The sequence below is a fragment of the Schistocerca piceifrons genome, chromosome 2 (assembly GCF_021461385.2).
Source record: "Schistocerca piceifrons isolate TAMUIC-IGC-003096 chromosome 2, iqSchPice1.1, whole genome shotgun sequence".
Taxonomy (NCBI): Eukaryota; Metazoa; Arthropoda; class Insecta; order Orthoptera; family Acrididae; genus Schistocerca; species Schistocerca piceifrons.
Window position 1 is genome coordinate 244,756,995 of NC_060139.1, and position 975,175 is coordinate 245,732,169.

Below are 975,175 nucleotides of genomic sequence, written 5' to 3' on the forward strand. Positions count from 1 at the left end.
TTTAGTTTGTTTTAATTTTAAAATAAGGTCTTCAGCCGAATCAGATTAAAATTTGAAGACTGATTTGTTTAAAAACTAAATTTTAAAAGTTTGTTCTATCTGAATTGTTCCTGAATTGTTCAACGTCCGGTGTGAGGTCTTCAGCCGAGCTTTCAAGTGAAATATTTTTAAGATAAGGCCTTCAGTCCACTTAAATTAGACTATGAAGATTGATTTGTTTAATAACTAAAATTGTTATACCTGAAATTCTTGTTATCCAGGAACTAAGTCCTGAGTTGTTCAATGTCCAGTGTGTGGCCTTCAGATGAGCTTTCACAAGAAATGTTTTTAAGATAAGGCCTTCGGCCATCTTAAATTAAAATTTTGAAAATTGATTTGTTTAAAACTAATTTTTTTCTTAAATTTGCTCTATCTGAAAATCTTGTTATCCAGCTCGTAAGCCCTGAGTTGTTCAGCGTCTTGTGTGTGGCCTTCAGCCGAGTATTTACGTGAACTTTTTTAAAGTAAGGCCTTCAGCCACGTGTATTCTTTAAAGCAGTTTTATAACTTGTGTTCAGGCCTTCAGCTGTTCTTGTTTTTGGGGTGGTTTTGGGCCTTCAGTCCAGGAGGTATGGCAAGTTTTCTTAACTAGGCCTTCTGCCGAATTGTTTTAATTTGATCCTTTTAAGGCAATGTGTAATTAAGTGGTTCTTAGGAAAATAAAAGTTTGTGTCTTTTGTGAAACTAACAGTAACTGATTACGGCCCCCTCCACAACCATAACCTGATCCGCTCTATCCTGCAAAACCAGATTTCAACTACACTCTTCCTCTGTTCTCTTGTTGCCTGTGTTGGAGGTAGAAAGGGTCTGATTACCCCCTTCACTCTGAGACAGTCTTTTCTTGGAGGTGTTAGGTTCAAGACCCTTTAGTTCCCTCCATTTATGTTTACGAAGCCCTTCTTCACCTTCCTGTTTTTTTTTTTGTTCTGGTCTATTGCCAGATCCAGGTAAGGAAACAACTTCCATCGTTTCCAGCCCCGATGCTTGGGTGTCTAAGGTCTCTTCAAATCCATCAGTCTTTGTTTTGTTTTGTTCCGTGTCTGTATTCCACGAGAATAGTGGGTTAATTTGATCGACGGCACGGAACCCCAAGTGGTGGAAGCCTAGTTACTCAGAAGGCTCGCCTGACATCCCTGAGGCTCCGTTAATGGGTTGAGTATCTCGGGAACTGGGGGAGAATGCGAGAGTGGATATAGAAGAGATGGAGCGTTGTGGGACACTCTTCGCCTATTTGATCCACTGAGATCAGTCCGGCGTGGGAGACTGTGCCAGTAATTGCACTACAGCTGGCGAAACCCTCAGCTTCATATGAACATGCGAGCCTCGCTGCCCACACGGTCAGTGCGTCGACAAAGCAGTGTTCCCAGGACAGGTTTTTGTCCATTGCAGAAGTCACCTTTTGGTGAAAAGGTGCAGCATGTATGTCGATAAATATTCAGTATATTGTCTTCGCCAGTTTTTACAACGTCGTCATTTTCAGTGTTGGAATCTGCTTCACCCTCAGCAAGTAATAAAAGATACTCAACTACGTCTTCATCTTTGGTAAAATCAGTTCATAATGTGAAATACATAGACTAAGTGAATATGCCTAAATAATATTTCAGCGAACAGATATATCACTCATACTAAAAATGGGAAGTAGAGGCAAAGGTAGGTCCTGTTTGGACCATGGGAGCAAACATTTTCACATTTTTACATTATATTTTTATGTGTTACGACGTACGATATTGTTGTGCCTGTGTTGTTCAGACGTACGATGCGATGTTCCTTCAGACATGCATGCAAGTTCCTTTTTCTCACCGACCACCCACCTTTCAATAATTTGGAAAGGAACTAATGGTGTGGTTGGACCGAGATCTTGAGAATCTCTTTTTGATACCCGAAATGTGCTTACGACAGCATCGAAATTTGGTGAACAAACGCCTGAACAGGTCAAAACGCATTTGAAAAACGTTTTCTTTCGCAGTAAGGAAGAAAACCATCTTTATCATTGGTAGCTTCACGGTGTGTTCAGTGTGAAAGAATTATTTGCAACATCTAACCTGAGGAAAAGAACTTCATCTGGTGATCCCAAGGGGCTCAACGGCGGAGGTACAGCCATGAGCATATGGCTTTCGATGTTGGAAATACTTTGTGAGAAGATTTTCAGATCTAGTTCTGCTGAATGACTACGGTGTCAATTTCCACTTGAGAAACAATATAATCATGCTGTAGCCACTAGTACATAATCAGTTATCTTCATCAAAGCTTACCAATATACTGAAATAAGCCTGATACAAATTAAGATATGTAGAGGACCACCTATGACAATTTGAAGTCCTACAGAATTTATTGTTCCATTGTGTTCTCCGTCGTGCTAATTATGTGAAAAGATTTCGTTCATTTTATATGCATGGTGTAAAAAACGTTCTGTTTTAAGCGTTCCTTAACAAATTATCGGTATTGCAATGATTTTGTATCGTAGTAATAAATTACTTACTATTTTCAATTAACAAAATATGTGGATGCGAAATAGTAAACCAAAAACAAAAAAGAATATGAGTGTAAAACGTAAAATTACAGTTTAAAACATAAAACAAATGTAATCAAAATAAATAATTAGAATAGTAATGAATGTTTAGATATTTTAATTACTTATGTTTAAAATACTCCGACACCACACTGTGTACATCTTATTTTCCAAAAATTATATTACAGAAAACAGTTTTGTTACGATATTTGTGACTAGACAGCTTCTTTAATTTATGTTGTAACAAAAGTTTTCATTTTTCAAAATTAATTAACCATAGTGGGGTATTTTGGGAAATTTCAGATTGTTGCAAAAGTTGATTATAAAGTTTCAAGAATGTTAATTGCATATCAACTTTTATATGTAAAACTTTTTACATTTATCACCGTTTCGAAGATATGTCCTCTAAACCTAACACAAAAAATTACCTTTCAGAGAGTCTTTACCCTACTTAGAAGTGAAATTGGGCACAAAAAAATACATGTTACTTTATTTGTCCCCTCTACACACCCACAAAGTTTTCTCAAGATTGTTTATTGATATTCGGGAATATTCCCTTGTAAGTGATATTCTCTACCATTTTCCATAATTTTGCCGAAAATTGCGTTATTCATAAGATTATAAAAATCTGTGTCAAATCTGAACTTCACCAACGCCCTCTTTTCGGTATTGAGATTAGTGTCTTCCTTCATCCAGGGACAGTGAAGAAAATTACTTGATTCAGTTTCATCCTCAACTTGAGACACTGCTGGAGATGACGATAATGTAGTATTTACAACGTATTTCTGTCTAGCATTGTCAGCAGCTTGGGGTGGGAACCGTTTTCCAGAACTCGGTGTTATGCGCTGTGCTTGTCAGCCAGACTAAAAGAATTTGTTAAATATACGACTAAAACGTACCCAGTTTCAGAATCTGACTGCACATCTGGGAATTTGCCCCATCTGGCGATCTCTTTATCAGACAATCATTGAAACGCTTCCATAGGTAGAGACTGTTGCTTGGCATGCCCGTATAAGTTGTTTACTAACTTAAATCGCCAGATGTATTCAACCGTTCAAGCTTTCGCAGGTTATTTGTCTCTGCATGCCATTTACACATTTGCAAAATACTTCGTGAGTCCATCTTCCAGACTCAACAGACATCAACATCAGTAAAGAGTTCATTGTTGACACATGTCTCTTTCATCATGGCGTGCTACGAAAGCCTTGGCATGGTCTATTAGAAGGCAGGATCGATATAGTATGTTCCCAGGCATACACTCTGGAATCGTTCGTAAATGTCTGCAAATAAGCTTATACTTCTGTGCATATAAGGCTTTAGACATTGCCCTACATTAGAGACGTTGAACTCCTGCCACACGTGCACTGGTTCAATACTATGCAGCTAATGTGGCAGCGGCTGAAAGAAAAGCGGTTGTATCAGGCAATGCGGTTTTGCTGAGTTTCTCCCTCGGCTCAAGATATTTGCATGGGAAAGCCTCATTCTTCATCTTCAGCTGAAACTTAGCGTCATCAGGAAATGCAGCTCAAGTAAGATGTAAATCATCTTGGTGCATGGTTTCAGAAAGTTTCTGTCGTGATACCAGCATGAATCTCAGTGACTCCAGGATGAATAGCGTAATTTTCTTGGTGATTGTTTGAGAAAACGGAATGCATTTCTCTATGCAGAGAGGCAGGACATTATCATGATATTTGCTCAGATTGTAATCAGCCAAGGACTTGATAAGGAAATGAACATCACACCCAGTTAAACTGTGAATGAAAACTGGTATATGTCATGAGAATTGATCATTCATGTCGCAGGCATTGTGTCCTGCACCGCGGAATTTGCCAGTTAGATGGCACTGATCTCTTCCTAGTGTTTCAACTGCTTTATCCAGTAGCTGCCTAAAAATATAGCCATCAACTGCTTTCCTGTACAGAAATTTATCTTCTCACATTTTGGTCATGAGAAAGTTGATGACACAAATCTCATCAACTTTCTTTGGAAGACTTTCGTGCTCAGAGAGCAGTCATCCCACAGGATCATCCACAACTTACGAATCAAAATGATTAAGGCTCTAGAGTCATATGCACATGCAACTTGATATGCTGTCACGAAAGATACGTGCAGTTCTGCGAGAGTTGCATGTGAGGCAGTGGGATCACCCTTGCAGCCCACCACAGGATGAAAAAGGCATTCAGAGTCAACATATATAGCAAAGGCTACTTGATTACTGTAGAGACAATTTTTGTACGTTAACGGCATTTCTACACGTACTGAGACCTGTGTGCAGCATTTCAGCAGATATTGTGTTAATTGCTCACTTGCGGTAAATGAGTCCAAGCAACTAGGGCTGAAACGTCGTTTTTGACCATCTTTACTCATTTGGGTGGAGGGTAGGCACGGCATGCTTTTGATCCAGGTATTGTTTTCCAGCAGCAGCACTGTTTCTCAACTTCGGAGATTAACGACAAATCTGCGTGTATCACACACTGACCAGCGAGTTTCGAAAAGCAAAGGGGCCCAACAACTTTGTGTGCAACAACACTGTCGTCTGATTTCCACATCTGGATCTACATGTACACAGATACTCCGTAAGCCACCCCACAATAAGGTGCGTGGTGGAGGGTACCCCGTAGCATTACTTGTCATTTCCCCACCAGTTCCACTTGCAAATAGAGAGAGGGAAAAACGACTGTCTACACGTTTCCATACGAACACCAATTTCTGCTATCTTATCTTGTTGGTCCTTACGCGTGATGTTTCGTTCTACAGTCAGCTTCAAATGGCGGTTCTCTCAATTTTCTATGTCTTATTTGCCGAAAAGAACGCCGCCTTCCCTCCAGGATTTCCCATTTGAGTTCGAGAAGCATCTCCGTAATACTTAAATCCAGCAACCCTCCTCCGAATTGCTTCGATGTCTTCCTTCAGTCTGACCTGGTACGGATCCCTAACACTCGAGCAGTACTCAAGAACAGGTCGCATGAGCGTCCTATATGCGATCTCCTTTACAGGTGAACCACTCTTTCCTAAAATTCTCGCAGCAAACCGAAGTCGACCATTTGCCTTCCCTACCACAGTTTTCACACTCTCGTTCCACCTCATATCTCTTTGCATATATATTTAAACGACTTGACTGTGTCAAGCTGGGCGCTAGTAATACTGTATCCGAACATTACAGGTTTGTTCTTCCTACTCATCCGAATTAAGTTATATTTTCCACATTTAGGGCTAGCTGCCATTCCTCACAAATCACTGGAAAATTGGTCTAAGTTGTCTTGTATTTTCCTACAGTCTTTCAACTTCGACACCTTACCGCACACCACAGCATCAGCAGCAAAGAACAGCAGACTGCAGCCCATCCTGTCCGCCAAACCATTTATGTATATAGAGAAGAACAGCGGTCCTATCACACTTCCCTGCGGCACGCATGACGATACTCTTGTCGCTCTTGAACACTCGCGGTCGAGGACAACATACTAGGTTCTATTATTTAAAGTCTTCGAGCCATTCATGTATCTGTGAACTTATTCCATATACTCGTGCCTTTGTTAACAGCCAGCAATGGGGCACCGTGTCAAATTTTTTCCGGAAAACTAGAAATATGGAATCTGCCTGCATTCCTTCAGGCCATATACATGAACAGAAATATGTCGACTGTTGTTTACCGAGATCTGGTAACGATGTTGAAAAATAGACATGTGTCTGTGTGACTTTGAAAGGTTATGCAGCATTTAATAAAAGTTACTTTAGTTGCCACAATAATTCATAACTTACTTTGTGTAGTCTCCTTTCTGGCGTTAGGAACTTGCTTATTAATAATAGTGATGCTGTAACTGTTGGTCGGTAATATTTACTGACAAAATGCAACCTAACGCTAGATTGCGTACTTACGGCTACCCTGTGTGGCCGTTTTTTAGTACGACTTTAAAAGAGAGAGAAATTATTAGGCCTAATTGATCACCGATGCTTCGGTTTTCGATTGTGTTCAGGAGACGTACGGATTGATTACGCGAATAATTGACCTTTTGACCCGGATTGCCTTCATGCAATCAGAATCTTCGATTAAAATACCTAAGGGACCTATTTGAATATAAAAATGGAAATGAAAGCAAATTAGTGGAATTTCGTAAGAGAAAGATTAACAGATCGGAAGTTGAACACATTAATGGTCTCCCAAATACGATTACAATCGAGACACCGCGATAAAGAGCGAACCTGTAACAAAGCTCATATACATTTGAACATCATTTTTGGTTAGTGAAAGAAAAGAATAAGAAGAAAATTACTGCATCGTAAAATATTAATATATTTTGAACAAATTGGCATTAAACTTCTAAGCATTGACAAATACACGATAAATGCGTGACCTACACCTGATATTTATTTTGTGGATGGCGCAGTCCAATAATCGCTGCTTTGTCAGGCCGTTCTTTCTTAAAATTAAATGTCCTTGCGTGTGCGTAAGTACTTTCTATCCACATCGGAGTTACAGAAATGTTTGTTCGTCGTTTCACACAGTTTTTACACAAAATAAAAATACAACTTGTAGCATTGCTATGTGGTACGTCTTAACACGTCGGCGACCAAAAGTACAAGCCGGCCGGTATGGCCGTGCGGTTCTAGGCGCTTCAGGCTGGAACCGCGTGACCGCTTCGGTCGCACGTTCGAATCCTGCCTCGGGCATGGATGTGTGTGATGTCCTTAGGTTAGTTAGGCTTAAGTAGTTCTAAGTTCTAGGGGACTGATGACCACAGATGTTACGTCCTATAGTGCTCAGAGCCATTTGAACCAAAAGTACGAGGGATAATGAAGTCTCTAGAATATTTTTTAACAAAAGATAGATTGTTCTTTCTTCTGTTTCGCAGCTTCTTGCTATCAAGCGTTGCGGCAATGATATTAAATATATGCGCCCAGCGGGTCATAGTGTTTATGAGTATTTAAACGCTGGACGCGCGTTTTGGTATAGGCGCACATTGAAAAAAAATATTTCATCTCTTTACTCTCGCGCTGTGATGCTTAGCGTCTTTACGAACTACATCCCGTTGGCTGTCCTTTTCTTTAATGACAAATATCTCGCATGCAAAGTAGCTGAAATCCGATAATATTACACCTTGTAAACTTCGTTCAGTTTTAGTCATCAGGGCTTGTTTCCTTCACTTAGTTAACTACCGTATTTTATTAATTTTATCTGAAAACGTTGATATATTTTGCTATTTTCATCAAGGAGATGGGAACTCCGAAGCAATATAACAATTTTACAGACTAGTTGGTCATAGGGTAATAAACGGAGATACCTGTAAGCACCCGTTAGACAAGTGTTCGAGCCATAATTTCTATAGGCTGATAATTTGCCGATTCTCTGCTATTTCTGTCGCGACTTTCAACACTAATTCAATTAGGGGAAAGAAAGGGGGCAGATGAAAACATTCCCACTGGCCGGAAACGTCTCCACAACACTGGCTCACGTCTTCACCCCATGAAACGCAGGAGAGAGTTTTTAAAACAGATTTGGAACACTGGCACACGGTCTGGTACTAAGCAGCTGCACGCCAACGTCTTTGATTTTCAACGCGGGTTGGTTTTTGCAAATTGTCTGTTGGCGTACACAAAAACAGTGCCTGTGCACCCTTGATAGGAACTATTCGCTGCGAGCAACGTTTTTGCTATGTTGCAGCAGACACATGTTCACCTTGAAGGTCCGTGTACTTGCTTCCAGCACCATGCGGTGCGACAGGACGCAAACTTAGTCCAACAGTTTAGCGTTATTTTCCGGTCTGGCTGTAGAATCTGAGACGGATTCACGGATTTCAGTCACAGTTTTTAGGAACTTCATTCCAAACAATGATTTGAGGCATCTCTCCGGCCTAGTCTATGCAGCTGTGTGTCTCTTTATCTGTCTACCCTTCAACCTATAACCACTTGAACTTGTTTAGGCTTCGGTCTCAAACTTTTATGTCCAAAAGAACCTTCAGTAACCAAAGCTAACTATTCCTTGATGCCTCGGAATGTGCCATGTCAAAACTTCCTGTCTCTTAATAATGTTGTACTCCGTTATATCCGATTCGATTCAGTGCCTCTTCATTAATTATTCCATCAATCCACGTAATCTTAAACTCTCATCTGTAACAACACATTTCAAAACCTTGTAATCTCTTCTTTTTTGTGTTATTCTCTGTCCGCATTTCACTTCTATACAAGACTACACGCCAGACAAATAGCCGCTTTCAGCTCACTATCCGTGACATGTAACTGATCTTCAAGTTCTTTTCCATCTTTCGTAGAATCTTTATGTCATCGACAAACCCGAAGATATTTACTCTGAAGCGCGAAAGAAACTGGTATAGGAATCCGTATTCAAATACGGAGATACACTACTGGCCATTAAAACTGATACCACGAAGATGACGTGCTACAGATGCGAAATTTAATCGACAGGAAGAAGATGCTGTGATATGCAAATGATTAGCTTTTCAGAGCATTCACACAAGGTTGGCGCCGGTGGCGACACCTACAACGTGCTGACATGAAGAAAGTTTCCAACCGATTTCTCATACACAAACACCAGTTGACCGGCGTTGCCTGGTGTGGTGTGCGTACTGCAAGACCTTCGGTACACACACCATCAGATTATTTGACTTGTCGCTCTAGCGAAGTAGGCGAGTGTCGGCAATATGTCTCGTGGTCTTATCGTGGCGTGTTTATCTTCTGCCGTTAGGTCAGACGATAGAAATGCCACTTGCACGCTTAGAGTAGCAGATTGACGGTGACCAACTTTAAACAGAACTTGATTAATTTTCACACACATTTATGAAAATAATAAAAAGCATAGACATTACGTAACTTGATTCTGGATGCTGTTTACAACTGACAATCTGAAGTTCCTTTGGTCTTGGTACGTTAATCTTATTCTCACATATCTCTGATACCTGACAAAGTGTCTGTTCATTTATCTTCATGGCTATGCACAGGAATATGGTAATCTTATTAGGCGCAGACTGAAACTTGACTATAGACTGGTACAGACTAATGTAGAACTCGTACAGATTGGTACAGACTGGTGCAGACAAATGCAGACTCCCTAATCGGAGGTCTGTACACTCGTTATAATACCTCGCGCGTTCGGGTATCACTGCGCGAGTGTGATCCACGAGGAGAAAAGGTTCTACGTTAGCAGCAATCTCATTGGCTGCATTACATATTAATACGCGGATCGGGGGAAGCAGAATATGGTCCCTCTCTAAGACAGCGCCATCTCATAGTGCGGAGATGGACGAGCGCTCTGCGCCTGCGCTGTTGTGCTTAGCGGGGCGCGCTCTAGTGGGAAAGTTGTGTACGCGCTGACTACACGGAACTATGTACACAACATCCCTCCCTTCCCGGGGAAGAAAAAAAGCTTTTGAAGTTTCCTTGAAAAGCGTTTTTTTTTTTGCTTCCATGCTTTCCGGCGTGCGTATGTCTGTGGGTGCACACATGTTGCTCCCCGTGGCATTCGCCCGCGGTCCGCTAGGAAAACCCACTCAAAACCGACGGAACAGGGAACCAGAGAAGCAAAAATTTAGTTATATAATTGCATTTCAACATCGGCAAATTGGTCATAGCGTAAATCTAATTTCGTCTTCGACGTCCATCTTCTCTGGGGATGTCGGCTGTGGACGGCTGGTGTAGTCGGCTGCCCATGAAGGTGCTGCGTCGGCGTCGGTGGCGGTGTCTGCGTCGACGGCGGCGTCGGCTGCCGGTGACGGCGTCTGGAATCCTGCGAGCTGCTCGCGGTTGACATCTGCTTCTGAGTCTGCAAAATGAAACAGCCTAGGAGTTCTGCCTGTATGTGACTGCTGTCTTTGCTGCCGTAATTGATTAGTATGGCGAATAACTATGCCGCTTTGCGTTCTTATTCTATACGTTTCTATACGTTTTCCTCGACTGTAGACAGTTACGAGGACTTTGTCGTTTACGTGGAATCGACGTCCTTTCGACGTTCGTTGATCATTTTCTGGATGCATTGTGGGTTTTAGGAGAGACATCAAAGTCCTGTGTTGTCGCCCATGCAGTTTTTCTGCTGGTGACTGTGCCTCGTGCGGAGTAGCTCTGTATTGTGACAGAAAAATTAATAAGGAAGTCTCTTTGTTGTACTGTTGCACCAACTTTGTCATGTGTGCCTTGGTCGTTCGTACGAATCGTTCGGCGAGTCCATTAGCCTCAAGGTGAAATGGTGCCGTCGTGTAATGTGCAATTCCGTTCATCTGACAGAATGACTGGAATTCTTGCGACGTAAATTGTGTGCCGTTATCGGTCACTAAGGTTTGAGGCAATCCTTCAATGGAAAAGATCTTTGACAACGCTTGAATTGTTGTCGCCGAAGAAGTTGTACGCATTTGTAGTACAAAAGGGAATTTTGAAAATGCATCAATGACAATTAACCAAGAAGTTCCAAGAAAAGGACCTGCATAGTCAATATGCAATCTTGACCAAGGTTCTGTTGCCACGGAAAATATTGTCTTGGCGTAGCTGATTGATGCGTCTGACATAATTTACAGTTCAAAAGCATTGTTTCAATATCTTTATCAATGTTCTTCCAGTAGCAATGTTCTCTGACCAGGCGTTTCGTGCGTACTATGCCCCAATGACATTGGTGTAACATTGTTAGCACTTTAGTCCTGAGAGTTTTGGGTATAACTGCTCTTGTTTTTCCCATTTCACTGTGAACTAATATGACGCCTTTGTGCACTGTGAGAGCATGTCTCTGGCCATTCCGTAAGAATATACTGCTTTATCTTTGATAACACTGGATCTTTGGTCACTAACTTAGCTATTAAGGTGGCATTGACGGGGAAATTTTCCACTACGTCCTCACTGATTACGTCGATCTGAAAACATACGTCCTCTGATTTGTCAAAACGTTCATCTTGACCCGCCGGTAGACGTGAAAGTACATCGGCGTTGGAATGTTTTGCCGTCGATCTATATAAGATCTCGTAGTTGTAATTAGACAATAGCAATGCCCAACGTCGTAAACGCTGTGCTGTCTTAGTGGCTACACTATTATGTGGTCCGAATATTTTCACCAATGGCTTATGGTCTGTGAGCAGAATAAATTTTCTCCGTATGAAACTTCTTCACTGCAAAGATAATTGGTAGTGCCTCTTTTTCTACTTGGCTATAGTTTCGTTGACTCGAGTTTAATGTTTTCGACGCGTATGCAATCGGTCGTTGAATTCCTTGATGTTTATGGGAGATGACTGCACCGATCCCGTAATCTGACGAGTCCGCCGCAATAGTGATCAACTTTTGCGGGTCATATGTCGTAAGACATTTTGCGTCTACTAAACTTTGTTTCAGTTTGTCGAATGCGTGCTGGCATTCTTTGGACCAATTCCACGCGACTCCTTTGCGAAGCAATCTGTGCAACGGTTCGGAAATTTCAGCTGCTTTCGGTATGAATTTCCGGTAATAATTAATTTGGCCTAATAAAGCTCTTAGTTGCTTTAAGTCTTTCGGAGACGGCAATTTCTGTATTGATTCTATATGCTGTGGTGTCGGACTGATTCCGTTATTTGACAATATATGTCCTAAATACTGAATTTTCTTGGCAAAAAATATACATTTGTCCTTGTTGCACCTGAGATTGGCCTTTCTGAGAACCTTGAACAGTTCTTCCAGGTTATCTAGTAAATCTTGTGGAGATTTTCCCGAGAAGATGATGTCATCGAGATAGTTAACTGCGTTAGGACAGTTTCTAAATAATTGTTCCACGTAACGTTGAAAGATGCTTGGTGCGCCAGCGATACCAAATGGTAAGCACTTGTATCTGTACAATCCAAATGGAGTATTTATTACCATAAACTTTTGTTTATCTTTGTCTAAAGGGATCTGCAGATATGCTTCCTTTAAATCCAGTTTGGCGAAATACACACCCCGTGCTAGTTTATATATCAGTTCTTCCGGCTTCGGAATCGGGTATGTATCTATAATGCATTGTGAATTGACAGTATTCTTGAAATCTCCACAGATACGTAATGATCCATTTGGCTTTTCTATGACAACGATTGGTGTTGCCCAGGCGCTACATATGACTGGTTCGATAATACCATTGCCTTCTAAACAGTCAAGTTCTTGTTTTTACGCGTTATTTCATTGCGTAAGGGACAGTTCTAGCTTTGCAAAACTTCGGCACTGCATTCGGTGTCAGCGTAATGTGTGCCTGGTAATCTGTTACACTGCCTGTCGCGGAGGAAAAAATATCGTCGTACTTCTGCAACACTGTTTATAATTTTCCTTTCGGAACTTCATGTGTGACCTGTTTCGCTTCATGGATTGTGAAGCCTAATTCGTTAAAGAGATCCAGACCCAGCAAGTTTGATGCCTTATGGGTGTTAACTACTGCTAAAGTAGCTGTCTTGGTAAATTGTTTGTAAGTTACTACCGTCGTCAGTGCACATTTAACTGGAATTTGCTCATTACTGTAGCTGTACAGTGAGCTGTCAAAATGCTACAATTTAGGAGAACATAGTCGTTTATGCGTGTGCAGATTTATGATAGAGATGGACGATCCTGTGTCAATCTGGAATTTGATAGGTATTTTGTTCATCAGTAATGTGACATACAAAGACTTGTTCCTGTTTTGTACAATAGCATTAACTTTATGTTTAACTTTTGAAACCTGAATATAGTCTTGCCTATTCATATCGTCACACGCATTGGAGGTATACTTCTTAAAATTAAGCACTTTCTTATTGCTAAACTTATTTCTAGACTGTACACTTTTCCTAGTACACACTTGTGATTTGTGCCCTTTTCGTTTGCAAAAGTCACAATGTGCGTTACGATAGTAACAATTGTCTCTGTGATGATTGATTTCACATTTAAGACATGATTTCAACTTTAGTCTTTGAGTTTGAGTGTGTGATCCGTTCTTAGATCGCGTGAGCCTAGCCTTGCTGTTCTGTTTACGGCCCTGGGTACGCGGGCCGTGTTGCCCCGTGTCGCGTGCCTGTGTCGCGAACACAGTCACAGCCGTCGTCTTGTGCCACACTCACAGAAGCTTGGCTTTGTTCGTGAGCTCGAATGATTGGTAAACAAACTTGCAACGACGCATTGATTAAATTAAGGCGCTCTTTCCTTAATTTCTCGTCTGGTGAATGCATTATGAGCATATCACGTATTAAAGAATCTGCATAGGACTTTTTACACTTTTCGTTTTCGCAAACATATTTGCAGTTCCTAGTTAATCCTTGCAACTGTGTAATCCATTCCGTGTATGTCTGCTGTGCCTTATTCTTGCATAAGTAAAATTTACGCCTTGCAGCAGCGACATGCGTTTGCTTGTCGAAGTATTTCTCGAGGAAGTCTTTAATAGCTGGGAATGACAAATTTGTCGGTTCACAAGTCGGATTCAGTTTTAAGATAAGGTTGTAGATAGCAGCGCCGCAATTTGCCAAAAAATAAGATCTTTTCTCTACATCACCTGATATCTGGTGTGTGAGGAAGTGCTGTTCCAGGCGTGCTGCATAGTCCGGCCATGCTTCTTCCTTGCTGTTGTAAACTGCGAAAGGTGGTGGCGGAAGTTTAATTTGTAGCGGAGACGCTACGGCAGGCTGCGACTCCAAACGTTCCACTCTTGTAACCAACGCCTGTTGCGTCTGTTGTAGTTGTGCCATGAGATTTACGATCTGCGCCGTGAGGTCCACGGTTATGTGAAAATTCCAAGTGCGACTACATTACTGCAATAATGATATTTTAGCTGCAAGAGAGCGGATTAGCAGTCAAGTATGTATCTTCCAGAAGTCCTCTGTAATCTATTTTATTTCAGGCTCACACATGGTCATCCGTAATTGTGCTGAAATCATCTGTTTCCTTAGAACCTCGTCGCCAATGTAGTGTGCGTACTGTAACACCTTCAGTACACACACCATCAGATTATTTGACTTGTCGCTCTAACAAAGTAAGCGAGTGTCAGCAATATGTCTCGTGGTCTTATCGTGGCGTGTTTATCTTCTGCCGTTAGGTCAGACGATAGAAATGCCACCTGCACACTTAGAGTAGCAGATTGACGGTGACCAACTTTAAACAGAACTTGATTAATTTTCACACACATTTATGAAAATAATAAAAAGCATAGACATTAGGTAACTTGATTCTGGATGCTGTTTACAATTGACAATCTGAAGTTCCTTTGGTCTTGGTACGTTAATCTTATTCTCACATATCTCTGATACTTGACAAAGTGTCTATTCATTTATCTTCATGGCTATGTACAGGAATATGGTAATCTTATTAGGCGCAGACTGAAACTTGACTATAGACTGGTACAGACTAATGTAGAACTCGTACAGATTGGTACAGACTGGTGCAGACAATTGCAGACTCCCTAATCGGAGGCCTGTACACTCGTTATAATACCTCGCGCGTTCAGGTATCACTGCGCGACTGTGATCCACGAGGAGAAAAGGTTCTACATTAGCAGCAATCTCATTGGCTGTGTGACATATTAATATGCGGATCGGCGGAAGCAGAATTTGGTCCGTCTCTAAGGCAGCGCCATCTCATAGTGCGGAGACGGACGAGCACCGCACCTGCGCTGTTGTGCTTAGCGGGGCGTGCTCTAGTGGGAAAGTTGTGTACGCACTGACTACGCGGAACTATGTACACAACACCTGGTGAAACGTTGTTGTGTTGCCTCGCGTCAGGAGGAGAAATGCATACCATCATGTTTCTGACATTGATAAAGGTCGGATTGTAGCCTATCGCGATTGTGGTTTATCGTATCACGACATTACTGCTCGCGTAGGTCGAGATCCAATGACTGTTAGCAGAATATGGAATCGATGGGTTCAGGAGGGTAATACGGAATGCCGTGCTGGAGCCCAATGTCCTCGTATCACTAGCAGTCGAGATGACAGGCATCTTATCCGCATGGCTGCAACGGATCGTGCAGGTATGTCTCGATCCCTGAGTCAACAGATGGGGACGTCTGAAGGACAACAACCATCTGCACGAACAGTTCGACGACGTTTGCAGCAGCATGAACTATCAGCTCGGCGACCATGGCTGCAGTTACTCCTGACGCTGCATCACAGACAGGAGCGCCTGCGATGGTGTACTCAACGATGAACCTGGGTGCACGGATGGCAAAACGTCATTTTCTCGGATGTATCCAGGTTCTGTTTACAGCATCATGATGGCCGCATCCATGTTTGACGACATCATGGTGAACGCTCATGTATTCGTCATCGACGTACTGGCGTATCACCCAGCGTGATGGTATGGGATGCCATTGGTAACACGTCTCGGTCACCACTTGTTCGCATTGACGGCATTTTGAACAGTGGACGTTACATTTCACATGTGTTACGACCCGTGGATCTACCCTTCATTCGATCCCTACGAAACCCTACATTTCAGCAGGATAATGCACGACCGCATGTTGCAGGTCCTGTACGGGCCTTTCTGGATACAGACCGCTGCCATGGCCAGCACATTCTCCAGATCACTCACCAACTGAAAACGTCTGGTCAATGGTGGCTGAGCAACTGGCTCGTCACAATACGCCAGTCACAATCTTGGTGAACTGTGGTATCGTGTTGAAGCTGCATGGGCAGCTGTACCTGTACACGCCATCCAAGCTCTGTTTGACTCAATGCCCAGGCGTATCAAAGCCGCTATTACAGCCAGAGGTGGTTGTTCTGGCGCGATTCGTTTATGGGATTAAACTAGAGATGGGCAAACTCGACCATCCTTGGGAACTAGTTCACTGGTGACTCCTCTTGTTTGGGAACCGTTCATTTTTACTCGTTCACCGTTCATTTGTGCTTGGTATATGGTTCCTATGAAAAACTGAAAATTAGTAGCATAGGGACTCAAGATGGAAGGCGCCAAGAGGGGGCACTTACCTCCCCCTGGAGTACAGAGTTTTTATTCATAACAAAATTCTCGCACATTTGTAATTTCCGTGATTCTGCAAAACCGCTCGTTTAGCCAGCCGTAGCGTTACGTGGCTGACCGCTGTGAAATAATATAAGGTGCCGTACGAAAAACCGGCCCCGAGTACTGACTGTTCGCCAGCTACGCACGATTTGTTGACCGCTACGAGGAGAATAGATAAACATGTAATAACTTGGCAGTGAAGAAATAACAAATAAGTTAATGCAAACAACAACTTCGAAACAATAGATGACGATTGGTGGGAGACAATGAGCACATCTTTTGTGTGCCACCCTGTACTACTGAAATAATACTGTAAAAGTTATCATATTCTCTTTACAAAATGTGACACCAGACACTCGATTATAGAGCGTGGGCTTCATTCGGTTCAGCGAAAGACGGAAAATGGCCATTCGTGTGTGCTGTGCCGACTTCCTTTGCATGTCTAATAAAAAAAAAATTGCCTTTTTACAAATATTTCTTCTGCTGCTTATCGAAATAGTGAAGTAAACTGATATGCCGTTTTATTACCTGTGAGTATGTATTACATACCACGTCATTTTTATGTAACTTACGTAATTATAATCAATTGCCGGTCATGGACGCTGAACAGAATAGAATACGAAAAGAACCAGAAGTTCAGAGTTCATAAAAGATTTGAGACAGATCTAGAATGGGCGTGCGCAGTGAACGAAACGAACCAGAACTCGATACTGAACTATGAGCAGTCGGCATTGGAACTGCGACGACTAGCCACGTGAAGAATGACGAGTCCGGCCGAGCGAGACCGAGACCGAGACAGACGGGAACGGGACCCAGGCTGGAACGAGACCGGCCGACGTGCCGTTGCGGGAACGAGATCCACCGTTTCCCGGTCGAACTATAAGTAGAAAGCCGCGACCTAAGTGAACTATGAAAGACTGTTCCTTAGAATTCGTTCCTCGCTCGGTCCGTTCATCTTGATGAAACGTTCCTTTGGACCCGTTAGTTCGCGAACGACCCATCTCTAGATTAAACCAGCACCTACCTGTTAACTCGTCGCAGCAGATCGCTAGTAGGAAAGCCGAGCAGAAACCTAACGTACTACGACTCTCACCAGGCTGCATACAACGCAACTACTCTAAAAATCGGGAAAAGTCTTAATTTTGAATGAGAGGTGGAAATACTGACGTTTAGAATTACAAGTCCACTGACAAGCCCGTGCTAACCCTAACACAGTCATGCACAAACCCTTTCATTTACGTTAGCAAGTTTATGGTAACGCATTTCCTGAAATCTGAACAGCTACTAAACACAGATTGTTCTTAAATGAAAATGCTCGCCACGCTATTAAGTTTTGTCGGTGTCTAATGCACTCAAGTTTTTGATCACCGATCTGCTCAACATACGAAGCGGAATTACTGTCTTTTCTCATACACAAAATTACTTAAAAATCCATGCTTTCTAAAAAAAAAAAAACACACCGAAATAAATATCCCTTCACTTTAATCCCTTTTGAGGCATGGAGCACAACTAAAACCGGCAAACTATAACTTCCTCGGAGCTCATACCATACAAGACTGTGCCATTGAAAGCCTGGGCTTCCACTACTTTAGACTGCTGTAAGCATTCTCTATCCCTAAGAGAAAAGAAGCGCGAAGCATATTCCCTTCTGATTGGTCAGTCTTCTTTAAGGGCAATAGAAAATATTCTCCCGCGGCAGTCCATGCTTTTCATGACTAACGAATCAACAAATAACACACTTTCGAACTGTACTGATCCCGAAATAAATATTTAACATTCTGACGTTTTATTTATACTTTACGTTAATAACTATTTTCAAAATGGCTCTGAGCACTATGGGACTTAACATCTATGGTCATCAGTCCCCTAGAACTTAGAACTACTTAAACCTAACTAACCTAAGGACAACACACAACACCCAGCCATCACGAGGCAGAGAAAATCCCTGACCCCGCCGGGAATCGAACCCGGGAACCCGGGTGTGGGAAGCGAGAACGCTACCGCACGACCACGAGATGCGGGCAACTACTTTCATTTACACTCGACTTAGCTTTCCTTTTACCATAAACTTACTTAACATATTATGATACGAATTCCCAGTCGTTTGCATCCACACTGCCTTAAAAATTTCTCATACTAGTTCGTACAGCGTTTTTCAGTATAATTGTGATTTACATATTTACTTTAGACCACATTCACGCATCATTCACACTTCTAAAAACACACACAAAACTGTACAAACATAAATAAACAAAAAAGCCTTCAAGAAATAAACAGAACAATTCACAAAAACATTCTCATAACCTGTTACTTGATTGTCTCTGTCCGCTACTCTGGTGGATGAAAATTAGATCCACATACTCTGACCATCTGTCACTGTTCACGCATGAGTCATTCTCGCGATATAGAGGCTCCAGACAGGAGCGATATAAGGCCCCGCGTCTCAACACATATTCAAGGAGAGCATCCAAATTGTCGACTATAAAAGCCTGTACATCTCACCTGACAGTGTACCTGTGAAGTAGCGCAGACCGACAATTTCATCCCCAAAGATTCCACACCACACATTAATAGACTACCGACGCTGATGCCCGACAGGTCATACCCACTGAGGGCTGTCTACGGCCCACTAATGCATGTTATGACGGTTCACAGCACCATAATTTGGGAACGTGGACTCATCAGAGAATATAACACTTTGTAAGGAATCCAGAGTGAAGTTGCACATGGCCTATCGCAGAAAGTAACTCCCCTATTGACATCGTTCCCGTGCGGCTCCTAGGTTACCGACAGGCGGTGTGGGTGAAACCTGTGACCCTGTACTATATACCACACAGATGTCAGGCTGATGCCAGCGACTGCAGCAACGTCTCGTAAGCTGACATGTGGATTGTGGTGTATTGCTGCTAAAACAAACTCTTCCATCGCCTCACTTCATCCACATGTACATCATACTCCGCATGCCACCTAATGGTGTGTGGCGGAGGGGACTTCCGGTACTGCTCTGTGATCCCTCCAACCCTGTTCCACTCGCGAATAGTGCATCGGAAGAAATATTGTCGGTAAGCCTCTGTATTGGCTCTAATTTCTCGAATTTTCTCCTCGTGGTCAATACGCTCAATATATGTGTAAGGCGGGGGGGGGGGGGGGGGGAGGGGGGGAGTAATATGTTATCTGACTCCTCGTAAAACGTGCTGGCCCGAAATGTCAACAGTAAATCTCTCCGTGACGCACAACGTCTCTCATGTAACGTCTGCCAGTGGAGTTTGTTTAGCATCTCCGTAACGCTCTCTCGCCGGCTAAACGATCCCGTGATGAAACGCGCCGCTCTTCGTTGGATCTTCTCTATCCCCTCTATCAGTCCTGCCTGGTAGGGATCCCAGATAGATGAACAATACTCAAGAATCGGGCGAAACAAGCGCCTTATAAGCCGCTGCTTTCGTGGATGAATTACATTTCCTTACGATTCTTCCGATGAATCTGAGTCTTGTGTCTGCTTTTCACACTATCTGTTTTATATGGTCGTTCCACTTGAGGTCGCTCTGTATAGTTACGCCTAGATATTTTACGGCAGACGCTGTTTCCAGCTGTTTGTCATCAATAGTGTAGCTGTACAGTAGTGGATTTCTTTTCCTATGTGTGCACAATATGTTACATTTATTTACGTTCAGGGTCAACTGCCAGAGTCTGCACTATTCAACAATTCTCTGCAGGTCGTTCTGCAAATTCTTAATATCTTCTGGCGTTGCTACTTTGGTATAAACAACTGCATCACCTGCTAATAGTCTGAAAGAGCATCCGACGCTTTCTAGTAGATCATTTATATATACTGTGAACAGCAACGGTCCTATCATACTTCCCTGTGGTACTCCGGATATTACCTTTACGTCTGTCGATTTAGCACCTATTGGACGGAGGGGGTCCGACAGCCGATCATTTCCAGCCATTCCACCAGGAAGGAGGTACACGGCTCGTGTTATTTATAGTTCAACCATGCCTAGACGGTCAATGCCGCAGTTCGATCGCGTCCGCATTGCTACTTTGTGCCAGGAAGGACTCCCAACAAGGGAAGTGTCCAGGCGTGTAGGAGTGAACGAAGGAGATTTTGTTCGGACATGGAGGAGATACAGAGAGAGGGGAACTGTCGATGACATGCCTCGCTCAGGTCACCCAAGTGCTACTACTGCAGTGGATGACCGCTACCTACGGATTATGGCTCGGAGGAACCCTGACAGCAACGCCACCATGTTGAATAGTGCTTTTCGTGCAGCCACAGGACGTCGTGTTACGACTCAAACTGTGCGCAGTAGGCTGCATGATGCGCAACTTCACTCCTGACGTCCATGGCAGTGTCCACCTTTGCAACCACGACGCCATGCAGCGCGGTACAGATGGGCCCAACAACATGCCGAATGGACGGCTCAGGATTGGCATCACATTCTCTTCACCGATGAGTGTCACATCTCCAACCCGGCCAGGTTGAACGCCTTAAGACACACTGTCTGAGAGTGCAGCAAGGTGAAGGTTTCCTGCTGTTTTGGGGTGGCATTATGTGGGGCCTACGTACGCCGCTGGTGGTCATGGAAGGTGCCCTAACGGCTGTACGATACGTGAATGCCATTCTCCGACCGATAGTGCAACCATATCGGCAGCATTTTGGAGAGGCATTCGTCTTCACGGGTGACAATTCGTGCCACCATCGTGCAAATCACGTGAATGGGATAACGACATCGCTCGACTAGAGTGGCCAGCATGTTCTCCAGACATGAACCCTATCTAACATGCCGGAAGTAGATTCAAAAGGGCTGTTTATGGACGACGTGACCCATCAGCCACTCTGTGGGATCTACGCCGAATCGCCATTGAGGAGTGGGATAATCTGGACCAATAGTACCTTGATAAACTCGTGGATAGCATGCTACAATGAATACAGGCATGCATCAATGCAAGAGGACGTGCTACTGGGTATCAAAGGTACCGGTGTGTACAGCAATCTGGACCACCACCTCTGAAGGTCTCGCTGTATGGTGGTACAACATGCAATGTGTGGTTTTCATGAGCAATAAAGAGGGCGGAAATGGTGTTTATGTTGATCTCTGCTCCAATTTTCTTTACAGATTCCGTAACTCTCGGAACCGAGGTGATGCAATACAACTTTTTTTGATGTGAGTTTTGTTTAACATGCACTATACGCAAAATTATAGTGACCCCTATTTTTAATTGCAAACCTTTTCGAATTCCGCGCTGTGTCTTACTTCCACGTAAACATCACAATAACTATGACCATTAACTAAATGATGGACACATCATAATGAACCTGACATAAAACGCTACAAGTAAAGAAAAATGATTTTTTTTCGGAGTAACTACTGTAAAATCTTTGGAGAAAGACTGCAGGGTGTACGCCTTGTTTCTGTCATCGCCGACTGGCCGAATGGTGGCGGACAATGTCGGCCTCCCCTTCTGAACAAATGAATGAACTCGCTGAGCGCTTTGGACGAAAGCTGATCGCTGCACATCGGCCATCGTATCCTGCGTGGGCTCTGCCAGCGAAGTTTTGTCCACCACGTGGACAACATGCCCAAACAGATCCCAGAACATTAAAATGAGTAACATGGAGTGATAACTATTCAGTGTTGCCCTGCCGCAGATTTTGATTTCACAGCTGCGCAGAAATGTGTACATTTCAAATGACGTCCCCTATTTAGGTTATTTTTTGTTTTTATTTCACACGTAACCTTTCTTATTATAGTTATGTTTTATTCTTTCATTCTCTGCTTCCTTGGAATCAGTGGTTTGCAGATACATAAGAGATAGTTTGTTTTCTTGTGCTGTTATCTTGAGTAGCCGTGAGAGACTGACCTAGTGTGGCTGTAGGTACATGTAAAATTAAACTTTATGCACTTGTCAATGTTTGCCGTTGTTGCCATGCGATAAATACACTACTGGCCATTAAAATTGCTACACCACGAAGATGACGTGATGGTATGGGGTGCCATTGGTTACACGCCTCGGTCACCTCTTGTTCACGTTGACGGCACTTTGAACAGTAGACGTTATATTTCAGATGTGTTACGACCCGGGGCTCTACCCTTCATTCGATCCCTGCTAAACCCTACATTTCAGCAGGATAACGCACGACCGCATGTTGCAGGTCCTGTACGGGTCTTTCTGGATACAGAAAATGTGCGACTGCTGCCCTGGCCACCACATTCTCCAGATCTCTCACCAACTGAAAATGTCTGGTCAATGGTGGCCGAGCAACTGGCTCGTCACAATACGCCAGTCACTACTCTTGATGAACTGTGGTAACGTGTTGAAGCTGCATGGGCAACTGTATCTGTACACGCCATCCAAGCTCTGTTTGACTCAATGCGCAGGCGTATCAATGCCGTTATTACGGCTAGAGGTGGTTGTTCTGGGTACTGATTTCTCAGGAACTATGCACCCAAATTGCGTGAAAATGTAATCACATGTCAGTTCTAGTATAATATATTTGTCCAATGAATACTCGTTTATCATCTGCATTTCTTCTTGGTGTAGCAATTTTAATAGCCAGAAGTGTACACTCCATCTATGTAGATGAGATGGAAACATTAATTTGATAATATTATCGCGCGCTGTTTAGTGTGATTGATAATATCAGTGCTTTGAGTGCTGCGAGTCGCTAGTTCAGACGCGACCACCACCAATTATTTGTTGTTTAGTATTTGTAGTTCCTGGAAATATTCGATATTTGTGTAGATGCCACAATTCTGTAATATTCGATGTTCGTATTAATATATACACATTGTATCTGAGAGTTCAGTTGCGTTCTGGCTGTAGTTTGGTGTTAGTAAAAAACGTGCTTCCAGTGCTAACTGTTGTAATTCGTAGATGAGCCTTTCTTCGGAGTTTGACTTGACTGAGTTTCGATTTGACGTCATTTGATAGAGACGCCATGTGCTTCAACACATCTACATCACCGTGGCTCCAGTTACTCAAAGTGAAAGCCGTCGCCCTTGGGGCAGGGACAGGAATACAAGCAGTACATCGTTCCTAAGACTCGTATAGTCAAGAGACAGATGGACGCTGAAACAGCAGTGAGTCAACTGCACATCAGGCATCCCTCAGCGTTTTCCAGAGACGCGGACCCGAATCCGAGGAAGTGGCTGAAACGATTTGAGTGGGATAACATGAGGCTGGGCAGATCCCAGTAGTTGTTTGAGAACAACGAAGAGAAGTTCAATAGCTCGGAATAAATCGCATCATAATTGAACAACAGGGCTCAGCGCCATGGAAAAACGAACAGTCCTACAAACGGAATCCTCTGGTCCTATGCCACATTGTGTTTTCCAGAATATGACAGAAACCGAAAAAAATCTCACATTTGAAAAGGAGACGCAGAAGACATGTGCAAGACCTATATAGTAAATGATATTACAGCAGCAGAAGAAATCATAAAGTGGTGCAGCGCATAGAAGAAATGTACGGTAACAGAAAAGGGTGGATCGGAAGATATATGGACGACTCTCGAATGTGTTTCCTACGGCGCATTGTACTCGCTTCTCGTATATATCGGTCTGTAAGAGAAATATAACGTTTTATGGCTGCCAGGTTTGTCGGGCCGAGTGCTCAAGTGATAGCAGCCATGAACGTCGACCCCATACGTCATGAGGTAGGAATAGAGAACGCTGAACACCAGTCTCTACCACCAATCGAACGCGACATGAAGAATGGACTCGTTTAACTCAGAATTACGCCGCCGTCGAAGTACCACTCAGCATTCGAACAATGGTGCTACAGCAAACTCCACCAAGTACAATGCCTCACAGATGAACAGACATTTGGAGAACATGTTACAATACACCGGTCTACTTTCAGTGCCGATGCCAGGACACTTTGTACGCTACTGCATCGAAGGAACGCGAGGTTTTGACGATTATTATGTCGCAAGTGTCAACCACCAAAACACAATTATTCTCGCCAGTCAACTGCAGACCACTATAGTCGACCAGTGGGCTGAAGATCTTTGCCTTACTCTGGACGAGGTCACCCCCAGCACGCCACAGCCGTTCCCCTTCGCTTTAGAGAGGTACCAACCACTCGCCTAGCCGCCGAATTTAGGAAAACGTAGTGGGGCGACCATCTATAGAGGCGAGGCCGACACAGATGAAAATCGTCCGTGCACCACAGTTGCCAAGATGACAGGAAATCCCGTCACCTCGTTGTCGATAGACAGTCAGCCCAGGCGCTAAGAGACACAGCGGCTTCTTTTTCTATAATGTCCAATGCTTATCGGCGCCAGCTGAAGGTCGCAAATGGAAAATTCGTTCAGCTGACAGGAACAGGTATTGCAAGAATAACTTTCAATGCCAGGACACAGTTCTCCGAATTTGTCATTTTTACATAATGCAGTCATGACATTCTCATTTGGGACTTTTTGCAGGTGTCACAAGCAATCATAGAGTTATATACTTTGGGGCATCAGAGATCCAGGCAAACGAAACAGTTTGCACTGGCCGGTACTTTGCCGCTGAATACGTTACGATTTCACCATCATAGACGAGATGTGTGCGAGTCGTCAGCCGAGATGCTCAGATAAACTATGGACTTTTTGTCGATTTGAAAAAGGTACTCAGCTTCACAAAAGGGAATTACACTACTGACCATTAAAATTGCTACACCAAGAAGAAATGCAGATGATAAACAGGTATTCATTGGACATTTTCACGCAGTTTGGGTGCATAGATCCTGAGAAATCAGTAACCAGAACAATCACGTCTGGCCATAATAACGGCCTTGATACGCCTGGGCATGGAGGCAAACAGAACTTGGATGGCGTGTACAGGTACAGCTGCCCATGCAGCTTTAATACGATACCACAGTTCATCAAGTTGCTCGGCCCCCGTTGACCAGACGTTTTCAGTTGGTGAGAGATCTGGAGAATGTGCTGGCCAGGGCAGCAGTCGAACACTTTCTGTATCCAGAAAGACCCGTACAGGACCTGCAACATACGGTCGTGCATTATCCTACTGAAATGTAGGGTTTCGAAGGGATCGAATGAAGGGTAGAGCCACGGGTCGTAACACATCTGATATGTAACGTCCAAAGTGCCGTCAGTTCGAACAAGAGGTGACCGAGACGTGTAACCAATGGCACCCCATACCATCACGCCGGGTGATACGCCAGTATGGCGATGACAAATACACGCTTCCAGTGTGCGTTCACCGCGATGTCGCCAAACACGGATGCGACCATCGTGATGCTGTAAACAGAACCTGGATACATCCGAAAAAGTGACGTTTTGCTATTCGTGCACCCAGGTTCGTCATTGAGTACACCATCGCAGATGCTCCTGTCTGTGATGCAACGTCAAGGGTAACAGCAGCCATGGTCTCCCAGCTGATAGTCCATGCTGCTGCAGACGTCGTCGAACTGTTCGTGCAGATGGTTGTTGTCTTGCAAACGTCGCCATCTGTTGACTCAGGGATCGAGACGTGGCTGAACGATCCGTTACGCACATGCGGATAAGATGCCTTTCATCTCGACTGCTAGTGATACGAGGCCGTTGGGATCCAGCACGGCGTTCCGTATTACCCTGCTGAACCCACCGATTCCATATTCTGCTAACAGTCATTGGATCTCGAACAACGCGAGCAGCAATGTCGCGATACGATAAACCGCAATCGCGATAGGCTACAATCCGGCCTTTATCAAAGTCGGAAACGTGATGGTACGCATTTCTCCTCCTTACACGAGGCGTCACAATGACGTTTCACCAGGCAAGGCCGGTCAACTGCTGTTTGTGTATGAGAAATCGGTTGGAAACTTTCCGCACGTCAGCACGTTGTAAGTGTCGTCAGCAGCGCCAACCTTGTGTGAATGCTCTGGAAAGCTAATCATTTGCATATCACAGCATCTTCTTGCTGTCGGTTAAATTTCGCGTCTGTAGCACGTCATCTTCGTGGTGTAGCAATTTTAATGGCCAGTAGTGTAAATACATGTAAGATGTACAAAAAGCTTTTACGTCAGTGTAGACAGTATGGCACTAAGGTTGCAACGGTTCAGCTGTACCGACCATACATGAGCGTTTCGGTTGAAAACACGAGGAATTTGTTGCGGGATATCATAGAATGGTGTTTCAGCGCCTATAGTTTCATGAAATTCCGATAGGTGGCGGCGGTATACGTAGTCTTCAAAATGGTCTCTGTAACAAAGGTGCGTTCCTGTCATTGAGTTTCTTTTATCGGCAAACCAGAGCATCGCAGATATTCATGGGCGGTTGCTGCCTGTCTTCGGAGATCTGGCAGTGAGCAAATAAAGCACGGTGATGCGACAGGCGCGGCGTCTGTCGTCATCACATCAAGGACGCGCGAACTTGTCCGACCTCTCGCGTGGCGGCCGACCGCACGTGGTTGTAAAACTGGAAGAAACGAGTTCGGCGTGTTCGTCGCCATGAAAGTGCAAACGAACTTCTTCCCCACGACAAAGGAGGGCCCACACAAGTCTTCACACCCAAGAGGAGCTCACAAAACTTCATTTGGCTGTTCTTCGTCACCCACCCTTAGCCCGGATCTCGCACCTTCCGAATTAAATCTGTTTGGCGCACTGAAGAATACATTTCGCGGGAAACAGTGCATGGATGATGGGGAAGTTGTTGACGCAGCAAGATGTTGGCGGTAGAGTGGTACTATGCGGTCATACAGCAAAGCGGTGTAAGGCCGTCGCATTGAAGTAGATTATGTCGAACAACAAAATTTAACAGCCAAAGAGTGGGGATTAATATCATGTATTGGAATAAACACATCCTGCTTTCAGAAAAAAAGTATTGTGTTATTTACTGGGCTCCCCTCGTAATAGCGCTATCTGGCTGCAGTAAATATGTTTCCTGAGTAATGTAATTACGGCTGTGATGGTGGGATAATGATTTTCATTACTTGTTTGGAAATCTGTAAGCATTCTGGAAAGCAAAGGATTCACAGTACATTAGCTGCTGCAGAGCAAAAAGAAGAATTAAAGTAATTTATAAAGCATCAGCCACTGATTTGTCTTTGGCGTTCGCAATAAAATACTGCACGTGCACCCTGAGTAACATTAAATGAGCTACAGCGTCTCGCCAGTCAGACCTGTTTTGGATTTCCTGGCTACAAGCATCAGACTAACTTGGACAAGCAAACACTAGAAAAGGGCCCTTCTCAGGAGCAAAGACAAAAAATTCGGACCTTCAGACCTTGTTTACGAACTAAATATTGAAGAAGTTAGCCGAGCTGAAAGTGACTATTTGTCAAAATTTCTTTTAAGTAATATTGACATGGTTTTAATCGAAGAAACTGATGCATCAGACGAAGAAGATCTTGGTAAAAGAGGAAAGATATATGGCAATGAGCTTATTGGGGCAACTTACCACAACACATACGAGGGGTCTTTGAAAAGTCCGTGCAAAAATAAAAACTGCTTAAGTGTTCGGGGTAAACCTTTTTTTGTTTTTCGACATAATCTCCTTTTAGACTTATACACTTCGTCCAACGCTCTTCTAACATGTTGATCCCTTCCGAATAACATGAATTGTCCAAGTCTGCAAAATAGCTATTAGTTGCTGCAATCACCTCCTCGTTTGAATAAAATCTTTGTCCCACCAGCCATTTCTTCAAATTGGGGAACAAATAGTAGTCCGAGGGAGCCAAGTCTGGAGAATAGAGGGGATCTGAAACGAGTTGGAATCCTATTTACGTTAGTTTTGCGACCACAACTGCTGAGGTGTGTGCCGGCGTTTTTCTTGCAGCTCAGTTTTCAAACGGTCAAATAACGATGAATAATATGCACCTGTAATAGTTTTACCCTTTTCCAGATAGTCGATGAGGATTATACCTTCCGAATCCCAAAAGACAGTCGCCATAACCTTTCCGGCCGAAGGACTGGTCTTCGCCTTTTTTGGTGCAGATTCTCCCTTGGTAACCCATTGTTTAGATTGTTGTTTGGTCTTAGGAGTATAGTAATGTACCCATGTTTCATCCACAGTGACGAAACGACGCTTAAAGTCCTGCGGATTCTTCCTGAACAGCTGCAAACCATCCTTGCAAGACTTCACACGATTCCATTTTTGGTCAAGCGTGAGCAATCGCGGAACCCATCTTGCGGATAGCTTTCTCATGTCCATATGTTGATGCAAAATATTATGTACCCGTTCATTCGAGATGCTCACAGCACTAGCAATCTCACGCACCTTAACTCTTCTGTCATCCATCACCATATCATGGATTTTATCAATGATTTCTGGAGTCGTAACCTCCACAGGGCGTCCAGAACTTTCAGAATCACTTGTGCCCATATGGCCACTCAGAAAATTTTGAAACCACTTCTAAAGTGTTCTAATCGAAGGTGCAGAGTCACCGTAATGTTTATCAGGCTTCTCTTTAGTCTCCTGAGGCGTTTTGCCTTTCATAGAGTAATGTTTAATCACCACACGAAATTCTTCTTCGTCCATTTTTTGACAATCACTCGACTTCATTGCTTCACACGAATGCCAAACACAAAGAAATAGACCACTATGGCTGAAACTTGGTGCGCGTTCTTTCCAAAGATGCTACTAACTAAATATGACCTCAATAGGCGCCGATGGTGCCATCTCTCGGACTTTCCACGGACTTTTCAAACGCCCCTCGTATGGTGTTACTACTTACGGTGAAGCTAATATTGAACGTGCAAACCTAATCTCAGCAAATGCAGGTGATGCAATTCATAATTTTTCAACAAAACTTGAAGAGCTCACTACCCATAATATCTACAAACCACCCAATGTAGGATGGGCGCCAAAAGTTCTACAAATTGCCGTCCATCCATCAATATATGCTGGTGATTTTAACAGTCACCAGCAGCATTGGAAGTATGAACGGAATAACGACTGTGATAATGTTTTGCTGACTGGGCTGAAAATAACAACCTTTACCTAGGTTTTGACTCCAAGTATTAGGATACATTTGGATCAGCTGCATGGCAGAGGGGCTATAACACGATCCTCTGTTTTGTCTCCAATGATCGTAAAGACCGAGCAGTTTCTATATCAACAAAATTCGTGTCAGACTTCCTACACAGCCAACACACACCTGTTATTCTCAGTACTGGCTTATCCGTCTCACTGGTTAAGTCAGTGCCACGACCTAGACGGAATTCTAGAAAGGCAAACTGGCAGGATTTCTCGGGCACCTGGAAAAGTATATTTGTTTCGTTCCACCAGTACGACAGTGCTACAGCCGTTATGTTGGAGCTGTTCTTGCATCTGCTAAGAAACATATTCCTCATGAATAAAGGAGAGTATATATTTCAGGATGGGATGAGAGATGTGAATACCTATGTGAACAGTTTAACAGAAATGGAGACAGTGCCAATGAAGATGAACTCCTTCATAGTCGCCCGCGCGGAGGGGCCGCGCAGTTTGAGGCGTCATGTCACTGATTGCGCGGCTCCTCCCGCCGGAGGTTCGAGTCCTCCCTCGGGCATGGGTGTCTGTGTAGTTCTTAACATAAGTTAGTTTAAGTAGTGTGTAAGTCTAGCGACCGATGACCTCAGCACTTGGATCCCTCAATAATTTACACACATTTGAACGTTCTTCATGGCCTTGATAAGTTGGAAACAAAAACATAGGAGCAGAGAAGGTAACCGAGAAGAAAACGTGGATAACAGAAGTACTTCAGTTGATCGATGAAAGGAGAAAAATGAAAAGTTTTCAGGGATATTCAGGAACGCAGAAATACAAGTCGCAGAGGAATGAAATAAATTGGAAGTGAAGAGAAGCAAAAACCATATGGCTACACGAAAAATGTGGATAAATTGAAAAAGAAATGGTTGTCGGAAGGACTGATTCAGCATATAGGTAAGTCAAAATAACCTATGGTAAAATTAAATGAAAGGGTGGTAGCACTAAGAGTGCAAAGGGAATTCCATTGTTAAATGCAGGGGAGAGAGCGGGTAGGTGGAAAGAGTACATCGAAGGCCTCTATGAAGTGGAAGATTTGTCTGATGTAATAGAAGAAGAAACAGAAGTCGATTTAGAAGAGACAGGTTATCCAGTACTAGAATCAGAATTTAAGAGAGCTTTGGAGGACTTACGATCAAATAAGACAGTAGGGCTAGATTACATTCCATAAGAAGCTCTAAAATCGTTGGCGGATGTGGCAACAAAACGACTATCTAGTTTGATGTGTAGAATGTATGAGAGTGGTGATGTGCCACCAGAATTTCGGAAAAACATCATCCACACAATTCCTAAGACAGCAAGAGCTGACAAGTGCGAGAATTATCGCACAATCAGCTTAACAATTTACGCACGCAAACTGCTGACAAGAATAATATATAGAATAGAGGAAACGAAAATTGAGGATGCGTTAGATGACAATCAGTTTGGCTTTAGGAAAGGTAAAGATCCCAGAGAGGCGTTTCTGACGTTGTGGTTAATGATGGAAACAAGACTAAAGAAAAATCAAGACACGTTCGTAGGATTTGTCGACTTCGAAAAAGCGCTCGAAAATGTAACATGGTGTAAGATGTTCGAAATTCTGAGACAAACAGGGGTAAGATAGGGGAAGAGACGCGTAATATACAGGGTGGTCCATTGATAGTGACCGGGCCAAATATCTCACGAAAAAAGTGTCAAACGAAAAAACTACAAAGAACGAAACGCGTCTAGCTTGAAGGGGGAAACCAGATGGCGCTATGGTTGGTCCGCTAGATGGCGCTGCCATGGGTTAAACGGATATCAACTGCGTTTTTGAAATAGGAACCCCCATTTTTAATACATATTCGTGTAGTACGTAAAGAAATATGAATGTTTTAGTTGAACCACTTCTTTCGCTTTGTGATAGATGTTGCTGTAATAGTCACAAACGTATAAGTACGTGGTATCACGTAACATTCCGCCAGTGCGGACGGTATTTGCTTCGTGATACATTACCCGTGTTAAAATGGACCGTTTACCAATTGCGGAAAAGGTTGATATCGTGTTCATGTATGACTGTGTGATCAAAATGCCCAACGGCCATGTGCTATGTAAGCTGCTCGGTATCCTGGACGACATCATCCAAGTGTCCGGACCGTTCGCCGGATAATTACGTTATTTAAGAAAACAGGAAGTGTTCAGCCACATGTGAAACGTCAACCAAGACCTGCAACAAATGATGATGCCCAAGTAGGTGTTTTAGCTGCTGTCGCGACTAATCTGGACGTCAGTAGCAAACAAATTGCGCGAGAATCGGGAATCTCAAAAACGTCGGTGTTGAGAATGCTACATCAACACCGATTGCATCAGTACCATATTTCTATGCACCAGGAATTGCATGGCGACGACTCTGAACGTCGTGTACAGTTCTGCCATTGGGCACAAGAGAAATTACGGGACGATGACAGATTTTTTGCACGTGTTCTATTTAGTGACGAAGCGTCATTCACCAACAGCGATAACGTAAACCGGCATAATATTGGGCAACGGAAAATCCACGATGGCTGCGACAAGTGGAACATTAGCGACCTTGTCGGGTTAATGTATGGTGCGGCATTACGGGAGGAAGGATAATTGGCCCCCATTTTATCGATGGCAATCTAAATGGTGCAATGTATGCTGATTTCCTACGTAATGTTCTACCGATGTTACTACAAGATGTTTCACTGCATGACAGAATGGCAATGTACTTCCAACATGATGGATGTCCGGCACATAGCTCGCGTGCGGTTGAAGCGGTATTGAATAGCATATTTCATGACAGGTGGATTGGTCGTCGAAGCACTATACCGTGGCCCGCACGTTCACCGGATCTGACGTCCCCGGATTTATTTCTGTTGGTAAAGTTGAAGCGTATTTGCTATTGTGATCCACCGACAACGCCTGACAACATGCGTCAGCGCATTGTCAGTGCATATGCGAACATTACGGAAGGCGAACTACTCGCTGTTGAGAGGAATGTCGTTACACGTATTGCCAAATGCATTGAGGTTGACGGACATCATTTTGAGCATTTATTGCATTAATGTGGTATTTAGAGGTAATCATGCTGTAACAGCATGCGTTCTCAGAAATGATAAGTTCACAAAGGTACATGTATCACATTGGAAGAACCGAAATAAAATGTTCAAACGTACCTACGTTCTGTATTTTAATTTATAAAACCTACCTGTTACCAACTGTTCGTCTACAATTATGAGCCATATGTTTGTGACTATTACAGCGCCATCTATCACAAAGCGAAAAAAGTGTTCCAACTAAAACATTCATATTTCTTTATGTACTACACGAATATGGAATCAAAAATGGGTATTCCTATTTTAGAAAAACGCAGTTGATATCCGTTTGACCTATAGCAGCGCTATCTAGCGGGCCAACCATAGCGCCATCTGGTTTCCCCATTTAAGCTAGACAAGTTTCGTCTTTGTGGTTTTTTCGTTTGACGCTTATTTCGTGAGATATTTGGCCCAGTCACGATCAATGGACCACCCTGTATAATGTGTACAAGAGCCAAGAGGGAATAATGAGAGTGGACGACCAACAACGAAATGCTCGGATTAAAATGGGTGTAAGACAGAGATGTAGCCTTTCGCCCCTACTGTTCAACCTGTACATCGAAGAAGCAATCACGAAAATAAAAGAAAGGTTCAGGAGTGGAATTAAAATTCAAAGTGAAAGGGTATCAACGATATGATTCGCTGATGACTATCCTGAGTGAAAGTGAAGAAGAATTACATGATCTGCTGAATCGAAGAATTTGAAATGTGGTGTTATAGACGAATGTTGAAAATTAGGTGGACTGATAAGGTGAGGAATGAGTAGGTACTTCGCAGAATCGGAGAGGAAAGGAAATCATGGAAAACACTGATAAGGAGAAGTGACAGGATGACAGGACATCCGTTAAGACATCAGGGAATTACTTCCATGGTACTATAGGGAGCTGTAGAAGGTAAAAACTGTAGAGGAAGACAGATTGGAATACATCCATCAAATAACTAAGGACGTAGGTCGCAAGTGCTACTCTGAGATGAAAAGGTTGGCACAGATGAGGAATTCAGGAATTCGTGGCGGGCCGCATCAAACCAGTCAGAAAACTGATGACTCAAAAAAAAAAGAAAAAAGAAAAAAACATGCAAGGAAGTTACGCTGGTCTGAGACGGTAGAAAACTTGAATTTCAAACATTCAAGGAGGAAGGCTTGGTCTTTGCTCCGTAAATTTTGTGGCTCCTTTAATAAATCTGGTAAGAAGCCTGGCATTTCAGCCCTTCATATTGATAACCATATAGTAAAGACGTTCAGGGCCCCCTGGGATAAATAGCATTCCGGGGTCAAAAAAGAGGTGACAAATCTGAAAGCTCAGTGTCCAAGCGTTTCAAAATTCTCTTCCATATTCACCCTACATAAAACAGAGATAGTTTTAGCAGAGGAGAATGGTAAGAGAATTTTTAGAACGCCTGAACAGCATTCACGGCCACATCAAGTTTACGATGGAAGTCGAGACAGATGGTGCATTGCCCTTCCTTGACGTCCTCGTTCTACGGAAAACCAATGGGCACCTCAGCCACAGTGTGTACAGGAAACCGAAACACACAGATCGGTATCTGCACGCTCTCAGCCACCACCGTCCGGCACTAAAACGTGGCGTTCTGAATACCCCGCGTGCTAAACCGCTCCAGGTAGCTGAAACTGAGTCAAAGAATCAACAACGAACTTGAACGGATGTCATGTGACGTCCGCAACGACCAAACACAACGAACAAAAAGTGAAAGAAAAGTGGTCAGCGCGACAGACTGCCAATCGTAAGGGCCCGGGTTCGATTCCCGGCTGGGTCGGAGATTTCCTCCAGCGGGGAATGGTTGTTGTGTTGTCCTAATCATCATCATTTCATCCCCATCGACGCACAAGTCGCCGAAGTGGCGTCAAATCGAAAGACTTGCACCAGGCGGGCGGTCTACCCGACGGTAGTCCCTCGTCACACGCCATTATTATTATTATTATTATTATTATTATTATCGTGCTCAAGTCCTCTCAGACGCAGAAAGCCTTCCACTAGAACTGAGCCACCTCCGTAAAGTCTTCCGGGAAAACGGGTACAGCCACGGACACGTGTCACAGGCTATATCTGGTGTGACACACAAGAAACACACCAACAGAGAAGAGAAAGCAAGAAACTTGTGTTTTTGCTTTCTGTGGCATAGTGTCGGGAAAGATTAGCCAGCTCCTGAAGAGATATGACATTTCATCGGTGTTCAGGCCCCCAGCAAAAATTCGTCAGCTCATGAGGCCTGTGAAGGACGATCTAGGGCTTAGAACACCTGGAGTGTACAAGACACCATGTCAGTGTGGCTGTTACTACGTCGGCCAAACAGTACGTACTGTGAAGCAACGCCAGAAGGAACACGAGAGGTGTTTACGTCTACGCTATCCATAAAAATCAGCCGTGGCAGAACCCGCCTTAGAAAATGGACACCGAATTCTATTCGACGAAACATCTGTCGTTATGAAGACGAAGGGATTTTCGGATAGCGTCATAAAAGAAGCTATTGAAATAAAAACCTCGGAAAACACCATCAGCAAGGACGGCGGTTTGCAGCTCAGCACAGCCTGGGGCCCGGCCATCGTGAGGTTAAAACGGGCGCAACAGACGCGGGATGAAAACATTACCGTATATGGCGAGGAAGAGAGCACCAGTGACGTCACAGCCAGCAGTGCGGCTATATAACGACACGACCACGGCGGCACAGCAGTCAGTCTTACCACTTGACAATGACCGGGGAGAGCTCGGTTGAAAGCTCGTGCGATTTTAACCACCTGACGCGGCTGGAAGCCTGAGAAAATTTTATTCATTCATATCGCCGCGAAACCATGCATTCATAATCAACAACATTTGGCTGGTAAACATGAGCATTTGCTATAAAATTAATGATATCCACCTCACGCTGGTAGTTTTGTTTTGGGAGAGGGACTCTAGCCACTCGGTAAAGCATTGCACGTGTTCCAAATATAAAGAATCTGATAACTGAAGCGTCATTTTCAACGTCTGCTCTAACGCTTAGTGGCGGATGTTCCTCCGACGGGATAGTTTGTAACTGTTAATTGGGTTACCTGTCTGGTGGCGCAGTTAATTCGAGGCGACAATGCGGAGCGGATTTCCTGTATACATATTCTGACACTACTGTCCCGTAGTGCCACAACGCCATGGCGCGTATTACGAATCGAAACTGATTGAAATGCTCTACCACTGATATTTTTCTGTGCCTCATACTTTTCGCGCAGTTGTCTTCTGAAAACTCAGAGGTACTTAAGAATATTCCAGTATGAGTAGTGCTACGTAGAACTCATTTTACTTTTATTACTATACAGCGAGAGATATTGAGGCAGATCGGATGCTTTAACGAACTCGAAATTTTGTTCAAAGTTGAATTTGGCGGTTTCATGGCATCCGTTTGAACGTTATCGTGTGGGCGCGAACTTGACAATCACTTTCAGAATTGAAGAATAACTTCCGCAGCCAAGGATGGAGGTGTGGAACTGAACGACTATTACTCCTGGTCTGGCTGCTGAAATATTAGGTTGGTGCAAAAGTTTGTATCATTTTTACTTAAGCTAATAAACACAACAGAGACTTTAGTCACCAATAATATATTCTCCTTAATCTTTTACAACAGTGTGGCAATGCTGAGGCAATGATAGAAATCACGTGGTTTTGAGCCGAAGAACTCGTCCAGCCATGTCCGGAGCGCTTTTCCATCTGGGAAGGAAGTTCCTTGAAGGTTGTTCGACAGAGAGCGGAAAAGGTGAAAATCTGAGAGCTTCAGATCAGATGAATAAAGCGGGCGTGGAATAACATCCCAACCCAATTGCCGTTTACAGTTTTCTGTCAGTGTAGCAGAATGTAGGCGGGCATTATCGTGGAGTAGCATCACTTCACACAGTGTTCCTGTTCGTTGACCTTGGACCGCGTCTGCAAGACGTCTCAGTCGTTGACAATAAATGTCAGCACTGTTGGTTACACCCCAGGCAAGCAATTTGTAGCACACCACACGGTCGCTGTTCCACCATATGCCTAATATTATCTCTTGTGGATGCTCGCCGGTCTTTGTGCGTGCAGTTGCTGCTTTGTTAGGAATCAACCATTCCTTTCTTTTCCTTACGTTGGCATCAGTAACGATGCAGTATAGGTTTGGTCGCTTTTGTTCGCGAGCCAACTGAGGAGCAAACAGAGATGCACATACGACCACCCTGTGGTTTTTGTGATTTTGGCTTAGAGCATGCGCCATTCATGTACCCGGTTTTTGAACCTTCCCCATTCAACGAAAATGTCGTGTGATGATGGAGTGATCGCAGTTCATCTCATTTGCTTTTATCGAGTACACTGACGAATATCACTGTGGATTAATGCGTTTACACGATACTCATCAAACCCCGAAGGTCTTCCTGAACTTGGAGAGTCACTAATGTCAAAACGATCCCTGCTTAAAACGAGAAAACCATTTTCTTGCCGTGGTCTGTCCAATGGCATTATCCTCATACACGGAGCAAATGTACATGGCTGCCTCCACCGCTGTCACCCCTCTACTGAACTCAAATAGAAGAATATGTCGGAAATATTGTGATTTATAACGTGGCACCCATTTTTCAGCATCACAACTCCATTCACTATCCCCAAATGAGACAATGACGATATGTAAACTCAAATAGCAACAGTGAACTACAAATAAAAAACGACAGTCTATGGGTAAATCCATAGCAACCAGAACAGCAATATGTAAAACAAAAACTAAACGAACTTATGCACCAACCTAATAATTCCAGTTGCTGTTGATACCGCTGCTCACATCTCTCCATTAAAAATACTACTAGAGCACTTTCCATGTTGAAATTACCAAGCAGGATGGCACAGAGGCAAGTCACTGTACTCGTACTCGGGAAGATGGTGGTTCATTTCCCCATCCGGCCACCTATATTACCATTTTCTATGCTACCTCTAAGGTGTTTAAGGCAAATGCCGGGTGGTTCCTTTCATAATGTATCGACCGAAAACTGTATCCCTTTTTTGACTTAGATATAAAGTAACTTAGACAGATTTATCGCACCCTGTGCCTTTTTTATCAAGGGCACTTTAATCAAAAATATTCTGCTTATAATGTTAACGTGTAACTACTGCAAGGCCCCCATAAACGCTCAAACATGTTTGACGAAATCGCTCTTATCTAGCCATGGATTTGCCATCCAAGCCCGTGAACGTTTAAGTAGTGTTTGTCAGTTTCACCTCACTTTGTAGCAGACGCTATTCGTGTTCATGTGTATTTTGAGCGTAGTGAGTACGGCCACAAATGCAGACAAAGTAGTCCTGGCATTCAATTTGCATCGTGTTTAAAGTATAACGAGAAAAGAAGACTTGATCCAGGGAATGGCTTAAAATGAGAGTGGCCGAGTGGTTCTAGGCGCTACAGGCTGGGACCGCGCGACCGCTACAGTCGCAGGTTCGAATCCTGCCTCGGGCATGGATGTGTGTGATCTCCTTAGGTTAGTTAGGTTTAAGTAGTTCTAAGTTATAGGGGACTGATGACCACAGCAGTTAAGTCCCATAGTGCTCAGAGCCATTTGAACCATTTGAACCATTCTGGGACTTGTTTTCTCCCTGAGTACGAACACACTACTGAGTTTCAGCCACTACATAGTTTGTACTCGCTATATAACGCAAGTAAAGTAGGTTTACATCGCCAGTATAAAATTGGCTACGACGATAGAAGATATGCATGAGTTACAAAATGAAAGAAGGCGGGAAGACTAGCATTCAGCGAACCGTCTACAGCCAGGTCACTGGACACAGAGCACGATCTCGTATCGGGCAAGAATGGGGAATGAAACCGGACTTGTGGCACTGAAACGTCCCAGTACTCCGATAGATCAAACCACTTGAAACAGTCACCGCTTACTTGCGGATTTCATAAGCAAGACTGTCGCTTCCGAATACTGCCATATCGAAATGAGTAAACATATTTAACTCACTGCCGACAATGACAATGATAATTCACTCGGCTGCAATATCTTTGACATGGAATTATTAACGAACATTAGGATTGAAGTTGGTACTGAAATTTCACGGAAATAAATATTTACGCTAGCTGCGTGTAGAACTCGGCAACATAATTTTATATTATGCTTGCTGAAACAATTGTTCCCTGTGCTTCCTGAATTTAGCATGTCTCAATCACTCTTCTCCACAGTTTTGACACAACATGATTAACACCTTGAAACGTAGTGTCATTACAATAACATTTAAATAACCTTGAACACTACCTGACATAGACGTCGCAGCACACTAACACTTACTTAACTTGACAAATTTATTTTTAGAAGAAATAATCAGATCAGAAAATTAAAAGTTTCAAACTACCAACACTCATTATAAAATACGAACTGTTAAAAAAAATATTGAGATGCTCCACACCAAGCGATCAACACTTCACAATAATAAATAAGTTTAAATAAATTGCTTTCAGTATTTGTTTAGTGCCAGAATTCAAATTAACTTAAATTAAGCAATATCTTTGAAATGAATACCAGGTTGAAAGCCTTTTGTTATGCAAACTGGCTGTTGCTTAATTTAAATTTACTCAGGGATTTTTCATAGAGAAAAAGTGTGACATAACCCTATTAAGTTCTGTTATATATTTATGATACTCGGCCATGCCAACAGGAATCTTGTTATCAGGAACCTACCACAGGTAATAAAGATGTGGTAAATCTGCTGTCGATATCCATGACAGTGGAGAAGGAGACATTTTCGTCAACAGTAGTAGTAGGGCAAAGCAGAAATGAGGACAATTTCCTGGTGTGGATTGCTTACATCAATGGCAAGCATACATTGAGGGGCAAACCTATTGTTCTGCTTAACGGTTGCCTTTAACCTATTGTTCTCTTTTGACTGACAGGTCCTTAACCTATTGTTCTGCAACAGTTTTAGTATCAAATTAATTAAATTATGACAGCTGACTGATTTATGACTCCCTCGCCCTCCTCTTAACCTGTTATTCTACTAAATGGCTTGCAATCCCCAGTGGATAATCCGTCCTTCTTGGAAAGCCTCTCCACCCCACCCCTCCCCCAGTTCCTCCTCCTAACCCACCCCTCTTGTAATTCTTCTCACTGATACAAACACACATTCAGGCCTGAGTTTCTCGCCTACCCCCCTCCCACTCTATCAGTTTCATTGGCTAATTAATTAAATGGATAAATTAATGAACCCCTCCCACTCGGGGAAACCCCCAGGCCTCGCACTCCACTCCTCCACCTGGAAATTGGCTTACAAAGGACTCAGTTGATTGGCTATTCGACAGGGAATCTACTGCAGTGTATGCAATATTATTTAAACAATGTCTGTTAGACAATCCAATATCTGGAATATTGTTTATTTAAACAATTTATTGGATACAAGGTGGTGTCTGGAATATAGTTTATTTATTTATTTAAAGAATTTGGTGGGAAATCGATTGCAGTATGTGAAACACTGTATTTAAATATTTTGAGAGTGACAAGGTGGTGTTGAATATTTAAACAATTGTGGCGCTTTTTTATTCATATCACACAAGGAATACTATCAGCATAACTCACCACAAGTAATTACACTGTTAAAAAATCTTTTGATCATGAAGCATGCACCATCCACCATCCACTGGGCCGACCACTTTGCATATTCCTGCACAGGCAGACTGCACTGTACACCCGGCGATCGCTTGGGCCCGGCGACTGGCAGAATGGATGTCACGCTAATCCCTGAACAAAAGCTTCAAGTGGCGGCAACCCTTTGATACTTTATATCCGAGAAATTCCTGCCGAAACACATACACTCTCTCTCTCTCTCTCTCTCTCTCTCTCTCTCTCTCTCTCTCTCTGCCGGCCGGTGTGGCTGAGAGGTTCTAGGCGCTACAGTCTGGAACCGCGCGACCACTACAGTCGCAGGTTCGAATCCTGCCTTAGGCATGAATGTTTGTGATGTCCTTAGGTTAGTTAGGTTTAAGTAGTTCTGAGTTCTAGGGGACTGATGACCTCAGATGTTAAGTCCCATAGTGCTCAGAGCTATTTCAGCCATTTCTCTCTCTCTCTCTCTCTCTCTCTCTCTCTCTCTCCCTCAAGGCGTGTGCCTCTGCCATGCCTGCACATGGTGTTGGTCATGATTGGATCAAAGCACAAACAGACCAGGGTTTACCTGATAATCCCCCAGCTGTGGGTGTCTTGGAAATATTCCCTCACTCTATCAGATTGATTGACCGATTAATTAACTCAATATCTTTTGTGTAGGACAGTTTTTCCTTGCTCCCTATTCGTGGATAATAGGATTGGAAATTTGGATTTGATACTGCAACCACACAGTTTCCAATTTTCCAATTTCTACCGGATTTTTATTACCATTGCCTCCTCTCGGTGGATACTGGCGCAGTTAGGTCATTTGATAGGAAGTCTGCTACGTTAAAGGTAGCTGAAAATTTCAAATTTCAGCTCAGTTGCGTGCTATGTCTTAAACAATCTGCAGGGGGGCTGTGTTGGTGTGTGTGCTCACAGTCCTACTATCAGAAACAATAAATTGATCAGTCAGGAATTCGACTTTGGGATTGCGTTTTTAAAGCACTAATATAGCCGTTAAGATGGTTCTCTCATCAACATCAGGACGAAAAATGAGCAAGAGGAGGAGCAGTAGGAGGAAGGGTCTACCGTGTCGTAGGCTAGGAACAACAACAAATGCTGCTACGACACAGAGCACACTGCAATATACTGAGAAGCACTAAACCACAATCCTAGTATTTGTCACAGCTGGATGCATAAGATCGCTAAAAACACTCAAACATACAGCCCACTCACCTCCCAGATGTCCACAGACAGCGTGCCTATCCCCTCATACACTGTCAACACCAATTCTCAGGGGCCAGAGAAAACTGCCACAGTCATAGACATGCATGTATGCAATAATGCACCACTTTGTCCATGGAGGGCATCTGGGGATGACTGGAGTGGTAGTAATGCCAGCACTTGGCAGTGATTGATACTGAATTGCTCAAGTTTTCACAGAGAAAAAAATGAAACACGCCCGATCATGGAGACAGGACGCTTATTGAGTATTAGTTCGCTATTCCGCTATCCAGTGGGTGCCACCGCCAGGACTTACCCCTGCAGATGCAGGCAAGAACCGACTAGGTAGCCAGCCGGAACTTTTCTTTGCACCCACTACTCGACAGAGCCTTAAGCCAAAAATGCCCATTCATTCCAGCCACAGGCTACCTCTGCCACCATCCAGCATGCGGAACAATATCGTCTAGGACACCAGCCATGTATTTGTCACTGTAATTAAAATTCAGACAATATCAAATTCAGTCTTCAGTTGCAAGGTATAATTTTTTTTACCTAGATTTTGATGCCAATAATGGTATCTTCTTCAGAACCTATAAATTAACGCATACGGACATATATTAAACATTGAAATACATCATCAATCTAATTATTTCATAATAAGAAAAATTGTGACACAAAAATTAAACCATTTTGAGGGCCAAGCGATGTCCTTGTCACAGAATAAAACTAATATAGAATAAAGACATATAATCATAAGATTATGTCTGTCAAAACCAAAAACAATAAGAAAAACGCAGACGGAGCTACGCCGGGCCAGGAATAAGGGTCACACGTAAGCAACAAGGAAACTTAACGTCGCGATCAATTCCACGGCGAGGCTCAGCCAACACTAGAGACAAGCTGTCTCAAAATTACTTAGCGCAACGTAAATTGTAAATAAAATGTGACAGGAAACAGTCCTGTAAATGGACAAATGCCTACCTATGATTCAGTACATTAAACAATTTTCCTAAGAACTAGTTCTAAGTCAGGGCAAGAAAATTTACATTCAAATATTATAGTAAGAGGACGAAACTCCACTACAGTAACTAATAAATTAGTATGGGAGACACAGGCGTGCGAAGCATGAAATATCTTGAGCATAAAACAGGCAAATTAAGAAACACATTTGCAACTGGTGTCATTACCAGTATAATACAAAATATATGGAGACACAACGTACAAACGCACTATAATAAAGGGACAAAGTAGATAGGAAACAGCATTGGCCATTCGAAGCGGACCGTGGGTCAACTCCACTGGAGTAAAGGTTGAAATCATTCGAAATAATTTCTATTTTTTAGTTGAAGCTGATCATTAAGTAAATTTTCTCTATCAATAATAAGATGTTTGAAAATTTGCAATTCGTGAAGGGTGTCTAACTTACATCCTTTGACTTCATTATGCAAAAGTTCTGCATCTTTTAGAGGCTTGGAAGCATGGGCCATTTGGACAAGATGTTCAGCAAGTGTAGATCCTCGTGTTCCATCACCGCTTCTAGTCGGCAGATGCTCTTTAAGCCTAACAGACAGGGCCCTCCCTGTCTGGCCAATGTAATAACATGGACATTCAGCACAAGTGATCTTATATACACTGGAGAGGGGTGATTTATCAGTACCTTTATCAATAGAATGGACTAAATTCTTTTTAAGGACATTGGTGATAGAGTAAGAAAATTTATACCCTAGGTTTTTTAATAAACGGCCTACCTTGTAGGATACGTTACCTACAAAGGTAACTGATATGTATTTCGTTACCTGGTCTTGATTGTGGGTACCTGACCTGGAAAGCAGATAGGAAACAGCATCGGCATTCGTGGTTTTTTCTTTTTTTTTTTAAACAACTGTCTCACTATACTGGGATTATATCCAGTATTCTGAGCGATGTTTTCGAGAACCTTTCATTCGTTCTGTAAATTGTCTGGCGAAAGCAGAATGGGCTCGATGGATACTCGAGTGAAAGAAGGCCGTTTTATCGGCCTGAGTATGGGTGGAACCAGCTGGGATGACGTTGTCGGAATAGGTTGCTTTTCGAAAAATGTTGAAATCTGTTTTGTTGTCAATAATGGATAGAGTCATATCGAGATAGTCTAAGGTCCTATCAGCTGTGTCATTTTCTTGCGTGAAGCTGATTTTTTCAAAAACGCAATTGTAAAAGCTTTGCATCGAAAACTTTTGCAGACAGATTTAAAAGAAAAAAACCGTATTTTTCCATAAAAATTAGATGATTGTTGAAAGTTGCTATTGTAGTGCTGGGCAGTTGGCTGTTAACAGCGCGTAGCGTTGCGCAGTTGGAGGTGAGCCGCCAGCAGTGGTGGATGTGGGGAGAGAAATGGCGGAGTTTTGAGAGAGGATGATCTGGACGTGTGTCCATCAGAGACAGTAAATTTGTAAGACTGGATGTCATGAACTGCTATATATATTATGACTTTTGAACACTATTAAGGTAAATACATTGTTTGTTATCTATCAAAATCTTTCATTTGCTAACTATGCCTATCAGTAGTTAGTGTCTTCAGTAGTTTGAATCTTTTATTTAGCTGGCAGTATTGGCGCTCGCTGTATTGCAGTAGTTCGAGTAATGAAGATTTTTTTTTAGGGAAGTGATTTGTGAAAGGTATAGGTTAATGTTAGTCAGGGCCATTCTTTTGTAGGGTTTATTGAAAGTCAGATTGCGTTGCGCTAAAAATATTGTGTGTCAGTTTAGTGTTGATCAGAATAGGCAAAGAGCGAAATGTGCGAGTACGTTCAGTTTTGCTCAGCTGTTTGAAAATCAAATAGCGAAAGAGTTTTATCAGCACAGTAATTCATAATTTTTTCTAAGGGGACGTTTCAAGTACTGCTTGATTGTTGGCTTGGGCAAACCGATGGAGCTCTAGTTCAAGAACCCGACATTTAGAAACCCTTAAATATAAAACGGATTCGCACAGAAATAATTCCCCGAAGAACTAATAAATTCATCCATTCGATAGGTGTCTACTTTTGCAGGCAATATGAATTTGTTGTGAGCAGGTTTGAAGACTGCATTAGTAAGAAATTTATTTTGGATGTGTCGCAAGATACTCTATATTACCGAGTGTTAATAATGAAAATTCATTCTGTTGTACATCACAAGATGTGTCCGCCTGATTTAAAGGACGTGATCATATGTGACTGGCACACCTGTGGATATGTGATATATTAAATTGCAACGAGTTTCAGTAGCGTACTAGACTCAATGCTACGAATAGGAGTTAGTGATTGTGGAGTCGTACATGGTGAAGACAGCTGGTTGGTTGGTTTGGGGGATTAAAGGGACCGGACTGCTACGGTCATCGGTCCCGTGAAGACAGTGCTTTTATTAATTATTTGTACTGTTCTCAACAGATCTGCCTGGAGAATTTTGTAGTAAGGCCACATTATCGCACATGAACACTATTGAACACTGTTGTACGATACAGCATAATACTCCAGTATAGAAATGACATTTTACAACAGAAAAGTACAAGTCCGTATTTGTAGAAACGTTATATCTTATACTGAATGTTAACGAATATAACATTTGTACGTATAGTTACGCATGTACGATGAGAGGCAAAAAGACTGCCCGGCCCGAATAATTTGTGTGTCCAAGAGCAGAGCATTGTGCGTGCCCAAGTTCAGACGTGCCAGCGTTCACAACTCTAACGGTCTGTGGAGTTTCAGATTGGTGTTTACATCGTCAAATACAAGCAATATAATACAGGGTGATTCAAAAAGAATACCACAACTTTAGGAATAAAACTCTGCAACGACAAAAGGCAGAGCGAAGCACTATCTGTCGACGAATTAAGGGAGCTATAAAGTTTCATTTAGTTGTACATTTGTTCGCTTGAGGCGCTGTTGACTAGGCGTCAGCGTCAGTTGATGCTAAGAGGGCGACTGCTCAACAGAAAGCTTTTTGTGTTATTGAGTACGGCAGAAGTGAATCGACGACAGTTGTTCAGCGTGCATTTCGAACGAAGTATGGTGTTAAACCTCCTGATAGGTGGTGTATTAAACGTTAGTATAAACAGTTTACAGAGAATGGGTGTTTGTGCAAAGGGAAAAGTTCTGGACGGCCGAGAACGAGTGATGATAATGTAGCACGCATCCAGCAAGCATTTGTTCGCAGCCCAGGAAAATCGACTCGCAGAGCTAGCAGAGAGCTGCAAATTCCACAATCAACTGTATGGAGAGTCCTACGAAAAAGGTTAGTTATGAAACCTGAACGTCAACTACCCGAGGCGATGGATCGGCCGCCAGGCAGCCCGTGACAGAGCACTTCATCATTGGCCTCCAAGAAGCCCTGATCTTACCCCCTGCGATTATTTCTTGTGGGGGTATGTTAAGGATATGGTGTTTCGGCCACCTCTCCCAGCCACCACTGATGATTTGAAACGAGAAATAACAGCAGCTATCCAAACTGTTACGCCTGATATGCTACAGAGAGTGTGGAACGAGTTGGAGTATCGGGTTGATATTGCTCGAGTGTCTGGAGGGGGCCATATTGAACATCTCTGAACTTGTTTTTGAGTGAAAAAAAACTTTTTAGATACTCTTTGTAATGATGTATAACAGAAGGTTATATTATGTTTCTTTCATTAAATACACATTTTTAAAGTTGTGGTATTCTTTTTGAATCACTCTGTAGTTAAGATACAGTATATGACAAGATTAATTGCAATTTAACTCTTCGTATCATTTCTTTTGAACTTCATTATTCGAGCACGTGGAAACGGTTGAAATGTATAAACTGCACTTCAGTATGATCACTACGACGAACGTTTGGCATCTGTTTCAATGGCTGAGTGAATCCTGTGGTCAAGAGGTAGCGTCTTTGACTATTAATCACACGTCATTGGTCGCGGGCTCGAACCTTATCTCACTGCTTGCATATCGTCGGCACGGTAGCTCAGCGTGTTCGGTCAGAGAGTTGGCTGCCCTCTGTAATAAAAAAAAACTGGGTGAACAGACCAACGATGAACTTGAACGGATGTCATGGGCCGTCTGCCCCGAACAAATGCAATGAACAGTAACGAAAAAATGAGATCAACAAAAAAGTAGATAGGCTGACGGCATAAGTTCCAATGTAACTGCCTGTCTTTATTTTTCTTTTATAATAGTGCAAGTAATATTTTAGACATTAATTCGTTTCAAATTATGAGATTGTAGGCTTTTCCAGGTTCTACATTTTTTCGAAAGATTCCAGTTTATAAACGTCTAATCTTTTAACAAACAGGCGAATGGTCGTAGTAAAAATATTGAAAATGAATATATTTATATGTAATTATTTCGACTGCCACTTGGTGTCTCTATAGTTTCCAGCTAAGAGAAACGCATCAGCTGATTGGCATATTTTTCTATGTCTTTAGCGTGGTTTACACCAGCGAATGGATTTGCCTTCCAGTATCTGTTACTTCCAGTTTAATATTCGTTCTCCAACTACGGTAGGCCCATATCAGCGATACGCTAAAAGGAAAAGATCCTTAGCTCCTTGATAGCTTGTCAATCTGACAAGCTATACTATACTATACTAGTAGCTGTAATATGTGTCGGATCGAATGTCACTGCATATGTTTTTTATCGTGTCGCAACTGGTTGGTGCTTCATTTACTTTTTGTTATTAAACTATATGTTCTTTTATTACTTTTTCAATATTCTCTTCATTAAATAACTAATTAAGGTTTGTGAATTTGGTCTCTAAAAATAATCTTCCTTGGAAGGTCTGACCTCCCACAACAATGAAAATAATCATTCTGGAGGGAGGGCGGGGGAGGCAATATTTATATGACCTCCCATAAAAATAAAAGTAATCTTCCTTATAGGGTCATACAAAAACACAAATAATATACGCACATCAAGAAAAGTTTTGCATCACCTCGGTTCCGCGAGTTCCGGAACCTGAACAGAAAATTGGAATAGAGATCAACATAAACATCATTTCTGCCCTTTTTATTGCTCATGAAAACCACACATTGCATGTTGCACCACCATACAGCGAGACCTTCAGAGATGGTGGTCCAAATTGATGTGCACACCGGTACCTCTAAAACCCAGTAGCACGTCCTCTTTCATTGACGCATGCCTGTATTCGTCGTGGCATACTATCCACAAGTTCATAAAGGCACTATTGGTCCAGGTTGTCCCACTCCTGAACGGCGATTCGGCGTGGATCCCTCAGAGAGGTTGGTGGGTTACGTCGTCCATAGACAGCCTTTTTCAAACCATCCCAGGCATGTGTGATACGGCTCATATCGGGAGAACATGCTGGCCACTCTAGTCGAGTGATGTCGTTACCCTGAAGGAAGTCATTCACAAGATATGCACGATGGGGGCGCGAATTGTCGTCCATGAAGACTAATGCCTCGCCAATATGCTGCCGATATGGTTGCACTATTGGTCGGAGGATGGCATTCGCGTATCGTTCAGCCGTTAGGGCGCCTTCCATGACCACCAGCGGCGTACGTCGGCCCCACATAATGCTACCCCAAAGCAGCAGGGAACCTCCACCTTGCTGCACTCGCTGGACAGTGTGTCTGAGGCGTTCGGCTTGTCCGGGTTGCCTCCATACACGTCTCCTACGATTTTCTGGTTGAAGACGTATGCGACACTCACTTGCGAAGATAACGTGATGCCAATCCTGAGCGGTCCATTCGGCATCCTGTTGGGCCCATCTGTTCCGCGCTGTATGGCGTCGTGGTTGCAAAGGTGGACCTCGCCATGGACGTCAGGAGTGAAGTAAAGCATCATGCAGCCTACTGCGCACAGTTTGAGTCGTAGCACGACGTCCTGTGGCTGCACGAAAAGCATTTTTCGACACGGTAGCGTTGCTGTCAGGGTTCCTCCGAGCCATAATCCGTCGGTAGCAGTCACCCACTGCAGTAGTAGCCCTTGGGCGGCCTGAGCGAGGCATGTTATCGACAGTACCTGTCTCGCTGATCTCCTCCATGTCCAAACAACATCGCTTTGGTTCAGTCCGAGACGCCTGGACACCTCCCTTATCGAGAACCCCTCCTGGCACAAAGTAGCAATGCGTACGCGATCGAACCGCGGTATTGACCGTCTAGGCATGGCTGAACTGCAGACAGTACGAGTCGTGTACCTCTTTCCTGGTAGAATGACTGGAACTGATCGGCTGTTGGACCCCCCTCCGTCTAATAGGCGCTGCTCATGCATGGTTGTTTACATCTTTGAACAGTTAAAGGGACTGTGCCTGTGATAGAATATCCACTGTCAACGTCTATCTTCAGAAGTTCTGGGAACTGGGGTGATGCAAAACTTTTTTTGATGTGTGTATTAGCAAGTAGGTTTTAATTTTGAAATTTATATTGTTGGTCTAATAACTATGTGGGCCTTTTACAGATAAATGAAATAAAATAAAATGAAGAGTATGCTACGTATAGCTTCAGTATTTTGCCCACTTGCCTTAGGCATCAAGAACAACTTGGATCCTTCGAGACATAGAATTGAGAAGTCTATGGAAAAAGTCTTCATCCATGACAGTTCTCTCCCATGAAACGTGAACCAAATCCCATACGGCATTCACAGTTTCCGGAGGAGGGTCTGGCCAATTGTCCCACAGAGTCTACTTAAGTTCAGCCCATACTTGCTCTATGGGATGGGGAACAGGTAACTTTGGGGGCAACGCAAGACACTAAATAATATTTTTCTTCCTTTGAGACCAGCTCTCAATCCTAGAACTAGTGTGTGATCGTAATGGATGATTATCATGCTGGTATGTGAAACGTCCTTTGGGGCGCCAAAGTCGAGCTCCAGGAATAACAACATTTTCACGGAAATGTCCGTAGCATCTCTGCTCGTGGACTCAGTTGTGCACTCGTCGGAGAAAATGACTTTCCTTCAATAGACATCATCCCAGGAACTCACAATTGATAGTCTATCCACTGCTTGTTCGTCGGATAACGGTTCTTTGGTAAGAGTGACAAATAACATTCTGTGCTACTCTGACCAATTCTTCATCTTGTCTCCTTGTAGAGACTCGAGACTCGTCCATTTCTATTCATTAGCTCCTTATTAGTTACGTGATCTACCTAGCTAATCTTCAGCATTCTTCTGTAGCACCACAGTTCAAAAGTCTCCGTTCTCTGTTTGTCTAAACTGCTTATCATTCATGTTTCACTTCCATACATAGCTACACTCCATGCAAATACGTCTGCTAAGACTTCCTAACACTTAAATCTATATTCGATGTAAACAAGTTTCTCTTACTCGGAAACTAATTTCTTGCCATTGCCGTTCTGCATTTTATATCCTCTCTAATTCGGTCATCATCAGTTATTTGCCACCATAAAGAGCATACTCATCTACTACTTTAAGTGTCTCATTTCCTAACCGAATTCTCTCAGGATCACCTAATTCGACTACATTCCATTAGCATTGTTTCGCTTTTGTTGACGTTCATACTATATCCTCCTCTCAAGACACTGTCCATTCCGTTCAATTGCTTTTCCAACCCTTTAGTTGTCTCTGACAGAGTTATAACGTCTTCGGCAAACCTCAAAGTTTTAAATTTTGCTCCCTGAACTTTAATTTCTGCTCCAAATGTTCCTTTTTTTTCTTTACAGCTTCCTCAGGGTACACATCGAATATCATTGGGGATAGGCTTCAACCCTATCTCACTCCCTTCTCAACCACTGATACCCTTTCATGCCACTCGAGTCTTATAACTGCCGTCTGGTTTCTGTACAAGTTTTAAGTACCGTTCCGCTCCCTGTGTTTACCCCTGCTACCTTCAGAATTTTGAAGAGCGTATTCCACTCAACACTGTCAAGTGCATTCTGTAAGTCTACAAATACTATAAATTTAGGTTTGTCTAATCTTAAACTAGCTTCTAAGAGAAGTTATAGGGTCAGTATTGTCTCGGGTGTTTCTATGTGTCTCTGGAATCCAATAATCTTCCTCGAGATCGGCTTCTACCATTTTTTCCATTCTTTTGTAAAGAATTGGTGCCAGTATCTCGCGACCATGATTTATGAAACTGATGGTTTGGTAATATTCACACCTGTCAGTGGCTGCTTTATTTGGGATTGTAATTATTACATTCTTCTTGAATTCTGGTGGTATTCACCTGTCACATATATCTTTCACACAAGGTGGAACATTTTGTCATGGCTGGCTCTCCAAAATGTAGCAGTAGTCTGACGGAATATTATCTCCTCCAGGATCTTCTGGTCACAATACGCTATACTTCGTTTGGCAAAGATACTTCTGACAAGCACAGCTATTCTTAGAGAATATTAAAGAAATCGTCTGAATATACTATTGGATTAGTATAAATTGTTGTCAAACAAGCAATATATGCCTGTTTACTGTTCTCCAATGTGTAACCGCCCCCCCCCCCCACTATATATTGTTTATGTGTGGAACTGAGCCCAACTTTACGCGACTGCTACGGTCGCAGGTTCGAATCCTGCCTCGGCCATGGATGTGTGTGATGTCCTTAGGTTAGTTAGGTTTAAGTAGTTCTAAGTTCTAGGGGACTGATGACCTCAGATGTTCAGTCCCATAGTGCTCAGAGCCATTTGAACCATTTTTTTGAGCCCAACTTTACCGCCCACTCTATAAAATCTATGTATTGCCAAAAACTATGTTCCCACAAACTGCTATCCAACTTAAACGCTTATGCTAACCTTTGACTAAACAGAACTTAATTTGAACTCAACTGTAACTGATCTTGCCTCTGTATTAAATGCGCAACGGAAGTAAAACAATTGTCTGGCCCTACTCAAAATTTCCACTTACCTTGCATCTTGACAGCATTCTTGCACGTTTTTCAAAAATACAACAGCAGACAGCAAGCTAGATATTTATTTCATGAATTTCTATAAAAATCAAACAGCTTAATCAGTTAATATGTTAACCCACAACTCAGAGAAGTGGGGTGGCCTCTCTCTCAGCTCTGTGAGATTAACTAGCTGACAATAAAAAAAAGCTCTCTCCGCCCGAACAGGCCATGAAGGCCCAACGCTATCAACTGGCCGCCGTGTCATCCTCAGCCCACAGGCGTCACCGGATGCGAATGTGGAGGGGCATGTAGTCAGCACACCGCTGTCCCGGCCGTATATCAGTTTCCGAGACCAGAACCGCTGCTTCTCAACCAAGTAGCTCCTCAGCTTGCCTCACAAGGGCTGAGTGCACCCCGCTTGCCAACAGCGCTTGGCGGACCGGATAATCACCCATCCAAGCCCAGCTCGACAGCGCTGAACTTCGGTGACCCGGCGGGAACCGGTGTGACCACTGCGGCAAGGCCGTTGCCGGCTGACAATAACCACTCCGATAAATTAGCTGCGCAGTGCTGCAGTCTTACCTCTCAAACTTCTTCTCTACAAAAACAATCAAGTTATTCAAAATTTATACTCCTTTCATCTTTCATTTTATACGTCATATTTCTACATCTACATCTACATTTATACTCCGCAAGCCACCCAAAGGTGTGTGGCGGAGGGCACTTTACGTGCCACTGTCATTACCCCCCTTTTCTGTTCCAGTCGCGTATGGTTCGCGGGAAGAACGACTGTCTGAAAGCCTCCGTACGCGCACGAATCTCTCTAATTTTACATTCGTGATCTCCTCGGGAGGTATAAGTAGGGGGAAGCAATATATTCGATACCTCATGCAGAAACGCATCCTCTCGAAAGCTGGCGAGCAAGCTACACCGCGATGCAGAGCGCCTCTCTTGCAGAGTCTGCCACTTGAGTTTGATAAACATCTCCTTAATGCTATCACGGTTACCAAATAAACCTGTGACGAAACGCGCCGCTATTCTTTGGATCTTCTCTATCTCCTCCGTCAACCCGATCTGGTACGGATCCCACACTGATGAGCAATACTCAAGTATAGGTCGAACGAGTGTTTTGTAAGCCACCTCCTTTGTTGATGGACTACATTTTCTAAGCAATCTCCCAATGAATCTCAACCTGGCACCCGCCTTACCAACAATTAATTTTATATGATCATTCCACTTCAAATCGTTCCGCACGCACACTCCCAGATATTTTACAGAAGTAACTGCTACCAGTGTTTGTTCCGCTATCATATAATCATAAAATAAAGGATCCTTCTTTCTATGTATTCGCAATACATTACATTTGTCTATGTTAAGGGACAGTTGCCACTCCCTGCACCAAGTGCCTATCCGCTGCAGATCTTCCTGCATTTCGCTGCAATTTTCTAATGCTGCAACTTCTCTGTAGACTACAGCATCATCCGCGAAAAGCCGAATGGAACTTCCGACACTATCTACTAGGTCATTTATATATATTGTGAAAAGCAATGGTCCCATAACACTCCCCTGTGGCACGCCAGAGGTTACTTTAACGTCTGTAGACGTGTCCCCATTGATAACAACATGCTGTGTTCTGTTTGCTAAAAACTCTTCAATCCAGCCACACAGCTAGTCTGATATTCCGTAGGCTCTTACTTTGTTTATCAGGCGACAGTGCGGAACTGTATCGAACGCCTTCCGGAAGTCAAGGAAAATAGCATCTACCTGGGAGCCTGTATCTAATATTTTCTGGGTCTCATGAACAAATAAAGCGAGTTGGGTCTCACACGATCGCTGTTTCCGGAATCCATGTTGATTCCTACAGAGTAGATTCTGGATTTCCAAAAACGACATGATACGCGAGCAAAAAACATGTTCTAAAATTCTACAACAGATCGACGTCAGAGATATAGGTCTATAGTTTTGCGCATCTGCTCCACGACCCTTCTTGAAGACTGGAACTACCTGTGCTCTTTTCCAATCTTTTGGAACCTTCCGTTCCTGTAGAGTCTTGCGGTACACGGCTGTTAGAAGGGGGGCAAGTCCTTTCGCGTACTCTGTGTAGAATCGAATTGGTATCCCGTCAGGTCCAGTGGACTTTCCTCTGTTGAGTGATTCCAGTTGCTTTTCTATTCCTTGGACACTTATTTCGATGTCAGCCATTTTTTCGTTTGTGCGAGGATTTGGAGAAGTAATTGCAGTGCGGTGTTCCTCTGTGAAACAGCTTTGGAGAAAGGTGTTTAGAATTTCAGCTTTACGCATGTCATCCTCTGTTTCAATGCCATCATCATCCCGGAGTGTCTGGATATGCCGTTTCGAGCCACTTACTGATTTAACGTAAGACCAGAACTTCCTAGGATTTTCTGTCAAGTCGGTACATAGAATTTTACTTTCGAATTCACTGGACGCTTCACGCATAGCCCTCCTTACGCTGACTTTGACATCGTTTAGCTTCTGTTTGTCTGAGAGGTTTTGGCTGCGTTTACACTTGGAGTGAAGCTCTCTTTGCTTTCGCAGTAGTTTCCTAACTTTGTTGTTGAACCACGGTGGGTTCCTTGCTGTGCTTTTTTCGTCTAACAGATACAATCACAAGTCCACACAGCATTACTAAATACGTTCATCACCCACCACACTTCAACTAATACTGTGTCAGACTGCGCAGAGGCAAAGACTGTGCCACGACAAGACCAAAGATTGTTTAACTGTACCGTAAGTTGCTCTCTCTCTCTGAAGTGCAGTCGATAACATACAAAAATCAAAATGACATGACCACCTTACACATCCTCCACCTTCCCCGAGTAGAATCTTGTGCGAGGGTCATTTCAAATAGAAATGGGACGAAGACAAAATTCTAAACATTATAGGTAGAAACAGACAAAACATTTTACAAATACAAAGAGAAAAATAGTTTTACGAGAATGTGAGTTAAAGAACTATAAGTGAAATATTTATATCAAATTCAAGAACATGTGGATGGTTGAGCAATAGAATTCACAACTGGTTCAACTTTTCATGATGTCCTTGAGAACGCTCTTCACAGGGCTACTTTGAAAGCTTATATGTCACAGTTTGTACTGAAGTAGTATTGGTGATCTACTCTGTTTTTCTAGCACAAAGGAAGTAAGTCGGTGTCTATATCAAACAAGACCCACATTTCTGAAGCACAGCCACGTATGTCAGCAGTAATTTGCATGATGAAAGCAGGTAGAAGAGTGTCCTTGGCACAAACAACCAATTTTCTTTAACTCGTTGCAATAACGTCACTGTTGTGAGAAGTTATGTGAAAGCAGGCTCAGTGAGACTAAACGCAGTTGCCGGCCGGAATGGCCGAGCGGTTAAAGGCGCTACAGTCTGGAACCGCACGACCGCTACGGTCGCAGGTTCGAATCCTGCCTCGGGCATGGATGTGTGTGATGTCCTTAGGTTAGTTAGGCTTAAGTAGTTCTAAGTTCTAGGGGACTTATGACCACAGCAGTTGAGTCCCATAGTGCTCAGAGCCATTTGAACTAAACGCAGTTCTCAGCTGACAAAGCCACAAACGCAGAGACAGTAAAAACGTCTTAGTAACTGCTTGAAGCAGACTGTAGATCCACTGACAACTCCAAAGCTATCTCGTGGTATTGAGGAGTGCCTTACGAAAGTCAGTTGTAGCTTGTATCAGTGAAGTATGCCAACATGTGACATACAGTATTTCAATATGTTATTGGTAGAGATATTTCTTTTGTCCTGGAAAGTCTCAGTCATTTGTGGTGAATGGTCAATCAGCTACAATTTTTTACATTTACACTATAGAATTACCTATGTTAAGACAGCAGTACTAAGATTTTACATCATTGTATATGTGGAATGCACGTGTAGTGTAATGGTAACAACTGGTTTCTATGTCTATAAGAAAACTAACAAAAAAAATGCATCATGGTTTTACAATAATGAATCACAGAAACATCAGACAAGTAAATCATGTGAAACAGTGTACAGTAATAGGCATGATAATAAACAATTATAATATCTGTACAGAATGACCGTATGGAAGATTGTAAGTATATTCGAACAAACATGTTTGTGTGGATATCATTGAAATACACAAATGTATAGGGAGTACGGTAGAAAGAGACACATGAGGATCGTAATCCCACATGAGAAATAACACATAAGGATAGTCGTCATACGCACAGATAAGGAGAACACAAATATATAATTAGGAAAAACATGGATTAGGGAGTAACAAAGGTTCACATCAAAGAATACTTTATGGTCTCAGTCAAACGTCAGTCTATGATTATACGCACTATGATAAGTAATTAGCATGCTATTTAGTTATACTTCATCCTTTAGTTCATGCACCTTTTAATCGTTTTGCCTATGATTTCATCAAAACTTCAACAAATACCGCTGTTTGCTGTACTCTTTACTTCTCTCTGTCCTATGTTTCATACATTCTCATAAGATTATATTATTTAGCTCCATTGCCCCACCTAAGCATTTGTCATCTTTACCCTACTTAACCATTTCTCATCTTTTCTGTACCTAATCATTTCTCATATTTGCCCTGCCTAACCATTTCTCATATTTACCCTACCTTATCATTTGTCGTCTTTGCTCTTTCTTATCTTTTTCTCTTTGTCTCCTGCTTACACACCTTTCATGATTTCTTAAAAATCTTAAATGAGTTACGAGTGCAACCTATAGCACTATCCTTAACATAATTACTATATTAATCGTGCTAAATCCTGTAGTATCAATTTCTACAGAGAATAAACATTACGAAGAAACTCAATAAATAACATAAGTATAAAAGACAAATACGAACAAATCCTTAAGCTAAAGCAATGCATGTTATTATGTTACATCATACGTAAATACAAGAAGACAGCCTGCAGTGTCACGTATGTTAGTAGAAAAATCTGTGTAAAAGAATCTAATCCTATGCCACAGCAAAAATATAAAGCTGAAAAGCAGACGAAAATCATCATGTAAATCTGAGAAATAGGAAAAACATCATCATTAATGTCCCACATACTTCTTGTATAGTGTCTGTCCATGTGACCCTTCGCTAGAGATGAATTTCATTTTCACTTCAAAAATTTAAAATTTCCCAAACGCCTAGATCGTTATGAAATAGTACTCGCGTTTCGTTTGCGTCGGAAAGTGAACCGATTTTGTGATATATTACAAGTTCCTAATCAGGGTCGAATTATTTAGTTTCACATGATTGCTTCGGTAGTTACGTTTTTGAATCTCTGCGTATTAACCTAATTTATTAGACACAATTCCTGCCTTATCGTCAGTGTCTACAGTAGAGTTCTGCAGCACGTGCCGATAGTTCATTTATCTGGGTAGTTTAGTTATCCATGGTCTTTAGTATGGATAGGGACTGTGATTGTTGTGTGCGGATGCGACCTGAGCTGGTGACACTTCGTTCTCAGCTCTAGGATGTGGTGGCTTTGGTTACAGAGCTTGATGCTGCAGTGGATGGGCACCACTGTTTTGGGCCGGCAGTGGGGATCCAACGGACGTCCAGCACGTCAGAGTCCTCCGATCGGTCCTCACCGGTGGCCAGCCCAGTTACTGCTCCCACTGAGGTTGACCCCTCACCTGTGGTGGAGCGAGAGATCGCCCCGGGGTAAAGTAGGCGGCGAAAGACATCCCAGGGGCTGCACGTAAGGCATCCCCAGTTAGTCTGACAAACAGGCTCCAGGTGCTGTCTGTGGCTGTCGCTGAGCCAGATGCCGTCCCCTGTTCCTGTTTCGCCGGCCAGGGTGGCCGAGCGGTTCTAGGCGCTACATTGTGGAACCGCACGACTGCTACGGTCGCAGGTTCGAATCCTGCCATGGGCATGGATGTATGTGGTGTCCTTAGGTTTTAGGTTTAAGTAGTTCTAAGTTCTAGGGGACTGATGACCTCAGAATTTAAGTCCCATAGTGCTCAGAGCCATTTGAGCCATTTGTCCTGTTTCTGAGGAAACCTCTCAGCCTGCAAGATCCAGACAATCACACGGGGTGGGATTATTGATAGTTGGGAGCTCCAACATTAGGCGCGTAACTGGGTCTCTTAGGGACATGGCTGCCAAGAAGGATAAGAAAGCCAATGTGCATCACCTATGCATACCGGGAGGAGTCATTCCAGATGTGGAACGGGTCCTCCCAGATGCCATGAAGAGCACAGAGTGCAGCCAACCGCAGGTGGTGGCTCACGTCGGTACCAGTGATGTGTGTCACTTTGGATCAGAAGAGATTCTCTCTGCTTTTGAACGGCTAACAGAAGTCGTAAAGGCTGCCAGTCTTGCTTGTGATATGAAAGCAGAGCTGACCATTTGCAGCATAGTCGACACGACCGATGGTGGACCTCTGGTACAGAGCCGAGTGGAGGGTCTGATTCAGAGGCTCTCATACAGTTCTGCGACTGTGTAGGCTGCAGATTCCTTGACTTGCACCAAAGGGTGGTTGGGTTTCGGGTTTCGCTGAATAGGTCAGGAGTCCACTATATGCAGGAGGCGGCTACACGGGTAGGAGGTGCTGTGTGGCGTGGAATGGGCGGTTTTTTAGGTTAGATGGTCTCGGCAGAACACAAAAAGTGCTTCAGTCACAAAGGGTGCAGGCCGAACTCAGGAAGAACGTAGATACAGGAACCATCGGTATAACAGCTGTAAATTGACGTAGCTGTGCTGGGAAAGTTTCCTGAGCTCCAAGCGCTAATAGAAAGTACTGATGCTCAAATCATTATAGGCACTGAAAGCTGGCTAAAGCTGGAGACAAGCTCAGCCGAAATTTTTGCGCATAACCTAACGGTATTCGGAAAGGATAGGCTGAACACGGTTGGAGGGGGCGTGTTTTTTGTTGTTAGAAGTAGTGTATCTCGTCACGAAACTGAAGTAGATAGTTCCTGTGAGTTAGTATGGGCAGAGGTCATTGTTGGCAACCGGAATAAATCAATAATTAGATCCTTTTACCGACCGCCCAATCCAGGCTCCAAGCGCTAATAGAAAGTACTGATGCTCAAATCATTATAGGCACTGAAAGCTGGCTAAAGCTGGAGACAAGCTCAGCCGAAATTTTTGCGCATAACCTAACGGTATTCGGAAAGGATAGGCTGAACACGGTTGGAGGGGGCGTGTTTTTTGTTGTTAGAAGTAGTGTATCTCGTCACGAAACTGAAGTAGATAGTTCCTGTGAGTTAGTATGGGCAGAGGTCATTGTTGGCAACCGGAATAAATCAATAATTAGATCCTTTTACCGACCGCCCAATTCAGATTGTAACGCTTATATCGATTAGAAGTAGGTTTATATTATGTAACTGTGTAGCTGTAATTATGAAGTGTGTGTTCGTTGTTAGTTAAGGTCATTGATTTGTGACAGGATATTTAGATTTCTGTAATGTATATAAGGAAAAAGCTAAATGATATTTAAAATAATGACATTTTATAATAAGTGTATATTTAAAAGAAAAACAATGTTATTGACAACTGGTTCATGCTTAGGGCACTTGTATTATAAAATGTAAAAGATGTAGGGAAGTCCCTCTACAACGGAAGTGGCTTGGCGCGATTTAAAAGATGGTTCTGGCGGTCGAACTGGCCGACTCCTTGGTGTGAACGGTACGCATCGACGGTACCAAGGGAGGCAATTGGAGCTGCTTTGCAAGGAATTTTGCCTCGGATGTGGATTTGGCTGTTGCATGGTACTCACGGCAATAAGGAATGGTTCCAAGACGTTAAAAATCCATCGCGAAGAAGAAATTTTATAGAGCATTCAAACATCAAGAGTTAGCCGCATGTCTCTTGCCACCACAACTTCGCCACTGCTTCACCAACTTCGTGCATACAGATGTGTATCAGAGCATGGACCAGTTAATTTGTGTGAGTGATTTTAATAACAATCCAGGTGCTATAAACCTGTGTTTAAAACCAATCTTCCGTCCTGATCATGAACCTACGCGGGGTCCTTTCCTAAGTGTTTATAAAACAGAGTATCATGTTTCAAATGAACTAGTGATTTATTCATGTTCGTCAAATGTGCAACGATTAGCAAAAGTTTAAGTTAGTTAGAATTTTTCTAAGGTACTATCAATTTATTGCAAAGTATCGTTCTGCAAAAATTCAGTGCCAGACTGTGTAAATGCTACTGTCTAAAATACCTGCTTCACAGGTGATGAAAAAGGCACGTAAGTTAAACTTATTTGAAACATAATACAGCCTTGATTACTATCATGAACGACTTATTTGAAGTTAACTGAGCTCAGTGTTGAACAATTTGCCTTGAAAAGTAGAAACATAAACTATTCTAAGTGAAGCTGAGAATTAACTTAAGTTGAATTAAATTTTGCTCCTGAAATAATCATAGAGCTTGAATAGTGGTACTATACGAGTTTATGGGTCACCAGTATATTCTTCTCATATTAGAAAGATAATTGGAATATTATTGCTACTAAGAAAATCTGATACACTCCTGGAAATTGAAATAAGAACACCGTGAATTCATTGTCCCAGGAAGGGGAAACTTTATTGACACATTCCTGGGGTCAGATACATCACATGATCACACTGACAGAACCACAGGCACATAGACACAGGCAACAGAGCATGCACAATGTCGGCACTAGTACAGTGTATATCCACCTTTCGCAGCAATGCAGGCTGCTATTCTCCCATGGAGACGATCGTAGAGATGCTGGATGTAGTCCTGTGGAACGGCTTGCCATGCCATTTCCACCTGGCGCCTCAGTTGGACCAGCGTTCGTGCTGGACGTGCAGACCGCGTGAGACGACGCTTCATCCAGTCCCAAACATGCTCAATGGGGGACAGATCCGGAGATCTTGCTGGCCAGGGTAGTTGACTTACACCTTCTAGAGCACGTTGGGTGGCACGGGATACATGCGGACGTGCATTGTCCTGTTGGAACAGCAAGTTCCCTTGCCGGTCTAGGAATGGTAGAACGATGGGTTCGATGATGGTTTGGATGTACCGTGCACTATTCAGTGTCCCCTCGACGATCACCAGTGGTGTACGGCCAGTGTAGGAGATCGCTCCCCACACCATGATGCCGGGTGTTGGCCCTGTGTGCCTCGGTCGTATGCAGTCCTGATTGTGGCGCTCACCTGCACGGCGCCAAACACGCTTACGACCATCATTGGCACCAAGGCAGAAGCGACTCTCATCGCTGAAGACGACACGTCTCCATTCGTCCCTCCATTCACGCCTGTCGCGACACCACTGGAGGCGGGCTGCACGATGTTGGGGCGTGAGCGGAAGACGGCCTAACGGTGTGCGGGACCGTAGCCCAGCTTCATGGAGACGGTTGCGAATGGTCCTCGCCGATACCCCAGGAGCAACAGTGTCCCTAATTTGCTGGGAAGTGGCGGTGCGGTCCCCTACGGCACTGCGTAGGATCCTACGGTCTTGGCGTGCATCCGTGCGTCGCTGCGGTCCGGTCCCAGGTCGACGGGCACGTGCACCTTCCGCCGACCACTGGCGACGACATCGATGTACTGTGGAGACCTCACGCCCCACGTGTTGAGCAATTCGGCGGTACGTCCACCCGGCCTCCCGCATGCCCACTATTCGCCCTCGCTCAAAGTCCGTCAACTGCACATGCGGTTCACGTCCACGCTGTCGCGGCATGCTACCAGTGTTAAAGACTGCGATGGAGCTCCGTATGCCACGGCAAACTGGTTGACACTGACGGCGGCGGTGCACAAATGCTGCGCAGCTAGCGCCATTCGACGGCCAACACCGCGGTTCCTGGTGTGTCCGCTGTGCCGTGCGTGTGATCATTGCTTGTGCAGCCCTCTCGCAGTGTCCGGATCAAGTATGGTGGGTCTGACACACCGGTGTCAATGTGTTCTTTTTTCCATTTCCAGGAGTGTATATTTCTTTAAATGGGAGTATAAACAGTGTAACTGTGATATTATTTTTTTTTTAATTTTGTTACTGGTTGTTACAAGTCAGTTAAGTTAGAAGCCCCTCCCTGTCCAACTTCAGTTCGGTGCTTCCTGCAGTAACATCTCAGTACTGAGTCATGTAATGATCGTGATTGTAGCTGTTGTTATTATGTGTTGGGTACAGTTTTGCTTTCTATGGTTACTGGTTTATGCATTATTGGTAACTACGGCTACCCACAGCTTAGACTGCTCTTTGTCCGTTTGCATCCTACGTGTTATTCAAAGGGAATCTTAATGAAAGTCACTTCAACAAGTAATATTCAATTTTCTTAAACATATATTTTCAAATTAATGTGCCTAATTGGTTGGCGACCGTTCGATTTTTCATTCGTATATGAATTTTACTACTATCATTAACCCCAAAGTTAAAGTCTGTTTCGTTTTTCTATTAATTGCACCACATTCAAAATTACAGTCCGATACTTTCATTCATTAGGCAAACAAGCGGTCAAAATTACCCAAATCCTCTCAGAAGTTACAATAGCTTGTGTCACGGCAGGTTAGTGTTATAAGATGATACAATTTGAGTTTGATTTCAAACACGTACCCGACTCATACGATTATAGTTGGTGGTGACTTTAATTTACCCTCGATATGTTGGCGAAAATACGTGTTTAATTCCAGAGGTACGCATAAAACATCATCCAAAATTGTGCTGAACGCATTCTCTGAAAATTATTTCGGGCAGTTAGTTCATGATCCCATGCGAATAGTAAACTTCTGTGAAAACACGCTTGACCTCTTAGCAACAAATAATCTTGCGTTAATAACGAGCGTCAAAACGGATACAGGGATTAGTGAACACAGAGTTGTCGTAGCGAGACTGAATACTGTAACCCCCAAATCCTCCAAAAATGAACGAAAAATATACCTATTCAAAAAAAGCAGATAAAAATTCACTTGACGCCTTCCTGAGAAACAATCTCCACTCCTTCCAAATTAAATATATAAGTGTAGAACACATGTGGCTTCAGATCAGATTAATAGTATCGGCAGCAATTGAGAAATTTATACCAAATAAATTAACAAACGACGGAGCTGATCCTCCTTGGTACATAAAACGGGTCAGAATACTGTTGTAGAAACAACGAAACAAACATGCCAAATTTAAACAGACGCAAAATCCCCAGGATCGACGATCTTTCACAGAAGCTCGAAATTTAGCGTGGACTTCAATGCGAGATGCTTATAATAGTTTCCACAGCGAAACTCTGTTTTGAAACCTGGCAGAAAATCCAAAGTGATTTTGGTCTTATATAAAGTATGCTAGCGTCAAGACACGATCAATGATTTCTCTGCGCGATAGCAATGGAGATACTATCGAAGACAGTGCTGCCAAAGCAGGATCACTAAACACAGCCTTCCGAAATGCCTTCACAAAAGAAGATGAAGTAAATATTCCAGAATTCGAATCAAGAACAGCTGCCAACATGAGTAACGTAGAAGTAAATATCCTCGGAGTAGTGAAGCAATTTAAATCACTTAATAAAAGCAAGTCTTCTGGTCTAGACTGTATACCAATTAGCTTCCTTTGATAGTATGCTGATTCATTAGCTCCATACCTGACAATCGTATACAACAGTTTGCTGGACGAAAGCTCCGTACACAGACACAGGAAAGTTGCAGAGGTGACACCAATATTCAAGAAAGGTTGTAGGAGTAATCCACTAAAGTACATGCCCATATCATTAACGTCGATATGCAGCAGGATTTTGGAACATATATTGTGTTCGAACATTACGATTTACCTCGAAGAAAATGGTCTATTGACACACAGTCAACGTGGATTTAGAAAACATCGTCCTTGTGAAACACAACTAGCTCTTTACTCGCGTGAAGTGTTGAGTGCTATTGACAGGGCATTTCAGATTGATTCCGTTTTTCTGGATTTCCGGAAGGCTTTTGACACTGTACCACACAATCGGCTTATAGTTAAATTGTGTGCTTATGGAATATCGTCTCAGTTATGCGACTGGATTCGTGATTTCCTATCATAGAGGTCACAGTTCGAAGTAGCTGATGGAAAGCCATTGAGTAAAACATAAGAGATTTCTGGCGTTCCTCAAGGTAGTGTTATAGGCCTTTTGCAGTTCCTTATCTATATAAATGATTTGGAAGACAATCTGAGCAGGTGTTTTAGGTTGTTTGCAGATAACGCTGTCGTTTATCGACTAATAAAGTTATCAGGAGATCAAAACAAATTGTGAAACGATTTAGAAATGATATCTGTATGGTGCGAATATTGGCAATTGACCCTAAATAACGAAAAGTGTGAGGTTATCCACATGAGTGTTAAAAGGAATCCGTTAAACTTCTGTTAACGATAAGTCAGTCAATTCTAAAGGCCGTAAATTCAACTAAATACCTAGTAATTACAATTACAAGCAACTTAAACTGGAAGGAACACATATTGTGGCGAAGGCTAACCAAAGACTGAGTTTTATTGGCAGGACACTTACAAAATGTTACAGATCTACTAAGGAGACTACGGTTGCCCGTCCTCGTTTAGAATACCGCTATGCGGTGTGGGATCCCTACCAGATAGGACTGACGGAGTACATCGAAAAAGTTCAATGAAGGGCAGCACGTTTTTTATTATCGCGAAACTGGGGAGAGTGTGTCACTGAAATGATACAGGACTTGGGGTGGACATCATTAAAAAAAGGCATTTTTCGTTGCGGCTTAATCTTCTCACGAAATTCCAACCACCAACTTTCTCCTCTAAATGCGAAAATATTTTGTTGACACCGACCTACATAGGGAGAAACGATCACCATGATAAAATAAGGGAACTCAGAGCTTGTAAGGAAAGATATAGATGTTCGTTCTTTCCGCTCGATATACCAGATTGAATTGTGAAGGTGGTTCGATGAACCCTCTGCCAGGTATTTAAATATGATTTGCAGAGTATCCTTGTAGATTTACATGTATCTGTTGTTGTTGTTGTTGTGTTGTTGTGGTCTTCAGTCCTGAGACTGGTTTGATGCAGCTCTCCATGCTACTCTATCCTGTGCAAGCTTCTTCATCTCCCAGTACCTAATGCAACCTACATCCTTCTGAATCTGCTTAGTGCATTCATCTCTTGGTCTCCCTCTACGATTTTTACCCTCCACTCTGCCCTCCAATACTAAATTGGTGATCCCTTGATGCCTCAGAACATGTCCTACCAACCGATCCCATCTGCTAGTCTAGTTGTGCCACAAACTCCTCCTCTCCCCAATTCTATTCAATACCTCCTCATTAGTTATGTGATCTGTCCATCTAATCTTCAGCATTCTTCTGTAGCACCACATTTCGAAAGCTTCTATTGTCTTCTTGTCTAAACTATATATCGTCCACGTTTCACTTCCGTTCATGGCTACACTCCATACAAATACTTTCAAAAACGACTTCCTGACACTCAAATCTATACTCGATGTTAACAAATTTTTCTTCTTCAGAAACGTTTTCCTTGCCATTGCCAGTCTACATTTTATATCCTCTCTACTTCGACCATCATAAGTTATTTTGCTCCCCAAATAACAAAACTCCTTTACTACTTTAAGTGTCTCATTTCCTAATCTAATTCCCTCAGCATCACCCGACTTAATTCGACTACATTCCGTGATCCTCATTTTGCTTTTGTTGATGTTCATCTTATATCCTCCTTTCAAGACACTGTCCATTCCGTTCAACTGCTCTTCCAAGTCCTTTGCTGTCTCTGACAGAATTACAATGTCATCGGCGAACCTCAAAGTTTTTATTTCTTCTCCTTGGATTTTAATACCTACTCCGAATTATTCTTTTGTTTCCCTCACTGTTTGCTCAATATAGAGATTGAATAACATTGGGGAGAGACTACAACCCTGTCTCACTCCCTTCCCAACTACTGCTTCCCCTTCATGTCCCTCGACTCTTATAACTGCCGTCTGGTTTCTGTACAAATTGTAAATAACCTTTCGCTCCCTGTATTTTACCCCTGCCGCCTTCAGAATTTGAAAGAGAGTATTCCAGACAACACTGTCAAAAGCTTTCTCTAAGTCTACAAATGCTAGAAACGTAGGTTTGCCTTTTCTTAATCTAGCTTCTAAAATAAGTCGTAGGGCAGTATTGCCTCACGTGTTCCAATATTTCTACGGAATCCAAACTGATCTTCCCCAAGGTCAGCTTCTACCAGTTTTTCCATTCGTCTGTAAAGAATTCGCGTTAGTATTTTGCAGCCGTGACATATTAATCTGATAGATCGGTAATTTTCACATCTATCAACGCCTGCTTTCTTTGGGATTAGAATTATTATATTCTTCTTGAAGTCTGAGGGTATTTCGCCTGTCTCATACATTTTACTCACCAGATGGTAGAGTTCTGTCAGGAGTGGCTCTCCTAACGCTGTCAGTAGTTCTAATGGAATGTTGTCTACTCCCGGGGCCTTGTTTCGACTTAGGTCTTTCAGTGCTCTATCAAATTCTTCACGCAGTATGATATCTCCCACTTCATCTTCATCTACATCCTCTTCCATTTCTATAACATTGCCCTCAAGTACATCGCCCTTGTATAGACGCTCTATATACTCCTCCCACCTTTCTGCTTTGCCTTCATTGCTTAGAACTGGGTTTCCATCTGAGCTCTTGATATTCATACAAGTGGTTATCCTTTCTCCAAAGGTCTCTTTAATTTTCCTATAGGCAGTATCTATCTTATCCCTCGTGAGATAAGCCTCTACATCGTTACATTTGTCCTCTAGCCATTCCTGTTTAACCATTTTCCACTTGCTGTCGATCTCATTTTTGAGACATTTGTATTCCTTTTTGCCTGCTTCATTTACTGCATTTTTATATTTTCTCCTTTCGTCAGTTAAATTCAATATTTCTTCTGTCACCCAAGGATTTCTACTAGCCCTCGTCTTTTTACCTACTTGATCCTCTGCTGCCTTCACTACTTCATCCCTCAAAGCTATCCATTCTTCTTCTACTGTATTTCTTTCCCCCATTCTTGTCAATTGTTCCCTTTTGCTCTCCCTGAAACTCTGTACAACCTCTGGTTCTTTCAGTTTATCCAGGTCCCATCTCCTTAAATTCCCACCTTTTTGCAGTTTCTTCTGTTTTAATCTGCAGTTCATAACCAATAGATTGTGGTCAGAGTCCACATCTGCCTCTGGAAATGTCTTACAATTTAAAACCTGGTTCCTAAATCTCTGTCTTACCATTATATAATCTATCTGAAACCTTTTAGTATCTCCAGGGTTCTTCCATGTACACAACCTTCTTTCATGATCTTCTTTCATGTATCTGTTAGACGAAGAAAAGGCAGATTAGTTCTACAGAATTCAGTAGAAGTTAAATTTTGAGTGCATGTAGCTATATACAAATAAGAAAAAAAGAATATCATTCATCAGTATAAAAAAAATAGACGCTAACACAAAGACAAATCACATAAAGTTCAGTGAGGTACTGTAACACTTATATCGACTAGTAACAGGTTTATATCAGGTAACTTTGTATCTACGATTATGGAGAATGTGTTGTTTGTTAGTTAAGGTCATTGATTTGTGACAGGAAATCTAAAGTTTGTGATGTTTATATGGATAAAGATAAATGATTGTTTAAAATAATGAAATTTTATAATATGTGTATATTTATAAGAAAAACAATGCATATTGGATGGATGCTTAGAGCACTTGTATTGTAAAATGCAAAAGATGCAGTGAAGTCCCTCCACAACGGAAGTGGCATGGTGCAACGTAAAAGGTGGTTTTGGCGGTCGAACTGGGCGGCTCCTTGGTGTGGACGGTACGCAGTCTGTGGCTAGCCGTTGCACGTACACATCGAAGGTGCCAAGGGAGGAAACTGGAGGCAGCTTTGCATGGAATTTTGCCTCGGATGTGGATTTGGCAGTTGTTTGATACTCTCGGCAATAAGGAATGGCTCTAATAAGTTGAAATAATCATAGATTTTGACGAGTGATACTCTACCAGTTCATGGGTCCCCACCATACCCTTCTCATATTAGAAAGATAATTGGAATATTATTGCTCCTAAGGAAAACAAATATAAGTTGAGGGATATGGGCAGAGTAATTGTGGTATCATTTATCTTTATTTTTGGTTTTTACGTGCAGTTAAGATAGAGGCCCCTCAGGTCCATCTTTAATCCTGCACTTCTTGCATTAACATTTCAGCACTGGTTCAAGTAATCATCTTGAGTGTAACTGTTATTAGTGTAGGTTTTGTACAGTTTTTGCTTTCTATGATTACTAGTTTGTGCTTTATTGGTAACTGCTGCCACCCACAGCTTAGAGTGCCCGGTGTCCACTTGTATCCTGTGCGCTATCCAAAGGGAAATGTTAATGAAATTAACTTCAATAACCAACATTCAGTTTTTTCAAATACATATTTCTTTATTCATGTGCCTAATTGGGCTGGCGACCGTTTATTGTTTCGTTCGTAAATGAGTTTTACTACTTCCATTAACCTCAACGTTAAAGCTTGTTTAGTTTTACCGTTAATTCCAATATATTCAAAATTACAGTCCGATACCTTTATCCATTACACACATGTGCGGTCAGAATTTCCCAAATCCTCTCAGATGGTAACATTAGTTTGTGTTACAGCAGGTTAGTGTTATACGTGGCTTTTCCCGAGACAGGACTTAAGCTTAGGTTGTTAGGGTAGAGTAACGTATAACGAGCTGGTGTTATAGTACCACATACTAAAGAGTGGGCCATAGTACAGAGTAGCAATCACTTGTGAGCTACATCTTTGCAAAAACATTTTTCGTGCATAAACGGAGACAAAAATACACACTCCTCGAATTATTGTAACGTATAACTGTTACATGTTGTGTTCCTCCAATGAAAAAATGACAGTATACGTTTGATAAAATGGTTGAATAATTTGAATCAGATAATTGTAAACTACACATCAAAGAAAATCTGTGTTGTCTTGAGTCACATTACCTTCATTCACTATTGTCATCCAACCATATCTTTTTAAAAACTTACCTTTTACGCTTATAAACGCGAAATGCACCCAGATGGCATAAAAAATGACTGTGAAGAGAAACAGGTCCCTATGCCCTAACCATTATTCACTGGCTTTTCCTCTTCATTAATCATCATAATCATTGTCTCTTTCTATTACAGTATGGTTCAAAATGGCTCTGAGCACTATGGGACTCAACATCTTAGGTCATAAGTCCCTTAGAACTTAGAACTACTTAAACCTAACGAACCTAAGGACATCACACACACCCATGCCCGAGGCAGGATTCGAACCTGCGACCGTAGCAGTCCCGCGGTTCCGGACTGCAGCGCCAGAACCGCTAGACCACCGCGGCCGGCTCTATTACAGTATACATCATAAGTATCATAATTGTCATCTCAACGTATACCACCAACATAAATCTCATTATCCTGTTACAACATTTATCATATTCGCTGTCTTCGTCTCAATATATACTTCAAATAGCAATTCCCTGCTCCATTGTCGTCTACCTATTTCCACGTAAAAAGACCTCACAGCTAGATCGTAAATATTACAGTTCCCTAAACACAATTTCACGACCTCACAACATAATCTGAAAAACTTCTTATATCAAAATACATATCACTCTTCTTTCCACACAACATAGTTACCATCCTAACTGTCTGTATATCGCATCAAAAGTGGTAGAAAGTGTTAAATATCTGTGTATTATTATCACTTTGTACAACCAGTAATATTTCTCAAGTGAGCAACACTTTGCTGGTAACCTGTGCATCCTCTCAGAACTGGTTCAAAAATTATATGTTCTTATTAGAAATTGTATGTTCTGATTCGAGTTCTAGATGAAATGTCGAAGTTCGTAGCAGTTTGTTTAGCGTACGCGTCATGGCAGCAAGACTAGAGTCGCTCTGGTATGTGATGCAACAGCATTGTTTATCGCTAACTATATCTATGCGCTGTACCGCAAGAAATATTTTAGACACAGGTGACATGTAGTTCCATCATCCAGGTACCACTTTAGTATACAGATTATTCTATAAACCGTTTGATATGCGAAATACAATTGTGTTGCCTTTTACCACACTGGTGTTACTTACCATTTCAGATCTCTGTTGTGCTACTAACATTACTGTTCATCACGCACCTTTACTACATGCAAGCTAATGAAATATATCCATACAAAGAAAAATCAGCTTCAACAAAAACATGGTCCCTAACATAGGGCCTAACCATTACCTACTCATTCCTCATAATACATAATAATTCCTAACCATAGCATTTTTCTACTATATTATCGTCATATTCCTCACAGTCACCATCATCTTCAATAATCACTAAGAACTACAACGTATTTATCTCTACTGTATTATCATTATAATAACCTCACATCTTACAATATCCTCGTATTTCGTAAATCGTCAATAGTAAATACTCCCTGCTCTGTTTCATTAATCAATTCTTACACGTAAAAGAGTCCTCAGTCACACTTCATAAATGACACTGCTGGGCAAACAAGCCTTCATTACTGCGCAACTGATCATGGAAAGAAAATCTCCACAAAAATACGTATTAACCTCGGACACACAATTTCCTTCAGACAACACAATCTTACCTTTAACAACCTGTAATCATTCCTTGAACTGGTAGAAAATCCTTCAAATACTTCCAATTCATCAGTACCACTATTATTTGCAAAACAGATTTTCCATTTGGACAACACAACTACTATCTCATTAATCTGTGTGCCACTGCTGTCTGTAAAAGCTCTGGTGTTCAAAGCTGTGTCCTTGTTTCGCCAGTCTGTATTTCACTCCAAAAAAGCACAATTCCTGGGACGATCTGTAAGATGTTCCAGATGTTTCTACAAGTGATCAGAGTTTAGTGCTGTAGCAGTGGTATATTTTGTTCGATGTGTCTCATTATATATTGCCGGAATTGCAAGTCGGTGTTGTGCAATACATTCCTATCGTATATTTTTATGTATGTGCCATAGTCGAACTTCAATAAAAATCCGCTTGTTTTTCTCTATGTCTTTTGTTAACGGTATCAAATATTTATTAAATGCAAGTGATTTTTTTATTTAAACATTTTTTAATCTCCTTAAATTTTGTTATTGTCATGAAATGTTTGTAATCAAAGCTTTCAGTTTTTGTCAGTATCAGAATGTACTTTGTCGCCAATATGACACATCCTTAATCAATAGCTCTCAAGTCACTAAAATTACCTTCAACATATTTACATTAGGACAGTAGAAGAAAGTTCCTTGTACTTACCGACTAAAATAAATAGTAAGAGAAAACGAGTCTACCTAGAAACTGAAAAATAGTTTACATCCAGCTCAGGGAGGCATCGTTCGCCAATCGATGTATCCAGAAAAGTATAATGGATCCCGTATCTACATTTTTAGATAATAAAATACATAGAATTCAGATTATCATCTCTTTTCGTAATTATTTTGCTCTAACGCTCAGTATTATTGCCCGCGAACTGTTCATTGTCCTGTGTGTATGAGCATTTTTGTATAAGAAAATAATCGCCTAAGTTGTCTGTATGTAAGTGTTTGTAAACGTAACCGTAAAATTTCATTATTGACAAAACTTCCCTAGTGTGCCGCCGAGGCTATTTGCTGTTTCGACTGCGAGAGGAACTGTGTATCGCGAAAGTCATCTAAACGACATGAATACATACAGACACCGAAAATGCCAAAACATGAATACAAATGACCAAGATCATAACATATTTTCTTTCACTGTGTATAATTGTCGATCCATAAGTCTTACATGACCGTCAGTATGTGGTTTCAAAGCTTCATGTTTCTTTATACGTAAAGAGCAGCTAGTGAAACGTTATCTGAGTTACTCTAATGACAGCTGTTTCTTCTTGTTCATCACAGGCTGGGATAGTTAGATGCTCGATGTCTTGTTCTCCATGAGTTGGAATGATACAGGGTACCACATTGTTTTCTTTGGATAGTTTTTCTAGTTTGTCATTGCGCGGATTTGTTTGACTGTTTAAGCTCGTGTCGGCTAATCTTGTATTGTTTGTTAACGTACAAAGTTGTTATTTTTGTTCATCAGAATTTAGTGTCAAAGTTTCCACTTGTTCGTTAATTTCTTTTACCGTTTTGGTAAGCTGTACCTTCTGTTCTTTGTTCTATACTATAGTGTTAATTTTAGCTAACAGCTCGTCCTTGTCTTTACGCTGATTTGTTTTCAAGTTTTCGTGTTCTGTTTCAAGTAACGTATGCTAGTTACAAAGTTGTTAATTATTTGTTGAAGGTCATGTTTAATTTCTTCCCTAATCTCCACTGACAATTTTTTTTTAAATTTCATCTTTTCCTGTGATTTTCTTTTCTCTTCTTGCGACTTTTTTTAGTCCTTCGTAAGTGATTTGCTATTTAGTACCTGTAATTTCCTGTTCTCCTCCTGTGATTTTCTATTTTTGTTTTACGTTTCTTTAAGCATCTGACGCATTGATTCTAGAAATTTTGTCGGATTCGCACATTGAGATTCTATATAATTGTTCACTGAAAGCGATGTGTGTTGTGTTCGTTCAAAAGACATTGATGCAAAACCTGATTCTGATTTATCTGTTACCAGTTGTAAACTTTCGCAGGACTGTGGCGACTTTGTAAGCTTTCGCTAAACTGTAGCGACTTATCGTCGACCGACTCAACTTCAGAATTCACGTTTTCATTTCCCATCTTTTGTTCTGTTTCATTATTGTTCGCTTAATTGGTTAATAATTGTGAATCCTCGCATTTTCGTGCGATCTCATGTATACCATAGGTATTTGCTAATTGGTCAAGGTGGTTTATCTCATCTTGTAATATACGCGAACTATTACTGGGCATCTCCCAGCCGAGGGTGTGGGGAACGGGCAGCGAGCACTAGGCCGGCTGAGGGGTGTGGCGAGGTGAGGAGGGGAACGAGCTCCGACTCCGCCTCCATGCACTGCAAGTGGGCATTGCAGGCACCACAAACGTGTTTGTTAAACGCAGCTATGTGTAAGACAGAGTTAATCGTCAACTAAATACTTCGTGCTATCGAAATTGATATCACTATTTGTAATGACATTAAATAAAGACATTAACGTCCTTCGTTATCAGTTACCGTATCAAAATAAATGCGGTATTAGAAGTAGGTAAAAGAACAATTTACGACACTAGGAACGGAAGATAGCTTACTGTCTATTTTTTAAATTTACTGCATGCCACACCTTTCAGCAAAGCTATAATAATATCTAACACAGGTATAATAATATCTAACATAAATGTACAATGAAACTTGAATGAAACAGGCCAATTTTGCTGAAGCTTCTGATAATTCCGATGCACTAACAGTTTCACTTTCGCGCGTAATCGTTTTCTCTGACTCGTCACTGGTATATGAAGCGCCGACGTTGACAATGAGGTTGTCAATGGCTACTTCCATCACACCGTCATGCCTCCAGTACTCCTGCTCAAGCTGTTGTACCTCTTTGCAGTAAGTACCCTTTCCAGTCTTCCTCTGTAACAGCCTGAAAACAAGTGCTTGCAAGATGACATGTTACCTGCAATGTTGCGCTGCCGAAAGAATCTTTTTATTTTTGCCCACGTTAGCTCAATGCATTCATATCTCAATTTTATAGTAGCAAGCGAATTACTTTGTGGCCCTTTCCTGTTGTCAGTATGTCAATTGCATACGAGTTCGCTGCAAGCCTATTCTCCCGAAACTGGGGGTATAGAGCCTCCTTTGTCGTACTCTCATCAGATTGGATTTTTCTATTCTGCATCCACTGTATTATAGATACTTCCCTATAGTATTTGGTGGGCGGTTTGTTGTCTGCTGTGATGAGGTGCATTGTTTATTACTATTACAGAGCGTGGAGTAAGATTTAGAAATACAAGTTCCTCTAACCACTTTTCGAAATTAGCAGAATTCATAAGCCCATGGTAATCTCACTGGGTTGATTTGGCCCAGAACTTTAGCTCTGCCTGCCTAACGAATCCGTTTTTAGAACCCACACTTCCAACTATTAGTCCTCTGGAGACGCTTCCGCACCCAGTACCACCCACAACATCTTTTTTTTTTGCCAGAATTTGCCGCACGTTAGGTTACTGTCCATCCAGGATTCGTCTAAATAAAAATTTCTGTTCCAGCCTCCCTGATATTTTTCAACTCGACGAGGAACCGGGGCCGCCAATGCATAATGTCACCACGTTCCAATAATAAAGTCCTCTTGTTTTCAACCTTTCTCCACACGAAACCAATGGACTTTAACACTTTTCTGAGAGAGGTGGTACTCTATCTCCAACCAATCTTCTTTCCAAGAACTGACAGAAGTTTATGCACAGTGGGCACAACCTTTTGCACAGTGTAAAACTCTTGTCCCTGATGACTCGTTTGTTCAAGTCATCAACAACTGCTTCAATTTCCCCGCTTTTTCTCCTGAGTGGAAGAGAATAAAACGCTTTTTACGAACTAAAACTGCATTAGAATATTTTCATAAATGGGTTAAAGTGTACGATTGGTCATTACTAAAAGCTTCTGTCTTTCTATTTGCTGTATCGGTAAAAGAGTACACATTTTAAATTAATTATAACCAGATGTGGAGCTATTTAGAAATATTCTCTGATAGGATTATAATTGAAACTAAACTGTTTTTACCGGGAGTTCCTGGGGATACGTCTGGGTGATTCCCGACAAATTCTCTAACTCTCGCAATATTACGCAGGATCTTCCCAGTATACGCCGCAGCTCTGAGGGAAGACTGCCCAATCGGGTGTAACAGTGATTTTTTTTTTTTTTTGTCGTATCGCAGCACTTCACTACATTCATCATCATTTTACGACAAGCGCTCCTGATAACCGGATTCTTTTTCCGAACTGGAGTCGACAGTAACTCCACCAATGGGCCAGCAACCGGATCATCACTCACTCATTTTCGAAGCAGTGAAAACACAGCTACTACACACTAACAGCAACAGCACAGCTAAGCGACCGATATAGCAGGCAACAAGGCAGACGACACATGCAGTCTACGCCGCACAGTTGGCAACATGTACAAATCGTCACGCCACGAAATCTCCCGACTGCTGGCGATAGTTTCCGGTCCGGAACTAGGGGGCCCGCATCCCAAGCTAGAGTTCCCATATAGTAGGTACTCGTTATTTTGCAACACTCTCTGTTGTCTTGTGCTACGAAAAACTTTCATATTGTTTACTGTTGTACCAAACACGATGAAACACTATTGCTTGTAGAAACAAAATGACCAAACAAAGAAACACAAAACTTTACCACTGCGCACACAAATACTCAACAATGAAATAAATCCACACTGAATCTGCACTATTATTCCAACTGTTTACGTAACGAAGTACCGATAATCGTCACACGACACAAAATTTCACAAATTGATCACAGAATTTTAAATGAATTGCCTGTAAAAGACGTACATCATTCGTAAAATTAGCGCAGCGGTATTTTTGCTTTTTAGAAATCCAACACTATCTGACTACTTATTAATAAGAGAACCAACGAAAAATCCTGGCAAAAAGATCAACATATGTAACCTCCCCACTATTGCATGATACTTGCTTTCCGCAAAGCCTTGGCAGGCATCCTCAATTTGAAAATGGCACCTGTGGAAATTTGATGAAAGACGCCTACGACCGTATGTGTGAGCAAACATCACTACATAACATTTCTGCTTCTTGGTTAACTTTAAGTTGAAAGTTTGAATAACTTACTTGGAATCGTAACGGAAATATGGCGTTGCTCTGAGAAACCAACAATATTTATTTAATACACTACTGGCCTTTAAAATTGCTACACCAAGAAGAAATGCAGATGATAAACGGGTATTCATTGGACAAATATATTATACTAGAACTGACATTTGATTACATTTTCACGCAGTTTGGCTGCATAGATCCTGAGAAATCAGTACCCAGAACAACCACCTCTGGCCGTAATAACGGCCTTGATACGCCTGGGCATTGAGTCAAACAGAGCTTGGATGGCGTGTACAGGTACAGCTGCCCATGCAGCTTCAACACGATACCACAGTTAATCAAGAGTAGTGACTGGCGCATTGTGTCGAGCCATTTGCCTGGCCACCATTGACCAGACGTTTTCAGTTGGTGAAAGATATGGAGAATATGTTGGCCAGGGCAGCCGTCGAACATTTTCTGTATCCAGAAAGGCCCGTAAATGACCTGCAACATGCGGTCGTACATTATCCTGTTGAAATGTAGGGTTTCGCAGCGATCGAATGAAGGGTAGAGCCACGGATCGTAACATATCTGAAATGTAGCGACCATTGTTCAAAGTGCCGTCAATGCGAACAACAGGTGACCGAGGCGTGTAACCAATGGCACCCAATACCATCACGCCGGGTGATACGTCAGTATGGCGACGACGAATACGCGCTTCCAATGTGCGTTCACCACGATGTCGCCAAACACGGATGCGACCATCATGATCCTGTAAACAGAACCTGGATTCATCCGAAAAAATGATGTTTAGCCATTCGTGCACCCAGGTTCGTCGCTGAGTACACCATCGCAGGCGCTCCTGTCTGTGATGCAGCGTCAAGGGTAACAGCAGCCTTGGTATCCGAGCTGGTAGTCCACACTGCTGCAAAAGTCGTCGAACTGTTCGTGCAGATGCTTGTTGTTTTGCACACGTCCCCATCTGTTGACTCAGGGATCGAGACGAGACTGCACGATCCGTTACAGCCATACGGAAAAAATGCCTGTCATCTCGACTGCTAGTGATACGAGGCCGTTGGGATCCAGTACTGCCTTCGGTATTACCCTCCTGAACCCATCGATTTAATATTCTGCTAACAGTCATTGGATCTCGACCAACTCGAGCAGCAATGTCGCGATACGATAAATCGCAATCGCGATAGGCTACAATTCGACCTTTATCAAAGTCAGAAACGTGTTGGTACGCATTTCTCCTCCTTCCACGAGGAATCACAAGAACGTTTCACCAGGCAACGCCGGTCAACTGCTGTTTGTGTATGAGAAATCGGTTGGAAACTTTCCTCATGTCAGCACGTTGTAGGTGTCGCCAACACTGCCAACCTTGTGTGAATGCTCTGAAAAGGGGCCTAAAGATGAGATAGCAAATCGCCGAAACTGGTAGCCAAATAAAATACATTCGGAAACTAGACGGTTGAAAGGTGTTTCATTTGACATCCTGTATCGAACAGCCGGGTCCCGCAACCATCTCTGAAAAGGACATACAGAGACTAAATGTACGGTATCGTATGTTGTTTTCACTAAACGGAACACAATCAGAACTGTCACTGGTTACTTCGACGTGTGCGGATAAAACACACTGTGGTTGACAGTAATGACACTAGTAAGCTTTCGTCAGTCAATATTGATAGTTGCCTAGTCAGTTGGTCTAAACGTGTTGAAAACTTGAGTGTGTAGCATAAAAAAAATTGTGCCATCAGAGCATTAAGCATGGGAAAGTTTTTGTCATGTAAAGGAATGAGCTTCATTGACGACTTTGGCATTTGTGAAGAATGTTTGGCAGGTACACGATATCTGTCAGTTCGTCAAGAGCTAATGCCCCACTTGAACTTGTTCATGCACACGTTTGTGGACCCATGGAGATGCATTCGCTTGGAGGAGCAAGATATCGTTTGCCTTTAAATGATGACTACTCTGGTTATCACAAAGTTTTCTTTATGAAAGAGAAGAATGAAGTTAAAGGTCGGATTAGGAATTTTATTGCAAAAATTGAGAGAGAAACTGATGTGAAAGATACAGTTATAAGGAGTCATAATAGACTGGAGTTTATGAATACTGACTGAGGCACAGTTTTGAGTGAAAAAGTCATAACTCATCAAAGGAGCATTGTGTGCACACCACAACAAAATGGAAGAGCTGAAAGGGAAGTGTGTGTCTTGGTTGAAACTGCTCGTTCATTGATTTTAGAAATGCCTTAACATTTCTGGGCAGAAGCAGTTAAGACGATGGCTTATGTACTAAATCGATAGAACTGGTCCAAGCTCTGTAGAAATTAAAGCTCGTTTTGAAAATTTTTTAAACTCGTATGTCTGTCCTTGTACCCAAATAAAAGAGACTGAAACTAAACCCCAAAAACAAGATACGTTTATTTATGGTTGTGATCATAACGTGAAGGGGTAAAGAATATTTACACCTTCGACAAAGAGAACTGAGGTGCTTCGACATGTAATTTTCTTGCTACCAGCAGTATCTGAAAGGAAGAAGAAAACTGGTGTTTATGTAAAAGAAACAGACACTATTTGTTGTAATGAAGAGAACATAGATAAAGCTTCAGATTCAGGGGAACAGAAAGAAGAAATTAGGACTGGGCTTGTGGAAGAAGTGAGTGAAGACAGTGAAAACGGAGACATTTGTTTTGAGGGTGCAGAGGAAGATGTAGTTTTTGATGTCAAGAAGAAGGTTTTGTTTAATGAGAATAACTTTCCCACCCATCAACTAGATGTTTATAGAGCATTTCTCTTTGGAGAAACAGTTGGAGACTTTTATATTAAATTACCTACTGGCTGTCGCAGTAAAATGAATGATAAAGTTTGTACACTTAGAATGGCTCTGTATGGTTTAAAGGACTCACCCAAAATGGTAATGTTAAATTTCACGCAGTAATAACTGGCTTAGGTTTTGTAGGAAGTGATTTTGAGCATTCCTTGTATGTAAAGACAGGAAACAGGCATGAAGCATACACAGTTGTTTACACTGATGTTCTGCTCATGGCTTCAACTTCCCAGAGGGAAATGACGATTTAAAACTGTTACTGAGCGATAACTTTAAAATGAAAGATTTAGGTACGATTAGGAACTATTTGGAAATGAATATTGTCCAAAATTTACTATTTGCCAAAGTACCTATCATGAAAAAGTGTTGAAAGTTTTTGATATGTTTGAATATAATTGTTTCAATCCCCATGGAGGAAAATTTTGATCACTGTATGTTAGAAAAAGAAAAACCAAAAAATGAAGACACTGAGAAAGGTTGTAGAAAATTAACAGAGTCACTGATGTAGGTTCCAGACCAGATATTGGCATAACTATAAGCATTCTACAAACAGGACAGCGAACGCATTGTTGTGGCCAAGAGAGACACAAAGCGCATGCCTACGACAGTAGTACAAGTCTATATGCCAATTAGCTCTGCAGATGACGAAGAAATTGAAGAAATGTATGATGAAATAAAAGAAATTATTCAGATAGTGAAGGGAGACGAAGATTTAATAGTCATGGGTGACCAGAATTCGAGAGTAGGAAAATGGAGAGAAGGAAACGTAGTAGGTGAATATGGGTTGGGGACAAGAAATCAAAGAGGAAGCTGCCTGATGGAATTTTGCACAGAGCACAACCTAATCATAGCTAACACTTGGTTCAAGAATCATAAAAGAAAATTGTATACATGGAAGAAGCCTGGAGATACTGACAGGTTTCAGACAGATTATACAATGGTAAGACAGAGATTTAGGAACCAGGTTTTAAATTGTAAGATATTTCCAGGGGCAGATGTGGACTCTGGCCACAATCTATTGGTTATGAACTGTAGATTAAAACTGAAGAAACTGCAAAAAGGTGGGAATTTAAGGAGATGGGACCTGGATAAACTGACTAAACCAGAGGTTGTACAGAGTTTCAGGGAGAGCAAAAGGGAACAATTGACAAGAATGGGGGAAAGAAATAGAGTAGAAGAAGAATGGGTAGCTCTGAGGGATGAAGTAGTGAAGGCAGCAGAGGATAAAGTAGGTAAAAAGACGAGGGCTAGTAGAAATCCTTGGGTGACAGAAGAAATATTGAATTTAATTGATGAAAGAAGAAAATACAAAAATGCAGTAAATGAAGCAGGCAAGAAGGAATACAAACGTCTCAATAATGAGATATACAGGAAGTGCAATAGGCCTAAGCAGGGATGGCTTGAGGACAAAGGCAGATGTACTTGAGGGCAATGTTATAGAAATGGAAGAGGATGTAGATGAAGATGAAATGGGAGATATCATACTGCGTGAAGAGTTTGACAGAGCACTGAAAGACCTAAGTCGAAACAAGGCCCTGGAAGTAGACAACATTCCATTAGAACTACTGACAGCCTTGGGAGAGCCAGTCCAGACAAAACTCTACCATCTGGTGAGCAAAATGTATGAGACAGGCGAAATACCCTCAGACTTCAAGAAGAATATAATAATTCTAATCCCAAAGAAAGCAGGCGTTGATAGATGTGAAAATTACCGATCTATCAGATTAATATGTCACGGCTGCAAAATACTAACGCGAATTCTTTACAGACGAATGGAAAAACTGGTAGAAGCTGACCTTGGGGAAGATCAGTTTGGATTCCGTAGAAATATTGGAACACGTGAGGCAATACTGCCCTACGACTTATTTTAGAAGCTAGATTAAGAAAAGGCAAACCTACGTTTCTAGCATTTGTAGACTTAGAGAAAGCTTTTGACAGTGTTGTCTGGAATACTCTCTTTCAAATTCTGAAGGCGGCAGGGGTAAAATACAGAGAGCGAAAGGTTATTTACAATTTGTACAGAAACCAGACGGCAGTTATAAGAGTCGAGGGACATGAAGGGGAAGCAGTAGTTGGGAAGGGAGTGAAACAGGGTTGTAGTCTCTCCCCAATGTTATTCAATCTCTATATTGAGCAAACAGTGAGGGAAACAAAAGAATAATTCGGAGTAGGTATTAAAATCCAGGGAGAAGAAATAAAAACTTTGAGGTTCGCCGATGAAATTGTAGTTCTGTCTGACACAGCAAAGGACTTGGAAGAGCAGCTGAACGGCATGGACAGTGTCTTGAAAGGAGGATATAGGATGAACATCAACAAAAGCAAAATGAGGATAATGGAATGTAGTCAAATTAGTCGGGTGATGCTGAGGGAATTAGATTAGGAAATGAGAAACTTAAAGTAATAAAGGAGTTTTGCTGTTTGGGGAGCAAAATAACTGATGATGGTCGAAGTAGAGAGGATATAAAATGTAGACTTGCAATGGCAAGGAAAGCGTTTGTTAATAAGAGAAATTTTGTAACATCGAGTATAGATTTAAGTGTCAGGAAGTCGTTTTTAAAAGTATTTGTATGGAGTGTAGCCATGTATGGAAGTGAAACATGGACGATAAATAGTTTGGACAAGAAGAGAATAGAAGCTTTCGAAATGTGGTGCTGCAGAAGAATGCTGAAGATTAGATGGGTAGATCACATAACTAATGAGGAGGTATTGAATAGGATTGAGGAGAAGAGGAGTTTGTGGCACAACTTGACTAGAAGAAGGGATAGGTTGGTAGGACATGCTCTGAGGCATCAAGGGATCACCAATTTAGTATTGGAGGGCAGCGTGGAGGGTAAAAATCGTAGAGGGAGACCAAGAGATGAATACACTAAGCTGAATCAGAGGGATGTAGGCTGCAGTAGGTACTGGGAGATGAAGAAGCTTGCACAGGATAGAGTAGCATGGAGAGCTGCATCAAACCAGTCTCAGGACTGAAGACCACAACAACAACAAAGCAGTCTATGTAGGTATCGAACATGTGCAAGTCTGGATTTACGGAATTCTTTAAAATGTGTCTTGCATTATGTTAAGGGAATCATAAAACTGAGTCTGTTTTTTGCTAGGGATAAAAAGTGTACTGATCCTAGAATTGGTTATGTGGACTCTGAGTGGGCTGGTGACAGAGTAGACAGAAAGTTCAGTAGTGGCTATCTTTTCAAAGTAATGGGGTGTAGTGTTTCGTGGGCATCTAAGAAGCAACCCACAGTGTCTCTGTCATCAACAGAATCTGAATTTGTAGCCTTAAACATGGCAACTAGTGAAGCCTGTTGGCTCAGTAATTTGTATCACACTCTTTCTGGCAATCAAAGAGCTGTTGTACTTTATGAAGACTATATGACAGTAATAAGCCTTTGCAAGATACGACAGTTCCGTCATAAACTAAAGCATATAGGGTGAAAATTTTATTCGTAAGAGAGAAAGTTTTTACTAAGAAAGCTATGTTAAAGCAAACAGCACACTAGGTAAAATAAAATTTGAAAAATTTAGAGACTTGTTGGGACTTACTTAGAGTTTGTAATTTGGTTTTGTACACTGACAATTAACATTGAGGGAGGATGTTAATGGTAGAATGTTAATGTTATCTTAAAGAAGGAACTCTGTTTTCTTTTGATTTGTGTTATCTTCCATTCTTTATATACTTTGGCTTTTGCTGTTTAATCTGTGTGTGTATCGTTATTTGCCATTGTTGTAAGCTGTTACACATTATTTGCCATTGTTGTAAGCTTATTTTCTTGCTTCATTTACTGCGCCTGATCACATGAACAGTGATTTGAAGAGGTTACAATGTTAACAGAGAATTTCTATAAAAAGTAAACAGCTTAATCAGTTAATATGTCAACCCATGACTCAGAGAAGTGGTTTGGTCTTTCTCTCAGCTCTGAGGAAGTTAACTAGCTGACAATAATCATTCTGACAAGTTAGGTGCGCAGTGCTGCAGTCTTACCTCAAACTTCTTCTCTACAAAAACAATCGTATTATTCAAAATCTATACTCCTTTCACCTTTCATTGTATACATCATATTTATCCTTGCTGTCCTTTCTTCACCTAAATCCTTTCTTCACCTCCAATCACAAGTCCAAACAGCATTACTAAATACGTCCATCACATTCCATACTTCAAATAAGAATGTATCAGACTGCACAGAGGCAAATACTGTGCCACGACAAGACCAAAGATTGTTTAACAGTAACGTATCTTGCTCTCTCTTTGAAGTGACACATAAAAATCACTGACATGACCACCTTACAAAAGCTGTGGAAACACTAAAACTCATAATCTCTATTTAATGTACAGCACTTTGAAACCAAACTTCAAAACGGCCTGAACTACACGGTGAGTATATTAATTTCGCATCCCACTGTAGCAGGTTCCATAGGCACCCCACGTGTGTAACAACTGTCCACCCAGACAGAGCCTCTCTTACCTGTGTACGGCCTGAACAATTTAGATGTGAAGGTTGCCCAGAGGTTTTCCATTAACGACCGTTGCACCTCAATAGCAGTTCATCACATCAGGGCGGAGCACACTTTGAGCCCGAGACTCTTATTACAGCAGTTTTTGCTATCCTCACAATCTGGAAGGATAAGCCAAGGTTCCCTATGGTGCACAACTTTCCACCGCTGCGCCATACGGTGATCGCTGAAGCCCGCTCATAGCTTATGGTTGCAGAAGACGGGTGACACTCGCCAGGCTCCATTTCGGGCCCCTGAGTTCACTAAACCCGTACCCAGCCAACAGAACTCATCTCACTGAACTGCTCACCATTTGGGTCAACCGGAGTGGCATTTGGGGCTCATGAAGTGCCACAGACGTGACGAGCATTACCCGACAGAAATGGCTTTAATCTAATTGAAAACATATTCTCTCCTCAGACATTTTATTTCAACTAGTAAATTATTAAAGCGTTTTATAAGTGAGTACTGCACCGCTTTCTCTGCCAAAGTCACATACACCATCGAGGGTCACTCCAAAAGACATGCACACTACACACTATTTTTTTAATCCATCTTTTATTCTACATGTTTGAAAGTTTTACAGTGTGTAGATACATCCTTTAGGAACAATATTTTCATTTATCCACATAATTTCCATCCCTCTCAACTGAATTACGCCATCTTGGAACCAGCGCCTGTATACCCGCACGGTAAAATTCTGGACCAACCTGTTGGAGCCACTGTTTTGGCAGTGTGCACAAGGGAGTCATCATCTTCAGACCTTGTTCCACGAAGAGAGTCTTTCAGTTTACCGAAGAGATGATAGTCACATGGAGCCAGGTCAGGACTGTAAGGCAGGTGTTTCAGTGTTGTCCATCCGAGTTTTGTGATCGCTTCCATGGTGTTTTGACTGACATGTGGCCGTGCACTATCGTGCAACAGCAAAACATCCTGCTTTTGCCGATGTGGTCGAATACGACTCAGTCGAGCTTGAAGTTTCTTTAATGTCGTCACATATGCGTCAGAATTTATGGTGGTTCCACTTGGCGTGATGTCAACAAGCAAGAGTCCTTCGGAATAGAAAAAGACTGTAGCCATAACTTTTCCAGCAGAAGGTGTGGTTTCGAATTTTTTTTTGCTTGGTTGAATTTGCATGGTGCCACTCCATCGATTGCCTCTTCGTCTGTGGTGAAAAATGATGGGTATTCTACTAACACTGCCTTCCCCTATCCCAACGTAGCGTGACAATTCGTTCACTGTGATGCGTCTGTCAGCAGTCGCCAGTTCGATAACTCTCTGCACATTGTCTGGAGTGTGTGTAGTACGAGGCCTGCCGCTGCGATGACAGTCCTCAATATTGCCATGCCCGCTTTCATCACGTAACCTGCTTGCCCACCGACTAACTGTACTGCGATCGACAGCAGCATCTCCGTACACCTTTTTCAAACTCTTGTTGATGTTTCCCACTGTCTCGTTTTCACAGCACAGGAATTCTATGACAGCACGTTGCTTCTGACGGACGTCAAATGTAACAGCCACCTTGAAGACATGCTGTGACGGCGCCACTCACGGGAACAGGTTGAACTAAGTTTGAAAACAAGCGGGAAGGATGTATCTACACACTGTAAAACTTTCACACATGCAGAATGAAAACTGTATTTTTACAAAAATAGTGTGCATTTCTTTTAGAGTGACCCTTGTATTACTCTCAAACAGCGATGGGTGGTTGACAACAAATTTCATGAGTCAATAAATGTACTGCGAAGATGTGGTATACAGTCGCAATTGTTTAAACATATGCCTGGAAGATGTACGTGTGTCAATTCCACGTATAGTTCAAATTACTTTCTTTTGAGCTTGGCATGTACTATGTCCTACCCCTCCTTTATCACGTAAGTGCCCAGTCACGACAAAGTCGATGTTGAGATGACGAACATAAACTTCTAAACGTAGCAGTTACAGAGGAGAAGACAGCTATTAAAATAACAAAATTATAGTAAAAGCTTTAACAACGTAAGCTTTCTTGTAACCATCGAGATAATCATTCTGAGGAAGTAAACGAAGTTCTCTGTGAATTATCGGTACCATGTCATAGATTCTTTGTTTGTCATAGATGCAGTTCACAGAACAACAACTCGAAAAAAAATTGTTTATGCCGTTTCCCTCGTGAATAAAATTGCGTTTAAGTAGAAAGCAGTCAATCTCAGTCTCATGGAGTTGCAGATATCGGCCAGATCGCACTTGTGACATCCATGTCGCCCTTATAATGTTTCTACCGAGCGAGATAGCATTGGCGATAAGATACTGGCGCATATTCGTCGGAACAGGGCTAATGTAAACGTCCAGCCATACTCCATAGATTTCCCGTGATTTGCATAATTAATATGACTAGAGAAATCGCGTATCGCTGGGCTACATTGCATGGTTCCAGTCAAGTACTGTGTGTTGTGTGGCCTACTGAAGATTTCCAGCTTCACCAATGGCCTTTTGTGACGAAATCCGCAACAACTGATAGGTGCACGCAGTTCCCTTCGCAGTGTTTCCTCGGAAACTGATTGAAATGGACATCCATTTACTGACCAGCAAACGGCGTTCTTACGCGAAGAAACTGTCAAATTCATTGAGTGTGTGGACAAGGGCACGTCCAAAAAGGATCGCCCATTTCTGACATTCTGCCACGTCTTCATGTTCACTTATGTTACTGTGCTGATTCCATCCAACCAACTGGCAATATACGATTAGTTCAAAAGTATTCAGCACCTGTTACTGGACATTGATACGAAGGGCGTTCAATAGGTTATGCAACACACTTTCTTATGAAAGCAGGTTGATTTCATTCAGGATTCCAGGATTCCAGTACATCCCCACTCTCTTGGTTTCAAAACCCTATTTTTCAACGTAATCTCCGTTCAGTGCGGCGGCTTTATTCCATCTTACTGGGAGGGCCTGTATTCCCGCATGGTACCACTCAACTGGTCGGCGTCAGAGTCAATGCCTGAGATCTCCTCGTCATTAAAGTACAGCTTCGAACGGAGAGCAGCCTTCATTGGTAGAAACAGATGGAAGTTGGAAGATGCGAGATCCGGGCAATAGAGCGGGTGAGCAGCAACAGTCTAATGAAGTTTTGTGTATGGTGAGCAGATCTGTGTGAGGCCTTGTGTTGTCATGGAGAAGTACGTTTGCGTTTTTGTGGCTTCGAACACATTGAAGTCGTTTCTTCAATTTCGTCAGGGTAGAAGAATACGCTTCAGAGTTGGTCGTTGCACCTTGAGGGAGGACGTCAAACGGAATAACCCCTTCAGAGTCCTTGAAGACCGTAGTCATGAATGTACTGGCTGACGATGCGGCTTCGAACTTTTTCTTCGGAGGAGAGGTGGTCCCGTCGACAACGAGGTCATTAGAGACGGAGCGCAAGCTCGGGTTAGGGAAGGATTGGGAAGGAAATCGGCCGTGCCCTTTCAAAGGAACCATCCCGGCATTTGCCTGAAACGATTTAGGAAAATCACGGAAAACCTAAATCAGGATGGCCGGAGACGCGATTGAACCGTCGTCCTCCCGAATGCGAGTCCCTACTCTATGGATTGTCGTCTTGTTAACGGTTCGAAGTGATAAATGCATGTTTGATCGCCTGCGACGATGTTCAACCGAAAATTGTTACGACCAGTGTCGTAACGCGCAAGAAATTCCGCACAGATCTTCCTTCGTTGCTGAATATAGCCTTCAGGCGGCGCCCAGTTGAGTAGCGAGGTGTTTGAGCCGTGGTAAAAATTGCTGTTTTGAAGAGCGCGCCACAGCGCGTAGTGTGAAGCAGTCGCCCTCAGTTTCTGGCGGTGGCGCCACTGTGGCATATATATATATAAAAACTACTAATGAATTGCTTATGCATGTTGGTGAAGGCGGATCGCTCTCCAATTGTACCGCCTCCATTTTTCCGTTTGTTTAACAGGGTGTACCAAAGCTCTTACTTGCGCACTGATTTTCGACGATGTTATAAGTTGCGCTAGGGACCGCATCTACCTTCTTTCGAAGTTAGCAGGCAACTACGCTGTTATGCGGCGGCTCGTTTCGGCCCATTCAACATCTGTCCTTCAAGTGTAACATATATATATATGTGTGTGTGTGTGTGTGTGTGTGTGTGTGTGTGTGTATACACATTTGAATTACAAAAAACAAATACTAAAAAAAAAACAAAAAAAGGTTGCATGGCGCGAGATTCGAGAGTCCAGTGGGCCGCGGCGTATAGCGAAGGGTAGTGACTTCGCGGTCGACACGAGAGCAACAGGAGTCAACCCACGACATCAGTCTGGCCGGTGCGAGCGGCGACGCCGTGAGACGGGAGATCGGCGCGCCTTCCTGCGTCCGTTGAAGCGGGTGGCAGCATACGGGTCGGGAGAGCGATTTGGGGGTGCTACGCCAGGTCTTCTCGAGAAATCGCAGTTTATTAGAAGTTAAGTGATTGCTGACATGTTGTTTGATTTACTCTTGTTAAGTTCTACTTGTTCTCTTGGTGAGGTCACCAGCCGTTTTGCTTTGGGGTCGTCCCACCAGTCTTCTCCGGTGGCCCACCCGCGGGAAAGTGGTTATTTATAAATTGGTTGGTCCGTCTCTCACTTGTGGAGTAGGGGCCGGTTAGAGCATCCTGCGGTTCGGGTTGTTCGGTAATCTCCCTATCAATCTACCGTACCTTAGTAGCTGCCTCTGTCATGTTTGTCGGATTTGGTGTGTTAACGAATTTATTGCTTGAAGTGTAACGGCCTAATACCTGAAATATGTTTTGATCTTTGGAAACTTCGATATTATTGCCTGTGATCTTGAGAGGCGGTATCTGTGTACTGTAGAGCATCTTAACTATTGTTTGGCCAGCCTTGTAGAATTTTATATAAGATTGCGTTTCATGGGCTTTTATTTAAATGATCATTTTAGTATATAAAGTTGCCACCCTTTCACCGTAAGACTTTTCTTAGAAGTTAAAATCAAGTTGCACCTTCGGTGGCAAGGTTAATATTTTAATTGTTAGTGTTTTGTACCATTTACATCCCTCCTACGGGTGGTGGAGGGGGGGGGGTGCATAGTTTGTGTGCTTGTGTAAATTGTTAAAACTCTTGGTTTAAAGTAATCTGGCGTGTTGCAGATTTGCACCAGTGTAGTCTTTCAGAGGCTGTTGTGAGCGGTCGTAACTACAGCCGTGTCAAAAGGGAGCGGCAAGGTTCTGTGCCCAAAAGCTCATACAGTCAAAACTTGTTTCTTTCTGCCTCTGAATAAATTGTAACTTTGATATTTAGAGAGTGCTTTCTGATTATAATTTTAAATGTGGTTCTTTTAAGAAATGCTTTTAGGCACTATTAAAGCGAATAAAATTCCCATTTGTTAAAAGGAGTTTGGTTATGATTTCATCAGTAACTCCCTGGCAACTACTTCCATGCTTACATAATGTGATTAAATCTGTTAATGTTCTTGATGAATCGCTAGTAAATAAAATAAATTCTTAAGAATATTCTTTGAAAATAAATCACGGTTCAGTGTTTGTTTGCGATGCGTCGACCGCCTCGAATGAGAGTGTCCGCACGCCCCAACATTGCAGGCGTCACAGCTGTGTGGGAAGGCCGGCACATGACACATCGGACAGGTCTGCGTGAAGTTGTTGCGATGATGACAGACGCCTCGCCCAACGACTCAATGTGCTTTAGTTCACGGCCAGGTCTGCGAAGACATTCTGCAAGCGCCTATGAATATCTGCGATGTTATGGTTTTCCGCTAAAAGAAACGCGATAACAGCTGTCTGCTTGCAACTCACGTCCGTTTCGGACGCCACTTTGAAGGCTACGTATATCGCCACCACTTACTGGAACTTCATGAAAATATATGGGCAGAAGCAGGAATCTTCCACGATGTCTCACAACAAATTTCGCATTTTTTTCAACCGATATTGGCCGAGAAAAAGTTTGTTGCATTACTTGTTGAGCACTGTTCGTATAACTATGCCAACCCTTCAACTTCCTGACGGCTTCAACTCTGCTGGGCACACTTTCAGTGTGGTGTCCGAATGTCTGTGGAGAAATGGCAGACCATTCTTCCTTAAGAGCCGAAACCACGGAAGGTGGTGATGTACTCTGGGGTCTGGAGTGAGGTCGACGATGTAACTCGTCCCAAAGGTATACAATTAAGTTCACATTGGGGCTCTGGGCAGGCCAGCCAATTTCAAAAATGATATCATCCACAAACCATTGCCTCACAGATGCTGCTCTATGACAGTAAGCATTGTTATGCTGGTACCGCCTTCGCCTCTGAATTTTCTTCCACTGTACGTAGTACACAGTGGTGTAAAATTTATTCACATCCTTCCACTTTTTATGTTTTCTTTAGGCGGATTCGATTCCTGGCGGGGTCAGGGATTTTCTCTGCCTCGTGATGACTGGGTGTTGTGTGCTGTCCTTAGTTAGGTTTAAGTAGTTCTAAGTTCTAGGGGACTGATGACCATAGATGTTAAGTCCCATAGTGCTCAGAGCCATTTGAACCATTTTTTTAGGAGGGTAGGACGTCAAAAATTTAATATAATAATAATAATTCACGCGATCAGATCCAGTGGACCTCGCGGCACCACAGTCAGAGCTCTCCATCTGTCTCTGTCTTCTGCTATCTGACTCCAGTTTTCCGTGACTCCCAGCTGCAACAAGTCTTCTCTCACTCCATCGATCCACCTCTTTCTAGGTCTTGCCACTGGTGTGCAGCCTGACGGGATCCAGTCCACTACAAATTTTGGGCCGCCTTGTTGCCTCCATTCTAACTACACTACTGGCCATTAAAATTGCTACACCAAGAAGAAATGCAGATGATAAACGGGTATTCATTGGACAAATATATTATAATAGAACGGACATGTGATGACATTTTCACGCAATTTCGGTGCATAGATCCTGAGAAATCAGTACCCAAAACAACCACCTCTGGCTGTAATAACGGCCTTGATACGCCTGGGCATTGAGTCAAACAGAGCTTGGATGGCGTGTACAGATACTGCTGCCGTTGCAGCTTCGACACGATACTACAGTTCATCAAGAGTAGTGAGTGACTGGCGTATTGTGACGAGCCAGTTGCTAGGCCACCATTGACAGACGTTTTCAGTTGGTGAGAGATCTGGAGAATGTGCTGGCCAGGGCAGCAGTCGAACATTTTCTGTATCCAGAAAGGCCCGTACAGGAGGTCGTGCATTATCCTGCTGAAATGTAGGTTTTCGCAGGGATCGAATGAAGGGTAGAGCCACGGGTCGTGACACATCTGAAATGTAACGTCCACTGTTCAAAGTGCCGTCAATGCGAACAAGAGGTGACCGAGACATGTAAGCAATGGCACCCCATACCATCACGCCGGGTGATACGCCAGTATGGCGATGACGAATACACGCTTCCAATGTACGCGGATGCCACCATCGTGATGCTGTAAACAGAACCTGGATTCATCCGAAAAAATGACGTTTTGCCATTCGTGCACCCAGGTTCGTCGTTGAGTACACCATCGCAGGCGCTCCTGTCTGTGATGCAGCATCGCAGCATCAAGGGTAACTGCAGCCATGGTCCCCGAGCTGATAGTCCATGTTGTTGCAAACGTCGTCGAACTGTTCGTGCAGATGCTTGTTGTCCTGCAAACGTTCCCATCTGTTGACTCAGGGATCGAGACGTGGGTGCACGATCCGTTACAGCCACATGGATAAGATGCCTGTCATTTCGACAGCTAGTGATACGAGGCCGTTGGGATCCAGCACGGCGTTTCGTATTACCCTCCTGAACCCACCGATTTCATATTCTGCTAACAGTCATTGGATTTCGACCACCGCGAGCAGCAATGTCGCGATACGATAAACCGCAATCGCGATAGGCTATAATCCGACCTTTATCAAAGTCGGAAACGTGATGGTATGCATTTTTCCTCCTTACACAAGGCATCACAACAACGTATCACCAGGCAATGATGGTCAACTGCTGTTCGTGTATGAGAAATCAGTTGGAAACTTTCCTCATGTCACCACATTGTAGGTGTCACCAACCTTATGTGAATGCTCTGAAAAGCTAATCATTTGCATATCACAGCATCTCCTTCCTGTCGGTTAAATTTCGCGTCTGTAGCACGTCATCTTCGTGGTGTAGCAATTTTAATGGCCACTACTGTACATATCCAGCCCGTTCCAGTCTTTTGCTTCTCATCACTCCTAAGATATTAGGCTCCTTGTACAGCTCTTCTAATTTTGTGATATGGCGTCTTCTCCATTCTCCAGTAGTCTGACCTCGGACTGGTCCAAATATTTTCCTGAGGACCTTCCTTTCAAATGTAAGCAATCGGTTAAAGTCTTGTTTTTGAGTGCTCCAGGTTTGAGAACCTTGAAGTACTACTGACATTATTAATGTCGTTTACTACTGTAGTTTTAGTTGTTGAGAGACACTCCTACGTTTCAATATAGGGTCTAGAGAGTGACAGCATCTGTTTCCCGCCTGCAGCCCTTTATCTCTGCTTCAGTTGATGTTACTTCTACAAAATTGATCCAAGATATTTGAACTCTTTCACATGTTTATAGCTGGTGTTGTTCACAATTAAATCGTGAGAGTTTTGGTTCTTTCTTCCTATCGTCATATACTTAGTCTTTTCAGAGCTAATTTGTAGACCGATCCTAGCTGCAAATAACTCCAAGGTCCGGATATTTCTTTTTAGATCTTCTTGTGTGCACGCTAATAGTGCAGTGTCGTCTGCATAGGCGATTTTTCAAAAATAAGCCTATTTTGTAGCGTACGTCCTCCTGAATAGTTTGATCTATAAAACATATATATTTGAGAGATTATAAGGCACGTTATTTGGTCTTTAGTGTACCAAGATATAGCGCCACACGCCTTTGCACAGCATTCTTCTGTCATACGTAAGTATATTTCGCTCTGTAGAATTCGATTGTTTATATTTATTTTTATGTAAACCTATATTCAGGGACCCTACAAATGAAAAATTATTCAAGAAATGACTTCATTGCGGTACCCAAAACCTAAATGAAAGTTTTAACCAATGTGTATGGGAAAGATTGCCAAAAACCGATTTTGTGGTAAGAAATTTACTTGCTATTGGTGTTTATGATGCGGTTTCATGTGGTAATGACGGTGTGCAAAGTAGGAAATATGTTTTAGAGAAAATGGGAATTAAGCCCGGAGTGAATTGCATCAAAGCTTTGTATGCTATAGACAGAGAGCCCGTAGTGAAAGCAGATAAATTATTTTAGGAAGCGATAAAATCAAGAAGAGTGCATCATAGGAATGTGAAAAAAAGAAATAAAACTAGTTTAGAAAATGAAAAAGAACCTGCTTATGGTTCTAAACGAATCCCAAACACAAGCAGAAACTTTAACTGCCATTTTACACAAAACGCAAATTTCTGTAGTTAGGTACATGTAACAATCACAATAAATATCCCATTACTTTCTTACTTGGTACGATTATTAAAAACAAACTCCTTAATGCAAAACTCTAGAATTTTCCAAATCTGTTAAAAATTATCGCAATATTGAGATAATTAACTACAAAATTTCAGTTTTTCTAAACATGAAGTTTAAAGTGCAACAGCTCATTCATTTTTTCATAAATTAAATAAATTCTAGAGTTTCATACACTTATAAATATCAATATCCTAAACATAGCTGCACAACAGTAACGGTTCCACTTAATAAAATTATAACCAGCCGACAGGTTGCACTGGATAAAGAAATTCTTTACCTAGGTTTCGACAAATATAAATTTCTCTTCTTTAGAAGGTACCAATTTTACATTAGTAAGGACTAATCTACCATCGCCATTTTTTCAATTGTTGGCATAGATCCATTTGTCAAAAATGAAAGATAGCCCTAGAATTAGGGTTTGTCACGTAAATGGCTCTGAGCACTATGCGACTTAACATCTTAGGTCATCAGTCGCCTAGAACTTAGAACTAATTAAACCTAACTAACCTAAGTACATCACACACAGCCATGCCAGAGGCAGGATTCGAACCTGCGACCGTAGCGGTCGCTCGGGTCCAGACTGTAGCGCCTAGAACAGCACGGCCACTCCGGCCGGCGTCACGTAAATACAAACTAGTTCATGGATCTTGCAGAACTCACAACCGACTTGTAAATATTGTTTGTTATGCTGTGTAAAATTCATCGAAGAATCTCTCTTACTTATGAAAAAAAGTGTATCTGTAGCAACAAATGCTGCCAATATGAAGTGAAAAAATGATGAAATTTCACATGTAAAAAAAATTATTTTGTTATGTTTTTGAACTTCCACTGCTATGAATGTGAATCCTGAATCCTTCCTGGTCATGCTGACAAAGTTTTATGTATATATTTGTAAAAGTATAGACAGTGGAAATTAAAATGTCCTGTGATGCCTCTCCCGTTCCAAGTCGGCCCGTTTGACGTCCTACTACCCTTAAGCACACTGAGGGGACCACGCCCTACACTTGAAAAAAAAAAAGTACCGTAATACTGCGTCCTCTGTATTTCATTGTTGGTGTTACACATGGTGGCCGATAACATTATCCAGGCTTTCGCCAAACTCAGGCCCTTGTATCGTATTTACATAGGGTATATCGTGACTTACCATTCGAAAACACTCGTTTCCAATTAGTCACTGCTATAATGGCGAAATCTTTACTCCATCTCAAATGTCGCTTAGCATCGATCATAGAAATGTGTGGCTTATGAGAAGCTGATCGATCGTTTCACTCCATTCCTTTTAACTCACTACGCACAGTCTTTGTGATGGTAGCACTTTGGAATTCACAAGTGATTTCCTCCGCTTTTTTCATGTGAGTATTCACATCACCAACAGTCGTCTTGGGCAGGTTTAGAAGGGTTGAAATGTCTCTAATGGATCTGTTACTCAGATACGTTTCGATACTCGGACCTTCTTGTTATACTGGTGTGATATCTTGTGATCAGTTCCCCATTACATAGGGGTTCCTGGGTACTTTTGATCAGGACGTGTACACACCACTTCATTGCCAATATTGTGATCGAAAATTATGAACTACCTCGAAGAAAACGATTTATTGACAAACAGCCAACACGGATCCAGAAAATATTGCCTTCTGAAACACAACTAAGGTTTTATTCTCACGAAGTAATGGGTGCTATCGGCAGAGAGTATCAAACTGATTCCATACCTTTAGAATTCCAGAAGGCTTTTGACACCGTTCCTCACAAGCGACTTCTAAACAGATGGCGGGCCTATGCACTGTCATCTCAGTTGTGGTACTGGATTCGTGACGTCCAGTCAGAAAGATTACAGTTCGTAATAACTCACGGGAAGTCATCGAGTAAAACAGAAGTAACATCTGGAGTGTTATAGGCCCTCTATTGTTCCTTGTTAGATAAACGATTTAGGAGACCATCTCAGCAATATTAGGAAAGCCCCTGGACCCCATGGCATTTAAAACCGTGTCCTCCAGGAGGTCAAGGATAGAGCCGTAGAGTACCTTGCACACATAACGAATGCCATCTTAAAACATCAACACTTCCCTGACTTTTGGAAGGCGGCCAAGTCCTGATTTTCAGGAAACCAGGGAAAGATCACTCCCTCCCACAAAATTACCGACCCATCAGTCTGCCGTGTTCGCTCAACAAGTCTGTAGAGAAGGGAATACTAGGAGGCATCACTAGGCACCACATCGCCAGTGACACCGTAAGCCGGCCGCTGTGGCAGAGCGGTTCTAGGCGCTTCAGTCCAGAACCGCGCTGCTGCTACGGCCGCAGGTTCGAATCCTGCCTCGGCCATGGATGTGTGTGATGTCCTTAGGTTAGTTAGGTTTAAGTAGTTCTAAGTCTATGGGACTGATGACGTCAGATGTTAAGTCCCATAGTGCTTAGAGCCATTTGAACATTTTGACACCGTAAGACCAGAGAAATTCGGCTTTAGGAATCACCACTCAACAACACAACTACTCCTCCGCGTAGTCGAACATATAACACACAGCTACAACACGAACAAAGCCACTAGGGCCGTGTTCCTGGACGTCACAAAAGCTTTCTACTGTCTCTGGCACAACCGCCTTATACGCAAACGAAGCGATCCAGTTTCCCCAATGGACTCCTACGCCTCATACACTCATGTCTCGCGAACACTTCAGGTGACTTAGAAGATTATCCATCATCCGTTCAAAAGTTGCTGGTGCATTACCCAAACCAAACGGCATTACCTTAAACTCATACAGGCCCTCAGGGGTGATGAATGCAGTTTTCTCACGAGAAGCCTCATCTACTTCGATTTGCCAGTATCCCGAGTACATGTCTATGGTTGAGAAAAACTTAGCCCCCTTCAGACAATCTAGTGTACCGTCAATTCGTGGAAGAGGGTAAACGTCCTTTTTAGTTATCTTATTAAGCTTCCTGTAATCAACACAAAAGCGCCAACTGCCATCCTTCTTCCTGGCGAGAACCACTGGTGACGGCCATGGGGTCTGCGAAGGCTGAATGATGTCATTCTTCATCATTTTCTTCACCTCGTCGCGAATTATTCGACGTTCCGTTGCTGACACACAGTATGCTCTCTGGCTTATTGGTTGATGGTCTCCAGTGCTAATTCGGTGCTTCACCGTCGATTTGTCTAATTTGCTCTTCACCTGTGGATTGAAGCATTCAGAGAACTCTTGATGAATGGCAAGTAGCTTCTTCTGTTGTTCCTTAGAGAGATCTGGTGATAGTCGAGCTAGAAGATCTTGTCTCGTAGTGGTAGCGCTAATTTCGCCACCGATTCGGTACGGGAGGTTTCTATGACGCTCAGCTGTTCTGCAATTAATGGCTGAGCGTTTGCTATGCACATGCGTCTTGGAAGGATCTGCGGTTCTCGGCGACAATTAACTAACCGCAATTCACCGAATCCATTCTTAAAAGAGACGACAGAGGCTGGGATGACCAATTTATTCTTCAGTGATATGCTTCTCTTACATGCCACTATAAGATCCATGGGTTGCTGCATGGCACGACACATGACAACTACCGTTCTACTGCTGACTGCAGGAATGATCACTTCATCCAGCACACATGGTCTCCACACACTCGGATGCACATCTTCCTGTCCACAGTATCTCATCTCATCTAGCATTATCTTCGGCGACCACAATCTATAATGGCTTGAGAAGCTTTCAAAAAGTCCCATCCGAGAATGACGTCATAATAATGTCGCGTGACGAGGGCCTCCCGTCGGGTAGACCGCTCGCCTGGTGCATCTCTTGAGATTTGACACCACTTCGGCGACTTGCTGGGGATGAAATGATGATGATTAGGACAACACAACACCCAGTCCCTCAGCGGAGAAAATCTCCAACCCAGCCGAGAATCGAACCCGGGCCCTTAGGATTGACAGTCTGTCGCACTGACCACTCAGCTACCGGAGGCGGACAATGACGTCATGACTACACTTTTGTAAGACGATTCCTTCTAAGGGCCGTGTTTGGCCACTTATACCCACACGAATGACACATATTCCTGTAGGTTTTACATATTTCCCATTACCCACCTTCAGCAGATTCAAATGGTTCAAATGGCTCTGAGCACTATGGGACTCAACATCTTAGGTCATAAGTCCCCTAGAACTTAGAACTACTTAAACCTAACTAACCTAAGGACATCACTCACACCCATGCCCGAGGCAGGATTCGAACCTGCGACCGTAGCAGTCCCGCGGTTCCGGACTGCAGCGCCAGAACCGCACGGCCACCGCGGCCGGCCTTCAGCAGAGATGTTTCGGTGTCGACGAATACGGTTTTCTGCAACTGGCGACGGTACTTCTCCGATATGACTGAATATGATGCTATAGAGTCCACAAGCGCTTGGGCTGGTCGGCCAGCCATGAGGATATCGACGTAGTTTGCTATCATTTTTGTAGTGATCGACGGCGGAGGATTTTTCTCTTCGGTGGCCTCACCTCTAAGGAAGATTGCACCCTTTAGTTTTCCAGGTTGCGGTGGCTAGGTGATCGGCTAGAGGTTTTAAACAGCGATGTAGACTTTGATTTCTGTGTTGGGGAGCGTCCTCTCCAGCGGCTAGCTTGCGCCGATGTTGACCTACGTCGTCCTGCACCCACATCTTCTTGTTCATCTTCGTCGTACCATAGTTGGCGTCAGCTAAGATCGGTCTGCTGCCTTCTGGCGCGGGCGTCATCAACAAATATCCACCGCCTTTCTTAACAATAGCGCATCACATGTCCCGGTCGTCCGCAGTGGAAACATACTGGTTGGTTATCCTGGGTCCTCCAGACATCAGTCTTCCTTGGTGCCCAAACAGGTTCCTCATGCGGCATTGTAGGAACGTAACTTGGTCTTGGTCTCGACTTTTTTAGCGTTTTAAAGGAAAATGAAGGTCGAGAGATTGGGTTCAATGTCTGTTCCACTTCCTACCTTATGACCTCTTGAAGCGTATCGGTTTTCTGCTCGCTGTGCAATCCAAGTGCCTTCTTAACTTCCTCTCTCACCATCAGATGAAGGAAAGTTGTGCATTCAGTTTCTTCCCCCAGCACAGTGAACCGTGTCGTTCGCCATGGTTCGTGTTTTTCCCATGGTTTAGTTCTGTTTGGAGTTTCCGCGCTTTCCTAGAGGGCGTTGCGGAGCCTCCGCGAGCGCGCTGCTAGCGCACCTGGTGGAAAGAGTCGGTGTGTGCCGTGCCGAGGGCAGACGTGGCAGTTACTACGTGTGTTTGGCCCTGGACGACCGTTCTGGAGCGGGACTCTCGGTCCCTCTATGCGAAGTCTGTATGGGCCCAAAAACCCGGGGCGTGAGGGCATAAGAGGCTGTAATTCTGTGGACAACGTTTGGTTTCCGTTCACGGGCTGTGGAAGCTATGTAGTCCATCTGCGGCTGACAATAACCTCCAGAAGGTGGTGTCGTCACTGAAAGTTAGATTTTTCATCTAATTAGTGCAACGGTCGTCGTCTGGCGGGCCAGTCTCCCGGTGTTGCGGGAGCTATTAATAACTGTGTGACAACGTTTGTCTGCTTTGAGTTTGCGATCGGAAATTGCCTTGCTTGTGTGTTACTGCCTCCTTGCATGATACTGCATTTGAACGCCGTTGTTTTCCCATGGACGGCGTAGGTCACTGTTTGCATTATAAAATGTTTAAATAACCTTGTACTGTCTGGCGGAGAGATAGGGTGAACTGTAGCCAATTAATTTTATAGGTGTCTGAATTGCGAAATTATGTTAATGTTCGCTAATATCTGTTGTGTTTTAGTACGTAGGCATATTAAACTTTAGTCACTGTTATTGTGTACATATTCTTGTGTTAAGGAGTTTGCTTCCCGTGGTATTTAAGTGCTCAACTTAATTATATTTAAGGTAGTGCTAGAGTTTCTATTTGGTAATCCTCCTAGTCACAACTGATGTCGGTTGCTCGGTCTGTCTGAAATGTTGGGTCTATTGGGTAGAGACTGTTGTTGACTTGATCTCCTCAGTCCCAAACTTGGTTCAAATGGCTCTGAGCACTATGGGACTTAACATCTGTGGTCATCAGTCCCCTAGAACTTAGAGCTACTTAAACCTAACTAACCTAAGGACATCACACAAAGCCATGCCCGAGGCAGGATTCGAACCTGCGACCGTTACAGTCACGCGGCTCCAGACTGAGTCCCGAACTCCCGTATTGATACTACGGCGGTAGTTCTACTGGAATCTCATTTGCATCAGTTATAAATTCTTGTGAGCACTAATAAAGCTACCTTTGCCTCTGTAATTTTCGTCCGCTGGCCAGCAAGCTTTGGTTAACGATTAAAAATCGTCAACTGGTCTTCGTCCAACTTAGTGGCTCGTGTTAGACGAGTTCCCTTTCCAGTTCGGGTAAATGTTTCCTACTCCTGGTGGAGCCATCCTCTTTCCCGAGCCACGCTGGGGCAGGAGTTGCCCGAGCGTCTATGGCCGCTCAGTGTTCCAGGAGAATGAAGTAAGAGGTTAATTATCTACTCCACCGTTATGCCCAAGAAAGGCGAATTAGAGTAGTTCTGGATAACTTAAGTATTGTACACTATTAAGATAGTTCTAGGTTTGGAGAAATCGCTGTTTGCTAAAATTTAGCTTTCTGTGTCGGTAGTCCGGCGTATTCGACGATCCAACATTGTTATAGAACTGAAAGACTTGCTTTTGATACATTTACTGAGACGTGAATTAATTGTTTGCTGTTGATGTTAATTGCTGTAAATGAATTTTCTTTAATCTGTGGCTATAATTCTTAATGGTTGATACTCCTTAACGGTGTCACATTTAGTGTACGTCTGATTGTCCCAAATGCCACCTACTGACTTCATTCAGAGACTTAAAAGGTGATCCTTGCTGTAGTTCTACGGGACTTCATTAACCGATGATCTTTATCGTTTATGGTCTTAAGTATATGTTTGTTAAAAGAAGTAATTATAGATTTCTATTGTTTGTTAAGTAATTCTTAAGTTATATACCAAATATTTACGAGTGCAAATATTCTCTCATTGTTACACTTGCTTGTTCTGTGGTTTGCACTGAAGGGTGTGACAATAAATGCAAAATCTGAAGTGAAGCGTTAGGGCGAATGAATCCTTTCCCATCTCATTACCTTTAAAGATAACTGATTGTTTGCCGCTTGTTATTGAAATTAGTTGGGAGAATAGATTATTGATTGATCCCGTAGAAAAGTATATCGCACAGACATCGATACGACATTTGGAAGCCGTTCAAACTTCTTGCGTGTAATTCTTTTTTGATGCATTGTCTCGATATACTGGCACCATTTTATGAAGTCGTCTGCTGTCGAAACCTCCTTAAGGAGAAGGGCTTGATACATGTCCTCAGCAACACCCTTCATGAGATCTGCAACCTTATCTTCCTCCTTCATTCGAGGATCCACTATTTTACACATCTCCAAGATGTCTTGAATGTAGGATGCCGTCGTTTCTCCTGGACGCTGTGCCCTGCACTTTAATTTATCTTCAGCCTTGCACTTATGTCGTTGTGTGTCGCCGAAATACTTCAGCATTTCCGCCTGGAATACTTCCCAGCTTGTGAACTTCTCCTCGTTGCTCTCATACCATTGCTTGGCAGTGTCCTCTAAGTAGAAAAATACGTTAGCCGAACACACGGTGTCATCCCATTTGTTAAATTAGGCTATACGCTCACATACCTTCAGCCACTTGTTTGGATCTTGGCCATCGTCACCAGAAAACCCGGAAGGATGTCTCATGTGGTGGCACACAGTTGCTGTCATCGTGACATTCTCTTCTGTCTCCGATAGATTGCAATCTGTTGAATACGGCTGGAACTCGGGTTTCTCTCCACGTAAACGGCGGCTCTGTCGTGGCCTGATGGGAGCCACTGTGTCGTCGATAATGTGAGCTATCACAAGTTCCAATACCCAGCGCCTCCACCAGAATAATGTCACGTAGAGAAAGGTGTAAGTAGATGTATGATGAACACTAACTTCACTTAACGACGGTTTATTCAGCACTTGCACATACAAGAGGGCGGAGCGAACTGCCTCAGGCCAGAACACATACGGTATATATACAGCTAGGGAACATTCCAGTACAATGATTTTTGCCATTTGTTGATACTTCTAGAATGTACTCGAACCAAAGAGGAAATGAATTACCGAATAAAAATACAGGATGCCATTTAAAAGTCATACCGCTGTTTACATCTTAGTAAAACCCAAAGCTACAACGAAGGAAGTCATGCTGATTGATGTCCCCTGACGGCTAAAGAACATTTGCTTGAAACATTTTGTAATTTGCATCTGGAAAAACAGTTGTTTAGGGTGGTCAAGATAAATGGGGCAACCTGTGTACAAACTGCAAATGACTGCCTATGCTCTTGGTTGCCCCAGGCCGCGAGTGGGCTTGGCATCCAAGGAGTGTGGATCATTGGGCATTGAGGCACTGCTGAAGAAGCTCTGCAACTCAATTAAAGATGATGGGTGGTAGATGCCAAATCCAAAGAAGAAAAGATGAAAAGGACTTGGAAAAGAAAACCCGGAGGATGCAAAGATGAGAAAAGAGAGAAGTTGAAAAATTCCCTCTGGGGGTTTCCTTCATATGACGCAAAAGGTTTTTAGACTTTTGATAATGAATTTATTTATTTATTTGCTTTTTATGTTCACCATAAATAATTTTATTTATTTTCTTACATTCACCTTTTTTCATTGCCTCTTAACACATCCAAATTGGATAGTTTCAAAACATTTTCATTGTCTTTTAATGGCGATGTTTTCTAAAGGTTCAAATCTTTTTGATTGTTTTCTAATCCCAAGATTTTCTCGGGGTTCAAATTGGATGGGTTCAAAAATTTTTTGTCCAGCATAATTCATTTTATTTATTTTCTTACGTTCACCTTTTGTATGAAAAATAATTATTTTATAATTGATGGATGTAATGCGAAAAAATATTCATTTTTATTAATTTTTCTAGGTAATATAATATAAAATAAACTTTTTAAAATGACATTACGTGAGGTAGACCTGAAAACTGGATTATAGTAGGCCCGTTTGGTCGGTTCTAGGTACGTTTTTGTGAGCTAGTGAAGGTGCGAGTGAAACGAGCGAGTGATGTAGCTTACAAAAACTGAACTAAACCCTACCAAATGTATCTGCTTCAGCTCTGACGAGTCTACGCAAACGCCACTGTCCTTCGTCGTTACTGGAAGGCCGTTGGCCACTGCGTTGTCCATGGCGGGAAGTAACGCCTGAAGTTTGGTTCTCTCGGCTCACTTTTGCCACTGTGGATCTTTGAACTTCACACCAGAATTGTATAGAATGTCGCCTATCATTGTACAACCCGTATACAATAAACGATGAAAAAGAAGACGGAAGTACACTAAAATACTCCAGATGCTTTAATAGATCGCTTATATATGTGAGAAAGTGGAACGGGGAGACTTGGAGACGTTGATGTCAGTAGAACTGCCAAGAATGAAAGTCTGATTCATCTCTTTTCCAGAATTAGCTGTATTTTGTAATAAACAGAGTAGGAAAAAAGGAAGATTAATGTTCAACGTCTTGTTGATGACGATGTCCTTTGAGTAGCAATATGAGCTCAGACAGAAGGGAAGTGGCCGTGACTGTCCAAGGGAAGCCACAGAAAACCACATCTCTATAACCAGATGTGGGTGCCAACTGCCGTCCTCCCAAACGCCGTTCCACACTGCAGCTTTTCGTCGCCCGCCATCCCTCTCGCTGGCAAACAAAGAAGAGTATCGCTCGAAACATTTGAGTCACTACACCTTTAAAATCGGAACTTCTGCTACCACTTCTCACGAGTTCAGCGAGATATTTTCGAAGAGGATGCACGATTTGATAACAGGGCACCATCAAAAGTAGTTTCTCAACGAAGAAATTGACCAGGTGCGAGTAGCGCTCGCGGACAGAGGGTTCTGTGCAAACCTAATTACATATACAGCCAGTTCATCCATTCTGGGAATCGAGGATCTCGATAACATAAGAACACTTTCGCCCATGGTTGATTTTCGGTCAGTATTATTTCGTATTGTAGGCATTCAGTTATTGATGAAGTATTATACTTAGTAGTAGTGGTGGGTACATGATATGTTCGCATTTGAGAATCAGGTTTGTAATGTACGTGTTTGTGGAGAGGAAATGACTATGTCCAGTCCTAAGGGGAGTATGGATTTGACTTGGAGTACTGTGATAGCAAAGGGAAGAGTATGTCAAGTCATAAGAAGAGTAGTGACATTTGAGACACATCGTCCGTTAGAACGTCGTAGCACAGCACTAGGGCGAGAACGAGGCACAACCTTCATCTTACTTCTGTCAGAAGCTGTTGTACGTTTGGAATACACAACATTCACTGCATGTCCATGAGACTATTTTTTCTGGAAGCAGGCAAAATTGGCGTTTTTGTGCTGTTGCAAACAAACTTCATGGACATGGCCTTTTTTCCCCACACACGTAACGCGTGACATTAGGTGATGGGCAATCCCATCTTTTATGGCGAGCAAAACATTTAGGGCAAGACGTCACTAAGTTCATAGGTCCGTTTAACTGTCTACGTGGATGTCCGCGAGGCTGTGAACGTGCTCGTTGTTGTGGCTGCTTCGGGCGGTCCGAGCAAGGGGCGACTCGACCCGACAAATGAGGGACTTGTCAAACTTATTGGCCGCTATGGCAGCCGAATCATATTGCTCTAGGATTTGCAACACTTGAAGTGATGGATCAGGGTACTTTAAGATATGTTCCTGTATTCTACTATCAGGGACGTTGAATGCTATTGCACGCCTAATCATTAAATCACAGTAAAAGTTGCCACAATTACACATAAATGTACACTTCCTAGTCATGCCCGTGAAATCTGTATACCACTGACAGTACGCCCACTCCGACTTTTTCTGCAAGCGAAAATACTGATGCCTGGCTGCAGCTACTTGGACTTGCTAGTCATAGTTCCGACTTAATGAAGTGATTACTTCATGAAAGCTGAGTTCGTCAGGAGACGCAGCTCGGAGTAGTTTTTGTATTAACCTGAACACTGGGGACCCCACAATCGAAAGAAAGTATTCTAGCTTCACAATACCTAGAACTCGATGAACTTCACAATGTGCTTGGAATTGTGTCAGGTATTTGAACCATTCCTCTTCTGTGTCGTAAAATTGCTGGAACGTTGGTATGCTGGTCAGCAGCACTTGTTGGACTGTTCGGTTGGCCAGTTGTTGTTGTTGTTGTTGTACGACCGACGCAGCTCGTGCAGCTAGAAGTTGTTGTACCGTCGTCAGCAAGACAGCAATTTGTTGGTTCTGAAACTGAAAAGCTTGTGTTAGATCCATCACATTGGCCGTCTTCGGCTGAGGTGCGAAGGCAGGGGGTTGGAAGGGGCGGGCTAGCTATGGTTTACACAAATACGTTGTAGCAAAAAAGCAAGCAAAGCCTCTGAAAAGAGTAATTTGATTAGTTCTACGGCTCCCCTCCTGGAATACAAGCAAGGTCCCAGCAACAAATTAGTCAAATGATCATACCTGAAAGCTAAAACACAAGAGAAGCAAGCAAAATCTTCGGCCAAATTAATTAAATTCTATCTGCACTCAATCCCGTCTTCGTCGCCACTTTAGTTGGGTTGGGTTGATTTGGGGAAGAAGACCAGACAGCGATGTCATCGGTCTCATCGGATTAGGGAAGGATGGGGAAGGAAGTCGGCCGTGCCTTTTGAAAGGAACCCTCCCGGCATTTGCCTGGAGCGACTTAGGGAAATCACGGAAAACCTAAATCAAGACGGCTGGACGCGGGATTGAACCGTCGTCCTCCCGAATGCGAGTCCAGCCACTTTAGTGTCGTTGTTGACACTGTTGAGTCTTGTACCAGGAGGAAGCCGGGGAGAGGGTGTTGTTTGGTAGCTGATATCCACTTTCTACAACACAAACTGCACCCATCTGTTATCAGGGTTCTTTATTAACCAGAACAGAAAGCTTTAAGCCAGTCAGTGTGTTGGGATATAGGCTCTTCTGTAATAGTCCATGTTAGCCTCACTACAGGTGAAGTACAAGTCCCACTATGTACACTACTCTGGTCGCTAGGTACTGACTGACTCTGATCTAGGGACTGTGACTCTGACTGTCTGTGAGTGACTGGACGCTCCGGTCCGTGGCGGCGATCTAAATACTGGCGGTCGAGAGGGCATTGGCGGAGCATTGCTTCTGAATCTGTCTTTGGCCTCTCTCCTGAGAAGCGCACTTGATTCAGCGCCTATTATCGATCTTCTTGCAGCCTCTTTGCCGACCGGTCTGCTGGCGACTGCTTACGCTAGCACATTTATCGTGCACTGTGATTACAGATTCATAATTTTCGGGTTTTTTCCTGTGGTTGTAGTGTGAAACTTAGTTTCTTTGAAAATTTCACGATTATAGGTCAGCGAGATATACCTTATAGGTTTTGATGACAGAGTTTGCGAGTATCAGAATATGTGACATGAATGGCCATATCTTTTGACTGCATTCGCTTAGAAGCTTTAAGTTTTTACTTCGCCAAGGGACCATAGACCTTAATAAGCGATACAAATTTCAACTTGATTCCTTTACCCATTCCTGAGGAAAAGTGTTTTGAACAGTGGGACAGAGAACGGACAACAAAGTATTCCTACAAGGTTTCCGTTTTTGCAGGTTGAGGTATAAAACTAAACTCCTGTCGAAAAGACCATGAAGGCCCAACCTACAGACTGGCCGCCGTTTCATCCTCAGCCCACAGGCGTCACTGGATGCAGATATGGAGGGGCATGTGGTCAGCACACTGCTCTCCTGGCCGTTTGTCAGTTTCCGAGACCGGAGCCGCTACTTCTCAATCAAGTAGCTCCTCAGTTTGCCTACCCACCCAAGTGCTAGCCCAGCCCGACAGTGCTTAACTTCGCTGATCTGATGGGAACCGGTGTTACCACAGTGGCAAGGCGGTATGGAACCTTAAAAACAGAATTGAACGGAGTTTTGGTTCTGCATCTGCTTTAAAACAAGAATGGGTTCCAGTAAAAATAACGACTTTGGGTTCTTGGATGTTGTGAACGTTTAGGTACAGTAGCATTTATAATGCGCTCTAATTTTGTCTTAAACTGCTGTTGTCGTGGTCTTCAGACCGAAAACTCATTTGATGCATCTCTCCCTGCTATTCTCTCTTGTGCCAGCCTCTTCATCTGGGAATAACTACCGTATCCTACATTCTTACTATTCTCATCCCTTTGTCTCGGTCTACAACTTCACCCCCATCTCTCCCCCACACCACCACTCCGTTACCAAACTTACGATTTCTTCATACCTCAGGACGAATCATACCACCCAGTTTATATTAGATGTTAACAGATACCTCTTTTTCCAAAATTCTTTTCAGCCTGTAGCCTGTCTGCAATTTATATCCTCTCTAATCCGGCCAACACCAGTGACGTTGGCGCCCTAGTAGCAAAACTAATCTCTCACCTTTAAATCTCGTTTCCTAAGGTATTTCCTTCAGTCAGATGAAACTATATAGTTCCAGAGACCTTTTCAAGTCCCAAACGTCTATATAATGTATACACGCACACTGAAACGACAAACGAAAGTTTGCGCCAAGGCTGGAATTCGAATCTGGGCGTCCTGTTCACTAGGCTGATGCACTGACCACTACACCAACCTGGCACAAAGGCTCTGCACAACTGCACGAACTACTCTAGCGTGCCACCACCCACAATTCAAATTTCCTTCTGCATCGCCTGATTTAATTCGACTATACATTCCATTATCCCTGTATAGTTTTTCTTGATGTTAATCTTGTATCCTCATTTCCAGACGCTATTCATTCTATTCAGCTGCTCTCTCAACTCCTTTGCTGTCTCTGACAGAATTGCAAAGACATGCAAAATCTGAAAGTTTTTATTTCTTCCACCTGAATTTATATTCCTTCTCCAAATTTTTGTTTGATTCCCCTCACTGCTTGCTCAGTTTACAGACGGAACAACATCGGGGACAGTCTACAACCCTGACTGCCTCCCTACGCAATCACTGCTTCCCTTTCACGCCCCTCGACTTTTATAACTGCAGTTGCAGTCTGGTTTCTCTACAAGTTGTATATAATCTTCCGCTCGTTGTGTTTTACCCCTGCTATCTTCGGAATTTCGAAGAATGTATTCCAGCAAACACTGTCAGAAACTTTCTCAAGTCTCCAAATCAATGAACGTAAGTTTGCCTGTCTTTAACCTGTTTACTAAAATAAGTTGGAGGATCAGTATTGCCTCACGTATTCCTCCTTTTCACAGAAACCAAACTGATCTTCGCCGACGTCGAACTTTGTTAGTTTCTCCATTCTTCTTTAAACAACTCATGGCCATACTCTGCAAACACGACTTTTTAACTCAAGATTTGGTAGTATTCACAGCACCTGCTTTCTTTGGAATCTGTATTTTTACATTATGTTTTAAGTCTAGGGGTATTACTGCTGTCTCATAATTCTTACAGAACGTGTGAGGTGGAATAATTTTGTCATGGCTATCTCTGTGAAGCAAGCTTCTCAGTAATTCTGAGGAAATGTCGTCTACACCAGGGGCCTTGTTTCGAATAGGGCCTTCCCGTGTTGCATCAAATTCTTCTCGTAGTATCATAACTTCCAACTCATCTTCATCCACTTTCTCTTCTCTTTCAGTATTATTGTCTTCAAGTTCGATTCCCACGTAGAGACCATCTTCGAGTATATATTCCTTCGACTCGCAACTTTCCATCCTTTGCTTAGTACTGGTTCGCCATCTGCGCTCTCGTTATTTGTACAGCTGCTTCTCTTTTCTTCAAAGGCCCCTTTACTTTTCCTATAGGCGGCATCTATCTCTCCCATAGTAGTTGTACATGCTTCCACGCTCTTGTTTTCTCGACAAGACATTCCTGCTTGGACATTCTGCAGTTCCTGTTATACGACATATTAATAAAAGATGTATATTGTTATATGATATGACGAGTCCACAAAGGATAAGATACTGATACATAAATAAAAGTTAATAAAATAATGAATGTTCTTAATTTTCCTATGGCTAAGCTCTGTACAACAATTTTTGACGTCCTCACTTAATTCCGGATTCATAAATATTGTAGAACTTAGCCTTTTACGTTTTTATCTTTTTGTTTCTTCCCTGTGAGGTCTTCTTAGTCGTCAGTATTATTTTCGACAGTTTTTCGTGTAGCCATAATGGAGGTGAATCGGACTTTTTAATGTTACACTGTTTTGATTTAGCGTTGACTTGCGGTACTATGGTAGGGAAGAATTGATTTTGGTGGTGCCTCCTTCGTGCCTGGCAGTTCGTGTTTCTTATTACTTTTTTGATTAATTATTCTCGTTTTTAATATTTCGTTATAGTCTGACCTTCTAACATTATTATTTCTTGTTATGTTCTTATTTTGTTTTTCTTGTCAGCCTCGATCTTCCACTCCTCTGCAAGTTCATATGGGTAAGTTTCTTTTTGTGTAGCCAGTTTTGTGTTTTCCTTTTCGATGTTTTTGATTTTACTTTCATTCCTTACGTATCAATTCCGCTGATTGTTATTTTCGAGCTACTGTAACTGGCGTAACTTTCGTGTAGTATAGTTAGCGGTGCCAAGGTTTTGTCATTCTTGCGTTTTATTTTTTTGAGTGTACAAAAACATTTGTAAGGATTTTCGTTTTTGGAAATGGTTTCTTTGCTACTTTGTACAATAATGTTCTTTGAAACGGATTAGTAAATTTGTCTTCTATAGGTGAATGCCTTAGTCGATTCTAAGGTACGCAGATTCTGCGCTTTTACAATGTGTATTCGCAGTGGTTTCTTTCAGTATTTCCATTGCTTCTTTCTTCTTTGTATTTTCGTGACAAATAAACGATTTATTAATTGCAGTAGTACAGAAACTAACAGCGAAATAGAACTCCTACAAATTACTGCTGCATATAATTACTGTAAAGACGCTGAAAATTAATGATTCATGGAATCGGTAATTACAACTAATCTGTATTGATATATTATTTATAATGTGAAGAGTGGAACTGATAACTGAAATTTAGGTTCATAGGTCAATTGTAATTACAGATTTCAAACATTTCATGGCTAATTATCCACATCGTTTTTCCATACAAAGCTCAATTCTATTTAACGATTTCAACCATGCTACGGTTCAATAGTTGCAGTCGGTAACTAGAACTGACCTCCTATATAAGTCAATTCTAGTCGTATTCGATAGTTCGCTAACAGGCTGGTTTTTTATGCAGGTTTGTCAAATGTAATAAGATTTTTGCACTTGTAATTGCTTTATGTACTACCGCGTAATAGTAGTATTGGAACAGGTGACTAGAAATGACCTCCTATACAGGTTAGTTCTAGTTACCGATTCCAACTATTCGATGGTTCATTAATTAACTCGCTTTTGCAGTACGTGTGGAAAATATAATAGAATATCTACACTCGTAATTGCTCTCTGAACTTTTGCGAAAAAGTAAGTAATATTGGAATCGATAACTAGAATGGACCTATATATGAAGTCAGTTCTAGTTATCGATTCCAATATTTGTTAATTTTTAATAGATTTCCCTACTTGAGTACCTGCTTTTGTTTAGAATTTACGGTGTTGATTTCTCCATATTTTATGTTAGTAATTCGTATTTGTCAACATTCGTTTTATTTTTCCGTTGTTCTGTTCTAATTTAGTTTCTCCCCGCCCTAACCCCAACTTTCCTGCGCTTCTCCCGTTTTAATGAATAATTAATATTAAAATTAACGTAATTTTATAATAGTACGATTTCATCATGTGCTATACTGTAATACAGTTAATGTCCTCTGTGCCCCCCTACTCGCATAAATTACGAGAACAGTTTTAATTAGACACAATTTCCTCCCCCCCTCCCCTGTTCTTATTTTCTTCGGTTATCTTCAACTCGTTTAGAGGTAATTCGTGTGTAAGTAATGATCACGTTGAATGTGAGTGTAATTTTGTCGCATGCTATATTTGTTTGTTTACGAATATGATCCGTTCCTTTCATAGATTGCCTCTATGCAGCGTCTTTGCCGTAGGTATGACGTCATTAGGCAAAGCTGACGAGTGGAATCGAGCACTAGAATTTATGCGGAACTTCTGCACCGTACTCTCAACAATACTGGTAGCTTGTGGAGCCGCCCACATATTCCCAAGGTTGATGCGACTACGATACAGCACACGCTCCATACAGTCCGGAACTCATCCTCATGCGATGAGGATTTTTGGGGGGCTGAAGAAAGACAAAGCTTCCGCTTGTACAACGAGTACGGCAATTATGAATTGCTAGTTTCCATGACGGAGATAAGGCAAGAGCGCAAGTTACGCACAGTATGAATGATATACGAGTACTAGTCTCTACCATTTCAGAAGTTTAGAAATGTAAAAAAGTTGCCATCGTTGTATAATCATTTAATGAACATTACAGTTTTTATCAACTTTAATTTTTGCCCACTGTTAATAATTGTCCTATGTCATTAGTACCAACAGGCGGATCCTGATCCCATCATTACTCAACCGAGTGCCACGTTATTAAAACAAGGTCTGATATGAAAATATGCATTATGCCAGAAAGTAAATCTTAAATTTCGCTATTTAAGTGAAAAGAGAAACTTTACAATTTAAGTTACGTTATTATTTAAATTTTGCATATTTCATTACATTTTTTTAGCTTCTGTTCAGCAAAGCAACAGTGCATAATTGATTCCAACAGTATCATATAATTTAATTTTTTTATTTGTGTGTCGTACTGGGTAGTTATGATTAAAGTTCAACTACTCGTAAGGGGCCAGTGTGGGCTGTTATTATCGTATGGCAGCAAAACTTGGTAGATATTCTAATGCTTTAATGCGGAACCGAAGTACGCTGTAAAAATTAGTTCCGATTTTGGCCACCATCTGCAAATCTGGCACTGTGAATATAAGAAAGATGTATAGAAATGTTTCCATATGTAGTGGATTAGGAATGGAGCGTGGGCAGAAAGGTCCAACAAGTGAGAAAAGCCTAATGTTAACATGGAATGAAACAAGAAGTTTACTGTTACCAGTCACTGTTTGCTTATCTGCATGATGCGTTTCAAAGGTTTAAACCACCATCATCAGGTGGATATACATTTGTTAGTATGACATACGTGTGTGTTGTGTTACAATTTTTTGAGGAACTTGTGGCACTGTCTACTGGAGAAACAAAACACTACTTCAGAGTATGATTTTGGGTTTTTTGGCAAAAAGCTAGATGCATGTCCAACGGCAAAAATAAAATAACTAATGTAGAATACCTCCAGTGGTGTCAGGTTCCTTTCACTGTCCTAACACATCACATTTATACTGACACATTTTGTGAACAAAGATGGCGTCTGGAAACTATTAGGTACAAGGATCATACAGCAAAAGAGAAACATTATCACAAAGTACAAAGAATATACGTCATAACAACATTATTATGGAATAAGTTTTAAAGGTTTTTGTAGTTCTTTGTTTTAAGGTGTTGAATACGTGCATTGGAGTAAGTATTTCAGGTGGTGTATAAGTCCGATTATGTCAGGTTTTACAGCTTACATTTCATACTCGTTTATATAATCAGCTAACAAGTTGCAAACTTTAGGTATGATGTAAGGTGGCAGCTTGAATGAATATCAGTTTCGCACCTTGCATGAGATTTTATGTGTCGTAACAAGTAGATGAATATGTCACCTAACACACTTCGGTGCTAATGAGCAGATTTGCCTATTAAAATGTACAGTATGTAATGCAAAGAAATGACACTCAGTACGATGGTATTAACACACCAAGCCCAAATCCTGCATGTCAATGAGCAAAAGGTGAAAAAAGCATCTGGAAGAAACGTTTTAGTTTGGGGTGCAACGGAACTCTTCTAAAAGGGTGACCTGCAGTGAGAGGGACAACGAATGTGCTGGGCGATATATCGAGGGGAGCAGTTAGCGGTGCAGAGCCACTTGCTACGGGGAAATTCTTTAGAAAACTGCTTTGGGGCATTTCTAGATGGATACAAACAGACCAGCGATGCAATTGATTACGTGAAATGCCCATGGTACAATTGTGTAGTACACGTGTAACTTTTAGGCGTCAGGAGCGGGCACAAAACGTCCGATTGGCTGAAATAAACTCGGAAGGAGTAGAAAGGGGCGATATTTCGATACAGTTTAAAGGTAGGCCCTTTGTGATTGGCAGAGGTAGTTTCCACAAGATGAAAGGAACGCTCCCATTGGTCTGAAAAAGCCGTGACGTGAAGCACGAAAGGACACAGGTGGGGAGACAGTTTGCTATGAAAGACACAGGACCGAAAACTTCGGGGACTCTTCTCTGAACCAGCATTAAGTGTAGAACAGAGCGCATCACGCTCCGTACGACGCCAAAAGAGGAATTTTGTGTGAACACTACGTTCACTTTGGCTGACATTCAGCTAGAAATTAGCTGAAGAGTCGTTGAGCTCCGATAGCGGAGAAACGAAACAGCCACGTAGTTGACTGTTCTTGCGAGAACTGAGAGGGCATTGAAGTATACACGCTGCACCATCTATGCACATATGAAGTGCGGCTAGAAAAAAACCGGACTGATGCTGGAAAAAACATTTATTTACAATTATTTACAATTTCATGTTATCTCCTTCAATGTACTCTCCTCCTCGGTCTCTACACCGCTCCATACGAATTTTCCACTGTTCATAGCAATGTTGCAGATCATTTTCGGTAAGTCCATACATTACTACCGTCGCTTTTTCTTTTACTGCTTCAACAGTCTCAAATCTAGTTCCTTTCAAAGCTGACTTGACTTTAGCGAAAAGAAAAAAGTCACAGGGGGCCAAATCAGGTGAGTAGGGTGGATGATCTAAGATGGGAATGTTGTGTTTTGCCAGAAACGTCTTCACTGACAACGCACTGTGAGCTGAGGCATTGTCTTGGTGAAGGATCCATGACATTTTTCTCCACAAATCGTTCCGTTTTCTCCGTACTCGGTCACGTAGGGTAGCCAGGACGCTAATGTAGTAATGCTGATTCACTGTTTGTCCCTCTGGTACCCAATCAATGTGCACAATCCCTTTGATGTCAAAAAAAACAATCATCATTGCCTTGAATTTCGATTTTGACATTCGTGCTTTTTTTTGTCGTGGAGAACCAGGAGTTTTCCAGTGCATCGATTGGCGTTTAGTTTCGGGATCGTAAGTAAAAAACCACGATTCATCGCAAGTAATAACATTTTGTAAGAAGGTGGGATCACTTTCAATGTTTTCCAGGATGTCAGAACAAATCATTCTTCGGCGTTCCTTCTGTTCAATTGTGAGACACTTTGGAACCATTTTTGAACACACTTTGTTCATGTTCAAACTTTCATGAAGAATCTGCCTAACACTATTCTTGTCAACTCCTGTTAACTCAGACACTGGTCTGATTGTTAAACGGCGATCTTGTCGAACAAGTTTACCGATTTTTTCAATGTTTGCATCAGTTTTTGCTGACAATGGTCTGCCAGTGCGAGTGTCATCACTGGTGTCTTCGCGGCCATCTTTAAATCGTTTAAACCACTCAAACACTTGTGTTCGCGATAAACAATCATCGCCGTACACTTGTTGTAACATTACAAACGTTTCACTTGCAGATTTTCCTAGTTTGAAACAAAATTTGATGTTAACACGCTGTTCTTTCTGTACACTCAACATTTTCCGACGCACAGACAAAACGTCAACTACTTAAAACAGGCGCCACGGGCAGACTGAGTGCAGGAGGCAGATGAAACTCGAGCAGTAGGCGGAGCGAGAGTCACGTGACAGGCCACGCGACTTTCAGCCTTATTGCATTCGTTTTATTGTTTCACCAGTACTAGTCCGGTTTTTTTCTAGCCACACCTCGTATATATCGCCTTATTTTCCAGACTAGGGATGGGTGCATATTTTCTCGCCTAACGAGAAACATAGAACAGTTTCAACTGATAAAATCAGTAATTTTTTGCTCATCTTGTCACAAAAACTAACCATCCTCCGTAGACTTTATTGTCATCCTAAATAGTACCGAACTTAGAACCAAAATTGGATGGTTTGTCGTAATATTGGCAAACTTCACAGTTTATAAGTAAGAAAAATGTTCTAGAGAACCTTCTATTTAAATTTGATATTGTTGTGTTCAGTGTTATTTCTGCTAAACAGAATGTAGTGCGTTATATTGACAACTGTCCTGAAATTGTCTTGTCACAATCTACGTAAACTCGTGTGCTTCTTTAACAATAAAATAGGATTAAACCAATTTTACAGCTAAACACCAATGTGCTGTGTCCTAGAATAAGGGCCCACTAACAGCCCCAGTCACTGGTTCTAGTGACGCTTACGCACTCACAGGGTGTTTTTGCTGATGTCTGACAAACGTGAAAAGGAGTAGAGTGTCAGAACGATAATTATGTTGGCTGCATTGGTAAAATTACACATAAACAAAAATTTTGATTGGGATTGAGAGATATGAATGAAAGGCTGGAGATGGGGAGAGAGAAAGAGGAAGGGAAAGAGAGAGTGGAAGCAGTCACTGAATAAGAGCAAACTCTCTAATAGTATATCTGTTGAATGTTACAGCTAACTAAAGTTTGGGGTAATACATTGGTTAATGTTTTAAAAAGTACAGATAGATGTACAATTTGTGCCATTAGTTGCTGTACTCATAGTTATCACCGCATTACGTGTTTACTTAGTAAATAACTTTTGAGTTTGAGCAGTTCTAACATATTCAGTGTCGTATTAATTAGCTTTCAAACATTTTATAACATCCTGCATTTTCAGCTGTGCACTCGCGCGTGAATTAACCGTTATCGCTTACATCAATTTCAGTAATTGTTACGTAAGTTCAGTTTCGATCGAACTTAATCAGTTTCATAACTTCTGTCCTTAAACGGTGTGGTGACCGTATTATTTCATCAACAACTACCGCTTTCCTGAATTTCAAGTTTATAAATGATAAAATTCTCGTTAGCGTATTGGACTCAATTAACACAATTATACATATTTTCTGTTTTAGACCCTTATTAGAGCATCGTATTTCGTTGGCATCATAATTTTCATTAGTACACTTGTCTGCATTCTGTCGGTGCAAATTATTTGGAATTGACGCCTTTTCTGAGAATTACAGAACGCCAGGTCCACGCGTCATTAATATACCGGACAGTGCGGTTAGGTAACATGGTCTTCAATTGATTCCCTTCTCAGCGTCGTACTGTAATATTCACGGCCCATTACAAGTTTGAGCTATCGTGCTTCTGTTCATATTGCGGATGATATCACCCCTCGCATGTTTCTCTAATATTTCTCAAGGTCGATGAAATTTCATTTCAGTCCCCTGTCGCTCTCTTTGCGTCTGCTCTATGGGTGTAGTCAGTGTTTGCTTAAAAACGCTGTCTCTTCAAACCAAGTCATCGGATGTGTTTTAAGTGTGATCTTGGTCTGTTGCCTAAATCGTTGCGCGTTGTGAGGAAAGCTGTGTTTCTGCTGCAACTGCGTAGCAGCATCGTGCAGTTGCTGCTTTGCCAATGTCTGCTGCGTGTTGCATGTTTGTCTTGTATAGCAGGCGCGCGCACATTAAAATGTTTTATATTACTTTATTTTGTTGACCTTTTCGGTACGCACAGCTTCATTTGGGTTAACCCCGAATGGGGCCTCCAGGCCAACGATGCCATTTTTCCATTTGGATTAACTGTCTGTCCAGCTGAAGTCGTTAGTTCAGTGCCCAACGCTTGAGTATCTACTTGCCTTGGCATATTTGGTTTCGGTGGAGGTCGTTCTGTCTGGAGGTTTTTGCTACCGTGCTGTCGCCTGTTACTTATCGTGAATTAATGTAACTAGGATCACGTTAGTGAGAAAGGTTTATTGGAGGCCAAGTGCCGCATGATGTCGTAACCCTGCCTCTTCGAACAATTACTCATCTACCAGACAAGCATTTTGGCTTTCGAGGCCGTATGGAAAACCTAATCTGTTCCCACACTTTCAGCATGGGGCTTCTTAGCTTTAGGCGCCGCTTGCGGTACCTGCGCAGTCCAGTTTAACAGTGAAAGTCTGGTGGCTCCGTGCGAAGGCGACTTATTGGCAGACACATCCCACAGGCGGTACCAACCGTCCGCTATGAGCGCCACCGATATAAAGTTTTCGTTGTTGTTGTTGTGGTCTTCAGTGCTGATAATGGTTTGTTACAGCTCTCCACGCTAGTCTGTTCAGTGTAAACTACTTCTTCGTCTCAGCATAACTACTGCATCCGTTTGAACATGCGTACGGCTTTCAATCTGTTGTCTCCTTCTGTAATTTCCACGTATCACATTCCCCTCTGTTGCCTAATCGACGATTCCTTGATGCCCCAGAAAATGACCTACCAACCGAGTCCTTCTTCTAGTCAAATTGTGCCACAAATTTCTTTTATCCCGAATTCGATTCAGCGCCTTTTTTCATTAGCGCTTCGATCTAGCAAACCAATCCTCAGCATTCTTGTGTAGCACCACATTTCAAAAGTATCTATTCTCTTTTGTCTGAACTATTAATCGTCCACTTTCACTTCCGTACAAGGTTACATACAACGTAGTTTCTTAAAAGGTTTCCTAATACTTACGTAACCAGGTGGATAAACAGGACCAAAAGAAAGAAACGAAAAAAAACAAGTATAAATATGTAAAACCAATCAGTCAAGTGCAGTATATCGCTATACTAAAACAGGTCTAGTTTGTGTTCGAAGTCCTTCTGAGGTAGAAAATGTGAATCATATAGTCAGCTTTAGCTTGCAGGCGACGGTGTGTTTAGTGCGTCTGTATACCACTAAACGATAGCCAGTTAAAGATCACAGAAATATTATATATAATTAAATTTGTAAGTGTTTTAATTTATCAGGTTTCGGGTACCCCGTTTTGAAAGAAGTCAAAATAATAGAAGGACGCCAACAAAATGCTCAAGAATGCACAGAAAAGTAAGGTTAGCCTATTTCATCAAAATATTGGCGGACTGAGTAATAAGGTAGACAAACTTCTTGTCTGTGCCGAAAATACAGGGAGATCTGAAGAGACAGACATCCTGTGCCTGTCCGAGCCCCAGACAGCCATGGTGTTAGGTAAGTTACATATGAAAGATTACCCTCTGCCAGCTTACTCATGCAAAACCAATATGGGAAAAAGGAGGAGGTATTACATACATTAACCCATAAAACAAGTCCAAAAGCATAGAGACAAGTAGATTTTGTAGTGATTAGCACATAGAAGTGTGCGCTTGTGAATTAATGGTGAGAAATAGTTCGCCTTTATTTGGCTGTTTATAGATCCTCACTGGGAAAATTTGCACTTTTTATGAGAAATCTGGATTCCTAATTGTGCTATCTGTTAGACAGCACCAAGCAAATAATGGTTTGTGGTAGAATTTCTAGACGACTTATAGGAAAAACTATCTGGAAACTTTATTAGGATCCTACAATTCAATCTTAACAGTTAAGTTTCCAACAACAGCAGATAGAGACAGTAGGACCCTAATTGATAACGTTTTCTGTGGTGAAGCTCAAAACAAGAAAATAACTGTTTAACCAGTAACAAATGCTACCTCCGATCATGATGCACAGTTAGTTAGATTAAATAATACAGGGTGATTCAAAAAGAATACCACAACTTTAAAAATGTGTATTTAATGAAAGAAACATAATATAACCTTCTGTTATACATCATTACAAAGAGTATTTAAAAAGGTTTTTTTTTCACTCAAAAACAAGTTCAGAGATGTTCAATATGCCCCCCTCCAGACACACGAGCAATATCAACCCGATACTCCAACTCGTTCCACACTCTCTGTAGCATATCAGGCGTAACAGTTTGGATAGCTGCTGTTATTTCTCGTTTCAAATCATCAATGGTGGCTGGGAGAGGTGGCCGAAACACCATATCCTTAACATACCCCCATAAGAAAAAATCTCAGGGGGTAAGATCAGGGCTCCTTGGAGGCCAGTGATGAAGTGCTCTGTCACGGGCTGCCTGGCGGCCGATCCATCGCCTCAGGTAGTTGACGTTCAGGTAGTTACGGACAGATAAGTGCCAATGTGGTGGCGCTCCATCCTGCTGAAATATGAATTGTTGTGCTTCTTGTTCGAGCTGAGGGAACAGCCAATTCTCTAACATCTCCAGATACTGTAGTCCAGTTACAGTAGCACCTTCAAAGAAAAAGGGACCAAAAACTTTATTGGCTGAAATGGCACAGAAAACGTTCACCTTAGGCGAGTCACGTTCATACTGAGTTGTTTCCCGCGGATTCTCAGTGCACGCTGAACAACTTTCGTCGATTCACTTCTGCCGTACTCAATAGCACAAAAAGCTTTCTGTTGAGCGATCGCCATCTTAGCATCAACTGACGCTGACGCCTAGTCAACAGCGCCTCAAGCAAACAAATGTACAAATAAATGAAACTTTATAGCTCCCTTAATTCGCCGACAGATAGTGCTTAGCTCTGCCTTTTGTCGTTGCAGAGTTTTAAATTCCTAAAGTTGTGGTATTCTTTTTGAATCACCCTGTATAGTGCCTTAGAGTATGGATTGTCCTCTGTGGAAACCAGTTAGAATAATTAACAATTCCAGAATAAATGTTTTCGTGAAATTTGTAATGAACCAAATGCTAACGTAAAATTTAATCTATTCCACGATAAATTCATATCATTACTCGAACGTAGCATTCCGCATAAGCTAGACCAGGGCCGGCCAGAAATTCTGCACGCGTGCGGTGCTCCTGCACATGTGCAACTTCCGGGTCACAGCGTGCACGCCGCAGCCGTCAGCGTTCATGTAGTGCATGTTTCTACGCACAGATGTCGCTCCTCTGTTACACAAAGTGCGTTATCGACACCTCGTATGTATATCACAACCTGGGCTGTATCTGTAAGATCTGTTGCTTCATCGAGCGCAACAGAGAAAGCAACAAAGTCTTTAGCCTTATTTATTAGCTGCCTGTGCAGATCGCCGGCCATAGCAGTGATACATCTTGTCGCTGTTTGTTTGGATAGATTGATTTCTGGAAACCTGCTAACGTTCGTGGGAGAGACAAGTTCTGCAACATCAATCAGACACCCTGTCACAAACTCCCCTTCGGAAAATGGTTTCCTAGATTGTGCAATTCTTAATGCGATTTTAAAACTTGCTCGCAGTGAACATTTAGTGTGGTTGTCATTCTGGATAATTGAAAACAGTACATTGTACAGCTTACAGTAAAACAGGCATAAATGTAACACAAGAAACTAAGAGTTCAAGAAGTATCAGTTACTTTGACGTACAGTAAAATCGAGTTGATGTATCTCATCCATTTTCTTAAGGACATTTAATTTTGCTTGCCGGTCTTCACTGTTGAGTACACTACACTCGTCTTTGTGATATGTATTGTAAAGCCTTTCAATTGAAAACTTTCGCTGGACGCCTATTATTCAGCGGCACAGCAAACAATTATCACCAACGGCTACAATAAAGAATTGCAGTTCCCAGTCATTTTCAAACGACTGAGAACATAGAACTCCCGTCCTTTGCTTTTTCACAGTACTTGCCACTTGTCAGTACTTCTCTGTTAAGGTTACGGTCACCAGGGGTAAACGAGACTGGATATGTTGCGCTCTTGCTTGTACGACAGGGAAGTGGAGCCGCCGCCGTTCATTTAGGACACATGTCTAATAACAGATGTCGCTGTCGCTCGCTGTCGCACACGTGCGCACATGTGCAGCACTTCCGCACGTCTGCACACTGTGCAGCGTTTGGCCGGCCCTGAGCTAGACCATGGAACGCTAGAGGGATTAAAGTATCTTGTGAAAGGAGAAGGGAAAGGTATCTGTTGGCAAGAACAAGCAGATTCCTTGCAGTAGTTCCACACTACAAGAACTACTAAAAAACAAGCACATATTGACAGAAATGAGCAATTCCGACAACAGGGTTAAGACTGTATGAAATGTAGTGAAATGAGAGATAGGACAACCAACAACAACAAGACAGGATAATGTCACTACTGAACTAAATGGAAGGGAATATTCATGAGTCACAGGTAGCAAATGTATTTACTAGTCATTTCTTAAATGCAGTAGAAAGCGCAGGGACAAGCAGTTCAAGGGAAAAATTATAACACTTTGTTGAAAAAGTAACTTCATAAAATTCAGTCACATGAATGTATCGTTAACTCTCCTTCTGAAATTAATAAAATTAAACATTCTCTCAAACATAAAAGCTCATCTGGTTTTGATGGTGTTTCCAATAGAGTACTAATGATTTGTTCCCATCCCTGAGTACATTGAAGGCCTCTGTGAGGGGGAGATTTGTCTGATGTGATAAAAGAAGAAACAGGGGTCGATTTGGAAGAGATAGGGGACACAGTATTAGAATCAGAATTTAAGAGACCTTTGGAGGACTTAAGATCAAATAAGGTAGAAGGAATAGATAACATTCCACCAGAATTTCTAAAAGCATTAAGGGAAGTGGCAACAATACAGCTATTCTCGTTGGTGTGTGGAATGCATGAGTGTGGTGACATGCCATCTAACTTTCGGAAAAAAATCATCCACACAATTCCGAAGACTGCAAGAACTGACAAGTGCGAAAATTATTGCACAATCAGCTTAACAGCTCATGCATACAAATTGCTGACAAGAATAATATTCAGAAGAATGGACGATCAGTTTGGCTTTAGGAAAGGTAATGACACCAAAGAAGCAATTCTGACGTTGCAGCTGATAGTGGAAACAAGACTAAAGAAAAATCAAGAACGTTCATAGGATTTGTCGACCTGGAAAAAGCGTTCGACAGTGTAAATTGGTAAAAGATGTAGGAAACTGTGAGAAAAATATTGGTAAGCTATAGGGAGACATGGATAATGTACGACCAAAGGACCATCGATCTTAGTAAGTCGCACATGTGTGAACTTGCTACATCTAACCGTTCCTTAGAAAAAGAATATTAACAGTTGGACAGACAAACAGACAGACGTATAAAAAATGACAAAAAAATATTTTTTCGTGCTGTGTTGTTGTTGTGATCTTCAGTCTGATGACTGGTTTGAAGACCGTCCCCACTCTCTTCTTCCCCAATGTTGAACTTAGTGATGTTTGGAGTAAGTTAGTAATTTGTGCGGCTGGTCACATTTTCACAGCACCTGCCACGCTGAGATAGTGGCATACTGCAGCCAGTGACAGGGAGAGTCCAGTATTAATAATCAGTTCAGTTAATAATAAAAGTACTCATCTTTTTTGTTACTCTTCTTTGTTGTATGTTAATGGCTCGTTGTTCTCTTCCTTTCTGTGGTTCACCTTTCTATATATGCCTAGAGGATGATCGGGTTGCTAGTTTAATAACAATGTAAAATCCTGGTTGACTTTCTGCAGAGTTACACATGTATTTTCGGTGATTTCACCTCACAATACAAAATCAATAAAACGCGCATAACTCGTTCTACATCCTCGCACTTGCGACTCATACAACAAACTGCTCAAAAGAACAAATATTTTCCTCTAAAGAAGTAGTAGTAAAGAAATTACTATCATATATCGATCTATTTAAGCGAAATAACCTTTGAGGCATACATTTGATTAACAAAATACAATTAATTACCTATATTTTTCGAGAAGCCCATAATGACTATTGTAATTACATTAATTATTTATAAACTTTGACATTTAAACAGTTTCACATAGCTACGTGGTAGTGGAGTATTGGTTTTTGCATCTACACCAGGTATCGTTCACTTCATATGATCTAAGATCGGGTAATACATTTATCTTTCTATAACCAGTTTTATTACAAGCTCTCCATGCTACTCTCTCCTGTGCGAGCCGCTTCATCTCCGAATAACTACTGTAACCTACATCTTTGTGAATCTCCTTAATGTATTCATCCCTTGGTCTCCGTCAGCGATTCCCACCCCTACACTTCCCTCCAGTACTAAATTGGTGAGCCTTTGATGCCTCAGAATGTCTTCTATTAGCCGATTCCTTCTTCTGGTCAAGTTGTGCCACATTTTCTTGCCTCCCAAATTCTCATCACTTCCTCTTTAGTTCCGTGATCGAACCAGCTAATCTTCAGCATTCTTCTGTAGTACCACATTTCGAAAGCCTCTATTATCTTTTCATCTAAATTGTTTATTGTGCATGTTTTACTTCCATACATGGCTACACTCTTGATAAATACCTTCAGAAAAGACTTCGTAACACTTAAATCTATATTCTCTTCTTCAGAAATGCATTTCCTGCCATTGCCATTCTATATTTTATATCCTCTCTACTTCGGCCATCATCAGTTATCTTGCTGCCCAAATTGAAAATTCATCTACTACGTTAAGCGTCTAGTTTTCTAATCTAATCGCCGGCCGGAGTCGCCGTGCGGTTCTAGGCGCTACAGTCTGGAACCGCGTGACCGCTACGGTCGCAGGTTCGAATCCTGCCTCGGGCATGGATGTGTGTGATGTCCTTAGGTTAGTTAGGTTTAAGTAGTTCTAAGTTCTAAGGGACTGATGACCACAGCAGTTAAGTCCCATAGTGCTCAGAGCCATTTGAACCATTTTTTTTTTCTAATCTAATCCCCTTAACATCGCCTGATTTAATTTGACTACATTCCATTATCCTTATTTTGCTTTTGTTGATGTTCATCTTATACACTTGCTTCAACAAACTGTCCATTGCCGGCCGAAGTGGCCGAGCGGTTCTAGGCGCTTCAGTCTGGAACAGCGCGACCGGTACGGACGCAGGTTCGAATCCTGCCTCGGGCATGGATGTGTGTGTCGTCCTTAGGTTAGTCAGGTTTAAGTAGTTCTAAGTTCTAGGGGACTGATGATCACAGATGTTAAGTCCCATAGTGCTCAGAGACGTTTGAACCAAACTGTCCATTCCATTCAGCTGCTCTTCCAAAACCTTTGCTGTCTATGACAGAATTACAATGTCATCCTCCTTGTTCAGTGCACATAATGAATAACATCGGGGATAGGCTACAACGCTGTCTCACAGCCTTTTCAACCACTGCCTCCCTTTCATGTCCCTCGATTCATAACTGCCGTCTTGTTTCTGTAGAAGTTGTAACTAACTTTCGCACCCTGTAGATTACCCCTACTATTTTCAGAATTTCAACATTGTCAAAAACTTTCTCTAAGCCTACAAATGCTATAGCTGTAGGTTTGTCTTTCCCTAATTTATCTTCTAAGAAAAGGTACCAGTTAGTTGAATGTAGTCAGTTACAGTCATTGGAAAAGGAATGGACAAGGTACAGGGACACAGTACTAGAAGTGGCTAAAGAATGTCTTGGAACAGTAGTGTGTAAAAGTAGGATGAAGCAAACAGCTTGGTCGAATGACACAGTCAAGGCAGCCTGTAAAAGGAAAAAGAAGGCGTATCAGAAATGGCTACATACTAGAACTCAGGTAGACAGAGAAAGTTATGTTGAAGAAAGAAACAAAGCCAAACAGATAATTGCAGCATCCAAGAAGAAATCTTGGGAAGACTTTGGAAACAGGTTGGAGACTATGGGTCAAGCTGCTGGAAAACCATTCTGGAGTGTAATTAGCAATTTTCGAAAGGGAGGTAAGAAGGAAATGACAAGTATTTCGGACAGGTCAGGAAAGCTGCTGATGAATCCTGTGGATGCCTTGGGCAGAGGGAGGGAATATTTTGAAGAGTTGCTCAATGTAGGTGAAAATACGATCAGTAATGTTTCAGATTTCTAGGTAGAATGGGATATGAATGATGATGGAAATAGAATCATATTTGAGGAAGTGGAGAAAATGGTCAATAGATTGCAGTGCAATAAAGCAGCTGGGGTGGATGAAATTAAGTCGGAACTCATCAAATACAGTGGAATGTCAGGTCTTAAATGGCTACACAGGATAATTGAAATGGCCTGAGAGTCGGGACAGGTTCCATCAGACTGGACAAAAGCAGTAATCACACCAATCTTTAAACATGGAAACAGAAAAGATTGTAACAACTACAGAGGTATCTCTTTAATCAGCGTTGTGGGTAAAATCTTCTCAGGTATTGTTGAAAGGAAAGTGCGAGTATTAGTTGAAGACCAGTTGCATGAAAATCAGTGTGGGTTTAGGCCTCTTAGAGGTTGTCAGGACCAGATCTTTAGCTTACGGCAAATAATGGAGAAGTGTCATGAGTGGAACAGGGAATTGTATCTATGCTTTATAGATCTAGAAAAGGCATATGACCGGGTTCCTAGGAGGAAGTTATTGTCTGTTCTACGAGATTATGGAATAGGAGGCAAACTTTTGCAAGCAATTAAAGTTCTTTACATGGATAGTCAGGCAGCAGTTAGAGTTGACGGTAAATTGAGTTCATGGTTCAGAGTAGTTTCGGGGGTAAGACAAGGCTGCAACCTGTCTCCACTGTTGTTCATATTATTTATGGATCATATGTTGAAAACAATAGACCGGCTGGGTGAGATTAAGATATGTGAACACAAAATAAGCAGTCTTGCATATGCGGATGACTTAGTTGTGATGGCAGATTCGATTGAAAGTTTGCAAAGTAATATTTCAGAGCTAGATCAGAAATGTAAGGACTATGGTATGAAGATTAGCATCTCCAAAACGAAAGTAATGTCAGTGGGAAAGAAATATAAACGGATTGAGTGCCAAATAGGAGGAACAAAGTTAGAACAGGTGGACGGTTTCAAGTACTTAGGATGCATACTCTCACAGGATGGCAACATAGTGAAAGAACTGGAAGCGAGGTGTAGCAAAGCTAATGCAGTGAGCGCTCAGCTACAATCTACTCTCTTCTGCAAGAAGGAAGTCAGTACCAAGACTAAGTTATCTGTGCACCGTTCAATCTTTCGACCAACTTTGTTGTATGGGAGGGAAAGCTGGGTGGATTCAGCTTACGTTATCAACAAGGTTGAGGTTACGGATATGAAAGTAGCTAGGATGATTGCAGGTACTAGTAGATGGGAACAATGGCAGGAGGGTGTCCACAATGAGGAAATCAAAGAAAAACTGGGAATGAACTCTATAGATGTAGCAGTCAAGGCGAACAGGCTTAGATGGTGGGGTCATGTTACACGCATGGGAGAAGCAAGGTTACCCAAGAGACTCGTGGGTTCAGCAGTAGAGGGTAGGAGGAGTCGGGGCAGACCAAGGAGAAGGTACCTGGATTCGGTTAAGAATGATTTTGAAGTAATAGGTTTAACATCAGAAGAGGCACTGAATAGGGGATCATGGAGGAATTTTATAAGGGGGCTATGCTCCAGACTCAACGCTGAAAGGCATAATCAGTCTTAAATGACGATGATGATGGTGATGATGATGAAAAGTCATAAGGCCAGTATTGCCTCGCGTGTTCCTGCATTTCTCCGGAATCCAAACTGACCTTCCCCGAGGTCTGCTTCTACCAGTTTTTCCATTCTTTTGTACAGAATTCGTATTAGTATTTTGCAAACACGACTTATTAAACTGATAGTTCGGTAATTTTTACACCTGTCAGCAACTGCTTTCTTTGGAATTGGAATTACTACTTTCTTCTTGAAATCTGGCGGTATTTAGCTTGTCTCATACATCTTGTACACGAGGTGGAAGAGTTTTGTCCTGGCTGGCTCTCCCAAGGTTATCTGTAGTTCTGAGGCGGAATATCATCTACTTCTGGGGCCTTTGTCAAGTTCTTCCCGCAGTATCATATGTCCCATCTCATCTTCATCTACGTCCACTCTCAAGTTCAGCCGGTGTGGCCGAGCGGTTCTAGGCGCTACGGTCGCAGGTTCGAATCCTGCCTCGGGCATGGATGTGTGTGATGTCCTTAGGTTAGTTAGGTTTAAGTAGTTCTAAGTTCTAGGGGACTGATGACCTCAGATGTTAAGTCCCATAGTACTCAGAGCCATTTGAACCACTTTCAAGTTCATTCCATTATATAGACCCTCTATATACTGCTTCCAGCTTTCAGCTTTACCTTCTATGCTCAGAAGGGGTTTACCATTTGAGCTCTTGATATTCATACAGCTACAACTCTATTCCCCAAAGGCCCCTCTAATTTTCTTATAGGCGGTAACTTTCCCCTAGTGAAATATGCTTCTAAATCATTACCGTTGTCCTCTAGCCATTCCTGCTTAGCAATTTTGCACTTCTTGTCAATTTCCTTTTTTTTTTTTTTTTTTTTTTTTAAACGTTTGTATTTCGTTTCGCCCGCTTCATTTGCAACATTTTAAAATTTTCACCTTTCATCTGTTATATTCAACATCTCTTACATTATCTAAGGATTGCTGTTAGGCCTTGTCTTTTTATCTATTTCATCCTCTACTGTCTTCACTATTTCATCTCTTAAAACTACCGATTCATCTTCCGCTGTATTTCTTTCCCCTGTTGTAGTCAACTGTTGCCTAATGCTCTCTCTGAAACTGTCAACAACCTCGCGTTCTTTCAGCTTATCCAGGTACAATCTCCTTAATTTCCCACCCTTTCTCAATTTCTTGAGCTTTAATCTACAATGCAAAACTAATAAATTGCGGTCACAGTCCGCATCTGGCCTTGTAAATGTCTTACAATTTAAAATCTGGTTCCACTTTTAAACCTTCCAGTGTCTGCAGATCTCTTCCACGTATACGGCCATCATTTATGATTCTTGAACCAAGTATTAGCGATCATTAAACTATACTTTGTGCAAAATATACCAGGCGACTTCCTCTTTCATTCATGTCCCCCACTCCACATTCACCTACTATTTTTCCTTCTCTTTATTTTCCTACTATCGAATTCCAGTCCCCCATTACAATTAAATCTTTGTCTAATTTAACTGGCTGAATAATCTGAGTTTGAGAAATGTATGGTGAGATAGTATAAATTATTTAGATAGTTTTTTTCGTGTTATATAATTACAAAGTAACAATTATCAGATTTTTCCGTTACTTGTACTGTGAAATCTTGCTTCTTGCCAAATTTCATAGTTCTAGGTCAACAGGTTTTGATGAGTGAGTTTTCGAGTGTCAAAGTACACTGATGAGCCACAGCACTATAACTACTGCCCACCACGAAATTGAAATTCGCCTAGTGGCGTTGCGGGCACGTGATGCTGTAAGGAAAGTATGTGAACGGAGCAGAGGCGATAGCGAATCGTTCTATGACGTACTGGCCACAGGTGGAGAAATCCATTGACATGAGCGACTTTGAGAAAAGTCGAATGAATCACGTTTATTGTTACACTAGATCGATGGTCATGAGCGGATGCGCCACCATCCAGGCAAACGGTTGCTCGAAACATGCACCGTGCCACGAACACAGGCCGGTGGCGACAGTATTATGCTATGAGGGACACTTGCCTGAGGCTCCATGGGACCTGCGATAATAATCGAATTCACCATGACGGTTTTGGACCACGCGAAGATTATTGCGGACCACCTGCATCCCTTCATGCTTAAGATCCTTTATCATTTAGCTACGATATAGCAGGTCAGCAACTGGAAGCAGTTAATTCCATAAATTATCTGGGAGTAGGCATTAGGAGTGATTTAAAATGGAATGACCATATAAAATTAATCGTCGGTAAAGCAGATGCCAGACTGAGATTGATTGGAAGAATCCTAAGGAAATGCAGGAAGTAGGTTACTGTACACTTGTTCGCCCACTGCTTGAATACTGCTCACTGGTGTGGGATCCGTACCAGATAGGGTTGATAGAAGAGATAGAGAAGATCCAACGGAGAGCAGTGCGCTTTTTTACGGGATCATTTTGTAATTGCAAAAGCGTTACGGAGATGATAGGTAAACTCCAGTGGAAGACTCTGCAAGAAAGACGCTCAGTAGCTCGGTACGGGCTTTTGTTGAAGTTTCGAAAACATACCTTCACCGAGGAGTCAAGCAGTATATTACTCGCTCACACCGTCAGGTGGCTTGCGGAGTATTGATGTAGATGTAGATGTAGAAGTCTTCCCCGACAGCGATGGCATCTTCCAGCAGGATAACTGTTCATTTCACAAGGCCAGCCAGGTGCTGCAGTGGTTTAAGGAGTGTGATACTGAAGTGATGTTGATATCTTGGGCACCAGATCGGCCTGGTCTGAACCTGATAGAACACGTCTGGGACGATATCCTGCGCCAGCTTCACATCCACAAAGCACCAGCCCGTAATTTACGGGAGTAGCACAGCCTGCCCGCAGACATCTGCCACAAGACAACCGACGACTTGTCGAACCCATGTCTTGCAATATCGATGTTATATTGCATTCCAAAGGCGTACAACATGCTGCACTATTGGCCATTAAAATTGCTGCACCACGAAGATGCTACAGATGCGAAATTCAACCCACAGGAAGAAGATGCTGTGATATGCAAATGATTAGCTTTCCAGAGCATTCACACAAATTGGCGCCGGTGGCGACACCCACAACGTGCTCACGTGAGGAAAGTTTCCAACCGGTTTCTCATACACAAACAGCAGTTGACCGGCGTTGCCTGGTGAAACGTTGTTGTGATGCCCGTTTAAGGAGGAGAAATGCGTACCATCACGTTTCCGACTTTGATAAAGGTCGGGTTGTAGACTATCGCGATTGCGGTTTATCGTATCGCGACATTGCTGCTCGCGTTGACCGAGATCCAATGACTGTTAGCAGAATATGGAATCGCCGGGTTCAGGAGGGTAATACGGAACGCCGTGCTGGATCCCAACGGTCTCGTATCACTAGCAGCCGAGATGACAGGCATTTACCCGCATGGCTGTAACGGATCGTGCAGCCACGTCTCGATCCCTGAGTCAACAGATGGGGACGTTTGCAAGACAACAAGCACCTGCACGAAGTTCGACGACGTTTGGAGCAGCATGCACTGTCAGCTCGGAGACCATGGCTGCTGTTACCCTTGACGCTGCATCACAGACAGGAGCGCCTGCGATGGTGTACTCAACGACGAACCTGGGTGCACGAAAGGCAAAACGTCACTTTTTCGGATGAATCCAGATTCTGTTTACAGCATCATGATGGTTGCATCCGTGTTTGGCGACATCGCGGTGAACGCACATTGGAAGCGTGTATTCGTCATCGCCATATTAGCGTATCACCCGGCGTGATGGTATGGGGTGCCACTGGTTACACGTCTCGGTCACCTCTTGTTCGCATTGACAGCACTTTGAACAGTGGACGTTACATTTCAGATGTGTTACGACCCCTGGCTCTACCCTTCAAAAAAATGGCTCTGAGCACTGTGGGGCTTAACATCTATGGTCATCAGTCCCCTAGAACTTAGAACTACTTAAACCTAATGACATCACATAACACCCAGTCGTCACGAGGCAGAGAAAATCCCTGACCCCGCCGGGAATCTAACCCGGGAACCCGGGCACGGGAAGCGAGAACGCTACTGCACGACCACGAGCTGCGGACGTGCTCTACCTTTCATTCGATCCCTGCGAAACCCTACATTTCAGCAGGATAATGCACGACCGCATGTTGCAGGTCCTGTACGGGCCTTTCTGGATACAGAAAATGTTCGACTGCTGCCCTGGCCAGCACATTCTCCAGATCTCTCACCAATTGAAAACGTGTGATCAATGGCGGCCGAGCAACTGGCTCGTCACAATACGCCAGTCACTACTCTTGATGAACTGTGGTATCGTGTTGAAGCTGCATGGGCAGCTGTACCTGTACACGCCATCCAAGCTCTGTTTGACTCAATGCCTAGGCATATCAATGCCGTTATTGTGGCCAGAGGTGGTTGTTCTGGGTACTGATTTCTCAGGATCTACGCACCCAAATTGCGTGAAAATGTAATCACATGTCAGTCCTAGTATCTTATATTTGTCCAATGAATACCCGTTTATCATCTGCATTTCTTCTTGGTGTAGCAAGCCAGTAGTGTAAATAAAATTTTATACCACCAAGGGCCCATGGACCATCTCCTCGATCCTAAGAAAAATATTTGGCCCTTACTGACATATCAGTAATGATTGGTTTGTTAACAGCTTGAAGGCGCAAGAAATTATCACTGTGGACTCGCAGAGCAAAAGTTTATTTTAACATTGAATTCTGCTTTTGTGATAACTAACCGGTCGCACACTAGACACTGAGGGCGGCAAGGGACTGGTGGACCATCAGTGTGGTCGCGAGACAATGTAAGCTGTCATGACGTACCTCTTTGTATCTCCTGGGGGCCGCGTCACGACCAGAAACTGTTTGAGTAGATGGGCGATCTCCCCAGCGTCTACTTGTATGACTTGGGCACAGTGCTCTGCTGCATGGTGGCGAAATCCAGAAGTCGACAGCCCGGTGTTGCCGTCGACCAACTGGGTTCCTGACGTCGGGTAGCAAGTTGTAGTGCGCCAACAGATCAGCGCCGATGACAGGCTCGATGATGTCTGTGACGGTAAAGTCCCACGTGAATGCTCGGCATAGTCCTAGGTCCGGATCCATGCACTGGGTGACATAGGTTTTGATCGATGAATTGTTGGCAGCAGACAGATGTAACAACGTTGCGGGTCTAAAACAATGTAGTAGTCCCTGGGGAGGAATACATGAATCCAAGCTGGTATCTACCAGATATTTGTTGACTGTTTTCCTGTCGGTGACAAAGGGGCATTTGGATGACGTTTCACAGTCGGAGACAGCGTCCGACGTGTGACGTCCGTTGGAGTTGGTGTACGTACAAGGAGATGTACCCTTATGTGCCTGATTTCCAAATTTCTTATGGTACCAATAGATGGAGGGTTGTTCTTGGCTTTTGTGGAGGAAGAAGTAGTTGAGAAACGGCTTCTGGACCTCCTGCAGCAGCGGTGTGTCGCTGCTGTTGTCTTGTCGAGAGACTAACTCCTCGATTCGTTTGGTGAGGTGGTCGAATTTCGCTGCTAGATTATCATGATCCGCACACGTAGCTGTTACCACTGGTAGGTTCAGATGTGTTGTTACCAATGTACTAAAGTCCGATCCAAAAGTCCGATCCACGAGCGATGGCGGTTCGCGAATAATAGAAGGAGCGAGCAAAGTCTTTGGAATGGCTGTGTACTGATAATGTTGTGCGTAAAATAAGTTACTTTGATGGTTTAACGATCTTAAGCTAAACATATTGTGGTGTGTACATGTGGATTAGTAATTGTTCTCTGCGAGTAACTAAAAATACGGCTATCTGTTGAAAGAACAGTGACATATTGTGTTTTGTTGCTAACTCGTGCACAATAGCCGCGACCAATTCGTAAAATTTGAACACTATTTACGAAATAAATGAGGAAGTGTGGAATAAACCGTATTCCTGCAACAAAACAACAAGAAAAGGCGTGAGTTGTGCAAAGTGTAAGAGGAAATTTCATTACTCGTGTGTAAATGCAACGAATAGAGTGAAAAGCTGGAAATGTAGTGATTGTTTTCGTACTGAATGTGACGATATGGACGAAATCAAAACAGACCTGTTAAAAACGTATGTTCGCGAAACGTTAAAGAATGAACTCACAATCGTAAGAAACTAGGGTGGCATACCTTATCTTGAAACTAAGAAAGGTAGTGAGCTTAGAGTATCTTAGGTTGACATAATTTGGGCTATTCCAGTCACATATTTCATATGGTCTGATTATATGGGGGCATTCCCCTCACATCAAGAACATCTTGAAATTACAAAAAAAGAAAGTCTTACGCATAATATGTAAAAGAGGTCATAGGGAGAACTGTCATCCTCTTTTTTCCAGACTCAGAATACTCACAATTATAAATTTATACATCTATGTCTCTGTACTCTATATTAAAAATAATTTTTCAGAATTTATTGCCAGAGGGGAAGTACATGAACACAACACCAGGGCACCGGCCGGGGTGGCCGAGCGGTTCTAGGCGCTACAGTCTGGAACCGCGCGACCACTACAGTCGCAGGTTCGAATCCTGCCTCGGGCATGGATGTGTGTGATGTCCTTAGGTTAGTTAACTTTAATTAGTTCTAAGTTCTAGGAGACTGATTACCTTAGAAGTTAAGTCCCATAGTGCTCAGAGCCATTTTTTTGAACAACACCAGGGCTAAGGGTAATTTAGACAAACCGCGCCACAGACTAGCAAGAACAGGAAATTCCCACAAAGTTAACCCACTCAAAATGTTCAATAAATTGCCAATTCATGTTCAGTCTATGGATATAATTTTTTTTAATTAAATGGTACAGCTGGCTGTCAGATCATCCATTCTATGACATTAAAGAATTCTTTGAGATACCTGAGGAGGATATTAGCATTTAAAAGTTGTCTGTAGTTAACCACATTATTGTGTACTGTGAATAATCGTGTGTGGTTACGTAGTGTATGCAATAAACAATACAATAGTATATTATATTAGATTACAGTATAGCTTATTGCATTAACTTTTAGAAGCTATCCTGGTGTAATTTGGTACACTTCCATGCTATAAATGTATTCTATAATGTACTGACACTTGTTTTTTTTCTGTATGTACTAGTACATCCTGTCTGACAAAGCCAATATCATTGTAAAATGATCTATGGTGAATACAATTCTTGATTCTTGATTCATGTCGAGGCACGGATGGGAATGGCACTGTTGACGATTCCAAGCGACAGTTGCAGTAGGCACATGCGCGTGCTTTCGGTTGAAGAAAGCGTATATCCTGGAAATTATGTCCCTCGCGATAACAACTCGCAACAAATGAAATAAAAATTCACTGAACAACTCGCTAAGATCATGTTTAATGCTCGCATTAGCTATGGCATTCAGAGCAGAGCGCTCAGAACACTAATGAATACTCGTTGGCTGTCGGAGTATGCGCGACGTAGATGCGCAGAACACGCCTAAACTCGACCGCCATCATTCGTGACTCCAACTATAGTCGGAGCTGCGCGTAGCATGAATTGTGTTAGGCTGTTAGACACTGCCGGCGCACCGTTACGTGCTGCTACTGACGTAGTAATTGCAGCCTCGCCTGTAGCATCCACTATACGGACCGGCAAGTGGGCCATTGCGTCCAAGGGCCTGCCGGTGTGGAATGTTATGACGCCTCGTATGTGTGGCAGCAGACGTCGACTTCACAATGCACACATCTGGCTATCAGGCACAGCACCAATGTCTACCATACTACGCAAGTGGCGTAAAAACTGCCTGCAATGGTTTGTAGTCTCCCGTGTCTTCTTGAGTTACCTCCTGTTCATGCATGCATGTCCAAAGGAACAGCACTATGGGACCGCAGCCAATATGAAACACATCAAATGAATTAGCAGTTGCGAATAAGGACTACCATTAGCTGTAGAATGGAATGATGACAGACCGGGACTCGAACCATGATTCCCACTTATCTCGAGTGGTCGCCTTACAATTTGGTTATCCGTGCACGACCCACAGGCAGACCCAAACTTCCATGCATGCGTGTTCACAGGAACGTCGTAATCGGAATAACACAGGCACTGAAATATCGTATTTATCCGCCGATACTGTGCAAGCGACTTTAAGTACAATTCCTGACCCGTACATGAATATACACTCATGCTCAGAAATTAAGGATAATGCTGATAAATGGCAAAACAACGCTCTGGTGGGCGGTTTGTGGGTTTAAATCACCTCTGGGTATGACCATGTGGTGCAGCAGTCCACATACGCAGAGGTGTGTTAGTGCATGTCAGACTATGGTGCAGCGGGTAAGTGTGCAGACTTTTCCAGACGTGCTAATGGTGACTGTGCTTGAGAATGGCTCAAAGAACACATATTGATGACGTTGTGAGGGGCAGAATACTAGGGCGACTGGAGGCTGGTCAAACACAGCAGGTCGTAGCACGGGCCCTCCGTGGTCCACAAAGTGTGATCTCAAGATTATGGCAACAATTCCAGCAGATAGGAAACGTATCCAGGCGCTACGGTGTGGGACGTCCACAGTGTACAACACCACAAAAAGACCGATATCTTTCCATCAGTGCTCGCAGACGGCCACGGAGAACTGCAGGTAGCCTTGCTCGGGACCTTACCGCAGCCACTGGAACAGTTGTCTCCAGACACACGGTCTACAAACGACTGAACAGACATAGTTTATTCACCCGGAGACCTGCAAGGTGCATTCCACTGACGCCTGGTCACAGGAGAGCCCGTAAAGTTTGGTGTCAAGAACGCAGTACATGGTCACTGGAACAGTGGTCCCAGGTTATGTTCACGAACGAGTCCAGGTATAGTCTGAACAGAGGTTCTCACCGGGTTTTCATCTGGCGTGAACCAGGAAACAGATACCAACCCCTTAGTGTCCTTGAAAGGAACCTGTATGGAGGTCATGGTTTGATCGTGTGGGGTGAGATTATGATTGGTGCACGTACACCCCTGCATGTCTTTGACAGAGGAACTGCACCAGGTCAGGTGTATTGGGACATCACTTTGCACCAGTATGTCTGCCTTTTCAGGGGTGCAGTGGGTCCCACCTTCCTCCTGATGGATGATAACGCACGGCCCCACCGAGCTGCCATCGTGGAGGAGTACCTCGAAACAGAAGATATCAGGCGAATGGAATGGCCTGCCTGTTCTCCAGACCTAAACCTCATCGAGCACGTCTGGGATGCTCTCGGTCAACGTATCGCTGCACGTCTTCAAACCCCTACGACATTTCAGGAGCTCCGGCAGGCACTGGTGCAAGAATGGGAGGCTATACCCCAGCAGCTGCTCGACCACCTGATCCAGTGTATGCCAACCCGTTGTGTATGTGTGCATGGTGATCATATCCCATATTGATGTCGGGGTACATGCGCAGGAAACAGTGGCGCATGTGTTTCGGGACGGTTTTCTGAACTTATCACCAATACTGTGGACTTACAGATCTGTGTCGTGTGTGTTCCCTATGTGCCTATGCTATTAGCGCCAGTTTTGTGTAGTGCCACGTTGTGTGGCAACACATTCTGCAATTATCAAATGGTTCAAACGGCTCTGAGCACTATGGGACTTAACATCTGAGGTCATCAGTCCCCTAGAACTTAGAACTACTTAAACCTAACTAACCTAAGGACATAACACACATCCATGCCCGAAGCACGATTCGAACCTGCGACCGTAGCGGTCGCGCGGTTCCGGACTGAAGCGCGTATAACCGCTCGGCCACACCGACCGACTGCAATTATCCTTAGTTTATGAACATGAGTGTACATAATGAATGTACGAGTTCAGGTCGTAGATGCATATGGAAGTTTGGGTCTGACCGTGAGTCGTTCATGGATAGCTAAATGGTAAGGTGGCTGCTCGCGTTTAATGGGAATCCGTGTTCGAGTCCTCGTCCGTCATCATTCCATTCTACAGATGATGGTAGTCCTTATTCGAATTGCGAATTCATTTGATGTGTGTTGGCGGTGCGGTGGTTACATCTTGTACTTCCGCGGTGTAACGATGGTCTAATTGACTGACGACCAGCGCAAATTTTGAGGAGTTCGTGGTAATACCGCGGCAGAGGAAGCTTTCTTCGACTTGCGCAAACCAAAGCGCCAGATTGTGTCTTGTGGTATCCAGTACGCAGGGGTCACCACTGTGGCTATTAACTGCCGTACCAATGACGACCGGTTTGCTATTAGCCTGAAGGCCCAAGAAATTATCGCTGTGACCTTGCAGAAAAAAGTTTTATTTGCGCACCCCGAAGGAATGAGGCGGCGCACAATAATTAGGGAATACAGATCGGATCACCAGGAAGAACGTTACTTTTACTAGGCGGAACTACGAAAGAAAAATAATTGACTAGAAAATAACAACAGAACGATTATTTATCAAAGTGCCTGGATAAGGGAGGTAAATGATTCTTATGTCAGAAATGATTCTTATGTCAGAAAGATTTCCAAATCAGGATTTCATTATTTTATTGTAGCAAGAGACTCCCTTAAATTTCGGCTTTACTAAATTTTTCGTATTTGCTACCTTCCGCTCCGTGGCGGCTGTAAAATATTCAATGTCGATAACACACGCGACACTTCACTCCTCTAACGCGACTAAACTTGTTGCTTCTTAACAGTCGGAAGGCATACAGACATACGGACAACAAAGGTTCAGTTTTTACACACTGAGGCACGGAGGGAGGTAAAAGTGAAAAATTTAGTAAAGTCGGTCACTAAGAGGAGTGTTTTGCTACATTAAAATAATGAAATCCTGGTTTGGAAACCTTTCTGTCATAGAGATATTAGAATCATTTACGTCCCTTATCCAGGTCAACTATGAATTTGCGTTAGGACACGAGCACTAGTTAACTGAATAGATGGAACGAAAAGGGTTAGTAGTCAGTAAGTGCTTCGGCCTAGGCCTTGAATAAACATCCGTCACGAATGGCGTCTACAGTGATGTGCAAACAGAATACCACCTCATTTTAAATTTAATTCTTAAAGGCGCTAAGACGCCAATTAGGAGACAGCCACATATTAATAAGTAGTTCAGCTCATCTACAAAGTTTTGATTGCTGGATTGTCGTAGGATTTAAAAACTTCTTCCCAAGTTCCTATAAGGTAAAGCTAGACACCAAATCCAACGTATTAGGCTGGCACATAAGAAACTATCTATACACATAAAGAGACATTCATGATAAATGTAATTCGCAAGAGTAAGAAATGTAACGAACGAAGTTTAGCAACAGGTCTTAAAAAGTAAACTTATCATTTTCAGATGCAGTACAACCAACTAGAAAGAATTAATATACCATTTAAGGTTTTACAGGTGTGGCATCACTTCCTGTCTCAGTAATGAAATGATTATAGCACACGTTTCTCAAAGGTGTGAAATTAATTTAACAATCTGTAAATGGAACAATTAGGTATAGTGTGATAGTGGTGACTTGGAGGCAACCCTCACTGAGGATTGTGAGTTCGCGCCAGATTACCTTATTGTAGCCCGTTCTGATATTTCTTTTCTCTGTAATTTTTGTTATATCAAATCAGTGACCAGGGTGCCAGCCGTCATTATTCGGAAACAGTAACTGATCAGACTCACCTAATACTCTCTATAAAATATTGCAGACAGCAGGAAAATGACCGGATTAATTATTTCAGGGGATTCTGTCATTTATTAGAAATCAATTAATAAAAGAACAGAATAGTATCCGATCGTTCGTGTTTTCCTGAAACATACACTGAAGAGCCAAACTAGTACACCTGCCTGCTATCGTGTAGGGTCCCAGCGAGCAAGCAGAAGTGCCGCAATACGACGTGCCATGGACTCGACTAATGTCTGAAGTAGTGCTGGATGGAACTGACACCACGAATCCTGCAGGGCTGTCCATAAATCCGTAGGAATACGACGGGGGGAGATCTCTTCTGAACAGCACGTTGCAAGGCATCCCAGATATGTTCAGTAATGTTCATGTCTGGGGACTCTGATGTCCAGCGGAAGTGTTTAAAATCAGATGAATTTCCAGGCGGCAGTCTGTAGCAATTCTGGACGTGTGGAGTGTCGCATTGTCCTGCTGGAATTTCTCAAGTCCATCGGAATGCACAGTGGACATGAATGATTTCCGGTGATCAGACATGATGCTTACGTACGTGTCACCTGTCACAGTCGTATCTAGAAGTATCAGGGGTCCCATATCACTCCAACTGCACACGCTCCCTCCAACAGCTTGAACAGTTCCCTGCTGACATGGAGGGTCCATGGCTTCATGATGTTGTCTCCATACCTGTACACGTCCGCCCACTCCAAACAATTTGAAACGAGACTCGTCCGACCAGGCAACGTGTTTCCAGTCATCAACAGTCCAATGTCGGTGTTGACGGGCCCAGATGAGGTGTAAAGCTTTGTGTCGTGCAGTCATCAAGGGTACACGAGTGGGCCTACAGCTCCGAAAGCCCGTATCGATGATATTTCGTTGAATGGTTCACCTACTGACACTTGTTGATAGCCCAGCATTGAAATCTGCAGCAATTTGCGGAAGGGTTGTACTTCTGTCACATTGAACGATTCCCTTCAGTCGACATTGGTCCCGTTCTTGCAGGATCTTTTTCCGGCATCAGTGATGTCGGAGACTTGATGTTTTACCGGATTCCTCATGTTCAAGGTACATTCGTGAAATGGTCGTCCGGGATAATCCCCACTTCATCGCTACCTCGAAGATGCTGTGTCCCACTGCTCATGCACCGACTATAACATCAAGTTAAAACATACTTAAATCTTGATAACCTGCAATTGTAGCAGCAGAAACTAATCTAACAACTGCACCAGACCCTTGTTGTCTTAGGCCTATATAGGGCGTTGCCGACTGCGGCGCCGTATTCTTCCTGTTTACATATCTCTGCCTGTACCAATTGCTTTGGCGCTTCAGTGTATATAAATCACAACGTAAATGTAATAACAGATTTGGAGCCAAGGTGGTGGCGTGAATCAATGATGGAGTCGACGCAATAGATAGACTTAAATAGCATTTATTCATCAAACATTTAAGAACTACAGAACTTACATCTGTTCAGCTTGATCTGCTAAGGACAAGAAATAATTGAACAGGAAGGTGACAAAAGACCTTTCCTCTACCAACCTTTTCGCAGTGGCTTAACATTCCTCAGCTACAAAGTTCTCTAAGTATCGACGTCTCAGATAGATTCTTTGCATGTTTAACAACTGTGTCCTTTCACTCGTTTCCTTACAAATAAACATTTTATCAGCGGTTTTATGCATTATTACATCATTAATTGATTGAGGAGATACAAAAGAAAAGAAAGAGATAATAAGCAATTCTTCACAGTTAGTGTGTACAGACACTGCAGATGCACGTGGCTTTTTGAGAATGGCACTGTTAACAATGGAAGATTAGAGTTTAATTATCCATCTACGACGAGGTCAGCATAGATGGAACGCAGACTTGGGCAGGGGAGGGATGGGTAATGAATGTGTGTGTATCTTTATCAGACAAACGACTCCGACATTTTCCTTGAATGGAAGTCCAGTGTTTTATCACTACACCAACTCTATCAGTTGCTGTCAAAAATAAGTAGCAACCATGGAGCATGCAACAAACTAGTTAACCAACATTGAAAAATGGAGAATCGAGTGTAAATCGCCGAACCATGGAGTGTAAATTGCCGAACCAACGAACTGAAGTAGCAAAGGAAGAACTTTGTGAGGACGAGATGCTGACAGAGCCCGCGACTGAACTCATTATAACACTTTCTATCCTACAACTGACAACATTTATTCTCAACTAAATACCTGATTTTGAAGAATGATGTATGTTATAAACACATACAACCTTTTTTCACATCCACCAACTGTGAAGAACATATTAAAAATGTAGCATTTAACTCTATCAATGGCATTTTCTCATGACGGTACTCTTTTCTTTCCACCACACAAAATAGCTATAGGAACTATGTTTTAACTATTAATAGAAAGACTACCTGGTGTACAAGACTTAATACAGCTGATGTCGAGCTACCCTGGCACTGGCTACAAGTACGGCTTTTGCAAAATCCGAGCATTCCTTTTCCAAGCCAAAAATATTCTTAAAACGAGTCAGTGGTGGCTATCTGGTTTGGCAGTACTAACATAGGATATGGGTGGTCACAGTTTGACTGGTGAGAAGCTCTGACAGAAATGTTGAAACATCTTAAGCTGACAGAACTCGAAGCGAGACACTGTATGCGCTTGGAGAACTCCAAGACCCATCTTCTAGCACAGAAACCAAGAACGTTCTTCAGGCTGCCAAGTAACAGTCTGTAGGCGACTTGCCTACAACAAATAATTGCATAGCCGTCCGGTATAATGAGTTAACGAAAAAATATTTATTCGTGAAAACTCACAATGAGAAGAAACTAAAAAAAAAACAATAGAGAAGTAACAAAAACTAGGAGATTCTATAGTCTTACGGCAAAGATAAAAAACAACACATGACCAAAAAAAAAACTATCGCGCACTTTTGATATCACTTTGCACCAGACATGAAAAATATCACTGCCACACAGCCCCCCCCCCCCCCCCCTCCTTAAAGTGCGGAGCCCCAGGGATATCTTGATACTTGAATTTTGTTCGACGTCCAGCTCTGGTGTGCGTCGGGTGTCTCGGGGGCGGTGACGTTGTTGTTTGTGGTGGTGATTCACCTGTCTCGGACGATGTACTGAGCGGTGTTTCGGTATGCTCTGCGTCCATCATGTTTTGATGCACAGGCGTGGTGTCAGAGGTCGGAGAGGGTAAAACCCATGCTGGCTTGACACGTTCAATCGATACCTTTGTCGGAACACCATTGTACATTATGTCCACGGTATGCTTATTTCTACTCAGCACCTGAAATGGGCCCGTATATGGTGGTTGTAAAGGCGATTTGACTGAGTCTGTTCGCAACATTACGTGAGAGCAATTGTACAAGTCTTTGTGTGCAAACACCTTACAGTCGTCCTCTTGTTGACTCCGTGTTTCACGCCCAGCCCGGTCTCTCTTGCGCTTAAAGATAACTTGCGGTCGCTGTAGCTTGCGTAGTTGCGCTCGCAAATCCTCTATTGCAGTTTTTAAATCTCTAATTTCGTTTGAACTTTTTGTTGTTCGTCGCGTTACGACCGCGGCACAGTTAACTGTTATATCGTCAGTTTGGTCTTGCTGGTAATGGTAGTTACCGTACGTGGCATCTGTCGACGTCTTTGCGACTGTTGCAGTAGGCTCGTGCGTCTCGTAGATTCTGTCTGCAGCGAGCAGCAGTTTGTCAACTGATCTTTCGTCGTATATAGCTAGTGTAGTTCTTACTTGCGTTGGTAGCTGTTGTTGCCATACGTGGCGTAACAGTCTATCAGAGACTGTCGATCTGTCTACCAGGCTGCGTAAATGACGCCAGTATTCTGACGGGGTCCTATCTCCCCGTTTCTCTTGGTACAGTACTTGTTTGACTCTGATGTCGACTGACTTCACACACCGAGAAATTAATTCTACTTTCAGTCTACGTCGGGGTCAGCAATTATGTAGGCGACTTGCCTACAACAAATAATTGCATAGCCGTCCGGTATAATGAGTTAACGAAAAAATATTTATTCGTGAAAACTCACAATGAGAAGAAACTAAAAAAAAAAAAAAAAAAAAAAACAGAGAAGTAACAAAAACTAGGAGATTCTATAGTCTTACGGCAAAGATAAAAACAAAACATGACCAAAAAAACTCTCGCGCACTTTTGATATCACTTTGCACCAGACATGAAAAATATCACTGCCACAAGTCCATAGAGATCAAGCAGATGTGACTGGGCCCACACAGAGGGGTGGAAGTAATCACTCTATCCACGCTCCAATCGCCTGTGGAACAGAAATGGACTTCAGTGAACAGTTCAGTAAAAGTATTGTTTGTCACGCAATTCACAGTATATTCTATGAAGTTGATGTAAACGTGAGATGCCTTCTGAACCACACTCAATAATTTTGTGTTTTGTGACTTCTACAGCAACCATTTGATAACTGGACAGTCTTTCTAAAATCTGCACTTCAACAGTATTATAATTAACTGATGAATCTCTCTCTCGACTATTGCTAGATGTCCTGACCTGATTTATGTGCTGCTTGTGTTGCAAAGCTAAGAAACAGGCCATTGTCTCAACAATGACATCAGATTTAAAAGTGGGTGAAAATGGAATTCAAGATTGTGGTTTGACATACATTATTAAATAAACAACACCTACTGTTCATTAAGGATTTCTCTTTCATGGCTACAGTATGATATGCTATCAAAGAGACAAAGAAGAAGAGACAATAAAAATCAGGTTGGCTATTTTACACCCACACAGCATGCCAGTGGTGCAGGGTACTCTAGATGTCAGGTATTATCAACAGAAGCTGACTTCTCTGCATCATCAGTGCAATTATCGTATGCATCGCAGTGTATTGTACATTTACATCTTTTGTGATAAGTTTGTTAGTACATTTTAAATAAAAATTTATTTAAGATTCTTTGACTTATTTCAGACCCATGAGGAACACTGCACCTGGGATCTGTGGATGGTAGTATAGCACATTATCATCCTCAAGGATATCCTCACTCTGGATCTATGGGATGAAAAGTATATCTAATCTATTGAGGAGGCCAGAAAAATGCTGTGCACTGATGGGACAACATCAGTAAATGTAGGAAAAATATGAAATTACTTGAAAGAAGTGTAATTATTTCAGCAAATAATGCAGTGCAGTGGCTCATACAGAATTACAGATTATGAATATACCAGGTGATCAAAAAGTCAGTATAAATTTGAAAACTTAATAAACCATGGAATAATGTAGATAGAGAGATAAAAATTGGCACACATGCTTGGAATGGCATGGGGTTTTATTAGAACAAAGAAAAAACAAAGTTCACAAAATGTTCGACAGATGCGCGTCGTTTGGTAATGATTGTGTGCCCAGCCACCTCTTTCGTAATGCTTGGCCTCCCACATCCCCAGACCTCAGTCCATGCGATTATTGGCTTTGGGGCTACCTGAAGTCACAAGTGTATCGTGATTGACCGACATCTCTAGGGATGCTGAAAGACAACATCCGACACCAATGCCTCACCGTAACTCCGGATGTGCTTTACAGTGCTGTTCACAACATTATTCCTCAACTACAGCTATTGTTGAGGAATGATGGTGGACATATTGAGAATTTCCTGTAAAGAACATCATCTTTGCTTTGTCTTACTTTGTTATGCTAATTATTGCTATTGTGATCAGATGAAGCGACATCTGTAGGACATTTTTTGAACTTTTGTATTTTTTTGGTTCCAATAGAACCCCATGTCATTCCAAGCATGTGTCTCAATTTGTACCTCTCTATCTACATTAATCTGTGATTTATTCAGTTTTCGAATTTATACTGACTTTTTGATCACCCAGTAAATAGAAATGTTCATTGTGTTTACTAATAAAAAATGGAAGATCACATAGATGTATTTATAGATGAAACAAGGTTGGACCAGTGCAAATTTTTTTTTTGAATTGTGTTGAACAGTCTGCTCCAATGGACACCAAATAAGGACAGTGCCTGGTATAAATTAAGCACTGTAATATTTACTATGAAACAACTTGCACATTATGCCAACAAACATTTTCTGTGTACAGTGAACCACAGTCTCTTTGAACCATACTCACAGTATGGAACAACTGGGTAGGAAAACTCCTACAGGAGAAACACAAAAAGAATTTTCGTATTGCAAAAAAGGCCATTAAGACCACTCTGAAAAAGAAAAAAAATGTGACACAAACAGAACTGCCTTATAAAATTCAAAACTGCTGTAATTTCCATCTACAAACAAATGCAGGACAACAGTTTATTAATAAAAGCAATACAATACTAGAAAAAATGTAACTGAGAAGTACACTACGACATTAAAATTGCTACACCAAGAACAAATGCAGATGATAAACGGGTATTCATTGGACATATATATTACACTTGAACTGACATGTGATTACATTTTCATGCAATTTGGGTGCATAGATCCTGAGAAATCAGCACCCAGAACAACTACCTCTGGCCGTAATAACGGCCTTGATACACCTGGGCACTGAGTCAAACAGAGCTTGGATGGCATGTACAGATACAGCTCACCATGCAGCTTCAACACGATACCACAGTTCATCAAGAGTAGTGACTGGCGTATTGTGATGAGCCAGTTGCTTGGCCACCATTGACCAGACGTTTTCAATTGGAGAGAGATCTGGAGAATGTGCTGGCCAGGGCAGCAGTCGAACATTGTCTGTATCCAGAAAGGCCCATGGAGGACCTGCAAAATGCGGTTGTGCATTATCCTGCTGAAATGTAGGGTTTTGCAGGGATCGAATGAAGGGTAGAGCCATGGGTTGTAACACATCTGAAATGTAACGTCCACTGTTCAAAGTGCAGTCAATGCTAACAAGAGGTGACTGAGACGTGTAACCAATGGCACCCCATACCATCACGCCGGGTGATACACCAGTATGGTGATGATGAATACACGCTTCCAATGTGCATTCACCGCGATGTCGCCAAACACGGATGCGACCATCATGATGCTGTGAACAGAACCTGGATTCATCCGAAAAAATGACGTTTTGCCATTCGTGCACCCAGGTTCATCATTGAGTACACCATTGCAGGCACTCCTGTCTGTGATGCAGCGTCAAGGGTAACTGCAGCCATGGTCTCCGAGCTGATGTCCAGGCTGTTGCAAACATTGTCGAACTGTTAGTGCAGATGGTTGTTGTCTTGCAAACATCCCCATCTGTTGACTCAGGGATCGAGACGTGGCTGCATGATCCATTACAGCCGTGCGGATAAGATGCCTGTCATCTTGACTGCTAGTGATACGAGGCCGTCGGGATCCAGCACGGTATTCCGTATTACCGTCTTGAACCCATCGATTCCATATTCTGCTAACAGTCATTGGATCTCGACCAACGCAAGCAGCAATGTCGCGATACGATAAACCGCAATCGCGATAGGCTATAATCTGACCTTTATCAAAGTCGGAAACGTGATGGTATGCATTTTTCCTCCTTACACAAGGCATCACAACAACGTTTCACCAGGCAATGCCGGTCAACTGCTGTTCGTGTATGAGAAATCGGTTGGAAACTTTCCTCATGTCAGCACGTTGTAGGTGTCGCCACCGGTGCCAACCTTGCATGAATGCTCTGAGAAGCTAATCATTTGCATTCACAGCATCTTCTTCCTGTCGATTAAATTTCACGTCTGTAGCATGTCATCTTCGTGGTGTAGCAATTTTAATGGCCAGTAGTGTACATCTCACACACTGGGTCACTGAAGAAGGTACTCTATGTCCAGGTGTACAACAGTTAAAGTTTCAATTTAAGAGACCACAGGACAGGTGAATGAGAAGACAGCCAAGTAAATTCTGAAGGATTATTTAGAGAATAAAGAATTTTACAGTGTAGGGGGTATATGTGTAAATAATGGGGGAGTTTCATTATCATTGTGCATGTACTGCAATTATGTGTATGAAAGAGTGTATGTAAATAATATTTGTACTTGATTATAAAATTACAGATAAATGTTAACTGATGCATGTACCACTTGTTTTTGTATGTCTTTTATGTAGCCACCTGATTTAAAAAGCACTGGTATTTATGTAACTATAGAGGTAAAAAACTTACAAAATTACTATCATATTTGCCAAGTTTTTTTTTTTTTTAATTGCAGTTTGTAAGCTAAATAGTTTGAGAGATGACATTAAGCTGATTTGTCCTATATTACAAGTTCACACTCCATATATAATGCAGTTAGACAGGATCAAATAAAAGTCGACTAGTGAACGTGATTATACTATTCTACCTTCTGACCATATGCACTGTATGCAACGTTGTTTAGTTGTCATTAGTTGGAGGTGCCCAATGTGTTGCACTGATGTTCATGACTTAATACTGGGGAATATGTAGGTATATGGTGTACATGTAGAATTCAAAACAATTCTTCTCTATTGTAGTGCCATGAACCAGTCTTTGGTCAGAAAATTATTATTCTTTAACAAAAGGAAGGAGAAGTAGTATGGAAGAGCCACAGAGGGTTTCATTAACAGAAGGAAACATGTGGCCTACAGAGGCTGCCCCAACAGTGCCAGGCATCAGCATGGCAGCAGTGCTTGGTGGAAGCCTTCACCTATACAACACCCCCAGCCAGGGTCAGTGAGGAGATGTGTGCGTGCCTCGCTACACCATGTATCAAGTTTAGTAAGGTTCTTTGTTTTGTTAACAGTGTTTGACATGGGCACCACTCACTCATCCCCCAGAATGCCTGGCACACTAGCGAGTGTTGTCACTCTTCGCTGTCATCACTGTCTGTTGATGATATAACCTTGGCACTTGGTTGTGTAATTGCAGTTTGTTTCTGGGGAATTGAATAATCCCTTATAAAGATATACAGTATATGAGGGTAACCCCAAAAATAAATTCCCCTATTTTTTATAAGTACATAGACCTGTTTATTTCTACAATGGTTTACATCAGTTTACAGCTTGAACATTTAGCTACTTTTTGACTTAACCACCACTTCTGTCGATGCATTTTTGTAGACGCTGTGGCAGTTTTTGTATGCCCATGTCATACCAGCTTGCCACCATGCTGTTAAGAAAGTTATGAACCTCTTCTTTCACCCTGTCATCAGAGATGAATCGCTTTCTGGCCAAATGTTCTTTTAATCTAGGGAACAGGTGCCAAGTCAGGACTATAGGGTGGATGGATGATTATGTTCTACTGAAACTGTTGCAGGAGAGCAACGGTTTGCCTAGCGATATGTGGGCAAGTGTTGTCATGGAGAATGTGTATGCCCTTGCTCAACATTCCTCTTCTCCAGTACTGAATTGCCCATTTGAGTTTTTTCAGAGTCTCACAGCACCTGTTAACATTGTGGTCCCAGTGATTCAGCTCTCATGACAAGGTGAAAGAAGAGGTTCATAACTTTCTGAACAGCATGGCGGTGAGCTGGTATCACATGGGCATACAAAAACTGCCACAACGTCTACAAAAATGCATCGACAGAAATGGTGATTATGTTGAAAAATAGCTAAATGTTCAAGCTGTAAACTGATATAAGCCACTGTAGAAATAAACAGGTCTACGTACTTATAAAAAAATAGGAGACCCTACTTTTGGGATCATCCTCGTATACTCTCAACTGCAAGTGTTAGTGATGTGACAGGGTGTAGGATGACTCTTTCATGGGGAATAGCAGTTTTTCCTGTTTTTTCATTACAGTGAGGTGACAAAAGTTAGGAGATAGCAATCTGTGCATATACAGATGGCTCTAGTGTCATGTACACAAAGTATAACAGAGCAGCACATTGGTGGGGCTGTCATTTGTACTTGGGGTAGTTCATGTGAAAGAGTTTCCCACATTATTATTGCTGAAAACAAAAATTAACAGACATTGAAAGTAGAATGGTAGTTGTTGCCAGATGTATGGGACATTCCATTTCAAAAAACATTAGGGAATTCAGTATTACAAAATCTGCAGTATCAAGAATGTGTTGAGGATACCAAATTTCAGGTAAAGTGCAAAATTTGATGTTAATGGGCTGTGGGAGCAGACTACCAACGCAAGTGTCTTTGGTAACGGCACATCATCTGCAGTGCCTCTCCTGGGCTCGTGATCATATTGGTTGGACTCTAGATGACTGGAAAACTGTGGCCTGGTCAGATGAGCCCAGATTTCAGTTCATAAGAGCTGATGGTAGGGTTCAAATGTGGTGCAGACTCCACAAAGCCATGGATCAAAGCTGTTAACAAAGCACTATGAAAGCTGGTGGTGGCTCCATAATGGTGTGGGCTATGTTTACATGGAATGGACTGGGTCATATGGTCCTTGACTGATAATGGTTGTCTTCGGCCACTTGTTCCTGAACAATGATGGAATTTTTGTGGATAACTGTGTGCCATGTCACAAGGCTACAGTTGTTCAGGATTGGTTTGAAGAATGCTCGGAATGATTCAAGCGAATGATTTGGCTGCACAGACTGCCTGACATGAATCCCATGGAACATTTATGGGACATAATCAAGAGGTCAGTTCATGCACAAAATCCTGCACTGGCAACACTCTCACAAATATGGATCGCTATGGAGGCAACATGGCTCAGTATTTCTGCAAGGGCTTCCAACAACTTGTTGAGTTCAAGCCATGTCAAGTTGCTGCTCTATGCCAGACAAAGGTGGCCTGACTTGATATTATAAGGTATCCCATGATTTTTATCACTTCAGTGTATGTAGAGCTGTGTGAGAACTGTTAGCGAATGACCATCAGCTGGTATGTGTAGCTGTGGGGAATGTCCTGTGCATAGTGTGGTGATGCTATCAGGACACAGGATGTAAATTGTAAGAATTAAATGGAAACTGAATTCAAAGATGATGCTAATGAACAAAATGTTATTTTACCTAACTCCCACTTAGTGAGGTTTGCAGCTTTCTAATTGTCCAGATATGACCTAACATCTGCTTCCCACTCTACAGTAGCACCACATATGGTTCACACTTTTGACTACGGCTGCATGTAGTAATCATATCCCTCTTATTAATGTTACTTTTAAGGACTTCTCCGCTGTTCAGCAGTTGCCATCTAGATATATTTGGCATCTTTCGAGATCACAACAGTCTTCTTATTTCAGATCTCTCTTCCTCATCACTCCAATTACTCTCACTCTTCATGTTACTCTTGACCATCCATGTATCCTCCTTCCCAGCAGTGATCATTCCAGGACTGACCCTGGCCATCGTCCTTGCTCCATTCTCCATACATGGCCATACCACTGAATAACTCTGTTCTCAGTTCTTTGCACAAGTGGTTGTACTATATCAATTACCTCCCTAATTTCCTCATATCTCCTCCTCTCTATTCTGGATATCCTGGCTGCCCTCCTTATTACATTGATTTCTACTGCCTGTGTTCTACTTCTGCGCCACTCCCCCAGGGTCCATCCTCCTGCATCATATGTTTGTACACTTTTCATTACTGTTTGCAGAATCGTCTTCTTTGTTTCATTATTGCCTGGCTCCAAAGAACTCCATTTAGCATTTTTATTGCTCCTCTTGCCTGCTGGATCCTGTGTTCCACATGTGCGTCACAGCTTTCCATGGAATGGATAATCGATCATAAGTGATTCTAAGTACTTTTTCTGCTCTACAGTTTTAAAAGTTCCTTGTGGCAGTATTATATCCCTTCCATCTCTTCCTGCTAGTAGATATTTTGTTTTACTCATATTTACTCTAAGCCCACCTCATTCAAATGCTTTCATTAAGGTAACTTGCCAGTAAACGGCTGGAAAAACAGTAAGAATTCCCATAAAGTTTGTAAGGGTCTAACTACATAATGTGAGCTCTTAATAAAAAGAAATTTCAGGACAATGAAAGTGTTTTAAGGATGAAGATTTTGGTATAAGAAGAATCAGAATAGCTTTGATATAAACTTTATTATATAAACATTTATGCCAGTCAGTAATTTAAAATTTTTCCTGCCAGTCTTTGTTTGAAGTCTATAGACTTATTAACTACTTTTCTTGGATGCTTAGAACTTTTAACATTTTAATGTTCGGATAATAAGTTGCCGTCTCTTTATCTAAGAATAGATGATGAATGCATCTAGCCGCTATCTCTGTGTATTGTCTTGTCTGTATAGACGTGTGTCTGTTGCCTTTAAGATCCGTTCACCTTCACACATAACTCTATACAGTAAAGTAAGGCCCTCCCCGTTCTTGGCTGATCCGTGATAAGACAAGCAAAAAATTATTAGTATTATCTCTATTTTCATTCGCTCTCTCTCTTTCTCTCCTTCATCTATGTACAGTTTTTAATATAATTTTTCATTACGTGAAATAGAATCTTTGGTGGAGTCCTTCTTCTTGATAATCAGTGGCTGGCGTGCTGTAAGAGATCTTTAAATTTATTATTACTGTTAAACACTGCAGTCAGTCGGGAGAATCAATCGTGTGGACAATTTGTTCCTTTTACGAAAGACTGCGAATTCCAGATGTGTACGAAGCCTTTTTGGACGATTTAACACAGACTCAGTGATTGCAGGCTCTCTTCGACACAGCTGAAACTTTCCCACTAATTACAGGGCCAACGTGATCTTCAAATGATTCAGAAAAAACTCATTCGTTCATTCACTCCAGAACAAAAAAGTCACAAACCTTATTTATTGAGGAAATCTTGCATTAAATCCATCTCCATTACATATCCAGATCTCCGGTGATTCCACGCCTTAATTATTTTCCTTTTACAGTCTCTTTCTCTTCAAACAAACCGCTAGCGGCACAATTGTTAATTGGCTCGCTTTAGCGAGAAGAAAAGCAGAATGTGTATCTCTCAGAAACACGTCAATCCCTCAACAGATATTCCAGAAGCTGTCCTAGTTACCACTCTAACAACCATGGAGAATGCATATATGCATCTCTGTTATTTCAAAGAATAAACGCACTAGAAAATACTTTAGCGTCGTCGAGCTGTCGCCGCATATATTACGAGAAAATCGGATCAGATAACTTTTCCAAAGTGAATTAATGTGGATGGTTTGATTGAAAATGATTAATTGGTGCGTGGTAGAGGGTATTTTCTGTGAGGACATTACAATGCCCCTCGCAGCGAGCGAAGTTTGTGAGCCTAATTTTGATTTACCGAACACACTTTGCAAGCTATCTATTAGTGTGGGTAACCCGGAAGTGATGAGTGTCAGTCCTCTGACTGAAAAAAAAAAATAATTATGTTTAAGACAGACGAAGAAAAGAAACATTGAAAACAGAAGAAATGAAGAGACAGGTACCGCGACTGTATTGCTTTTACGTGCATCAAGGTGTTATGTCTGCTGTGCACAACCAAGGAAGATGATCTTACATGAAACTGTTATCAGGGTCTACCCATTCGGGAACTTTCTTAAGCAGGGAAACCTTGGAAAACCTCTTAAACCTAGACCCCTAGCCTACGGTACATAGAAGATAGGAAAGCCTACAGAAGAGAGAAAATAATTTTGAAATTGATCTCTAAAGGAAAGATAGGGATCGATATATATAACGCTTTGGAGAAGAGTGATTTGTGCCTCTAGCTAAAAAAAATTTTACAATAAATAACTCGAGTTTTTTTTTACAATCTTGTTCCCAGGACAATATCTTGCGGTTCTGAAACTCCCCGATGTCCACATTTGTAGTCAGTCTTCTACGCGGTCCACAATGGGAAGAGTAGAAGGGACAGGGATACCAGATTTCACATGCACCATTCATTCCAAAAGAATTAGCAATGACCGAAAGGGAAACTCTTCCTGTAAAAGAACTGGTTAGGTTGCACCGTCCAAGATTCTCCTTTTTGAAAACAAAATCCCTATGGCTTCATGCATCCTTTTTCTTATGATGTACTACAAGGAATTTAGCCATTGACTTAAGGTTTCCATTTATCCATTGACTAATGCTGTTGCCAAAAACATCATAATATTTTCTCTAGTTTGAATTTTCTTTTGGACTTCGCATCACCACTTGTGCTTATAAGTCCAAAAATTCTGACACATTTTCTGTCAATGATCTATTCTTCGTAATTTAAAGGATTCATGCAACTTGCAGTAGATTTTGGATTCAAATCATCGAATAATGGAAAGTGTGGTTCATTTTATACAAAGACATAATCCATCATTTGCTTGAAAAGTCATATCATTTATCTATACTCATAAAAATTTAATCCTAAATACATATGTTTCTCCGCTTGATTGCTATAGTGTAAAAGTTATTAGTAGTGAGGAATGTGGATTCACTTCTTTCATTTATTCTCTCATTCATCCGGCATTCATACATGCACATATATGGAAATGAATTTTCAAACAAAATTCCAAAGTGAAAAAGACCCATTAAATAACTACTAATTCTATGAATATTAATTTCTTTTGACATACAACAATAAATCAAGAACTCTTAACCTCTATTTATGACACTTTTTTTTTAAGTTCAACATCAATCAGTTTCCCCTCGCGTTTGATGCGAGTCTCTTACAAAGCATATCTGTGTCGTCTATATCGATTCTAACTCTCACGCCGACGTCAATTGTTTTGCGCGGGAAATTATCTTTGCGGCGTTAACCATCACTCATGATTCACTAATTAACCGCAAAACTTCACTTCACATGTTCACACATCTAAGCGTGCACTTGAAATTATATATGAATATTCACTGGGAACCTCTTTTGATTATGCAGCGTCATTTTAGGGAAATATTTCTTTCTTCTTGAAGGTCATTCAGATCCTTTATAATTCTTGATGACATTAGCAATGCTAAAGTTCTATGTTTACCCAAACACAGGTGAAACCTATCTCCACTATCTTCTTTGCAGCACTCGATAGTAATAGTTAGTCATTATTTCTACAATCTGTGTCACTGATTATTTATTTCAGTTTAAAGTTTTCTAACACTAAACACACACAGTTTATTGTTATGTTTTTATGAGCATTCATCTCTGTCACTCGCAACACCATTCCTTCCTATCTTCTAACCTTCATTAAATTTTTTCAAGTCGTTATGGGAAAATAACCCTTTAATTTTGATAGATCCCGGGTATGCTAACAGATAAGCCCCAGGGTTCGGAATTTGTAGAATGATGTATGGGCCAGTATATAATAACTCCCATTTCTTTATACTCTTCTTTATTAAGGATGATTTGGTATGTCTCTTGACTAGTACCTTCTCTCCGACATGGTACGCCTGTACCCTCTTGATTAATTTGTCATATTGTTGTTTTCTCTGATCAGCCTTTTGCGTCATATTTATGATGGCTTGTCTTATTTTTTCTTCCCAAGGCATCTCAGTTTCCTGAGTTTTGGGCATATGTTCAGTCCAGAAGTGTTCTTCTTTTACCTCGAACATCAATTCATGAGGTGTATATCCAGTGGAGGAGTGGGGCATGTTGTTGTATATCTGCTAAAATTCTTCCACATAATTTGCCCACGCAGTCTGCTTATTATGGCAATAGGTCCTCAAACTCCATTTCAACATGCGATCTATTTCCTTTTGAACTTGGGCCTTTAACCTCCAGGGAACAGGATAGAATGTTCTACAATACGTTTCGCGTGGCTTAACGTAGAGATGGCACATGTATCTCTTAATAACTCCTGGCCTTTCAACAAAAACGTTTTCATACGTTAATAATAATTCATTGAGCTGCTTCTTCTGATCTTCGATAATGCGGTCGGATTCATTTAACTTTTCAAACACTAATTGACCGAAATCTTCTTTGACTTGGAACTCATTAATTACGTGCTCTTTAGAATTTTGGGCCGTCCTGATTACTTGCACACTGATCCCACAATTATATTTTCTCGTAAGGCTTTTTTTTCCAACAACTCCAACTCAGTTTCTTGTTTATTAACATTCAACTAAATTTTTTCTGTTTTAAAATCTATTCTGCATCCATATTGACGTAGGCTGTCGACTCTGATAATGCAATCTACCACCAAATTTTTCACAACAAGGAATGTGCTTAATATTGCTACATTTCCGAATTCCACACCAAGTAGTGACTACACCTTTACATTAGCCGATCGAGCCCCAACGGCGTCTATTATTCTGCAATTTTGAACTGGAAATACTGGTACTCGTCTTATATTTCTGATCCTGTTGAATAGTGCCTCCGAAATAACATTTGTGGTTGCAGCTGTGTCTAAAACCGCCACTATAGGTACGGTCTCCATAATGATTTTCACTTCGGCTACTGCCATCTGTTCCTTATCCTCATCTTGTGGTTCTAAGTCCTCAGTCAGTTCATCTGCCAGTAATCGTCCATCATTATACGTTAGCATGGGTAGACATATCCTGTTGCCCCTCAACCAATTGTTGACCGCTCCTCCGGAGCACGAGTGGGTCCTTACAAGTTTGTTGGATTTTGATTTGTCTGCTGGTTGACATCATCCGTCACTTCGGTAATTACCGGTTGATTCGTAGATGTCTGTCCCCACTGATATTGGCTATTTGAATTCATTCCTCCCAGTTGATTCCAATTTCTATTATTGTTATTATTCCAGGCTTGGGGTCTGAAATTTCTTTCATTCCCCCACACGGGGTTGTATCTTTTCCCGTTCCTGTTGTTCCTTGAATAGCCCCTCGCAAGACCATTGCCGGGATTACTATTGAGATTTTGAGGGGTTTCTCCATTATTTAACGATCTCTGTTCATTCCTTTTAAGTGTCGATTGATCGCCATTGGTATAACCCTTACTTCCACTTTGCCTACCGTTTGGCGGAGGTTCTATCTCCCTGTATTGAAATCTGTTATTACGGGCTTTCTGGTTGTTCTCTTCGATAATATCTATATGGCCTAACGTCGTGAGGAACGACTCCAAGTCTTTGTCGTTGCTGTAAATCAATTGATTCCGGATGCTAGTTGGTAGTCTTGCCTTAAGTATGTTTATTATGTCTGGCAAGGGCATAAGTCTGTCCCAGTATCTCGTTTTATTTATATATTTTTTGAAATACGTTCTAAGGCTTCCTTTCGAAAAGGAGAAAGGCTCTGGGTAGAGCACCTCCTGCCTTAGGCGTTCCTGTACCCCTTATGACCAGAACTTTGCTAAAAACGCCTTCTCAAAATCGTCATATGTCGGGCAAACAGAAGTCATGTCCGAGGCCTAGATCGCCCCCGAACCTTGTATATATCCTGTAACAATACTGATCTTCTGCCACTCAGACCAATTTCTCGGTAGCACTCCTCTGAAACTTCGAATAAAAACAATTGGATGGACCCCCCCTTTTGTCAGGGTTAAAAATCCAGAATTGCCGATGCTTTATCATTTTTTCTTCGGCATGGCAAAGGCTTTCGTAATCTCCATTAGATACAAATTCACGCGAACAACCAGCTTGTGGCAATTTAGTGTTTGAATTACTTGCACAAGTCGGTATTGTGTGCGAATGGGCAGTAACTGGCTCTATAGTCGCTGCCAACTTCTGCTGCTGCCCTATATTCATTTATTCTGAGCTTTGTTGTGAAGCGCGCATTGACTCTTCTATCGTTTGTTTCCAATCCTCCAAATCAGCACCTAACTGCTGTTGCACCTCCTCTAGTCCTTTCGCAAACAAATTCTCTTCCTGTTTGCCAGATAAACTCTGGAATGCTGCCTTAACATTGTGATCAACGTTTTCACACATTAGCCTTTTGTTTTCTAATGTGATTTCGGATAATTTACCCGTTAATACGTTAATTTGGTGGTCTATAACGTCTTGCGCTCTGTCAGATGTTCAACGCTTTCCTTTAGGTTAGTCTGTGTATGTGCCAATTCAGGAAGTTGCGCAATTGCACATGACATGGCGTCTTGCTTTTGTACTAATTGCGGAACCATTTCCACTTGTTCCTGTACAGTATCTATCTTAATAGACACATACTCCTTCATTTTGACACGTACGCGGTGAGTAGATTCCTCACATTGTGCTTTCACCAATTCTATTTGTGCAGTTAATTTTCGTTCCGTCTCTTCGGCCTGATCTTTGAGTTCCTTGGTCTTCGCCTCTATCTGCTGCTCTAATTCGGAAAAACTGTCTTGTAACTGCTGCTTAATCTGAGTCTGGACAAATTTCATCTCTTCTTGAGTTTGAGTGACTGTCACTAATTGTGCTTTAATATCGGTTTTCATATTTTCCTGCCCTTCAGTAACTGAGGCTAATTTCGCTTTAATGTCGGTTTTCAGATTTTCCTGCCCTCCAGTAACTGACGCTAATTTCGTATTCAAATCATTTTGCCCTTCAGTAAGTGAGGTAAATTTCGCATTAATGTCGGTTTTCAAAGTATTCATGCTCTCGGTTATCATCTGCATCTGTCTCATGATAATTACCAATGGATCTAATCCCTGCTGCGTACTTGCTGTTACACCTCCAGCCGTGTCTACAGAGCGTTCTGTTGCGCTATCTGTAGCCATTGGTCCTACAACACTTCTTACTGCTTCATTATTATCAGTGCTAACAGCTGAAGGCTGATGCGTGCTGATTTGCTCTGCTTGACTCATCCTAAACATTGCCCTAGTTAAAACCATATAAATGTTCTACTGTCACTATATATATAACTCCCTTCTACTGTCACTATATGTAATTCTGTTCACACAAGAGTACTTCTGTGTCTACTTTCTTAATGTACATATACAGATAAATGCATCTGGGACGGGTCAATCAAAACAGTTCCTATATCTAACATTAACACAATTAATCAATGTTCAAATGTCAAATCACATTAAACAGAAAAGCGTATACTTCAACTGTACTAGCAAGCTTTAATAATAAAAATATAGATCTGGCCTTTTCTCTGCGCCCAGCGTGCTGTCTTTCGGCTTTATTTGTAGGTCCAATTATATCACCTGTGAGTCTTTCCTCTCTTTTCCAAGCGTCAGTTAGGTTAGCTCGTCGTAGTTGACATGAAACAGACAACAAAATTATTTTAGCAACGTCCAAAAACGTGTCCTGTCACGGATTGGCCATTTTAACATTTTAATGTTCGGATAATAAGTTGCCGTCTCTTTATCTAAGAACAGATGATGAATGCAGCTAGCCGCTATCTCTGTGTATTGTCTTGTCTGTATAGACGTGTCTCTGTTGCCTTTAAGATCCCTTCACCTTCACACATAAATCTATACAGTAAAGTAAGGCCCTCCCCTTTCTTGGCTGATCCGTGATAAGATAGGAGAAAACTTAGACTAATGGAGGATTATTAGTATTATCTCTATTTTCATTGGCTCTCTCTCTTTCTCTCCTTTATCTATGTACAGTTTTTAATATAATTTTTCATTACATGAAATCAGCCAAATAGAATCTTTGGTGGGGTCCTTCTTCTTGGTAATCAGCGGCTGGCGTGCTGTAAGAGATCTTTAAATTTATTATTACTGTTAAACACTGCAGTCAGTCGGGAGAATCAATCGTGTGGACAATTTGTTCCTTTTACGAAAGACTGCGAATTCCAGATGTGTACGAAGCCTTTTTGGACGATTTAACACAGACTCAGTGATTGCAGGCTCTCTTCGATACAGCTGAAACTTTCCCACTAATTACAGGGCCAACGTGATCATCAAATGATTCAGAAAAAACTCATTCGTTCATTCACTCCAGAACAAAAAAGTCACAAACCTTATTTATGGAGGAAATCGTGTATTAAATCCATCTCCATTACATATCCAGTTCTCCGGTGATTCCACGCCTTAATTATTTTCCTTTTACAGTCTCTTTATTGAGCAAGCAGTAAAGGAAACAAAAGAAAAATTTGGAGTAGGTATTAAAATTCATGGAGAAGAAATAAAAACTTTGAGGTTCGCCGATGACATTGTAATTCTGTCAGAGACAGCAAAGGACTTGCAAGAGCAGTTGAATGGAATGGACAGTGTCTTGAAAGGAGGATATAAGATGAACATCAACAAAAGCAAAACAAGGATAATGGAATGTAGTCTAATTAAGTCGGGTGATGCTGAGGGAATTAGATTAGGAAATGAGGCACTTAAAGTAGTAAAGGAGTTTTGCTATTTGGGGAGCAAAATAACTGATGATGGTCGAAGTAGAGAGGATATAAAATGTAGGCTGGCAATGGCAAGGAAAGCGTTTCTGAAGAAGAGAAATTTGTTAACATCCAGTATTGATTTAAGTGTCAGGAAGTCGTTTCTGAAAGTATTTGTATGGAGTGTAGCCATGTATGGAAGTGAAACATGGACGATAAATAGTTTGGACAAGAAGAGAATAGAAGCTTTCGAAATGTGGTGCTACAGAAGAATGCTGAAGATTAGATGGGTAGATCACATAACTAATGAGGAAGTATTGAATAGGATTGGGGAGAAGAGAAGTTTGTGGCACAACCTGACCAGAAGAAGGGATCGGTTGGTAGGACATGTTCCGAGGCATCAAGGGATCACCAATTTAGTATTGGAGGGCAGCGTGGAGGGTAAAAATCGTAGAGGGAGACCAAGAGACGAATACACTAAGCAGATTCAGAAGGATGTAGGTTGCAGTAGGTACTGGGAGATGAAAAAGCTTGCACAGGATAGAGTAGCATGGAGAGCTGCATCAAACCAGTCTCAGGACTGAAGACCACAACAACAACAACAGTCTCTTTCTCTTCAAACAAACCGCTAGCGGCACAATTGTTAATTGGCTCGCTTTAGCGAGAAGAAAAGCAGAATATGTATCTCTCAGAAACACGTCAATCCCTCAACAGACACTCCAGAAGCTGTCCCAGTTACCACTCTAACAACCATGGAGAATGCATATATGCATCTCTGTTATTTCAAAAAATAAACGCACTAGAAAATACTTTAGCATCATCGAGCTGTCGCCTCATATATTACGAGAAAATCATATCAGATAACTTTTCCAAAGTGAATGAATGTGGATGGTTTGATTGAAAATGATTAATTGGTGCGTGGTAGAGGATATTTTCTGTGGGGACATTACAAACTCTGTGCAAACATTTAAGACATTGTTAACTAAAAAGTAGGCAACAATCAAATGATTTCAATCAATTAGTTTTATACTATAAATACATAAATTAGACAATCAAAATTAAGATAATTTTTTATAATTAATAAGGGTATATTTTTCCTCATGGTGATAGTAAGCTGGTGTCTGTAAGTCTACTTTTCTCCAAAGGTAGCCTGAAATATCACAAAAAATTTCAGTATTACAAAATCCGCAGTACCAAGAATGTGTTGAGGATACCAAATTTCAGGTAAAGTGCAAAATTTGATGTTAATGGGCTGTGGGAGCAGACTACCAACGCAAGTGTCTTTGGTAACAGCACATCATCTGCAGTGCCTCTCCTGGGCTCGTGATCATATTGGTTGGACTCTAGATGACTGGAAAACTGTGGCCTGGTCAGATGAGCCCAGATTTCAGTTCATAAGAGCTGATGGTAGGGTTCAAATGTGGTGCAGACTCCACAAAGCCATGGATCAAAGCTGTTAACAAAGCGCTATGAAAGCTGGTGGTGGCTCCATAATGGTGTGGGCTATGTTTACATGGAATGGACTGGGTCATATGGTCCTTGACTGATAACGGTTGTCTTCGGCCACTTGTTCCTGAACAATGATGGAATTTTTGTGGATGACTGTGTGCCATGTCACAAGGCTACAGTTATTCAGGTTTGGTTTGAAGAATGCTCGGAATGATTCAAGCGAATGATTTGGCTGCACAGACTGCCTGACATGAATCCCATGGAACATTTATGGGACATAATCAAGAGGTCAGTTCATGCACAAAATCCTGCACTGGCAACACTCTCACAAATATGGATCGCTATGGAGGCAACATGGCTCAGTATTTCTGCAAGGGCTTCCAACAACTTGTTGAGTTCAAGCCATGTCAAGTTGCTGCTCTATGCCAGACAAAGGGGGCCTGACTTGATATTATAAGGTATCCCATGATTTTTATCACTTCAGTGTATGTAGTGCTCTGTAAGAACTGTTAGCGAATGACCATCAGCTGGTATGTGTAGCTGTGGGGAATGTCCTGTGCATATTGTGGCGATGCTATCAGGACACGGGATGGAAATTGTAAGAATTAAATGGAAACTGAATTCAAAGATGATGCTAATGAACAAAATGTTATTTTACCTAACTCCCACTTAGTGAGGTTTGCAGCTTTCTAATTGTCCAGATATGACCTAACATCTGCTTCCCACTCTACAGTAGTACCACATATGGTTCACACTTTTGACTACGGCTGCATGTAGTAATCATATCCCTCTTATTAATGTTACTTTTAAGGACTTCTCCGCTGTTCAGCAGTTGCCATCTAGATATATTTGGCATCTTTCGGGATCACAACAGTCTTCCTATTTCAGATCTCTCTTCCTCATCACTCCAATTACTCTCACTCTTCATGTTACTCTTGACCATCCATGTATCCTCCTTCCCAGCAGTGATCATTCCAGGACTGACTCTGGCCATCGTCCTTGCTCCATTCTCCATACATGGCCATACCACTGAATAACTCTGTTCTCAGTTCTTTGCACGAGTGGTTGTACTATATCAATTACCTCCCTAATTTCCTCATATCTCCTCCTCTCTATTCTGGATATCCTGGCTGCCCTCCTTATTACATTGATTTCTACTGCCTGTGTTCTACTTCTGCGCCACTCTCCCAGGGTCCATCCTCCTGCATCATATGTTTGTACACTTTTCATTACTGTTTGCAGAATCGTCTTCTTTGTTTCATTATTGCCTGGCTCCAAAGAACTCCATTTAGCATTTTTATTGCTCCTCTTGCCTGCTGGATCCTGTGTTCCACATGTGCGTCACAGCTTTTTTGTATCCGCACCATGTGTCTACACCAATGTCACAGAGAGCATGCTGTGGATGGTCATCCGTAGATGCTTTATGGAAAAAGGTAGCCCATACTGCTTTCTTCATGGCCCCAATATTGTCTCGATTCCTTCTTATGGCTAATCCATAATAGAGCTGCAGTTTGTCCATCTCTTCCTTAGTAGAACGACCCCAACCACCAGTTGGTTTGCCATCACTGAGCTTTTTCCCCTTCATATCTTTTATTAGCTTATGTAACCATGTGTCTGTCCTCTTTTTGACATGATCAACACACTCTAGCTTTTCAATTTTTACAGTTCTTCCATAAGGCATTTTTCTAACACATTTGGAAACCCTTTGGAGTCTCCATCTCCAAGGTACTTCGCATACTGTACACCATAATTCTCTTCTGACTTTTAAATATTCTAAGAATTCCCTCTGATTCCATTCCACCACTGTACCCAGAAAAATTCTGAACACAAACATGATTCTTATTATTTCCTTTGCAACCATGAGTGTGCTTTGTCATACATTCTACGTCAGCCAAGCCACCTTTCCATTTTCTAGGGATGTTGCAGTGACAACACCGTTCAATGATAGGTGACCGCACTTCTGCCGTGCCCCATCAAAGGCTGCAGCTATATCAGTGTCACCTTCATTGCATAACACAGTTTCTTCTACTGTTTTCTTCATTCACACAGCACTCACTTGACCAAGACTTCCAAGAAGTAACTGTGTGTATTTCTTAAATCTTGTAGGTGGGGGAAAATTCATGATAGCACAAAATGTTTGGGCTGCCTTTCTACCCATCCCAATACATCTCATTTCATATGAAAGTCTGATATTTGTGGTATAAACTCTTCCTTTGTACAATCCAGAAGAATACCCAGTTTTAGTTGCCCGCAGAAATCACAAAACACCTTTCCTGCCTTCAACGATTTTAATACCACCTTTTCCACAAAACACACACACACAGCAGCATTCTTTAAAAGTGAACATAAAGCACTCAATTCAGCAATTATGGAAACACATTCTGTTACAGTGTTTTGATCATATTTTACAGAAATATCACTCTGGGTACTCAAATATTTTAGGTTCTGTCTTGAGGCACTTGGCAGAGTCAACATAACATCCAGTTGGTTTGTGGATGCAATTACACAATCTCTACTTTCCAATGAAGTAAACTGATTACCATAAACTTACGTTTTCCCATTCCAAAACACTTTTTTGGAGGCATTACTACTTCCGTGAATGACACAGCACCAACAACTCAACAACGTACAGAAGTTTGAAGACAAACAACTCTCTAAAACTGTAAATATACAAAAGAAAATAGAACAGTGTCAGAAAGTGTGTGTGCTAACAGGGCTGCCAACTCAAAAAACGGTTACACAATGTATCTTTTCGAAGTGGCAAAAATAATAATGACACCATTTGACATCTGACCGCAGTGGAAACACGGTCGTTGCCACATACTGACATATATTTAAATTTCTTCTAGATAAGCTCAAGTACTGTGGTATGAATGGGGCAGTGTTCAAATGTTTTAAATCATACCTAACTGGAAGAGTGCAGAAAGTTGAAATAAACTGTTCACATAATATGCAAAAAACTGGTGATTTCTCAAACTGGGGAACAATCAAGAATGGGGTGCCGCAAGGTTTGGTCTTGGGTTCTCTGCTGTTCTTAATGTATATTAATGACTTGCCATTCTATATTCATGAAGATGCAAAGCTGGTACTTTTTGCCGATGATACAAGTATAGCTATCACACCCAACAGACAAGAATTAACTGGTGAAATTGTAAATGATGTTTTTCAGAAAATCTTTAAGTGGTTCTCTGCAGATGGGCTCTCATTAAACTTTGTCAAACAGTTCCACACAGTAAATGGAATGACCCCATTAATAAATATAGACTTTGATCAGAAATCGATAGCTAAGGTAGAATATTCAAAATTTCTAGATGTATGCATTGATGAGGGGTTGAACTGGAAAAAACACACTGAGGATCTGCTGAAAAGATGGAGTTCAGCTATTTATGCTATTAGGGTCATTGCAAATTTTGGCAATATACATCTAAGTAAATTAGCTTACCACGCCTATTTTCATTCTCTGCTTTCGTATGGCATCATATTCTGGGGTAACTCATCATTGAGTAAAAGAGTGTTCATTGCACAAAAGCGTGTAATCAGAATAATTGCTGGAGCTCATCCAAGATCATCCTGCAGACACTTATTTAAAGAGCTAGCTCATCCAAGATCATCCTGCAGACACTTATTTAAAGAGCTAGAAATCTTCACTGTAGCCTCACAATATATGTATTCACTTATGAAATTTGTTATTAACAATCCGAACGAATTCAAAAGTAATAGCAGTATACATGGCTACAACACTTGGAGAAAGGATGATCTTCACTACTCAAGGTTAAATCTAACTTTGGCTCAGAAGGGGGTAAATTATGCTGCCACAAAAGTCTTTGGTCACTTACCTAATAGCATCAAAAGTCTGACAGATAGCCATATAGCATTTAAAAGGAAATTAAAAGAATTTGTTAATGGCAACTCCTTCTACTCATTAGACGAATTTTTGGATATAGTAAGTGGGTAATTTCCCAACCCCACAAAAAAAAAAAAAAAATAAAATAAAAATAAAAAAATAAAAATTAAAAATATTGAGTGTCATGTAATATTTTGTCCAATGTAATATCTTGTATAGACACCTTTTATTAACCCGACACGTTCCACATCATTACGTAGTAGTGTATTCATGATCTATGGAACAAGTACTAATCTAATCTCTTGTTTTTAAAGATGGTCCTGATCTCCAGATCGATTCATTTAACTACCATTTTGTTCACAAAACTCTAAATATTGATTTAAGAGGGAAAAAAATTCGAATTCTTGAAGCAGATTCACTATCAAGCGACCTTAAGTTCTTTATCGTGAATTCGACATCCTCTCTACTGTGTGCTTTCAATACTTCATCATCGGCAAATAATAATGAGTATATAGTACCACGCTGGAAAGGAATGCCTACACCTCTACATGACTGATTATACCATTCCAATACACACTGTAGATATATTTTAAACAGTAACACCAACATACTGTAGACGTATCTAAATCCTTTCGATGTTTGCAATGTATCACTCATCTTTCACCCTGCTTGAACTATTGTGTATGATTGATAGTGTATTCTCTGAATTAAGGATATTTATTATGCTACTGTACCTATATACTCCATTGTTTCCCATAGTGCATTGATGGGTTTAGAATCATATGCTTTTCCCAATACAGAAACATTGAGTGAACTTCTAACTTATGTGTCTAAGGCTAAAAATATGATCCATACAAGATTGTCCAACCATAAAACCTGTCTGGTTGTCTCAAATCTTTCCCTCAATCTCATTCTCCAACCTATTTTTTGGCATAGCACTAAAAAGTCTGCTGTTTGATTCCACAGCACTACTGCCCCTATAATTATTTGGGTGCTTCTTGTTTCCTTCTATACAGACCACAGATATGTATGATACACATTACTCTCTTGGTATTTCCTCTCCCTTCACAATGTGACATATAAGTCCCTCCATTTAAGAGGGGCCCATATTTCCACAATTCCATCACAACTCCTCCCAGTCCATTAGCCTTTCCATTTCTTACCTTTTTCAGTATCTCTTTCACTTCTTCCTCTAGTCTAGTTTCTGTATTACATAATGTACTGTTTTTATTGTAGATTTCTATCAATTGACCTGTTCTTTTTTTCTACCAATAGTTCTTCAAACTGCTTTTTCTACTGTCCAATGGATATGCAGTAAGTGGTACAGTGGGTGCAGGGTTTTCTGGTTATTTTCATCTTTCTTATTATCCTCCATAGTTCTGCTGATCTCCTACATCCAAGTGCATGTTCTGTTCCCCAACATACTCTTTTCCATGCTTCTTCCTTGTGCTTTCTGATTAATTTCTTAGTCCTCTTTTTATGTACCTTGTACCTTTTCCGGTCCTCTTCACATCCAGAGCTTAAGTGCATGTGATATAGTTTCTTCTTTTCCTCAACCACTTCTAACAACTCTGTGATCATCCATTCAGTTCTTACTCCTCTCTCCCTTTCCCTTCGTAAAGCCTCCTCCACTGCTTCCTTAATTGTCTGTTTCAGGAAACCATATAGCTCATTTGCACCCCAGTCCTCCTCTGCTGCATCCAGTCATAGATTTAATCTTTGATCCTATGTAGTTCTACTTCCAGCATCCTCCTCTTCTCTACGACTTTTATCTTGGTCTTGATCAGAAAAGCAATTTTTGAAGTAACTATAAAATGGTCGCAGACACACTCTGTTCCTCCTTTTATCCTTACATTTTGCTCCTTAATTCCCCACTACCTACACACTATTACGTAGTCTATAACTGATTTTAGGTTCCTTGATGGACTTGTTATGAAGCAAGCTGGGATCTTGTGTTACTTCCTCTCTTATTTTGCCATCTGCCTCCTTAAATTCATTTTTTCATTTTAACTAATTACCAGTAACTTACTTGAGTGTAATCTGCGTTTTCATAAAAAAAGAGAGAATTGTGAAACGCAACTGTGCAATAGTTGGCTACATCATTTACAGTAGTCAGTGTTGAACTCCCCCCCCCCCCCCCCCCCCCCCCATTTTTCAGCCAGTATATTAGCCATTCATAACAGTACAGTTCTGAACTTTATAGAAGTTAATCAAAATCCTTCCATTATCATTTTCTGCATCCTCTCCATATGGTCCTACAACATCATCATTTAATCTTTTTCCAATATGTACATTTATGTCCTGCATTATTAATAATTCATGTCCCTCTAGACATTCATCAACTCCTTTCTGTAAGTCATTGGAGAAGCTCCCCTTCTTGTCAGGTGCATCTTTAATAGGGGCTGTACATGCCAATTAAATCCAGTTTTATTCCTTGAATTTCCATTGTTACATTGATTATCCTTGCATTCTCTTCCTTCCAATTAATTATTCCTTGGTTCAGTTTTCTTCTGACAAGAACTGCTCCTCTGGAGTTTGCTATTTCAGTTTTTTACACCCCACTCCAAAAAAGAATATAGTCTCAGATTACTTCTTGTTCACATCCTTTCTCTTTCATTACTATCATTACTTGGATATCCACTTTCAGTACTTTGATTTCTTTAATTATACTTTCTGTTTTTTCAGTTAACCACTGTACACTTCATGTTCCACAAATCAGAGTCCTTGTTCATAACCATGGTTGATGCCTTTAGATCCATTCAGCTTTTGTTTTGTTTGAGGAACATAGCAAATTGTAGGACTGGGATTCTTCTTCAGGATTGACTTCTCCACAGAGGCTCCTTTCGCTATGGCTTAGTTCCCCCCACTCCACCCTATGCTATAGTGTCAAGAAATTAAAGCTCAGGATCAGATAGGGGAAAAGTTGGGATGTTGTCACTCTTTGTCTCATTTCTTTGCAATAGAGCTGTCTAATATGGGAGACCCTGGCAGTAGCCACATTACTGCTGGTATAGCCCTCTGTTTCACTGAAACACACTGAAGCAGGCAACATGTTGACCTTTGCCGCTTTCAAACCTGTCATACTACGGGTCAGCTTACTGCCATGCCCACACACTAATTCCAAGCTGTAGGCATGGGCGATGGCAATTAAATACACAGGGTTATGCACAACACATTTATTCACAACAATATACACTGAAAAGTTATAATAATTACAATGTAACTGTCCATGTTGGTGACCATCTGGCCATGGTGAAGAGCTAGATCATTGATCCTGAAGGGTATACACTCCTCAGTGATTGAGTGCACAGTACAGACTCTTGGCTGCTGCAGAAGACAATGGATGCATGTCCGCCAAGTGTGTGAAAGTGGTGTTGTCTTGTGGATGCTCTTAAATTTGCAGGCATGAGAAATGTATTGAACGATTGGCAGCTATACAATTTGCGTACGGAATGGTAGGGAGTGTATCTTGTGCTCAACCTATGTGGACTGCAACTGGCGATATCACAGGACAATGCAAATGTGCTTCATGTAACAGTGGCTATGTCACACTGGTGTGTCTCTTTGTGTCTTGTGCACCCATCAGTCCTGCATCATTTCTGTGCTTTGGCCTAATGGGTATTTTTGCACGAGGGCACATGTGGAAGAATGTCAGCCCATTGACTGGGTCATCTGCAATTGCTGTGCTGCTGTTCAAGGCCGCCACAGCACAAGCCTTCTCACCTGCATGGACAGCACTACTTTAAGGGAGTTTCTCCTCAAGAGGGATCATATCCCTCTTAAGCATTAAAACTCATCATTACCCATCCATTTGGAGCTTTGCAGTAACAAAGATCTTGCTATCAAAAGGATATCTTTTCCTGGGCGAATCCCTGTAACTAAATCAACCTATCTTGCAAGAGCAAGACAAAACTAAAAGTATTATTAAAAATGCAAAGTGAATGCTTCTGTGCTATTAACTTAACAAAATTGTAAGTGCAGACCGAAAGATACTTAGTCCGTATAAATCTTACAAAAATTCTACATTTTTTCTGGAATAACTCATTCTACGATATAGACAAAGAAGAATAAACCAAAGAAAGTTTTTTATGCCAGTTTATGTTATGTTCTTGCCAAATTTCTGCTCTCCATTCTAATTCCCTGAGAGCCATAAAACACACAGAGAAACATGTAACATTTTAAATTAGAAATTTCACACACACCTCTGCTCCTGCACAGTGCTCTGCTCCTGCACAGTGCTGGAAGCACAATGATGGGACTGCAGTGTGGCAAGTGGATTAGGATATGGTGGATAGAGGAATGAGACAGGAGGCAGAAAGATGGGTTGGGGGTGGGTAGCTAATGGGTTGGAGTGAGGCAGCCGGTTAGCTGCAGGAGGGAGGGGTTACAGGTGCATGGGCTAACATATGATGCATGGTTGCTGGAGTTGGTGGAGAGGAGCACACAGTGAATGTGACATGGAGGAGGCTGTGGGCACAGTGGGTTAATGGAGCTTCAGGCCAGGAGGATTATAGGAATGAAAGATGCATTACAAGGATAACTCCCGTATGTGCAGTTCAGAAAAGGTGGTGGTGGAGAGAAAGATCCAGATGGTTCAGGATGTGATCATCTATTAAAACTTAGGATGCTGTGCTCAGCTGCATGTTGTGCCATTGATTGGTCAACTTTGACTTGGCACAGTTTGGTGGTGGCAATTCATTCTGGTGGACAGCTGGTTGGTTGTAATATCAACATCAAAAGAAGTTCTGCAGTGACTGCCGCAGAGTTGGTATATGACATGTCTGCTTTCGCAGACGGTCCTGTTTCTGGTGGAGTAGCTTAAACCTGTGAGAGGTATGGAGTAGGAAGTGCTGGATGGGTGGACCAAGTAGGTTTTCACCTGGGTCTTCCACAGGGATATGATCCCTGTGGCAAGGGATTGGGAGTTGCACAGGGAATGGCTAGGATGTTATGGAGGTTGGGTGTGTGATGGAATACTACTTTAGGAAGGGTGGGAAAGGTCTTGGCTAAGATGTACCTCATTTCAGGACATGATGGTACATATTCAAATCCCTGGCAAAGGATATGGTTCAGTAGTTCAAGTCCAAGGCGATACTAGGTGATGGAGGGGTGCTCTAGTGATGAGGGGGTTCTCCTTTGTAGCTGTTTCTTAGGGATGGTGGGAGGGTTAGGAGTGTACAAGAATATGGCATAGGAAAACACAAACCACTTGTCTGGTTCAGGTATGCTGATGGTATCTTATGATCTGGACTCAGGGCCAAGACACCCTATCCTCATTCCTCCACAACCTCAATGCCTTCTCTTACATCTACTTCACCTGGTCCTCCTCAACTGAATTGCCTATCTTCCTGGGTATTGACCAGACAAGTGGTTTGATGTTTTCCTATGTCATATTCTTGTACACATCACCTAGTATCACCTTGGATTTGAACAACTGAACCATATCCTCCACCTCTCTGATCGCTCAATGCACATCTCTGTCCATGTTAAAACCATTGCCAGCAAACAGTATCCGCATTTCAACAGCTGTTATCCCTTCCACACCATAAAATCTCTCTCATACAGGTTGGCCACCCATGGATGGCATATTTGCAGTTAAGCTCACGCACTCATAATCCTACCAGCTCCCCCAGTAATTGCCTACAAAGGAGCCCTGCCTCCTCTTCTCATCCAATACCACCCTGGACTAGAACGACTGAACTTTATCCTTCGTCAGGACTTTGATTACCTATCATCATGCGCTGCAATGAGAGCACCCAATCCAAGACCCCTCTCACCCTTTCTAAAATGGTATTCTATCACTCATCCAACCTACACAACATCCTAACCCTTCTGTGTGCCACTCCCCACCCTTTGTCACAGGGATCATATCACTGTGGAAGACTTAGGTGCAAGACCTGCCCAGACCACCCACTGAGTACTTACTACTCCAGTCCTGTCACAGGCTTTTCACACCCCAGCAGAGCCAGGGCCACCTATGAAAGCAGGCATATCATATACCAACTCTGTAATCACTGCACAGCTTTTTATGTTGGTATTGCAACCAACTAGCTGTCCACCAGAATGAATGGCCACCATCATTCTGTGGCCAAGGACAAAGATGACCATCCAGTGGCACAAAATGCAGCCAAGCCCAACATTCTTGATTTCAATGGCTGCTTCACAATCCAGTCCATCTGGATATTTTCCTCCAACACTAACTTTCCAAAACTATGTGGACAGGAGTTATCCTTCCGACAAAACTTTTGCTCCTGTAACCCTCCTGGCCACAGTCTCCATTGATGCCTAACTCCTCAACATTCACCCAACAGTGTCTACTGCCTCTGTCCTATCACCCCCTTTGCATTCATTTCTCCACATCATCTTCATTGTGTGCTGCTCCCTGCTGGCTTGGACACCTGTCATCACTAGCTTAGCCTGTGCACTTGCCACCCCTTCCTCCCACATTTCTAGCCAGCTAGCCAGCTGCCTCCCTCTGAGCCACTAGCTACCCACCCCCAACCCCTATTCTTGCCTCCTGTGTCTCTCTCCCTCTGTCCACACTACCTGACACAACCCCCCATGCCACACTGGTCCGCCTACCGAACTGTAATCCCGAAGTACAGATCTGCTCAGATCACGGGGTAGCTGCATTGAAGAATATTTTGTGCAGAGGACTTACTGGAGTAGACATAGGAGCCATCCTGTGGGGCATCTTGCGTCTGCTTTGCCCTCAACTGCCTTCTTCACTTGTATTTCTCCTGGTGTATAGGCAACATGGCCCTCCCATTGGGTTCTTTTGCTCTTCAGCTTCTGTAAGGTTGTTGGCTGTTGCATCATGAGGTAGATTTCCTCAATTGTTTTGTCAGTAAAACAGACCAGAAAATAAAACAATGGAAAATCCAGGATGGAATGTAACAATACTATGAAAAGGATAGTTGCTACTCACCCTTTAGTGTAGATACTGAGTCACAGATAGTCACAACAAGAAGACTGTCAGAAAGTGAGCTTTCAGCCAGCAAGGTCTTCATCAGAAATAGACAACATTCACACACACACACTGACAAAAATGCAACTCATACCCATGACAACAGTCTCTGGCTACTGAAGCCAGACAGCGAGCAGCAGCACATAATGGGAGAAGCAGCTGGACAGTGGGGGTAAGGAGGAGGCTGGGGTGGTAGGGGGAGGGATAGCATGATAGGGGTGGGAGACTGTAAAGTGCTTCTTGTGGGATCATACAGGGCAAGGTGGAGAGAGGGTAGGGCAGCTGGGTGTAGTTAGAATGTTAGATGGGGGTAGGGGGAGGGGGGGGGACGTGGAAAAGGAAAGAAATAAAAAGATTGCAGGTTTGCTGGTGGGATAGAGGGTTGTGCAGTGCTGTAATGGAAACAGTGATGGGGATAGATGGATAAGGACAATTACTAATGAAGTTTGGAGCCACAAGGTTTATGGGAATGTAGGATATATTGCAGGGAGAGTTCCCATCTGCAGAGTTCAGAAAAGTTGGTGTTGGTGAGAAGAAAACAGATGGCACAGTCCCTGAATTGAAGAACACCATGTTGGGCAGCATGCTCAGCAACAGGTTGGTCCAGCTGTTTCCTGGCCACAGTTTAACAGTTACCATTCATGCAGACAGACAGCCTGTTGGTTGTCAAGCCCATGTTGAATGAAGCATAGTGGTTTCAGCTTAGCTTGTTGATCATGTGAGTAGTTTCACAGGTGGAATTACCTTTGATGGGATAGGTAATGCTTGTGACCAGACTGTAGTAGGTGATTGTGGGAGGATGTATGAGATAGGTCTTGCATCTTGGTCTATTACAGGGATATGAGCCATGTGGCATGGGGTGGGATTACCATGATGGGAGGGGGGGGGGGGGCAGGGAGGTTGGGAAGGATAATGGGTAGATCATTCCTCAGATTCAGTAGCTGCAGTTCTGGATGAGTGATGAGGGGAATAGTCAGACTCCGGGAGGTGGTTGGTGACTGGAGAGATAAGGCTTGGGAGCTCTGTTTTTGTACAAGGTTGTAAGGGTAAATACGGTCTGTGAAGGCCTCAGTGAGACCCTCGGTATATTGTGAGAGGGACTGTTCATCACTGCAGATATTAGGCTGTATGGAAGGGACTTACTGGTATGGAATGGGTGGCAGCTGTCGAAGAGGAAGTATTTCTGGTGGTTGGTAGGTTTGACATGGACAGAGGATCTGATGTAGCCATCTTTGAGGTGAAGGTCAACATCGAGGAAGGTGGCTTGTTGGGTTGAGTAGGACCAGGTGGAGCAAATGGGGAAGAAGGTGTTGAGAATCTGGAGACATGTGAATAGGTTGCCATTACTCTCAATCCAGATCACAAAGATGTCATCACATTGAATCTGAACCAGGTGTGGGGTTTGGGATACTGGGTGTTTAGGAAGTATTCCTCTAGATGACTCATGAATAGGTTGGTATAGGATGGTGCCATTCTGGCACCCATAGCCATAGCCCATGTTTATCTGTAGGTAATGCCTTCAAAGGAGAACTAATTGTCGAAAATAAAGTATAAAGACTTTTGTGAACATCAGTATCATGAATACAACAAAAGAATGCAAATAGAAAATGAATAACAACAAATGATCCAAAAGAAGTGTGTGAAAAATTCATACAAAAGTTCAGTACAATTTGCAGAAATGAAGTACAGTACTGGGCACCCAATTTTAATGTTAGAAACACCCGCCAATCTTATCTCACCCATGGTATTACTAAAATGGACCTCCTAGCAGTTGTTACAAAATTTTAATCTAAAATGTTTTGCAGCTGATATTTCACCAAAGCAGCTAAAGGAATGCAGATGAGAGTTAGTGAAGCCTCTGGCACACCTGATAAATCTCTGTCTCTGTGTTGGAGAAATCCCTGACCTGTTGAAAATCACTGAAATCCCACCAGTGTGTAAGAAGGAAATAAAAACTGACAAAAAAAAAAAAAACTACAGGCCAATATCATTAACTTCAGAACTTGGCAAATTGCTAGAAAAAGTAAGATAAAATTGAGGCATATGTCATCAAACAATCTGTTCAACAATTTACAGCAAGATTTTAAAAACTAGAGAAGCATCTTTTATACATTAAACAAGTTGGATAAATAAGAAATGGTAACAGACACTTTCCTGGATATGAGTCAAGCTTTTGACACTCTGTATCATACTATTTCTTGTACAGTAAGTTCTTGCTGAGAATCATGAATTATTTAGGAACTGAGACTGCAGACATGTGTGCAAGTTGCATTTGGATGAGAGAGAGAGAGAGAGAGAGAGAGAGAGAGAGAGAGAGAGTGTGTGTGTGTGTGTGTGTGTGTGTGTGTGTGTGTGTGTGTGTGTGTGTGTGTGTGTGTGTGTGTCTACTGCTGACAAAGGCCTTAATGGCCGAAAGCTATAATTGTGTGAATCTTTTTGTTGTGTCTATCGCAACTCAGCATCACCGCTATATGGTGAGTAGCAACTTTCCTTCTCTGGTACTGTTACATTCCATCCTGGATATTCCATTGATTGATTTGGAGATTTTTAATTAGATTTCACGTGGTGAAAATTTTCAGTGCCAGTTATAACCAAACTACTGTAAATTTCTGGATCTGTTGGTACGCTTTTGATAGTGTGATTTTTCTGAATTTATTGATACCCACATTAACGGCAGTGTTCCTTAATTAAAAAATAATAAATTTTCAATAACTAAATTTTAATGAAAATATGGACCACATGGCCAGAAACCAGTGATTCCAAGCACTGTAAGAATAAATTAGTAATGCATATTTCAATAAATTCTGCTCATGATAAATGTTATTCCACAAAATAGGACAAAAATTTCAATAGCCAATAAAAGCTGAACTTTCTGACCTACAGAATTTGTAAACTATTATAAATTAATGAAGTTAGGTAATATCATGGAGCAAGTCTTTCTAAGGTTGAAGCTCACACCATTTTAATCAGTCTTACTTTCATTTTTTCTCAGGTTTGTTACCAGCTGCATACAGTTCTAATCTTGTCTGTCTTTCTCAGTTTAGGCTCAGCGCATGTTAGTGCTAAAATTTTGATTGTTTTAAATCAAGACTGAGTGGATATACTTTATAGACAAGAGCTGTATCCAATAAAATGTGCGGTTTTGATTTAGCTGAGGTATGTTGGTGGTTGCAATAACCATTGTGTGCTGCATTTACTGAATTGTGTGAAGCAACTTTTGAACAGTTCATCTGTTCAGTATGCTCTTACTTTCTGTCCAGATCAGAACTATTAAGCTTTGCATATGTCTGTACTGACTATCTGTAAACATTACAGACTAAGAGACTTGGTCATCACTGAGTGGACCTTAAAGACATGATTAAAGATTGGTAAACTTCTGATTTTGAACTTAAAATAGAAACATCTGACTCTTTATTTTAAGGATAAGTCCTACAGCAGCACTTTCAGGTGGTCCATCAAAACTGCTGAGCTACCAAGGCTTCTTCCACAACATGCAGGACTAGGTACACACATCATATCGATATGTGGGGAAGATGACTTAAGCAGTAATCATCTCAAAACTTATAGAATATGAACTAAGCCATGGGTGCCAGTAACAGAGGTTATGAATATTTCTAGTCATCCTTTCTGAGATTCCTGAGCTCTTGTTTGAGTTTTTGCAGTGCATTGCATCAAATTGCTGATATACTGTGAGGGGGCGATCAAACAGTTTCTGTTGATGGCCTTACTGCAGCATATGTGCACCATAGTGTGACTCCAATGTGGGCATATAAGCACCAACAAATAGGTAAGGGATTAGTGTGTCATTCATGCCTTTCTGACGTGTATGCATTTAACCTGGAAATTTTGACTATGATGATATAATCAGATGCATCCAAATATAACATACATGCTGTTATTTGTTTCTTGGCTGTCAAAGGAAAAACACTGGTACACATCAACTGTAGAGTAACATGTGTATGGGGCTGTATATCTGTCGAAAATCACCATTGTGTAATGTTGTGCCAAGTAATGTGCTCAGAATCACTGGTGGGAAGTAGTTTTTTCAATGAAACACAATTGAGAAAGTTTAGAGAACCAGTATTTGTGACTGACTGCAGAATAATTCTACTACCAGCCACCAACACATTAGATTATCATGCCTTTGGTCTCTTAAAGCACATGAAGGGCCAACAGTTCCTGCTGGATGAGGATGTACAGCATGCAGTTGTGGAATACTTAATACAGCAGGCCATGGTCTTTTACCAAATGAATATCTTCAACCCCGTGCATTGATTGCCTCAATGCTCATGGTGATTTAGCTCTACTGGCATACTAATTCTGCACAGTATGGCCTTCAAACAGAAACTTTTTTATTGTGCCTTATAGATGTGCAAGAAAAGCATTTTATGTATTTTTTTCTGGGACCTTTTTCAACACCACAAGATTTCTGAGTTTTTATTTCAATGAGAGATACTTTAGTCTGTAGAACTTTTCAGTTGCAGGTGCCGCATTTTCACAATGTCTTCTATTCTTGCTTCTTCTGAAAGGCTGGTTTGTGCCCAAAACCTCCTTGTACTCCTCTCAGCAAATATTGCTTTCACATTGCAGAGTTTTATAAAAATATTACGTTAAAAGTGTAATAAAATTCTTTGTTGAGGAAGTCAAAATATCCACTCCATACAACATCAACTTATTGCATTTTTCTCTTCAATATATCAGTATTCATTGTTGAAAGTAACTTTTTTGCCCCAAACATTTTTTACTAAAAAGGAGGGTTTACTAAACAGAGTAAATGTGAACCGGGTAAACAGCTAAAAATGTGTTTTCTTATGAGAAACAAATTGAAAATAGTGTGTAGTATTTCAGCATTTATTAAATTACAAAATTCACTCTACAAATCATATCACAGTGTAATGTTTATGTCATAAAAACACCAGCGTAACACACAGTATATTTTATAATTCTTTTGTACATCTTCAAGGTTTGTTATAAAATATGAAGGGTTTTCTATAAAAACAACAAGATCAGGATTGCTATCTAAAATATTTACAGTATTTGATACCATTGTAAAAACTAAGTTTCCATACCTTGTTGGATGTATTATGTACTAAATCTGCAGAGAAATTTTATTGCACAGTGTTACAAAACTTGCCAGTAGAGTATATAAAATTTACATTTCATTAATGGTTGTTTCAGCTGGACGATTATAGTTGTCAATAACATCACTCTTCACATGTTTAAGTGGAACCCATCACTAAAACATAACAAGTTTAAATGCTCTTCTATGTGGCTGATCTCTTTAAAATATGTTGTAACTGTTTTTCATTCAATCCGTTAATGGTTCTAACAAGACTACACCAGCAACAAGAATGTAACCATAAAATACTTATTTGTCACACACAATTAACATAGTAACTTAGAAAATTGTTTGTGTGTATAAAATTGATTTTGCCAAACATGAAAAGAAAATTCATTTTAGCAGAGACCTTAATAACATTTTAACTAAAATATTTTCCAGTTGAAGTTCAAGGGAACATGGAATTTTGTAGTATTTTTTGGTAGTGGTCAGGGTGGAGGAAATAATGTTGGTAATCAACATCATTTCATTATGTTGTGAAAAAATCTAGAAATGACACAATGAATGAATATATGAGGTATAACATCTACTAAGGAAACACACACACACACACAAACACACACACACACACACACACTCTCTTTAGTTATATGAGCACATGACAATTACAGGAATAATTTACTGCAAATGGATGGAATTTGCTACTTTGCTATTACTATTTTTTTTAATTAACTGAAAAAGAGTCATTAACTTGAATAATCCCATATAAAAAATTAGAAATTGCAGGTCAGTTATCAGAACTAAATAAAGTTGTTTCTCTGCATTTTGTCATGTGTAAGAGCAAGACAGATTCAGAACTGAATTACGTTGAGACTGATGTGGTCTCATAAAAGGAATCATGCCATCAGTATATGAACCCTGCATTTGGGCATTTCAAGAGAATAAGCTGATGTTAAAGTGTAAAATGATTGCTATTCCCAGTGGTTTTATCTTAAATATGTTCTTAAGTCATATTATACATAGTTCTCCCACATGTATCACAAACATTCTGTTTCTGTTTGGTACATGTCATATTAATGTTTACTAGTAGTTCCACATGTGGGCTGGTGGGTTTATTAGTATATTACATCCACTGTAACATATTGCACAGAGGTTATCTAAATGTTGCTTAGTAATGACAAAGTCAAAACTGACCAGTGGCAAATAATCTGAAAATTGTGCATCCCATAACAGACAATGTTTTCTTTTGAAAAATATGTTGAGGCTGTGGATCCATATGCAAACAAATTTATAACTATCTATAGCAATTCAGTGGAACAACGGAAAATTTGAATGAATGTACCAAAAAAGGATTTGAACAGCTCTTGCCAGTTGTGATATCAGTATGAAATCTGAAAGCCATAAAATATGCAAAGATTCCTGAAATTTTCATAAAACAAATGGAGTTTGCAAAGTATTTATAGCAATGTAAGACTGAGCTCATAGAGTTTAACATTGCTTCATACAAGATCTAGTAGTCGAACATGAATATGAGTCACAAATATGGTAGGAAAATTCTGTCGTAGTATCAGCAGAAGGGAACCACGTAACTTTATTTTAAGAATCAGCAGCTGCAGGGACTAACAGCAAATACAAAATTACTAGCTGTGAACTGAATTACAGCAGAAGCAGGAAAGTATTGGGCATGTATGAAAAATTGTTTAATGAAAAGTAATGTTTGAAAAAAAAAAAAAAAAAAATGGTTCAAATGGCTCTGAGCACTATGGGACTTAACCGCTGTGGTCATCAGTCCCCTAGAACTTAGAACTACTTAAACCTAACTAACCTAAGGACATCACACACATCCATGCCCGAGGCAGGATTCGAACCTGCGACCGTAGTGGTCACGCGGTTCCAGACTGTAGCGCCTATAACTGCACGGCCACTCCAGCCGGCAGTAATGTTTGAAGCTGAACAAGAAAATAAGAAAAGAAAGAAAAGGGAGTGACAAAATTTATTTAGACAAAATGAAGTAGATAGACAAGTAACTAGAGCAACAGGCAAACAGAATTAAAATGAAGTGCAGAAAGGTATAAAAAAGACATAGAAAAAGATTAAAGGAATGAATAAGGGGGGAAAGAACAATATAGATACTGCAGGATATATTAATAGTTAGGTCCAATTGTTAGTGAAAGCCAAGATGTTCAAATAACTTACGGGGATGCAACTGGATGAAATAATCAACAAGCACTCTTAATTTATTTGAACATTACATATGCCAGGAGAAACTCAGGTCTCACAGTCAAGTATGCTTCGATAGTCAAATCAGATCTTGGGCAACAGAAGTAGGTACTATTATTAGTGAATTGTCTGAAGGGCTAGATTGTTAAACTCAAAGAAACTGTCATGTTATCTGCTTATATATGTAACCTGAGCTATCTTTATTATAACAACGTAAACTGATTAGGCCCAAAGTGAAAAATATGTTTGACTCTAACAGTGGAACAGTTTTCTTGGGTTGAAAAAACTTTGCAGGCTCTGTAGTGCAACACCACTGTCAAGCTGATACTAACTTACAATCATGATTGGATTTGGAAAACTTTCTTAAATAAGAAACAAAATCAGCTCTTAAAGTGCAGAAAAAATGCATGTAATGACTGATTAAGACAAATCTTGATCTGGATTATGTGCATTCAGTTGCCTGCATAAAACAACACTATCAATTTTTGATCCTGTTTCCTCTTACATTGAGTGAAAGATGAGAAGTTATGAAGCCCTGATATGAAATAACGTTCATTAAATAAAAAATAAAAAACTTCCTATGCCCCACCATTTGGTTAAAATTTCATTTTATAAAATGTTTCATTTGCTGCAAAAGCAATTTGTTAAATTGGAAAACAGAATGCAAGACAGGTAGGATCTCAAATGTTGCTTAATCATAATACTTCAAGATTTTGTCAGTTTACTTGGAAGTATTACAGTACACAAAACTTTAACACAACTGTGACATTCGGTGATGACAAAACGAAACTTCAGTACAAATAGTATCACATCAAGTGTTTACTAAGGGATTGCCAACTAAACTAAATGATACTGATGTTACTGGGATTGAAATGCTACACCATGACAATATTATCGGTTTACCTGAAAGTCTTTTCCACTGGGAATGTGAAGAACTAACAAAATTTTCTTCTGTGATAAAGTCAAGTATAACACATAATATGGAGCCTTCAAAGTGACTGGTTGACATTATGTACCCACAGATTAGACAAAGTGAAACAACTGTCCAAAATAATGCTGTTCAACATGAATGACAGTAGTTGATAAGTCAAAATGGCCATGGACCTGAGTGGCCTTGTGGCAGCTGTGGGATTGTCTTTGATCCCTCTGCAGTGCATCTCACTTGTAGCATACAAGAAGCAGTTGGGTAATATTGTATCTGGGAAATGCGTATTACACAGAGCTTCATGGATCCAAGTTGCTGAGGAGGTACATTTGTTAAGAAAGAGGATAGGAGTGCAGAAACCTCAAAGCAAAGGAACTTTGGAGCCAGCTGCGCTCTGATGGTGGAAATGATGTTGGCTGTGGAAGTATGTAGGTGGTGGTGTGACTGTGTGGCAGTAAACATGAGTCTTACTCTGGCATGAGGACCACCAAATGCTCAGGCAGGAGAAGGCAGCTCCTTTTGCCAAAACTATGTAGGCAGGAGCTAGACACCAGGCCATCAAACAAAAATCCACAGGATGCGACAGCTTTGTTGATCTTAAGTTAAATGAATCAACTGATATAGAAGTCTTGATTAAGAATGAAGTACCATGATTGTGCCCCCTATGCCTTGACTGTTAGTTTTTAAGAGAACATCAACAAGATGCTAATTCAGATGTCCTGTAATACAGCCATGTAATGCAACAGTTAGGTGATAGCAGTTCCTACATTTTTTAAAAAGGAAGCTATAATGTGGTGTGGAGTCGTTTATGACCTATAATAATGTACATTTGGTAGCAAATATATATCTGTGTTATATTTACTTACTTCTCTAAATGTCAAACAAATTTGCACATTTATAACTGTAGACAAAATTCTATCATTTACTTATGTACATAAATGTATTAACAGAATTTTCTGTACTGTCATGGTCATCAGTACTTGTCTTATAATTACACAGTACCTCAGTCTTTGTACATTAAAATCAATGCAAAGGGCTTAGGGAGAAAATGGTAAAGTATAGTACAAGGACAGCACAGAAAGTCATGCTAATTGATACTACATCACTAATAAGTAAAAATACCAAAATAAGAACATTACAAATGTCATACACATAAAAACATTTCACACCACTAAAGTGCAAAAGTACATCACATACAATATGTACAACTTTCACAGTCACATTTATCACAGAGTTCACATTGCAGCGAACTACAAACATTGTAACAAAATGGACTTACTACAAAATAATTAAAATATCTGTATATATACACTACAAAAATACTTTATTCCAGTCCACTGATATAATCTCATGTTAAAAGTTATGTTCTTTTGAGTATTCACAATGACAAGAAAGGACTGATGCACTTTTGAAAGCTATCTTCAAAATGAAGTCCTGCTTAACTTACGGTACACGAACTATTGTTACTCAGATGTGAGTGGAGAACAGAACCATGATCTTGGCACAAAGAAGTCCCATGTAGAATCCTGGAAAAACAAAATCCATTAAAACAATGTAAGTTTGGCTGCTATAGTTGTGTGGTTAGCACTAAGTGACCATTTCTCTAAACTGAAATACTGTGTAAGAGAATGATTCTGGGTGTGCATGATGCTGAGATCTCCTGCTAATGATGTTTGTCATCATGCATGTAATGATATTATGAGAAGGATAGTTACTATTCACCATATAGCAGAGATGGTGAGTCACAGATAGGCACAAAAAGAAGACTGTCAGAAAGCGAGCCTTCAGCCAACAAGCCCTTTGTTGTAAATAGACGACATATACAAATGCACTCGTGCAAATGCAACTCCCATGCACATGACTACAGTCTCAGGCTGTGGTCTTATAAGTGTGACTATGAGTACAAGTATGAGTATGAGTGAGAGTGAGAGTGAGTGAAAGTGAAAGTGAGAGTGACAGTGACAGGGAGAGTGTGTGCGTATTTCCAATAAAGGCCTTGTTGGCCAAAAGCTCACTTTCTGACAGTTTTTGTTGCGTCTAACTGTGACTCAGTGTCTCTGCTATATGGTGAGCAACAAGTATTCTTTTTGTAATATTGTTACATTCCATCGTACAACAGTGACAGCTGTCCCAACTCAAGTATAATATGAGAGAATCCAAACAAACATACTCACTCTTCTATAGTCTATAACTTGGAATAAAATTAAACACATTTAAGATTTGTATGCAGCAGTTTGGTGTATTATTGTCCCAGCTAATGCCAAGAACACATAATCAGTATGCATGGTACAAACAGAAGACAGTGCAACAAGAACAAGGATGGCTGAGATGAGGTTTCCCTTCAGTTGGTGCAAAACTATATTGAAGTTAAACTGCAAGTGTTTTTATATTAAAGAAATGCAAGAGCAATGACAAAAAATTTTTAAAACTTCTCATATTTGTGGTACTTTGAATACATGGTACTGTTCATTTTCGCACATTGTAAAGATCCTGGTAACCATATACAGTAAAAATTGATAGGCCTGTTCTATGGTGATGTAAAACTTCACAAAAACATTGAAAATATTTGGGAGTCAGTGATACACATTAAAGGGAGGTAAGTAAATTAAGTCTACAGGAGGCTCTGAAGGCCGCAAAATGGAAGTATTTATTTCAAGGTAACCAGATGCTATGAGTGAGTATAACATAAACAAAAGGCTTCAGTAGTGAGTTGTTTGAAAGCATATAGGCCTGTTTCAAGAATAAGGAGTTTCTCTGGTCATATGAAGTGCAATAAAACTAAAAAAGCTGCCTTAGTCTCAGTTGTTTGTAGCTTCTGTGAATCCATTTTTTCAAGCCAGAGGTGGATCTGTGAAGAACTGATGTGTGGTTAGCCATCATGTGGTTGGAATAGTCTATTCTTCCTTTAAAGTATTTTAACTCGACAGGTGTTTCTGATATATTTCAAACTTCCATAACTCCCTGATATAGAAGAGGTCTATGAAGATGACAGATTATTACCTACAACAAGATTACACTTTATCTCACTGCCACTGAGATGTTAGGGCATACTTATATGACCCTCTAATTGATTGATGGGTAGGGTGGAGAGGTATTATTGAATACCTATTGCCTTTTACAAACCTAAATCATCCTAAATTCTATCTGTGGGGAGCACTGGAATGTTAAGTTTTTCAACAAAGGTCATCTATGATAAATATGGCACAAAAAAACATGTAAGCTGTGGTGTAGCAATCCTACCAGATACATAGAAAGCTGAAATTCTGCACAGAAGTTTGATGGTATCAACACTGTTTAGTCCAGTGGTTCTCAACCTGTTATACCTGTTGCCACCTTTGCAACTGCTGAATATCTGATGCCCCTGTGTTTGTTTATTTTATTAACTTTTGTTTTATTCTTCCAAAAAACTTTATTTGACGTTAATGTATTCTCTTAGTAATACAATACTTATGTTTCAAAGAACCTGGTAGCCAAAGTAGAAACATCTGTCTTACTTAAATATCTAATGATATTTTTCTTGCTTGAGCAGTGATTTTCACATGTAACTTAAGAGAGAGAGAGAGAGAGAGAGAGAGAGAGAAATTCGGAACATCAGCGAAACAGTTGAAATTGCTTTCATTAACCAGTTCCTGAATGTGTGGTTTCAAACTAGTTAAAGCACATCTAAGGTCCTTACCCATGTTCAGGCAATTTTTTTTTTTCACAATGGCTAGAGGTGAGATTCCAGTCTCTAATAGATATGTATATGATAACTGAAGACTCTATGAGGACTTTTAAGGCTTCCTTTGCCACCTCTGGATGCAGGGAAATTGATCAAAAATTCTTACAACCTAGTTTATTGAAATTGTTCTTCAGCACTCTAATCACATTTCATTTCAGTTTAATTGGATCCTTGTGTATTGCATCAGGAAGGGCTTGCATGTCAGTTGTGAAGGGTAATCTTGCTAATTTGCACTGCCAGTCTTCTGAAGACAGACAAGGAAAATAAAGTATGAACTCTTCTCAAAGCCATTCCAAGGATTTACTGATGGTGACCCTCCACTCAAGGACATCGCACTCTTGCCTATCTGAAAGATCACTGAATCGAGGGAATGGCAAAAAGTTAGTAATGGGAGCATTCAGGTGACACTTCCATAGTTCTCTCTTTTCCAAGAATGCCATTACGGCATCACTGGAATCCATTATTGTGGTATTTCTACCTCGTAGATGCAAATGCAGATTATTCAGGATTTCAAAAAAGTCTGCAAGGTATACCACTGAAAATCTGAAGCTGTCATCAGTGATTGAATGATGCTCAGCTTTCCTTTGACTGAAAATAAATAGTTCTACATCTGATTTCAATTTGTGCACCCTGCTAAGCATATTGTCCTTTGAAAGTCATCAGACTTGTAGATGAAATATTAAAGACTGGTGTTCAGCATTAAGGTCATTACATAGAACAAAGAAAAAGATTCATAACACTTAATTTTATTACTTGCACTGATAGCCACTTTCAGTGCAATGATCAGTTTCAGGTGTTTTGGCTTTAGAAGAGAGCAACTGTCTGTAAATCCTACAGTGAGAGCCAATAAGATTAGTATTTTTTCCAGCAGGAAATACATTAGAAAAATTTGATGATGTTTTTAGAAAACAGCAGTTGTTTTATCTCTGCCTCATCCACAAAACAATCATATACTGTTAAGTGATGATGTTGAGCTGTATCAGTAGAATCTCTACACTATAAGACAAAAATGGAGACATTTTCAGTCTTAACTAGCTGTTCTTTTACATGCAGAGACATTTCTTTCATCATTCATTACACACTGTTGTTTGAAAGAGGTCTCCTGACAATTTTTCACTAACTACCTTCTCCAAAAACAGTTTTTGTTGTGTTAAAAATGAAAGGTTTGTTTAATTATATAGGTATAAAGAGTCTGCATCTGAACAAATATGTTTGCCTTGGATGCAAAGGCTGAATGGGAGGGAATGTTTGACATGGAAAGGATGGCAACTGTCAAAATGTAAGTACCGCTGTTTGTTGGTAGATTTAATGTTGACGGAAGTATTTGTTCGGTTGCAGACTCTTTACAGCAATATGCCACCATTCTCACCTCAGCCTTCACTCCACTTAATTATCCCACCAGCCTGATTAAAAAGATTTCCTGGGCTATCACATCCAATGCTGGTACTACTGATCCCTCCAAAAAACAACTTTGAAGCTCATCATTGGTGATTAAGTATTATCCTGGTCTATAAAGTGTTAATCAGCTACTTCGACAGGGCCATGACTTCCTAAAATCCATTCTGTCTGAAATTTTGCCCACCACACCCAGAATAGCTTTCCATACCCTCCCAATCCCCGCAACATTCTTGTCAGACCCTATGCTCATTCTGCACCCATCTTCCTACCCTATGCCTCCTACCCCTGTGACCAACCCCAGTGCAAAACTTGCCATCTGCACCCTCCTAACGCCACCTATAACAGCCCTGTAACTGGCAAAATGTATTTTATCAAAGGGACAGCCACCTGCGAAACAACACATCATATACCAGCTGTTATGTAAACACTGTTTGGTCTTCTACTTCGGCATGACTATAAACAAATTACCAATTGTGACGAATGGGCACTGGCAGAGGGTGTATACTGACAACTCACAATATCATTTTGCAGAACATGCTCTACGATGTGACATTCATGACCTCGGCACCTGTTTCACCACACGTGCCATCTGGATTCTTCCCCAAGGCACCGGTTTCTCATAACGCAGGTGGGATCTAGCACTACAACATGTCACTGGTTCTCACCACCCACCTGGCCTTAATTTACATTAATTTGCTCCATCTAAGCATTTCTTCACTGTACCTACTCTTTGCTTCACTCTGTTTTAGTTTTCTACATCTTTCATTGTCTTTCCCAGTCTGTTTCTCACTGCCGTCTGCCACCTCTGTTACTTACAATGCACTTAGCTTTTCATTCTTATTAACTGATGCATGATGTTGAAGCAGTAATCTCTGTCTGCGTATTGCCCTGTCTTCCACCTTCAAGCTTTCAGGTTTTCAAATCTCATCTGATGCAGTCCCCGACATCTGTCTTTCCTTCTCACCTCATTTGGTAAGTCTCTCCTGACCTGCAGTTCTGGGTGACTTTTCCAAAATCTACCCCTTTTTCTAGACCTCTCCAGTCCTTTTCTTCACCCCTCTTCATTCCCCTTCAACCATTCTGCCTGAAGGAGCCACTGGCTCAGAAAACTTGCCAATTACAACCTCGTTTATGTGTGTTCTGCGACTGCTTGGTGAGCAGACTTTTTATGTATCCAATTAAATAATTTTTACATATACAGAAATTCTTTTATGGAATAGAAACAGTGCTTCATTATAAATGACTTTAGTTTAATTTTAAATATTGGATATGTGGAAATATTTATTTCCTCCAATATTTTATTGTGTAATACTACACCAATGTTAATTGCACTCCTATGTTAGTCTGTTGTTCTGTGACATTTTTGACGTATATTTGATTTCCCTCTGGTACAATAGTCATGTAGAGTTTTGTTTGTAGTAGTCTGCCTGCTTTTAAGAAGTAATCTATCGAAGACGATAGTTTCACAAATGAATAAACTGAAACATTCGTAACACAAAGTTCAGTAAAATGAAATGAGATTTACAGGACCATCTTTCCAAGGCCACAAATTATGCTTAGAGCTCTTGCTTTAATTCTAAAAACTTTTACGTTGTGAGTTGAGTGTCCCCAGAAAATGATAAAATATCGAAGCAGTGAGTGGAACTGCACATAGTACGCCCACAGTACTGTTGTTTCTCTTGTTGTTGACTTTAATATTCTTAGACCACAGCACATGGATGAGATTTTCCTAGACAAATTATTTGTGTGTGTCCCACTTTAAATCTTGCTAAATCCACATACCCAAAAATTTTTTGACATTTTCTAGAGGATAATTTTTTAATCATGTTTGAACAGATGTTGGATTAGATGGAGGAAACAAATGAAAGTTGACACACATTTTTTCTCAGTACTTGTAATGAGTTTGTTTTTGGTATACCACTCAGGAAGTCTTTTCATACAACTTTCTACTGTTGACAGCAAGGTTTCTAGGGTGGATCCAATAAACAATATACTAGTGTCATTGAAAAATAGAGTAGTTTTTTGGGGACTCATATATTCAGGAAGTTTTCCACATGAATCAAGAAGAATAGAGGACCTAGGATTGCAGTACACCATATTTTATTGGTAATTCACAAGAAAGGAAGTTGTTGTATCCTGTTTCATTCTTAGTTATGAGTTCATACTGAAGTGATACCTTCTGCCTGTGGCATTTTTTAGGTTCAGACTTGTCTACCTATGTCCTACACTTCTTCCTCCCTGTCTTTCTAATTTTTTGAGCAGAATGTTATGGTACAGGACGTTCTAGCAAGGTGTTTATGCTCCTCATAAATGTCCTAAGAAGGAGAGTACAGAGATAGTGAACTCTAATCTTTAACTAAAATAAATTCATTAATTTACAATTTTAGTTTAAACCTGTAGCTGGTGCACCATACTCACAATAAACCGAGGGCAGTGGCGTCGAGCAAACCACTCCATCATGTAGAGACTGGTAAGGAGACCTGTTCCTGTTGTGACGAGCAACCACATTAATAGGTTGCCACCTGGCAGCCGATCATGTGTTACAAACACTAGGCCCACTGTAAATAATAACAATAATAATAATAAGTAAATAATACTGTTAAAATTAAAATTTTACAGCAGCCACAACCTGGATGAAATTTCTCCTTTTTTTTTTTTTTTTTTTTTAAATGTTTCACTCATCCAACACAAGCATCTTCAAAACTCTAGAACACAATGTGTTACACAACCATACAATAAGGTAACATCACAAATTTTACGTACAACACGCTAACTTACATGAAGTAGCGAAGGGCGATAGTGTCACACATAGAAGTCTAAAACACCACACCGGGTTATTAAAATAATTTTTAAAAGACCTAGTAAAATTACAAATTAAAATTATAACTGCCACTTTTATGGTCATTAACACACATACCTCATGTATGTAACATGTTATTAATGCCATGAAAAGTAACATATATTGGCACAGATTAAACGTACCATTGAGACATGGTGACTTGATTCCTCTTATGTCTAAAGGTTAGAACACAGTATATGGAGTAGAAGACATTTAAAACACACGTATTTGTTTACAAGGTACATATTTGTTACATATACATATTTGCATATACTCATGAATATGACAAGTTTCAATTGCATAGAACTTTTGTATTTACGGGCAACAGCCGTGCTGCAGTGGATACACCGGTTCCCGTGAGATCACCGAAGTTAAGCGCTGTCGGGCATGGCCGGCACTTGGATGGGTGACCATTCAGCCGCCACGCGCTGTTGCCATTTCTCGCGGTGCACTCAGCCTCGTGATGCCAAATGAGGAGCTACTCAACCGAATAGTAGCGGCTCCGGTCAAAGAAAACCATCATAATGACCGGGAGAGTGGTGTGCTGACCACATGCCCCTCCTATCCGCATCCTCAGATGACACGGCGGTCGGATGGTCCCGATGGGCCACTTGTGGCCTGAAGACAGAGTGAGTGCTTTGTATTTACACCAAATGGCAATCACGAAGGCCATCCACATTGGCTCTGCTGATATGAAAATAATTATGATTTGCCACATTTATGGAAATTAACACATTTCTAAGATTCACAGTTGGTTGTAAATAAGTTTTAAATTTTTATTTTTATTTACTTATTTAGGATAAAAAATTAAAACTGGCTTTTTTCTTCAGACACTAATTTATGTACATTTTATTTGTAGAAGCTCACTAAAATTATTAGGAAGCATATGCAGTTTAGTGTGTGTATTGCAGAATGAATAAATAAATAAGCAAACATAAAGCAGCATCTCTCATCTTTATGATATCAGCAGACCAAACATGAATAGCCTTTCTAATGGCCATCCGGGTTTAATATGCAAGTTCCATGCAGTTTGAAATTTCTTATCATGAGTACACACAAATACATATTTGCACCTAACTGGGAGCAAATTATGTAGCTTCATCTGTGTGCTTCGATATCTTAATTTCTTGAATTTCTGGATGTTAATTTAATATTTATGACACAGTTCTCATATTTGTGTCAGAAAGTAAAATGATTTTGTGACGTATTAGAAGTTCCTGATCAGGAGAGCATTATTTAGTCTCACTTGGGTGCTTTGACAGTTTAGTTTTTCCATCTTTGTGCATTAATCCAATTTATTAGACACATTTCTGGCGTCTTCATCAGTGTCTACAGTAGTAGAGTCCCATAGCACAATTTGATATCCTTTGTTTGTCTGTGTAGAGTAGTGTAGTTTTCCATGGTCATTTGTATGCCTAGGGGCTGTGATTGCTCTGTGTAGATGCAAGCCAAGTTGGTGATACTTTACTCTCAGCTCCAGGCTGTGATGACTTTGGTTACACAGCATGAGGCTGTAGTGGATGGGCATCCCTGTTGTGGGCCAGTTGTGGGGGTCCAGTGGACATCCACATGACCCTTGAGTCCGCTGATCAGTCTGCACTTGTGGCCAGCCCGGTTATTGCTTGTACTGAGGCTGACCGCACAAGGCTGGAAAACAGGCTCCAGGTGCTGTCTTTGGCTGACACTGTGCTTCTGCCAGATGCAATTGCTTGTCCTGTTTCAGAGGAAACATTTCAGCTTGAAAGATTCGTGCAAACACAGAGGATGGGATTATTGGTAGTTGGGAGCTCCAGTGGAGCCCCTTGGCGACATGGCTGCCCAGTGGAGCCACTTGGCCACAAGGCTGCCAAGGAGATGAAGAAAGCCAATGTGGAGTCTTTGTGCATATCAAGTGGAGTCATTTCAGATGCAGAATGGGTCCTTCCAGATGCCACTAAGATCACAGGATGCAGCTAACTGCATGTGGTACCAATGACATATGTCACTTTGGTTTGGAAGAGATTCTCTCTGGTTTTGAGCAGCTATCAGAAGTCATAAAGGCTGCCAGTCTTGCTTGTAAAATGAAAACAGGGCTTACTGTTTGCAGCATAGTTGACTGGACTGATATTGGACCTCTGACACAGAGGAGGGTCTAAATCAGAGGCTCAGATGGTTCTGTGACCGTGTAGGCTGCCAATTCCTCTAAATGTGTCAGGAGTCCATTACATACAGGAGGTGGTTACATGGGTAGCTGGGGCTTTGTGGCATGGACTGGGCAGTTGTTTTGGTTAGAGAGCATTGGGGAAATACAAAAAGGGTTTCCCTCTGAGAGGGTGCAAGTCAAACACAGGAAGAACATAGATACAGAAACCATTGGTATAATAGTTGTAAATTGCCATAGCTGTGTTGGGGAACTACCAGAGCTACAAGCGCTAGAAGAAAGTGCTGATGCTCAAATCATTATGGGCACTGAAAGCTGGCTAAAGCCTGAGATAAGTTTTGCTGAAATTTTTGTGAAGAACCTAACAGTGTTCAGAAAGGACACAGTTGGTGGTGGCATGTTTGTTGTTGGAAGTAGTTTATCTCTTTCATAATTGAAATAGGTAGTTCCATGAGTTAGTATGGGTAGAGGTCATTCTTGACAACCGTGATAAAATAATAATTGGATCCTTTTACCAACCTCCCAAGTCAGATGATACAACTGCTGGAAGTTTAAAAGAAAACTTAAGCCTACTGGTGGTGATTACAATTTACCTTCTACATGTTGGTGAAAATACATGTTTAAATCTGGAGATATGCATAAATAATCATCCAAAAGTATGCTAAATGTCTTCTCTGAAAATTATTTTGAGCAGTTAGTTCTTGAGCCCACTCTAATAGTAACATGTTGTGAGAACACACTTGACCTCGGAGCAACAAATAATCCTGAGCTAATAACAAGCATTAAAATGGATAAAGGGGTAAGTGAGCACAGGGTGGCTGTAGTGAGACTGAATACTATAACTACGAAATTCTCCCAAAATAAGCGAAAAATATACCTACTCAAAAAGCAGATAAAAATTCTCTTGATACCTTCCTGAGAGACAATCACCACTTCTTCCACATTAACAATGCAAGTGTAGACCAGATGTGACATGAATTCAAAGAAATATTACTGACAGCAAGTGAGAGATTTACACCAAATAAATTAATATACAACACAGCTGAACCCCCTTAGCACACAAAACATGTTAGAACACTGTTGCAAAAACAACGAAAAAGCATGTGAAATTAAAATGAACACAAAAGCTCCAAGGCTGGCAACCTTTTACAGAAGCTCGAAATTTTGCACAGTCTCAAATGCAAGATGCTTATAATAGTTCCCATAAGAAAACTTTGCCTCAAAACCTGGCAGAAAATCCAAAGAGATTCTGGTCACATATAATGTATGCTAGCAGCAAGACACAATATCTTCTCTGTACAATATCAATGGAAATACTATCAAAGGGGGTGAGGCTAAAACAGAGTTACTAAACACAGCCTTCCAAAATTCCTTCACCAAAGAAGATGAAGTAAATATACCAGAATTTGAATCAAGAACAGCTGCCAACTTGAGTAAATTAGATGTACTTATCCTCAGTGTAGTGAAGCAACATAAATCACTTAATAAAATCAAGTCTTCCAGTCCAGGCTTTATACCAATTAGGTTCCTTTCAGAGTATGCTGATGCAATAGCCCCATACTTAACCAATAAAATCAAGTCTTCCAGTCCAGGCTTTATACCAATTAGGTTCCTTTCAGAGTATGCTGATGCAATAGCCCCATACTTAACCAACACATACAACTGGTCGCTCTATGAAAGATTAATACCCAAAGACCAAAAAGTTGCACAGGTCATACCAATATTCAAGAAAGGCAACAGGAGTATTCCACTAAATTACTGGCCCACATCATTAACATCAATATGCAGCAGGATTTTTGGAACATATTTCCTTCAAACAATATGAATCACCTAGAAGAGAATGGTCTATTGTCACAGAGTCAACACAGATAAAGAAAACATCTTTGTTGTGAAACACAATCAGCACTTTACTCACATGAAGTGTTGAGTGCTACTGACAAGGGATTGCCAACTGATTCTGTATTTCTGTGTTTCTGGATTTCCAAAAGGCTTTTGACAATGCAGCTCACAAGTGGCTTGTAATCAAACTGCGTGTTTATGGAATACCATCTCAGTTATGTGACTGCATTCACAATTTCTTTTCCAAGGTCACAGTACTTAGTAATTGATGGAAAGTCATTGAGTGAAACAGAAGTGATTTCTGGCATTCCCGAAGGTAGTGTTAGAGGCCCCCTGCTGTTCCTTATCTATATAAGTAATTTAAGAGACAATCTGAGCAGCCGTCTTAGCTTGTTTGCAGATGATGCTGTCATTTATCATCTAGTAAAGCCATCAGAGGATCTAAACCAATTGCAAAATGATTTAGAAAAGAGATCTGTATGGTGTGAAAATTGTCAATTGATCCTAAATAACAAAAAGCGTGACATCATAAACATGAGTTTTAAAACGAATCTGTTAAACTTAGGTTACATGATGAATCGATCAAATGTAAAGGCAGTAAATTCAACTAAACACGTAGAAATTACAGTTAAGAACAACTTAAATTGGAAAGAACACACAGAAAATATTGTGGGGAAGGTGAACCAAAGACTGCAATTTATTGGCAGAGTACCTAGAAGATGCCACAGTTCTACTGAAGAGATTGCCTACACTTCCATTGTCCATCCGTCCGTCCTTTGGAGTACTGCTGGGTATTGTGTGGTACTTACCAGATAGGATTAATGGAGTACATCAAGAAAGTTCTAAGAAGAGCAGCACATTTTGTGTTATTGAGAAATAGGGGAGAGAGAGAGACACAGACATGATACAGGATTTGGGGTGGACATTATTAAAACAAAAGCGTTTCTCGTTCCACCAAGATGATCTCACAAAATTTCAATCACCAACTTTCTCCTCCAAATGGGAAGATATTCTATTGTCACTGACATAGGGAGAAATGATCACCATAATAAAATATGGGAAATCTGAGCTTGCACAGAAAGAGATAGCTGTTCATTTTTTCTGCACGCTGTTCGAGAATGGAACAATAAAGAATTATCGTGAAGGTGGTTCCATGAACCCTATGTCAGACACCTGAGTGTGATTTGCAGAGTATCCATGCAGATGTAAATGTGCTGTAGAAGTATGTATGTTGTAAATACCATTCTCTCCATATACTGCACTCTAACAGCTGCAGATTTAGGAGGAATCTTATCACTGTGTCTGAAGGGTACATTTAATCTACACTACTATAGGTTAATTTTAATGGCATTAATGTTACATATATACATGATATGTATTAATGCCTGTAGAAATTTAAATTATAATTTTAATTTGTAATTTTGCTACATCTTTTCAAAATTATTTTAACAAGCAGGTATGGTATTTTAGACTTATGTGTGAAAATCAAAAAAAGTGGTGGATGTTTGTCATAGTTAAGTTGTATTAATGTATTTCCTATTATGGTGTTTCACACTTGGCTCCATGAGGTGGTTTCAGCTGACACATATATTGATGGGGTTTGGCATGCTCAACAAGAAATGATATGTCTTGCCATTTGATCTTAGACTGTACATGACCAGAGAGTTTATGTTAACTATACACAACTACACAACCAATTTACTCCATTTTATGTAGGATGGTGGCACCATGCAGCCCAAAATTTTTAATGTGTGACCCTTTGCTACTTAACATAAGTTAACACATTGTAAGCTGTAATGCAATATATACCCACAGTAATGAAGATGCTCACATTGACCATGTGAAAGATGTTAAACTAAAGAAAAAGTGACATTCAACTTGTATCTGCTCTACAGTTTTAATTTCTGATGGTTTCTGTTCCACTGCAAGCAAATGCCCGTGTAAAATAATAATAATAATAATAATAATAATAATAATAATGTGTTGCACTGGTTGTCTTTTGCTGTGTTTACAAATAGGTGTACAATAGTTCAAGATAAAATGCAATGTGGAAATTTATAACCTATTAACTTTACTGTGTCTTTGCTTATAAACACTGTTCAGCATATGTGAACCATAGTAATCAGACATGAAGTGAAGCTTTGTTAACTAGAGAAAAGTCATGTACAAGTGATCAGAAGAATAGTTTAATATTTGCAGCCTTTTGCCTCAATTGCTATTTAAATTATGCTTTATCATTAGATAAGAAAAATTCCATCGCTTTCAACTGAAAGTCTTATTTGTGCATACCAGTAAGTATATGTGCAAATAAAACTGAGTTGCAAAAGACTGAATCATTCTTATCTATATGATAAGGCATAAGATCAGAAATGCTCATATATTGTAGATAGAGAAAACTATGGAAAAATATTGAATCCAGTAAAATCTGCAAGTTTTTAACTTTTGGCACTCTTATCTGCATGCTGCATAAATCACATCTGAAACAGATTACTTTAAATTTGAGCCAACTGATGATTTGCCTCAGCTCTTGAAAAATTAGTTTTCTGTATATTTTAGTGAATGATACTACAAATTTTAACAGTCATTTAACAAATTTTTTTTGTTACAATATGTGATAGCTACTAATTTACTTTGGGGATCAGTTGTAACATATTATTTTGAAGAATAGGATAAGACTGCAGATACACGCCAAAATTATCAAGAGAAACTATCTCTGACAAACGTGCAGCATGCAAAGGAAGTTCTGTAATGAAATAGTAAGAGTTCTGGTCTCAGTGTTATCACTTCACAATACAATAGAGAGGCCTTGCTTTAATGATAGTGGAGCAAAATTAGTGACAAGGAAAGGTAATCTTTTATAAAACAGAGAAACACATAATAAAAATGCTAACTTCCATATCATAAGGTACTTTTTCTGTACACAGAAAGTTACACTAATTAAATTTGACTTTCAACCACTGGAGTGCTAAACTTAAGGATGAAAGTAAATTTTGCGTAAGGAGTCACTGTCAAGTAACACAGCTCTAAGGAAGTTTGATCATTTGCAGAAAGAACTGTTACAGTGAAGTATAGAAGGTAACTCAAAGAAATACACAGTGAGATGAACAGAAATGACACTTTTACATTGAAGTCATCATGATGTGTGATGGTCCCCTGGACATTACAGAAGGTGAGACACAGTTCTTGATGGAGCATGTAATTACCATGGGCAGCACTATACATTCTGTAATGTGCTCCCATGCTGGCCACAAGGTTGGTAGCGTATTCAATTTCTCCACCAGTATGGCTGACAACTGCTGGATGGTGACATGCTGCAATGCATCTCCCCAATGCATCCCCATGTGTTTAATGGGATTTAAGTCAGGAAACAGACTGGCTAGTCCCTTTGTCAAATATCCTCTCGTTCCAAGAGCTCCTCCTCTTGTGCTGTTTGATGCAGTCACCTGTTTTCATATGTAAATATGGTGCCAGGGTTGAATATAGCCCTGAAAACTTTCACACATGGAAGAAATAGGGTCACAACAACACTGACCAGGGAGTATACCATATTTGATGATTTGGAGGACAGTATGTCCATACAGATGTATGTGCCTCCCCACACAGTAACAAGTGGACCACCAAAACGACCACATTCAACACTCTCCCTTGGCATATTACATGTTCCCAACTCTGGCCATGTGGGGGAACATCCAGCATTGTTGAACATGACTGTTTTGGTGATCCAGGTGTTATACTGTGGGGAAGCATAATGTTGCATGGGCTTACTGATCTGCTAACCTTTGAACATGGTACACTCACCAGTTATTGTGACACTGTCTCCTTCCCAATGTGCATTTTTTTTCCGAAATGCATTTGGTCCAGACTTCATTTTTATGGATACAATGTGCGACTGCATCAAATAGCACAGGTGGAGCAGCTCTTGGAACAAAAGGATATTCAGTGATGAACTGACCCGCCCATTCCCATGACTTAAATCCCATCAAACACGTATAGGATGCATTGGGGAGACGTATTGCAGCACGTCCATATGCACCAACAACAATCCACCTGTTGTCAACTGTGCTGGTGGAGGAATGGAATGCCCTACCATAAGCACTCCTTACCAACCTTGTGGCCAGTGTGGGGTCACACTGCAGAGCATGCATTACTGCCCGTGGCAATCACACACCCTATAACAAACCATGTCCTGCATTTTGTAATCTCCAAGAGACTTGCATTTTGTAATGTCCAAGAGACTGTCAGACTGTGGTAACTTCAGTGTAAATAATGTCTTTGAATAAAAGTGTCATTTTTGTTCGTCTTATTGCATATTTCTTTCTGTTAGTTGCTTTAGTATACTGTAGCAGTTCTTTCTATATGTGGAGCAAGTTTTACTGAGTTCTGTTACATGGGAGTGACACATCATGTGAAAGTTGCTTTTATCCTTAAGCTTTGCTAACCAGTATATAAGTAAGGATGCATTTTTTGTTTAAACTTTTCACAAAGTAAACTGTCAATCAGACCTTGCTGATAATGTATAATCACAGAGAGGTTAGTCACCTGAAAATACTCCAAATGCCATGAAAAGCATTGGGTAACAGAAACCAACAATGAATGTAAGCATGTACTCGTGGACAATTGCAGACAGGAAGAAGACTGCAAGTATAGGGAGAGTACGTCGTTTGGCACCTAGCAGCTCACTCAGATCTTTGTACACATACGTATACAGCCAGTCATGGACAACAACATTCCAATTCCGATAGTAGGCTGCATAGGAATTAGCATTCCACCAGTCCTGAAAAGAAATACAAGATTTTTTTTTTTACTCAATGTAGCACAATTATTTGCTTATTTCTTTTAAAGCACACGTAAGGTCATAATATAATTGGCATTCTAATTCTTGTTCCTTTTCTGCCCTTTCAGTTACTTATCACTGTCATTAAAACCCACATGTATCTCTTGTCACTTCGTTTTGAATATCTGGGGATGTTCAGATTTCTGTGTGATGTCTACTGATGTCCTGTATTAGATTTTCACACCTGAGTTGTGAAACTCTATTCTGGGTAGTTTGATATGGAAATGGATATGGAAATTTGTTTGTACTTTTAGTATTTAGTTACTTAATTGCAGAATTCATCCTAAGTTAACATTAAATTATTAACCACAAATACTATAAGGGAATGAATGTGTCATCTTGCAAGTTAAGAATACCCACAGCTGTGAAAAGGCTACTGCAAGATGTTCAGTTATGCAATTTACATAATATTGTTTATTGTAAGCTTACATAGAATAAATACTTTTTGACTTAGTTATGAAGTATGCAGATCAAAATGCGAGAAAGGTTTGTAAGTGCAAAATACGGTGAGCTGTGTTTTTTATTAATTTATTCACATGTTGTTGCTACCTTGGTTTATTATTCATCTGGATGCTAAGGAACTTTACACATAAAGTCTCGGGAAGTGTATGCTAATTGATCTCTAGTTATACTTTTAAGTCATTTTGACTTATTTGGAATGTCTTGAGTTTTTGTAGGATTTAAGATAAAGCTATTGCCTCTGAACCAGTTGTAAACCTATTCCATTACTGTTCTAGCTGCATCTAGTGAAGACATGTTTGGGGCCTTTTGTCAATATACTTGCATCATCAAGTGCCATTACAATTTTTGAAGAGTCTTTCAGCACCCCAGATGAATTGTTTATGTGGCCAAGAACAGTGTCAGCCCAAGCAATGAGCCTTGAAGGTTCTCATTTTTTTGTTAACCTTTTAATTTGATCTGATTGCTGCCATATCATTTTTTAATGTGACCATCTGTTTTCCATCATTAGGCTAAGTCACCCCCATCCATCCCAGGATGAAGCCTATAAAGCTATGCCATTTCTGTTTCCCTAGTAGTTTTTTTTATTATCTCCACAATCAGAGGCTCTTTGAAGGACCACAGAAAATGCCAACATGTAATTTTTCTTGTTTAGTTCTGCCACAACTGAGTTTTTGAGATTAGATGTTACTTTTTCAATGGAAAAGCCTTTACAGATGTATATAAGAACTGCAAGATCCTTAGTAAGACCTCTGCAAAATGGGTGAAAACTGTTATCCCCAGTATTCATACTGTTTACTGATACTCAATAAACATTTTATTTACATCAAAAGCACTGCCCCAGAAGATAATTCCATAAGACAACCTGGAGTGAAAAAAAGGGATGTTCACTAAGTAATGCAGCACCTTTTTTTCTCAGCCAGTTTCGGTTGAAAACATGTGGAATTTGTTGTAGGATTTGTGAAACATTCCCACTTCAGCCTCTATAGTATCATTAAGTTCAGATAGATGATGGCACTGTTAACCTTCAAAATGCCATCTGTAAAGGAGGTGCACTTCAAGCAGGGAGCTGTTATCAAGTTTCTTGTGGCAGAAAACCAGAACAACACAGATATTCATAGGCAAGTGTGGAATGTCATGGCAGTGAATAGACATAGCAGTGAAGAGAAGCACAGTGAGTTGTTGAGCCAGAGGTCTGTCATAACAACCAGGTTGGGCAAACCTGTCCAATCTTACACACGCCAGCCAGCCACTGGCTGAAATGTTGGAACATACGGACACTCACTATCAAAGTGAGTCATGGTCAAATGCCTTGCTGCTCAACTGGACATAACAGTTCGTAGTGCTGACATACTTGTCCACTGTTGGCGTATTCAAAGGTGTGTGCCTGTTGGGTTCCTCACAGCCTAACAGAAGACCATGAAGAGCAATGAAGGACCATGAGCACAATATTGTCAGTGATGCCTGTTCTGTACTGAAATCATTTCAGTTATATTGACCACATAGTTGATGTGAAGACTGTTGGTGCTGACTAATGGATGAATGTCTAACACAGTTTTTAGCCTAATTGCCATAAGTGATTCCTATCATTTAGTCTGAAGTACAAAAGCATTTGTAACTAGGTTTCATACTTCCAAAAGCAATATTTGTTGTATGGTTTTTGTCATTCATTGCAGTATCGCCACTACCAAGGGTGTACTGCATTATAGGTTTGTTTATTTAATGTGACATTGTTACACAGATGTTTAATATCTTATGATGGAGATTTGGAATCCTTAAAGACATTGAGTTTTGAATCTGATATGTTGAGGAACTTTAGAAAGTAACTGTTTCTCCATTTAGCAAGAACTGGAAAGAAGCCACTCACTGAAAAAGGAGAAGCAATGAGTCATTGACAGGCAGACACAAAAAAAGAAAGAAAGAAAACTTGCTAGCTTTTGGGACAAATTCTTGTGTTCTCTATTTTGAGAAAGATTTCAGAATGAAACCTAACTTTTTTTCCTTTTTTGTGTGCCTGTCAGCAACTCAATGCTACTGCTTTTGGGTGAGAGGTCTCCTTTCAGTATTTCTGTCAACGTAAGATAATTACAGCATAAATTAGTACTAGTGAGAATTCAGAATGAGTGTACTCTTATAATATCTAAATAACTATAAAACCTTACTCTAATTATAAACAGTGATACTGTACTCCACAGCAAGAAATGTAGCCTATTCTCAAAATATCGAAGCGGTTGGATTTTATCTCTAAACCAGTAACATGTATTTGTTTTACCAGCTACTATACTGCTTCATTGTCATCATTGCTATAAAAAAAACTGCAATTATACAGTAATCCAGACAGGTTAAGTGGATAAAGTAAGTAACAGAAAATAGATGGTGCATCAACAGACAGAACACACTGAACCTTGTTATTCATTAATGCTGTAACTATATGGTCAATAAGATGGGCTTTGATGTGCTAAGGTATTATCACAATGTGTGTATTTCAAGGAGCCCATGAAGCAAGACTACAATTGTGCAGTTACTTAAAAACTAAGGAGGGAAAAACATACATTACAATATTTAAATATTTATCAGAATCAGCAAGTGTTTCACAAGGGATATGAATGAAACTGAGTACCAAGCTAATTTATTCATTCCAGTTAAAATCCTGAATGCACAGGTTCTCAAATCTAGTAAGGAAAGTTTTAGCAGAATATAAATAATTTAAGAGGAGGAAAGACCATTCACTGAATAACAGAACCATTTCTCCTAAATTAAAGTTCCTAACTCAATTTACACTGGATCATAGGAATAGGAAACTATCTGGTTCATTTCCTACTCACATGGATAATTAATTTTACTCCTTAACGTAAGGAAGGATATATTACTACTTACTGTAAAGATGACATGTCAAGTTGCTGACAGACAAAATTAAAAGACACTTACATTTTAGCTTTCAGTCACAGCCATCGTCAGAAAAAGAAAGAGGAACAGAGAGAGACACACCATTCATTCACACAAGGAAGCACGCCTTTCCTATACATGACTGCCAACTCTGGCAGCTCAGGCCAGGCATTCTGGACTGAGCTGCTGGAGTTGGCAGTCATGTGTGCATGAGGTGTGCTTGCTTGTGTGAATGAATGGTGTGAGTATATCTCTTTCTGTTCCTCTTTCTATTTCTGACTAAGGCTCTGGCCAAAAGCTACTGTGTATTTATCTCAATGCACCTGTCCACAATTTAAGATGTCATTTTTATGGTAAGCAGTAATTATCTTTTCTCACAGTGTTGACATTCCAACCTGGAGTCTTTAATTCTTTTCCTTGTGTTTTTAGCACAGCTGCACACACAATTTGTAATTTATATATGAATTGTCCAGGATATTATTTAGGCAAAGCTGTGTTTAAATTTATAGATTAGCTGGTTACATTTATCTTCCTGATCCCAATGATACAAGCAGTTTCACTAAAAGCTTAGTTTATTGAAAGTTATGGCCAACTGAAATTTTGACTGTAGTAAGTAATGGAGGAACAGTTTGAGCTAACAGAACATGAAGTACTGTTACCATTTATTTGAAATCTGATGTTTTGCTCTTTCTGACAACATACTGTAAATTACTTTAAACTAACTCGAGAGATAACTGACATTGAAAGCTCAGAACCTCATAATTTCAATTACTTGTTTTGTCTTAATATTTACAAGATTCTTAACATTAACACTGTCCTTTTGTTGTTGTTAATTATTCTGAATCAGATGATGCCTCTCACTTAACGAGACACTGATCAAGAGTTTGAATCATTTACAATAATGAAAGATGATTTTCAAGATGGCTGCCATACTCATAAGTATGGGATTTCTTACAATGGAAGCATTATAATGTCCAGTACACTTTTATAATTAACTAACTACTTTCATAAACCAGATATTAGTAAAGTCTTAGAGTCCATACAAAATAGCAAAATCTGACCCAGCTAATTTTCAGAACATGAAGTACGTGGGGACATCAGCGTAAGTGACAGTGCCGACCAGAGACACTCTATGGCAGAGTGGAGTGTCTGCGAGAGGCATGGCAAAGACAGTTCTGTCTTTGGTCTTGGAACTCATATGATAAGTATGTTCTGTATTGCACTTTGTCGACATGAAGTGTTTTCACCTCATCTACGTTCTTTGTACTTCTTCCTACATTAATTGGCGAAACCTATCACACTGGTTACCTATGATTACTGCACTGACAGAACTTTTTGTTCTGTTCCAGGTTAGTATGCACTTATAATGCAGCCTTCTTACACTATGCCTGTTGCAGCAAGTGTCCCATGCAGTTGCACCTTATGGATTCCATCAAGTGATGTGCATCATCAGAGTTACATGTGCCTTAACCAACAAACAGTGCTAAAATCTGCACCATGTACTATTACACATACCTGTTCACATAACACAATCTCTGGACATGCCATAACAATGGCTACCATTCACTAACCTACTACTGGATGTGCTGTAAGATCCAGATGCATCTACTTTGATTTTGGATCCCTGTGCCTGGCTCTCACACATTACGTATGACCCTGTGGCAACTGGGACACACGCGTCAACCACACTTCAACCTCTGTTTGACATGAGGCATATGCATGATGCACGCTACCAGACTCTGCACTCCTCAGATGATGATGTGCGATCTACAGCAGTGTTTCAAGTGCTTCATGACACTTTTCCATTTCAGTGTTTTGTATGTCTGTAGTACCACCACATTCACACTGTACATTGCTTCAAGAGCCTGCACCTGAAACAGAACTACTCCCTAGCTGAACATTAGATCTCTGCTGCTTGCTTCATGTCTGGGCTGCCTCCAGCCTGGCCACCGACCACTATACTGCACATGGCACTACTCCCACAGCCAACAACACTGTGCTGGGTGCCCTTCTGCTTCTACGGTACAGACCTGCTGGTACCATGCCCAGTTTCACAATGCCATGCACAACTGTCATTCTCCTTCTGTGTTCCGAACTTCAGATGTGGGCCGACATAAGCACTTCAGTCCATGCTAAGATCTGAAGTCAGCTTTGCACGTCTTTCACATCAGCCAACTTGAGAGACATAAGACTATGTGCTTGACCTCAATTTATGTGCATATTTCCTCTTAGATACAGGATAAGACATCACAATTCTGAAATACAAGTTCATACAAATGTGAGCACATTCTGAAATCGATGTTTGCACAACTCACTGATACGAACAGGAAGCAGCTCTGTGCTGCCAACAATTACCAAGTTTCTGTGCATGGAACAGTTTGTCATGTCGTACATCTCAACACAGATCTCCAGTGCTCATGGACCTTCTACATCTATACGGATTACCAACCACTGGCTGATATGATACAGCACCTGTCATATGATGTGAACCCTCACCATTTTTGTCACCTTTAACTCATCACGTAATACAAAATGGACATCCATCACTTACACATTGCCAGCAATGCAGTTTGTAACTACCTCTCACATATGAACAGAATTTCACTCCACTTTGACTATACCAAGCTAGCAGATGAACAAGACTGCGATCCATCCATCACCAACTTTCTACACAGTGCCACCTCCAGTTTGTGTATCAAATTACTAATGATTCATGGTACCAATGCTCACATTCTCTGCAACGTCTCTCAGAACATAATATGACTGCTCATCCACCAAATGATGTGTTGCACAATCCTAAATCACCTCCACAGCCTGGCTCACCCAGGTGTCCAACCTAAGGTCAGGCTTGTAGCTGAATGATTCGTTTGGTCGAATGTCAAATGAGATTGGCACACCAGGTTGCAGGCTTACCTAGCATATGAAGACAGCAAGGTTAAATTGCCATGTGCCACCTCCAATCAGCAGCTTTGACATTCCACATGCTCTATTTCAGCACATGCACATGTATCTTTTTGGCCCCCTCCTGGAATGTCTGAAGCGTATTACATGAGAAACTGCAGTGTCATATCATTTACAGCATGTGCAGACACTGTCAGTAGATTATTTTTCTGCATGGTTACACTTCTGTAAATTCAAGAATGTGCCAACCCACACTTTACTGCAAATGTGCTGTTAATGGATGAAGGTTAATGTCAAAGTAGATTATGAATGTGTTGTGGTGTAGAAACTGAACTCTGACATGGAAATAAAACATTTCCAGACCCACACCCATGTAACATATTTTCTTCTACAATGTGCAAGGAATATTTCCTGAAAGTCTGGCTATACCTTTTTGTTACATCCTCTGTATTATGTGGCTATGCTTACTTTGTCCATTATTTGTATTCCACCCATGACTCCCCGTGATCATAATTAAATCACATGGAAGTTTTGCCTTTACAGTATCATTCTTGTTTTATTTATAACTGTTAAGCATGTTCATTTACAAAGTACCAGTAATTTCTAATAAACATCCTCATTTATGAATATGAATCTTGCCTGGATCAACAAAAATATGCACACAACATGCTTAAAAAGTAAGGTTTTTCTTTTATAAGATCATACAGCAATCTAATGGAATTAATAAATTGTTTAATCAGTTAGTTTAAAAACTGTGGAGATCATACCTTGTAGAACATGCGGTCTGCAAACCTTGTTATTTCAGCAAATGCATTCATCCAAGCATGAAGAATGCAATAGAAACCACAAAGAAATACAGTAATTGAAGGAACCATGCTGCCAAAAATGGCAACAACCATTGCCTTAGGAGACAGCTGTTGCTTCCCAAAGTTTCTGAACATAGGTACCAAGCTCCGTTCGAACACAAAGCTAATGAAGAATATTACTCCAAACACCTCTGTCAGATGCCACACCACCACCTTCCAGCGGATTTCCTTAGTCCTGAAAGTCAGTATCAAACAGAATGAAACAGCATTTAACAATAATACGAAACACTTGCTCTTACATAAATATGCTCTATTAGTTCATTTCAAGTATAAAAGAATAGTATAGGGACTGGCAAAAACAAATTGCATGTTTCTAAGAGTAGGTACAAGCAAACAAAGATACAGAGAAAATACTTTTATTTGGGACCAACAAACAGTATGCCATTTCACATGAACTCGTTTTAAAAATTATGTACAATAACTATTATCCTCCATTACTGACACATTGATGAATCCTTGCTCACAGGTTGCAGCCACTTTTGGGGTTATTGTCCCCTGAAGTGCCTGCGGGACTGTGAGATGATGTTTGTATATTTGAGCCTTTAACCATCCAAGAAAAAAATTGCAAGCTGACAAATCAGGTGACTTTGGGAACCAGGTGACGTCTCCTCATGAAGGTAGGAGACATCTAGGAAATAACCTTCTCAACATTTCCAGAGAATATCGAGTAGTGTGAGCTGTGTCTACATCTTGTCGAAAGCTGTCTTCTCCTTATTCATGGTCCTCAACTAACTGGTATGACTTAGGCTGAAGGAAGGTGTCTACCATGTAACAGTAGTCATTTGAATTAACCATTCCCATTATGGCTTATTCTTTGAAAAAATATGGACCAAAACACCAAACTTTGCTACAGCACACCAAACTGTCACATGGCAAAGTATTAATTGGTGTTTTCAGCTGCTCAGTAGCGGAAATTGTTTGTTTGTGGTACCTGACAAGTGGAAATGGGCCTCATCATTAGCAATCAAAATAGAGCTAGGGGGGAATGTTTTGAACAAATTCCTCATACACAGCTCTTTGAGTTTCAAAATCCCTCTCACTTAATGCTTGCGTAACCATCATTTTGTATGGTGGCATGTGAAGCTCTCTATGCAGGATTCTTCTTACACTCCTAACACACCATCACAGGGCAGCTGAATGCTTCAAATGAAGATCACTGGATGGACACTCTCATACATGTCATGTTTTCCGTCATTACAGTCCGATGTTGACTAGTGAATTTTCTTTCCAGTGGAGAAGCTGATGTTCTGAATTTTGGGTATCAAACTCAATTTTTTTTTTCTGTCAGAAACAGAATCATGTCAGTCAAGTTCAAAGTGCATATGAAACGCTTGCCGAGTAGTAATCACAGAACCACCATTACAAATATACTCCTCCACAACAAATGCATGATGGACACCTACTCAAGCCACTGGATCTACTGAAAATGCCAGGTATACCACTATTGATCGATACTCCCTCCATATTACCATCCCCACAACAGCTCAGACAGCAACCTCTCCAAATACGGGAGGTTGTTCAGCCAGACCCTGTACATTACAGTACGTAGATCAAGCCAGAATACATAATAAAAACAAGTAATCATTAAAAACTACAGTGTCTAAAAATATAATTGCAAAAGGATAAACAGATATATGCAAAAATAAATAATAATACAGCATTTTCAGAAAGAAAATGACAGTCCACAACAGCAAGGGAATTCAAATAATTTAGAAAAAACAGAAAGTGTTAGAAGCTGTTCTGTACATTTTGATCTCCAACATAAAAAGTTTGTGGTTGCTATCAACAGCAAATTGACTTTTGAAGCAAAAACAGTAACAATATCTCTGAGATCAGAGAACTTTGACAGTTCAGTTCTAGCCTGTTGTTGATGAGCATTTTTGTTCCACTGTGCATAACTTATCTTCATATGAAAGTTGAGTTTACTGTTCTACCATGATCGATTGCAGTAATGTCTGCCCACATTGGTGACCCTGAGTTGTTTTGTTTTCCTTGCTATTCATACTGTTCAAATGGCTCTAAGCACTATGGGACTTAACATCTGACATCATCAGTCCCCTAGACTTAGAACTACTTAAACCTAACTAACCTAAGGACATCACACACGTCCATGCCCGAGGCAGGATTCGAACCTGCGACCACAGTAGCAGTGCCGTTCCGGACTGAAGCACCTAGAACCGCTCAGCTACAGTGGCCAGCCCTTTCTATTTGTTTCATATGTTCCTCCACGATGGTTCCTGAAGACAACAACTTGCCATTAGTGGAGTGATACGGCACCAGTGTTACCTAGTTTTATGCTGGGTACAACTGTGAAGCAACGGTATCAACACATCAAATGGACAGAAATAGTATCACATTTGCAACTAGATCTGGGCCCCCATTGGCCTGCCGAACCGCTACAATACTGCCATGATGGGAAATGCTAACACCAGCATTGGCTCACATACAAGGTTATGTCAACCATCATGTTTCTTCTGTGGCTCTAACCTTCATTACAAAAGTACAAGCCAAAAATATGCTTTTGCCTTCGTCAACAACTAACTGACCATCTTCAGCATCCTGGATGGTAATGCTCATTTTATGTAAGAGATCAGCCACTTATACAACTTCATAGATCTCATTGGTGACATCATCACCATTACACCACAAGTACAATACGATGAATCTGATTATTATTGAGTGCCTATTGCGCCCTCCAGCCAAAGCCTTCCATGATGGGAATCTGGGCTCTAGGAACCCTTCTGAGCTCTTGGGCCACCTATGAACTATCAGGGATGTGGAAGTTATGCCTGACATCACCCTGGGAATCCTTTGGCTCAAACTCCTCCATGACCTACACCTACACCTACACCTACAGTACATCTACATCCCAATGCATCAGTCCCTATGGAGACCAAACTTCACATGGCCAACCATGCTCACAGAATCATCTGCCACAGGCAGCTACTACCAGCTGTTACTCCAGATGCAGAAACTGGATTGGTAACAGTGCACAAGCTCCCATACCATCATCTCACTCCAGTGGCAGGGGCTGCAAGTGGTCAGCTGCATAACAGAACAATGTGCTGCTATCTGGTGGTTGACAGGTTGTGCTTCCCACACCAGAATCCTGACTTACGCTGACTCTGCACAAGCCAACTTCTGAATCCACTACTACCTCCAGGCAGAGGGAGATGCACAGCACAGCCACTGCACTTTGCTCTCTCCACCTGACCTACCCACTATGCCAGTTTTGTGCCACATTCAAAGACAGTATGAAATTTTCATTCGTCTGGCACCTACCCAAACACTCCATGTGAGTTTGTCTATGGAACATGGCTTGCGATGCCTCCTTACAGTGCTGCCAGAAGGGCACATCCACATCATCCAGTGGGTGACTATTCATGAAGGACCTCACATCTCATCTTTATTTTATCATAAACATCAGGGCAGATTCCAGCGTCATCCACATGCTTATAAATAAAATCGAAACGTGTCTGGTGTAATTATTTTTAATTACATTGCAGTCAGCTCAAGACAGATAACCTATAATAACAGATGGACAAATTATTCTTAACTCTGAAATATGTTTTTTAGTAAACTGCAACAAGTGTTGTTTAGTTTTTGGGGTTTAGCTAGTTGCTACAAAGTGTAAACACAGTGCACACAATTGTCATAATCAGATATTATTATTATTATTATTATTATTATTATTATTATTATTAATCTTTCTGACATAATTTAGAACTCCTGGGGACACTATATAAAATATGTATGAATAGCAAATCAAAACTTCCTCATGAAGAGTTAATTCACTGTAGTCAAAAACATTAGGCAAGGTACAAAGTCACTGATTTTATCAAGAAATTTGTTGTGATTATCTTATGTAATGGCACTGGAAAGAAAAAAATACTCTTAAACATTTTCAAAGGTACTTTGACAAACTCATTTCTATGTTTTCAGCTCTATAGGAGAAAAATTGCTATAAAGAAAGGAAAAGAAAAACAAATGTTGAACTTACCTTGGATATGAGTCTCTATAAACAAGGGTTGGAACGAACATGAAATACACAAAATGATTGAAGTCTGGAAGTAGCACATCTGTGGCTTCAGTATGAGGCTTGAACATTTTAACTTTTGGCACTTTACTTCTTAAAAATGCATAGCTCTTCATTATCATTCGCACCTGCAATACAAAATGTAAGATTAACAAATAGTAAATAAATGCAAAATAATATGATAATGAAAAATTCTGGATGGAACATAAGTATTACTAAGAGAAAGCCATACTATGTAGAAGAAAGTATGACCAGTGTACAAGCACATGAAAAGATCCACCACACAACTGAACCGAAGGAAAGAGCAAGTTTGGTTTGTGTGTGTATAGAAGTCAGTTAATGTGGATGTTGTGATGATTAGTTTAATTTATATAGTTGAATAATACCATGGTTGGTGCCAATGACTATTGCTGCAATTTCACATGCTTCAAACTGTGTAATCCAGTTATCACATGGCCTGAGACTGGCTGTGTCCATTGTGATGTTATGAACAGATATTCAACCACTGAATTATATGATACATCCAATTACAAAACATAACAATACACTAATTTTATTACATGGTTGCATATTAATAGTCACATCTTGAGTTTCAACTTACACGAATTATTATTTAATACCATTTGAGACAATATAGAAAACGCCTCAATAAAATTTTTGTTCAAGCCTTATAAAATGACAACTGCTCATGAAGTAAACATGCATTAATTACTGGTCTTAAATACAGCATGGGATAGTGTATTTTGTATAGAAAAATTAGGATAGATAAATGGAATTGCCATTATTGTAGGCAGGCAAATTATTAATTTAATTCTTTTGAAAATCTGTATGTTTTCATACTGTCATAAATACCCATTATGTAATATCCAACCCACAAAGCCTCCATATTTTATAAAACTAATTATGAAGAACATATTTATGATTTATGTAGAGCAAATATCACACTTAAATGGTTTTTACAATTTTTTCTCTACTGTAAATTATACAAATTATTGATTGTAACAATACTGTGAGCACCAAGCGTCATCTAAATCTTATTTAAAAAATGGCAGCTGTGGCTGTATGGCAGTAGAAGTTGGCAGTAGTTAATGTTACAGAATGGACAGCAGCAGTTATAAACATTATGAAATGGAGTTCAAGGCAGTGTGTGAATTAGTTCAAGTCCTGTTAAAGTATAGTTCAGAAAGTGAGCTGAATAAATGAACAAACTGTCTGTTACTTGGTTTTGGACTTTTTATTTCAAGAAGTTACCCTCTGCCATTACAAATTAGGTACCATAAATTTCCTAAATTACTGTTACTGAATAACACATGATTTTATGAAGTGTACGTATATGGGCAACAATGTATTTCAATAACCAATTCTATTAGCTAAGTGTGGACCTCAAATGTATAAATTCCTGTTCTAAGAATTGTATGATTTTCAATACACCTCAGTCAGTACCTGAGGCACATCAAACTAAAATTGTAATTTTTTATTTAATTCATTTTCATGACAAGAGGAATGTTATATTATCCAAGTGGGTGGTTTGTTCATGGCCATACCCAAATAAAATGGGCGCTGAAGTAAATTCGGTAGATGACATGGAATTTTTTGTGTGTGCCCTGTCCCAGATGAGGTAAGCAAAGCCAGTAATAGGCCTGGAGAAGGAGTTGCTGCGTGCAGATCATGCAACTGTATCTTTCATAGAGAGAAGACCTCTAGGGCAAGTAAAGGGGACCAGAAGAGTATGCACAGGATAGGAAGAGGATTTTGTAGAAGTTAGTTAGGTAGGCGGGTACCACTGTGCTAAGAATTGGGGAACATGTTCTTCATTTGAGGGCAGGGCAAGGAGCTATCAAACCCGTGGTGGATAACATGGCTCAGTTGTTACAGGCTTTGGTAGTGCCAAGTAATGAAAGGAAATTCCTTTGTTGCTTTTGGCCTGCATGAAATTTCTGTTGTGTATTAGTTCTGTACACCACACTTTTCGTAAAGTATACTTTCATTTTAAGCATTAACGAGTATGTATAGTGGTGTGCAAGTGACAGAACCCAAGATTATGAGTGGGAATTCAGCAGTGCAATAGTTGAAATTGATGTTTGGCAATCCAGATGAAACGGCATTACTGTCTCCCCCCCCCCAATCCTTACCTAATCTGAGCTTGCGCACTGTCTTTAATTATCTCATCATGCCATTAAACCTTAATCTTTCTCCTTTCTAAATGATTACCAGTGTCTGCTAGGTGTTGCATAACCTACTTTGCACAGTAATTTACACCTTCTGTTTTGCAGACCTATTACCTTATTGTACTTGTTTCCTGTTCACAGCAAAAAAGATTCAAAAATGGTTCAGATGGGTCTGAGCACTATGGGACTTAATATCTGAGGTCATCACTCCCCTAGAACTTAGAACTACTTAAACCTAACCAACCTAACATCACACACATCCATGCCCGAGGCAGGATTTGAACCTGCAACCGTAGCGGTCGTGCAGTTCCAGACTGAAGCGCCTAGAACCACTTGGCCACAGCAGCCGGCAAAAGAGATTCTTTTAAGTGCAAAAATTCATCTGCATCCAGTTTTTTTGGCTAACTTTTGAGTAAAGTCATTCCCCTGCCATTTGTTTTCCATCTGGTCCCAAAACAATTACACAGAGTTTCAGTTAGTGTGATTTTTAATGTCTATTTCTGAGATATGTAGCCTGTTGTTACTGGTTTGAAACTGAATAGAGGGCCTACTCTCAGGTTGAGAATGAAACTGTGCTACAAACATTTTATGACACTTTCTACCTTTTAGATTACTTGTACAGTTTGCTTCGAGATCTTGACCAACATGCTGCTGTCACTGCCAAACAGCAATTAAAAAATTATCTTTAACAGTCTTTGGAAGATCACAATCAGATAAGTACTATGTACTAAGCCTTGAATTGTGCTTTATCTGTAATTCTTTCACTATAAGCTTACTTTTTCTTAAATCCCTGTTGACAATATTGTTTGTGTAACATTGTGTTTCCTTTTATGAAGATAAGGTTACAGGTATCTTTGGAAGTGATTGACCCTGGAGAATCTTCTCACTATGGATCTATTGGAATGAGAAATACATCTCATTTAATCTCTAATCTCATCTGAAGAAGTTCACATGAAGTATGATTTGAACTTTACTACTACTTCATTAATAATTATGTATGCACTACATACAGAAATGTCACAAATTCACAGACTGGAATACTTACTTGCTCACAAAGAATTATCATGGCTGAGATAGGAGGTAACTGATTGTATTGTATAACACATACTGGCAGCACCAGAAAACCAATTTTGTAGGCAATTAGAACAATCAGAGCACTGGTGTCCAGAAGTTTTCTCTGATATCCTGTAAGGAAACTGATGAATAAGCACATGCATAGAATTCAACTTTCTATTATATCAGCAGCAAAGTTCATATACATAACATTCTCCATGTAGTTTTATTTTGTAATTCACATCTAATAATGTTTATGACACCACAGAAAGAGAGATTGTGGATTGAAAAATGAGGATTAAGACTCAAATTTACACTTACAGAATGCAAGAGAGATAAATTTCTGGTATGTAATACCTCAAGATGTATATTAGAGGAATCAATACTGTTACTGTTGAATATCAGCTCCAGACTAATTATATTACACTTCTGGCACAGTGCCTTCATCCTGCCGGTTTGCTTACCCTTGGCCCACAGGTCTCTCTCCACCAGACTTTTTACAGATATCATTTGGCCTGTTGTGGACATGATACCATTTACAAAGACTCTGTTGATACTGCTATTGTCACAGGCACCATGAGCCACACTTACAAGCAATGCATGCTTCAGGAAATCTATGTCACTGCTATCAAGAAAACACATTTCGTCTGCTTATTACTATCATGGATGTGCTCCCACCTGCTAGATATTTAAGATGGAGTGCAACCTCCAGGAACAGCATGCAATTGCTCACTCATTTCCAGGCCAGGAGCCAGCTACACTTCATAACCCATCAATCTGAACATTCTGAGACCAGTCCAGACACTCCATTCTACACCACACCATCTCCACACTGCTTCATGGTATGCCATACAGAGTGACCCTACAGACACTGTTCCTACAGGCACTAGGGATGAGGCTTCCCTACAGAATTGTTATTATACCAGTGGACTTTTCTCCTGTTACTTTTAAGTGATCTTGAACAACCTTTCAGTTGCTAGCCAAACCAACTTTTTGTGAACTTGTGCCATGAATAAATTGTTCTGAAGTTCAACCTGCAACCATTGGCAAAAGCTTCCATCACCCTCTACTGGTCTTAACTGTTACAATTATCATTTATATTCCCATGCATATGATAATTTTCATGTACATTGAAACAAGCTGGCCATGTTTCCTTTTGCTATTGTGATCAATTGAAACTATTTGGAACATAGCTACAGATGTGGTTTTGTTTTCCCCTTTGATTTGTTATATAGTTATGATCATAGAACAGTATACATGCACCCTGTATCCTTTTTCTGGTATAATTAAAATTTCTGAGGTTTTTCTCTATTAGTAAAATTCCCTTGTGTACTTTATCACTACTTTTTGTTAGTACTTTAAATATCGCTAGATGGTCATTAAAGATAGAATGTTATTTCATCCTTGGAATAAAAACTGTATTATTTGATACACGTTTTATTAAAAGAGTAGTAAACAGCCCTGTAATTGACAGAAGGATATTGTTTTAACTATAAATAATACTCAAACTACGTCTGGAACAATGGCTGCGGGAAGCATGAGGCACTACCCTTCTTATGCAAGTTACGTGAGTATTGTAAAGGGAATTCATAGTGGATATAAATAAAGGGAGGAGTAAACTCACCAAACAGCTGCAGAGCTGAATTATTCTGTGAGTCTCAGGGTATGTAGGGATGATGATCTAAAAAGTGATATTTATGACATAGGTTAAGTTATCACAAAATGTGCAAGAAATACTAACATTTTTTCAGAAAAGAGTAGAGAGAAATATTTAAATTTCAAATCTGCAATTCATTTGTGTTTGCTATAGGAGAAGCATTTTTTACTACACTGTTAAGGTTTTTTTCCTCCTATCTTCACAATCAGAGGATGAGAGTGTATTAAAAATCAGTGTTGTTGTGGGAGAAGTGAGTAACAAGAATTAGAATGGGTACAGAAGAAAGGAATATTAGCTAATGAAGATCACTGATTGAAAATTCAGACAGTTTTATATTTAGAATAATGTTAGCGAGCTTATAAGAAAACGCAGCAGATTTCTTGCCCACTGAATATTTTTTTTTCTTTAATATTCTAAGAAACCAATATTTAAAACAGAAAATAATTTACAAGCTGGTTGGCCACAAATATTGAATTGCATTATTTGGCAGCATCTCCTAACTTATCTACTGTGTCTCATAGGCTTATTTTGTTTGTAAATGAACATGTAGTGAATGTAAATACAGTAACTTCTTGCAAATCTAGAAATACATTATTTTTAAGAATTTCATTTTATCTTTGGTTTCATTTTAAAGTTTGACAACTTACCAGAAATAGACAATGAAACACGAAATGATGCCCAGTGACAGAATGCAATGAACAGCACAAATACTGCAAGTTGCATGGAGACCCAGGTTGCCATTACAATGTGCAGCCCATCAAAATTCCAAAATATAGTTGAGAAGCCCAGCTTCAACCTGTATAAGAATTTAACATTTTTAATCATTATAGCTTTCAATTTTTTTAGGAACTAATATAGTAACATAGCAATCCTAGTTATAGATTAGGTCTTCAACACCTACTTGATCAACTTTAATTTTACCTGTGCATACATACAACTGATGTTAAAGCTGCATTACCACTATGGAGTATGATTTAAGGACTGTGAGTTAGATGATTAAAACATGCACACTCATTCCGAGTGTGGATTAATACTTGGACTTGTCGCAGTGACCGTACGTTCTTGCTGTTATGTATCTGTTCTTATAAATAGAAGAGATTTCCTTTTTTCTATTACACTGTTCAGATTTATTTTTATCCAGTACCTGTTAAATATACATAGGTCCACATGAATGCTAGTATTTGCAAAATGAACATAAATGTTGTCTGAATGTGAATACATAAGTTATTACTAGGAATTTGGACCAAGAAAATGCTTTCTGGTTCTATACGATTCCTTAAGTTAGGAAGGTCTTGCTGACTGAGGATGTAGAGCACTGTCAAAGTTGCAAGAATTAACTTGCTTGTAGATAGTGTCTTGAGTCATCCAACATAGCATTGTAGCAGCACCACTGTTTAGAATAGGGAAAGCTAGTTTTGTGCAATATTCTTAGCACATGTTACAGCCAGATGCAGGCTGGATTGCAGTGAGTTACGCATACCAACAGTTGTGAAGTAGAATAGAGGCCACAGGGCCGTCAAATTCCTGAAAGAGTATACATAGCAGTTTTGCATGTCACAAATCACAGGCAGAAGAGGCCCACTGGCATATTATGAGTATGTGACGTGAAGTGGCACATATGGCAAAACAGAAGTGCACAGCCACAAATAAATAGGTGCGGGTTTCTAACAAGATTCATTCAAGTGTGGCAGTTCTCCTGGATGGCGGGGCATGTCATACCACCAGATACACACAGCAGCAGATGGGGCGCCAGTGTTCCAGTCCATGGCGGGTTGCTGGTTTGCTTCTCTGAGAAAGACACGGGGTCCATAGCCAGCCAGCTGTGGACCACTCCATGGCTCGCTACCGTGGGCAGGCATGCTTCCAACACATGCCGGAGGCATCCTGAGGCTAGGACCACATATTCAGTTTCTGGATCACGGGTGCTTGTTGTCGCCTCGATCTCAAACATGCCAGCAAGAAGCAGGTAGCTGGCCACCTGCAGCTCACACCAAGCATCAATGAGTCAGCAGGGACGCAGTCCGCTGAGTTGACTGCCAGCATTCTGATGATGACGCAACTCCGCTGGCGCACAAGGCTGACACATGGTGTGTGCATGGGTTGCTGAGGAAGCCATTCTGTGCCAAGTTGTTTTGCAGACAGCATAGTGGTGTCCTCAGCATTGCGCGACCCAGTGAAACAGACCGAGGGGAAAACGGCACTGTAGTTGGAAACAATAAATCACTTGGAAAGCTTGGATGAGTCTTAATATGGTGCCTTCTACCTCTTCCCGCTTTATTTGGTCATCCTGATACATTTGCTGTCAGAATAGTGGACGTCGTCTGTCCAGTATGATGTTTGAGCCCACCGCCCGCATTTCTTTCACAAGATTTGGTGGGTTTTGACCAGTTTTCTTTTGAGTATTGAATGTTTTCTTGCCTTTTTGTGTTTTTGAGTATGACTCATGGCAGGCCATTTTAGATGTTTTGCATAGGAATATTATTTTTTTGTCAGAATAAGTGTTAGTGTATTTGTGGCAGTAAGATTTATTATTTTCTTTCATGGCATTTAATTACTTTTGTATTGGTTTGTATATGATGTTACTGAGTATGATGATACTGAGGTGTAGGGAGTCGGGTTGTTCTTGTACTTAAATGTTTTGTTTCAGGACTAACTGGGAACGAAAGTAACACAATGGCAGAGTCAGGGATACGAGGTGTGTGGAACCAGAAGTGTTACGGATATTGTTGGAAAAAGTAGCATAATTGACAGCAGACAATATGCAGTTGAGGAATGACTTAACATCTATAGGTGAACAGGAAACCGCATCTGATCAGTTGTTGTTGCCTAGGGTGCAGGAGATTGATCCAGCTGCTGCAAGTTTGATTATTCCATTTTCTGGCCAGGCATCTGAGGATGTGCGTTCGTTTGTGGACGACTTGGAGACTTCAGCGGTGATGAATGGTTTGTCTGATGAGCAGTTGTTACATATGGCCAAGATTAGATTAACGGGTGAAGTGAAAACATATGTAAGGTGTTCTGAGGCCTTAAGGAAGGCAGGACAGTTTAAGCAGTTAAAGGAAGAGCTTTTACAAAGATACAAAAAACAATAGTGTGCGGTACTTTAGAAAGAGTTTAAGTACAATGTCAAAGAGACAAGGGGAGATGATGAAGAAATTTGTGGACAGGATAAGTGAAATTAATGAGTATACTTGCGAATTGGGTCAGAGCGATGAAGTGAATATTGTTCTGTTGCATGAGGCCGAGCAAAGGTCACTTGTATTTTTGAGAGGGTTAATGGCACATATGTCACAGAAAGTGCGTGAAGGGACTCCAAGAGATTTATATTCAGCCATTCAGCTATGGGAAACTGTTGTCAATGCCAGAGGTGTCGTGAGGGGGCATTCAAAGTAGTGAACAAACCAATTGAACAGTGTACATTAGCATTAAGGCTTAATTTGCATGAGTGTGTGTCTAGTGGCACTGGAAAGTCACTTTGGGTAAGTGTGGAGTCAAATCTACCTGTGGGTACAGGATGTGTTATTGATCCATTGGAGGATAATGAAGTTTTGGGTCCATTGGGTTGTTTTGTGAAACGTAGTGTTGTACACGTACAGGAGGGGAACGTGGATAATTTTAGAGCTGCAGACGCGAATTTGAGGAAAGGAGTTTTAGTAGCAAATTTGGATGTGCCAGATGATGAAGACTGGTGTTCGAGAGGTAGGCGAAGCGATCAACCAACAACTGCCGATAGAACTGCATTGCGTTACAAAATTAAGCATTTGAAAGGCGGAGAAAGAGAACATATGGAAGAATTACTGTGGGAATTTAAGGATTTGTTTTTTCCACAAGGGCCATTACCAGCAACTCCATTAGTTCAACATACATAAACCATACAGAATACCAATATATTTGCAGCTGATTGTGGAGGATTTCATTGATCAGCAGCTTGCGGACGGTATTATAGAGCATAGTAATAGTTGCTGGGATGCGGGTATTTTCGTTGTGCCTAAAAAATCTATGGATGGAACTAAGAAATACAGGTTCTGTTGTAACTACTGATACCTCAATAATAAGACAGTAATGGATGCATACCCCATTCCAAATATATGGGAGACTTTGGATCACTTAGGACAGCACGATGGATTTGACAAGTGGTTATCATCAGTTAGAGGTGGCTCCAGAGGGTCGTCCAAAAACTGATTTCTCTACTCCTGGAGGCCATTACCAGTACATTAGAATGCCGTTCGGTTTGAAAAACGCTCCGGCAACGTTTCAAAGGTTGCTAGACAGTGTGTTGAGGGGTTTGAAACCACGGCAATGTCTGGTCTATTTGGATGACATTGTAGGATTTTCAAGTAGTATGGAGCAACATAGACAGCGGTTAAGGGGAGTCTTTGTGAGGTTAAGAGCAGATCGTTTTTCGTTGAGCCTGGAGAAGTGTCATTTTGTGTTAGAAGAAGTAAAATATTTGGGACATATTATCAGTAAGGACGGAGTGTGAACAGATCCGAGGCTGGTACAGGCTGTAAGGGGAACAGAAAACAGTTAAGGAAGTGCAGTCATTCATCGGAATTTGGAACTAAAACTCCTTTCCTCAAATTCGCGTCTGCAGCTCTAAAATTATCCACGTTCCCCTCCTGTACGTGTACAACACTACGTTTCACAAAACAACCCAATGGACCCAAAACTTCATTATCCTCCAATGGATCAATAACACATCCTGTACCCACAGGTAGATTTGACTCCACACTTACCCAAAGTGACTTTCCAGTGCCACTAGACACACACTCATGCAAATTAAGCCTTAATGCTAATGTACACTGTTCAATTGGTTTGTTCACTACTTTGAATGCCCCCTCACGACACCTCTGGCATTGACAACAGTTTCCCCTAGCTGAATGGCTGAATATAAATCTCTTGGAGTCCCTTCACGCACTTTCTGTGACATATGTGCCAGTAACCCTCTCAAAAATACAAGTGACCTTTGCTCGGCCTCATGCAACAGAACAATATTCACTTCATCGCTCTGACCCAATTCGCAAGTATACTCATTAATTTCACTTATCCTGTCCACAAATTTCTTCATCATCTCCCCTTGTCTCTTTGACATTGTACTTAAACTCTTTCTAAAGTACCGCACACTATTGTTTTTTGTATCTTTGTAAAAGCTCTTCCTTTAACTGCTTAAACTGTCCTGCCTTCCTTAAGGCCTCAGAACACCTTACATATGTTTTCACTTCACCCGTTAATCTAATCTTGGCCATATGTAACAACTGCTCATCAGACAAACCATTCATCACCGCTGAAGTCTCCAAGTCCTCCACAAACGAACGCACATCCTCAGATGCCTTGCCAGAAAATGGAATAATCAAACTTGCAGCAGCTGGATCAATCTCCTGCACCCTAGGCAACAACAACTGATCAGATGCGGTTTCCTGTTCACCTATAGATGTTAAGTCATTCCTCAACTGCATATTGTCTGCTGTCAATTATGCTACTTTTTCCAACAATATCCGTAACACTTCTGGTTCCACACACCTCGCATCCCTGACTCTGCCACTGTGTTACTTTCGTTCCCAGTTAGTCCTGAAACAAAACATTTAAGTACAAGAACAACCCGACTCCCTACACCTCAGTATCATCATACTCAGTAACATCATATACAAACCAATACAAAAGTAATTAAATGCCATGAAAGAAAATAATAAATCTTACTGCCACAAATACACTAACACTTATTCTGACAAAAAAATAATATTCCTATGCAAAACATCTAAAATGGCCTGCCATGAGTCATAGTCAAAAACACAAAAAGGCAAGAAAACATTCAATACTCAAAAGAAAACTGGTCAAAACCCACCAAATCTTGTGAAAGAAATGCGGGCGGTGGGCTCAAACATCATACTGGACAGACAACGTCCACTATTCTGATAGCAGACAATGAGGACACATTTAACATGGGAACTTTTTTATGTGCCTCGTAATGGCCGAAGCTAAGTTTTCATTTAACTTTTTTCTCAACCTGGTATTGTAATTTTTAAAATTCATTGATAGCTAGTGCAAAGAGAATTTTTTAGTATGAGAATAAACAAATTTCTTCTCTTAAATTATGGCAAATCGACACACTGAGGTTTTTTGTAAGGTATGGATCTCTCTGGTCGTCTCTTGCTTTTTTAATAACACACCCTGGTTCAAAAATCTGTTGGAATAGCTACTGAAAGATGAGTTTGTGCAATTTATACTGCATTTTGGCAGAAAGGAAAAAATTAACGTGGCAGTTAGGTAAATGCATGCATTACTCAAAACTTGTCACTGATGGCACTTCTCTGAACAAAAAAAATTTAACAAACCAATGAAAATAAACGTCAATTATGTTGTAATTCCACGGAATTCCTATAGTCCACTGCACCTTTAATCATGAACATCTAGGACTGAATTTTCTTTCAACAACACAGTTATTTTGAGTTTTGAGGAAGTACAACAAACAGTGCACCATCAATCTGTTTTGTCCCTCTACAGAGTGAGAGAGTGCATCTTCTTGCAACAACTCTTTTAATTCATCAGTGATATTGACTTTGATGAGTAGTTGGCAAGGTTCTGCAAGTTGTCAGAGTGTTGACAGCTTCGGAGTTTTGATATATCATTTCTGCTCTGTGGCAAAAATGCAGCATTATTCTATTATAAATAAATTTGGTGCCTATTAATCTGCGGATAACATGGTTACAAAAATATGAGAATCATCAGCCTACTCTATGAACCAGTTGAGATTACTCATTAAGGTTAACACATCAAAAGACAATTAAGCCGAAGAAGATCTCCAATTCACTCTGAATGGTGATAAGAACAAAATCCTAGAACACTATTTACTTAAATTATTTTCATATTTCTGAGATAATCAGGGAGAAAATCCTTTGGCAAGTTTCACTATTAAAAAATGATGGGTTACGTGATTACACCAAAACTGCAACAGAATTGGCAAATTATTTGAATCTGAAGTCTTAATATTTTTTCATTTGAAGAAGCACTAGTTGCAAGTAACACTTATATTTCTGTTGTTGACAGGTTTAATTTTGCTTCTTTTACCAAGCAGTATAATTTGGGCAAACTAGCCTTGCAGTAACTATTGCAAAATAATTCCGAAACAGTGTCATATTAAACAAGCAATTGACAAGCACAGACGTCAATAGCTTAAGAAAAACCTCACTGTTTATGTCTGCAGTAAAATAAGAGAAGAAACGTCTTGTTAATTTTCATACTAACAAATTCTCTTTTCAATAGCTGTCAAAGGCTCTTAATTTACAACACTGGATGGAAAACATACAATAAAAACCAGACTTTTGCTATAAATAGCTGTAGATAAGGAAGTTCTGTATTGTTAACCACAGAACGAAATATTCTCATCACTGTGTGCTATCAGTTGCCATACTCTCATACTGATATCTCTAATGGTTTAGGGTATATGAGGGAGGTTACAAATCTATCATTCTGGTGTGCCTGTGGACCGAAGCAAATGTGCTACATAAATTCCATTTTCTTGAGATTCGAAACAGAGACCCACTCGTAAGTCTGAAGAAAACTTCCATATGTTAGCTAAATTTCATTCACAGCAACGTACGACCTAATATGCACCAAATGCAAAATTGTAGCAACCTCCACTTTTCATTGCAAACTTTTCAAATTTCATGGAGTCTCATACTTAAATGCAAATATCACATTAACTAAGACTATAACCGAGCGAGGTGGCAGTAAGGTTAGCACATTGGACTCACATTTGGGAGGACAACAGTTCAAGCCCATGTCTGGCAATCCTGATTTAGGTTTTCTGTGGTTTCCCTAAATGCTTCACGCAAATGCGTGGATGGTTCCATTAAAAGGGTACAGCTGACTTCCTTCCCCATCCTTCCCTAGTCAGATGGGACCGATGACCCCATCACTGTTTAGTCCCTTCCTCCAAATCGACTAACCAACTAAGACCAATCCGAAATTTTGGGCACTTCACCATGAAAGCTGACAGAAAGCTATAAGCAATGTCAAAAATTTTTTTGACGAGTCTCTATGAAATCGTTTGAGAAAGCTTGGAGAGCATACGCCTCTATTCTAGCTGCACAGCATGTCACCAACTGGGGCACCTAAAGCAGGCAAAGAATGTCTCATTATTCTGGCTCTCTGGTAGGTGCGGGCGTGCACCAGTCGGCACCACAGCCTAGCTGCCACTGTGTTCTGTCTCAGTAGAGAACAAAGGAAAATTTTCCACACTGGATCAAGCCGCTTTGCACTGTCCCCCCCTGTGCAGGTAGCCTGCTTTCTTTCTCTGTGCACCCAGAAACATCTTGTGTAAACAGTGTCGAAGTCAGCTCACTGGTGATGTCCAAAAATGGGACTAGATCTCACAGTTGTGCTCTGCGAGCTTAGATCTCTTGTGTAGCTATGGCTCTCTGACAAGAAAAACTACATCAGCACTTATGGGAGAGATAAGAGTTGGGAAGAGCTCCAGTAGATAGCAAAATTATGCACAAGTCGCAGGTAGCATCTGGAGGCTGACCCTTGCAGATGCTGATGGCATAGTATTTAAATTAAGTGCACCACGCTCACAGTATGATGTACAGGTTTATAGCAGATACAAAAGAAGGAAGATTAAAGTATAGATCCCATCCATAATAATGTTGTTAGAGATGGATTGCAAGCTTATTTAGGAGAAGGATAAGTAAGGAAATTAACTGCATCCTTTTCGAAGGACCGAAGAATTCTTCTTACTTGATGTAGGATAAAGATGGAAAACCTACATGAAAATGGCCAGACAAAAATTTGAACACATCTGCAGTAAAAGGTAAGTCCAGTGCCTTACCAACTGAACTACCTTACTCAGTTTAGTGATATGAAGAGAATGACATTATACATAGACTGTGAGCACCATAAATTCTTTACATTTTAAACAGGTGAATATTATGCTCAACAGTGCACAATTCTCATTTTTTCAGGTAGCTCACCAAGCAGTACTAAAACGAAACAAAAAGAATCCTAAACACAGATCTTTAGTGGCAAATTTGGTGAAAGTGGAAAATAAACAGTGCACACACATGAAATGTGTGGCCACCTAACAAAATCATATACATGATGTGGTGGAGAGCTTGTTACGCACTCTAAAATCCATGGAACAATCTCATTCTTAAAACAGTAAAGTCATTCCTTGCCCGATGCTTGACTTTTACCATCAAAACCGTCAGCCTGAATGCAGAACTACCAATTGTTTTAATGTCGAGTTGGACGTCGGATGTGCGTGGCAAATTTAGCTACAAGTTAACAATTTTCTGACTTTTTTCCCCTTTACTTATACTCTGAAGTCTTCCCCCTTGCCAAATTTCATGACTTCAGGTTTACAGGAAGAACTCTATAAGGCTTTTGATGAATGAGATTTCGAGTATCAAAATGTTACATAAATGGCCGTACCTTTTGAGTGCATTGACTTAGGAGTTTGAACTTTGTACACCGCCAAGGAAGCGTAGGCCTCGGTACGAGACGTTGATCTAAACTTGATACGTCCACCCGTTCCTGAGAAAAACGGTTTTTAACAATCGGACAGACAGACACGACAACACAACGATGTTGTAAGAGTTCCGTTTTACCGACCGACGTACAGAAGTCTAAAAAAGATATTTTTACTTTTACACAGAAGTGTTTTTTACTGCATTCTAATGCACATATAAATCCACTTTCGTATCGCGTCGATCACTGCAACTGTCAATTTAGAGGAAATGTGTTGTTACGTGGGAGCAAATTCCTTGATTGTTGACCTTGCTAAGTTGGCTGTAATTCAGTGGCGGATTTATATGTAGGACCGGTAGGCACGGGCTAGGGGCGATAGCTTAAGGGGGCGGCATTTTTTGCTGTGTACTCCACTTCAACCTTTTAAGTTTTAAAATAACTGCGCTTAAAAACGACAAAAAATTTAATATTGTTAAACAACTGGCTAGTTTAAATAAGCCTTAACGAAATTTGACAATACAAGCTTGGAAATATACATAGTTTACTTGGTAGCTGAATAGAAATTTAGCATTGGGTTTGATTTAATGACACCCGTTTAGCAAAATATGTTAATACTGGAAATGTTTTATATTTTTTAACATGTTTATAAGAAAAGGACATAAGCAAAATATATAATAATGTGTGAAACACACTTCACAACAGTTTAAAAATTTTATTTATTTATTTACTTAGTTACTTTTTTTGGCGAAAAAAGAAGAAGAAACCAACTTTCGTTCGTCTGATTTATTGTGCTGCAGCCTGCACGATATCAAAGTTCCCACTCTGTGCAATAGAAGAGTACGTGACATTGCAAAATTTATATTAAACTTCTTAACTAAGCTTTTTTTCTTCGAGGAAAGGTTATTTTTATTTTGTGTTGGAGCAAAAGGTGCATTTGCGTGTAGACATAACAGCAATGTTCACACAAATGACAACGCACCACATCAACTGCCAACAAGACTACTTAAACTTTGTAGTCTATCTTCTCTGCCCACAGAAACGGCTAAAATGTTATATGATTTTGTGGGATAAGAGTCGATCCAGTATACCTCACTGCAAGAAATTGTAAAGATTATTTGCTTTTTAAATTAGAAACACAGTGTCAAGAATATTCAGAACATATTTGCGTCCTAGCTAAAATTCCGGCGACGCGGGAAATAGAAGCCAAAAAGGGAACTGTCCCGTTACAAGACGAATTCCGGCAGGTAGGTGTGCTTCTACTGTTCGCTGGCAACAGAGAAACAGGGGACAATGAAATTAAATTATTCTGCATTGTCGTTCTTTCATAGCACAGTTGCGTCAAGTAATCCGAGTTGGTCGCTTCATCGCTCCGTGTTTAAAGGAAAAATCTTTGTGCTCGTGTGCCGTGCTTAAAGTAAAAAGCTTTGTGCTCGTGTGCGGTGTAGTACGATTGCACTGGATACAGTCGTACTTCCTTCCCTTTTACAAAATCTTTTCTTTTGTTTTGACTGTTGGTTGGCAATTTTGTAAGTTCCTTAACATGAATAACAGTGAAAAAATCAAACGTGCAAAATTAATGGAGGCATATCGGAAATTATCTAAGGAAAGGTGAGAACGAGAAGCCAATGTTCTAAAAACGCTTGGCGGAGTAGATAAATTTTTCGCAAAAAATGTTGCTGGTTCGACTTCGAGTTCAAGTAGTACGGATATTTCTGGCACTGCAGCTGTTGTAAAAGAAGTAAATACAGACGAAATAAAAGTTAAAAATGAAGAAAAGCAAATGGGTCTTCATTTCGAGTTTCATGAAAATGTATGTGTCGAGTCAGACATTTCAAAAAGAAATAACTTCGTTAGTGATGATACTGCAGAATGGTGTGTCAGTGAATCAACAATCGACATTCTCTTACAACGTGACATTAATCAAAATTGTAGCGGTGATTTTTCTAATTCAGGAAGATCAATAAGCGATGAAACCAAATATTTGAACAAAAACGTATTTTACTGTAAACTTTTAAATGGTGAATCAACTTTGCATGATTTTCTAGTATACTCCTGTAGCACCGGTGCTGTCTTTTGTGCACCATGTAAATTGTTCGGAGGTAAGGCAGCGATTGCTAATAATGCAGACTGGAAAAATATTTCTAATATTTTCTCTCATCATGAGAATTCACTTGAACATAAAAATTCTGAGTTATCATTCTTAACAAGAAACAAGTCACTTGGAACAATACATAGCCATTTCGAATCATATGTTGAGACAGAAAAAATGTACTGGCGCAGTGTGTTAAAAAGGGTGTTTGCAGTAGTCAAGAAGCTAACAAGTCGTGGACATCACCTACGTGGACACGTTGAAAGATTCCACTCATTACATAATGGTCAATTTATGATGTCTTTTGACTTTTAGCCAAGTTTGATTCTTTTCTCGCAGAGCACATTGAACGATATGGAAATCCAGTGCAGGGACATACAAGTTATCTTTCTTTAACATTCTGTGATGAAATAATAGAGCTTCTTTCTGAAAGAATAAAAAGAATTATCATAAGTGAAATAAAACAAGCCAAATATTTCTCTATAATAGTAAATTTTACTGCGGAAATTTCACATATTGATCAATTATCTTTCATATTAAGCTACGTGAACGAGAATGGTGAACCTGTTGAAAGTTTCTTTCTGTTTTTACCGACCCTGGGACACAAGTCTGAAAACTTAGCTGAGGCTATAAGTCTAGTCCACAAATTCCATTGATTTACTGATTGTAGAGGCCAGTCATATGACAAGCAACATGTCAAGAACCTACACTGATTTGCAGGCACGCATTAAAGAACGAAATCTGAAAGCGCACTACGTGCCTTGTGCAGCACATTCTTTGAATATAGTCGGCACTAGTGCTGCAGGCTGTTGTCGGAAAGCATGTTCATTTTTCAGTGTAGTGCAAAACCTTATATAATTTTTTCTCTGCTTCTACACAACACTGGGATAAACTTCTTTCTTTCAGGAAACCAGGAATCAAAATGGTAAAAAGTTTATCAAAAATACGTCGGTCAGCAAGAGAGAAAGTGTATGAAGTCTATGTGAAAACTGGGAGGGCGTTATCAATGCCTTCACACATATTGCCAATAATATTGTTGAAACACCACTTGTGCGAAATGAGGCTTCAGCTTTATTGAATCAACTCAGCAGACTAGAAACAGTATTCATGATTACATTTTGGAAGGACATACTCCATAGATTTAATAGCGTAAATCTGAAATTGCAAAGTGTAAATATTGATACTAAAACAGTGCATGAATCATATGAATCACTTGTAGGATTATTGCATCTACTCTTGGCATGTTCCATTATTATGAAAATACAGCCATAGAGATTGTGACTGATATAGACTATGAACGCACCTATAAAAGATCACGAAAACGCAAACTTCATGATGACGAAGAAGCGGACTCTGAAGAAGTTTTTCTGACTGGAAGGGAAAAATTTAGAGTCGAAACATTTCTCCCAGTACTCAACAACTTGTACGCCCGATTAGTGAGGAGGAAGGAAAGCTATAGAACACTGTTTGACTCCTCCACAGTTTTCAGTAACCTTGAGAACAGTTCACGTGACGGTACTGCTAAACATAGAGCAAAACTCGAAGCGTCATATTACAGATTTAGAGCCTTCCTTCCCTAGTGAATGCGTACATTTTGCGGAACTTTTGAAATCTTGTGCGATTAGTGATATACCAGTCGAAATGAGTAAATTTTTACAAAAGAGAGGTTACAGTCCGTGTTTCCGAATGTTGACATTGCTTTTAGAATATTTCTATGTGTGACAAATTGTTCAGCAGAACGCTCGTTTTCGGCTCTTAAAAAACTGAAATCGTACGTACGTTCTATGCTGTCTGAGGAGAGATTGTACGCCTTTCCATTTTGTCCATTCTTCACATCGAAGCCGCCCTCGTAACTTGATAACCGTCTGAACTATGAAGATATGATCGAGTTTTCTGCCGTCAAAGCCAGGCGCAATCTTTGCTGACTGGTGAGTTTGTTTGTTTATTCATATTAATTTTAAAAATTGAAGATTATAATGTGATTTTTATTATAGCTTAGAGCACATTCATTGGATTTAAGAACTACGTATTACCTGTTTATTTTACAATTGCCGATGACAGGACGCGGAACTAAACCTCGTTTACATGCAGACGTGACCGAAGGCGCCCGGCAATACTAAACAATACCTAAATGACCCGGCCGCTCGGCGCTGTACAGTCAAGTCATACTGATACTGTAGTATATTACAACTGATGCGTACTCTTGGGCGTCTGCTGAAATGTATAGTTACCGCAGAAATATACGTTATTGGAGAGTACATTCAGATGAAAAAGTGTTAATAAATAACGTAGTTCAGTTCTGTTGATAAATACGTAAAAGCTTTGCTAATACCGTTAGAAAGAGCTATGGTGAGAGCGGTAGCTGCAGTACAAAACTGTTCAGATTGATTAAAGGTATTGTGTACACTTATTATGCTGCCTCTAGCTACACAGACCCTAATGCTTTACACGTTAACTATTAGATTATAAAACAAATTTGATTTTTCCACACTAGCCTGTAATAGCAAATCCAGTTCTTTGTTTGTTCGGCCGTATTTAGTTATTAGTTCGTGCACTAAAATCTATATTTCATTTTCATTTCTTACGCTTTCCTATAGATTCACGTATTAGTACCGAACGTGATTTTTTTTTCTGCTACACATTCAAGTTATTAGATCGTAAAACAACGATTTAATTATCATTTTGGAAGCATCTCTGTAAAACTACGTATTAATTTCTAATATATGACACGTTCGCTTCAATTTTTAGACCGTAAAACAACTTTTTTATTTTCATTTTCAACGGTTTCGTGTAAAATAACATATTAAAACTAACCCAAGGACATCACACACACCCATGCCCGAGGCAGGATTCGAACCTGCGACCGTAGCAGTCCCGCGGTTCCGGAATGCAGCGCCAGAACCGCACGGCCACCGCGGCCGGCTGAGAATTCAATATTCCGAATTCCATAATGTGAAGAATGTGCCGAGAATACCAAATTTCAGGCATTATCTCTCATCACGGACAACGGCAGTGGCCGACGACCTTTACTTAACCTCGGAGATTAGATTTAGTTTTCATGCCATAGACCCAAAAATGCGATGATTCTCATGGGTGTTGAACAACTCAGAGCAGCAGCATTTGCGTGGAGTGCTAGAAGACAACCAACAAGCGTGAAATACCGCAGAAATCAATGTAGGACATACGACGAACGTATCCGCTTGCACAGTGCTGCGAACTTTGAGGTTAATTGGCTATGGCAGTACACGATCGAAGCCAGTGCTTTTGCTAACATCGCTTGCAGCGTCTCCCCTGGGCTCGTACTGTATCGATTGAACCCTAGACGACTGGAAAACCATGGCCTCGTCAGATGAGTCCGATTCCAGTTGGTAAGAGCGGATGATAGGTTTCGAGTGCCGCGCCGACCTCACGAAACTATGGAACCAGGTTGTCAACAAGGCACTGTGCAAGCTGGCAGTGGCTCCATAATGGTGTAAGCTGTGTTTGCATCGAATGGACTGCGTCCTCTGGTCAAACGGAACTGATTATCGTCTGGAAATGGTTATGCTCGACCATCTGCTGAAATTAATGGACTTACATGTTCCTAAAAAACGATGGATTTTTTCTTCTTTTTTTTGGATGAGAATGCACCATGGTACCAGGCCACAATCGTTCACGATTGGCTTGAAAAATATTCTTCACGATTTGAGGGAATTATTTGGTTACAGCGATAACCCGACATGAATCCCATCTGCCATTCCTGGGACATAATCGAGGTCAGTTCGTGCACAAAATCCTGCACTGGGAACGCTTTCGCAGTTATGAGTCAATATTTCTACAGGGGACTCCCACAGACTTGTTTAGTCCATTCCGCGTCGGGTTACTGTACTACGTCGGGCAAAAGTACGTCCGACACGGTGTTAGGAAGTATCTTATGACTTATGTCACATATGTGTAAATCATGATGAACGGAGGAGGATTGCAATCCTACTGCGCCAGCTTGGACGACAAAAGACGGCGAAAGCAAGGCAAGTACATCTAGACCAGAGGTTTACAACAAAATTTTCTCGAGGACCCCCTCATCGAGCATGATTGGTACTTTGTTATATCACAGTATCAAGTACCTAAAAAAGCCACATTAAGAGTCTTTTTATACGTTTTCTATTTTTGGTACTTAGAAAAAAATTGACATATTCGTTACTGAAAAAATATTGAGCTTAAAACTTTTTCAAATTAGCCATCATTGTTATTGTTAAATTTTTGATTATTGCTCAAAATCTTTGTCTTCAAATCTGGGTGTTTAGTATAACAATCCCCTTAAAAAATTAAAAATTTAGTATGAACTAAATATAACAGGAAAAAATTAAAACTGAGTGTATTGGTCTTCCAAGTGTACTGCACTTGAGATTGCGTTGAGTAGACGTGTGAAAAATAAGAAAACACTAATTTCTTACAAGGTATTATTTATTTGAAAAAATACAGTTACAACAGAGTACTCCATCAGTATACAGTTACTTTTAATTTTCAGTACTTAATGAGACGAGTTCAATCTGACCTTTGAGTCCATTATTTCTGTAGGCTTTTCTCGTTTTAACGAACCACTTTTTAACCAACGGTCCATTATTAACTACGCGAACTGTCGCTTCCGCGAAAAACAACACTTAACAAACACTACTGTTTTAATACAGAATATTGAAAATGTAAACAACGCGGTCTGTGAAAGCACTGGTAATTAATTAACAATGGCCGATTGTCATCTGAAATGCGAGTTTCTGTGTAAAGTGACAGTCAGTTTTCAGCTGCAAAGAGGCAGCGCGTGCAGTCTATCTGATCCTAGTTTTGCGCTGGAGAGTGCTAGTGTCAGTTGGCTCTAGGGGGACGCTAGACGCAGAAGTTAGCGTTCGCTAAAGCTCTGCTCATGCAGGAAGCGACCAAAACAAAAAATCTGTTATCATACGAAATGTATTTAATATATCTTTTATTCTAATAGCATCTTGCGGACCCCTTTAGCATAGCTCGCGGGCCCCTGGGGGTCCGCGGACCACCTGTTGGGAACCACTAATCTAGACAATCGGCCAACGTAAAAAGAAAAAAAGACTGCTTGCATTTGCTGCTGTTTTAAGAAGATATCGAAGTTATTCGGAATACATGTGTGTAGAAGTAGAACCTCAACTGAGGAGCCTGAGAAACAGCGAGCGAGACTGTGGAGTGCTATGCCATAAAAATAAATTAGAAATTAATAAGAGGAAAGAAAACGATGGGTGCAGAATAACAATTTATAAACAAGGTCAGCGTATAAGAACTGCAACTTGTATATCACTGTTACAGACAACATATTTGTTCTTTGCAGGGCTATTGATTAGCTGTGCACGACGATTTGACCAGTGAATCCAGCCTAAATGACTGAAGTAATATACGAGTATGCCCCGACGACTCAACAGTTGGAAAAATGAGAGCACATCCACGTCAGGCCAACGTTACGAAGTGCCTCAATATTCGTCGTTCAGCAGTCTATCAAGCACCAATCAACGAAAATAGACGGGCAGTCACAGGAAAGACCTCTGGCGTTTAACATGGACAGAGGCACTCACGTGAGCAATTCAACGTATCATCATACCGCACACCGGGAAGAAAAGTGACAAGTCGAAAAATGGCAGTCCTAGTTCACGTCTCGGAAAAATAGGTGCCCCGGCGTGCAGGAAAAATGTAACGGAATTTACTGCCAACAATACCCACTTGAAATTTAAAAGAAGCTTATACCGTACTATTTCAGTGTTAGTTTTATAGAATTAATTCTTCGAGTTTTCTCAAGTACTGCACTTCTGAGTTTTATCATTTTTCTTGGCAGGGTGCGAAATGTGGGATGCATCCATTTATAAATCCCTGTAAAGAACAATCTTCGAGGGTGTCTAATAGTTCAAGTTATGCACTGACAAGCAGCAGAAGCCGATGCAACGCGCTTCTGTAAACTTTACTAACAACCATTTACAAGTAGTGGTACTCTAATCGCATTGTTACATCACGGGAATTACTTCTCAATCTATTTTTAATGCATTATAACTTGGGATATTGTCTTAGTAGAGAGGCCGTTACTCTGAAAAATTAATCTGCTGCTTCATTCTAAGTGCGCCTGTGCGGCTAACCACCTTGACCGTGTCCAAATCACGAAAACTGACAACGTCCGTGGGAGAGGTGTACTAATCTCTGCCCCTCCATACCGCGTCCAATAAGGTCACTGGCAGAGGGTGACGCAGCGATCGGTCGGTAATGATGGGCTCGAAATGTCTTGTGAACGGAATTTACGTTTTTACGTCAACCTAAGCATTGTGATACCACGATCGGGAAGGTGGTCGGGTGTGGGGGATGAGGGTGGGGTGGAGGTGGGGGGAGAAGGTTGGGACATTAGGGCCATGAGTTAAGATTCGCGTTAGGCTGTAATACAACCGCATTTTTCTGCTGTTCGCGCTGTTTCGATCGGTTAGGCAGATATATTGAATTTTATCCGTATAGTCGCCTCGTTTCAGAGATCATGAATTATTTTCTGTCAGGAAAAAATTGACAAACAAGAAACGATTTCAGAATGAGATTTTCACTCTGCAGCGTAGCGTGCGCTGATATGAAACTTCCTGGCAGATTAAAACTGTGTGCCGGACCGAGACTCGAACTCGAGACCTTTGCCTTTCGCGGTCAAGTACTCAACCATCTGAGCTACCCAAGCCCGACTCACGCCCCGTCCTCACAGCTTCACTTCTGCCAGTACCTCGTCTCCTACCTTCCAAACTAGCCCCCGAAAGGCAAAGGTCCAGAGTTTGAGTCTCGGTCCGGCACAGTTTTAATCTGCCAAGAAGTTTCATATCAGCGCACACTCCGCTGCAGAGTGAAAATCTCATTCTGGAAACATCCCCTAGGGTCCTAGGCTGTGGCTAAGCCATGTCTCCGCAATATCCTTTCTTTCAGGAGTGCTAGTTCTGCAAGGTTCGCAGGAGAGGTTCTGTAAAGTTTGGAAAGTAGGAAACGAGGTACTGGCAGCTGTGAGTCGCGCTTGGGTAGCTCAGATGGTTGAGTACTTGCCCGCGAAAGACAAAGGTCCCGAGTTCGAATCTCGGTCCGGCACACAGTTTTAATCTGCCTGGAAGTTTCAAGAAACGATTGAACTATGTTCTGGCTGTGAAAGAGCATGTACGTAGAAGCGAAAGATACATGGCAGTGTAGAAAACAAGATTGTAGAATCGAATTGTAAAAATGATTCATTTATTGCGCAGTCCAAGAGAGAAGGCAAAAAAACTCATCTTAGTGAATTATGTTAACTAACGCAGTTGCTTTTATTCAAGTAGCATTACGATATTACTTGAATTTTGTCGAGGATTTTTAGTTGCCGCCAATTTCCGGAGAGCTATTAATATCCAGTCCGTCGCAAGAAGAGGTTAAGATTCTGGATCACGGTTTGGTATGTTAAAGCATTTAGGTTACTTTATTGATTTCAAGAGAGTGCTCTCATGTGTATATTTTCTTTTCTTTTTATATTTGTTCGCTAACCACATGCGCATTTCACAGTGCCGTTCCAATTTTCGATCAGGCAGTTGATTGTTGACAATGCAACGGAAACTACTTGCGGCATGTGCTTTTTGTCCTAAGAAGACCACTCGAAACAGTAACGGCATTTGCACACTGTGTCCAAATGTTCATATAGCAAGAGGAGTAGCTAATGCTATAGTCTTTATTTTTTAATATCTGGTGCTTCCCAATTTGCTGACTGACAACCTGTATGACTCTTTTGCACCGGAACATAAAATTCCACTGGCGAATCATCTATATGGGAATTATTTCTAAAGCTTCCTCTGATGCCATGGAAGTTATTCCCTGATCTCTTAACATGTCGTATTATATTGCCCCTTCTCCTTGTCAGTGTTTCCCCACATATTCCTTTCCTCCCAGATTCTTTGGAGAACCTCCACATCCCTTATCAATCCTTCTAATTTTCAACATTAGTCTGTAGCACCACATCTCAAATGCTTCGATTCTCTTCTGTTCCGGTTTGCCCACAGCCAGTGTGTCACTACCATACAATGCTGTGATTCAAACATAGATTCTCAGAAATTTCTTCCTCAAATTAAGACCTAGGTTTGGTATTAGTCGACTTCTCTTCGCCAGAAATGCCCTTTTTGCCAGTGCTAGTGTGCTTTGCATGTCGTCCTTGCTCCGTCATAGATTACTTTGCTGCCTAGGTAGCAGAATTCCTTAACTTCATTGACTTCGTGACCATCAATCCTGATGTTAAGTTTCTCGCTGTTCTCATTTCTACTACTTCTCATTACTTTCGTCTTTCTTCATTTTACTCTCAATCCATGTCCTGTACCCACTCGACTGTTCATTCCTTTCAACAGATCCGGTAATTCTTCTGCGCTTTCACTGAGGATAGCAATGTCTTCAGCGAATCTTATCGCTGATATTCTTTCATTCTGAATTTTAGCCCCTCTCTTCAGTTCTTCTCTAATTTCCGTCATTGCTTCTTCGACGTATAGATTGAAAAGTAGGTGCGAAAGACTATATCCCTGTCTTACCCTCTTTTTAATCCTTGCACTTCGTTCTTGTTCTTCCACTCATTGTTCCCTCTAGGGTCTTGTTCATACTGTTTACTACACGTCTTTCCCTATACCTCAGCCCTAATGTTCTGAACATTTTGGACATCTTGCGCCGTTTCACGTTGTCGAACGCTTATGCCAGTTCGACAAATCCTATGAACGTGTATTGATTTTTCTTTGGTTGGTTGGTTTGTGGGGGTTGAAGGGACCAGACGACAAAGGCCATCGGTCCCTTTTCTTTAGTCTTGCTTCCATTATCAACCGCAACGCCGAAACAATCCCTCAGGTGCCTTTACCTTCCCTAAAGCGAAACTGATCGTCGTCTAACAGATCCTCAATTTTCTTTCCATTCTTCTGTATATTATTCTTGTCAGCAACTTTGATGCGTGAGCTGTTTAACTGACTGTGCGGAAATTATTGCACTTGTCGGTTCTTGCAATCTTCGAAATTGTGTGGATGATAGTTTTCCGAAAGGCTGATATATATCGCCAGTCTCATACATTCAACACACCAACGTCAGTAGTCATTTTGTTTCCATTTCTTTCAATGACTTCAGAAATTCCGATGGAATGTTATCTATATCTTCTGCCTCATCCGATCTTAAGTCCACCAAAGCTCTTTTACATTCTGATTCTAATACTCGATTCCGTATCTCTTCCCTATCAATCCCCTATCCCTTCCCTACCGACACCTATTTCTTCGTCTTCCACGTCATCAGGCAAGTCATCTCCCTCTTAGCGGCCTTCAATGTAATCTTTCCACCCATCCGCTCTCTCATCCGTATTTAACATTGGAATTCCCACTGCACTCCTGATGTTACCGGCCTTGCTTTTAATTTCACCGTAGACTGCTTTGACTTTTCTATGTACTGAGTTAATCCTCCGGACAATCATTTCTTTTTCTATTTCTTCTCATTTTTCCTGCAACCGTTTCACCCTATCTTCCCTGCATTTCCTATTTATTTCATTCCTAAGTGGCTTATATCTATATTCATGAGTTTCCCTAAGCATCTTTGTACTTCCTTCTTTCATGGATGAACTGAAGTATTTCTTCTGTTACCCAGGGCTTCGCCATTGTTACCTTCTTTGATCCTGTGTTTTTCTTTTGATCTTCTGTGTCTGCCCTCTTTAGAGTTGTCCATTCCTCTTCAATTGAACTACCTCTGAGCTATTCCTTAGCACATTATCTATAGCTTCGAGAGAGCTTCAAGCTTATTTCTTCATTCCTTAGTACTTCAGTACCCGACTTCCTCACGAACTGATTCTTCCTGACCAGTCTCAAACTTCAGCCTACTCTTCATTAGCATTAGGTCGTAAACTTAGTCTGTGTCTGCTCCTAGGTACGTCTTACAATCCCGCATCTGGTTTGCGTATTTCTTGACCATTACGTAATTTAACAGTATTCCAGGCGTTTTACAAATATGCCACCTCTTCTTGTGATTCTTGAGCAGAGTATTCGCTGTTTCTAGTTGGAATTCATTGCAGAACTCAATTAGTCTTTCTCGTCTCTCGTATCATGCTCATATTTCCCATAACCTTTTGTTCTATCCCTTCCTCTATAAACGCATGCACGTCTCCCAGTACTATTAGTATTTCCATCTCCTTTTACATGCTGAATTACCCGTTCAGTATCCTCATATACTTTAGCTCTTCGTCTTCCACTTACGACATCGACATGTATACTTTGGCTATCGTTGTCGGTGTTTGTCTACTGTCGATTCTGATGAGAGCAACCCTATCACTGAATTGATAACAGTTACTCTCATTCTGTCATATCTCTCTATTCATAACAACTTCTACTCCCGTCTTTTCAGCTGCTGTTGATATTACCCTACACTCGTATAACCAGAAATCGGTGTCTTTTTTCCATTTCACTTCACTGAAACCCGCTATATCTAGATGAAGCCTTAGAATTTCCGTTTTCAGATTTTCTAGCTTCCCTATCAAGTTCAAATTTCCGACATTCCGCAGTCTGATTCTGGTTATTCAATCTTTTTCTGCCGGCCGTTGTGGCCGTGCGGTTCTAAGCGATTCAGTTTGGAACCGCGTGACCGCTACGGTCGCAGGTTCGAATCCTGCCTCGGGCATGGATGTGTGTGATGTCCTTAGGTTAGTTAGGTTTAAGTAGTTCTAAGTTCTAGGGGACTGATGACCACAGATGTTAAGTCCCATAGTGCTCAGAGCCAATCTTTTTCTCGTTGTCACCTCTCCGTTGTGAATCCCCTTCCGGAGATCAGAATGGGAGACTACACCGGAATCTTTTGTCAATGGAGACACCATCCTGACACTTTTTTTCAATTACAGGCCAAACGTCATGTGAATACGTGGGTAGCGTTGCGATGGAGCACGGGGCCCCGTGTTCGAGTCCCGGCAGAGTTGGCGATTTCCTCTGCCTGGGGACTGCGAGTTTGTATTGCCCTCATCATTTCACGATCATTCGGGAAAATGGCAAGACTGGGAAATTATACGAGCACTGATTAAATCACAGTTGAGCGCCCCACGAACAAAATACCATCCACATCATCATTGTCATCATCATGTGGCTTTAAAGCAGTGGTTTCCATTGCCTTCTGCATCCTCATTGATCATTGGTGATGCTTCCGTCTTTTAGAGGCAATTTTCACCCCAAGGGCTAGAAAGTGTCCTGACCCTCCGTCCACTCCTCCGCCCTCTGACAAGACTGTTAGCAGAATGAGGATGATTTCTTATGCCGGCGGTCTTCGGCCGCCATTGCTGTTTATTTTTGTTCACTCTTGTTATTAAACGCAAGGCTCTGAAAAGTTTTCTGCAATATGCGTGCTTATCGACTTTACATTTCGATCAAATAAACAGTCTTTTGACTGTAGTGGCATTACCGCTGAAGATCATGACGTAGGACGAAGTTTCGAGTAAAAGTATGTAGAGTACGCTAATTACCCAAGCAAGTCATCAGTTTTACTCTGTTAAACACATAAATAGGTATCCAACCACGCACACGCATTGTAGTCCGACTAAAATTATTTTATAGTAGACGTCTCACTTGCCGCTCCTAGCTACCGACTCGATTATAGGTGATAAACACTGCGGTACACTTAACACAAAAGCTGTTAATGTGCAACGCGGTGCATTGTTGGAAGTGGCCGCCACGAGGTGTGTCGGAAATGCTAGATGCTCTGTCTAGAGCTGATTTTAAGTAACTAAGGACCGAACTGCGGCAGACGACACGCGTTGTAGCCCTGAAATTAAATTCCTGTCCTAAGCTAACCACAACCACACGATGTGCAATTTATCCTAGAAAACGGCGGTCGAAAGTCTGCGGCAGAACTAACATCACGATCGCTTTATTCACGGCGATTAAAACTAACCATTACGAGAAACTCGAGACAGAAAAAATTCGCTTTCAGCACTGAAAGCAAACTGCAATTGCCCTCCCGGCTAGTCGCGCTGTCTAATGCGCTGCTTCCCGAGCGGGAAGGCGCGCCGGTTCCCGGCACGAATCCGCCCGGCGGATTAACGTCGAGATCCGGGGTGCCGGCCAGCCTGTGGATGGTTTTTAAGCCGGTTTTCCTTCTGCCTCGGCGAATGCGGACTGGTTCCCCTTATTCCGCCTCAGTTACAATGTGTCGGAATGTGTCGGCGATTGCTGCACGAACACTGTCTCCACGTACGCAAACATTTGGAGTTACACTCGTCTGGCATGAGACGTTCGCGGGGGTGGGGGGTGCCCACTGAGGGCCGAACCGCACAATAACCCTGGGTTCGGTGTGGGTCGACGGTGGGGTGGGTGGACTGCTGTGGCCTGTTGTGGGGTTGTGAACCAGTGAGGGCTATGGCGGGACGAAGCCTCTCTGTCGTTTCTAGGTCCGATTACAGGCGACACAGGACAATTACGAGCGAAACAAGAATAACAGGGAGAAAAAATAAGAGCAAATAAAGTTAATACAATGACGAAAATGACGTGGCAAAAAATAAGAAATAAAATAATTACATTTAATCCAGTTAATTGATTAAAAATAATACACTCTACATTATGTTTAGAAATAAATCTCTAAACTTGACAAGATTCAAACCCACGAACTTTTACACACCGCATCTGTTCGGTAAGTATTGCGCTACGCCAAAGCACTGTGTTAGGTAATTATATTTATGATTTTGGTGACCCAGTCGGGATGATGTATTGCAGTCTTGGAATATTCGGCTTCACGCAACATCGGCGAATCTGATCTAATGTAAGCCTATCACTGTTGATAGTAACTGTACACGTGACGCTGAATCGCGTCTTGTGCAGAAGTATCGAGTAGTGTGACTCTTCAAGCTTGTCAGGCGTTTTGGTAAGTCCTGTGTATGAAACGTGCGTATTTTATTAGCATAGTTTGTGTGTGTGTGTGTGTGTGTGTGTGTGTGTGTGCGCGCGCGCGCGCGCCAGACCCATGGTTCAGGATCCGAACACATGAAGAAAGAATGCCAGTCAGGGAATTGTAAGTGAACTGACCAATTGGTGAAGCAGTTTTGCAACGGAGAACGGCTGGAGCGTAACTTTGAGCACTCTAGTTGGAGGAAACCAGCTCCGGAGCGTGATGCGTCAACTATCAAGTAATTTTATTCGGGCTGTCAGCACGTGATCTCGTCGTGCAGATAAGCTCGCCGGACAAAGCATAATTCGCCACCTTAATAGGTCACTCTGGCCGCTTCGGACCGCTATAAATGATACAAGAGGCAGTCATGTGACCCTCAGCCGCCCTGGTCCAAGTCATGGCAGTGAAGTGGCGTGGTGTGTATGTGCCAATCGCTTGTATGGAATCAGCTCAGTAGGACGGCTCGACGTGACATAACGTCAGAGAGAAGCTATCTTGTTTGGATGTACCCATGGCCACAATACGAAAATGACTAGAAAGGCAATAGAAATTAAAAACAGGGAAGAATGACGACTCAGATTAAGTCGTGGGTCAGGATGGTCAACAAAGTACGAGGGGCGTTCAATAAGCAATGCAATACTTTTTCTGAAACAAATGTATTATTATTCAGGATTCAAATACACCATTGTATTTCCCATTTTTGGCTACAGAATGCTATTTTTCGACATGATCTTCAATGCGACGACATTACACCGCCTTACTGGGATGGCTTATATGCCCCTATAGTACCACTCTACTGGTCTACTGGTCTACGTTAAAACCAACGTCTTGCTGTACAAATAACCTCCGTCATACACATACTGCTTCCCTCGGAGCGCACCCTTCATTGGGTCAAACAGGTGGAAGTTGTGAGATGTGAGATGTGAGATCCGGGCTGTAGGGTGGATCAGGAAGAACAGTTCAACGAAGTTTTCTTACCCTCTCGGGAGTGCGGGGACTTGTGTAAGTCTTGCGTTGTCATGGAGAAGTTCGTTTGCTTTGTTGTGGCGACCAACAGGCTGAAGTCGTTTCTTCAGTTTCCTGAGGGTAGCGCAATATATTTCAGAGCTGATCGTTGCACCAAGAGAGGACATCAAACGACATAACCACTTTAGAGTCCCCGAAGACCCTTGCATGACCTTACTGGCTGCGCTTTCTTCACAGGAGAGGTGATATAGCTCCATTCCATCGATTGCCTTTTTCTTTCCAGTTCGAAGTTATGAACCCGTGTTTCATCGTCTGCGACGATGTTCGACGAAAAGTCGCCACGAACAACATCGTAACTCGCAAGCAATGTCACACAGACAGCTCTTCGTTGCTCTTTATGTTCGTCTGTTAGGAGGCGAGGAACCCAACGGGTACAAACCTTTGAGTACTCCAACTGCTGGACGAGAGCTGCCAACTTAGTCGTCCAGCTGTGCCGCGAGGTGTGTGGGTGTGTTTCGTCGATCGCCTCGAATGAGAGTGTCCGCACGTTCCAACATTGCAGGAGAGAGCTGTGTGTGGGAGGTCGGACAGGTAAGTGCGACCTTGTTGTGATGATGATAGACGTCTCGCCCAACGACTCATCGTGTTTTTGTTCGCTGCTAGGTCACCGCAGCCATTCTGCAAGTGCCAATGGGTATCTGGGATGATCTGGTTTTCCTCCGAAAGAAACTCGACGACCGCTCTCTAATTGGAACGCATCTGCATTACATACGCATTTTGAAGGGTAAGTGTAGCGCCGTTATCTATCGGAACTTCCTAAAACTAGAGGCTGAAGCGGGAACATTCTACGATATCCCACAACAAATTCCATTTTTTTTTTTTTTTCAACCGAAATTGACCGAGAAAAAGTTGTATTACACTACTGGCCATTAAAATTGTTACACCAAGAAGAAATGCAGATGATAAACTGGTATTCATTGGACAAACATATTATACTAGAACTGACACGTTATTACATTTTCACGCAATTTGGGTGCATAGATCCTGAGAAATCAGTACCCAGAACAACCACCTCTGGCCGTAATAATGGCCTTGATACGCCTGGGCATCGAGTCTAACAGAGCTTGGATGGCGTGTACAGGTACAGCTGCCCATGCAGCTTCAACACGATACCACAGTTCATCAAGAGTAGTGGCTGGCGTATTGTGACGAGCCAGTTGCTCGGCCACCATTGACCAGACGTTTTCAGTTGGTGAGAGATCTGGAGAATGTGCTGACCAGGGCAGCAGTCTAACATTTTCTGTGTCCAGAAAGGCACGTACAGGACCTGCAACATTCAGTCGTGTATTACCCTACTGAAATGTAGGCTTTCGCAGGGATCGAATGAAGGATAGAGCCATACAGGTCATAACACATCGGAAATGTAACGTCCACTGCTCAAAGTGCCGTCAATGCAAACAAGAGGTGATTGAGACGTGTAACCAACGGCACCCCATACCATCACGCCGGATGATACGCCAGTATGGCGATGACTAATACACGCTTCCAATGTGCGTTCACCGCCATGTTGCCAAACATGCATGCGACCATCATGATGCTGTCAACAGAACCTGGATTCATCCGAAAAAATGACGTTTTGCCATTCGTGCACTCAGGTTCGTCGTTGAGTCACCTTCGCAAGCGCTCCTGTCTGTGATGCAGCGTGAAGGCTAACCGCAGTCACGGTCTCCGTGCTGATAGTCCATGCTGCTGCAAACGTCGTCGAACTGGTCGTGCAGATGGTTGTTGTCTTGCAAACGTCCCCATCTGTTGATTCAGGGATCGAGACGTGGCTGCACGATCCGTTACAGCCGTGCGGATAAGATGCCTGTCATCTCGACTGCTAGTGATACGAGGCCGTTGGGATCCAGCACGGCATTCCGTGTTACCCTCCTGAACCCATATTCTGCAAACAGTCATTGGATCTCAACCAACGCGAGCTGCAATGTCGCGATACGATAAACCGCAATCGCAACCGCAATCCGACCTTTATCAACGTCGGAAACGTGATGGTATGCATTTTTCCTCCTTACACGAGGTATCACAACAACGTTTCACCAGACAACGCCGGTCAGCACGTTGTAGGTGTCGCCACCGGCGCCAACCTTGTGCGAATGCTCTGAAAAGCTAATCATTTGCATATCACAGCATCTTCTTCCTGTCGGTTAAATTTCGCGTCTGTAGCACGTCATTTTCGTGGTGTAGCAATTTTAATGGCTAGTAGTGTATATTGTGGTCTACGTACACGATGCGAGAATTGTACAGCGGCCTACTGTACCATGCTTGTGCCTGCCGAGTTCGCTGCAGTTGAGATGCATACCTGTCAGCAACAGGTATGGAGCGTCTGCCAGTGCCCGCTACTAGACCACCTCGTCTATATTCCTCTAGCGCTTCCCATTCGGAAGTTAAACCGCATTCTGGAACACAGCAGTGGCGTGCGATATGTTACTTTGTGACTAGCAGCTTACGGCCTTCACAATGACACTAGACGCTGTGAGTTGTGGCACACCCGTTTGCTCGAACACTGCATCAACGTTATTCATGCTGAACGCTAGTGCATCTTGCACAGAACGTCGGCAACTCGTTACAAATGCAGTCCTTGATTGGTTCCCCCTCTTTCCTGTGAAATATCGAGTTGATAAGTCAGTGTCTGCAGAACGACCTTCAGAATTTACAGTGCAGGCGGATGACACATTCGGGAGCAAAATCTCTTTCACAAATCTGTTTAATGTACCTTCTCGCAACGCGAATTCGGTAATACCCTCGGATACCGGTGAGTGATAGTTTACTGACCCGGCTTTTCAGTTTGACTGTGCAGTGGAACTTTCCGTATCCGTCCCTCATTATTATGGATCTCCTTTTCACGTGCAGTAACTGTACAGTAGATGACACTCCGGAAGTAATAGCGGTAACAGTCTACGACGACTATCATTAAATTTAAATCAGCCAATCGTCATACATAGCTCTTGGCAGTGTCATTTGACAAATTAAGATTGAGTTTTACAGTATTGTATTCCCCGGTTTATTGCGATTGGAAAATAACATCAAATAGAAAGAATGTGGTATGTTTATAGGCAAGAAGTTAGATACAGTACATAGAATAAATAAACGAGAATTGCTGGAAAAATAAATGCTTCGGGACTCGTACGGATCATAGCGGAAGAAAAACCAAGGAGGAGTTTTGCTTCAAAAATCGTGACACCAGGTGACGAAATTATCACCTTTTCTTCTCCTACGGACAACGATGTTAGCGATCGATTACCTGATGAAGTTGGCACTCAATCTGAAGGCACTATAACACATACAGTGGCAATAATCCAGCTGGAGAAAATGATTTACTGGGGGCGTTTGATAAGTAGTGCAACACATTTTTCTCGGCCAATTTCGGTTGATAAAATCGAAGAAAGACGAAGGTAATGAGAAGCAGTAGAAATGAGAACAGAGCGAAACTTAACATCAGGATTGATGGTCACGAAGTAGATGAGGTTAAGGCATTCTGCTATCTAGATAAAATACCCAATGACGGACGGAGCAAGGAGGATATCAAAAGCAGACTAGCAATGGTAAGAAGGGCATTCCTGGCCAGGAGAAGTCTACTGGTAGCAAACACAGGTCTTAATTTGAGGAAGACATTTCTGAGAATATACGTTTGGAGCACAGCATTGTATGGTTGTGAAACATGGACTGTGGGAAAACCGGAACAGAAGAGAATCGAAGCATTTAAATGTTGAAAATTAGGTGGACTGATAAGGTAAGGCATGAGGAGGTTCTGCGAAGAATCGGAGAGGAAAGGAATATGTCCAAAACATTGATAAGGAGGAGGGACAGGATGATAGAACATCTGTTAAGACATGAGGGAATGACGTACATGGTACTAGAGGGAGCTGCAGAGGGCAAAAACTGTAGAGGAAGACAGAGATTGGAATACATCCAGCAAATAATTGAGGACGTAAGTCGCAAGTGCTATTCTGAGATGAAGATGTCAGCACAGGAAAGGAATTCGTGGAGGGCCGCATCAAACCAGTAAGAAGACTGATGACAAAAAATAAAGACAAAAATGCGGATTTTGTTGTGAGACATCGAGGAATAGTCCCGCTTCAGCCCCTACAGTTTTTTGAGGTTCCGTTTGGTGGCGGCATTATACGTATCCTTCAAAATGGCAGCTCTAGCGGAGATGACTTGAAAGCAGAGACCCGTCATTGAGTTCCTTTTGGCTGAAAACCAGAGCATTGAAGATATTTATAGGTGCTTGCAGAATCTCTACGGAGAGCTAGCAGTGAACGAAAGCACGGTCAGTCGTTGGGCGGAGCATTTGTCACGTCGCAACAAGGTCTGGCAAACCTGTCCAGTCTTTCATATGCCGGCCGGCCGCACAAAGCTCTGACTCCTGCAATGTTGGAACTTGAGGACACTCACTCAACGTGATCGACGGTTCACAAACAAACACCTCGTTGCACAACTGAACGTCTCTGTTCGTAGTGTTGACTCACTTTTGTACCAGTTTTGGTACTCAAAAGGTGTGTGACCACCAGGTTCACCCGCCGCGGTGGCCGAGCGGTTCTCGGCGCTTCAGTCCGGAACCGCGCGACTGCTACGGTCGCAGGTTCGAATCCTGCCTCGGGCATGGATGTGTGTGATGTCCTTAGGTTAGTTAGGTTTAAGTAGTTCTAAGTTCTAGGGGCCCGATGACCTCAGATGTTAAGTCCCATAGTGCTCAGAGCCATTTGAACCATTTTGAACCACCGGGTTCCTCGCCACCTAACAGAATACTATAAAGAGCAATCACGGGCCACCTGTGCGGAGTTGCTTGCGCGTTAGGAGATTGATCGTAACAATTTTTTCATCATCACTAGCGATAAAACACGGGTTCATCACTTCAAACCGGAAACAAAACGGCAATCCATGGAGTGGAGCCACACCACCGTTCCTCCGAAGAAAAAGTTCAAAGCCGCAACCTCAGCTGTTAAGGCCATGGCGAGGGTCTTCTGGGACGCTGAAGCTGTTGTTCTGTTTGATGCCATCCTTCATGGTGTAACGGTGAACTCAACTGCATTGTGCTATCCTCACGAAACTGAAGAAACAATTTCAATGTTTTCGTCACAACAAAAATGCAAACGCACTTCATTACAACGCAAGGCCACAAGTAAGTCTGCGCACCAGAGAGCAGCTCACAAAACTTCATTGGACTGTTCTTCCTCATGCATCCCACGGCCCGGATGTCGCACCTTCCGGCTTACATCTACTTGCTCCATGGAAGGATGCACTCCTCGCGAAGCATTGCGCGGATGATGAGGAGGTTGTTGAGGCAGCAAGACTGTCTCCGACGTGGACAATGCAGTGGTACCAAGCGGGCATACAAGCCTTCATAGTGAGGGGGCGTAAGGCCATCACATTGAGCGAAGGTTGTTTAAAAAAGGCTTTCGTAGTTCAACGAATGGGGAATAACAGTGTATTGGAATCTTGAATAAACCCAGACTGCTTTCAGAAAAAAATTATTATTTACCGAAATCCCTTAATACACTCCTGGAAATGGAAAAAAGAACACATTGACACCGGTGTGTCAGACCCACCATACTTGCTCCGGACACTGCGAGAGGGCTGTACAAGCAATGATCACACGCACGGCACAGCGGACACACCAGGAACCGCGGTGTTGGCCGTCGAATGGCGCTAGCTGCGCAGCATTTGTGCACCGCCGCCGTCAGTGTCAGCCAGTTTGCCGTGGCATACGGAGCTCCATCGCAGTCTTTAATACTGGTAGCATGCCGTGACAGCGTGGACGTGAACCGTATGTGCAGTTGACGGACTTTGAGCGAGGGCGTATAGTGGGCATGCGGGAGGCCGGGTGGACGTACCGCCGAATTGCTCAACACGTGGGGCGTGAGGTCTCCACAGTACATCTATGTTGTCGCCAGTGGTCGGCGGAAGGTGCACGTGCCCGTCGACCTGGGACCGGACCGCAGCGACGCACGGATGCACGCCAAGACCGTAGGATCCTACGCAGTGCCGTAGGGGACCGCACCGCCACTTCCCAGCAAATTAGGGACACTGTTGCTCCTGGGGTATCGGCGAGGACCATTCGCAACCGTCTCCATGAAGCTGGGCTACGGTCCCGCACACCGTTAGGCCGTCTTCCGCTCACGCCCCAACATCGTGCAGCCCGCCTCCAGTGGTGTCGCGACAGGCGTGAATGGAGGGACGAATGGAGATGTGTCGTCTTCAGCGATGAGAGTCGCTTCTGCCTTGGTGCCAATGACGGTCGTATGCGTGTTTGGCGCCGTGCAGGTGAGCGCCACAATCAGGACTGCATACGACCGAGGCACACAGGGCCAACACCCGGATATCATGGTGTGGGGAGCGATCTCCTACACTGGCCGTACACCACTGGTGATCGTCGAGGGGACACTGAATAGTGCACAGTACATCCAAACCGTCATCGAACCCATCGTTCTACCATTCCTAGACCGGCAAGGGAACTTGCTGTTCCAACAGGACAATGCACGTCCGCATGTATCCCGTGCCACCCAACGTGCTCTAGAAGGTGTAAGTCAACTACCCTGGCCAGCAAGATCTCCGGATCTGTCCCCCATTGAGCATGTTTGGGACTGGATGAAGCGTCGTCTCACGCGGTCTGCACGTCCAGCACGAACGCTGGTCCAACTGAGGCGCCAGGTGGAAATGGCATGGCAAGCCGTTCCACAGGACTACATCCAGCATCTCTACGATCGTCTCCATGGGAGAATAGCAGCCTGCATTGCTGCGAAAGGTGGATATACACTGTACTAGTGCCGACATTGTGCATGCTCTGTTGCCTGTGTCTATGTGCCTGTGGTTCTGTCAGTGTGATGATGTGATGTATCTGACCCCAGGAATGTGTCAATAAAGTTTCCCCTTCCTGGGACAATGAATTCACGGTGTTCTTATTTCAATTTCCAGGAGTGTATTTGGAATGCTAGACAGAAACCACTATGGCTGAACTAATGTTGAGTGATGCACTAAACGGCGTACCAATCTGCTCAAAAGAAACATATTTATTATTTCACAGCGTAAAAATCACTGCGTTTTCTTTCTAGTATCTCGTCAAAAATTACATGAATATTGTACATAATTCAAGGTATATGAGAAAATAAATTTTCTATGTGTGATTATTGTATTTGACTCAAAGTATTAACTGTTCTTGGAATTGCTGAATTTTTCCGGGTTTTCGATAGTTCGAATGGCCACCAGGTCCAACCTATTCTGGATAAACGAGGTTTTACTACTGCCTTTGATGATGAGCTGAAATTTTAAGCAAGTAATGTTAAAAGCAAACGCTCCAGCATGCCATCTACCCACTTGATGTCGAGACAGTACAATAAACATAAATAACGAAGCGCTGCAAAGATGATACAGCCGTTCCAGTTCTGGGACGATGGAGCGATTCCAGAAAAAATACAGTTTCATTGAGTAGTAAAAGTCGGAATGGATCCTCTGATAGCACAAAAATCTTTGTTTTCTGCAGTTTTTTAAAATAATATGTTAATTTATCTCTTATTTTGGTATTGTGTTCCACAGACTGTGCAAAATACACTGGTGTGGAAGATACACTGGTGTGGAAGATACACTGGTGTGCGAGACATACGCTGGTGTGCGAGACATACGCTGGTGTGCGAGACATACGCTGGTGTACGCTGGTGCGCGACATACGCTGGTGCGCGACATACGCTGGCGCGCGACATACCCTGGTGCGCGACATACTCTGGCGCGCGACATACACTGGTGCGCGACATACACTGGTGTGCAAAATACAATGTTGGAAGTAACTTTCACATGATTAGTCACTGCCAAGTAACGTAGCTGAAACTGACCATACACAGAAAGAACTGGTGCAATGTAGCATAGAAGGTAACTTAATAAATACGCTGTGAAACGAACAAAAAAGATACTTTTGTTCCAATGGCCATAAAAACATGAAGTCTCCGCGATTCACGATGGTCTCCTAGATATTACAAATGGCGCGACATGCTTCTAAATAGATTGTGTTATCCCCACAGACGGCAGTGCATGCTCTGCAGGGTGGTTCCATGCTGGCCGCAATTTGAGTAAGGAGTTCTAGGGATAGCGAATTCCATTCCTCTGTCAACGAGTTTGCAACTGCTGGATGGTCATTGTTGCAGTTGAACATGCTGTAATACGTCTCTCCAACGCAACCCGCACGTCTTGGATAGGATTTCAGTTGGAGTAATGGACAGATCCGTCCATTCGCCGATTATCCTCTCGTTCCAAGAGCTTCTCCAACAGTGCTATTTGATGCAGTCGCCCATACTCATCCATAAAAATGAAGTCAGGGCTGTATTCAGCCCTGAAAAGATGCACATGGTGAAGAAGTACATTGTCAAATGGCTCAAATGGCTCTGAGCACTATGGGACTCAACATCTTAGGTCATAAGTCCCCTAGAACTTAGAACTACTTAAACCTAACTAACCTAAGGACAGCACACACACCCATGCCCGAGGCAGGATTCGAACCTGCGACCCTAGCAGTCCCGCGGTTCCGGACTGCAGCGCCAGAACCGCTAGACCACCGCGGCCGGCAGTACATTGTCACAGTAGCGTTGAGCGGTGAGTGTAAAGTGTTCAAAGATTTGAAAGTGAGTACGCCCATGCAAAATTATGCCTGACACAGCAACACCTGGATCACCATGTTCTAAAATGTTCCAGGGATGCCTTATGTATCGTCATATGTCGAGAGATTGGAACCGGTACTGCGCTGAGGAACACTGTCCAACGTCATCGTTTTGGTGATGCAGGTGTTATGGTGTGAGGGGCTTGATCTTTCATGGGAGTACTGACCCCCAAATCTTTGCACACTGTACTCTCACCGCTCAATGCTACGGTGGCACTGTACACCTTCCCCATGTGCGTCTTTTCAGGGGTGTATTCAACCCTGACTTCACTCCTATGTACGGAAATGGGCAATCGTATCGTACAGCACTCTTGAAGCGAGAAGACATACGGTGAATAAACTGCCCTGCCCGTTCCCCTGACTTAAATCCCCCCGAACACGTGTGAGATACGTAGGGATGACGTATTGCAGCACGTCTGCAACCACCAACGACCGTACAGCATTTGTCACCCACCTTCCACAAGAACTCTTTATCAGCCTTGTGGCCAGGAATGGAGCACGCTGGACTCTAACATGCTTTTTGTAATGTCCAGGGGACCATCATAAATGACTTTGGTGTACTTATTGTCTTCGAATGAAAGTGTCATTTCTGTCTCAGGGTGGGTATCTCATTCACATACCTCTCGTTTTACACTGTAGGAGTCCTTTCTATATATGGTCCAAGTTTCATGGATCATATTTTAATTGTCAGTGACACATCATGGAGTAGTTTTTTCATTGCCGCAAGTTATGTCTACCAGTGCACTTTTATGAGTTCCCTCTCTACGTTAAATACCCATAATAAGATGTGTTGCGTAGACAGTCATCTGGTTTTACAAGAGTACCTCTTCTACATGAATGAATGAAGGGCGTTCAGTAAGTAATAGATTGGTTTTATTCATGATTCCAGTACACCATATTATTCTCCATTCGATTGGATACAAAGGAATTTTTCAACAGAACCTCCTTTTCGTGCGATGAACTTAAATCAGATTACTGGTCTATATGCCCGCATGTACCACTCCACTGTCGGAGACCAGGTTTTGCTGCGCCAGTCGCCTCCCCATCATCCATGTACTGCTTCTCGCGCAATGCGTGTTTCATTGGGCCAAACTGAGGAGAGTGCGAGATCCGGGCTGCCGTGTGGATGAGGAAGATTCCAACGAAGTTTTGTGAGATCCTCTTTGATCGGCAGACTCGTGTGAGGCCTTGCGTCCTCATGGAGAAGTTCGTTTGCATTTTTTTTTTTTTTTTGTGACGAACACGCTGAAATTGTTTCTTCAATTTCCTTAGGGTAGCAGAATACGCTTCAGAGTAGATTGTTCCACCATGAAGGAGGACGTCGCCATGACTTTACCGGCTGACTGTACAGCTGTGAACTTTTTCTTCGCAGGAGAGATAGTGTGACGCAGTCCATGGATTGCTGTTTTCTGTCTTGTTCGAAATGATGAGTCCGAGTTTCATTGCCCGTAGCGATGTCAGACAAAAGATTGTCGGATCAGCCTCGTAACGCGCAAGCAATTCCGCACCATGGTGTTTCTGGTCTTCCGTTACGTGACGAAAAACCCAGCGGGCACTTACCTGTTGGGCAGCGAGGTGTTTGTGTTTGTGTGTGTGTGTGTGTGTGTGTGTGTGTGTGTGTGTGCGTGTGTGATCTGTCGGTCACTCGAAACAGTGTGTCCGCATGTTCCAGTAGTCACAGCCGTGTGCGGTCGGCTGGCATGCGGGAGATATAATATGATTTTATTTGTTGTTTTTTGTTTTAGGTCGCAAAAACAACTACTGTCGTAAGAGCCGATGTCAAAACTGTAAAATACGAAGACAAAGAGGGGAGTTAAAAACGACTACAAGTCAGTCCCAATCGACGGAAGAGAAGACAGCTGAAAATAGTGACGTGGAGAAAGGTCGGACAGGATTGCGCGACCTTGTTGCGATGACAGACACCTCGCCCAACGACTCACCGTGCTTTTGTTCACTGCCAGGTCTCTGTAGAAATTCTACAAGTACCTGTGAGTATCTGAATTGCTCGTAATTCCTTATGTATTTTAGAGACAAAGTTAGACTTTTTTCTTGTTTTGGTTCTTACTATTGCAGCTGAAAGGATTGGTGGTGGAGTTCTGGTTCGCCCTATATATTACAGCAAACCACCTTTAATATCTTGAACCATTTCCAAAATACATGACACTGAGCATTTTCTATAACGCATCCAGATGACGCCGTCTGGCAAAGGATGACACGGCGGTCGATCAGCATCAACGGTCCTTTGGACCTTTACTTTTCTGTCTGCAACGCTAGGATCTTACCAGCTGAAGCTGATCTTCCTGTTTCAATTAGACTTTTCTTTCAGCTATATTCTTTGTTATTAAATTTATCCACTTTTTATGATTGGTATTTGAGGGCTGCGACTATATTGTGACACTTTTATGAAGTAATACATAGTGTAACAGTCACTAATATTTTATTAGCAAGACGCGTTTGACTGCATGCTGCCATCGTCTGGTGTTTTTATAGTTACTTTTACATTGTATTTAACTTGAAGTGACGTTAAATTCCTTTGCTTTTTGTGCCAGCGAGGTTGTGTCCAAAACGACGCCTGTTCAGAGAGACATATGTTATAGTGTGTCCATTAAGTGAAATGCATGGTTAGATCATTTCGTTAGTGTATTTCTTACATCTTTGTTGGTAATATCGTTGTCTGGCATACTGAGCACAGTAACAAGCAAGCCACATGAAACTTCCTGGCAGATTAAACCTGTGTGCCGGACCGAGACTCGAACTCGGGACCTTTGCCTTTCGCGGGCAAGTGCTCTACCAACTGAGCTACCCAAACACGACTCGCGCCCCGTCCTCACAACTTTAATTCCGCCATTACCTCGTCTCCTATCTTCCAAACTTCGCAGAAGCTCTCCTGCGAACATTGCAGAACTAACACTCCTGGAAGAAAGGATATTGCGGAGACATGGCTTAGCCACAGCCTGGGGATGTTTCTAGCTTCATATCAGCGCACACTCCTCTGTAGAGTGAAAAATTTCATTCTAGAAACATCCCCCAGGCTGTGGCTAAGCCATGTCTGCGCAATATCCTTTCTTCCAGGAGTGCTAGTTCTGCAAGGTTCGCAGGAGAGCTTATGTGAAGTTTGGAAGGTAGCAAACGAGGTATTGGCGGAATTAAAGCCATGAGGACGGGGCGTGAGTCGTGCTTGGGTAGCTCAGTTGGAGAGCACTTGACCGCGAAAGGCAAAGGTCCTGAGTTCGAGTCTCGGTCCGGCACACAGTTTTAATCTACCAAGAAGTTTCATATCAGCGCACACTCCGCTGTAGAGTGAAAAATTTCATTCAAGTAAGCCGCTACTTAACACTTTCATAATAATTTCCTTACATCAATCCAAAGAGTCTTAGAAGCTGAGATACTCTAGTTCCTGTTGCTAAAAGTGTAATATACTGTGAAGAGCAAACATTTATATCTAGATGTATTTATCTCATGGCAAATATTAGGTTACTGTTTGTAAACACAATTTTTTCAATGAAATAAGAATTCAACATTGGAGAAGTTTTTAAAGAACTTAGAAATATTACTTTCAACTTTATCGTTTAGTAACATCTCCATTTACTGCGCCATGAGTGAGATTTCCAATTGCTCGTGTTACTTGGCGTCCCTTGTCCGTTTCATGTCGTATGAAAATCATGGCCGGCCGGTGTGGCCGTGCGCTCTAGGCGCTCCAGTCTGGAACCGCGTGACCGCTCCGGCCGCAGGTTCGAATCCTGCCTCGGGCATGGATGTGTGTGACGTCCTTAGGTTAGTTAGGTTTAAGTAGTTCTAAGTTCTAGGGGACTAATGACTACAGATGTTAAGTCCCATAGTGCTCAGAGCCATTTTGAAAATCATGTCCAAACTCATGGAATAAATGGTCTGTACTTTGTATGTGGGAGACTATTGCTGGTTTTTTGTAGTTGTTAGTGTAGTAGGCATTTCTATGTTCATTCTATCTTTTTTCAAGTCTCGCCCAGTTTGGCATACATAGAGGGCTTTGCAGATACTACATACTATTTTATAAATGCCTTAGTGTGAGTGTTTATCTGTATGTGTGTTAACATTGTGTCCTAGTGTCTGTTGCTGTTATGTGTTGTGAAGGCTGTATTAGTGAAATGGAGAAGGGCCACCAAAAGGACTTATAGGAAGAATTGGAAATATTCATTAATGGCATAGTACATGGAGACATGTTACTGAATTATAAACTTGAAAATAAATATTAAGTTCTTTAAAAAACTTCTCAAACGTCGAATGCCTATTTCATTGAAAAAATTGTTTTTACAAACCCCTCACCTAATATTTTCCATGACGTAAATACATCTAGGTGTAAATGTTTGCTCTTCACAGTATATTAAAGTTTTAGCAATATAAACGAGTTTATCTTAGCTTTTACGACTCTTTGGATTGATGTAAACAAATGATTGTGAATGTGTTAAGTTGTGGTGTACTTTTTACTGTCTGTGTGTGCCAGACAACGAAATAATCAACAAAAATTTAAGTAAAAGTATTAACAAAATGAGTTAATCATACCTATCACTGAATTAACACAGTATAACAGGCGTCTTCTTCGACACACAACCTCACTTGCACACAAATCATAGGAAACAAACGTCACTTCGTACTAATTACACAGTCAAAGTAATTGTAAATGCACCTGATTATGGCAGCATGCTGCCGAAACGCGTTGTGTGGTTAAAATATTAGTGACAAGGGACTATTGCAGTATATATTGTTTCATAAAAATTCTTTTTTTGTATTGTTCAGTTTACAATGCAATCGATTCTCAGACATCTGTTAGAGATGGTCTGTACAATCAGCCTCCGAAAGATATTACTAAACTCTCATCGGTATCCCCTCCGTAAACATGCTCTGAAATGTCTACAAGAACCATTAAAGTTCAACTCACTCAGCCGACAAGTTGACGTAACCAAAACTGCCGTTTACGCTCCCATGCAGGCAGCAAACTTCTGTTCAATTTACCAGCAAAACGAACTTCTTTAACGGCCTTAAATATAAAAGGGAGAGTACGTATGTAAGTATGTATATGTAAAGTCTTATGTCTGGAAGAAAGATTTGACCGAGCGATGTACTTAAAGTTAAAAAAAAATACCAAAGTGCATTTCCACTTTCATCGCGATGCAAACTTCACTCAGCTGTGTTGTAAATGTTGTCTGTCGGCAGGCTTAGGTCTCATATTTAGTGTACTTGTGTGGGAGATTTAACTACAAACCCATACAAGCTTTATTCTGTTGTTCTTATCTTTCAAGAACACTTTAATGCCGTTAAAAGAAAGTACACCTTCGGAATATTTTTGTTGGTTATACACCATTGTCAATCACAACATTTTATTAACCTGTTTCCGAGCTGCAGCCTTGTTTTGAGTTGGACTAATACAGGTTAACAAAATACCGTTGCTGCAGATGGACGTATTACTGAAAGAAATAATCCTAACCTGTAAGAGATACTCAACTAAAATGTTTATAAATGAAGTATGTCTTTCCCTTCAGAAATCTACGTCTACGTCTTCATCCATTTCCAACCACTGAATTGCACGGAAGAAGGTACGTCCCATTGTACAAATTACAAGGCTTCTTCCCTTTCCATTCACATTTGGAGAGCGTGAAGAGAGATGGATTAAATACCTCCTCCTGTGCAGTAATGAATCTAATATTGCCCTCACTATTTTAAGGGAGCGATACATAAGCACATTTAGTATACTCCTATATTCGCCTTTTACAGATGGTTCTTGAAACTTCGTAAGCAGGCTTTCTAGAGAGAAACGCAAACTATCTTCAAGAGTGTGCTAGTTCAGTTGCTTTAGCAACACCGCTATTCTCTCACGGGTCAAACCTGTGACCATTTCTGCTGCCCGTCTCTGTATACGTTCAATATCCATTGTTAGTGCAATTTAGTCCATATCTCACTCACTTGAGCAATATTCTACGATGGATTGCACAGCTAATTTGTAAGCAATCACCTTTGTATACTCATTGTATTTCCTAACTGTTGTATCAATGTAATGCAGTCCGCCACCTGCTTCATCTACGACTGACCCTATGTGGTCGTTTCATTTTACGTCGCTACGAAGTCTTACTCCGAGGTATTTGTATGAGTTGGAAGAACCCAGTTGTGACTCACTGATACTGTCATCTTAGGATACTATGTTTCCTCGTTCTGTGAAGTGCACAACTTTACATTTCTGAATACTTAAATCAAGTTGCCAATCTTTATATCATTTCCAAATCTTATGGAGATCCGACTGAATATCTGTTTAGCTGTTTTCAGATGGTACTTTATAATACATCGCTACATCATCTACGAAAATTCTAAGATTACTATTAATATTGTCTGCAAGGTGATTAACACTTGCCTAGAGTACACTTGGAATTAATTACGTCAGCGACTCTCCATCCAAAATAACATTGCTTCGTCCTCCCTACCAAGTAACCCTCAACCCATTAACTAATTCCGCTGATACCCTATACGACCGTACTTACTTTTGATAGGAGAGATAGGTGTGGTACTGAATCAAGTACTTGATTGCCTTGATTCATGGTTCTCAGGCTGTCATATGAGGAAAATACGACATGTGTTTCACATGATCGATTTTTTCGGAATCCATACTGACTGGAATTGAGTTGTTATTTCCGAGATACCTCATTACCCTTGAACTCAAAAGGTGTACTAAGACTCAATAACAAATGGAAGTGTAGGATACTGGATGGAGTTCTGATGATCACTTCTACCACCCTTCTTGTAGATGAGTGTGGCCTGTGATTCCTTCCAACTATTTAGCATAGTTTTTTTGCTTGAGGTATCTACGGCTGATTAAGTTTAAAAGAGATGATAACGCAACAGCAAATTAGGTATATAATCTGATGGGGGATTTCATCGGGCCCCGGAGCTTTGTTCAGTTGTAGCCTAGAGGGGTTACTTCAGTCTCACGGTGGAGAATGGTTGCTAGTGATAACCATATAGAAAAATAATATTCCGTTTCAGTAGAAATCCTTTTCGGAAATTTTATTTAGGTATTTCTGTTTTCAACAGTGAAGCAGTGTCCACATTGATTGTCACTCACCTATGACATAGTACAGTACATGTAACATTACCATAAGAGGTATTGCTTACGAGCTATTGAATTTCTACCTGAGGAACCGAAAGCAGTATGTACTGCTTAGAACTGCGATTGGTGTTCACAAGCATAAAATTACGAATACTAAATACGGTGTGCCACGGGATTCGGTATTGGGCCCTCTTCTGTTTCTGATTTATGTGAATGACATTTCACGTAACACTCTAAACTACGAAGTAGCTGTGTATGCAGATTGTACATCCACAGAGTAAAAAGGAAACGTTAAATCTGCCAGAGACCCACCGCTATAAAGTGACGAGTGAAATTGGTCAATAATGTAAGCTACTTAAATGTGAGCCAAGTAAAACATGGAGTTTAGCAACAACACTCTCGGTGATGTAACAAAACTGTACATTGGTAGTGGAATAGTAAGAAAGATCTATACTCTATGTTAACAAATTTATCTTCTTCAGAAACGCTTTCCTTGCCATTGCCAGTCTACATTTGACATCCTCTCTACTTCGACCATTATCAGTTATTTTGTTACCCAAACAGCAAAACTACTACTGTCTCATTTCCTTATCTAATTCCCTCAGCATCACCCGACTTAATTCGCCTACATCCCATTAACCTCGTTTTGCTTTTGTTGGTGTTCATATTATATCCTCCCTTCAAGACACTGCCCAATCCGTTCAACTGCTCTTCCAGGTCCCTTGCTGTCTCTGACAGAATTACGTCATCGACAAACCTCAAAGTTTTTATTTCTTCACCATGAATTTTAATTCCTCCTCCTAAGTTTTCTTTTGTGTGCTTTACTGCTTGCTCAATATACAGATTGAATAACATTGGGGATAGGCTACAACCCTGTCTCACTCCCCTGTCTCTCAAAATCCTTTTTACATGGGGAATAACGAGCTTTTCGAAAAAAAAAGAACATATGTGTATAGCAGCGAACTACTTGCGTGCAGTTATATCTGATGTTAATGACATATTCAGAAGAATATATTTTGTTGTGTATCGAGAACTACAGCATTTACTGTTTTTAATTCGATTCGTCGTCGTCATGCTTTCATTGTTATTACTGATGCAGTAACAATACGGAACTTACTGGCCATCAGCGACTAGGTCGTAGACGGCGGTGTGCAGGAACAGGATGAGCAACATGGCCACGAAGATGTTGTAGACGGTGTGGAAGTGCTTGATCTTCATCAGGTCCGTCAACAGCGACTCCCTCGCCAGGAACTGCTTCTCCGGCAGGGCTCCCGAGCTGGGCTGGTGCCTGCGGAAAAATTCAGCACTTCAAAACCCTATCCAAGGACTCACTGATTCATTCATCCTAATCCACTATCATGATAACTGCAATGGACCATACAGGTAAAATTATGTAATATAAAACTCGCAAGTAGATTAAAAATGTTTATTGGGCCGGTACTCGAGCCCGGGACCTTTTGTTTCGCGGGCAATGCTCTTACTTTCTGAGCTATCTATGGGCGACTAATTTCTCCCCTTCCCTGGCCCTCACAGCTTCACTTCCACTAGTTTGAAAGGGAGGAGAGAGAAACACGAGGGGTATGCAGAAAATAATTTCCAATCTATCGCGAAATGGAAATCACAGTGAAAATCCGATGAAGCTTTGCACAGATGCGTTGGACAGTGTCTCTCGCGTCACGTTGCTCTTTGCAATTGTGAGCGTACAGTGAGTACGTAAAGATGCCTAGAAAACTGTTTCCCGCAACCCCACATAACGTACCTGCCATGCATTTACTTATTCATGGCAATATGTGGCAGCATAATGCTGGGGCGATGAAGACGCTACTGCAGAGTTTCCGATGGGAAGTGCTTGATCATCCACCATATAGCCTGGACTTGGCTCCCTCTGAACCGGCCGCGGTGGCCGAGCGGTTCTAGGCGCTACAGTCCGGAACCGTGCGACTGCTACGGTCGCAGGTTCGAATCCTGCCTCGGGCATGGATGCGTGTGATGTCCTTAGGTTAGTTAGGTTTAAGTAGTTCTAAGTTCTAGGGGACTGATGACCTCAGATGTTAAGTCCTATAGTGCTCAGAGCCATTTTGCTCCCTCTGATTTTTTATGTCTGCCCACATGAACCGCTGGCTATGAAGACGACATTTTGACACAAACAATGAGCTGCAGACCAGCTTAGAATTGGCAAAAAACTCATGTGGTTGCCTTGTATGACGAGGGTATTGGAAAATTAGTACAACGATACGACAGAGGTCTAGGTCGGACAGCGTCCGTGCAGAGAAGCAGCGGAAGAAACATTTGTGATTTCCGCTGTGGTTTCCATTTCGAGACCAATCGGAACTTACTTTCTGAACAAACCTCGTAGACCTGTGAGTCGCACTTGGAAAACTCAGTCAGTGGAGCACTTGCCTGCTAAAGGCAAAGGTCCGGGGTTCGAGTCCCGAAATGGTACACGGTTTTAAACTGCCAGCAAGTTTCAATTCAGTGTGGACTCTGCTACAGGGTGAACATTTTGGATACTTTTATATAAAAACCATGATAATCGCTGCAGATTCTTTCTTTCACTGTACTAAATCTTGAACTAAGTTAACAGTATCATATTACGATTTCTTTGCGACTTTATTTCTGCTATTATTATCACTACCTGTAGGTCAATCTACAGGGTGACAATTATTGAACTACATGAAATAAAATCGTCACAACTTCTGACGGTTTGCGTTAGGACGTCCAAACTCCACGGTTGGCCGTGGGACATGATGGGAATTAGCGTACGGTGTATGGCTTAGTTTAGCGACGAGGCCCACTTTCATTTGGATGGGTTCGTCAATAAGCAAAACTGGCGCATTTGGGCGACTGGGACTCTGCATTTCACGATCGAGAATTCTCCTTCAGTCATGCAATAGTCCTTGATGTTACGGTGACTATTTAACGGTACATGATTTCATGATTCCATCCCTGTTGTTCAAAATGACCCTGATTTCGTCAAGAACATGTTCATGAAAGACGGGGCTCTACCCCATCGAAGCAGGAGCGTGTTTGATGTCCTGGAGGAGCACTTTGGGGACCGCATTCTGGCTCTGGGGTATCCAGAGGCCACTGCCATGGGCCTCGATTGGCCGCCATGTTCTCCGGACCTGAGCACATGCGACTCCTTTTTGTAAGGCTACATTAAAGACAAGGTATACAGCAGTAATTCAAAACCATCGCTCAGCTGAAAAAAAGCCATTCAGGAGGTCGTCAACAGCATCGATATTCCGACACTTCAGCGGGCCATGCAGAATTTCACTATTCGTCTGCGTCAGATCACCGCCAATGATGGCAGATACATCGAACTTGTCATAACCTAAATCCGAATATCTGTAGTGTCGTTTACATGGTGAACAAAAGTGTACACCCCATAGTTTAAAACTAATTTATATTTTTTCATATAGTTCAGTAATTGTCACCCTGTACCATGCAGTTTTCCTCTGGAATGTCTTTTCACCCTAAATCGGTTTTTTTTTCCTCTCACAGGTTTTACGTTCTGTTCAGTCTCTTATTATTTGACTATTATCTCTATCACCTTGTATTAATTATTAGCGCTATTACAATTACGACTACGATTGCATATACTGCAACAATAAGAACTACTAGATAACCAGCACTGTGATATTAGAAGGCCTTACTACCCCACCATGAACCATGGACTTTGCCGCTAGTGGGGATGCTTGCGTTCCGCGACGATACAGATAGCCGTTTCGTAGGCCAGCGACAACGGAGGGGTGTCAGCTGTGAAGCCAGACAAACGTGTGGTTCCTGCAGAGAGCCAGCAGGCCTTTCAGTAGTTGCTGGGGCAACAGTCTGGATGACTTTGTAGCTTTGTAATATAGGGCAACATGGCCTTGCTCTGGTACTACTGCGAATGACTGAAAGCGAGGGGAAACTACAACCTATTAGTAGCCCTGAGACCTGAGCGTGCTAGCGTTCAGCCATGCAACAAATTCAGCTCCTCTTGTGCCAGTTCTATGTGGCCGATTAGCTTGCCAACAAACACGTAAAGTACAAATAGTACACACAATCTGGGCTTCAGGATGTCAATGACATCTTCAGGCGTTACAAGAAACAATGGAAACTAAGAGAGATCCTTCATAAAATTAATTAACATTCAAAGGGTCCGTACAAATGTGAAAATCACATGATACCTTGATTGCATATGAGTAAGTAGTACCAAGTCGGTAAAAAATCCAGCAAATTTATTAAACAGCATGCGAGATGTCGTGCAGTTAAGGCACGAAAAGGGTCTCTGAGTCAATCACTCTCCCACTACGCAAACGTGGCCCTGTCTGCCTCCGGTAGCTGAGTGGTCAGCGCGACAGGATGTCAATCCTAAGGGTAGGAGTTCGATTCCCGGGTCGGAGATGTTCTCCGCTCAGGGACTGGCTGTTATGTTGTCCTAATCATCATCATTTCCTCCCCATAGACGCACAAGTCGCCGAAGAGTCGTCAAGTCGAAAGACTTGCACCCGGTATACTTCATGACTTATAACTGTTCCAAAATGTTACGGACCAGATCGTTGATGCAAGCTGTAAATATTGCATGCTTAATACCACGCTAAACCTGACTTGCGATTACGAGTGGCAGCATGTTCTCTAAACCTAGTTTGAAAACTTCTCCGCGCCTGCCCGATAGATGTACAATCACACTGTGGGCATTTCACACCGTAAATACCATCTTTACTGTACGGACGATAAGTACAGATCTCAAACACCTGAAACATAAAGGGATGCTCAGCAACTATTTGCAATGTTTGTAGTGTCTACAGCGGTCTTTATTACAACAGGTTGTCGTATTTGCTCATCTTCGCGTAAGTTGTGTCTGTAACGTCTCGTCCCATGATCTTAGAGGCTGCGTGTCATGTCAACTGTGAGGTGCCGTATAATCTTTTCATAACTAGTTCAGTTTTTCTTTTACTGGGCTAGATGTCTGTTCAGTTAATTCGTGGCTTCCAAATCTGACAAATATGGGCAGAAATAATTAATGGCTGTCGATAAAGATTCGAAAAATATAAACTCATCCTAGATGTGAACGTGTTAGTGACTTTGTAGTGAAAAAAGTTGTATGTTAGACCTAGCCTCAACACGATACCACAGTTCATCAAGAGTAGTGACTGGCGTATTCTGACTAGCCAGTTGCTCGATCACCATTGACCAAAAGTTTTCAGTTGGTAGATGGTTGTTGTCTTGCAAACGTCCCCATCTGTTGACTCAGGGATGGCTGCACGATCCGTTACAGCCATGCGGATAAGATGCCTATCATCTCTACTGCTAGTGATACGAGGCCGTTGGGATCCAGCACGGCGTTCCGTATTACCCTCCTGAACCCACCGACTCCATATTCTGCTAACAGTCATTGGATGTCGCGATACGATAAACCGCAATCGCGATAGGCTACAATCCGACCTTTATCAAAGTCGGAAACGTGATGGTACGCATTTCTCCTCCTTACACGAGGCATCACAACAACGTTTCACCAGGCAGCGCCGGTCAACTGCTGTTTGTGTATGAGAAATCGGTTGGAAACTTTCCTCATGTCACCACGTTGTAGGTGTCGCCACTGGCGCCAACTGGCATGCTCTGAAAAGCTAATCATTTGCATATCACAGCATGTTCTTCCTGTCGGTTAAATTTCGCGTCTGTAGCACGTCATCTTCGTGGTGTAGCAATTTTAATGGCCAGTAGTCTATATTGTTCCTAAGTTAGAACCTTTAGTATTTTTTGTAGTTCACTGGTCACGCTGGCTTCTCCGTTACTGAAGATTTTACGCGTCATTGCTATGTAGGTTACCCTATACGTTGTATTGCGCTATCTGCATTCTTAGCCTTGCATTCTTAATATGACGTACTCTGTATATTAAAATATCTTCCACTATTGTATTTAATTTGTGGTTGTCGGTTTGGCCCCTTTTACATTCTATGTTGTGGTTTTATTTATTTTATATTTGTGCTATGGTTTTACTAATTTTATTTCTTGACAATTGCGTTGTATGTTGCCTGGCTTGCTTTTGTTGTTTGCTATACAGCAGGCTTATCGTAGCTAATAAAAATGTCGTGTGACTAGGGCCTCCCGTCGGGTAGATCGTTCAGTGGGTGCAAATCTTTCAATTTGATGCCACTTCGGCGACTTGCGCGTTGATGGGGATGTGATGATGATGATAAGGACAACACAACACCCAGTCCCTGAGCGGAGAAAATCTCCGACCCAGCCAGGAATCGAACCTAGGCCCTTAGGATTGACATTCTGTCGCGCTGAACACTCAGCTACCGGGGACGGACAGTGTAACTAATGCCACGCATAAATAAGGAGTTTTTAGTGCTATTAGTGGCGGCTGACGTTTGGGAGGAAACGGCTTTTTCGCTATGATTCCTTCGGTGGCGCTGCAGCTCCACGTAATAGCTTCGGTGGCGGCCACACACTGACGTACCGGTACGTGCAGTGGGCTGGTGACTTACATGATAAGCTATTTTTCAGGTTCACAAATTGGCATTTTACCGCTTTCATGCCTTCATTTTAATTTATTAAGCCCATGCCACATGACTACTCGTTCGCATTTAGGTACAATATGTGCTTATTTTCTGTTACAGTCAAGATTTTTTGGTTAGGCCCCTTTTACCTGGTGTGGTACTGGTTGGCTCAGAAACTTTTCACGTCTCACCTGCACAGCATCTCGCGCGCTATTAGATAAATTTGCTGAATTTTTTAGAAGACTGGTACGACTTTCTCGTACAAAATCAATGGATGACCTTACGTCCACATTTTTATGGGCCCTTTTAATGTTTATTAATTTTATAATTAATCCCTTAGTTTTTTTTAAGCGCCTGAAGACGGGATTTACATAATCAAAACCTAAGATGTGTGTACAATTTTATCCAAATAAAGATTTTGTCAAGTACAACTGATGGATTCATCATGAAACAATTTAACAGCTATGGATATCACGTAAAGAGTAAACCATGAATTTGTTCAGCTGAAAATTCGACACTATCGGAGCGACTAAGAAGGTGGCAAGTTTGCTCTCTTGTCGGACGCATGGGATGGATTCATAGCAAACTGTCAAATCATTTATATTCTTAGTCCATATATTTGTGTCGATGAGTAGTTGAGCCTGTCTAGTGCTAGATGTCGGTTCAGTTAATTCGTGGCTTCCAAATCTGACAAAAATGGGCAGAAATAATTAATGGCTGTCGATAAAGATTCGAAAAATATAAACTCATCCTAGATGTGAACGTGTTAGTGACTTTGTAGTGAAAAAAGTTGTATGTTAGACCTAGATAACGGAAGGAATGTTACGTGTGACAGATTCTTCACCTCACTTTCACTAGCACGACATTTGAAAACAAACCGAACAAGCTTGCTTGCTACAAAAAACAAAATTAGAAAGGAAGTGCCTAACTGCATGAAGGAAGCTCGCGACGACCTATACAAGACTTAAGTTTTCAAAAATGGCGATACGATCCTCAGAGTGTCAAGTAAAGCTTAGAAAGAACGTAATAATTCACAGTTCCTCGCAAATTGGAAATGACACAAAGTCAAAGCTCGACATTGTGACATCTTACAATGAAAATAAGTATGGAGCAGATGTTGTTCAGGTGACCAAAGAGTTCTCAGTGAAAGCTGGAGCAAGAAGATAGCCTGTTCATACTTTTTATAATATCCTACATTTGGTAGGCATCAGAGCTTGCGTAATCTAAAAGCTAGTAGGCCTACCAAGCTTGAAAACGACTAAGTATGAGAGATATAACATTCAATTGTAGAAACAGTAGTAATTACTGACTAGTTTACTGTTTGTAACATTGCCGGCCGAAGTGGCCGTGCGGTTAAAGGCGCTGCAGTCTGGAACCGCAAGACCGCTACGGTCGCAGGTTCGAATCCTGCCTCGGGCATGGATATTTGTGATGTCCTTAGGTTAGTTAGGTTTAACTAGTTCTAAGTTCTAGGGGACTAATGACCTCAGCAGTTGAGTCCCATAGCGCTCAGAGCCATTTTTTTGTTTGTAACATTCCATTCTGACAATATATTAAAGTGCACCAACTATTGGCATTTCAACCTCTAAATTTCACAGTTCACGATGAAGGTTTTCATAAATAAGAACGTTAATATTCAATCATTTCTCCTTTTATTGTTATTTATTCAAAAATGATGAGAACGGTGGGTTATTGTCCGTACCAGCGACAGTTTATACAAAAATTTGTATTTGCTCCCACACGTTTATTGAGTATAATTATAGCCAGAGACATCTCAAATGCTTTTACCATGTCTTAACAAATTAAAACTCACTGGGTGCCAAGTACCATTCCTAACTGAAAACACTACCAGTCAAATACACTCCTGGAAATGGAAAAAAGAACACCGTGAATTCATTGTCCCAGGAAGGGGAAACTTTATTGACACATTCCTGGGGTCAGATACATCACATGATCACACTGACAGAACCACAGGCACATAGACACAGGCAACAGAGCATGCACAATGTCGGCACTAGTACAGTGTATATCCACCTTTCGCAGCAATGCAGGCTGCTATTCTCCCATGGAGACGATCGTAGAGATGCTGGATGTAGTCCTGTGGAACGGCTTGCCATGCCATTTCCACCTGGCGCCTCAGTTGGACCAGCGTTCTTGCTGGACGTGCAGACCGCGTGAGACGACGCTTCATCCAGTCCCAAACATGCTCAATGGGGGGCAGATCCGGAGATCTTGCTGGCCAGGGTAGTTGACTTACACCTTCTAGAGCACGTTGGGTGGCACGGGATACATGCGGACGTGCATTGTCCTGTTGGAACAGCAAGTTCCCTTGCCGGTCTAGGAATGGTAGAACGATGGGGTCGATGACGGTTTGGATGTACTGTGCACTATTCAGTGTCCCCTCGACGATCACCAGTGGTGTACGGCCAGTGTAGGAGATCGCTCCCCACACCATGATGCCGGGTGTTGGCCCTGTGTGCCTCGGTCGTATGCAGTCCTGATTGCGGCGCTCACCTGCACGGCGCCAAACACGCATACGACCATCATTGGCACCAAGGCAGAAGCGACTCTCATCGCTGAAGACGACACGTCTCCATTCGTCCCTCCATTCACGCCTGTCGCGACATCACTGGAGGCGGGCTGCACGACGTTGGGGCGTGAGGGGAAGACGGCCTAACGGTGTGCGGGACCGTAGCCCAGCTTCATGGAGACGGTTGCGAATGGTCCTCGCCGATACGCCAGGAGCAACAGTGTCCCTAATTTGCTGAGAAGTGGCGGTGCGGTCCCCTACGGCACTGCGTGGGATCCTACGGTCTTGGCGTGCATCCGTGCGTTGCTGCGGTCCGGTCCCAGGTCGACGGGCACGTGCACCTTCCGCCGACCACTGGCGACAACATCGATGTACTGTGGAGACCTCACGACCCACGTGTTGAGCAATTCGGCGGTACGTCCTCCTGGCCTCCCGCATGCCCACTATACGCCCTCGCTCAAAGTCCGTCAACTGCACATACGGTTCACGTCCACGCTGTAGCGGCATGCTACCAGTGTTAAAGACTGCGATGGAGCTCCGTATGCCACGGCAAACTGGCTGACACTGACGGCGGCGGCGCACAAATGCTGCGCAGCTAGCGCCATTCGACGGCCAACACCGCGGTTCCTGGTGTGTCCGCTGTGCCGTGCGTGTGATGATTGCTTGTACAGCCCTCTCGCAGTGTCCGGAGCAAATATGGTGGGTCTGACACACCGGTGTCAATGTGTTCTTTTTTCCATTTCCAGGAGTGTATTTTAGAACTTTCGTTAGTTGAAATTTTTGTCTGTGTTCTATTAGCACCTGAATTCGCAATGTACTTTACTGAATTTATTTTGAGACGGAACACCTGAGGTCAAGCTCTACATAGGGTCATAATTCGGACACACTAATTAACATTGCTCAAATTTGAAGTACCAAATGTTTATCGCTGTTTCCTTGGATTGGCGTAAAAAAAATAGTTACAACAGTTTGCACAACTGTGACTAAAATCGGTTTATCTTTTCTAGATGAAATACGTTTTTTGTGGTGTGGCACCTTAGCAATCTATTGCTACGCCTTTACTCCAAAGCAGTACAATGCAGTCTAAGTGCAATCTGTGATCGCGTGCAGTGACATTAAATTTATGTCGGCAGAGGCCAACGAAGCAAAAATCTCGATAAAATGTCTGCTTGAGGGGTTTGTAGGAACTCCTCCGTTTTTTCTTATCGCACAATACGAGTAGTAAACGAGGAGATGAAATAAGTAGCTACCACTACATCTCGAACCCTCACTACTTCAGCATATGCCTGGGGAAGGAGAAAAAAATATTTGGGATTGCTGAACAGATTATCTAGTGACTAACACACAATTTTCACGCGACATGTGTTTTACATTGTCAGCATCACAGTAAGAGACCTTGTCTGCTACGCTATATTTACACCATTTTTGTTTTATGTGATTTTCTTCTGGCAGCACGTGGTTGGGACTCTCTCGGCTTGCTTGATCCTTTGTTTACACGACAATTTGTTTTCAGTAGGCTACACTAGTGTGAAACTATGAAAGTCTATATTTGTCGAATTATTGCTTTTCACAAAATCTGTTGATGCGACGATTTTCAGACTTGCTAGCTGTACCATACAAGTTATGTGAAGTATGCGGTTCTGTGTAGTCTTCACCTGCCTTACATTGGGGTGGGCTTTCACAGGTGAATCACTGCCGCTACCGTTGTCGCCTCCCTTCCGCTCTGACCTACGAGTCCACTAACTTTGATATCATATATAGAGCAAGGACTAACCTGAGCAGTGGGATACCATCAGTATGTATATACTAATGGATTTCGAAAACTGGGTCTGCTGCACATCTATCAGCACAACATGCTTACCATTCTCTTATTTTTAATCCTTTCTGGCCATCACGTGATGAGGGCTCTGACCTAAAACACTGGACAAAACTACGACACTAACATACAGTAATCGTCAAAAATATGTAAACATCAAAAACAACTCTTTACCATGCCTAATAGGGGCAGGAAAAAGGTTAGCATTCAAAACAGTTCCAGTCATCTCGGAATGGATAAATACAGATTCTATATGGTTTTCAAGGGACTCTTATACTACCTTTCCCGCCAAGTACTGGCACGTTTAGGTAACGAAGGTGGAAGTGTATAGGGGTCACGCACCCTTCTCTCCAAACCAGATCACTAAGGCTCAATGTTACTGATATGTGGTGACTGGTGGTGCCATGGGAGATACGGCACTTCATCCTCACGCTCACAACACCAATCGTGGCGATGCGAGCTGTGTAAAAGAGGGCCGTGTCGTGTTTATTTTATTTATCGTATGGGTAGGGCTTCCCGTCGGGCAGACCGTTCACCGGGTGCTGGTCTTTCAATTTGACGCCACTTCGGCGACCTGCAGTCGATGAGGATGATAGGATGATGATGACAGCACAACACCCAGTCCATGGGCGGGGATAATTCCCCGACCCAGCCGGAGATCCAACCCGGGCCCAGAGAATTGGCAATCCGTCACGCTGACATTCAGCTACCGGGGACGGACGTCGTGTCGTGTTTATACACATGATCGCCATTGGGGAACAAACATAGTAGCCGGCCGGAGTGTCCGAGCGGTTCTAGGCGCCACAGACTGGAACCGTGCGACCGCTACGGTCGCAGGTTCAAATCCTGCCTCGGACATGGATGTGTGTAATGTCCTTAGGTCAGTTAGGTTTAAGTAGTTCTAAGTTCTAGGTGACTGATGACCTCAGAAGTTAAGTCCCATAGTGCTCAGAGCCATTTGAACCATTTTGAACAAACATAGTAGCATGGGATGGATATGATCAGCCAAATTACAAACATAATCCTTGACAATAATGAGACCTGGCAGAGTAACCATGGAATACCACGATTTGACTTCCTTGAACATCACCGAACCCCCGCCATGTTTCACTCTTGGCATGCGGACTGAAGCGGAAGTTGGAAACGGTGTGAAACAAGACTTATTCGATCATATGAGTGTCTTCCTTTGCTCCATGTCCAGATTTTATGACTTCGGCAGCACGTTCTCTTGTTAACCGCATTTGCATCACTGATGTGCCGATTTTGCAATTTCAGCTGGCCCTCCAGTTCCCTGTTTATGGAGCACCCTTCGTGTTGGTTTGGTCCAGACAGGTTACCAAGAGTGCGACATTCAGCTCTGCAGCGTCTCTTGCACTTGTCGTCGTCTTATTTTTCTCTCAGTCCTCCTCGATTACCGTTTTAACTCTCGCTAAACACACACTTTCGTTCCTATTGTGCCACGGTGGACGACGTTTATCCGCTTTCCCTGTATGCCGAGTAAATCTTCGATATGGTGCCCATTGAGAAACACTAGACAATTCGGCTCTCTTTGCTACGGAAGCTCCCACCATACGGGCACCATCAATTTTCCTACGTTAGAATTTACTTATCCTCGACATACGCAGTGGCAACAAGGCAGAACAGTGTTCTAATCACCACTGACACTTTAAACGTATTGCGGACATTCCATAGGTGGTCGTTCATGGTTAAATACAGAACCGCAACCTGCAAGCTTGGCTAGAGACTGCATTTTATGTCAGGCATGCATTTCTCGCGGTGTCATATTTTTATCCAACTCCTGTAATTATATTCATGGGGGTTGAGGGTTTGACAAACAACTGATAGGGCCAGAAAGGAAGGCCAGACATATCTCAATTTCTCCCTACAGCCGACTTGGCACGTTTATTCGAAGGTCGGAGGGAGTCAAGGCATACCACAAGCAAATAACCATTCTCAGTAAAACACTCTCGTGTTCAGAGCAACTTTGAGGTTGCGGATAGCTTTACTTAGAGCAATCCATAAATGAAGAGGAGCGGGGGCAGCGGCGCCGCCGTCTGCACTCACGTCCTGTTGCGATACTTGGCGTCGTCGTAGAGCAGGTGGTGGGACGGCGAGGGCGGCGTGGCCGGCGCCTCTGCCACTCGCAGCGCCTCCTCCACCAGCTGCTGCAGCTTCTGCTCCAGCTGCTCCACCGCCTCCGTCTGCAGCTGCTGCGCTTCCCAGAACACAAACACGAGCAAAGGCTTACTCTCTCAACTACAAAACTACAACACAAGCTACAGTAAATACTACACTACTGGCCATTAAAATTGCTACACCAAGAAGAAATGCAGATGATAAACGGGTATTCATTGGACAAATATATTATACTAGAACTGACATGTGATTACATTTTCAAGCAATTTGGGTGCATAGTTCTTGAGAAATCAGTACCCAGAACAACCACTTCTGGGCGTAATAACCGCCTTGATACGCCTGGGCATTGAGTCAAACAGAGCTTGGATGGCGTGTACAGGTGCAGCTGTCCATGCAGCTTCAACACGATACCACAGTTCATCAAGAGTAGTGACTGGCGTATTGTGACGAGCCAGTTGCTCGGCCACCATTGACCAGACGTTTTCAATTGGTGAGAGATCTGGAGAATGTGCTGGGCAGGGCAGCAGTCGAACATTTTCTGTATCCAGAAAGGCCCGTACAGGACCTGCAACATACGGTCGTGCATTATCCTGCTGAAATGAGGGGGTTTCGCCGTTATCGAATGAAGGGTAGAGCCACGGGCCGTAACACATCTGAAATGTAACGTTCACTGTCCAAAGTGCCGTCAACGCTAACAAGAGGTGACCGAGACGTGTAACCAATGGCATCCCATACCATCACGCCCGGTGATACGCCAGTATGGCGATGACGAATACACGCTTCCAATGTGCGTTCACCGCAATGTCGCCAAACGCGGATGCGACTGTTCATGATGGTATAAACAGAACCTGGATTCATCAGAAAAAATGACGTTTTGCCATTCGTGCACACAGTTTCGTCGTTGAGTACACCATCGCAGGCGCTCCTGTCTGTGATGCAGCGTCAAGGGTAACCACTGCCATGGTCTCCGAGCTGATAGTCCATGCTGCTGCAAACGTCGTCGAACTATTCGTGCAGATGGTTGTTGTCTTGCAAACGTCCCCATCTGTTGACTCAGGGAGCCGTGGCTGCACGATCCGTTACAGCCATGCGGATAAGATGCCTGTCATCTCGACTGCTAGTGATACGAGGCCGTTGGGATCCAGCACGGCGTTCCGTATTACCCTCCTGAACCCACCGATCTCATATTCTGCTAACAGTCATTGAGTCTCGACCAACGCGAGCAGCAATGTCGCGATACAATAAACCGCAATCGCCATCGGACACAATCCGACCTTTATCAAAGTGATGGTGCGCATTTCTTCTCCTTACACGAGGCATCACAACAACGTTTCACCAGGCAACGGCGGTCAACTGCTGTTTATGTGAGAAATTGGTTGGAAACTTTCCTCATGTCAGCACGTTATAGATGTCACCACCGGCGCCAACCTTGTGTGAATGCTCTGAAAAGCTAATCATTTGCATATCACAGCATGTTCTTCCTGTCGGTTAAATTTCGCGTCTGTAGCACGTCATCTTCGTGGTGTAGCAATTTTAATGGCCAGTAGTGTAATATGTGCTTTGTAGAAGGAATGAGAGAAGAGAAAGACCAAATGAGCTCCATAATGAATTTCAACTAGTACTTGTGAATACGCTGTTCGAATGCATAATTGACCGCTAGCTGTCATGAGAGATAGAGGTACACTTGGAAAAAGCTTGAAGAGACGATAAGATATCTACAGAATTACTTCGCTGTTCGACAGAGATTCCGAGATCAGGTATTGTATAGTAAGACAAATTGTGAAGCCAATATACACTGATCGTAATATAGCAATAAGAGTCCTCTGAAGTTTAAGAGAACCGCCGGGAAGAATCAAAGTGGAAAGAAGGGGGCCGGTGAAGTTCAAATGGTTCAAATGGCTCTGAGCACTATGGGACTTAACTTCTACGGTCATCAGTCCCCTAGAACTTAGAACTACTTAAACCTAACTAACCTAAGGACATCACACACATCCATACCCGAGGCAGGATTCGAACCTGCGACCGTAACAGTCGCGCGGTTCCGGACTGAAGCGCCTAGAACCGCTCGGCTACCGCGGCCGGCGACGGCGAAGTAATGAGAAATGATGAAGGACTGCGATAGTGATGACGACGAGGATTGGTTTGTGGGGCGGTCAACTGCACGCTCATCAGCGCCCGTACGAAGTCCCAATTTTGTCACTCCAATTTTTTACACAGTCGAATCTAGCGACTATCACGATTGATGAAACGATGAGGAAAACACAAACACGCAGTCCCCGGACAGAAAAACCCCCCAACCGGCGGGAATCGAACACGGGACAACTGCGATAGTGAATGCCACACTCAGCAGTTCAGATGAAGAGGTTTCGACGTCTCTTAAAAGGCCACCAACAGAAATTGGACAAACATATGAGAATACAAGAAAGGTATTGTGTAGTCACCTTCCGTAACGGGAGTACTGCAACACATCAATGTAGAAGGAGGCGGAAGGTATTGTCAGTAGAGAAGCAGTAAGAGCATAATGGGTTGTTCAGGAGACCTCTGACTTAGAACCTGGACTAGTCATTAGACCAGGGACATTTCAACTCTTTTAAGGCTGCCCAAGTCGACTGTTGGTGTTGATACTTTGAATCGAACTTTAAAGAACAAATACAGCTAAAGGAAGACCAGGCATACCTCACGTACTGACGGACAACGACCATCCAGCATTGCAGAGGGTGGCTGTAAAATAATAGCGTGAAATTAGCGGGAGGAATGACTCTTGAGTTCCAGAGTGCTACCATCCTTCGAGCTAACACAATGAATGTGTGCACGGAGGTAAACGGAATTGGGTACAAGGTCGAGCATCTCATCATTAGCCACACATTTCTGCAGTCAATGCTAAGCGATGCTTGAGATGGCGTAAACAGCACTGGTTGGTTGGTTGGTTTGGGGGGATTAAAGGGACCAGACTGCTATGGTCATCGGTCCCTTTTTCCAAAGACAAAGAACACCCACAGAGAATAAAAACGAGGAACAGAAGAGATCACAGACGATACAGAACAAGAGAAACTGAGACAAAGACAAGACAAAACGGACTAAAACCACACAGAGTGTGACGGTGGTTGGCCGACCAGAGAAATAAAAAAGGAAAAGCCAACCACTTAGAAACACATTAAAAAAAAAACAGTCGAAAATCATAGGCCAAAGGCCAGAATCAACACAAAACAATAAAATAAAACAGAAACACTCAGATTAAATGATAAAATCCCCCTGCCCGAATAAAACGTAAAACTAAGTCAGCCATAGTGGAGTCGTCTGTTAAAAGGGCAGGGAGCGTATCAGGCAGCGCGAATGTCTGCCTGACCACAGCTAAAAGGGGGCAGGCCAACAGAATGTGGGCCACTGTCAAAGCCGCCCCGCAGCGACATACAGGAGGGTCCTCACGGCGCAGTAAATAACTGTGTGTTAGCCGGGAGTGGCCAATGCGGAGCTGACAAAGGACGACGGAGTCCCTGCGGTTGGCTCGCATGGATGACCGCCACGCAGTCGTCGTCTCCTTAATGGCACGGAGTTTACTGGGTGTAATCCGATCGCGCCATTCAGCGTCCCAAAGCGCAAAAACTTTTCGGCGGAGGACTGCCCGCAAATCAGTCTCTGGGAGGCCAACATCCAGAGATGGTTTACACGCGGACTCTTTCGCCAGGCGGTCAACATGTTCATTGCCCGGAATGCCGACATGACCGGGGGTCCACACAAAGACCACAGAGCGGCCGCAACGCGCAAGAGTATGCAGGGACTCATGGATAGCCATCACCAGACGAGAACGAGGAAAACACTGGTCGAGAGCTCGTAAACCGCTCAGGGAATCGCTACAGATCACGAAGGACTCACCTGAGCAGGAGCGGATATACTCTAGGGCTCGAAAGATGGCGACTAGCTCAGCAGTGTAAACGCTGCAGCCAGCCGCCAAGGACCGTTGTTCGGAATGGTCCCCGAGAGTTAGCGCATACCCGACACGACCAGCAACCATCGAACCGTCGGTGTAAACAATTCCAGAGCCCTGATACGTGGCAAGGATGGAATAAAAGCGGCGGCGGAAGGCCTCTGGAGGGACCGAGTCCTTCGAGCCCTGTGCCAAGTCGAGCCGAAGGCAAGGGCGAGGAACACACCACGAGGGTGTACGCAGAGGCGCCTGGAAAGGAGGCGGAACAGGGAAAAACCCAAGCCCGCAGAGAAGCTCCTTGACACGTACGGCGATCGGACAACCCGACCGGGGCCAACGGTCCGGCAGATGGACGACCGACTGCGGGAACAGGACACGGTAATTTGGATGCCCGGGCAAACTAAAAACATGGGCAGCATAAGCAGCCAGTAATTGTTGGCGTCGTACCCGCAGTGGAGGTACACCTGCCTCCACTAGTACGCTGTCCACAGGGCTGGTGCGGAAAGCACCAGTGGCAAGGCGTATGCCGCTGTGGAGAATTGGGTCCAGCACCCGTAACGCAGATGGGGATGCTGAGCCATAAGCCAGGCTCCCATAATCCAGACGGGACTGGATTAACTCCTGGTAGAGCCGCAACAGGGTAGAGCGGTCGGCGCCCCAGCGGGTGTGGCTCAAGCATCTCAGAGCGTTTAGATGCCGCCAACACGTCTGTTTCAGCTGCCGGATATGAGGCAGCCAAGTCAACCGGGCATCGAAAACCACCCCCAAAAACCTGTGGGTCTCCACCACAGCAAGGAGTTCGTCGGCAACATAAAGCCGCGGCTCAGGATGGACTGTTCGGCGCCGGCAGAAATGCATAACGCGGGTCTTGGCTGCCGAAAACTGAAACCCATGCGCTACAGTCCAAGACTGCACCTTACGGATAGCGCCCTGTAGCTGACGTTCAACAGCTGCAATGCCAGTAGAGCTGTAGTAAAGGCAGAAGTCGTCAGCATACAGGGAAGCGTAGGCAGATTTTCCCACAGCCGCAGCAAGCCCGTTAATGGCTATTAAAAACAGACAGACACTTAAAACAGAGCCGTGTGGCACACCGTTCTCCTGGACGTGGGAGGAACTATACGAGGTCGCGACTTGCACGCGGAAGGTACGACACGACAGAAAATTGCGGATAAAAATCGGCAGAGGACCCCGAAGACCCCATCCATGAAGCGTAGAAAGAATGTGATGACGCCATGTCGTATCGTACGCCTTCCGCATGTCGAAAAAGACAGCGACCAGGTGCTGACGGCGGGCAAAAGCAGTACGGATGGCCGACTCCAGGCTCACCAGATTGTCGGTGGCGGAGCGGCCTTTACGGAACCCACTCTGAGATGGAGCCAGAAGGCCCCGAGACTCCAGTACCCAATGCAAGCGCCGGCTCACCATCCGTTCAAGCAACTTACAAAGAACGTTGGTGAGGCTAATGGGACGGTAGCTGTCCACCTCCAGAGGGGTCTGTCCAGGTTTCAAAACGGGGATGACAATGCCTTCCCGCCATTGCGACGGAAACTCCCCCTCGACCCAAAGACGGTTGTAAAGATCGAGAAGGCGTCGCTGGCAGTCCACTGAAAGGTGTTTCAGCATCTGACAGTGGATGCCATCTGGCCCAGGAGCGGTATCAGGGCAAGCAGCTAGGGCACTGCGAAATTCCCACTCACTGAATGGAGCATTGTAAGATTCCGGGTGGTTGGTTCGAAACGAAAGGCTCCGACGTTCCAGCCGCTCTTTAATGGAGCGGAAGGCCTGGGGGTAATTCGCAGAAGCGGAACTCATAGCAAAATGCTCTGCAAAGCGATTTGCAATGACGTCGTAGTCAGTACAAACGGCTCCATTCAGTGAGAGCGCAGGGACGCTGGCAGGGGTCCGATAGCCATAGTCGCGTCGAATCTTGGCCCAGACCTGCGAGGGAGTGACATGGAGGCCAATGGTGGACACATACCGCTCCCAGCACTCCTTCTTACCTTGGCGGATAAGGAGGCGGGCCCGCGCACGCAGAGGTGGGCTAAGGAGGGATGTCGCTTGTGACGCTGGAGCGCCCGCCGGCGATCTTTAATCGCTTCAGCGATCTCAGGCGACCACCAAGGCACAGCCTTCCACCGAGGGGACCCAGAAGAACGGGGAATGGCAGATTCGGCGGCAGTAACGATTCTGGTGGTGACCGATTGAACCACCGCATCAATGTCATCAGTAGAGAGAGGCTCAAAAGAGGCAGTGGAGGAGAACAAATCCCAGTCAGCCTTATTCATAGCCCATCTGCTAGGGCTATGAGAAGAGTGACGCTGTGGTAGTGACAAAAAGAGCGGAAAGTGGTCACTACCACACAGGTCGTCATGCACACTCCATTGGACAGACGGTAAGAGGCTATGGCTACAGATGGAAAGATCAATGGCGGAGTAGTTGCCATGCGCCACACTGAAGTGTGTGAAGGCACCATCATTTAACAGCGAGAGATCGAGCTGCGACAATAAATGCTCAACGATGGCGCCTCGACCTGACCCACCCTACAGAGGGTTATGGGCGTTGAAGTCGCCCAATAGCAAGATAGGTGGCGGTAATTGGGCGACCAGTGCAGCCAGGACATGCTGCGAGACATCACCATCCGGGGGAATGTAAAGACTGCAGACGGTAACAGCCTGTGGCGTCCACACGCGTACAGCGACAGCCTCTAAAGGCGTCTGGAGAGGGACAGACTCGCTGTGCAGAGTGTGAAGGACATATATGCAGACGCCACCAGACACCCTTTCATAAGCAGCCCGGTTCTTAAAATAACCCCGATAGCCATGGAGGGCGGGGGTTCGCATTGCTGGAAACCAAGTTTCCTGGAGAGCAATGCAGAAGAAAGGGCGAAGGCTGATAAGTTGGCGGAGCTCAGCTAGATGGTGGAAAAAACCGCCGCAGTTCCACTGGAGGATGATATTGTCCATGGCTGAGAAAGGCGTGAAAGGACTGGGAAGGCAATTTACGCCGCTTGTTCACTCACTGCCACCGATTCAGTACCCGTACGAGAGGCAACCATGGCGTCTGAGGGACCAGCGAGATCAAGGTCCTCAGCGGACGCTAGAATCTCGACTTCATCCTCAGACGCAGAGCGCGAAAGGTGCGGTGGGGTTGGTGCCACCGCAAGTTCTTTGACCTTAGAGGTCTTTTTCTTGGATTTCTCTCGCTGAACCTTGGGTTTCACCGGCTGGGAAGGCTTCACCGATTCAGTCTCCGGGACAGAGGAGGATCGTGAAGCCCTACGCCTGGCCGCTGGTGAGGACTTATGCCACTGGCGGCCGTCATCCTTCCCGCTGGTGGAACCCTGTGAAGGGAGGGTCCCATGGAACTCTTACGGGCGAGAGTAGCTGAAGAAGTTAGACGCTTCTCCGGATGAGAAGTGGGGACGGACGTCCCCGACGGGTGGGAGGAGGTTGCTCCTGAGGTAGGTGGTGCAGGAGCAACCGGTTGGGTAGAGCCCCCCACGGGCAAGGGGGCAGGAGGAGTCTTACTGCTTATCGAGCTGGCTGGAAGTCTCGAAACTGATGGGGCTAGCACAGGTGTTGTAGCAGCTGCATAAGAAGATGTCATTCTCACAGGATGGAGTCTGTCATATTTCCTTTTGGCCTCAGTATAGGTCAGCCGGTCCAGGGTCTTATATTCCATGATTTTGCGCTCTTTCTGAAAGACTTTGCAGTCAGGCGAGCAAGGTGAATGGTGCTCCCCGCAGTTGATGCAGATGGGAGGCGGGGCACATGGAGTATCGGGATGAGATGGGCGTCCGCAATCTCGACATGTGAGGCTGGAAGTGCAGTGGGAAGACATATGGCCGAACTTCCAGCACTTGAAGCACCGCATCGGGGGAGGGATATAGGGTTTGACGTCACATCGGTAGACCATCACCTTGATCTTTTCCAGTAACGTATCACCCTCGAAGGCCAAGATGAAGGCACCGGTAGCAACCTGATTGTCCCTCGGACCCCGATGAACGCGCCGGACGAAATGAACACCTCTATGTTCTAAGTTGGCGCGCAGCTCGTCATCAGACTGCAAAAGGAGGTCCCTATGGAAAATAACACCCTGGACCATATTTAAACTCTCATGTGGTGTAATAGTAACGTTAACATCCCCCAACTTGTCACAAGCAAGTAACCTGCGTGACTGGGCAGAGGATGCCGTTTGTATCAGTACTGACCCAGAGCGCATTTTAGACAAGCCCTCCACCTCCCCAAACTTGCCCTCTAAATGCTCGACGAAGAACTGAGGCTTTGTGGAGAGAAAAGACTCCCCATCAGCTCTCGTACAAACTAAGAATCGGGGCGAATAATTGCTACTGCCATCCTGAGATTTACGTTCCTCCCACGGCGTGGAAAGAGAGGGGAACGTTTTCGGATTGTACTTTTCAGCATTAAATTGAGCCCGAGAACGGTTAGAAACTGCTGGCGGCTGGCCGCCAGCGAGAGATGATGTACCACGCTTCATTGCGGGTCATCCGCCCTGATGCCACCTACTCCGACCAAGGGCCCTCCCCACGGGCGCCACCCAGCCGCAGCAATAGCCACCTGGCAGGACGGCCATTGCCGGGAGTCCTGATGCCCCAAGGAGCTGGGCATCTACTCCTTGGCATACGTGGGGAGTTAACGGCGCAGGCATCAGTAGAGCGATCCCTGTGTTGTCAGGGGGCTACAACCAAGGGGGTACATGGCGGCCCCACCATAACGGACTGGCTACCGTGCTGGATGTTAGGTGACATGTGGTCCATGGGCGTCGCCAGTGCAGAAAATGGCCCTGCACAGCGCTTGGCAGAAAGAGCACGCAGGAGTGCATCCATGCCCAAGCGATGGAGAGCGGGCAGGACTGCAATGCAACAACGAATAAGATGGCGAAAGTTCTCAACACAACATGGACACAATGCACCAAGTAAGGCGCCCTTCCCCAATCGGCTCGCTCTTCGGAAAAATTTTGAGATATGGAGGTCAAACCCGACAGGGGACCATCACAGAAGGCCGAAACGTTTGAGACTCCTTTTAGTCGCCTCTTACGACAGGCAGGAATACCGCGGGCCTATTCTAACCCCCGAACCCGCAGGGTGGAAACAGCACTGGACAGTGGATGACTGGAAACGAGTGATTTGGAGTGATGTATCATGGCATACCCTATGGTATCCGAGAAAGGGGTTTATGTTTGGCGAATGCCTGGAGAACGTTCTCTGCCGTCGTATCTAGTGACAATAGTGAAGAACGGAGGACGTGGTATCAGAGTATTGGGGCGTTCTCGTGGTTAGAGTGTGGTCCCCTTGTTGTGCCTAAGAAACCGCTAAATGCAGAGGGTTATGAACAAATTTCACAGTATTGTGTACTGCGTGCAGTAGAGGAACAGTTCTGTGATGATGGTTGCTTGCATCAGCATGAAAACGCACCCTTTCATAAACCATACGCTGTGAGGCAATGCTTTGTGGAGAATAACATTCCTGAAATGGACTGGTGTGCCCAGAGTGGCGACCTGAACCGAATACATCGCCGGTGTGACCGAGCGGTTCTAGGCGCTTCAGTCTGGAACTGCGCAACCGCTACGGTCGCAAGTTCGAATCCTGCCCCGGGCATAGATGTGTGTGATGTCCTTAGGTTAGTGAGGTTTAAGTAGTTCTAAGTTCTAGGGGACTGATTACCTCAGATGTTAAGTCCCATAGTGCTCAGAACCATTTGAACCATTTTCCAAGTCCCCCATCCAAGTACCCCATTCAAGTTCCCTTACCAAATGTATTACTCCTTATTGTGGACTATGCCGATCATTAACGATCCTAGTAGCGTCCCTCTAAATTCGTTCGTTGTCTTGTCGTGCCTAATTTACCGACACATTTGTCAACGAACTGTCAGCCTGGCATGTACAAAGATAAGACAAGTGTGACTAATAGTATTTATTGGGTTTTGTGATTTTTCGTGTGTCTAGGGCTTTGTAATATTCGAACTCGCTATTTGGACTGCCGGCTGTATTTATCCCTGTGTGGATGCTTGTATTTGAGACATCTGCCTGAAAAATGAGCAGTAATACTCAAAATTGCTGTTGCAATAAATAAAATTTTACTTGAAGGATGTGGGCCCATCTATTAATGAAGATGCTCTTTCGAACGTAATTCCTCGCGATACTCCTGAAATGATCAAAATTTCGTCTGCTTTTATGAATTCGGTAATTGGACTGTGGTGGATTGACTGAGAAAAAAGAAAATTCTCTCAATAACGACTTAAGTATTTAGTTGCTCATAGTTCAGAAAAGCCTAAAGAGGTCTCGCATTCAGCTGTCATTTTATGAACTACTCGTGTTTTTGGAAAACTAAAAGAACGTCCTTTTAGATTACAACCTTATGCGATTAGAACTGGAAAACAATCGAGAGAAATTTTCTAGCCACCAAACGCTCTTTTCTTAGCACTCCTCAAGGGTCCAAGTCCGAGCTAGACTCTTGTAGACTCTTGCTGTGGCGCACAGTTTTAATTTGTCAGAAAGTTCGACAACGACACACTCGCCGCAGCGTAGTGCATTTTTCTTTTTGATGAACAGTGATAGGTAAGGCCATCAGTGATACGCTATTGCTTTCACCGTTGCCAAGGCTTCACTGATCATAAATTTTTCCGCTGTGTTGACCACATTTTGCCTCTTTCCGGCACGTATACATGATGGAACCGAAACTCCACTGACAAAATTGTCGAGGTCATTCAGGAACACTTTGAGTGTTTTGATGTAAGTGACCTGTGCTCTCTGGTAACGCAGTGTAGTGAAGTGACTCGATACAGCCGTCAGGTACTTGAAGAAATGCGAGTTTGGCTCCATCTGTACAAATTTATGATTTATTATATTCCGACCGTAGCAACCAGCTTCAAAGAAAGAAAAAAATTCTTGTATTATTGAATATGCAGTTGAACTTTCCACTGGATGAATTTAGAGCCGTCAGTCGTATAATGTTTACACGACCATGTGTAATAAGCCATGGTTGCTATACCAGCACAAAATTGTCTTCACTGTAATTAAGAAGAACGACAATTACGGCGGTTACCGGAGGACTGAGAACTGACTCGTTAACGATGTTTCTGCTTAGTTACAGTCTCGCTGTCTCGTTTTGTCATCAACCTGTAGAAGTGTCTCCAATCGGTAGCTGGGCACGCGCGCTCGTTCACCATCTGAAAACATCTGATAGAATTCTATGTCGAACTAAATGAAAAGTCAAACAGTTGCTATATAGTTCCACACAGAAAATTTTTCCTGTTTGTAATGATGTTACTGATTTCCTATAGATGATGACCTGGTCTCCCACAATATATATGTTTCTAACATGTAAGGGAAACGAACATTTTCGAATCACGCAAAATAACGTTGAATGTCATGTTCTCTGCTAGTCTTTACGCAATTAACTATTAAAAATCCTTACTAATAGTGAGAATATCGGTTCATTAATAATGATCTAAGTAGTTCTTAATTGTATTGGTTTGGGGATTGAAGGGACCAGACTGCTACGGTCATCGGTCTCTTAATTGTATTATAGGCACACGAAATGTTAATAATCTCCTCATAACATACAGTAGCAATAACTGTACATATATTCAAAGACCTCTATTCGCATTCTAACTGATACTGCTCACAACATGCAGACGAGTTCGCACGGAACTGTTTATGCAACATTATATTGCAATACAAAGCTTTCCGAGGCAGACGTAAACACAAGTACGAAATACATTGCCGAAAGAATAACAAACATAATCCAATGACCCGATCGATGCAATGCTAAGAATTGTGATAGCATAGCTGAGTCTCAACACATACTGATCGAAGTGAAGTCAGAGCTAAGACTGAACGTAGAATAACTGAAATGGCGCGATCGTCCACCTTATGAACACTCGCGCTAGAATATTAAGTAGCTTTTGTTATTATGTTATAATCTGAAAATCCCTCAGGTTAAAATGTTCGTCCTAACTGGTAGTTGAAACTACTATCAAATTCGATTTAACTGATGCGGGGTGTGAGCAGTAGCTATTAAAATGTACAGAACCGAATTACGCATACGCATTGGCATTCACTGAATTTTGTATAAGTGATCTATCCATACTGAATGATGAAATTTAGCTATCGAAAGTTACGTAATTCTTGATTAGTGAAGGTTCTGACATAATACGGGTATCACTGGATGCAGAAACTTCAGGTTAACGGAATTATGTGACTAAATGCTGGAATATTGCAGTACTTCGGTCATAATCGTTTCCGAAAGTTTGGGCAAGTTGAAATCTTTAACTTTTCTGATAAACTAAGTTTTGGAAAATATAATTACAGCACTGAAATCACGATAAATTAATTTCTATAGTTAATAGGGGTCTTTCTTTACAGTTAACACACTAGCTCGCAGTGTTTTTATGGATAGCTGGCTGTACAAAATTTTATAATCATACTAACTTTTGAATTACTGTATTTCTAGTGAAACTAATTATTACAGTACAGTCGGAACAGTAAATAGCATGACCTGGATAATAATGTTTTGAAGGGAATTTTCGTTTAAGCAAAACGAATATTTTGTGTGACATGTATCACTATTTTAATATTACCATTAATATTTGAATCCCTCCCAGGGGACACTGCCTTATCGAAGGTACCTTCAGTGCCGGGCGGGAGGGTTTGCGTGCTCCAGCGAAGTTGAAGGTTATGCCCGCGGTAGCCTCAACGGAGGAGCCAGACGAAATGTGTCCCGCCTAGGGAAGGGGAGTCTCTATAGGCGTGGTGAAGCCAACCCTCCCAGGGGAGTAAACCCTAAAACTTCTACAAGCTCGAGAATCGAGAGAGGAGCCTCGGAAATCGGCTGTAAAATCTTTACGACAATTATTGGCAAGGAAAAGGACATTCAGAGTTGGTACATGGAACGTTCAAAGCATGACAAATAAACACACCGAAATAAAGAATGAAATTAGTCGTCTGAAGGTGGATATAATTATTCTGTTAGAAACACAAAGGAAGGGACAAGGGAATGAGAAATTTGGTAATTTCATCCATTTTTGGTCTGGAGTTGATAAACATAAACGAGCAAAAGCAGGCCTTTCCATTCTAATTAACAAAGCTCTGAGCTCTTACTTCAAGACTACGCATTTATATGGAAAAGAATTGTCACTATTACCATCAAGTTATATGACACTGAAACAGTTATCATAGGGGTGTATCCACCAAACGACGATGCGGCACAACAAACCAAAGGCCATTTCTACCGGAAAATAGACCCTCTACTCAACTAAGTCAAAAAGCACCAAGAAGTAATAGTAGCAGGAGATTTTAATGCGTGGTTTGGCTCACAAATAAATGATGCAGTAGTAGGAAGATACGGAGAAAATTTCATCAATAGTTCTAGAAAAAATCTTATAGAATTCTGTAACCAGTATGACTTGAAAAATCTGAACACACGCTATTCACATAAAGATATCCACAGATGTATATGGGAGGGACCATCATTACGGCAGAAATAATTGATTACATTATTACCAAGAAACGGCCAAAAATGGCAGTTCAAGAGTGTAGAGTCATGCCGGGAGCTAACGGTGGGTCTGATCACTACTTAGTTTTAGCAAAGCTGACATACGCATTTAGGAGACAACCATTAACAACTGGACAAGTGGCTGTCCACAGCAATCACGAGAAATTAGAGCAGGCAAGGTATAAGCTCTTTCTCCTGAAGCAGTTCAGCATCAAGGATTTAGTTCAACGTAGATTAGAGTTAGGACGCAAAACATCTAAGGTCATAAGCGCCCAATATAGAACCATAGAATGCTAGGACCGCGAGGGTAAAAATCGTTTCGAAGTCCAATACAGAAAAGAAGAAAAAACAAACCTAAAACGTCAAGACGTTACGGAAGAGTATCTAAAAGATGTCGACAAGACACCGGAATACAGAAAGGAAGAAAAAACAAACCTAGAACGTCAAGACGTTACGGAAGAGTATCTAAAAGACGTCAACAAGACAGCGGAGTCACCAGGTAGAAATCAAATCCCTTTTGTCATATTACTGCTTTTTAAAAAAACTTAAAACGCGAGCAACAGTTCGCACGTCATCCGCTAAAACGTCCGGCAACGCGGGCGGCAGCCCGACCCTGAGACGTAAGTGGCGAAAATTGGGGCAGAGGATCAGGAAATGTCGGACTGTTAATGGCTGGCTACATAAAGGACAGCAGGGTGCAGGGTCGCCACTCAACAAGTGGCGGTGACTATAGAGGCAGTGCCCTATTTGCAAACGAGCTAACATTACATCTTCACTGGGCGAGAAGGCGGTATTGAAACTTATCATCTCCGACGACAAATGCACAGTCAACACCGTGGACTGACTTGGAACCATCAGTCTACAAAAATATGCTATCGGCAAGTTGTGAGCAAAGTTCGATAAATTTGCAGTGATTGGTCAGCTCTGGAGTTGAATCCTTTGGGAGCGAGCTGAGGTCAAAATGAACACAAACCTGTGCCTGAAGCCAATATGGTGAAGGCAGACGCTAGGAGACCGCAGAGAAGAAACGTACATCTCGTATTGGCGGTCAAGAATGTCATAAAAAAAGGGTCACAGGTTGGTGGCCTGGCATGGAAGAAAGGCGACACGCATACCTACTGAGTAGGATGTCGCGCCGGTATGACAGTGGTAGTTCACCAGCTTCCGCGTACAGACTCTCAACTGGGGAGTACGGAAGGCACCAGTAGTTAGACGGATCCCCAAATTGTGTACTGTATTTAGATGGCATAAGATAGACGGCCGTGCAGAGGAGTAGACAATGCATCCATAATCCAACTGGGAGCACACAAGGGATCGATAGAGGTGGAGGAGGACAGTCTGGTCAGCTCCCCAAGAGGTACCACTCAATACACGAAGGACGGTGAGGGACCGGGTGCAGCGTGCAGCCAGGTGGGACACGTGAGGAGACCAATTGAGTTTACTATCGAACGTAAGCCCTAAGAACTTCGTTGTATCCACGAACGGGAGAGCGTTTTGGTCCAGTCGTAAGGACGGCGGAAGAAACGCCTTGTACCGCCAAAAGTTGACGCAAACGGATTTGGTAGCAGAAAAGCGGAAACCATTTGTGACACTCCACGAATAGAGACGGTCCAGACAACGTTGAAGACAGCATTACAGGAGACACGTCCGCTGGGAGCTGCAATAAATAGCAAAGTCGTCAACGAAAAGAGAGCTGGAAGTGCCAGCTGGAAGGCAGTCCATAATTGGGTTGATGGTTATGGCGAAGAGGATGACACTCAGTAAGGAGCCCTGAGGCACCCCATTCTCCTGTGAAAAGGTGTGGGATAAGGAGGAACCCACACGTACCTGAAAAAGTCGGTCTGTTAAAAATTCCTGGATCAAAGTGGGAAGACGACCGCGAAGGCCCAATGTGTGCATAGTACGTAGAATGTCTGTCCACCAACAGGTATCATAGGTTTTCTCCAAATCAAAGAAAACGGTCACTGTTTGACGCTTCTGCAGAAAATTATTCATGATCAACGTGACACGGTGACGAAATGATCAACTGCTGAGCGGCGATTTCGGAACCCACACTGAGGATTAGTGAGAATATGGTGTGACTCCAATCACCACACTAATCGCTCACTGATCATGCATTCCATCACCTCACAAACGCTGCTGGTAAGGGAAATTTGGCGATAGCTGGAAGGAAGAAATTTATCTTTACCAGGCTTAGGTAGGGGAACAACAGTAGCTTCACGCCAAAGCGTGGGAAATACACCGTCAGTCCAAATACGGTTGTAGGTATCGAGGAGAAAGAGTTTTCCCGCAGGAGCAAGATTCTGCAGCATGAGGGCGTGGATTGTATCAGGAAGAGATTGCACGAGCCTCCTCTGCCTGTTTCCGAGGAAGGAAGGCAGGATAGTAGTGGGTGAAGCTTGAAACCTCCGCAAAGTACCGGCCCAAAGCGTTGGAAACATCTACAGGATCGACTATGACGTTTCCCGCCATAGTCAGACCAGGGATCGGGGAGTGGGCGGTAGTCCCGGAAAGCTGGCGCAGGCCACCCCACGGAGTAAAACTGTTGAACGAGCTGGTGAAGGAAACCCAGCATGATTTCTTGCTTTCCTTGATAGCGCGACGGCATTGCACACGTAGTTGCTTGTAGTGGATGTAGTTCGTTAATGTAGGATGACAATGAAAGACACAAAGCGCATGTCGTCGGGCACGAATTGCCTTGCCGCACTCGACAGTCCACCAAGGGACCGGGACCCGACGGGGAGAAGTAGTAGTACGTGGGATAGAGGATTCGGCAGTCGAGAGAATAACGTCCACGAGGTGCTCGACCTGCTCATCACAGCTGGGAAACGGCCATTCGTCAAAGACTACCAAGGAGCAATAGAGTCTCCAGTCAGTAAGAGAGAATTTCCAATGAGTGGGCTGCGGGGTGGGGTATGACTGTACAGGCGTGTCACACAAGGGAAGTGGTCACTCAGGTAAGTATCGGAAAGAGCACTCCACTCGAGACGTCGAGCGAGCTGGGCAGAGCAGATCGAGAGGTCTATGTGGGAATAAGTGTGTGTGGAATCAGAGAGAAACGTGTCTTCGCTGGTGTTAACGCACACAAGATTAAGGTGATTCAGAAGATCCACCAAAAGAGAACCTCTCAGGCAGGCGATAGGCGAGCCCCAAAGAGGATGATGGGCATTGGTGACACAGAGGAGCAGAAAGGGTGGAGGAAGCTGAGCAACAACTGCATCAGGTGACAGCAAAAGACGAACTGATATAAATGGTGCATATGGAAAAGGTAAATTCGGGAAGGAAAACATGGGCATCAACTGCTTTCAGGTGGGTGTGCAAGGGGATAGGACGATGACAATCATCATCTCATAGAAGCAGCATGACCCCACCATGAGCAGGAATCCCCACCGTAAGGGGAAGGTCCATACATAGCGAAGTAAAATGAGAAAGAGCAAAATGGTCTTGAGGACGTAGCTTGGTTTCTTGGAGACAGACTACAAGAGACATTGCGATCGCAGGAGCACCTGGAAGTCCACCCTGTTAGACCAAAGGCCATGGATATTCCATTGTTTAAGGGCCATAACACTTAGGAACACTGGAGAACGTAGAAGAAACACTCACCTCGACAGCTGCGTAGGGCGAGCTGTCGAGGGGGGATGGCCACTGTAATCCACAGGTGGAGGATCTTCGTCCATAAACTCAGTGGGAGCAACGGAGCTTCCCCGGTGTTGATCAGTTGAAAAGGACCGACGAGTCGAAGAGGGTCGACGAGTCAGAGAGCCAGCCAGACAGCTGCAAACTCGAGGTATGCAAGAAAGCTTCCCGGGAATAATCCTTTTTGAATTGACGGTTCACTGGCTGCGTTGCAACCGTCTTCGCTGGTGAGGGCGAAGAGCAGGTAGCAGAATCTACAGCCTGGGGAGCGGGAGACGGAGTGTCAGCTTTAGGTGAGGCGACTTTGCCACCATCGAACTGAACTGTAAGTCACAAGTTCTTGTAGCCATGTTTTTTGTGGGATGGGGAGAGGCTAACATGGTGCTGTAGCTTCCAGATGAAGGGACATTTGGTTTACAGCTCGCCAACAGTTTCCGGGCAACAGGAAAAGGTACCTTTTCCTTCAACCTTATCTCCTGAACAGCCCGCTCGTCCTGATAGACGGGACAAGAACGAGAAGAAGCAGCATGTTCTACATTACAATTGACGCAGAGGGGAGAAGGAGGTGACACATTTGGCTGCGTTTATACATGACGTGCTGGTATGACTGAGCTGGTGGCATTTATAACACCTCAACGGATTGGGAATGTTAGGGCACATGGATATGACTTCATAGCCTACTTTTATCTTGGTAGGAAGCGTTAACCGATCGAAGGTCAGGAACAACGTGCAAGTGGGCACCAAATTGGTAGCCTCCTCCTTGATAACTCCATGAACAGCAGTAAAGCCCTGATCCAATAGATAATTAGTTATTTCGCCCTCCATCAAACCATCCAACAACCAGGAGTAGATAACACCGTGGGGTGAATTAAGTGTCCTGTGAGCCTCCACTTTTATAGGATATTCGTGGAAGATTTGGGCCTTGAGTAGTTTCTGGGCCTGGAGAGCACTATCAATTCCCAAAAGCAGAGTTCCATCGCGGAGACGAGAGCATGACTTCATGGGGCCGGCAATGCCATCCATGCCTTTCTGTATAACAAAGGCGTCAACAGTATCAAAAGTCTGGTTGTCATCTAAGCGTGAGACTACTAGATATCGAGGCGCAACAGGAGCCTCATTCCACTTTCTTTTATATGAAACACTCTAAGAAATAGAGGGAAAATCAGTCATTGAGACGAAGTCTCCCATGATTGCCAGTGTCTCCAATGGCGTGCTCCTTCCAGCCAGGCGCCTTCCAAAGGGGAGCCCCCCCCCCCCCCCCCACATTTGGTGATTGTCCTCACCTGAGGTCAACACCTCCCGAACGACAGATGGAGGGACCAATCGGCAGAGGAGGAAGGTAACAGATCAGATAATCACCCCTTCCTGGGCCTGGCCTGTACCAGGGGGTACGTGCAGGCCCTACATGCCAACCCGGGGCTGGGAATTTCCCGTTACCCAGACTCCTACGTGTCAAACGCGTGGGTGGCCGTTAGGCACACACAGGGAGGAGAAGAAAAAATAAAAATGAAAGGAAGATAGAAAGAATGGCCTCAAATGCCACAGCAGAGGAAAAAGAGAGCACAACAAGGAAAGAGCAGAACAAGGAAAGAGCAGAACGAGGAAAGAGCAGATCGAGGAAAGAGCAGTACAGGGAAAAAGCAGTACAAGGAGAGGGCAGTACAAGAGTGATCATTCCTACAAGCAAATCAACGCAAATGAGCTTCAAGAGCCCATGGAGGCAAGAGACATATCCCCAAGAGAGGGGAAGAGTACAGGAGAAGAGGAGACAAGCAGTACAGAAAGAGAAGCGGTGCTGCAAGGGCTGCCATGCCAATGCGACGTGCAGCCGGCAACAGTAAAGTACGTCGCTAAGTTTCATCGCATGGCGGCGCCTCTGGGGGTTGTGCTCTGGAAACGAGCTCTTTGGATCCGCGCCTAGTTGTTGGATGGATTGTCAAGCTGCACCTGTATGAAGACGATAGTTCAAAGGACACACGTGACGATGGCCTAAACGGGGCTGATCACTTGTTTCTTCGGATTACACTATTATCCGGATGCCTTATATGGTCTGTGTTTTTCATAAACGGCCCAATAAAAATGAACTCTGTTGGTTAACCCAAAGATCGTTGCATGCAATTACTTTATTCGATTACGATTTTTGTCATTCTAATTTGTAGTTTTGGCAACGTTTTAACTTGCCTCTCCAATGATATTTTAATTTGTGTGTTAAAACTGTGGCTGGTGGAGTCTTATTTGAGTAAGTGAGTAACAACTTTATTGATTACATTATTGTGCAACTGTAATTTTCATTGTTGTTGACTCCAAGTCATGTTCTCACTGATTTGTCAAATTAATACAGCGTTATCCTGTTGTATTAAATATCAGTCAATTATGACTTGGGATTAGAAATGTTTACTTAAATTGGTGTGGAGATACACATTAAATCATACTTTAAAAGATTTTTCGCGTATAAAAGTTCAGTACAAAATCATAAAATCATTGCTGTTCCTTTTTTGATAAATGGAATTTGTGTGTGGAATGAAATACTTTTAAGAACAATATTCAATCACAGCTCAGTCCAGCCCCACCATCTCCCTGTTTCATTACACTTTAGCACAAAAACGTGTACACAATGATGCCACCAAAATATTTAATTACTTACCAGATGGTATAAAATACCACAGCAAAGTTAAATTTGAAAACAACTGAGAATATTTCTGCTTGGCACCTCGCTGTATTCATAAAAGAATTTCTATTTACGAGGTGTGTGAGAAAAATGATGAGACTGACAACCCTGCGAACGATCTGGAAACACTTTGTTGCTCTACTTGGGTAGACCGGTGTGTTCTTCCCTCCAAGATGTTCAGTCCAAGTTTCAGCTCCGTACAGCCATCATGTGACTTTTGAGAGCGCCATCAGTGAAGTTGTGTTTTTGTAGGTATTTGTCACGAAAATGGAACAACGGAATATACAGCAATCAAGTTGTGTGTTAATCCGTGAGTGTGACCATCAGAAAGTTCATAAGGCCTACGGGGGACATTCCTTACCAAGAACACAACTTTTTTGATAGCACAAATCAGTTTTGGAAGGTCGAGAACATGTTGAAGATGAACCCCACTCAGGGAGATCTTCAAAGACCAAAGAAAATATCGAATGCATGCCTGGATAAAGAACTCGTTCTTCCAGGACTGTCAATCATGTGTTTTACAAAGGTGTCCTTGAAAGGCTCAGGTGAATTGAGCAGACCGAACATTGAAGACAAGTGTAGGCTGCGTCACGACAGCGCCCCATATCAGATGATCACTTCCGTCAAGGAATTTTTGACCTCACAAGGCATTCCTTTGTTCCATAGGTCCCGTATTCACCTGAGCTGAGTCCTTGTGAGCTTTTTCTTTCCACGAAACTCTAAAGAGCATTCAAAAGGATGTCGCCGACATGTTAAAGGACCTACTAGTTGAAGCCTTTCATCGCTGCTGACAAGACGGAAGACGACTCCGCCGGCGTATAGCTGCCGAAGGCAACTACTTTGAAGGGACAACAATGTTTGAAAAAAATGAAATCTTTGTTAGGTGAAAAATCAGTCTCGTTACTTTTCTGTCCCACCTAGCATGTGGCTCCGTCCCCTCTATAGCTGAGGTCGCTAACGCACTTCTGTGCGGTGGTGCTCGTCTCGGAGGTAAGCCGGTGCGAATCCTGGTGGTGTATGAAACTTTCATTCCCAGTACTTTGGCCTACAAGAGGAGGGAAGGTGGTAGTCTGAGGCTCCTGATGACCAACCTCTGCGCCAATGTCCGGGATTAAATTTCGCACTGTCATGAAGTAAGGGCGTGTGACACTGTCTGTCCTTCGGATGGGGATGTTGAGTTCGACGAGTCCCTTTGTGCTATGAGAGAGGAGTAGGTTACGTTACGGAACTGAACTCTACATTCTCCCTTTTCTCATCATGTACAAGACAAACATAGCACCACACTGTACACGCACCCATTGCAGTCAACTACACTCTACAGGAGCACATACGAGAACTCTCGCATACCCGCAACGAAAGGGGCCACTGTATGCACAGGAAGTACGCCCTTTCCGACATGCCTCTAAAAGCCACCCTGTAGAGTTTCCCAGCAAATAATCCACAAGACATTTACGTTTTATTAACTGTACAAATGATCTGTAGAACATAGAACTAACCAATCACAGAATTTAGTCAAGAGCAATCGTAAGGAATTTTAATTTCACCAGTGATAGATTCTACAGGGCGATTCAGCTGCCCTACCGAAGTCGTTTTGTGCAACCCGCAATGTTGTCTCTGGCCTTCAAAAACCATGCGCGAGATTTTTCGTATTGTCCCGCAAGCTGCGCGCAAACTGACGGTCCTACAGAAAAAAATGAACAAGACTTTTTCGCTTGAAATTTAATTTAGTTACATTTTGTACTGGGATACGTATTCGCTGGAGGCCGCAGTTTTCAAGTTGTTCAAGGAACACGTACAAAAGCGTCCTTCAAACGCACTCCCACACCCAGCCCCCACTTCTCAATTTCTAGTATGTTTGTGGCACTCCTTCCTAATACTGTAAGAACTTTACGACTGCACGAATTACTTCCCATATTCGCCTTTTTTGGTATTCATTGACTGCTCTTATTATGCCACCAGTTCGGTCAACCAGTTATAAACTGTAAAATTGACGTTTGTGTGCATTTCACCTAACAATTTTGAGAATTTTAACAGCATCAAATAAACAATTACATCTACAGAAGTATGTTTGTAAGGGTTCAATTTGGGTCGAACTGTCAACGTAGTAAGTTTTAGTATAATATTTACGAAATGCTTTTTTTTCATTACCCTAATTGGCACTTAATTATTTTAACGACGTAACTAGTTATGCTAGTGGCGTAACCACCCAATGTATAGAGAGCGAGTATTAGGAATGGTTTGTGTAATCGGAAATTTTTGTACAGTAGAACAGTGTGCCAAGAGCAACATACTAGATATCATGACTGGTGAGGAATGAGTGTGGGGGTGGATATGCATTTGAAGGCTGATTTTGTACGTTTTTCTTGAATAGCCCGAACCGTGTCCTCCAGCAAAACATTTAACTAAATTACATTCCCTACAAAAAGGTCCTGTTCAGTATTTCTGTAGGACTAGTAGACTGCATGTAGCGAGCGAGAATCTCTGTCATGGATTTTGAAGACGAGGTATAAAAATGTGGGTTGCATAAAATCACAATGGTAGGGGCAACCGAGTCACTTTGTACAACAGCTAGTTCCTTAATTCTGAAAACTAAACTTCTGGGTCATCAGTCTCTCCTTATGAGAGAAACACGTAAAAAGGTAAAAAGCGAAAAAAAGAGACTTGGCTGGCCGAACTGTATGAGTCAGTTTAAAAAGGCGTGACAGTAGTTTTAACACGTTAGGCAAAAGAAAGTAGAGAATCCAGGCACCAGCTTGCACAAGAGGGTATAAACGCACAACAAGATGAGCGGGAAAGAAAGTAACCTGCGGTCACATAGGGAGGTACTCGCTGCAGAGGAAGGCCCTGCACCATGAGTAACAGTATCAATAGTACCCTATACCAGTTTGTCGATATGTCACACGACTGGCCGCAAAAGTGGATGTAGAGGAGAAAACCTGCCAATCAGCTTTCTGAAGCGACCAACATGGAGCATGTACTAGATGTCTGTCACTGGAGAGGGAGAAACAACAGGAAAATGGCCGCCGTCACAAAATTCGCTATGGATGCGCCATTAAATCAGGATAAGATGCTCGGGCTGAAAACTGCGGGATCAACAGCGGAAAGCGGTCTTTGGGCCACATTGGAGGTCGTGGTCTACCCGACTGCGTGATCATTGTCAGTGTGCATAGGCTCGACTGCTGCAGGGCTGGGGAGCAGAAAGTCCGAAGCCTCAGAAAGCTGTTTACTTTTCTGCTTATCCTTATCCTTTTGAGGCTTAGATTTTTGTTAAGATTTCTCTATTTTATCTTCTGGGAGCAAAGAGGACCATACTTTTCTTCAGCCCGCAGCCATTGGCTGCTGGTCCTCATCTTGAGAGGGAGTGGTGGTGGGGGGGGGGGGGTGAGTGGACAAGTGTCCTCATCCCTGATGCCAGAGGATGACTAGGGATCTCTGGCTGTACCCATGGTGTGGGACCACTGGTGCTATAGGCATAGGGGATAAAGGAGCTGAAGCTCTCCCCCACGCCCCGCTAATGAAGGACAGGCCGTTGTGCAAGACTGTCATTGTATGAGGTGAGGACTGTAGCATGACAGTCGCTAAATTGGAGATCATGTTTGTCCAATGAAGTCTGAAACTTTTTTCTTTGCGTCTTGGTAAGACAGGCGGTCAAGCGTCTTATACTGTTGAATTTTCTTCTCCCTTTTGAACGCTGAGTATTGCTGTGAACGAGGAGGGTGCGGATCGAGACATTTGATATATTTGGTAGGGGGGGGGGGGGGGAAGGGCTGGTCATGAGGGCTGCTATCGCTGGAAGCCTGTCCGCATCTTCTGCAGAAGCCACATTAGAACAGCAGGAGGACATGCGTCCAAACCTTTGGCACTTGAAACATCTTATCGGAGGAGTAAAGTAAGGCCTGGCATCGCACCTGTAAGCCATGATCTCAACCTTCTTAAGTTGGTTGATTGGTTGGTTGGTTGGCTGGCTGGTTTGTTTGTTGATTTGGGGGAGAGGACCAAACAGCGAGGTCGGACATGATGCGAACAATCGTCCTGCCAAACGCGAGTCCAATGTGCTAACCACTGCGCCACCTCGCTCGGTTCTTCTCAGGCAAAATGTTGCTGTCGAAGGCTAGTGTCCACTGTTATCCTTGGGTCGCTTCTGGACATGGCAAACAAAATGGACTCCACGTCACGCCAGATTAGTACGCAGCTCCTCATCAGATTGTAGCGTTAGGTCATGATGGAAGGTAACACCTTGAATTCTGTTGAGCTTGTTACTAGAAGAAATGGTGACTGGTATATCTCTTATCTTTACACAGATCTGAAGTGCCTGTGTTTGGCTGGCGTGCAATGTTTTGATCGGCAAAGATCCATTTCATATCTCCTCTATCGGCGCAACCTTCCCAAATCGATCAACATTTTCAACGAAAAACGTTGGCTTCGTTGTAGCGAAAGGGCAGCCGTCAATGCAGGAACAAACCAAGAACTCGGCAAACTGTCCACTTCCATTTCTTCTTGCCTGGCTCTCGCCTTGAGGCACGGTCAATGATGGAAATTCCGTAGGATTAAAACCACAGTTCCTGACTGGTGAGACAGTCACCATTAATTTTGATCCTTTTCACTGCGGATCATCAGTCCCGATGCATCTCCGATCAGAGGCTCTCCCCATGACCGCCACCCCACCAAGGCAAAGCCCACCTGGCACAGTAGCCGTTGCCCGGAGTCCCGTTACCCCGAAGTGGACAGGCACCTACTCCTTAGCTGACATGGGGAAGTTATAGCTCAGGCATCAGCAGTGGGATCTCTACTGTCAGGGTACTACCAAAGAGAGGGTACATGACAACCCCATCATGACAGGCTGGCTACCGCACTGGACTTCGGGTGCAGAGGTAGATCCACTTGATTGGTAGATGCGAAGGTAACACTGCACTGTGGAGAGGTAATGCACGACAGTAAGGCGCCCTTCCCCTAACCGCCCGCAGTTCGGTAAAATTTGGAAAGTGGAGGTCAAACCCGAAAAGGGGACTAGAATTGGGAGGCCAAAATACGTTAAAAAGTGAAAAGACCGAAAACCTTCAAAAGTCCGAAGAACATGTAACGTAGCAAATTATTAGGAATTGTCGCCTTTGATTGAGAACTTAGCTTGCTGCGGAGCCGGGAGCAGAATGGATTTTGGTTCTCACGCTCGCACAACTGATTCCGGGTGCTGTGCCGAGCGAGCATTTGTACTTGCTTAACGCTGTGTGCAATACATTACAACATACTCTGTATGAATCTGAAGAGGTACTGTTAAGCGTTAATCGATCTGTTTCACACTTAGAGTACCAAATTCTATGCATACCACCACCACACTGCTGAAATTTCAAATCAGTAACTCCACTACTTTCGGAGATACGAATTTTTTCCTAAAACACGCAATACCGTGCAGGCATTGTGTAACCGAGTTAGGGACTGTACAGTATTCCTCTCTAGTATCAATATAAACTAGAACCAAGACGATAGGTTCCTAAAATCTAATTGTCTGGATTTTTCATTAGTTTCATTCCCACAGATTTCTGACGTAATTAATAGTATATTGGAAAATTATTATTTCACTATGTTTTGTTTGTGTGAGTGTTTTGGAAAGAGAGTGTGAATGGGGGACATGCGTAAAACTAGAATGTGATATTTTATTAAAAGTATGTAAATGTAAGCGTGAGAAAGTAGTTGTGTAATACGGGGATTTATGATTTATAGCCGTCTTCCTTGTTTTAAAGACAATAAACCAACTTAAAGGAAATTTTTGACAGTTTTTTCAGACGAGTAGTGCTAGAATCCCGAACACTCGATAGTTTAACTAACATTCAGCTACTGCCCCTGGACTGGCGTTTTGTGGCCTTGTGTGGTAGGTATTTAGTCGAATTTTTGTCAACGTTGCTGTTGTCAGCTAAACCAGTATCTACCATCGCAGGGTGAAGTGGCAGACAACCTGAAGCTTATCCAGGTAGGTGGAATGATTGTTTAATGGATAGTGAGAGACTTATCCATCCCGCCGTTTTGTTATATTCACATTTGTTGTTTATTAATACTGTTAATAATGGTAGTTACTTCCCTTGTAGAGTAAGTTTGTGATTATTGTAGTCAGGTTTTTAACATCTTATTGTAGTAGCGGAACTTAGAAAAAGTAAAATTTTACCATGTGTGAGAAGTGTGGGCTTTGCCGTAGGTTCGTGAGTAGTGGATTGCGGTGTGGGACTTGTTCGAAGTGTTTTCACTGGGGGGAATGCAGTGGGGAAGCCAGTAGGCATTCTGGTGAGATCCTCTCCTGGAACTGCAGGTTATGTAGCAAGAGTAAGTTGATAGAGGAGCAGGAGCGTAAGATCTGTGCCCTTCAGGTGCAGTTGAAAAACGCACAGGAGGAGCTAGATAGGATGAGGAGGGAGAAGGGGGTTGGGGAATGGGAGCTGGCTGTTGGCAAGAGATCTGCTAGGAGAAGAAGATTTTCAGATAGTTTTACTATTGGTGTTTACAATAGATATGACCAACTGTCAGAGTCTAGTGGAGAGGAATCTCTAGTAGCTGTAGATGTAGGAAGTATGCAGCAGACCTCAGTAGTTACTGTGCCTAGAACAGTTGCAAAGTCGAAGAGGAGGAAGAAGAAGGTTCTGCTGTTAGGTACTTCTCATGGCAGAGGCGTAGGCCAGCAGTTGCAGGAAGTGCTGGGGAGTGAGTACCAGGTCACCAGCATTGTGAAGCCTAATACAGGGTTGGCTCAGGTGACTGTTAACATAGGGGGTTTATGTAGGGATTTTACTAAAGAGGATCAGGTAGTGATTGTGGGTGGGGCTGGTAATAGTATTGGTAGGGATGGGGAGTATAACATAGATGGTGACCTGGAAAAGATAGCCACTCAGACTGGCAACACGAATGTGCATTTCGTGGAAATGTTTCAGCGTCACGATCGGCCTCATCTTAATACAGCCGTCAGGCGTAATAACATGAGACTTGGGGGTGCGCTGATGACAGAAAGCATGGGTCACATTTCAGTGGTGTCGGTGGAGTCTATCAGCAGGACGGGTTTCACTAGACATAGCCTGCACCTCAACAGGTATGGGAAGGGGAGGTTGGCAAAGCTTATAGGTGACAGCATAGGTGGGGTTGGTGGGATCACTCATGGGAAAATTCCTGCAGTAGTGGGTGTTAGAGCTGCACCTTTTTTAGATTGAAGTCAGCTGATATGCACTCCTGCTTAAGGGAAGTCTCTCTAACAAGGGAATCACTTTTGACAAAGCTTAGATATCCGAGTAATGAGGGAATTAGTATATTTCATCAAAATATACAAGGTATTGGAGATAAAGTTAGTGAACTGCTTATAGATATTGACTCTGAAATTATTGGTATATCTGAACACTTCTTAAATAAGGAGATAATTCAGAGGCTTCCTTTACCAGGATACAGGTTGGCTGGCAGCTTTTCGAGGAGCTCTTTGCGGTGTGGGGGAGTAGCCATGTATGTGAAAAACGGCATCCCATTTGAGTCAATTGATGTTTCAAAGTACTGTACTGAAAAGGTGTTTGAATGTTGTGCAGGTGTGGTTAAATTTAACGGAGCTAAACTTCTAACTGTTGTTATTTATAGATCCCCAGACTCCGATTTCACAACATTTTTGTTAAAGCTAGAGGAGGTTCTTGGTTCACTTTATAGGAAATACAAAAAGTTAGTTATATGTGGTGACTTCAATATTAATTGTATAAGTGATTGTGCAAGGAAGAGAATGCTGGTAGACCTCCTTAATTCACATAATCTTATGCAAACCGTATTCTTTCCAACGAGAGTGCAAAGGAACAGTAGAACAACCATAGACAACATTTTTGTTCATTCCTCATTACTAGAAGGGCATTCTGTTAGCAGAAAGGTGAATGGCCTTTCAGATCATGATGCACAAATTTTAACTTTAAAAAATTTTTGTGCTGCAACACGTGTTAAATATAGTCATCAGCTGTTCAGGAAAGCTGATCCAGTTGCTGTAGAGACCTTTGTAAACCTTATAAAGGAACAAGAGTGGCAAGATGTTTATAGCGCTGATACAGTAGACAATAAATATAATGCTTTTCTCAAGACTTTTCTCATGCTCTTTGAAAGTTGCTTTCCGTTAGAACGTTTAAAACAGGGTACTAGCACAAACAGGCAGCCTGGGTGGCTGACTAGAGGGATAAGAATATCTTGTACAACAAAGTGGCAATTATATCAAAACGTTAGAAACAGTCAACACCTAAATGCAATAGCCCATCACAAACAGTATTGTAAGGTGCTTAAAAAAGTTATTAGGAAGGCAAAAAGCATGTGGTATGCAGATAGAATAGCTAAGTCTCAGGATAAAATTAAAACCATATGGTCAGTCGTAAAGGAAGTTGCTGGTCTGCAGAGACAGGTCGAGGATATAGAATCAGTGCGTAGTGGGAATGTCCGTGTTACTGATAAGTCGCATATATGTACAGTATTTAATAATCACTTTCTGAATATAGCAGGTGAACTAAATAGAAACCTAGTCCCAAAAGGGAATCATACAGCGCTCTTAGAAAAAAGTGTTCCGAGACTGTTACCTGAAATGCTCCTCCATTATACTGACAAGATGGAGATTGAGTTAATAATTAAATCACTAAAGACCAAGAACTCTCATGGATATGACGGGGTATCTAGCAGAATACTGAAGTATTGTTCTATGTATGTTAGCCCAGTTCTCAGCCATATCTGTAGCTTTTCCTTTAGGAGTGGTCGGTTTCCTGACCGATTAAAGTACTCGGTAGTGAAGCCACTTTATAAAAAGGGAGACATTGATAATGTTGACAATTTTAGACCTATTTCTATGCCATCGGTGTTTGCTAAAGTTATCGAGAAGGTTGTATATACAAGGTTACTGGAGCATTTAAATTCACATAATTTGCTGTCAAATGTTCAGTTTGGTTTTAGAAATGGTTTAACAACTGAAAATGCTATATTCTCTTTTCTCTGTGAGGTTTTGGACGGATTAAATAAAAGGTTGCGAACGCTAGGTGTTTTCTTTGATTTAATGAAGGCATTTGACTGTGTTGACCACAAACTATTACTGCAGAAGTTGGACCATTATGGAGTAAGGGGAGTAGCTTACAATTGGTTCGCCTCTTACTTTAAGAACAGAAAGCAGAGGGTAATTCTCCGCAATATTGAGAGTGGTAGTGATGTTCAGTTCCAATGGGGCACTGTTAAGTGGGGCGTTCCCCAAGGGTCGGTGCTGGGGCCACTGCTGTTTCTTATTTATATAAATGATATGCCTTCTAGTATTACAAGTGATTCAAAAATATTTCTGTTTGCTGATGACACCAGCTTGATATTGAAGGATCTTGTGTGTAATATTGAAACAGTAACAAATAATGTAGTTCATGAAATAAGTTCGTGGCTTGTGGAAAATAATTTGATGCTAAATCACAGTAAGACCCAGTTTTTACAGTTTCTAACTCACAATTCAACAAGAACCGATATTTTGATCAGACAGAATAGGCATATTATAAGCGAGACGGAACAGTTCAAGTTCAAATGGTTCAAATGGCTCTGAGCACTATGGGACTCAACTGCTGTGGTCATAAGTCCCCTAGAACTTAGAACTACTTAAACCTAACTAACCTAAGGACATCACACACATCCATGCCCGAGGCAGGGTTCGAACCTGCGACCGTAGCGGTCGTGCGGTTCCAGACTGTAGCGCCTTTAACCGTTCGGCCACCCCGGCCGGCTGTTCAAGTTCCTAGCCGTTCGGATAGATAGTAAGCTGTTGTGGAAAGCCCATGTCCGGGATCTTGTTCAGAAGCTAAATGCTGCTTTATTTACCATTAGAACAGTATCTGAAATACGTGACATTTCAACACGAAAAGTAGTCTACTTCGCATATTTTCATATGCTTATGTCGTATGGTATTATTTTTTGGGGTAATTCTTCTGATTCAATAAGGGTATTTTTGGCTCAAAAACTGGCTGTTCGAGCTATATGTGGTGTAACTTCGAGAACGTCTTGTCGACCCCTATTCAAAAATCTGGGAATTCTGACATTGCCCTCACAGTATATATTTTCTTTAATGTCGTTTGTTAGCAATATTAGCCTATTCCCAAGAGTTAGCAGCTTTCACTCAGAGTTAATACTAGGCAGAAATCAAATCTGCATGTAGAATGCACTTCCTTGACTCTTGTGCAGAAAGGAGTGCAGTATTCTGCTGCATCCATTTTCAATAAGCTACCACAAGAACTCAAAAATCTTAGCAGTAGCCCAAACTCTTTTAAGTCTAAACTGAAGAGTTTCCTCATGGCTCACTCCTTCTATTCTGTCGAGGAGCTCCTGGAAGAGCTAAAAAATTAAGCAAATTCCAGTGTTACATTGTTGATTTTCTTCATTTAAACTTACGACTTGTAACCTGAATATGTTTTTTTTATATTTCATTTTATCTGTTTCTAATATCGTGTTATAATTTCATGTATTGACTCGTTCCATGACCATGGAGACTTCTCCTTAATTTGGTCCCACGGAACAATAAATAAATAAATAAATAAAAAATAAATAAAGTCAAGACAAAGGTAAAAAAGGTTGGCCCAATTAGGAGACTCCTATTAGTCGCCTCACGACAGGCAGGGAAGGGCTTACGTATCTATTCTAACCCCCGAAACCGCAGGGGGAGATTTCGAAAACATATTCCGGCTTTTTTCATAACGGATGGCATCTCACAACCTTACTTTCTCTGTTTGGTACTGGTGTAACAAAAGTTACGTGTTTACGATCATCTAGTATGACCTACTACGAACACAAAAACGCTTCTGTTTGACGTCCTGTTCATTTCCCTTTCAATCCAGTGTTAGACGACAAATGTCAGAATTTCTTATTTTAACGTTTAACTTCGCCTCTAGACGGAAACGTTTCGCAGATGCATCTGGAAGCATCAGAAGAAAAATAAGACTTCTTTACAACGGGAGCAACTGTTTTGATTACGTCAATGTCCCACGGTCGATGCAGTTAAGCACGCCTTGTCTGGCTGATAACGGAACGTCATGGTCAAAGGTGAAGGAAAATCTGTACTGACCATGAGCTTTTGTCAACGCTTTTAAAAATGAGATGGCGTTTCTTGACGTGGCTGTTTACTAATAATACGCAACCACGACGCCAGCTGTTATCAAGGAATATAACATGGACTTAGGAAATTATGAGGAATTAGCAATTGCTTCTCTATGGACATAAGCGGAAGTTAAAATCCTAATTATTCATGTGTGTGCGGCCGAGACAAATTTCTCTGTGATTTCGCATAACACCTCTCTGCTGTACTGTAATACTCTACTGACCATTAAAATTGCTACACCAAGAAGAAATGCAAAAGATAAACGGGTATTCATTGGACAAATATATTATACTAGAACTGACATGTGATTACATTTACACGCAATTTGGGTGCATAGATCCTGACAAATCAGTACCCAGAACATCCACCTCTGGCCGTAATAACGGCCTTGATGTGCCTGGACATTGAGTCAAACAGAACTTGGATGGCGTGTACAGGTACAGCTGCCCATCCAGCTTCAACACGGTACCACAGTTCATCAAGAGTAGTGTCTGGCGTAGTGTGACGAGCCGGTTGCTCGGCCACCATTGACCATACGTCTTCAATTGGTGAGAGATGTGGAGAATGTGCTGGCCAGGGCAGCAGTCGAACATTTTCTGTATCCAGAAAGGCCTGTACAGGACCTGCAACATGCGGTCGAGCATTATCCTGCTGAAATGTAGGGTTTCGCAGGGATCGAATAAAGGGTAGAGCCACGGGTCGTAACTCATCTGAAATGTAACGTCCACTGTTCAAAGTGCCGTCAACTCCAACAAGAGGTGACCGAGACGTGTAACCAATGGCACCCCATACCATCACGCCAGGTGATACGCCAGTATGGCGATGACGAATAAACTTTTCCAATGAGCGTTCACCGCGATGTCGCCAAACACGGATGCGATCATCATGATGCTGTAAACAGAACCTGGATTCATCCGAAAAAATGACGTTTTGCCATTCGTGCACCCAGGTTCGTCGTTGAGCGCATCATTGCAGGCGCTCCAGTCTGTGATGCAGCGTCAAGGGTAACGTCAGCCATGATCTTCGAGTTGATAGCCCATGCTGCTGGAAACGTCGTCGAACTGTTTGTGCAGGGTTATTGTCTTGCATACATCCCCATCTGTTGACGCAGGGATCGAGACGTGGTTGCACGATCCGTTACAGCCATGCCGATAAGATGCTTGTCATCTCGACTGCTAGTGATACGAGACCGTTGGGATCGAGCACGGCGTTCCGTATTACCCTCCTGAACCCACCGATTCCATATTCTGCTAACAGTCATTGGCTCTCGACCAACGCGAGCAGCAATGTCGCGATACGATAAACCGCAATCGCGATAGGCTACAATCCGACCTTTATCAAAGTGGGAAACGTGACGGTACGCATTTCTCCTTACACGAGGCATCACAACAACGTTTCACCAGGCAACGCCGGTCAGCTGCTGTTTGTGTATGAGAAATCGGTTGGAAACGCCTAGCACAGCATCGTCTTCCTGTCGCTTGAATTTCGCGTCTGTAGCACGTCATCTTCGTGGTGTAGCAATTTTAATGGCCAGTAGTGTATCTTAAAAGGAGAAATTTGGGTTGAAGTAAGGGAAAAAAAATGATGTAGAGGAGTCCAGCTGAAGTAGTTACTAGAGATGACAATGTGAATTGTGAACGTCTGGCGACAGGTGGTTACCCATGGAACGTCCTCGGCTATAAACTGACGAAACAAAACGTTACGACGGCCTACTTAGTCGTTTGTTGATCCACTTCAGGAACACAATACGACAGTAGTTTCGCGTAACAGGGTTTCGAGAAGTCCTTGCTGGGTTCTTCAGGTATGTGGCACCACACGTCTACAGGCCAGTTGCGCCGGCCGGAGTGGCCGAGCGGTTCTAGGCGCTACAGTCTGGAACCGCGAGACCGCTGCGGTCGCAGGTTCGAATCCTGCCTCGGGCATGGATGTATGTGATGTCCCTAGGTTAGTTAGGTTTAAGTAGTTCTAAGTTCTAGGGGACTGATGACCTCAGAAGTTGAGTCCCATAGTGCTCAGAGCCATTTGAACCATTTTTACACGCCAGTTATCCTGCTGGAAGATGTCATCGGCGTCGGGGAAGACATCAGGCACGATATGTGCAAATCTTCAAATTTGTGTGAATTCCTAAGGGACCAAACTGCTGAGGTCATCGGTCCGTAGACTTACACACTACTTAAACTAACTTAACGCTAAGGACAATACTCACACCCATGCCCGAGGGAGGACTCTAAACTCCGGCGGGAGGGGGCACGATGTGTGTTCCCAATCTAATTTGATCATCACAGGTGCTATGGAAGCCCATGTGAATAACCCCTATAGCATAAAACTGCCTCTACCAGTTGGTGTCCGTGGCGTGGCTTATTTTATGAGCAGCCGTTCGCCTAGACGACACTGTATCTGGAAACGGCCATCGACCTTAAGTAACAAGAAACATTTGAATATAATGCTTACTCCCCTGATCATTTTTCAGGAGATTGACGAAACAGGTGAGTACAACGCGGTAAATTGGAACAGCTAATATTTACAGAATTAACACGCTGTTAGGATGAAACATTGTCATGCGCTAGTAATTAATTATCATACACAAAATACCTAATCTTTACTGTTGTGACCAAGTGCTGACAAAACTGAAATCTAACTGACATTTTCACTTAAGCTGGCTTAACAGTCTCTGTTAAGATATTCATCTATAGAGTAGAAGAAGTTGCCTATCAAAAAGTCTTTCAAACTCTCTTGAAACTGTGTTTCATCTGAAACCAAGTTTTTTTTTTTTTTTTTTGGTGGTGTTTAAGGGCGCTCAACTACTGAGGTCATTAGCGCCCAGTCACTGTTGTTAGAGCACATGGAATCTAGTAAAACTCAAGGGGAGGGGGGGACACAAGAAAGACCTGACAAAGATGTAGATAAAATAAGTAAAAAGGTTAGATGTCTTTGGACAAGCCAGTCAAAGTTATAAAACGCTGAACACGAGCAGCTGCTCGAGCGTCATCAGCTAAAATATCCGGTAAAGTAGATGGCAGGGACAGGACAACACGAGATTGACTAAAGCGGGGACACGACAATAAAACATGGCGCACTGTTAATGCCTGACCACAAGGGCACTGCAGGGCTGGGTCACCGGAGAGCAGGTAGCGGTGGCTAAACCGGCAATGCCCAATCCGCAACCTGATCAGAAGGACCTCCTCTCGCCGAGATGGTCGGGAGAAGGTTGTCCAAGCAGTTGGGAGCGGTTTTACTGCCCGGAGCTTGTTTCCTTGGAGGGATGACCAAGCATCCCACCACAACGACACAAGCCTCTTACAAACATCCCCACGAACGTCAGACGACGGGACACAATGGGAGGCTGGCCGAGGCAGGAGGACTGCAGCCTTGGCTGCAGCATCCGCAGCCTCATTCCCGGGCATTCCTACATGTCTGGGAACCCACAGAAAGCTGACAGGAGAACCATTATCAGCGAAAGAATGGAGGGACTGCTGTATCCGTTGAACCAAGGGATGGACCGGATAGGGAGCTCCAAGGCTCTGAAGAGCACTGAGTGAGTCAGAGCAGAGTACATATGATGAATGGCGGTGGCGGCGGGCATACTGAACGGCCTCATGGAGAGCAAAAAGCTCGGCCGGTATTTAAAGGTGGCGGCCCCAACGACAAAGGTACAGCCGACACCATTGTCAGTTTTGGAACCATAAAGGTGTGACCGGCAAGTCGAGCACGAAGTTCGACAAACCGTGAGCAATACACTGCAGCCGGAGTACCCACCTTCGGGAGTGAGCTGAGGTCGAGATAAATATGAACCGGAGCCTGGAGCCAAGGTGGTGTTGGGCTCTCACCCTCTCTGAAGGTGGTAGGGAGAGCAAAATCCAACTGTCGAAGCAGGCGACGGAAGCGGACTCCGGGGGGCAGCAGGGCAGACACCTACGACCCGTACTGACAGTCGAGAGAATCGGCGAAGAAGGACTGGTAAGAGGGGTGGTCAGGCATTGACAACAGCCGGCAGGCATACCGACACAACAGTACGTCGCGCCGGTAGGTCAATGGTAATTCGGCAGCTTCAGCATAAAGACTCTCGACGGGACTAGTGTAGAAGGCTCCGGTCGCAAGACGTAACCCCCAATGGTGGATGGAGTTGAGACGGCGTAATAGGGATGGCCGAGCAGACGAGTAGACGAAGCTCCCATAATCCAGCTTCTATCGGACTATGGACCGATACAAGCGAAGCAGGACAGTGCGATCCGCTCCCCAAGATGAACCACTAAGAACTCTGAGGACATTAAGGGAACGTGTACAACGGGCCGCCAAATAAGAGACATGCAGAGACCAACACAGTTTCCTGACCAACGTGAGCCCTAGAAACTTAGTTGTTTCCACGAATGAGAGAACAACGGGACCGAGATGTAAGGATGGCGGAAGGAACGCTTTATATCGCCAAAAGTTGATACAAACCGTCTTCTCTTCAGAGAACCGGAAGCCATTTGCCACACTCCATGAGTATAGGCTGTCTAGACAACGCTGAAGGTAGCGCTCCAGGAGGCATGTTCTCTGGGCACTGCAGTAGATCGCGAAGTCATCGACAAAGAGAGAGCCTGAGACAGTAGGTGGAATGCAATCCATAATTGGATTGATCGCGGTGACAAAAAGGGCTACGCTCAAGACGGAGCCCTGAGGCACTCCGTTCTCCTGGAGGAAGACGTCGGACAATACGGAACCCACACGTACCCTAAACTTTCGATCCGTTAAAAAGGAATCAATAAAAAGGGGCAGGCGACCGCGTAGGCCCCACCTGTGCATAGTGCGGAGGATACCTCCTCTCCAACAGGTATCATAAGCCTTCTCCAAATCGAAGAACACGGCTACCATTTGGAGCCTTCGCAAAAAGTTGTTCATGATGAATGTCGACAAGGTCACAAGGTGGTCAACAGCAGAGCGGCGGCGACGAAACCCGCATTGGACATTGGTAAGTAGCCGTCGAGATTCAAGAATCAAAACTAACCGAGCATGAACCATGCGCTCCATCACCTTACAGACACAGCTTGTAAGAGAAATGGGGCGGTAACTAGAAGGAAGGTGTCTATCCTTCCCGGGTTTGGGTATAGGAACAACGACGCCGTCACGCCAACGCATGGGGACCTGACCTTCGGTCCAGACGCGATTGTAGGTGCGAAGAAGGAAGCTTTTGCCCGCCGGAGAAAGGTGTGCCAGCATCTGAACGTGAATGGCATCTGACCCCGGAGCAGCGGACCGGGACAGTGCAAGCGCATAGTAAAGGGGGCATTATAAGTTTCCAGATTCAGCGAGTGGAATGAAGGTCGCCGAGCCTCTTCTGCTTCTTTCCTGGGAAGGAAGGCAGGGTGGTAATGGGCGGAGCTTGAAACCTCCGCGAAAAACCGGCCGAAAGCGTTGGAGACAGCCACAGGATCAACGAGGACCTCATTACCTGAGGTCAGGCCAGGTACCGAGGAGTGGGCCTTCATGCCCGACAGCCGGCGCAGGCCACCCCATACGACAGAAGAGGGAGTAAAACTGTTAAAGGAGCTGGTGAAAGAGGCCCAACAAGCTTTTTTGCTGTCTTTGATGATTCTACGGCATTGCGCCCGGAGTCGTTTATATCCAATACAATTCGCCAACGTAGGATGGCGGCGAAAGGTGCGTAAAGCACGTCGTCGAGCACGGATAGCGTCTCTACAAGCCTCGTTCCACCAGGGGACGGAAACGTGACGTGAGGAAGAGGTAGTACGAGGAATGGAACGTTCGGCAGCATTGATGATAACAGCCGTGAGGTATTCGACCTGACTGTCACAACTGAGAAAATCGTGGTCTGTAAAGGTCGCCAGGGAGGAGTAAAGTCCCCAGTCAGCTTTCGGTATGTTCCAGCTCGAAGGACGTGGGGATGGGGTGTGGTGCATGAGACGAACGACACAGGGGAAGTGGTCGCTCGAATAGGTGTCAGAAAGGACATACCACTCGAACCGATGGGCAAGAGTGGTAGAACAGATCGAGAGGTCCACGTGGGAGTAGGTATGAGTTGAGTCCGAGAGGAAAGTCGGGGCGCCAGTATTGAGGCAGACAAGATTGAGATGGTTGAAGACATCCACCAAGAGTGAGCCTCTTTGACAGGATGCAGGAGAGCCCCAAAGGGGATGATGGGCATTGAAGTCGCCAAACAATAAAAACGGCGGGGGAAGCTGAACAATCAGGTGCATCATGTCAGCCCGATTAGCAGCGGATGACGATGGAGTGTAAATGGTACAAACTGAAAAAGTAAAAGCAGAAAGAGTAATATGGACAGCTATTGCTTGGAGTGGGGTGGTCGATGGGATGGTAATAGACATCGTCCTGAACGAGCAACATGACCCCACCATGAGCTGGGATACCGTCCACAGGGGTGAGGTCATACTGCTCTGAGGTATAATGGGTAAAGGCAATACGGTCAGTCGGGCGCAACTTGGTTTCCTGGAGACCAAGGACGAGCGGACAGGGTGGCCCCTGGGGCAGAGGGGGCGGGGGCCACGGGGGAGGAGGATTTGGAAGGGAGGGATTTGGGAGGCGGAGGCAGAGACCCCGGATGGGGGGAGGAGGCGGAGGGGGGACAGCATAGGGGTGAGGATACTGCGGAAGGAGTGGACACAACTGAGGCAAACGAAGTGGTCAACGGCACGGGATGGAGGCGGTCATACTTCTTCCTGGCCTCAGAATAAGAGAGACGATTCAAAGTTTTGAGTTCTTGTATCTTCTTCTCCTTCTGATATGCGGGATAGTCTGAGGATCTAGGCGAGTGGAAGCCAGGACAATTAACGCACTAAGGTGGTGGGATGCATGTATGTTCCTCACGAAGAGGACATCCACAGTCGCCACAAAGGGGCTCAGCCTCACACCGTGACGACATGTGCCCAAAGTGCAAACACCGAAAACACCGCATAGGAGGCGGGACGTAAGGTCACACATCGCACCGGTAGCATATCACCTTTACCTTCTCCGGGAGAATGTCCCCCTCGAAGGCGAGGATAAAGGCCCCAGTGTCGATGCGACGGTCTTTGGGGCCGCGCTGGACTCGCCGGACGAAATGCACGGCTCGGCGCTCCAGGTTGGCCCTGAGCTCCTCATCAGATTGCAGCAGGAGGTCCCGATGGAAAATAACCCCCTGCGTCCTATTTAGTGCCAGATGTGGGACAATGGACACTGGGATGTCCCCTAGGCGGTCACGCGCCTGGAGCACCGCCGACTGTGTGGCGGGGGTGGTCTTTATAAGAACGGACCCTGAACGCATCTTGCTGAGAGCCTCGATTTCCCCGAAGATGTCCTCAATGTGCTGAACAAAGAATATGGGCTTGGAGGTGGCGAACGTACCCCCATCGGTTCGAGAACAGACGAAATAGCGGGGGAAGGACTTCGCCCCAAGCCGGCGGGCCTGTCCCTCCTCCCAGGGAGTGGCCAAGGGGGAAAGGGCAGGAGAACCAGAACTAGAGATAGTACCTTTCCTTTTGAAAGACTCAGCCGCAGAGCGACCTGATACGTGTTGACGTTTCATCCGCGAAATGTCCGCCCCGATACCACCCACTCCAACCAGGGGCTCTCCCCACGGGCGCCACCCAGCCTCAGCAAGGGCCACCTGGCAGGATGACCGTTGCCGGGAGTCCTAATGCCCCAAGGAGACGGGCATCTACTCCTTGGCCGACGTGGGGAGGGTGCAGCCCAGGTATCGGCAGTACGATCCCTGTGTTGTCAGGGGGCTACAACCTAGAGGGTACATGACGACCCCACCACAACGGGCTGGCTACCGTGCTGGATTTCTGGTTCCATGGAAAGTCCATCATGATCGTAGGTGCAGATGGGGATGCACTATGGGCGTAACTTGTACATCCCATCAGGCGTTTAGGCCCAATTTGAGGAATAGTGGGTATGGTTACAACGCCGGTACAATGCTGAGTGCCAAGGTCTTAGTGCACTGAGGACCAGTGGTACACCACGTAAGGCGTCCTTCCCCAAAAGGCTCGTACTTCTGTAGAATTTTGAAAAAATGGAGGTCAAACCCCAAGGGAAGGCTGAAACAGTTGAAACTCCTTTTAGTCGCCTCTTACGACAGGCAGGAATACCTCGGGGCTATTCTTACCCAGGACCCGCAGGGGGGGGGAAAGCAAGTATTTAATGGTTGCAGGCAATTTGTTGAAAATATGTGTTCCTGAATATATTGGACCCCTTTCTGGACCAATGTAAGTGATTTTAGGTCTTTATGTAGATCGTTCTTATTCCTAGTATTGATACTGTGTATTGAGCTATTGGTTGGAATTAGAGAGGTATTACTTGCAACAGATTTCATTAAGGAATAAATATACTGAGAAGCAGTGGTTAGAATACAAAGTTCCTTGAACAGGTTTCTACTTGATGATCTTGAATTTTGCACCACAAATGATTCTTATCACACGCTTTTGCACCATAAAAACTTTTGCTCGGTTTGATGAGATGCCCCAGAATATAATCCCATATGACAGAAGGAAAGTAAGCAAAGTATGCAAGTTTTTTTATATTTATATCTCCTACATCTGACATTCTCACTGCAAATACAAACTTGTTTAGGCACTTAATTAATTCTGTGGTATGCCCTTCCCAACTGAATTTACTATGGAATTGTAATCCCATGCAGCATGGAGAGCTGCATCAAACCAGTCTCAGGACTGAAGACCACAACAACAACAAATTTAACACTGTCAACCTCTTCGATCTGCAAGTTTTCATATGTTATGCACATGCTGGAAGGAAATCTCTTACAGGTTCTGAACCGCTTATAGTGGGTCTTCTCAAAGTTTAATGACAAAAAAATTGTTCAAATGGCTCTAAGCACTATGGGACTCAACATCTGAGGTCATCAGTCCCCTAGACCTAGAACTACTTAAACCTAACTAACCTACGGACATCACACACAGCCATGCCCGATGCAGGATTCGAACCTGCGACTGTAGCAGCAGCGCGGTTCCCGACTGAAGTGCCTAGAAGCGCTCGGTCACAGCAGCCGGCATTTAATGACAGCGAATTAGCTTTAAACCACTTACTAATGTCAGCGAAAACTTAAGTAGCAGCTATTTGTAACTCTGTACTTGACTTGCTACTTATTGCAATGTTTGTATCATTGGCAAACAAAACAAACTTGACATCTGGCAATGTAACAGATGAGAGGTCATTAATGTACACAAGAAAAAACAATGGACGCAAGATAGAACCGTAAGGAACACCACTTGTAATTAATTCCCAGTCAGATGAAGACTGACTGCTTACTGCACAGGTATTTCGCAACGACACCCTTTGTTTCCTGTTAGATAAGACTCAAAACCATTTCGCAGCATTGCCAGTGACGCCATAATATTCTAATTTACTTTAGAGAATGCTGTGGTTCACACAGTCAAAGGCTTTTGACAGGTCACAGAAAATGCCAGTAGCCTCTAGTTTATTATCTAATGAATTAAGTACATTCTCACTGTAAGTGTAAATAGCTTCCTCTATATCAGAACCATTAAGAAATCCAAATTGTGACTTGGACAATATATTATTTGCCGTCAGAAGCTTAAGGAGATGCTTGAACACAACCTTTTCAAATATTTTTGAGAAAGCTGGCAAAAGTAAAATTGCTCGATAGTTTGATGGTATCTCTTTATCCCTCTTCTTGTAAAGAGGCTTAACTTCAGCACATTTTAGCCAGTCTGGAAATGTTCCGCTGATAAGAGATTGATTACATAAATAACTTAAGATAGAACTCACCTCGCATGAGCACTCTTTGATTAACTTCATTGATATGTTATCATACCCAGTAGAATACTTAGATTTTAAGGATTTTATAATGGGTGCTACTTCTTTGGGAGATGTGTCATTTCCATTTTACTAAAGTTATTTTTAAAGACTGGTCTCAGATACTCCATTGCACTGTTCACTAAACCTCATAACCCCAATCTGTGAGTAACAGAAATGAAGAACTTGTTTCAGAGGTTTGCAACACTACATGCACTTATTACCAAAGCCTCATTTCTTTTTAGAGCTATCTGTTCCTCTTCCTTTTTGGCCCCACCTGTCTCTGTCTTCACTATATCTCATATAGTTTTTATTTTGTTGCATTATGTAATTATCTTTTCCTCATAGCGCCTGGACGTCCAACATATTTCGCCCACTCGTGATTTCACGTTTGTTTAGTATGGAACCCTGCGCAGACGGTCGGTCAACGCAATTTAAGCAACGTGCAGTCACTGAATTCTTGACAGCAGACTGTGTCACCCCAAAGGAGATTCATCCAAGAATGAAAGCAGTTTATGGTGATTGTGTTGATGTGAGTACTGTGCGTCGTTGGGCGATTAAGTTTAAAGATGTTGAGGTGGAAACATCTGACCTGTGTGACAAACAAAGGGTTGGACGTCCTGTGACAGCAACCATCGAGTTTCACAAGCAAAATGTTGACTGATTCAGGGCGATCGTCGTATCACTGAGAGAGAAATTGCAAGCACAATTGGCATTTCACAAGAACGTGTGGGTCACATTAATGCTTTGCTTGGCTATCAGAAGATCTGTGTACCATGGGTACCCTGAATGCTGACTACTGAAATGAAAGCGCACAGACTTGAAATTTGCCAGGAACTCCTCTCGCGTTACGAGACGCACAGTACCCACATCAACACAATCACCATAACTGCTTTCATTCTCTGATGAATCTCCTTTGGGGTGATCCTTCTGCCGTCAAGAATTCAGTGACTACTCGTTGAGAACCTTCAACATCGCAGCGCGTCAGCAATCTTTGGTTAATATATTAAAAAACTAAAAACCCGCCTCGATTGCGAAAAAAGCACTTAGTGTTAACCCAGGTTTCGCCGTAGAAAACTACACCATCTTCAGAACAATAAAACCCACAAGTGCCTAAGAAGACCTTTGTCAATGATTAAAAGAACACCATAGCTATACATTTATAAACGAAAAAGGAAAACTCGAACAGTACATATGTACAAAGTCAAAACCACTACTTAACTTAATAGTGTACGCTCCACTTCTCACTGGCCTATGTTCGATGGGCCATGACCCGCCCTAAACTGCTTTTTTTATCGTGATGATCATTTCTCCCTATGTAGGAGGGTGCCAACAGAATATTTTCACAATCGGAGGTGAAAACTGGTGATTGAAATTTCATGAGAAGGTCCCGTCGCAACGAAAAACACCTTTGTTTTAATGATTGCAACTTCACTTCACGTATCATGTCTGTTCCTTTGAACTTTTTCAATATCATCCGTCAGTCCCACCTGATGCGGATCCCACACCGCACAGCAATACTCCAGAATATGGCGGACAAGTGTAGTGTAAGCAGTCTCTTTAGTAGATCTGTTGCACCTTCTAAGTGTTCTGCCAATGAATCTCAGTCTTTGGTTTGCTCTACACACAACATTAATTATGTGATCGTTCCAATTTAGGTTATTTGTAATTGTAATCCCTTAGTATTGAGTTGAATTTACAGTGTTCAGAGTTGTGTGACTTATCGCGTAATCGAAATTCAGCGGATTTCTTTTGTACTCATGTAAATAACTTCACACTTTTCTTTATTCAGGGTCAATTGCCACTTTTCGCACCATACAGATGTCTTATCTAAATCATTTTCCAATTTGTTTTGGTTATTTGATGACTTAAGAAGACGGTAAATGAAATCATCATCTGCAAATAATCTAAGAGTGCTACTCAGATTGTCTCCTATGCCGTTGATATGCACTCAAGCTCGTGAATTAAGGATAGTGCTGATACATGGTGAAACAACGCTCTGGAGGGCTGTTTGCGGGTTTAAATCACCTCGGGGTATGACCATGCGGTGCATTTGACCTGCGGTCGTGGGCAGAGACTTAGGAGCAGTTACAAGATGCAGAGGGGCTGTCTAAAAAAACAGCGCCGGAGTTTCTGTCGTATGCGATCCTTAGCAGATAGGTTCAAAACATGTGACTCATTTTTAGTATAAGAGTGGCACGAATATGATTCACCAGAGGCTGTAATCATTAAAAGATGTGTCTAGAGAGTCCAATGCAAGTAAGTGGTTGAATGGATAGACTTGGTACAAAATTCTTTCTACCAGAAAGAGTAATACTATCAGCGGCTCATGTGAGTACCTGTAGACTCATGGCCACTTTTTATGCATTTTGACGGTAATGTAGTTGCGACGATCGTGTTTTTAATAGCATGGTCTTTGAGCAAAATGTATCTTGTGGGCTGTAGAATCCCTCTGTGGTCAGCTTTAGATGTCATTTCTCAATAGTGTTCCTCGAAAGGAACATCGTGTTCCCTCCATGGATTGCCGGCCGCGGTGGTCTCGCGGTTCTAGGCGCGCAGTCCGGAACCGTGCGACTGCTACGGTCGCAGGTTCGAATCCTGCCTTGGGCATGGATGTGTGTGATGTCCTTAGGTTAGTTAGGTTTAAGTAGTTCTAAGTTCTAGGGGGACTGATGACCACAGCAGTTGAGTCCCATAGTGCTCAGAGCCCTTTGAACCCCTCCATGGATTCCCATTTGACCCATCTGGTGAATGTAATCCGACTACAGAATAAACAAAGGTTACTCGCCATGCAAAATGACTCTCTTGATCAATTTAATTTCGAAATAACGAGGACATTCTGTGGTGATCGGTAGTTTTCGCATCAAAATAGTCGATGGTTTTTTTTTTCCTGATTTTACGCAGGGTAGGTATGTCTCTGCTGATCATTTGTGATCGGTGGTGGTACACTTCGCTGGACGCCACAAAATAACGAGATGCGAGTGCAGTCGAACATAAAAAGCTATACCGATTTTGCTCATAAAACTAAATGAAAATGGACTTGGTCTATTTTCGTGGAAATAGGACATTTACTATCGTCGCAAATGTTTTTTTTCGTTTTTTTAATAGTTGCTTTATTATAGGAGTCGAGTTGATGTTAAATAATCCGGCGCAGAACGGTGGGCGACTTCTCTACGAGACCGCGGGTCCCAGCTGGAGCCTCCTATGTGACATTAAACGAAAGTGTTTTCCATCCCAGAACGAGAGGCCTATTGGAGGCATAGAGGACCTGTCTAGTCTGTGACAGCTCGTCGCCACAGCTGCGCCCCCTAACCATTAGGAGCGGCTGCATCACCATACTTTGGACGACCAAGATGCATTTGGGAAAGCCGTCCTTTTATCTCCTATTGTACAGTTAACTATACTTGCTTTTGTGTTGGCGAAGGACCAGCATATCAAGACGGACAGTGGCCAGCACATTTCGCGAGGCTGCCGGTGGAATAGCTCCCTCAGTCCTTCCATCCCGTAGGTGGAGAGAGGCCCTCGATTTTCGGCAGTTTGTGATTGTACATGGAGGTGAACGCACGCATGTTTTCCCAGCAGGATTACACCAGTTGTATAGTATCGTCAGTTTTTGCACTATATTGCGATTTTATGCCGTCCTTGTGCAGCGCTATGCATATAGTTGTGTAATTAGGCCGATCTTTGTGATTAATTAAGTAATTAGGATCGATATTTGCGTCGGTTTCCGGGCCAGAATGAATAAAGTACACTAACCTAACCTTCCTCTCCCGCATCTGGACAGTTTCCATTGGTTAGGGGGTGCACTCAGGCTTTCCATCCAGTAGAATCAGGCTTTGAGTCGCTGATACATTGCATTTTTTACATGCACTGAGTGTTTGTGCTCTGCATTATTTTCGGGCATTTAAGCGTTGTGAGTGTGTTTGCATAGTGTTACACATGCATTATTTCGGTGAGCTACGAGTAGTTTGTGTGGTGTCACCGCCAGACACCACACTTGCTAGGTGGTAGCCTTTAAATTGGCCGCGGTCCATTAGTATACGTCGGACCCGCGTGTCGCCACTGTCAGGATTGCAGACCGAGCGCCACCACACGGCAGGTCTAGAGAGACGTACTGGCACTCGCCCCAGTTGTACAGCCGACGTTCATAGCAATGGTTCACTGACAAATACGCTCTCATTTGCCGAGACGATAGTTAGCATAGCCTTCAGCTACGTCATTTGCTACGACCTAGCAAGGCGCCATAGCAGTTGATAATTAATATTATGAAGCATGTACGGTAACGAGAGATGTTCTACAATTGTGGATTAAAGTTAAGTATTACATCATCTACGTACTTTATTTGCAATTCTCAAGATATTGTCCTGTTCCAGACCTCCCGCCAGTCAGCGTGTAATTAAACGCGTGCATTTCGGCCTCCTCTAGAAAAACAGTGTTGGCTCTTCTGCCAACACTACAGTTTGCACGTCTGTATGCTGTGTACTGGATTATTTCCGTAATTTACGAGTTGTTTGCGTTTCTGCACATCAGTATACTGCATTATTTAAGAGTAGTTTACAGGTCTGTAAAGTGTATTTTGTGACCCCAAGCATGCCAGGGTGAGTGTTTTGTATCAGTGTAGTAAATAAACTTACATGAAATCCATCCCTAAATAAAATGTTCCAAAAATAAATAAAGTACACTCCTTCCTCTCTCCAGCAGCACAGAAGAGGCTGAGTCCTTTTCCCGCCATTTTTCCCCTACAGACCACTGGGGGAGATGAGGAGGCTGGGGCACACATGCAGCTAAGAAAAACCCTTGATGTCTTCATGATGCTATGCTCGTCTCCTATTGATTGAACTGCACGATCACGTGACCTACCGCGGCACCCTCCGGTGGTGGAATGACGAACTATCTCAGTTCTATGGCCTGCTGGATCGGAGGCAGTTGTCTCTTGTGGAGTGGGAACTTATATGTAGATTTTAGAAATGAAACACAGTTCCAGCAGAGACAGATGTTTCTATGCATTGTATAATGCATCTCGATGCAAAGCATTTGTTTGCAGGACGGTATTCTTCCTGTTCATATGTTCAAGCATTAATGTTCGCTTCCGTTCTTCATGCAGTGAGCTGTGGATGCACTCCTCAGCTGAATGAGTGCATGTAACACAGCTATTAAAAGTCCTCCTGTCTGGCACCAACATCTCACTAATTGAATACATGCTCCTTCCACACCAACAGCTCAACAAGCACTGATATCTCAGTCTCTCATGTTGGTAACACCACACTAAGCTGCTACTGCTGTAGGTAGAATACAAATTTAAACAAATTATATTCTAACTGAATGACTTCATGAGCAGTCTCTAGTGGGGACAACACTGTAATAACTTCCCTCAGCTGCAGGAGTAAGATCTTAGAGCAAAATTCCTTCCAAAATTCAAATTTTCCCGCCCATTTTCCAAGAGAATGACGTGCCATCATTCAAAAAGTCAGAAAGGGGGGGGTGAGGGACTGCCGGATGACCCATAGAAGCACATAGTTCAATTTCCTGACAAAATTCTAACTTCCTCCCAGGGAGGCGGCACTTTCCCGCCAAAAGCCGTCATCTTGGATAATGGTACTTACGTCATCAGCTGACGTCACGGCCGCCATCTTGAAGGACGTCATGCACAGTTGCCAAGTCTACATGTCACCATCTTGGAAGATGTCATCGCCGCCATCTTGAATAAAGTTGGCAACAATAGAGAGTGGGGCTGCTCCTGCTTTGTTCCAAAACTTCCAATTCCAGTTGCCCTTTTCTCACCCACTCTTACAGTCCAACTCATTGTCATCTTCTTGTGACACTCTTCACTGTATCCTGTGTGACTGCCACAGTCCCCTTCATTCTGTCCCACTACTACAGTGTCCTGCCACTCTCTCTTACTAGTAATCTCATTCCTTCTTTCCTTCCTTTCTTCCTTCCTTTCATCCTTCCTACTGCTGCTGCTGCTGCTGCTGTCACTGTTATTGTCTCTTCTGACTGACACTATCTCTGTGAACTTCGTTGTCATTGGGTATACTCTGTCTCGTTATCGCCGGCTGTCACCCACTTCCACTTTCCCTTTATCCCCTCCCCTGGCACTGTCTCCTTCACTCTTTCTCTAGCACTATTCAGTCACTGTCAACTATGTTCCACTGTCACTGTGTCCCTCTCTCTCACACTGCCATTGTCTCCTTCGCTCTTTCTACAACACAAACACTGTCTGCTACTTTTTCGTCTCTTTGCCAGTGCCATTGTATTATCCAGTCTCAGCATAAAAAAGAGAATATATACTCGCATGTGTAAATTTTTGGGAAATTCTTAAAGGTGCTGAGCAGCTGGAACGGTGGCAGCTGGTATCCCACTTTTCATAGCCTTTTAAATAAATATCAACATATTTGCATTTTTTCCACTGGGTCCCTTGGTTTCCCTGCTGCATCATAACATCTAAGTCACATGAAAAGAAATGTATTGGTCAGTAAAGTTTAGATATTTATGTGAAATTGAAATAACGCAAAACTAAGTTTACACTTCAGACCGGGTTTTACCAGCAAAAACGTTTTGCATGTGCTTCACTGCTACGACATGGGGTTCCCAGATGATAACGAATAACTTTACAGCGCATTTACCCATGCTACGTCACGTCATTAACTACGTTTCCGCCTTCCGCCAAGTTTTACGTGCGTATTTTACGTGAACCTCTGTATCTCGGAAACGGATAATGATATGAAGATAATTTTCAAAATTGATCTAGAATGTGATCTTAGAAATATGTCGTAAAAATGTCAGCCATTTGCTGTGCATAGCTGTCTGAATCCTTGGCTGGGTTCTGGTCCGCTGATGACAGTGATAATATAGTAAAAAAACACTTTCTTTGTAGTTTTCCGAAGAACCTTCTACGAACTAATTACGCCTCCATAAGTCTCATCAAGCTCACTATAGACCACGACAAATGGAGAAAGATCAACCGATTTTGTCCATTTGCCTAAGCATGAGATAGAGTGTAACATACTTTGACCGTGTACTTTAGGATAGTGGCACTGAAACGAAACTTCTTTTAGTTACACAAATCGTCTCTAACCCAAGGGCTATCCAAAACACTTGACCTTACCCTTTTATCGCCAATAGAACCCGAGATACGAGCACCGGAAAATCTCGTTATTATGCGCGGCTTTTTGGAACATATTAGGCACACATGCTGTGGCACGCGCACCGGTTAAGTGCACGCGCACCTCAATGCTGATGTCCGCGGGTATGTGTTCACTGTTGCTACCGAGCGAGGTGGCGTAGTGGTGAGGCACTGGACCCTCATTCAAGCGAAGTGCGGCTCCAATCCCCATCCGGCCATCTGAATTTTCCGTCATTTCCATAAAACTACTATGGAGGTTACAGGTATGATTTCTTTGAAATGACACGGCTGATTTTCTTCACCAATAAAACATGCACTCCGTCTCTAATGACCTCGTCATCGACGAGCGTTTAAATCAATCAGTGAGTCCCTCCCTCCCCGCCTTCCCCAATCAGTCTTAAAAATACACGTACCCGATCGCATTATCCCAGACATTACAAGCGTGCTTCGTATCTCACGGAAAGCTCCCGACTTACCTTTCGTAAAAGGAAGTTAAAGAATTTTACAACAGAGAGAATAATAACAACTAGCTAAATACCAAAACGGTGGGAAAGGGATTGGTGACAGTTCAGAAGTGTGACTTGAACGATTTAAATATCCTGTAGCACAGACATCACGCACTTCCGGCGGATGTCCATAAGACCTTTTATGCTCCTTGTCCTGTCAGGCATAGTTTCTTGCTGTTTGTCCCCATTTAGCAAAATAACCTTGTCCGGTACGAATCTTGCACTCCGCAGCAGTGTGTGCGTTGTTTCGTAACTTACTGGCAGATCAAGGTTCAAAAAAATGGCTCTGAGCACTATGGGACTTAACTTCTGAGGTCATCAGTCCCCTAGAACTTAGAACTACTTAAACCTAACTAACCTATGGACATCACACACACCCATGCCCGAGGCAGGATTCGAACCTACGACCGTACCGGTCGCGCGGCTCCAGACTGTGGCGCCTAGAACCGCTCGGCCACACGCAGATCAAGGGCTATTCGAGCTATGGTGATGGTATCTTAATGCCATATACTGGTGCAGAAGATGAAACTGATCCGTTCTTTGGAATGTTCAGTACCTTCATGAAAAAATTAAATTCGCTTGTGAGTTGCAAAATGAAAATCGCGAACTAATTTTTTTAGATTTCAAGCGCGCGGTTACTGGTGACAGAATAGGTTTCGATATTTTTCGCAAACCAGTTAGTACGGATGAAATTATACCACAAAATGTCTTTCACTCAGCAATAAGTCGAGATAGCTTTATCTCCGGAAAAAAATTAAGAAGGAGATAAATATAATTAAAACTACGACTTGCAATAATGGATACGACCCATCTACAGTACAAAAAATCTTTGAGAAGAAATCTAGTAATAACTTTATTACTTTAGGCTACTGTAAAAACGGGAGAAATTGAAAGGTATACTTCAGTACCTTTCATAGGCGGTATCTCTTAAAGAATTAGACGTTTGCTGGTTAAAAATATGCCTGTAACGTAGCATTCTCTACTAAAAACAGCCTGCAGATAAACTTAACCCTTGATTTTAAAACCACGAACGGTTTCTTATGAAGTTCAGTTGTCTACTAATTACATGAGATGTATGTCTAATATTTTATATCCGACAAACTGGGAGGGCTTTTAGTGTTAGATATAAAGAACACCTGTTGGGTACAAAACTTATCAATATTCAGAATTCTACGTTCACCGAACACTCGTTAACGTGAGGTCACAATCCGGAAGGACTAGAAGAAACCGAGATTCTATACGAAGGAAGGATGGTAGCTGGATATATTCTAACAGTGAGAGATTTTTAGACACGCGATAAGGAAGGTGGCATCCTCTTGAATAGCTACAATCGAGAAATAGATGCTTTTCTTAAGTCTCAATCCGTTGCTCTCAACCATAACATCTTGTCAAGGTACTTTGTTTATGAACATCATTTCCTCTTCGGAACTGTTTTCCTCACGTACATATCTTAATACTTTCTTTTATTTTCACGAGATGGCATTGCGTCTTTGAAGAGCTACTTTATCACAAGTGGACACGGAATTACTTTCTGTAACGCCATTTTGAAAGCTTAAAAATTTGTATATTTTTCATTAGAGAAATAGGCTACTTGTGCCTTCATGTTATATAGTTTTTTCCTTCTTTTTTTATACTGTGAAAATATGCGGGAGATTGTCCAATTTGAGATTATGGATTTTACTCCTGTTACTCTTATCCGATTTCATTCCATTGTTTCACTGATTTTGGTAGAAATTTAGACTACTATTTTGTATGTTACGTCGGTATGTTGCTGGAGGAGAAGTCATTACATAATTGAGTGTAAATTACGGCATCAGCGCACATGTGGTGCGCTCAATGCTAGACTACATAAGCGCTGCAGCCAGTCGCTACGTGCTTAGTTTGGCGTTCGTCTGATTAATAGCCCCACCTGTTACTAATCTTATATTTAATGGATTTCCATCATGTCTGTATGAGACTTTAACACCAAAGCTCATGATCGATGTAACATGTTTTACACAACGTAATACAAATAATAGTTTTATTTTCCATTTAGAAATTGAAATAATTTTATATCGATAATTTGGAGCAAGGTATCACTTCTTGTAAAAAAAAAAAAAAAAAAAAAAAAAAAAAAAAAAAAAAAAAAAAAAAAACAGGAGGTAACTCCTCGTTCTTCAGAAGAATATGTTCTTAGCTGCACTGAAACTTAGCTCAAATTTTAAAAAAATTAATAAAAATCAGCAACTGACTGGGTGTATACTTTATGAATTGGAAACCTAATTAACGCCCTAAACACACATGCACGCACTCGCACACACGCGCGCGAGCCATATTGATGTGTTGTGCTACATCACGACTGTCTAGGGTTCAATGAACTAGTTTGTTTAAAGTAATGTCTAACTGCCACACGATTAATAATAATTTTCTTGCGTCTTGCTCCCGTTATCAATCTCAAGTCAGAAATGCCTACCTGATGCCTTTATCTTGCTGAAAGCCGAACTGATTGTCATCTAGGAGATGGTCAAATTTCATATCCATTGTTCTGTCTATTATTCTTCTGAGCAGTTTGGACGTATAGGAAGCTGTTAAGCTGATTGTGCGATAGCTCTCACAATTACTTGGCGTTATCTTCAGAATTACGTGGATGACAATCGAAAATCTAATTGTACGTTTCGAGATGCACAGATCCTACCCATCAACTTTAATAGTAGGTTCGTTGCCACGTTTCCCAATAATATCAGAAATTATGAAGTAATACTATCTATCGGCTCTGCCTTATTCGGCCACAAGTCTTCCAAAGCTCTATTAAACTCTGTTACTGAATCCCCTACATCTTCTATATCGACTACCATTCCTCAGGTCACCAGAGAAGTCCTCCACCTCATAGAGACCTTCGATGCACTTTTTCCACGTGTCAGCTCTTTCCTCTGCCCTTTACAGTAGAATTCCCATTGCACTCAATGCTGACGCCCCTACTTTAAATTTACCTAACAGTTGCTTCGACTTTTCTGAGCGCTAAGTCAGCACTTCCGACGACCATTTCTTTTTAGATTTCTTCGCATTTTTTCTGTGGCCATTTCACCTTAGCTTCCCTCCAGTTCCTATTTATTGCATTCCTAAGTGAAATATTCCTTTACTCCTGAATTTCCGGGAACAGTTTTGTACTAGTACTTTCGTCGATGAAATAAAGTATTTCTTCAGTTATCGAAAGTTTCTTCGCAGTAACACTAGGAAACCATATGAGATCCAACACGCACAGTGTGTAGTAAGGAGTTTGAATAGAACTTGTGGACTTGCTGGAAGGGCCCTGAGAAAGTGCTATGCATCTGCGAAGTAAATCTAGCAGAATACGCCAGTGTGAGTACTGCTCCAGGGTTTGCAGCCCTTATCAAGTAAACGTGACAGCGGACGTCGATCGAACTCTGAGACCTGTTGGCAGTATGAGCAGGTCGATATAGCCGATACGGAAGTGTAACATATGCTCAGGGAGTTTAAGTGGCAATTTTTTTGAAGAAAAAAGATTTGAATTCGAGAAACCCTGTTGGGTAAATTTAGAGAACCAGCATTCGATGGACAAATGTCCCAGTTGTGTCTTGCGTAAGTGCAGTAGAGATAGTGAGAGTAAAAGGAGAGAGATATGGTCTGTACTATGGATTATAGAGAGCCATTTTTCCCTCGCTCAACACGCGAATCATTTTGGCAGGAAATTCGCCAAGATTGGTAGCAAGCACCCTCCGCCACGAACCGTACGGAGGCTTATAGTGTGTACATGTTGATGTTCGTATAAAAAGTATGTCATGGTCTACCCAAGCCAGAATGAAAATGCTGTCATAATAACAGAGTTATTCAGAATGATCTATACACTTTCAAGTGGTTATAAAACATGTTTGTTTCGTTGTAAGGTATTATATGATTATATAGAATGAATCAAAAAGGACTTTTCAACTTTGGAATGCTATAGAAATTTATTGAGATAACTTACGGAATTGGTATGTGTGTCATTTCGTAGCAACCAACCTCAAGGTGCACATAAAAGTGTCAAGTGTCTTCGATGTGACTACCATTTGTGGTGCGGCAAACATCCCACTGGTAAGCAATTTCTCCCACGCTCGTTGCAGCAAATCAGGCGTAGCTTGTGCAACGGCAGCAAAGATTTCTATTTTTCACGTCGGTTAAATTGTTTGGCAGGGGAGGAACATACGAACAATTGTTGCAGAGTTCGTTTCACGAAACCAAAACACAACACGCACGCTCCATACCAGTGAAAGCAGCCATTTTATCTTTGCACTACGCTGACGCTACTGGTGTCAGACTGGAGTACTAATGTACTACTTGGCTCAGACTTAAGGTTGTTTGCTATATCTACCGATTCTGTAATTTATCTCAATTTTTTTGTAATTCCAAAGTTGTAAAGCCCTTCTTGACTCTACCTGTATGTATGGAAACAGTAACTCAAGAAGTTTTCTTCTGATACTCTGATAGCCAGCTAAATGATTGCCAGATTGACGGAGAAGGCATTTTGTATAGTTAATGTTGCGATTGCAAGAGGGTGGTGTCAACACACAGGTGCTCCACTGCACTTCCGCAACGACGTTCTCGAGTTCTTGATCCTGAGCTGCTACGACGATGGATCGGTTGTCCGAAAACTGGAAATCTCCAGCCTTCCCTCCCTCCTCCCCCCCCCCCCTCCCCCCACTTGCCCGTTAGTTTCTCAAGATCTGACACCGAGTGGTTTTTACCGGTAGGTTACATTAAAGCACTTTTTCACACCATCTCCTCACAACATCGCTGACTTACGAGTACATATCAGGGTAGTTGTGGCTGAGTTCGATGCGGGCACTTTAGGACGAGTGTGGGCCGAATTTGACCACAGAATGGACGTGTGCCGTGTGACTAACGATTCACACACTGAGGGTTTGCGAGCATCGCACAGAAAACCTTGAGTTGATGTTTCAATACATGTAAACATGTTGAAGTGTTTAGATCATTTTGATTAACCCTGTATACAAGTAAGAAGTATCGGTCTTTCGTGCAACTCTTTAATTTGTACAGCTAGCGTGTCGACTAAATTGACTGTGGTTCTGTGATGCTTACTCACCCCTCACCCAAGCAAGTGTAAATTATGGTTGGTTGTAGTCGAGGAAAGCTGGTGTGTTGCAGAGTCCCTGAAGCGATGAGTGAAGTATTTCAACTATGGTAGTGATGGTAACATATCTTTTCCATAACGTACAGAACGTAGAAAAGAAAACTGAGAACTTTTCGGAAAAGTTAAGGGCTTCAGAGAGACAGTTCTGACGTTGCGATTGATAATGGAAGCAGGACCAGAAAAATCAAAACATGCTCATAGGATTTGTCGACCATGCAAAAGCACTCGACGTTGTAAATGATGGAAAATGTTAGGATTTTTTGGAAAAATGGGAGGAAGCTCTGCAGGAAGATGCAAAATGTACAGGGTATTACAAAAAGGTACGGCCAAACTTTCAGGAAACATTCCTCACACACAAATAAAGAAAAGATGTTATGTGGACATGTAAACGCTTAATTTCCATGTTAGGGCTCATTTTAGTTTCGTCAGTATGTACTGCACTTCCTCGATTCACCGCCATGATTTCATACGGGATACTCTACCTGTGCTGCTAGAACATGTGCCTTTACAAGTACGACACAACATGAGGTTCATGCACGATGGAGCTCCTGCACATTTCAGTCGAAGTGTTCGTACGCTTCTCAACAACAGATTCGGTGACCGATGGATTGGTAGAGGCGGACCAATTCCATGGCCTCCACGCTCTCCTGACCTCAACCCTCTTGACTTCCATTTATGGGGGCATTTGAAAGCTCTTGTCTACGCAACCCCGGTACCAAATGTAGAGACTTTTCGTGCTTGTATTGTGGACGGCTGTGATACAATACGCCATTCTCCAGGGCTGCATCAGCGCATCAGGGATGCCATGCGACGGAGGGTGGATGCATGTATCCTCGCTAACGGAGGACATTTTGAACATTTCCTGTAACAAAGTGTTTGAAGTCACGCTGGTACGTTCTGTTGCTGTGTTTCCATCCCATGATTAATGTGATTTGAAGAGAAGTAATAAAATGAGCTCTAACATGGAAAGTAAGCGTTTTCGGACACATGTCCACATAACATATTTTCTTTCTTTGTGTGTGAGGAATGTTTCCTGAAAGTTTGGCCCTACCTTTTTGTAACACCCTGTATATTACTCGCAAACCCGGCAATGATTTTCAATTGCTAAATATGTGTAGGATGTACATCCTCATATCCTCCTTCCCCCTTCTGTCTGTTCATCTCCTCCTGCCCCCTCCCTCTGCCCATCTCATCCTCCCGCTCCCTCTGACCTTGAGTGTTGCTTAGTGTTATTACAGATTCAGTTTCCGTAGTAGTTTTACTTAGTGCTTAGTGTATGCTGGGACAGCATCTCAACGTGTTGTATGTTTTAATTGTATGGTATTTTACTTGTGATTTGCTGATGTTCCTCGCCATATTTTATTACAATGTGACATCGCTATGTGACTTTCAGTGTTGTAAAAAGCTTATGCATGTAATAATGTTACAATATCCTATAATGACAGCATAAATCTGTCGAAACAGATAACAGTAATAAAAGATATTACTAGCAGCGATCTTGGCATACCTGATTCTTCAAGAATAATAAAACTTTTAGGTCGCATAAGTGTAATCATGCGAGTGGTACAAAATGTTAATGTCAGACTACGTTCCGGATGAGATTCCATTATGGTGAAAGAATGCACATCTGGTACATGCGTGATAGTGCACTGGTACACTTTCATGTGGTTGCAGCACCACTCACCGACAACAACTCTATCGGTTGTTCGCCAGCATCATGCCTCCCAGGTCCCTAACTTCAACGAATTGGAATTTTTTGTGCGTGGATATTTAAAACCATTGCTGCATTCCAACCCTGTCGATAGTGTCTAACTCTGGGAACCCTTTGTGGATGGCTTCCGACGCATTCGGAAAACGCCTTGGATTTTTAAACGTGTACAGCTCTCTATGCGGAGACGTGCTGGAGTCTGCGTTCACGCGAACGGTGCCCATGTAGAGCATTTTTTTGTAATGTGTGTATCCTCAAGTGCGTATCTGCAGTCTGATCCTCAGAGAATGTTGTAAGGCGTTCACGTAATAAGTTGTATCGGGAAAATCATTAGCTTCCTGATCTGTGTTTAATAGCATTATTTGCTTCTTTCATTCTTCTCTAGTCGTCCGTTTCGTTTGTGCTTATACCAGTCAAACACGATGCATAAAGTCCATTACTTGCTCGTCATGTGAAGCTACTTAGATGGCACCTCGCACCACCACCCACACCGAAAGCAAGCAGTGTTCAACATTGTCTTCACGTGCCTTCCGCACAAATGGGAATAGCAGCTGGAAATCTGAGTTGGGTTTCTTAAAAAAGACAATGAAGGCCATATCCATGGCGTTCAAACGCAACAGTAATGATTATCATAATGATAGGGACGAGGAACTGCCTTCTCACTCTGTTAGATTATCATTCGTTTCTTGATTTACTGACCTCGTCACAATTCTACGGAGAAATGGTATACAAACCACATTTTTCAATTAGAACAAACTAAAAGACCATTACCGACGCAAAACGGTCGCACCCGATTACTTCCACACTGCGGAAGTGTATGAAGTGACGTGTGGCGGTGACAGCGTGAATATAGGCGGAGTGCGAAGGATGGTAAAAGAACGTCACACGCGATTGAAACAAAGTATGAAATCTGCCGTAGCGGAACATCAGAAGAACTGCAGCAAACACAGTGATTTCAACAACGCACGTGTGCTGGCCAAGGAAACCAATATATACAGTAGGAAAGTCAGGGAAGTGATTGAGATTTCCAAGAACAGACTTAACTTCAATAGATAATACTGATATAGGCTGCGACCTTCGTGGCTTCCACGCCTTCAAGGAAGTAAATAGGTAGCCACTGTGCTGGAGGAATACAAACAACGACCACGACACACAGTATTGCGTTGATGCCTAAGTTCGTAGCGTTTTTCCGTCAGTTGATTAAACGAGACAGATACCCATAACAGAGACTTCGTCAGCATCAATATAATCTGCTTCATTATTTACAACAATTTGCTAACGCCAGTGTAACTTTTCGATTCTGCGACTGTAGAAATCACGCGGTTTTGAGGCGAAGAACTCGTCAAGCCATGTTCGGAGTGCGTTATCATCCGGAAAGAGAGTTCCCCGAAGGCTTTTCGACAGAGAACGGGAAAGGTGAAAATCTGCGGGCGCTAGATCAGGTGAATAAGGTGGGTTCGGAATGACTCCCCAAACCAACTCCAGTACAGTCTTCCGTCAGTCTAGTAGAACGCGGGCGGGCGTTATCGTGGAATAGTATCGCTTCACGCAGTCTTGCTGGTCTTCGTTCTTGCACTGCCTTTGCAGCACTTTTCAGTTACTGACAATAATGTCAGCAGTGATGGCTACCCCTAGGGGAAGCAATTCGTAGTACGCCACACCGTCGCTGTCCCACCAAATGCATAACATTATATTTTGTGGATACGTGCAGGTCTTTGTACAGGGAGTTGCTGTTCTATGTTAGCATGAAGACACCGTTTCTCGTCGTCAGTTGAGAGATTCCACCCGCTGATTTTGACTTGGAACATGCAATACCCATTCACCCGATTTTTGAACCTTCCCCATTGCATGCAAATGTCGCGCGATGGTGGACTAAACGAAGTTCTCGGGTACACTGACGTGGATCACGGTGGATTAATGTATTTAAACGGTCTCTATCAGTCCCCGAATTTCTTCCTAAACGTGGAGAGTCAGTAATGTCGAAACGATCCTCCTTAAAACGAGAAAATTATTATTTTTTTGCCGTTCTCTACCCAGTGGCATTATCCCTACACAGGGCTCAAATCTTTCTGGCTGCTTCTGCTGCTGTAGCCGTTCTATTGAACTCAAACAGAAAAGTAAGTCGGAAATGTTCCGATTTCTCCACTTGACACTCCGTTTTCTAGCGTCCATACCTCCACTCACTATCTCCAAATGACAAAACGACATTATGTAAACACAAACAGCAAAAGTGAATTACAAAGAAAAAAAGGCAATCGATAAATAAACCCACGGAGACCGGTATACCAACACGCAAAACAAAACGTCACAAACCTATGCACCTACCTATTATTTTGATAAACTTCTCCCGTCTCCTGCTCTGCCTGCTTCGGTTTGTATCAAATCACGGTGGCTCACCTACAGCACCCGCGAGGAATATTACCAAATAACCACATTAATTCAGCATAAAGGGAAAAACACCCTTTTATAAGTAGTCGCACACGGGTCCTTGCCACTCTGCAGTAGATCCTGAAGACGATACCAGTCGAGGGGTTGAAACGCCGATCGTGTAGAAGCTAAAACAGTTGCGGCTTAAACTAGAGGATTATACCTTTAATGACATCGGCCATCAAAAGCCTGCAGAGTTACACATCCGGTCGTATCCATGATTTTAGTGCCATCAATGATTATGATGTTATCGCACAGACTCCTGAAAAACCGATAGGAACAGTCGCTGAAAACTCAAGGGGGTGTCTGTAACCTTAGGTGTAGGAAGCGGCATGACTGCCAGGAAATTAGGAACTATATAGAGTAATACATTACACTGAGGTGTCAAAAGTCATGGGATATCTCGTAATAGGGTGTCAGACCAGCTTCTTGCCGGTTTAGTGCAGCAACCTTATGTGGCATGGATTCAAAGTCTTTCGAAGTCCCATGCAGAAATACTGAGCCACGCCACCTCTATAGCCGTCCATAAGTGCGAAAGTGTTGCCGGTGCAGGATTTTGTGAACGAACTGACCTCTCGATTATGTCCCATAAATGTTCGATGTTCGACTTGGAAGGCCAAATCATTCGCTCGAGTTGTCCAGAACGTTTTTCAAACCATTCGCTAACAATTGTGGCCCGCTGACGTGGCACACTGTCATGCACAAAAATTCCATCACTGTTTGAAAACAAAGTACATGAAGGGCTGCAAACGGCTTCAGAGTAGCCGAACGTAGCCATTCCCTGTCAAAGATCGGTTCAGTTGGATGAGAAGACCCAATTCATTACAGGTAAACACAGCCCACACCATTGTGGAGCCACCACCAGCTTGAACAATGCCTTGTTGGCAGATTGGGTCCATGGCTTCTTGGGGCCTGCACCACACTAACCCTACCATCAGCTCTTACCAACTGAAATCTGGACTCGTCTGACCGGGCCACGGATTTTCAGTCGTCTATGTTCCAAACAATATGGCCACATGCCCAGGAGAGGCGTTGCAGGCAACTTCATGACCTTAGCAAAGGCACCCGCTTCGGTCGCCCGGTGCCATAGCCCATTAATGCTAAATTCGCAGCACTGTCCTAATGGATACGTTCGTCGTACGTCCCACATTGATTTCTGCCGTTACTTTACGCAGTGTTGCTTGTCTGTTAGCACTGGCAACTCTACGCAACCACGACTGCTCTCTGCCGTTAAGTGAAGGTCGTCGGCTACTGCGTTGTCCGTTGTGAGAGGTAATGTCTGAAGTTTGGCATTCTCGGCACACTCTTGACATTATGGCTCTCGGAATACTGAATTCCGTAACAAGTTCCGAAATGGAATGTCCCATGCATCTAGCTCCAACTACCATTCCGCATTCAAAATCTTAATCCCCATCATGCGGCTATAATCAGAAATCTTGTCACATGACTTACCTAAGTACAAATGACAGCTCCGGCAATGTACTGCCATTTTATACCTTGTGTACATGAATACTGCTGGTGCCTGTATTCGTGCATATCGCTGTCCCTTGACTATCACTTCAGCGTAAACGATGCACAAAGCTTGGTGTCACGGGCGGACATCAGAATGTGGGCCAGCGTTCCGTATGAAGAAGTCAGATATGTTAAAAACCTGCTGAGGAAGCGGCGGTGCTGTAATGCCTAGGCGAGGACAACACCCTCTGGCACTAACGGGACCAGCAGACGCTGGTATACGGCCAGCATGTTCGACAACCTTCAGAAAGGTTCTTGAAGCATCTTTAGGAAAACCTTCGTTTGAAAAAACACAACTATGGGAAAAACTTGCACGGAAGCCCCTAAAAAACCTGTGTATAAACGGCCAGTGCAGGTGCTGAAGATAGTGATTACCAGGAAGCAGCTGGGAGAAGTTTGATGCTGCTGGATCTACGCAAATCTGAAGGACAATTGAATTTTCGGTAAGTGTCAAGCGACAGCTCTTTCCTGCTTGTTAATGCGGAACAAGCTCTGTAGAGTCTGTCCTAGCACTAGCAACGGTTAATAGTTAGCATTTTCTGTGTGTTTTTAATGTAAAGGGGAACAAACATCGTCTACATGAGCTTAAAGCCCGCGCAGTTCTGGAGAGTAGACTCGGATCTTACGTCAAAATGACGTGTGCGTGTCCAGCAGTACATTTCGAGTAAACTGAGCGTGATACTGACACCACTATGCCCCGTGGGTGAGAGGTACCCCTGAAACTGAGGACTAACTACAGGGCTATTACAAATGATTGAAGCGATTTCATAAATTCACTGTAGCTCCATTCATTGGCATATGGTCACGACGCACTACAGATACGTAGAAAAACTCAAAGTTTTGTTCGGCTGAAGCCGCACTTCAGGTTTCTGCTGCCAGAGCGCTCGAGAGCGCAGTGAGACAAAATGGCGACAGGAGCCGAGAAAGCGTATGTCGTCCTTGAAATGCACTCACATCAGTCAGTCATAACAGTGCAACGACACTTCAGGACGAAGTTCAACAAAGATCCACCAACTGCTAACTCCATTCGGCGATGGTATGCGCAGTTTAAAGCTTCTGGATGCCTCTGTAAGGGGAAATCAACGGGTCGGCCTGCAGTGAGCGAAGAAACGGTTGAACGCGTGCGGGCAAGTTTAACGCGTAGCCCGCGGAAGTCGACGAATAAAGCAAGCAGGGAGCTAAACGTACCACAGCCGACGGTTTGGAAAATCTTACGGAAAAGGCTAAAGCAGAAGCCTTACCGTTTACAATTGCTACAAGCCCTGACACCCGATGACAAAGTCAAACGCTTTGAATTTTCGGCGCGGTGGAGATCATGATCAGCAATTCATGTCATGGCCTCCACGCTCTCCCGACTTAACCCCATGCGATTTCTTTCTGTGGGATTATGTGAAAGATTCAGTGTTTAAACCTCTTCTACCTAGAAACGTGCCAGAACTACGAGTTCGCATCAATGATGCTTTCGAACTCATTGATGGGGACATGCTGCGCCGAGTGTGGGAGGAACTTGATTATCGGCTTGATGTCTGCCGAATCACTAAAGGGGCGCATATCGAACATTTGTGAATGCCTAAAAAAACTTTTTGAGTTTTTGTATGTGTGTGCAAAGCATTGTGAAAATATCTCAAATAATAAAGTTATTGTAGAGCTGTGAAATCGCTTCAATCATTTGTAATAACCCTGTATTTCACTCACAGAAATTTGGTCCAATTGGGGACGTGAGAAAGACGATAAATTTCATTATAGAATCTTGCACCGTGGAAACGGAGTATAAAAGCACATGCTTACATGACACAGGAAATGCACGATAAAGCCTGCCGGAGTGGCCGAGCCGTTCTAGGCGCTTCAGTCTGGAACCGCGCGACCGCTATGGTCGCAGGCTCGAATCCTGCCTCGGGCATGGATATGTGTGATGTCCTTAGGTTAGCTAGGTTTAAGTAGTTCCACGTTCTAGGGGACTTATGACCTCAGATGTTAAGTCCCATAGTGCTCAGAGCCATTTGAACCATTTGAAATGCACGATAAGTTTCTGAGAATGTAAACAAGTACGATTATATACCTATTACGCTGATGATTAAAATTATACGAAAGCCCCTATCATTCTCGATGCTTATGTTCGTGCAATCCGTAATTACATCGCTGATGTTAGAGATTTTTAATGATAAATAAAAATGGGCTTCCTAGGATCACACTATCTGCCCTCTAATAAAGTATATAGCAGATTTTATCAAGTGATATGTGTGACAGGTTGTGTATATACAGGGTGTACATACACTCCGGGAACAATTTCAATTATTTATTGCAGAAGGACTAAACATTGTACAGATGTCATACATATTGCATTTCGAAGAGAAACTCTTAAAGGTTTTTTTTTCAGATATTCGATATGCGAACTATGAGTGACCCAGAAGACGTTAGTACAGGAATCGAATTCTTGCCATACCTGTCCCAGCATGGCATCGTCGACTGTGGCAATTGCTTTCCGTATTCTCTCCCGGAGCTCTGTTACATCATGTGGTAGAGGCGGTGCATACACCAGATCTTTAATGTATCCCCACAGAAAAAAGTCACACGGAGTGAGATCTGCTGATCGGGGAGGCCTTTTCATGAAACAGCTGTCCCCTTCTGTAGCACGGCCGGTCCATCTATGTGGCAGCTTCGTGTTCAGGTACCCATGAATGTCACGATGAAAATGGGGTGGAGCCCCATCCTGCTGAGACATGAACGGAGAGTGATTTCATTTGAGGCATCAGCCATTGCTGCAGCATGTCCAAGTAGGAATATCCAGTGACAATGCTCCCGGCGAAGAAGAATGGCCCGTACAATTTTCGACGTGACAAGGCACAAAAAAACATTTATCTTTGGGGAATCACGATCAAATTCAGTGCATTACTGTGGATGCTTTGTACGCCAGATTGGACAATTATGCCTGTTCGCTTTCCCGTAAGTGTAAAAAGTGGCCTCGTCACTAAAAATTACTCCTCATTCAATTGTTGCAACAAAACTCAAAACGCATATTTTGTCGTCGTCATTGAGCTTCAGCACTAGCTCCAATTTGAATGGTTTCGTACACAGCTTCTGCCGCAGGACTTTCCACACTGTCACTGCAGCCATTTCGAGTTATGGGATGCACGACGCACCGATTTCTTTGGACTCCTTTATGAATGTCTTTCGTACGCGCTCCACATTCACTTCATTCACACTGGGACGTGTGCTTCTCTTTGCCAGTCAAGCAACCCATCGTAACGAATTTGTTGTGCCAGTGGTAAGTGGCCTTCCTTGTTGGTGGCTTCTTACCGTACTTAGCTCTAAACACCCGTTGAACAGCTATAGCACACTTGTGCTTGTCGAACTCTAACACACAGAAAACTCGCTCCGCACCTGAACTCGCCATATTTGCTACTAGCGCTGACTATTCGCAAGTTAACAAACTATGCTGTGACGGTATACATGAAAAAAAAACTTTCAGTATTCCTCTTCAAAATGACATATGTATGATATCTGTAGATTGTTTGGTTCTTGTGCAATAAGAACCAAACATTGTACAGGTATCATATGTGTTATTTTGAAGTGAAACCCTGAAGGTTAATCATATTTTATTGACATCTTCCTTACATGTACTTTATGAAATCCTTGAAGTGCTTCACATATGTTATGGCAGGCATCAGGGATTGCCTTGTATATATAGTAACTAATGAAATCCAAAATCATCACGAATGGAAAAGTCTCCAGTTAAACTAATACTTAATAAGAGTGTTAGTGCTAGTCGTTCTTCAGGATATGTTGGTCGTCACTAATTCATGTTCTGGTTTTAAATTTCCTCCTCAGTTGCAATGACAACCAGCAAATAATGTCAACCTACGTATGATCAGTGCTAAGCTGGAACTGCAATTTGGTGCTAAGTGCACTAACTCCACACGTATCAGATTTACATACATTTCTGAACACTTTAGCAGAACAAACCTCAGTAAAAATGATGCAGTTTGGAGAGATCTTTAATGCAGTGTATCACTAAAACTGCGTATTTTCGCAATAAGCTGGTGTAAATACGGAAACAAACATATACGGCATGTTAGCTTCACACTGGACGAGTTGAAATGTAATTGTTTATCCAAGAATCTGTTACAAAAGGCGAAGAGGAAAAACAAAACAAAAATAGTAGCATACAGCTGGATTTAAACATACTTCCTTCGGGTTCTAACCACTCGGCCAAGATGAATCCACGCAATAACCGACTCATTATTGATCTTACGATCTCTTGAAACTTTTACCCCAAATGGGTCATTGACATTTAATTATAATATTTCGCACAGAGGGTGCCATGTTTGTGATAAATCTTCAATGGACCGTTGCCTTGAATCGGCATACTGCAAGTGATAATACAAAATAGCAAAACGAGATGAAATCAATATGGCGTCTGTCGCATCGACTGACACGTCAGTTTGACGTCACTTCCCACAGCGGCTGCTAGTAGGGTGAAGAATGTGGGTTGCTGAGGAAGGAGCCACGCAGGCTTTCACATTTACAGCATTGTCTTGCACTTGTTTCCCATCGTGAGTGATTGCTTATAGTCGCGACAAGTAATTCTATACTTTCTGGGTGTCAGAATGTAGGAAGAAACAAATACTGTCCCGAGCTTGTCTCCAATCTTCGTTAAAATATCTGACTTAGTACTATCGTAATGAGTTTGCACTTGTCTTCGAAACAAAAGGTAGAATACCGGAATCGGAAGTTGCTGGAAAGGGCTAACATATAGAATGACAGGGTGTAATCGTTGATGTGCAAAGATATCAAGCCACTTTAAGGCACCTTTTCGAATAAATTTGAACTATCAGGAAATACATACATTGCTCCTAAATTGAATCCTGAAGTTCTTACAATCTTATTCGCTTCGCACGAAGCTAATAATTTCTCCTATCCATTCCAGAATCACCTGTGGTAAGCATCCTGGAAAACTTTGTCCCTCACACACCGTTAAAGGTAACTTGGCAGACCTCAGTCCACATCGTCGTTTACGTCATGATTGCGCTGTCCAGGTCACACCTTTGTTCTAAGCCGGTGACAGGACCTCACAAGATGGGTCTTCAGGCAATTCCAACTGGTAATCCCAACCGAGGGCAAGTATCAGGGAGTCGATCTCCCCTGCAGACGTAATTTGTTAACTTGAACAATTAGGAAATTGTCGGATTGTGGAGGAGACTGTCTATAGGACTTGTCTGTAAGGTGTAGTATCTAGTCTTACTTCACAGTGATGGACTGGTTCTAACAGTTTCAGAGCTGATCGTGCTGCTTAGCCGTAAACTTGGCAACCATAATCACGTCGGGACGTGATCGGGGCCAGAGACATTTTGTTGTAAACTGGCAGAAATACTACACACTTACACGTAAATGCGCCTTATGGTATTACCTGTTGCTGCAATACATCCTAAATCAATGAACATTTATCTTGAAAATGTTTATGATGTGAGTACTGCATCAAATAAGGTATGTAATCCTTCGTGTGTCTCCGTAATGACCCACGATTTTCTTTTGTATTTCGCTCTGTACTTACTCTCTCGCGGCATTTGTTACTAACAACAAAATTCGGCTGTAGGTGAAATGCATTCAAGTACAGAAAGAATTTCAGATTAGGTTTAGTATCCTTGTTTAGCAATCAGGGTGGAGTTCCACTTTTCAGTAAAAAAACCCTTTTAAAGCGCCTACAGACAAATTAAGCTAATTAAAATTCACTACGAAGCATTAATTATTACCCACGTTTTCCATGAAGTACCCAAGTATCCCTATTCAGTTACTGGAGATCTCCAATTTTAGCATTACATGTAACTATGTTCCTTATTAATAACTTCCATCTTTACATTAGGTAAAGAACTTATTGTCTGTCAGTTATCAATTTACTCATGCAAGTGTTAAGCAGGCGGCAGTACACATGGAACTGTTAAGTAGCATCCACCTTTACAGTCACCAACTACTTTCTAAACAAAGTACCTCCTGCTAAGTTTGTAAGATGTTAATTTCTGTCGTTTATCCTAAGTAGTGTACAGCACACCATCACTAATGATAGTTATTCGTAAACTATCACCAGAGAATTTCTGACAGCGACGTCTATGTTATTCGAAACACACCGCATGTATCTAAATGTGAGAAACAACTGTTCAGATTATTTGTCACACACGATGTGATCGTTTATAAAGAAACTGATAATTTAAGGTTACAACAGCCCTTTATTGGGTAAATAACGTTGTTCCTATAGCTAACACGCCAGCTAAAAGACGTTGAAAGTAGTAGTGTACGAGGAAAATGAAAGCAAGCAGTGCCTTACCTGTATTCGCTCCTTCAGTTCCAGCACATTAGGCCGCGGCTTTTTCTTCTCTTCTGGAAAAGAAAGGAAAACCATCACGAACAGGCAGACATTCAAACAATACATTTAAATTCATACATATCCTGTTATGTGAATACGGACGGGCCTCTGGGACCTTTGTAGAGTACGGCTTCATCTAAATCTGCAGGCATACTCTGCAAATCACATTTAAGTGTCTGGCAGGGTGTTCATCGAACCACCTTCACAGTAATTCTTTTTAGGTTAGACGGCCTCAGGGAACCACAGAAAGGGCGTCCGTCTAAAACGGGGCAAGTAATACACAGTAAGTTAGTTGTAGAAACGATCGGTATTGTAGTTGTAAATTGTCGTAGCTGTGCTGGGAAAGAACCAGACCTCCAAGCCCTAATAGAAAGCACTGAAGCTCAAATAGTTATAGGTACAGAAAGCTGGCTAAAGCTGGAAATTAGCTCAGCAGAAATATTTTCTAACGATCTAACAGTGTTCAGAAAGGATAAATATAACTGGTGGTAGAGTATTTATTGATGTCAGTAGTAGTTTGCCTTGTAGTGAAATTGAAGTAGGTAGTTCCTACGAAATAGTATTTGTAGAGGTTATACTTGACAATCACACTAAACTATTAATTGGATCGTTTTACCGACCCCCGACTCAGAAGATATAGCTGCTGAACAGTTCAAAGAAAACTTGAGTCTCACTTCAAAGAGGTACCTCGCTCATACAATTATAGTAAGTCGTGACTTCAATCTAACCTCGATATGTTGGAAAAATTATACGTTTAAAGCCGGCGGCAGGCATAAATCGTCATCCGAAATTGTACTGGTTGCTTTTTCAGAAAATTATTTTGAACAATTAGTTCATGAGCCTACTCAAAGCGTAAATGGCTGACCTCTTAGCAACAAATAACCTTGGACAAATAGTCAGTATCGTGACGAATTCAGGGATTAGCGACCACAAGGCAGTAGCTGATAGGCTGAATACCACAACTCCTACAACCATCAAAAAGAAACGCAAAGTATATCTATTTAAATAAAAGCTAATAAAAATGCTCTTAATGCCTTTTTAAGAGACATTCTGCACTCCTTCCGATCTGATCATGTAAGCGTAGAAAAGTTGTGGAATGATTTCAAAGAAATAGTCTCGACAGCAGTTGAGAGATATATACCACATAAATTAATAAGTGGTGGTACTGATCCCCCGTGGTACACAAAACGGGTCAGATCGCTGTTGCAGAAGCAGCGGAAAAAGCATGCCAAATTTAAAAGAACGCAAAATCCCCAAGACTGGCAATGTTTTGCAGAAGTTCGAAATATAGCACGTACTTCAATGCGAGACGCATTCAATAATTTCCACAAGGAAACTCCGTCTCGAAATACGGCAGAAAAACCTAAGATATTCTGGTCATACATAAAGCACACCAGTGGCAAGACGCAATCAATACCTTCACTGTGCGATAACAACGGTGAAATCATTGATGACAGTGCCACTTAAACAGAGTTATTAAACACGATTTTCCGAAACTCCTTCACCAAAGAAGACGAAGCAAATATTCCTGAATTCCATTCAAGAACAACTGCCAAGATGAGAAACATAGCCGGCCGAAGTGGCCGAGCGGTTCTAGGCGCTTCAGTCTCGAACCGCGCGACCGCTACGGTCGCAGGTTCGAATCCTGCTTCGGGCATGGATGTGTGTGATGTTCTTAGGTTAGTTAGGTTTAAGTAGTTCTAAGTTCTAGGGGGACTGATGACCTCAGAAGTTAAGTCCCACAGTGCTCAGAGCCATTTGAACCATATAAATTTTGAGAAACATAGAAAAAGGTATCCTCGGTGTCGCAAAGCAGCTTAAATCACTTAATAAAGGCAAGGCTTCCGGTCCAGATTGTATACCAGCCAGGTTCCTCTCAGAGTATGCTGATAAAATAGCTCCATATTTAGCAATTATATACAACCGCTCGCTCACACAAAGATCCGTACCTAAAGACTGGAAAATCGCTCAAGTCACACCAATACCCAAAAAGGGAAGTAGGAGGCCCATATCACTAACGTCGATTTGCAGTAGGTTTTTGGAACATATACTGTATTCGAACATTATGAAGTACCTCGAAGAAGACGATTTATTGACACGTACTCAGCACGGATTCAGCAAATATCGTTCTTCCGGAACACAACTAGCTCTTTATACTCACGATGTAATGACTGCTATCGACAGGGGATGTCAAATTGATTCCGAATTTTTAGATTTCCAGAAGGCTTTAGACACCGTTCCTCACAAACGTTTTCTAACCAAACTGCGTGCCTACGGAGTATCGCCTCAGTTGTGCGGCTGGATTCGTGATTTCCTGTCAGAAAGGTCACAGTTCGTAGTAATAGACGGAAAGTCATCGACTAAAACAGGAATAATATCCGGCGTTCCCCAAGGAAATGTTATAGGCTCTCTGTCGTTTCTTATCTATAATAACGACATAGGAGACAAAATCAGTAACCGTCTTAGATTGTTTGCAGATGTTGCTGTCATTTACCGTCTTGTTAAGTCATCAGATGACCAAAACGAACTGCAAAATGATTTAGATAAGATATCTGTATGGTGTGAGAAGTGGCAATTGACCCTGAATAAAGAAAAGTGTGAAGTTATTTACAGGATTACTAAAAGAAATCTGCTAAATTTCGATTACGAGATAAGTCACACAAATCTGAAGGCTGTAAATTCGACTAAATACTTAGGGATTACAATTACAAATACACTAAATTGGAACGATCACATAGATAATGTTGTATGTAGAGCCAGCCAAAGACTGCGATTCATTGGCAGAACACTTAGAGTGCCACAGGTCTTCTAAAGAGACTGCTTACACTACACTTGTCCGTCCTATTCTGGAGTTTTGCTGTGCGGTGTGAGATCCCGCATCAGATGAGACTGACGGATGACATCGAAAAGTGCACAGAAGGGCGGCTCGTTTTGTATTATCGCGAAGTAGAGTAGATAGTGCCACAGAGATGGTACGTGAATAGAAGTGGCAATAATTAAAACAAAGGCGTTTTTCGTTGCGACGGGATCTTCTCATGAAATTTCAATCACCAGTTTTCTTCTCCGATTGCGAAAACATTCTGTTGGCACCCACCTACATAATGAGAAATGATCATCACGATAAAATAAGAGAAATCAGGGCTCATTTTTCATGCCCGCCGTTCGAGAGTGGAACGGTAGAGAGACAGCTTGAAGGTGGTCTCTGCCAGACACTTTATTGTGAATGGCAGAGTAATCACGTAGATGTCGATGTAGATTATTCCAATCTCGAACAGCGCGTGGAAAAACGAACACCTATATATTTCCGTACGAGCTCTGAATTCCCTTATTTTATTATGATGATCGTTTCTTCCCATGTAAGTTTGTGACAACAAAATATTTTCGCATTTGTAGGAAGTTCGTGATCGAAATTTCAGGAGAAGATTCTGCCGCAACAAAAAACGGCTTTGTTTTAATGATGTCCTGTATCATTTCAGTGTCACACTCTCTCCTATTTCGTGATAATACAAAATGTGCTGCCCTTCTTTTAACTTTCTCAATGTACTCCCGTCAATCCTATCTGGTAAGGAACCTCCACCGCGCAGTAGTATTCTAGAAGAGGATTGACAAACGTAGTGTAGGCGGTCTCTTTAGTAGATCTGTTACATTTTCTAAGTGTGGTGGTAATAAAACGCAGTGTTTCGTTAGCCTTCCCCACAACATATTTTATGTGTTCCTTCCAGTTTAAGTTGTTGGTAATTGTAATTCCGTTGAATTTACGGCCTTTACATTTGATGTCTTTATCGTGTAACCGACGTTTAACGAGTTCTTTTTAATACTGATGTGGATGATCTCCAGTTTTCGTTATTCATGGTCAATTGACAATTTTTGCACCATAGAGATATCTATCTTCTGTTGACTTTACTAGACGATAATCGACAGTATCATCTGCTAACAACCTAAGACTGCTGCTCAGTTTGTGCCCTAAATCGTTTACATACATAAGGAACAGCAAAGGGCTTATAACATTACCTTCGGGAAAGCCAGAAATCACATCCGTTTTACTCGATGACTTTCCGTCTATTAGTACGAATTGTGACTTTTGTTCACACTTTTCGCGCGTGGTCCTGTTCTGTGCTGGTACGCCTGCCGCCGCCTCCGTGAAGTTGCCTTTTAGTACGTTTTATGCGATATCACGCCTACTTGACGGATGTTTTTTGGCAGAAAATTTCTGATATTTTAACATTTTTAACATGACCTGATGATGCCCTATCCGGGCGAAACACGTCATTCTTAAGTCAATAAGGAACGTTCTGCAACCTACGACTGCTTTTAAATTAGTAAATAAAAGGATGATATCCTTGCAGCAAGTTAGTACCACTATTTCATGGGTAAGCGACCAAGAGCGACCGTGCAAAAGAAAAAAAAAGAAAGAAAGAAAAAAGAGCGTTTTGAGCCTTAAGTTAGTTTTCGTGAAGACTGGCGGCGGTTTATGTGGCCACTGTGTCAGTAGTTACTTTACACTTATTTGCAGTTACTACACATACGTAAGCAGTTTGCCATATGCGTGTTTATTTTGCCATAAATGTTTCGTTTTATCCATTTAAAACATTGTCAGAGTTAACATTTTTATCTGAGCCACAAAGTCTTATTTGGTGTTCAGAAGCAACTAAGGATCACATTGATAAGATCTAGAAATCAGCTTCAGTTGTAAATGATATTTTATTAGCACGGCTGGTTTCGAAGACTAGTGCTCCATCATCGGGTGCCTCACATCATAAAGCCATTGGCGTGAGACGGGCATTACGCACAGCTCTCGTATATGTGACATTAAGATGTGCCGGAACTGCCAGACAAAGGAAAATCGTATTATATGTAGATCCTGATAATGGAGCAATAGTCTCCGAAACTGGTCATTCGGATCTTCGAATCTTATCAATTTTCGTCCATTTTCCGCTTACATGGGGAAGTGTCGTTTGCCTGCCCATTTTCTAGATTTTCCTGAGCTTAGCATTAATATTTTTATCCTAATTTCACATCACTTGAGGTAGAAAACGCAAAAATATTTCACCACTAGAATTTTACGTCAAGAAATATCTAGTCCCATGCACACACGTGAAAGCAGGATAAAAACATCAACACCAAAGTCAGGAAAACCTGAAAAGTGCGCAAGAAGACACTTCTGGATGGAAGCTGAAATCATTCAAATATGCTAAAACTGACGATATTTTAAACGAACGAGCACAATGTTTATAGTATAATACATAACCTACGAATTGTTTTTAGTAGTTTCAAAAACTGGTTTCAAATATCTTTAATAGCTAACGATTGTGTTCATGACAGCTAAGATTGAATTTATGGACATTACTATATTTTTAAAGTTGGATTTGTTACTCGTAAGGTAATTTCGGGACAATAAATGTGTTACGAAGGTGCAGATAGTTTGTCTACTGTTTAAAAAGCGCTTTTAAGATGATTTTCAAGGTCAAAGTAGTCCCATCCTAAGGGAATAAGCATAGGAGTGCAGATGCAGGATGCTACATCATCGTTCAAGGCAAGCTCCTAGGGCAGGTGGTTGGTTAGTTTTATGTTCCATGTATAATTTTGCGCGATAGATCGTAATGATGTTGCACGCGTTATTTTACATCCACATCGAAAATTAATTTGTGCATTTGGTTACAGTCTAAACATTTCTGAGCTTTTTTATCTTGAGACCTGTTCTGAAGTGCTAAGTGTGTGTGTGTCCTTTGGATGACTGGTGAGTGCTTGTACATTGTAGTGTTGGGTTTATGTTATGAATGAGAGAGAAGGGAGAGGGTGAAATCCGGTGCCAACACACAGCATACTCCGCGCGAATAGCACCAAGGGGGCAGACGGGCTTAACTTCTCCATCCCGTGGATGGTTGGTTGGTTGGTTGTTTGAGGTTAAAGGGACCAAACAGCAAGGTCATCAGTCCCTTGTTTCAAATAGACTCCATTCTGCTAACGGGACATCTCAGTATAGTCAGAAAAATAAAACGGATAAAGGGGAAACGTAAAAGGGCAGTCACGTTGTCATTAGTAAAAACAAATGAGGGAAGTTGGCAAGAGAACGAACCCAACACTATGCTGAAACAGCATAGGCAAGACCACCTGTGACTTAAAAGGTACAACTGCTATAATGCAGAAAGTACGTATGGGAATAGAAAAACTAACCAAGCCTTAAAAAGAAGGGGTAAAAACAGAGTAAAAGGGAAAGAAAAGAGGATTCCGGTCAGGGAGGTGAATCGGGAATCTCTGAACACTGCGTACAGTGGGAGACACCCAAACACTCACCGCCCTGCCCCAACACCAGAGGGAGATTAAAAACTTTAAAACTGAGAATAAAAACCACTCTCCCGGAGGAAACCTAGAACCACAGAGACCATCCGGGAATCGTCAGCCAACATCAAAGGTAAAGTGTGGGGGAGTCTGTACTTAGCACGCAGAGCCAAAAGAAGGGGGCATTCAACCAAAATGTGGGCCACTGACTGGAAGGCTCCACAACCACATAGCGGGGGTGGCTCATCACGCAAAAGGAAACCATGGGTCAGCCTGGTATGGCCAATGCGGAGACGACACAGTGTGGTCGAGTCCTTGCGGGAGAGGCTAAAGGAAGAACGCCATGGGCCTGTATTCACCTTAATGGCACGAAGTTTATTAGACAGTGGAGTAGCCTCCCAAGAATTGGCCCATGACTGTACAAAGTGGGATTTGATGTGAAGCCGTAAATCCGCTGCAGGAGGGGTTACGGAAAACGGGGGGTAAGTAACTGCTCCCCCAGCCAAACAATCAGCGAGCTCATTACCCGGGATACCCACATGGCCCGGGACCCATAAGAAGTCAATGGAACAAGCAGCACGGTGAAGATCAGCGAGATGGTCATGGATGGCAGAGACCAAGGGATGGCGCGAAAAACACCGGTCAATAGAAAGAAGGCCACTCATCGAGTCCGTACATAACAAAACGCGGTTGTGTTGGGATTGTTTAATAAAGGTAAGGGCCCGGGAAATTGCCATCAATTCCGCAGTAAACACCCCACATGTAGGTGGCAGCAGATGATTTTCCATTCCAACAGAGGACGTGAAGGCATACCCAACATGATCAGCAGATTTAGAGCCATCAGTGTAAAAAATAACAGCATCCCGAAACTCCCATAAAATTTGGCGGAAAAAGGAACGGAACACCACCGGGGGGATGGAATCTTTCGGTCCGCGGCGGAGATCCATCCGAAGTCGAGGCCGAGGAACTAACCAAGGAGGGGTGGAGGGGAGGGAGCGAGGAAGACAGGACAAAGAAGGAAGCCGAAAATCACGGGTAAGAGACGCAAGGCGCAGCCCAACCGGTAAACCCGCCCGAGGGCGGGAGTCAGGTGGGCGACGTCCATGGTCTGGGAATAGGATAGAATAGGAAGGATGAGCGGGAGAAGAACGGATAGTAAGGGCATAAGACACCAGAAGCTGGGACCGCCGAACAGAAAGGGGGGGGATCCCAGCTTCAACCAGGAGACTATCAACAGGGCTAGTAGGGAAGGCACCGGTGGCCAAACGGATACCACGATGGTGGACTGGATCCAGCACGTGCAGCGTGGAAGGAGCAGCTGAACCATAAACTTGACAACCATAGTCCAAACGTGACAGAACTAGAGCACGATAAAGACGGAGGAGGAGGGAACGGTCCGCACCCCAGGAGGAGTGGGCAAGGAAGCGAAGGACATTGAGTTTACGGAAACATCCTACCTTCAGGAGTCTGATATGGGGCAGCCAAGTGAGCTTGTTGTCGAAAAGAAGACCTAGGAAACGAAATTGTGGAACCACAGGCAATCTTTGTGCAGCGAGATAGAGCTCTGGATCAGGGTGGACCGTAGTACGGCGACAGAAGTGGACCACCCGCGATTTTAAAGGAGAGAATTGAAACCCGTGGGAGAGGGTCCATGCAGAGGCACGCCGTATAGCCACCTGGAGCTGCCGTTCTGCAGATGGCATCGAGGAGGAACTAACCCAAATGCAGAAATCATCCACATACAAGGCAGGGGCGACCAAGGGACCGACAGAGGCCACAAGTCCATCGATAGCAATGAGGAAAAGAAGGACACTCAAGACAGAACCCTGTGGGATGCCTGTCTCCTGGGTCCGTGGAGAACTAAAAGCAGTACGAACTCGAACTCTGAATGACCGATGGATCAGGAACTGGCGGATAAAAATCGGGAGTGGGCCCCGAAGACCCCACTGATGAAGGGTTAGTAAGATGTGATGGCGCCAGGCCGTGTCATAGGCCTTGCGAAGGTCAAAAAACACTGCAACCAAATGGCGGCGCTGGGAAAAAGCCTGCCGAACTGCGGATTCCAAGCGAAGCAAATGATCGATTGGAGATCGTCCCTCTCGAAAGCCACACTGGTAAGGGGACAATAGATCCCGAGATTCGAGGACCCAAGTGAGCCGACAGGCTACCAGCCGTTCAAGTAACTTACAACCAACGTTGGTCAAACTAATTGGCCGATAGCTGTCAACAGATAGGGGGTTCTGACCAGGCTTAAGGACAGGAACCACAATGCTATCCCTCCACTGAGAAGGGAAGTCACCCTGGAGCCAGATACGGTTAAACACCCAAAGAAGATGGTGCCGTTGTGGAGCACTGAGATGTTGAAGCAGCTGGTTATGAATGGAATCTGGGCCAGGAGCCGTATCATGAGAAGCAGATAGAGCAGAAAGAAATTCCCATTCAGTGAAAGGTTCGTTGTAAGATTCTGACTCACAAGTGGTGAAACATAAGGTGACAGCTTCAGCCTGCTGTTTTTGATGAAGGAAAGCAGCTGGATAGGAGGCCGACGCTGATGCCACTGCAAAATGGGTCGCAAGATGTTCTGCAAGAACTAATGGGTCCGTACAAATGCCATCTGGGAGGTGAAGGCCTGGGAGGGTGGACTGCCGATGGCAACCTTGGAGAGAGCGAAGTGTAGCCCATACCCGTGACAGAGGGACAGTGGAACCAAGGGAAGAAACGAATCGTTCCCAACATATCCGCTTGCTCTGTTTGATTAAATAACGGGCTTTAGCGCGAAGGCGCTTAAAGGTAGAAAGGCTGGCTACAGATGGGTGCCTCTTAAAGTGTTGCAAAGCTCGACGGCGATCACGGATGGCAATGGCAATGGCCGTACTCCACCACGGGACTTGCCGACGACGAAATTGTCCAGATGAGCGCGGGACAGCAAGGTTAGCAGCGCGAACAATCGCGTCAGACACGTCACGTAGGACGTCATCAATACAACCCGACAAAGAGGGAGAAAACTCGACCTGTGCAGTATATAGAGGCCAATCGGCGCGGTGGAAAGACCAACGAGGTAACCTCTCCATCGGGGAGCGGGAAGGGAGCGTGATAATCAACGGGAAATGGTCACTATCACAAAGGTCGTCGTGTGGCGACCAGTGTAATGAAGGGAGGAGAGAGGGAGAAGAAAGAGAAAGATCAATGGCAGAAAAGGTACCATGACCAGCACTGAAATGAGTAGGGGAGCCATCATTAAGAAGGCACAGGTCGTGGTCTGCAATAAATTGGTCGATAAGAAGACCTCGTCTAGATGGAAAGGCACTGCCCCACAAAGGATGATGAGCATTAAAATCCCCAAGGAGGAGGAAGGGAGGAGGAAGTTGCTGAAGAAGGGTGGTTAAGGCAGCAAGTGTAAGAGTCCTGTCAGGAGGGAGATAAAGATTGCATACTGTGACTGCAGAGTCTAAGTGGACCCTAACAGCAACTGCTTCCAATGTAGTTTGGAGAGGAATCCACGTGCTAGCAATGTCTGTACGGACCAACGTACAAACGCCACCAGAAGCCCGCAAGGGTCCGACCCGATTTCGACAGAAAACACGGAACCCACGGAGGGTCGGTGAGTGAGCATCAGTAAAATGAGATTCCTGGAGAACCACACAAGCTGCTGAGGAGGACGAAAGAAGGGATTTCAATTCCGGAAGGTGACGATAGTAGCCATTACAATTCCATTGGAGAACCACAGAACGATGGTTTAAATGAGGGCTGAACACGCTAAATCCAGTCATACCGCCGGGTCCCCACCCGTCACCGACAAGGAGGGGGCGACATCCATAAACGACAGGTCAGAATCCGGTTGTGAAGCCGGGGAAGGGACCTCCGGTGACACCAGAGGCTCTTTGTCCCGGGACTTATGTTTCTTCTTCTTTTCAGGCTGAGATCGAGGAGGGCTGTGTGGCATAATGGAGCCAGCTGCAGCAAGATCAGGAACAGAAAGAGACCGGGCGACCTGGGGGCCGATAGACCGCGGCTCTCGCGGTCGCCGCGCTGCAGCAGACCTTTGACCTGGAAGGTGCCGGGAAGGGGCATCCCGGGAGAGGCGCCCTTGACCGGCAGACGCCGAAGGAGTGGGACACTTCTCCGGCTGGGGAGGGGGAGCGGCGCCCAGAGGAGAAGGTGTGGGAGCCGCAGGGGAGGGGGGAAGGAGAGGGGTCCGGGACGGGGGTAAGGAAGGGGGAGGAAGGGATGAAGATGTAACCAAGGCGTAACTAGATGTCATGGACACAGGGTGCAATCGTGCATATTTCTTACGGGCCTCTGTGTAGCTTAAACGATCAAGAGACTTATACTCCTGTATCTTTTTTTCTTTCTTATAGACTGGGCAATCTGCTGAACGTGGAGAATGACTACCATGACAATTTACACATACAGGAGGGGGAACACAGGGACTCCCCTCATGGAGTGGACGTCCACAGTCACCACAGAGAGGGTCCTGGGTACAGCGAGAAGACATGTGGCCAAAACGCAAGCACTTAAAACACCGCATAGGAGGTGGGATGTACGGCTTCACATCACAGCGATAGACCATAATCTTAACTTTCTCAGGAAGGGTATCCCCTTCAAAGGCCAGGATAAAGGCACCAGTATCAATACGATTATCTTTAGGACCCTTCTGAACACGCCGAACAAAGTGAACACCCCGCCGTCCGAGATTGTCCCGAAGTTCCTCATCAGTTTGAAGGATGAGGTCTCTGTGAAAAATCACACCTTGTACCATATTTAGAGACTGGTGAGGGGTAATGGACACGGGAATTGTGCCAAGATGGGTACAGGCACGAAGGGCCGCAGATTGGGCAGCCGAAGCAGTTTTTATCAGTAACGAACCCGACCGCATCTTGCTCAGGGAGTCCACTTCGCCGAACTTGTCTTCAATGTGTTCCACAAAGAATAAAGGTTTGACACTGGTGAAAGTATCTCCATCAGTCCTGGTGCAAACTAGATAACGGGGGAAAGGTTTTGCCCCTAGACGACGGGCCTGACCCTCCTCCCAGGGGGTAGCCACGGAAGGGAAGGCCGAAGGGGCAAGAGAAGCAGCACTTGAGGAATCAGTACCACGCAGAGAGACGGCCGCAGAAGAGCGGCCAGAGGTTTGGACCCTTATGCGTTTCATCTGCATAGCGTCTGCCCTGATACCACCCACTCCGATCAGGGGCTCTCCTCACGGGCGCCACCCAGCCACAGCAAGGGCCGTCTGGCACGGCGGCCATTGCCGGGAGTTCCGATGCTCCAGGATGACGAGCAACCACTCCAAGGCATGCATGAGGAGGTCACAGCTCAGGTATCAGAAGTGTGATCCCTGTGTGTTCAGGAGGCTCAACCAAAAGGGTACATAGCGACCCCACCACACGGGCTGGCTACCGTGCTGGCTATGCACCCTAGCATCAGACAACGACGTAGAAGAAAAGGTGGAATATACTAGGAGGGCACACGTCGGAGACACTAGGTAAGGTGCTCTTCCCCAAATGGCTCACACTACGGAAGAGAAATTTTGGAATGGAGGTCAAACCCCAGAGGGGGACCAAGGAATGCCAAAAGGAGGAGTTGATTACGCAACAAAGCCAGAGTGTAAAACCAACAGAACCAGGAGGATAGCGGGGGCCAACATAAGCAAGGACACCAATAGAGGGAGAGGAGAGGGCGAGGGGAAAGGGGTATGGAGGGGAAAGGAGGGGAAGGGAAAGGAAATGCAGCCCGGGAGAGAAAGAAGGCTGCAATGGCTCGGGGCCCCGTGCTCGCCACGCACGTATCCACGAAAGAGTTGTGGACCCCCTGGGGGGCCATCCCGTGGAGAAGTGCATCACATGCTCTCACTTCATGCTACACTGCTCAGAGGTTTGGAGTTTAATGAAGGACAATCGAGCAAAGACTGATGGTCATGACCTTTACGCCATCAACTCTCTTCCTCTTGTCGGCCAAATACTGGTGGGAAAAATCCTGACCCATCAGGATTCGAACCCACTTACCCTCAAGTTGAGCGGCACCACATACGCGTACGTTATCGGGCACGAAGGAAGGTGTCAGGGGGGGGGGGGGGGCGAACAAAATATTGAACCGTCAAAAACACAACACATTATCATGCCTAATACGGTGTAGGAAAACCATTGGACTTCGAGACAATTTGCAGTCGTCTCGGAACAGATAAATACTGGTCTTGTATGGTTTTGAAGGGAAACCTACACCACTCTTCCTGCAAGACAGTGGCAAGTTCAGGTAACGATGAAGATGGTTGAACTAGATCACGCACCATTCTCTCGAAATTAGACCACAAATACTCAATAATATTCAGATCTGCCGACTGTGGTGACCAGGGTAGATGCGATAATTCAACCTCGTGCTCAGGAAACTAGTCCTGACAAGCTTCCCCGTCAGTTTCTTATACAGCGGAAGCGGTAGTAATCAAAGAGGCCATTAAGTTCCGGTAACCCAGAATTGCAAAAGGGGGCTAATTATGTCGGACGCAAAGAGCATTCTTGGTGCCACAGAGAGCGGAAAATTGGGACAAGCACAGAAGTAAACTGGTCATAGACATAGCCCGAGAAATAACGGTATGCTCTCGACGTAACAAGTATATTTTTCTCCTGCAGATGAAAGCTCGTAAAGGTATTTTATACAGTGAATCTGTGGAACAGCTGGCCAAGGAAGCTGAAATCTCTGGAACCTTCTTAATTATTCAGTTACCTTATTCAGACCTACTGCATCACATAAAAATGTGGATCTGAATCGAGTGTGAAGAAGAATGGCAAGCACCTGCACATGAAGGCAAATATTATAAATGGAAACAACCACACTTACCAAGATTACCTTGGGTTCACAATATGCCTGTACACAGAAGAGCCATCTCTACAATTACAAGAATGAGATTCAATCATGGACGCTTTCCTGCTCATTTATTCCGCCTTCGTCTTACGACTTCGGACAAGGACTCAGATATGGGGACGTTAATCATCTGATGACCAACATAGAGAAACATTCCTCTCTGTAGCTGGGGCATTTTGGGATTCCACTCCCTTTAAATACACACATCAAAAGAAGTTTTTCATCAGCCCGGTTCCCAGAACTCCTGAAGATAGATGTTGTCTGTGGATATTGTATCACAGACACAGTTCCTCTGACTGTTCAGAGATGTCACTAAACCCGCCCAAAGATGTAAACAACTATGCATGAGCAGCGCCTATTATAGACGGACGGGCTCCGACACCCGATCAGTTCCAGTCATTCCACCAGGAAAGACGTACACGGCTCGTGTCGTCTGTCGTTCAACCATGCCTAGACGGTCAATACCGCGGTTCGAGTGCGTCCGCACTGTTACTTCGTGCCAGGAAGGTCTCTCAACAAGGGAAGTGTCCGGACGTCTCTGAGTGAAAAAAAGCGATGTTTTCGGACATGGAGGAGATACAGAGAGACAGGAACTGTCGGTGACATCCCTCGCTCAGGCCGCCCAAGGGCTACTACCGCAGTGGATGACCGCTACCTAAGGATTATGGCTCGGAGGAACCCTGACAGCAACGCCATCATGTTGAATAATGCTTTTCGTGGAGCCACAGGACGTGTTGTTAGGACTAAAACTGTGCGCAATAGGCTGTATGATGCGAAACTTCACTCCCGACGTCCATGGCGAGGTCCGTGTTTGCAACCACGACACCATGCAGCACGGTGCAGATGGGCCCAACAACATGCCGAATGGACCGCTCAGGATTGGCATCACGTTCTCTTCACCGATGAGTGTCGCATATGCCTTCAACCAGACAACCGCCGGACACGTGATTGGAGGCAACCCGGTCAGGCTGAACGCCTTAGACACACTGTCCAGCGAGTGCAGCTGTTTTGGGATGGCATTATGTGGGGCCGACGTACGGCGCTGGTGGTCATGGATGGCGCCGTAACGACTGTACGATACGTGAATGCTTTCCTCCGATCGATATTTTAACCATATCGGCAGCATATTGCCGAGACATTCGTCTTCATGGACGACAATTCGCGCCCCAATCGTGCACATCTTGTGAATGACTTCCTTTAGGACAACGACGTCGCTCGACTAGAGTGACCATCATGTTCTCCAGACATGGAACCACTCAGAGATTTACGCCGAATCGCCATTGAGGACTGGGACAATCTGGACCAACATTGCCTTCACGAACCTGTGGATAGTATGCTGCGACGAATACAGGCACGGATCAATGCAAAAGGACGTGCTACTGGGTATTAGATGTACCGGTGTGTAAAGCAATCTGGACTACTACCTCTGAAGGTCTCGCTGTATGGTGGCGCAACATGCAATGTGTGGTTTTCATGAGCAATAAAAAGGGGCGAAATGATGTTTATGTTGATCTCTGTTCCAATTTTTTGTACAGGTTCCGGAACTCTCGGAACCGAGGTGATGCAAAACTTTTTTGTTGTATGTATTGTTAGCCTACTAAAAAGCAAGATTCATTTTAAGGAATCGAATGAAAATTTGACCAACAATATATAAAAACAGTGTTATTAGCATTTCTCCTATAGAACTGATTACAAGTGAAGCGTATTTTCGAAAGTGTGTGTTGACTAAATTGCTGTGCAGAAGATAGACTTGTATCATAGGTCTTGCACCTGTCCATAGCTAAATAGTGTTATACTGCTGAAGGCCTATTAAAACAAATTAAAAAAAACAGTACTGGGCGTTGTGATCTGTGTCAATAGGGGCCCTGTCGTTTTAGAACACCGTATCACCACTCTGGAAGAAACATTGTACCACTGAATGGACGATCAGCCAAAATGATTAAGTAATACTTGGCAGTTACGCGATTTTGCAAAGTGGTCATGGGGCCGATGGGATACCAATGTAGCTCCCCAAATCACCGAATCCCCTCCATGTTTCACTCTTGCGCCGTAAACTCGGCCACAAGTTGGAAACAGTGTGCAACAACACTCATCCGACTTTTTTTTTTTACAGTGCTCCGTTGTCCGAGTTTTATGGCTTCGGCGCCACTTTTTTCTATTATCTGCATTTGCATCACTGTTGAGTGGTTTTAGAAGTCCAGCTCACCCTGCAATACACTTCTTATGGAGCTCCCTTCGTTTTGTTTTCGAGCTGATGTGGTTCGGGAGGGTGACATCCAGTTGCGCAGTAACTTTTGCAGCCTTTATCCAATTATTTTTCGTCACTATCCTCTTAGACGACAGACTGTCACGATCAGTGAACACACCCACTTTAGTCTGAGTTGTGAGTTAACGGAAGCTGTTGCTCCACTTTTCCTGTATGCAGTGTAAATTTTCGATACGGTGCCTCTTAAAACACCAAACACTTCCGCTATCTTGGTTACGGCAGCACCCACCACAGGAACACCAAAGGTTTGCTCACGTTCGCATTCACTTAGCTCCCACATAGCGGACTCGCAACTACACAGAACACTGTTCTGACCGCGACTGACAGTTGCAACGCATTGGGCACACTGCACAGGTGCCGTTCGTGGTCAAATACAACAGCACAACCTGCTAGTATCTTTATTTAGGTTGAAGCGTGCGTTTCTTGCGGTGTTTCCATATTTTCGTCCAGACCCTGTAAGATGATCGTAGACATTATACATCTTTCTTACCACACGAGTTTGGCGACAGAATGTCTACTCAGAACTTCATGGTCACAGACGCACTCATGTTGATGCCGTATTCCTTGATTTCAGTTAGGCATTTGACACCGTCCCGCATTGCCGTTTAATGAAAAAAAAAATGTGCGAGTTTACGGAGTATCGGAGCAGATTTGCGATTACATTCAAGACTCTCCTTTAGATAGAACTCAACATATCGCTTTTAACGGGATAAATTCGACAGATGTAAAGGTAATATTCGGAGTACCACAGGAAACTGCGATAGGACCGTTGCTGTTTACAATACATATAAATGATCTAGTAGAAAGCGGTGGATGCTCTTTAAGGCTATTCCCAGATGAGGCAGTTGTCCATGTCAAAGTGGCAATGCCAGAGGATAGTAAGAATTTGCAGAACGACCTGCAGAGAACTGATGAATGGTGCAGGCTCTGGCAGCTGACCCTGAACGTAAATAAATGTAACATATTGCGCATATACAGGAAAAAAAATCTACTACTGTACAGCTGCACTATTGATGACAAACAACTGGAGACAGCGTCTGCCGTAAAATATCCAGGCGTAACTATCCAGAGCGACGTTAAGTGGAATGACCACATAAAACAGATAGTGGGAAAAGCAGATACCAGACTCAGATTCATCGGAAGAATCTTAAGGAAATGTAACTTATCCACGAAAGAAATAGCTTATCCGGCGCTTGTTCGCCCGATTCTCGAGTACTGTTAATCTATCTGGAATCCCTATCAGGTAGGACTAACAGAGGAGATAGGGAAGATCCAACGAAGAGCGGCGCGTTTCGTCACGTTTAGCGTTACGAAGATGGTAAACAAACTCCCCTGGCAGAGGTTACAAGAGAGGCGTTGTGCATCACGGAGAGTTTTACTATTGAAATTTCGGGACAGCACTTTTCAGGAGGAGTCAGACAACATATTACTTCCCCCCTCCCCCTGACATACATCTAGCGTACTGACCATGACGAGAAAATTCGAGACATTGGAGCCAATACAGGGGCTTACCGACAAGCATTCTTCCCACGCACCATGCGCGAGTACAACAGGGTTGGAGGGATCAGATAATAGTACCGAAAGTACCCTCCGCCACACATCATTAGGTGGCTTGCGGAGTATGTTGTAGTTGTTAATGAAGGGATCCAAAACTATACAAACTGATAGTTCTGTGCCAAAATCGGAAATGGCAAGATGATCAAAGCTGACTGAACATGGTTATTTATTAAGTTCCATATTTATTATTTATTAAGTTCCACACTTCCAAATCGTAGTTGTTTCTCAATGACAGTAAAGACAGCGACGAAAAGAGATTAGAATCTGGAAGTAACATCAAATGGAATGTTAGGAATAGATATGGACGGAAAAATAGAATGTAGAAGATGCAACACATAACAGCAACAATCAGAGGAATACCAGTGCTGTATTGGAAAACAGTTCTTATGCAAAGCAGAGCAACAATCAGACGTCAGCTATTTACTTCTTGCCAGCTACACACACCGAGATTACAAGGTAGAAGTAACGCCAATGTGGATGACAATAATACTGAAAGGGGGTGCAGTGGGGATGGAAATAATTGACAGTTGATGGAGCGGTGTTTCAGACTTACCTGGAGGCGTTGACACGGTATCGCCGGTCACTTCCCTAACACTGGTCTGAGACGCTTCAGCCTCCATGGTCAGCTACCGGCTGGACCGATCACTCGCGGCTACACGCCAACACTGGACAGTAGAGCTCCGCTGCGCGCACTCCCCCGTGACGTAGCGTCCCTGGCCCTATCTGCGAGCCGACTGGTCAATGAAGCCCGTCCGACCCGCCGGCGCGACCTCTGCCACACCGCTTATCACCGCCGACAGCGCCTCTCGCGCCGCTGCGAGGTAGCTCGTGACGCGTCGCCGCTTCGCGCCACCCAATAATATGTCACACGAACGCCAGCGGTGGCGGCTCCCGTGATTGTGACGAACTGCACCGGCGGTAGCTGACGTCGCCGTCTCTTCGAACTTCCGTTCCTCTTTGCGAGGAAGTGGTGCAATATTGTGACTTCCACTCGCTGCTGGCGGAGGTAAACATCGAACGAGCTATGACTCAGCAAGAGTGTCTGCAGAAATTTATTCAAGAGGCGGCAAGTTTCTAAGACTCCCATCATTATTGTTAATGTATCAGTGGTTCTGAAGAAGTTTCGTACCCCAACATTAAATTTGAAGGGTATACACAAAATGTGTTGTATGTCAAAATTGTGACAGTTGTCCAAACGAAATTTTTCTTTATTTCATGTGTCTCCACTCTGAGGAATGTTGATCAACAGTAACTCTGCCAGATATTTTCTTTTTTTCTTATAGTCAACACAAATTTCTCATTTTTTCTCCAGTTTCAGAGTCTTAATACCTAGAGTCAGCTTAACATTGTTGGCATATGAACAGAATAACTTTAGAGAATGTAATTACATTAATATATTAAATATTTACCTCGGGTAAAAGTACACAGTTAAGTATAAAATGCCGCCATCTTCTTAAGCTTTTATTGTAATTTATCCATCTACAACAATCTGTCATACAGAATGTCCCAGGAGGAATGGACAGTATTCAGGGATATTTGAAACAAAAAGTCTAGTAACTTCTACATCTACATCTTCATCTACATGGATGCTCTGCATATCACATTTAAGTGCCTGGCAGATGGGTCATCGAACCACGTTCACGATTCTCTATTATTCCAATCTCGTATAGGGCGCAAAAAGAACTAACACCTACACTACTGGCCATTAAAATTGCTACACCACGAAGATGACGTGCTACAGACGCGAAATTTAACCGACAGGAAGCAGATGCTGTGATATGCAAATGAATAGATTTCCAGAGCATTCTCACAAGGTTGGCGCCGGTGGCGACACCTACAGCGTGCTGACATTAGGAAAGTTTCCAACCGATTTCTCATACACAAACAGCAGTTGACCGGCGTTGCCCGGTGAAACGTTGTTTTGATGCCTCATGTAAGGAGGAGAAATGTTTAAAATCACGTTTCCGACTTTGATAAAGGTCGGATTGTACCCTATCGCGATTGCGGTTTAACGTGTCGCGACATTGCTGCTCGCGTTGGTCGAGATCCAATGACTGTTAGCAGAATATGGAATCGGTGGCTTCAGGAGGGTAATAAGGAACGCCGTGCTGCATCCCAACGGCCTCGTATCACTAGCAGTCGAGATGACAGCCATCTTATCCGCATGGCTGTAACGGATCGTGCAGCCACGTCTCGATCCCTGAGTCAACAGATGGGGACGTTTGCAAGACAACAACCATCTGCACGAACAGTTCGACGTTTGCAGCAGCATGGACTATCAGCTCGGAGACCATCGCTGCGGTTACCTTTGACGCTGCATCAGAGACAGGAGCGCCTGCGATGGTGTACTCGACGAAGAAGCTGGGTGCACGAATGGCAAAACGTCATTTTTTTGGGTGAATCCAGGTTCTGTTTACAGCATCATGATGGTCGCATCCGTGTTTGGCGACATCGCGCGCACATTGGAAGCGTGTATTCGTCATCGCCGTACTGGCGTATCACCCAGCGTGATGGTATGGGGTGCCATTGGTTACACGTCTCGGTCACCTCTTGTTCGCATTGACGGCACTTTGAACAGTGGACGTTACATTTCAGATGTGTTACGACCCGTGGCTCTACCCTTAATTCGATCCCCGCGAAACCCTACATTTCAGCAGGATAATGCACGACCGCATGTTGCAGGTCCTGTGCAGGCCTTTCTGGATACAGAAAATGTTCGACTGCTGCCCTGGCCAGCACATTCCCCAGACCTCTCACGAATTGAAAACGTCTGGTCAATGGTGGACGAGCAACTGGCTCGTCAAAATACGCCAGTCACTACTCTTGATGAACTGTGGTATCGTGTTGAAGCTGCATGGGGGACCTGCACACGCCATCCAAGCTCTGTTTGACTCAATGCCCAGGCGTATCAGGGCCGTTATTACGGCCAGAGGTGGTTGTTCTGGGTACTGATTTCTTAGGATCTATGCACCCAAATTGCGTAAAAATGTAATCACATGTCAGTTCTAGTACAATATATTTGTCCAATGAATACCCGTTTATCATTTGCATTTCTTCTTGCTGTAGCAATTTTAATGGCCAGTAGTGTATATCTCCTTCACCTTTAATATTGTGAAACGGAACTCTTCTACTGCAAGTTCTTTGCTTTCCAGCTTTTATGAGGAGGCAGTGCGGTTCAAAACAAGAAAAAATTGTCTGGTGAAGATGTTCTCTTAAAAGGTTGCCTTAAGAGCCATGAACACCTGTTCAGCAGAAGACATGTGTTTTACTGTAACGAGCAAATGGTACTAACACTGAAGTTATGCACTTGAGAGTCGATGTTAACTGAACATCTTTTACTTGTTTTGATCCATGCCACTATCTCTCAAAACACGGAAAACAGAGAGCTTGAAGTAGAAAAGAGGCTTGCTTCACAGTATCGAAGATGGGGAAGTGCTCATAGCTCATAAGCTACGCATTTTAGAGCTCATGTCACTAGACTTTTTGCTTCGAATGATATTCCCTATCATATCTCTGAATATTGAGCATTCCTCCCGGGACATCCTGTATATTAATCATTCTAAAAATAAACGCATTTCTATTCTTAAAACAGACACGATTACAGCGAAAGCACAAAAATCGTTAACTACGTATTCCTATCTGCACGGGCGGATGGATACCAGTACGCATAAAGTCGGGATGGCGTTTCTAGAGGGAGGGCATCTGCCCTCCCTTGGGTACATCTTTGCATGAATGATGACAGATTAGTTAGGAAATGTTCAAATGGTTCAAATGGCTCTGAGCACTATGGGACTTAACATCTATGGTCATCAGTCCCCTAGAACTTACAACTACTTAAACCTAACTAACCTAAGGACATCACACAACACCCAGTCATCACGAGTTGGGAAATGTGTGCACATACAAATCGCGTACGATAACAAGGCATAGGATATGAAGGGTGGCGTTTTGGAATAATTTTTGTTCGAGTAAAATACTCTCGAACTACTAGGAACATCAGATATGGGACTGTCAGGCGTACTCAAAATCAGATATAGACCCCGATTACAACTGGGTAATGATGAAGAGCAGACTGTAGCTCAAGAGAAACGCCCAGTAGAATCAATGTGGAAAGAAGTGGGATACTGAAGCACTAAGGAAGATTAGGTGCGTTTGAACATCTCTAACGCTGTAGATACTACGATGATTAATACCACATACGTTGATGTCGAATGGACATATGTAAAAAGGGGAATGATACGAGCTGGACAAACATAGATAAAACAAAGGTAGCTGTGAAGAAACCTTGGCTAACAGCAATACTTCAATCGATCGACGAAAGAGGGAAGCACAACAATATTCAGAGAAAAACAGGAAAACAGCAATATCAATCACTTAGGAAAAATATCAAAAGGAAATACATTGAAGTCAAGGCGATATGGCTGGGGGGGGGGGGGGGGTAAATGATGCAAGGAAATGGAAAAAGAAATGGTCGTCGGCTGGACTGAGTCAGTATATAAGAAAGTCTACGCAACCTTCGACGAAAAAGCAACGTTAGAAGTGCGATAGCAATCCCACTGTAAAATGCACATGTCGGAGCGGATGTGTGAAAACAATACACAGAGACGTCTTCGAGGGGAGGAAATGGTCTGATGACGTAGCGGAAGAAGAAATGTGAGTCGATGAGGAAGAAATTGGGCGTCCAGTATTAGTGTTAGAGTTTAACACAGCTCTGAAACACTCGCGATCAGATCAGACTAAAAGCGTTGATAACATTCATTTGGAATTTCTAAAATCACTGGTGGGAAATGGCAGTCCAACAACTATTTAAATTAGTAACTTTATCTTCGAACTCTTCCATTTGGTCCGTGTTTGCATAGAGAAACAACAATATGGGAATTGTGAGTCCGCTTCAATTCAGAACACTTTTAGTTATTTATGCCTTTACATATTCCCGAAACTAGTTTCAGCGACAAATATCGCAGTCATCAGTGGGTTCTTCAAATCTAAAACAAGCAGAAAATAGCATAGTTATACAAACACTGTAACAATTTATTACATTTGTGCTGTTTGCTGTTTGAATATAGTTTTCTGTGGATACTTTCATACTACCTTATTTATTGTAAGCTATAGCATATTTCTAAGAATTGTTGTCGCTGGTTGCGGCATATTTTCTGTGCTTTTTCTGTTGCCGTTTTTCTCGGCATACAACATGTCATCTGAAACTGTTTGAGCGGCTGTTAGTAAACAAATACTAAAATGTGAACCTGGCGTAATGTTTTGGATCTTAAACAAAGTACGAAAGTTTTGCTTTTCTGTGTATAAAATTAGCTGCAAGCTGTCCAGCGAACGTGAGTACACGGCAAACTAAGTAACAGCATAGTACACACCAAAACTGTATCCATAACACTATCACAATCCCAATTGTATAACGCTGACGTACCTAAGTTCACGTTTTAGTACTTGTTTACTAACAGCCGCTCACACAGTTTCAGATGACATGATGTATGCCGAGAAAAAAGGCAACAGAAAAAGCACAGAAAATATGCCGCAGACAGCGACAACAATAATTTCTTAAACACAACGTGGCCCTACACAAAACTGCGCTAATAGCATAGGTACATAGGGAACACACACGACACAGATCTTTAAGTCCACGGTATCGGTGATAAGTTTAGAAAACCGTCCTCAAACGCATGTGCTACAAAACGCCACTGTTTCCTGCGCATGTACCCCGACATCAATATGGGATATGATCACAATTCACACGTACTTAGGCCGCACAACGGGTTGGCATACTCTGGATCAGATGGTCGAGCAGGTGCTGGGGTATAGCCTCCCATTGTTGCACCAGTGCCTGTCGGAACTCCTGAAGTGTCGTAGGGGTTTGAAGACGTGCAGCGATACGTCGACCGAGAGCATCCCAGACTTGCTCGATGGGGTTTAGGTCTGGAGAACAGGCAGGTCACTCCATTCGCCTGATATCTTCTGTTTCAAGGTATTCCTCCACGATGGCAGCTCGGTGGGGCCGTGCGTTATCATCCATCAGGAGAAAGGTGGGACCCACTGAACCCCTGAAAAGGTGGAAATACTAGTACAAAATGACGTCCCGGTACACCTGACCTGCTACAGTTCCTCTGTCAAAGACATGTAGGGGTGTACGTGCACTAATCATAATCCCATCCCACACCCTCAATCCACGACCTCCATACAGGTCCCTTTCAAGGACATTAAGGGTTCGGTACCTGGTTCCTGGTTCACGCCAGATGAAAACCCGGCGAGAATCACTGTTCAGACTGTACCTGGACTCGTCCGTGAACGTAACCTGAGACCTCTGTTCCAATGACCATGTACTGTGTTATTGACACCAGGCTTTACGGGCTCTCCTGTGACCAAGGGTCAGTGGAATGCACTTTGCAGGTCTCCGGGCGAATAAACCATATCTGTTCAGTCGTCTGTAGATTGTGTGTCTGGAGACAACTGTTCCAGTGGCTGCGGTAAGGTCCCGAGAAAGGCTACCTGCAGTATTCCGTGGCCGTCTGCGGGCACTGATGGTGAGATATCGGTCTTCTTGTGATGTTGTGCACTGTGGACGTCCCGCACTGTAGCGCCTGGACACGTTTCCTATCTGCTGTAATCGTTGCCATAATCTTGAGATCACACTTTGTGGACCACGGAGGGCCAGTGCTACGATATGCTGTGTTTGACCAGCCTCCAGTCGCCCTAGTATTCTACCCCTCATAACATCATCAATATGTGTTCTTTGAGGCATTTTCAACACACAGTGACCATTAGCACGTCTGAAAACGTCTGCACACTTACTCGCTGCACTGTACTCTGACATGCACCAACACACCTCTGCGTGGACTGCTGCCAGCGCCACCGTGCGACGACCGCAGGTCAAATGCACCGCATGGTCATACCCCGATGTGATTTAAACCCCCAAACCGCCCACCAGAGTGTTGTTTCACCGTGTATCAGCATTATCCCTAATTTATGAGCACGAGTGTAGATAATTCTGAGGGCCTGTAGTCTACTGCAAGGGCGCTGATTCGATGTAGGTCTTTCAGTGCTCAGTCTGATTCGTATGCAGTATCGTATGTCCCGTATCATCTTCATTTACTTCCTCTTGCGTTTCTGTAACCGTTTCCTACACATTCCTTCCATCTTTAGGGTTTCCTCTCTTTGCTACAACTGCTTCTCTTTTTTCTCCAAATGCCTCTTTATTTTCCCTATAGGCAGCATCTATTTTTCTCCTGGCTGTTTGATCACCTAAGGACAGCAAAATTTCGTTTTACCAAGAGTTCTGTGTCAGATACTGCATGCATTGAGCATTAATCTGTTCTCTGAAATCGACGTGCTGATGTCACAGACAAGCCTATTAGCTACATCATTTATATTACGTTCCACGTCTTTCACAGTAACACTTGTTTCATCTGCAAAGGGAAAAATTTTGAAACATCTGTAGTGTTTGGTGGCAGCTCATTGGCATACATCGAGAACAGCAGTGGATCCAGAACAGAAGTTTGTGGCACATCCTCACTTTACATAACCCCCAATCAGACTCAAACCACTTCGCTATTTATTGATGCTTGAGGACAACATTCTGCTTTCTAGTTTCCAGATATGAAATGTATCCCATAGTATTCCAGCTTAAATAAAAGTATTGTATGATCCACACAACAAACTGCTTTTGTTAAGTCAAAGAAAATGTCTACTGTCGTCAGCCTACTGTTTAACTCTGCTAGTTCCTTGTGTAAAATAATAAAAAGCATTTTCTACGGATAATCCTTTCTTGAGGCCAAACTGCGAGTCTGGCAACAAATTATATGTAATCAGGGCCTATTATGCAATAAGCTGAAAGTAGGACGATATTCTTCGCTAGAAAAATGACTGTCGTACTTTCAGATAAGTCCAGTCGAGTTAGGCTGTGAAGCACTTCAGTTGTTTACAACAGTTCTCCACTTAAAGTCTAGAAGTAGCGGTGTGAAAGACAGGTGAGTAGGAAGACATACGTTTTTCGCCTAGCGCACTTGATACTGGAGCACAAAAGAGAAATAATGTTACTGGTCCCGTCGTTCGCGGGAAGAGGCGTGCGAGTGAGAGTGCGGACATTCTATGAGATGTTTTCTTGCTCAGGTTTGAGAAACTGGAGTTACGATCGCCCGTAACGTTTTAAATGGGAGTTTCACTTACACACTTCCTTGGATGTAACGCGTAGCGTTCCACACCAGTGTCTCAGTTCCTCAATAGCCAGAGCGGCACTCAAGGTCGGACCTTTCAGAAGCAGGCGCAGAGTTGCCGCAACCAGGCGCACTTTGTCCTCCACTTACAAGTAATGTCCATTCGCACAGCAGCATCTGACTGCGGTCTCTGCCAGCTGAAGACGCTGTGTGGCGACCCGCCATTAAACTGATTCTGGACACTGTAACTACATGGGGAAATTCTGTAGTTTGTCTTTTCGAAATTTATAGAGGAAGTTACCAATTAGAAATATACGAACATCCCATCCTGGCTGAATTTCTCTCACCGATAGATCCAGCGATCAATAGGATTACAATAATGAATATTCATGCCCCAAGTTACAGGCAGTTTCGCTTCCCACACTTCACCTGTGAATAAGAGCGGAGAATAACATGGTATTATTCTGCAGTGAGAAGTCGTTTACGTGTATAAAACAGATATTTTCAATACGGCAGGATAACATTTCTGGAGACCGAAAATCTCGTCTGTAGGAACCAAAATAGGTTCCGAAAACAACGACCGTGTGAAACCCAGCTCGTCTGTTCGTCCATTAACCCCATCAGTGGTTATCCCGCAACTAAATTGTGGAAGTCTTTTCTCAACGGTTTGATATGGTTTTTGGCATGTTGACTCCAAATTTCAAGTGTGCTGCCTTGTAGGAAGTCGGCTACACAATGAAAACACGCAAAGAAATTCTAAATTTTCACACTTTTTTCAGCTTTTCGCTTATACCTCGAAAACTATGCGGTTTCCGAAGATAACCACTCTATACAAAATTAAAATAGAGAAAAATTTCCCACAAAAATCGCCTGGCAGTTTTTATTTTCTGACGAGCAGTATCGGTGTTAGAGCATGCTGAAATGCAGCGATTTTTTGTCAGTTTTGCAGAAACGTAAAAAACACTCACCCCCTCCTGCTACAACTCAAAATATATGTGTTATCAACAAGACTCCAACACTACCTGACAATATATTACGTTTCCTAAAAGATACGAGTGTAACATTCAATTCTCCTATAAGCAGAACGAAAATTGCCTTCTATGCCCTACAGCAAAACGATTACCTCCCCCCCCCCCCCCCTGCTGTCTATCTCCCATCCACGCCATACATTCGGTGTATTACGCTTATAAGATATATAACATGTAGTTTTGAAACAATTGGTGGAAAAGCATGTTTGATTAAAATATTAAAAAATCTTGTTCACAACATATACAGTTCAGCTCTGAACAGAAAGATGAATATGAAATCTTTATGTAGTAATGTACACGTACAATGAAATGAGTCAATGTCGAGCCAAGGACTGGGTTATCACTGCGAAGTGATTCTCCATCTGGAAAATAAAGAAGGCATTTAGTAATATAATATGGATACATTGACAGATAATTCGTTTAGCGAACTATAAATGTATCAAGCAGAACCTGTACCAATGTCATGTTGGATAATGGAGGCCTGGGAAATGTTTCTTGGGCACTAGAAGGTCCATGTGAAGGGTCTTGGGCTATGGAAGGTCCAGGCAAAGGATCAGTGGCTGTGGAATATATACTGTGACCAGTGACTTATTGCTATTCTTCAACTGAAAAAAATTCAATTGAATGATTAGTGTTATGGTAGAGAAAAATTGATTATAAAGATGCATAATGCTGCAAAATTTTGCATGGATAATATCTTCTATCACTTCAGCTGTGTCGTAAGTGGTATTGGATGGGGCTTGTACGGTCGTCTTCGTCTTCTATATCGAAATTGTCATCGATGTTGGTGCGCGGCCCTTGACATTTCTGGCACAGTTTCGTGCAGAACAGTGCTGCTCATCCGTATCCACACCGACTTTGGCAATCTGTCTTGGTTTTCCAAGGAATAAGTTAAAGAATCCTATTGAAGCGAGGGGTTTCAATGAGGTAATGGGAGACAAACCATTTTTTGTCAACTTCCACCTCCACTGCTCTGGATAAAAATAGTTTCCGATCCCCTGCTGCATCTGATGGAAAACTGTGCAGGTGTATTGTGGCGCTGCAGCTTATAAGAGGTATGGAAGCCGTGTTTGCTAAAGCCTTGTTCTGATGTAAAGTACGGCTTATATCTCATGGTTGGATGGTTACCAACATAAAGGTCAATCAGTAATTCCTCACCAGCAGGTGTTATTTCCTTTGTATGGGCTCAAGAATCAGTGATTTTTGGAGAGGGTGTTGAGAAATTTAACCTTACGTTGGTTGAATGACGCCGACGTAGAGTCCAACCACTCCTTGCGTGGACGAAGAGCAAGTGGTTGGCAGAACTCTTCTACACTGACCTTTGCGGATGGTAGAGGAGATGAGGGACTGTACCTATGCCTGGCTTGAGAAAATATACATAAGAGGGATTTTGGAGAGCAATCATTATAACCAGAACAACAGCATATTCCCGCACATTTGCGACAAACTTGTGAGGGAAACTTTGAGATTCTGTCATCCGCACTATCAGTGTGTCTGCACCATCAGCTGCCTACTAGGCGGCAATTCCACTTTCATTTCATTTTACCATTTTCGCATCAGATAGGAAATTTGCTTATGAAACTGTTAGCGTTATGTTGCTGCTGCTAAATTGTAAGTCTATGGACTGTGTTTGGTCTGCCTTTTCAAGCACTCCTTGGACTTCGCAGTCTTCTGCCAGTCCGAGTACCCATCGAACACTGCTGTCGCACTTTTATCATCCAACGTCACAGTTTGATACAGAAAACGAAGATCGCTTGCCGGCCACGGTGTCCGAGCGGGTCTAGGCGCTTCAGTCCTGGACCGCGCGACTGCTACGGTCGCAGGTTCGAATCCTGCCTCGGACATGGATGTGTGTGATGTCCTTAGTTAGGTTTAAGTAGTTCTAAGTTCTAGGGGACTGATGACCTCAGAAGTTAAGTCCCATAGTGCTCAGAGCCATTTGAAGATCGCCTGGACAGGCCCTGTGCACTACCACCTCTGAAGCGCCATAAGCGACAAAAGGTATTATTCAAATAATATTTTTCAGCATTGTGCATCTTTACTAATAATTTTTTCTCTAACGTAAAATTAATCATTCAATTACAATTTTTTCAGTTGAAGAACAGCAACAATTCACTGTCCACAGAAGACATTCAGAGTTACTGACGCTTTGCCTGGACCTCCCATAGCTCAAGACCCTTCATCTGGACTTCGTAGTACCCAAGAAACATTGCCTGGGACACCAACATCCAAACGAACACTGGTAAAAATAGTACGCACTTCACGATGGAACAGGTTTTGAACACAAGTTGACTGGAGTACATACAGGCGCCCGGATAGATACCGTGTTTCTTGACTTCCGAAAGGCATTCGATATAGTTCCGAACCGAGGCTTAATGAAAAAATTGGAGCGTATGATATCAGAGCAACTGCGTTACTGGATTGAAGAGTTTCTAACGAACAGAAGACAGAGTGTCATGATTAATGACCTCCACGTCTTCGCATTCACAACAGGAGTTGTCTTTTCTATCAGTTCTGTACGTGTCCCGAACAACCATGGTTAACCTTCATGTGAGTAATTATTAAAACACACCTATTCGTGAACCAGGGTCTTGTACATAGTGTTAGTGATCGTGGAGCTCTATACAACTGATTGGTATGACTGTATTGAAGAAATAAGGGCACTGTAACGCAAAGGCAGTTTCAAACTGGTCCAACTGTTTTAATCAGTAAACCGCCGTAAACAGAGTGATGAAGTAATTTAAGAAAATAGGTTCGACAGTGAAAACGCTGGCCCCAGATGCATCCTCGTTTTCTTTGAACTGTCATAAACGTCACCAGTATGAGTGAAATCAATTAGACAATGTTCACTTACACCGAAAATTGCGATACGCCCTGAATTATATATAGTTATTTAAATGCAAATAATTTTTTAATAAAACGAGTTTTTCAGTCGGTGAAAAGTATTGAATAATTTCTTTTCGACCCATACAGATTCCTCACGGCATGCAGATAGTCCTGAAAATTTGTGTTCACGAATTTTTGAGATCTATGACAATCATCATCACCATCAGTTATCTGCTATATTAGCAGGTCCTTTGCCTCTCCATTTTCTGCGACCCATTGCTTCCTTCTTAAGGCTGCTGTATGTTGTACCGACAATACTGTAATATTTATAACGAGAAACGTGGAGCACATGCAATATATAATTGATGCATGAATAGTTCACCTCTTAACTATTTTCTGTTGCATGAGCCCCACGTCTTTTTTTGTAGAGCTTATGAGCATTGTCATAACTATTGAAAGGCACAAATTTTCGGAACTACCTGTATGGGGTTAGTAATATGTAAGTATTTAATGGTTTTTAATCTTGCTGCAAATGTGATAAATTAATAATTTATTTTTATTTAAATAATTACTTTCTGCTTTTTAGTCCTGCGTCTGTGAAATTTCTCAATGGATTTTAAAAATTTTCATAAGATTATATTTTTTATTTGAGTATTTATTTGTATATATTGGCTTTTTACCTGAGATTCGCTCATGTATGCATATGTCACATATATTCCACACATTTCCTCCTTCCCCTCTCCCTGTCCATCTTCTCTTCCCACCTCTATCTGCTCAGCTGTACCCATCCACTGGCATACCACTTAGAATGCAACTGAATACTACACACACAACATTCCAGTCCTCCAGGCCAGCTGAGATGTCAGGCATTACCAACATCTTTCACTGCCGCCACCCCCCCCCCCCACCCCACCACCACCACCACCACCACCACCACTACCACCACCCCACCAAATAGAACGACAAGGAAACAAGCTAATATTGCATTTTCATCCAGTTCTGAGCTACATTTAATATTGTACTGAACAGATAGACAGACACGCTAGGAATTGACCTAATGAAGTGATGTTAAAAGAAAAAAAGGAACGTTTGCGGCTGCAAGGTATAATGTTGCCCTAAGCACATATTGTAGAATAATAATTTTAAAATCTCAGCACGTTTTACTGCTAGAGCAGTTCCGTACAATTATTTGCAGAGTGGCATATTGTAAACACAAAGCAACTGCTGTGTCCTTACCTTAGCTCAGTTAGTGGATGATTGTTCCGTCTTGCGATATTGGTGCATGAAAAAAGATGCAAACGAAAACGTTTCTGCTTATTACGATTTCAAACTTTTATTACAACTGGTCTTCATAGCAGCAGCCACTGAACGACACAAAGGAACACTGCGCTGATACCGACAAAGCACTCCGCCAACATTACATGCGTGTGGGCTATGTATAAAGCTTCTAATAGTATGAAACCATACAGCTTTGTTAACACATGAAAATACAACTGAATCTAGTGTTACAAATTTTGCACAGCGCTTTTACGTGACCTAATTACAATCTTAATGTTCGAAAGCACAACTTTTTTAAATATCGAAATGTATTTCATAAAGATTTGTTAATTTGCCAATGCCTTTTTCGTACTGATAGCTTACGTATAAATCCAGTTCCAAAGTTAGCACTAACATTTTTACAAGGATTATACGTCACCCTGTCGATTTCTGCTGATACGAATTTTTAAATATCTTTTTACATTGTTCCTAAATCTTTTTCAAACGCTACTGAAACAACGCGCATCTTGTATTTACAAGCGGTCACTAGGGAAACGTAAAATTTTATAAGGAATGAAAGTAACAAGTAGTAAAAACCGTACAAAATACGTTTAGATACTACTCAACGTAGTGGAATCTTCTTTAGGTAAACTGGTGTAAGTACAACCAAATACATCATTATTCCATACCAGTCCGCTATCAACAGTTCCATTACAATGGGTATAATATACGACTTGCTCAAGAATGTAATCCACTCAACTACTTACAGCGGACCGTAAATACTCAATTCACAACCTGGCTTACTGCTGAGGCCTGCAACTAAAACGTAAATAAAATGTAGCTTCCTCTATAATTAAACGTAATACATATCCGAATAAAAATTGGCTTTCAGGATTAACATTAGTACTTCTAATTTTATACCAGTTTACATTTCTGTTGCTAATGGGCGAATGTGTTAAAGTTTACCTGTTAGCTGGCCAATTGTATTCCACCATCAGTCTGGGGTCAAGGATACAGCAGCGGAAAGTAGGATGCCCTAGAGCGCCCAACGTTTCCGGGTGAATGCCTTATCAGCGTTCGCAGTTGCAGATAACGCGCCTTGTTTCAGTTCAACAGTCAGCCCTGTACACACTGCGGTGTGTTTGCACCCGGGTACTGATGTACTCGGAACTGAGGCCACGTACAGAAGCAGTGAAGTTCAGTCGACGGTTCAGGTCAAGTGAAATTCTTGCTGCTAAACTAGCAGGATAATTCATCAGATATCGAAAAGATGTAAAAGGTATGTCACACTGAACTAGTGACGAAATGAACGGACAGGACAAATACCACTGCCTTACGATCAAAACATGACTAAGACACACTGAGCAAAGCGAGACTTCTAAGTCAAGCAGTTCAGTCATAGAGAGAGAGAGAGATGTACGACAATCATGTTTGCGAGGCAGTGCTTGACCAGTCCGAATCTGCGGCTTGCAGGTGATGACTTCTAAAGGACACTTCGGATTAATCGCAAGCAGACCATATTTCACCATTTTTATGTGGTTTTTATCGCCTTCATTCCGAAGACTGATTTGATGCTACTCTCCACACAATTATATAATGTGGAAGCTCTTCATCTCTGCATGGGTACTTGAAAACTGCAACCTACTTCTATCTCAACCTGCTTAGTACAGTCAAGTTTGATCTGCCTCTGCAATTTCCGTTCCTACACTTCCCTTCACTAGCTGAGTGAATGGCACTGGATGGTTCAGCATGTGTGCTATCAACCAATACTTTCCTTCAGCCAAGTTGAGCCATAAATTTCTTTTCTTCATAGTTTGATTCTGTATTTTATTAGCTGTTCATAACACTTACCTACTATACAGTATTCTTCTGTAGGACCGTGTTTCGATAGCTTCTATTCCCTTTCTGTGTGAAATATTTCATTTCAGTGGAAGGAAACACTCCAGAGAAATACCTTCAGAATTGATTTCCTTACGCATGATATTTACGTTCAGTGTTAGCAGATTTGTCTTTCGTGGAAGCACTTTTCTTGCTACAGCCACTCTGGATTTTAGATCCTCTCAACTTCGTCCATCGTCAGCAATTTTCCTGCGAGAACAACCAATTTATACCTTTCTCTGTCTCATTTCTTAATCTAATTCTCTTAGCAACGCCTGATTTGATTCCATTATCCGTGTAATTTTTTTGGTAATCATCTTATAATCTCTTTCCAAGACACCTCATTCTGTTGAATTCATCTTTCAAGTTCTTTGTTATATCTGTCATAATTACAATGTGAGCGGCTAATATCAAAATTTTTATTCCTTCGCTCTGAACTTTATTTCCCTTTCCAAATATTTCATTTGTGTCCTTTACTGCTTCCTCTAATAAAATTTTAGGTCAACGGGCATAGCTGAACGAGAAGCGACAGAACTTTGTCGTGTAGAAATACCCAGGGTGAACAAAAATTGACACACTCTGACGTCACATACCACAATGAGTAACAGCGGCCAGATACACTATCAGTGACAGTATATTATTGTTGTCTGATTCTTGTGTCTGTATTGCATAACTGCATATGCGTTCTGTAAGACCAGCTATGATTGCTGTAGGGCCTATAACGAATAAGAATTCAAATACCACAAAACGCTGTGTGTGTTTAGTTGTCCGGACCCCGCCTATCATCTAAAATTACACACAGCCTAGTTCCCAGGCTGTAACTGAAATATTTTTGATTTTCAGTGACAGGACGAAAAAGGGTCTGACCTCTAAATATCACTTAGGGGTAAGACCAATGTTAATTTTTATAGTTCCCGTACCCAGCTGCAGATGGCAACACGTATCTCTAAGCTTTTACTTTTGAGGGTTACCACGTTTCTCCGCGCATGTCTTCATATGCACTATCGATAGTCAGTAAGGCCAACTATAAATTTAAACTATCTATACATCCACAGCAATATCGGATATTGCCCACCCCTGTTTTAGGCAACACCTTGGACGGCTTTGCTTGAGCTCATTTGTTGTTTCGGAAATCAGTTTAGTTCATACTTTCAATTGAATTTAACGGAACGGCTACAGTTTATTGTTTTTGTGCTGCTTTTTGCTGTGATAGTTCGTAATTATGGAAAAGTTTGTTACAAGAAAGAAGAGGAAATCCTTTTTTCATTCGTCCGCTAGCGTTATGGTAAGTTAAACATATGTACACATTACTATAATAGCCTGATTACCTGTCTGTAGCAACTGAAAGTTAGCACTGGAGTTGTTATTTGGCGGCTGGTAGAACTTTGGGGTTGCAATATTTCAGTATTTCACGAGGCAGCAGAGCGGTAAATATTATAACAAATAAGATGAAATTAAAATCAGTGCATTAAAATATACATGAATTTCTTTGTGTCGCCCAAAAATAGCGTTGATTAACAAAAAATCGCCCAAATGGCGGTGGTTGCATTTTCTGTAAAAAATTTGCTCACCATTCTATCATTAGTAGTCCATATGGCAAAACATCAACCAGTCTGCCCACACGGGCGATAGTCAATTATAAGAAGTATTTCTGATACGAAACGATAGGGAGGAGGGGTTTGTGGATAGCGGAAGGGATATGTGATGACAGCATATTCTATAATTCGTTCTTTTCTAAAAGATTTTTTCAGTAGGTTGCTTGAATTCGTTCGGACCAATGGCACCCTGCGTGTCTCCCTCCTCATTCCGTCCAAAATCTGTTTATGCTCTTGTAATACTATAATAGCTGAATCAATTCCATGCACAATTAAATCTTAAAATACGCATGCATTCATGCACTATCAAATGACTAAACATGCACAATTATAGTAAAAACACGAAATTTCAGAATTCAATCTTTTGTTGTGATGCATTTTATTTTATGTGTAGCTTGAGGCTTTCCCGACGGACTAGTTGTAGATACGGTTCTCGGGTGAGACGTCTGATGTCGTTATGAAAACTCCACAATATTTCGTCGACGCAATTGACAGACATCTACTCGCCCGAGAACCGTATTTAAATTTTATTTTATTTTAAAGCAATGTACAACAAAGAGTTATCCCTAATTGTCCGCCGACGTGGGGTAACTTGTTTTAGAAGTCAGAACCGTCTTTTACTCGCAGCGTCGTGATGCATTTTGTGGGTGATCTTCTATCAACTAATCCTGCATAGCCTAATATGAGAACACTGCTCATCGTAATTTTGACATTTCTTTAGAAAAGCCATTTCCATCAACTTACGTATTTTAATCGAGGCAGGAGGCCAAAATACCTCGCTTTTGGCAACTAGCATCACTTAAAAGACGATGTTTAGTTACTGAGGCATTGGCAAAGACATATCAGAACTTTTGTAATTCTAATTACAGTTTTGTAATACTGTGATAAAACAGATTTGTTTTATGTGCATCACGACAACATTCTGTTACATTTGTATTTTTTCATTCTTTAGTGATTTCAGTTTTTGTATGATCGTAGTCCTCAATGACGATTTCGAGCCCGGTTGAATCAAAACATTGTGATCTCAATTTGCATGTAACCAGAAGCGCCAATTTGTGATGGATTCCCAGTCTCTTTTGGATGCACTGGGCTATGTGTATTAGTAGCCATCATCATTATCATTCTGGAAACGTAATCTAAAATTTTCATGATTCTTCATTTGTGTCGTAAGACACGTCGTAATTCAGATCATGGGAATGACGTCACTAGCCAGTGGAAGAAAACCAGCAGCCTCGGCTGAAGGGGTGTCTGTTTTGCAGCGGCACTTCTGAGACGGCTGTTTGGGTGAGATTCTTGATAGGCGTTTTAGATCACGACATACGTGCGTAGGTACTGTATTTGCATAGGGCAACACTGAGGCAGTAACTGACACAGTAAGATACGTCTGCAGTTCAGTATAACGATCTCATGTTGTTGCCACGCTCGTTGTACCGAAGCCATATTTTAAGAGAAGTTTGGCTATCCTGGACTTGAACTGGAGACAGATTAAACTTAAGATAGATGTAATGACTGGCCATGGGAGCTTCAGGGAATATCTGCACACGATGGGCTTAGAGCAAGATAACAGTAAGTGCTGCCTATGTGATACGGGGAGGTAATTGCACAAGATTGAACTCTTCTGAGACACACCCGAGTCACCCTGGTTGGGGCAGCTGGACGGCTGGTTTTCTAACATTTTCTGACTATCGAAGTATTTAACTATAAAGGCAATAAATTCATGTGATACGTCATCTGACACCAGCTTTACCCATTCGTAAAAAGTGTACCAGGGGACAGTAAAATTAGCAGTATACAGGATTGTTCCGTGACGACTTTACAAACTTTCAGGGATGATGGAGGAGAGTAAAAGTATCAATCTGAGAGCAGAGACCGCGATGCGGAAACGACCGAGTCGAAAGTTATAACCGAAAATCGTTGTGATATCTCTGACAGCGGAACACATGTACTGGTACTGTTGTTGCTAAGATGCTAAGGCAGGCAACTGTCATAGGTGATAATATGGATAAAAACAAGAAAATACGTATAGCAAAAATGAACATTAAAACTCATACCTTCAGAGCATCTTCGATACTGTGAAACTCATCTCTTCTACCGAACTTCTAACTACAACGGCGTCGCTTACGAAGATACGTTCTTAATACGAAGTAAAACACAAATAAACGTCCCAGTTTTCGAACCGGTCTGATGCTATGGGAAGACAAGATCTACACAACCTATAAGTCAATGGTGGAGAGCGGCATATTTTAAATAGTTCGCGAGCAAATAACACTTACGTCTATCGAAACATTGAAGTAAAGCAGCTACACTCGGAGGTAGGGGGTAGCCCCTCGCAACCAGTTTCTTGAACAAGACTGCTTGTGCTGCCAAGAATTAGTTTCTGTTAAAATGGCAAAAATAGTAGGAGTTATCCACAGTGCATATTATCTGAGAAAAATGTATTTAATTAACCTCCAAACTCAAAACAACTAATTCTATGTAGGACAAAAAAGATAGGGAAGAAAAAATTAAACAGAGGAAAAATAAAGCGACCTTTTCACTCACACGTATTGTACAGCAAGATATTTATACATATCCAACAAGTTTCTCATTTTCTCTGCCGATAGAGGAAGAAGCTGTTTGTACAACCAAGGAAACCTTAAAACAGGTATAGGAACGTTTCTCTTTTATTTTCAGTTTTTAGTAGGGAAAGACATACCCAGGGTGGACTGACATCATGACTAAGTTAAGATGTAGTCTGTTTGTATCATCTGCGCTGATGTTCCGATATGCAACGAGGAATGTTTGAGTTTGTCAGGCTTCACAACTCTTTCAAGAGCACTGACAGCAACAATCTCATTCTACCTCATTTCCTTTATAATGGAGACTTCAGACATTACACACTTCCATTCATAGGTAACCATGGCAGCCATTACTCTTCTTTTATTCCCGATTGACGCAAAAATATGGTCTCAAGGCCCCGAAATAATAAACTTACGCTGTACTGTTGTAAAAGAGTATCATTGTCCCGTTGTTGTTATGCCAAAACCAACCGCCAGACCAAACAAATTATTCTAGGGTACGATTTTTTGCGTTATAATGATATACAACGTTCTTGCACGTACCGCTTGTGATGCAATTTATTTAAACTTGTCTTTACCAGCCGCAGAAATATAAGGTTTCCACTGTTCCACCTACATTTCCTGAACTTCTGCTTCCAATCTGATGGATCAGTTCTCCTTTCTATGTTTTTATTTAAAATGTGAGGTCATCCACGTGAGAGCTAACAGGGATACATTAAACTTTGATTACACGCCAAATCAATCAAATATAAAGGCTCTAAATTGAAAAAAATACCTACGAAGTACAATTACGAACAAGTAAAATTGGAAAGAAAACAGAATATGAGAGAAAAACAAACCAAAGACTCTGTTTTACAAGTAGAACACAGAGGAACTGCAACAGATCTACTAAAGAGACCACCTACACTACTCTTGTCCGTCCTCTTTTGGAGTACTTCAAAATGGCTCTGAGCACTGTGGGACTTAACATCTGAGTTCATCAGTCCCCTAGAACTTAGAACTACTTAAACCTAACTAACCTAAGGACATCACACACATCCATGCCCGAGGCAGGATTCGAACCTGCGACCGTAGCGGTCCGGCCACCCCTTATCACTAACCTTGCCAAATCCGTTCCTAACCGTGCCAACCCTGCGCAACTGCGGGAGAAGGAACCAGTGAAAGAAAGAAAGAGATCTAGTAAAGGGACTGGCACTAATCTTTAAGTGCACCGATTCTCTTTCCTAGAATGACAAAGACGGACATCACACAATAAACTCGGTTTCGGTGCAGGCAACATGGGGTAAGTCCACTTATGAAAAGAACAATAACACGCAGAATTTACTCGATGTTTCTATTTATTATTTACAAAGCTACACATCAAACTTACGTGTGAAAGATAAGTATATCCTCAGGAGCTGTGGAGTTGGAATTCGTTCTGATGGCGGGAGAGGTTGGTGACGTGCTGGTCACATTGTAAGGGTTTTGTTTTATACAAAAGAGGTTGCTGGGAGACACTGTTGGAATCTTTGTTTGGGGGCGGAATGAGTCGTGGAGAGAGGTGTCGAGTTGCATCTTGTAACGGAGAAAGATGTGTTTAGGCTGTGCTATATGCTGGCAATAATTTTCTTACATTATTTTTCATTTATGGCTTAGATATTTTTTAAATTCATTCAGAAGACTTCAAAACGTACTGTAATAGCACATTTTCCGAGACATTCAAGTGTAGTAATTAATTTGGTCAGGGATAGAATTGGAGATTTTTATGATAACAATGTGTGATCTACTGATTTATCTTCAAAGATGGATAGCATACGTGTTTGTAAGAAAGTATAGAGAATTTGTTCAGGTTTTCCCAGTATTAATGTAAAGTGAATTTTTAATATTTGAAGTGTTAAAATATTTTGTGTTAGTGGTGTAAAGTTTTGTTAATACACTTACTTTATTGTTTTCCTGTCAATCATCATTTGTCTCTATATTTCAAATTTCACATATATAATTTTGCTTTCCCGTGTTTGTCAGTAATAGAACTTCTATTGACAATGTTCAGACTAACAGTTACGAGATTTATTGACACAAAAGTTTTTATAGATGTCTCTGCAGTTTAAAGCGCGCATTCCACATCACGTTGCTAGTAGTTTGAAATTTTATTTTTTAACCAGCATGCCGTGCGGGATTAGCCGAGCGGTCTAGGCGCTGCCGTCATGGACTGTGCGGCTGGTTCCTGCGGAGGTTCGAGTCCTCCCTCGGGCATCGGTGTGTGTGTTTGTCCTTAGGATAATTTAGGTTAAGTTGTGTGTAGACTTAGGGACTGATGACCTTCGCAGTTAAGTCCCGTAAGATTTCACACACATAACTAGCGTGGAGCAGCAGCCGCAGTAGTTCAGAAACGGCAGCATTACAGCATTTATTCATTGTGCAAACAGGTAGGCCATTTATAAATTATGTGGGATACAATTAACATTTGAACAGTGATGTACTTTTCAGGCAGGACATTTTTGATTATTTATAATTCACATTTTTTCGCAGTCAGACTGCTTATATCATTGCTAACAGGACAGTTTTCTTAAATTTAACAGAACAGACTGTACTCTTGCCAAGAGCGTTGCAGTACACAGTTTAATGTTGCATTTCTGATTAACTTTTGCATTGCTGATCACTCTTCAAGACTTATGAGATTTATTTGTTATGTAAATTAAAAACGCCCTCTCTTGCTGCAAAGTGTTTTATTTTTCTCAGACTCGTTTCGCTTTTTTTCACTTTAAGGCATCATCAGTGGGCTCTATAATGATACAGTTATGATACACTTTTGTTCTAATATGTATTATTTGTGGATTGCAAAATAGTTCACTTCTCGCGTTTTATGCAAATAAGTGATTACTTACAGATCTCGATGTTTTTAGTTGGCATCGGTGTTCCCTCTCATCTGGTCACATGGAGGTCGTACTACCGCTGTATTTACGAAGCATAGCCATGTTTTTCTGTTTCGAACTTTTTTCTTCCCTCTTTTCATTTTGTTTGACGTGTGCATGGCCGTACACAGACACCATCTCGGCTTGTTCCCAGCATGAATGTCGGCTCATTCTGCTGCTTACGGTACGCACGCTGCGTCAATCGCACAGCTTGTAACACATAAGCGACACACGACAGTGGTCAGAGAAACTGTCACTGCTATAGACATAATACTAATATCGACATACCTACTTCCACTATCCCACCTTGTTTACATATACATACATGTTGCCAACCTAACGAAGTATATGCTGAAAGCTAACGTCTATTCACTTCTGTTATGTTTACACACTGAGGCGCCAAAGAAACTGGTATACGCATGCGTATTCTAATACAGAGATATGTAAAGAGGCAGAATATGGCGCTGCGATCGGCAACGTCTATACAATACAAGTTTCTGGCGTAGTTGTGTAATCGGTTAGTGCTTCTACAATGGCAGTTCATCAAGATTTAAGTGAGTATGAATGTGGTGTTATAGTCGGCGCACGAGCGATGGGACACGGCATCTCCGAGGTAGCAATGAAGTGAAGATTTTACCGTACGACCATTTCACGAGTGTACCGTGCATATCAGCAATCTGGTGAACCATTAAATCTCTGACATCGTTGCGGCCGGAAAAAGTCCTACAAGAACAAGACTAACGACGACTGAAGAGAATAGTTCAAAGTGACAGAAGTGCAACCCTTCCGCAAATTACTGCAGATTCCAATGCTGGGCCATCGACAAGTGTCAGTGTGCGAACCATTCAACGAAACATCATTGATACGGGCTTTCGGAGCAGAAGGCCCACTCGTGTACCCTTAATGAGTGCACGACACAAAGCTTTATGCCTCGCCTGGGGCCGTCAACACCGACATTGGATTGTCGATGACTGGAAACATATTGCCTGATCGGATTAGTCTCGTTTCAGATTGTATTAAGCGGATGTAAGTGTATGGGTATGGAGACAACCTCATGAATCCATGGACCCTGCATGTCGGCAGGAGACTGTTCTAGGTAGTGGAGGCTCTATAATGGGCCGGCCGCTGTGACCGAGCGGTTCTAGGAACTTCAGTCTGGAACCGCGTGACTGCTACGGTCGCAGGTTCGAATCCTGCCTCGGGCATCGATGTGTGTGACGTCCTTAGGTTACTTAGGTTTAAGTAGTTCTAAGTTCTAGGGGACTAATGACCTCAGATGTTAAGTCCCGTAGTGCTCAGAGCCATTTGAACCATTTTGAAGCTCTATAATGGTGTGAAGCGTGTGCATTTGGATGATATGGGACCCCCGATACGTCTAGAAACGATTTTGACAGGTGACACGTACGTAACTATCATGTCTGATCACCTGGATCCATTCAGATCCACTGTGCATTCCGCCGGACTTGGTCAATTCCAGCTGGACAATGCGACACCCCACAGGTTCCTTCCACCACTCCTTCAGATATTACTTGAGTCCATGCCACATCGTTTTGCGGCACTTCTGCGTGCTCGCGGGAGCCCTACAAGATATTAGCTAGGTGTACCAGTTTCTTTGGCTCTTCAATGTATCTGTGTATGTGTGTGTGTGTGTGTGTGTGTGTATGTGTATGTGTGTGTGTGAGAGACAGAGAGAGAGAGGACGCATCCATCGATTTTTTTATTTAAATATTTCTGTGCTTGCTCTGGAGGATGGCCACGCAAACAAACTCGTTAATTGCGAGATTACTTGCGGACTTAAATACGAACTTAACTGTTCGTCTAATCATGAGTTCAACTTCACATTACCACACAGACAAAATACCAGTAAATATACCTACAGATTACCATACAACAAAAACAAATAAGCCACTTTCAACATCACTGTCGTAGATCACAACTCGTACTGCCTTGTAGGCAGCAGTAGCTCCGTCTGAAGAGGCGTAGGGTCTAATCTGTGAGTAGTGTTTACGTGCTCGTTTTACATTATTAGTGGGTGCTAGAGTTAGTGCCACGGCGAGTAGATGGTACCACGGACCCTTTCGTCTTGGACGCTGAATGACTCGTTTTCCTGCAGCTTATCTGGCAGTCCCGCAACGGCGTGGCGCGCCCTCCTCACGACACCCGTGATGGCAAGGACGCGTCCTCGGCGGCTTTCCTGGGTGCGCACGCACCGGTTGGCCGGCTTCTGCCCCGGCAGGCGCCGCCCCCCAGCTCAGTGCGTCTGCACCGGCGCGTTGTGGTCGGGGCACTCCCTCCGGCCACGCCGGCTTCCCGATAGCGGCGGTTGTGCCACGCTGGGTCTCGCTGCGTTGACTCAGCGCTTGCCTGTTGTTGCGTCACGCGCACGCTGCCGGCTTTTACGGAGAACGCCGCGACTCACCGCTGCCCCACGCATCACCACGTGTCCCGACCTCCGGTGCGGCTCGCTGCCACGTCCCGAGGTTTCCTCGCACTGTGCAGTTGTGACACACATACACTGGCTTTACGTAGGGCTTCCGATGTTGTTTTGTTGCTGTCTTCAAAAATGGTTCAAATGGCTCCGAGCAGTATGGGTCTTAACATCTGTCACTCCCGTAGACTTAGAACTACTTAAACCTAACTAACCTCGGGACATCCGTAGCAGCAGCGCGGTTCCGGACTGAAGCGCCTACAACCGCTCGGCCACAGCGGCCGGCTTGTTGTCTTCAGTTCAAAGACTGGTATGATGGACCTCTCCATGCTTCTCTATCCTGTGCAAGCCTCTTCATCTCCGACTAACTATTACAACCTACACCCTTCTGGATATGCTTACTGTATTCATCTCTTGGTGTCCCTGTACGATTTTTACCCCCCACGCTTCCCTCCAGTACTAAATTGGTGATCCCTTGATACCGATCACTTCTTTTAGTCGTGTCACAAATCCCTCTTCTCCCCAATTCCGTTCAGTACCTCCTCATTACTTACGTGTTCTTCCTATCTAATTCTGAGCAATCTTCTGTAGCACCACATTTTAAAAGCTTCTATTGTCTCCTTATCCTGATACTGATTTCGTAAACTCATTTCCCAATACCGGTTCTTGTTGATAACGTAAACACACCAGTACCGATTCTAGAAATGCCGTTATTGCTGCCGGATTTTCTCTTCCGTAATATGCAGGATGAACATTAATAAAACAGATAAACTGCAGGGAGGTATTCCTAACTGGAACTAGGGAAAGAAGGTTCTATGAGTATGTGTCCAGAAATGAGCAGAGTGCGTGCAACGACAACAAACAGTCCCAGAGCACAGTGCTGAACTGCATCGCATCCACGTGACAACAGACGTTCACAGTGACCTCCATCGGATTGCAAGTGACAGGAGTAGTAGCGTTTGTCATGCAGAATACACATGATCATACTTTGGCTTACACCATGCTGGCGGGGCACTTGCCTGGTTCTTGTACTAGGGTTGTCTCAATATCGTGTAGCACCCGGTTCTCCAGATCTGGTGCGCGCACGGTCTGCAGCCTCCCTGCACGTTGTTTTGTCTGAAAGGACCCATGATCTCACAAACACCGAAAAAGGGCTTGAAATGTTGTGTGATGTGGTTGGTGTCTCAAGAGTACTTGCTTTGGTAGAGCGCCGGCCAGTGTGGCCGAGCGATTCTACATCTACATTGATACTCCGCAAGCCACCCAACGGTGTGTGGCGGAGGGCACTTTACGTGCCACTGTCATTATCTCCCTTTCCTGTTCCAGTCGCGTATGGTTCGCGGGAAGAACGACTGTCTGAAAGCCTCCGTGCGCGCTCTAATCTCTCTAATTTTACATTCGTGATCTCCTCGGGAGGTATAAGTAAGGGGAAGCAATATTCGATACCTCATCCAGAAACGCACCCTCTCGAAACCTGGCGAGCAAGCTACACCGCGATGCAGAGCGCCTCTCTTGCAGAGTCTGCCACTTGAGTTTATTAAACATCTCCGTAACGCTATCACGGTTACCAAATAACCCTGTGACGAAACGCGCCGCTCTTCTTTGGATCTTCTCTATCTCCTCCGTCAGACCGATCTGGTACGGATCCCACACTGATGAGCAATACTCAAGTATAGGTCGAACGAGTGTTTTGTAAGCCACCTCCTTTGTTGATGGACTACATTTTCTAAGCACTCTCCCAATGAATCTCAACCTGGTACCCGCCTTACCAACAATTAATTTTATATGATCATTCCACTTCAAATCGTTCCGCACGCATACTCCCAGATATTTTACAGAAGTAACTGCTACCAGTGTTTGTTCCGCTATCATATAATCATACAATAAAGGATCCTTCTTTCTATGTATTCGCAATACATTACATTTGTCTATGTTAAGGGTCAGTTGCCACTCCCTGCACCAAGTGCCTATCCGCTGCAGATCTTCCTGCATTTCGCTACAATTTTCTAATGCTGCAACTTCTCTGTATTCTACAGCATCATCCGCGAAAAGCCGCATGGAACTTCCGACACTATCTACTAAGTCATTTATATATATTGTGAAAAGCAATGGTCCCATAACACTCCCCTGTGGCACGCCAGAGGTTACTTTAACGTCTGTAGACGTCTCTCCATTGATAACAACATGCTGTGTTCTGTTTGCTAAAAACTCTTCAATCCAGCCACACAGCTGGTCTGATATTCCGTAGGCTCTTACTTTGTTTATCAGGCGACAGTGCGGAACTGTATCGAACGCCTTCCGGAAGTCAAGAAAAATAGCATCTACCTGGGAGCCTGTATCTAATATTTTCTGGGTCTCATGAACAAATAAGGCGAGTTGGGTCTCACACGATCGCTGTTTCCGGAATCCATGTTGATTCCTACATAGTAGATTCTGGGTTTCCAGAAATGACATGATACGCGAGCAAAAAACATGTTCTAAAATTCTACAAGAGATCGACGTAAGAGATATAGGTCTATAGTTTTGCGCATCTGCTCGACGACCCTTCTTGAAGACTGGGACTATCTGTGCTCTTTTCCAATCATTTGGAACCCTCCGTTCCTCTAGAGACTTGCGGTACACGGCTGTTAGAAGGGGGGCAAGTTCTTTCGCGTACTCTGTGTAGAATCGAATTGGTATCCCGTCAGGTCCAGTGGACTTTCCTCTATTGAGTGATTCCAGTTGCTTTTCTATTCCTTGGACACTTATTTCGATGTCAGCCATTTTTTCGTTTGTGTGAGGATTTAGAGAAGGAACTGCAGTGCGGTCTTCCTCTGTGAAACAGCTTTGGAAAAAGGTGTTTAGTATTTCAGCTGTACGCGTGTCATCCTCTGTTTCAATCCCGTAGTGTCTGGATATGCTGTTTCGAGCCACTTACTGATTTAACGTAAGACCAGAACTTCCTAGGATTTTCTGTCAAGTCGGTACATAGAATTTCACGTTCGAATTCAATGAACGCTTCAGGCGCTACAGTCCGGAACCGCGCGACCGCTACGGTCGCAGGTTCGAATCCTGCCTCGGGCATGGATGTGTGTGATGCCCTTAGGTTAGTTAGGTTTAAGTAATTCTAAGTTCTAGGGAACTGATGACCTCAGAAGTTAAGTCCCATAGTGCTCAGCGCCATTTTTTTGATAGAGCCATGCTGCTTCTTCACCGTTTCCATCTGCTTGGCTGTACACAAACACGATTTCGGCTTGTTCCCTACATGAATTCCGGATCATTCTGCTGCGCCAATCACACAGCTTGCAACACACAAGGATCACACGGCACGTGCTCAGACGAACTGTCCTCTCGTCAGCGCTGTTTTCCGTGGCCACGATGCACTTCTACACAGCGTTCATAGGACCTTTTCCAGTCGGGAACCCGTCCCTGCACTTTTTTTGGTTATAGTTCACTCAATATACAGGAGGTGGACAAGAATACGGAACAACCAAAAATGCAACACATGGGGGACGTCCAGTAAGTAATGCAACACCTTTTTTCCGAAAGCAGGTTAGTTTTGCTTCAGGATTCCAATACAAGAAATTACTCCCACTTTTTTCATCATAATTTCCGTTAGATGAGACAGCCTTACGTCGCTTTGGTGCGGGTGCCTGTATGCAACCATGGTACCACTCCATTGGTTGGCGCCGGAGCTAACAACGTCCTGCTGCATCAGTAACCTCCCCATCATCCACGTACAGATTCCTGTGGAGTGCATCCTTGACTGGCCCAAGCAGATGGAAGTCGTAAGCTGTGAGAGCCGGGGATGAGGAGAAACAGTTCATGGAAGTTTAGTGAGTCACTCTCCGATATCCAGACTTCTTTGACGCCTTCCTTACTTATATAAATGATATGCCCTCCAGTATTAAGGGTAACTCTAAATTACTTCTCTTGGCTGATGACACTAGCTTGGTAGTAAGGGATGTGTGCAGCATTAGCTAGGTTTCAAATAGTGCAGTACATGACCTGAGTTCATGGCTTATAGAAAATAAACTAACGCTAAACCACAGCATGACTCAGTTTTTAACATACAATTCAACAAAACCTGACGTTTTAGTTTCACAGACTGGGCGTATGATTAGCGAAACTAAACAGTTCACATTCCTAGATGTTCAGATAGATAGTAAGCTGTCGCGGAAAGCCCACGTTCAGGATCTTTTCAAAGACTAAATACTGCCATTTCTACTATTCGAACGGTATCAGAAGTGAGTGATCGTTCGACAAGAAATTTAGTCTACTTTGCTTATTTTCATTCGCTTATGTCGTATGGTGTTATATTTTGGGGTAACTCGTCCCATTCTAAAAGGATATTTCTGGCTCAGAAACGGGCGGTTCGGGCAATAAGTGGTGTGACTTCACGAACCTCTTGTCGACCTCTGTTCACGAGTCTGGGTATTTTGACATTGGCCTTTCAATATGTACGCTACTGGCCATTAAAATTGCTACACCACGAAGATGACATGCTACAGACGTGAAATTTAACCGACAGGAAGAAGATGCTGTGATATGCAAATGATTAGCTTTTCAGAACATTCACACGAGGTTGGCGACGGTGGTGACACCTACAGCGTGCTGACATCCGGAAAGTTTCCAACCGATTTCTCATACACAAATAGCAATTGACTGGCGTTGCCTGGTGAAACGTTGTTGTGATGCCTCGTGTAAGGAGGAGAAATGCGTACCATCACGACTGTGATAAAGGTCGGATTGTAGCCTATTGCGGTTTATAGTGTCGCGACATTGCTGCTCGCGTTGGTCGAGATCCAATGACTGTTAGCAGAATATGGAATCGATAGGTTCAGGAGGGTAATACTGAACGCCTTGCTGTATCCCAAAGGCCTCATATCACTAGCAGTCGAGATGATATCCGCATGGTTGCAACGGATCGTGCAGCCACGTCTCGATCCCTGAGTCAACAGATTGGGACGTTTGCAAGATAACAACCATCTGCATGAACAGTCCGACGACGTTTGCAGCAGCATGGACCATCAGCTCGGAGACCAGGGCTGTGGTTACCCTTGACGCTGTATCACAGACAGGAGCGCCTGCGATGGTGTACTCAACAACGAACCTGGGTGCACGAATGGCAAAACGTCATTTTTTCGGATGAATCCAGGTTCTGTTTACAGCATCATGATGGTCGTATCCGTGTTTGGCGACATCGCGGTGAACGCACATTGGAAGCGTGTATTCGTCATCGCCATACTGGCTCATCACCTGGCGTGATGGTATGGGGTGCCATTGATTACACGTCTCGGTCACCTCTTGTTCGCATTGACGGCACTCTGAACAGTGGACGTTACATTTCAGATGTGTTACTACCCGTGGCTCTACCCTTCATTCGATCCCTGCGAAACCCTACATTTCAGCAGGATAATGCACGACCGCATGTTGCAGGTCCTGTAGAGGCCTCTCTGGATACAAAAAAATGTTCGATTGCTGCTCTGGCCAGCACATTCTCCAGATCTGTCACTAATTGAAAACGTCTGGTCAATGGTGGCTGAGCAACTGGCTCGTCACAATACGCCAGTCACTACTCTTGATGAACTGTGGTATCATGTTGAAGCTGCATGGGCAGCTGTACCTGTACACATAATCCAAGCTCTGTTTGAATCATTTCCCAGGCGTATCAAGGCCGTTATTACGACCAGAGGTGGTTATTCTGGGTACTGGTTTCTCAGGATCTATGCACCCAAATTGCGCGAAAATTTAATCACATGTCAGTTCTAGTATAATATATTTGTCCAATGAATACCCGTTTATCATCTTCATTTCTTCTTGGTGCAGCAATTTTAATGGCCAGTAGTGTATTTGTTGACTGATTGTTGAAGAGGGTTGTTGAAGAGGACTGTGAAGAAAAATGAGGACCATAGTCTCCGCAGAACAGAATGTCGCCCTCGCGAATCTTTTTAGTACCAAAACCTTTATCAAAGTCAGAAACGTGACGGTACCATTTTCTCCTCCTTACACGAGGCATCACAACAACGTTTCGCCAGGCAACGCTGGTCAACTGCTGTTTGTGTATGAGAAATGGGGTGGAATCATCCCTCATGACAGGACGTTGTAGGAGTCGCCACCGGCGCCAACCTTGTGTGAATGCTCTGAAAAGCTAATCATTTGCATATCACAGTGGGCTAAATTTCGCGTCTGTAGCACGTCATCTTCGTGGTGTAGCAATTTTAATAGCCAATAGTGTAAAACTTGAATGTCAAAGTTGTGATGCAATATTCACAGGCATGACATGTAGAAATTTTAAAACACGGTACAAAGAACACGTTAGGTGTTGGAAGCAGGAAACGAAACATTCCACATTTGCAGAGCGTTACAACACCCTAACTACCATCCCACAAACATGGAACAAGATATGAAGGTAATCAGAATAACCTCCATGACAAATACCTTATAGAAATGCAAGAAAACTTTCACATCCAGAAAGCCATTGCTGAAAGCAAACATATGAGAAATAATCAAACACAAGTCAGTAGAGGACCCTATGACACTTAATAAAAGAAATGATAAAAAAAATCATCCCTCATCCCCATGCATCGCTGCAGCGAGATTAAAACAAATACCTACCTTCCTCTCTCTCTCTCTCTCTCTCTCTTCCTGCGCTCTGATCACACAGACACACACACACACACACACACACATATATATATATATATATATATATATATATATATATATATATATATATATATATATATACAGGGTGAGTCACCTAACATTACCGCTGGATATATTTCGTAAACCACATCAAATACTGACGAATCGATTCCACAGACCGAACGTGAGGAGAGGAGCTAGTGTAATTGGTTGATGCAAACCATAAAAAAATGCACGGAAGTATGTTTTTTAACACAAACCTACGTTTTTTTAAAATGGAACCCCGTTAGTTTTTTTAACACATCTGAACATATAAACAAATACGTAATCAGTGCCGTTTGTTGCATTGTAAAATATTAATTACATCCGGAGATATTGTAACTTAAAGTTGACGCTTGAGTACCACTCCTCCGCTGTTCGATCGTGTGTATCGGAGAGCACCGAATTACGTAGGGATCCAAAGGGAACGGTGATGGACCTTAGGTACAGAAGAGACTGGAACAGCACATTACGTCCACATGCTAACACCTTTTTATTGGTCTTTTTCACTGACGCACATGTACATTACCATGAGGGGTGAGGTACACGTACACACGTGGTTTCCGTTTTCAATTACGGAGTGCAATAGAGTGTGTCCCGACATGTCAGGCCAATAGATGTTCAATGTGGTGGCCATCATTTGCTGCACACAATTGCAATCTCTGGCGTAATGAATGTCGTACACGCCGCAGTACATCTGGTGTAATGTCGCCGCAGGCTCGCACAATACGTTGTTTGATATCCTCTGGGGTTGTAGGCACATCACGGTACACATTCTCCTTTAACGTACCCCATAGAAAGAAGTCCAGAGGTGTAAGATCAAGAGAACGGACTGGCCAATTTATGCGTCCTCCACGGCCTATGAAACGCCCGTCGAACATCCTCTCAAGGGTCAGCCTAGTGTTAATTGCGGAATGTGCAGGTGCACCATCATGCTGATACCACATACGTCGACGCGTTTCCAGTGGGACATTTTCGAGCAACATTGGCAGATCATTCTGTAGAAACGCGATGTGTGTTGCAGCTGTTTGGGCCCCTGCAATGAAGTGAGGACCAATGAGGTGGTCGCCAATCATTCCGCACCATACATCTACAGTCCACGGTCGCTGTCGCTCTATCTGTCTGAGCCAGCGAGGATTGTCCACGGACCAGTAATGCATGTTCCGTAGATTCACTGCCCTGTGGTTTGTGAAACCCGCTTCATCGGTAAACAGGTAGAACTGCAACGCATTCTCTGTTAATGCCCATTGACAGTGAAACGTCCCCTTTGAACAATTATACATGACTGTGCTTAACCTGACACACAATATTTTGTTAGCGCAACGCAATCTGACTTTCAAAATTCTCTACAAAAGAATGGCCCTGACTAACATTAAACTATACCTTTCACAAATCACTTACCTCACAAAAATCTTCGCTGCTCAAGCTACTGCAATACAGCGAGCGCCACTACTGCCAGCTAAATAAAAGATTCAAACTATGGAAGGCACTAACTACTGATAGGGATAGTTAGCAAATCAAAGATATTAATAGATAACAAACAATGTATTTACCTTGATATCATCACAAGTCATAATATATATATCAGTTCATGACAAATTACAAACCTCCGCCATCTCTCTCCCCACATCCACCACTGCTGGCGGCTCACCTCCAACTGCGCAACGCTACGCGCTGTTCACAGCCAGCTGCCGCTGCCCAACACTACAATGGCAGACAACAATGCAAACTAGCCACAGACTGCACACAGCACAGCCAGTGATTTCATTTTCATATTGAGCGCTACGTAACGTTGCCAATAAGAAAACATAAACAGCCTACTTACATAGAGAAAACATAAACAGCCTACTTACAACAGAATTGCACTCGATGATTAAAGTCATCACCATGTAATTGCTGATGTAGCGACACGTGAAACGGGTGAAAGCGGTGACGATGCAGTATGCGCATGACACTACTTTAACTCAGTCCACCGGCTCTCGCAATGTCCGTGTACTCATGTGTGGGTTCATGGCAACAGCAGCTAATATACCAAATGCACCCGCTTCTCCTGTGACGGGCCAGTTACGGACCCGTTTGCGTGCTACGACCATACCTGTTGCATACAGTTGACGGTAGATGTTTTGCAATGTGCGGCACGTTGGATGCTCTCTGTCCGGGTACCGTTCTGCATACGCCCTGCAGGCTTCAGCTGCATTTCGTCGACACTCGCCATAGATGAGTATCATCTCCGCCTTTTCAGAGTTCAAATACACCATGGTCACAGTTCCTACAACACTACACTATCACAGACGTCTGGTAACACGATGTACTACAGTTGGTCTGCGTGCGGAGACGAATGCAGAATAGCAATAGCAGCAAGCTCTCTACATGCGGACACTGCGACAGCTAGAGCAAACCACAACAGTGCACTACAGCCACACTCGTAAACACGGTCGTCATCGTAAACATGTTCCTGCAGATGCTGCTCGCCGACCGTGGCCCGTGTTTGTTACAACACCCAACTGAACGTCGGTGGTTTCAAGCGTCAACTTTAGGTTACAATATCTCCGGATGTAATTAACATTTTACAATGCAGCAAACGGCACTGATTACGTATTTGTTTATATGTTCAGATGTGCTAACAAAACTAACGTGGTTCCATTTAAAAAAACGTAGGTTTGTGTTAAAAAACGTAATTCCGTGCATTTTTGTATGGTTTGTATTAAACAGTTACAGTAGCCCCTCTCCTCACGTTCGGTCTGTGGAATCGGTTCGTCAGTATTTGATGTGGTTTACGAAATATATCACAGATATCCCAAAACATGCAATCGAAAGTTGCCAATAACATCCGACAGTCAGCAACGCAAATCAAAACATAGCATCAAAACATTAGTTCAGTTTCTAGTGCTGCAAAGTTTGGAAAACAAAAACCCAAATGGCAATTATAAGATGAAGATTAACGTCAAACAAAAAAACACTCAAAATATGTACAACTTCATCGATGGAAACTGTAATTAGAATTTAAAATATTACTACGCCATAGAAAAGTCAACCACTAGAACTGTTTATAAGTTATATTCACATGGTCCCAAAAAGTAAACTAAATAGTAAAAAATATGTACACATACCAGGCCACTGAAGATGCTTTGCACAGAATAAAGCCAAAACGCGTATGGTATAAAAATTGTTTCATTCAGTTGTTGTTAGACGGTCCAAAAATAAAAATTATCAACACATCGTAATACTACAGGTAACTGAGGACGACAGAACTACAAAAGTTGAAGAAATGCAGGAATACAGAAATACAAATCGCTGAGAAATGAAATAAATAGGAAGTGCAGGGAAGCTAAGGCGAAATGGCTACATGAAAAATGGGAAGAAGTGGAAAAGGAAATTATTGTCTGAAGGACTGACCCAGCATATAGGAATGTCAAAACAACCTTTGGTGAAATTAAAAGCAAACATTAAGAGTGAAACGGGAATGCCAGTGTTAAGAGCGGCTAGACGGAAAGAATACAATGAAGGCCTCTGTGAGGGGGAAGATGTGTCTGGTGTGACAGAAGAAGAAACAGGAGTCGATATAAAAGAGACAGGGGATCCAGTATTAGAATCAGAATTTAAGAGAACTTTGGAGGACTTAAGATCATATAAAGTAGAAAGGATACATAACATTCCATCAGAAATTCTAAAAGTCGTAACAAAACGACTATTCACGGTGGTGTCTAGAATGTATTAGTGTGGCGACATACCGTCTGACTTACGGAAAATATCATCTACACAATTCCGAAGACTGCAATAGCTGACAAGTGCGAGAATTATCTCACTTACAAGAATAATATACAGAAGAATGGAAAAGAAAACTGAGGATGTGTTAGATAACGATCAATTTGGTTTTAGGAAAAGTAAAGGTACCAGAGAGGCAATTCTGACGTTGCGGTTGATAATGGAAGCAAGACTAAATAAAAATAGAGACATGTTCATAGTATTTGTCGACCTGGTAAAAGCGTTCGACAATGTCAAATGGTGCAAGATCTTCGAAATTTTGAGAAACATAGGGGTAAGCTATAGGGAGAGATGTGTAATATACAGTACGTACAAGAGCCAAGAGGGAATAATAAGAGGCGACGACAAAGGACGAAGTGCCCGGATTAAAAAGGGTGTAAGACAGCGATGTAGTCTTTCGCCCCTAGTGTTCAATCTGTACATCGAAGAAGTAATGATCGAAATAAAAGAAAAGTTCAGGAGTGGTATTAAAATTCAGGTGAAAGGATATCAATGATATGATTCGCTGATGACATTGCTATCCTGAGTGAAAGTGAGGAAGAATTACATGATCCCCTGAATGGGATGAACAGTTTCATGAGTACAGAATATGGATTGAGAGTGAATAGAAGAAAGACGAAAGTAACGAGAAGTAGCAAAATTGAGAACAGTGAGAAACTTATCATCAGTACTGATGATCACGAAGTAGATGGAGTTAAGGAATTCTGCTACCTACGCAGCAAAATAACTGATGATGGACGGAGCAAGGAGGACATCAAAATCAGACTAGCATTGGCAGAAAAGGCATTTCTAGCCAAGAGAAGTCTAATAGTATCAAACATTGGCCTTAATTTGAGGAAGAAATTTCTGAGTATGTCTGTTTAGACCACAGCTTTGTACGCCAGTAAAAAATCGACTGTGGGAAAACCGGAACAGAAAGGAATCGAAGCATTTGAGATGTTAGTGCTACAGACGAATGTTGAAAATTAGGTGGACTGATAAGGTAAGGAAAGAGGAGGTTCTACACAGGATCTGAGACGAAAGGAAAATAGAAAACAGTGACAAGAAGAAGGGACTGGATGACAGGACATCTGTTAAGACATCATGGAATTACTTCCAGGGTAACAGACGGAGCTGTAGAGGGCAGAAACTGCAGAGAAAGGCAGAGATTGGAATATCTCTAGTCAATAATGGAGGACGTAGGTTGTAAGTGCCACACTGAGATGAAGAGGTTGGCACAGGAGAGGAATTCATAGTGGGTCGCATCAAACCAGTCAGGAGACTCACGATTCAAAAGAAAAAAAAAGGTTGCTGGAAAAAGCGGATGACAAAAAAATTGTAAGTGAATACAGATGCCTAAAGCTATAGGCCTACATCCCTGTTGTAGGATTTTGGAACATGTTCCATGCTCATGTATTAATGACATTTCTGGAGACCAAAAATCAGTGGCCTCCGAAAACAATAAATGCTCTCTTTAAAATCATTACTGCCATTAGATTGTTTTTTATTTGCAGTGTTACATTTACATGATCATGATTTTGGCTTTAAGTTGCCATTGTCAAGTGTTTTAACGTTATACAGTGCCCAAGATAGCAGACTGACATATTTAAAATATACTATTAGACACATGGTCTAAGGGTCAATATTTCTGGCAAGTGCCTAGAATGCATGAATAAATAAAAGTGAAAGTTTGGGGTCCATTCTACAAGGACAAAACAGCTATTCAATTTTTTATTCTACATATAATTTATGAACTGTTTCTTTCTGGGGTCGGGTGATAAACAACAATCATGTTCAATTACTTTTGATTATCAATAACAAATTTTGCATGTATTGAAATGATGCTTGTTAAAATCATTATCTCTACACATGAAAATATTTTATCTCAGGAAAGAATGAATATTAAAAATCCTCATCAGCTCATTTAAATCTGCATTATCATAGCTGATCAATGCACTGAGTTGGTGGAGAATAAATTTATTTTTTGAACCAATGAAAAACTCTTGTGTATTCAATGTGATGGTAGGTTAGTATCCTAGCATTTGATATTCAATGCTCAAAGTGTATGCAAGTTGGAGTGAGGAATATCTAGACTCAACATTTACTGTGGCCTAAGACACAATGGAACTTTACCAAGTGGCATCTACAACGGCATTGTCTCCATGCTGGATCTGAAATGCTAATTCCTTACTCTGTCCGTGCCTGAATTCACTCAGTCGCAACTTTCCTGCGTTCCGTAGAACGTTAATCTTTCCCTAGCTGAAACAATGGCTTTTGCACACTCGCTATGGGTTGGAGCGATGTGCACAATTTCTTTGCCCACATAAATTTCCTCAGGAATATTTAACTACCGCTTTGCTATCTGTCGCCACGTTACGTGAAGCATATCGTCCTCACTTGGCAGAAAGCAAACTCTCAACACCTTCGCTTATTTCCACACACTTGTGTGGTCCACTATGAGATGAGAGAGAGAGACGCATTTTAGGTCTTAAAATGCTTTTATACGCGTATAGTGAGGATCTCCCCACAGTGTCACATCTGCATCGCGAAGTATGGCTTCAGCCAATAACTGCCTCGCTAGAGGGGAATAAACATTTTTATTTTTCTTTCTGGTTTGCAGCCTAGCGCTGTTGATGATGTGCAGCCAATTACCCTTGGTCCCAGCCTTTTTTTTACGTTAAAAGGAATAATTTATTGTTCTAGCCTTATACCTTTCCGCACTGACGCTCACCTTTCTCTTGCCAATGGGAGTTTTATGGTATCATTAGATACATGCTCGGTTCGTCTCCCAAATACGTTTTGCATTAACTTGTTCATTTCATGCCACTGTCCATATATTGGTAGAGATTGTTTTGCTAATTTTTGGGTGTATGAGAGTAACTGCAATTATCTTTTGTTGATATAATGTAATTATTATCTTCTGAGGATCTCATACTGTATCATACTGTCATTACGGATAAAGTTCATGTGAAGTCCATCAAAATCTGGGTGCCTTCACATGCCGTCCTTCCTGAATTAATTTTGTGCTGCTGTGATCAATGGTTGAGGTATTGCCCACTATAGTGTAAAATTATGGTTTCAAATAATTTAATCATTGTCCAGTTACTTGTCTATCTTACGCTAAATGATGTCGTTTTATCATTATATATATATATATATATATATATATATATATATATATATATATACAGTTTGATTTTATATATATATATATATATATATATATATATATATATATAGTTTGATTTTATATATATATATATATATATATATATATATATATATATATAGTTTGATCTGTTTCTGGAACTACGATTGTGTTAATTTGTCTGGAATCTAACACCAAACGTATCGTTACATCCTTTTTTTCCACAACGCATAACGGGCAACGGGCTGTTATAAGTTGATGGCACCTGTTCAGTGACTCAATCTCGTTCCTTCTTATTTAACTCCAAGAATACAGCGCGTCGGTAAGTAAGTGGGAAGTTATATGAAGCTACTCTAAAAGGCTTATGGTCCTTAACCTCGAATCTGTATTGTAGATCTTTAATTGCTCCAGGTTTCGTTTAAAATACAATCGCATTCTAGCGTAATATTCCATCTAATTCCAACCTTTGCTGATCTGTTAACTCCTCTAGGCTTCGTATTTTTTTTCGATCTCTGTGTAAATGTCTTTAAGTATTCCCATATTCATAGGCACTGGTTCGTTCGTCCATAGATATCGCGGATTATTCTGACAAGCAATATCTCCATCTAATTGCATTTGTAGCTGTGTATAATTTCCACACATGTCTTCATGTCTCAGGTTTTCCTCGAATTTCAAGGTGATTTCTCCTAATGTGGCACTTCCTCTGCCCATATCCAACACATCTTTATGTTGAGTGAGGAAGTCAGCTCCGATAATCATATCGACTGACATCTTTGGTACTATCACAAAATTCGTTTCTATTACATGACCCTGGCAGTCAAATGCAAGTCTTGTCTGCCTTGTGCAGTTCGACGAACATCTCATAATTGGTCCGTGTACTTTGACCTTTCGTGTTTTTAACACTAATAAGTCATTTTCACAGTTGCAACGATTGAATAACGGCTCTGATATCGGCGTTAACTCACTCCTACTGTCGGCTATTGCGTTAACGACAATATCCTTGACTGTTACACAAAGTATCTGACTTATCTCTGAAGTACTCTCGTCTTCGTCTTCCTCCATTAACATGTCCTCAATTACTTCGTAATTTGACCGATGTATGTGTTTCTGTTCTGTCACAACTGGATGTTTATGGACATCCATAGTTGCGTCATTTTCTATTAACATTTGATGGTCTTCATCGAGAGTTTGGGGAGAAGTACTTTCCTTTTTTAAATTAACATTTATTTCCGCACAATAAGAAAATGGTTATCATGAAAGCCTCTCACTTCTCTCTGTGATGTACCTGCTGGGTTTTGAAGACAGGAATTTTGTCCTTGGTTTGCCTCAAATCTACGCAAACGTGTGTAACTAGGTTCATTCTGTGACATTTGCGCAGTAGAATCACTTGCAGGTCTCACTGCGCAATATGTGTGCATAACGCCCGCTCCCGGCTCTGTATCTTGACATGTAAGCAGTTCTGGCTCGTTAGACGCCGTACTGTAACCCGTGGGTATTCGTCCTACAGGTTGTGGCGTTGCGTAATGCGTCACTATGGTTTGATCAGCGTATGTTACGCTTCGTGCTTGACGTACTGAACCTTTCTGCAAAACACGCTTTTATATTCCAGATTGACCTGTTATTCTTTCTTGAACAAGTGATCAGTCCAAACTGTTCCCTACGGTTACCGTGATGTTCTGGCATACGCTGGTTTGGACTAATTTCCTGTTCGCGGTTTGCGGTTTCGGACTGACATCCACATGTGTCTTTCAGTCGTAGGTCACACGTAATTTCGCGTACCCTTTCTGTCGTATTATCGGCAACTGCTGAGTTTGCATCGGACGTAAAACTTCCGATCTCAGCCGTTGAAACTGGGGCTCGGTTTTCTCCAGTATTTTTGAAATACGAGCATCGAATTTCTTTGATGTTACTTTTGTCGTTCTTTTGTGAGACGTCGTCTCACCAATAACATGTTTCGCCTTCGTCGTTGCTTTGATGGCAAAAGCTTTGACCTGTTGTTTAACCTTTTTGACAATTTGTTGCGTATCTTCACGCAATGTAACCATGTCTCTTTGGACAGTGTCAATGTCTGTTCTCAATTGTGTGTGGCTTGTAACGAGCATTTGAAGCGTGATTTGCGCTTCCTTAACTTCAATTCGCATTTGATCTAAGTGGCCTTGAATTACCGCACGTTTTTTGTATTTCCCTGTTAATTTCTTCCCGCCCCAGTGTTATGCGTTCTTCTATACACTTTTCTGATTCTTGAAACTGTGCTGTTTCATGTGTTATGCGCCCCTCTATACGCTTTTCCGATTCCTGAGATTGTTGTAATAAACGCTGCAACGTTCCAAATATGTTGGCGTTTTCAACTACACCATTCTCGCCATTTGCCATCCGATGCAACCATTCCCTATCTCGTTTTTTGTGAACTCTTTCATTCACATATTGTACGAGCACCAACACGCATTCTTTCATGTAATTGCTAGCCTGACTGATTCAGTATGCCTACGTTTGGTTCAATATACTGAAAATCACTATCTACAGACTCAATGTCTGATTCATTAGCCACGCCGTTCTCATGTCCATTCTTTGGACCATGGTGAACATCATGTGTTGCATTTTCGGTCTCATTCGGTAATTCTACTTGTTCTATCTCGTGTTGTTCACGCTGATCTACCTGTTGCGTGTCCATCTCGATCTTATCAAGATCTGCCATGACTTCTCTTTGTCTTAATCGATTATTTTCTGTCATTTCTGAGCATTCCACCACGCGTTGCTGTCGCAAATTTTCCGAGCCTGACAACGCATTAACATCTGATCATAAGACTTGATTCTACCCCAAAATGTCATCCACAGTCCTATATTCAATATCTGAACCCGTTTCCTCGTCTTCTATATAGCCTTTTGGTTACTGGAGTTGAGTCACAACTTAACACAACCCAATCCAACCATGTGATGTTCTTCCTGTGCGCCAGCAAAGAAGAGATACATGAATACAATTCTATCTACACTTACTACACAGCTGATTCACATTTACATTTACATATTTTTTGCTCCAATTTGCGTCAGCTTATTGTTTGGGAGGATTATGTGTTTTGTATGTATCAAAAGGAAACCCTAAATCTATCAGAATACTGTAATTAGGCATCCTGACAGGGTCGCCATTTTGTTGTACATCTGACATTTGTATCCGCACAGTGAGTGTACTAATGTGTGCAAACTTATCTTACTACTTAGCATGCAGGTGGACAAAACCTCTGAACTGTTGTCTCAAGCCCAGATTGTCAAACAGACATTCTAAATAAATATGACCCTGGCCCTGTGAGGCAGCCAATATCAGTGTGGATTGTAACAAAAATCATTGGAAATGCTGCTGTCAAGTACCTAGAATGCATGAATTAATAAAAGTGAAAGTTTGGGGTCTATTCTACAAAGACAAAACAGTTATTCCCTTTTTTATTCTACATATAATTTATGAAATGTTGCTTTCAGGAGTCAAGTGATGAATTAATAAAAGTGAAAGTTTGGGGTCTATTCTACAAAGACAAAACAGTTATTCCCTTTTTTATTCTGCATATAATTTATCAAATGTTGCTTTCAGGGGCCAAGTGATAAACTACAGTCATGTTGAATTACTTTTGATAATCAATAACAAAATATTTAATTCTTGGTCACATTGAAATGACGCTTATTAAAATCGTTATCTCTACACATGAAGATATTTTATCACAGAAAAGAATGAATATTAAGAATCCTCATCAGCTCATTCAACTCTACGTTGTTGTAGCTGGTGAGTGTACTGAGTTAGTGGAGAACAAATTTATTTTTTGAACCAATGAAAAACTCTCTTGTACTTAATGTGAGGGCAGGTTAGTTTCCTAGTATTTGAAATTCAATGGTCATAGTGTATGCTGGTTGGAGTGACCAATATCTAGACTCAACATTTACTGTGGCCTAATGTGCAGTGGTACTTTACCAAGTGGCATCTGCAACAGCATAGTCTATGTGCTGGATCTTAAACACTAATTCTCTACTCTGGCCCTGCCTAATTTCACTCAGTTGCAACTTCCCTGCGTTCCGTAGAACGTTAATCTTTCCTTAGTGGAAACAATGGCTATTGCACACTTGCTGTGGGTTGGAGCGATGTGTACAATTTCTTTGCCCACAAAAATTCCCACAGGAATATTTAACTACTGCTTTGTTATCTGTCGCCGCAATACGTGAAGCATATCGTCCTCACTTTGCAGAAAGCAAACTCTCAACACCTTCGCTTATTTCCACACACTTGTGCGGTCCACCGTGAGATGAGATGAGATGAGAGAGAGAGAGAGAGAGAGAGAGACAGACAGACAGACAGACAGAGAGCCTCAATTTTAGGTCTCAAAATACTTTTATATAATGTGGATCTCCACACTGTGTCATGTTTGTGTCACCAAGTGTGACTTCAGCCAATCACCGTCTCGCTAGGGCTAAATAAACATTTTTATTTTTTATTTTTCTTTCTAGGTCGTGGCCTAGCCCTGTTAATGATGTGCAGCCACCTACCCTCAGTCCTGGCCTTCTTTCCGCTAAAGGGAGTAATGTATTGTTCTGGCCTTATCCCTTTCTGCACTGAAGCTCGCCATTCTCTTGCTAATAGGAGTTCTACGGTGTCATTAGCCACCTGTTCGTCTCCAAAATTAGTTTTGCTTTAACTTGTTTGTTTCATGCCAATGTCCATCACTGTCCATATGTGTGTTGTGGTCTTCAGTCCTGAGACTGGTTTGATGCAGCTGTCCATGCTACTCTATCCTGTGCAAGCTTTTTCATCTCCCAGTACCTACTGCAACCTACATCCTTCTGAATCTGCTTAGTGTATTCATCTCTTGGTCTCCCTCTACGATTTTTACCCTCCACGCTGCCCTCCAATACTAAATTGGTGATCCCTTGATGCCTCAGAACATGTCCTATCAACCGATCCCTTCTTCTGGTCAAGTTGTGCCACAAACTTCTCTTCTCCCCAATCCTATTCAACACCTCCTCATTAGTTAATCATACAGTAAAGCTGCATGCCCTCGGGAAAAATTACGGCTGTAGTTTCCCCTTGCTTTCAGCCGTTCGCAGTACCAGCACAGCAAGGCCGTTTTGGTTATTGTTACAAGGCCAGATCAGTCAATCATCCAGACTATTGCCCTTGCAACTACTGAAAAGGCTGCTGCCCCTCTTCAGGAACCACACGTTTGTCTGGCCTCTCAACAGATACCCCTCCGTTGTGGTTGCACCTACGGTACGGCTATCTGTATCGCTGAGGCACGCAAGCCTCCCCACCAACGGCAAGGTCCATGGTTCATGGGGGGACTGTCCATATATTGGTAGAGATTGTTTTGTTAATTTTCAGGTACATGAGATTAACTGCAATTGCCTGTTGGTGGTATAATGTAATTATTATCTTCTGAGGATCTCATACTGTATCGTACTGTCGTTATGGATAAAGTTCATGTAAGGTCCATCAAAATCCATATGCCTTACAACACCCATGCCCCAGAGAGGACTCGAACCTCTGACAAAGGGGAGCCATGCAAACTGTGACAAGGTGCCTGACATCACACGGGTACCCCACACAGCAGCTCCTGGCAGTGCATGTGAATAAGTACATTAAGTAAAAATGGAAATGTGTGGTTAGGGCCTCCCATTAGGTAGACCGGTCGTTGCCACACCATCCAAGGAGTGGGTAAGTGTCTTCAGGCCGTCATGACCCCAGTGTTGAGGAAGTGTCCAGCCTGACCACTGTATGGCATGTTGCAATGTTCTGTGAGTGACGTTGTTTTGTTGTAGCTACATGCTCATATAAAGGTTAGATGCTATGTCTACACTTTGTTTAAACGTGTACAGTCCACATGAGTTGCTGTGCAAATTTAGGGGTTACAAATAGCAGTATCATGGCATCACTGTCATCTCTTATTTTTATGTACAAGAACAGAAACAGATTTTTTAAACTGTGATAACATCAGAGTTTTTATTTTGGTTTTGAGCTGGGGATAGCATGTAGATAACACTTCGGGTGTGCATGCAGGAACTTGCTAATTCTGTTAGGTGCTTGGACTGTGCTGTGTACCCTACATTATGCATACATTACCCGAGCACAGGTATCTGGAGACATACTACTGGACATTAATGTGGGGATGTGTCCAACTGCCGGCTGGAGTGGCTGTGCGGTTCTGGGCGCTACAGTCTGGAACCGAGCGACCACTATGGTCGCAGGTTCGAATCCTGCCTCAGGCATGGATGTGTGTGATGTCCTTAGGTTAATTAGGTTTAATTAGTTCTACGTTCTAGGCGACTGATGACCTCAGAAGTTAAGTCGCCTAGTGTTCGGAGCCATTTTTTGTGTCCAACTGTTCAAATGTACACCACATTTCAAGCCGTGTAGGGTAGCTGCACGGTCTAGGCACCTTGCCGTGGTTCCTGCAGCTTCCCCCATTGGAGGTTCGATTCCTCCCTTGGGCATGGGTGTGTGTGTGCTGTCCTTAGCGTAAGTTAGTAGATTAGTTTGATTAAGTAGTGCATAAGCTTTGGGACCAATGACCTCAGCAGTTTGGTCCCATAGGAACTTACCACCACCACATTAAAAAAAAAAACGTGACTGTCAATAGAAACAAAATTATGTTATACACAAACTCGTTACATACATTTCGTTCTGAGGATGGAACAAATTCTTGCTTGCTAATCAACTGCATGTTAGGCCCTCTAGGATGAAACCAAGATGTGATTAAACCATCGTATGATATCCTTAACACAGATTTCTCCTGTTCCATGCTCCTTAAAGCTTGCATTTACCTTTGCTTGACAAAGTAATACTTATTAACCTCACATTTTGTCATTTGTTTTACGATATACATGCAACACCTGCTACTACCAAAAATTTGTATTGGAAAATGTTCTCTGACCAAAATTGGTTGTACAATTAGAAATGAATTATACAGCTTCTTCATGCATTATAATATGTCATTTCTTCAATATCAGAGTCATTGATACATTATAGTCTCCCCCCCCCCCCATGCTAGGGTAACTTTGGGCGTATCAGTTGTTTGGAATTACCTTGGTTTCTTTCTGCACTTTTGTGTGACATCTTGCATTATAAAGACATTGAGGCTGGTACTTTAATAAATGAAAACTACTAAATTTTCTTCCTCTGTAGACATTTTGGTTTCTAGATTAATGCTTTCCATATGAAATCACACCCCTGATTCTTGCTGTAATACGCAAGTATGGTTATACATCTCTGATCACGAACATTAAGTACCCAAATATAAAAATTATTTGTCTTATTTATCGGAGAATATGTAATATTTTAGGGATAAAACACACATGTAGCACTATTTTTGTAACTTAATTGTGTTATAGCTGTAAAAAAATGCACATGGGTCACATATTGGCACTAATGATGTAACTTACATGTTAAGCAGCACTTGTCGACGAGCTTAGTTTGATCTTTGTACCATACATTGGCGTTAACACTGAATACAGCTATTCTCGGGGCTTCATGCTTTAAGTCAGAAAACTTTTACACATTTCTCATACTGTAATAATAATATGGAGTTACATCTCAGACATAAAACCAGTACAGAAAATATAGTAATATGTATGACTGGATATTATATAAATGTAACAACTTCTTAAAAATTATTTATCTTGTTACTGTCATACACACAAATGTATTAATACGTGGTTACTCTTCTTTCATCACAACCATTTGCACATGGCAATATTTATCAAATAATTGTCTATTGTGCATATAAAATTCGCAATGTATGTGGTCTTGTTCACATGTAGCTATGCAGTCATCCACTGCGACACCCACATGAATTGCCGGCCGGAGTGGCCGAGCGGTTCTAGGCGGTTCAGTCTGGAACCGCGCGACCGCTACGGTCGCAGATTCGAATTCTGTCTCGGGCATGGTTGTGTGTGATGTCCTTAGGTTAGTTAGGTTTAAGTAGTTCTAAGTTCTAGGGGACTAATGACCTGAGAAGTTAAGCCCCATAGTGCTCAGAGCCAATTGAACCCACATGAATTTTATGTCGCATTACATATTCGCCCATGTCACTGAATGCGTTTTTAGCACGATCCGTTAATTGATATATTCTGTCTGTGGCAAAACACTCCTAAGGCACTATCCCCCCTGACCTATTTGACTATCTTAAAGTGCAAGGTATGCAATGATATTGAACTGTGTAGTGCTGGTGTAAATGCTTTAACAATATTACTCTGCAGGAAGTAAAGATACGGAAGGATAGTGTTTTTTTAACCCTTTGCAAGACTGTCTACATGTGTTAAACCCTGTCAAACACCGACAAGGACCGGCATTATGTCCAAGTACCTCCGCTGACACCTGTCACCGGCTATCTGACAGTTCTGCAATTTTCATACATTTTGGTAGTAAAATCTTGGTTCGAGCACCTGTAAGTCGGAATTACCCTATTCCTTTTTTTAAAAAGTGGAGTCATTGCCGCCTTTATAAAAAAAATGGCTTCAGGGGCAGACTGGCAATGCCCATAAATAATAAAGATTACTTAGATTCTTGTAACGGAAGAACATTCTACAGTGCACTTTTTTTACTGTGCTACGTAGTCCAGGACACCGACCTCTGAGCCAAAACTCCAGACAGCACGCGTCTTGTACTACGTGCATCATCCAGGGGACACTTTCTCAGCCAGATGATTTCTGTATTGGAGGGACACTTTATGTAATACTTTGTAATTAGACTTGGTTCTTACAGGAAGGCCTGCAGTGGGTCCATGATTAGTGCGGGATTGGGCCTTGACACTTAATGTGGGTAAATGAAACGCAGTACACGTAAATAGGCCAAAATATGCTGTGCTGTACGATTACACTCTTGATGGAAAATCACCAGAAAGAGTAACACTCGTAAAATATGATGGGATAACCTATTGGGGCTACCTAAAGTGGAATAATCACACGAAACAAAATGTAAGGGAAAGCAGATGAGTCATATTCGTGGGAATAATCTGAGGGAAATGCAATTCGTTACGAACGAAGAGGCTTACAAAACAATTCTTCGACCAGTTTTTGAATACTGCTCATCAGTCTCGGACTCTTTATTTATTCATTCATTTATTTACACGTCAAGTTCCGTAGGACCAAATTGAGGAGCAAATCTCCAAGGTCATGGAACGGGTCAGTACGTGAACTTACAACATAAAAGTAATAACACATAAAAATAAATGTTCATGAACCTGAAAAAAAGTCTGTCCATAAGTTTAAGTAAACGCTATCAGCAACACAATAAGAATCAGCTAAGTTTTCAGGGAACTCCTCGACAGAATAGAGGGAGTGACCCACGAGGAAACTCTTCAGTTTCGATTTGAAAGCGCGTGGTTTACTGCTAAGATTTTTGAATTCGAGTAGCAGCTTATTGAAAATGGATGCAGCAGTATACTGCACACCTTTTTGCACAAAGTTAAGGAAGTCCGATCCAAATGGAGGTTTGATTTCTGCCGAGTATTAACCGAGTGAAAGCTGCTTATTCTTGGGCATAAACTAATGTTGGTAACAAGAAACGACAATAAGGAGTATACATATTGAGAGGCCAATGTCAAAACAACCACACTCGTGAACAGAGGTCGACAAGAAGTTCGTGAACTCACACCACTTATTGCCCGAACTGCCCGTTTATGAGCCAAAAATATCCTTCTAGAATGGGAAGAGTTACCCCAAAACATAATACCATACGACATAAGTAAATGAAAATAAGCAAAGTAGACTAATTTACGTGTCGAAGTATCACACACTTTTGATACCGTCCGAATAGTAAAAATGACAGTATTAAGTCTTTGAACAAGATCCTGAACGTGGGCTTTCCATAACAGCTTACTATCTATCTGAACACCTAGAAATTTGAACTGTTCAGTTTCACTAATCATATGCCCGTTCTGTGAGATTAAAACGTCAGGTTTTGTTGAATTGTGTGTTGTTGTTGTTGTGGTCTTCAGTCCTGAGAATGGTTTGATGCAGCTCTCCATGCTACTCTATCCTGTGCAAGCTTCTTCATCTCCCAGTATTTACTGCAACTTACATCCTACTGGATCTGCTTAGCGTATTCATCTCTGGGTGTCCCTATACGATTTTTAGCCTCCACGCTGCCCTCCAATACTAAATTTGTGATCCCTTGATGCCTCAGAACATGTCCTACCAACCGATCCCTTCTTCTTGTCAAGTTGTGCCACAAACTCCTCTCTCTCCAATTCTATTCAATACCTCCTCATTAGTTATGTGATCTACCCATCTAATCTTCAGCATTCTTCTGTAGCACCACATTTCGAAAGCTTCTATTCTCTTCTTGTCCATACTATTTATCGTCCATGTGTGTTAGAAACTGTAAAAACTGAGTCTTACTGTGATTTAATGTTAGTTTATTTTCTACAAGCCATGAACTGCGGTCATGTATTGCACTAATTGCAACCGAGTCAATGTTGCACACAACATCCTTTACTACCAAGATAGTGTCATCAGCAAACAGAAATATTTTAGTTACCCATAATACATAAGGAACAGGAGTGGCCCCAACACTGATCCGTGGGGCACTCTCCACTTGACAGTATCCTACTCAGTTCCCACATCACAGCTGTTATCAACATTGTGAATAATGACTTTTTGCTGCCTGTTGCTAAAGTAAGAGGTGAACCAATTGTGAGCTACTCCCCTTATTCCATAATGGTCCAACTTCTGGAGCAATATTGTGAGATCAAAACAGTCAAATGCCTCAGTTAAATAGAAAAAAAACGCCAAGCGTTCGAAACTTTTTGTTTAGCCCATCCATTACCTCACAGAGAAAAGAGAATATAGCTTTTTCAGTTGTTAAACGACTTCTAAAGCTGAACTGTACATTTAATAGCAAATCGTGTGATATTAAATGATCAATTAACCTTACATACACAGCCTTTTCGATAACTTTTGCAAATACTGATGGCATAGAAATAAGTCTAAAATTATCTGCATAATCCCTTTCTGCCTTTTTATAAAGCGGTTTTACTACTGAGTACTTAATCGCTTTGGAAACTGACCATTCCTAAAGGAAAAATTACAAATATGGCTAAATACAGGGCTAACATGTGCAGCACAGTACTTTAATATTCTGCTAGACACTCCATCATAACCAAGAGAGTCCTTGGTCTTCAGTGATTTAATTATTGACTCAATCTCCCTCTTGTCTGTATCACAGAGGAGTATTTCAGACATCAATCTCGGAAAGGCATTTGCTAAGAAATTTATATGATTTCCTGTAGAAACTAAATTTTTATTTAATTCACCAGCAATGCACAGGAAATGATTGTTAAATACTGTATATATATCTGATTTATCAGTAACAGAAATATTATTATTGCGAACTGACATTATATCATCGACCTTGTGCTGCTGACCAGACACTTCTTTCACAACTGACCTTATGGCTTTAATTTTATCCTGTGAATTAGCTATTCTGTTTGCATACCACATACTCTTTGCTTTGCTAATAACATTTTTAAGCACCTTACAAAACTGTTTGTAATGGGCTACTGTAGCTTGATTGTGACTACTTCTAACATTTTGATATAATTCCCACTTAGTTCTACATGATATCCTTATCCCACTAGTCAGCCAGCTGGGGTGTCCATTACTGCTAGTACTCCGTTTAGAATTTTCTAATGGAAAGCAACTCTCAAAGAGCATGAGAAATGTGTTATGGAAAGCACTGTATTTGTCATCCATGTTATCGACACTATAAACATCTTGCCATTCTTGTTCCTTGACAGGTTTTAAAAAACTCTCTATTGCTGTTGGATTAACTTTCCTACATAGTTTGTAATTAAATATGACACTGGTTTGAGTACAAAAGCCTTTTTGTGTTAAAATTTGTGCATCACGGTCTGAAAGGCCATTCACCCTTGTACTAACAGAATGCCCATCTAGTAATGAAGAATGAATAAAAATATTGTCTTTGACTGTGCTACTGTTACCCTGCACCCTAGTTGGAAAAACACACTTTGCATCAGATCATATGAATTTAGGAGATCTACCAACATCCTTTTTCTTGCACAATCATATACAAAATTAATATTGAAGTCACCACGTGTAACTACTTTCTGGTACTTCCTACAAAGTGAATCAAGAACCCTCTCTAGCTTAAGCAAAAATGCTCTGAAGTTGGAGTTAGGGGACCTATAAACAACAACAATTAGAAGTTTAGTTTCACTAAATTCAACTAATGCTGCACAACTTTCAAATATCTGTTCAGTGTTGTGTCGTGATACGTCTATGTACTCAAATGAAATATTGTTTTTTACGTACAGAGTCACTCCCCCACCCCGCAAGGAACTCCTTGAGAAACAGCCAGCTAATCTGTAGCCTGGTAAAGGAAGCCTCTGAATTATCAAATTATTTAAGTGGTGCTCTGATATACCAATAATTTCAGAGTTAACATCTATTAGCAGTTCACTAACTTTATCTCTAATACCTCTTATATTTTGATGAAATATGCTAATTCCTTCTCTACTTGGAAACATTACATCCTCTGGAGGTGAGCCCTTAGAGGCACTTACTTTAAGCAGGTATAACTATCACCTGACTTCAGTTTACAAAAGGTGCAGCTATAACACCAACTACTCAGGAATTTTTCCATGAGTGATACCACTACCACCACCAGCACCCACTACACTGTCACCTATAAGCTTAGCCAGCCTCCCCTTCCCATACCTATTGAGGTGCAGGCCATGCCTAGTGAAACCCCATCTGCTGATAGACCCAACTGGCACCACTGAGATGTGATCCATGCCCTCCGCCATCAGTGCCCTCCCCAGCCCCACATTAACGCGCCTAACAGCCGCATTAAGGTGAGGCCGATCATGACGCTGAAACAGTTGCACGAAATGCCCATTTGTGCCACCAGTTTGAGCTCCTATCTTACCCAAGTCACCACTGGCATATTCCCCGGCCCTATCGAGACTGTTCGCTGCTCCACCCACTATCACTACCTGAGCCTCCTTCGTAAATTTCGTACATAACTCCCCTATAGTCACCTGAGCCAACCCTGCACTAGTCTCCACAATGCTGGCGACCTGGTACTCACTCCCCAATACTTTTGCAACTGCTGGCCCACACCTCTACCATGGAAACTACCTAGCAGCAGAACCTTCTTTCTGCTAGACTTTGCAACTAACCTAGGCCTCCTAATTGCTGAGGACTGCTGCAAGTTCCCTACATCTACAGCTACACGAGGCTCCTCTCCACTCAACTCTAACAGTTGGTCGTATCTATTGTAGGTCACATTAATAAAAGAGGTAGACAAGGCCCATCACAAAGGGGCGTGCAGGCAGTCCATTAGTTGGTGCGAGCCCATTACGGCTATGCTAAACAAACGATGGAAGGGAGATTTTAACAGAGAGGTTCACTGTTGACAATCTGAGAGAGTATGTTTGTGAAAAAAATGGGTGACATATTTCTTACTCCCACATACGTCTCGCGAAATGACCACAACACGAGAATCCGAGGAGTTTGAGCTAATGTGGAGGTTTACCGACAATCATTCTTTCCATGCGACATTCATGAATGGAACAGTCAGGGGGTAAATGTTGGATGTACGAGAAGTACTCTCCACCACGCGCTACGAAGTGGCATGCTGGTGTTACACATCTGATTTTCAGTACAGACTTCGCATTGACAATAGCGTCACCTGATAACCGCTTTATTAAGCACGGAACGGAAGGAAACTATGTTAAGCTAACCACATGATATTTTAATCAGATCTCAGCTGTTCCTAGAGACCCTAATCTGCAGTTCGTTACCCTGTGAGAGTTTGTTCTATCTTCAGAATGAAATGGAACTAATCAGTTTGTTTGTAAAATAACTTTTTTTATCGCCAGTCATGATTTTCTTTTTAAATACAGTGTGTGTTTCGACTGCTAGACACTTCTCGATTTTAATATCCACTTGTAGGTATCCAGATATTTTTGATCAGATAGAGCATGCCTACTGTAGGTCACACAGTGCACTCTTTGTTACTAAGGCAGGAAGTCTGTGCATGCGCACTGCCCAAGTGGCTGGAGTTATATGCTATACCTACCTGAAAACGGAAATAAGAAATTATAGTGCTATTGCAACTGAACAAAAAATGTCTCTCTGGGTAAAAACATGAGGCGAGACGGACGCCATGCAGTCCAGTGATTGTAATATTTAAGTTTCTGCAGCAACTGTTATTGGCTGTGCTGTGTTTGAATTTCTGCTCTGAAAACAAGTAAAACAATTGCTTTCCCCTGACGCAACAGAAACAAGCGGCACATTATGGCCTAATGGAGCTGAACCAAATGCTTAGCCGTACCTCAGTTACTTCTTTATCCGTAGCCTGATGTATCTGAAAATGACCTGGAAGGCTTGAAATAAAAGACTAAATTTAAACCTGTGGTTTCAATACAGTTACTCGTTTTTTTTTTTGTTTTACTTGGAGGAAGTGAACCAAATAATGTTCTTAATTGCTGCTGTCACTTACGAGATACGGACTCGGCAGTAACTTAGCAGACTAAGTGAACAGCATGGAAACATTTATGGGAACAAGGGAAAGGATTTTATAAGCTTGTGCGTGATCCAACATGCTGCATCAAGGATAAGCTTCGCTAAAGACTAAGAACAACCCTTTCATAGAAATTCGCGGTGCTGATAAACTTAAAACTTCGTTAACCGATTTTCACAGAACAAGTGCGTGACAAGAGAAAAGAAATTGATGCTAATTATCGTCACTGAAACAAGAGAACGAACATACTATTCAATCCATAACAGGGCGGTGTAAAGAATTTAGCTTACAGCATACGTGACAAAGACTTCAGAAATTCGGGAAGAATTTGGTACAAAGTATTGGACTACTGACTAGCTCTCGACCCAACGCATCTAAGAGTACGACAGTAAGCAGTTACTTTACGTCTCACCATCACTGCCTCGTGGCACAGCTGTACAGAGTGTCACCCGCCAAAACCATGGCCAACGCGTCCAACCTGTAGCTCGTCCCTACTTCAAATGGTTCAAATGGTTCTGAGCACTATGGGACTTAACGTCTGAGGTCATCAGTCCCCTAGAAATTAGAACTACTTAAACCTAACTAACCTAAGGACATCACACACATCCATTCCCGAGGCAGGATTCGAGCCTGCGACCGTAGCAGTTGCGCGGTTCCGGACTGAAGCGCCTAGAACCGCTCGGTCACCGCGGCCGGCCGTCCCGTCTTCAACTGCCACGATCGCTCTGCTACACCTGCGAGAGGACACTCTTTTCAGTGCACCACCCGGCCACTCGCAGCTCTTGCTTTCGGGCGCAATACCAAGACCCAATTAGCGTCGCAAGTGCGCGCTATGGATTCCTTGTTCACCCGTTTTAACATACAGACTCTCTCGAAAGACCTCGAAACTTCTGCCGCTAATTTCCGGCAACCAGTGGAAACACTTTCCCACGAATTCGGAGGGAAAGATCGTTCCACCTACGTGCTCCAAGTTATGTACGCCAAGACAGAGAGAGCTGTGGTCATCTCCACCATCTATCTCCTTGTTCTTCGATTTCACCCCCTCCCCCCCCCTCCTCCCGCCCCGCTCCTCTTAATATTCGGTGCTTCCCGCTGGTTTAACCCTTCGTTTCTAAGCTTGGAGAGAGCAGAAAATTCGCCTCAGCCGACGACCAACTAATAGAATGCGTTTCGCGCAAGACAGGGAGTATTCATAGAACAGATGCTGCTGATCATAAAGGGAAAGTCGGGATTAAAAGAAGACCACATACCCTACAGATCACATCTCGTAGGCTTACAGCTGCCTCAGGTTGTCACGACGGCTCGAACACCTGCTCCTGGCGCGTGGTGGGGCTCTTAATGTTTTTATTCATGTGTGATGCCGAGAGCCACTCCACACCGTTTCTCTGAGTTAGACAGATGTGGCGACGGTCCGCATGTGCTTTCTGTGGGTGGCGGCTCAGCGGCATAGAGCATCCGAAGTGATATTGTTCGTGGCCCGTAATGATGACCTTCGTCCGCCCGCGGAGTTTTCTGTCGGTGCCTGGCTCGTGGAGCGGTAGGAACCCAGAACCGTATTTGTTGTAATAAATAAGCATTCCTGTTCCACCCTGTCCTACAACATGCACGCAGTGGTAATTGAATTAAAGTGTCATATATACGATAACTTACATGCATCTTTGGATGACGACCTTGAAATATAGTCCCGGTGCGAGCACTAGCCCCTTACAGCAGCTACGTTTTTGAAAAAGTTTCCGATTTATTTAATTTCATTCATCTTACTCGGTATTTTAGAACAGCCTACAATTGTGTCATTCACGATTTGTGTAATGAAAAACTGCGCCAGTTACTTCTTTTTGCATGCTTTGCCCCAACGCCTTTCGAGAGTTTATCCTTATTTCCAACTACATTTGTTTAAAATTTCTTTATCTTTTGCCGTTTCACGTGTGTGATTTTCTGCTCTGTTGCAATGTAGTTGTCTTATTATACTGGAATCAGAAACTCGGACAAAATGATTCTTGAAATATTTTTTTATATGCTAATATTAGAAATTGCATTTACGTTTGTCTATTTACAGATGTAGTGCCTCCTCCATTGCGCAGAATATCACACACACATAGCTCATCAAGAGTTTGTACATATTGGGAGATATTATTTTTTTTGTGGATTGCATTATACATATAAAAAATAATGACACTATATATATATATATATATATATATATATATATATATATATATATATATATATATATACACAAATGTAGCATCTCTGACTGCAAATTCTTTGTGAAACCATAGTATTATAATATCTCTGTAGCTGGGCGATTTTGACTACAAAAACAAATAGTGTAAGTGATCATCTGCTTGTGTGTGATATTCTGCTGTGAAACGGAGGAGGCACAATACCTGGAAGTAGACAAACAAAAACCGTCTCCAACATTAGCATATAAAAACATTCCAAGATTCATTTTGTCCGATTTTCCGATAGCAGTATTACCTGCAAAAGACAACTACATAGCGAAAGAGACAGAAACTCACAGACGCAAATGTAAAAAATAATTTACGTATTCAACTGCACTTCCAAATGAGAATAAATTCTGGAAACGCGGTGTGTTGAGAATGAAAAAACAGCTACTAGTGCAGTTTTCATTAAGAAAATCATTTATGATTCATGCTTAACAATGCTTGAAAGATATGATATACTAACAAGGGGAGGCACGGCGTTTGGAACGCAGATTTACTGCAAAATTCGTACACTCGTAGTACTCCACGAGGACAACAAAATGTGTAACCAGTAGCGCGAACTTCTCAAGCGTTATTGAGAAAATCGCAAGATAATTTCGGTAGTCAAATATGTACCTGTGCGTGGCCGTTAGTATCACAAAGCGGCGGCCGTTTTTATTACGAATAGGCGGCGGCTGAGTTGTTAGCGTCCAAGCCCAGCCGGCACGGTAACTCAGCGTGTTCGGTTAGAGGGTTAGATGCCCTCTGTAATAAAAAAAAACTGAGTTAATGGATCAACGACGAACTGAAACGGGTGTCTTGCGACGTCCGCACCGAGCAAATACAACGAACAAAAAAGAGACCAACAAAAAAAACTATTTATATTACAATTCATATAACGGGAAAAATACGTGCAATCAGATAAACTTTTATTACATTTACAATGTTATTTGGCAGTCTACAAAGTTTTATTATCACAAATAATATAATATTCATAACTACCGACTAGTAAACGACAAACTAGGGGAGGGGCAGGCTCGAACCGGGGTAGAATGGGGATAATTCGACGGTTAACTCGCACAGCGGTGATACCTTGCTTATGTAGCAGGAAGAAATAACGTACGTGCGAATTGTTCGTGAAGTATAAAACCATACATCGTGACTAGAAAAATGGAAGTGACTCCCGGTTCGTCGAGAACTGCGGACGAGGAATGTCATGAATATTCAATCGGTAGTGCAGTTGCGAAACGTCGTTTGAAAGATGCGATCGTATATTGTGAGAGTCTTCTTGAAGAAGCGGACGTCATTGATACAGAAGCATCAGCAACGATTTCTGCCGATGCAATCGTGATTGGAGAACTGTATCGGGCTACCATGGAAATGTTAGGAGAAAAAATACTCATCATTGAAGAGGACCTTATTTATTTTGATGAAGTAGACAAAGAAGGTCAATTCCGTGAAGTCGAAGAAAATTCGTCAGACGATGAAAATTATGAACCAGCAGAAAAGGCGTCAAAAGGCGATTATGTTCCGTTGGGGACCAAAATAAAAGTGGTTAAACTGGCGAAAGAATACCCCAAATGGAGTCTTCGAACTCTCCAGATAAAAGGGTCTAGAGGTTGGAGAATAAAAGACAAATTGAAGCGATGGGAAGAAAACATAAAATCTGGAGGATCAACGATCGATAAATATTCGGTAATTGATTGGTGGACCTGTGACCGTTTCGTGGAGTCTCGCCAAAATTATCAGCAAGTCAGTGTTCATTTTTATCACTCTACATCTAATTTTCTATATTTTCAACAACCTCATTCGAAGAAATAATTATATTAATAAAATGAAACTTTGATTTTACTTTTTAGGTAACAACCAGAAACCTACAGCAGTGGGCTTTGGCTGCTGCAGGCCAATTCCAGTCGGAGGACTTCATCTTCAAAGCATCGCTTTCATGGATAAAAAAATTCAAACTACGGCACAGAATTCAGCAGAGGAAGATCACGCAGTACATGAGTTTGAGGGAATGTGTGTCTGCGGAAGAAACGCTGGAAGCCACGAGAAAATATCAATTGCAGACGAGGGCAGTCATCGGGAATTTCGAAAAAAAAAGTTGTTATCAATACAGACCAGACAGTTTGCCAGTACCAGTCCACATACAACAGAACTCTCGCCGAAAGAAATTCGAAGACCGTGTTTGTCAGAAGGCGCGACATGAATAAGATGACGCACTCGTACACGGCACAAAGGCGATAATATTGTGTGGCGAAATATTGCCACACGTGTTTCTTTGTTTGCGAGAAGCCACGGGGAACTTTGGACCAAAGGTTCAGAACACCGTTGACAAATTAATGAAAGATCTTCCGAATGTCGTCGTAACGAGTTCGAAATCCGAGGAACTTACCACGCAATTATATTGTTCATTTTTATCTAGCGTCATGCTTCCCTACGTGAAGAAAGAAAAATTCTTATTAATAATAGATTCCGGGGGGGAGGGGGTCAGACGAATCCTGGTTTGTACGACGAAATTTTCACCGATGACGAAGGACTTGGAACATGTACGATTAAAGTCGTACCTCCGAAACGCACGCCAATTAGCCAACCGTGCGATGTTTATTTTTACAGGCAACTTAAACATTTCATTAAGCGTCTTCATAATTGTTCTTATTTAATCGAAAGGGAACGCGAAATGGCTTCTCATGAAGACGCTATTAAAATACACTCGATACTACATGACCAATTATCAGCGCCGATGTTTAAGGAAATGCTGTGTTATACATGGTTTGCTTCCAAATTATCGCATGAAAGAGAGCGAGGTTTGTTTTTCCATGGAAAACCTCAACAGACCTTGCGTATGTGGAAACATAGCGTTTATTCAATGCAGCTGGTGCTGTTTAACATTATGTTTTCCATGTTTTTACGAAAAATACCATTCTGCAGCTTGTAGTCGTAATGTTGAAAGTGACGATTAGTTTTACATCTTTCGAAAGCTGTCTGTGGCAGTCAAAACTTGCAGGTAACAAGTAGTTTCGGGCTCCTTCCAGGTATAAGGGATTTCTCAAATCACGGACAAGCAAACATTTTCAGTATCACTTTATCCGTTTATATGGTTTATATGTTGCGGAGACCTGGACATTAAGGAAGGAAGATGAAAGAAGACTGGAGGCACCAGAGATGTGGATATGGAGAAGACTGGAAAAAGTGAAATGGGAAGACTGAGTAAGGAATGAAGAAGTATTAAGAAGGGTTGGAGAAGAAAGAAACATACTGAAAGTTATCAGAAAGAGAAAACAGAACTGGATTGGACATTGTTTGAGGAGGGACTGTTTATTGAAGGAAGGAATAGAAGGAATGGTGGAGGGAAAAAGGGGAAGAGGAAGAAGAAAATATCAAATGCTGGACAATATCAAAGGAGACAAATATTCAGAAATGAAAAGACTGGCTATGGACAGACAAAAGTGGAAGAGGCTTAACCCATGACAAGACCTACCGTAAGGCAGAATACCATGCTACTACTACTTATGCGTTTTGTCGTTTACTAGTCGGTAGTTATGAATGTTATATTATTTGTGACAGTAAAAATTTGTAGACTGCCAAATAACATTGTAAATTTAATAAAAGTTCATCTGATTACACGTATTTTTCCCGTTATATCAATTGTAATATAAATAGTAAAGAATATGACTGTGCTGTAAAAAAAAAAAAAAGAAAGGTAACGAACGGGACTCGACCCAGCGACCATCTACCTACGATTACGGGGCTTGGACGCTAACCTTTTTTTTTTTTTTTTTTTGGATCGATGCGATGTGGACGTCACATGACATCCGTTGAAGCTCGTTTGTTGATCCTTCCACTCATTTTTTTTTATTACAGAGGCCAACCAGCTCTCTGACCGAACGCGCTGAGCTACCGTGCCGGCAACCACTCAGCTGCCGCTGCTTCGTGTTAATAAAGCTTTGTGATAATAACGGCGACGCACAGGTACATATCTTGCGATTTTCTCAATAACGCTTGAGAAGTACGCGCTACTGCTTACACATTTTGTTGTCCTCATGGAGTACCACGAGTGTACGAAGTTAGCAGTAAATCTGCATTCCAAATGTCGTGGCCTCTCCTTTTAAGATAGGACAATAATTATTTTTACCGAGTAAACTGTCTCACTGCGCTGAAGAGGTCTGCATAGTGGAGAAACGTTCCTGCATAAACAGAACATGCTATCTCTGACTTCGGTCAAAGCTGCATAAATCAATAACGTTTTTAATCTCTGGGCACAGAGCTGAAACTAAAAAAGTCTGTGGAGACTGTTTTGCAGGTAGGTTAGAAACAGTCTGAAACGCTGGTAAGAGTGTTACAGGGTAGCTTGTGCTGAGAAATAATTGTTAAGAATAAAATTCGATACGTTTCTCCGTTTCCGAGTTAATTAGCATTGAAGTTAGTCAATCAGGCCGTTTCGCTCACATATTCAAGCAGCCTTTACTACCGCCCCATGTCTAATTTTCGTAGCACTCTCTTGTTTGGTTTTAGGAAACCAAAGGAACATATTTCGCGACACCGTCTCTGGCGGGAAATTTTCGCGCGCAGCGCCCTGATTGGTTAACGTCAACGCTAATTAACTCGGAAACGGCGCAACGTATCGAATTTTGTCCTTAACAACCATTTTTCAGCACAGCCTACTCTGCAACACCCTTACAAAATTTTCAGACTGTTTCTGACCACTCTGTACCATATATCTTCCATAACGTATCACATGCCGGAAACAGGTCTGCTCTGTGTCCTGTCATTTGTTATATTCTTTCAGCAACGCATCATATGTCCAAAACATGACACGCACTTTCCCGTGGCAGAGTATAATAAACATCGTCTACATCAGGGGCGTCCAGTCTTTCAGCTTACCTGCACCACATTGCTGTGGGCCGCTTGCGGCCCGCGGGCCTCAGGTTGGACACTCATGATCTACGTGGCTTGTGTTGACATAATGATTGCTCTGTACAGTAAATGTTGCTGAACAGTGTGAGAGGAACTTCTCTACCGGACATTTGTTGTTGCAAATATAGATCAGATACAGAACCAAACAGGCGCTCACAGTGCAGCAAGTGGCACACAAAAGTTCTGTCATAAATTTTATGACATTAATTTTTGATGGGTGTTGATACTGGCGAAAGGCTTAAGTTGAATGGGTTATCGCTGTAAGATACTTTCTAAGAGGTATATTTTATATTCAAGGAAGAAGTGAGAATGATTTCAATATTATGACAGGCAGCACGTGGAAACGTTGGAGGAACGGCACACCCTGCGCAATATTTGCTAAAGTTAAAGGGGAAAGAGAGACACAGAGACTTCATAGTTAGATTGTGCGTTGAAGACTACTGTGTTCACTTCTGTGTGAGATTAGAAAACTGAGCACTGATTTTGCGCAAGACGCCAATAGTACAGTGCCCTAGGGCGCACAAAATATGACTCTTCCTCGAAGCTAAAAATATTCTCCTTTGAAACCTGACCCTAACAAAATAAATAGAATCAGCAATATTTATATGAAATTACTGTGCAAAAGTCTTAAGCTCTTAAATGTTGCAAAAGTACTTTATGTAGCATTGCAATGTTCTGAGATGAGTAACCATATTGGAAAAAAATCAGGTGTGGCGTATAGCAATGATTTTATACGAATAAAAGTAATTAGAGTATACTTGTATTCCATTTATGTTTTTCCGCGCATAACTGCAACTTTTGCACTCAAGTTCATCTGTCTAATCAAGTATCAATTAACAACATATTTTTGAAACCCCTTGTTTACGCAGCAAATCACAGAACTGACCATCGCATAATTATGCCTATAACGTGAATCTGTATTATCCAAATGCATTGAACAGTACAACGTAAAGGAGTTTTCTAATGTTTCCTTTCACATATCTCCTTAAACATTACCCATTTGTCATGTGTATGTCTGCTATGTTTTGTGGCAACGTTAGTTTTTCAAAACATGCTGGATTCAGTTGCTATAAGCGTTTCATGACTGCGATGAACAACAACGAGTAGATTTATGTGAATTCATTCTGGCGTGGAGTTCGATGATTACAATTTCCTTTCAACGTTTAGCGTTCAATGATGAGGCTTAACTTCCAATTAGGTAACGAAGTGAACCGCCACAGTATACGAATATGGCGAACAGAGCAGCTGCATATGGTAGCATTCAAGGTTACATTTATTTGCGCCGTTGAACGACAAAAGTTGCATGGCCTTTTCCTTTTTTGTGGAAAAAAACTGTTCCAAGATTCGTTTACCTGAATATTTTGGAAGTCTGGGTTATTCCACAACTTCGAGAACACACTGAAAATGTCATTATTCAGCATGTCGGATCACGACGTCAATGGCCTAGCAATGAGAAAAACCAACGGGATAAAAGCGATGTCAGTATTTTAGTTTTTAATAACCAGAATTTTTCGGTATTTGTTTGCTCTGAGCTATAACAGGCATTTTTATTGTTTACTGATAACCAGATAGGAAACAGATGTGCCGGCCGCTGTGGCCGAGCGATTCTAGGCGCTTCAGTCCGGAGCCGCGCGACCGCTACGGTCGCAGGTTCGAATCCTGCCTCGGGCGTGGATGTGTGTGATGTCCTTAGCTTAGTTAGGTTTAAGTAGTTCTACGTTCTAGGGGACTGATGACCTCAGATGTTAAGTCCCATAGTGCTCAGAGCCATTTGAACCATTTTTTTTAAACAGATGTATTAATTTGCTATAGTAGTGGTGCTAAAAATTTTTGGCTCTGAAACAGAATTTTCTTTTAAAAATGAATTGGTAGGAGGCTGTGTGGCTTTTGAAAGATTTCAATCGTCTTTGAATGATGATGTCTCTGATAAAAGAAGTCAACTTACAAATCAACACGTATAAAACTAGTATTTATGGACAGACTGCAAAATAAATATTGGCCAATAGATTAATTCATTACTGAAATTTTAACTATCGTCGTGTAGTTGTTCCTGGTATATATTATATTTTGCTACTATCTACAGTTGAATGCTTTGAAAGAGCAGTTTTGATTTTGTCAGTAAAAAATCAATTGCATTAAAATTCCCATTAAAAAGGGAAAAGATATAACTGCCGAAAAAATGGAGTTTTCATTTTTAATAATTAAGGAAATAGAAAACAACAAATTTTACACAAAAGCTTACCATTTGACTGTAATTTATATGAAAAAAATAACAGAGCTAGGAAGTTATGCCAATAACAACAAATTATAAACTTACCAATTCATTAATACTTAACAATCAAAAGAGAAATTAGCTATTCTACTTCCTGTGTATGCATTACGAGCATATGCCTGCATCTGCTTGTAGTCCGCGAAACCGACAACTTAAAAAGAAAAATAGAATTCTCCAACATCAGTTTTCATCCATTATGACTGACTACTCGTAATGGCCAAACAGTGGTATGATCCTCGATTACAACATGATTTTTCAATGGAGATTTCAAAACTTGCAGTCAATAGGAGAATACTGGTGAATTTTTTTCTAGTATTCCACCCCTCATTACTTTTCGAAAAAAGCGGCGAAGGATGGACGGACTAAACTTTCTTTTATTTATCTATTTTATTTTATACTATGGTTCTGTATATCTTGAAATGTAGAACGCAAGAGTCTAAGGAACTCTTAGGATTTATTATACTTTGTTCGACATCTATGTTTTTTGCTGGAAATACCAGCACTAAAAATCCGAATGTCGGTTATTTCAGAAACCGGTTATTTCGAGCGATTTTAAAGCTCAGGTTAAACTAACCGAAAACGAATTGCTTCAGCGATAACCGCCATCCCTACAGTTGTCACTGCATTTAACAGCACTTCTTAACAATTAGCTGTATGAACAATGGATCGACCGCAAGGATCGCATGGATGTCATATTGCAGCGTTGGTCTCCAAGATCGCTTAAGTTCACGGTATGTGTGACATTTTTTTGTTGAGGTTTGTGAAAGACTCCTATATGTACCTCCCCCGCCTATAACTTCGGGTAAGGAGTGACGTTACACAGCAACAGCAGTGAATGCAGTAATATACTATACAATCCTATGCATAACTTAATACATAGCCCAAGTTGCTATCATCATTCGCGTGGAAGATAGTGCTATTTGAAATTGGAAGAATCTTTTGGAGACACTTGGTGTTAATGAAACTTTATTTAGGGCCCCATATGGAATAATTATTGAAGAATTTGTATTTCAGCCGGGTCAGGCGATACTGAGTTGTACTGGGAAGTAGTTTAATTTCCTTATATCATGGAAAACACAAACAAGCCAGGCACTTGTTTGTATTTGGACGCTTCAATACAAGTTTGTTTAGGCTAACCCTGTTTGTCGTTTTGGATGAATGATCAGTGAAACAATCTACATATTTGACAGACGCATGTGCCTAAGTCCCTAATTACACAGGACACTGCAGAGAGGTTAGGAACATAATTTCAGTCACTGTACTCCTTCTCCTGTCTGCAGATTCCCATGCTGTAAAATTTTACACTGTGAGAATTTCTACTAGTTACTCTCCAGTTGGAGGCTATCATGTCACTAGGTTCTAGGAACTAGGGCTAATAATATGTGCGGTGAATTTGTGAAGACTGGATTTGACGATTACTGTATCAGCAATGCAATAGTAAGCGGTTATTTTAGGACGTTGAACTTCGCGGTTATCAGCCCCCACATAACATAAGAAATTCTGTAACCGTATTTAGTGGAGCTGGTAGATAAGACTGTCATGTACTTTTCTGAAACGAAGTTAATTGTTTACTTTGCCAGTGTATTTCCATCCATGCCTTATCATGGACGCCAACTCAAGATAGTGTCTGTGCTCAAACGAAATGATATTTCAGATATGCGCGACCCAGTTGATAGAGTCAATAGATGATATCAGAAAGTTTATTTATCGCTAAGCTTTCTTTTTACGCTTCTCAGCGCTTATAACTTGCGCTCATCTTTCAAAATTTCGTACAGGACCGTTATGGACATCGTGACAAGCAACATTTATGCCACGTTGGACGCTTTCTTGCTTTCCTGAGTTACAGTATTATTTTTCCTCTTGCCGCCCTTACTTCCTCCAACAGCTGTTCGATCTTTCTCCTATGGAAACTGCGTAGGTTGTCATCGAGGTATGTGTCCGGTGTTTGGTCTGAAATGTCTTCACGTCAGATCTCTACCTTGCCAGACTTTTAATCTGCAAACGAATGCTTACGAATCCGATTTGATATAAAATAAGATACGCACGGAACTAAAGGTTTATCTGAATAAAAAGACAATATCGCTTGAAATAAAGAAAACAAAGCAAGCAGTATACAAAAGTATATACACTGTAAGGTTGAAAGAGTGAATAATATTGAGAACGTGCACTTGGAAGAATGCAAAAAACATGCCAAATAACGTTTTGCGAAAAACGTTTCTCAAACTAATATGGTAGTTGCTTTAATTCCGTTGCAGGATCTTTTTTTAAATTTCAGCTGATAAAATTGTTGATATAACAGAGACGGAGCAAAAATCTGTAAGCCAGATTTTCAGATAAACATTTGTCATTAACTAGGTACAGAGACTCGCTCCTTTCCTGTTGCCCTTGTAAGGTCTGCTGTTTGTGTCGTCCGTAAACTGTCAAAGCCATACATAAGATTGTAATGTTTGTCAGCGTTTGATGAATTCTCGCAGAGATATGCTTCGAACTGCCGTCATTACAATGTTACGTTAATAGACTTTGATAACAGTAGTAGAGTAAGTATCTAAAGGAGTAATTATATCTGCAAAACGATCATTGTTTACCCGAAAGTTGTAGCATGAGCTCTTGAATGTAGTGAAGAGTTTAAAGAGTAAAGACTGTGAATTGACAGTAAACCGGAAAAAGACTAAGGTAATGAGAAGTGCAGAAATGAGAATAGCGAGAAACTTAACATTAAAATTGTTGGTTACGAAGTAGATGAAGTTAAGGAATTTTGCTACCTTGGAAGCAAAATAACCTATGTCGCACAAAGCAAGAAGAACATCAAATGTAGACTTACACAGACAAAGAGGGCATTTCTGGCCAAGACAAGTTTACTGATGCCAAACATAAGGCTTAATTTGAGGAAGAAATTTCTGGGAATGTAAGTTTGGAGCTCAGTATTGTATGGTGGTGAATCATGGACAGTGGGAAAACCGGGAGAAAAGAGAATCGAAGCGTCTGAGATGTGGTACTAGAGGTGGGTGTTGAAAATCAGATGCACCGGTCAGATAGGGAGTGAGGAAGTCTTCCGCAGAATCGGCGAAGAAAGGAATGTATGGAAAACACTGACGGATTAAGGGGCAGTATGATAGGACATGTGTTAAGTTATCGGAGATTAACCTTCATGATCAGACATACAAATGATTAAAGTTTCTAGAAAACTGGATGATTTATTCAAGAGAAAGATTTCCACAAATTGAGCAAGTCAGTAACGTGTTGGCCCATCTCTGGCCCTCATTCAAGCAGTTACTCTGTTTGGCATTGACTAAGAGAATCGTCGCATTTCCTCCTGAGGGATATCGTGCCAAATTCTGTCCAGTTGCTGGGTTAGATCGTGAAAATCCCGAGATGATTGTGGGGTTGTGGGGCTCTGCCCATAATTCTCCAAACGTCCTCAATTCGGAAGAGATCAGGCGTCCTTACAGACCCAGGTGGGGTTTGGCAAGCACGAAGACAAGCATTAGAAACTCTCTTTGTGTCATGATGGGCATTATCTTTCTGAAAAGTAAGCTCAGGATGGCTTCTCATGAAGGGCAACAGAACGTTGAATATCGTTGACGTACCGCTGTGCTGAAAGAGTGCTACGGGTGACAACCGAAGGGGTCCTGCTATGAAATGAAATGGCAGCCTAGAGCATCAGTCCTGGTTGTCAGTCAGTATGGCGGACCACAGTCAGATTCGTATCCCACCTCTGGCCTGGGCGTCTCCAGACACGTCTTCGATCTGGAATCTCAATGGATTAGAACTGTCTTTAGCGATGAGTTCCTCTTTGAACCGAGTCCCGATGATCGGTGAAAACGCGTCTGGAGACACCGCGGACAACGGTGTTATACCAACCTGACTGTCGATCGCCAAATGCCCGACAGTCGGGACTGATGGTCTGGGGTGTCATTTCATTTCAAAGCAGGACCCCTTTTGTTGTCATCCACGGCACCCTTACAATACACCGGTCCGTCGACGACATTCAACGCCCTGTTTGGCTGTCCTTCAAGGCAGCAAGATTTCAGCAAGATAAAATCCGCCTGCCCACGGCGAGGGTTCCTACAGTTTGTCTTCGTGCTCGTCAAACCCCACCTTGGCCTGCAACGCTACCGGATTTCTCTCCACTTGAGAACATTCCGAGCATTATGGGCAGGGCCCCCAAAGGAGTTACATATTTTGACCGTCTCACGCGCCAATTGGACACAATTTGGCATGATATTCCTCAAGTGGACTTCCAACAACTCTGTCCTTTAATGCCAAGCCGAATAACTGCTTGCATAAGAACCAGAGGTAGACCAACACGTTTATAAATTACTCAATTTTTGGAGCTCTTTCTATTGGTGGACTTCCAACAACTATGTCCATTAATGCCAAGCTGAATAGCTGCTTGCATAATGGCCAGAGGTAGACCAACGCATTTTACCTTACTCAATTTGTGGAGCTCTTTCTATTGGTGGACTTCCAACAACTCTGTCTATTAATGCCAAGCCGAATAACTGCTTACACAAGGGCCAGAGATAGACCAACGCACTTATAACTTACTCAGTTTGTGGAGCTCTTTCTATTGGATAAATAATTCAATTTTACTGAAATTATAATCATTTGTTTGTCTGTAGATGTACATCGACCGACTTCCATTACAAGCGGATAATTCCTTCATGGTGTGTCGTTTCCTTCGTCTTATATTGTATTATACATCACTTAAATACACTACTGCCCATTAAAATTGCTACACCAAGAAGAAATGCAGATGATAAACTGGTATTCATTGGACAAATATATTATACTAGAACTGACATGTGATTACATTTTCACGCAATTTGGGTGCATAGATCCTGAGAAATCAGTACCCAGAACAACCACCTCTGGCCGTAATAACGGCCTTGATACGCCTGGGCATTGAGTCAAAAAGACCTTGGATGGCTTGTACAGATACAGCTGCCCATGCAGCTTCAACACGATACCACAGTTCATGAAGAGCCAGTTGCTCGGCCACCATTGACCAGACGTTTTCAATTGGTGAGAGATCTGGAGAATGCACTGCCCAGGGCAGCAGTCGAACATTTTCTGTATCCAGAAAGGCCCGTACAGGACCTGCAACATGCGGTCGTGCATTATCCTGCTGAAATGTATGGTTTCGCAGGGATCGAATGAGGGGTAGAGCCACGGGTCGTAAAACATTTTAAATGTAACGTCCACTGTTCAAAGTGCCGTCAATGCGAACAAGAGGTGACCGAGACGTGTAACCAATGGCACCCCATATCATCACGCCGGGTGATATGCCAGTATGGCGATGACGAATACACGCTTCCAATGTGCGTTCACCGCGATGTCGCCAAACACGGATGCGACCATCATGATGCTGTAAACAGAACCTAGATTCATCCGAAAAAATGACGTTTTGCCATTTGTTCACCCAGGTTCGTCGTTGAGTACACCATCGCAGGAGCTCCTCCTGTCTGTGGTCGAGGGTAACCGCAGCCATGGTCTCCGAGCTGATAGTCCATGCTGCTGCAAACGTAGTCGAACTGTTTGTGCAGGTGGCTGTTGTCTTGCAAACGTCCCCCTCTGTTGACTCAGGGATCGAGACGTGGATGCACGATCCGTTACATCCATATGGATAAGATGCCTATCATCTCGACTGCTAGTGAAACAAGGCAGTTGAGATGCAGTACGACGTTCCGTATTTCCCTCCTGAACCCACCGATTCCATATTCTGCTAGCAGTCATTGGATCTCGACCAACGCCAGCAGAAATGTCGCGATACGATAAACCGCAATCGCGATAGGCTACAGTCCGACCTTTATCAAAGTCGGAAACGTGATGGTACGCATTTCTCCTCATTACACGAGGCATCACAACAACGTTTCACTAGGCAACGCCGGTCAACTGCTGTTTGTGTATGAGAAATCGGTTGGAAACTTTCCTCATGTCAGCACGTTATAGGTTTCGCCACTGGCGCCAACCTTGTGTGAATGCTCTGAAAAGCTAATCATTTGCCTATCACTGCATCTTCTTCCTGTCGGTTAAATTTTGCGTCTGCAGCACGTCATCTTCGTGGTGTAGCAGTTTTAATGGCCAGTAGTGTATGTAGAGCTTGTACTAATTATAAAGCCGCACAAAACACAGCGTCATGTCTTACGACAACAGAAGCAATAGAAAATGCATAGTGCGCATTCCCTCTTGTGATGGTTAAATCGGTCACTAGATCGAAACACCGACGAGGGAACATACTGTGTACCTAGGTTCACTATCCTCCACGTACAACACTCTCCGCTACTTAAGACCCAATGTAATAAGTAATCTGTTCTTGATTTCGTTCATCATAGCCTGCAGCTACGTCATTCATGATTGAAATTATGAAAACTGCACCAGTTACTTATTTTTTTATGCTTAGTAGAACGCGTTTCGAGAATTTATTCTCATTTTCAAGTGCGTTTGTGCATTTGTTTACTTGAATATATTTGTTGATATTTGCATGTGTAATTTTCTGCGTCTCTCGCGTCTTTTTGAAGCTAGACTGCAGTCGAAAAATGGGAAAAAATTGTTCATTGAGTGTTTATTAATGCTAATGCTAGAAATGGTACTTTTGCTTCACTACCTACAAGTGCTGTGCCTCCTCCGTTACACAGGATATCACACACACGCCAATCGTCACTTACATTGTTTGTTTACGAAACATGCTACAAAAATATTACGACTATATGGCTCCACAAAGAGTTTGTACGCCGTCAGAGTTGTTACAATGTCACCGCGTTACATTATGTAAATGTATAAGGTTGTAAATTATAAAACGTATTTTTGGCACTATTGACTACTAAATTATGAATTTTTTTTCTAATGACGAAATGTACATATTTATGAAAACTGTTACAGCGTCTAGTATGATAAAAAAAATTATTATTATTATTATTACGTTAAATATATTTCAGTTCTATCAATTTAAATTGGTATTTCATACTAGAATGTCGTGTTTCCAGTCTGGCACAGCTTTGCCACAGGAGACACGAAAGCGGTCGAAGACGTCCGTCTTCTGGTCGGCTCCTGATCGTTGTCAGAAGGAGGCTAGGTTTTGACTACGCAAAGACTTCTATTATTTGGAAAAGAACAACCCGGATTTCTTTACGTAATTAGTACGAATTTTATAATTACTTGAGGGACCTTTAACAATGAACAGTAAAAAAAATGCAATTGCAAATGAAATCATTAATAAATGGGGCAGCTATGAATTGTATAGAAGACAAGGAGCGGCCTTCTGTCTACGACCAGGATGCCGCAGTATTCTCTGCTGCAGTAAAGGCTGTTTGACATTTATAAAAATAATATGGCATGGAGGATAAAAAAGTATAAAGGAAAAGAACAGAATAAGAAGTCTGGTAAACACTAAATATATTCAAACAATTCTCACTAGCAAAATTAGGGCTTATTTATAAACAATACAACTTACATAATTACTTTTCAAACAGTATGGTGCGATCAGATTTCAGCCTGTCCTGTGCTGTCTCCTTGGTTCACGTTTTTTTTTTCACAAATTATAGTCACTACTTTTCTCTTTTAGTTGAAGACAATTCTTGCACTGTTCAACACCTCCGATAACAATAACTTGCTGATTTACAGTTTCGAACATGAATTACCTTAATTTTATTAATTAATAATGTTGTCTGCACGCTAGCAAGACCGCTCACTTTTTTAACTTAAAGTCGACCTCCTCTACGTTTTCACATAACAAACAGAAGTACATTAAAATCTGAAGATCTACAAAAGTTTTCTACCGTCATCTTTTATTTAGATCGAAGCGGAACGACAGTTCAGCTTCTGTTAAAATGTTTCTTTGACTGCACAATCGATGTATTAGCGTCCGCGCTAGATGCGCATCTTTACAGTTATGTAAATTATACAAAACAAATGTCTTTCAAAGGGTACTCAAAGCTTTCGTAGGACGGAAATACCAATAATATTACATCGCTTCCCGTGTGAGGAGTAATGAGTCTGAAAGATCGTTACGACTCACGCGCAGTCGTAATATTATTGGATTCATGTACTTAGTGAATGAAGTATTTAAGGATCTCTCCTTGTAGGGAGCAAAACAATCATAATATAAGGCACATAGAATTATATACGTTTCATACTAAGTCGTCAAAGCTACTCACAGTTGCTTGATCATTAACAAACTTGGTTGTAGCATGATGCCATCATAAGTGTTCAAGGATTTAACATAGGTTCTCAAGAATTACTCTCATTCAGTCAATTGAAACATTGAAATACTAACATAGATACAAGTGCAAATTAAATACACATACAGATACAAATATACATAAATATTGACAATAAGAAAAAAAATCTATTACAGTATTGGTGCATTTGCGCCAATTGTGAACAGAACATAAAACTTCTGTCAGTCTTTCTCGTAGCGACGCCACTCTTCACTTTGTAGTTGGGAGTATTTCCCATGAACTCGGATGATTTTCACAGGGGAATTCTTTCATAACCTGTCAGTTTTCACTGCACTAAAACTGGGGATCACCTTTTCACATTCTGGTGGAAAAACACTGGGAATTTCACTATGTGAAAGGGGGAAGTGATATTTATTGACTCGACGATCCATCGGGTCATGTGGGGAATCAGGAAAGTTGATGACTGGTTCAATGACGAATGAGTCAGTTTGGTGGCTGTCTTAATCTCATTCCAATTCATGTTTCAGCACATGAAAATACAGAAAAAAAATCTGTATTAGGACTTGCTCATTAACTAGCATCTTAATCTAAGGGAATATAGAGTAAGAATTTAAGACAATAAAAATTACTACATAGACTATGTACATATACGTTGTATATTATTCATATTTTGTGTCTAGGTTTTATATTCTTTCGTTAGCAAATATTAGCAAAACACGTTTCGTCTTGTACAGGTCTTTCTTAAGCAATATATTTAGCAATATTGCCGTAGCAATTTTCATAGTTAAGGAAAAGTCATCATTAGTGTCCTTTTAATGTAAATATAGTAAAATCGTGCGTAGTTTATCAACGTTTTATTATTTTTATGTCCATTTTCATCTCAAATCTGGAGCACTCTCGCGCCCGTTACGGAGAGGAATGCTTATTGTTGAGTGCGGGCCGGCGAGCAGTCATTGAATGTTGTCACAGTGCTTCACAGTCACGTGGTAACGAACTGGCGGTTTGACAGCGTTGGCAGTCCGCGTCCTGCACGAGGCAGATAGTTCAGTGGCTACCAACCCTTCTTTTTTTTAAATTTGTGCATTTTGTTGAATCGTGGGTACTGGAGCAGCTCGTCAAGGCGACATGGTCAACCTGGACGGTAAATTGACTGCACCAGCAACGAAGAACAGTCATCGATGAAAATGACTACTGTCACCTATTGCAGTAAGTACAATAGCTTGTCTATCCTTTGACTGATAGTCACTGTATCGTCGTTGCAACGTGAGAATACTTGTAATGCTACTTCACACGCGGCACATCACTCGTGTCCATAAGTTTATTACAGTTCTGATTCACACAAGAGATAACTAGTTTCTCGTGCCCATACATGTGTCAAATTACTATTTTACACACGTGTCCATCATTTTGTCACAGAGTCACACACAGCAATCCATACGTGTCCATATAGGTCTCTCTATACCACAGAGTAGCACAGGTAATGCTAAAATTACTTATCATGAAAGGATCATTTACAAAATATACATAGTTTTTTTTTTAATTACTGTCCAAGACCTAACGAAAAACGTGTTTGCTATTCTGAATGGTGCTTCTGAAGCACGTTAGATTTTATATATATTTTAAATCTGATTCTTTTCCTTTTCTTATTGTTCTATAACAGCCCCTTTTTTTTCATTTATTCGGTTACATCAATAATCAGTAAATATACCCACTTTGGCGTGCCGAACAGTTCACGTTCAAAACTTCATCTAGCAGAAATCGGGAAAATTATTCCTATTTCCTGGGATGCTTTTGCTCACAGCAAATCAGATTTACATCACGTTCCGATAAGTAACCGCAGATACGCATTAACCAACGAGCCACGATCGTCAATACACACAATATACACACGTCAAGTCTTTTGAACCAATTTCCAAATTTCTTCCCCTACCGGGTAGGGTAGAAAGGTAAGAACGCTAAAGAAGAAAACTACAATAGGATAGTGCAAGGAAATGAAAGATACGAAGATAGATAATAGGTGAAATAATCAGTTGAGCAAATTCATTCTTCGGCTCCATCGTTTTTAGTGTCATCCACGTGGCATAACTTGACTTCAGTATTAAAATGTCGCACAAATCCGCTTCCTAAGCATCTTCAATATATTTCAAAATCACGGCATGCGGACATAGCAGAAGAATATAAGCAGATTATCTCAGTCCTCAACTAGGTGTCTTAATATCGAAGGTTTCTGTATAATACTCGTGACATAGGAATAGTCTCTCTAAGTTTCTCCAATACAGGACCTAATTCTTATTATAAATGCAAATTTCTTAACTGGTTGACTCATAGTAATAAATAAATTAAAGTTGTTCTCCAGTTGTGGGTACCATTGTTCATTTCTTTGTACGTTAACTAAATGTTGCTGCTTATACTCGGTGTAATCTACAGATTACAATGTATCAGTATTGCATCGTACATGGTTCTAGCGACTTAAAATATCAGTCCTTTGAAAGCTTAACTTAGGTTAATACTTCACATATACGGACATTCTGGTCTGAATGAGGGATTTAAAGAAAACCCTTACTACTTGGTAAAAAGGAGATTTGCCATAACTTAAAACTAAAAGAGCAGGTGGCACTTTGGCACATCCCTTACTCAATTCAACGACTGCAGTCTTTTATTGCTCAAGAAAATTAAAACTACCTTAAAACTAAAGCAAATCTTATTTTCCAAATCCGTAGAGTACCTTCTTCAATCACTTCATATCTTTCAAGCTCCATCATTACTTTGTGTCCACCTCACTCAAATGATTACGTCACCTGCAGAATACATGTACATGCTGTTGATTCTGTTTAGAAACAGATCACACTCTTGTTTCAAGTTGCAGCTTAACATACAGCTTAACATAATAAATGATATTTTATTTTGTTTTTCATGGTAGTTCTTTAGGTCTACATGGTGGTAAAGTCCTTTTATTCGTCCACTAACTGGATCTGCCAACACGTAACAACCAATATGTGGCTTCCTGACTATAACAAACGGTCCTTCGTATAGGTGTTGCCACTAACAATTTTTACGTAAGATGAGAGATGGTTTGAGGTGTGTCCTCAGAAGAACACGCCCGTTCAAACGATACGACAGAGCTTTATAGACATGCTTGTCAAATGCCTTTTTTCTTAAATTGGCATGAGTTGTGAGAGAGATCAGGGCTTGTCTCAACTTGTCTTAACTTATTATCTGGACCTTCTATCTTGGGGATGGGATCAGTCCATTCATTGCTTTCCCTTTGCCTGGAGATTAGTTCTGAAGGTGTGAAACCGGTCAAAGTGTGCTTTTAGTTTTCCGCATGTTCATTAGATTGAATTTCGCTCATAATTACTTTTGAAGTACCGGGCGGTACGCTCGGTACGAAGTTTGCTTCCGTATTCCACGTAAGTTGCGAGCTATTTGCCGGAATTTCAGTGGAGGTGGTGTGTGTTGGCGGGTTTGTTCGGGCATAATAGATGCGAGAATTTTGAGGTTCATGATTTTGACTTTGATAGTTGGTAAAAGGTGGAGGACTATTCCTAAAGTTTGGAGTATACTGTTGTTTGTATTGCTTGGAAGGATCTGGAGGATTTCTCCCTTGAGAACAGTGCTGGAATCTAGGCTGGTTACCATACTGCTGTTTACTGTTGGTGTTAATCCAACGTCCCTTTCCATTGAAATTATTATTATTTTGGCGATCGTTATTGTAGTGATAGCGATCATTGTAATTAACTGGTGAATTACTGTATTGCTGTTGTGTTGTCTGGTATATGGGGTGGTACCTGTTTTGATCCTGGAATTTATGTTTATGCTTCCCGTTACGGCGATAGTAGTTGTTATTATCGCACGGAACGTCGTGTCCTTTACTGTTGTTGGGTTGGTATGACATACCTGAGTCTGCGCCTACACCGTGCGGCTGTGTAGTGTGCGGGCCAAGATTACAATTACTCCGCGCACTATCACGCACGTCTTCTTGAATCATGTCAAGGTTGTCAAGTACTGACAGAAAAGCCTCCGTGTCGTCGTCACTGAAATTTACTAACTTCTCCCTGATTGATACCGGTAGCTTTGACTTAAGGATCATAATTACGTCCTTCGGGGAAATGGGCGTGTCCCAATATTGTATTTTTCGCAGGTATTTCTCGAAATACCTACGGAGACCAGCACTTCTCGTATTAAATGGTTCAGCATTATATACCTCCTTTCTAAGGCGTTGTTGTATGCCTGAACTCCAGAATTTGTTCAGAAATTGCTTTTCGAAGTCAGCGTAATTATTACATCTGTCAATTACTTCTGTTCCCCAGACAGAACCCTCTCCTTGAATGTAACCTACTATAAAGCGCATACGTTGCTTGTCATCCCAGCTCTCAGGAAAAACACCATTAAATGACTTCAGAAAAACCATTGGGTGGATGTTGCGTTTCTCTGGCAGAAAAGGCTGGAATACGCGGTGCTTGAGAACGCTTTCTTCTTTCATGAGCTCGACAAGAGTTACTTGATCATTCTGGTTGCGTACTAAAGGATTCTTACTACTGTGTCCATGTACAAGTGGAGAGAATTCTACACGAGACACGGGATTATTATTGTATTCATGTTGTGAAGAAAGCAAGTGTGAATGCTCACTTCTATTGTCATTAGGAAAATCATTGACTTGTCGTTTCAACTGCTCGATTTCCTCAGTGAGGTGTCGTTTCCACTCGGGAAGATCTCGGTGAAAAACTCTGCGAATCTCTCCTAATTCAGTGAGAATCGTATCTCCTGATGTACCTGGAGCAGCTAAAACTTCAACTGTGGCTGACTTAACGGCTTCTTTTAAGTCGTGTTGAACCTTGTTTTCTATGTACTGTTCCTTACTCTCGACTCATTCTACAAATTCTTTTCCTATCGTGGAACGTATGTTGGCTGCAGCATCATTCACCCTCTTTTCAATGTTTATTTCGGATAGCGCCTGTGTCAGGTCATTGACCTGGCCTTGCAGAGTGACGACATATCCTGCAAGCTTGTTTACTTTAGCTCCGACCTCAGCGGACTTTTTTGAAACTTCTGTTGTAACTGCCTGGCAACTTTCGATTTGTACTTTGATGTCTTTGTGCACGTTACCTACTGTGCTCTCACATGCATCTACCTTCTGCAGAATACCTTCTATCCTTTCATTAACTTTACTACTTAATTCCGAGATATATTCCACCGTGACTGTCCTTATTCTTGCCTCTAAGTTGGCATCAATATTATCTAACCTATTTTTCATTGTACCAATCATGGTATTCAGGTCAAACCATTTTCGCTCTGTCTCCCGTTCCTTTTCCCTTTCTTTTTGTTCCCTTTCTTGTCTATCTCGTTGTTTTTGTAATTTATAAGCTTCCCTTTCCCGTTTCTCATGTTCTCTTTCTTGAAAAAAAATTCTCATCATTTCAACCATCAAATTTTCTCCCGCTTGCTGTGACGATGATTGCTGTGACGATACGTCACGCACATCATCATCGTCTACCGTTCTCTCCATTCGCGAATCGGGTCTGCCTGTTCCCGTTCGCGAACGTAGTGGGTATGACTTGACAACTGTGTCATCACCGTCATCCAGACTGTTTGTCGGCTTTCCTTTGTCATCTGCCATGTTTATTTTCAAGTTTGTGACGTAACTGCTCAAAGAAATATTTCGCGGTACGCCGATCGTCAACTCTCAGATGCGCGCGCTGATAGTCAAACGTCACACCGCGGTAGTTGACAATTGCAGAACTATACCGGGTAGAAGACAAGATGGCACCTAACTTTGAAAATAAGTGACAAAAACCTACTAGACACTTAATCCAGCTATTATGGCATCCATCTTGTGTTCTTAACCGTAGCCACAATGAAGATGCTAATAATGCTAACAAATAAACTTTGCATGAAGAGATGATCAGAAACGAATTCTAACTACGTAAATAAGCAACTCTGCAAGGAAATAACAGCGATAGGATAAAATGAAGCGGTAAGGAAAGAAATTCCGGAAATCAGTTTTTTTTATACAAGACGCGAGATTTAATCAGTTTTTTTTTATACAAGACGCGAGATTTTATGCGTAATGAAAACCGTACTTACATCAGTCGTTTTGCGCACTACTGTTATTTTTCGATTTTTTTTTTTATTTAATACTTCCTCGGTTTCGTTCAGTACTTCCTTTACGGCTTCCCGATGTCCACCGGATGATGTCATGAAACAATAACAGAACAGATTAAAATTTTTTATCAGGTCCCTGTTCGGGCGCCAGATCTAGTATGATAAAAAAAATTATTATTATTACTATTAAATATATCTCAATTCTTTCAATTTAAATCTGTATTTCATACTAGAATGTCGTGTTTCCAGTCTGGCACAGCTTTGCCACAGGAGACACGAAAGCGGTCGAAGACGTCCGTCTTCTGGTCGGCTCCCGATCGTTGTCAGAAGGAGGCTAGGTTTTGACTACGCAAAGACTTCTGTTATTTGGAAAAGAACAACCCGGATTTCTTTACGTAATTAGTACGAATTTTATAATTACCTGAGGGACCTTTAACAATGAACAGTAAAAAAAATGCAATTGCAAATGAAATCATTAATAAATGGGGCAGCTATGAATTGTATAGAAGACAAGGAGCGGCCTTCTGTCTACGACCAGGATGCCGCAGTATTCTCTGCTGCAGTAAAGGCTGTTTGACATTTATAAAAATAATATGGCATGGAGGATAAAAAAGTATAAAGGAAAAGAACAGAATAAGAAGTCTGGTAAACACTAAATATATTCAAACAATTCTCACTAGCAAAATTAGGGCTTATTTATAAACAATACAACTTACATAATTACTTTTCAAACAGTATGGTGCGATCAGATTTCAGCCTGTCCTGTGCTGTCTCCTTGGTTCACGTTTTTTTTTTCACAAATTATAGTCACTACTTTTCTCTTTTAGTTGAAGACAATTCTTGCACTGTTCAACACCTCCGATAACAATAACTTGCTGATTTACAGTTTCGAACATGAATTACCTTAATTTTATTAATTAATAATGTTGTCTGCACGCTAGCAAGACCGCTCACTTTTTTAACTTAAAGTCGACCTCCTCTACGTTTTCACATAACAAACAGAAGTACATTAAAATCTGAAGATCTACAAAAGTTTTCTACCGTCATCTTTTATTTAGATCGAAGCGGAACGACAGTTCAGCTTCTGTTAAAATGTTTCTTTGACTGCACAATCGATGTATTAGCGTCCGCGCTAGATGCGCATCTTTACAGTTATGTAAATTATACAAAACAAATGTCTTTCAAAGGGTACTCAAAGCTTTCGTAGGACGGAAATACCAATAATATTACAAGCGACATAAAATAGGTGGAACTTGATGAAACAGTAACAGGATAACAGGACCGCAAACGACAGTCCCTTCGTCAGGAGAAGAGGTCACACGAAGTGCCAACTGCAAGCAAACACGTAACTCAGGTACGTTTCGCATGCTAAGGTGTTCATAGGAAGCCCACCAGTCTGTGCTGTGCTGTGCTTGCTTGCGAAGCTATTCAGACTTTCAGAGAGTATGCGACTGTAGAAAAAGAGGGTATGGTGTTCGTTGATCGCGAATGTCGCCATAATATTACAGCAGCGATGCTGAAATGAAATCATAATCATTGAAACCGTCACGATTTGTCTTTGCAAACATTACGAAAAAATTCAGTAAGCTGTAAATGAGAGTAAAATACGTGGACGGAAAAGAACAGCAACTGATGAAAGGTATTCACCCAAAATTTTAACTGTGGTTACACAATCCCCCACGTCACTTCGAGGCAGCTTGAAAGTGCGCCTGGGGCCATCCATAGATGAGTCTTTCAAATGTACTGCTCAGTAACACCTAGACACGAGTTAGATGAAGCAATATAATACATTAATAATTCTGTGGAAATGAGTGAAAATGCGGAAGCATCTTGCCATATGTCTCAAAGTTATGCTCAGAATGATCGATGTCATAATGGTGTGAGATTGGCGTGACTATAGCACCAAATGGAGCTGCTACCGCATTTTGTAAAATACACTCCTGGAAATGGAAAAAAGAACACATTGACACCGGTGTGTCAGACCCACCATACTTGCTCCGGACACTGCGAGAGGGCTGTACAAGCAATGATCACACGCACCGCACAGCGGACACACCAGGAACCGCGGTGTTGGCCGTCGAATGGCGCTAGCTGCGCAGCATTTGTGCACCGCCGCCGTCAGTGTCAGCCTGTTTGCCGTGGCATACGCAGCTCCATCGCAGTCTTTAACACTGGTAGCATGCCGCGACAGCGTGGACGTGAACCGTATGTGCAGTTGACGGACTTTGAGCGAGGGCGTATAGTGGGCATGCGGGAGGCCGGGTGGACGTACCGCCGAATTGCTCAACACGTGGGGCGTGAGGTCTCCACAGTACATCGATGTTGTCGCCAGTGGTCGGCGGAAGGTGCACGTGCCCGTCGACCTGGGACCGGACCGCAGCGACGCACGGAAGCACGCCAAGACCGTAGGATCCTACGCAGTGCCGTAGGGGACCGCACCGCCACTGCCCAGCAAATTAGGGACACTGTTGCTCCTGGGGTATCGGCGAGGACCATTCGCAACCGTCTCCACGAAGCTGGGCTACGGTCCCGCACACCGTTAGGCCGTTTTCCGCTCACGCCCCAACATCGTGCAGCCCGCCTCCAGTGGTGTCGCGACAGGCGTGAATGGAGGGACGAATGGAGACGTGTCGTCTTCAGCGATGAGAGTCGCTTCTGCCTTGGTGCCAATGATGGTCGTATGCGTGTTTGGCGCCGTGCAGGTGAGCGCCACAATCAGGACGGCATACGACCGAGGCACACAGGGCCAACACCCGGCATCATGGTGTGGGGAGCGATCTCCTACACTGGCCGTACACCACTGGTGATCGTCGAGGGGACACTGAATAGTGCACGGTACATCCAAACCGTCATCGAACCCATCGTTCTACCATTCCTAGACCGGCAAGGGAACTTGCTGTTCCAACAGGACAATGCACGTCCGCATGTATCCCGTGCCACCCAACGTGCTCTAGAAGGTGTAAGTCAACTACCCTGGCCAGCAAGATCTCCGCATCTGTCCCCCATTGAGCATGTTTGGGACTGGATGAAGCGTCGTCTCACGTGGTCTGCACGTCCAGCACGAACGCTGGTCCAACTGAGGCGCCAGGTGGAAATGGCATGGCAAGCCGTTCCACAGGACTACATCCAACATCTCTACGATCGTCTCCATGGGAGAATAGCAGCCTGCATTGCTGCGAAAGGTGGATATACACTGTACTAGTGCCGACATTGTGCATGCTCTGTTGCCTGTGTCTATGTGCCTGTGGTTCTGTCAGTGTGATCATGTGATGTATCTGAGCCCAGGAATGTGTCAATAAAGTTTCCCCTTCCTGGGACAATGAATTCACGGTGTTCTTATTTCAATTTCCAGGAGTGTATTTCCAAACGAGACGCGGTGCCATTCTGCAATACAACTGATGCCCGTGCTCGAGGGCGAAAGCGAGAAACGGCCGCGTAGGCCAGGCTCGGGCAAGTGTTGCAGACTCCACGTGCACACGTAGCGCCCAACACCCAACAGACCACTCCTCATGGTAACTGGCACATTACTGTCTCTGCTGTGCTGTGCCGATCCTTGTGTCATGTGTTTGTTGCTAGTTTCTAACCGTAGGTGTTGTTAGTAAAACAGCACTGATCGCGTTTCCCATTTCCCATAATAACCCAATTTTTGAATTACTCGTTTTTAAAAATAGTTTTACTGAAAAATCAAACATTTTAGCACTGTGGCAACGGCCTGCTTTTTAGCAGGTTATTGATGAAAAAATGAAAAAAGCTATTAAAACCGAGATCAAACACATGCCGAAAAATAACGGTTATTCAGAACTAAAATACTGGTATCGGTTTTAACTGGTCAGTTTTTCCCATCCCTAATCTTCAAACTCGAGTGCAACAATACTATCGTTTCCCCTTTAATACTCAGTCCTGGTAAACCGCCGCGCCTACAGTTTTTGCCCTCTACCCCAGTAATGCTACACCGACACAAATTCCTTCTCCTCTCCCAGAGAATGTTCAGCTGACTCCCTCTTTCAGACAATTAAATTTTGCCCGATTTTTATATCTCCTTTCTGACTTAATACTTCTATCCTTTTGCACATCAAAGCTCCTTCTCGGCTCTCAGTCTTTCTCTATATCATATGCTCTTTATACCGTGATACGTTGCACACTGCACTCCCCTATCCATTTTCTGTCACCTACCATCCACTCCGCCCACCCCACTTACTTGTTCACACTACAGCCTAGTGGTCCACTTTGTTTATACCCACAGCGTACAATCCAATATAACCTCTAATCCTTCCTCTCGTTTTCTAAGCTCTCCCACTATCGGTCTTACCAATTTCCGTGCATACGCAGGGTTTAATTTTAAGATCTGCCACCCTCATCCATTAACATTTTATTTTTATTTATTTATTTATTTATTTATTTAGCTTAAAAACAAGAACAAACTACAATTATGTTTGTAATACAACCAATGAAAATCATATTTTAATAATTCCAAGAACACGTGTACATGTTTAACCTTTATACCACACTGATTTTATCTACTTTCAAACCATTATGCTGACAACCAGGCATAATTTAATGATTATAAAGAATCCGCCTCGACTGCAAATAGAAACCGGATGTTGACCAAGGTTTCGGCGCGGATAACCACGCCTTCTTCGGAACACACTACAACTACAAACTGCCTAAAGAGACATGGTCCGACATTAATACAGAATGCCCAAAAGGGCAAAAGATTCGCATAAGATGTAAAATAAACGGTACGTGTGTACCATGTCAATAGCTGTGCTTAGCTCAAACGTCAGAAGCGTGCTTCCTCACCCCAGCCGACGTTCGGTGGGCCGCGGGCTCTCAGGTAAACTGAGGTGGCGCCGACAGCCAGGCTGTGAGAACGTGGGTTCAAAAATGGTTCAAATGGCTCTGAGCACTATGGGACTTAACATCTATGGTCATCAGTCCCCTAGAACTTAGAACTACTTAAACCTAACTAACCTAAGGACATCACACACATCCATGCCCGAGGCAGGATTCGAACCTGCGACCGTAGCAGTCGCGCGGCTCCGGACTGAGCGCCTAGAACCGCTAGACCACCGCGGCCGGCTGAGAATGTGGGTTCAAATGGCGCTGAGCACAATGGGACTTAACATCTAAGGTCATCAGTCCCCTAGAACTTAGAACTACTTAAACCTAACTAACCTAAGGACTTTACACACATCCATGCCCGAGGCAGTATTCGAACCTGCGACCGTAGCAGCAGCGTGGTTCCGGAATGCAGCGCCTAGAACCGCACGGCCACCGCGGCCGGCTAACACATTTTCTGCCGATCACATGGAAGAAGACGGTTTCTCAATCTGCGCATGCGCGTTCCTTTCCGACATTCTCACAGCCTGGCTGCCAGCGCCACCTCAGTTTACCTGAGAGCCCATGGCCCACCGAACGTCGGCTGGGGTGAGGAAGCACGCTTCTGACGTTTGAGCTAAGCACAGCTATTGACATGGTGCACACGTACCGTTTATTTTACATTTTATGCGAGTCTTTTGCCCTTTTGGGCATTCTGTATTAATGTCGGACCATGTCTCTTTAGGCAGTTTGTAGTTCTAGTGTGTTCCGAAGAAGGCGTGGCTATCCGCGCCGAAACCTGTTTCTGTTTGCAATCGAGGCGGATTCTTTATAATCATTAAATTACTCACGATTGCTGACGCGCTGTAATGTTAAAAGTTCACAACCAGGTATATCTCTACCTCGAACAGCTCACCGCTGCTCATATGGAGGCGAAGAGGAAAAGAAAGTCTGCTCCTAGTCTATAACCCAAGTTTCTTCGTTAATGAAGTAGTTTCAGGTTTGACCACACGGGATGGCACGAGAGTGGAGACAGCCGGATATAGTTCCCGAGGAGGTGATGTGCTGGAGCTGGATTTGACAAGAAAACTGAGTCTCGGCAATTGGCATCGACCACAAAGTAAACCGCAGCTTTTAGAAAGTAGCAGTCAAACTCAAAGTTATTGCGCGAGTAACGCCCCGGTGAGTCGCCTTTTCAAGGCGATGTATGACGCGTGGCAAACGGAGAAGGCAGCGTCTCATGCGCTCGAACCTGTATGATACAAAGTGTGTAGCACCAGTGTTCACGTATATGTTTCTGAAATGTTTTAAACTGCGTCAGCTGTTACATTGTGTTTAATTTACGTATCCTGTAGCATTGAAGTTTGTTTTCTCCATATACAAGTAATTTAATATGTTTAATTACAGCATATTTCATTTTTTGTTCTTGTTTTTTAGTCATCAGTCTTCTCACTGGTTTGATGCCGTCTGCCACTATTTCCTCTCCTGTGCCAGCTTCTTCATGCCAAAGTAGAGCTTGCAACCTACGTTCTCAATTATTTGCTGGATGTATTCCAATCTCTACAGTACCCTCTAGAACCGTGGATGTCACTCCCTGATATCTTAACAGATGCCATGTCATCCCATCCCTAGCCCTTGTCAGTGTCTTTCTCATATTCCTTTCCTCTCCGATTCATCAGTCCACCTAATTTTCTTCTGTAGCAGCAAATCTCAAATGCTTCGATTCTCTTCTGTTCCTATTTTCCCACAGTCCATGCTTCACTACCATACAATGCAGTGCTTCAAACGCAAATCCTCAGAAATTTCTTCCTCAAATTATGGCCTATGTTTGACACTGCCGGACAAATTAAAAATGCAACACCTTCAAGGACAAGGTCATCCTATTGACAAATGATGATCAGTGTAGGAGTGTATGACAAGAAATTCAGATCAAATGAAACTCACATGTCACAGTAAAGGGTGGCCAAATAGTCGCATGAGTACACAGTCTAGCAGCATAGCAGGCGTGTATTCTCACATGCAAATGATCGTAAAGGTGCAGAATGACATCCTGCAATAGACTGTCCCAATCATCTTGTGTCTTTTGTCACAATACGGCAGTTGTTCTTTCAGGCTCTAGAGAACGAGCAATTTCCCTCGTCATCATGTCCCATACACATTCAGTCGGAGAGAGATCTCGTGAACGGGATGGTCAGGCCAATTGTCTTACACCACAAAGTGCACGGTGCGTCGCAGCAGCCGTGTGTTGACGTGTACTGTCCTGCTGAAAAAGCACATCATGTTTCTGTCGAACAAATGGCTGTAGCACGGGATAACAGTTCGTGCAAAGTAGCGGGCATCGGTTACTTTACGCTGCAGAACACCAAATGTGACCGGGAGTTGCAACTGATGAAGCCTCGGGAGGGACCCGCGTGTCGTGGGCGAATGCGCTCCGGAACAGATAGATCACCAGGTCCATGTCATACGCGTGTACGTCTGTCATTCGAATACCGTCAGAACCTATTCTCATAACTGACGAAACGCAGCGCCGTAACACTCTCCAGTCGACTCTTTCACTGCACCAGAGTAGACATGCTTGGCGGTGTTGTGATGTCAGAGTCACACGTGATCTTAGTCCTGCTGCAAGCAAGTGGTTCCTAATAGTCCCTGATAACTCAGCAGGCGCCAACAGATGCTCGGATTTCGTCCCTGGATGGTTTTCGGTCGGCCACCGCTTCTCGCATGATACGTTAATCTCGACGCGCGCCTGTACTACACGCACCTCCAGAACTTGGGTGTGGGATGTTCCACAGTCAACTACTGAAAGCAACGACATACCACCGACACATTGTGTCCAACACGTGCAGCAAACCGTCCATCCGGCTTCTTGCAGGCCCACAGAGTGGCCCCATTCAGATGGCTGAAACCGTTCAATAGGAGTACGTTCTCGTTGGTGGGCCATGGTTCTAACCTAGAACGAAGGATGCAGTGTTCACCTCTAAATTCTGCACAGTTGCAGCCTGCTGAGTCAAAAAAGAGGGTCTACAGGTATCTGATCGCCAAAGACAGTGACAAATGAATGATTACAGCAGAGCCCGTCAATATGCACATACAGGGTGGCGCAAAAGTTACTGGCTACTAGTCACTAGTTTAAACAAAAGATTGAATTTATGTTTCACTACAAATATAAACAATCCTTACAATATTTTTTTATGTTCAAACTGTTTTCGAACACTTTTACATAGTCTATGACAATCAGACATTATCTAGTACACTCGCTCACTCCCACGCTGCCATCTGTAGCGCCCCTCCCCCACCCTCTCTCCCCCCGAATGAGCACCAACTTTAGTACATAACTAAACTGTAGAATGAAAGAATTTTCTTGGAACACTTTTATTTTCAAAATGGTGAAAGATGAATGATATTTACTTTCTGTGTGTGTTAGAATGAATGACGAAGGAATTCGTCGTGCACTGCAAGTGCTACCCACAACTCCTTCTCAGAAAAGAAAGCTAACTATCCACAGTGAGGGCAGATAACTGTTACAAAATATGTTTCCCCTGCACTACTCCTTTCCAGTACGGCACTTGCCTGACCTGCACACTGTAACCCCACATAAAATCAAACAAGTTCAGATGTGTGCATTGGACTTACTGTTCGTAAGTTAATTCATTGCTGCACTCCTTAAGCGGTTCTAGGCGCTGCAGTCTGGAACCGCGCAACCGCTACGGTCGCAGGTTCGAGTCCTGCCTCGGGCATAGATGTGTGTGATGTCCTTAGGTTAGTTAGATTTAAGTAGTTCTAAGTTCTAGGGGAATGATGACCTCAGATGTTAAGTCCCATAGTGCTCAGAGCCATTTGAACCATTTTGCACGCCTTACTTCTGAACTGGGAGTAATTGGACGACTTCAGGCTGTTAATGCTTTGTGTTCAACTACTCTCATAATAATAATAATAACAATAATAATAATAATAATAATAAAACTGTGTACAGCACTATAGTAGTATCGCATTGCCAATTTATCTTTTATGAAGAGAGTAATCAACAAATTTATGAACCCCTGCTACTTTTCTTGAGATATATAGCATTTGTTCGTATATGTCTCACTTATGTACGGGACAAAGCACAATATATGTGTACAGTGAGCGGACTAGCCGACCAGAGTGGCCGAGCGGTTCTAGGCGCTACAGTCTGGAACCGCGCGACCGCTACGGTCGCAGGTTCGAATCCTGCCTCGGGCATGGATGTGTGTGATGTCCTTAGGTTAGTTAGGTTTAAGTAGTTCTAAGTTCTAGGGGACTGATGACCTTAGAAGTTAAGTCCCATAGTGCTGAGGGCCATTTGAACCATTTTTGAGTGGACTATGTGAGGAAAATTTCATTTTTCCCCTCAGGACCGAGCGAAGTGGCGCAGTGGTTAACACACTGGATTCGCATTCGGGAGGACGACGGTTCAAACCCGCGTCCGCCCATCCTGATTTAGAATTTCCGTGAGTTCCCCAAATCGCTTCAGGCAAATGCCGGGATGGTTCCTATTAAAGGACACGGCCGACTTCCTTCCCCATCCTTCCCTAATCCGATGGGACCGATGACGTCGTTGTTCGATAATCTCCCCCGAACCAGCCAACCAACCAACCCCTGAGGGGGTAATTACCTGCAGGCTGGGAACCACTGCTTTATGGCATAATGTGGTATCACTGTTCAAATCATGAAATGCGTCGTGTATGTAGTCTTTTAGTTCAGCAATTGTCCGAGGCTTTTGAGAGTAAACAGCGTCCTTGACGACACCCCATAGGAAAAAAAACCAAGGCCGTGACACCTGGTGAACGTGGACGCATGTCAGTATCTGCCCTCCAACCAATCACTTTCTTGTGGAAAGTTTTGTTTAAATAATTGGGGACGGCAGTGGCACTGTGCGATGGAGACCATCGTGTTGAAAGTAAATTTTTTGAAAGTTTTCAGCACACGTCGTAAGTCCTGATACCATGTAATTCTGAAGCATATCCAAATAGTTACCTCCCATCACTGTTCCTTCAAAAAATATGGTCCAAATTATGATACTGCTCCCCAAACATTCAAACCAAGTTGATTTACTGGCTGTTCTAACAAAAGATTTTTTTGTCAGTATACCAGTAAGTGTAGTTATGTCTGTTAACTTGTCAGCTTAACTTAACGTTGGCCTCGTCAGACCACACTGTTTTATTTAATAGGTAAGGATCATGTTTCTTTTGGCCAAGCACCAATTCACAAAACTGAAGACGTCGATCGGGATCATCTTCAAGTATCTCATGTCGTAAACGTAGAATTTAAACTTTAAACTTTTGTTTGTGTAACGTTCTTTGCACTGACCTTCGAGATAAATCCAGATCAGTTACTAATCGTCAGAATGATTTCCGTGGACTTTGAGTCACAGCTAAACACACCAGCGATTCATTTTCTTCAGTTCTGACTGTTGCTAGGCGGCCAGATCTAGGACCATCCATAACAAATCCATGTTCTTCAAATCTATCTCGTATGTTGTACACTGCTTGTCTAGACAGTGATTTTGATCTACAGTGTCTTCCCCATCCACTAACAACTGCTTTAACATCTCTATTATATAATGTTTTTAACGCGAAAATCCTTTCTTCTTTCGTTAACATTGCGACAATTCGGAAAACTACAGCTGTAAACACATCTCACTAATCACGAGTTCAACAATTCACTAGTTTGCTTATTGTGTTTGTTTCGTTTGTCATTACATTGTATGCCAACTTGACAAGGCGTAATTATCACCATTTGGTAATAACAACTTAACCGGTTAAAACTTCTTACTGTATTAAGTCTTGCTGTTACTTTGTTTTCCTTTAACCAATTGTCCAGTGACCTTTGCCCCACCCTGCATATTCTGCTGAAGACAGTCTTCTATGGTGTTGCATTTTATTCCGGCAGTGTCTATTCCATCTTCTGTCTGCTAGTATTTCTTTCCCGGACTAGTTTTCAGCCAAATGATTGACACTGTGATCATTTTTGGCGTCATTGCATTTCAATATAACTCCTGCTATTAATCCAAGCTGTAAATATTGTTTGTATTTTTGCTACAATTTTGAGACATATTTTTTCACCTGCGTTATCTATACTCATTATGTTTGTACTACAGGGGCTGGAAAATGGTCTCGGACCGAAACTGGTCGCTCATTATAGAATATCAAGTTAACTTAGTCTTGGTAGAATGATTCCATGGTTATAGATGAAAAAAGCAATATTGTGTGTGTTCGACGGTATTAATTTATTTTGCTAACCGAAACATCATCCAGTTTATTTTCAGCAGTAAAAATAAGACAGAATTACTAGCCAACAGTAGTGTGTACGAAGTTACTTGTGATTATTTTTATAGTGGCCAGTCAGGCAGAGACACAGAAACTAGGTTGGCTGAACATAAACGCAGCTGGAGGCTGCAGAATGATGCCCCCAAATTTGCTTGAGTGAGGTCCGTAACTAGTGAGCAACGATCCCTTGTCCTCTACTTACCAAACACAGGCTAAACCATAATCTACAAACGTGTAACCCACAGTCCTGATTTAATATTAACTGACCAAACACAGCTAAATTCTTCCCCTCTTCCAAATTTCGTTTAGTTCTTGCAGTTTTCCAATGCTTCCCACACTGTCCGTTCCTTTTCAATCGTCCATTTTTTTATATTTATGTATTTTATTATGATTTCATAAGTACTCCAAGTATTCCGTTGTTTCATAATAGGTACATCTTCCCTACATTAAGAGAAATTGATCCATCTTCTGTATTAATACCTTTTCAAACTGTTCTTCAGTACTCCTGTTTGTAATTAATTCCACTTTATTGTGACTGTTAATTTAATCTGAATTGTTACACAGGCACCGTTTTTTTATATTTAGTATTAATGTCTTTTCTGGTGTCTTGACTTTATATCTGTTTACTGTTTAACATTTCTAATCAGTTGAAGGTGCGTCAGCAAGTCGTGTAGGAAGCACGCGACCATAATTTGTAAGTTTAACAGTATTGCACAAATGCTGGAAAGGTCATTCATTGAAATGTCATCAGTGGTAAACCAATGAATTTATTATACGGCGTTACGGATTTACGTATCGTCAGATATTCTGAAAATAATGCATACAGTGCCATGAAATAAAACGTTTGTACAGCAATGACATACCGTAGGAAGAAGAATAAATATTGGTTACAACGATACTGAACATGCACTAAATACATCAGATTGTTCAGGTGAACTGAAAATACGTGCTGACTTCGTAACTGTCAGAGGCAGATTGGAGATGCTGGTAAGGTGACATCACCATGAAGCAAAAACTACCGATAGGGGGCACCAGTTTGCCGAAGCAGGCGCCCTCAGTGTCAAATAGCGAACCAAAGTACAATGATGGAAATTTAAATAAAAATTTTAAATATATATGTATTCAACTGAAGAGAAATAACGTACATCTCTCAGGACGAGTTCGAGTCTCAGTCCGGCACATAGTTCTAATCTATCAGGAAGTTTCACAGAGTCAAAGAATTTTTTTTCATTTATTGATAAATATGCAAATATCTATTGTAAGAGCCACACAGTATAACGATACTATTGGTATTTTCAGAATATCTGATGGTGGGTAAACCCCAAACGTCTTATAATATTCGTAAAGTGATTTGTTCAGCAACTGATGACTTTTCATGGGGCGACCTGTCCATTATCTCTCCTCCCGCACAGGCGATGAAGGCCCAAAGGTACCGACCGGCCGCCATGTCATTCTCAACCCACAAGCGTCACTGGATGCGGATATGGAGGGGCATGTGGTCAGCACACTGCTCTCCCGGCCGTATGTCAGTTTCCGAGACCGGAGCCGCTACTTCTCAATCAAATAGCTCTTCAGTTTGCCTCACAAGGGCTGAGTGCACCCCGCTTGCCAACAACGCTCGGCAAACGGGATGGTCACCCATCCAAGTGCTAGCCCAGCTCGACAGCGCTTAACTTCGGTGATCTGACGGAAACCTGTGGTACCACTGCGGCAAGGCCGTTGGCTGTCCATTATCTACATCTACATTATTTGCGCAGTACTTTTTAATTTGTAATCAGATTAACACTGCACTGTCAAAGACGACATTTACTCTGTGTTCAAACCTCATTCTCGAAGTGTAGCATCTTTCCCAATGTTGTACACGGATGTTGTATCATCTTTGACGACGATAGTCAGTTAAGATCTGATGATGGATTTGTAAATAAATTAGTACTGCAGAACATACACACTATTGTACTTCTCTTTCATAAATACTTAAAAATACGTTTACAACGTTACTTTACCCCATTTCTAAAGTTTATGAAAGTAGTCCCCCCCCCCATGAACCATGGACCTTGCCGTCGGTGGGGAGGCTTGCGTGCCTCAACGATACAGATAGCCGTACCGTAGGTGCAACCATAACGGAGGGGTATCTGTTGAGAGGCCAGACAAACGTGTGATTCCTGAAGAGGAGCAGCAGCCTTTTCAGTGGTTGCAGGGGCAACAGTCTGGATGATTGACTGATCTGGCCTTGTAACACTAACCAAAACGGCCTTGCTGTTGTGGTACTGCGAACGGCTGAAGGCAAGGAGAAACTACAGAAGTCATTTTTCCCGAGGGCATGCAGCTTTACTGTATGATTAAATGATGATGGCGTCCTCTTGGGTAAAATATTCCGGAGGTAAAATAGTCCCCCATTCGGATCTCCGGGCGGGGACTACTCAAGAGGACGTCGTTATCAGGAGAAAGAAAACTGGCTGCAGTAGGTACTGGGAGATGAAGAAGCTTGCACAGGATAGAGTAGCATGGAGAGCTGCATCAAACCAGTCTCAGGACTGAAGACCGCAACAACAACAACAATGAAAGTTGTGAAGCCCAATCAACAGAAAACGTTCTGATCTGTCTGTCCGTTTCGGGAGGGGGAGGGGAGCGGGTTGCAGAATGCGACTTCAGTTATTGTCGAAGATATTTTTTCTTAGGGGCTGAGACGGGGACGGGAGAGCGGAGGAAAGAGGCACCCATCCTCTCTGAGTACGATGTTGGAGGCCTGTGTTATTCTGATTACGATGCAAAGTTCCTTTGGACATGCGCGCATGACCAAAGGAACAGGCAATGCGGCGACTACAGCCGTTATGAAATACATTTAATGTATTCGCACCTGCGAATATGGACAACCGTCAGCTGTAGAACGGAATGACGACAGCGAAAACTTGTGCCGGAACGGGACTCAAATCAGGAATTCAATCTTATCGAGAGAGGTCGCAGCCGGCGCGGTAGCTCAGCGACTTCGGTCAGAGGGTTAGCTATCCTCTGTTTTAAAAAAACTGAATGAATGGATCAACGAAGAACCTGAACGGGTGTCATCGGTCACCCGCCCTGAACAAATTCCACGATCAATATAGAACAAAATGAGATCAACAAAAAAAAAAAAAATGGTAAGGCTACCGCTCGCGGTAAGTGAGAGATACGGGTTCGAGTCCCGGTCGGGCACGAATTTTCATTGTCGTCATTCCATACTACAGCTAATGGTAGTCCTTATTCGCAGTTGCTTTAATGTACGCAATATTTACGACTGTTATTCGTTGCTAGTTTTTAATTATCATGTTGCTGCGCCACTCATACCCGCAGACAGCAGTTGTGGTATTTCATAGCGTCTCTGAAAGTCGTTCTGCTCTGGTATTCTAATATATTTCTGCGTCGGTGGCTCCATTTACGTCCGGGCAAGATCTCGCAGTTGCCCTCTTACATCGGGTCACCGGCAACAGCTGCTGACTTGCAGAACAGCCGGTTAGATATCATTGAAGAGTGCGGAGCTTTTTAACACGACGCTTTATCGCAGTCATGTGATGCAGTGGTCCTTGTTCCTATGCGACTGTTTTGATCTTTTTTTCTCCTCAGTGCTGTTTATTGCGCGGCCACAGTAACTCTTATTCACTGGCTAGTCTTATCACGACTTTTGAACGAAAGTCGTTAACGGCCTCTTCCGATATCACGCACTGGTTTCGTGCAGCGGTTACGATATCAGTTCATTTCGCCAGGGCCTTACATTGGTCTTTAGGACGCATGTAACTGTGATACGTTTTTAAGGATGTAATTACCATCTGGAAGGTAAATATTTTCTAGTCATTCTGGTAAAATGACAGTTTGCGTAGTATTAATGTTAGAAGAAAACTTTGAAATTTTCTTATACACTGCCAGAGAAAAAAAGTGAAGCACCCAAAGACACAGATGGATTTCAGTGTAACTTCGTACCCGTCTGCACCGTGCATAACTTCGTAGTTTTTCCCTTAAGTCTAATAAACACAACAGATACACCTAACAAAGCTTTTAGTCATCAGTAACATAGTCTTCTTCACTATTTACAATAACACGCCAACACTGGGGTAACTTTCCGATTCAGCGACTGTAGAAATCACATGGTTTTGAGGCGAAAAACTCGTCAAGCCACGTTCGGAGCGCATTTTCATTCGGAAAAGAAGCACCTTGAAGGTTTTTCGATAGAGAGAGGAAAAGGTGAAAATCTGAGGGCGCTAGACCACGTGAAAAATGTGGGTGTCAAATAGCTTCCAAGCCTAACACCCGTATAGTGCCTTTTGTCAGCTTGGAAGAATGCGGGCGGGCGTTATAGTGGAGTAGCGTCACCTCACACAGTCTTGCTGTCTGCAAGACGTCTCTCTTGTTGACAATGTCAGCAGTGATGGTTACAGGCCTTAAGCCTAGCCGCAATGGTAACGCCAGTTGGCGTAAGGTCACCGAAGTTAAGCAGCATTGGCTAGCACTAGGATGGGTGACCGTGCATCAGTTCACACAGTCTTCCTGTCTGCATACATCTCAGTCGTTGACAATGAATGTCAGCAGTGATGGTTACAGGCCAGCAGCCTAGCCACAATGGTAACGCCAGTTGGCGTAAGGTCACCGAAGTTAATGGGCTTGGCTAGCACTAGGATGGGTGACCGTGCATCAGTTCACAGTCTTCCTGTCTGCAAGACATCTCAGTTGTTGACAATGAATGTCAGCAGTGATGGTTACAGGCCAGCAACCTAGCCGCAATGGTAATGACAGTTGGCATAAGGTCACCGAAGTTAATGGGCTTGGCTAGCACTAGGATGGGTGACTGTGTATCAATTCACACAATCTTCCTGTCTGCAAGACATATCAGTTGTTGACAATAAATGTCAGCAGTGATGGTTACAGGCCAGCAGCCTAGCCGTAAAGGTAATGCCAGTTGGCGTAAGGTGACGGAAGTTAATGATCTTGACTAGCACTAGGATGGGTGATCGTGCATCAGTTCACACAGTCTTCCTGTCTACAAGACATCTCAGTTGTTGACAAAAAATGTCAGCAGTGATGGTTACAGGCCTTAAGCCTAGCCGCAATGGTAACGCCAGTTGGCGTAAGGTTACCAAAGTTAAGCAGCCTTGGCTAGCACTAGGATGGGTGAACGTGCATCAGTTCACACAGTCTTCCCGTCTGCAAGACATCTCAGTTGTTGACAATAAATGTCAGTAGTGATGGTTACAGGCCAGCAGTCCAGCCGCAAAGGTAATGCCAGTTGGCATAGGGTCACCGAAGTTAAGTGGCCTTGGCTAGCACTAGGATCGGTGACCGTGCATCAGTTCACACTCTTCCTGTCTACAAGGCATCTCAGTTGTTGACAATGAATGTCAGCAGTGATGATTACAGGCCTTAAGCCTAGCCGCAATGGGAACGCCGGATGGCGTAAGGTCACCGAAGTTAATGGGCTTGGCTAGCACTAGGATGGGTGACCGTGCATCAGTTCACACAGTCTTCCTGTCTGCAAGACATCTCATTTGTTGACAATGAATGTCAGCAGTGACGGCTACAGGCCAGCAACCTAGCCACAAAGGTAACACAAGTTGGCGTAAGGTCACCGAAGTTAATGGGCTTGGCTTGCACTAGGATGGGTGACCGTGCATCACTTCACACAGTCTTCCTGTCTACAAGACATCTCAGTTGTTGACAATAAATGTCAGCAGTGATGGTTACAGGCCAGCAGTCTAGCCGTAATGGTAACGCCAGTTGGTGTAAGGTCACCGAAGTCAATGGGCTTGGCTAGCACTAGGATGGGTGACCGTGCATCAGTTCACACAGTCTTCCTGTCTGCAAGACATCTCAGTTGTTGACAATGAATGTCAGCAGTGATGGTTACAGGCCAGCAACCTAACCACAAAGGTAACGCCAGTTGGCGTAAGGTCACCGAAGTTAAATGGCCTTAGCTAGCACTAGGATGGGTGACCGTGCATCAGTTCACAGTCTTCCTGTCTACAAGACATCTCAGTTGTTGACAATGAATGTCAGCAGTGATGGTTACAGGCCAGCAGCTTAGCCGCAAAGGTAACGCCAGTTGGTGTAAGGTCACCGAAGTCAATGGGCTTGGCTAGCACTAGGATGGGGGATTGTGCATCATTTCACACAGTCTTCCTGTCTGCAAGACATCTCAGTTGTTGACAATGAATGTCAGCAGTGATGATTACAGGCCTTAAGCCTAGCCACAATGGGAACGCCGGATGGCGTAAGGTCACCGAAGTTAATGGGCTTGGCTAGCACTAGGATGGGTGACCGTGCATCAGTTCACACAGTCTTCCTGTCTGCAAGACATCTCAGTTGTTGACAATGAATGTCAGCAGTGACGGCTACAGGCCAGCAACCTAGCCACAAAGGTAACACCAGTTGGCGTAAGGTCACCGAAGTTAATGGGCTTGGCTTGCACTAGGATGGGTGACCGTGCATCAGTTCACACAGTCTTCCTGTCTACAAGACATCTCAGTTGTTGACAATAAATGTCAGCAGTGATGGTTACAGGCCAGCAGTCTAGCCGTAATGGTAATGACAGTTGGCGTAAGGTCACCGAAGTTAAGCAGCCTTGGCTAGCACTATGATGGGTGACCGTGCATCAGTTCACACAGTCTTCCTGTCTGCAAGACATCTCAGTTGTTGACAATGACTGTCAGCAGTGATGGTTACAGGCCAGCAACCTAACCACAAAGGTAACGCCAGTTGGCGTAAGGTCACCGAAGTTAAATGGCCTTAGCTAGCACTAGGATGGGTGACCGTGCATCAGTTCACAGTCTTCCTGTCTACAAGACATCTCAGTTGTTGACAATGAATGTCAGCAGTGATGGTTACAGGCCAGCAGCTTAGCCGCAAAGGTAACGCCAGTTGGTGTAAGGTCACCGAAGTCAATGGGCTTGGCTAGCACTAGGATGGGGGACTGTGCATCATTTCACACAGTCTTCCTGTCTGCAAGACATCTCAGTTGTTGACAATAAATGCCAGCAGTGATGGTTACAGGCCAGCAGCTTAGCCGCAAAGGTAACGCCAGTTGGTGTAAGGTCACCGAAGTCAATGGGCTTGGCTAGCACTAGGATGGGTGACCGTGCATCAGTTCACACTCTTCCTGTCTATAAGACATCTCAGTTGTTGACAATGAATGTCAGCAGTGATGGTTACAGGCCTTAAGCCTAGCCGCAATGGTAAAGCCAGCTGGCGTAAGGTCACCGAAGTTAATGGGCTTGACTAGCACTAGGATGGGTGACCGTGCATCAGTTCACAGTCTTCCTGTCTACAAGACATCTCAGTTACTGACAATGAATGTCAGCAGTGATGGTTACAGGCCAGCAGCCTAGCCACAAAGGTAACGCCAGTTGGCGTAAGGTCACCGATGTTAAGCAGCCTTTGCTAGCACTAGGATGGGTGACCGTGCATCAGTTCACACAGTCTTCCTGTCTGCAAGACATCTCAGTTGTTGACAATGAATGTCAGCAGTGATGGTTACAGGCCAGGAGCCTAGCCACAAAAGGTAACGCCAGTTGGCGTAAGGTCACCGAAGTTAATGGGCTTGGCTAGCACTAGGATGGGTGACCGTGCATCAGTTCACACAGTCTTCCTGTCTGCAAGACATCTCAGTTGTTGACAATGAATGTCAGCAGTGATGGTTACAGGCCAGGAGCCTAGCCACAAAAGGTAACGCCAGTTGGCGTAAGGTCACCGAAGTTAATGGGCTTGGCTAGCACTAGGATGGGTGACCGTGCATCAGTTCACACAGTCTTCCTGTCTGCAAGACATCTCAGTTGTTGACAATGAATGGCAGCAGTGATGGTTACAGGCCAGCAGCCTAACCACAAAGGTAATGCCAGTTGGCGTAAGGTCACCGAAGTTAAGTGGCCTTGGCTAGCACTAGGATGGTTGACTGTGCATCAGTTCACAGTCTTCCTGTCTACAAGACATCTCAGTTGTTGACTATGAATGTCAGCAGTGATGGTTACAGGCCTTCAGCCTAGCCGCAATGGTAACGCCAGGTGGCGTAAGGTCACGGAAGTTAAGTGGGCTTGGCTAGCTAGCACTAGGACGGGTGGCCGTGCAAGTCTTCTGAACTATCTTGGCAAGTGAGGTGCGCCCAGCTCTTGTGATGCCACTTCAAGAGATGTCACGGCCCCGGCCACGAAAACATAACGTTCTGGTGAGCTGTCTGCTGGCCGTATGCCCCTCCATACTCGCAACTTGTGACGCAATGGGCTGAGGATCACACGGAGACCGGTCGGTACATTTTCAGTTTTTAGTGATGGTTACATCTCAGCTGATACTAAAAGGTATCAGATAGATTATATAATGGTAAGACAGAGATTTAGGTACCAGGTTTTAAATTGTAAGACATTTCCAGGGGCAGATGTGGACTCTGACCACAATCTATTGGTTATGAGCTGTAGATTAAAATTGAAGAAACTACAAAAAGGTGGGAATTTAAGGATATGGGACCTGGATAAACTGACTAAACCAGAGGTTGTACAGAGTTTCAGGGAGAGCATAATTGCTCAATTGACAGGAATGGGGGAAAGAAATACAGTAGAAGAGGAATGGGGGTCTCTGAGGGTTGAAGTAGTGAAGGCAGCAGACGATCAAGTAGGTAAAAGGACGAGGGCTATTAGAAATCCTTGGGTAACAGAAGAAATATTGAATTTAATTGATGAAAGGAGAAAATATAAAAAAGCAGTAAATGAAACAGGCAAAAAGGAATACAAACGTCTCAAAAATGAGATCGACAGGAAATGCAATATGGCTTAGCGGGGATGGTTCGAGGACAAATGTAAGGATGTAGAGGCTTATCTCACGAGGGGTAAGATAGATACTGCCTACAGGAAAATTAAAGAGACCTTTGGAGAAAAGGGAGCCACTTGTATGAATATCAAGAGTTCAGATGGAAACCCAGTTCTAAGCAAAGAAGGGACGGCAGAAAGGTGGAAGGAGTATATAGAGGGTTTATACAAGGGCGATGTACTTGAAGACAATATTATGGAAATGGAAGAGGATGTAGATGAAGACGAAATGGGAGATAAGATACTGCGTGAAGAGTTTGACAGAGCACTGAAAGACCTAAGTCGAAACAAGGCCCCGGGAGTAGACAACATTCCATTAGAACTACTGACGGCCTTGGGAGAGCCAGTCATGACAAAACTATACCATCTGGTGAGCAAGATGTATGAGACAGGCGAAATACCCTCAGACTTCAAGAAGAATATAATAATTCCAATCCCAAAGAAAGCAGGTGTTGACAGATGTGAAAATCACCGAACTATCAGTTTAATAAGTCACAGCTGCAAAATACTAACACGAATTCTTTACAAACGAATCGAAAAACTGGTAGAGGCGGACCTCGGGGAGGATCAGTTTGGATTCCGTAGAAAAGTTGGAACACGTGAGGCAATACTAACCTTACGACTTATCTTAGAAGAATGATTAAGAAAAGGCAAACCTACGTTTCTAGGAATTTGTAGACTTAGAGAAAGCTTTTGACAATGTTAACTGGAATACTCCTTCCAAATTCTGAAGGTGGCAGGCGTAAAATACAGGGAGCGAAAGGCTATTTACAATTTGTACAGAAACCAGATGGCAGTTATAAGAGTCGAGGGGCATGAAAGGGAAGCAATGGTTGGGAAGGCAGTGAGACAGGGTTGTAGCCTCTCCCCGATGTTATTCAATCTGTATATTGAGCAAGCAGTAAAGGAAACAAAAGAAAAATTCGGAGTAGGTATTAAAATTCATGGAGAAGAAACATGAACTTTGAGATTCGCCGATGACATTGTGATTCTGTCAGAGACAGCAAAGGCCTTGGAATAGCAGTTGAACGGAATGGACAGTGTCTTGAAAGGAGGATATAAGATGAACATCAACAAAAGCAAAACGAGGATAATGGAATGTAGTCAAATTAAATCGAGTGATGCTGAGGGAATTAGATTAGGAAATGAGACACTTAAAGTAGTAAAGGAGTTTTGCTATTTGGGGAGTAAAATAACTGATGATGGTCGAAGTAGAGAGGATATAAAATGAAGACTGGCAATGGCAAGGAAAGCGTTTCTGAAGAAGAGAAATTTGTTAACATTGAGTATAGATTTAAGTGTTAGGAAGTCATTTCTGAAAGTATTTGTATGGAGTGTAGCCATGTATGGAAGTGAAACATGGACGATAAATAGTTTGGACAAGAATAGAATAAAGCTTTCGAAATGTGGTGCTACAGAAGAATGCTGAAGATTAGATGGGTAGATCACATAACTAATGAGGAGGTATTGAATAGAATTGGGGAGAAGAGGAGTTTGTGGCACAACTTGACAAAAAGAAGGGACCGGTTGGTAGGACATGTTTTGAGGCATCAAGGGATCATAAATTTAGCATTGGAGGGCAACGTGGAGGGTAAAAACCGTAGAGGGAGACCAAGAGATGAATACACTAAGCAGATTCAGAAGGATGTAGGTTGCAGTAAGTACTGGGAGATGAAGAAGCTTGCACAGGATAGAGCAGCATGGAGAGCTGCATCAAACCAGTCTCAGGACTGAAGACCACAACATATATCTCAGGGAAGCAATTCGCAGTAAACCACACCATCGCCCTTTCACCAGCTTTTTTTTTCTGAGTCATTAGTCTTCTGACTGGATTGATGCGGCCTGCCACTAATTCCTCTCCTGTGACAACCTCTTCATCTCAGAGTAGCACTTGCTACCTAAGCCCTCAATTACTTGTCGGATGTATTCCAATCTCTGTCTTCCTGTACAGCTCCCTCTAGTACCATGGTAGTCTTTACCTGATGTCTTAATAGATGTCATGTAATCCTATCCCTGGTGCTTGTCAGTGTCCTGTCTCTTCTTCTTCTTAGTGTTTCGCACATACTCCCTTCCTCTCCGTTTCTGCGCAGAACCTTCTCGTTCCTTACCTTATCAATCCACCTAATTTTCAACATTCATCTGTAGCACCACATCTCAAATGCTTCGATTCTCTTTTGTTCGAGTTTTCACACCGTCCATGTTTCACTACCATACAATGCTGTGCTCCAAAACTACATTATCAGAAATTTCTTCCTCAAATTAAGGTCTTTGATTGATACTGGTAGACTTCTCTTGATCGGGTATACCCTTTTTGCCAGTGCTAGTTACCTTTTGATGTTCTCCTTGCTCCGTCCGTCATTGGTTATTTTGCTGCCTAGGTTGTAGAATTCCTCAACTTCATCTACCTCATGATCATCAGTCCCGATGTCTAGTTTCTCGCTGTTCTCGTTTCTGCTATTTCTCATTACTTCCGTCTTTCTTCGGTTTACTCTCAGTCCATATTTTGTGGACGATCGTCCAGACCCGGTTCTGCCATCCTGATATAGATTTTCCGTGATTTCCCTAAATCGTTCCTTTCAAAGGCGTGGCTGACTTCCTTCCTCATCCTTCCCTAATCCGATGGGACCGATGACCTCGCTGTTTGGTCCCCTCCCCTAAATCAACCAACCAGTCCTTATTCTGTAGTCATTAGACTTTTCAGTCCATTCAGGAGATCACGTAATTCTTCTTCACTTTTACTCAGAGTAGCAACATCATCAGCGAGTCGTATCACTGATATTCTGTCACCTTGAATTTTAATTCCACTCCTGAATCTTCTTTTATTTCCATCATTGCTTCTGCGATGTACAGACTCAATAATAGGGGTGAAAGATTACATCCCTGTCTTACTTCATTTCTAATCCCAGCACTTTGTTCTTGGTGGTCCACTCTTATTTTTCGCTCTTGACACTTATAAATATTGAGTATCACCAGTCTTTGCCTATAGCTTACCCCTATTTTTCTCATAATTTCGAACATTTTACACTGTGGAATGTTTTTTCCAGGTTGACAAGTCCTATGAATGTGAACTAGATACTTAACAGTTTTTTTGTGGCTGTACGTTGTTCTTCGTACGGTAGTTGCTGCTCCGTTTGAGCTCATCCATTCCCTTATTTTCCTTAGCATAAAGACACCCTTTCTCGTCAGCAGTAACTATACAGATTAGAAATGGTCGATGTTGTTCACGAGCAATTGATGACGAGCAAACAGAGACGCAGATATGGCCACCAGGTGGTTCTCGTGATTTGAGCTTAGAGCATGCGGTACCCACAGACGCGATTTTTGAACGTTCTAAATTGTATGCAAATGTCGCACGATGGTAGGATGGTCACAGTTCACTACAGTTACCAGTTGTCTAGTACACTGATATGGATAATTGAGAATTTATGCGTATAAACGATCTTTATCAAATCTCGAAGGTTCTTCTGAAAGTGAAGAGTCACGAATATCAAAACCGTCTTCCTTAAAACGAGAAAACCACTTTGTTGCAGTATTCTGTCCAGTCGCATTATCCCCCAACATGGCGGAAATGCTTCTGGCTGCCTCCGCTGCTGTCACCCATCTATTGAACTCAAACAGAATGTGTCACAAATGTTCGGATTTCTCTACTTTGCACTCCGTTTTCTAGCGTCCACAGCTCCACTCACTACCTACAAATAACAAAACGTGAACTCAGATAGCAACAGTGAATTACAAATAAAAAATGACAATTGGTAAACAACTCATAGAAGATAAATAACACTTTGAACAGCGCCAGATGTTGAGCGATCACTGTGAAGGACACGGTGGTACTGCGTAATTACGAGGCAGCGTTATCAGCACTACAGGAATGGGGCCCAATGTGGGCTCCATCTGGACTGTTAGTAGAATCGTGTAAGAGCTGCATTTGCGAGGCATTTGAATGTGTCAGTGGCTCGACTTTCGACTGCATGGGAACTTGGGAGCAGGCAGTGCTCGTCGTCAAGGTTCCAGTCGACCACCCTTGACTACCACGAGGGAGGACCCTCGCAATGTGCTCCAAGCAGGCATCGTAACGCCTTCACATCTGCGCCTGCCATCCGAGGATAATCAATGGGCTCCCTGCAACGTCCTGTGTCGTCCAGCGCTATCGACGGAGACAGGCAGCAGACGGAGAAGGAATTACCATCGCATGCATACGCTGCCAGTAACACCACAACACAAAGGTTGGAGTGGTGCCGTGACTGGGAAGCATGGACTGCTAGTAAATGGCAGCACATTCAGCGATGAATTGTGGCTCTGCACTGCATGCGAGTATGGCGGCGACCTGTGGAGATCTCCTGTTCCTCCAGTGTTTTGGAAAGGCACAGCGGTGGTACTCCTGACGTCATGACGTGGGGAACCATCGGGTATGTCTTCAGGTCACAGTGCTGGCAGTGACTGAGGCCACTCTGACGGCACGCTGCGTCACCGACACCCAGCGTTCTCATGCAACAGTATCGTGGTGCGATTTTTGAACAGAACAGTGCTCACTCACACATGGCAGACGTCTATGAACCGTCTGCGTGATGTTGAAGTATTCCTATGGCCAGCAACAGCCACAGATCTGTCGCCGATAGAACATGTGTGAGAGCAGCTCGGACGTCAACTTCGTCCCACTGCCAGTACCGAGGATGTTAAGGACCAGTTACAACAGTTTTTGTATGTCCATCCTTGTGACTGGAGGTCTTGAGGGCTTTACTCGCTCGTTTATGTAAGAAACTGAAACACCTAGAGCCGTCCTTATAATGTCATTTATTGTGTGGCTGACAGTTTCGGTGCATCAGTACACCATCTGCAGGCCTTAGCTGATGCTAAGGGGGTTAACTAAGGCCTGAAGATGATGCACTGATGCACCGAAACTGGTAGCCACACAATTTGTGACACTATAAGGTCGGCTCTAAGTGTTTCATTTTCTTGTATAGTTACAACAGTTGTGGGACAGCTTGCCTCAGGAGAGTATACAACACCTTTATGGCGCCCTTCCTAATCTGATGAGTACGTACATCAAGGACAAAAATCGGGCAACGTCATACTGATAAGTGGTTCTATACTACCATGATCTCTAATCACTGCAATAACATGACATACCCTCTCAGTCCGCCGGCCGGAGTGGCCGAGCGGTTCTAGGCGCTACAGTCCGGAACCGCGCGTCCACTACGGTGGCAGGCGCGAATCCTGCCTCGGGCATGAATGTGTGTGATGTCCTTAGGTTAGTTAGGTTTAAGTAGTTCTAAGTTCTAGGGGACTGATGACCTAAGAAGTTAAGTCCCATAGTGCTCAGAGCCATTTGAACCTCTCAGTCCTCTCAACCGCAAACTTTCATTCTGTTCCCCTTCCTTCTCGACGCTTCACTTTTTATGTAATAAAATGGAACGCCTACGGCCGTCCTTTCGATGTTATTAATTATGTGGCTACCAGTTAAGGTGCTTCAGTACACCATCTCCAAGCGTTAACTGATACTGAGGGTGTTAATTCCAATCGAATACATGTTTCCAACGATGGCCAACATCTCTGAACTGGTTTTCGCAGACTATCTGTAACAACGATGCTGTAACAACGATGTGTAACAACCACACACAAGACACAACATCGTTGTTAGAGGTAGTCTGCGAAAACTAGATCATAGATGTTGGCTACTGATAGGATCGTGTATACAATTGGAGTTAAGCCCCTCGGCGTCCATTAAGGCCTGAGGTTGGTGTACTGATGCACCAAAACTGGTACCCATGTAATAAATAACATAGTAAGGGCGGCTGTAGGTGATCCATTTTATTACCTAAGTGAAAGGCCGAAGTCATTCAAACCTCTAATCAGAAGGATGGACACACAAAAGCTTCACGTTTTGTCAGGAAGTGTATTTATGGTCGTTTTCCTTGTTGTTTTCTATTTTCTCCTCCCTGAAAAGCTTTAAATTTCTTTCAGTTATCAGACCCTGAAACGAGGCTTCAGTAGGTATGTCAGACTGCACAAGTCAACAAACAAAGAAACGAACAACACCCACTGCAGTTACACGTTGGTATAACTAAACCACTACTTGGTCAAGGGAATTTGCATGCCATATTCTGAAATATTCTGGTGGAGAAAAATGGTTATACAAAATTGTTAAGGCTTTCGTGACCACTTGTTGACATACTGCCTATTGGCTCCTGTCCCGAGTTATTCGGCCGACGTTTATCTAATGATTTTTCTGACGTTTCACCAGCACGAGTGGCTGGCATTGTCAAAGCTTCGCCCTCCATTGCCGGAGGGGACTGGAGCCGAGCTCGCGGCGGCAGACTATATATACCTGGCGCGCCAACGTCCGAGGGCTTCTCCGCGGTCATTTCCGGTGCGGTTCTCCTCTTGCTACCTGCGACGGTCATTCGCTGCAGTACGGGAAGCCAGGACCGTTTACCTTAAGGATTTCCTCTTTCTTGTTGAAGCCGTTCTCGTGTTTTTGTATTTCTACAGCTTCTCTGAACAAGCGCGTGTGATAGTGATTCTCTACAGCCAAAACTTCCCGTGATGACTGGGTGTTGTGTGCTGTTCTTAGGTTAGTTAGGTTCAAGCAGTTCTAAGTTCTAGGGGACTGATGACCATAGATGTTAAGTCCCATAGTGCTCAGAGCCATTTGAACTATTTGAACCAAAACTTCCGTGTCGGCGAATTTTATTACGTGGTCGATCTCACTCAGTGCGTGCTCTGCCACGGCCGGTTTCTCCACCTGCCCCAACCTGCAATGCCGCTTACGCTCTTTGATCCTGGTGTTAATCGATCGTCCAGTCATTCTGACATAAACTTTTCCGCACGTGCATGGTACACGGTATATTCCAGACGTATCAAGTGGGTCCCTTTTCTCCTTCGCCGATCTAAGACACTCTTTGATCTTCTGAGAAACAATGGGTACTCCACAAATTATAATAGAAGTGTAACAGAGCCAAGCACTCGGCGAAGTAAGGAATCAGAAAAAGAAATGTCGGGTACGGCCTTTCTGCCATACATTCTCAGAGTGACGGACAGAATCGCTCGTATATTGCGCAAACAAGGCGTAAAGTCGATTTTCAAACTGACAAAGAAGATCAAAGAGTGTCTTAGATCTGCGAAGGATAAAAGGGACCCACTTGCTATGTCGGGAATATACCGTATACCACGCACATTCGGAAAAGTTTATGTCGGAATAACTGGATCAAAGAGCTTAAGCGACAGTGCAATTTGGGGTGGGTGGAGAAATCGGCCGTGGCAGAGCACGCACTGAGTGAGACCGACCACGTAATAAAATTCGCCGACACGTAAGTTTTGGCTGTAGAGAAGCACTATCACACGCGCTTGATCAGAGAAGCTGTAGAAATACAAAAACACGAGAACAGTTCCAACAAGAAAGAGGAAAGCCTTAAGGTAAATGGAATCTGGCTTCCCGTACTGCAGCGAACGACCGTCGCAGGTAGCAAGAGGAGAACCGTACCGGAAATGACCGCGGAGAAGCCCTCGGACGTTGGCGCGCCAGGTACATACAGTCTGCGGCCGCGAGCTCGGCTCCAGTTCACCACCGGCAGTGGAGGGTGAAGCTTTGACAATGCCAGTCACTCGTGCTGGTGAAACGTCAGTAAAATCATTACATGAACGTCGGCCGAAGAACTCGGCACAGGACCCAATAGGCAGTTTGTCAAAAATGGTTATGTTACACGGCCATTCGATAGCGAGTTCAGAACAATTCTATAAAAAACTTTCGTCCACTTCTTCTCTATATTCAAACATCATTGCAACAACGCCTTAGTAAAAACATTTCCACTGTCCGCATAACGCCATTTACATCACGATACGGCAATGTCTAGCTGCTCACGCTCTTCCGGCACACGCTCACTACCCCAGTCCGGAACGGCGACAATGCGCAGCTCCGACGAAAGTGCCAGAAATCATACTAAAAGCTCCGGTGCGCTACTTAAGTGTTCAAATATCGCGTAAAAGGTGGGAGGACAGTACGCGCCTAAGGCATGTAATCACTTTTTAACTGAATCCCAGTACCGACAGTTACTTGTCAAAATGATCGGAAATGATGCCGACATCATATGTTATACACTGAGGTGCCCCCCATGAACCATGGACCTTGCCGTTGGTGGGGAGTCTTGCGTGCCTCAGCGATACAGATGGCCGTACCGTAGGTGCAACCACAACGGAGGGGTATCTGTTGAGAGGCCAGACAAACATGTGGTTCCTGAAGAGGGGCAGCAGCCTTTTCAGTAGTTGCAGGGGCAACAGTCTGGATGATTGACTGATCTGGCCTTGTAACATTAACCAAAACGGCCTTGCTGTACTGGTACTGCGAACGGCTGAAAGCAAGGGGAAACTACAGCCGTAATTTTTCCCGAGGACATGCAGCTTTACTGTATGATTAAATGATGATGGCGTCCTCTTGGGTAAAATATTCCGGAGGTAAAATAGTCCCCCATTCGGATCTCCGGGCGGGGACTACTCAAGAGGACGTCGTTATCAGGAGAAAGAAAACTGGCATTCTACGGATCGGAGCGTGAAATGTCAGATCCCTTAATCGGGCAGGTAGGTTAGAAAATTTAAAAAGGGAAATCGATAGGTTAAAGTTAGATATAGTGGGAGTTAGTGAAGTTCGGTGGCAGGAGGAACAAGACTTTTGGTCAGGTGATTACAGGGTTATAAATACAAAACCAAATAGGGGTAATGCAGGAGTAGGTTTAATAATGAATAAAAAAATAGGAGTGCGGGTTATCTACTACAAACAGCATAGTGAACGCATTATTGTGGCCAAGATAGACACAAAGCCCATGTCTACTACAGTAGTACAAGTTTATATGCCAACTAGCTCTGCAGATGATGAAGAAATTGATGAAATGTATGACGAAATAAAAGAAATGATTCAGCTAGTGAAGGGAGACGAAAATTTAATAGTCATGGGTGACTGGAATTCGTCAGTAGGAAAAGGGAGAGAAGGAAACATAGTAGGTGAATATGGATTGGGGGGAAGAAATGAAAGAGGAAGCCGCCTTGTAGAATTTTGCACAGAGCATAACTTAATCATAGCTAACACTTGGTTCAACAATCATGAAAGAAGGTTGTATACCTGGAAGAATCCTGGAGATAGTAAAAGGTATCAGATAGATTATATAATGGTAAGACAGAGATTTAGGAACCAGGTTTTAAATTGTAAGACATTTCCAGGGGCAGATGTGGATTCTGACCACAATCTATTGGTTATGAACTGCAGATTGAAACTGAAGAAACTGCAAAAAGGTGGGAATTTAAGGAGATGGGACCTGGATAAACTGAAAGAACCAGAGGTTGTAGAGAGTTTCAGGGAGAGCATAAAGGAACAATTGACAGGAATGGGGGAAAGAAATACAGTAGAAGAAGAATGGGTAGCTCTGAGGGATGAAGTAGTGAAGGCAGCAGAGGATCAAGTAGGTAAAAAGACGAGGGCTAATAGAAACCCTTGGGTAACAGAAGAAATACTGAATTTAATTGATGAAAGGAGAAAATATAAAAATGCAGTAAATGAAGCAGGCAAAAAGGAATACAAACGTCTCAAAAATGAGATCGACAGGAAGTGCAAAATGGCTAAGCAGGGATGGCTAGAGGAAAAATGTAAGGATGTAGAGGCTTGTCTCACTAGGGGTAAGACAGATACTGCCTACAGGAAAATTAAAGAGACCTTTGGAGAGAAGAGAACCACTTGTATGAATATCAAGAGCTCGGATGGAAACCCAGTTCTAAGCAAAGAAGGGAAGGCAGAAAGGTGGAAGGAGTATATAGAGGATTTATACAAGGGCGATGTACTTGAGGACAATATTATGGAAATGGAAGAGGATGTAGATGAAGATGAAATGGGAGATAAGATACTGCGTGAAGAGTTTGACAGAGCACTGAAAGACCTGAGTCGAAACAAGGCCCTGGGAGTAGACAACATTCCATTAGAACTACTGATGGCCTTGGGAGAGCCAGTCATGACAAAACTATACCATCTGGTGAGCAAGATGTATGAGACAGGCGAAATACCCTCAGACTTCAAGAAGGATATAATAATTCCAATCCCAAAGAAAGCAGGTGTTGACAGATGTGAAAATTACCGAACTATCAGTTTAATAAGTCACAGCTGCTAAATACTAATGCGAATTCTTTACAGACGAATGGATAAACTGGTAGAAGCGGACCTCGGGGAAGATCAGTTTGGATTCCGTAGAAATGTTGGAACACGTGAGGCAATACTAACCTTACGACTTATCTTAGAAGAAAGATTAAGAAAAGGCAAACCTACATTTCTAGCATTTGTAGACTTAGAGAAAGCTTTTGACAACGTTAACTGGAATACTCTCTTCCAAATTCTGAAGGTGGCAGGGGTGAAATACAGGGAGCGAAAGGCTATTTACAATTTGTACAGAAACCAGATGGCAGTTATAAGAGTGGAGGGGCATGAAAGGGAAGCAGTGGTTGGGAAAGGAGTGAGACAGGGTTGTAGCCTCTCCCCGATGTTATTCAATCTTTATATTGAGCAAGCAGTAAAGGAAACAAAAGAAAAGTTCGGAATAGGTATTAAAGTCCATGGAGAAGAAATAAAAACTTTGAGGTTCGCTGATGACATTGTAATTCTGTCAGAGACAGCAAAGGACTTGGAAGAGCAGTTGAACGGAATGGACAGTGTCTTGAAGGGAGGATATAAGATGAACATCAACAAAAGCAAAACGAGGATAATGGAATGTAGTCAAATTAAATCGGGTGATGCTGAAGGGATTAGATTAGGAAATGAGACACTTAAAGTAGTAAAGGAGTTTTGCTATTTAGGGAGTAAAATAACTGATGATGGTCGAAGTAGAGAGGATATGAAATGTAGACTGGCAATGGCAAGGAAATCGTTTCTGAAGAAAAGGAATTTGTTAACATCGAGTATAGATTTAAGTGTCAGGAAGTCGTTTCTGAAAGTATTTGTATGGAGTGTAGCCATGTATGGAAGTGAAACATGGACGATAACCAGTTTGGACAAGAAGAGAATAGAAGCTTTCGAAATGTGGTGCTACAGAAGAATGCTGAAGATAAGGTGGGTAGATCACGTAACTAATGAGGAGGTACTGAATAGGATTGGGGAGAAGAGAAGTTTGTGGCACAACTTGACTAGAAGAAGGGATCGGTTGGTAGGACATGTTTTGAGGCATCAAGGGATCACAAATTTAGCATTGGAGGGCAGCGTGGAGGGTAAAAATCGTAGAGGGAGACCAAGAGATGAATACACTAAGCAGATTAAGAAGGATGTAGGTTGCAGTAGGTACTGGGAGATGAAGAAGCTTGCACAGGATAGAGTAGCATGGAGAGCTGCATCAAACCAGTCTCAGGACTGAAGACCACAACAACAACAACAACAACACACTGAGGTGAAAAAAGTCATGGGATACCTCCTAATATTGTGTCGAATCTCCTTTTTCCCGGCGTAGTGCGGCAGCTCGACGTGGCGTGGACTCAACAAGTAGTTGGGATTCCCCTGCAGAAATAACAATGCTGCCTGTATAGACGTCCATAACTGCGAAAGGGTTGCTAGTGCAGGATTTTGTGCACGAACTAACCTCTCGATTATGTTCCACAAACGTTCAATGGGATTCACGTCGGGCGCTCAAATTGTACAGAATCTTCTTCAAACCAATATTGAACATGTGTGTCCCGGTGACACGGTGCATTGTCATCCATAAAAATTCCGTCATTGTTTGGGAACATTAATTCCATGAATGGCAGAAAATGGTCACCAGGTATCCGAACATAACCGTTTCCAACCATTTATCAGTTCACTTGGACCATTCCATGTAAAGACAGCCGACACCATTGTGGAGCCACCACCTGCTTGCACACTGCCTTGTTGACAACTTGGGTCCACTGCTTCGTGGGGTCTGGGCCATACTCGAACCCTACCAACATCTCCTACCAACTGGAATCGGGACTCACCCGACTAGGCCACGGTTTTCCATCGATAATGTCCAACCAACAAGGTCACGAGCCCTGGAGAGGCGCTGCAGGTGATGTTCTGTTACTAAAGGCACTCGCGTCGGTCGTCTGCTGCCATAGCTCGTTAACGCCAGATTTCGCCTCACTGTCCTAACGGATACTTTCGTCGTACGCCCCACGTTGATTTCTGCGGTTATTTCACGCGGTGTTACGTGTATGTTAGCACTGACAACTGTACGCAAACGCCGCTCATCTAAGTCGTAATGCCTCAAATTTGTGTATTATCGGCACACTCTTGACACTATGGATCTCGGAATACTGGATTCCCTAACGATTTCCGAAATGTAATGTCCCATAGTCTAGCTCGAACTACCATTCCCCGTTCAACGTGTGTTAATTCTCGTCGTGCGGCCACAATCACTTCGGAAACCTTTTAACATTAATCATCTGAGTACAAATGACAACTCATCCGATGCACTGCCCTTTTATACCTTGCGTACACCGATAGTACCGCCATATGTATATGTGCAATCGCTGTTCCATGACTTTCGTCGCCTCAGTGTATATCAGTAGTGACTTATGTCGTTTTTAAACATTTCTTACTGTTATTTCTTAAATCCATACTTAAGACTGCAGCTAGCATTCAGTACCGCACCTACGAAGTCTCTCAGCGTTGTGGTAATAAGTGAATAATTATCTCCTACACTGAAAAGAAAGTTCAACAGAAAGCGTTTGAGGCACTGGTTGTACGTAAGACTATTCACGGAGAAATACTTTCATTCCAGCTTCAGGAAATTTCATGAGAAGCTCATCATTATATCGTTATCACGACAAATAGTAAATTTATTTAGCTATGGTACACAGAAAACCTGTCTCGTTGCTACTTTATCGACGACTGAGATAATTCTACGCACAAACAGTGGAATGTTCGTACTCATGAGTAAAATAAATGCTATCTTAAGTGCTTATTATATATATATATATACGTTTTTACCATCTTATAACCCGCCAGGGTAGCCGAGAGCGCTGATGCGCTGCTTCCTGCTGGTGCCAGATCGAATCCGCCCGACGGATTAGCGTCGAGGGCCGGTATATCGGCCAGCTTGGATGTGGTTTTCAGGCAGTTTTCCACATCCCATTAGGTGAATACTGGGCTGGTCCCCAAGTTCCGTCACAGTTACATAACTCGCAGACATTTGAAAAACGTTCGCACTATTTCATGGCTTACACTAGACGCAGACAGCAGAGGTACGCTACTTCCTTCCAGGGGGCTTCGGGCCGGTGTGACAGGAAGGGCATCCAGCGACCCTCTGCAACTAACATTGCCACAGCCATAGTAACAAGGCTGACCCCGCGTTGCGGCGGGACAAAGGCCCAAATGAAATGATGATGATCATTTTACCATCCTATCAAAACTTCAAGTTGCATGGGAAAGATAATAAAGTCACAGAAAAAGACATTTCTGCTGCATAACAAATATTATCGATTACATGAAGTGTTAATGTTCCATGAACGTAACAATGTATTGTCTTAACAATCACAGCAAGTTAAAAAAAATTTTTCTTTGGTTCATTCATTTGCAATAGTTATGACCTGAAATTGAACTATTTAGGCTTTACCTCAATGGTTATCTACTCATGTTGCCTGTCATCGGTGTACTTACTACGGCCCAGTCTTCGCTGGCACGTTTCGTTGAGATTCCAGCTCCGAGGCGGATTGGTGAAAATACTCTGTAAATAGTTCGCGAGAGTGGCCAGATAGTGTCGATGTCGGCGAAGGGTGTGGTGATGTACTTGGAGGCGTGGCCAAAAGTCCGCCGGATCGACGATGTCGTCCCGGAAGAGGTAGTTGATAGCCATGCCACTGATACATGTGATGGCGTGCCACTTAATCGATGGAAAGCAGGTTGTCTCGGGATATATCATCATGGTAGGAGAAACGTGATGTAGTGGTACTCGGAGATAGAAAGCCACAATCTTCTGTATGAGGGTCCAGACAGCTGCTGCTGGTCCATACTCAAAACGATGTAAATCTGTATCTTCAACAATGCACTTGAGCCACAGGGGTGAGTCCACCAGCACGATGCGATGCAGTTTCTGTCTTGTAATATATTTGCCGTTGACGTAAAGGTACCACGTCACCGTGGTGTCGGTGGTGTGGTATAGTTGGTGGATCGTTTTCCAACGTGTAGGCCATGAAACCTGGGGACGACGTGCTTCGACAGAGTTTCGGGGTGGGGACTCTCGAAGAAGGCGGTAGATGTCGCGGGTGGTCGTCTTCGTGATCCTGGGGAGCTCGGTGCACATGTAGCTGTATTCCAAAAAGATACGGCCGATGTGCGACATCCGAGGCGGGATGTGTGCCAAAGACGCCGGTGGGCATCACGAAACAGGTGCGAGCTCGGTGGTCAACATTCCAGTAGAACTAGCATTTTGGCTTTTCCATAACCGGAGCATAGTATTGGTGTAAAGTGCCGTAGTCCTGGCTCTCACATTAACTACATCGAGGCCAACATCCCGCTTCGGTAAGGTGAGTGCTTCATACTGGACTTTGAAGATGTGTCCAGAACATATAAAATACCCGAAACCCGCCTGTAGTCTGGCTGCCATTGTCGCAGTGATGTGCAGAATCTGCACGATATGGGGTACCCGGGCTGCCTGATGGGTATTGACGAAGGTGACTCTCTAGCACATATTCAGCGGGTGTAGTAGGTGGGTTTGTATGTTGGCCCGGATGCGTTGCAGCAGTAGCGCCCGAAAATTGATTGCCGAGGTGCGGCGATTGTCTCTGGTGTACATCAGCCCGAGACAGCGAAGGGTGTCCACCAGTTGAAAGGGGACTACGCAGTCTGCGGGAAGGCTGCGGCCAATCTTCATGGTGCATGATTTTGCGACGTTCATAGCGCTCCCTGCCCCTGCACTGTAACGGGTAAGTCACAGCATCGCAGCTTGTACGTCGGCCGCTGATCGTACAACGAGGGCCAAGTCGTCCGCATAGGCTCGGCATTTGGAGGTTTGGATCTGGCCGTGAGTCGTGCACGGATGGGCAAATGGTAAAGCGACCGCTCGCGATAAGCGGGAAATCCGGGTTCGAGTCTCGGTCTGGCACAAATTTTCGCTATCGTAATTCCATTCTACAGCTGACGGTCGTCCATATTCGCAATTGCGAATGCTTTAAATGCAACCTTTCATATGTCGTCATCCACGTGTCACAACGTGCACTCGTCCGTCACGTACATTCCAGTCCAGGAAGGACATTTCTATTTAGAGTCAGCGGTCTGGTATTGGCGAACAAATACGAAACAGCTGTCCCCGTGTTATTAATAAGTACGATGCAGAACACCGAATCGTACTCCTTAGTTTCATAGGCACTGCTATTTCGCATTCGTAAAGATCTTTTGGTTCTGGTGTTTACTGTTAAGTTTGCGTGCGTTTTTAAAAACCCAATTGTCATGAAAGTGTTATTGAGGGCATTAGCCACTGTAGCGTGAACCATTTAGAATTCGAAACATTTACATCACTTTTCACCAGAAGGGGTACTCTTAACAAACAGTTCGGCCTTCATGTGTAAAGCACAGAGCCAATACGGAAAAAAGATTGTCAAATACTGTAAATAGTGAATTTGCCTCTATCAACAAAATATGAGCCAAGATAGAATTAATAAACAAGAGGATAAAGCGTCTCTCCTTCTTTTACACGTGCGTTTACTGATGATAAGAAGTAGGCTGAAGTTTAAGATTATCGCCAGGAAGAATTAGCGTACAAAGAAATCGAATACTGAAGTACAGAGGAAACATTATTTGCGTTTGAAGTTCTCTGAAGCTCTAGATATTACAATAATGAATCCCAAAGTAGGACGTTCAGTTGAAGAGGAATGGACAGGCCTCAAATAGGCCAGCCGAAGGAATCTTGGAAACGGCAGATACACTGCAACTGATCGACGAAAGAAGGAAGCACAAAAATTCAACGAAGAGAAAACAGCAATATAAGTCAATTAAGAAGCTAAATGCCTGCAGGAACAATATGGCGAAATCTAAGAAGGTATGGTCATCAGAAGGACAATGCTGTTGCGTGAAGAAACTGCAGGAAGACTTGGAAAAAATTTCTACTTTGGTGCACTAAATTGCCGCACTCTTACAATGTAGATAAAAGTGAAGACAACGGCTATAAAAGAGGGAAAGAAAACCGCACAGACTAGTGGCGAATGTCTTGAGGAAGTCACACTGTATAAAAATTTAGGGGTAATACCAAGAAGCGATTTGAAACTCGAAGAATACGCAAAACAAATATTGTGGAAGTCTAATAGAATACTTAGGTTTGTTGCAAGGCTTTTGGGAAAATGCAATTCGTCTGTAAAGGAATTCGCTTACAAGACGCCAGTGTGACCAATTCTACAGAATTGTTCCAGTGTTTGGGGTCCTCATCATGTAGGCATAGCAAACAGACCTCGAATGAATTCGGAGATCTGTTGCTATGAAAACGCCCATACAACCCACACGAGAGTGCTATGAGAATCTGAATAGGATTTCTTGGAAGAAAGACGGCATGGCGAAACCTTTTTGGGTAAAGTTGAGAACCTGAATTCGAAGAAGACTATGTGACCATTACGGTGCCGCCAACACATATCTCGCATAGGCTAATGAGAATAACATAAGAGGGATTAAGGCTCGTAGAGCGGCATACGGACAGTCATTTTTGCCTCACTAAGTACGCGAATGGAATGGGAATCGATCGTGTTTCCATGATGTACCTTCCGCCATGCAGCTGTAAAGTGGCTTGAAAAGTATAGATGTAGAGGTAGATTGTGAGGCGCGGGGTCAGTCTGTATGTTTGAGTTTACTCACTTACCACCATGAGCTATCTTAGAACCACGACCTGCCCCGAAGCAATGTACACTGAGGCGACGGAAGTCAATGGATAGCTCTTAATATGATGTCGGATCTGCTTTTGTCCGGCGTAGTGCAGCAACTCGACGTGGCATGGACGCAACAAGACCCATGAAGAAATATTTAGCCTTACACCTTTATAGCCGTGCATAACTGCGAAAGTGTTGCCGGTGCAGGATTTTGTGCATGCACTGATCTCTTGACCATCTCCCATAAATTTTCGATGGGATCATGTCGGACGATCTGCGTGAAAAAATCACTCGCTTCAATTGTCCAGAATGTTCTTCAAACTAGTCGCGAACAACTGCGGCCCAGTGACATGTTTGGGAACATGAAGCCCGTGAATGGCCGCAAATGGTGTCCAAGTAGCGGAACATAACCATTTCCAGTCAATGATCGTTTCAGTTGGACCAGAGGACGCAGTCCACTCCGTATAACACAGCCCACACTATTATGGTGCCATCACCAGCTTCCAGACTTCCTTGTTGACAACTTAGCACCATGGCCTCGTGGGGTTTGCGCCACACTCGAATCTTACCATGAGCTCCTACTAACTGAAATCGGGACTCAACTGACCAGATCACGGTTTCCAGCCGTCTAGGGTCCAACCGTTATGGCGACGAGCCCAGGCGAGGCACTGCAGGCGATGTCGTACTGTTAGTAAAGGCACTCACGTCGGTTGTCTGTTGCCATAGCCCACGAACGCCACATTTCGCCACACTATCCTAACGGATGCGTTCGTCGTGCGACTCACTTTGATTTCTGCAGTTATTTCACGGATTGTTGCTTGTCTGTTAGCACTGATAACTCTACGCAAATGCCGGTCCTTTCGGTCGTTAAATGAAGGCCGTCAACCACCGCTTCGCCTGTGGTGAGAAGTAATGGCTGAAATTTACTATTGTCGGCACACTCTTGGCACTGTTGATCTCGAAATATTGAATTACCTAACGATTTTCGAAACTGAATGTGCCACGCGTCTATCTACACCATTCCGCGTCCAAAGTATGTTAATTCCTTTCGTGAGGCCACAGTCACGTCGAAAACTTTTTCGCACGAATCACCTGAGTACAAATGACAGCTCCGCCAATGCACTGCCGTTATGTAGCTTGTGCAAGCGGTACTACATGTCGCTATCTCATGCCTTTTGTAACCTCATTCTACACTGGTCTGCAAAACTTAAGAACGAGATACGTAAAATGAGGTAACATATCACAAATTCGGTGGAAATTAATGACATTGCGGGAGCATTTTTCCCAGAGGTCTCCCAGTCGTCCACAGAAAGCTGGACGTCACATTGGAGCGTGGTTATAGCGCTAAATGGGTCCGCCCAGCAACACAAGACAATTGAAAGAAGAGGAAAAGACAGCGTCCGTCAATCAGCGAGGAGTTACGGTCCACTGTGCTGGTGGTCATCGTAACAGTATAGCTCGAAGGCAACATTTGGCTGACTTTACGCTGGGAAGACTCATCGGGAAACTGGAAGAAGTACGAAGTGCAACGAGTGTATCCCAGGAGTTTGATATTCCTCACAGCGCTGTTTCTTGTGCATGGGCACTGCTACCCGATGGAGAGGAGGTTGTCTTCCATATCAGCTGCAGCAGCAATGACCGCTACATTGTGGAGCAGGCATGAACTAACCCATATGAAACGCATTTAACAAGACTGCAAGGCACGCAATCTCACGCTCCACAGCGGCACGGCAACTGGCTGGGGATGGCCTCCTTTCCCGACGACCAGTATGTTGTGTCCTGTTGACACCCGCGTGCCGGCGGCATCGTCTGTGGTCGTGGCAAGGACATAGGGACTGGACCAACGAGGATCACGTGCTATTCTCGGACGAGAGCAAGCCTGAGTCTCGTCAGTGATTCAGGACGTATCGGCGTATAGCGAGAGAAACATTGTCGAACTTCGTCGGTTTGGTGGCCAAGGTATTATGGTGTGGGGAGACATAAATACTTGCAGGGGCTCACTGACCACCAAATATTTGAACACTGTACAATCACCACTCAATGTTATTGTGATACTGTACTCGTTCCTCTTGTACTTGTATTCACAGGTGCCTTCGGGCCTGACTTCATTTTTACGAATGACAATGCGCGACCGCATCGAATTTTGCGGGTGGGGAAGCTCTTGGAACAAGAGGATATGCGGTGAATGGACTCGCCTAACCTTTACCCCGAATCAAATCCCATCGGGCACTGCGGGACCCGTTGGGGAGACGTATTATAGCATGTACAAATGCACCAGCGGTTATCCAGCAATCGAAATTTATCGTTCCAGAGCCCTCTTCAAGTCTCAAACATATACGACGTTTATAAGGAAACTGAAGCGACGAATGACAATTTGTAACAAAGCCCGGACGCGTACCAGGGTCTCCTGCTCACTAGACAGATGCGCTAACCACTATGCCAGGTTCGAATCTTGCCTCGGTCATGGATGTCTGCGATTTCCTTAGGTTAGTTAGGTTTATGTAGTTCTAAATTCTGGGGGACTGATGACCTCCGAAGTTAAGTCCCATAGTGCTCAGAGCCATTTGAACCATTTGAACCACTACGCCACCCTGGCACAACTATACAGACTACCCTATATCGTGCCTCTCTTCTTTATGTAAAAGTGACAGTTTTTCGCGTGGGTTTTCGTACGTTCATATAAATGGTTAGTTTTATATGCTGACAGCGCTGAAATTCACCATATAGGCAAAAAAGATTGAATTTGTGCTTTGCAAAATTTCTCTTCCTAATAAAAATACGCTCCCAGCATATGCCATTTACATAGCTTGTCTGAAAATTTTTTTAAATAAACCGATGCTACGGAGAGGGACGATACAACCACCTACGTAGCTATACTGTTGCAATGATAATAGCAAAGTCCTTTTTACGACCTGATTTTAACGGTGGAATGCTTTGAAGTAACTTAATAAAAATTACTTTCACTTTTTAATGGAAGATGTTATCTCAATTTTGTCGACCAAAGATATTAATGTTGATATACGATAGAGCTTTGAGAGTTATTCCCACTTAAATTCAAATTGTAATCAGGTGATGCTGAGGGAATTAGAGTAGGAATGAGACGCTTAAAGTAGTAGATGAATTTTGCTATTTGGGGAGCAAAATAACTGATGATGTTCGAAGTAGAGAAGATATAAAATGTAGACAGGCAATGGCAAGTAAAGCGTTTCTGAAGAAGAGAAATTTGTTAACATCGAGTACAGATTCAAGGGTCAGGAAGACTTTTCTGAAAGTGCTTGTATGGACTGTAGCCATGTATGGAAGTGAAACATGGACAATAACTAGTTTAGACAAGAAGAGAATAGAAGCTTTCGAAATGTGGTGCTACCGCAGAATTCTGAAGATTAGATGGATAGATCACGTAACTAATGAGGAGGTAATGAATAGAATTGGGAAGAAGAGGAATTTGTGGCATAACCTGACTAAAACAAGGGACAGGTTGGTAGGACACGTTCTGAGGCACCCAGGGATCATCAGTTTAATACTGGAGGGAATCGTGGAGGGTAAAAATCGTACAGGTAGACCTAGAGATGTAACCACTAAAACCCCGTGGTCTAGGGGTAGCGTCTTTGATTCATAATCAAAACGTCTTCGGTCCCGGGTTCGATCCCCGCCACTGCCTAAATTTTGATAAATAATCAGCATTGGCGGCCGAAGACTTCCGGCATAAGAAGTCAGCCTCATTCTGCCAACGGCCTTGTCAAAGAGGGCGGAGGAGCGGATAGAGGTTCATGATGATCTCTCCATTGGCAAAAGATTCCGGAATAGCCCCCCATTCGGATCTCCGGGAGGGGACTGCCAAGGGGGAGGTTACCATGAGAAAAAGATTGAATAATCAACGAAAGGATAACGTTCTACGAGCCGGGGCGTGGAATGTCAGAAGCTTGAACGTGGTAGGGAAACTAGAAAATCTGAAGAGGGAAATGCAAAGGCTCAATCTAGATATACACTCCTGGAAATTGAAATAAGAACACCGTGAATTCATTGTCCCAGGAAGGGGAAACTTTATTGACACATTCCTGGGGTCAGATACATCACATGATCACACTGACAGAACCACAGGCACATAGACACAGGCAACAGAGCATGCACAATGTCGGCACTAGTACAGTGTATATCCACCTTTCGCAGCAATGCAGGCTGCTATTCTCCCATGGAGACGATCGTAGAGATGCTGGATGTAGTCCTGTGGAACGGCTTGCCATGCCATTTCCACCTGGCGCCTCAGTTGGACCAGCGTTCGTGCTGGAAGTGCAGACCGCGTGAGACGACGCTTCATCCAGTCCCAAACATGCTCAATGGGGGACAGATCCGGAGATCTTGCTGGCCAGGGTAGTTGACTTACACCTTCTAGAGCACGTTGGGTGGCACGGGATACATGCGGACGTGCATTGTCCTGTTGGAACAGCAAGTTCCCTTGCCGGTCTAGGAATGGTAGAACGATGGGTTCGATGACGGTTTGGATGTACCGTGCACTATTCAGTGTACGGCCAGTGTAGGAGATCGCTCCCCACACCATGATGCCGGGTGTTGGCCCTGTGTGCCTCAGTCGTATGCAGTCCTGATTGTGGCGCTCACCTGCACGGCGCCAAACACGCATACGACCATCATTGGCACCAAGGCAGAAGCGACTCTCATCGCTGAAGACGACACGTCTCCATTCGTCCCTCCATTCACGCCTGTCGCGACACCACTGGAGGCGGGCTGCACGATGTTGGGGCGTGAGCGGAAGACGGCCTAACGGTGTGCGGGACCGTAGCCCAGCTTCATGGAGACGGTTGCGAATGGTCCTCGCCGATACCCCAGGAGCAACAGTGTCCCTAATTTGCTGGGAAGTGGCGGTGCGGTCCCCTACGGCACTGCGTAGGATCCTACGGTCTTGGCGTGCATCTGTGCGTCGCTGCGGTCCGGTCCCAGGTCGACGGACACGTGCACCTTCCGCCGACCACTGGCGACAACATCGATGTACTGTGGAGACCTCACGCCCCACGTGTTGAGCAATTCGGCGGTACGTCCACCCGGGCTCCCGCATGCCCACTATACGCCCTCGCTCAAAGTCCGTCAACTGCACATACGGTTCACGTTCACGCTGTCGCGGCGTGCTACCAGTGTTAAAGACTGCGATGGAGCTCCGTATGCCACGGCAAACTGGCTGACACTGACGGCGGCGGTGCACAAATGCTGCGCAGCTAGCGCCATTCGACGGCCAACACCGCGGTTCCTGGTGTGTCCGCTGTGCCGTGCGTGTGATCATTGCTTGTACAGCCCTCTCGCAGTGTCCGGAGCAAGTATGGTGGGTCTGACACACCGGTGTCAATGTGTTCTTTTTTCCATTTCCAGGAGTGTAGTAGGGGTCAGTGAAGTGAAGTGGAAGGAAGACAAGGATTTCTGGTCAGATGACTATCGGGTAATATCAACAGCAGCAGAAATGGTATAACAGGTGTAGGATTGTTTATGAATAGGAAGGTAGGGCAGAGGGTGTGTTACTGTGAACAATTCAGTGAGCGGGTTGTTCTAACTAGCCGGTCGCGGTGGTCTCGCGGTTCTAGGAGCGCAGTCCGGAACCGTGCGACTGCTACTGTCGCAGGTTCGAATCCTGCCTCGGGCATGGATGTGTGTGATGTCCTTAGGTTAGTTAGGTTTAAGTAGTTCTGAGTTCTAGGGGACTGATGACCACAGCAGTTGAGTCCCATAGTGCTCAGAGCCATTTGAACCATTTTTTGTTCTAATCAGAATCGACAGCAGACCAACACCGACAACGATAGTTCAGGTATACATGCCGACGTCGCAAGCTGAAGATGAACAGATAGAGAAAGTGTATGAGGATATTGAAAGAGTAATGCAGTATGTAAAGGGGGACGAAAATCTAATAGTCATGGGCGACTGGAATGCAGTTGTAGGGGAAGGAGTAGAAGAAAAGGTTACAGGAGAATATGGGCTTGGGAGGAGGAATGAAAGAGGAGAAAGACTAATTGAGTCCTGTAACAAGTTTCAGCTAGTAATAGCGAATACCGTGTCCAAGAATCACAAGAGGAGGAGGTATACTTGGAAAAGGCCGGGAGATACGGGAACATTTCAATTAGATTACATCATGGTCAGACAGAGATTCCGAAATCAGATACTGGATTGTAAGGCGTACTCAGGAGCAGATACAGACTCAGATCACAATATAGTAGTGATGAAGAGTAGGCTGAAGTTCAAGACATTAGTCAGGAAGAATCAATACGCAAAGAAGTGGGATACGGAAGTACTAAGGAATGACGAGATACGTTTGAAGTCCTCTAACGCTATAGATACAGCAATAAGGAATAGCGCAGTAGGCAGTACAGTTGAAGAGGAATGGACATCTCTAAAAAGGGCCATCACAGAAGTTGGGAAGGAAAACATAGGTACAAAGAAGGTAGCTGCGAAGAAACCACGGGTAACAGAAGAAATACTTCAGCTGATTGATGAAAGGAGGAAGTACAAACATGTTCCGGGAAAATCAGGAATACAGAAATACTAGTCGCTGAGGAATGAAATTAATAGGAAGTGCAGGGAAGCTAAGACGAAATGGCTGCAGGAAAAATGTGAAGACATCGAAAAAGATATGATTGTCGGAAGGACAGACTCAGCATACAGGAAAGTCAAAACAACCTTTGGTGACATTAAAAGCAACGGTGGTAACATTAAGAGTGCAACGGGAATTCCACTGTTAAATGCAGACGAGAGAGCAGATAGGTGGAAAGAATACATTGAAAGCCTCTATGAGGGTGAAGATTTGTCTGATGTGATAGAGGAAGAAACAGGAGTCGATTTAGAAGAGATAGGGGATCCAGTATTAGAATCGGAATTTAAAAGAGCCTTGGAGGTCTTACGGTCAAATAAGGCAGAAGGGATAGATAACATTCCATCAGAATTTCTAAAATCATTGGGGGAAGTGGCAACAAAACGACTATTCACGTTGGTGTGTAGAATATATGAGTCTGGCGACATACCATCTGACTTTCGGAAAAGCATCATCCACACAATTCCGAAGACGGCAAGAGCTGACAAGTGCCAGAATTATCGAACAAAAAGCTTAACAGCTCATGCACCGAAGCTGCTTGCAAGAATAATATACAGAAGAATGGAAAAGAAAATTGAGAATGCGCTAGGTGACGATCAGTTTGGCTTTAGGAAAAGTAAAGGGATGAGAGAGGCAATTCTGACGTTACGGCTAATAATGGAAGCAAGGCTAAAGAAAAATCAAGACACTTTCATAGGATTTGTCGACCTGGAAAAAGCGTTCGACAATATAAAATGGTGCAAGCTGTTCGAGATTCTGAAAAAAGTAGGGGTAAGCTATAGGGAGAGACGGGTCATATACAATATGTACAACAACCAAGTGGGAATAATAAGAGTGGACGATCAAGAACGAAGTGCTCGTATTAAGAAGGGTGTAAGACAAGGCTGTAGCCTTTCGCTCCTACTCTTCAATCTGTGCATCGAGGAAGCAATGATGGAAATAAAAGAAAGGTTCAGGAGTGGAATTAAAATACAAGGTGAAAGGATATCAATGATACGATTCGCTGATGACATTGCTATTCTGAGTGAAAGTGAAGAAGAATTAAATGATCTGCTGAACGGAATGAACAGTCTAATGAGTACACAGTATGGTTTGAGAGTAAATCGGAGAAAGACGAAGGTAATGAGAAGTAGTAGAAATGAGAACAGCGAGAAACTTAACATCAGGATTGATGGTCACGAAGTCAATGAAGTTAAGGAATTCTGCTACCTAGGCAGTAAAATAACCAATGACGGACGGAGCAAGGAAGACATCAAAAGTAGACTCGCTATGGCAAAAAAGGCATTTCTGGCCAAGAGAAGTCTAATAGTATCAAATACCGGCCTTAATTTGAGGAAGAAATTTCTGAGGATGTACGTCTGGAGTACAGCATTGTATGCTACTGAAACATGGACTGTGGGAAAACCGGAACAGAAGAGAATCGAAGCATTTGAAATGTGTTGCTATAGACGAGTGTTGAAAATTAGGTGGACTGATAAGGTAAGGAATGAGGATGTTCTACGCATAATCGGAGAGGAAAGGAATATGTGGAAAACACTGATAAGGAGAAGGGACAGGATGATAGGACATCTGCTAAGACATGAGGGAATGACTTCCATGGTACTAGAGGGAGCTGTAGAGGGCAAAAACTGTAGAGGAAGACAGAGATTGGAATACGTCAAGCAAATAATTGAGGACGTAGGTTGCAAGTGCTACTCTGAGATGAAGAGGTTAGCACAGGAAAGGAATTCGTGGCGGGCCGCATCAAACCAGTCAGTAGTCTGACGACAAAAAAAAAAAAAAAAAAAAAAGCAGATTCAGAAGGTTGCAGTAGTTACTCGGAGATGAAGAAGCTTGCAGAGGATAGAGTAGCATGGAGAGCTGCATCAAACCAGTCTCTGGACTGAAGACAACAACAACAACAACAACAAAAAATGGTTGAAATAGCTCTGAGCACTATGGGACTTAACATCTGAGGTCATCAGTCCCCTAAAACTTAGAACTACTTAAACCTAACTAACCTAAGGACATCACACACATTTATGCCCAAGGCAGGATTCGAACCTGCGACCGTACCGGTCGCGCGGTTCCAGACTGAAGCGCCTAGAACCGCTCGGCCACACCGGCCGGCCAACAACAATCAGCCTGACTTTAATGTAATGATTTTCATATATTCAGTGGAACTGTTTATTTCCTCTGCTTATCTTGTCGGGTGAAGCCCTTAAATAATCAGTGTTGCCTACTTTTAAGTAACGTCTGCCTGCGCGCCGTTACAACAAACGAAAGGTAGATGTCCAAAAGAATTTCCATATGATTTCTTGTCTTATTATCTTCTTAATTACTTCATATGGAGGGAGATGAAATGAAGGAACACACAATTACGTTTAACATATATATTGTGAAAAGATACTTACATACATCGACCTCTACAAGAAAATACGTCACTAGCTTTTCGCTTCCAGAGCAAAAGCAAATGTAATTTCATTCTTTTTTAGCACAAGAGAGACAGTTCTCTGTAACACGTAATTACACATATTTTTCCATACAAAGTACTAACCAAATTTAAGCGTTCTGTTACTCTCCGCAGTTTCAAATTTATTTACAACTGTAGGTAAGCTGCAGTTTAATATTAACATGCAGGTTTTCTTTCTCTTTCATTCTTACAATTTGTTCACGGGACACATATTTAACAGAATTTATCCAGGTGACTGTACAACGCCTCCCTCCTCAGTCCAAATTCCCATTCACGCCTCAGCGCACTCGGTACTATCGAGCAGCGGCCGATCGCGTTGGTGGACGAATGGCCCGCTCTACAACAAGAACTTCTTACCAATCTGGTGATATTACAGTTTTATTTTGGACAAAGAGAACATCTACTAAATATTTTATTATTCTAAGTCACGTAAGGATTTAAAGAATTGACTAAACTAAAGAGGGTGAAGGACGACCAATGAGAGCGTTTCTTTATGGGGGGAGCACATTGGTGAAAGGGACACGAGAGTGGGTCCTTTGTGAGAAAGAAGCAGGCAGAAGGTTGCCAGACCCCTGTACAAATATTGAGACATGCTGCCTCTACACCCGTCCATAACTGCGGAAGTGTTGCCTGGGCAGGATTTTGTGCAGGAACTGGTCGCTTGATTATATCCCATAAATGTGCGATGGGGTTCTTGTGGGGCTGTTTGGGTGGCCAAATCATTCGTTCCAGTTGTGCAGAAAGTTCGTCAATCGAGAACATTTGTGGCCCGGTGACACGGCGCGTTGTCATCCAAAAAAATTATATCGTTGTTTGGGAACATAAAGTCCTTCAACGTAATCACTTAAAGTCAATAATGGGTTGAGTTGGACCCACACAATTATGGAGCCACCACCATCTTGCACAGTGCTTTGTTGACAACTTGGGTCCATGGGTACGTGGGGTCTGCGCCACACTCTACCACCAGCTGTTACCAGCTCACATAGGGACTCATCTGACCAAACCACGATTTTCCAATCATCTATGGTCCGCCGATGTAGTTTATTTTATTTATTTAGTTTATGGCATCTACAGAGTAAAATTGCACACGTACTATTAATTAATGTAATAAACGAATTACAAATATATTATTAAATGGTTGATTGCAAACAACAATATGCGAAAGATTAGGGAGACCTCCACTGCAGCCATTACAAGTCCACATCTAAGCAGGTCACCCACTGAACCCTCCATTCCCCTTCAAACCTCCTTGCAGGACATTCGAAGATCAGGTGAGGGATTGTTTGTTCTGCTGCTCCACAGTCGCATCGTGGGTCATCAGTGGGTTTCCATTTGTGGAGAATGGGCTTACACCTGCCAGGGTTAGTCCTCACACGGTTAAGTCTGCACCAAGTTCTCCTGGGCATTTGCATTCCTTCCACCGGTATCGAAGGATCAAAATCAGTGATTATTCAGCGACCAGTATTGCCTCCATTCTCTTGCTATGTCGTATCTCTCTGGGAATTTGAGGACTTCGTCTTCCCATATAGGTTTCCTGGATTTTAGGCGGGTAGTTGGTACATGGTCCAGTATTTTTTGGATAGGTATATCTTCAGAGACAGAGGGATCATTAATTTTCTTCCATTCTCGTATAGCTGCTTGTTGCCTTCTGAGGGAGGGAGGAGCTATATTGCAAAGGGCATGAAGCCAGGGAAGTGGAGTTGATTGCAGAGTTCCTGAGACAATTCTCATGGTGGTATTAAGCTGGACATCTATTTTCTTCGTGTGTGTGCTCTTGTACCGGACTGGGGTGCAGTGTTCTGCCACCGAGTAAACAAAAGATTGTGCTGCGGTGCGTAGGGTGTTAGCTTGAGCCCCCCAGGAGGTTCTAGTCAGCTTTCTTAATATGTTATTTCGATTTTTTATCTTTTGACTGGTTATTTGTAGGTGTTTTTTATAGGTTAGTGACCGGTCAAGAGTGATTCCTAGATATTTTGGATGGCTGTTGTGCGTCAATCGCTCATTGCAGAATGTTACTTGTAACTCTCGTCTTGCCTCATGATTGTTCAGGTGGAATACGCTTATCTCAGTTTTATTTGGATTTGGGCAGATCCTCCATTTCGTATAATACTGGTTAAGACGTTAAAGGTTGAAGGTTGCCTTAACCTCGTACATTGAGTCGGGCTTTCAAAGGGCCCAAAAAACCTGTGTGGCTTATGTGGACCTCTCGGCCGCCTACGATACCATCTGGCTAGACGGACTCATAATCAAGCTGAAAAAAGCGATCCCCTGCCGCAAGACAACCGATGTGGTAACGAGTTCAGAAGAGGCGGTGCAGATGTCGTGCTGTTAACAGAAGCACTCGCGTCGGTCGCCTGCTGCCATAGCCCATTAACGCCAAATTTCGTCGCAGTGACCTAACGGATACATTCGTTGTACGTCCCACATTGATTTTTGCGCTTATTTCAAGCAGTGTTGATTGTCTTTTAGCACTGACAACTCTAAGAAAACACTGCTGCTCGTGGTCGTTAAGTAAAGACCGTCGGCTACTACTTTGTCTGCGGTGAGAGGTGATGCCTGAAATTTGGTATTCTCGCCATACTCTTACTGCTATAGATCTCAGAATATTGAATTCCTTAGCGATTTCCGAAATGGAATGTCCATGCTTGTAGCTCCAACTACCACTCCGCGTTCACAGTCTGTTAATTCCCGTCCCGCTGCCATAATCACGTCGGCAACTTCTTCATATAAATCACTAGGGGAACAAATAATAGCTCCACTTTTTTTTTCTTTATTGATTTTCAATTCCCCCCCGAAGGGGGCGGGCTGGCAGCAGCTTAGTACGCTGCTCTACAGCCTACAGACTTTTTTAAAAAAGGAAGAAGAAAGAAACAACAAAAACAGGCGATAAAACGGTGACTTAAAGTGTAAAATGGCGGAAAAATGCGGAAAGTTAAAACAGAAAGCAAAAGAGGGTTGGCGATGTTGATAAAATACACAGGAATCAGACAAGTAACATAGTAGACACACAATTTAAAAACATGGCGACAGTCTCGTATCTGTTCGCAAGAGATAAAAAATCACACCCAGCGACAGTATGATGGCTGTACCCTACACTTCCCAAAAGACCCAACACGGAACACTCACTGTAAAACACTGCACGAAAATGGTGGCACAAATATGACACTCCCAAGCCAAAGGCAGACGGGGGGGGGGGGGGGGGAGGGGGGGACCTGGGGACCTGGAGGAGGAGGAAAAACAAGGAGGGAGGAGAGGAAAAAACGAAAAGGGGGGAAACAAGGAGGGAGAGGAGTCATAAGGTGGGGGGGGGGAGGGGCAGGGCAGACGCGAGAAGGAATGAGAAGAGGCAGAGGAGGGACATGCAAAAGGACTCGGGGGAGAGAAGGGGGCAGAGAGAGGGGAGATGGGGAAAAAAGATGATGGAAGGGGGGGAGAGGGAGCCCGGGAAAAGGACAGAGGAAAGGAGGGGGAGGGAGGATCAGAGTTGATAGGAGGGATAAATGGAGGGAGAGAGGGCATCATCCGGGAGGGGGAGTTGATGGAAGCCACCTTGGGAAAGGAGATGAAGGGTGTAGAGATGGAGGGTAGGGGGGACACAGGGGTGAAGATGTGGCAGGGGGCGGGGATGGGAGAGGAGAGGAGCAACCAGGGTGTGAGGGGGATCAAGGCGGCGGGAGGTGTAGAGGATGCGGATATGTTTGAGGAGTAGGAGCAGATGGGGGAAAGGAATGAGGTCATAAACAGCTCCGCCAGTGCACTGCCCTTTTATACCTTATGCACGCATTACTTACGCCATCTGTATACGTGCATATCGCTACCCCATGACTTTAGTTACCTTTGTGCCTTGCATTAGCGAACGTTACAATTTACTGGGTTCTCTCAGAAGCATCAAAGCGATACGAAGTGGTAAAGAGAACATGGGTTTTCACTACTACTACCCAGAAAGCTTCATGATGTGATTGCCTGCTCTATCCTTATCATAGCGAATAATGTACCTGAAGGAGTGCACGACGCTGTCCAGTCGTATGATTTACAATCACTGAACAGATTGATGGAATTGTCATTGTTTCAGCAGTAAAGTTGGTACCAGCACGACACGATGGTATCATAAGTCAAAAGGAGATATCACTGTCGAGTCTAGATAATTTCAGCAGTTTATTGGTGGACAGATACAGTCACGCATGTATGTAACAGCGATAATGGTCTGTACTTTCTAAGGCCGCCGTTTGTCGCATTATCTGCTGTCTGAGATTACCCTCAATCTGTGCAGTCGATTTAGAGAAATGAGAAAATGGCCGAGTGTTGTGTAATTTTCTTCCGATCAACAGCCTGTAAGGAGATTACAGACAGATTGCAGATTACAGATTGGCATCTTGTCTGTACAAAGTGCATTGTTTTGAGCAGCTAAGTGAGCGCTATTTCCAAGAAACACAAGTCGGAGTATCCGGTATAGCAACCTTTAGACATCGCACTTATAAAATTTTCCTATCTGAGATAAGTCGACGACTTGCTCCTTGTCATTTTATAAAGAGTGGAAACGTATTACAGCATTATATTATTGAACGATAACATTGGAAATGGAGAATGATACAGATTTATAAACTTGAATTATTGTCTACTGTAAGACAGTCGATACCGTTTACAACGACTATTGGCTATAATAGTGAAATGTAACGATCCCGTCTAGCTCCTAAGGAAAGGCTATATTTGAAAAATCGCCTGGTACGACATCGCTTATTGCGAGTTATCTTGTAAACGATTTATTGTAATTTCTTTTTTGGAGAAATACATTGGCTATAAGGTCCTATGTCCATTTTTGTTTGTCACGTATTTGGAGATTACTAACAACAATGTCCGCCCCCGGTAACTGAGTGGTCAGCGCGACAGAATATCAATCCTAAGGACCCGGGTTCGATTCCCGGCTAGGTCGGAGATCTTATCCGCTCGGGACTGGATGTTGTGTTGTCCTCATCATCTTCATTTCATCCCCACCGACGCGCAAGTCGCCGAAGTGGAGTCAAATCGAAAGACTTGCACCCGGCGACCGGTCTACCCGACGGGAGCCCCTAGTCACACACACACTAACAACAATGTAACGATCATTTTCAAATTCTTGTTTTCAGCAGATTGTTGTTTTGAAGTTGGGCGTTAAAACGAATGCATCGTCAAACAGAAAATGCGTACGCGCATCTTAAATCCAAAAAGCAAACAAAGATAACTGATTATCTTAAGTAGGACAGTATATCTACGTTACTGCATAGCATTTTATAAAGAAAGCAACTAGTTAAAAAACTAGACGACACTGTCTTTGCTGTGACTGCAGGTAACCAGAAAATTAAATTCCATATCGGTTATTTTTTCTAAGTACAGAAATGGAATAGTATTGTATTTGTTATTCATGTTTTGTGGTTCTGTGTGTTACGTATCTGCAATGTGTTAGGAACAGTACATCATATTTGTAGAAAATATAGAGAGATCCATAGGAGAAAGTGTACTCCTTCGTGTAATTTATGTGTAGAACATGTCTTTCCATTCTGCTACTGTTGATTAATTTTTGTAATATTCTAAATGGAACGAAGGTGTGTCATTCACGACTGTTATACCACACAGTACTTATAGTAAGTTTTAAACAAGCTCAACAATTTATCTTGTTCATTCTCCGAAACCGCTTTCGACGTTATTGAATAATTTACAGTGCTGATATTCCTTTTTTCACTTAAAGGTTTTTACATTTTGCTGACTTTTTATTGTTGCGAGTACTGTATAAACATAAGAAAAATTCCTCTTCAGTTTAATATTACCCAGTCCACTAGCAATGGTGTTGAATATTTATGTCATTACCTAGAATATTGGCACTAGAGCACATGTCAACCACTGTTTCTTAACTCTTCCTCTTTTTAACAATCTTACTTTTGTCGTGTTCTTTTTATTACTGTAATGCCTTTTGCACGTTATAAGCTTATTACAGACTTCAACTATTGTATCCCCCTTTATTTTCGCTGTTTCAATTAATTATTGAAAACCAGTGTATGCCGACATTAGCGACATCTGGCGAACTTACAACACAAACACCTTGTGGCTACTGTACGGCAGCTTGTCTTAAACAGTAGTGCTCCTGACAACATGACTCGTGCATATGATGTTATTTATATGTATTTGACGATACTGGTGCTGATTACTCATTTAACATTTGACGATGCCACTATGGCTGCAGTACACTAGGACTTTGTTTTTATGAAACAGGTATGCCTCTTCATATTTAAAGCGCACAAATGTAAATTTTGTCAGTACCACTTTTCATTATGGTCTATGTATTGTTCTTAAGCTGTAGACAGTTTGCGAGTGTATTTATGTTTTTTTCCATTTTTGCTGCAGATCTGATGATGGCCATTAAAGACCGAAACCGGTTCTCTGTTAACAAAAGGTTTGTGACCCTAGACGTAAATTAAAGGAAACTTATTACATATAAGGGTCACTGTTTTTTCGCGACAATGTCGCAGCTTGTGATATCAGCTGCGTGTTTAACATATCTTTGGATTTATTTTGTAGCATATTGTATAATGAAATTTACGACATATATTTAAGACAAACTCTTCACACTGTGACGATATTACCTCTTGTTGATTATTTTGTTCCTTTCATTTATGCCATCCATTTTCTATGACGAACGTAACCTTATGCACGTTGGGTAGACTAAAACTTGATCTGAAAAATATAATAAGACTGATGCGCAGCTGAAAATTGTTGATGAACAAGAGAAGTGCCCATCACTGAAAATACTGGAAATCACGATTTCGGTGCACCAATTGGTTTCTGTCACGTGTCAGCAAATGTGCCTCTCCCGAACTATCTGTCTTACGTACTTCGTTGTGTCATTACATGCCAGTGAGTGAAGCGGGAGCAGAGGTGTACAACGACCAATTGAATGTAACACAAAATGGTGCTCACAATAACAGAGCGGGTGTTCATGTCGAGTTTTATCCAAAACACAATTCGTGGAACACGTGTGGAACTGTTTGTACAACACTTTAACACTGGAAATTTTTTGGTAGAACCTCCAGCAAACTCTGTAATACAAAATTTGATGGCAAAAAAGCACGAAACGAGAGATGCAACGAACAGAAACCGTAACTATCCGGAAAAGAGTTCGAACGGCAGGAAACATGGTTCAAGTGAAGGAAATTCACAGTGTCAAGAAAATTCGACGAAACCGACACCGTTTCTCTGTGCACTTGAGAGCTGGGAGATCGTCGTGTCGAAACATTATCAAATAGGTTTACTGCTGTGCATGAGATCAAGTTTCCAGACGAAGTCCGCAGCTCGTGGTCGTGCGGTAGCGTTCTCGCTTACCACGCCCGGCTTCCCGGGTTCGATTCCCGGCGGAGTTAGGGATTTTTCTCTGCCTCGTGATGACTGGGTGTTGTGTACTGTCCTTAGGTTAGTTAGGTTTAAGTAGTTCTAAGTTCTAGGGGACTGATGACCATAGATGTTAAGTCCCATAGTGCTCAGAGCCATTTGAACCATTTGAGCCATTTCCAGACGAATTTTCGTTTGTTGAATTCTGCCGGTGGTTCCTGTGTGAAGTGGAATTAGGAGTTTTTCTTTTATTCATGAAGTGATGTTGCAAGTCATGCGACACCTCCTAATATCGTGTCGGATCTCCTTTTGTCCGGCGTAGTGCAGTAGATCAACGTTGCAAGCACACAACAAGCCGTTGAAAGTCCCCTCCATAAATACTGAACCATACTGCCTCTACAGTCATCAATAATTGCGAAAGTGTTGCCGGTGCAGGATTTCGTGCACGAACTGACCTCTCGATTATGTCCCATAAATGTTCGATTCGATTCATGTCGGGCGATCTGGGTGGCCAAATCAGTCGCTTGAATTGTGCACAATGTTCCTCAAACAAATCGTGAACAATAGTGACCCGGCAACATGGCGCATTGTCATCCATAAAATGAAGACCATTAATGGCTGCAAATGGTCTCCAAATAGCCAAACATAAACAATTTCCAGTCAATAATCGCTTCTGTTGGACCAAGGACCCAGTCCATTCCATGTTGAAGCAGCCCACACCATTATGGAGACATAACAAGCACGCACAGTGGCTTGTTGACAACTTAGGACCATGGCTTAGTGGGATACGCGCCACACACTAAACCTACCAGCAGCTCTTTCCAACTGAAATTGGGATTCATCTGACGGGGCCTCGGTTTTCCACTCGCCTAGGGGCCAATCGATATGGTCACCAACCCAGAAGAGGCGATGTCGTACTAAGGCACTCGCATCAATCGTCTGTTGCCAGAGCCCATTAACGCCGAATTTCACCTCACTGTCCTAACGGATACGTTCGTCGTACGGTTATTTCAAGCAGTGTTGCTTGTCTGTCAGCACTGACAGTTCTACGCAAACACCGAGCGGGTAGCGCAGTGGTTAGCCCATTGGAATGGCATTCGGGTGGACGAGGTCTCAAACCCGCGTTTGGTTTTCCTTGATTTCCCTAGATCACTTAAGGCAAATGCCTGAATGGTTCCTTCGAAAGTCCGCTTTTCTTCTCCATCCTACCCAAATCCGAGCTTGTGCTCCGTCTCCAGAGAGCTCATTGTCAATGGGACGTTAAACACCAATTGCCTCCTCATCTACGCAAGCGTCGCCGCTCCCGGTGCCGGCCGGGGTGACCGAGCGGTTCTAGGCGCCTCAGGCTGGAACCGCGTGACTGCTACGGTCGCAGGTTCGAATCCTGTCTCGGGCATGGATGTGTGTGATGTCCTTAGGTTAGTTAGGTTTAAGCAGTTCTAAGTCTAGGGGACTGATGACCTCAGATGTTAAGTCCTATAGTGCTCAAAGCCATTTGAACCATTTGAACCGCTCTCGGTGGAGGCCGTTGGCTACAGTGTTGTCCGTGGTGAGAGGTAATGCCTGAAATGTGGTTCACTGGGCACACGCTTGACAACGTGGATCTCGGAACATTGAATTCCTTAACGATTTACGAAATGGAATGTCCCATGCGTCTAGCTCCAACTACGTTGACTCCCGTCGTGCAGCTAAAACCATGTCGAAAACCTTTTCACCTGAGTACAAATGACATCTCCGCCAAAGGCCTGCCCTTTTATACCCTGTGTACGCGATACTACTGCATATCACTACTGAGGCGGGCTGTGGTCGATGGCAGCGATAGTTCCCGTACACGCGAGGGTTGCGTCGCCGATAGGGGGGCGGGGTGAGGCCGTAGAAGTTTGAAGATCGCTCACAGACCGTCCCGATTCGGTTTGTGCCTGGGCCGTCAAACGGGACTGAAGGTGATTTTTCTGGTGTAGTACTCGTCCCATGGTGATACATGCTGTAGAATATGCTATGTGGAACGTCATAGTGCTAGTGAAATTACGTGAACGTGTTGCAGTGTACCTCTTGTAAACAAAAGCGACCTCGGCTGCTGGTTCGGTCCTATCTGGAGTCCGTGCATTTGTACGGAGATAAAGATCGCAGTCTGCTTAACTGGGACGGCCATACCGCTGTGCAGCAGAAAAAGTGCTTTTCTGCGGAGATTACGGCACTGTGTCCATTTCATCTTGGTTTCAGGATGGATGGAAAGCGAGATCAGTGAAATCATTTGAGTTGCACTTCACAGCACGATCGATCATTGTGAGCACCTGTCCTTTCATACCGATAGAATGAAAGTATCAGGCTTGTTGGCGCCGGTAGTATTTTGGTAGCTCCTGTTTGAGTGCTCATATTAAGTGGTCGTTAATGGTGTTAATTTTGATGTTTCAAGGCTTTAAGTGTTCTTAAATTTTTAGCTCAGAGTGTTTAAACTTGGTGGGCCATTGCAGTTGTTAAGTGAATACCTGCTATCTAAACCTGAGCACCAGATTGCGCTACTGCGTAAATTTGTTTTCTGTTGTACGATTACAAATATGAAACATGAATTGTTTTAACTGAGCTTTCTAAGCTTGGTAGTCCTTTGCAGTTCTCAAGTGAATTACTGTTACCTACATCTAATCTGCAGTTGTACTGCGTAAATTTGATTTCTGTTTCACAGTCACAAACATGAAACATTCATTGATTTGATTGATGTTCCAGCTGTCTTGTTGCTGTTGTTTAAAGGTTTAAGGTTTTGAAGTTTCTTTCTTTTAAAAAAAAAAAATACTTCTTAACGTTACCTCGTGCATGGCGTAGGTTCAGCGTAAGTGTTTTATAATTTTTTGGGTGTTAAAGTTCTGTTTGTTCTGTTTTACATAGGCAACTGGTTACTGTTTTTCAATGTTATTTGTCTAAAGGCAGCCACTGTTGGAGTCATCTGGACACTGGGGCATGTTGCGCCCGTTTGTAACAAAAGAAGTACATGATTTTGAAATTTAATTCTTACATGCATGTGAATGTGGACTGGCTGTTAATTTTACTATAACTTTGTAATGTTGTTGTTGTTGTTGTTGTGGTCTTCAGTCCTGAGACTGGTTTGATGCATCTCTCCATGCTACTCTATCCTATGCAAGCTTCTTCATCTCCCAGTACCTACTGCAGCCTACATCATTCTGAATCTGCTTATTGTATTCATCCCTTGGTCTTCCTCTACGATTTTTACCCTCCACGCTACCCCCCAATACTAAATTGGTGATCCCTCGATGTCTCAGAACATGTCCTATCAACCGATCCCTTCTTCTAGTCAAGTTGTGCCACAAACTCCTCTTCTCCCCAATTCTATTCAATACCTCCTCATTAGTTATGTGAACTACCCATCTAATCTTCAGCACTCTTCTGTAGCACCACATTTCGAAAGCTTCTATTCTCTTCTTGTCTAAGCTATTTATCGTCCACGTTTCACTTCCATATATGGCTACACTCCATACAAATACTTTCAGAAACGACTTCCTGACATTTAAATCTATTCTCGATGTTAACAAATTTGTCTTCTTCAGAAACGCTTTCCTTGCCATTGCCAGTCTACATTTTACATCCTCTCTACTTCTACCATCATCAGTTATTTTGCTCCCCAAATAGCAAAACTCCTTTACTGCTTTAAGTGTCTCATTTCCTAATCTAATTCCCTCAGCATCACCCAACTTAATTCGACTACATTCCATTATCCTCGTTTTGCTTTTGTTGATGTTCATCATATACCCTCCTTTCAAGACACTGTCCATTCCGTTCAACTGCTCTTCCAAGTCCTTGGCTGTCTCTGACAGAATTACAATGTCTTCGGTTTTGTAATAAAGAGTGAAATTTGTTAAACTTTTGGCCTCTAGGTTGTGGTCCAGGAGCAGGCCTCTGTGACCGAGCGGTTCTAGGCGCTTCAGTCCGGAACCGCGCTGCTGCTACGGTCGCAGGTTCGAATCCTGCCTCGGGCATAGATGTGTGTGATGTCCATAGGTTAGTTGGGTTTGAGTAGTTCTAAGTCAAGGGGACTGATAATCTATGATGTTAAGTCCCATAGTGCTTAGAGCCATTTGAAGCAGCTCCTGACTTGAACAATTTGTTCTTCTGGTTTTTTTTAATTGTTTGCTGAAGTGTCTTTAAAATGATGAGCAGCCATTGATTAATTTTACCAGTTTTGTTAAAGTTTTACAGGATATTTTACTTTATTTTTCGGGAAACATTGGGAGAGGGAGTTGAAAGCAAGAACTCGGATACATGCAGTGGCAACAGGCAATAAGCATTTATTTATTTGTCTCTTTGCTAGTAAAATAACAGCGATAAAATATGCGAATAGAGTGAACAGCATCCAGTTTCGCCAGGTCGGCAGCCGGCCCGCGGCTAGTGGAAGGTCGTGTCGAGAGTGAAGCAGGCGGCGATGCGAAAGTCGTGTCGCTGCAGCACGGCGCACATCTTGTGCGGCGCCGGCTGCGAGCAGGGCGACGGCCTGGGCGCCACGGCGCGCAGGATGAACTCGCGTCGCGCGGGCTGCGGGAAGGCGGAGGGCCCGCCGCTGCCCGACCACGGCTCGTCCCCCTCGTCCAGCACCTCCGGGTCCGCCAGCATATGCGACGCCTGCACACACGGCAACCCCGCGATGCGTCAGCAAACGATTGGCTGCGTAACGCACAGGCGCAAATCGGCGGTCGCAGCTGTCTTAACAGTGACACCAACACCACCCAGACTACAGCCCTGCGCGCACACTTGTGACGTCACATACGGATGGCTGGGTCTGTATCGGAACGCTCCCGTTAAGCACTCTGCAGCTATACGAACTTGACGAGTTTTAGAGCTGAGACCGTATAGGGATTCTCGTGCTTTCCTCTTCTACATGTCCTTGTGATGAAAGTATGGAAATTTATATCATTGCGTAAAGTAACTGAACAAAACTGCCCTATGATATTTCAAGATGTAAAATTATTTTGACGATTTGCCTTAAATACGCGTTTCTAGGCTCGAATACAAACTGTATTTTTAAATTTTGTCTTTTACCTCAGGAGCTGTGTGTTTTTGCAGTAAAAAATCGGCAACATGCAATAATAAGCAGACGTTTTCGATTTTAAATAAAGCAGCTGGAGCTCCTACAGAATTTAAGAATTTGTTTCCCTGATTATTTTCGTAAATTTTCCTCTCCACTTCAAAATTTGCTGACCTCACACGAAACTCAAATCATTTGACGAAATGGAGCACATCCTGACGTAATGTTTAATAAATAAAAAAACCCGAAAAATATTTTATTTCCCTGTTTCTCCAGAACTTCAGAACCTTAATCCTTGACTGAAATTCGTGTCACGGAGTGCTGTTAATTTAAGCACAATGCACTTACATCGAAATTCTGCTTTCCATACTGCTTAATCTGTCGAAAACACTGAATTCATTAAAGCAATTTTCTGAAGCAGTTTACTCAAATTGAAATTATTTCCGAATAGCTGTATATGTAAAACTGAACAAAATCATTCTGTAGGTCTTCCAAATAAAACTACTGGAAACTCAATAGTCTGGTAGGAATGATAAGGAATACTAAACATTTTCGAGCCACACTAATTAATATAAGTATTCTGTGTGACAATAGTTGCTTCGTATTAACCTCGCAGCAATGGTCCAGAATTAAGAAACAAATTATACTGGTACATGATACATAACTTCTTTTAAAATAATTGGCAAATGTGGTGCAATGGAAACAAATAACACGTTATAAATTTTTTGTCATTTACTTACCCTTGAATGATGCGTAGACACAAATTCCTGTCTGGGAATAGCTGCAATCCAGCGATTTCTCAACTTCACACATTTCGGAAATCGAAACATGTGCACTTTCATGCCTTTTTGAGATTTATAATTTCCCTGGCAAAAGGGAACCCAACCCTTGCATCCCATACTTCGAAGAACTGTAGGCGAATACTTTATGAAATATATATCACTTTCCCGTGGCACACACTTTCAACACAACATACACGCCAACAGGACTGCCGACTACAGATAAGATGGCCAACAGTTTGTGATGTCACGTGCCAATATGGCCGCTCTGCGTAGGCCTTGTATCTAGAAGGCTTTGGACTGACACGTGGACGCCGGTGGACACAGCAGAGCCTCAAACCTGACGCGCTGTGCTCACCGGATCCACTCTTTATAATACAGTAGTGCGGCACAGTGCATCAATTTTTATTTCCTGAGTAAGTTACGGCCGGTGTACACAAACCCAGATACAATTCTTATTCAACACTTTGATGGAAATGGAAATGAAGTGTGTCTAGGGCCTCCAGTCGGGTAGACCGTTCGCCTGGTGCATGTCTTCGGCGACTAGCGTGTCGCGGCTGATCCCGTGGAGGTTCGAGTCCTCCCTGGGGCATGGGTGTGTGTGTTTGTCCTTAGGATGATTTAGGTTAAGTACTGTGTAAGCTTAGGGACTGATGACCTTAGCAGTTAAGTCCCATAAGATTTCACACACATTTGAACATTTGACTAGCATGTCGATAGGGATGAAAAAACGATGATAAGGACAACACAATACCCAGTCCCTGAGCGGATAAAATCTCCGGCCCAGCCAGGAATCGAACCCGGGCCGTTAGGTATGACATTCCGTCGCGCTGACCACTCAGCTACCAGGGGCGGACAACACTTTGATTGTTGCATCTAGCTTGGCGAGAGTTTACGTCGCCGGAAAAGTGTATCAATCCGAACTGCATACTACCCTTACCACAACTCTTTCCTTACAGATTTTTCTTCCCTGATAGGGACTGTCCCTTAAACGATGTTTTATTGGGTAAGCAGCGATACTATATGCCAGCACATTCGGCGTTCATCACCTACAGGCTGTCCATAAATGTTTACCCTGATCTCAGGATTAAATATTGGCTTGGCTCTGAGCACTATGCGACTTAACTTCTGAGGTCATCAGTCGCCTAGAACTTAGAACTAATTAAACCTAACTAACCTAAGGACATCACACACATCCATGCCCGAGGTAGGATTCGAACCTGCGACCGTAGCGGTCGCTCGGCTCCAGACTGTAGCGCCCAGAACCGCACGGCCACTCCGGCCGATGAAAATAATGATGATTAGGACAACACGACACCCAGTCCCTTGAGCGGTGAAAATCTCCGACCCAGCCGGGAATCGAACCCGGGCCCTGATTAAATATTAATTATATTGATGATGGTAACGGTTTTTTGCTACAGGTCTACTAGGGAACCCTGAAGTTTCTGTACAGCTGTCTTTCATTGAACAGTTTCACCATAAGGGAGCCCCTGTGTGAGCTGTATCGTAAAAATGGCTTTCCCACAGCAGAAAGCTCAATGTCTTGTGTGGCCAGCAAAAACCACATCACAGGCTACTGTGCAGTGAAAGTTTGTATCTCATTATGAAAAAAAGCACGGACACCTTTTTAGCGACGGAATTGGTTCAGAAACGGACAAGCAGCGGCAGACCATCTCTCTCGAGGATACTGTCCAGCCAGTTCAAATAGCATTCACGAGGGCGCGACAGAAATCAATTAGACGAGGTTCGCGGGAGCTTCATATGCCACAGAATACAGTGCATAAAATGGTTCGAAACGTTTTAAACTGTAGGCATAGATGGCTCCAATTGTTCTGGTACTACAACCAGATGATCGCCCAAAACGTGAACAATCTGCAATGAACAAGTTCACCTTTTGGATGAGGACAATGATTTCTTGAAGTGAGTGAGTGTGTGTGTATTTTCCGATGAGGCTACATTTCATATTTCATGTTTTTGGCTCAGTTAACTGCCATGATGTCCGGATCTGATCGGAAAATCCTCACCTCGTACCAGAAATCATTCGGGACCGCTCATGATTGGCCCACTTTTCTTCCTTGAAAGCAATGTAAATGAATATCTTTACCTAGATATGTTGGTGAATTATGCCGTTCGCCAGCTGCAGGATATGCAACAAACTATCATCTTTCAGCAAGATGGAGATCATCTTCATTGGACTCCAGAAGCCCGCGATTTTCTTAATGAAAGCTTCCCCAACAAATGGACTGGCAGAGACAGACCAATTCCATGGCCCCCGAGATCACCTGGCGTTACCACCTTAGATATCTTTCTTTGCGGCTATGTGAAAGATATTGTGTACAAAACGAACAGTTCCTGACTTTGTGACACTGCAGCAACGTATCAGAGATGGCACTGGCACAGTCATACCAGACATGCTACAGAATGTGTGGCAAGAGATTGAATACCAGGTTGATATATTTTGCATGTTTCCAGGAGAATGTTTATGGAAGGTTCAAAACTTAATGAGTAGAGGCATATGTGGTATAACGCATGTTTTGTTTACTGTATCCAATAAAGAGTTACACTGTATACCTTTATGGACACCCTGTATTTCACATAATTTTCTTCAGCTGCTGAAGACAATTAGACTGTAACAAATCTGTAAGCATAGTCGGTAAAACTTGCTTAGCTTCGCCGCAAACGTTTTTTAACACTATGCATTTCCGTTTTTTGGAACTTTCCTGTCAGCCTGGACGTCCCCAAAAGATTAATATCCATTTCCTTTGAGAGTTCATCAGCTCTTTCTACCAATGAAGACCTTGATATGGGGACATTCTGAGACAGAGCTCGTTTGAACCAAATAAGTAACGTAGTTCGTGTTTAGCCGTTTGCATGAGATTTTTCTCTGGCTCGAGCGTACTGCGCTCAAATATTTTTGTAGTTTAGTTTCGTTTTCAATTATCGTACACGGGAGGCGGTAATGATGAGCTGCTTACACATTTCTGTTTTCGAACTATGTTTGTCATCTTCATTTTAAACGAAGCAACAATTTGCTTGTCGTATGGATTCTCCACCTTCGCTGTTAATGGATTAAAGTACCTGTATTAAAAAAAAAAAAAAAAAGAGGACACGAAAATATTTTGGCACAAAAGTTATTAATATCGACACCCTACTCACCAATTTCGTATGTACTGTAGATTTTGGCAATGACAGTACCAAGAGAAACGCGGCAACATACTAAAGAATGGTTCCTACTGTTCGTAACAGTCCACTTATGTCCGCTTTTAAATTTCGCCTGAAGTATGAAATTAAATTGAAAGAGGCTATATGAAAAGCGAGTTCTTTGTTGAGAGCTCGGAAAAGGGGAACAAGTAGGGAAATTTCTTTTCTAACTTTTATTAATCAGTGTATTTAAAAATGTTTCACACGTTGCTGGCTGGTGAAGGCCATCTGAACCGTTGTCCGGCGTCGCATAATAGGGAACTGAGTATCCCGAGTAAATTGATGTAGGTGCGACGGAAGTCGCGAAAAATGGTCACACAATACGACTGGGCATCCTCTACAACCAGCATACCTCTTTTTTTTTTTTTTTTTTTTTTTTTTTTTTTTTTTTTTTTTGAGAAGACGCAATTAACGTATCATTGTAAATGAATCACACACTGCTTTAGATACAAATTAGGCTGATGGTTTTGGGTGGCGCCAGGCTCACCCAATATTTGATTTATTTCTTCACTTGCAGTTCAATGAGTGATAGTATTTTTAAAAAGGGAAATTTATCAGATGTTTAACTTCGTACCTCCTTTATCTATCAACGAAAGTGAAATAATGGGAAATTGGCGTTTGTAACATTTGAGTCTTTTGTTAGTGGTAGAATTTTAAAGTGAAAAAATCACAATCTACGTTTCCAATCTGGGGCAATCGTTCTTTGTAATTTTATCTTTGAGTTCAGTTCCTTTTAAGGAGTCCGCCCAGTGACGGAATATTCTCAATATGGTGGTCAGATGAACATTTATGGTAAAATGGTTTGGCATTAAAATAATTTTTAGAGGGTATTTTTTGCTTGAAAGTAGTGGTTTACAAAAGTTGAATGATAGAGACAAAATTAAACTTCATTGACAACATTAACACTTGGATGAAGGCTATGTCTATTCCACTGAGGTAGGGAACTGTCACGAGTTGTTTGGTACATTGTAACGAAAGAAATGAATTAAGAAGTCTTACAGTTGTCGCAACTACAGAAAGGAGGTATACTGGTTTGTCCGACAAGTAAAAACTTTTCGTATTGAGCGATTTCTGTTTGTGTGAAAATAAAAATCTAGTTTTACATCTATATGCAATCTCTCCCAAACACGTACACTGCAGATGGTATGTCCCACAGTGCCAGTTATTAGGGCGTTTTCCCGTTCCATTCATGTACGGAGCACGGGAAGGATGGCTGCTTAGACGCCTCTGTAAGCGCTATGATCAGTCTGATCTTGTCCTCACGGTCCCCATTACAGAGATAGGCAGGGATTTGTGATACATTCTGAGCCGAGCTGCGTGGTCGATTGCTCGCGCCCAGCGAGTTCAGCACTTTTTTTGCCGGTTCGAGAGTCTTTGGTGTGTGTCTCTCTGTGATAGGAAGGAATGAGGTGGTCGAACCTGGCGGAAGTGAGAAATGGAGTTCGTCGGAGCGTAGGCGCTTCTTGGGGTGCAATTGACCAGTATATCTGAAGCATGGATTTTCTGGTGCGAGCCTCCAGGGCGGGCGTTTACCGTAGAACTTTATTCTGGTAGTTCGGTGTCCTTACTGAGCTACGAATGGTATCTCAGTCATCATGCTATTTCTAAGTTTGGGCATGTACAACCCGTGGTTATCGGCTGTCGCACGGTTTTCGGACAGCACAGCGACATCCTTGGATCATTGTGCTTTTATTGCGCCGTAGGCGATGTTTCCTGGCCTCTTCATGTCACAGTCGTGAAAGGTCTGAGTGTCGATGCTGGGCTGTGATTTTATTAGTAATCTTGGATTATGGCCAAAGGAACATTCATTTTAAGTTTGTGCGCTGCATAAGATTTACATTCTGCCGGCACGCCCATTCGGTGGTGGCCGACTATGGAAAGTTCGATTCGCAACACTCCTTGGTTGAGGAGACACAGCAAGTGTGGGCGGTAATGGGCCAATTTCCTCATGTACTTACGATGAATTAGGTATGACGAATAAGATCAAATATCGGAGCCATCTGACAGATCACGGTCCCACTAGGCAATCTCCCTACCGCCTGGCACCTCCGAAAATAAAGGCGTTGCCCCCGGGAAATAGGCAAAATGTTGGTCGACTGTGTCATCCGACCACCCATTTTACCTTGTGCTTCCCCCGTTTTCCTTGTGAAAAAGCCCAATTGAGATGGGTTTGGACTTGTTGTTGATTATCGTGTTTTGAATGACAAGATGGTACTTGAATCGCTCCCCTTGCCCGATCTGCACCACTGTTTCACATGCTATGCCAGGGCAAGATATTTTACCGTCCTGGACCTCAGCCAAGCCTATTAACAAATTCCCCTGGAGGAGAAATCGAAAGCAGTGAAGGCGTTTGTTACAGACTGGAACCTGGACAAATTTAACTGTGTCCCTTTCGGGTTGTCCACTAGAGCAGCAATCCTTTCCCGTTTGCTCGACTCTGTTTTACGTGATGTCAAGTTCAATTCAGTTATAATCAGCTGAATGACGTATGACGTCATCATTTACAGCAAGACCGTTCTTGGACATTGAAGCACCTCTCCCAGGTACTGCCGAGATCGGGGGGAGGCGGGGTTAACTGTGAAACTCTCAAAGGTTAAATTAGTGCTGTCCGAGATCTCCTTCCTGGATCATTTAGTTTCGGCATAAAGGGTTCGTGTGAACCATTTGCGGACTCAGGTTATTCACAATTTTCGTCCTCCTAGAACCAAAAAGGGAATATAGCAGTTTACAGGTATGCTCTTCTTTGCATGTTAACACGTTAGTACCTAAGTTCGCCCCTTTGGCGCCTCCATTGTATTTATTGAGTAGGAAATGGCAAGAATTTACATGGACGGATAGTGAAGAAACAGCCTTTGACGCTCAGTAGTTCCCTGGTATTGGCTGTCCCGAATTTTGAGTTGCCCTCCATTTCATAAACTGCTGCTTCAAATTCGGGAATAGCACGCGTGTTGCTGCACGAACATGACGGCGAAGGTCGCCCTATTGCTTACGGGTCCCGCGCTTTAACGACCGCAGGGGGTTCAGGGCCCTCGCTGTCCTATTCGGGACTGCAAAATTCCAGTTTTAGTTGAAGAACTTGTAATGGGACATCCTCGTCTAGCATTACTTTTCCTCAATAGTAGTTGTCGATACCAGTATTATTTTTTAAATTTTTGACAGGTAAATATTATCTCAGCTGCTTTTCTGAAAACTTTCATATAATTTTATACACTATGTTATATTTCAAGCTAAAATTTATGAAAAGGAATTACTTTATTTTCGATAATACAATCGATAATTACTAGCTCTGAATGTACCGTTAATTTTTTTAATACACTACTGGCCATTAAAATTGCTACACCAAGAAGAAATGTAGATGATAAACGGGTATTCATTGGACAAATATATTATACTAGAACTGACATGTGATTACATTTTCACATCATTTGGGTGCATAGATCCTGAGAAATCAGTACCCGGAACAACCACTTCTGGCCGTAATAACGGCCTTGATACGCCTGGACAATGAGTCAAACACAGCTTGGATAGCGTGTACAGGTACAGCTGCCCATGCAGCTTCAACACGATACCACAGTTCATCAAGAGTAGTGACTGGCGTATTGTGACGAGCCAGTTGCTCGGCCACCATTGACCAGACGTTTTCAGTTGGTGAGAGATCTGGAGAATGTGCTGGTCAGGGCAGCAGTAGAACATTTTCTGTATCCAGAAAGGCCCGTACACGACCTGCAACATGCGGTCGTGCATTATCCTGCTGAAATGTAGGGTTTCGCAGGGATCGAATGAAGGGTAGAGCTACGGGTCGTAATACATCTGAAATGTAACGTCCACTGTTGAAAGTACCGTCAATGCGAACAAGAGGTGACCGAGACGTTTTAACCAATGGCACCCCATACCATCACGCCGGGTGATACGCCAGTATGGCGATGAGGAATACACGCTTCCAATGTACGTTCACCGCGATGTCGCCAAACACGGATGCGACCATCATGATGCTGTAAACACAACCTGGATTCATCCGAAAAAATGACGTTTTGCCATTCGTGCACCCAGGTTCGTCGTTGAGTACGCCATCGCAGGCGCTCCTGTCTGTCATGCAGCGTCAAGGGTAACCGCAGCCACGGTCTTCGAGCTGATAGTCCATGCCGCTGCAAACGACGTCGAACTGTTCGTGCAGATGGTTGTTGTCTTGCAAACGTCCCCATCTGTTGACTCAGGGATCGAGACGTGGCTGCACAATCCGTTACAGCCATGCGGATAAGATGCCTGTCATCTCGACAGCTAGTGATACGAGGCCGTTGGGATCCAGCACGGTGTTCCGTATTACCCTCCTGAACCCACCGATTCCATATTCTGCTAATAGCCATTGGATCTCGACCAATGCGAGCAGCAATTTCGCGATACGATAAACCGCAATCGCGATAGGCTACAATCCGACCTTTAACAAAGTCTGAAACGTGATGGTACGCATTTCTCCTCCTTACACGAGGCATCACAACAACGTTTCACTAGGCAACGACGGTCAACTGCTGTTTGTGTATGAGAAATCGGTTGGAAACTTTCCTCATGTCAGCACGTTGTAGGTGTCGCCACCTGGATTCATTTATGAAATAATAATCGAAAATAATAGAAATTGAAGTAGTAGTAAGCATGCCTCTGATGTGTTCCGACGTATTTCTGTATTTTGGGTGAATAATGTAATTTCGGCTTTGTTTATGTGCAAATACAAAGGACTGTGTGAAATACTAAAATGTGACAAAGTATATTAACGTAACAACAAAAATTCTGCAACAACAATCTTCAAATTTATTTACATCAATTCAACCCTGAGGACCTAAAACGTGAGATTTCAGCTTCAAGAAACAGACCCCTAGACAAGAAGAACTGGAGCCAACTCTACATGAAAAGTTTATTGTAATCTTCGGTTCTCTCAAATTTTTCATAAGAGACTTTGCTTATTGTGGACAATAGCTGGAATCAGGAAGGAGGGAAGAGATTAAAAACTGACAGTTTAGTTTAGAACCTAGCGCGTCCCCATAAGACGGGCCGTATTATGAGGTGGTCGTATTTCTGCATTCAGGTTTTCACTAAAGCATATAAGGTGCAGCGAAAACGACGTCGCTGATGCGTTACGCCGTATGTTCGAGTCTGGCGATGAGGAAACTTCCGCGAATGTCCGACCAGGGAGCCACTATTAGTGCGCTCTCGGCTGAGGTGCCTGACTTGTTTGATCTTCGTCAGCAACAAGATTCCGACCCAGCCTTCTCACACATTAAACAGCATATTCAATCTGGATAGGAAGTGTCCAGGTACCAACTTAAAAAGGGCGATGGTCAGTGGAAAATTTGTTTGCCTCGTGATCTCATTCCCGCCGTCTTTAAACATTACCATCAGTTGCTGTCAGCAGTATTCTTAGGCATTTATGAAATCATGCAGAAGATCAAGCAACATATGACTTGGCCCCCGCTCTATAAGGATATAATGGTCGATGGTTGGGCAATGCCGAGAACTGTAAGTTGGTAAAGAGCGGATTGCTGTACTGCACCTGTCCCGAACGTCCTATGAAACATATTTTCATTGACTATGGCGCCCCCTTCCCCGGACTTTTGAAGGTTACTGTTGTATTTTCTTTGCAGTGGACGCCTCGCGTCTTGTATGGTTCATGTCGAGCAGGAGAGAGGAAAACCTTGGGGGCCACTGCTAACATTTTAGTAAAATTATCTCGCTATTTGGTCTTCCTGTCACTCTCCTCAGCGATAACGCCCAGTCTTCGTGGCTCGGGGGTTTCTTATGTTTTGTTTTTGGAATGGGACCCATCACGTAAATACTACCCCCTATTACACTCAACCGTCTTTCGCGGAGAATGTTGATAGGAACTTGAAAGCTGCGCTTACCTTTCAGAGGCGCAGTCGAAGTGGGACAGCTCCCTACCGCGGCTGAATTTTGCTTTTAACGTAGCGAGGCACGAAGCTCATGAAGCTGTACCGACGTCCTCAACATACGCCCATCCTGTACGTTCGCCGCTGTCCAACTTAAGGGAAATAGCGGACTTGATTCCTGATCAAGCGACTCCCAAGTTTTTTAGGATAATTGGCGTAGGGCGCGAGCGAACATTGTGAGGTCTCATGAAAGAGAAGCGGCGCGCTACAACCATAGACGAGGGCCTGCTAATTTCAAGGTAGGGAACGTGGTCTACGTTCACAACCTCGGAGCTCGTGAAAAAGTGGGCAAGGCATCGAGTAAGTTTATGCCACGTTTTGTGTGTCTGTGGCGCGTCCCTGAGGTCCCCATTGTTCACGCTGCGAGTGAAGGATGAGTCATCCGACCATGTGCAAAAGATACACGTGAGTCAGATTAAATCTGCTAATAGTATCGGACATGTTTGTGTTTCCCTTATTGACCTGCCTCCCTGGGGGAGGCTCAGGTGCGCTGCGTGGTCGATAATTAGCGCCCGACGAGTTGAGCACTTTTGTTTGCAGGTCCGAGGGTCTTTGGTTTCTCTCAGTGTTTGGAAGGAAGGAGGTGGTCGAGAGTTGCCATGGACGAGCTCATTCTGTTCGAGATACTTCATTACGTTTGAGCTCAGTATAAATTCTAAAATTCTATAAGAAATGGACGTCAGTCGGTAGTTTTGTGGATTACCTCCGCTACCACCTTGTAGACGAATATAACATTAACTTTCATCGAACTACTAGGCACCGTTTTTCGTCCGAAGGAAGAAACTACGATAGATTATACTCTTAGTTAAAAGAGGATCCCACTCAACCGTAAATTCGATATAAAATTTATTTATTCATTTATTTACACGTCAAGTTCCGTAGGACTAAATTGAGGAACAAATCTCCAAGGTCATGGAACGCGTCAATACATGAAATTACAACATAAAAGTAATAACAGATACAAATAAATGTTCATGAACCTGAAAAAAGTCAGTCCATAAGTTTAAGTAAACGCTATCAGCAGTACAATAAGAATCAGCTTCATTTTTCAAGAAACTCTTCAACAGAATAGAAGGAGTGACCCATGACGAAACTCTTCAGTTTCGATTTGAAAGCGCATGGATTACTGCTAAGATTTTTTAATTCGAGTGGCAACTTATTGAAAATGGATGCAGCAGTATGCTGCACACCTTTTTGCACAAGAACTAAGGAAGTCCGATCCAAAAGCAGATTTGATTTCTGCCGAGTATTAACCGAGTGAAAGCTGCTTATTCTTGGGAATAAACTAATACTGATAACAAGAAACGACAATAAGGAATATACATATTGAGAGGCCAATGTCAAAATACCCGGACTCGTGACCAGTGGTCGACAAGAGGTTCGTGAACTCACACCACTTATTGACCGAACCGCCCGTTTCTGAGCCAAAAATATCCTTGTAGAATGGGAAGAGTTACCCCAAAATATAATACCATACAACATAAGCGAATGAAAATAAGCAAAGTAGACTAATTTTTGTGTCGAAGTATCACTTACTTCAGATACCGTTCGAATAGTAAAAATGGCAGTATCAAGTCTTTGAACAAGATCCTGAACGTGGGCTTTCCACGTCAGCTTACTATCTACCTGAACACGTAGAAATTTGAACTGTTCAGTTTCACTAATCATATGCCTGTTCTGTGAAATAAAAACGTCAGGTTTTTTTGAATTGTGTGTTAGAAACTGTAAAAACTGAGTCTTACTGTGATTTAATTTTAGTTTATTTTCTACAAGGTCATGTACTGCACTATTTGAAACCGAGCCAATGTTGCACACAACATCCTTTACTAACAAGCTAGTATCATCAGCAAACAGAAATATTTTAGAGTTACCAGTAATACTAGAGGGCACATCATTTATATAAATAAGGAACAGCAGTGGCCCCAACACTGATCCCTGGGGTACCCTCCACTTGACTGTGCCCCACTCAGATCCCTCATCATAGCCACATGAACATTGTGAATAATGACCTTTTGCTGCCTGTTACTAAAGTAAGAGTTGAACCATTTGTGAGCTACTCCCTGTATTCCGTAATGGTAGTTTTGTGTTTTACTTCCGCTACCGTCATGTGGACGAATATAACATTATGAATCACCTCGAAGGGAACGATCTATTGATACGTAATCAGCATGGTTTCAGAAAACATCGTTCTTGTGCAACGCAGCTAGCTCTTTATTCTTACGAAGTGATGGCCACTATCGTCAGGGGATCTCAAGTTGATTCCGTATTTCTAGATTTCCGGAAAGCTTTTGACACCGTTCCTCACAAGCGACTTCTAATCAAGCTGCGGGCCTACAGGGTATCGTCTCAGTTGTGCGACTGGATTCGTGATTTCCTGTCAGGAAGGTCGCAGTTCGTAGTAATAGACGGAAAATCATCGAGTAAAATTCAAGTGATATCTGGTGTTCCCCAGGGAAGCGTCCTGGGACCTCTGCTGTTCCTGATCTATATAAATGACCTGGGTGACAATTTGAGCAGTTCTCTTAGGTTGTTCGTAGATGATGCTGTAATTTACCGTCTAGTAAGGTCATCCGAAGACCAGTGTCAGTTGCAAAGCGATTTAGAAAAGATTGCTGTATGGTGTGGCAGGTGGCAGTTGACGCTAAATAACGAAAAGTGTGAGGTAATCCACATGAGTTCCAAAAGTAATCCGTTGGAATTCGATTACTCGATAAATAGTACAATTCTCAAGGCTGTCAATTCAACTACGTACCTGGGTGTTAAAATTACGAACAACTTCAGTTGGAAAGACCACATAGGTAGTATTGTGGGGAAGGCGAGCCAAAGGTTGCGTTTCATTGGCAGCACACTTAGAAGATGCAAAAAGTCCACTAATGAGACAGCTTACACTACACTCGTTCGTCCTCTGTTAGAATATTGCTGCGTGTGGGATCCTTACCAGGTGGGATTGACGGAGGACATCGAAAGGGTGCAAAAAAGGGCAGCTAGTTTTGTATAATCACGTAATAAGGGAGAGAGTGTGACAGATATGATACGCGAGTTGGGATGGAAGTCATTAAAGCAAAGACGCTTTTCGTCGCGGCGAGATGTATTTACGAAATTTCAGTCACCAACTTTCTCGTCCGAATGCGAAAATATATTGTTGAGCCCAACCTACATAGGTAGGAATTATCATCAAAATAAAATAAGAGAAATCAGAGCTCGAACAGAAACGTTTAGGTGTTCGTTTTTCCCGCGCGCCGGTCGGGAGTGGAATGGTAGAGAGACAGTATGATTGTGGTTCGATGAACCCTCTGCCAAGCCCTTAAATGTGAATTGCAGAGTAATCATGTAGATGTAGATGTACTTTCGTCGAACTACTAGGCACGGTTTTTCGACCGAAGGAAGGAGCTACTATAGATTATAATCTTAGTTAATCTGGTGGGGTTCCATCGGATAGCATACAGATACAGAAGAGTTAAACTCGAGTACAGCAGAGGAGAGGGAGGGGTTTTAGACAACAGAACTACACTAGACCAGTGCCACACACCTTGTGCGCCTCGGCGAAGAAGGCCCGGACGCGCGCCGCCAGCAGCCCGCGCGGCCCGCCGGGCAGGTCCGCCCTGGGCGCCTGCAGCAGCGCGTACACGAAGCGGCGCGCCTCCTCGCTGGCGGCGCTGGAGCTGGAACCAGTGCTGGAGCCCGGGTCAGGGCCGGAGCCGGAGCTAGTCGAGGGGCCGGCGTCGCCGTCGCCGCCGCCGCCGTCCTCGCCGCAGAACTTGGCCATCAGCGAGCGCGCCTGTGCCATCAGCGCCTCCGCAGACGCGATCTCGTGGCTCAGCTTCTGCAATAACAATACAAACGAACACACACAGAGTAAGGTCTGAGGCTCCTTTGTGTAACACTTCCACTGACCTCTTACATCAGACAGGGAACTACACGTAACAAAAAACGTACTACACAATTTCTGGTTTATTTACCTACACAATGATTCAGAGAAACAGGTGTGGTATCACGTATCGATACCACACTTCAGGTGTTCAGTTGGTGCAACGGAATTGCAAGTTTCTGTCGAACGCCCACAGCAGTCGTGCGCGACCCAATGGAACCCGCCCACTGCGCCCCACGTCCAGCAGCTCTACTGCCACGATACCTAAGGAGGCCCGGCGGCAGCTGTTCAGAGCCACTTCACCACGTGTTGCTACCCCGGTTCAACATCACGGTTCGTGCCGAGGCCCACGAGAAAGACAGGCCGCGGCGCGTACGTCACGAAAGTAGTCCTGAACTCGATCGCTCGCTCATCTCACAAGGGAATTTTCCCATCGCACCCCCCCCCCCTCAGATTTAGTTATAAGTTGACATAGTGGATAGGCCTTGAGAAACTGAACACAGATCAATCGAGAAAACAGGAAGAAGTTGTGTGGAACTATGAAAAAAATAAGCAAAATATACAAACTGAGTAGTCCATGCCCAAGATAGGCAACATCAAGGATAATGTGGGCTCAGGAGCGCCGTGGTCCCGTGGTTAGCGTGAGCAGCTGCGGAACGAGAGGTCCTTGGTTCGAGGCTACCCTCGAGTGAAAAGTTTAATTTTTTATTTTGAGACAATGATTATCTGTCCGTCCGTTATGTTTTCTTCACTTTCTTTGGTAGAGATTATCACATTCACAAGAAAACCTAAATCGGGCAATGTAGAAGAATCTTTTTACCCATTCGCCAAGTGTACAAGTTAGGTGGGTCGACAACATATTCCTGTCATGTGACGCACATGCCGTGACCAGTGTCGTATAGAATATATCAGACGTGTTTTCCTGTGGAGGAATCGGTTGACCTATGACATTGCAATCAAATGTTTTCGGTTCTCATTGGAGAGGCACGTCCTTTCACAGGCACTAAACGTATTACAGTGCACAGAGACGTCAATGAACGAACGGACAGATCATAACTTTGCGAAAATAAAGAAAGTAAAATTTTCACGTAAGGGAAGACTTGAACCAAGGATCTCTCGTTCTGCAGCTGCTCGGGCTAACCACGGGACCACGGCGCTCCTGAGCTCACATTATCCTTGATGTTGACTATCTTGCGCATGCACTACTCAGTTTGTATATTTTGCTTATTTTTTTCATAGTTCCACACAACTACTTCCTGTTTCTCGATTGATCTGTGTTCCGTTTTTCAAGGCCTATCCACTTTGCCAACTTATAACTAAATCTGAGGGGGGTGCGATGGGGAGGTTCCCTTGTCAGCAGACAAAATGCGTATCTAAACCTGTTAACTCGCCGCTGGACTTGTACGTACTGACGAGAATTGCACCTTCCACTGGAATCTGCTATTATGAAGTCTTACTGATTAACAGTACTACAGCAAAATTCGTCTTTTGCCGACCATATTCTAATTACAGGTCATATACCTAAAGCCATCTGCGATAGCAACATTTTGCACACAGAAAAGAAAGGGCGTAGACTAGATATTATAGAAGAACTAGAGATCTTCAAACGTCTTGCTCGAAAGGATAGCTTCATCCTTAAAGCACAGCTACAGCTACGTAACAAAAAATTTTTCAACGGTATAAAGCCGTTACTCGATATCTGACTTCGGGTCTCCTTGTGCAGGTTGCCGAAATGTTCTTTTCCTTCTAAGGTAGTCCTATGGTTTCTAAATATGAAATGTTTCTTGGCTGTATTTCACGCCAATATTGCTTTGTACAAGTTGTCATTCAGTCCTATCTACATTTTCATAAGACGTTTCATGTTTTATCTTACTGTTATAAGCTTCGATGTAGACAAAATGTTATGTTGTATGCTAATATTAAACAAACATTGCTTTCCATTATGTACCAAATACTGTTCATTTATAATCATTTCTGCCTATATTTCAATGTGAAGTAGCCTAATTGTATCTACTGCTACTAGATGGCGCGCTCGTTGCAGTGCCATGTACACCTGGCCGCATTTGTTAACGCGGGCACCTCAGTCCGTTTGCAACCTGTAACCGCATAAGTAACGAGTAGCCCTTAGTGGCTCGCCATCACAATTTTTTATCTTGAATATATTTGTGACTAACGCCCTTTTGGCATATTTATTATTTTATAAATGCCAGTCTTTCACGATGATTCTATACTTATACTCTGTATCATACGATTTTAGTCATATTTCCGTGACCATGTTATAGACCATTCTTTGATTTAAATTCTGAGGAAGACACTCCTGGCAGTGTTGAAATCCGGTTAATTAGTTAAAAATAGTGACCGAGGGCTGTTTTCTTTCAATTGCAAAATTTAATTTAAGATCAATACGCGATATAAATGGTATAACGGCTTGCTTATTGTGGTGTCACCGCCAGACACCACACTTGCTAGGTGGTAGCCTTTAAATCGGTCGCGGTCCATTAGTATACGCCGGACACGCGTGTCGCCACTGTCAGTGATAGCAGACCGAGCGCCACCACACGGCAGGTCTAGAGAGACGTACTAGCACTCGTCCCAGTTGTACAGCCGACTTTGCTAGCGACGCCACACTGACAAATACGCTCTCATCTGCCGAGACGATAGTTAGCATAGCCTTCAGCTAAGTCAATTGCTACGACCTAGCAAGGCGCCATCACCGCGTTATATTGAGATGATAATACTGTATCAACAAGACCAATGTTCACCAATTGTGGATTAAAGTTAAGTATTCCAGAAACTACGTACTTTTCTTTACAGCATTCATTACGTATCCTGTTTCAGACCTCACGCCAGCCTGCGTGAGTTTAAGCGCGTGCCTTTCGGCTTCCTCTCATTGTGTCTAGGCTGTCTTGCCTAGACACAACACTTATAGCATTTAGTTCAAAATGGTTCAAATGGCTCTGAGGTCATCAGTCGCCTAGAACTTAGAACTACTTAAGCCTAACTAACCTAAGGACATCACACACATCCATGCCCGAGGCAGGATTCGAACGTGCGACCGTAGCGGTCGCGCGGTTCCAGACTCAAGCAACTAGAACCGCTCGACCACTCCGGCCGGCTATAGCATTTAGTCTCTTCTCCTTCACAGTACTCATTACATGCTGGAAGTGGTGCCTTATGCAAGTGATAATCATTTTAGCATGATTTGATTTTATTGCACGCGAGTACAGCCATAACAAATTATAAGTAGGCCCATGGACTTCCCATCATTATAGGACTAATAACAGTAAGATTCCACAGTAGCTGATTCCTGTAGAAGATTCAGTTTTCGTTTGTACGGACACGTCTAGTTCCGAGTTAACAGGTGTAGAAACGTAGTTTTCTGCTGATCTGAGCGAGCGAGCGCGGGACTACCTTCGTGACGTACGCGCCGCAGCCTGTCTTTCTCGTAGGCCTCGGGCTCGTGCTGAGGACAGGTAGCTTCGTAGTAATTGCTATTGTATGAGCTGGACTCTGCTTCTTGTCGCATGATTTGTAACAAGTCTTCGTGCGTTTGGAGAAACACGAGTAAATCTTCTGCTTACTATGTAAACTGCTCGCTAATCACTGCTGCTCCTATCTGCGCCGCGGCGGCTCATTTCATCTTCCCACTATCAGTAGCTTGTAGCTGGCGTCTCACTAGGTGTCCTGTATTATTCCCTTGTGCGGTTATCGCTGCCTCGGCTAGGCTTCAAAAGTGGACACTACAGCTGCGTAGGGGACACCTTCGAACTCCGCAGTGCAGGGAGTTTACGAGTGCTCTTCGTGCAGCGTGTAGCTCGAGCCAGCGGCTCTGTGTGGAGCAACGGACACGGGGTGCACATCGGCGCGACGTCTTTTTCCGGGTCGTCGTTCACCCTTCTTCGCCAGGACTGGTTAAGAGGCAAAAGGTTTCGTTCATCTATGCGGTGCATATCTGGTTGTTCAGCTCTGTGCACCGATATGCCTCTTCGCAAGCTGTTTGAGTAGATGTTCGTGTTTTTATTCATCGAGTCGTCACATTTTTGTTGTTTGACTATCTGATTCTAGGACAAATGTATTGCCACATGTGCTCCGTGTGTTTTTTGAAGTAAAAATCTGCTGGCAAGGGTTCCCTCTAAAAATTTTCCATGCTTAATGTTGTTAGGTTTAAATGGCTCTGAGCACTATGGGGCTTAACATCTATGGTCATCAGTCCCCTAGAACTTAGAACTACTTAAACCTAACTAACCTAAGGACAGCACACAACACCCAGTCATCACGAGGCAGAGAAAATCCCTGACCCCGCCGGGAATCGAAACCGGAAAACCGGGCGTGGGAAGCGAGAACGCTACCGCACGACCACGAGCTGCGGACAATGTTGTTAGGACTATTTGCGTTACCATATTACAATGTAATGTGCCCAGCTTTCACGCATAATTGCATCGCCGGCTTATGAACTATCTAGTTCCTTTTTTTTTTAATTTTGCACTGTTTTCAAATTGGTTTATGCGAGAGAACAAACAGTTTCTGAATTTTAATATTTTTTTTCACTATGTTTTAGTAGCTGATGTGCTTTCTGGTATTATTACGAGGGTAATTCCAAAAGTAAGGTCTCCTATTTTTTATAAGTACATAGACATGTTTATTTCTACAATGGTTTACTTCAGTTTACAGCTTGAACATTTAGCTATTTTTCGACATAATCACCATTAGAGGTGCAATGTCACGAATAGGGCGGCCTCCCCGCCGGAGGTTCGAGTCCTCCCTCGGGCATGGGTGTGTGTTGTCCATATCGTAAGTTAGTTTAAGCAGTGTGTAAGTCTAGGGACCGATGATCTCAGCAGTTTGGTCCAATAGGAATTCACATACATTTGAACATTTTGAACCATTTCTGTCGATGCATTTTTGTAGACGCTGTGGCAGTTTTTGTATGCCCATGTCATACCAGCTCGCCGCCATGCTGTTCAGAAAGTTATGAACCTCTTCTTTCACCTCGTCGTCGGAGCTGAATCGCTTTCCGGCCAAATGTTCTTTTAACCTAGGGAACAGGTGACAGTCACTGGGCGCCAAGTCAGGACTATAGGGTGGGTGGGTGATTATGTTCCACTGAAACTGTAGTAGGAGAGCAACGGTTTGCCGAGCGATGTGTGGGCGAGCGTTGTGATGGAGAATGTGTACGCCCTTGCTCAACATTCCTCTTCTCCGGTTCTGAATTGCTTGTTTGAGTTTTTTGAGAGTCTCACAGTACCTGTCAGCGTTAATTGTGGTCCCAGTGGGCTTAAAGTCGACCAATAATACACCTTTCCGATCCCAAAAAACGGTTGTCATGACTTTACCGAAAGACTGCAAACTCTCTACACCACTTACGAACATTTTTAACATCCATGCACTACTCACCATACATTTCCGTCAATTGGTGATGGATTTCAATCGGCGCAGTGCCCTTTACGTTCAAAAATCGAATAACTGCGCGCAATTCGCACTTGGCGGTAACATCCAAAGGGTGCCCCATTCTCAACGGCTGCCAAGCCAAGACTGAGCGCCTCAGCGCGGCGTGCGCATGTTTACACACAGCGCATGAAGCACTCTTCATAACAGTGTGACCAACTGCCACACAAACAGAGTTCTGTACTTACAAAAAAATAGGAGACCTTACTTTTGGGGTTACCCTCGTATTATCCAGCCCTTTAAGTTGTGTATTATGACCTCCAGCTAATGGTAAGATCTTAGCGAGTTGTTATACATATTCATTCTTGGAAGAATTTACAGCTCCCTTTGAGTACTTCTCTTTTACACCTTACGTTTTTAGCGAAGCTTATTTCCTAAGGCGTATGACCTTACTGGAAAGGTTCTACAATGGTAGTCGTGGTTAAACAATAACTTTCAGTTGTAGTGTAATTCAGTGAGGCATTCACTTCGTGTTTCTTAACAGCACCGACTAAGTTGCAAGCGAGCGTTCCGTGTTGGGGGCTTCTTGCCACGTTGGCCTGGCTTGCTAGCGGCCGTCTGGACGGCTCTCGAGCATGTCCTAGCAAGGTCTGCTATTTGTTTGCAGTCATGTGACCTGGATGACCGTGCTAAGTTGAGTACTTTATGTTGTCTGACTAGCACTGTAAATGAAATTTTGCTGTCAGTCAAAGTAGCTTTCACCTGATTAATGGCTTCGCACAAGGTATTTCCCCTTTAATGTTATTTTTCTGTTTAATACATATTGTAACCTCGATCTAAATTTTATTTTGAATTATATGGTCTAATCCTTTTCATCGTAAAGGTGAACAGCTATGTCTTGTTAACTAGGTAATATTTATCTTTCTGTGGTCTGCCTGAAGTACTGGTTTTGAGTTCGCGTGCAGAAATTTATCTAGACCTTAATTTTTATTGATTATTTAAATTTTTTTATGTTCAATTTTTTACTCATTTTGTTCGATATAGTTCGTAGCGATTGGTCTGGGCGGACATCACAAGACATCCGTTCAAATTGATCGTTGGTTTCTTGACTCAGTTTTTTTTTACAGAGAGCACGCAGCCCTCTAACCGAACACGGTGAGCCACCGTGCCGGCAACCACTCAGGGGGGGGGGGGGGGGGTGGCGGACATTTTATTAAGTTTAATCAGTCCGCATTAATATTACTAGCAATTAACGATTTAAACTTACGAAAAACTAAGTGTTTGCAAATTTCTTTGCTGGTTTATTGTGAAACATTCCCATTATACTGATTAATATAAAGTTTTAGAGTTCTCAGCTGAATCAGTTCGTCCAAATGGCACAACGTTTCGGTGGAAAACCCGAAATCTTCATATTTGTTCAGCTCGCCAAGAGAGATGTCGAGATCACATTATACCTGATGTTAGCCAAATTATATTTACTTAAATCATTATTCTTCAGTAACACTGCTATGCTGATTTCTTATCACATACTACCATTCTACTTGTTGTTTTTCAAAACTATATTTACTTAAATTTGTTTAGGTGTAGGAGCTGATATTCGTCAGGAATACCGAAACCTATGACCAATCTTGATGTTAACTGTCTAGTTGCCTTTACCCATAGTACCTTTATACAGGTTGTTTCCGTAAGAGCGGATAAAAATGTAACAGGACATAGAGAATGCTCCATTGAACAATCTGAGGTAGGGAACCTGGGGTCTGCCGCTTTGTCTAGCATTACTGCTTTCGAACTTATTTACAACTAACATGCCTACAAGTTTACACGTACTGTGCTGTTAATTTACGTTTACATTCTTTATTTTCTGCAAGGAAACAAGGACGACGTGCCTGATTACTAGGAAGTCATGTTGAAGGTTTTATTTACTTTACTTGTCCATAAGGTGGGTCTGTTGTATCGTATTTACATTGTCATGACAGAACTTGCTAGGAATCAGCGACAGACCCATTCATTAGTCAGTACTATTCAAAGACGTGCAGTACAATACGATGGAGCAGTACTGGTACATTTTCGCAGAACTCAGTGACGTACACATTGTGTATGGGGCTGTACGTTGCAATGCTCTTGCTGCTGACAAACCGTACAGGGAACGATTTCCTGACAGGCATCATCCGTCACGACAAGTGTTTATTTCTCTCGATCGGCGAGCGCTGAAGAGTAGTTCATTGGAGAGAAGAAACGAGGGAGGAGCATCACATAAGGACCATTCGCATAACTATTATCTCCTTAAGCTGGCTTCTCCGACCCCAGGTTCCCTACCTCAAAATTGTTCAGTGGAGCATCCTCTATGTCCCGTTAAATTTTTGCAAGCTCTTACGGAAACACCCTATAGATTACTATGTGCGGAAAAAATAATGATCTATAACACCCAGGACAGGACATCAGTTAATTATACAGGGTATTTCACAATTTATATTACAGGATTCATAAATAAAGTTTTCATGAGGAACCCATGTCCAGAAATGTACCGTTTGAAAGTAAAGTAAGTTTGAAACTCCGATCACTTTCAGCTCTCACGTTTCATGTTACGTACACAGATAGGCAATGAGTTCTGATCTGTGTGCTCTACAGTAGACAACGATTATCATACTCATCATTGGGTTCTCTTCTACGTGGCGAGGAAAATTCTCTTCAGAGAGTGCAGCGCATCTATGGAGCACCACATTCAACTCTCCTAGTTGCGAACACACTAGCTCCTCGGAGATGTGACTGCAGTCAGAAAAAATTGTATATGATGTCACAATAGTAACAGTGACTGGCGGCGACGCACTCATATCAGTTTGTACGCGTACTGTGATGCGGGAGATCTGGATGCGATCCAATTTTCAGACTTATTTTAATCCCCAAACTGCAGTAGCCTCATGGGCGGTGATCGCCATGGAGGGCTGGGTAGCCGTTCTTCTAGCTGTCAGGATGGCTTTTGGCTCTCCCACTCGGGCCTTGAGGAGACCATCGGCAGAATAACATACGTCGTCCATGTGTAAACTCTTTGCTGTTCCAACGAACTTGAACAGCTACAGATATGAACCCTCGTCTGCCGCCAAAGCCTGGCGTTCATCCACGATATCCATGTCTTGCAGGTGTCGCTAGCTGTCGATTTCTGACTGTCTCATAGTGACGCTCTGCTGCGGCACACAGTCTGGGTCGGAGCATTCTGGGTCTGAGGCGCTGAGACAGCGGCTGGCGGTTAGATGTCAATCTAGCTGCTTACACGTTCCCACCATCAATGGGTTTGTAAATGATTAGCGTTGCCATTGTCTGTGACAGGTAGAATGGCGACCAGACTATATTAGTGTTTCCAGAATGAGATTTTCACTCTGCAGCGGAGTGTGCGCTGATATGAAACTTCCTGGCAGATTAAAACTGTGTGCCCGACCGAGACTCGAACTCGGGACCCTTGCCTTTCGCGGGCAAGTGCTCTACCAACTGAGCCACCGAAGCACGACTCACGCCCGGCACTCACAGCTTTACTTCTGCCAGTACCTCGTCTCCTACCTTCCAAACTTTACAGAAGCTCTCCTGCGAATCTTGTAGAACTAGCACTCCTGAAAGAAAGGATATTGCGGAGACATGGCTTAGCCACAGCCTGGGGGATGTTTCCAGAATGAGATTTTTACTCTGCAGCGGAGTGTGTGCTGATATGAAACTTCCTGGCAGATTAAAACTGTGTGCCCGACCGAGACTCGAACTCGGGACCCTTGCCTTTCGCGGGCAAGTGCTCTACCAACTGAGCCACCGAAGCACGACTCACGCCCGGCACTCACAGCTTTACTTCTGCCAGTAACTCGTCTCCTACCTTCCAAACTTTACAGAAGCTCTCCTGCGAATCTTGTAGAACTAGCACTCCTGAAAGAAAGGATATTGCGGAGACATGGCTTAGCCACAGCCTGGGGGATGTTCCCAGAATGAGATTTTTACTCTGCAGCGGAGTGTGCGCTGATATGAAACTTCCTGGCAGATTAAAACTGTGTGCCCGACCGAGACTCGAACTCGGGACCCTTGCCTTTCGCGGGCAAGTGCTCTACCAACTGAGCCACAGAAGCACGACTCACGCCCGGCACTCACAGCTTTACTTCTGCCAGTACCTCGTCTCCTACCTTCCAAACTTTACAGAAGCTCTCCTGCGAATCTTGTAGAACTAGCACTCCTAAAAGAAAGGATATTGCGGAGACATGGCTTAGCCACAGCCTGGGGGATGTTTCCAGAATGAGATTTTCACTCTGCAGCGGACTGTGCGCTGTGAGAGCTTCTGTAAAGTTTGGAAGGTAGGAGACGAGGTACTGGCAGAAGTAAAGCTGTGAGTACCGGGCGTGAGTCGTGCTTCGGTGGCTCAGTTGGTAGAGCACTTGCCCGCGAAAGGCAAGGGTCCCGAGTTCGAGTCTCGGTCGGGCACACAGTTTTAATCTGCCAGGAAGTTTTATATTAGTGTTGTTCATATTTGGTGTTGTTAACAAGCCTGAAGAGTACATAAAGGTTGTGAACAGTGTCAGATGTTGAGTGAGCACTGTGAAGGACAAGGAGATAAGGCGTACTCGTCTGAGACAGCATTATCAGCACTTTACAGAAATTTGGAAGGAATGTCATTGTGAGTCGCCTGCCGGAGTGGCCGTGCGGTTCTAGGCGCTACAGTTTGGAGCCGAGCGACCGCTACGGTCGCAGGTTCGAATCCTGCCTCGGGCATGGATGTGTGTGATATCCATCGGTTAGTTAGGTTTAATTAGTTCTAAGTTCTAGGCGACTGAGACCTCAGAAGTTAAGTCGCATAGTGCTCACAGCGATTTGAACCATTGTGAGTCTCCATTTGGCCAGCTGGTCAAATCATTTAATATCCAGACTTTTGGGTAATTTGGACGTGACCGCTGCCCAATGCTGAACAACATGGGAATATGATAGGCATAATCATCATCTAGGTTCTAGTCAACCACGTCTGACCACCCCGAGGGAGGATCGCTGTATTGTGTACCATGCTTATCTTCAGGTCAGCACCTTTCATTCGAGAACAAATGATGGTCTCTCAGCAATATTAAGTCTATTGACGCACAATAGCCAGACAGCAGCAGCAGCCAGACTGGGAAATTAGCATCCCATGTGTAGGACATTAACACCACAGGACAAACGGCCAGACCTGGAGTGATGCCATGACAGCAAAGCACAGACTGTTGATGAAGGTCATTTCATTGTGTTCAGTGGTTCTGCACTATCCCGAGTAACCACTGTCAACATGGGAAGAGGTCCCATATTTCCAATTTTGTGGAGAGGAACAGCGGTTTTATTCCTAGCATCACGGGGAGTCATAGAGTATGACGTCAAGTCACAGGTAATAGTAGGGACTCTGCTGGCAGAACAGTATGTCATGGACATAACCTCATGAATTACTTCTCATGCAACAATAGTGTTTTCAACAAAACAACGCTCATTCACACATGCCATGAGTGTCTACTTACTACCTATATAGTGCTGACGCACTTCCGTGGCCTGAAAAATTCGTGAATCTGGCCCAAAAGGAACATGCGTGTGACCAGCTTTGATGCCAACTCTGTGCCAGTGCTAATATCTCAGATATCACGGACCAGTTACAACGGTTGTGGACCATACAGACATAGGAGTGAATACAACAGCTTTATGACATCTTTCCCAACCAAATCAGTGCATGCATCCAGACAGAGGTGGTTGATTGTCATACTAATAAATGGACTCATAGCTCCAAGTTCTTTGTAAATTTGGTTCGATTTTGTAATCACTGAAACAATAGCACATACCTATTAGTCCGTGAAGCTTCATTTCGATACCTGCTCCTCTTCTAGAGGTTTATCTTTTTTTTCAGTTTATAATGCATAAAAAGGGTCCAAGAACTGAACCCTGAGGCACTCGTTTTGCGACTGGTAGAAACTGGGCGGAGGTATTACTCCGGTATGTAACCTAAATGGCAATCCAGCAAAAGCAAAGCGTTTTAGACCAGCGTGTACCACGCGCAACAGTCTGTAGTGTACGGACCTCGTAGTCGCGGACGTCGACGTGCGGCGCGCGCGACAGGCGCTCGGCGCGGCGCCCCAGGGAGGCGAGCAGCGGCGGCAGGCGCGGCAGCGGCGGCTGCTGGGCGGCACGCGACAGCAGCGCCACGGCGGCGGCGTGCGACAGCGGCGCCAGCAGCAGCCGCCCCACGTCGGCGGGCCGCGCCGCCTCCAGCCAGTGCAGCACCTTCTCCGCCTCGCGCGTGTCGTCGAACAGCCGCTTCTGCCGGCGCGCCGGCACCGGCTTGGCCGCCTCCCACGCCTCCACCCACGGGTTGCCCTTCAGCTGCATGCGCACGCTCAGGCAGCCTGGCCACAACAAGAGATTAGATTCGATTAGATCAATTATTCATTCCATAAACCCATAAAAGAGGGAATCATCCTGGGTGTGGAACATGTCAGATAAACACATTACAAAAATGTAATTAGAAAAACTTGAGCTTAATTAATTTTAATTATCCTCAGTCAGTAAACAGTAAAATTATGTACATGAATTAAATTTAAAGTTATAATATTTACATGTGTAATACTTACATCTGCTTTCATTAAATCCATCGTTCAGACATTTGCTAGTTTCTTGGCTATTACAACCAAGTATTATCAAAAATTAAAGTAAATTATTCATTTCAGTGATCGTCAGTTAAGAACAGTCAGATTATGTACCTTCCACTATTTACAGACTTAAGATTTACATCTGCTTTCCATACATCCATTATTCACACAGTAGGTAGTTACTTGGCTGTTACAACCAAGTGTTGTCAAAAATTAAAGTATAATAAATTTTCTTTAAAATAGCCTACTGCACTTGTTGAGAAACTCATGGATGGAATAGAAGGAGTTAGCCAACAAAAATTCTTTTAAATTATGTTTAAATTGTGCCTTGTCTGAAACTAAACTTAATGGTTGCTATGGTTGCTGGTAACTTGTTGAAAATATGCCTTGCTGAATACTGGACTCCTTTCTGGGATAGAGTAAGTGATTTTAAATCTTTATGTATATTGTTCTTATTCCTAGTATTGATACTGTGTACTAAGCAGTTAGATGGAAAAAGAGATGTATTGTTTACAACAAACTTCATTAAGGAATAAATATACTGAGAAGCTGTGGTTAATATGCCCAATTCTTTGAATAGGTTTCGACATGATCTTCTTGGATTTACACTACTCATTACTCTTATTATACGCTTCTGAACACTAACAATTTTTTCTGTTTGTGGAGTTACCCTAAAATATGATATCATATGACATAATGGAGTGAAAATAAGCAAAATATGCCAGTTTTTTATATTTATATCTCCTATGTCTGACATCATTCGCATTGCAAACACAGACTTGTTTAGGCGCTTTAGCAGTTCGTTAGTATGTTGCTCCCAACCGAATTTATTATCAAGTTGTAATCCCAAGAATTTTACTCTCAACTTCTCCTATTTCCATGTCATCATATTTTATACACACACCAGAAGGAAATCTCTTGGAAGGTCTGAACTGCATATAGTGGGTCTTTTCAAAGTTTAATGACAGTGAATTGGCTATGAACCACTTATTAATGTCAGTAAACATTTGATTAGCTGCCCTTTCTAAATTTATATTTCATATCCCATTTATTGCAATGTTTGTATCATCTCCAAATAAGACAAACTTGGCGTCTGGTAATGTAACAGATGACAGGTCATTAATATACACAAGAAACAGTAGTGGACCTAGTATGGAACCTTGGGGAACACCACATGAAATCTCTTCCCAGTCAGATGATGTCTGATTGCCTATTGTTGAAATGTTACGTAATGACACCCTTTGTTTTCTATTAGTAAGATATGACTGAAAACACTTTGCAGCACTACCAGTGACGTCGTAATATTGTAATTTATTTAAAAGAATTCTGTGATTCACACAGTCAGACGCCTTTGACAGGTCACAGAATATGCCAGTTCGTTGCCTCCAATTTGTTGTCCAATGAATTAAGGACATTTTCGCTGTAGGTGTAAATAGGTTTCTCAGTATCAGAACCCTTAAGAAACCCAAACTGTGACTTTGACAGTATGTTATTTTCACTAAGGTGCTTAAGTAGACGCTTGAACATAACCTTTTGAAAGCTTCTTGAAATAGCTGGCAAAAGTGAGATCGGTCGGTAATTTGATGGCATTTCTTTGTCCTCTTTCTTGTGGAGAGGTATAACTTCAGCATATTAAGCCAGCCTGGGAATGTTCCTGTGACAAGTGATTGATTACACAAATAACTTACGATATGACTAAGCTCACATGAAAACTATTTTATTAACTTTGTTGATATGTCATCATAACCACTAGAATGCTTTGATTTCAAGGACTTTATGATGGATTCTATTTCTCTGGGTGAAGTAAGTGTCAATTCCATTTTACTGAGATTTCTTGTGTGCACTGGTCTCAGATATTTCATTGCATTATTTACTGAACCTGACAACCCCATGCTATCAGTAACAGAGACAAAATACTTGTTTAAATGGTTTGGAACACAACATGCGTTTGTTACCAGGGTTTCATTTTTTTAGAGCAACAGGGTAGTGGTCTCAACGACGAGCAAATTACAAACCATAAGATGACAAAGCTGCGCTGATAGCACATGAGGATGCTCAGGAAAATAAGATAGACAGATGAAGACCATGTGGCCAAACTAACATTACAATATAACATAACAATTATTATCGTAAATAACATTTTATCGGTTTTCAACCCGCCTCATTTTGAATGATCATTCGAGTTTCTGAAGCCTGCCTCCACCGCGGTCGGCAGGAGCAAAAACAACTGACTTTAACAAGGCAGTATTGTGGGCAGAACATTCATATACAAAATAAATAAACAGGATGCAAAAGTTGAGTCCTAAGGTAATTATTCTGGGACTAGTGGATTTTACTCCTGAAAACGATAGCGGATGCAGAGGTCGAAATCTCGTGTGCTTTGTCTGAAGTGACGTGGCTAGAAAATCGTGAAGATTTTATTGAGGCACGCCACCACAACAATCTCCAAGGATACAACTATCATCACGTTTTTAATTAAACATGAAATCAGTGAGCCTACAATATGGATACTAATGAACTTCAGCAAAGCATTGACAACGCCAGCTTTGACATTACGCTCAGAGAAAAATGAGACAGTTACAACTTTGAGTCACTGTGCTTCGAAAGCTACTTGAAAACAGACACCAAGGTCTTCTCTGTGGGAGTAAAAAGTCGCCTTGGAAGCATGTTCTCTTATGAGTGCCGCAAGGGTCAATACCGCGTCCACTATTGGTTTCCTCGTCGCTTCTGTTCTCTTGCACGAGTATCGTTTCTATGCCGACGACGTCCGCCTTTACCTCAGTGCCAGGCCTAAAAAATCAATACTGCAATCGTGCAGATGAATGAAGATCTGTCTTCAGGGAAAGATGCTTGCAAAACTTGTAACTTTTTCTGTATTCTTTTCGACGATATTCCAACACCTCATTAAAAAATCAGTGTTCAATTTGGGTGTAGCTTTGGGTGATCAACTCGACTGGATAAAAAATATTGTCGCCATACCTAGGAAGACTTCCGCTTGCCCCTCTGCCCTCCAAAAGTTTCAGAACGTATTTCCGGAGGAAGCGAAAGGTAAACTTGTACGATCACTCGCTCAAGCGAACCTTCACTATTGCGGTGTAACCCAACGACGCACGAGTAGTGAAAACACTAAACGTTTAGAACTAACCGTGAATGCGTCCGTGCATTACACCTGAATCACTTGTCTATTTGACCATGTCACTGTTCCACATACACGGTACACTGGCTGCGGTCAGCCGAGCTACATGACTACCACGTGCTTCGTCTATTTCCTCAGTGTACACGCATCCTAGCATCGGAGATTAAGCAGTTTTCATCTCATCATAACTGAAACACAAGGTCTCACTTATCCACTGCCCTGACTGTGCTCATCCACAAGACAAAAAAAGTCCTTCCCTGTCGCTGCTGTCTGTCTCTATAACAAACTATCCTACACACTCCGTATAGTTCAATGCCCTATGGGTTTTAAGCAGAGGCCGAAACATCTCGTTCTGACATCCTCATAACGTTTCCCCAAACTTAACGTAGACGACCAGTTTCTTCCTCTGTGAAACACTATTCCAAATGCTTCCATTTTTCATCTCAGTTCCTCATCTTCCTCTGTTCATTTCTCAGTCGGATACTTGATCTTTCATTTCCCTGTCTTCATTAACTGCGTTTCATGAATTCCTCTTATTAACTTCCTTCTCGTACATGTTCAGTGGCTGCATGTGTGTTCTGTAGGCCCCAAATTCGAACATTGTGTTTGTTTATCTGACTACTAACATGGAAAGTCGCTTCATCACTGAACAGAATGCCTTGTGCGAAAGTCTTATCATTGCCAATAGCATCAAGAATCTCGTTACAAAATGCCACAAGTTTGCGTTTGTCATCAGTACGGAGAGCTTGTAACAGCTGTAACTCGTATGGCTTCGTAACCAACCTACGTCTCAAAACACGCGAAATTATTGTTGTAGGCAGTTGTAACTCCCGACGAGTTGATTTTGAAGGGCTACGTTTGAAAGCAGTTTGAATTCGTGCAAGATTTTCTTCAGGAACACGAGGGCGGCCAGGACTCTTTCCTTTACTTTACATACACATCCTGTATCCAGAAACTATCGATACCATCTGCGAATGTTCTACCCATTCGGAGGATCAATTTGGTACCTCAACCTGAAACGTCTTTGCACTGTAATCACGGAATTGCACTTCGAAAACTCGAGAACACAAAATGATTTCTGCTACGGAGTACCATTTAAAACATGACGGTTACCAAGCAAGACAGAAGACAACTGACATCTAGCGGCTATTAATATAAACTAGACTACGTATTCGTTTCTCAAATAGCCGAGCCGAAGCGCAGTGATCGATAATTTGGACAAAATAATATTTTATAATACGTATATTCTTTTCGAAATACTCTGTATTTATAAAAAAATGGCACCTTCAACGCCCCTCGCCTATTGCTCTGTACTAGTAGATGTGGCTCTGTTTTTGTAAAGGGTATCATGTTTGCCTGTACTTTAAAGACGAAAGTATATATTTTCATTCAAGTGTGCAATGTACTGCCGGCTGTATTAATAACTCTCAAAACAAGTTTATATTATACGAGGGCGATTGAAATGAAAACTTCAAGTACTTATAAAAATGAGGAAATCCAGAAAAACTACAGATATATAATTTTTTTACTTACTCGTCATGACGTGTGATAAAGGCATTCCACTGCTTCGAAAGTGGATGAAACCTCCTCTTTTCGGTTTTGAATCTCGTGCACCGCGGTTTCCACCTCTTTATCACGTGAAATGCTTGCCTTCCAGCGCTTCTTCCAGTCGTCCGAACAAATGAAAGTCGCTGGAGACGTGGGCTAGGTCTGGTGAGTAAATCAGGTACTTGAGACAATAGAATTTCAAATCCTGTATCGTTGGTACGCTTGAGAGGGCAGTATGGGCACGAGCACTGTCGTCTTGCAACGAAACAAGACCAGTCCAAAGTCCACGTCGCTTACTCCTCACTGTAGGGCGAGGATGATTTCGTAGCAGATCGAGCATGGATTACTGGTCACTGTGAATGATCTGCTCAAAGTGTTCCCTAGTGCGACAGTGATCTATGCAGACAGTACAATGTGTCCCTCATGAAATTTCTCATGCTCTTTGAAATCTGCTTTCCATTAGATCGTTTAAAACAGGGTGCTAGCACTAACAGGCAAGCTGGGTGGCTGATTAGTGGAATGAGGAGACGGCTACCCAAACATTTACGAAACGTTCTCACACTCGCACATAGAACTGACTCTGGACGCAGACACATGGGGGTACACAGATTTTGTCCTGTGGTGGGGGTGAGGGGGGGGGGGGAAGAGGGTGGATATGAGAGTAATAACCTTAGGTGTACAGTCTCTTCAAACCCTTAATCAGCAGCAGCTGAAGATATACAACAAAGTGGGAATTATATCGAAACGTTAGAAGCAGTCACAACAGAGCTGCAGCAGTCCATTACAAATAGTACTATAACTGTTATATAAACTGAAGTTGTGTGTGTGTGGGGGCGGGGAGGGAAGGCAAGGGAAGGGACTAATTCTATCAGCTGCATCTGGAGGAGTTTATGCGGAATCAGCGGCGACTAGTGAAAATGTGTGCCGGACCGAGACTCGAAACTGCGCAACCCGGAAACATTGTTTGTCGCATTCGTAGAACTACTGTTAATGTTTAAAAATGTCATTCGGAGGAAAAAATGCATGTGGTATACAAATAGAATAGCTAATTCTAGGGATAAAATTAAATCATCATGATCAGTCGTGAAAGAAGTGTCTGGCCAGCAGCGCAAGGACTAAGCCATGAAGTCAATATGTAGTAAAATTTTTTGTTACTGATTAGTCAGTATTTTAACAGTCACTGTCTGCATATAACAGGTTAATTAAATAAAAACACAGTTTCTACAAGGATTCAATAATCCTCTTAGAAAATGGCTTTCCAGGACTGCTATGTGAAGTACACGTCGGCGATACTGGCACAAGGAAGTCTGAAACAATAATTAAAGCGCTAAAGACCAAGGATCCTCATGGATGTGATGGGGTACCTAGTAAGCTTCTAAATCACTTCCATGTAACGCTCCAAAATTACCGCTTTTGCATCTAGAAAGGGAGTGAGCACGGCTTTTCCTGTCGGTTGTTGAGGCGGATTTTTTAGTTTTGACAGAGAGCTATGTCGCCATTACTTGCTAGAGCTTTTCACTATAGCTTAATGACAGTACGCCCAGGTTTCAACTTTCGCAATAATTCTGTCCATAAATCCATTATCTTCGACATGGAAATGGCACAAAAGATCCGCACAATCATCGGCCTGACGATGTTTCAGTTCAGAAGTCACCTGACGTGGAAACCATCTTGCACACACATTACTGACTCTCAGCACATCATGGAGAATATTTTCCTCTGAACCAAAACTAACAGCGAAAACTGTGGCTATTTCGTCTACATTAATTCGCCTGTTTTCCTTTCCAGCCTCTTTCAATGCGGCAACATTTTTGTTTATCATCGGGATGTGCTCGTGCGTGGAGTGTCTTCCATAAAAGTTACGATTCTTTTTTATCCTTTCTGGACCAAGCATACACTTGCTTGCAAGGACAAACACTAAACTATGATTTCATCCAGCAATGCAGTTACACATGTTTACCAGGTTCACTGCTCACAAATCTTATTACAGATTGCTCCTGCAACACTGTGTAGGTCCACAGCGACGAAGACGTTATCATTGGCAAGAGTTCCTATTCTTTCCGCGCCGCATCAATAGGCTGCCGACTACTGGTCAGTTCTGGAAACAGAAAGGTAACTTCTGCCAACTGGCAAATGGACAGCCAATTTTTAGGAATTTAATTTCACTTTTAAGATTTTCATTTGAATCACCCTCGAAGATTTTATTTTATTTTAGAAACAATGTTTGGGTATTTTAATAATGTAACTCCCTGGCAGATTAAAACCGTGTGCCGGACCGAGACTCGAACTCGGGACCTTTGCCTTTCGCGGGCAAGTGCTCTACCAACTGAGAAGAGCTTCTGTAAAGTTTGGAAGGTAGGAGACGAGGTACTGGCAGAAGTATATCTGTGAGCGCGGGGATTGAGTCGTGCTTGGGTAGCTCAGTTAGTGGAGCACTTGCCGGCGAAAGGGAAAGGTCCCGAGTTCGAGTCTCGGTCCGGCACACAGTTTTAATCTGCCAGGAAGTTTCATATCAGCGCACATTCCGCTGTAGAGTGAAAATTTCATTCTAGATTTTAATAATGGTCGCGGTTGAATGGCAGCAGTGTACCACGCCAGTTCACTTTTGTCCTGACAGGCGAGACAATGAAATAACGATAAAGAAAACAGTAAAAGATCCAGCAGTCTGTTAACCCTTGACGATGAAGATGGTGAATATCTTTGAAAGCGTGAATTTTAACTCACAAATAATGCGCCTTGAACACCGAGAAAATTTTATACTGCATCTCAACTACATGTGTAAACCTTAACCTTCCTCTACGAGTTGCTCTACGTTATAATGCTTACAAGATATGCTTCAGAGATATAGCAGCCGCGCGGAGTGGCCGCGCGGTTTGAGGCACCATGTAACGAATTGCGCGGCCGCTCCCGCCGGCGGTTCGAGTCCTTCCTCGGGCATGGGTGAGTGTTGTTCTTAGCGTTAAGTTAAAGTAGTGTGTAAGTCTAGGGACCGATGAGTTCGGCAGTTTGGTCCCTTAGGAATTCACAGACATTTGAACATTTGAATTAAAGGTATAGCAGTGTGTTCTGCACAGCAAACGCGATTACTCGCTGAGCAAAACGCAGTTTCTGAAGCAGCTTACCTTTCTTCTGACCAAATTCATCCACACCGTCCTCTTCCTTCCAGTCTGGAGGCGAATACCAGCGGATGAAGTCCTCCAGCACAGCTCCAGGATTGGCTGCCTGAAGCAATGCAAAAACAGACAGTCAGTGGAATTGTATACCATATGATAAAGGAAATGGGACCTGCATAGGCTGAAAGAGTCAGACGTTGTTGAGAGTTTCTGAGGGAGCAGTAACCAACGAATGACTAGAATAGGAGGAAGGTATACAGTGGAAGAAGAATTGTTAGCTCTGAGAGATGAAATAATGAAAGCAGCAGAGGATCGAGTAGGTAAAAAGACGAGAGCTGCTTGAAATCCGTGGGTTACACAGGAGATATTGAATTTAACTGATGATAGGAGAAAATATAAAAATGAGGCAAATAAAGGAGGCGAAATGGAATAAAAACCTCTAAAAAATGAGAATGACGGGAGTGCAAAGTGGCTACGCAGGAATGGCCAGAGAACAAATGTAAGGATTTAGAAACATATATCACTAGGGGAAAGATAAATACCGTCTATAGGAAAATTAAAGAGGCCTTCGGAGAAAATAGAAGCAGCTGTGTCAGTGTCAATAGCTCAGATTGTAAACCGGTTCAAGCAAAGAAGGGAAAGCTGAAAGGTGTATATAGAGGGTCTATAGAAAGGTAGATGAACTTGAAGGCATTATTAAGGAAATGGAAGAGGGTGTAGATGAAGATGAAATGGGAGATATGGTACTGCGTGAAGAGTTTGACAGAGCACTGAAAGATCTAAGTCGAAACAAGGCCCGGGATTAATGACATTCAGTCAGAACTACTGATAGCCTTGGGAGAGCCAGCCTTGACAAAATTTTTCCACCTGGTGTGTAAGATGAAAGAGAGGGGGCAAAATACCCTCAGACTTGAAGAAGAATACAATAATTCCAATTCCGAAGAAAGCTGGTGCTGTCATGTGTGAATATTGCCGAAACATCGGTTAAATAAGTTATGGTTCCAAAATTCTAACACGAATTATTTACAGCAGAATGGAAAAACTGGTAGAAGCCGACCTCGGGGAAGATCAGTTTGGATTCCAGAGGTACGTAGAACACGCTAGGCAATAATGACTCTATGACTAATCTCAGAAAATAGGATCAGGAAACGCAAAGCTACGTTTATAGCATTTGTAGATTTAGATAAAGCTTTTGACAATCAAAAAATGTGTGTGAAATCTTATGGGACTTACCTGCTAAGGTCATCAGTCCCTAAGCTTACACACTACTTAACCTAAATTGTCCTAAGGACACACACACACACACACACACACACACACACACACACACACACACACACGCCCGAGGGAGGACTCAAACCTCCGCCGGGGCCAGCCGCACGGCTTTTGACAATGTTGACTGGAATACTCTCTTTGAAATTCCCAAGGTAGCAGGAGTAAAACAAAGGGGGCGATAGGTTACTGACAACTTGACAGAAACCAGACGGCAGTTACAAGGGTTTAGGAGCAAGAGGGGGAAGCAGTGGTTGAGAAGAGAGTGAAATAGGGTTGCAGTCTATCGCCGATACTATTCAGTCTATAGACAGGCAAGCAGTAAAGGAAACCAAGAAAAATTTGGAGTAGAAATTAAAGTTCAGGGAGATGAAATAAAAGCTTTGAGGTTTGCCGAGACAGCAAAGGACTTGGAAGATTAGTTGAACGGAATGTACAATCTCTTGAAAGAAGGACATACGATAAACATCAACAAAAGCAAAACAAGGATAATGGAATGTATTCGAATGAAATCAGGTGATGCTGAAAGATTTAGATTAAAAAGCGAGAGGCTTGAAGTGGCTGATGAGTTTTGTTATTTGGGCAGCAAAATAACTGATGATTGCCGAAGTAGAGAGGATATAAAAAGTGGAGCTGGCAACAGCAAGAAAAGCGCTTCTGAAGAAGAGGAATTTGTTAACATTGAGTGTATATTTAAGTGTTACATCTTTAAGAGTTTTTTGAAAGTATTTGTATGATTTGTACCATGTATGGCAGTGACACATAGACGATAAACTGTTTAGAGAAGAGAATGGAAGATTTTGAAATGTGGTGCTACAGAAGAATGCTGAAGATTAGATGGGTAGATCATGTAACTAATGAGGAGGTACTGAGCAGAACTGAGGTGAAAACTAATTTATGCTATAGCTTGAGCAGAAGAAGGATCGGTTCACAGGACACATTCTGAGACATCAAGGGATCACCAGTTTACTACTGGACGGAAATGTAACGGTATAAACTGTAGAGGAAGACCAGGAGATGAGTACAATATACAGATTCAGAAGAACGTCAGTTCCAGCAGTTAGTCGGAAATGAAGAGGCCGCACAGCACACATGCACACATTAGTATGGAGAGCTTCATCAAACCAGTCTTATGGTTGACTGGCACATAGTAGTCATATGCCCAAAAGTTTCTCAAGTTCATTTTCAATCTTCATCATATTCATTTTTTGAGCTATACACCCTCAGGCGTTTCAGTTTAAGCCACCACTAGAAATGCATTAAAAGGATTTCGATAGATTATACATCGTAAGGTTCCCATAAACAGGCGCCAACATGGAATGTCCCTTTCTCCCATCTGTAACGGTCATGCTGTGTTTTGACACACTCTTCGTTTTCTCAGAGTTATCAAATTTGTCCAACACTGTTGAAGGGTACAAACATGGGCACCTTCCAGTCTTTTACGCAGTAGAGAAAGACACAGTGACGCTGTCGTCACCTGAATCAGATAAGAAGCCGTTAATTGGTGGAAAACCTAAGAAGTAAGACCAAAGAGACCTTTTTCGGTAATCCTATTAGGTACTAGTTCCAAAAGTACATATGGCTACCGTGTGCAGCGTCACATAATGAAAGGGACCAAACAACCTTGAAAAATGAGGCCTGTCGCTTCAAAGACTTGCTGGAAGGACATATCATCACATACACATAAGCTACCATGTTCTTTAAGAACACATCATTCATAAAAGACCTTTGGAAATTGAATTATTGCATCCCTAAGTCACTGTTAACTACCGAGTCGGTCCCCACTGCAAACTTTCTCCTGCAAAAATTTGCAGTGAACGATATCGCAGCAGGCAGGGAGCTACTGGTGTCGCCTCGCCAAACTCACGGCTATGAAGACACTTGTGAATGCGCTTTCCGATTACATATACCTGTGACCAGCATAATTTCAAATAATGGACTGATACATGAACAACGGACCTTGCTGTGGTGGGGTGTCCTGCGCGACTGAACGACACAGCCACCCGTACCATAACGGCAACCCAACAGATGGCACCAGTGCAGAGGACAGACAAACCTGTGGCTCCTCAGAAGATGCAGCAGCCTTTTCAGCAGTTGCCTGGGCAACAGTCCAGATTATTGAGTGATCTGGCCTCGTAAAATCAACCAAAATGGCCTCGCTGTGCTGATACTGGGAACTGATAAAGCATGAGAAACTACATCCTTTACTTTTCCCACTCACATGCAGCTCTTCTGTATGGTTAAATGATGATGGTATCTTCTTGGGTAAAATACTCTGGAGGTAAAACAGTTACCCATTCGTACCTACGGGCGGAGACTGCTCAGGAGAATGTCGTCATCAGGAAAAACAAAATCGGTGTTCTCCCGCTCGGAGCGCGAATTCTAAGATCCATTAATAGCGCAGGTAGGTTAGCAAATTTAAAAAGGGAAAAAAGGATAGTTTGTAAGTTAGATATACTGTGGGTTAGCGAAGTTCGGTGGCATGACGAACAAGGCTTCTCGTCAGGTGAGTACAGGATCATAAAAATAAAAGTCAACAGAGGTAATGCAGAAGCACAGCTTGCCGGCCGGAGTGGCCGTGCGGTTCTGGGCGCTACAGTCTGGAACCGAGCGACCGCTACGGTCGCAGGTTCGAATCCTGCCTCGGGCATGGATGTGTGTGATGTCCTTAGGTTAGTTAGGTTTAATTAGTTCTAAGTTCTAGGAGACTGATGACCTCAGAAGTTAAGTCGCATAGTGCTCAGAGCCATTTAGAAGCACAGCTTATAATGAATAAGAATACAGGAATGCGGGTAAGCCACTATGAGCATCACAATAAATGCATTATCGTAGCCAAGACAGGCATTAAGCAAACAGCCACCACGGTAGTAAAAGATAATACACTGAAGAGCTAAAGAACTGGTACGCCTGCCTAATATCGTATAGGTACCCCGCGAGCACGCAGAAGTGCCACAACAAGACGTGGCATGGACTCGACCAATGTCTGAAGTAGTGTTGGAGGGAAATGACACCATGAATCCTGCAGGGCTGTCCATAAATCCGTAAGAGTACGAGAGGGTGGAGATCTCTTCTGAACAGCACGTTGCAAGGCATCCCAGATATGCTCAATAATGTTCATGTCTGGGGAGTTTGGTGGGCAGAAGAGTGTTCCTGGAGCCACTCTGTAGCAATTCTGGACGTGTGGAGTGTCGCACTGCCCTGTTGGAACTGCCCAATTTTATCGGAATGCGCAATGGACATGAATGGACGCAGGCGATCAGACAGGGTTCTAATGTACGTGTCACCTGTCAGAGTCGTATTAGCGGTCCCAAGTCACCGTAGCTACATACGTCCCACACCATTACACAGCCTCCACCAGCTTGAACAATCCCCTGCTGACATGCAGGGTCCATGGATTCATGAGGTTGCCTCCATACTTGTACACGTCCATCCTCTCGATACAATTTGAAACGAGACTCGTCCGACCATACAACATGTTTCCAGTCATCAACAGTCCAATGTTGGTGTTGACGGGCCCAGGCGAAGCGTAAAGCTTCGTGGCGTGCAGTCATCAAGGGTAGACGAGTGTGTCTTCGGCTCCGAAAGCCCAAATCGATGATGTTTCATTGAACGGTTAGCACGCTGACATTTGCTGATGGCCCAGCATTGAAATCTGCAGCAATTTCCGTAAGTGTTGCACTACTGTCACGTTGAATGATTCTCTTCAGTTGTCGTTGGTCCCGTTCTTGCAGGACCTTTTTCCGGCCGCAGCGATGTCGGAGATAATGTTTTACCGGGTTCCTGATATTCACGGTACACTCATAAACTGGTCGTAAGGGAAAATCTCCACTTCATCGCTACCTCGGAGATGCTGTGTCCCACCGCTCGTGCGTTAAAACTCACTTATATCTTGATAACTGCGCCAGAAACTTGTTGTCTTATATAGGTGTTGGCGACCGCAACGTCGTATTCTGCCTGTTTACACATCTCTGTATTTGAATATGCATGCCTATACGAGTTTCGTTGCCGCTTCGGTGTATGTCAGCCACCTCCGCAGATGATGAAGGGACTGAAAGAATGTAGGCGAGATAAAACGAATTATTCAGATAGTTAAGGGAGAGAAAAATTTAATTTTGAGCGGTGACTGGAATTCGGTACTAATAATAGGAACAAAAAGAAAAATAGCAAATTATGTACGGATGGAAAGAAATTAAAGAGGAAGCCTCCTGGCAGATTTCTCACAGAACATAATTTAATCATCGTTAACACTTGCTTTAAGAATTATGAAAAAGACTGTAAATGTGGAAGAGACCTGGAGACACTGGAAGGTTTCAGATTTCATGTATAACGGTAAGACAGAGATTTCTAAACCAGTATTTAAGCTGTAAGCACTTCCAGCGGCTGATGTGGACTCTGACCACAATTTAGTGGTTATGAATTGTACATTAAAACTGAATAGATTGCAAAACGGTAAGAAATTTAGGAGATGGGACCTGGATAAGTTGAAAGAACCACAGCTTGTTTAGAGTTTCACAGGAAGCATTAGGCAAAGATTGACAGAAACAGGAGAAAGAAATGCAGTAGTAGAACTACTAAAAGCCTTGGGAGATAGAGCCGTAGCAGAAATATTCCAATTGGTATGTAAGATGTATTAGTCACGGGACATACTCCCAGACTGTAAGAAGAATGTAATAATTCCAATTCTAAAGAAAGCAGGTGCTTAATAGGTATGAACATTACCGAACAATTAGTTTAGTAAGTCATGGTTGAGAAATACTGACACGAATTATTTACAGAAGAATGAAAAAACTGGTAGCATCCGATCTCAGTGGAGACCAGTTTGGGTTCTGCAGAAACATGCGAGACGATACTGATCCTACGACTTATCTTAAATGATAGGTTAAGGAAAGGCAAATCTACATTTATAGACTTCGTAAACTTGGAGAAAGCTTTTGACAGTGTTGAGATGGAATGCACTCCCTTAGCTGTGGGATTTCGCACAGTCCCTTCTTAAACTATCCCTACAGTGTGAGACCCACACACACGCCTATTCACCAAACTTCGAGTTTCTGTCTTTATCGGTTTGGGCTGGGCGATTTTGAGTCAGTCAGGACATTGCCTTTTATACAGGATGAGGCATTTAAAATTGTTTGTCGGAATATTTGGAGAAATAAATGGGATTAAAAAAAAGTGGCCATAAAGGTTGTTCTCCTCCAAGAGGAACATTCATTAACATAACGCTCGACCCCCTGCACCACCCCCGGGGGCTGGACGTGGGATGGCTTTGAAATCTTAAATAAAAAATCCTATTTTTTTATTGTAGATTTGGATTCTCCATGAGAAAATATGTAACTTTTGTATGGAACATTTCTTTCATTTCATGATAGATGGCGCCATAGTCGGCACACATGAATACAGGATAACAATTGTTGCAAAACGGTAACACCTCACAAAAATAGACATCCGATTGGAAAATCAATGTACATTATTTGATATTTGGGAAAATGCTATCATGTGACACCTTCTAACCTCGCGCAATGCATTCATAGACTACATTTGGCGTTACCCAGAAACAACGACGTGGAGGTAGTAGTAATGTGTTCCCTTCGGGATGCTTGATTTTGGTGAGTCCCCTTGCCTCGCTCTATCTGGGGCTGCTTGATTACTGAGATTCCCCTTGTCTCTCGCAACTGTTTCAGTGCAGCAGATGTTCGAAATGTTGTGTGTTGTTTCTAATGTACATTGGAACTGTGTGTCTGAATGACAATCGACATGTATTAGTGCCTCTGTGGTAAAGTTTGCACATTCGTTGCAAATTTGCTGCCGCGGGGGTTGTTCGTACATCCATGTAAACTCTCACTTTTATCCATCCCCACAGGAAAAAATCGGCAGAAGTCAATCGGATAAACGTGCGGGCCACGTCTGAGGATCTCCTCGTGCAATGCATCCACCCGGATAGTTTCGTTTCAAAACTTCTCGAGCTAGTGGTGAATAATGCGCTCGGCATCCATCGTGCTGAAACCATTTATCCAGTCTCGTCTGAAGTGGAACGTCGTCCATTAGTATGGGTAAAACATTATCCACAATGTCGCCGTACATTTGAGCAAATATATTACCTTCTATGAAGAATGGGACAATTACCAGCGTACCTAAAATACCGAACCAAACGCTGAAAATCCATGAGCGTTGATGTTCAACTTGCCTTACCCAACGGGGATTCTCCACTGACCAATAATGTATATTTTGTCGATTCAGTTGACCACGGTTCGTGAATTTGATTCATCAGAGGAAAGTATCTGTGAAATGAAATTATCATTGACTGCCAGTTGTTCCTGGCAGTAAAAAATAGGGGTTCCTATTTAAGATTTCGAAGTCAAAAATGGTTCAAATGGCTCTCAGCACTATGGGACTTAACATCTGAGGTCATCAGTCCCCTAGAACTTAGAACTACTTATACCTAACTAACGCAAGGACATCACACACATCCATGACCGAGGCAGGATTCGAATCTGAGACCGTAGCAGTCGCGCGGTTCCGGACTGAAGCGCCTAGAACCGCTCGGCCACCACGGCCGGCATTTCGAAGTCACTCCCCCCTCTCGTACCCAGGTGTGGTGCAGGGGAGTGGAGCGTTATGTTATTGGATGTCCGTCTTCGAGGTGAACAACGTTTAATACCACTTCTTTTGTAATCCGATGTGTATTTCACAAAATATTCCGACAAAGAGTTTTAAATGCCTCAGCTGTATATAGAGATTATGCTTAAAGAAACCATACGACAAATGAATAAATAAAAGAATGTGCAGACACTGCACTCACTGAGGCTATACCAACGTTGAAAATCAGCATTCTGAAATGGAGTATTTTACATTCTGTAGAATACATGCAGAGTATGTAGAATGTCTCCGTTGGTAGCGCTAATTCTGGACGTAGGTATAGCACGAAGGAGTGCAGTGTCTGTAAATTTTATGACTGACGATGTAATTTATATTACTTAGTGACAACAGTGAGAAATTCATGGATGTTATTATCTGATGTCATTAATTTCATATCCCTTAGTATGACGGTGTAAACGTTTTTATGAACCTGATGATGGTCTGTGGCCGAAACTCGTTCTTCAATAGAGAAGCTTTAACAGCAGGTCTTGGCGGTAAATCAGTAGGCTCTTGGAACATTTACGAGCTGTGGGGCGCCACTGCTTAACACGAATATCGAGCTGCGGGGCGCCACCTGCATCGCGAGGGCCCCACCTTGAAGCACTCCATGTCGGAGAGCAGGGCGGCGCTCATGATACGCGCGCGCAGCTGGGCGGCGCGCTCGTCCGTGCCCAGCTGGACGAGCACGTCCTCGTCCTCCTGCTGCTGGTCCTCCGTCTTGGGCGTGTGCTGCTGCGTCACCGGCACGTACAGCGGCTCGCCCGTGCGCAGCAGCCGCAGCTGCGGATGGCGCGACAGCCGGCCCGCGGGCCGGTTCCACAGCGAGTGCCGCGGCCGGTCGCCGCCGCCCCCGGCGCCCGCGGGCGCGTCCGCCGAGCAGTCGAAGAACTCCTCGTCCGACTCTGAAAGAGAGCCGACAGAGCGCACCCGTGCGATACACGCCACTTGAAATGTACACTGCACAACGCAGTTAAAGGGTCACTTTATCGAAATCACGTAACTGTCTCCTATCGTGACGCACAAATGTGAAATTAAGCACAAAGCTGCCTACGAGCTAGGACTATCGAAAGTTTTCAAAAACATCAGGCCTCAGACATATCTATACTTAAGAAGATTTCTCTGTCAGTCCTCGTTATATCGGAAAAAGTTATCGATAGATCGACGGGAAAAATATCGCCGTGCTGGCCTGCAAAAATATCGGCTGCACATTGCAAATATACTGCCAGTTTCAGAGCTACCAGTATGTATACAATGTGCAGCCGATATTTTTCTAGGCCAGTACGCCGATATTCTTCCCGTCAATATATCGATAATTTTTTCGATCCATCTAGGGCTGATAAACAAATCTTATTAAAGTTACACTACTGGCCATTACAATTCCTACACCACGAAGATGACGTGCTACAGACGCGAAATTTAACCGACAGGAAGAAGATGCTGTTATATGCAAATGATAAGCTTTTTAGAGCATTCACACAAGGTTGGCGCATTCGGAAGGACGACGGTTCAATCCCGCGTCCGGCCATCCTGATTTAGGTTTTCCGTGATTTCCCTAAATCACTCCAGGCAAATGCCAGGATGGTTCCTCTGAAAGGGCACGGCCGACATCCTTCCATATCCTTCCCTAATCCAATGAGACCGATGACCAAGCTGTCTGGTCTTCCCCAAACCAACCAACCAACCACAAGGTTCGCGCCCGTGGCGACACCTACAACGTGCTGAGATGAAGAAAGTTTCCAACCGATTTCTCATACACAAACAGCAGTTGACCGGCGTTGCCTGGTAAACGTTGTTGTGATGTCTCGTGTAAGGGGGAGAAATGCGTACCATCACGTTTCCGACTTTGATAAAGGTCGGATTCTACCCATTCACGATTGCGGTTTATCGTATTGCGACATTGCTGCTCGCGTTGGTCCAGATCCAATGACTGTTAGCAGAATATGAAATCAGTGGGTTCAGAAGAGTAATACGTAACGCCGTGCTGGATCCCAACGGCCTCGTATCACTAGCAGTCGAGATAACAGGCATCTTATCCGCATGGCTGTAACGGATCGTGCAGCCACGTCTCGATCCCTGGGTCAACAGATGGGGACGTTTGCAAGACAACAACCATCTGCGCGAACAGCTCGACGACGTTTGCAGCAGCATGGACTATCAGCTCGGAGACCATGGATGCGGTTACCCTTGACGCTGCATCACAGACAGGAGCGCATGCGATTGTGTACTCAGCAATGAACCTGGGTGCACAATGGCAAAACGTCCAGGTTCAGTTTACAGCATCATGATGTTCGCATCCGTGTTTGGCGACATCGCGGTGAACGCACATTGGAAGCGTGTATTCGTCATCGCCATACTGGCGTATGACCCGGCGTGATGGTATGGGGTGCCATTGGTTACGCGTCTCGGTCACCTCTTGTTCGCATTGACGGCACTTTCAACGGTGGACCTTACATTTCAGATGTGTTACGACCCGTGGCTCCACCCTTCATTCGATCACTGCGAAACCCTACATTTCAGCAGGATAATGCACGACCGCATGTTGCAGGTCCTGTATGGGCCTTTCTGGATACAGAAAATGTTCGACTGCTGCCCTGGCCAGCACAATCTCCAGATCTCTCACCAACTGAAGACGTCTGGTCAATGGTGGCCGAGCAACTGGCTCGTCACAATACGCCAGTCACTACTCTTGATGAACTGTGGTATCGTGTTGAAGCTGCATGGGCAGCTGTAGCTGTACACGCCATCGAAGCTCTGTTTGACTCAATGCCCAGGCGTATCAAGGCCGTTCTTACGGCTAGAGGTGGTTGTTCTGGGTACTGATTTCTCAGGATCTATGAACCCAAATTGCGTGAAAATGTAATCACATGTCAGTTCTAGTATAGTACAGGGCTATGACAAATGATTGAAGCGGTTTCATAAATTCACTGTAGCTCCATTCATTGACATATGGTCACGACACACTACAGATACGTAGAAAAACTCATAAAGTTTTGTTCGGCTGAAGCCGCACTTCAGATTTTTGCCGCCAGAGCGCTCGAGAGCGCAGTGAGACAAAATGGCGACAGGAGCCGAGAAAGCGTACGTCGTGCTTGAAATTCACTCACATCAGTCAGTCATGACAGTGCAACGACACTTCAGGACGAAGTTCAACAAAGATCCACCAACTGCTAACTCCATTCGGCGATGGTATACGCAGTTTAAAGCTTCTGGATGCCTCTGTAAGGGGAAATCAACGGGTCGGCCTGCAGTGAGCGAAGAAAGGGTTGAACGCGTGCGGGCACGTTTCACGCGTAGCCCGCGGAAGTCGACGAATAAAGCAAGCAGGGAGCTAAACGTACCATAGCCGACGGTTTGGAAAATCTTACGGAAAAGGCTAAAGCAGAAGCCTTACCGTTTACAATTGCTACAAGCCCTGACACCCGATGACAAAGTCAAACGCGTTGAATTTTTGGCACGGTTGCAACAGCTCATGGAAGTGGATGCGTTCAGTGCGAAACTTGTTTTCAGTGATGAAGCAACATTTTTTCTTAATGGTGAAGTGAACAGACACAATGTGCGAATCTGGGCGGTAGAGAATCCTCACGCATTCGTGCAGCAAATTCGCAATTCACCAAAAGTTAACGTGTTTTGTGCAATCTCATGGTTTAAAGGTTACGGCCCCTTTTTCTTCTGCGAAAAAAACGTTACAGGACACTTGTATCTGGACATGCTAGAAAATTGGCTCATGTCACAACTGGAGACCGACAGCGCCGACTTCATCTTTCAACAGGATGGTGCCCCACCGCACTTCCATCATGATGTTCGGCATTTCTTAAACAGGAGACTCGAAAACCGATGGATCGGTCGTGGTGGAGATCATGATTAGCAATTCATGTCATGGCCTCCACGCTCTCCCGACTTAACCCCATGCGATTTCTTTCTGTGGGGTTATGTGAAAGATTCAGTGTTTAAACCTCCTCTACCAAGAAACGTGCCAGAACTGCGAGCTCGCATCAACGATGCTTTCGAACTCATTGATGGGGACATGCTGCGCCGAGTAGGGAGGAACTTGATTATCGGCTTGATGTCTGCCGAATCACTAAAGGGGCACATATCGAACATTTGTGAATGCCTAAAAAAACTTTTTGAGTTTTTGTATGTGTGTGCAAAGCATGGTGAAAATATCTCAAATAATAAAGTTATTTTAGAGCTGTGAAATCGCTTCAATCATTTGTAATAACCCTGTATATTTGTCCAATGAACACCCGTTTATCATCTGCATTTCTTCTTGGTGCAGCAATTTTAATGACCAGTAGTGTATATGTAAAAAATTTCTTAATCAGTCCTCGATGTATCGAAACAAATTATCGATATATCGACGGTGACAATATCGACGTACTGTCCTGTAAAAATATCGGCTGCACACTGCAAATATACCGTCAGTTTCAGAGCTGTATATTTAACTATTGATTTATTAATAGAAAATCTGTACAACCACAAACTAGCAACCTTCTTATCCCCCTCAGGGCAGGAATTGAGAGGAAAACGATGCGATAACCACTTCGCTAACAATGGTAATTGCAGGTTAGTGACGCAATAAAATATGTCCTATGGGTCCGTCACGTATTTGATTTGTCCCGGACACTTCATGTTGACTTCCCTGGTTTTTCATTTCTGCAAACGCCAGCGACCTAGCAGTTGTAGTGTTAAAATTGCATGATGAAATTAAACGCAGCATTTTCTGTTGGTGGTGCCGAGCGTCGATTACGTCAGCATTTCCTCTCAGACGTCTCCGCCCACCGCAAAGACCACCCCTGTCATTAAGATTTTTGTTCATGATTTTCAGCAACTGTCTTTGTAGACTGTCGATGCAAAGAAATGGCGCACTAGTTGCGTTAAAAATTGTTTTTTGTCGCAAGTGGTCTGCTATTTCTTCACATAGGATATCTTGACATTCCATTCACGACCCCCCCCCCCCCCCTCCCCGCCACGATCCTCCTCCCCCGGCAGTGCAATCACACTTCTTCTTTGGGTCACCTATACTTAGCAAAGGGGTTCTCTCCAAGCGTGAACGTGCATCGTTTTCCTTTCAATTCCTGCTTTGTGGGGGATAGGCATGTTGCTAGTTTGAGGTTGTACAGATTTTCTGTTAATAAATTAATACTTAAATATGCATCTCTGAAACTCGCAGTATATTTGCCATGTGGAGCCGATATTTTTACAGGCCAGTACGTCGATATTCTTCCCGTCGATACATCGATAATTTTTTTCGATGCACCTAGGCCTGATAAAGAAATCTTTTTAAATATAGATATACCGGAGGCCTCACACAGTCAAAGAGAAAGACTGGACGCGAGGAAAGCTCAAAATATAGTAAGACTCCTTCACACAGTGAAAGTAAAATTATGTTCTACAACATTTTCAAAAGAACAACTTCAAATATTAAAAAAAAAATGTGAGAAAAATATAATTTAAAATGAAAATACCACGAATCGATACTGCCACTTCGATATCGATGCATCGGGAAAATATCGCCAATATATGCAGATTTGTTTTTGGAAAAGTATCCATACATCCATATTTTGTCAACACACCTATAAGAGAATCGCTGAAACAACCGGTTTTTGTTTATATGGTTTTTTCCCACACCACTTTAACCTGATTGTTAAAACCGCTCAAAGTAACCGGTCTCTGATACAAGATATTTTCGGTTTTTTATTCCTATTATTTACTGCATTAAACATAAAAATCTAGCAAAGATTGAACAGTTTTGACTCACACAGTATCGAGACACAAACAACAAAATATTACATTATACAGGCAAATAAAAAAAATTAAAAAAGCTTTGAACATTCACCGTCCTCTGGTTTTCTCGAAAAGCGCCAACCGGCGGAATACTACAAGAAATTTGCAGTATTGTTCTACTGATTCTAATTCTTTGAAACTCTGTTCAAAAATTATGCTGCAAACGGGGATCACAACACTATTTGGGCATTAAGAATAGTCAGTGCCGAAGGATGAAATGTCACGTCGAACGACTCTGTTTTTCGTGTTACTCTGTCCGTTTTCAAGGACTACAAGCGGATAAAGGCATAGTATGTACACACAGGCAGCAACAGAGCTACTTTCTGTTTTTGGTTCAAATGGATCTGAGCACTATGGGACGTAACATGTATGGTCATCAGTCCCCTAGAAATTAGAACTACTTAAACCTAACGAACCTAAGGACATTGCGCACATCCATGCCCGAGGCAGGATTCGAACCTACGACCGTAGCGGTCACGCGGTTCCAGACTGAAGCGCCTAGAACCGCACGGCCACACCGGCCGGCTTTCTGTTTTTATCGCCTACTGTGAATTATTGTTGTTAAGTTTTTAAGGTATTCCTGTTACTATCCTTTCCTTCCTCTTTTCTATTTTATAAAAATGGCACACAAACCTTTAATGTTTTAAACCAAATGAAGCGTTGTACTTCGTTACTACGTGAGTTCGTAAAAATATTTCCAGACTAGGGTTGGATCCGTTCTACAATACAACGGATGTCCGGAGGCGACAGCGAGACACTACAGTACAGACGAGCTGGGGCAAGTCTCACACACTGCACGTACATGCATACCTTAAGCCACGACACACAGCAACAGTAGTGTTTCAGCTAAGCTGTACCAGTACTTACGCCGTGTGTCTGTTGCTCGTACCCGTTGGCGTTGTTGTTAAAATAGCACTGATCGCTTTTTCCGTATTCTATAATAACGCAATATTTCTAACTGATGTCAATTTTATCAGTAAAAATTATTCTTTTTTTTTAAAGTTTATTTACAAACGAAAAATTTTACAACTGCTGCTACGGCTAATTGTTATTTCCATTTTGTACTCGGTTATTAGTAAAAAAAATAAAAAAAACACCTGCTGTAACCGAAACCAACGAAATACATCAAAGTATCGGTTATTCAGAACTGAAACACCAGTACCTCGTTTAACTGGTCGGTTTTTCACCTCGCTATTATGAATTTCGTCTCTAATGGTGCAAATGCCTCACCCTCGGGCTCGACGTCGCTTTAAACAGCAAGGTGTCCACATATGTGAAAATGGCCATGTCTCTTGTAAGGTGCGTCAATGATGTCTCACTGGCACCAAATTTCACAACACTACCCGACGCCACGGTGAAAGTGTCGCGCGATGGAAGGGTCGCCACACTCTTTCTTACATATTTAACCACTTGTTCCGACTTCCCTGCGATGGAGTTAAGAACAGCGACGCACAGCGTACATCGTTCGAAACACGCGCTTTTCTTAACCGAGGCCGAAGAAAACAATTCAGACCTACCGCCGCTCAGAATCGACGCAGAAAGGCCTCAGGGTTGGCATAAAAGGCACCAATGAAACCATCGATTTTCCTGTGGGCTTTGATTCCCACACGTTTCGCGATCGAAAACAATGGTTCGCAATACGATGTGCAACAGGAGGACGTTTTCGTCAATCTTTGACGCCAATGGAAGGCTGAAAAGTGTAAGCAACCTGTGCTGCCTCGGATCACGTTCAAATTTCGTCCTATGGTTTTGAACAATCCCTATTGATTCCACTCTGTATTAACTAAACTAAAGCTAACTCTGTCCGAACAGATCTCAGAAGCCCTAACGGTACTGACCGACTGCCGTGTCATCCTCATCCTATAGGCGTCACCGGATGTGGATAGGGAAGAGTGTGAGGTCAACACTCCGCTCTCCCAACCGGTGTCAGTTTTCGTGACCGGAGCCAGTCAAGTAGCACCTCAGTTTGCCTCACAAGGACGGAGTGCAGCTCGCTTGCCAACAGCGCTTGGTAGACCAGATGGTTACCCATCCAACTGCTAACCAAGCCAGACAGCGCTTGACTTCGGTGATCTGACGAGGACCGGTGTTACCACTGTGGCAACGTCGTTGCCCTACCATCATTTACACCAGGGCAAAAATTGAGGTCGCACTGCATTTTAAAGGGGGTCAGATCTCGTTAAACGCGATTGCACCCTGACGATGTCTTTAAGAGTAGCGCTGAATCGTCCGGGGGGTGTCAGCTGCGTCGAACTTTGTCAAGAACCGTGTATGTCCGTCAGACATGATGTCTGAAGTGATCGCTGTATCAAGCAGAAATCTACAAATACCAGTCTTTGAACGCTTGCCCCTATTTTGACCGAAACCGAGGTTGGAATATTGCTACACGTCGGTCAGGGTGCTTGAAGATGGCGTAATAAATCAAAGAAATTGGTAGCCCAATAAAATAATGTCGAAACAGACCGCTGAAAGGTGTTTGATTTGACATTCTGTTTTGTCAAGAACGTTCTGCTGCTCATCGCATGCAAACTGTCTTTTTCGATCGCTAAACGTGTGAGAATCAACGCCCCAACGAAACCAGATGGTTTCACTGACGCCCTTTACTTCAGCCCCTGAGACCTCTGTGTGTCGATTCTGAGAAGCGGTGTGTCTGAAATGTTTCCCTCGGCCAGCCGTAAGAAATGCGCCTGATTTCAACGCTGTGTGTCCCGGTTCCCACCTCCATTTCACAGGCGTCAAATGAAGGGGTGAATTGTGGGGCAAGAGTTGGTGTGACGTGTTCCAGCCGGCCGTTGAGGCCGAGCGGTTCTAGACGCCTCAGTCCGGAACCACGCGGCTGTTACGGTCGTAGTTCTACTCCTGCCTCGTGCATAGATGTGTGCGATGTCCTTAGGTTGGTCAGGTTTAAGTAGTTCTAAGTCTAGGGAATTGATGACCTCAGATGTTAAGTCCCATAGTGCTCAGAGCCATTTGAACCATTTTGATGTGTTCCGGCGCAACGACAAGCGCCAGCTTGAAGATTAAGAACGATACAGCAGGCAGGGCTGTGAGATGACGTCAGCCGACAGCACGCGGACTGGGACGTCACCACGACAGGAGCGGCCTCTACACGAAGAGAATAAAATCAACGCGCCGCCTAGCCTCGGCCGCACTAGAAGAGCTGTGACTTACGAACTTGTGTGATTAGCTTACATCGAAATTGTTTCTATCGAAGGACATTGATTATTTGCACATCGCCAATTGTTTGCAACACCACCTTGTACATACGCAAGTTAAGTATTGACAGTTGAATTACTGTAATATACTCCATTAATGAGTTTGTTTGTATGTTGTCCAGCTATCCGAGAAAACAGTTTCCTAGGCAACGTATAAGAGAGAAGTGGGCATGATCCCACATTGACGACGAGGATTCACAAACAAGTTCCGCGTCTTGCGGCCACGGAATTTTCTTTTGTTTTGCTGGTGCCTTAATTCTCCCTTGTGTTTACTTTGCAGGGGTGTTTACTTGCTTTAACAGTCTCTTTTGCTAATCAGTGTTTTCAGGTGGGCGTTTCAGAAATTTTATTTGCTTTTGCACTTTTTTTTTCTTGTTTGCCTTGTCTGTTCGTTGCATTTGTCACTTCCAACATGCCCACCCCGCCTATACCATTCCCTGCTCAGACGACACAGCTGCACGCGTTAGATGCCACGCAGTTAACGCAGATGTTTCAGTTTCAAACGCAGCAAATCTCTACCCTCCTCAACACTATGCAGCAGCTACTGGCCAACGCTTCGCGCCGGACAGAACAAGCACCCGCCAGTTTCGTGAACAAGAAGAGGAATGGCTTGAGCGGTTGCAACAGTTCGAAGCACACATACTTGCTCACAACATATCAGGTACTGTGAAACTTTCCTATCTATTATCAACAGTAGGAAGTGCAGTGTTCTGGTCATCTCAAAAGTTGTTTTCTAACGCCACTCCAAATGAACTTAATTATGAACAGGTTGTAGATTCGCTCACCAACTATTATGACCAACAAGTGAATGTGGTAGCAGCAAGGTATCAATTATTTAATTGTAAAAAACGGTCATAACAAGCTTATCGCGAAACAGATTTGAAGGGTATGATGTGGAAATGCAAATTTAAATGTGCTTGTGGTGCTTTATACTGACATGTTACGTTGCATGATGCGATCATGTACGATGTACCTGATGTCAAACTCAGAGAATATATTCTGAAACAGTACGATCCACCGTTTCAGCAGGTTGTGCAAATACTAGATCAGTACGATTCAGGTGCCCTGTCAGCCAATAACTGTGAGCAGCCAGCAATTTGCCGGGTTGAGTCAGACCATTCAGCAGCAGCTTACGTCCCCCCAGGGGGTCCACAACTCTTTTGTGGATACGTGCGTAACGAGCACGGGACCCCGAGCTAATGTGGCCCTCCTTCCTTTCCGGGCTGCATACCTTCCTTTTCCGCATCCTTCCCTCCCCCCATCTTCACCCCTCCTCCCCTCACCTCTGGCTCTTTCCTTCCCTTTCTCCCCCTCTGGGAGTATGGTTTGTGCCTACGTCCGGAGACGGACGCTCGTAAATGTACCGCATTCTTCGCCTTCTCTGCTTGTATGTCTTCATCCTTCCTTTGTCCTTCTCTTTTCCTTACCTCTTCTCTTTACCCTTTTCTCCGCTGCGGCGTTTGAGACCCCTCTTCTTTCCTTTACCTTTCTCTTTTCTCCTCCCTGTGCGTGTCTGAAGGCCGACCCACGCATTTCCATGTGTAGCTGGTGACGGGGTAACGCGTAATTCCCCGCCCCGGGTAGACAGGTAGGACACGTACATACCCCCTGGTAACGGCCAGGCCCAGGGAGGGGTTATTACCCGAGCTGATACCTTCCGAAAGTGCCGATTGGTCCCTCCGTCCGTTTGTCGGGAGGTGTGACCTGAGGTGTGAACAATCACCTAAGGCGGGAGTGCCCTCAGAGAGGGCCCCCACAAGGGAGGAGCGCGCCATCGGAGACGCCGGTAATCATGGGGGATTCTTCCGCAATGGTTTCCTCACCTTCCACTATGTCTGCTCACAAGCGAAAGTTCACTGAGTCTCAGCCACAGACAGTTCTTCCATCATTGTCACAGTTCCTTGTTGTTTCTCGGTCTGACGAAGGTCACGACTTTTCCACGGTCAACTCTTTCATTATTCAGAAAGGTGTTGACGCAATTGCAGGTACTGTAAAGTCTTGTTCCAGATTACGGAATGGCACCCTGTTGTTAGAAACAGTCAGTGCCCTCCACGCACAAAAATTGCTGCGTACTTCACTGCTCCACACCTTCGCTGTCCGGGTTGAAGCGCACCGCACTTTAAATTCCTCGCGTGGAGTCGTTTATACACGCTCCCTCGATGGATTGTCTGACGAAGAAATTCAGTATTACCTGTCTGACCAGGGCGTAACGGCTGTTCATAGAGTTATGAAAAGGGTTGACACGAACATCATTCCAACCCGCACTGTCTTCTTGACATTTGACAAAGTTCAACTCCCATCGAAAATCAAAGCAGGCTATGAGATAATTTCCGTTCGCCCTTACGTCCCAAACCCTACGCGTTGCTATCGGTGTCAGCGGTTCAATCACACCAGCCAGTCCTGTTCCAATCCGGCCAAATGTGTTACGTGTGGCAAGGATGCCCATGAGGGTGCTTGTCCACCTCCATCCCCTCGCTGCATCAACTGTATGGGTGACCACGCTGCTTCCTCTCGAGATTGCCCGGTTTTTAAGGACGAAAAGCTCATCCAGGAAATCAGAGTGAAGGAAAAGGTGTCGACCTTTGCTGCTCGAAAATTATTCGCCAGTCGACAGCCCACCGTGCCTCAGACAGGAAAATACAGCACTGTCCTTTCTTCTCCTCGGCCAACAAAGGAGGCGGCCACGCAGACTTGCGACCTCACCTTTAGTGCCACGGTCGTCAGATCGGCCAGCGCAAAGATCGCCCGTTCAACCTCACCACTTTCGCCTGCCCACTCTCTGGCTCACCCTTCGTCGGGTTCTGCTAAATCTCGAGCCCAAAAGTCAGACACCAAGACTTCGAAAAAAGAGCATACTCGTGAAGATTTTTTACGTACCCCAACTTCACAACCATCGGTTCCTCCTTCATCTAAACATCATACTTCCAAGAAGGCTACAAAGAAACCCAGTTCATCTCCTTCTCCGCCAAGGCGTGTCCCATCTACAGCACCACCTGGCGGAAATCGCCCTCGGCCGTCTTCTGTGTCGCCGAGGCGCACTGCTGGCGGCCGATCAACCGGCCCATCGCTGGTGGCAAGAGCTGCTCCTGCTGGATCAGGATCTTCTGCCTTCGGCTGAATGCCATTCCATGCTGTCGGTCGCAAGCTCTGAGCAGTCGTTGAGTTGACAGCAACCTTGGTCACATTCCTCCATTTTCTGTTCACGCTATGTTCATTATCCACTGGATTATCCGCGGCATTCGAGCCAATCGGGATGAATTGTCGATCCTCTTACGATCCTACTCGCCGGTCATCTTCTGTCTTCAGGAAACAAAGCTGCGTCCCCACGACCGCTTTGTTCTCCCTCATTTTCAGTCCGTCCGATATGATCTCCCCTCTGTTGAAGGCACTCCAGCCCATGGAGAACTCATGATTCTTCTCCATGATACTCTCCATTATCACCCAATCCACTTAAACACTTCCTTCCAAGCTGTCGCCGTCCGTCTTTCCCTTTCTGGATACACGTTCTCTCTTTGTACTGTATACATTCCATCGTCCACACCAATGGCACGAGCTGATCTCCTTCATCTTCTTGGTCAGCTTCCACCCCCCCTATTTGCTGGTTGGGGACTTCAATGCCCACCACCCGCTTTGGTGATCTCCACATCCTTGTCCACGTGGCTCACTATTGTTAGACGTCTTCCACCAAGCGGATCTAGTTTGCCTCAACACTGGGGTCCCAACATTTTTGTCTGCCTCCACGACAAATTTATCTCATTTGGACCTTGCGGTCGGTACCCTTGATGATACACACTCGAGTGACCACTTTCCATGTGTCCTTAGACTGCAGCCTCAACTGCCATATATGCGCCCGCGACGCTGGAAGTTTGCCCAAGCCGATTGGACACTTTTTTCGTCTCTAGCGACATTCGATGACCGTCACTTTCCCAGCGTCGACGATGAGGTCACACATATTACCGACGTTATTCTTGCAGCTGCGGAACGTTCAATACCACGCACCTCCGAATTGCCCCGGCGCCCCCCAGTTCCTTGGTGGAACGAGGCATGCCGTGACGCAATACGTGAGTGGGCGACGTGCTCTCCGCGTTTTCCGCCACCATCCTACTTTGGCCAACTGTATCCGCTATAAGCAGTTCCGTGCGCGATGCCGTCGTGTCATCCGCGATAGCAAGAAGGCAAGCTGGATATTCTTTATTAGCTCATTTAACACCTTCACTCCCTCCTCGGAAGTTTGGAGTCGGCTTCGACGGTTCTCAGGCGCGCCTAGTTTCTCCCCGGTCTCTGGGCGCACTGTCGCGCATGATACATTAGTGGACCCCGTCGCAATTTCTAACTCATTGGGTCAGCACTTTGCTGAGATTTCGAGCTCTTCAAATTACCCGCCAGCGTTTCTCCCGAAGAAACGTGCAGCGGAAGTGCGACATCTTGCTTTTCCTCTCAAAATCGCGAAAGCTACAATACTGTTTTCTCCATGCGGGAACTCCAACATGCACTCTCTTCTTCTCGCTCCTCCGCCCCAGGACCGGATGGTATCCACGTCCAAATGTTGCTGCATTTATCAACCCATAGTCTGCGTTACCTCCTTCGCCTTTATAATCGAATTTGGACCGACAGTACTTTTCCCAGACGATGGCGGGAAGCTATCATCGGGCCTGTTCCGAAACCTGGAAAGGACAAACATCTCCCCTCTAGCTATCGCCCCATTTCTCTCACGAGTAGTGTCTGTAAGGTTTTGGAGCGTATGGTGAATTACCGTTTAGCTTGGTGGCTGGAGTCCCGCAGTCTTTTAACACCTGCCCAATGCGGATTCCGAAAGCATCGTTCTGCAGTTGACCATCTTGTTGCTCTCTCCACTTATATCATGAACAATTTTCTCCGGAAACGCCAAACAGTAGCAATATTTTTTGATCTGGAGAGAGCATACGATACCTGTTGGAGGACAGGCATCCTCCGCACACTGTTCTCTTGGGGCTTTCGAGGTCGGCTGCCCATCTTTCTTAGCGAATTTATGGCAGAGCGCACATTTAGGGTGCGGGTGAACACTACTCTCTCCCGTACTTTCTCCCAAGAAAACGGGGTACCCCAGGGCTCCGTGCTGAGTGTTGTACTGTTTGCCATTGCCATAAATCCAATTATGGATTGTCTCCTTCCTGATGTCTCGGGCTCCCTCTTTGTGGACGATTTTGCGATCTACTACAGCTCTCAACGGACCAGCCTTCTTGAACGACGTCTTCAAGGATGTCTCGATCGCCTCAACTCTTGGAGCATCGAAACCGGCTTCGGTTTTTCTCCCAGTAAGACCGTTTGTGTTAATTTTTGACGACGTAAGGAGTTTCTTCCGCCCTCCTTACATCTAGGTCCTGTCAACCTTCCGTTTTCAGACGTCGCTAAATTCTTGGGTCTTATGTTTGACAGAAAACTGTGCTGGTCGTCCCACGTTTCCTATCTTTTGGCTCGCTGTCTGCGATCCCTCAACACCCTCCGTGTCCTGAATGGTACCTCCTGGGGAGCGGACCGAGTGGTCCTTCTCCGCCACTATCGCGCCTTAGTGCGCTCAAAATTGGACTATGGAAGCATAGTCTACTCCTCTGCTCGGCCGTCTATTCTTCGGCGTCTCGACTCTATCCACCACCGTGGATTACGTTTAGTGTCTGGAGCTTTTTACACCAGCCCTGTGGAAAGCCTTTATGCTGAGACTGCTGAACCTCCGCTGTCCAATCGGCGAGCAGTCCTTCTGAGTCGTTATGCTAGCCATCTGTCTTCCATGCCTGCTAATCCAGCCCATGACATTTTTTTCGACGCCTCTTTTGATGTAGGGTATGCAGGCCGCCCCTCCACCCTACTACCACCGGGAGTCCGCTTCCATCAACTGCTCCATTCTCTTTCCTTCCGCTTTCCTAAAACCATCTTGACGGATCTGCCAGCTCCGTGACCTTTGTCGATTTCCCAAGGATGGTACCCCTTCACTTGTTTATCGTCGGGCATTTGCTGCTCTATGTGCACAAATGACGGACGCCACTTTTATTTACACCGACGGCTCGAAAACATCGTTAGGTGTAGGGAGTGCCTATATTGTTGGCGACACCCCAAATCACTTTCGGCTTCCCGACCAGTGTTCGGTTTATACTGCGGAGCTTTACGCTGTTCTCCAGGCTGTCCACTACATCCGCCGCCATCAGCGGATACAGTACGTTATCTGCTCAGATTCTCTCAGCTCTCTCCTCAGTCTCCAAGCTCTTTACCCTGTGCACCCTCTGGTCCACCGGATTCAGGACTGTCTGCGCTTGCTCCACCTGGGGGGCGTCTCGGTGGCGTTCCTCTGGCTCCCGGGACACGTTGGTATCTGTGGAAATGAGGTGGAAGATATTGCAGCCAAAGCTGCAGTCTCTCTTCTTCGGCCAGCTATTCAATCGATTCCCTTCGCCGATCTACGGAGCGTTTAATGTCGTCGTGTTGTTCATTTAAGGCACGCGCATTGGTCGACACTTCCCCATAATAAATTGCGGGACGTGAAAGCTCTTCCTTGTGCTTGGACCTCTTCCTCCCGAACGCGTCGTCGGGAGGAGGTAATTTTAACTACACTCCGGATAGGGCACTGTCTTTTTAGCCATCGACATCTTTTAAGCGGCAATCGTCCCCCACTCTGTCCCCACTGCTCTCAGCTGTGGACGGTAAGACACCTTTTAATTGAGTGCCCCTATTTTAATCCGTTACGCTCCCGTCTACAGCTATCGCCTGATACATCGTCGATTTTAGCAGATGACACGCGCTCAGCCGATCGCGTTCTCGAGTTTATTAGTGCCAGTGAAATGACGTCAGTCATTTGAAGCTTTTTTTGGGGACAACCAACCCCTTTCTGTAGTGGATTTTAAGCCTTTTTAGTTTCTCCAATTTTATGACTTTCGTTCCCATTGCTGCTGGTTTCCATTTTCGGTTTTTTACTGTTTCCTAAGTCACGGACCGGGCGCTAATGACCATAGCAGTTTTGCGCCCTAAAACAAAAAAAAAAAAAAAACAAAAAAAAGGCAGCTTACGCTCACCACGCCGAGTAAACAACATTTCACGCTGCATAAGCAGTTCGCTAAACAGGCTCAGTGTTATGCTTGTGGTAGGAAAGGACATGTGCAATCCGTATGTTTGCAACAGGACAAACATAAGAATTCGGCCCACTCACAAAAAGCCAGCCGCAAGGCCCATGTTGTTAATGAAGTATATTCAAAGTCTGCAACAGGCATTAGCAAATCTAGCAAGCGTACAATTTCTTCAGTGATACACCAGCCCAACAAACGTTTTGTTCACTTACTTCAGTGTGGGAATGCTCAGGCGAAATTCTGCAGGGCCAGAACTGTTCCCACTGCATTACGGCTCGAAGTCGCTGTTGAACTTAATTTGCAAGACAGCGGAGCTATTGCGCCCGAACAAGCTATTCCAGTGGGGAAGTCTACTGGTTTTGCTTCCCAAACCTTCAGGTCACATTCGCCTCTGTGTTGACTTTAAGTCTACAGTCAATCCACAAACTGTGATTGATACTTACCCATTGCCACAGCCAGAGGATCTAATGGAGAAATTAGGCACTGGACGTTACTTTTCAAAAACGACGCGTATCTTCAAATACCGTTCGATGAAGAATCTCAAAAAGTGTGATTTGGGCTTGTTTAAATATTTGCGTTTGCCTTTTGGCAGTGCTTTCGCCCATGTCATTTTCCAACGGTATTTGGAACAGCTGACTGCTCAAGTACCAAACCGTTCAAACTAACTGGACGATATTGTCGTAACAGGTCGTACACCTGAAGAATACTGCAAATTTGCGTACTTTGTTTCGTGTGTTATCTGATGCAGGACTAAACTGTAGATCGGACAAGTGTGGTTTTTTAAACCTGTGTTGCAGTATCTTGGTCATGTCATAAACAGTGACGGTGTACATCCTTTTCAGTCGCATTTGTTAGCCATACGAGATTTGCCAGTTCCTCGCAATGTCACAGAATTGCAGTCAGTTTTAGGGAAAATGAACTATTATATTCTGTTCATACCGAACGCTGCGCAAACCGCGGCTCCATTGCATCGCTTGCCTCGAAAGAATGACCGCTTTGTTTGGACAGATGACTACCAAGTAGCTTTTCAAAAATTTAAAGATGCATTGCTCAGTGATCGGTGCTTAGTTCGCTATGATCCTGACAAAACAGTTGTATTGCAAGTTCACGCTACCTCTGACGGAAGCGGTGCAGTGCTTTCGCACAGAATTGTTGATAAAGACAGGCTATCGCTTTCGAATCAGAAGTGTTGTCCAAAGCTCAGTGTAACTTTTCACAAATTGAGAAAGAGGCTTTGGCTATTATGTATGGTGTCACCAAATTTTACCACTATTTCTATGGCAGAAAATTCTACTTGTTAACGGATCACAAGCTTTGCAGTCCTTTTTTCATCCGACAAAACCGGTTCCTTATGAACTGCCCAAAAATTGCAAAGAAGGGCTTTGTTGTTGTCTCAATACCAGTACGAGATTGTGTGTCGTCCGGCGGCTAAACATAGTAATGCGGCCGCACTTTCACGTATTACGATTGGCCACGACAAAGACTTTGAAGCTTCTGCTGCATCTTGTCACATCGATGCTCAGGATTCTGAATTGCTCCAATCTTTTCCGCTAAACTATAGGAAAATTGAACTGGCACCGAACCTGATTCAGATTTGAACATTTTGCTAACACACATTCGCACATCTTGGCCTCGTTCCTTGCACAGCATAAATAACTCTGTAGTTCGCCGATACTTTGCACATCGGCATAGCCTCGCTGTACAGAAATGTGTGATTCCTGTTCAAAGTGACATTGGACAGTCACGTGCGTTGATCCCTAGAGCTTTGCAAAAGTAAGTGCTGCAGTTACTTCACGAAGGACACTGGGGGAGTGTTCGTACGGAACAGTTTGCGCTTCGACACTGTACGTGGTAGGGTATGGACACCCAAATAGAACAGATGACGTGACAGTGTGATGCATGTGCGGAAAATCAGTCCGCTCCGCCACAAAAATTCTCTGCTTGGCCTAAGTCGCAGGCGCCATGGCAAAGTGTGCACATAGGCTTTGCGGGACCATTTGGAACACTCGTTGGTTGATTGTGGTTGACTCGTAAGCAAGTTTCCTTTTGCTGTGCCAATGAACTAGACAACGTCACGTAGCACAATTCACGTGTTGACCTCTATATTTTGCCTAGAAGGTTTACCTGAAGTCATAGTGTCAGGCAACGGCCCTCAGTTCACGTCAGATGAATCTGAAACATTCTGTGAACGCAATGGCATACAGCATGCGAGTAGTGCACCGTTCCATCCATAGACAAACGGTTGTCAGAACCTTCAAGTAGCAGATGGCCAAACTTCGCTCCGCACACACCAGGGATCAAGCATTGCAACTGTTTCTCGCATCCTATTTTCCGCACCCGCCGGCCGCGGTGGCCGAGCGGTTCTAGGCGCTTCAGTCCGGAACCGCGCGGCTGCTACGGTCGCAGGTTCGAATCCTGCCTCGGGCATGGATGTGTGTGATGTCCTTAGGTTAGTTAGGTTTAAGTAGTTCTACGTCTAGGGGACTGATGACCTTAGATGTTAAGTCCCATAGTGCTTAGAGCCATTTGAACCATTTTTTCGCACCCACGAGACGGACCATCGCCGGCGGAATTGCTTCATGGCCGCCGCCATCGGACGCTGCTCCACCTGCTCTATCTTCCTCGGTATCCGGCGCCGAAGGAAGGCCGCAAGTATCGTTTCGCGCCGCATGATATTGTCTTTTACAGGGTTTTTAGTGGCAGCAGACGGTGGGTGCGAGGCGAGATTGTCCGTCGACTAGGCTTTCCATGTATCTTAAAAATCGTTCAAATGGCTCTTAGCACTATGGGACTTAACTTCTAAAGCCATCAGTCCCCTAGAACTTAGAACTACTTAAACCTAACTAACCTAAGGACATCACACACATCCATGCCCGAGGCAGGATTCGAACCTGCGACCGTAGCGGTCGCGCGGTTCGAGACCGTAGCGGCCACCCCGACAGGCGTATGTATCTTATTTGAGGTCCAGATGGCTTGCAGCGCCGACATCAAAATCAGCTTCACTTCTGTCATGTGCACAATGATCTTTCAGAGTCTCTTCCCCCAGATTCACGGATCCGTAGGACAGCGCGGCCACAGTAGCCGCAGGAGGGTGTCATCACGACACCGCGGGACACCCCATGGAGAAGGAGCCTTCGCCTCCTCCTCCTCCTCTCGTCCTACCGATGGAGCTGGACCCGCCCACACCGCGGCTGTCGCCGCCTTCATCATCTGGTTCATGGCATCAGAAGGTGGACGCGTACCCTTCTGGTCGTTTTCTGGGGGACATTTCCACCAGAGCAAAGGCCGGATGGCGGGGTACGACCGGAAGCTTGACGTCCCCTGCAGCCACAGCTTCCGGTCCAGCGCTGCGCCCACACTGCTGCCTTCCCCACCGTTGTCGCGCTTCCTACATGACGACGATCCGTCGCTTTGGGAGGGAGGAATGTTCCGGCGTAACGACAAGCGCCGGCTTGAAGATCAAGAACGATATAGCAGACAGGGCTGTGAGACGACGTCAGCCGACAGCACGCGGACTGGGACGTCACCACGGCAGGAGCGGCCTCTACACGAAGAGAATAAAAGCGACGCGCCGCCTAGCCTCGGCCGCACTAGAAGAGCCGTGACTTCTGAACTTGTGTGATCAGCTTGCATGGAAATTGTTTCTATCGAAGGACATTGATTATTTGCATATTGGCAATTGCTTGCAACACCACCTTGTACATACGCAAGTTAAGTATTGTCAATTCAATTACTGTAATAAACCCCCTAATATGATTTGATTTTATGTTGTTTAGCTATTCAATAAAACAGTTTCCTAGGCAACCTATAAGAGACGAGTAGCCAGGATCCCACATGGCGATCTTCGCGTCGTGTGACACGTCCACGATAGCACTGGGTAGAACTGTGGTGAAATTTGTTGCCATTGTGACATCATTAACACACCTTACAGCTGATATGAACTGCGTTCTGCCTCCTTATTCGCAAGTGTCGATACCTTGATGTTTGAATCGTCATCGACCTCGAGGGTGCCCTCTCACGACAGCATCCTTTAGCAACATTGCAGAGGAAATTTGTAGGGGCCTTTAGGCCAAATTTGAAACTTCTGCGTCGCCATGGGAGAGAATTAAGTGGTTTCGAAGAAGTGGTCCTTTGTTCAAATAATGTGCTTGCACATTTCTTTTTCCTTGCATTTGTGCCTTGAGAATGTCAGGGTGCGCTCCTGTCGAAATATCGGCGGTGTTCGACGACTTCACCCGGCAGCAAACCCGTAAGTTATTTGAACATTCAATTCGCCAGGAAAAGTTAAGGTCTCACAAGTGGTCCTTTAACTGTGTTGCGCAACATATTTATTTACGTACGTGAACTACTGATAAATTAACCTCCGACAAGCTATTAAAAATAAACAAATGCTTGTAGCTTCATGGCACTTGCGTGGTCTGAAAAGAGAGACTTCGGAGGTCGCTTCGCGTCAGTCAGCTCTCTGTTGCGTTATTTAGTGAGTAAGTAGCGAGCGATTGACACAGACCGTGTTATTGCTTCTCCCGCCTGTTGCAAAGCACAGTCTTTCATTCGCTTCCTGAAAGCAGGCGCAGTTCAAATGGTTCAAATGGCTCTGAACACTATGGGACTTAACATCTGTGGTCATCAGTCCCCTAGAACTTAGAACTACTTAAACCTAACTAAGCTAAGTACATCACACACATCCATGCCCGAGGCAGGATTCGAACCTGCGACCGTAGCAGTCGCGCGGTTCCAGACTGAGCGCCTAGAACCGCGAGACCACCGCGGCCGGCCAGTAGGCGCAGTCAGTGCCACCGAGACTCTTCGTACACACTGCATCGTGCGTATGGGGATGCCGTTATGAGTAACGCTGCTGTGTGGAGGTGGTGCAGAAAATACGAGGCTGGTCGCACAGACGTGCTTCATGAAAGTGCGCGAGGACTACATTCAGATGTGCCACATCAACTTGTTCGATATGTGCATGAAATTGTGTGTACAAGAAGTCACTGCACAATTACCGAACTTTTGGAACATGTCCCTCAGATTTCAAGAACAACCTTCTTTTACGTTGCCACACAGACGTTACGATGCCACAAAGTTTGTGCATGACGGTTACCAAAGTGTGTAAGCGGTGTTCACAAAACTTAAAGAAAAGGTTCAGTCTTGATATTCCTTCTACGCTACCATGAAGAAGGTGTGGAGGACTGCCAATCGTATGGTCAGTATTGAATGTCCTTAAACTGGCTGTCTACTTTCACACACTCTCCATTTCTTTTCTTTTAGTTTATTGGCTTTCGTGAAGTGCCATCTCAACTGTGGAATGTCAAGTACGAAAATGCGACCGTGAGAACAACATATCACCCAAACCCCAAGCAGAGAAAATCACCGATCCGGTCAAGAATCGAAGCCGGGCCCCTTCGGTCAGTAATCCGCCGCGCTTACACCGCAGCCACCAAGGCGTACGACAAACTCCATTCTGGACGCACACAGAACCTTAAGTCCGCTCCACGTGAGATCCCCCGGATTAGAGGCCTAAAACAAATTGCCAGCAAATGCCCAGTGGTAAATTAAGACGATTTCCCCGTCTAAAATGCCCAGAAACTAACGTGAGGAATTAAAATTCGTCGCTAAGCGCCAAACGTAACATTTTCAATTTTCTAATAATAATTATGAGTTCCGAATGTAAAGTCTCTTCCACTGCTTGTAAGTATTTTCAAGTAAAATCAGTTACTTCGGAGAACATAAACCAATAAATTCAAGTCACAATTGTCACACAATATACAATCAATCACTTCAAGCTACGAAGAAGAACCAAAACACTGATGTAATTGAAGTCTGATATTTTTTCCATAAAACAATATAGGTGTTTCACCTCGTATGTCCCTAGTTACTTTAGTTATTTATTTTACACGTCATAGTAAGAAACTAAGAAGCAGATCTCCATGGTCGTGCAATCTCTCAGTAATTCAAATGCAACTTTAATTTAATTAAACTGTCCTGACGCAAAATGAGTGTTCCATGTCAGTCTACAAAGAATACAACACAATGATTGAATGAACACAATTAGGTTTATTCGTGTTCAGCAGCAGTGGTGTTCTTTGACTGCTGGCAGCGTCGGCCTGCCGCCGTTGTTGTCACAATTCGGTACGAAATAATTTCACCTTAACCAGAGCATCTGCATACTGGGTGGCTTGTCACAATTAATACTCTTCTGTAACATTTTTTCACCTACATTAGCACATGACATTTCCCCGCTTGTAGTTTCACTTGGGCTCTCAGCGATATCGTTTCATAAATGCCCTTATCTCTATGTTGTGCAGGGCGATTAAAATTACGTCCTGATGCTCGTCATTGCAGCACTTATATCAGGTGCTGTCACCTGGCAAACCATTAAGAACCCTTTATGCAGTCGCCATCATGGGGAAATTTCTCGCCAAGCCCGAAATGCAGGCTCTAACCACAACGATTAGTAGCAATGGGGAACCCCTAGACCATCATCTTTAGCCGAACACAAACCTCTTCACCGTGCGAGTGGTAACTGTCCGAGGCAGCTACGAAATGAAACAGGGCGAACATTCATGGTTGACCAAAAAATGAAACATGACACTAGAACACACTGATACACGGATCAGCCAGAACATTATGACCACCTACATAATAGCTGGTATGTTCACCTTTGGCACAGATAACAGCAGCGAAACGTCGTGGCATGGAAGCAAAGAGGCTTTGGTAGGTCGCTCGAGGGAGTGGACACCACATCTTCAGAGACAAGTCACCAAATTCCCGTAAATTCATGGGAGGGATTGGGAGGGGAAGCGATGAGCTCTAATGCCATGTTCAATCAGATCCCGCATGTGTTCGATCGGGTTTAGATCTGGTGAGTTGGGGGGGTGGGGGGGGGGGCGCCACATAAACTGGAACTCGACACTATGTTCCTCGAAGCACACCATCACTTCCATCACACTCCTAGCCTTGCACATGGCGCATTATCTTGGTGAAGCGAAACATGATCGTCATGAAGGGGTGTACGAGGTCTGCAACCAGGGTTCGATACCCCTTGTCCATCATGGTGCCTTGCACGAGCTCCACTGGACCCATGAATGCCCACGTGAATGTTCCTCAGAGTATAATGGATTCATCAGACCATGCAACGCTCTGTTACTGCGCCAGCAACCAGTGGTCAATGTCGTGGTGTTAACATTGTCACATGCTTAGTTCATCACCTGCGACGGCCCAACATTAGGAGTTTTCTGTGCACTGGGTGTTCAGACACACTTGTACTCTGCCGAGTGTTAAAGCCTGATGTTAATCCCGCCACAGTTCGCCGCCCAACTCCACAAAGTCTGGACGTGGTCTCACCTTGGTTTCGCCACGTGTTGGAGACATTTACCACAACACTCCTCCAGCACCCGACAAGTCATGTAGTTTTCGAAATGCTCGTGCCGAGCTTCCGGGCCACCATGATATACCGTCAGTCAAACTCAGATAGGTCGTGCGCTTTCCCCATTCTACACACAGTCAGCTCGCTCTCTGATACTATCCACCGTGCGTGTGTCGGACGAGCAGTCATTCCTCGCCAGGTGAGGCTGCTGTCGCCTGGACGGGTTTATATCGATAGCAGGTCGGCGGTCATAATGTTCCGGCTGATCAGTGTATCCCAGCAACAGAGTACCACAGCATGTCGCTAAAGGAAAGACGACAGACTGGTTCAAAAATGGCTCTGAGCACCATGGGACTTAACATTTGAGGTCATCAGTCCCCTAGAACTCAGAACTACTTAAACCTAATTAACGTAAGGACATCACACATATCCATGCCCGAGGCAGGATTCGAACCTACGACCGTAGCGGTCGCGCGGTTCCAGACTAAAGCGCCTAGAACCGCTCGGCCACACCGGCCGGCACGACAGACTGGCGCAGGGAGTATTATGACCAAGTCTTCTTTGTGAAAAAGACGGTTACATGAATCACGTGGCTGTAGTTTTTGGAGATAATGGTTTATCTTCAATTGCGAGAGCATGCCGAAAATTTCATTTTTCAGCAGGACGGTCCCACCACCACAATGTCCATTCACCTTACAGCGTTTCTTAACAATGAGTTGTCTCGACGATGGATGAGCCGTATGGGGCGTATGCATGTCGCTATGCATGTCGCACTGCACCAAATGCCTCAAAAAGTACCTTGATTTCAGATTTTCTCTACGGGAATTTGTGAAAGATGTCATCCACGTGCCTCCCTTTATAACAATGGATGAAACGGAACATCACACAGCAACAGCGATTGCAGTACCATCAGACATGCTCGCAAAAGTATGGGGCGAGTTTGACAATTTCGGTGTTTCTCGTGGGTTCCGTAGAGGGCACATTGGACAGCTGTGAAAGGTGACTGTATTGGGCTGGTGCACAACTTCGTATCGTCTTTCCATAAATTTAACAAACAAAACTATTTAAAACAGTCTTCCAACGCTTGGGTAATTTTTCGACTCCGGGAAAAGTTCCTTGAAGGTTGTTCGATAGAGAGCGGAAAAGGTGAAACCTGAGGGCGCAAGATGAGATGAGTAAAGTGGGTGCGGAATGACTTCCCAACCCAATTCCTGTAAGTGTTTTTTGTCAGTCCAGCATACTGAAAACGGGCGTTATCATGAGGAGCATCACTTCACACAGTCTTCCTGGTTGTTGTTCTTGGACTGCGTATATAAGACGCCTCAGTTGTTGAAAATAAATGTCAGCAGTGATGGTTACACGAGGGGAAGCAGTACGCAGTACACCACACCATCGATGTTCCATCAGATGCAAACATTATCTTTTGTGGATGCGCATAGCTCTTTGTACAGGGAGCTGGTGCTTAGTTTGGGCTCAACTATTACTTCCTTCCCCTTATGGTATCATAAGATACCATTTCTTGTCACCAGCAATGACAGAGGATACGAATGGTCGATGCTGTTCCAGTTGAGGACCAGCAAGCAAAAAATCACATATGGCCACCAGCAGATTTTTATGATTTTGGCTTACAGCATGCGGTATCCATACACCAGATTTTTGAATCTTCCTCATAGCATGCAAACATCGATGGTGCATGATCACAGTTCTGGAGTATACTGACGTGGATAATTCTGTATTAATGCGTTTAAAGATCTTCATCAGACCTCGAGTGTCTTCCTGAACGTGGGGAGTCACTAAAGTCAAAACGGTCCTCTTTAAAACGAGGAAACCATTTTCTTGCCGTACTCTGTCCAGTGGCATTATCCCCACACGCGGTGCATATGTTTCTGGCTGCCTCCGCTGCTGTCACCCCTCTATTGAACTCAAATGGAAGAATATGTCAGAAATGTTCCGAGTCCTCCACTTGGCACACCATTTTCTAGCTTCAACAGCTCCACTCCGCATTACAAACTGACATATTTTAACTCAAATGCCAAAAAATGACAATCAATAAATAAACTCATAGCAACAGAAATACCAATATGCACGACAAAAACGCTATGAGCTTCTGCACGAACCTTATAATAAAAATTCACTTGTTTATATGTGCATGCATCGCCCGCCCCCGGTAGCTGAATGGTCAGCGCGACAGAATGTCAATCCTAAGGGCCCGGGTTCGATTCACGGCTGGGTCAGAGATTTTCTCCGCTCAGGGACTGGGTGTTGTGTTGTCCTAATCATCCTCATTTCATCCCCATCGACGAGCAAGTCGCCGAAGTGGCGTCAAATCGAAAGACTTGCACCAGGCGAACGGTCTACCCGACGGGAGGACCTAGTCACACGAGATTATTATTATTATTATTATTATTATTATTATGTGCATGCATGTAAAAGATATAGCGTTGTAGAATCTGACGCTTTTTACGGAAGTGAAAACTTTGAGGTTCTGTAGGAAAGTTAAGATTTACCTTCATTCACGTAGAAACCGGATCAATCTTTTTGGAGCACCCTGTACTTTACTTCTAGCATCCAACCGACGCAGTAAGGACGAGTCCTCTGGATCGCTTACCCGTGTCGGTGTCCTCGGTGTCGACGGACGTGGCCCTCGCCTCCCGCTCACGCGCCAGCCGCCGCTCGATGCACCTGTTGAGCATCTGCAGCTTCTGGTGCAGCAGGCACGTGCGCAGGTCGGGGTCCCCTGGCGCCACTCTGCAACACGCCGGAGCACGAAGGGTTGCATAAGGAGCCAGGCGTTACCGTCAATGCAACTGAATAGTGTTTTCAGCTGTACAGAAAAGAGGTGTCCTACCCGCGGGCCGCATACCGTCCAAAGCAAGTATCAATGCGGCTCATGAAGTGACCATCTATGACACGATCGGTAAAAAATTTCCATAAAATTTTTTTGATAAACTCAATATTTTCAACTTGAAACTCGAGCCACACGACGCTATACTCTCCTTGGTCCATCCAGTTCCTAACATTGGCGCCCATGCTATACCTGAACCGCCTAATGTCTCGTTCTTATGACAGCCAATCCGTCCACGCCATGATTTTTACTTTAGGGCTACTTCAATTGCATCTGCGGAACTAGAGATTTACAGATGTATAGTGAGATTAATTACCGCTAGTTCTGATCACCATAAGTCGATAGAAATTATAAAGCTTCATGAGGATTCCAATTACTGTCAAAGTTCGCTATCTGACAGAACCGCAATTCTGTTGTAACAGATTTGATATCATATGCATTGCTACAAATAAGAACCACATTTGAACATGAAGGTCTCAATAATGGGCTTTTTACTTTCGTGTGTAACTTCTACCATAGCAAATGATGGGTACAAAGTGATGAGTTTAATTCATTTCAGTTTCTTCATTCTACAGTTCCCGGCCTAGCTTCCTGTGGGATATAATCATCGTCAATTCAAGGAATTCCTCAGAAATTTGGGTGCTGAGTGCGGTGACACAGCCGGCCGCTGTGGCTGAGCGGTTCTAGGCACTTCAGCCTGGAACCGCGCGAACGCTACGGTCGCAGACTCGAATCCTGCCTCGGGCATGGATGTGTGTGATGTCCTTAGGTTAGATAGGTTTAATGTAGTTCTAAGTTCTAGGGGAGTGATGACAGCCTGGAACCGCGCGACCGCTACGGTCGCAGACTCGAATCCTGCCTCGGGCATGGATGTGTGTGGTGTCCTTAGGTTAGTTAGGTTTAATGTAGTTCTAAGTTCTAGGGGACTGATGACCTCAGATGTTAAGTCCCATAGTGCTCAGAGCCATTTGAACCATTTTTATGGTGAGACATTTTAAAGAAGATTGCTCAGCCGAGGCCAGGTGTTAAAAAGATTTTACAGCATAATTAATGAAAACAAATCGTTCATGATATCAAAAGCAAAAACTGTGCGGGAACTCGTCGGTGCCAACTCGGTGGCAGATTTAGTATTTGCGATAGATTTCGTTGCTCATTTACCCGACTTAAACAAGTGTCTTCAAGGTAGAAACCTATGTATCAGCAGAATGTTTCAAACAACAAATGCGTTCCAAATTGAAGTGAAATTATGAAGTAAATGCAAACAATTTTTTTTCATTTCAGTACGTTGGACAAATATAATCATACAGACGGGATGAAATATGCAGCCATACTTCTAGATTTGATGCAACAATCTGAAAACCGATTTCAGTATTTTCGAAAACATAATCAAAATCGATAAAGACTTAATCAGAATCTCAGATGAACACTTTGAGAACATCATTAGAATCGCTATCACTTCGAGCAAACATCATACCGATACAATGGTTTCCCTAATTCAGTCAAATGTCACATTAATTCAATTATTTGTAATTGCTTACATATAGAGTTTTTAATGACATCTCGTACATAAACCGTTATTTTAAATTCAACCTGCTTTTTTAGGATAAGTAATTAATTAATTAATTAATTCTAACTTACTTGAATGCGTTAACTACATACACTATGCGATCAAAAGTATCCGGACACTCCCAAAAATATACGTTTTTTATATTAGGAGCATGCTGCTGCCACCTACTGCCAGGTACTCCATATCAGCGACCTTAGTAGTCATTCGACATCGTCAGAGAGCACAATGGGATGCTCCGCGGAACTCACGGACTTCGAACGTGGTCGGGTGATAGTGTGTCACTTGTGTCATACGTCTGTTAGCGAGATTTCCACACTCCTAAACATCCCTAGGCCCACTGTTTCCGATGTGATAGCGAAGTTGAAACGTGATGGGACACGTACAGCACAAAAGTGTACAGGCCGACCTCGTCTGTTGACTGACGGAGACTGCCGACATATGAACAGGGTCGTAAATGTGTAGTAGGCAGGCAGCTATCCAGACCACCAGACAGGTATTCCAAACTGCATCAATGCAAGTATGTGACAGCTAGGCGGGAGGTGAGAAAACTTGTATTTCATGGTCGAGCGTCTGCTCATAAGCCACACATCATGCAGGTAAATGCCAAATGACGCCTCGCTTGGTGTAAGGAGCGAAAACATTGGACGACTGAACAGCGGAAGAAAGTGGTGTGGAGTGACGAATCACGGTACACAATGTCGCAATCCGATGGCAGGGTGTGGGTATGGCGTATGCCCGGTGAACGTCATTTACCAGCGTGTATAGTGCCAAGAATAAAATTCGGAGGCGGCTGTGTGATGGTGTGGTCGTGTTTTTCATGGAGGTGGCTTGCAACCCTTGTTGTTTTAAGTGGCACTATCACAGCACAGGCCTACATTGATGTTTTAAGCATCTTCTTGTTTCCCACTGATGAAGAGCAATTGGGGGATGGCGACTGCATCTTTCTACACGATCGAGCACCTGTTCATAATGCACGGCCTAGGCAGAGTGGTTACACGACAATAACATCCCTGTAATGGACTGGCCTGCACAGAGTCCTGACCTGAATCCCATAGAACTACTTTGGGATGTTTTGGAACGCCGAATTCGTGCCAGGCCTCACCGATCGACATCGATATCTCTCCTCAGTGCAGCACTCCGTGAAGAATGGGCTGCCATTCCCCAAGAAAACCTCCAGCACCTGATTGAACGTATGCCTGCTAGAGTGGAAGCTGTCATCAAGGCTAAGGGTGGGCCAACACCATATTGAATTCCAGCATTACCGATGGAGGACGCCACAAACTTGTAAGTCATTTTCAGTCAGGTGTCCGGATACTTTTGATTACATAGTGTATCTTCGACACTCCCTCTTTTTTTGCACAGCGCTTATTGTTAGTGTTTAGCATATTAGATGCGGCCCAAAAATACTGATCTTCTTCCAGTGCGACCCAGGTAAGCTAAAAGATTTGACACCTCTGGCACAGACTGAAGGAAGATAAATGTACCTTCAAGGTGTCTTTAAAGTAAGTTTTTGGCAATCTCGACTGGAATACACTCTTTGAAGTTAGGAACGTAGCGTTGATGAAATGCAGGGAGCGAAAATTTATCTACGAGGTGCATTCAAGTTCTAAGGCCTCCGATTTTTTTTCTCCAGACTGGAAAGAGATAGAAACATGCGCATTGTTTTAAAATGAGGCCGCGTTCATTGTCAATACGTTCCAGAGATGGCAGCACCGTACGGCAGATGGAATTTTACCGCCAGCGGCGAGAATGAGAACTGTTTTAATTACTTAAAATGGCGACGTTTTCCTTACTTAAACAGGATGCAATCATTCGTTTTCTGAATTAGCGTGGTGTGAAACCAATTGAAATTCATCGACAGTTGAAGGAGACATATGGTGATGGAGTTATGGATGTGTCAAAAGTGCGTTCGTGGGTGCGACAGTTAAATGAAGGCAGAACATTGTGTGACAACAAACCGAAACAACCTCAGGCTCGCATAAGCCGGTCTGACGACATGATCGAGAAAGTGGAGAGAATTGTTTTGGGGGATCGCCGAATGACTGTTGAACAGATCGCCTCCAGAGTTGGCATTTCTGTGGGTTCTGTGCACACAATCCTGCATGACGACCTGAAAATGCGAAAAGTGTCATCCAGGTGGGTGCCACGAATGCTGATGGACGACCACATGGCTGCCCGTGTGGCATGTTGCCAAGCAATGTTGACGCGCAACGACAGCATGAATGGGACTTTCTTTTCGTCGGTTGTGACAACAGATGAGACGTGGATGCCATTTTTCAATCCAAAAACAAAGCGCCAGTCAGCTCAATGGAAGCACACAGATTCACCGCCACCAAAAAAATTTCGGGTAACCGCCAGTGCTGAAAAAATTATGGTGTCCATGTTCTGGGACAGCGAGGGCGTAATACTTACCCATTGCGTCCCAAAGGGCACTACGGTAACAGGTGCATCCTACGAAAATGTTTTGAAGAACAAATTCCTTCCTGCACTGCAACAAAAACGTCCGGGAAGGGCTGCGCGTGTGCTGTTTCACCAAGACAACGTACCCGCACATCGAGCTAACGTTACGCAACAGTTTCTTCGTGATAACAACTTTGAAGTGATTCCTCATGCTCCCTACTCACCTGACCTGGCTCCTAGTGACTTTTGGCTTTTTCCAACAATGAAAGACACTCTCCGTGGCCGCACATTCACCAGCCGTGCTGCTATTGCCTCAGCGATTTTCCAGTGGTCAAAACAGACTCCTAAAGAAGCCTTCGCCGCTGCCATGGAATCACGGCGTCAGCGTTGTGAAAAATGTGTACGTCTGCAGGGTGATTACGTCGAGAAGTAACGCCAGTTTCATCGATTTCGGGTGAGTAGTTAATTAGAAAAAAAATCGGAGGCCTTAGAACTTGAATGCACCTCGTACAACTTGTAAAGAAACCACAACGCAGTTGTAAGAATAGAATAAACAAGAAACAGATGCAGTAGTTCAGAAGGAAGTGAGACAGGCAACAGCCCGTCTCTGATGCTATTCAGTCTGAAAACTGACCAAGCAGTAAAGGAGAAAAGTGAAAACGTAATTAAAGTTCACGGAGATGAAATAAAAACATAACAGGTTTGCCGATGGCACTGCAGTCGTGCCAGATGTGGCAAAGACAATGAAAGAGCACTTGAGCGGTACGGATATTGATATGAAAAGAGGTTATAAGACGAATGCCAAGAGACAGGAAAGAAAGGTAATGATTTCAGCAGAATAAAATCAGTTGACACTGAGGGACTCTTAGGTTAGGAAATCAGACACAGGCCCATGTCCTTTTTCCCCCTTGGTTTGGTCAATACTACCAACGCACAAAATACGAAAAGCAAAGATCTTGCATAGAAGAGATTTGTTGCACAGTATAGAAGATGAAGAGCGCACAGCTCTTGATTTATGTTTTTTAGACCCATGTTTCCTAGGCTTCTTTGTTTTGAATGATCGGTCCCATCATATCCCTAAATAACGACCATTCCTGTATATGTACTCGTACACGTGCTATAGACAGATACCTACTGAAAGGATTGCCTAACTATTCTCTTAAATTTATATTCGATGTTAACAAATTTCTCTTCTTCAGAAACTCTTTTCCCGCTATTTTAATTTATATATAAGAAACTATCAGCCTCGATTGCGGTAATGGAACCAACCTTTACGTAGGTTTCAGCCCAAATAATTTATTTCTAGACCATTCCCTCTTAGACAAATTATAGATTCGGATATATCTTCTGAAGAAGGCTCAATTATTTGGACTGAAACCTAGGTAAAGGTTGGTTTCATTACCGCAGTCGAAGCTGATAGTTTCTTGTATATTAGATTATCACGATTGCTGACTATGGTGCAATGTTGGAAGTACAAAAATTTTAGTTTGTATTTTTATATCCATTATACCCTGGGCATGGTCAGTTATTTTGTTTCCAAGCAGTAAAACATCCACTTTATTATTTGGGCAGTAAAAAACACGACGATGGGCAGGGTAAAGGGGATATAAAAATGCAAACTAGCAATAATGGGAAAAGCTTTTCTGAAGAAGAGAGGTTTGTTAACATCCAATATAAATTTATAAGCTAGAAAGTCGTTTCTGAAGATATTTGCCTGGAATGTAGCCTCGTCCGGAAGGGTAACGTGGATGATAAACAGTTCAGAGAAGAGAGAAATAGAATTTTCTGAAATCTGATGCCACACAAGAATATTGAACGTTACACGAAAATACGACAAACGAACAGGCTCTGAAGCGAGTTAGGGAGAAAAGACATTAGATGTCTAAAATAATAACACGTATGATTTCTGTTGAGAAACGTTTTATGTGTCTGTTATGAGACTGACAGAACATTTCTGTTACAAAATCTTGAACTACTTTCACACGTTCTGTACTTTATGGGCAGACGATGTTTTCAAGGGCAAGAACTTCACTTTAGTCGCTCATATACACAAAGTTTTGCTCTTCTTGGACAGTTTATACAGTTATTGTCATATATGCCTGTAGCTCGAATAAGGTAAGTTCATTCGTAGCACTTACGGCCATCTTTACTACGTGCATAATTGATAATTTGAAGGCAGATTTTTCTTTTCACTGAAATATACTTTTAAAGAGATGAAATACATTCGCAGTTGCAAATATCGGCCTCCATAAACTGTATAATGGAAGAACGACAATGAAAATTTGTGCCAGACCACGACTAGAACCCATATTTCCCGCTTATCGTATCGTGTGTGGTGCCTTACCATCAGGCCAGACCCAAGCCCCCACATGTCGTCAACCCGTGTCTATTACCTGCACTCGTACATCCATTTTGTATATTCCTTTAGAGTATGCATGCATTCGACAATTTCGTTGTACAGTCGCACACATGTAGATTCTGGTAAAGAGACATGTGTCTAGTCCTACTTTTGACCTCCAATTACTGCAGAAGGCACCGTCAAAGCGATAGACTATATTACTAACAACCGTACGATTTCCCATGGCAAGGTCGGAATCGCGGTATATTGGTTTGGTTTGATGATGATGATGATGATGATGATGATGATGATTAATTTCAGTCCATGAACTTTTCCTCAAGTAGGCGAATATCGAATCTGGAATGCTACCTTAGATGCTACTAACCACATCCTTGTTATTCGAGAATTACGGGTTATAACGCATAGGATGAAGCTCTGTGACCAGGACTGAACCTATCAATGCGTGGTTCATAAAGCGAAGATTGCGGTACTGTTTTTTGTGGACTTACGTGTCTTTCGGTTTTGGCAGGGGAGCTTTTTTGTGTGTGTTCAGAAGATGCAAGTGCAGTAGCTCAGAGAAGAATACGATCCAGGTACTTTGCGTCGGATTTAAAAACGGATTTTAATAAAATCAACAGTTGAATATATTAATATAAATCATATTTTGAAATAAGGCATAAATTTATGTCACAGTTTGTATTTTCATACCAGTGTAAATTCTTGGAAGCCTGTCTTTGGTACACGTGTACTTTTGGCTTTGGAAAGCGTGGGTTAGTCGACGTGTATATAGCGAAACGAGAGCAAGGAACTGCGTTAGTGTGCTTGGAACTCGCAACCAGTTGATTATCGACTGTGAACAGTTTTTGATTATTTGGATTAACAAGAAGAAGGTTTGATTTCACTGTTATTGTGATGAAAATGGAGTCTATCGTCTATATCAAAAGTAGACGAAGACATTTTTCTAAGAATGAATAAACTGCTAAAAAGGAATCTTGCCTTTTAATCGAGCAACTGATAAAAACTCAGACCGTCATGAACATCAGGTCAACAGAAAAAAATCATCCTCGAGACGACGCTGCCGAAGTTAAGTATGCGCATTCATTAATTGAATGTACTTCTCTCCAAATCAATTCTAAGGGCGGAACACAGGCAGTCTTCTCTAAACTACCTTCATTAAGTAACTGCCCTGTATAATATCATTGTGGGGGCTGGGTATATTTCAGTGTCCTGCGTATGGAAATCCGCTACTTCAGACATCTGGTTACTAATTAAGGGCCGGCCGCTGTGGCCGAGTGGTTCTAGGCGCTTCAGTCTGGAACCGCGAGATCGCTACGGTCGGCGGCTCGAATCCTGCTTCGGGCATGGATGTGTGTGATGTCCTTAGGTTATTTAGATTTAAGTAGTTCTAAGTTCTATGGGACTGCTGACCTCAGATGTTAAGTCCCATAGTGCTCAGAGCCATTTGAACCATTTTTTAAATAATTAAGGAACTAGAGAGCATATGACAGGCCAAACTACCATCTATTTTGTGCGTACTCCATGAATCACCAACGTATGTTTACAATACCCTCCACGATCACACAAAAACGAGAAAGAAAGCCGCCTCTTAGTTTTCGAAAATCGTAGCAGACTTGAGCTAACGTTGCCGGTCGGTATGGCCGTGCGGTTCTAGGCGCTTCAGTCTGGAACCGCGTGACCGCTACGGTCGCAGGTTCGAATCCTGCCTCGGGCATGGATGTGTGTGCTGTCCTTAGGTTAGTTAGGTTTAAGTAGTTCTAAGTTCTAGGGGACTGATGACCACAGATGTTAAGTCCCAAGACAGAGCCATTTGAACCATTTTTTTTTTTTTTTTGAGCTAACGTTATGCTTTTCCAAACATCTGTGTCATAATTAACAGAGATGCAATGTCAAGTTTTCTGGTACTGTACGTGGTTATTCAAAATCTCGATCATCTGTTGCTTTCCTCAGGAGCACACTCTCATTTCCTCCCATAATTGGAAAGCGCCCAATAGTTTGCTGTTCCGCACAAAACATGAGCATGTAGGGAAATATAACACTGTGGGGCACCTTCCGGCACCTGAAGAATACGGCTACGATGAGCACTTACGATAAAATTATGTTTCGGCGTATACATTTCTGTCTTAGAACAACATGAATTCAGCTCTAAGTTACATGGCCGTAAAATAAGTCTTAACGCATCCATTACAAGAGTTACCTAGTTCTTTTCTGTATACTTGCAGTCTATTTGTAAGAGACAGAACACCAAGTTACGATCCAACTTATAGAAACGAAATGTAAAACGATGAACATCGAGAAGAAATAAAAAATACGATAACATGAAGAATCAGCTAGACACATTTTTTAAACGAACTCACGTAATTGAGTAGCAAGAGGTTGTTAGATAATTTTAATTATGTATTTAAAGAGACAGACGTTCGAAAGTAATGTTAAGATTGCACTTTAGCAGTGAGCACCACATACGGGGATTCGCTTATGTAAGTTGTCAAAGAAATAAGTGTAAACGACGCAGATGCATACATCTTATACAATATTTTATGTTAGTGTTCTAATAACAGTTTTACTGCTATATGGAAAGTCCAGTCACATTAATGTGACCGCCGCCTATGTTCCACGTCAAGTGCAACAACCAGTGACAGATGGCAGGTGGCAGCACTAGCAGTGGAGGATATATAAAGCCTGTCGGGGAAAGCGGAAGACAGTGCAGTCGTTTTCTAAGTGCGGAAACGGAGCAATTTACCAGACGTCCAAAAGGTCACCATCAGTGGATTCCGGTCGCATGGAAGCATTTCCGAAACGTCAAATTTGTAATCTGTTTGCGTGACGCCGTGGTTAAAGTGACAGGGGTGAACGACGGCTGCGGAGATGTTTACAGGCAAACAGAGTGCAACAAGGGGCTACCAACAGTGTCTCCTGAACGAGCGTTCAGAGAACGTTGCTGTGTTCCGGCTTCCGCAGCAGGTGCATGATTCATGCACCAACGCTGATTGCTCTTTGCAGGTGACGAAGGCTGGAATTTTCACGCCAATTCAACAACTGGACGTGCACTGAGTGGCGACAGGTGGTCTCTTAAGATGAATCACGCTTTATGTTCCATCGGACAGAAAGTACATACCCTGCAACAATCGTCAGAAGAGTCCAGGCCGGAGCCGGGAGACTTATGGTCTGGGGAATGTTTTCGTAGCATTCCCTGGGTGATTTCATCATTCTGGAAGCCACAGTCGATCGACACAAGTATGCATCTATCCTTGGGACCATGTCCACCCCCTACATGCACTTTGTTTTTCCTCGGCACGATGACATCTACCAGGCTGGACAATGCAACGAGTCACACAGCCTGCAGTGTGAGTAGTTCGAAGAGCGCCGCCAGGATAAGTTTACCGTAATTCCTTGTCCACCAAAATCCCTGTATTAAAACCCAATCGAGAATCTGTGGGCGCCTGCTCGTGCCATGGATCTTCCACCCGAGAAACCTATCGCGCCTGGCCACGGCAGTGGAGTTAGCATGGCTCCAGATCCTTATCGCTACCCTCCACAACTTCACCAACACTCTTCCTGCACGTCTCGCAGCGGTGCGCGCCTCGTGTAGTCAAATTAATCTGACTGGACTTGGTAAGAATCGTTTGCATTTAACAGAGACAGTTTCTCATCTTGGAGAGCTGCATCAAACCAGTCTTCGGAGTGAAGACGACAACAACAGCATCAAATTCTTGTCGGGTTTCCAGCCGGACCAAAGTGTCATCTGAACACAATATTTCAGCGGTCCACCTGGTCGCCATCATCACGTGAGAAAACCTACGCTGCTCTCGCCGATAACTGATTCCACTCGCAAATGAGGCGCTGCAACTCTTTTTGCCCTAGGGGACAGCAGGAATGATTGAGCGCGTGCGCATTGTATTTAGCGCATGCGCTTTTGTACTTCCGATGCATATAAAGGTACAGTCATTTGCGAGTGGAATCATTTACCGGCGAGAGCAGTGTAGCTTTTCTCACCTGATGATGGCGACCAGGTGGAGCGCTGAAATATTGTGTTCAGATGACAGTTTGATCCGGCTGGAAACGCGACAAGAATCTGATATACTAATACGCCGGGAAAGCCTACATAGTCACAACAACAACATCAACAACAATAACATTGACTATGTGGTTGACATGATGCCAAATGGTGCTGCATACAAGAATATTTACGAACAGTTGTATTATCAAATGTCTTTAGCGTTATCAGTTTTTTACAATATATATCTTTTAATAAACGAAGATCTTTCGCGCTGCTCTCTCCTAGAAATAAGACAGTTTTAAAGGAAAAAATTAAGTTATATTTAAATAACGTAACACATAACAGAATTTATGTAGAATGTACTCTTATCTCTGATATAACAGACTGATAGCAACACCCAGCATGCTTGTAGAACTTCAACTGTCAAATGTCACATCTGGTGGCTGCACGCTCAAAATTAAGTGTGCACATGGCACGAATTCAACATTTGTTACTAAACCAGGTAGTGTGTTTACAATACATTGAGTGAACGCATGCTGAGACACCATGTTTGAAATCATGTTCTAATTTTAGAGAAAAGCTACGTTTATGTAAATGACAGGAACTGTGTCTCATTATGCATATGGAATAAATAAACATGGTTGTATAAGACCACAGTGTTCTCTTAAAAGGAACGACTATGCACTGACGCTTCTTATAGTCATTTACGAGGAGTTATAATTTTTTTTAAGTAATGTTTCCATAATATGTCTTCTTGACATCTTTAAGTATTTTATGTTGTTATAGGTGTCACTTGAGAATGGTACAACTACCGAATCGCTATCCTAAAAAAACACATTTAATGAATGTGAAGTCAGAACATAATGCCATTTCTATGAGTTTTCCTTCTGTGGGAGACGTTACAAGACATGAATTAACTAAGTCACATCAGTTATGTTCTATCGCTTCAATGGCAAATGTGTCTATTATCTTATTTTTCGCTTTTTTAAGTAAATTTTGTACCATCAACATTAATAAACGGCTAAGCCGGGGCACGATCCTAGTTGCAGGTTGCCTATATAACGTCTTCCATAAGAGAGAGAGACAAAAATGAGTGATGTTCAATTGCTGTCATTATCTACTCATTGAGAAGTACAATCTTACTTCAGAGTTTTAACGCAGTACCAGAAGTATTACTGCTAGAAACTGTGCATATTCTAGCAGCAGTATAACTCGCAAAGTGCAGATAGCCCAGAATAAATTCATCCATTATTTTCCAATGAGAGCACGAAGCGACTTCCCACAAACTTTACACATAAAATCAAATCTTTTCTCGCTGATGCGTCTCACGAAAAGAAAGAAAGAAAAACGTTTATCGCTTACTATATTTTCGCTGTTAATACAGTAAAACCTCAGCACATTGGGCATGACGTTTTAATCTTTTACTTCTTTACTAGTGACTTCCCTCGTGACACATTTCGTAGACAGTATCCACACACAGCACTGAATGTACCTCGAAAGCTATAACGTTGTACGACACACAGTTCTGGAGAAACGACATCAAAAACGTCAATATGCCTTAAACGGATGTCTCATACGTGGGAGTTCGATTCTTTAAAGAATCATGGAAGGAAGGAAGATTAAGAGACCCGTCGACACTGACAAGGTAAACTCCCCAACGCGTCCCCCTCAGATTTAGTGGTAAGATGGGCCAATGGATAGCCCGTCAAAAACACAGATCAAGCATGGAAACAGGAAGAAGGTGTACTGAACTGTGAAAAAAAAGTAAAATGGAAACTCCGAACGGTCCAGGCTCAACAACTGCAATACCGAGATAATTTTAACAGCCGCCGCGCCGTAGTTAAGTTCTCATGGTCTTCGAATGTGAAGCGGGCGGGCGAGGCTCTAAACCCGCTCGTGCTATTTAATTTTTTTCACAACTTTATGAACTGTCCGGTCATTGAAATGTTTGTTCTCTTTATTTAGTCTTGGCAGCTGTCATACCATACATTGGTTATAGAATTTAAGTCATGTGGTAACAGCACATTACCGTCAGAAGTAAATGTGATGAATAGTGAAAGCAAGCAAGATACCACATAGACGTCTCACAGAAATGAAGTCAACAATTAATCGGATGTGAACCATGTTACAACCAAGGAATTCAAGGGTCAAAACCTCCAAAACGGAACGCAACGTTAAAAACAAATGTTTTGACACAGCACAGATAAACTGTGTGATACTGAAACTGTTCTGTTCATTTGCTGCAGCTACTGTGACAAAGTGTTTTCATCATTTCCTCGGTAGTGATCATATTCATATGAACACCTAAATCGGACAAAGAGGCATTTCTCACTCACTCGCCAGGCGTACAAATTAGGTGCGTCGATAAGAGATTCCTATTATGACACACGTTCTGTCACTAATGCCGTGTACGGCACACCAGCCGTGTTTTTCGGTGGAGGATTCGGTTGACTTCCCGCCTTGTGGTCAAACGTTTGCGGTTCCCATTCGAAAGCCGCTGCCTTTCGGTTGCTAATAGAGTAGTTGTGCACAATCAATTGTCATTATAGGTCCCTACCTTACACCTCGTTGTTGCAAATGGGCGTTAATCACGCCAAAGACACAAATTTGAATACATCGAACAGCGGAACAAAGGCACGAGAGCGGTTTGAACACGGCACGCCCGCTTCCTAGTCCAACACCGACCACTTATCCACGACGCCGCTGCTGTTTCAAGCTGTTTTATATTGCACTTCTTGTCCTTGGACCGTTCACTGTTTCTATTTTGCTTTTTTTCACAGTCTAGTACGCCTTCTTACTGTTTTCAAGTTTGATCTGTGTTCAGTTTTTGACGGACTGTCCACGAGGCCCTCTTGCCAATAGATCTGAGGGGATGCGACGGGGAGTTTCTCTTGTGAGGTCATTAGAGGCGGAGCACAAGGTCGCATTACGAAAGGAGGACAGAGAAGGAAATCGGGCGTGCCCTTTTCAAAGGAACCACCTTGGCAATCGCCTAGAGCCATTGAGGGAAATAATCGAAAATCTAAATGTGGATGGCCGGACGGAGATCTGAACTGGTGAATGCCACAATAGTGTGCTGTCCACTGCGCCATCTCCCTTCATGGGGGTGGAGTTACTGGTAATTTCTATCGGGTGTCTGAAGTGAGGATGGTTCAGTAGAAATAAATATCGCTTTTGTTTCAGAGTGTGCGCAGTTTTTTCGCTTCGTCGACAACTTTACAAACCGAGCCCCGGGCCGAGCTGAAGGACAAGAACACCTCTCCCGGATGATACCGGAGGGGACCTTGCGAGGACAGGAAGCGGAGGTCCTGCGCGAGTGTATCCGCCTCGTTAACCAACAGCAGTAGCCGGGGCTACGTGCCGAGCTGTTTCCTCCCGAAGACGCCCGCGCTCCTTGGCACAGAAACGTCGCCCGCGCTCCACCGCCCCTCCTGGGAGACGAGGACCCTCCAGCAGGTCGACGAGTCGGGAAGGCGCGTGCGCCGGCACCGTGGCTGCACCAGCACCGCTCCTCACTCGTTTCGAATCCACCGCTGAGGCAGTCTTCAGGCACTGCAAGGTCCGAAGCGCCTAGCAGCAGCAGCGCAGCTTTTGGCACACAGTGAGATCTACCTCTGACAAGAATAATAAATATTGATTATACGGGGCGTATTCCGACCGTAAGGTCCGATCGATCGCGAAATGGCAATCACAGCGAATATCCGATAAAGATTTTCATAGGTGTGTTGGACAGTGTCTCTAGTATGACGGTTGGTCGCGTCACGTCTGTCTTTTCAGTTCTGAGCGCACAGTGAGCACGTAAGGATGCCTAGAAAACAGTGTCTCCCGCCAAGTATGAGTGTCCGTGAGAGATTTCGCCTGATTTGATGCAGCCCACACAACATAACTGTCACGCATTTCCTTCTTCATGACTGTTTTCGGCCGCACTCTGCAAGGCCAATGAGGACGCCCCTACAGCGTTTTCGGTGGGAAGTGTTTGATCGTCCTCCATACAGGCCGGAGTTTGCTCCCTCTGATTTTCATCTCTGCTGACTTGGACCGCTGGGTGTGAGGTCAACACTTTGGAACAGACAACGAACTGGAGAACAGCGTAGAGAATCGGCGAAAAATGCAGGCAGCTGCCTTCTATGACGAGGGTATTGGAAAGTTGGTACAACGCTACGAGAAAAGTCTCAGAGACCGGCGACTATGTAGAGATGTTGCTGGAAGGTGTGGCTAACAATTGAAAATAAAACACTTTTGATTTCACTGTAGTTCCCATTTCGCGACCGATCGGACCTTACTTTCGTAATATCCCTCGTAATTAAAGTTCTACGTTCAAAATGCTGTAAAAACCAAACCGCCGCGCAGAATGACATCAAATTCGAATGGAATATCATCGACGAAAGGAAATATGTTAGGAAAATAAAAAACTCCAATGATGGTTGAAATGGCTCTGAGCACTATGGGACTTAACATCTATGGTCATCAGTCCCCTAGAACTTAGAACTACTTAAACCTAACTAACTTAAGGACATCACACAACACCCAGCCATCACGAGGCAGAGAAAATCCCTGACCCCGCCGGGAATCGAACCCGGGAACCCGGGCGTGGGAAGCGAGAACGCTACCGCACGACCACGAGATGCGGGCAAACTCCAATGAAAATGGCGCTGTAAGCGGCAGAATATACAAAGTAAAAGAGGCAGGGTACGTGGCCGTTCCTCAGTTTGCGGCTGGGACATTCGGCATGACTGTCTCAATGCAGGATTGCGCGCTGCTGGTACAGCTCTTTTACAAGAACAGTGATTGTGCACCAGTAGCTCTGCACAAGTTTCGGACTCTCCAAGATATGAAAATAACCGTTGGTCCGATGTCTTCCAAAGGTCTAAAGAAAAATAATTGCTAAATTCGAAAAGGTAGGTTCTTCCGAAGCGCAATGTGGTTGCGGGAGGAAAAAACTTGATCCGACGTCAGTATAAGATGGTGCTACAGCACTGCAGGATTCATCGTGCGGTGGTGTGCAAACATGCAGTGCCCGGGGAATCACCCGAGCTTTGAGCATGCCTGCGAGCACGGTGCTACGAAACATCCTGGATTGCTATGCATACACAATAACTCAAGTTCAGGAGTTGTTTCATAGTGACCTGTCGGTAAGACAAAAGTTTGCTACAGAATTTTTTGCTTGCATGGACCTGAACAATGAATGTCAATGGAACATTCTGTGGACAGACGATGTCCATTTCCAGCTCTAAGGATATGTCAGTACACGGAACTGCCGAATATGGGCGTCGGAAAATCCTCTCGCACATCAACAGGTAGCATTTCATACTGCAAAGGTGAATTTGTGGTGCGGGTTGCCGGTATCGTTTATCGCAGGTTGTTATTCTTTGGAGCAGATGGGCCCTGCTCTTCCTGATAGCTGTACAGTAACTGGTAAATTCTATGAGTCTTTTGCGCACCAATGTCATCATAACCCTTCAACAGCGTTGATGTGTGGGTAGGATCAGTTTTACGCAAGATGGCGCTCCTCCGCACACTGCACAGCCAGTGAAGCGGCTGCTGCACAGGCATTTTGGAAACGCTAGAGTTATCAGCCGCCATTTCGCTATGGACTTCGCCGTCCACATCACCTAATTTTGATCTGTGTGACTTCTGGCCATTGCGTTATCTGAAGGATTCTGTATTCAGTACTCAGAATACAAACGTAGCTGACTTGAAAGCACGCATTGCATAACGCATTCTGAACTCCGATCTGTTGTGGAACACGCTGTTTCTCAATTTCAGCTTGTGGCAGGAAACGGTGGACAGTATATTGAACACGTCTTCAGCCAGTTTCACGACAGTTAAAAACGGATTGTTGCTTTCTATGCGGTTTGTGATGAATGGGCCTACCTAACTAACTGTGCCAAAACTGTTTAATGTCAAACTCGTGCGGTAATTCACATTGCACAGTACGATTCAAATGGTTCAAATGGCTCTGAGCACTATGGGACTTAACATCTGAGGTCATCAGTCCCCTATAACTTAGAACTACTTAAACCTAACTAACCTAAGGACATCACACACACCCATGCCCGAGGCAGGATTCGAACCTGCGACCGTAGCAGCAGCGTGGTTCCAGACTGAAGGGCCTAGAACCGCTCGGCCACTCCGGCCGGCAGTACGATTCGCTAATGTGTATAACTCGCATCATAGCTGTCGTAATGCGACTGATCTTTCATCTGTAGCTGGACCTTATAGCATCATCTAGTGGGAAAATTTTCGTTGCTTTTTTTTCCAATAACGTTTCCACTTAAGTCAATAATATTCCCTTGAAATCAGACGTCATTCTGAGCAACGGTTCTTTTTTTTATGGCGTTTTGGAACTTGAACTTGATTATAATGACGCTGTATACAGAATAATGGAAAACAAAATGAATATGTTCGATGCCAGTCAGTTTGGCTTTCTGGACAGTAATGGCGCAAGAGAGGCAGTTCTGACGGTGAGACTGATAACAGAAGAAACATTTCTCGAACTAGAAAAATGTGGGGACTATAAAATGGTGCAAGATGTGCGGAATTCTCAAGGACATATGTGCACGGTATATGTAAAGGCAGGTAGCATACTTAAGAATGGAAGACCAAGAACGAGCTTACTATTCGCGGAGGAGGCGGCGGAGCTTTGTGTTTAACGTCCCTTCGGCAACGAGGTCATTAGAGAGGGAGCACAAGCTTGGTTTGGGGAAGGAAAATCGGCTGTGCCCTTTCACAGAACTATCCCGGCATTTGCCTGAAGCAAATCACGGAAAACCTAAATCTCGATTGCCGGACGCGTGTTTGAACCGTGGTCCTCCCGAATACGTCTTACCGTTCGATCTGTACATCGAAGAAGCTACGACGGAAATAAAAGAAAGATGGAGAAGTGAGATTAAAATTCAAGGTGAAATATAAATGGTAAGATTTGCTGACGACATTGCTATCTTCAGTGAAAGTGAAGGACGATTACAGGACGTGTTGAGCGGAATGACCAGGCTAATGACTACAGAATTTGGACTGAGAGAAAGCGAAAGCGATTAGGAACAGCAGAAATGTGATTACTGATAAACTTGTCAAAACTTGGGTCGCCAAGTAGACGAAGTATTTGTGCTACCTTGGAAGGAAAATAACAGAAGAGAGACGAAGCAAGGAAGGTATAAAAAGCGGATTAGCACAGTAAAAGGGGGCATTCCTGGCCAATAGAAGTCTGCTAGTCTCAAACATGCATCTTGGTTTGAGGAAGAAATTTTTTAAGAATTTACATTTAGAGGACAACAATGTATGGTAATTGAATGATGGACTGTGGGAAAACTGTAAAAGGATATTGAATATTAAGCAGACTAGATGAGGTAAGAAATGAGGGGGTTCTCCGCAGAATCTGCGATGAAAGGAACGTATGAAAAACACTGTTAAGATGAGGGGACACGATGGCAGGACTTGTGTTACGATATCAGGTAATAGCTTCCGTAGTAATAGAGGGAGCTGTAGTGGGTAAAACTGTAGGGGAGACAGAGATTGGAATACATGCAAGGATCCCACGCTCCATACATGGATATCTTAATAACTGGTATAACGGTAAGTATCCTCCGCCATGCACTTCACAATAGTTTGCAGATTAGACGTGGAATTTCGGCATATCTTGGTCTAGCTGGTCAGATATAGGAACTGTATACGAGAATCCTTGCTTACCAGGATGAATGTTACATTCCACATCGGACAAACGTTGCTTGAAACCTTCGTGAAGACAGTAAGGAAAATATATACCGCGCGTCACTGTGACAGTGAAGGCCGCTACGCGGAGAACAGCGCCATAAAGTACAGCGAGGCGTGAAAACAACCGGACTGAGGATGCCGCGCCAATTATAAGTGTTCGCCGTGGCGTTGCGGTCGGCATTCACGATTTTATCTGCCAGGCAACAGGGATTAGGAATGTGGAGCGCAAGCGCACCCCTTCTCTCCGTTGAGCACCACGTGTGCTACACGTGCAGAGAGCGTGACTCGCGGCTGCCCTAAAGTCCTCGTAAGGCCGCGTGACTCTGGCGCTGCTCTCTCAGAAAGTTGTGGGTCCCCTCCTTTCCTCTGTTCTGGGTGAAACGTGACGTATATAGCATGTATTATGCAAGGCGCCCTCTTTTGAGCGGACACCTTTTTTAGCTGGCTAGCTCTTTGTCTACATTACCTCTAGCAGTTGTCTCTTCTGGCGTTCAGGCCAGCACTTTCTCTGCTAAAGGGTCACGCAACTCTCGCAACAGTCCTCGCGACGCTGGGAAACGCTGAAAAACAAGTCTATCGATGGAAATGCCCATAAGAAAGTGAAACTGTAGCATGAATGGCAGTAATGATTTCCAAATGTGACGTGAATTTGTGCTAATGATTAAAACGAAAGCGTTTCTTGCCATGGTGAGATCTTCTCACGAAGTTTCAAGTTTGTTGACACCCACCCACATAGGGAGAAATGAGCATCACAGTAAGATAAGAGAAATTAGCGCCCGCACAGATTTGGTGTTCATTACTCCCGATCGATTAATAGCCAAAGTGCTTCTATGAATCCTCCACCAAGCGGTTTAATACGAATTGCGAAGTAATAACGAAGATGTACAACAGGACCGGAAATGACATGTTACAGTACTTGAACTCTCGACCACTGCGTCATTTTTAGACTTACATAAGGCAGCTTCAAGTACAAGGGGAGTATAGTACAAGAAAACTGAAGACCGGGACAGAAGTGAACACGTGAGGTAAGCTGACAGCTTTATTAGGAGTGTGAGAGGAATTATATGGAACAAAGAAGGATGAATGTAATGTACCAAATGTATTATACACCAATTCTTTGTATTCTGCAAAAACCTAAGTCATGCAGGAAAGGAAAATAAGTACGGTACGAGAAACCGAAATCGAGTTTTTGGGAAGTCGGATCGGAATAATCAAAATGGGAAAGATGAGAAATGAAAATCTTTGACACACCATGAACTCCCACAACTGCAGACTGAAGGAAAAATTTGTGATATAGGTATGAAGATAGCGAGTAAGGATAAAGAGGAAGGTGTGCCACACGAAGGGAATACAAGAGAATTAAGAGAAGGACCACAGTAGCGCAAGACTGAATCGAAGGCTCAGATCTGAGAGGGGTCTCAGTGGGTTTCAGCCTTTTCCGCATCCCACCCCATCTCATCTCCCCCCCCCCCCCTCCCCCCCCCCGAATTTCATCTGCCGTCTCGCAACCTTGTAATGTGATACAGATACCTATGATTCTAATAATAAGACAAATACAATAGGTCTACAAATGGTATAAACGTGTATTATTTGCCTTTTCTTCACCTGTATTATAAGGTAAGTCATAGGGTCAGTAGTGCCTCACGTGTTCCCCTATTTCTCCGAAATCGAAACTGATCTTCCCCGAGAGCGCCTTCTGCAAGTTTTCCTTTCTTCTGTAAGTAATTCGTGTTAGAATTTTGCAACCATTAATAATTAAACTGATAGTTCGGTTATATTCGCACTTGTCAGCACCTACATTCTTTGGAATTGGAATTATTAGATTCCTGTTGAGCTCTGAAGCCTGTAGCATACGTTTTTCACATCAGATGTAAGAGTTTTGTTACGCCTGTCTCTCCCAAGGCTAGCAGTAGTTCTGAGGAAACTCCCACGGCCTTGTTTCGACTTAGGTCTTTCAGTGCTCTTACAAATTCTTCTCGCAGTGGCATTAGATATTAGTATTTATATATCTTTACTTCTCAAATTTTCGGACGAATGCGTTTCGAACGATTTGTTTCTCTGAATTGCAGGTTCTTCGACTTTGTGATGAAGATGTGAATCAAAAACTGACATTAATGAAGTATTAGTATAACACTGATATATTTTGAATGGGGTGTATGGAAAGTGCTAATGATGTGCGGTTTTCAAGGAATGGGGTGATTGTCAGGGGCTCGTATTGTAAGCCAATCAACAGATTTTAACAATACTTCGAAAGAGTGTTTTTTATACAAACATACATGGAACTATGCTTCTTGACATTAACAAACTAAAAGTAGCGTAAATTAGAACGTCAATTGTTGCAAGATCCTAGTGCGAGTTGTTTATGAGATACTGTATTTTGGCAATTTTCCATACCGACCCTTGTTTGTGCCATTCAAACCGCGTAGTTGCTACGTACGATGATGTTATGTTTGTTTATGGTCTGCTTATGTGTTCCTTGAGTGCATGCTAGTCAGTTCATGTGTGACAGTCCAAGCAATAGGTCATGAGTGGACGATGGGATTTATCAGTGCAGAAAAAGCCGACATCGTCATGGTGTATGGAGAGTGTACGAAAAATGCAGTTCGTTATCGTACGCGGCAAGATATTTCAATAGACGTAAGCCATCTCGACAGTTATTTGTCAGCCTCTTCAACCAGTTACGTGAAAGTGGTAGCGTAACTCCTAGACAACGTAACAGAAGGAAACCACTGACGACAGTAGAGAGGGAAATTAATGTTCTAGTTGCTGTTGCACTTGACCCGCAGATTAGTTCCCGCACAATCGCACGAGGATGTGGCATGGGTCAGGCAAGTGTCCTACGCATTATCCGTCGACACAGGTTCCATCGCTATCACATGTCTCTCCAACAAGAGCTGCTTCGAAACTATTAGAGTATCGTGTCAACTCCTGTGTATGGGCATTAAGACGGGACACTCCAGACTGATGAAGCCACATTTACCAATCATGGCCAGGTAAACCGCCGTAACATGCACTACTGGTCTGCTGCCAATCCCCGCTTGCTTCGTCAGGTGGAACGTCACAGTCCACGGAGCGTAAGCGCGTGTGGTGTGGGCTAGTGAACGATCAGCTCATAGGGCCGTTTTTCATAGAAAGAACACTGAACGAACACAACTATCGCAGCCTCCTAACAGACTAACTTCCAAGGATGCTAGAAGCCATTCCTCTGCGGACTAGGAGGAATCTGCTATACCAGCATGATGTCTGTCCTGCTGATAGTGCACCAAATAGTACAGCATGTCTTCACGAATCGTTTCCAGATCGTTGAATTGGATGCAGAGGACGTATAGCTTCGCCGACCAGTTCCCCGGACTTGACGCCTATAAACTTTTTTTCTCTGTGGGGAAAGCTGAAAGGCGCTGTCTAAAAGCACATACCAACCACAGCCGATGATATGCAACGACGTATTATTGCAGCCTGGTCGGGCAGCTCCGCTGAAATGCTAGCACGTGTGCAGCAGTCGTTTCATACCAACTGGAAACGTGTGTTGCCGCTAGCGGTGGTCATTTTGAACACAACCTGTGATGGTCAGTTGTCTCGATACTGGTCAGAATTCACGTAACTAGTATATGCACGTGTGTTGCTCTTTAGTGTGTACTACCACAGGTATTGTACAAGAGTCGGTGTGGGAACTTTTCAAAAAACGATCTCTCGCTCTAGAATCCTGCAACAAAAACCACTGAAATTCTAATTTACCCTACTTTTAGTCTGTTAATGTCAATAAGCATTGATACATTTAAAAAAAGTCTATGTTTACACAAAAAATACACTTTCTAGCTATTATTACAATCTGTTGATTGGCTAACAATACAAGCCCATGACCATTCTTTGGAAACAGCACGTCAATAGCACTTCCGTTTCCGCAATATTTGCGAAAAGTTTTAGGTGATTCGAATACAAATATCTAATGACACTGCGAGAAGAATTTGACACAGTAATGAAAGACCTAAGCTGAAACAAGGCCGTGGGAGTACACGACATTCCCTCAGAACTACTGATAGCCTTGGGAGAGCCACCCGTGACAAAAAACTTACACCTTGCGTGCAAGATATATGAAGAAACGAAATACCTCCAGACTTCAACAAGAATGTAATAATTCAAATAAAAAGAAAGCAGGTGCTGACAGGTGTGAATATAACCGAACTATCAGTTTAATAAGACATAGCTGCAAAATACTAAGGCGAATGAATTACAGGAAAACGGAAAAACTTTTCGAAGCCGACCTTGGGGAAGATCAGTTTCGATTCCAGAGAAATGTGAGCACACGCGAGGCAATACTGATCCCTACGACTTATCTTAAAAGATAGGTTAAGGAAAGCAAAACCTTGAGAAAACTTTTGACAGCTGACTGGAATACTATCTTTGAATTTCTAATAGTGCCATGGGTAAAATAGGGGGACCTAAAGGATATTTGCCGGCCGGTGTAACCGAGCGGTTCTAGACACTTCAGTCTGGAACCGCGTGACCGCTATGGTCGCAGGTTCGAATCCTGTCTCGAGCATGGATGTGTGTGATGTCCTTAGGTTAGTTAGGTTTAAGTAGTTCTAAGTCTAGGGGACTGATGACCTCAGATATTAAGTCCGATAATGCTTAAAGCCATTTGAGCCATTTTTGAAAGACTATTTACCACTTGCATAGAAAACAGACAGCAGTAATAAGAATCGAGGGGATATGAAAAGGAAGCAGTGGTTGAAAAGGGAATGAGATAGGGTTGCAGCCTGTCACCGATTGTATCCACTCTGTAGATTCCACAAGCAGTAGATAGGAATTAAAGTTCAGAGTGGACGTAATTCTGGCAGAGACAGCAAAGGACTTGAATGAGCAGTTGACCGGAATGGACAAGGTTTTCAAATGATGATATAACACGAATATCAACAAAAGCAAAACAAGGATAATACAATGTAGTAGATGATAAGCGAATTCGATTACGAAACGGGACGAAGAAGTAGATGAGTTTCGCTATTTGAGCAGCAAAATAAATTATGAAGATTGAAGTAGAATATAAAATGTACAATGGCAATGGCAAAAGAAGAGTTTCTGAAAAAGAGAAATTTGTTAACATTGCGTATAAACTTTCGTAAAAAAATAGTACATCTGGAAAGATGGCGTGATTTTGATCTGATGGCAGCATATGTCCCCTGGGGGATAGGAGATGTACAAATAATAGTTTCAAATTTGTCCGCCACCATACAGCGGTGAGAGATAGCTATCAGACCGCCCTCTGCCTCTACCCTACAAGAGGGAATGCTCACAGCCGGAATGCTCAGTATGGTGCAAAAGTGTGAAGCAAGCAGGCAATCATGCCATGAGATGCACTCGTGCTTCCTACAGGCAAGTTAGCGAGTTTGAAAGGGGTCAAATCGTGGCCTTACGAGTGGGGGTGGGAGTTCAAATGTTCAAATGTCTATAAAATCTTATGGGACTTAACTGCTAAGGTCATCAGTCCCTAAGCTTACACACTACTTAACCTAAATTATCCTAAGGACAAACACGCACACCCATGCCCGAGGGAGGACTCGAACCTCCGCCGGGACCAGTCCATGACTGCAGCGCCCAAGACCGCTCGGCTAACCCCGCACGGGTAGGGGTGGAAGTGACCCTCTCGGAGAATTGCCACACAAGCTACACGTACTCCGTCAGTTGTGCATCGATGCTGGTGTCAGTGGTCACGTGAACATTCTCACCCCTGTAGACGAGGCTCTGGACGTCCATGCAGCACAAACGCCCGCCAGGATCGTCGTATTGTAAGAGTAGCTGTGGTAGATCGTACGGCTACCACAGCAAAAAGAGGGCTCGTGAGCCCACATTTCAACACGAACTGGCTTGAACCAGTAATTAGCAGTAGGACTACTAGCACGCACACCTCCGATGGCAGGGTGTAGGTATGGCGAATGCCAGGTGAACGTTATGTGCCAGCGTGTGTAGTGTCAACAATAAAATTCGGAGGCGGTTGTGTTATGATGTGGTAGTATTTTTCATGGAGGGGGCTTGCACCCTTGTTGTTTTGGGTGGCGTCAATAACATCCCTGTAATGGACAGTCCCGCACAGAGTCCTGACTGGAATCCTATAGAACACTTTCGGGATGTTTTGGAATGCCGACTTCCTGCCAACCCTCACCGACCGACATCGATACCTCTCCTCAGTGGAGCACTCCGTGAAGAATGGGCTGCCATTCCCCAAGAAACCTGACTGAACGTATGCGAAGCTGTAATCAAGGCAAAGAGTGGGCCAACACCATACTGAATTCCAGCATTACCGATGGAGGCCGCCACGAACTTATAAGTCATTTTTAGACAGGTGTCCGGATACTTTCGATTATATAGTGTAGATATTGACATTATTTTGACAAATGGTGTAATATCACAGACGATTGTTAGTAATGGCCTTTGATTAAACGTAAGTAGACAAAAGAATGGGTTTTTTGCGGTGTAAAATTTTTAAAGAACTCTGCGTCAATACTATCAAACGGTTTTGTATGGTCCACTGGTACCTGACTGGTGAAATATTGGTGGAATCTAACTTGTTAGCATGGATTTAGGGTAACATAAATGTTTGATTGTTTGAACTTTGCTTGAGCGATACAAGAATCTATTGACGAGTGTTTTTTTCAGTACATTGGTGATTTTTAGCTTTATTTATGAAGAAATTTCTAATTTATTGGTTATAAGATCACTTGCTGCCAACGTAGAAGAAATGGTTGCAGGGAAGCCACTATGTGATTAATTAATTTTGGCGTGACATACTGAACCGTAGGTCTTGCTAGTGTTGATTACTTAGTGGCACCTTAAAAGAGAATAGTAATTCTATATACAATAATCCCAAACAATAGCAATAATGGGTTTTCCCCTAACTAGTAAATAATGAGTAACCTCCACCTACCAGTCGTACACTGGAGGGGAAGCAGTAAAGCCTAGCTACCTAATGCCCAATGACGTCTAGTGAAACGCGAATGAAGGCTTCATGTTTAATATCGTTAGCTGATGTTAATCTGGGCAAGTCGTTCAGTATAAAACTACCTAACCTGGTTTGGATCCTAAAGTGTTATCGGTTACATTAGGCCTTAAACCTTTAGTACTGGTACCGAACCCAGTAAATACGTGGCTCGCTTGATATAACAGTGTTCAACAGTAGATTCCTTGGTTGACGAACCGTGGGTCACTCGCTAAGTTCGTGTCATCCACACTGGCACAGTCCAACTTCCTTGTCATTTTCGAGACTCTTAGTATTCATGTTACTTTAGTTTGCGAGAGTTATCTGAGAAACATGGAAAGTTGCATTTGTAAGGAAATAAGCGCTTCTACATCTACATCCATACTCCGCAAGCCATCTGACGGTGTGTGGCGGAGGGTACCCTGAGTACCTCTATCAGTTCTCCCTTCTATTCCAGTCTCGTATTGTTCGTGTGGACTCTAACCTCTCTGATTTTATCCTCATGGACTCTTCGTGAGATATACGTAGGAGGGAGCAATATACTGCTTCACTCGTCTGTGAAGGCATGTTCTCGAAACTTCAACAAAAGCCCGTACCGAGCTACTGAGCGTCTCTCTTGCAGAGTCTTCCACTGGAGTTTATCTATCATCTCCGTAACGCTTTCGCGATTACTAAATGATCCTGTAACGAAGCGCGCTGCTCTCCGTTGGATCTTCTCTATCTCTTCTATCAACCCTATCTGGTATGGATCCCACACCGGTGAGCAGTATTCAAGCAGTGGGCGAACAAGTGTACTGTAACCTACTTCCTTTGTTTTCGAACTGCATTTCCTTAGGATTCTTCCAGAGAATCTCAGTCTGGCATCTGCTTTACCGACGATTGGTTTTATATGGTCATTCCGTTTTAAATCACTCCTAATGCCTACTCCCAGATAATTTATGGAATTAACTGCTTGCAGTTGCTGACCTGCTATATTGTGGCTAAATGATACAGGATCTTACTTTCTATGTATTCGCAGCACATTACACTTGTCTACATTGAGATTCAATTGCCATTCCCTGCACCATGCGTCAATTCGTTGCAGATCCTTCTGCATTTCAGTACAATTTTCCGTTGTTACAACCTCTCGATATACTACAGCATCATCCGCAAAAAGCCTCAGTGAACTTCCGATGTTATCCACAAGGTCATTTATATATATTGTGAATAGCGACGGTCCTACTACACTCCCCTGCGGCACACCTGAATTCACTCTTACTTCGGAAGACTTCTCTCCATTGAGAATGACATGCTGCGATCTGTTATCTAGGAACTCTTCAATCCAATCACACAATTAGTCTGATAGTCTAAATGCTCTTACTTTGTTCATTAAACTACTGTGCAGAACTGTATCAAACGCCTTGTGGAAGTCAAGAAACACGGCATCTACCTGGGAACCCGTGTCTATGGCCCTCTGAGTCTCGTGGAGGAATAGCGCGAGCTCGGTTTCACACGATCGTCTTTTTTTGAAACCCATACTGATTCCTACAGAGTAGATTTCTAGTCTCCAGAAAAGTATTTATACTCGAACATAATACGTGTTCTAAAATTCTGCAACTGATCGACGTTAGAGATATAGGTCTATAGTTCTGCACATCTGTTCGACGTCCCTTCTTGAAAACGGGGATGACCTGTGCCCTTTTCCAATCATTTGGAACGCTGAACTCTTCTAGAGACCTACTGTACACCTCTGCAAGAAGGGGGCAAGTTCCTTCGCGTACTCTGTGTAAAATCGAACTGGTATCCCATCAGGTCCAACGGCCGTTCCTCTTTTGAGCGACTTTAATTGTTTTTCTATCCCTCTGTCATTTATTTCGATATCTAGCATTTTGTCATCTGTGCGACAATCTAAAGAAGGAACTACAGTGCAGTCTTCCTATGTGAAACAGCTTCGGAAAAAGACATTTAGTATTTCGACCCTTAGTCTGTCATCCTCTGTTTGAGTACCATTTTGGTCACACAGTGTCTGGACATTTTGTTTTGATCCACCTACCGCTTTGACATAAGACCAAAATTTCTTAGGATTTTCTGCCAAGTCAGTACACAGAACTTTACTTTCGAATTCGTTGAACGCCTCTCGCATAGCCCTCCTCGCACTACATTTCGCTTCGTGTAATTTTTGTTTGTCTGCAAGGCTTTGGCTATGTTTATGTTTGCTGTGAAGTTTCCTTTGCTCCCGTAGCAACCAATTCTTTTAGAGAAATGGTGATGGCACCCAATTACCGCCTCCCCACTCGTCCCCCGACCCTGCCATCCCGCGCCCTGTGGGTGTAACAGCAACAAAAAGGTGGCGGAAAGACCAGGGAAGATGCTTGTGTTCCAAGGAGGTCCTGCCCGTGGTCGTAAAGTGAACAAGATGATGATGGCGATGACGAATAAAAACAAATACCAGTACGCGCGCACAGAGTGGCATTGAAAACGGAAAGTGGGCGTGGCGCGCGGCTCTAGGTGCGACTCGACGGCTGGTGGTCGGTGGCAGGTGGTGGGGGCGGTCGGCCTCCAGGCAACGGGACGCGGCCGCTACCTGGCCGCCGCTGCTACCTCAGCCGGGCGATGACCCGCAGTCCGCCGCCGGAGCTCCAGCCGCCACCACGCCACGCACCAGACGATCCACACTCAGCCGCAGGAGGCCGCGGAGCGCGCTGCTGGTTCCGGAACGACCCTAGCCCAGCCAGCTACCAGTCGAGAGGGAGAGCACAAGGTGCCAGCAACGCAGTCTGTGACATCAAGACTTTGGACTACCGCAAGTGTTCAAGTCGCTGTCATAGTGTCAACAACAGGTGTCGAGTTTTCAAGCACAGCAATACCCTCTAAGAGCGCCTGGGTTAGCTAGTGACTGAGCACGGATGGACCGGTACTACACGTGATGAGAGTCAACGGCCAACGAGGATAGTTCTTAAAGAGACTCAGTGAAGTTTCCAAAGCTGCGGGGTGCCTCAGAGCAATTTAAGTACTTTGGGCTCAGCAGAAGTGCTAAAGACAAAGGTGCTGACCTACCAATCTACAGTTCATCTACGACAAGTGACTACCTACGCCAACGCCTACACGTTACATTTCGCATCCGAATTCGGCTCACTTGGCAGCAAAATTGCGGTGAACAAATAGGCGACGGCAAACAGAAAGACTCTCCGCCTGCGGGAAGTGGGTCGCAGAGTACGAGCAGCGACGTCGCAGCGGGCGAGACCCACCGGTGACGATTGACAGCACTGTTACACGGACTACGCGCTCCCGAGCCACCGACCAGCAAACTTTTTGAGTGGAAGTGTGACCGAGCCGGTAAAAGCCTGCGGACAGTCGAAAAGTGTGTGTGCGTACACAAACGTAGTGTTCTGCTCAAGCGGAAAAGTGACAATCACAGGACATGTGTCACCACAGGTTCTAACCCGATCATCACAGCGCCCGTTTTCTGTTCGCAGCCAGCCTTCACGTGGATATTACAAACAAGGTAAGTCAGCTCGTATGAACTAACATTGTTTACTGACCTAAATCAAATGCTGAAACAGCAACATAGCTGGCAAAAAATTTTTATAGCCAAGATCGCATAAATACTTATTTATATTCGGCAGGCAATGCTGTCATAGAAAAGGTGTTCATTGTGAGTTGGAACCTCGTGCCAAGTTCTCTTGTTAGTCGGTAAAATGTAGCACGTTATGCAGAGGTTTGTTAGAAATTTGTTACTGTACATTTCATTGTATATTGTGTTTTTTAAGAGTTGAGAATCATCTGTGAGCGCCACATGTACGGATGTACGGACATGGCAGTGGGCATAAGGTGCTTTTTAATTGTTAATGTTTTATTTCTGTAAAACCTTAGCATAATGTGCTACATTTTACCAACTAAAAACAGAACTTGGCACGAGGTTCCAGCTCACAATGAAGAGCATAAATTGACAGCAAAGCCTGTCGAAACCGGCCTCCGAAAATAAAGAAGTATTTATGCGATCTTGGCTACAAAAAGTTTTTTATCCAGTAAAACAGATCGCTCCTTCTCATTTCTCAACACGAAAAATTTCAAACAACACAGTTCTTGGCGATCGATGTTTCACGAACTCTACACTGATGGCATTCCCCAGTCACCAACTGCTGAAAGTATGTTCTCTTCAAAACTACTGCTTATTTAATAGTCTTCTGTCTGTTTACACATGTCTTGTGAAAGCAAAAAACCATATGCCATTACTTCATCTTGAGAGAAAAAAGTTTCGTTTAGTCACGAGTCCTTCAATTTAAGATGAAATTCGGGTTGTACAACAGAAAAAAAATAACTTTTCACAGTGACCATCATATCAGCTACACACATATTTTTATAACTATGAAATCCTGGCATTTTCATAAAATGGCATTCTCATCTGCTATCCCTCTCCTTTCTTTACAATTACATAGGAAGTACATATTATTTGATGATACAGGACTCATGCATCTTCGAATCATTACGCTTCTCACCCACCCCATAATTTCTTGGGAGATATGAGCCAAGCGTTGAAAAGCTAGAGCTAATGAACGCAAAACGAACCTCCACAGAAAATGTCAGGGGCATTATCATCTAGTTTCCTGCGTCCTCTGCAGCTCCGTGGCAAACTGCATTAGAGCACTTTCAAAGTCTACAAGGGATGGTGCTTCACAACCGTCTTCCTGGATGGCAGCCACAACCCTGTACTATCATCTATGACCTCAACCTTTAAATTCTTCCACTAAATGACGTCAGTGACTAGACTCTCTAAAAAGTCAAAATGAGTTACACCGCTCAAAATCTCATACTAAGCTCAATACTATTCACATCCTAGGACTTCTTCAAAAGGAAGGGGTCGCAATCAACAGAGTTTCACTGGTAAATAAGACATAATAATTGCACAATTTTTAGTTTATCACGTTGATTAAGTCTGTTAACAAGCACAAATCAAGAGACGTAGATGCTTGAAAATTACCTTAAAAATTGTCCCCCCTACAGAGGTGATAATTCCCATGACAAATACCTAACATACGTTTAGAAAAAAGGTCCGAGTAAGATACCTTGCGATGGATACTAAAATACACAACTTTCATACAATGCCATGAATCTGTTACAGAATAAAATAGATTGCCATGACTTTCGGTTCCCCTCAGCAACGAACGACGTAGCTGTACCAGCTTTTGCAGCAATTTGTGACTTGTGACGAATTATTGTGTTTCGGCACAAAATGTAGCTTTACGTTTTTTGTAAGGAACTAAGAATATTCATCTAGACGTTCCTCCCAGTGGAACGATCCGTCTTAAATACCCATTAAAATGCCATAATGGGAATTACCTTCTGTTCGATGGCTTGCTTTTGAAGAGCTGTGAGACTCGAGGTACCGCCATTCTGGCGCATCACGTTGCGGCAGTTGGTAACTGGTAGACGGAAGGCGGAGCTTCTATTGCATCAACAATTGCGGAACAAAGTGCTTCCAAAGTGTGTATGTGCGCAAATACAGCTACATACTTTATTTTGCTTTGGCCTTTGTTCATTTTTTGTTTATAATTTTAAGTCCAGTAGGATCATACAGAATAATGAGACTGGTAAGGTGCGAATTATAAATATCCGCACGGTCTGCGGCACCTTGTCACTGTTCGCGCGGCTTCCCCCCGTCGGAGGTTCGAGTCCTCCCTCGAGGAAGAGGGTGTGTGTGTGTGTGTGTGTGTGTGTGTGTGTGTGTGTGTGTGTGTGTTGTCTTAGCGTAAGTTAGTTTAAGTTTTAGATTAAGTAGCGTGTAAGCTTAGGGATCGATGGCCTCAGCAGTTTGGTCCCATAGGAACTTACCACAAATTACCGAATTATGAATTACAGGAGCTGAAAGGAAAATGTGTAGGTCACCGTCATCAATTTGGAAGGCACTTGTCAACGTTAAGTTCTACAATACTTTCATCGAAGTTTGAGCGGTCTAGGTAGACAAGATCGGTACCCATGATCCAGTATAACAATTCAGTTCCTTTTCAGACTAGTGTTTCCATGAATTGTAACCTAAGTGTTCGTCATGTCAATGCAGCTTGGTGTGAGGAGGCGGTAGAGCTACTCTACACGCAGTATGCGTAATCGGATATTTCAGATTGCATTTCACTGTCGTAACACACTGTTCTTTCCCGACTTCTGAAAACTGTTTTACTCCACAGAGTTGTAAGAAAGACAAACAATTACACGATTAAACATTAACTATTTAATAAAATATGGCATTCTTCTGAGACTTCGTTATGCTACTTACAATAATACGTGCATGACTCATTTCGCAAATATTTTACATCAAAGTAAATCAGACTCTCACCAAGTGTATAAATTCGCCCTCAAGAGGTAAGTATGTCGTAACGATATCCTTTTTAAATGTTCTCAAAAGTCCGCTTCTGACTAGCAGAACGAACGCACAAGTCCTCATCGACAATGTTAATTTAAACAACAGTGAACCAGTATTTGGTCAAAAATTATAATGTCTACTTAGTTTGGTGTTTGACAGCTGATGGCACTGAAGTGACTAGAACAACAACTTACCACCTTTATATGGTATGTGATAGGTTTCCGTTATCATGTTAATTGAAGTTTAGCACAGACAATCGCAAGCAACGAACAGTGAAATACTGAACAAATCACAGCTATGTGGGCAAGTATTCCGGGTCTTTAATTATTGTGTTACTTCTGGTCTAAAATGATCGTCGTAAAAAACGTAAATAGCATTAATGAGAGTTTTGAAGCTTTCTTTAAGATGAATGAAAATGTGTATCTTTTATTTACGCATACAAATGTTTTTGAAAGGATATCTCCTTCGTCCATGTAATGAACTGCTTTTGCTTATACTGACAGTGAGTTTTACGAGAAAGTGTACGTCATAATTTTAAACGTAACGTCCTCACTGACATCTCTGGTAGTGGTCTCGAATCTGCAATCAATGCGCTTTTGTACAATTTACAGATAAACAGCGTGAGAGTTGAATGTTTTGTTTTGTCGGTTTCAGTTTAAAATGAGTGCAAAAAGTCTGAAGCGTCGCGAGGCAGTGTTCCTTGTAAATCAGTCAAAGGGACCAAAGCTTTCGTATGGAGCTGCTGCTAAAATTCTTATAAGGTCGAAAACATTCGTTTCGAAGTGTTTCAAACGATATTTAGAGGTTGGTAACGTGGATGATAATGTGCGCGACGTGGCTATTTGCACTCATTTACAGCCAATTTAAACGCTGAAAAAAATGTGCAATATTTAACAAAAGAGCATTCTCAGGTCGTTAAGAAGATATTTGCTTGGAACGAGGCAAACTGGGTGCTTCAAGAGGATAATGATCCGAAACATAGCAGCCGTCTCTTGACAGCGTGGAAACAAGACAATGGGGTGTCCACGATGAACTGGCCTGCAATGTCTCCGGATACAAATTCGATCGAGAATGTTTAGTCGTATATTAAGATGAAGCATAGAGGAAAGCCAGTACACACTTTGAAGCAGCTGTCATACAAAATATGGAGATCGTTATCGAGAGAATATGCTGAAAATCTCATGAAAAGCATTCCAAAAAGGTACCAAGCTATAATCGATAATGGTGGCGATTGAATTAACTATTAGGCAATTGTGCAATTAGTAATAACATGTATTGTCATGTAAACATATATTTATAATAGTGTCTTTTATTTCATCCAGATAACGGCGTACTCTTTCTTGCGTAACTGACTGTACCAGGCAAGAGATAGTATGGTGGAAGGAAAAAAAAATCGTCCTCGAGCCATCCAGATTAAGGCTATCCTTGGTTACCATGAACCTTCTCCAGACCACGATTGTGCTCCAGGGATAATGACGTCGACGTAGACGAGACGTTAACCCGTACTCTTTCTTTTCCCTTCTTGCGCTACCAAAAGTAGTATGAGTATATGGAAAATAAGAAAGATTGAAAGAGAGCTGAAAATGTGGGCAAGAGTTGCGGTGTTGGTTATGGGGGCTCGACAAACAGGATCGCAAAGCGCGGATTATCGTCTCGCCGTGCTCGCCGGCGCGGCAGTCTAGCGGTGGCGTTTGTGAGCTTAACGGTCTGTGGCATTGGCTGTTTGCGTAGTTGCCCTTGGTGTCCCGACGAACTGAAATCTGTAAGTTATCGAGCAAGTTAGAGCACGGACTCCACGTACGAATATTTCGTATAGCCTCTGACAGGCAATCCGTTTCGTCAGGCAAAGCAATACCGAACATTTGTAAGACTCGCGCCCCTTTAACTAAGCAATGGACGGAATAAATTTCCCGAGATTTGCAAAGGAGTAAAATTCTTTAAAAAATCCTTCCCTTTTTGCTTAAAGCACGGTGTTGAATATATACACTAGAGTCCAAAATTAAAGCAAGAAACTGGTATTTTCCTGCCCTGTGTCTAATTCACGATATAATCATACAGACTGTTAACAGATGTCCTTACTCACAAGGGAACCTCCCCATCGCACCCCCCTCAGATTTTTGCGAAAATAAAGAAAATAAACTTTTCACTCGAGGGAAGACTTGAACCAAGGACCTGTCGTTCCGCAGCTGCTCACGCTAACCACGGGACCACGGCGCTCCTGAACTCACACTATCCTTGATGTTGCCTATCTTGCGCACGGACTACTCAGTTTGTATATTTTGCTTATTTTTTTCATAGTTCCACACAACTTCTTCCTGTTTTCTCGATTGATCTGTGTTCAGTTTTTCAAGGCCTATCCACTGTGCCAACTTATAACTAAATCTGAGGGGGGTGCGATGGGGAGGTTCCCTTGTCAGCTACAGACGGTGGTGTATGGCACAGAGTAGACGCCCACCAGACTCTGTTGTGGAGGGCCATAGGAAGAATGGAAGCAGGACAGTTGCAAACTGATGTGGCCCGACGACTTACTGTGAATCGCTCTGTCGTTTCTCGGATGAGGCGACAGTTTCTAGACACCGAAACTGTATCCCGGAAACCAGAACAGGGCCGACGACGTGTGACAACAGAGGGAGTGGACTGTTACTTGGCCTTAAGGGCACGACGGTACCGTCTTAGTACCGCACGGCAACTGGCATCTGACCTCTCGGCATCCCCTGAACGTGTTGTATCGAGGCAAACTGTGTACAGACGGCTTCAGCAAAGTGGCCTTCATTGTTGGTTAGTGTTTGGTTTGTGGGGCCCTCAACGGTGCGGTCGTCAGCGCCCATTATTGTTGGAGACATGCTGTCTTTTACCTTTGGCGAGTCTTCACAGAAAGGAACGCCTAGAGTGGAGCCGTCAACATGCCACCGGGACGGTCGGACAGTGGGCCAATGTTCCTTTCAAAGATGAGTCCCGATTTGGTCTGGAGAGTGTTTCTCGACGGATTCGCATCTGGAGGACGCGTGGAACACAATTTCGGGACCCAAACGTTGCGGAAAGAGACAGATATCGAGGGGGATCCGTAATGGCGTTGGCAGGAACTACGTTGTCCACTCAAACACGTCTTCACGAAATTGTACGGGTCAATCGATAGGGTTTAACTGCCTTGTCAGGGTCGGCCGGAGTGGCCGTGCGATTCTAGGCGCTACAGTCTGAAACCGAGCGACCGCTACGGTCGCAGGTTCGAATCCTGCCTCGGGCATGGATGTGTGTGATGTCCTTAGATTAGTTAGGTTTACGTAGTTCTAAGTTCTAGGCGACTGATGACCTCCGAAGTTAAGTCGCATAGTGCTCAGAGCCATTTGAACCATTTTTTTGCCTTGTCAGGTGACGTGACGAGATCTTGGGACCTGATATAGGGGGTTGTTGCGAGGTACTCTGGGCCCTGACTTCGTACTGATGGACGATAATGCTCGAGTTCATGGAGCACGGGCGGTTGATTTTTAACGGAACTCACGGTGTGACCTGCTCACTCTCTCGATTTGGGAATACTGAAGAACGGGACACAACCGGTCGGCTTTGACCAGAGACATCACAATTTACCGCATATGATGCAATGCAAAGATTTAAAAGCATAGACGGATGTCGAGGAACAAACGACTGTAGTAAAGAGAAAACAAATCGTGAACATGTATCACATACATCCATATTGCGAACGAAATGTTACGTATTACGAGCCAGTAGCACGGCCACCATTGACCAGACGTTTTCATTTGGTGAGAGATCTGGAGAATGTGCAGGCCAGGGCAGCAGTCGAACGTTTTCTCTATCCAGAAAGCCGTACAGGACCTGCAACACGCGTTCGTGCATTATCCTGCTGAAATGTAGGGTTTCGCAGGGATCGAATGAAGGGTAGAGCCACGGGTCGTAACACATCTGAAATGTAGCGTCCATTGTTCAAAGTGCCTTCAATGCGAACAAGAGGTGACCGAAACGTGTAACCAATGGCGCCCCATACCATCATCCCGGATGATACGCCAGTATGGCGATGACGAATACACGCTTCGAATGTGCTACCACCGCGATGTCGCGAAACACAGAGGCGACCATCATGATGCTGTAAACAGAACCTGGATTCATCCGAAAAAAGTGACGTTTTGCCATTCGTGCACACAGGTTCGCCGTTGAGTACACCATCGCAGGCGCTCCTGTCTCTGATGCAGCGTCAAGGGTAACCTCAGCCATGGTCTCCGAGCTGATAGTCCATGCTGCTGCAAACGTCGCCGAACTGTTCGTGCAGATGGTTGATGTCTTGCAAACGTCCCCATCTGTTGACTCAGGGATCGACACGTGGCTGCACGATTCGTTACAACCATTCGGATAAAATGCCTGTCATCTCGACTGCTAGTGATACGAGGCCGTTGGGATCCAGCACGGCGTTCCGTATTACCCTCCCGAACCCACCGATTCCATATTCTGCTAACAGTCATTGGATCTCGACCAACGCGAGCAGCAATGTCGCGATACGATAAACCGCAATCGCGATAGGCTACAATCCGACCTTTATTAAAGTCGGAAACGTGATGGTACGCATTTCTCCTCCTTACACGAGGCATCTCAACAACGTTTCACCAGGCAACGCCGGTCAACTGCTGTTTGTGTTTGAGAAATCGGTGGGAAACTTTCCTCATGTCAGCACGTTGTAGGTGTCGCCACAGGCGCCAACCTTGTGTGACTGTTCTGAAAAGCTAATCATTTGCATACCACAGCATCTTCTTCCTGTCGGCTAAATTTCGCGTCTGTAGCACGTCATCTTCGTGGTGTAGCAATTTTAATGGCCAGTAGTGTAATATAAGGGCATTATTATATTATAGCTTGAGACCAAAGGCGCTGCTGTGTTTGATTCCATTCTTTACTACTCCAGGCCCATATTGGTGTGACTGCCATCTTTAGGCTGTATCAGGTGGTCTTGATATCCATATCATATCGACGTCTCAGTTGCGGTCACACCATTGTATAAATTTGTTCCTTAGATGTTGTTGGCGCTACAGTATATGCTTAATTTTTTCTTGGACCAGTTATTTATGTGGGTGTCGAATTATGAAAGTTTATTTCATAATGACGTGTCACGACACGCCACTGTGATAAACTTTCATAATAGCACAATTACATAAGCAAGTGCTCCAACGAAAAACTTAACATCTACATTGCCGGAAAAAATTAATACGCTTGGATAGACGATGTAAATTTTGATCTGATGAGGGCATATGCCACCTGGGATATAGTAGATGTACTGGTAATGGTTGCAACATCGTCCGCCAACCGGTAGTATAGTGGCGCAGTTACTACCGTGCTATCAGCGTCTATCCTTCAGTATGGAACACTCACAGCCAGAAGGCTAAGTGTGATGCAGATATGTGAAACAAGCAGGCAAGCATGCCATGGAGACGCACTCGTGCTTCCTACAGCCAATTGAGGAAGTTTGAAAGGGGTCAAATTATGGCCTTCCAGTGGCGGAATGGTCCTTTCGGAGAACTGCCATACAACCTGGGCGTGCTGCATCAGTTGCCCAACGATGCTGGTATCGTTCACGTAACCATTCTCACACCCGTAGACAAGGTTCTAGACGTCACGCAGCGCAAGCGCCCGCCAGACCACACGAACTGTTACGAACTGGTTATTAGCAGTGCGACTGCGGGAAGGATACCTCTTGCCCGTCTTCCACTCGTGCCACAGTATCGACGTGCACGGTTCGACTGCTGTCGTCAGAGGATCACTTGGAAGTAGAATGGCACGACGTGGTATTCAGCGATGCCTCGGGCATGGATGTGTGTGATGTCTTTAGGTTAGTTAGGTTTAAGTAGTTCTAGGTTCTAGGGGACTGATGACCTCAGAAGTCAAGTCCCATAGTGCTCAGAGCCATTTGAACAAAGAACTGAAATGCCAAAATTTTTACAATCGAAACTGATCGCAAGGTATTTTATTTTCTTTCCCACATACTCAAGATTATATTACGTTATGCGACCAAAGATGCCGCTGTGTTTGATTATATTGTTTAGTATTGTAGGCCTTTTTCGGCGTGATTGCCACCTTCAGGTTATATCAGACGGTCTTGATATTCATAAGACATCTATGTCTCAGTTGCTGTCACATTACTGTGCAAGTTTGCTCCTTTGATGCTGTTGGCGTTATGATACACACTTTTAGAGATTTCCAAGTCACTCAAAATTGACTGTTGCAACAGTGCATTTCGTGTACATGAAATGATTACAAAAAAAATGGTTCAAATGGCTCTGAGCACTATGGGACTTAACATCTGAGGTCATCAGTCCCCTAGAACTCACAACTACTTAAACCTAACTAACCTAAGGACATCACACACACCCATGCCCGAGGCAGGATTCGAACCTGCGACCGTAGCAGTCGCGCGGTTCCGGACTGGAACGCCTAGAACCGCTCGGCCACCACGGTCGGCAAATGATTACATTTAGAGTTCAGTAGCATAAGCGGTTCTGAGGTACCACGTATCGACCCATGCTGAAACACCCCTATTAATATGTGGTGTAGCGTCTACGAGTGACAGTGCAGCAGTTGACTCTAGCTACTAGCTGATCGTACAGATGACGAATGCTGTCCCAGGATACTTCATGCCGCGCCAGCTCTACCTGTTCACGTAGTTCTGTAAGAGTTGTTGACTGACGAGTCGCATGAGTCGCTTCTCGTCCCATCACATGCCGCACATGCTCTATTGGAGACAAGTCCGGATAACATGATGGCCATGGAAGTTGCTGTACGTCTTGCAGAGCACGTTACGTTTCACGGGCAGTGTGTGGGCGAGTATTATGCTGCTGGAACAGCGCATCACCTTCTTGTTGCAAGAAGAGCAAAACGGGTATTACAACACTCTGCTCATACCAAGCGCTGGTTAGCATCTGCTCCAGAAAAACTAGAGGTGGACGAGAGTTGTAGGTTATCGCACCGCAGATCATAAGGCCTGGGGAGGGGCCAGTGTCTTGGACGAATGTGCTCTACGACACAACAGTCACCAGGTCTTTGCCGTACGCGCAAAAGACCATCACTTGCGTGCAGACCGTAGCGGTCGCGCGGTTCCAGACTGTAGCGCCTAGAACCGCTCGGCCACCCCAGTAGGCTTTCAGTTCTCGTTTGGGCATCAGCAGTTGTCTTCACCCGCTGTTGTTATAAAATAAACCACCTCGCAACAGCCCTCGGCTCTCCAACTTGTCGGGCAAGATGTGGAATTCGGACAGGGGGTACTAGAGGACCTTTTCACCATCCACCTTCACTGGGTACAGATTTCACTGAGCGCAGCACAGCGGTGCATTTCCAGCCTACCGCCAATTTCTGTAAATTTGACTATTGTCAAGTTCTCTTATCTATAGAAAATACCTTTCGCTAAGAGCTTCATGGTTCAAAAATGGCTCTGAGCACTATGGGACTTAACATCTGAGGTCATCAGTCCCCTAGAACTTAGAACTACTTAAACCTAACTAAACTAAGGACATCACACACATCCATGCCCGAGGCAGGATTCGAACTTGCGACCGTAGCGGTCGCGCTGTTCCAGACTGTAGCGCCTAGAGCTTCATGGTGAGCCAAACAGTAGTGAATATAATGCAGACAGAAGCGACGCGCAACGACATATTTTCTCACACCTCCGGCGGAAAGAATGTGGAATATAGGTGCAGCTCGTGAAGGGCACCTCAGCGTCCGGCAATTAGTTGCGGGAGCGCAGCCAAGCCAGGAGGAAGCGGTCGGCAGGTAGCAGCCACCCCGGCGTGCTGAAGTGTGCCACTGGGCAACGTCAGGCTATGGTCACTGCTGCGCCACTTGCCAAACAAAGCCCGTCTGCGCTGGGTGCCACGGCGAAGCGAACACGTTCCACAGAATTCACTCACTGTGGGGTCTCGAGTCACTTGCCTCTTCATCCAAATACTGTGCAGACCACTGTGAAGGGCATAGCGGAAGATACCTACATTGCACGGCGTATTACTGTCGACTGAGGTGACAAAAGTTATGGGCTAGCGATTTGGACATACACAGATGGTGGTAATATGGTGTACAAAAGGTAGAATAGGGCAATGCATTGGCCGAGCTGTCATTCGTACTCAGGTGATTCATGTGAAAAAGTTTCATACGTGTTTATGGCCACACTTTGAATGCGGAAGGATACTTGGAGCCACACGCGTTGGACATACCATTCCGGAAATCGTTAGGGAATTAAATATTCCAAATGCCAAGAATGTGCCCAGAGTACCAGATTTCAGGCATTACCTCTCGCCACGCACAACTCAGCTGTCCCACGGCCTTCACCTAACGACCGAGAGCAGCGGAGTTTGCTTACATTTGTCAGTGCTAACACACAAGTAACACTGAATGAAATAACCGCAAAAATCAATGTGGGACGTACGACAAATATATCCGTTATGATAGTGCGGCGAAATTTGGCGTTAATGGGCTATGACGGCAAGAGACCGACGGGAGTGCCTATGCCAAGAGCACGACATCGCCTGCAGCGCCTCTCCTGGGTTCGTGACCATATCAGTTCGATGTTAAACGATTGGAAAACCGTGGCCTGTTCAGGTGAGGCCCCATTTCACTTGGTAACAGCTGACAGTAAGGTTCGAGTGCGGCGCAGACCCCACGAAGGCATGGATCCAAGTTGTCAACATGGCACTGTGCAAGCTGGTGGCGGCTCCATATACACTCCTGGAAATGGAAAAAAGAACACATTGACACCGGTGTGTCAGACCCACCATACTTGCTCCGGACACTGCGACAGGGCTGTACAAGCAATGATCACACGCACGGCACAGCGGACACACCAGGAACCGCGGTGTTGGCCGTCGAATGGCGCTAGCTGCGCAGCATTTGTGCACCGCCGCCGTCAGTGTCAGCCTGTTTGCCGTGGCATACGGAGCTCCATCGCAGTCTTTAACACTGGTAGCATGCCGCGATAGCGTGGACGTGAACCGTATGTGCAGTTGACGGACTTTGAGCGAGGGCGTATAGTGGGCATGCGGGAGGCCGGGTGGACGTACCGCCGAATTGCTCAACACGTGGGGCGTGAGGTCTCCACAGTACATCGATGTTGTCGCCAGTGGTCGGCGGAAGGTGCACGTGCCCGTCGACCTGGGACCGGACCGCAGCGACGCACGGATGCACGCCGAGACCGTAGGATCCTACGCAGTGCCGTAGGGGACCGCACCGCCACTTCCCAGCAAATTAGGGACACTGTTGCTCCTGGGGTATCGGCGAGGACCATTCGCAACCGTCTCCATGAAGCTGGGCTACGGTCACGCACACAGTTAGGCCGTCTTCCGCTCACGCCCCAACATCGTGCAGCCCGCCTCCAGTGGTGTCGCGACAGGCGTGAATGGAGGGACGAATGGAGACGTGTCGTCTTCAGCGATGAGAGTCGCTTCTGCCTTGGTGCCAATGATGGTCGTATGCTTGTTTGGCGCCGTGCAGGTGAGCGCCACAATCAGGACTGCATACGACCGAGGCACACAGGGCCAACACCCGGCATCATGGTGTGGGGAGCGATCTCCTACACTGGCCGTACACCACTGGTGATCGTCGAGAGGACACTGAATAGTGCACGGTACATCCAAACCGTCATCGAACCCATCGTTCTACCATTCCTAGACCGGCAAGGGAACTTGCTGTTCCAACAGGACAATGCACGTCCGCATGTATCCCGTGCCACCCAACGTGCTCTAGAAGGTGTAAGTCAACTACCCTGGCCAGCAAGATCTCCGGATCTGTCCCCCATTGAGCATGTTTGGGACTGGATGAAGCGTCGTCTCACGCGGTCTGCACGTCCAGCACGAACGCTGGTCCAACTGAGGCGCCAGGTGGAAATGGCATGGCAAGCCGTTCCACAGGACTACATCCAGCATCTCTACGATCGTCTCCATGGGAGAATAGCAGCCTGCATTGCTGCGAAAGGTGGATATACACTGTACTAGTGCCGACATTGTGCATGCTCTGTTGCCTGTGTCTATGTGCCTGTGGTTCTGTCAGTGTGATCATGTGATGTATCTGACCCCAGGAATGTGTCAATAAAGTTTCCCCTTCCTGGGACAATGAATTCACGGTGTTCTTATTTCAATTTCCAGGAGTGTAGGTGTGGGCTGTGTTTACGTGGAATGGACTGGGTCCTCTGATCCAACTGAACGGATCATTGACTGGAAATGGTTATGTTCGGCTACGTGGGAGACCTCATTTGCAACCATTCATGGATTTAATGTTCCCAATCACCGACTGAATTTTTATAGATGACAACGAGCCATGTCACCGGACCACAATAGTTCGCGACTGCTTTGAAGAACATTCTGGAAAATTCGAGTGAATGATCTGGCCACTGCGATCGCCCGACATGAATACCAACGAACATTTATGGGACATAATCAAAAGGTCAGTTGGTGCACGTAGCCCTGCGCCAGCAACACACTCGCTGTTAGCGACGGGTATAGAAGCAGCATGGCCCAATATTTCTACACGGGACTTCAAACGACTGGTTGAGGCCATGTCACGTCGAATTGCTGTACTGTGCTGGGCAAAACGAGGTCCGACGCGGTATTAGGAGGTATCTCGTGACTTTTGCCACTCCAATGTATTCTGCAGACCACTGTGAAGAGTATGAAACGGGATACTTACATCGTAACAAGTATTAACGCCGATTCACAGTACATGTCAACATAACAGTACGAAATCTCACCGTCAAATGGTGGAGGATTCGCACTTGACGGAACGTCAACACCACGCCATATCGCTTAAGCCGTTCTAGCACGAGACGTGTTTCTCGACGCGAAGCACATCACACGTGGTATACGTCACGGTCGCTGCGCGCTCTGAAACGATCTGCTACATCTCACGCAACGTGATCATCATCGACATTTTGCGACACCAGAGCTCTCCAGTCGCAGCTGGCTGCATCCGGTGCACTAATTGCATAGTATGTTTACGAAAACGGACACGCGTAAAATAGTTTTGTTACCTCTGTTGGCAATTGTCGAAGAAGAACGGAGGAAATCGCGAAGAAGATTCTGGATTCCTCGTTGGCTTCAACGGATAATTTCCGGTGAAGATACACTACGACTGCAGCACAACGATCTGAGATTCGTACATGTAGAGGTTATTCGTTAAATCAACTAAATCTCCGATACATTTTTGGTTTGAAACTGAATATTGCTGAAGTGTCTAATGTCGGTATCCGCATACGTAATACCCATACGCTCGACGTTTTGCTAAGAACCGTCACTATGAAGTAACAAACTTCACCATACAGATTTTTAGATCGACATTTGTTTCATAATTTCATTCGAATGGAACTGGAGATTTTTTCAAAGCATCACCGAGAAAGATATTTACTGGAAAGATACAAACATGAGGCACTCCATAAAACCACGCGATAGGTATATAGGTATTACATAAGGTTTCGTAACAACAAAAACATCCACTTTGCAACTTGTGTTTACTTTCTGGCACAGAGTAGTAGTCACATTAAACTTTCTGGCCACTGGAGAAACATATCAACCATTTGTGTATGCAACAAGAAATGCAGCAGATACATAATTTATAACAAGAATAGTAAGTATCGCAAATCATACTTGTAGTAAATTAACAAGAAAATCCCAGGATATCTTAGGAAACGTACGTAGGTTTGGTTGCCGGGAGCGAATCTGCCACCTTTTCCTTCATAGTTCATAACGTTACCGATTAGGCTACGGTTTGAATACGTCATCAGCGCCTAAGTTACGTCATATATAATTTCTAAAAGTGCTCTACAGGTTGTAACCACAGATATCATTATTTGGTTTTTAACTACAACTAACTGTACCAAAAAGGGAGAGCTTTTGATAAATCGTTATTGTGCTGTACCACTTTCACAGGAGGCAAGTTACAATAGATAAAGCATCAAATGCAAGAAACCCTTAACTACCGGTATGTCGTTTCCTGTCCTGTCCACGTTTTCAATATATGCTCAATGTGGTGGTGCTTTAAAACAGCACATTCATAGCCAGTGCATTATAATATAAGAACAACTAAATACAGAGTTCGACTCTGTACGAATTAATTCAAAATGATGACTCTATAATCCTTGTTATGACGTAAAACCGATGTGAGCATCTCAGCGGTCACGTTCTTCCCCACGTCGTAAAAATTTGACACGACGGAATGTAGTAGAAAGTAGAATTCTAGGGCGTGAGGTCACCAGCTCCCAGTCTACGAACGTTTTCACGTCCCTTGGAGGGACGTCTTTAGCACAGTATGGAACATTGACAGTAAGGTTATAGAAAGCATCCATGATGCTAGTGCTAGAACTAGAAATTACGAAGTCTATTAATGTCAACATCATCAAACTTCATAACGGATGGAAATTTGTATGATTTCGTGGCCGTTGTGACTGAAGTTTGCATCTTTTAGGCTGTCTGACCGCGTCGTGTTCCTCCTCAAGTATCTTGTACACGATCGACGATTCGAGTCCTTTGCTGGGATCTTTAGGATCTTCCAGTGTTAACGGGTAGTCGAACAGAAATGGTGTTACTATTGATCAAGCTCCACAGACGTTACTGTCACTGAAGTCTTCTTCGATGGCTCCTTGCAATGCCTTAGATATCCCTGGAAAGTCACACGTGAAATGAAAGTCTATTACACACTTAGGTGGACTTCCATTACCAGCAAGCATCAGGCCAGTTTTGATTATTTGATTTATACTGAAAGTCTAACGCGAAAAGTGGTGCATGCTGTGTGACGTAGCGGTTAGGATCGTCGCCTGCCGTGCTGCGGGTCGCTACTTCAAATTCGACTACCAGCAATTATTTGTTATTTAGAATTTATCGTTTCTGGAAGGTTCTAGAAATTCCTTACGTTTCGAACTTTTATATTTTCTGGAACATTCGATATTTTATGAATATCAACAGTCTCCGTCGAGGAGTTCAGTTCAGTTCCAACTGTATGTTAGTGTTCGTAACAAACATACTTTCAGTTCTAAGTGTTGAACTTTACTGACGCCTCTGCTTTCGGATGTGGACTTGAGTGCGGTTACGACGAGACAGTACCTGATATAGACTAAAGCGTTCTATCACACGGTAGCAAACCGGCTGGGCAGTTTGATTTCGAGAAGTCGATGGACCTGAGAGTGTGACCTTTGCCTGGGTGTGGCACTCGTAGTGTGCCGGAGACTTCGCACTGCATCCGCACGCAGATCGCTCGTAGGATGTGACTACATCGACTGGGCTGCTCTGCGCAGACAGAGAACATGCGCCCACAGGAAGAAGCGAAAGCGGGCGTTGGTTTCTCCGTCCGTTGCCACTGTGCCTGGAGCAATGCTGGATTCGTGGCGCTTTCGATCGCAAAGTGCTCAGATATCGCTTGTATCGAAGCTTGGATGAAACCATCGTTCCATAAACATATTGTGTGTGTGTGTGTGTGTGTGTGTGTGTGTCCTCGTGAACGCAATACTTATGTAATTACGTGGCGTGTATTTTTAACACTGGAACAGAAACATTCGGTTTTCCTCTACCTTAAAAAATATCAGTTGGTATGAATCAATGAATCCTCATGGAGAAGAAACTAATATGTATGTCTCTCTTCTTGCTCAAAATATAGTAAACAGAAATTTTGTAACTGTATACAGTGTTACGAATGAACCACACACACACACATACACATACACACACACACACACACACACACACACACACACAACACTGGCGATATATTCTACAATATTTATCATTTATTCCACGGACCGGTTTTAGGCTGTTACACTGTCGTCAGATACAAAGAAAGTGTGGTCGAAAAGTCATGCACATACAATAAATGTGACTGTAAACAGGGGGTGAACTGCATTCGTTTGAACACCTACTGCAAGGCTGTACTGCAGATATTACCGACAAAAAAGGAAGACGCCAATGTAACAGGTACATCTCACGTGACCTCTTGCCTGGTAAGGAAATTTTAACTAAGCAATGAATTGCAGAAACGATCTAAAAAAATAAGGGGTTCTTAACTCTAAGCTGTATTTAGGCCAGTTGGAAACACGATTACCGTAAGGAACGTGTAACACACGTGGAAGTAACTTGATATTCACATACTTTTTTGTTCTTACATACGCCCAGATGTGATTCTACTTGCACCCAAGTTGAACTACTGTTACCTTTATGTCTGTTGCCTGGTCAATTGTTTGTAGCTGCCGCTGCTCTATATATCAGTTCGGTTACTGGAAATAAAATTCAATGCAGCTATACCTGCAATTCATACACCACAATGAATTGCAACGACCATGTCCGCATTGCCGGGGACCTCTTCCACATTTTTTTTTCGAGAAATTTTAATGTGTGTTATGGACGAGGGCTTACCTCCAACGCCCATAACACGAGCTGAGCAGCGATTGGATACAGTCTATTACGAATATTTGACAAATAGGACACAGCAGTTACACATGACCCGATGTTCTGGGTACACATTAACGATTTACCAGATATGGTTGGCAGCAGTGTAAGATTGTTTGCTAAATTCGTTGAGGTCTGCAGCAAAGTATCCTCATGGTACGATCGCAAGGAACTATAGAAAGACGTGGATAAAATTTGCAGTTGCTGTAATGAATGGCAGCTTTCTTTAAACGTACATAAAGCTATAAGACAGTGCCTGTCACACAGAGTAGGACAGTACACAATTACAAGATCAGCGACGAACACGTCACCACATCGCCTAAGCTTTTAAGAGTAATACTATGAAGTGCCACAGTCGCATAAAATCAGTATTACGGAAGGTGAATGGAATGCTTAGATGTGTTAGATGCGTTCTGTAATGCATTTGTAAAGAAAATCGCACAGAAGACGACATTACTAGCAAATCTAGAATGTTGTTCCAATGTTTAGAGCTCTTATAAAATAAGCGTGACAATAGACACGGAACGAAATCAGAGACACACAATTAGGCAGTACGAGATCGGTATTGACCACACGATAGTGTAACTCCCAATACAATCCTTTGCATATAAGTTCATTACCCACAATCCAGTATCGCAGAAAAGTTCCCTTTTACAGAACTGGAAAGTTATGAGGTAACTGCAAGCTAAACCGCTTGGCATGGCAGTGCGATTAGTAAGGGCAAGGAACACAGATACTCTAAATATAGTAAGTATAATGGGTTATTTCACACCGCATTTTAATAACGTAATACTCTACTTATGAAATAATAATCCCCGTGGATTTGGAAGAAATACAAACAGTCAACGGATTAAAAAATAACTACGTAATAAAATATAAACTTTTTTTCAGTCTTCGTTATACTCCTGCTAATTTGAACGCACACAGTTTACTAAGCAAAAGCTGAAACTTAAGAGCAAAGAAAATCAGATTCTCGCGAAGTGTGGACTCGTAACTGTTCTTAAAAGTCTGCTTCTGACTAGCGGAAAGCACTCAGATGTCTTTATCTTCAACGTAAGTTTAAAGCAAATAGCAGAGAACTAGCACATAACTGAAAATAATAAAGTGTCTTTTGCTTGGCATTTAACGGCACTTAACTGAAAATAATAAAGTGTCTTTTGCTTGGCATTTAACGACTGGTGGCAGTGGAGTCGCTAGGAGAAAAGAACTTACCACCTTTTGATGGTAAAGTGATAGGTGCCTCGTTATCTCGTTAGCTGAAGTCCAAAAGAGACAATCTTTGACAATAAATAATGAAAGAATGAAAATTCATATTTCAATCATCTGTCCCTCCAAACTACTATATATCTTATGGTCTAAAATTACAAACTGGTAGTCGTATTGATAAGGATTTTCAAAATTTCTTTCACAGTACAGAAAACGTGTAGATGTTAATGTCACGAAGAATATTTTTAAATTACATGTTCTTCGTCAATACAATTAGTTGTTTTTTTCTTGTGGTTGCGGTTATTCCCAACGCTGAAATGATATGCACGGTGTTCCGCATGTCAGCTTCTAGGTTGAACGGAAAACAGAAAACGTCCACGAGCCATCAAAATTTAGCTTTTCCGAGGTTTCCTTGAGCAGGCCATGGCCACTTTCCTTCCTCATCATTACCAGTCCTCGGGGAATTTCAACAGCACACCTTGGAAGATAGAAGATCGAAGTTCCTGCGACATCCTGTTGCGTGCAATACGAACACATGTATTCGAACAAGACTGTGCGCCGAATATTCTGCCACCATCTTATACATCGTGTGAGGGTCGTGACAACAGGACGAGACACGTTATGATAGCTACAGACGGAAAAGAAGTTATTTTTTCCCTCGCTCAGTAAGCGACTGAATCGGGAAAAGAAACCGATGATAAGAAGCACCCTCCGCCATGTACTGTACTATGGGTACAGAGTACACATGGTGTCCCAGAAATGTTACTATCAACTTCCAGTGGTTGTAGAAGGTGTCTTGAAGAACAAATGGAGGATAGCAATGCCTGTCGGGAAATGACAATCAATGACGCCATAGAGCGTCGAAGTTATAGGCGCCAGCGCCTGTTATTACGCCACCGCTCTGGCAGCAAACGTGACTTTTTACGCTGACGGACCCAGGTGGAACCCTTCGAAATGTCGTTTGTTATTCATTGATCGTGACTGATTGTCCCGACCGCCAGTGGAGAAGACGGAGCTAGCTCCTGCGCCGACCGACCTTGTCTCCTATGAATGCGGTGCTCTGTTGCCTCGGTGGATGAAGCTTTCGGACACGGGTTTTCATCTGCAATTTATTTGCGTCCCGTTTACCGAAAAACACTGGAGATTTTAGAGGGTACCAGAAGAGAAACAAACTGAGGATGGAAACCCGTGTCCGAAACCGTCATCCACAGAGCCAACACAGCAGAGCATTCATAGGAGACAAGGCCTTTCTACGCACCAACTAGCTCCATCTTCTCCACTGACGATTGTGGCAATCAGTCGCGATCACTGAATAACAAAAAACATTGCGAGGCTTGCCGCCTGCGATCCGTCAGCGTACAAAGTCACGGTGTGATGGCCCAGTGGTGGGCACCGACGCCTATAAATTCGACGCACTGCAGCGTCGTTGGATGACGTTCCCGGACAAGGGTTGCCAATCTGGATCTGTTCCTCAAGACACACTCTACAACCCTTCGAAGTTTGTCGCATCATTTCTGGAACACGCCGTATATGTACACTACTGGCCATTAAAACTGCTACACCAAGAAGATGACGTGCTACAGACGCGAAATTTAACCGACAGGAAGGAGATGCTGCGATATATAAATGATTAGCTTTTCAGAGCATTCCCACAAGGTTGGCGCCCGTGGCGACACCTACAACGTGCTGATATGAGGAAAGTTTCCAACCCATTTCTCATAGACAAACAGCAGTTGACCGGCGTTGCCTGGTGAAACGTTGTTGTGATGCCTCGTGAAAGGAGGAGAAATGCGTACCATCACGTTTCCGACTTTGATAAAGGTCGGATTGTAGCCTATCGCGATTGCGGTTTATCGTATCGCGACATTGCTGCTCGCGTTGGTCAAAATCCAATGACTGTTAGCAGAATACGGAATCGGTGGGTTCAGGAGGGTAATACGGAAAGCCGTGCTGGATCCCAACAGCCTCGTATCTCTAGCAATCGAGATGACAGGCATCTTATCCGCATGGCTGTAACGGATCGTGCAGCCGCCTCTCGATCCCTGAGTCAACAGATGAGGACGTTTGCAAGACAACAACCATCTGCTCGAACAGTTCGACGACGTTTGCAGCAGCATGGACTATCAGCTCGGAGACCACGGCTGCGGTTACCCTTGACGCTGCATCACAGACAGGACCGCCTGCGATGGTGTACTCAACGACGAACCTGGGTGCACGAATGGCAAAACGTCATTTTTTCGGATGAATCCAGGTTCTGTGTACAGCATCATGATGGTCGCATCCGTGTTTGGCGACATCGCGGTGAACGCACATTGGAAGCGTGTATTCGTCATCGCCCTACTGGCATATCACCCGGCGTGATGGTTTGGGGTGCCATTTGTTACACGTCTCGGTCACCTCTTGTTCGCACTGACGGCACTTTGAACAGTGGACGTTACATTTCAGATGTGTTACGACCCGTGGCTCTACACTTCATTCGATCCCTGCGAAACCCTGCATTTCAGCAGGATAATGCACGACCGCATGTTGCAGCTCCTGTATGGGCCTTTCTGGATACAGAAAATGTTCGACTGCTGCCCTGGCCAGCATATTCTCCAGATCTCTCACCAACTGAAAACGTCTGGTCAATGGCGGCCGAGCAACTGGCTCGTCACAATACGCTAGTCACTACTCTTGATGAACTGTGGTGTAGTGTTGATGCTGCATGGACAGCTGTACCTGTACAAACCATCCAAGCTCTGTTTGACTCAATGCCCAGGCGTATCAAGGCCGTTATTACGGCCAGATGTGGTTGTTCTGGGTACTGATGTCTCAGAATCTATGCACCCAAATTTCGTAAAAATGTAATCACATGTCAGTTCTAGTATAATATATTTGTCCAATGAATACCCGTTTATCATCTGCATTTCTTCTTGGTGTAGCAATTTTAATGGCCAGTAGTGTACATGAAGACCTTCCACTTCACATAGCAAAAATCAGACGCATCAGGACCTGAGTAACACGCTTGGGTGTGCTATGCGCCGTGATATTTTATGTTTCGTCACAAAATTCCTTCAGGTCCACCTCCACGGTTATTTTCGCGTCCCGTATGATTGACTGATTGATTAATTGAGGGAGTTACGTGAGGGCGAGGTAATCAGTACTGCGATTTCGAAGTTAATCACAGAAGAGAGAGGGTCCGCTAAACGTGGAAAGATCCAGTCAGAGGAGTCAAACTATAAAACGAGGAAGTTAAAACACACACAGGAGAAGGCATAACAGGGTAGCCCAAATCTAAAACCTGGAAAAACAGAGGAGTAAAAGAGCAGTCTTCCAGAGGGGAGTGGTCATGGGTCCCAGACCGAGAAAACATGAAGAGGGGCCCCAACCACATCCACCCTTCCCCTGCTCCAAGAATAATGCAAAACCTTATATTTGAAAATAAAAACCACTTTCACAGAGGAAACTGAGGACCACTTCAACCATCCGTGAATCGTCTGCTAATATTAAAGTTAAGGATTCTGGAAGACTCTGCTTAGTACGAAGAGCCAAAAGTAGAGGACATTCCACCAATATATGCTACACCGTCAGTCTGGCTCCACAACCACGTCGTGGGGGTGGTTCGTTACGCAAGAGGAAACAATGGTGAGCTTGGTATGACCAATGTGTAGACGGCATAAAACAGTCGATTCCTTCCGATAGGAGCAGAAGGAAGAGCGTCAAACCGCAATAGTCTCCTTGATGGTGCGGAGTTTATTACTGATAGCAGTGGCGCACTAGATGTCATTCCACCTCTGGGCTGGGATCATGAGACGCAATGGGGATTAACTACCTGCCTCTCTAGCCAAACGGTCAGCCAGTTCATTCCCTGGGACGCCCACATGACTTGGAACCCAGAGGAAGACAACTGAGCAGGCGGCATGGCCAAGGGCAGAGAGGAGGTCATAGATATCAGAGACGAAAAGGTGACAGTAGCATCGGTCGATAGCGTGCCGCCTGCTCATCGAGTCGGTACATATTAAAACACTGAGGAGGGACGCCTGAGTAACAGACTGCAGGGTCCTATTAATGGCTAGCAGCTCAGCTGTGAACACGCATGATCCCGGCAATAAAAGGTGTTCTAAACCAGTAGGAGACGAGAAAGCGTATCCCCCTTGTCTATCGTCTTAGAGCCATCAGTGTAGAACAAGGTAGCATCCTGGAACTCTGGAAGGATGGAACGTGTATGACGCCGAAAGAGCATACGGGCGACAGAGACCTTAGGGCCGTGGAATAGGTCGGTCCTAATCCGTGGTCAAGGCACCATCCAAGTGGGTGTGTGGGAGGAATGTTCAGCGTGAGAACCGCTTTAACACCAACCCCCCGTCCGCCCAGAAGCCCCGGTCAAGCAAACATTTTGCACCGCGCGCCGCCACTGTGCCTACGCAAGCACCTCCTGGCTGCGCCGCCGCAGCCGACGTATCGCGTGCGGCACGCCCCGGTGCTCCTGTTTCGCGTCAGCCCATTCATCCTGAGTCGGCGCACGCGCGAGCCACACCGGTGCTGGCTGGCGACCTTCCGCGCTGACCCAGTCACGGCCGTGGCAGGGGCGCGGGCACACAAAAGGCGGAATGCGGAAACGGCGCCTCGTTGCTGTATACCGGCCGTCGGTCGCGCCGGAAGCAGCGAAGTGTGTCACCGGCCGGCTCTCGTCGCGGGAGACACGCCCGTTACAAATCTGAGCAAACAATGTCCGCCCCCAACTGTGCCACTGAGCGATTTCTGCGCTCCACTTTTATTCCGGAGTGGGTGTTTACATCTCCGCAACTGGTTCTTAACGACTATGTTTAAAACAGGAACGCAAGTGTTACAGTCGATAACTGCGTCTCGATCAGAATAACAAAGTGACTGACAGTTACAGGACAACTCGATACGTTCGTTTCGCCCGTCCCTCGGAACTTCCGTGGCGTCGCGTGGAATCACACTAGCGGTCGCGTGCAGAATCTACACTACTCTTGGCGACGGGCAGCGCATGAGAGATAATCTACGTGGTGTCTTATTATGTTCTTTATGTTATTTTTTAAAAAGCATTAACAACTGTAAACCAATAAGATAGTAACAATGAGAAGTCTTTGCTATTCGATTCAGAAGCATCCGACCCACCTTACATTTGAAGACGGTGGGTTACTCTGTACTGTTAATGAAATAAATAAAAATAAAATGTCCTGGTCGACAGACTTTATCGGAAACGTTTATTGACACTGGTTACGCTATAAAATAATATAATTAAGGCTCATCAATCTCGCTTTCGCCAGCGGCACAGGATGAAATTCTGACAACCCCAACGTCAATCATTAAAGCCATGCAGCTAACTACTTTCGGCCTAAGATACCGAAATCCTACCACTGGACTATGTTCACCGTTAGCCAGTCAGTGTACCCCCAGGAACCACACTGGTGTCCAAAATTAAAGCAACAAACCGCTATTTGATTAACTTCTCATTGGTTGGGATACTGCCTGTGCAGCCTGTCGTAAAATGTATACGCGCACAAAGTATTATACATCAGAGCTCTGTCTTTATCTCATTTACGAGCACTTAAGTCAATGTGGGAGCTTTTTAACAGATAACACATGTATTATCCTCTATTATGTTACAAATAAATATTCCCATCCTGTCCTACTGCCCTTTACAATCACAGCACTATTTAGGAAGCTGCGTGATGTCGACAGACGAAAAGACTTTACGATATAAAGCTTATAGTTTGTATCCTTGGTGTACACTATCTTTGCTACATGCACAGGCAGTATCTTTAGTAAATGTATTTTCGCGCCAACAGACTTAGCTCCACATGTTGTCAGTGCACCTGAGCTTTTATTTGTGATAGATTATTATAACGATGGTAACATTGACAATACAGCACATATTTAACAACATTTTACGATGTAATAAGTGTCTTACTCATCGGATCTTGGGGGACTCTCGCAGTCAAAAGGCTACATTTTGACGACGAAATGTACTCATGTCAGATAGTCTTATATTCTAACAGAATGTAAGTTATATATGTTTCTCACCAATTTTTATAATTAGGCTACTATCTTAATAAAAAGTTTGTTTAATTGTGTATATACACCCTGTGCTTCATTTTTGTGTTTTTTGTGTTTAGGTAACTTTTGCGGTGTTGTTTGAAAATGGCCCTAAGGCCGAAATTGCAGTCGTAGTAATAAATATTTCATACAGTCAAGGGCGACTATGATGTCTTTTAAGAAACCGCTATTTGCCGTCCTGCGTTTAATTCACGATATAATCAATAAACTGTCAATACATCTCCGTACCTTCGTGTTCTGCACAGGAGATGCCACTCCGTTCTTCGGACAATCACGCCAACGATGACATCAGGGCACCTATTAAACGACTCGTTGAACAGTCCGCCGCGAAACGTCAACAAATCCAGCATTTCACACACCACATGGTCATCTGACGATGGGCGCGGCCAAACACCATTGCCCCTTTTTGCCACTCTGTCACGTCCTTGCAGTTATCCATGTTTTCCTACTACGTCCGATAGAAACAAATATGTCACAATGGTCGCTAGCGCCTTAATGATTCATCTGTCCGGGCACATAAGGTTGAATGATATATTCTCCGGTGGACATAGTTGCGAAAGTGTGCAATAAAGTGTGAAGACTAGTGCGTCCCTCATAAGCAAACCCGGGGCTCCACGTTAAGGGGCAGCGTGTGAATGCATCCAGAACGGAAATGCCAGGTATAGTTGCTGCAGCCAAAGTGTGTGCGCAGACGAATGGAAACGGGAAATATCGGCCCCTCCCACGCTCGACTGTCAATCACTTTGTCGTCCTCATCGAGGTATACAAACAGCACGGTGAGAGAGATTATATGTCATGACCGAAACTGTGAGGTCTGTCTTTGACATATATATATTCACTTGGGCTGCCAAATCCCGTATCCGTAGGACTCAAAATGGCATTTCCGGTTGGTGTGTCGTAAACATTCTAATATCGATTGTAGAAATGTCCGTTTGGCCTCCGGATTTCACTGTCCGCATTTGAGTCGTGGTTGAATTGTAGACATTTGGACGTGTCCGTGACAACATCACGAATAAAGCCGCGCGATTTGTTGGTGTATCAACGCAAACTTTCCAACGTGACAACAATGAAATGGTGTATCAGTTGCAGCGACGTAGCACGGCCTAAGACGAGTGGCCGTAAAGCAAAACTGACTGACACATGGTCCGGAGGCGCGTGTCACGTCTCCTCAGTGAAAATCGGTGCCGGCTACTGTGGCCCAGCGGTTCTAGGCGCTTCAGACCGGAACCGCGCTGCTGCTACGGTCGCAGGTTCGAATCCTTTCTCGGGCATGGATGTATGTGATGTGTGTTGTGTTTGCTGTTAGCAAAGCCATTCGCGTCGGTCGTAGCCCATTAACGCCCAATTTTGCCGCGCCATGGTAACGGATACGTTCGTCGTACGTCCCACATTGATTTTTGCAGTTATTCGACGCAGTGTTACTTCTTTAAAGTCAGTACCGCCATTAGACTTGTTTATTTACAGTGTTACATTTACACTTACACAATCATGATTTCGGCTTCAAAGTGCCATTATCAAATGTTTTAAGTGTTATAAACTGCCTAAGATGGTAATGCGACAGAATGCCATCTTAGGCAATTTATAACACTTAAAACACTTGATAATGACACTCTGAAGCCGAAATCATGATTGTGTAAACGTAACACTGTAAATAAACAACAGTCTAATGGCGGTACTGACTTTAAAGAGATACATTATGACTGTGGCCCCACATTATGAAAAAGTTATTAGCAGTGTTACTTTTCTGTTAGCATTGACAACTCTACATAGACGTCACTGCCCTCGGTCGGTAAGTGAAGGACGTCTGTTACTGTTTTGTCCGTGATGAGAGGTAATGCCTGAAATTTGTTGTTCCCAGCACACTCCTGACACTGTGAATCTTAGAATATTGAATTCCCTAACGTTTTCCGAAATGTAATGTACCATGCGATAGCTCCAACAACCATTCCGCTTTCAAATTCTGAGAATTCCTGTCGTGCGGCCACAATCACATCGGATACTTTCCGACTTGAATCACTTGAGTACAAATGACAGCTCCGCCAATGCAATGTTCTTTTATACCTTGTTACGCGCTTCTACCGCCTTCTGGATATGTTCATATCGCTATCCCATGACTTATGTCACTTCAGTAGATATCGCACCTCGGCTGGCCCCTGTACCACTCGATGTCAATCCCACAGAAAATGTCTGGCACTATTTGGAAAAGCGGGTATAACTTGGCAAACCAACATACCACCAATTGGGTAGCCCTACAGGATGTAGCCATCAATGAGTACCATGGACTGCGTATGTGGGGCCACAGTCATAATATATCTCTTTAATGTCAGTACCGCCATTAGACTGTTGTTTATTTACAGTGTTACGTTTACACAATCATGGTCGAACTGAGGCCTATAGCAAAGCGAGAGCCGGTGTTATACGGCTTTAGTTAAATATCTTCTGGGGACCGACGAATTTTTTTGTCCAATCTGCTTATTTCCTGCAGTAGCAAAATCGAACTGCTTGGCAACAATCCTGTACCCGCATAGATGACAACTAAATTGCGATACCCACTCGGTAAGGATTCTCGTACACAATGGCTCGTGACAAAATATACGCTACTTCTGTACACACCAACAGGTATATGCCTTCACTCATTCCGAAATTTCTTAATCTTTCCAATATTTTAAGAAAAAGTTACAATACAATAACGTTCCATCACTGCTCACTTTCCACTTGTCCAAAGCGCGTTTAACCTAAGAGGATGTACTAAGTCAGATTCACGCAAATTAACTGGAATGGATTTTAAACGTTTCTTCTTGAACAATTCCCCTTAATTCTACTTACATCTTGAGTGATGTTGTTGTTGTTGTTGTGGTCTTCAGTCCTGAGACTGGTTTGATGCAGCTCTCCATGCTACTCTATCCTGTGCAAGCTTTTTCATCTCCCAGTACCTACTGCAACCTACATCCTTCAGAATCTGCTTAGTGTATTCATCTCTTGGTCTCCCTCTACGATTTTTACCCTCCACACTGCCCTCCAATACTAAATTGGTGATCCCTTGATGCCTCAGAACATGTCCTACCAACCGATCCCTTCTTCTGGTCAAGTTGTGCCACAAACTTCTCTTCTCCCCAATCCTATTCAATACTTCCTCATTAGTTATGTGATCTACCCATCTAATCTTCAGCATTCTTCTGTAGCACCACATTTCGAAAGCTACTATTCTCTTCTTGTCCAAACTATTTATCGTCCATGTTTCACTTCCATACATGGCTACACTCCATACAAATACTTTCAGAAATGACTTCCTGACACTTAAATCTATACTCGATGTTAACAAATTTCTCTTCTTCAGAAACGCTTTCCTTGCCATTGCCAGCCTACATTTTATATCCTCTCTACTTCGACCATCATCAGTTATTTTGCTCTTGAGTGATATCTATACCAAAATCGAACATTATTTTTGTTAAAATTTACTAATATCCTCAGTGTTAACTTACCACAGCTTATTTACCACATACCATTCGTCTGAAAATAACTGACGCTCGGAAAAGAAGAATTTTATCAGGCGAACAAAATCGATTCACGTATAAAATATAAATACGCCTGTTTCCGAAATTCGATTTTCCGCTAGTTGTGTCGGATGTAAACGTGGCGAGTGTAAGATAGGAAGTAAAAAAAAATAACTAAGTCATAACGTAACAGTGTTTCATTAGCACAACAGTAACTAAACAGAAATGTGAGGAACAATATGTGAAAGTTTCCACTCGTAACGTAGAAAGATAACAGTCTGCAAGAACAAATTGCCTAACAGGAAAAAAGGGTATGTTCGGTTGTGCGGAATGTTGACAAGTAGTAACCGGAAGCTGTCTCCGCCAAGTAGCAGAGAAACATGGCCCCATTTGTGTCCATGTTTCTGGCAGACGTTACGTTTGTCTCCGGGAATCGTTCCAACCTTGCGGCCGAGATTTCACCTGAACTCTATTGGTTACGAGAATACGGCAGCTACCAAGGAGCTACTGTCAAGCAATTTCCAAAACGTACAACATCAAATCGTTTAACTCATGAAGTAATCGCTGATTACAATATTCCTCGTATGGGTGAAAATGACGCTGGAAGAAGATTTTGTCTAATTTGCTGCTTTGCAGGATTTTAGGGATTGTTACTTTTTTTTAAATTATTACTCAATACGAACTTTATTCTTGCGTGGACAGTGTTGTTGAGGCATATGAGTACGTCTCAAAGATGCATTACAGCGGATTCCCCACGCGACTGATGGAGAGTATTTTGTTACAGGGGATCCACTCGTATGAAAGAGACACTGGAAGATACACTACTGGCCATTAAAATTGCTACACCAAGGAGAAATGCAGATGATAAACTTATATTCATTGGACAAATATATTATACTAGAACTGACATGTGATTACATTCTCACGCAATTTGGGTGCTTAGATCCCGAGAAATTAGTATCCAGAACAACCACCTCTGGCCGTAGTAACGGCCTTGATACGCCTGGGCATTGAGTCAAACAGAGCTTGGATGGCGTGTACATGTACAGCTGCCCATGCAGCTTCAACACAATACCACAATTCATCAAGAGTAGTGACTGGCGTATTGTGACGAGCCAGTTGCTCGGCCACCATTGACTAGACTTTTCAATTGGTGAGAGATCTGGAGAATGTGCTGGCCAGGGCGGCAGTCGAACATTTTCTGTATCCAGTAAGGCCCATACAGGACCTGAAACATGCGGTCATGCATTATCCTGCAGGGATCGAATGAAGGGTAGAGCCACGGGTCATAACACATCTGAAATGTAACGTCCACTGTTCAAAGTATCGTCACTGCGAACAAGAGGTGATCGAGACGTGTAACCAATGCCACCCCATACCATCACGCCGGGTGATACGCCAGTATGGCGATGAGGAATACACGCTTCCAAATTGCGTTCACCGCGATGACGCCAAACACGGATGCGACCATCATGATGCTGTAAACAGAACCTAGATTCATCCGAAAAAATGACGTCTTGCATTCGTGCACCAAGGTTCGTCACTGAGTACACCACCGCAGGCGCTCCTATCCGTGGTGCAGCGTCAAGGGTAACCACAGCCATGGTCTTCGAGCTGATATTCCATGCTGCTGCAAACGTCGTCGAACTGTTCGTGCATATGGTTGTTGTCTTGCAAACGTCCCCATGTGTTGACTCAGGGATCGAGACGTGGCTGCACGATCCGTTACAGCCATGCGGATAAGATGGCTGTCATCTCGACTGCTAGTGATACGAGGCCGTTGGGATGCAGCACGACGTTCCTTATTACCCTCATGAACCCATCGATTCCATATTCTGCTAACAGTCATTGGATCTCGACCAACGCGAGCAACAATGTCGCGATACGATAAACCGCAATCGCGGTAGGCTACAATCCGCCCTTTATCAAAGTCGGAAACGTGAAGGTACGCACTCTGCTCCTTACACGAGGCATCACAACAACGTTTCACCAGGCAACGCCGGTCAACTCAACTGCTGTTTGTGTATGAGAAATGGGTTGGAAACCTTCATCATATCAGCACGTTGTAGGTGCCGCCACCGGCGCCTACCTTGTGTGAATGCTCTGAAAAGTTACCATTTGCATATCACGGCATCTTCTTCCTGTCGGTTAAATTTCACGTCTGTGGCACGTCATCTTTGTAGTGTAGCAATTTTAATGGCCAGTTGTGTAGCTTGCAATTTTGTTTAGGTTCTTGTCATTTTCGACATTCTTAATTTTCACGCTATTTTACTCTCTGTAAATTAGCTCAGAGAGTTGCAACTTTGTTTACTAAAAATATAAACGCTTTTACTAAAATGTTCCTCGGTGATAGGGAGTAATGGGTTCACGACATCTACGGCACCTTTCAAAGAACAATTTAGTAAAAGCGTATATATTTTCACATTTATAAATATCCATATCAATCAGCTGATTTTCTTATTTCAGGTCGGTGGGGGAGGGGGGGGGGTGTGTGGATGTCATGACACCCATGAAGACCCCCACCCCCACCCTTTTCTAATCGACCTTGCATGCTGCTTGCAATCTGCACTGATTATTATCGTCATCAGAAAGTGTGAATTATTCGTAGTGCGTGCGAGTCGTTGGCGCATTCCGCGACACGATGGTGGGCGTGCGCGCTGCGCTATCTGGCCCAGTTCCGGCGGCCGGCGCTGGCACAGGCTGTGAGGGACGCGACGGTCGCGTCTCGTGCACAGCAGGTAGAAGCGTCCGGCCTGGCAGCTGTGACGAACCCCCCCCCCCCCCCCCCTCCCGCACCGTTCGTCCCGTTACGCCGAGACTACAGCGTCCACCGCCTAACGGGAAGACGCACACCTGTTGTCCGCGCAGGCGCACTGCCTGACCGCGTCTGCCCACGCAGGCCCGCACGTCTCCCGGCTCGGCGCACATGCCAAGCGCCGGATCGCATTACGAGTTCGCCCAGCACTGTTCCACAGAAAGTAGCAGAACTAATATCAGTAATTAAAATGCGAACATTTTTAGGTTAGGCTTTACCGTGACTGTTATTGACATTAAATGAAACAACAAATTTCCAGGACACGTTTCAAAGGTTTAAACCACCATCATCGCGTGGATTTACATTAGTTAGTATGACATTTGTGTGTGTGTTGTGTTACGATTTTTTGGCGGAACTTGTGGCACTGCCTAGTGGAGAAACAAGACACTATTTCAGAACATGGTTTTGGATTTCTTCTGACAAAAAATTAAACTGATATCTGATGGAAACATAAAATAAGTAAACTAGAGTACCTCCAGTGGTCACAGGTTCCTTTCGCTGTCGGTAACCCCACTTCTTCAGCAACAAGCGAGTATTACAGAGATGCTTCGGGAACTTAAGTAGGAATCCCTCGAGGGAAGGCGACGTTCGTTTCTTGGAGCACTACTGAAAAAATTTGGAGAACCTACATCTAAAGCTGACTGCAGAACAGTTCTACTCCCGCCAACGTACACTTTGGGTAAAGACCGTGAAGATAAGATTAGATAGACAGTCTTTTTTTTTCCTCGCTGTGTTTCTGAGTGGAACACTAAAGGAAATGACAAGTAGTGGCACGGGGTATCCTCCGCTGCGCGCCATGCTGTGGCTTGCAAAATATGTACACTCCTGGAAATGGAAAAAAGAACACATTGACACCGGTGTGTCAGACCCACCATACTTGCTCCGGACACTGCGAGAGGGCTGTACAGGCAATGATGACACGCACGGCACAGCGGACACACCAGGAACCGCGGTGTTGGCCGTCGAATGGCGCTAGCTGCGCAGCATTTGTGCACCGCCGCCGTCAGTGTCAGCCAGTTTGCCGTGGCATACGGAGCTCCATCACAGTCTTTAACACTGGTAGCATGCCGCGACAGCGTGGACGTGAACCGTATGTGCAGTTGACGGACTTTGAGCGAGGGCGTATAGTGGGCATGCGGGAGGCCGGGTGGACGTACCGCCGAATTGCTCAACACGTGGGGCGTGAGGTCTCCACAGTTCATCGATGTTGTCGCCAGTGGTCGGCGGAAGGTGCACGTGCCCGTCGACCTGGGACCGGACCGCAGCGACGCACGGATGCACGCCAAGACCGCAGGATCCTACGCAGTGCCGTAGGGGACCGCATGTAACCTCCCCCCTCACTTATCGACCTTAATGACAGTGAAAAATTAAACCGCGTGTACCTAATGAAAATTTGGGAAAAGCAATCGTCACCGAAGTTAATCTGTCGGTAAAGAGGGAGGAAAGGGTTACATCTAAATGAAAGAAAAAATGCAAATGAAACTGGTGGAAATTAATTTTGAAAAGGGGTAAAGTTAATGAAGAAAGTAAATGTGCGGCCGTTACGTTAACAATTAACTAGCGGTAATTAGATATTTGAGATTTGGGGGAAATCACGGTCGCCAGTCCTAAGGACAATTACTATAGTAACTGAAAAAGAAAGGTTATTACACATATAATTAACACTAGAAGCGTGGCAACTGAAGGTTGACACGTGTAGTGTGAAAACTGAAAGTTTGTCAGAAGTAATCAATTTCGCTACACTCTGACTTAATTTAGCAAAAGAATTAATAAAACCGGATAATCGAAAGTTAATTTAGTGACTGAAGTTAATAGTGAGCTTTCTTTCTGAAGCACATCGAAATCCAGTAAAATACGGTTAGTCTTGGACTACCTCAACAATCATTTCAAAAGCAACTTGACTCTACGCAATTTAGAAACAAGAGATTTAACTTTGAACTTGAATTAAATGATTCTGAACTATCAACAATAGTAAAATTTAGTACGTACCAAGCTGAGCTGCAGTCACAGGTAAGCTAAAATATGCTAACAAAACTCGCACTCTAAATTTGTGCTCGTGTAACCTAAATATTGTAGCCAGCTACTGAACTTTGAAATTAAAGCAGTGAAATCTAATTATATTATTTTAATGCTGGCGTTTGAATTTCAACGACACTCGGGTTCATTTCGGAAAAGGAAGGGACCCTGCTTGGCAATGCAATTGGGACAATGAGCAACAAAGGTTCATGCTAAGTTGCTGTAATTTTGCGAGGCAAATGGAACAATTTGAAAAGCTGAGGTCTGCCATACAGTTCTGAAACTTTACGTGCTTTTAGTCTTCCTTGTTGGTTGATTGAAGGTTTGAAGCCGTCGATCGAGGAGGTGGTGACAGTCACTCATTGTCGGCCGTCGCTGTTGCAGAAGCTGGATGTTGGCGCGCCTTCTTCTCGACACGGTCACCAGGCGAAACGGGCTCTTGGTGTGCGCCAGCTAATGCTTCCCGTCCGCGACACCATGTCAGAAACTATCATCGCGAGTCGAGCGCAATTACATGCTGCCAAACCCCGAAAGCGCGGCAACTCGCGGGAGCGTCACACAACACACCTGCTCCACTCGCTACCCCCGCCAGACTCACACTGCCCTGCCCGCGCTTCACGCGGCAGAGTTAACACTACCAAAGATCCTACACACTTTGATTCGTCACACGACCTATCGACGTAATCGTTCGATAGCAGTTTTCCCTAGGCAAGACCCAGCGTAAAAATACAAATAATATTTACGAAACAAACCAATTATACATCGACATGAGTGCATAAATATATATATACAAACAGTAAAACAATTACAATATATAAAGAGACAGAAATGTCATATCTTGAGGTAACAAAACAAGGAAAAAAAATAATAGTACAATAGATGGAAATAGGAGTATATGCATTTCCGGCGTTACACGTGCCCCACATTGTCTGAGGATGTTCGTGTAACGTAAACAGACTCAGAAAATGTCCCAAAAAAGAAACAGCGGAAATGCATATGCTCAAAACATCAACAAAATTTAGCATTCGTCTAATTAATCATAAATCAATTTTTAGACCATAATAATTGAGTGGGGACACTCCTAATCTTATTCCACTCTGTCATCTTGCACAAAATAAAACAGGTTGACAACATATTAAAATTCATAGAAGATATAGAAAATGGTTTAGCTATTCCAAAATCATTAAAATTCGTAACACTATGAGAAATGGAATACTATTTGCAAAATTAATCAGAGTACATGGTCATAAAAACAGGTGGATCAAAATACGCAAATTAATAATTAATTACATAGAATACACATTTTTACATAACCTTTTCATAATTAATATCTCGTCATGAGATTCCACTTAACGCTAAACAAGAAAATAATATTCAGTAGATCGAAAAAAACATAAATATTGACAGCAGAATTCTTTCACATCAGCTGTCCGGGAAGAAAAACTATTCCGCCTTTCGTACTCGCAAGTACAAAGAATGCCGACAGCGGCACAAGAGCCGACAGCGGCACAAGAGCCGACAGCGGTTCCGCCCCGCCAGTATTGTTGCGCCCGCCTGTGCGGCACGCTTGATCTCTCTCGCCCTTGTAACGGCACTTCCAGAACGTCCGTTTCACTGAATTCTTTCGGTAAAACTCACCCCCGAGTAATCTCAAGGAGTCCATAAACACTATCACAGTGGATAACTCAACACTGTCCATCATCACACGCATGTACTAGCCTGAAACTTAAAACACCGTCTAAGTACATCGGCAATGACTAGTAAAACACATATTCATGAAATCTTACAGCTAGTTACAAAATCATATTTACATTGCTTAATCTACTGTGACTCAGCTGAAAACTTAAACTAGCAGCTTGGATTTTTCAATTGATAAATAATCACTCTCTCTTAAATCATTTAGTCAAAATTAATTACTTATTAATTACAACTTCTTTAATGTCCTCTTGGTCAGTCAAAAGCATGGCAATCTAGCAAACCTTAAATCTTACACTCTATATTTACATATTGTACAAATTACCCATTGTGTGGTATTAATCGATCCTAGGTTGGTACAATTTCAAATCTATTATATTTCGTATACCTAATAGCTTTCCAGAGCTTGGATACTCTAAGCAATAAGCATTTGTGTGAGGTATACCAATGACTTTATATGGTCCATTATAAACAAACTTAAATTTAGAGATTTCATTGTCTATCTCGCTCGATTTCTCATGAGCTTTTACAAGTACTAAGTCTCCGATCGCAAACTTAGCAAAACGCGCTTTAGCGTCATGACGACGTATGCGAGCATCGGCTTTAAGCTTCATTACTTCTCGCAAACGATCTTTTTTCACACCAATACTAATGTCAATCCGTGGAGGGAATTTGATTATCTCTTCCACTAAACTTTTACTTCTGTCATCCAACAGGATTTCCTCTGGAGAAAATCCCGTCGATTCATGTCTCAAGGTGTTCATAATTCTCTCAAATACTGCTACATATTTGCCCCATGCCCTATGGTTGTGATGGCAATAGGTACGGCACAGTCGGCCTAGCTCGCGCATATACCTCTCAGCGGGATTCCCAGCCGGGCAATAAGCTGAAATATGGATCACCTCGACCCCATTACTTTCCATGCCTTCATTCCACAACTTAGAAGTAAATTGTGCCCCATTGTCTGATAGAATCGCCTTGGGCTTGCCAATATGAACAAAATAATCGTTCACAAGCTTGCTATAGACCGCTTTGGCTGTAGCTTTCCTAATCGGGTATAGTTTGATGAACTTGGAAAAAGCTTCTAGCACTACTAAAATGTAGGCAAAGTTTCCTGATGACTTGGGCAAAGGTCCGTACAAGTCCACGCACAGTAACTCAAAGGTGTCGTTAGGCCTTATACTTTGCATAGGACCACGACTCGTACAGTTGGTAACCTTCACCTTCTGACATAAATCGCAAGTTTTCACTCTGTCAGTAACTCGTTTTAACATGTTGTTGAAATGCACTACTTCACTCAGCTTTTCCGTACATTTCTTTGGTCCACGGTGACCATACGCCAAATGGTAGTAGTCTATTATTTCCGTGACGTATTTGCTGGGCCAGCATACCCGCCAAATATTACTATCTTCACCCTTACGTATGTACAAGATATGATCGTATATCTTGTAATACTTCCTTAATTTCTCTTCTTCTGGACTCTTTTCATCATATCGGGTTTTCACCATATTTAAACAACCATCCTCGTTCTGATGACGACGTAGATTCTTACAAATGTTCATTATTAATTTACGTCCCTCAACTTCTTTAAAATAGTACAATTTGACCACTCCATCTGCCTCATCTTTCAATAGACCTTGATTAGACTCGAGCAACCGCGACAGCGCATCCGCTACGCAATTGTCGGTCCCTTTTACGTAACAGATGTCATAGTTAAATTGCTGTAAATACAACGACCACCTAGTCAGTCTTTCGTGAAGTAGTTTACAATCCTTCAGATAAGTGAGCGCCTTATGGTTCGTATGAACAATCACCTTACGGTCCCATAGGTAACCCCTGAACTTCTTGAATCCCCACACGATAGCGAGACACTCTTTCTCAGAAATCGCGTAGTTTCGCTCACTTTTTGATAAAGTTCGACTCGCGAACGCTATCGTCCGGTGTTCCTTGTCCTCTTCTTTACCAACTTCTTGGAACAGTTCTACCCCCACTCCGTAATTCGACGAATCCGTTCCCAGATGGAAGGGTAGCGATAAATCAGGATGAAATAGTATGTTAGATCTTAACAACTCGTCTTTTAATCTCTCGAAAGCGGTCTGACACCCGTCAGTCCACACAAGCGGAACATTTTTGCATAAGAGGTTATTCAAATTTTCATCATTAAACACTTGTCCTTTTACAAATTTACGGTAAAATCCTGTGAGCCATAGAAAACTTTTTAACTGTTTCCTAGACTTGGGTGGAGGACAATTCCTTATTGCCTCTAGTTTCTCTGGGTCTTTCGTAATACCAGCAGTGGTAATTACATGCCCCAAAAATTTCAGTTCCTGCTTCACAAATTCGCATTTCTTTAGCTTGAGAGTCATTCCGCCACGGCACAATGCTCTAAAAACTTCATCTAACAGGTCACAATGGTCATGCCAAGTGGCATTGGCCAACAATAAGTCGTCAACATTTACAGTTAATCTTGAACTCAAAGCCGGTCCTAGCACTTTATCTAGGGCCCTGATGAATACGGACACAGATATATTAAGTCCAAACGGCAGTACTCTATACTGATAACACCTGCCCGCAAACAAGAAGGCGGTGTATGGCCTAGATTCTTCTTCGAGTTCTATTTGCCAGTAACTAGCTGTCAGATCGAGGCTAGTCATGAACTTAACGTCATGAAAACGTTGCAAAATCTCCTCCATACTCTCTGGTCTGTCTGTTTCACGTTGAACGACCCTATTCAACGTGCGTGCGTCAATCACAATACGCACACTACCATCCCGTTTTGCTACAATGACCAAACCGTTATTGTATGGACTTGTACTTCTTTCAATCACTCCCCATTCGATCATCTTATCTATCTCCCGTTGCACTGCTTCCTTTTTGGACAGCGGTATAGCATACGGTCTCACAAAGAATGGTTCGTGCGGAATTACATGCAACTTGCATTTATATCCTTCCACAAGACCCGGTTTGTCTGAAAACACACTCTTATTCCTCATTATTACTTCATACAGGCCTCGTCTTTGTTCGTGTGTTACGTTTGACACACCGTTTACAATACTTTCCAATTCACTTTCTACACTATTGTCAATGCCGAGATTCCTCACATTACAGTAGTTCAAATTCATACCTACGTCAATACCATTCGGCCAGTTAACAATGTGTATAGGCTGGTATTGCCTATGCACACCGTCTCCTGCCTCGTCAAAACTAACTACTATTGTTTTATCTTGGGACGTACATGTCAAAGTTTTGCTTTCGCAGTTAATCACTGCACGGTACTTTAATAGCCAATCTAACCCGATAATTACTTCCGTAGTTAAGTCTGGCACGACGACAAACTCTTGTTCAAATCGTGCCCCACATATCTCGAAGTTGACAAAAATCTGTTTTGTGACCGGTTTACTGGCCTTCCCAGTAGCACCGATAATTTTCACTCCTGTTACTGGCATAACTACGATGCCAGGTCTGTCTTTCAGTAACTCAAATATTTTGCCAGATACAGCACTCAATTCTGCACCGGTGTCAATCAACACGTTTAGTTGTAGGTCGTGCATATTAACAGACACTACTATCTGTCTACACTTGTCCTCGATTGTTTCTTTATTTTCCCACAGTAAATCCTCGTCTATATCCAGGTCATTCCAGAAAAAACCATCCGGCTTTGATCCTAAATCCGGTTTATCTGGCGGCTTTTTCAGCCTCTGTTCACATACAGTTTTAATTTCAACACGTTTGTCCTGAAGCTTAGTCTGTAGCTTCGCCTCCAATACCGAAACCTTTTCCTGTAACTTGTCAACTAGTGAGTGTTGCTTTGCTATCAATTCACTAATTGTCACCTTCGTTGATTCCACTTTGGTCAGATTGATCTCATCTGCCAATCTACCTGGAAGAATGTGCCCAGTAGCATCTGAAATTACTTTCTCTGGATCTGCGCAACCCACACTGCTACCGTCTGACCGTATAACGTCAGCTCTAACCTCATACACGCTGTAATCTACGTGCTTTTCTACCAATCGTTTCCGGCTATCACTAAAATTTTCGTAATCTTTCTCCTTAATAATCTCGCAATGTTCAAACTGGATGTTCGCGTCGGATGGGTCGGCTACTTCTACCACTACAACTTTCGGTAAAGTCTGCCGGTTAGGGCCAGAACTTTCCGTTACTACTTCAACATTCAACTCCTGCGGGACGAAACACGACGCATCTTGCTCGTGCTCCCCCTTAACATCAACTATTTCTAGTAAAGTCTGCCGGTTAGGGCCAGAACTTTCTATCACTTCACAATCACTATCTTCCTGCGGGACGAGACGCGGCAAATCCTGCGCTCCCCATAAACACTTCTCCCGTACAGGCCCCTATAATCTCTTAGTTCGTCGTATAAGCGACCGAACTGCCTTAACCAGACCTCATCACTCTCTGCATCCCCTCGCTCAATGACGGACGTGTTATCCGACATCTGATCTTCTCTCAACAATTGCGAATCATTCTTAAACTCAATCTCCAGTTCCGCTGTGGGTATTACAGCTGCCCCTTTATAATCGATTTCCGGAACACTACTTAAATTGTTCTCACTGACAGTGAATGTATTTTCTACTGCCGTGTATACAGTTGATCTACTACTTGTGGGCGCACTCCTTTTTCCTAACACTGGCACACTCTCCCGCCGTTGATTATTCCACACGGAATTTTCATAACGACGACACCTGGGTTTTCTCCTGTAATTGGGCCGCCAAAATTTCTCCACGCCTGGTCGGCCCCTCACCGGCGCGGCTAATGGTTTCCCTGTCTCGTCCCAGCAGATACGCTCCCCGGATGCTGCTGAGGCGGCTGATCACACCCTCTGGCGTTATTACTATTCTGTGAAGCCCGTATCACGTTAGTATGATACTGGTTTCCGTCATTCCTGTTATTATTTGCATTGTACCGATTGTTATTACGGTCCGAACCATTATTGTCATTGCTGCCATGGTTGCGGTATGCATTATTCCCGTGGTTATCGTTGTTGTGGTTGCTGTGGTACCCGTTGTTGTTACCACGGCCTCTGCCACTGTCGCGATTATTGCGCCAATTGTCCTCGTCCTCCACTCTTTCCAGGAAATCATTGATTGTCCTGTAATTGCTTCCTACGTATCGTTTTGTATCATCTGGAAGCTTCTTGTAGAGTTCCCAGACTATTTCGGATTCCGAGCGGCGGTCACGCAAATATTCCAACTTGCGGATCCAGCCCTCACAAAACTCCATCATCGAACCGCGCGAATTCGCATCGAAAGGCCTCGATACGACAAATTCGCGCCAGACACTTTGCTGTTTTCGCTCTGACCAGTATTCAGCCAGAAACAAATTTTTAAATTCGTCAAAAGTCAGGTCCGTAATGTTGAGGTTTAGGCCCCAACGCTTGGCATCACCAGCCAACACATCAATAATCGCATTAATTTTTCTCTCATTAGTCCATGATCTGGGTAAAACTCTTTCACAATTCTTAATGAAATCCGTCGCGTGTATACCGCCTTTTTTCAAGGGGTCGAACCGCTCCTCTTTCGTCAACAATTCCGAACTATGTGCATAGATTGGCAGATAGCTCTGTTTTTCGTCAAGTTTCTTTTCTAATTCCGACACTCTCGTAATTACTTGGCAAGTGGTTGTCGCAAGCGTTTCTACTTCCCTTTTTTTCTCTTCGCAGGTATTAGCCTGCTTCGTCACTTTGGTATCTACTTCGAATACTAAAGCCTTTAAAGTTTCCACCTTCTTTTGATCCTCTTTTTTCACTAATTGAATTTGTTCCGTCACCTTTTTCTCGATGATCGGAGCAACTGATTCTCCTACACTTTTCTCGATTCTGCTAATTTCGGAATCAAAACGAGTATTTATGCTCGCAATTTCCGCCTGAACGCCTATCATTTCCTGTTTAAGGTTACCGATTTCGGTATTAATCACGAAAATATCGTCTTTGATTTTATCAACTTTTGTGTTAACAACTTCAACATTGTTGTTAACAACATTAATAGCTTTTTTCTGATTGTCTAGCATTCGTTCAATTTTTTCAGACTGAGCTACTTGCTTGGCAGCCTGAGCTGCTTGCTCGGCAGCCTGAGCTTCTTGCTTGGCAGCCTGATCTTTAATTTCTGCCGATTGACTCTTGATTTCGTTAATCAAAACATTCAATAAATCAGTTAAATTCCCGGAAACCACCGGTTTTACTTCCGTAGCGGCTTCCTCTTTCATTGTCCCCCCGTATTCGTTATCAAGGGATTCAGATTTGATTTTCACTTCCGATTCCGAAACATTTTCTAAAGTCTGGAATTCCATTTCTGCTCTTTGTTGCGTTTCGGCGGTCGCATCTTTCATGCTAGCCGCCTGCCCCGGAACAATGGGTACGCTGTGCGCGTTTCCCACTGTTCGACCGATTGTTCCGTATCTAAGTCTACCAAATTTTGGTAATTGTTGCCCTCACTCATTTTAATAATTTTCAATATAAATGCAAAATCTCAACTCTAATTAGGATTCCTCACACGAATATTCTCGCTGACGTATCGACCATTTCGTAACCAGTACTTTGTTACGAGATTTGCACAATGCAAAATTCGTGTCCAGAACAACCTCAAATTTGAAGATTGTCCTGTCACCAGGTCGCCACGTGTAACCTCCCCCCTCACTTATCGACCTTAATGACAGTGAAAAATTAAACCGCGTGTACCTAATGAAAATTTGGGAAAAGCAATCGTCACCGAAGTTAATCTGTCGGTAAAGAGGGAGGAAAGGGTTACATCTAAATGAAAGAAAAAATGCAAATGAAACTGGTGGAAATTAATTTTGAAAAGGGGTAAAGTTAATGAAGAAAGTAAATGTGCGGCCGTTACGTTAACAATTAACTAGCGGTAATTAGATATTTGAGATTTGGGGGAAATCACGGTCGCCAGTCCTAAGGACAATTACTATAGTAACTGAAAAAGAAAGGTTATTACACATATAATTAACACTAGAAGCGTGGCAACTGAAGGTTGACACGTGTAGTGTGAAAACTGAAAGTTTGTCAGAAGTAATCAATTTCGCTACACTCTGACTTAATTTAGCAAAAGAATTAATAAAACCGGATAATCGAAAGTTAATTTAGTGACTGAAGTTAATAGTGAGCTTTCTTTCTGAAGCACATCGAAATCCAGTAAAATACGGTTAGTCTTGGACTACCTCAACAATCATTTCAAAAGCAACTTGACTCTACGCAATTTAGAAACAAGAGATTTAACTTTGAACTTGAATTAAATGATTCTGAACTATCAACAATAGTAAAATTTAGTACGTACCAAGCTGAGCTGCAGTCACAGGTAAGCTAAAATATGCTAACAAAACTCGCACTCTAAATTTGTGCTCGTGTAACCTAAATATTGTAGCCGGCTACTGAACTTTGAAATTAAAGCAGTGAAATCTAATTATATTATTTTAATGCTGGCGTTTGAATTTCAACGACACTCGGGTTCATTTCGGAAAAGGAAGGGACCCTGCTTGGCAATGCAATTGGGACAATGAGCAACAAAGGTTCATGCTAAGTTGCTGTAATTTTGCGAGGCAAATGGAACAATTTGAAAAGCTGAGGTCTGCCATACAGTTCTGAAACTTTACGTGCTTTTAGTCTTCCTTGTTGGTTGATTGAAGGTTTGAAGCCGTCGATCGAGGAGGTGGTGACAGTCACTCATTGTCGGCCGTCGCTGTTGCAGAAGCTGGATGTTGGCGCGCCTTCTTCTCGACACGGTCACCAGGCGAAACGGGCTCTTGGTGTGCGCCAGCTAATGCTTCCCGTCCGCGACACCATGTCAGAAACTATCATCGCGAGTCGAGCGCAATTACATGCTGCCAAACCCCGAAAGCGCGGCAACTCGCGGGAGCGTCACACAACACACCTGCTCCACTCGCTACCCCCGCCAGACTCACACTGCCCTGCCCGCGCTTCACGCGGCAGAGTTAACACTACCAAAGATCCTACACACTTTGATTCGTCACACGACCTATCGACGTAATCGTTCGATAGCAGTTTTCCCTAGGCAAGACCCAGCGTAAAAATACAAATAATATTTACGAAACAAACCAATTATACATCGACATGAGTGCATAAATATATATATACAAACAGTAAAACAATTACAATATATAAAGAGACAGAAATGTCATATCTTGAGGTAACAAAACAAGGAAAAAAAATAATAGTACAATAGATGGAAATAGGAGTATATGCATTTCCGGCGTTACACGCACCGCCACTTCCCAGCAAATTAGGGACACTGTTGCTCCTGGGGTATCGGCGAGGACCATTCGCAACCGTCTCCATGAAGCTGGGCTACGGTCCCGCATACCGTTAGGCCGTCTTCCGCTCACGCCCCAACATCGTGCAGCCCGCCTCCAGTGGTGTCGCGACAGGCGTGAATGGAGGGACGAATGGAGACGTGTCGTCTTCAGCGATGAGAGTCGCTTCTGCCTTGGTGCCAATGATGGTCGTATGCGTGTTTGGCGCCGTGCAGGTGAGCGCCACAATCAGGACTGCGTACGACCGAGGCACACAGGGTCAACACCCGGCATCATGGTGTGGGGAGGGATCTCCTACACTGGCCGTACACCACTGGTGATCGTCGAGGGGACACTGAATAGTGCACGGTACATCCAAACCGTCATCGAACCCATCGTTCTACCATTCCTAGACCGGCAAGGGAACTTGCTGTTCCAACAGGACAATGCACGTCCGCATGTATCCCGTGCCACCCAACGTGCTCTAGAAGGTGTAAGTCAACTACCCTGGCCAGCAAGATCTCCGGATCTGTTCCCCATTGAGCATGTTTGGGACTGGATGAAGCGTCGTCTCACGCGGTCTGCACGTCCAGCACGAACGCTGGTCCAACTGAGGCGCCAGGTGGAAATGGCATGGCAAGCCGTTCCACAGGACTACATCCAGCATCTCTACGATCGTCTCCATGGGAGAATAGCAGCCTGCATTGCTGCGAAAGGTGGATATACACTGTACTAGTGCCGACATTGTGCATGCTCTGTTGCCTGTGTCTATGTGCCTGTGGTTCTGTCAGTGTGATCATGTGATGTATCTGATTCCAGGAATGTGTCAATAAAGTTTCCCCTTCCTGGGACAATGAATTCACGGTGTTCTTATTTCAATTTCCAGGAGTGTATTTAGATGTAGATTAGCGGGGGAAACTTCACTTACAATCCAATGAAGATGGTTCAACATTGGCAGCGACAGAAATTTTATCCAGTAGCAGTACTTCTCCAGCACAACTCCCTTTTCATAAGAGAACACGGCACGGGTCTGTGACAGTGTGCCATTGTCCGTTGGCACCACAAAATCCTGAAGAAAATTCCGTCAGATGGGTCGAAACACCGATCGTACCAAGAAATATGAGGCGGCCCAAAAATACAGAAGATTTTACCTTCAGTGACAACGGCCACGGAAGTCTGAACGCTTACACAATACAAGTTCCTGTTCGTAACAATCACACTCCAAACGGAAGAAAAACAATTGGACAGCGAAAAACCGAAGGCTGGACGATCCTGTGGTGCGGACGTGCGTCATCCACCTAGTAAGAACTTGAGAAAGGTGAACACAAATGCGACTGCTGTGGAGGAGCTGTACAGTAATAGAGGATAGTGGTAACGCGTGAGCTACACGTGACCGGGCAGCGGTGCGGGCGGCTGGGATTGGCCGCGGTCGGTCGGCGTCACACCTCGGCCCAGCTCCGCTCAGCGTGCGCTGCCACGTGCGGCGCCGGCCGCAGCCGTGCCTACTGCCTCACGCTGAATTACCGGCGCGCTCTTGACCTCCGACCTCCCAGGAGGTGCGGCGGAAACAACAATCACCGTAACGCGCGATACGTGCTCTGCGAAACCGCCGCAGCGAAGCACTTTCGCGCCGGCAGCCGCAGCACGTGGGCCTGCAGGTGACTGCCCAGTTGGCGTTCGAAACAACGTGCTGATGGCGAGCGTCGTATTTCCTACCAAGCCATTACGCTAGTATTGTCCAGTATCGTGGTCGCGGAGAGCCAGTTTCCGGTTGCAGGGGAGGGGCCGTTTGTTCGGCCTGAGGGCGGTGAGTCTGTCTTTCCCTAATCCTCCTAAATCGGAGGACATGAGACTGATGTCAAGGCCGAGTAACTTACTCACGACGGTATGTGTTTTCCAACCACGATTGCGCGACCAGAAGTCCAAATAATAAGCAGCACATTACAGAAGCGCGATAAGTGTAACCAGTAAATGGTTAATGAAATTGTCTGCTACATTCTGCTCCTCACACCGATTTGCCGGAAGGCCTAAATGTTAAAACGCTTTCGTGGACCGTTTAGGGAGCTCGCTGAAATGGTCCTGTAGCCACCTTTCATTAGTCCGGTAGCCCATTTTCATTACCATTTCTGTTTCTTTTCCTTGTTTCTCTTTTCTCATAATTCTCATAGTGGTGTGATTGAATGAATGTGGTTGTGTGTCACGTTGCTAGACGATGGCGTAGTCTGCTGCAGAAAGTCTGCGATAGCCATACAGATTCAGCAGCAGTTGTACAGAATAGCCAACTCTGGTAGTGGTCAAGTAGGCAAAGAGGTTTGCGCTACTTGTGATAAATCCACCTGCGTTAGCTTGGTGGCGGAAATGGCATCTTTGGGTTTTCCGGGCTACGCAGAGCGTGGAAGAGGCTGGAGAAGAAAAAGGGAGGCAGTCTGCCGCCGGTACGGGAAGCGTCCACAGCTGTACTCCAGTCGAAGAAGGGTGAGTTAGACTGACCGTGTGGCGCGTTGTTACTTGGCGAGAGGAGAGCTGTTAGCTTTTGGTCTCGCTTTTCAACTCTGAAACGCTGCTTTGCCTTGTCGCAGAAAGGAATACAAAACTTTGGCAGATTTTTCTTTTAGAATATTTCTATAGCAGACTTGGATCCGCCGGAAGAGCGCCACACAAAGGTGTCGATAAGAAGTGAGCACTAGCTCCTGTATGAATGTCTGTTTGCCTTCAGCTGTGCCTGTATAAGCTTTTATTTTCCTAAATATTAATAGCTTCGCCTTCTCGTAAAATTTCCTTGCTTTATGTATCTTTCGTCCGTGGGGAGCCAACCACGTGGTTGAACATTAGACTTTGTTGGGCTACCGTCATCACTAACTGTCTGGTCTCATGTTTGTTTTAAAGAACGTTAACTGTTCATGATTGTGTGATGTAATATTGTTGCAACTTGGCCACGATACCTAGAAATTGCGTCTCCACAAACCACGTGGGCACGCGGGTGTACTGCGAAACGCGTACCGTTTCACTAGTTATTGCGATCAGTTATCAGGCAACAGCAGTTGTACGAATGATTCATACCAATGATTTTAGGTGTAGATTATAACGGTGAATGTATCGATGCTTTTCTTTAATGTTTTAGGAATTATTGTTATCAGGACTTGTGTACATGCCTAACATCCATATCGTAGGAATAAATGATTTTATCCGCAATTTTGTGTTGTAATCCGAGGTTACGTTTCTGCAACTAAGCCACTCACCTCGTAGCTTTCCTGTCAGCACATCCAACGCGTTTCCTTACGCACAGGTCCAGTGATTAGTTTCCCCTTTTATTTTAAAACAAATGCTTTAGATTAAGTCTTATTTTCAGGTGTGTTGCTGGGAGCTGTTCTTATGCACAGTGTTCATGCATTTCCTGTTTTATTTTAAATGTTTGATTCTCGTGAACAGTGCACGGGTAATACTGTTAATTACATCGCATCCCCTATGAGTGATATCACGACGTATGCATTTTTATGAGTTTTGGTCTGTGATCAAATTAATTTATTTTCCGACTCGGCCAAACCTTTGATTAGTTATATGGTTAGAGTCGGTGGCGACCCGAATCTTAACGTAATAACCCGTGGAAACAGGTTAGTTACATCGTGGAATCGAGCAGTTGGCCCCTGTAGCCCTCTCAGGTCTCCATGGTGTCGTGTGCCCTCTGGGGCGGAGCCAGTGGTCTAAAGCGTGGTTTCTAAAGTCAGAGAGTCAATAACCCTGAGTGATCTATCATATTTCTCCAGTACTGAAGGTCCACAATGATTGGAAGTATGTTCTTGTGAGGCAGCGTGGAATTCTACTTGGACACATTGGTTTCCGAGATGAGTGTTACCTGTAAGGGTACTGCCAAACCCCCAAAGGCAGAGCCTTTAGAGCGGATCGCGGGGCCACGAGGTAGCTGGACGGTGACGTTTTAGTGAACGGTACGGTCTTGGGGAGGTTTAGCAGGAGGCACTCAGTTATATTTGTTTCCGTGCTGTGTTTATGTGAGATGTTTCCTATACTGACACTGAACTGTACTTTCATTCTGCTTGGCTGTTATGGAGATTATCGGCAGAAATTGTCAGCAGACATTTGGAGGCGGTGTACTGAACTGTTAGCGGCGTAAACGTTCCAGCGCAGCGGTCGGATCATGGACTCTTAATAATTAACTTTGGGGTGGTGAAAACATTAAACGTGTCTCGCAGGTCAAAGTGATGTTGGTGAACCATCATTAGACTGACTTCCCATGTGTAACACAGCATAGAATTAATTCAGGTCCATCAATAAACGTTTACGATCAGATCTCTGGAAGAGTACGTCGCGCTATTTGACTCGCGCGCCTTATCCGGCCGAGGGTGCGTGAATACTGGGACTCTGAATTATACCATGAACGTTCATAAGTACCGCCAAGTGGGACGTCCCCAACAACAACAACAGCAGCAGCAGCAGCAGCGAAAACATCTGAGTGAGCATGTACAAAAGCACACACTTCTCCGTAAGCATACCTCAGCTCGTGGCACACCACCGCGAGTAGACAGAAACATCTACATAGGGACACTGCTACTGAAGGCTCGAAGCTTGGAAAAGGGCCAACTGGAGTCACGAGTCGCGGTACCCCACGATAACAGGGTACGATTGGGCGAGGTCCAAAACGACATGGGCGATAATCCGAATTACTAAGTGCTCACTCATCAAGATACATACTGCAGGAATTATAGTGTGGCGGGCAGTGGAGAAATATGGGGAAGGAAATAGGCAATGTCCTGCTCATTGGAACATCCCTGCGGCTTTGATTTAGGTAAAGCATGCAAAACCTAATACAGGATATCCGGACATGGGTTTGAACCGCCCTCCTCCCCTGCAACACCACGCTCTGTTTTCGCGCTGTAATGGTTATAGTATTTAAATTAATTCTTCTATTACATCCGAAGGGTACGTATGCTTCCGCCTATCTTTTTTATTTCGTGATGGACACAGACAGAAGATATCTACGGAGAGATGCTGTATATGAAAGTTACACTACATCTTCGTAATGAGCATCTTCGCATAAAGACAACAAGGTTTATGGACGAACCAATATTTCTACGAAAAATAGAAATCAGTAACTGAATGTGTATGCTCATTGTTTCATTCAATCCTATTGCTTTCCTCTCATTTTACTCTTGCCCATGCCATCACTATTGCAGTTATGCGGAATAACAAGCAGTTCACGCTATTTCTGCAAGCATCGTAAAGTTCTTTTGAGAATTTCTTGTTTCTAATGCACTGCCAGTGAAGCGCACTGCCAACTTATCCAAGTACCAGCGTAAACAGAAACAGCTCTCGAGGAATTGCTTGTTTCTGGGATATATCAGTTAGCGTGTCCAGCGACTGCCTTTTACTAGCCGTGGAATAGCGTGGAACCTGTATGCTAAGGTGCTTTCTGCAGTTACAACAGTGTGTTTGTAGTGTACTTGACACGCGCGTAAAGTTGCAGTACGTACTACGACGAAAGCTACAGGCTATAATTTCCCATGAGACATCACACAGCGTAAACCGCCAACAGAACAATTGCTATTTATTTAGCTATTTTTAAAGATGTATGGGCTGGATAAAAAAAAATCCATTCTTGAGCATAAACGCAGAGGCTAGCTAAAATTGCACGTTGCGCTGTTGTATTTGAGCACGAACGGCATGTGTCACAAATACGTTGCAAGTGTCAGTTGTGGTCAGAACCGTGTCCTGGATACTCGTGAACACATTACGTCGGAGCTAAGAGAATCTGAACGCGGAAAAACTGTCGGTGCCGATGTGATGGGTACTACGGTAAGCAATGAGGCAGAAGTGTTTGATGTTTCAAGAGGCATAAAAGATTTATACCGCACTCAGGAAAAACGAAGACAATATCACCCGCCAACACACAACGCGGACAACAAAGTGTATGTTGAGTGACCGGTACAGACCGTCACTGCAGAGGATTATGACGAAAAACAAGGGGATGACAGCTGTAAAAGCCACTACACAATTGACTGTCGTACTGCCAAACACTGTCAGCATCAAAACATCACGAAGGGAGCTCCATGAACAGGGAAATGTAGCACGAGATGGAACTCCAAAACGACATATCAGTGATGCAAATGACCGTAACTAGAAAACGTGGCACCGAAGCCATAAAACCTGGACTACGGAACGTTGGAAGAACGCCATTTGGTCGCATGAGCCTCGATTCACATTGTTTCCAACCACTGTCCCAAGAGTGAAACATGGCGATGGTTCGCTAATGATTTGGGCAGCCATGTTGTTGTATTCCACGGACCCCACGGCTACTCTGGAAGTTTGCATTACTGCCAAGGATTACGTGACCTTTCTGGCTGATCAGGTCCACCCATTGTTATAATCTCCGTTGATACATCATGGACAGGGGACATCAGCTGCTTAAATAATTGTCAATATTAAGGAAATTCTCCAACAGCCATGTAACTAAAATGTTACTTTATTTTATTTTGACGACAATGAGTTCGGCATTCCACTATGCTATCTTCAGGACCCACATACATCTCTCAAAATAAACGATAATGCCATACAGTGCTATATATCCCTGGGTTTCGTGAATTCAAGCCGTTTCACATGTGCTCCACTCGAAGACTTGGTTGCTATCAAGGCTTCGAGTGAAGCACTTGTGAAACGGACATATGGCAGTGTATGGCATTCTCATTTATTTTGAGAAATGCATATGGGGCCTGAAGAAGGGATAGTGGAATGCCGAAACTGGATGTCGTCAAAATAAAATAAAATAAAATAAAATAACATCTTAGTTGTGCGGCTGTTGGAGAATTTCATTAATATTGACAATTACCATGTTATAATGGTTGTTCCCCAATGGTGATGCTGTACTGGAGGAAGACAGGGCTCCTGATCACACAGCTCGCATCGTCTAGGACCGATTATGTCAGCATGAGGATGAATAGTCGCATCTCCCCTCGCCACCTCAGTCGCCAGATGACAGTATTATTGAGCTTTTATGGTATACTGTGGAGAGAAAGGTGGGTGATCGCTATCCACCTCCATCATTGTTACCTGAACTTGCCACTGTTTTTCAGGGAGAACGGTATCAGTTTTCCTTGAAAACCATACAGGACCTGTGTCTGAGACGACCGGAAGCTACTTTGAATGCCAACGGGTTTGCAATTCCGTATTAGGATTGGTAATGTGTTATGTTTGTGGTGTTAACAAATTTGTCGCCGCCCTCTTTCAACTTCCTCGACAATATCATTCAGCTTTTTTTCATCACGTGCGAATCTCTTTGTTCCTAGATGCTTGTCGATCATTTTATTTTCTGGCCATACCTCTGTGCTATTCTTCTGGCTATTGTCCGCGACAGGGTCGGTATTTGGGGAGTAGCAAGCTTTCTTGAGCCTGGAGCTGAAGCGCCAATCTTCCCTTCATCTCGTAAACGGATACTGGTCTGGGCATAAGATACTGGCTCAGGGGTGAATTATTTCCCCAGGATGCGGATGTTTTCTAACTCCTCACAGAGAAAAAGTTTGTATCAGGGAACAGCAACTCAGAGTAGCGCTGTAACAAGGATCAGGAAAGGGTCAGTGAAAATGCCTACATTATGCTCCTGATTCTGATTGGCTGAAAGCCTTAAATGTTGTGAATGTAGTAACGGAATGTGTAAGTAGGCTGTTTAGGTTTTTATGTTGGTAACGTCACCTAGCGCTCTGTATGAAAATCACTGGCTGTGCTGTGTGCAGTCTGTGGCTGGTTGGCATTGTTGGAATATTCGCCATTGTAGTGTTGGGCAGTTGGATGTGAACAGCGCGTAGCGTTGCGCAGTTGGAGGTGGGCCACCAGCAATGGTGGATGTGGGGAGAGAGATGGCGGAGTTTTGAGAGCGGATGATCTGGACGTGTGTCCATCAGAGACAGCAAATTTGTAAGACTGGATGTCATGAACTGATAAATATCATTTGCTAAGTATACCTATCAGTAGTTAGTGCCTTCTGTAGTTCGAATCTTTTATTTAGCTGGCAGTATTGGCGCTCGCTGTATTGCAGTAGTTCGAGTAACGAAGATTTTTGTGAGGTAAGTGATTCATGAAAGGTATAGGTTATTGTTAGTCAGGGCCACTCTTTTGTAGAGATTATTGAAAGTCAGATTGCGCTGCGCTAAAAATATTGTCTATCAGTTTAGTGTTGATCAGAATAAGTAAAGAGCGAAATGTCTGAGTACGTTCAGTTCTGCTCAGCTGTTTGAAAATCAAATAACGTAAGGGGTTTATCAGCTCAACCATTAATAAATTTTTCTAAGGGGAGGTTTCAAATGCTACAGCACTGAATTTAGCGTAAACATCCACAGCAGCAGAAAACTGCTATAGTCCATGAAAGACAATCATTGCACACTTGCTGCCTAACACTTGTTTGACAGGTCAATCTATAAACGAAATGTGGCAACACAGTAAGATATAACAAGTGTAAAATATAACAGACTGTGTTGCTGACTTTTGGGACTTCATGATCTTTTTGCTGTAGCTGAATATAACGTTGCTGACATTCTGTTGCTGGTTCTAGTTCTCCAAAAATAGCGACTGCGAGGTAGGAATGTAGTCTTCAGGGACCTGAACTCAGCTGGCTGCGGACAATGAACTGAACTGTCTATGGTTGAATCGTAACTGTATGTCTGCGGCGGGTCGAGTTTTAGATAAGAGTATGGGGATAGCTATTATGGACGCTCTGATAATAGTGAAATAGCCACAGGTATTTTTGTGACCACTCTTTGTAATGGCGCGTTTCGAAAATATCATCGGATTCAATAAAGGTAACAGACACCACGTAATGTACTAACCCTCCAGGATAGCCGAGAGCGCTAACGGGCTGCATCCTTGACTCGGGTAGACACGCCGGCCCCAGATCGAATCCGCCCGGCGGATTAACGACGAGGGCCGGTGTGCCGGCCAGCCTGGATGTGGTGTTTAGGCGGTTTTCCACATACCGCTAGGTGAATACCGACTGGTCCCCATGTTCCGCCTCAGTTGCACGGCTCGCAGACATCTTAACACATTCGCACTATCCCATGGATTATACTCGACGCAGACAGTTAGGGTACACTAATTCCGTCTCGGGGGGTACGGGGTGGCGGCAGGAAGGACATCCGGCCACCCCTTAGACATTAACATGCCAAATCCGATTAACGATGGCTGATCCTGCGTATCAGCGGGACAAGGCTCAAGTGATATACACCACGTAATGTACTGAGTCAACTTAGATGTGTCATATTGAACCTGATGACGATATTTTCGAATACCTGTGGCTATTTCACTATTATCATAGCGTCCTTAACAGCTATTCCCATACTCCTATCTAGTATCAACATGAGCGGACATCTCATCCGCGATTTTACATCACAAATGCAGCGTCGGGTTTTCCGTGCCTGTCGGCAGAAGTATTTCCAGATCCTCCAGCACAAGGCGGAAGAGATGTAGCCCATACTAATACGGCTGTCCAAACTGTCAGCGCTGGGGGAAGTGGCACGGAAGCAGGAAGAGGTCTGGCTTTATGAGCGCTATTAGCTCTGAGCACTATGGGACTTAACATCGGAGGTCATCAGTCCCCTAGAACTTAGAACTACTTAAACCTAACTAACCTAAGGACATCACACACATCCATGTCCGAGGCAGGGTTCGAACCTGCGACCGTAGCGGTCGCGCGGTTCCAGACTGAAGCGCCTAGAACCGCTCGGCCACACCGGCCGGCTATGAGCGCTATCTCGAGGCTGCTGCACAGCACAGAGATGCGGGGCAAGTGATTGTGACTGTGCGGTGGAGACCTCTCACAGTGACTGTTGTGTTCCTCTTGCTTGGTACACAGCTTTTATATAACTCCATGGAGCGGTTTGGAGCTCACGTAATGGAAGAGCCGCCCGGCATCTCTAGTGTAGTTGAGGTGGAAAATCGTGTGCCCGCTGTTGACAGAATTTGTGTTTCAAAGTTGTCATCATCTCGGAGATATGGATTCTGTAACACTCTGAGATCAACGAGGGTAGTTTTTCGATACAGCATCCAACAAAGCGTTCCAAAGTTCATTTCTATGCATGGCCTTGGATTTCACCTTAAACAATTTCCTGCTTTTTCCGGCGAGTGTTGCGGTTTTGTTAGAGTGTACATGTTCGATAGAAAGACGCTACGGAGCACAGCGTGGAACCATTAACTAGCTGGAGATAGTGTTGGATAAAAGTGACGGATTTTGCTACAAGTAAATGAAACAAATAAATACCACCTGTTTCAGTGCATGTATAAGTATGGTGTGTGGTTTTTTTCGCTACTAACTTTGAACTGTATTCCCGTTTTGTTGTTGTTGTGGTTTTCGGCGGGAGGTTACTAGGATCTAGTAGGATGCGGCGTACTGAACTGTTAACGGTGAACATACCCCAGTCCAGTGGTCGTGTCTCTCTATCCTGCCTGAAACTAGTTCGGTAGCTAGAGGGCTTCAATTATTGACTTTAATATTGAGAAACACAACTCAGTCTCGCGGATCGATTCGACCTTTCTTTAGACTGATGGAAGATGTGTAGCAGGGCAAGGTATAAATCCAGATGAGCCAGCAAACGTTCCCTAGTAATCTGCCGAGCAGTATGTCGCGTCATTGGCCTCGCGCCGAACGCCACACAGTGTACGGCGGATTTTGGCCGCGGTTTCCAGTGTGACGCCGCAGATGGTTCAAATGGCTCGAAGCACTATAGGACTTAACATCTGAGGTCATCAGTCCCCTTGACTAAGAACTATTTAAACCTAACTAACCTAAGGAAATCACACACATCCATGCCCGGGGCAGGATTCGAACCTGCGACCGTAGCAGCAGCGCGGTTCCGGACTCAAGCGCCTAAAACCGCTCGGCCACAGCGGCCGGCGCACCCCAGAAGCTCCGACGTGCGAAGGAGGGGGAACTTTCACAATCTCCATCGCACTCTCACAAGTTTCTTTCTCTCTACCGCTCCCTTCTTTGGTACATGGAGTCTCTCGTCTACCAGCTCCACCATTTGGTAAGAATTTTGCACACATGTAATTTTCCTAATCACTTGTAATGTTACGTACTGAATATCTGCTCGTTTTCCAAAATAGCTGAGAAACTAGTATTGCCGCTGGAGCTATGTTGCACACGTACACACTGCCGCTCCATACTGAGGGAGAGTGCGCGCGCGTCTCGGGGCTGGGGTTGGATGGCACGCACGCGTCAGAGCAGAGAGAAAGAAGGACGGAGGGGGATAGAGACAGAGAGAGAGAGAGAAGTGGTACACAGGTTGTGGTGACGCCATACACTTGGCTCTCGGCCTTGTGGGGAACGTCTGTCATTAACATTTACCGGCCGGCTTGAAAGCGCCTGTCCCACGTGCACGGACACGCGATGTGTGGGCGGCGGTCCGACATGTCGACATGTGTTGCACCGCGGGCGCTCCCTAGCATAGCTGCAGCTACGGCTGCAGGTCTGCGTACATCCTTTTGCCACACTTTCCTACTCCCCAGCATGTGCTGACCACTGAACATTAGAAGACTGCTGAGCACCTTCAAAAAAGTGAAGCTGCATAATAAGGAAGTGAGGTACAAAATCTGTCTCAAAAAACTGAAGCCTTCGGGAAATAGTCGAACGCGAAAAAGCACACAAGAAAACACCCCACGACAACAGCAACATGAAATTATTTCCTTAAGAACATGATAAGAGAATGAATAGAGCTCTACTTATCTGTTAGCAAAAATACGGGGTGTTCAAAAAGTCTCTCCGCAGTGCCGTATGATTGTTAGCCGCCCGTGCCGTAGGCCGCAGTGAAAATACCGAAATGAAACTCGGTGAAATACAAGTTATTAATGTACCGAATATTCATTTTTACTTACAAATTTTCACATTAAATGTTGAAAGTGTCCCCCCTGTTGTTGAATACACAATTCAATCCGTCTAATCATGTTTCCAAACACAACCTGTAACATTTCTTCTGTAACAGAAGCAGTGAAAGTGGATGTTGCAGTTTTCAATTCATCGATGGATTTTGGACGGTTTTTATAGACAGTTGCTTTCGCTGCATCCCAGAAGAAAAAGTCAGGTGGTGTTAGGTCAGGCGATCGTGCAGGCCAAAGTCCCTGTGAAATTATGCGATCACAAAAAACATCAGCAAGCAGTGACATTGAAACGCGAGCTGTATGCGCGGTTGCACCGTCTTGTTGAAAATAACCGTTCAGTATTTCACTTAACGCAAGTTCTTCTATGAATGGGTACAGAATATCATTGCAGTATCGTTGTGTGTTTATTGTTTCGTTGAAAAATAGGGGACCCACAATCCGACGTCCAGAAATTGCAATCCAAACTCCTATTTTCACAGAACGAACTGGTTCCTCATGAATACAAAATGGATTTGCAGTACTCCACATGCGAGAATTTTGCGAGTTTGTGTACCCGGATAAATGAAACCACGCCTCATCAGTGAAAAACGTTTCATTAAGAATATCCCTTCCATTTTGTTGAACGAAATTTTTGAACCACTGACAATAATGCAGTCTCTTGCCATGACCAGTATTTTTCAGTTCTTGCACGACTGTCACTTTGTATGCGAAAAGTTCTAATTTTTTCCTTACAGCTGTGTGGGCCGTTCCGACACTAACATCGATTTCCTGGGAGAGTTTCCTTACTGACTTGTTCGGGCTCATGGACTTTTATCGGAAATATCGAGTAGTTTATCCTCAGACAAAACGCTTGGACGACTACTTCTCGGTGCATCTGTCACTGAACCCGTACTTCGAAATTTGTTAATCAAATCTCGCACAGTATCGCGATGTGGGAGTGTTGTCTCCGGGAGAACTGAATTAAATGTTTGACGAACTGAAACTGTATGCCAGCTTTGAACACTTGTTCGACTAAAAACTCACGTTCTTCAATGGTTACAATTTTAACAGCGAAACAAACGAACAAAGGAACTAAACTTAAACATTCATATCAACACGTAACGATTACACACACCAACGATACTACTGACGCTCTCGTTTTGCTATCTTCAATTGCCAGACCAGATTGGTCAACAAGGGACTGAACGGATGCCTTAGGCCCGCTTAGCTATTTTACAGAAGACCAGAATTTCCTCGGGTTCTCTGCCAGATCTTTTGCTAAGGTGTGACGGTGGTAGTTTTCGTTGTATGCTTCGCGCATGGATCTTTTCACAGACGCCAGAATCTCTACTAACCTTCGGTTGTCATCATTAGTGAGTTTCCTTTTGAATCCAAAGTGCAACAGCCTCTGCTTCTTCAGCATCCTCAGAATTTCGTTATCAAACCATAGTGGGTCTTTCCGATCCTTTATCCATTTACTAGGCACGTAACTTTCCAGATCACGATTTATAATCTGCTCAAACTTTGGCCGTAATTCCTCTACATCCATCTTGCTGGAACTAAATGATGGCAATTCACTGTCTAAGTGAGATGTTAATAACTGCTTATCTGCTCTATCTAGCAGAAACACACGCCTAGCCTTCTTGACTGATTTATTAACTTTCGTAATCATAGTTGCTATAATGACATCGTGATCGCTAATCCCCGTTTCTATACTGATATTGTCGATAAGGTTCGGCCTATTTGTAGCTACTTCTACATCTACATCCATACACCGCAAGCCACCTGAAGGTGTGTGGCGGAGGGTAGCTTGAGTACCTCTATCGGTTCTCCCTTCTATTCCAGTCTAGTATTGTTCGTGGAAAGAAAGATTGTCGATATGCCTCTGTGTGGGCTCTAATCTCTCTGATTTTATCCTCATGGTCTCTTCGCGAGATATACGTACGAGGGAGCAATATACTTCTTGACTCCTAGGTGAAGGTATGTTCTCGAAACTTCGACAAAAAATTTGTGTGTGAAATCTTATGGGACTTAACTGCTAAGGTCGTCAGTCCCTAAGCTTACACACTACTTAACCTAATTTATCCTAAGGACAAACACACACACCCATGCCCGAGCGAGGACTCGAACCTCCGCCGGGACCGGCCGCACAGTCCACGACTGCAGCTCCTTAGACCGCTCGGACTTCAACAAAAACCCGTACCGAGCTACTGAGCGTCTCCCCCGCAGAGTCTTCCACTGGAGTTTATATATCATCTCCGTAACGCTTTCGCGATTACTAAATGATCCTGTAACGAAGCGCGCTGCTCTCTTTTGGATCTTCTCTATCTCTTCTATCAACCCTATCTGGTATGGATCCCACACCGGTGAGCAGTATTCAAGCACTGGGCGAACAAGCGTACTGTAACCTACTTCCTTTGTTTTCGAACTGCATTTCCTTAGGATTCTTCCAGTGAATCTCAGTCTGGCATCTGCTTTACCGACGATTAGTTTTATATGGTCATTCCATTTTAAATCACTCCTAATGCCTACTCCCAGATAGTTTATGGAATTAACTGCTTGCAGTTGCTGACCTGCTATATTGTGGCTAAATGATACAGGAACTTACTTTCTATGTATTCGCAGCACATTACACTTGTCTACATTGAGATTAAATTGCCATTCCCTGCACCATGCGTCAATTCGTTGCAGATCCTCCTGCAATTCAGTACAATTTTCCATTGTTCGCCGGAAGCCCACTTTTATAGTAGGCCATCCCGAATGAATGTGGCCTGCTGCGCGTTGCGTGTCTACTCCCATCCCCCCCCCCCCCCACTGCCCCCACCCCCGCCCCTTCCCAAATACCTCAATATTGGACGTGGACCAACTATTATCGTTGGAAATAACGAACCAAAGGTCAGCCTACCTCAGAGGCCGGAGGCTGACACGAGACAACGGTTAACACGTCATTTGGTCGGAGATGGGGACGGTTGGAGATGAGTTGAGGGAGGGCAGCGGAATGACAAGGCCTCCACAGGCCGCTGAAATGGCGTGCTGGCTATTAACGCGTTAACGGGACGGGCTGGGTAGGTAATGCGCACACGGCCCGTGAGCTCATCAGGCGCTCCGCTAGGTGGCGGGTCGCGTGTACGGCGACGTGAGGGCGACCGCAGGCGCTCGCTGTAGCAGAGGCGCCGCGCATGGTCAGGGGTCGAGGCCGTGCGTCTCCCCGCGACGTGTGGGCCCACACGTGAGTCCTGCCGAGCCTCAAGTGCGTGAGCGAGCACGTGACGCGGGCCTGCGGCTCCTGCTGCCGCCGCCACTGTGCGGCCGCGACCCCCTCAACTCCCCGCTAGAAGTCTCCTTTCAATGCCTGCAAGCGGTTTGCGAAACGGTATTTCCCCTGTTGCGTGCGTGATCACATAGTGACGAGCCAAAGCATTGTAACCAGTGACCACAGCGAGATTGCCATCTAGTGCCGCGGTCTCTCATCCAGGGCGAACTTTGGTCCATTAATTCGAGCGATAATAGTTGGTTCACGCCCAATATGGGGTGCTTGGGAAAGCTGTAGGCCAGCAGCGAGGAAAGCATGTAAGTAAATCAGCAACGATCGAGGAATGGAAAGTGACTGGAGAACAATGAAACCACGAGTAGATGACCAAGTGCTGGAGCGTCCACGTCTCGTCAGAGACCACAGAGACTAAAAGCTACCCCGCTCTGTAAAGCAGGATTGCAGGCGACCTGTGGCAGAGCTGACAACAGGGAGTAGAGTGCTGGTACAAGCACAAGTGCATCGGATCATTCCGTTCGGCTCACAATGCCGAACATGGGGCTATGCAGCAGACGGTCCCCTCATTTTCTCACGTTGAACCAACGACACTGTCAACTGAATTCCAGTGATCACGGGATCGCTTAGTTTGGATCGTCGATGAATCGAAAAGTGTCGCCTACATCTATATCTACATGGATACTCTGCAAATTACACATGAGTACCTGGCAGTGTGTCCATCGAACCACATTCACAATAATTATCTATTATTCCAATCTCGATTTAATGATTTTCTATTTCACCTCTGAAGACGACAGTTTCTACATCTACGTGGATACTCTGCAAATCACATTTAAGTGCCTGGCAGAGGGTTCATCGAACCACCTTCACAATTCTCTACTATTCCAATCTCGTATAGCGCGCGGAAGGAATGAACACACACATCTTTCCGTACGAGCTCTGATTTCCCTTATTTTATCGTGGTGATCGTTCCTCCCTATGTAGGTCGGTGTCAAAAAAATATTTTCGCATTCGGAGGAGAAAGTTGGTGATTGGAATTTCATGAGAAGATTCTGCCGCAACAAAAACCGGGTTTGTTTTAATTATGTCCCGCCCAAATACTGTATCATTTTAGTGACACTCTCTCCCATATTTCGCTATAATACAAAACGTGCTGCCCTTCTTTGAACTTTTTCGATGTACTCCGTCAGTCCTATCTGGTAAGGATCGCACACCGCGCAGCAGTATTCGAAAAAGAGGCCGGACAAGCGTAGTGCAGGCAGTCTCCTTAGTAGGTCTGTTACATTTTCTAAGTGTCATGCCAATAAAACGCAGTCTTTGGTTAGGCTTCCCCACAACATTTTCTAAGTGTTCCCTCCAATTTAAGTTGTTCGTAATTGTAATTCCTAGGTATTTAGTTGAACTTACGGCCTTTAGATTTGACTGATTTATCGTGTAACCAAAGTTTAACGGATTTCTTTTAAAACGCATGTGGATGACCTCACACTTTTCCTTATTTAGGGTCAGCTGCCAATATTCGCACCATTCAGATATATTTTTTAAATCCTTTTGCAATTTGTTTTGATCTTCTGGCGTCATCTGCAAACAACCGAAGACGCCTGCTCAGATTGTCTCCCAAATCGTGTATATAGATAAGGAACAGCAAAGGGCCTATAACACTACCTTGGGGAACGCCAGAAATCACTTCTGTTTTACTCCACGGCCTTCCGTCAATTACTACGAACTGTGATTGCTCTGACAGGAAGTCACGAATCCATCACTCACGTAGGTGAGACGATCTTTCGAATAAAAGCAGTTTCACTATAAGCCGCTTGTGTGGTACAGTGTCAAAAATCTTCTGGAAATCTAGAAATACAGAATCAATGCGAGATCCCTTGTCAGTAGCACTCGACACTTCGTGTGTGTAAAGAGCTAGTTGTGTTTCACAAGAACGATGTTTTCTAAATTCGCGTTGACTGTGTATCAATAGACCGCTCTCTTCGAGATAATTCATAGTGATCGCACTATATATCTTATAAAATCCTGTTGCATATCGACGTTAATGACACGGGCCTGTAATATAATGGATTACACGTACTGCTCACATGTCCGCAGCTCGTGGTCGTGCGGTAGCGTTCTCGCTTCCCGCGACCGGGTTCCCGGGTTCGATTCCCGGCGGGGTCAGGGATTTTCTCTGCCTCGTGACGACTGGGTGTTGTGTGATGTCCTTAGGTTAGTTAGGTTTAAGTAGTTCTAAGTTCTAGGGAACCTATGACCACAGATGTTAAGTCCCATAGTGCTCAGAGCCATTTGAACCATTTGTACTGCTCACTTGAATATTGGTGTGACCTGGTCGGATGAATTATGTTTCTTGGTATATCAAGTGGATGGTCGGGTCCGGGTAAGCCACCATACAGGTCAAAGGCTACTCGAAACATGCACCGCATCACAGATGCAGTCCTTTGTGGTCAGTACTGTGCTTTGGTGCTGGAGAGGGGAAGAGGGGGGGGGGTGTATTCATCTGGGATTCCATGGGGAAGCTACGGTAGTAATGGAAGCTGCTCACAGATTAGGACTACTAAAATATTAGTGCAGAGCATCTGCACCCCTTCATGACTGATGCCTACCTTTACGCCAATGGCACCTTCCAGCAAGATATTTGTATACATCACAAGCCAGATTCGAGCAACGGTGGCTTGAGGAGCATGACAGTGAACTCACACAGATGCCTTGGCCATGAAATTCACCTCATCTGAACTTGATGGAACACACTTGGCAACGCTATCTGGCGCCTACTGCCTACCGCCCCTAATGTAAAGGTGTTGCGGGACCTTTGCGTAGACATCACGTGCCACATGCCTCCAGAAACCTATCAACGACTTGTCGAATCCATGCGACGAAGAATCGCTGCTGTTGCGTTCGAAAGGTAAAAGGTGGACCAACATGCTGTGGTATCGACCACTATCAGGGCGGTCGCACTTCTAAATTCCCGCGACGCCAGCTACGCCGCCGCATTTCCTACAGCCGCCACCTAGGCACGAGGGCGCTGCCACGAACCAATACGACGCTGACAATGAGATGCAAGCATCCCCTCTCCGGAGTTCCAGCGGCGGGTGTACGAAAGCTGGAACATTCATGCACTGGACCCTTTTTGTGTCTTTGCCAGTTGCGTAAAATTTGCAAACTTTCATAGTCAGCAGGGATCGACATCTGAATAGACTTTATATTGAAGAATGACGGATTTATAAACATTTTGCAACTGTATATATTTCTAAATTGAAGTCTACTTTTAGGAACTGACGCTGCAAATACCGCAACAGAGTTAATATATTATTTTTACTGCACTACTGGCCATTAAAATTGCTACACCACGAAGATGACGTGCTACAGATGCGAAATTTAACCGACAGGAAGAAGGTGCTGTGATAAGCAAATGATTAGCTTTTCAGAGCATTCACACAAGGTTGGCGCCGTTGGTGACACCTACAACGTGCTGACATGAGGAAAGTTTCCAACCGATTTCTCATACACAAAAAGCAGTTGACCGGCGTTGCCTGCTGAAACGTTGTTGTGATACCTTGTGTGAAGAGGAGAAATGCGCACCATCAAGTTTCCGACTTTGATAAAGGTCGGATTGTAGCCTATTGCGATTGCGGTTTATCGTATTGCGACATTGCTGCTCGCGTTGGTCGAGATCCAATGACTGTTAGCAGAATATGGAATCGGTGGGTTCAGGAGTGTAATATGGAACGCCGTGCTGGATCCCAACGGCCTCGTATCACTAGCAGTCGAGATGATGGTCGTAATGGATCGTGTAGCCACGTCTCGATCCCTGAGTCAACGGATGGGGACGTTTGCAAGACGACAACCATCTGCATGAACAGTTCGACGACGTTTGCAGCAGCATGGACTATCAGCTCAGAGACCATGTGTGCGGTTACCCTTGACGCCTTGACGCTGCATCACAGGCAGGAGTGCCTGCGATGGTGTACTCAACGACGAAACTGGGTGCACGAATGGCAAAATGTCATTTTTTCGGATGAATTCAGGTTCTGTTTACAGCATCATGATAGTCGCATCCGCGTTTGGCGACATCGCGGTGAACGCACATTGGAAGCGAGTATTCGTCATCACCATACTGGCGTATCACCCGGCGTGATGGTATGGGGTGCCATTGGTTACATGTCTCGGTCACCTCTTGTTCGCACTGACGGCACTTTTAACAGTGGACGTTGTTACATTTCAGATGTGTTACGGCCCGTGGCTCTACCCTTCATTCGATCCCTGCGAAACCCTACATTTCAGCAGGATAACGCACGACCGCATGTTGCAGGTCCTCTACGGGCCTTTCTGGATACAGAAAATGTTCGACTGCTGCCCTGGCCAGCACGTTCTCCAGATCTCTCACCAATTGAAAATGTCTGGTAAATGGTGGCCGAGCAACTGTCTCGTCACAATACGCCAGTCACCACTCTTGATGAACTGTGGTATCGTGCTGAAGCTGCAAGGGCAGCTGTACCTATACACGCCATCCAAGCTCTGTTTGACTCAATGCCCAGGCGTATCAAGGCCGTTATTATGGCCCGAGGTGGTTGTTCTGGGTATGGATTTCTCAGGATGTATGGACCCAAATTGCGTGAAAATTTAATCACATGTCAGTTCTAGTAAAATATATTTGTCCATTGAATACCCGTTTATCATCTGCATTTCTGCTTGGTGTAACAATTTTAATGGCCAGTAGCGTATTTGGTATTAGACGTAGAATAAATAAATATTTGAATTCTCTGTTCATCAACGGCATCTGTTCCTCGCTGCCGTATCCACTAAAGAACCACACGGAGTGCAAGAAAGTACAACACGCAATTAAGCAGGTGGTTATACTGACTTAGCTTCCTAGCGTACGTACACGTTTTTGTTCATAGATGTAATTCTGCACCTGAAGAGTGTTTTACCAAAAATAAAAAGTCACGTCAGGTGCACAAAAATTCTTTATTTGGTGTACTTTAGCCCAGTATCAACGTTTCAGACTGTCATAGACTCAAATCACTGGTAAAACTACGTCAAAATAGAACTCTGACGGTAGTGTCTTTTGTTACACAATCAGTAAACAGAGCGAAATTGCAAAAAAATGTGATGTGCCTAAAAAAGACACTAACGTTCGATTCCTATTTTGATGTCGGCTTACTAATGATTTTCTATTTCACCTCTGAAGATGACAGTTTGAACCGCTGAAACCGTTAAAGTGAACCCAATAAAGTGTTTTTGTGCAGCTGACGAGTAACGTTTTATCTTTGCTCGACACATGCAGGTACAATCACATTACATCATCTGTGGTGAATGTCTTGCGCGACTCACATGTAAGTATTTAGGAATAATACTGAAAAGCCACAGGAAATTGCTCCGCGACGCATAATCAGTATTAGGGAAGGCCGATGGAATCTAAATTGTTAGAAATCCGGAAAATGCGGTGGATCTGTAATGGTAAACGCATACGGGACGGTATTGCGACCAACTATAAAGCATTTTTAGAGCGTTGCAGTCCTTTTGGAGCATGCATGACAAGAGGCATGGAACAAATTGAGAGACGTAATTCTCACAAAAACCTGTTCGGTACATTCTGAGAACCGTTACCTGAATATAACAGTGTGATCATTATTCTGCCAGCATGTCAGCAGCTGACTGAGATTCGGTTCTCGGAGAAGGGGGAGGAGGCTCAGCTTTTTACTTTGCCTTCCTTCTCCCCCCCCCCCCCCCCTTACGACCACCCCCACTGGCATCTAATGCAAATTGTTGGCACCATTACTTTTAAATCGACACCGCAGAAGACCTGGATTTTAATAATAATGACCACAGAATACATAAAATGTTTGTGTGTATCCCTCCTTCTGTTTTGCTTTACTCTGCTTCCTGTGTTTTGCTGTCTCTACCTGTCGACTCGCGTAACGTGTCGAGTTTCCTTGCTGGCAGCTGGTATCCTCACAGTCTGTGAATCGACACCTTTTCCTGGCTCGAACTTTCTCTGCAGCAGGTCAAGACACATGTGCGTCCACATAAGCGAAGCCGCAGCCAAACGACTGAAAACTAACCCGCGTTAAGCAGAGCAAGTAATTTTCTCGAATTCCTTGCCATTTTCGGGAGTCTCGATTTTCGTGTTACTTTACTTTCCTAAATTTAGCTGAGCAACATTCTTGAAGAAATAAGAAACAGCCAGCCAGTTGCAAAACGGAAGGTTTATTTAAACCCCTTGACCTAGGTTACAACGTACATAAAAACTATTTCAGAAGGAAATAGTGGCAATCCGTCTTAGATATTTTCTACGGAATGTCCGTATATGTAGAAACAGTCTTTGAAACCTGCGCAGGCATAAATTTTTAATTTGTTACATTGCTGGAGTAGCAACCGTAAGACGGAATCTCTTAATATTTTTGCCTGTACGGGTCTCAAAGGCTGTTTATACATGTATGGACATTTCGTTGAAAATTCTCAGAACGGGTTGTCACTATTTCCTTCTGAAGAAGGCGTTTTTGCAAACGTTGAAACCATGTTCAAGGGGTTTAAGCAGACCTTCCATTTTGCAACTGATTGGATGTTCATTATTTCTTCAAGAAGGTTTCACCTTATGCTTCCTGCTCCAGCCATGTACAAAATTTTAAAATTTTAGCTGAAAAACTTTAGAACTAATACTTGAAAAAATATTAACACTATCAGTAAAATGTTCTTGGAGTGGGTGGGGGGGGGGGAGGGGGTTGAGGGGAGGTGGCGTCTTGACATCCCCTCTACTCCGCCAATTTTATCCGCGTCTGTACCGACATGTACGTTGTGTACCGATCATGAGAATAAGGCGAGAGAGGTTGGGTCACGTACAGAGCGATACAGGCCGTCGTTTCCCTCTGGCTCAGCGGTTGAATGTAATAGGAAATAAAACTGATAACATGAATACAATGTACCCTCCACCATGCACTGTGCAGTGGATTGTTAAGTATTCATGGTGAAGAAGAAGAAGAAGAAGATGATGATGATGATGATCTTGCAGTTAAGAACAGAACTGCTGAAGCTAAAATCTTATGAACTGTTACACCGCGTCATATTACTTCTCTACAATCGACGTTTCGACCCCGCTGTTCGGATCTTCTTCAGGATCTTGTAATGTCCACTGTTCACTAAACACTTATTGTTCATCCAGACGTGGACACGGTAAGATCCTGAAGAAAATCTCAGCAGCGGAGTCGAAATGTCGATCATATAGAAGAAATATGACGCGGTCCAACAATACAGAAGATTGTACCTTCACTGACAACGGCCACTAAAGTCTACACACTTACATAAAACAGAATTGCCGTCAGCCTCGTCTATCTGTGCACATTCCTAGAGGTAGTTTTTTTACCCTAGGTCTCTTTTTGCGATTGAATAACACAGTAGTGGTTATCTTGCAGCTGCCACATTCCTGCAGACACCTTTTTTCTTCCTTTCGACTGTAGCAGCTGCATCCGGCAGTTGAAATCCGCGGGACTTTCCGCTCGGCTAAGCTGTGCGCTCTGCCAGAGCGGCTCTCGTTGTCCTTGACACTGTCTGTGAGCGCGGGTCCCGTGACCCAGCGTAACGCAGGTCGGCCGCGCCACCACCGCTACCTCTTGTCCCGTTTCTCACGGACTCTTAAGGGGAGGCATTCTGCGCACAGCATGGCAGTAGGTCTCACTGGTAGTGCACGGAACACGAACATAGGCGACGACACACCTTAAATGGCTCCGTACGTGGTGCTTCACCTTGCTGGCAAGCACAGTGTTCTCCTCATCCTCCTCAACATCATCAGCACCATCAGCCAGTTGCCTTCCGCAGTTAGATTAAAAGCACTCCGTCTTCAGGTCACAAGTAGCCCATCGGGACCATCCAACCGCCGTGTCATCCTCAGCTGAGGATGCGGATAGGAGAGGCGTGTAGTCAGCACACCGCTGTCCCGGTCGTTATGATGGTTTTCTTTGACTGGAGCCGCTACTGTTCGGTCGAACAACTCCTCATTTGGTATCACGAGGCTGAGTGCACCCCGAAAAATGACAACAGCGCATGTCGGCGCGGATGGTCACCCATCCAAATGCCGGCCACGCCCGTCAGCGCTTAACTTCGGTGATCTGACGAGAACCGGTGTATCCACTGCGGCAAGGCCGTTGCGCAGTTACATTAAGGCCTCCTTTAAACACTCCGTGCATTAAGGTCTGAAGATACATTGAATCCAGAACATTATGAACACCTAATAGCGGGTATGTCCACCCCTGGCACGGATAACAGCGGTGACACGTAGTGGCATGGAAGCAGTGAGGCCTTGGTAGGTCGCTGGAGGGAGTTCGCAACACATCTGTACACACAAGCCACCTAATTCTCTGAAATTCTGAGGTGGGCGGCCATGAGCTCTGGCTCCACATTCAGTCACATCCTAGATGTTTCAGATCAGGCGAGCTGGGAGGCCAGCACATCAACTGGAACTGGCCACAGTTTTCCTCGAACCATTCCATCAGACTCCTGGCCTTGTAAAGTGGCACGTTTTCTTGTTGAAAAATGCCAGCGCGTCGGGAAACATGATCGTCATGAAGGGGTGTACGTGGTCTGCTACCGTGTAGGATGCTCCTTGGCCGTCATGGTGCCTTGCACGAGCTCCACTGCACCCACGGATGTCCACGTGAATGTTCCCCAGAGCATAATGGAGAAGCCGCCAGTTTATCTCCGACCTGCAGTACACCTGTTAAGGAGCTGCTCCCCTGGAAGACGACAGGACCGCGCGCACTCAACGGCATGACGAAGAAGATATAGAGATTCATCAGACCGTGCAACGCTTTGCCACAGTGCCGTCGTCCAGTGCCGGTAGTCACTTGCCCATTTCGGTCGTAGCTGCCGCTGTCGTGCAGTTTATATTGGCACATGCATGGGTCGTCAGCTGCGGAGGCCCATCGTCAGAACTGTTCGGTGCACTGTGTGTTCAGACACATTTTTAATCTGTCCGCCACAGTTCGGCGCCTGTATTGTTTTATCAGTATGCCCAGGCTACGACGTCCGGTGGCCCGCCAAGCCAACAACGTCTGGAAATGTTTCACCTTGGTTTCGCGACGTGTTGAAGACACTCACCAAAGCACTCCTCGAGCACCCGAAAGCCGCGCAGTTTCTGAAATGCTCGTGGCGATCTTCCGGGCAACCTCAATCTTCCCTCGGTGAAACTCAGATAGATCACGCGCCTTCCCCAATCTAAGCACGGCCAGTATGCTCATCTATATGCACCGTGCGTGTGTCTGCCTAGTAGTCATTCCTCACAAGGTGATGCTGCTATCGCCTGGAGGGGTTTATATCGATAGTAGGTCGGTGGGCATAACGTTCTGGCTGATCAGTTAACGTGCTTCCATGGGTTCTTGCACTTTTTTTTAATATCCAGACAGCTTCCATTAGGTTGTAGTCTCTGTTTCTCATAATGTTTCCAAATTCGGGAGTGACCTCCCCTGATCAACCTGTCTTTCCACATGAAAGAAATACCGAATCCGTCCCTGCTTCGGAGCTTCCACGGCGTCGCGCTAAGTCAGGGTTGATTTGGGGCAAGAGACCAAACAGCGAGGCCATGGGTCTCACCGGATTAGGAAAGAATGGGGAAGGAAGTCGGCCGTGCCCTGAAAAAAGAACCATCCCGGCATTTGCCTGAAGCGATTTAGGGAAACACGGGACACCTAAATCAAGGTGGCCGCACGCGAGATTGGACCGTCGTCCTCCCGAATGCGAGTCCAGTGTGTTAACCACTGCGCCACCTCGCTCGGTCTCGCGCTAAGTAACACTCCTGGCACCACCCTAAATCCACACACTTCCGGCGATGTACGGGGCGCGAGACAAATTACGTAAGTCCATGCACAGCTCCGCGGATTTACACTGGTGTGCAAAACTTAAGGACGAAAGTAACTTTAAGATAATCCTCATTTATTGTTCCGTCTCAGCTGCACGTTTTTAATTAGATTACATGTTTCGATAACTCTGGGTCATCTTCATATCTAAATCGTTCCGTTAGCAACCCGTCTTGTCTACTCAGAAAAACATATCAGAATAATATTCTGTGTTCCAGTATTCTGATTTATGTTTCTGAGTACACAAGACGGGTTACAACTACTTACATCTGAAGGTGATCCAGAGTGATCGAAACATGTAACATAATTTTAAAAAATGCAACTGTGATGGAACAACAAATCAAAATTATCTTAATTACCTAAAAAACTGCTGAATCTCTCAAGACGATTACATCGACTATAATAAAAGTAATTTTCGCATGATGTGTCACTGCTGACTTAGATCGATGAACCTTGGATCATACACAGAGAGAACTGCTGCGATATAGTACAGATTGTAACTGAAAGAAATACCCAATAGGGGGAACAGAAGCGACACACTTGCTCAACGACAAGCGCTGTACATTGAACTTAACAGCGGTTCATGATGGTTTCCTGGCACTCCAAAAGGTGGGTCATGGTTTTTAATACGACATTGCAGTGCTTGTGTTATCCTGATCACGATGCAAGGTTCCTTTGGACGTGCATGCATGTCCAAAGGAAGAGACACTGCGGCGACCACATCCGTTACGAAACACCTCAAATGAAATCGCAACTGCGAGTGACTATTACCATCAGCTGTAGAATGGAATGTCGACAAGTTAAAATTTGTGCCGGATCGGGACTCGAACCCGAATTTCCCACTTATCACGAGCGGTAGCCTTACCATTTGGCTATCTGTGCATGACCCATGGCCAGACCTGTGATTTCCCTACATCACTTCAGGCAAATGATGGGATGGTTCGTTTGAACGGGCACGGCCGACTTCCTTTCCCGTCCTTCCCTAATCCGATGGGACCGATGATATCGCCATTTGGTCCCCTCCCCCAAACCAACCAACCAACCGAAGGTATATTTTTCTGGGTAGGTTGGTGGTATGGGGTCTATATGGGAGGGGCGGAGGGTCCGAGCTGCCCTCCTTTCCCCCTGTCCGAGTCCTCCCTTGGCGTGCAAGTAGCTACGCAACTTTCAAAGGTATAAAAAAGACAATGCGTCCCTTCCATTAAAATCGGAAAATCAGTAAGCAGGGAGGCAATCGACTCTGCAGTGCGTCACGAATAATGTGGAGCCACTACGATATTGTTTGGCGTTTTGCTTTCGTCAATGAATACTCCCGTGACATGATAAAATGATGCATCCTGGTTGCTTAGTCTCAAGAGCTGCCTGGGCTGCCCAAGTTCGGTGCGCCCTGGCGAATTTCGCAATGAGACCCTGAACACCTGCCGCCATCAAGCCCACCAGCTACAGTTAGGACACAGCAGTCATTCTTGGCAGCCCACGCAACGATCGCGACTGCACCTAAATTAGCCTGGAGTACTTCGCCAGCGACGTAATTGGTGGTGGCGAACGGAGCTTTAGCCGTGAAGCTGTGTAATGTCTCCACTGGTCGCCGGCTAATGCGCAAGCACCGGTATAGGAGTTTTGGTGGTCGTACGTGAGACACTCGTGTATTCCGCGTCATACGTTAAAGGCCATTTTCTTTTACGTGCTCTGTGTGTGCAGCTTTGTCGTGGTAACTGTTATTTTACTTTAAATACATGTCCGTTAAAGTTCATCACAGCAGTTCATGAGACGAAATTAGTTTCCTGCAGCCTACTTATAATGGACTGGTGATTTTCAGGCACTGAACTGAGGACCACGAAATTCGCTTGCCTGTTCGCGGTCTCCGGACCATGAAATTTTCATGTCTGTTCTGTACAACACAAAATACGCCCGTGAAACATCTTCACTGTCGTTATAATGATTGAGAACTATTTGAATTTAGTTGATGAGGCACTACATTTCACATCGACACTTGAACCATGACGTTTTTAGCGACAGATCTTTGCCGGTCTTGTGGAGAAGGTTGTGCTGGTGGCTGTATCGGCAGGAATGTTCCCAGCAAGTGTGACAGGACCGTTCCTATTTTCTATATACATAAATAATTTGGCGGACAGGATGGGCAGCAATCTGCGGTTTGTTTGTGATGATGCTTTGGTGTACGACAAGGCGTTGTTGTTGATTGGCTGTAGGTTGATACAAGATGTCCTAGACAAAATTTCTAGTTGAAGTGATGAACGCTAGCTAGCGCTAAATGTAGAAGAATGTACTTGTAAGTTAATGCGGATGGGTAGGAAAAAGAAACCCATAATGTTTGGATACAGCATTGGTGACGTCCTGCCTGACACAGTCATGTCGTTTAAATATCTGGGCGTAACGTGGCAAAGCGATATGAAGTGGAACGAGCATGTAACGTTTATGGTAGGGAATGAAATGATAATTAAATCACGACCCTAAGCTGTCGACAGGCGTTGATATACATCAACGGGGACAGTTAAAAATGTGTGCCCCAATCGGAACTCGAACCCGGGATCGCCTGCTTATAATGCAGATGTTCTATCCATCTGAGCCACCGAGGGCACAGAGGATAGGGCGACTGCAGGGACTTATTCCTTGCGCGCTCTCCGTGAGACCCACATTCCCAACATAATGTCCACACACTACATTCGTAGTGCCCCTGCCCATTACACTCATTACTCGCGGCAGACAATCTTACCGAGTCCCGTATGAGTTCGGGATATTTAAACAGATACCATCTTCATATAGTTAAGGCTAACAGGCCATTGACCTTCTTCTTCTGTGCTGGATGCACACGCATTGCCCGAACTCTTACGGGACTCGGTAAGATTGCCTGCCGTAAGTAATGAGTATAATGGGCAGAGGACTACGAATGTAGTGTGTAGACATTAAGTTGGGAATGTGGGTCTAACGGGGAGCGTGCAAAGGATAAATTCCTGCAGTCGCACTATCCTCTGTGCCCTCGGTGGCTCAGATGAATAGAGCGTCTGCCATGTAAGCAGGATATCCCGGGTTCGAGTCCCGGTCAGAGCTCACATTTTCAACTGTCCCCGTTGATGTATATCAACGCCTGTCGACAGCTTAGGGTCGTGATTTAATTATCATTTCATTTTAGAAGAGCTGCATGGTCACTGATGGTAGGGAAGGTTGTGGTTTATTGGGAGAGTTCTACGAAAGTGTGGTTCATCTGTAAAGGAGACCGCATATAGGACGCTAGTGCGACCTATTGTTGGGTGCTGTTCGAGTGTTTGGGGTCCGTACTATGTCGGGTTGAAGGAAGACGTCGAAGTAAATCAGAGGCGGGCTGCTAGATTTGTTACCAGAAAGTTCGAACAAAAGTGTTACGGAGATGCTTCGGAAACTCAAATGGGGATTCCTGGAGAGAAGGCGACATTCTTTTCAAGGAACAGAACAGAGAAAACTTCGAGAACCGGCATTTGATGCTGACTGTAGAAAGATTCTACTGTCTCCAACATACATTTCGCGTAACGACCACGTAGATAAGAATCGAGAAATTAGCGCTCTTACGAAGGCATACAGGCAATCGTTCTTCCCTCGTTCGATTTGCGAGTGGAACGGGAAAGGAAATGATTAGTAGTGGTACGGGGCACCCTCCGCCATGCACCGTACGGTGGACTGCGGAGTATTGATGTAGCTGTAGATACCAGTTTTCACGAGAAAATCGAGATTCCCACCAGCCATAGTTACACCACATATCGAGTTAAGCAAAAGTACCATTGTTTGCACTAAGATGTCTAAAGCACGTATCAATAGCACCAAGTCTGAAGCATAGCACTGGCTTTGGCGTACGGGAGACGAGCAGCGACTTTATTAGAGTAAAAGAAATGATGTAAGCGTAGGCTTCCGCGGCCGTTGTCTTCTTCAATAAAATTCTTCAGGGTATCAGACCGCATCGTCATAATTTAAAATGCGCCAACGTTTCGGCCAGCGTTGCAGCTAGCCTTCATCAGGGCCTTACGTTACAGTTAACGTAAGGCCCTGATGAAGGCTAGCTGCAACGCTGGCCGAAACGTTGGCGCATTTTAAATTATGACGATGTGGTCTGATACCCTGAAGAATTTTCTTGTAAAAGAAATGATCATTGCTCAAGCCAAACTCTTCTCGCTGTCAACACAGCTCTTAATTCCAAAAGATATGGCTACAGGAACCAGATAAGAAACCAGAGTTACGACCTTGATGCCACTGGCAACTACTCCGTCCAGCAGAACCAGAACACCACATCAAGCAGCTGGTTCGGACTGGATGTCTTTCTCTTTTTCTTAATTACTTTCTCAATCTTGACTTTGCTTCGGCGACTGCTCATAAACTTAATATCACCTGACGTTTTAGTAAAGAGTAACATCGCCACAGTGCAACGACATTACTAGTTCTTGCATGACGCGTGTAGAGAATAGTTTCGTGAATAATTTTTTTTTTAATTGAGCACAGATAAACTACATGGCTGTCATTCCCTGTATACTGAAATGAGTTTCTTAAAAACCTTTTATAAAAATATTAACTTTCAAAGCTATATATTTAACACGTTTTAGGTTGCAAAAGGAGTCCTTACACAGGACGAGAAAGCTTTGGTGGACGAGGAGCAGGTCAGTTTTTGTGACGTCACACTTTGTAATGTCGCGTTCCACAACAATCCATAGTGTGGAAGACTGAATAAGTCAAGTCACGTTTTTGCTTTGTGAGATGCAAGATTACGTTCTACGTCACAAGCAGAACATGTGAGACGTCATACTGGATTTCGTCGTTTTCGGTTCAAGCCTATATTCAGTTGGTTTGATATTATTACTTACGTCCCATTAATATATTCTGTTTCAAGGCATCAGCACACTGAGGATTTCTTGAAAAGGCGTCGTTACTGGCACAGTTTGTAATGGTAAAATGTTGGGAAACCTAATAGTGGTGCTTAAGGGATTTTCATATTTTGGTGGTTTCGTATTACAACTTGCATATTATAAAAGTATGTCTTTCAAGGCTGAATATCAATCGAAAACAATTTTTTCTTGTTTCACACTTTTATAATTAAATGTCAGTTAATAACAAATCAACCATTAAAGATTTCAGAACGTAACATAAAAGACATGGTTGCTTGTAAATTCAGGGCAGTGTAATGGATACAGGTGCGGTGTTGCGAAGTGGAGTTAAAAGTGTTGGTGGTTCGCATCCTGGTGATCAATAAATTATTTTGTCCACCTTCGTCTTTTCTAAAGGATTCTGGAACTTACTTATTAATTTAATAGAAATACGATCTGTAATACTCGGTGTTACATATAAGTGTATTCTCTCTCAGGAGTGTGTTTGTTCGAATTTGCGAACATGCCAAGGAACTTGGGACAACGAAAAGCAACATTGGTCACTGTGTAACTATATGATTCGATGGCGTTCAGTATTTATTTGTCAAAAACAAAAGTGTAAGATTTTGACATAAGGAATTCGTTGCACATTCTTGCCTCAAGAATAGAATATCACATGTTCTGAAAGTTCTGCTACTACGTAGCAGCAGTTATCTAGTACAAATGATGAAATAATTTTTATCTTATGCAGAAGACTATTGTAAATTTGTATCGCACTATTTGTAATGGGACTTTTATAAGCTGACATCTTTACTCCATGGACATGGACCTTTCCTCTTTGCATTACAACATGTTCATGGATACTGAATTTTTTATTAATATATTCTACAGACAGAACAACACGACTAGCATATCGACCATGTGCGTTTTAATAGAGCTAATGCAGGAATTTAATGCTGCCCGTTTTCGGAAACAACAAACTGTGTGATTTGTGAGCAAGATAGAGCGGACAACTGCTGCAGGAGAGGGTTACAGTCGCAAATCATGATGATGAGCACGATATGCATGAAACACAAACTCGTTTATAAAGCGTACACCAGCCACGATGAAAACGACCTGTGGCGTCCTTAACGATGAGAAACACGTCCCGTGGGATGACGTGCAAAGCGTAATGCCTTCATACGACGCTTTAGACAGTTATGTGCCTCAGCACACTAACACTTTTAACTAAATAATTTATAGAAAATACAGTTATTCTCCGTCTGTAATCGCTGTTTTATTATCCCAAAATTACAGGTTTCGTGCAACATCGTTCACCTGCACTTCATATTACAGAGTAACCAGTCTTAACGGAAACCCTATCAGTTTCACGGTCATATACTAGTGTATGACCACGACCCTGGTAGTGTTTCTCTGTAACTAAGAAAATGATGTAACGAAGGGCGACGTTGCACGAAACTGGTAATTCTGAGATAATAAAGCAGCGACCTACAGACAGAAAATGAGTGATTTTTCTAGATACACTGACCAGTACGTCTTATTGTTATCAAGAAACTAGCTATACTCGGTCGCGCTTTGGTGCGGCTCGATCTGCTTAAATGGAAAAGAGAAAGCACACGTCTCTAATATGTATGGAAATTGGCTATAGTACTTCCTACTATCCTTCTCTCCACTGTCTCTGTCTATCTCTCCCTTTCTTTGTCCATCACTTCCTCCCCCTCCCTCTGCCAATCACTTCCTCCCTTTCTTTCTGTCCATGTCCCCGCCCCCCTCTATCTATCTATCTATCTATCTATCTTCTCCAGCGCACTCTATCTCCCCATCTTTGAGGAGTCCATCTCCTCGTGCCCCCTTTTCTGTCCATCTCTTCCTTCCTTACACACGTTTCCTACGTCCATTTCCTCCCCTCTGGTCATGAGGCTTTTCACTGTTATTGCTAATTCAGATTCTGTGGCAGGAAATGTGGGCATAAGCTTGCTCCCCAGCGACCCTATTTTCACTAAGGCTCGCAAAACTGCGTCAGCAACCACCAACCTGCCGGGTCAAATTAATCTGTAACGAAATAGCGGCATCACAGCCTGGTATTGTCGACTTATAACATATTTTTGAAAAACCTGTTCCTTATACAACAGCAATTCACAATAATACGCGTGTCTGCCAATTTAAGAGGCAGTTTAGCTTTAATTCACAAGAAACAGCTAAACGTTTATTTGTTTCTATTTGTTGAATTAAATACTAACATATGGATGGAGAGTTACAATTTTTATCGAGAATCGTAAAGAAACAGCACTTTTTTTGTCGTTTCACTGGCTATGTTTCTTTATACTAGGATACGTTCCACGTGTTACTGTTTGCTATCGGTAACCAAAGTTCCACGTTACGTCATCATGCCACGGGCGCGCGCGCTTGTGTGTTTGTGTGTGTGTGTGTGTGTGTGTGTGTGTGTGTGTGTGTGTGTGTGTTTTGATCCATTTATAAACCTGGTTTTGCTTCCTGTTCTACAGATTTATCACTGCAATCATTTTTTCCTCCCGTTAGCTGCTACTGTGGAAACGTTAACACTTAAATACGGAGGTCGCGATGAGTAAATAATGGACAGGAAACTGTAGAGAAATTCCACCTCATACAAGACACCTTTTTATAGTTTTGTTATTACCAAAACATGTTTCAGCACTTTATGTGCTATCCTCAGAAGGATTTTTTCTTCGTTTTCTTTCTGAAAAATTATTACTTGTTGACTTCCTGTGTACGTTATATGAGCTTCTGGCTCAACGGTATTTACATGTACACAGCACAAAGCATTAGGTTTCAAATATTTTACCTCAGTTTACATACGGTACAGATTTAAGAAGTATTTCACAGAGCTGAGGCATGACATGTTTTCCCCTTACGCTGTGCTTTAAGATTTTGGTGTAGGATGTTAAGTTTGGAAATAATACGGTTCCATATACCTCAGACGACGCTATCATTTGTTTTTCAAATGGCTCTGAGCACTATGGGACTTAACTGCTGAGGTCATAAGTCCCCTAGAACTTAGAAGTGCTTAAACCGAACTAACCGAAGGACATCACACACATCCATGCCCGAGGCAGGATTCGAATCTGCGACGTTGCGGTCTCGTGGTTCCAGACTGTACCGCCTAGAACCGATCGGCCATCCCGGACGGCTCATTTGTGTTTGCTAGTAGTTTCATATAAGGGGGCGATCAAAAAGTTCCCTTCTGACGGTGTTGCTGCAGCGTATACGCAACATAGCGCGTCTCCAGTGCGGTTATACAAGCAACGACATGTATGCTAGGGATTAGTGTGGCATTTGTATGTACGTGTCGTAAACGTGGAAACTTTAACTATGACGTTACTATCGAAAGCGTCCAAACAGGACAAACATGCTATTCTTGCCTTGGCTGCCGAAGGACAAAACACCGATCGACTTTTTGATCGCCCCTTATATTTAACATACAGTATATTCTACAGCATGTCACCAGCAAACAAGGAATCCCTATACTTACAACGCGTTATTTAGCGTTTTATGTTAGGCGTCTTGTTTCGCTGGTTTATCACATATTCACACTGGACTCGCATTCGGGAGGAGGACGGGTCAAACCCGCGTTCGGTCATCCTGATTTAGGTTCTCCGTGATTTCCCTAAATCGCTTAAGGCAAATAGCGGGATCGTTCCTTTGACAGGACACGGCCGACTTCCTTCCCCATCCTTCCCTAAACCGATTCGGCCGTGACCTTGTTGTTTAGTCCCCTCCCCCCAAATCAACCAATGAACTTTATGACGTGTTAGAGCACTTATGTCTTTTGCTGTTACCATTTTGCTGCTGTTACACAAGTATTTGATATAATTTAGCAGCAAAGGACAAAGTTTATGTCGCCACTCCACGTGTTGTTACAGCTATAAGATGTTTACTCGTTTCGTTTTGTGTCGGGGACTGTCGCGCGATTTCAGTGTGTTTTTGACGTTTGAAAAGCTTGGCTTGTGTGTGTGTGTGTGTGTGTGTGTGTGTGTGAGTGTGTGAGAGAGAGAGAGAGAGAGAGAGAGAGAGAGAGAGCATTTTTCTGCTGATAAAAACTGCTTTTCACATATGAAACCAAGCCGCATCCTTTTTTGAAGACAAAAGTAACAAACCTTTGTTACACACTTAAATATTGTTTTGTAGAACTGTTATTACTAACAGTTCTACCAATTTTTTAGCTATTTCAATGCAAATGAAAATGATCGGTTTCGCCACAGTGTCTCCCCGTCAATTGCATTACGTCTTTCATATTTTCGTGCAGCATTTGAACCGATAACGTAAGGATCAATGATATTCCCCATACAGTACATCAGCACTCACCTTTCGCTGTAACAGCGGAGACTGGATTTGTCTCTGTGAGGGAATGAACTATTTAGACAGGTTCTGTCACTTACCTGAAACACGAGAAAACAGTAATCAGCACAGTAAATAATTCTCTGAAAGTTTAAAATACAACTACTCAGTTTGGTGTATCCGTTACTACAGAAAGAAAAGGGAGGAATGAGGGAGGGGGGGGAGGGAGAGGGGGTAGGGAGGGAGAGGGAGGGAGGGAGAGGGGGGGGAGAGAGAGGGGGCGTAGGTATTGTGAATCGTATTGAGGATGGAGAGAATAATTCAATTTACAGGGTAACCATACGCTGTTCGGGAATGAGGGGGCGTCATTTATACAGCTCTATTGTGGCAGATGGTGTTTTATTACGCAATGACGTGTTTTCATTTAGTACTTTCTTTCCTTGGACTATTGATTTTTGGACGATAATTCTCTTCTTATATTGATAATTTTTGGTAGAACCCGTATCTAGTTTTAAGAGCTTTTAAATCACTTTCAATGTTCCTCCAGTGGCGCTTTTGCACCAGCTAATGTTGACTGGGAGCTATTACTTTTAACGTTCTGAGATGTTCCGTAAAACTGAGTCTAGAATTCCTACATGGTGGCCCAGACATACAGTCTGACAGCATTACAAATTAACTGGTAGATGTGAACTCCTCCGAGATCTTCATACAATCTACGCACGATGTTAACATCTAATACCTTTTCTTTGAGAAATAAAATAAAATATCCCACTTAAAACAACACCTTCCGTCTGTTTGGGTAGTAGCAAAACTATAAAACGGTATCTCGCATATATACATATGACTGCAGCAAGGAAAATATATGTTGCCAACAAATGTTAGTGTAAAGAAAAAAAAACATGTTTCTAAATTTTACAGTGTTATCTTCATAATCTCCCGATGCATTTCCGGTGTAAAATGCATGAAATGGCACGGACATATAGTTCGGTCTGTACAAGTAGTCAAGTTGCTCGGGACATTTTCTTCAAGTTTTCTTAACAAGCAACGAAAAACAGAAGAGCTACAACATCCGAAAGTTGTTGTTGAACATTTAGATTGTCCTTGACTGTTTTGATAAAGTAGCGCAGTTCTCATGGCCTCTTAACATTTTGCTTGGAAAAGGGGCTTTAACGTGATATTCAGCAGCGAGTCAATAAACACGACAAAAGACTTCCTTCTCCACTCGCCGTGGGCGCTGGTCTGCAAAGACCCCGCTGCAGCTGCACCCGGAAACAGGGGAAGCCCCGGAGTGGGCCTACTGAAGCCGCCCAAGTGTAAACTGCCTCTCTGCGGCCGGCAGCCTTCTCAAAGAGGCGGCCGCTGCCACGAAGTAAAAACACTGTGCGCTGTTCGCCGACATTCGTCACTACAGGCCGGTTACTGATTAATGAACGAGTACGTAATTCCATACTTCCAACAACAGGAACGTAATAATTAATTTCGTTTGGCTCAGTGGGTGAGTGCGAGCCTTTCAATTGGACGCCACTACGGAGACTTGTGCATGCCTAATCTACCCCATTTCTGCAACTGGAGAAACGGGACCTACAGTTTAACGCGGAATCCGAACCACGCGTCGTTCCTGCCGACTCCTCACATCGTTGAGAGGTGACGGCTACAGTACCAGTAGACTGAAAATTTCCATTGTCCGAGCGGGATTGGAGTCCACCACCTCTCGGTATCCAGGCATGCGCTTTGCCGCTAGACCACCAGGCCTCACAACATGAAATATGCACAGAAGAACTTTTCAAGTTACTCCAGCGAATTTCGATTACCATCAAAATGCCCATCGAATCAAAATAACGCCAGCTAGTGTAAATGCGTACACTTCTACGGGTGGAACCAGTTGACAGGAAAATTTTACGCGTTTACAGCCGCGTGATGTTGCAACACAACTCTCACTAGGCGGATAAAACCGTCGTTTCTCCTCTAGTAAAGTCAGAGGAGAGCCACTGTAACCGCGTTCGAAAGACGGTTTTATCCATCTAAGTGAGAGTGTCGTTACAACTTTACGCGGCCCCACAACACTAACTACGTTCGAATGGTATCGCTGTACTGTTGCGCATCTCTAACTTGTCGTTCGCACCATTCCACACTCACCCATCTCTTCATCACCACCATTCCGTCCTCCGTTGACTCCTCATTCCGTAGCCACCTTACAGTTGAAGTCTGCGCTGCAGTGCAACCATGATGGACTCGCGCATCCCACTGGAACACACACCATTTCCTAGGTGCTGACCAGTGTTAGGTTTCCCGTAGTTTCTCTAAATCCTTTGCGGCTAATACCGCTGTTCTTTGTATTAGGTTGGTCCTTAACTTCGCAGTGTTTCCCCCCCCCCCCCCCCCCCCCCCACCCCCGTCATATAGATATTTCAGATGCTGTGGATTTATTTAGCGATTGGTATTTTTTATTTTGTAGCTCACTGTTGCTTATTTGAGTTGACATATTGTCATTTTGAGGTAGTGAGTGGAGCTGTGGACGCTACAAAATGGAGTGTAAAGTGGAGAAATGGGAACATTTCCGACATATCCTGCCGCGCGGGATTAGCCGAGCGGTCTGCGGCGCTACAATCACGAACTGTGCTGCTGGTCCCGGTGGAGGTTCGAGTCCTCCCTCGGGCATGGGTGTGTGTGTTTGTCCTTAGGATAATTTAGGCTAAGTAGTGTGTAAGCTTAGGAACTGATGACCTTAGCAGTTAAGTCCCGTAAGATTTCACACACATTTGAACATTTTTTTTTTGAAAATGTGGTGAACTATCATCGTTCCACCATCGTGCGAAATTTGTATCTCACTAACGTTGGCAGACCGCTCTAAATAGTGAAGGAGAATATATTACTGATAACTAAAGTCTCTGTTGTACGAGTATCTGTTGCGGGTATTAAACTTTTGGAGAAACGCTACAGACTTATGTATCAACCCAACCAACCCAATAAACGATTTATAGCTTCTCCCTTCCTACAGGATAGCCCCTTGTTAACCCTTCCATTGTCATTGTTTTGGAGTGAAAACAGTAATGTGTGCTTATTTTAATTAATGTCATAAGAGCAACAATAAGAAAAAAATATTTACCGCTGTTTCATTTTCAATTGCGGGGAGGGCCACCTTTGGGATTTCTCGAGACGACCGCGGAAAAACTACGAGACATACAAAAAACCAGGCACATATCAGTGGGCAGAACATCTGTCTATGTAACTCACAGTATAGGTCCTCAATGGGGACAACTTTCGTGGTGTGGAAAAAGTCGTGCGTGCAATTCATTCACATGAATTGTACGGGAAGACGCGACAGCAGTTCACTTTGCAAATTTGTTAATTGGGTTGCCTAACTGCAAGTGCCAATTAATTCGATGCGGCGAAACTGAGCGGAGCGAAGTGAAGCAGAGTGTTTACAATGAAACATGAAGACTGCACAACCATTATTAATAGAACATTGACACAGGGCAATAACATGCAAGGAGCTGAAACTTCCTGGCAGATTAAAACTCGAACTCGGGATGTTTGCCTTGCGCGGGCAAGTGCTCTACCAAAGAGCCTCGGTCCGGCACACAGTTTTAATCTGCCAGGAAGTTGAAGTTTCATATCGGCGCACACTCCGCTGCAGAGTGAAAATTTCATTCTGGTACGCAGGGAATTGCTTCTGATTCTCTGACAGCCTATCGAGGGCACATACGTCAAACTTGTAGTGAAATGGTTACGAGAAGAGTGTTCAACTTGAGCCGTCCTGTCCACGGCAAAATTGTTTACGATTTTCGGTCTCAGTTTTGACCGCGAAAAGCAATTAAATACGTCTCGTCCCTGCTTGCAGGTTCTTCATAACTGATTATTTAATAAATTCATATCGTGGATATGCGTTACAACACGTGAAGAAAAAGGTTGTCATTAAAATATTGATTAAATACGTTTTCACTCTGACAAGAAGTCCGGCCCCGGTAGCTGAGTGGTCAGCGTGACAGACTGTCAATCCTAAGGTCCCGGGTTCGATTCCCGGCTGGGTCGGAGATTTTCTCCGCTCAGGGATTGGGTGTTGTGTTGTCCTAATTATCATCATTTCATCCCCATCGACACGCAGGTCGCCGAAGGGGCGTCATCTCGAAAGACCTGCACCAGGCGAACGGTCTACCCGACGGGAGGCCCTAGCCACACGACATTTCATTTTCTGACAAGAACAGCCATCAGAAAATCACGTTTGCAAACATGAGTTCACTTCAGACAACCATAAGCAAAACAGTGAAACTTCAACGGAAACATATACTGTTAATGAAGTACTAAGCAAGTAGTCGTTACTCTAGAAGCTAAATTAAACATCTACACCGCAGATACTGTCGGGGGAAACATTTCTAGATAAATCAGAGAGGTCATTGCACTCATGAGAGCTGAGTCGAGCCGACAAAGGAGGTGACTGCGACGTCTTCTTAGCATAAGGCAATGACGAAGGAAGTATGCAGACGGCTGCCATAACGCTCCTGCCCGGAACAGCTGCTCGCGCCGAGTTGCAACGGTTGTGCTATTATCCGCAGGTGTCATAAAGCGCGTCTGTCCGAGGTACTGAACAGTAAAACGGTAACGAGAGCCTAGGCAGTAACTACCTGGAAACGAAAGCGATTGTCGTCGTCTTCCGAATGTGCAACCGCGGACGTGTTCCCACTTCTCGCCACTTGAAGCGACGTAACGTCCAGGAATGTTGTCGGATATGTCGGTTTTGGTGGTCCAGTTGTTACGGAGTGAGAAGGCATCATGTCGCATGGGCGTACTGACTTCCAAATCTTTGAACACGCTGCACTCACTGGTCAACTTATTGTAACATTAGACTCTCTCCTCATCTGTGTCTCTCGAAGATGCATTCGGTTCTCCTATGGCTAACAATGCCTGGTCGCATCCACCTGCGCAGGAGCAGCAGCTCTTGGAACGGGAGGATATCCGGTGATTGGACTGGCGTGCCCGTTCTCCCATCGAGTACGTGCAAGACACGTTGGGGACACGTATTGCAACACGCGCACATGCACCAGCGACCATTCGGCAGTTGTCAACCGCGCTGGAGGAGGAATGGAACTCCCTATCACAACTACTACGTACCAGCCTTGTGGCTAGCATATGAGCACCTTAAAGGGCATGTAGTGCTGTCCGTCGTGATCATCACACCCTATTGACGATTATGACCCGCCTTTCGTGATCTCCAGGCGATCATCATAAATCACAGTGACTCAATTGTAATTATTGTGTTTGAATGAAGGTGTCATTTCTCTTCGCCTCATTGCGTATTTCTTTCCGATCTTCTGCACTGTACAGGATGATTCACGAAGATATGCAAATATTTTAATATGTTATTTTAAAGCAAAAGTGAAGAAAAAAGTTCATATAAACATAGGTCCCCAAATGTTTAGTTACGGCTAATAAAAGATTTTGCCTAAACTTGGCAACTTCGATAGTATGAAGCCATCGCAAAACTGTACGGGGTTAAAGTAAAGCACGATTTCCAGTCATTTTGTTGTTATTGCTCTGGTTAATCTAATAAAACATGTCCCAGACGTGTATCTGCAGTAGTTTTCCAGAACATCCAGAGAAGCGAAGATTATTATAATAGTAAATTTGTTTACTTTCCATTAAGAATGTAGACACGTTTATGTCATTGTTGGCAACCGTTAATGAGTCGTTTCATTCGTTTCCTAACGTGATGCCTTTCCTAACGGGATGCCTTTCAAATTTACCACAAAGGAATACGCCGATATGGTGTTTATTTACGGCAAATGTGGTGGTAATGCTACGGCTGCAGTTAAGGAATGGAAGTTTGTGGTAAGTTCCTATGGGACCAAACTGCTGAGGTCATCGGTCCCTAGGCTTACACACTATTTAATCTAACTCAAACTAACGTACGGCAAGGAAAACAGACAGACAGACACACACACACACACACACACACACACACACACACACACACACACACACACACATGCCCGACGTAGGACTGGAACCTCCGACGGGGAGAGCCGCGCGAACCGTGGCAAGGCAACCTAGACTACGCGGTTACCCCGCGCGGCCAGTTAACGAATATCGCGTACGTTATCCAACTTGGAGGATTCTGAATGCACGAACCATTAGTGGAGAATTTCAAATGTTACGGGAGACAGGTTCTCTACCCAGCGTTCATAATCAGTGCGAGCGCTCGATTAGTGAAGACGATGATGAGGATATTATGGATGCTGTTCAACGTAGCCCGGGAACCAGTACTCGACTTATCACTCAACAAGTAAGCATTTCAACATCTAATGTACGGAGGACACTGAAGTACAATAATCTGTACCTTTACCATAAACAAAAAGTGCATCATTTACATCCCGGAGATCCAGCCCTTCACTTGCTATTGTGCAACTGTTTAAATACAAATTTGCGGTTACACAAATACATTTATTTACTGATGAGGCACAGTTTACTCGAGAGGGTATAAACAATTTACATAACGAGCACGTATGCTCTGAAGCAAACCATTTCACCAACGCCATTACTACACGTTTAAATGAACGTTTTCCTTAGAAATGCATTGATCGTGGCGCTACACGTCTGTGGCCACCCAGACCACCCGATTTAACACAAATGGAGTTTTGTGTATGGTGATGGATTAAAGACATAGTTTATTAGGACAAAGTCAATACACGTGAGGCATTACTTGCTCGTATTATGAATGCAATATACCAAATTAAGAACAACCCTGTGAAACTGAAACGAGCAACAAAATCTGTTCATACACGTGCAACTAAATGCATTGAACTCGGTGGAGACATTTCTGAACATTTATTGTGAATGTATTGTGAAATTGTATGTACACTGTACAATTTCCTTAACACTGAGGTTTTTTTTTCAGGTTTCACATGAATTCACGAGTACTATGGTATTAATAAAGGCAGATTATCTGATACATTCATACAGTTTCAGTTAACCACCATTTTTCGAAAACTAAATTCTCTACAACTTCTGTTGAAAACTTTGAGCAATTGTCTGGAATTTAAAAAACAAATTGGACAATGTAATATTAGGTGTCGCCGTCTTTGCTTCTCTGGATGTTCTGGAAAACTACTGCAGATACACGTTTGGGAGATGTTTCTTTAGATTCACCAGATCAATAACAACAAAATAAATTGAAATCGTACTTTACTTTAATCCCGTACAATTTTGCGATGGCTTCATATTAGCGAAGTTGCTAAATTACAGGCATAACCTTTTATTAGCCGTAACTCCGTAACCAAACATTTGCGGACCTATGTTTAAATGAAATTTTTTCTTCAGTTTTACTTGTAGAATAAAATATTAAAATCTTTGTATCTCTTCCTGATTCACACTGCATAGTAGCAGTTTTTTCTATCAAGTTTCAACGAGCTATGTTTCTTGCTAGTGACAGATGATGAGGAAATTATTTCCGTGCTCAAGTTTTTCACATCAGTGTAGAAAGCTGATAGAGCTTCGCCATCCTGCCTACGTGCCAAGGCATGAAGTTTTGTGTGCCAAAGCGCCACTTTGAAAGAGGATTTTCAGTGAATTATACCTGTTGTCACCATTTTGTTACGTTCTCTCTTGATGACTGTATCAAATATCAGATTCCGTGATACTGCCCTTTACTGTGTAAGAATTATGGGCACGATTACTCTCCGATTTTTTCTTCGAGGGGGAAATCTACACGTTAAGTCATGTCTAAACAAAACAAAAATTACAGAATGAAACACCATAGAGTTAAATGGATCGAATGGCTCTGGGCACTATGGGACTTAACATCGTAGGTCATCAGTCCCCCAGTCGCCTAGAACCGCACGGCCACAGCGGCCGGCACCAAAGAGTTAGCTGTAACTTGAGAATCAATATTCCGAAGATATATGAATCAGATTTTAATTAATTGGGGCCTCTGTCTTTGTTGTTTGACATCGCGCGAGAGCTAAAAGTACTCGTACAAGTGGGGAGTCCGGTTTCAGCTGCGGTGACAGGATGACAATTATTGAACTATAGTAAAAAAAAAAGTAAATTAGTTACAAACTATGGCGTCACACACTTTATTCAACATGTAAACGTCACTACAGATATTTGGATTTAGATTATGACATGTTCGATATGCCTGCCATCATTGGCGATGATGTGGTGCAGAAGAAACTGCTTGGCCCGCCGAATTATTGGAACATCGATGATGTTGATGACATCCTAAATGGCTGTTTTCAGTTCAGCAATGGTTTTGGGGTTATTGCTGTATACTTTGTATTTAATATTGCCCCCCCCCCCCCCAAAAAAAAAGGAGTCGCACGCGTTCAGATCCGGAGAATATTGCTGGCAATCGAGGCCCATGCCAGTGGCCGCTGAGTACCCTAGAGCCAGAATGCGGTCCCCAAAGTACTCCCCCAGAACACTCTCCTGCTTCGATGGGGTCGAGCTCCATCTTGAATGAACCACATCTAGTCGAAATCAGGGTCACTTTGGATAACAGGGATGAAATAACCTTCCAAAACATTCACGTATCGTTCGGTAGTCACCGTGCCATCGAGGAATATTGCTCCCAATATTCCGTGACTGGACACTGCACACCACGCAGTCACCTGTTGGTGGTGAAGAGACTTCTCGATCGCGAAATGCGGATTCTCAGTCCCCCAAAGATGCCAGTTTTGCTTATCAACGAAGCCATCCAAATGAAAGTGGGCTTCGTCGCTAAACCAAAGCATATATGCGCATAGTAACTCCCATAATGCCCCGCGGCCAACCATGCAGTTTGAACGTCCTAACGCAAACCGTTCAGAAGTTATGACGATATTATTTCATGTAGTCACCCTTTATTTACAACGTTTCATGGTCGCACATACACACAACAGAAAATCACACTGTATATGCAGACAGTACGAAAAAAGTAAATCCGTCCTCAACCCGAAAGTTAATATGAATACCTGTGCTTCACTAGACGTGGTACAGGTGGTACTGAATGTCTTCCGCCGACCTTTCACTGTCTTAGTTATAAGAGGACCTACAGCTGAATGTAAACTCCGAACCGTGCAACAGGTCGGCGTTTTCCACATTAACAAGTATTGCCATGGGGCAAAGAAATGGTGTGTGACATAATAATATTAGGTGTCGCCGGCAGTCCAATCCCGTCCTTTTGAGTTCGTAGTCCGGCACATTATTGAACGACCACTTATCTACGAAGTGGTCTACAGAGTCCTGAATTCACTTACTTTCGGAGCCACTGATTGTTTATTTACGTATCTCGGTAAAACTACCTTGCAATCACATCTATTTTAATGAAAGTCAGTGGAGACTCTAGTGTACGAGGTGTGTTGAAAAAGTACAGAGTGTATTGTGATTTCGGGTGTTGTACTGAAGCTATTTTTTTCGTTGTTGTGTTGGTAATCAATTGTTAAATGTATCTGTGCAATCTAATAGCAGTATCAGATATTTCGTCCGTCTACTGACAATTTACATGTGTATTCGCATTATCGTAGATTATCCACTCTTTACAAAAGTGCGTTACAGACTTTGTTTTTAAATTTCGCTGCACGAACGGAATCAATTGAGCGTAGTTTTAGAAACGTTAACTATTGCTTTCGTTGAGATTGGTGTGAGGAAAGCAAGGGTTTGCGATTGGTATAAGCGTTCCGAAGAAGGCTATGAAGAAGGTTCTTGACCGCCCCAGCACACTCCGACCGACGAAATTGTAGAAAAAATTAAAAGAAATTATTATGAACAATCGCCTAAACATAATCAGAGAAGCCATGTACGATTTTATTATATCAGTTGGCTCATGTCAAGGAATTTTTCGGTGTTTTATAAAACTATGACAGTGAAATCTGTTCATAAACTGTTGAATTTCACAGCGGCGAAGGCATGACGCTCAGGAGTCGATCTATGAATAACGTTGCAAAATTACTGAAACTTCTCATATTAGGTGTTAAAACGAGAGTTTACTGATATGACGTCGAAACTACGGTTCATCCCAGTGAAGGCATTCTAGATAGTGAAGACCGAAAAGAGCTTAACTAGTACGGTCGACAGTTATGCTCAGTTTCTTCGAGTTTAGCGGCACAGTGCATCAGGAGTTCACCCACAAGATCCAACGATCAATAAGGTGTACTACTTACACATTCATCGCCGTTTGCGTGGAGGAATCAAAAAAAGAAATGGCCTCCATTTGTAGCGAAAGAATTCATCATTTTTGGATCAAGATACTGCACCTGCTCACATTACGCTGTTTGTTTGTGAATTTGTTTGCATAAACAATAGTGTAATGATGGCGCAGCCCTCATATTCGTCAGACGCGCCCGCATATGACTTTTTTCCTGTACCCCAAAAATACAGAAAACCTTATGGAGCCGTCTTTTTACAGACATATATAAGATTAAAACATATTTATGAGATAGATAAAGTAATCCCAGAGACTGAGCTCCAGATGTCCTTCGGGAGTTCGTTGGCGTAAACGTATGAAATGTGATGGGGATAAAATGGTTGTAAAATTCTTTCCAAAATATAGAAATTTCCTTTTTTAGCGTTCTGTGCCCCAATCTGTGAAAATTTGTTGTCTGTCTGTCGATCCGACTGCTGAAAAGCCTTTTTGTCAGGAAAGAGTATACGTATTAAGTTCAAAATTTATGTTACATATTAACGTCTATGCCCCCTTGGAAGCTTAAAAATGTTACGCTTCTAAGTCAATTCAGTCGAAAGAAACAGTCATTTATGTCACAAATTTTGAAACTCGAAAGCTCATTAAAACCTGAAGTGTACTTCCCATTCACCTAGCATCATGAAATTTGGCACAAAGCAAGGATCCACAGTACAAGTAAAGAAAAAATCAAAAAATTGTTAATCTGTAATTATATATATATATATATATTTTTTTTTTTTTGTCATCAGTCTACTGACTGGTTTGATGCGGCCCGCCACGAATTCCTTTCCTGTGCTAACCTCTTCATCTCAGAGTAGCACTTGCAATCTACGTCCTCAGTTATTTGCTTGACGTATTCCAATCTCTGTCTTCCTCTACAGTTTTTGCTCTCTACAGCTCCCTCTAGTACCATGGAAGTCATTTCCTCATGTCTTAGCAGATGTCCTATCATCCTCTGCCTTCTCCTTATCAGTGTTTTCCACATATTCCTTTCCTCTCCGATTCTGCGTAGAACCTCCTCATTCCATTATATAATACGAAAACATATTATTCTTTGTCATTTCCATCCGTCTGTTAAGAACCTTTTTCTTTTGAGCAGGTAGGTGTATCGAGATCAAAATTATTGCACATAGCAAGGCCTGTGTTACCTAGGCGGTATAATAGTTTTAAGTTTCTAAGTCAGTTCAGTAGAAAGATACGGCTATTTATGTCACATATTTTGACTATCGAAAACACACTCATCAAAACCTCTAAGGTGCTTCGCGTTGAACTAGAATCATGAAATTTGACAAGAAGCAAGGTTTCACAATAAAAGGGAAGAATCCGATAATGTTAATTTTTAGTTACATCACACGGAAGACGCATTTCTTTGTCATTCGTTATGCGACCTCAAACTTGAATTTAGAAAATTCTCGAAAGTCTTTGAATTCCTAGGACCGACATCTTGCCAATATCAATGTCGATAAAGGCAAAAATCGCCAATATCTTCGATTCCCGGAATGTATAAACTATGTACATATGTAATTGAGTTCGTACTGAACTCTCACTGCGCGAGTCTTACTCGTACGTGGCCATTTTTCTTTTCTCTTTTATGAGACCTCGTAGATGTCAAAGATACAGAGTAGTGCACAAGCTTTGAGAATAAGTCTATAGAAGCGACCTGTGTGTAGCGGTATAGCTTCTAAGCAGTGTTTGGTCCCGGTAATTAGGCATGTAAAAGGTAAGCGCGCGACAGAGGCGTACGGAAAATATTTAACGTCGTCGGAGGTCGCAGTCGGAGACCGGCCTTGGACAAGCTGCGGGGTCGTGACTGACCGTGGCAAGGCCAGCTGGCGCTCGTGTGTGTGTGTGTGTGTGTGTGTGTGTGTGTGTGTGTGTGTGTGTGTTTATGGCCTTTATCTGCTGAGCGTGGCGCGTCGGCAGGAAATAGGCTATTACGTGGCAGATAGGCCGGGAGCAGGCGACTGCCTCACTCCGTGCTGGATTCACCCCTTCTGCACTGGCTGCCATGTGAATGGAACACTGCACTCGTTTCTGTGTATTACTGAATGTTATTCGCTTCCCCACATGATTTGTCGATCTAGAAAAGGCGTTCGACAAAGTAAAATTGTGCAAGATGTTACAAATTCTCAAGAAAAAAAGGTATAAAGTATAGCTAAAGACGGATAGTATACTGGTTCTGTACTCTAAAACTGCCAAACAAACATAAGTTATACAGCAGTTGCTAAAGCCATAGTACTGTCAGTGTTTACTAGTGTCTATTAAATTCCAACTTATTATCCACGTAAATGTGTTTTCAACAATAAATCTCTCATTTCACGGGTGAATTTTCAGTCGTTATAAAGTAGGTGGCTGGTGGAGATTAAACTAAAGACACTTAATTTAAGAAGGTTCAAAAAATGATTCAAATGGCTCTGAGCACAATGGGACTTAACTGCTGTGGTCATCAGTCCCCTAGAACTTAGAACTACTTAAACCTAACTAACCTAAGAACATCACACACATCCAAGCCCTAGGCAGGATTCGAACCTGCGACCATAGCGGTCACGCGGCTCCAGACTGTAGCGCCTAGAACCGCACGGAATTTAAGAAGCAAATTAGGAAAATACCGTTACTGATTACATTCTGTGATAAACAGTTTTCATTCTATGGGGCCTGGAGTGAATAGAAATATGTACCAGGTGACTAACTAATCGAGCAATCGTGGAAGTAACTCGCATATGCAGTTTGCTTATTTCGCAACTCGATTTTGTAAGTATTGTTCGTTTTGTAGAAAAAAAAAAACGCCTTTCCTTGCTGCACTGTGTAGTATTTCTCCCAGAAGCATTTCGCCTATTTATTTTAAGGCATATTCAGTAGCACCTAGAATGATAAAGTTTTGTTTTGATATGTGTTACATGTAAATTATAAAACAGTTCACGTCTTTTCATGTAAGTACCCCGTTACTTACAGTTCTTCGCGTAATCACTTATTTAGATAAATAACGACACGTGAACTGCTTTAAAATCTACGAATAACACATATCAAAACAAAACTATCATTCTAGATCCAACTGAAGATGCCTTTAAGTAAAAAGGCGAAACGCTTCTGGGAGAAATAAACAACAGCGCAGCAAGAAACGACTGTTTTTATTTACAAAACAAATATTTCTCTCCTTGCTGCAGGGGATGGCGACGTAAAAACAATATGTTACAAGTACTGACTTGCACCAGCTTCATCCGCTTCCAATTCGAATATTTCATTAAACTTCTTTTCGGAAATGGCATAAGATGTGTTCATTAGTTCTCGAATTTAGAGTGAGATAGAGGCTTATTTAATTAAATACTGTTTGCTATTGTGGAAGAGGTCGAATTAATACTTTTAGAGGTTGCCACATTCATTCGACTAACAAATACCATTAATATGACGGATAGAGATTTGGACGATGCTACGATGATGGTCTTAAGCAAAGGACTGAATTTTGCACCCACGCCAAAGGTTTTGCCTATATCAGTGCCGTTGAAGAAGCTGTTCGACCAATCTCTACGGATTCTGCAGATGAAATAAGACGCGAAACTTGTCGAGCTGTTATGAAGGCTCGCCCACAAAGAAGCAATATATCTGTGGCAGAGAGGACTGCACTACGTATGCTCCGCCAAGATACCGAAACGGTGGTTCTCCCTGCTGATAAAGGTAATGCCACTGTTTTAATGTCACGTGACGACTACCATGATAAGATATACAGCTTACTGAATGATAGTATGTACCGGAAGATCAGTAAGGACCCCACCAACAAGGTGGTAAGGAAGACGGCGTCGCTTTTGAATGCCTCCCCATTTCCACCAGAAGTCATACCAAGACTGAAACCAAGTGGTGCAGTGCCTCCAAGGCTTTATGGACTCCCAAAGATCCATAAGAAAGACGTTCCTCTACGTCCTATCGTGAGCAATATTGGTTCTCCTAACTATGATTGTGCCAAGCACCTGGCGTCACTATTGAGGCCGCTTGTGGGAAAATGTGATCATCATATAAGGAATTCTGCAGATTTCATTGGCAAATTAAAATCTTTGAAACTGAACACCTCTGATCTATTAGTCAGCTTTGATGTAGTGTCGCTATTTACTAAGGTACCTCTCTCTGAATATTTAGATCTCATTGGAAAAAGTTTTGATAAGGAGATTTTAGCTTTGTTTCACCATGTGATGACCTGCACATACTTTTTATTTAATAATGACTTTTTTGAACAGACTGACGGTGTTGCCATGGGTAGTCCTTTGTCACCCTTGGTGGCCAATTTATTTATGGAGGATTTCGAGGAGAAGGCCCTGGAGTCTGCTAGTTTGAAGCCTACAGTTTTTTGGAGGTGCGTTGACGACACCTTTGTAGTGTGGCCCCATGGCGAGGACAAATTGCAGGACTTCTTAAACCATCTGAATTCCATCCATGGACAAATTCAGTTTACAATGGAAGTGGAAAACGAGGGATGTCTTCCATTTTTGGATGTCTTGGTTCGGCGTAAAGAAGATGGCACTCTGGGTCATGCAGTATATCGGAAACCGACCCATACGGACTTATATTTACATGCAAATAGCTGTCACCATCCTTCTCAGACGAGTAGTGTTCTAAGAACTTTGGTACACCGAGCACACGTCATATCTGATGAAAGTAGTTTAAAAGACGAACTTTTACATTTGAAGAGAGTTTTTGAGGACAACGGGTATTCTCCACAACAGATACGTAAGGCACTACAAATAAAACCTACGGTGTCCGAAAGGAATGCAGAAGATGACGAGGAAACATTTAAATCCATGGCTGTCCTGCCGTATGTGGGAAGCCTTTCATCCAAAATAGGACGGATCCTCACTAAACATAAAGTAAAAGTGATTTTTCGTCCACCGGCGAAGACGGCTGCACTCCTGAGTTCCGTTAAAGATGACTTACTACTCCGCAAACCTGGAGTTTACAAGATACCATGTGAATGTGGCCTTTCATATATCGGACAAACGAATCGTACAGTCCAAGAGAGGTGTACGGAACATCGCAGGTACACTCGGCTCTTACAACCCAGTAAATCGGCTGTGGCAGAGCATTGTATTGATTCTGGTCACTCTATGGTATATGAAAATGTCGAAATTCTGACTTCTGTTTCATCTTTCTGGGACTCCGTAGTAAAAGAGGCCATTGAAATCCGCTTGGCGAAGAATTTAATTAATAGAGACAGCGGTTTCACATTAGATAAATCATGGAATCCGGCACTTTCAATATTGAACTTACAAAGACGTCGCTACAGTTCAGCTCCCAGTAATACATCGATCTCCCAGCATGGATCGAATGCGCAGCCACAGACGTAACTCATGCATATGTTACGTCTTTGCCGCCGATCAACATCACTGGCGCCTTGTTCATCTGTGGCCGCATGCGCAGTGGCGCGGTCCGCGAGTTTAAAAGGATGGAGCGAGCGCTGGAGCGTCAGTCGTACGGCTCTCTCTGAAGATGGCTGAAAGATATACAGCCGAAATATTAGAAGAAGAAGCAGAATTTATGCGGCTGCATTCCCGAAATTTAATGGACCATTTAAATAATCCCACGGTAAAGTGGTAAGACAACGTATTCATAGAAATCAACGACTGCGAACTTGTTTTGCGAATTGACGTGTTTCACCTCGTCCAGGCAATCACCACTGAAATTCAAGACATTAGCTACGAACGAAGATGCTTCTAGATCTCTTATTAACACTGATGAATACTTCCAAAATGTCACTCGATAAAGTTTCTCGCTTTAACACGTTTGATCCGAGAACCCGGTTCAAATGGCTCTAAGGACTACGGCACTTAAAAAACAGCTGAGGTCATCAGTCCCCTAGACGTAGAAATACTTAAACCTAACTGACCTAAAGACATCACACACATCCATGCCCGAGGCACGATTTGAACTTGCGACCGTTGCAGCAGCGCGGTTCCGGACTGAAGCGCCTAGAACCCCTCGGCCACAGCGGCCGGCTGATAAACCCGGACGTGACACTCTAGCGACATTGATGCCGTCGTAGACGGAAGTCCAGGAACACACGTCGGCAGCTGCAGGCACAGCGCGGTTGCTGATAAGCAACACCTTTAACAGCAACTTAATCTGTACAGTGGGGGATAGAAAGCACGGGTCAGCAGTAAAGAGGAAGACAAACGTGCCAAAACCCTCGTTGACACAACATGGAGCTCCACTGAAATGGCTTCTGCGCTTATCGCATAGTGTGACAGGTATAAATTCCCCAGAATTGATGATATCAGAAAACACCCACAGTAAATATGAAAAAATACACAGACAACAGATAATAAGAGCACGTTTGGACCTCGAGAAAAACTGCAGGCTAATTTACTACCAGGACGTTGACGAAATATCGCGTAAAGAAGAAATCACACTAGGCCACAATCCAAAAATATGTGAAATTTCTTTACTTTAGGTCCAACAACAGCTAGCAATAAAACCAAGTTTCCACTGCAACTGTTTTTCTGAAAAATTAAAATTTATTTAGTAATCACGACTGGCCCACCTGGGCGTCGGTGGCCACTGTCAGGTGATACTCGGACGCAGCGAAGCGCATCAGCGGTGGCATTGCTACCAAACAGGACACAGTGCGTGCCTGTTTGTTCGCATCATTGTTGCCAAATATCACAGCTGGCATACACTTGTGACTCAGGACCAAACACGCGACCCCAGTCGTGGCGATGGTCTTGCATCGCAGAAGCCTCTGGGGACGAAACTGGCCAATTGTAACGATCAGATAAATTTTAATTTCAAAAAGATCCTTATAGCCACGGCGAAATCATAATCTTTAAGTGTAACGAAAAATTTAAGAATTAACGCCGAAAGCCAGCGAACTCTGGCAGGGGCAAGAGCAAACATATCACGAGTAGTGACGTTCGAATACCCTCCCCGTTGGCCATCGCGATTTCAGCTCTTAAATGAATTACTACTGATACAGAGCGGTTCCATAAACAATGTCACCGGTCATAACGTTCCAATTCATTTCCAGCTGGGAAAATGCTCCATCTGTTAACGACCAACGCTGACTACAAGTAGAACTAGAATCTTCCTAGCCTAACGTTGCACCTTCCCTGTAAAACCCAAAGCACCAGCTAAGGCATAACGGACCTACATCTATAATCTGCAAAGCACCTCGTAGTGTGTGGCGGAGGGTATTTCTGCTACTACTAAGTGTCCCCCTCCCCCCTCTACCTCTTTTGTCCCATTCCCTCTGCACAGAGTTTGCCTCGATACAACATGTCCAGTGGATGCTGCGAGCTAAGGCGGTAATGTCGTGCCCTTACAGCCAAATAAAAGGTCCTCTCTTCTGAAGTCACACGTGGTCGGCCCTGTCCTGCCTTGGTCTGCGGGATACAGTTTCGGTCTCTACAAACAGTGAGAGGAAAGATTTTCCTTAATGCTCTACTTTATCTGCTTCCTTATGCATAGAATACGGCTTCTTATGATTGATGTACACTGGTGTCCAAAATTAAAGCAACAAACTGCTATTTCCCCCACTGGCACGTGAGCTCGCAGCACCCACTGGAAGTGTTGTATCGAGGCAAATGCAGTGCAGAACGCTCCGGCAGAGTGGCCAGAGTCACGATACAATCATACAAACTGTCAACCAGATCTCCGTACGATCGTGTTCTGCAGGGAAGATGGCATTCCGATCAACGGACAACCATGGCAACCTATGAAATGAGGTAGTGTTTGTCGGGTAGTCCCACATCCACAATCGCTGTGTACACAGTCACAGACAGTGCAGTATGGCACAGAGAAGATGCCTACCAGACTCTCTGCGATGGAAGGCCATAGAAAAATAGGAAGCACGACAGTCGCGAACTGGGAAATGTGAATCTTTCTGTTGTTTCTCGGATGTGGCGATGGTTGATAGAGACGGAAATTGTATTCCGAAGACTAGGGCACGGCGGGGCGAACCACGTGTGACTTCAGAAGAGGGGACCGTTATTTGGCTGTAAGGGCACGACATTATTGCCTCAGTAGTTCACGGCAGCTGGCGCATGACCTCGCAGCATCCACTGTTCTGAGTGGCTTTTGCGGCTGCTGTCCTCTCATTTTTCGTCGCAATATTCTTCAATGACCGTCTGTCACACTCACTCAACACACACTTCAGTCCAAGTTGTGACTTTGCTGATGATGTATTTCCGCTTCCCCTGTATGTGGTATAAATCTTCGATTCTGTATCACTTGAAACACCAAACACTGCGGCTACCTTGGTCATGCAAGCTCCCACCATAAGACCACCAACAGTCTGTCCATGTTCGGATTCACTTAGCTCCGACGTCATGCACTCACAAATACACAGAACAGTGTTCTGACCACTACTGGCACTTGTAACGGACTGAGGGCATTGCACAGGTGCCGCCCGTGGTCAAATACAACAGCGTCGCCTGTAGGCTTGGCTGGCACCTGCATTTATGTTGAAGCATGCATTTCTGCCGGTGTTTCGATGTTTCTGTCCCGCCCCTGTGCATCGATACAGAGGTGCTCGAGTGTTACCCTGGGTATCGCGTCTTCCGTATCTGTGTTCCACAGCAAACATCTGGTCATGGGTTGGCGAGAGACTGGCAGACCAAAATATGGCAGCGGATATGATTGACGAACTCTGTGTACCAACTTCCGCATCCTCTGTTGCCCTCAAACCACCTAAAAATTTAATTATGGATTCTTCTTATTACCGGTATACAGTCTGCATGGAATAAGTGAAATTTCTTCATTTGCTGAATTCCCACTATTGGAATTTTAATGGCTAGCCGTGTATTACCAACCACGAGAAAGTCGTCGGGTAGTTCCAGTCACGAATAAAAAAAGGTGTAACAGAAATGCAGTTCGTTTCCATTGTCCGCCTTCGTAATTACTTCTCGTGGAAGTCATAGGTCGCCAAAAGGACAGCAAAACAGAATGAAAACAGCCCACAGGGAAGGGTAAAAATGCTGATAAATTCAATAGAAAAAACTTAAAATAAGTTACTGTTGGACTTGGGTATGTCCCGTCTCACATGCGGTTTTCTTTTTACAGAAGGCAGTGATACCGGTGTTTTTATTTAGTGACTGCGGCACTGTGTCGAAGTAGCAGCCAATTAGACCCCTATAGCTTGCAACGTACTGAGGACATTACACAGGTGGCTTTCGTGGTCAAATACAACAGCGCAAACTGCAGCCTTGTCATTTATGTTCAGCCATGCATTTCTCATGATGTTCCGATATTTTTGTACAACCCTTGTCTATGGCTAGGAAAATTTGCAACATAAACTAGGGTGTGATAGCCTCCTCAAAGGGGAAAAAAACTAGCAAAAAGTTTGTGACTTACTGGTAGAAAATTTGAAATTTGTGGTAAGTTCTATTGGACCAAACTGCTGAGGTCATCAGTTCCTAGGCTTAAACACTACTTCATCTAACTTAAACTAACTTACGATACGGACAACACACACACCTAAGCCCAAGGGAGTACTCGAACCTCCGACGGGGGGAGCCGCGCGAACCGTGGAAAGGCGCCTTTTAGACCGCACGGCTACCCCGTGCGGCACTTACTGGTGGAGATAAGCTAGACGTGGACAAGTAGAATAGATGATGCCCACCTGCAGACGCGATCCGCGACTGCTAAAACAATAGCTGGTGGTCGCGACTCTACACTAAACACCCAATATGGAAGACTGGTAAGTCTAGTTACTATCAGACAAGTTAGAGCCGGCATAAACATTAACACTACAACGGTAAAAGGCAAAAATATAATACACAGAGGAGAGATGCCGTTTTAAACCGATCACCTTAAGATGTCCTGATAACAAATCGAAACTTAGCAGCGGATGAAATATGCAGTGCGAAAAAAAAGCTATGGCATCCTTGCTGGAGATGGAGGACTAAATGTTTCAGAAATATTGACTGTACGATTAACTCCAACAGCGAGACGGTATAATGGCGGTGCCTGTGCTGCTCTGGCCATCCAGCACTTTCGCCAGCGCCCGCCCCGTATCAAGGTCGGCGCCGCACGACAGGCAGTTAACGACGTTAGCTGGCGGTAATCGGTAGCCGGATTCACCTGTCTGTCGTTGCTTTCCCCTCCGTGGGCAGACCCGTCCAGGTGCCTGTCTTCCAGAAAACAGCTCTCCCGCGAGCTGGGCGGTGCCCCACAGACTAGCTGGCAAGTACTGGTAATAGTCAGTAGGACAGGGAGGTACTAAACTGTGCCTGTATTACGGGCGAACACTACATTAGGAATAGGAGGAAATTTCTTCATCGATGGAAGGCGTATCTTCCGTTGTATACAGAAGGAAAAGCGATATAACGTGAACAGAATTTAGGTTATGAACAGAACACGTTACCAACCAACGAAGCGAGACAGAAAACACCTCACTTAAGGGCGGAGCTACCGCCGAAATTTCAGTTGCATGGGACTGAAAATTTGATCCATAACATACTTTGGTCAACATTAATTCCGTACTATTCAATTTTTGAGTTTTGAAAACCAATATTTTATCAAGCCCATAGGTGCAGTTTTTGGATATCATGTAATGCATTCAAAAATGTTTTGGGCCAAAAATTCTTAAAATTGACGGAGGGGTAGCATTTTTTTTCGTTTCGGCTATTGTGATCTTTTTCAAAGAAATTGAAGTATAGTGACGTTTTTAACAATATACACATACGAAAAGTGTAAAGAATTTATAAAAATTCTGTATTTATAATGAATAAGAAGAATTTGGGGTAAAATAAAAGTACTACGACATTATGCAATGTTTGCCCCAGTATGAAGCAAAAATAAATAAAAGACGATTTGATAAGTTTGAAAATTATATTTTTTACTTTCAATTTACGTATTAAATCGCACATTCCCGTCTCCGCTACGCCCGCACGCGTGGGCCTTCGGCCGCGGTTGGCCACCTGGAATAAAAGTCAGTCTTTTCTGGCCGCTAGGCGTCGTGTTGTCATCAATCGTCGCGTTAAAGTTGGTAGACTGCAGGGGCGTTACCGCTACAGTGTATTTATCTATGTATGTATGTATATATCGTGGTATGAATAAAGTTATGTAAAAGAACTGGACTGCGTTGTAGTGTTGATTACTTGCTTGCCCTAAGAACCTCACACTCCGCCGCCACCCATACTGGACCAGAAACTTTTACAAATATTTACTTTTCACTTCACAATTGAGTCCGGCGCGAACGTAAATCCACATCACTGGAAATTAAAAAAAAATGTAAATAATAGTTAGACTAATTTATTTATGTTGGTCTCGGATGTACATATAGATTTTGATTACGGACGGTCGTACATATTATGCACATTCGAGCGCGCACGGAGGCTTTCCGGCAATCGTTCTTCCCGCGAACCGTACGCGACTGGAGCAGGAAAGGGAGGTAATGACAGTGGCACGTAAAGTGCCCTCCGCCACACACCGTTGGGTGGCTTGCGGAGTATAAATGTAAATGTAGATGTAGATGTAGATATACAGACATATTCATAAAAAATTAATGTTTCAATTAAATTCCAGCACCGTGTGTATCTATCTGTTGATAAAAACTAACTATACTTCAACTTTTTTGAAATAATCAAAATGGCCACAATAAAAAATGTTACTTCTCCGTCAATTCTGAACATTTTTGGCTACAATCTTTTTTGCGAGTACATTCCGTGACATCAAAAAACACCACGTAAAGTTTTTCAAAACTATTGATTTTTCAAAACTCAAAAATCAAATAGTATGAAAAAATTTTGTCTAGCAAACTGGATTTACCCACAGAATTCAGTATGCCATGATATGTTATGAAACAAATTTTCAGCCGCCTAGTATTTTCTTACGGCAGGGTTGACATTTCGCCACTACCTCCCCTTAAGTTTATATGCAAATCGCTTTTTTATATACCTTCTTCGGAGAAATAATCATTGGAGACGATAATATGTCTAAAAAGGAACCGATTACTCTCGAATAAAAACTTCTTGGTTGACTTGCCGCGTAAAATTCGTATATAATCCCAAGCTTTATGTGACTAGTCGTTAGGGACTAGGTCTGACGTGGAACTATCCAGATTCAAGACAGTCGGATTTGGCAAAGACTGTGATGGCGGCAGTCACCTAAAGCTTGGAATTTTATCCGAGGCGGTCTGTTAACCGCGACTGATTTTGTAGCCATAACGAATTAGTCTGTTTGCACGTATAATGTTGTGCCATATATACAACCCCTCAGCGTACATCGTCCGCCAGTTCGCTGGAAAGCATATCTCACAGATACATTAACACTGCCTCATTGTGCAGGAATCATCATAAAAAGAGAAACCTATGCGAATGAAATTAACTTTGACTGATTATTAAAATAAAGACAGTCTTGGTGTTGACACGAACGATACCAAGGCTTGAATGTACACGCATTTGCAGATGTCACTACTGCCGTCGCTGTGACATTTTATTTCCTTACAGATCACTCCCGCTAGGCTGTCTCCTCTTTTCTTTAACTACCTGTTAACTGTTTATCTGTTATTCACTCGTGTGCTGGAATCCATAAGATTACGTTGTGGAGCGACAGTCGCGTTTTCACGAAGAAAGAACAGCGATTTCGACCAATCTGAATTTTATTGCAGATCGATTTTAATTACAGAACAGTCACCATCTGTGTATAATACACAAGGTTAGGTCACACAGACATGAAGTTCAGGTACATGTAAACCATAATTTCGATACCGAAACACACACAGCAGTCATTATAAAAGGTACAGCCAGCGGAACCACAGTGCTAGAAGTGTAATACAAAACTGAAAGCTGTTTGTATTAGACTTTGATCACTGTGATTCCACTGGCTGTACCTTTTGTAATCACTGCTGTGTGTGTTTCAGTGTGCACAACTGTACACCAAGTCAGTGTGATAACACGAGGTGAATTACGCGCTGATTACAACTGTCCTATAGCTGAACTTGACATGCAATGAAATTCAGATTGTTCCTGACTAAAGATCGCTGTATTCGTTCCAGTTTATATGTTAATTTTACACATGATTGCCTGTCGTTATGACTGACCGCCATGTGCTGGTGGCAGGACATGTTCGTCTCATGCACTCCAGTTACCGCTCGAGCCGGCCGAGGTGGCCGAGCTGTTCTAGGCGCTACAGTCTGGAACCGCACGACCGCTACGGTCGCAGGTTCCAATCCTGCCTGGGGCATGGATGTGTGTGATGTCCTTAGGTTAGTTAGGTTTAAGTAGTTTTAAGTTCTAGGGGACTGATGACCTCAGAAGTTAAGTCCCATAGTGCTCAGGGCCATTTTTTAGTTACCGCTTGAAAATGGCGTAATAGCCGACAATGGCCAACAGTGGAAAATAAACAATAATTACAGTCGAAAGCGCAAATGTTGTCTTTTCAGAAATGTTAAACTGAATGGTCACACAGATTCGGTCAAACGCGAAGCAGACAGCAAATTTCGGTTCAGTGATAGGTGCGCAATAACAGCTCCATAAAAGCGCGGGAAAAATAGCATTTTATAAGTAAACCCGACATTGTCTGTCGACAGTTTTCAGCCATCCAGGGACACCAGCGGATTTTCTGACGAGATCCACAGGGATCGAAAAGTCGATCACGGAAGAACTTTGAAGAAGATTCACTGATCAGCTAAAACATTATGGCAGGGCACGTGACGCGGTAACGAAAGTATGTAAGCAGAGGATACACGGACGGAAGATAACCGTAGCGAAGATACAGGCTACAAATCGCGAAATCCCTTGAGATAAGCGACTTTGACAATCGTGGGTTATTATTACGCAGAGCCTGTGAATGACTATCTCGAAAACGGAGAAGCTGGTCGAATATTCAGGTGCTACTGTCGTGAGCGTCTACAGGAAGAGGTAGAAGGACAGTGAAACTACTACTGGGCGCTAATGGCTGGACCTGCACAACTCTTCCAGAACGTGGGATTTGGAGGGTTGTCTGCTTTGCTGCTTTGATTTGTGGCATCTCTGCCGAGAGAGCGCAATGCTGGTGCGTGCACAAGTGTTTCAGAGCACCCCTTCATCGTACACCGTTGAATATGGAGCTCCACAGCAGACCACACCCTACGTGTTCACTTGTCGACCCAGTGACATCATCAGTAACGAGTGCAGTGGGCACGGGACCGTCGGTATGCGACCGTCGATCAATGTACACATGTTGTCTCTTTCGGTAAATAACATTTTTGCCACACCAGGTCGGTGGTCGTCCGCATAAACGCCGTCACCAAGGTGCACGCCGGCTCGAAACGTGCATCGCGCCACGGACGCGGGCTGGTTGGAGCAGTACTGTACTATGGGAGACATTCTCCTGCGCTTGCACGAAACCTTTGGTAGTAATGGAAGACACGATTACAGCTTCGAACAACGTGCATCTCTTTATGCTTGATGTCTTCCCCGACGGCGATGACATATTTGAGCAGTACAATAGTGTCTCGGAGCCAGAACCTTGTTACAGTGGTTTGAGGAGCATTATAGTGAACTCACTTGATGTCTTGACGAGCAAATTCGCCTTATGTAAATCCTATGAAACCCATCTGGGTCGCTATTGGGTGTCATCAAGGCGTACGCAAATCAGCGGCCTGTTATTTACGCGAATTAGATGACCTGTGCGTACAAGTCTAATGCCACATACCTCCACAAACCTACCAACAAATTGTCGGATTCCTAAGACGCAGAATCAGGGACGCATTTCGTTCCAAAGACGGACAAACAAACTATTAAGCAGGTGGTCATAACGATTTGGTTCATCAGTGTATAACGCGGTGTAATACCATCGATGACAAGGACCACGAAAGCATGCAGACTCATATTGTCTAAGGTTAGGATGGCCCGTCGCTCCCACAGGGACCGCAAACATATTGGTGGAGTAATCAGAGGACGCAGAACAGCAATTAAGAAGTGTTTTATACCGGTACCCGAATGAAATGGGATGGATGCTCAGTGTGTGATACAATGGGAAGTATCCCCTGCCATGTTGTGAACCATTGAGGGCTACGGCGCGACGAATCCCCTCCGTCGTTTCTAGGTCCACTGTTCAATACACAATACCCCTGCCATACCACTTCACAATGGTTCGAAGCGTGTTGGCAGCAGCGGAGCGTCGCGTCGGTCCCATTGGCGTCCCGTCCGCGGCGTGAGCCTCGGCCTGCGCGAGACTTTCGCTCGGCCGCTGGCGGCGGCGTGGCCGGCCGGGGAGCGTTTTCTGGTCCAGGGCCGAGTAGAGGGGAGGGGCGGGTCTCGTCCGGTCTGGTCCGGCTTTCCTGGCCGCAGGCTCCCTCGCCTGGGCCGTGCGGCACCAAGGGCAAGGGCGGCGGCACGCCTTTCTCCATAACCACGACGCCTGTCCACTGGTCGACGGAGGGCGCTGCACAGTCTTAGGCGAACGCGAGTTCTCAGAGAACAGGTCGGATGACAACGCTGAATCCCCTACATTGGTCTGAATGTACACTACTGACCATTAAAATTGCTGCACCAAAAAGAAATGCAGATGATAAATGGGTATTCATTGGACAAATATATTATATTAGAACAGACATGTGATTACATTTTTACGCAATTTGGGTGCATACATCCTGAGAAATCAGTACCCAGAACAACCACCTCTGGCCGTAATAACGGCCCTGATATGCCTGGGCATTGAGTCAAACAGAGACTGGATGGCGTGTACAGGTACAGCTGCCCATGCAGCTTCAACACGATACCACAGTTCATCAAGAGTAGTGACTGGCATATTGTGACGAGCCAGTTGCTCGGCCACCATTGCCCAGACGTTTTCAATTGGCGAGAGATCTGGAGAACGTGCTGGCCAGGGCAGCAGTCGAACATTTTCTGTATCCAGAAAGGCCCGTACACGACCTGCAACATGCGGTCGTGCATTATCCTGCTGAAATGTAGGGTTTCGCAGGGATCTAATGAAGGGTAGAGCCATTGGTAGTAACACATCTGAAATGTAACGTCCACTGTTCAAAGTGCCCTCAATGCGAACAAGAGGTGACGGAGACGTGTAACCAATGGCACCCCATATCATCACGCCGGGTGATACGCCAGTATGGCGATGACGAATACACGCTTCCAATGTGCCTTCACCGCGATGTCGCCAAACACGGATGCGACCATCAATATGCTGTAAACAGAACCTGTTTTCATCCGAAAAAATGACGTTTTTCCATTCGTGGACCCAGCTTCGTCGTTGAGTACACCATCGCAGGTGCTCCTGTCTGTGATGCAGCGTCAAGGGTAACCGCAGCCATGGTCTCCGAACTGATAGTCCATGCTGCAGCAGACGTCGTCGAACTGTTCGTGCAGATGGTTGTTGTCTTACAAACGTCCCCATCTGTTGACTCAGGGATCGAGACGTGGCTGCACGATCCGTTACAGCCATGCGGGTAAGATGCCTGTCATCTCTTGTTGCGATACTATAAACCACAATCGCGATAGGCTACAGTCCGATCTTTATCAAAAGTCGGAAACGTGATGGTACGCATTTCTCCTCCTCACACGAGGCATCACAACAACGTTTCACCAGATGGTTCAGATGGCTCTGAGCACTATGGGAGTTAACATCTGAGGTCCCCTAGAACTTAGTACTACGTAAACCTAACTAACCTAAGGACATCACACACATCCATGCCCGAGGCAGGATTCGAATCTGCGACCGTAGCGGTCTCGCGGTTCCAGACTGAAGCGCCTAGAACCACTCGGTCACAGCGGCCTGCCTGTTTCACCAGGCAACGCCGGTCAACTACTGTTGGTGTATGAGAAATCGGTTGGAAACTTTCCTTATGTCAGCACGTTGTAGGTGTCGACACCGGCGCCAACCTTGTGTGAATGCTCTAAAAAGCTAATATCACAGCATCTTCTTCCTGTCGATTAAATTTCGCGTCTGTAGCACGTCATCTTCGTGGTGTAGCAATTTTAATGGCCAGTAGTGTATGTTCCACGGCGGGTGGACTGGTCACTTTCCGCTCTGGTCCTACCCGTGGCAAAGGCGCCACTCTCACAACCATTTTACTACCCGTGAAAACCCAACTTGTAACAATTAGCTTACATGAAATGAAACGATCGTGGGGAATTGTCGGCCAGGAGGTCCCTTACGGGAAGTTCGGCCGCCAGGTTTCAAGTCTTATTTCAGATGACGATGAAGACAGCCCAGCAGCCCGTCCACAAGCGGAGAAAATCTCCAACGCGGCCGGCAATCGAACCTGGGCCCGGAGCACGGTAGCAAACACGTTACCACTCAGCTAAGCAGGCGGACGATAGGCTGCATAACTGATATTCAGTAACCAGTTGGTGCCATGTAAGTCCTGCCATCCAACTGATTCTAAGAATGTATGAGCTAAACTAACCTTAACTCCGTCCGAACAGGTCCCTGAAGACCGTAACGGCACTGACCGACCGCCGTATCATCCTCAGCCTATTGGCGTCACTGGATGCGGATACAAAGGGGCGTGGGGTCAGTACACCGCTCTCCCGCCCGTTGTCAGTGTTCGTGACAGGAGCCGCTACTTCCCAGTCAAGCAGCTCAGTAATTTGCGTCACGAGGGCTGATTGCATTCCGCGTGTCAGCAGCGCTCGGCAGACCGAACGGTCACCCATGTAAAAGCTGGCTAAGTCTGACAGCGCGTAACTTCGATGATCTTACGGGAACCGGTGGTACCACAGCGGAAAGTCCGTTGGCCCTTTAGTATGTACGACCAACCAAAATTTCACTGTACCAAAATACGCCCGTTTGACCAATTGTAAAGAACACTTCAGTTGACCCAGTCCCGCATCCGAGGCTGTTTGTGAGTTTGCCAATAATTTTATAATCCCCTGACAGAGTTACGAGATCTGAAGAACGAAAGGGATTTAGATCAGGTCGTTCATACACAGAAAATGTGTTTATATTTAAAAATATTATAGAAAAACACCCGGAATTTAATACAGAAATAGGGTGTTTAGCGACACCTATCCGGTTTTTGATCGTGTGAGCTGAGATAGCCTGCAGAAGATGTCTTAATGTGGATATCCTCATCTTCTAATAGAGGTAGTGAAAAGTGTTTACAAATCTACAAGAATTGCAATAAACACAAATAGGAACCAACTAGAAGAAATAATTAACAACTAAGACGCTAAACAACGGCGTGGACTATCACCTAGCCTTTTTAATATTTACATTGACTTCATTCTTCGCAAATGTAAATGTAACGTAAACAAAGGAATTAAGATAACGAATGAACAACACCTGAATGTACTTTTGTTTGCTGATGAAATCGTTATTATTCAAAAGAACGAACGTGGGCTCCATAAATCACCATACCAGCAGACCGAAAGTTGCAAGACGTACAATTTCAAAATTTCTAGCAATACAACGAAAATAACGACAGTCCAAGGAAAATATCCAGTAACGTCAAAAATTGTTCTGGATAATTCAGTTTCAGAACAAGTGTCTCATATCTGTTATTTAGGTTGGGCTATAAGTTTTGATTTTGACTCTGATATTGAAAATACACAAATTCCAAACTGTTTGTGGTACCATTAGCAGAACACAGGGCCATAAGGTACAAAGAGAGACCATCACGAAAGTCTATAAAAATCATGGCGGTTCCTGTGTTATCCTATGGAAGCAAATGCTGCGTTAAAGAAAAATCAAACAGCACACATGAGGTTCCTAAGAAAGACGAAGGGCTGCACAAGAAGAGACAAGAGATATGGTTAGATATGAAGATCTTAGAACAGAATCAAATATTTTCATCATAAATGAAAAAAATTCATAAATACTGTGAAGGTTGGAGATAACAACTCATGGCAATGCCAGGTCACAGAACTCGCCAGAAGATCCTGAACTACGACCCGAATGGGAAAAGAGATATTGGAAGACCCCGAAAAAGAACGTAACAATTTTGTTTATGAGTTCGGAGGAGGCAACAGGCTAATTCATGAAATGATGATGATGTTAGCACACACTTGAAAATGCAGCTCTCCAAGCTACTCTATTCAGCTCAGCGTCGTCATGTCCAAATAACTGCTGCAACCCTCATCCATTACAGCCTGTTACAACGTTAGAGGGAAAAAGATCTTTATTATCCATGGTTAAGGCCGTCAGTGGATCATAAAAGAGTTCAATATGCAAGAAGAAAAATGTTTTATCATTTGCCCAATATCATAAGATGCCTGACAAGTAACGAAACAAATTTTAAATCTCTAACTTAAAATCATTTCTTTTAGACGACTCCTTTTAATGCATTCACCAATTTGTACTTAAAAACGGTAGACAGTAAACAAAATGTTTTTAAACTGGTTCAAATGGCTCTGAGAACTATTGGACTCAACTTCTGAGGTCACTAGTCCCCTAGAACGTAGAACTAGTTACACCTAACTAACCTAAGGACATCACACACATCCATGCAGGAGGCAGGATTCGAACCTGCGACCGTAGCGGTCTCGCGGTTCCAGACTGCAGCGCCTAGAACCGCACGGTCACTTCGTGTAGTTGCATTAGTAGCGCTGTGTGTTCATTAATTTTAATACTAATCATTTGTACATACCCTGTAAACTGAGTCGTTCGACGCCATTTCGATAAAAGAATCATTCAAATGATGTGTGGAACGTGTAACTAACTGCATTCAACGCCTCGTCTCCCAGGACAACCCCCCCTCCCCCTCCACACACACACACACACACACACACACACACACACACACACACACACCCACACACACACTTCAATCGCCCACAAATTTAACATATTCACAAGTACCTTTACCTCTGATCCATACAAATACAGTTTCATTAACAGATATCTTACGTCTACTACGTGTATACAAGGAGAAGGGTGAGGGTGACATATATGTTGATTTGCCGAAGTCTTTATTTGCATTTTCTGTGACATGATATATTCGATAGGCTATGATGTCACGATCGACGAAGCTTTCCGGATACATTCGGTACGCCTGTACCACCACGTACAATAGCGACTGTTAACCATCCGTTGCCATGGGTAAAGGAATCATTGATGTCGATGCTGAAGTTCAGTCTGCAACCACAGAAGACTGCGGGTCCATCCAATAGAGAGTGTGCAGCAACAGATTTGATAGTATTCTTTTTCTTGTCGGCGGCTGATGTTGTCATTTCGACGTCTTCAATTGTAGAAGACTGCGGGTCCATCCAATAGAGAGTGTGCAGCGACAGATTTGATAGTATTCTTTTTCTTGTCGGCGGCTGATGTTGTCATTTCGACGTCTTCAATTGTTTTATATATATGCCTTATAGAAGATACCGTCGTCGTGCAAGACAGACAATATATAAAACAATTGAAGACGTCGAAATGACAACATCAGCCGCCGACAAGAAAAAGAATACTATCAAATCTGTCGCTGCACACTCTCTATTGGATGGACCCGCAGTCTTCTACAATTGAAGACGTCGAAATGACAACATCAGCCGCCGACAAGAAAAAGAATACTATCAAATCTGTCGCTGCACACTCTCTATTGGATGGACCCGCAGTCTTCTGTGGTTGCAGACTGAACTTCAGCATCGACATCAATGATTCCTTTACCCATGGCAACGGATGGTTAACAGTCGCTATTGTACGTGGTGGTACAGGCGTACCGAATGTATCCGGACTGGAAAGCTTCGTCGATCGTGACATCATAGCCTATCGACGTCTTCAATTGTTTTATATATTGTCTGTCTTGCACGACGACGGTATCTTCTATAAGGCATCTTGGTGGTGCTACGCAATCTTGGCAGCGCGCCAGCCGCGGAGTGAGCGACGAACAGTGTACGCGGGCACCTAGTGAGGCTAGTGCCCGCGTACGGGATAACGCGCGGCTGGCACTGTGAAATTCTAAGTCCCCTATCTGCTGACTCGCTATCGCGCGTCTATAAAAGCGAGCGCTGCCCGCGCAGCGGATCATTCGCGCTGCTGCTGCTGCACAGGCAACTGCATTGAACGCTGCCAAGATGCCTTATAGAAGATACCGTCGTCGTGCAAGGCAGACGATATATACACTCCTGGAAATGGAAAAAAGAACACATTGACACCGGTGTGTCAGACCCACCATACTTGCTCCGGACACTGCGAGAGGGCTGTACAAGCAATGATCACACGCACGGCACAGCGGACACACCAGGAACCGCGGTGTTGGCCGTCGAATGGCGCTAGCTGCGCAGCATTTGTGCACCGCCGCCGTCAGTGTCAGCCAGTTTGCCGTGGCATACGGAGCTCCATCGCAGTCTTTAACACTGGTAGCATGCCGCGACAGCGTGGACGTGAACCGTATGTGCAGTTGACGGACTTTGAGCGAGGGCGTATAGTGAGCATGCGGGAGGCCGGGTGGACGTACCGCCGAATTGCTCAACACGTGGGGCGTGAGGTCTCCACAGTACATCGATATTGTCGCCAGTGGTCGGCGGAAGGTGCACGTGCCCGTCGACCTGGGACCGGACCGCAGCGACGCACGGATGCACGCCAAGACCGTAGGATCCTACGCAGTGCCGTAGGGGACCGCAACGCCACTTCCCAGCAAATTAGGGACACTGTTGCTCCTGGGGTATCGGCGAGGACCATTCTCAACCGTCTCCATGAAACTGGGCTACGGTCCCGCACACCGTTAGGCCGTCTTCCGCTCACGCCCCAACATCGTGCAGCCCGCCTCCAGTGGTGTCGCGACAGGCGTAAATGGAGGGACGAATGGAGACGTGTCGTCTTCAGCGATGAGAGTCACTTCTGCCTTGGTGCCAATGATGGTCGTATGCGTGTTTGGCGCCGTGCGGGTGAGCGCCACAATCAGGACTGCATACGACCGAGGCACACAGGGCCAACACCCGGCATCATGGTGTGGGGAGCGATCTTCTACACTGGCCGTACACCACTGGTGATCGTCGAGGGGACACTGAATAGTGCACGGTACATCCAAACCGTCATCGAACCCATCGTTCTACCATTCCTAGACCGGCAAGGGAACTTGCTGTTCCAACAGGACAATGCACGTCCGCATGTATCCCGTGCCACCCAACGTGCTCTAGAAGGTGTAAGTCAACTACCCTGGCCAGCAAGATCTCCGGATCTGTCCCCCATTGAGCATGTTTGGGACTGGATGAAGCGTCGTCTCACGCGGTCTGCACGTCCAGCACGAACGCTGGTCCAACTGAGGCGCCAGGTGGAAATGGCATGGCAAGCCGTTCCATAGGACTACATCCAGCATCTCTACGATCGTCTCCATGGGAGAATAGCAGCCTGCATTGCTGCGAAAGGTGGATATACACTGTACTAGTGCCGACATTGTGCATGCTCTGTTGCCTGTGTCTATGTGCCTGTGGTTCTGTCAGTGTGATCATGTGATGTATCTGACCCCAGGAATGTGTCAATAAAGTTTCCCCTTGCTGGGACAATGAATTCACGGTGTTCTTATTTCAATTTCCAGGAGTGTAAAACAATTGAAGACGTCGAAATGACAACATCAGCCGCCGACAAGAAAAAGAATACTATCAAATCTGTCGCTGCACACTCTCTATTGGATGGACCCGCAGTCTTCTGTGGTTGCAGACTGAACTTCAGCATCGACATCAATGATTCCTTTACCCATGGCAACGGATGGTTAACAGTCGCTATTGTACGTGGTGGTACAGGCGTACCGAATGTATCCGGACTGGAAAGCTTCGTCGATCGTGACATCATAGCCTATCGAACATATCATGTCACAGAAAATGCAAATAAAGACTTCGGCAAATCAACATACATGTCACCCTCACCCTTCTCCTTGTATACACGTAGTAGACGTAAGATATCTGTTAATGAAACTGTATTTGTATGGATCAAAAGTTCAGTCTGCAACCACAGAAGACTGCGGGTCCATCCAATAGAGAGTGTGCAGCGACAGATTTGATAGTATTCTTTTTCTTGTCGGCGGCTGATGTTGTCATTTCGACGTCTTCAATTGTTTTATATATTGTCTGTCTTGCACGACGACGGTATCTTCTATAAAACAATTGAAGACGTCGAAATGACAACATCAGCCGCCGACAAGAAAAAGAATACTATCAAATCTGTCGCTGCACACTCTCTATTGGATGGACCCGCAGTCTTCTGTGGTTGCAGACTGAACTTCAGCATCGACATCAATGATTCCTTTACCCATGGCAACGGATGGTTAACAGTCGCTATTGTACGTGGTGGTACAGGCGTACCGAATGTATCCGGAAAGCTTCGTCGATCGTGACATCATAGCCTATCCTTCCTTCGATTACCTACTCATTAGTTACTCGATCTAACCACCTAATCTTCAGTGTTCTTCTGTGGCACTACATTCTCAAAACTGCTATTCTCTTATTGTCTGAACTACTTATCGCCCATGATTCACTTCAGAGCAAGGCTGCACTCCAAACAAATACCTTGAGGAAATACTTCGTAATATAAATGTATGTCGTATGTTTTTTTTTTTCAGAAATGCTATACTTTCTATTGTCAGTCTGAATTTTATATCGTTTCTGCAAACAGAGAAACTTAACTTCTACTTTTAGTGTCTCATTTTTCTCATTTTCTAATCTAATTCCCTGATCATCGCCTGATTTAATTCGACCACATTATATTATCCTTGTCTTACTTTTCTTGGTGTTCATCTTGTAACGTCTTTGCAAGACGCTATCCATTTTACTCAACTGCTGTCTCTGACAGAACCGCAATGTAATCAGTAAACGACAATTTTAATTTCTTCTGCCTCAATAATTTTCTCTCCAAATTTCTCTTGATTTCATTTACTGTTTTTTCAATGCACAGGAGGAATAACATCAGAGATAGGTTACAACCTTATCGCATCCCCTTCTCAAACACTGCTTGCCTTTTATATCCGTCGCCGGCCGCGGTGGCCGAGCGGTTCTAGGCGCTACAGTCTGGAACTGCGCGACCGATACAGACGCAGGTTCGAATCCTGCCTCGGGCATGGATGTGTGTGATGTCCTTAGGTTAGATAGGTTTAAGTAGTTCTAAGTTCTGGGGGACTGATGACCTCAGAAGTTAAGTCCCATAGTGCTCAGAGCCATTTTTTTTATATCCGTCGACTCCTAAAACTGTTTGTTTGTGTACAAGATGTAAATAACCTTTTGCTCTCTGTAACTAATCCGCACTACCTTGAAATCTTATTCCCGTCAACACTGCACCGAAACTGTACAGTAAAGAAAACGGCAAAACTAAAAGATATTCTAACAAAAGTTATCACAAAAATGCTGCCGTTTATCGTCATTAACAAATATTATTTCAGCCGCGGACTCTGTTGCAACGAAGCTGTAATTCATTGGCCTGTTCCTGATCGGAACTGAACGGTGAACAAAGTGAATTTCCAGGCTGTGTTGTCACAAAAGGCGTCATTTTGTATGTGCATGTTTGTGCTTACTTTTCATATGAATAGGGCTTTAAGCGGACGGAGAAGCAACGGTTGACTGGCATCCCCCCCTCATCATTAGCCCCTTTCTCACCCTCTGCCCACACTGGACTATCTCTCAGCGTTTGGCTTGTTTCGTCTCGCCTACACGTCACAGTAATTCTCCGCGGAAACCGCTACTCCAGCGCAAAAGCCTGCAAGTACGTGTCCGCGTACCGTGAAAATCTCTCACAGGCGGCTGTTGACGACGAGAAAACTGGCGCTGGGATCGGTGTCGCGTAGAAATTGGCGCGGGAAAACCGCGAGCCCCTGGCTCAGACACACGGAACGACGACGAGCAGGGGAGGCGCGTCTGCCGCGGGGCGGGCCGCCACGCTTTCCACACACGGCCAGCCGCGCCTCGCCTCGGCCACACATGTGCGCCGGCCGGGCACGCGTGTCGGCGCAGGCAGTAAACACAGGCCGAGGCGAGCCCACTCTCCCAAAGAGAGCGAAGCCGGAACGTCAGGCGCCAGTGTCACGGTGGCCGTCGCTACTGGGTACTGGCCGCGAAGTCAGGGTAATTACACACCACACATTCCCATACCCACACACACACACACACACACACACGGTGTCCCATTCAGTAGTACCAGGTAGTTCTCCCGGAACTGTGTTGGGTAAATTTAGAAAACCTGTCCCAGAATTATGCTGCCACCATCGTATTTCTGGAGGATAAATCATGGTAGTACGAAGAGAGAGATTAGAGTGCTTAGAGAGACAATTAGTAGTTTATTGAGCAAATTTAGTGCGATAATTTTACAACCAGGAAGTAACTCATCGGTCACAGAGCTGCCAACATAGTCTGAGTTGTTGTCAAGATCGACATATACTAGGGAGAATACCAGCCGATGTGTTCCTTGAGAGGGCTCGGAACTGAGTATATACCGGGTGATCAAAAAGTCAGTATAAATTTGAAAACTGAATAAATCACGGAATAATGTAGATAGAGAGGTACAAATTGACACACATGCTTGAATGACATGGGGTTTTATTAGAACCAAAAAAATACAAACGTTCAAAAAATGTCCGACAGACGGCGCTTCATCTGATCAGAATAGCAATAATTAGCATAACAAAGAAAGACAAAGCAAAGATGATGTTCTTTACAGGAAATGTGTCCACCATCATTCCTCAACAATAGCTGCAGTCGAGGAATAATGCTGTGAACAGCACTGTAAAGCATGTCCGGAGTTATGGTGAGGCATTGGCGTTGGTTGTTGTCTTTCAGCAGCCCTAGAGATGTCCGTCGATCACGATACACTTGCGACTTCAAGTAACCCCAAAGCCAATAATCGCACGGACTGAGGTCTGGGGACCTGAGAAGCCAAGCATGACGAAAGTGGCGGCTGAACACACGATCATCACCAAACGACGCGCGCAAGAGATCTTTCACGCGTCTAGCAATATGGGGTGGAGCGCCTGGTTCTAATAAAACCCCATGTCATTCCAAGCATGTGCGTCAATTTTTACCTCTCTATCTACATTATTCCGTGGTTTATTAAGTTTTCAAATTTATACTGACTTTTTGATCACCCGGTACACTGAAGAGCCAAAGAAACTGGTACACCTGCCTAATATCGTGTAGGGTCCCCGCGAGCACGCAGAAGTGCCGCAACACAACGTGGCATGGACTACTAGACTAATGTCTGAAGCAGTTCTAAAATGTTCAAATGTCTGTGAATTCCCAAGGGAAGAAACTGCTGAGGTCATCGGTCCGTAGACTTACATACTACTTACAGTAACTTATGCTTAGAACAACGCACACCCAGGGCCGGGGCAGGACTCGAACGTCCGGCGGGAGGGGCCGCGCAGTCAGTGACATAGGGCCTCTAACGGCGCAACCACTCCACACAACGTCTGAAGTAGTACTGGAGGGAACTGACACCATAGATCCTGCAGGGCTGGCCATAAATCCCTAGGAATACGATGGCGTGGAGATCTCTTCTGAACAGAACGTTGCAAGGCATCCCAGATATGCTCAATAATGATCATGTCAGTGTGTTCAGAACAAGTTCATAACTTATAATAAACCAATAATAACGCTGACTCATTAATTACTTACACAGAGCTGCAGAAACTCTACCCGTATTCAAAAACTGGCTCTGAGCACTATGGGACTTAACATTTGAGGTCATCAGTCCCCTAGAACTTAGAACTACTTAAACCTAACTAACCTAAGGACATTGGATTGGATTGTTTGGGGGAAGAGACCAAACAGCGAGGTCATCGGTCTCATCAGATTTGGGAAGGACGGGGAAGGAAGTCGGCCGTGCCCTTTCAAAGGAACCATCCCGGCATTTGCCTGGAGCGATTTAGGGAAATCACGGAAAATCTAAACCAGGATGGCCGGACGCGGGATTGAACCGTCGTCTTCCCGAATGCGAGTCCAGTGTGCTAACCTAAAGACATCACCCACATCCATGCCCGAGGCAGGATACGAACCTGCGACCGTAGCGGTCGCCCGGTTCCAGACTGAAGCGCCTACAACCGCTCGGCCACACGCTTATTCAATTATTGATTCAAACATAGAATATTCTACAGACAAATATTTTTTTTTTTTTGTGGTGCAATTCTTGAGATTGGGTGGATATGGGTACTCCAGTAAAAGTAGCGTATTCATCTCCACATGGCAAAGGCAGTTAGTACAAGCAAGTCTTCCAAATTTGTGGTTTCACATAACAAACAAAATTTAAGGGATGCATTATAACTTGGGTTGCTCGTTATTTTCGTAACACGCAACAGTGGGACAAATAAACAAGTTATTAAGAAAGCAAACTAGTTACCAATTTCAACTGTAGTTAAGTCGCACTGATGCCATTGTATGCCGCTACCTTCCTCCAATTTGTAAACTGGATTGCTCAGCCAGTTGTATCGCGGAGTCAGAATACTTACCGCCACTTTGTTTTATAGAGGCAGAAAGCTTTATCAAATAAGAGAGACGCTATATTCCAGAATATACATTAGAAATTATACGTCCAAGGTACGCTTATCCGGTGGGAAATTAAATCAACTATTATCTATGTTTGTTTCCATTCATTCATCTCCCATGGCAAAATATTTCTAGGATAACTCACTGGCTTCACAAGAAACTTTTGTGGCAGATAACCTTATTATATTGACAACCCATGCCCACACTGTGTTATCAATTCCATTCCGCGTGAAAGAAGGTAATACTCATAAATATTACAAGGAGAAGCAAAAATATTTTTTTGATCGTCCTTAAGGCAATTCTAGAACCAGCCATTTGTTAATCATTTTGCTACAGAAAACTCTGGTCATTTGGTGCTATACTAGATAAGGTCCTATCCGACGCAATGCCCGTGCACGACGGTTATATGAGCAGTGAAAGCACATTAACGCTACCCCACATTTCAGTATGAACAAATTCGGGTATCCAACTGTCTGGTAGGCCCTCAGGAGAAGCTACAAGCAGCAGCGAATTACAGATTGCTGAAATGGGGCGCTCTTAATTTACTACGCGATCTGTCTTCGTACATTATGATATCGATCCGAGCTGATCGGAGTGGGAGTGATCAACATTACAACAACATATGCAAAATCGTGGAGTAATGCTGCAAATATCGGAAGAACTTATGCAGATACAGCAGAAAAACAGGATCTACAGCCAGTCACCGGGACACTGGAAATGGAACAGCCAGTCACCAAGATACAATCCAAATACGTGCTATGTTAAAGTCCATTGTAATCCGGCTTAGCCGCCTTGTGGTCATTAATTACGCAGCTGGCGACCTTGACAGAATCGGGCGCGGCGTGGGCGAAACGCACGCCGACCCGTAATGGGAGTTGTGTATGGCAGTCAACGCCGGGCCGTGCGTGACATGCGTGACCTTCAGCACCAGAATCTGCCGTCTGCACTTCGTTTTCATTCCGCGCGCTTCTTTTTCAGCGACTACTGCAGCTGAATTTACCGATCCAATAAAACGAGCATTTTATCTCTCGAAAGCGAGGAGACGGACTTCAACGGATGCTGAAATAAATGATGCTATTTTTGTACCTCCCTCTACAGCATGGTGATCAAATTGTTGTTTACAGATTAGTGCTTGTATTTTTCACAAACGTCAACCATCGTAAAATATACACTGCCTGACAAAAAAATTGAAGGGGTCAGGAGGGGAAGGGGAAACAAAACGAATCTTCACTGCTTCAGAGGATATGGGGGACCTTCCTCCAGTGATTACAAAATACACTCATGCTCATAATTAAGAATAATTGCAGAATGTGGTGCCACACAACGTAGCACTACACAAAACTGGCGCTAATAGCATAGGCACATAGGGAACACACACGACACAGATCTGTAAGTCCACGGTATTGGCGATAAGTTGAGAAAACCGTCCCGAAACAAATGTCCTACAAAACGCCACTGTTTCCTGCGCATGTACCCAGCCATCAATATGGGATATGATCACCGTGCACACGTACACAGGCCGCACAACGGGTTGGCATACTCTGAATCAGGTGGTCGAGCAGCTGCTGGGGTATAGCCTCCCATTCTTGCACCAGTGCCTATCGGAGCTCCTGAAGTGTCTAGGGGTTTGAAGACGTGCAGCGATACGTCAACCGAGAGCATCCCAGACGTGCGCGACAAGGTTTAGGTCTGGATCACAGCCAGGCCACTCCATTCGCCTGATGTCTTGTGTTTCAAGGTAGTCCTCCTCGATGGCAGCTCAGTGGCGCCGTGCGTTATCATCCATCAGGAGGAAGGTGGGACCCACTGCACCCCCAAAAAGGCGGACATACTGGTGCAAAATGACGTCCCGATACAACTGACCTGTTAAAATTCCTCTGTCAAAGACATACGTGCACCAATCATAATCCCACCCCACACCATCTAACCACGACCTCCATACAGGTCCCTTTCAAGGACATTAAGGGGTTGGTGTCTGGTTCCTGGTTCACGCCAGATGAATACCCGGCGAGAATCACTGTTCACACTATACCTGGACTCGTCCATGAACATAAGCTGGGACCTCTGTTCCAATAACCATGTACTGTATTCTTGACACCAGGCTTTATGGGCTCTCCTGTGACCAGGGGTCAGTAGAATGCACCTTGTGGGTCTCCAGGTGAATAAATCACGTCTGTTCAGTCGTCTGTAGACTGTGTGTCTGGAGACATCTGTTCCAGTGGCTGCGGTAAGGTCCCGAGCAAGGCTACCTGGAGTATTCCGTGGTCATCTGCCGGCACTGATGGTGAGATATCGGTCTTCTTGTGGTGTTGTACACTGTGGACATCCCGTACTGTAGCGCCTGGACACGTTTCCTGGCTGCTGGAATCGTTGCCATAATCTTGAGATCACAATTTGTGGCACACGGAGGGCCCATGCTACGACCTGTGTTTGACCAGCCTCCAGTCGCCCTAGTATTCTACCCCTCATAACGTCATAAATATGTGTTCTTTGAGCCATTTTCAACACACAGTCACCATCAGCACGTCTGAAAACGTCTGCACACTTACTCGCTGTACCGTACTCTGACATGCACCAACACACCTCTGCGTACGTGGACTGCTGCCAGCACCAGCGTGCGAATACCGCGTACCAAATGCACCGCATGGTCATACCCCGATGTGATTTAAACCCGCAAATCGCCCACCAGAGCGCTGTTTCACCATGTATCAGCATTATCCTTAATTTATGAACATGAGTGTAGAATCAAATACACAAAGCACGCGGCACCCCCATATGCACTGATTCAGATGGGAAGGATGTCATTATGCTGTTGTATCCTACCTTGACGCAAGGTGTCCCAAAAATGTTGTAACTGTTCACTGATATCCTCGATACTGGCAGTACGATGGAGCTGACGCCCGAGCTGGTCCCACGCATGCTATACTGGCTGGTTATAATTAAACTTTCTCTATTTAACACGTTGTAACACGAAAACTAATTACCGTACGAGTACCAAACTCGGTAGTATTAATGTCCAGGCTATGGGGTCCTCGATTTCCGTGATTCACAGAGCCACTGTCCAGTTCCAACTATGGCCACTAGGTGCCATGATCAGTTATCGTGATTCATAGTCTCACACACCTGACCAGTCGTACTGCACTTTTTGACTTGTCAACATGAGCTAGGACAAAAGGAAGACGCCATTACTGGGGAAGCTCTATTATCGAAACAACAGTAATGCTGCAGCTGCACTTCGAGAATATCGCCGGCTGAAAGGATTACGGAAGGGTCCTCCTCCTCTACCTGCTGTGCGGAGAATAATGACAAAGTTCGAATGAACTGGAGAACTGGGCGTCGCTCCGGGAAGAGGCCGACGAGCGGTTGCACCACAACTGGTTTATGAAATCGCTGTTGCTATGGCAGACAACGCTGCGCACAATTCCCGTTTGTCAGGCAGTGCGCGTGCTGTGTCACGACAGTTGAACATCCCGTGGCCCACTGTATCGAAGGTGCCTGGAACCATTCTCAAATGGTATCTGTACAAGATCCATACGTACTGCAGCTTCCACCACAGCACGCATAACGACATTGTGACTTCGCTCTCCACTTTGTCGCAAGGACTGAAGTTCACGAGGGCTGGCCCTGGAACATCCTATGGAGAGACGAAGTTCATTTTTCTCTGACGGGAGAGGTGAACACTGTGCATGAAGTTGCTCCGTACGTTGAATGTGTCATCGTATGGTGTGGCTTCACGGCTACGTTCCTCATTGGCCCATTCCTTTTTGAAAAGGTTGGCACTCAAGGACCAAAGACGTGCAGTGTGAGTGGCTAGCGTTGCAGCGCAATATTTCGCCAGCTTGTCATACCTGCTCTACAGGAGAAATACGAATTGGACTCGAACAGTTTTCATGCAAGATGGGGCCCCATCGCACATAGCTCGTGAAGTTCACCTGCTTCTCCGAAACACATTTGGAAACGACCAAATTATCAGCCGATCGTTTTGAAATTTTTGGCCGGCACGATTACCTGATTTCACTCCCTGTGATTCCTGATTGTAGGGCTGCCTAAAGGACAGGCTTGATTTAGAAGGGGAACATCCACACATGTGCTCATCTGAAGCGCAGCCTATCAAGAGGAGTAGGCAACATACCTACGGACATGCTTCGTTCTGCTTTGCAGAACGCAATCCTGCGCTTTCAGACTCTTCTGCACACCGATGAGCACCGTATTGATCCCATTTCGTAGCAGTAATGGTACCGATATGTAATGGTATGATGTGCTGCAACAGCACATTAAAAGTATTTCAGTTGAACTGATTCTGCATTATATCGCTTCCCCATGTCCTTTACATTAATGCTAGCAAGTTGGTACTCGCACGGTTATTAGTTTCCGTGTTATAACGTGTTACATAGGGAAAATTTAATTACAACCACCCGGTATCTGCGACAGACCTCGGAACTTGCTGGCTACGAGAGAACCTCATCATCACGCAGACAGTTCGTAGACACGTATGAGAGAGCATTGTCCTGCTGAAAAAAAAGTACCACGAGTCTTTTATATGAAAGGTGACACTTGAGGGCGCACAATGTCCGTGACATACAGCTGTGACGTCAAAGCTGCCTCAGTCACTATCAAACGTGACCTCAAGTCACACACGATGGTTTCCCGCACCATGAGCCCAAGAGCATCGCCGCTCTACTTCTCCAAAACGTTAGAAGAATGAGACCTCTTCCTACGTCACCACCATATTTCCTGACAGTGGTCATCCGGGGTAGTGCAGAATCGCGTCTCACTGCTGGACACAAAGCAACGGTATTTATCAGCAATCCATGCTTCCGGGTCACGACATTACTCCAAACGCAGCCGGCTGTGTAGTGATATTGATGGCCGCCTAAACTCGGGTCGGTATTTCCCTAGTCCGGTTCGTGCTGGTCTCCGACTACTGGCGTGATGACACAGCACATTGCACGGAGTCCATTACTCATTCTCGGATGGCAGGCGCACGTGTGAAGAGGTTCTGATGTGCTTGGTAGGTACAGTACATGGCGACCCTCCCTTATGGTGGTCGGAGGTGGTACACCGTAACCTCGACGAGTATGTCTGCCCTAACGTCCCAAGCAGTCCAGCACAGTGGAGTCTGTAACATGTGAATGCCCCACAGATCTAGATACTGCATGATTCGAACAGCCTGCTAAATGCAGTTCCTTTCAAATTCTGTCGGGTGCTGGTAACCTGTCTCACAGGAGTACACAACAATTTCGTGGCGTTCACAGCGATCACTCAACATCTGAGGCTGTTCGCGAACCTTATATACCCACCAGGCCTGGTAACAACACTAAACACAAACAACACTAACGCACTCTGGTCGTCGTTCTACCTGTCATGGAAAAATGCAAATACATAACCCCCGACGGAGTGTACTTGTCCGTAGTTACAATCACATCCGATGGTGTCTTCTGAGTGCTTCACTTTTTCTCAGGCATTCTAGAAACCTACCACACTAAAATCAACTGGAGTCTCGGTAATCCTCAAAAAACTAACGTTTTGGAACACACTGTGCCTACTCAGCTACACGCTGTTTTAAAACTTCCTAGCACAATACAACTCTGTTACGGGCACAGCCTCGAACGAGGAACATTGCTTTTTGCATGCAATGTTCTTACCCTTTTAGCTATCCAGGCATGACTCACGAGCTGCCCTCATCGTTTTACTTGCGACTGTGCCTCTATCCTATCTTCCATATTTCACAACGGAATTCCCCTGCATACCTGCGACTAGTCCTCATGGAAGAAAATACACTGCGGAAAAATGGCTCATCCATAGCCTAGGTTTTCTTCTTCTTTATGAGAACCAGAAAACAGCAGATTCTCCACTCAAAGATATATAATGGCACGTTTCAGTTCAACGGACGCTTATTCTTATTACTGTGACATGTTCTATTTGTTCGCCCTGTAGTTCTAATCCTTAGATCATAGGTTTTGCTCTGAGAATCCACAAAACATGACGAAAGCCTCCTATATACAAACACTTCGGGTGACTTGTAAGTCGGATTGGGCGTCTTCCAACTCACCGCTACAAAAACTGCTCTTCGAAAAATTGAAGGAGTAATATTCATAAATGCACTATTTACCCTATCTCGGTAGTTTGTGACATCCTCGCTAAAGACATGTATTTTACGGCGGGCTTGTTTGACGCGTTCACATCTTGTAGAAGGTAAACGCGAACAAGCCGACCCAGTTATCACCACTGGGAACGTGCTGTTGCCGGTTCGTGAATAGAGAATGTACTCTTGTTGGGAGATACCATATGAGATAGCCAGCCAGTGTGGCCGTGCGGTTCTAGGCGCTTCAGTCTGGCACCGCGTGACCGCTACGGTCGCGGGTTCGAATCCTGCCTCGGGCATGGATGTGTGTGATGTCCTTAGGTTAGTTAGGTTTTAGTAGTTCTAAGTTCTAGGGGTCTGATGACCTCAGCTGTTAAGTCCCATAGTGCTCAGAGCCATTTGAACCATTTTTGAACGATATGAGATATCTAAGGTCTGCGTGACTCAGCAAGGCATGACAACAATACCGTATCCGAGAAAGTTAGGGCAGCCTTTGAGATACCGAATGATAATTGCGAGAACTACATTTAGAAGCTTTACTGGACAGTTACATATATTTTCAATATCAAATTACTTTAGGTACATGGCCGCTTGAGTCGGAAGATCTCAGCCAGTTCTTTGTTGAGTCAGTCACGTATTTCCACATGCCTCAATTTCAGCATGATACTGAACCCTGCACACTTCTTAATGTCGTTATACGACTCTGAAACAGCGGACGACGCCTGTGTCAGTCCCCTGGCCGGTAACATAAAAGGTTTCCAAAAAACAGCTCAGTACTTCATTATCAATTACTTAACACCGCTCTGCTTTTTAATCTCCCTTTCCTTATTTAAGAGAGGTAAACTTACGGACAAATTCGCCTTCCAACCGCACTTACCCTGAATTGCATGAGAATACCTTATCAGTGGTACGAAAAACACTACCCATAGATCCTCTGTAACTCTCGTATCTCAGTCGTGCTGGATGATGATGACGTCCCTAACTAAAGTAGTTCCTTAGTGAAATGCTGTCGATTTGTTGCAAAAACATATATCGGCAACACCTCTTCCGTGGAGGGAAATCTGTTCGCTATAATTCTTGTACACACTGTAGGTAGTAGTAAGGCGGTGGTTTCCAAGTAGGAAAACCGACAAGGTTATTTTCTTTGTTCCGTACTAATGATCGGGTTTTACCACAGGTGTTTGAGAACCTGTCCATCCAGCTTCCGTGTAGTACCTTGAAGCGGTCGCGCTAAACGCTGAACTCTTTTATTAGAGAACACACTATCGCACAGTTGCCTCAGTATAACTGTAAATGTTTTATGAACCGGAACGGAATTTCTGTTGAGTAATGTTACCGGTACATATTTACTGCCTCCAAAAACTTTTATTCACTCGACTGCATTCCAATATCATCACACGTAGTTGTTGATTTGACTACCATACCACTATGTCGTTGCGCCTGGCAGTACAATGCTAATCTGCACCAACACTGAATCTTAGAAGGTTAACAATACTGTAGGGTGCTGCATGCAGACTGGAGTAGCGGTTAGCCGACGCTGGTCAATGGGGTGCGGGTCGCCAGTTCAAATCATATTCAGTATTTATCATTTCTAAAAAGTTCTCGAAATTTCTTGTTTATCATATTTGCATATTTTGGAATAGTCACTGTTTGCATGAATACTAGCACTTGTCCACAAGGCAATTCTATCTGTCTGTACGTTAGTGTCCGTAATAAGCGCGCTTTCATTGTTAAGCGGTGTACTTCTTTGACGTCCCTGCTTTCGAATTTGGACTTTACTGGGTTTTTTTAAGTGACAGTAGTACGGTTAACTATCACGGAAAACACGGATTTCCGTACACGTCTTCATGCGAATGCTTTTATTCTTGCTTCCATCAAGAGTAGCACCCTGAAATTCTCTCAAAAGTTCCTATTCGGCAAATATACACACTCACGGTAACTCTAGAAGCACGACCAAGACCGTCACTTTTTCGAAGATGAATATGAGTTACCCGTAAAATCACCGACCTCCATTTGCGTCGTCGTTCGGGGTAGCCGCGCGATCTTAGGCGCCTTGCCACGGTTCGCGCAGCTCCCCCGTCGGAGGTTCGGGTCCTCCCTCTGGCATGGGTATGTGTGTTGTCCTCAGCGTAAGTTAGATTACGTTGTGTGTAAGCCTAGGGATCGATGACCTCAGCAGTTTGGTCCCATAGGAACTTACCACAAATTTCCAATTTTTCAATTTACATCTCCTACCCATGCCTGCAACGAAAGGAATGAATAAAATTCTATTGGAATGTCTAAAATCAAGGGGGAAATGGCAATCAAAGGACTATTCAATTTGGTGTGTAAACTGTATGAAGCTGGCGATGTTCCATCAGACTGTCGGGAAAATATCACCCAAACGGTTCCGAGACGGCAAGGCCAGCTAGGTGCGAAAACTATCGTACAATCCGCTTAACAGCTCATGCATCCAAGATGCTTACAAGAATAATATACAGAAGAATGGAAAAGAATTTGAAGATATGTTAGATGATGATCACTTTGGCTTTAGGAAGGGTAAAGACAGCAGAGAGGCAATTCTGATGTTACGGTTGATAATGGAAACAACACTAAAGAAAAATCAAGTCACGTTCACAGGATTTGTCGGCCTGAAAAAAGCGTTGGGCTCTGTAAAATGGTGCAAGGCGTTCGAAATTCTGAGAAAAATAGGGGTAAGCTACAGGGAGTGACGGGTAATATACAATATATACAAGAGCCAAGAGGCAACAATAAGAGTGGACGACCAAGAACGAAGTGCTCGGATTTAAAAGGGTGTAAGACAGGGATGGAGTCTTTCGCCCCTATTGTTCAATCTGTACAATGAAGAAGCAATGATGGAAATAAAAGAAAGGTTCAAGAGTGGAAATGAAATTCAGAGTGAAACGGCATCAGTGATACGATTCGCCGATGAAAGTTTTGTCCACAGTGATGGTGAAAAAGAACTACAAAATCTTTTGAATGGAACGAAAAGTCTAATGAGTATAGAATATGGATTGAGGGTGAACCAAAAACACACAAAAGTAATGAGAAGCAGCAGATATGGAATAACAAGAACGTTAACATCAAAGTTGTTGGTCACAGAGTAGACGGACTTAAGGAATTCTGCTACCTACGAAGCAAAATAAGCCATGTCAGATGAGCAAGAAAGACATGAACAGCAGACTAGCATAGGCAGAGGGTATTCTTGTCCAAGAGAAACCTACTGGTAAAACACAGGCTCTTGAGGAACAAATTTCTGAGAATGTGTGTGTGGAACACAGCATCGTTCGGTAGTGAAATATGGACTGCGGGGAAAACTGGTGTTCGTGTTACAGATAAACGTTGAAAATCTGTCGGGCTGATAAAATAAGGCATGACGAGGTCCTATAAACAACTGAAGAAGAAAGCAATATATGGAAAACACTGGCAACAATAAGGGATAGGATGATAAGACATGTGTTAAGACGTCAGTGAGTAACTTCCATGGTACTAGATGGAAATGAAGGAGGGGGGGGGGGGGCTGGGGACAGGAGGAGAGGAGAGAGAGGCGGGTGTAAAATCTGTAAGGGACGACAGAGATTTGAATACATCCTGCAAGTAATTGAGCGACAGAGGCTGCAAATGCTACTATGAACTTAAAGAGATTGGCGCAGGCTAGCAGCATCTCAGTAGTCAGAAGCCTGATGACTAAAAAAAACACCATCTCTGTTGACCATTGGTGATATGCTTGCCAACTCGTAGCAAATAGACTCGTTGGAACATATATTTACTTCCAGCCAGTGGACACACACGGACACAACCCAGGATTCTTGGTATCTCTGATTTCTCTTCGTCAGGGCAGTCTTAATGATGTTTCTGTCGAAGCGCTGATCAGCACGTCGCGACAGCACTAGCACAACACTTCAGCTGTGCGTACCCTCTTTGACCCCACGGTCTGTAGCAGCGGTCGATTAATTGTAACACAAAACGCATGGGAGGTGCAGCGCAAGGCAACTATCGGCCGACCTTCTGCAATCTCAATATCCATTTAAGCTCAGTGCAACGTAAGCTCATCGTGAAGAAAAATATTAGTCGAGCCCGTGAAAGAACACGCTGATCGCTACTCAACTTTGTAGGCGGCGTAAAACCAGGTCGTCATTTGGATCTATGCCGAAGTGAAGTTATGAGAATGTGCCAGCCGGTTGGATGGAATCAGTGCCGTAAGATAGACAGACCTAGAAACGTGACAGAATGGCGGAAATGACCCACCTGGAGACGTGACAGAAATGACCTATTGTGTTTCGAGGTGTCCGTCAGAACACCGTGACAGAACCTGCCTGATCTGTAGCTGTACCAATGAGGACTACACAACGTGTCTACAAGTAACGGTGTAGCAACTGCAGCCAACTGAACAAGGCGAAACAGCAGCGGTCGTTACATGATCCTAACCGATTGTGAGCGGGGACGAGTTTCACGTCTTGTCAACGACAGCCGGTTTCAACCCTGACTGGAATTGCAGCTGTCAGTGAATTCTGGTCCACGTCAACCAGTTTCCCAGCAAACACTGCGAATGGAGGAGCACACGATCATTTTCTTTTAGTCGAGTGCCTCGCAAAAGGCTGTGGCTCACAGCGTCACAGTGGGCCAAACAACACAGAAACTTAACAGTATCTGACTGTAGGCGTGTAGTGCGGTCCGACGAGTCGCTATTTTCTTCTTCTCAAATTATCCAAAGCGCTAAGGTCATCGACAGCGCAATGCAAAGTGTAGTTCAGACCAGAGGTGGTTCTATGATACTGAATACCATCACATATTAGGTTGGGTTTTATCGTGAGTGTTATTGATACCACTTGAAAATACAGGCTTACTGTTCATAAATTTAGACAACATTGTCGATGGAGCGCAGCCATCTGGTGCTAACTTTGATTGAAACAATGGTCGATATCGGAATAACATTTGTTTATTATTACCGGTTTCGGCTTATGTAAAAGCCATCGTCAGATTTTTTAGGCCCTGCAAGGATAGGAACAGCAAAGTTACACACAGATACTACTATATATGGCGTCAAAAGAAAATAGAGCAATGCTGCAGCGTTTACCCCTATGGCTGGTACTGGTGGCTCCTCGGTTCTTCACGTGATCGTTCACTGTGACTAATGGCTGTGGAGCCACGGGTCAGTGTGCAATTCCCGCGCCGACTATGAATTCCGTCACACACTATTTAACCCGTGGCTCCACAGCCATTAGTCACAGTGTACGATTGTGGTATCGCATGTAGAACCGACGAGCCGGCAGCACCAGCCATAGGGGTAAACGCTACAGCATTTCTCTATTTTCTTTTGACGCCATATATAGTAGTATTTGTGTGTAACTTTGCTGTTCCTACCCTTGAAGGGCCTAAAAAATCTGAGAATGGCTTTAACATAAGTCGAAACCGGCAATAATAAACAAATGTTATTGCAATCTCCACAGTTGTTTTAATCACAGGTTTACTATTCCCAGTCGCAAACTATTTTACTTCGAGTACACATTTCAGAGATTTAAGTCTCCATCAAAAAAATGGTTCTGAGCACTATGGGACGCAACTGCTGTGGTTATCAGTCCCCTAGAACTTAGAACTACTTAAACCTAACTAACCTAAGGACATCACTCACATCCATGCCCGAGGCAGGATTCGAACCTGCGACCGTAGCAGTCGCACGGTTCCGGACTGCGCGCCTAGAACCGCGAGACCACCGCGGCCGGCAAGTCTCCATCAGCTGCATTTATGAGAGTTAATAAGATGCTATTCAATCTGTATATTGAGCAAGCAGCAAAGGAAACAAAAGAAAAGTTCGGAGTAGGTATTAAAATCCGTGGAGAAGAAATAAAAACTTTGAGGTTCGCCGATGACATTGTAATTCTGTCAGAGACAGCAGAGGACTTGGAAGAGCAGGTGAACGGAATGGACAGTGTCTTGAAAGGAGGGTATAAGATGAACATCAACAAAAGCAAAACGAGGATAATGGAATGTAGTCGAATTAAGTCGGGTGATGCTGAGGGATTTAGATTAGGAAATGAGACACTTAAAGTAGTAAAGGAGTTTTGTTATTTGAAGAGCAAAATAACTGATGATGGTCGAAGTAAGGAGGATATAAAATGTAGACTGGCAATGGCAAGGAAGGCGTTTCTGAAGAAGAGAAATTTGTTAACATCGAGTATAGATGTGTCAGGAAGTCGTTTCTGAAAGTATTTGTATGGAGTGTAGCCATGTATGGAAGTGAAACATGGAAGATAAATAGTTTAGACAAGAAGAGAATAGAAGCTTTCGAAATGTGATGATACAGAAGAATGCTGAAGATTAGATGGGTAGATCACATAACTAATGAGGAGGTATTGAATAGAATTGGGGAGAAGAGGAGTTTGTGGCACAACTTGACTAGAAGAAGGGATCGGTTGGTAGGACATGTTCTGAGGCATCAAGGGATCACCAATTTAGTACTGGAGGGCAGCATGGAGGGTAAAAATCGTAGAGGGAGACCAAGAGATGAATACACTAAGCAGATTCAGAAGGATGTAGGTTGCAGTAGGTACTGGGAGATGAAGAAGCTTGCACAGGATAGAGTAGCATGGAGAGCTGCATCAAACCAGTCACAGGACTGAAGACCACAACAACAACAACAACAACAACAACAACAAGAGATGTACGCAAGCTGGTCAAAAGTGTGGAGAAACCACTATGCAATGTGATATTGATTACTATATCTCACGAAAAATGGACCTGCCAGGATAAAAGGAGGCAGGGTGTATTGTGTTGCCAGTGGAGTGGCAGTAACAGTAGGATGGGTCGGTCAGAATTACTCAGCGACCTCGAACGCCGACTATTCACCGGATGTTATCTGAATAACAAGTCGATCACAGACATGTTAGTTCTTCAAAAACTGGACCATCATTCCAGCTGGAACAATGACTATCCGCATGGAGTAATAAAAAGTAAGCTACAATGCTCCATCAGCTCCTCATGAGCCACACATTCCTTAAGGCGTTACATGGAGAGACGCTACTGGACAAAGGATAACTGGAAGCGAATGGTTTCGAGTGATGCATCATGCTATACCGTGAAGCAGTACGCTGGAAGAGGTTGGGTTCGAGGAATTCCTCAAGAACGTTACCTGCCATAACATCTAATATAAACAGAGAAGTACGGAGGAGGTGGAGGTGTTTTGCGTGGTTAGAGTGTGGACCCTTATTGGGCTTATGAAAACGCAAAATAGGGAAAGGTATGAACAGTTTTACACCATTACGAACCGCACACAGGAGAGGAACAGTTGGGAGACGATGATGGTGTGTATCAGCATAACAATGCACCCTGTTATGAACGCTGCATCTGTGAGAAACGGTTTCTGGACAGTAACACTCCTGAAATGAACTGGCATGCCCACAGGCTCGACCTGAACCCGAAGGAACACCTTCGAGATGAGCTAGAACGTCGATTTCTCTCCAGCGTCCAACATCATCACCCTATCAACACTGGACCAGCTTGGTCTTCAGGTAACTGCCGAGCGCCTCTGATGCTTTCTCACCGTGAACAAGCTGTCTCGCGCGGTTGGTCGCGCTCCACTGCTGTTGGCGGCCGGATCTCCAGACAGCTACGTTTTAGCCGCGAGCCCAGAAGAAATCAGACACGGATTCCGGCCGTCTCGTCGCGATCACGTGCGCTCTTCGCGTCGTCTAGGATCCACCAACGACTGAGCACACAGTCTGACCCAGATGCGAATTACACGGAACTAGTCCGACACTGACTTTGCACTCCCCTTGGTTCCTGCGACTAACGATTACTTTCCAGTACACCAACGAAAATAAAAACGAAAATGATACCAAAATGACGACGTAAACCAGCGACCTACTGGAGTAGCCAGATGATAAAAACTGAGGTGAAAATTGAGGACAGTCGCCGTCGGTGGATCCCACACAATGGGGAATTTGAGACGGAGACCCTGCATGCAGTCACTAGCCGTCTACTGTGACTTGCCGTAACCGTTACAGTTCTTGATCTGAGCTGTATGATTGTAGCCGCCGTGGTGAGCACCACTGTAAGTTCATGTCGGCGCTTGCCTCTACCAGAAGTAGCGTCCCTGTGGCTACCGGACCGTGACGTAGATACGGTCTCGGTGTGTCAGCAACCGCGGCGTGCGGCACTGCCGTACATGGGGCGACGGTGGACGTTTCGCCTGGGTGGCGCCTCTCCTTCCACGGGACATTTCGTCACGCGCCTCAAACAAAGAACTTCTGAACACCTTTAACCCTTTCACTACCAGTTTCTTTTCCGGGTGAAAGATATTGGACTTTAATGAAAGTCTTACTCAAAATAAACAACACAAAAAACATTTCTCGCCAATTTGCTCTCCAACGCGGGAAGATGTGAGACGTATGTGCCCTACCGGTATTTTGACGTGGGACCTATACGTCCCAGTTGCAATAAATTCAACAATCATCGTGTATTTTTAGTTATGACACGTACGAGGGGCGTTTGAAAAGTCTGTGCAAAATTAAAACTATTTTTCGACATAGTCTCCTTTTAGACTTATACACTTTGTCCAACGCTGTTCCAGTTTGCTGATCCCTTCCGAATAACAGGAAATGTCCAAGTCTGCCTAATAGCTATTAGCTGCTGCAAATTACCTCCTCGTTTGAATAAAATCTTTGTCCCGCCAGCCATTTCTTTAAATTGGAGAACAAATAGTAGTCCGATGGAGCCAAGTCTGGAGAAAGGGAGGATGGGAAACGAGTTGGAATCCTATTTCAACTAATTTTGCAACCACTATTGCTGAGGTGTGTGCTGGTGCATTGTCGTGATGGAAAAGGAATTTTTTGCTGTCCAATCGCAGGCGTTTTTCTTGCAGCTCGGTTTTCAAACGGTCCAATAACGATGAATAATATGCACCTGTATTAGTTTTACCCTTTTCCAGATAGTCAATGAGGATTATCCATTGCGAATCCCAAAAGACAGTCGCCATAACCTTTCCGGACGAAGGAATGGTCTTCGCTTATTTTGGTGCAGCTTCTATCTTGGTAACCCATTGTTTAGATTGTTGTTCGGTCTCAGGAGTATAGTGATGTATCCATGTTTCATCCACAGTGACGAAACGACACTTAAAGTCCTGCTGATTCCTCCTGAACAGCTGCAAACCATCCTTGCAGCACTTCACACGATTCCGTTTTTTGTCAATCGCGGAACCCATCTTGCGGATAGCCGTCACATGTCCAAATATTTATGCAAAATATTATGTACCCGTTCATTCGAGATACCCACAGCACTAGCAGTCTCGCGCACCTTAACTCTTCTGCCATCCATCACTACATCATGGATTTTATCAATGATTTCTGGAGTCGTATCCTCCACAGGGTGTCCAGAATGTTCCGCATCACTTGTGCCCATATGGCCACCCTGAAAATTTTGAAATCACTTATAAACTGTTCTAAACGAAGGTGCAGAGTCACCGTAACGTTTATCAGGCTTCTCTTTAGTCTCCTACGGCGTTTTGCCTTTCATACAGTAAAGTTTAATCACCACACGAAATTCTTTTTCGTTCATTTTTGACAATCACTCGACTTCCTTGATTCAGACGAATGCAAAACACAAAGAAATAGACCAATATGGCTGAAATTTGGTGTGCGTTCTTTCCAAAGATGCTACTAACTAAACATGACCTCTATACGCGCCGGTAGTGCCATCTCTCGGACCTTGCACGGACTTTTCAAACGCCCCTCGTATTTTCAGAAAAGTTTACGTCCACCGATGGAGCTCGACTGAATTTATTTCATTGAAGTGCTCGCTTCCACCTCTCTTCTCACTGGCCTTTCTTAAGTTGTTCTGTCCCTATCCTGTAACATTTGGTTTAAATTTTAACTGATAATTCCCAATTAAAGTTTTGAATGCAGCTCTGACCTGTAAGATTTTGTTTATAAAGTCTATTTCCTGAAGATCTTTTTCAACTTCAAGTAAAAAATCACTCATTTTCAACTTTCATTGAGAGAATTTCTGATCAAACATTTCTGACATTTCGGTAGATTGTTCCTTATGGCAAGCCTTCTATCGCTACACGCAAACTCGAATGTCTCGTGCAACATTAACATCGGTCCTCCTTGGAGAAAGAATGTGGCATAGTTTCGGCTATCGGAAGACAGAATCTATCTATTCACATACATGTACTATCCGCATGATATCATTTGTGAACAAATCAAGCTGTGTTCACGAGTACTTCAATCTTTCCCTGGAAAACTATATTATGACGAATAAGGGAAGGACGTATGACACAATAGCAACTTCTTTTTTTGGGAAACGTGACACTGGCAGTACTGCGTGAATTAACACACTGGATCATACAAATGTTTAGCTTTTTTGCCAAACCACACCACAATTGTGAATCCGGTGGGCATAATTCTCTGTTACACTGTGCTGTTTCTTCTGCGACACGTGCTTCTGCTACATTTAGATTAAACTTCATACGTCGACTGCATACAAACACAAAGTTGCAGAAATAAATGACCTTGACAAGTGGTGAGACATACATGTCTCCGTATTTTAAATTCATTTTTATTACGTCCCAGCAGTTCGAACTAACTGGCGAATCTCTGTTGTTAGGTACTGGGATACGCGAATTGCAAGTATTTGCCTGCAAGGGCATTTAAGTCGCAGTTAATAAACAGGGTAAATATGACGCCAACGGCAACTGATGAGAACTATTCACTGCTGTCTCAATCTTACGCTCAACCTTTACAGCAGCAGTTTGAGCGACAGTCTGCTGCGTCGCTACCTTCACTCCTCTGATTACCTCAATCCGCCGTAATATAACTCTTGCCTAAGTTATGGCCACTCATCTCTTCGGTGCGGTGCAGTAATCGATTCATTACGGCCTGACGTTCTGTGGCCACATTAAAGACTCATCAGGGTCGCCATTTCCACGAACGTACTGCGGTAGCAGCTTTCAATTTCTCATCCCGTTAACACCGATGCCTAATTCTGCAGGTTGTTACCTTAATGACATGTCAGCCTCTGTAAACATTAATACAAACAACGTAAATAACGGAAAAAAGGTCAGTGGTCCCGAATACAGCACTATGAATGTCGAAAAATAAGAGAAGGTAAATTCAGAAGTCTGAAAGTTTACAAATTCACACTACGAGTCTTTCCAATGTTTCACCCGTCCGTGATGTAATCTGTTCTCTAAAGTCTGTATTTTCAGTAAACGCGAACGATTTTTACAGAAAATGGGACAATTTAGTGCGTTTATTGAAAGGCAGCTAAATGTCGTTGATGAAGTTCGCGTAAATATCTCTCAACATTTGCTGTTTGTGTGGATACCAAGCGTTACTGATACGAACATAGCTGGCAGCGGTGCACTACTTGCGGGAATCATTCCACCAAACTGTTACGTGCGTACTATTTCGAAATCACAGCTGGAAAAATGTAAGAATTTATAAAGATGAGCACTTAGTTTGCAAGGATTCATAAGCTCACTTGTCTTTTCAATAAATTAGATACAATGGTAGTTATCCATTTGCAGGCGGTGGGAAGAACTCGTACATGTATTTCAAGGATTCATTCGGATGCTGGCCGGACTTCCTTTCTCAGCCATTTTCCAAAACGCACTAGTTACATCACTGACTACAACACACAGATTTTCACTGGTTTCTATCGAATAACAAACATATACACATACACAATATCGAAGGAGAAACGCGCAACACCCGCTAGCTTCGGAAGTCTACGCGTACACTGGCGCTCCTCTGCTTCTAACGGGGTGCTCAGTACCGAGTCACTTCGTGGAATTCCCTTTTCGGAGCTGTCCCTTAAAACCAACCCCGGAGACGGGTCGAGAAAGCGTCCGCGGGCTACTCGCTGGTCGAATTCTGTGACGTCACGACGTCGAATTTCACGTTCGACAGCATTCCGCAACGTGAAAGACTGAATAAGATTTTTGCTTCCTGGACAGGAACGTGGCCAATGAGATACAAGATAAAGTTTTACGTAACAACCAGAAGCTGGAAAACACCATAATGGAAATAGCCGTTTCAGTTCAAGCCCACATTGATGGGTGTCATATCGCAACTTTCATCCTACGAACATATATGTTCTTTCAAAACAGCAGTACACAGAGGATCAGGTCACTATTGGAAAGACTGGTTGTAATAAAATAACGCAAAACCCATATTGCTGATTAAAGAATTTTCGTATGCTTTTTTTTTTTTAATAACAACTTGCGTGTTCTGAAGATATACTGTATCAAGTCAAGGACGCACTGAAGATTAGAAAAAGAAAAAAAGCACGTCTTTCTTAATACTATTTATTGTAGTTAATGTCAATTAATGGCATATGGGCTGTTAAAGCCTTCAGGTAACGCAAGGTAAAAGACAATATTAACATAGTGTAGTGGACAGAGGCACAGAAATATGGAGTCAAAAGCACTTCGTTCACATTGTGCTACATTCTAATACTTTTTTTATTCACTTTCCCGCACCCTAAAGATTCTGAGGTATGTTTTGCTATATTCGATGCCATATACATGTAAGAGCGCTCTATGTCAGCAGTGAGTTTGAATATGCCATGGAATATGCATCAACCTATTGCAAGATTGCTATCTACGTTATTGCCTGTTTAAAAAGTAATTCAGCATTCATTTACTCATCGAAAACACACACACACAATATATTTATACTACACGAAGTACAGAAAATTTTAACAGTAATTATGCAATAAATAAGTGATACTTTTCATTTTATTTATTTATTTCTTTATCCGCAATACACCTTGCACAACTTCCAATAGGATATTTTGTACTTCCTTTTTTAAAGTCTTGTTCTCACATGTTCTAAAAATTCTGTTATTGAATAGTATCAGTGGCCGTTAACAATGACCTTACGGTTTCACTACATAGTGAGAATAGCGAAAGAATTTTTACCTCATGTGGAAGACTAATGTAACTTTGCATTGCACTATTTGTAATGCAAGTTTTAAATTCTAATATCTTTACTGACCAGACATGGACTTTCAATATTGCAGTTATTATTTGCATATATTACAGAAAGAAATACATGGGCAGTATATGGACTGTTGGTGAAATGTGTGTTTTAATAGACATACCGTAGCAATTTTACGCGCGTCCATTTTCGTTAAGTACGATGTAAACCACGCCTCGCATGCCTAATGGCGATAAACACATCCCGTGTGAGGACGGTTACAGTCTGAGTTCGTCCAATCTGAACAGAGAATTCAAGAGAGACCCCCAGCTCACATTACACAGGCCTGTATTAAATCTTTTTCTCTTTTTTGAGTCATCAGTCTCCTGACTGGTTTGATGCGGCCCGCGACGAATTCCTCTCCTGTGCCAATCCCTTCATCTCAGAGTAGCACTTGCAACCTATGTCCTCAGTTATCTGCTGGATGTATTCCAATCTCTGTCTTCCTCTACAGTTTTTGCCCTCTACAGCTCCCTCTAGTACCACTGAAGTCATTCCCTCATGTGTTAAAAGATGTCCTGTCCCTTCTCCTTCCCAGTTTTTTCCAAATATTCCTTTCCTCTCCGATTCTGCGCAGAACTTCCTCAGTCCTTACCTTATCAGTCCACCTAATTTTCAACATTCGTCTGTAGCAACACATCTCAAATGCTTCAGTTCTGTTCTGTTCCTGTTTTTCCACAGTCCATGCTTCACTACCATACAATGCTTTACTCTAAACGTATTCTCACAAATTCCTTCCTCAAATTAAGGCCTATATTTGATACTAGTAGACTTCTCGTGGACAGAAATGGCCTTTTTACCACTGCTAGTCCGCTTTTGACGTCTCCTTGCTCCGCCCGTCACCGGTTATTTTGCTGCCACGGTAGCAGAATTCCTTAACTTCATCTACTTCGTGACCATCAATCCTAATGTTCAGTTTCTCGCTGTTACCATTTCTGCTACTTCTCATTACTTTCGTCTTTCTTCGATTTACTTTCAATCCATACTCTGTACTCATTAGACTGTTCATTCCGTTCAGCAGATCATATAATTCTTCTTCGCTTTCATTCAAGATAGCAATGTCATCAGCGAATCGTATCATTGAATTTCAGTTCCACTCCTGAACCTTTCTTTTATTTCCATCATTGCTTCTTCGATGAGCAGATTGAACAGTAGGGGCGAAAGGCTAAATCCCCGTTTTGCACCCTTTTTAATCCGAGCACTTCGTTCTTGGTCGTCCACTCTTATTATTTCCTCTTGGCTCTTGTACATATTGTGTATTACCCGTCTCTCCCTTTAGCTTACCCCTATTTTTCTCAGAATTTCAAACATCTTGCACCATTTTACATTGTCGAACGCTTTTTCCAGGTCGACAAATTCTATGAACGTGTCTTGATTTTTCTTGACTCGTGCTTCCCTTATTAACCGCAACGTCAGAAATGCCCTAAAACCAAACTGATCGTAAATCTTACAAGACTGTATTTAAACGTATTTTCGCACTTGTGTATTTTTTAACTGTTCCCATCTCATTTTAAACTAACTGCTGATCTAAACGTCATTTTAATCAAGAATACGTTCCAGCTGTCACGCATCATCGAATAAATATTTGGGACACCAAACTCACGTCCGCTTTTGTCTGGAAGTAGCTGAAAGAACTATCAACAACGAAAACACTGACCACCAGTCCCACCGACTGTTTTTTGATACAATGACTGCTTCCCAGTCCCATTTTCTTTCTACGCCACTGGCGAAGTGTAAACACTATCCCACACCCAGGCGGGTGGCAAAAATAGCAGGTATAGACAATGCTAGCAGACACAATTTCCACTCGTCTTTGTACACATTTACTTCTTATAGCTCACGTCTTATTCCATAGACGACCACATTTTACTTTCAAAGAGGAATGTCTTTCACGTAAACCTCGCCCACACGCACCCACCTCTCCTGCTGTCCTCACAGTTAGGCGACGTACTATTGACATCCTAGCTCTTGTTCTGGGGTAACTGGGCTTAAATCTCTCTTTAGCTGTCAAGATTAAGATTTTCCTTCGTTACGCTAAATTATATTCGGCAAATGTCGGTATGATCCCTTTAAAATTCCTTCCCCTTCTTCGACCTTCATAAACCAGACCTCCATCTCTAATAACCACAGCGCCAGTAGGCCATTAGACTGTTCTCTGTTATCCCCCTCCCCCCTCCCTCTCTCTCTCTCTCTCTCTCTCTCTCTCTCTCTCTCTCTCTCTCTCTCTCTCCCTTATGTTTGTCTCTCCCTCTATTTTCCCCTTTTTTTCTGTGCCAGTTTCAATATCAGATACACCGCTCTAGGTAGCAATATTTATCTCCTCGACCTCATCTACCATACTAATAACATACTGCCCTGTATGTTTCAGGTTAGTCACAGATCCCGTCTCAATAGTTGATTCTCTCTCGGAGACCAATCAACTCTGCACGGTTACAGCGGAAGGTGAGTACTGATACACGGAACTCCACTGACTCTACAGTTACCGGTTCAAATGCTGCACGAAATCATGAAATATCTCGACAAGTCGACGGGTGCTCCGAGACGAAACGATCACTCTCATTTGTACAATGATCGCAGAAAATTAATGCAAAGCTACTCCAGCTGCTTTTTTTTTTTTTCGAACTTTATTCAGTTCAAAAGAGCAGTTTCGGCATTTTTTTATCAGGCCGTTATCATAGGTATCTGAAAGTCACGTTGTAAAGAGCAACGTCAAATCATCATTTGCCGTTGCACCACAACTTTCAGATACACTTAATAATGATCTACACTCATGCTCATAAATTAAGGATAGTTGCAGAATGTGGTGCCACACAACGTGGCACTACACAAAGCTGGCGCCAATAGCATAGGCACATAGGGAACACACACGACACAGATCTGTAAGTCCACGGTATTGGTGATAAGTTGAGAAAACCCGTCCCGAAACACATGTGCTACCAAACGCCACTGTTTCCTGCGCATGTACCCCGACATCAATGTGAGATATGATCACCATGCACACGTACACTGGCCGCACAACGGGTTGGCATACTCTGAATCAGATGGTCGAGCAGCTGTTGGGGTATAGCCTCCCATTCTTGCACCAGTGCCTGTCAGTGCTCCTGAAGTGTCCTAGGGGTTTGAAGACGTGCGGCCATACGGCGACCGAGAGTATCCCAGACGTGCGCGACAAGGTTTAGGTCTGGATCACAGCCAGGCCACTCCATTCGCCTGTTATCTTGTGTTTCAAGGTACTCCTCCACGATGGCAGCTCGGTGGGGCCGTGCGTTATCATCTATCAGAAGGAAGGTGGGACCCACTGCACCCCTGAAAAGACGGACATACTAGTGCAAAATGACGTCCCGATGCACCTGACCTGTTACGCTTCCTCTGTCAAAGGCATGCAGGGGTGTACGTGCGCCAATCGTAATATCACCCCACACCATCAAACCACGAACTCCATACAGGTCCCTTTCAAGGACGTTAAGGGATTGGTATCTGATACCTGGATCACGCCAGATAAAAACCCAGCCAGAATCCCTGTTCAGATTATACCTAGACTCGTCCGTGAACATAACCTGGGACCACTGTTCCGATGACAATGTACTGTGTTCTTGACACCAGGCTTTACGGGCTCTCCTGTGACCAGGGGACATTGTAATGCACCTTGCAGGTCTCCGGGCGAATAAACTATGTCTGTTCAGTCGTCTGTAGACTGTGTGTCTGGAGACATCTGTTCCAGTGGCTGCAGTAAGGTCCCGAGCAAGGCTACCTGCAGTACTCGGTGGCCGTCTGCGGGCACTGATGGTGAGATATCGGTCTTCTTGTGGTGTTGTACACTGTGGACGTCCCGTACTGTAGCGGCTGGACACGTTTCCTGTCTGCTTGAATCGATGCCATAATCTTGAGATCACATTTTGTGGCACACGTAGGGCCCGTGCTACGATCTGCTGTGTTTGACCAGCCTCCAGTCGCCCTAGTATTCTACCCCTCATAACGTCATCAATGTGTGTTCTTTGAGCCATTTTCAACACACAGTCACCATCAGCACGTCTGAAAACGTCTGCACACTTACTCGCTGCACCGTACTCTGACATACACCAACACACCTCTGCGTATGTGGACTGCTGCCAGCGCCACCGTGCTACGACCGCAGGTCAAATGCACCGCATGGTCATACCCCGAGGTGATTTAAACCCGCAAATCGCCCACCAGAGCGTTGTTTCACCATGTATCAGCATCATCCTTAATTTATGAGCATGAGTGTAATATAAAGACCGAAACCGGTCATGTGAACTTAATAAAGTTCTAAAAGAAGCAGCTGAAGCGGCTCTTCATTAACTAAACAACAGCTGCGGTATCAGCAGCATCATTCAGACAGGAAGAAATTAACAGCTGAAAAAATTGTTACACCTAACTGTAATAATATTTTTACAAAATAAGTTAAGTGTGGAAGGAAAGTTGATTACATTTGTTTCCGTACATGACTCAGCTTGCTTTTATATGTGAAAGCAATAACTTGTGAAAGTCTGACTGGAGGAAGATCAGTTTGGGTTCCGCGAAGTGTCGTAGCACGTGCGGCGTAAATGACCCTACGACTTACGCTGACGAGCCAAAACATTGTGACCACCTGCTTAAGACCTTGTTTGTCCGTCTTTGTAACAAAATAAATCAGTGATTCTGCATATCAGAGGTTGGACAGTTTCTTGGCAGGTTGTGGACGTATGCGGCATTAGATGTCTACGCACAGATCATATAATTCGCTTAAATACCGGATCGCTGATTTGCGTACGGTGTGTAGGCACCCGATAACGACCCACATGGGTTCCACAGGATTCACATAAGGCGAATTTGGTCGCCTAGACATCGACGTGAGTTTATTACAATGTTCCTAAAAGCACTGTAACACGATTCTGGCTTCAAGACAATGACAATCATACTGCCGAAAAATGACGACGCAGTGGGGGAAGACATCAAGCACGAAGGGATGTAGGTGGTTCGCAGCTGTCAGCGTGTCTTCGATTACTACCACAGATCCGATGCAAGCGCAGGAGAATGTCTCCGACAGCATACTACTGCTCTCATTAGCCTCCGTCCGCGGCGCGCTGCACGTTTCGAGCCGCCGCTCACCTCCACGACGGCGTTAGTGGGGATGGCCATCGACCTAGCGTAGCAAAAATGTGATTCAACAGAAGAGCAGACACGTTTCCAGTGATCGACAGTCGCATCCCGATGGTCCCGTGGCCATTGCAATCGTAATTGATGATGTCGTTGGGTCAACATGTGAACACGTAGGTGTGGTCTACTGCGAAACTCCCATGTTCAACAATGTATGATGAACAGTGTGCTCCGAAACGCTTGTGCGTGCACTAGCATTGTGCTCTTTCTGCAGAGCTGCCACGGATCACCATCTATCCTATTTTACAGAGCAGACAAGCCTCCGAACGCTACGTTCTGTGAAGAGTCGTGGGCATGCAACAATTTAGCCTTTCTACTTCTATCCTTAGATGTTCACGGCAGTAGCACGTGAACATTCGACCAGCTTCGCCCTTTTTTGAGATACTCGTTCATAGGATCTGCGTAATAATAATCTACCCTTCGTCAAAGGTGCTTATCTCAACGGATTTTCCCATTTGCAGCCCACATCGTCGCTAGAGTGTTGTCGTATTCCACTCATTATTGAAGTACATCGAATTGTGGAGTAACGAGCTTCAGGCAGAACTTAAATAATGTAGGGACAGGTTAATGAGACACATTCGAAAGCATCAAGGAATGATGATTCGTAATGGGGGAAAGTGTGAGGTGTAAACATTGCAGGAGGAGACCAAGGCTTCAGTACAATAAACAATTCAAAGGCTATATGTCGCATTAGTTATGCGGAGATAAAGCGATTTGCACAGTATAGACCAGCGTAGAGTGTTACGTCAAAACAATCCCGGATTAAAGACGGCGCGGCAACAAACACAAAAAAAGCAAAACAATATTTTCACTCGGAAGAAACACACGGGACAATTACTTAGCTGAAATGGATAAGCGTCCGCAAGGGAACCGGCCGTGGGATATTCACAGTGATTACCACTGCATTCTCCTGGAGGGATTTGAGAAAACCACTGATAACCTAAGTTCGGGCGACCGGATGGGCAATTGAGTTCCGTTGCAGCATAGACACAGACGTGAATGAAACGACAAGGCACTCTGTAAGGGCTGCGTCCCCCGTCCCACCTCCCTCCCTTCTTCTCCTCCTCCTCCTCCTCCTCCTCCTCCTCAGTTTGGCAACGTCCTAGTTGCCACCCGCACACATTTGTTGGCACTTTAAAAATGTCGCTGTACACAGATATACATCCATCGGTCTCTATCCGCCGGCGAGAGAGGTAGCCCTCTCGACACAAGTGCCTTCTGTCCACTTGCGAAATTTAAAGGGTGTATCACGCCCTGTCTCCTCCCATCGCCCACCCCCCGTCCCATAACCCCCTTTAGTACACGTCACAGAGGGGCGGGTAAAAGAAGGAGTGAAAAAAGCATAAACATCCTTTTCTGCTCCGGATAACGCTCATATTTTGTCGAATGGTTTGGAACGGTTCGTAGTGACCCCATTCTGTATACGAGAGCAAAAATTGTGCCCTCACTATACTCCAAAGGGGTGAGACTACGTTCGGTGGGGTTGCAGTTCCGCAGTGTTCTTATAGAGGCGTTGAATCGTCTGGAGGTGTGTCAGCAGCATCAAAGGTTGTCAGGAAAGTCGTCTTATTGCACATCGCAGTGCAAACTGTCGTTTTCCGAGCACGAAATGTGTTGTGAAAATGAATATCGCAAGGGAAGGGATGGTTTGATTCTCGCCTCTCGCCTCATGAAGTCTTTTCGTATCGATTCGAGCAGCGGTGGTCGGAAATGTTTTCCTCGGCCACCCATAAGCAAACTGTGTGATTTCAATGTCGCGGTTCTGACCTCCGTTGCAGACGCGTCAAGAGAAGGGGTGAAATGTGGGTAAGGCGAGCTGTGCCGACCTTTTCATCGTGTGACTCGTCCACGTGGTGTTGGGCAGCACTGTGGTGACACACACCTCATATGAACTCCTGAGCTCTGGTCTTTTCTTTGTGCGTGACATCTTACTGTTTGAAAGCGTCTGTCGCCGAGCCGGAGGGAGGCGCTGCAGGGCGCCAAACCTTTGCACCATTACAGGGAAAGGTTGTAGCCACGTTGGAGTCAAATTTCAACCTCTGTACCTCAAGGGGAGAAAATGACAGGCCTAAACAAATTGTTGCGCAGTATAGGAAAAAGAGAAGCTTGTCGGCTGTTCGCTTGCTGCTATAGTGAGCACCTACGCAAAGTTGACGAAGGACGGGAAAAATATGACTAGGTGACTAGATCTTGAACCGTGAATCAGTGGCAACGTTGTCGCCTCATCAGATGAATCACGTCTCTTGTTACACCAGGTGGATGGTCGTGTCACGGTACGCCGTCATCCAGAGGAAACGGCTGATCGAAACATGTAGCTCGTCACGGACGCAGCCGATGGGAACAGTATCATATTATGGGGAAAAGTCACTTGGGCTTCCATGGGACCTTGCGGTAGTAACAGAAGGCATTATGACAGCATTTAGGGCCACCTTCATCCTTTCTTGATCGATGTATTTCGCGACGGCGATGGCATTGTCTAGCAGGATAACTTTCCGCGTCACAAGCGTAGAATCCTGCTACAGATAGTGATCTCACGTTGATGTCTTGGTCATCAGACTCGACTGATCTGAATCCGATGGACTACATTTGAGAAGGTGTCGCGCGTCATTCCGCACTCACAAACCACCGGCCCTTACGTTATCGGAATAATGTGTCCGAGGGCATCTGGTGCCACATACTACTGGACACCTACCAAGGACTTGTCGAATCCAAGCTACGCAAAATCGACGCTGTTTACATTCTGAAGGTCGGGAAACATGCTCTTAAGCAGATGGTCTTAAAGGTTTGGCTCATTACTGTACGTCTTGAAATAAAAACACACAAACACAGTTTACTCAAAAATCTTAAAATCTGAGGACAAAACGTCGAGAAAAATGTAAAATGAAGGTATATTCAACGAATGTTAATAATGTTTGTTGCACATAATGGCGTTCTGAACCATCTATTTTATCAGGATCTTGAATTCAAGTGACGAGAAATTCTTGCTAACAATCCCAATATCTGCACGTGTCCTTCATGCGACGCATCGGGCGGTCCGCATTCTCTCACGGTGTGGCAACAAATGGTGGGAACCAGTAATGGGAACGATATAACGAGCGAATTCGATGAAAGTTACAAGTTTTTGTAGTACAAGTGTTGTTCGGCTCGTCTGCGGAAATTATACGGAGAATGTTTCGGAAACTGAAATGTGATTCACGCCAGTATGTTGCTGCAGAGATAAAGTTGAAATAATGTGTGTGTGTGTGTGTGTGTGTGTGTGTGTGAGAGAGAGAGAGAGAGAGAGAGAGAGAGAGAGAGAGAGAGAGATAATTTTAACAAGTTGCTTGTGGGTGGACCTGTGATGGGATTTCGCCGTCCACTGTGTATGCACGGTGGACGCGACATGAAATAAGCACCGCAGGGGGATCGCTGACCACAGAACGATTTCCAGGGCAGCCGAGTCCGCCCCTGGCCCGGTTCGTGCGCCATCCAGAGCGTAAAAACCGCCGCGGACTCCCTTGCCCACCGCCCGTAAAATAAGAAACCAAGGCCAGCAAGGATACAGCTTTCTCACGCAGCCTTTCCCTAATTGTCGCAGTCTCCGTCGTTCCGCTTTGACATTCATCCGCTAGTTACACTTCGTTTCTCTAAGCGACGAACATGAAGTACAACAGATAGGCTCCATCCATGCCTCTTCCGTCGACGGGGTTCATCAGGCATAAACTTCCTACGAGAAGACGATTTAAAGCATTATAGTAGGAGCACTAGTTCAACTGGAGGACGTTGCGCGAATGAAGTGTCTACCGCCTTTTACAGAAGTTCCACTGTATACTGATGAGTCAAAGGTTAATACCATGTTGGTCCGCCTTCGGAACACAACACACCAGCCATTCTGCGTGGCACGGATTCAACAAGTTGTTGCTCTGTTCCCAGGGGTGTGTGGCCCCAAATGTCAACAGAAAGGTCACACAACTTTGTAAACTACCGACATGTGTTCTGTGAACTGGAGGTAAACGCCTCCATTGTGTTTCAACGGATTTAGAACAGGCGAATCTGCTGGCCAAGGCATCCTATTGAGTTCACTACCACGCTTCTCAAACTACTATGTAGCACGATTCTGGCCTCGTGACACCGAGAGTTATGCTACTGGAAGATGCCATCGCCATCAGAGAAGACATCAAGTGTGAAGGGATGCAGGTGATCCACAGTAATGTTAACGTAATCCATAGCTGTCGTGGTACCTTAGATTACTACCAAATGTCCCTCAAAACATATTACTTTCTACCGCAGCCTGCGCCCGTGTCGCAGTGCAATGCTTCGGGCAGCCATTCGTCGAAATGACGGAGTATTCAGACTTTACCACTGACCTAGTGGAACACGAAACATGGTTCATCCGCCAAGACGACACGTTTTAGTTTATCCGCGGTCCTGTCTCAATGATCCCGTGCCCACTTCAGTCATAACTGACGATGTTGGGAACATGTAGGTGTCACCTGATGTGTAGACCCATGTTCAGCACTTTGCACTGAACGGTGGGCTTCAGAGCACTTGTGACCGCACCCACGTTGTACGCTATCATCAGATCTGCCATAAAAAGTCGTCTATCCTGCTTTACAGAGCTTCTGATCTCCACATATTGTGGTGTGGCGTGGATGTCTACACCTTGTCGCCTACTGATGGTTTCACCGTCCGTCAACCACTTTGCATTGATGCTCACAACAGTATCGCGCAAACAGCTGACCAACTTTGCTGTATCCGACATGCTCGTTTCCACAAGCAGTCTGTAACAATCCACCGCTTCTCAAAGTCACTTACGTCAGTGGATTTCTCCATTTCCGACTCGCATCGTCCCTGGAACAATTCCCCATTCGTCTCTCCTCCGCATATATACTGAGGTGCCAAAAGTCATGAGACAGCGACATGTCCATACACAGTTGGCGGCAATATCGCGTGCACATGTATAAAAGGGCTGTGCACTGGGGCTGCTGTCTTTTGCATTCAGGAGATTATATGAAAAGGTTTCCGACGTGATTATCGCCGTACGACGGAATTAACAGGCTCTGAACGTGGAATGGTAGTTCGAACTAGACGCATGGGACATTCCATTTCACAACTTGTTTGCGAATTCAACAGTCGAGATCCACAGTGTCAAGAGTGTGCCGAGAATACGAAATTTCACGCATTATCCCCACCACGGACAACGCAGTGGCCCACGGCCTTCACTTAACGACCGACAGATGTGGCGCTTGCGTAGAGTTATTCGTGCTAACACACAAGCAACGCTGCGACAAATAAGCACAGAAATCAATTTGAGACTTACGAGGAACGTTTCCGTTAGAAAAGTGCGGCGAAATTTGGCGTTAATGGTTCACGGCAGCAGACCACCGACGCAAGTGCGTTTGCTAACAGCACGACATCCCCTGCAGCGCCTCTCCTCGGCTCGTGACCCGAATGAAAAACTGTGCCCTGGCCAGATGAGTCCCGATTTCAGCTGGTAAGAGTTGATGGAAGGGATCGAGTGCGGTGCAGACCCATCGAAGCCATGGACACAGGTTGTAACAAGGCATTGCACAAGGTGGTGGTGGATCCATAATGGTTTGGGCTGTGTTTACATGGAATGGACTGGGTCCTCTCGTCCAACTGAACCGATCATTGACTCAAAATGGTTATTTTCGGCTACTTGGTGACTATTTGCAGTATTTCATGGACTTCATGTTCCCAAACAACGATGGAGTTTTAATCGATGACAATGCACCATGTCACCGGGCCACAACTGTTCGCGTTTGATTGGGGCGTTATAGGACACTAAAGTGAGTGTGTGTGCGTTGGGGGGGAGGACAATAAGAGCCGGCCGGAGTGGCCGAGCGGTTCTAGGCGCTTCAGTACGGAACCGTGCGACCGCTACGACCGCAGGTTCGAATCCTGCCTCGGGCATGGTTGTGTGTCATGTCCTTAGGTTAGTTAGGTTTAAGTAGTTCTAAGTTCTAGGGGACTGATGACCTCCGATGTTAAGTCCCATAGTGCTGAGAGCCATTTTGACAGTAAGAGTTTCTTTGCAGCTTTCGGTAATAATGCAGAGATGATGAGGTTTCCGCTATGGATGGCGGTTCTCACTGAAACAATCGGTTCTCCATCTCTAGTTTATCCTGACACTTTAAACCGCTCACAATACCTGATATCTGAAATAACCGATTTTCGGTTTCTTATTGCTGTTATTTCGAGCAATAAACGTAGACGTCGAACAAAGACTGAAAAATTCTATGACTCCCTCAGTCTTTTGTAGTCCAAGAACATAGAATCAATATATCAAATAAAATAGGTAAATAAAAGAAAAATTAGTCTGTCCACTGTTCGCTTATTTTCTCGAAAAGTAATGAGGGGTTGAATACTATAAAAAATTCAACAGTTTTCTCCTACTGATTCTAATTTTTTTTTTAAAATCTCTGCTGAGAAATCGTCTTGTAATCGAAGCTCACACCGTCACTATTTTGGAACTACGAACAGTGAGCGCTAGACGGTAAAAACTGAGGTTGGAGAACACTAGTTTTTGGGTGCAGTTACCCTTTACGAAGCGCTATAAGCAGACAAAGGCATATTATGTTGACACAGACATGAACCATGGACCTTGCCGTTGGTGGGGAGGCTTGCGTGCCTCAGCGATACAGATAGCCGTACCGTAGGTGCAACCACAACGGAGGGGTATCTGTTGAGAGGCCAGACAAACGTGTGGTTCCTGAAGAGGGGCAGCAGCCTTTTCAGTAGTTGCAAGGGCAACAGTCTGGATGATTGACTGATCTGGCCTTGTAACAATAACCGAAACGGCCTTGCCGTGCCGGTACTGCGAACGGCTGAAAGCAAGGGGAAACTACAGCCGTAATTTTTCCCGAGGGCATGCAGCTTTACTGTATGATTACATGATGATGGCGTCCTCTTGGGTAAAATATTCCGGAGGTAAAATAGTCCCCCATTCGGATCTCCGGGCGGGGACTACTCAAGAGGATGTCGTTATCAGGAGAAAGAAAACTGGCGTTCTACGAATCGGAGCGTGGAATGTCAGATCCCTTAATCGGGCAGGTAGGTTAGAAAATTTAAAAAGGGAAATGGATAGGTTGAAGTTAGATATTGTGGGAATTAGTGAAGTTCGGTGGCAGGAGGAACAAGACTTCTGGTCAGGTGACTACAGGGTTATAAACACAAAATCAAATAGGGGTAATGCAGGAGTAGGTTTAATAATGAATAGGAAAATAGGAATGCGGGTAAGCTACTACAAACAGCATAGTGAACGCATTATTGTGGCCAAGATAGATACGAAGCCCACACCTACTACAGTAGTACAAGTTTATATGCCAACTAGCTCTGCAGATGACGAAGACATTGAAGAAATGTATGATGAAATAAAAGAAATTATTCAGATTGTGAAGGGAGACGAAAATTTAATAGTCATGGGTGACTGGAATTCGAGTGTAGGAAAAGGGAGAGAAGGAAACATAGTAGGTGAATATGGATTGGGGGACAGAAATGAAAGAGGAAGCCGCCTGGTAGAATTTTGCACAGAGCACAACATAATCATAACTAACACTTGGTTTAAGAATCATGAAAGAAGGTTGTATACATGGAAGAACCCTGGAGATACCAGAAGGTATCAGATAGATTATATAATGGTAAGACAGAGATTTAGGAACCAGGTTTTAAATTGTAAGACATTTCCAGGGGCAGATGTGGACTCTGACCACAATCTATTGGTTATGACCTGTAGATTAAAACTGAAGAAACTGCAAAAAGGTGGGAATTTAAGGAGATGGGACCTGGATAAACTGAAAGAACCAGAGGTGGTACAGAGATTCAGGGAGAGCATAAGGGAGCAATTGACAGGAATGGGGGAAATAAATACAGTAGAAGAAGAATGGGTAGCTTTGAGGGATGAAGTAGTGAAGGCAGCAGAGGATCAAGTAGGTAAAAAGACGAGGGCTAGTAGAAATCCTTGGGTAACAGAAGAAATATTGAATTTAATTGATGAAAGGAGAAAATATAAAAATGCAGTAAGTGAAACAGGCAAAAAGGAATACAAACGTCTCAAAAATGAGATCGACAGGAAGTGCAAGATGGCTAAGCAGGGATGGCTAGAGGACAAATGTAAGGATGTAGAGGCCTATCTAACTAGGGGTAATATAGATACCGCCTACAGGAAAATTAAAGAGACCTTTGGAGATAAGAGAACGACTTGTATGAATATCAAGAGCTCAGATGGAAACCCAGTTCTAAGCAAAGAAGGGAAAGCAGAAAGGTGGAAGGAGTATATAGAGGGTCTATACAAGGGCGATGTACTTGAGGACAATATTATGGAAATGGAAGAGGATGTAGATGAAGATGAAATGGGAGATATGATACTGCGTGAAGAGTTTGACAGAGCACTGAAAGACCTGAGTCGAAACAAAGCCCCCGGAGTAGACAATATTCCATTGGAACTACTGACGGCCATGGGGGAGCCAGTCCTGACAAAACTCTACCATCTGGTGAGGAAGATGTATGAGACAGGCGAAATACCCTCAGACTTCAAGAAGAATATAATAATTCCAATCCCAAAGAAAGCAGGTGTTGACAGATGTGAAAATTACCGAACTATCAGCTTAATAAGTCACAGCTGCAAAATACTAACACGAATTCTTTACAGACGAATGGAAAAACTAGTAGAAGCCAACCTCGGGGAAGATCAGTTTGGATTCCGTAGAAACACTGGAACACGTGAGGCAATACTGACCTTACGACTTACCTTAGAAGAAAGATTAAGGAAAGGCAAACCTACGTTTCTAGCATTTGTAGACTTAGAGAAAGCTTTTGACAATGTTGACTGGAATACTCTCTTTCAAATTCTAAAGGTGTCAGGGGTAAAATACAGGGAGCGAAAGGCTATTTACAATTTGTACAGAAACCAGATGGCAGTTATAAGAGTCGAGGGACATGAAAGGGAAGCAGTGGTTGGGAAGGGAGTAAGACAGGGTTGTAGCCTCTCCCCGATGTTGTTCAATCTGTATATTGAGCAAGCAGTAAAGGAAACAAAAGAAAAATTCGGAGTAGGTATTAAAATTCATGGAGAAGAAATAAAAACTTTGAGGTTCGCCGATGACATTGTAATTCTGTCCGAGACAGCAAAGGACTTGGAAGAGCAGTTGAATGGAATGGACAGTGTCTTGAAAGGAGGGTATAAGATGAACATCAACAAAAGCAAAACAAGGATAATGGAATGTAGCCTAATTAAGTCGGGTGATGCTGAGGGAATTAGATTAGGAAATGAGGCACTTAAAGTAGTAAAGGAGTTTTGCTATTTGGGGAGCAAAATAACTGATAATGGTCGAAGTAGAGAGGATATAAAATGTAGACTGGCAATGGCAAGGAAAGCGTTTCTGAAGAAGAGAAATTTGTTAGCATCCAGTATTGATTTAAGTGTCAGGAAGTCATTTCTGAAAGTATTCGTATGGAGTGTAGCCATGTATGGAAGTGAAACATGGACGATAAATAGTTTGGACAAGAAGAGAATAGAAGCTTTCGAAATGTGGTGCTACAGAAGAATGCTGAAGATTAGATGGGTAGATCACATAACTAATGAGGAAGTATTGAATAGGATTGGGGAGAAGAGAAGTTTGTGGCACAACTTGACCAGAAGAAGGGATCGGTTGGTAGGACATGTTCTGAGGCATCAAGGGATCACCAATTTAGTATTGGAGGGCAGCGTGGAGGGTAAAAATCGTAGAGGGAGACCAAGAGATGAATACACTAAGCAGATTCAGAAGGATGTAGGTTGCAGTAGGTACTGGGAGATGAAAAAGCTTGCACAGGATAGAGTAGCATGGAGAGCTGCATCAAACCAGTCTCAGGACTGAAGACCACAACAACAACAACAACAACAACAACAGACAGCAGATCGACAGTTTCTGTTTCTGCTGTTAACTTTGAATGGTTTGTTCAGTTTTTAAATTATTACTGTTGACGCAACTTCCTTTCTCTTTTATTATTTCATAGAAATGACAGAAAAATTATAATCTTTTTGTGTAAAATTTGCAGCGTTCTTTTTCTTTTCTTTAATTATTTCAAATAACCTGTTTTTTAGTCAAATATGTATCTTTATTTTTAGTGGAAATTTTAATGCAACTTATTTTTTTATTTTCAAAAAATTCAAACGTACAATTTAGATAGTACACAAATTAGAACATTTTCTAGGAAAAATTACACGACAGTAGTCAATATTTCAATAATTAATTAATCCACTGGGCAATATGTACTGTCCAATCTGTTCATAAATACTCGTTCTATAATGTATTGGTCCGTAAGTTGACTTCATCATTATCATTCAAAGACGATACCAATCTGTCAGAAGCCACAGACCGCACTACTAAACTAGTTTTTTAAAAAAACATATATTTAAAAACCAAAAACTTTAACACCACTGCTACGCACGTTGATATACCGGTTCTGCATCAGGTCATCAGTAAAAAATGAAATTACCTGTTATAACCAACATCAACTCAATACCGAAAAATATCAGTTATTCAGAACTAACAAGCGGTATCAGTTTTAACGGTCAGTATTTCCTATCATTAGCCTGCACGGTACAGACTAGCGCTGGAAGTGGCAGCAAAACATTCTCTGGACTTAAGACCACAACAAAAAGTGAATAGTAAATCGATAACCACAACAATGGTTCAAATGGCTCTGAGCACTGTGGGACTTAACATCTGAGGTCATCAGTCCCCTAGAACTCAGAACTACTTAAACCTAACCAACCTAAGGACATCACACACACCCATGTCCGACGCATGATTCGAACCTGCGACCGTAGCAGTCGCGCGGTTTCAGACCGAAGCGCCTAGAACCGCTCGGCCACTCTGGCCGGCTAACCACAACAGGGGTACCTTTGCAGAAAGCAACGAAAAGCTTCGCGTGTACGAGCGAGTTTTGCTTGGGAAACAGGTTATGCGCGAAAGATGAAGTCCTAACACCGACAGCAAGGCGAGAAAAGCGCACACCTGTTGACTGTGCCGGTTGGAGTGCACGGTTGACAATTTATGATGTAGCCGTCATGTTCCCAGTTCCACTGGAAGCCGTCTTAATTACTTCGCGTCGCCGACCGGATCTGCATCCCACGCGCAAACAGCAACCACGTGTGAAGTCAACGGCCGACGGTATATGTAGACAATAAATCTGCTTACGTCGACGTACTCGGCTTACAGACGCGTAGCTTTCTCAGTATACTCTACATGTGTGCCATGTTGTGCACTAGACTTGAATGAACAGTGTTTCCCTGCAAAACATGGTTTGTGATGTGATTAAATAACGGGATTTCACGTCTGCCTATTACGCAAACAATTGTTCATTTAAGTCCCGAAACGTGTTTCGGCGCATTCGTCCTACCATCAGTCATCAGAGACAAGCGTATTGTTTGGAGTGCCCGAGGCAAGTGTGTGACAGAACGCTCTAGTTCTTTATATTCCGCTACAGTTTGCAGATGACGCATTTTTGTACGAGGAAGTGTGTTCCTGAGTAGCTGTAGAGGGACATAGGATGACCTGAACAGCATTTCCATGTGGCGTGAGGAATGACAGATTTGTGTAAACGTGAACAAATGTAAATTAATGCAGATGCGTAGGAACAAATTCCCGTAATGTTGGAGTACAGCACTGGACGTGTGCTACTTCGCACAGGAGCGTCGATTAAATATTTAGGCGTAGGGTTGCAAAAAAATTTGAAATGGAGCTAGCACGTAACCGCGATAGTTAAGAAAGGCGAAGGTCGACTTCTCCTTATTCGGAGAATTTTAGGAAAGTAGAATACCGTGACTAATTCAGCGGGATGTACTTCTGAGGCTCGCCGGTGCTTTTCGCACTACACCTGTAGAGGGTTTACTGATAATCCTCGGAATATGTCCGATGGATATGGCGGTACGTTACAGGGCAGCGTTGTACTGCTTGGAGCGTGAGCAACGTGATCGTGTGCGAGATCACAGGAACGCGTATTATTGATAAAAGACATTTACAAGTCTGGAAGTTAAATGTTGGCAGTGTGACTGGGACACTAGGAGCACTGCAAGGCGTGTTTTTACAGCACATTCCCAACCACCATGAACAGGCTCAAACTACGACACATTGATCCTACTCGAGTTATGGCACACCTATTAACAGGTTAAGCTCCAAATTCCAAACATTTGCGTCGAGGGAGGTGTAGAAACACATCAGTCTGTGAATGTGGCGAGGAAGGTTTCGCTGATCACGTCGTTCTCAGATTCCCCCTTTTTCCTGGTAAAGAATGACTGCAGACAATTAGACACCAATCTGGAAACAATTTTAAGTGACCAAATCTTGTGGACTAAAGTCAATATGATATCACATCGCATATCTAAAGGGCAACTGCTTAACTTTCAGTCTATAAGGTCAAGTGCACGCTCTAAGTAGCAAAATAGCGTCAACAGGACACAAGAAGCGTTTCCCCAATTATAGATAATGACGCGTACTTATACATTTAATTAAGAGAAACTACAAATACATAGTATATATCAATGAGAAAAAAAGGAAAAGACTGGAAAAGAAAAGAAAGAATGCTATGGTCAGCCCCACGGGTAGGTGTAAACACAAGGATTGCTGAGGTATGGACATACCAGTGTGGGTAATTTAGAATAATGTAGCAACAATAGATTTAGAAGCAGGTGGAGTTATAGTTAGTCTGCAAACGTTGAGTTCTTCCGAGGCTGCCAGTAACATATCTAGTAATGCAAGATGGAAGTTATTCACCTGGAACTTGAGTTAATTCCCTTTATTTTATGTCTTTTTTCATTGATTCTTCAAGTGCTCTGTTTTACTTCTATATTATACGAGGGTTGGAACTTTATAGTGGAAACTATTTATTTACAGCTCGTACAGAATAGATGGGTGTTTCAAAGTTTTACTGACCTTCAAAGTAGTCACCAACATTGTGTATAACCCGTTGCCAGCGATGTGGAAGTCGTTGGATACTCTTGGCAATGCCAGTTGTGTTGACAGTTCGAGCGGCTCGGTCTATTGCCCGACGAATTTATAGCAGTTCTGAAGCGAATGCCGTGAAGTGTTTCCTTTAGTTTAGAAATCGAGTTGAACTCACGTGGGCCTAGGTCAGGGGAGTGCAGTAGGTGGTATAGCACTGCAGCCCCATCAGTCAAACAAATCAGTAACAGCTTGCACTGTACGTGCTTGAGCATTGTCCTGCAAAATGATGGTCAGATTCTGCAGAAAGTGTCATCACTTCTGTCTCTAAGCTGGTCGTGGGTTGTGTTCCAAAAATGAACAGCATAGAGACAATCGAACTGTCAACACAACTGGCACTGCTAAGAGTATCCTATGACTTCCACAACGCTGGCAACGGATTATACACAATGCTGGTGACTACTTTGAAGGTCAGTAAAACTTTAGAACGCTATCTGTAAATAAATAGTTGCCACTATTAAATTTCCAACCCTCGTATTACCAATGGTTGTTGTTAACATGATTTACTACTACTACATACATAATACAATGCAGCTCCGAGGTAGCAATGTAGTGGGGATTTTCCCGAACGACCATTTCACGAGCGTACCGTGAATATCAGGAATCCGGGGAAACGTCAAATCTCCGACATTGCTGCGACCGGAAAAAGATCCAGCAAGATCGAGACCAACGACGACTGAAGAGAATCGTTCAACGTGACAAAAGCTCAATCCTTCCGCAAATTGCTCCAGATTTCAATGCTCGACCATCAACAAATGTCAGCAGCGTGCGAACCATTTAACGAAACACCGGTATGAGCTTTCAGAGCCGAAAGCCCACTGGTGTACCTTTGATGATTGCACGACACAAAGCTTTACGCCTTGCCTGGGACCGTGAACACCGACATTGGACTGTTGATGACTGGAAATATGTTGCCTGGTCGGACGAGTCTCGTTTCAAATTGCATCGAGCGGATGGACGTGTACGGGTATGGGGACAACCTCATGAATCCGTGGACCCTGCCTTTCACTAGGGGACTGTTCAACTAGTGGAGGCTCTGTAATGGTGTGGGGCGGGTGCAACTGGAGTGATATGGGACCCCTGATGTGTCTTGTTACGACTCTGACAGGTGACACGCACGTAAGCATACTGTCTGATCGCTTGCTCCATTGATGTCCACTGTGCATTCCGACGGACTTGGGTAATTCCAGCGGTTGTTCGCTGATGATGCCGTGGTGTATGGTAAGGTGTGGAAGTTGAGTGACTGCAGGAAGATACGAGACGACTTAGACAAAGTTTCCAGTTGGTGTGATGAATGGCAGCTAGCCCTTAATCTGGAAAAATGTAAGTTAATGTGGGTGAGTAGGAAGATCAAACCTGTAACGTTCGGATACAGTATTACTAGTGTCCTGCTTGACAAAGTCAAGCCGTTTGAATATCTGGGCTAACGATGCAAAGCGACGTGAGGCGGAACGAGTATGTGAGAACTGTGGTAGGGAAGGCGAATGATCGACTTCGGTTTATTGGGAGAATTTTAGGAAAGAGTGGTTCACCTGTAAAGGAGATCGCATATAGAATGCTGGTGCGACCTATTCTTGAGTACTGCTATGGTGTTCTGGATCCGTACCAGGTCGGATTGAAGGAAGACGCCGAAGCAGTTCAGAGGCGGGCTAGTACATTTGTTACCGGTAGGTTTGAACAACACGTAAGTGTTACGGAGATGCTTGATGAACTCAAATGGGAATACCTGGAGAGAACGCGACGTTCTTTTCGAGAAACACTATTGAAAAAATTTAGAGAACCGGCATTTGAAGCTGACTGCCAAAAGATTCTGCTGTCGCCAACATACAATGCGAGTAAGGACCATGAGGATAAGATACGAGAAATTAGTGCTCATACGGAGGCATAAAGACAGTCTTTCTCCCTCGCTCTATTTGCTAGTGGAACAGGAAACGAAATGACTAGTAGTGATACAGGCTATTCTCTAGCTTGCGGAGTGTCGATGTAGATATAACATTCGAAAATGTCCTTCTGAGCCGAGACTGGCTGTCACACTAAGAAGAGGTCTTAACGAATACAGCTTAAGTGAAAGATGTTACAGTGACTGTCAAGAAAAACTCCTCCAAATTACACTTGAGATTTTGGATGAACGAGACATATGGGCACCTTCCCCAGCGTTTGAGACGTAGATCAGTTGGGAAACGGTGGAATGAGTCCTGGTTGCTGCCGGGTAGCAGAGAAAACAACCAGTCGTGCGACGCAGGCAGAGCTTCGGGTATGGGGGCAGGGAAGATCACTTGAGGCTTGGGAGAAGAGGAGAGAGGCTTTGGTATGTGGTCGTTAACAAGGCGGACGGAGACAGCCGTCCGTTCTCACAGAACACACAGACAAATCGGGCAGTCGCGTTGCGTCGGCCACAGTGAAGGGAGACCGCTGCCCCCTCCGCATTCCCCTTCGCCCTGCATCCCACGCGGGCAGCTAGCTACGTGACCTACCACTGAGGCAAGTGAAAGGTTCTTGTCGCCACATGCTCACGCTGTGACCAGCTATAAAGCACCAAGTCAGGCTTTAATAGCTTTCCTGTATAGGAAAATTTTTCTTGTTCCTCTTCTTCCTCATCAACTTACTTCTCATATTTTTCCATACACCCGTTTATCTCCTTCGTCATTCTCTACTTATACCACTCCGTCCTCTAGTTTCATTTCTCCTTATATCCTTTTCATTTCGTTTTCTCCCCATCTCTCGTCACTTTTTGTTATGAGTAGCGTGCAACCACAACGTACCGTGATTCTACAAACTAAACGATCTGCTGATCGGACATTAGGACGCTCGCCTTAGGTGGAAGCTGAGAACACGTCGAACCATGCGTTACTCGGCAATGCGAACTCGTTACCTCGCGACGGCGGCAGCACCATCGTGTTTATGCTTGAATAGCAGGGATGGGAGGCAGTAGCTGTGAACCCTTCGGCATCCCCTTATAAGTGGAGCGTTGTCACACACTACACGCCTGTAAGCCACGCCCTACATAGTAACTGAACATTTACTATTATTTCTTCGATATGTGATGTGTATGAATCCGCGTTCCGTCTCTAAACTGTAGCCGCTTAATTACTTCGTAAAATTTGAATGAAATCTGCCCTGTTTTGAAATTATGCCCTCTCGTTCGCGCAAGTGACGACTCGTTTATTGTGCGACATTCTAAAACTAAATCCCGTATTGCAGTTAATGGATTTAAATGTCTAAGGTCATCAGTCTCGTATTCACCCCCAGGAAAGAATCAATGTGCCCCATCTGTAAGCGCCTAGGTTAAATTCTGTGAGCAAGTATGAGACAGTTTTCTGAATGGTTGGGTAGCGTGTATCTGGCACGGAATGTAGGTACCAGCCCGGCAGAAAACCGCCTAAAAATTACATACAATGGAGGGAGGGGGCTGCAAATCCCTCACACAGAATAATTCTTCAGGTCCAGTTACTTCTCCCTCCCAAAATCTGTATTCGCAAAGTTGTTATTTCTTTGTCTTGTCCATACTGTCACAGAAATCGCTGCCTAGTAACAATTTTATCCATTACCGTCAATGGGTCACTGACTGTGGATACTTCTATTCTTCCCCTTTCAGCAGATACCTGAATTCCACAGCGCTCAGCGTCGTGCCTAACCTGCCGTAATTTCTAAACCATCCACTTACTCGACTGTAATATTTTCCTTGCCTGCTTCGTCACAGTTTTTGTCAGCAGTGTCACTCTTTACTGCTTCTCATCTTCGGTTAATTTCATAACCTGAACAGCCAGCCTTCGCGGCTTTTTCCATCATTCTTTCCACGGTTGCACTATGAGGAAACGACCCGCACAACTTTCAACTGCAACGCAGATGTAGGTAAATATACGTGGCCAAGCTAATTCGTGCTACGCTACTGTACGCTTAGTCGTGCAATATATTGCACTTTTCGACATGAGCATATTCGAAATTCAAGCTGTTTGTGAAATTCAGAATCTGCAGAATCTTGTCGTTAAGTGGAAGTGGGCAACCGTGTTAGATGTAGACTTGCCAGACCCCAACTGCCACCCGTCAATATGGCGAATAATAGCTGTTTTCGGTTTAGATGATAGTTTCAGAACGAAAGAAAGATAGGCTTTTACTCTCTCAAAGACATCGACATTGTTAGAAATGTAGTATAGACTCGGACTGAAGAGAGGACTAGGAAAGAATCGCCTTTTCCTGTTAAAAGAAACAACTCGCTGTTCGCATGGGAAGGTGTCCAAGCAAAATCACGGAACACTTGAATCAGGTGCGCTAAGGGGGAATCGACTAGTTTTCACGACCGACTGGCCAGTCGCTCTTTTTTTTTCGTTCAGTCTGTTTCTCTGAATCAAATGAAACAATCGAACGAAACAAGTTCGTGCTGACGCATCGCTTGTATGAATGTTTCCACTCAGACTCCCGATATAATGAATCGTTTAAGTATACGAAGGTTACTAGAGCTGACGTTTGGAATTCGGAATTCGTCCTAACTAAACTTACCTAATCTGTCTCCCTCTCTTCCCGCTGGTGTTTCACCCATCACCGATAATTCTTTTTCGGCAAATGCTGAGGCGACGTGAACAGAGAGCATATAAGATAAAACTCTTTAAATGCTTTGGTGAATTAATCACTTTTTTTAGCGTAAAGTGCAACTTCTCGAAACGACCTTTTTTGCGAGAAATATTTGTCAAAATGCGTTAATTATCCTTGAATTTATTTAATTAGTATGGTTCCATAACATCTATCATCCTTGCAGACTCCGTATTTCGTACTTTTATTATCGTCGTATCCTCTCAGCGCTTCTATTCCATATACCTCTACAGCACTGTATTTTATAATTAAATACATGTTTCCGAATTCCTGGCCCAATGACTGCAAACGTTAATTCTCGCATTGTCAAGCGGGTGGGGGTAGTGGTACTTTAACCTACCTTTTGAAAACATCGATCGTAATCTTGTTAGATACTTTATATTTTAAAATATTAAACAAATATATACTGTTTTTAATTAATTCTTCTATTGGCTTCCACACATGTTTTTAATTTTTCTGTCAAATTTAATCCAAAAATTTAAGTTTCCGTAGTAGATATCACTTTCTCCAATGAATGTCGTATTCAGTATTCGCAGTTTCAGGACCTTACTTACACGTCAGTATCTCTTTAACATGTATGTTGAGAGTAAAAGTCAACAACAACGAACGAAACTTGCTTTTTTTAAAGTTTTTTGTGGTGATCGCAAAGTGAGCAGTACTGTTTATTGATACGGCTAAGACTGTGCTAAAAGGTATTTTTAGGTTCTGGACCAACACATCAGCACATATTTCAAAAGTGTGTTGTTAATATAGTTCAATAACAGTTAGCGAAGTTTGCTTTTTTAATTTTTTTAGGGTGGAATAAAGTGCCTCCTCATCTTCGGTAAAGCACATTATGAAAAATTACTTAGTACTGCTAGGGTTAAGCGTCAAATATGTGTTCCGTTTGCCACGGAAAGAAACGATAAGTAGTCATCAGCTTGGCGTAATGTAGTTTTCCAGGGATTTCACCAGAACCTGGAAAACGTCCGGAACGATATTGGTTCTATACGCAGTACATACAGTGAACTGGAACTTCAGACTGGTGTAACTGTCCCTGGTACCAAGATTTCGAAGCGTAACAACTAACATTGTGCCGCCGGCCAGAGTGGCCGAGCGATTCTAGGGGCTACAGTCTGGAACTGCGCGACTGCTGCGGTCGCAGGTTCGAATCCTGCCTCGGACATTGATGTGTGTGATGTCCTTAGGTTAGTTACGTTTAATTAGTTCTAAGTTCTAGGGGACTGATGACCTGAGAAGTTAAGTCCCTTAGTGCTCAGAGCCATTTTTTTAACCTTGTGGCCAGAGGTATAGCTTCTCTGTATTTTTTTTATTATTATTATTTTCCTTCGCTCTCAGTGCCCCAATACGATTAAGTATTACTTCGAAATAACGAGTACAGTTATCAAACAGAGCACTCCTTTGCCATCCTTACCTCCTCTACCAAGCTCACTTATTGATTACGCAAATATTAACCCAGTATTTGCTCTTCTTTCTGCAATTTCGTCTGTGGCACAAAATACACCGCTTGCGACGACGACAGGCACTGCTACAAAAGCCGACGTAGTTATGACTAGAACAGCGTGCGTCTTATACCTGGGTGTGAGCGGAATGATGCATGCTCACATGTGGTGAAAGAGGGATGCGCTTACACCATGCTGCTTCTTGCGTGCATGGCAAACACAGGTGCATGGCGACCAGGATGCAAGCTCCACACGCCCCTCTGGAAAGGAAACTCGGGAGTTCTGTGAAGGTCTCATATTGTATATACAAGCAGCTGAATCGTAATGGAGCGGAGTAGCTGTACCGTAATGGAGCGTCAGGACATCTACATCTACATGATTACTCTGCAATTCACATTTAAGTGCTTGGCAGAGGGTTCATCGAACCACAATCATACTATCTCCCTACCATTCCACTCCCGAACAGCGCGCGGGAAAAACGAACACCTAAACCTTTCTGTTCGAGCTCTGATTTCTCTTATTTTATTTTGATGAACATTCCTACCTATGTAGGTTGGGCTCAACAAAATATTTTCGCATTCGGAAAAGAAAGTTGGTGACTGAAATTTCGTAAATAGATCTCGCCGCGACGAAAAACGTCTTTGCTTTAATGACTTCCATCCCAACTCGCGTATCATATCTGCCACACTCGCTCCCCTATTACGCGATAATACAAAACGAGCTGCCCTTTTTTGCACCCTTTCGATGTCCTCCGTCAATCCCACCTGGCAAGGATCCCACACCGAGCAGCAATATTCTAACAGAGGACGAACGAGTGTAGTGTAAGCTGTCTCTTTAGTGGACTTGTTGCATCTTCTAAGTGTCCTGCCAATGCAACGCAACCTTTGGCTCGCCTTCCCCACAATATTATCTATGTGGTCTTTCCAACTGAAGTTGTTCGTAATTTTTACACCCAGGTACTTAGTTGAATTGACAGCCTTGAGAATTGTACTATTTATCGAGTAATCGAATTCCAACGGATTTCTTTTGGAACTCATGTGGATCACCTCACACTTTTCGTTGTTTAGCGTCAACTGCCACCTGCCACACCATACAGCAAACTTTTCTAAATCGCTTTGCAACTGATACTGGTCTTCGGATGACCTTACTAGACGGTAAATTACAGCATCATCTGCGAACAACCTAAGAGAACTGCTCAGAAGGGCAAGTCGTTTCCCTAGCGCTGCCGTGCGGCCGAAATGGTCGCGCGGCCACAGTGAGTGGGCAACGGGAAGCGTTCCGCGAAACGGATTTGCAATGCGCGTCGAATCGCTGAGGTCAGTGGCTGGTCGCCGCTCCTTCCCCCCACTCCGCTCCCACCACGAATGGCATTCCTCCAGGGGTTCCCCTTCTCATCGTCGCCCACGCCCAGCACCGCCCTGGCAGCAGCATTCAGCAATTAAGCAAGATAAAGTTAGAGACATTCGAGCTTATACCGAGGATTACCATCAGTCGATCATCGAAAGCATCATTCCCGACTGGAAGAGGGAAGGGTATGGGGAGAGAGGGGTGGAGATTAATGATTGGGGCACACAGTGTATACTCTGTCACGTGACTTGGGAAATACAAATGGAGAGAATGGGGAAGGAAACCACCCATGCTCTTCTCGCAGGGAACGTCCTAGTCTGGAGATATACAGGGCTATTATAACTCATTCATTCATTTTAAAAGTTCTGTATTTCCCAGTGCATTACATATACAGGATGGGGCAAATAAAAGCGCTCCAGCCATTTGTAACCATTTGCATCAGCATTGACGGAGCAGAAGAAGACCTACAGTTACTTGCAGCAGGGTGGAACAATTGCCCATTCAGCCGGCCGAACCTTGGAGCACATTTACACAATCTTTATGCCTGACAGCTTTGTTAGCAGAAGTCAGCCATCGCGGCCCTAACTGGACACCCAGGTCACCAAATCTCTCGGTTGGTTGGTTTGTTGATCTGGGGAGGGGACCAAACAGTGAGGTCATCGCTCGTTGTCCGATAACTTTGTATGGGGAGCGCTCGAGTCTAAGGTGTACCGCAGTAACCCTCATAGTCTTCAAGAACTGCAGCACAACATTTCAGATTAGAATGCAGCAATTGCAGCGGTCCAGATTCGATCCGCCTTCATTACCTTCCTGACCTGAGCGCGGAAATGCCAACACATGAATGGTGGTCACTTTCAACATCTGCTGTAGTTCGGTTAGTAATATATCTCCTTTCGTATGCTGTGTTTCTTTGTACCTTGGAACTCTGCCCTCCACGTTACTTTTATTTGCCCAACCCGGAGAAACATCACTGATGTGTGAAAGGAACCGCAAGTTCACCAGGTCTGCATTTTGCACACTAAAGGTGTGAAGAAACTCGAGTGCGTTGTAAGAGTAGCAGCATCATAAAATGGTGTGATAAAAGTCATGGGATAGCGATACGCACATATACAGATGGTGGCTGTATGGCGCACACAAGGTATAAAAGGGCAGTGCATTGACAGAGCTGTCATTTGCATTCACGCGTTTCATGTGTAAAAGATGCCCGTGATTGTCGCTCCATAACGTGGATTAACAAACCGAACGCGGAACGGTAGTTGGAACTGTACGCCTGGGACATCCATTTCGGAAGACGTTAGGTAATTCAGTATTCCCAGATCCACAGAATCAAGAGTGTGCCGACAATATCTAATTTCAGGAAATACGGACAACGCAGTGGCCGACGGCCTTCACTTAACGACCGAAAGCAGCGGCGTTTGCGTAGAGTTGTCAGTGCTAACATACAATCAGCACTGCGTGACAGCCGTAGAGATCAGTGTTGGACGTATGACAAACGTATGCGTTAGGGCAATGCAGCGAAATTCTGCGTTAATGGGGTACGGCAGCAGACGACCGACGAGAGAACCTTTGCTAAACAGCAGAACATCGCCTGCAGCGCCTCTCCTGGGCTTTTGACCATACAGGTTCAATCCTAGACGACTAGAAAACCATGCAATAATCAGATAAGTCCCTATTTCAGATGGTAAGACTGATGATAGGGTTCGTGTGTGGCGCAGACCCCACGAAGCCATGGACCAAAGTTATCAACAAGGCACTGTGCAAGCTGGTAGTGGCTTCATAACGGTGTGGACTGTGTTTAATGCAATCGACTGGGTCCTCCGGTTCATCTGAACCCGTCACTGACTGGAAATGTTTATCTTCGACTACTGGGAGAACATTTGAAGCCATTCACAGACTCATTTTTCCCAAACAAAAATGCAATTTTTATGGAAGACCATGCGCTATGTCACCGAGCCAGAATTGTTCGCGGGTAGTTTAAAGAACATTCTGTAAAATTCGTGAGAATGATTTGGCCCGGCAGATCGCCCGACATAAATCTCATGGAACACTTACGGGAGATCAGTTCATGCACTAAATGTTCTTCATGCGGGGTACGTAAACGTAGTTCTTAATGTAGGAGTAAAAGCACAGAGCCACATCATCTTCACCAACACGCCCAATCCAGCGATGTAGGATGCCCTGTCTTGTTGGAAGATGAATTTCTCGGAATCAGCAGTCAGATGTAGACACAATCCCCGCGCCCCCCCTCCCTGTAACACGTCGAAGTGCAGAACGAAAGCGGCCCATACACCTTCGTCTGAGACATCGCACAGAAAACAAATGCCTTTGGCGAATCTCGTTCATGCGCGACATTTTCATGATAATTTTTTGTTCTCCACATTGTCACATAGTGCCGATTAACCTTTCCAAATAAATGGAAAGTTGCTTCGTCGCTGGGTATCAGCTTGAAAGCGAAAAGTTCATCCTCAAGTGCCTCCTGCATTGTGATACAAAAACTGAAGGCGCCGGCCATAACCTTCAGTTTTAATAGTAGCACGAGATGAACTGCAGACGGTCGGTTTGAACTGCCTACGAAATTTTTCCTCACCCTCTCTACAGTTTGTATCTGGCACACCTGGTCGACCGGTAATTTTCTGTTTACAGAGAGAACCAGTACCCGTAAATTACCGACCCTATCGCACAACCATCAGTTTACATGGGAGTTCTTTTCAACAAACTGAACGCTGCTTTGCTGTAACGGATATAATCTCGCTTATTCCAACAATGGAAAATACACGGACCCTTTTGTTGCTTTGTCGCCATTTTGTCAAGGCACTGCACTCTTAGCGGCAAATATTGGCGACACTATGAACTTTGTGGGTTTGCGGTTCTTTCCTTGACAAATAGAGCTGAAACCCGTCCCGATACAACGGGACTATTACCGTTATGGGACTTCTAGTTCCGACATCCCGACAAGACCCAATTTTGTCCCGATTTTGCAAACTACTGTAACCATCTTGGCTCAAGCGGAACACGTAAATGCAGCTTCAATTAGTTTCACTTAAGTAAACAAGTTTATGTTGCCAAGGTCTTCTCACAGATGTTTGCACGTTGCGACGATGCAAGCAACTTCTAGATCTAGCGCCGTGATTCGAGAAAATACTAGGCTTCTCCAGCAGTACGCGGCTAGAGCTATTTAACAGCGCCACGAGGAAGAATCGGGCACTTCCCATTTGAATAGCGATATGATGAAACGGTTCTTTCTAAACGTAATACGAACGAGTGCAAGGTGGTAATGCTTGAAGTGTTCACTGCGGGTATATAGGGCGTGAAGTGTACAGTGACGCGTATTTCGAACGCGAAAGTGTTACTGACGACTGCTTGCCGCCTAATAAACTCATCGTAGCTAACGAAAATGCCTAAGGATGGAAAGAGAAATTGTCACTTTTCGAATGATTACGCAGAACAGTAGTCTTTTGTCAAGAAAGGACATAGGGATAAAAAAACATTGTGCGAGATTTGTAGCAGTTTCATCTCAATAACTCGTGCAGGAAAGGCAGATGTGAGGCATCACATTTGTACGAAGAATCATATAAATAGATTCGCGGTAGCATCGACATCAAAGCCTGTTTCTACATTCATGATTAAAGAAGATACCCAGGAAGAATTCCTCGATGCTGCAGCAGAACTAACAGCTTATAAAGTCGTCAAACATCATCAATCCTTTCAGTTCTCTTTACTGTACCGCAAAGCTAAATGCCGCAGTGTATCCCGACTCCGAAGTCGCCGCAAAGCAATCTACATCCGGGACCAAGGCCACAGCGATTGTTAAAAATGCTCTCGCACCACACTCTGTGTCCGAATACGTAAGACAATTGCATGAACTTTCATTTTACGACATAGGCACCGACGCATCGAACCATAAGGCTGAAAAGATGTTTCCTTTAGTTGTTCAACACTTTACTGAAACCGACGGAATCCTACAAAAGCTGCTGAAGTTTGATTTGCTGAACCACGAAACAGCGGAGACAACTACAAAGTTTTATCTAGACACTTTAAGGCAACTACAAGTCCCATTAGATAAATCAATCGCCTTTTGTGGCGACAACACCAATACCACCTTCGGAGGGCTTCATCGACGCGGCCAGCGAAATATGTTTCACCAAATTAAAGAAGAACTAGGAAAAAGTGTAGTGGGAATTGAATGCCCTGCCCATATTCTCAAGCACTGATGGAGTCTTAACTGTCGACATTGAAATAATCGTCACGAAAATATTTAATTATTTTTCATTATACAAGGAAAAGACAGAGAAGCTGGAAGAGTTTTGCTTTTACGTTGATGACAATCATCAGACTCTTTTATCTCACTTAAAAACAACATCAGTATCGTTAATGCCAGCTATTCAGAGATTTCTTAAGCTTTGAATTCTATTAAAACAATTTTTTGAGATCGAAGACAGACCACCTAAAATAATTTCAAATTCTTTCAGTAGCCCGATCGGTTACATTTATTTCATGTTTCTGCATTCAAACTTGGCTCTGAAAAACTATAAAAATCCTGGAGAAGAATAATGTTCGATAGCTGAAATAAGAAACATATTAATCGATACTGAAAAATGTCTGAGTGAAAGGAAGACTTGACAGTTTTATTAGCACGCAAACCAACATCAATCTGAGCAGATTCAAGAATGAGAACCCTAATCAAGAAATACTAATTTGAAAAAAAAAAAACGGAAATTTGTGGTAATTTCTTTTGGGACCAAACTGCTGAGGTCATCCGTCCCTAAGCTTACCCACTATTTAATCTAACTTAAACGAACTTACGCTAGGGACAACACACACACCCATGCCTAAGGGAAGACTCGAACCTCCGACGGGGGGAGCCGCGCGGACCGTGACAAGGTGCCCTACTAGCGGATAATTAATTTGATTTCTAAATCTGAGAAAGAGACAGTGGCTTTGTATGCCGTAGCATTTGATTACTTAGAAATGGGGTGCGGCTGGTCCCGGCGGAGGTTCGAGTCCTCCCTCGGGCATGGGTGTGTGTAATTGTCCTTAGGATAATTTAGGTTAAGTAGTGTGTAAGCTTAGGGACTGATGACCTTACCAGTTAAGTCCCATAAGATTTCACACACACACACACACACACACACACACACACACACACACACACACACACACACTTAGAAAATGGGCTCCTTCATTTAATAAATATCGAGTATTTAGTTGGATGACGCCATTTGAAACGCCAAATCGGGTGATGATTGAAACCACTAATATATATCTAATTAAAAGTGGTGTGAACATTTCAGGCGACAATTGTTTTCTGGAATATATGTGTCTGAGAGCTTTTTAGATACTAAGGGAAGTCGCCACACTCCGTGGAAGAAAGGTGGAATTACTTTCTTAAGGAAACCGAAAATCCTGAATGCAAATGCCAAATGCTAAAACAATGAGAGAATTTGTTTCCTACTCCGGTACACAAAGTCACTGCGGGAAGAGTGTTTTCGGTCACGTCGGCCCAGTGGACTGATATAAATGTCGACTGCTGCCCACGGACTGTGGATCAACAGCGCCAGTTCAACAAGAAGCTGACTTGGGTGGCGTTTTCTAAATATGTGAAAGGGAAGCAAGATTTTCTGAAAAAGATGAAATCTTCCGAAAAATATGGTGTACCAGCTACTGCCGCAAAAAGTTCCATGCAACTGTGTCCTAAATAAGCAGTAATTATATTGAATAAAATTTTTACTTCATTTCAACACCACCATCTATACGATACTTCGTAATGACGTGGAACGTGTCAGGTTAATAAAAGGTGCCTATACAAGATATTACATTACAGAAAATATTACATGACAATATTTTTAATTTTTTTTTTCGTGGGGGTTGGGGAAATTACCCACTCACTATATCCAAGAATTCATCTAATGAGTAGAAGGAGTTGCCATTAAGAAATTCTTTTAATTTTCTTTTAAATGCTATATGGCTATCTGTCAGACTTTTGATGCTATTAGGTAAGTGACCAAAGACTTTTGTGGCAGTATAATTTACCCCCTTCTGAGCCAAAGTTACATTTAACCTTGAGTAGCGAAGATCATCCTTTCTCCTAGTGTTGTAGCCATGTACACTGCTATTACTTTTGAATTCGTTCGGATTGTTAATAACAAATTTCGTAAGTGAACATATATGTTGACAGGCTATAGTGAAGATATCTAGCTCTTTAAATAAGTGTCTGCACGATGATCTTGGATGAGCTCCAGCAATTATTCTGATTACACGCTTTTGTGCAATGAACACTCTTTTACTCAATGATGAGTTACCCCAGAATATGATGCCATACGAAAGCAGAGAATGAAAATAGGCGTGGTACGCTAATTTACTGAGATGTATATCGCCAAAATTTGCAATGACCCTAATAGCATTAGTAGCTGAACTCAAACGTTTCAGCAGATCTTCAGTGTGTTTTTTCCAGTTCAACCCCTCATCAATGCATACACCTAGAAATTTTTAATATTCTACCTTAGCTATCGATTTCTGATCGAAGTCTATATTTATTAATGGTGTCATTCCATTTACTGTGTGGAACTGTATGTACTGTGTTTTGTCAAAGTTTAATGAGAGCCCATTTGCAGAGAACCACTTAATGATTTTCTGAAAAACATCGTTTACAATTTCACCAGTTAATTATTATCTGTTGGGTGTGATAGCTATACTTGTATCATCGCCAAAAAGTACCAGCTTTGCATCTTCGTGAATATAGAATGGCAAGTCATTAATATATATTAAGAACAGCAGAGGACCCAAGACCGAACCTTGCGGCACCCCATTCTTGATTGTTCCCCAGTTTGAGAAATCACCAGTTTTTTGCATATTATGTGAACTGCTGATTTCAGGAGACATCTCCAGTCTGGAAACGGTTGTGTTACAGAGGAAACATCCCACCATTCGCCTCAAGTGAGTTAGTAAAAACGCGGTATCCCTATTACGCTCCGGCATAACGTAGTTAGCTGAAGGTAGGTTTCCAGCGAGCATCCAAGTTTTTGTGCAGGAGGTAGCAACGACCCCGGACCAGCTAGGAGATGGAACACAATGGGCGGAGCGCTTCAAAAGCATCAGAGGGGGCCGCGCTGGCGTGTTCATTCAGTCGGCGTGAGGCGTAGCGGCTCTTCACAAGTGCCCACAGGGCACTGGCTTTCGAACTGGCGACCCTAAAAGAGAACTACTACCCGTCTTGCATGCCTATAGAGGGCGGAGGTGTCTGCAAAAAGGGGGAAAAGCACTTCATTATCTGGACCGTGTCATAACGGACCACTACAAGCCTTGCCCGAAGAAATACGGTAAAGGAGCTACTGGGTAACTGTTTAGCATGAGTGTGTGTATTCAACTGAGGAGGAGAGCGTCAGTGGCGGTATACATGACGGGTGCGCTAGCCGATAGTTGTTTCTCATCCATGTTTGGCGCATACCTTGTATCAAGGGATGCGCCAAGCTAAAGCATCCACACGTGTTTATTCGAAGGGAATTGCACATCACATCGTGCGTAACTGAATACTCTCAGCAGCCGCAGAAAGTACACAGTTCGTTTAATTCGGAGAAACATCTTCGTCTAGCTTCAAAACATTTGCTGTACAAAGTTTACACGGGAGCCTATTTTGAAGGAGACGGGCACAAAATCGTATGTATTGAAAGAGCTCTCGTGTGGAAGAAAACTGTCCAAAACTGAAACAGTTTGAAAATACAAAATCTGGCCACATGATGGGACACGATGTTCCACGTGTTTAAACTAAACTTAAAGGTTCCATAACTTTTTGATTGGAAGTGCGGCACCGGAAGCTCATTGTCAGTTGCAAAGTGCAACAATGTGGATACAAAAGTTTTGGATTCGATCCACGGTCAGTCGGAGGATTTTTGTCATCTAATCTTTCGCCTCCCTCGGTGTTAATTATTGTAAAAAATGTTGATTGTTATTGCAGTTCGTAGTTCAAGTCAAACAACAGAGGTTCAAGCGGTAAGTCAGTTCTGCATTCAGAGGAAGTAAACGGCATACCACCTAAATTGGAACGATGCCTATCACTAAAGCAGTGTGGTGGTCTAACTCAAATTAAGATTTTTACGATTTCCTACTATTTTTTAAAGAAGAAGAAGAACAGGTAAGAGACTGACAATGTGTGCCATAGAATGTTGGATTCGTTACTGGCTTTTGGAATCGGTAACATAAGAACCGTTTACGATCTTGGCAAGCAGATTTGTAAGAAGAACTGCGTTGTTACAGTGATCACTGCAGATGCATTGAAATAATGCGAAACGCTTTACGTCTAAGTAAGACTTTTATCACACTTACAAAAGGCAGCACATAAACTGTATTACAGGGCAGCGGAAAAAGGAGGCCTTAAAAAAGGGACAACATGTCTTTACGTCGCCCACTGCCTTCAAAGTTGATGAAACATGGAAAAACTGGTAGAGAAAAGTAGACCACAGTTACAGAATAAAATTATTAACTTCCTACTGGTTTCTTCGTCGTTTATTCCATTAATGCACATCAAAATACATCAAAACAATTTCTTCCAGAGTCTCAATAGTGTTGTTCCACAACAACTGTTTTTAGCTTAAATTCTGAAAACGACTGACCTTTTCTGCCACAGACAAGTCCAGAAAATAAAAGTACAACTCTTCGTTTTATTATTTATTCCCAGCTGAAGGTACTTGGATATCTCCTTTGATGTTGAAATTAAGGATGGGCGATCTTGACAGCAAGGTCGTTCTAACGAAGACTCAGCTCCGCCAACTTTCCACATTCCTCTGCCAGGAATTTCAAACATCTTTCAATTGCCTGTGCGTGTGAACAGGGAATTTCTTGAACATCAAATCCGAACTAGGAACCGAGCCACACTGAATCTATGATTTAGTCTCATCGTCACAGATTTCACTCAGCAGCAGGGGAGAAGATAAATCACAGTACATCCAGTTTATCTACGTACGTGGTCCTGAGTCTCAAAATTTAATTTTGCGACCATTAATGACCTGAGAGTGTCCCTCTCTCGGTCTAATTCGCCTTTAAAATTAATCGTACACCGATCTCTCTTATGTGATTCGTTTCATCGTTTATCATGACCATAGAGAACATCAAATGCTCTGAGTGGGAAAAAGCGACTATTACGTTCGATCACAGAGACAATAATACCAAGTTAACCTTCTTACAAAGCGCTTAAGAGGCTGACACAGAGAATTTCAGGTTCTTTTCTGGCTTTCGTAATCGGCAACCTACTTCAGTGGAAGGCAACACGTCTGTAGCAACGTCTGATTTGGCTAATGGTTTGCGTATTTCGCTTGACATTATGCAGGAAAGTGTTGGTGGCGAAATTGGCACTGTAGGCACACGATGCATGAACCCTCCTGTCTTGTAGTTGCTTTAACTTCATTGTTCTCGCTCTCTCACGAATGTGCACAATTCTATACATTCGGTACAGTACCACGGAACTATTGAGCTTACTCAGTAAGCAGTCTACTAACGCATACTATAAAGAAGTTTATTACACAAGAGTAATGTCCGTAACAAGGCGCCACTTGGGAAATAAAAATCTGTTCTCTCTCGACCGCAAGCACTGCGGCCTGCCAAAGGAATCTTGTTTCTCAACCGCTTCTCATCGTTCCGTTAGCAGCACTCAGACAAATTTAATGACGTTTGCGTTCGCGTAACGGTAGCCTTGTTCGTTAAGGCGTACATCTCTGACCGTAGCTTTTGGAGCAGTTACGTTCCCAGCAGGAAAGCTATCGGGATCTAATTGGCTGCCACTTCGACACAGTACCGCAATCACTAATTAACCACCGGTGTCACTGCCTTCTACAAAGAGAAATCCGCTTGAGAGATGGGACACACACAAGTCTAACAGCACCTCATTTTGTATTAGTTTCTTCCGCTGGCTGAGTCAGCATTTCTGCCCTTACCTAAGGGTCAGTTTTTTCTTTTGATGTTTTCTTGGTGGCCTAGGACTTGCACGATCAAATAATTACGAAAGCGGACTATGGATATGATCAGCTTTTCTACTGCACCTTTTTTTCTTCGTGACTAAGGCTACCCGATGGCTTGTTCGAGGTATATAATTCACTGCTGCCCATTAAAACTGCAAAACTGGCAAGATGTGAAATAACGAAATTTTACTTATTTGATATGAACTGTACACCAAGAAAAATCCATAATTGTATTTTTGGACTGTTTGGGTTTCCATATGGCGCGGAATTGTGTACACAACGCTGCCAGTTCTCACAGCAACGAAGGTTCTAAACTACTGAGCATCCAAAAGAGACACGGCTACATCATTTCATGTTGTTGCAAGTCTATGTCAAAATTTTTTAATCACACGAGCTGGCGAGGGTGGCGTACCGGTTTCTCGCCATCCCTTGACCAGATATATCCAGCGGGTGAGAGATCTGGAGGACGGACTGTCCAGGGTGACAGTCAAACAATCTCTCTATCCAGGTACGGGGGTAGGGTAAGGATTTGTAAACACAACGAGAGGTGCATACTTGAACATAAATGCAAATGCTAGCCACGGCTGCAGGTTTTCGATAAACAAATGAGTGTCTAGCACAAAATGATATTCTCTTTCCAGAATGGGTTTTCACTCTGCAGCGGAGTTTGCGCTGATATGAAACTTCGTGGCAGATTAAAACTGTGTGCCAGACGGAGACTAGAACTCGGAAACTTTGCCTTTGGCGGGCAAGTGCTCTACCATCTGAGCTACCCAAGCACGATTCACTGCCCGTCACCGAGCGAGGTGGCGCAGTGGTTAGACAGTGGACTCGCATTCGGGAGGACGACGGTTCAATACCGCGTTCGGCCGTCCTGATTTAGGTTTTCCGTGATTTCCCTAAATCACTCCAGGCAAATGCCGGGACGGTTCCTCTGAAAGGGCACGGCCGACATCCTTCCCCATCCTTCCCTAATCCGATGAGACCGATGACCACGCTGTCTGGTCTCCTTCCCCAAAACCAACCAACCAACCAACCACTGCCCGTCCTCACAGCTTCAATTCTGCCAGTACGTCTCCCACCCTCCAAACTTTACAGAAGCTCTTCTGCGAACTTTGCAGAACTACCACTCCTCGAAGAAAGGATATTGCGGAGACATGGACTAGCGACAACCTGGGGGATGTTTCCAGAATGAGATTTTCACTCTGCAGCTGAGTGTGCGCTGATATGAAACTTCCTGGCGGATTAAAACTTTGCCGCATTGTAGAGCACTTGTCCGAGAAAGGCAAAGGTACCGAGTTCGAGTCTCGGTCCGCACCGCCGTATTCTGCCCGTGTACATATCTCTGTATTTGAATACGCATGCCTATACCAGTTTCTTTGGCGTTTCAGTGTAAATGCGCCCAGTTCTGCACATCTTGAGCTAGGGCCGCTCCGCCGTCCGGGGTGACCGAGCAGTTCTAGGCGCTACAAAAATGGTTCAAATGGCTCTGAGCACTATGGGACTTAACTGCTGAGGTCATCAGTCCCCTAGAACTTAGAACTACTTAAACCTAACTAACCTAAGGACATCACACGCATCCATGCCCAAGGCAGGATTCGAACCTGCGACCGTAGCGGTCGCGCGGCGCCAGACTGTAGCGCCTAGAGCCGCTCGGCCATACCGGCCGGCGGAGGGGGTGGGGTGGGGGGGTGATAGGGAGTTTCCCTTGTCAGCAACCGACGTGTAGCGAACTGGGCAGGCGGGGAACCTCCCTCAGAAGCCAGTGTTGACGAGAGACACTTGTTCCCCGGGTCGGTCTCCGTAGTGTCGGCACGTGCGAGCCGGACCGCTGGCGGCGTAAGAAGCACCTGCGGTCCCGTTATAGGTGAACGAACCCGGCGCGCGTCCCGGGCTCCCGCCTAGGACCGGCGCCGATATGCGGGTACGCAGCACGCGGCTTCGTGCGTGGAGGTGCGAGTATGCGGGCACCACACCCGGCGGCGACCACTGCGCCTGGGCACTACCTGAGCCGGCGCGGCGCCAGGCGCTGCATTCCGTAGTGTCCGTGCGTTACCCCGCCGTGCGCTCCCACTGACGACGACACCACGCTGCAGTCGACTTTTTTTTTTTTATTACGGTACGTCAACTTCAGAACTCAGATATCAATCTGCCACAGCAGTAAGATGCAACTCTCAACAATTCTAAACAAAATCGACACCGAAGTTTTCCGAATGTCTCCAATCCACTAAAGGCGTAAGTTCGATTTTTCTAGAGCTGCGTCGCTCTGTCGTAGAACGCTTGCCTGCAACGTGGTGGTGTTGATCGTCGTTGGAGAGGGTGAGGGGAGGGGGGGGGGGCTGAGATCGATACCTGGCAGATGCAATTCTTTTTTAAAAATGACGATATTCGACTAGCATTTCCGGTAAGCTTACGATACATAAAGATGGAAAAAAATTGGTTGCGCTCGAGTCTGTTATTTGCCGTGTCCCTGGTGCCAGTCTCGTTTTAGTAATTTTTTCAATTCGTTTTCGTTTAGTTACAATACCTACTTCATTTAAATATAAAATTAATTAAATATATGTAATTAATACGTCATTTTTATGAAAAATGTACTTGTTCTTGTTTCCAACTAAGCATCGCTCACTAAATTCCAGTTTTCACTGCAAATATAAATTCTTAGTTTCCAACCTCCTATAAACGAGGGTTAACACAGACTGTTTAAATTTTAAAAAAATTATAAATTAATCATTTTTTTTTCTACGTTGGCCCCACAGCCTCAATAAATACGAAGAAATATATTTTTCCAGTAGACCGTGTACAATTTTTTTTTTTTTTTTTTAATTTCTGACCACCAGTTTCGGGCATTGTCCATTCTCAGTGTGTCTCTAGTAAAATATATGGCTACATTACCGTAATTAATTTAAAAATCGTGTGCGATGTGTAAATGTGCAAAGCACAGTCATTAGACGCCCTAATCTTGAAATATTTTCTAAGAAACACACAGCATACACTCACTCAACGAACTCTCACTTGCGCAAATTGCACGTGTAAGAGATCGTTCAGTGAGTGTATGCAGTATGTTTCTTAGAAAATATTGCGCAAGATTTGGACGTTTAACAACTGTGCTTTGCCTATCTGAGCATGGAACGCTATTTTGCGCATGTCAAAGTTAATTGAGTGAGTGTATGCAGTGTGTTTCGTTGGAATTATTGCAAGAGGAAGACGTGTAACGACTGTGCTTTGCACATTTACGTACTGCACGCAGTTTTTAAATTAATGACGACGATGCAGCTACATATGTTCTTACAGTTACACTTCATAATGGCGAATGCCCGGGACCGGTACTGTGAAAAATAAAAATTTTCATACACAGTCTGCTAGAAAAATACCGTTCTTCAAAATTACAAATTAAATTTTGCTTCTGCTTCACGGAAATGATCCTACAACATAAATCTTTATTTAAATATTTACTGCGGCCGGAACTAAAACTCAAGCTCCTCTACATTGCTGGCGAGCGTTCTATTACTGTGCCACGCTGCCTGTTGAACAATCTACTTTATGTTTGGATATTAAATGCGTTCGAAAAACTTCAAAGTCGATTTCCTCGAGAGTTTTTGAGCGTTGCATCGAATTAAACATCCGATTTCCGTGTGCTCTCCTTATGCGTAAATAACGCGCGAAGCGTTAGAAGCCACAACACCCGAACTCTGCCTGAGAAGTGTATTGCGAATAGTTAGTATTAAAGAAGATATAAATTAAAAGATCATGCCTGATGCCTCAGTTTCACTACATGAACAGCGACAATGTAGTAAATGATACACTTGTTTTCCTTGGCTATTTCGTGGAGAATGTCAGCGCGGAAACGTTTCGTAAATCTTTGAAGCTGTGGGTGAAGTTTGTCGGAAGGCGGCAAGTGCTCCCACTCTCAAATAGTCGTTGAATATAGTCCGGGTAATTTGAGCGCCCTGAGTGACGCTGCCCCAAGACATATACACAGTTTCATCCTTGACTTCTTGTTGGTTGGTTGACTTGGGGGGAAGGGACCAAACAGCGAGGTCACCGGTCCCGTCGGATTAGGGAAGCATGGGGAAGGAAGTCGGCCGTGCCGTTTCAAAAGAATCGTACCGGTATTTGCCTGAAGCGATTTAGGGAAATCACGGAAAACCTAAATGAGGATGGCTGGACACGAGTTCCAACCGTCGTCCTCCCGAATGCGAGTGCAATGTGCTAACCATTGCGCTACTTCGCTCCGTCTTGACTTCTTGTGTTAAACTTTTAACGTAAGATTATGCCTGTTGATGAGTACACTACGACAGCGTTTTAATTTCTTCAAATTCGTCCAATAATTATGTGAAAGCGTTCACAGCATCGTGTTAGGCGAAACATAAAATCATTATGGACAGCTGATGAAACACTGACCTGTATACTGTTATTTTACCAACTGAAGATAATGATTTTCTATTTCGCCTAACATGATGTTGTGAATACTTTTATGCACCTGATGATGGTCACACGACTAAAACTGCTTGTGCAATAAATGAAGTATTCTATCAGCAAATCATGCCAGTAATATGGCTCTTTTCAAATGTAAGCGCTGTGCAGCGCCACCTCCTGAAAACACAATTATTTGAAATACTGAAACTGAAATTTTTGTTGCCCTCGTGATGCGTTAGATAGGCAACATACAACTGGCACTGAGCGACTGTTTTACCTGTTTAATTATTTGGATGACACGTCCTACATTTCTAAAGATTTCTTCGCTGTGGATTTACTGAGCAGACAGTACATCTAATCTAATACAGTGATCGTAAACGTAGGTAATACGAAACCAGCCACACTCCCTGGGCTGAGACGGGAGCAGGTAGGCGCTGGGAGGGGAGATTGTAGGTTCCGCGACACATTAAGGAAAATGGCGCGCGCCCAGCTGTCTGACTGTCTGTCTGTCTGTCACGGGACTGCACAGCAGTTGGGGAAACTCTTTCGGTTTGCAGGAGCAGCAGCCACAACAATGGCGAGAATTTCCCGCGGCTGCTGCGGCTAATTTCCCGGGAGTAAACGCGAGCAGGAAGCACGCCGCGCCCTGCAATTTATGACGGAAGCCAGCCGTGGGAAGCGAAAATGCTGCGGCGAACCTCGCAGGTGCCAGGCGAGTAGTAGATCAAGGAGGTGGTGGTTGGACAGGGTGCCCACTGGCCAGTGACTGCCTCCCAGCGTGCTGTCCGCTCGTACTACAAACAGCGCCTCGTTAACGGAACAATTTACCAATATATCGAGCTATTTTAACCTCGTACTGAACACTGAAATACGATTCCTTCCAAACGTTTTTTTTTTTTTAATATCAAATAAATAAGTCAAAAAGGAGGCTTGTATCAAGTTTGAAATGGTTCAAATGGCTCTGAGCACTATGGGACTTAACATCTGTGTTCATCAGTCCCGTAGAACTTGGAACTACTTAAACCTAACTAATCTAAGGACATCACACAGATCCATGCCCGAGGCAGGATTCGAACCTGCGACCGTAGAGGTCGCGCGGTTCCAGACTGAAGCGCCAAGAACCGCTGGGCCACACCGGCCAGCTTGTATCAAGTTTGCTAGGATTTGTTCACTGAAGCTATCCCCCACATAATCTGTTATGTCACTGCGAATAAGAGTTGCTTACGACTTCCAATAAGGGCTAGTAATGTTGGGGACGATTTCTAAAAATGAGACCAACAGTAAAAACTTGAATCCATGCGATGAGAGTTCAAACACTATATACAGGGTGTCCCATGAGCAACAGTCAATATTCGGCGATATAGAGGAACGATGATTCGAACCGAAAGACTTCATATGGATATACATTTTATTTCGAATGGATTCCGAGATAGAACGGAATGAGGGGAGCATCTCAACCGCGATTACCCTATTCGCTGGATTGGTCGTGGTAGTACAATTAACTGCTCACCGAAGTCGCGAGATGTTACGCCATTAAATTTTTATTTGTGCGGTTGGGTTACGACTGAGGTGTACGAACAAAAGGTGAAAATTCGACATGAACTGCTTGCTCGCATCATTAACGCAGCCGCCCTCATTATGGAAAGTGCAGAGGCACTCAGGCAAGCAGCAAGGCATGTTCTTCCAAGAGTGCACGAATGCACTGAAGTTATGGCGAGACATATCAACTTCTATTGTGAACTGTACAAGAGCTGCATGTACGATAATGATAAGAGGTTAATCTGTTAAAAATCTGTATTTTTCAACTGATACCTGCGAAAAGGCATATTGTAATGTTTACTAATAGTTGTACATCTACACTTCTATCAAATGGTTCAAATGGCTCTAAGCACTATGGGACTTAACATCTGAGGTCATCAGTTCCCTAGAACTTAGAACTACCTAAACCTAACTAACCTAGGGACATCACACACGTCCATGCCCGAGGCAGGATTCGAACCTGCGACCGCAGCAGCAGCAGCGCGGTTCCGGACTGAAGCGCCTAGAACCGCTCGGTCACAGCGCCCGGCGTACTTCTATCAACCTGACAGTGTACTGAATAATACAGAAAATTAATAACACTCTACATTAAACGCGTTCTACCTCGGAAACCATTCGGAATAGGACATACGTCTATATCAATTTATTTTTTTACTTCAGATGATCGATCCTGTCGTATACCTGGATGTTGGCTATTCCTCATGTTGTAACCGAAGTGCTTTTTACGTTAATCAGAGCCGGTGTTCATTACGTGACAATTTAGGATATGATGAGCAAAGATTCTTACGCCTGAAGCAGTCAATTAGATTCAGATCGAGCGATTGCAGTCACAGATGAATCAGACGATAACGTAGGTAGGCAGCTGTACAGTATACCAAATGCCTGAGACATTTCCCTTGTGTATCTTACACTTCTTTAAATTTTTTCCGCTAGAACGGTTCTTCGTAAGTGACCGCTTTCAATATCTACTAAGATGGATGATATCTTCCAAAAAAAAAATTCGTATCTATAAAAACAGCGAAACGATATTATGATTACGGGTCTAGTTTAAGAGACTAGCACACTATGGTAGTTGTTACAGACACTTTCGAAAAACATGAAATCTGTCGCAGGCAACAGAGATTCAAAAAAAATATATGCGAAGACTATTATAAGTGATAAGAAGAGTATAATTATGGACTTTTTCCCATGCTTCATATATGAATGGAACAGGACTAAACCCTAGTACAAGGTATAACAAGAAGCGCTCTACCCAATGCATGTCACGGTGCTTTGCAGAAGATAGACGTAAACGTACACGCCTCGTGAAGGGGAGATTGCAATCGACCAACATATGGCGATCACAACACAGTCAGGTGATTAAAGAAGCAGATCAAGAAGAAAACTGAAAACGTGCTGCAGTTACAGCTGCAGCCGGTAGCCATAACGTTAATGTCTAACTACCGGATTTATCCAGGCTGAACACGAAAAACGTTACGTGTACTCCAGACACAAAGCCATATCTAAGGCAGCTGTCCCCGCCTTTCACACATCGTTGCCACCATTATCGAGGATTACTCAGCATAACTTGTGGAATTCCGCCGTATGTCTAAATGACACTGAGCCCTAACACCAAAAAGCCGGTGACTCTGACAAAAAAACGAAAAGCAGGATGTAAGTATTAAGATTAATAAGGATCCTCTGCTGCTCAGCTATTTGAGAATAACTAAAAAATAATTCTGTTGGTATCCAAAGAGCCGTTTTCTCCTGATGTTTTGTTGTGTCGTCTGTCTGACGTGAGATGGGCTGCTTTCTAAAACACGAGTTAGTGTGTGTTTTCCAGGAAAGCAGTCTAAGCACATCCCTTGCAAAAAGAAGAAAGGCGTGAGAGTCGTTTCGGAAGCACTCGCAGTTAAAAGTGTCCCAAACTGTTCTGGGAAGATCCACAACGGAAGAATAGCCTTTAAACACAAAAGCGACAACGTTGCAGCCAACAACCTGGAAATTAGCTCAGTAACCCAGACCTAGGGTGCATGAACGTCTACTCGCGAAGCGTCCAAGTGGAGATTAAGTCGCAAATGACTTTGCCTTCCTGCTAATGCGTATTAAAACATATATGAACTACGAGTACTACATCATAATAGTTATTTTCCACCAAACGAGCCCAAACACAGAGGATTCAATGCAGACACACATTAACGAACTTACAGTAATGTAGGTCATTTATTGTACGAGTCCGATAAATATCATTAGTAGCCTACAATATGCAAATGGAGAAGATCCATACATATTATAAAAGTGTTTGTATATTCCAAATCTCCTCATAAACCACTGCATCGATTTCAATCAATCTTAGTACAAGTACCACTTAGTGTTTCGAAAGAATCGCTGTAAGGGTGGGGGGGGGGGGGAGGAGCTGATGGACGCAGAAGGAGGAGGTGCACAAAGAGAGGGGAGGAGTAAATAGACAAAGAAAAGGAAGAGGATATAATGAAGGACGCGAGGGAGAGGAGGAGATTGACTTACAGGGAGTGAGAAGATGAACTTTGAGGGGGGGAAGAGGAAATGGACAGAGAGGGAGGAGCAAATAGATAGAAGATGGGGAGGAAGATATGGACAGGAGAAGATGGACAGGCAGAACGGCAGGGAGCAGGAAGTCGGCTAACAGAGGATTGAAATAAATACGAGTGCATACCCCGGCAATGCCAGTTACTCAGGTAGTAAGAGTACGAGGGTTGAAACTTTAATAGTGGCAACTATTTATTTACAGCTCGTGCAAAATAGATACGTATTTCAAAGTTTTACTGACCTTCAAAGTAGTCACCAGCATTGTGTATAATCCATTATCAGCGATGTGGAAGTGGAAGTCGTAGGATACTCTTAGCAGTGCCTGTTGTGTTGACAGTTCGATCGGCGCGGCCTATTGCCCGACGAATTTCAGGGGAGCTCAAAATGGTTCAAATGGCTCTGAGCACTATGGGACTTAACATCTGAGGTCATCAGTCCCCTAGAACTTAGATCTACTTAAACCTAACTAACCTAAGAACATCACACATATCCATGCCTAAGGCAGGATTCGAACCTGTGACCGTAGCGGTCGCGCGGTTCCACACTGAAGGGCCTAGAACCGCTCGGCCACATCGGCCGGCCTAAGTTAGGGGAGTGCCGTAGGTGGTATAGCACTTAGTAGCCCCATCTGTCAAACAAATCAGTAACAGCTTGCAAAGTACGTGCTTGAGCATTGTCCTGCAAAATGATGATCAGGTCCTGCACAACGTGTCATCACTTCTGTCGCTGAGCTGGTCGTAGGTTGCGTTCCAAAAATGAACAGCATAGAGACAGAAGTGATGACACTTTGTGCTGGACCTGACCATCATTTTGCAGGACAATGCTCAAGCACGTACAGTGCAAGCTGTTACTGATTTGTTTGACTGCTGGGGCTGCTAAGTGCTATTCCACCTACTGCACTCCCCTCACTTAAGCCCTCGTGAGTTCAACTCTATTTCTAAACTGAAGGAAACACTTCACAGCATTCGCTTCAGAACTGCTACAAATTCGTCGGGCAATAGACCTCACCGCTCGAACTGTCAACACAACTGGCACTGCTAAGAGTATCCTACGACTTTCACATCGCTGGAAACGGCTTATACACAATGCTAGTGACTCCTTTGAAGGTCAGTAAAACTTTGAAACACCTATCTATTTTGTACGAGCTGTAAATAAATATCTGCGAACGTAGGTACGCAAGTCAATTCATTTCCCACCTGAGCCGCATTTCTTGCTCTACTCCTATATTCCAACAGCATGGCGTCTTGTTATGATTTATGTACATCTACATCCTTTCTCCGCAAGCCACCAATGGTTGCATGCCGGAGAGTACCAGCCACTACTACTAGTCATTCTCTTTCTTTCCCTCTCGCAAACGGTGCGAGACGAGGCGACTGTCTATATGCTTCCGCGTAAACCGTAAGTTCTTTTACCTTGTCTTCACGGGCTTTATGCGCAGTGTACGTTGGCAGCGGGCAAATCGATCTGCCATCAGCCGCAAGTGCCGGTATTATAAATTTTCTCAATACTTTTTGAAAGACGTCATTTTAACCATTAATTTATTTTCAGCAGTGCAATTTCGGCATTAGAGCCATTATCAAGTAGTAAACTGCGAAAGGCTATGCTTCAGCACTTGTCAAACTTTAAAATCCTTCCGACACATACATATGTAATCGTCATATCAGAGACTTTTAACAGTGTTAACATCCTTAAAACAGAGCCCAGTATTTCACTGTTCTTTTACACTGTTTACATGTGAACTGAGGCAACTGGAACGAAGATACGACTTGTGAATACATCTTTCTGCCAACTGCCTCACTTCATTTATAAACGGCATACAAGAACAGTGGAATAGGGAGATATGCGTTAATTATGTTACCACTGCCAAAAGGCTCACGTACGGAGATGACATATGTACAAGTCGGAAGAGTTTTGAAGTTTGCCATGTGCTACAAAATGTTCAAATGTGTGTGAAATCTTACGGGACTTAACTAAAAATGGTTCAAATGGCTCTGAGCACTATGGGACTCAACTACTTAGGTCAAAAGTCCCCTAGAACTTAGAACTACTTAAACCTAACTAACCTAAGGACATCACACACACCCATGCCCGAGGCAGGATTCGAACCTGCGACCGTAGCAGTCCTGCGGTTCCGGACTGCAGCGCCAGAACCGCTAGACCACCGCGACGGGACTTAACTGCTAAGGTCATCAGTCCCTAAGCTTACACACTACTTAGCCTAAATTATCCTAAGGACAAACACACACACGCATGCCCGAGGGAGGAGTCGAACCTCCGCCGGGACCAGCCGCACAGTCCATGACTGCAGCGCCCCGACCTTTCGGCTAATCCCGCGCGGCGTCATGTGCCACAGCACAGTCTTTTGCAGTACACCACTTGATAACGGCCTTAAGGCCGAAATTGCAATGGTGAAAATAAAATAATTTCTACAGTCAATGACGAAGATGATGTCTTTCAAAAACTTCTACATGACTGTGAACTCCAGACACGAGAAATTCAATAGCGTTGCGAGAAAAAGAACGTCGTCTTCCCGCCAGGGTTTCCCAATTGACATCACGGAGCGTTTCCGCAATACTCAAATATTGATCGAACCTACCGTTAACAAACCCAGCAGCAGACCTCTGAACTGCTTGGACGTCCTCCTTCAATTCGAACTGGTGGCAAACATAAACAATGTAGCACTACTCGAGAATGTGTTGGACATGTGTTCTTTACAGCGTCTCCTTTATAGATGAGCTACATATTCGTCGAATCCTCCCAATAGATCGGAATCGACCATTCGCCTTCCCTATAAACGACCTTACGTGCTCGCTTCGTTTTGTGTCGCTTTGCAACGTTATTCTTAGGTATTTAATCGACTTGACTATGTCAAGCAGCACACCACTAACAAGACATTCGAACATTACGGCATGGTCTTCCATTCTCATCTGTATGAACTTTCATGTTTATGTTCCTACATCTAGAAGAAGGCGTCGTTCGTCATACCAAACAGAAATAGTCATCCTATATCCTCTTACAGCCACTCATCTACGATACTTTCCCGTATACTGGAGCCACAATCGGCAAACAGTCGCAAACTGCTGCTCACCCTAGCATTCAGATCATTTACGTGTGTAGAGTGGTCCCATAGCACATCCCCTGTGGACTCCTGATGAGACCCTTGTCTGTCTGCTTAGCTGGAAGGGGGGAGGGAGGGAGGTTAGTAGTCAGCGATCCGCCGCCGAAGAAGTCGTTAGAGGTAGACAACAAGGGGAAGAAAATCGATGTGACCTTCTGAAAAGAACCATCACTGTAGGCGAACGGTGATTGGTTTCCTGCAGGGTAGACGATGTGCCGCGATGACGAACCTCTTATTCCATTAGGTCTCTGAGTGTAGCGACGTTCTTATGGCAGCAAAAACATTCAGACGCTAGAAATTAGCGCTTTCTCTCTCTGGGACAATGGACATCATTGACCCAGAAATAAATTAAAATAGTTGCAATCTCCTAAGTCCGACCTCGGTTTACGGAAGGAATCCCTTGGTCATCAGGCGAATGTAAGAACCGGAAATCATCTCCCAAACATTCCCTCTTGGGCTCCCTATATCCCACCCCCAGCCCGCTGCGATATTTGGTCGAGATGGAAAAAGTTATACAGTAGCCCACTCTCCTCTCACGAGTTGGGAATGGAAGAAGTCTGACCCTCGAAAAAGTGAGTATAATGGTGGCAGGAAAATGTAGGAGACGTCAAATAAAGACTGCAGAGCTCGACAATAACTCTAAAAGACAATCGCGTCACGCCTGCGACACGCCAGTGTCCCCTAGGCTGCTTTTTTTGTCTCCATAAAACGTCGTTTTACGTGCGGAACACGGCATCCGTTGTCCTCCTCGGTCAAATCACGATAAGATCCTCAAGGGACTCATCATCGCCGAGGTCAAGAGGCGGGCGATGTCGCCACTGTAGCAATAAGGTGGTTGGCTACAAAGGCGCTACATCTACATCCGCATCTACATCCACATAATTACTCTGCAACTGACAATTAAGTGGCTGGCAGTGGGGTTCATGGAAACTAGCTTCAAGCTATTTCCCTGCCGTCCCACTCTCGAAAAGCGCGCGGGGAAAACAAACACTTAAATCTTTCTGTGCATGGTAGCGGTTCATGACACATTGTCGTTAAGGGTGCCTAACGGGAAATTCCTTAGTAAGCAACAGTAATTGCTGAGTATGTGGTTTACAGTAAAGTTAAACACGAAACTATCACCTGCGCTGCCCAATTTATTCCCAATTAGGCGTCTTGTGCTGATGCTGAGTCCCTCAGCGCTGCACGTAACTTTTTAATTACTCGCTGCGATCAGATCTTGCTGGCACCACTTCAACATACTAAATATCACACGATACAGGGGCCGAAAGAACAGAAGTTAAGTTTTCCTTCTTTCCTTGATTGAGCTGCCGTTAAATTACTTTTAAACCATGACAATGAAACAAGGTTACTAGCACGAGAAAAATAATTTTGAAAAGAATTTGCTACTTCTGTAGGGTGAACTTGTAACGTATTGGTATTAAAGAAATTCAAGAACATACAATGCAAGTACGGCAACAGGAAAGGAGTGATTCTACAACAGGTGGGTAGAATTCGTTTCATATTTCCATAAGTAACAGAGAACTAAAGGTGGAACGTATTCCACCAAATAAAGAACTTGGGCATTTCTTATCAGTCCATGAACTTCATTCAGCTTATCTGCACATAACAGGGAAAAGGCTAGCTTATATTGTGAATGTAGGTATGAGGGGGGCATCCCGGAACATATTATAATCCAGTACCCGTCTTACGCACAGGTTGCCACTTCAGAGAGGCACGCTTTCTCCACAGAAGATATAAAACAAATAATTCGAGACGAAGAACAATGGACCGGTTACAAATAATAACAGGGAAAACGTTCTGTCATACGCAGCTAGATTATGAGAGAAATTTACTGCAGCGCGAAGGGAGAGAAAAACCGTTTGTTCCCAATCACGATGGCATATACAGGTAGCAAAGAACAGCCCTACTCACACTCAAGACACAGAGTGCTACTCCAGGTACCAACGCCGACACTGGCCGCCGCCTGGAGACACTCTACAACCATCACACTGGTTGGGAAAGTATCAGAGGTAAAGAACGGATGAGCAGGTTGACTTTCCTGGTTATTGTGAAATGGGCTAACAGTAGTCAATAGGACTGGGTTAAGGTGAAAGCTGCTCTCTTCACAGTGGTTGAGTTTATAAATTGAAGTGTTATCGGTAGTGGATGTAGGGTACATGTAGAGAAGTAATTATTAGCAGTGCATATTAACTCCTGTACGGAAATAAAGTTACAGTGTAATAACGTTATCGATAAAGGCAGAGGTCTCGCAAGGAAGTGACCCCATGCGCCCCCTTGTCGGCTAGGTATGGGTACTGACCGTGCTTGGCAGAGATTGGTACGCAGCCGGAAATTGTAAAAGAAACATCAAGAGTGAATCAACTGTCAAATCGTGATGCTAGATTACTGCAAACAAAATTGTGAAACTAGTAGTGTTGTTTGGAAGTGGTAGGTCAGTTACTGGTATTCTAGAAAACAGAGCACTATTGTAACAAATCATTATCGTAATTATCATTTTCCAGCCACTCACAGGATGCGTTTGGTATACAAGCCTCTGCATTATCTTCCGTCTTCTTACCATATCTCCACCTTTATCCAGTCTTAAGCACGCAGTCCTTCACTCCTTTTAGGCGTCTGTTAATTGGTCTTTCTCTTCGTCTTTTCCCCTTCCCTTTCCACTCGTGTATCTTTCTGGGCATCCCCATCCCATCCACTGCCTCTATCCATTCTTTAATATATCCGTATCATCTAAGCCTCGATTCCTCTATCCTAACTTGTAATGGTTCCTCTTTCAGTAATTTTCTGATCCTCTCATTCCTTAACGTAACTATCCTTGTCACTCCAGTATTATTTCCTACGAATCTCATCTCGCTAGCTCGTATCTTGCGTTCTCTCTTCCTTCCGTTAGGAAGAGGATTGAAAAATAATACGCCAGATATGTAACCCTTTTGTTGTTTTGAAAGCCATCCGTCCTCCGTATCAAGTTTCTAAAACTATTCTGGATCATTTCTGCTTGTCTCTCTCGCTCATTTATTTCCGTATCATTTCTTCCATTAAGCTTCCCAGTTACTTGAAACTCCCCATCTTCCTCAGTCGTTTCCCAAGTGTTATTCCATTTGTGACTTCCTGCTTCTTCCTGGTCATGATCTGCTCCTGCGCTTCCTCCTCCTTGTTTCCCCAAATAACCACATCGTCTGCTAACACATTTGCTTTCATCTATCTTTCATCAATTAATTGGGCCATTGTGGTCATTATCTCACCCATCACTACAATGAAGAGCAATATTGAAAGTGCACTTCCCTGCCTCACGCCATTCACCAATCCCAGCCAATCTGATCTCTCTCCTCCCACTTTCTCACAACTCACACTCCCGTTGAACATTTCTCTTATCCTTCAAATAGTCTGCTTTTCTAACCCTCGGTTCTCGAGGTGCTTCCACTGCTTATTTCTACATAGGCTATCATAAGCTTTTTCATTCTCCAGGAAGGCCATCAGTGTATCTATATTCATAGTGATGTTTCTACAGTTCTGTTACAGCGAAATTTTGATCTACAGCGTACCTTTCTGCTCTGAACCCATGTTGGTCTTCTCTCGTCCTACACTATATTTCTGTCCGAACTCCTATTTGCAAAAGTTTCTCAAAGCTCTTTGCATAACGGCTAGTCAGTGTGTTTCCCCGATAGCTTTCCCAATCTTTTCTATTACGTTTCTTCAAGATCGGGACAATTATTTCGTTCTTCCAGTCGCCTGGGGTCCTCCCTCTTACCACACAATTTTCATCACTCGATAAAGCCATTGTAGCCCCACCTCTCCTGTTACCGTCACTATTTCTACACTCAGCTCATCAAGCATGACGCCTTGCCTGTATACTGTCATTTGGTGACAGTGAGTGGAGCTGTGGACTCTAGAAAATGGGGTGCAAAGTGGAGAAATCGACTCGTTTCCGATATGCTCTTCTGCTTGAGTTCAGTAGAGAGGTGACAGCAGCAAAGGCAGACAGAAACATTTCCGCCGTTTATGAGGAAATGTTACTGGGTAGAGAACGGCAAGACAATGGTTTTCTCTTTTTAAGGAGAATTGTTTTGGCATTAGTGGCTCTCCACGTTCAGGAAGACCTTCGGGGTTTTTATGAAGATCGTTTAAACGCATTAATCCATAATGATCCACATCAGTGTACTCGAGAACTGGCAGATGTGATGAACTGTGATCATTCCACTTACGTGCGTCATTTGCAGGCAATGGGGAAAGTTAAAAAATCCAATGTCTGGGTACCGCGTGCTATAAGTTAAAAGCACAACGATGAGCTGATAGCCATATGTGCATGTCTGCTTGCTTGTCTTCAGCTGGCTCGTAAACAGCACCCACTATTTCTGTCATGTATCGTTACTGATGACGACAAATGATGCGTTCATACTAAGGTAAAGAAAAGAAAGGAACGGTTGAGCCCGAACAAAACGTCAACTCCCTATACAAACAACAGAGCGTATCCACAAAAGATAATATTACGCATCTGGTGGAACAGCGACGATATCATGTCCTACGAATTGCTTCTCCCTGGTGTAACCATTACTGTTGTCATTTATTATTAACAATTGAGACGTCTTGCAGACGCAGTCCAAGAACAACGACCACCAATACTGCGTGAAATTGGCTACTCCACGATAACACCCGCTCGCATTCTGCTAGACTGACCAAAACTACTAACCAGGAGAGGAGTTGCGAACTCCTTCCGCACCCACATTATTCGCCTAATCTTGCGCCCTCAGATGTTCACCTTTTCCGCCCTCTATCGAATAGCCTTCGAGGAACTTCCTTTCCGGATACAAATGCGCTCCGAACATAGCACGACGATTTCTTCGCTTTAAAACCACGTTATTTCTACAGCTGTGGACTCGAAAAGTTATCCCAGCGCCGGCAGACTGTAGTAAATATGGAAGGAGAATACACACACATCAAAAAAGTTTTGCATCACCCCGGTTCCCAGAACTCCTGAAGATGGCGTTGACTGTGGATATTGTATCACAGGCACAATCCCTTTGACTGTTCAGATACGTCACTGAACCCGCCCAAACATGTAAACAACCATGCATGAGCAGCGCCTTTAGACGAAGGGGGTCCGACAGCTGATCAGTTCCAGTCATTCCACCAGGAAGGAATTACACGGCTTGTGTTGTCTGTAGTTCAACCATGCCTAGACGGTCAATACCGCGGTTCGATCGCATCCGCATTGTTACTCTGTGCCAGGAAGGGCTCTCAACAAGGGAAGTGTCCAGGCGTCTCGGAGTGAACCAAAGCGATGTTGTACGGACATGGAGGAGATACAGAGAGACAGGAACTGTTGATGACACGCTTCGCTCAGGCCACCCAAGGGCTACTACTGCAGTGGATAACCGCTACCTACGGATTATGGCAAGGAGGAACCCTGACAACAACGCCACCATATTGAATAATGCTTTTCGCGCAGCGACAGGACGTCGTGTTACGACTCAAACTGTGCGCAGTAGGCTGCATGATGTACAATTTCACTCCCGACGTCCATGGCGAGGTCCATATTTGCAACCACAACACCATGCAGCGCGGTACAGATGGGCCCAACAATATGCCGAATGGACCGCTCAGGATTGGCATCACGTTCTCTTCACCGATGAGTGTCGCATATGCCTTCAACCAGACAATCGCCGGAGACGTGTTTGGAGGTAACCCGGTCAGGATGAACGCCTTAGACAAACTGTCCAGCGAGTGCAGCAAGGTGGAGGTTTCCTGCTGTTTTGGGGTGGCGTTATGTGGGGGCGACGTACACCACTGGTGATCATGGAAGGCGCCGTAACGGCTGCACAATACGTGAATGCCATCCTCCGACCGATAGTGCAACCATATCGGCAACATATTGGCGAGGCATTCTCTTCATGGACAACAATTCGCGTCCCCGTCATGCACATCTTGTGAATGACTTCCTTCAGGATAACGCCATCGCTCGACTAGAGTGGCCAGCATGTTTTTCAGACATGAACCCTATCTAACATGCCTGGGACAGATTGGAAAGGGCTGTTTATGGACGAAGTGACCCAGCAACCACTCTGAGGGATCTACGCGGAATCGACGTTGAGGAGTGGGACAGTCTGGACCAACAGTGCCTTGATGAACTTGTGGATAGTATGCCACGACGAATACAGGCATCCATCAATGCAAGAGGACGAGAGGACGTGCTACTGGGTACTAGAGGTACCGGTCTGTACAGCAATCTGGACCACCACCTCTGAAGGTCTCGCTGTATGGTGGGACAACATGCAATGCGTGGTTTTCATGAGCAATAAAAAGGGCAGAAATGATGTTTATGTTGATCTCTAATCCAATTTTCTGAACAGGTTCCGGAACTCTCGGAACCGAGATGATGCAAAGCTTTTTTTGATGTGTGTATTATTGATTACTAAAGTCTCTGTTATCCATTTCTCAGCTCCTTTTCTGTTTGCAGTTCCTCCCCTTGTAACAGGTAATCGTAAAAAAGAATAAACGTCGTGGGTTAATAAACTTCTACAACTTCGGAAGACGCGTAGTCTACGGACTACGTACGACTGCAGTAGTCGTTAGAGGTGGAAAGTGCTCGCTCAGGTTGGAACACAGGGTTCTGCTGTAAGTACACGTGCGGCTGTCGCGCTGTCCAGCCGGGCCGGGGCGTGGGTGGACTCTGCGCCCTTGGCTGCCGGCGGAGAACGGCGTTGCTGTTGGCCAACGCAGCTTCCGGTTCGCACGCGCTCTCGCAACTCTGCACGCAGCAGGGAAATGACTGAAACACACACACACACACACACACACACACACACACACACACACACGGCGCATAGTGTCGCAACGCGGCCCGAGTTCTCAGCGGCTCCGTAAATCTGTCTGACACGGCACCGCGAGCTTCGTTGGGCCCCGTTACCGTCCCTGGCTTCTCGCTGGGCAAGACGGCGGAACGAGACTAGAGTGAGGCGGGTGCTCGCGTGGGAAACGGGGGCAGCGGCGCTCTACCTGATCCCGTTACTGCCCAAAAGTGTCCTCTCGTCCCCCTGGCCACTCTGCTTGCTGCCGTCAAACACACCAGACACACTCTGAACAAACAACGTTTACAGAAACATGTTTTAAACACTTTTAATACCGGAAGCATAGACATAACGGGCCAGCGATTATGCTCGTATTTCCCACGGTTGTAGTAATTGCGCTCTTCACCCAAAACATTATGACCACCTGCTTGACGGGGTGTTGGCGCATTCTTGGAACCCAATGCAGCCGCTATCCTAGGTGTCACCGATTCTACAGGTCTCCAGCAGATTTCCGCAGGTGATAATGATGATGAGGTCGCATACTCCGAGGAACGTAGGGGACGATTTGGGAGACCCGCACCGCCGATTAGGCAAGGTTCTAGCGGAGGTGGTTTGCCATTGCCTTCCCCCGACCGTAATGGGGATGAATGATAATGATGAAGACGACACAACACCCAGTCATCTCGAGGCAGGGAAAATCCTTGACCCCGACCGGAATCGAACCCGGGACCCCGTGCGCGGGAAGCGAGAACGCTACCGCAGACCACGAGCTTTCGCAGGTATGTGCCACTAAAAATCTAACCGTAAAGGTCAAGTAATCCCCGTAATTAGCGACTGTAGTTTGTTGGCGCTGTGTTGGCGCCCGATAGAGTCCCAGAGGTGTTCCATCGGGTTCAGACCAGGCGAATTTTGTAGATGCGGCAACGTGAGTTCACCATCATGCTCCTCAAGCCACTGTACCACGATTCTGACCTTCCGACTTGGACACTTATCCTGCTGGAAGAGGCATCGTCGTCTGAAAAAACATCAAGCATCAAGGCATGTAGGTGGTCCGCACCGCAACAATGTACACGTAGTCCACACCTGTCACGCTCCCTTATATTACTGCCAAAGACAGTCCAGGTGTATGTCTACCATAGAATAATTCTGCACCAAACAGTCTGTGTCAGTGGCGCATTTGAGTCAGTGACTGTTTCGAGCGGCCGTTCTCATCGCTGAAGGGATATACAGAAGCGATCTGACGTAACAAGACACCCGATGTATCTGACCAGGCTACACGTTTCCATTTATCCACGATTCAATGTTTATGTTCCCGAGCTCACTACAATCATAACTGACAACGCAGTTGCGTCAACGTCTCTACATCTTGGGTTTCCCTGGCTTGGAGCCCTATGTTCAACAACGTGTCCTGAACGGTGTGCTCCGAAACACTTGTGTCTGCAGAAGCAGTGTCCTATGGCGTCAGATGTTCCAACGATCAGCTTCTATCCCTCTTTACAGAGTGGCGTAGCCTCCTACTGTCATTTTCTGTCACGATGCGAGGATTAGCAACACCTTGTCGCGCACTCGTGGCTTCACCGTCCTTCAATCACTTTCCATGGGTACTGACGACAGGAACATGACAACAGCCGGCCAGTTTCGCCTTTTCCGAGACGCTCGTTCCCAGGTGCCGGACCATAACAATGAGTCCTTTGTCAGAATAGCCTGTGTCGGTGAATTTCACCTTTTACGGCTAGTTTCTTTTTAGAATAGTTCTTGCAGTCTACGTCCTCAATTACTTACTCGATGTATTCCGATCTCTGTCTTCCTCTACAGTTTTTGCCCTCTACAGCTCCCTGTAGTACCATGGAAGTCATTCCCTCATGTCTTAAGAGATGTCCTATCTCCTGTCCCTTCTTCATATCAGTCTTTTCCACATGTCCCTTTCCTCTCCGATTCTGCGCAGAACGTCCTCATTTATTACCTTATCAGTCCACCTAATTTTCAACATTCGTCTGTAGCAACACATCTCAAATGCTTAGATTCTCTTCTGTTCCGGTTTTCCCACAGTCCATGTTTCACTACCACACAATGCTGTACTCCAGGCGTACATTATCAGAGTTTTCTTCCTCAAATTAAGGCCGGTATTTGATATTAGTAGACTTCTCTTGGCCAGAATGCCTTTTTTGCCATAGCGAGTCTGCTTTTGATGTCCTCCTTGCTCCGTCCGTCATTGGTTATTTTACTGCCTAGGTAGCAGAATTCCTTAACTTCATCTACGCCGTGACCCTCATTCCTGATGTTAAGTTTCTCGCTGTTCTCGTTTCTATTACTTCTCATTACCTTCGTCTTTCTTCGATTTACTCTCAATCCATACTCTGTACTCATTAGACTGTTCATTCCGTTCAGCAGATCATGTAATTCTTCTTCACTTTCACTCAAGATAGCCATGTCATCAGCGAGTCGTATCATTGATATATTTTCACCTTGAATATTAATTCCATTCCTGAACCTTTATTTTCATCATTACTTCCTCGATGTACAGATTGAACAGTAGGGGCGAAAGGCTACATCCTTGTCTTACACTCTTTTTAATACGAGCACTTCGTTCTTGATTGTCCACTCTTATTATTCCCTCTTGGTTGGTTTACATATTGAATATGACCCATCTCTCCCTATAGCTTACCCCCTACTTTTTTCAGAATTTTGAACATCTTGCACCATTTTGAACGTGTCGTGAGTTTTCTTTATTCTTGCTTCCATTATTAACCGCCACGTCAGAATTTCCTCTCCCGTGCCTTTACCTTTCCGTAAGTCAAACTGATCGTCGTCTAGCGCACCCTCAATTTTCTTTTCCATTCTTGTGTATATTATTCTTGTAAGCAACTTATATATAGAGCTGTTAAGCTGATTGTGCGACAATTCTCACACTTGTCAGCTCTTGCCGTCTTCGGAGTTGTGTCGATGATGCTTTTCCGAAAGTCAAATGGTATGTCGCCAGACTCATACATTCTACAGACCAACGTGAACAGTCGTTTTGTTACCACTTCCCCCAATGATCTTATAAATTATGATGGAATGTTACCTATCCCTGTTCGAAATACCATCACGGTCAAATGAGGCCTCGTCAGTAAACAGCACCATTTGGAGAAAATCTGGTTGGTCAATCTGTTGTTGGAGCAACCACTGGACACATTGCTACCCTTGATGCAACGTCAGTCACAAGCACTGGATGGTCTCGCTGTGGGTGATATTGGTGTAATTGTTGTTCGTGGAATACTCCCCACAAGCTAGTATGTGCAGCGCCCATTTCACGTGCAATACGACGACTGCTTGTGTTGGGGTCCGCTACAACACGTTCTAGCATCTCCTCTGTATAATCGGGTGTGCGAGTGGTCCTCATGTTGCCAGGTCCGCCGGCCGGGGCGGCCGAGCGGTTCTAGACGCTTCAGTCCGGAACCGCGCGACCGCTACGGTTGCAGGTTCGAATCCTGCCACGGACATGGATGTGTGTGACGTCCTTAGGTTAGTTAGATTTAAGTAGTTCTAAGTTCTAGGGGACTGATGATCTCTGCTGTTAAGTCCCATAGTGCTCAAAGCCATTTGAACCATTTTTGACAGGTCCTTCGTTTCCTCTTTCCAATGAACCAATCTCCCGCATTCCTCGATCGAGAGGAATAAACATTCGTGGTGACGAATGACGCCTATTAGGAAATCGTTCCCTGTACAGCCTTTCAGCAACGAGACCATTGCAACCTACTTCCACATACACAAGGTGCATGTCAGTGAGTTCTGCGAAACTGTACCCCTGCTGCTCCATCGCATCGTACTATACGTCTCTGAACAGCACTGAGTAATGAATGGGTCTGTCGTTGATTCATAGCACGTTCTGTCATGGGGCAATGTAAATACGATACAACAGAGCCCTCTTATGGACAAGTAAAGTAAACAAAACCTGTCTCATGGCTTCCTAGCAATCAAGCTCGTCCTCCTTGTTTCCCTGCACGAAACAAAGAATACACAAGCAGATAATAAGCACAGTACGCGTAAACTTGCAGACATGTTAGTTGTAAATAAGCTGGAAAACAGTAATGGTTACAAATCGGTAGACAAGTTTACTTCCATGTCTCCTTAAGCTGGCTTCTCCGACCCTGGGTTTCCTACCTCTAATTGTGCAATGGAGCATTCTCTCTGCCCCGTTGCATTTTTGCACGCTCTTACGGGAACACCTTGTGTACATTGTGGAAAGTAATGGTCTTATAACACTCCTTTGGGGCACGCCCGAAGACAGTTTTACGTCTGGAGAGTCGTCTCCGTTAAGACTTACATGTTGTGTTCTACGTGCTACTGTTCGATCGCGTCACACAGCTGATCCGATATTCCGTACGCTACGACTTTCCTCCATTAGGCGGCAATGCGGACCTGTGTCGACTGCCCACCAGAAGCCAAGGAAAACGGCATTGATCTGGGCCCCGGTATCTACAGCTTTCTGGGTCAGGTGGATGAACAGAGCGAGCCGCGTTTCACACGATCGTTGTTTTTGAATCTCTTATTGGTCCCCACGGAAGGTATTATTGTCGCTCTCCTCAAGAAATATAATAAATCAAGAGCGATGTGAAGTCTGTTGTGGTGTTATTGCAGCCGTCGCTACAGAGCGCTATTGCCTCGCTGTGACACTCGGTACACAGTGGACCCTGTGTTACGGCAGCCAGTTTGCAGCCGTGTTGCGGAACGCAAGACAAAGCGCGCGCGCTCCACATTCGGCGCGCGGGCAGTCTCTCAGTCTCTGGCCATCCGGAGCCCGCTCGCTCCCCTTCACTCGCGCTACTGGGGCGCCGCTGCCGGTATTGCGAGACGCCACGCCCGCTGACAAAATTGCTGCTGCTCCGATGGCTCAACACTGACCGAGAGCTCAAGGACGCGCTACAGACGTGACAGAGCGGATATTTTGCTTGGACCACTTTGTGCTTGCTGAGTGACACATATCACTTACTCGTATTTCGGAGGAGCAGTACATTTTTATACTTCATCAACTACACACGACGTTTATTAAAATTTTGGCTCCATCACAAAAAATTCGAGATATGCGGTCCAACAAAAAGAGGCCACTGTGTGAGTTGCAGTGGTGTTACAGATGTGGAGACGGTACCGATCGATAGCGGTGTACGCGCCGTTTTCAGCACGCGCAATGGCTTGGCTAGGTGAGCATCGTGCGTTTCTTGCGGAGGATTATGTTCGTAATGGTGGTCACCTGTGGTTTATACTCAGCGAGCATTTCGCATTCGGTTAGAACTCGGTCGACGTGATTTTGTTCCTGACAGAAAAACTATTCCAATTTGGGTATCAAACTTGAAACCACCAGCCTCTACACCGAATAGAAGATCTACTGGCTAACCTCGGACTGTGGCAACGCTGCAAAAAGTGGCGCGTGTGAGAGCGTCCGTCCAGCAATCGCCAAAGCGCTCAGCACTACACACGCAGCTGCCCTGGGACTGTCTGATAGGACCAACTGCACGGAGATCTTTACATTCAACCCCAAAAAACGATGGTAGCCCAAGAATGAAGTGGCAGAGATTTTGGAACTCACAAAGCTGTGTATGAGGGAATTCTTCAGAACATTCTCCCTGGAACTGTTTTTATTTTTCTGATGAAGCCGACTTCCAGTTGTCAGATAAAGTAAATGAACAAAATTTCCGCTACCGGACAGCAGAAAACGCTCAGAAACTTAACTAATGACCACTTCACAGCCGTCGTGTGACTGTTTAGTGCGTCGTTGCTAATTCAGTGTGTGGAGTCCATATTTGTTTGAAGAGGATATCGATCGCTACTGTCATATAAGAGAGACCTTCCTCCGACCTGAGCTAAACCAGTTTCTTGGGGACCACGAAGAGGGTCCCAACAATACACTGCCCAGTTCACATCTCTCGTCGTTCTCTAGAAATTTTAAGAGAGTTGTTTCCTGTACGTCTTCTTTCTTCATGAGGAGACATCGCCTGTTCCCCCAAGGCCACCCGGTTTATCACTTTTTTTCCCCTTGGGAACACTTAAACGCTCAAGTGTAAAAACATCGCCCCGCAACCCCAGGAGACAGTTACCCACGTAGTTGCTACCATTCCAAAGAAAATGACACGAAGGACTATGGACAACTTCCAGGTAAGACTTCGTCAATGTGTCAGCAATGGAGGAGGCATTTAGGAGACAAAAATTTTTAAAACCCACTAATATAAAGTAGCATAATATATCTTGTCCAAAAATAAAAGTATTTTCTCTGTATCTTTGTTTGCCTCTAACTACCTTTTGAAATACGGGACGTCTTTTTGCCGGACTCTGTACAATCAAAAGTCACACGGGGATTTATTAAACTTAAGTTTTTCAGTCAAAATTTTAATATCTTACAAGTATTTCCCAACGATGACCTCACATTCGACTTAAGTCTTCAGTTTCTTATGATTGCGTTGGTCACTTTCCGTGGATCCGATGGACAGTAGTGCCTGTGATGTGGAACAGATTTGATGAAGTACGTATTATTTAATTGAAGTGCAGTACAGTGAAAAGACTTTACATTGCTGCATTAAAATCCTAATTCCAATTTAAGACCTCGGCTGTAAAAAATGGAAAGAGCTGTTTCGTTCTTGCATGTAAAACAAGGCACGTGACTTGGTGTTCTTAGATTCACGATAAACCGTGGAGCGGCAGCTCTGTTTCTTATTTCAGATTCTCACTAATGGCAAGTTTCTGAGGAGGTGTGCATGTAAACAGTGGTAACTGACAAAAGTATAGCTGGCTGTAGTAGTAACATGGACCGCGTTCGTGTCAGGAAAGTGCTGTTCAGGGACGATTTGTACGAATCCGAAGATGGTATTGATAACCACGAATATCCTGGAAGCGACGAAAATCCCTATTATGTTCCTGAACGCAAATGCGCTTCAAAGCTGTCGCTAATCGGGTAAATTTGAATAATTATTCAAAGAAGTAGGGAATTTTTTGTCCCGTACCTTGTTTACGTGACAGCGTATAGTATGTCAACGGCCATACTTAACATACTTTTCGTGCTGTAGTAAGGCACCAATATAGCGAATTTTATATTCAGCAGAATCACAGATTAATTTTCGCAGTTTTTGTACTTTACTGTAACAATGCGTAACTGATTTTAGCACCATAAACCCACACAACTCCGAACTCTCAAATTCGCAATTTAGAAAAATTACACAATAATGATTCAGAATGTACTACAATCAATTTGCAAAGGAAGAACGACGCGATGTTAAATTTATATTGATGTGTTTTTAAGAAAAAGCTGCGAGAGAGAATCCACGGTTTTAAAAACATTTCGAACCTCTACAAATATTTGAAGACAACCACTTATCTGAATAAAAAATTACAATCTATGTTCTTGAAACATCTTATTTACGAGATTTTATTGAAACCTGACTAAGCAATTTCTCAAAACAACCAACCTGCCCTTATCACTGTTTACAGCTGAGGTTTTCAATTCTAAATTAACGTTACACATTACACTACAGAGTTTCTGTTAAGACACTACTGAATGGAGTAGAAGTTGCCCAACAGAAAATCCTTTAACTCTCTCTTTAACTCCACTACGTTATGGGTCATGTAACGGGCTCTGGTAGGTTATGGAATACATCTGTACCCATTTATCTGACTACAGTATGTGCTAATGGTAACCGCAGGTAATCTTTCTACAGGCTGTTTTTGGTCTTGCTGTTATAGGTATGCTTATCACTTGTTAAGGCTAAGAACATTAATTAATATACATATTGCGAAGTAGTTACCCAAATACCAAGTTTTCTGAAGAAGAATCTACTGGCTGTTCTAGAACTAACACCAAATGGAATTCTTATAATAGCTTCTGTTTTCTGAAAATACTATCCCCGTAACTTGAACTAACCCACAATATGATTCCTTAACTCATTAGTGAATAGAAATATGCAGGATAAACTAGTTTCTTCATTTTTAAATTCCCGATAGCAGTAATCATGCACACTACAAACACAGCTGAACGAAGGTACTTCAGTAAGTCTAGGCAGTCGATTTTCCATTTATGGTTGTGATCTATCGGTAGTTCGAAAAGCATTCTGTTGTTTGAGAAATCTGTTTTTATAGCTTGTGGAGTTCTGTTAGAAATCCTGAACTGTGTGTTCTTGTCAAAATTCACTGGTAAATCAGTTGCTTCGAACCATCTGTTGATGTTTTCGAATACTACAGTAGCTGCTTTTTCAGTAACGTGCATATTAGTGACCGAATTCCGTACATCAGGCAGGAACAGACACTGTTCTGAACCCGTGCTCGGAGATAAGTTGCGCCTTGATTAGAACAGTTGTCTCCTTACCTACATGAGAGACTTTAAAGTCTCCGTCCATATTTAGGCTTTATCAGTCACTCCAGGTGCTAGGACCGAAATAATGTACACTCTATCCTCTGTGCTAAATGTGTTTTCTCTAATTTTTGATTTAATATAACCTGTTTACTGTTAGCAGATATTAATGGGCACTCAAAATTATTCACAGGCTCCCTAGAAATTTTTATGATTGACGAATCTAAATGTGTGGCATTATGCAAAATATACAATACAATTAGGAGAGGAGGGTTGGGAAGGGCAGAAAAATGTACCTTTAGCTTTAAAGATATGTCAAAGCTTTTACTATATTCTTTGTGCTCCTTTGATAGACGTGAGACTTTTGGCTTAATGGACGTTACGTGGCGTTTGAAGAATGTGTCTACCTTGCTGACCACTGACTGCTTTCTGTGTTTCAGGTGAGTGCCTGTCTAACACCAAACAGTCCTCTCCTCCGGGACCATCTTCAGCCACGCCGACAGCGGAAGGTGAGTGTGTATTTTGAGAAGCTACACTGGTACTATGATCCTTAGGTGGATGAACTTGAGCACCGAACTGCCCAAGAGCGCCGCATCCTCGCTAGGCGGGCAACAATAAATCGTTAGTTTATAGTTGCAAAGTAGTGGGCTCAGAAAATGCAACACCTTTCTCTAATGTCATCTCTACTCACAGTCTGCAAGCCCGTAACACAACTTAGGGTACATTTGTCATCCACACAGGAACGATTCTTTGTTTCGTTTCACAAAATCCAGATTTCTGTATCAGTAGTATCATGTCAATCTGCAGCTATGCGACGAGGCATGACATTTTACAGTATTGGAATGGTGTCTTCACACTTCAAACTTCCGACGCCCAGTTCAGAATTGGAACATGGACCCTTGTCTTCCGTGGACTGCGCTCTTACATCGGCAGAGCTACCCCGTAACGACCCACAGTCAGTCATAACAGTTCCAGTGCTGTCACTGTCAGTCTCCTAGTTTCAAAATTCCACAGAAATTTCGTTAAAAACCTAGCACTCCCGGGGGGAAAGATATCGCCGAAAATGGGTTAGACAGGGGCCAGGACTTATTGACAGAAGGAACACCGAATTTAAACTTTGCAGTACACAAGAATCTGCCCGGTACTTACAGAGCGTGCTTAGGGACTACGTATTAAAAAAATAGAAACAGGTAAATTTTGACGCAGTATCTGACAACTGTTTACGCTATAATGAAAGCTACCATAAACAATTAATGCTGTGCGAGTAGTGCAGGATCTATAACTGGCCGTTGGTATGCCATACATTCCTCTCGAAAATCCTAAGTCGCTGGTAGAAGCAAGAGCTTTCCTGAAAGAGGTTGGAAAGAAGAAATGGCAGTCACTTCTGTAATCATTGCTAGGCAGAGTTAACCCCACTGTGGAAGACAGGTTCTACTACGGGGTCGTCCTATTCTAGGCTGGCTCAACTTGGGAAGTTCTTGGCTGCGTTCATCTACATTAAAAATTCCCGATTTCATAGAACCTATTCTCAGTTCCCTCCCATTATATGGTCACAAATTGTGTTGCCTGGCCCCAAAGTCATTGGAAGGTGCGTCTAACGCAAAGCAGTGGACGATGTAGGAAACAATCACGAATAACAGTAGTGAGCGCAGTGTTTTAAGACACTACGAATTACATTCGAGAGGAGCATGATTAAAATTCCCGTCCGGCTACCCAAACTTTCACTTTTCCGACATTTCCATAAATCATTCGAATCTAATGCCACACTGAAACCTCGTAGCTGATAGGGACTCGAACCTTGGACCTTCGCCTATGGTGGGCAAGTGCTCTACCCACTGAGTTATCCAACCGCGACTCAGTACCAGCACTTCCGTGCGAGGGATCACTTCCTTGACGTTCGTAAGGTAGGAGAAGAGAAAATGGCGGAATTGAAGCTGCGAAGGCCGGTTGTGAATAATGTTAATAACTCAGTAAGTGGAACACTTACCTACGAAAAGCAAAGGTCACTCGTTCGAATCCCGGACCGGCACACGGTTTTAACCTACCTGTAAGTTACAAATCGGCGGACAGTCCGGCGACGAGTGAAGATAAATTTAAGTAAAGTCACCAATAAGGCCACGGCTGATTCTTTCCCACATCCTTCTCCTACTGAGCTCGTGCTTCGTCACTAATGAACTTGGCGGGACGGTACGTTTAATTTTTAATCTGAGTTCCTATCATCTGTAGTATTTTTCTCATTTTGTACTAAGTCTTTGATTCTACTACGCCTTCGCTTTTCTCTGCTAGCTAAAATGTTCTCAATCGTCCTTTCTTACATGTAAAGACGGAGACGAAAAAAAGTCTGTAAGCCTGGTACGAATTGTTATTTGATACAGCAGAATGAGTGACACAATCAAACCACCATCCCTTAAGTTCTTTAGAGGAAAAAGCCACACGGTACCACATCCGCCTTCTCTATCATGGTTTGGGAAACTTGAAGACCTGACATTATTTTAATGAAACCTCTACCACCTAACAAATTCTCTCCTCGTCTCTGGAATGTGATCCTTGATGATTAGATCGAGGGCCTGTCTGCTGAATGCTGCTGTCACTTGGAACGGTATAAATGTACACCGTATATTTGTAGTCGAAGAATGTGATGACCATGGTCTTATGTATAGGTGTCCTATCAGGGAGTGGTTGGCCATGTTGCATCCAGTCGGCTGGTTGGTTGGTTGTTGGGGCTGAAGCGACCGAACTGCGAGATCATCAGTCTTTTCATCCTACACCTATCGAACCACAAATAAACCTCAGAAGAAGGATACAAAAGGCAAATCGTGGGAAGCCCGATTGTAAGCAAGATACAATACGACAGAGATAAAATCAAGGAGAAGTGGGAGGGGAGCGAGAGGGGTCACCTAATCTGTGTTACTCCGTTTCATTCCTTGGTCATTACAATACCTCCTAAGTATCTTCTGTGCAGTGATGACGTTCTGTCACCGTGTTGTCACACTCAACCCACTGTTTCCAATAGCAGCACACATCAACAGATTCTGCTCTTGCTCTGCAGTAAGCGGTCGCGGTATCCAGCTTCCACACACTTTAGACACGGCAAACGTTCCTTTAGAAGAGTGTGGGCACTTTCAATTGATGTCTCCAGTCGTCGTGCAAGCTGCCTTGTACTGAAACAGGTATCACATCGAGTAGTGGCGGCACCACTACTGATAGTTGTTCTGTCAACGCCATGAGATGGGCGCCTCTTCTCCTCCTTGCAAATCGCAACTTTCCCGTCCGTCTTGAAATGCCTTCGGCCAATGGAAAGAGGCTTGACGGGACAAAGCTGTCTTCAATTCGTCATTGGTCGAAGAAGCATTTTCGTTCAGGCGAGCGCAAAATTTTATCGCCTAACGCTGTTGAAGTTCTAGAGGCCCAGAACGCACAACTACTTTCATAGCTGCTTGAAACTCAACTGGCAAGTGAGAGAATGGAAAGAATGCCATTGCTGGTTTGCGAAAAGTGTAGCTCACAGTTTTCTCAGACGGTGACAGCTGTCTCACCCACTTACTGCACACTACTCAGTGACCTAGTGTCAGTTGCCGTACATAGGGCAGTGAACAGAGCATGGCAGAATGACTCAGTACCAGAACTAGAAGCCAGTTCTTATAAGATTACCATAAGGAAAAAAGGAACAATGCTTGTGTGTATTCTCTGCACGTGCCCTAACACCGCCTCCCTCTCCCTCTCCCCCCCCCCCCCCCCAAAAAGCCCTTATCTTCATCTTCTGATCCTTAAGCAAACCAACATGAAATACAGATCCAAAAGGAAAACTGGACTTTGCAGTGGGCCAAGATTCGAAGCTAGACATCTGCCCTTCGCGTAAATCGCTATTTCCAAGTTGTTGGAGCATGCTTCACAGCTCGGCCAAGAATTTCGACTTCAGTTTCCTCCAGCTTTCGAAACCCCCATACAGAGGGTCGCCTACATAGCGGGAGAAAGGATATGACGGAGAACGGCTACACCGTAGTCCACTGTCTGTTTCCAAAAGCAATGTTTCGCTCCAATGCGTAGAGCAGGACACGCTGGAATGAGATTTCCAATAAAATAACTATTGATTACACTTACGAATGAGACGATTCTATCGGAAATAGGAGAGAAGAAAGAGCCACTGAAAGTTACAAGCCAACGAAAAGAAAAACTTGTTGGACACTTAATCAGACATGATATTCTGCTACAAAACATCTTCGAAGGCAAGATTTTAGAGAAGCAAACGAGGGGACGACCGACAACATCCTATTTAAAAAATGGTTCAAATCGCTCTAAGCACTATATGACTTAACATCTGCGGTCATCAGTCCCCTAGACTTTGAACTACTTAAACCTAACTAACCTAAGGACATCACACACATCCATGCCCAAGGCAGGATTCGAACCTGCGACCGTAGCAGCAGCGTGGTTCCAGACTGAAGCGCCTAGAGCCGCTTGGCCACAACAGCCGGCCCTATTTAAAAAATATGATAAGTGACATGTGATGATCTTCGTACACAGATATGAAGGGGGCTGGTGAAGACAGCAAGCTGCGGCTGCACAGACACGGCTTTGGTGAGAAGACCACCACCATCTTTCCCGATGCTTCTCACTTGAGTCCCATGAACCTTAGGTGTGGACTAACAAGGGGAGCGCCACTGACTAACCGTTATTTAGTGACCTCGGCCAAGAAGGTGGGTTCTGATCGGACTCCAAACGGTGACTCACTAGTTGGCACCGCGGAAGGCCGTCGTCGCAAGGATACCGGTTACTCCCTCGACTACCACGCTGGCTTTTAAGAGTACGACGTGTATACAAAAATGGCGGCCGCTCCCTCGGGCCGCCAGTCTAGCCAACGAGCGCTGGAAAATACGTGCTCGCGTCTTCAAAGTTGATTCACTGCTCTGAATTAGACGCTCCGCCTCTCTCTTTTGTGATCTATAGCACGAGGGCGCACTAAGAGTAGTACCACACCCATGTACACGTGATGTAACTTGCAACACCCAACACTGCCCAGAGTAATAAGTTGTGAAACATCGACGGTATGGAAATGGACGACTGTTACAACGGGAACATCGCCCTACATAATAACCACAGAATATAGACTCCTTCCGGAGAAGATACCGGACGCGAAAATGGGGGGAAAAAACGTGCGCTGTTGTGTACTGGTCAATTATACATACCACGTGAATCCGCGGAGAAACAGGAAAATCATGGGGTATTACTGGTAGTACATTATTACGGAACGTAATCAAATACAGAAACATCATAAATACGACGAAAACTTTGCAAGATTCTTAACAATAATAATAACGTATTAAGTTACCAAATTTTAAAACAAATGCAACAAAAAGGGAAAAGCACAATCACAGTGGAAAGCAGAGTCCACTAACCACGTACAGGGGCTGCAAAGGATACGCGTTGCGTTCTGTGATTGTAATGAAATCTTTGAATTATGAAATAAAAATCTTCGAAGAACAAAATACTATGGGCCCATATTAAACAGCCACGCTATCTTCATTTGGCATTACACATAAATATATGTAGACGATTCGCATGATTCCGTGACGGAGGAAGTTGGTGCCAACGTCTCCTTGGTCTTCCAATTTCTGTTTTACCATTCGGCCTGTATAATAAAACTTCTTTTGGTATTGTTCCCTGTTCTGTTCAAGTGTGAGTGCCATTTTCCTCTACTTTCGCTGGTCTACCTCCTGCTTCGAAAGTATTCCGTTTTCTCCTTACATGGTCGTTTCTAAACTGAACAGCCCGGACAACCTTTCAAGGGTCACAGAAATCTAATTTCTAATCCCTTTACTTTATTAAGATGTTTAACAACTGTCACCCGTGAATCTGAGGCGTATAGAAAAATGAGCACAATCACCACATTATAAAAATTAATTCTCGTTTATTTTTGGGTTTTTGCGACATAATGTTATTGTTATTCGGATTTTGCCACATCTTGCTTCATATTTATTCAGTGTTTGATCGATATCGTGATCTGTGTCATACGTTATGTAATAGTCAAGATGCTGAAAATGAGGAAGTTTCTAGATAGGACTTTCGTGACTGTATACTTAAAATTTAAGTGAACAATTCTTTGGGCAACATTTTAATACTTATTGATTACGACGTGTTTCGGAGGCTTCGTTTTGTCATCAGGTGACAATTTACGTTTTTAGCTCTGCATCACTGCTCTCAGCCTAATTAACGATCTCGAACATTCCAAAAATTTAGATCACGATCTCTGTGATAACAAAACCATTTTACGATTTAGAAACTGCATCAAAGATGCTGTAGATATTTTGCGTTTTCTGGCTTACAGAGTTTATTACAAAGTTGTAGATGACAGAGAAACCGACAATCGTAGCCACGGTCGCTAACGCACCCATGTGCGATAATGAAATGCTGGCGGTGGATAAAAATTTTCACTACAGGCAAGGTGAGGACGGATGGTGACGTAACGTTCCTGATCACTAACGTTAACACCAGCGAACTACACTTCTCTCCAATGTCTCATACAGTCAGGGCATGCGACACTCTTGACGGTAATCCGTACGTCGGAAGGGGCCACTGACCTCAGCCGTCTTAGTGCTATTCTCCAGCACCGGATGCATTCTCCCCCTTATCAACTTGAAACACAAACATGACGCTACACTACAACAAACGTCGATTGTAGTCACCCACACTCAACAGATACACTCCAGACACAACTCTCACACCAACGCGTAGAAAGGGGACACTGTGTGCGCAGGAATAAAGAAACTTTCCCATTAGGCGGTTGAACTTCCTCTCGGTACCTCCCAGCCAGTAATGCAACACAGCTCTTTTTCAAGTAAACTAATTGTTTTTGCGTTACTCGATATAACTATATTTTTATATTTGGTCTCGTAAACTGACATACGGCCGGGAGAGCGGTGTGCTGACCACATACCCCTCCATATCACCATCCAGTGATGTCTGTGGGCTTAGGATGAGACGGTGGCCAGTCGGTACCGTTGGGCCTTCATGGCCTGTTCGCGCGGAGTTTAGTTTAGTTCTACATTTTTACATTAAGGAAACACGTGCTTAGTTTATTTTACAAAGCTTTCAAATTCATAATTTCAGAAATACGAGTATGCAGAAGTGTATGAAATAATTTAGATTGGTATACTAAGATGGTATCTGTTCTTTCGGACATGTCCGAAAGAACAGATACTATCGCTGACCATGCAGCTCGTTAGAATGAAATTACAATGAAATGAACACCCTTAGCTGCTTACAGGCGTTCACATACGTCAACGGGGTCAATGGAAAATGTGTGCCCCGACCGGGGCTCGAACCCGGGATCTCCTGCTTACATGGCAGACGCTCTATCCATCTGAGCCACCGAGGACACAGAGGATAGCGCGACTGCAGGGATTTATCTCTGGCACGCCTCCCGCGAAACCCACATTCTCAACGAGATAAATCCCTGCAGTCGAGCTATCCTCTGTGTCCTCGGTGGCTCAGGTGAATAGAGCGTCTGCCATGTAATCAGGAGATCCTGGGTTCGAATCCCGGTCGGGGCACACATTTTCGTCTGTCCCCGATGACGTATGTCAACGCCTGTAAGCAGCTAAGGGTGTTCATTTCATTGTAATTTAGATTGGGATTTCTTTATCTATTTTGAAAATAAAGTATACTGCTGCCTTTACGCGAAGGTAATATGTAATACAATTAAGTCTGCTCAAGTAGGTATGTGGCGGCCTTACCGAATAAGAACTCTACTCATCAAAGCAGGGAATGTGACAAGGTTGCAGAAGTAAAACAAATAAACGTAGTCAAACACAACAAATGATTCGTAGAATGTAGGCCTCCACGGGCGGCTTGTCCTTCAGTTAAAACTTCCGGGCTGAGAGGCCGTGGTCGGTGCATAAAACTGTTTCGTAACGTCCGTAGCGGCACTTGTTTTTCGACATCGAAACCACGAAATAAAATTCAGACAAGAGCGTTGCACCAAAGACATCGCTTCATTGCGCACGCATGAATAGAGAAGCAACAGAGATTCCCAAACACCATAGTAATTTTAGTAGAAAGAAGAAGGTTTGAAATTAGATAAAACAAGATTGTGCAACGAACCCCGCGACTCTTTTTATGGATGCTATAACATGTAGAAAAACCGTACAACAATAACAAGCTGTGGAAAAGTCAGACTGCTGAAACCCACCTCCTCCCCTCCCCCGTCTTACGTCTCTCTCGCCACCCGCACAGATCAGCGTCAGAGTCCGGGAATTTCCATCACTCCCCAGTTCCTGGACGCTGAAGGTTCCCAAGGCGTCCCGGATCCGATCCCCCCGGTATTTGGGTCAGGGGTGGCGCGCCTACCTGCCTGGTGCGCGACCCGTTACCTGCAAGGGTGATTAAGTCGGGTCACCTCGTGGATGCAGCCTCCCAGCGCCAAGGTGCCCTTCGGGACTAGACGCCGACGGCGAATCATTCTGCGTCAGAACGCGATATCAGAAACAAGCGAGTTTTATGGTGGACGTGACTAAAAGTGCGTTTACATCGGCCATATTTTACGACAATATTTGGCCGCAATTGCACCGCCCTCAACACTGCTGCATCGTAGCTGCAATACAGGTCATCTCTGCAGTACGGCCGGGCAATATTGCTCAAGTTGCAGGCTGTTGCCGACGTATTGCCGAAGTTTGCCTGTATTGTTCACCAAGGGTGTAGAATGTTTCGCACGGCAGGGCAATATATATCTCTGTCATTATCCTCTCGCCCGCACCTATGTTTCCTACTTCTCTCAACGACAGCGATGGAGTCACGTGTCCGAGCGAAAATATGGTTCGCAAGTTAGCAACCGAACATACAACCACCTGTTTCATCACTTGTTCGTTGTTGTGTACAGCGATGGAGACTTGGACAAACGGGAGAACTATGAATTTCATAAATCCGATTCATCCACGGTTAAAGCTGTGTGGCGTCGAAAGTAATGAATACAAAGCTCGCAATCTAAAAAATTGACAGTTAGCAAGCTGTTGCCGATGTGCTAGGAATCACGCTTGATGCAGCATACAAGGAATTCCCTAATCTTCGAACCAATACTAAATGCGAGGCAAAAATGTTGCGTCGTAGGGATTGGTAGTGTAAGAACTGATGTGAATGCCGGTGACCAAAGATAAAATAAAAATAAAAATTGTATTCTGATTTCAAACTTAATTTTAATGTAAACTTTATCTCCTTGTTTCAAAGCATTGCATATTTATGGGACCACGAAGGTTACTGATGAATAGTGCACTTTAAAGACGTAGACATACATTAAACTTCTGTATGAATCACCTGTAGCTAAAAACCGAAGGGTAATCCGCAGTCGGGTTGATGTACACTTTAATACTTGTATCGATTTTGGCAATTGTACGAGCAACTATTTGTTCCAGATAGACGAAATCGTATTTCGTCAACCTGGTAACAATCTCGAGAAAGACATGTATTAGCATCAGTTCAGGAGGTACATTTCCTGAAGCATTTCACTTCCTTAATAAAGTACTCATCGTCTTGTTTTTCCTAATTTTATTCCTTGTGTGATGTCACGGCAGTAGAGCCGCACTCACTTATTACTACACAACAAATGAATTCGCAATTGCGCATAAGGACTACCATCAGCTGTAGAATGGAATGACGACAGTGAATTTTGCCGGACAGGTACTCGAACCCAGATTTCCCGCTAATCCGAGCGGTCGCCTTACTGCTTTTTTTTAAAATCTCATTTTGTTCTATGTTGTTCGTTGAATTTGTTCGGGGAGGACGTCCGATGACACCCGTTCAGGTTCTTCGTTGATCCGTTAACTGAGTTTATAATTTCAGAGGGTAGCTAACCTTCTGACCGAACACGCTGAGCTGCCGTGGCGGCCTCGACTATCCGAGCACGACTTACGGCCAGACCCAAACTTCCACATGTCGTCAACAGTGCGTCTACGACCTGTACTCGTACATCCATTACGTATGTTCCCGTCTAGTTTAGACGTTGTGCTTGAAAGTTGCTAGCCCAGTATCAGCATATAAATACGTTATTGCAGTGCCTGTGTTATTTCGATTACGAAGCGAAGTTCCTTCGGACATGCATGCAACTTTGCGTCGTAATCAGAATAACACATGCACTGCAATATTGCACTTTTCACTAGTTCGCGTTCGTCCATTTTGTGTGGCAATCTTGAGGACAAACGCACACTTCTGGTCCGGAAACGCATTGCCGCCTAAATTGCCTGGCAACAGTGACGGGTAATGTTGTAGTACATGTAGCTGTAATGTTGCCCGACAATACTGTCAGGATATATTATCAGCAATATGCAATTTTGCCGGCTCACATACACGTGGCTGAATTCCTGATCGCTGCAAGTTTTTTCTGGGCCTCTGTGTCTCTCTTCCAGAGTGCTTTGTAAAGACTGGTTAATTCCTTCCTGCATAGGAGAGGAAGAAAGGTGTTTACTTCTGTTATTAAGATTAAGGTTCATTCAACTGAAAAACCCCTAATGTGCGCATCTGAACAGATTTAGGAAATAGGGATTTGCGAAGTTGGTATATCATCCATGCTGGTTTGGATATCCTCATCGACCTCTAAACATCGATAGCTGATGTCACTACGTAAATTTTTTCGGCTTTTAAACTGACAATACAGGGGCCATCGAATGAAAAAGACACAGATGGAAAACAGTAAGTAAACTATTTATTATTTCAAAAGTAGTTGCCGTTAACTGTTAAATCATTTAACCCACTGTAAGACAAGACGGAGAGTGCCTTCATAGAAATGCGGTTGCCTTCGGAACCACGATTGTTCCCAGGCGTGCATCTATCCGTCCGAGGCAAATCGTCGGAAACGCGTGTCTGTCTTCAGGCTCCAAAAATATGGAAATCGTGAGGGTAGAGATCGGGACTCTATGGAGAATGTGTAAGGGCTTCCCAGCGAGTAGTCGAAACAACCTTCCCAACATTTGGGCGGGCATTACCCTGCAACAGAATGAAGCCGTTTTGACTACGCAGCAGAAGTTTCGCTGGGTACCCCTCACACATCCTCCATACACTCCTGATCTCTTCTCATGTGATTCCCATATTCTTGGAGCTCTGAACAGAGACATTCGTGACCATATCGATTTGCTTCGGACGAAGAGGTGCACACCTGGGCACATTCATGGTTCCGTATGCAGCCGCAAACATTTGTCAATAAAGGCATTGACCATCTTGTCTGACAGTCGGACAAATGTGTTAACAGTTAAAGACGATTACTTTTTGAAATAATAAACAGTTTACTTACTTTTTCTCCATTTGTCTCGTTTTCCTCTGACTGTCAATTATACATGCCGTATGTGCAGCCGGATCATACAATGAAACTGATTGTACGATCCGACTGCAGATCAGACTATATTCTATCGACGGGAGATAATAATCGGCGTCAAAATATCGAAATAATGATAAATATATTGAATGGCGTAAAAAGCAACATACAAATACACATAATATATGTATTAACCAATAAATACGGCAATAATTGGTTCAAATGGCTCTAAGCACTATGGGACTTAACATCTGAGGTCATCAGTCGCCTAGACTTAGAACTACTTAAACCTAACTTAATCTAAGGACATCACACACATCCATGTCCGAGGCAGGATTCGAACCAGCGACCGTAGCAGCAGCGCGGTTCCGGACTGAAGCGCCTACAATCGCTCGTCCACAGCGGCCGGCACAGCAATAATTGAAACATCTTATTCTACAATGTCTCAACAACAGAATGTAAAATTAGTAGTTTTGAAAGACGTTAGCCCGTAAATCTGTTAATAAAGAGAATTTCCTTCTTTTGAGAACAGTGTTTCAGAGATGGGCAATGTGCCTATATAGCTGAGATAAATTGGTGAAATTTTTGTAGCTTTTGATAGGTAGTCTGCTGACGTGATTCTATATTTCTATTGGTGTGATCTGCAGTCCGAAGACTGGCTGAGCAAGCCTGTTGATATCTGCATAACAGCCTCAACCTACACCCCCTTAAACCACTTTACTATTTTCAAGTCTTTCTCTCCCTATACAGCTTTCCCCCCCCCCCCAACCACCACCACCACCACCACCACCACCACCACTACCCTCCAGTACTAAACCCTTGATGCCTCATGATGTGTCCGTCAACCAATCCCCTCTTTTAGTCAACCTGTGCCATCAATACCTTTTTCCCCCAATGTTATCGATCAACCTCATCATCTGTTATTCGATTTTTCCATCTAATCTTCAGCATTCTTCTGTACCATCAAATTTCAAAAGATGCTATTCTCTTCTTGTCTGAACTGTTTATTGTAAATACTTCACTTCCATACAAGGCTACACTCCAGATTCTCTCCAAATAGTCTGTACTCGTTGGCTGCCAGTTTTTTATTCAACATAGTCTGCTATTTATTGGAATCACTAGACTGTATGTAAAGTACTTTTCTACGCAAATCTCACGAATAGCCATTTCTACAGGTCGTAGAATGTTACAACCATATGTTCGGTATTGGTGGAGCACTACCATAGCAATTAGCGATATTATTAACCATTGGATGCAGCTCCAAAAATCATTGAGTCATATAGAATTTGAGTCTTCTTGAATTAGTTTGAGGCCCGATTCTTTCCTGATCTCATTACTTGCTACTAGCCTTTGAACCACATTACAACTCTTTTCACAACAGTTATCAATACAGGACATTTATCAGTCTTTTAAATAGATTTTTTTCTATCAAATTGGCTCTGTCGGTAAAACAAATTATATTTCTTCTTCCAAATGCTGTTGCTATTCCTTCAACCACTGTAATGATGACGTTATGACAGAATATTCATTTAAACGACGATAACATTAATGATAGTCGTAATACGTAGCTCGGCTTTTTGTAAACATCGAAGGTCGATTTTTTGGTTTAACATCTTCAAGTGTCGATGTTAAAACATCGGTGTTTAAACTCTCAACGCCCATATTTTGTAAATATCGATGATGATCGAACATCCTTAACCGAAAGGCGATACAGAACATCCAACTAAATATTGGACGTCATAAGAATGTTTTTAAGTGTGCTGGAATGAGATGATGTATGTTTACACCGACTGAACACATATGAAACCGTGCGCATTCATTTTGCAGCTTTGAAGTACGTAATATAGTTCATACGTTTTCGAAATATGATGTCATATATAAAGCACGAATAGAGCTATCCACTCTTTCACTGGCTCGCCTCTTAACCTTAGTGCACCAGTAAATTTGTCAACGAGCGTCAGGTGAGATTAGACGATGAAAATCGCAGCACTGCAGATTACAGTACCACCGAGGTATGACTCAGCCGAGGGAGGAACAAGATTTCAGGCAACTGAGTCAGCGTGTTGCGTGATGGAAGGGCCTGGAACCGGACTCTGCCTACGCGATTTGTTTCATAAGCCACACTGCAGTCTTCCAGACACACCCAGCACTGCGACACTTACTCTACGTATTAGTATGCCAATGGGTACTCTTCTGAATGATTAAAGTATTCGCTTTACAAAAAAAGGACAAAGGCATAATATCAACAACTTTCGACCTTTTTCTATGTCCTTGGTGTTTGCAAAAGTTACTGGAAAGGCTGTCCACATAAACTTATTTGATCATTTCGGTTCCCATAATTTGCAGTCAAACTCATATTTTGGTTTTAGAAGTGGTTTAACAACTAAAATGCTACATTTTCCTTTCTTTGTGAGGCATAGGACGGATTAAACAGAAAAGATAAGGCGTCTTCTTACACTGAACTAAGGTGTTATTTGTATTGATCGTAAAATATTACTGCACAAGTTGGACCATTAAACAACATGAGTAGCTCAAAATCGGTTCCTCTTATACTTCAAGAATAGACAGCTAAAGGCCATTCTCCACAGTAATGAGAACGGCTGTGAGTGGCGTTTGATGTGGGCAGGGATAAACAGGGAAGGGGGGGGGGGGTGCCTCAGTGGTCAATATTGAGACAACCGCTGTTTGTTGTATGTATAGATATGCCGTCTGATATGACCGGTGGTTCTAAAATGTTTCTGTCTGCTGGTAGTGAAGAATATTGAGTGCAATTAACGCAGTGGATCAAACAGTGCAGCTCCAGAGCGAAGTTTTGCTCTCTAGAAAATAAATTGATGCTAAATCACAGTAAGACTCGTTTCTAACCAAATTAGGATAAATCTGCCATTATGATTACACAGAATGATTAGCGAGCCTGCGCAAACCTATACGTTTTGTCATGAAAAGATCATGTTGAAAATATTGCTGAAAAACTGGATGCTGCTATATGTACCATTAGAACAGTATCCGCACTAAGTGATAACCCAACGTGAATATTAGTCTACTTTGCTTATTTTCATTCGCTTATGACCCACGCCATTATATTCTGGGGTAACTCTTCCGATTCGCAGGGGGTTTGTTTTGGTTCAGAAACGCACAGTTCGAGCAACATGTGATTTAAGTTCGCGCACCTCTTGTCGACTCCTGTTCAGTAGTCTGGGAATCCTGACACTGACCTGTTAATGTCGATTTGTTGTTAACAATATGAGCTTATTCCTAGCAATTAGCAGTTTTCACATCGTTAACTAACATTAGGCACAAATTCAATCTGCATTTGGATGGCACCTCTTTGACTCTTGAGTGAAAAGCGTACAGTATTCTGCTGCATCCATTTTCCATGAACTGCCATAAGACCTGAAAAAAATCTTAGCAGTAAACTTCGCACTTTCAAGTTTAAATTGAACAATTTTCTCATGGCTCACTCCTTCTATACTGTCGAGGATTTATTGGAAAAAAATTAAGCAAATTATGTGTTATATTGTTGATTATGCTAATATATACTCAGCAGCGTATTGTCCGCATAGAATTCGTACGAACTTTAATTTGTTATTACCTTTTCTGGATGTTAATTTCATGTGTTGACTCCTACCATGAGCATGGAGGTTAGGCGCTCAGTTTGGTTCTATGGAAATAGTTGTGTAAACACATTAATTAACTAATGTCTCCTCTATGTATTAGTGGGATTCAAACACCTGCCGAACTAACTGTTGTAAGTTGTGATAAATCACTTATGGTCGATGCGAGCAAGGGCCCTCTGATCTACGACATCCTTGTCACGTCCGAGATGGTGTTCTGTCTCTAATAAATTCACCATCAACGTTTCCCATAATGTTACGACAAACAGCTGATCTGTGTACATAGTGTCCGAGGAGGAATGATCAACATTCAGGGATATGACATGAATGTTCATTTGAAGCAAAAAAAAAAACCATATCGACACATGCCCTTTTCCAAATGGTTTACAAGATAGAGCACATTTAATGTACATTGTTATTTGTGGAACCTATGGCTTCGAATCATACTTAACAGAAGACAGAAAGTTGTGCTGAACAATTTAAACCAGCTCTGATAAGGACAGAAGATGAGGTAATGAATTAAAATTTGAGCCAAAGCTCGGGCTTGTACCCGGGTCTTCTGCTAACTAGGCAGATGTATTATTCACTATCCTGGCATTGTGGCTAACACAGCTAGACAGATACGCTAGTCCAATGCCCTCCCTAACACAAACTTCAATTCACACATCAGCATGGAAAGGCATTGGACAAGAGTAATCCATGTAGTTGTGTTAGCCACAGTGCCAGGGTGGTGTACTGCCTAAAGCATCTGCCTAATAAGCAGGAGACCCAGGTTCAAGCCCCAGCCTTGACATAAATTTTAATTCATTACTTCAGCCTCTATCCTTATCGAAGATACAGTTGAGACTGAGTATGTCTCCAAGAAAATATGATGCAATCAGATCAATAGTTCAAACAATGTTGTACAGATAAAACATTTTAGTGACGGGAGAAATTACAAAGTAGTCCCACTGGGTTCAATTTTGGGTCCGCTCCTGTTGCTATGTCAGTATGGCACCCCGCGCAAAGAGGTTGAAAGAAACTAGGTAGGCTGGGCTAGAACAAAACATCAAAGCGGTTAGACGGATACAACATATTCATGAGTTTCAGTAACCCAAAAATAAATTTACATTAAATGTTTTCTATCTCGGAAACGAATCGGAATAGGGCATATATATGAGGGAAATCCCAAAAGTAAGGTCCCCTGTTTTTTTTTTTTAATAAGTACATAGAGCTGTTTATTTCTACAATGGTTTACATCAGTTTACAGCTCGAACATTTCGCTATTTTTCGACATAATCACCATTTCTGTCGATGCATTTTTGTAGACGCTGTGGCAGTTTTTGTATGCCCATGCCATACCAGCTCGCTGCCATGCTGTTCACAAAGTTACGAACCTCTTTCTTTCACCTCGTTGTCGGAGCTGAATCGCTTTCCGGCCAAATGTTCTTTTAACCTGGGGAACAGGTGATAGTCACTCGGCGCCAAGTCAGGACTATAGGGTGGGTGGGTGATTATGTTCCTGTACGCCCTTGCTTAACACTCCTCTTCTCCGGTTCTGAATTGCCCGTTTGAGATTTTTCAGAGTCTCAAAGTATCTGTCAGCGTTAATTGTGGTCCCAGCGATTCAGCTCCGACGACGAGGTGAAAGACGAGGTTCATAACTTTCTGAAAAGCATGGCGGCGAGCTGGTATGACATGGGTACACAAAAACTGCGACGGCGTCTACAAAAATGCATCGACAGAAATGGTGATTATGTCGAAAAATAGCTAAATGTTCAAGCTGTGAACTGATGTAGATCATTGTAGAAATAAACAGGTCTACGTACTTATAAAAAAATAGGAGACCTTACTTTTGGGATTACCCTCGTACATACGAGATTTTTGCGTCAAACGAGCATTCCTGCCGTATTACTGAATACTGACCGTTCCCCCTGGGACACCGTGTATACGAAGTACTGAGGCAGGCAGGTGGCGGGCACGGCGAAGCACCGCGGTCGCGCCACCTGGCGAGGCCTTGACCCAGACAGCGAGCAGCAGCCGTCCCGTTACGGCCGCCGCGCCGGCACGCATACCGCGCCGCGGCACAGCGTGTGTAGCCGTGTGGCCAGCCAGCCAGCCGCGCCTACACCCTGCTAGCCGGCCGGCCCGTTAAGCCGTTACTGTGCGGCTCAGGCGCTGTCGCCGGAAATCGTTGTCTCACCGCCACATTCATCGGCTGAGCGCAGTCGGAGTTCTTCCACGTACCAGACCTACTCGACGGCTCCTACCGTTGACCCTCGCTTCAGTTACCAGTGTCAAAGCACTGTGAGGGCCGATTGTATGGAAAGCACAGGACCTTAGATTAACACAGAAAATGACCTCAGATCAAGCTTAACTCGGAAATCTGCGTTGTTTAAACATTAATCCCAGATTGTTGGATGTGAGGTCCGCCAGTTATGCAAAACACCGTTTTTCACAGTACCCAAACATGTTTCGGCACCACTGCACCATCGTCAGTGGGTTTTGGTTTTTATTTATTCTGTAATGTGAACATTTCTGTTAAATGATTATAAAATTATGTGTATCTTTAATTCAAACAATAGATCGTTTCTTTTTGTAAATACCTTGACTTTTGGTGTGCATGAATTTTCTGGATCACTTGCGTGTTAATTACCACAGGTAGTTTGTCATCTGCAACCAAACGATGTTGATGAGGAAACATGTTTGGGTATTGAGAAAAAGGGTGTTTTGCATAACTGGAGGATCTCACAGCCAACAATTTTAACTGCAAACGCGACCAATACAAGGAGCTGAAAATCAAAATGATGGATTAATCCCAAATTATATGGCCGTCAACTAGGCTCAACTTTCACCAGCGAAAATTCGCGGATCAAAATCAGGTTCAAATGTAACCGACAGTTTACAAAACAACGTTTCTGCTTTGCACATTGAGTCCCATAGTGCTCAGAGCCATTTTGCTTTGCACAGATACAATTTGAAATAACAAAGATGCTATTGTTAACACGTAAATATGTAACTACGCCACTACAACACAGCTGAAGCTCGAAATATATATATATATATATATATAAGACCTCTAAGGTTGGGTTAAGGGAATTATCAGGTACAGGGTGACAGTTATCGAACTATATGGAAAAAAAACGTAAATTAGTTACAAACTACAGCTTGCACATAATTCCTTCAACATGTAAACGCCACTACAGATATTCGTATTTAGGTTATGACATGTTCGATAGGCCTGCCATCATGGCGATGATGTAGCGCAGACGAATAGCGAAATTCTGCATGACCCGCTGATGTCTCGGGACGTCGATGCTGTCGACGACCTCCTCAATGGCTGTTTTCAGGTCAGCAGTGGTTTTCGGGTTATTGCTGTACACTTTGCCTTTCATATAGACCAACAAAAGGAGTCGCATGTATTCAGAACAGCAGAATATGGCGGCCAATCGAGGCCTAGGCCAGTGGCCTCTGGTTACCCCATAGCCAGAATGCGGTCCCAAAAGTGCTCCTCCAGGACATCAAACACCCTCCTGCTTCGATGGTGTCGAGCTCCTTCTTGCATGATCTACATCTTGTCGAAATCACGGCCACTTTGGATAATGGGGATGAAATCGTCTTCCAAAGCCTTCACGTACCGTTCGGTAGTCACCATGCCATCAAGGAATATCCACACCGATTAATGCGTGACTGGACATTGCACACTACACAGTCACTCGCTGAGGGTAAAGAGATTTCTCCATCGCGAAATGCAGATTCTCAGTCCCCCAAATGAAAGAGGATTTCGTCGCTAAACGAAACCATACAGCGCATACAAATTCCCATCACGCCCCGCGGCCAACCGTGCAGTTTCAACGTCCTAACGCAACTGTTCAGACGTTACGATGATTTTATTTCATGTTGTCCATTAATTGTCATCCTGTATGTACATAATGCGTGCAGATAATAACTTATTTCATAACAATTCTTGTGGACTTATCACAATTTATGCGATTAATCTAGAGGCATTTTATACACACTCATCGGGCATCTAATGGGGTGGTAATGAATCGAAGAGGGGACAAAAAAATTATGGCACAATGTCACTAAAAAAAAGGCGATCTTTTGAGAGGACAGAGTCTGAAGCAGAAGGAATCTTCGCTTTGGTAATGATGGGAAGAATGGGGGTAAATATTGCAGAGGAACACCAAACACTGGCTAAACAAACCAGGTTCAAATGCACGTAGCTTGCTGTAGTTAGAGACTAAAACGCTTGCGCAGGATGAACTAGCTAGGGAAATTGCATCAAACCAGTCTTCGGAGTAAAGACAACAACAACAACAACAACAACAACTTCATGGAAGTTGCTTCAATACACCGACAAAGGTTTTGTAAAAGACCTTTGACAAGGATGTAATACGAGCTTTTCTCTCTCTCGACCTGCTATTTCCTGATCTCTTCCACTAAGAAGTTAAACAAATGTTGTTGTTGTTGTTGTGGTCTTCAGTCCTGAGACTGGTTTGATGCAGCTCTCCATGCTACTCTATCCTGTGCAAGCTTCTTCATCTCCCAGTACCTACTGCAACCTACATCCTTCTGAATCTGCTTAGTGTATTCATCTCTTGGTCTCCCTCTACGATTTTTACCCTCCACGGTGCCCTCCAATGCTAAATTTGTGATCCCTCGATGCCTCAAAACATGTCCTACCAACCGATCCCTTCTTCTAGTCAAGTTGTGCCACAAACTCCTCTTCTCCCCAATCCTGCTCAATACCTCCTCATTAGTTACGTGATCTACCCACCTTATCTTCAGCAATCTTCTGTAGCACCACATTTCGAAAGCTTCTATTCTTATCTCGTCCAAACTAGTTATCGTCCATGTTTCACTTCCATACATGGCTACACTCCATACAAATACTTTCAGAAACGACTTCCTGACACTTAAATCTATACTCTATGTTACTCTAGTTACTCTACATGAAAACACAAGTGAATAATACGTCAGCATAATACAACACAGGACATCCGCTATCATGTTTGTCTACAAACGAGACTGTTTATAAAACATGTTTGTTACACATGCTGGAAGAAAGGAAGATAGGGGTTTAACGTCCCGTCGACAACGAAATCATTAGAGAGGGAGCACAAGCTCGCGTTATGTAAGGACGGAGAATGAAATAGACCACTTGCTCTCAAAGGATGCCGAATGTGAATCCAGTGGCCACAATGGAATACTGCGTAAGTGTGCGTAATCAATCAGGCTGAACTAAAGAGAAACACTGAACTTACGAAGAAAATGGCGATGGGACGGTCACTGGCTTGTTCGACTCAAGGTAAGAGACATACTGAAAAATCAGATCTGAGAGATACTCAAAGAGAGAAGCCGTAGATCTTCTAAAATTCCAGGAACCTGTTTTCAGAAAGAGGTCAACGAATGTTCTCGATCGATACGTATGCTTCCCACAGAATGCATGAAGATACAATCACATTAATAACTGTATAACCAGGGATTCTTCCCGAGGTCCATTACAGTAGTAAGCGTCGAACTTTATATTCATTCATTAAAATCGATCCTGGTGAAATAAATACTTATCCATGAATGGTTGATGTATAATAACTTGGCATCAGTCACTGTACTGGTTCGATACCCGGTGTTACTGCTGATGTACAACAAGATGGTCTCAGTCACTGTACTGACCGGATACCTGTTGCGACTGTTGGTATGTAATAAGCTGGTCTCAGTCACTGGTTTGATACCCGGTGCAACCTAGGATTTTTATCTGCTACTTATCACTTCTTTTACTGCTGGCAATGATTGCTGATGTGAAAAATGCCGAGTTTCTCCGTGATTTGGAGTCAACATCGAACTATAGATCCTCCCACGTCTGGCTGGATAACTCAGTCCACAGGTCGGTGGAAATCAACGGCATATCACTTCCAATTTAACAAAGCCCAGTAAAGCACTATGGTGTTCAGAAACAAATCTTCTGTTTGATGACAACATTTGCTCTCATCAGCGAAAGTAGACAAGGACATTGTCGGGCGGAATCTTCATCTGAATTTCGACGTTTCACGCAAGATTATCCCAGCTTCGCGTAACTGTACTGACCTCTCTCATTGGATGATCGCGTGCAGACAGTTGAGTGAAAGGAGTTAACTGCCGTCTTTTTTTTCCGCCAGAGAATCTCTAACAGCAGGGTTTGTGAATCACACCAGACTGTGACACTGATCCACAGAAAATGGCTGAATTCTGAATTTAACGGCGGCAGAACGTTAAAGACTATTTCATCACAATTAATTATTTGTTTAACTAATCTTTCTTCCCTAAGTCTGTTGATATGTCTTTTTTCCTGTTATGCATCTGTACTCCACTTTCTTCATTTAGTCGACACTTGCTAGTTTTCAATTAACTGGCGTACGACAGTAGCACTGGCACTACAAGATCGTCCGTTCCTAAAGCGACACTGTCACTCCACTGGCGTCGCCTCAACTATCTTTTTCTTTCTGTTGTTGTTTAGTTTTAAGAAGTGGCTTTAAGGAGCGTTTGGAACTCCTATTCGTCTACAACTCTCACAGAAATTTCTGTTTTATTTATTCTAATAAAATTTATAATTTATCCCAGTTACAGTACATAGAACTCGCCTAAAACAACGGCATGAAAACAAATACTCTACTCGTAGAAGCACTTCCGTCCGAACGTTAGGAGGCTATATCTGTCATGTTTTTGTGCACGTCGTCCACCAGAAGTCATCTTTCAACTGGTATCAGACACCACCGTTCAACGGGAAGAACACCACAAGCGGACATTCTCTAATAACGATTAGTATAAGATTACGGAACAAGGCTTGGCTGAAAGCAGCCGTTCATTATGTAAGCGTTGAGTAACGATATTTCGCCTTGGCAGGCCAAGGGCGTGCGTCCAGACACGCCAATATGCTTTACCTTGCGATATCTTTAACGCACCAAACTAAAAAAACCTGAAAACCCGTTCCAGTTAATCAATGTATATCAGGACTTTGAGTAATCCATGTGTCCGGCGTACTCGTCGACCTTGCTACGCCCAACTGCTGCTATGTTTCTATACCCGGCTGCAACTTCATGCCTCTAAGGTTCTTTTTGACTATGGTAGTTTTCCCTTTTTTTTAACATGTGAGAATAGCTGGACACAAGACCGTTAATAGTTAATTAACAAAGTTAACTTTTCGAGTAATGGATTAACTTTTATCATGGACTGTGCGGCTGGTCCCGGCGGAGGTCCCTCGGGTATGGGTGTGTGTGTGTTTGTCCTTAGGATAATTTAGGTTAAGTACTGTGTAAGCTTAGGGACTGATGACCTTAGCAGTTAAGTCCCACAAGGTTTCACACACATTTGAACATTTTTTGATTCACTTTTAAGTTAATTTTAAAAAGACGTTACCGGACTTTTCAACGTCCGTTAACCGTTAATTAGGTATCTAGTTTTTATAGCAAAAATTACGCCGCACCACCCGCGGAAATCATGTTCTGACAAGTTCGGGTCATGTAGGCATGTTCCGACGTAGGGTTGCGCGTGATTGATGTAAACAGTCGTCGAGCGTGAGCGAGAATAACTAGGTATGGCTGTTTATTTTTCTTTGTTTACTGAGTGCACGTTAAGTACTCCTATTTGTTAGTGGATTGACTGTGGAAGCTAGATCATGGAATCGGAAACTAGCTCTACAACTGCTGAAAATCCGTGGCCGCATTTAAGTGATCACGTTAATTTTGTATCCAGATAGGGAGAAGAAATAATTTTCTATTGTGAACTGCAAAAACAAACAAACTCCTCTCGAACAGACCATGAAGGTCCAACGGTACCGACCGGCCGCCGTGTCATCCTCAGTCGATAGGCGTCACTTGATGAGGATATGGAAGGGCATGCGGTCAGCACACCGCTCTCCCGGCCGTATGTCAGTTTCAGAGACCGGATCCACTACTTCTCAATCAAGTAGCTCCTCAGTTTGCGTCACAAGGGCTGAGTGCACCCCGCTTGCCAACAGCGCTCGGCTAGACCGGATGGTCACCCCTCCAAGTGCTAGCCCAGCCCGACAGCGCTTAACTTCGGTGATCTGACGGGAATCGGTGTTACCAATGTGGCGAAGCCGTTGGTACTGTAAACTGCGCTTGCCTAAAAAATCAGCTATTAGGGCTCACACTTTTACCCTTAATTATTTGAAACAACACACAGGGAGGGCATATGAATCGCGGTATGTACAGTTTTAAGAAACAGTGATGGCAGCGTCCGCATGAGGAAACCGAAAAAGAAACGAAATGAAACTTGAAACTTCCTGGCAGATTAAAACTGTCTGCCGGACCGAGACTCGAACTCGGGACCATTGCCTTTCGCGGGCAAGTGCTCTACCATGCGCATTCCTGTGAGACAGTGTTACCAGCACCTGATATAGTTTCAAACGGGCGTCATCGTGGGGTGTCAACTTGGGCGGCCAGTCGAGTCATGGAAAATATTCAGGTGTGTGGAGCATTCTGATGTGACGATTGATTGATGTTGGACTGCATGGGAACGCGAGGGCAGGCAGACTCGCAGTCGAAATTCTAGTCGACCGTCTAACGACCACAAGGAAGGATCGCTGTATTGTGTACCAAGGGCACTGTAGCCCTTTGACATCAGCGTCTGCTCTCCGAGAGCAAGCAAGGGACCCCCTGCAACATTCTTTGTCATTCCGCACTGTTGGTCGTAGACAACCAGCAGCCGGATTAGGGAACTACCGTCCCATTCGTAGGCTGTCGTTAACAGCACAACACGAACGGCTGTGTCTGGAGTAGTACCGTCACCGTGAAGCACGTACTGCTGATGAATGTCGCCGCATTGTGTTCAGCGATGGGTCGCTATTCTCTACGAGCCTGGATGGCCATCGTCGGCCATCATGGTGGAGACCTGGGGACAGATCCCGTTCTTCCAATGTTTCGGAGAGGCACAGCACTGTTACTTCTGCCGTCATGGTGTCGATCTGGTGCTCCATCGGGTATGACTTCAAGGTCACGGCTGGTGCCGACAGAGAGAACCATAACGGCACAACAGTACGTCACGGACATCGTGATCCTCATGCGTTGCCTCCACTGCGACAGTATCTTGGTGCCTTTTTTCAAGAGGGCAATGCTCGGCCACGCATAGAACGTGTGTTTATGAAGTGTCTGCGTGACGCTGAGGTACTCCCGTGGACAGCCGGATCTGTAGATCCGTTCCAGATAGAGCGTACATGGCACCAGCTCGGACGCCAACTACATCCCAGAGCCATTAGACAGCATATCTAGGAGCAGTTACAGCAATTGTGAACCATCTCCCTCAGCAGGCGATACAGTGGCTTTATGACACCTAACCCAACCTCATCAGTGCATGCATCCAGGCCAGACAGATGGTGCGTCACGGTGAGAAATGGGCCCATGCTGACAAACTCTTCATAAATGTGACTCGATTTTGTTATCACCGAAATAACATCACAGACCCAGTCAGTCTGGGAGTAGGCATTAGGAATGATTTAAAATGGAATGATCATATAAAGTTGATCGTCGGTAAAGCGGATGTCAGATTGAAATTCACTGGAAGAATCCTAAGGAAATGCAATCCGAAAACAAAGGAAGTAGGTTACAGTACGCTTGTTCGCCCAATACAGCTCAGCAATGTGGGATCCGTACCAGATAGGGTTGATAGAAGAGGTAGAGAAGATCCAACGGAGAGCAGCGCGCTTCGTTACGGGATCATTTAGTAATCGCGAAAGCGTTACGGAGATGATAGATAAACTCCAGTGGAAGACTCTGCAGGAGAGGCGCTCAGTAGCTCGGTACGGGCTTTTGTTGAAGCTTCGAGAACATACCTTCACCGAGGAGTCAAGCAGTATATTGCTCCCTCGTACGTATATCTCGCGAAGAGACCATGATGATAAAATCCACACGGAGGCATACAGACAATCCTTCTTTCCAAGAACAATACGAGACTGGAATAGAAGGGAGAACCGATAGAGGTACTCAAAGTACCCTCCGCTACACACCGTCAGGTGGCTTGCGGAGTATGGACGTAGATGTAGAAACCGAGAAAGTTTCATTTCCCTCTCCCCCTGGGAGCTTAACATTTTTTGCCGGGCAGTCCGGATGCGGTGTACTTCGTCGCAACCGTGCCAACAAATTGTACTCTATCATTCGTCTCCTCTACTTCTGATATTATATGTTGCCCTCCATCCACATAGCTTCTTTCCATTACCTATAAATACTAAAATGGTGTTACGCGTTCCAGACGTCCGCAGCTTACCTTGTTACCAGATACTGTCAAGTTCTCTCTCTTTACTTGAGGTAATATCTTGCATTTATCTATATTAAAAGGCAGCTGCTATTCATCACACACACTAGAAATTTTATCTACATCTTTTCGTATTTCCTTACTATCGGCAGGTAAATATCTGTAATTGCTGCTGCCCGGCCGAAGTGGCCGTGCGGTTCTAGGCGCTGCAGTCTGGAACCGCGAGACCGCTACGGTCGCAGGTTCGAATCCTGCCTCGGGCATGAATGTGAGTGATGTCCTTAGGTTAGTTAGGTTTAACTAGTTCTAAGTTCTAGGGGACTAATGACCTCAGAAGATGAGTCCCATAGTGCTCAGAGCCATTTGAACCATTTGTAATTGCTGCTGACCCTGTCTTGTAAATCATTCATATATATTGGAAACATCAGACATGTTATTACGCTTCTCTGGGGCAGGTCACATCTTCCCTTTGCTCTACCTCACTTATTCCGTAACGTTCTCTTGAACAGGGTGGCATAGTAACATTAAGGCAAGAAGCACTGATAAAACGTTGACACTAATCTACGCCAACATAAGGAGAAATGATCATCACAATAAAATAAGAGAAATCTGAGGTCGCACGGTAATATTTAAGTGTTCGTTTTTCCCGAGCGCTGTTCGAGAGTGGAACGGTAGAGACGTAGCTTAAAAGTGGTTCGATGAACCCTCTGCTGGGCCCTTAATTATGAACTGCAGAGTAATCATGTAGATGTTAACACAGGATGCACCAGGAAAAAAATGGCTCTGAGTACCATGGGACTTAAGAGCTGTGGTCATCAGTCCCCTAGAACTTAGAACTACTTAAACCTAACTAACCTAATGACATCACACACATCCATGCCCGAGGCAGGATTCGAACCTGCGACCGTAGCAGTCGCGCGGTTCCGGACTGCGCGCCTAGAACCGCGAGACCACCGCGGCCGGCGATGCACCAGGACTCCACCGACAAACTTGCATGTGTTAATCAGGGATACTTTTTGAGTTATTATGTATGAGAGACCCACCCCTCCGGCGGCTCGTTAGAGAGTAATAATGTGATTATGATTTAATCAGTCTGTTACCGTAATCAATCTTGTTTCTGTGAAAATACCTTTACAGCAGTGAAGAGTCCTGTTACATGCGGTAACCAAAACGTACGACGCACAAAAAAGAGTAACAGATGAACCCTTAACCGAAAAAATACTGTACAATGAACATAAATAGTTTCGGCCGCAAGAAACCTACCTTTTTGGGGTTACCGGCTTCGGTCAGTTACTGACCGTCTTCAGACCTCATACCATGACGGTAGGCGGTGGCGAAGAACGGAGTAGGCGTTACAAACTCCACGAACGTCAGTTGCAGTTGACCACAAAAATAAAGGTTTGGCTCAAATGGCTCTGAGCACTATGGGACTTAACTGCTGTGGTCATCAGTCCCCTAGAACTTAGAACTACTTAAACCTAACTAACCTAAGGACATCACAAACATCCATGTCCGAGGCAGGATTCGAACCTGCGACCGTAGAGGTCGCGCGGTTCCAGACTGTAGAGCCTAGAACTGCTCGGCCAACCCGGCCGGCTAATAAAGGTTTCTAGCGGTCGAAACAGTTTACGTTCAGTTTAAGGTACTAAAACAAACCGCTGTTCTCCGCGAGAAATGTTCTCAAAAATTACCAAAAATAGTGTGTTGTGGCTGCCGTCGGTCCAGATGCAGATGTAATAGCTCTTTAACGAGCCGTCAGAGAGCGTAGGTGTACCAAAACACTCAGAAGGTCATCATCATTTCCTTATGCCTTTGTCCAGCTTCAGCGCTGGGTCGGCCTTGTTACTATGGATCTGGCGTTGTTAGTGGCAGAGTGGTGGCCGGGTACCCTTCCTGTCTCCACCTCGTACCTCCCAGGACGGAATCAGTGTACCCCCAGCTGTCTGCGTCTAGTGTAATCCATGGAATAGTGCGAACGTGTTCAGATGTCTGCGGGTCGTGTAACTGAGGCGGAACGTGGGGACCAGCCCGGCATTCACCTAGCCGGATGTGGAAAACCGCCCAAAACCACATCTAAGCTGGCCAGCACACCGGCCCTCGTCGCTAATCCGCTGGCCGGATTAGATCCGGGGCCTGTTCGAGTCCAGGAAGCTGCGCATTAGCGCTCTCGGCTGTAAATGTCGTGTGACTAGGGTCTCCCGTCGGGTAGACCGTTTGCCGGGTGCAAATCTTTTGATTTGACGCCACTTCGGCGACTTGCGCGTTGACGGTGATGAAGTGATGATGATTAGGACAACACAACACCCAGTACCTGAGCGGAGAAAAACCCGGACCTAGCCGGAAGTCGAACCCGGGCCCTTAGGACTGACGTTCTGTCGCGCTGATCACTCAGCTACCGGGGGCGGACAGCGCTCTCGGTTAACCTGGCGGGTACCAAAATACTCAGAAAGTATACCTGAATAACCTCTGAAAGTTTGTCGGTGGAATTCTGCTTCATCCTGTGTATGAAAGAGATACTACTACTGTACCGTGAACAGTTCTACGAAATATTTTTCTGAAACAACATGAGGCACAGTATCGTTCGCGCGGATTTTACTCTCTTGTTTACAGAAAAAACCTTACTTTTTCTGTGTCTTAACTGTCCCAAGACTTCTCCCGAAGTCTTCACACTATGAGCAAATCTGCATTTGGTTGATTTACGAGGACTCCCTGGCAGCCACGCACGACCGCTACGGTAACGAGAAACGCAACTCATTGCTACAATTTTACAGTGGCGCTCTTCCTACGCTTCAACATTTTCAGTGCAAGCGTTTCCTTTAAGGACCACGTGACATTCCAGTTTCTTTTGGCAGCCGAAATGCACAGCTGGGTGGAAGCAGCATCTCCTCTAGCGTAGAGCTTCCGCATAAAAGAAAACGAGGAGAAAGTCAGCGATGTGGGCAGAGTACGATATATTTAGTTGCTTTTGCAATTATGGTGCTCTGATGCGTGATCCGCGGCGGAAAATTCTCACGGAAATTCTCATCGCGAGAATGCATTCTGAGAACTCCAAGATTCTGCACGCAAAGAGGAGAAAGTAAGACGGGAATCCTACACGTTAGTCCACGGCAACAATAAGGAAATTGCGGAGGAATACAACAAAAAAATTCAACAGCTATACTCTTAAATTCCTTCCTACAATGTAATGACCCCCGAACACTCAATAAACAGTAGATTTATTTACGCTAGTTAGATATCATTGGTGACGCTAAAGCTGAAACGTAATTTTTACTGTTAATTATACTCTATTATACTCTATTATATTTCTTAAGGTCATCATTTGTATTTTTTAAAATCTCATTCAGTTCTGGCCTTCCAACTTTGCACCATTATTCTGAAACACTATAGTCAACTCCCGCTGCTTTCATTTCCGCATTAGGGCATGAAGTAGTGCCCCGTAATGTTTACAGTTAACGTATGCTTCGACCCGTGACAGTTAACGAGCAGAAGTCTAGCAAAATGATATACTGGATTCGGTCTTCAAATCCGGATCCAGTCGTTGCGGTTTATATCGTCAGTGAATTCCTTAGACCAAACGAATGTGAAACGGTCTCTTCAAGAAGACTACAGTTTACTTGCCTAGAGACACAGGGATCCTTTGATGTCTGACGTCTGCGAGAGATTAAACTGTTCTGCGAGAGATTAAACTGTAATCTTCCTTCTCTCATTGCGAAGCGGAGTCTTCGAAAGTAGTGCTTTGCGTCGACTCGCACTTAACTTCGTTTTCTTGTGTGAAGACGCTGCCATAAATTCTCCCTCATTAAGTCATTTGTCAGTAGCGTATATCACCGTAATTCCCTCTTAACATCGCATCCTCCCTTTTTCCCCCGCACTGAGAGCACAACATCTGTGCATCAGATCTACCTTTTTTTTATCTGTTTGTTTGTACACTAACACAAGTGTCTTGGTGAAAAAAGGGTAACTAGTTCAACATTCGAAAAACGGTAATATCTCCATCATGTGGCAAGAATACAAAATATATGCCATACTGTGGGCGACGGCATACAATACTGTTGCTCCTCCACCCATGAGGCGACATTTCAGTTATATACCGGAAGCAACAAAACCATCTGAAATTAGTCCAAAGAACAGCCTATCAGAAATAAGAGGGCAAATATTAATGTTTCACGAAAACTTCGAAGTTTCCTTCTTCTGACATCCAACACGCCTTTTCTTTAATATTAGACGAATTTTAGGAGAGGGAAGAACTCAAAATGTGATTAATTTACATCTCCGATTCTAAATATATTAAGTCTGTCCCCTTAGCTGATTGGTTGGCGCGTCTAACTGCCATGCGGCGTGCCCGGATTCGATTCCCCGCCGAGTCGGAGATTTTCTCCGTTCGCGGTCTGGACGTTGTGTTCTCCTCATCATCAATTCATAATCATCGAGACGCCAGTCGACCAACGTGGCGTTAACTGAAAAGACTTGCAGCACGACGCTCGAACTTCCCCAGATGGGGAATACAGGCCATCAACGCCGTACGAACATTTCATTTTATATACATTACACGAGCTTTGCGTTTTTTCATCAAATACAAAACAGGTGAACGCCCTTGACTGCACAGTGGCTTTTTCTGGATATGTCATTTGGTTCCGCCTACCAAGTTTGAGGTATACATGACCCCAAAGCACGTCACAGTTGATGCACAATCGGAAAAAAGAGTTCAAATGGCCTTGAGCACTATGGGACCTAACTTCTGAGGTCATCAGTCCCCTAGAACTTAGAACTACTTAAACCCAACTAACCTAAGGACATCACAATCGCACATATCCATTCCCGAGGCAGGATTCGAACCTGCGACCGTAGCGGTCGCGCGGTTCCAGACTGTAGCGCCTAGAACCGCTCGGCCACTCAAGCTAGCAAATAGTTTCTCACCTGCTCCGGTTCTCTTTAGGACGATCACCAAGATACACCCGGCAGAAGAAACAGTTGAAGAAATTAAGCGTTTCCCTTATGTGCCTCAACAGCAAGAGCAGGATATGCCTAGGAGCTAGGGACCGTGTGATTAAGGCATTCTCCTTAAGCTGGTACAACGGCAAAGGAGGACTGTAAAGACTGAAGAGAGTGCAATTTCCCTCCATGTTGATCCAGGGATTCAAACAACTTGAGGAAGAAGAGCTGGAGTGACAACAAAGTGTAGATGATGTAAACATAGAGCTTGTCGTGGTGTTCCTCCTCCCGCTCACAGGTACAGGATGAATTCATAATCTCGCATCTCCGTCTACGAATAGCCCTTTCACGACTGCCTTTCCAAAATCTGAACCGACTTTCCACTTTATCCGACGATGAGACTGATAAAACGGTTAAAATATGTGAAAGCTTTTTTGTGTGTGTTTGTTTTTATTGCTTGTAAATACGTCAGTGCTAAAGATCTCCTCATCACCATTTACAACAACTCGCGTCAAACTGGTGACTGTTCGGTTTAATTCGGCGAACTCGTTTGCAATACTGTGAGGCTTCCGATTAGTTTTCGATGGTTCTCTTGCATTACATACTCAATTAAGAGCAAGTGAATGACCAATCGACATAAGGAAATAATGAGCCTATGACTTATCTAAGAAGACAGATTGAGAAAAACAGCTAGCTTTCGTAGCTTTAGATACAGTGTTTAACAACGTTCACTGGAATACAGTCTATGAAATTCTAAAGGTAGCCGGGATAAAGTACAGGAAGCAAAAGGAGGTTGTCTATGACTAGTACAAAAACTAGACTACAGTTATAAGAGTCGAAGTACATGAAAGGGAAGAAGTAGTTAAGAAGGGAATGAGACAGATTTGTAGCCTCTTCCCAATGTTATTCAGACTGTACATTCACCAAGTAGTAAACGAAATCAAGAAGAAGTCGGGAAAGGTAATTAAAGTTCTGGAAGAATAAATAAAAACTCTTAAGTTTGCTATTGACATCGTAATTTTGTCAGAAATGGCACAGGACTAGTAAGAGCACTGAACGGAATGGACAGAGTCTCGGAAAGAGGTTATATGACGAACCTCAATAAAAGTTAAGACAAGGGTACTGGAATGTAGTCAAATTAAATCAGGTGAAGCTCTGGAAATAAGATTAGGAGACGAGACACTAAATCAGAAGAAGAGTTTTGTTGTTTGGGCAGAAAAATAACTGACCATGCTCGAAATAGACAGGATATAAAATGCGGGTTGGCAATAGCAATAAAACCGTTCCCGAAACAGGGAAATTTGTTAACTTCGAATGTAAATGTGTGAAGCTGTCTTTTCAGAAGTTATTTACGTGGACTCTAGCTTAGTACTGAAGTCAAACATGGACGGACGATGAACAGTTGCAACAAGAATTATCGAAATGTAGTGCTACAGAAGAATGCTAAAGATTAGATGGGGAGAACGAATAACTTATTAAGACTTACTGAATCAAATTAGAGATAAAATAAGTTATGTCATAGATATCGGTTGATAGGTCCCATCCTGAAGCATCTGGGAATCGTTAATTTGACAATGGAAAGAATTGTGGGGAAGTAAAAATTGTAGAGGGAGACCACGGCTTGAATAAAAGAAGTTGAAATGGATGTAGATTGCAAATGGTTCAAATGGCTCTGAGCACTATGGGACTTAACATCTATGGTCATTAGTCCCCTAGAACTTAGAACTACTTAAACCTAACTAACCTAAGGACATCACACAACACCCAGTCGTCACGAGGCAGAGAAAATCCCTGACCCCGCCGGGAATCGAATCCGGGAACCCGGGTGTAGATTGCAATCGTTGTGCAGAGATGAAGAGGCTTGCACGGGGCAGACAGCATGGAGAACTCCATGAAACCAGCCTTCAGACTGAAGACGACAACAGCATTAACAACAATACATTCACTGAGAGTCGACGTTTGTAATTTTGGTACACATACGTTTCTAAAGCTGCATCTATCTTGAAAGGCATTACTAAATACTGTCACGGTACTGCGGGATGAAAAAAACGGGTTGGTTTTGAACAAACTGCTTTCAATCCATTGTTTCAGTAATACTGAGTGTGATACGCATTAACGAAAACTGTACTGAAAATAAGGAAGCAATAAAATTGTATGCAAAGAAAGTAACTGCTGTGGCAAAACTGCTAAAAAAACCATATTAAACTGACCCGAACGAATAACAGAAGTAGTGTGGTGACTTTATTTTTGTTACGACATCTTGAAAAAGATGCAACAATCTGAGAAACAAGAACTCAGCAATTTGTGGAACGTCTTCTGGTGCTTATTCACCGCTGTTTATCGACATTCGTTACGTATTAAGTAGAATGCAGTAGCTATTAGCTATTTGTATCCTCAACGAACAGACGTCAAGCGTGATGGAACGATGGGAACATTAATCTTTTCGCAATGAAGTAGTCGTGGCGCACAGTTGCTGCAACAGCCAGTGCGCACTCCGCGAAATTTTCCGTCATCTCTATGAAGTTAACGAAATAAGTATGGAATGTTTTTCACAGGCTAACTGCCAGACAGTTAAAGTATTGTTAAACTGTCTAAAAATACGGTATCTTCAACAACGTTTCATTACTAGCTACAAAAATAATTTAAGTTTATCATGTTTAACGCTCTTTTAACCTATTACGACATTTTGTTACGTCAAAGCGAAGACGCTTTACCCCAATTGCTGTGTTACGCGCTGAAACAAAAACAGATGATAGGAATCACCGCGTGGTAGTTGCTTTCTTTGACTTCTTACGTGTGGTGTTTCATTTTCTGGGACAAGCGCGTCATCGTTTCGGGAAGGGTGATTGTTCTTCAGAGGTACATAAGTAGCCTACAGCGTGAAATTATGACGTAACTGACAACGTGCGTCAAAAGTTCTTCATTTTTTATGGATTTAATCTGCAACTGCTTGCTCGGTGAGATTTTAATATGCTCATTAACGAAATAACCACGAACACTGTTGTAAAATCGAGAAAGATAGTTATTTTGCCCATGTTTTTCTGCTCTGTGCGCACAATTTTAAAGTTTTTTCGAACTATTTTTGCTTCGCCAGAGGCATTCATTTGCGTAATCAGTAGCGTAAAGAATAAGAGTAAGCTTAAAAATTAGCTTCGAAATAGGAGAAGATTATTCAGAGATAGCTACCAGTCATAAATTTTTGTTGACATACTTGAATTCCTTAACACAGGAACATGTTTCGGGGTACTAAAAACATCTTGAGAGTACAGAGGCAATAGGAATAACATTTGTTAAAAGTTCACATAGATACTAAAGTTTTTCTTTGTAAGCCTTGTCATTTACTGTAGCCATCCTGAGGAGAGAGATAAGAATAATCTAATATGAGGGAATATTTACTTCGTTTGTTGGTTTGCTGTTCACATAAAAATTTTTTTTCATCACTCTATATGTTCATATGAAACGGCTGACATCTTATGATGTGTTCACTTACCTCCATTGCTATGGCTCCTCGAATCTCTTTAACAATACTGAACTGAAGTTTGCAAAGAAATGTGTGTTCTTGAAATCTTTAATTTCGTTTAGGATCTCCTTCATCCACGTTTGGCCGCGGATGAATATTTCCATTTCCTTTAACATGTCGATTTTCCGGCTCTTCGATTAAATGTGCACATTGGAGGTAATTGTGATGACGTGTTTTAAACGCTCTTTGCAAGTTAATGTAACGGTGGTTAACATGATCCAAGGAACCATAGCAATCAATGTAACTGAACACACCATAAAAAGACATTTAAAAATATGGCTCCTAACACTATGGGACTTAACATCTGAGGTCATCAGTCCCCTAGAGCTTAGAACTGCTTAAACTTAACTAACCCAAGGACATCACACACATCCATGCCCGAGGCAGTATTCGAATCTGCGACTGTTGCAGTCGCGCGGTTCCGGACTGAAGCGCCTACAAACGCTCGGCCACAGCGGTCGGCACAGTTATTTCATATGAACAAAATCAGTGATTATTTGAAAAACATTTTTATGTGAACCGCAGACCCAACAGAAACAAAGTAAATATTCCCTCATATTACGTTATCCTCTTCTTCGCAGGAAGGCCACAGTACATGCCACGACTGTAAAACACAACTTTAATGTCTAGATACAGTTTTAACAAATGTTTTTTGTATCGTTATTGTAGTGTTAAGATGAGGTTTATGCCTCGAAACCTGTTGTTTTATCAAATAATTTACGTAAGTCATCAAAAATTTGTGACTGATCGCGCTTTCTCAAATAACGCTTGATGTTTTTAAAACAATCACGGTCGCTTATCGCTCAGTATGGGTTTAAATAACTGGTCCAGACGACTTAAACAGAAACACCTTAATAAAATTTATCCCAAAACGACACCAGCCGTTACAAGTAACAGAGTTTTAACCAGTTATTTCATTTTTGATCTGGGAATCTACCTTAATTCGAAGAGCGTTGCGCTACCTTTTAGATACAAAGGAGTGCTTCGTCATTTACGATTTTTTAGGTACTCAGGATAGTTGCTCATGGCACCCTAAGGCAGCCCCAGAGAAAACTAGAGGGAGTGCACTCCTCGGAAACTACGAGTTACTCGTCAGTTAACTGGATCAGCCGACCATATCTGCGACACGAAAGAACAGAGCCACGAAATTAATAGAAGCTGTAGTATGTGTCAACGAAAGAAGAAGTAGTGTAATGGAGTGTAGTGGAATTAAATCATGCTAGGGTGGGGAATTATATTAGGAGACGAGTCACTGAAACTATTAGATGCGTTTTACTGTTCCGGCAGAAAAATAATTGACGATGGGGAAAGCAGAGAGAATATGAAATGCAAACTAGCTATGACAAGAAATGTTTCTGAAAGAGAAATTTGTTGAGATCGAATATAAATTTAAGTTAAAAAGTCTTCGTGAAGGTATTTGTATGGGGCACAACCGTGGACAGAAGTGAAACATGGACGATAAACAGTTTAGACAAGGAGAGAATAGAAGCTTTGGAAATGTGGTATCACAAAAGAATGTTAAAGATTAAGTGGGTGGATCGAGCAACTAATGAAGAGATTGTGAATAGAACTGCAAAGACAAGGAATTTACGGCATAACGCGAGTAAAGAAAGAGATCGGTTGATAATTGTCACGAGGCATGAATGAACTGTCAGTTTGGAACTGGAGGGAAGTGTTGGGAGTAAAAATTTGGAGAGGGACCCAAGGAATAGATACAGTAAAATCAGCCTCAAACGAATGAGGGTTGCAGAAGTTATGCAGAGATAAAGAGGCTCACAGAGGATAGACAAGCGTGGAGTGGTTCAACAAACCAGTCTTCTGACCGCAGACCAAACAACAACAACAACAACGACGACGATGACGATGACGACGACGACGACAGCAACATCATAAGTTAGCAATAAAAGTAAACACCCACTGACGATGGTGGAACAGCATGGCAGCACAGTTTCACATATACACATATTAGTAAATTGAAGTCCCTGCTACTTTTCTGTCTGCTAATATAAGGAACTACTGTAGGAATTTTGGTACGGTTTTCAGTAACAAACAGTCTCACTGACACGGAACGTTTGTGTATATTTATTTATTTCTTTATTTAATGTATGATGAAAACAAATGTATATCTGGAATATTTGTGGGCAAATGAACATAATCACGAACTCGCACAGTCTTACCTCTCCAGATCTAGTAGTTCCCCGATCCATTTGATCGCTTCATCCGATACGTGATAAATATCCATTATTGTTCCTTTGTATGCTCGAAGAGGAGAATGAGCAACGATACGGAGGATCGAATGTGAGAAGGCACCACAGTCACAACGTGCAGAATCATCCCATCCCCATTTGTGCACCAGACAACCACATCCGCGTTTTCCGGTCTGAACCTGGTTCATGATCCTCCCACTGACGTATGGATAATCGAATCCTTGTATCCGAATAGAAGAGTTCTCAGTTAGATGTTTTTTGACTACTGTTAATTATACTCTATTATACTCTATTATATTTCTTAAGGTCATCATTTGTATTTTTTAAAATCTCATTCAGTTCTGTCCTTCCTACTTTGCACCATTATTCTGAAACACTATAGTCAACTCCCGCTGCTTTCATTTCCGCATTAGGGCATGAAGTAGTGCCCCGTAATGTTTACAGTTAACGTATGCTTCGACCCGTGACAGTTAACGAGCAGAAGTCTAGCAAAATGATATACTGGATTCGGTCTTCAAATCCGGATCCAGTCGTTGCGGTTTATATCGTCAGTGAATTCCTTAGACCAAACGAATGTGAAACGGTCTCTTCAAGAAGACTACAGTTTACTTGCCTAGAGACACAGGGATCCTTTGATGTCTGACGTCTGCGAGAGATTAAACTGTTCTGCGAGAGATTAAACTGTAATCTTCCTTCTCTCATTGCGAAGCGGAGTCTTCGAAAGTAGTGCTTTGCGTCGACTCGCACTTAACTTCGTTTTCTTGTGTGAAGACGCTGCCATAAATTCTCCCTCATTAAGTCATTTGTCAGTAGCGTATATCACCGTAATTCCCTCTTAACATCGCATCCTCCCTTTTTCCCCCGCACTGAGAGCACAACATCTGTGCATCAGATCTACCTTTTTTTTATCTGTTTGTTTGTACACTAACACAAGTGTCTTGGTGAAAAAAGGGTAACTAGTTCAACATTCGAAAAACGGTAATATCTCCATCATGTGGCAAGAATACAAAATATATGCCATACTGTGGGCGACGGCATACAATACCGTTGCTCCTCCACCCATGAGGCGACATTTCAGTTATATACCGGAAGCAACAAAACCATCTGAAATTAGTCCAAAGAACAGCCTATCAGAAATAAGAGGGCAAATATTAATGTTTCACGAAAACTTCGAAGTTTCCTTCTTCTGACATCCAACACGCCTTTTCTTTAATATTAGACGAATTTTAGGAGAGGGAAGAACTCAAAATGTGATTAATTTACATCTCCGATTCTAAATATATTAAGTCTGCCCCCTTAGCTGATTGGTTGGCGCGTCTAACTGCCATGCGGCGTGCCCGGATTCGATTCCCCGCCGAGTCGGAGATTTTCTCCGTTCGCGGTCTGGACGTTGTGTTCTCCTCATCATCAATTCATAATCATCGAGACGCCAGTCGACCAACGTGGCGTTAACTGAAAAGACTTGCAGCACGACGCTCGAACTTCCCCAGATGGGGAATACAGGCCATCAACGCCGTACGAACATTTCATTTTATATACATTACACGAGCTTTGCGTTTTTTCATCAAATACAAAACAGGTGAACGCCCTTGACTGCACAGTGGCTTTTTCTGGATATGTCATTTGGTTCCGCCTACCAAGTTTGAGGTATACATGACCCCAAAGCACGTCACAGTTGATGCACAATCGGAAAAAAGAGTTCAAATGGCCTTGAGCACTATGGGACCTAACTTCTGAGGTCATCAGTCCCCTAGAACTTAGAACTACTTAAACCCAACTAACCTAAGGACATCACAATCGCACATATCCATTCCCGAGGCAGGATTCGAACCTGCGACCGTAGCGGTCGCGCGGTTCCAGACTGTAGCGCCTAGAACCGCTCGGCCACTCAAGCTAGCAAATAGTTTCTCACCTGCTCCGGTTCTCTTTAGGACGATCACCAAGATACACCCGGCAGAAGAAACAGTTGAAGAAATTAAGCGTTTCCCTTATGTGCCTCAACAGCAAGAGCAGGATATGCCTAGGAGCTAGGGACCGTGTGATTAAGGCATTCTCCTTAAGCTGGTACAACGGCAAAGGAGGACTGTAAAGACTGAAGAGAGTGCAATTTCCCTCCATGTTGATCCAGGGATTCAAACAACTTGAGGAAGAAGAGCTGGAGTGACAACAAAGTGTAGATGATGTAAACATAGAGCTTGTCGTGGTGTTCCTCCTCCCGCTCACAGGTACAGGATGAATTCATAATCTCGCATCTCCGTCTACGAATAGCCCTTTCACGACTGCCTTTCCAAAATCTGAACCGACTTTCCACTTTATCCGACGATGAGACTGATAAAACGGTTAAAATATGTGAAAGCTTTTTTGTGTGTGTTTGTTTTTATTGCTTGTAAATACGTCAGTGCTAAAGATCTCCTCATCACCATTTACAACAACTCGCGTCAAACTGGTGACTGTTCGGTTTAATTCGGCGAACTCGTTTGCAATACTGTGAGGCTTCCGATTAGTTTTCGATGGTTCTCTTGCATTACATACTCAATTAAGAGCAAGTGAATGACCAATCGACATAAGGAAATAATGAGCCTATGACTTATCTAAGAAGACAGATTGAGAAAAACAGCTAGCTTTCGTAGCTTTAGATACAGTGTTTAACAACGTTCACTGGAATACAGTCTATGAAATTCTAAAGGTAGCCGGGATAAAGTACAGGAAGCAAAAGGAGGTTGTCTATGACTAGTACAAAAACTAGACTACAGTTATAAGAGTCGAAGTACATGAAAGGGAAGAAGTAGTTAAGAAGGGAATGAGACAGATTTGTAGCCTCTTCCCAATGTTATTCAAACTGTACATTCACCAAGTAGTAAACGAAATCAAGAAGAAGTCGGGAAAGGTAATTAAAGTTCTGGAAGAATAAATAAAAACTCTTAAGTTTGCTATTGACATCGTAATTTTGTCAGAAATGGCACAGGACTAGTAAGAGCACTGAACGGAATGGACAGAGTCTCGGAAAGAGGTTATATGACGAACCTCAATAAAAGTTAAGACAAGGGTACTGGAATGTAGTCAAATTAAATCAGGTGAAGCTCTGGAAATAAGATTAGGAGACGAGACACTAAATCAGAAGAAGAGTTTTGTTGTTTGGGCAGAAAAATAACTGACCATGCTCGAAATAGACAGGATATAAAATGCGGGTTGGCAATAGCAATAAAACCGTTCCCGAAACAGGGAAATTTGTTAACTTCGAATGTAAATGTGTGAAGCTGTCTTTTCAGAAGTTATTTACGTGGACTCTAGCTTAGTACTGAAGTCAAACATGGACGGACGATGAACAGTTGCAACAAGAATTATCGAAATGTAGTGCTACAGAAGAATGCTAAAGATTAGATGGGGAGAACGAATAACTTATTAAGACTTACTGAATCAAATTAGAGATAAAATAAGTTATGTCATAGATATCGGTTGATAGGTCCCATCCTGAAGCATCTGGGAATCGTTAATTTGACAATGGAAAGAATTGTGGGGAAGTAAAAATTGTAGAGGGAGACCACGGCTTGAATAAAAGAAGTTGAAATGGATGTAGATTGCAAATGGTTCAAATGGCTCTGAGCACTATGGGACTTAACATCTATGGTCATTAGTCCCCTAGAACTTAGAACTACTTAAACCTAACTAACCTAAGGACATCACACAACACCCAGTCGTCACGAGGCAGAGAAAATCCCTGACCCCGCCGGGAATCGAATCCGGGAACCCGGGTGTAGATTGCAATCGTTGTGCAGAGATGAAGAGGCTTGCACGGGGCAGACAGCATGGAGAACTCCATGAAACCAGCCTTCAGACTGAAGACGACAACAGCATTAACAACAATACATTCACTGAGAGTCGACGTTTGTAATTTTGGTACACATACGTTTCTAAAGCTGCATCTATCTTGAAAGGCATTACTAAATACTGTCACGGTACTGCGGGATGAAAAAAACGGGTTGGTTTTGAACAAACTGCTTTCAATCCATTGTTTCAGTAATACTGAGTGTGATACGCATTAACGAAAACTGTACTGAAAATAAGGAAGCAATAAAATTGTATGCAAAGAAAGTAACTGCTGTGGCAAAACTGCTAAAAAAACCATATTAAACTGACCCGAACGAATAACAGAAGTAGTGTGGTGACTTTATTTTTGTTACGACATCTTGAAAAAGATGCAACAATCTGAGAAACAAGAACTCAGCAATTTGTGGAACGTCTTCTGGTGCTTATTCACCGCTGTTTATCGACATTCGTTACGTATTAAGTAGAATGCAGTAGCTATTAGCTATTTGTATCCTCAACGAACAGACGTCAAGCGTGATGGAACGATGGGAACATTAATCTTTTCGCAATGAAGTAGTCGTGGCGCACAGTTGCTGCAACAGCCAGTGCGCACTCCGCGAAATTTTCCGTCATCTCTATGAAGTTAACGAAATAAGTATGGAATGTTTTTCACAGGCTAACTGCCAGACAGTTAAAGTATTGTTAAACTGTCTAAAAATACGGTATCTTCAACAACGTTTCATTACTAGCTACAAAAATAATTTAAGTTTATCATGTTTAACGCTCTTTTAACCTATTACGACATTTTGTTACGTCAAAGCGAAGACGCTTTACCCCAATTGCTGTGTTACGCGCTGAAACAAAAACAGATAATAGGAATCACCGCGTGGTAGTTGCTTTCTTTGACTTCTTACGTGTGGTGTTTCATTTTCTGGGACAAGCGCGTCATCGTTTCGGGAAGGGTGATTGTTCTTCAGAGGTACATAAGTAGCCTACAGCGTGAAATTATGACGTAACTGACAACGTGCGTCAAAAGTTCTTCATTTTTTATGGATTTAATCTGCAACTGCTTGCTCGGTGAGATTTTAATATGCTCATTAACGAAATAACCACGAACACTGTTGTAAAATCGAGAAAGATAGTTATTTTGCCCATGTTTTTCTGCTCTGTGCGCACAATTTTAAAGTTTTTTCGAACTATTTTTGCTTCGCCAGAGGCATTCATTTGCGTAATCAGTAGCGTAAAGAATAAGAGTAAGCTTAAAAATTAGCTTCGAAATAGGAGAAGATTTTTCAGAGATAGCTACCAGTCATAAATTTTTGTTGACATACTTGAATTCCTTAACATAGGAACATGTTTCGGGGTACTAAAAACATCTTGAGAGTACAGAGGCAATAGGAATAACATTTGTTAAAAGTTCACATAGATACTAAAGTTTTTCTTTGTAAGCCTTGTCATTTACTGTAGCCATCCTGAGGAGAGAGATAAGAATAATCTAATATGAGGGAATATTTACTTCGTTTGTTGGTTTGCTGTTCACATAAAATTTTTTTTTCATCACTCTATATGTTCATATGAAACGGCTGACATCTTATGATGTGTTCACTTACCTCCATTGCTATGGCTCCTCGAATCTCTTTAACAATACTGAACTGAAGTTTGCAAAGAAATGTGTGTTCTTGAAATCTTTAATTTCGTTTAGGATCTCCTTCATCCACGTTTGGCCGCGGATGAATATTTCCATTTCCTTTAACATGTCGATTTTCCGGCTCTTCGATTAAATGTGCACATTGGAGGTAATTGTGATGACGTGTTTTAAACGCTCTTTGCAAGTTAATGTAACGGTGGTTAACATGATCCAAGGAACCATAGCAATCAATGTAACTGAACACACCATAAAAAGACATTTAAAAATATGGCTCCTAACACTATGGGACTTAACATCTGAGGTCATCAGTCCCCTAGAGCTTAGAACTGCTTAAACTTAACTAACCCAAGGACATCACACACATCCATGCCCGAGGCAGTATTCGAATCTGCGACTGTTGCAGTCGCGCGGTTCCGGACTGAAGCGCCTACAAACGCTCGGCCACAGCGGTCGGCACAGTTATTTCATATGAACAAAATCAGTGATTATTTGAAAAACATTTCTATGTGAACCGCAGACCCAACAGAAACAAAGTAAATATTCCCTCATATTACGTTATCCTCTTCTTCGCAGGAAGGCCACAGTACATGCCACGACTGTAAAACACAACTTTAATGTCTAGATGCAGTTTTAACAAATGTTTTTTGTATCGTTATTGTAGTGTTAAGATGAGGTTTATGCCTCGAAACCTGTTGTTTTATCAAATAATTTACGTAAGTCATCAAAAATTTGTGACTGATCGCGCTTTCTCAAATAACGCTTGATGTTTTTAAAACAATCACGGTCGCTTATCGCTCAGTATGGGTTTAAATAACTGGTCCAGACGACTTAAACAGAAACACCTTAATAAAATTTATCCCAAAACGACACCAGCCGTTACAAGTAACAGAGTTTTAACCAGTTATTTCATTTTTGATCTGGGAATCTACCTTAATTCGAAGAGCGTTGCGCTACCTTTTAGATACAAAGGAGTGCTTCGTCATTTACGATTTTTTAGGTACTCAGGATAGTTGCTCATGGCACCCTAAGGCAGCCCCAGAGAAAACTAGAGGGAGTGCACTCCTCGGAAACTACGAGTTACTCGTCAGTTAACTGGATCAGCCGACCATATCTGCGACACGAAAGAACAGAGCCACGAAATTAATAGAAGCTGTAGTATGTGTCAACGAAAGAAGAAGTAGTGTAATGGAGTGTAGTGGAATTAAATCATGCTAGGGTGGGGAATTATATTAGGAGACGAGTCACTGAAACTATTAGATGCGTTTTACTGTTCCGGCAGAAAAATAATTGACGATGGGGAAAGCAGAGAGAATATGAAATGCAAACTAGCTATGACAAGAAATGTTTCTGAAAGAGAAATTTGTTGAGATCGAATACAAATTTAAGTTAAAAAGTCTTCGTGAAGGTATTTGTATGGGGCACAACCGTGGACAGAAGTGAAACATGGACGATAAACAGTTTAGACAAGGAGAGAATAGAAGCTTTGGAAATGTGGTATCACAAAAGAATGTTAAAGATTAAGTGGGTGGATCGAGCAACTAATGAAGAGATTGTGAATAGAACTGCAAAGACAAGGAATTTACGGCATAACGCGAGTAAAGAAAGAGATCGGTTGATAATTGTCACGAGGCATGAATGAACTGTCAGTTTGGAACTGGAGGGAAGTGTTGGGAGTAAAAATTTGGAGAGGGACCCAAGGAATAGATACAGTAAAATCAGCCTCAAACGAATGAGGGTTGCAGAAGTTATGCAGAGATAAAGAGGCTCACAGAGGATAGACAAGCGTGGAGTGGTTCAACAAACCAGTCTTCTGACCGCAGACCAAACAACAACAACAACAACGACGACGATGACGATGACGACGACGACGACAGCAACATCATAAGTTAGCAATAAAAGTAAACACCCACTGACGATGGTGGAACAGCATGGCAGCACAGTTTCACATATACACATATTAGTAAATTGAAGTCCCTGCTACTTTTCTGTCTGCTAATATAAGGAACTACTGTAGGAATTTTGGTACGGTTTTCAGTAACAAACAGTCTCACTGACACGGAACGTTTGTGTATATTTATTTATTTCTTTATTTAATGTATGATGAAAACAAATGTATATCTGGAATATTTGTGGGCAAATGAACATAATCACGAACTCGCACAGTCTTACCTCTCCAGATCTAGTAGTTCCCCGATCCATTTGATCGCTTCATCCGATACGTGATAAATATCCATTATTGTTCCTTTGTATGCTCGAAGAGGAGAATGAGCAACGATACGGAGGATCGAATGTGAGAAGGCACCACAGTCACAACGTGCAGAATCATCCCATCCCCATTTGTGCACCAGACAAACACATCCGCGTTTTCCGGTCTGAACCTGGTTCATGATCCTCCCACTGACGTATGGATAATCGAATCCTTGTATCCGAATAGAAGAGTTCTCAGTTAGATGTTTTTTGACTACTGATGGCTGCTCCCAATGGATTTTCAATGAATTATTGTTGACGTTGAAAGAGGACCAAACACGGCTGATTACTGAGCACCACCACTGTTTCCTTAATACCAGCCAATGGCTTGCGTAATATCTCGAATTGTTGTGCATATATACCGATGAACCAAAACGTAATGACCACCCGCTTAATACCTTGTTTGTCCGTCTTTGGAACGAAATACACTACTGATTCTGCGTATCACGGATCCAAATGGCTCTTGGCACTATGGGACTTAACATCTGAGGTCATCAGTCCCCTAGAACTTAGAACTAATTGAACCTAACTAACATAAGGACATCACACATATCCATGCCCGAGGCAGGATTCGAAACTGCGACCGTAGCGGTCGCGCGGTTCCAGACTGAAGCACCTAGAACCGCTCGGCCACACCGGCCGGCTATCAAGGATCCGACAGTTTGCTGGCAGGTCTGTGGAGGTATGCACAGGTCATGTAAATCGCGTAAATAACGGGCCGCTGATTTGCGTACGCGGCGATGGCGCCCGATACCTACCCAGATGGGTTCCACAGGACTTACGTCACACGAATTTGGTCGGACAGGCGTCAACGTGAGCTCAGTTATGATGCTCCTCAAACCCACTGTAGCACGGTTCTGACTCCGAGACACGGACAATTATACTGCTCAAAGATGACATCGCCGTCGGGGAAGACATCAGGCCTGAACGGATACATGTGGTTTGCAACTGTCAGCGTGTCTTCGATTGCTACCACAGGTCTCATGCCAGCGCAGGAGAATGTCTCACATAGCATAATCCTCCTCCCACCAGCCTAAGTCCGTGGTGCGCTGCACGTTTCGAGCCACCTTTCACCTAGATGACGACGTGTGTGGAGACTACCATCGGCCTAGTGTAGCAAAAATGTTATTCAACCGAAGACCCGACATGCCTCCAAAGATAGACCGTCGAATCCCGATGGTGTCGTACGGACTACAATCGTAATTAACGATGTCGTCCAGTCGACATGTGAACACATAGGGGTGGTCTGCTGCGGAGCACCACGTTCAACAATGTACGGTGAACGGTGTGCTCCGAAACACTTGTGCGTGCACCAGCATTGTGCTATTTCGGCAGAGATGCCACATATTAACACCAATCCTACTTTAAAGAGCAAACAAGACTCCGAAACGCACGTTCTGTGAAGAGTTGCGGGCGTCCAACCATTTAGCGCCTAGTGTTTGTTTCACTGTTCTTCTACCTCTGTCAGTACATGCTCAGGACAGCAGCACGGGAACATTCGACGAGCCTCACCGTTTTCGATATGCTCGTCCAAAGGCCCTGCATAATAATAATCCGCCTTTTGTCAAAGTAGCTTACCTCACCGGATTTTCCCATTTGTAACCCATATCTTCGCTAGGGTGATCTCCCGTCCGTGTCAGCTCTGCTTATGCACTTTAGTTACCGCGTCACGTGCACGCTGTGCCACCATGCGGCATCCGACGTAGCGGTGGGGACTGGTCTAATGTTTTGGCTTATCAGTGTAATTTATTACCTTTATGTCCGCCCCCGGTAGCTGAATGGTCGGCGTGACGGATTGTCAATCCTCTGGGCCCGGGTTCGATTACCGGCTGGGTCAGGGAATTTTCTCCGCCCAGGGACTGGGTGTTGTGCTGTCCTCATCCGCATCCTATCATCCTCACCGACTGCAGGTCCCCGCAGTGGTGTCAAATTGAAAGACCGGCACCCGGCGTACGGCCTGCCCGACGGGGGGCCCCTAGCCATACGATTAAATTAAAAAATTAAATTACCGTTACGCGAAAAAAAGCGACCGCTCTCGGAAACTTGGTGTCACCACTGCGAATCCGCGACAGGTCGCTAGTTAAGAGACAAAAGAAAGTGGGCATCCACTTATCGCTCGCCTATTACTCTGCAGGTGCGCCAGTACAGAGATACGAAATCCCCAGACGATTGAAAGAACTACTGTTACCCAACTTGGGTATCTAGACGCTCGCATATTATTAACAGCAGCATAACCGACAAACACGTCACGTTAACATCTCTTTGTTGTGTCAGATGCGCCCCGCAGGTGACCTAGTCCCTTGAGCCCATTACAAGACAGTACTCCGGTCGGCAGTACAGCATTACAAAAGGTGATTACAGTTTCGCGCAGGTCTGCGGTTCCCCTCAACTCGTGTCATCTCCAGCCGGCGACCGAGTGGCCTTCTGCAGTACTATGTCGGCCATCGCAGAAAGTACCGAAAAGGTCCCCTCTGTGGCGGGGCGTGCGTCGGCAGTTAACCGTTATCGCACCGCGCGTAATCCAGCGGCCTCGCAATTACTTTTCGCAACTGCTTATTATGTACGCGATGTTGAGAAAGACCAGCTGTTCTCTCCACTCTGACCGCCTACGGTCCGCAGTCCGCAGTGCGATGCTGTACAAGGCAGAGTGTTTAACGCAAAGACTGGAAACAAACTTCTTTCGTCACTGCGCCAACCACCTGCAGATAAGGAACTTTAAAAACAATTATAAAAAGTGACATATGTGGTCAGAAGTACTTACGAAACTGAAAATCAGTTTTCAGATTACAGAGCTGCCAATTAAGTAACTGAAAAATACGTAGGTTGGAACTTAAATAGTGGGAACTATTTATTCACAACCGATACAAAAGAGTAACATGTTTGCACCTCTTACTGTCCTTCGAACTAGTAACCAGCGTTGTGTAGAACCCGTTGCCAGCGATGTGGAAGGCGTAGTATATCGTTAGCAGAGCCTGTTCTGTTGATGGTGCGAATGGAGCGGTCTACTGCCTGTCGAATCTCTGGAACAATTCTGAAGCGAATGCCACGAAGTGGTTCCTTCGTCCCGAACAGAGAAGCCACAGCTCGCGCTGTATGCGCCCGCGCATTGTCGTACAAAATGATGGGTGGGTTGCGCAGAAAGTGTCGCCGTTTCTTTCGCAAAGCTAGTCGCAGGTGATGCTCCAGACACATGAGGTCAGAAGTACTTACGAAACTGAAAATCAGTTTTCATATTACACAGCTACCAACTAAGTAACTGAAAAATATACAGCAGAGAGCTATAAATGCGAAGTTAGCTATACACGAACGATTCCCAAATTCTACGTGCCCTATGGGATGCCGTGCCACCGCCGCTACTGTATTCTGTTATACTATCGCTATTACAGTCGATTGTGTAACGCCGCAGTTTCCACAGCAACAAACCACGCTAGTGTAATAGTTACCTGAGTCACATTCCGATCATTCCTGCAGGCTTTCCACAGGCCAATGTAACGGATTGGTGCATTAGTTCTTAGCGCTATTCCGTTTTCTTTTTTTTTTTTTTTTTTAATGAACACACCGCCATTTTAGTGTTTTGTTGTTATATTAATTACTACCCAGGTTTCGGTCTTTCACGCCAATTTCAAGTGATTGAGTTTATGTCATTAACATATATTACAGGATATCAAGCTCAAAATTGGCCATAAATTAAGAAAAATATTCGCACCCCCACCCCCCCCTCCGACAAAATGCCAGATGTAAAATCATCATCTTGTAAAAATAACAATAAATAACAGTGGGAGAACGTCATATTTAATAGAAACAGGTTTACTTTGGCGTGTAAGAGATGAACGCATGTCCTTGAGTCGTAATGATGGCGATTTCAAGGACATGCACTCATCTTTCATATGCCAAAGTAAAGCTGCTTTTATTAAATCTGACGTGCTCCCACTATTGTTTATTGATCTTTTTACAAGATGATGATTTTACAGCAGCATTTCGTGAGAAGCAAATATTTTTCTTAATTTATGGCTAATTTTGAGCTTGATGTCCTGCAATATATGTTAACGACATAAACTCAATCACTTGAAAATGGCACTAAAGATATAAACCTGAGCAGTCATTAAATAAACAACAACACAGTCAAATGGCAGTGTCTCCATTTAAAATCTATTGTAAGACTGTTGTTCAGCAACGTCAAAAAATGTTTTCCATAAGTTTAATAAACAACAGATACACGTAACAGAAACTTTTGTCTTATTTGAAATGTTCACCTTCCCTATTTGCAACAGTCTGCCAACTCTGGGGTTTTCGATTCCGCGACGCTAGAAATCACGTGGTTTTGAGCCGAAGAACTCATCCAGCGATGTTCGAAACGCCCTTTCATTCCTTGAAGGATGTTCGATAGAGAGCGGAAAAGGTGAAAATCTGAGGATGCAAGATCATGGGTGCCGAATGACTTCCCAACCCGACTCCCGTATAGTGCTCTTCTAGCAGAATACGGGTGAGCGTTACCGTGAAGTAGCATGGCTTGACGCAGTCTTCCTGGCCGTTCTCGTTGGACTGCATCTGCAAGACGTCTCCAGTTGTTGACAGTAAATGCCAGCAGTGATGGTTACACCTCGGGGAAGCAATTCGTAGTACACCACACCGTCGCTTTTCCACGACATGCACAACGTTATTTCTTGGGGACGCGGGCACGTCTTTGTACGGCGAGTTGCTGCTTTGTTTGAGCTCAGCCATTCCTTTCTTTTCCTTGTTTTGGCACAAAGACATCATTTCTCATCACCTGTACCGATGCGGGATAGGTATGGTCGGTGTTGCTCACGAGCCACCTGACGACGAGCAAGCCACCTCCCGATTTTTGTGATCTTGGCTTAGAGCATGAGGTAAGCATACAACCGATTTCTGAACTTTCCCTATTGCATGCAAATGTCGAACGATAGTGGAATGATCACAGTCCATCCCGTTTGTTACTTCTCAAGCACACTGACGTTGACCATTGTGGATTAATGCGTTTAAACGATCTTCATCAAATCCTAAAGGTCTTCCTGAACGTGGAGGGTCGCTAATGTCAAACGATCCTCGTTGAAACGAGAAAACCATTTTCTTGCCGAACTCTGTTCAATGGCGTTATCCCCTAATACGGCGCAAACGTCTCTGGCTGCCACCGTTGCTGTCGCCCTGTCTATTGAACAGAAAAATACGTCGGAAATGTTCAGATTTCTTCACTTCGCCCTCCATTTCCTAGCGTCCAAAGCTCCATTCACTATCTGCAGAGCCGGCCGAGGGTGGCCAAGCGCTTCTAGGTGCTACAGTCTGGAACCGCGCGACCGCTACGGTCGCAGGTTCGAATCCTGCCTCGGACATGGATGTGTGTGATGTCCTTAGGGCAGTTAGGTTTAAGTCGTTCTAAGTTCTAGGGGACTGATGACCTCAGAAGTTAAGTCCCATAGTGCTCAGAGCCATTTGAACTATCTCCAGATGACAATATGTGAACTCGGATATCAGCAGTGAACTACAAACAAAAAATAACAATCTATACGTAAACCCATTCAACCGTAATACCAACACGCAAAACAAAAACGCTGCGAACTTGTGCACCAAGCTAATACGAATACACCAAACAGTATACTTCGAAAGCCAGTTTAAAGTGCAGAGCGCAAGGAACCTTGCGGCAATATTTGCCACACTCCTCTTTTATTCCTTTCACGTATATCGAGAAGGAAAATGAGTGGATGTACGCGTCCCTACACACCAGCATCTGGTTACCCCTTCTCATGGTCACTATGCCAGAAAAAGAACTGCTGCACACTCCATTTCGAATACCAGTTTCCCCTATCCATTCAACCGTTTTTTTTCTAAAAATACGACTTTTAATGGTTCACATTCAGATTCTCTGAGAATCCCTTTCACTTTTTTATGGGCTGTACGGTGCATGAAGTATCTCCCTGACTTTTTTCGACGTCTTCCGTCAGTACGGACAAGGACCACAAATACTGCTTGATAAATCCCACTTGATTATTGTCTGCTGCTTCCTTAACAGGTGTAGTACACTATACCTGAATCCTTCCGACGACCTCGTTATTTGACCTTCCCTACTGATGCTTAAACCTGTACGTTTTATTTCATATCGCTTCATTGCATTACCCCTAGGTATTAAAGTATTATCTCTATGTATTAACACGATATGACGAGAACCACAAGGTTGCCAATAACATTTTAGTAAGATAGCATCGGATTCTCCCTCTCGTTCATACGAATTGTATTGACCTTATTTACTTTTAAGGTGGCGTACCATTCTGCAAATAATAATCTCCCTAGTACTAAACTGTTACTGCAATAAATTGTTAGTTGAATTGAATTAATTAGTAGTGCAGCTCATATTAGTTGGCTGTATTTCCTTCGAGTAATTCCTTGCGCGCTAACCAATACGATCACGGTTAAAGTCGTTCTCAGAAAATGGCTCTGAACTCTATGGGACTTAACTGCTGAGGTCATCAGTCCCCTAGAACTTCGAACTACTTAAACCTAACTAACCTAAGGACAGGACATCACACACATCCATGCCCGAGGCAGGATTCGAACCTGTGACCGTAGCGGTCGCGCGGTTCCAGACTGTAGTGCCTAGAACCGCTCGGCCACTCCGGCCGGCAAAGTCATTCTCACTAAGTGTCATTACTAAACGGGAACGTTTTAAATACCAACAGTTCAAGTTCACGATCGTTTTGGAATACATCATTATATACCAGTCACTATGATTCCTAGCTTTTACACGCACTCTTATCACAATTGTACCTTTCATACACTTAACTGTGCTACCAGCGACAATTATTGGAATTACATGAAAAATCAACGTAAGATATGTTGCGCGTAAGTCACTCCCGACATCGTCCAGCCCCTTCCCCGTCAACTAGCAGTGTTATATCCCACTTCAAAGCAACCAGGTGCCTCGCGTCCAAATTCCGGCTTCAGGCATGACAGATTCCATACATTGCTAACTCAATGTCTACCGAACGCGCCAGCCGCGCTGCAGCTGAAAGCAAGCCGACGGCGAACGAAAGGGCAAACCGCCCTTAGCTAAGGTGACCGGTGCGCTTACATTATTAGGGAAACTCCCAACGGGCCACTTTCATGTAAAAAAGATCGCCAGCAAGCAACCTGCGAGTCCTGCAGACCCTATCTAATAAATCGTCTTTTAAATTCACAACACTAGCAATACCATCGCGTTGTTACTCTCGTATTTGTTGAACGTTAGTAGTGCAATGTAGTTAACTGGATTCTATGAAACAAAACTTCTTTGAGGCAATCACATTTGGAGACATACTCCATATGATGGATGACATCTTGTTCAGCAACTGACAAACGTGGTGCAGTGTCAGGAACTTTTAGCAACCCTCGGAAGACAGAAACTGTGCACTCATCTGAAACAGTTACTTGCATGACAGCATTTGTGACCAAAGTAGGATGTATTGACACGAGTCACGATTCCTGAATCTGTGCATATTCTTGTCTCAAGAAAGTTTCTAACGTTTCAGCTCAGAATATGCTCTAGAATCATCCAACAAATGTACCAAGGACATTCACTGTAACTCTGTACATTGGTTATTCATCCTCCTTATATAGTGTGGTCCATTGATCGTGACCGGGCCAAATATCTCACGAAATAAGCGTCAAACGAAAAAACTACAAAGAACGAAACTTGTCTAGCTTGAAGGGGGGAAACCAGATGCCGCTGTGGTTGGCCAACTAGATGGCGCTGCCATAGGTCAAACGGATATCAACTGCGTTTTCTTAAATAGGAACCCCCATTTTTTATTTAAATTCGTGTAGTACGTAAAGAAATATGAATGTTTTAGTTGGGCCACTTTTTTCGCTTTGTGATAGATGGCGCTTTGAGTAAGCCTTCGCGGTACAAGCTCTTCTGTAATAGTCCACAACAGCCTCACTGCTGGAGAAGTGAAGGTCCCGTCACAACACTACACTCACGTAGCTGGTGATGTGGAATGACAGACGCCAACTAGAATAGTGACTGAGCTAGTAACTGAGCTGACCGCGACTGGCTCTGAGCTAGATACTGTGACTGTAGGGCCCTCCGATCCGCGGCGGCGATCTAAATTCCAGCGGTGTAGAGGGCGTTGGCGGCACATTGTTTGTGAGGCTGTCTTTGGCCTCTCTCCTGAAAGGCGCGCTTGCTTCAGCACATACTATCGATCTTCTCGTAACCTCTTTAGCGACTGGTGTGCTGGCGACAGCTTACGCCAGCACAGTACTGAATAATTTCTCTAATATCATTAGAGAAAGGCTGAAGAACAGCGCGCGCGCGCGCGCGTGTGTGTGTGTGTGTGTGTGTGTGTGTGTGTGTGTGTGTGTGTGTCCACTCTCACAGGCTGCACTGAAGTGTGCAAACAATGTTTTGTTCATTCCTGGTAGCTGGCCAGCTCCTGTTCACTGAAGTCGGCGCTGTCAGTGTGTGCCATCCCTTATTCAGATAACAAGGGGATATTTCTTTTAGCTACTTCAAATGGGCACTCAGTATGCAGGTAACATGCTCCCTTTGTGCGCGCACTCCCAGGGTTGGTTTAAGCCAGAAGCATTACTATTGCAAGATATCTCTACAGGATGTATCACAATTAGTAGAGTCTGCTTGGGATGCCAAGCTGAGAGGATGTCCAAGCGTAAGCCTTGCATACAGTGTTCTGTGTCCTCTCATTGTCACTGTAGGTTTGTACCAGGGGAAGCAAGGAGAGGATGTTGGTTGGTGGCCAGTATTCTCTTTCTATAACACGAACTGCACGCATATATTAACTGGGTTCTTGATTCGTAAGAATAGCAAATTACTTAACTCAAGATAGTCCAGGTTTTGTACAAGCTCTCTGTAATAGACCACGTTAGCCTCATTCCTGGTGAAGTACATGTCCGCTATGTACACTACTCTGGTCACTATGTACTCCCTGTCTCTGAGCTAGAGGCTGAGCTGACTGCGACTCCCTCTTGGCTGCCCCTGGATTGGTGTCTCAACGGATGACTGATTGGAACCCACTGGGCCCTCTGGACCATGGCGGCTGCTGAACGCTCAGGAATGATGCGACTTGTGCATACGGTATGTGGGTCCCAACGTGGTATACGCGATCGCAACGCACTCAAGCGGCAGTTGAGGGATGTTTCTAGTTCGTAAATCACACTGTTTACTCAACGGGCGCGCGTAAAATTCCCACGTTAGCTCTATTAAAATGCACATTTCCTCCATCGTCCACGAAAAGGGAAGTACCATGTCCAATCGATAAGGACAGAGACATATAAAAGTTCAATTACAAACAGTGCGGTACAAATTTGGAATACTTCTCCGCATAAGATAAACATTATTTCATCATTCCCACATTTTATTAAAATCCCAAGGTCAGTCTTACTTAATCACTGTTCCTACCCAATAGCAGAATCTTTGCAACATGTGAATTACGAAGCGTAAAAGAAAAGGAGCAAAATATCTTTATACAAGTAGCGCAAGCTGTCCTGTACATTAAGCCAATCGAACAAAGTCACCCCTAAAAAAAGGTGAACTTATATTTACATAACATCAAATATTATAGTATATACTTATATTAAACTAATAATAAAGTATCAGAACCTAATAAAAACGCTAATGTTAGGAAATAAAATTTAGGAGTGTCAAGACGCGAACCTCCGCCCCAACTATCAAATCATTACGAGACAGTGACGCTACTCATTACGCTAGTCCAACGACACACAAACATACGTCGCAAGTAATCAAAGTACGTTAACCGCTGCAGAAAACCTTATCGTAGTTATGTTACTAACTGAAATTTGATTATAACAAATTGTACCAAGAACAATGCGTTTTGGGTGGATCTTCCATGTGTCACTACCTTCAAATAGCCTACTCTCATAAGACGCAAGTTACAATAATTCTTTTGCCATGAATATGATGGTGCTCAGAAACGGCATATATACATATAAGCTTGAAATGAATGCCAATATGGCGCCTCATAACTCTGTACTGAAGGGAGACGGCGTGCGTGTGACGTAGGTGGCGTTGTGCCATCTCATTGGTCAACGCTCAGACGCACGCTCAGAATATCTGACATGCCAGATATTGCTCTGCACGTTCGGAAAGACTCCCGAACGTGCTATTGCACGCTGTGACGTCAGAAACTCGGCACGCTCAACGCTCAACGTTCGGATGCACGGTCCGTGTGCCGACGGCTTAAGGCAGTATGCCTAGTCTGTGTAAGATCTTTACAGTAAAGCACTGAGCCAACAATCTCCAAAAGCGTATGACAGTGTGCTCACAGAGGCTTCGTATTCACGCAGTGCAAATAATCGGACCACCGCCCGCCGGGCCAGACAGCCTGAGCGTTAAGCACGCGCCGCGCCGCCTGACGAGGCTACAGTGTCGGGGTGCGTCCACCTGTTGCAGATGCTCCGCTGGCCGCTGTTGGTGGCCTGCTGCGGCCTCCTGCTGCAGGCGCGGCCGTGCGTCGCGCAGTGCCCGTGGTCAGCCCAGCAGTTCGCAGACCTGTCGTCGGGCTGCGTGTGCGCCTTCAACTCGGCGCAGGAGCTGTCGGTGCAGTGCGACGGCGTGGACTGGGCGCGGCTGGTGCGAGCGCTGTCGCGCCTCGGCGCGCAGCCGCTGGACCTGCTCTACGTCACCAACAGCTCGGTGGCCGCCCTGCAAGACGGCGCTCTCGCTCCCCTGTCCGCCGTCCGCTCGCTGCAGATCTCCGGCTGCGGGCTGCGAACCGTCGCCCCGGACGCCTTCCGCGGCCACGAGACCGTGCTTCGCAACCTCAACCTACAGGTAGCGACGCTCACCTCCCTCTCTTTACATTGAATTTAATTTTTTTTTTTACTACAAGGCAAAGTCTGCAGGCTGACGCAAAGGTCTGATGCCTTCAAATTTTGTATTGTAGCTACCAGGCTACACTATAAGAAATGCGCCTAAACATTACACTGTTGTAACAAAAGTTATAGGTAAACTGAAGGTGGTGGGGAGGGGGGGAGGGGGGAGAAAGGAAAGGAAAGGGATTACTGATGTCAGCTGCATCGGGACATTACGCAGAATCAGCGGCGACGAGTAAAAATGCGTGCCAGACCGGAATTGAAACCGGCATCTCCAGATAGACAGGTAAGTTAACCACTGCGCCACCCAGGACACAGTGTTTGTAGAATCTGCTCGCGCTATCTAGACACGTCTCACCGGCGACCTACACTCCCAACGAGCAGTCCCTGTCAATCTCGTCCATGCTCGCTATTCTGAGGTTTCCCCTTGGATGTCTGACGTACTTCAGCACCCATACTGAAGAAAGTGGATCCACTGCCCATCTAGGCGAATAAATTATATGACTGGGTGGTGCCTGTTCTTTTCGACACGTCCAAAAGATGATAATGATGATGATGATGATGTTTGGTTTGTGGGGCGCTCAACTTCGCAGTTATCAGCACATGTACAAATTCCCAAACTTTGCTCAGTACAAAGTCGCCACTTTCATGAGTGGTGATGAAATGATGAGGACAACACAAACACCCAGTCATCTCGAGGCAGGTGAAAATCCCTGACCCCGCCGGGAATCGAACCCGGGACCCCGTGCTCGGTAAGCGAGAACGTGACCGCGAGACCACGAGCTGCCGACTCGTCCAAAAGAAGACACCACGCATTCATACAAAAGTCATAGGGTAGCGACATGCACATGCACAGATGACGGTAGTACTGCGTACACAAGATACAAAAAGGGCAGTGTATAGGTGGTGCTGTCACTTGAACTTAGGTGACTCATGTGAAAAATTTTTCCGACGTCATTATCGCCGAACGACGGGTATTAACAGACATTGAAGGTGGTGGTGGTGGTGGTGGTGGTGATGGTAGCAGTAGTAGCGGAATGGTAGTTGGAGCTAAAAGCATGGGACATTCCATTTCGGAAATCGTTAGGGAATTCTTTATTTTAGGACCCATAGTGTCAACAATGTGCTGAGAACACCAAATTTCAGGCATTACCTCTTACCGTCGACAATGTAATGGCCGATGGTTTTACTTAACGACCGAGAGCAGCGGCAGTAGTGTTGAATGGTCAGTGCTAATACGCAAGAAACACTGCGTAAAATAACTGCAGAAATCAATGTAGGACCCTGGACGAACGTATCCGTTAGGGCAGTGCGGGCTATGGCAAAACATGATCGACGCGAGTGGCTTTGGTAACAGCACGACGTCGCCTGCAGCGCTTCTCCTGGGCTCGTGACGATATCGTTTGAGCCTTATTGGAAAACCGTGGCCTGGTCAGACGAGTCCCGATTTCATTTGGTACGCGCTGTTGGTAGGGTACGACTGTGGTTAAGCCCCTAGAAGGCATGGACCCAAATTGTCAACAAGGGACTGCCCAAGCTGATGGTGACTGCATTCTTGCGTGAGCTGCCTTTACATGAAATGGACTGTGCCCTCTGGCCCAACTGAAGGGATCATTGATTAGAAATAGTTACGTTCGGCTGCTTGGAGACCATTCATGGATTTCGTATACCCAAACAATGATGGAGTTTTTATGAACGGCATGTGCCATGTCACTGGGTGACAACTGTTCGCGACTGGTTTGAAGAACACTGTGGATAATCCGAGCGAATGAGATGGCCACCCAGATCGCCCGCCATGAATCCCATCGAACAGTTATGGGACATAATCACAACAAAATTGGGGAAGTTCTTTTCTCAGAAGTTGTACATTATGTTCACAGTGCTGAATTCGAATATCAAGTTTGCTGTTTTCTAGGAGGTCGGCTTCACAACGGAAAAGACAAAAGCCCCAAAATTTTCTTAGGTACTTTTTTCAGATTTTCACTTATATCTCGAAAAACTACACGTTTTTCGAAAATGATCACTGTGTACAAAATTTCGTACAAAATGTAATAGGTTCGATTTTCTGACGAGCGGTATCGGCGTTACAGCGCACTGAATACCAGCGATTTTTTTGCCCTTCTGCGGAAAGTAAAAAATGCAGGGTGCTGAATGGACGTTTTGTCAATTTTCGCTTTGTTCCCGGCCCCATTTTGACAAAACTGACCGAGTGTCTGCGTCCGTAGCGTGGCGCATGTTCCGAGTGGCCGTTCATCTGGATGACGCCGTATCAGGACACGGCCATAGAACTGGTGCAAAACGTTTTCATGATTCAAACGACCAGGTGACACGTTTACATTGGTCTACGGTCCAATCCAGATGGTTCCATGGTCCGTTCAATCGTAACTGACGACGTCGTTGGATCAAGTTCAGAACAGGAGCCGTCTACTGCGAGCACCTCGTTGAACACTGTGACTGAATGATGTGCTCAGAAGACCATTGTCTGCCCCAGCGTTGTAATCTGCCGTCAGATCTGTCACACATGACGGACTGTCACGCTTTACGGCGCAGGTAAGCGTCCGCCCTCCACGTTCTGTGACGAGTCGTGGGCGTGCAACACCTTGTCGCCCCCTCGTGATTGCACATTCTTTCAACCACTTTCCCTACTTCCTCACGACAACAGCACGTGAAAAACAGACCGAGTTCGCCACCTCCGCGATGCTCGTTCCCAGTTCTAGGGTCATCACAATCGGTCCTTCGTTAAAAAGGCGTACGCCACTAGTCTTCCACATCTGCGACCCGTATCGTCGATAGAATCATTCCCCGTTCGTCTCTGCTCTTCCTGGATACTTTTCTTACGGCAGCACGGCCCGCAGCCTCACCAGGCGACATTCAGTCTCGCGGTGAGAAAGTGCTCATAATGTTTTGGCTCTTCAGCATAGCTCGATAATGCGATCTAAATGAGTACATTAACTGTTCGACAGACGCTGGCAGATATCTGAAGAAATTACTTATTACGTTATCAATGGGGAAATGTTTTGTTCACATTTCAATTGAACAAAATATCTGAAGACACGCCATCGTGCAAACTATACTGAGGCGCCAAAGAAACTGGTATAGGGATAGGTATTCAAATACCGACATATGCAAACAGGCAACGCCTATATAAGACAACAAGTTTCTCCCGCAGTTGTTAGATCAATTACTACTGTTACAATCGCAGGTTATCAAGATTTTAGATGAGTTTGAATGTGGTGTTATAGTTGGCGCATGAGCGATGGGACACAGCATCTCCGAGGTAGCGATGAAGTGTGGATTTCACACTTCACACATTTCACTAGCGTACCGTGAATCAGGAATCCGGTAAAGCAACAAATGCTGCAACCGGAAAACGATCCTACAAGAATGGGCCCAACGACGACTGAAGAGAATCGTTCAACGTGACAGAAGAGCAAACCCTTCCGCAGATTGCTGCAATTTCAATGTTGGGCCATCAAAAACTGTCATTCCGTGAACCATTCAACGAAACACCATCGATATGGGCTTTCGGACCCGAAGGCCCATTAGTGTACCCTTGATGACTGCACAAGAACAAGTTTCACGTCACGCTTGGGACCGTCAACACCAACATTGGGCTGTTGATGACTGGAAACATGTTGCCTGGTCGGACGAGTCTAGTTTCAAATTGTATCGAGCGAATGGACGTGTTCGGGTATGGAGACAACCTCATGAATCCATGGGCCCTGCATGTCAGTAGGGGACTATTCAAGCTGGTGGAGTCTCTGTAATGCAATGGCGCGTACGCAGTTGGAGTTATATGGGACCCCTGATACGTCTAGATACGACTGTGACAGGTGAAACGTACGTTAGCGATCTGTCTGATCACCTGCATCTATTCATGTCCATTGTGCACTCCGGCGGACTTGGGCAATTTCAGCGGGACAATGCGACGCCCCACACGCCCAGAATTGCTACAGAGTGGCTCCAGGAACAGTCTTGTGAGTTTAAAGACTTTCGCTGCCCACCAAACTCCCCAGACATAACATTATTGAGCATATCTGGAATGCCTTGCAACGTAGTGTTCAGAAGAGGTCTTCACATCCCCATACTCCTACGGATTTATGGTCACCCCTGAAGCATTCATAGAGTTAATTGCCCCCAGCACTACTTCAGACATTAGTCGAGTCCATGCCTCGTCGGTGGCAGGTGTACCAGTTTCTTTGGCTCTTCAATGTGTGTGCGTGCTGACACGCGCACAAACTGACTGATGTGTCACTGCCTGGATGACAAATGAATATCAGTAGTACCAGCAGCGACAAGGAAACGGAATTTCCAGATGCACGAGGCTGTAGTGTTAAAGAGTCTGTGGACAGCCGGCAGAGCCGGAGGTCGGCTTCTAAGAAAATTGCAAGGCTGCTTCTTGAGAGAGATTTGCTGTTCCCTGTTGCAGCTTACACAAGCTTCTTCCTTTCACGTATGGGTTACCTCTATTCGACTTGCATAAGGCACACTGATGTTACTTATGTCCTCGTATGTGCTGAAGGACGGATCCTTCCTAAAGCATCCGGAAATTTGTACTATTAATTAGTGGTACAGTCCCTTGTTTTGCAGAGCAATGTTTGATGTTGCAAGCTTGCACTTAATAGACCCCCGCACTTTCACTAGCGAGTGCGAATACATGTGACCTCAGTCGAAGGCCCTGCAAGAAATTTCGCAAGTGCACCGGAGCCTTGTTAGAATGCTATATGAGTGAGAGGCGTACGCACACCACGAATTACGACAATTATTGGAACATTTGAAGATATGTGCTGAACACTGCAAAATGTGACTCACCAGTAAAAAGCTAACTTTAGATCTTCTCTTTTTTTACGAAAGGAAGAGACCAACTGCTTCGGCACTGACGAGTAGAATTAGATAAGACGGAAGCAACTGGTTCTGATTCTCATGAAGGAATTCTCCGTATTGCATCACTAACCGGAAGTAACTTACGAAAAAAAGCACGAAAACTTGTATATCGGTATTCGAAAATATCTGTCTTGATACTTCTAATCGATGTGTTTAGTGAAGAGTCTTCTCATTCTATCAAAATTCTTCGCTCCCCTACAACGTTTCTTTTCACATTATTCTTTCCCGAGAGGATGAGAAAAGAGAACGTTGTCAGTTTCATAAAGGCAACACGAACGCCGCATATGATCCACATGACACCATGGAGTTATCTACTGTTTCCCTTTGTAAGCTGTTTTTAGTCTACAGAAATTACTCGCTTTTAATCGGTGTTACCATTCAAATGAAAAAGAAAAGGAGGCAGCAGATATGCTTTTTAACGTGGGCTAGTGCTCACATGCATTGCAAGCACATGGATGTGTTACGCTGTTTAACGATGGGCCTTCCTGAGAAAACATGTAGAACAATATGAGTAAAAAAACAATGTGTAAACAACAGGAAAAACACTTCCCCTTTCCGTTAAGAGATGCAAACGACCACGCAGCATTAATCAGTTTCGATGGGATACTGTAAGTCACTAAGTTTGCAAAAATACAGCGGTATGCATATTCTCGTACATAAAAAAACTTATATATGATGTATCTTTGCACCTTCTAAGAAGTATAGCAAAGGAGAGTAATTTCCTTATTTGTCGAGTGAGGTGGCGCAGTGGGTAGCACTCTGGACTCGCATTCGGGAGGACGACGATTCAAATCCGTGTCCGGACATCCTGATTTATATTTTCCGTAATTTCCCGATAACTCCCATTTCATTGTTAAACCAGGTCGAAGGTCGTGTCCAGACACGCCGTCAACCAGGCGAACGGATGCTCGAAACACGCAGCTCGCCACGGACGCATGGCGGTGGGAGGAGTATTATATTATTAGGAACATTCACCTGGGCTTCCGTGGGATCTGTGGTAGTAAGCGAAGGCTTACGTGAACATTATCAGGGACCGCCTGAGATCCCTTATGCTTATTGTCTTCCCCGGAAGGGGTGGCATCTTCCAGCAGGATAAATGTCCCTGCCACAACGCCAGGATCGTGCTGCAATGGTTTGAGGAGCATGAAAGGGACGCACGTTGCCATCTTGGCCATCAAATTCGACTTATCTGAATCCGATGAAACACACTGGGACGCTACAGGGCGCCAGTTCTGCGCCCACAAACCAAGCGCCCGTAAATTACGGGAAGTGTGTGACCTGTGCGTAGGCATCTGGTGCCACAAACTAGAGATGGGTCGTTCACGAACTAACAGGTCCAAAGGAACGGTTCGCCAAGATGAACGGAACGAGCGAGGAACGAATTCTAAGGAACGTTCTTTCATAATTCACTTCGGTCGCGGCTTCCTACTTATAGTTCCCGGGAACGGGATACGGTCGGTCTCGTTCCAGCCTCTGTCCCAGAAGAAATATTTTAAAAAAAAGGCAAGATTCTTTGTTATTGGACATGCAAAGGACGTCGGCACGGCACACACGAAAGGTCATTTTTCGTCTTTATTTGATCCAAGGTAAAAAATCATGTTCATTGTTATGGACGGCAGACCGACTTACAACCGAATCGTAATCGAATGTATGGTGTCACATTCTGTAAAGAGAATGCGGTAACTCCTACAATTTTATTTCAGTGTTACAGGGCGACGCCCGAAAAATCGGCCCCGAGTACTAGACAGCTCATTGTCGCTTACCATTCGTCATCATTGTTTCTAAGTTGTTTGCATTAGGTTATTTGTTATTTGTTCACTGCCTAATTATCACATGTTTATCTACTCTGCACGTAGCGGTCAACAAATCGTGAGTAATTGGCGAGCAGTCTGTACTCGGGGCCGGTTTTTCGTGCGCCACCTTATATTATTTTACTGCGATCAGCCACATAACGCTACAGTTGGCTAAACGAGATGTTTTGCAGAATCACGAAAATTACAAGTGTGTGAGTATTCTGTTATGAATAAAAACTCTTAACTCCAGGGGGGAGGTAAGTGCCCCCTCTTGGCGCCTTCCATCTTCGGTCACCTATGCTACTAATTTTCAGTCTTTCATACGAGCCATATACCAAGCACAATGAACGGTGAACGAGTAAAAATGAACGGTTCCCAAAAAAGAGCGATCACCCGTGAAATAGTTTCCAAGGATGAACGACTTTGCCCAGCTCTACCATAAACCTCTGGAAATCTATCAAAGTACTTGTCGAATCCACGGCTCGCAGAATCACTGCTGAAATGCGTTCCACAGATGGACCAACATTCTTTTAAGTAGGTGCTCATATTGTTTTGGCTCATTAGCGTATACGCTAAAGCCACGGGAATCTGACGACAAAACTAAATACGAGGGGTTTCCAGAAAGTAAGTTCCACCGTCCGCGAAATGGAAGTCACATTGAAAATGCAATGAAGCTTTGCACAGATGTCTTAGGCAGTGTTCCTAGTACACCCATCTAACGCGTCACGTCGCTCTTTCCAGTTTTGAGCGCACAGTGAGAACGTAAAGAACCCCGATAAATAGCGTTTCCGCCAAGTATGGGCGCCTGCCAAGAGATATCGTTTGATTTCATGCAACACCACGAAACGTGACTGTCGCTCAATTCCTTTTTCATGACAAATCTCGAGCGCACACTGCATGGGCAATTAAGATGCTCCTGCAGCATTTTTATTGGGAAGTGTTTGACCACCCACCGCACAGCCCGGACTTGCCTCCCCCCCCCCCCCCCCCCGATTCTCATCTCTGCCCACATGAACTGCTGGCTATTACGACAACATTTCGGAACAGACAACGAGTTGCAGACCAGCGTAGAGAATTAGCGGAACGCACAGGCAGCTGCGTTGTATGACGAGGGTACTGGAAAGTTGCTACGGGCAAATAAAACATTTCTGATTTTCACTGCGGTTTCAATTTGGCCACCGATCGGGACTTATTTTCTGGGCAACTCCCGTAAGTCTCATTCTGCGCGGGTATCACATAACTGTGCGAGCACTGTGGGTAGCAGACAAGGGACATATGAAGGCCTGGGTCGGGAGGGAAGCGTGCTTGGATAGTCAAAGCATTTAAGATGATCGCTCGCATAACGCAGAAAATTCGGGTTCGAGTCCTCTCCGGCACAAATTTTCATTTGTTTCTTGTAAACTCTACAGCTGTGGTGGTACCGTATTCGCAATTTGGGAATACTTTTCATGAGTGCTGCTAAAGCCTCTGTGTGACCTGAAATCGATCTAGTTTTACCTTTGTGGTCTTTTCACGAGATACATAGGTAGAGCCGGCCGCGGTGGTCTAGCGGTTCTAAGCGCTCAGTCCGGAGCCGCGCGACTGCTACGGTCGCAGGTTCGAATCCTGCCTCAGGCATGGATGTGTATGATGTCCTTAGGTTAGTTAGGTTTAAGTAGTTCTAAGTTCTAGGGGACTGATGACCATAGATGTTAAGTCCCATAGTACTCAGAGCCATTTTTTTTTTTTTTACATAGGAAGAATGAATATACTTTATTGACTCTGTAGGAACGAACGCATTCGGCCACTATCCTTACTAAATGGGTAAAACTGTCACACAGTCACCTCTAGGAGCAACAAAATTTTGACTTTTAATATTTCACATAACCACTGACAACATTTAAAAATTTAAAATGCTGTCATAATCTAATCGCAAAGAGGTATCAATCCTACGTTAAAACTTTAACACAATAAATCAAGCACTAAACATTAGAAACTGCGTATATGTCTTGAGGCATGCCAATTGACAGTGCACAAATTATTCAGGCTATTCACTCAGGTACTTGAGAATGAAAGCACTTAGCGACTTATCGCTATTGTGATTATCTGCAGACACATGAACGGCGATAATATCATCACACCACAGCCAACGACGCCGTCATTTGGCAGCCCGTCGATTACGTAATTGACACCTAAGTCTAAGCATCCCCAAATATTTGCGGATGCTTCGTGGAACTCCGAAGGGTCGGCATTGTCCCCAGTTTCTTTATTCAGTGTCCAAATTGCGTCAGTGGATTCACGAATGGGTGCCCACTAATAATTCTTCGAATCTTAGACTGTTGAACTTCCACCAACAAATTCCGCGCCAATGTTTTTCGACAATTATTCTCTCTCTCCCCTCTCTTTTATGTAATTTTTCACTCACAACAAATGGGAGCAATAAAGTGCTGTACAGCAAAATGTTCACTTGTCAACACTTTGAGTACGCAGCCGATTAAACTGGGCTTTCCGTTGAGGCGGCAGTCCCTCGTGCCGGCGACAGCTGACGTACGTCTAATACAAACGGGAGCGTACTGGTGCGCCTGCCCAGCAGCAACCCACCCGACGGCCGTGCAGTAGTCGCCACCTACCACACAGGCGTAGTCGCGGGAAAGAAATAATCCCTCGCCAACTGGCACCGAGCCGAGTTAGCAAATAAAGTGGAAGTACACCCTTTGATGGTTATTGAGTTGGAGTGTAAACGGGTGTGGTACGGTAAGAAGGCAACTTCGGAAACAAGGGTTTATCGAAAACCGAAAATCTTTACTGAGTCTAATAAGGGAACAACTACTATGGTCCTGTGTGAATCAGATGATTACATATAGCAGCCCATTGAGGCAGACAGTAAAATGGTGTCGAAACTTAGCATTCGATCTTTTTTTCAACAGCGCTACTGCAAATACACGATGTGACGGGATTGAACCTGCAAATCACAGTATTTCGGAAAATGCTGACAGACGCGCACACATGGAATAGACATGAAGGAACTCGGGTGAAAGTCGGTACAGGAAGAAGCAAACACCATCGGGAAACAAAAGAACGAAAGACGCATAAAGAGCATATTCTTCTAACTGCTACGAGACAAACACAAAAACAATCAGGAGCGATGCAACGCGAAAGTTAGGTAAACAGGTGGTTACCTTTTGTAACCCAATATTTGCACTGAACGTATAATAAACTTCGCTAAAATAACAAAACTTTGTTTTTTGGCCTTGATACTATCGTTCGCATGCAGTGATGTTCAAACGAAAAAAGTAGTCTCAGTCCCCAGAGACTGGTTTTATCGGACAGAAGAGTCCCACATGACTGAATGCGTCCTTGACGTCTTAACTGGTGCTGTGCGAGAATCCACGTATGTCTGTCGCCTAATTTTAAATTTAGCGACTGGTGTCGACGATTGTTGCCATTATTAGTTGCGGGTTATCGAAAACTATACAGTTACTCTACTTGAAGAGAGACTGATGCGGATGAACTGGAGACCCAGATTAATGACGGCCGTATAAATGAGATACCACTGTATTTAACATGTACATCTACATCTATAAGCCACAAACCAGTTTTTGGTATGTGGCGGAGGGTACTGTGTGTACCGGCGTCAATTCCCCGTTTTCTATTGCAGTCGCGTATGGACTGCAGAAGAACAAGTGCTGGTATGCCCCTGTGTGCGCGCGAATCTCTCTTATTTCACCTTCGTGAGCTTTTAGCAAGATATATATAAGGCCGATTATCTCCGTGACGTCTTCGCACTTACTAAATGAACCTGTAACTAAACGTGCTGCTCTTCTTTGAATCTTCTCTATTTCCTCTATCAATTTTACCTGGCAAGCACACCATATTCACGAGCACTATTCAAGCAATGGTCGAACGAGTGTTTTGTAAGCTACTTCCATTGATGAAACTTCTTGGCAGATCAGAACTGTGTGCCAGAGCAAGACTCGAACTCGGGACCTTTGCCTTTCGCGGGTAAGTGCTCTACCAACTGAGTTACCCATGCACGGCTCACGACCCGACCTCACTGCCTTATTTAGCCCAGTAGCTGATCTCCTACGTTCCAAACTTCACAGGAAGTTTCATACGAAACTTTTAAGACTACCTCTGCTGGAAGAATGGATACTGCCGAGAGATGGGTTAGCCTGGGGGGAAGTTTCCAGAACGAAATGTTCACTCTGTAGCTGATTGTGGGCTGATATGAAACTTCGTGGCAGAGGTTTGGAAGGCAGAAAACGAGGTTCTGGCGGAAACAGAGCTATGAGGAAGGGTCGAGAATCATACATGGGTAGCTCAGTCAGTTGATGCCTGTCAAAGGATAACATTCCTAGTTGGAGTCTCGGTCCGGCAAACAGTTATAATGTGCAAGGAAGTTTCATATCACTGCACACTCCAATGCAGAGTGAATATCTGATTCTACTTCCAGTGATGATGGATTGCATTTCCTTATGATTCTTCCAATGAGTCTTAGCCTGACATCTACCTTACAACTAAATTTATGTCGTGGTTCTGCTTCAAATGTCGGCGTACGCATACTCTTAGATATTTTATAGAGGTTACTGCTGCCAGTGATTATTCTGCAATAACATAGTGCCTTTGCTGCTATTGTACCCGCAACAAGTTGCATTTGTTTATTTTGAGAGTCCACTGCGACTCTGTACACAAAGCCTCGATCCTTTGCAAGTCTTCTTGCATTTTTCTTCAATTTTCTAGCGTTGCGACTTCACTGTATACAACAGCATCATCCGCTGAAAGCCCCATAGAACCTCCGTTAGCTGCTTCGTCATTTACATATACTGTGACAAGTAACGGCGCTATAAAAATCGCCTGAGACGTGCTCAAAGTTATTTTTACGACTGAAGAGCTCTCTCCTTTCAAAATGACGTGCTTATATTGTGTTCGCTAGAAACCCTTGAATAGAGTTACATAGTTGGTCTGATATTCCATACTCTCGTATTATGTTCATTGGACAGCCGTGCGGAGTAGTCCACTAAATTACCCTCAGTGTCATTACCGTCGATATGCAGCAGGATTTTGGAACATATACTGTGTCGGAACATTATGAATTAACTGGAACAGAACGGTCTCTTGACACACAGTCAACACGGAATTAAAAAATATCGTTGCTGTCAAACACGAGTAGCTCCTTACTCATTCGAAGTGTTGAGTGCTACTGACAAGTGACTTCAAACTGATTCTGTATTTCTAGATTTCCAGAAGGGTTTCGAACCGTACCTCACAAACGGCTTGTAATCAGATTACGATTTTATGGAATATCTTCTGAGTTATGCGACTGCATTCGTGATTTCCTGTCAGAAAGGTGACAGTTTGTAGTAATTGACGGAAAATGATAGAATAAAACAAAAGTGATTTCTGGCGTTTCTTAAGGCAGTGTTATAGGCCCTTTGCTGTTCCTTACCAACATAAACGATTTGGGAGATAATCTGAGCAGTCGTCTTAGGTTGTTTGCAGATGACGCTGTCGTTTATCGACTAGTAAAGACATCAGAAGATCAAAAGAAATTGCAAAACGATTTAGAAAAGATATCGGAATGGTGCGAAAATTGGCAGTTGACCTTAAATAACAAAAAGTGTGAGGTCATCCGCATGAGTGCTAAAAGGAACTCGTTAAACTTCGGTTGCACGATAAATTATTCAAATCTAAATTTAACCAAATACCTAGGAATTACAATTACGAAGAGCTTAAATTGGAAGGAACACATAGAAAATGTTGTGGGGAAGGCTAACCAAAGACTGCGTTTTATTGGAAGAAGTCTCCGAAGATGGAAGAGATCCAGTAAAGAATCTGCCTACACTGCGTTTGTCCGTCCTCTATTCGAGTACTGCTAGGCGGTCTGGGATCCTTACTACATGAGATTGACAGAATACACCGAGGAAGCCCAAAGAAGGGCAGCACGTTTCGTATTATCGAGAAATAGGGGAGAGAGTGTCACTGACATGATACAGGGTTTGGGGTTGGCATCATTAAAACAAAGACGTTTTTCGTTGAGGTGGAATCTCCTCACGAAATTTCAATCACCAGATTTCCCTTCAGAGTGCGAAAATATTTGGTTGAAGCTGAGCTGCATCGGGAGAAATCATAATCACGCCCGCCCGGTTGGCCGTGCGGTCTAACGCACGGTTTCCGGGCGGGAAGGAGCGCCTGGTCCCCGGCACGAATCCGCCCGGCGGATTTGTGTCGAGGTCCGGTGAACCGGCCAGTCTGTGGATGGTTTTTAGGCAGTTTTCCATTTGCCTCGGCGAATGAGGGCTGGTTCCACTTATTCCGCCTCAGTTACACTGTATCGGCGATTGCTGCGCAAACAAGTTCTCCACGTACGCGTACACCACCATTACTCTACCACGCAAACATAGGGGTTACACTCGTCTGGTGTGAGACGTTCGCTGGGGGGTCCACCGGGCACCGAACCGCACAATAACCCTGGATTCGGTGTGGGGCGGCGGAGGGGTGGAGTGGACTGCGGTCGTCGTCGTCGTCGGGTTGTGGACGGCTGCGGCAGGGACGGAGCCTGTCCGTCGTTTCTAGGTTCCCGGTTCACATACAATACAATGCAATGCAGTACAACTATAATCATAGTAAACAAGGGAGATGTGAGTTCGCACGGAGAGATATAGGTTTCGTCTTTTGCGCGTGCTTTCGAGAGTGGAATAATAGAGAATTATTGTGAAGCTCATTATCTTGCGGTAGCATTCTCGCTGCCCCTGTCGGGGTCCCGGGCTCGATTCTCGGCGGGTCAGGGATTTTCCCTGCCTCGAGATGACTGGGTGTTGTTGTGACGTCTTCATAATCATCAGTCATTTCCATTACGGTCGGACAAAGGCAATGGCAAACCACCTTCGTTAAGATCTTGCCTAGTTGGCGGTGCGGGTCTCCCGCATCGTCCCCTACGCTCCTCGGAGTATGGGACCTCATCATCGTTATCATTGTGAAGATGGCTCGATGAACCCTCGGTCAGGCACTTAAATGTGATTTGCAGAGTATCGATGTAGATGCTGATCAGGGCCGGCCAAACGCTGCACAGTGTGCAGACGTGCGGAAGTGCTGCACATGTGCGCACGCGTGCGACAGGGAGCGACAGCGACATCTGTTATTAGACACGTGTCCTAAATGAACGGCGGCGGCTCCACTTCCCTGTTTATGTGGTACAAGCAAGAGGAAAATTGGTCATTAAACCGATTGTTTCAATGTATACTTACATTTAGGGTTTTTTTAATGTGTGAAGGGCTACGCTCAGCTGAAGTCGATAAAACATAACAGTCATCTAACTGTCGGTTATTATGCAGATTTCAGACGGAACTGATGAGAGATATAGCAATAATGTTATTGAAATAACAGGTGATCATCGAGAGGTCTGCAGTTATCATTCTGTTCAGAGGTCAGTGAGAGAGAAATTATGTGGGTGTAACTGAGGGCACCGAGAATTAGTTATAGGAAACCTTGCATTAGTTTAATGTTATTTGAAATCATGAATAAGGTTCGTTGGAAGTCGCTAAGTGCTCTCTTTCTTAAATACTAGCTCAAAACCATTACGCGTGTTTACATGCCGTTAGTCAAGCTGCCTTAATAAAAACCCACGGTTGTTAACTGTATTACATGTCGTACAGCGTTAAACTGTTAACATAAAAGTAGATGTCTCAATGAGTAGACTGTGACAGTATTTTAAATGTTTAATACGCGAAATACCTTCCCATGGTTGGCTTGCAAGCTGTGGAAAGAGCACTAGAATGCACCGGTACAGAGTATCCCAGCAAGTGGATAAAGCGACATCTGTGCGTAGGAACACGCACTACATGAACGCTGACGGCTGCGGCGTGCACGCTGTGACCCGGAAGTTGCACATGTGCAGGAGCACAGCACGCGTGCAGAATTTCTGGCCGGCCCTGATGTAGATGAACTGATCGAACGCTTTTCGGGAGTCTAGGAACACGGTGTCTACTCGTGTGCCTTTGTCTAGTGTTTTGTTTGTGTCCCCGACGAACGGAGCGAGCTGGGTTTCACGCAGTCGTTTGGAGTGCGCACATAGAGTGTGTCAACGTACTGTGCACTGCACTGCAGTACGTGTGTATGTGTGTTCGGCAGGACAACGAGCTGGGCGCGGTGCCGTCGGCGGCGCTGTCGCGGCTGTCGGCGCTGACGCACCTGGACCTGTCGCGCAACCGCCTGGCGCACGTGCCGGCGGGCGCGCTGGAGCCGCTGTCGTCGCTGGCGACTCTGCGGCTGGCCGACAACGCCAACGTGACGCTGGCGGCGGGCGCGCTGCGCGGGCTCGGCGCGTCACTGCGCAACCTCAACCTGCGCGGCGCGCGCCTGCGACACCTGCCGGCCGACGCGCTCGCTCCGCTGCGCAGCCTCGCCTTCCTCGACCTCTCGCACAACGCCATCCGCGAGCTGCCGCCAGGTCAGTGCCGGCGTGAACGAGTCTCGTCTCGGCTGTCGGCCAAGGGATATCTATGCTGAAACTTCCTGCCAGATTAAAACTGTGTGCCGGACCGAGACTTGAACTCGGGACCTTTGCCTTTCGCGGGCAAGTGCTCTACCATCTGAGCTACCCAAGCACGACTCACGCCTAGTCCTCACAGCCTTACTTCTGCCAGTACCTCGTCTCCTACCTTCCAAACTTTACAGAAACTCTTCTGCGAACCTTGCAGAACTAGCACTCCTGAAAGAAAGGATATTGCGGAGACATAGCTTAGCCACAGCCTGGGGGATGTTCCCAGAATGAGATTTTCACTCTGCAGCGGAGTGTGCGCTGATATGAAACTTCCTGGCAGATCAAAACTGTGTGGTAGAGCACTTGCCCGCGAAAGGCAAAGGTCCCGAGTTCGAGTCTCGGTCCGGCACACAGTTTTAATCTGCCAGGAAGTTTCATACCAGCGCACACTCCGATGCAGAGTGAAAAATCTCATTCTGATATCTATGCTGCAGGTTAGCCGCCCGCAACACATCGACAGTCTCTCCTCGGAGTCCCAAGCGCATTTTCTCTAATCTTCCGGCAGACATCTGTAACTCAGATTTTGTGCTACGTAACTGGAGTCAGCCCAGACAAACAGAGCCCATCGCAAACTTGTTTGCGTGGCCATCATCCCCAGCAAGCACAGAAATATTCGTTTCGTATTTAAAAACGGCCTTTTGTTGCTACTGTGTACTTTATTTCTCCCAGACGCGTTTAGCCTTTTACTTTAAGAGTCTTCAGTGGAGTGTAGAATGACAGACTTTCGTTCTGATATGTGGCGTGTACAGAATAAAACATTTCGCGTCTCGTTTGTTACGAAAATTAGTGATCACTTACACATTTTCTCGTTTTTGGCTGGCATCTGCGTTTCCTCTCATCTGGTCACATGCTGGAGATCGGGCTGTAACTTCACTTGTGAAACATAACCACGTTTTCATGTTCGCCTTATGTTTATTCACGTAAGAAAAACGAGATGTGAACTGTTTTCGTAATCTACACATGTCACATATCAAAAACAAAACTGTATCACCGAGCGAGGTAGCGCATTGGCTAACACACTGGACTCGCTTTCGGGAGGACGACGGTTCAATCTCGCGTCCGGCCATCCTGATTTAGGTTATCCGTGATTTCCCTAAATCTCTCCAGGCAAACGCCGGGATGGTTCCTTTGAACGGGCACGGCCGACTTCCTTCCCTAACCCGATGAGACCGATGACGCTGTCTGGTCTCCTTCCCCAAACAACCCAACCCCCCAGCAAAACTGTACCATTTTACGTCCCACTGAAGATCCGTTAAAGTAAAAGGTCAGACGCGTCTGGGAGAAATAAAATGTTGTACACCACGAAAATGTGGTTTCTATTTACAAAACACATAGAGCTCGCCATGGTTTTCCACATCCCACTAGGTGAATACCGGGCTGGTCCCCATGCCCCGCCTCAGTTACACGGCTCGCAGACATCTGAAAAACGTTCGCACTATTTCATGGCTTACACTGGACGCAGACGGCTGGGGTCCACTGATTCCGTCCCGGGGTGGTATGGGGTGGCGGCAGGGAGGGCATCTGGCCACCCTCTGCCATTAACACTGCCAAATCCAAAGTAACACGGCCGAACTTGCGTTGACGTGGGGCAAAGGCCCATACAGAATGATGATAGAGCTCGCCATGTTTCTCATGCAACGTCCAGTGTCGACACAAAGCGTCGCTTTGTTTTCCGTTACAAAAATAATCATTATTTAAGCCGAATTTTATGTGCTCATTCGATACAGCGGTCCAAGATTAGTCTAGCGTGATATCTGTTTAATCAATATGCGTTAACAGGGACAGTAAAACGTGAAGAATAAACAGCAACTTTCCGACACATTGAGGATCGCTTGAACAAACACACGAACTGCGGAGAAACTATTGCACGCAACGAACGTCTAGCACTCAGTGCTTTATTCCTTGCTGTGATATCCATAAAAAATTCAAACCAAATGTTTACAAAAGAAGTCGCCCAAAGATAATATAAAACCGAATTCGTAAAAACGATACTGTTAGTGAGGATTAAATTCAGTATACGACAAATCCGTAGTATCGTGCCGTCTGTAGTGATGTATCCAGAAGACACGAAACATTCAAATGACGAACTTTAATGTTGTTGAAGCAAGATTCGCTGCTCTTGTTCCATTACGAGGACATTCATTAGTTCTGCATGCATGCTGACCTTCTTATGTGGAGCAACCCCACACAGAAGTGACAACACACTCACCTTACGAAAAAATTCCGTACCTACTCCCCCACCCAAAAAAAACCCTTGAAAGTAACTTTCCTCGTGTGATACTGAGGTGTCTTTCGATCCCACAACCATCTTTGTGTCTGCACCAGGCTAGTTGGCTTCGCGCTGTCCATCATTGTGTCCCGCAACTGGCTCAGAAAATTCACACTGAACTGAAGCTTGTCCTAGGTCGCGCGACAGTGTACAACTGACGACAGGTTCGCTCACACTAGTACTGCCTCAACTACTTTGCACATATTTGTCTTCACTGCGCATTGTCGCGCAATATCGTGCGAGGCTGTGGCGCAAGTTTACACACCCAGTGGATATTAGGCATAACGCAAACAAACTGACACTTTCCATCGACACTGAGCGTCCCATGAAAAACGTCACGAGTTGTACCGCTATTTGTTCGGGTTGGCACCAGCTACATACTGCAGGAAAGATATTGTAAATGTCTGCCTAAACACCAGGCAAAATGAGCCTGACGACTCTCGGGAAGAGACACCTTGTATATGCATAATGCAGCTTGTATGTATGCATGTATGTTTATATGGACATTTGGCATCTCCTCGCAAACCCCTGATCGATTTCAACTAAATTTGGCACACAAACAGCAAAATTCACAGTTATCAACACTGTGGAGTTTATAACCCCATAGTTCCTACAGGACTGGAGATAAAGGCAAAAATGTATCTTTCAACAGCTACCATAGAGCCTGCCTTCACGGCTGGTGTGTTTTTGTGGGAATAATATCGGCCTGTCGTATCGACCTGCTTTGCAGGGCACCTTACACGTCAGGGACAAGAAACGGTTTTCCAGCGCCCAACGCGTAGGCTGCCCTGCATGACAAGTGTGTTGTGTTGGATTCGTATTAGCCTGCTTCATCAACCGGCTTTGCAGGGACTACATATGCAGATGGGTACAGCTGTGGTAGGGGGAGAGGGCGAGGTTGACATGGACAGATAAGGCGATAGACAGGGAGGGAAGGAGGGAGGGAAGGAGGGAGCGTATGGGGAGATGGATAGGGAAAGGGGAGTCATGAGACTGACAAAATGTGAAGGAGGAAAAAGTGGGCATAAATAGGCAGGTAGAGGACATGGACATTGATAGGGTGTGGAGGATACAACATGGAGAGGGGGAGGAAAAGATTTACAGAGAGAGAGGGAGTAGGAGGTGGTCAGAGAGGGGGAGATGGAGGGGAGAGAGAGAGAGAGAGAGAGAGAGAGAGAGAGAGAGAGAGAGGATGAGACAGATATGAAGGAGGCAGGTAGTAAGTATAGTGGGATAATGAGCATCTTGAAAAGGAAGAGCAGGAGCAGTAGGAGCTGAATAGAAACAAGGGGAGGAGGATATGGACGGAGGAATGGGGAAGAAGATAAGGCTGAAGAGAGGGGAGGTAGAGATGGACAAAGCCGGGGGAGGAAAACAGGGAGGGAATGAGGGGGAGGGAGGGGGGGGGGAGGAGATGGGTAGAGAGAAGTGAGAAGATGAAGTGCACAGAGAGTTGGAGGGAGGAAGCGTTGTACACACAGAGGGGTAGGAGTAGATATGTGCAATGTATGTGTCGAACATATACACTGGCTAAGCAATGGGGACAGGGCTAAAATAGAAACAATGTCTTAAAGCCGCGTGCCACGCTGGGTCTCAAAACAGCGGCCCTTACCTTTCATAGGTAAGCACACCCACGCCCTATTCAAGCACAACTGACGATCATCCATCATATCTTCACCTCCAGCTGGTGTCTCTCTCCTACCTTCCAGACTTCACGCAAGTTCTCCTGAAGATCTTCCCATTTCTCCGCTGCATCCTTTCTTCCAGGAGTGCTGGTCCCACTTGACATGTAAGAGAACTTCTGTGAAGTGTCCGAAGTTAGCCAACAGGCAGTGGCGGAGGAGGGTATATGATGGCAGGTCGCGAGTCCTGCAGCACTTAACCGCGAAGGGCGAAGTTCCTAGCTAAGGTTATAGTCCTCCACGCAATTTTAATCAGCCAGGGAATTTCAAATCGACGCGCACTTGACTGCACAGTGAAAATCCATTCTGGAATGAATGCCTTTCATTCAGTACTGTGGTGCAAGTTCTCTTTTATTCGTGAAATACGAAGACTTATTCGCGAGATTTTTTTTTTTATTTCGGTGGATGGATAATATGAATTAAATACGCGTTCACACCTGACCCCGTGCTCCCTTACATCAGTTAGTTAATTACATGTTCCACAGATTATTTGAACGATTCTTCTATTGCAATGATGGGGAATGAGTCACTTTCAGGATATTACACATGTTTAGTGTTAATATTAATGAATACATTTTTAAAGTCCTACTCATCACACTTAAAATCCCTTTGTTCTCGTTTTATATCAGATTAAAACTTGCTTTGTTACCTATCAGACATTTTGTGTTATTGGGCAGAAGATCAAAAGTTTTTTTGTTATTGCATACTGAACTCCTCTTGGAGACACTGAAAGCTTTAATAAGGGGTAATGAAGATCATTTTTAGATTTCCGTACTTCAGCTGGTAAAACAGAACCCTTATAGGATTAGTTTGTTGTCTGTCAGTCCGACAATTAAGACTCCTTTTTCTCAAAAAATGGATAAATGTATAAATTTAAATTTATGTCAGGCACAAAAGTCTGCGGTCCCTTGGTGGTGTAAAAAATTTGAGTTCTTACGTTAATGCAATCAAGATACAGCCATGTATGACACATATTTTCATACTCACAAACTCAGTCACCAAAAACCTACAGGTTAACTATCTATATACATGTTGAGCCTAGTGGACTACTGGTAAAGTGTGTGCGTGGAAACAGAGAGGCCGCAGGTTGATTCTCGCTCGGAACACGGAATTTTCAGTCTTTTCAACCTAGCGTTCACCTCAACGATATGAAGAGTCTCCAGAAACAACACGTGGTTCAGGTTCCAGATTAAACTTTAGGTCCTCTTTCTCCACTTTGGGACACGCAAGTAGCTGAAACGGCATCCAGTAGAAAGACTTGCACCAAGCCACTGACTCACATGAAATTATTATTGTCTGTATTCACAAACTGTACATGGGACGGTAGTAAGGATGGAACCGAGACACAGGCTATGCAGTCTCCAGCGCTATCACCAACGCTAATAGTGCTAGTGACACTAGCTTTATCTGAAAGATTTTCCTAGGAGAGCCAGTTGTCTGTCCTGCTCCACTACGCCACAGGCCTGTAGGGGATGTTTTCGCTTCGCAGGCGGTGTGCTGTCGACGCTGGACTCGCTGGCGGCGCTCAACCTGGAGCGGAACCTGATCCAGCAGGTGGCGCCAGACGCCTTCGCCGGCGTCAACGACACGCTCACCTCGCTCAGCCTGCTCAACAACCTGCTCACCGACTTCCCCGCAGCCGCCATCAGCACTCTGGGCGAACTCAGGGTAGGCAGTCACGGAACTACCGATGCAGCTACACTTGTCACCGTGGAAAAACACGCCTGGTCCATCAGCCAGTCTGCAAAATTACCAAGTTTTGTTTCTGGTGTCTAGCTTGCTGTTCGACGCTATACAAATATCACGGCATCTGATTATGGCCTTATTGCAGTTATGTACATGGGGCAAGTAAATCATGACGCCCTCCCCGATCCCCAGTTCACCATAACGTCGCTCACAGCTCGTCGTTTATAGCTTTGAGCTCTTCACTGGAGATCGAAGATATGAATAAAGGTTGTGCTACTCTGTATGCACCTAGAACTTTCTACATTCCTTGAGAACTCTGTTTTGTCGTGAATGAGGAAGTGTTACTCTGCATATATGCACTGTCTCTGTTAGTCTCTAGCCCTCCCAAAGGTCGTCGAGGTGCTTCTCTACTGTTTCCATTTGTTTCTTTACGTAATTTATACTTGACCTCCCATCTTCCACAGCTGTTTAAACCTGCATCAGGGAGACTGTCGCATGATTATTTGATGCTAGTTAGTTCAGAAAGTGTAGTTCCTAAGAAGCCATATATAGTTACAAAGTCCATACCACGGAACCCTTAAACTGTAAGAGCTTAGATACTGTACTGATTTTTTCCGCGATTCTGCATGGAATTATTGAAAGTATAACAAAACTGTAGGATCCATTTTTTTTTCAAGACTCAGTTCTACAGTTCTTTCAGTCCCTTTCTTAATCACGAGAATTATGTTTGTCGGGACATTAAAAACGTCAAAAAACCTAACCCCAGATTACTACACTCTCGCAAAATTTACGATTGTGGTAGGGTATAAAACAGAGCATTGATTTGGTATCTAACATAGCATGGTAATTAATTAATGCATAACCTATAAATTACGACTTCCATTCAATACAATGCGGAGTAGTTAACTTTACAATGGTTTAGTAGCAATGTAACACTTCGCACTTTAGTGTTCTAGAGCGAAAATGGCATCTCACGTATCATCTCAGGACACAGTGCTTAGTGGTTTCCTCGTTGCGAAGAGAGTCCAGCTGTAAATGGTATTTCCATTTCGTGTCTTCAACAATTACCTTTATGTTTCTCGATTCATTCTCCCACTGTTATCTTCGTAGTTTGTACATTTGATTTTTGGATGTGATATACAGCATAAGCATACTTGCCAACCAATGGAAGAACCTGAGGTACACTATGTGATCAAACGTATCTAGATACCTCTATGAAATGCGGAAATGACGACAGGACTTTAGGAGAGACGGACCTGTTAGTATAAATGGAGGGGAGGAGAGAGTATTGTGTTGACAGTAGAGGAGCAGAATCAGCAGTCTGAGTCAGCCACGAAAGCTGAGTGGCTTCGAACGTGGACTAGTTATTGGATGTCACCTGAGTAACAAATCCATCATGGTCATTTCAGACCTTCCAAAATTGCCCAAGTCGACTGTTGGTGATATGACTATGAAGTGAAAACACAGCTAAGCCAATGGATACGAACCAGCAAGCATTGCGGAAGGTGGTTGTAACAAATTGCACGAAAGCAGTGGAAGGAATCACTCGTGAGTTGCAAAGTGCTGCCAGAAGTTCAGTTAGCACAATGACGGTACATAGGGCGATAACAAGAACACGGTACAGAGGCAGCTTCTCATAATCTACACATTTCTTTAGTCACTGCTAAGTGTCACTTCAAGTACTGTATAGGGTGACACCATTGGACAGTGGGTGGCTGGAAGCGAGTGATCTGAAGTGTGAAGTGATGAATGACAATATACTGTGTGGCAATTCAGAGGAAGGGCTTGGGTTTGGCGAATACCAACAGTGGAGTACAGAGAAGGTGATGTTACGGGTGTTTCTCGTGGTTATTGTGTGGTACCCTTATTTGCGCATCGGAAAAAGCGAAATGTGGAAGGATGTAAACACGTTTTACAGTAGAACAGTTTGTTGACAATGATTTTCTGTAGTAATATGAAAAATGCCCCCCTCTTAAATCAGCATCTATGACGCAAAAGTGTGCGGACAGGAAAACGACTATTCCTGAAATTGGCTGGTCTGCTCAGAGTCCTGACTTGAACCAAATGGAACATCTTATGGATCAATTAAAACGTCGACTTCGCTGCAGACCACAGCGTCCAACATTACCACCTTCTGTGTCTTCCACTCTTGAAGAAGAAAGGGCTGACACTCCTTCACGGACATTCAGTAACCTCACTGAAAGTGTCCTCAGCCGAGTTCAAGCCATCATAAAAGCAAAGGGTAGACACATGCCATATTAATGCCCAGTGATTGGTGTCCAGATACTGGAGTTCTGCTTAGCTGCAGTCAGGTGTATGAGGTAATATTTGTGCGCCAGGGGGAGCCTTATTCTCAGGGTCCAGAGGCACTATAGCGGTCTGCCCCAGTCTAGTTTCGGCCCTGCATCTAATATCAAGCTATGACTGCGTTTTTTGTTCGTTTGTTTGTTTATGAGATGGTGCCCCGGCAGGTGCTGGACCTGGGCTTCAACCTGGTGGCGGAGCTGCCGGCGGACGCGTTCAGCCGGACGCCGGCGCTGACGCTGCTGGCGCTGGACGGCAACCCGCTGCGGCAGGTGGCGGAGCGCGTGCTGGCGCCGCTGGCGGGCTCGCTGCGCGGGCTGTCTCTGGGCGGGCGCGCGCTGCGCTGCGACTGCCGCCTACGATGGCTGGCGCGGTGGCTGCGCTCCTCGGCGCAGCTGCAGCTCACCTCGCGCGAGCGCGACCCACAGTTCTGCGGCAGCCCCCACCGGCTGCGCAACCGCAGCTTCGTCAACATACGGCCCGAGGGTAGGTCTCCCACACACTATCTGCCAATGTGTGCCCAAACGTGGGGGTGGCGGTGAGGGTGGGGGTGGGGGTGGGGGTGGGGGTGGCGGTAAGGGTGGGGGGTTTTGGTGGGGGTGGCGGTGATGGTGGGGGGTGAGGTTGGGGGTGGGAGTGAGGGTGTTGGTGGGGGTGGGGGTGGGGGTGGCGGTGGGGATGGGGTGGGTGTGAGGGTGGGGGTGGCAGTGGGGGTGAGGGTGGGGGTGGGTGGGGTGGGGGTGAGGGTGGGTGGGGGTGGGGGTGAGGGTGAGGGTGTGTGCCTTACCATTCTGCAAGTTCTCAACCCACTCTCAATCCCAGTTTAGGGATATACTGAACCTACCATACCTCTCGGCTGTTTTGCTCCATGGCTTTATCACTATGGCGTACATAAATCAATCCAAGAATACTCAAATTCTAGTTCTGTAGCAGACAAGCACTGACAGCATAACATTCCACATTTAAGAAAACAATGAACCTATAGATACCACTCATCTACTTTGCACTGACAACTCACTGAAATTGCATGGATAAACCATTCTTCGAGATCTAAAATATGTAAAATACATCGCATAACCAGCTTTCCGGAGGCACCTTTTCTAGTTCTGAGGCAATCACGTACTGTCTACATACCACTTCCAGTTTAGGAAAGTAGTGAACCAACCGATAGCGCTAGTTCGCTTTCACCTGCAAAAAAAAGGTGGCACACATAAACCTCTCGAAACCCAATATGTGCCCCATAAGCGCTTCTTAGGTATCCAGATTGTAGTTCTGAGGTAGTAAGTCACTGATAGCATATCACTCAAAATTTTCAAAAACACTGAACTTGCCGATACCACTCGTCTTCATTCAACCATCTCTCCAAAATAGCATGCACAAACCACTTGTCGAAGTCTAATATGTACAAAACAAGCACCATAAGACAAATTATAGTTGTATATGAGCAGATGTCTTTGGCCTAAGGCAATTCATGTAACGTTGTATTGGGAATGGTACCACGTCGTATCGTCCAACTAGCTTTTGACCCATGGCATCACCCATGTGCCTGCATGTCACGTATTTCACACACACACACACACACACACACACACACACAGTAGACAGGGTGTCTCAAACCTTTTGGATCAAATTGAAACAGGTGATGGCGAGTCAATAAGCATTATACTGGATAGGGAACCGGTGATCGGAAATTCAAATTTATTGTTATAAGCATACATAGTATACGCCACATAACAACATCGTAGCTCATAGTAATTGTTCAAACCAACGACTGGCTGTCCAACAGCACGTAAGTTCTGCCACATTCTTGCAAAGATCCTGGGTGTCTATTATACCCTGGAACAGGAAGCAGGTGATAAACAGATATAGTGTACACAACTCAGCTCATACCACGTGTGTCATGTGACGACCGCTTGCAATAAACAACAGCTGCAGTTACCAACAGATTACAACGGGTCTGGTTGCGTCATCACTTGCAGAGCTGACCTGCAGCGAGGACAACGAGTTGGAGGCGGAAGCGGTCGGCGAGGGGGAGGGGGAGGCGACGCCCGTGAAGTCCGGAGAACTGGACGCCGACGCTGGTGACGTCACCGAGTCGCCCCCGAGGCCACCCGCCCCCACCACGACGACGACGTCGACCACCACAACCATCAAACCGAGCTCGACCACCAAACCCAAGACTGTCGCCTCCACGAAGGCCTCAACCATCGCTGCCACAATTCGGCCCACGAGCACTTCCACAGCCACAACAACAACCACGAGCACCACCACCACCACTACCACCGCACCGCGCCCTACAACTACTACGGTATGTAACGTGAAGCGTAGCAAATACGAGAGGACTCCACAAAGTAAGTTACACATTTCGTCAGACGCTAACACACTGGGCAACAAGAGTGGCTTATTGTCAGAGAAGAGTACATGTTCTGGTTTTCCTGCAGGCGCATTTCTACTGACGGGTGCATAACAGTGGCCGGCCGGAAGGCCCGAGCGTTTCTAGGCCCTTCAGGCTGGAACCACGTGATCGCTACGGTCGCAGGTTCGAATCCTGCGTCGGGCATAGATGTGTGTGACGTCCTTGGGTTAGTTAGGTTTAAGTAGTTCTAAGTTCTAGGGGACTGATGACCTCAGATATTAAGTCTCATAGTGCAGAGCCATTTTTTTGTATAACAGTGTGGAAGTGAAATCGCGTGGCAACTGGAAACATACTACAAAGTTCAAGTTCCGGGGTCTGTAGAATTCTTGTGGACAAAACGTCTAAACTGCACACAGATTCATCGCGATGTCAGACGGCATGAGGACCAAATGCAATATCGCGTCCAGCCGAAATGAAATGGGGCCACAGTTTGACCAAGGCAGCATAGACGTGGACGATGCTGATCGGGAAGGGAGGACGTCGATATAGACCACAGACGACAGATTCCAGGCAACTGGCGAACTGATCCGCAGCAGTCGGCGATTTCTGAACAGTCAGAAAGTTCATACAGCGCTTCTCGAATGGCTCTGTCGCCGAGTGGATTTCTATAGTCAACTCACTGAACGATTGGTAGAAAGTTCCGACTGTCCACTACAGAGACTTGATGACTACGTTCAAAAATAGTGTCATGCATCTGAGTCTCGATGATGTGTAGTGCAGTGTTCAATAAAAGTTACTCGGTCTGCCGTATTAAAGGGCAACTTACTTTTTGCGGTACACCAACTCGGGATGCCTCCTCCTGCACGGCACTTAGATAGGAAGAGATAAAAAACACCAAAAATACGTAATTCATATTACGTCTTGTTTCACAGTTTGTCAGAAATCATTTCCTTTTGATACAAATTTTATCTCGTTACCCGTTACATGTTATATTGTCATGCTGAAGCTAATAAGGGAACATTTCGAAGTGTCAAATAAACTACGTTGATGAAACTTGGCCGTTGTGAAGGGGGGGCGGGGGGGGGGGGGAATAATACTATACGTATTTCTTTGTTTGTGTCTAAACTCACTTCTAATGGGTAAAACTGAGGCTGTTGCTAAGATATCGATATTTTTTCTAAATTGTACACTCCTGGAAATGGAAAAAAGAACACATTGACACCGGTGTGTCAGACCCACCATACTTGCTCCGGGCACTGCGAGAGGGCTGTACAAGCAATGATCACACGCACGGCACAGCGGACACACCAGGAACCGCGGTGTTGGCCGTCGAATGGCGCTAGCTGCGCAGCATTTGTGCACCGCCGCCGTCAGTGTCAGCCAGTTTGCCGTGGCGTACGGAGCTCCATCGCAGTCTTTAACACTGGTAGCATGCCGCGACAGCGTGGACGTGAACCGTATGTGCAGTTGACGGACTTTGAGCGAGGGCGTATAGTGGGCATGCGGGAGGCCGGGTGGACGTACCGCCGAATTGCTCAACACGTGGGGCGTGAGGTCTCCACAGTACATCGATGTTGTCGCCAGTGGTCGGTGGAAGGTGCACGTGCCCGTCGACCTGGGACCAGACCGCAGCGACGCACGGATGCACACCAAGACCGTAGGATCCTACGCAGTGCCGTAGGGGACCGCACCGCCACTTCCCAGCAAATTAGGGACACTGTTGCTCCTGGGGTATCGGCGAGGACCATTCGCAACCGTCTCCATGAAGCTGGGCTACGGTCCCGCACACCGTTAGGCCGTCTTCCGCTCACGCCCCAACATCGTGCAGCCCGCCTCCAGTGGTGTCGCGACAGGCGTGAATGGAGGGACGAATGGAGACGTGTCGTCTTCAGCGATGAGAGTCGCTTCTGCCTTGGTGCCATTGATGGTCGTATGCGTGTTTGGCGCCGTGCAGGTGAGCGCCACAATCAGGACTGCATACGACCGAGGCACACAGGGCCAACACCCGGCTTCATGGTGTGGGGAGCGATCTCCTACACTGGCCGTACACCACTGGTGATCGTCGAGGGGACACTGAATAGTGTACGGTACATCCAAACCGTCATCGAACCCATCGTTCTACCATTCCTAGACCGGCAAGGGAACTTGCTGTTCCAACAGGACAATGCACGTCCGCATGTATCCCGTGCCACCCAACGTGCTCTAGAAGGTGTAAGTCAACTACCCTGGCCAGCAAGATCTCCGGATGTGTCCCCCATTGAGCATGTTTGGGACTGGATGAAGCGGCGTCTCACGCGGTCTGCACGTCCAGCACGAACGCTGGTCCAACTGAGGCGCCAGGTGGAAATGGCATGGCAAGCCGTTCCACAGGACTACATCCAGCTTCTCTACGATCGTCTCCATGGGAGAATAACAGCCTGCATTGCTGTGAAAGGTGGATATACACTGTACTAGTGCCGACATTGTGCATGCTCTGTTGCCTGTGTCTATGTGCCTGTGGTTCTGTCAGTGTGATCATGTGATGTATCTGACCCCAGGAATGTGTCAATAAAGTTTCCCCTTCCTGGGACAATGAATTCACGGTGTTCTTATTTCAATTTCCAGGAGTGTATATATATATGTATCGGCGACATTTTGTTGCCCGATATATTGATAAATCGATACCACAATGACCATATCGAGTGCCAATATTTTTATTTTATTATTATTATTAGTCGTAGAGCTCCCAACATGGAAGACGCTAAGTAAAGATGGTTCACTTCTGGGGCTTCTTATTCTTCTTGTTTGCCCACCAGGTCTTCATTCTTTGCGAGAATTCAGCTTTTCTTTCTTCGCTCCATTTTGTTCCAGTTCTCGGCGCTTTTGTCTCTGGTTTGACCTCCCATTTGTCAACTTTAAGTTTGAAATTGTTTCTTTTGTTCATGTCTTCAGTAGTAATGTTGGCTAATTCCAGATCTTTCTTTACGTTTTTGATCCATTCTCCTCCATTAACAAGGGATGCTACGTATCTTACTATTTTTTTTGTAAGTCTGTGATCGGGAAGTCTCATTATGTAGCCATAGAATTTTAGACGCCTCTTCCTCATGTCTATCTCTATGTTAGAATATTCTTCAATTTTAGAATTTTTCTGTAATCTATACCCCTCTTTGGTCCATCTCGGTCCCAGAATTTTCCTAATGATTTTCCTTTCCTCTTTCTTCAGGTTTTCCATATCTGTTTTCCTTTTAAGTGTCAAGGTTTCGCTGGCATATAGCATTATTGGTTTAATTACCGACTTATAATGTTTAATTTTTGTATTTATAGATAGACATTTTTTATTGTAAATGTTTTGGACCAGTTGTGAGTATTTTTCAGAAATTATCTCTCCTAAATATTTAAAGTATGGTACCCTCTTAATTTCTCCATATTTGGTTTGTAACTTAGAAATTTCTAGACTTGTTGTTGTAAACACCGTTCTCTCAAAAGATATTTGTAGGCCAACTTTTCCTGCACACTCTTTTTATTTTATATTATATATTTTTTGCAATTTTCAGTAAATACTTGAAACTGTTCTTTTGAAATTGTAGTATAACTTAATTTATTTCAATTGCGTGAAGGAGTCTTACTACTTTTGAGCTTTCATCACGTCAAGTCTTTCTCCTTGACTATGCGAAGGAAGTATAGTCGGCACAAAGAGGTCCGATTGCACTTGGGCAGGGTGGGGGAGGGGTGGCGGCGTGAAAGGATTTCCGACATATCACACCAGTTGCGTTACACAACAATTTTAACGCAACTAGTGTGCTATTTCTTCACATCGGCATTCTTCAAAAACAGCTGAAGAAAATGATGAACAAAAATCTAAATGACAACATTCCTCTTTGCGGTTGGCGGAGACGTGTGACGGAAGTGCTGACGTAATCGGCGTTCGGTGCTACCAACAGAAACTGCAACGTTTAACTTCACCAAGCAATTTTGACACTTCAACTGCTAGGCCGCTGGTGTTTGAAGAAGAAAAAAAAAAGGGGGGGGGCGGAAGTCGACATGAAGTGTTCCGGACAAATCCGATATGCGACGAAACCGAACGACGGACCCATCGAACATCTTTTATTGTGCCACTTACCATAATTAGCAAAGTGATTGACAAGAGGGATAAGCAGGCTCCTGGCTTGTTGATGTACAGAATATCTAATAATAAATCAATACTTAAATATACAGCTCTAAAACCAGCAGTATATTTACAATGTGCAGCCGATATTTTTATAGGCCGGTAAGTCGATACGTTTTTCTTTGATATATCAATATACCGATATTGTCTTCAATGTATCGAATGACGATAATGATATTCTTTTAAATTTTGATATATCGGATTCCCGATATTTTTAAGAATATCAAAGGTCCTAGGTAAAACACACCCCGAAAGGTAATTTGGCATATTCGGTTTGGAGGGAATATCTTCTAAACGATGACATATAAAAAATGTTTATCATAAAAAAGTTGGTATGTAACTAGTGTTCTCTAAAACTGTATAATTTTGAAATTTTGCAAAATATCCCACCACAATTAATAAATTTTGAAAATGCAAGCTTTTCTTGCAATTACAGAAGCTTTCACGCTACATACATCCATATGTAATAAAGCTGGTTTCTGAAACACTACTTAGGAAAATAAGCTATACACAAAGTCCTTCCAACATCGAAAGCTGTGTACATCTCACGACTGTTTATCTGCCGCCGAGCCCTTTGGGACCACTACATGAACAAATTCCTTGTCTTCAGATACGATGCTCTATACGGTTCTTTCATACTGACAGCCCTAGGAATCTGACAACACAGATTTTTGTACCCCTTTCAAATATCTTTTGACCTGGTCGGACATTTGTTTATAGATTTTGATGGCATCAAAATGACATTTGGGTTTTCAGAAAGAGGTTCTCGAATTCTCGGTCCAAACTCACAATTAGTTTCTTTTAAACTATTAAAAGGCGGGTGGTCACTGTGGAAAAAACCGTTTTGATCATCACACCCAAGGACAAGAGACCTGTTCATCTGGTGATCCCAAAGCACTCGACGGCACAAGCACAAGCGTGGTACGTATACAGCTTCCGACGTTGGGAGACCGTTGCGGGAATATTTCCAGATCTTGTTCTGTTGAATGATTATGATGTCAATCTCCACTTGAGAAACCATATAATTAAGCTGCAGCCACTAGTACATAATCAGTTCTTTTCGCCACGGCTTACCAAAGTACTATCTCAGACATTTAGAAAGAAAATCGCATTGAGGAAGGGACAGCTCCTGACAAAAAAAAAGTCCATTTTTCTGCGACTTGTGGTGTCAAAGTAAACAGATTTTGAAGAATTCATTGTGGCACTGAAAGAATTACAGGAACAGTTTTCTAAATGGTTTTAGGGCACTATTAATTTCATGATAGAATATATCTGCCTGTGCAAATGGGCCTGTTAGATCTGCACTGTAATTTCTGTTGAAAAGACAAATTCCTTTACATTCAAACTGTGCAGGCGGTATGGGAAGTTTTCTTTGGGAAGAATTTCTACGTCACCGTAATGAGGCTGCAAAAGTGATATGAATGTTTAGATCAAGAAATGGGTATGACAGGCTTTATGAAAATAAATGTCACGATTAAGTGGTAGCCTGTGCGATGAAAGTCTAAAAAACTGTGGCTCTATCCGTGAGCCAGATATGAATTTTATCATTTCTTCAGCGGAATAAAAATAACTGCTTCATAGTGAAAAATTGTTTCGTTTGTTATTTGTGAAACAACGCCACATGCAAGCCGCGTCATGTTTCTTGCACAACTGAATAGCCGTATAATACGACGCGTTGTTGTTTCCCCTCCTTCCCGCTGAGACAGTGAAACATCACAGAGGAGGAACTATGCATCCAGATGAGAGAGATTCTCACAAGTGTAAGAGCTCCGCACGCAGGCAGAGTTCTTGGCCATTCGTGGTTTACAATGTATCATAGTGGTATAGGGGAAGCCTAGACGAACAATTTCATGTGGACACTTGTGGTCTACCACACCAGGTAATTAACTCAGATTGGCCTACAAAAGCCTCTTAAGCTACAGTGCATGTTCGGCGAAGGAGATTCCGGCTAAAATCGTTGTTGAATTTTAAAAAGTCCCTGTTCTTGCACTTGGGAACTGTAAAAGTGATGTTCGTGTAACGTACGAAACCTATGTCTCTCAAGTGCCTGTCAAACAGTGAGGTGACGTAAGTCATGAGATGGTGATATGCAAACATACAGAAGGTGGTAGTATGGCATGCACAATGTATAAAAGGGCAGCGCGCTGGCGGAGTTGTCATTTGTACTCAGGTGATTTACGTGAAAAGGTTTCCTACGTGATATGGCCGCACGAAGGGAATTAACAGACTCTGAAGGCGGAATGGTATTTCGAGCTAGACACATGGGACATTCCATGTCGGAAATACGAGTGTTGGAACGTAAAAAGTGGCAACTATTTACTCATAACCGATACAAAGGAGTTACATGTTTGCACCTGTTACTGTCCTTCAAAGCAGACACCTTGCCAGTGATGTGGAAGGCGTAGTATACCGTTAGCAGAGCCTATTCTGTTGATGGTGCGAATGGAGCGATCTACTGGCCTGTCGAATCTCTGGAACAATTCTGAAGCGAATGCCACGAACTGGTTCCATCGTCTTCGGAATCAAATCAAAGTCACCATCACCTGCGACCGGCTTCGCGAAAGAAGAGGCGACACTTTCTGCGCAACCCACCCATCATTATGCACGACAATGCGCGGGCGCATACAACGCAAGCTGTGGCTGCTCTGTTGGGTCGATGGGACTGGGAAGTACTGTACGATCCACTATACTCCCCGGACTTAAGTCCTTGTGAGTTTGATTTGATTCCGAAGATAGAAGGAACCACTTCGTGGCATTCGCTTCAGAACCGATCGAGAGATTAGCGAGCGAGGTGGCGCAGTGATTAGCACACTGGACTCGCATTCGGGAGGACGACGGTTCAATCCCACGCCCGACCATCCTGATTTAGGTATTCCGTGATTTTCCTAAATCACTTCACTTCAGGCAACTGCCGGTATGGTTCCTTTGAAAGGGCACGGCCGACTTCCTTCTCCGTCCTACCCGAATCCGATGAGACCGATAACCTCGCAGTTTGGGCTCTTTCCCCAAATCAACCAACCGTTCCAGAGATTCGACAGGCAGTAGACCGCTCCATTCGCACCGTCAACAGAACAGACTCTGCTAACGGTATACTACGCCTTCCACATCGCTGGCAGCGGGTTCTACACAACGGTGGTGACTACTTTCATTATTCTAGATACACAGTGTCAAGAGTGTGCCGGGAATACCAAATTTCGGGTATTACCTTTCACCACGGACAATGCAGTGGCCGACGACCTTCTCTTAACGACCGAAAGCTGTGGCGTTAACATAAAGTTGTCAGCGCTAACAGACAAGCAACATTGGGCGAAATAAATGCAGAAATCGACCTGGGACGCAGGACGAACGTATCAGTTACGACAGTGCGGCGAAATTTGGCATTAATGGGCCATGGCAGCAGATGACCGACGGAAGTGCCTTTGATAACGGCACAACATAGCCTGAAGTGTCTCTCCTGGGTTGGTTCAAATGGCTCTGAGCACTATGGGACTTAACATCTATGATCATCAGTCCCCTAGAAGTTAGAACTACTTAAACCTAACTAACCTAAGGACATCACACAACACCCAGTCATCACGAGGCAGAGAAAATCCCTGACCCCGCCGGGAATCGAATCCGGGAACCCGGGCGCGGGAAGCGAGAACGCTACCGCACGACCACGAGCTGCGGACCGTCTCTCCTGGACTCGTGACCATATCTGTTGGACTCTATATGACTGTAAAACCGTGGTCCGGTAAGATGAGTCCCGATTTCAGTTGGTAAGAGGTGATGGTAAGGTTCGAGTGTGGCACAAACACAACGAAGCCATGGATCCAAAGTGTAAAAAATGGCTCGAAGCACTATGGGACTTAACATCTGAGGTCATCAGTCCCCTAGACTTAGAACTACTTAAGCCTAACTAACCTACGAACAGCACACTCATCCATGCCCGAGGCAGGATTCAAACCTGCGACCGTAGCAGCAGCGCCGTTCCAGACTGAAGCGACTAGAACCGCTCGGCGACAACGGCCGGCTCCAAAGTGTCAACAAGGTTCTGTGTGGGCAGTGTTTACAAGGGATGGACAGAGTCCTGTCGTCCAACTGAACCGATCACTGAGTGGAAATGGATATGATCGGCTACTTGGAGACTATTTGCAGCCATTCATGGATTTAATGTTCCGGAACAAAGAAGGAATCTTTAGGGATGACAATACGCCATGTCACCGGGCTACAATTGTTCGCGAGACGTTCGAAGCACATTCTGGGCAATTCGAGTGAATGATCTGGCCACCCAGATCGATATGAATCCCATCAAACATTTATGGGGCATAATCGGAAGGTCAGTTCGTGCAGAAAATCCTGCACCTACAAAACTTTCGCAATTATGGACGGCCCTACGGGCATCATGGCTGAATATTTCTGCAGAGGACTTCCAAGAACTAGTTGAGCCCATGACACGTCGAGTTGCTGCACTATGCTGGGCAAAAAGAGTTCCGATACGATATTAGGAGGTATCCCATGACTTTTGTCACCTCAGTATAAATAGTGGGTCGAAGTTGGTCCACTAGACGGAAGACGAAGGGATGTACAAGTGTAGTACGTCGGCGATACGACAACCCGACATGTGATGTAGATATTCCCTAAGTTCGGCACATGTCGGACTGGTGGTCCACGGTGCAAGACCCTCCGTTTACGTGACTGTGTGTACGCTTGTCCGTATCTAGTAATTATTACAGATTTGTCAGGAGTTTTTAGTGCAGCCTGTAGTGTTTTGGAGACAGCTGCAGACACGATCGTGGTGTTGCAGGCACGGGCGCGCGCTCGGCCACCGGCGCAGCAGCAGCAGCAGCAGCAGCAGCAGCACTCCGGCTCGGTGGTGGTGACGCGGTCGTCGACGCCGCCGCCGCCGTCGTGGCGCCGCCACCCGCCGCTTATCCTGGCGACGACGCCGGCCGAGCCGGCAGTGGTGGTGCGCTCGGCGTCGCGCCAGGACGGCGCCGTCGTCATCTCGTGGGACTCGCGCGCCGCCGATATCCCCGGCTTCCGAGTCGTCTACCGCCTGTTCGGCGACCGCGCCTTCAAGCAGGGCCCGCCGCTCGAGCTCAGCGAGCGCGAGTTCAAGATCAAGAACGTGCCGCCGCAGGTAGGTCGTGGCCACTCAGCGCCGCTGTACAACCATTTATCATCAGCCTTCTAGGTGCGGTCCACCACAGGTTCCTCTTCTCTGTGCCAACCTCTTCATGTCTCACAGTAACACTTGTACCCAACATCCTCAATTGTTTGTTCTTTACACACTATCTGATCAAAAGTATCCGCACACCTATATGTAACGCTGAACTGTCCACTGAATGTCACCAGATGTGGATCTGTCAGTATAAACGAAGGCGGGGGCTACAGTGTTGTCAGTAGAAAAACAGCTAACAGCAGAAGGCCTCAGTGACTTCGAACGTGGACTGGGCAACGGATGTCACCTGAGTAACAAATCCATCGGGGACAATGCTCGCAGCTCGTGGTCTAGTGGCTAGCGCTGCTGCCCCCAGACCATGGGGTCTTGGGTTCGACTGCCGGTCGGCTCGAGGATTTTCTCCACCCGGGGACTGGACGTTTGTGTTGTCGTCATTATCTCATCATCATTCGGGAAGTGCCGAGACTGAAAATGGAAATATTTACAACTTGTACGGGCGCTGATGACCAAGATGTTCACCACGCCCCACAAATCGACATCATCATCACCAGGGACATTTCAATTGAGTTCTTGAGAAACTGACCACGTCGACTGTGAGTGACGTGACTGTGAAGTGGAAAGGTGAAGGAAAACCACAGCTAAACCAGACAGACCTGATATACTGACGGAGACGGGTCATCAAGTTCATCCACGGTGTGTGATTTCCGTTTGTAACTGAGCCGACTACGGAAACGTTTCGTGTCTCACGTTACCGATAATATTTCCGCCTGCCGTTTCCACATTCCCGTCAATCGCACTCCCTCCGCGAAATACCCAAAAATGTCAGGTGTGAAAAGAATCGCATCCTGAGCGTTCCCTACAAACCAAATTATGCATATGGCTAGGTCATCCCTCGAGAAATCGAGGATCCCAAAGATTTTTGCCTGTTATCGACACTGATGCCGCTAAGATATCGGTCCCAATGATCCCAATACTTTCGAGAATGTTTTAATTTTACGTTTCAAACCGGTAACATGTAAATGAAATACTTTTTCGATCGATATAATTACAAATCAACAAATTTTCCAATTTTTTTGGTTTACTTGTACTGCAAAACCTTTTTTGCTGTCAGAATTTATGATTCCACGTCAAGGAGAACTTTTTAGTGAGTGGGTTTGGGGGTATCAAAATATGTGACATAGATGGCCGTATGTTTTGACTGCATTCGCTTAGAAGCTTCACGTTTCTACTCCACCAAGGAACTAAAAACTTCAGTATATGATAGAAATTTCAACTTGATGTGGCTACCAGTTTCGAAAAAGAGTTTTGAACAGTCGCACGAACACACACACACACACACACACACACACACACACACACACACACACACGGAGAGAGAGAGAGAGAGAGAGAGAGAGAGAGAGAGAGAGAGAGAAGGATAATAAAGTGATCGTATAATGGTTCCGTTTTTACAGACTGAGGTACGGAGCTGTAAAATTGAATGACATTAGCGGACGGAATCAGTCGTGAGTTCCAAAGTGTTACCAGGAGTCCAACGTGCACACCGACTGCGTGGGGCGTTAAATGATCGAGCAGCTCCCCGAAAGCCATACATTTCTGTAGCCAGTGTTAACTGGCCCTGAGGTAGTGTAAAGAGGGACGCCACAACACAGTCGACGTCGGGAAACGGGTTGCCCGGAGCGGTGAACTGCGCTACACCTTGTGGCAATCAGATACAACGGTTTGAGTTTGCTGAATGTTCAGAGAACGTTACCTGCCATCACGCGTGATGAGATAACGTTTGGTTTGTGGGGCGCTCAACTGCGCGATTATCAGCCCCGTACAAATGCTTAACCTTTGCTCAGTCCAATCTCGTCACTTTCATGAATGATGATGAAATGATGAGAACACCACCAACACCCAGTCATCTCGAGGCAGGTGAAAATCCCTGACCCCGCCAGGAATCGAACCCGGGACGCCGTGCAAGACCACGAGCTATGGACTATCATGCGTGATGGCACCAATGAACTACGGAGGATGTCTTCCGTCGTTAGACTGTGGTCCCCTTATTGCGTTCACGAAAATGCTAAATGCTGAAGGATATGAACACATTTTACAGCATTGCGTACTTTTTACAGTGGAGGAACAGGTCGGAGAAGGTGATGGTTCGTATCACCATGACGATGCACCGTCTCATAAAGCAGCATCTGTGAGACAATGGTTTGTGGATAACATTATTCCTGAAACGAATTGGTCTGCCCAGGGTCGTGACGTGTACCCAATGTAACACCACTGGGATCAGACAGAACATCCCAGTGTTCAACATCCTTATCTTCTCTGGTTTTGGCACTTTACGATTAACGGGTTGCCATTCCTCCACAAACATTCACACACCCTCACTGACAGTGTCTCCAGCGCTGTTCAAGATCTCATAAAGGCGAAGGATGGACATGACTCATATTAATGACCACTAATAAGGGTCCCTAACACTTTTGATCCGGTAGTGTATTGCAATCTCTACCTTTCCCTACAGCTTTTATCCACTACAGCTCCTCCTAGCACCATGATGTCTCAACACACGTCCCATCATTCTGTCCTTCCTTTCTGTCAATGTTGTCCACATGTTCCGCTCGTTCCATTTCTCCGAAGAATGTCCTCTGCTCTAATCAATCCGCTTAATTTTCAACATCCTTCTACAATATCACATCTCAAATGTTTCGATTCTCTTATTTTCCGACTTCCCCACAGCCCTTGATTCATTTTCATACAACGCAGTGCTCCAAGCAATTCCCCAAATTAAGGCCAAATATCTGTTACTTATAGTAGACTCCTTTTGGCGACTAATGCCCTCTTTATTGTGCTAGTCTACTGTTTGTGTCCATCTTGTCGTGTTTGCCATGTGCTATTTTGGTTCCAACTTAGTACAAGTCCTTCACATTTACTCCTGTTCATTTGACCTTAAGTTTACCGCTAATCTCATTTCGACGAATCCTCATTACTTTCGTCTTTCTTCGGTTTACTCCCAATTCATACTGTGTGCTTGTTATAATGTTCATTCCATCAACAGGTCCTGCAATTTTTCGTCGTTTTAACCGAGAATCTTAACACTTCCAACTAAATTTTCATCCCACTCCTCATTCTGTTTTTTATTTCCATCATTGCTTCTTCGACGTATAAACTGAATAGTAGAGCTGAAAGATTACATCCATGTCTTACGTAATTTCTGCCCGAGCATTTCGTTCTTGGTCTTAGATTTTTATGGTTCCATCTTGGTCCTTGCACGTAAAGTATATTACCCATCTTTCCTTACAGCTTTTACCTATTTTCCTGACAATTTAGAGCACCTTGCATAAGTTTACAATGTCCAATGCTTTTTCTCATTCGACAAATCCTATTAACATGTCTCAATTTTTGTTGCCTCCATTTTCAAGCGAAATGTCAGAACTGCGTTCTGGTGCCTTTACCTTTCCACACACAAACTTATCGTCGTCTTGTACACTCCAGTTACCTACACAAATTTACTTCAGATAAAAAGACTACAATCACCACTTGATGACGTAACATTCTTCGTAACCCTTGCTATCTATATCATTCGGCTGTAACTCAATACAGATGACTCATTTGAACCTATCGATACGCGGCTTCCACATTGCCATTTGATGATGCTGTCTCTTAATAAATTACTTTCATTTCTTCTTTTAATACCCATCACATTTCTGATAGCTTTATTTACTGTACTACATATTTACGAGAAATGCTTTCGTTGCTTTAGAGTTTTATTTCCTATACTTCATTTTTATCTAGTTGCCTTTTGAATTTTCTCTGGGCATGGTTGTTTAGGCCATGAGTTAAAATTGTCAACTGATGTCCTTTTTTTGACTCTGCAACTCTAATGCATGTAACTGCCAATAAATTCTGTCTTCAAAGACTTTTTATTGTTTCTATTGTATTTTCTATATTCAAAGTAAACAAATATGGAAAGATGGAGCACGCCTGTTGGACACCTGTCCTTATTACAACCTCTCTCTCTCTCTCTCTCTCTCTCTCTCTCTCTCTCTCTCTCTCCCTCCCTCCAAGAATGTTGATTTGGCGACTATGATTTACGCATAAATTCTGAGTCAGTTTGTACCAACGCTATTTATGTCTCCCAGTCCAAAACAACCTACACAAATAATGTAAATGACTACATTTTCGCCATGGACAGCACTATTTACTTTATTTTCCGTAACTGCAATTTCTGCAACCAATAATAACTACTAAATTTGGGAAATTTCACAGGCAATAGATACATGTGTTCCACAGTACTCGCACTAAATAATCTGGATTGATAATTGAGCAAACTTACTGACATGCTAAAAAGACACCAGTTGTCAACGTTAAAATAAAAAGAGAAAAGGGTATGAATTTGGAGTCCACATTAAACTGAAGGCCCCCCCACAACTAGCTGGGTAAGTCAGTTCAAAGGTAGGAGGACGACACCGGCAGGCCATCTCCAGCAGGACAATGGCCAGTAAAACACTGCTGCGTTCAAACCAACTTTCAGGTTGGTGATGGAATTTTTTTGGGGTGATCCTAAAGAGTGTTTCTTAACCACTATGCCTCCTCATTCGATAGTCTGTATATGTGCAGCCGTACAGCTGAGAACTTCTGAGAAGAGCAGGGCCTCAAGCAACAGCAATTGACTCTGTTCTTTGGCGGGTCGGTTATGTACCATCTAGAATGAAGGACTATGTTTTGGTTCACAACGCCCTCATCCCCCTCACCGTCCCCGCTTTTGAGAGAACAATCCCTAAAGTTCATCCTTATATGCAATCGACTCAAAATTGACGAGAGCGATAGAAAATTGAAGATTTCTCATCATCATACATGAGGTCTGCAAACGCATTTTTCCTAGAAATCGAGAGGTTTTACGACTGCCACTTATCTACCCGTTAGGTTAACGCCCTTCAACAAAAGTGGCATTGGCCGATTGATCAAGGCAACTGGCTATGGAGAGAGAGGACTTGTGTCGGATTCCTACACGTATCCTGCAGCCTTTTTTTTTTTTTTTTTTTTCAAAAGTAGTTTTCTCTGTCTCGAAATTTGTGGAGATATAAGGGTTAATAAGGTGAAATAACCAGTAATGAATACAGCGAGATAGGTAAATACATTTGCCAAACAACTTGTACTAGTCAAGAATTCAAATTTTAATTCTTGTTTCATGAAAACCACTTCGAGAAGGGTTGCTCCGAATTCTTCACGAGAGACTACGGACAGCTCTATTTCGAGGTTTTATAACTGGAAATCGCTTCCAGAAACGCAGTGGCACTTATTTATTTTTCGGGAATTACACTCCTGGAAATGGAAAAAAGAACACATTGACACCGGTGTGTCAGACCCACCATACTTGCTCCGGACACTGCGAGAGGGCTGTACAAGCAATGATCACACGCACGGCACAGCGGACACACCAGGAACCGCGGTGTTGGCCGTCGAATGGCGCTAGCTGCGCAGCATTTGTGCACCGCCGCCGTCAGTGTCAGCCAGTTTGCCGTGGCATACGGAGCTCCATCGCAGTCTTTAACACTGGTAGCATGCCGCGACAGCGTGGGCGTGAACCGTAGTTGACGGACTTTGAGCGAGGGCGTACAGTGGGCATGCGGGAGGCCGGGTGGACGTACCGCCGAATTGCTCAACACGTGGGGCGTGAGGTCTCAACAGTACATCGATGTTGTCGCCAGTGGTCGGCGGAAGGTGCACGTGCCCGTCGACCTGGGACCGGACCGCAGCGACGCACGGATGCACGCCAAGACCGTAGGATCCTACGCAGTGCCGTAGGGGACCGCACCGCCACTTCCCAGCAAATTAGGGACACTGTTGCTTCTGGGGTATCGGCGAGGACCATTCGCAACCGTCTCCATGAAGCTGGGCTACGGTCCCGCACACCGTTAGGCCGTCTTCCGCTCACGCCCCAACATTGTGCAGCACGCCTCCAGTGGTGTCGCGACAGGCGTGAATGGAGGGACGAATGGAGACGTGTCGTCTTCAGCGATGAGAGTCGCTTCTGCCTTGGTGCCAATGATGGTCGTATGCGTGTTTGGCGCCGTGCAGGTGAGCGCCACAATCAGGACTGCATACGACCGAGGCACACAGGGCCAACACCCGGCATCATGGTGTGGGGAGCGATCTCCTACACTGGCCGTACACCACTGGTGATCGTCGAGGGGACACTGAATAGTGCACGGTACATCCAAACCGTCATCGAACCCATCGTTCTACCATTCCTAGACCGGCAAGGGAACTTGCTGTTCCAACAGGACAATGCACGTCCGCATGTATCCCGTGCCACCCAACGTGCTCTAGAAGGTGTAAGTCAACTACCCTGGCCAGCAAGATCTCCGGATCTGTCCCCCATTGAGCATGTTTTGGACTGGATGAAGCGTCGTCTCACGCGGTCTGCACGTCCAGCACGAACGCTGGTCCAACTGAGGCGCCAGGTGGAAATGGCATGGCAAGCCGTTCCACAGGACTACATCCAGCATCTCTACGATCGTCTCCATGGGAGAATAGCAGCCTGCATTGCTGCGAAAGGTGGATATACACTGTACTAGTGCCGACATTGTGCATGCTCTGTTGCCTGTGTCTATGTGCCTGTGGTTCTGTCAGTGTGATCATGTGATGTATCTGACCCCAGGAATGTGTCAATAAAGTTTCCCCTTCCTGGGACAATGAATTCACGGTGTTCTTATTTCAATTTCCAGGAGTGTATTTTTGATGCGTATCACGTATTCGATGAAATCACATGAAAAATCAATGCTCAAGGATCCTTACTGCGTTTGCAAGGTTGTGCAACTCTCGCTGTTTTCAGAAGCGAATTGTAATTATGAAACCTCGAAATAACGCTGTCAATGGTTCCTTGGAATTGTTTGGAAAGAACAAGGATTAAAATTCCTATTTTTCACTAATCCGGGTTGTTTGAGAAACGTTATGTATCTACCTTGTTATGGTTCCTTAGTGATTCGTTCACCTTACTAACCTTCCAGAGTCCACGGAGAAAAATAAATAACGCTGCAGAATACATGTAGGAATGAACACACATAGGAATCCAACACAGGTCTTCTGCTCCCCAGCCAGTTGCCTTGATCACTTGACCAGTGCCGCTTTCGTAGAAGAGCTATAACCTTACAGGTAGGCCTACGTAAGCGACTGTCGTAAAAGTTTTTTTCCAGATTTTGTTGACTTCATTTGAGATGATAAAAAATGCTCAGTTTTCCATTATCAATCGATTCCGACGATTGAGAGACACGAACTTCGTGCGTTGTTTTCTCTAATACGTGGGGTAGTGAGCCACCTTGAAGACTTCCATTTCACGTGGTACATACGCTACCAGGCAAACATGAGCCGAATCGCTGGGCCCCGTCCGAGGCCTTCCCCTTGTGAGTACGAGTCGAAAAAGCAGCACTGACGAGGACGGCGTGTGTGCCGGTGGCCGCTCTGTGCAGGAGTGTATCGTGGTGTGCGTGGTGTCGCTGTCTGACGTCACGGTGACTCCGGAGACGGTACCGGCGGCGCAGTGCCGGGAGGTGCGCACGGCGGCGGCGGGCGCGTTGCCGGGCAACATGGACAAGATCACGATCGCGGCGAGCGCCGCCATCTGCGCCACAGTGGTCGTGGCACTGGTCGTGTTCGTGGCGGCGTCGCGGCGGCGCTCGCGCCAGCTGCGCACGCTGCACGGCGGCAAGGCGGCCGGCCGGCCCGCGTCGCCGCAGTTGCCGCACCCGCCGCTCTCCTCGCTGGCGGCGCTCGCGTCGCCCGCCGCCGCGCCACCGGTCTTCGGCCACAAGGAGTGGGACCAGGGGTCCGTTTACAGCGGCCGTAGCATCCCGCGCCCGCGCGCCTACCACCTCGACCGCCAAGGTGAGTCCGCAGCTCCGGCAGTTGTGATGCATTTTTTAAAAGCTTTTTCTTTGCTGCTGTCATCTCACGAAATGGACAGTGTAACGGTACTTTGACTACCGCGCCTCCGCCAGTACAAAGATATGATTTACGATCGCGCATGCAGAAGAGCGCTGCGCCAGTGACAGATTTTTATAAATAATTTTGATCTTTTTTTTTTACGTTTGCGTAGGTGTTTGTTTTAACAACTAGTTTATTACTCTCTTGTCTTCATACATTCAAGACGTGTATTTTTCGGCGCTATGTTAAATATCCCCCCCATGAACCATGGACCTTGCCGTTGGTGGGGAGGCTTGCGTGCCTCAGGGATACAGATAGCCGTACCGTAGGTGCAACCACAACGGAGGGGTATCTGTTGAGAGGCCAGACAAACGTGTGGTTCCTGAAGAGGGGCAGCAGCCTTTTCAGTAGTTGCAAGGGCAACAGTCTGGATGATTGACTGATCTGGCCTTGTAACAATAACCAAAACGGCCTTGCTGTGGTGGTACTGCGAACGGCTGAAAGCAAGGGGAAACTACGGCCGTAATTTTTCCCGAGGGCATGCAGCTTTACTGTATGATTACATGATGATGGCGTCCTCTTGGGTAAAATATTCCGGAGGTAAAATAGTCCCCCATTCGGATCTCCGGGCGGGGACTACTCAAGAGGATGTCGTTATCAGGAGAAAGAAAACTGGCGTTCTACGGATCGAAGCGTGGAATGTCAGATCCCTTAATCGGGCAGGTAGGTTAGAAAATTTAAAAAAGCAGATTCAGAAGGATGTAGGTTGCAGTAGGTACTGGGAGATGAAAAAGCTTGCACAGGATAGAGTAGCATGGAGAGCTGCATCAAACCAGTCTCAGGACTGAAGACCACAACAACAACAACAGCAATGTTAAATATGCTTTTAAGTGGCAATTAAAACTATATAACGAAACGAAGTTATTTCAGTATTGATTCTCAATGGTTATCGCCAAATTTATAAATTAATCCTGACAGTGACAACTTCAAGAAATTTTCATCACACGGATAACAAGAGGACTAACGAACATTGAAAAAAAGGACATCCTACAATAAAATTAAGAAGTATTCCAGACGCAGCTACGAAGACTGTATTATAATAGATACTACGTTTCTGACAGAATTATAAGGTAAATTTCATCTTGTTTCTGATGCTATTTCCTTACAGTCGCTTTTTGTAGTGTTCCCGAATTCAAATGGCTCTGAGCACTATGGGACTTAACATCTGAGGTCATCAGTCCCCTAGAACTTAGAACTACTTAAACCTAACTAACCTAAGGACATCACACACATCCATGCCCGAGGCAGGATTCGAACCTGCGACCGTAGCGGTCGCGCGGTTCCAGACTGAAGCGCCTTTAACCGCGTGGCCACACTGGCCGGCTAGTGTTCCCGACCCGGTCTGCCATTCACGGTCAAATTACAGCACTATCTCAATCAGTAATACGAAGTCCGCCTTATATGTAACTTATTCCATCAAAATTCAAAACCCAATCAGATTTTCTATTTTGTATTTTCGCGGCAGAACCCCGAGGAAAGGAAACACTACAACAGACGCCGTTGTGGCAGGAACAACAATATTTCACTTGTTCTAGAAATGGTTCTCGGATGTCACGGTGAAATGCGCACATTTCAACGGCATAACTAACCGACGTACACTGTGCTGACGCGTAATAGAGAAACAATAGAAATTCGCAGCTAACCATAGAGGGTATCCACAAATGAATGTCCCAGTTGCAACAGCTTGTTACAAGAGTTTAATTTAGACTATTTACAACAAATGATACGTAAAATAGAGGGCAGACTAACCCTAGTTTACCTTACAAATGTTCTTTTTCTGCACCTTTAGTTATACGGCACAATTCAAACCTAGGATCCAAATCTGAAGCTCCACTTTGGTCATCAAGCCCGGAGTAATGGAAGCAGAACCCTTTTCAATCCTGTGCATCAACTCTGGCAAAGTGCCGGAACGTAGACACGATCTTTTATAAAGCCCCAAAGGAAAAGATCGCATGGCGTGAGGTCAGGTGATCGCGGACTGCAACGGAAAATAGCTCAGTCTTTCTGACCATTATGGCCAATCCAACGGTCAGCAACTTCGACCTTCAGTCACTCTCACACAAGAGATGCCAATGAGAATGGGCTCCATCTAGTTGGCAAATACAGTTAAGTTCAGCTTCACCTTCCAATTGGGAAAAGAGCAACTCAAGTAACATACCCAGGTAATAAACGTTTGTTAAATTAGCTTTAGCGAAAAAAAAAGATCAGTTCACATGACATTGGGATACAACTCAGAAAACGATTAATCTTGGGGAATCTCTTTGCTGTTGCATAGGTTCATTAGAATGTTCCCACCGCCAGATACGAACATTATGGGTGTTTACTGTGGTGTCACCACCAGACACGACACTTGCTAGGTGGTAGCCTTTAAATCGGCCGCGGTCCGTTAGTATACGTCGGACCCGCGTGTCGCCACTATCAGTGATTGCAGACCGAGCGCCGCCACACGGCAGGTCTAGAGAGACTTCCTAGCACTCGCCCCCAGTGGTACAACCGACTTTGCTAGCGATGGTTCACTGACAAAATACGCTCTCATTTGCCGAGACGATAGTTAGCATAGCCTTCTGCTACGTCATTTGCTACGACCTAGCAAGGCGCCATTACCAGTTACTATTGATACTGTAAAACATGTACCGTCAAGAGCGACGTTCACCATTTATGGATTAAAGTTAAGTATTCCACAGCTACGTCCTTTTTTGCTAAAGTCTAATTCCCTTGTCCTGTTCCAGACCTCACGCCAGCCTGCGTGAGCTAAAACGCATGCCTTTCGGCCTCCTCTCATACCGGTGTTGGCTCTCCTGCCAACCCACAACATTTACCTTCTCACTTAGACGAAAAGATTGAAAGCACAGGACAGTCACCTGGCTTTAAAGCATCGTATGCGCCAACTGTAACCCGATGGACACCACATATGTAAACGTATTGATAAGACCTTCTAGACTGACGTCTTTCGCAAATGAAATTCAAAACTTGTTTTTGGAACAGACTTCTAGCGACCACTAAGGTAAGGCGCTGTGAATGGTCTACATCCTATTCAATTTTGGCCATCCAGTGTTTTTCCTTTTACACACTCATCCGGTCATTTCGAACTGCGAATACTATTGGTAAATGGTTTTGCCACATGGGGGATTACATTTAAACTTTAAACGAAATGCACGTTAATCTGAAATTATCGATTTACTCTTACCAAACTGCAGAACACAGAACGCATTGCGCTGAAGTGGTCACCATTTTGCATACGTGCCGTACGTAGCGCTGCAAGCGAGAAAACAACAAAGCAGTACCCGTGCAAGCGCTTGTCTTAAACTGTTTTAGTTACTCTTTAATTGTGACCTTGAACCAATACACTACAATGCTTACGATGCTACGTGCGCGGTCACACTGTAGCAAACCTTGTCGGCTGAACGTAAAGACTTCGGCCGACAGTCAGTGAAATTGAATTCAGCCTGTTTTCTTCCGTAAAATCGGCTTAACATGTCCCAGACACGAAATATGGAGTGTGGGGGCTGATAAGTTTAGTCGCAGAAAAATGAGTTTGTGGCATCCTGAGGATGAAAATACCTTAATCGAGGTAAAATACGGAATCTATAGGCTGAAGTTGTAAGTTTATTGAAAACCGCAAGTAGGCAAAATCTTTATCCGAAATTTTAGGCGGAAATTATGACCTCCAAAAAAAAATAATAATAATTTGTTCACGTGATAATGTTGGCGTGTCTTATGTTTATAGTTACTGTTGTGGATCGTCTTTTTGGTTTCTGGTAGCTTGGCATTAGCTGTCTACAAATTATTATTATTCCTCCTTACTAACATTTTTATGCCAGTAGGGTGGTGATTCTGTTATATTCGTATGAAGTGGTTTGCGAATGTGGTGCACGATATGTACTTCAATTTTTCAGTGTTTCGGAGTATCTTATCCTGAACTTTATGCTACTCTTTAACACGTCATTGAAGGTTGACTGATGTACGTGTGCAAACGTAAAGAAATGTAGCGAAACAGAGTGTCCGTAATATTGCTTTTCAATGTCGCCACAAATCATCTGGAGTATGTGCAGAAGGGTTCTCCCGTCACAATGTATGTCCGTAACACTTGCCTTGTTATTTAGGTAACTGTGGACAGAGTGTACAGTACTCGTGATGTTCTTTTCGAGACAAGTATAGCTCATTCAGATGCATTCGGCCTCTTTCTTAACAGCAAAAGCTGCAATGCAGCACTTGTCTCCAAGCACACAGAAGCTTCGTGGTATCCACCCACCCTAAGAGATTAAAACCTACCTTACTTGATACAAAGAATAGATTGGAACCTAACCTAACTTAACCTCCTTGATCCCCACACAAAATTGACGACGGAGATCGGTCGAATGTGTCTGCACTGTAGGCCAATGTCAACGGGCGACATCTGGCGACGGCGTCTGATGCCCATTGTCGGGCAGCCTTAGACTTCTGGTACCCTCTACACCAGGGGCGGGCAAACGTTACACGCGGCTCATGAGCGCACAGCGCTGCACGTGTGCTGCTCGCTGAAATTGGGGAAGAGTACGGTGACATACCACACCACAGTGAAGTCCGCTGGCTTAGCCGCGGTAATGTACTAAAAACATTTTTTGAGCTGAGCGAATAAATCAGTTTTTAAAGGACAAAGGAAGGTACGATACCAAGTTAGAAGATCCAGAGTGAGTTGACGACCTTGCATTTTTAGTGGACATTACCGGACACATGGATACATTGAACACAAGTTTGCAAGGAGAAAATCAGCTAATATGTGAAATGGTTGAAAAGGTGCAAGCTTTCAGTAGCAAGCTTGAGCTGTGGGAACGACAGCTCTCGTCAGGGAACGCTGTGCATTTCCCTACTCTGTCTACTGTGCGAGAACAGAATTGCAAAGAATATGTTTCCGTACTTAGTGCAATAAAAGAGGAATTTCTCAAGCGATTTGGGGATATATCATACTTATCCCAAGTTTTTGAATGGTTCTCGAGACCATTTGCTGTTTCTGTAGATGATATTCATCCCAATTTGCAAATGAATTAATAGATCTACAGTGTAATTCTCGTCTGAGAGACAAATTCCTTTTGGCACGACGTGTAAGAGACTTTTATCACGACTTTCCACAGCAAGAGTTTCCTCGCCTCAAAATAATGGTTCAAATGGCTCAGAGCACTGTGGGACTCAACTTCTCAGGTCATCAGTCCCCTAGAACTTAGAACTAGTTAAACCTAACTAACCTAAGGACATCACACACATCTATGCCCGAGGCAGGATTCGAACCTGCGACCGTAGCGGTCTCGCGGTCCAGACTGCAGCGCCTAGAACAGCACGGCCACTTCGGCCGGCTTCCTAGCTTCCATCGTGAAGCTGCGAAGATAATGTCAATGTTTGGCTCGACATACGTTTGTGAGAGATTTTTTCTGTTATGAAAATTAATAAGTCTCGGTTAAGAGCAAACATCAGTGATGAAAATTTACGTAACTGTTTGCGTTTGTCTGTATGTAGAAATTTTGTTCCAGACATTAAACGTGTTGTAAACTCCACCTGTGATAATGAAATAAAACGTGTCGTAGGTAATAGGTACTCTTTCAAACCATGACTTCTTTCAAGCACTCCTACTGACCTTATTCCTTCATTCAATAAAGCAAGCTAGGAAACAAAACGGTTTACAGAGGAAGAAGCGGAGAGAAGGTATGGTGGGGAGGGGAGAGAAGCGGGTGGCCAGCTTGCCCCTGTGTGCACGCAGAACACCTGTTAGGCTGGGTTTACATTAGCAAGTCGCTTGCAGAAATTATTGCTGCAAGTTATTGCGAGCCGCTTGCAGCTGTGTTTACACAGCAGCGCAAGAATTACGCAAGTTTCTTCCGCAAGTTTTTTAGCAAGAAACTTGTTGATACTGTTTACATATGCTTTCAGTACCACTACGAGTGTCAGCCGAAGTATAAAATGGCAAATAGGCGGGTGAGATATGCTGCAGTTCTTGTAATTGTAATGAAAAACGTGAAAAACAAAAAGAGAAGTATTTGGGTTAGAGAGTCGATAATGAGAAGATCGTAAAATGGTGCCTATAATAACCTTTTGCAAGAACTTAGTATCGAGAGCATGGATACTTTTTAAAACTTTTGCAGAATGTCCTCAAATTATATGGAGTATTTGTTGGTGTTAATAGCGCCCGTCATATCAAAACGAGACACAAAGTTCCGTACTGCTATTTCAGCAAAGGACTGTTTGCTAGTCACTCTACGATTTGTAGCTACAGGTGAGCTACGAATAAAATAGGCATTTCATTTATTTATGTGAAACATACAATCCAAAAAAGTTTGTATTTTGAAATCTTTTCGTTATAGGAGATTCATACAAGTCCCTAATGTACTTGTTTCATATTCCCGTCAGAACGATTTCTCTGATCGTACCCGATGTATGTACAGGCATTTTTGACGTCTTGAAAAGAGAAAATTATTTGAAGATATGTGAAAACACAACAATCAAATTAAATTTTTACAGAAATAAACTGCATTTTACAGAATGATATGCTTATAAAAATGTTTTTTTTTAATGTTCATTAAATGGAAAGTGACAAGCTAATTGCCGGCCGGTGTGGCCGTGCGGTTATAGGCGCTTCAGTCTGGAACCGCGGGACTGCTACGGTCGCAGGTTCGAATCCTGCCTCGGGCATGGATGTGTGTGATGTCCTTAGGTTAGTTAGGTTTAAGTAGTTCTAAGTTCTAGGGGACTGATGACCTCAGATGTTAAGTCCCATAGTGCTCAGAGCCATTTGAACCATTTGACAAGCTAATTAAATAGAACATGTAATAATTACACATCGTCTTTTTCTAGACTCCTAAAACCTTAAGCGAGTGGATGCAGGTGGCAAAGGGGTTGTGTCTTCAAGTTATGCTACTTTCTCTGTATTTCTTTCACAGATGTGTCGAATATCGACGAGATTTCATTTAATGCGCTCATCTTCTTCACTCTATCCTTAAAGTCCCGGTTATGCACATTCCATATTTCGGGGTAGCTCTCCACGGCTTCAGTAAAATGTTCTGCATCCTGCTTCATCCAATCCCGTTTCTCCTCCATTTCTGAAATTTGTTTGCATATAATACGTAAGATGGTTGCATAAAATTAAGTCACCACATTAAGTAAAATGTTAAATATGAGTGTTATGCAGACGACACACTTACTATAACTTGCGCTTCCCACTTGCAGGAAATAGAAACACATCCTAAAAGCTGCAAGTTACTTGCAGATACTTCTTGCGTGGTGTTCACACTGGAAGCGGAGAACGTGCACCAAGTCACTTCCGCAATAAATTGCTTAGGTCGCAAGTCGACTTGGGGATATGTTTAGACTCGCAAATCGCGCGGCAAGTTCCTCCGCCCAAGTAAATTGCTGCAGTAACTTGCTAAAGTGCGCGTCATTCATGACGGCGGCCGAGTTTAGGTTCATTCTGCGCATCTGACGTCACAAAACACAGTCAGCCAATGAACAGAGAACGACGATGCCAGAGCGCGACTGCAGTGCAGAGCACGGACGAGTGTCTTCTGTTTTAGAAACGTTCAGTCATTAATAAAGTAATTGAATAAAAGCAAAGTCTTGATAGCAGACTTTCTTTTATAGAAAGTTTGGAAAAAGCATTCTTTATACTAATTGCTTCATATTCTATTAATTAATTAAACCAAACAAGCAATAAGCGTCCTAATTCAGGCGATAGCAAGGAAAGGTGTTTATATCATTCTCACTAACCGCTTTTTCGCAATAAAGAACAGCGGTAATTGTTTATTTCCTATTGTACTTCGACGAAACGTCAGTAATTCATAGTCATACCAACAGTGTTTGTCGGTACTTTGCGTGATATTTTAAAGTCCACCGGGACACGTATTGAATGACGAGCTGCGTTAGCGTAATGGTAAAAATGTATGGCTGATAAGTGAAAGGTTCTGAGTTCAAACGTGGGTCGGTGCTTAATATTTTCTTCACTTAAAAACAATATCGAAGTGTCTTGCTTCATGCATTTTATTCTTTTGAATGTAATTTTTTGAAATTTCTAGTGGCAACTAAAATCGACCATACGGAAAGTATACGCTATGGACTTTTACCTCTGGAAACTCTTCAAAATTTCGTGCAATAGTTTACTACATCTAATGCTGCACAATAACTGCGTTGAACATCGAAACAAAATTAAGTCATTTATGGGGGGAAGGTATCAGTCATGAAGATGTGTAAAAATCAAATTTTTGGGCCAAATAGTTTTTGTGAAATCGAATGATAAAGTGTGTCAAAGCAGTCGAAACACCATGTGTCTGCACAGGCGAGCAGTGCGATGATGACAAAATTGCGCACATCGCGGAATGCGGGGAGCACGTCTCTGTAGCAGCGAAAGGGTTAATGCGGCCGTGGTGGCTTTACTTCATAAACTGCGCGCTCCCCCCTAAACGTAAGTCTGCGAACTATACTGTAGTATGGCGCTGCTTCTCTTGGCGCGTGCAACTGGCAACGCAGCAATCCCCCGCGTCTGGGCGGGCATGCGCGAACAGCCAAGATAAAAGAATTGAACTATAGTGTAAACCGAACTTTAACTGCATGCGTGCAAGTGCACCGCACACGTGCAGGATTCCTGCCCGCCCCTCCTCTACACCCTTCGATACTGATTTGTTTTTGTACATCAGTGCCATTATTCTCTGAATGCATGGCCTCTCGATATTTTGTGACTGTGACAGATGGAACGGCCGGCGACAGTTCAAATAAACTAGGTGCCGATTTCGACGTCATGTTTCAGTTTCAACACAACGCCAGTGACGAGTTAGTTCAAGGCGTTGCTAGCTTGTATTCTCTTCGGTGGTTTTCGGCCGCTGCAGTGAGAGTGAGTGCGCCCTGTGTGTGTGTCTGCAGGCTCGCTGACGGCGGGCTGCGCCACGGACGAGGTGCGGTCGCACGCGTCGCACTTCAGCACGGGCAAGGGCGGCAAGTCGCGGTCCGTGGCCGACGGCCAGTCGCAGCACAGCTTCTCCAACCACTCGGCCAGCCGCTACCCGCTCGCGCCCGCCGCCTACTCCTCGGGGCTCGTCAGCTCGCGGCCAGGTGAGTCCCCCCTCCCCCCCCCCCGCCCCCACAGCCGCGCGCGACGCCCCGTGTTTACAGCAAAGAAACTACGAGGGTCGTTCAACAAGTCCTTACAAAAAGATAGAAAAACAAATTATTTCGGGATTTTTTTTTTATTTTTCAACACAATCCTCATCTACATCTACATGACTACTCTGCAATTCACATTTAAGTGCTTGGCAGAGGGTTCATCAAACCACAATCATACTACCTCACTACCATTCCACTCCGGAACAGCGCGCGGGAAAAAACGAACACCTAAACCTTTCTGTTCGAGCTCCGATTTCTCTCATTTTATTTTGATGATCATTCCTACCTATGTAGGTTGGGCTCAACAAAATATTTTCGCATTCGGAAGAGAAAGTTGGTGACTGAAATTTCGTAAATAGATCTCGCCGCGACGAAAAACGTCTTTGCTTTAATGACTTCCATCCCAACTCGCGTATCATATCTGCCACACTCTCCCCCCTATTATGCGATAATACAAAACGAGCTGCCCTTTTTTGCACCCTTTCGATGTCCTCCGTCAATCTCACCTGGCAAGGATCCCACACCGCGCAGCAATATTCTAACAGAAGACGAACGAGTGTAGTGTAAGCTGTCTCTTTAGTGGACTTGTTGCATCTTCTAAGTGTCCTGCCAATGAAACGCAACCTTTGGCTCGCCTTCCCCACAATATTATCTATGTGGTCTTTCCAAATGAAGTTGTTCGTAATTTTTACACCCAGGTAATTAGTTGAATTGACAGCCTTGAGAATTGTATTATTTATCGAGTAATCGAATTCCAACGGATTTCTTTTGGAACTCATGTGGATCACCTCACACTTTTCGTTATTTAGTGTCAACTGCCACCTGCCACACTATACAGCAATCTTTTCTAAATCGTTTTGCAACTGATACTGGTCTTCGGATGACCTTACTAGACGATAAATTACAGCATCATCTGCGAACAACCTAAGAGAACTGCTCAGATTGTCACCCAGGTCATTTATATAGATCAGGAACAGCAGAGGTCCCAGGACGCTTCCCTGGGGAACACGTGATATCACTTCAGTTTTACTCGATGATTTGCCGTCTATTACTACGAACTGCGACCTTTCTGACAGGAAATCACGAATCCAGTCGCACAACTGAGATGATACCCCATAGGCCCGCAGCTTGATTAGAAGTCGCTTGTGAGGAACGGTGTCAAAAGCTCTTCAAAGCATTGCTCCAACTTTTTTAAACCATGCGCAAAGTAGGAATTCGGCAGGTCTACAATGTGGGCACCTATTCGGGTAATCACCTACTCGCTCCATGTGAACTGTCATCTGCTGAGCCAATTTTTCAAGTTTGGAAATAAAAAAAAACAAGTGCAGGCCCAATACGGAGAACACCGTGGATGTTGCAATAATTCGATCTTTCCAGAACGAAATTTTTACTCTGTAGCTGAGGGTGCGCTGATATGAAACTTGCTGGCAGATTAAATCTTTGTGCCGGACCGAGACCTTTGTCTTTAGCGGGCAAGTGCTCTACCATCTGAGTTACCCAAGCACGACTCACGATCCGTCTTCACAGCTGTACTTCCGCCGGTACTTCGTCCCCTACTTTCCAAACTTCACACAAGCTTTCGTGCGAACCTTGCAGAAGCTGTGAGGACTGGTAGTGAGTCGTGCTTGTGCATCTCAGTTGGTAGAGCACTTTCGCGAGAAAACAAAGATCCCGAGATCGAGTCTCGGTCCGGCACATAGTTTTAATCTGCCAGGAAGTTTCATTTCGAACTTTAATTCCGAACTTCTGGCTACCGAAATTGCACATGTATGCATATCAGCACTGTCGTGGTGAAAGAGACTTTTTCTCCCAAATCAGGACATTTTCCCCCAACGCCTTCGCTCAAACGGTACAAAAACGACGCATATTATTCTCCAGTAATTGTCTGCCCCTTTCTCAAGTAATCGACGTAGATGACTGTGTGTGCATCCCAAAGAAACGTGGCAATCACCTTGCCGGCCGATTTCACCGTCCTCATCTTCTCCGGAACTCGTTCGCCTTCAAAAGCCCGCTATTTTGATTGTTCCTCTCTGACTGGAGTGTACTAGTGTATATACGCTTCGACCACAGTTACGTATCGACGCAGAAACCTGGCAGGATTTCGCCAAAAACACAGCCTCAGCATCGACCACACAGTTGCCTTTATTCACCATTGACACCCAAACCTCCACGTGCCAGACACTCAGAACGGTACCAGACGCTGTGTCCATAGAGAATCAACCAAAACACCGATTTCGTTCGTGCTCTGTGCTGTCATCCAGTGGAAGATGCGTAAACGGTAATTAAAAGTAACACCAGATCCGTTTACGCATCTTCTACTGGACGACAGCACACAGCACAAACTAAATCGGTGTTTTGGTTGATACTCTATCGACACAGAACGTTTGCTGTCAATCTGAGTGTCTGACATCTGGACATTTTTTTTCATATCCAGTTTTTCCCGCAAAATTGCAAAACTGAAAACACTGTACCTTCGAATATGCCATTCGTGGAATTTGTCAGTCATTCCGCGGTTGGTCACTTCCACTGGACCTCCCGAACGCTGTTTATCTTTTGTGCATGTATGGCCCTGTCTAAACTCATTTACCCAATTGTAAATATTTCCAAACACATGAGCGCATGTGCCGTGAACTTCATCCAACTCAGTTTTGATCTGTTAAGTATTTTAAATTGACGTATTTAATCATGCCTCGAAACTCATTTTTTTTTTTTTCATGTCGCAAACTAAACACGAGCTTATTGTTTCAACCTAGTAACCATGTGATACACTTTACCTGCCGTCTAGCGACATATGACGCTTAATACCAGCTCGATACTAAGAGTGCCATCTCTTGGATTTTCTAAAGACTTACTGAACGACCATCGTACAGTCATTCAACAAATGCAAATGAAGGGAAATTCAGGTATTCTGGACAATGAAGTAGTAGATGGTCTTGCAAAACACAGCATCAAAGAAGTGGACCAGCTGTTTACACAGCTTCCATATCCCGACTTCTCCACGTTTCAGGTAAAGTGGCATGCGAGCAATGGCAATGGCAGAGCCAAAAATCTCAGCAAGAAAAGACAGTGGTACAGCCAGAAAACTCTCCCTAAGAGACATGCAATATCAGTTATTTAAAAAAAGAAAAAAACGTGTGGACACACATGTTTTCCCTCGCATCTCTACAGGACTGGAATGACAGACTCTCGCTCCTGCAGTGAATACCCAGAATACGATGGACATCGTAACCATAATTATCATTTTGGGAAGTTCCAAATACGCTCCACACCAAAATAAACAGTGGGAAACCCGTGCAAAAAGGCAGATTCCCTAGCTAAAAAATATTAAAACGCTAAGGAATATAACAGCCTTGAAATTAACTGTAAGTTATTTGACGGAAGTGAATGTGAATCTCTGGCGTATTAAATACCGACATTTGTAATTTTTTGCGAGTAGCTGTATACTTAGAATGTAATTGCCGTCACTGACCTTAATAAGCAATTGTAATGGGTGTATTGATATTAATAAAAAGGGAGGAATTCCGTACACGCCCCATTTCCGCCATTCCTGGGACTGACCTAAAGCGTAATGACTGCTTATGACAAATTGTAGGAAAAATAGATGCTACACAAAGGTCCAGTACAAGAATCGTAAGGAAAGGTCAGTGGCTCACATGATATTCTGAAGATGTACGTTTTCGTGGCGACATTCTTAAGTAAATGCTTCACGGAGTTATTTCCACGTCAAAGCTTTCGACGACTTCCTCCGTCATCGCGAGGTGTTTTCTGTAGGTCGAATTAAGACGTGGTGACGTCACAAAGTCACTGCACTTCCATTTGCCATCAGAAATTATATTGAAGACTATGATGGGTGAATATTGGTAGCGATATTGATTTCGTTAGATGGCGGGCGACTCAGTTTGCCTGTTGCCTTTCAGCAGCACGCGCCTGTTTCCATGCACCGCTACGGATATAATTTCGTAAACGAGTGGCAGTTAATTTACTTACCGATTAGTTTCACTCACATGTTGTTCATACAAGCTTCCTTATTAAGCGCAAAGTTCCGGAATCACAGCGGATAATTACCCTACAGCGTGGGGAATTGTGTGCAATCGCGTCTTTCGGACAATTCCAATTAAACTTCATTGTATTGTTTTTAAGTTTAAACTAGCGAACCCGGCAGTGCTTCGCAATTGCTAAATATGTATGTGAATTGGATATACGTCCTTATCTCCTCCTCTCCCCTCTTTCTATCCCTCTCGCCCTACCCCCTCCCCTTGTCAATCTCCTCGTCCGCTCACCTTCCCTCCGCTCCCTGTACATCTCTTATTTCACACTCACTCTACCCATCTCCTCCTTTCTCATCCCTCTCCATATCCTCCTTCCCCTTCTTTACATCCATTTCCTGCCCCCTTCACTGTCGTCTCATCTTCCCTCCCCCCCCCCCCCCCCGCGTCTATATCTGACCTTATTTATTGTTATTACAAATGGAACCTTGATAGGAATGGAAGTCTAAATGCGTCATTAGTACAAGTGGTATGAGGGAGACTTTTCCAGCTGCTAGATCTGTGAAAATTGTACATTTAATGGCAATATTTCTCATGGTTTTAATCTGTGAACAGGTAGGACTGTAAAGTTAGACATAAACACAGCCTTGCCGTTTTGACTGCGGGAAGGAAAAAAAAACTGCACATATTCACATCACAGCTTAGCCTGTTATTTCTCGTTCTCGCTTCCCGCGCCCGGGTTCCCGGGTTCGATTCCCGGCGGGGTCAGGGATTCTCTCTGCCTCGTGATGACTGGGTGTTATGTGATGTCCTTAGGTTAGTTAGGTTTAAGTAGTTCTAAGTTCTAGGGGACTGATGACCATAGATGTTAAGTCCCATAGTGCTCAGAGCCATTTGAACCTGTTATTTCTAACTTTCTCGGAATCCGTCTAATAGAAACCGTTTATTGTATGACATGTCTATATCTCCAGCGGTTTAGGCTGTGCGTTGTCAGTCAGTCAGTATTTTGTGAGTAAGATCTAACTAAGCAAGTCGAACGCGACTGCATTCGCTGTTCCAAGAGTCGAAATGGACCGCGTTTGAGAAATTCTTATTCCATTTGCCTCCAAACGCTGTCTACGTTCTTCGTCAGCCTGAATGACTCGACGATAATGTAGTTGGCTTTGCGCGTACGCTAACCGATATTTGGAAGCCTAGCTGGTGGCATTTTTTCCAAAGAAATAAACCAAAAACTGAAATCAATTGAGTGTTCGCAACACACCAAATTACCACAAACTGACATCAATTCGATCTTTGCAGCACACCAAAGATGTGTTCACCACCGATAACGCACTGATATATCGCTTTGGATTCTATTCTTTCTCGCAAAATATCAATATTCAATTATCAATTTCTATTTCTTATGAAAACATGCGACAGCAGAAATGTCAAACTGAACGTCACGTCTTTGTTATAAAAACATGTGACAGCAGAACTATCAAACGGACCGTTACAAAAATATCATCCAAATTTCTAACTTTTCCAATGGATTTTCAGGAAAATTTCTTTCATACAGACCTTGTCCTGATAGTTAAAAACCCAACAAAAAGACCATGCTAATCGGTAGAGCCGTTCTCAAGTGATGATCATTCATACATGCGGCAATTGATATATATACATGACTGAGTACAGTAAGAGCAGAGAAACTAATGGTTCAAATGGCTCTGCGCACTATGGGACTTAACTGCTGTGGTCATCAGTCCCCTAGAACTTAGAACTACTTAAACCTAACTAACCTAAGGACATCACACACATCCATGGCCGAAGCAGGATTCGAGCCTGCGACCGTAGCGGTCCCGCGGTTCCAGACTGTAGCGCCTAGAACCGCTCGGCCACTCAGGCCGGCAGCTGCTTGTTACGAATGTGTCAAAATCATAATTTTTCCTTTATTAGGTTAGAGTCTTCAGCCTCGCCTAGACCCACGAAACAAAGCTTAGTATTATCTCTGTGTAAACAAGCGCTCAACTCCTGCAGCCTTTTTCAGCGAGCGGCTTCGGGAAAATATTAAACATTTAAGTCTGTCAGCTAACCTGTGCCGTAGATTCTTTGGCTTTTCTCTTCATCACTAGCATTCCCGTCCGATCTGCCTGTGGGGTGGGGTGGGGAGGGTAGGTGAGGGGGTGGGGAGATGAGCGGAGAGGGAGGGGAGAGGCTGCCTGCTGGCGGTACCTACAGTAACATAATCAATCGTGCCAAATTCATAAAAGTTCTTCTCACAAGAAGAGAGAACCAAACTCATTACGTCTAAGTAGTCGTCACAGGTAGATCCATGTTGCTCGACCTCGTCAGCCGAAAATCCTGCAGATGCCGATGCTCGCCTTATTTGCACACAAATTAAGAAAAAAATATTTACGTCACATTGCGTCTGCCTTTCGTGGCACCTATAAATTACTAAACTATGTCCATAAATGACACACCATAAGATTATCCACACGCGACTTGTACAACCTGTTTCGAATCCCTTTCCTGGCCTTTATCCCGTCATATGGGGATATTTACTAGTTTTCGAGAGATCCTAAATATGTTGTTACTTTGAAGCAGCAAATACTCGTATTCATAAGGCTCGAGTTATAATATAAAACTATCAAATATGGACTTCAACTGAAAATGACAAAATTCAATACGGCGTTTACCAAAGTCGTCTAGTGACATAGAACGTAATCTTGCAGTTCATTGGCCACGTTCCTCTCCACGAAGCAATAATCTGACGAGCAGGTCATTGTGTTAGTCTGACTCCGGAAGCATTAATTCGTGTAACAATAACGTTTGGTGTTCAGAATGAGATTTTCACTCCGCAGCGGAGTTTGCGCTGATATGAAACTTCCTGGCAGATTAAAACTGTGTGCCAGACCGAGACTCGAACTCGGGATCTTTGCCTTTCACGGGCAAGTGCTCTACCATCTGAGCTACCCAAGCACGACTCACGTCCCGTCCTCACAGCTTTACTTCCGCCAGTACCTCGTCTCCTACTTTCCAAACTTCACAGAAGCTCTCCTGCGAACCTTGCAGAACTTGCACTCCTGGAAGAAAGGATATTGCGGAGACATGGCTTAGCCACAGCCTGGCGGATGTTTCCAGAATGTTCGCAGGAGAGCTTCTGTGAAGTCTGGAAGGTAGGAGACGGGGTACTGACGGAAGTAAAGCTGTGAGGACGGGGCGTGAGTGGTACTAGGGTAGCTCACATGGTAGAGCACTTGCCCGCGAAAGGTATAGGTCCCGAGTTCGTGTCTCAGTCCGACACACACTTTTAATCTGCCAGGAAGTTTCAACGTTTGGTGTATTTTTTCGTATTGTGATGACTCCTTTGCGATGTTGCCTAACTTATTACAACTTGTAAATTGTAAGTAAGTAAAAAAGTATAACAAGGTAGTTTCTCATTTCTATACGAATGAACTTTTGCACACATACCAAACTTCATGTTTTTAGTGCTCTTGGACATAGATTAGATATCTGTCACCAAAGTCCAACACTGTAATGCGAAATTATTCCCCAGTGTTGATAAAAACAAAATATCTGTCTTGCAGAGCTACGACAATCGCGGCAGTCGCTGGCAGCCACGGCGATGACGTCAGATCGCGCCTCCGGTGCGCACATGCACGGCCACAGCCACGCGCATGCGCACCGCGGTCAGGCCAGCAGGCCGCGCACGCGCTCCCGCGACCGGTCCGGCGTCGTGACGTCATCGCGACCCGGCAGCCGCTACGGCTCGACGCACACGCTCAGCAACTACTGCGCCGATCCGTCGGACAACTGGACAGACCACGACATGGACATCTACATGGCGCGCAACCCCACCACGCGCGGCGGCCTAGTGCCGCTTTAGGGCTGACCCCCATTTCCTTATTGTGAACTGCAACTCCGATTGCTCGTGGCACCGAGATTGGTACGGTCTCTCTGATGCGCTAGCACCGACAGGACAGTGCAGTTGTCAACACTTAGTAATTCGTTGGGCATGAGGAAGAGCTCACACCATCACAACTAAATAAGATACGCCCTTCCTTCTAACTGCTTCCTTCAGTCAGCGAAGGCACACAGTTCTCGGAAACTGATGTCGGAATCCCAATTCTAAAAACCAGTGACAAGGACTGTTTCTCTATTGCTGATCATGAAAGTCTGAAAATTTAAAAACATATGCTAAAAAGCCAACTGAAGGTAAATGATGAAGTAAGACAGTGTTGTGTTTAATCACTGTCACAGGTATGAAATTCTGAGAGTTACCTAGTGCAAGTTTTCCCCAACAAGTGAATGAAAAGACAGTAACATTCAAACTGCTTTGCAGCACTAGCTAACATGGTATCAGTTTTATGATGTGCATTTGTACTGAAAATGTTGTGCTACTTTTACAGAGCACTAATAATTGTGTTGTAACCATGTATTTTTCTGAAGATTTTTGGTTTCAAGGACGAATGGAAAAGTACTACTTTCGCAGTATTTTCTTGTCACAATCGCTTCAGTTTGGTGAGACACAGCAAGAGAAACTATTAAAGTGAGTGAGTGTATGTGAGTGAGAGAGAGAGAGAGAGAGAGAGAGAGAGAGAGAGATAGTGTCATTTACATAATACATGGTATTGTAAGAAACATCTGAGTGCATCTGGTAGCGGAAAAGTCAGAAAACCATTTACAAGCGAAATACAGCTCTTTAAACAATGAAAATTGTATAAAAACGAGCTGTACTCTATATTTTATTAAAGTATAATCCCTAATAGTGTGAGACACGTCAGCAACAAGTGAAAAGTCTGTAGCTTATTAAGTGAAGTCTGAGTTTTTACTGTTACCTCAGGAAATGAGTTTTGTCCTTTGTATTTATATTATTGTACAGTGTTTCAGTAAGTATACAGTTTTTACTTGAACTGGATAGAGACTTGCTTCATGTAGGGTATGTTAGACATACCCACAATTAAGAGGCATACAACTTGCTCAAGACTATTTTCAATAATGATGGTGCATTTCAGTAGTGACTCAATAATAGGACAGTCTAGTTTAATGTCCCTCGCTGAAAGACAGAGCACCATCTGACAATCTTCTGGAAAATGCAGTCTTGCATTTCCTCCAATGGAGGCATAATTTATAATTATATTAACTTTTCATGCCTGAAGTATGAATTACATGCATCAAACGGCATTCTTAATAACCTCTTTGGTATCTAAATTATCTTTGTTATTACATTAGGATTAAGGAAGAGATACTGTTTAGCACAGACCACAAAGTAGCACAAATTGTTTTCATTACATTGAATTTAATTGTAAATCACTTGGTAAAAATACAATAAAACAGCTAGATATTTTTTACACTAGAATTCATTTATTCTTCACCATGATTCCTTCTTAGGTTTATAATATGTTACTGATAAGAGCATTATGTAACTGCTAATATATTGTAGACATTATTTCATTTGTAACACAATTATACTGGAGAAAGACTTTGTAGCTGAGAAGGTAAGTATCATACTACAGATCCAAAGGTTTGTGGTCAAACTTGCAGTCAGTCCTAGGTTTTAATTTGACTTCCACTAATTCCAATGCTTTATGTATGTGAAATAGAACACGATACAGTAGCCTCAGATTCCTTGATTAATCTGGATGGACGAGTTCTCTAGTCAGACAAACACAATGTCACACCACCACCAAAATAACCTTGCTTCTCCAATACTGCTTTGTTCAAACTGACCTCTCCATTAACAACTGCCATACTTTCAACATTCACAGTTTACTCTGGATTAAAATTAATACCAACAGATTAATTTGGTTTTGCATTCACAAGAAATTTTATTTCACTGTCCAAACAGTCTGTCAATCTTGTGCTTTCAAGAGGACAGTGACACTTTCTACAAAAAACCAAACCACACATATTTAAATGTGAGTTTCAGTGTGCTATATGACGGTTCCCGTGAATCAATTTGCTATGTCAGAAGGAGGATACTTTTTAACAATTTAGAAAGAATACCAAAAAGAGCAGGACTGAAACAAACACAAATATTTAAATAGTCTTGACTCATCAGAGCAGCTTAAAAATTAATTTCCCATTGGAAAAAAATAAACAGGGAAAAGTATAGCGAAGGGGTAAAAATGCCTGAGGGGGAAAAGCCTCATGGAAAAAAGAAATGTGTCAACATTTAAGATTCATAATAGGAGTGGACAGTAACTAGGAGCTGTAAAAACTAATATTATGATTAATGAGTTTCAAAGAAAACCATTTTTTCCTGGGGCATATCTGAAATTAATTCTACTTCTGTTGGAAACACGCTAGCCATGTAGCCATGACAACATGCTACATACTCTGTGACAAAAATCAACCCAGCCCCAAATTTTGTTTGATGGTCATATGATCATACTTTTGTTAGAAAACACCAGTTTTGCAGTGAGTCAAACGCTTTCCTGAAGTCAGTGTATCCATCTGATTTCTTCGATCCATGGCTCTCAGGATGTCATATGAGACAAGGGCAAGTTGAGTTTTGCATGACTGATGTTTCCTGAATTAACACTGGGTGGCATGGAGGAGGTAATCTGTTCAAGGTACATCAATATGTTTGAGCTCAGGATATGGTCTAGGATTCTACAAGAGATGAATGTCAGTGGGATTCAGTGGTAGTTTTTTTATTCACTTCTGCTGCCCCCTTGTAGATGGTGGTCAGTGCTTGCTTCCAGTCAGTCACTGGGTACAATTTCATGTTCAAGGGATCTATGGTACATTATGGTTAAATGGGAGCCAACTCTATATACAAACTGTCACGAAGCCCTTACGCTCCAGAGCATTGTTTAACTGTAGCAATTTCAGCTGTCTCTCAACGCCACTAAAACTACATGGTCCAGTCACATTAATGTCACCACCTATCTTTGACATCAATGGGCAATAACCATTCACAGACAGCAGATGATGGCACTAGCAGTGGACAGTAAATATAGTGTGTCAGCAAGATGCGGAGAATAGTACAATGGTTGTCACAATGTGGAAACAGAGTGATTTATCTGACATCCAAGAGGGCATTTTCATTGGTTATAATGTCAATGAAAGACCTGAGTCGAAACAAAGCCCCGGGAGTAGACAACATTCCATTGGAACTACTGACGGCCTTGGGAGAGCCAGTCCTGACAAAACTCTACCATCTGTTGAGCAAGATGTATGAGACAGGCAAAATTCCCTCAGACTTCAAGAAGAATATAATAATTCCAATCCCAAAGAAAGCAGGTGTTGACAGATGTGAAAATTACCTAACTATCAGTTTAATAAGTCACAGCTGCAATATACTAACGTGAATTCTTTACAGACGAATGGAAAAACTGGTAGAAGCCGACCTCAGCGAAGATCAGTTTGGATTCCGCAGAAATGTTGGAACACGTGAGGCAATACTGACCCTACGACTTATCTTAGAAAATAGATTAAGGAAAGGCAAACCTACATTTCTAGCATGTGTAGACTTAGAGAAAGCTTTTGACAATGTTGACTGGAATACTCTCTTTCAAATTCTAAAGGTGGCAGGGGTAAAATACAGGGAGCGAAAGGCTATTTACAATTTGTACAGAAACCAGATGGCAGTTATAAGAGTCGAGGGGCATGAAAGGGAAGCATCGGTTGGGAAGGGAGTGAGACAGGGTTGTAGCCTGTTCCTGATGTTATTCAATCTGTATATTGAGCAAGCAGTAAAGGAAACAAAAGAAAAATTCGGAGTAGGTATTAAAGTCCACAGAGAAGAAATAAAAACTTTGAAGTTTGGCAATGACATTGTAATCCTGTCAGAGACAGCAAAGGACTTGGAAGAGCAGTTGAACGGAATGGACAGTGTATTGAAAGGAGGATATAAGATGAACATCAACAAAAGCAAAACAAGGATAATGGAATGTAGTCGAATTAAGTCGGGTGATGCTGAGGGAATTAGATTAGGAAATGAGACTCTTAAAGTAGTAAAGGAGTTTTGCTATTTGGGGAGCAAAATAACTGATGATGGTCGAAGTAGAGAGGATATAAAATTTAGACTGGCAATGGCAAGGAAAGCGTTTCTGAAGAAGAGAAATTTGTTAACATCGAGTATAGATCTAAGTGTCAGGAAGTCGTTTCTGAAAGTATTTGTATGGAGTGTAGCCATGTATGGAAGTGAAACATGGACGATAAATAGTTTGGACAAGAAGAGAATAGAAGCTTTCGAAATGTGGTGCTACAGAAAAATGCTGAAGATTAGATGGGTAGATCACATAACTAATGAGGAGGTATTGAATAGAATTGGGCAGAAGAGGAGTTTGTGGCACAACTTGACAAGAAGAAGGGACCGGTTGGTAGGGCATGTTCTGAGGCATCAAGGGATCACAAATTTAGCATTGGAGGGCAGCGTGGAGGGTAAAAATCGCAGAGGGAGACCAAGAGATGAATACACTAAGCAGATTCAGAAGGATGTAGGTTGCAGTAAGTAATGGGAGATGAAGAAGCTTGCACAGGACAGAGTAGCATGGAGGGCTCCATCAAACCAGTCTCAGGACTGAAGACAACAACAACAACGTCAATGGTAGAATCTTTCCTAAAATCTACATTTGTAAACCATTTGTATGCTGCTATTGTTAAAATACACTGTGCATGGCAAAATACTGCTACCCAAACCCAACCCTGAGGCAACCATGCTGTACAATGGGTCACATATGACAGGGATGCACAACGGTTGTTGAGATGTGTATGGGTGAATAGACATGCAACTGTTGAGCAACTGACCACCCACATAAACCAAGGGGCTACTAACAGTGCCTCCTCAACGACCGTTCAGCAAACATTGCAGCATATGGGCCTCTGAAGCAGCCGCCTGGTTCGTGCACCCATGCTGACTGCAGTTCATCGGTGACAAAGGCTAGAATTTGTGCACCAATACTGCAACTAGACATCCACTGAGTGGCACAAGTGGCCTTTTCAGATGAAACATGTTTTAGGCTCCATCAGACGGATGGTCACTGGCAAGTATGGTGTAAAACGTCTGAAAGCAAACACCCTGCAACAACTGTCAGGAGGGTCCAGGCCAGAGGGCATTCCCTGGGTGACCTTATCGTTGTGGAAGTCACAGTGGATCAAAACAAGTATGCATCTGTGCTTGAGGACCATGTCCACCCTTACATGCAGTCTGTCTTTCCTCAACATGGTGGCCTCTAATATACTAATACACATTAATGACTTACCATTCCACATTGATGAAGATGCAAAGTTAGTTCTTTTTGCTGATGATACAAGTATAGTAATAACATCCAAAAACCAAGAACTAAGTGATGTAATTGTAAATGATGTTTTTCACAAAATTATTAGGTGGTTCTCAGCAAATGGACTCTCTTTAAATTTTGATGAAACACAATATATATAGTTCTGTACAGTAAATGGCACAACTCCAGTAATAAATATAGACTTTGAACAGAAGTCTGTAGCTAAGGTAGAATTTTCAAAATTTTTAGGTGTGTCCATTGATGAGAGGTTAAACTGGAAGCAACACATTGATGGTCTGCTGAAACATCTGAGTTCAGCTACATATGCTATTAGGGTTATTGCAAATTTTGGTGATAAGAATCTCAGTAAATTAGCTTACTATGCCTACTTTCATTCACTGCTTTCGTATGGCATCATATTCTGGGGTAATTCATCATTGAGTAGAGAAGTATTCATTGCTCAAAAACGTGTAATCAGAATAATTGCTGGAGTCCACCCACAGTCATCCTGCAGACATCTATTTAAGGATCTAGGGATCCTCACAGTAACCTCACAGTATATATATTCACTTATGAAATTTGTTGTTAATAATCCAACCCAGTTCAAAAGTAATAGCAGTGTGCATAGCTATAACACCAGGAGAAAGGATTATCTTCACTATGCAGGGTTAAATCTGACTTTGGCACAGAAAGGGGTAAATTATGCTGCCACAAAAGTCTTTGGTCACCTACCAAACAGCATCAAAAGCCTGACAGATAGCCAACTAACATTTAAAAATAAAGTAAAAGAATTTCTAGACGACAACTCCTTCTACTCATTGGCTGAACTTTTAGATATAAATTAAGGGAGAAAAAAAACATCAACAACTTAAACATTAGTGTCATGCAATATTTTGTGTAATGTAATATCTTGTACAGACATCTTTTATTAACCTGACACGTTCCACATCATTACGAAGTGTCGTATTCATGATCTATGGAACAAGTATTAATCTAATCTAACAGCAGGATACAAGCTCATAGTGCACATACGTGGTTCAAATAGTGCCAGGATGAGTTTACCATACACCCTCGATTGGGCTCTTCGTGCCGTGGATCCTCAACCAAGAAAACTAGTGCAGCTAGCCACGGCACTCAAGTTGGCATGCTCCACATCCCTGCCAGGACCTTCCAGAACATCACTGACTCCCTGTATGTCTTGTACCAGTCTGCACCGCAAAAGATGGTTATTCAGGCTTCTGACAGGTGACATATTTGTGTGTGGCTGTACATTGTAATATCTAAAGCACTCATCTTTGTAGTGGTGCAAGAAGTAAACTGAAAGGCAGAATGAACATTTTAAAATGAAGTTCAGCATTTTTACTTCTGATATGCTACCTTCAGTTTCAGTTCCTGTGTCATCTATGAGTGTTTGGACAGTAAAATGAGTGCCACAGACAGTCTTTCCTTATGACCAAAATTTCTTTGGCTATGGCAGCTTCACACATTGTCCTCTTGACGGCCAAATGTATTTAGTTCAGTACCCCTCTATCTATAGTCGTATTTTTTGTTTTACCCCTATTATGCCAGTAGTTATTGTTTCTTTAGTGTCTCCTTCACAGTGACTGTATACCAAGGAGGTTCAATCACATAGTGAACTGTTTTACTAGATATGTATTGTACTGATGCATGTTGTTATAAAGCATAGCAACACACCTCACTTTTCTCTTACTAGACCAATGAAAGATGTGCATGTGAAAAACGTGACTTTAATTAGTAGTAGTAGAGTACAGAGCATCTACTGTGCCTGGGTTTGCTGGAATTTATGTGCAGATATGAGAAAGAGAATTGCGGGCACAGAGCAGAAGGTGACGATGGCCGTGTAATTTGGACTGGCTAGTGAGGGTTATTTGCACTTTGCAGTCATGCTTTGAGGGTGCTGTGGACTCCAAAGAAGAAGGGGACCTGGTGACAATGGTCAAGCACTAAAGGAAAATTAATGTTGTTATATAGACTCTGTGCCATGCTATCTGAAGTTAAATGTGAGCTTGGTGAAGCATTGAAGCATCATGTATAAACATATTATCTAAAAAGTTTTATTAATTACCAGTTGTTGTGAGTTCATAAATTATTTGAATATGTAAGAGTTATGGAAACAATGTTTTTGATTTTGTAGTAAGTTATTCAAATGTAGGAGCTCTCTTATAGTCCTCGCCCCACTGCAATTGGAAACAAAGTCCGTGGTTAAGTACATGACATTGTGTAGCAGGACCACAAAATCAAGAAAAAACAAGATGGTGATGGCAACGGAAAAGAAGGTAACTATTATTACATGGGAACAAGTAAAGACTGGGTATCTCACAATATATCAACCACTTGAAGTCAACCCATAAGAAAAACCACTTCATGTGGTGCCCTAAGTGAAGGACATGGATGAGACGAAATAAAATAAGAGAGTTTCTACATTTAAATAACTCTCTACAAAATCACAAAACACTGTTTCTGTAATAATATTCAAATGAGTTATCAACTCACAACAACTGATAACTAAAAAAGGTTTTCAGACAATATGCATATACATGATGCTTCAATGTTTAACCAAAACCTAGCACTTAACTCCAGACAGCATGGCATGGAGTCTATCTAACAGCATTTATTTTCTTTTGAGCTTGGCCATTGTCATTTGGCCCCTTTCTTCTTTAGAGTCCACAGCACTCCCAAAGCACAATGGTCAAGTGAAAGTGCCCTCATTGGCCAGACCTAATTACACATCCACTGTCATTTTCTCTGCTGTACCTGCATTTTTCTTTCTCCTATCTGCAAATAAATTACAACAAACCCAGGCATAGTAGATGCTCTTTACTCTAATGCTAACAAAAGTCACATTTTTCACATCTACATCTTTCATCAATATAATAAAAGCAAAGTGAGATGTGTTACTATGCTTTCTAGCATCATGTATCCAGTGCCTAGTCAACTATTCACCTATACTTGATCCACAGTTCCCCTACATGCTCCCAACAAGAGGTTAGATTAGATTAGATTAGATTAATACTAGTTCCATGGATCATGAATACGATATTTCGTAATGATGTGGAACGAGTCGAATTTTCTAATACATGACATAATTAGGTTAATTTAACAACATACTTAAGTTAATATAACAACTTTATTTTTTTGTGTTTTTTATTTTTCTTAATTTTTTATTTTTATTGTTTTTTATTTTTTAAATATTTTTTTCTTTTTTTTCTTAATTTATATCTAAAAATTCCTTTATGGAGTAGAAGGAGTTGTCATTCAGAAATTCTTTTAATTTCTTCTTAAATACTTGTTGGTTATCTGTCAGACTTTTGATACTATTTGGTAAGTGACCAAAGACTTTAGTGCCAGTATAATTCACCCCTTTCTGTGCCAAAGTTAGATTTAATCTTGAATAGTGAAGATCATCCTTTCTCCTAGTATTGTAGTTATGCACACTGCTATTACTTTTGAATTGGGTTTGGTTGTTAATAACAAATTTCATAAGAGAGTATATATACTGAGAAGCTACTGTGAATATTCCTAGATCCTTAAATAAATGTCTGCAGGATGATCTTGGGTGGACTCCTGCTATTATTCTGATTACACGCTTTTGTGCAATAAATACTTTATTCCTCAGTGATGAATTCCCCCAAAATATGATGCCATATGAAAGCAATGAGTGAAAATAGGAGTAGTAAGCTAATTTACTAAGATGTTTATCACCAAAATTTGCAATGACCCTTATTGCATAAGTAACTGAACTCAAACGTTTCAGCAGATCATCAATGTGTTTCTTCCAATTTAATCTCTCATCAATGGACACACCTAAAAATTTGGAATATTCTACCTTAGCTATATGCTTCTGATTAAGGTCTATATTTATTAATGGCGTCATACCATTCCCTGTACGGAACTGTATGTACTGTGTCTTATCAAAATTCAGTGAGAGTCCGTTTACAAGGGACCACTTAGTAATTTTCTGAAAGACAGTATTGACAATTTCATCAGTTAATTCTTGTTTGTCAGGTGTGATTACTATACTTGTATCATCAGCAAAGAGAACTAACTTTGCTTCTTCATGAATATAGAATGGCAAGTCATTAATATATAATAAGAACAACAAAGGACCCAAGACTGACCCTTGTGGAACCCCATCCTTGATAGTTCCCCAGTTTGAGGAATGTGCTGATCTTTGCATGTTACGAGAACTACTTATTTCAACTTTCTGCACTCTTCCAGTTAGGTACGAATTAAACTGTTTTGAGTTCCTCTTTGAAGACCTACAAGTAATTTTTTCACTGGGAAGAAAAAGTAGCAGCACTTAAGAACAGATTTACATTTTAAAGACAGTAGGACAAATCTCTTGGAGTCTTGTATCAGGTGAGGCAACTATGATACATATTTGTGGCACTATCATAGACTTTATGAATAAAACTGAAGAATATTTTAAGATTTATTTTCACTTGATGGAGTTTGGAAGGTGAACAAGACAACAATGAGGCATTAATGAAACTTCACCTCTTGTGTCTCATCATTGTGTACCTCAGTCTTTAACTCTTTACAAATATTTGTAGGTGTGCATATACATGTATCATGATGTGGTGGTACTCTTAGCCACACGAAACAAATTACATGTATCTTACAGCTGGATGGTCTACTATTCAGTGGTTATGCCTCCAATGCTTCCAGGGTTACCAACATTAGTTTAATGATATGCTTAGGACGTCCTTGCAGCAAGGAATTGTCATTTTTTAGTATAGTTGATTAAAGTGGGCTTTCCTGTCAACATATAGCTCCTTGTTAGTTTCTGATAACTATGAGGGCTGTTCAATAAAGAATGATCATAATTTTTTATGGCCATAATTTCTCGCACTAAAATTTAATCTTACGATATTCTGTTAGCTTAATGTGCAATAAACACACTGCAGTAGTTTCACTGTTGTGACTTCTGGTTCCCACCTGTGGGAGGCAGGCAAGGTCAGACATGTTCAGTATTGCCTACTGCTGTGATGGACGTAACACACGAGGAACAATATGCGGCTTTGAAATTCTGGTTTCATCTCAACAAATCTTCAGCTGAGGCCTATACAATGTTACAGGAGGTCTATGGAGTCTGCTCTTCCATACAGCACAGCTCAAAGGTGGTTTAAAGTGTTTAAAGAGGGGAGACAATAAATTTCAAAGGAAGGTGGACCCGGTGCTCCAGTTACTGCTCTTATAGAAGAAAACATCAACACTGCTGCTGTCATTGTGAGAGAGAATCAATAAATTACCTTAAGATCACTTTCTGAAATACCTAACATTTCACTGGGTGCCACTCACACATTGGTGACACAAAAATTACACATGACACATGTTTGTGCACGATGGGGTCCAAGACTGTTGAGTCCCAAACAAAAGGACATTCACATGCAGTTATGCATGCACTTAAAGTTGATGTTAGAAGAAGATTTGGAGTTTCTTTCACATGTAATCACTGCTGATGAAACTTGACTACATCACTTTGATCCTGAGAGCAAACAGCAAAGCTCAGTGTAGAAATCTCCATCACCAACCCCCAAAAAAGCAAAAGTGGTTGTTTCTTCTGGAAAAGTTACGGTCATCTCATTCTTTGATATTCATGGAATGGTTTATCAGCATGTTGTACCTACACACACATCAATAACTGGAGCGTACTACAGGGATATCCTGAAAACATTGCAAGTCCATATCAGTCGCAAAAGACCACATTTCTGTGAAGCAGGCTGGATGCTGCACCACGATCATGCGTGGCTGCGTATTGCCAATGTTGTTGCTGAATATCTTGCAAAAATCAACATGAAGTACATCCCTCACCCTCCCTATGGTCGGGATTTAGCCCCCATGTGACTTTTTTCTATTCCCTAATATGAAGAAACGCCTTTGTGGGAGGCATTATCAAGCAACAGAAGCAGTGGTGAATGCTGCGGAGGCGATTTTGAAGGACCTCTCAAAAAATTGTTTGCAGCATGTATTTGAAGAGTGGCAGAAATGCTGGGACAAGTGCATTGCATTCATGGGAGACTACTTTGAGAAGGACTATCAAAATCATAAGCATGAGTAAGGGTGTGTTGTAAAAAAAATTATGATCATTCTTTATTGAACAGCCCTCATACCTTTTAAAAGGGCTGGCACTGAAACATATTCCATTTGAGTAAAAAAGATAACAAAAATCACTTTTCAGTTTTTTGCTTACCTCTACAGCAGCATATAACGTATACACTTTTCCTGGCATCATGAAAACACTTTTGGAATTAACACCCCAAAAAATTACTTTGTGTTATACAGGTATACATTCACATTGATGTATCAGGAGATAACTTCAACTGTGACATAGATTTCCTTATATTCCTTTGTTTACAGTATGGTAGTTTAGTGTGCACATTTTATTCAGTTGTGCACAACTGGAGCAGTGAGATTTTTTCTTTCTTATCATTTTCATATTTCTGCCTCCCACAACACTACGATGTACTTAGGTGGAGTCACTACCTATCTGTTGTTGTTGTTGTGGTCTTCAGTCCTGAGACTGGTTTGATGCAGCTCTCCATGCTACTCTATCCTGTGCAAGCTTTTTCATCTCCCAGTACCTACTGCAACCTACATCCTTCTGAATCTGCTTAGTGTATTCATCTCTTGGTCTCCCTCTACGATTTTTACCCTCCACGCTGCCCTCTAATACTAAATTGGTGATCCCTTGATGCCTCAGAACATGTCCTACCAACCGATCCCTTCTTCTGGTCAAGTTGTGCCACAAACTTCTCTTCTCCCCAATCCTATTCAATACTTCCTCATTAGTTATGTGATCTACCCATCTAATCTTCAGCATTCTTCTGTAGCACCACATTTCGAAAGCTTCTATTCTCTTCTTGTCCAAACTATTTATCGTCCATGTTTCACTTCCATACATGGCTACACTCCATACGAATACTTTCAGAATACTACCTATCTATGGGAAATAAAAGTAATGACACAAGATTGGGTAGGTAGGGAAGGGAGGCATGTATACAAATTATAAGAACTCACAAACGAAACTAGTGACATAATGCCTTTTAATAGGATACATTATACGTGTAGTTTCTTCTTTCTCATTTCCAACATATAAGAACAAAATATATAAAGAATGTAAGCATACTGCACAACTTTACTGCCAGATATGGGTAACACAAGCCTGCCTCTTTTCTTATTAGTAATTTCAAGATGAAGTTTAGTGAGACAGAAATAGGAAATTTTAAACAGTTACCACAAAGTAGAACAAAACAAAATCAAGTTTTACTTAATTGCATTTAACATCATTTCAGCTACATAAAGCAATAAAAGCATGATATGGAAAGATATGGAAACATACACATGGATAACATTAAAATTAATGTTATATTACATTGAAATTAATGTTAGTCCACATAGAAAGAAAGATGGTACCTTTAATGAAGAAATAGTAGGAAACTACCAGATTTGGTTACTTACCCTGGGATGAGGATGCACTTATCCCACCGATAACGCATTTCCTGTGTGAATTCGAACCACAGATAAGCAGCTGCACGTATTCCACCAAGTGTGTGCACAACATGTGACATTACAATAGCAAGTCTCCAGACCAAGCTGTCAACAGGTGCTGATTTGATATTCAGTAACTGCTCCTGATAACAAACAATGAAAAATAATAAGCTGCTTTGCATTATAGACGTTCAATGTGGTATTTTATACTCACTGCTACAGCACACAAATATATAGCAAAATTCAAGGAAAAGATACACTGAAGCGCCAGAGAAACTGGTACAGGCATGGCCATTCAAATACAGAGATATGGAAACATGCAGAATATGGTGCTGTGGTCGGCAATGCCTACATAAGACAACAAGTGTCTGGCGCAGTTGTTAGGTCAGTTACTGTGGCTACAGTGGCAAGTTATCAAGACTTAAGTGAGTTTGAACTTGGTGTTATAGTTGGCGCACGAGCAACGGGACACAGCATCTCCAAGGTAGTGATGAAGTCGGGATTTTCCCATATGACCATTTCATGAGCGCACCATGAATATTAGGAAATTGTACAACATCAAATGTCCAACATCGCTGTGGCTGGAAAAAGACCCTGCAAGAATGGGGCCAACGACAACTGAAGAGAATTGTTCAGCATGACAGAAGTGCAACCCTTCCGCAAATTGCTGCAGATGTCAATGCTGGACCCTCAAGAGTCAGTGTGCGAACCACTCAAAGAAACATCATCGATATGGGCTTTTGGAGCCATAGGCCCACTCTTGTATGCTTGATGACTGCGCTACCCAAAGCTTTACCCCTCACCTGGGCCCGCCAACACTAGTATTGGTCGGTTGATGACTGGAAACTTGTTCCCTGGTCGGAAGAGTCTCATTTCAAATTGTATCAGAAAGACAGATGTGTATGGCTATGGAGATAACCTCATGCATTCATGGACCCTGCGTGTCAGCAGGGGACTGTTCAAGCTGGTGGAGGCTCTGTAATGGTGTGGAGCATGTGCAGCTGGAGTGATATGGGACCCTCGATACATCTAGATATGATTCTGACAGGTGACACGTACGTAAGCATCCTTTATGATCACCTGCATCCATCCATGTCCATTGTGCATTCCGACAGACTTGGGCAATTCCAGCAGGACAATGCGATACCCTACATGTCGATAGTTGCTACAGAGTGACTCCAGGAACACTCTTCTGAGTTTAAACACTTCCTCTGGCCACCAAACTCACCAGACAGGAACATTATTGAGCATATCAGCGATGTCCTGGAACACACTGTTCAGAAGAGATCTCCACCTCCTCATACTCTTATGGGTTTATGGACAGCTCTGCAGGATTCATGGTGTTAATTCCCTCCAGCACTACTGCAAACATTAGTCAAGTCTATGCCACATCGTACTGCGGCACTTCTGTGTGCTCGCTGGTGCCCTACGCAATATTAGGCAGGTGTACCAGTTTCTTTGGCTCTTCAGTGTATATATTCACATTCATCTGTTTCAAATTTATTTTTGTATAAGAGTGAAATCATTTTATTTGATTTACACATAAACTCACGTCCCAAGGGCATCTTTGTCAGATAAACACCTATTATGAAAGACCTAAAATAATGAAATAATTGGATGAGCACATGAGGAACAATACTATCTTCACTGAAAAAGTCTCTCTCTTGAGGAAAGATGAACATGCCAAATATTTATTGGTATTCCAGATGGGGACGTCATACATGGCATCCATCAGAAACTTTTTATAGAAGATCTCCTCTATGGGGTAAGAGATTATGATAAATATTAGGTGCATTGCAATAAAGGGCTGAGTGTGTCAATCAGTTTGTACCTGCCTGTTACTGTAATGTTCAGATGTTTTCAGATGTTTCCATGTTATGAAGTGGGAGAAGCAGTTTGAAATAATGAAGTGTACTATCTCTGTTACTCTTCAGAATAATGATGGGTGATATAATGGCATGAGCATAGGAGACAAGATGACAGCAACATGGTTTGCTGGTGATTTGATGGTGTGAAAGAACAAGTATGGAAGGCATTTGACATTTGCGAATAAACTGTATAAGAATATGGCCCAATGCAAAAAAGTGGGACCTTGTGCTAACAAGAAGGAAACAGAAGAGATTTATAATAAACATGACAGCTTGCCAGGTAAACTGCAACATCTAAGAACAGCGTTCCAACAACACAGCTATTCTGATAAACATGCACATAACACATTCCAATCAAAGCGAGTTCAATGTAGGAATGTAACAGAAGAAGTGGACTCCTTCGTGCCATCTTTTGGCAGCATGTCTTCAAGAACAGAAAGGATTCTAAAAAAACATAACATGAAGTGTGTTTTTCATCTAGCATCAAAACTGAGGAATTTATTATGTTTGGCCAAAAATGATCTTGGTCTAAGAAAATGTGGTGTATAAAAGATCCCATGCCAGTGTGAGAAATCTTAAATTGGGCAGAAATGTTGTACGGTGCATAGTGACGTAGGGTGGGCAAATGCCCAGTGGGCAGGACATTTATAAATGGGCATCTGCTTGGGAATTTGCCCAAAGCAGTTTTAAATGCCCAAAATCTGGGCATTTATAAAAAAAGTACTTTTTAATGTTTTTACTGCTAGAATATGTAATTTACCCATTACAAAAAAGGATGGGATGATACTCCTGATATTAAAAGTTAGTAAATGCTTAGGCTTAAACATATGTATGTCATATATTGCCTTTATTACAAGGAACGAAACGAAAGAAGAAAGATATTTTTTTAACTAGCATTCCAACTTGCTGTACCAAGGAAAGGCACATGTTGCTGACAGCTGCTTATCACTTACCATTTCCTTTTTCTTCACTCACTCACTCACACACACACACACAAAATTTGCCCCTAGGTCATCACTTTGTAATGTAACACACTTTATAATCGGTATCAAATCTCTGAATATCATTCATGAATGATTACTGATAGCAAAATTATTACAGAATGTATTAATCAGCTGGCACATGTTTCTTGATGACAAATGTATTCTTAAATGTTGAAACTGTTTTCAGAGAAAAAACAATTGCTTTGTCACATGTAGCAACATTTGAGACAGACTACAGTTTTATATTTTGCTGCTTTATTATCTACTTCCATATGACTGTACTGCTGTGATGATAAAATGAGAACATTAACATAAATTAGATTTAATAACATAGAATCGATGCCCAGGACGCTGAAATCATTCGATTCTCATACTAGCCAACTCCTAGAGAATTGACAATTCTTGGGATTGTGGAATCAGAATCAGAACATGACACATACCTAATTAAAACAATTATGGATAAACCATTTTTACTCTAATTTTTGTCAGTAGTATAGTATAATTAAAAATTATTACCTACAAGCTAGCTACTTAATATAAGCTATATTTATTTCAAAAATTATTTTTAAATTTGATTGTTTTCTTTTTTTATTATGTACTACCCCAAGAACTGACCTCATTAAAGATATAAAAAGTTATGTTTACAGTCCAGTGTATTTCCATTAATAATTCTCCCCTAAGTCTCAAGCAGCTTTTTCAGCTTGGATACCCAACCACTACAACACACAATATCAGCTTAATTTTTTTTATTTTTTATAAGTGCTATGTATCAATTAATCTTTAAAGTGCATAAACGAATTTTGGGCATTTGTCCAAGCATTTATTTGCCCCTGTTTATAAATGCCTAGGCATTTTACACTCCTAACTATGCAAGAACGTCATGCTGAACACCATCCACACACACACACACACACACACACACACACACACACACACACACACACCTGAATCAATCTGACAAATCATCAATACACTGAGGTGACAAAAAATGGGATACCTCCTAATATCATGCTGGACCTCCTTTCACCTGGGGTAATGCAGCAACTTGATGTGGCATGGACTCAACAAGTCACTAGAAGTTCCCTGCAGAAATGTTGAGCTATGCTGCCTCTATAACCATTCATAATTGCGGAAGTGTTGCCAGATTTTGTGCCTGAATTGACCTCTTGATTATGTCCCATAAATGTTTGATGTGAGTCATGTAGGGTGATCTGGTTGGCCAAATCATTTGCTCGAATTGTCCAGCATGTTCTTCAAATTAGTTGCCAACAATTGTGGATCAGGGACAAGGTGCAATGTCATCCATAAAAATTCCATTGTTGTTTGGGATGAAATCTATGAATGGCTACAAACAGTCTCCAACTAACCAAACATAACCATTTTCAGTTAATGACCCAGTCCATTCCATGTAAAAACAGTCCATGCCATTATGCAGCCACCAAAAACTTGCGCAGTGCCTTGTTGACAATTTTGGTCCATGGCTTGTTAGTGTCTGTGCCACACTTGAGCCCTACCATCAGCTCTTACCAGCTGAAATTGGGACTTGTCTGACCACACCATGGGTTTCCAGTACGTATAAAATGCATATTTGATCCATCAGCTGCTTTTATTTTAAACCCAAATATCAACTGGTTTCAGTCTTGGATCATCTTCACGATAAGGGTTAAAATGGTTTAAGCCCCCATATTACTTTTGTCATTACTTAAAATGTGTAGTTAATGCCATGAATGTCAATATACAACACATGATTTTTAGAGGCAAACATATGAGTACTGCTCTGTGTATATTTAGTATTCCTATGTTTGCTTCTAAACAGTTCTGTGTCGGACATTGACATTCATGGCATGCACTACACATTTTAAGTAATGACTAATGTAATAGAGTGGTTGCAACCATTTTAATCCTTATCCATGAAGAAGGTATAAGACTGAAACCAGCTGGTATTTGGGTTTACAATAAAAGCAGCTGAGAGCTCAAATATGTGTTTTATACATTACTTAATGCTGTTGACAGTCGCCTTTCAAAAAGGTTTTCCAGTAGTCTAGGGTCCAACCAATATGGTCACAAGCCCACGAGAGGTGCTGTAGGCAATACCATGCTGTTTGCAAAGGCACTCACGTCAGTAGCCACACTGTCCTAATAGATACATTCACTGCATATCTCACGCTGATTTCTGCAGTTATTTCATGCAGTGTTGCTTGTCTGTTAGCACTGACAACTCTAAGCAAATATTGCTGCTCTCGGTCATTAAGTGAAGGCCATCGGCTGCTACGTTGCCCATGGTGAGAGGTAATGCCTGAAATGTGGTATTCTCGGCACACTCTGGACACTGGATTTGGAGATACTGAATCTCTAACAATTTCAGAAATGACAAGTTCAATATGTCTAGTTCCAACCACTATTTCACATTCAAAGGTTGTTCATTCCTTTTGTGCAGCCACAATCACATCGGATATCTTTTCACAGGAATTATCTAGGTACAAATGATAGCTCTGCCAATACACTGCCCTTTTATACCTTGAGTATGCTATACTACTGCCATCTGTGTATGAGCGTCACATATCCCATGACTTTTGTTACCTCATCGTACACATCTTGTGACAAGAATGAAGAGTCTTACACTCAGCATCACCATTCTCGGCTTGTATTATCAAGGAGACCATAAATATCTGCACGACAGACCATCTTATCAACAGAGTTGTAAGATTTCAACTAATCATTTCTCGAATACAGCACTTGCTGCCATAAAATTAAAATGGGAGAAACAAGAATCTCTGATTTCTGACTCACTGCAGTGCACTGCAGAGAGTTAATTTAGCTCTTAACTACAGCAACATCTGGGAACACACCTATTGTCCTCTGCACATGTGCAGAAGGCCCCTTGCCAGCTTTCATAAGAGGGCATAATGTACACCACTTTTGTCCAATTGTGAGTGCTGCTTCATGCATGTGTAATTCCTGTTTGTGCCCCCATACATTTCAATGCCACCATGTATTACCAGTCACATTTTGCAGCAGAGATGACAGAAACTACCACCACCTGATGATGTCTACCAGCTGTTTCGATGAAATACTTTGGGAATTGCACAATGTTATCCAAACAAAAATCCAGGAAGCGTATCTGCAATACCTGTGTGCCACATTCATCTACAGCTGAGCAATGTAAGAACTGCCATAATAGTGCAGTTATCACAAAATACAGCTGAAGGCAGGGCAAACTGTTGAAAACTGTATGAAAAGTAGTTTCCCCTTTCTGTGGTCACAGGGGGTGAGGCCAATGTTTGCTTCCTGAGTAACAGCAACAACTGAACAAATTCACAGTAAGATGGTGCTGGGCATTCTATCAGTGATGAGAAAGCTTTTCTTTGGGGACTGACAGCTCTTGCTGGGATTAAACATGAATGGAAAGATGGATGCACATACGGTTAACAAAAACAGGAAGGCAATAGTTCCATAATGCTAGGAATCCATTATGAGCCAATTAATCTTCATGTTTCTATGCATGCCCACCCTCCCCCTGCCCCCTCCCCCCACAAACACACACACTTTTTTGCACTTTCGTGAATTGTAGAGTAATGTATAGGGGGATCAAAAACTGTTGTAGATGATCAATGCATGAAGCAGAGACTGCTACCTCTCAGTATAAGGAAATGTAATTGGTAATGAGCATAAATAAATAAAAAGAGCTGAAGTTCTCAGATTATGTCACCATTGATTGATATTGTTGCCAAAAGCAGTGTTGCCACCATCCCAGTGGCAAGGATCACTTATTCCAAGTCATGTCCCTTACTCACTGAGGGATTCTAGGCCAGCAATGGCCAGTTGTTGTGTGCTTTCTACCTACATAAGATGTAAACACTGAAAACTTGCTGGACTGACCTACTAGTTGACAACATTTGATGTCTTCAGGCTTTGAGCACCAAACTTTGACTAAGAAAACAGCTGATTATCCTGTGACAGAACAACCTGCTGAGCAAGCCATGATCAATTTAAAAGGCTGCTTCCCAAATTGTGCCATCTGGATCCCTGCCACCTACACCAGCTTCTCTGGATTACATAGATGGGAGCTGCTCTAGCAATATGTCCTTTGAGCATTTAATTCTCCTAACCTTAACCTCCACTACCCCTTGCCCCACACCCACCTCCAACCCTGCCCCATTACACTAACTTCACTTGTCCTGTCCTCACACCACCTTCTTCACAGTCTCCCTCTTTCTCTGTCCTATAGGCACCTCCCAACCCACTCCACAGGTGATGCACACAACTCTCTGCCTGCAGCTGTAACAAGGTCACTGGTGCCACATTCCTATCAAACACCTGCCGCTCACCTTCACAGCTGTTTTCCATCACCCAGCCCTCCACAACACCCCCCCCCCCCCCCCCCCCCACACACCCTCCACATCCTTTCAACCCTTGCCAATTTCACCTTAAACGATCTCTCAATCAAGTCAAGTTGCAGTAGTACACAATGCAGTCAGCGAGGACAATCTCTCTCTCTCTCTCTCTCTCTCTCTCTCTCTCTCTCTCTCTCTCTCTCTCGAGACAGAGAGAGAGAGAGAGAGAGAGAGAGAGAGAGAGCCCAGACATCCCCGCCGCAGCTGCAGTGGTCCACAACCCCATGACGACTACCGCAGTCCACTTCACACCTCCGCCGCCGCACACCGAACCCAGGGTTATTGTGCGGTTCGGCCCCCAGTGGACGTCCCAGGGAATGTCTCACACCAGATGAGTGTAACCCCTATGTTTGCGTGGTAGAGTAATGGTGGTGCACGCTTACATGGAGAACTTGTTTGCGCATCCACAGAATAGCCGACTCACCAGACCTCGACACAAGTCTGCCGGGCGGATTCGTGCCGCGGATCAGGCGCCCCTTTCCGCCTGGAAAGCCATGCATTAGACCACACGGCTAACCGAGCGGGCCCATTGTCATCTTTACTCTTAAATTATTTTTGTTCCACCCGTGATTTCTCATGGCGGTATCCATATTTCTTAAAGGAAGTCATTTTCCTGCATAGGCTGCTCTTTTATTTGGAAATAAACACCACATTTCATTAATTAGCAATTGGCTATTTTTGCACCCTTTTGCCTTATTAAGCTACTTCAAACAAAGCTGGTTATGCTTACAGCAAGTCATATTTCACACTTGTAAGTATGCAGTGACATTCCTAAAAAGATTATTCACCAACGTTTACTTAAGTTGAATGTTACCAAGTCAGTTTATTATCCAAAAAGACAATTTTTAAGTATTTACTCAAGGTAGGCATATCATGTAGAAATATCAAATGATATTCTTTCATAAGCTTCACAGAACAACGAGAACAAGCAAAACATGAGGTTTTTTACTTACTTCCTGTCTGTTGTCACTGCTGGAATGACTGCCAATATTCTCTGCATAAGGATTTTCCTAAAAAAAAAAAAAAAAAAAGATTAAAATCTCATTTTAAAACAGTATGTATGGTTAAAAAGGTAAGATAATACACAAAAATTTATTTATCTCATTAGACACTTTTATTTTTCATCAGGTTACCTTCCATTAGGAAAGAGGGTGTACTCAGCTAATGTGATATGATTTATAAATTATAGAGAGGAGCTTTTTTTTCTTTTTTTTTTTTTTCAAATCCAGATTTTGGCTAGTGCCTAGCCATTATCACATTATCAGTGCACTATTTTCTAGTCACAATGCATGTCAGTGCCTGTTGTTTGACTGTCACTCACAGTTCTTTGAATACTACTAACGCACAAGGAAACACAGCAGGCCAAAACATTCTGGGACATGAAACTCGGGGTGTAACAAATCCAAAAGCCCCATGGCTGGGGCTCATACAAACATTCTGTCATAGTTCATCCATTAACTGACGTTGCCTGACATATAGCTAGAAAGCTAGACACTATGTGCATCATCATGGGACAGTGACTACGTCAACTTCAGCATCTGAGTCTTGAAAATTACATGCTGCCCCACCTTTGAGTTACAAAATGGGTGAAATGGGACAGCAGTCAGATGCTGAATATTCCTTCAAACACAAAAATTTTCTAATTCCCCAACAAAAATAGCTGACTGGCATCAGAGGAGATATGCCCCAATGCGACGCATCCAGCAGCTGGAGTATGCAAGTATGCAATGCTGGAGGGATGATGACATGACAGCTTTGCCCTCTATGGCAAGCATTAGGACCCCCTGGGCAGCACTGAGTTGATCACAGAGTAGGAGAAATGTACACCATGCAGATTCCATTCCTACCTGGACTGCTGTGATGGTTTTCTGGAAAGTGGGTCAGTGGCTGTGATCTCCCACACCATCAAAGGAAAATCTAGCAATATCTGCTGCAAGGTACTATCCAATATGAAAATGAGAGCCTCCTGCCAATAGAACTGTAGATTGGGTCATGCTGGCAATCTCAATAGTGCATATGCATTGGCATACTTGGTGGTGGACTGGTATCGAATGTCACAGCAATTACTGACAAACAGTGCCTACCTCTGCAATCAGTAGGCCTCCTGTCCGATACATCAGAATTAGGGTCGAATAATAAAATCAGTGGGTTGTGGTCGGTGATGAGGCGGAACTCTGTTCAAAAAAACACCACGAAAGTTTTTAATTGTGAAAATGATAGCCAGCACTCTTGTGAATCAATGTTTTGCGCTACTGAAGGCATCTTTGATGCAGAAGTAATGGGCTGCTCATTGATGTCTGGGCTCCATTGCCACAGGATGGCACCAATAGCATACTGGAACATGTCAGTGGCCAGGATTAATAGCTTGCCAAACATAAAAGAAGCCAAACAGGAAGTGAAGCAGACACATTGCTTGAAGGACTGAAAAGCCCACAGACAGTCAAGTCCACTGACATTCTAAAGACCACACAAGTTTGATGAATGTTGGTGAAGCCAGTTAAGAGAGTGGCAGATGCATGGAAAAAAGCGCACGTGACTCCAGCGTATACAAGAAGGGTAAAAGAACAGACCTGCAAAATAACAGACCAATATCCCTAACTTCTGTTCGGCACAGAATCCTTGAACATATTCTTATTTTGAAAATAATAAACTTTCTTGAGACTGACTAGCTTATGTCCATGAATCACCAAGGCTTTATAAAGCATTGCTTTTGCAAAATTCAGCTTGCCATTTTCTCACATGATATACTGAGAACTATGGATGAAGGGCACAGGCAGATTCCATATTTCTACATTTATGGAAAGCATTTGTCACAGTTCCCCACTGGAGGCTATTAATGAAGGTGCGAGCAATGGAATAAGTTCACAGATATGTGAGTGGTTTGAAGACTACTTAAATAATAGAATGCAGTATGTTGCCTTCAACGGCAAATATTCATCAGTGACAAGAGTATCGTCAGGACTGCCCCAGTGTGATAGGACTGCTGTTGATCTCTATATACATAAATGATTTGGTGGGCATGGTGGGCAGCAACCTGCAGCTGTTAGCTAGTGATGCAGTGGTGTATGGTGAGGTGTCAAAGCTGAGTGACTGTAGGAAGATACAAGACAACTTAGACAAAATTTCCAGTTGGTGTGATGAATGCCTGTGGAAAAATGTAAGTTAATGCGGATGATTAGGAAGATCAGGCCTGTAATGTTCGGATACAGTGTTACTGGTGTCCTGCTTGACACAGTCAAGTCATATAAATATCTGTGTGTAACACTGCAAAGCGTTATGAGGTGGAAAAAGCATGTGAGAACTATGGTAGGTAAGGCAAATGGTCGACTTTGCTTTTAGTGGGAGAATTTTAGGAAAGGTGGTTCACCTGTAAAGCAGATCGAATATAGGAATATTCTTGAATACTGCTTGAGCGTTTGAGATCCATACCAGGTCGGATTGAACAAAGACGTCGAAACAGTTCAGAGGCGGGCCACTATATTTGTTACTGGTAGGTTTAAACAACATGCAAGTGTTATAGAGATGCTTCGGGAACTCAAATGGGTATCCCTGTTGGAAAGGGGACACTCTTTTCAAGAAACACTATTGAGAAAATTTAGAGAACCGGAATTTGAAGCTTACTGCCAAACGATTCTACTGCCACCAACATAGATTGTGCGTAAGGACCACGAAGATAATCTATGAGAAATTACAGCTCATATGGAGTAATATCGACAGTCACTTTTCCCTCTCTCTATTTGCAAGTGGAATAGGAAAGGAAATGACAAGTAATGGTACAGAGTACCCTCCACCATGCACCATACAGTCACTTGCAGAGTACCGATGTTGATGTAGAAGTAGATGCCAATGTAGCAGTTATCATAGACAGAGCATGCAGAGCATATTATGCGCAGAACTGCCGACCCAAGTGTTTACTTTCCAGCAGTGAGAGGCCACGCAGGTCAGTTCTTACTCAGAGATTGACTATCATGAACCACATCTTCACATCACGCTGTGCTTTTACTTGTGTGTGCTAGCTGTTACTGTTATTTTTGGTGATCAGACTTTGTGCTTTTCGAACTGTGAATCTTTTTGTGGTGTTGAGACTCTTTGCTCCCCCATGGAGTGACTCATACAACAAATTTTCCTTGCTCCTGGGACCAACTCCTTGGCTTTTGGGTTGTGTGCCCTCCATGGGCTAGAGTAGTGACATTTTTGCCAACAGAACAGTTTCGCAGCATTATCACGCGTGTGCAGGTACAAAAGTGGTGACGGAGGATATTCGTATGCATGTGATGCTTTTATTTTTTTCATAGTGTTAATTTGTGTCAATTATGAACACAATATTTAAGCAATGCCGTCAGGAACAGTTATGTCTCCAGAAGCAACACAAATAGCTGCAGCAGAGGCAGCATCAGTTGCAGCAGGAGCTGCTCAATTAGGATGCAAAATTGAAGTGGTCTCACAGTATAGTGGCGACGGGTCCACTTCCCCCCCCAATACTATTCACCATTTCCGAAAGTCTGCAGAAAGGTGGGAGAATTACCTGCACTGGTTCTTGCTGCATTGTCAGGCAAAGTGTATCATTGATAAGGTTGCCTTGTTACTGTCTAGCAGTGTGGGGTTTATGGAATCATTCAAAATTGGAAACCCACTAATGAGCCCAAAAATCTTAACTTTGAGGAACTATGTCAGTTGATTACGCATTGTTTTGGATGCCAAACCCAGTGGTGGCAGAGTCACATTTTAACCAGCAACACAAGCACACTGTGTAGTCGTATGCCATCTGGATCGTCGGCCAGCATGCTCTCTTGTGCAAGATTCCGGTCTGAATGTCTCAGTGTGCTACATAATTTATGGACTTACTAATTAGGGATGTGATTGTATCATTAGCACCCGACCCTTAGGTCCAAACTAATGCATTGGCCTTGTCTGACCCTTGTTTAGCTGAAGCTGCTCAACTGCTGAATCACATCAACGTATGGCTGTGGCATGGGATGTTTTTTCCTACAACTGGCATGCGATGAAGTTAGATATGCATGGTAAGCAGCTCCTGGTGCTGCCTAGGTTTGGCCAGATGATTTTGCCTTCCACTGAGGCACTGTGAAATTTGTGATTTGACTGTGGTGGTGTCACGTCACAGTCCATCTTCACCTTTGGAGAGCTCAGTGGGTGCAAGTAAGTCTAAGAGTTGTGCTGCCTTCTCGCAATGTCTTTCAGGCTCTCAATGTTGCTCTCCTTCTGCAACTGTTTCTTCTCAGTGAGCAGGTTGGCAGTCCTACACCAATTATCATTTGGTACATATTAGGCAGGACTGCTCATTGTAGACACCATGTGTGGGCTGTGCTAAAAGAATAGACCATTTGGCATCACTTTGTGAGCTGAAGCACAGTTTACAGAGGGCCCAGTGTCTTCCTTGGGCTTGGAGGTTGTCTCTGACACCAACAAACATTGTTGGAGTGTATTCTGCTAACATTGATCATGGATGGGTGACTGATGGAGTTTCACACAGATACTAAGGAAACAGTCAGCCTAATTAATTTATGATTATAATAGAGGGAAACATTCCACGTAGGAAAAATATATCTAAAAACAAAGATGATGTGACTTACCAAATGAAAGTGCTGGCAGGTCGACAGACACACAAACAAACATACACACAAAATTCAAGCTTTTGTAACAAACTGTTGCCTCATCAGGAAAGAGGGAAGGAGAGGGAAAGATGAAAAGATGTGGGTTTTAAGGGAGAGGGTAAGGAGTCATTCCAATCCCAGGAGCAGAAAGACTTACCTTAGGGGGAAAAAAGGACGGGTATACACTCGCACACACACACATATCCATCCACACATATACAGACACAAGCAGACGAATTCGAACATAAAACATTGGCAAACAATCTAAACAAGAACCCTAAAAAGTTTTGGTCATATGTAAAATCGGTAAGCGGATCTAAATCCCCTATTCAGTCACTCGTTGACCACGATGGCACCGAAACAGAGGACGACCGAAGAAAGGCAGAAATACTGAATTCAGTGTTCCGAAACTGTTTCACTGCGGAAAATCGTAACACGGTCCCTGACTTCAGCCGTCGCACGGACGCCAAAATGGAAAATATTGAAATAAACGATATCGGAATTGAAAAACAACTGCTATCACTTAGTCGCGGAAAAGCATCCGGACCAGACGAGATACCCTTAAGATTCTACAGTGATTATGCTAAAGAACTTGCCCCCTTTCTATCAGCAATTTATCGTAGATCGCTGGAAGAACATAAAGTACCTAGCGACTGGAAGAAAGCGCAGGTCGTTCCCATTTTCAAGAAGGGTCATAAATCAGATGCGAATAATTATAGGCCTATTTCGCTTACGTCAATCTGTTTTAGAATAATGGAACATGTTTTGTGTTCTCGTATTATGACGTTCTTAGATAATACAAATCTCCTTCATCAAAACCAACATGGATTCCGCAAACAGAGATCATGTGAAACTCAGCTCGCCCTATTTGCCCAAGAAATTCACAGTGCCGTAGACACTGGAGAGCAGATTGATGCCGTATTCCTGGACTTCAGGAAGGCATTTGATACGGTTCCGCACTTACGTTTAGTGAAAAAAATACGAGCTTACGGAATATCGGACCAGGTTTGTGATTGGATTCAGGATTTCCTAGAAGAAAGAACACAACATGTCATTCTTAACGGTTCAAAATCTGCAGATGTAGAGGTAATTTCGGGAGTACCGCAGGGAAGCGTGATAGGACCTTTATTGTTTACAATATACATAAATGACTTAGTTGACAACATCGGTAGCTCCGTGAGGCTATTTGCAGATGACACGGTTGTCTACAAGAAAGTAGCAACATCAGAAGACTCGTACGTACTCCAGGAGGACCTGCAGAGGATTAATGCATGGTGCGACAGCTGGCAGCTTTCCCTAAACGTAGATAAATGTAATATAATGCACATACATAGGGGCAGAAATCCATTCCAGTACGATTATGCCATAGGTGGTAAATCATTGGAAGCGGTAACGACCGTAAAATACTTAGGAGTTACTATCCGGAGCGATCTGAAGTGGAATGATCACATAAAACAAATAGTGGGAAAAGCAGGCGCCAGGTTGAGATTCATAGGAAGAATTCTAAGAAAATGTGACTCATCGACGAAAGAAGTAGCTTACAAAACGCTTGTTCGTCCGATTCTTGAGTATTGCTCATCAGTATGGGACCCTTACCAGGTTGGATTAATAGAAGAGATAGACATGATCCAGCGAAAAGCAGCGCGATTCGTCATGGGGACATTTAGTCAGCGCGAGAGCGTTACGGAGATGCTGAACAAGCTCCAGTGGCGGACACTTCAAGAAAGGCGTTACGCAATATGGAGAGGTTTATTATCGAAATTACGAGAGAGCACATTCCGGGAAGAGATGGGCAACATATTACTACCGCCCACATATATCTCGCGTAATGATCACAACGAAAAGATCCGAGAAATTAGAGCAAATACGGAGACTTACAAGTAGTCGTTCTTCCCACGCACAATTCGTGAATGGAACAGGGAAGGAGGGATCAGATAGTGGTACAATAAGTACCCTCCGCCACACACCGTAAGGTGGCTCGCGGAGTATAGATGTAGATGTAGATTTAAAGACCAAATATTATATATTTAAATATGTCTGCTTGTGTCTGTATATGTGTGGATGGATATGTGTGTGTGTGCGCGCGAGTGTATACCCGTCCTTTTTTCCCCCTAAGGTAAGTCTTTCCGCTCCCGGGATTGGAATGACTCCTTACCCTCTCCCTTAAAACCCACATCCTTTCATCTTTCCCTCTCCTTCCCTCTTTCCTGATGAGGCAACAGTTTGTTGCGAAAGCTTGAATTTTGTGTGTATGTTTGTGTTTGTTTGTGTGTCTGTCGACCTGCCAGCAATTTCATTTGGTAAGTCACATCATCTTTGTTTTTAGATATAATTAATTTATGATGTATATACGCAGACCCAAGCAAGGGATGAAAAGTTGTACAAGGCCAGGATTCAAACCTGGGTCTCCTACTCAATATGTGGATGCACTACACACTTACGCACTATGCCACCCTGGCACAATGGTCTTGCACAACTGCTAGGACTACCTTAGCATGCCTCCTTCCTTGATCCAAATTCCCGTTCACTCGTCAGTCCACTTGATATTCCCCCTAAGCTCGAACAGCACTGCAAAAGCTCTCTGATTGTACTGGTATAGCACTCCAGCATCGAACAAAATGTGGAATGTTGGCTGGTCATGTTGCTGCCTGGTGAGCAGGAGACCTGGATTCAAACCAATACCGACAACAGTTGTTCAGGTATACATGCCGATGTCGCAAGCTGAAGATGAAGAGGTAAGGTATACGAGGATGTTGAATGAGTAAAGCGGTACATAAAGGGAGGTGAAAATCTAACAGTCATGGGAGACTGGAATGCGGTTGTAGCAGAAGGAGTCAAAGAAAGGTTTACAGGGGAATATGGACTTGGTACTAGGAATAGAACAGGACTCAGAAAGGAGGGATTTAATCAATGACGAACTGACTAGGAAAATGTACCATGGAAGTGTGAGCTGTGTCAAAGTGGGAGAAGAGAGATCAGCTTGGGTTGAACAGAAGAATGGCTTGAGGCAGGGGGGTGCACTTTCACCATTACTCTTCATTGTAGTGATGGATGATATAATGAATACCAGGAAAGATGAAAGCTATGGTGTTTGCAGATGATCTGATGATTTGAGGGAATAAGGAGGAGGAAGTACAAGAGCAGTTGGATGTATGGTAACAAAAAGTACAAGAATATGGAATGAAATTTAGCATAAGTAAGAGCGAGATGATTATCACAACAAGAACAAAGGACAGAGGAACAACTGGAATAACAATTGGTGGGGAATGATTGAAGAGAGTGGAGAGTTTCAAGTATCTAGGAAGCCTGATACAGGAAGATGGAAAAAATTACAGGGAAATAAACGAGTGGGGCAGAAAAGCAGAAGCATTTCAGAAGAGTGTCGGAAGCCTGATATTGAGCAAGGATGTACCCCAAATCAGTAAAAAGGATATATATTGGTCATACTATGTCCGATTCTGACATATGCATCTGAAACCTGGGTTATGAAAGGAAGAGAGAAAAGCAAAGTAAAAGCTAGTGAGATGAAATTCTTGATGAACAGTACTGGAGTGACAAAAACAGACAGGTTAAGAAATGAGAGAATCAGAGAGTTAATAAAGGTGGAACCATTACAGGAGAAGATAGAGAAATCAAGTCTGAGATGGTATGGACATGTTAAGCAAATAGAGGATACATGAGATGAAACTGGAAGAAAAGAGATCAAGAGGAAGACCAAGAGACAGATGGCTGAAAGGAGTGGAGGAATGCGTCCAGAAGAAAGGAGAAGACTCGACCAAGCTGAAGATGGAGAGATGGTGGCAAGACAGAAGACGATGGAGACGCCTACGTTCTAAACAGACCTGACCACAGGCTGGAAACTGTCCAAGATGATGATGATGACAACTAAGAATGAGAGGGTAGAAAAACTAATCGAGTTCTGCAATAAATGTCAGAAAATAATAGTGAATACTATGTTCAAGAAACACAAGAGGAGGAAAAGGCCTGGAGACACGGGAAGATTTCAGTTAGATTACATCACGATCAGACAGAGATGGATACTGGATTGTAAGGCATACCCAGGAGCAGATATAGACTCAGATCACATTTTAGTAGTGATGAACACTAAGCTGAAGTTTAAGAGACTAGTCACGAAGAATCAATACATAAAGAAGTGGAATATGGAAGTAGTAAGGAATGAAGAGATAAGCTTGACATTCTCTAAGGCTATAGATACTGTGATATGGAATAGCTCAATAGGATGTTCAGTGGATGAGGAATGGACATCCCTAAAAAGGGCATTCACCAAAGTTGGGAAGAAAAACATAGGTGCAAAGAAGGTAACTGCGAAGAAACCAAGGGTAACAGAAGAAATACTTCAGTTGATCAATGAAAGAAGGAAGTACATAAACGTTCATGAAAATTCAGGAATACAGAAATACAAGCTGCTTAGGAATGAAATACACTGACGAGCCAGAGAAACTGGTACACCTGCCTAATATCACATAGGGCCCACGCAAGTGCACAGAAGTGGCACAATACGACGCGGTGTGGACTCTAATATTTGAAGTAGTCTGGAGGGAATTAATACCATGAATACTGCAGAGCTGTACATAAATCTGTAAGCGTATGAGGGGGTGGAGAGCTCTTCTGAACAGAATGTTGCAAAGCATCCCTGACATGCTCTGGTGAGTTTGGTGGCCAATGGAAGTGTTTAAACCCAGAAGAGTGTTCCTGGAGCCACTCTGTAGCAATTCTGGACTTGTGGCATGTCACACTGTCCTGCTGGAATTGTCCAAGTCTGTCGGAATGAACAATGGACATGAATCAATTCAGGCGATCAGACAGCATGCTTATGTACATGTCACCTGTCAGAGACGTATCTAGACATGTCAGGGGTCCCATATCACTCTAACTGCATACAACCCACACCATTACAGGGCCTCCACCATCTTGAACAGTCCCCTGCTGACAAGCAAGGTCTATGGATTCATGAGGCTGTCTCCATACCCATACACATCCACCCACTCGGTACAATTTGAAATGAAACATGTCCAACTACGCAGCATGTTTCCAGTTATCAAAAGTCCAATGTTGGTGGGCCCAGATGAGGTGTAAAGCTTTGTATCCTGCAGTCATCAACAGTAAACGAGTGGGCCTTTGGTTCCCAAAGCCCATATCGATGATGTTTTGTTGAATGGTTCGCACACTGACTCTTGCTGATGGTCCAGTATTGAAATCTACAGCAGTTTGTGGAAGGGTTGCTCTTCTGTCATGCTGAAAAATTCTCCTCAGTTGTAATTGATCTCATTCTTGTAGTTCTTTTTTTGGCCACAGCAATGTCGGAGATTTGATGTTTAACCAGATTCCTGATATTCACAGTACACTCGTGAAGTGGTCACATGAGAAAATCCCACTTCATCGCTACCTCAAAGATGCTGTGTACCATTGCTCATGTGTCGACTATAACATCACATTCAAACTCACTCAAATCTTCATAATCCGGTACTGTAGCAGCAGTAACTGACCTAACAACTGTGCCAGACACTTGTTGTCTTACATAGGTGTTGCTGACCACAGCGCCGTATTCTGCCTATTTACGTATCTCTGTATTTGAATACACATACCTACACCAGTTTCTTTGGTACCTAAGTGTAAATTTTAAGTGGAGGGAAGCAACAGCAAAATGGCTGCATGAAAAATGTGAAATAATTGAGAAAGAAATAATTGTCAGAAGGACTGACTCAGCATATAGAAAAGTCAAAACAACAAATTAAATGCAGAGGAGGGAGCAGATGGGTGGAAAGAGTACATTGAAGGTCTCTAGGAAGATTAGTCCAATGTGATTAAAGAAGAAACCAGAGTCAACAGGGAAGATATAGTGGGTCCAGTGTTTGAATTAGAAGTTAAAAGAACACTGGAAGACCTAAGATCAAATAAGGCAGAAGGGACTGATAACAGTCTATCAGAATTTCTAAGATCATTGGAGGAAGTAGCAACAAAATGACTATTCAGGTTGGAGTGTAGAATGTACGAGTCTGGCGATATAGCATCCGACTTTCAGAAAAGTATCATCCACACAGTTCCAAAGACTGCAAAAGCTGATAAGTGTGAGAATTATCGCACAATCAGTTTAACCACTCATGCATCCAAGTTGCTTACAAGAATAATACACAGAAGAATGGAAAAGAAAATTGAGGATCTGTTAGACGATGAGCAGTTTGGCTTTAGGAAAGGTAAAGGTACCAGAGAGGCAGTTCTGATGTTAACAGATGATAATGGAAGTGAGACTGAAGAAAAATCAGGACACATCCATAGGATCTGTCGACATGGAAAAAGCATTCGACAATGTAAAATGGTGCAAGATCTTCAAAATTCTGAGGAAAATAGGAGTATATAGAGAGAGATGGGTGAAATTCAACATGTACAAGAGCCAAGAGGGAATAATGAGTGGAAGATCAAGAATGAAATGCTTGGATTAAAAATGGGTCAAGACAGGGATGTAGTCTTTCACCCCTATTGTTCAGATTATTGATCAAAGAAGAAATTATGGAAATAAAAGAAAGGTCCAAAATTGGTATTAAAATTCCAGGTGAATGGGTATCAATGGTGAGATTTGCTGACGGCATTGCTACCCTTAGTGTAAATGAAAAGATCTGCTGAATGGAATGAACTGTCTAATGGGTATAGGATATGGATTGAGAGTAAACCAAAGAAAGATGAATGTAATGAGAAGTAGCAGAAATGGAACCAGCAAGAAACTTAACATTAGGACTGATGGTCACAAAGTAGACAATGTTAAGGAATTCTGCTACCTCAGCTGTAAAATAACCCTTGATGGATGGAGTAAGGAAGGCATTAAAAGCAGACTAGAACTGGTAAAAAGGGCATTCCTGATCAAGGGAAGTCTACTGGTATCAAACATAGGCCTCAATTTGAGAAATATATTTCCGAGAATGTAGATGTCGAGCACAGCATAGTACGGTAGTGAAACGTGGACTGTCCGAAAACCGGAACAGAAGAGAATCGAATTGAGATGTGGTGATACAGATGAATGTTGAAAATTAGGTGGACTGATACCGATAGGAATGAGGACCCTCTGCACAGAATTAGAAAGGAGAGTAATATATGAAAAACACTGACAAGAAGAAGGGACAGGTTGGTAGGACATCTGTTAAGACATCATGGAATAACTTCCGTAGTACTAGATGGAGCTGTAAAGGGTAAAAACTGTAGAGGAAGACAAAGAGATTAGAATACACGCAGAAAATAATTGACGACTTAGGTAGCAAATGCTGCTCTGAGATGAAGAGGTTGTCATAGGAGAGGAATTCATGGTGAGTCGCATTAAACCAGTGAGAAGACTAACGACTCAAAAACAATGCATGGCAGAGTGTATCTCATATCACTGTTAGTAATTCTATTTCCTGTTCCACTTGAAAATGGAATGAGGGAGATATGACTGCTATATCCCTTGATACAAGCCCGAATTCCTCTCCTTTTGTCTTCACGGACCTTAAGCGAGATGTATGTTGATGGAAGTGGAATGGTTCTGCAGTCAGTTGCAAATACCAGCTCTCTAAACTTTCTCAATGGTTCATTGCTAAAAGAATATCATCTTCCCTCCACAAATTCTCATTTCAGTTAATGAAGCATTTCCATACTTACATGCTGGTCAGACCTATCAGTTACAGACCTAGCAGCATGCTTCTGAACTGCTTAGATGTCTTTCTTTAATCCAACCTGGTGGGTCCCAAACACTCGAGCAGTACTCAAGAATGGGTCATAAAAGTGTTCTGTGCACAGTTGTCTGTATAGATAAAGTATGCTTTCCTAAAATTCTCACAATAAACTTAAGTTGAACACTCACCTTCCCTACATCAGTCCCTTTGTGCATGTATCATTTCATATCGCTTTGCAATATTGTGCCTAAATATTTAATTGACATGACTGCATTGTATTTAAGTATTACACGAGTGTTTTTTCTGCTCTTGTGCATTAACTTACATTTTTCTACATTTAGAACAAGCTGTCATCCATCAAATCAAACAGCTGTTCCTGTATCCTCTACAGTCACCCGGTGACAACACTTTCCTGCACACTACAACATTATCAGCAAACAGTTGCAAATTGTCATTCCCCCAATATATCAGGTTGTTTATGCATACAGAGAACAATAATCTACCTATCACATTTCCCTAGGGCAGTCCTGACAATACATTTGTCTCTGATGAACGCTCGTCATCCAGGACAATGTACTGGGATTTATTTCTTAAAAAGCCATTGAGCCACTCACATATCTGAGAACCTATACTATATGTCTGGATCTTCATTAACAGTCTACACTATGTCCAACACTTTTTGGAAATGTACGAAAATGGAATCCACCTGTTGCCCTTCATCCGTGGTTCACAGAATATTGTGTGAGAAAAGGGTAAGGTGAGTTTGGCACAAACGATGCTTTCTACATCCGCCCTGATTTGTTGACAGAAGCTGTTTGTTATCAAGGAAATTTATTATATTTGAACTTACAATATGCTGAAAGAACTCTGCAACAACCCAACATTAAGGATATTCTTTTGCAATTTTGTGGGTCCTTTGTTTTATTCTTCTTACATACAGGAGCCATCTGTATTTTTTTCCAGTCACTTGGGAGTTTTTGCTAGATGAGAGATTCATGAGAAATGCACAAGAGTGCTATCTCTAAAAACAAACTGGGATTCCACCAGGACCTGGCGACTTATTTGTTTTCAACTATTTCAGTTGCTTCTCAATTCCAGTGATGTCTCCTCCTATTTCCTCCATAAGAGAGTCTGTGTGGCAGTCAATCAATGATATGTCTGTATGATACACCTGAGAAAACAATTCTTTAAATGCAAAATTTTCAACTTCAGCTTTTCTTTTCCTGTCTTTTATTGCCACACCAGACTGGTCAATTACTGACTGAACAGAAGCCCTCAACCAGCTTAGCGGTTTTATCTAGGATCAGATTTTTATCATAAATTAAATGTACTCACAATTGCAAATATGGGTGACCATCCATATTCACAACTGTGAATATTTTTTATTGTATTTCATAATAGCTCTAGCTGCCCCACTGCATGTTCCTTCAGACATGCATGCATGTCCATGCATTGTAATTCGAATTAACACACGCACTGAAATATAGAATTTTTCTCAGATTCTCAGAAAGATCTTTTGGCAACAAGCGACAAAGAAATTTTTGTTTGTTACACATATCCAGCTTTTTATACACACATGAATTTCTACTAACATTTGCTTGTCAACATTTCTGCACTCTTTTTTTAGACAAAGAGTGCACTATCTCTGTTGCTGCAGCATTTTCCAAAGTGGATGTTTTCTGTCCTTAATCTATTTACTCAGACCATAATTCTCCAGAGTGCAATTTACAATCAGTTTAAACAGTTTAAACTCTGCATATAATTCTTCTACATCCATTATACTGGAACTAAATTAGGTCCATTTATTCACTTAGTAGGATGCTAGTAACTGCTTATCTGCTCTTTCTAACATACAAACCCCCTCTGCCTTTTTGAAGGATTTATTAACTTTAACAACCATAATCACAATGATGACATTATGATCACTAATCCCTGCCTCTCTACCGATGCTGTCGATAGTGTCAGGCCTGTTTGTAGCTACAAGGCTTAACATAATGCCATTGAGTGTGGGTTGTTGATCAGCTGTTCAAACCTGTTTCTGGAAAATGTGTTGAGAGCTACTTTACAAAACTGTCTGTCTGTACCATCTGCAATGAATCCATACACATCCCAGTCTATGTTCAGTAGGTCAGTCACCCTCAACTGATATTGCAACATTAGAGTATGTCTGGTTTACTGAGGTTAGACTTTCTTTGAATGATTCTACAACTTTTATGGCGGCCTCAGGTGGCTGGTAAAAATGTCTGATGATTAACTGGAGGGCACCTTGGCCAGTTACACATCTCCAGATAAGTTCACAGTCAGGCTCAATTTCAACCTTGACACACATAATACTTTTGCTGACTGCAAAGAATATTCCACCTCCTATGGTGTCCAAACTGTTTTTTCAACATATGTTCCATGCCTTGTTAAATGGTTTGGAGTTTTTCACTCTATGTTTCCTCCAGCTGTTGGTTTTCAGTGTAATTTGAATGTGACTGCTTTCCCAGAAGAGAGCAAATTCATGGATTTTGTTATGAATGCCTCAGTAATTTACTGTTAAAATTTTGACATTCAAAGTATCTTTACTTTGTACGATATCCAATTTTGCTCTTCGCATATTGACTGGTTATAAGAGTTGAGGGACATGAAAGGGAAGCAGTGGTTGGGAAGGGAGTAAGACAGGGTTGTAGCCTCTCCCTGATGTTATTCAATCTCTATATTGAGCAAGCAGTAAAGGAAACAAAAGAAAAATTTGGAGTAGGTATTAAAATCCATGGAGAAGAAATAAAAACTTTGAGGTTCGCCGATGACATTGTAATTCTGTCAGAGACAGCAAAGGACTTGGAAGAGCAGTTGAACGGAATGGATGGTGTCTTGAAGGGAGGATATAAGATGAACATCAACAAAAGCAAAACGAGGATAATGGAATGTAAAGTCGGGTGATGCTGAGGGTATTAGATTAGGAAATGAGACACTTAAAGTAGTAAAGGAGTTTTGCTATTTGGGGAGCAAAATAACTGATGATGGACGAAGTAGAGAGGATATAAAATGTAGACTGGCAATGGCAAGGAAAGCGTTTCTGAAGAAGAGAAATTTGTTAACATCGAGTATAGATTTAAGTGTCAGGAAGTTATTTCTGAAAGTATTTGTATGGAGTGTAGCCATGTATGGAAGTGAAACATGGACGGTAAATAGTTTGGACAAGAAGAGAATAGAAGCTTTTGAAATGTGGTGCTACAGAAGAATGCTGAAGATTAGATGGGTAGATCACATAACTAATGAGGAGGTATTGAACAGAACTGGGGAGAAGAGGGGTTTGTGGCACAACTTGACTAGAAGAAGGGACCGGTTGGTAGGACATGTTCTGAGGCATCAAGGGATCACCAATTTAGTATTGGAGGGCAGCGTGGAGGGTAAAAATCATAGGGGGAGACCAAGAGATGAATACACTAGACAGATTCAGAAGGACGTAGGTTGCAGTAGATACTGGGAGATGAAGAAGCTTGCACAGGATAGAGTAGCATGGAGAGCTGCATCAAACCAGTCTCAGGACTGAAGACCACAACAACAACATATTGACTGGTGTGCATTCATCAGAGGACAATCTACATCTACATGGTTACCCTGCAAATCACAATTGACCACCTGGCAGGGCATTCATCGAACCACCTTCACAATAATTATCTGGTGTTCCACTCATGAACAGTGCATGGAGAAAACGAACACCTCTATCTTTCCGTGCAAACTCTGATTTCCCTTATTTTATTATAATGTACATTTCTCCTTATGTAGGTCAGCATCAACAAAACATTTTCCAATAATAAAAAAAACCATGGCACCCTCTTTTGAACTTTGTTAATGTGCTCCGTTAATCCTATCTGGTAAGGATACCACACCACGCACCAGTACTCCAAAAGAGGGCAGATAACCATAGTGTAGGCAGTCTCTTTAATAGATCTGTTGAATCTTCTAAGTGTTCTACCGATGCTGAGGCTGTGAGGAACCAGGTGAAGAGGCAGACACTTGCCCACTTGCAGTGTGAATGGAGAAGGCAGGATGGCCAGTTGACACATTCACACTCTGCCTTGATTCATATGAACAGGTTAAAACAGGCCATTCACTATAAGGAGAAAGCGGTCTGCCCCCTTCCTCTCCCTCCTGCCATCATCAGATGCACTGGAACATCCACCTGCCACAAAGCCCAGGGATCAAACATGTAATACCTGAGGTGTCCCATGTGATGTGCTCATTTCCCTGCTATCACTACACCCCGAGGCAACAGCATCTTCAGCCATTCACAAGCAGCAGCTAGCTCCTTCTGCATCTACACACACACACACACACACACACACACACACACACACACACACACACACACCCCTTATCCACCCTTCTGCTAAGCTTCAAATGAAAGCAACAGGTAAGAAATTAATAAAATCAAATAAATAAAATCAGGCCTTGTTATCTTTCAGACAAGGATATGAACTACCAAACTTGTCAAAATACAAACTACTACAAAACACTGAACTAGCAGACAGAACTCACACTACAGTTCAAAGGGGGAGAAAAAACTCTGAAACATTTAACAAAGCATGGAACATGTATTGAAAAGATAGTTTAGACACCTTAGGAGGTGGAGGGTTCATTGCAGGCAGCAAAAGTATTATGACTATCAAGGTCGAAATTGAGCCTGACTGTGAAGTTATCTCAACTGTGTAACCACCCTAGGTGAACTCAAGTTAATCATCAGACATTTTTACCAACCACCCAATTCCACTGTAACAGTTCTAGAATCATTCAAAGAAAGTCTAACCTCGGTAAACTGAAAGTACTCTAATCACACAATATTAGTTGGAGGTGACTGACCTATGATCACAGACTGGGATGTCTATGGATTTAGTGCAGGTGGTACAGGTAGACCGTGTTGTAAAGTAATTATGAACGAATTTTTCAAAAACAGGCAAGGGAGTATTGTAGGGTCATTACTGTTCATTGTGTGTATAAATGATTTGGTGGGTCACAGTAGCTCTGTGAGGCTGGTCACATATGATACAGGCTACAAAACTGTAGCAAAATGTATGAACACATGAAAAGGATGAATGTGTGCTGCAGAGACTGGATCAACATGAAAATACTGAGCATAAATCAGTATAAATGACATGTCATTGTTTGAACAACTGGCAATCAATCAGTGGGTGAATTGTTGTTGTGGTCTTGAGTCCAGAGATTGGTTTGATGCAGCTCTCCATGCTACCTTATCCTGTGCAAGCTTCTTTATCTACAAGTAACTACTGCAGCTCACATCCTTCTGAATCTGCTTAGTGTATTCGTCTCTTGGTCTCCTTCTACGATTTTTTCCCTTCCACGCTTCCTTCCAATACTAAATTGGTAATTCCTTGGTGCCTCAGAATGTGTCCAACCAACCGATCCATTCTTTTAGTCATATTGTGCTACAAATTCCTCTTCTCCCAAATTCTATTCAGTATCTCCTCATTAGTTACGTGATCTACCCATCTAATCTTCAGCATTCTTCTGTGCACCACATTTTGAACACTTATATTCTCTTCTTGTCTACACTATTTATCGTCCATGTTTCACTTCCATACATGGCTGCATTCCATACAAAGACTTTCAGAAAAGACTTCCTGACACTCATATCTACACTCAATGTTAACAAATTTCTCTTCTTCAGAAAAGCTTTCCTTGCCAAAGCCAGTCTACATTTTATATACTCTCTACTTCAACCACCATCAGTTATTTTGCTCCCCAAATAGTAAAACTCATCTACTACTTTAAGAGTCTCATTTCCTAATCTAATTCCATCTCAGCATCGCCTGACTTAATTTGACTACATTCCATTATCCTCATTTTGCCTTTTGGTAATGTTCATCTTATATCCTCCTTTCAGGACACTGTCCATTCCGTTCAACTGCTCTTCCCGATCCTTTGCTGTCTCTGACAGGATTACAATGTCATTGTCAAACTTCAAAGTTTTTATTTCTTCTCCGTGGATTTTAATTCCTACTCAAAATTTTTCTTTTGTTTCCTTTACTACTTGCTCAATATACAGATTGAATAACATCGGGGATAGGCTAAAAACCTGTCTTACTCCCTTCTCAACCACTGCTTCCCTTTCATGATCCTCGACTCTCATAACTGCCATCTGGTTTCTGTACAAGTTGTAAATAGCCATGCGCTCCCTGTTTGTTGCCCCTGCCACCTTCAGAATTTGAAAGAGAGTATTCCAGTATTTCTCTAAGTCTACAAATGCTAGAAACATAGGTTTATCTTTCCTCAATCTATCTTCTAAGATAAGTCGTAGGATCTGTATTGCTTCATGTGTTCCAATATTTCTATGGAATCCAAACTGATCTTCCCCGAGGTCAGTTTCTACCAGTTTTTCCATTCGTTTGTAAAGAATTCGTGTTAGTATTTTGCAGCCATGACTTATTAAACTAATAGATTGGTAATGTTCACACCTGTCAACACCTGCTTTCTTTGGGATTGGAATTATTATATTCCTCTTAAGGTCTGAGGGTATTTTGCCTTCTCAAACATCTTGCTCACCACATGGTAGAGTTTTGTCATGGCTGGCTCTCCCTAGGCTATCAGTAGTTCCAATGGAATGTTGCCCACTCTTGGGGCCTTTTTCTGACTTAGGTCTTGGGCAAAGAAGGTATTGGTTGAGTCTTGCTACTGGTGTGCTTTATATATGACCAGAATCTCTCTGGGTTTTCTGCCAGATTCCGAGACAGAGTTTTGTTGTAGAAATTATTAAAAGCATCTCGCATTGTAGTACGCACTATATTTCAAACTGCTGCACAACTTTGCAAATCTTGGAGATTTTGTGTTCTCTTAAATTTGGCATGCTTAAATTTGGCATGCTTCTGCAACAGCAATCCAGCCCATTTAGTGTACCATGGGGGATCAGTACCATTATTTATTAATTTATGTGGTATATATCTCTCAATTGCCATCGATAATATCTCTCTGAAATCATTCCACATCTTTTCTACACTTACATTATCAGACTGGAAGGAGTAAAGACTGTCTCTTAAAAAGGCAATAAGAGCATTTTTATCAGCTTTTTAGAATAGATGTACTTTGCATTTCTTTTTGATGATTGTGGGTGTTACAGTATTCAGCCTAGCAGCAACTGCCTTGTAGTCGCTAACCCCTGTATCCATCATGATACTCCCTATTTTTCCAGGATTATTTGTTGCTAAGTGTTCAAGTATGCTTTCACAACCATTTATGCTTCAAGTGGGCTCATGAATTAACTGATCAAAATAATTTTCTGAGAAAGCATTCAGTACAATTTCGGATGACGTTTTATGCCTGCCGCCAGCTATAAACATATAATTTTTCCATCATATTGAGGGAAGATTGAAGTCACCACCGATTATAATTGTATGAATGGGGTACCTATTTGAACTATTTTCTTTGAACTGTTCAGCATCTATATCTTCTGAGTGGGGGGGGGGGGGGGGTTGATAAAAGAATAAAATTAATAGATCAGTCCAATTGTCAAGTATAACATCTACCCATACTTTGCAGGAACTATCTACTTCAATTTCACTACACAGTAAACTACTTCTGACAGCAACAAATGCTCCACCACCAACTGTATTTAACATATCCTATCTATCCTATCTTTTCTGAACACTGTTCGGTCATTCAAAAAAATTTCGGCTGAACTTATTTCCGGCTTTAGCCAGCATTCCGTACCCATCACTATTTGAGTTTCAGTGCTTTCTATTAGGGCTTGGAGCTCTGGTTCTTTCCCAACACACATACAACTACAATGCCAATTGTTGTTACAACTACCTTACTTTGTTTTACCTGCCCCCCTTTAGATGCACGCCCTTTCTAAAAAAAACTGTGTGTGTGTGTGTGTGTATGTGTGTGTGTGTGTGTGTGTGTGACTTTGTCTAATGGCCGAGGTAGCCTTCAGGAGGTGACACGATGCAGCTGGGCAACCACCGATGCCATCAGCTCCATCACATGTGGACATTGTACGCAACACTTCTGCTGACACTTTGGAGGCTTCAGCTAGAATTATGGGCTGAGTCAGCCCATAATGTCTAGCTTGCATGGGCACCAATTTCAAACATAAAAATTGCTGCCATTTGTTGTGCCGTACAGGAGAAGTGATCATGCCATCTTGGAGAAATGACCTATTAACTCATTTACTTCTTGCAGCACTGTCCGGTTACTGCAGTAACTCCATAGTGATAGTTCACAAAAGAATATTTAGCTTTGCTAGGAATACAGCATTCAGAAAAAAAATTTGAACCATTTATTTGTCATCTGTTTGTACTGTTGTCAGGTGTCCAGCCAGGCACATTCATTTTCATAACATGATACTTAGACAGCATACCTTGCTGCCATCTTCAGCTGACACCTGTAGAATGAATGTCTTTGCTATACTTTTATCACCCCCCCCCCCCCCCACACACACACACACACACACACACACACACACACACACACACACACACACACACACACACACCGCTCTCCACTTCTGGTCACACGCAGCGATGGGTGGAGTGGGGGTGGGGTGGTGGGGGTGGGGGGGGGGAGGGGGAGGGGGAGGGGGGGCAGGGGGGCGGGTGACTGTGCCCTGTGCTGAATGTGAGCTCTGGGCTCTCAGTATTCTTGTGGCGTCTGTCAAACACAGAATTTGCTCTTCACCAAAGCTGTGATTTTAATTGGCTGAGTGCTTGATCCCTAGCTATGCTGAGAGTGAACCCGGTGTCTGTGTCGATAAGGCCACCAGTTGCTTGTATTTCAATAGTCTCCTTCAGAACACAGTCCCAAAATGATGAGGTCTGTCTTAGCACTGCAGTTTCTTCATACTTAATGCAGTGTTCTGCAACTGCAGATTTTGTTGGTTGTTTAAGTCTGATGTGTCTTCTGTGTTCCTCAAATCTTTCTTCGATTGACCGTACAGTCTGCCCAATACATGCCTTACTGTATAGACATTGAATATGGTGAATGTCTAGTTTATAGAGCCTCAAGTCATCTTTCACTATACATAATAGGGCTTACATTTTCGGGGTCGGACTGAAAACATAGTTAATGTTATGTTGAGCCAGGATTTTGCCTATTTTGTTTGATACTTTGTGGCGTACAGCAGATGCACCACTGTTTTCTCATCCTCATTGTTTGCTGTCTGCTGGGCTTATACTTTCTGCCTGAAATCATGTTGGATTTGTCTCTTTCTTCAAAATGTACTGGTTATCATTGGAACAAAATCAAAATGGTTAAGCTCCCTGAAGCCTTCAAAATCAATGACATTATTTATTATAAATTTTCCTCCAAACTTTTAAGCAAAGAACATCATCAAACCAGGTACTGAAGTGCCCAACATCATGTTGCTGAAATCCCACAAGTATGTGAACTTTAGAACTACATAGAAGTTGCCCATAGTGATATACTTTCACATAATTAATTACATTATGATAGTGATTTACTGCCAGGGCCATATAAGATTGAGTCTATCAGTACTAGTTCATTATTAATATTAATAGCAAATTTTATTATTTTCCTTTTTTATTCTTGTATATGTGGTCTTTGCTTCTTCTGTGAAGTTATGGGTCGACATTCAGTATTGTTCCGTAAATTGTGTTTGAAGCTCAGGTGATTTGGGGTAGTGATCTGACATAGAAATATTACTTTGTGGCTAGTCAGTGCTCTCTAAGCAGGAGGGGTTAGCTATAGAAGAGGAAGGTCTCTAAGGTTATGGGAGGCCAGTTGCTGAGGGTCAGGATTTTTTATGGCCACGTTTAGGGCTCACAGATGTAGTGGTATACGAAGTGGTCAGCTGTCTCTTTGAGATACATTTTTACATCACTGATATATTTTGTTCTGAACAAGCAGATATTAGATTAATGGATCTAGTAATTATGTTAAATCTGACAAAGCACAATAGCCATAACTGTTGTGAGCACCAAATAAGACAAGACAGTTTTTTGACAAGTAATGCTTCATGCAGTATAGATGCTGAAATAGGACACACTAAGAACTATCAAGCATTACACTGTGAATAAAACCGACAGGAAGATGATGACTCTTCTCATGAATAGGGTTGCCATGTAATGTTATTCATGATCTTAGAATATGAGCAGCTGTATCACCACAACATTATGGCATTCCTAGTATGTATAATGCAGCCAGTACTCTAAACTAAAACCAATAGTTATAGTATTATATTCAAAACCAATAGTTAGTAAGATAGGCGCACCTACGTGCCAGCTGGAAAAATACCTGAAACATATTCTCAGTGAATGTGTGGGGAAAAGCAAACACTACATTACAACTCCAATCACTTTGTACAACATTACAGCCAACTACAACTATGGTCAGCTTTGATGTACTCAACTTTCTTATGAGATTTCCACTTCTGAATCATGGAACTAATGACGGAAAAGTTTGACAATTGTTCCACTGGACATTTTAGGCATATTCTGAGATCAATTTATTTGCCGTTTGATGGAAAACCTTTTGAACAAACCAGTGGTGTGCCAATGGGTAGTCCGCTGTTGCCCGTAGTGGCTTCTGGAATGCACCAATTTCAAACTGAAGAGTATGTATTGATATGCCAACAATACATTTGTTGTGTGGCCACATGAGATGAGAAAACTGAAAAAATTCCCGGAACATTTAAGCTCTATCCACTGGAACATAAAATTCATGATGGCACTTGAAAAAGATGACCAGCTTCCTTCCCTTGGTGTGTTCATTAAGAGAAAACCTGATGGATACCTGGGTGACAGGTTCATAGGATATCCACATACACTATCTCTGTGACCATTTATCACACAGGAAATTCGCCAAGGAGAGTCTTCCAATGAATTACAATATCTGCAAATAGTTTTCTGAAGGAATGGGTACCCAAGATCACCAAATCAAACGGGTATCGCAGTCAAAGTCAAGAACACCTGAGAAATGGGTTGTAACGAACAGAAAACGGGAAGCCAAGGATTTCTTATCTGCCTTACACTGTCCCAATATTTGGAAAGATTGGTATATTCCTAAGAAGACATGGTATCTCACGTAATCTGCCTCTGTCAACTGAGATAAAAACTGTTCTTTGTATTGTTAAAGTGAATCCGGCCTCCGAAAGATGAGTGTGTACCGCCATCCATGCAAATGTTGCATGTCTTACATAGGGAAGACTATTAGAACAGTCAAAGAGAGAAGAAAGGAACACCAATAACACACCTCACTAAAGCAACCACACAAACGAGCCATCACTGGGTACTGCCTCAAATATTATAATCAAGAAATGAAATATGGTAAGACCAGTACTGTGGTGCAAATGCCAAGTTTCTAGGACAGTATAATTATGGAGCCTATCAAACCAAACATGTCATAAAATATAATAAATAGGGATGGTGGTTTCAGTTTAAATAAGGCTTGGGGTCCAACACTCAATTTATCAAGCTCAAGGTGGCCATCACATCTCCACAGAGCTGGAAAATGATTACAGGTTTTTGTTTTACAGAAAGTGAGTGCGGGCTCTGAAAAACACAGGACGGTCAAAGGGGATAGTTGGCGTCGTGAGTTGAACTTTGCTATAAATAGCGGAACAAGTCTGGCTGGAGTCGAGGCAATGAGCATACATAACAGCAAAACCACAGAACCTGAAGACTGGGTCAGTTATTGAAATATTGTGCAAAAATGGAAACAACAACATGACTGTACACCCAGAAGTACACCATTAATGAAATATCTCACACAAAGGTCAACTGACTGTGCAAAAATGGAAACAACAACATGACTGTACACCCAGAAGTACACCATTAATGACATATCTCACACAAAGGTCAACTGACTATCTTTCAGTCAACATAAGTTATGAGGGTAATGAATGTCAATCTGTGCACTGACATGCAAGGGGGTACCCAAAAAAAAAAAACGAGAACAACATTGCCATGGGTGGTGCTTGTGTGGTATGCATTTCTGCCGTTAAGCATGTATAGTGCATGTCATTGCCAATTCAGTGCTGCCTGGCTTATTCTGATCATCTGCAGTGATTGTTTTTGCTTGTTTCTTTTACTATGCTGGCAAGTTTAAGTGAATAGCATGCAGCTTTGAAATTTTGTTTACTACTTAGTAAAAATGCTGCTGAAACTGTTTTAATGATGAAAACAGCTAACCAAGATGACACTATGGGAAAAACTCATAGTGTATGAGTGATTTGCTGGATTTAAAAATGGCGACATGTCAGTTGATGATAAACCTCGATCTTTGTGTCCATCAACTGTCCGAATCGATGAAAACATTGAAAAAATTCGAGAACTTGTGTTCACAGACTGCCGACAGACAACTGATCAACTGTCAGAGATTAGTGGATTATCATGGAGCTCCGTTCAGCAAATTTTAACAGAAGATTTGGGAATGAAAAGGGGTTGTCACCATCTGCCATCTGCACACACAGCCACCTCCGTTAGACAGTTTTTGGCTAAAAATGGGATGGTGTAGTGCCCTCAGAATTTTATGAAAGTCTGGAGACACTTGTGTTCCAGCCGTTTTGAACACGTGTTATTTTAAAGCAGGGTGTAAGGATGAGCATGGGATACTGCACCCATTTATTGTTTGTGCAGATGAAACTGGAAGGGAGATAATTCGTCGGCGCTGGCAAGAATAAGCAAATACGGCCCGGAAGCTCCGTGGCCGACTGCAAAGAGTATTGTAGCATTGTATTGTTAAAAAACAAATGGAGAGACTCAAAATAGTGACTGTTTATTAGACGTTGAACTGCTGTTGAGTGTACGTGGACTGGACATGGATAGTCAGCCACGATAAAAGCTTATGTATTGATTGTGTTCAAAAATGTGTAATTAACTGATTCTGGGTGCCTGGTAATGTGTGGGCTTACGTCATAATGTTTAGTTGTTTTTTTGTACAAAGTGGAAATAAATATGTTTTGGTGCATTCAATGATATTCCAAGAGTAGCGTATTTTTTAAATAAGAAGAGAGAGAGTGAGAGAGTGAAAATTTCCCCTTCCTAGCAGTGAAATCTTCGGAGAAGCGTCCGGTGCTAGCAGAAGACATCAGCGCTGCAAGAAAGCAGAACCAGCATTCTTCAACAAGTAAGTCCACGAAAACGCTTAAGCTGTATAGAGAGAGCTTAACATTACACTGGGCCACCGCAAGAATGTGGTGACCGTAAAGAAAGGACCTGAGAAAGAAGGGGAAATATTAAGGAAGAAGCTATAAAAAAAAAAAAAAAGAGTTGGGAGTTGCCATAGCAACCAATAACAGCGAGGCTGAAGAGCGATTCCACGATACTTATCCAGAAATATCGTGTTGATGTGGCCGCCACCGTACACCAATGCCGACGCAGTCGTCCAGCTACGCCGACGCCAACATCCATCGACGCTGACGCCGCCATAAACCGGTGCCGACGCCGACTTCCACCGACGCCGGGTGAGCTACTACTGACCTTTGATTGTTTGTGACATGTGAGGGGTTGTGGAAATAAGTGAGTGTACCTTTAATGATAACTAGATTAAAGGCAAAACAAAAGACAATAGAAAAAGAACATCAATCTGTACAGTCTGTTGGGGCTATGGGAAATGAAAAACAGGGGCCAGATTTAGGCGAATTAATGAGGTTTATCAAAGCGCAGTTTGAATCACAGAACACAAAACAGGACTAACTGAAGGTAGAATTAAACTCTAAGTTAGATTTGCAAAACACAAAACTAGAGGCTCAAGTTAACATCCTAAGTAATCAGATGCAAGAATAGAAAAAAGAATTGTCCGATTCCATGAGTGAACAGACAAGTATTTTATTTAAGGATTTAGAACAAAGAAATGAAGCTCATCTAAAAGGGTTAGTTCAAAAATTAGAATATGATGTAGACTGTAAATGTAGTAATTTGGAAACACAATTTAACGAAAAGTATGACTCTTTGTAAAATGTATGTAATGTTACATTTGATGTGGTCGAACGAGAATTAACTACGCTAAAAACCAATGTACAGAAAGAAGATAAGTTGCTCCCCCTAGTACAGGCGCAAATTTCAGGGGTCAAATCACGGGTGGAAACCGTAGAACAGAACTTCAAAGAAAAATTAATGACTGCAGAGCTTATAAATTTGACTGGCTTAGAAGAACAAGTAGAAGAATTAATAGGACGAAAGGTTGAAGAGAAACTAAGTGTTGATATCTCTTCACCTATAGTAACTTCCAATTTAGATAACACCAAGAAAGACTTAGAAACTTTGAGGAAAAAATTCAAGCTTATGCAGGAGAAACTAGAGAAAGGCACAGTTTCCCAAAATATTATATTAAATAAGGACATGATAACCGATTTGCAATGGGGATCAAATTCAGGCTTGTCGAGACAGTTTCCTAAATTCAAACCAGACGGGGAAGTACACCCCACCAATTTCTTAAAACGGTTTAACCAAGCCATACCTAAAAGTTGGGAGGATGCTAAGAAAAGAGAGTCTGCGGTAGGTTATTTGGTGTGTGAAGCTTCTGAATGGGGCACAGTAAATATTGAAAACTTCACAGCTTGGGAAGATTTTCAGAGAAAGTTTAAGGAAAAATTTTGGTCTTCAAGTGCAAATGAGACGTTGATCTCAAATTTGTGGGATCCTAAATACTATAGTAATGCCTGGGGTACAATGCACAAGTATTTTGACTGGCATTTGACAAGGGCAAAATATTTAGATCGACCAATGGAAGAAGAGGGATTAGTTAGAATTTTAATAAGACGTCTACCTACTTATGCTAGAAAAGATATTCTATGCAGTGGGTGGAAACCGGTGGAGGAACTGTTACCCTTTGTAGATGCACTCGATGCAATCAATAAAGACAGGAACGAGAACTTGCATGCGCAAGAAAATCCAAATTTTAGGTGGAATAATATGAATCATAATAATCAGTCAAAGCATTATGAATCCAATCTTGCCCGAGTCCACTGACCTAGCAGGAATGTAAATAGAGGGGGTTGTTCACGAGGACCATTAACGTCCAACCTCTGGTAACTACGCAGGAATTTGTGCCCAGCAACAGTTGTGGAACAGGGGGTAACACAGTTCCAACGTTTGGAAATCGTCCCGTGGGTGCTACCCATGAGGAAAACGTGGAGCGATCTGGACCCAGGGCTGGGGCCCAGGTCATTGAAATACACTGAGAGGCTTAAATAAGAGGGTACAGGTTTCCTTTATGCATAAAGTACCTACCAAGAAGTGGCACTTGCTGGAAGAAATGAACAAAATAACTACATCACCACAACCTATTATAACAGGAGAGATAGAAAACCACAAAGTAGACACATTCATCGATTCTGGTAGTGAAGTATCACTTATTTCTAAGGAATACTTTAATATATTAAAAACTAAAAGTAATTTACCTGTTTTACCAGTACCTGGGGTATACATAGATGGTATAACTGGAAAGCAGAGTAAGGTTGTTAAATACGAAAGCTTGGCACACTGCCGTATAAGTGATATGACGTTTTGACAACCTTTGCTAGTAGTGGAAGACATAAATAGAGATGGATTGTTTGGTTTAGACTGGTTAACCGATTTTAATGTTATACTAAATTTCGACGAGAACTGTATTTATGTGGGGGAACCCGAGAATAAACATTGCATTAAGTTTGTGATGGACAGCAATGTGTATAAACAAACATCTGAACACCAAAGATTACAATTAGCCGCGTCAGCTCGGTTGTCTCCAGAGATAGAGTTAACTAATACTGCATGTCCACAAGGCGACTTTCACAAAAAGATAAGTGAATCTGAAGTAATAAATATTGAACAGCAAATGGATTTAGTGAGAATTTTGACTCAATACCATTCAGTATTTTCAGAGAATCCAGCTACCATTAGCAATTATGTTTGCAAATTTAAGATTACGGACGAGACTCCGTCTTTTGCAAACCATACCCTATACCTATAAGTCTTAAAGAAGCGGTTAGGGAGGAGATTAATAAGATGATTGATAAAGATATAATAGAAAGGAGTGTGAGTGACTATAATAATCCCTTAGTAGTAGTGAAAAAAAGCTACAGGTGGAGTGAGACTGGTGCTAGATGCACGCACTCTCAACTGTCATACTGAAACCAAAAGAGATCGTCCGGTTAATATAGATGAATTATTAACTAAATTTAAGGATGCTCAGTATTTTAGCTCCGTTGATCTGACGGATGGGTACTGGCAAATCCGGTTACATCCAGATTCAAAAAAGTATACTGCTTTTTTGTTTGACGGAAAATCTTAACACTTTAATGTACTACCTTTTGGACTAAATATATCAGTAACAGTATTTATAAGAGCACTTGATAAGGCTATTGGACAAGAGTTATTGAAAGAACCAGTTATTTATGTGGGTGATATCTTGATTATTTCACCAATAATTAGTAACCTCTAAGCATGAGATAAAACTAACGGGGTAACATTCTAACAGGAGATATAATATGATGGTACTGTTTAGGAAGAGCGATACCTAGATGACATAAACTGAACATGTGTATGAAATATAGAGTGAAGTGACTAACTGAATAACTATTGATTATTGTGTATATAATTTCTATTTTTATAGAATGTTTTATATTTTTTGTAAAGTTTGATGTGATTGGGGAGGGTTTATATCTAATTTTGAAAGGGGTGGGTAGCATAGGCACAGACACGACCTACACACCACGCCTTCCATATAACCCTCACAAACAAGTGTGACTGGTTCTTCATCATTTGCCATTCCATAGGAGTTGCTAAGGTCTTTTCTTCAGGGACTTCAAACGGAGAGAATGTCCGTACTGAAGGAGACGCCGAACATCATATCTCCTCCGGCTTCTCACTTAAGTACCGGCGAAGTGGGGATCCTGGGGAAGGAGGGTGGGAAGGGTTTCCTGTCTTTGGGGCTATCTTCTTTCTTCCTTCGATCTTAGCAACCAATTCTTTTATTTCCTTTCTTACTTCTCTTAAGAGTACCAATCTATCTTTCCCTCTGTCCACATTCATATACTTCTATCTCTGAAGTCCTCCTCTTTTCCGTGATTTCTATAAATCTTCAACTAAGAACCTTAGTGGGCCGAAGAATCAGGACGCACGAACACACTTCCACACTCAAACAATGAAATACGAAGACGAAGAGAAGTAATACACAGGGAGATGTAACAACCGTCACAGATAAGGGGGGAAGTAGTGCTCAGGAAGGGCTCGAACACATGTGCTAAGTAATGACGGTTGCACATCTCAAGTGAAATGGTATAGTAAGCTTAAGCTAAAGGAACAAGGGGCGACGAAGTGTATATCCACCTGTGTTCATAGCTATAGTAGCACAAAGTAATATGAATAGAGGTAAAAAGAAATAGATATTAAGCCAGAGGTATCGAATCAAATAAGTTTCTGATGAATAATAGGATTGTGCAGACCGAATAGCCCGAAGAAAAGAAATAAAGTTACAACCATGGACGAAACATATTTAGTTATTAAGGCTATATAAGTGAGCTGTAAGCAATGAATAAGTGAAGAATTTAAGCAGGTAGGCTGAAGGACTCAGGAGGAGGAAAGGAGAGGTAGATAGAAATTTTACCAGGAAATTTTAAATAAAATAGTGTGCACAGGAGTACGAAAGAGGAAAGACAATGAATCATTGTTAGAGAAGATAGGGAGGTCGCATCCGATATAGATGAAATGAGAGAAAGAGAGGCAGGTAGGCAGACCCAGAGGAGGCTGACCTATACTGTGTGGGCAGTGGCACCAAAAAGGGGATTGACCTGTACCATAGTTTAGTATAAATGGAAGGGGCATACCTACCCAACGATATGTTTTCATAGTATCAACCCTTACATAGATTGGAACCCAAAGGGAAAGAGTGGTACAATGACCTGAGATTGTAGTGGAAAGTTTCCCCTGGTAAATTTGAATTCTAAAATTTTTTAAATATAACAGACGAGTCCTGCAAGAGGAGATAGAAAAAAGAGAAAACCCCCAGTAAAACTAAATTTTTTTCAGACCCGGAAAACCGGTGGTTATCATTCAACAGCTTCTTAAAAAAAAAGTAAAGACTCTACTCAGAATAACACCTGAACTTTGAAACTGGCTAAGGGGAGGGATTTATTTTGGCTCAATCCTAGAAGCAAGAGTAGATAAATCTATTGGAAATAGCTAATACTTGTTGTACTACTAGTTTATCACACTACTATGTCTATGAAAGATATTACCAACAGCTTAATGAAATACCGGAGATGGAAGAGAGTTTTTGTACCTAATGTTTTTATGTAGTACAAAGTAACAAGATAAGTGTCAAGAAAAACAATTATTAAAATATATAAATATATGTTGCGTGCAAAATAACGAGTGTTCGAGCTAAGGGGAGGGATATGCAGTGGCCCCAGAATTTTACGAAAGACTGGAGACACTTGTGTTCCAGCCATTTTGAACACATGTTATTTTAAAGCAGGGCATAAGAATGAGCATGGGGTACTGCACCCATTTATTGCTTGTGCAGGTGAAACGGGGAAGGGAGATAATTCGTCAGCGCTGCCAAGAGTAAGCAAATACGGCACGGAAGCTCCGTGTCCGGCTGCAAAGAGTAATGTAGCATTGTATTGTTAAAAAACAAATGGAGAGACTCAAAATAGTGACTGTTTATTAGACGTTGAACTGCTGTTGAGAGTACGTGGACTGGACATGGATAGTCAGCCACGATAAAAGCTTATGTATTGATTGTGTTCAAAAATGTGTAATTAACTGATTCTGGGTGCCCGGTAATGTGTGGGCTTACGTCATAAAGTTTAGTTGTTTTTTTTTTTTTTTTTTGTACAAAGTGGAAATAAATATGTTCTGTGCATTGAATGATATTCCAAGAGTAGCAAATTTTTAAAAGAAGAAGAGAGAGAGCGAGGGAGTGAAAATTTCCCCTTCCTAGTAGTGAAATCTTCGGGGAAGCGTCCGGTGCTAGCAGAAGACATCAGCGCTGCAAGAAAGCAGAACCAGCATTCTTCAACAAGTAAGTCCACGAAAACGCTTAAGCTGTATAGAGAGAGCTTAACATTACACCGGGCCACCGCAATGGTTCCATGTACCTTACTCACCTGACCTGGCTCCATGCGACCTTTTCTTATTTCCATGCATGAAAGGACACCGATTTGACAACACTGAAGAAGTCAAGAAAAAAATGAGGGAGCAACTATCAGCCATTTCTAAAGATGACTACAAAAAATGTTTTAAACACTGGAAGAACCAGTGGGACAAATGTACTAGTTGTAATGGAGAGTATTTTGAAGAGGATTAAGTTGTTTTGTAAATAATTTGAAAATATATAGCTTTTAAAAAATAATTCTGCCCTTTTTTTTGTATCCCCTCGTATAAACTACAACTCTAATCAGACAATCAGTTACATTAATTTCTGTTGGTCTTAATAAAGTACCTGAAAATATTTTGTCAGTTTTGTCTGCTGACTACAATAATTTCAAAGTTGGCATCTTTTAGCATTTAGGATTTGACAGTCTTTTCAGCTGTAGTATGAAAAGCACAGAATGAAGAGCCAGTCAGTAGCCAGAGGGAAGGAGGTGTGGTGTTTCTTTTTATGTATTGGTTTTTATATGTTATGAAGGCTGAAGTTAGTGTCATTCTGGCTGCTTCACAACTGAAAAATTATTTACGTCAGTGACTCTGTTGTGATACTTCTTGCAGTTAGTTTGCCTGACACGATGTTTTTTTATTAAAAGACATCACCAACACACAAAATTCCAGATATACAGCTGCATTTATTATTGGAGGTGACTTCTGTTAATTATTTTTTGACTTTTACGAAAATGCAATGCTAAGGAGATTCTCGCAATTTCGTTAAGTGGGGACTGTAAAAATTTTACTGAACTCACTTCACTCAAATATGATTCAATGTTGGAAAAACTGATTACTTTTACTGTTTCAAAGGAATAACCACTAATCACGAGAATTCTCCTACATTTAAATTTATTTTTATTTGTCAAAATTAACGAATACTCAGATATCTGTTACGACTCTGGGCCATTATCATTTACAACAATGGCACTGACCTCTGTGCCAATGTTTCCCTATAAAATTTGCATAAGGTGTTGAAATATATCATTTCATCAATATAGGAGTTATTACAGAAAAACATTAGCGACATTTTTGGATTATATTCAGGCTAAATATTACATGAAACTTACATGTTTTCGTGCCTCGTCATAAAATGGCTTCTTACACTACCAAGAAACAAAAAGGAAGAGCGCAATCCTTTTTCAAAAGGAACAGAGTTTGCAATTACATTCACAGATCATATTAATTGAGTCAGTTTTAGTATATTTGCAAATTTATCCAATATATTTTTTGTCACGTTACGTGGAGTACCACCACAGAGGGAGAAGAAGAAGAAGAAATGGATATGGAACTCCTCTTTTTGTTGCACAGGCCATAATTCATGTCTGTAATTATATCGACTTCCATGCTTAAATAGTGTCTTCTCCTTCAAGAGATCATGTTTCTAGACCTCTAAAAGGTGATACTGCTGCATCTTCTATGCCATATAGGTCTCCACTGAGAAATCCTACGAATGATTTTCCCTACGATCTGCGTTCCCCTCTCACTTATCCCAGGAGTTTTTGGATGGACTGAGTAGCTTAGCAGTGCTTGACACCCATTTTAAATTATTTTCTTTCCACATCTTTTGATAACATGCAGTAGGAAGGGTGAAACAAGCATAGTGAAGCCAACTTTTATAGAAGAAGAAATCTCACACTCGAATTCTGATGACTCGGAGTCAAAAAAACACCAATAATGCAAGCAGAAGACATTAAAAACCAACTGAAAAAAAGCCACACCAAGTTTGGGATACAATGGAATCAATGTTAATTAATATCTGGATGAAATCTGAATATCCATCAATTGAATAAAATATGAACTGAAAGTGATAGCAAAAAGTTATGTGAGGAGCACCTGCTCTCTCACATTAAACACACAGACCAGAATCAAATTCTGAAACCCCATATTCTGAGTGTAAACACATCAATGAACGTAAGATGATTCTGTATATTTCTTACCGATTTGCTGTCTGCATCAGGAAACAGGAAGTACAAAATGGGCAATAAGTAGTCATGTGACAATGGTGCATCCCTATAGCCCCCTTTTGATAGCTGGTGTTGCACCTTGGCTTTGCGGATTACTTTAGAAATAGTTGGAACTCTTGATTCTGTTATTGCACTCAGGGATGAGCTCAAATTGATATTTTCTGAAAATACAGGAGAAATGCTATACAGAACAGAGTAAGTTATACAGTTTGTTTCTTTATAAAAAAGAAAAACTTCCAAATACATATGAAGCAATCAAAAAATTAATCAAATAAAATAAGAATTTTTCCATTTAGGCAGCAACAACTAGTACAACAACAGTACAGCGAGTTTACCATTTCCATTTCATATAAATACTACATTGTTATTTCTCGTTCACATGCCTAAACCTGTTAACGGTTATTATAGAGAATAAAAATTTTACCACACAGGGAAATCACTTATTATTTCTGTGTAAGGCCCCAATTACCACACTAATTATTCAGAAGAGAATAAAAATGGAACTATGACAAAATGGCCATCAGCTGTATCATGTTTTGAGACATTCATTAAAATTTATTTTCACAAAAGTGTATTTCTGTGACTTATTTGTACAGTGATCTACTTAGGCAGAAGTACAGACCACCCAAACCATCAGTTGGTTTCTGCACATGTTATATTACCTCAGTTAATCGGAAAACACAGAAAACAGACAGCTATGCAGCTCAGCAGCATTAGTTGAAACAAAGGAAAGGAGTAGCTTTGAAAAACCAAACACAGAAAGCAGCAGAGGATCAAATAAGCTCAGCAGAAATTATGTGGAGATAATAAATATAATTGACAAAAGGAGGAAATATAAAGCACAGGGAATGAAGGAAGAAAAAGGGGGGAAAAACAGACATGTAAGTTTGAAATTGATAGAAAATGCAAAATGTCAAAGCAGGAATGGCTAGAGAAGAAACAAAAACTGTAGAAACATTCATGACTGTGAAAAAGGTATGTGCCACCTTTAGAAACATCATTGGAACCTTTGGAGAAAACAGAAACATTCGTATGAATATTAAGAACTCAGATGGTAAGCCAGTATTATGTAAAGAAAAGTTGAAAGGAACAAATAGGAGGGCTATAAAAAGGAAAAAAATTGCTTATGCAAGCAGTTGTGCACCTTGACATTCACTGACAGAGCTGCTGAGGGATATCATGCCAGATTCTGTCCAATTGGTGTGTCAAATAGTCCAAATCCTAAGCTGACTTCAGGGCCCTGCTCATAATGCTTAAAATGTTTTCCACTAAGGAGAGATCTGACAGCCTTGCTGTCCAAGGTAGGGTTTGGTAAGCATAAAGACAAGCAATAGAAGCTCTCATCATGTGTGGGTGGGCATTATCTTGCTGAAATTTAAGCGCAGGGTGACTTGCCAAGAAGAGCAAAAACATGTGGTGTAGAATATCATTGACGTACCGCTGTGCTGTGGATGACAACCAAAGTGGTCCTGCTATGGTACGAAATGGCACACAGATCAACACTCTGGTTGTCAGGCCGTATGGTGGGTGACAGTCAGGTTGGTACTACATCACTGTCCAGGTTGTCTCCAGATGCATCTTCACTGGTTATGAGGACTCATTTCTGACTGGGACTTACCAATGAAGACAACTGTACTCCAGTCAATGAGATTCCAAGTCAAAGACATGTCTGGAGACACTCCAAAGGTTGGATGCCACCCGAATGTCACCAGCCATATGGCCTGACAACCAGTAGTGATGGTCTGGGGTGCCATTTCATTTCATAGCAAGACACCTTGGCTGTCATCCATGGCACCCATATGGCACAGTGATACACCAATAATATTCTAAATCCTATTTTGTTTCCCTTAGTGGCAAGCCATCCTAGCCTTAAATATCATGCAGATTATGCCCACCCACACGTGGCGAGAGTTTCTACTGATTGTCTTCATGCTTGCCAAACCTTAACTTGGGCAGCAAGGTCACCAGATCCATCCCAGTAATTTCCAAGAATGTTTGCCTATTGAAGCTGCAGACTCTGAACAATAGATATTGAATGTTTTATTCTAAATAGATCACACGACTGTGGTGGCAGGCATTATGGTAAACTGTTTGTGAGTTGCTAGGGAAACCTATATGATTTATGTCGGTAGTGAGTTGGGATGTCTGCTGTCATAGATGTTTCTTCAGCCGATTGCCTCAAGTGGAAGAATCTAATTCCACACTTATGTAATGTAGAAAATGGTTTGAATTTTTGTTGTAAATGTGGACTAATACTAGATGACAAAAGGAGAGACAGTGTAGACCGGGGTGTGGCGAAGTCTATAAAAGTTCATAAGAAGAGTTCTGATAGTGAAATACCTTTACAATTTCATTGTGGAAACTGTGGTACATGAATGAATATCAGGAAGAATACATGGTCTGACTATTCAAAATTATCTATCCAGATCAGGATAATCCTTGTATCTTGCAGGACTACAGACTACATCCTGCAAGCAACATCATCGGAAACTGATTTATCTAGCAGAACCATATGCAATTATTTCAGGTTTTGTAGAGAAGTGTGTTATGTAATAGTGTTGAACAACAGTGTACCAATCGGTGGACCAAATAAAGTTGTTGAAGTGGACGAATCACACATGGAAAAAAGGAGAAACAAGAGAGGACAAGCTTTAAAGAATGAAATCAAACATATCTGGGAATTAGGAGGTACAGAACGAGAGTCTGGGAAGTGCTTTGTGGTTAGAGTATTCTCCAGCATCGAAGTGGTTTTAGTTGGTTTGCTAAAGCACTTTATACTGCCCAGCAGCAAAGTGATTACAGATGGCTTTCAGTCCTACAAGACACTGAAAGCAGAAGGATTCAACCACAAGTCTGTAAAACACTGTGTAGAGTTTGTGTCTTCCGATGATTCAGTGGGCACATGCATAACATCGAGTGGCTGTGGAAGTCAGCGAAATCTTCCATTAAAAGAGGAGGGCATCCAGGAGGAAGAGACCAACTCTACTTGTTTCAGTATCTGTATTTCCATAACTTGTGATTGCAAGGAAAAGTTCATGCATGTGACACTCTACCCCTATTTTTGCTTGACATAGGCAGAGTCTACCCAGGTTATGGCAAAAAAGGGAATGCTTCCCATAGCATACACATCAATGGACTTTCTCATGATGACAATGTCTACGAATAGTGAGGTGAGTTATTTCCTTTGTAATTACAAGTATTTTACTCAACACTCTTCTTTTGTCATAGCTGTAGTGACCACTGCAAACACTGCTAATAACACCAGCCATCACACTCACGTGATCGAATCAGAATCGCTCATTCAATGTCAATAAAGCAAGCGGCTTCAATAGGCAAACATTCTTGGAAATTACGTCTGTCCCCAGCTGAGAATGTTTGGCTCATTCTGGACAGGGTCTTCAAACCAGATCAGGATTTTTATGATCTAATGAGCCAATTGGACAGAATAGGGCATGATATCCCTCAGTAGGGCATCCAACAACTCTAACAACAGCCAAAGTTCCCTCAGCCCTCGAGAAGGATGTAATAATTCTAACTCCAAAGAAGGTAGATGCTGACAGATGTGAATATATCCAAAGTTATCTGTTTAATATGTGAGGCAGCAAAATACTGGCACAAATTATTTACAGAGGAATGGAACAATTGCTAGAAGCCACCTAGGGGAAGACCAGTCTGGGTTTCACAGAAATGTAGTAACATGTGAGGCAACACTTAACCTACAACTTATCTTAGAAAATTGGTCAAAGTAAAGCAGAAATACATTAATAGCATCCATAGATTTACAGAAATCTTTTGACAATACTTCTATAAAACATTCTTTGAAACTGTGAAGGGAACAGGGATAAAACATTGGATGTGAAAGGTTATCAGCAATTAGTACATAAAACCAGACTTAAGTTACGAAAACTGAAAAATATGAAAGGGAAGCATTGAGAAAGAAGTGAAGCAGCAAAGTGGCATATCTCCCACATTATTTGACTTGTGGAGAAAATCAAAGAGAGATTTGGAAGGAGAATTAAAATTCAGGGAGAAGAAATGAAAACCTCAAGATTTGCAAGTGACAGTGTAATTCTGTCTGAGATCACAAAGGACTTGGAAGGTCAGTTGAACAGATTGGATAATGTTTTGAAATTACACATTTCTCTTGATGGGGCATCCATAACAGTTATTCATCATCAATGATAAAATCAACTACAGCTTTAGAACTGTAGTGATTTTATCATCAATCTTGAAAAGAGTTTATAAGATAACTATGAAAAAAAGTAAAAGTAGAGTACTGAAATTTAATCTCAGCCAGGCAATGAAATGGGAATCAGACTAGGAAATGAGACACCAAACACATTCATGAGTTTTGTTACTTGGACAGCAGAATAATGAACATTAGCTGAAATAGAAAGGATACGAAATGCAGGCTGGCAAAAGCAAGAAATGCATTTCTGAGAAAGTGGAAAATGTTAACGTCTAACAGAAAGTGTTATGAAGTCTTTTCTGAAGGTGTCTGAAGTGCAGTGTATGAAAATGGTGTATGGATGCAAAACAGTTCTGACAAAAAGAGCATACAGAAGAATGCTGAAGATTAGATGGGTTGTTTGGATTACTGACAAGGAGTTACTGGGCAGAAAAGGAATTTATCTCAGAACATGACTAAAAGAATGGATAGGTTGATGGGACACATTCTAAGATGTCAGGGAGTTTGCAGTTTAGTATTGGAGGTACACATGTGGGGTAAAAACTGCAGAGGGACCAAGGCTTGACTACAGTAGAGATACAGTAGAGAGGTTGAAACAGATGTAGGTTGCAGCTGTTATTCAGAGATAAAGAATCTTGCACAGGTCAAGCTATCATGCAAAACTATACCAAACTAGTCTTTGGACTGTAGACCACAGCAAAAAATGTCATATGGACATATGCCCTATTGTAAATAGTTTCTGAGATAGAACACATGTAATATCACTTTTGTACGATTTCTGGAATCACTCGAAACCTGCACCCTCCAGTGAAAAAGTGTCACAGTAAAAATTTAAACTACATTCAGTTTCCTACAGTTAAAGGACCTATTCATGATTCTCTAGGATTTACAGTTTGTGCAAAGACAGTGTGAGGATACTGAAAATATGACAAGACAAGACGCAGATGTGCTGTAGCTTAGGTACACTTTGTAGCCCAATTTGAAGTAGTTTCTCGACCTGATGAAACACAAGCGTCCTATATCAAACTCATCTCAGCTTCCTCTACACTACCATCGTACATTGTGGATAATAATGATGTTTGAATAACACAGAAAATAAGTAACAAAGTATTATTACACACGTTCTATCTACAAAGCCATTCGCAATAGGGCATATGTCCATATGAAGTTTTTAGTCCAGAATCACTTACATTATTACCCCTCAGCCTGTACCTTTCCTCCTGTATATAATGCCATCATTAGAGAGGAGATGGGGTGGATGGGGGGATACCTCTAAAAACTAAATGGAATTAATGGAAAGATCAAAACAACATAAACTGCCCTTGGGCTTGTTTCAACATAAAAATCAGTGGTTATCATCGCAAGTAAGAAATTATTTGTGATAATGCTGTGTAGGTGTGCTGTGAAATTTAACATCCACTTTCTTAAGAACAGAGGGCGATAAAAATGCACAACTATAAAACCAATTACTAGACTATCTAAAAAATAAGAATTAAGATCGAATCAGTTGAATGAAATTTGTTCATTCCATACATGATATACAGTAGTACTAATAACCACTAATATAATTCTAGATTTATGCAAAAAAGGACAACATGACAGAAAATAAATTTTGACAAGATTCAAGACAAATAAAATTCCCATTCTGCATAGCATTTCATGCACTGCACTAGAAGCCAGCAAGAAATACCAGGACCACAGAATTAGGCGTACATTAGTTTCTAGATCAGTTTATACATTCAAACAACATAAAAGAGATTCATTGTAATGTACCTGCAGTGGCAACATCTATCATGTCTCCCAAGAGGTCTCTCGCTGTGCTTTTGCAGAGACAGAACTGCAAGAATTCATCAAAGTGCTCTCCCAGCAAACAATTTGGACGTTCCACCATGCGGACTCCTACAGACCACTCAGGTGCTCGACATGGTTCCAGGTCTGAATAGCTTTCACTGTCCACTACAGCTGCCTCAGCCAACTGTGGCCACCGAGCATACAACTGCAGTTCACTGCCAAATGAAATGAAATGAGTAATGGTTAGATGCACATTAAAGTAATTTTACATCCTCTAACCAACAAGCATGTTTTCATAACTGTTTTAAATTCAATAAGGAAGTGTAAATAAATGTAATCATGAACTAAATAAACACTACTTATGATAAAGAAACAGACAATTTATTTGAAGGTCCCTGCAATGAATCAAATGAATTCATGAATTTACATCTGTACCCCATACATCTTGGTATTGTGTGGTGAAGGTACATAATGTACCATAATTTTTTTCTCCTTCCTATTTAATTTGTGAATGGTACATGGTAAGAAAACTTCTCAGTATCCCTCTGTGGAAGACCAAGTATATGAAACTTTACCCTCACAATAACAGGTAAGGTGTAACCAGAGAAAGTAATACACTTCTAAGTCACATTGGAATGATAGCAGCTCTTGGAAGTTTCAGGGCAAAACTATCCATGACACTCAGTGTTATTTTTGTGGCATCTCCCATAGGAGCTTGATGAGAATTTCTGCATTGTTCTTTTGATGGCCAAACCACACAGTAACAAATCATACAGATCTTCTTTGAATGTTGTCTTCCTCCTTACGTAAATCCAGCTTGGTCTGGGTTCTAGACTGCCTTTCCTACATTAAGCAACATCTGCTGCTTTCAATTCCACTCTTTTTTATTTCTAAATCTGTCAGTTTTGCATCCATGTAGATGATTGAAAATAGATTACATACAGTGTTTCTCTTCAATGAAATTAATTTGAAGTTAGAGTTCAGTATTTCTATTTTAATTTTATCATATTTTGTTTTGGTGCCATTGTCATCAGTGAGTGCCTGGACAGAACAATGACTTACACAGGAACTAATCGTTTTAGGATAACTGCCCAGTTAAATAATTATCTCCATGTGAGATTAAAATATAGCTATTCTCTATTTTTCTTTTCTTTCAGACCACTAAGATTAGTCAAAACTGTATCTTGACTTGAAACATATCTCACCATAAAACAGAACTTAAGCTAAATGTATGGTACAGAATACATATAATGTTGCTGATGATGAAATAATGTGAATATGAATAATAATGAATCTTTGATCACAAAGAACATATCAGTGTAAGAGAACATTGGAATTAAAACCACTGAAAGTAATTGAGAATGATGCAAAAATATGAAGTGTCCATAACAACTTGAGATACATGTCAGCAACTAAATGTATTTTAGGGGAAACCATAATTAGTTCAGTCTCATACTCAGTAGGATACAGAGTTGAATATTATTTTCTGTATCTGAAAACAGCCAATCATTATATAAAATAAATCCATCACAATGTGAAAGAAATGTGTTGATCTTAAAAATTTGGTTTCCCTTACCTGACAGGATCAAAAGTTGCCCCAAATGGCAATTTTCCTAATTCCTTGACACCAAGTGTTTGACCATTTAAGAAATCAAAATCAGGAGGTTCTTGTGTCCACTTGTTACTAGTCCAATCAGTCAGAATATAAGTGAACTGAACTGATATTGTCACTGGTTCTGTTGACATGGCACTTGTTATCTTAGATTTGAAGACATTAAGCAAACCTGGCAAAGGAATTCATAACATCAGTTTCAGTTACGAATTACACAAAGTAATTTCTTATTTTTTCAGAAAATCAGTCCATGTAAAAATAACTGAGAAATTTATTACAATCTAGAAATATGGTATATTGTCACTGCTGCGATTTGTGAGATATTGAATATAAATCAGACACCATCAAACAGAATGAGAATCCTTAAGTCTTATTGATGAAACTCCACACCAGCTCTCCCCTCAGCTTGAAAATGAGGAAATGATTAAATGAATATAGCACAACTAATGAAAATTTGCAACAGACCAGGACTTGAACCCAGATTTCCTGCTTTCCATGAGCAGTTGCTTTAATGATTATGCTACCTGAGCATGTCTCCATGGCTTACTCAATCTTTCATTGTCACTGACATTCCTACTTACTATTTCTGAACACTGCAATCAGAAGTTCTACCATCAAATATATGAGATTAGCACCACTAGGGTTATGTTCATGATGCAGCCTTGCTGCTTGCATATCGCTGGTAGAGAACAGCGATGATGAAACAAGACCATTGAGCAGTATCAGGCAGTTGGTGAGCAGCATAATTGCTCATCATACTGTTCACTACAAACTGTGGCAAGCACGGGTATCAAAATAGTTTGTGTTTCAATCAGTGACCATTACTAACAGTCCTGAAACTAGTGATGTGATTGTTTCAAGGTCATCCCAGCTTAGCCATTGTTTAAAGAACTGTTGGTCATTTATGCACATTCTCAGGAATCACACACCTAAATCAATAATGTGCAAACCACTCTGAAGTTTCTGACAGAGGGTACTCCAAATTGTAGCACATATTACTGTTTTTCCTCATGCCTTCCCATATGGAGCAGGCAGAAAATGACAAATTAAATACCACTGTGCACCCTGTAGCTACTCCAACGTTGTCTGAACAATTCCTACAGGACTGATACTCAAGAGAGCCATGACATATTACTCAATATTGGTCCTTGAAAATTTGGAAGCTGTTTTTCAGGGGATGCCGTCTATCATAGAGTGCCTGCCATTTCAGTTTTTTCAGCTTTTCTTTGGTACTCTCCCATAGGCCAAATAACCCTGTGACCTTTTGTGCTACCTTGCTTTGCATATGTTCAATATCTATCAATGGTTCTGTATGATACAGTTTCCATGCACTTGAACAGTATTCTAGGATGGGTTATGCAAGTGTTTTTTTAAACAATCTCCTTTATAGACAGACTGCAGTTTCCCATTATATTACCAATACAAAATTATGATACACAGACAGAAGTATCAGTTATGATCTTAAGAGATAATTTGAAGAGTGAAAATTAGAAGGGATAATTTTAAATAGACAACTCATTTAGCTGTTTTTGAAAGCAAAGCAATCTGAGACCAGGAATATAAAGATCATCGTAAATAAAATGTAGGAAAATACAGATTGCTACTTACCATAAAGAAGACATGTCGAGTTGCACACAGGCACAATTAAAAGACACTTACATAAAGCTTTCGGCCACAGCCATCCTCAGTAAAAGAGAGAGGCACACACGCAAGCAAGCACACCTCGCTCATACAGGACCACTAACTCCAGCATCTTGAGCTGGAATGCAGCTGTCACATGGGATGCAAGCAGGAATCTGTACATCTACATCTACATGATTACTCAGCAATTCACATTAAGTGCTTGGCAGAGGGTTCATCGAACCACAATCATACTATCTCTCCACCATTCCACTCCCAAACAGCGCACGGGAAGAACGAACACCTAAACATTTCTGTTCGAGCTACGATTTCTCTTATTTCATTTTGATGATCATTCCTACCTATGTAGGTTGGGCTCAACAAAATATTTTCGCATTTGGAAGAGAAAGTTGGTGACTGAAATTTCGTAAATAGATTTCGCCGTGACGAAAAACATCTTTGCTTTAATGACTTCCATCCCAGCTCGCGTATCATATCTGCCACACTCTCTCCCCTATTTCGTGATAATACAAAATGAGCTGACCTTTTTTGCACCCTTTCGATGTACTCCGTCAATCCCACCTGGTAAGGATCCCACACTGCACAGCAATATTCTAACAGAGGACAAACGAGTGTAGTGTAAGCTGTCTCTTTAGTGGACTTGTTGCATCTTCTAAGTGTCCTGCCAATGAAACGCAACCTTTGGCTCGCCTTCCCCACAATATTATCTATGTGGTCTTTCCAAATGAAGTTGTTCGTAATTTTTACACCCAGGTAATTAGTTGAATTGACAGCCTTGAGAATTGTACTATTTATCGAGTAATCGAATTCCAACGGATTTCTTTTGGAACTCATGTGGATCACCTCACACTTTTCGTTATTTAGCGTCAACTGCCACCTGCCACACCATACAGCAATCTTTTCGAAATCACTCTGCAACTGATACTGGTCTTCGGATGACCTTACTAGATGGTAAATTACAGCATCATCTGCGAACAACCTAATAGAACTGCTTAGATTGTCACCCAGGTCATTTATATAGATCAGGAACAGCAGAGGTCCCAGGACACTTCCCTGGGGAACACCTGCTAACATTTCAGTTTTACTCGATAATTTGCCATCTATTACTATGAACTGTGACCTTCCTGACAGGAAATCACAAATCCAGTCGCACAACTGAGACGATACCCCATAGGCCCGCAACTTGATTAGAAGTCGCTTGTGAGGGATGGTGTCAAGAGCTTTCTGGATATCTAGAAATACGGAATCAACTTGAGATCCCCTGTCGATAGCGGCCATAACTTCATGCGAATAAAGAGCTAGCTGTATTGCACAAGAACGATGTTTTCTGAAACCATGCTGATTTACGTATCAATAGATCGTTCCCTTTGAGGTGATTCATAATGTCTGAATACAGTATATGCTTCAAACCCCTACTGCAAACCAACGTCAATGATGTAGGTCAGTAGTTCGATGGATTACTCCTACTACCCTTCTTAAACACTGGTGCGACCTGCGCAATTTTCCAATCTGTAGGTACAGATCTATCGGTGAGCGAACGGTTGTATATGATTGCTAAGTAGGGAGCTATTGTACCAGTGTAATCTGAAAGGAACCTAATCGGTACACGAGGTGTGGCTAGAAAAAAACCGGACTAGTACTGGTGAAACAATAAAACGAATGCAATAAGGCTGAAAGTCGCATGGCCTGTCACGTGACTCTCGCTCCGCCTACTGCTCGAGTTTCATCTGCCTCCTGCATTCAGTCTGCCCGTGGCGTCTGTTTTAAGTAGTTGACGTTTTGTCTGTGCGTCGGAAAATGTTGAGTGTACAGAAAGAACAGTGTGTTAACATCAAATTTTGTTTCAAACTAGGAAAATCTGCAAGTGAAACGTTTGTAATGTTACAACAAGTGTACGGCGATGATTGTTTATCGCGAACACAAGTGTTTGAGTGGTTTAAACGATTTAAAGATGGCCGCGAAGACACCAGTGATGACACTCGCACTGGCAGACCATTGTCAGCAAAAACTGATGCAAACATTGAAAAAATCGGTAAACTTGTTCCTTGTCAACTCCTGTTAACTCAGACACTGCTCTGATTGTTAAACGGCAATCTTGTCGAACAAGTTTACTGATTTTTTCAATGTTTGCATCAGTTTTTGCTGACAATGGTCTGCCAGTGCGAGTGTCATCACTGGTGTCTTCGCGGCCATCTTTAAATCATTTAAACCACTCAAACACTTGTGTTCGCGATAAACAATCATCGCCGTACACTTGTTGTAACATTACAAACGTTTCACTTGCAGATTTTCCTAGTTTGAAACAAAATTTGATGTTAACACGCTGTTCTTTCTGTACACTCAACATTTTCCGACGCACAGACAAAACGTCAACTACTTAAAACAGACGCCACAGGCAGACTGAGTGCAGGAGGCAGATGAAACTTGAGCAGTAGGCAGAGCGAGAGTCACGTGACAGGCCACGCGCCTTTCAGCCTTATTGCGTTCGTTTTATTGTTTCACCAGTACTAGTCCGGTTTTTTTCTAGCCACACCTCGTACAATCTGGACCTGAAGACTTACCTGTATCAAGCGATTTTAGTTGCTTCGCAACCCCTAAGGTATCTACTTCTAAGAAACTCATGCTAGCAGCTGTTCGTGTTTCAAATTCTGGAATATTCCATTCGTCTTCCCTGGTGAAGGAATTTCGGAAAACTGCGTTCAATAACTCCGCTTTAGCAGCACAGTCATCGGTAACAGTACCATTGGCACTGCGCAGCAAAGGTATTGAGTGTATCTTGCCACTTGTGTACTTTACATACGACCAGAATTTCTTCGGATTTTCTACCAAATTTCGAGACAATGTTTCGTTGTGGAACCTATTAAAGGCGTCTTGCATTGAAGTCCGTGCCAAATTTCGCGCGTCTGTAAATTTTAGCCAATCTTCGGGATTTCGCGTTCTTCTGAACTTCACATGCTTTTCCCGTTGCCTCTGCAACAGCAATCGGACCTGTTTTGTGTACCATGGGGGATCAGTTCCTTCTCTTACCAATTTATGAGGTATGAATCTCTCAATTGCTGTTGCTACTATATTTTTGAATTTGAGCCACATCTCATCTACATTTGTGTAGTCAGTTCAGAAGGAATGGAGATTATCTCTTTGGAAGGCTTCTAGTGACACTTTATCCGCTTTTTTAAATAAAATTATTTTGTGTTTGTTTCTGGTGGATTTGGAATAAACGGTATTGAGCCTAGCTACAACGACCTTGTGATCACTAATCCCTGTATCAGTCATGATGCTCTCTATTAGCTCTCGATTGTTTGTGGCTAAGAGGTCAAGTGTGTTTTCGCAACCATTTACAATTCGCGTGGGTTCGTGCACTAACTGCTCGAAATAATTTTCGGAGAAAGTATTTAGGACAATCTCGGAAGATGTTTTCTGCCTAGCACCGGTTTTGAACAAGTATTTTTGCCAACATATCGAGGGAAGGTTGAAGTACCCACCAACTATAAGCGTATGAATGGGGTATTTATTTGTTACGAGACTCAAATTTTCTCTGAACTGTTCAGCAACTATATCATCGGAGTCTGGGGGTCGGTAGAAGGAGTTAAGTATAACCTCCACCCATACCAATTCGCACGGAGTATCTACTTCGACTTCACTACAAGATAAACCACTACTGACAGACACAAACACTCCACCACCAATTCTGCCTCATCTATCTTTCCTGAACACGTCTGAGACTTCGTAAAAATTTCTGCAAAACTTATTTCAGGCTTTAGCCAGCTTTCTGTACCTATAACGATTTCAGCTTCTGTGCTTTCTATTAGCGCTTGAAGCTCAGGGACTTTCCCAGCACAGCTACAACAATTTACAACTACAATTCTAACTGTTCCTTGATCCACACACGTCCTGTATTTGCCATGCACCCTTTGAGATTGCAGCCCACCCTGTACTTTCCCAAGGCCTTCTAACCTAAAAAAAAACGCCCAGTCCATGCCACACAGTCTCCACTACCCATGTAGCCACCAGCTGAGTGTGGTGAACTCCTGACCTATTCAGCGGAACCTGAAACCCAACCACCCTATGGCGCAAGTCCAGGAATCTGCAGCCAACACGGTCACAAAACCGTCTGAGCCTCTGATTCAGACCCTCCACCCGGCTCTGCACCAAAGGTCCGCAGTCTGTTCTGTCAACAATGCTGCAGACGGTGAGCTTTGCCTTCATCTCATAAGCAAGACCGGCAGCCTTCACCAAATCAGATAGCCGCTGGAATCCAGAGAGAATTTCCTCAGATCCAAAGCGACACACGTCATTAGTGCCAACATATGCCACCACCTGCAGCTGGCTGCACCCTGTGCTCTTCATGGCATCCAGAAGGACCCTTTCCACATCACGAATGACTCCACACGGAGTGCACACTGGATTTCTTCCCCTCCTTAGCCGCCACATCCCTAAGGGGCCCCATTACGCGCCTAACATTGGATTCCCAACTACCAATAAGCCCATCCTCTGCGATTGCCTGGACCTTGAAGGCTGAGAATCATCCTCTGAAACAGGGAAGGCAGCTGCATCTGGCTCAGCCAGAGACAGTACCTGAAACCTGTTTGTCAGACGTACCGGGGAGGCTTTCTGATCAGCCTCCGGGGACGTCTTTCGCTGCCTGCCACACCTTGGAATGACCTCCCAATCAACCACAGGCGAGGGCTCAGCCCCACTGCGGGCAGCAACCGGGGCAACCACAGCGGCAGACCGATCTGGGGACAGACGGGACGAGGTTGACATCCTCGTGATACCCAAGTCCGGCTCCTCACAGTGGTGCCCAATGGCAACAGCCTCAAGCTGCGCGACCGAAGTCAGCACCGCCTGCAGCTGTGAGAGAAGGGATGCCAACTCAGCCCACATCCGAACACAGCAATCACAGTTCCTGTCCATTCTAATCGATGCTGAACAACAGTTACCGAAACACGAGTATGTGCCTAGATAACGCAAAGTAAACACGCAAAGAATGTATGAACTAACCTGTACAAATGCCTAACGACTGCGCTACAATCTGCCTGAATTTATGATTACAGTAACTAAAACTCGAAATTACACCTCCTATACAAAACTCACACACAATTTAAGTAAGAATCTACTAAGTAAGAACAGAAAAGAAGCTATATACGTATCTTTCTGCACTGTCGATGTGCACCAACTGGGGGCTCAGGCCACACTGTATGGGGCAGGGAAGGGGAAGGAAAGGTGTATGGGTGGGGAGAGAGACAAACACTGTCTGGTGGAGTGTGGAGGGACTAGAATGCCAACAGGCACAGTGTCAGGAGGTTGTGGGGCAAGGAGGTGGGCAAAAAAAAAGAGCTTCTTTTTCATCTATCATGACTGTGTGAATCATAGTATTCTCCTGGATATTGAAGTTTTATGGGATTGATGATATAGCCAACGAATGAATAATGTCATGTCTAGCCAAAATAATGCAGAAAGTTGTACTTAGTAATTCAATCAATACAGTCTGAAGACATAATTCTGACTAGTGAGAAATCACATATGGGGTTTCCCCAGGCTTATTGGTGTTCACCCATGATCGTCTTTTAGACACCTGTTTAAGGGGTTGGGCATTGTGACTACTGCTTCACAGTATATTTATTCCCTCATGAAGTTTGTTGTAAATAATCCACTACAGTTCAAAAGGAACAATGATGTACAAAATTACAATACCAGAAGGAAAAATGACATTCACTACTTCACACTAATGTTGTCTTTAGAACAAAAAGGGGTGCGCAATGCTGAAACAAAAATTTCTGGTCACTTATCCAGTGATATAAAATATCTGAGAGACAGCACAGTATAGTTTGAAAACAAACTGAGAAAGTTTCTGCTTGATAACTCCTTCCACCCTGTAAAACAATTTCTGTTACTGTGATGTGTAAAAGTTGATGGTCAAGAATTACCAACTCAGATTCGTATATCTTTTTTACTTTTTGTAACAAAACATTAGAAATGTCCAGAACACAGCCACATGTACAAACTAACCTGTGATGTGAATTTAAAATGATTCATTCCACATCCTTAAGATTTATCATACAAAATGATCCATTAAACATGAAAGTAACAAACAAAGTTTTACATCATTGTGACTAGCAGCTGCTTATTTGTAGAAATTGAAGATCAATAATACTTAAAATATATTTAAAAGTTTGTTGTGGCATTCAAACAATGGAGAATCCAGGATGGAATGTAGCAATATTCTGAGAAGGAAAGTTGCTACTCACCATATAGCGGAGATGCTGAGTCGCAGATAGGCATTGGCCGAAAGCTTTAAGTGTGAAAATCTTTTTATTGTGCCATGCCTATCTGTGACTCAGCACCTCTGCCGTATGGTGAGTAACAACTTTCCTTCTCAGAATATTGTTGTGACATTCAGATGCATATGATACACTCCACACCACCTTGCAAATAACCACAGTTTTGTTACAAACAAATCACTGTCATCAGATGATGTGGATATCATAATTTTAACTTCACACGTCTGCATGTAATGCACTCACCTAGCAGGACAAATGCCCCTGGCGAGCAGCGACATGACAGTAGCAAAGCTGCAACGTAAAAGTACCCTATGGGTATGGATTTGATGAAGGTGGTACGCTATTACCAATATGCCTTGTGGGAGAGCCTCTGGTTATAGTGTTTGAAGTAATAGGAGGCAAAATCAGTTACAATGAAAACTTAAGTCAGACCTGGAGATGTGCCAAGATCCAGGTTCTGGTCTGGCTCACATTTTTAGTACTAACCACATGTTTATTACATTCCAGGTTCAGTATTTCTAATCAATTTTCAAAGATCTCATTTCAAATCAACATCTTTACTAATTTCATTCATACCTATCCACTCATTTCATTGCTGTGAATCTAATTCAACTGAAATGATTAAAAATGAAATGATTAACGGTAAAAAGAAAAAGTGAAACCTGGAGATTGTTGGGGCCTCTGAAATGTAATGGTTAAAATTTGATATATTTATCAAAAATAATGTAGATAAAATTTATTTTCTCTAGACTTGTCAGTGAATATAGAAACAAATTAATTTTCCAACATCTATAGATGCTTATCATTGCATGCTCCTCCATCAGTGATAAAATTATACAGTTAAAACTGAAGATGAAAATCGCATTTGCAAGTGAAAAATCAACACAAAACTCAGACAAGGTGCAAGTAGTATTTTTAGTAAAGAGACTTCAACATAAAGCGCAAAACAAAAGGAGAAAATCAAGAAATTCACAGGGCATTCTGTGTCAGGGAAGAGCAATGACAGAGGAGGAAGGATGTTTTAGTTTAATGTGGACTGTGTGTTTTTGTATGAGAAATATTCTTATGAAACTGCACGTTCACTACCTGTATATTTCCTGTTCACTTACTGGTCTCCACAGGTATCATGCTCATTTCACTATTCTGGCAATCCTGTAGAAGAATGCACAGAAAAGCGGTGATACAGCATAGTCCAGCGGACTGATTCATGAAAAACGTGGAACATTTTGTGAAGGGCCTCTTAAGTTATGAAACACAGTTTTCACAAAAGATTCTAGGAATATAAAGTCCTGCATTGTATCAATGCAGAGTAAAATAATCAAATTAGATAGAGTGGAAGAACACAGTTTGTAAGAGAGGAGTATTTGGATTTTTTGCCACTGCTGCTAAGAGGCATCAATCATGCCAAAAGATGTTGTTGTTGTTGTGGTCTTCAGTCCTGAGACTGGTTTGATGCAGCTCTCCATGCTACTCTATCCTGTGCAAGCTTCTTCATCTCCCAGTACCTACTGCAACCTACATCCTTCTGAATCTGCTTAGTGTATTCATCTCTTGGTCTCCCCCTACGATTTTTACCCTCCACGTTGCCCTCCAATACTAAATTGGTGATCCCTTGATGTCTCAGAACATGTCCTACCAACCGATCCCTTCTTCTGGTCAAGTTGTGCCACAAACTTCTCTTCTGCCCAAACCTATTCAATACTTCCTCATTAGTTATGTGATCTACCCATCTAATCTTCAGCATTCTTCTGTAGCACCACATTTCAAAAGCTTCTATTCTCTTCTTGTCCAAACTATTTACCGTCCATGTTTCACTTCCATACATGGCTACACTCCATACAAATACTTTCAGAAATGACTTCCTGACACTTAAATCTATACTCGATGTTAGCAAATTTCTCTTTTTCAGAAACGCTTTCCTTGCCATTGCCAGTCTACATTTGATATCCTCTCTACTTCGACCATCATCAGTTATTTTGCTCCCCAAATAGCAAAACTCCTTTACTACTTTAAGTGTCCCATTTCCTAATCTAAAACCTGCAACATCACCCGACTTAATTCGACTACATTCCATTATCCTCGTTTTGCTTTTGTTGATGTTCATCTTATATCCTCCCTTCAAGACACCATCCATTCCGTTCAACTGCTCTTCCAAGTCCTTTGCCGTCTCTGACAGAATTACAATGTCATCGGCGAACCTCAACATTTTTATTTCTTCTCCATGGATTTTAATACCTACTCCGAATTTTTCTTTTGTTTCCTTTACTGCTTGCTCAATATACAGATTGAATAACATCAGGGAGAGGCTACAACCCTGTCTTACTCCCTTCCCAACCACTGCTTCCCTTTCTTGTCCCTCGACTCTTATAACTGCCATCTGGTTTCTGTACAAATTGTAAATAGCCTTTCGCTCCCTGTATTTTACCCCTGCCACCTTTAGAATTTGAAAGAGAGTATTCCAGTCAACATTGTCAAAAGCTTTCTCTAAGTCTACAAATGCTAGAAACGAAGGTTTGCCTTTCCTTAATCTTTCTTCTAAGATAAGTCGTAAGGTCAGTATTGCCTCACGTGTTCCAGTATTTCTACGGAATCCAAACTGATCTTCCCCAAGGTCGGCTTCTACTAGTTTTTCCATTCGTCTGTAAAGAATTCGAGTTAGTATTTTGCAGCTGTGACTTATTAAACTGATTGTTCGGTAATTTTCACATCTGTCAACACCTGCTGTCTTTGGGATTGGAATTATTGTATTCTTCTTGAAGTGTGAGGGTATTTCGCCTGTTTCATAAATCTTGCTCACCAGATGGTAGAGTTTTGTCAGGACTGGCTCTCCCAAGGCCGTCAGTAGTTCCAATGGAATGTTGTCTACTCCGGGGGCCTTGTTTCGACTCAGGTCTTTCATTGCTCTGTCAAACTCTTCACGCAGTATCGTATCTCCCATTTCATCTTCATCTACATCCTCTTCCATTTCCATAATATTGTCCTCAAGTGCATCGCCCTTGTATAGACCCTCTATATACTCCTTCCACCTTTCTGCTTTCCCTTCTTTGCTTAGAACTGGGTTACCATCTGAGCTCTTGATGTTCATACAAGTGGTTCTCTTATCTCCAAAGGTCTCTTTAATTTTCCTGTAGGCAGTGTCTATCTTACCCCTAGTGAGATAAGCCTCTACATCCTTACATTTGTCCTCTAGCCATCGCTGCTTAGCCATTTTGCACTTCCTGTCGACCTCATTTTTGAGACGTTTGTACTCCTTTTTGCCTGCTTCATTTACTGCATTTTTATATTTTCTCCTTTCATCAATTAAATTCAATATTTCTTCTGTTACCCAAGGATTTTTACTAGCCCTCGTCTTTTTACCTACTTGATCCTCTGCTGCCTTCACTACTTCATCCCTCAGAGCTACCCATTCTTCTTCTAGTGTATTTCTTTCCCCCATTTGTGACAATTGTTCCCTTATGCTCTCCCTGAAACTCTGTACAACCTCTGGTTTAGTCAGTTTATCCAGGTCCCATCTCCTTAAATTCCCACCTTTCTGCAATTTCTTCAGTTTTAATCTACAGTTCATAAGCAATAGATTGTGGTCAGAGTCCACATCTGCCCCTGGAAATGTCTTACAATTTAAAACCTGGTTCCTAAATCTCTGTCGTACCATTATATAATCTATCTGATACCTTTTAGTATCTCCAGGGTTCTTCCATGTATACAACCTTCTATCATGATTCTTAAACCAAGTGTTAGTTATGATTAAGTTGTGCTCTGTGCACAATTCTACCAGGTGGCTTCCTCTTTCATTTCTTAGCCCCAATCCATATTCACCTACTACGTTTCCTTCTCTCCCTTTTCCTACACTCGAATTCCAGTCACCCATGACTATTAAATTTTCATCTCCCTTCACTATCTGAATAATTTCTTTTATCTCATCATACATTTCTTCAATTTATTCGTCATCTGCAGAGCTAGTCGGCATATAAACTTGTACTACTGTAGTAGGCATGGGCTTCGTGTCTATCTTGGCCACAATAATGCGTTCACTATGCTGTTTGTAGTAGCTTACCCGCATTCCTATTTTCCTATTCATTATTAAACCTACTCCTGCATTACCCCTATTTGACTTTGTGTTTATAACCCTGTAGTCACCTGACCAGAAGTCTTGTTCCTCCTGCCACCGAACTTCACTAATTCCTACTATGTCTAACTTTAACCTATCCATTTCCCTTTTTAAATTTTCTAACCTACCTGCCCGATTAAGGGATCTGACATTCCACGCTCCGATCCGTAGAACGCCAGTTTTCTTTCTCCTGAGAACGACATCCTCTTGAGTAGTCCCCGCCCGGAGATCCGAATGGGGGACTATTTTACCTCCGGAATATTTTACCCAAGAGGACGCCATCATCATTTAATCATACAGTAAAAGCTGCATGCCCTCGGGAAAAATTACGGCCGTAGTTTCCCCTTGCTTTCAGCCGTTCGTAGTACCAGCACAGCAAGGCCATTTTGGTTATTGTTACAAGGCCAGATCAGTCAATCATCCAGACTGTTGCCCTTGCAACTACTGAAAAGGCTGCTGCCCCTCTTCAGGAACCACACGTTTGTCTGGCCTCTCAACAGATACCCCTCCGTTGTGGTTGTACCTACGGTTCAGCTATCTGTATCGCTGAGGCACGCAAGCCTCCCCACCAACGGCAAGGTCCATGGTTCATGGGGGGGGGGGGGGGGGGCCAAAAGATAGTTAGGTTATTTAATCTTTAAGTGTATCCATGCAACTACCACCACTCACATTTTCAGAAGTGGTCACGTGTCCTAATTTTTAAATAGTGTTTACATCTTCGAAAACAAGGAGATATTCAAATTAATAACACCACACAACAATTTCTATTCATTTGCATTCAAAAACCATTACGATCTTCAATTCAATAATCTTAGCTGGGGGCAATGCTCTGAACTTTATTCTGAATGGTAGTTCATATCTGTCAAATACATTTAAACTAAGATGCAATGAATAATACACAAAAAGTAATAAAATTCTGCAACTTTAAAAAGCAATGAACAAAAAAAAGTCATTCTTGCCTGTAAGATATTTGCAGTGAGGTGGTGTTCGCTTCAGGTGAATCATCTCAAATTCAGTGCGCAGACCCCTAGCTTCACATACACCAAGATAATAATGTTCTGCAGTTTCATGCACTTGTACGAATAATGGAATTGGGCTGGAAAAAAAGGACCTGATTAAAATACAAAACACATATCAATTAAACTACCGATTGCAACACTAAAATATGTTTCTATTGACCACATAGAGGCCATGTTAAATGTGATGTCTAGCAATCTATTCTTTCCACATTGTTGTTCTATCCTGGACTTTCCATTGTTTGACTAAAATATGTTTGCCATATTAAAAATCTCGTCCTCCTCCTCAACACCTGTCCCCCCCCCAAAATCTTATTTTTATGAAACTTAGTACTAAATACATTGGAGACTAAAAGCCATTTCAAGTAGGATGTAACAGAAACAAGGCACCTGGAGTAGAAGACATTCGCTTAATATGGGAACATGTGATGTAATATTAACCCCCAAAACTTATAAACTGAACAACTCACCTAATAACCTGAAAAAAGGTAAATTTACATCATAACAATTGCAGATTTAGAGAAATATTTTTACTATATTGACTGAAGTTCATCCTTTGAAATTATACACATAGTAGGGAATAAGAGGTTCAGATAGTAAGGAATGAGAGGTTGTCTAGCACTTTTACAGAAACCAGACTACAGTTATATAACTCAAAGGATGTTAAAAGGAGGCAGCAGTGAAGAGATGAATGAGATAGGAAGTAGTTTATCACCCATCTTATAATTCTGTACACTAAACGAGTAGTAGAGCAAACAAAGGAAAAGATTTGGGATGGTAATTACAATTCAGATAGAAGAAATAAAATCTTCTGAGTTTTTCCTAAGACATTACGTATTCTATCAGGTGCACCAGAGAAATGAAGATCAGTTAAACAGAGTGATAGTATCTTAAAATGATGTTAGAAAATGAATATCAACCAAATAAAACAACTGAGTGAAGATGAATTAAATCAAGAGGGGCCAAGGGAATTCGATTAAAAAATGAGGCACTAAAAATAATAAAGGATTTTTCCTATTTGAGGAATGACAATGGCAGAAGTGAAGAGCACGTAAAATGTGAACCTGCAACAAGAAGAAAAACTTTTCTGGAAAAGATAAGATTGTGAACATCTAACATAAACTTATGGGTTGGAAGGTTATTTCTGACAGTATTTAAAAATAGATGATTAAACATTGGTAGATAAGTACCTAGTGAAAGAATTCATGACAGGAGAGACACCTCAACAGTACACCATCACTGTAAACAAATTTCTGAAGTACCAGCAACTACGACACAATGGTTGTAAGACAAAGCAGAGGACTATAGACAGAGATATGCTAAATGAAACATGTTTGGCTGTCAAAAGGGCGAAGCATGAAGCCTTCAATAATTACCTCAGAAAAAGGTTATTGAAAGATCTCTCACATGACCCACAGAAATTCTGTTAATATACAAAAGCTGTCAGTGACATTAATGTTAGTTTCCAGACAGTCATAGAGGAGAAGGGAAATGAAATCAATGGCAGCAATGCAAAAGCAGAAGCAGAAGCAGAAGCGGTTAACTCCATTTTCAAATATTCCTTTACAAAGGCAGATTCAAGAGTATTGCTATAATTTAATTCTTGCACCACTTTGAAGGTTAGTGATACAGATGTTAGTATCACTGATGTTGAGAAACAAGTTAAATCACTAAAACTGAACAAAATGCAGAGTCCCAGTCAGATTCTATACTGAATGTGTGGTCAAGTTAGCAATGTATCACTTAAAGCTGGTTGTTGAAACTTTGTTAGCAGGCTCTTTTGGGTTAGTGTGGAACTGTATTCAAGTGCCTGCCAGTTCACTTTCTTCATCAATTCTGTGACAGCCTCTCATGGGTCAAGAAAATCTGTGACTATTCACACTGCCCTTCTTTGTTAATGTTCAGTATGTCCTGTTAGTCCTGCTTAGTATGTGCCCCACACACTTCAGCATTATTGTATGATGGGGAGCATGAGCATTTTGTAAGCGATCTGCTTTGTACACTGACTCCATTTCCCCTAGTATTCTACCCATGAACCAAAGTCTGTTACCTGGTTTACCCAAGACAGCCTTTGTGATTGTTCCACTTTAAGTCCCTACAAATTGTTACATCAAGATATTTGTAGGAGTTGACCGAATCAAACTATGACTCATTGGTACTGTACTCACAGAATACAATGTTTATTTTGTGAAGTGCAGAATTTTATGTTTATGAACATTTAAAGCTAGATGGCAAACCCTCCACCACTTTGAAATGTTATCAAGATACGCTATTATTTTTCAGACATTACTTGATTATGGATAACTTTATCATCTCCAAAAAGTCTGAGATTACTATACATGTATTGTTGGCAAGATCATTAACATAGAACATCTGTCAAATGCTCTACTTCCAATATAATATGCTGCAGCCTCCTCACCAAAAAATTCTCAATAATCACAAATTCACTCACTAAACCAGAAGACTGTACTTCCAGTAATAAGTGCAGATGTGGTACTGAGTCATTCTTTTTGGAAATCAAGAAATGCTGCATCTACCTGAGTACTATGGCCCATAGCTTCCAGGATATCATGCTTGAAATGTGCAAGTTGGATTTCACACATTTTTAGAATCCATACTGGTGGCATGGAGGGGATGATTCTGTTCAAGATACCTCATTACATTTGAGCTCAGATTGTGTTCTAAGATTCTACAACAAACAGATGTCCAGGACGATTACATGGTAGTTTTTTTTATCACTTCTGCTACCCTTCTTGCAGATGGACATAGCTTGTGCTTTTTTCCAACTACTGGGTATGGTTTTTGTTCAAAGGGTCTACAGTAGATCATGGTTAACAGAGGGGCTAATTTAGCTGAAAATTTGGTAATGAATCTGATAGGGCTTCCTTTGAGCATGGAGCTTTATATCAGTTTCAACTGATGACACTAGTGCAGTGGTGTGAGAATTAAATGGGAGCAATACTCTTAGATTTTCACTCAGTTTAGTGAAACAATGGAGAAGTGGGGCACTTGTATGCAGCACCAACTATATAATAGGACATTTCTGATGCAGTAGTAGAAGTAATGCTCAGTGAGGAAGCACTGAATAAGAATCAGCAGCAGCATACTGACCCACAATTATTGATAAGTTGTAAAGGGATGTTATAGCAGCCAGTGATTTTGCCTTTTCCAGGTAAAGAATACATCAGCTAAATAACTCTGACATAGAGAACATTTTTTTATAAGTGCAGCCAGTAGGATTAAGTAATCAGGAGTGGAATAATAATGACTCAATATACATCTTTCTGTATGCAAAAGAAGTGGCTCAGGAGGTTTTTTTTTATTATTTGAGGACTTATACAAAGCCATCTGCTCAAGAACCTTTCATTTGCAGCTGTTGAGAATGATGCTCAAGAGTTTTTTTGGACCTATACAATCCTTAACAGGCTTATCCCTAGAGGAATCATTATTCACCCTCCCAGGTGTTAGGATATAGTTTGTGAAACTAGATTTCATTAAAATAATTGGGGAGTACGTCCTTAGTGCCACAGAAGAGGTGGCCCAACATGGCAGAATGAATTTAGTATGGTCATGGAGTAGTTTCTTGAGCCATAGTAGAGAATATTCTAGCTTCCACACAAGAACACGGGTAACTATGTTGTTCCTCATTGTTGCAGAAGCAACTCAACTCATCTCTCTTGGTTGGTAATATTATATACATTTCCAAAGTTACCCAGCGAGACACTATTTCCCAAAATAGCCAAGAAAGGAAGTGTACTGCACTTAGGCAAAATCCTCTTTATTGATTGCCAGTCTGTTGTAGCTGAGTGAAACCTTCCTTGTTTCCTCTGACACATTGAACTTCTGCTCTTATAATTCAACAGACTGAAACTTTTGATAAAATTTTTATATACTGTTGCTGGACTGCCTGCTACTGTAGCATAATAAACTGTATTGCAAACAACAGGTTTTGGTGAGATTTTTGGAGTGCTGTGTCATTGAAATTGCACATTTTTGGACTATGCAAGCATAAATACAGTATCTACCAAATACAGCATGTTAGTTTCTGAAACACTGAAATTAGGATAATGGTTGGTCCATTTGCTACAGTCAGCCATCACTGTGTGCACAGGATACATGATCTAGTGAACCAATTACAATAAGGCTTTTTCATTACCACCATACGAATTAATATGCATGTAGAACAAGAATAAACAGAACTATGCCTTCACATATAATTTTAGTTGTCACAGATATATGCTGCTTTACCTTTCTTCTGATGGATGTGGTTAGAATGGGATGTAAGAGCACAGCTTAAATTGCTGCAAGTGAAGGATCAACATTTCTACTCTTGATTGTGAGAAATATTTGACTATTTTCTGAATAAGTCGCAATTTCAAAATCATTATTTCTGAGGGTATAATTAAGCTTTGATGTAACAGCACAACTTAAACTGCTGTGAGTAAAGCAGTGACATTTATATTATTCATTATCACAAGAATGTGGCTATTGTTCTCCAATTAGGTCATGGCTTCCAAAAAATGCAACCAACGTGAAAGCAAAAAATTTAGTTGTGGCGACAAACTGATCTGTACCATAGCCCAAGGTTTAGGTCATGTTGGAAGGCAACAGTCTGGTTGTGAGTTGGGGTGCAGCAGTGAAATGTATAAGCCTGCTTGTCACCAATATTCAGCTATTTTCCCAAATGCATCACTATCTCCGAGGGTGTGTTCAGGCAGGAAACCAGGAGCACAGCTTCAGTTGGTGAAGCCAATTGTTTCTTACAAACTTAATTATAAATTTCCAATTTCCCAAAACTGTCAACTTTTAAGCAGTTATAGCTTGTTGTGGCTAGTTTTTAGCATATCCTTAACAATCCCTCTAACGATTGATATGTAATATTATTGTTCGACCAGTGTTGATACCGTGTCAGCACTGAGACATATTGCGAAATTTGATCCCATTTCAAAGTAAGTATCTTTCACCTAGTTGTAGTTCAATCTGAGAATGGAGTGCAATTGATGTTTTCTGGAAGAGGTGGTATTTTAAAGAATGAATCAAGCCATGTTATGGATGGTGGTTCATGTTTTGCCAGGCAGTGTGGATTGCCCAAAATGCCAAGTTCCAACAATTTTTTTTTGCCAAATCAGGATTCACTCCATTGTTGGCACTTACAGAAGGAGATGGGTAGTCACATGATCAATGTGCAATGCACGTTCAAGCAGAGTGCTGAGATCGGTACTTGGTTCAGTGATTCACCAATGATAGTTTGAAAAATCTCCAATTTCTTTACCATGTGGGACTCAATGTGCTCTCCAAAGATGGCAAGACTTGTAACAAATGTCAGTATGTCTACACATATGATAACTGACTTGTTGTCCTTCTATCACGAAACATGTCTCAAGTGGGTGATAAACAATTCTCAACAGTTAGGGAACCAGGAAAAGTCACTGAAATAGACAAAGCAAAATTTGGGCACAGGAAAAACAGTACAGGCCATAAAATCTGCGGAAACTGGGTGCTTGGTGGGATTCAGCAAAGGTAAGAAAAAATTAATTTTGGACTAAGGAAGTCTTAATTAGAAAAATCAAAGAAAAGATCCTCCCGGTTAGTGACTGCTTCAGCTTGTACAACACTCTAGGTACTAAAGGTTTTCAGCACCTTAAAGTGAACCATAGTGTGAAATCTGTAGATTCTAAAGATCATTCTGTTCATAACCATGTGGAGAGTATGTGGCAGGACGTCAGAGATGCAATACCATAATATGGTAGAAATATCATACATTTTGTGGGTTATCTACCTCAAAACATATTCCACCAAGCATATCACTTGAAAGAAATATTTCATAATTGAGGTGGGTAAACTTTACACACCCTGCGGAAATGTAATACTGTAGTTTTTTCAAACACTGCTGCAAGCAGGACTGGCAATTACAATTCTGTGCCTTTCAGGGAGAAACTGGTGCCTTCACTTTCCTCACCATTAAAGGCATGTGATAGCATCACTTTGATTTTTACTGTACACTTTGTACATTACTTCAGGCTACCTACTTCATTCCTGTTTAATGCTTAATGTTCCTTTGTCATTCGTGTGTTCAGACAGTGACAATGTGATTGGCTGATTACATCACCTGTCAAGTGCTCTGATTCTGTGCTGTGACCGACTGACGAGATCACATATGCTGTGCCGTGATTGGTTAACAAAACAACATCGTGCAGTGCAGTCTCGTTTTCACAGTTTCTGAAGCTATCATGCCATATTTGGTGGATTATGTATATATACTTGTGTATTCCAAAAATATGCAGTTTCAATGACAGCACATTAAAGATCTCTCCAAAGTACATAATTTTTTGTATGGTTTGTTCTGCTATAGTGGCAAGAAGTCTGATAATGGTGTATAGAAATGGTGCCACAGTTTTTGCTAATGGGGTAAATTTAAATTTTGCAAAGGTTAATCAGTTAGGCATTCCTCAGGCTGCCACAGGGCAGGTTACCGTTTTATGTGATCCTACTATATTGACAGAAATGCTTCAATAGTTTGGTGAATCAATTGACAATGTTACCCATCATTTTCTGTATGCTGTCTCAATGCTGGTGGCTGTAAAGTGTCAAATTATCTCTGCTCAGCATTCATTTGGATTGTCTCCTTTCAGGTACTACTTTTTCAGGTTAACTTCCACTGGCAGGTGGTCACTAGAGTGCATATCATTACTTCACACTGTCTGTTGTTTTACTGATGGTACCTGAAACTTCTCATTGAGAATTGTGCACACTGCTTTGCCTGTGCAGGTAGTATTTGTGGCAGTATCACTATGCACCTGTCGCAGCCAGTAATTTTGTGAGGGTTTTGTGGATGGTAGACACATGTGATATAGCAAACACTGGGAGCTGCGTAACTGCCTTTCTCGCTTCAGTGTTTCCTTGTCATTAGGTAACATTCACATTTTGAATTTTTCCTCTCCTTAGTAAACACAGCAGAGTTATCATCCCATTGTGTGTGGTCACCAGAGTAACTGATAGAAAGTTGAAGGAAGGTGCATATCACCAGAGTAACTGATAGAAAGTGGAAGGAAGGTGCATAACATTTACAACTTGTGTACATATCAGTCACATTTTTCACATACAGCTTTGTCTCCATGTGGAAATGATGTGTGTCCAAACCATTGCCAACAGTTGCAATTCATGGGATCCAGGATATATCCTTAAATTGATGAATCCTGTTTTAAAGTACTCAGGCAATGTTACACTGTCTAAGATAGACATGAAAGCCACTGTTTCTTCCTGCTCATTCACTTCGTAATGTTGCACATCTCCGATTCTACTTTTCCTTCCTGCTCCACCTCGGATTCCGGTGTTGGGCTGTGTATAAAATCTTTGCATGATACATCACCTTTGTCAAAACTGGTGATGATACACTGTGTGATCAAAAGTATCCACTCACTCCAAAAACAGTCCGCCGCGATAGCTGAGTAGTCAGTGTGACGGATTGCTGTTCTACAGGCCCGGGTTCGATTCCGGGCTGGGTCGGGAATTTTCTCTGCTCAGGGACTGGGTGTTGCACTGTCTTCATCATCATTTCGTCCCCATCTGGCACCCAGGTCGCCCAATGTGGCGTCAAATGTGATAAGACCTGCACCAAGGCGGCCGGACTTGCCCTGCAAGGAGCCTCCCAGCCAATGACGCCAAACGCTCATTTCCATTACTCCAAAAACATATGTTTTTCATATTACGTACATTGTGCTGCCACCTGCTGCCAGGTACTCCATAACAGCAATCTCAGCAGTCATTAAGACATCATGAGAGAGCAGAATGGGGTGCTACGCAGAACTCACAAACTTCGAATGTGGTCAGGTGATTGTGTGTCACTTGTGTCATATGTCTGTACGCGAGATTTCCACACTCCAAAACATCCCTAGGTCCTCTGTTTCTGATGTGATAGTGAAGTGGAAATGCGAAGAGACACATACAGCACAAAAGCATACAGGCCAACTTCATCTGTTGACTAGATTGCCGACAGTTGAAGAGGGTCGTAATGTGTAATAGGCAAACATCTATCCAGACCATCACACAGGAATTCCTAACTGCATCAGTGTCCACTGCAAGCACTATGACAGTTAGGCAGGAGGTGTAAATGTAATGTCATGTGACTAGGGCCTCCCTTTGGGTAGACTGTTTGCCAGGTGCAAGCCTTTCGATTTTATGACGCTTCGGCGACTTGCGAGTCGATGGGGATGAAATGATGATGATTTGGACAACACAACACCCACTCCCTGAGCAGAGAAAATCTCCAACCCAGCCGGGCATCGAACCCGGGCCCTTAGGCTTGACATTATGTCGCACTGAACACTCAGCTACCGAGGGAGGAGGTGAAAAAACTTGGATTTCATGGTCGTGCAGCTACTCATAAACCACACATCATGCCAGTAAATGCAAAATGCTGTCTCACCTGGTGTAAGGACCATAAATATTGGACAATTGAACAGTGGAAAAATGTTGTGTGGAGTGACGAATCACACTACACAACATGACGATCTGATGTCAGTGTGTGGGTATGGCGAATGCCTGGTGAACGTCATATGCCAGCAGTGTGGTGCCAACAGTAAAATTAGGAGGCAGTGCTGTTATGGTGTGGTCATGTTTTTGATGGAGGGGGCTTACACCCCTTGTTTTGCATGAGACTATTGCAGCACAGGCCTACATTGATGTTTTAAGCACCTTCTTGTTTCCCACTGTTGAAGAGCAACTCGGGGATGGTGACTGCATCATTCAACACGATCGAGCGCCTGCTCATAATGCATGGCCTGTGGTGGAGTGGTTACATGACAATAACATCCTTGGAATGGACTGGCCTGCACAGAGTCCTGACCTGAATCCTATAGAACACCGTGGGGATGTTTTGCAATGCCGACTTCATGCCAGGCCTCACCAACTGACATTGATACCTCTCCTCAGTGCAGCACTCCATAAAGAATGGGCTGCCATTCCCCAAGAAACCTTCCAGTACCTGTTTGAACATATGCCTGTGAGAGTGGAAGCTGTCATCAAGGTTAAGGGTGAGCCAACACCATACTGAATTCCGGCATTATCGATGGAAAGCGCCGTGAACTTGTAAGTCATTTTCAGCCAGGTGTCCAGATACTTTTGATTACATAGTGTATGTAGCTCTACACAATAGGATACTCCCATAGTATTTTCTTTTTAAGAAGGGCAGTAGTTTGTTGATACACAGTTATTTCAACTAAAAGTGTTTCCTAAATTCCCAGCAAGCCTGTCTTAACTTTTCTGGACAGAAAAAGTGAAAACTTCTTCAAATGGTCCATTGTGTTTCTTTACGACTAAACTACATTTTACGATACTTGACATCATATCCCAGTCTTAAAAGTCCTTTTAAGATGACTTCTCTGTGGAACAGCTTTGATTTGAAACTTCCTGGCAGATTAAAACTGTGTGCCCGACCGAGACTCGAACTCAGGACTTTTGCCTTTCGCGGGCAAGCTTTGATTTGTTCTCTTAACTGGTTGTATGTTTTTACTCATCAGTGACTCAATCTCTCCAAAACGAGTTTTATTGTTTTGATTAGTAGGTCCACTGATACCACAGGAAATACATGTTGACTTATACAGAGTCCAACATAAACAAACCTACTGCAAATGAGATTGACAGATGTTCCAGAGGCTATCCACTAATGACTACCCGAACCACAATCCATTACATTGACACTCAATTCACCTTCAGGTTGAGATTTTTTTTAAGAGATTGGTATCAACCACATGACCTCTGTGGTCAAGTCAGAATCCCTGCTCCCTGTGTGCCACACGTAACTCCATTGTTGTGCCTAATGAGAACACTGAAATACGCCTAGAATTTACGTAGGACTGGCAGCACTGACCAGTCCCCAGCCAAGGGTTGTGTGTACTTCCTCATTTCCGTAGAAGTCCTCACAGCAAATCAGTTAACCAGAGAACCTGACAATAACTATTCACCTTTCTTCAGTTTTCTGAATCTGTTTAGCAAAAACTGAAACTTCGGTGTTCTCCAAAGGTTAACACTGTAATAAATGTATAATTAAGTTCCACATGCTATTAGTCACACATCTGGTATCTTTGAGATGACCAGCCATGGATGTCTGGAGAATTTTGACCCCAGAGTGAATGTTGCTCGATAGCCATTTTGACTGTTCCCACACACCTGCACAACTCAAGTAGTGTAGCAAAACTTTTCATGACTTCTAACTAGTGAGCTAGCAATGTTCAATCTGTTACACATGCAAAAGAGTATCACTACTGAAACTGCTTTGCTACATATTTTAGAAACACGTTTGTCTTTCACTATTTATGTTGGAGTCTTAATCACCTATTTTGACAATTTTCTTCACCTCACTACATTTCTTTAATTTTTGTTCTTTAATTTACAGTATCTTGTGTATTTTTGAAGTGAAAGCTAAATATATTAGTTCAGGCACAACCTCCTTTATATTTTTAATTGTAAGTCTTACTATCAGTGCCTAAGAAGATACTTATATAAAAATCACTAACTTACCAGTTCGAGTTATTTACTGCCACATATATGGAACTCAAGAGTATTTTCACTTTACTCTCTGAGTATGATGATATTCCACTCCAAGCTGAAAGAATGAGGAAATCCCTAATTCCATACCACACAGCAAGAGGATGTGGTTGAGGTGTTCCATTATCCATTGAATGTGGTGGGAAATCATGCTCAAATCTCATGATGTCTTCTAGGACCTGTGACTTAGATTCCTCATTTTCCTCATCCAATGGACTGGAAATATCATCAGATGAGTCGACAAGCAGGCGGTGTCTTGTAAGTCTGAATTCAACATCTGTAATGAATAAGTAACATTACTAATCTCATAGTTATATATGCTCTAATCAGTAGTGGTACTATTGCCATCAAACCACAGATAGATAAAAGTTGTCTGCTTAGCATAGAATGTTACTGAAACTTTTACAAAGAAGTGGGGATAAGACAGCACAAAGATGATATAAGTTGCCAAGGAAGACACAATGGGACAAGAGACTCAGAAGGTGAGGCCAGAACTGAATCAAAAGATTTAATGAAGAGAGCCAACACCAATAAAACTGCTAACACTTAGCAGAAAAAAGAAACATCTGATACCACCCATCTGCCTTGACCCCTGATGTAAGTACGTTGTGTTTTGTGACGTCACTGTGCTGCTGTGTTTTTGGGTTGGGTCATGTTTGTAGGTGGAATGTTGTGTATTTAGTGGCGCACTCTTAAGGTGGATGGTCATGTCTGAAGATGAATGTCTTACGTGCAGTATTCAGTCATTTCACTTTGTGTAATCACTATGTGACTTTGTGATTGAAGAGTGTGCCATATCGCTAGTGAGGTACGCTGATTTATTGTTTCGGGGGTTCCTGTGCGGTGATAGGTATGATTAGTGTTGCGATTTTTTATGGACTGGAATGTAATAGTGCTTTCTTTTGTTAGAGATGGATATAATGGAAAAATTTAATATTTATTCATTCTGAGTTGCACTGGTTGAATGATATGATGATGACCATAAGGTTTTTCAGCAGTTTGCCCTGGTTTCTGACTACATGAGGTCTCATATGTAATGGGAGTATGCAGCTGACTAGAGTCCCATCTTCTCGGACCAGGAACTCAGGATGGTGTCACCTTCCCAATACTTGGCGATCTATCCAATGGGGGGGCCTGGTTCAAGATCTAGGTGGCCATCATGGAGACTGTTTTACTCACACCTTTTCTGTTATCATTCATCTTTACATCTTTGAGGAGTTATATTGTTTTGCTTTCTGAGGACTGGTTTATGTGTGTGTTTAATTAGTTTTAATGCATTGTTTATGATTTGTTTGTATTGGTGTATAGCTTTTTTTTATTTTAATTGGCCAAGTGCATATGTATCTGGGGATTTTGAGTTTTCACTTTGTGTGTGTGGTTTTGGAGACGCTGGCTTTGTTTATGCTATATAGTGATTTTCTTATCTGTAGCATTATGTTATATGCTGCGAATTTTTTGGGTTTTTTGTGGATAGCTTTCGTTTTGTGATGATGCTGTTTTTTGTATTGTTGTATATTTAGCTCATCTCGGTTCTGAAACCTCTACTTCCAGAGGTTGCCCTGTTAAGTTTCATTTTATTGCTGTGCTGTAGTGAAATATTCTCAAGTCTTTTTATTTTTGTTAGCATATGTATGTAACTGATGTTATAGTCACCATACTGTACATGCTGAAAGTATGGGTGTCGGCCATCTTAATGACATTACGGGTGGAATCGGATGCTTTCATAATGCCCAAAAAAGAAGACAACCAGTAGGTACCAGTATCAGAATACAGGCATCAGAGAACAAGCAGTAGGTATAAACTGGGATAAAGAACAGAAGAGAGAATATGAACAAAGTCAATAAAGGACAAATTAGAAAGTAAATGATAATTAAGTAAGTTTCAGATAAGAGTAAAAAAGGGAAAAAACCATGATTAAAGAAGCATAAATAGAAATAGAAGAAACAAGACAAGGATGAAATTAAAAGTGAATAGTAAGAGTGGTTGGAAAAGATAAATGTTAAAAGTGCTCATGAAAAAGTAAGAGACGACAAAGAGTCAGAAGTAGAATGGAATGAGATAAGAAAAAAAGTAATTAACATTTCACACAAAACCCAAATCAGAAAAAGAAAATACGTGTAAGTAAAATAAGGTATTTGTGTGTTCTAAAACATTTATTCCAGAGAGTAGCATTCATATTTCAGTAAAAGAACATAGATATAACAGTGGCACACAGTATGGTGTACAATGGGGGTAATCTGTAGATTATTTCCTCATATAAAAAATAAATAAAATAAAAAAAATGTTTGTTCACAGAAGAAAGACATAACTTTCAGCTTTTTAAATTTAGTTTATTGAACAATTTCAGTACTCAAACATTTGTGCAAAATTAGCAACGTTTTGAATCAAAGAACACAAAGTCTTTCATTAACCAAAAATTAAAAGTTAATACTTTTGAGGTAGATCATTCGAATACAACAGGGTAAAATACTGTCTGTTTATGACAGCTATGCTTAAGTGCATCCCTATGATCTATTCAAATAATCTATAAATTATAAAAATGCTTAGAGGTAACAAAATTAATACTTTCAGATTGGAAACTGTCATAGATTTCCCAAAAACAAAATTATCATGGACAAATTTTGTATAATTTCCACAAAAGATGCATGCTAGAAAAATTATGGAAATAATTTTCGTTGATGCAGCCCATAAATTGTCAACTGTTGCTATTCATACAAAACTTTAACTGGTTCTGCAGGCACACCAACAAACGTATTTGACACAAAACTGCGAAGCCATACCAACGCAAAAGAAAATTAAAATATAACTCATTAGCCACTTTTTCTGCAAATCGTTTTAATATGTAGATTCAAGGATAGAAGAGGTATGTTTGCCATATGGCAAGTAGCAGTGTTCACTATGAAGCTGCAAAACACACAGCACTGTATCGCAGACAGTACTCAGTGTTTACAAATAGGAGTAATTATTTTCATTGAAAAGTACCAGTGTAATCAATTAAATTAAACTGCAAACAGGCTACAGACAGCAACTCTTTAGAACTAACTGAGGAAGTAGCACCATTTTTTTTGCTAATTTACTTAAGGAGTACAGTAATATTTCATTATCAATATTGTGTTCAGATTAATTTCCCATGATTTGCTTGTCTTTCATTCATCGTTTTACATCCCTAAACATTCCACCTGATAGGCTCTACGGAACACTATGGACGAATTTAAGTAATTTGATTAGAGATGGTTCCGAAGAAAGGTATAAGACTGCATAAAAAACACGTACCTCAGCTTTTGTGAAACACAAGGCTTATGACAGTTCTCTGACAGCTTATGTTTAATATTTACACGGACGTTAATATAATGTAGCAATAGTGAATTTATCGAAAATTCAGTTTCAGATGATAAGCAAGTCAGTCACCTCTTGGAAATTGTACCTAATGAAATGTGAAACGTTATTTACCTGCAAAATTGATGTTTTCCGTTTTCGTTTCCCATTTTCTAGTACTGAGTTCTCCCTTCTTTAACAGAGGTCCACGTTTGAGTTGTGGAATCTTCCATTCGCGAATGATTTCTTCTAAACGAAACATAAACATCTCCCATTCCGATGCTGCCGTAAAGTCATAATGAAAATCTTGATCGTCAATTTCTTCATTCATTGTTTCACTAAATCCGCTTCACCTCACCACGCGATCAAATCGCACAACAAACACAAAACAGCTGAGACTGACAGTTTACGTCCAAAGACAAATAGCAGAAAAGATATCACCAGCGTTTACTTTGCGTATACAGACGAATGACGATAGATATCATAACAGTCGCGACACTTCGCCTCGATTTTGTTGCCTAATGCCTACAGCGCCAGCGGCGCCGCAAGCGGCCGGTTGGTTGAACCGTGAGTTCGGCGCGATCGTGAAAGCGAATAGTGATTGTTTATTTTGATTTATACAATGGTTTTTACAATCGGGAGCGTTTGTAGTGCAATAAATTGCAGCAGCAACAGGAAGAAGACACCACAGCTGTCTTTTTTAGGTTTCCTCAAGATCCTGAGAGGTATATACCATCATGT

The 975,175-nt window shown here is 43.3% G+C and overlaps 4 protein-coding genes and 1 non-coding gene across 6 annotated transcripts; 1 reads left to right on the top strand and 4 right to left on the bottom strand.

Moving 5' to 3' along the window:
- Positions 1-174,407: 174,407 nt before the first annotated feature.
- Positions 174,408-345,680, bottom strand: LOC124776362 (sterol O-acyltransferase 2-like). 2 transcript variants are annotated; one of them, XM_047251313.1, is made up of 11 exons: positions 345,520-345,680; positions 327,968-328,020; positions 262,561-262,706; positions 250,777-250,947; positions 209,117-209,265; positions 206,805-206,944; positions 203,556-203,719; positions 199,457-199,730; positions 192,149-192,383; positions 183,210-183,349; positions 174,408-177,198 (listed from the first exon to the last, which is right to left on the bottom strand). In XM_047251313.1, the coding sequence occupies exons 1-11, from the start codon at positions 345,584-345,586 to the stop codon at positions 177,136-177,138; spliced, it is 1,602 nt and encodes a 533-aa protein (XP_047107269.1). In that variant the 5' UTR covers positions 345,587-345,680; the 3' UTR covers positions 174,408-177,135. The 2 variants fall into 2 exon arrangements, with proteins under 2 accessions (XP_047107269.1, XP_047107270.1); XM_047251314.1 differs by lacking the exons at positions 174,408-177,198; positions 192,149-192,383 and having other exon boundaries at positions 183,216-183,349.
- A 133,069-nt stretch (positions 345,681-478,749) lies between these two features.
- Positions 478,750-504,812, bottom strand: LOC124777593 (rab3 GTPase-activating protein catalytic subunit-like). The gene is made up of 3 exons (XM_047253056.1): positions 504,729-504,812; positions 492,954-493,247; positions 478,750-479,105 (listed from the first exon to the last, which is right to left on the bottom strand). Exons 2-3 carry the CDS (start codon positions 493,209-493,211, stop codon positions 478,872-478,874), a joined length of 492 nt encoding a protein of 163 aa, XP_047109012.1. The 5' UTR covers positions 493,212-493,247; positions 504,729-504,812; the 3' UTR covers positions 478,750-478,871.
- Positions 504,813-504,890: 78 nt separating this feature from the next.
- On the bottom strand, positions 504,891-974,942 carry LOC124775293 (rab3 GTPase-activating protein catalytic subunit; the record flags this gene model as incomplete). The annotated part of the gene is made up of 12 exons (XM_047250130.1): positions 974,570-974,942; positions 971,093-971,396; positions 960,518-960,654; positions 947,493-947,700; positions 945,899-946,131; positions 939,910-940,097; positions 906,568-906,624; positions 898,340-898,512; positions 547,061-547,200; positions 521,594-521,901; positions 513,104-513,203; positions 504,891-505,054 (listed from the first exon to the last, which is right to left on the bottom strand). Coding segments are annotated over exons 1-12 (2,208 nt in total), but the record flags the coding sequence as incomplete, so codon positions are not given.
- On the top strand, positions 574,912-886,978 carry LOC124776707 (TLR4 interactor with leucine rich repeats). The gene is made up of 10 exons (XM_047251818.1): positions 574,912-575,781; positions 825,353-825,733; positions 840,558-840,876; positions 846,410-846,588; positions 849,078-849,396; positions 850,890-851,218; positions 860,197-860,532; positions 868,035-868,449; positions 877,426-877,614; positions 885,215-886,978. Exons 2-10 carry the CDS (start codon positions 825,353-825,355, stop codon positions 885,511-885,513), a joined length of 2,766 nt encoding a protein of 921 aa, XP_047107774.1. The 5' UTR covers positions 574,912-575,781; the 3' UTR covers positions 885,514-886,978.
- On the bottom strand, positions 778,739-778,812 carry Trnat-ugu. The gene has a single exon. It is a non-coding gene; the product is annotated as a tRNA-Thr (tRNA).
- Positions 974,943-975,175: the final 233 nt, after the last annotated feature.

Bases quoted from the DNA above. Each gene is read 5' to 3' on its own strand.
- LOC124776362 (XM_047251313.1), bottom strand. From the start codon at position 345,586: ATGGAGGCTGAAGCGTCTCAGACCAGTGTTAGGGAAGTGACCGGCGAT. The intron at 262,707-327,967 runs GTAAGGCACTGC...TGGGAAGCGCAG, and splicing joins AACTGAAGGAGCGAATACAG to CAGCTGCAGACGGAGGCGGT. The intron at 183,350-192,148 runs GTGACTAACCTC...TATTATTTACAG, and splicing joins GGCATTTGGAGTATTTTCAG to TGGGCCTAGTGTTTGTAACA.
- LOC124777593 (XM_047253056.1), bottom strand. From the start codon at position 493,211: ATGGCACAGGCGCGCTCGCTGATGGCCAAGTTCTGCGGCGAGGACGGC. The intron at 479,106-492,953 runs GTGTGTGGCACT...CCGTGTGTGCAG, and splicing joins TCTTCGCCGAGGCGCACAAG to GCGTCGCATATGCTGGCGGA.
- LOC124776707 (XM_047251818.1), top strand. From the start codon at position 825,353: ATGCTCCGCTGGCCGCTGTTGGTGGCCTGCTGCGGCCTCCTGCTGCAG. The intron at 849,397-850,889 runs GTAGGTCTCCCA...CATCACTTGCAG, and splicing joins CGTCAACATACGGCCCGAGG to AGCTGACCTGCAGCGAGGAC. The intron at 851,219-860,196 runs GTATGTAACGTG...GTGGTGTTGCAG, and splicing joins CGCGCCCTACAACTACTACG to GCACGGGCGCGCGCTCGGCC.